Genomic DNA, 1,081,150 nt, shown 5'->3' on the forward strand with positions numbered 1-1,081,150 from the left:
GCTGAATTTGTACTTGCTGGTTCTAGCGCTGAGCATTTGCTCCTATTTTTTTGTTATTTATTTATTTATTTTTGAGGGTCTGCACTTATTCTAATGACTCAAACATTTACTGCGAGCAAAAGACACATATAGGAAAGACGTGGGAAGAGAAAAACAAAAAAGCGTTACAATGGGACCAAGCAGAAAGCTGCAAGAGTGAACTGTAGGCGGAGGGAATTGCTTTAAGATCAAATCTGTTTATTGTTTTAAAAGAATCTAAACATACAAAACACCGCTCAACACAGGGCCGAAATGATATATATCAGCACAATAGCCAAATCGTAGTTTCATACAAAGGTTTGTCTCATAAGTCCCAGAACCATGCAATATAGACCCCCCGAAGGAACTTCTCCTTGTTGAGTCGTGTGTCCACTGGCGATGACTAATAGTCCTCCAGAATATCAACCCCGCAGTTGAGAACCACACAAACATATATAAAAAAGGAAAAAACATTTCAACAGTGCTTCCCTAAGAGACTGTGTCATCCGTCTATCCTTCCCACCCTTAACCCCTACATTATCAATCGCACTTCCCTCTAGCGCACCCCCTGCACTCCAGTCTATGATTCAAATCAGCCTCAAAACTCTCAGGTAGGTCGGGCATGTCAGTTCAGTAAATTCTGCAGAGAGGAGCCGAATAAATGGCTTCCACAGTGCGCCCAAATCTTCTGCCTGCTGCTGGGTGGCTAACGTAAGCTTCTCCATTGCAAGGATAAACCAGAGCTTCTGGAGCCATGAGACACGAGTCGGGACCCTATCTGTACCCCAGAGAGCTAGAATCAGTTGCAACGCTGCATTGAGTGCCAGGGTTATCTGCCTCCCTTTGAGAGATCTTAAAGGAAAAGAGGGGTTGGGCAGCCCCAATAGGATATACAATGGGAAACTCGGGATCGTGACCTGGAACGCTACATCTATCTCATCTATAATGTTTCCCCAGTAATGATGTAACTTGGGGCAGTGCCAAAGCAAATGTACCAGCGTGCCTGTAGCTCCACAACCTCTCCAGCAAAGGTCTGTCTTAGCATGATCCCATGCGTGCAACCGCACCGGAGTGTAGTACCAGTAAGAGGCACTATATGCTGTATGATGTGTTCTATAGAATATGCTGTCCCATTCCTCATCCGAGAGCTCTCTCTCTAGCTCCCTCTCCCATCTCAGCTGACCCTTTGACTTCGGCGGGCGGCTTGCTCCTAGCAGAAGGCGATAGAGCTCCGAGATAATTCTCGTATCATCCCTCTTTAGGAACAGCCATTTCTTAAATGGCGTGAGAGGCCTATCCATCAAAGCTCTCTTCGGCGGCAAGAGAGCCCAATGCCGAACCTGGTAATACATCAGCCTATCCGCCTCCACTAGGCCGTAGGCCTCTCTCATCTGGTCAAAGGACAAAACCCCATGTTCGTTAAAGAGTCTTCCCACTCTCCTACAACCCCCCTCATACCAACGTCTAAGGCCTTCCAGGCGTAGTCCAGGCTCAAAATCAGGGTTCACACCTATGGGGGTCATCGGGGAGGGAAAAGAAGTCAGCTCTAAACGGCAATCCACTGCGTCCCACACTCGAAGCGTTGTCCCAGTAATCGGGGAAATATAGGGACCTCCAGCCCTATGTCTATGCCGGAGCCAAGGCTCCTTCCAAATATGAGAGCCAGCCACTGCCTGATCCATAAAACACCAGTGTTTCTCCGTGAGTGGGCGACTCCACTCTACAAGAAAGCACAACTGGGTTGCCTGGAAATATCTCAGAAGACACGGGAGCGCCAGTCCCCCACTGCTCTTGGAACGGTATAGAACCTGTCTCGATAAACGCGCCGGACGACCCTCCCATATAAATCTCAAGACCGCGGATTGTAGGGTGGTAATCGTCCGGGGGGGGTGGGGTCAACGGGAGCACCTGAAATATATATAAAATTTGCAACAGTACAGTCATCTTAACCACAGCCACCCTTCCCAGCCAAGATAGCTTGTGTTTCCCCCAAACCTCCAGATCCCGCTGTATATCGCGTAACAGTTTCTTGTAATTTAGGTTCACCGTTTTTGCGGCAGACGTCGCTAACTCAACCCCCAGATAGGAAAGGCGCGAGGACGACCAAATAAAAGGGTACTGAGCTCTCAAATCTTCCTTGTGATCTGTGCTCAAAAACAGACTAAGAACCTGAGACTTCTGCAAATTCACTTTAAATCGCGAAACCCGGCTAAACTCAACTAATAACTCCATAAACGCAGGCAAAGAGGTGGCAGGCTCCGCAAGTGTAAGAATCACATCGTCTGCGTATAGAGTAATAAGGTGGTGGTCTCCACCAAATTTCACGCCAGAAACCAAGGGACTGTCTCGCAAGCGCTGTGCGAAGGGCTCCATATATAGCGCAAACAACAGGGGGAAAAGTGGGCATCCCTGTCTAGTCCCACGCCCAACCGGGAACGACGCAGAAAGCACACCATTGACTCAAACTGCCGCCCTAGGAGAGCGATAAGCACATTGGATCCAAGATCGAAAGCCCGGACCCAGGCCGAAACGCTTCAAGACCCGGAAGAGGTATTGCCAATTGACCCTATTGAACGCCTTTTCAGCATCAATTGAAAGAAAGAGCGCCTCTCTTCCGAGATCTATCCAGTTTGTCCATCAGATGCAAAAGCTGCTTCGTATTATCACTCCATTGTCGATTTGGAATGAAACCTGACTTATCTGGATCAATAAGGCCCGGCATATAAGGATTAAGGCAGAAGGCAAGTATCCCCGTGAATAATTTGTCATCTATGTTCAGAAGCGAGATCGGCCTATACGAAGCACAGTCCTCTGGATTCTTACCCGATTTATGTATAACAGTAATAGTAGCGTCAAGCATGCTAGGCGTCAGGGGCCCGTCGTCCGAAAGGAATTAAAAAGCTGGGTGAGTAGCGGGGCAAGTTCCACACAAAAGATCTTATAAAACAACGCTGTGAACCCCTCTGGGCAGGGGAACTTCCCATACTTCAGGCGGGAAATCGCCGATACAACTTCTTCTAGCCTTATCTCCTGGTCTAATGACATCGCCTCCCGCTCCCCAAGAGGAGTGATTGGTACACCCTCCAAATAAGAGTCCAAAGCCCCATCGTCCCGCTCATCCGCCGCATACAAACCCCGGTAAAACCCTGCGAAGGCCTCAGCAATCTGATCACTCACACAGGCCACTTCACCGAAAGGGGAATGAATCAATTTAACTGTCGACGCTGCTCGTTGCGCTCGCAATCGATGCGCTAACAGCTTTCCACATCTATTGCTCCCAATATAATATTTGTGCTTAAGACGTGCTCTCGCGTACTCCGCCCTACCCCAGTCTAGTCGCTTCAGCTGCTGCCTCACCTTCTCTAACTCTCGCCAAATTCTGGGCGCACCGGTCGATTTATGGGAACGCTCCAGGACAGCCACTCTCTGCTCTAGCCTTTCTCTCACCTCCCTACTCGCTCTATTATCTCTTGCTGACAATGCCATAACCTCTCCCTGCACTACTGCCTTCAATGCCTCCCAAACAATCTCCATGGAGGTGCTACCGTCATCGTTAAAAACAGTATAGTCCACAATCGCACGTCGAAGCGACTCCACTGCTGACTCACTCTGAAGCAAGGAGTCCTTAAAGTGCCAGCTCGGGGTACCGACGCGACCTACCTCCGTGGCCAGTTCAACAGTAATAGGGGCATGATCAGTCAAGGCCCTGGGCTCAATCGTAGCCTCTCTAACCCGAGACATGAACTCTTGCGAGGCCAAGAAAAGATCAAGCCGGGCATAGGTCTTGGTCGCCGCAGAATAAAAGGAGTAATCTCGCAGTGTAGGATGGGACTTCCTCCACACATCCTCCAGCCCGCACTCAACCAACCATTGACGCCCCATCTCCGACACTGCCCCAGTCTGTCCAAAGCGTTGGCCCGAGCGGTCGAGCTCATTGTCCATCACTAGATTAAAGTCACCCCCTATTAAAATAGCGCTATCTGGTGAACTAAGTACAGGGGAGATTGACTGTCTCAGGAAAGCCTCCTGCTGGGAGTTCGGGGCATAAAGGGAAGCGACGGTAAAAGAAAACGCCCCAAGCCGTATTCTGAAACTCATGTATCTTCCCAAATATCTCCCCAGGAAACGTCCTCGAGAGCAATATTGCCACCCCGCATGTTTCGTAGTAGTTGAGGACCAAAGCTGCCTAGGGAACCATCGTGAGCGCATGCGGAACGTATCTTTATGTAACAAGTGGTTCTCTAGTAATAGGCAAATGTGACCCCCCGATTTCTCTAGACCCAACAGAATGGCTAGCCGTTTGGTTGGGTTATTAAGCCCCCGAACATTCAAACTTATACATTTAACTGTCATGTCGTCGCCGGGAGTGGGTCACCCAGGGGCAAAGGGGCACAGGGCTTCTCCTCCACGACTACACCTAGACCAGATTCCCAGGGAAGCACACCAACAAACAACCACTGCGCACAACAGGTGCTCACAACCGTAAAGTCCTCTCACTCTCATCTCCAAAGAGGAAAAAGTCTCGACTGGGCCGTGGAACCCTCTCAAGTTCACCATCTAAGCCTGTTTACCCCGCCGCCCAGGCCCCTCCCTGACAGCCCGCAGGCGAACAAATAAGCGACCCAGTGCTAAGCAGCCGTCCTCAGGCGCCCCAGACTTAGATATTGGTCCCAGCTGCCACTTTGTTCACTGCCGACTTCCGCTCCGATAGCTGCTCCGACACGGTTGGCCGCTGTCGCTTCCTCCTTTCTCCTCCAACTCGGTCGGTCCTCTCCGCTCGGGCCCGGTCGCTCGGGCCCGGTTTCACACCCAGGTCCTGGCCACCTTCCACCAGGCCCATGATCCGGTTCACCTCCGATATGGACTTCACCTGATGGAGCTGTGCCTCCCAGCGAAAGATAAGGCGGAACGGGTGGCCCCAAGAATATGACACTTCCTGTGCACGCAGATGTTCCGTAATTGGTTTAACTTCACGACGCCTCTGCAAAGTTTGTGCTGAAAGGTCCTAAAATAATTGAAGCTGGTGCCCTCTAAATTGGATCTGTGACAGATTGCGTGCTCATTGCAGTATACTGTCCTTAAGCCCATAGTTGTGGACACATGCCAGGATGTCTGGGGGGGCGATATCCATCACCCCGAGTCTGACCCACCCGATGCACTCTATCCAGCGTAATCTCCTCTAAGCCAAAAACTGAACGAAATAGCTTCACCGCGAACTCTCCAATGTCGTCCTTCTCAGCCCCAGACGGTGCTCCCCTAATGCGGATATTATGCTGGCATGAGCGATTCTCTAGGTCCTCCACCGTAAGCTGGAGGAGATCCTGTTGCTCCCGCAAGCGAATGCATTCTTGTTGGAGATCTGCCACCTCCTCTCCCCAGGGGATTTCACCATCCTCAACCTGTGCCACCCATTCATCGAGGGAGGTGACTTCTGCTCTCAGTTCTTTCACCTCATGGGAGATGTCCCTTCGAAGCTCTTGGAGATTGCTCCTGAGCGAGTCGAACAGGGAGGCCAGAAAGCCCCTCATAACCGGGGCCCCTTCATCATCTTCCACCTCGCCCCTCTCCTCCGGAGACCTCGCAGCAGGTGGCCCCTCTAGGGCTCCGCCCGGCACTGGGTGAGCCCCTGTGAGCATATCTCTAACAGTCCGTTCCCGCTTGCCCTTAGCAGACGCCATCACTCCAGGACCCTCACTGAGTCGACGTCTAGGTCAATCGAAGCTTCTTCAAAAGTGCGCCCACGTGTCACCCCAGGCACAGCGTGGTCACCAACCACCACTAACCTCTTCTCTCAGTGGCGAGGCACTTCCCAGCCGCTCCTTATAACTTGGCGCCAATAAGGGCTTCCGCGGCCCGCCTGCACCATCGATCAATGGGCCCAGGGTCCCGTCTCACCAAGGACTGCTCATCGCCCATATCTAGATGTCTGGCACAGTAGCAGCAGCTCAAAGGAAGCCTCCTCAAAAGTGCACCCTGGGGTCGGGTCACTCTAGGCCCAACGCCGTCACCAATCACCACTAACCTCTTCTCTCAGTGGCGGATCACTTCGCTTCCCAGCCGCTCCTTATGTCTCGGCGCCGCTAAAGTCCTCCGCGGGCCGCCTGCACAGCCGATCAATGGGCCCAGGGTCCTGCCTCATCAAGGGCTGCTCATCGCCCAAATCCAGATGCCTGGCACAGTTGCAGCTGACTCGTGCCTCCCACCAGGGGCCCAGGCCCTGCCGCTCTCAGGCACCGGTGCTCCAGCCACTTCAGGAGCGCACCACAGCCCCACAGAGCACCAGCGGCGCGGCGCCCTCCTGGGCCGCCGCTGCACCACACCCCGGGGCCACCAGGCCACAAGGCTCAAGGGCCGCAGCGCAGCCCGAGGCGCCGCAGGCCGTGCCCGCCTACTGCAGGCGTCGGCACAGGCCCCGCAGCTCCACTCTCCTGTTCGGCAGCAGCGCAGGTGTCCCGGGCCCTCCGGGGCTCCTCACCGTCTGGGGCGTCCGATGCGCTCTTTCGGTCACCCGACTTCACCCCATCTGGGGCCGCAAAGCTGTGCCGGAGGCCCTGGCGGCGGAGCACAGACAAAACACGTCCGCTCACGCCGCCATCTTGGCCACGCCCCCTTCGAGAATTGCTTTAAGTGGATTGAAGAGTTTCGACATGGCGTTAGGATTACTCGGCCTCAGTATTCAGTGTTCGCACATTTAATTGCAGCAGGCGGACGATTAAGAGGAGGGCTTTGGGCACCAGTGCATTTTTATTTACAATTTAAGCACAGGGGATCCCAAGGCGCACAGCGCTCGGGAACCCAGTTTTTAACTTAACAGCCATGCTCTCAGAGCCCACGCGATCTCTGAGAGCAGAGATGTTAAGTAAATAATGAGGGTCTCCAAGCGCTGCGTGGCTCGGAGACTCCGTTACCAGCAGAACAGATCTGTTCTCAGAGACCGCACAGCCCTCGGAGACCCTCGTTATTAACTTAACATCAGCTCTTGGGACCTCTAGCTATTAACTTAACACCTCTGCTCTCAGAGGCCACAGGGGACACCCCGTGGCTTCTGAGAACAAGTCGGACGGTTTAATAACAGAGACTGCTGAGCGTGTTGCAGCTCGGCAGTCTCTGTTATTAACCCTTCTGACTTGCTCTCAGAAGCCGCGCGGTGTCCCGGCGGCCCCTGAGAGCAGGCCTCCTGCCACCATATGGTGGCAGGAGGCCTTGGGTCTAGTGCTGTGCGAGGCCTCCTGCCACCATATGGTGGCTGAGAAGACGCGGATGTTGCGAGGTGCGGGCCCTCAGGCCCGAGTCACGCACACTTGGGCCCTCAGGCCCTTACAGTACCAAATAAGGTTAGAGCCCTTAGGGCCCGAGCATGAGGCTTGGGCCCCTAGGGGCCAATCTGGCAGCATTTTTTCTTTATTTAAACAAAATAAAAAATAAACAATTACTGGAGGGGCTACAGGGCAGAGGGCACAGAGCACACTGAGTATGCTTGTGTGTGTCTGTTTCCACGTGTGGTCTGTGTCCTCTGCCCTGTAACCTCCATCCCCAACCATACAGCTTATCAGTGGTGGGGGCATTGAGCAGCAGGCTCAGGCCCCACAAACCCCCACCCACTCACCTTAGGTCAGGGTCCTGTTGTCCTGGGATGGTACTTAGAAAGACACAGGGCCCCCACTTGCTGCCTCCACAAACTGCAATTTGTTCAAAAAGGCTGTGTCTAGGGTGTTGGAGCTGGCTCCACCCTGGAGGCTGGAGTTTAGATTGTGCTCCGCCCCCATACATGGGTCAGAGCATTGGAGAGCTAGGGTGAAAACATGGCATGGATCCTACGATCCGGCTTCCAGTCTATTGTACATGTATATAATCAAGGAACTGGAATGTTTTTAAATTGTGATGAGATATATATTTTTATAATTAGTGTAATTATATGACGTCATAAAGACCATAGGCAGCATTGTAATATGCATAAAATAAGGTTATGGAGACCTTGGAATTATATAAATAATCCCTTATAGAGAAACCTAGAGCTTATGTTACGCAGGAGCCCTGTGGACTTTTTTAATAAACAGTATATGGTTTTTGAGAAAATGTGAACAAATGGCTTTGTGTATTGTACCGTCAGAGCATGGGGGGCTTAACAGATGGCACCTTGAGAGACTTTTTTTTTTTTAACAACCTTTTGCAAGATTTTATGAGTGGGTTATGCATGTAACATTAAATGAGTTATGCTTAAAGTCAATGTTGTCTCTTTTGTACGTAAGATCCCCAAGAGCCTGCGTTGTCCCCAGAGAAAATGGAGGCAATGCAACAAGGTATATCAGAGATACGGGTCATCGCCCGCTCTAAACAAAGATGTCATGATTGTTACTACAGGTTATGATGCAGAAATACAGCTTACAGTTAGTGCTCTGCAACAAATCCTGCAGGCTCAAGATGGTCCGATGGCACAATGTCTCAGGATGCAGCTTTTGCAGGTAAATAAAAGGAGTCCTTGTGTAAACGCCATGAAAACCTAAACAGCACCCATAAACACAGCATCGAAGGAACCCTCAGAGAACTTGTATAGTCTGTTTATTATATTGTAAATGTAACATTTGAATCTTTTTTTTTATCCAGGTCCCCCTGCTGTACGAGCGACTCCCATGGTAATGACCCAGAATGTGGTAGGGAGCAGTAAAAAGAACATCCACAAAAGGAAGTCCCCAGCGTCTAAGGAAGGTCCACCTATTAAGAAAGATCCCTCACAACGGAACACCTCAGTTGAGTTTTTAGAAACTGTAGAGCCAGATGAATTCAATCCTTAATGTGTCTCAAACCTCTTACCCCACCATGGTATAGCAGCTATAACAACACTTAATGTGTATTTTGTTATCTTTACATCTAGAGTAATCACAAAAGAGCTCTGGAGGAGTCGGCCATCAGGCTAAGCAGACAGCGTCATCTTTAAAGGACAACAACGTGACCCTTCAAAACCCCATGGCACCAGCCGCATCCCTGAACATCACAGGACCCCAGGACCAACCGTGCATCGGCTCTGCAGACAACGGTCATGGCCCAGGTACAGCTCTTAACTACACTGCATCAATAGTAATAAAGGCTATGTCCAGTATGGCGAACCCTTCTACAGCAACTACCTATGTTCAGGGGCTTGGACACTCTGACAGCATCACGCTTACAACCTCAGACTCACACCATCTTGTACCATGTAAAACCTCTGTAGGGTACCCTTAGCAGTGCAACAATTCTAAAAAAAAATAGGTTGTCCTTAAAGAACCGTAAGAAGAAGCTGCAGACCTCTGAGCTACAAGCCTTGCCTTTAGACCTGTCTTTTAAAAAAGTTGTTAGGGCTCAGACTGTTCCACCTAGCTCCCAACGTTCTAAATGTTCAATGCTTGCGCAGTCTAATATAGGAGAGAAGATGTGTTTGACGCTGTGACGTTTCTAGAAAATTTGTCTAAGCATTTACAGAGCAAGGCTGAATTACTGGCATACGGGACCGTTAGAATCATCGCCCTCGTTGTTAGGGGTTGTGAGGGTGGTGTTTCCAGAACTTTAAAGAGCATTATGTACAGTAAAATCATTGGCAAAAAATATCGATGATTGCTCGACTTTAACACCCGAGCTACCAATATGTGTTTGACGGCGAGCATTGGGGGGTTGTTGGTGGACCGAGCTACCCCAGACAACGTTATTATGTCTATGGCAGCGGCAGCCCATGAGGCGCTTCAACTACCGCCTGAGAGACTGGTTGGTTTTGGGGACCTGGGCCTTTTTGAGAACCATTTAGCTGTTACAGGAAAAGCTCTGTACCACAGCGGTTCTTGGAAGTACTTCACTACCAATAAACAAAACAAGACTGTTTATGTGCTACATCATGAAAAACACTTTTATGGTATCTCGAACCTGAAGGGTTTTCTAGGAGCAAAGTACGTGTGCGAACATTGAGACCACATATACAACAACCGAAGCAGACACCAGTGTAAAATTCACTGTAAAATGTGTCAGAGATACGGGTGTTTCAACGATGACGCTCAGAAGGTGCACTGTTTGACGTGTAAGATGTTTTGTCGGTCTGTTATGCCATTAATTGTGTTTGACCAATGACTTTGTGTTTCACCACTGCGCATATTAGTTGTTCAATGTTCATCAGTAGCACATTTCATGTTGTATTCAGTTTAGCTGCCTATTGGCTTTAACATGTCATTAGACATTACGGGGGTCATTACAACATTGGCGGTAAAAGCCGCTTACCGCCATGCAGAAGACCGCCAATACACCGCCGCGGCCGCGGAATTCCGCCACAGCTATTATGACACACATCTTGGAATCCGCCGAAATTCAGACACCCACACAAGCCCGCCACACCAAAGGTCAGTGATAAACTGGCGAAAACAAAACCTCCACCGTCACGCCAACAGAAACACGCCCATGCTATTACGACCCACGAATCCACGCGGCGGTCTTTCAAACGCAGTATTCCATTGGCGGTACACACCGCCGCGCTCAAAATAAACACACATCTCCAAAACACCTCCACATTGGACAATTCCAAATACACACACCTGATACACATACAAACACCACTCCCACACACCCAACACAATATAAAACACACACCCACATCACCCACAAACCCCTACGACCCAAAATCAGAGAAGAAGGCGACAGAGATAGAGCACAGCAATTGAGAACCCCACCACACAGAGGCACACAACACCATCACCCATACAACATTCCACGCACAAAACACCACACACCACTACACATCACCACACACATCAACACTTACACCACCCCACACATCACCCACACCACCCCATGTCACGCCAAAGACACCCCAGGTTTTCCGAGGAGGAGCTCAGGGTCATGGTGGAGGAAATCCTACGGGTAGAGCCACAGCTATTTGGCTCACAGGTGCAGCACACCTCCATAGCCAGGAAGATGGAGCTATGGTGCAGAATCGTGGACAGGGTCAACGCTGTGGGACAGCATCCAAGAAATCGGGAGGACATCAGGAAGAGGTGGAACGACCTACGGGGGAAGGTGCGTTCCGTGGTCTCCAGGCACAACATTGCGGTACAGCGGACTGGCGGCGGACCCCCACCTCCTCCCCCACAACTAACAACATGGGAGGAGCAAGTCTTGACCATCATGCATCCTGAGGGCCTCGGAGGAGTCGGTGGAGGAATGGACAATGGTAACTCAAATCTTAACTATCATATCCCCCACCCTACCTGCATGCTATCACACACCCCCACCTTCACCCCCTCCCCTATCACTCCAACTCCTCACTAATGTACAAATAACACAAACCACCCATCCCAACACCAAGCCCTGCATGACACAACAAAGCATGGACACTCATCACTAAAGCATGCCCACTGCACATACCCATAACACCCCCTAACCATCATCACACAAGGCCCCACACAGGAATGCTAGCACTGGGGTACACGCTCACGCACCCATTGCACACCATGGCACACACACATGCAATAATCATTCTCTTATATCCCTGCAGGACCACTACGGAACGTCACCACACAGGAGGGTCCAGACATCTCCACTCCACCCACAGAAGAGGCCCACAGTGACGACAGCAGCTCTGCCCTACTGGATCCTGATGACCGGACCATCGTGGGCCTAGGGACAGTCGGTTCCCCTTGCACAGGCACAGCCCAACACTGACCTTCCACCCTCTGGTAACACCAGCACAGCACCCACCCAGCGGGCCCATACCTCCGTACCCAGGACACGTCAATCAGCGGTGTGTCCACCACTACAGGGAACCCAGGATAACCCACCACCCCAACAAGAACAGGGACCTAGGGGCAGTGGTAGTGGGCACAAGGTCCAGGGGACGGAGGCACAGGAACACAGGGGAACTGGGAGGGCTGCTGTGCGACAGGGGGCGGACAGGCCAAGGTAACCCACCCTCCACGAGGCCCTCTCCTCCATCATGGGAGCATACCACCACTCCCAGGAGACGATGGCTACGGTCCTGGCCAAGTTTCAGGAGACCCAGCGCCTGCAGGACGAACAGTATTTGGGGTTCAGGGAGGAGCTCAGAACCATTAGCTCTGCCCTGGGCACCCTCGTAGGGGTGCTGAAGGACATACAAAAGACCATGAAGGACACCGTGGCACTCAAAGGGGCCCCTGACACTAGCATGGACGATGAATTGCCCACCACCTCCGCTGGCGCTAGTGGACAGGAGGCACCGCCACAGGACCACCACACCAGCACCCCACCCCCTGCAGATGGAGAACCACCCCGCAAGCGGTCCCTGAGATCCAGGAACAGGACAGAGCAAGATGGCAAGACACCCGCCAGGAAATGAGACCATCCTGATTGTTACCCTGTCCATACTGAAACTGCCCCAGCTCCACTTAATATGCCCATATGGGCAGTGCACCTGTGTGACCAATAGACTGGACTCTGCCATGGACATTCCCCCACCGTCCCCCATCACCATTTTACAACACCCCTCCATTTTTGAGCACTTAAATAAACACCCTTGAAGCACAAAACAATCTGGAGTCAGTCTGTGATTTGGTAAAGTTGTATTATCAATGACAATGTCAAAATGCGTTTTCAATTGTAAAGCCAACATACCTATGTCACACATCACAAGTCCATGAAGGATGCAAGCAGATGACACACGTTGGTAACCACACCTGTGAAACCGTAATGGAAAGGTACAACTCAGTTACCAAATACTGCTACTAATTTACAGACAGGATAGAGGTAGAAGTGTGAAAGGGAATGTAATAGTAAAATAAAATGTTCTCACCTGTGTGTCACTGGAAAAATTGCTGTATGACTGACTCCCTGTTGTCTATGTCTTCTTCCTCAGCTTCCTCCTCATCACTGTCCACAGGCTCCACAGCTGCCACAACACCGCCATCTGGACCATCCTCCTGCAGAAAAGGCAGCTGGCGTCGCAAAGCAAGATTGTGAAGCATCGAGCAGGCGATGCTGATCTGGCACACCTTCCTCGGTGAGTAGAATAGGGAACCACCTGTCATATGGAGGCACCTGAACCTGGCCTTCAGGAGGCCGAAGGTGCGTTCGATCACCCTCCTAGTCCGCCCATGGGCCTTATTGTAGCGTTCCTCTGCCCTGGTCCTGGGATTCCTCACTGGGGTCAATAGCCATGACAGGTTAGGGTAACCAGAGTCCCCTAATAGCCACACACGGTGCCTCTGGAGTTGACCCATCATACACGGGATACTGCTATTCCGCAGGATGTAGGCATCATGCACAGAGCCAGGGAACATAGCATTTACCTGGGAGATGTACTGGTCCGCCAAACATACCATCTGTACATTCATGGAATGATAACTCTTCCGGTTCCTGTACACCTGTTCACTTCTGTGGGGGGGGACCAGAGCTACATGGGTCCCATCAATAGCACCTATGACGTTGGGGATATGTCCAAGAACATAGAAGTCACCTTTAACTGTAGCCAAATCCTCCACCTGAGGGAAAACGATGTAGCTCCTTATGTGTTTCAGCAGGGCAGACAACACTCTGGACAACACGTTGAAAAACATAGGCTGGGACATCCCTGATGCCATGGCCACTGTTGTTTGAAAAGACCCACTTGCAAGCAAATGGAGCACTGACAGCACCTGCACGTCAGGGGGGATTCCAGTGGGATGGCGGATTGGTGACATCAGGTCTGGCTCCAACTGGGTACATATTTCCTGGATAGTGGCACGGTCAAACCTGTAGGTTATGATCAAATGTCGCTCCTCCATTGCAACAGGTTCACCAGCGGTCAGTACGCCGGAGGATTCCGCCATCTTCTCAAATGTCCCAGCTGACGGTGCCTAGGAAGGACATCAGCGACCACAGAGTCAACAAATTCCCAGGTATGTACCCACAGATACACAGAACACGACACAAAACACAAAACTGTTCCTGTATGTGTGTTGAGTGTAGGCCTAGGTACGTGTGACGCAGTAGTAAATGAAGCCATGTGCGCCCCTGAAATGGCGGCTGCCTGACCTCCAAAGTGGGACAATAGGATGTGAGGTATCTGCGCTGGCGTTGTACACCGTCGCGGTAGGCGGTCGTAGAACGTGGAGCAATGCAGCATTGGTTAACATTGGACCCTATGGGTCCCAGGAGCCAATGATGAAGTGCGCCGGCGGTGATGACATGAACCGCCGCGGACGTCACCACCGCGGACGTGACAGCCATTTTCTATCTGTTCAATCACTCGATACCTGATCTTCGACAGGAGATAACCTACACTGCAAGTGCTGCTGTGACCTCGGTCTGGAAGAGACAGTGGCTGCTGCGTCTGGGGAAAGGGCCCCTGCCTTCACTGCTCAGGAGTTGGAGAAGCTCGTGGACGGGGTCCTCCCCCAGTACACGCTACTCTACGGTCCTCCAGACCAACAGGTAAGTACACAGGGAGCACGTTGTATGGGCTATGCCTGGGTGGAGAGGGCTGGATGTGAGTTGGAAGGGGGCAGAGTTCAGGGAACATGAAGGAGTGTGAATGCATGTGCCACATGGCAAGGGTAACGATGGGGGCCACTCACATCGACGGTGCAGTTGATAATGACTTCTCTTCTTCCCCTGTGCATGTCATGTAGGTCAGCGCCCACCAGAAGAAGGACATTTGGTGTGCCATCGCCAAGGACGTCCGGACCCTGGGGGTCCACCAGAGACGGGGCACCCACTGCCGGAAAAGATGGGAGCACATTCGCCACTGGAGCAAGAAGACGGCGGAGGCTCAGCTGGGGATGGCCTCCCAACGTGGGAGGGGTGCCCGTCGCACCATGACCCCCCTGATGTTCCGGATCCTGGCGGTGGCGTACCCTGAGTTGGATTGGCGCTTGAGGGCATCACAGCAGATACAAGGGGGTGAGTACAACATCATTCAGCGGACTTTGCGCGCAGTGGAGGGGTCTGGGTGGGGGAGGAGGGGTGTGGGTTTCCCTAGGCCAGGGCGAGTTACGTAGGCTAGGCCCCTCCGTAATGCAGGCCATGTGTCACTCCACCCCACCTCAGTAGAGTGCCAAGTACAGGTATACATGCCCCTGTGGCATCTATGTGTGCAGATGTCCACCATAGCCATGTAGGCCAGATCCCAGGAATTGCATCTGTAGAGGTCAAGAGCACGGCGTAGTGCAGGGGGCTGCTGTGTCTGTATTGTCCGCCAACGGTAGCGGTAAGCCATGCACTCAACCTGTCTTTCTTCTGTCATCCCCCCCTTTTTCTGCTCTCCCTGTTCTTTTGTGCATCAGCATCATCAGGCGGAGGTACAGTGGCACCGGAGCACGAGGGAGCTGCATCCCACATGGCCATGGAGGGCCACACCACAGACTCTGAATACACCAGTGGGACGGAGGGCGAGGAGAGCTTCACGTCGGTCACAGGATCACCAAACAGCGACACGGACTCGTCCGCTTTTCCCTTGTGGTGGCGGCACCATCTGTGCCCCCCACTTCTACAGGTACAGCCGCCACCTCCCCTACCAGCACCGCCCTCCCAGCAGCCCCTCAGCGTTCGCCCCGTGCCCGCTCACCCAGGAGGGTGGGCATCACCTTCGCCCCAGGCACCTCTGCCCCTGCCCCTGTCACCCCTGCTGCCCTCAGTGAGGAGGCCATTGACCTCCTCAGGTCACTCACTGTTGGGCAGTCTACCATTGTGAATGCCATCCAGGGTGTAGAAAAGGAGTTGCAACATGGTAATGCATTCCTGGAGGGCATTCATTCTGGTCAGGCTGCCCTTTAATCGAACCATGCAATCTCTGGCCTCAGCACTGATGGCAGCCATTGTCCCTGTGTCTAGCCTCCCCCCTCCAACTTCCTCCACCCAGACCCAATCCCCTGTACCCCAGCCTAACCCAAGCACACCATCAGACAAGCATGCATACACCTCAACACACACAAGTAGCTCAGGCAAACATAAGCACCACACAACCCACAGGCACTCACACAAGCATCACCCACATACAGACACAGCAACATCCAGTGCCTCCACTGTGTCCCCCTCCTCGTCGTCTCCCTCCTCCCTCCCAGTGTCGTCTACACTCTCACCTGCATGCACTAAATCTACAGGCACTAGGACTCGCACCAGAACACCCAGAACCACACCACGCTCCCCTACTCTCACCACCCCCACTACCATTTACACGTCCCCTGTGTCCACTCCCAGTGTGTCTGTGACGCCCCCTCCCAAAGTACACAAACACGGCCACTCACACACCCAACATCCATCCACCTCAGGACAGCCTTCAGTACCTGCACCTGCACCCAAATCACCTAAAGTTACACCTCCTACAACCACCTCCTCTTCCTCCACTCCCAGACCCCTCCAGCTACCCATCCCAGTCTTCGTCAGCAACTCTTCCTCAGCAACGTTGACCTCTTTGCCCCCACCCCCACCCCTCCAATTGATAGGTCCTGTAGTAGCACCTCAGCCAAAAAAAGTCCAGTACCAGTGGTGCGTGTCAAAGGTGTGTGGAGAGCACCGGCCACCAGGGCAGCCAGTGTGACACGGAGCCAAAGCACTGCCAGTCCACCCCCTGTAAAGCACCTCAAGTTGGAAAGTGGCCGACGGGACAGAGTGAAGACTCCTGGCGGAAAACCTGGTCACAAGGGTCCCAAGGGGAGTGCTGAGTCAGCTGTGACTCCTCCAAAGGTGGTGAAGGGCCAGAGGAAGTCTGCACAGTCTGGGAAGAGCAGCACGGCGGAGAAGGGCGCCATCCTCCCCGGCGGCCAGGACGCCACTGCCAGCACTGTCGTCACTGGCCCTGAGACCACCGCCAGAGTCATTGCCCAGGAGGGCAGCAGTATTGTCACTGGTCAGGAGACCACCGCCGGAGTCAGTGCCCAGGAGGGCAGCAGTATCGTCACTGGTCAGGAGACCACCGCCAGAGTCAGTGCCCAGGAGGGCAGCAGTATCGTCACTGGTCCTGAGACCACCGCCAGAGTCAGTGCCCAGGAGGGCAGCAGTATCGTCACTGGTCAGGAGACCACCGCCAGAGTCAGTGCCCAGGAGGGCAGCAGTATCGTCACTGGTCAGGAGACCACCGCCGGAGTCAGTGCCCAGGAGGGCCCCGGCAGCCACAGCACCGCTGGGCAATGAGGGACCGTCATGCCACACACCAATGCACAGGTCAGAGACCGCCATGGCAAAGCACCGCTGGACAGGGAAAACACCGCCATGGTGAAGACCGCTGAACAGGGCAAAGCACCGTTGAACAGGGTAAAGCACTGCTCAACAGGTCAGAGACCGTCATGGCAAAGCACCGCTGAACAGGGAAAACACCGCCATGGTGAAGACCGCTGAACAGGGCAAAGCACCACTGAACAGGTCAGAGACCGCCATGGCAAAGCACCGCTGGACAGGGAAAACACCGCCATGGTGAAGACCGCTGAACAGGGCAAAGCACCGCTGAACTGGGCAAAGCACCGCTCAACAGGACAAAGACCGACATGCCAAAGCACTGCTGGACAGGGAAAAAACTGCCACATCAAGCATCGTTATCTCATGTGCAGCTGGGACAGTGACGGAACAGGAGCCACTTGAGAGCCTGTGGCTTTGCACTCCCCAGGATGGTACAGTGAGCAACCCACCCACTGTAGAGACTTGAGAGACTGTGGCTTTGCACTCCCCAGGATGGTACAGTGGGCAAGCCACCCACTGTAGAGACTTGAGAGACTGTGGCTTTGCACTCCCCAGGATACATCAATGGGCATGGAGCCCCGTCATGGATCTGGCGTGGTGCTGTAATCCGGATGAGGTGCCCACCCCTTCCCTTCCCCCTGAGGTGCCTGTTGTATTTCTATCTGATGCCCCTGCAGTGTTCTCTTAGTTTGTGGACAGGTATCTAGTGTGGGCCTCGCCCATGTATTTTGGGCCCAGTGGTGCACGGACATTGATATGTGCATACCTGCACTACTTCTCGTAATGTATAAAATTTGGAATGTGTATATATATCTGTATATATTTGGTTACTGTATTTTGATACATTACAATGTTTGAACTGATTTCCTTTTGTCTTTGCATTCTTCCGGGGGGGTTGTGGGTTGTTACTGTGATGTTTGGAAATGCATTGGTGTGTGTGTTGTAATGTGCGAGGGTGGGGTGGGGGTGGTGGTGTTGCGTGTGTGTCCCCCTGACTTTTGCCTCCTCCCTCCCCTATGTCGTAGGTGCAGTACTCATCGTTGTCTTCAGTGCCGCCGTTGCTGGTGTTCGTAGACGAGCAGGAAGATAAGGGCAGGGAGTATTTGTAGTTCCGGCTCCATGGTGTCCTCCTTCCTCGTGGAGTGTGTTAAGGTGAGCGTTTTCCCATTGCAAAAGCTGTTCCTGCCGTGTTTTTATCCACGGTGAATCCGCCCCGGAAAAGGTGGCGGATTGGCGGGTTGTGATACTGTGGGCGGTACATAGTCTTCTGCCTGTCTGTTTGCGGTGACCGCCGCGCTGCTTGTCTGTACCACCATGGCGGTCAGAGTGTTAAAGTGGCTGTCTATGTTGGCGGTTTCCGCCACGGTCATAATTCCCTTTTTTTGCCGCCGGCCTGTTTGCGGTATTACCGCAGCTTTAACACCGTCCGCAAGGGTTTTAATGACCCCTACATTCTGTATTCAGTTTAGCTGCCTATTGGCTTTAACGTGGCATGAGACATTACATTTGGTATTTAGGTTAGCTGCCTATTGGCTTTAACGTGGCATTAGACGTTACATTTTGTATTCAGTTTAGCTGCCTATTGGCTTTAACGTAGAGTTCGACATTGCAGTTGAGACATTGCAGATGAGCTGTGTTTTTCCACATGGTAGACCAAGCTGTGTTTTTTGTATTAAATTCACATCGAACCCTAGCGTGATAAGAGAGCGTATGTTTTGTGTTTTCCTCTCCACTCAGCCTTGGGAAGAAGCGAGGTTTAGGAGATCTGGCCAATCTCCAATGGCTTGTTTATTTCCCAACTCTGCATGTTTTGCATTATAAGATGGTGTCCCTGGGCAGCAGCAAGGGGGAATTTTCCAAGGCTTCAGTCAGGAGCGGACGTCAGCTGCCTGAACTCCCATTTGGGTGGAAAATATCTTTCTCGCAGTTGAACAGGAGTCATCAACTTGCATGCATGAGAAAGATGACGAGCAGTGATAGGCCCTACGGTGGTGCAATTTTGACTTTTATTCTTTGCTTTGTAGTTATGCTATAAGATAATCACATGTATTTGCTGTGTACATTGCAATTAAGAAGTACTTTGATATATTTTGCTTTCATTACTGTGACTACTTTTAAACGTGTGCTTCCAACCTACTAATCTCGTCTCTCAGGAACCTCGTGGTGAAGTAATAATAAATGTCTTCTTTAAACTAAGAAGTGCATTCCAGAGAAGTTTTGTCAGCTCGGTCATAGGATAAGGAAAGCAAAACATTTTGGCGTGCGTTGTCAGTCTGGGAGTCGAGTTAGAGATTGGAGGTGCACGATTTAAAAGTGTAATTGTTTTTGTTGTTTAGAGAATTAAAGAAGCACAGCAGACCATGTTTGAAAATGCATGTGAAATTAAACTGCCTTATGGTGCTGCGAGAAACACGTTTTCTTGTTTATCAGGACTTTGTGAGTCCTGGGGTGAGTGCTTGGATAAAGCAAAAGTGTTTTCACATTTAGAAAATGTGCTTTTTGAAAGAAATGATATCCCTTTTGTTCTTGACAGAAGGGTTTGGATACTTTTGTCTCCTTACAGAAAAATGCATGAGAGATGTAAGCAGTTAGAATACGAAAATAAGAATTTATGTGAGCAAATTAGCCAGAACAAATTATTGCAAGATAAAACTGAAATTTATAAAGCTGTTGCAGGAGAATCTGGCTTTTCCCATTCCAGTAATGAGGAGGTTAAAAAAGGTGGGGGCCATTGTGAGCCTCATGAACAGAGTGTAGATCTCAGTGCGCTGAGCAGCCTACAGTTTTTGGCAGGAGTTCAAGTGCATTCCTTAAAAGATTACACTGAGCACGAAGTTGAGAATATTATATTCAGACCGCTTTTGCAAAGCACGATGTATAAAATCAATTCAGACAAGGCAGAGGTACTATCGCAAAATGTGCAGTTTATGGGAATTCAGTGGAATCCAGAAAATAGACAGATGTTATCACAGGTAAAACAAAAGATTTTAGAGTTTCTTACTATTTGCACTAAGCAAGAGACACCGAGTTTCACAAGCTTGTTTGATTTTTGGAAACAGTATAGCCCTCATCTGAGTAAAATCTTAACACTTTGGTACAAGGTAACTAGGAAGAAACATGAGTTTAAATGGAGTTAGAAGCAGCTGCGTGCTTTTGATTTGGCAGATTAAATATTTCAACAGACTTTAGATTTGTGCACAGTGCAAGAGGGAAACACTGATTTACATGTAAATCAGGAACAGGGGAGGACAAGGGTGCCCCTGGAACTTTGGATTAGAAAACTATCTGACTTTGTGGAGCGCTGTACTCCTTTTGAAAAACAGCTTTTGACCTGGTATTGGGCTCTAATGAAAACTGAGCAAATTACATTAACTGATAATGTAATTCTGAAACCTGAACTGCCAATCATGCAGTGGGTGATCTGGTACATACAAAACAGGGCTCGAGTCACTGCAGCCCTACATGAACAGGTGTCACAAGCCCCTTTACAGGATGAGGAGAGGGTGCAGGGAGTACCACAGGTAAAAGAGTCACCAGTGAAATTGAGTGCACCATTTGAATTCTTGTCTCCTGAGGATAGAAAGCGTGTTTGTTTGACTAATGATTCATTGAAATGCATGAGTACAAAAAGACAATGGAAAGCAGTGTCATACAATCCAGTTACTGAAAAGTTGTTGTCTACCACAGGAGAAGGAAAAAGTAACCAATATGCAGAGTTGTACAATGTGTGTCAGACTTTAAAGCAAGAGCTGCTTGAGATGTGTCATTTTTACACTGATTCTTGGTTCACTGCCAATGGATTAGCCTTTTGGTTTTCCGCATGGCTTGTACATAACTGGTTCAATTCCCTTGCAGATGTTAATGAGAAAAGTGCAAAGTCAGAAAGGTCAACCCAGAATTCTGACTTGGTAGGGATGACTAAGTGGGCGCACCAGAAATGTGGACATCTGGGAGAAAAAGCCACTTACAGTTTGGCAGAGATTAGAGAAATGCACATTCCCTTAGATTTGATAAAAACTGTGATTTTGCAATGTCCTATTTGTCAGCACACACAACAGAGATCTGTCCCACAAACAGTCAAAGATCAGTTGGGGAGAGGAAAGTTACCTGGACAGATATGGCAAATTGATCAGGTTTTAGGGGGAGTGATTGCTGCAGATTACCAAGGAGAAATCCAAGTTATTCTGATAACTAGAAGATAATCTGATTCATTCATACATATTGGAGACAGAATTGCCCAACTAGTCATAAGTGCAGTGAATGGAGGTTTGGTAAGGAAGGAGTCTGCCCCAGCCCTTCTGACGGTGCAAGGAAAGGGAAGCTGTGGTGCAGCAGATAAAAACCTCAGTTCTTAGGTGTGGGTTGAATCCCCAAATGACCCTCCAGAACATGCAGAAATTATAGCAAAGGGTCCCAACAATGTTCTGTTGATCATGAAACCAGGAAAGGAAAAATGGGAACATATTCCAGATGACAAATGTTATTTGCAAGAAAAGTCATACTTTTTTCTTTTGCAGATCCTACTACGACTCACCACTGACCATGACTGTGGTGCAGCAGATAAAAACCTCAGTGCTTAGGTGTGAGTTAAATCCCCAAATGACCCTCCAGAACATGCAGAAATTATAGCAAAGGGTCCCAACAATGTTCTGTTGATCATGAAACCAGGACAGGAAAAATGGGAACATATTCCAGATGACAAATGCTATTTGCAAGAAAAGTCATAATTTTTGCTTTTGCAGATCCTACTACGATTCACCACTGACCATGAGTGTGCTGTGTGGTCTCCCTTCGGTTGTTTGCGTGTGGGGTTTGGGGAGGGACCACACCCTCAACCTGAACCTGATTGATTAAAGTACAAACCCCATGGATAAAATGTGCGCAACTGGCGCCTTCAGTTCGAGTTCTACATGGGATCAATACAGAGTACCATTGCAACTTGTTTGATTACATTCTTCCACTGGAACTAAGCAACATTGCCAGTTAAGTGTCTGTTTTCTTGTGTGGAAACCTGACTTTCACTTACATTCCAGCAAACCTTTCAGCTGGACCGTGTACCTTTACATGAGTAGAACTCATGCTACATCAACTTGCTGTTTTAGAGACACTATTCACAATCAGATATTATCCCAATCACAGTATATAAGCTTCAGTCTTTTCATTGTAGATGTATCTGATTTGAAAGGTTATGAGATCAATATGTTGATCCACTTCCATTGCTTTACAGTGATTGCTTTTATCATTCAAATCTGATTTGCTTATAATGTTTTTGTTTTTAGTTTTTTGTTTGTTTGTTTGAAATAAGAGAAAGTCATCGGTCATAGGGTGGATATGTTATGCCATTAATTGTGTTTGACCAATGACTTTGTGTTTGACCACTGCACATATTAGTTGTTCAGTGTTCATCAGTAGCACATTACATGTTGTATTCAGTTTAGCTGCATATTGGCTTTAACATGGCATTAGACATTACATTCTGTATTCAGTTTAGCTGCCTATTGGCTTTAACGTGGCATTAGACATTACATTTTGTATTCAGTTTAGCTGCCTATTGGCTTTAACGTGGAGTTCGACATTGTAGTTGAGACATTGCAGATGAGCTGTGTTTTTCCACATGGTAGACCAAGCTGTGTTTTTCGTATTGAATTCACACTGAACCCTAGGTGATAAGAGAGCGTATGTTTTGTGTTTTCCTCTCCACTCAGCCTTGGGAAGAAGCGAGGTTTAGGAGATCTGGCCAATCTCCAATGGCTTGTTTACTTCCCAACTCTGCATGTTTTGCATTATAAGACGGTGTCCCTGGGCAGCAGCAAGGGGGAATTTTCCAAGGCTTCAGTCGGGAGCTGACATCAGCTGACTGACCTCCCGTTTGGGTGGAAAATCTCTTTCTCGCAAAGGACAGGAGTCATCAACTTGCAGGCATAAGAAAGATGACGAGCAGTGATAGGCCCTACGTGATGAATTTTGACTTTTATTCTTTGCTTTGAAGTTATGCTATAATATAATCACATGTATTTGCTGTGTACATTGCAATTGAGAAGTACATTGATATATTTTGCTTTCATTGTTGTGAATACTTTTAAACGTGTGCTTCCAACCTACTAATCTCGTCTCTCAGGAACTTCGTGGTGAAGTAATAATAAATGTCTTCTTTAAACTAAGAAGTTCATTCCAGAGAAGTTTTGTCAGCTCGGTCATAAGATAAGGAAAGCAAAACACGGTCGCAAGACTGCTTCAATGTACACACCAACCTTGCATAGTATGTCTGTAAATCAGACTGTAGGGCTTGCGGGCACTACAAGGCCGACAACTATGATTGTAAAGGTATGCAATATTCCAGGTGTAAAGCATATTTTATAGCCGGAATAGCACACAAGTGTTACATGCTCGAAGGATTCCCCAAGAAAAAACAGAAGTCTATATCGTATTCGATATAGAGTGTATGCAGGAGACGGGTGTGCACCAGCCTAACTACATTTATACCCATCATCTAACAGCCGATGAAAACTGGAAGTTTGAAGGCCGGTCGTGCGTGAATGATTTAATACCACGAGTATACAATGCTGGCACACAGCTCGAAAGCGTACGACTCGCTCTTTATTCTCCGGGACCTGATTTGTGAAAAGCTGGCTGTGGAGCTCATCATTCAGGGTTCCAAACTGATGCTGTTAAAGGTTGTGCCTTTTGAAATTAGGTTCATAGACACCTTGAATTTTCTGCCCATGAAGTTGAGCAAGTTGCCAAAAGCCTTTGGCCTTGAAGGATGCAAAGGTGATTTTCCGCACTTTTTTAACACATGGGCTAATCAGAATTACAGCGGTCTTATGCCTCCGCCTGCCAGTTATGACGTTGAGTACATGATGCCGTCTGAAAAAAAGAGCTTTCTACAGTGGTATGATGAAAACCGTGAAAATTGGTTTAATTTTCAAACAGAGTTGAAAGCTTTCTGTCAGGCAGATGTCATGATCTTGCGAAAAGCGTGCAACCTTTTCAGAGACGTGGTGGAGATGACGAAACAGGTCAGGTTTATCAAAACCAAATCCCGTAAGAGGAAAGAAATCGTGGAATACCTAGACCCACTTAAGAACATTACTCTGGCTTCAATGTGCATGTCTATTTATCAGCATGTTTTTAAAACCTGAAACCATAGCTCTAGTATTGCCTGACCTCCATAACGGTAAACAGAAGCATTACTCCATTCCGTCTCTTCAGTGACTCATGTACGTCTCGGAAAAAGAGAACATATTCATTCAACATGCATTGCAGGGTGGCAAATACCTCCTGGGCCGCTACTACCTAGATAGGTATGTGTTAATTAACAGGGTACCAACCGCCTTTCAGTTCAAAGGCTGATTTTACCACAGGTGTCTGGGTTATTACAAACCCCACAAGCTTAATAAACTGTAGGGCACCACCTTTGAACATCTGCATCGTCATACTCTGGCGAAAGCGTAGTATATTGAATGCAGGGGCTTTGTTTTGAGAACCCTCTGGGAACACGAGTGGTTGATGAGCTAACAAAAGATGCAGAACTTGGCACTTTTATTAGGAGCCAGCAGTTACCAGCAACGTTGGAACCCCGTGACGCCTTATTTGGTTGCCGTACAAACGCCATACAAATACACTACTACGACTTCCCCAGTCTGTATCCATTTGTGAACAAGATGAAGTTGTACCCAGTGGGGCATCCTAGGATCATATATAGGAACTTTAAGTCCCTCGACGAGTACCTTGTGCTCGCTAAGTGTCAAATTCACCCGCCACGGAAGCGCTACTTCCCGGTGATTCCGTATAGAGTCGACGGCAAGCTAATGTTCCCCCTATGTCGAACAAGCGCTGAGAGTAAACAGACTATTGAGTGTAGACATAGCGATGAGCAAAGGCTTCTGGAGAGGACATGATGTACCATAGAAGTGCTGACGACCCTCGAGAAAGGGTACCGTCTTGGTAAAATACTGGAAATTTGGCACATTCCACAGCCACAACGCAACTCTTTTCTGAGTACATCAACTTGTTTCTCAGAGACAAACAGGAGGCATCGGGGTATCCCGACTGGTGCATGGATGAGCCCTAGAAGCAGAAGTACATCACTGATTACCAAGCTCACAAGGGTATTATGCTGAGACATGTGTTCATAAAGGTTAACCCCGCCAGACGCCGGTTAGCTAAGCTCTGTCTCAATTCCTTGTGGGGAAAATTCGCTCAGCGTACCAATTTGTCAAACACATCCATCGTCACAGATCTAGATGATCTTTTTAAGTATCTATTTGGCCCGACTTACGACGTATCTAGTTGTGAATTTATAGACGATGAGACGACCGTTCTATACTGGAAATACGCCAAAGAGTACCCCACAATGTGTAACAATATAAACATCTTCATAGAGTGCTTCACACCCGCTCGCGCTCACCTAGAGCTTCACAGGCTGTTGGATAAGCTTCAGGATCACTGTTTGTACCACAACACCAACTCTGTTATTTTTGTGAGTAAAGAGGGTGAGGAAGATCCTCTGCTGGGTGATTATCTAGGGGATTTGACCAGCGAGCTCGAAAAGGATGAGTACATACTCAAATACACTTCCTCTGGACCCACTACCTATAGTTAAAAAACCTCTAACAACAGGGTTTGCATGAAAGTCAAAGGTATCACTTTAAACGTCAGCAATACGGTTAAAATACATTTTGACAGTCTGAAGGGTCTGGTGCATGAGTACTACGCATCGAGCGATCACGAAAATAGCAAAGAAATAGTCGCAAACCACCCTAGCATAGTCAAGTCCAAAAAAAGGTGGGAAATTACTACACAGCCATTGTATAAAACACTGCGCGTAGTGTTTGATACACGGATGCTCACTGAGGACTACAAAACACTGCTGTACGGTTATTAAAAGACATTAGCGTGGCGAATCCCAACCGCAATGGACACCAGGCTGCAACACCCATTCTCCTGAGTTTTAGCAGGTCCCTCAAATAGCGGTAAATTTTATTAAAAAACTGTTAGAAAACACTCCTGGTGTTTTATCTCATACCCCTAACAACATTGTATGGCTTTATTGTTGCTGGCAAGACCTTTACACATAACTTTCCCTAAAGTTCCCACACATCCGATTTATAGAAGGCATCCCCAGTAATCTCAACAACAACGACTTGTTACCTAAACACCTTCTAAACATGGTAGTTGTGGACAATCTCATGCGCGAAGGCGGGGACCACCCCTAGATTGAGAGGGCTTTTACTCAATATTCACATCTTCATAATCTGAGCATATGCTACATCGTGAAGAATTTGATTTACAAGGTAAAAAGCAGTTGTTCTATAACTCTCAACGCCTCATACTTGGTCTTATTTAAAACCCCCCACAACAAGCTTCAAATATCGATTATAGCTAAACAGATGTACCCCGGAAACACGCAGTTTTTCATGGAAGCGTTTAACAACCCTACTGCAAAACCCCACGGCTACTTACTGGTAGATTTAAAACCCAATACTCTAGAAGACTACATACTACGTTCTGGTATTTTCCCACCTGACTTCCCAGTCACTTACACGCCTAAAACAGTCCCCAAAGCCTACAAAAAGACGCCTTAAAAATACTTTTATAACATTTAAACTCTAAACCTTGTAATATGAGGTCACTACCATGTCTGCACGGCTACGGCATAATTTAGACCTCCTAAAAATGCTGGTCACAGCCAGCCCCCTGAAAAGAAAGTCTATCCTGTGCGCTCCTTCTGACAATTTAGTGGCGGCTATTTCAGATATAGCCCTAAACACCCTAAAAGGTAATGTCATGATATCAACGAGCCAGTTCCGCGTGCTGAAGAAGAAGCGCCACATTATTAAGAAGCTCAGCAATGAAAGTGCATTGCTCCTTTCTAAAAGGAAACTGGTCAAATAGTGTGGAGGTTTTATAGGGGTGCTGCTGGATATAGCTATACCCCTAATAACAAGTCTCCTATCGAGGACATGATGGAGCACTCCCAAAAAATGTACCTTGTGCATCCCCACCAGCTGGAACAGTTGTGCCCTTCTACCGCCGACATCTGGGACATACGCAGAAACGAGGATGCTGAGATCAAAGCCATTTTGAACCAAACTGTTTTAAAAGCAAATTACAAAGCGGGCTTTACTCAGGAGCCCTTCAAAACTATTTACAGTATTACAAACAATTAACATCTGAAAAAAACAAATTGACTCTGTATACCCCTGCCACGGAACAGCTGTCAGCAGACCCCATAACCCCTCAAGACCCGGGCCCCCCGTCCCCGTGGATGCTGTTGTCAAAGACCTTTTAAGAAATATGCTCGGTAAAATGACTGCAACTAAAGATCTGACCTCTTGGAACGACCGGGGTGAATTAGTTTACAAAGGACAACCGGTTGCTGGATCACACATGTACGATCTGGTCAGAGGTCTCATGCACAGTAAAACCCTATCAACACAAAAATCTCCTAGAGGATAGGAGCAGTTCCTACACGCCGCCACGGAACTCAACAGCCCCTCCACGATTGTCGATAACGCCAACCACCGGCGAAGGCTTGAAAGTTTGAAAGATCCGACCCCTGGTGTTTTTACCATGAGTCCCACCATGCCGACATCGCCTTTCTTTCCTCAGCTAACACCATCTAGGAGCAGCGACGCTCTACATATGGAGCCTAAAAAGAGACTGTTCAAAATGAACACATGGTTACCACTCTAATGTAACCACGAAATTTAAACTGTTGTAGAGTTTTGTTAAAAAGGTTCACGTCTCGAAAAATTTAGACTTCATTTATTTCTTTACCCGTGTACATGTTTGTACTGAAAACTGTTTGTAATAAACACTTTTAACGTTTCAATAGTCATAAGTCATCTTTTCTAAAATGGTTTAAAAAAATGTGTGATGGGTGAATAAAAATGCATAGTCTGAATTCATGTTTAATTTTTTTTTTTATTGTGGACAACCATCAGTACAAATAGAGGCTTTACAAGGCCTTACACTGTTGACAAACACTATATTCTTTTTTATCAACGCTCGACATAGGCCTAGTCTTTTTATTCAAATATTTCATAACAATACTATCGCTGTTTACTAGATCGGTGGAATACAAATTTAAAACATTTCTAAACGTCATACCCTCAAAATTTTACTTATGAAATATATACAAGGTTGCCCGCATGTGATGGCTAGGGAATCCTGTACACGCCGCTTGTTATACTCAACCGCGTATAAATGTTATGCTCGGGGAACTCCGTTAAACTGTCAAACAGTATTACCTTATCTACATCCAGAAACATGGCTGCCCAATGTGTACCACCCTTGTAATGCGGTTCGGTGTTAAAGACTAGGGTGCGGGGTCTTTCTGGGCCTATCTTTTCAGGTAGCCTATCGCTAGGAAATACATCTAAAAAGTATGTCTTAGCGTATTTTTGCCTACTTAAGAAGTCACATATCTCTAATGCCATGTCCTCAAAATGCGCTTCAGTATCTTTGTAGAAGAGTCCAGCTGAAAGCTGTGTGTCCAGGGCTTCACAACTGTAATTTAGAATACTCTCTATGTAGGCCCTGTAGGCGTACATGTTATCACTGTGCGTACAAGTCGATTGCCCAGGTGGGTATCCACCTGATTAAACATGGTTGCGATAGGGTAGGCGATCGGTGCCACTTTAGCATCAGCCTTGATGTTGGCGCAGTTCGCTTTGGTTATTTTGCAGACAAGGTGTAGCAGAGTGTTGTTGAGATCCAAATATATATCTGTGGACCCCGACACAAAGAACTCTATCGGCAGCAGAGGAGTCAGAGCAGTTAAGGTGATACTCTCATGAAAAAACTGCTCTCAATGCTGGTCTGTGGGTTTAAGAGGAAACAAATCTAGCTCAGATTTGGCCCATTCACCCGAGGCACAGTGTACGAAGGCCATGATAGCGGATTTTAAAAATATTCGCACTAGAGCATGGTCTCTTCGTCTTCTTCTTGGAAGATCTCCTCTGTCTTACAACTCTTCGTTTGTGTTGGTCTTTTGAAGAAGTTTTCTGTTTTTTATAGGGCATTGGCAGGCCCCTACGTCTCGAAGCCCTTTGCTTCCTTTTAACACCCTCACGCCCCTTGTACAACAACCCAGCTCTTTGCTGGGGCTGTTTGTTCATGCGCTCAGCAACAGTTGACGTTACAGAGCCCACAACGTCATGGGCTATGTGCGTAGCAGCCATTTTAACGTGAGGTTTTGCAATTTTGCCTTCTCAAAAATGGCGTGGCTCTTCTAAACAAACTCTGAAAGAAGCCCCCCAATCTGGCCCCATACATAACAGGAGCCCCTTGAAAGTAGGGTGGCGATCCTCCATAGCCAGCCTAAACTCTAAAATAGTCCCTGTACATAGAGGGATCCCCGTATGTTTTCATAATGACCATTGCAATTGCCTAATAGTCACTGTTGCTGTGCAGCCTTAAAGTAAGCTTAACAATAACTTTCCTATATTTAAAGGCCACCGGCTTTGACTGATCGTCTTAGATCATGATGGTTATAGTGTCAAAATGTTTTGGGAAATTGCCATGTAGTAGGGTTTGTGATGTATATTAACCATTGTGTTATTTTCACCCTTCACCGGGCCCCATCTCAACAACGGCGACTAACTATCCCTTATCCTCTGAGGTTCTACGATGTCGCTATACACGTAGAGTGTATGAAACCCGCCGTTAATATTGGGGCACGTAGAGTCTGGATCCATCTGTCTTTTTACATATTGTACGGTCCCAATAACCCTTTGTAATTTACCGGGACAGGTAACCCTGATATCGAGCTTCGGGGCTTAAAGAAAACTTTTCTTCGAACGTTATCCGACACCAGATGTATATTCGCATACTCTTCAATGCCAGCTATGGCTCTGTTGATGGCGTCAACCACCGCCGCCACGGCGGTGTAATACCCATGTGGGAAACCCATGGGGAAGCTCAAGAAGTCCTGAGAGTGCTTCATATGAAATTTAGCCTAGTTCTTTGTAAATGTATTCCATGTTCTAGGGTACTGTATCCCTGTTAGGGCCACCTCCCAGGACCCTTTCAGCGTGACCTCACACACCGTGCAGCGAGCTGGCCAAAACCCAGCTGTTAAATTTCTCAGGCCACCCGCCATTTGACCAGTGCCTGTCTCATAGCTCCGCTGCCATTCCTTTTCAGAACCTTTTCATCCCTGTACATCCTGTTCGGTTCATAGGGCACCTTTTGTAACTCTTCGTTGTAAAAGACACCCGCTACCCTTTCCCTGTCGTAATCCTTCAACTTGTATATATATACCCTTTCTTTAAGCTCCACACTTTCCACTATGAATATCTCATCGCTAAATGTCTGTTGGTAGCCCTTAGTGGAGACGCCCTTCAACTTTGAAACCCGAACATGATCCCCTTCTTTTAAAGCAGGTTTCTTGACCTTCGCCTCAAGACAACTCCTGTACACAGTTCTCCACACCATTAATGAATTATCTGTTGTTACCTCCACGGGAGACATTTTGATGGTCCTATGGTAACTGGTGTTATAATCATCTATAAACACCTGTAGAACATCCACGTATCTGTAGCTATTGTTGGCTGTGAAATATCGCCACATCTTTGATTTTAAAGTTCTGTTAAAACGCTTTACAACCACCGCTTTTACCGCAGTGTGCGTTACAAAATGCTGAACAGCGTGCTGCTCTAATAATTTCTGAAAAGGTTTGTTTAAAAATTCCTTTCCACCGTCTGTTTGTAGTTTTTGAGGTACTCGACCTCTCGCGAAGATGTCTTTAAAACTTTTATCGTTTAACGCCTCTGCATAGGCGTACTTGAACAATACGTCTATGACTGTTAATATATACATTGCGCCGTTATTATGTTGTGCTAGATCTTGAAGACTGATCATGTCAGCCTGCCACTGATAATCTAGCTGCGCGCTAACAACTGTGGCCCTCCTCTTAAAAATTCTCCTGGCTGGTTAGTGGAGTGAGTATGCTTCTTCCCTCGCTAACCAAATCTTCACCCTTGATTGGTTTACAGATTCATTTTCAACTCAAGCCCTTCTAAATAGAGCTTCGGAGCCTCCGAAGATTCCAACCCCTTCTGTATCGTAATAAAGCTTCCTTAAAGCAGCCCCCGTCAAGCTGTCACATACCGCAACCAAAATGAAAGACATTTGTTTTGTGTAGGATCATTTTATTAAACATAAAAAAATAAATGTCAGCACTACTTATAGCTGTAGACGCTGCTGGACACCGTGAGGCCTTTTGTAAGTATACGTAGTACGACACATGTTACACATATTACTCAGAGCAGTTCCTTTTACTAAGTCTCAGCGTCACAAGCTTTGATATTTTTATAGATATACTCTCAATCGCTCCAGACATGACTTCCCGCTCCCCCGCCTATAACTTTGGATGCTCAGGTTACTGATAGCATTCAACAGTTCATACAGTTCTAGGTCGGACAATACAGGACCTTTATTTGTGAAATACTTTATTTGTAAAATCATCTTCAGTCAGGAGTTCCAAAGCATGGTGTAGCCCTGTCAATGATGAAAGTCTTAACGCACGCTCTCAGTCTTTGTCCGAGCTCCAGTATTTACCCGTTGCTGGTAGCCATGCGTCAATACACCAGCTGGCGACACACACAGGGCTGTTGCACTGCAGTTTGGCTGGAGGTTCCAAAATGTTCAGATAAGGCAGAGTCACAGGGTGTATTTCAGCTGTTCTTTCTTTAACCAGCACATATATCAATCTCCCAATACAGATGTAGCCTGGGTGTAACTCATAGATATCTTGCACAGCAACACTCCGATTCTCGTCCTAAAAGTGAGTATGTAGCTTTAAGTAACACCGTTATGGTCTGCTATCCCCGAGCTCCGCAGTTTTTTTTTTTTAAACAACTTTTGTGGGGCTATAGACCTCATTCTTCTCTTTTTATATTAAATACCACACATTTGTCTTTCTATGACCTTTGTATCAAGCTTTTGTCAAAATAGGTACACAACCCCTGCATACTTTCGAGTTTTGAGCAAGGCTCAGCAGCGTATCGGATCTCATTGACCACTGCTGCTAGGACCATAATCATATCAACGTGGACACCTTTCTTCACAGCTGACAACCAGTACACCACCCTTAACAACTTATATACCTTGTGTGGGTCTAGCCGACTACATATGTGTGTAGAATTGTTCTTGCAGTGTATGACTCATATAGACAGTTGTGAGCCTCCTGCTGTGGCTCATTAATTTTATGCCCATAACACAGGTTATAATAGTCATGTTCAACACGTGTTCACAATGGTCACCGCAAAACCTTTAACAGGCCATATGGCGTCGTAGGGTACGCCCGGTGTTTCCTTTTCAAAATCGATGCTATTGTAAGTGCTGTCATATTTCTTACACGCCTCTTCGTTCTGGCTTGTAATACTTTCAGACTGTCTGGAACAGCATAAGCAGTAAAAATGTATGTTGTTAACCTTTGGCGTAGACCCCCTAGAGCATCTCTTTCTGCAGTTGTTTTCTATGGCTCAAACAGAAAGCAAAAGACATACTATTAGTTAAAAGTATGATATTGGCGTATATACGATAATTGTCTATAGAGTTTTTATTAACCTCAGCATTTTCGCTACACTCAGCGGCTGCTCTGAAATCTTGCGAGTCGCACAGGTCCATTGATGTATAAGCAGCTTCGGATTTTTCATTGTCGGCTGTACCACGACTGCCTGTGGATCAGGGTCCCCCTGAAAGCCCATGTCTTCATGGATCGGTGAATTTGGTGGTGCTACACCTTCTTCATCATCTTCAGTGTCATTGAAGTTGATTGCATCACTTAATTCGTCTTTTGAGGCTTCGCTGTCGTTGCTATCAGTCTTGATCGGGGATACCAGTTGCGGCAAATCCTTGAGGCTGAGCTTTTCAAGCCGCTGGCAAAGTTCCTCTTGAAACCCAGTAACGTCGGAACCACCATCTATAGGGGCAGTCTGCTGTGCATTCCCATCCAACACAAGAGGTGCTAGGGTCCGATAATATCTATTGATAGGGTCTGGGGCCCTATGGCGGTGGCTTTTCTAGTGAGCGGATTGTATCTCTTCATATTGCCTAGACAACCTATTTGCCCACCCCCTCTTTTTGTATTAGCCAGCAGTGTGGAGGTTTGGTCTGCACTCCCAATGCTCCACCCTGTGAGGAGGCCCCAAGCAGCCACTTGGTCCTGAATGTCTGACATGTCCAGATCTGTCCTCTTAGGCTCTGAAACAGGTTGCACACCATCAAGGCCCTCATTTTACACAGCCCATAGATCTAGACACAGGGGTCTAAGACCCTGGCCCATGGCTAACACGTGACCCCATGATGTCACAACCCACATGACACACCTACGCTTATGTCAGGGCCTACGTCAGCAAGGGGCGGGGGCACTCACGTCACTGCCTACATCTTTTCCTACGTCACCACGAGGGGTGGTACCTGTGAAAAGTTTGATGGAAGGTATCCCCTTCTACTACTCGTGGTACTTAAGTCTTGGCCACGCACCAACCTTCTGTATAGAAAGTAACCATCAGCCATATTAGCCATGAATCATGCCCAAAGACGTGCAGCAGGGTTTTAGACATAAGGACATTGGTGATGGCTGGTAGGATTTTGACACCAAGTGTGTCTTTGTTGTCCCCAAGAGAAGGAAGACTGTTCAAAACACATTTTTCACTTTTCGATGGTCAGTCCATCGGAAGTGTCATAGCATTTAGGTAAATCTTATTGGTAGATGGATTACCTGACATTATTTGAGTTGTGGATTGGTCTTCAGATTCGATGTTCAAACATTTCCACTATAAGTCAATTAGCAACTCTTTTTCAACTGTTGAGGAAAAACTTTAAACTTGCATAACCATTGAGTCCAGTCTTGACACAGAAAGTAAAATTTCCTATCTATAGGCAATAACAATTTTCAGTTCTAGTAACGACGGAGTGGCAAGGATTAATCTACCCAGTACCTGTTTTGTCATGGTCAGGAAAACATTACTGTTTGGCATCTCATGATTATTTAAATAAATTCAAATGTTCTGGATGTTTTTGTTCCAACGTGTCTTTTGTATTACATTATACTGGAAACGTTAATAAATGATATTCTTTTACTTTGAAAAAAATGAATGAAAATATATTTATAGAACACAAGTGAATACCCCATTACCATTGTGGAGATGAAACTCGGTCAAGGAAATTTGGGTTATTTTAGAATAACTAGATTTTAAACATCTTTCTTGAAGCTCAGATTGTTAAAATTCACTTGAAGCTGCAGAGGGAGGCTTCATAATCTATAGTCGGTTTAGAAGGCTACCTGGAAGCACTAGATAAAGCCACAAGACTGTAAGGGCTTGATTAATAGTTTTACGATTAGAGATACGTAGCAGAGAAAAAAATCTTACAGCGGGTTCACACAATGAAAAAACATGTCGCCGCGACCTGTGAAACCTGCTTCGAAAAAGAGAGATGGTTATTAAAAATAATCACAAGGTTTCTACCAGAGCTTACTAGCGAGTGAGTGGGGCATACGCAGTCAGGCCAGGAAAGAGGGGACCAAAATTAAAAGGAATCACCAAAAAGCAAAATATCCATTTTGACACCATGGAGCTTCAAGCAGATCTGCTTCATCCAATAAGAGACCAACGACATGCAAAGATCGAGGCTTAACTGGGTGAAGATAAAGGCCCTCATTACAACCCTGGTGGTCGGTGTTAAAGCGGTGGTAACACCGCCAACAGGCTGGCGGTAAAAAAAATGGGACTACGATCACGGGGGGAAACCGCCAATATAAACAGCCACTTTAACACTCCGACCGCCAGGGCGGTAGCAACAAACATCGCGGTGGTCACTGCCAACAGACAGGCGGAAGACAATGTACTGCCCACCCTATTATGAGAGGCAAATCCGCCAGCTTTTACGGGGCGGTGCCAACGACATCAAAAGCATGGCAGAAACAGTACACTGAGGGGGAACCACTCACCTTCCGACACTCGACAAAGAACCAGAACGCCATGGAGCCCGAACTGCAAGTCCCCCCCCCCATGTTGGTGTATCTACTGATACACCAGGAAATAGAAAGAAGGCGGCAGCGGCGACGACAGTGAGTACTGCACCTAGCACACAGGGGAGGTAAAAGAGAGTTACACACACACGTGGCACGCAATACCCCCACCCTCACCCACAACACCATACACACTAACACATCCCACAACATGACAGATACACCCCGTCACCCCCTGGAAGAATGCAAGGACAAAAGGAAATGAGTTTAACCAGTGATATTTTGGAACATTCAGATATAGCAATTGAATAAAAATAAATCAGTATATACAAATATTTACATTATGTACAGAAGGCCGTACACTGTCCCTTGTAAATGTCTGTGGACCAGTGGTCCCAAAAATCATGGGCGAAGCCCACACATGACACCTGCCTCAAAACGGAGAGAACACTGCAGGGGCATCAGGTCAAAATAACACAGGCACCTCAGGGGGAAAGGGAGGGGGGCACTTCAGCCGGAAGATGGTACTACGCCACTGCTCCGTGACGGGGTTCCGTGCCCACTGCCTGGTCCTGGGGAGTGCAAAGCCATAGTCTCTCTAGTGGGTGGTATGCCCACTGCTTGGTCCTGGGGAGTGCAAAGCCACAGTCTCTCTAGTGGGTGGTATGCCCACTGCTTGGTCCTGGGGAGTGCAAAGCAACAGTCTCTCTAGTGGGTGGTGTGCCCACTGCTTGGTCCTGGGGAGTGCACAGCCACAGTCTCTCTAGTGGGTGGTTTGCCCACTCCTTGTTCCTGGGGAGTGCAAAGCCACAGTCTCTCTAGTGGGTGGTTTGCCCACTGCTTGGTCCTGGAGAGTGCAAAGCCGCAGTCGCTCTAGTGGATGCCTTCTTCCACTGGTTCTGGAGGGGGCTTTGTGCCCAGAGTGCTTCATCCTGCCAAGGAGTGGGTGAGTGGATGCATCTCTCCGCTGGTTCTGGCGGGGGCTTTGTGCTCAGTGTGCTTCATCCTGCCAAAGAGTGGGTGAGTGGATGCATCTCTCCACTGGTTCTGGAGGGGGCCTTGTGCCCATTGTGCTTCATCCTGCCAAGGAAGGGGTGAGTGGATGCCTTCTTCCACTGGTTCTGGAGGGGGCCTTGTGCCCAGTGTGCTTCATCCTGCCAAGGAAGGGGTGAGTGGATGCATCTCTCCACTGGTTCTGGAGGGGGCATTGCGCCCAGTGATGCTGCACCTGGGTTGTGGCAGTTCCCATACCCTCACCCGGGTGTCTGAGCTACGAGATGTGCAGGGAACAGGTAGCATGATACTCCATGGAGGCAGAGCCACACTCCATCCTACGGCGATTTAGGCTGCAAACTGCTGGTAGTGCCAGTGCTAGTGGTGGTGCCTCATGTGGTGTGTGCAGGGTCCAGGACGTCACCTGCAGCCTCGGACGGCTGCCCACTGGGGATGCTGCTGATATCCGATGTAGTGGCACCGGCTGGGCACGTGGCAGTGCAGGTGGCAGTGGCTCTGGCGGTGGCTGTGGCGGAGATGCTGCCGGTGCTGTCCGTGGTACAGGTGTCTGTAGTAGTGGAGGGAGACACCAAACCGTCTCCGGAAGCCTCGGACGGCTGATCACTGTGGAGGATGCTGGTGATTGACATTGTAGCAGCGGCAGTGCAGGGGGTTGTGCAGATGGCGGGGCAGGTGGCAGTGCAGGTGGCGGTGCAGGTGGCAGTCGGTGCGGCTGTGCTGACCGTGGTACAGGTTGCTGGCCTGTCTGGGGAAATGGTGGTCACCAGCCCATCGCCAGGAGGCTTTGTGCCCTGAAGTGACTTGCCCTTGCTTTTGTGTCCCTTCCCCACCTTGGTAGTTGCTGCTGGGACCTTGGCACTGTTCTCTTTGTGTTTTGATGAGGCCTTGCTGGGTGGGTGGTACGACTTCTCTCTGCTGCATGCCGTCCCCTTCTTAACCTTGGCAGGTGGCGGAATCGGGTGGTCCTTACCATCTGTAGGCGGCACACTGGCAGCCCTGATGGGTGCCCTCTTCGATCCTCCCGGACTTGCAGGGACCACAGCGGATGCCGATTTGGTGGCTGAGGTGCTGGCCTGGGATCTAGATATCCTGGCCCTAGGAGAAGGACGGGGGGAGGTGTAGGGAAGAGGTCAATGTTAACTAGGAAAAGTTTTTTTGACACACTGGGATGGGAAGATGGAGGGGGGGTGGGTGTGGAGGAAGAGGTAGTGGTATGTCTGCTGAGTTTGGGTTAAGGTGCATGGGCTGGAGGCTGTTGTGAGGTGAATGGCTGTTGAGTGGGTGTGTGCCTGCGTTTGTGTACTTTGGGAGGAGGGCTCACAGACACACTGGGAGAGGACACAGGGGATGTGTGAATGATTGTAGGGGTGGTGATTGCTCATGAGGGGTGTGTTGTGATGGGCATGCTGGTGATGGAGGCAGTGGCTGATGATGTAGTGCATGCAGTTGTGAGTGGAGATGATACTGGGAGGGAGGTGTAGGAAGAGGAGGAGGGGGACACAGTGGACGCAGTGGATGTTGGTATGTGTGCATGGGGATGGTGCTTGGGTAAGTGCCTGTGTGATGATGTGTGGTGCTTATGTTTTCCTGAGCCACTTTTGTGTATTGATGTGTGTGCATGCTTGGTCTGAAGGTGTGCTTGGGATAGGGTGAGGTAGAGGGTATTCGGTCTGGGTAGTGGAAGTTGGAGGGGGAGCCTGGACACAGGGATAGTGGCTGCCATCAGTGCTGAGGCCAGTGCCTGAAATGCTCTCTGTTGGGCAGACACCACAGAATGAATGTCCTCCAGGTATGCATTTGTTTGTTGCAAATGCCTCTCGACACCCTAGATGGCATTCAGAATGGTTGACTGCCCAACAGTGAGGTCAATAGCCTCCTCACTGAGGGCAGCAGGGCTGACTGGGGCAGGGCCTGAGGTGCCTGGGGGAAAGGAGATGCCCACCCTCCTGGGCGAGCGGGCACAGGAAACACGTTGAGGGGCTGCTGGGAGGGCTGTACTGGTAGGAGGGGTGGCGGCTGTACCTGTTGTTGGGATGGGTACAGAGATGTCCGCAACCGCCAGGGTGCTTCCATCAGAGGAGGAGTCACTGTCACTGGTCTCCTCTCCTGTCCACGTCATGGAGCTCCCCTCGCCCGCCATCCCACTGGTGGCTTAACCCTCCGTGGATTCACCCTCATGGGCCATGTGGGATGCAGCTCCCTCCGTCGCCGGTGCTTATGCTCCTCCGCCAGATTATGCTAATGCACACAAGGACAGGGTGGCAAAACAAGAAGAGGGAGAGATAGAGGACATACATGGTCAATGCCACCAACAGCACTACCGTTGGCATACACAACACACACTGAGCTGCCCTATGCACTAGGCCATGCCCAACCACTCACTAAGGTAGTCACTAGCCCATGGGGTACAATGCCTAACACCAGCACCTGCACAGGAGCCTGCACACTAGTAGTTGGACACTTGTACCATTGGGGTAGGGGTGCTTAAGAGCCCGCAAACAAGGGACCTACCCTGGCATGATTGCCCCGGCCTAGGGGCACCCACAGCCCATATCCCCCAACCATCTAGTTCCTAAAGCGTGTAAAGTCAGCTTTCTGAAACTGTACTCACCCCTTTGTGGCTGCTGTGATGCCCTCAAGCGCCCATCCAACTGCAGATAGGCCACCGCCAGAATGGGGAACATCGGGGGGTCATGGTGCAACGGGCACCCCTTACACGTTGGGAGGCCAGCCCCAACTGGCCCTCAGCCGTCTTCCTGATCCAGCGGCGCAGGTCCTCCCTCCCATCTCTTGCGGCAGTGGGTGCGCCGACTGTGATAAACCCCCAGGGTCCGCACCTCCTTGGCGATGGCACGCCAAATCCCCTTCTTCTGGTGGGCGCTGACCTAGAGGGTAAAGACTGCGTAAAATGTAACTATTCACCCGTCCGGACCGTCATTCTCATTGCCCACCAGTTCCCACCCATGCCCTGACGCACATACAGTGACCACCTCTCATGCAGCAGTCAGGCCAGGACGCCTTAGCACCTCACAACATGTGGCTTACATCCAGACCACTCCAAACAGACGTTGCCCACACATCATCCTCAGTGTACTCACCTGTTTGTCCGGAGGACCGCAGAGTAGCGTGTACTGGGGGAGGACCCCATCCACCGCTTTCTCCAACTCCTCCGCAGTGAAGGCAGGGGCCCTTTCCCCAGACACATGAGCCATTGTCGCTTCCAGACTCAGGTCACAGCAGCAGTTGCAGTGTAGGTCCTCTCCTGTTGATGGTCAGGCATCAAGTGAGTGAATGGGTAGAAAATGGCGGTGGCGTCCGCTGCAGTGTGTACCGTCACCGCCGGCGTACATCACCATTGGCTCCTGGAACTCATGGGGCCCAATGATAACCAATGCGGAGTTGTGCGGCGGTCATCGACCGCCTGCCTCGAAGCTGCACAATGCCAGTGCAGTTACCTCATTTCCCCTTGTCCCTCCTCACAGGTCATGCAGTCACCATTTTAAGGGGGCACATGGCATGGCACCTAACTGCGTCACAGCACATATTGGCACATATACTGAGTCTCGATTTCACACACTGCTTCTGTAACATTAATTCAGACACAGTTGTGCTATCTATGTGGTAAATGACCTTCTGCTCACCGTTCTCCTCCATAGGCTACAACCGCTGAGGCAGATGATGAGATGGCAGCATCCTCTGGTGTATAGAGCCCTGGCGGACCTGTCGACAATGGAGGACACTCACATTATAATCACATACAGACTTGATCGTGCCACAATCCAAGAACTGTGTGCCCAATTGGAACCAGACCTGATGTCAGCTATCTGCCAGCCCACAGATATCCCCCATCTAGTGCAGGTCCTGTCAGTGCTCCATTTCCTAGCAAGTGGCTCCTTCCAAACTACAGTGGCCATGGCATCAGGGATGTCTCAGCCAATGTTCTCAAACGTGTTGGGCAGGGAGTTGTCTGCCCTGCTGAAACATATGCGCAGCTACATCGTGTTCCCTCAGGTGGAGGATTTGGCCACAGTGAAAGCTGACTTCTATGCCCGGGGACATATCCCCAACATCATTGGTGCCATTGATGATATACATGTGGCATTTGTTCCCCCCGCAGAAATGAACAGGTGTACAGGAATAGAAAAAGCTACCATTCGATGAATGTACAAATGGTGTGTTTGGTGGACCAGTACATCTCCCATGTGAATGCCAAATATCCTGGCTCTGAGCATGACGCCTATATCTTGCGAAATAGCAGCATCCCTTATGTGATGGGCCAACTCCAGAGGCACCGGGTGTGGCTAATAGGTGAGCCCAAGGTCCCCACACAGTATAAGTAGGTGTCTGGGTATGGGGTTGTCCCTAAGAGTTAGTGTATGTCTCACAATTGTTCTTCGATATTTGCAGGTCACTCTGGTTACCCCAACTTGTCATGGCTACTGACCCCAGTGAGGAATCCCAGAACAAGGGCAGAGGAACGTTACAATGAGGCACATGGACGCACTAGGAGGATTATTGAGAGGACATTCGGCCTCCTGAAAGCCAGAATCCGGTGCCTCCATCTGACAGGTGGCTCCCTGTACTACTCACCCAAGAAGGTGTGCCAGGTCATTGTGGCATGCTGTATGTTGCACAACCTGGCATTGAGACACCAGGTGCCTTTTCTGCTGGAAGATGAGCCTGGTGATGGTCTTGTGGCAGCAGTGGAGCCTGTGGACAGTGAGGAAGAGGAGGCAGAGGAAGAAGATATTGACAACAGAACAAACATTATCCTGCAGTACTTCCAGTGACACACAGGTAAGATACTGTAACTCCTCTTCACATATCAGTATACTTTAGGACATTGAACATGGCAGCCTCTTACCCTCTGACTATGGACACTGTCACCTTTGGGTTTCCTTTTTTCAGATCTTTGTACCCCATTCTGGCTTCTGCTATGTGTACTGCTGCCCAACAACTGTCATACATTGGTATGAGTAAATGAACATATACCTTGCAATTCTTTGCTAATGTTGTACTAATACATTTGTGAATCATCAGACTGACTCCAGATTGGTATTTGTTTCAAGGGTGTTTATTTAAGGTGCTAATAAGTATAGGGGTTTGTGGAAGGGGCTGAGGTGATGGTGGAGGAAGGTTCATGGTGGAGTCCAGTTTCATGGCATCACAGGTGCATTGTCCAAGGGGGCATAGGAAGCGGCGCAATGGCAGTTCAAGGTGGACAGGGTAACAGAGTGGGACAGAAGGGTGACAATCAGGAGGGTCCTATTTCCTGGTGGGGGTCTTGGCAGTTTTCTCTGTCTCCTGCCTGGATCGCAGGGACCGTTTATGGGGTGGTGCACCTTCTGCAGGGGGTAGGGTGCTGGTGGCCTGTTGGTCCTGTGGCGGGGCCTCCTGTCCAATAGCACCAGCGGAGGTGGAAGGCTGTTCATCGGTTTGGCTAGTGTCAGGGGGCCTTTGTTGTGCCACTGCCTCCCTCTGGTCTTGCCCATATCAGTCATCACCCCTGCTATGGTGACCAGGATGGTGTAGATTTTTGTGAGGTCATCCCTGATCCCCATGTACTGTCCCTCCTGCAGCCGCTGGGTCTCCTTAAACTTGGCCAGTACCGTGCCCATGGTCTCCTGGGAATGGTGGTATGCTCCCATGATGTTTGAGAGTGCCTCATGGAGGGTCGGTTCCCTAGGCCTGTCCTCCCCCTGTCGCACAGCAGTCCTCCCAGCTTCCCTGTTGTCCTGTGCCTCTTTCCCCTGAACCGTGTGACCACTGCCACTGACCCCAGGTCCCTGATCGTCCTGGGTTAGTGGGGATGCCTGGGGTCCCTGTAGTGGTGGACACACTGCTGATTGACGTGTCCTGGGGACAGTGGCATGGGCCCGCTGGGTGGGTGCTGTGGTGGTGTTTCCTGAGGGGTGAGGCTCTGTGGTGGTTTGAGACTGTGGCAGGGTAACCGACTATCCATAGGTCCCAGATGGGCCAGGTTGGTCATCTTGATCCAGGCGTGTAGAGCTGCTGTCATCACTGTGGGCCTCTTCTGGGGTGGGGACTGGATGTAACTGGCACCTCCTGTCCGGTAACGTAGGGGTCTTATTGGGATGCAAATGCATTGTTATTGTATCTGTGTGTGCCATCTTGTGCAATGGGTGTGTTTCCCTTATAGAATTGTGCTTTCCCTGTCGCCTTGGCCTTGTGTGATTGCTGATTGTGTGGGCTGGGTGGGTCCCTCTACTGGGCATGCCGTGGTGATGGGTGTCCATGCAGGGCTGTGATGGGTGTCCATGCATTGTTGTTGCATGCAGGGCTTGGTATTTGGATGTGTGGGTTGTGATGGTGGGGGGGATGTGAGGTGATGGAGTGATAAGAGTGAGGGTACGGGTGGGGGTATGTGACAGCATGCAGGTAGGGTGGGGGATAAAGTAGTAAAGATTTGCCTTAGCAGAGTCCAGTCCTCCTGCTACTCCTGCGAGGCCCTCAGGATGCATGATCGCCTAGACTTGCTCCTCCCATGTTGTTAGTTGTGGGGGAGGAGGTGGAGGTCCACCGCCAGCCCTCTGTACTGCTATCTGGTGTCTTGATACCACGGAACGCACCTTTCCCCGTAGGTCGTTCCACCTCTTCCTGATGTCATCCCTGGTTCTTGGATGCTGTCCCACAGTGTGGACCCTGTCCACAACTCTCTGCCATAGCTCCATCTTCCTTGCAATGGACGTCTGCTGCACCTGTGATCCGAATAGCTGTGGCTCTACCCGGATTATTTCCTCCACCATGATCCTTAGCTCCTCCTCAGAAAACCTGGGGTGTCTTTGAGGTGCCATGATGTGGTGTGAGTGATATGTGTGTGGTGATGTGTGGGGTGATGTGTTGGGATGTATAATGTGATGTGTGTGGATGGTGTATGAGTGATGGTGTTCTGTGCCTCTGAGTGATTGTGTGCTCTTTGCTTGCCTCTCTGTGCTTGGTCTCTTTTTTTTTGGTTGTAAGGGGTTGTGGGTAGTGTGGGTGTGTGTTTTATAGTGAAGTGGGTGTGTGGGTATGGTGAGTGTATGTGTGTCAGGTGAGTGTACTTTGAATTGTCCAATGTGGTGTAGTTTTGTAAGTGTGTGTGTATTTTGAGCGCAGTGGTGTGTACCGCCAATGGTTTACCGCGGTTGAAAGACCACTGCGTTGATTTGTGGTTCATGATACTATGGGAGTATTCCTGTTGGCGTGACGGTGTGGGTTTTGCTATCACCAGTTTATCATTGACCTTTGGTGAGGCGGACTTGAGTGGGTGTCTATATTGTGGTGGTATTCTCTGTGTGGGTCATGATACCCGTGGCGGATTACCGCTGCGGTCACGGTATGTTGGCGACCGTCAGCACGGTGGTAGGTGCCATTTACCACCAGGGTTGTAATGAGGGCCAAAGTCTTTAGTGATAGAGATGATTATCTATGTGTCATCAGCATAGGAAGATATGTTAAAGCCAAAAGAACTTACCAAAGCTGGGGAATGAGGAAACATAAATATTAAAGAAAGTGGGATTTTGTAAGGCACACTGGGGAACACTATAACTAATGAGAAACCTCTTAGAAAAGTAGAGAGCAGCATACAACCTATGCTTTGCCAGTGAGAAAAGAATGAAGCCAGTACAAGGTGGACCCACCAAGACCTGCACCTGCAAGGCGTGACAACAGAATAGCATGGGACACAATGTCAGCAGAATAGCATGGGACACAATGTCAAATGTGCCAAAATGTCCACTAGAATAAGGGCTGCAGAGTCACCTTCATATAAAACATACGTAATGTCATCCAAGACAGTCACCAGCACAGATTCAGTACTGCTTTTGGGTCGGAACCTCATCTGGGAACTGTCAGAGATCTTGTTCCCTTCTGGCTAGACTGACAGTTGTGTGTTAACTGCCCACTCTAAACGTTTGGCTGGTAGATATACCAGATCAATAGGCCAGTGGTTAGAAACATCCAAAGGATCGATCAAAGGATTTTTTTGAATAAAGAGAATGACAACCACCCTTTTCCAAGCCAAAGGAACAGTCCTTGTGGAGAAGAACTGATTGCATAGCTGTGGGTATGGGAATAACAATCTTATTGGTGGCATGAAGATTACTATGGGGACAAGGATCTAGGTAGGATCCTGATTTTACCAGATTGATGAGCTTGTCTATTTGAGGGTCTGAGATGGTGGAAAAAATCCCTTAAACAGGGATAGCAATGCGTGGTATTAGGCTTGTTGAATAGGATCTGTGGTCTGGTGGGCTTGACTTTGGCTTGTCAGCAGCATGTTTGCTGTGCACGCCCTCACTATAGGCTTGTTTCCATAGCACGCCATGCACAAAGGGACGTTGACAGGTATAAATAGGTGTAAAGAGGGTGTGAAGGAATTAAAAGCCAATCAAGAGCTCAGACACTCTTATCTCATAAGGAAGGCTTCCCTTCCTGAGGCAAATACTGAGCAAAGAGAATTAACAAAATAAAACGCAAATCACTGTAAGACCATTCCAAGATGGCACCCACAATCACAGAGTGGAGCAAGGCACCTCCAGTAGCCTGTCAAATGTTTTCAAGGATATGGAGAGAAGAAAATGTATCAGGCAACATGCTTTCCACCTAACATTTGCACAGATACTCTAAAGACCTGTTTAAGTAATGCGCCATACACAAAGGGGTGCAGTTGGGCAGGACGCACTTGCGTCAGTAGGTGTGAAGAGGGGTGAATTAATAGCCAAAGTGGAGCTCAGAAACTCCAACTTCTCAAGGAAGGCTTCTCTTCTTGATGGATGTACTGAGAAAAGAAAACTAACTGACTCTGACCAAGGTTTCAGAGCAGAAACAGGAGTGAATCCTAGAAGAGACCTGGAAAACCCAGATGAGCCTTTGCATCAAGAAAGCAGCACACATTGCAAATAGCTATTGTTATCTTCAAATAACTCAGATTTGTAGTTTGCTGCACAAGCTATGTTAATCTTTGTAGTTTTACTTTATAGATATTGCATGGTGTTTAGCTTTGTTATGGTTGCTGTACAATAATACCAGAAGAACACCGTCTGGTTACTTACCGGTAATATTTGTTACACTTAGTACCAAAAACCATTTCAACATTCATTACTAATGAGGTGAATCCACCTCCTCCAGGAGAAAGGAACTGCAAGATTCCACACACCCAGAGTGCTAAAAGCTTGGCTCGCCTAGGTCACTGCCTGACAATGACGGTCATTATGAACACGGCGGTAAACACCGTCGGCCGCCGTGGCGACGGTGAACAGAAGACTGCCATTGGCGGTGAACAGAAACCCGCCATATAAAGAAGCAAAAATAAGATTCTGCCCAAAAAATATCAGTCACCAGTCACCGCCAGGAACTTGTTGGTAGAAATGCAGGACCTCCCACCCCGCCACCGCCGGGCACACAAACTCCACGCCCTCCAAATAATGATGCACAAATCACTGCAGTGGTCAGTGGAAGTCGAATGGCTATTGGCGGTACAGCCCGCCACGGCCAGCAATGGGACCCAACAGTAAGAACTGCACACATTGGCAAGTCTGAAACCCACACACCTGACACATATCCCCAACAATATAAAACACTCAGAGACACACCCCACAATCCTTTGCAATGTCATTTAGACAACTGATACAGAGAACTCCAGAAGCAGACACTGAATGCCAAAATACACAATACATACACCCAACCACACAAGAGCACCCTCACCTATATCCACACCACTCACAACACACACCATAGCACCCCCCAAACACCCACGCTTCACAGAAAGGGAGCTAAGGACCATGGTGAATGAGATACTGAAGGTCGAGCCACAAATATTCGGGGCACAGGTCCAGCACACACCATCGCCAGGAAGTTGGAGCTATGGCAGACAATTGTGAACAAGGTCAATGCAGTGGGACACCATCCACGCACGAGGGACGGCATCCGCAAGAGATGGAACGACCTGCGCAGGAAGGTCAGGTCCACGGCATCCCAGCACAACATTGCAGTCCAGAAGACTGGGGAAGGACCTCCACCAACACCACCCGACTACACAGACTGGGGGGAAAAGGTACTGGCCATCCTGCACCCTGAGGGCCTTACTGGACTCACTGGAGGAATGGACTTGGGTAAGTCATCTACAATTATCCCATATCCATCACACCTGTAAAGCATGCACCACCCCACCCCTCCAACATCCACCAGGACCACTACCACACTCAGCCCACATTCACAATATCCAGTCACCCTGCATGCCCACAAACCAATTAACAAGCCCACATCCCTCCCCCTGTGCACAGCCACCTACCCCAGCAAGGAATCCCAAAGGCACTACACCACCCACAATGCATCTCCACATCCTAAGCAAAATGCAATGTAAACCTCACAAAGGCACCCTGCATGGCCTCAAGTGTAAAACCTGCACAAAACAGCCCAGCCCTGTGCACCCCATCTGATCATGCAATTGTAACAGACATGTCCATTCCCCCCAACAGGCACCACCACCCATGCCACCCTGACGGACAGGACAAGGAGTGGCAGTGCCCCACATGGAGACAGAGGCACCACCAAGGACACTGGAGAGGGCACCATGGACAGTGACGAACACCCTGGCCCCTCACACAGTCCTGGACTGTCACCATCCAGCAGCCCCACCCAGGACACCACTGACACCATACACCTAGCCAACATCAGCCACACCTGTGTATCCAGGCCACAGACTGGTGGAACACTTGGGCAGAGGCCACAGTCACCCCCTACCAACAGGCAGGAAGACGATGGCCCCAGTACAAGTGGTACCACCAGACCTGTGCAGGGGACACAGGCACAGGGGGCTAGGCCCAGAGGGAGGGCATCAGTGGCCCATGGGGGAGGCCACAGGATGGATGCTGCAGCCCAGGACGTGATATCTTAGGTTCTGGGAGCATACCACCGTACCCAGGACAGACTGACCCAGATTGTTTCCACCCTGGAGCAGAGTCAAAGGATGCAGGTAGCACACCACCAAGAGGCCATGGAGCAGTGGAAACTGCACAATGCCGCCATGGCCACCATAGCAGGTGCGCTGCTTCACCTTGTCCCAACCCAGCCTGAGGCCCCCACAGAACAGGAAGCCCCTACTACAGGCCAAGATATAGACTGGCCAACAACATCAGCAGCAGCAACTGGACTTGTGCCACCATCTCAGGACACACAGGAGACCTGCATCTCAACCCGTACTGGCCAACACCATGCCCCCAAACGGTCCTTCAGGCCCAGATATGGCACAGGAACACCTGCCAAGACCAAGGCCCCCTCAAAGAAGGGACTCTGGGAAGAACTGTCCTCCAAGTGTGTTACTGAACCAACGTCCACACTGTGTAAAAACAATCCCAAAAACTGTAAATGATAGATGGACATACCACCACTGCCAACAAATGCTGCGACCATGGAGCCATATTGGACATCCACCAGTAGCACACTCCAATCACTGTAAACTGCACAATGTAATCCCTACACCAAATAAAATACCTGTTCACCAATGTCAATGTCCCCTGTCATTACGTTGAAACAAATGGAAATGTGGATGCAATAGTCTTAGAAGTCATTTATTCTTATCTGAGTAGCAGGAATTGCACCCCACGCATAACATGTGGTTCTACCATCAGAATTGTCAAACAATTTGACCATAATGTTACATTTCTCATGTAAAGCTGGTCACAGTGACAATGTCTATAGACCTAAAACCCCCATAGAGGAAAAGGCACACTGACAGTATGCTGCACAGACAGCAACATCATTGAATAGTTCCACATAGTTTCTGGAATTACTGGAAGTAAAGTTGTATCAGTTGGTTCCTGGAATGTACATCTTCCCCCTCCTCATCATCATCATCATCATCACTCTCATCCCCTCCCTGAGAAAGCTGGTCTGAATATACAGCACCCACCTCCTCCAAGAGGGGGATAGAATTCCTCACAGCCACGTTGTGCAGCATGCAGCAGGCCACCACTATTCTACACACCTTTTCAGGCTCAGAGGCCAGGGATCCACCAGAGATATGGAGGCAACGGAATCTAGCCTTCAGGAGACTTATTGTGCGCTCTATCACTCTCCTAGTCCGTCCATGGGCCTCATTGTAATTCCTCTCTGCATCTGTCCTAGGATTCCTCACTGGTGTCAGGAGCCAACGCATGTTGGGGTAGCCTGAATCACCTAAAAAAGGGTGCAAAACAGGACTGTCACTGACAACCCTCAGTGTCACGATCTACTCGTTGTCTGTGTCTGTGGCCCACTGGAAGTGTGGCGAGGTTCTTCTTCTTATAGGTTCTGCCTTGGCCCAAATAGGGGCGACCCTTTCTGGTAGCCACAGTGCTGCTGACGGAGGGACGCCAAAGGCAGTCTGTGCCCTCCAGAAGGAGTCCTTGAAGGAAAAAAAAACAAAAGGGGAAAAACCTCAAAAAAAGGAACTCCTGAAACAAAAACAAGAGGTAAAATTAAATCAGAACAAAAAGGCAAAAATGACAAAGAAAAAGCTGGAACAGGCTCAGAAAATCAATATCTGACGCAAAAGAACAGAAGCAAAGATCACCACGCAAAGGAAGTGTTGCAGCGCAAAGAGAAGAGGAATCACTCACCTTATATACCCAAAGAACAGGAAGTGACCGGCAGGAAGTAAAACTCACCATATTAGATTGGGAACATATCATAGAATTCCATAGGAAAGGCACCATATTAAATAAGGCTCCAAGGCATGCAGGGAAAAAGAAGGCATGCTGGGAAGGAGAAGGGAATTATGGGTACGAAAGAAAGGCATAAGTTAGGAAGAAAATAAGGACGACAGAAAAGAAGGAAAAAGGAACAGAAGGTAAGTGGGGAAGAAAAGGGAGAGTAGGGAGAGGCAGGAACTAACGGGGCGCGGCTCGCCAATGCAGTAGCGAGGCCCCATGCCCAATTTGGGGCCTCAAAAAAGATAAGAAAGTGTAGGGGCACGGTGCTTCTTACTGCTGCGTGCCACGTCCCGAGCCGAATGTTCAGTAGGTCTCCCCCCCGGAGCCCCTGGTTTGTGTGGAAACAGACTAAAAAATTGAAGAATCAGAAGAGGGGCGTGAACAGAAGAGGCATCGTCCCAAGAACATTCACTAAGAGGATAGCCTTTCCAATGAATAAGATACTGAAGATGGTTCCGGAATATACGAGAGTCACATATTTCCTGTACTTCATATTCAGGTTCATCATCCACCAACAAAGGGGGAGGACATGTATAATGTCGGGGAAAAAGGATCAGGTGTATAGGGTTTCAACTGAGAGACATGAAAGACTGGATAGATTTTCCAGGTTCGAGGTAACCGGAGATGGAAAGTTACAGGCTTAATTTTGTGAAGAATACAAAAGGGTCCGTAGTACTGCGGCTTAAACTTATTTTGGGAAAGACGTAGGGGCAAAATTGTTGAAGACAGCCAGACTTTATCTTGGATGTGATAAGCTGGAGCCTCACTGCGTTTCTTATCAGCCAGTCTTTTCATGTATCGTTTAGTGACTAATAGATTAGATAGAATCAGTCTTTGAATTCTATGTAGTCTTTTGGTAAGAGAGGTGATAGCGGGAAGAGTAGAGGAAGTCTTTGGAGTAGTAGGAAAAAGAAGTGGGATGGAATACATATGAACAGAAAAAAGGAGTGACCTTGGAGGCACTATGGATGGTTTCATTGTAAGAAAACTCGGCAATGGGAAGATAAGTGCACCAGTTACTCTGAGTGGAGTTACAGAAACAACAAAGATATTGCTCACGTCCCTGGTTGAGACGTTCGGTCTGCCCACTGGTTTGGGGATGAAATCCAGATGATAACGCTACATTGATGTTCAAGATCTTACAGAAGTGTTTCCAGAACCGTGATATGTATTGAGGTCCCCTGTCTGACACAATGCTTTGGGGGAGACCATGGAGGTGAAAATTTTGTTAAATAGAGATCTGCCTCAATTCTTGTGAGGTGGGTAATTTCTTCAAACCGGTGAAATGAGCCATCTTAGTAGAGGAATCTACCGTCACCATTATAACTCGCTTTCCTGCTGATAGAGGTAATGAGCACATAAAGTCCGTTGATATCGTGTGCCAAGGAGCTGGTGGAACTGGTAATGGTTGAAGTAGTCCTGCGGGCCTAGTACGGGGCACTTTCACTTGGGCACAAATAGGACAAGATTTCACATATCTTTTGGTGTCTTGTTTCAACGTAAGCCACCAAAAGGAGCGGAGAAGTAATTCCTGCGTGGCTTTAATACCCCGATGACCAGCTACCGGGGAATCATGACTCATCTGAAGTGCCTTTTCTTGCACTTTTTTAGAAGGGAGAAATAAGATGTCCTTGTAATAGTAGTATCCTTTATGTTCATGTATCTTGGGACGCAGATCATTTAGCTCCTGTTCTGAAAGGGTTGAGTATTCCGATTGTACTTCATTTAGGAATGACTAGACTACACCAATTATCTTGTCTGGTTCAAGTAGATATTGTGACACGGTATTAGAACTATCAGGATAACGGCGAGATAGGGCATCGGCCAGAATGTTTTGAGATCCTGGAATATAGGTAACATAGAAATCGTACTGACTAAAGAAAAAGGCCCAACAAGCCTGTCGACTGTTTCGACACTGAAAATTGCGTAAGCATTGCAGATTACGATAGTCCGTTCGCACTTCAAAAGGCTCCTTAGAACCCATGAGGAATTGTCTCCACTCTTGGCAGGCAGTCTTTAGAGCCAACAGTTCCCTTTCCAGTACTGAATAATTTTGTTCAGAATTAGAGAGCACATTGGATAGATAAAAGATCAGATGTTCTAAACCATTGTCGTCTTGTTGTTGTAGTAATACTGCCCCGATGGCCCTTTCGGAAGCGTCCGTAACAACAATAAATTGTTTATTGGTGTCCGGATGTCTCAGTATGGATGCTTGGGTGAAGGACTGTTTTAGGTTTTGAAAAGCAGTCTCAGTCATGCCTGTCCAGATGAACCAGTTTCGCAGACTCTCTTTTTGAGAGTTTGTGTAATTTGACTGGTTTGTTTCGTAAAGTCCAGGATAAATTGACGGTAGAAGTTGGCCAGCCCTAAGAAACGTTGAGTTTCCTTGATTGATGAAGGGGATGGCCAATCTAGAATGGCTTGAACCTTTTCCAGATCCATAGAGATACCAATTTGACTGATATGATAACCTAAATACTTCACCTCAGTCTTATCAAATTCGCATTTATCCAGTTTCATGTAAAATTAATGTTGCCTAAGTCTATTTAAGACTTGCTTAACGTGTGTGGAATGAAGTTCAGAGCTTCTGGAATATATGACGATATCGTCCAAATAAATCACTACAGTGTGGTTTAACAAATCGGAGAATATGGAATCCATCAATCTTTAAACACTGAGGGGGCGTTAGTTAAGCCAAAAGGCATTACCTTATATTCATAATGTCCAAAAGGAGTTCGAAAGGCAGTCTTCCACTCATCTCCTCCTTAATGCGCAAGAGATGATAGGCTGTGCGAAGATGTAATTTTGTGAACCTTTGTGCCCCTCTGACAGCCTCCAGAATGTCTTTGATTAGGGGTAGTGGATATCGATCTTTTATGGTGATTTTATTTAATCCATGGAAGTCTATACAGGGGCAAAGATCCTTTGTCTTTTTAGGTACGAAGAAGAGGGGAGCCCCTGCCGGAGAAGAAGATGGTGTAATAAGACCACTGTGTAGATTTTCTTGAAGATAATCTTTGAGAATCTTTCATTCTGGTTCAGTGAGAGAATACATTCTCCCAAAAGGAACAGTTGCTCAAGGTTCCAGGGGAATAGTACAATCATAGACTCTGTGATTGGGGGAGGAAATTAAATCAAATGAGACATGTTCCTGATGTTTCCCAAAGTGCAGACCTAAAATCGAAGTGGTATTAATAACAGGACCGGAGGAGTATATACTTGTTCTGGTATTGGAATTTGTAGTGTTTTAGCCCAGGTCATATCCTTATAAATGCCACTAGCTCCAAAATCTAATGCCAGGGTTCTTTCTTCACGACCATCAGGTAATTGCAGGATAACAGGTAACATAAATAGAATAGTGGCATTTTCCTTGGAAGAACTGATGGAAGGTATTGCAGAAGATCCCGTCCCCTCCCTTTTCACAGAGGATGGGAAGTAGCGTTTCCCGAGGTCTTCATAGGACGAACTGGACAAGTACGGAGCAGATGACCAGCGGCACCACAATAAAGGCACAATCTTCTTCTCCGTCTCTCTTCACATTCGCTGGTTGAGAGTAACCCACGAGCAGCATCTACCTGCATAAGTTCTCCTTCTGTCTCTCTAGATATAGGTTGAGGTTCTTCAGGACGATGTACAAAGACACGTGAGGTGCTTGACTGGGAAGGTCCACGATTCTTTCTTTTCTCCAGATGACGTTCTTGGAGACGGTATTCTATAGAGAGAGCTAAATCCATCAGACCTTGAAGATGTTCTACTCTGGTAGATTGTACTAATTTGTCTTTAATTTCTTCTTGCAAACCTCTGCAAAAAAGAGTTACCAGAGTACGCTCTACCCATGATGTCTTGGCAGCCAATTGTCTCAAGCGTGTGATGTATTGGAGAATATCTTGAGTGCTTTGTTGAATATCACAGAGCGCTTCTTCAGCTTATGCTTCCAATTCTGGGCGTTCAAACATTTGTTTGAATCTGCTCACAAAGGCTGAGTAATCAGACAACACCGAGTCGTTGGAGGCTACTATCGGAGTCACCCAGGCCAAGACAGGGCCTGACAATGCACGGATGAGATAACCCACCTTCATTTTATCTTGTGAAAATTGTGTGGGTCTGAAAGCAAAGTAGACAGTCAGAGCATCCAGAAATTCCCACAGCTTATTTGGGTCTCCTGAAATCCGAGGAGTCGTATTAGAGACAGTAGGAACATCATTACTTCGGGATGCCAAGGCTTGTCGTAAAGTCACATTTTCATTTCTTAATTGTTGCAGTTCCTGGGCCTGTTGCTGAATAGTTACGAGTAGGGACTGGTTAGGGTCTGCAGCAGCCGTTGCAGTATCTTCCATTCTGCTTGATGAGGTCTGGTTCGTTTGGCGCTGCAATCTGTCACGACCTACTCGTCTCTGGCCCACTGGAGGTGTGGCGAGGTTCTTGTTCTTATAGGTTCTGCCTTGGCCCAAATAGGGGCGACCCTTTCTGATAGCCACGGTGCTGCGGACGGAGGGAACGCCAAAGGCAGTCCGTGCCCTTCAGAAGGAGTCCCCGAGGGAACTCCTGAAACAAAAACAAGAGGTATGAATAAATCAGAACAAAAAGGCAAACATGACAAAGAAAAAGCTGGAACAGGCTCAGAAAATCAATATCTGATGCAAACGAACAGGAGCGAAGATCACCACCCAAAGGAAGTATTGCAGTGCAAAGAGGAGAGGAATCCCACACCTTATATACCCAAAGAACAGGAGGTGACTGGCAGGAAATAAAACTCACCATATTGGATTGGGAACAAGTCATAGAATTCCATAGGAAAGGCACCATATTAAGTAAGTCTCCAAGGCATGCAGGGAAAAGGAAGGCATGCTGGGAAGGAGAAGGGAATCATGGGTAGGAAAGAAAGGCATAAGTTAGGAAGAAAACGAGGAAAAAGAAACAGAAGGTAAAAGGGGAAGAAAAGGGAGAGTGGGGAGAGGCAGGAACTAACAGGGGCGCGCCACGCCAATGCAGTAGCGAGGCCCCTTGCCCAATTTGGGGCCTCGACAAAGATAAGAAAGTGTAGGGGTGCGGCGCGTCTTACTGCCGCAACACTCAGTGGCAGACAGCCTGTCTGTCTGCTATGTACCAATAAGTGTCTGACACACTTACCTATGATCCATCCTCTATCCCCTTGTAGTTGTTCCATCTTGTGTGGCACACTACTGTTCCTCAGCACAAAGGAATCATAGACTGATCCAGGGAACATCGCATTCACATGGGAGATGTACTGGTCTGCAGTACACACCAATTGAATGTTCATGGAGTGAAATTTCTTCCTGTTTCTGTACACCTCTTCACTGACTCTTGGGGGGATGAGAGCAATGTGGGTGCCATTTAAGGCACCTATCACATGGGGAATGTTGGCAAAGGCATAGAAGTTCGACTTGATGGCAGGGAGGTCAGCATTTTGGGGAAACCTCACATAGGACTACAGGTGTTGTACAAATGCATTCAGGAATCTGGACAGTATAATGCTAATCATGGGCTGTGAAAAACCTGCACCCATGCCCACTGTCACTTGAAATGAGCCCTTGGCCAGGAAATGGAGTGCAGAGAGCACCTGCACTTCAGTAGGGATGGCATGCTAATTCCGATTAGCCGGTCTCAGTGCTGGATCCAGTAATGCACAAAGTTCATGAATAGTAGCACGAGTGAGTCTGTAATTGGTAATGATGTGACGCTCCACCAAGGTCCTCAAATCAACAAGTGGTCTGTACACCTATGAGGCCCTCCCTCGCCACAAGGGTCTGTACCTAGGAGGAGTATAGAACACATGTGAGGAACACACATACATCTGCCCACAATGTTTCCTATTCAGCACAGCTGGCATCTAAGTTGACGACACATATGCATAGTAGGTGTGAAACTAGAGTAACATGTCCTCAATGATACATCAGGACTGTTGTGGTGAGTAAATGTATATTTGTTCATGCCTATGAGGGCTTGGGGACAATAGGGCCTGCATGGTGCAGATGAGGATTTAACAACTGGGTAGTAAAGGCCAAAATGTCTGCACCCTGTAAATCAGAAATTTTGTAGTGGAGGTGACCTCATACCGCTAGCGGTTGACGTAATAGCGTAAGGCGGTGTTCACCGCCGTGCAACCATTCATTGGGAACATGGTTGTCAATGGGGTTTCTTAGCGTATCATAATCGCTGCCGGCAGTGATGGTGCATACCGCCGCGGTGCGTACGCTAACTCGTCACCCCAACTTCACTTGACTCCTGGATCTCGTGCATGCAGGTACTCCACTGAGTGTGCTGCTGTGTCCTGCCTCTGGTCATTGAAATGGCACGTGTGGCAGGGGAAAGGGCCCCGGCCTGCACCAGAAAGTGATTGGAGAATCTCGTGGACGGGGTCCTGCCCCTGTACGCCATGCTCTACGGTCGACCAGAGGTACAGGTGAATAGGAGGATTGTGGGGCATGGATGTGTGTAGTGGTGGTAGATGGCTGTAAACATGTGTGCGTGTTTGACACTGTACAGTCCTGGCTTCCTGGCATGCTGCGTGTGTGTGCGCTGTTATGCTGTGGTAAATGTCTATCCCATAGTGGACGTAGAGCCAGCTGTATGCAATGCCCATTGTCTGACCTCTGTGTTCCTTTTTCTGTGTGTCCCATATAGGTCAGTGCCCATCAGAAGAGGGGACAACGGCAGGCCGTCGCCAGGAAGGTGCGGGGTCTACAACCGGTGGAGCACCCATTGCAGAAAGCAGTGGGAGGACCTGCAGCGCTGGGCGAGGAAGACCTGCAAGGCCCAGCTGGGGAAGTCCTCCCAACAAAGAAGGGGTACCTGTCGGACATTGACCCCCCTTATGCGACACATTCTGGTGGTGGCGTATCCGGACCTGGATTGGTGCTTGAAGGCTGCACAGCAGTCAAAAGGGGGTGAGTACAGAAACCATAATATGGCTCCTTGATGGATGTGTGAGTGTGCTGTGGCATGTATGCTGTCTAGTGGCAAGGACTCTGACTGATATCCTTTTACATAATGGCCCCCGTGGGGAGTAGGGTTGTAAGGGTCAGGTCTGCAGTACTTCAGGTCCTTCAGAACTGTGGGGAATGGCTGTAGAGCAGGGTTGTGACCACTAGTCAGGGGCATAGCCATGTGTATAGCTGTAGGTGCTGCCTGGTGGAATATTTGCAGGGTGGGCGTATGTATGACCCACTTATGTACCTCCATTCAGCTATTTACAATTGTCTCTCCTGTTTTGTCTCCGCATCGCTGTTCTCTTGTGTTGTCTGTGTACATCAGCATCATCTGGTGAGGGAGCTGAGGCACCGGCGAGTGGGGATGCAGCGGCCCACGGTTCCACGGAGGCAGAGTCATCCAACGCCAAGTGGACCATTGTGTTGGAGGGTGAGGGGAGTACCACGGGGGAGGCAACTACCACTGGAGGTAGTGACTCTGATACCTCCTCTGATAGGAGCTCCCTGGCGGTGGCGGACCCTAATGGGCCCACCCATTCTGTGTTATCTTCCGGCACCCTCATACCATCATTTGCTCCCCACCAAGTTGCCCGTGCCCGCTCACCCAAAAAGGTGGGCGTCTCCTTCGCCCCAGGCACCTCCTTCCCTGCCCCAGTCCGCCCTGCTGCCCTCACGGAGGAGGCTATTGACCTTCTGAGAACCATCTCTGTAGGGCAGACAACCATCGTCAATGCCATCCAGGGGCTAGCAGACCAATGCCTATCTGGATGGCCTTCACAGTGCCGTGTCTGGCCTACAGAGATCTTTTCAGGCTCTGGCCTCCTCTTTGACAGCAGCCAGTGTCCCTGGTCATTCCGTCCCCCCTCCAACCACCTCTACCCCTCCCAGCACTCCACTCCCTTCACCCGTCCAAAGCACATATTCTGACATGCAGGTATATACCTCAACACACAAGAAGCACACTTCAAAACACAGGCACTACACTTCCCACCACAGGCATACACACAGCCAACATACTCAGGCACACACACCAACATCCACTTCCCCCAGTGTGTCCGCATCTTCCGCCTCCCTGTCTGTCCCCTCTACATGCACACCCACAGGCACCGAACCCTCATTCAATGTTGCTGTCCCTATTCTTGCAGCCACCACAAAATCAGACATCCATTCATGAACCCCAGACACCACACCTGCACTCACCACAACGATTTTAGTTGACACGTTCAGCACACTCACCAAACTTGCAGACACACAGACAACATATATTTACACTGCCAGCCTGTCTTGTCCCACTGTGTCCACCCCCCTCCTCCCAAGGCACTCAAACGCACCAAAACACCCACCCAACACACACCCACTACACCTCAACATACTGTCCAGTCACCTGCAGCCACGTCACACAAACCTAGACCTGTCACGACCACTCCCTCTACCTCCACTCCCACGCCTTCCTCCAGGTCCACCCCAATTGCCCCTAAAAAACTTTTCCTATCCCGTGTAGACCTTTTTGAACCCACTGGCCCACCCCGTCTCGTCCCTAAACGTGCCCACCTCCTTGCCCTGTCCACTCCTCCCACGTCACAGCCCCCCTGTCCGCCCTTCCCATTCCTGTGCTACCTCCCCTGTGAGCAAAAGACCCCGTGCTGGCCCTGGAACATCTGCCGCGCCCCAGGCCAAGTCTGCTCCACCTGCTTCAAGGTCCAGATCCAAGCCCCCTCCACCTTCGAAACATAAGGACAAACCATTCGTGAGTCCCCACCACCCCGTGCCCCTGTTCCCTGAGGTGCCTGGATGCCCCATTGTTGCCCCTATGAGGTGGGGTACCTTTTCACTTGTGGGAGTCAAGTTGGGGCCAGTTTGGCCCATTGGACCACGTACTATGGACTGGCCATTGGCCCTATGTTGCACTTCTGTTGCTCTTTGAGCTGAATTAAAATTTGTGTGGCCAGTGTTGTTTTTGGCACACTCTGGATCCTTGGTTCATAGTTTCTTTGGTTGGGGGTGTTGGGCACATGTGTGTACTTTGGGCAGGTTGGATTTGCCTTGTGTCGGGTAAGTACCTCCTGCTGTGGGGTGTATGGCTTATGCTGTTGTGAAGGGTTGTGGGTGTGTTGAGGGGTAGGTGGAGTGGGTGGGTATGTAACTGAGCCCTTTCTTCCCTTGTTCAGCAGGTTGTGGTACTTACCGTCGTCGTCTTCGTCGGCGGTCTCGGTCATGGAGGTATATGGCAAGGAGCAGGACTGGCATGATCTGCAACTCTCTATCCATTTCTGCTTCGTCTTGTTGTGTGTGCCTCAAGTGAGTGTTTCCTTTTATTTGGTTCGTTTCTGCCTGGCTTTGCGTGGCCGTGGTTCCCACCCCAGAACTGACGGCGGTCTAGTGCTTCATTATTTGATGGGCAGTTAGGGCCTTTCCATCATCCTGTGGGCGGGCTCTGCCGTCGTTGTCGTCACTCCTCTGCTGGCGGTGAGTGGTTTTCAGGCTGCCTGTTTTTAAGGTGGATAATAATTTGGCAGTCCAGACTGCCCAACTGTTGGCGGTTGTTATTGTCACCGCTGCCGGAGTGGTGTTTACCACCATGTTCATTATGAGGGCCAATATCAAGCCCCATGAAGGTCAGTGTCACAGGGGGAGGTGGGTGGGTTGTAATGGCTTTAGCGAGGACTTTCAGAACTAAGACTAAAGAATACTACGTGTAAGTAACTGGGCATTGTCTCCTACATTCCGCCATCTTCATTCCAATCGTTACTTAGGAATATACCAAAGCCATAACTGGCCTTCAACATATAAGAAACAAGAAGAGATACTAAATTTGCAAAACCCTTTAACAGTGAAAGTCCCAATTAAGAAGGCAAAGCACCCATCAGAAATTAGAGTACTGAAGAGATGTTACACAACAAAACGAAACAGACAGGGTTTTACCACCACTGAAACATCCTCCAATGTTTAAAGTAAGAGCCTAAGATGGCCAGGTGGCTAGAACCTGTAGCACTTGAGGCACAAATCCCAGCATTCCCTTGTTTTGCAAACCTATCCTCTCAATCTCCAAATCTACAGTGAAAGCTTTGATAGAGGAAGACACTCAAGAGTGTGCAGAGGACAAGACTAAGAGAGAAATGTCCCATAGAAGAACTACCGCCATCTCATTTATTAGTAGAAACCATTAACAGTGAGGTCAGTAGAGAACCATCACTATCACCTCCGATGCGTCCTCTCAGATTTTGAGAAGCATCCAAAGGATAAAAGGAAAAGGAGGAAATGTATAGAGGATCTTATAAGCCCCTAGTAGAGATAGAGAATCCACTCTGAGAAATCTTAGAGCAGGAAAACGTTAGAACTCTGGTAGGTGAATGTCTCCTTTGAAAGAAAACAGGTCTACAGAGGATATCCCAAACTTAAGGCGTATCAGAGAGAGCATCTGTTTATATGAGAGCTCGCTGTAGACAGGAAGAGAGTATTCCACTTAGGCAATCTGCCATAGTATTCTCCTTCCCACTAATGTTAAGTGACTTCAGAAAATGTGTTGTAAGGATCATACCTTCCAGCATATAGCCCCCTTTCTCAATTCAGTTTGAAGACTTGTTATTGAACATGTCACAAGTGATGAATCGCTGTCTCATCAAATGCTCATTTCTGGTAGGTGCTTTTTATTGTGTAAATGTATAATGAATATCTCTGACAAGCAAGATTAATCAACAACACATTCAGTCATAATTTAGTAACTATTCATCTTACAAGTTATCCCAGCAATGTCATAAATCTTGTGGCTGTTTTCCTCCATTATTCTGTTATTTTAATCACTTGCTTTTAGTTTTAAATTCAGAAACACATATAAGCCAGGTTCCATTTCAGATATAGTTGCCATTTTAGTTAGCCTGTCCATCTTGTTTACCTTTGGCCCCGAATCAATACTAGGTAATGGAGGCTTCCATCTTTGACAATGAAGGCTGATATTGTTCCTCAAATTATTCTGCATCATCAACATGTCTGACATTGACGCAGATGTCATCTGTGCATATCTTTCCAAGAACTGTGTCAAGCCATTCAAATACAGACATCAACAAAACCCCAGTGCAACATCAGTCTGGGACAAGTGTCTTTTTCAAGATCATAGAACATCTATAGCCAAAATAGTGTAGTCTGAATTTACATCCATTCACCTTATATGTCCATAAGGAAGCTTCTGGGCACACATATAGTATGTCGGACATTCCTCAACTCATGTCAGAAATTCTAATCTTTGATAAGATTAATTATATAAGGACTGTCACTTGATTACTTAACTAGGAGAGAAACTTCTTCCAGGTTGCAGATGCAGATCCAGATGAGTATGGCACCAGATTCCATCCCGACTGAAAGAGCTTCAAGCAAAAATGCCCAAAGCTCTGCACAGCACTCCATTCTGCCTTCACAAACTGGTGTCAGGGTTGTATTCTCTCGTAGATACAATCTCCTAGCTCTTGGCCTTCTGCTTGAAATAGCTGACAAGCTATTCCAAGCAAAGAATAAACTGTGTTGTCCAGGTATGCGCACTAACTTCAAAACTTAGGTGTGTTATTTATCCATCTGCTAGAACTACCATAGCACTCAGAAATAGCACAGTGATTGTCTAAGGGCTATAAACTGTGATGTAACGAGTTTTCCCTGTTTTCGAAAAGCTTAGCTTGTCTTTATTATCTTCTGTGATGTTACCAATATTATATGCACTAGATCCCAGCAATTTATAAAATTCTATTTTAAAATAAATATGTTGAAATATGTTTTCTGTTTTTAGTGATCTTGAGTACATAAATCATTAATAAATTATTCTTTGGATTACCACTGCTCCCAGTGAGTAACCCAAAAGCACTGACACCACCTCATATATATATAGTTGGTGGGGTTCTGCGGGGCTACAATAACCTGTCTTTCACATTCAGCATTAGTGCACTGGTCTAAGTTCACTTATGTCACTCGTGGGTGTGAAAACAAACCTTGTAGAGCTGAGCCATAGACTCAGTTTACTCAACATTTGGCCCCCAACGTGGGACGTTCATATTTTTTTGACTTTCTGGAAGTTTCTGATTGCACACTCATAAGACCAATTATGCACTTAAAAATGGATGTCCGGACTACCTGGCATAATATTAGTGTTTCTTCCTACCTGTTAAATAGTGCGCACCATTTGGGAGGTTTAAGCACCTAACTGTTAAAAGGTTATTCCTCATTTGACTTCTGAGTATAAAACTCATGTTTATTGAACCTGTTTGTTAACATGGGGCAAGTGGAAATCATCCTGAACCACAACTGCGTTGTTCACAAAAGCGGAACAACGCTTATGTGAACAACTCTCTTTTTCCCTGCCTTAACAACGCATGTGCTGAACAACGCACATGCGTGGTAAAGGCAGAGAAAAAGGGAATCGGGAGAGGACGCGGTCAGGTAAGTGGGGCTGGGGTAGTTTTATAGGTGGGGTGGGGAGTCAGGGTAGTTTTAGTTTAGGAGTGGGGGGTCGGCAGTTTTAGTTTTTAGGGGTGGGGGTCACAGTAGTTTTAGGGGCGGGGTGGGGGGTTGAGGTAGTTTTGTTTTAGGGCGAGGTGGGGTGTTGGGTAGTTTTAGGAGCAGGATGGGGGTTGGGATAGTTTTAGTTTTTAGGGGGGGAGGTGGGGGTTGGGGTAGTTTCACGGGCAGGGGTGGAGGGTTGGAGTAGTTTTAGTTTTTAGGGGCAGGGGTGGGGGTCGGGATAGTTTTAGGGGCAGGGTGGTTTTAGTTTTAGGGGTGGGTTGGGGAGTTGGGTAGTTTTGGGGGTCAGGGTAGTTTTAGTTTTTAGGGGTGAGGGTCGCAGTGATTTTGTTTTGGGGCGGGGTGGGGGGTCAGAGTAGTTTTAGGGGTGGGGGTTGGGGTAGTTTTAGTTTGAAGGGGCAGGGTTAGGGTCACAGTAGTTTTGTTTTAGGGGCAGTGGTGGGGGTTGGGGTTAGTTTATGTTTTTAGGGGAAGGGGTGGGGGTAGTTTTAGGTGGGTGGGTGGGGGTAGTTTTCATTTTTAAGGGCAGGGGTGGGGGTCGGGGTAGTTTTAGGGGTGGGGTGGAGGGTTGGAGTCGTTTTTGTTTTTAGGAGCAGGGGTGGTGGGTTAGGTTAGTTTTAGGAGAGGGGTATGGAGTTGGGGATTTAGGGGTGGGTTGGAGGGTTGGGTTGTTTTAGTTGTGGGGGTAGTTTTAGTTGTTAGGGGTGGGGGTCGTGGTAATTTTGTTTTAGGGGCAGGGTCGGTCCATATGGAACCAGTGCTTTCCTCTTTTGCACACTACCTATTCAGAAACATAGCAGAGGTGGACTGCCCAGTAGTAGTCGAGAAGGCTAAGGCAAGCTAGTCCACCTCTTGTCTATGAGTAGCATTAAAAAAAGAGTTTGCTAGCCAATGGCGTTTACCTTCCCAAATAAAATGACATATATCCTGCTGCAGGTGTTAAGATGTCAGAGGGGAAGTGGGGAGGTAGTGATTGAAAGAGGTAAAGAACTCCAGGGAGAACATTCATTTTGATGAAGTTAAGTTGGCCCAACCATGCTATGTGCAGCGGCGTCCACTGCTGAAGATCCTCCAGAACAGACTCCAGGTATTCTGTCCAGTTAACTTGCGTCCAGGATGTGGGAACAGAGGTTAAGACCCAGATATCTAATAGTCTGAGGGGTCCAACGAAAGGTAACTAGCTCCTGCAATGCGGGGAGGTCCTGTTTTGGTATGATGAGATTCAGGGCATATAATTTGGACATGCTGACTTTAAAGCCAGCTTCAAGAATGTGAGGCAATAAACCACCACGAGGAAGGACGTAGCAGGTTGAGTGAGGGTATGCAGTAGATAGTCAGGAAAAAGACATATTGTGGGAGCGCCTGCCAAAAGGGATACCTACAATGGATACTGTCCACTGGATAGTGATGGCCAAGGGATCAACTATCGGGAAGAACAGCAGAGTGATAATGGACACCCGCTGGGTACCTCTAGCAAGGTGGATTGGAACCGGGTGCTGCCCATTAACCCAAACAGTGGCCGCCAGGCTGACGTAAGATGCCATGATCCAGTTGATCCTGCCAGGGCCTAGAACAATTTTATGAAGAACTGTGTAAATAAAAGTCTAACCCTGCTGAATGCCTTTTCTGCATCAAGTTGGAGAAGACAGGAAGGGATATTGTTACAGTGGGATTTCTGTACCAGGTGCACAACCCAGCTAATATTATCCACACCTTACCTGTTGCGGATGAAGCCCACTTGGTCTGGGTCTTTGAGGCCAGTGTGGAACTGTTTCAGTCTGTTCACCAAGATCTTCATGAAGATCTTAATGTCTGTATATAGGAGAGCCATTGGATGGTGGAAAGAGCTTAGGGTGGGGTCCTTGCCCAGTCTGGGGATAAGGGCAATCTTGCTAGCTGCCATAGTGGAGGTAAGTCCTGTGCTGTGCGTAAAAGAGTTAAACTGTATCAGTAAGAGATTCTAGAGAATAGGGAGGAACGCTCTGTAGGAGGTGACAGGAAGCCCATCCAGGCCGGGCGTCTTTCCGAGAGGGACCTCTTGCATGGCACGAAGTAGCACTGCTAGTGTGATGGCAGCGTCTAAGAGAATAGCCTGTTGTGGGTCAAGGGGATCCCAGTCACAGACGCGTTATATGAATCGATTAAAGCCAGAGGGATATCTCCTCAGGTGTAAAGAGTATGATAGTAGCTGTGGAATGCTTTTTGCTTTGCACTTTTGGAAATCGCCCAAGTCGTCTTGCCTGTCCGAATCTTGGCTATGTGTGCCCTGGCATGCTGCTGACGCAGTTTACGAGCAAGTAGAGTACCAACTTTGTCCCCCCTTCATAGTACTTCTTCTTCAGAGCTAGAATGGATCACTCAGCCATGTTGGCCCTATTGGCCCTCAGGTGTCCCTGCATTACTGCCAGTTGTTCCCTGTTGCATCTGCTGGGGGAAGACTGGCTAAGGCATTCAAGGGCCTTGATCGCAGCCACCAGGCTCGTCTCCATCTGATAGGACTCTCTCGCTCATGTGATTATAATGGTTGAGATCACCTCTCTTATAGTAGCCTTGAAGCCATCCCAAAGACTGTGAGGCGCTGCATCCGGGAGGTCATTAAGTTTGAAATAATCTACAATCTCCCTCTGGATCTCAGCAGTGTCTACCAGGTCTCTAAGTAGCTGTGGAGAAAATCGACATCGAGGACCATTACGCAGGCAAGCATTTGTAGCCAAAAGCAGCTCCACGTGGACATGGCCCAAAATGGAGATGTCAGATATGGCCACTGCCTTCAGTTAATGGAGCAGGAAGTGAGTGAGGAGTTAATCAATGTAGGAGTAGAAGGCATGGACATGCGAATAAAAGTAGTCTTGCGTGTTGGGGTGTCTGCATCGCACCGCTTCTACCAAACCCAGTTCTGTAATATCTAGTTTAGGCTAGGCAGACATTGCCCCTGTACCCGGATAGGTGGCAGCGCTTCGATCGAGCTCAGAGCCCCACACCAGATTAAGGTTGCCTCCCATTATGATGTTGCCTATATTGTTCATCTGCTGATCTCGCAGAAAACCCTTAAGGTAGGAGTCCTGTGCCTGGTTGGGGGCTTAGATGTTAAGAATTGTTAGTGGGTGTGTGCCCTATAGAATGACCAATTTCACGTCCCTGGTAGATTTCAGGACTGTGGAGCAAAATGTTGTCTTGCACATGACAGCTACCCTCATAGTTATAGCAGATGCTTGCAGTCAGAAGAGGTGAGGGTATTTCGGATGAGACATGTGGTGGCAGTCCTCCCACAGGAGATGTGTCTCCTGAAGGAAGATGATGTCTAGGTCCTAACGCCGAACCTGCTTATGCTTGTTAGGCGGGCCCAGGCCCCGGACATAGGGAGTAGTTTAGTATGTTGTGTGGTGGCCATGGCCTGGGCAGATAGTCAGGGCTGCAGTGTTACCAGGCGTGTGTAAGATGATGTCCAGAAGGGCTAGCTTAGGGCGAACCAGGTGTAAGGTGTCTCCCCCCCAGGTTGGTGACCGGCAGTAGACTGTAAGGTTCGCTAAGATACTGTGAGCAGGATAAAGGGACTGGAGACCCTCAGTATCATGCCATCCTGTGTGTGGTTGCATCCACTGTGAGCCATGGGAAGTGGGTGAGCTTTCTCCTATGAAGCACCTAACCAACAAACAGTGAAAAACAAAACATGGAGAAGAACAAAGACAGGCCAACAGGACCTACCAGTTTCATTTTGGTCCTGGAGGAGCCAGCGCTGAAGCGCACAAGTCCCCCTGGAGGAGTCAACATCCTGGAGAATTAATTGAGGCGGGCAGGCCACAGGGAACGTTTGTTGGACCAGTTTTGTCACTGGTGCGAAACTACATACCTCCCAAAAATTAAACAACACATAAAAAAAAGTTATCACACATTGCTGGCACTGGCTTACACCAGATAGTCTTGCAGTCGCTGAGATGGGGCATGATTGCCTCGTACAGTATACCAGTTACGAGTAGATGAGTCCATGACAGGATCTGTATCCTGAATGTCAGCAGGTGTTAAACCAGTTACAGCAGGGTCAGAGACGTGACTGGGCGCGGAAGGAGAAGTTGGCATGTAGTCATATGAGTCAGGTACCGACTCATAGTCCGTGTCAAAAAACGGGAGGCTGCAGAGGATAAAAACTCTTAAACATGGAACTATTCCTGGTGACAGTGGATGTCCCTCGCTCAGCCACCACCATGGATCCACACTGTTGCACAGTGGTCCAAGGATTTTTGCCAAAAGGTAGTCAGAACATACCCCTGGAGCACTGTTATTTGAGCAGCACAGCATCCCCTACATGCAAGTCCAATACTTTCGCACGACAGCGGTGGCTGGCTTTCTGGTTCACTTTTGTCAGTTTCTGGTGGACTTGGAGATCATTGATAGTCCCGGGTCTCCACTGATGGTGGTGGGGAATAGAATCTTCAACTAGCCTCCCCAAGGAGATATGCCCGGGAGAATGGCTAGTGGTGGAATGAGGAGTCTGGCTGTCATTTCGTAGGAAAGCATATATGGCGTACTCACTAGATTGACCAATTGCGGCAGCGATCTGGACGACTTTGTTTAATGGTCGCAGGAATCTTTCGACCTCCCCATTTGCCTGGGGCCATCGCAGCGTAATCCGTTTGTGCCAGATACCGGTCGCTTCAAAGTAAGAGACAAGCTCTCGACTCTGGAATGGAGGGCCGTTGTCAGTCTTTATTTCAGAGACTAGGCCATAAGTGGTCAGGATTTTTTCAATTTTGGGTATCACAACTTCGGCGGTGAGAGCTGGGATGACTTCTGCCTCAGGCTATTTTGAATAGTCATCAATCATCACTAGGGTGTATTGGCCATCAGGGAGACTCCCAAAATCGAGGCTGGCTGAAACCCATGACTGTTGTGGTCCTGTCTCTGCTTCTACAGGGACCGGCCCGCTAGGCTCCCCAGAGGCTTGGCACCACTCAAATAACTGTACCAGGCCTTCGACCTTTTCGTCCATTGGGGGAACCACATGTTGGTCAGTAACCAGCTCTTAGTTTTCACCATACCTTGGTGTCCGTTATGGGCTACTTGCACTACCTGGTCAGTGAGGGAAGATGGAGTGACCAGCTGGGGGCCTCTCAGCAGACACCCATCCGGACCGGCTGACAGCTCATCAATGACATGATGCAGGCTCTCCATCACCAGTTTGGAGTCGGTTGTGAGTGAAGGTAATTGTTTCTTCACGTCGTGCCACCTTAGACAGATGGCTTGCAGAGCTCTCTGGAGGCAGTCATCCTGTGCCGTGACCTGAATTATGGCTTCTGTCAAGACAGGCAGTGGCCGGGAGTGGTCGGATATATATATCTCACATATTCTTCTGTTTCGTGAGCTTCGTCTACCTCCCTATCTGTAGCTGCACAGGGGTGGCGAGACAAGTAGTCAGCAGGGTTATCCAACCTCAGCCGATATTCTAGGCGACACCTGTAGTCTTGGAGTAGCCACTTTTCTATCCGTGGCAGTGGTTTTGACGCGGTCCCGTTAAATAAGGGAATGAAGGGTTTGAGGTCAGTCGTGATGAGGAAGGGTTGGCCACAGATGTAAAGTTGGAAGTGCTTGCTACCCCAGTGCATGGCAATTGCTTCTTTCTCAATCTGCAAGTACCGCCGTTCAGCGTCGGTCAATGATCTGCTTGCAAATGCCACAGGTGACCACTCATGGTTGTCTTGCCTCTGAAGCAACACTGATCCCAAACCTTTGGGGTCAGTGTCAAGGCAATTTTTGTTACCCTTCGGGCGTCAAAATAGTGGAGTATTGTGTCACTGGAAAGGGCATCTTTGTGGCTTCAAAATCGGATTGTTGATCGGCCCTCAAAGCCAGGGCTCTGATGACTTTGTCAGGTTTCTGAGAGGATGAGTTAGCGTGGAGAGATGCTTAATGAAACGGCCACGATAGTTCACCATCCCTAGAAAACTGCAGATTTCCATTACTGTAGTGGGGGGAGGTGCCTTCTTGATATCTTGCACCTTCTCTAGATTAGGTGCCACGCCACCTTCTGAGAACACATATCTGAAAAACTGAATATGATCGGAGAGAAATTCACACTTGCGGTGGTGAAGGGTTAGGCCGGATTCTTTGATCTGTTGTAACATGCTCTTGAGCCTGGCATTATGCTCTGGGATGGTCGCGCGTGTATTAGTATGTTGTCATTGACATTGATAGTGCCAGGAAGATCTACTAGGAGCTCGTGGATCACTTCAGCAACACTAGAGATGCCAAAATTCAGTCTCTTGTAATGCCTCAATCACACATGCATTGAGAACGTAGTTATGTAATGTGACTCTTCTGCCAGAACTATTTGGTGGTACCCGGAGCGCAGGTCAAGCTTAGAGAACCAACATGACCAACTCAGTTCGCCTATTAAGTCATCAATTGTGGGCGTCAGATGGCTCTCACGCTTAATGACGACATTAGTGAGGCGCACGTCTATGCAGATGCATACCTCACCTGATTGTTTGGGCTTCCGCGCGACCACTATCGGAGATACCCACGGCGTGGGCCCAGTGGCTCGTTTTATGATGCCGGTTTCAAGTTTGGCCAACTCTTTCTCTACCTGTGGTCTGAGGTAGAATGCAATACACCGGTGCCTGAGTGCCACTGGCTGTACAGTCTTGTTGATGTGTAGCTTCACTTCTTTGTGATACAGACAGCCTATACCTTCAAACACATCACGGAACTGGTGAAGAAGTTCAGTTACTGACTCTTGGTGTATACCAAAAGCGAATGTGACAACCCCCAGTTCTTCAGCTGTCTGGCCCCCCAGCAGCATCCCATGTCCTTCTTCTGCCATGTACACATGAGCAATGAAAGATCATGGCCCATATGTGATGGATGTCTTGAAGCTACCTTTTAGGGCCAGGGGCATGTTCTGGCCATATGCGGAGACTTTTACTTTTTGCTGTCTTTAAGACAGGGGCAGGAACCATTTGACCGTACACGTCTGACGCTAATATGTTTATGGAGGCTCCTGTGTCAATAACAGCAAGGGTTGGGTGGGTGTCCACTTTTATCTGGCACCGTGGTAGTTTCTTTGAAGACTGATCTGCAGCTCCTACAGTGAACAAGGAGTGAATGACGAGTTCATCAGTGTTGTCATCGTCCATATCACTGCCTCGCTCAGATCTGCTTGAGGCGCCATTAAAAGAGGCGTCTCCTGCTCTTAGTTTGCTCGATCTGCACACCTTCACAAAGAGATTGAGCTTCCCACAGCCTGTGTACTTCTTCCCATGGGCGGGGCAGTCACTTGGTCGGTGTAAGGGTCCTCCATGGTACCCACACTGTTTCGGCAGTGGGCGATTGCTTCTGGGTCTTGCTTTGTTTGGGGATTGTACCACTGTGTTTACTGGTTCCTCCTTGATTGGCATTCTCTCCTCATGAGTGTATGATTTCGTTTTTGAAATAACACTGTCACTTTACCTTTCAACTGTAGACTCCGGGCAGAATTTGAAATCTGCTGATGCTTCACTGCATGTTTGACTTGTCACGCCTACCTCGCCGAGGGGCAGCACTCGGCTGAGCGGCTTTGCTCTAGAAGCTGGCCGAGGAATGGAGGTGGGGCCCTGAAGACGGGCGTACTCGCTACAGCACGTGGTATGTCAGGCAGCACTGCAATGATGGGCCGGTACGGGGGATTCGAGCAGACCGGTTGGTTGGTGCTGCTGCGGCCGTCGATGACGGGTGAGCCTCGGGAAAGGCAGCGTGTGCTGACATCCATGTGGCACCAGCACCGCGGGTGAATTGCGGCCATCCCGGTGTGGCAGCAGCAGGTAAGGGATCCTCATCGCCAAAATGTAGTGTTGTTGTTACATACCGGGCTGTGCATAGGATGGCGCATGCAAATAACGACAGACCAAGTGCTGGTATCTGGTTGACGAGTCAGCGTGCAGTTTCCTGCATTGCTACCTCCACTATAGTGCCCCGCCTGCTGGCCCCCCTTTTATCAAACAACTTGTACCACGTGACCAGGTGGTCAACAGCACAACACACAATTACAAAGGGGAGAAGGGGTGGTTCCCCTCCACTGTTAGTGCTTCCTCAAATGGTACTGCCTCGCGACACTACAATAGCCATGCCCTAGCTGACCTCCTTTTATATTAACTTAATCACGTGGTGCGGGATTGCACCAAATACAACCATACTTACAGGGGATCTACTCATGGGCGTAGGAAGTGTGAGGGACGCAGGGGATGTATCCCCCCAGATTTTGGAGTGTGGGGGACAAGGGGACAAAATAATTTCCCCTCTCACTTCTCTCTTGCAGGGCCATTTCGTCGTGATGTATTTCGACATTTTCAGAAGCGTCTCCACACACTTTTAGAAGTGCTTTCATTCCTTCTGGGCAGCATGAAAGAGGGCTTTATGATTGTAAGTGTCTGCTGGCCCAGGACAAAGGTTGAAATTAAGGGGCCATCAGGCCTCCTTTTGTTTGATTAAGGTATCTCTTTCTAACATTTGCACGTAAAGGCGATCCGCCCCAAGTGCAGACGTAAAGATACTACTTGTAAATGCCCTTTGCAAATTCCCAAAAATCTTAAAATTAGACGTTTGCTCTAAATTTAGACCAAATGTCTTAAGTTTATCTTTGTAAATCAGGCCCAATGTTTTTATCTAAGTAATAAAGGGTTGGATTACAGAGTGGCTAACAGGGAGAAGCCACTTTTCATTTTAGGCAGTTTGCCTAGCGTTATTAGTTAGCTTGTTGTTATTTTCACATACTTAAGCATATTGAAGTATATTATCTTTTCTGTATTTAACATTCTCATTTGACTTTTATTATAATTTATTTAAATTAATTTTCAATTTTTATGAGGAGAGACAGAAAAATGGCAAATAAAGAATAATAGTTCCATGAGGATACATTGTTGATAGGGCCATTAGAATTATGCAACACGGGAGGGCCAAAATATGTGGCAGGGTTGACTAAATTATGCAGGCAGAAGAGGCAAATTATGCAATATATATGACACATTTTGCTATTGTATTTCATTATTTTATCATTGTTTCACTTGTTAACACTCTCTGGATTAACGTTGTACCTCATTAGTACCAGCTTAACACCTAAATATGGCAACAAGCAAAAGAAAGGTTAGCAGTCAACTTTTGCAAAGGGGCCTTCCACTGTGCACGGCCACTTGTTGCTGCCTTTGCAATGGGGACTTTTTACTGTGCACCAACACTTGTTGCTTCGTTTGGAACGGGCCTCTACTGTGCAGCAACATATGTTGCTGCATTTGCAATGGGCCTCCACTGTGTATCAACACGTGTTGCTGCGTTTCAAACAGGGCCTCCTCTGTGCACCAACACGTGTTGCTTCGTTTGCAACAGGGCCTCCACTGTGCACCAACACGTGTTGCTACATTTGCACCGGGGCCTTCACTGTGCACCAACATGTGTTGCTGTGTTTGCAACAGGGCCTCCACTGTGCACCAACATGTATTGCTGCATTTGCAATGGAGCCTCCACTGTGCACCAACACATGTTGCTGCGCTTTTAGTAACTTTTGAACCATTTTTGTTTAAATGTGCTGATTATGCAGCAGATGTTAGATTTTGTGGCAAATGCGGCAAATCCATAACTATGCGAACAACACTGCAGTGCACAATCTCATAATACCAGTGGCCCTGGGGATGGCCAACCCAGGCATCAGAAACACAGTGTTCGTATCAATGCATTTGCATAAATCTGCACACATTTCATAATGTTACAGGACAAGATACAGTTTGTCTGTCGCAGTCACAGAGGAGTTCCATAAAAATATATAGGAACTAGGTTGAAGGCTGAGTTCATTAGATCGAAGCTATCTGGTTAGGTAAAGTCATCTAGAGGACACTTGGAAAGCTTTATTGGGAATGTATTCCACCCATTGCTTACCTTTGGCTTTGCAACTTACATTTGTTTGATTTCTATTTGCTAGGTGAATTTGATTTAGGCTGTCCCTCTTGAGTTTGCCCCTCCAGTAGAGCATCTCTTGCATACTGTGTCCTTCCACTAGTGTTCAAGGTCTGTAAAAAAGCCTTTAAATATTGTTCTTATCTTGTCTCACTTACTGTGCATTCAAAGACCAAGGTCAAATTACAGGCTCTGTCTTCCCATGGAGCTTGGCATTTACCTTTCTTTCTCTGACTTCATGGTGAGAGAACTTATGTGACAATCATGCTAGTTACTGGGGGTGTGGCGGAGCAAGGCTTTAGGATGCTATTTTTATCTACCACACAACTAACTTCAATGGTTGTGAATGAAATATGCAGATACTTAATAATATAAGTTTAGTGGAAACAAATATTTTAAGATGATCGAAACAAATCAATACACTAGGTAATGACATTTCCACACATTAACTTTTGTGTGCTGTGTGTTTTTATCAGTAAAACTGTATGTTTGTACAAATGTAAAGGTCATTTCAGTTGAAGACGTGTTGCCTGTAATGCGGTGCGCTACCACACTATGCATACTCCACTTCATGTCACTCCACTCTATTCTGGATCACTCCATGCCACTGAAATCAACTCCGCACCACTCCATTCTGCACCTCTCTACTTTACTCTGCACCTCTGTACTCTATGTCAATGCCCCACTCCACTTCACTCTGCACCACTCCATGCCACTGCAATCTACTCTGTACCGCTCCATCCTGCACCTCTCTACTCTACTCTGCACCACTGCAGTCTACGCCAGTGACCACTCTAGTCTAGGCCACTCCACTCTACTCTTCACCACTCCTTTCTGCACCTCTCTACTCTACCCTGTACCACTCTACTCTGTGCCAATGCACTCTACCCCACTCTAGTCTAGGCCACTCCACTCTATTCTGGATCACTCTATGCCACTGAAATCTACTCTGCACCACTCCATTCTGTACCTCTCTACTCTACTCTACACCTCTGTACTCTATGCCAATGGCCCACTCCAGTCTAGGCCACTCCACTCTACTCTGGATCACTCCATGCCACTGCAATATACTCTGCACCACTCCATTCTGCACCTCTCTGCTCTACTCTGTACCACTCTACTCTATGCCAATGCACTCTACCCCCCTCTAGTCTAGGCCAGTCCACTCTACTCTGCACCACTGTAGACTACGTCAATGCACTCTACACCACTGCTATACACCACTGTACTTTACCGCAGCACTCTACTCTACGCCAGTCTATTCCACTCTGCACCCAACACCACTGCTCTCTACATCACTCTCCACCACTGCACTCTATGACACCATTTGTGCTGCAACACTGCACATTACATCACTGTATTCTACTCTGCACCACTGTACTCCATGCTACTGCACTCTACGCCAATGCGTAGGCCTCCTTTTGTTTGATTAAGGTATCTCTTTCTAACATTTGCACGTAAAGGCGATCCGCCCCAAGTGCAGACGTAAAGATACTACTTGTAAATGCCCTTTGCAAATTCCCAAAAATCTTAAAATTAGACGTTTGCTCTAAATTTAGACCAAATGTCTTAAGTTTATCTTTGTAAATCAGGCCCAATGTTTCTATCTAAGTAATAAAGGGTTGGATTACAGAGTGGCTAACAGGGAGAAGCCACTTTTCATTTTAGGCAGTTTGCCTAGCGTTATTAGTTAGCTTGTTGTTATTTTCACATACTTAAGCATATTGAAGTATATTATCTTTTCTGTATTTAACATTCTCATTTGACTTTTATTATAATTTATTTAAATTAATTTTCAATTTTTATGAGGAGAGACAGAAAAATGGCAAATAAAGAATAATAGTTCCATGAGGATACATTGTTGATAGGGCCATTAGAATTATGCAACAGGGGAGGGCCAAAATATGTGGCAGGGATGACTAAATTATGCAGGCAGAAGAGGCAAATTATGCAATATATATGACACATTTTGCTATTGTATTTCATTATTTTATCATTGTTTCACTTGTTAACACTCTCTGGATTAACGTTGTACCTCATTAGTACCAGCTTAACACCTAAATATGGCAACAAGCAAAATAAAGGTTAGCAGTCAACTTTTGCAAAGGGGCCTTCCACTGTGCACGGCCACTTGTTGCTGCCTTTGCAATGGGGACTTTTTACTGTGCACCAACACTTGTTGCTTCGTTTGGAACGGGCCTCTACTGTGCAGCAACATATGTTGCTGCATTTGCAATGGGCCTCCACTGTGTATCAACACGTGTTGCTGCGTTTCAAACAGGGCCTCCTCTGTGCACCAACACGTGTTGCTTCGTTTGCAACAGGGCCTCCACTGTGCACCAACACGTGTTGCTACATTTGCACCGGGGCCTTCACTGTGCACCAACATGTGTTGCTGTGTTTGCAACAGGGCCTCCACTGTGCACCAACATGTATTGCTGCATTTGCAATGGAGCCTCCACTGTGCACCAACACATGTTGCTGCGCTTTTAGTAACTTTTGAACCATTTTTGTTTAAATGTGCAGATTATGCAGCAGATGTTAGATTTTGTGGCAAATGCGGCAAATCCATAACTATGCGAACAACACTGCAGTGCACAATCTCATAATACCAGTGGCCCTGGTGATGGCCAACCCAGGCATCAGAAACACAGTGTTCGTATCAATGCATTTGCATAAATCTGCACACATTTCATAATGTTACAGGACAAGATACAGTTTGTCTGTCGCAGTCACAGAGGAGTTCCATAAAAATATATAGGAACTAGGTTGAAGGCTGAGTTCATTAGATCGAAGCTATCTGGTTAGGTAAAGTCATCTAGAGGACACTTGGAAAGCTTTATTGGGAATGTATTCCACCCATTGCTTACCTTTGGCTTTGCAACTTACATTTGTTTGATTTCTATTTGCTAGGTGAATTTGATTTAGGCTGTCCCTCTTGAGTTTGCCCCTCCAGTAGAGCATCTCTTGCATACTGTGTCCTTCCACTAGTGTTCAAGGTCTGTAAAAAAGCCTTTAAATATTGTTCTTATCTTGTCTCACTTACTGTGCATTCAAAGACCAAGGTCAAATTACAGGCTCTGTCTTCCCATGGAGCTTGGCATTTACCTTTCTTTCTCTGACTTCATGGTGAGAGAACTTATGTGACAATCATGCTAGTTACTGGGGGTGTGGCGGAGCAAGGCTTTAGGATGCTATTTTTATCTACCACACAACTAACTTCAATGGTTGTGAATGAAATATGCAGATACTTAACAATATAAGTTTAGTGGAAACAAATATTTTAAGATGATCGAAACAAATCAATACACTAGGTAATGACATTTCCACACATTAACATTTGTGTGCTGTGTGTTTTTATCAGTAAAACTGTATGTTTGTACAAATGTAAAGGTCATTTCAGTTGAAGACGTGTTGCCTGTAATGCGGTGCGCTACCACACTATGCATACTCCACTTCATGTCACTCCACTCTATTCTGGATCACTCCATGCCACTGAAATCAACTCCGCACCACTCCATTCTGCACCTCTCTACTTTACTCTGCACCTCTGTACTCTATGTCAATGCCCCACTCCACTTCACTCTGCACCACTCCATGCCACTGCAATCTACTCTGTACCGCTCCATCCTGCACCTCTCTACTCTACTCTACTCTGCACCACTGCAGTCTACGCCAGTGACCACTGTAGTCTAGGCCACTCCACTCTACTCTTCACCACTCCTTTCTGCACCTCTCTACTCTACCCTGTACCACTCTACTCTGTGCCAATGCACTCTACCCCACTCTAGTCTAGGCCACTCCACTCTATTCTGGATCACTCTATGCCATTGAAATCTACTCTGCACCACTCCATTCTGTACCTCTCTACTCTACTCTACACCGCTGTACTCTATGCCAATGGCCCACTCCAGTCTAGGCCACTCCACTCTACTCTGGATCACTCCATGCCACTGCAATATACTCTGCACCACTCCATTCTGCACCTCTCTGCTCTACTCTGTACCACTCTACTCTATGCCAATGCACTCTACCCCACTCTAGTCTAGGCCAGTCCACTCTACTCTGCACCACTGTAGACTACGTCAATGCACTCTACACCACTGCTATACACCACTGTACTTTACCGCAGCACTCTACTCTACGCCAGTCTATTCCACTCTGCACCCAACACCACTGCTCTCTACATCACTCTCCACCACTGCACTTTATGACACCATTTGTGCTGCAACACTGCACATTACATCACTGTATTCTACTCTGCACCACTGTACTCCATGCTACTGCACTCTACGCCAATGCACTCTATGCCACTGTACTCTATACCACTGCCCTTTATGACACTCTACTCTGCAACAGTGCAGACTTTGCCACTGAACTCTAGACCCCTATACTCTGCACCACAGCACTCTACTCGCCACCGCTCCACTCTGACACTACTGCACTCTACTCACTACTCGACACTCTATGCCACACCAATCGACAACACTTTATGACATGTAATTCTCCTTTATGCTATTAACTTATAGCCATGCTGAACAGCAGCCATGCTCATTTACAACATGGCTAAAACACGCTAGCAAAGCCTATAGCTCTGTATAGGTGAGACCTATTGGCTTTGCCCATGCTTGTTTATAAAGTATGGAACTCCATGATGACATGCAGTATCCTTATCATCTATGCCAAAGGGTATAATAGCTCATATAATACCACATCACCAACTTACCCACAAGCCACTTAAAACCTTAGTGCAGCAGTTCCCAACCTGTGGTCTGAGGCCCCCAAGGGTCCATGACACATTCCCAGGGAATCTGCAGACCCGGGCCAGGAGAAAGGCACTTCTCCAGCTGGGTCATCTAGAAACACGTTATATTTATTACTTCCTTTGTGCAGCAGTTTTAAAAGCACTGCAAAGTTCCTTGTACATCCAGCAGCAGCAGCTCCTCCGCTAAGGGGGAGGAGCGTTCCCATACTGCTCTGAGCAGTGCATAAAAGGAAAAATGAAATGATAATAAAAAAAATTTATTATCATTTTATTTTTCAGTGCAGAGCCAAGTTAGGGTGGGGTAGGCTGGGCTGTGTCACATGGAGGAGGAGTGGAATGTGCACCATAAGTGCGCATGATGGTTTAGCCGGCTGTCTTGGGCTAGCCAAACAGACATGCGCACTTAGTATTTCCCCACCCAACTGGGTGGAGAACATGAACAGGCTCCCACTCCCTGTCTGAGTGCTGAACCAGGCTGCTCAGACCAATCACGATGCTGGTGACAGCAGCGTTTTGATTGGCTTAGGGGAGTCTTGGAGCCTGTGTGCTTCCATACTGCCGGAACTCAGGAAGAGAAGAAAATGGAGGAGAGACGGCAGCCATATACAGATTAAGTGTTCTTTTTTTTTTTTTCATCCCAGTGCCTCTCCACCCCCGTTTATTAGCAGTCACCAGGGGCTTTCGGGCAAAAATAAAAGCATCAACATAACTCTAGTGATTAATGTACCTATGGGAGAGAGGTAGGGGTTTTGCCTAGTGGCAATTTTGACTCATCTAAGGTAGCGCAGATGGTTAATATGCCTGCTGCAAAGAATGTGTATCATGCAAAGAACAGTATTTTATGTGCTCCAACACCTTACTCTGATATGAGAGGTGCTATTAAACAAATTAATTATACAAGGCAGAGAGGCTATGGAGAGATGTGAGGCCCTTATGGTTTACTTCCTTTCACCACCACATATTTATGTGAAAAAGCCTTTTCAGATCTTATGTACCTAAAAAATAAAAACAGAAATTGCTTGGGAAATGTAGAATCTGACCAGTGGATTCAGCTTTCCTAAATAAGACCAAACATGGAAAAGTTAGTCACCTGAGATGCAGCACCAACCTTCCCATTAAAAGTTTTCAATTCTCAGATATTTTTTCAATATAAAGTAATTAGATCTTTAGTAATTTGAGTATTTGTTTGGTTTGAACTGGCTTGTGTTTTTTTTGCGAATTACTGTTTTAATGTTTGAAATTAAAATTATACAAATTGCTTTAGGCGGTCCCCGGCTTCCAGTAGTGATTCAGTGGAGGTCCTCAGGAGTCATAAGGTTGGGAATCACTGCCTTAGTGCGTAGCTTCTGTAATTTTAAGCTGTTAAAATAGAGCAGAAGACAGAAAAGCAACGTTCTGTTTGTTGCTTTAAACAGCTGCTTTAATTCTGTTAAATGTCCTGACCTGCCCTTCCCCTTGGCTGCTGGCTCTGGCAGAAGGCAAGTCAAAACTGGAATGTAATAACCTTATAATAGTCGAGTTCTGACGGCTTTTCTTTATAATCTATGCATCAGAAGTAAACGATCCTATACAAATGAATAACTGCTGTTTATACAGGGGTGACAGAATCCCTTGTATTGAATAGTTTGTAACACCCAGAGCTTCTTCAGTGTAAATGCTCCCTGTTTTGACTGATGTGGAGCTGACCTGCCCAAGACTGCACAGAGCAGAAGTGTTATTAGAACTATAGTTTCAGAGCACAGACGCATGAGGTGAGAGGCATGATCGTTGCGGGGCACAAAAGGTATGTTCTTCTTTTTATCCCTCCTACCTTTATTTTCCTGGAGCATGAAGATGCATGTTAATCAACATGTGTTTTTCACATTTGTTGTAAATACTTTGTGAATGTGAATAACAATAAAACCTACTTCAATCTGACAACATGCCTTCTTTTCTCCCTATTTCATGCCCAAACTATATGATTGTGCACATTTATTGGAGCCGGCATTTCGCAAAAGTCCCCAAGGCTGTCGCTGTTCCCCCCAAAAATGTATTGTCTCCTATGCTCCTGGATCTACTAAATTCCCCCCTTTCACATTACTTTATTAAGGTGCGCCATAGAGTGCCTCACTTGGACAACATTACACAGATAATTGCATTAGAGGCGAAGTCCGATCTTTATAAAACTTGTCCATCATTAAATGGCTGCCTTCTCAACTCCATTCCGGCATGTTGTCATTATTTTTCATAGTTTTATATAGCGAGAAGTCGCGTCGAAAGTATTGGGGCGCTTTAACACGAGCACGAATTCCAAAACACAAGTTCACATTCATTTATAAGCACGGCAAGATTAAGCGATTTGCCCAGAATCACAGTATGTTAAGCCGAAGCCAAGATTCCAGCCTGGTTCCAAAGTTCGTCAGCAGCTCAGGTCGTAACCTGTGAATATAACAAAACACTTCTCACTTTCCTCACCTACCACTTTTCCACAAGCTTTCTATTTTTCCGTTCCTCTGCTCCTCCTAAGTTCCTTTATTTTCTCTTTATTTTCCCCCTTCTCTCGCCCATGCCTTTCCCGGCTAATTCCTCAGTCCGTTCGGCGCTTACTGTTGTTTAATTTCTCCCTGTACTTTTAGAATGATTGCTCGGGGCACCAGCACCTCGTCGGCCACCATACCACCAGAACGAACTTGCGCCACACGACGCAGCAAGCACACTAACGTCAGAGCCAGCCATCTTGGTAAAGGCAATCTGAAGTGCGGAGGCGCTGTGGCCCGCTATAGGCTGAAGCCTTAGGAAGGGGCGTGGTCACCTTTTCACACATGGCGCGTCCCTGCTGTAGCATTACCATCGTTGATTTTAGCCGCTGGAAAAGTCAGACTGTGCGGTGGTCAGACAGTACATTGATTTGTAATAAGTGAGTGTCGTAAATATTCCTGAAAAATTATGTTGTTTATTCGAATACCGTGTTTTGGAATCTAAGACCTGTGTGTTTTTCAGTGTCTAATTGGAATAATATAGTTCATGCAATGCATGCTGTGCTTAGTGCACCATCTATTTGTATTCCTTCTTTTCGCTCTTACTCTGTGTTGCCCGGTGCTATATTATTATTATTGTTTTAACCTAGGCCCCAGCTTTGAACTGCTGACATCTTCATTATCTTCCTGAAACCATGCGGAACTTGAAGTTACTGAGGGCACTTCTCTGCAGTACTGCCCAGGGTTTGGGTAGCCCACATTGTTTCTCCATCCACCCGGATAGTGGGACTGTGCTCATCGCCTCAGAATATGGTATCTTTGAATTGGATCCTACAACAGAGCAGGTGAGTTTTAAGTGGCACGTTACTCCACGCGGGGCCAGCTTTTTACACCTTGCGTTTATATATATATATATATATATATATATATATATATATATATATATATATATATATACACCTATATATACACTTATTTACTTAAGTGGCTTTCAGACAGTCCTTCTCTCCCATTGGTTTGTTATTATTCATATTTTTCTTCCGCACACCTGCAGCATACAGCTTGGAGTTGTGGTTCAGCCCACTTTAGTGGTTGGCTATTTTCACTTTGAGTATGTTATTATAGGAGCTCATTCGAACTCGAACGCAAATTAGATCTCTCTAGGGCCCGGGACCACCATGGCAATATGCCCTTTTGAGACTGAAAAAGTAATTGTGCTTTTAGCCAGTAACACGGGTAAAGAGCCTGGCAGCTTGCAAACAATATTTTACAAAAATCATGAGAAAGCATAACAAGCATTGACCCAGCCAAAAGCCTGGCTGCCATTACCAGGCCGGTTAGTTTTGACAATGATTGTCTGAATTATTGTTGCACTTCAGAAAACATTAATTTGGTGATCAATAGAGTGAACTCTTGAGTGTACATACGGTACTTATAGGCTGCCAGGATGTAGCCAGCATGGCAGAATGAGGGGGTCAAAGATTGTAAAAAGCTATTAGACACTGCTTACCAAAATACAGCTTTATTCTCAACAACATATAAGTGTCATACAAGCATACTTGCCGAGGTATTGCGATCATACGAAGCTGCTCTCCAAACTCAAGTTTTCCTAACTTTATTACCTGTCCTGTGCATTTGCTGAGCACTCTTAGCATGGGCGTCAGTTCACCAAAATGCGAGGGGCAGCGAAAGTGATATCACATGTAATTTGACCTTTACTGTGACTCGTACACACACTCTCCCCAACGTAAACACCCCCGTAAACACGCTTCCACATAGATTTGAAAGCATTTTTTTTTACTTACAGTAGCTGCCATATAGGGACATATTTTAGTGACTTGTACCCTATTTTTTCTTACACAAATAGTGAATAATATTCAAAGCAGTCTGGTGGTGCTCAGAAACACCCTCACTGTAGCCCAGAAACACCTATTTCTAAAGGAGAGGTGGTAACACATCTCCCCTACAGGAAATTCTTTGTTCCGCATTCCCCTTCCCAAGTTTAGATCAGCAGGAGGGCAGAACAGTGTCTGGGGCTGGCAGCAGCACTGGCTTGTACGCTGACCCTGTAAGGCTGCACTGACAGATATGGAGGGTATCCTCTAAGGCAACCCCACAGTACATGGTATCATGAAACTAACAGTGGAATCTGTGTAGTTGCATGAATCCAACATGTTTGATACTAAACATGACTAGGTTTGGTGATTCCGTTATGTAGCTGGAACCAGTGTCCACTACGTACCTTAAGATGGCTTCCTTGCACTTACAAAAACCCATAAAATTGAGTCTGGCAGGGGTGCCCTCACACTTGGAACCTTGCAAGAAGCATGCAAGGGCACCCTGCCCTTTGGCTGAAGGGCGTACCTTAGGGGTGACTTATAGGGTCAGAGTGACATAAGGCAGACCTTATATCTTGGGCGAAAAGTGCATGCATCCTTTCACACAGACTGCAATACCAAGCCTGTAGTCACAGTTTGCACCGGCCCCATGGGTTACATGCTGCAGCCCATGGGGGACCCCTGGTGTACCAACACCCTGGGTACCCAAGTACCATATACTAGGGACTTACATGACTGCACCAGCATGCCAATTGTGGGGTGTAAAAGTTATTTAACAATTACATTTAGGGGAGAGAACACTTACACTGGGGTCCTGGTTAGTAGGATCATAGTGTAGTACAGTCTAAACACACTGATACCAGCAAAAGGGGGGGGTAACTATGTCAGAAAGGTCCTACAACCAGCATGGTCTCCACATGTACTAGCAATTTGTTTGCCATCTTGGAATGCTAAAAATATGATTCACTATAGACAACAGCATTCCATAAAGGACTCCTGGTTTAGAGAAAGTGTCCATGTGGGATGAGGCTCATTGCAGATGAAATTATCGGCAAACACTCGACCCGTCTGCCTGGAGATCTGTATTAGCTATTAAGAAACATTAATCTAAAGATGAAAAGCAAAGAAATGAAAGAGGAACTGCAAAAGGAAAAGAAATGAAAATTGAAGGATTGGCCAACCACCCCAGACACTGAAGCACATTCATTTTCAGGTGGATGTATGCATGTAATCGGAAAATGCCATCATTCAGCGGGCAAAAGAGTCTACTGGCTAATGTGGACTGACCCATTACCCCATGCAGTACATTGTCATGACCATGTCTACTTTTTCAACACTGGCGTAGAGTGGGCGAATGACAATTTCTGCAGCTCAACATCCTAGGACGGTTAAATCATGTTCAGTGAATTTGTGACACTTTTCACATGGCCGCGCTTAAACACTTTTAAACTGTATGTTCATCAAGGTACTGTACCATTTTTCTTTAATTCGCTTGGCCGTGACGGTTTACTCTTGTGAGCTCTCCTGTTATTGCTTGAAGAGTTTGCGAGGGAGACACAAGAGCGCTGACTTCTTTTCCTTTATGACGTATGGACGCTCCTGTGTACGTCGATCTCCTGGGGCTGTTGCTATGTTTACATGGCAACGTTGACTGCACATGGTGAAGTCACGAGAGCGCCGATGTCATTTCCTTTATGACGCATGGATGCTTCTCTGTACGTCGATGTCCTGGGGCTGTTGCTATATTTACATGGCAACGTATGCAGTAACTGACAGCGCGTGGTGACGGCTGTCTCATGCTTTGCTGCCTCTTTTGTATTTCATGGATCTACGTGGCTCTTTCGATCTTAGTGGAGCGGAACGGATCTCCTGCAGCTTCTGTTGTTCCAAAGGAGGTTTTGTAAGCAAGTTTATTGCTTATTACATTTTATTATGCCTGTTTCAAACTTCTGGGGGACTTTTGTGTACATCGCTGATGGTCACAGCGTAAAGCCAGTGCATTTTGTACTGTGTATTGAGTGCACAACATCGGATCTCTTGTCTGCTTAGTTGAACTGTTCATTTAATTAATTCATGAATTGCTGATGCGCACAGCTTTTGAACGTATATGTGTGCATCGCTCAGCATCAAATGGACGTGCAACGCTGATGTGCACAGCATGATAACTCTCATTCGGTAAACACATACTTGGTGAATCGCTGATGTGTACAGCTTTTGGACTCTTATGTGTACATTGCTCAACGTGCAACGCTGATGTGCACAGCATAGTAACTCTTGTCTACTGATTAGTGCTAATAGTGAATTAGTAGTAATTATTTGTTTGGTGTTTGCGCAGTTTTGTGGGCGTTGTGTGGTGTGTGTGTGGCTGGAGTAGTAAAATGTCACAGCACCTCCATTTTTTCTTTCTTCTCCGGGTGAGCCTCCTATCAAATGGGCAAAATGAAAAAAGGTGTTTGTGAGTTATGCTAAGGTATGCAGGACCTTTTTGAGTGCTAAACGACAAACCGCCTTATTGCTCCACTGTTTGGGGACGGAAGGTCAAGAAATATTTGATCACCTTCCTGATGTTCCTGATAGTGAAGCAATAGATCTCAATGAGTTTTAAATTTGCATACGGAAATTAGACATTCACTGTCTTCCTAGGGTGAGCGCCATCTTAGAACGGTATTATTTTGGGAAAAGGTTAAAAAGGGAGGGTGAATCTAGTCTATCTGACAGATCTCAGACGGCTTTCCTCTTCATGCACATTTGCTTCCCTGACTGATGAGAGGATAAGGGATCAGTTTATGTTAGGCTATAAGATTGAGAAAGTCCGTGAGGAGTTGTGGCTTAGGGATGAACCCTCTCTTGAAGAAGTGTTGATAGTTGCGAAAAGAAATGAGCATACTCTGAAATGTGTGGTTGTGATTAAGAAGGATTCCTCTAGTGTGGTTTGTGCTGTTTCGGATAGTAACAAGAAAGTGCTTAGTACTAAGAAGAAAGTGTCTGATGCTTCCTCAACAGGTAGAGAGAAGAGATGTTTTCAGTGTGACAAACTGGGGCGTTTTGCTAATGACAAAAAGTGTCCGGCTCTTAGAGCGGTATGTACGTTCTACAGGAAACAAGGGCATTTTTTCTCTGTGTGTAGGTTAAGAAAGGCTAAACAAAGTGTTTATGATGTTCATACCGGTGATGATGATGGTTTGGATGCTGATGGTTTAGACTGTGGACAGATTGTACTTCAAGTAGGTAAGGGTAGAGGCCCTCTCAACTCTATTGTTGTTGAAGGGAAGAAGACTCCGGTTTTGTTTGATTCGGGTGCGAAGGTTACGATTGTGTCTAATGATTTCTTCTGTCGTTCTCTTAAAGGCAGTGTTACTCTTCTCAAACCAGACATCAGACCATGTGCTTATTGTGGGGAAGTGATTCACTTGCATGAATATTTTGTTGGTTTCATTGAATACAAAGGTCTTTTTACTTCTGGGAAGATTTATGGGTCGAACAGGGGTGACAGTATCATAAGCTGGTAGCATCAAAAGGATCTTGGAGTAATGTTGGATCCTAATAGTGAGAATCCCATTATATTGAAAAATGTTTCTTCTATCGATTGTGTGTCACATCAGGCTTCCGCTACTGATTTGGACTTACAGCAAGTTTTATCTCAAGAATTTCCCAGAGTTTTCAGGAATGAATTTGGATGATTAAAGGGTTATCGACATAACATCAAGGTTGTTCCACGTTAGATTCCATTTTGCAGTAAGGTTAGAGTTGTTCCTGTTAATGTCAGGGACGAAATGCTAAGTGAGTTGAATAAACTCAAGGTTCAAGGTATCATTGAGGAGGTGGAAAGTACTGCTTGGTTGGCCCCAGTGGTTGCGGCCAGAAAGTCCAATGGTTCACTTAGGTTATGTGTTGACTTCAGGCAATTGAACAGATGCGTAGTGGTGGATAGGTGCCCGTTACCTAACATTGCTCAATTGCTCATGATGATTGGTGATGCGAAATTGGTCAGCACTATTGATCTGGCCTCAGCATATCATTAGATTCAGCTTGATGAAAATTCTATAGATCTTACTGGCTTTATAACACCTTTTGGTACGTTCAGGCATACCAGACTTCCCTTTGGTTTAATCTTGGCTGCTTCTGTGTTTCAGAGAGTTATGGAAAGGGTGCTTAAAGGGTTAGATCGCGTCTGTGTACACCAGGATGATATTCTTGGATATGGGAAGGATCATGCTGAACATGGTGCTAGGGTCAGGCAAGTGTTAAGGAGAGTGAGTGATCACAAGCTAACTGGGAAATTGGAAAAGTGCAGGTTTGATACTAAGACGATTGATTATTTAGGCCACACTATAACTGGTGAGGGTGTTGCCCCTAAATCTGATCTCGTGAGTACCATTCAAGCAATGGTTTCTCCTACTACGAAAGAGGAACTCATGAGGTTCTTAGGTATGGTTGAATATTATCATAAATTTGTTAAGAATTTTGCTGAAATTACTTACAATATGAGAGGCCTTTTGAGGAAAGGCGTGGATTTTGTGTGGAGTGACATGTGTGAAAAGTAGTTTAAGATGATCAAAGATAACTTATCTTTGGCACCTCGTCTCAAGAATTCTGATCCAAAAAAAAGTTCTATCATTACAACTGATGCCAGCCTCAAAGGTCTGGGAGCTGTTTTGCAGCAAGGTGGGTGTGGGCCGCAGAACACCATTATGTTTTTATCAAGGAGTCTTAAAGGCTCTGAAAGCAAATATTCTGTAATTGAGAGAGCGGCACTGGCTGTTCATTGGGCCATCAAGAAGTTGAAAAATCTGTTATGGGGCACAACTTTCATTGTAAGAACTGATCATAAACCGTTGTGTGAGGTGGTTTTCAACAAGAAACGGATAGATTCTATCTCCTCTAGGATATCCAGGTGGGTGGTTGATCTTCAAGAGTTTAATTTCGAGGTAAAGTACATTCCTGAGTTGAGAATGTGATTGTGGTTTCTGAGAATGGAACGTGATTAATGGATGATGATGTTTGTGAGGAGGATGTGGATTTTGTTTGTGAAATTAATCATGCTGTGATTTCAGAGGACAGATGGAGCCATGAATTGGAAGATGATTGTACTCTACAGAGAGTGATTGGTCTTATCTAGGGTGGTTGGAAGCACAAACATCAAGGAGGGGACCTATGTGAGGATTTTTGGTGTGTTAAAGACCAGCTAGCAACCAGGGATAGTTTGCTGTTACGGGGTACTAGGTTGGTGCCCCCGGATAAACTAAGAAAGGAGTTGTTAGACATAGCTCATGATGGTCACTCAGGCATCTCTACGACCAAGGAGAGATTGTAATCTAGTTATTGGTGGCCTGGTATGGATATCCAAATTGAACGTCTAGTAAGGGAATGTATTTAATGTGCCGTGAATGAGAAAAGTGTGAAACCGAGAGTTCAACCCATTTTGTTGAGAACTCGTCCTGAGAAGCCTTGGAGAGTTAGTGCCCTAGACATACTGGGGCCGGTACATGGTAATGGTCAGGAATCATGTATCATTGTAGTTATTGATATGTTTTCTCGTTGGCCTGAAATACATTTTTCTAGAGGTATTGAGACACAAAATGTCGTACGTTTTCTGAAGGATCTGTTTCTGAGGGAAGGCATACCTGAAACATTACTTACAGACAATGGGGTTCAGCTTTTTTCTAGAGAAATGGAGGACTTTCTTCAGCTGTGTGGGGTCAAACACAAAAAATGTCTGTTGGTCATGCGGTCAAAGTGACTAAAGTGAATATTGGGGACTTGTTTTTGATAAAATGTCCTGAATTATCAACCTGTGGGAACAACCTGTCTAAACCCATGCGAGTCATCAAGATTTTTACCAATGCTGTCAAAACCAGTGATCATCGTGTGTGGAATCTTAATAGGGTTGTTGTGTATAAGGGTGGAGTGGTGCAGGATGATTCGTCCAAAGTTGGAAGTGACCCGGAAGAGGTGGAAGAAAGAAGCTATTCGAGGAAGTCTAATAGGAAATTGCAGAGCCCTGCTTATTTGAGGGACTATGTTTAACGCTTTGTTTTTATTTAATTCCTTTTTTTTGTTTGTGTTGTAGAGGGGGGGTATGTAGTATTCTAGAACTGGGGCTAGAACCTGGAGAGACAGATTCAAGAGGAAACGGTGGAGGTCAGGGAGACAGATACAGTGGGAAAAGGATCGTCCATCAAGAGTTGTTCCTGAGAGGCGCTTCACGGATGGTTGGGCTGTAAATTAACTTATGAGTTAATAAAGGAAGAGACTCTCCACAAACCCCTTGTGTGGACTTACTTTTCAACAGTTTCCTCTCAAAGATCAATTATACTTTACATTTCTGTTCCCTAGCCCCATAATCTTTGACTTCTCAACATTTTTTAAAAGTTTCTTCCTTAAACAGTATTCGTAAAAGACATCCAGTTTCATTTGAAGGCCTAATTCCGTCAAGTCCATTATCTTCAAATCATCAGCATATAACAGACACTGGACATGCAAACCATTCATCTTAGAGCTTAAGCCTTTGACTTCTTTCAGGATACTAAGCAAATCCTCTAAAAATAAGGAAAATAATAATGGGGCTAACACACAGCCCTGGCGCAGGCCGTTGTTGGCTTGTATCTTCCTGGTTAAACTGCCTGCCTTATCGATTATCACCCGTGCCCAATTCTGGCTGTGTAAACCCCTGAGAATCAAAAGTAGATCTTTATGAACTCCGAGGCTGATCAGGGTGTCCCACAAAATATTGTGGTTCACCAGATCAAATGCAGCATGGAAATTGACAAAACAACAGATCAGTTGCCTCTTAAGATATACTGATTTCTTTGCCATTGCCCACAATCTAAAGCAGTGGTCTAAGGTTGAGTGGCCTTCTTTCAACCCGCCTTGCCCGATTAGGATTATATTATTTTCACCTATCCAGTCTTTTAGTAGGCACAACAGCATTTTTGAAAAAACCTTCTCACCCACATCCACTAGGCTAATACAGCGATAATTGCCAAACGCTGTTGCATCACCCTTTTTTATAAACCGTTCTTATTATGGCCCTGTTGTATTTTCAGGGGTTCTTTGTGCGGGATAGTGGCAAATCATCCTTTGCTCTCACTAACCCAAAGAGAAAAGCAAAGTCCTAATGCCCAAAAGTTAGACAGTTTTATTGCACAGTGCTGGTATATAAAACAAAAAAATAGCGGGGTCTTATCTCCCTTTTCCTTGGGTTCTCTAACTTCCTTTAAACTCAGGTTGTTGTCTTCTAGTTTGCACAGTGCTCCGGTTTTCCCCCCAGGTCCCAGCTTCAGCAATGACACGGCACTCAAAAAAAACCCCAAAAAACAACAATATTGTTATTAGCTCAAGTATCGAGCTAATTCCAAGAGAAAGCCAGCTACAGATTTCCTCTGTGGTCACAGACACCACCGTGCAGTGTTGTTGTGCAAGATATGTTCAACAAAGTGTTTACAAAAAAAAAACATACTGGGGCTTGTCACAAGTCTTCATTTGTGGCCATTAGCCCCGCCCACCACTGGTTCATACCACCTTCCCACCCCAGCACTTGCCTTAGGCCACAATACTCTGGGGTTGTGGCATCAGGGCCCATGGTGTGCTCCTTAGCTTGTGAACTGCCAGGGTGGACAGCTGCAAGTAAGGCGGTCAGACTTTCCGACGCTCCTCTCCCCCTCGCTGGGTCGTGCCGCCAGACTAGTTTTCTGCACACCTTGGGACTTAGGGCCAGATGTAGCAAGCCGTTTTCATGTCGCAAACTGCGAAAATCGCAGTTTGTGCCATGCAAACGGCCTCCCGCAATGCACATTCACAAATTGCGAGTCAGGACCGACTCGCAATTTGTGAATGCGACTCGCAAATAGGAAGGGGCGTTCCCTTCCTATTTGCGACTCGCATCGCAATTCAGACTTGCTTTGTGACCGCGAATGCGGTCGCAAAGCAACTCGCAGTTACCCCCAGTGTCACACTGGTGGTAACTCATTCGCAAAACTGAAGGGATCCCCATGGGACCCCTTCCCCTTTGTGAATGTCGACAAAAATATTTTTTTCAGAGCAGGCAGTGATCCTATGTACCACTGCCTACTCTGAAAAAACCAAAACCAAATGGTGTCGGTATTTTTTTCGTTTTGCAACTCGTTTTCCTTTAAGGAAAACGGGCTGCAAAATGAAAAAAAAAAAACTGCTTTATTTAAAAAGCAGTCACAGACATGGAGGTCTGCTGACTTCAGCAGGCCACCATCCCTGTGAGTGCAGGGACTCGCAATGGGGTCGCAAAATGCGACCCACCTCATTAATATTGATGAGGTGGGTCTTTGCGACCCCATAGCGAGTCGCAGAAGGTGTCTGAGACACCATTCTGCATTTGCTTTTGCGATTCTGAAATTGCGAGTCGCAGCAACTCGCAATTTCGGAATTGCAAAAGCATATCTTGCTACATCTGGCCCTTACTGTCCTTGGCGTCTTCAGTCAGTCCTCCTTCTGCTTCCTAGTAGGCCACCAACAAATTCTTTGTCTCTGCTTCTTGGGTCTCTCGCTCCTCTGCTTGAACCGCTCGTCCTTCTTCCTACTTTATCTGCTGCTCTCCTGTTGTCACTGCCTCGTTTTCAGTTGTCTCAGCAACAATTGGCACCTTCTTCCAGTGTTGGGTGTCTGGTGCGGGGTGGGTAACCATAATAAGGCCCACTGAAGCAGCTAATTTGGAATTCCAGGTCTCCTCCCACACGGTATTACATTGCCTCCCTTCTAAGAATGGACTAGCAGGCCATTCGGTGATAACAGTGAGACCGATAGTTCACATTCCCCTGCAATTTCCTTGGGACATGAAGACCAAGAAGGAATAAGGCTGTTATACCATGAACCAACAAAGAATTTTCATGTTAGTGTCTTTGTTCTGTGCCAACCAAACAAGAGGGGCATGATGGTTAGAAGATAGAAAGTGCACCCTATAAGGTAGTACTGAAGGACCTCCACAATTAATAGTGAGGCTCTCCTTTTCAGTGATGGCATAGTGTAGCTCTCAAGGGAAGAGTTTACGACTTACATACAAAAGAGGCCTTAAGTCACTTCTCTCGTCTGGTTGTGACAAAATTGACCCTAGACCTTGTCCTGAAGCATCTGTTTGTTACACAAATGGTTGAGTAAAAATGGGGCATGGTAAAAGGGGGGGGTGGTAGAGTACCTTCTTCAGTTCAGAAAAGGCGAACTCCTGTGCTTCTGACCACTCAATGTGTTTTCCTGTGCAGCTTTGTGTTAAAAGATTCAATAGGGGACTTGCCATGTCTGAAAAGTGTGGGATGAATCTACAGTAGTAACCCATGAGCCCAAAAAATGATCTGACTTATGTTTTGTGTAGTAGGCTGTGGTATGTGACGAATAGCTTCCACTTGGCTTAAGTGGGGTTGTATTACTCGATCATTTATGGAATACCCCAAATATTCTATGTGGTTGATATCAAGTAAAGACATCTTTGGGTTCGATGTAAGTCCAGCTTGTGTGAGGGACAAAAGGACCTGTTCTGAATGATACAGATGGGTATTTCAGTCTGTAATGTATACCGCAATGTCGCCAAGGTAGGCCCCTGCATATTCAGTGTGTGGTTACAGGAGGTTGTCCATAAGGCGCCGAAAGGTAGCAGGGATACCATGAAGGCCAAACCGTAACACAAAATTGATAGAGACCCGTAGGGGTAGTGAATACTGTTTTTTTTGGCAGCCTGGGTAAAGGGTATTTGACAGTACCCTTTTGTGAGGTCCAAGGTGGACCTCACCTTTGCCTTTACAAGCTTTTCTACTAAAACATCTACCCGGGGCATGGTGTATGTGTCAAATCACAAGATGGCATTTAATTGTGAAAGTCTACCCAGAACCTCAAACTGCCATCAGATTTGGGAACCAAGACCACCGGGGAACACCATTCACTGTGAGAAGGTTCTATGATCCCTGTCTCTATCATTGCTTGGACCTCCTGTTACATCATCTTTCATCTAGCCTTCGGAATCCAACATGGTTTTAATCGGACCACATGGGTATCTTCAGTGACTATATTGTGAGCAACCAGCATGGTTCAACCTGGGCGACAAGGCATAAGACTGGGGAACTTTTGTAACAGGACGTTTAGCTGTACTCTTTGGTAGTCTGACGGGTGTTCTCCCATGTTTATGGTTGGTCCCTCCAAGGGTTCGGTTGGGCGTATCGAAATATCTGTAGGAGGGAATCAGACCAACGGATGGTACAAGGGTCCACCGTTGTGAGGGGGGCTCCTCCCATTTCCTCAATAGATTTATGTGAAATACTTGTCCCACCCATTTGCTATGTGGAACAGCTACTCGATAGGTTAACAGGGTTACTTGTTCGGTGATGGTATAGGGACCTTGCCAGGTTACCAGAAATTTCTTGTCGGTGCCAGGGAGTAAAAGGAGCACCTTATCCCTCACATTGAATTCCTGTAATTTTGTGCCTTGGCCATTTACAGGTTTATGCTTCCTCTGTGCTATGATGAGGTTGAAGTGACCCTCCTCCCATAGAGTGGTAAGGGTATCCTTCAGTTGGGAGCACTACCTCAACAATGGTAGCCCTTCATCTTCCTCCTCCTCCCATCGTTCCAAGTCTAAAAGGGTACGTGGTTTCCTTCCAAACAACAGTTTCAAGGGGTAGAAGCCTGTGGATTTTTGTTCATGTGTATAGCAAGTAAAACTGAAGGGAGTTTCTTATCCCAGTGTTTTCACGGTTTCATTGATGATTTTTCTGAGCATAGATTTCTAGTTTGAGTGTAGAGTCCTACTAGGCAATCTGTTTTGGGGGTGGTCTACAGTAGTGTGGATTTGCTGGATACCCAACTTCCTACATACTTGGGACATGAGGCAAGACATAAATGAGGTACCCTGATTTGTTAGTATTTCCCGGTGAAACCCTACTCTCGAAAAGAAGGTAATCGTAACCTGGGCCACTGTCGGAGAGGCCATACTATGTAAGGGGATTGCCTCAAGGTATCGGGTCACATAATCTATCAGAACCAGGAGATATTGGTGACCTCGGGCATATAGAGGGAGAGGTCCTACACAGTCCATTCCTACCCTTTTGAAGGGAGTATCGGTGATGGAGATGGGTTGGAAGGGTGCTTTTGGAACCCCAGTAGGGTTTAGTAGCTGGCATCAGGGACAGGAGGAACAAAGTCTAGCTACTACTTTATACACTCCTCGTAGGAGGCCGGCTCAGTTAATGATGTACACCTATGGTGTGGCACCCTGTACTGAGTCCAGGCAACCTTTAGTAATAGGGTGTTGGTGACTAGATAACCAAAGCTCTCTAGGGGTAGCTGTGGAGAGCAGCTCCTCAGGCTTATCAAGCACCTACAGTACCACAATAGTCAGTCAGTGACTGTCACACAAGAAAGATCCAAATAGGTGTTACAAAAATAAAGTTATTACAATTCTACTACTATACCAACATTGGTACCTCTCTTCGTGTAGATATCTACAACAAAATATACACTTAGCAACAAGTAGGAAAAGCATAGAAATATATGGGACCCCATGGGGGGGCAAACTATATATGAAGAAAGTGGTAAAAGAATGGAGGTGCCCAACCAAGGCACGCGTGTTAGAATCCCAAGGGCTGGAAAGTAAGGAATTACCAGAGGTAAGTATCAGGAATCCCACAGGCCCTCCAGTGCAGAGTAGTTATTAGGCCGGGTGTCCCATAGGCTAACACACAACCGTTCCGGACGGTTGAAATTTTCAGGATTCAGGACCCTTCCCAGAGGACTCTGAGGAAATCAGTTGGTACAAAGAAGGTTGGATACAGGGCTCGAAAAATCCTCTCGACCACTTGCATTGACGAGTCTTATGTGATCAGGTCGACCTATTTTTAATTCTTACTTGTCCCTTCTGCCGAGTTGACACTGAACAGGTGTTCTGTTCAGTTGAAAAGTAGAATGGCAATACAAGATGCCTTTCAATCTTGTTCTTATGTCACATTTGCTCTGTGTTCACAGACAGAGGCCAAAAGTCAGTTTTTCTCACAATTAATTTTCCTTCTGACTGCAAAGCTCCAGGACTTTGTACGGTGAACTGTGTGACCTGTTGCTTAGAATGTAAAAAAAGGATATAGGGTGTCAGGTGTTTCCTAACACACAACATTTACATGACTAAGTCAATTGTGCAAACATTTCAAAATATATTTCAGCTGTGAAAGCTCTTGTTTATATTTCTGTGTGATGAAAAAATATTTTATTAGGATGAAAACAAATCAGAATACTTTACATGTTGATGTGCAAAGGACATGTTTTCTGAAACACAATTTTCACAGATTGTTAATGCACTAAATAGTTTTATCAGTAAATCTGCAAGTTAATGGAGAGGTTTTTGGACATTTCTTGGAAAGTTACTGTGTGTACATGACAATATGTTACCACATCATGGTTTAGTAATACACTGATTAAAACTGAGTGTTTAAACAAACTGAGAAACACTCCTTCCCTGATGGCAATGTTGTTAGTAAACTAAAAGAAGTCCTATGTATGTGGACTAGAACTCATGGGTATGTGGGCTTGTTATGCATGCAGCAAACGCCAAGCACTTAATCAAGCAAAAGAGGTTTTTTTGCTCTGCAGAAATTATGAGCTCACATATTTGAAGGTGCAGTCATATGTGAGAATTAAGAAAAAGTTGACTCTGTAAACTATTTGCCAAGGATCACACAAGCCTTGGTTGTCCAGCAGGTCAGTGGAACCTAAGGGTGGACTCCAGTCATGAAGAACCTGAAAAACAAGGAGACAGTGTCCAGACCTCGCAGATGTCCAGGCGGTGCAAGGTTCCTGCAGGTCAATGAAGGAAGAAGTCCAACTGTGGAGTCCAGGGGATGCAGAAAGATCCTTGGAGTCACCCACGAGCTGTTTCACGTCCGAGTGCAGGAGGGTCAGTGGTCAGCAGGACCACCAACAAGCATTGGCAAATGTAAGGAGTTGTTGCAGGAGGCTTGCAGGATTTTGGGGGCTAGCAAGGTCCAGGAGACTCGACCCTTTGAGGGGAGTCAGGGCTGGCCCTCAGCACGCACAAAAGATGTCAAGAATCATAGGAGCACCCACAAGTCACCTACTGGCAGCAGGCACAGGGAGTTGCAGAGAGGCCTCAGCAGCACAACAGAACAGGAGTCCCACGCCGCATGAGCTGCAGAGTGGAAGCTGAACTTGGAGTTGCAGAGTGCTTGAGGCTTCTTGAAGCTTGAAGATCTCCTGGAGGAAGGGTCAGCAAGGCTTGGTAAGAATAACGGTAGTGGTGCATAGGGGTTCTGTTCTAGGGGCTGCAGCAAGGACCCGCCATCTTCCAAGTTAGTCAGAAGACAAGTTGGATCCAGAGAGGACCACAGAGCCACCACCTGTGTTGCAGAGCCTTTCGATGTCAGTGGGGGAGCAGGATCCACCAGCCGGTCGTTGTCATCTTAAGGTGTATGCAGATGCAGGGGAGTGGCTCCTTCCCTTCAAGTGAGATTTCTTTTTGCTTCTTGGTGCAAACAGAGTCCTTGTGACCCTGGAGGATGCATAGCTATGGATGTTGCAGAATTCTTGCCGGAGCGGGAGAAACCATGTTGCAGTGGGAGCCCTTCCAACTCGATTCAGTCGTGTTTCGGTTCCTAAGGGCGACCAGCAGCAGTTCCGGAGGCCAGGAGCAGAAGAAGTCTTGCAGAGAGTTCTTTGTAAAAACGTGCTCGACTAATCTAAGGACCCACCCTTGGGGGAGCCCTTAAGGTATACTAAAAAGGGGGTTGGTCACTATCTGCAGTGACCCAACTATCAGAGGGGGTCAGGGATATCATCTGCCTGGCCTAACCAGTCAGATGCTCCCAGGGGCCTCTGCACATCTTATTTCCAAGATGGCAGAATCAACCAGCCACCGGGCAGACACCTCTCTAGGGAAAGAGTTGGACAGGGGTGGTCACTCCCCTGTCCTTTGTGTGGTTACACCCCAGAGTGGGAACTGGGGGTTCCTGCACTAGTGTAAACCGGTTTATGCATGAAGGGTTCCAAATGAACCCTTCAAAGCAACCTGGTGGTGCTGAGAGGCCACACCACCCCAGCCCAGAGGCACCTAGTCCTAGAGGAGAGGAGATCACAACTCTCTCCTATGGGAAACCCTTTGTTCAACCTTCCCCCGCTCGAGTTAGGCTCAGCAGTAGGAGGGCGGAACAGCGTCTGGGGGGCTGCAGCAGCGCACCTGGCAGGCAGACCCTGCAAGGCTGTGCAGGAAAATCTGGGAGTGCCTCCAAGGAATCCCCAGAGTACATATTATCATGCAACTAACACTGGAATTGGTGTTGCATGCTTCCAACATGTTTAATACCAAACATCTAGGTTTGGAGAAGCAATTATGTAGTTGGTCTACTCCTATTGACCAGTGTCCACTACATGTCTTAAGATGACTTCCCCGCACTTACAACGCCCAGGGAATGGAGTCTGAGGTTTGTAGGGGCACCTCTGCTCATGCAGGGATGCCCTCACACTCAGGACCATGCACCCCGCCTTTGGGCTTCAGGGCCTACCATAGGGGTGACTTACAGTGTCCAAGTGCAGTGACTGTGGTATAACACAGGCCTTATATCTGAAGTGAAAGGTGCATGCACCACTTCAAGCAGGGTGCAGTTGCAGGCCTGTAGACATAGTTTGCATGGGCTCCCATGGGTTTCATGATACATGCTGCAGCCCATGGGGGACCTGTGGTGTACCAATGCCCTGGGTACCTAAGTGCCATATAGTTGGGGCTTACATGGCGCATCAGTATGCCAATTGTGGGGTGAAAAGTTACTGTGTAATCAAATTTAGAGGAGAGAGCACAGACACTGGAGTCCTGGGTAGCAGTATCCGAATGTACTACAGTCTAAACACATTGACACCAGGCAAAAGTGGGGTAACTAAGTAGAAAGATGCTACTTTCCTACACCCCAGGCCAATAAAACTTATCCAAGAGGTATTTCATGGAGTGTTCCTGTCCATAGTGTCCCCCTTCTCCCTCACTGTGAGCTATGTAGAATACTTGTTCTCTAAATTCTTGGACTACTGCTAGTAGGTCAGTCTCTTTTTCCCCTATTTTAGTGTGTTTATACAATAAACTGTTACGTTTATGAAAATATAATCCTACCTGACAACGTTGTATTTCGGTGACTTGTTCCCAACATGTACCAGCGAGCTGTCCTCGTTCTGAGCAGATGGAAAGCTCCTTTAGGGGGTCTGCAGATTGTCTGGTGAGGAGAGGAGACATACATGTATAGGGGTCGTATCACCATAAAATGTATTTTTCTCCTCTCTTTTTTTCCTCTTGGTTAGGTTAGGTGGGCTCCAGGACTACAGCAGAAAAAAGGAGCCTCCTTTAATCAGTTGGGAGAGATTGGCTACTGAGTCACAGAGGATAGGTAGTGATCGAAGAGGGGTAAGACCTGCCCTAAAACAGCTCCCTTTGTAGTGATCGAAGAGGGGTAAGATCTGTCCTAAAACAGCTCCCACCTTTCTCAATTGTGGGTCTCCTTCTACTTCCAACAGGACTTCTCCAAGGGGGTATGTTCTTATCTCCCCACAGGCTATCTGTACATACTTCCCCAGCCTAATTTGCATCGGAGAGACGTTTTTGGCTCTGACAACAGTATACTGGCTTTCAGTATCCAAAAGGGTATCAACGGGTTTCCAGTCTGATACAGACTTCTTGCTACTGATTCTTTACCTTAGGGTTTCCCCAGGCGTCAGTCTAGATCCGAAGATTTTTCTTTGAGCAGTCCCTGTCCGTTGTTGGCATCGTGGTCACCGGATATGATGTCAAGGGTCGTATTTAGGTGCCACCTCGGCACGCTGACGTCAGTTCTTTTCTTTCCACACCAGCCTATGTATGATGACTGTGACAAACCCGCACCTAGTGTGCCTGCGGTGCTCGGAGTGCGACCACGACCCGAAGTCGTGCCCTGACTGCCGGGCCATGAACCCGAAGGCTTGGAGGGAGCGATCCATAAAGCTCTCACGGCCAGGCGTCCGGCCCTGCATTGGTGCCGGTCGAGAGGAAGGTACGGAGCCATCACCACTCCTCCTTGTCCCATTCAAAACCGCCACTACATTCGGGTAAGAAGAAAAGGTCAAAGAAGCACAAGCGCTCTTCGAATTTACCCCATCGGTTGGATGACACAACGTGGGAGAAGGAGTGTCCTTGCGTTAGGCCTCCGTCTTTAGAACCTTCTTCTGGTTTGGTTCCACACCTCCTGAGGTTTGGGCAGTCCGGCCCTGTCAGAGAGCCTTCGGGTCCTACAGGATTGGCAGGGGCCCCTTTGTTTTCCATGCCGGCGGCTTTGGCCATGGCTAGGGGCACCCAGGGATCTGCTCTGGATCTGAACTGGCGTAGGTTGTACTACTGCGACCTTCCCCGTCGGCCGTTCCAGCATCGACGCCCCTGACACCACCTGGGCCAGCAGGTGGTATCGATCCTATATTCCTCGCCGACTTCGAACTGGAGCAGCGTCAGTCAACACCGATAATGACTTTTGCAGGGACCTTGGTCCCTAGATCGGATCCTGACACTTATTCTTATGGGTATGAGACTAATTGAGAGTATGGAGGGGTCGCTGGACTATTTAGAATACCAGGTTGAAGGCCCTATGGACTGGATTCAGGAACTGGGTGAAGCCAACGGTCTGGTACCTCCCCTGATGCTGGTATGCTTTCTCCCCTACCGTGGATATGGAGGAGGGGCCTTCTAACTCCATGGTGGTGTAGAGAGCTGCAGAGATCTTGGTTCTTGAGCCTTGGTGGCTGTCAGGACTAACCTCCTAACAGAGCTGCTTCAACCTGGGGCTTCCATGTCAGAACCCCTTTTGCCCTTTAACAACTCCCTCACAGATGTCCTGCTGTGGACCTGGTCCAAACCCAGCACAGAGGCTCCTGTTTATAGGCTTGAGCCTAACGACCCGGCTTTCCTGACCCAAAAACATACCCCTGAGAGCTTTATCATTCAAGCTGCAAGGTCCCATTGCGCGTACCCTTCCGGGTAGGGAATGCAAGAGGCTAGACCACCTTGGGAAAAAGTTATTTTCTTTGTACAGCCTGGCGGTCCGTGAACACTGCATGCCTTTTGGGCTGCTACACCCATACTTTACGGGACACGGTCCAGAAGTGCTGCCACAGATCCCAGAGTAGGCCCGGACCATTCTCTCCCAAGCTGTTGCTGATGTGAGAGACGCAGCTAAGTTCAGATGTGAGCTGAATATGACCAACTCTATGGGAAGATCGGCTGCTTTGGTGGCCTGGAGGAGCAACGCCTGGTTAAGGACATCTGGCTTTTCAGGGGATGTCCAAACTACTCCTGATGGACATGCCCTTTGATTTGAGACGTCTCTTTCTCACATCGCTTGTTTTATGTTTTGATCTGAGTGGATCGGTTTTGTCAGGAGTCCTTCACAATTGGTGTGCCTTAGTTTGCTTAGCTCAGTCTGTTTGCTCGTGCTTCAGAAATGGCCAGCCTTTTCATATTAATTTCATTTGCTGTTGACTGTAGGGCATGGGCTGGTGTGAGGGAGATTTTAACTGAAGAACGATGGAATGGGATGTTGCCCAGAGTAATTACCAGTGGCCATGATTTATTCAAGCATTCCATCCATCACTTTCTGTATACTTTAGTGTAACCGAAGTGTGATCACAATCTTTTGGCAGAACGATCTGTAACACCTATCTTTTGGATGAAGTATACTATACTGTTTACACCATCTTTTCTATGGCAAGTGATAATTCTTTCCAGAAATTCAGCAGTGAGGGCAGGTCTTGCCAAGTCAAGAATATCTTTAATTTTGCAGTCTTCTGCAGCAGCTGCTTACTGAATGAGGAATTCTTACATCCACCAATGATCTAGGATTTCAATGCTTCCTCGCTTTTGTACTCGCTGAACTCATAGGGCCTCATTACGACCCTGGCAGTCTTTAACACCAATATGGTGGTCTGACAGCCACATTATGACCGTGGTGGTTGTGCCACGGTCGGACCGCAAGAACCTCCATTTCTCCTCCACTGGAGGGGCTGGCAGTGCTGGCGGTCCTAATCCGCCAGGGCAGCATTACCCTGGGGATTACGAGTCCCTTTTCGGCCAGCGACTACATGGTGGCAGCCTCGCTGTGTAAAGGCTGGCAGAGATGGAGTGCAGGGGGCCCAATGGGGGCCCCTGCACTGCCCATGCACCTGGCATGGGCAGTGCAGGGGCCCCCATGGCTAGCCCGTCGCACTTTTCACTCTCTTCTTTGCAGACAGTGGAAAGCTCGATGGGTGCTGGTGCACCCTACGCACCGCAGCATTACCGCCTGTTCAGTTATGAGCCGGCGTCAATGTTGTGGGCTGTTTCTAGCTGGGCCAGCAGGCAGGAAACTCGTAGTGAGGCCTGCAGTAAGAGGACTGCACTGGTGGTAACCTCACCGCTGGAGTTTGAGAGACGGTCTTTTCCGTCCACCAGGCTCTTAATGACCTCCATAATGTCTATGCTTTAAGGAATGTGACCAGCAAGTCAATGGATTCCCTGGGGTGTTGATTGGTGGAATAAAATATTTTATAACAGCATGGTACTGTACTGTACTTGGAATGGGGGAGAGCAAATACCAGTGGTACAATCACTTTTTGCTGTGTTCTGAGTGTTGGAATAACAAAGGGTGACAAAACAATGCATTGTTATCAATTTGTGGAGTTGTGTGTTGTAAAATGTCAGTGTTCCTACATTGAGATGCACTGATAGAAAGGTGTGTGGGGCAGGAAGAAGGTGGAATTAGGTTATGGTGCAAAAGAGAGGTTGATAGTCAAGAGTGAGGGACACCATTAGAGCTGTATGAAGGCTCACGTGCTTGGCTAGTAAGGGAAGGCTGTTGGTTCAATGCTCCCTTGGAAGCTTGCAGTGATTGTCAGTCTTGCGCATCTTTCCTCATTGACACATGCCTCCTCATAAAAGGGGAAAAAGGAGGAGTCCTCCCTTGTCTGTAGATGGCAGAGAGGGAATTTGTAATATAGGGTGCAGAACAGAAGGAAACATCATATATTATTGGTTTACAATGATTTGCGAGGAAAGTGAACTAATGCAAATATATAAAATAGTTGAAGGCTTCTGAAGTTACTAAGCATTGTGGAAACACTCCCCTTTAAGCCCTTTCTTACTGCATCATAAGGTATGAAGCTAGCTGCCTCTGCAGTAAAGCTAAGAAACACCTTTAGTCATTATCAGTATAATCAGAAGAGAAATTCACTGGAGAAGCAGCTAGCAATATTTACTGTTTAGTCCTGGGTATGTAGCTAAATCCTGAAATTGCAGAACTATCCAGACTAGCTACACCTCTTGAGGTAGGCTCTATTTTTAGATCTCGCCTAGACTCATTGTGTAAAATATCAATACTTAGAGTGAGCTTTGAGTCAGCCCATTGCTTACCATTGGTTGGCCTTTTGTCAGTTTAATTTGCTTGCATCTTATTTGATATCTTTCCTTCCCCTTCTTGTGTTTGTCCCGCCATGGGGCATGGCTTGTTAATCATCCTTTTTATTGGATGGCTGGTATCCTTACGTTTTCCTTTTGAATCCAGCACTCCATGGCGGTGCATGTGTTTTCTTTCTCTCGCCTCCATGTGCTGCCTCTCCCTCAGATCCCCACCCCTTCTCTCCCTGTTGCCCCCTCCCCCTCAAAATCGATGTGTTGCTTCTTTGACTCTCCCTATCCTTCTTGGCTTTCTTTTTAAATTTTACTTCCCAACCCTCATACCAGCTTCACCATTGTGCCCCCCTTCCACGTTGGTTTGGATTAACAAAATCTATTTTTGTAGAGAACCTGACATCTGCAGTTAGCTGCCAGGCTACTACTTTCTATAAAAAATGTTTTTTGACGCATTGTATTTTTAATTCATACTTTTAATTTACCAGTCCAAGATGGGCGTCTGCCGTCTTGGAAAGGTAAGCCAAGATAAAAAAGAATATGGCCAACTTGACAGATGCTCATACATGCATGGTGATGAATATGTGCATATTCATCATCACTCTGGGACTGCCTTGGCATCATGGCACACCCGTGCTCATGCGTGATCACCGATAGGAGCATGTTCATTATCAGACTTTTTTCTGTTTCCCTGACTTTTTTTTCTTTAGCTTCAGCAAAAAGCATTGACAGCGCTTAACGGTCAGGTAATGCCATTGAAGGGTGAAACCTATTATCTTTCCTATAAATTCTTGTTACATTTTATCTCTGAATCTGTTGAAAAGACCATTTTCATGTGATTAAAGTGGACAACTCAAGTAAAAATATTTTTAAAAACTCCTTCACATACCAATCCTTCCATAGCCTTTTGTGACAAAGTCAAGCACCTGGAGAGATGGAAGAGGATTAAAAAGCTTGGTAAACAAAAGCCTTCAAATGCATACTTGCTGTTCAAAGAATGCTCTTTCTGTCCTGTCCTGGCTTGGTGAATCCAAAGAGGACATCCAGAAGAGGAGGGGCTATCGGCCGGAGGAGCGAGCTCATAGTGTGATTGATGGTTGGACACTATCACAGTAAATCTGGCATAAGGAATAATTTATTGGGCACCTTGAGCTTGTTTAAAGTTGAATATTTAAATCTGGCAGTGCATAATTGTATTTTATCTAGTGTTTTGGCCTCTGTTTAATTTCTATCTTGATACATTATAAGGAATTGTAACTCTTAACCCACATGTTTTTGGCAAAGGGGTGATGATATCCTTGTGTTTTTCCCCAGTGGGTATGAAATTTTAAACTCTACTTGGTTTTTGCTTCTGATCACTCCTTATGATTCAACCTTACTGTCCTGCTTACCATGGCGTTTTGGTTTCCTAAATTGTCTTTTGTTGGTGGAAGAATTCTTGCTGGATTTTGTTAGACTGCCTCTTTGTTTGACTGCTTGCTATTCTTTGCAAGTTTCATCACTTAGTATTACAGCAGACTGTGCCAGCTTTAGGCATATATCTGACTTTTTAGATACAGTCAGTTATTGCTTTGATTGCTAATGGACCCTAAGTCCTAAATTGGTTGCGTCAGACTATGGTGAAGTGACAATAATTTTAAATCCTTTCATCTCCCCCATGGTTATAATCCGCCTCCCCCAAGGTCTTTGGCCTTCTTTGTGCTTACCTGCTCTTAACATTTAGGGCACCAGCATTTGGATTTAGTTAACAGCCTGTGTTCCAGTCCAGATGACTTACAATCATACGCCCTTCATCTCAGGGCTCATGAGCACTTACATGTTTGCCTTGTGCACTCATGAAGATTTTCTTCAAATTCAAATGCATAATTTCTTCTTTTGAACAAATGCTAATCAAAGTATTTTTCTTATCCACTCCTGCCTTTTTCTTGTGTAACATCATTTTGCCATCAGCCCTCTGCTAGACAGGCTGGTAGAGTTGTCTTGAAGTTTCAACTTGTAGAACATCCGTCATTTGAAAGATGCAGAGTCAATGCTCTTACCCAAATGTAGGTTAAGTGATAATGATTTTCTTCAAACAAACACCTTGCGTGCCAAGTCAATTGCAACCAATTGGCTATTGTAATCTTTGCTAAAACCTTTGACACATGATGTTTGAATATTCCTTATTATGTTTCACAATTTGTTCTTTAGAAACTGATTCTTATCACCTTTACAGTCTCTTTTGTGATCAATATATCTGGGTATTGAGGACTCTGTATTTTATTAATTTGTGAGTGTGTTTTTTCCTTTAAACCCTGTGACAACAGTTCACCAGTGAAGTGTCGCTGACTGCAGAGGGATTCCTTCCACTGGATGGAAGTGGACTCATTGTTGGCATTCAGGACTTGCCAGATCAGGAGTCTGTGTGTGTTGCTACAGCAGCTGGAGATGTTGTTTTGTGCAACCTCACTACAAACCAGGTAAGGAGCAAAGCCAATCAATACCGGATAGGATGAATGGTATTGCACTGTATTTGGTCATCCTTAGCTGCTCGCTTCCTCTCTCCACCTCTTTCTCTCTCACTCTCAGCGTTCTTTAATGTCTGTTCCTATTACACATTTATTGGTACTTAGTTTAGTGTTACTTAGTCTGTCTTGCTTGGTTTTGAAAGTGTAACTTGCAGATCCCAACATTTATTATTGGCAAATGTTAAAAAATCTACTCATGGTTTCCTGCTTTGACATTCCAGTAAGGGAAAGAACGGGGGCTATACATACTTACATTAAACTTGTTACCTACTCTAGTGTGGGAAGTAGAACTATGCTATTGTTTCTCATCATATTGCACATGGGGAGAGTGGTGCATTTGTCACTCTGTGGCCAGGAACAAAGCCTGTACTGGGTGGAGGTGCTTTTCACCTCCCCCTGCAGGAACTGTAACACCTGGCGGTGAGCCTCAAAGGCTCATGCCTTTTGTTACAGCAACCCAGGGCATCCCAGCTAGTGGAGATGCCCGTCCCTCCGGCCTCTGCCCCCACTTTGGGCGGCAAGGCAGGAGAGGATAATGAGAAAAACAAGGAGGAGTCACCCACCAGTCAGGACAGCCCCTAAGGTGTCCTGAGCTGAGGTGACCCCTGCCTTTTGAAATCTCCCATCTTGAGTTTGGAGGATTCCCCCAATAGGATTAGGGATGTGCCCCCCTCCACTCAGGGAGGAGGCACAAAGAGGGTGTAGCCACACTCCAGGACAGTAGCCTTTGGCTACTGCCCTCCTGACCTAAACACACCCCTAAATTTAGTATTTATTGGCGACCCAGAACCCAGGAAATCAGATTCCTGCAACCTACACAAAGAAGAAGGACTGCCGACCTAAAAGCCTTGCAGAGACGACGGAGACGACAACTGACTTGGCCCCAGCCCTACCGGCTTGTCGTCTGACTCAAAGAACCTGCACAGCGACACATCTGACAGGCACCAGCGACCTCTGAAAACTCAGAGGACTGCCCTGAACTGAAGGACCAAGAAACTCCAGAGAACAGCAGCACTGTTCACCAACAGAAACCTTTTTGCAACTTTGAAGCAACTTTTAAAGAACTCACTCTTCCCGCCGGAAGCGTGAGACTTCACACTCTGCACCCGATGTCCACTGGCTCGAGCTCCAGAGAACCAACACTGCAAAGAGGACCCCCAGGTGACTGCGACCTCGTGAGTAACCTGAGACGACCCCCACTGTATCCCCACAGTGACGCCTGCAGAGAGGATCCAGAGGCTCCCCCTGACCGCGATTGCCTGTTAACACGGAACCCGACTCCTGGACCTAGCACTGCACATGCAGCCCCCAGGACCGAGAGGAGTCAAACTCCAGTGCAGGAGTGACCACTAGCCCAGTCAGTGGCTGGCCCGAGAAGTCCCCCTGTGCCCTGCCTGCATTGCCTAAGTGACCCCCAGATCCCTCCATTGCTTTAAATAGCAAACCTGATGCCAACTTTGCACACTGCAACCTGTGCCGCTGAGGGTGTGTTTTGTATGCCTGTTTGTGTCACCCCAGTGCTCTACAAAACCCCCATGGTCTGCTCCCCAAGGACCCAGGTACTTACCTGCCAGCAGACCGGAACCGGAGCACCCCTGTTCTCCTTAGGCACCAATGTGTTTTGGGCCCTCCTTTGACCTCTGCACTTGACCGGCCCTGTGTTGCTGGTGCGGTGACTTTGGGGTTGCCTTGAACCCCCAACAGTGGGCTGGCTATGCCCTGGAGACTGAACTTGTAAGTGCTTTACTTACCTCCGAAACTTAACCATACTTACCTCCCCCAGGAACTGTTAATTTTTGCAGTGTCCACTTTTAAAATAGCGTATTGCCATTTTAAGCTAAACTGTGTGTACTACTGCTTTAATTCAAAGTTCCTTACTTACCTGTGTGGAGTACCTTGCATTTTATGTTTTTACTTCAAATCTTGAATCTTTTGGTTCTAAAATAAATTAAGAAAAAATAGTTTTCTATATTAAAACTATTGGTCTGGAGTTAAGTCTTTGAGTGTGTGTTCCTCATTTATTGCCTGTGTGTGTACAACAAATGCTTAACACTACATTCTGTTAAGCCTACTGCTTGACCACAGTACCACAAAACAGAGCATTAGTATTATCTAATTTTGCCTCTATCAACCTCTAAGGGGAACCCTTGGACTCTGTGCACACTATCTCTCACTTTGAGATAGTATATACAGAGCCAACTTCCTACAGGTATCATGCACCAGCCTTCTTGATAACAACATTTGACAAACGTTTGAGAATTCTATGGATATTTCACTCTTCCCATGTACACACTGTAACCCTGTACCTTTTAGCAGTTACATTTGTGTAGACACACTTGAAAAATACGGTCCTGATAATAATCACTGTTCTGCTTGACTAATAATGTGTAACAATTGACACTTGTTTATACATCGAAATCTTTTATACAGCATCCCTGTGCCTTATTGCAGTGAAAATTGTTAGTTCCTCCTAACACTGTGTCAAAGACTGATGTCTTGTGTGCGTAAAGCAGATGTATACCAAGTACAACAGGGAGTCAATAAAACAACACATTGCATCATTTAAGGAGGCATAAAAATAAACAGACTGTGAATGATAGGGGAGATGTTTATATTTTCGAAAAGGGAGGACAAGCTTCTTTTGAGCTGTGTAGCCCACAGATGAGATAAAGTTTTTTTCTGGAATAGCTGAAAAAGGTTAATAGATTTCTTGGGTAAGGGGAAACACTCAACATTGTCATGAGTAAATTAAGATACTACTCTGTTGACATCATTGGGATTTTGTGATTTAAGTGAGGAAAGAGGTAACATCCTTGTGACATTGCCAAGATAATAGTGGACAACTTTCCATACATCTTAATCATTTAGAAGTGTGCTTCTATTGTGCACACTCACTACACTAGTCAAAGCCTGGAAGGAGGAAGAATGGCTTTAGTATCCAGGGAATTGCTCTAAGTTGATTCAATAGCTTGCTATCTGGCCAGGCTGTTCAGGCTGAACTTGGTAATATCTTTTGGATGCTAAAATCTTATCTTGCGGACTACCTCAGGGAACCGTTCTCTCACCCCTGTTCTCTCACCCCTGTTCTTAACCTATATACAGTACCAGACGAATCAGTTGTTCAGCCTAACTTCTCTTATGTATGTGAACAAGTAGCTTAATCGCTGCTACTATGCGGGAATGCTTAGAAACTGCACAACACTGGATGCCTCACAGGCGATTAAAAGTAAATGTGGATAAAACAGAAATTCTGCTTCCTGTTAAATAAACACTGGATTACAATAATCACTTTTGAAGTCTGTTGATGGATTAAAAACCTACACCTGTACATAGTGTAAAAATATTAGAAGTGAAAATCCACTCTCGCCTTACAGTGGAGTTGCAAATAAATTATTTGGTGAATAACTACTTTTTTTAATTAAGCATTCTAAAAAGAATCATCTGTCTTTTCAATTTTCATAGAGATTACAGATCATAAATGCCTTTGTGTTGGCCAGGCTTGACAATTGCAATGCTATCCGTTTAAGTTTGCCGACAAAATTCATGAACATATTGTAGCTTGTCCTCAATGCAGCTGCCAGGCTGATATTAAATATCAAAAAGTTTGAAGCCATTTCACTTGTCAAAGTGAAACTACACTGGTTTCCAGTTAGGTAAACAATGCAATTCTAATATCTTTGATTAGTACACAAAGCTATTTACGATGAAATATCTTGTCCTATGATTAAGAGATTTTCTTTTTATTTACCAGGACACAATCTAATATGTGAGTCAGCAGACTGACTAAATGGGCCAAAATTTCGATGAGGCACGTTAGGCAGCAGAACGTTTTGAGTGTTGGCAGTTAGGTCTTGGAATGATCTCACCCTAGAACTCCATAAAGAGCCGTCACTGCTGAAGTTTAGGATGTTGTTGAAGACATGACTGTTCCCTGTTTGTTAGATTAGAAATGCTTCTGAGTTCCGTATACAATGAAACCTCCCAGAGAGTTTTTTTAGAGGTTTTGGAATCAGTCTGGATTTTTCGTTACAAAGATAACTATTGGGTGTTAGGTGTTTGTATGCATTAGTAAATAAACATAAGTAAAATAAATATGGTAGTGCAGCTACTTTGATAGCGCAATAGATAAATACTGTGCTCCCTCTTTCAATCTCGGAATCACTTTTGTGTCACCAACATTTTCTGTTTATACATAAGCTTTTCAGCATTTTTTTGAAAGATTTAGGAATCCTCCGTCACAGTGAAACATATGGACTGATGAAGGTCTTTGCATTGTTTGGAATGCTATGCCATCATTTCCCTGTTTTACATTATGTGACATACCTTACTGTTTTTCATCAGTGAACTCAGAACGCAGTGAGTCCGCCATTGGTGTTCCAGTCTTTGGTTGCTCCCCCAACAGAACACATTGTTCAGTTGGAAAAAAGGTGTGCCCAAACTGTATTTCCACAAATATTAAAGAGTGCCTACTACATTCTCATGAGTTTAGACTGGTTAGAGATGGCAAATTTTGTAACACACAGAGACGTGTATTTTTATCATTACAATGTGGCAAGAGTCTACTGAACCTTTTGTAAACATTTTCACACACTTAAAACTGATCTCTTTAATTTTTTTGTAATGTCATTTTTTTATTGATATTTCGTACCAACCATTTGTATTTTTGTACAGTGATTAACAATATATCCAATCTTATGCATAAAATTGTAGGCAAGTAGAAGGTCCACACTACTTAAACCTCCAAATGTTGAGTCTTAATTTTACCTGCTGCTGATATTTTCTACTTGTTCGAGTACATCTAGATTTTGTATTAAAATACAAAAATAACAAAATAAGTCAATACAAGTGACAGCATAATTTTTTACTTCATCAGAAGGAGATTTGCATTTATGTGGTTTACTTCAACATTTCCGCAAAGATGCAACAAGGACTGATGCTCTACATATATATTTGATCACATTGACTAAGGTGGTCATTATGAACATGGCAGGAATCCCTGCCGTGTTCATGCTGGCGGTCTGAACACAGACCGCCAGCCTGTTGAAGACCCCGCTGGCCGTATTACCAACATTCCGTGGGGCAGCTGCACCCGTCGCGCATATCACTGACGGTAAATCGGGCAATGACCACGCGACAGGGCTGTGCATGGGGGCCCTGGAACACCCCTTCCAGGGCCAGGGAAAGGCTGGAGGAATACGAGTTCTTTATCTGGAGGGCAGCGCTGCCCTGTCGGATAGAGTACTCCGCCATCGTCAGGCTGCCTGGCGGCGGTAGTCTGGCGGTGGTGGAGGGCCGCCTGTGGCGGTCCCCCCTGTGTTCGTACTATGGTGGGCCAGACAGCCATGCCGGTGGCGCTGCTTTCCGCCACCACCGGCATGGCGGTCTGGACTGCCATGTTCATAATGTCCCCCTAAGTGTAAGTAGTGTGGGTTGTGTGCAGATTGCTATTAATAATTGAAACAAAATGAAATTGGGGTCTGTGAGAATGGCTGTAAATTGCAAAAATTCTCGTGTGCATGTGCAGGAGGCTCAGGCTTTTCAAGGGGGTCTCAAATAATAATGAAAAATTTCCTATCTATCATAACGTAAAGTTTCAATTGTATTAAGGACACGAAGGTGAGAATTAGGCTGTCTCTCCACTTTATTTTTAACCAGCAGCTTTTCAACAATATATAAAGAAACGATTTTAACAATAAAACTGCAAGTCCCATGAGTCTTCACTCAGGTCAACCAATTCGGTGTCAGCATGCCCCTCAAGAACTTCTCCTGACAACCCCTTCTTCCTCTTACTTCCTGCAACCTCAGCCATTAATTCTTCCTGTTTGCCAGATTCCGTTCTTGAAATTGAAAAGAAGTCAATATTTCTCTTCTTAAGTTTACCATGATCACATTTTCGATACTCCAACGGTCATTTGATAGTCTATCAACAACTAAATCACCTTTCTAATGTCCTTATGTTTCTGTTATTCTCAATTTGATACATCAAGATATACCAACATGCAGTTATCTAGAGCAACCAACAACGTCAAATTATTTACATATAACTCAAATCATTTCAGAATGGAGGAATCTTGTTCCTCCATTGTGTGGTTCTAACGTTTGGGGTGGTGGGGAAACTCCTCCTCGCCGCTGTGTCCTTAATAGAATTGAAACTTTCCGTTACAATAGGCAGGAGGAAATTTTTCATTCTGTGTCAGGATCGGAGGTGGAGATTAGGTTGGATTAAAGCTTGTCCACTACCAAAACTGCCATATTTTGTACCAGCTTCAAATAGAATCTCTTAAAGGTAGAATCTGAGGACCAGTCTGCCGCATTGAGTATGTCCTTTAGGCGGGCTTCTAAGGCAAAGGCTTTTGAGGTCATTGACCCCTCACCGAATTAGCTCCAAAAATGGAAGTATCGATTCCAGCTTCCTGTAATACCTACTTGACCCATCTGGCGATGGTAGGAGAAGACACCGCTCTGTGTGGTTTAGTCAGAGCTATTAGGAGTTGTCGTTCGCTGTGGGGATGGACTTCCTCTGTCTTGGATTCATAAGCGGACGAAGCCCAAATCACGCTCAACTTTGGATTTGTGTTAAAACTGGGCTAGGAAATAATTTTTTAATTGCACTTTGTTCGTCTTCAGATGTGAAATGTCACTCCTACGGGGTAAAGACTCTGCCTGTGATATCCAGTGCACGGACGTCGGAAACCTGATGACAAGATATCAATCATAGCAGGGTAGCCAGCTTTGCCAATATCTGTTTCTTCGACAGATACTTGTTAGCCACCCATGATTTAAATAGGCAGAGTACCTTGTTCACATCCCAAAGAGTAGAATACCTTGGACCCGGAGGAAGGAATAGTCTGATACCTCTGAGGAGTTGGCAGACAAATGGGTGTTCTCCAATTGGTCGTCCCTCGACCGGGCTATGGCCCGCCGAGATGGCCAAACAGACGGTATTGATTGATCTGTAGGATAGACCCTCAGATGGCAAAGATGCCAAATAATTCAGGATATGGACAATGTCCGCCATCAAGGGATCAAGCAGTCGGATATGGCACCAACCCAGCCATCTTGTCCAGTCTGATCTGTATCTTTTTTTTTGGTGCTATCCACCCTCAACTTTGCAAGTAGGATTGCAGTCTCTCATGAAATACCCAGAATTTGCCATCTTCCTCGGAAATTCTCCAGGCCCTGAGGTGGAGACACCCCTCCATCACCAGGTGGTGACGATTCCCTAGTGGATCAAGAAGGAGATCCGGAAACGGGGTTAGACGGATTGGAAAATCCCAAGAAAGTTCTATCAGAACTGGAAACCAGACTTGAGATCTGCACAAGGGCGTGACCACCACTAGGTCCGCCCTCTCCCTCCGAGCTTGAACCGCAAGCCTCATGATCATTGTAAACAGGGAAAACGCATATCTCCTCTTTTGGCTCCTATTCTGTAGGAAGGCGTCCGTTCGGTGAACAGGTCCATGGAAAAGGGACCCCAATGGGATTGTATCCACTGAAACACCTGTGGATGAAGCCACCAAAGGCTTACGTCCTTCCAGTGGCGTGAATTTCAGTCCCCTACCTGATTTGACTTCCCTGTGAGGTGTTCGGCCACCACCAAGATTTGGTTGCCTAGACAGTAAGCACAGAAGTGGCCTACCAGATTGGTGCACTATGGAGCGGAGGATACCCTGAAAGGAAGGGAGGTGAATTCGAAGATTTAGCTCCTCCATTCGAATTGGAGAAACCGCCTGTTTGGGGGGTGGGGGGAATGGGACTTGTGAGGTAGGTATCCTTTAGATTGAGCCGCACCATCCAATCGTTTACCTGTAGGAGGTCTCTGAGGAGGTGGATCCCTTCCTTTTTGAAGTGGCGAAAAACCAGGCACTCGTTGAATTTTTTTAGGTTTATCACCAGGTGTAGGAAGTTGGCTCTGTATATACTATCTCAAAGTGAGAGATAGTGTGCACAGAGTCCAAGGGTTCCCCTTATAGATTGATAGTGGCAAAATTAGATAATACTAATGCTCTGTTTTGTGGTGGTGTGGTCGAGGAGTTGGCTTATCAGAGGATAGTGTTAAGTATTTGATGTACACACACAGGCAATAAATGAGGAACACACACTCAATGACTTAACTCCAGGCCAATAGGTTTTATATAGAAAAATATATTTTCTTAATTTATTTTAGAACCACACGATTCAGGATTTGAGGTAAGTACATAAAATGCAAGGTACTTCAACTTTGATTTAAAACAGTAGTGCACACAGTTTTGGTTAAAATGGCAATAAGCTATTCCTGGGGAAGGTAAGTTTTGGTTAGTTTTCTTAGGTAAGTAAAGCACTTACACAGTCAGTCTCCTGGGCATAGGCAGCCCACCGTTGGGGGTTCAACCCCAATGCCACCGCACCAGCAACACAGGGCCAGTCAGGTGCAGAAGTCAAAGGAGGGCCCAAAACACATAGGCGCCTATGAAGAACAGGGGTGCTCCGGTTCCAGTCTGCTTACAGGTAAGTACCTGCTTCCTCAGGGAGCAGACCAGGGAGATTTTGGAGAGCACTGCGGGGGTTGGGCGGGGACACACAAGCACACAAAACACACCCTCAGTGGCACTGGGGCGCCCGGGTGCAGTGTGCAAAGTAGGTGTCTGGTTTGCTATAGAAAGCAATGGAGGGGCCCGGGGGTCATTTAGGCGATGCAGGCAGGGCACAGGTGGGCTGCTCGGGCCAGCCACCGACTGGACTAGGATGAGGGCCGCCTGCTGGTCACTCCTGTACTGGTAGGTGGTTCCTCTCGGTCCTGGGGGCTGAGTGTGCAGTGCTTGGTCCAGGCGTGGGGTTCCCTTGTTACCAGGCAGTTGCGGTAAGGGGGAGCCTCTGGATCCTTTATGCAGGTGTAGCCGTGGGGGTGCAGGGAGATCGACTCCGGGTGTCCACGTAGTTGGAGTCGCCTGGGAGTCCTCTCTGTGGTGTTGGTTGTCCTGGAGTTGAGCCGGGGGCATCAGGTGCAGTGTGTGAAGACTCACGCTTCTGGCAGGAAGGGAGAGTCTCTTTAAAAGTTGTTGCAGTTTCTGAACAGTGCCACTTTTCTCGGAGGTTCTTGGTCCTTTAGATGCAGGGCAGTTCTCTGAGTCCTCCGAGGTTGCTGGTCCCGCTGAATGCGTCGCTGTGCAGGTTCTTTGAGTCGGTAGACAGGCCGGTAGGGCTGGGGCCACGTCAGTTGGTGTCTCCGTTGTCTCTGCATGGCTTTCAGGTCAGCAGTCCTTCTTTCTTCAGGTTGCAGGAATCTGATTTCCTGGGTTCAGGGTTGCCTCTAAATATGGAATTTAGGGGTGTGTTTAGGTCTGGGGCAGTAGCCAATGGCTACACCCTCCTTGCGCCTCCTCCCTGAGGGGAGGGGGCACATCCCTATTCTTATTGGGGGAATCCTCCAAAACTAAGATGGAGGATTTCTAAAGGCAGGGGTCACCTCAGCTCAGGGCACCTTAGGGGTCCTCCTTGTTTTTCTCATTATCTCTTCTGGACTTGCTGCCAAACGTGGGGGCTGTGTCCAGAGGGCGGGTATCTCCACTAGCTGGAATGCCCTGGGGCATTGTAACATGAAGCTTAGCCTTTGCTTCCACCCAGTACAGGCTTTGTTTGTGGCTCCCACCCCAGGATGTCAGAAACTCGTCTCAGTGGCAGGCTGGCACAGACCAGTCAGTCCTGCACTGAAGGATTGGGTAAAATACAATTTTACTTGTACTTATCTAACCAAAAAATATATGAGAGAGAGAGAGAGAAAAAAAAAAAAGGGGCCAGGGTACGAACACCCTGACCCCCCCTTAGCTCTGGTGGTGGGGTCCCAAAGGGAAGCCCTCAGGGCTAAAAAAAAGCAATTTTATTTTTGATTTTACGAGCAGACTCTGCTCGTAAATAAAAAAAAACAAAGCAATGCTTTTTTAGCCTAATGCCCCCGGGTGGGCCAAGTCCCGGGGGCTTTATTTAAAAAAAACAAAAAAAAAAAAACAAGCGGTGCCTCCTGGCCCTCTCCCGATGCCCTGGAGACCGCCACCTCCTCGGTGCTTATTTTTTGGTATGCTTGGGGCCTGTCGCCCTCTGCTGCCCTGGGGACCACCACCTCCCCATGGCGATCTTGTAATTAATGCATGGGGCCCCTGTGGCCACCCTGCTACCCTGGGGACCACCACCCCCCGGAGCAACACTATAGCTGCCCCTGGGTCCACCCAGAGCAAATGTTACAAAAACAATGGGGGTTCCTATGGGAGTCCACGCCCCGGGGACAACTACCCCCAGGGCTAAGTTATTGTTGGAGGGGGGTCATGGGACCCCCCTCTGTGAGCCACAGATTGCCCTGGGGACCGCCACCCCCCCCAGGGCCGGCTCTTGCTATGTCCCTGGGGGCCCATCCCCGGGACATAGCTGTTTGCTGTGACTTGGCTGCAGCGATGCAGCGCTGCAGCCAAGCTACATCAAACATTTTGGGTTTTGAAGGCAAGACCTTAAAAGCTGGTCGTGCTGTCAAAATTTGATGTTTCATCTCTGTCCCCAGTGCGGGCACAGGGGACAGAGATGAAATGCTTCAGCAAGCATGGAGCTGCTGTCAGAGCAGCTCCGTGCTTGCTTAAGCAATGGCACTGCCAGGGAAGCCTTAAGACTTTCCCCTCATTGCCAGGTAGCCCGTAAGGGCTTTTGTATTAAAAATAAAATAAAATAAAAAAAGTAGGGACCACGGCGGGAGCCCTTGAGGGCTCCCTCGTGGTTCCACATAGCCCACAAAGGGCTAAAAAAAAGAAGAGTTAAAAAGGAAACCCACATAGCTCCTTGTGAAGTTTCCAGACTCATTTCCTTTTTTTTTTATTTAAAAAAGATACTTTAAAAAAAATATTCAATACATTTTTTTCATCCACCAAAAATATCTCATTCTAAGTGTATGTGAAATAAAAGCCAAAAATCTCCCTTTTTCTCTCACTTTCTCTCTTTCAATTTCTCCGACTCACACACCCACTTAGACACTTACGTACCCACTCATAGACCCACTCAGACACTCATGCACCCACTCACAGAGCCACTGACACCCTCATGCAGCCATTCACAGACCTCCACACACACTGATGCATCCACTAAAACACTGATGTACGCACTCTCACACCCAAACAGACAATCTGACAGCCACTCTCACCCCCAGATACACCCTCTCAAACTTATTCTCACACCCAGAGGAGCTGCATCCGACTCCCACGCGCATGACTAAAGTGCTGTGCACAGTGTGGGTTTGGGTGGTTAGGGGGTGTTGGCCGCAGGGTCTGGCTGCAGGCCAGGTCTTGTGGGCAACCTCTCCTGCACATGAGTGAAGGATTAACGTATAGTGATAAAAAATTACTATAGGTGTACAAAAAAAAACATAGCAATTCACTGAAAAAAACAAAGGTTACAGGTATGTTATAGTTAGGAAATAAAATTTAAAAAAAACATAGAAATTCTCTTTAAAAAACAAAGGTTATAGGAAGGTTATAGTTAGACTCACATTTTAAATGTACAAAACCATAGAAATTCACCAGTTATCGTTAGTTACATCAAGTAACTATAACTTGTGCTCTGAGGTAATTATAACTCACACCCTCACCATGCACTGCTAATTAACTCACAAATTGTGTCATTCATGACATCTTTGATAACATCATTGATAATATCAATGTAATATTTGCAGTAAAAAAATTATGAAAAAAATGTGCAGTGGAGTAACCTATCTCAGTCTATCAAGTGCATATAATTTAACTTTCACATTAAGTGTAATAGCAATGATAAGTACAGCAAAACAACAATCATTGCAGCATATTATAAATACCTTACAGGCAAGTTTTATCCAAAATTGTCTAGAATAGGAACTGGGAAAAGACACATGAAGAACTAAATCTCTAAACCTGTAATATTCATGGAAAATGCCAAAAAAAGGTATAGGAGAAGGACGCACATTTATGAACTTAATGTATGAACTTAATGCACAGCTTGCTCTGTTATGATTCTATTGCTGGGTCAAACTACTATTATGGCCAAAGAAGGATCTGAGGTTTGACTTCAAGGCATCACATTGTATCATCCAGTGCTACTGGTAATCTTTTAGCTCATTGAAACCCCAAGTTAAAAAAACTATCACCAGGAGATAATTTATAACAACATAAAAAGGGGCGATAGAGACAGTGTTAATGATTTAGGGATAACGTAACTAGTGTGTTTGGATTGACAAGGTTTGTATTTAAGCTTTGAAAACCAAAGTAGCTGCACAGCTTTGGAGAGACTATACAGTTGCAGTTGTCTCTCTTGTTTCCTACATCATTTTTCTGGAACTGTCTATCAAACCTTCTCTTTATTGTGCTCTTTATTTTTTTACAGCTGGAGTGCGTTGGGACTGTAGACAGCGGCCTCACTGCTATGAGCTGGAGCCCTGACCAAGAGCTTGTCCTCCTTGTAACAGGTATGAAGGTAGAGATAGCTTATGCATTTGAATGGTGACTCTTGTGATGAATTGAGTCATTTTGTAGTCCTTCTAGTTCAGAATAGAAAACATTGCAGTAAACATGGGATAGGGATAGCTGTTTGCAAGTTTGAGATACATAGGATAGTGAAAGGTCTCCTGCAGTTCAGAGATCCAAAGAGATAATAGAAACATTGAGATACTCACCTGTTTTTTTACTTCATCAAACTCATATACTTTAACCAAAAATGTCTTGGATCAGATGGTTAGCACATTATACATATGCACTCTATTGTGTGTTGTCTAATGTAAAAATAGAATTTTCTACAGTTCAGGGTCATTTGTTGCCTATCAACCTGGCCACTTCTTTTGTTCAGGAAACATTCTGGTTGTATACGTTCATTAGAAAGTGTATTTATTGAATGGCAGTGGCTTTCTTCTGGAATGGGCACATTAGCATTTCTTTTTCTTTTTTTTTCCCTGAAGGTCAGCAAACGCTTATAATGATGACAAGAGACTTTGAACCAATTACAGAAACACCGATCCACCACGCTGATTTTGGTGAAGGTAGGAACATTATGTATAATGATGCAGCTACTTCAATACAGCAGCAACTTTGAACTACTCAGCAGAAATGATCAGAAGAAATATGGGAATTGCCTTTAGTGTATTACACTAAGATTTGGAGATGACTTTTATGAGTTGTTAATCTCCACAGATATATGTCAGTGAGACATAATAAACAGTATATATGCTTCAGGGTGCACTGGAGGCCGAGAAAAAGGGGAACTTGAGACTGCTTTATACTGATTTGTATTGAAAGTGTCATATATAGGTTTGCACTTGTATACATTTGTTGGTATTGTATTTTAGTCATTTAACACTGAAGGGACACTGTGTTCCTAAGTAAAAACTTGCAGTGAGGTTGCAGAATATAATTCTAGTTTATCAATCAAAAGCAAGATGGAAGTGTATAGTTAAAAAGGGATTAAGACTCTTAAGCTAACACAAATGGAAAGGTTTACTTCATCAGTTAGGACTAGCAATAACCATTTTCAAATAATTAGAAGTGAATTCTTGTATATCAGACCTGGGAAAACTGCTGGACATACTATATTGAATAGCTTAGCTGTATCTCTTCATTTTGATTTTATGTAACTTTATGCAGTTTCCATTTTCTCAGTGTGCCAGTGGCAAATAATGTTAATCGTATTTATGGTGCTACCCTTTTCATTAACTCATTAGCTGTAGGTCTCACATTTTATAAAAGCGATGTAAGGAAAGTAATAATCAGGGTGAGACAGCCATTCTGTGGAGTTTTATGATGGATTTAAAACCTCACCAGACTGCTAACATTCTGCTAAAACTCTAGAGAAGCCAAATTTTAACAGATACTGTAATGGAGGCGTTAGTATAGTCATCTCTGAGCTATGAAAGAACATACCAGAGGGAACCTCGTATACATGAATGTTGGATCTGTCCCTCTCTGCGAGGTCACCCCCAAACGTTTTGCCTTCCTCCTCCTATTTTTGGGTTAATTCGTTTTTCTTGACCTTAGGACTCTATGCACTTTACTACCAGTGCTTATGCCCACACCCCTACACATGGTTTGATTGGCACATTCCTAATTGGCATATTTATTTATTCAGAAATCCCTCGTTGATTGGTATACCATTTACAGAGGGCCTGTAAATAAATGCTACCAGTGGGTTTGCAGCACTTATTGTGCCATCCACTTAGGTGTTTCTCCAAAACATGTTCCAGGCCTGCCATTGCACCCTGAACTGATATTGACTTGGCAGTTAAACCCCCATGCCAAGACTTAAACTCCCCTTTTCAGCCCAAAGGTAGGCTGTAGGTAGCCCATAGGGCAGTATATCCTGGTAGTGAAAAAACCTAAATTTTATTTTTTACTACTGTGAGGCCTGCTGCTCCCATAGGATAATTTAGAGGATTCCTTATTATATTTAGTAGTTTGTAATTCTGAATTGGGAGCAGGTAGATGCATCACGTTTGGTACCTATTAACTTTTAATGATAAACCTTCTTTAATGGTAAAATTGGATTTGTCCTTACAGTTTTGAAAATGCCACTTTTAGAAAGTTCCTATAATGTACAAATGGCTGTAGCAGGATAGGTTCAACGGCAAAGGTCTACCAGTAGTAACCTTTCTATTGTTACCGTAAGTATTGTTATGATCCTACTCAAATGCTTACAACCACATTTCTTATAACTTGGATATCGTTACTGTGTTTTGTTTATCATATAAGACACCACACATAATGATGCAGAAGAACTTTGGCATTTATTTTAAAACAGAAAAACATTTGTGCAAATAATGGCAATTGTCCAAAGAAGAAAATCACATATATCTTAGATGTTACACAATTCTTGTCAAAACAATGTGTTCCGTTGGCAATGGTGGATCCCTTAATTTGGGAGTTTATACCGGCAATAGGTGGACCACCTAGGAAAAAGGACCGCCTCAAATGGTTACATATTCTTTAAGTGATACAATTTATTTGAGCATCATTACTTCAAATAATCAGAGACACTGAAAATGTAACTATTTGAGATGGTTCTTGTAGGAAAGTGCCCCCTTTTGACCAGGTCACCCCCACTTTTTGCCTGGTATTTATTGCATTTTTGACTGAAGTGCACTGGGTTCCTGCTAACCATGTCTCTAATGCCAGATATCTTTCCCCAAAAGTGTGCAGTTGTTCCCCAACTGGCAATACCCTTATAACCCTAGTAAGTCCCTAGTAAACGGTACCCTTAGTACATTAAGCGCAAGTACTAAGGAGGGTCCCTAAGGGCTGCAGCATGTATTGGGCCACCCTAAGGGACCCCTCAACACACTCATGCAGACTGCCATTGCAGACTGCGTAACATGGTGCAGGCAAAAGTGAAAAAACAACACAAGACACACCCTGTGTGCAATGTCTGCAGACACTGCATGCAGTTTATGTAAGTTACCCCTACAGCAGCCTGGCTGACTGGTACAGCATGGCCTGCGACGACATACAGGTTTCCTACCCCTGCAGGTTTGAGAGCCCACACTCTTGGAGGCTAGAAACAATGCCATCTCCAGAGAAAGGTGTTCACACCTCCTCCAGCAGGATGGCTAGTGATTTAGCATACCAAGGCCAACCGCCATTGATATGCAACCCCAGCATCACCCAGAATGCCACCACTTACCCTGAGGCCCATTTTGTACCAGGACAAGTGGGAAATTAGCTATGCTACGAGCCAAGGAGTACACCCAGATCAGACACACCCCTAAGGTGAGTTGCCTGCTGTGCCCCACTCTAGGAACATTCCACCACCTTGTTGGTGGCAGAATTAGGAGCTCTGGAACAGGGTTATGCCCACTCCCCACATTAAGTGGTCATACAGGGGGTGTAGTGACCACTAGAGTAAGTGGCCCATTGGCTACTACCCTTCACTCCCTGTAACACCCCTAATTCTAGTATTCAAGAAATGAGATTCATCTGCCTGGAGAAGAAAGGAGGACAAAGAAGAGCCTCCAACGTGAGAATTGAGGAGCAGCAACTGACTTGGCACCAGCCCTGCCAGCATTCCTGTTGTCTCTGACAATTGCATGACACGGCTTGTCCAGAAAACAGTGTTACTTCCAAAAGCTGCGGAGGAGTGTCCCATGACTTTGGAGCAGAGGATCTGCTTCCTACTTGTTTGCAGGCACCAAAAGGACCGAAATGAGAGCCTTTGCCAGAGTAACCCTGCCGGACAAAGCCTCACTGCACACGAGCCACCCAGCCTGAGTTACCGTGAAAAGACAGTGCCACTGAGGCAAAGAGACCCTCAGGTGCTGAGCCTCATCTTGGGTTTAGCCAGACTGCACCCCCCAGCCCCCCCAGGCACCCCTGCAGCCTGTGTCTGCAGAAAAGCAGGAACTGCAAGAGCCTCTGGAACATCGTGACCCGATGCCTGAAAGCACCTCTGCACCCATGCCCCACAGCCCGAGAAGTGGATCAATGGTGCCCATGGGGTCCTGAGACCCTTCACAGCTAAGCCCCCTTGGGTTTGGTCAGACTGGTGCCCCAGTCCACGCCTGCAGCCTGTTTTCACAGGTTACCACAAACTGTGAATTCCTCCCATGAGTGCTGGAGAAAGTAGTTCAACAGTGCCCTTGGGGTCCTGAGACTCTCCACAACTGAGCCTCCTTTGGGTTTGGGCCGCTTGGGCCCCCTAGTCTACGTCTGCAGCCTGTTTTCACAGGCTGCCACAAACCGTGAGTGCCTCTCGCAACATGATCCCGCCAGAGAAATCTCCACTGCAGCTGACCTCCCACCCGAATTCCAGTGGACCAGCAGTGTCCCTAAAAATCTTATGACATTCTACCCTAGTACCCCCATATATTTGATGTGCTAATCTGGTACCTTGCAACTGATTGGTCTGACCGAATATCTGGCTTTGAGGGATACTCGTACATTATACCAAAAATAACCCTATAGGACGTGAGGCACCCCGTTGATAAAATGTATTTGGCATTGATGGTTGCTTGACATGCAGCTTTTGACTAATCCATGTTACTACTGCGCACTTGGGTTGATAGATATTGCCTACACATTTACCTCTAACACAAATGACAATGATGGATGTTCTACCCAATCTGTTGTTGCATACAACATCACTTTTATTTGACCTTTGTGAAACTGTTCTCTGGACTGGATGGAACAGTATATTATTAAATATTGTATATCAAGGTGTTTAATGAACCATAGTATCAGTCTGGATGGGTGTTTAAATTTTATAAAATACAATAAACTATGTTAAAAGCATTGACAGTGAATGACACATTGATTCATGTACTGAAGGCCCTCTTGGGTTTCCCAGCCAACACAATCAGTTGACCTTGCACATGAAAGTAGGGAGTCAAACACCCACTCAAGCATGTGATTATAATGTCACTGGGTGGGGTGTCCGGCAGGCCTTTTACGTACTACAGAATTCAACTGTCAGATTATCCAAGCCTAGGGTCTTCTTTCACTTCAAGGAAATTCCTCTTGCTAGTCCTAGTGATAGCAGTTGTGCATCTCTTAGAAACTCCTCATCTTGTCTAGGTGGTGCATTTGTGGCTGAGATGGGAAAGTGTGGCATTACAAAGAGCATGAAACCAGGCTATGAGTGGGCTTCTACTCTCACAGTAGTAATTTATGTTCTATTAGTGTTAGAAATAGTATCAGTGTAATAATGTACCCAAATTGTATTTTTCTTACTTCAAATTGTCCTATTGAATCTCCTACAGTGCAAACACATATGTCATGTGTTCCACAACAGTTTGGTCTAATATCCCCTGCTTCTGTATTTCCTGCAGTACAAATACATATGTCATGCGTTCCACACCAGTTTGATCTAATATCCTCTGCTTCTGTTTATTATGACTCTTCCCTCCACTGGGGGTGTGTGAGCTTGCTGCTTAATGTTGTATATATGAATGTTAATGAAGATCTCATGATACTCATGAAGATGTACATTACAAGTAGCACCAATTCTCCATCACTGGACTCTTAATTAACGAATGCTGAACAAATTGTTGCCTGTGCAGGATAGGGAAATAAAACTCCGTAATCATAAACAAAGTAATTGACTGTGTGAAGACGCCTTTCTCTAGTAACTACCCTGCATGTTACGCTATTGGCATCTTATTACAATTTGTGAAACATACAATCTATCATAGGTATGGTCTTGCTGTACTTTCAGCAGTCTGAAGTCTTTCTGCATGTCTACAAAGTTACCATCACATACCAGAGTGTGATTCAGTTGGTGATTATGCAGCATGGGAATTGTGTTCAGTTATTTTCACAGTTAATTTGCTCTGTCTTATTGACTGAACTGTTTAAATGTTAAAGCTGAAGAACTTTGCCAGTTGCTTTGCCAGCTTCTGGGTCGATAGGGAATCCCACTGCTTGGTGCTGGGTGTTGTGTTTGATGTATTTAACAGTGCTGTCCAATCATTACTGTTGGATCTGTGTGTGACATGTCTTAGTGGGAAGTCAGCTCAATGCCATATCTGTGCTAAGTTGGATATAAAGGAAGTTATATTCTGCTGGACAGTTTGTTGCCAATTGTGCACTAGCCTTAACTTCTGCTTTATTTGAGATGTTTGGTTCTTGGCATCTTCATAGTGCAAGAGTAGCCACAGGAGTGCAGAGAAAGCACTGTGTGTGTTCAACTCATAAGAGTACACTCATCTCATAGTAAGCCCAGTATCCCAGATTGTGACCTTGACTACGTTTTCAAGAATGGGATCTTGCCAAATGAATAGAATTAAACCAAATGACTGAAATAACAGTTAGAGAAACCATCAAAATTGATGCCTTAAGAAAAATCAATCCTGCTTCTTTAAGCCAAGGATATAATGGCTACTACAAAACATTTACACCCAAAAAAACAGATGTAACGATTTAAATAACAATCAGAGTTGGCTACTTGAGCAGAACCTACCAAAGGATAAAGGCATAGATGTCACCTGATGCTCCTAGCCTGAAAGAGGCTAGTTTGTAGCAGGAGTTTGCACCATGGGCACCCCTCAGACTGCTTAAGGCAAACGACTCCAGTCAGGGAGCCCTGGTCTAGTCATGACTTAAACCATAGCCATGTTAGCAAAAAGGAACCCATTAGAAACAAATGGCTTTAAAATATGCAGAGCAGTATTGTTGCCTGTCCCGCTTCTATTTTATCCCTTAAAAGACAATAAATATAAGGAATCTGTTCCATATGCATGTTGCTTCTTGCTGAAAGAAATGCACTGTTATTTTAAGGAATGCAATGGTGCTCAACCCATTACACATGTAGTATAGAGGTAGTTGGTCCCTTAGTACATGTTTCTGTTTTTAATCTTGTTATTGAACATTTTATTTGATACATTCTATTAAGCCACGTACAATGCAAAATGCATTTAAGGACTACATCAAGCTGGTGACTTGAACACTGTTTACGTCACAGTTCTGAGTAACATATCAAACCGAATATCAAACATTGGAACGAGCCCACACCTGCACATTCATCTAGTAAAGATCTATCAACAATAGAGCCCTGAGATCTAATTTCTTTATACTGAAGGGGTCAAAAGGCGATTGCACTCAACACATGTCGCATTAGGTGAGCAGTAGAAAGAGGTGCAGTTAAACTGGGGTCAGGGGCGCTTCTGTAGGTGTGTCAACCTTTGGCACGTTAGATTGGAACTCAACCAGTAAAGTGTTCTAGCTGGTGGAAATGGGGTATTTGTGCAGACCCCGGATATCCCCTTTAAGCAAGGCCACACTCTCGGCCAGGGCCCAGGGTGTCCTGGAGAGAGCCTAGGCAGAGATCACAGGGGGAGACGATGATTTCCATCTACGAATAAATAAATGCTTAGCAAGTAGGCAACCTAAGTTAGTGAATGGTGTAGAAATCCTGTTTCTATTTGTCTGATGGAGCATGCCCAGCAGATGGTCCCTTAGTACCTGTTGATGGTCTGTTGAGGCAGAGGTGTCTAAAACTAACAACTCTTCTTCCATTCTGTCGGAGGTCGTTAGGGAAAAAATAGTTCTTATGAACTGGTTTTACAAGTATTTAACTTCATGAAAATATACTCTTGCAGTAAGGGATAAGTGAAATGCCAGCTGCTCAGTTCTCACTCATCTTTGGAAACAGCGATTTGGTGATGATGGCAGAAACGTGTATTGTAAGGAAGAATGTCTGGAAGCAGTGAGACTGAGAGGTATTGGGTACTGTGCTAAATTGCCTTTCTATTTATTTTCTATTGAACTGTTGTCATTCCTAGGAAAGTTCATCACTTTGGGTTGGGGAAAGAAGGAAACCCAGTTCCATGGATCAGAAGGAAAACAGGCAGCACAGCAGAAGCAAATGGTAAATTCAGGACAGACTGTTTTTCACAGTTATACGTACTGATTTCTTTCCTATGGTCAAAGAAGATATTTGAGCATATTATCTCTTCCTTCTGTTATTAGACTGAAATAATTTAGTACAATAGCATATGATGAGATTCTTCACTGTATTTTGAACTTTATGTTTGTTGGAATTTTATGGTTTTATTGGAAAACCCCTGCAGAATCTCAAACATTTTTTATGGGGCATTGTTGCCTTCATCATGCGAGAAGTACCGAATAGTGCTCAGTTCTTGGCAATCTCCTTATTATAATTTCTCAGTGCGCTAATATGTTGACTCTCTAGAACTTAAGAATAGTTGTGATGCCATATCACTTGCTAGGCAGCTTGGTCTCAGCAAGTGAGTTGAGTGAATGAGTTAACCAAGGAGCAGTTTGTCTCTTTGGAACATGATTTGCTTAAAACAGCCACTGCATCTAGGGCTGATGTCAGACAGGTATTAAACCAAATATGATTGGTTTGAGGATCATCTGTTATTTCTGCAGCAGTTATAGCCAAGTGATGAAAAAGCACAGAGGGGCTAACCTGGTTACCAAATCGCAAAACGGGTTTGCGACTCGCAATTAGTAAGGTGTGTTCCCTTCCTAATTGCGACTCGAAGTGCAATGTAGTATTGTTTTGTGACCGCGGGCGCAAACCAATCGCAGTTTGCACCCATTTCAAATGGGTGCTAACACTTTCGCAAAAGGGAAGGGATCTCCATGGGACCCCTTCCCCATTGTGAATGTCACTGCAAAAAAAAATTCTGAGCAGGCAGTGGTCCTGTGGACCACTGCCTGCTCTGAAAAAATGAAACGAAAACGTTTCATTTTTCGTTTTGGTTATGCATCTCGTTTTCCTTTAAGGAAAACGGGCTGCATTACAAAAAAAACTGCTTTATTGAAAAGCAGTAACAGACATGGTGGTATGCTGCCTCCAGCAGGCCACCATCCCTGTGAGGGCCGCCATTCGCGAGGGGATCGCAAATTGCGACCCACCTCATGATTATTCATGAGGTGGGCATTTGCGAAGCCCTTGCGAATCACAGATGGTGTCAGGGACACCATCCTACATTCGGATGGTCGCAAATCTGAACCTACCTACATGTGGCCCCAAATTCTTAAAGAAAGTCACAAAAGTGCACCCATGGTATATGTTGTACCCCTATAAAATATTTGTGAACTGTATTTTAGCATGGGTAAATACGATGTGTAGATTTGCTCATGTGAAAATCTATTGAGCATTTGAAAGTTCATTGTCCCTCCAGCCACTTTCTTCCCAACCCTGGAAGAAGTTCTAATTCTGCCATTGTCAGGAGTAAATGTCCAACCTTTCTTATTATGGGAAAATATTATAGAGAAGCTGGTAAAAATCTTTAAAACATGCAGGGTAGTATGTTTGCAGACTCAAAGGCATTCCAGCCCTGGAACTATTGCTTACTGCTTCCTCCAGCCCCAGTATGCAGATCTGCAGAAAGGTGGCAAAATAAGGAAATTGCTACAGTAGGGATTGAAACTGCAAGTATTCAAGCCCTACTATGGTAGTAGCCCTGGCATAATCAGAGAGGCTATTATCAGAGCACTTACATAATGAGAGTGCTGCTATAATTTGTCGCCACACTACATGGCACCAAAGGGATAAGTAGATCTTTTTACAGGACAAGTAGATTTGAGAAGCAACCTGTCCCGTGGACAAGTAGATATTTTAATAAATTCCACACCCCTGCTATAAAATGTCTGTAAAATATGTTCTGCACACTTGGCAGAGATCTCCGCAACTGGGTTAGAGAACCCCCAGTCTTATACAGAAAGTTTCAAAAGTTTATTAAACTTAAAAAATAGTAAAAATATTTTGTTAAATATCTGTATAAATTAATTATAAAAAAATGATTCAATCAAGTGATAACCGAACAAAGATTTAAAGATTCTGTCTCAGTTACGCCAGTATGCATGACAGTGACTGTGTGATTATTACAATGATAAAAAAATAAAATGGGATGCCATACAATTTATAATCATGCCTCAGAGATATCCATACTTTTGATGTACAGAATGCCAACTCACTCCCCCATTGGATATGGTACCCCAGAATACCCTGGCAGTTTGAAAAAAATGATGCAGAATTTTTCAAATGAAATATCTTCCTGCATAACCTTGGTCTGCCAGCCCCCTTTTTAGCTCTCAAGAGGAGATACCGCTGTCTCCAGAACACTTCTGTTTCCTTCATCATTGCTAGGCCATAAAGTTCTACTTCCCAGGAATTAATTTCTCTGACTAGTGCCAGTATGCATCAGGAGGAGAAGAAGGTGCATATAGAAGAGAAGGAAGGCAAACAATAGAACCAGCAGCCTGTTTCTGATACTGTTTATTCTAAAGGAAGGAGCAGTGAGTGGGAGGATTACACAGTACCATAGGAGCTCCAGTATTGGGGGACTATCAACTAGATTACCTAGGAAAGTTCCACATCTTCCTGCAGAGATCATCCACATAGTGTGATCTCTTCAAGTGCATTAATGATGTATTAAAGAGCGTAAAGGTGCCATTAGAAGTGACAGCGTCACTAATTCTGTTTAGTCTGAGGTATGAATATCTTAATGCTAAAGAGAGTGATGGAACAGGTTTAGCACCCTAGAAGAAAATGTATTCAAGATGCTCATTAGTGAATAAGAAATTGGGCAGTTTGTGTCCAATCCAAGACCATCATTTTAAGATTGCTAGTCTACCAAATCTATTTGGTGAGCCAAATCAACTTTACTACTTCCGTCAATCTTCAGGTTACTAATTTCAGCACCTGAAGCATTCAAACCACTGCAAATATTTGCTTTTTATGGTGAAAGGCAAACTGTGTGCTTTGGCTTTAAAGCAGGTGCTTATATTTTTTACCAAATGCACCACTCCAATGTCTATACATCTGTACAGACTTAGGGATTTTAATGTATCCTGTGTGAAACAGCTAGCTGTTGAGACTATATTTAAAACAAACACTGAATAATTTGATCTCTAATTCCATGTGCATCCCTGATAAGATCATGACTGAAATGATTTACCAAGTGCTGTAAATACATTATTGTACAAAATTACTTTCTTATTGGCCTGAAGCATAATTGAAGTATAAGCTTTATTACTTCAAACAACCTTTTCTCAAGTTTGGTAATAACAAAGCTGTTCTGAAGACAAATCTGTGGTTTGCATCAGAGATGACTTTTTATTACCTATATTTTGTAATCTGGATTTTTGCTTGAATCAGCAGGTTGTGCTGCCCTCTTTGTTACTATATCCATCAACCATTGCAGAGAAATCTTTACATACCCTGGACATCAAAACTGTACAAAGGAAGCAATGTTGTGGTATTGCATCCTCATTACCCCGCCCTTAGTGTTCTGCTTCTCGATCCACATTCTTCATGTTGGAATGGGGGTAACATGGATTTTCTATCTGCTGATGTGCTCCCACTTTTTAACATGTTTTCAGGGTACACAGTTATCTAGGTCTGTTCACAATTTGAGCCTAGCTCAGAATCGGAAATCATACCCAATTAATGTTTGCCCCCAATTTCAGATTTAGCACACATTCCCTTGCACAATGAATAGTTCATTGCATTCTAGGTATTGTCTAGAAGTTAATTCTCTTTCTGTTTGCTTCCGGACAAGGTCTGGTCATTGAACCTACTCCACTTGACACAGTTGTCAGTTATGATAGAGACACACTCCAGGCATTATAGAGAAACAGGTTAATGCAAGAGTAAGAATCAATTCTTTCCAATAGTAAGCCCATTACTGTTATTTCTAAAAACGTTATTCAGCCACTGCATCTCTCCTTTCTGCTCTGCACCCACATCTAGGTCCTAATCTGAGTTGTGAGAGATGAACCTTGACAGAGGTTGGGCTACCTGGGTGGATTTGATGCACAGAGGACTGGTCGCAACCACCTTGCTTTGAACTTTAGGGAAAGCACAAAGAAATCCAAAAAGGATAGCTTGTGTGATTATTTTCATTCTGTATTCATGGTGTGTTCATTTATGTTTGTGTTTAGTATATTTGTCAAAATAATGTTTTGGTTTGGTATATTTGTCAAAAGAATCTAAATGTTACAACTTTCTGTTGTGGGGGAAGCAGATGGAATTTTCTTTTGCAATTGTTCCTATATGAATTAATGTGAGTAATAAATGGAATATGTGACTGAACAACTAGGTCCTAAACAACAATAGCCTAAACAACTACTGCTAAACAACTAAAAAGTCCCTACAACGAAGTACTGAACAACTACTGTTTAAACAATGATTTTGCCTGAATAACGATTGCCTGAACAACAAATTTTAAGGTAAGTTTAAAAAAAAAAAAAAAAAAAATTATGGTTTATTAGTTGTTTATAATTTATATATATATATATTTATATAGCGTCAGGGGATTCCTGTTTGTTTGTTTATGATCTCACTAATGTATTAAAAGTTAAGGTATTTTTGGCACAACGACAGAGTGCGGTTTTCTCTTGCTAAAACAGAAAGAGAATCTTGTTCTTTGAAAATATGGTTGTCCTGCCTCAAACCAGCACCACCGGAGAATTAAGTGCGCCGTAACACGCAGATCAGGACATCTTTTCTTTCATATCTATATATATCTATATATATATATATATATATATTCTTAACAACTTATAATTCTAAACAACTAATAAACCAGAAAAAGAAAAGAAAAACGTACCTTAAAATTCGTTGTCAGGCATTCGTTATTCAGGCAAAATCGTTGTTTAGACACCAGTTGCTCATTACTTCGTTGTAGAGACTTTTTGGTTGTTTAGCAGTAGTGGTTCAGGCAAGTAGTGGTTTAGACCTCGTTGTACAGGATGTTTCCCTAATAAATGTATTACCAGTGACAATTATAAGGGTGTCATTGTGCATTCAAAATATTTTAATTTATCCTCCTGATTCATCTTAATTGAATGTTTAGGTATAGTATTTATATAGCGCTTACTACTTCTGACGAGGCGTCGAAGCACTTTTCGGAGAGTAGCACGCTACTTCTGAACCCAAGAGGAATTAGTATAGGGAAATATGAGTATAGTTTTAGTATTATTATGGTTTAATTTTACCAGAGGATATGTGAGTTTGTTAGTTGGATTGACTAGAGTAATGGAGGGATAGAGGAGGGAAGAATCCAGAGGTGTTAATCGGGAGTTTATAGTAATAGGATGAGGCTTGCGATGAGTAAAGGGTAGATGGAGAAGGGAAGAGTCTGTGGAAAGGGTTAGGGAAATCATAGTAGCAGGAGGGGTCTTGGATGAGTCAAAGGTGAGATAAATGAGGAAGAATTTAGTGGGTTGTGTGGGAGATCATGATAGTAAACCGAGGTTTGGGTAAGCTAGATTTGGAAGAGGAGAGAAGAGCTTAGGCAGTGTTATTTTGGAGATGAAAGTAGTAGAATGGGTTTGGGATGAGTCAGAGTGGGGATGGAGGAGAGATTGATAGACATGACGTATGGCGATGGGTAGACAAAGTAAAGCTTACAAGAGAGTACATTTATATTATTCTTTTTTTATTTATAATAATATATATATATATATATATATATATATACACACACACACATTTGTAATCATTTTTATTTTTCTTTAATTTATTTAGTCATAATTTTTTTAACTTTACTTACTTATAATTTGAATTTTATTTATAGGTTTTATTTTATTTTTATTGAATAGTTTCTCTAGTATAGTAGGACTAGAGAAACATATAGATATGTAAATACATAGTAAGGGAATATTTGTACAAGGAATATAATAATGGGTATAATGATATGAGAAGAAAAGTAGTATTGTATAAACACAGACTTTCACGATTTGTAATATTTGAAGTTAATTAATAAGTGTACTTTTCTAACATTTATTTATCTTTCCTCAATTTTCGAATAGGGAAATGCTTATGATAATAAAACATTTGATCAGTGTGATACAAAAACTAGAGCAGGGATTCATAAGTATCTAATATAACAACTTATCTAGGAGCTATGCAATGACCTATGAACATGTTAAGTATAGAATAACATATAGGTATATATATATATATATATATATATATATATACACACAGACACACACATATATACACACGCGTATATACATATACACACACACACATTATATATATATATATATATATACACATTTGTTAAGGTGTAAAGAGTATGTGTGTAATTTATTGTTATGACATAATACATATTTCCTAAAGAACTATACATATCTAGAATATACACATAATCAGATTACAAATATTTATCAACACAGGCATGTGCAGCCCATTGCTGTTTGAATATGGTGGCCATGAAGGAAAGAGCAAATTCTTGAGTAGTCTTCTGAAGAAAAGATAGTTATCCGTGTATCTTATATTTAGGGGTAAGGAATTCCATAGTTTGGCATTGTTGTCTGCAAATAAATATAAAGCATATTGGTTGACAGCGGTCCATATTCCCTTAAGGATACTGAGGTTTCCTAGCAAATCAGTCTTCTGGGAGTAAAGGCAGTATTGATATGCTCTTCTGCAACTATTGAGAAAGTCAGACCTGTTGTTGCTGGTTTTAATTGGGGAGACGGACCTTTGCCTTTAGTAAGAACCAGTTGGTCTGTGAGATGCTTGTGCATGGTAGAGGATAGTATTGTTATAAAAGTGTGGAAAGGAGTCAGTATCTTTTTAAATGGTATCATTTAATGTTAACTGTCATCGTATTCATTTTTATTTCTTGAATAAGTATTTACAGGGAGAGAACAATATTTTTGTAACTTCTCAATATACATGCAGTTATCCTTCTTGCATGCCACATAATGTTGTCATCTGTTAATCTTTTCTAGGTTGTCCAGCCAGCTTTGCCTTGGGATGATCGTAAACCTCGAGTTACTTGGAGAGGCGATGGCCAGTTTTTTGCAGTGAGTGCTATCTGCCCAGAGTCTGGTAAGTTACATTTATGCTTTTATCTACCACAGAAATCAACCACCTTTTTCCAGCTTCCAAGCATGGGGTTTGTTCTAAAAGAATCCTGTTAACGCAGATCCAAACAACTACAAAGCAGTGCTAAGTTTCCTTGTGGTTTGCAGATTTATATTTATGTGGCTCAGGCAGTAAAATCCAAACTGTGAAATTAGGAGAATGAATAGATTACCCTCAGGACGATTGATGGCTTGAAATCATTAATTTATATCTGCTACTCGTAGTTATTCAGTGCAGCATTTTAATCCTTTTTTTTTGTGCTCAGCATTTCATTATAACCTGAGTCTAACCATTTGTATTTGGGTCATGGCCAAGTCCCAAAAGGTAATGGCCATGATCGACAAACCATGAACTGTAATGGAGCTCTCATAGTTATTAAAAATGTGTGAGAACAATTCAAGCATTCCATGTATAACTTTCTGGACTTCATTGAGAGTAAACATGAGTGGGATGGGATGCCCTTGCATAGGCCTTGTGGCATGCTTTAACCCATGATTCAAGCTGCACCTCATTGATGCCCAAGAAGGCAAAAACATGTTGGGGGTTCCTTGTGTTTAACTTCAGTGGGGGTGTGACGTAGCATTTTACTTTGCATAGGTTAGGTTCCTTGCTGTGCTAGTATGGAGAGCAAACTATGACGGTTTGAAATATGTCTCACCCTAATTATAAGGGGGCTTTGTTTAATTCAGTCATTCATCCACAATTTTTTGTTTCTTTCCCAACACCCTATCAAAAATGTTTTGTCCAAAAAGTTCTCAAATACCTTTTGCCAGGTGCACAAATAAGTCGTCATTCAGGGAGTTGTACTGAAACATCTGACATCACTAGTTTGCCTAGCCACTTCCTCAGCCTCAAAGCAACAGGAGAGCATTTGGGCCTTGGTGGTCTTAAGATGATTTAATCTTGTTGCTCAGAGCCCCCAATTAAAGCTGAACATGCATTTATGGTGCACAGGAACAGCTTATATTAACAAACTGTGGGAGATGGAGGGTATCCTATGGCATTACAACACACCTATCTCAATGTGCAGTTCATTTGTGAGGTAACTGAAATCCTATAATGGGAGCAACTCACATAACACTAGAGTTCCTCGGTTTTACTTGTAGTCCTACAGTCATTCAGGTACTAGTGCTGAGCTTCAGCTTTCCAAGACTAGAAATAATCACAAGGAATTGTCTGTAAGCACATCTTCTGGTTTTTACGCTTTAACTCTGAATGGTTTGCAAGGGTGAACGTTCAAGGATTGCTCTTGAATGCTGGTGCAGCGTACAATGCTTAGGCACAAACCAGTATCTACAACATATAAGCCCACATCTGTTGTAGTTTATTACTGTTCATTCCCCCTCATTCCCACAATTCTGATTCACCCCTTTTTAAGAAAAAGTCTTCTTTTTTTACCAACTTCCACTCCATAACGAAGGATGATTTTTCCATGCTGGTACATCACCTGAATTTCTTCCGTTTTTTTAATACACATTCCATTGTCTTTTCCAAATTATAGAGGTATACGGTAGCATCATCAGAAGACTAGCAATAATTGATCATTCAGGAGCACATTATATCACTGTAATGTCAGATCATTTGTTTAACTTTGCTGCAGCAGATCTGCTATTCCTTCATTATGCTCTACTAAGTAGGCTAGATTTGGTAATACAGTGTATGATAAATACATTATCTTATATGATATATTTCATGTTAATCTACCAGCTTGTAGATTTTCACACATTTCTCATTTTGAGTGTCACTCTCATGACTTTTTAAAGGTGCACGCAGGGTGAGAGTGTGGAACAGAGAACTTGTCTTGCAGTCCACCAGTGAGCCTGTGGATGGCTTAGAGCAAGCACTGTCTTGGAAGTAAGTATCTAAAGAAAAAAATATACTATGTAAAATAACCTTTGCCGATTTCTATGTCCTCTTTACTTTTCATGGGAATTTGCCATTCTCCTAATAGAGCTATCCTGTTCGGTGTTCATGATGTTCACAGTCGGGTATACATCCAAATCCCACCCAGTCTTGGTAGTCCGCCTTTTTTAAGTAGAATCTCACGCCATTCATAATAATTTCTATTATTTGTTTATTTATTCCTCATCATGCTGATGCATGTCATTCAGGGTCCCTTGTTCTTCCAAGAAATGTTACTAACTTTGGTTGACTGGGGAAAGGTAACTCCGGCGATATGTCTTCCTTGCTTTGAATCCGTGGCACGCATTAATTAGTGCACATGCATAAACTGCGCTAAGTTAACCCCTGTGTGACATTCAGATTTTTAAGCAGACTGAACCCTTCAAACTACATATGGCTGATCTTGTTGGGAATTTCTCTTCTATAATTCATTACCATTGTCAGTTAAAGTTGTATGTGGCCACTATGTTTTCGATTTGTAACTTCTAACTCCATTTCTTGGATCCTTATTTGTCCTTGCTTAGGGTGAAAAGCAATTCAGCCCCCATGAACTTTACTTCCCAATTGATTTACAGATGTTATTGTATGCACAAAAAAGAACTCTTAGACTTTGGGACTAGTTATGATATGCGCACCATTCATCTTGATTTGGATGACATAATATTACCTAGATCTTGTAATATGTAAAAGGATTTTTTTTACGTTTCATGCTGATTTTCTTTTGGGTGATCCAATGACTTATAGTAAAAAACAAAAACACAAAAGGTTAGCTTGTGCCAGACTATTTTAGTGGAGTTGTTTTAAATAATAAAAGTTACATCAGTGAGTGTGGCAACAAGTGACAATGACTCAGGATGCTAATCAAAATGCTGTTTGTATGTACCTGCCATTACCCACAACAAGGAAATATCTGAATACCCAACGTCCAAAACATAAGTTATAATACCAGTCCATTATGTTGATGAATCCTGTGCCAGTAGATAGGAGCATAATGGGCCCCAGAAGTCCCTAGGTCTCGATTTTGAATGTACTCCTCTGCATATATGTTCTTCTGGTCTTTGCAGTAAGCCAGGTTGTGCAGCCAGAGGTCTATTTTCAGGGGACATCCGTTAGTCCAATACACTGCAGCTTGTATTTTAGGGAGCAACAAGACCATGCTTAAAAATCATCAGGCTGTTGTGAGGATATCTGATGTAGTCCCTAAGAGGGCTATAGTGGGTCCAATGATGTGGAAAGCCAGTCATGGTTTGTATCCCTTCAAACACCCATGTTCATTAGCTGTGTAGCCTAGGGCAGGGCCAAGCCATATACATGAAGCTAACATTTGTCCGTCCACATTTGTTGTATGGAACAGTTGTGTTTGGGGTGAATTTGGACATATTTTATGGGGGAATAATAGAAACGGTGCAGTATTTTGAGTAGTATTAGCTTGAGTCAATAGTTTTAACTGTACCTGTTGTACACAGCCCCAGCCACTGGTGGTGTTCTACTGGTGCTGCCTTCGACCTTGCCCACTACTCACCTTTGGCATTGAGTATTTTGTTAGATTGTTTTCTCTCCACTGTTGGGTTCGGATGTTTAATCCTTTTGCTGCAATATCACTCGCCTTGGTCTATTACTAACTCTTTTTTCCATCATTGTTTCAGCGACGGTATTGTGTTTCAATCACTTTTTCTCTGTTTAACGTGCTCAACCCAAATTTCGACATCGGGGACTGTTAGCCACCCTTCTGGGTGACAGCATTCACCTCGGGCCTAATGCTCAACATGGTCTCGAGAAATGCAGGTCTGATGGAACACACTTCATTTTGGTTTTGCCCTCGATGCCTTTCAAAATTCCCACACACCGATCAACACCTGATGTGTAACCTGTGTTTGTTTCTGGATCATAGAGAAGAAACTTGCGATGCCTGTCGGTCTTTTTGATCCAAAAAGATCCCCCAGGACCAAAGAGCGCGTTGTTTGGAGATGGCGTTGAAGACACCAGACGACACTCCTTATATCTTCGGGGAAGAGCATGCACAGGAGGAGATCGACACACAAAGAGGCTTTCTCCATAGAAGATTCGGAGTTGGATGTTCATTCGGACAGTGAAAGCCAGCCTCTTACCTCTGCACAACCTTGTTAGTACATCAGCCCCGGCCTCCCATGCAAAGACTTTAAAAAAAAAAAAAACTAAAAACAGATTGGGGGTCTGCCACTGTCTTCCGGCCATAGTCGGATATGGAAATTACATTTGGATGCCCCACCTTAGGGCTCGGCACCGCAAATAGCCAAGACTAAAATGTCTTCGGTATCGACCTTTACCTTGACACCATCTCATTCATCCTCAAGATCAAGTCAAACCTTCGACCCGAGGACTTCGGCTCAGAGCAAGAGGCCATCTACATCCACGTCCAAGCCCACAGCTTCGAGCCAAAACAAAACTTTCGCTCTAAAATTTTCGGAACCTAAAATTCTGCATTTTCAAGACTCAAGCTTTTCTTCGGCAGCAGCGTTACCAGTGGAGCCAATTCTCGAAATAATGGACACTCTCAGCGTCAGCTCCATATTCAAAAGGGAACAGGATGAATTACTGCTTCTCCTCCTGTCTCAATTTAGAGGAAACTGACTTTTCAGGAGACTTTGGATACTGCTCCTTCACTTAAAAAGGTCTCCAGAGACAAGGACAAGACTCCAGTTCAGTCTCAGCCTTCTCTACCACACTCTCCTGTCCTTCCTCTTACTCCTCCACCACCTCCACAGTCTCTTCCACCTACTATTGAGCCTACAATATTCACCACAAGGTTCACCATCACCTCAGGGAGATGATTTGGGGGGATGTTCCATAAGAGATAGACCCATGGGATTCATATGATCCAGATCCCATACTTCCAAATTACCCTGATTTGTACCCTGCACGCCGCCATTACCTCCTGAAGACGCAACTTCATATCGGCAGGACATAGCACGGGCAGTTGCATATCAATGTGCAAATGCATTCTGATCCATTTGAGGAAGATTTTCTTTTTGACACACTGGCTACCACCCATAAAGAAAGTCAGTTTCTGCCGATGCTACCAGGCATGCTCAGACATGCCACAGACATTTTCAAAGAGCCTGTTAGATCTAGAGTCATTACTCCAAGAGTTGACAAGAAATATAAGGCGGCCCCTACAGACCCTACATATATTTGGTCACAGTTATCCCCTGACTGTATTGTTGTAAGCACGGCATGGAAACATGCTAATAGTCAATCAATGGAGATGCACCTCCCCCTGACAAAGAAAAGTTAAAAACTAAATGCCGCATTAAAACAAGTAACTGTACGAGCAGCCAATCATTGGTGTATTGCCAAGTCACAGGTACTCCTAGCATGCTATGATAGGGCTCACTGGCATGAAATAGAAGACCTCCATCAGTATCTCCAGAGGAGCATCACAAAAGGGGCAAATAAATACTTACTGAGGGCCAAACTATTTCAAATAACGCCATTAGGTGTGCCACTGATGCAGCTGATACTGCCCCACGTGGTATTAATACCAGCATAATTGTTAAGACATGCTTAGCTCAGATGTTCAGATTTTATACCTGAAATCCAACAGGCAGTCCTAAACATGCCTTTTAACAAAGAACATCTGTTTGGCCAGGAGGTGGACACCTCTATTAAAAAACTAAAAAAGGATTCAGAAACAGCAAAGGCTATGGGGGACCTACTCACTACACCACAAAGGGGTAATTTTCGTTGCCAACAATTCGAGGGAGCTTTCAAACCCTCATCTAATGAACCGTCAACCTCACAAGCTAATCAAGGCATCCATTTCTACCATAGGGGTTCCCTTAGAGGGTCATATAGAGTTGCAAACAATAAAGGCAGAGGTAAGGTGTCCTCCTCCTCCTCCGGATCCACCTCTAATACATGCCAGTGACAACCTACACCTTCCACAAACTCACACCTCTCCAGTAGAGGATGATTAATGCAATTTTATGTACAATGGTCCAATATCACCACAGACCAGTGGGTTCTATCAATTATCCGACATGGTTACTCTCTAAAACTCATTTCTACCCCTCCACATATACCCCCTCACACTCACAGGCTTTCACAAGACCATCTTGCTTTTCTAAAAGAAGAGGTACGGTCCCTTCTTCTCAAAGGAGCTATAGTGCCAGTTCCCCTCTCACAACAAGGTCTAGGAGTAAATTCCTTACACTTCTTTATACTAAAGAAGGATGGGTCACTAAGGCCAATTCTGGATCTCAAACTACTCTCCAGGATGTCCCTCCCTTATTACAATATGGCAACTTAATCACAGCTCTAGATCTAAAGGACGTATACTTTCACATTCCCATTCACTCAGCACACCACAAATATCTAAGATTTGACATTGCGGGGAAACATTATCAATTCAAAGTCTTACTATTCCTGGGTCTTCACAAAGTGTTTTGCAGTGGTTGCGGCATTTCTCAGAAGGCAACACATATATGTATTCCCCTTCTTGGACGATTGGCTCATCAAAGCCAGTACCATCCAGCAGTGTCAGAGTCATACTCAAACCACAGTAGACCTTCTCCACACTCTAGGGTTTACAATCAACTGTCTCAAATCTCACCTTCAACCTCTACCTATTTGGGAGCATTCCTCAATATTCAGGCTGCTTTTGCATATCCAAAACATGCTCGAATTCAAGCTTTTCAGACTTTCCTTTAACAGCTACAACAAAACCAATCTTGCACAGTAAGAACAGTGATGCAGTTATTAGGGATGATGGTGTCATGTATTTTCATTGTTCCCCATGCCAGACTACGCAAGCACCTCTTGCAACGGGTCTATCTCGTCAGTGGTCTCAGTCACAGGGTCATCTTCAGGATATAGTGTTGTTGGACCACCAGACTCAGTGCTCTCTGCAATGGGGGAATCCCACCAACCTTTCCAAGGGGCGGCCCTTTCAAGACCCTGTACATCAGATCACTTTGACTATGGATGCATCACAGACAGGTTGGGGAGCACATCTCAACAACCTCACAGTACAAGGATTATGGGATCCAGTTCAACAAACTTCTCACATCAACTATTTGGAGTTACAGTCAGTCTTTCTAGCACTCAAAGGTTTCTATTTCAATTCTCCCACAGAGTGGTTCTAGTCCGCGCAGACAACATGACAACCATGTATTTTCTGCAGAAAGAGGGCCGGGCCAAGGTCTTCTCAGCTGTCCCTACTTGCACAGACAATTTGGAAATGGGCAATTCACCACCACGTTCACTTACTGGCTGATTATCTCCCACGGATGGACAACCAATTTGCAGACCTCCTCAGCAGGATGTAGCAACAAGTCCACGAATGGGAACTTCACCCCGAAGTACTTCATCAGTACTTTCAAAGGTGGGGGACACCAGAAATTGATCTCTTCACCACTGCAGAAAATTAAAAAATGCCAAAACTTTCCCTCCAGATACCCACACCCTGAGTTCAAGGGCAATGCTCTATGGATGAACTGGGATATTTGCTTACGCTTTTCCACAGCTCCCATTCATTCTGTCTCTAATTCACAAAATGGTGCAAACATCTCTCACCATAATCCTTGTAGCTCCCAAATGGGCACGTCGACCTAGGTTCACACCCCTGCTGGATCTGTCGGTGGTTCCTCACCAGAAACTCCCCAACAGGCCGAACCTTCTCACTCAAAGTCAAAGTCAAATCAGACACCCTGATTCCAAGACACTCAATCTTGCGATATGGCCCTGGGGTCATAGAATTTGGTTACTTGAATCTCCAGTTTTAAGGAAGCCTGTAAACCTACAACTAGACAGTGTTGTGCTGCAAAATGGAAGTGTTTTTTTGCTATTGTCAACCTAAACACATTAACCCATTCAAAGTCTCAGTTCAGGACATTGTTACTTGTTTTATTTACAAAAAGCACACTTAGCATACTTATTTATTACACTTCATTTAGCAGCTATAGCTGCTTACCTTCAGAACAGATAACATACCTCTTTAATCAGGATTCCTGTTTTTAAAGCTCAATCCCAACATGGAACCTAATTGTTGCCCTCACTAGAATCATGGGTCCACCTTTTGAGCCTATGCATTCATGTTATTTGCAGTTCCTTTCTTGGAAGGTAGCCTTCTTGGTAGCTATCGCTTCTTTAAGATGTGTAAGTGAAATACAGGCTCTACCTTTAGAAGAACTATTCTTTCAGTTATATAATGCTAAAGTAGTTCTTAGGACAAATCCAAAATTCCTTCCAAAAGTAGTTTAACCATTTCATATTAATCAGTCAACTGAGTTAGCTGTTTTTTCCCACAACCAGACAACCAGACTCAGTTCCAGATAGAGCTCTTCACACACTTGACGTTAAGGGAGCTCTTCTGTATTATATTGACAGAATTAAGCAGTTTAGGAAATCCAAACAACTTTTTATAGTGTTCTCCATGCCTCACAAAAGCAATCCCACTTCAAAAAACGTTATAGCCAGATGGATGGTCAAGTGTATTCAAACTTTTTAACTTAAAGCTAAAAGACTGTTGCCTACTACTCCTTGGGCACATTCTACTAGAAAAAAAGGTGCCTCTATAACTTACCTAGGTAACATTCCAATAGCTGACATTTGCAAAGCTGGTACTTGAACTATACCGCATACATTTATTAAACACTATTGTGTAGATGTTTTAGCACAGCAACACACTAATGTTGGTTAAGCTGTGCTTAAGTCACTGTTTCAAGCCACTCCGAAATCCCACAGGCTAGCCACCGCTTTATTGGAGGGGACTGCTTTACAGTCTGTGCAAAGCGTGCGTATCTACAGCCACACATGCCATTGAACCGAAAATGCTACTTAACCAGTAGCCATCTGTTCGTGGCATGTAGTGTTTTAAATTCACATGCGCCTTCCCTCCTCACCGGAAGCCTGTGGTCATTGTAGTAGCATCCTTATACACATTTTGTATATATGTAAATACATTACATGGACATTTCTTTCTCTTGCTCTCTATATATTCTCCTTACCTCACCCGCCTGCGGAAAAATTATCTAACAATGACCGAAAGAAGGAGTCACTGGATCTCGTGACTCAAGAAGATTCTTCTAACAAAACAACTTTACAACACTCCCGACCGAACACTAGATGGCAAAGCATGTGAATCTACAGCACTACATGCCATGAACAGATGTCTACTGGGTAAGTAACATTTTCCTTATAGTCCTGTAGGGCACATGCCTAAAATCCAGGTCCTACATAGTTGAAGCTGGTGACGTTGAATAACACTCAGCAGTATTTTCATCAAACGTTTTCTCTTGCTCTGTTGGGGACTATGTTTGTAGCAAGGTGATATTAGTGCAACCTAGGGCAGCCTGGAGGAGGACTTTAATCTGTGGCACTGGACAGAGGTAAAAAACTGGGATAATTGGGCAAGGCTGAGAGGATGTCAAGAGCAGCCTTTGTCTCCTTGATAGCAGTTTGGTCGAGTAAGAGTGCTACCTTGAGGTGATGTCCAAGGAGCCTACTAAACCCCAGTCTTGTGCTTTGGCAGAGGGCAAAGAACCTGGGATTCTCTGTAGTTTTGACAGCAGCTTGTTGGGACTCCTAACCAACTTGAACAGTGCCGATCACCAGAATAGATGGCAGCCTGGAGTTATAACTAGCTAATGAGAGTAGAAGGGTCTCCTAGTAAAACAGACTAGAGATTCAGCAGTTGGTGACACAAAGCACAGCCACCAAAGAGACTCCCTACTCCTTGATCATCTCTTTATAGAATGGGATAGCTGTGTTAGGGAGATGGGATGATTCAGTGAAACTGAGCTTGCGTAGAGCTCTGTGAAGGAATGATGTATTACTCTGGACTTGTTTTGAAGAACATTCACAATGAAAATACATACATTTGTATGTGCATACAGGGACTTTTGAACAGTACTCCATATCTGTTGGTATGTCCAGGTGTCATTTGCATTTTGCGTCCGCCCACCACAGCGAAAAGCATGGAACAGTGTGTCAGCCCTTTTAACTATTGACTGTGTTGCTGTGTGAGTGACAGCATTTTGCCTGATCGGATATGCACAGCTGCCAGTTAAGGACTGGGCTTCAGTGCCAGTGCTAGTGTGCCTGGGCCTCTGTACCACTCTATTTATTTTATATTTTCCACTTTTGTTTAGCATATTGCTTATATTTGCACAAAAATGAATAAATAAAACTATTGCAGGCTTGCCAAGAACAGGCCTTTTAGCTTTACAAATGCTTGGTTTCTGCAATTGAGATAATTTCAAAGAATATACAGAGCCCACCAAGCACCATGTCCTTGGGAAGTGGGAGCTGAGAAATAGATTTGATCCTTTTTCTAACATTTGTTTTTGTTTTTTCTTGTGCTCAAGGCCTTCTGGCAGCCTCCTTGCATCTACACAGAGTAAACCCAACAAGCACAATGTGGTGTTCATGGAAAAGAATGGGCTTCTACACGGAGAGTTTACACTTCCCTTTCAGAAAGGGCAAGTAAAGGTAGGTGAAGGATTCTTGACAAGAAATGTAGGGCATGGTGTATTGTTATAGCATTCTGCTTGTGAGCAATTATGGTGTAGGTGTTGGTCAAATAATGCATGGCATGAATAATTATAATTGTTATAAAAATAAACTCTTGGTTGCTATCTGTAATTTTTGTCTCAAGGAATGTAAATAGCTTCCTGTTTAAGTTAGTATGCACATTTCATGCTAGTCTTCTCGCAAACAATCCTTTTTCAATTATTTTTTGTTTTAGGTGTACATATTGATAAAATGACTGTTCGTCATTTAGCTGGTAATCAACTTACCTGTTTTGCCTGCACCTTAATAACTTTCAGTGAAAAAGGCACATTTGTGCACAGGGAGCAGAAAATCATTAATCTTGTTGGTCTTGATAGACCATATTTATAGGTCTTGACTGTTTGTGTCAATTTGAACCTGAAAAGCCTTTTGATGTCCTCTGTAGAATGCAGTGCGTTCATGTAAGCTGGCTTTCATGTCAGCTTTGTAAGGTTACAAAATGAACATCTTCTGTCCTCGTAAATCTCTTGTGTTACTTATACTAAGCTACTGCAAACAGTTTTGCAAAAACGTCTTGTAAATTGTTGCAACATGCATTTGTGGGTTTTTTATGCATTACTCTACAAATAAAACAGTAGTTCATTGGTGTGATATAGAACCAGACCAAAGACTGCTTTCATCACAGATCTAGGAATCCTCTGAGGTAGCATTCTTATGAACGTACATAAGACTAAACCTAATTGGGAAGTTGTCATCTTAAACATAAAATTGGTATGAACGTTATTGTATGAATACATTAGATGCTGGGACAAACGTTTTCTGTGTGGCTCGGGAAAGCTGTCCCACCCAACTCTATATGTTTTTTCCTTTAGTCTGCCCTGTGTAAGTGTCGCCTTGTGTATGCCACAATCAAAAAGTGCACTGCAGACTCTCAACATGTTATTTCTGTGTTTTTCGTCAGCAGAGACTAACTATGCTGACAGAGGACAGCCCTAAGTGAACCCTCAGTCTAGGGGAAAGTGGCTAGTGCCCTTTCACCCTATCCTGAAAGGAGACTGATGGTAATGATAGTGAAATAATAGTCCTGGGAGATAGATGTTTTTATCTTTTGAGCGACCGCTGACTGGCTCTGTTCAGTGTCCCATAACTAAAGGGCATTGCATACCCTCTTGTGTGAAGTGTTGATGGCATGTGTGTATTGTACAGAGCACCAGGCAAACAGTAAGTGTTGGACCTGACAGCCTTAGGGTGGGCTTCTCCCAAAACTTTTGCCTGTTTGCCTCACATTTTTCACTGATTTATTTTTGATGGCCTTAGGACTCTGAGCACTTTACCACGGCTGACCAGTGCTAAAGGGCTCTCTCCCCTAAACATGGTTTGAGTGGGACATCCACAATTGGTATACTTAATTTACTTAGTCCATAGTAAAGTGCACTTCATGCGCCTAGGGCCTGTACATTAAATGCTACTAGTGGGAGTGCAGCACTGGCTGTACCACCCCCTCAAGTAGCCCTTAAGCATGTCTCAGGCCTGCTATTGCAGAGCCTGTATGTGCTGTTACTCTGCCGTGTTGACTTGGCATTTAAAACTTCTTGGCAAGCCTTAAACTACCCTTTTATTATATATGTCACCACTAAAGTAGGCTCTAGGTAGTCCAAAGGGCAGGATGCTAATCATTTAAAAGGCAAGACCTTGTCCTTTTAAGTTTTCCATGTTCTGGTAGTGAAAAACTCCCAAATTAGTTTTTTACTACTGAGAGGCCTACCACTCTTATCGGTTAAGACTGGGGATTCCTTATTACATTTAATAAGCTGTAATTCCTAATTGAGAAAGCGTAGATATGTCATGTTTAGTACCTATGGAATTGTAATAATAAATCCTTTGTAATGGTAAAGTTTGATTTATTGTTACAATTTTGAAAATGCTGCCTAGAAAAATGGCATTTTCCTGCTCTTAGCCTTGTGTGCCTGCAGCCTCTCTCCAGTACATGTCTGGGCTGGGTGACAGCTGCCCTCTGCACATTCCCTCCTGACAGCCACACACAAGGGGAGCTCAGGTGTGACTGATGGGCCATCAACAACCTGATGGCCCACCCTGAACTGGAAGGGTAGGAGGAGTTAACACTTATACATGAATAGGCAGTGTCCTGCTTCTACACAAAATGCTGCATAACCTCCTGTAGTGAGTCTGGAGCCAGAGCAGGAAGAAAGGACCTCTATGCTCTTTAGTGTCCCTTCCTTGAAGTTACTCCCACTTCAAAGGCACGGCTTGTATAACTACTGGACCTCTGACCATAATAAATCAATACACTACTGGACATTTGAAGAACTCTGAAAGGAAAAAGGATTGCTCTGCTGTTACAAGGACTGCCACTCTGGACTGCTTCTCTGGAAGAACTTATTTTCTAATGTGCTGCCCTCTGCTCTGATGAGGAAGGACTGGACCCTTCTCACTTGAACCCAGAGGGACTCCAAGATCTTGCTGGCTTGCCTCCTGTTTTTCTGAAGTCTCAAGGACAAAAGAGACTTCCAACTCATCATCAACAGCACTTGGACTTTGCTTGCTGCAAGTCTTGCCCTGCCAAGTGTTGCCTGGCCAGTCGTGGGCCTTTGGAAGTGGGTATAAAGTGCTGCAACTGCTAAAACCAGCGCATCAATGCCGTTGCACCAATTATAACCGACCCACTGGCTGCTGTGAGATGTGGATCGACACATCACTGCTGTTGCAGGGATTGGACCAGTACATTGCACTTGGGACCACTACATTGCTTCCGAAACCACCGCTTCGGAAACAGTGCATCGCCACCACTTGATGGAGAAGAACGACCATCATCCTCTCCAGCTTGGATTAACCCAGCACATCACATTTGAAACCGTCAAACTCGCAACCAGCACTTCGCTCTACGGTAAGGCCACAGTTGCGTGGAGGGATACGGCTGAATACCCAACTGCGTTGGGATCATTGATGCTTCTTGTGCCTCACCAAGGATTAGGGAACTTTCGCTCATCGGAACCTGTGTGGGCCTGGTAGCCAGCCTGAACGCTTGACTTTGTCCTGGTCCATCACTACCAGATATCCCAATAGGCGCTTATTGCTTTTAAGAACTGTTTTCGCATTTATTCTGCAAAAGCTCATATGTCACTTTCTACTTATTGGATTTTTGTTGTCGTGGTCTTGTTTTATTTATAAAAATATTATGTACTACTCTAAGTTAGTGTAGTCTTTTTTTGATGTTTTCACTGTGTTACCAGGGGGTGAGCACAGGTTCATTTAGGGTGTGTATCTGACTTACCCTGACTAGGATTGTGGTTTCTGCTTGGACAGGGTGCATTCCTCTGCCAACCAGAAACCCAATTTCTAATAGTAAGGTTGCTTGCTTTTAGCATTTTTTCTGGCAACTCTGTCACACTGATTACAAGAATATTTGTATACAGAGTAGAAGACTCAATAAGACCTAAAGATTCCATCGAGATAAGGGCAGAGTATAGAGCAGAGTGCTGTTGCAGTCTAGGTGAAGGAAGCACCTTCGATTTAAGTTGAGATTGGCCGGATTCACAGTTAAGCCCACTGAGGACAACTGAGGTTTGCCTCAGTCCGGGACCTTTAGGAATACCCGCATTCTAATGGGGTATGAGGAAAACCAGGAAGTAGTCTTGGATGATGCAAGCAATGCAGAAACTTGGTGGCAGTAGATGTACAGAGAAACATGGAGAAGAGAATGACGCCAACAGATGACACAATAGCCGTGGCTAAATCCTGTAAGTGTTAGATAGTTCTTGGGCAGGAGGAAACTAAACATGGACCCACTGATGAAGGGGCCATGCAGAGTAAACCTACTTGTTAAGGACCATTGAACTACTGCATACTTTTTGGCCATTTTAATGAGAAGGGACTTTTGGCTTATGCTTCACAGTTCACTTTCATACCCAGAATATAATGCTAGGAATAGGCTGGAGGCAAGCTGCGAGCTTGTAGAAACAATTTGGTTCCAGCACCATAGAGCAAATAACATATTTGAAAAATTAGCACAGAGTTCTGGAAGACAGAACCTGTTGTTAAAAGGAACCATACAGCAAGATTCATGATTTGGCATGCTTTGTGCTATTTCTCACTGCAAGAGGATCCAGCTTTGTGAATGAGCTTTTTCTAACTACAGGCTGCCTACTTACTTGAGCATCACAGCAAAGGGAAAAAAAGAACCGTCTATTTAATATATGCTTTCTCTCCTACCTAGAAAAGATTGACCTCCGCTATGGTAGCCCAGATGAAGTATTTGCTACTAATGGTTACGTACAAGAGAGAGTTGTCACTGAGGGATATTTGGATATTTTCTTTCAAAATATCAAAGGTAAAGTTTGCTAGGTATGCACAGATCTAGATAAATGCTAGCAGGCAACTCATAGAGAAACAAGCAAGCTGGCAGGAATAGTTGGATAAATGTACTATCAACCAAGAACAACTATGAGGCTAGGTGGAGCTCTTCAACTCCTTATGATAAATGTGTTACAAAGGTTAATGTTACATAGAAGTATAGGAGTGCCATCGGGCCCCACAGGGTCAGAAGGGTCCTCCTCAGGTTTTGCACCATCGGCTTTGGCCTTGGCTCCAGGGAGCACCCATGGAGCCTGTCACGGGCCGACCGAGACGGCGTCGACCCCACAGTACCCCAGGGGCACTGTTGCTTCCGGTCTGCCTGGCCCAACGCCCTCCAATCCAGAACAACATCCGGGTGATGATGGGATTTGTAAATCCCTCCTCGACGTGACCCGGGAAGCGACAGCACCAGGAAGAACACCGCGAGAAGCAGCAAGAGGAGGAACGCGAGGAACAACCGGAGAGGTCGGACGTACTATCCGAATTCACACCAGCACGACAGACTCCTGGCCCTGCAAGTGGCACACAACGATGGCGGGGTGTTCCCCGATACAGACACCGGAGGATCAGGAGGCGGCAACACCAGAAATCCAGACACGCTCTGGGGAGAGCGTGACTTTGGCAGGTACGAGGACACGGGTCTAACCTATTCTTGCAGTACGAGTGGGAGGCAGGGGGGTACAGGCCGGTTACATACTTTACGCCAGTATAGACTTAGTGATATTGGGATTTTGTTTTGTTTTTTGTTGTTTTTCTTTCTTCCCTTCTTCGTTTTAAACGGGAAAAGAGATTCGGTTTGCTACAGAAGCGGCATCACAGAACGTTATCGTAACAAAACTAACAAAAGAAAAGGAAAAAAAGACAGAAGAATGTCTGAGCTTTAGTTTATTCGTTTGATTAATTTTTTTGTTTTTCACTAAGGATAACTGAAAAAAATCCAAAACTGCTTAGTTTGTTTGTTGTTGTTATGAACCCTGCGAACAACAGTGACTAGAAAAGGAGAGATACCTCAGAGACAGGGAGAGAAACCGAGACAAAACAATCTCAGAAGATTAGAAGATAGCCAAGACGACACTAAGAACAGATAGACCCAGAAAGAGAGAGAGAGAAAAGAGGAAAACTCAGAAGAATAGAAGATAGCCAAGACAAAAGTAAAAAAAAACACAGACCCAGAGAAGGAGAGCAGAATCAGAAGAAAAGAACAGTAGACAATAAAGGAGATCAGAGAAAAGAGAAAACAGTTTAGAGAAAAAAAAGAAAACTGAAAGAAACTTACCAGTCCACTCACAGCTGTCTTTATCTGCTTCTTTTCCACAAACGCCTCGTGAGACCCCATCTGGAAGGAAGAAGCAGAAGAAGATGAACACCCTGTGAACCCAGAAGGCAGAACAAAGAAACAAACAAAACCATAAACTATGCAATATTAGTACCAATTAATAAAGACAAATTCACAGTAAACAGCTGACTGCGAGTCGTCCTTGCGTTATCCCTTCAATGCTTCCGACCCGGGACATCCTGTTTGGGGTCAAGGGCAACAAGGTTTTATGTTTACTTTGTCCTTGGGACAAGTAGGCCCAACCCTCTGCAGCACAAACCCTTTGGCTGCCTGTTTACAGAGAGTGAAACTCTCTGCAGTTGAGGTAATGTGTTTCCAAAAGACAATGCTGTTCGAACTTGTATTTATGGTTCATTATTTGAAAGCCTTCATTATTAGGGTAAGTGCTGTAAATAAATGTTTTAAGGTCACACTTCACTACTGACGTTGGTTCCAGTACAAAAAAAACAAACATGTATACACATTTTTGAAAAGTTTAGGCTATGAGGCTAAGTATAATGCTCCCAGAATGCTCTCTGATTAGATGCAAATGAAGTGTCATTTAGTAAAATGTGTTGATGCATGCTAGTATTTCCCAAAAATATTTCTAATGGAAAATCAGTGTAACCATTTTCAACACGATTATAGGAAGCATGAAAATAAACAAACACTGACAAAGCCAACTGATCTGACATATTTTTATAAGTCTTTTAGTTTCATCAATGCGTGTCTTATTTTGACATGGCTTTTGTAACACTTTATTGTTGTGGGAGCTACCAGGCCCTCAACATTGTAACAAACACTGGCAAAAAAAACCCCAAAAGTTTTTGAACTCTAAAAGCACACGTTGCCACCAGTGGCATAACAAAGGCCCCGCAGCCGCCCTCCAGGGGGCCCCTTCAGCACAGCACCTGCCCTGAGTGAGTCTGGAGAGGGGGCTCCTCCATGTCCTTTGCAAAGGGGCACCCTCCAGTTTCGCTACGTCACTGATTGCCACTGTAGTTCCTGACACTGAACAAAACTACTTTGTGTGCCAATATGCTCCGTGTAGAAGAGCAGAATGCGATCACTCACAGTAAAGCCAGCCGAAAGAGAGAGAAATAGAAGTTTAATAAAAACAAAATGTCTTTGTTAACACTAGACATAATTAGGGACCAAGACCCACATGTAGGTAGCTTTTTGCATGTCGCAAACTGCGACTTTAGCAGTTTGCGACGTGCAAAAAGCACATTGCGATGCACAAACCCCGTTTTGCGATTCGGTAACCTGGTTACTGAATCGCAAAACGGGCTTGCGACTCGCAATTAGGAAGGGGTGTTCCCTTCCTAATTGCAACTCGAAGTGCAATTTAGGATTGTTTTGTGACCGTGAACGCGGGCGCAAACCAATCGCAGTTTGCACCCATTTCAAATGGGTGCTAACACTTTCGCTAAACCATTGTGAATGTCACTGTAAACATTTTTTCAGACCGGGCAGTGGTCCTGCGGACCACTGCCTGCTCTGAAAAAATGAAACGAAAACGTTTCATTTTTCGTTTTTGTAATGCATCTCGTTTTCCTTTAAGGAAAACGGGCTGCATTACAAAAAAAATTAAAAATGCTTTATTGAAAAGCAGTCACAGACATGGTGGTCTGCTGTCTCCAGCAGGACACCATCCCTGTGAGGGCCACCATTCGCAAGGGGGTCGCAAATTGCGACCCACCTCATGATTATTCATGAGGTGGGCTTTTGCGAAGCCCTTGCGAATCACAGATGGTTTCAGGGACACCATCCTACATTCGGATTTGCGACTCGCCAATTGCGAGTCGCTCTGACTCGCAATTTGCGGGTCGCAAATCTGAACCTACCTACATGTGGCCCCCAAATTCTTAAAGAAAGTCACAAAAGTGCACCCATGGTATATGTCGTACCCCTATAAAATATTTGTGAACTGTATTTTAGCATGGGTAAATACGATGTGTAGATTTGCTCATGTGAAAATCTATTGAGCATTTGCAAGTTCATTTTCCCTCCAGCCACTTTCTTCCCAACCCTGGAAGAAGTTCTAATTCTGCCATTGTCAGGAGTAAATGTCCAACCTTTCTTATTATGGGAAAATATTAGAGAGAAGCTGGTGAAAATCTTTAAAACATGCAGGTTAGTAGGTTTGCAGACTCAAAGGCATTCCAACCCTGGAACTATTGCTTACTGCTTCCTCCAGCCCCAGTATGCAGATCTGCAGAAAGGTGGCAAAATAAGGAAATTGCTACAGTAGGGATTGAAACTGCAAGCCCTACTATGGTAGTAGCCCTGGCATAATCAGAGAGGCTATTATCAGAGCTCTTACATAATGAGATCGCTGCCATAATTTGTCGCCACACTACATGGCACCAAAGGGACAAGTAGATCTTTTTACAGGACAAGTAGATTTGAGAAGCAACTTGTCCCCTGGACAAGTAGATATTTTAATAAATTCCACACCCCTGGGGTATGGTGATGATTGGGAGGGCTTGGCGGACCCTCTAGAATACCAGCTTCAAGATCCTATGGACTAATGTGTGGACCTGGGTGAAACCAGTGGTCTGGATACATACCCAGAAACTGGCATGCTTTCTCCCCTTACTAGCTACGGAGGAGGTAGTGTCCTATTCCATAGTGGAGCGGCTGAGTTCCTGGACCTTGAGCTGCCTTTGGTGGATGTCAGGGCTGACCTCTTGACAGAGGTGGTTCAGCCTGGGGCTTCATCCTCTGAACCTCTTTTGCCCTTTAATGAAGCCCTTACTGATGTCCTGCTGGGTACCAGGTCCAAACCCAGTAAAGGGGCACCTGTGACCAGGACTATTACCCACTGCCATAGCCCTGCTCCAACTGATACAGCATTCCTGACTCAACACCCCACCCCTGATAGCTTGGTTATCCAAGCCTCTACATCCCAGGGCACGTTCCTTTCCGCTCCCCTGGATAGGGAATCGAAGAGGCTGAGCCAACTTGGGAAGAAGATGTTTTCTTCCCCCAGCCTGGCATTGCAGTCCGTGAACATTTCATGCCTTTTGGGCTGTTATTCCCACACGCTGTGGGGTACGGTTGCCCAAGTACTGCCACAGGTCCCTGAGGAGGCCCGGGCTGTACTTTCTCAAGCTGTTGCTGGTGGGAGGGACACAGCAAAGTTCACGATCCAATGTGGATTGGACACAGCCGAATCACTGGGCAGAACGGTTGCATTGACGTTGGCCCTGAGGTGCCATGCCTGTTTGTGGATGTCTGGGTTTTTGAGGGACGTCCAATCTGGCACATAGGAGGGTGGCAATGGCCTGGTAGTTTACCACGGGGCCCAGACTAAGCACATGGGGGGCAGATGTTACACGCTGGGCTGGGACATAGGAGTGGGCCCTCCAGAGGGATGAGAAACAGACCGAAAGCCCCCTTGTGGGCGGAAGTGGTGGGAACGTTGGAAATGCTTGAGGCCACCCTACACCAACTTGCCAATGGACAACAGGATCAGGGAAGCTAAGATCGCAATTGTGCCGGACACCTGGGACTCCCAGATGAGGGCATGAGAAGCATGAGGGCCTATTGGCCCTTCTGCCCCATGCCCCCTCCCACTCCCCTGGCTGAGCCCCTCTCACCAAGGGACACACCTGCAGACCACGTAGTCTGGACACACCAATGGGCAAGTTGTATTTTTTTTAAATATGTTAAGATTGTTCACTTCAGCACTTGCATTAGTTGGGTACCTGAGAGCCTTGAGTTGAAGCTGGTGGTGTAAAGCCACTCGGCCTCCTGAACACACTGCACAAACCGGAGAACCATTGATAACTCATACTTTGATTGTTTGTTATATATACAGAGCAAGACGAGGGTTAATTAGCAGTGTGGGGTGCAAACTGAAGGACAACAGAGTATGGTGATTAAGTAATACCTGTAGGAACTTGTGACCTAGGAGACTTAAACAGTAAAGATAATGCTGTGACTATGATGATGTCCCAACCGAAATACCAGTAAATAAATATGTTGAGGGATGTCCAGTCTAACCTTATTGATATCCTTTGATGGCACTCGTGTCTTCAGAGAAAAAGGAGACTCCGCACTCGATCACTTCAAGAATTCTTGAGTTATGGCCAGGTCCTTGGGCCTTGCTGCTGCTCCTCACCACCCCCTAGTCTGCTTTTCGCCGCTTTCGTGGCACGCCAAAACTAGGGCCCTCAAAGGGGAGTCCCTGTCCCTAGAAATCAGCTTGCAGAGCGGGGAGGATGAGTGGGTCGGTAAGGAATCTGCAACTAGATATTGGGGGTTATTACAACCTTGGAGGAGGTGTTAATCCGTCCCAAAAGTGATGGTAAAGTGACGGATATACCACCAGCCGTATTACGAGTCCATTATATCCTATGGAACTCGTAATACGGCTGGTGGTATATCCGTCACATTTGGGACGGATTAACACCTCCTCCAAAGTTGTAATAACCCCCATTGTCTCTACCAGATAAGGCCTCCTGAAGGTAAGTAACTTGTCCATCTGATTGAGACATCTAGTTGTGGATTCCTTACCTTAAACTAGATACCCAAACATTACCATCCCTGGGGGTAGGTCTGCAAATTATAATCACACCAGCAAGTCCTGCAGGACCAAATGGGCAAAATGCCCATCCCTACATACCTGAACATCCAGGCAGAGATGCCCACGTTGCCGCCTGACAGATGTCCAGGACAGAAATTCAGCGTGCTATTGCAGTGGTTGCAGCTTTAGCTCTGGTAGAATGAGCATGCAAGACCTCAGGGGGTTGCTTCTTAGGCAGTCTACATTTTATTGCAGAGTACGACCCATCTGGAGATGGTTCACTTCTGCACTGCCCAAACTTTCTTTGCACCCACATAACCGACAAAGAGTTGATCATCAACCCTAAACTCTTTGTTACAATCAAGGTAGAACGCCAATAGTCTTTTTGGGTACAAAGAGCAGAGTCTCTCCTCTACTTAGAAGGATGTGGGGGTAAGTAAAATGTAGGCAAGGTGATGGACTGGCTTACACAGAAGGGCGTGACCACTTTAAGAAGAAAGGAGGCCAGTGTGTGAATCTATCTTTGTCAAGATAGATGAAAAGGTAGGATGGCTTAGATGACAATCCCTGCAGCTCACTCACCATGTGGATAGATGTAATGGCCATAAGGAAGGCTGTGTTCAAAGTGAGAAGCCTGAGATTAAAATTGTGGAGAGGCTTGAAAGGAGCGCACATCAGAAAAGCCAAAACCAAATTCAAATCCCGCTGAGGCACAGTGAATGGGAACGAAGGAACCATATGAGTAAGGCCTGTAAGGAACTTATTTACAATAGGTGATTTAAACAGAGAAGGCTAATCAAGCAGCCATATGAAAGCAGAGATTGCAGACAAATAACCTTTAAGAGTGCCCAAAGCAGGGCCCTGCTGGGTCAACAAATGTATAAACAAGAGAACCTCAGAGAGAGGGGCAGAGACGGGGTCAACAGACTTGCCTGTGCACCATGCCACAAATTTCTTCCAATGACAGGTGTACACCGTTTTAGTGGAGGGAAGAATGGCTGCCAACATAATGTTACAGACTGTGGGCAGAAGGTCAAAAGCTGTCAACTGCTGCTGCTCAATCTCCACGCAAGAAGGCGGAGATTGGAAAGGGTCGGGTGGAGAACCTTTCCCTGCTGCTGCAACAGAAGATCCTCCCGAAGAGGCAGTCCGATTGGAGGATCAATGGCCATGCTCAATAGCAAAGGATACCAGACTCTTTGTGCCCAGCCCAGAGCCACTAGGATTACTTGGGCCCAGTCATTCTTCATCTTCTTGAGAACTCTAGGTAGAAGTGGTATGGGCAGGAAGGCGTACAGGAGGCATGAGCTCCACTCGGGACAAAATGCGTCGCCGACCGAGTGCAGCCTTGGAAACTCCAACGCACAGTACAGCGGAAATTGCACATTCTCTGCGGAGGCGATCAGATCTTACCAAAGCTCTACCTCACTGCTGAAAGAGACCTTGCACCACCTCCAGATGGAGACACCATTCGTGAACGACCAAGCTGAGTTGGCTGAGTTTGTCCGCTCTGTTGTTCAGAGAGTCCACCACATGTTGAACCACCAGGGAAATGCCCTGTTGTTCCAGCCAAAAGGCGCAGAGTCTCTTGACAAAGGGCCCACGACCCCAACCCGCCCTGTTTCTTGTAGTACCACATGGCAGTGGTGTTGTCCATGACCACCTGCACTACCTTCCCTTAGAGAGAGGGAAGGAATGCTTTCAGTGCTAGTCTGATAAACCGGAGCTCCAACAGGTTAATGTGGAGTCTCCGCCAGAGACCAGATGCCTCTGATCCCTACATCTCCCAGGTGGCCACTCCATCCCAGGAGTGATGCATTTGTCACTATTGTCCAATCTGGTTGGAGAAGGGAGAAGGATCTGCCTCTGACCCAACTGCGATTTGTTAACCACCACTGCAGATATCACGCAGTTCCCTCCGAGATATGGACCATGTTGGAAAGATTAACCTAATGCTGGAAGCCTACTGCAAGCCAACGCTACCATCCAGTCTCCTGGGTCCAGGGCAAATAGAACCTGAGCCAGTGTGAGCATTCTGAACTTCTCCTTCTTGAGGAAGAGATTAAGGGACTGAAGGTCAAGGATAGGGTGAAGGCCCTTGTCCTTTTTGGGCACCACAAAGTAGTGGGAAAAACAACCACAATCTACTTCTGGCACAGGGACCCTATCTATGGCTCTTGGCCAAGAAAGCCATAACCTCCTTGAGTAGAAAAGTCAAGTTATCCTCAGTCATCCGAACGTAAGGTGGCGGCATGGGTGGAGGGGTAGACTCGAAGAGGAGGGACTAGCCCCTTCGGACTATCTGCAAAACCCACTTGCCTGATGTGATGGACTGTCCGCGGAACAGCTGATGGTGAATCCTGCTTCCAACTGGTCCCTGGTGGGGAATCATCAGACTAGGAAGGTTTTGAGGCAGCTGCAATGGGGTGGGTGGACTGGCTAGACAGCTGGCTCCTTGATCCACGAGGATGGTGGATCCCACGTCCCCAGCCGCGCAGAGGCTGGGCAGCATGTGAGCCACGCTGGGTTAAAGGGGAACATACGTGGTCTTCCGGCATGGAAAGTTTTTAAAAGAAACTGACGTCAGCAAGCTGAGATGGCGCCTATATAGTACCTGCTACATCCTGTCTGACACGGATGCTGCTGCTATACGAGGAGCTGATTGATGCCACCAAGTGGTGTGCAGCCTACTGCTACAGAAAAATCTCCGGATCCAGACTGACGCCTGGGGAAAATTCTAAGGTAAGGAATCTGCAACTAGATATTGTGTCTACCAGATAAGGCTTTGCCGAAGGTAAGTAACTTGTCCTTTATTACCTGTATGGAGAGCTAAGTGATTGGTGGCCCTGATATCAAAGTGGTATATGACAATAACCTCAAAGGATGCTGCATGGCACTCTCTGACTGCCCTTGATCCACAGTAAAATCTTGACCCAAGCAGATCCACTGCAGAAGCTGTTACAGTGCTAACTAGTGGCAGGCAGGAACTCGTGCTGTGAAAACGATATCTGGATAAAGTTTGGCACATGGAAAAGATGACACTTCTTCAAGAACGTTAAGTGTCAACCTGAAAAAAGCTTTCCTGAAGAGAAGTTATTTTTTCTGTTCTCATTGAGTGAGCTTGAGTCCTATTTCATTATTCCAGAATTTCTTGAGATAATAGCTCTCGAGAAAGCGATTGCCAACTATCCATACATTTCTTAGGTCCAGCAGAACTAGCTTCACCTATTGGATACGAGCTATATTAAGAAACGTTCCAGACGCATTTATTTACATTAAACCCAAAAACAGATCTAAGGGCGAGATGTATCAAATGATTTTGCACTTGCAAACTGCGAAATCGGCCGTTTGCGAATGCAAAATCGTGGTCTGCAATGCATCAAAGGCATTCGCAGACCACAAAATGAAAATTGCAAAAATTGCGATTTTCTGCGTTGCGACCTGGATTTTGCGAATCGCAATTTGCGATTCGCAAAATCCAGGTCGCAAGGCAATTCTGCAAAAAATCGCAAATTGCGATTTTTCACAGAATGGTATTTTGCACATGCAAAATACCATTGTCTGCAACCAGGTGGTAACCTGGTGCAAAATAAAAAAATGCAGTAAAACTGCATTTTTAAATTTAATATGTAAAGCGCACATGCCCTTTTGGCATGTGTGTACTTTACATGGAAGAAAAAAAAAAAATTGGGGTGCAGGAGACAGGGCCTTAGGCCCCCAGCACCCTGGCCTTTTGCATTTCCCAAAATGCGATTTCTGTTTCAGAAATCGCAATTTAGGAAATGCAAAAAAATCGCAGCTATGGGCCAACAGGCCCATAGCTGCGAATGGGCCAGTATCGCAATTTGCGATTCGGTAATTGCATTTGCGATTTTTAAGAAATCGCAATTACCGAATCGCAAATGTGATACATGGCCCTTTGCGAGTCGGTAATTGCGATTTCTTAAAAATCGCAATTACCGAATCGCAATGGGCCAGATTCATATATCTGGCCCTAAATTTTGTCTAACAACTTCCTTTTTTTAAAACGCTACAGAAAATATATAAGGATAATTACTAATTTGATACACATTTTAAAAGTGCCCTTACAATCATGCTTAGCAGAAGCTTTACTCCAAATAAAAGTACGTAACCACACCCGGTAGTTCTTCCCATTTCCCGTGAGAGGAGGTGGTCTCTGCAACAAAATCTGTTCAATTCTGCTTTATGCAAATGATAAGGCAGGATTAACTGTTGTGCAGTTTATGCTTTGTTATTCCCACACCAGTAGTCTTTCCCTCATGTCTGTATTTACCACCTCCAGTCACCCTTAATAACCCTCAACTTCTATGCCTTTAATTCATTAAACAAATATTTGTTAAACCACACAGGCATTCATGAGGGCATCTAGCGGGGCAGCCAGTAATCTTGATGTGTGGATAGTTTTCTTCAAAGTCTCCAATGTTGGAGTTTATAGCCATTTCTGGCAAAGCTTTTGGCATCATTGCATCCCCAGAATTCTGCACGGTAAAAGACGACAGTAACTTTTTTGTTTATAATAAAATCTTTACCAGGGAAAGGACCAAATCCCTAAGAATTTCAAGCTGGGTATGATACACCTTATCTCTTAAAAATAGCCTTTATATATGGCTTTCACCTCCTGCTTTGGCTACTAAGAGCCTTGGAAAGTTAATCTCCTTCATTTGCTCCAACGTCTTAGCATGTGAGCACCAACCACCATTATGGAATTGGTCCTAAACGTCATAGCTACCAGGTTGATTGTTTTTTGTATTTACACTTTTCCCGTTGAACTTGGCTTAACTAGGTAGGGTGTCAGACCTTTTCTGTAGCCTCTGAGGCATCTGGGAAGAAGGGCCATATTGTTTGTGTAAAGTAGAGCTGGTAGGGTACTGTCTATGAATGTGGGTACTAAGGTAGCTGCTGTGGGAAATTCTAGTACTGTCTTGGAGAAATATGTTAAAATAAAAATTATACCTAAATAAAAATGATTTCCTGAAGAGAAGTTGCACATGATGCATGAAATGAGAGCCTATCCGGGATGTTTTTTGTGAGAGTGACTGAGATACGTGTACTGTGTTGGGAAGTACTATATTTTATAGAATAGTGCAACAAGGAAACTGAAAAGTAACATAAACAACCAGTTGCAAGTTGTATATGCATGTTTGTACACTGCTGTGCAATTACAGACCAATAACTCCCTTTAGAAATTCTTAAACATAGAACAATTTTACATCTTGACAGGTCAATGAGCTTCTTTGGAATTCAGATTCTACAGTGTTGGCTCTCTGGCTGGAAGACGTTGAGAAAGAAGATGCCTCCAAACCTAACACATATGGTAAAACGTAATTTTGCAGTTTTTTTTTATTTGCATCATTCCCTGTAAGTCTTTTAACCATAAATGTGCATTCAGCCAAAAAGGCACGATTTCTTAGAAGAGTTGAGTAGGATGTATAGGTTTACTTTGTTATCAGACTGACTGTATGCTTCTTCTGAAATACCCTGTGCAGGATTTGAGTGTAGTGAGATGAGACTTGTGTTCTGTTAAATAGGGCCTTCAGCCAGTTGGGTACATGTAGCTGATCCAAGTCTTTTTCAGCCAGAGCTGATCACAGGGAGCTGGTATAGGCATTTAGCACATCTCATTTGTCTAGGTGCTGCAGTGGTTTCCCTTGGCCACATCCTTTAATAATTGATGCTTCCTTCAAGGCCAGAACCTGATCTGCTGAAACTGGGTGCATAAGCAGAAAAGAACAATGGGCCAGATGTACAACCTCCAGTGTTTGTGACTCGCAATTTGCGATTTTTTGCGACTCGCAGTTTGATGTACAGCAGTGTCTGAGACACTGTTTGCGATTCCCACATGGGTAACAAGGGACCTGCCTTATACATATTCATGAGGCAGGTCGCAATTTGCAACCCATTGGGAATGGCTAGTACTCACATGGATGGTGGCCTACTGGGGTCAGCGGACCACCATGTCTGTGACTGCTTTTTAATTAAAGCCGTTTTTTTAAATGCAGTCTTTTTTCTTTAAAGGAAAACAGGATGCATTCCAAAAATAAAAATGAAAAGATTTCTTTTTTTTTTTTTTTTTTTTTGAGTGGGCGGTGGCCCATGGGACTAATGGCTACTATGGGAAATATGTTGGCGCCCCCATTCACGAAGGGCAAAGAGTTGGTAAAGTATGAATGTTTTGCGGTTACATTCCTGGTCACAAAACATTCATACAAACCAATGCAACTCATTACTAGGAAAGGATGCTCTTTTTACGCTCCTTCCTAATTGTGACTTTCAAACCCTATTTTGCGAGTCGGTGACAGGTTACGACTCGCAAAAAAGGGTTGGTACATAGGAAAATGCATTTTACCGGTCGCAAATGGCCAGATGGGCCGTTTGCGCCCAGTAAAGTGTGTCATACCTCTGCCCAAGGTATTTCTTCCTTCCTTTGAGAATCAGAACTAGACACAGAACACTCTGGGTGGGTTAGGTTAAAACGGTGAGCAGTGCAGGGAGATGGAGGGTACAGGGTAGACAGCTTGTGTGATACATCTTTGCAACCCTCCTTCTTGGGGTTATGCTTTTTCAGGAGTACTCCTACCCTTCTCACACTATGTGGGAAGTAAGAGTTTCTACTTTTGGCCAACTACATGGAGTTTTCTTTCCTAGTTTGGGAGTGCAGTTAAAAAGGCATTTAACCCAAGACCATATCATCATCTGCCACTAATAGTTAGTCACATAATGAGCTAGGCCTGCAAGGAGGTTGCACTCTCCCATGCTAAAGGGAGTTCTGCATTAGGTGGATCCCAGCTATGCAGGTGAATAGCATGTTTAAGAGATCTTGTTGAGTTCCTTCCAGGATACTCAGGCAATGAATCTCGACAACAGAAAACATGCCTCATATTCCAGAAAAGTTTGAATTTGAGAGCCAACACCATGTGCTTTGACTATACAACCCCTAGCATCATCTTCTTGTTAGTACAGTGTGGTAACACATTGAACAAATGTAGATTCCTCAACAAGATGTCTACTATTGGCCATTCAGTTTGGGGTTAATTTGATTTGACTGGTAACGGAGGTAGATACCCATGGGGAAAAACATCAGTGTTGAGAGTGTGCTGGGGTTTGCTCTGTAGTAACATTTCTGAAAATTAATTTTGATAGTTGTCTCCTCCACATTTACAGCAGGAATAAAGTGTGTGGACAAAAGTAAATGTTAATTTTTTATTTTTTACTAGGCACTTTCCCGTACTGGGAAAATTAAATCAAGCATGTTGGTACCCCTGTGAACTTAGTTTAATTACGGCCTAAGTATTGTGTCGTTAGTGTTCTGTCGACTGCCCCTAGTCTAATCCTAAGAAAATTGAAGACGTTTTGGTATCTAACTCTTACATTGTAGAAGAATAGAGGCACTGGCTTTGGTTACTAGCTGTCAAGTTTTTTTGCATGTTGGTTGTCAGATTTTCACCTCCTCAGATTTTAAAATTGTACACTAGCTTTGATGTTGTAATTTCCTTGCTAACACGCCTCTTCTCCTGTTTTCTTGGAACTCCTGAAGCGGAGAATGAAAACTTCCCAACGAAGACGATGTGCTATGATTAACCACTGTTTTTGCTATGCAGCTTCTGCCTTAGTTTTTATGGAGAGGAGTTAATAGTCTTATTTAACTGTCTGGCATTTTTATTTCTCCGTCTACTGTGTGTTGCACTTCCTCTAAATTTGTATCTCTACTTTTTATCTCACAGTTCAGCTCTGGACAGTTGGAAACTACCACTGGTACCTAAAACAGAGTCTACATTTTGGCAGTGACAAGTTTAGCAAGATTGTGTACCTAGTGTGGGATCTCGAGAACCCATACCGACTGCATATTATGTGTCAAGGTTGGCAGTACTTGTGCTATGAGTGGCACTGGAGTACTGATCGAAGTGCTGGTGAAGACCCTTGTGACCAGGCACTAGTGGCCGTCATTGATGGAGGTAATGATTCTTCCACGATTTTACTAGCTGTACACTAGACTGTGACTCATTAGGTAATGTAACAAACATAACAAAACAAAGTGTGAGGCTACTGTTGTAAGTCTGCTTTGGAGAAAATGAAGATTTGTATTGTGGCCAGCAGTTAAAGAGAAACTAAATTAATTGAACCTTTCCTTTAAATGTGTTTTTGCTTGTGGTCCTCAGTACTCGTACAGGTGTCAAACTGATGTTTAGCAAACCCAGCATGGTCTCCCACTACCCTATCACATCTTTCACCCAGCAAAACACTGACCACACCTGGGTTTGCTAAACATCAGTTTGACACCTGTACGATTTGAGTATCACTGATACAGCAAAAACACTTGTTATATGCAAATCATTTAGAGTCATGAGCACTTTTACGACTTTGCAGTGCCCCTAGAGGACTGGGGATTATCTGGAATGCATATATTCTATCATGTATTTCAAAGCATTCAAGTTCATGGAAACTCCATCCTTTGAAAACATTGCAGTGTGGATTTCTACTTGTTTAGATGTTTTAGTTTTGAGAAATATGTTTTTATGAGGAGTTGACACCCTTCATTCTACCAAACTTTTAGAACTGAAGATTAATAAATGGCCAGAAATGGGTTCCGAGTTCCTTCCTTGTCTCATTTGCATACTTTATTAGATCAGTTTGTGGGAGACAAACTTATGCTCAATATTTAGGAAGTAAGTGCTCCTGAAAATCCTGAAGTCGACCCACTAGTTGCTAGCTCTAAGGTGCTACATTAAACTTTGAAGTGGTACATCAGCCCCATAAGGTCTAGCACTTTCTGTTTTGTTGCCTTAGTTTCAGATGCTTTGTTTTACTACCTGTTAATAACGTTATTTTAATTTTCTTAAGAAAAGGACAGACTCTGCATTAATGTTATTCAGTGTTATATAAATGTGTTATGTTGTACCTGAGTTTCTAGCTTCCCTTTTACGACTCTCCTTATGGTTCTTGCAATAGTAGTTGCTTGTATGTCCCCATTACCCTGTGAGCGTCCAGCACCAAAAAGGAGTAACTTGCAGTTTGAGGGCATTAGTTTTGCATCCGGAGACAACTGCGGCAAACTACACTACCCACACATGATTTGGCCTAGTAGCCATGAGCTGCCCCAGGATCACAAGAAAAGGCCTTCTAATGCACCACATGTTTTTGCAAGAAAACACCTGTGGGAAATCTTTAAATGGATCTGTGATCTGAAGTAAACCATATTGACTCAAGTATATCTCAGTAACCCAACTGTAAACTTACTCTGCATGGTGGATAATCTGCATAAAAAGGATCTTGAGTTTCCCTGCCACAGATCTTGTGATTTTGTTAAATTGATAACAGCTTGAAATCTAAGGGTCTGATTCACAAAGGTAACTTACACTTTTCAGTAAGTTTACTGCTTTTGAGTATTCACAATTTGCACTTTGTAGTAACTTACACTAATATAGTAAGTCCAACACTACAGATGGCTTCCCATTGGTATTGCAACACCCTTCCATGGAAAATAATGGCGATAGGTATTCACTACAAAAGTGTACATTACTACAAATGTATAAGTTACTGTAGAAGTGCAGATTGTGAGTAGTACTGTGTAGTACTAAAGTTCAGTTTGTGAATCAGTTCCTATATTTTTTTTTTAACTAACATATAGTTTGGGAATCTTTAAACAAGGCTTGCTTTGGGCTAAAAGTCTTTCCAAAAAGTTTTTTCTTGTGCAAAACTGTTCTATAAACAGCCTTCTTTAATGCAGTGCAGCTTTCATTTGGTGGTCTTCTTTGAAATCTGTGATGCTTAAACTACCCATATAATTGTGTTTCTTTCCTGTTCATTGCTTGTTTTTGCTTTGGCTGTAAAAGATAGAGTTTTGGTGACAGCCTTTCAGCGGTCAGTTGTTCCTCCTCCAATGTGCACCTTTCAAATCCAGCGTCATCATCCCATCAACCAGATTGCCTTTCACCCAGATCCTCAAAGAAGTAACGATGTTGCACTACTTGATGCAAAAAACACGGTTTATGTTTACAGATTTGGCAAGTATTGTTTTGTTATCATCATAATGACATTTTGTTTATGAATGTCGAATGATCTAAAAGCATATACTTATATTGTATATTTTTACAAACACAAAAGCAATTGTAACAGTCATACATGTGCCATACACTTTGTAGAACAATCATTACTGTCCTCTGTTCTCCCAAAACTTTATTTTTGATTTTGTGTCTGATGTCCTCTTTCCTCTTTTCTCTTTTCCTTTCATTTCGTCTAGTGTCACCAATACAAAACTATATTTAAGAAAGAAAATATGTCCACATCTTGCCTCTAATAGTAGTAGTATACCTTGCCTTATATAATTTTGAGACATACCTTTCAAACCCATAGCAGAATGGCACCTAGAGCTTCCTTGGTAGCATGTCTAACCATCAGGCTGCAAAATACCTAGGTGATGAAAACTTTAGACATCTGCATTGTTCTTTAGCTTTCAAGCTGTCAGGAAAAGGGAAAATACAATGAGCTATTGTTCATTGAACATACGTAGGTTAAAATGACTGGCTGGCTGTTGATAACTGAGAGCATTATTATATTGTAACATGACAGAATGGCATTTATTACCTTCACCAAATGCAAAAATATCTATAAGGTAAACACCATGGGCCTTTTTCACAAGGCTATGCTGGAGTAAATAAATAGTACTGTCTTAGGTACTCCAAATTGCAATCACCAGACCTCTGGCTAGAGATCTTCACCTCTGCCTTACCTATCTTTTCTGTACGTAGATCTCCAAACTATCAATAAATGTGGGAGCGACAAAGAAGAGTGGTTGAAAAACATGGACTAATTATTCATTTAATATTCTAGTAAAACTTTATGGAAGTTAATTTTAATCTTATTACTTAAAACTTTTACTGGGCGCTTCGAAGGAAACCGGAGAGATGGCTGTGTGGGGAGGCAGTTGGAGTGCAGCACATTCCACCCCCATTGGCTGTCAAGAGAAGAACCAGTGGCTTGCTAATGAGGTGTGCCTTCACACCGCCCCAGTTTAATAAGCGGGGCACGACTGACCCCTCCCCCCGCCTAACTGATGGGGAGGAATAGGGTGGGCTTGGGGTCACACCCAGAGAAGCTCCCCCACCCCTAAAGGAAGCCAGAAAGATCTGAGTGAAAAGAAGATCCTTTTGCCCAATGCCGCCAAAAGATGGGATGGACAGAGAGGTGAGATGCTGCAGCTTGAGGTACAGACTAGTTCCTTCCAGAGACTACTGGGCAACTTGACCCTAGAAACCTCACCTCCGAGCAGAATGGGCACATATAGGAATTGGAGGTGAAGGGGGACATTTAATAATAGATCAACTCTTAGCAACCCCTTCCCTAACAGAGGCTAAAATTACTCCAAGGACAATTGGAAATCTGGATTTGATGATTCCATAAAGTCAAATATAGCTCTGAAAGGGGGAAAAAGCCACAGAGGTGCAATCCTGACAGTGGGAGTCCTGAGAAACATAGGAAAGCAGACTTCTGAAGGGGAGACAGATTGGGCAATAGGGAGAACCCCCAAACAGACCTAACCCTTGTCTAGGAGGGGTAATACTGATGAAAGAAGACTCTATCACCTTAATCCCTCCCCCATCCCTCTGACCTTTTACAAAGGCATTCAGAGTGTGGAGAACATCCTGACAGTCAGAATAACAGACGGAGGGGCTTGCTTTCACTCCTCAGATTAATATTGCGTGACACAACAATCCTGGTGGTGAAAGTGCTCATGCCAGCCACCTGCTGGATCTAAATACATGGCTCACTTAGGGTGGCAGTCATGTATAAGAGCAAAAGACAAACCCACAAGGTGCTACAGCAACTGAAAATTGACAAAAAGCCAAGCTGACAATGGCAGGAGAACATCACCCTCTGTGAGGAAAAGGCTGTGAAGAATAAGACTCTTGAGAAGAAGCAGCACATAACACAGACACCATGGTGATTCTACAGGTGAATGAAAGTACCTAACGTGCTGGAAAAGTGCATTGATGAAGTAGGTTGAGGCATAATCCTAAGTAGACAAGATCTGATAAATACTACAGACATGATCTGAGAATTGCTGTCGATAGAGTTACATAAACTAAGGGTTTAGTCTTGGACATGAAAGACATGGTCTGAGACCTGAATTCAGAAGCCAGTAAACTCACACCGTGAAAAACAATCCCTACGTGGCAGAGTGGAAGATGAAGTAGGCATGTCTCATCAGAGTAATGTGAGACTGATCGGTTTCCTAGACGGAGTGGAAGGAGTACAATGGAAGTGAGCGGTTTAGGTCTGGGATGTCAGAGATCAAACTTTCCTTCTACTTAGTTGCAGAACATGCCCACAGAGAGGGGAGACAAAACCTCCCACTGGAACTCTTCCTCAGCTGCTCATTATCAGAATACTAAACCACAAAGACTGGCACTCGGTCTTGCAAGTGACATGGAAACAAGGCTCTATTCATTATGGATCCACGAGAATACCCAAATTTGCCAACTAAAGTAAGCTAGCACAACAGCAAAAATCATGGTAGGAAATTAAACAAAAGCTACAAGCCATTCTTTTTGGCTATGGCCTATCATACTAGGAAAAACACTATTTTCTCTGAAACTAAGGCATATTACTTTGAAAAAGACATAGGATTTGGGCAGTGGGAAAGAAAACATTGTTGGGAACTGCCAGAGGAAGGAAGGTGCGGTGGACTCTGAACCGTTAACAATGTTTTATGGAAGAACGTCTTTTAGCTTGTTAGCTGTGAAAGCCTGGAATGCTTCAACTGGTACGCTCAATGGGATTAACTCACCCTTTCCCTTTAGGAAAGCCTTAAAAAATGCATTATTTGAATGATCTTCTAGGGTGAGAAACTATAATCTCAAAACGTACTTAGCACCAGGACGCCCATGCTGGGTCACATTTGTTCTCCATAAGACATTGTAACCTAACAGTCATAACTAACAGAGACGTCTAAGATGACAACTACACCGAAGTTCGGATTCTGATGAGGAGATTGATAAGCAAGAAGATAACTCCCCTGAATAAAACCCAATAGAACCCTAGCATCATTAATTAAAACTGAAAGTAGCTCTCCTATGTTGAACTGCACCACAAAAGTTAATTGACACTATTGGCGTCTGATGTACAGACCAATGCTTAAACATGCATGCAGGAGACCCAGAGGACACAGAGTTCTGATGATGTTGAGACCAGTACTCACCATTTTAATACTCCCTCAAGGAATTTAGTCAAGAAGATTTTTAGGATTCTTTACTGGTAAATGATACAAGACTAATGTTATTAGTAAGTTCAGGTAAGGCTGCAGGGTGAGTGTAGAGATCACTAGAGAATTATTTCATTCTTGTCTTTGTTCTTAAGTTCTCCTCATGGATAAAGGAATACTAAGGATGATTGTGTTTTAGTTGGAGCGGGCATTCCTTGATACATGGACTTGTTTCCTTGCCGGAGTTACTGCATGGATCAACCAACAGATACTTAAAGTTTTAGAAATGTAGGGTGGGAGGTGGTGGGGAAGTTTAGTAGAATTAGTTACATGGTTAAGGCACAAAAAAGAGTAGAGGCATTCATGCACCAGATCAAACGTGGCATCACAAAGGAGACAGCTAATTGTATAAATAGTGCACAACTTTGCATTACCCCTCTTATCGTCTGAAATTTGAATGGTTTATGTACTATGATCAAATGGAGTGCAGTACTTAAAGCAGCTAGGTATTACCACACGGAGACACTCCTGCAAACAACTCACTTAATCAGATTGAAACATCACTATCTTGCACCTCCTGGGGTTTTCAAAGTAGTACTCACACAATGCACTAGTAAATCGCAAGGTGTTGCAAACATTGAGTGACACATTGGGCCCACGGGTATTGTAGAAAGACAGCTCATCTCTTTTGTGTGCCTATATGCCCCGCTGCCATCCACATTTTTAGAATGCATAGAGCAACTCAGATCTTCTAGCAGGCAAGACTGATCATGTGTGAGGTTTTCAGTGGTTTGTTAAATTGACATTTGAGTGGGACTGGACATTTTTGGCTCCGGTTTGAATCACAGTGGGTCTGTGTGATGGTGCCACATTTGTCCACACTGATGCAAGTTAATGTTTTATTTTGAAGCTTAAACCTTTCACTAGTCTTGACTTTATATATATATATAATAATGTGTTTGATGGCATGTGTGGCTGCAGATACACATGCTATGCATTATTCCGCCATCTAGTGTTGGGCTCAGAGTGTTACAAGTTGTTTTTCTTAATCATCGGTGTTGTTTCGATCGCGTTTTCACCTAGCCTCAAACCAATAGGACCGTCGGAAGCTATATTTTCCCCTTCTGGGTGCATGCGTCCGACTCGGGCCTGTTCAGGCCTACCGCGTCGAAGCCTGATGGACCGGACTTCCTTTCGATTTTGTCCTAGATGCCACGCACAATTTCCCTACACCGATCAACACCTTATTTGTAATCTGTGTCTTTCTCCCGATCACAAAGAAGATTGTGAAGCCTGTCAATTGTTTCGATCCAAGAAGACCCTGCGTGATCGGAGAGCAAGAAGATTGGAAATTGCGTTGAAGAGTATGGAACATCTCGACATCATGGAAGAAGAACAGGAGCAGACAGCGGTCTCTATTAGAGACACCGATTCCAAACAAGAATCGGAAGAAGTTAGGCCTATCACTGCTGGACAGCACATGAGTAGGTCTGGCTCTATGCCCACTTATAAAAAATCATCTAAGGCCTTGGGTACACCACTGCCAGAAAGGCATGGTTCGACCCAAAAAAAGACTCTTGTCGACCGACCTTTGAGTTCGGCGTTGAAAAAGGCCACTCCTCTGTCGGTATCGGAGTCGAGTAAATCCATTAAGAGTTCTAGTTCGGACTTGAGCAGGAGTCCTCACTCCTCGGAGTCGAAGCCTCGACGCCCTGCTTCTGAGCCGAAACAACCGGCTCCATTTTCAGGACCGAAAAAACTACCATCTTTGGAACCGAAAAAATCTTCTTATTCAGAAGAGCAAGGACTTTCGAGCCCGCGTAAACAGAGGTCAAAATCACTGCATGAACAATCTTATAGACCTTTTGATGAGGATACTGAGATTCAGCCTATCCTTAAGGTTATGGATGAAAGCCAATCAAGGATACACATCCATTAAGAGACTGGCAGAATAGTTACTGCACCTCCGCTACAAACCAAAAGGAAGCTAGCCTTTCAAGAACAATTAGACACTGCTCAACCACCAGCAAAAATTTATAAACAGAAGGAGAAGCCAGTACCTGCCCATACTTCTCCCCCCTTATTCACCACAATTTTCTTTTTCGCCTCCACCCATTAGCCCATCACCTTCACCTTCACCAACTCATTAACAATATTCACATGGTGATACAGTTGATCCTTGGGATCAAACAACCCAGATCCTATTCCTGACAATGATCCTGATTTATACCCTTCTAAGCGTTCTCCACCTGAGGACACTACTGCATGCACGCAGGTTGTTTTCAGGGCAGCAGCATACCATGGGGTGCTTATGCACACTGAGCCCCTAGAAGAGGATTTTCTGTTTAACACTCTATCCTCCATCCACTCAGAATATCAGTGCCTTCCTATGCTACCTGGCATGGTTAAACATGCAGATCAAATATTTGGTGAGCCTGTGTAAGCTAGAGTAATAACTCCACGCATTGATAAAAAGTATAAACCTGCTCCTACAGACCCTGATTATATTACATACCAAGTTCCTCCAGACTCAGTAGTAGTAAGTGCGGCTACAAAAAGGGCTAATAGCCAGTCACCAGGTGATGCTCCTCCCCCTGATAAGGAGAGTAGGAAATTCAATGCTGCTGGCAAGAGGGTAGCCACATAGGCTGTCAACCAGTGGTGAATTGCCAATTCGCAAGCTTTGCTAGCAAGGTACGATAGAGCCCACTTGGACGAGATGCAGAAACTCCTGCAGCACCTCCCAAAGGAACACCAGAAAAGGGAACCGCAAATTGTGGAAGAGGGTCAGGCCATAAGCCATAATAAAATACGGTCTGCCCTCGATGCTGCAGATACAGCAGCTAGAAGTGTCAGTACTGCCATTACTATACTTAGACATGAATGAAACTAGAAACGTGCTCAACGTGCCTTTTAATAAAAAGCAATTGTTTGGCCCTGAAGTTGATACAGCCATAGAAAAACTGAGGAAAGACTCAGACACTGCCTGAGCAATGGGAGCATTATACACAACACCCTTTCGCAGACAACAGTTCAGAGGAGGATTCAAGCCACAATCCACAGAGGCTTCTACCTCCCAGACAAAGCAAGGGCAACAGCAACAGCAGTACCAGAGAGGGGGATTTAGAGGGTCTTACAGAGGCCAATACTTTAGAAACAGAGGCATGCTCCAAACTTCGAACCAAGCCACTGCCCTATTTAAACAGTGACTTATTTGCCATCCCCCAACCTCATACATCTCCTGTGGAGGGAAGAGTGCAGCAGTTCCACTCCGATTGGCAAAACATCACCACAGACCATTGGGTATTGTCGATTATCTGCAATGGCTATTGCCTAGAATTAGTTTCTACCCCTCCAAACATTCCTCCATGTTACCACAAGCTGTCCCCAGGCAGCAAGACGTACAATCACCACTACTAAAACAAGCAATAGAATTGGTCCCACATTCTCAACAAAGAACAGGAGTTTACTCACTATACTTCCTCATTCCCCAAAAAGATGGCACTCTCAGGCCCATCCTAGACCTCAGATCCTTAAATCTATATATCCTGTCAGAACACTTCCACATGGTAACTCTGCAGGATGTCATCCCACTACTACAAAAACAAGATTACATGACTGCACTAGACCACAAATATGTGTATTTCCATATAACCATCCATCCAGCTCACAGAAAATACCTAAGGTTTGTGATAGCAGGAAAACAGTATCAATTCAAAGTTCTACCATTCAGCACAACAACAGCTCCAAGGGTATAAGACAACACATACATGTCTTTCCATATCTAGATGATAGGCTAATAAAATCAAGCAATTTTAAACAATGCAAACAACGCAATCAATACGTAATGGAGACCCTACATACACTAGGGTTCACTCTCAACTACCAGAAATCTGATCTTCAGCCAGCACAGGCGCAACCTTACGTAGGTGCTATTTTAAATACGCAAAAAGCTTTAGCCTATCCAAATACACAAAGGATACAAGCTTTCCAAAATCTCATACCACAAATGCGGCCAAACCAACAATACACTGTAAGATTTATCAGAGAAACTATTAGGAATTATGGCATCCTGCATAGCAATAGTACTGCCTGCAAGACTAAACATGAGGACACTACAACAGTCCCTCTCACAGCATTGGCATCAAGCACAGGGCCAATTGCAAGATCTAGTGTTGCTGGACTGCCAAACGCACAAGTCCCTTCAATGGTGAAATCTCAGCAATTTAATGAAGGGGCTGTCATTTAAAGACCCTGTGCATGAGACCACAATACCAACAAATGCATCTCAACAACATTACCATTCAAGGGGGATGGGATTAAAAACAGCAAAATTTTCACATAAACCATTTAGAATTATTAGCTGTGTTCCTTGCCCTAAAAGCGTTTCAACCCCTTCTCAAACACAAGATTGTTCTGATAAAAACAGACAATATGACAACCATGTATTACTTGAAGAAACAAGGCGGGACACATTCATCTCAATTACCACTTCTAGGCCAAACAATGTGGAAATGGGCAATTCACAATCAGATTCATCTATTAGCAGAATACATTCCAGGAATACACAATCAGCTAGCGGATCTCCAAAGCAGAACGCACCAACAGACACACGAATGGGAGATTCACTCTCATGTACTTCAACAGTACTTTCGCAGGTGGGCAACACCAGAAATAGACCTATTCACAACAAGCAAAAATGCAAAATGCCAAAACTTCGCATCCAGACACCCAAATCCTTTATCAAAGGGCAATGCTCTATGGATCAACTGGTCAGGGATATTTGCTTACGCTTTTCCCCCTTTCCAACTACTTCCCTTTCTGGTCAACAAACTACGTCAAACCTCTCTCACCATGATACTCATAGCCCCAACATGGGCACGACAACATTGGTACACAACACTCCTAGATCTGTCAGTAGTACCTCACTCCAAACTTCCAAACAGACCGGATTTGTTAACACTAAACAAAGGACAAATCAGACATCCAAATGCCATTGCTCTCAACGTAGCCATTTGGCTCCTGAAGTCATAGAATTTGGATACTTAAAACGTCCATTAGAATGCATGGAAGTTTTCAAACAAGCATGTAAGCCTACAAATAGGCAATGCTATGCTAACAAATGGAAATGATTTGTTTACTACTGTAAATCTAAAAATACTGACCCACTTACAGCATCATTACAAGATATTGGGGGTGATTCTAACTTCGGCGGGTCCGCCGCCCGCCGAAGATCCCCCACCAAAATACCGCTCCGCGGTCGAAAGACCGCTGAGGGTATTTTGGGATTTGCCCTGGGCTGGCGGGCGGCCGCCAAAAGGCCGCCCGCCAGCCCAGGGCAAATCAGCCTTCCCACGAGGACGCCGGCTCAGAATTGAGCCGGCGTAGTGGGAAGGTGCGACGGGTGCAGTGGCACCCGTCGCGTATTTCAGTGTCTGCATAGCAGACACTGAAATACTTTGTGGGGCCCTCTTACGGGGCCCCTGCAGTGCCCATGCCATTGGCATGGGCACTGCAGGGGCCCCCAGGGGCCCTGCGGCACCCCCTACCGCCATCAACAGGATGGCGGTAGGGGGTGTCAGAATCCCCATGGCGGCGGAGCGCGCTCCGCCGCCATGGAGGATTCTGCAGGGCAGCGGGAAACTGGCGGGAGACCGCCGGTTTCCCGAATCTGACCGCGGCCGAACCGCCGCGGTCAGAATGCCCTGCGGGGCACCGCCGGTCTGTCGGCGGTCAGAATGACCCCCATTGTATGCTATTTACTTCATTTGCAGAAATCAAATCTAGCTTTCTCATCCATTAAAATCCATCTTACTGCAATATCAACATACTTGCAGACTATTCAACATACCTCTCTTTTGAGAGTTCCAGTTATAAAAGCCTTCATTGAAGGACTAAAAAGTATTATTCCCCCTAGAACACCACCTGTTCCTACATGGAATCTAAATATTGTACTCACCAGACTGATGGGCCCACCTTTTGAACCCATGCGTTCTTGTGAGATTCAATTCTTAACATGGAAAGTTGCGTTCCTAGTGGCCATTACTTCATTGTGAAAAACCTTTTTTTCCAAGTACACAAACATAAAGTTGTACTTAGAACAAATCCCAAATTTCTGCAAACAGTGATATCACCTTTTCACATAAATCAAACGGCGGAATTGCCAGTCTTCTTTCCACAGCCAGATTCAATTGCAGAAAGAGCCCTTCATTCTCTTGATCTTAAAAGAGCTCTAATGTACTATGTAGATTGAACCAAAGAAGTCAGAAAAACAAAACAACTTTTCGTTGCCTTTCAACAGCCACATAAAGGGAATCCTATCTATAAGCAAGGGTTGGCAATATGGATTGTTAAATGTATACAAACATGTTACATTAAGGCAAAAAGACAACTTTTAATCACACCTAACGCACATTCCACTTGGAAGAAAGGTGCATGTATGGCATTCTTAGGAAACGTACCAATGGCAGACATATATAAAGCTGACACATGGTCTGCTCCTCATACGTTTACAAAACATTATTGTGTAGATGTATTTTCAAAGCAACAGGCCAATGTTGGTCAAGCTGTCTTAAGAACATTATTTTAAACAACTCCAGCTCCTACAGGCTAGCCACCACAGTTTTTTGGGGAGAGTAACTGCTTTGTAGTCTATGCATAACATGTGTATCTGCAGCTACACATGCTATCGAACGGAAAATGTCACTTACCCAGTGTACATCTGTTCGTGGCATGTAGGGTGTACCTTAAAATGTGACCCCACCATTCGGAAAAGAGTATGTTCAATGTGGCTGTAGATACACATGCTCTGCATACTCCTGCTATCTAGTGTGGGGTCCGGAGTGTTGCAAGGTTTTTTTCTTTGAAGAAGCATTGTCGAGTCATGGGATTGAGTGACAACTTCTTCTCTGTGATTCTGGGAATTATCATCGGCTACTTTGTTAGATTGTTTTCTCTCCGCTGTCTGGTTTGGACGTGTGTGTCTTCGCTCCATCTTTCGACTCGCTCCAGTTCGAAATCTTTCTTTCAGTCTTCTCTTTATCAATGGTATTGTTTTTTGATCACGTATTTCCATCTATGCTTTCGTCTCCACTCATCGGTCCGTGCATTGACCGTGCACCCTCTGAGGCGTCCTCGCCCGTTTCGGGCCCACCTCACCATGCTGCACCGACGATTATGTGGTGATGATGGAACGGATGCTGTTTTGTTTTGGTCCTCTGTACCATTAAAAATTTCCCCACACCGACCAACATCTGGTGTGTAACTTGTACCTTCCCCGATTACCAGGAGGCTACCTGCGTCACCAAATCCTTCGGGCAAAGAAGACCCTTCCGGACCGAAGAGCTCGTTGATTGAAGATGGCGCACAAGACTCCGGACGAGACACTGGACATCTTTGGGGAAGAACACTCCCAAGAGGAGGCCTTGAGTACCTGTGAGTACCGTGGCCCCTCCTGCCCACACTAAGACTGTTAAAAAGCCCCTTGCTGAGGTCGCCGGACTGCCACTGTCACAGGCCATGGTCGGATCTGAAAAACTGTTTTTGCTGCCCCGTTCTCCGGCTCTGCTCCAAAAATAGCCAAGACCAAAAAATGTCTTCAGTTTCGAATTCAGTCCGAGACATTGTTGCCATCTTGGTCCAAACTTTGTCTCTGGGAACTTTGGTTCCAAGACGACTAGCTACCACCTTTACTTTGGTGCTGAGTAAATCGTACTGAACAAAGAACATTGGAGCAGAAGGACTCTAGCCAGTCTTCAGCTACGCCTTCACCTGCGGAACCTATTTTGGAGACGATGGACACTCGCTAGCACCGCCTCCATATCCAGGAGGGCACAGGGTGCATTATTGCTTCCCCTCCTGTACTCCTTGCTTTTCAAACTTCTCCCACTCCAAAGAAGATTACCAAGGATGAGGCTACAAGCACACTTCACAAGTCTTCTCCACCTCTTCCTCCTGATCCACCTTCTCCACCTACTGTTTCTCCTCCACTTCCCTCCCCTCCTTAGTCACCTGCCTCTCCTACTGCAGGACGTTTTACACCTCAGGTATATACTGGGGAAGATGTAGGTGGCACACAGCAGAAGACAGATCCATGGGACACGTATGACCCTGAGCCCATGTTGAGCAGTGACCCAGATTTGTACCCTGCTCGCCCCTACCCACCAGAGGATAATACATCCTACCAGCAGGTACTAGCAACACAGTACCTTTCAGAACACAGCGTTACACAGGGCCCCCTTCGAATAGGACTTCCTGTTCAATACCCTTACATCTACCTATAGGAATATCCTGTTTCTGCCTAGGTTCCCTGGTATGCTTCATCACACTGATGAAATTTTCAAAGAACCCGTCCGCTCTAGGGTTACCGCCCCTAAAGTAGATAAAAAAATATGTCTGCTCCCACAGATCCGGTATACATTAGGTCACAGGTCCCTCCAGACTCTATAGTAACTACCTGTAGGAAGTTGGCTCTGGATACACTATTTCAAAGTAAGAAATAGTGTGCACAGAGTCCAAGGGTTCCCCTTAGAAGTAAGATAGTGGCAAAAAGAGATAATTCTAATGCTCTATTTTGTGGTAGTGTAGTCGAGCAGTAGGCTTATCAGAGGGTAGTGTTAAGCATTTGCTGTACACACACAGGCAATAAATGAGGAACACACACTCAAAGACAATTCCAGGCCAATAGGTTTTTATATAGAAAAATATATTTTCTTAGTTTATTTTAAGAACCACAGGTTCAAGATTTACAAATAATTCTTTAAATGAAAGGTATTTCACTCAGGTATCTTAGGAACTTTGAATTATCACAATAGCATGTACAGTTTTGGCAAAAATGGCAATAAGCTATTTTAAAAGTGGACACTGCAAAAATTATCAGTTCCTGGGGGAGGTAAGTAAATGTTAAGTTCACAGGTAAGTAAAACACTTACAGGGTTCAAAGTTGGGTCCAAGGTAGCCCACCGTTGGGGGTTCAAGGCAACCCCAAAGTTACCACACCAGCAGCTCAGGGGCGGTCAGGTGCAGAGGTCAAAGTGGTGCCCAAAACACATAGGCTTCAATAGAAATAGGGGTGGCCCGGTTTCAGTCTGCCAGCAGGTAAGTACCCGCGACTTCGGAGGGCAGACCAGGTGGGTTTTGTAGGGCACCAGGGGGACACATGCAGGCACAGAAAGTACACCCTCAGCGGCACAGGGGCGGCCGGGTGCAGAATTCAAACAGGCCTCTGGTTTTCAATTGGAATCAATGGGGAGACCTGGGGGTCTCTTCAACGATGCAGGCAGGCACAAGGGGGGCTCCTCGGGGTAGCCACCACCTGGGCTAGGCAGAGGGTCGCCTGGGGGTCGCTCCTGCACTGGAGTTCGGTTCCTTCAGGTCCTGGGGGCTGCGGGTGCAGTGTGGTTTCCAGGCGTCGGGTTCCTTGAAGCAGGCAGTCGCGGTCAGGTGGAGCCTCTGGATTTCCTCTGCAGGCGTCGCTGTGGGGGCTCAGGGGGGTCAACTCTGGCTACTCACTGGCTCGCAGTCGCCGGGGAGTCCTCCCTGTAGAGTTAGTTTTCCGCAGGTCGAGCCGGGGGCGTCGGGTGCAGAGTGGAAAGTCTCACGCTTATGGCGGGAAACATGTGATCTTTAAAAGTTGCTTCTTTGTTCTAAAGTTGCAGTTTTGTTGAACAGGGCTGCTGTTCTCGGGAGCTTCTTGGTCCTTTTAGATGCAGGGCAGTCCTCTGAGGCTTCAGAGGTCGCTGGTCCCTGTTGGATGCGTCACTGTTGCAGTTTTTCTTGAAGTGGGGAGACAGGCCGGTAGGGCTGGGGCCAAAGCAGTTGTCGTCTCCGTCTTCACTGCAGGGCTTCAGGTCAGCAGTCCTTCTTCATCTTCAGGTTGCAGGAATCTGTCTTCCTTGGTTCTGGGAGCCCCTAAATACTCAATTTAGGGGTGTGTTTAGGTCTGGGAGGGCAGTAGCCAATGGATACTGGCCCTGAGGGTGGCTACACCCTCTTTGTGCCTCCTCCCTGTGGGGAGGGGGGCACATCCCTAATCCTATTGGGGGAATCCTCCATCTGCAAGATGGAGGATTTCTAAAAGTAAGAGTCACTTCAGCTCAGGACATCTTAGGGGCTGTCCTGACTGGGGAGTGACTCCTTCTTGTTTTTCTCATTATCTCCTCCAGCCTTGCCGCCAAAAGTGGGGGCAGTGGCCGGAGGGGCGGGTATCTCACCTAGCTGGGATGCCCTGTGGCGCTGTAACAAAGGGGGTGAGCCTTTGAAGCTCACCGCCAGGTGTTACAGTTCCTGCAGGGGGAGATGAGGCGCCGGTACCTTGTAACAGGCAGTCGCGGTCGGAGGAGCCTCTGGATTCTCTCTGCAGGCGTCGCTGTGGGGGCTCAGGGGGTCGTCTCTGGTTACTCACGGGCTCGCAGTCGCTGGGGAGTCCCCCCTGAGGTGTTGGTTTTCTGCAGGTCGAGACGGGGGCATCAGGTGCAGAGTGTAGAGTCTCACACCTCCGGTGGGAAATGTGAAGTCCTTGGAAGTTGCTTCTTTGTGGCAAAGAAGTAGCTGGTTTTAAACAGGGCCGTTGTTCACTGGAGTTTCTTGGTCCTGTAGTCCAGGGCAGTCCTCTGAGGCTTCAGAGGTCGCTGGTCCCTGTCGGATGCGTCGCTGGAGCAGGTTTTCGAAGTTGGAGACAGGCCAGTACGGCTGGGGCCAAATCAGATGTTGTCTTCCTCCTTTTCTGCATGCTTGTAGGTCAGCAGTCCTTCTTCTTCCTTCAGGTTGCAGGAATCTCATTTCCTGGGATCTGGGGAGCCCCTAAATACTGAATTTAGGGGTGTGTTTATGTCTGGGAGGGCAGTAGCCAATGGCTACTGTCCTTGAGGATGGCTATACCCTCTTTGTGCCTCCTCCCGGTGGGGAGGGGGGCACATCCCTAATCCTATTGGGGGAATGCTCCAAAAATAAGATGGAGGATTTCTAAAGGCAGGGGTCACCTCAGCTCAGGACACCTTAGGGGATGTCCTGACTGGTGGGTGACTCCTCCTTGTTTTTCTCATTATCTCCTCCAGCCTTGCCGCCAAAAGTGGGGGCAGTGGCCGGAGGGGCGGGCATCTCCACTTGCTGAGATGCCTTGGGGCGCTTTAACAAAAAGGGTGAGCCAGGTGTTACAGTTCCTGCAGGCGGAGGTGAGAAGCACCTCCACCCAGTACAGGCTTTGTTCCTGGCCACAGAGTGACAAAGGCACTCTCCCCGTGTGGCCAGTAACATGTCTGGTGTGTGGCAGGCTGGCAAAAACTAGTCAGCCCACACTGGAAGTCGGGTATGTTTTCAGAGGGCATCTCTAAGATGCCCTCTGGGTGTATTTCACAATAAAATGTACACTGGCATCAGTGTGCATTTATTGTGCTGAGAAGTTTGATACCAAACTTCCCAGTTTTCAGTGTAGCCATTATGGTGCTGTGGAGTTCGTGTATGACAGACTCCCAGACCATATACTCTTATGGCTACCCTGCACTTACAATGTCTAAGGTTTTGCTTAGACACTGTAGGGGCATAGTGCTCATGCACCTATGCCCTCACCTGTAATATAGTGCACTCTGCCTTAGGGCTGTAAGGCCTGCTAGAGGGGTGCCTTATCTATGCCATAGGCAGTGTGAGGTTGACATGGCACCCTGAGGAGAGTGCCATGTCGACTTAGTCATTTTCTCCCCACCAGCACACACAAGCTGGCAAGCAGTGTGCATGTGGTGAGTGAAGTGTCCCCAAGGTGGCATAAGACATGCTGCAGCCCTTAGAGACCTTCCCTGGCATCAGGGCCTTTGGTACCAGGGGTACCAGTTACAAGGGACTTACCTGGGTGCCAGGGTTGTGCCAATTGTGGAGACAAAGATACAGTTTAGGGAAAGAACACTGGTGCTGGGGGCTGGTTAGCAGGTCCCAGCACACTTTAAAATCATAACTTGGCATCAGCAAAGGCAAAAAGTCAGGGGGTAACCATGCCAAGGAGGCATTTCCTTACACTACCACTGCACGAAAATGTGCCAATAGTCAGGCCACAGGGGACTCTCCTCCTCCTGACAAGGAGAGTAAAAAGATAGAGGCTGCCGGCAAAAGGGTGGCCGCACAGGCAGCTAACCATTGGCGCATCGCCAATTCACAGCTCTTCCAAACTAGCTATGATCAGGCTCACTGGGATGAAATGGAGAAGCTCCTCCAGTTTCTCCCAGAGAACACCGCAAAAGGGGGCAGCACATTGTTTCCATGGGGCTAACCATTATTACCGCCATTCGCTGTACCCTAGACACCGCTGATTCAGCTGCACGCAGCATTAATACCAGTGTCTTGATAAGGTGGCATGAGTGACTTCGATGCTCTGAGTTTAAACCAGAGGTCCACCAAGTGGTGCTTAACATGCTATTTGATAAGGAATGTCTTTTCGGCCCTGAAGCGGATTCTGCCTTTGAGAAGCTGAAAAAGACATGGACACAGCAAAAGCCATTGGTGCTCTACAGTCCCCCACACAAAGGGGCACTTTTCGTCACTCCTCCTTCAGAGGTGGTTACAGATCCACCACCTCTGGTGTTGGATCATATGTTGGGAAGCATCTACTTCCCAACCCAGACAGCTTTCAACCTCCTATTCTAGGGGTTTGTAGGAAGTTGGCTGTGTATATACTATATCAAAATGAGATATAGTGTGCACAGAGTCCATGGGTTCCCCAGAGGCTTAACAGAGGCTAAAGTACTGGTGCATGACGTTGACTGTCGCAAGAGTGCTACGGCACCCATAAAAGGGGGCTCGCTGCTGAGGATAGTATGCGGACCGGATATAAAAGATTGATCTAGCGCAGGATGCTGCAGGAGCAGGTAATCAGTCTTTTATTTTAACCCTGGAAAGACAGCCCATTTGTGAAGCCCCGAGGACCCCACTCTGCAGTCAGATGCCAGTTGTGTGACAATCGGGCGGGACAATAGGACACTGGTACAGTCTATTTCTAACGTCAAGTGCCAGAGGCAGAGCTGGAAAGTCAGCTGGTCTCCACTATGTCTTAATGTGGATAAGACCCTCACAATTTGCCAAACATGATCGCTGATTACAGTGGTGAATCACTAGAAGCCACAGAAACACAGGGTTGTGCACTGGGCCTGAGGTGGTGTCTTGGGCACTAAAGAAGTGAATGATCTTTGGGACCTCACCCTGCTGTCACGGCCAATGGCTTGCAAGCTCCTGAGGAGGGGAAAGGTGATAACCAGGAGGGGTGTTGCTATGCCTCCTACCATTGCTGCCCAGCAGCCCAGACTGTGACAAGTAGGCTAACCTTCGACAGGCCCACACCATAGCAGGACCAACCTACACGTCCTCATACCTTATTGACATTGATCCCATACGACAATGGTAAAACAAAAAGGGAACAAAACAAACAAAACTGGCAAAGGATCAATGCTACCCTAAATGGAAATGGCTGATGCCCCACTGAACCTGTCAACGTCTACAGTGAACACATCTTACAGGCTCATACTGAGAAATAAACATTCGTCCTAACGACAGTAAGAAAATAAACTAAAAACATCACTGGAGCCTAAATTAGGTGGCCTAATGATTGATGTGGGTATCCTCTGCGAGAGGCGTAAACAATTCAAAGCCAGTGTCAGCAATCATCAAAACTATCCTGTCGATTTTGCAGCCAAATGTGACTGCCCTGCAGTCACAGATTGAGGCCCTGCAACAAGAAGTAGAGCTGCTATGTCACAGGATGCACAACGTGGAAGGCCTCTCACAACAACATAAAGGTGGTGAGACTGCAGAAGAAAGTTGAAGGTCGGAGTATGTGCAGGGGGTTCCAGGCAACCCACATTGGTTTACAGGGGTAAAAACTAGATCACCTAATGCTCTAATTGTTAAGGTAGCTTGGATGAACAGTTAGGCCACTCTTGGAGAAGTGCAAAGCATTTGTTGTACTCATAGTATCAATCTTTCAACGTACACACTCAAAGGATTAACTCGAGACCAATTTATGAAAATACTTCAGATTTTTATGTAATTTTTAAGACCAAGATTACCAACATTGGTTAAGTACTTTTTTAGATATTCATTTTTGAAGATAAATGAAAAATAGTATTTTTTGCGTAATTACGCACTATAGGAATCCATTGAGGATCACCTTTGAAAATGCATATAAAATCGTACAGTTGGTTTACTAAGTTCTTCTTTTGCAGGTTGGTCGAGGCCATCGGTGGGCACACTGTGCCAGCTGGAGAAGTTCAGGCGGCTCCCAGTTCCTGCGGGAGCAGTGGTGAAAGTTCTCTGGAGCTGCTGCAGGGCCACTGCGGGGGATCACTTGGAAAAGCACTGCACAGGTAAGTTTAAAGGTGGTTCCTTGGGGTCCGCTTGGAGTGTTGAGGTTGCAAGGGGTAGGAGATCCTTAGGGCATAGCAGATTCTTTGTTGAATGGCACAGAGCAGCTGGGTACACAGCGAATCAGTGAGCCAGGAGCTGTGCACAACGATGCCCTCTGGAACAGGAGGTAAGTTGGTTCAAGAGTTGTATGCAGGACAACGGAGGCACTTGACTGGGGCTTCCTCCTGGTCCTTTCTCAGCCCCGGGCAGGCTGGTTTTCTCAGTGTCTGACGTTAGCTGACCAGTACCCAGGGCATTGGTATGGTTTGACTACTGGAGGGCGCAGTGCCCATTAAATGTCGTACACTTGCAGGGTTTGTCCTCAAGGTCGTCGGTGTGACATTTGGTCCAGTTGCAACGTACGGTTTGGGAATTAGCGTCATGTCAGTGAACTGACCCTACCTGGTTTGCTAGTTTCTTGCTGTTGCAGTATGGTGCCTCCACTCTGGAGAGAGTTCTCTGGTGATTGTCGAAGCCTAGAGGTCCTCTGGGGTTCCTTAGAATTTTTCCAGTTGTCCATCAGCTCCTCAGTGATGATTGTCATGTCCTGGGTGCAGCAAGCAGGGTTTGATGCCTTTTCTTTGTTGCAGCATGTCCACAGTTCTTGTGCCTTGGATTGTCTTGGTGATGGTCTTCTTTTGTCCGTTGAATCTGAATTCCTGGTCTAGGGATGCCCACTAAATACTGTATTTGAGGGACGTTTTTTAGGGGAAACCTGTTAGTGACCAATGGGTCACCTACCTTTGGGTGGCTACACCCACTAAAGTGACCACTTTTTGTGGGAAGGGTCACTACCCTATCCCTGATTGGCTATTTTCCTTCCATCCAAGATGGGGGAAAAGGAAAATGAAATGGAGTGCCCACCTCGCAGGCAACACCTTAGAGGTGGTGCATGCAAGGTGGGGCCACTCCTCCTACTCTTTGTTTGATTTTCCCACCATTGCTCACTCCAAAAGTGGGGGTTTGCATGGGGGTTACCATCTGCTGCTAGCAGCAGGCCTAGGGGTCAAGTTTTAAAGGTTTGCCCTTTGAAGCTTGCTGCCAGGGCAGTGCAAATTCCTGGGGAGGGGTTGTTAAACACCTCCACCAAGGAAGGGCTTTGTTCTACAAAGCAGAGAGACGGACCTCCCCTCCAAGGTTTGTAGATTGAGTGCCTAGAGGTGGCAGGCTGGATAGAACCAGTCAGCAACCATGCTAGGGTAGTTAGCTTTCACAGTGGGCATCTCTAAGGTGAACCCTGGGTACATTTAGGGATGAATCCAATACTGGTGCCGGTTTGGATTTATCATTTTGAGTTGTTTGATACCAAACAACCCAGGGTTCAGCATGGCCATTATGTAGCTGGGGAACTCATATTGACCAGTGTCCAGTACATGTGTTAAAATGGCTGTTCTGTTCACTCACTGTGTCCCAGGTTTGGCAAGGACACAGTTGGGACATATTGCTCATGCAGCTATGCCCTCACATATAATATGGTGCACCCTGCCTTAGAGCTGGATGGTCTGCCAGAGGAGTGTCTTATCCAAAGTGAATGCAGTGTATAGTGGACGGGGCACACAGGCAGTGTACAATGTCGAGTTTGTGTTTTAGGTTTTCACCAGGACACCCAGCTTGCAATGGCAGTGCTGGGGGCATCTGGATGCATGGCCCTAGAGGGTGGCACAATCGGGGCTACTGCCCACAGGGACCTACCCCTAATACCCCACGCCCTGGGTACGTAAGTACTGTTTACTAGGGACTTATAATGGTAGCTAAGGTGTATCCAATTGTGCCAATGCATCACAACAGTTTTAGGGAAGGAGCTCTGGCCCAGGGAACCTGGTTAGCAGGGGCCCTGGACACTACAGTTTCTAGACTACATCATACATCAGGGAAAAAGTGGAGGGTAACCGTATGGCCCTATATGTGTAGTAGTGGCTGGCAAACACAACCCAAGGGGGAAACTAATGCATTCTCTATTTAACCTGCACACTGGGACACTGGCAGACCACCTCCGCCTGTTGCACTCCCGTGACCAGTGGTGGCTAGATTTTTCTTCTGTGATAGACAATATTCTGCAAATGGCCAGAACCAAGGGCCCATGGCAAGTGGAGAAGAGCAATGTAACAATTTCCCCTGATTAATACACTCCACTGTTCCCAGAAAAACGTAGTGCTTGATGGAGACAAAGCACTATTCTTTGCCTCATTGAATGAAGCCTGGAATTGGTTGGAGACTGAGCTAGAGAGAGAGAGAGCTCCCTCAGATTTCGGAGAAGCAGAAGATGGCTGGCTGAGGAGTAGGAGCACCAGGTGCTGGACCACTTGCAATCTCCATGGCAGGCTTTCAAAACAGCAAGCAGTGAAAAAAAGAGCACAGGTGGTCATCGAAATCGAGTGATCAGGAACCCCTGGCACCGAGGCCAGGAGCTCTAACTCTGATACGTTGGTCTTGCAGGATAAGTTCCTGCTAGATGGGATCCCTGAAGACCTGCAATATGGTCCACAGATAACCCGGATGATGGTGGACTTTCTGCTGTGATGGACCGTGCGCTGTATTCTTTTTCATAATCAGTAAAACTTTGAATTCATACCCCTGACCCACATGATCATGCATTGTTGGATTCAAACTGACGTGGGTGGGAGCACTAGACAAGATACGTCACTGGGAGCACTCCTTTTATGAACACAAACACTACTGGCAATATTGGATGCATTCCCCCCCTCACCCTTTCCCCCAAAGTCCAGGGGGACCTTATGTTGAATGTCAAATTGATATATGTGTTGGCTATCCAAAACACCATTGTGCATTGGTCTGGAAGGAAAACTTTCAGAGTTAGTTTTTAATGGTTAAATTTGTTGGTAGTTGCATGCTGGTGCCTTCCCTACCCCTGCACATCACTGGGAACTTAATCACTGACACCCGTACCGTGGCAACACAGCCTTTTAGACCACTCATATGGAATGTGAGAGGCCTGGGCACATGCATTAAAAGCTATAGGATCCATGCATATCTGAAAAGGCATCACATAAACTCTGTATGCCTCCAGGAAATGCATGTGAGAGCAGGAGAACTTTTGTCTCTTTAACACCAGCACTTTTGCTCGACATTCTAGTGGCCTCAGTGTGGTGTGGAGACTTTAACTGTGTTCCAGACATAGCGGGGACAGATCTTCTCTGGGCTGCAGTCCTGTCTTGCTTCCCAGCAGCTACAACATTGGTCACACAACCTGCAAGTCGAGGACATATGGTAATTGCTACATCCTGATACACCCTGAGAAAGGAAATACTCACACTACTCAGCCGTATATTCACTATTCACATGCTTTGGATAGTGTGCTGCTCATCTGACTTCGTCTCACAGGCAGAATACTTAGGGCACACACTTTCCAACCACAACCCACTTTTCGTCACATATTCCTGGTGAAGGCCCTGTCGGAAGATCCATATGTGGTGCCTGACAACAGTGGCTTTGAACAATGAGGTTTCGGCACACAAACGGGAGAGGATATAAGGCAGCACTTTAAAGAAAATGAGAGATCAGTGTCAGATGTACTTCTAGAGTAGAACGCACTTAAGGTGTTAATATGGGGGGATGTGCATGAAAACAATGTACAGGATGGGAAAAGTTTTGAGCGAGGTGGTAATAAGTATGGAGAATCACATCAAAGCTCTTGAGAATAATTGTGCCCAGACCAACGAGTAACATTGACCGAATTGAGAAAGGACTACAGGACAACCCTGCTTAGACCATCAAACAGAGATGACTTGGCATATCTGAAGCATCAACATGAAGTAGACTAGGAAGCTGGCAGCCCATTAGCCTGGTTGTTGTGGGCGGAGAATACACACACACTCACACACACACACACACACACACACACACACACACACACTCTCTCTCTCTCTATCTGCATTCAACCACACATACTCACACCCATCCAAACACGCATACTCACAGGCAGACAAACATGCTTTCACCAAACACTCACACTCGCATGCACACACGTATACATACTTACATGCATACACGCACTCACTTCTACATTCAGACATGCATACACACATTCATGCACACACGCAGACACCAAACACTCAGACATGCATACACAACCCACCCACACACACACACACACACATACCCCCACCGGACGATCGACTTGCCTGGTCCGGGGACAAGGTCGTTGAGCAGGGAATAGGTAGGGGCGCTTCCACCGCTGTCAGCTCCCCGCCAGCAGTACACCACCAGGCTGTATTATTGCACACAATATGGCTGGTGGAGTCATATTGGCGGGCCTGTGGTGAAACCGCCACAGCTCCTCCTACTGCTAGCATCACTACTGCAGGTTTTCCGCCCAAAATGTGGTGGAGATCCTGCAATACTCGTAATATGGTGGTCGGAAGACTGCCAGTACTTGCGGTCTTCTGGCGCCTGCAGCTTTGGCGGTCTTCTGAGAAGAACGCCAAAGTCATAATGAGGGCCATAGTGTTGCTTTATGCTAACAACACTTAAGCCTACCTGTAGGCAGACCAAGAGGGCCTGCTAGAGGTATTGACAATATTGAACGACTTTGGATGGATATCCGGACTCTAAATCAATTGGGATAAATCGTGTTTTTTTCCTCTGACCCAATTGACAGAAACTTAAAGAGAGGCCCGTCCAGAGCACAGAACAGGAATGCAATAGAAACTAGACACTATTGAGTATCTGGTATACAAACCTAACACGTGGAGACTGACTTAACAAATGGAAATTTGGGCTTCCCTTTTGGACTTGGTAACATTTGTCACCGATGGGAAGGATCTCCATCTGAAAAATGTTGATACTTTCTCAGCTCCTTTATTACTTTACAAGCATCTCTGTGGTCCTGAGTAAATCATTCTTCAATGACCTCCAGCAGCGTCTAACAGTGCTGGTGTGAGGAGTTATGGTAGGTGCAGGGTCTCACTCAGTAAGCTTTACACCACACTGCCAGAGGGGGAATTGGGAGCTCCTAGTTTAAGCTGCAGGCCAATTGCAGTGGCCGTTGCAATGGTTGGGGTCAAATACTGGACTCGGAGAGATATTGGAAGAACTAGGGGGTCAACCCCTCCCGCACCGGCTATTAAATGCTGCCCCACCTAGCGGTGGCACCAGTATATTATTACGTATAGTGGTGCAGTGCTAGATACTGGTTCTACATTAGAGTCATAAGAAAATACCTTATGCCCTGAGTCTTCCTATTTGGATGATCCCGAAATGCTCTCCGCTCCGCTCACTGTATCGGACAGGAGACTAGACAGAAGCAGGTATGGGCAGATTTGAAAATGGGCAGTAAACTGAGATCTGTGGACTTGTCAACCACTTATAACCTAGGGATGAGGCAGTTTCTGCTATACTCAGCCCTGAAAAGAGTGATGCTGTTGACGTGGGCTACTGAACAGATCATGCTACCCACAATGACACCATTGAGGTGATATTGACCAACAAAGGAACTAGGAAGGCCATTACCTGTATTTACGGGGTGTTGCAGCAACACTACTCTAAAGGGACTGCAGGACTCAAGCAGTGGTGGAGGCACGCACTAGCTACGTACAGGATGGATAAGATATGGCCCCCCTGCCTACATTGTTAAGCAGGTGTCCTGAAATGCCAAATTTAGACTCTACTTCAATAATACTCACCACACTTACCTGACCCCCAGAGAGAATTAGGACAATGTGTACGGGGGCAAGGTCCACATGACCTCGATGCATGGCAGACACGGCAAATTTATATACATATGGATTGGTCCTGTCCAACGATATCCCAGTGCTGGTCGCTCGTGATGCATTGCATATCAGAGGAGCGCACCTGTCTCCTATTGGATCCCCTTCAGACTTTGTTAGACTTGAGGCTTCGAAGTCTTGGCCCCAATCCTGGCTAAAATATGTATAGCTATTGCTTGGAAGTGTGGTATCCAGAAGGGGTTAGAAGGACTCTCTTTGACTCTGGGACACTGATCTGAAAAACTAGATTCAAAATCAGATGAGCACCCTCCATAAACATAGAGATTGCCCTCTGTAACTGCTGTAGACTTCCTCAACAGGTCAGAGGGAACACCTACGTCTTGATATGGGACTAAAGGGAGACCATGCGCATCCCCTGGTTTTGCATCTGTGGTCTACTCTTTTGTCCAGTCTCTCTTCCCATCCAGTTCTTGTTCCAATCCCTTTCATCTTGCACCATTACCATTGCCTAACCTTTTCCCTGTCAAATTATGTTGTCTGCCCACTACTTTAATAGTCCTTCATACTACTGGCCCATCAGTTTCCCAGTATCCTCATTTCCTTTTTGCCCTCTCCTCCTTCATGTGTATAATTTGGCTTATGCTTATAATGGGTCTGCCCCTTCCTCCTCACACCTCCTTGGAGTCTCCATAGACTTTCACTATTCCCATGAAGTCTGTGTCTGCCTTCCGTTTTTGACTTTCTTCATCCAGGCTAGATCTCCATCTGTATTTTCTCTTCCCACCCGTGCTTCAAATTATATTGGACTGCACCTCCGTATCAATAGCAGTTATATCTGAAAATTGGTTGACTGCTTTTTTGTAATACATTTGTATGGTGCTATTGTACTTTTATTCCTTGGGCTGTTCGTTCTGTATATTTCTTTTTTTTGCCCTTTAAGCAGAGAGATAGCTTTTTACATTTTTTAAAGACAAAAACAATTAATGAGTACTATCTAGTGACTATTGTCAGTGATTTTCTTATGGCCCTGGTGCATTTCTCAGCTTAGTCTGGTACAACAAGCAAAGGTGTTCAGTTATATTTAGCTTCTACGTGAGCAATATGTGCTCATTCTTATTGTGGCCTAGCCTGGTCATAGATTGAACTGGTAAACCAGAGTGTATTTGATGATTTTTCTGCAGGTGAAAAAGCAACTCTGGACCCTACAGTTAAGCCTGGAGCAATGGGGAATGGTTTAAATCTTTCTGCGGTGATGCACTACCTGGAAAAGAAGTACAAGTAAGTTCAGTTTATGTTTAGATAGAATATTTTAAGAAGTTAAAGTGTAGGAAGTGATTTTATCTAGCATTACAGTTTTTCAGTTTCGCAAGCTTACAGTTATTCTCAACAATTCAGGTGAATGCTTGGTATATAGTACACTTAGCAGGTTTATAATCAGCCAGGTTGAGTTGCCATGTATGATGGCCTCACCTCCTTTTTTTTTTGTTGATATTTTCTTTTAAACAACATTTTATTGGTTTTCAACTTTAGCATGGTTCAACAAACATTGTATAGATCAAGTATCTCTGCATATATAACAGAAATGTAAACAAGTGGTCTAAATTCCCGAACTTCTGGTGAGTCTGAGAATTCTTATATTATTTAACAATGATATATAACAACAAAGCCCTACCCATCCCTCCCCCCACCCTAGCCCGCTTCCGTCATTAATTAGGAGTTAAACCATATGGGTCGCAAGTATCATTGAGCCTCTTGGGAGTACATCTCCTAGAAGGTAGGGCCAATGTATGCAGTCTTCTTAAGAACAATACCACTCCATGTGAGTCATATGCGAGGAAGGTGAGGATGAAATCTACTTGGGTCAAAATTTCTTTAAACCTTAGGCTTTCTACTCTCTGTCCACTCTCAGCATCTTTATGGGACGCTGCTTGTCTCAGTGCGGTTAGTCCTGTGTCTCATTCTGTGCCCTAAACGCTTCCACTAGTGTGTCCCACTCTAGGGATATTGATTTTCTTCTCATCCCTCTGTAGTCTTCTCTCCTGAGAGCCAAACTTTCAGCCTGGCTCGAAGATAATACTTCTTCCCTCCATGAGAGGATAGATGGGGCATGGGGAGACTTCCTGCACCCTGTCAGCTGTCGTTTCACCAAGAGCATAACCAGGTCCATGAAGTGTGAAGTTACGTTAGAGCCTCATGTTTTAGGGTGTAGCCCCAGGAGGAAATAAGCGGGCATCAGTTCCACTGTCACCTCCATGATCTCTATCAAAGTGGTTCCTATTGTTACCCTGTACTGTGAGAGGAACGGACACGTCCAGATCATATGGAGAAGGTCGGCATCAATGGCATGACACCGAGGACATTGCGCCGTAGTTGTGTGATGTATCCTATTGAGCCTATGTGCAGTGATGTACGCTCAATGAAAAAGGTAAAATTGTATTGGTTTAAATCTAGTGTTGCGGGATACTTTTTTAGCATATTGTAATAGGAAAGTCCAATCTTTTAGCAGTAATGACTCTATCTATATCAGTTGCCCACTTAGTTTTCATCGTATCCAAAGATGTGCTCGGATTCCTTGGTATAGCCATCTAATAAGATGTCTTCCATGTCCCATTGTGTGAAGAGCCTGAAGGGCTTCGTGTGTTACTGGTTCAGTGGCCTGTGATGCCCAATGATTGCGTATATAGGACAGTATTTTAGCATGGGTTAAAAACAGAATTTCAGACAAACCATGTACTTGCACAAAGTCTGAGTGCGCCATTAACATGCCATCTTCAAACAAGTCCCCTAGTGTAAGTGGTCCCTGCTGTTCCCAAACTCTGAGCATAGCTGCTGTGATGCTGTGATAGTTTCTGAGGGGGTAGGGAGCCCGCACAGTTGATGAGGCTGTGTAACATGTAGCTAGTTTCCAGTAAGCAAACACCGTTCGCAATTGCAAGGTAGCCAGAGTATTTGGGGGACCCAGGACAGAGTCATCGATGAACGAAGCCTTGCCTCCACGTGTCTGGGAGGTAACTGTAGTTTTATCAGGCCGATGTGGCAGCGACCCCTCCCCCATATTAAATCAATCAATAAGACGTTTAATGCTCGAATTATGCAAGGTGGTACCATGAGCGGCAGGTTCACTAAATGGTATAAGACACGGGCCAACCGCACCCTTTTCGCCAGTGCCACCCTCCCTGCCACCGAAAGGGGTAGAGTGATCCAGAAATCTACTTGGTACCAGAGCGATGTAATCGTCCGGCTTAAATTACCTTCAAGATAATCCGCTTGGTCCCGGTATATGCAAATACCAAGATAGCGAAAGAATATAGGTGCTGTTGCAATGGTCATGGGTCTGAATCGGACCGAAGGTTCCAAACAGGTGCCCCGGAAGAAGTATGCATAGGATTTATTGGGATTAATTTGAAGCCCTAAAAGAAGTGCAAATCGAGAAAAAAATCTGCGCTGCACTCTCCGTGGCTTGCCGCAAATCCCTATAATAGAGTATCATATCCTCTGCGTATAAGGAGCAAGCGTGGTTAGTGGGGTTGAGCACAGTTCCCCAATCACTTGCGCTGTGGCGAAGGTGTTGTGCCAGGGGCTCCACTGCCAATACAAACAAAAGGGGGGAAAGAGGACAACCCTGCATAGTTCCACTGTATATGGGGGTAAGAGGCAGATATATGCGCTCCCGTCTTGGCCCTAGCAGTCGGAGCTGTGTAAAAGGCTTTACCCACGTATAAAATCTGGGGGTATGCCATAGGCATCCAGAGAGGCCAACATATAGTTCCAGCTGAGAGTGTCGAATGCTTGCTGCATATCTAAGGAGATGCAGCTTGCTTGCGGATATTGGTGGTTTGTCTCATCTGTCTACTGAAATAGGCAGCGGGTATTCATCGATGTACCACAGCGTGGAACAAATCCACATTGGTCCGTGTATAGTAGACGTGGAAGAAGTGGGAGTAGTCTGCGCACTGATACTTTACTGAGGAGTTTATATTCTGTATTTAAAATACACAGGGGTCTATAAGAGGACATCCGTGTAGGAGGTCTATCCGTTTTAGGAAGCAAAGTCACCACCACTTCTTGAGTTGTGACTGGAAGCATTCCTTCTTCGAGAGACCTATTATAAAACTTCTGTAGATGGAGAGTAGGCGATTGGCCTATGTGGCATAAAATTCCACTGGCAATCCATCAGACCCAGGGGTCTAATTACATGCCATCTCCTTCAGTGCCTCGCGAATCTCAGTGATTGCGATTGGAGCATGCAGCGCCTCTCTCTCTCTAATGCTGTCACCTGCAGAAGCGGATGTTGGTGTAGAAACATGTGTATGGTGTGGTAGTCTACTGGTGGAGGCGCGGCATAGAGGTCAGTATAGCATTGATGAAAGGTGTCATTGATGCTAGTTTGGTTATTTACTATTCCCAACTGTGGAGATCGTATCATTAATATAGGCGTGGGATAGTGCTGTGGACTGATTAGTTTGGCAAGAAGGGCGCCAGGTTTGTCTGCCTCTGCATGTGCTCTTTGGGTGTAAATCTGTAGTCCACAACACTCAAGCGCTCTAGAAGTTGTTTGTAATTGCGCTGCCTTGGTGTCATCTAGGGTTGCCTCTTGTTCCAGGGCGCCCAGATTATTTTCTAGGTGTGTGAGGTCCTTCAGAATTTTGGCCTGTGCTCCCACCCGCATAGAAATGGAGGATGCCCGTATTGCCACCTTAAAGGCCTCCCATTCGATCAGTAGGGAGGAAGCAGGGTCTATGTTTTCTGAAAAGAATCTGTCTATAGTAGTAGCTAGTGTATCCCTATAGACCGTATCTTCCAAGATCGTGGGCTGTAGGTGCCATGTTGGTATCGGGGTAGGTACCCGTCCCCAGGCCAGCTGGATCTTGAGCGGGTTATGGTCAGATAACGTCTTACCTTATTATGTAGCATGGGTTATGTGGGATTGCAGGATGGAAGTACACAGGAATCATTCTAAGCAGGAATGGAGCAAATGCGGGTAGGAGTAAAAGGACTATTCCTTTGCATCCCTATTAGAGCTCTGCCATAAATTCTCTAGGTCCCACCCCTCAACCCATTTTTTGCAATGCTCTGGCCTGGCGAACCGGTGTGGCGCTCGGAAGGGGTGGGTGTGAGCGGTCAAGAAGAACATCAAGTACCGCATTCGAGTCCCCACCCAGCACCCATGGGAGGTGAGCCCAGTCCGATAACACAGTGGATAAGTGTGCATAGAAAGCATCTTGTTCTTGGTTCGGTGCATAAAAACATCCTATGATTATCTGCTCTCCATCCAGGAGTCACCTGAGTAGTACATATTGACCCTGTGGGTCAATTTTTGTATCTTGAACTGAAAACTGAATCACTGGCCTTATCCATGTGGCTGCTCCACAGGCATATGCCAAGAAGGAAGTATGGAAACATTGTCCCCTCCACCTGCACTGCAGTTTTAGGGGTTCTGGTGTAGTAAGGTAGGTTTACTGTAGGAAGGCGAGGAGAACGTGGCATCTGTGCAATTGTGTCAGCACCCTGTGTTGCTTATAGAGTGACCCTAGTCCCCTAATATTCCAGGTAATTATATTGTATTGTTTAGTGATTGTGGCCATTGCAATTAATGTAGGGCATGTTAAGCAATTTCATCCCAATAGCACTACTGTGTTCCCCCAGTGTTTCAGTGATGACTGAAGCGTAACAATAACAAACAACACCCCTACCCAAAACATGGTCCAGTGTGGAAAACTGTGCTCGACCAGTGCAACAAATACAACAAAACTGTATAAACATAAAAACAGCAAGGCTTATGCTAGTGGGGTGCTGAGGTTCATACGCCAAACTATATATCTGCACAGCAAGCATAACATATAATAAAGGTCAGGACCCAGGTCTCATCTGTAATAAGTTACCCACATAGTAGTTCCCAACTTCAAGCTAATAATACAAGGATATCACACGTAAATGGTGAAGTGCAAATGTAATGTTGATTGATAACCACAATGTCATCAGATAGGAATCAGGATAGCGGTCTAGGATACAGCGCAGTGGGACAGAGGCTCCCTCCAGCGTCGTTCATAGGATCTCTGAAGTGGAGACAAGCAAACGATAAGGCCAGTCTTTCGGTTTTGTCAGAGTTCATTAGCGGTCTGTGGCGTAATAGTTGGGAATAATGCTACACGGCCCTCAGTTTCAGTGTCTGAGTCCCCAGCCAGGGATGACTCAGTGCTGGGGATCCCGCAGAGTAGTAGCAAGTTGGATGGCTTCCAGTTGACTTTCACAAGCTTGTTGTGGGGATGGACCGCCACCTCCGCTGTTTGCGGTGTCCTGTTTACGGCGGGCATGCCGAGATCGACGGTTCGATTTCTGTGATGCAAACTCAAGTTGTTGGTCACTCCAAGTTCCCTGAAAGTTTTGATCTAGACATTCTCTTGCTGCCGGTGGAGAATCAAAGGAATGAGAACTTCGTTCATGGATAACTTCCAACTTCGCTGGAAAGATAAATGCATATACAAGGGCGTGTGCTCTGAGGTGTCTTCTAACTTCTTGGAAGGAAGCCCGGCGACGTTGTACTAACATCATGTAATCTGGATAAAGAGATTCTCTAGAGCTGGCCACAGTGATCGGCGCATGTTCCTGCGCTGCCCGGAGTAACATGTCTCTGTAGTTTAGTATTTTCACCACTATTGGCTGCGGTGGGCCCCAGGGATGGGTCTCTTGGCAGGCACACAGTGCGCCCATTCTACCGTGAAGAGGCGCCACCTTCGACTGTAGCCAGCTCTCGATGAACTGAGTGGAACTACCTCCATTGGTGCCCTCCGGAAGGCCCACTATACGGATGTTATTTCTGCACGCTCTGCCTTCGGCATCCTCAACGCAGTCATGGAGTTGTTCTACTTGTTTGCGCAGTTGCATCAACATTGAGTCATGCTCTGCTTGTGCTGGAAGTAAGGTGGCCAGTGCTTGCTCCGTTGATTTAACTCTCTCCGCTAATTTGTGCTGATCATCTTTCAGCAGATTTAGGTTCGTAGTAATAACGCCAAGTTTCTGTGTTATGATTACTCTGGAGTCACGGATTTCCTGTAAAATAAGATCCAGTTTGTCCCCTGATGGCTCTGCTCTCGTGTGGGGAACACAGTCAGATGGTGTGGAGGCAATCAAGTCTTCCGAGTGTTGGGGAAGTACGTCTGTGCATATTCCTCCATCCTAGGAGGCTTGGTTTTGTTGGGCCCCATCTCGTCCATGAGTTATCACTGTAAGGTTGGGGGCCACACTCACTGCTCCAGATGATCACCCCCTAGATTTTTGCGGGGGACAGATCGCCACCGCCCGGCTCCTAGTATCACAGTACGGTTTCCCAGTGCACTCTTAGTTCCTTCAAGGTGTGTTCGGATCGAGCCGGCCAGTGCTCGGCTTGGTCTCCCTAGTGCAGGCAGATCAGATGGATTCCCGGATCTTACTTCTCGCACAGTCTGCCGCCCCGTCCACTGTCTCGTCTCTGTGGCTGATCGGGGGTAATTGCCAGGTTGCTCGGTCTCTCTTATCCCTAGTCGCGGCCACGGGTCTCTGCTGACGGGCCCCAATGGAAATCAGCACATTATAACCTTCCACAGGCCTCCACACCGCAGGGCAACCCCGCGTGCCCCACCTTTATAGTGCCGTCCTTCAGCTCACCCAGTGCGCTCACCTCCACTGCTTCTAGGGGGATTCTGGCTCTTATTTAGTTCACTGTCTGGATCACTTATCCGCCACTGGACTGCATTCAGGCTCCCCGTGGCCCCTGCTGCAACTTCCAACAAGCCACGGCGGGCCCTCCACTAGGCCTCAGTCAGTATCCCTCACCATCAGTCGGTGCCGGTGCCAGGCCCTCCTCCAGGCTATCTTTGTAGGGCAGACTGCCGCCGGCACCCCCAGGGGACACAAATAGGCCATAGCCAGCACGTGCGAAGACCTGTGTCACTCAGGGGGGCTCCTGCATGCCAGACCCGGCTGCCCGGTGCCCTGAGGCATGCAACCACCGCCCTCTTCCAGCATTCCCAGGCAGTTGGGCACCACGTCAAGCTCACACTCGGTCCGGCCACTCACCAATCTTTTCCGGCCGTCCTCGTTTGCCCGCAGGGCCGTCTGGCGGCAGGGGGAAGGCGAGCATTGGGAGGGAGGCCCGCAGCAGGCCGCAGCCACCCATCGTTGTTGCCGTACAAGCACTGCCACACCTCGGTCTGGGCGCCGCCTCATGCCCAGCACCTCTCGGTGCGTGGTGTGGCAGCATCACAATGCTGGGGATGTAGCTTGGGTAGATTTTACGACCCGGATCCAGAGCCACGAAATTAAGCATCTGCCTTGTTGGATGCTTGGCCACGCCACCCCCTCCCCCTGTTTCCCCCCAGCCTCACCTCCCATGAAGTCCATAAATCAAGTACGGTTGTTATCGTAAATCTTTCCAGTCCCACATCAGGGCATAAATCGAAGCCGGCATCAGCAGTGTCTTCATATGACTCTCTTAATCATACCAAATTGTACTCTTTTGTCAGTGAATGTAAGAGAGCGGTGGAAAATGAAATCACCTGTGATAAGGATGCCTAGGTTTTTATTAAATTTCCACTTAATGTTTCTCTCTAGGTGTGTCTTTTTTAAGTGCTTTGTGTCAGTGTTCTTAGCGTGCAGTATCTGAATCTGTCTAGCTCTACTGGCTAAGGGAAATAAAGCCAACTGACATTGAATTGATACGTTTCTAACCATATCTATAATAATAATCCAAAAGTAGGTGTTAGAGCTTGCATTGCACTATCATCTGCTTTATCATGGGTACCAGCCCACCAGTTTCCCTCCCCTCTAGCATACCAGTGTCTTGACCCCTCCCAGCAAATTCATAGAATGGGAGAAATAAAAAGGCTTGACCCCCTAATGCACTCTTATCTCCATTTGTGTCATTGGCTTAGTATACACTACTGTGAACAGGTGCCTCCCTCTTCCAACAATTAAACAGTATATTTCTAGACTTTGAGCACTGCAGCTCATCATTGGTCCAACGCACCCTGGATTGAATCTTTAACAACAGCAACATAACTACTTTCAAACCGTTCTCCTGACTCAGAGCAGCATTGTCACCATTCTATTCAACATCACAACACCAAAATTCATCAGCAAAAAATGAATATGTTCTTGCAGCATACCAGATTGTGTTTTGCAGGATCTGAACCTGACCAATCTGGAAAGCATTGTAACCAATATCCGTGACTCAGACATTAAAGAATGTAAATAATGACTACCCAAATGCATTTGAAAACATCATCCCATTGAAATAAGTTAAAATGTGACTCACACCTGGGTAGCCAAAGTGTTCCTCCATGAGCTATGATCCACAGTGCCACAAACAGAACACTTGAGGGTAGATGAAGAAAAACACCAATAGTGCACAGCTGTCAAAGCACCCATTATTTACATTTACAGATAGCCACTACGAAGGGAAAAGAGATATATCACTTGTTTAGCCTCCCCTTTTGACTATGTCCTGCAAAAGAGGTTTTCAGGATTGTTTTGAAGTTCAAGAACCTGACCAGTTGCTCAGATGAAATAGACTCTTAGGTATTGTTATGTTATTCATCTCACTTTCTGAGAACACCAAAGAACTTCAAGCTTTTCTGAGATCAAAGATACCACCAAACGCAAGCAACCAACTCGGCAAACTCTGACAACTAAAACAACTGTGCTATAGACTTTTCCTTCAATAGCTGAACAGCGTGATGCTGCAAGTGTTGTAGAGGATCACATGCTATGCACTCTCCTGCATCTAGTGATGGGTGCGGAATACCACAGTTTGTTGTTCTTCAAAGTCTCTGTTTCAGTTTTGAGTTTACATAGAGTGGCTTGTGATCATACTGCTACATTAAAACCCACAGTGCCTCAGGACAAAGACTTCACCTTAAATTTTTCTTTTTTATGCCATTGGCTTCTTAAATAATATTGTGCAGAGTGAAAACTTGATACCTGGGAAGAATAAAACCAAAGCGTTGGTGAAATATCTTATGAAAAACAGACATAAAATGTTGCCACTGTGTTGAGGACCCTCAAAAACATTGTGGTTCTTGAGGTTTAAGGTTGTAGAGCCTTCAAGGAGCTGGGATTTACACCATTTAGATGTTCTCCAATGCCAAGATCTCAAATTCAGATCATCATAATCTATGTAACTTTTTTTTTGTTATTTTTTTTTTTGCTGCAGGTGAGATTACATTTGCATAAATCAAAGCTTGATCATGATTTTATCTTGACATACAATTTCTGTAAAATAGTTCAATGTGCAACAGTTCTTTCAGGTACACATATCCCAACATCAGTTGGGCAAATAAGGAGGGGGCCCTACATCTCTACCTCTCCTTCCCCATTCCTATAATCCTTCTCATGATCGCTCATCTTCCCCCTTATAGCCTGGTATCTCCGTAGAGCTCCAAACCTTTGAGGATACAGTTTTCCTTTCACCTGTGTTGCTTCCATCTTTTGCTTCCTTCCATCTTTGCCTCCCATGCTGCATAAGTAAGCGGTATTGGTGATTTCCACACCTGAAGAATCAGCAATTTGGCTATCAAGGTAGCCACAAATATGATTTGCTTAGAATAAATAGACAAGCCTGCATGTTTCGAAATGCCCCATAGTGACGCCAGTGGGTTAGGGACTAATTCATACAATATCATGACACTAATCCTTTGAAAAATCTTCTCCCAATACGCTGTCAGATGCGTACATGAAAAACTCATATGGAGCCAATCCCCCTGAGTTGTTTAGCAGCACGGACACAAGCCTGATACCTCCGGATACATTTCCTTTAATCTAGCGGGGTTATAATAAAGGAGCCATTTGGAATAGAAAGCAGTTTTTTTTTTTATTCGCCCAAGTGCTTTTTGCGACAAATCATTATGCTTTCTCCATTGTTGTAACCCCATTTTACACCCTGTAAGGTTTTGTGCCTTATCCAAAAATTGGGAAATTGTCTTAGTTGAATACCCATCATAGAGCGTCTTGTACCAATTGCCGATGCCCAATCGGTTTCCATAGAAAGCCTGAAAGATACTTTTTCCGTTGTTTGCATGAAGTGTTCAATTTGGCAATAGGAAAACTTAAGGCTTTCCTAAATGGCATTTTATTCCGCTACACACTGTGCCCATGTCTTGATATGATCACCTACTAGAAAATCTGCAAGGCTCTTAACCCCTACCTCTTCCCACTTCTGAGCATATCTTTTATTGAGTTCTAATCCTACCATCCATGCATCCCGAAGTCTGACTGACGGATGAAACTTACAAATTTGGTATTTGTCTTGTATCAGCAATATGCTAGTCTGGATCATTGCCAGTAGTTTGTACCTTGCCCGCCTCGGAAGGCGGGGTGTTTAAGAAATCGCTAGAGCTGCATACCTGTGTCTGCCAACATCTGATTAAAATAGAAGTTGGCATTTAGTCCTAATGCAGCTCTTGAAACCCAATTGTAGGAAAATGTCTCCCTGTTGCGGTTACCCCCCACTTTTTGCCTGATATTGACTTGACTAAGAAGTGTGCTGGGACCCTGCTAACCAGGCCCGAGCACCAGTGTTCTTTCACTAAAAATGTACCATTGTTTCCACAATTGGCACACCTCTGGCACCCAGGTAAGTCCCTTGTAAAAGGTACCAGTGGTATCAAGGGCCCTGTGACCAGGGAAGGTCCCTAAGGGCTGCAGCATGTGTTGTGCCACCCTAAGGGCCCCCTCCCCTAACACATGCACACTGCCAGTGCAGATTGTATGTGTGAGTGAGGAGAAAAAGGCATGGTCAACATGGCATCCCCCTCAGGGTGCCATGCCCACAACCCACGGCCTGTGGCAAAGATAGTTCACCCCTCCAGCAGGCCTTACAGCCCTAAGGCAGGGTGTACTATACTACAGGTGAGGGCTTAGCTGCATGAGCACTATGCCCCTACAGTGTCTAAGACCAATCTTAGACATTATAAGTGCAGGGTAGCCATATTAAGTATATGGTCCAGGAGTTTGTCAAAACGAACTCCATAGTTCCATAATGGCCACACTGAATACTGGGAAGTGTGGTATCAAACTTCTCCGAATAATAAACCCAAACTGATGCCAGTGCTGGATTTATTATCAAAAAATGCACACAGAGGGCATCTTAGAGATGCTCCCTGTATTTTACCCAATCCTTCAGTGCAGGACTGACTGGTCTGTGCCAGCCTGCCACTGAGATGAGTTTCTGACCCCATGGGGTGAGAGCCTTTGTGCTCTCTGATGCGAGACACAAGGCCTGCACTGGGTGGAGGTGCTTCACACCTCCCCCCTGCAGGAACTGTAACATCTAGCAGTGAGCCTCAAAGGCTCAGGCTTCGTGTTATAATGCCCCAGGGCACTCCATCTAGTTGAGATGCCCGCCCCCGGACACAGCCCCCACTTTTGGCGGCAAGTCCGGAGGAGATCATGAGAAAAACAAGGAGTCACTCTCCATTCAGGGCAGCCCCTAAGGTGTCCTGACCTGAGGTGACCCCTGCCTTAGGAAATGCTCCATGATTCCCCCCAATAGGATTAGGGATGTGCCCCCCGCTCCACAGGGAGGAGGCACAAAGAGGGTGTAGTCTCCCTCATGGACAGTAGCCATTGGCTACTGCCCCCCAGACCTAAACACACCCCTAAATTGAGTATTTAGGGGTGACCCTGAACCCAGGAAACCAGATTCCTGCAACCTGAACCAAGAAGAAGGACTGCTGACCTGAAAGCCCCGCAGAGACCACAGAGACGACAACTGACTTGACCCCAGACCTACCAGCCTGTCTCCAGACTCAGAGAACCTGCACAGTGACGCATCCAGCGGGACCAGTGACCTCTGAGGACTCAGAGGACTGACCTGCACCTGAAGGACCAATAAACTCCAGAGGACAGCGGCACTGTCCAAAACTGCAACAAAGAAACCATCTCCAAAGAAGACTCCAGCCTCACTCTGGAAGCGTGAGTCTTCACACTCTGCGCCAGATGCCCCCGGCTCAAGTACCGAAGAACTAACACCGCAGAGAGGACCCCCAGACGACTCCATCGACGTGGACACCCTGAGTCAACCTCCCTGCACCCCCACAACGACGCCTGCAGAGAGGATCCAGAGGCTCCTCCTGACCACGACTTCCGGGTAACAAAGGAACCTGACGCCTGGAAGAAGCACTGCACCCGCAGCCACCAGGACTGAGCGGAACCAACCACCAGTGCAGGAGTGACCAACAGGGGGCCCTCAACCTAGCCCAGTCAGTGGATGGCCGGAGAAGTCCCCCTGTGCCCTGCCTGCATCGCCAGAGTGACCCCCGGGTCTCTCCATTGATTCCTATCTGAATCCCGACATGTACTTCACACACTGCACCTGGCCGCCCCTGTGCCGCTGAGGGTGTATTTTGTGTGCCTGTTTGGGACCCCACCAGTCCTCTATAAAACCCCCCTGGTCTGCTCCCCAAGGACGCAGGTACTTACCTGCTCGCAGACTGGAACCGGAGCACGCCTGTTGTCCATAGGTGCCTATGTTATTTGGGCCCTACTTTGACCTCTGCACCTGACCGGCCTGTGTTGCTGGTGCTGGGTGTTTGAGGTTGACTTGAACCCCCAACGGTGGGCTGCCTAAGCCCAGGAGACCAAACTTGTAAGTGCTTTACTTAATTGAGAAACTAACCAATACTTCCCTCCCCCAGGAACTGTTGATTTTTGCAGTGCCCACTTTTAAAATATATTATTGCCATTTTTGCAAAAACTGTGTACATTACTGTTTTAAGTTAAAGTTTCATACTTACCTGTGTCAAGTACCTTACAATTTAGGTACTTACCTAAATTCTGAATCTTGTGGTTTTAAAATAAATTAAGAGAATACTATTTTTCTATATAAAAACCTATTGGCCTGGATGCTTAATACTACCCTCTGCTAAGCCTACTGCTCGACTACACTAACACAAAATAGAGCATTAGTATTATCTAATTTTGCCACTATCAACCTCTAAGGGGAACCCTTGGACTCTGTGCACCTTATCTCTCACTTTGAGATAGTATAAACAGAGCCAACTTCCTACACCAATCTAATACAGAAGCTTCATAGTAAGTTTGCACATTGGGGAGTGCCAACCCCCCATCTTCCACTGTAAGTGTTACATTCTCTAGCTGTAAACAAGGTTTTTTATGGTTCCATATGAATTGTCTGATCAGTGAAACCAGCTCTTGAAAAAAATAATTGGAACTCTCAAAACTATACTAGAAAAAACAAATAATAATAAGGTGAGGATCATCATTTTCACCAGTGCTGTCCTCCCTATAATCGCCATAGTAGATTTCTGCCATTTCAGGAGTAAGCCTTGAATCTTTTTAAGAACCTTTATATAATTCAACTGGAACAGATCAGCCAAATTATCGGACACATATATGCGTACATACCTAATATGGGTAGAAGATGAAGATAGCACCCAAATATCCTTGGGTGAAACTAATGAATCTGCATTGTATAATAGAGCTTCTGACTCAGAATCATATCATCGGCAAATAATTTCAACTTGGGTGCTTGAGGAAAAGGCGAATGTATATATTGATCCTGCCGGATTGCTGCGGACAATGGCTCAATAAAAAGTTCAAACAGCCCCGGAGACAGAGGACAGCTCTGTCGCGTGTCCTGTGATATATGTACTAGCCCTGCTACTTGTGCGTTTATTGAAACCTGGGCTTGGGCCCCTGTGTATAATCTTCGTAAAGTCTGAACAGACTTCCCTGGGAAGCCAAACTTACCTAAAATCATAAACAATGCTTCCCTTTGGACTAGATCAAATGCCTTCTTTGCATCCCGCATTATGATCGCCGCCAGATGGTGCTTATGGGAGAAATAATCGATTGCCTGGACCAGGAAATTTGTATTAGTGGACAGCAACCTACTAGGTAGGAACCCACATTGCTCCTCATGTATCAGTCCTTGTGCCACCTGAGCCGTATGAACTGCGAGAATCTTAGTGAATAATTTATAGTTCTGATACAGAAGGCTGATCGGGCGATATGAGCCCGGATTTTCTGGTGGTTTATCCTTTTTTACTAAACTAAACACTACAGCCCTAGAGAATGAGGAAGGGACCTGTGTTCCTTCTAATATTTCATTAAATAACTCCACTAGTATTTTAGCTATTTGGCCCTCTAGTACTTTATAGACTTCCACCGGGAGACCATCTTCTCCAGGGTTTTTCCTTTAGAGGCTCCCAGTATTTCCTCTACTACTTCAGCAAGAGTGGTAGGGGACGTTAGTATAGTCTGTGGTTCTTGATCTAAGCCTGGCAGCACCACTAAATCTAAATACTGTTTGATTTGTAATGAATTTGCTTGCATTGTCTCAGTGTATAGCTTTCTATAATGCGAGAGGGATATTCTTTCTATCGCTTTGGGCTGGCTAACCATTATACCCGACTCTTGATCTAAGATGGCTTTTATCAATTTTTTGTAATTTTTTTTTTAACTGCCCAGGCCAAGACTCAACCTACATGCTCGCTCTCCTTGCCTGCCTGTGAAAGCTTGTGTCTATTGATTATCTCGTGTGACACATAGAAGCCCCTTAACCTGTTCTGTGCCTTGGACGAGATGATCTCGTCCAAGGCTACAGTTCCCCTGTGCCTTGGACTAGATCATCTCGTCCATGGCACAGGGGGACTTGGGGGGGCGCTAGCGCGCCCCCGTGCACCCCCCTCCCCCCCCAAGCCGGGGATGGAAGGGGAAGACCTTCCCCTTCCTCCCCCGACTACCCCCCCCCCCCCCCTGAGCGCGCGCTGATTAGTCACAGGGGCCTCCCCCATCGCGCTGGAAGCAGAGCATTTCTCTTTCAATCACGTGGGGGAGGCCCGGAGGGGCTTCAAAGGGAAGGAAATGTATTTCCTTACCTTTGAAGTCTCTCCGAGGGTTTCAAAAGCCGGATTGCTTGCAATCCGGCTTTTGAAACCCCACTAGACACCAGGGATTTGTTTTTGTTTTTTTATATTGTCATAAGGGAGTGACCTCTTGGGCAAGGGTCGCTCCCAGGGGGGGCATGTTTTCGGGAAGGCCTTTTCTGCCCCCCCTGGGGGCAGAAACCTCTAGGCGCCAGGGGAATTTTTATTTTTTTTCTTTTTCTTTTTGTTTGTTTGTTTTTTTAGAGATGGGGAGCGACCCATCAGGCAAGGGTCGCTCCCCTGGGGGGCAAATTGTATTTAGGCCATTTCTGCCCCCCTTGGGGGCAGATTGGCCGATTTTAGGTCAATCTGCCCCCAAGGGGGCAGAAACCACTAGGCACCTGGGATTTGTTTTTTGGCGCCAATGTCACGCAGGGGGAGCGACCCCGTAGGCAAGGGTCGCTCCTGGGGGGGTGGCGGGGGGGGTGGGGGGGGTGAGGGGGCAAATTTATTTTAGGCCATTTCTGCCCCCCCGTCGGGCAGATCGGCCTATTATTAGGCCGAACTGCCCCGGGGGGTCAGAACCCTCTAGGCGCCAGGGCAAATTATTTTTTTTGTGTTTTTTTTTTTTGTTTTCTTTTTTTAGAGATGGGTAGCGACCCATCAGGCAAGGGTCGCTGCCCTGGGGGGCAAATTGTATTTAGGCCATTTCTGCCCCCCTTGGGGGCAGATTGGCCGATTTGAGGTAAATCTGCCCCCAAGGGGGCAGAAACCACTAGTCACCTGGGATTTGTTTTTTGGCGCCAATGTCATGCAGGGGGAGCGACCCCGTAGGCAAGGGTCGCTCCCGGGGGGGCGGTGGGGGGGCAAATTGTATTTAGGCCATTTCTGCCCCCCTGGCACCAATGTCTTCGCAAAAAACACCTCTGTTTTCTTCCAATAATTTGGATGTGTCCACGTTGCGCTTTGGGGTGTTTCCTGTCGCGGGCGCTAGGCCTACCCACACAAGTGAGGTATCATTTTTATCGGGAGACTTGGGGGAACGCTGTGTGGAAGGAAATTTGTGGCTCCTCTCAGATTCCAGAACTTTCTGCCACAGAAATGTGAGGAACATGTGTTTTTTAAGCCAAATTTTGAGGTTTGCAAAGGATTCTGGGTAACAGAACCTGGTCCGAGCCCCGCAAGTCACCCCTCCTTGGATTCCCCTAGGTCTCTAGTTTTCAGAAATGCACAGGTTTGGTAGGTTTCCCTAGGTGCCGGCTGAGCTAGAGGCCAAAATCTACAGGTAGGCACTTCACAAAAAACACCTCTGTTTTCTTTCAAAAAAATTGGATGTGTCCACGTTGCGCTTTGGAGCGTTTCCTGTCGCGGGCGCTAGGCCTACCCACACAAGTGAGGTATCATTTTTATCGGGAGACTTGGGGGAACATAGATTAGCAAAACAAGTGTTATTGCCCCTTGTCTTTCTCTACATTTTTTCCTTCCAAATATAGGAGAGTGTGTAAAAAAGACCTCTATTTGAGAAATGCCCTGTAATTCGCATGCTAGTATGGTCACCCCGGAATTCAGAGATGTGCAAATAACCACTGCTCCTCAATACCTTATCTTGTGCCCTTTTTGGAAATACAAAGGTTTTCTTGATAGCAATTTTTTATTCTTTATATTTCAGCAAATGAATTGCTGTGTACCCGGTATAGAATGAAAGCGCACTGCAGGGTGCAGCTCATTTATTGGCTCTGGGTTCCTTGGGTTCTTGATGAACCTACAAGCCCTATATATCCCCGCAACCAGAGGAGTCCAGCAGACGTAACGGTATATTGCTTTCGATAATCTGACATTGCAGGGAAAAGTTACAGAGTAAAACGTAGAGAAACATTTATGTTTTTTTCACCTCAATTTCAATATTTTTCTTTTTCAGTTGTTATGTTCTGTAGGAAACCCTTGTAGGATCTACACAAATGACCCCTTGCTGAATTCAGAATTTTGTCTACTTTTCAGAAATGTTTAGGTTTCTGGGATCCAGCATTGGTTTCATGCCCATTTCTGTCACTGACTGGAAGGAGGCTGAAAGCACAAAAAATTGCAAAAATGGGGTATGTCCCAGTAAAATGCCAAAATTGTGTTGAAAAATTGGGTTTTCTGATTCAAGTCTGCCTGTTCCTGAAAGCTGGGAAGCTGCTAAGTTTAGCACCGCAAACCCTTTGTTGATGCCATTTTCAGGGGGAAAACCACAAGCCTTCTTCTGCTGCCACTTTTTCCAATTTGTTTGAAAAAAAACGAAATTTTCCCTGTATTTTGGCCAATTTCTTGGCCTCCTTCAGGGGAACCCAAAAAGTCTGGGTACCTCTAGAATCCCTAGGATGTTGGAAAAAAAGGACGCAAATTTGGCTTGGTTAGCTTATGTGGACAAAAAGTTATGAGGGCCTAAGCGCGAACTGCCCCAAATAGGCAAAAAAAGGCCTGGCACAGGAGGGGGAAAAGGCCTGGCAGCGAAGGGGTTAATCTGGCCTGAGCTCTTCCCATTATAGATTCCGTCTCCAGGTTAGATAGTGAATGGTTTCTTTTTAATGCCTGCTCTTGCTCCCATTGGAGTAAATTCAGTTTCTCAAGAGCTGTCTTCCCTAGATAGGCCTTAAAGGAGATTGCCTCCCCTCGTATATAAGGGTTGGTGGCTCCCCAGATATTAAATAGAGAGGCTGACTCCTTATTAATCTCTAAAAATTCAGTAACCAATGCTTTGAGAGTTGCTACCCAGCCCTCCTCTGTCAAGAGAGATTTGTCCAAGCTCCATTGTGGACGATTCAGTTGGGTTCCTAATTCCTTAATAGTAACCCAAGGAACAGAGTGTTCGGAAAAAGGATTAGCAAGTATCCCTGACCCCTGTTGCATCAGCGCAAATTAGATTAGCATATAATCGATCCTTGATGCAGTATTGTACCTTTTGGAATAGCATGTAAAATCTCTTGCCTGAGGATGATCGACTCGCCACACATCTACCAGTGCTAGATTCAAGATCAGTTTAGAAAGCATTTGAGATGCTCTTGGCTTATTCTGTGCTTTTTTCCTACGTGATGTGTCCCATTGGATATTAGGTATGATGTTAAATTCCCCTCCTTTTATAAAGTAGCCTTAAAGTGAAGATAGATACAAATATAAAGCATGCATTGATGCTACACCATCCTCTATTGGACCATAAAAACTTACAAAGTGAATCTCCTTATCAGCCATTGCAGCAGTAACTACTATCTATCTTGCCTGTGGATCTCTAAAGACTCCCTTTACCATCCCTGGAAACTTTCCAGAAATCAAAATCGCCACACCCCGTACTGTGCCATTAGCCGACACAAAGAACAAATGGGCAATAAACCCAGGGAGTTTAGTTAACAAGGCATTAGCCTTCAAATGGGTTTCCTGCAGGAGAAAAACTTGTACTTGAGTTGTTTTGAGCCAATTAAGTATTGCTTGAAGTTTAACATTGTTATTAGCCCCATTTAAATTACGTGAAGCTTTTACCTTATACCCACTCATTCTTAATATTCCACCCAGCCATCTCCATGGTCAATTGCTCTTTTTCTCTGCATTTTTAATATGTTTTTGTCCTGTATCCTATCGTAAAATAAGGGATTTAGTTGGCTGACCTCCACCTGCATTTTTTACCCTAACCCCACCCTATGCTCCCCCCCCTCACCAATGCTCTATCTCCCATTAACCAGTGTATTTGACTACGTTCCAACTGCATTTTCTCTCCCGTCCCCACCCAGTGCTCCCCTCCCCTATACTTGGACCTGTCCTGGTCCCACCCTCCCATCAATCTGTAGTGACCCACCACATACTCCCGAAACCCACCCTACTCCCCTAATCCCCCCCCAATCCAAAGATTGAGTGCATTGGTATGGCACTACAGGGCCTAAACCTTTGGAGGCGGCAGTGTTATATTGACTACCCATCTCAACCGCACAGTTGCTCATGGCCACTATGATTGTTTCCTTAATAAGTCCAAAACAATCTTTCGCCTGCTGCACAATATGAAAAATATACGCCTGTCCTTTGTGAAAAATCTTGAGTTTGGCTAATTGCACAATGCCTGCCGGGCCCCCAATTTCTTAAAGTCATCAATCAATCCTACAAATTCACATCATTGCCGCACAGCTGAGATTCACATATCAGAAAAGACCCGGAAGCTAAAACTGCCATTGAAATGTACATTTTTTGCTCTTATGGCCTTAGACAGAATTTGCTCCTTGATCCTATTGTCACCAAAATTGACCAATATAGTACATGGATATTTGAAATTTGCAGATCGTTTTGCCTGAACTCGATGAGCCTGCATGATGGAAAGATCATCTTTGGACCAGGCCTTCTCAGGAAGGATTCATTTATATATTAGGTCTGAAATTACTTTGGTCACAGATGATGCTGTCTCTGTCTCTTTAGGGACTCCTATAAACCTTATATTAGATTGTCGAGATCTACCTTCCTGCCCATCAAGTTAAAGCTGAAGTTCCTCAAGTTTAACCTGAATTTGCGATTTTTCTGATATATGTTGAATTTTCAAACCTCAAGATCTGACACCCTTTGTTCCACATCAGAGACCCTTGTAGAAATGAGAGTTAAATTAGCATTTAACTGCTTAAGCTGTTCATGGTTTTCCTTACGGGCCTCCTCCTGCGAGACTTTCATTACGCGTAGTTCTTCCAGAATTTGACCCAGCATGCACCCACTACTGATGTGCTCTTCATCTCCTTTGTTAGTTCCGAAGTGGACATGAAAGCCTGAGATGCCTGGATGGGGGTTGTGCTAAAAGATACCAAAACAGGTGAATTTGGGGGATGGACCACTTGACATATTCATAGGCATATCGGAAGCTGTTGGTCCACCTTGCATACTCCCTTTAATCATATCTGTTGTGCTTTCCATACTTGCTCCTTTGTCTTTGCCACTTAATATTCTCTTTGTGCTTGAGCTACTGGATGAAAATTGAAAATAAAGGATAGGTAGGTCTAGCCTTGTATTCCCCCTCGTTTACAGTTAATTCAGATAGCAGATTAGTTCCCATCCTTGCACTTGAGGGGCTCACTTGATTTTGATCAAGCGGCTGGGACGTGATAAGCTTAGGTGCAGCAGCGAGATGCCGCCTTTGGAGTAAGTGTGACTATAAGGGGCAACTCCCCTCCGCATGGTCCTAGACCAGAGGCTATCCGCCTTGTATACATAGGGCCATACCTCTAAAGTATAACCAGGTAGGCCCTGTGTGCAATTGAATATTTACTGGCTCACTGTCTAGCATATCTATCTAGCCCCTCACGTATTAGGGATCCTTGACCCTGAAGAATGCCCCAGACCGTTTAGGCTCTTAGAGAGGGCAGAAACATGTTGGTACCCACTTTTTTACAGACACTTTGAATCATTAAACTCAAAGGTGTCCCTACTGTTCTTTTAACCTTCCCTACAAACACCTACATTAAATTATTATATCTAACAGGTGATTTGCAAGGTAATTTTATTATCTATCTCACCTTTCAACTGGATCCCTCGACTTATCCAGGAAGATAACATATCTGCTAGAGACTTCTAGTTGCAGATTCCTTACCTTAGAATTTTCCCCAAGGTGTCAGACTGGATCCAGAGATTTTTCTTCGAGCAATACCCTTGCACGTCGGTAGGTGGCGTCGGTCAATTCCGCAGGTGTCATAGGGATCGTGGTCGCCGTGATGACGTTAGGAGTAGTACATAGAAGCCGCCCTCGTGCAGTGACGTCAGTTCTTTTCTTTCCGCGCCACGCACTGATCCGGAGAGCGCTACCCTAGGCTATTTTTTGGCCAAATCCGACTGTTTTGTCGAGCTTTTTTGGTGCGACCTTGGTGCGTTGAGGATGGCCCCAAAGACAGGGTTCAAGCCTTGTGAGAACTGCCATCGGATGATGTCGGTGACGGATCCTCATCGCGTTTGCCTGTGGTGCCTCGAGCACGACCACGACCCGAAGTCGTGCTCCGAGTGTCAGGCAGTGCACACGAAGGCTTTGTGGGAGCGATCCCTAAAGCTAATGGCGGCCCGGCACTCGACTTCGTGTAGGTCCCGTTCTTGCTCGAGAGGAAGGTCCCGAGATCGGTCGCAGAGTCATCACCACTCATCTTCTTCGAAGTCCTCGAGGTAAGGTAAAAAGAAGAAGTCGAAGAAGTCCCATCGCTCTCCGACTTCACCCCGTCGCTCGGCCGATGCGACACGGGACGGTGCTCCATGCACTAGGCCTCCGTCCTCGGAGCCTACGTCTGGGTTGACTCCGCGCTTCCCTGAGTTTTCCGGAGCGGGAGCGACCCCTGCCCAACTTAAAGAGTTTTACGAGGCCATGCGCCTCATCTTTGGCGTGCCGACCCCGATACAGCGCCTTCAGGCCCAAGGGGTTTGGCTGAGGGGCCTTCGGGTTCCGCGGCGGCGGCTTTGGCCCCGGCCGCCGAGGTCACCTCCGGATCCGTGCGTGGATCCGCACCGACGCCGGTCGCACCATCGAGACCTTCACAGGCACTGGGTCTTTTATCGACGCTCCCGACGTCGGTAGTGTCCACTATCAACGTAGACCCAATTATCATACCCAACGACTCGGAGTCGAAGGACGCCGCCATCGGCTTCAGTGGGCCCTATTCGCTCGAGGTCAGATTCAGACCCATTTTCCTATGGGTACGAATACGGGGAGGAATTGGAGGGGTCCATGGACCCTTATGAATACCAGGAAGACCCTACTATGGACTAGACACAGGACTTGGGCTAAGCAAGTGGTCTTGATACTTCTTCTGACGCTGGCATGCTGTCTCCTCTTACCGTGGCTACGGCGGAGGGAGCTACCTATAGTATGGTGTTTAGTAGGGCGGCTTAGGTCCTTGGCCTTGAGCTACCTACTGTTGAAGTCAGGTCTAATCTCCTGACGGAGGTGCTTCAGCCTTGGGCTTCTACTTCAGAACCCCTTCTCCCATTTAATGAGGCCCTCACTGATGTCCTTTTGGATACATGGTCCAAACCCAACACAGGGGCTCCTGTGAACAGGACTATCGCTTTCCGTCATCGGCCCACGCCGAACGACCCAAAGTTCCTGTCCCAACATCCTACGCCTGAGAGTCTTGTAATCCAGGCTTTCTCTTCTTCTGGCGTGATTCCTTCCGCACCTCCGGATAGGGAATCCAAAAGGCTGGAACAATTTTGTAAGAAGTTGTTTTCTTCCTCCAGCCTCGCACTGCAGTCTGTGAACACTGCATGTCTTTTGGGCCGTTATTCCCACTCACTGTGGGATACGGTTGCGCAAGTCCTGCCGCAGATACCGGAGGAGGCCCGTGCTGTCGTCTCCCAAGCAGTGAAAGATGGGAGAGAAATTCACTATCCGTTGTGGGCTGGATACGACCGACTCTCTGGGCAGATTGGTTGTGCCAACAGTGGCCTTACAGCGCCATGCCAGGTTACATACTTCTGGCTTCTAGGGGGATGTCCAGCAGTCACTCAGGGACATGCCCTTTGATGGCACCAGTCTCTTCGGAGACAAAGCGGACTCGGCCTTGGAGAGATTCAAGGATTCCCGGGCTATGGCTTGGTCCTTTGGCCTATCTTCCGTCACACGCCCCCCACAGTCCACTTTTCATCCCTTTTGTGGCCACGGAAGGGCGCCCTGTCGCGTCCTCAACCCAGCAACCGTGCCATGCACGCTGGACAGCCTATGCATGGCCATGGACGTGGAATCCCACATGGCCGTGGGACAGGGACCCAGAGGTCTGTCCAGTCCACCTCTGCCCCTGCTGCAGCCTCCAAACCTTCCTATTCCGTCCCCTCACTACTGCCCAGTTGGTGGCAGGATCCGCCATCACCTGCCCCACTGGGAACATATTACCACAGACAGGTGGGTTTTGCAGATAATTCGGAAGGGCTACTCCATCCCTTTCGAATCTGCACCACCACACATGCCACCATCCTTCCATCATCCTCCGGAGGACCATTCGGTGCTTCTCCGTCAGGAAGTCGCGGATCTCTTGGCCAAGGGAGCTATAGAAAGGGTCAAAGGCTTGCGTCCTATCCTAGATCTTCGGGACCTGAACTACTTCCTCAAGAAGGAGAAGTTCAAAATGCTCACCCTGGCTCAGTTTCTGACTGCCTTGGACCCAGGAGACTGGATGGTAGCGTTGGACTTGCAGGACGCTTATTTCCACATCCCCATCCTGCCTGCCCACAGACGTTACCTACGATTTGTGGTAGGTCACGAGCACTTTCAGTTTACTGTGCTCCCTTTCGGCCTTACCAGTGCACCTCAGGTGTTCACAAAAGTGATGGCGGTGGTTGCAGCTCATCTGCGCAGGTTAGGGGTCTCAGTCTTCCCCTACCTAGACGACTGGCTGTTGAAGGCACCCTCGCCCCTTACAGTAGTCTCCCACCTTAAGACCACGGCGAACCTCCTGCACCAGCTGGGGTTCACTATAAACGTGCCAAAGTCACACCTGACTCCCTCTCAGACGCTTCCTTTCATCGGAGCTGTTCTGGACACAGTGCTGTTTCGGGCTTATCCTCCCAAAAAGCGAGTACAAGACATTCAGGCTATGATTCCGATCTTTCAGCCTTGGTCTTGGGTTTCGGTGAGACAGACTCTGAGGCTGCTGGGCCTCATGGCCTCCGGCATCCTGCTAGTAACACATGCCAGGTGGCATATGCGGACTCTGCAGTGGGACTTGAAGTTCCAGTGGGCGCAGCATCAGGGAAGTCTCTCCGACATGGTCCAGATCTCGGAGGGGACTGCGAAAGACCTGCAGTGGTGGCTTCCGAATCCCGATTGGGTCAATGGCAGATCCCTCTCCCTTCCCCATCCAGATCTCTCTATAGTGACAAATGCGTTGCTTCTGGGGTGGGGCGGCCACATGGGAGAGGCGGAGATCAGAGGCCTCTGGTCTCCCGCAGAGTCAGGACTCCACATAAATATGCTGGAGCTCCAGGTGATCAGGGTTGCTGAAAGCATTCCTTCCCTCTCTCAAAGGGAAAGTGGTGCAGGTGTTCACGGACAACACTACCGCCATGTGGTACTCCAACAAAGAAGGCGGGATAGGGTCCTGGCCCCCCTGTCAGGAGGCGCTACCCCCTGGACATAGCTGGAACATCAGGGCATTACCCTGATGGTTCAACATCTGGCGGGCTGTCTCAATGTCAGAGCAGACAAACTCAGCTGCCGACGCACTGCCGATCACAAATGGCATCTCCATCCGGAGGTGGCTCAAGGTCTCTTTCTCAGGTGGGGAAATCCTTGGTTAGATCTGTTCGCCTCCGCAGAGAACGCGCAATGTCAGCTATTTTGTGCGTTGGAGTTTCCAAGACTGCACTCGCTCGGATCCGCTTTTCGTCTCAAGAACTCCGGCCTCCTTTGCGCCTTCCCGCCTATCCCTATTCTGCCCAGAGTTCTAAAGAAAATCAAGTATGACTGGGCCCAAGTTATCTTGGTGGCCCGGGACTGGGCTCGAAGAGTGTGGTATCCAGAGCTATTGAGCATGTCCGTCGATCCTCCACTCAGACTGCCTCTTCGGGCGGAACTTCTGTCGCAACAGCAGGGGACGGTCCTCCACCCGAACCTGTCCAACCTACGCCTTCATGCGTGGAAGTTGAGCGGCAAAAGTTGACGGCATTTGCCCTTCCACTCGAAGTCTGTAATGTTATCTTGTCAGCCAGGCGTCCATTGACTAAAACTGTATATTCCTGTTGTTGGAACAAATTTGTGGCATGGTGCACCAACAAATCTGTTGACCCCTTTCTGCCCCTCTTTCAGAGGTTCTTCTGTTCATTCTTTCTTTAGCCCAACAGGGCTCTGCATTGGGCACCCTTAAAGGGTATCTGTCTGCCATTTCCGCCTTTCTTAGGCTTCCTGATCAGCCCACACTCTTTAAATCTCCTCTTGTGAGTAGGTTCTTGAAACGGCTCACCCACTTATTTCCTCCCACTCCCTTCATCATGCCTCAGTGGGATCTTAATCTTGTACTTACTTACTTGATGTGTACCCCCTTTGAGCCAATGCATAATTGTCCCAGGCGGCTCCTCAGATTCAAAACTGTCTTTATCATCGCTATCACCTCTGCTCGCAGGGTGAGTGAGCTTCAGGCCCTTTCTTCAAAGCCTCCATACTTGTCTGTGCACCCTGATAAAGTGGTGTTACGCACTAGAGCTTCACTCCTTCCTAAGGTGGTTACACCATTTCATGTAGGTCAGTCCATCACTTTGCCTACTTTCTACGCACCCCCACATCCTTCCCATGAGGAGGAGAGACTCCACTGTCTGGACCCAAAAAGAGCATTGGCGTTCTACCTCAATCGTACCAAAGATTTCCGGGTGGATGATCAACTCTTTGTTGGCTATGTGGGTGCGAAGAAGGGAAGGCGGTGCAAAAGTGTACCATTTCTCGATGGGTGCTTCTTTGCATCAAGATGTGCTTCGCTTTAGCAAAAAAGCAGCCTCCTGACGGCTTGCGGGCTCATTCTACCAGAGCAACTGCTGCATCCACTGCCTTAGCTCGCGGAGTTCCTGTCCTGGATATCTGTCAGGCAGCTACGTGGGCATCCCTGCACACGTTTGCTAAGCATTACTGCCTGGATAGTCAGGTCCGTCGGGACGGCTACTTTGGTCGTTCGGTCCCGCAGGACTTTCTATTATGATCTTAGTTCGCAGCCCACCACCGAGGATGGCATTGCTTGGGTATCTGTTCTAAGGTAAGGAATCTGCAACTAGAAGTCTGTATCAGTTGTACAAGTTACCTACATCCAGTAATGAAATACCTGGTAGAGACATATTCTAGTTGCAGATTCCTTACCGCCTGTAGGAAGTTGGCTCTGTATATACTGTTTCAAAGTAAGAAATAGTGTGCACAGAGTCCAAGGGTTCCTGTAAGGAAATGCCTCCTTGGCATGGTTACCCCCTGACTTTTTGCCTTTGCTGATGCCAAGTTATGATTTGAAAGTGTGCTGAGGCCTGCTAATCAGGCCCCAGCACCAGTGTTCTTTCCCTAACCTGTACTTTTGTTTCCACAATTGGCACACCCTGGCATCCAGGTAAGTCCCTTGTAACTGGTACCCCTGGTACCAAGGGCCCTGATGCCAGGGAAGGTCTCTAAGGGCTATCTTACCTCTAAGGGGGACCCTTGGACTCTGTGCATGCTATTTCTCACTTTGAAATAGTACATACAGAGCCAACTTCCTACAGTTCCCCTTAGAGGTAAGATAGTGGCAAAAAGAGATAATTCTAATGCTCTATTTTGTGGTAGTGTAGTCTAGCAGTAGGCTTATCAGAGGGTAGTGTTAAGCATTTGTTGTACACACACAGGCAATAAATGAGGAACACACACTCAAAGACAATTCCAGGCCAATAGGTTTTTATATAGAAAAATATATTTTCTTAGTTTATTTTAAGAACCACAGGTTCAAGATTTACAAACAATACTTTAAATGAAAGGTATTTCACTTAGGTACTTTATGAACTTTGAATTATCACAATAGCATGTACTGTTTTGGTAAAAATGGCAATAAGCTATTTTAAAAGTGGACACAGTGCAAAAATCAACAGTTCCTGGGGAAGTATGTAAATGTTAAGTTCACAGGTAAGTAAAACACTTACAGGGTTCAAAGTTGGGTCCAAGGTAGCCCACCGTTGGGGGTTCAAGGCAACCCCAAAGTTACCACACCAGCAGCTCAGGGCCGGTCAGGTGCAGAGGTCAAAATGGTGCCCAAAGCACATAGGCTTCAATGGAAATAGGGGTGCCCCGGTTTCAGTCTGCCAGCAGGTAAGTACCCGCGACTTCGGAGGGCAGACCAGGTGGGTTTTGTAGGGCACCAGGGGGACACATGCAGGCACAGAAAGTACACCCTCAGCGGCACATGGGCGGTCGGGTGCAGAGTGCAATCAGGCGTCGGGTTTTCAATAGGAATCAATTAGGAGACCCGGGGGTCTCTTCAACGATGCAGGCAGGCACGAGGGGCTCCTCGGGGTAGCCACCACCTGGGCTAGGCAGATGGTCGCCAGGGGGTCGCTCCTGCACTGGAGTTCGGTTCCTTCAGGTCCTGGGGGCTGCGGGTGCAGTGGGGTTTCCAGGAGTCAGGTTCCTTGAAGCAGGCAGTCGTGGTCAGGGGGAACCTCTGGATTTCCTCTGCAGGCGTCGCTGTGGGGACTCAGGGGGGTCAACTCTGGCTACTCACGGGCTCACAATCGCCGGGGAGTCCTCCCTGTAGTGTTAGTTTTCCGCAGGTCGAGCCGGGGGCGTCAGGTGCAGAGTGGAAAGTCTCACGCTTCCGGCGGGAAACGTGTGGTCTTTAAAAGTTGCTTCTTTGTTTCCAAAAGTTGCAGTTTCTTGAACAGGGCCGCTGTTCTCGGGAGCTTCTTGATCCTTTAGATGCAGGGTAGTCCTCTGAGGCTTCAGAGGTCGCTGGAACCTGTTGGATGCGTCACTGTTTCAGATTTCTTCGAAGTAGGGAGACAGGCCGGTGGGGCTGGGGCCAAATCAGTTGTCGTATCTGTCTTCACTGCAGGGCTTCAGGTCAGCAGTCCTTCTTCTTTAGGTTGCAGGAATCTATCTTCCTCGGTTCTGGGAGCCCCTAAATACTCAATTTAGGGGTGTGTTTAGGTCTGGGAGGGCAGTAGCCAATGGCTACTAGCCCTGAGGGTGGCTACACCCTCTTTGTGCCTCCTCCCTGACGGGAGGGGGGCACATCCCTATTGGGGGAACCCTCCATCTGCAAGATGGAGGATTTCTAAAAGTAATAGTCACCTCAGCTCAGAACACCTTAGGGGCTGTCCTGACTGGGGAGTGACTCCTCCTTGTTTTTCTCATTATCTCCTCCAGCCTTGCCGCCAAAAGTGGGGCAGTGGCCGGAGGGGGCGGGCAGCTCCACTAGCTGGGATTCCCTATGGCGCTGTAACAAAGGGGGTGAGCCTTTGAGGCTCACCGCCAGGTGTTACAGATCCTGCAGGGGGAGGTGAGAAGCACCTCCACCCAGTACAGGCTTTGTTCCTGGCCACAGAGTGACAATGGCACTCTCCCCATGTGAAAACAACAAGTGATGGACGGAATGCTGAACATTGTCAAACACTCACCCCCAGTCATAGATCTGGGTTTAATCCATCGTTCTTTTGCTCACCATGCCACCCCAGTTTGGACCCAGCCATATGCAAATCAGTCTTGACCATGTTCCTCAAGGGAACAGTCCAGACCGAACTGCCAAGCCAGGTCCTCACTGGACCGGAAACAAGCATCCTGGGACCGGTTTCGGGGTTTCACCCCTCATCAGCCAGGCTAGCTTGAATCCAGTGGCATGGGAAGCACGGGACCCACGTCTGGGCATACCCTTCCCACTTAGGGCGACAAAGCAAAAACAACAAGTGATGGACGGAATGCTGAACATTGTCAAACACTCACCCCCAGTCATAGATCTGGGTTTAATCCATCGTTCTTTTGCTCACCATGCCACCCCAGTTTGGACCCAGCCATATGCAAATCAGTCTTGACCCTGTTCCTCAAGGGAACAGTCCAGACCGAACTGCCAAGCCAGGTCCTCACTGTTCCTGGCCACAGAGTGACAATGGCACTCTCCCCATGTGGCCAGCAACATGTCTGGTGTGTGGCAGGCTGGCAAAAACTACTCAGCCCACACTGGTAGTCGGTTAAGGTTTCAGGGGGCATCTCTAAGATGCCCTCTGGGTGTATTTTTACAATAAAGTGCACACTGGCATCAGTGTGCATTTATTGTGCTGAGAAGTTTGATATCAAACTTCACAGTTTTCAGTGTAGCCATTATGGTGCTGTGGAGTTTGTATTTGACAGACTCCCAGACCATATACTCATGTGGCTACCCTGCACTTACAATGTCTAAGGTTTTGCTTAGACACTGTAGGGGCATAGTGCTCATGCACCTATTCCCTCACCTGTGGTATAGTGCACCCTGCCTTAGGGCTGTAAGACCTGCTGGAGGGGTGACTTATCTATGCCATAGGCAGTTTGAGGTTGGCTTGGCACTCTGAGGGGAGTGCCATGTCGACATAGTCATTTTCTCCCCACCAGCATACACAAGCTGGCAAGCAGTGTGTATGTGCTGAGTGAGTATGTGCTGAGTGAGGGGAACACATGCTGTAGCCCTTAGAGACCTTCCCTGGCATCAGGGCCCTTGGTACCAGGGGTACCAGTTACAAGGGACTTACCTGGGTGCCAGGGTTGTGCCAATTGTGGAGACAAAGGTACAGTTTAGGGAAAGAACACAGGTGCTGGGGCCTGGTTAGCAGGGTCCCAGCACACTTTCAAATCATAACTTGGCATCAGCAAAGGCAAAAAGTCAGGGGGTAACCATGCCAAGGAGGCATTTCCTTACACCGCCCACCCATCCTCCCCGCTTGTGAACTGATTTCTAGGGACAGGGATTCCCCCTTTCAGGTCCTTAGCTCTGGCGCACCAATCTCAGTGTTGTTAGCGGCTCTGCGCTCTGACGTGGAAAGTTGTTAAAAGAAACTGACGTCACGGCGCGAGGGCGGCGTCTATGTACTACTCCCGACGTCATCACGGCGACCACGACGCTACCTACCGACATGCAAGGGTATTGCTCAAAGAAAAATCTCCGGATCCAGTCTGACGCCTGGGGGAAAATTCTAAGGTAAGGAATCTGCAACTAGAATATGTCTCTACTAGATATTTCGTTACCGAAGGTAAGTAACTTGTACTTCAGCACTCCCTCTGAGTTCTTTTAACAACAAGGTTGAGTCCGCCCAGGTAGTATTATCTTACCTGAGTGGGGCTAGGTGGTCATATGATGAAGCACAACACTATAATGTGTGTGAAACCACCTAGTCCGTAAAGAGAACTCCCTTACACACCTAACTGCCATCTTCACCCCCTATGTCCGTGAAGTCGATCGCCTAACCGGCGAATCCTGAGCCTAAATAGGCTACTAGAGATCTATCCTCTACATCCTCCACACATGTTTGTGTTTGAAGTCACTTGATTTATGACATTGCTCAAGCTATCGCAATTCAAACCGACCGGTGCTACAACGGGACTGATAGGCCAGGAGTGCTGCATTGCCTCTGACTTCTGGCTGGTTGGGGGGCTGGCCGGGGATGGCGCGGGGGGTGTTACTAGGAAGTAAAGACCGTACCTAGTGACCCTGCAGGGTCTCCAGGGATTCTGTTCAAATACTCTTGCATGCTGTGCCCTGCCTTTGATTTCTCGTGATGGCCGTTACATTTTTAGATTTTTTAGGGCTTTCCCTGGAGTATGTGATTTAAAAGCTGATTCCTGTGCCATACGTTTCATTATAGAAATAATGTCCAGCACCTCGCCCCTTCCTAGTAATGAAATGGGGCAAGGATGGGTCTTTACTCTCCCCCCCTCTGCCCTGGTGCTCCAAGAAGTCGTAATGCGAAGACCGGGAATGGTAACAATTTGAAAGCTGCATCCAGATGATGTGGGCGCCTGTCACCACACCTCTAGCACGGTCTGAAGCCTAAAGCATAGCTTCCTGTTGCCATGTAAATATTAAACTTCCCAGATGAAACACTCAGCCCACCCCCATTGCAGGGTCAGGCATATATCAGTTCCTACCCCAACTTCACAAAGTTAGTCGCTCTGTTAATTACTACTTATCTTGAATCCTCCGTTTCTTATTTGCCCCAGTCTTTTTAGCCATCTAGCCAAGTGTGGAGGTGCCCCAATTCTGGCCAAACCATGTGCTCCCAGCTGGTTCTGACTACCGGACGGGCTCTGGATGGTCTTCACGACTCCTGACTTTGTGCTCCGACATGAAAAAAACGAAGTTCTGGATCTTGAACGCGGGACGCCGCTGCATTCCAGCAGTACTGTGCGGTCAGGTTCTTTGAGTCCAAGCGTTGCACCGCATCTCACTGCGGGTTCTTTGCAACAGGTTCCTTGCTGTTTCAACGCATCTTACAACGCCATGCAGAGCTCCGCCGTCCTTCCGCTCCTGGAAGCTCAGCCCCGGAGCATGACAGGAGCTCCCTGACCCCGATAATGTATGTAACTTGTGTTTGTTTAGGAATTACATTGATTCTTAAAGTTTAGTGGAACATTTTTTTGAATTAAAGAAGATTTTTCATTGACAGAAATAAATGGTGGACATATTTTGCTGCCATAGAGACACAGAGCCTGTGGAGCCTTAAGGGGCATATGGGATGTTTGAAGACATTGGTGAAATGGAAGGAAAATATAGTCTTTCCAGGATAGTTGACCTGAAGAAAGAGGATTAAAGCCAAATCAGTAAGTCCCAGTTGTCTAATTCAGAATGTGTTTCACTCGAGCATTCACTCTTTAGGTTCACAGGCCAAAGGACATTGATTCCATTTAAGAGAAGGGTAGAAATAAAATACACCACTGCTTTCATGATGAGACAGACAGCTAAGAAAAGAAAGCTTGACAAGAGGATATCCAATGACTATGAAGAAGCAGGCCTGCAGTGCACCATACCCAGCAGCAGTGAGGGGAATATTTCTGGAGCAGTTTTAGGTTACAGCACAGGACCCATACCCATACACTTTTCCTCCTCCAACTTGAGAAACTCTGTTCAACAGCCTAGGTCAGCATTGTTGAAATGGAGAGAAAAGGCGGGAAATGCCTTAGAGAGGGGAACCTTGCCAAAGCAACCTTTTTGTGCCATTGAGGCTGGTGGGCTCCTAGGCTCTTGACCGACATGCTAGCAGGTGGCCATTTTTCCCTGATCTGTTTGTTGGCTACATTTTCTGCACATCAAGCAGGGACTTAAATACAGACCTGGCTTGGATTTTGAATTGCACAAAGAGCTCAATGAACATCACATGTACATTGGTCAAAGTGGGGTAAAATAAAAATAATTCTTTTATTTCAAAAACTGATGTAATAATGACAGTAAGTATGCCTACTATTAATTTACCTTTGATATCATTATTGATAATGTTCCATGCCTATCACCGAGTATGTTTCTTAAACATGTACCATATCACAAGAGAATAATTTGATTATCATTATTTAACTTTAAACATTTGTTTATATTTCCATTTTCTAAGATGCTTTTGAAGCAGAAAATGTATGCTTTACTATCATCTCCTCCTTTCTAAGGAACAAAGCAAAAGGGACTTCCATTCCCATCAGAGTTATTGCACAATTCAGAACAATTCAGAAATGCTGGTCCTTTAGTGAGGGGCACTCTATTTTTTGGGTGGCTCTTAATTTGGCATGTGCACTATTTTACTACTTAATCTAACAACACTGTGGAAGTTCTCTTAAAATGGCACTCTGACCCATTGGTATTATTGATAGATTATTAGAACAACATTTTTGGTTTCACTGTTTCTCCATAGTTGGTCCAGCTGCCTGCAGAAAGTATCGAGTGGTTTGCTAAATTGTGATAATCAGACATTTTATTTCTGAGCTGCATAAAAGTTTGGATCTTTTGTCGGTAGAGATAGAAAGTGAAGGCAAGTGCAATGTCTATGAATTTCACCAAACAATTATCTGGATAGATAAGAAGGTACAATTTGTTATAGATATCCTGCTTATCCAAGGGTTTCACAGCTGGTCAACCCCTGCACTCTCCAGTAATAAATAAAAACGTGTGCTTACTGTTGTGGCATTGTGTCGACCCTCCCGGTGGGGAATTTCCTTGAAATAAGTTTTCAAAGGTTTTCTTGTTGATAAATGGCAGGTCATTGAAGATGATTATCTCAGGCCCTGTTGGACCAATTGTCTTAATCTTTGACTCGTTTTTCTTCTGGGGGCCTGGCCTAGTCACCAGGAGCATTGTTGTTTGGACTCCTGGACACTAAAGTGGGAGCTGGTTTTTCTTCTCTACCTGGCTCCCCATGCCACTCTCCTACTCACAACCCTAATGCCCCAGTACCTTCTGGCCATCTTGAAGGACACTGTGAGTGGGGTGGGGGTCCAGGTTCTTTTCCTCCAACTGGTCCTCAGCAGGCACACGGGGCCTGTGTCACTGGTCATGAAAAAAAACAACCTAGTCCTGGGGGTCAGCTTGAGTCAAAGTTAATCCCCCCAGGGCGTCAAGTGACTTCTCCATCCAGCTTGGCTTTCTTTCTGCTGTTGTTGCCCCCCAGATAAAAGGTCTTCTCATCTGTCTCTCCCTTTTACCTGAGTTTTGTAAGTAGTGGTGGAACGTTTTAGGGGCCAGGTACCACTGGCAGCCCTTCGATGCCACATCATCCATTCACTCTGTTCCAACGCTACTGCACAGCATTCTGGGACAATCCAAAATGGCAAACTCAAGTTTTCCCTGGTAAGAGCTCCTCTAAGGGCTCAGCTCAGCCACTCATTGACACAGCTGCCTGACCCCTCCTAACCAAAACTTCAAAGCTGAGCCCCTCCTGTGTTGAATGCTTTGTTCTGATGGGTGCGGTTGTGGTGTGACAAGCTAATTATCAGATGCAGATGTCCTCCTCTCCCCTTCAGTGTTGATTGCTTGTTTTGTGTAAGGAGACCTTTGTTCCCTTTGGTGGGTAGCGGAGTCATTAACTTAGCTCAGTAGTGGGAACAAAGGCCAGTAATCTGATTATGAGCAGAGCCAGAGAAATATGATAGTTCCTTAATTTGAGGAAATATCTCCTTGGCACATGGTTACCCCCTAACTTTTTGCCTTTGCTGCTGCAAAGTTATGATTTGAAAGTGTGCTGGGACCCCGCTAACCAGGCCCCAGCACCAGTGTTCTTTCCCTAAACTGTACCTTTGTCTCCACAATTGGCACAACCCTGGCACTCAGGTAAGTCCCTTGTAACTGGTATCCCTGGTACCAAGGGTGCTGATGCCAGGGAAGGTCTCTAAGGGCTGCAGCATGTCTTATGCCACCCTGGGGACCCCTCACTCAGCACATGCATACTGCCTCACAGCTTGTGTGTGCTGGTGGGGAGAAAATGACTAAGTCGACAAGGCACTCCCCTCAGAGTGCCATGCCAACCTCACACTGCCTGTGGCATAGGTAAATCACCCCTCTAGCATGCCTTACTGCCCTAAGGCAGGGTGCACTATACCACAGGTGAGGGCATATGTGCATGAGAACTATGCTCCTCCAGTGTCTAAGCAAAACCTTAGACATTGTAAGTGCAGGGTAGCCATAAGAGTATATGGTCTGGGAGTTTGTCAAACACGAACTCCACAGGTCCATAATGGCTACACTGAAAACTGGGAAGTTTGGTATCAAACTTCTCAGTACAATAAATGCACACTGATGCCAGTGTGCAATTTTTTGTAACATACACCCAGAGGGCATCTTAGAGATGCCCCCTGAATACCTACCTGACTTCTAGTGTAGGCTGACCAGTTCCTGCCAGCCTGCCACACACCAGACATGTTGCTGGCCACATGGGGAGAGTGCCTTTGTCACTCTGTGGCAAGGAACAAAGCCTGTACTGGGTGGAGGTGCTTCTCACCTCCCCCTGCAGGAACTGTAACACCTGGGGGTGAGCCTCAAAGGCTCACCCCTTTGTTACAGCGCTCCAGGGTATCCCAGCTAGTGGAGATGCCCACCCCTCTGGCCACTGCCCCCACTTTTGGCAGCAAGGCTGGAGGAGATAATGAGGAAAACAAGGAGGAGTCACCCACCAGTCAGGACAGCCCCTAAGGTGTCCTGAGCTGAGGTGACCCATGCCTTTAGAAATCCTCCATCTTAGTTTTGGAGGATTCCCCCAATATGATTAGGGATTTTCCCCCCTCCCCATAGTGAGGAGGCACAAAGAGGGTGTAGCCACCCTCAAGGTCAGTAGCCATTGGCTACTGCCCTCCCAGACCTAAACACACCCCTAAATTCAGTATTTAGGGGCTCCCCAGATCCAAGGAAATCAGATTCCTGCAACCTGAAGAAAAAAGAAGGACTGGTGACCTACAAGCCTGCAGAGCAGGAGGAAGACGACAATTGATTTGGCCCCAGCCCTACCGGCCTGTCTCCAACTTCGAAAACCTGCTCCAGCAACGCATCCGACAGGGACCAGCGACCTCTGAAGCCTCAGAGGACTGCCCTGGACTACAGGACCAAGAAACTCCAGAGAACAGCGGCCCTGTTCAAAACCAGCTACTTCTTTCCAACAAAGAAGCAACTTCCAAGGACTTCACGTTTCACGTCGGAAGCGTGAGACTCTACACTATGCACCCAACGCCCCCGGCTCGACCTGCAGAAAAGCTACACCTCAGGGAGGACTCCCCGGCGACTGCGAGCCCGTGAGTAACCAGAGACGACCCCCCTGTGCCCCCACAGCGATGCCTGCAGAGAGAATCTAGAGAATCTCCCTGACCGCGACTGCCTGCAACAAGGGACCCGACGCCTGGAACCAACACTGCACCCGCAGCCCCGAGGACCTGAAGGAACTGAACTTCGACACAGGAGTGACCCCCAGGCAACCCTCTGCCTTGCCCAGGTGGTGGCTGTCCTGAGAAGCCCCTGTGCCTGCCTGCACCACTAGAGTGACCCCCCCAGGTCCCTCCATTGAAACCTATACAAAACCCGACACCTGCTTTGCACACTGCACCCGACCACCCCTGTGCCGCTGAGGGTGTGTTTTGTGTGCCTGCTTGTGTCCCCACCAGTTCTACAAAACCCCCCTGGTCTGCCCCCGAGGACGCAGGTACTTACCTGCTGGCAGACAGGCGCCTATGGAGAACAGGAGTGCTCTGGTTCCAATTTGTTTTGGGCACCTCTTTGACCTCTTCACCTGACCGGCCCTGAGCTGCTGGTGTGGTAACTTCGGGGTTGCCTTGAACCCCCCAATGGTGGGCTGCCTATGCCCCAGGACTGAGACTTGTAAGTGTTTTACTTACCTCGTAATCTAACCTTTACTTACCTCCCCCAGGAACTGTTGATTTTTGCACTGTGTCCACTTTGAAAATAGCTTATTGCCATTTTTACAAAGACTGTACATGATATTGTTCTCATTCAAAGTTCCTAAAGTATCTAAGTGAAGTACCTTACATTTAAAGTATTAATTGTAAATCTTGAACCTGTGGTTCTTAAAATAAACTAAGAAAATATATTTTTCAATATAAAAACCTATTGTCCTGGAGTAAGTCTTTGAGTGTGTGTTCCTCATGTGTTGCCTGTGTGTGTACAACAAATGCTTAACACTACCCTCTGATAAACCTGCTGCTCGACCACACTACCACAAAATAGAGCATTAGAATTATCTACTTTTGCCACTATCTTGGACTCTGTGCACACTATTTCTCACTTTGAAATAGTATATACAGAGCCTACTGCCTACACTTAAGTCCAATAATATGTGGATGTTTGTAATTGGGTACTACACATTCAAGTCTGGTGTTACCACAGGTGGGTACTACGCTGGACTTTTTAGGTCTAAGTAGAGCAAAACTGTACTTTATGGTAGATTTGGCCATATTATGAAGGTGAAAGCATATATTTTCCAATAAGCAATACAGACCTACACTCTGAACGGCCAGTCATATTTTAATACAGAAAGAGCAGATGATGAACGGAATGCTAAACAATGTCAAACAGTCACCCCCAAAAAGAACAGATGATGGACGCCATGCAGAACAAATCAAACATTCATCCCCATTCACTGATCTGGGTTTAATCCATCATTTTTTCTGCTTACCATGCCTCCCTCAGTTTGGACCCAGCCATTTTGCAAATCAGTCTTGACCCTGATGGATTAAACCCAGATCTGTGACTGGGGTGAATGTTTAATTTACTCCGCATTCCGTCCATCATCTGTTGTTTAAGCATTCACCCCCAGTCAGAGATCTGGGCATAAATCCATCATTTTCTTGCTCACCATGCCACCCCAGTTTGGACCCAGCCATAAGCAAATCAGTCTCGACCCTGCTCCCCCATGGGAACAGACTACCCTGAATTGGCAGGCAAGTGCCTCCCTAGACCAGAAACAAGCATCCTGCACCCAGTATCGGGGTATTACCCCTCATCAGCCTGGCTAGCTTGAATCCACTGGTACAGTGAGCCCCAAGACCCATGTTTGGGCATACCCGGCACACTTAGGGCGACAAATGCAAAAAAAACAGATAATGGACGGAATGCTGAACAAAGACAAACATTCACCCTCAGTCAGTGATCTTGTCCTAATTCCCTTGTTTTTTAGCCTACCATGTCACCCCAGTTTGGACCCAGCCATATGCAAATAATTCTCAACACTGCTCACTGTGGGAACAGTCCAGACTGATCTGCCTTAACAGGTCCTTCCTGGACCGGAAACGAGCATGCTGGGACAAGTTTCGGTGTATTACCCCTAATCAACTAGGCAAACTTGAATCCAGTGGCACAGTGAGCCCAGGAGCTACGTCTGGGCATACCAGGCTCACTTAAGGCGTCAATTGCAAAAAGAACAGATGTTGGACGGAATGCTGAACAATGTCATACAATCACCACCAGTCACAGGGCCTAAATCCATAGTTTGTTTTCCACCATGCCACCCCAGTTTGGATCCATCCATAAGCAAATTAGTGTTGACCCTGCTCCCATGGGAACAGTTCTCCCTGGACCACAAATAAGTATCCAGGGACAGGTTCCGGGGTAACACCCCTCATCAGTTAGGCTAGCATGAATCCAGTAGCACAGTGAGTCTGGGGCCCAAGTCTGTGCATACCCAGCACAATTAAAGTGACAAAATGCAAAAAGAACAGATGATGGATGGAATGCTGACCAATGTCAAACATTCACTCCCAGGTAGAGATCTGGGTCTTAATCCATCATTTTTTTGCCCACATTTCCACCCTAGTTTGGACCCAGCCGTATACAAATCAGTCTCGACCTTGCTTCCCATGGGAACAGTCCAGCCCAAATTGCCAGGCCAGGCCCTCCCTAGACCGGACACAAGCATTCTGGGACCCGTTCGGGGTATCACCTCATCTGCTGAGCTAACTTGATTCCAGTGGCACAGTGAACTCGGGACCCACGTTGTATTCAGTATTCTGTTAATCATCTCTTCTTTTTGCATGTTTTAAGACCCTACTCAAGTCAGTACCAATATTTGTAGAGTCCATTCTTTGCCAGGCTACCTGTGTATAACCAGTTGGCTCACATGACAGCCCACACTCGCATGTGCACACTTGTTCATATGTAACGAGCTCAGTTCCTTTTGCCCTAACTGTACAGAAAATGGGCCTATCTTAAAAAACAGATGTTGGGTGTTAACACACTCAGACCAATTGCTTTGAATCTACCATGAGTGATACTTGGTTAATGATGCTCACTATCAGTAAAAGGTTAATAAAATACAAATAGTCAACTGCAAAAAAATCCTGGTGGACTAAATGGACGGAACCCATTTTCTACAATACTTAGGATCCAAATGTTGAAAACTGCTTGATTGTTAGGGTCCTACGAGAGATGATTGTGTTCATAATGCCCTCCATAGTTTCACCTACCCTTACTAATAGAAATCACCAGGAAGGTCAAGTGTTTGGGTAGAAGAGTTCTTAAACAACCTTAAAATATATCTAGTAGCATGAGGTAGACCTAGTAGAACTAACTGCTGTGGTGGCTGGCCTGTTTTTTGTTTTATATTCCAAGGTTTGTAAAAGAAGGCTAGGGATCATGATGTAATTACAGTTGTTTGTAAACTAAACAAGTGTATTATAAAATCCCCTACTGTTAATGGACGGGAGAAGAGCAAGACCAATGCATGTGCTAAAAACCTGAAAAGTGGTTAGTTCAAGAGTGTTGGTATGATGTGAAGGCAGTGTGCTTTTTTACTGCTTAAGAAAATTTTGAACATTTTTATCTCGGAGAGAGAATCATGAAGCTGTGTAGATGGCTTTTAAAGTAATCATCCCAGAAGAGAAATTGGTCAGAGAACGTTTTGAAGTTTTGTTTCTAGCAGTATGACTCACAATACTGATGGTTGCCCTGTGAAATTACATCTACTATTGTAAGGATACACATATCTGTGAATGAGATGTCTACTGTAATTAAGGATAGTTCCTCTACTGACAGTTTTAACCAGGATGTGGTGCCTCTAGATATCGATCTATAGATATAGATCTCTGTAAGGCAGATATTGAGTTCCAGGCCCTATAATTCACAAGTGTTCTAAATATCTTTTAACAAGCCCTGGCATCTTACGATTATAGACCCCATCTTCATAACAAACACAAGTCCTGACACCCCCATACACACACTTGATATAGGCCAATTTACCTGCTTGATCCTTCGTTAAAATTGCAGGGTAGAGTGCTGTTATGTAAACTGAGTTCCTGGGCTAAAGCAAATAAAATAATGCTATTTCTGATGTTCAGTTCAATGTGGGCATACATCAACAGTGCCTGAATCTGATTGTAGTAGCTATCAAATATATCAAGCTAAAAGAGGGGCCACATATATTTACATTTATGTACCTGTCCTCCGCCTTTCATAGGGCGAACAGGGCTCAACTCTGGGGCTCATGCCCTCCATGTGAGTATTCACAGAACAGAAACACCCTAAAAATCAAATTGACAACTTCAACGTGCTTCTTTCTGTTGACTGTAGAGTCCATCAGTTGGGTTTTAGGGCCCCTTTGTAATTAAACCATACATAAATGGACTAACTAAATATATGTGTATTTGCCATTGTATATACATACAAACATATAATTATGCTTTGTAATTGTTGTGCAACCATGGGCAAATGTGTAAACTGTATTTTAATTGCTTTCTGTCAGAATTTGTTCCAGTACAAAAGGTGACGAGGAGATGATTCCCCTGAATCTGCGTCTTTTAACCTGGTTAGATGACGGCACCTTCTTGGCCATTTCATGTGATCGCTCATCTTCCCACTCAGTCATTCAACATCTGACGGTGTCTCCCACGGCTAAAGAATGTGAAGAGGGTCAAGTTAATGTTAGGTAGTATGAGTGCATTTTGAAATTTACCATTTATATTGAGATTAATCCACTGGCACTGCAATACTCTCCTAAAAATGATCATGTCCATTCACATCACCATTCATAACACCTTTATTTCCATATGAAACTTGAAGGTACTAAGGAGCATATAAAGTTACTTCCCTAGATCATATGTTAATCAAGTTTAAATGTACTGCTTTGACATAACAAGGTGACAATAGTTGTATATGTGTTTGCTAGTGAGTGGGTGAAATTATTTTCGATGATGAATTTTACATCTCAGAATAGTTCTAATTGATTTTTGTACCTGAACAGAACATGTGTTGCTGTTTGTGGGATAAGTGCTTGTCTCTTAGATTGGTCTGTGCTGCATGCTTTTTACCTGAGGGCTGCTGTTTCGATAATTGGTCTGAGGGTGCTGTTATGAAAGTACATCGCTACTTTATGTTTCCTTATTTTTCATTCAGGAGGAATGGAGTTGTGCTATTTTATTGATGTTTTGCTTCTCTAACGACCGAGCTGAAAAACTCATGCACTGACAAAAATCTCTGGAATGCACTTCGTAGTCCAAAGAAGACATTTATTATTTCACTACGCAAGCTTCCTAAAAGGAGATTAGCATGCTGAAAGCACATGTTTAAAAATGGTCACAGCAATGAAATGAAAACATGTACAAATGATTCACCACTGCAATATACACAGCAAATATATGTATGTAAATTATAATGCAAAGCAAATAATGAATTAAAAAAATACATCACCATGAGGCAAGGGCACACTGCTTCATCTCCCTCCTATTCAGCATTAGATCGCCAGATCCCAGAATCGATCGAGGAGAGAGCAATCAGTTATCCTCACAGGAAGGATGACACACTCCAGCATCCTGGATATGTCGGAGATCTGCAAATATTCTCTGTCCCCAGTCCATCTGGGCTTGGCCTCTTATACATTGAACAAACAAGAGAGGAAAATTCTAGAACATCCCTCTCACTGCAGAAGTTTATTTATTAAAAAAATGCTAATTGCATTAGGCCAGCTTTGAAAATAACACGGCTGGACTTGGCCACAATCTCAAGGTGCCAATTTGAAACAAGACCGTTTTCTGCCGTCTGAGTACATTCTCATCAGCCTAAGTGATCCTGGTGGTCTGTAGGCAAGGGTGCCCCTGATGGTACTTTTTGCATCTGTGTGGAGTTGGAAGTTGAGGTGTTCCACTAATGATGTCGGGTCGTCCGTGAATGTCATGCAGCGGATGGTGTCACTATAGGCGATGGCAGTTCAAGCTCCGTGCTTGTTGGTTTGGTCCCGGTGTGTGTTATATCTTGTACCCTTCAGGGATGGAGGTGGCAATGTCTTCGTGCGGAGGAAGGGTTGAACCAGGTTTCTATGAGGAAGATGATGTACGGGGTGACGGAGATGATCATGTGTCAGACCTCAGTGGCATGTTTAAATAGTTAACTTACGTTTAGTATGATGCACTGGAGTTGTGCCCTGACGGTCTCAGTCGATGTTTTGGGGGCGTTGGTTGCTTCGGTGCTGAAGGTGTGGCGACAGTGTTGGCAGGAGGACAGTCTTCTGGTGGTGTGCGGGGATGAGCGGTAGCAGTGGCTCTTGTTGTGTCTGGGGTCCAGGGGTCAGAGGCCATGTATCTTTGTGGAGTGAAAGAGCTAGGAGTCCTGGAGCTGGACATGGTCCAGGTGCAGACTGGCTTGCCTTTGGTGTGCATTCTGCTCACCAGCGGCGCAGCTGCACTGTGGCCTCCATTAAGTAGGTCCTGGGAGGAGGAGAGAGGCTCTTGGAGGTGGTGGGTGGGGCTAGGCAGGTGTCAGGAAAATGGGTGGCAGGTGGGAACAGGATAAAAAGTAGTGAACAGAGAAAGAAAGAAGGCAAAAGCAGGAGAGTACTCAAAAAAATTGGGGCAAAGGGGGGAGAAAGCAGTGAAAACGAGGCAGAAAGCAGTCAGAAAAACAAAGGGAATGGAGGGAGAACAATGAAAATGAGGAAGAAAGCAGGAGAAAAGATTCAGAACAGGGTGAAAGGAGGGAGAAAACAATGAAACGAGGCAGAAAACAGGAGAAAGACCTCAGAAAGAAAAAACAGGAAAGGCGTTCGAAAGCAGTGAAAACAAGGCAGGAGAAAGTACTCAGAAAAACAGAGGGAATTGAGGAAAAAAGCAGTGAAAATAGGGCAGAAAACAGGAGAAAGCACTGAGAAAAACATCCGGAGAGGAGGAGAAGTTAGTGAGAACAAGGCAGCAAACAGGAGGGAGCGATGCAGGAGTAGAGCTGGTCAGGGACCTGCCACCTCAGTGGGTGTGTGAGTGGGTCTATGAGTCTCTGAATGGGTCTGTGAGTGGGTGCATGATTCTCTGAGTCTGAGTGCGTGCATGAGCCTCTGAGTGGGTCTATGAGTATGTGCATGAGTACCTGTGTGAGTCTCTGAGTGGTTGCGTGAGTGTCTGAGTGGGTCTTTAAGTGACTTTCATCCTACAGACAGGGTATCTCCATCCTGAACCCTAATTCCACCTTACAAATTATTTATTTGCCCTCATTTGAGCCCCCAAAGACCATTTTCCAATATAAAAAAATGGCAGCCGCAACTTCAGTTCAGGTTGCAGCCATCTGTGCGCCCTGTGGCTCGAGGGATCGCGAATTCCCAGCGAGTGGATTCATGAAGGGTTTGCACCTCCAGATATAGAAATATAAATTTTTCTTTTAATATTGCAGAAACGACTGAACAGATTTACACAAAAAAAAAAAGCAAAAAAGCACTCTTTCTGGACTAAGAGCTGGCTTGCTGCCAAATTTGGTGTAATTCCATCAAGCGGTTTGGTCTGTAGTCGTGTCTAAAATCTCTGTAGGAATTAAAATGAGAAATGGACATTTATTTTTGGTGGGCCGCCCCCCTCAAGGAGTCAATGATGGCCCTGGGGACACCCCTGGGATACAGCTGTTTTCTTGTGCTTGGTGGGAAACAGATGAAAACACTGCTTCCAAAAGCAGAGAGCTGCTATTTAAAGCAGCTCCCTGCTTGCGTGAGCAGTGCTGGCTCCCCCAAGACGCTGGAAGCCGGCTAGGACTGCGTGGTATTCTCTCTCTCTCTCTCTCTCGCTCTCTCTCTCTTTCTTTCTTCCCATAATGGGATTGACGAGAGAGAGATTGCCATTGCAATGGTCTCTCCATGCAGTGACTTCAAGGAGTAAGACAAGCAGAGAGCCGGCTTAAGTGCTGGTGGCACCCAGTGCGACAGTCATTTTTGGCTCCCCATTACCATCTGCTCGGAATCCCTCACTACCACCAGCCAAAAATGCCCCTCATCTCTTCATAGTCCATCTCTCGTATACTTTTCATTTGTTTCAAAGCACTAGTAAAGGCTGGCTTTATTAGTAGGAATGTATATCAATCCAACAACTCTTTCTAGCAACATTGGGAATAAATGATGAAAGACTGGGGAAAAAAACATAACGTTGTAATCTATTTTATACAGTTTGTATGCAGTTCTTTGATGACAGTTTGTAACAGTCACTTTTCTATTTTAGGGTATTATGAACTGCGGTAACAAAAGTATCCCTGTGACCAAAGCAGTAATTCATTCAGCTCTCCACATAACATAAAGATCTGTGATCTGCACAATAGGTTTTCTTTGCATTAGGCATAGTAACCCTTTGCGCTACTTGATAGAGAGTCCAAACTGCCACTGAACAAAGCTCTGATCTCATACTTTCTCTAGCTGGAACATTAATCACATGAGTTACCTTGACATTTGTATTGCTGCTTGTAAGGTGGACTCACAAGGAACTCAAAGCAAATGCTTTAAAATAGTTATCACTTACCAAGAGCCCCCCAAGGTCAACTCCCCTCCCCCAAGTCCGCGCCAGTGCGGCTGCACCGGTCGCACTTTCCTAAAGTCGACCCTGAAGACTGGCAAGAAGTTTGGTACAAATGTTATAGTTCTGTTTGGATGCAGAGTGGAACAGAGTCACTTCTGGGCTAATGGTCAATGTTTTGTGCTGTCACTCAGTAGGCTAAAGGTTCAAATCCTAGTACGGCTTTGCAGTGTGTTTATTTACTAGTGTTGTGACTGGTAAACCTTCCTAGTGATGGAACATTCATGTTTCTTTCCAATTACTTGCATGGGTTAACTGTCAGAGGGATTTCTGGTAGCACCACAGTAACGAGTCACCTACGGTCTAAAGGTTAAGGTCACAGACCCTTACACTGAAAGTTGAGGGTTCTTCTGCAACTGTGTCTATGGTCATTTTCTTTCTTTGGTTTCTTTTAAACTTCAAAAGTGTAAGGTTCCTGCTGAAAAGTGATCTAAATCTTTTTAATTGTCAAATATATTGTTCTTTTCAATTTCTCCAAAAATGTCTTATTCTAAATATATCATTCATCAAAGCCTAAAAAACTCTCTATTTCTCTCCCTCTCACTTTCTCTCTCACTCTCTCAATTTCTTTCTGACAGTCTCTTTCTCCCACTCACACACCCACTTGGGCCCTTACGCATTCACTCACCGACCCACTCAGACCCTTGTGCACCCACTCACAGCCCCACTCACATCCTCACACACCCACTTGTAGGAAAGTACCCTCTTTTTGGTATGGTTACCCCCACTTTTTGCCTGCTGTCAGTATGCTTTGACTATTTTCACTGGGATCTTGCTAACCAGGACCCCAGTGATTGTGCTCTCTCCCTCTACATTTGGTTGCCTAGGACTTTGGACACACCACAATTTGTATACTGGTGCCCCCATATAAGTCCCTAGTATATGGTACTTAGGTGCTCAGGGCATTGGGGCACCATGGGCTGCAGCATGTATTATGCCACCCATGGGAGCCATGCAAGCTATGTCTGCAGGCGTGTCATTGCAGCCTGCGTGAAAAGGTGCATGCAACCTTTCACTGCTGATCTCTGCACCTGGTCACAACAAGTCACCCCTATGGAATGCCCTCCTAGCTCAGAAGGTAGGTAGGTGCAGGTGGCTGTGTGTGAGTGCACCCCTGTATTACCCATACCAGCCTTCCAGGGTTTGCGGGCAGCCCATGCTGCTGCAGCCCCTCAGACAGGTTTCTCCCCTCCTGCTGCTTGACAAGTTCAAGCAGGAGAAGGCAGAAAAAAGATATCCTGTGGGAGAGGGGGGCAGCAACCTCTTCCTTGGGAATAGGTGTTACAAGGCTGGGGAGGGATAGCCTCCCAGCACCATCGGCTTGCTTTGAAGGGCACATTTGTTGCCCTCCTTGCATAATCTGGTTTGCACCAGTCCAGGGACCCCAGGTCCCTGCTCTGGTGGGAAAGCATACAAAGGAAAGGGGAGTGGCCACTCCCCTGCCCATCACCACCCCAGGGGTGGTTCCCGGAGATTCTCCAAGTGGCCACTTGATTCTGCCATCTTGGTAACAAGATGTGCAGCGGCCCCTGGGAACATCTTGTTCAGGACAGGTGACTGACGTCAGTTCCCCCCCCTCTGATAGGTGATCACCCTGCAGAGTGACAAAGCCCCATGCATGGGCTAATTAGGGACTCCCTTGCGGGTGGGTCCCCAGATTCAGTGTGCAAGACTCCATTAGGACTTCCCTGCATCAACCTCTTCTTCTCCTGGCCACCGGAACGGCTGCTGGACTTCACAGGAACATAACACGCCTGGAACTCCCGAGGCGGCTTTGCCTTGCCACATTGTTTCTTCGGCTCCTTCCAGTAATTGCAACATTTCCATGGCTGTGCATCCCCTGGGGTCTGCAAGACTTCAGCTGCACCAAAGAAACAAGAAGGTATCTCCCTTGGAGTCACTCCCCTGCATCCACAGGCACCTAAGGCAACGACGACTGGCTGCTAAGATCTTCTGCCATCCGGCTCCAGAAAGCATCTCCAACACAGGTGGTGGTTCTTTTGGTCCTCTCTACCTGCTATCCACGTTGGGAGACGGTGAGCCCTTGCCTTTCCTTGCAGGACAGTACCCCTGTGCACCGCGACTCTTGCAGCAACCAAGGGTTGTTTACTCCTGCTCCAAGGGATCTTTACGCTCGAAGTAGCTCCGGCCTCCAGCACTTCATCCTTGCAAGGACAGTCTCTCCTCTGCTGCTCCAGCAACGTGGGACTCCTCTTCAGGTGTGCTGACTAGGCCTGACTGCAACTTACTCTGCCTGCTCCCTGTGGGTTGTCTGTGGGGGCTGACACTTCTTCTGCTGGCTCTCCCGACTGCTGAGGGTCATCCTAGACTTCCTCCCAAGGATTAAGTCACCTGGACCTTGCTAGTCCTCTTCCTCTCTGCAAATCCTCTTCTGCCCAGATTTGCATTTGCCAAAGCTTTTTGGTGGTTCTTCTAACCACTGACCATCTGCGACCCAGCTACTGATGTGAGTCATCATCTGCACAACTCCAATGACTTCTCTGCAGCTCCTGGGCTCCACAGCTGATCTTCATCTTCCCTCATCGACCTGGATCTTCATCCACAGAAGGGTGAATAGTGGCACCTGTCCCGCCTGGACACTTGTGCGTGGACTGGACTCTGTCCCCTTCTTTTGCATGTTCTCTTCTTCCGGAATTCACCGTTGGGTTCCACTGGACTGGCCTGGTCTTGCAATCTTTGTTCTCCAACTCTGCTTGTTAGTCTTTGGGAAGACCAGATAACTTACCTCTGCTCTCCTGGTCGCTGGGGATCATCTAGGTACTCACCTCTTGGGGCCCAAGGGACTCTTAAGTCCCTTCTCACCATTCCACATCCTTGGTTGGGGTCCTAACTTCGTATTACACTATTTTAGTATATGGTTTTGCACTCCCATAGGACCTTAGTTATTTTCTGCTATTATTTGCCAATGCTTGTTTCTGTATGCTCATTCCTAATATTTACTGCATATATATGTGTGTGTGTGTGTGTGTGTGTATATATATATATATATATATATATATATATATATATATATATATATATATATATATATATATATATATATATATATATATATATATATATATATATATATATAGAGTGGACTTACCTCCAGTTGGGGGACTGCCTCTAAATGATCTAGTTCAGTGCTACTGTAATAGAAATTCCTTTATTTTTGTAACACTGTGGTTCCTTTCTTGTGTGATAAGTTGCTGTGTGACTGCTGTGGTATTGCAAGTGCTTTGCACTCCTCCTAATTAATTCTTGGCTGCTCACCACAGCTGCCACTAGAGAGCCCTGGCTTTCTAGACACTGTCTTACTAACTAATAGGGTTGCCTGGATGTAGTATAGGGTGCAAACACCATAGATGTCCACCACATACCAGGCCAGCTTCCTACACCCATGGCGACTTGATTCTAGCTTTGAAAAACAATCCTAGGATTCCAGCAAAAGTGAGCAACTGTAGGTCAGTCTATAAAGAAGTTATCAGGACAATGAAAAATGAACTCAGAAGTGAGGCCCGGGAGAAGCTGGCTCATGCTGCTGTGGCAAAAGATGCATCCCAGTTTTGGAAGGTGGTTAATACTCCTTTTTTGTTCCCAACTCCAGTGATGGGACAGAGGTTTTAATTCCAGAACATCTGTGGATAGACCACTTCACAAAGATGATATATGAGTGTAATGGGGATAAATCCTCTAGATACTTGATTGAAAGACCCGGCCTTGGAGATAGTGATGAGCTAGTTAATAGCATTCAAGATGTAATATCAGCTATTAACAGGTCCACCCCCAGTAAACCGCCTGGACCTGATGGGGTACCTGTCGATCTTTTTAAGGGTAACTTGGAACTGCGGGCTCCTGTTCCTGTGAATGTCTTTATAAGTGCTGTTTGCACCACTCCATCTGCACCCTGGTCAAGGGCAGCCATTGTCCCAATATTAAAAAAAGGTGGCCTTAACGACCCTTACTGTTATCACCCTATATTGCTGTCCAAATGGGTTCAGATGTTGGTTGGGTACATCTGACGAATGGTTGAGCCACCACCTGTTAGTGTAGAAGTTTGTAAGTGCCAGTTATGGATGTCTCTACCTGGCGTTTATGGACCTTAGCACAGCATTTGACAATGTATTAGGCGTAAACTATTGGAGATGCTAATCAAGCGAGGAGCTGACCCTAAAATAGTTCTCCTCTTGGCTCAACTGCAAAATGATGTTGAAGCCAGGGTCTGATATGGGCTTAATGGGAAGTGTACTCCTTATATTAAGATTAGGAAGGGGGTCAGGCAGGGGTGTGTTATGGCTTCCTTTCTTTTTAGTTTTTATATTAATGATTTGTAGGAGTTTTTAGTGAAGGCTGAGGCGGACCCTACAAAGATAGGGACTTGACATCAACCCGCTCTTCTCTATGCTGATGATTGTGTCCTCATGGCACAAACAGGTAGGGGCCTCTAAAAACTGACAGATAATTTCCTTGATTTTATCTCTGCCCAGAGGCCTTTCCCCAAATAAGGCGAAATCCTAGGCTATGGTTTGCAGACACTCAAAAAGTAGCATCGCCCCTTTTCACATTGGAGATACTCACCTCAAATGTGTTCCACATTTTCCTATCTGGGGGTGCCTTTTGACAGTAGTAGCAAGTGGGTACATTTTAAATCTGTTAGGATCATGCAGTATGAGCAGGAGGTGGTATCCTTACAAAGGTTTGTATCTAGATTAGGATCTGCGCCACTTAATGCTATTAACACCATTTACAAAGCCAGGCCCACTTCTGTTGGGTGTGTGGGGGTATATTGATATGTTCTCGCTACAAGTAAGTAAGAACAAATTTTTCAGAAGGCTGTTGTCACTTACCGGAGGTATACCTGCCACTATAGTGCATGAGGAATTAGGTTTGCCATTTCTGAAGGACACAGGAAAGTTGTCCCCAATAGCTTTGTGGCTCTCAGTGTGGTCTAGGCCCAGAGCTGTTCTAACCCAGTCTTTAATCTAGATTGTTTAAATCTTGATTGGCTACATAGGTGGAAATGGCTCATGTTTGTGAAGGAAACTCTAGGTGTTATCAATAGATCTGAGTTATTTATGAACTGAGTGTTAATAAACAAGCAGCTCAATTCAGTCGTTAAGAGTGAACTAGCTGGATGGCTAAGGGAAGAAAGATGAAATAAAGAATGTGGCAAAGGAATGGCGGTGGCTTATTTACCTCTCTGTACGACCCTAAAAATCGAGCTGTGCCTATTAAGGGTGCCACGGCACCACAGGTTTTATCTAGTTAGCTTTTGGCTAGGTTTAACTTATTTTTTGTGGCTTATCCACTGAATGTGTACACTCCCAAAGAGTTAATACCATGTCTGTATGATTCTCATATGCCTCAGTCACAGCTACATATGGTTCTATTTTGCTGGCTTTATTATGAGCAGAGAATGAGCATATTAATTCCACTCCTTAGAACCCTAAATATTAGGCACTGTAAGGAAGAATTGACTTATCTGCAGTTGTTACAAACAGATCTAGTATGTGCTTCTGTATACCATTTTATTTTGTTTGTTCTGAAAGCTAGAAAAATTGTCGGGAAATTACCTGTCTTTTGGGGGAGATCTGTTGAGTGCACTTGCACTTTTGTGATCTCAGCTGTATCTGAAATCCCAGAATCCTTTTATGTGTTTTAAGGCATGTAGGTGGTCATTATGACATTGGCGGTAATACCGCCAACAGGCTGGCGGTAATTACCGCCAAATTATGACCATGGAGGTGATAACAACCATAGACAGCCAGTGTACCACACCAACCTCCAGGGTGTAAAAACCACTTACCACAGCTGTAGCCATCAACAGCCAGGCGGAAGACAATGTACCCCCCACCATATTATGACATAGCAAACCGCCGTGATTTCCGGAGCGGTACCAACGCAATCAAAAGCCTGTCGGGAACACATTACAGAAAACTAAAGACTCACCAACAGAGACACAGAGAAGATCAAGGCCGCCATGGAACGGGAACTTCAAGTCTTCCCGATGCTCTTCTACGCCATGCTCCACCTGGAACAGCAATGCCGACGAAGACGACAACGGTAAGTACAGCTGTATAACACACAAGGGAGGAAGAGAGGAAAAGGAGAGGAAAACCGGTGCAAGGACTCCAGTTATCCAGAACTGATAGTGTAATTTGATGTAAACAGCCACCATATTGTCCATGTGACAAGATATGCATGAGTCACTGTTCCGAAAGGGCCAATGGCCAGTCCAAAGTACAAAGGGCCACATGGCCACAGGGCACAGTCCAAGGCCCAACTCGTTCCCTGACGTAATCCGTACTACACTGTGCAGGGGCATCATGTTGGGAATGGCCTGGCTCCTCAGGGGGAAAGGGAGTGGGAGGCACCTCAGCTGAAGTGGGAAACTTGCCCCACTGGTTCCCGAGGGGGCTCCTTGCCCATTTCACTTTGCTGGGGAGTGCAAGGTCACAGTCTCTGAGGTGGGGTACTTGCCCACTGGTTCTAGAGGGGACACCTTGCCCATTTGACTTTGCTGGGGAGTGCAAGGTCACAGTCTCTGAGGTGGGGTACTTGCCCACTGGATCTGGAGGGGGCTTCTTGTGCAATAGTCCCTGGGGGTGGCCTACATGCCCTCTGCTGGAGGTGAGGGCTGCTGTGTCCCAGCTGGTGGTGAGGGCTCCTTGCCCACTGCTGGTGGAGGGAAAACCCTGCCAGCCTCTGCTGGAGGTGACGGCTGCTGTGTCCCAGCTAGAGGTGAGGGCTGCTGTGCCCCAGCTGGAGGTAAGGGCTGCTGTGCCCCAGCTGGAGGTGAGGGCTGCTGTGCCCCAGCTGGAGGTGAGGGCTGCTGTGCCCCAGCTGGAGGTGAGGGCTGCTGTGCCCCAGCTGGAGGTGAGGGCTGCTGTGCCCCAGCTGGAGGTGAGGGCTGCTGTGTTGCAGCTGGAGGTGAGGGCTGCTGTGTTGCAGCTGGAGGTGAGGGCTGCTGTGTTGCAGCTGGAGGTGAGGGCTTCTGTGTCCCAGCTGGAGGCAAGGGCACCTTGACCACTGCTCTTGCCTCTCTTAGTTGGTGGAGTGGGAACCTTCCCTTTTCTGAGTGGTGGAGTGGGATCCTTCCCTCTCTTGGGTGGTGGAGTGGAATCCTTTACTTTCTTGCCTCCATGACTAGGAGGTGCCGCCACTGTCCCCGTAGACTGTTTGGCTGAGGTGCTGGGCTGTGTTGTTGTGACCCTGCTCTTACGGGCAGGACAGGGGGGTGGAGGGGGAGGTCAAGTTGGGCAAGGAAAAGCTTCTTGGGGACGGTGGGGCGGGATGAGGGATGGGAGTGGAGGTTGAGAGAGTGGTTGTTGGAGGTGTATTTCTGCTGGACTTGGGTTCAGGTGCATGGACAGTGTGCTGATGTGAGGTGGATGGCTTTTGGGTGCCTGTGTGCCTGCGTTTGTGTCTCTTAGGAGGTGGGGGGCATTCACGGTGGGAGAGGACACTGGGGACGCTTCGATGGATGTTGTGTCTGCAAGTGAGGTGTGTGAGCTGCTTGGTGTGGTGATGGTGGTGGTGGCTGTTGATGCAGTACATGTAGGTGTGAGTGCGGATGTGACGGTGAGGGAGGAGCAGGGGGAGACAGTGGAGGCAGTGGATGTTGTTGTGTCTGCTATTGTCTGTTGTTTGTGTGAGTGCTTGTGGCCTGATGTGTGCTGACTGTGTTTGTCTGTGCCACTCTTGTGTGATGGTTTGTGTGCATGCGTGTCAGTATGTGTGCATGGGATGGGTTGGGGTTGAGGAGATTGGGACTGGGAAGTGGTAGTTGGAGGTGGGACTGTAGGAACAGGGAAAATGGCTGCCATCAGAGAGGAGGCAGGAGGCAGGAGCCTGGAACGATCTCTGGTGGGCCGCCAATACACCATGAATGCCCTCCAGGAATGCATTGCATTGCTCCATCTGGGATGCCAGCCCCTGGGTGGCATTCACAATGGTTGACTGCCCTACAGAGATGATTCTCAGGAGGTCAATAGCCTCCTCATTGAGGGCAGCAGGGCTGACTCGGGCAGGGCCTGAGGTGCCTGGGGCGCAGGAGATGCCCACCCTCCTGGGTGAGGGGGCACGGGCAACTCAGTGAGGGGCTACTGAGAGGGCGGTCCTGGTACGGGGGTGGCGGCTGTACCTGTAGCCCTGGTGGTCCCAGAGGTGTCTGCCACCACCAGGGAGCTTACATCGGAGGTGGTATCAGAGTCAGTGTTGTCACCTCCTGTCTCTGCCGTGGTGTTCCCCTTGGCGTCGGTGGACTCTTCCTCCTGGGTCCTGTGGGATGCAGAACTCTCTGTCACTGGTGCCCCTGTTCCTCCCCCAGACGAAGCTAATGCACACATGGATAGGATGACAGTAGAAAAAAGGGGGGAGAGAAAGGGAGCACTGGGTCAATTGCAGCACCAATACCACAGATGGCATACACATTACCGTCACACACAGGGATCAGGATTGAGCACCATGCATCGTACTGGCATTACATTGGCTAGGTACCACAACAAGATGTGAGGCAGCCCCTTCTAACTGCACCCCTCCGGGGAGTCACTAATCCCTGTCTGACATGGAATGCAACATAGCTAGGTTACCAGTTATAGCAATACAACCATTACCCTTGAGCTGGATCATGCTGCAATCTCTGACCTGGCATTAAGGGGCACCCACTAACTGACACCTACCACTGGGTTTCCATGCCACCTACCAATCATAGTTGAAACGCACACTGGGAGACCATCCCCAGCTGGACTTCTGCGGTCTTCCGGGCCCAGCGTCGCAGGTCCTCCCACCTCTTCCTACAGTGGGTCCACCTCCTGCTGTAGACCCCCAGGATCAGCATGTCCTTAGCGACGGCACGCCATAATCCCTTCTTCTGATGGGTGCTGACCTGCAGAGGAAATACAGACAGGAGGACACCATTACGCATACAATCCAGCCTGTCACACATATGGTCCACAAATCCCCTTGCATCCGCATTGGCACACATTACCCAGCGCCCACCATGTACACCACCACCAGACATACGACACAATGCTTGCACACACATGTCACATGCCTCATGCCCAATGTGTACTCACCTGTTGGTCTGGAGGCCCATACAGCTGCCTTTACTGGGGTAGGACCCCATCCACCAAATGCTCCAACTCCTCCAAAGTGAAGGCAGAGGCCCTTTCCCGGTCACACAGGCCATGGCAGGATCCAGACACAGGTCAATGCAGCACACGCAATGTAGGTGTTATCCTGTGGAAAGTCAGGCGTCAAGTGAAGTTATGGACAGAAAATGGCAGTCAAGTCTGCGACGGTGTACACCGTCGCCACTGCCGGTATCCCCATTGGCCACTGTACTCCATAGAGCCCCATGTTATCCAATGAGGAATTGCACGGCGGGGAAAGACCGCCTTCCGCCATGATGCGCTATGCTGGTGGAGTTACCTCACCTCCACCTGTCCCTCCATGCAGGACAGACGGCTGCCGTTTTATGGTGGTGGACAATATTCAGATAATCGAGAACTGCATCATTTCCATATTTTGCACACACATTGCCATTTTCAATTTCCGATCACGTTACTGCTCTTTGTACACTGAGATGGTGGTTCCATTGTTCAGATTGTGACAGCCTACTCACTCTTGTGTTGCTTAGATACCTACCGCTGGGGAGGAATAGGAGAAGGAGACAAGACAAGCCCCGTGTACAGACCCCTTGTGGACTTGGCTACACTGGAGGAGAGGCACATAATTCTCACCTATAGACTGGACAGGGCCACAATCACAGAGCTGTGTGCTCAATTGGAGCCTGATCTGATGTCAGCCATCCCACTGTGATCCCCCGTCTAGTGCAGGTTCTTTCAATTCTCCAGTCCCTGGCAACTGGTTCATTCCAAGTGACAGTGGGCTTGGCAGCAGGAATGTCACAGCCAATGTTCTCAGTCGTGCTGGCAAGGGTTTTGTCTGCCCTGGTGAAACACATGTGCAGCTACATTGCTTTCCCCTAGGTGGAAGAATTGTGAAGCCTGGATTCTCTGCAATGGGACATATACCCAACATTATTGGGGCGATTGACGGTACACATGTAGCGTTTGCCCCCCTCCCCGCCAGAATGAACAGGTGTTTAAGAATCGGAAGAGGTTCCACTCTCTCAATGTGCAAATGGTGTGCCTGGCTGACCAGTACATCTCCCACCTCACTGCCAAGAATTCTGGGTTGGTGCATGACGCCTTCGTACTGAGGAATAGCAGCATCCCAAATGTGATGGCACAACTACAGAGGCACAGGGTGTGGCTAATTGGTGAGCCTGACTCCCCACCCAATGTATGTCAGTGTATGCCTTCTGATATTAACCCCATACCATTGTGTAAGGCTAATGTTTGTTCCTCAATACTTGTAGGTTACTCTGGCTACCCAAACCTATCGAGGCTCCTGACCCCTGTGAGGAATGCCAGGACAGGGACTGAGAGTTGTTATAATGATGCACTTGGGCGAACCAGGAGAATTATTGAAAGGACCTTCGGCCTCCTGAAGGGCAGCTTCAGATGCATCCATCTAACTAGTGGATCCCTGTGCTACTCACCTAAGAAGGTCTGCCAGATAGTAGTGGCATGCTGCATGTTGCACAACCTGGCCCTCAGACGACATGTGCCTTATCTGCAGGAGGAGGAGACTGGAAATGCCCCAGTGGCAGCAGTGGACCCAGAGGACAGTGAGGATGAGAAGGCAGAGGATGAGGATGAGGATGTGGACAACACAACATCAGTTATACATCAATACTTCCTATGACACACAGGTGAGACAGTGGAACTGACCATTCCTCTGACTGACGTTTTCTGTGTGGCTGTAGCGGATGGCATTCACTTTCTTTGCATCTCTACTTATTGTTACCTGTGGCTTCTCATTTTGCAGATGTTGGTGATATGACAACTGTGTACTGATGTGATGACTACAGACAGATTCAGGTCATTAACTGTATGCTATCACATTGTTCAGATCGTTTGCACATGATGTGACTGTTTCCATTAATGCACATTTTCATCACATAAAACACTATCACTCAGGTTGTGTTCAAGGGTGTTTATTGTAGTGCAAATAATTGACGGAAAAGTGCAATGGAATATGGTGATGGTTGAGAAAAAAGTCCAGAGTATTCTTCCAGTCTGTTTGTAGAACAGGTCCAGTGTCCAAGGGGCCATAGGAAGGGGAGCAAAGTGGACATGGTGATAAGGTGGGACACAAGGGGGACATTCAGGAGAGCCTCATTTCCTGGCGGTGGTCTTGGTCTTGGCAAGTGTCTCTGTCTTCTGTCTGGGTCACAGGGAATGTTTGCGGGGGTGGTTCACCTTCTGCAGGAGGAGGCGTGCTGGTGGCCTGTGGGTCCTGTGGCAGGGCCTCCTACCCACTAGCTGCAGCGGAGGTGGTGGGCTGGTCAATAGACTGGCTAGTGGTAGGGGTCCGCTGGTGTGCTGTTCATTCCCTCATGATATTGGCCATATCTGCCAGCACCCCTGTTATGGAGACCATGGTGGTGTTTAGGGCCTGCAAATCCTCCCTGATCTCCTGATGGTGTACCTCCTGCAGCCGCTTGTTCTCCTGCATGTTGGTAAGGATTTGGCCCATCTTGTCCTGGGATTGTTGGTAAGCCCCCAGGACGTTGGTGAATGCCTCCTGGAGAGTCAATTCCCTGGCCCTGTCCTCCCCCTGGTGCACAGCGTTCCTCCCAGTGTCCCTGTTCCCCTGTGCCTCAATCCCCTGAACGGTGTGCCCACTGCCACTGATCCCAGGCCCCTGATTGGCTTGGGGGTGTGGTGTGGACTGGGGTCCCTGTATAGGTGAGCACACTGCTGATTGACGTGTCCTAGGGACAGAGGTGTGGGGACGTTAAGTGGCTGCTGTGGTGTTGGATCCTGATGGGGGAGACTGTGGTGGACTGGGAGTTGGCTGGGGTGGCCGACTGACCAGTGGTCCCTGATGGGCCAGGTCGTTCATCCAGATCCAGAAGTCCAGAGTCACTTATCATTGGGGACATCTTCTGATGGGGGACTGGTTAGTCGTGGCACCTCGCCGCCGAGATTGGCTCGGGCACATATGGGGATGTAAGTGATGTATTATACTTCATGTCTGTGACATTCCTTGCTTCCTCTCTTGTTGCTGTTGCCCTGCCCCCTTTGTGTATGGTGATGTATTGTGTGATTGTTAGTTCTCCATGCTGTGCATGCTTTGGTGATGGGTGTCCATGCAGGGCTGGGAGGGCTGTCCATGCATTGGTCTAGCATGCAGGGCTTGGCATTGGGGTTAGTCAGATGTGTAGGTGCAGTGTGTGGGATAGAGTGCAGTGATGGGAAGCAGGGTGAGGTAGTGAGATGGTATGCAGGTATGGGGGATGGTAAGTAGCAAATATTAACTCACCAGTGCATAGTCCTCCGGCTACTCCAGTGAGTCCCTCAGGATGCAGTAATGCCAAGACTTGCTCATCCCATGCTGTGCGCTGTGGGGGAGGAGGTTGGGGTCCACCACCAGTCCTCTGGATGGCGAGCTGGTGCCTTGCTGCCACACAACGTACCTTCCCCGTAGGTTGTTACACCTCTTCCTGATGTCCCTTGTTCTTGGATGCTGTCGCACGGCGTTCACCCTGTCCGCAATCCTCTGCCATAGCTCCATCTTCCTGGCAATATATATTTGCTGTACCTGTGCTCCAAACAGCTGTGGCTCTACTCTGACTATTTCCTCGACTATAACCTGCAACTCCTCATCTGTGAAACGGGGATACCTTAGTGGGGACATGGGTGTTGTGTGGTGTGTGTTGTGCGTGTTGTGCAGAGGGTGTTAAGTGATGTGGTGGGGTGTGGAATGTGGGGTGTGTGACGGATGTATGTATGTGTGTGTGGTGTCGGTGTGTAGTTGTCTCAGTGGTCAGTCTTGTGGAACTTATTGGTATTCGTAAAGGGTGGTGTGTGATGTGGGTGTTTGTTTTATAGTGCTGTGGGTGTGTGTGGTATGTGTATCAGTGTCAGGTGTGTGATTTTCGTTTTGGCCAATGTTGTGTTGTTTTGTATTTGGGTGGCCGTTCTGAGTGCGCCAGTGTGTACCGCCAGTGGTTTACCGCCATTGAATGTCTGCCGTGGTGATTTGTGGGTCATAATGTGGTGGGTGTTGTTTTGTTGGCTCAAGGTATAGGTGTTCGTACCGCCACTTTAGCACTGACCTTTGGGCTTCCGTATTTGTGTATGTGGTAGTATTCTGTCGGTTTGGTGTTTGGTGTTTGTGTGTGTCATAGTATGGCGAATGGATAGTCACCACTGCTGCGGTATGTTGGCGGCCGTCACCGAGGCGGTAGGCGGCATTTACTGCCAATGTCATAATGAGGGCCATAATGTTGTGTTTGCCCTCTGTTATTTATTGTAACAGTTTTATGTAACAGTGTTTTAGATGGGGTTTTTATGTTATTTATGGATATTCTAATATGTTTATTAATTAATTTATTTTGTAATTAAATTGTACTTAATTACATTTTATTAATTTTTATCTGTGCTCATTGTAGCAATGTATTTTGACTTTTATGGCTTGTTTGGCGGAAATAAAGCTGTTTTCGACTTGACTACTAAGTCCGCTATTCATACAGTTACAAAGCTACTCACAAACCCACTCACTCACCCATATAGCCACCCAGACACCAACTCATACACCTGAACAACCAATCACAAAAACAAATAGCATGGCCACACAGCCACTAATATACCCACCCACCCATACAAGCAGTCACAGTCACACACTCCGCTATCTAGTCTCAGACACAGCCCCTCTCTCCCCGATACAGACACTTACACACAAAGTAATTCACCTGTAGGACAACTACCACACCCAGGCACTTACCCGTGCAATCACTGACACACCCAGTAACACACTCCTGTAGACATTAACAACTCACTTACTGATAGAAGTACCTTCATAGCCACTCACACTCACATATCCATACAACCACTAACTTACTGGATGATGTCATCAGTGATGTCATTTAAGATGTTATGTGTGACGTCATGAGTGATGTCATTGACCATGTCATGAGTGATGTAGTATGTGAGGTCATAAACAGTGCATTACGGGGGCACAAGTTATAGTTAGTAGAGGTAACTATAATTGCTGAATTTCACTGGTTTTGTATGTGTGAAATGTGAGCCTAGCTAGTTTGTTTCAGTGAATATATATATATATATATATGTGTTCGATGGCATGTGTAGCTGCAGATACACATGCTGTGCATTATCCTGCCATCTAGTGTTGGGCTCGGAGTGTTACAAGTTGTTTTTCTTCGAAGAAGTCTTTTCGAGTCACAGGACCGAGTGACTCCTCCCTTTCGGCTCCATTGCGCATGGGCATCGACTCCATCTTAGATTGTTTTCTTTCCGCCATCGGGTTCGGACGTGTTCCTCTTCGTTCCATTATTCAAATCGGAAAAAGACTATAAATCCTCAAAAAGCGTCGGTATTGTTTGCGATTGGGAAATATCTTCCAACAACACCGACGAGACACACTTTTGGTGGCCCTTCGGGGCTTCCGCGCCCAGCTGAGGCCTGGTCGGCCCGACCACAGACGTCGTTGAATCCTAATGGACCGGACCCCTTTCCATTTCTGCCCGAAGTGCCACGCTTAGTATCCCTATACAGACCAGCATCAGGTCTGTAATCTGTGTCTGTCACCGGAGCACAGAGAAGATACTTGCGAGGCCTGCAAGTTCTTTCGATAAAAGAAGGCCTTGAGGTATCGGAGGGCAAGGTGGATGCAGATGGCGTCGAAAACTTCGGAACACCTCCACGTCGAAGAAGAAGAGATGGCTATCTCCATCCAGGGATCGGACTCGGACCACTCCGATGGAGACCGACCGTCTACAGCAGGCCAACAAGTGAGTGCGCCTGCCCCGATTCAACCCCACAGTCAGTCGAAGAAACAAAAGGCCTCAGGACGCCACTGCCTGAAGGCAATGTCTCGACCCATAAAAAGCAAAGCGGTGACCAAGCAACACCTTCGGCACCGAAAAAGGCCAAAATCATGCCACAGTCTTCGGACTCGAGCCGAGAACTTGTCGTCGAAAATCTCGACACCGACTTGTCGAGTCAACTAAGCCTCGAAAGAGCCTTTCGGAGCCGAGGCCTCCCATCAGCATGGGCATCTCGGTGCCGAGAAAACCGGCTTCGGAGCCGAAAAAGACCTCGTACACCGAGGAACATGGGCTCTCTAAGCAGCTAAAAAAGAGGCACAGATTTGAAGAGGAGCTTCAAATTGAAGAGCTTGACCAAACACAGGCACGGATACAGATCCATAAGGATACTGGAAAGATCCAGACTGCCCCTCCTCTCAAGTTCAAGAAAAAGCTGGCTTTCCAACCACAATCAGAGACTGATCAGCCAAGAGCTAAAGTGGCCAGGGAAAAATCGCCAACTAGACATTTTTCGCCAGAACTTTCTCCCCCACATTTGCCACAAAGGACAGGGTCACCTATTGCCACTCCCACTGCACAATCACCCACACACACTGTGCAGTCGCAAGATGATGTAGACCCATGGGACCTCTACGATCCCCCTGTCTCGGACAATAGCTCTGAGTGCTACCCTTCACAACTGTCCCCTCCGGAGGATAGAACCTCATACACCCAAGTCTTGGCCAGGGCTGCTGCATTCCCTAATGTTAGCATGCATTCAGAGCCATTGGAGGACGACTTCCTCTTTATTATCCTGGCCTCCACGCATGCCTCCTACCAGAGCCTGCCTATGCTCCCAGGCATGCTTAAACATGCTCAGCAAGTTTTTCAAGAGCCAGTCAAGGGGAGAGCCATCACACCGCAGGTGGAGAAGAAGTACAAACCACCCCGTCGGACCCAGTGTTCATCACACAACAGCTGCCCCCAGACTCTGTAGTGGTTGGTGCAGCAAGGAAAAGAGCCAACTCACAATCATCGGGAGATGCACCACCTGCAGATAAAGAGAGTCGGAAATTTGACGCAGCGGGAAAGAGAGTGGCGTCACAGGCTGCCAACCAGTGGCGTATTGCAAATTCACAAGCCCTCCTCGCGCGTTATGACCGACCTCACTGGGATGAGATGAGTGATATCATCCAGCATCTCCCCAAGGAATATCAAAAACGGACTCAACAGGTGGTGGAGGAAGGGCAAGCAATATCAAACAATCAAATTTGTTCCGCATTGGATTCTGCTGACACTGCCGCAAGAACAGTGAACACGGCAGTCACAATTAGATGGCACGCCTGGCTAAGGTCCTCTGGGTTCAAACCTGAGATACAGCCTTCAGTACTGAACATGTCTTTTAACCAGCAACAACTGTTTGGGCCACAAGTGGACACAGCCATCGAAAAGATGAAGAAAGACACTGACACGGCCAAAGCCATGGGCGCGCTCTACTCGTCCCAATATAGAGGACATTCAGGAAACCGCAATATACGGGAGGTTTCAGACAACAGCCTTCAGAGGCATCCACCTTTCAAGCAAAACCCACCTACCAATCCCAATATCAGAGAGGGGGGTTTTGCGGCTCCTTCAGGGTACAATTCCCAAGATCAAGGGCCCACTAAGCAGGCCACCGATAACAAACAGTGACTTGCCTGTCACCCTTCCCCCGACACACATCACCAGTGGGGGGAAGACTAACATTTTACCACAAACATTGGTCAGACATAACCACGGACACATGGTCCTATCAATTATCCAACATGGTTACTGTATAGAATTCACACATTTCCCTCCAGATATTACCCCAAGAGCGCACAAACTGTCGGCGCAACATCTAGACATGTTACAAATAGAGGTGCAAGCACTATTAACAAAACAAGCCAGAGAACTAGTACCTCACCATCAAAAAGGAACAGGGGTTTATTCCCTATATTTCCTTATTCCCAAAAAGGACAAAACACTAAGACCAATTTTAGATCTCAGGACTCTAAACCTATTCATCAATTCAGAACACTTCCACATTGTCACACTACAAGATGTAGCCACCTTACTAAAACACGGAGAATAAATGTCAACACTGGATCTAAAAGATGCGTATTTCCATATACCCATCCATCCATCTCACAGAAAACACCTCAGGTTTGTCATACAGGGCAAACATTACCAATTCAAGGTATTGACCTTTGGGATAACAACAGCACCCAGAGTATTTACAAAATGCCTCGCTGCAGTAGCAGCCCATATAAGGAGACATCACATGCACGTATTCCCATATCTTGACGATTGGCTAATGAAAGCCAACACTCAACAATGGTGTCACAATCACACACAGTATGTAATAGATACCCTACACAAACTAGGGTTCTCTATAAATTACCAAAAATCTCACTTACAACCATCCCAACTACAACAATACTTGGGAGCAACACTCAACACTCAAAGAGCGATTGCCACTTCAAGCCCACAAAGAGTACAATCATTCCAAACCATGCTATCAAACATACAACCAAATCAGCACTACATAGTCAGATTTGTCATGAAACTCCGAGGCATGATGGCATCATGCATTGCAATTGTCCCAAACGCCCGGCTACACATGCGGCCCTTACAGCAGTGCCTTTTAAAACAATGGACGCAGGCACAGGGTCAACTCCAAGATCTAGTGTTGATAGACCACCAAACACACTATTCGCTTCAATGGTGGAACCCGGTAAATTTAAACAAAGGGCGGCCTTTTCAAGACCCTGTGCCTCACGCCATTCTCACAACAGATGCGTCAGTGATTGGGTGGGGAGCACACCTTAACAATCACAATATATAAGGGCAATGGGACAGTCAACAAAGACAACTACACATAAATCACTTAGAACTGCTAGCGATATTCCTAGCACTAAAAGCATTTCAACCTCTTCTAGTTCACAAACACATTCTTGTCAAAACAGACAATATGACAACAATGTACTAACTAAACAAACAGGGGGGAACACACTCATCACAACTATGCCTCCTAGCACAAAAGATTTGGCATTGGGCAATTCACAACAACATTCGCCTAATAGCGCAATATATTCCAGGCATTCACAATCAATTAGCCGACAATCTCAGTCGAGATCACCAGCAAACTCACGAGTGGGAAATACCTCCCCAGATACTACAAAAATACTTTCACCAGTGGGGGACACCAGACATAGATCTGTTTGCAACAAAACAAAACGCAAAATGCCAAAACTTCGCATCCAGGTACCCACACCCTCAGTCCAAGGGCAATGCTCTATGGATCAATTGGTCAGGGATATTTGTTTACACTTTTCCCCCTCTCCCACTCATTCCTTTCCTAATCAACAAACTGAGTCAAAATAAACTCAAACTAATACTCATAGCACCAACGTGGGCATGCCAACCGTGGTACACCACACTGTTGGTCCTCTCAGTAGTACCTCACATCAAACTCCCAAACAGACCAGATCTGTTAACACAACACAAACAACAGATCAGACACCCCAATCCAGCATCGCCCAACCTAGCAATCTGGCTCCTGAAGTCTTAGAGTTTGGCTATCTAAATCTTCCAGATGAGTGTATGGAAGTCATTTAACAAGCAAGAAAACCTACCACAAGGCATTGCTATGCTAATGAATGGAAAAGGTTTGTTTTCTACTGCCAAGCAAACCAAATCACACCGTTAGATGCCTCCATACAAGACATTGTGGGTTATTTACTACACCTACAAAAAGCAAATCTTGCTTTTTCTTCCATCAAAATTCATCACACTGCAATCTCTGCTTACTTGCAGATTAAACACACAAAATCACTATTTAGAATACCAGTTATTAAAGCCTTTATGGAAGGACTAAAAAGGATCATACCTCCAAGAACCCCACCGGTACCCTCGTGGAATCTTAATATTGTACTTACACGACTCATGGGCCCACCTTTTGATCCCATGCATTCTTGCCAAATCCAATTCTTAACTTGGAAGGTAGCATTTCTAGTAGCCATCACTTCACTACGAAGAGTTAGCGAAATACAGGCGTTCACTATCGAAGAACCCTTTATGCAAGTACACAAACATAAAGTGGTTCTGCGCACAAATCCAAATTTCTGCCAAAAGTCATCTCACCGTTTCATTTAAACCAAACTGTGGAGCTCCCAGTCTTATTCCCACAGCCAGACTCAGTAGCAGAAAGAGCACTGCATACATTAGACATAAAAAGAGCACGAATGTACTACATAGATAGAACAAAACCATTTCGTAAAAGTAAGCAATTGTTTGTTGCTTTCCAAAAAACCCATGCTGGTAACCCCATATCCAAACAAGGTATAGCCAGGTGGATAGTTAAATGCAAACAAACTTGTTACCTAAAAGCTAAAAGAGAACTACTCATTGCACCAAAGGCACACTCCACTAGGAAGAAAGGGGCAACAATGGCCTTTCTGGGTAACATACCAATGACCGAGATTTGTAAGGCAGCCACTTGGTCTATGCCTAATACGTTTACCAAACACTACTGGGTAGATGTGTTAGCAACACAACAAGCCACAGTAGAACAGGCTGTACTAAGAACATTATTTCAAACAACTTCAACTCCTACAGGCTGACCACCGCTTTTGTGAGGATTACTGCTTTGTAGTCTATGCACAGCATGTGTATCTGCAGCTACACATGCCATTGAACGCAAAATGTCACTAACACAGTGTATATCTGTTCGTGGCATGTTCCGCTGCAGATTCACATGCGCCCTCCCACCTCCCCGGGAGCCGTTTAAGTTGCAATTAGAAATTGTATACATGTAAATAAACATTCCTTTAGCACAAACTATGTACATACATATCTATTCCATTGTATGGACATCTTTACTGTTCTCATTCTACCACTCCTACCTCACCCAATGCGGGAAAACAATCTAAGATGGAGTCGATGCCCATGCGCAATGGAGCCGAAAGGGAGCGGAACATGCCACGAACAGATGTACAACTGGGTAAGTGACATTTTTCATATATATATATATATATATATATATATATACACACATACACATACACATACACACACACACACACACACACACATGTTGTAGCTCAGTTGCTGAATTTCAGTATTTTTTTGTTTTACAACAATAGTTTTTATATTATTCCAAGCCTGAACTTTAATTTCACTTTAACTTTTGTGTTTTATTTTTCCAGTGAATTACTAGGGATTTTTTTATGTGTGCTAGGAATCTCAGTACCTTTCCTAACTATAACGTCACTTTCACCTTTGTTTTTTTCTGTTCATTTCTGGTTGTTTTTGTTAATCATATTCACCAAACTCTGTCATTGACCATAGGTTTTAAGTGTGCTTAGTAGGAGGTTAGACGCAGGGCACCACTGCTCATAGCTAACCACAAGACCCAAACCCCCCACAGGTAGCCAACCCTTCACTGCACATGGCCTATGTCCTGCAGCCAGATCCTGCCTAAAGGCATCCAACACCCCGTTGCTGGCCAACACTCCACGGTCATGCCGCTCCCCACAAACACCCACCCTACCTTATCAAATATATATTTTTTGTGCTTCTGTACCACAGCAGTCACTCCGGGGTTCCACAGTACAGTACAGTACAGTACAGTACAGTGCATGTTTCTCCATTTAACGCTTGCATGATCCTGGCGTGTCTCACAGGAGGCTTTGCTGAGCTCTGTCAGAGTACAGGTGGACCAGTAGTACAAGAAAATGCAATTTAGGACCCTTGGGGTAATCTGGTACAGAGGGAGAGGGGATCAGGGTACCTCTACCCTGCCCCTCGTATGTCCTTTTTTTCCAATACAGAGGATACCTGAAATGGCAGCTGTGACATTTCTCTACGTGTTGTGGTTAGCCAATTATATCTTTTGGTCCTACGGGGTTGAAAGGTCTGATGGGAGGGTAAAAATACAATCTTTGCTCTTTTTTCAGTTTGTGATACTGAAAGAGGTACCACAGCACTCTCGTGGACCACTTGTCCAGATATCCCTATATTTTGAAACTTAGATTCTCTAAAACGAATAAACACATTTCTACCAAATCACAACAAGCACACTTATCTAGACATGTTAAGGGTGCAGCCTACAAGAGATCACAGCTGATTAGTTTGCTAATTAAATCTTGGGGACTTTCAGAAAGGTGACATAGGAATGCATTCTGCTCGTTGATTACCATTGCTTTGTGGTTTGTAACTCACACTTTCTGGCTTTCCATTGGTTGGTGTTATTTGCTTTAGGCTTTCCAAGTTCAGTTTGTCCCTCCCGTTACCTAAACCATGTTCTCTGTATTCTTCCACAAATTCTCTTTCAGTTAACAGACCTTTAAATCTTGTTTTTATGCTGTCACATTTGAGGTCATATGTCAGGCTCTGTCTTCTAAGGGTGCTTGTTTGCTTTTCTTTCTCTGACTTCAAAGTGAAAGGATCGATGTGACACTTCTGCTGGTTACTCAGTGAAGGAAAGAGTTTTTTTCCCTAGCACACAACAACATTTAAATGAACTGTGTAATTATTTCAGAATATATCAGAATTATGAATGCACAAATGAAGCACATTTTATGTTATTTCTGAAGTGAATTGGAAACAAATACTTTAATATGATCAAAACGAATCATTAAACTAAGTGATGCAGTTTCCACACATTTTCGTCTGTGCACTGTATAGTTTTATTAGTTATGCTATATGTCTGTGCAAATTTAATGGTCATTTCGATTGATAATGTGTTGTTGTCTGTAGTGGCAGTGTGCTACCACACCATGAATACTCCATTCTACACCACTGCGCTCTGTGCCACTTCACACCACTGAACTCTACTCTGCACCACTCCAGTCTGCTCTGCACCAGTCCACTTTACACCAACCCCATGCCACTGCACTCTGCACCACTCCACTCTGCACCACTTCACACTACGCCTCTCTACCCTGTTAAACTCTACTCTGTGCCAATGCACCACTGCACTCTACATCACTCCAGTCTAGGCCACACCTATGTACTCTAATCAACTTCACTCTACGCCACTGTACACTATTCCACTCTGCAACACTGCACTCTACGCCACTTCACTCTGTGCCAATACACTCTATGCCGATACACTGTACGCCAATGCACTTTACTCTGTAAGACTCATTTCTATGCCCCTGCACTCTACAGCACTCCACTATACACCACTCTAATCTACTCTGCACTGCTGCATTCTATGTCACTGCACTCTACACCACTTTTCTCTCTTTACTCTCTATGCTACTCTGTGCAGTTGCAATCTACCCTGCAGCACTCTACTCTAGGGCACTTTACTCAGAAGCAATCTGCTCTACGCCACTCTGTTCTACTCTGCGCCACTCCATTCTTAACCACTGCACTTTACGCCAATACACTCTACACAACTGCACTCTGTCACTGCTCTCTACTTTGCATCACTGCACTGTACTCCACTGCTCTTTACGACTCTGCACCACTGCACTCTGACACTACTCTGCAACACGGCACTCTCCCCCACTGTCCTCTGCACTACTCCACTCTACCCCACTGCACTATATGCACTGAACTCTGGCACTACACTCTACTGTGCAACACTCTATGCAACTAGACTCTACTCTGCAACACTGCCCTCTGCATCACTCAACTCTATGCCACTCCACTCTGCTGCACCACTTTATGCCAGTCCACTCTGCTGCACCACTGCACTCTGCTGTGCACCACTCTAATCTGCGCCACTGCATCCAATGACTCTGCATTGTACACCTCTTAATTCAGTGCCACTGTACTCAATGCCACTATACCCTCAACACCAATGTACTATACACCAGACTACTCTACTGTATGTCACTCCAGTACACGACACTCTGTGCCATTCCACTCTACAACACTCTACTCTTTGCCATTCCAACTACGACACTCCACTTTTTCTTAAAAAGTCCACCCATTGTAAATTTCCACAATTCAAAAAATAAGCAATTGCCATTTAGAGAGTTTCACTCCTGTACACCCAGAAATGAACTTCATTTTATACTAGGAGACAAACTATTGATATTTGTTTGACACACAGTTTGTACGCTCAGCATTAAACTCAAATAGCAACAGCAGTGCAAAAAAAATAAATATTAACCTGATGAAAGCCTTTATTTGCACTGAAACATGCTCTCTGTCTTTGTTTTTCCACAGCACTGGTGCAACTGTGGATGGTCAAGTCATAAGCCTCTGTTACAGTCCGAAGTCAAAAGCAGTAGCTCTGCAGTTGGCCGATGGGCAGATCATGAAATACCTTTGGGGTGCGTTTAAGACTCCTCTAACATGTTGCCTACAAATGAACTAGCACCCATTGTTTTGCCTATGTCCACTTCAGAACAAACTGGTTCTTGCTTTCAGTCATGTCTTTGTGTCCGTTTCTCATTTGTGTATTTTACAAAATCACTCAAAATTGTTAATGCTTTTTAGTCCAGCTGTCTCTATTCCTAAGTGGGAAAGCTATTTAGATAAGGAGAACCTGTGCATTAACGACGGAGTGTATTACTGGCTCTCAGTGGCAAATGGGCTTGATATTTTAACCTTTCCATTTAGGCTACTCTCTCCATTCGGGGTGAAATCCTGTATCAGCAACGTAGGATCATAGGTTTTATTATTGATTATTGCTTTAGTATTAGTAGGGGAGAAAATTGCATATTTAGAACTTGTTATGGTCAAGGTCTTATATAAAAATCCAACACTTGACCATACAGTGCTTTTCAGTAACAGACCAATACCAAACATTTCTTTCCCCCATAAATATTTGTGCATAATGTTAGCTAACAATGTCTGTGTCATATGTATCCTAGATTATTGAACAACACACATTCTGACTTCTCTAACAGGATTAAAAGACCAGTCTTGGACATCAAATATGAATTATTTATTGCAAAGACAATCAATCACAAGAATAGACTCAGTAATTGATTCTGCATCATTTGTGGGAGGTTTTGAAATGCTTGGGACAGAGGAACACAAGCCCCTACATGAGGTGGGTGTTGCTCGTTTCTAGGGACACAGGGGCATGAGATGCTGAGGTGAGTCAGAGGCCCATTGCCTTTTCAAAGAGCAGGGGTGTGTAGGTATCATGATGTCAGGTGATATTTGGGGCAAACATTGAATGTAGACGCGCCTGCACCCTCACAGGCTTTGCAGTTGCTTGTAGATGGCTTTCTGAGATGATGCTGGATAAGGAAGCACAAAGTCCCTCCCTCAAGGTCCTGGTAACTCTTAGGTGTTTTTAAGAGGACTATAGTAGTGGGGAAGTGCTATCATGATGGCTGTTAAACAGCTTTAAACAGAGAGGGAAGGTATGCCGTGTCCCTATTGGGGAACAGGTAAAGAGGCCTGTGTCCCACAACTTTTTAATCACCCATTAGTCATGCAGTAGCTAGGTCATGGGAACAGTAGTCACCCATGTTAAATGGAGAACCCTTTGGGTGGACCCCGATTACCCAGTAGAGAAATACTCTGATAGTGAGCAAATCCATAAATATTCAGAACACCTTTCCTGCACAAGAAAACAGAGGTTTGTCAAGAATGAGAAAATGAGTTGCAGGATGTACCATGGATACTAAACTGTGGATTTTGTTACTGTGGACAGCATCCGGGCCTTGTCCCTCTCAAGTGTGTTGTGGATTGCAATTGCTGAATATTTACTTTGCTGTTCTAGAGAGGCAGAATTAACTAGGATGAATGTTTTAATCTTGGAGGCTAGACCTGCTTTCATGTAAGATGTTTAAATGTACTCCTTGAATGTTTTCTCAACATTAGTGCAAGATTGTCTATTCTCGATTTCTTTTACCCTTCAAGATCCAATCTACAACGTTTAGAACAAGGCAGACATTTTAAAAACATTTTTATTAGGGGTTTTTGGCACAAAAAACTGTGACATAAACTTGTTGCATATTCTGCAATCAAAATTACAAGCAGAGTATTCAGAGGCAAATAAACTGTGCTGTACAATAGTGGTGTTGCATTTGATGGTTATAAGCGGCAACCTTATTGACAAGGGATCTTCAACTGCGGCTGTAGTCTTGTGAGAGTAGTGCTGCGGCCACAATTCAGTGCAGAATTGCCAATATATTTGTGAAACATATATGTTATAAGGCTAACTAATGTAGGAGGAAAACTTACCAGAGCTATAGTGCAGGGAGTGTGAACCTAGAGGGGTAGCTACAAGACGGTGGATCTTGACAATGTTTATATCGAGTGTTCATATGGGGATCTGTTGGGAGGGCAGGACCTCTTGTGACCACTGCATGGTTATCGATCAACAAATCTTCACAGAAACGGGCTGTTGCGTGCTTCCACTGGGACGTGATAATTAGTTTTGCTAATAAGAGAGCCAGCTTTAAAAACTGCAGTATTCCTGACGTCTTCAGGGACATCAGAAAATCCCCAGTTCACAGTGTTCTCACATGGGTCAGAGAACTAGGCCCATACAAGTAGACAGCTCTTATGCAAAATTGTGTCGGGGAAGGCGGCCCCATATCATGTGGTGGAAGCCTGCTGCGGTTCGATGACAACCAGGACAGGAGGCAAAGGCCACAGGGAAGATTTTTTTAAGTTGGGGAGGGACAGGCCTGATGCAAAATAATACATAGAATTAATTGGAAACTGATATTTTATGAGATTGTACGATGGTGTTCAGTGGCCCTAAACCATTCCTCGTCTTGCAAGATTTGCTGGAATTCAGTTTCCCACACCCCTAAGACATCATAGTGGGGCATGCGAATAAGACATTTTGAATGGTATACAGTTGTAATTGGTGTGGGTCGGTGGATGAACAGCAGACTCCTCTCCTGCAACCGCCCAAGTGGATCAGAGTGTAGGTGTAAGAATGCCTAAAGTCAGAAATTGTCCTTCATGCAGAGCTTGGTTGTCTGTGAGCTCCTGAAATTATTGAAGATGATTGTTGTTGAATAGATCCCCTATGGTGTTGAGCCGCGCCGTCAGCCAGTGTGCCAGACGCCGGGAATCTAGGTGAGTGTTGCTCAAATAGGTCCAGTAGTTAGATGTTGAAAGGTGTAAGGGGACTTAAATCGTTGATATATAGGGAAATAACCTGTTTGCTATCCTGGAAGGGAATACCCCAAGTGCAGCCCTCGTGTTGAATTCTGGCAGCTAGGGGCTTCATGGCTAAAGTGAACAAAAAGGCCGGCATCCCTGATGGGTCCCTCTGCCTACCAATATTGGGTCAAAAGACATTGCTCTCAAGCCTAATCCTTGCCATTATGACTGTGTAAAAGAGTTGGACCATTCGAATAAGATTGGGCCCAAACCTAAAGGACCCCCAAAAGATAGGACCAATCTTGCATGTCAAACTTTAAGGGAGGTCGACGTAGCTGGTATAAAGCCATTTTGGTTCGGATGGACGAGGTGTCATATGACTCTATAGAGATGGTCAGCTAAGACTTTCCTAAGTATTTTGTGGTCTGAATTTCTTAACTCTACCGGCCTGTAGGAAGTGTGTCAAGGGTGTTCTTATGGGACTTTAGGATTTGGGCCAGGGCAACCTCTCTCAGGTATGGGAGAATTAGTCCCGAATCCAGGGTTTCCTCGTATAGCAGGGAAAGTTTGGGGATGATAGTCGTAGAATAGATTTTGTAATATTCAATAAGTATGCACATCTAGGCTGTGGGCATTACCTGAGGCTAGGTCTTTGAGTGACACTTTTATTTCCGGCGGGGTAATGAGGCCTTCTATCTCTTCATGGAGGTCGGCTGGGAGTCTAAGAAGTTTAATCTCAGCCAGGAAAGGCTAAGGTTCTGTAGAGTTTTGAGCAAGTAGGCCCTTGTGCAGATGATTATAAAAACTGAATATTCTGCGACAGATGTCTTGCTGAGTATTTACAGATAGGATGCTGACATCGGTCCTCCAAGAGGATCCAGGCCAAAAGTCAGTCTGATTTACCTACCTCTGTTTTGGTCATAAATGTTGACTAATCTAAGCAGCAAATAATTTTTGTCGGGCCGACTCCTCTTTGTGGAGGTCACAGAGGTGTCTGCCCGTGCTGCAGGATCAGTTATTCCTCCGCAATCAGCATCTATATGAGCTTACTCCACTGGGACAAGTGCTTACTCCAAGGAGGTATGTTCATCTACCCTGGCCTGGATATAATGCCCACAGACCACCACCTTCATCGCCTACCATTCTAAGTCTGTGAAAGAAGCGGTAGAAAGTCAACATGTCAGAATGGTTGGCTGAGGCCTTCCCCACTCCAACACCAGCCTTACATAGAGGTCGTAGACCGGGGAATAGAAAAAGTAGATGCATAGGGTTGGATTTTGCATACTCTGTACATCCGAGAGAGGCCACTAATGCAGATCCAGCCCCGAGGATGTCCTTCAGTGGGATCAGTTCCACCTGCAAGCGAAAACAATTTAATGAAGTGGCTGGAAGGATTTCCGAGGCATCTTGAAGATGTCTGAGGTGTGTAGGAGGGGTGAATCTCTGCATTGGTTATAACTAAAGTCCCTGTGCCTGGGAAGAGGCAGGCTCTGTGACCCTAGTGCGTCCAGAAGTCTCTTTTAGTAATGGGGAGAGGTGCCAGACAGGCACTTCACCCCTCCTGAGTTGGGCCAAACGTCATTCCCTGCGCTTGCTGCCGAGACCCTGAGGTTTTGCCCTGGTTTGCCAGACAGCACTCACTGCTGCAGAGGCCCTATAGTCGACTAGGGGACAAAACAGTTGCCTCCCGTGGGAACCCCAGGTCGAAGCAGTCCTAGCACAACAAGTTTCTAGGGCTCCTCCACCCAGAATCACTGTGTGTGCCCGACATGGCAGACGGAGTTGCCAAGGGGAAATAAATGTAAACCTTACTTCTTGCTTTAAAGTGGGTGGTGAGTACCCTTTTGAAGATTTTGGTATTTCAGTTTAGCAGAGGCAATAGGAGCTACATTGGTGGGGTCCCTCCTGGTTTCTCAGTCAATTATGCTATTTTATTCCATCTGTCATTTCCATGGAGTGTTGGAATAAATTAAAACTCTGTCCTAAAGCTGTTCTGCCCTGGCTCTTTGGTGCCTGAATTTTTTGTAATTTTGTAATAGCATGAAACACTTTTTCTTCTAGTGGCCCACAAGAAGGCTGCGATGCTTTACTCATAGCCACTTAACACTGATAATTTTTTTTGCACTGTTGGCCCAGACCCAGCTGCATGGTAAATATCTCCCCATGATGAGCAAATAACTTATCATGAAGGAGTTTGTGATCTGTCCTCCTCACCAGAGACTAGCTTACTTAAATTTGGAATTTGGTCTTTTGCAAATTAAAAATGTAAGTGACATGACTTTGATTTTCGGGGCAAGCCAATATGATCAGAGAAGCAGCCTAGTATAGTTGTAAACACTTGCACAACGAAGCCCCCTCACACTCATATGTGTGTCTCGGCACCACAAGGCTGAATGGGGAGGGGATAAGGTGTGCAACAGAATGCTGCGAATAGTGCTTTGCAATACATTTGCATCTGTTAGAGCAGAGACCAAAGCTCACTTGATATTAGTGTCATATTGTTGCCTCTTATGAGGGTAGTGGGTGCAGTGCGTCCTGAACTTAACAATAACATCTTATTGATTCACTTTGATATTGCAAAATTCACATTTTATATTAGGAGGCTAGAAGAAACTGTGTACTTCTCTGACTGACCTCACTTGTGATGAAGAAGAGCTTACCCCTAGAGTTCATTTCTTGCAAACTACAACTGTGTCCTTGAATTAAAATCTGAAAATGCTTTAAACCTCTAACTATGCAAACCTTATCTGCAATAGCCATTGGACATGCTAATGAAGTTCCATTTCTCCTAGATATGACTAACATCAGCAGTAGCTGCTTGCAAGGAATTTTAAAACAATTTAGGTGACCTGTAACCTTGCAGTGCATGAAATCAATAAATATCAGTGAGTAATTATTGGTTCAGGAAAACAGCTTCTGCATTATGAGGTTCCTCAGGAAGTGACTGTAGAATACTTTTATAATCCTCCCACACCTCCCTTCTTTGGCTGTTGATTTGACTATAGATGGTGTTCTTACCAGGGAAGGGTGTGTATTATGGGCTGCTCTTATTTTCTGTTGTGGTATATACCTTTAGCCTCTCTTTTCTTTTCATAGTACATATTTTCTATGGTCCTTTGTTCTTGGTTAATTAGTGATAGGTTCAGCATAAAATATTGGTCTAGCAACTTGATAGGAGATGAGCGCCTCTAGTTTCCTCGGATACTAGCGTGATTAGGCAAGGTTTGGTCCTTCAGACCAGGAGTTTAGTTCTCCCCGGATGCAGATATTTCATAGTCATATCTAGGTGCACCCAGTGCTTGAAAACATGTGGCTTGAAAATAACTGTTACTCTTCCTCCAATCTTCTTGAGGCGATTTCAAGGGTGAAATTCCTATCCGGGACCAAGGCATTACCAGGTTTCATTGATGAAAGGGAGGTCGAGGTTGGAGTCTGAGATGAGATCATAGACATTTAAGGAGTCCTTATTAATTGATTATACATTCATATGGAGACTGCTCAGCTGTGATAAGAGAAATGGTGTGGCAGAATAGGAGTTCTGAGAGAAAAAGAATTGGTGTTAGTGTTGAAAAACCCTTCCTTAGGCTTCAGTAGGCAGAGAAGGGCATTAATATGGTTAGCAGATCGAGGTTAGAGTGAGGGGAAATAGACAAGGAATTATAGGCAGTATTGAAGAAATAGGGAACCAAGGGTGGGAACAAGAGGCATGAGAGAGGAGTGGGAGGTGTAGGGGAGGACAGGAAGTGAAAGAGAGAGTTAGGTGCAGTCATTTGTTAGGTCATGTACAGAGTTGTAAAGTGTGCAGTGATGTAAAAAAGAAAGTACACATCATATGTCTCTCTGTTTTCACATATTAACATATCAAACCTGGATCTGGTCCTAATCTAGTAATAGTATATAAATCTATTCTCATGTGACAAATAACACATACAAATTTCAATGAGGCATAATGTATTAAGTAAAACAAATCACCCAGCGTACAGTAGCTATGTACAGAACGGTAAGCACAACCTAGGATTAAGTAACATATGAAACCCCTTTTAGCAGCTTTAACTTGGAAGTAAACAGTCTACTGGCCTCTCACATAATTTGAAAGGAATTCTGCCCCCCCTGAAACTCCTTACAAAACTGCTTCTTGGGTTTGGTGATGTTTGAGGGAGTTAATATGCAGCCCTTCAAGCCTTGCAACAGTATCTCAATGGGGTTGAGGTGTAGACATTAACCTGGCTTCTCTAAAATCCTGTTTCTTATTTTCAGACACTCATTCACAGTTTTTCTGATGTGCTTTTGATCATTGTCTTGTTGCACAAACTTTAGATGTTGGGCTGATGGTGTCATATTTTCCGATTAGGTGTGCCGATTTGGAGAGGCATGATATGTAACCGCAAACTTAAATGCTGTGGACCAATCTGACAAAATTTGTGGTTTTATGCACAGGATAGCCAAATTATCTTGTGTTGTTGTTTAGCAGCACCAGTTTCTAATTTCCTTATTAAGTGGTATGGAAACAGCAAGTGTGCACGTGTTAGATTTACCTCCTATTGGCACTTGACGAGGACTAGATAATCACATTAATATAAAATACCCTTGGATCTTAAGTGGGTATACTTTTTTTCAAAGCTGTATTAGACAGGCCTTGGCAATACGTTCAGCCTGTTCGTACGTCATCTCAGCCACCCAGACAAGGGGAAGTTAATTTGCAGCTGACAAACTGTTGTAAGTGTTGTTGAATTGCCACACCTATCTAAATAGTGCATTACTTTACTTTTTTCACACTTGATACTGAGAAAGCATTTGATCCGAATTGCAGGAAATTGGTACTCTGTAACTTTGGCATTGGAGCTTTGGTCTTCTTCGCTCATCTGCTGTAATGACATGCTTATCAATGTAGAGTATCTTGCCAAACTACCACAAGGCCCCTTAACCTTCACACAAATTTTAGAACCTCAGCTGCAAGCAAAATACCAACACTTATACTTTTTTGATATTGAACAGGGGATAACCACATTAGGTAGCCCTGTAATTGGAATCATGTTGTAGTTTTAATGCATGATTCTGCTCAAACTTAATCAACATTTTCACTAGACTCATATCCATTCATAAAATCTGGATTTAAGATTAATTTGAATTTAAGAGCTTCTGTATTGTAGAAGAGGATGGAATAGAATGTGTAGTTATATAATAATTCCCATTTGAGTAGCCAAAGCTCTTTCTTCTATAAGTCACTCTACGTCACTCTCCTTATACTATTTTTCAAACTTACCTTTGAACTTATACAATCTCCAATCAGCTGCATAAAGCACTTTGCACTTTTCCCAGGATGGGACCTCATTCCCCAGGTGTCAGCTCTGTCAGGAGTCATGACACTGACTGGAAAATGCTATAAAGGTCTCTTTACACACTACGGGGGGCCAATCAGCCGTATTAAGCACCTTGCGCTTTTCCTGGGGTGGGACTTCATCCCCCAGGTGGCAGCTATGTCAGGAGGTGGGGCAAATGCGGAAAATAAAGCCCACTCACCACTCCACATGGACTCCACTGTCACCTTTTAATCACTTCATATTTATCCTCTGCCATGGAGGCCATTACCACAAACTCATATTGATACTGTGCAGAAACTGATAAATGTTCCCCCGGAGCCATCATTAACTTTATCCCAGGGAGGGGGAAACGCTGCGCCCCAGAACAACTCCTCAAAAGATTCCCAGCGAATATCCTCATCTCTCAAGTCAAGTCCTTGCATAGTGTACGGCCCCACTGAAGCTAACCCCAGCGTCAGCTCTATCAGCTCCCCACCAAGTGCTCCCAAACTGCCACCTCTTACACACAACCATAATGATGGCAAAATACAGAGGGGAGAGGTTAAGACCAAAGAGCATAGAGCCAAAGCTCTCTCTTCATCCTTGGCTCCCTCTTCTACTCCTGCCTCTGATGCCGATTTTAGCTCTCCTTTTTTTATTATTTGTAAACCCTTTTTGATAATTTGGAAGCTACATTGAAGGAATTCTAACAAGCAGTATTCATACAATTTAAACTTTTAACAGAAAAAATGAAAAGCCGTATGACTACCAGCACAGCCTCCAACAGATTCATTATTTCTCACCACCCTATTCTCTGCACAAGTCCCAAGTATGAGAGAGCAACAGCAGCGAGTGAAACCCAGGGGTCATGAAGCCATCGATTCTATGTGTTCGCCCTATCTGCAATGATCGCCTGACTGTGCACCATTTGTTATATTCCTTACAGCGTAACACCTTTGAGTTAAGCCTTTCCTGAAGATTGGCAGACACTTAAACAGAGAGTCGCCCATTGGATTGTGACTTAAACAGTTTGAGGCAACACTGTGATGGTTGACATTCTCTTGGTTTGTAGGGTCGGTTACGCTCCAGATTCTATTCATGGTGACTGTGTTTGGTAATTTTTAGAAGCAAATGGTTGGTAAACTCTTTCCTCCGTCACCTAGCCCATCTAGCCATCGGCCATGCTAAGTCATATGCACTTCGCCTTGGTTTCTTTGATCATCCACCATTATCATCAGGGACAACCAGCGGAATGAATGGGCAGGGAGCCGTGATGTTCAACCACCCTTGTCCCCACTAGAACCGCTTTGCACCACTTTCTGGTCTCTCAGACACTGATTGACTTCTCTCCCTGCCAATTTCGAATCCTGTTATTGAGTATGAGGCTAAACTAGTTACTCTAGAAGTCTTGTCACTTGTCACCCTTCCGAATCCCAATCCAGCTAGACTAGGCACTTTGCGCTTTCTTTTCTGGAATGTAACAGGCATTGGGAAGAAACTGTATAGCACGGACTGGCTTGAATCTGTTAAATTGTACGATGTAGTATGCTGTCAAGAAACATGGGCCTTAAAAGATTTTTATGTCTATGGCTTTCAATCGTTTTGTGCTCCAGCTATAACCTCTCTTTCAGGCCGCCCGAAGGGAATGATTAGGAGTACTTATCACCCTTAAATTGTCAAAAGTAACTACTGTTGAGTTACAGCGCACTACTTGGTATTACATTTTGCTTATGAGTTTCCCTGGCTCTCTCTCTTTTCTTCTGATCAACTTTTATTAATTTCTTTGTAATTCACCCAGTCGAATTGAATTGGGAATTAGTTGTATATCTGACTTTTTTGAGAGCTTCCCTGCAAGGGTGCTTATCATGTGTTTGGGAGATTTCAATATATCTAAATGTCCTCTACCGGGAGGCCATATCTGTGGCTTAAAAGACTGACACGGGGAGATTTATCCCATTTTTCACATAACTCCTATGGGGATGCACTGAACCAGATTATCTTTAAGCATAATTTGCTGTTTAACCTGGACTTTGCCACTTAGTGTGCGGTTCTCCCTTCAAACTTTACACGGGGAGGCGGGGATCTACTATTGATATTATTTTATTTTCCTCCTGTTTATTTTCTTTAATTTTAGAATCAACAGTCGTCATTCAACTTTAGCAACCATAACCAGTTGCTATCCGTATAGCTTGTCCTGACATTGAACTACCTACCCCTGCCTGCTTTTCTAATTTGCAGAATAGCAATAATAAAGGGATATGTATTAAATGGAAAAATTTGGACTAGGAACAGATCTTTGCTAACTTTGTCACAGGAGAGAGGATGTGATGTGTTGTCTTTCTGATTCAGCTCATCCACATTTAGTCTTGTGCAGCTTTATTACCCTCTAAAAAGCAATATCCAGTTTTATGACCACTAAGAAAACATTTTCCGAACTCCCTTAGTACTATTGGTTCAATTGCGCCTGTTCAGTCACCCACAAGAACTTAAAATTGGCAACTAAGAGTTTCCCTAGAAACATCGAGGAAAACAGACAAGCTAGGAGCAGCTACAAGTCGACTCTTGAAACCAGGAAGAGGGAGATTAAGGCAAAGGCCTGGGAGGACTTACTCGTAGCTGCAAATCTAAGGGACTTGAAGGCTTTCTGGGATGGCCCACCCACCGGTATTTTTCAGATGACAAAAATTCAAAAATTGCCTACAAAGGTTCAGTCTGCCCTCGGTCCTCCCAGTTCCTCCAGAAGCCCCAACAACGCTACCTTGGGAGTCCGTTCAATCGGACTCTCCAGGCCCTTCTCCTGCCCCACCGCCTCCCAGAAGGGGCGCTTCACAGGGTACTTCTAGGTCATATGCAGATATCCACATCTTGCACATCCAGAAGATGCAGCCGGACACAAGCAATGTAGGCGTAATGGGGACAAATATGCCATATGTAAATAATTGGATTTGTACCATCCGCAAGCTTGCAGATATTGCCAGTTCCCTGGAGACAAGGTATGCTATCGTCCTTGTCCACGTTGCCCACCCAGGACGTCCATTTGTCTCGTAAAGTGTCCATGCCATCAAGGGCATTAGTAAGCAACGAGTGGTAGATCTGGTTAATGGCCCCTTTCCCAACCGGCTCATGAGCAGTTTGGCCTCAAGAGAGTTATGGTCTGGAATGGTTAAGTCGGGTAACAGGTGGGATTTGAGGGCATGGCGCAGCTGGAGGAGGCGGAAGGACTGTGTTGGCTAGAGCATATTGATCTTTCAGATTTGTAAAGGACATCAGGTGGTCTCCGTCGTATAATTCTCTCAGGTAGGTAATCCCAATGCAGTCCCACTGCCGGAATTCCCCTAACTTAGTTAATTGTCGCAGCCATGTGCCCTGCCACAAGGGAGTCAATTTGGTAAGTCGCCGATCCTAATGTATTAGACGTAGGGCCGCCCTCCACCATTGCACCACCACCGGTGTACAGGAGGGAGATGCCCGCAGAAGTGGATTACCATATAGTAGTCCCAACATTCCATCAAATCCTAGGTGGTAGAGCTCTAGACGATAAGCAGGGTCATCCAACCCTCTGATGAACCATTCATTGACGGGGACTAATAGGGCAGCAAGATTATATTTGTATGTGTCTGGAAGCCCCAGTTCCACCTTCGACCGGAGATTTCCGTGCCGAACAGAAAGCTACTCTGTGGCGCCCTTTCGCCCATGTATATGTAGGGAGTATGGAGCTGAGGGACCAGAACCAAGAATGGGGTACCATGTACGGGAAGCTTGCCAACACATATAGATAGCAAGGGAGACAAATAATTTTGAAAAGGGCATTTCGACCTAGTGGGTTAAGCGGTAAGCCACTCCACTAGCTCAGGTCTCGATTCAAGGCCTGGGATAGGGGTTGGATGGTAAGCTGCCAGGCCAGATTCTGGTCTGGGGAGAAGTAAATTCCTAGATATTTAAATGCTTTTCACCTCTCAGAGATGTCTGGGCACCAGATATAACCTGCTGCATCTCCCCTCACAACCAGTAGTGATTTCCTAGGGTTGAGGCGAAGACCCAAGGCCTTTACGTAGAGGTCGAGGAGCTCAAGGCAGCGGGGTCCGGAGCTCAGGGGCGCCCCAAGGGAAAACAGGACATCGTCGGTATATAATGACACTGTCCTCAAGGGTGATCCCCCACCTCCTGCCTCTGATCTGCGCATCACAACACAAACGCAAGGCCAATGGTTCTATGGCCAAGGTGAACAGCAAATGAGAGAGGGGGCAACCCCGGCACGTCCCCGTCTGATTGGAAGGGGGCTGACATAATGCCATTCACCTGAACCTGAGCCTGAGCCATCGGGTTATGGTAAAGGAGATGGACCATTTTCTGGAATACCAGACCTAAACCCATCCGTAGAAGGACCTTCCCAAGAAATTCCATGCAAGTGTGTCAGAGGCCTTGTGGAAGTCCACCAGCAGGAGCACCAACCTGCCGCATCTGCGGCACCTACGAGATCACCATCTGGACCCATCGGATGCAATGACGTGTGATCTGCCTGGCATGAACTCACATTGATCGAGGTGGATCAGATAGGACAGCGTGTGGACCAGACAGGTTGCCAGAATCTTTGCATATCATTTTAAGTCAGCGTTGATCAGTGATATGGGATGTCAAGAAGAACACTGGTCACGGGGTTGGTCATCTCTAGGTATGACCACGATCGTGGCACAATCTAGGCCTAAAGAGTAGGAGCCACGTTGGATTGCGTCCTTGTAGCTATAACACATGGCGCACTAGGTGCGATCGAAACATCTTATAATATTCAATGGGATTCCTATCCGAGCCGGAGGTCTTTCCCGATTGAAGGTCCAAGATGGCAGCATCAGCCTCCTCCTCTGTCAAGGGTAGGCCCAACTCTTTAGCAAGAAAGGATGGAATGAAGAGCAATAATATGTTCCCAAGAATAGGGTTCTCTCGGTCCTTTAGAGTTTGTGGTACCAGTTTAAGAGGTCTTATAGAATGAGGCAAAGGTTTTGGCTGTCGCTGGCAGCTCCTCCTGTATGGAGCCTGCCTGATCCCTGATGTGTGGTGTCACCCTGGCTGATACACCACGGGTCGCCAGCTAGTACAGCAACTTCCTGGATTTATCACCCATCTCATATACTTTCTGCATCGAGGCTTGCCTACATTATCTTGCTTCTGCAAGGGACACTGCTGAAGCTTAGTTCGCAAGAGCGTCATTTGATGCCCTCCCTCCCCTGTGTTCAACCGTGGAACATTGCACTCCAGGTCTGCTATTCTACACTCCAGATCAGTTACGTTTTGAGATTGTAGTGCTTCTCTTCGCCTGACATATCCTTCAATATTTCGCCTCATGGAGGGTTTACTGGCCGCCCAAAGTGTCATCCCCGAAGACACCGAATCAGAGTTCTCCTGGAAATAGTTCTGGAGTTCTTGATCTATGAATTCAACACAATCGGGATCTTTCAGATACCAGGTGCTGAAGTGCTATGCTGATGAAATATTTATGGGTGAATATAAGCAGTGCTCTCAAGTGCCAGTTCTGGCTCAGGAAACCAAATCACAGCTCCCAAACAAGCATGAGACTTATTACGATTTATCAGAAAGGGTGGGGTTACACATTGGTTGTCGCAGACAGCCTTGCATGAAGGATACTTCTAACCGCAGATTCCTCAGCTTTAGAATATTCCCAAGTGCCAGAATGGATCTGCAGATTTCTTCAACAGTGCTCCTGTGCACCACCAGGTGGCCTCATGTGGCTGTGCTGTGACTCTGTGTCATGCCCAAAGGGATAGAGCAGAGCCTCATAAATGTGCCACCCTGTACATGGACATCAGATCCTTTCTTTGCACACCCTGCAATGTAGATCCGGCTCTCTGCTCCCAACTTGTTGGTCCTGTACCGATGACTTCAAACTTCTTTCTGACAGTATGCCACGGAAGCTGTTTCCCCCTTTAATTACTGGATTCAAGCTGTGCCACAACTGCAGGAAGCAAAGATCAGTCACACACCCACATGAAGAAGCCTTTGCTGCGTGGGCTCTCGTAACAAATTAAACTTGTACAGTTGTTTTGCTCTCAGCCATCCAATAACAATCAATGAGTGTGAGGCACAAATTTAGGTTGGCAAGCACAGAAATAGGTAGAGGTGAAACAGAGGTCCACTGAAAGTCACAGGGCTGATCAAGGTTGATGTAACTGGGTCGATCCTATTCTAGCTTGATGTCTTCCGGTAATTTGAAGCCAAAGCCTCACAAGAAAGCCAGTGTTTCCATCATTAGCCCACCAGCAAAAAACTGCCTTCAAGGAACCCATGCAGAGATACTACCAACTCCCAGTTGAAAATCTGCTGACTTTGCCAACCAAGTCTTTGGCACCCGTTACTTTGGTCTGTACTGATTCCAGTCCAGACTTCTATTCGGGCACTAAGAACCTCACCACAGAGCGACATGCCACCACATGATGGCATCACGAGGATTGCTGAAGAATTAGCTGGATCTGGGACTATTCTAAAGATGGGGAATCTACATTTAGTGTATCCACCTGAAGGAGCACTAACAAAGGTTAGTAACTTGTGCTTTACTTTCAGTAGAAAAGTGTTTGCTTGCAGGTTCAAATGAAAACATTCCTTGGTAGTCCTGACACATGTTACAGCCTCCTGCTAGTTATGTGAAATTGAGATTTGGTTTCTGGAACCAGGAGTTTGTACCCAAGCATCATACTTGCACTTATCTATAAGAATTAAGGGATCAAGACTTCTCCCTGGTTTTGGGTGACCAGATTTTGAAAAACAAAAAGGGGGCTAATCAACAAAGTTAGAACCAAGAATACAATTTTACGTAGACCAAGGGGCAGAGCATGACTTAATTGGCTGTTTTCTCCAGCATAAAAAGCACAAACAGAAAAGATACTAAGGGTAATAATCACATACAGAGCAAAATGTGTTAATTAAGTTGCATTCTTTTAATGGCTGCTAACCAATCCTGCCCTCAAACTCCATCTGTGTAAAATTTAGTGAACCTCGGTGGGACAGACAGTGAAAAAGAAAGACTGTCCTAGCAAATTCGAGTTACCAGGTTTCCCCTTTTCTGATGTTTACAGAAGTATGACTTGTCATGGGTTACCAAACAAATTTTGAAGTTTTAAGCTTCCCCAGTTTTACTGTTTATAAAATGCACGAACTTGCAAGGGGAAGAACTGAGATATGATTTTAGTGGATTAAATAGTCGTGAGAATGCATTAGGGTTTGCCTACACCCATCAACATTGTGATGGCAGCCACAGCACAAACAGGCACTACACAATACCTTTGAAAGAGATACCGCTTAAAAACCCTTGGGCCCGTATTTTATTTCCTTATATTCCTGCCTCTCGCAGAGTGGTTCCTGGCCCTCTACCTTATTAGCTATTTTTTATGTTAACTTTGACTCATTTAATTATTGGTTTTTTTTTCCCTTCTACATCAGTTAGTTTTCCCCTTTTGCCTGTCTTCTGCTTGACAGAGTGTAGCCAGTGCTCACTTCCTGGTTTGGGGACCCTGCATCCTCTGCTCTTTAAGCTCAATTAATGGTAGCTACGAGTGCTCAGTGGGCCTGCCACTGGTAACTGAAGGCATGCCGAAAGCAAGCCTGTCTTCACCCGAACCTGCCTAGCAGCTACCCATTATTCTCCTCACACAAAAGATTGTGTTGTGTTGATTTTACAGTCAACAGCTACTTTTTAAAAGAAGGATAAATCATTGAACAAGAAAATCTTTATGCACTAATGGTAGCATTGACCTAAACTCTTACCAAATTTGTTCTGTCCCTTATGGGTGGTCCAAAACTCCTACATAGTCTAAAGCAGATCTCTCTGGAATCCTAACTGAAATATACAAAAAATAGATCTGTGATCTATGCCATAATTTCCTGCAAGCATCTCAACCTTTTATACATGATTAATGGTTAACTGAGGATTGCGAACCCATTTTACTCAACCAAGTCCAAAATAACATTAAAACGATAAAAATAGATTGTTGTGATGATAGAAGAGGCAAGAGTATTTTTTCATCATGAATCTATTTGCATTAAGCAATCTGCCTGTAAACAATTTAATGGTTGTGAAACCCAGGGCTCTGGCTGTAAAAGTAAGCTTAACCCCGTATTGGCTGCATACCAATCTATAAGCCTCCACACATTTCACTAGAATATTTTACCTGGCTTGAAGACCTGATTATACTCTGTCTTACACTATTTGCATAAATATAAATTCTTGGTGATTTTAACTTGTAGATGGATTGTACAGATAATACCACAACACAAACATCCTCAGTAAACTGAGAGTCTTCCCTCCTAAGCAGCTAGTGAAAGTACCTGCCCACAATGCAGGAAACACGTCTGACCTCATCCTGACAAACTTTAACAGAATAGATGTCAATGGCTCCCTAAAACTCCCCTGAACTGACCAACACACAAACAACTCCAAGATAAAATATTAGTCACCAAAAACATGCTACTTTGGTCACCTTCAAAGTGCACTTTGACAAATTTACTAATCATCCTAAAACTGGTCCTAGCATAGATACAATTTCATATGATTTCACAATGACAATTACAAAATCCCTGCCACATTGTCCCTATAGAAAGTAAATTATCTTGCCTGCCTGTTTTTTTTCATATTCTTACTGAAAGATGAAAAAAACTAATTGAGATCTTTGTGAAAAAACGCTGGATGTATTCTAAAAGTACTATAAAAAAATGACAACATTCCATCAGTTAGTGACAAAGACTGTTATAGCTGTTTTCCCTCTAGAATCTAAATCCTAAAAACTCCACTCAGATACTACTTTAAAATCGTAGATTTCTAGCAAAATCTCAGTGCGATTAACTTGAACATTAACTCCTTCCCAGAAACTGGTCAGTTCCCTTTCTAGCTTCTTTTTTGCTAAACTCAAGAAGATAAGGAATGATGGTATTAATGATTCAAATTGCTACAAACTAAAGGACGAATCTGTTAGATTACATGATGCAGACACTCACTGCAGACTCTTAAAGAAGAGGATTATCATAAGCTGACAATGACAAGCAAACCGTCAAGCTCTCCTCTCCTGTTTATCCATTAAGAAATTTGAAAATCTTTTAAAAACAATCATTCTACATGTAATACACATCATTGTAACTATATCATTAGGACTAGGCAAAGTAACTTTGGACTTGAAGTAAAATGACCCTTCGTTAAAAGAAAGAAAAAGTAAGACATGGACCCAGGAGACCTGCCTAATATTCCCCTATCAAAAATCCTCCAAAAAGTTGTGACAGTACAACTACAAGCCTTTATCGAGGAAAACACAATTATCTCAGAAACTCAAATTGGTTTCCAAGCAGGAAAGGGCCCGGAATCAGACATCATGTTTGCGTTGGGCAACCTGAGAATGCTGCCCAATAGAGGTAATTTGGGAGTTATGATACCCACTGACCTTTCAGCAGCATTCAAAACAGTAGATACTGCTTTAAATTTAACATTATAGGCACTGTCATTAATTGGGTAGAATCTTTTCTGTGAGACAAATCTCAAGAAGTCCAATTAGAAACGTTCATTTCCCCGCACCCCCACCTTCCCTGTGTAGGGGTCTCCATCGGGATTGGCTGTCTTTCCACTGCTATTTAATATCTGTGTTCAACCACTGGCAGCTTTGCTTGGCCAATTTAATGTAACCACCTATATGTAAACTTATGACACACAGCTGATAATTAACTTAAACATTGACCCCTATAATTCCTACTCGAGCCTTTCAGCTACCATGGAACCCATCTCTGAATGGGTGACCAATTATTACCTTAAATGAACCCTCTCAAAAACAAAAAAAGTGTCCCAAATCAGTGACGTTAGTTAGAGGTTGGGCTTTTTTGTTGACGAAGATCTCTATATAGAGGATTTGTCAATACCTCCAGAATTTGTTTCCTCCAAATTTGCATTCTTAGATATACCTTTCTCCCTTTTATCATCAGCCACAGAACAATGGCAACCAATGCCTTTCTGCATTTATGGATTGACAATGGTAACTCAGCTTATCTGAGACTCCAAAAAAATCTGTTCTTGGCTGCAAAAGGAGCAAATTACATTGGTCATGACGGTGTACATTCCAAAATCAATGTGACTCAGGCCCTCATGAAGGCTTCGGCGGTCTTTTTTAAAGACCGCTGAAGCCACTGCAGTCAGCATACTGCTTGCGCTGGCAGTATGCTAGCCGCCCTATTAGGGGTTTTTGGCTGGGCCAGCAGGCGAAAACAGCGTTTCCACCCGCTGGCCCAGTGGAAAACTCACAACATTGACGCTGGCTTGTAATCAAGCTGGCGGCAATGTTGTGGTGCGTCAGGTGCGACAGCACACATCGCTCATTTCACTGCCCGTAATTTGGGCAATGAAATCCGCGGCGGGCTGTCCATGGGGGCCCCTGCACAGCCCATGGCAACTGCATGCCAAGTGCATAGGAAGTACAGGGCCCCCCTGGAATCCCCGATGCCCCCTTTCCGCCAGCCTTTGCATGGCGGTCAAACCGCCATGCAATGTCAGGCAGAAAGGGACTCGTAATCCCTAGGGCAGCACTACCCTGGCGGATTGTGACCTCCGAGACCACGAGGCTGTCGACAGGCAGCAACCTGGCAGAGCCCGCGGTCGGACCGTGGCTGATCTGCAACAGTCATAATAGTGCGGTCGGACCACACTGTCTGCGAGACCACCACACTCGTAATGAGGACCTCCGTCCCTATGCAAGTTGACAAATACTCTCCCCATCGACACGTTAGATTTGCTTGCAAAACTGTTGTTGCATTCCTTCTGCTTACTATAAATAAATAAGCTGTGAGAGCTTTTTACTCCAAATGCCTTTATATATTTAGCTGATTCCATCCCTGCAGAAATTCAGGTAAGCTTTAAATATTTGATTGTTCTCTAAGTAGCTCATTCCCTCCCTTTTTTTTCTTCCCCTCAAGGAACTGTGAATTGTGCCAAGAGACTCCTTTGGGGTGTATGTTTGTGCTTAAGAAATATCTTTATATAAGAATAATAATTCAACCAAATCATGGAACTCCTGTAAAGCTACTTCCAGTAGCTAGTGGTGCACACAAATCTGATCAGTTCTAGGTACTAGCCTTCAAAAGAGTTATTGCCATCCTAGTTGGAGAATAACATAAATATGTTGATGTCTGATCTGCAACGTTAGCTTTTCTAAGCTCTACCACCTTGCGGTATCACCACCCCTTTCTTATCACCTTTCCCCAAATGAAATTGCCTTGCCTTGCCTTCTATGTTATTATAGTAGTAGCCAGTGTAATTGAATGTCTCTTTGTGAATTTGGATTTGTATCTCTAAATAATGTGAAAAGAGTAAACCCATGCTTTGTTGCCTGACCCAAATATTGATACATACATGGAGGGGATGGCACTGGTAGATTATTACAATGGATTGTTTTTAGTTGTTCTATTGTTATTTTGAATTTTGAAGCTAGCAATGTACGAGAAGCTTGTCCCGCCCAACTTTTTGCTTTACAAATATTGATTTACTGCTGTTGAGAAGTTTGTGGAGTCTTCCATTTTTTGTGTAGTACGTATATGGAAAGAATACAATGGAAAGAAAATCAGTAGAAAGAATTTTCAAAAAAGTTGCAAACTTAAACTGCATGCAGTGTTGTGATTGATTTTCTTATAAATCTATTAGATTCACCCGTAAAAGTTTCAGAGCCATGGCGGAACAGAAGTGGCCACATTGTACGCTTTCCTCATCCATGTGTTCAGACTGCATTGGCAGCGATTGAAGGCGAGGTAAGTGAGCAACTAGTATGTACCTTTATCCAAATGGAATTGATCATATCTGTCCATAGGTAAAATTCTGTGGTTTTATTCCAGCGTTTTTGGCTGAGAGGCTTTTCACTCATGTAGTAAAGTGCCTTTTTTGACATGGTTACCCACACATTTTGCCTAATATCTGATGTGATTTCGACTGAAAGTGCACTGGGTTCTTGCTAACCAGATCCCCTGTGCCAGAGCTTTTTCCCAAATCCACACAGTTTTTTCCTCAATTTCCTCTGTAAGTTCCTAGTAAATGATACCCCTGGTACGTAGGGTCTGGAGTACTAAAAGAGGTCCCTAAGGGCTGCAGCACGAATCGTGCCACCCAAGCACATGACAGGCTGCCAAAAGTGAAAACACGGCATGGCACACAGCCTGTGTGCCATGTGCCCTAAAACTGCATGTAATATATGTAAGTCACCCCCCAGCAGGCCTCACTCCCCTAAGGCATGGTGCATTATATTATTTGTGAGGGCATAGCTGCACAAGCAGATATGCCCCTGATGTGCCTTTGCCGATTCTCAGACATAGTAAGTGACCATGGAACCATTTTAAATGCATGTGCTGGACACTGGTCAATCCGAGTTCCCCAGCTACATGATGGCTTCACTGAAGATAGGGATGTTTGTTATCAAACATCTTGTGTTGACGAACCCACACTTATGCCAGTGTTGGATTTACCAATACATGCACCAAGAGGGCACCTTACAGGTGCCCCCTGAAACCCTACCGGCCGCTGGTGTGCTCGCTGACCAGTTTCTGTCCGAGCGCCACCGAGAGACCGTTCTAGACCCCTACAGTGAGAAGCATCTGCTCTCAGGAGGCCCCGAACAGAGGTCTGTCCGGGAAGAGGGTGTAACATCCCCTCCCACAGGATGTGGATATTTACACTCTTTGGGCAACACTGTCAGCTCTTTAATTGGCTAAGTACAGCATTCAAAAGGTAACGACGAAAAGCTAGCTTTCATAAAGTATATGGTGCCCCTGCAAGCCCCTTATGAAGCAGTATTACTCACATTTGTTTCATGTGACCTAAGAATTATTTCTTTGCCAAAATGTGCAGATTTTGCACCAAATCGTGAATTATTTAATGCATATTGAAAACTGATATTCTGCACAATAATATTTTTCTAGTTGTCTGGGGCATATTATTTGATTTTTAGATTATAAGGACAAAGACGAATAAAGACTTAGAATAGGTAATAGCTATAACTTTGACTTGTACTTATAACAGAGAATGGACATTTCTAATCAATAGGTAAGTATTTTTGTTTGCTTGAAATCCAAAGTGCCTTGTGTCACATTCATGCTGTGTTGCACAAACAGCTCAGGAGCCTTGATGGCTGCTGGCTACCTACCTCACTGTGCCCATGCTTCATGATAATAGAATGGCACTTTAGGTTTGGGGAAGGGAATTTAAGGTGACAAAAATCAATTACTAAGAGTCACCCCATTAATACAGAATCCCACAAGCATGTGTGTTGGTTCCTCTGCATTAGGTGTCTTAAGTGCTTTATTTTTGCTTGATATGGCTTTGCTGTCTTTGCATAGCCCACATGATTCTCTGTGAAATTCAACTGTTATGGAGCTTTTTTATATCGTCATTCAGGATTGAGCCTACCTTCAGCTTTCTTACTTCCTCAACCCCTGTTTTTCTTTCAGACGAAACTCTTTGAAAAGCCTGTAACTTGTGAGGAGTCTATGGACCCTTTGCCATTGTTTGTGCAAAAGGAATTTTCTTGTTGACTGGCAGGTGGCAGACCAGTATCTCTAGAAATAATTTGTGTGGCTTGCAACAGTTTAGTTTTTTTCACCTGTAGCAAGAGTCTGGGTGCCACAATGGCTATCTTTTACCAGAGAAATGCTACTAAGAGCAGTAACCCTCTTTTTGATGGCAGTTATTTTTTCCTTCCTCCACACTTGAGGTTCAACAGCAGCAGGGCAGTGACTGCTAAAAAATTAGCCCTTAATCATACTTATGTAGGCCACTAAATCTTTGTGCAAGATTTGATCATTGATGCAGGGAAAATAGGAAATCAGGACTCCTCCAAAGGTTACTGTGTGAACTCTTCCACTAGTGCAAACATAAGACGCAAATTTGCACACACTCACTATACCGGGATAACTTTTCAGCTGTAATCAAGGGCAAAGAATTTGTGCAGAAGGGGACATGTCTCCTTTCGCTCTAAATTGGAGGGGCATTGGATTCTGTCAGAAATTGTGTATAAGTTCAGGCTGTCTAGTTAACTCATTGCTGTATTATTTCCATGTTGCTATCCCCTTGGCTTACCTGAGCTTCTGCTCCAAAAAGATATGATATGAACCTGGGGCCATTAGGATGGAGGCCCCAAAAACATAGCAATCAAGGCTTCTTTCTCTGCTGTTTCATAACAGACTAGGTCGAAAGTCCTATGTATGATCTGTGATCTCCATCTTATCAACTGTTATCTTCTGAAGGAAGCCGTAAATTAAAGGCAATTGAAAGTGAAAAAAACGAATCAGAGGAATCTTCTGGTTGGCTGTTCTGTTTTTAGGAAATAAGTATTGATTAAAGTTTCCTGTTAAGATAATCAGACATTTAGCATAGGACACAAGAAAGTGTTTTATTTGATCCAAAGTGAGCACATACTTTGATTTAACTCTTATTAGAGTAGGGGGGCGTATATGTTTATTATTATAGTTTCTTACAATTAGGAGTCTTCTAGGAGACTATCAGGACATACTTTGATTTTGGTCTAATAATGGAAGATTTCATTGTTAGTTTATTGCTGATTAGGGTTATAAGACCTCCACTCGGTTAGCCTGAAGAGTGTTTTTTGTAGCTATTAATTTATACGTGGTAAGATTACAACGGTTAAAAGGTGTGATTTGCCATGATTCTCAAAAGCAGACTACATGGTGAATATTTATATAAGTAGTCAAATTGCCATTGAATGCCTAGAATTATCTATCCACACAGGCAATATTCTATGAGCAGATTATTAAATGTGAGTTTTGATGTTTCATAGGAGGTTTATGTGAGCTTGGAACAATGTGAAAAGATTAGGATAATCCTAAAATTTTAATTAATCAAACCCTTGGATTCGGTTCCAAAGCATTGTTTGTTGAAATTTAAAAGTTTGTTTAGTCCTTGATGAACTCAGGACCATTCATATTCCTGATTCTTAGTGATGTTAATTGCCTGGGAGGATTAGATAACTTACTGGTTTTGAGGATATGTGACTACTTAGGTTTGTTGACTAAAGAGAGAGTAATACCACATTGTGCCAGATCAGGTCTACTTGACCATATTTTTAAAGGAGTTAAACTACTGTCCCACTTAGTTTTTGTAACTTTGCTTTTATGCTTTTGATTGTAAATGAAACAAAGACTCATTGAACTGATCTATTTTATGCTTAGTAGTTCAGAAAAAAAGTTATTTTTAATATATTGGGATGATTTAATATATTACTTGGGCCTTCAGATGCATGCTTTGGCTATATATCCAATTCTCTGATTTCTTTACAGTCTCTGTAATCAGGCTGTTGAGTTTCTGATGGTTTTTTGTTACTAGTGGAAATCTGGTAAGTAGTCTTGACGTCCGGTGTTTGAAATTGCTGGTTCTGGATTGAGAAATTGGTTGTAGTGTTCCCTGTGTAATCTCATTTTGATGGGGGTGAAAAGGCAATCTGGGGTTGGAGTGGATAGTTCAACCCCTACTGCAAAGTGATAACAAGGAAGTTGTTTTGTTGTGAGTTGATTGAGTGGTTGATATCTGGTTACTGACAGCAAACTTATTTACCAAAAAAGTAAAGTAATTTTTTGAAGCACATCTGAAGTATTGGATTGTTGTACTGGTGAGGTGATTAGTTAGTCTTAGTTGCACATGAGTGGTTGTGTATCCGACAAGAGCCCTTCCAACAGGCCTTCACTTTAGGTTGGATGTAAAAGCTGATGTAGAGTCTTGTTTCTTTGTGGATTGGTTTGTTGGCTGAAGCTATTGTACTGTTTACTGTGGCCTGAGAGCTTGTATTGGTGGCACAGTAACCTGTGTTGGTGGACTGAAAATGTGATAGCTTCTCATAGGTGATTTAGAGATTCCAATTGATTCTCGGCTGATTCCATGGGTTGTCCATTTTTTGCTAATTTGTTTTCCTTTTCTAAAGCTGCTGTTTGCTTATGTAAGGTTGGAATCCATCTATATGGTCTCCACTTGTTACAGCTCGTTGGGGCTCTGCATTATTGACCTGAACAGATTGTGTTGTTTACTCAACAGGAGGAGAGTTTAAGCCATCAGAATGCTTTATCTCAGGATCGCATATTATGGTAATGGTTTCCAAGTTAGGTTTTCATACTTGTTGGCAATCTATAGTCAAAACACCTTTAGATGCTGGGACTGGCACCTCTTGCATTAAGGGCTGAGTGCATTTTGAATGGTTGTTGATTTTAAGTGGCCTATTTGCAATACGTCAGCAATATAATTAATTCAAGTGAGGCTGGAGCAGAAAGGCACTATTGAAGTAAGCAATTTCTCTATTTTTTTTTTAATGATTTGAAGTTTTTGTGCTAAAATCTCATGTTGTGATTTATATTTTTACAGAGTTGCTCAGAAAACAATAGTGATTGAGCAGTCAGTATGTCTAACATCTGAGTTAGGGTGGTGCTGATTTCCCCCATAGCAGCGAGTACTGGGTAGGTCAGGGGAGTTAGCTCCAAACCGACTTTGTTTGGGCTGAATTTTGGGCTCTGAGGCTCGAGCTGTAATTGTGTTTGCTTGTGGCAGTAAAATTAATCCATCAACCTCTGATAACAGGACTGAGTTATCCAACGAGCTAGCCAGGCTCTGATCAAATTAGAAAACTTACTCACAGCCAAAGATGTCTGCTCTTTCATAAATAGTGTCTGATTCACTATTTTTTTCTAGATTGCTGCTCTGAGTGCTGAGTTCAAGCTATATTGAAGTTATCTTGGCTGCAGTCATAACAATATAAGGGAACAGTGATCCAGCAGGTTTACCAAGTTCACCTCCCGTTAGTTCCCTTATGATGAATTGTGATTTTACAGTTCTGTTGTCAATTGCGGAGTTGAGTTGGAGTTGATGCACTCCTCTATCATAGGCTGTAAGAGCTTGGCTGGAATAAGGGTCAGAGTTTTAGTCTGAGGCCGACAACCAGTTTGATCAATAACTGATCAATAATTGTAATATCATGATGGATTAAATGTATTGTTTTAGATATAGAATTGAGCTCCGCTGTAGGAAAATGTCCCTTTTGGACATGGTGACCCCCACTTTTTGCTCCCTGCTTCTGAGGATTTTGACTTAGGTACACTAGGTTCCTGCTAAACAGGTCCACAGTACCAGTGCTGTTTCCCTAAAACAAGGTAAATTGTGTACAATGGGCTCACAAACCTGTGACTCGGGGTGAGTATTTGAAAAGTTTCAGCACTCAGTCCATCATCTTGTTGTATTGCTATGTTCACCCTAGGTGGCCAGGGTACGCCCAGTGGTGGGGTTCATGCTCACTGTGCCACTGGATTCAAGCTTACCTGGCTAATGAGGGGGTGATGCACCGAAACCAATCCCAGGATGCTTGTTTCTGGTTAAGGGAGGAGCTGGATTGGCATTTTGGCCTGGACTGTTCCCATGGGGAATCAGGGTCAAGACTGATTTGCATATGGCTGGGTCCAAACTGGAGTGGCATGGTGAGCAAAGGAATGTTGGGTTTAACCCAGATCTGTGAGCTGGGTGAGTGTTTGAAAAGTTTCAGCACTCTGTTCATCATCTTGTGTTACACACTCTAGTTCCACTGTTTAGTCCCCAGTAAATGGTACCCCAGGTACGTAGGGCCTGAGTACTAGAGACAGTACCTGTGGGCTGCAGCATGTGTTGGTCCACCCCAAGAGACCCAACCTAAGAACAGCACACAGCTTGCCATTGCAGACTGTGTATCATTGTGCAAGCCATGAGTGAAAATACAACCTGGCACACTCATTGTGTACCATGCCCCCTTCCCTGCATCTGAGTATATATGTCACCCCTACAGCAGGCCTTAGTGTCCTAAGGAAGGGTGCATTATACTTGATGTGAGGGCATATGTGCATGAGCAGATATGCACCTGTGATGTCTTGTTCGATTACTAGATATTTCAGGTGAATAGGGAAGTCATCTTAAGGTATGTTTTGGACACTCGTCATCACAAGTTTCCCAGCAACATAATGGCTCCCCTGAGACCTATAGTGTTTGGTATCAAACGCCTTGTCTTAATAAATCCAAACTGATGCCAGTCTTGGATTTATTATGGCAGGCACCCAGAAGGCACCATAGAGGTGCCCCTGAAACCTACCAGACACTTTGCGTGGTGGAGATCTGGTATCGACCAGCCTGCCCCCTTTCTGTTTCTGACCCCTTGGAAGTGAGAGCCCACACCCTCAGAGGCCAGAAACAATGCCTGCTCCGGAGGAAGGTGCCTCTGAAACCTACCAGACACTTTGTGTGGTGGAGATCTGGTATTGACCAGCCTGCCCCCTTTCTGTTTCTGAGCCCTTGGAAGTTAGAGCCCACACCCTCAGAGGCCAGAAACAATGCCTGCTCCGGAGGAAGGTGCCCCTGAAACCTACCAGACACTTTGTGTGGTGGAGATCTGGTATCGACCAGCCTGCCCCCTTTCTGTTTCTGACCCCTTGGAAGTGAGAGCCCACACCCTCAGAGGCCAGAAACAATGCCTGCTCCGGAGGAAGGTGTTAACACCTCCTCCAGCAGGATGGCTAGCAAATTTGCATATCAAGGAGAGGTACTTCAAAGACCCTGCCGCCTTTGATTTGCGGCCCGGGTTCCCCCAGATCTAGGAGTTGCCACTCACTGCCCTGAAGCCCATTTGGCACCAGTACAGGTGGTAAGCTAGCTATGTAGGTAGGCGTGGTGCACTGCCAGGTTCGTGACACCCCTAGTGTAGGTAGACTGATGTGCTCCACTAAAGAAGGGTTCCACCATCTTGTTTTTGGTGGAACTAGGAATTCTCCAACCGGGATATGCTTGCAGGAAGTGGTCATAGAGGGGATGTAGTCATCCCCAAGGGTAAGTAGTCCATTGGCTACCACTTTACACACCCCAAAGTGTGCCTAAATGTAGTATTTAGGTGGCTCCCTGGCACCAGAAGAACATATTTGTGTGACCCAGGAAGAACAAAGACCAAGAAGAGCCAAAGAACCAAGAACTTCAGACTGCTGGTGAACTTTTCGCGTGAAACCCTGCCTGCCTACCTGCTCTTGTCATCACAATCGCGACGACCTGACTAGTCCTGCAGCTGTGCATCCTCCAAAAGCCTCAGAGGGCCTCCATTACTTCACCAAGTCGTCAGCATCTTCCTTGAAGTGAAAGAGCCACTTCCCTCAACCCTGCAGGCACAATCTGCAATGTCCGGCTCACCATTCTGCTAAACCCTGGGTCCACTGATGCAGCGACTGCCTAGGTGAAGGCCATTGTACCCCAGAAGGTCTGATCCATCTCCCCACCAAGTGAGAAGACACCAAGACCCACTGGAGCAGTTAAGCACTAATACTTTGGGTAATGGACCCCTTGCGGCAACCAACGGTTGTTTTTAGTCTAGCCCGGACTCCAATGCCGAAACCGAGGACCAGCCGTGGAGGGATGTCAGCAATGCAGAGCACATCACTGAGAGTGATCAAGCTGCCCTGTTATGTTCCCTTCCTGCAGGTCCACCCAAGAATCGTGGGAGCCTTGATGCAGGATCGTCCAATGACCAAAACCTGCTGAACCCGAGCTCCACAGCCCTGCTTCCGAATAACCAAGGTTGTTCCCTTGCACTCAGGACCCCACTGACCAATCCTCCTGTTGGGAGCTCCTAAACTTGTCTCAAAGTCCCCCTTTGCAGTCTTTTTCCAGGTGGCCTCCCTCATTTCCAACCGTGCAAGGCACCTGACCCAACCAGCACCTCTAAACCCGAACACCCCAGGGCAGGTAAAACTATACTGCTGGTGTTTTTAGTGACCTTGCCTCCCTAGCACCATACAACCTACAAAAGACCCTAGAGAACCGTCTGCCAAGACCCCTATGCAGTAACTGTACTTGAAAGTCTTTCTGCGTAAAAGCACACTTGGGTAAACTTGTACATAATTTCTTTCAGTTTTTGCTGTGTTGAAACATTCTATAAGAAAGTATATATTTTTCTAAACTTTGGTCTTGAGTTTCTTCTTGAGTGTGTGTCTCATTTATTGAGTCTATGTGTTCAACTAGTACTTAGCACCACCCTCTGATAAGCCTAAACTGCTCGCCCACACTGTCACAAAAGAGAACATTTGGAATTATTACTTTGAACTCCTGTAAACCAATAGGGGTTGCCTGGCATATCTGCACAGTGTCCCCTTACACCTGTACACTACATAGATAGCCGGCTTCCTACATCATCCAAATCTTTCGTTATTAGATTGGTTGTTGTAAGATTTCTCCCAGCAACTAAGATTTTGTTGTCTATACCTCTACCTGTGATTTGATATGTTGAGTTTTCCCGTTCCCACTGTGATTCTTCTAACTGTAACTGACGCATAATTGCTGGTGAATTAGGGACTGGTAACTGTAATGTTACGATCTCTTTAATGGGGTGGCAAGGATTTAAAGGCATTTGAGAACGAGTATTCCTAATACCACTTGTCAAGAATGTCAAAATCTATATTTAGGCTTAGAATGTGGAAGATTCTAGTTTCTGACTAAGTTTGACTAGGTTTGGCTAAATTTTGGTGTTAAGTCTAGTTTCAAGTAGCTAGCAATAAGCAGTGGACCACAATAACACAACAATCAATAAGCAATAGGAAATATACAAGAATAAACAAAAAAAACAACAGCAATTGGGACCTAGCATGTAACGGTATATATCCCATTTAGTAGTCACATGTTAAGTTGCCACTAGGTAAGCGAGGCATTGTTAACTTGGTGTCCAAATATCCATTTACGTACTTACAAGGGCTTTTCTTCTTGGGACCACCAAAGTTAGCACAGGATTATAAATGATGCTGGCTGTGAGTTATTAGACGATACAGCTCCAAGCGTATTTTTCAGTTCTTGGTAATTAATACTTGATAGTGTGCTAGTAACACATGATGCTTAATTGTGATGAGTAGTGATATGTGATATGTAATGGTGTGCAATATTAAGTTCATCAGACCATGGAATCCTTAAAATCGTTGGAGTAACTCCTATAGAGTCTTGTATTAAGCTACTTTGCCTCTTGCCTCCTTTTTTCACGATTCACCCCCAGGATATGCTATAAACGTTATGAAGCTTAAACACAAAAGAAGATCCTTATTACACCAAACACCAATTACTTGGCGGCTGGAACTTTGTCCACTACTCACCTCCTCCCCTAGTCTTTAATAGCAACTAAGTAGCCACCGCCTCAACCCACAGGCAAGGGAACTCTTTACTTCTTTGGTTTTCTTCCTCACTGTAGAGTTGCTGGGTCCACTAGCTGGCCAAGAAAAGAATGCTTTGCCAGTCACCACCACAGGGACTAAGGATACTCTCTACATCAAACTCAAATGACTCCCTGTGGGTGTCGGGCACAGTGGAGTAATAGGCTGTAGGAGAAACGATCACCGCAGTCTGTTATGATGACCCAAGCTGGGCCAAATGTAATCTTTATAGTGAGTGGGAGCAAAACAGCAGAAGGCAGTTGGGACCACCAACATTTGAATCCCAGCCACCAGTGCCGCCAAAGTAACAACCAAAGAGCAGCTGCTCTGCTTTCTCCTCTGCCTCTTCCAGATATGCGTGCTTTGTGATCAGTGAACTCAGCAATCAGCTATCTGGCCTATCCTGTGGGCAGGCAGGCAGGCTACGAGGAGAATTTTGCTTCACTGTGGCTTCAGCAGTCCAACTAGGAGTGATTGGTGAACATCACATCAAAAGAAACCCAAGTCTGTATTGCCTGCAGTGGTGTAGACCAGTCCAAGCTCCTTACATATACTTGGTGCAACTTGTTAAACTGAGAATGTTGGTGAAATATATATATATATATATATATATATATATATATATATATATATATATATATATATATATATATATATATATATATATTTAATTGATAACATAATAACACAATTTTGAAGCTAAAAAATGGGGTATGAGGCTTATGACTGGATGAGTGATAGTGCAAGGCGCTCCACCTTGGCCTGATCCTTGGGCCTCATTTCTTTATCATTTATTTGTAGAGTCAGGACATAACTACATAACAGTATGTCAAATGTGCCTAGCGATATCCTCCAAGAAGTCTCTCCCAAAGTGCCAAATGGCTTTTTGCATTAAGATCTATAAAGACCAACACAAGACCAACTCACATGTGCTCAACATCAGACTGTAACCCAAGGTCAGTCTGAGAAATCCAACCCAAGAGACCCTTCACATCTCTTTGTAGCACACGTTAAAAACAGCAATTAATTACAGTTTGAATACTTACAGTATCCATAATATCACATATCATGTGCTACAGTTCAAATCTGTTGGAAACTGTTGTTAAATAGGCCCAGTTAGCTACGGATCCATGTAGTTTGTTGTTTTCTACTTCATCTCTATATAGAATCAAACCTCTGCAGTTCTCAAAACTCTTTGTGGATCAGTTTTATAGCCTTCCTCTTCATAAGAGTCGCATTGCTGAAGTCTGGAGTCATCAAAATCCTTCTTGCACTAAAGAATATATTGCACCTCTTTGTTATTCCATTGAGCACCCAGGATTTTTCTTTGGCAGTATCCAGTTCTATCAGCAGAGTTAAGTTGTTACATTGATCACTTTAACTTCATAAGGCAGTTTGCCTCTAAACACTTCAGACTCTATAAACTGAGAGACGTCTGCTTTCAGCACCTTTTCCACGTAAGAAGCTGAGAAGCCCAGTGTGTGCAAATTTGAAATACTAGTCAAATCTTCCAAGTTTTTGACCTTTGTTTTGAGAGGTACTGAAGTAGTGATGGTAGAGGGCTTGAATTACTAGCAGTAATCCCGGCCCTCGATATACCTCTGTAAAAAAAAAAATTGTTGTCCAGAGATTTCCATTTTGGATTTGTGTTTTGGGATTATTAGAGAAGAAATTTAGCTTGGTTAGACATTGCTGATCCGGGCGATTTATTTCTGGTTGACATTTTTGAAAATGTGGAATGTGCTACAGTGATGATGTAATATTTCAGGAAGCATGAGACCTATATACTTCATTTGCTGTCAAAACATAGGTTTTGGGGGTCACGTAGTCCTATAGAGACAGAAAATAACTCTTCAGAGCAACCCTTCTGTCATTTTCCAAAATGGCAGCTATAATAGAGGCAGAAGAGACATATATAGAAATAAAACAATAATAATTGTTTTTAATGCTGTTATGTATACACCAAACAGTGGGGGTTATTCTAACTTTGGAGGAGTGTTAATCCGTCCCAAAAGTGACGGTAAAGTGACGGATATACCACCAGCCGTATTACGAGTTCCATAGGATATAATGGACTCGTAATACGGCTGGTGGTAAATCCGTCACTTTTCCGTCACTTTTGGGACGGATTAACACCTCCTCCAAAGTTAGAATACCCCCCAGTGTGTATAATCTGAATATTAAAACAAATGTTTATCACCCTTGTTTTAGACATATTTTTATAGTTCACTTTACTTGTTTCGGCAATTGCTTGTGGTACATTTTCAGAATAGTGATCGTTTGAGAAGAACATATCGACAGGGAGATCTTTACAGGGACAACTTTTTGTAGCACAGGTTTTGCAAGTACATATACATGTAAATTCTGTGGGTAGAGATTTTAGAAATTTCGTAAGTCTTAGCACCCCATCAATATCTTCCCAACAAAATTCACACAGATATTTGTCTACAAATGCATGATCCAGAACATTTAGCTATCTTCTGATCAAGTGGAATGCTCTTTTAATGTCTCAACCCACAGAATATAACGTTGGTGGACTGTCACTGATCACTTGAACTCACTGTACTGAAGATCGTCAAATATGTGACAATTAGAACTCATTTTCCAGATGCACAAGGTATTTTTCTAAGTCTTTAAAATCACATTCTTCTTCTTTCTCAGCAAATCCTTTTAGAAACTTCACAGGTTAAAAAGCTCCAAGCTTTCTTCCGGTTTTGCTCAGTGTCATAACCTGTAAGAATATGTGCCTTGTAAGAACACTGGGCATCTCTGGGTCAAGTTTCTTGTACAGAATATGAAACAGGATTAAATGTCTTTTCTTGCCTATTCCATAGCGAATCCATAACTCTTGACAGTCCTTGACTTATGAATTGCAACAAATCTAAGAAGCACAATAATAACATCTGTGTCGTTTGACAGTACAATGACTTGATTGGAACCATTTCAAGCAGCCCACTCAACATGTGGCACAACATGAAGGTCAGCTTCTTCCAATTTGCTGTTAAGTTCCTGAACAATATTGCCCTTACCTTTTGAATCTGCCTCTGCAGGCACCAACCCTTGACAATCATTCTACTTGCAATATTTGGAAATTCAGTGTTCCCTGAAGCATCAGAAAGTTTTGGCGAGTTAAAATCTCAAACTTCATCTTGTTTGATGTTGAATTTGTGATGCAGGCAAGGTCAATTGTTCCCCTTGTAGACATTTGTCTGATACTCTCACATTCTTTGACAGATAGTTCAAGATAACTGTCAAAGACAATGTGCAAATCTTGCATGGTGCACACACACTTTGATATCTGTTGAACAGTCTGAACAACAACAACAGCAGTTTTCAATGAGGATGCATTTTTTAATTGAAATTCTTCAGGTGAAAGATTTTTGTCGAGCCCTTGTTCAAGTTTGTGCTTCACTGGTTTGGTTGCTGCATCTCCATCAAATAATGTGTTTGTTGGAAGAAGATTATACATCAGAATGTCCTGGTTAAATTCACCTCTTTCTTTTGCTACCTCCATCTCTTTATGTGCTTGCAGAAGTTGTTTTTTTTTAACCTGTTTTGTAGTGGCTAGTTGAAAGAAACTCCTACTATGGCAATTAAAGCATGGATGTTTAGCTGTAGTGATTATGTCAAACAACGTTTTCTCTTTCAATGCAAATCTCTCCTGCCTCAGTTCTGCGTATCGTTTTGATCCATGTTCTAGGACATCTAGTAGATGTGTCTTTATATTGTTATCCACATACTATTTGGTCACGAAGTTGTGCAGTCACACAGACTCAGTCATTTCAAAGGGGCTTCCTTGTTGCTGCATGAAATGAAGAAGGCTGTCAACATGTTTATTTAAACATTCGCATCTCTTTCCCACAAGTTCCTGGTGAGGAACAGTTTCATGATGATTCATTCATTTTGAATTTGTCATCTCTCTGAAAACGTTGCCCGTAGAAAGTACTTCATGGTGAACTAGCTACCTTTCAGCGACATATTCACTTTTATGTGTCTGACCAACAATTCATTTGGAGCTTTTCTGTGATCTCTGGACCATCTGTTCCAGTTTCATATCTGAAGCCACAGCATTGAACCTTCCCGCTCGGTCCTTCATCATAAAATGTCTTTGGTTGAATTTTCTGGAGAGGTGTGGTTTTTCCACCTCTAGCTTCTTCACTCTTTCCAAATACCAGGACCCATATCTTAGGTACTTTATGCAACCAAATGTATGAAACACAGTTATCAGTGATTCCACAGTTTTCATGTGCAGCTCCCAGTCACCTTCTCGATCAGCATGTAACAAGTTTTTTACTAGAGCTATCATTTGTAAAACATTTCCCCAGTACTTGCAAAGTTCTGATTTTTCTTCACATTCTTTGACATATTCAACAAATTTGGTTGTCAGGTTTTCAGAATTTGAACTGAATGTAATGAACATTGCCTGGCTTTGCATTATGTCTTTTGAATGAAGTGCACCTTGTGTCTTGTTCACTTCTGAGACAAAATATGCAAAACCTTGTTCCAGAAAGCATTCCAACACAATGTTTGTATCACCTCAGATATGATGAGCATACCTTGTTACAAACAAACATAATGAGTTTATCTCAATACCGACTGGATAGTCTTGCTTCTAAAGATTTCAGCCTCAGTAAGTGCATTGTCTATGCCACATCTGCTGAGATAACTTCCTGCACATCGCAACACAACTTTTGTCATGGAAAACACCCATCATTGGATAAAGATCATGAAATTCTACTGGATTGTTCATAAAAAAGTCAGCTACAATATGGAAAACACCTTCACTGCAGAAAATTGTCAGGATAGGCTGGTCTTCAAGCTGAGCATGCACATTTGGGAATTTCTTTAGAGCTGTGTATAATATACTGTTGCGTAGTTTGTGACTAGAGATAGTATTAATGGTAAAAACCCAACCTTCTTCAGTGGGGCGGTTTTCTGGGAGATCGGAGCATGAATTCCAGCCCACAGAGGAACTGGCTTTTCTTCACCCTTCAGTCCGCACCGAATAAGCAATATGATAAATTCAGTTTAATCAGCTTTGCGGACCGCAGCATCAGGTACAAGACGATCCATGTCCTCAACCACTTTGAATTTTTCTGTTAGACCTGGGCATGCTGATGGCTTGTAGTGATTTTGCACATGTTGGGAAGGCAGTTGGGTTATAAGTTGCAGGTTTGTTTGTTTATGCCTACAGCTGACGTAGCTTGTTTTCCAGCAGCTACTTCATTGGTACAGGCTTGAAAAAGCACCATGGCAGTATCATGTGTGCTGGATGTTCCAGACAAAGAAGAGTCATATTCAAAATCTAAATTATCAAGAGCATCAATTGTAAATCTTTCCCCCTACAGTGACTTGGAAATTATGTACTGTTGGATTCACAAGATTTTACAGCATGAACTACTAACAAGTTCCTGCTCCATACTATGTCATTATAACTTGTTGATACACCAGCCCTATGCATTGAAGTGATTATCTCTCTAATTTTGCACTTGTCATAGATTGTGTTTGGAGTCATCATGCATGTGTAGCGGTCATCATGTGTAGAAGAGGTTTCTTTTTGCCGTGGTGTAATTCATAAAACATGATTTAGAAAATACTGTACATTTCCGCAGCATAAGCCCGCCAGTTCATGGGATTGTCTTCCACTTCTTCACTTATTTCTTCAAAGCCATCATCATTGTTGTCGACTTCTGTCCCAAACTCAACAACTTTAGTTTGTAACAGCTTTGCTTCGCTGATATTAAACAATGATGTAAAAAATGTTAAGACAGGACCAGGCATTCTTGTTGACTCTCATGATTTGCGGAGCTCTGGGCATCACAAAAATTGTCATTAAGTCCAAAATCTAAATCTTTCAGGATGTTTCTTAAAATGGTTCCTGCTGATTTTTCTGCATCCGATGATCTTATTTTGGTATCAAGAACTTCAGGAGTCAAATTAGCTAAGAACACCATAAGGGACTCATTCTTTTTGTTAGACTGACAAAAACAAATTCTGTCATTGTATATTCTCATCAGAAAAATCTTAATTTCATTATTATGGATCAATACACACTCCTCTATGTTGACCATTATTTCACTGAGTGTGAACCTGGAGCCAGCACTCAAGAGTGGCTTTTAAACTTAATTTGTTTTTTTAAAGAATGCAAACTGAAAGCTGGCGGTTACGTTTCTGCTGGGAGCTGATTGCACATTCATATTTTCATAAGAATGCACACATGCAGTTTGGGTGGGCACACAAATCCGCTGCAAATACATTCACCTCGCTGTTTAGATCTGGTACTCGGCTGCAAAAAAACATAACCTTGGAAGAAACTAGCTGCAGATAAACACATGTTTGCCATTTGAGACTCACATATTCTGTACTTTGCTCTTTCGTCAATCCCTTTGGCCCTTGTTCTGGTTGAACCACAGATAACACATTGAAGATCCTGCTCTCTGATCAGTTGTTTGACGTGGGAGGGTAGCCAGACATCTTCTAAGTGGATGGGCACTGGGTTTGGTTGTCGTCGCTTTCTCAGAAGACTTGGATTCTTGTTGTGATATACTGGTTTCTGTTTTTTTTTTTTTTTTTTAACAGAATTCTTTTCATTGTATACGACTCGTAGCACTTTGTTACCCTGATAAAATATTTCATCCTCTTCACCTGCTACAGCCCGACCTGCTGAATGGATTTCCATCAAATTTGACAGAAAATTAGATGTTGGTCTAGAAAGACTGCTTTTTTGTGTTTTGGTGTAAATCTGTTCAGTAGTTTTGGAGATGTGTATTTCACACCATGGACAATCCATGGGTCCAACAGATCTCAAAGTAAGATTTGACTGCCTGCCCGTACCTCAACCAGGAAGTGGTGGCAGCCATCTTAGGACTTGGGACTTGGTCCAGAGTCCTAAAAAATGCAAAAAAACAGACATAAAACATATACTCTGTCTTCCTAGGCCCGGTAGTGCGGTTGTCGGCAACCCCCCAGAGGCAGCCAACCCTATGCTCACATGGCCTTTGGCCATGTGCAGTGGGTGGTCACCCACAGGGCCTGGCCCTGGGGATCCTATCCTCCAGGTCCTTTTCCTATTTTTTTATTTCTAAACGGGAGGGGAGCAGCATGCCTCACCTCTTCGATTCTAATATGGCCCTGAATGCTCAATTTTTCAGGGCCTTTTTTTTTTAAGTGGAGGGTGGGGCATGTGGCCCTTCTCCCTGAGCCATATTAGGCCCTCGGGACTCCACCTTCCAGGGCTTTTTTTTTTTATTAAAGGGGATGGGGGCTGCATGGCCCCCTTCCATGAGCCTAGTTGAGCCATGGGGACCCCATTCGCCAGGGCCACTTGTTAAAATTAAGGAGAGGTGGGCCTTGTGGCTCTCTTCCTCAAGCCATTATCGGCCCTGGAGATCCTGGCCCTCGGGCCCCCATTACTGAATGGTGGGTGCCCTGGTGTCCACCCATGGCACCCACCATATACTCTGTGGGGACTGCAGAGGGGTGCCCCGAGGCCCCTGCAGCCCCCAGCCAGCCTCCCACATGCAGCAAGAGTCGGCATTGCACATGCCCAAGGGAGTATCTGTTTATGCTGCTTTCTCCTGATGGAAGGAACTTTTTGATCTGTTTCACTGCCTGCATAACTGCGAGCAGGGAATAAAATCATAAGTCTGCTCCCAGCAGAAGGGAGCATTTTTAAAGCACCTGCCAGCTGGAAGCAGACTTTGTGTTTGTTCCCGCGTGGTGGGAGATTAAAAAATACTCAAGTATCCCATCCCGCACTGGTGCGGGTGGGCAGACTGCTGTGTCCTGGGGTGTGATTCCTGGAACACAGTATTTGAGTCGGCCCTGATGGATAGGAACCCCAGTGCCCTAGAAGGCTCAGGCAGGGTGGAGCACATGGCCCGCTCACTTTTACACAGTTAAGCAGCCTCCCGAGTGACTCCCTGGGGTTGTTAGAAGCTTGGGCAGGGGGCTGTACATCACCTTCTCCTTTTATAAAAAATACTTCAGGTCCCAGTGATGGGGTACCTGGGGCCCAAATTGGCCTGGAAGGGGGGCCACGTGCCCCCTAAAAAGTGCTTTGGGGTCCATTGAATGGGGTACCCGAGGCTGAAAACGGACAGGGGAGGGGGACTGTTTTTGTGACATAGTAATACATATCCTTGGCACTCATTCCAGCAGCAGTTAGGCACACCATTGGCATTAGGTCCAAGGTGCCACAATCTACTCATACACTACATTCATGGGGTTACAAATAGTGGTGCACCTGAATGATGTGCATTCGCTCAAGGAGGGGTGCTCATGTGTTATTGTGTCACAGTGCTGTTCCTTAACACAAGGAGCTAAGAATTGAAATGCTGGGTGTAATGTTAGGATTTGAAGTCAGAGGAATTGGATTTCGAGGGAGACTGCAGCTGTGGCAGGTCACTTGTTATGAGCTTAAGTAAAAGTTAACTTTAACGTACCTGGAGACTGCCTACTTTGCATTGGTGATGAGCGGATTTACTTGCCATTCTGCGGGTAACCTGCTGCAGCCTTTTTAGCTGTGAGGATTTGTTGATGCACAGCAGTGATCTTCCATTGTGCCTTATGCTCCACGGCTTCCCTGCCTTGCTTGGATTTGCCTTCCTGCCTGCTCTGGAGTTTGGTGATAGGCCAGGAATGGTACCCTCAGCTGATTTTATGAGGCGGAGTTCCAAAGGAGCACCACCAGAGCCACACGTGAGGGTGTTTGCACGCCTACATTAATGAGAGCTATGCGTAAGGTGCTCAAGCTCCCAGCTAGCTCATGCACATTGAAGTAACATGTGTATGACATCACGTCATGCTACATAGCCCTACAAGGGGCCATTTTTGGGGCTGCTTTGTGTAGTATTCACAAGAAAAAAGTAATGTCATATTTCGTCAAGGGAACAAATCCTTCTGTCATCAAGTTTTTTTTCCTATAATTGTTTGCTGTTCCTTCCAGGAATTATTGTGTAACTTTTATGCCTACCCCGCCTCAGTCTTTCCTTTCAGTACCAGGAAAACCTCCCACTCCCATGAGGAGGCCTGAATGGAAGGAATATCTCTAGTATTAAAGATGAGGCTGTAGAGAAACACTCCTCTTTGAGGGAAAAGAATTCTTATGCACATTTGGGGCACCTAGAGCATACATGTTTATTGCCAAATAGAGAAGAAAGATAGGCTAGCAGAGGGTACCAATGTTTATAAACATCCTTTGGAGGATCTTGATAACAGTTTTCGGCCTACAGTGTGCGTAGCAATCAACAGATTTAATTTCTTTCATCTTAGACAGGGCCCTTCAGAATTGATCGATGATTATGTGGCAATCCTGCGGAAGTTGGCTGTTTCTTTCAAATTTGGGGCATTACACAAAGAATTGATAAGGGATCAGATCATAATGTATACAAATGATAATGACCTTTTATGAAAGAGTATAGGTCAGCGGTGAGTCCTCCTTAAAGAGGTAATGGCAATTGCAAAGAAAGGCGAATTCTCAACAAAGGTGTGCCAGAGGCGGCATTGACCAAACTCAAACTGAAGATAATTTTTTTTGTGCAAAGAAAATCCAAGTCATGATCCAAGGTAGTAGGAAAAAAGGGAGGCACTATTTGGATGCAAAATAAAGAGCCTTGGAGCAGCAATAAACTACTTAACCAAGAGCATCTTGCTAGGGAAAAGTTATGTGGTGTCATAGGACACATTGCCAAAGTGGGGAGAATAAAAGAGAAATCTGTAAAGTGTGTTGTTGTGGAACAATCTTATCCATACTTGTGTGGAGCGGATGAAAACGCTACTTCCAGTGTGCTGGTCCTGGAAGATGCAGTGTTGAATATTGATATCAGAAGAAAAAAAAAACGGTTTCTGTGGAGGGGTGAATATGGAAATTGTGGTGGATTCTGATTCACCATATACCATTGTGAGCAAAATGGTTTGAGATGATAAGTTTAAAAATGTTTTGGGGTAGAGGTTGCTTCCTTCAGACGTGAGATTGGTGAGTTACATAGGGGAAGAAATTCCTGTGTTAGGATTTTGAAATGTATTGTTTGCGTTTAAATTCAAACAAGCCAAATCTAAACTGTATGTGGCTGAGTGCGGGCAACCTGTGTTAGTTTGGAAGGTTCTTAAGATGCTGGCGATAATCCTGGATCCCAAAAGGGAAGAGCCTGTTATGTTAATTGAAAATGAAGAAACATGCATTGGTGCACAGATGGAGAAGTAGTTTCCCGGTGTGCTTTTGGGGAGAGTCGGGGTGAAACTCTAAGTGTTGACTCATAAAATTGACTTGAAGAAAAATGCTATGCCAGTTTGCCACAAGGTTCGAAATATACCTTTCACTGTTAGAGAGGAGGCCTGGTCTGAGTTTGATAAATTGCTTAGAAATGTGTGCAGCACAGAATGGCTATCTCACTTAGTGGTGGCTCATAAGGTGTGTGGACATGGTTGGTTATATGTCGATCTGAGGGACCTTAACAAGAGTATCATTGTTAATAAATTCCCATTGCCAAGGATTAATGAGTTGCTTGCAGATACAAAAGGAATTACTGGTTTTCCAGTAATGACTTGACCTCATCATAACACCAGATAGTTTTACACCCTGAGAGTTGACATTGTACTGCATTTATAACCCCTTTTTTTGTGTTTCCGGGTTTTGGAAATGCCCTTTGGGCTGGTGTTTGCAGCAGCAGTATTTCAGAGGTTGATGTTTTAGATCTTGTAGGGGAGTTAAGGGAATTGGGTTTTCTTTCAGGACACCATAATAGTCATGGGAAAAACAAAAGATGCGTATGACACCCTCTCAAGGAATATTTTAGCTATTTTAGGAGATCATGGATTAACAGCGCAATTAAAGAACTGCAAGTTTGCAGAGAAATCTGTGGTGTCATGAGGTTAGTGGGTCTGGCAATAAACCAAAAAAGGAGATTTTGAACACAATTAAGAATGCACCCTTTCCTACAAACAAGGATGAAGTTAGATCCTTTTTAGGACTTGCGGGGTTTTACTTTGTTTGTGAAGGATTTAGTGTGCAAAATATATGGGTTGAGTCAGTTATTGAAACATCAGGAAGTGTTCCACTGGCGTAATGAGTTGCAAACCAAATTTGATTATATTAAAGTTGACATTTGTCGTTCTGTTCCCTTATAGGGTTTTAATCCTGCAGCACGCTCAGTTATAACAACTAATAGTGGTGGGAAAGGGCTAGGATGCTGTACTTTCACAAAATGAGGAGAATAATGAAGAATGTACCTTGTCTTTTGCTTCACGATCTCTTACTACAGTGGAAGAAAAATTATCATTCATTGGAAGGGAAATGCTTGTTTGTGTGTGGTGGATGGAAAAGTTTAAGCAGTATGCGTAGGTTTCCGAATTTTGTCTGTGCACTCATCATAAGCTGCTTATCAGAGATTTGACTAGGTCAGGAACTTTGAAAGCTCGTATGCACAGCGCCAGAATGTCATTGAGATTGTTTTATTGTAATTATTTTGTGGAGTACATTCCAGGAATGCAAAATAGAGTTGCAGATTTTCTCAGTAGATCTCCTGTGCCCATTGACCAGAGTGTTAGCAAAGAATGGGATGCGTATTGCATGGCAATTTTTGATGATGAGGGCCTTGATGCCAGAGCAATCTCGGAGGAAGTGTTGAATGTTGAGTATGATAATGACCCTATCCTGGTTGAAGTTAAGGAGTTTTTATATGTGGTGTGGCCAGAAAAAAAGGAATGAAATCAGTTAAGAGTGTAGGAAATTTTGGGAAGTAAGAAATTAACTTTCTGTGAATTGTAGTGATTTTGTATGAAGAGGTGAAATAATTATTCTGTTGGCAAAACTGAGGGACTGAGTTCTGCATTTCATTCATGAGGGTCACTTGGGTGTGGTGAAAACCAGGTTACGAGCTAAGGCTTTATATTGATGGCCAGAGCTTGACTTGGTGGTGGAGAGATTTGTATGTGAGTGTGTACAGTGTGCTAGTGCTGACAAGAGTCTTAAACTATCTGATAGAGACTTCTAGTTGCAGATTCCTTACCTTAGAATTTCCCCTAGGTGTCTGTCTGAATCTAGAGATTTTTCTCAAGCAGTACTCCTGCGCATCTATAGGTGGCGTTGGTCGCCTCTTCGTTCTTCTTTGCATTGTGCGCACCAGATATGACATTAGAATGTCAGTTCTTTTCTTTCCCCCGCCGCTAAGCCCTGATCTGAAGAAGAGCTACCCCTAGTCACTTTTTGATTTATCTTTTTCAATGTTTTGTTGACGTTTTTGAAGTGTTTTCTCTCCTGGTGCATCGCAATGTCGTCATGCAAGGCTTGATTCAAGCCTTGCGGATCCTGTCATTGATCGATGTCCATGACGGATCCGCTTAGGGTGTTTGGAGCATGACCATAGGCTGAGGTCGTGATCTGAGTGCTGGACCGTGAATCCAAAAGCTTTGAGTGAGCGGTCCCTAAAGTTATTTGTGGCCCGGCACTCCACTCCCATTGCTTCTGATTTCAGTCGAAAGGCAGGTCCTGAGAACGGTCGCAGATCCCCGATTCTTTGTCGTCCCACTCCAAGTCCTCGGGACATTCGGGTAAGTTGAGGCACAAGAAGAAGTTGAAGAACAAACGTTCTTCGACATCACCCAGTCGGTCGACTGATGCAACGAGGGAAAAAGAGCGTCATCATTCCAGGACTCTATCCTCGGAGTCTTCGTCTGGGTCGGCTCCGCACTTCCCAGAGTTTCCGGGAGTCAGAGCGACCCCTGCCCAACTATTCGAATTCTATGAGGACATGCGCCTCATATTTGGGCAGTCCAACTCCGCCGGAGTCTGTAGGGGCCACCTCTGGTTTCACGCTGGCAGCTTCGATCACATCTCCGCAGGGCACCCATGCATCCGTTCCTAGATCCGAACCAGTGTCTGTCATACCACCTCGACCTTCCCCAATGACAGTTCTGATGTCGATGCACCTGACGCCACCCATGCCCACGGTTGGCGTTGATCCCATCCTCGTTGGCGACTCAGACACGGAGCCAGATCGGTGTTGCATGACGCAGAGACCGACTTTGACAGGGGTTTGCTTTCTAGGTTGGACCCTGACCCTTATTCCCTTGGGTTGGGCTATGGTGAGGATTGGGAGGGTTTGCTGGATTCTTTGGAATACCAACTTGAAGATTCCATGTTCTGGTGGATGGACCTAGGTGAGGCAAGTGGTCTGGGCACTTCCCCTGATGCTTGCATGCTTTCTCCCCCTGCCGTGGCTACAGAGGACAGCGCCTCCTACTCCATGGTGGTAAGGAGAATGGCTGTGGTCCTGGGCTTCAAGCTGCCTTCGCTGGCAGACAGGACTAACCTCCTGACTGAGGTGCTTCAGCCTGGGGCTCCTACTTCTGAAACCCTTTTGCCCTTTAATGAAGTCCACAATGATGTCCTGTTGGAGACTTGGTCCAAACCCAAGACACGGGCTCCTGTGAACAGGACTATCACCCGCCACTATAGACCAACTCTAAAACACCCAGTGTTCCTTAGTATTACCCGACCCCTGAAAGCTTGGTTATCCAAGCATCCATGTCCCCAGGCACATTGCCTTCCACACCCCTGGATAGGGAATCCAAGAGGCTGGATCAGCTTGGGAAGAAGCTTTTTTTTCCTGCTGCCTGACGTTGTGGTCAGTGAACACCGCATGCCTTTTGGGCTATTACACTCATACCTTATGGGACACTATTGCACGAATGCTGCCATAGGTCTCGGAGACGGTCCAGGCCATTCTCTCCTAAGCTGTTACTGATGGGAGAGACACAGCTAAGTTCGCAATACACCGACTCACTAGGTAGATCGGTTGCATCGACTGTGGCATTAAGGTGCCATGCTCGGTTGAGGACATGTTGCTTTTTGTGGGATGCCCAATCCTCTCTTATGAACATGTCCTTTGATGGCACCCATCTCTTCAGAGACAAAGCAGACTCGGCGTTTGAGGTCTATAAGGAGTCCCGGGCTATGGCCAGGTCCTTGGGCCTCGCAGCTGCCCCTCACACACTTCTGTCTGCTTTTCGCCCCTTTCTTGGCCACGGAAGGGTTGTCCCAAAACGTCTGTTTCCTCTCCAACCACTGTGCTGCACATGCTGCCCAGCCTCTGCATGGCCGGGAACCACGTCCTTGTGGATCAGAGAGCCAGCGGTTTAGCCAGTCCACAGCCCCAACTCCTCTGCAGCCTCCAAACCTTCCTAGTCTGATGCTTCCCCATCAGGGACCAGTTAGAGGCAGGATTCGCCATCACCGGCCCTACTTGCAGTCCATCACATCAGACAGGTGGGTTTTGCATATATTCTGAAGGAGCTACTCCCTCCCCTTAAAGACTACTCCTCCATCCATGCCACCATCCTACGATCGGATGATGGAGGACCACTGGCACTTCACGATGAGGATCCTGCAGCTCTCTTGGCCAAGAGAGCCATATAAAGTGTCCCTGTGCCAGAAGTAGGTCGGTTGTTATTCCCGCTACTTCCTGTTGCCCAAAAAGGACAAAGGCCTCCATCCTATCTTAGACCCTCAGTGTCTTCTTCAGGAAGGAGAAGTTCAAAATTCTGACTCTGGCTCAGGTTCTATCTGCCCTAGACCCAGGAGACTGGATGGTAGCATTGGATGTGCAAGATGGCTATCTCCATATTTCAGTCCTGCTTGCCCACAGACATTATTTGTGGTTTTCAGTAGGCCACAAGCATTTTCAGTTTACCGTGCCCCCCCTTTGACCCTACCACCGCCCTTCGGGTGTTCACCAAAGTGATGGCGGTGATCACAGCTCATCTGCTTTGGTTATGGGTTTCAGTCTTCCACTACCTCGACGATTGGCTGTTGAAGGTGGGCTCGTCCCAGGTTGTCGTCTCCCACCTCCAGACTATGGCGGACCTCCTTCATTCTCTGGGGTTCACTATAGACTTGCCGAAGTCACACCTGACTCCATCTCAGACACTCCCCTTCATCAGAGCTGTTCTGGACATGGTGCAGTGTGCAGCTTATCACCCAAGCAGCGAGTCAAGTTTATTCAGGCTATGATACCGATGTTTCAGCCTCCATCCTGGATTTTGGTGAGAGTGACTGAGGCTGCTGGGCCTCATGGCCTCCTGCATCCTGCTAGTGACACATGCCAGAAGGCATATGCGGGCTGTGCAGTAGGGCCTAAAGTTCCAGTGTGAGCAGCATCAGGGGAACTTTCCTACATGGTCCAGATCTCGGAGGGAACTGTGCAAGAGCTGCAGTAGTGGCTTTTGAACCACTATTGGATCAGAGGCAGATCCCTCTCCCTTCTTCAAACAAATCTGACAGTAGTGACAGATGCATCACTCCTGGGATGGGGTATCCACATGAGAGAGGTGAAGACAAGAGGCATCTGGCCTCTGGTGGAGTCCGGGCTCCACATCCGTTTTTTGGAGAGCAGGGCGATCAGACTAGTATCGAAAGCATTTCTTCCCTCTCTCAAAGGGAAAGTAGTGCATGTGTTCACAGACAACACCACTGCCATGTGGTATTGCAACAAGCAGGGCTTGGTGGGGTTGTGGACTCTTTGTCAGGATGCTCTGCATCTCTGGACATGGCTGGAACATCAGGGCATTTCCCTGGTGGTTCAACACCTGGCGGGCTCTCTGAATGCCAGCGTGGATGAACTCAGCCATCAATGGTTGATCACGAAGGGCATCTCCATAAGGAGGTGGTGCAAGTTCTCTTCCAGCAGTGGTATCCTGAGCTATTGAGCATGGCCATTGATCCTCTGATCTTATGTTGCAGCAGCAGGGTATAGTACTGCACCTGAACCTCTCTCGCCTCTGCCTTTTTGCATGGAGAGTGAGCAGCAGCAGTTGACAGCATTTGACCTTCTGTCTGAAGTCTGAGTTATCTTGGCAGCCAGGCGTCCCTCCACTAAAACGGTATACGCCTATCAATGGAACAAATTTGTGACATGGTGCAAAGACAAGTCTGTTGACCCCCTCTCTTTCCGAGGTCCTTTTGTTTATACTTTTTTTGGCCCAGCAGGGATCTCCTTTGGGCACCCTCAAAGGTTATTTGTCTGCTATCTCTGCTTTTCTGTGATTACCTGAACAACACTCTTTGTATAAAGTTCATAATGTTAGTAGATTCCTTAAGGCTCTTGCCCACATGTTTCCTCCTTCACCATTCATAATGCCCTAATGGGATTTGATTCTGGTTCTAACTTTCTTAATATGCACTTCCTTGGAGGCATTTAATATCTGTCCTCTCAGGGTTTTAATGTTAAACAGCCTTCCTTGTGGCCATAACATCTGTCCATAGGGTGAGTGAGCCTCAAGCATTGTTATCTAAGCCACCCTACCTTTCCATCTATCCTAACAAAGTGGTGCTTTGCACCAGGACTTCCTTTTTACCAAAATGGGTCACAACCCTTTCATATAGGCCAATCCATCACCTTGCCTACTTTTTACACACCCCCTCTTCCTTCTAAGGAGGAGGAGAGACTCCACCGTCTGGACCCAAAAAGAGCATTTATGCTCTACCTTCACCGTAACAAAGAGTTCTGGGTGGATGATCAACTCTTTGTTGGGTATGTGGGTGCGAAGAAAGGTCGGGCAGTGCAGGAGAGAGCCATCTCTAGGTGGGTTGTTTTCTGCATTAAACTGTGCTAAGCTTTGGCTAAAAGTCAACCCCTAGAAGGTTTGCCTCCTTATTCTATCAGAACGACAGCTGCAACCACTGCGTTAGCATGCAGAGTTCCAGTCCTGGACATCTGTTAGTTAGGCAGCAATGTGGGCATCCCTGTACACGTTTTTCAAACACTACTGCCTGGACAGTCAGGTGTGTAGGGACGGGTACTTTGCCTGTTCAGTCCTGCAGGACTTCCTAAAATGATCTTGGTTCACAAACCCTCCTCTGGGGATGCTATTGCTTGGGTATCTATTCTAAGTTAAGGAATCTGCAGCTGAAGTCTCTATCAAATGACAAGTTACTTATCTTTGGTAAATACTTGTCTTGAAGAGACATATTTTAGTTGCAGATTCCATACCGACCCATCCATCCTCCCCACTCTCTGTGAATTGATTTTTAGAGACAGGGACTTCCCTTTTGAGGGCCCTAGTTCTGCTGCACCAGTGGTCAATGTTGTTCAAGGCTTCGTGCTTCTGGCTTGGGAAGTTGTGAAAAGAAGCTGATGTCAGTGTGCTGGGTTGGTGCTTTTCTAGGTCCTGTGACAATCATATCTGTCGCGCATAATGCCGATCACTAACGCAGAGCCGACCAGTGCCAGGCTTTCTGCTCGAGAAAAATCTCAGAATCCAGACTGACACATGGGGGAAATTCTAAGATAAGGAATTTGCAGCTAAAATATAACTCTACCAGGTAAGGCATTACCGAAGATAAGTAACTTGTTCTTTGAGACCGCCACTTTGTCCTCTGGAGTGTCCAGCAGGTCCTTGGGAGTTCCTGGCTGTGGATTTATTAGGTCCTATTTTGGACTTGTATGCTGCATTACAGTTCTTAATTTATTATTTATTTATTATTTAGTGTTTATTTATTTATTCTCTAAATGACCAGAAGTGGAGGTGTTACCTAAAATTGATGCTAGGACTGTTGTTTCCTTTTTGGAGAGAGATTTTCTCCAGGAAGGCATACCTAAAGTTTTGTTAGGAGACAATGGCCCACAATTTGTTTCTAATTATCTTAAGAAGTTTTTGGAAAGGAATGGAATTAGGGCAAGGCATACGTTTTGTTTTCCATCCATGTGGGAATGGCATGGTTAAATGCTTTAGTAGAGTGATCATGGGAAGTGTTCAGATTGCTACTGGGAGTGGTATAAGTTGGGAGAAGAAACTCAGTAGATTAATATAGGCATTTGAGAGTACTCCTGTGCATACTGGTTAAAGTCCTTCTAAGGTGTTGAGAGGAAGAGAACATTTTGCCAATGACAAATTGCTTGATCGCCTGGTGACAGGAAGAAGTAATGGTAACCTGAGATGGTGAGGAAAAATGTTGAAAAGTGGCGACATGTTTACAAAAAGCTTTACGATCTTAAACATGGAGTGACAGAAGCTTGAATAACTTTGGGAGACTGAGTCCGGGTCAAGAAACCCATGAGGACCATGAAAGGGAGGAGTAAGTATTGGTAACCCTTAAAAGTGAGTAATTTTGTCCAAAATGCTGCAATGCTGAATGACAAAGTGTGGCACTTCAGCAAACTTGCTCAGTGTAGTAAAATCCTTGTATGGAGCGAGGAGAGTGAAAATAAAACCTTGACTGGTACATTGTGGTTGTGAGATGAGTATGATTGTGTTGGGGGAGGCACTTTGGGAAGTAGAAATGGATTTGTTCCACAAGTTCCCTTGGGTGTTGTCACGGATGGTGTGGGTGTGGACATGTGAGGGTGGAAAGGAGCAGCCTGGTTGGATTGGTGTGGAGCCAGGTTGCCCAGGGACTGCATAGCCCGTGAATGTCACCAGAAGTGGGAGAGTTGTGGTGCCTCCTAAGAGAACGAAGGATTTTGTTGCTTCTTAAATTATACCCTGTTTTAGTGTTTTATTCTGAAGTTCTGTGATGTTGGGGTATAATCTTTCCTGTACAACCTGGAATTTGTGGAATTTTATTTATTTGTTGTTGTATGATGGTGGGAGATTTTAGTATTGTGCCACAGTGCTGGTCCTGCAAGTGGGGCTAAGAATTGGAATAATGGGTGGAATGTTGGGTTCAATATACTCCACACAACATTTCGGTTCTTCATACAAAGTTTCCAACAGGAGAAACATTCAACCTAGTAGATACCAACTTTTGTAAGCAGCCTTGAGTTATTGGAGAAAATCTTGTCAGCATGATAATTTATACAGTAACACAGAAGACTGTGTGCCCCAGGTACTAACCTCTGTAGTTGTGCTGGTTTTGCTTCAGAAGATAAGTATCTGTAAAGTTTTCACAATAGTATGAAGGCTTCAGGTAGTATAATCTTTAGGGCCTTCAGATTGTTTTTTTTGTTGCAACTAGTGTATTTAGTAGATTATTTTTAATAGTCTGTGGTGTAAGTCTTATGAGAGTTTCACCGGCTCGAAACAGTGTGGTGCAGAGTAAACTCTCTCCATAGAGTGAATACTTTTTGCAGTACCCACTTTCATACTTGCATTAAGTTTACTTCTCAGTATAGGTTCAGTGAGTGTCATGGGTTTGATACAGATTAAAGGTTATGTAGTAGGCTATTTTTTAACTGGCATTTTGGCTTTCTGTCAACAGTTGTATGGATATTGAACACTGCAGTAAACGAGTGTTTCTCATATATCTGTGGTTGATTAATTTGATCTATACTACCTGAACAGCGTATGCTTTTGGCTCAGTGTTGCTGATGATGCTTGTTTTAAACATCTAAGTGAGCTGCATGTGTGGCTGCAGTTACAAAGGGTGGTTGTCTCCTGGGCTATTTGGTACTTACTGTCAGGCTCCTAATGTCATACTGATTTATATAGCGAAATGTGTGAAAGTGAAGCTTGGATGATGTCATCAGAGATGTCATCACTTATGTGATTTGAGATGTCATCAGTGATGTCATAAATGATGTCGTAGAGTGATGTCATATGTGAGGTTATAAGCAGTGCAGGGCGGGGCTGCAAGTTATAGGTAAAAGCTGCTAAGTATAACTGCGGAATTTCTTTTTTTTTTTTTTTTAAAGTTCAGAACATTAGCGTTGTCACTGAAAAATTCACTTAAGTATACCATTACTTTAACCTTTGGTTTTTCAGTGAATTTCTAAGGTTTTTATTTTTTATAAGTGAAAACAGATTTTTATTACATCTTACTACAATGTTACTTTAACCTTTGTTTTTTCAGTTAATTTTATGGAACTTTTTTAAAATAAATTAATTATTTTTGTGTGTGTATGTACGGCAGAATCAATTTATAATATATGTTGTGTTCAGACATTATTTTGTAAAAATAATGTGTTTTTTTATTGTAACATAACAGGATATGGTTCACAGTTTGCAAAATCTTTCTAAAATGTGTGTGAGTATTAAACAGATAAATATTCAATATATTCAATAGAAATTGTTTGCTCCGTTATTGTAACTCTGATATCAAGACATGTCACAAGCAATCTTTTTTTGAGGTGTCATTACTCTTGCAATAGCCTCGCAGGATGCTTGCGGGACAATCGCAAGATTGTAAAGTTCTAAATTTCATTTTCAACTATTGTATATGGTTCTCTATCATGTTTTCTGTTATTATTTAATGCTAATCTATAATAGAGTTGTGACTCAAATATGGTTGGATATTTATATTTTTTGTGTTGGCGCTCACGGAAGTCGGATGCACAATCCCCTGCGTAGACTCTGAGTGGGCTGTACTTCCCATTCAGCTCTTGCAAACCACTTACAAGATTGTACATTCAGAATAGAGTTAATTACAGTGTTTTGCTGTAATTCTGAACAAAACAGAACATTATACTTGCTGTTTAAGGTGGACAAATGAATTATGTAATATTCTCTCTCTCAGATGATGGCTGAGCAAAGTAGTATGTGGGGGAGGGACTGGCCTCTCCTTTCAGACCTGTCTCTCAGATGACAGGTGTGTGCGTGGTAGGGTGTGTGGAAAGAGACTGGTTTCTCTGCTGAGACCCGTCTCTCAGATGACGGGTGTGCATAGTGCAATGTGTGAATGGACTGGCCTTTCCTGTCAAACCTCTCTCTCAGATGGCGGGTTTGCACTGTAAGTTGTGGAGAGTGACAGGCTCGCCCTTTCACACCTCTATCTCAGATGAGAGCTGTGTGTAGTAATTTGTGGGCAGGAACTGGCCTTTCCTGTGAGACCTCTCTCACAGATGACAGCTGTTCATAGTAGGGAGTGGAGGGGGGCTGGCGTCTTCTTTCAGACCTCTCTCTCAGATGACTTGTGTGCGTAGTAGGTGTGTGGATGGACTGCCTCTCCTTTCACACCTCTCTCTGAGATTACAGGTGTGTGTTTAGTACAGTGGTTCCCAACCTGTGGGCCGGGGACCCCTGGGGGTCCGCAAAGCCTTCTCAGGGGGTCCGCGGCTGCTTACAAAATTTAATAATATTAGGTCCCAGCTATCAGTAATGACTCCTTTGGGGTCCCCGTGTTCCAATAATGATTCAGTGGGGGTCCCCGGGCTCCAGTATTGATAAAATGGGGGTCCACAGAAGTCAAAAGGTTGGGAACCACTGGTTTAGTAGTGTGTGGGAAGGGGCTGACATGCTTAATAGGCTGTGTGGATAGACTGGCTTTTCCTTTCAGTCCTCTTTCTGATGAGAGATGCGCATAGTAGTGTGTGAGGAGGGATTGCCCTCTCCTCTCAGACCTCTCTCTCAGAAGATGGGTGTGCACAATAAAGTGTGTGGATGGATAGATCTGTCCTTTTACTCCTCTCTCTCAGATAACAGGTGTGCGTAGTAGGGTGTGGGGAGAGAGACTGGCCTGTCCACTGAGACCTCTCTTGTGCATGATGCTTGTGCATATTATGCTTTGTCCATAGACTGTCCTCCCCACTAACACCCTTCTCTATGATAATAGGTGTGCATAGTAGAGTGTGAGAAGAAACTGTACTCTACTCACAACATTTTCCAAGCTGATGGGTGTAAATAGTAGACTCTGATAACCACCAACTACAATAAGAGTCCTTTCTACAGTAGCAAGTGTGCTTACTACAGTGTTTTCAAGGATCACCTATTCTTTTCTACTTTTCACGGTCCTGCAAGATTCTTAGAAGATCATGATTTTTTTTCAATAAAAAAATAAGTAACTCACCACAGTACTCATCTCTTACACATTTACTCTCAAGCACAAGGGCCACAAAATGCATTCCTACTAATAAAGTGCTTTGAGAACTCATCTACTAATTTTTACTATTCATGATCCTACGAGAGGCCATGGAGATCATAACATTAGTTAAAACAATACATTTATTAACTTCACAGTAGTTATCCCTGAAACACCTCCTCCCTAAATCTAGGGCAGCAGTATGCCTTTCTGCTGCCCCCTTATGGATATCATTATGGCTTTAATTTCCATAACACCTCCAGTGTATTCACAGTAAACAGTAATGCCAGCCATTTCAGTTCTAACATTCCAACAGCCAGCCAATCAAAGCGCTCGCAGGACAAGAGTGTGAAGGTTCATGGTTAAACCAGGCCTCTCAACCTATCACAGGACTCAATTTTTGATTTTGCGCTCTGGCAGGAGTCTTGCAGGCCTCTTGTGAGCCTTACTGCCAACATATACAATTACTTTTTAACTTTAAGTTCTCAAAAACAATTGTACATATTTACACCAAATCACAAAAACAATCTGCGGACCAAGATCTAGCTTCCTGCCAAATTTGGTGTAATTCCGTTCAGCACTTCTTACTGTAGCCCTGCCCAAAGAAGTCTGTAGAAAATGCATGGGGACTTTGGCCCTCATTACAACCCTGGTGGTCCAAGACCGCCAGGGCGGTTTCAGAGGAAGCACCGCCAACAGGCTGGCGGTGCTTCCCATTGGATTACGACGGGGCCGGTGGTTTCCCGCCACAATGGCCCCTGCGGGAGTAAGCCAGCGCTGCCCAGGGGATTACGAGTCCCCCTACCGCCAGCCTTTTCCTGGTGGTTTAAACCGCCAGGAAAAGGCTGGCGGTACGGGGTGTCGCAGGGCCCCTGCAGGCCCCTGCACTGCCCATGCCACTGGCATGGGCAGTGCAGGAGCCCCCTGACAGGACCCTGTGCAGCTTTTCACTGTCTGCTATGCAGACAGTGAAAAGCGTGACGGGTACAACTGCACCCGTCGCATGGCAGCAACACCGCCAGATCCATTTGGAGCCGGCTCCTGTGTTGCGGCCGAGATCCCCGCTGGGCCGGCGGACGGAGTTAGGTTTCCTCCCACCGGCCCAGCGGGAATCTCCAAATGGCTGCGGTGGGGGTGTGGCCACATTGGCGGCTGCCCGGCGGTCCGAACTTGGCAGGCGGCTTCAGCCACCTGCCAAGGTCGTAATGAGGGCCTTTATGTTTTGGGACCACCCTTTTATTCAGCCCTCACTTGATGGATCACCCCAAAACTTTTCAGGAAGGAGCTGAGTTGGATGAGCTACTTTTTTGTAAAGTTTTGGGAAGATTTGGCAAATGGGCCCAAAGTTTATTAGCTAACCAAAAATATTTCTGTCAATGGAAAAGCAGGCCTAACTACCTATAACTACCTAGGGACAACTGGCACTTGTTCATTTCAGTATTTTTTCTTTACTTTCAAATTTTTGCCTAAACTGGCATTTTAACCTAACTATAACATAACTTTAACCATTGTATTTTTCAGCGAATTTTTTATTAATTTTTTATGTGAAGTAAGATATTAATACCATACCTAACTGTGTCGTCATTTTAACCTCTATTTTTTCAGTGAATTTCTTCGTTTGCTTTAACATAAATTTATATTTTATTACCATACAAAATTATGCCAACCCCCTGCCTTGGGTTGGCAATCACTGGTGTGCACAATGTTTTGCTGTGCGCAGCCTGGGGTTGGGTGGGGTTGGCTGCAATGCCTGTTCTCTGGCCAGGCCCTACGTCCGACATCTGAGTCATGCAACCCTCTGCTGTGCATGGCCTTGGCTGTAGGGCTGTAGGGTTGGCTGCTTGTGCCCATTATGCATGGCCTTATGCTGGGCACAGTGTGGGTTAGCCACAGGGGCCAACAACCCATAGGTGGCCAACCCACCAGCCACTTGTGCCCCTTTTTTTTAGGGTTGAGCCCGCAATAGCATGCGCCAGCACCTGCATCGTGCTTGCGAGACACTTTTGTTAACAATAATTGTTTGGAGCCCACCCACTGTTTACAATTTGCGTGGTACTCTTCTTTAAAGCCTAGCAATTGGTCACTGCAGGCCTAGCATCATTTCCGGTTCTTTATATGGAGCAGGGACCAAGCATTGATTAATTCAACATAATTAGTAGCCGTTTGCTGCTCCTGACGTGATTCAGGTAGTATTTTGCTCTTTTCAACTTCTAGTGCCCTGCAAACGGAAGGTGTGTGACTGGCAAAAACGTGTCCAGCAGGACAAACAAAATTGCAAAATTTTATTTTCTATAGTTAACTTTTTTACTTTTCCAAGACTTCTTTTGTCACTTTTCACTCATTTAATTTTCTCGTGGGTGCTGTTCTTAAAAGGTTCTGATTATCTTATTCTAAATATTGCAAAGCAACATTATTTCTTACTTAAGTGTATTTTCCAAAATTATGCTTTAACGCATTATCGTGCAGTACACTGCAGTCCACCCCACTCCAAACCATGCCAGTCCACCCCAGCTCACCCCTAGCCACACTATTCAATCAAATCCAACCCAGACCAATCCAACCCACTACAGTCAACCACACTCCTATCCACCCCACTCCAATCCAAATCACCAACATCAATCCAGTCCACTTCAATCCACCAACTCCAATCCTCCAAACCCACCCCACTCCAAAACTATGTGCCCCCTTCTGGTCCAAAACAATCAGCCCCACTCCAATCCAAAACAATCTTCCCCACTCCAATTCAAAACAGTCTGCCCCACTCCAATCCAAATCACCAACATTAATCCAGTCCACTTCAATCCACCAACTCCAATCCTCCAAACCCACCACACTCCAATCGAAAACTATGTGCCCCCCTCTGGTCCAAAACAATCTCCCCCACTACAATCCAAAACAATCTGCTCCAATCGAAAACAATCTTCCCCACTCCAATCCAAACCAACGTGCCCCACTAAAGTTCAAAATAATCTGCCCCAATCCAATCAAAGCAATCTGCCCCCCTTCAATCCAACACAGTCTGCCCCAATCCAATCTGCCCCACTCTAATCCATAATAACCTGCCCCACTCCAGTCTGCTCATCGCCAATCCTAAAGAATCAGACTCACTCTAACCTGTCCTGCTCCAATCCAGAACGATCTGCCCCACTCCAATCCAAAACAATCTGCCCCAATCCAAAACAATCTGTCCCAATCCACTCTGACCCGTCCAAAACAATCTGCCTCATTCCAATCTGCCCCACTCCAGTCTTCACTTTTCCAACCCAAAACAATCTGCCCCACTCCAATTCAGTCCAACCCACTCCAATCCAGTACAGCCGACCCCAGTCCATTCCACCACAGTCCACCCCACTCAAATCCAGTACAGTCCACCCAATGTACTCCATCTAACCCACTCTAAACCAATCCAATCAACCCCACTCCAACCCAGTTCAGTCCATCCCACTCCAATCCAATCCATCAGCCAGCACACCCCACTCCAATCCAGTCCATCCCGCTCTAGTCCAGTCCCCCACTCCAGTCCATTCCACCCCACTCAAATCCACCCCACCAAACTCCAATCCATCCCACTCCAATCCAATCCATCCCAATCCACTCCACTCCAATCCTCCCCATTCAAATCCAGCCCAACCTCCTCAAATTAATTTAATCCAGTCCAATCCACCCCCACCCCACTCCATTCCATTCCAATCCACTCCACTCCAATCTAATCCACCTCATTCCAGTCCAGTCTAAACACTCCTAGTCCGCTCCACCCCAGTCCAACCCACTCTACCCCAGTCCACCCCACTCGACTCCAGTACAATCACTCCAAACAAACCCACCCACCCCAATCTAGTCTAATCCACCCCAATCCAATCCCTCACTCCAATCCACCCCAATCCACTCAATCCACCCCAGTCTACCCCAATGCAATCCACCTTACTCTACTCCATTCCAATCCATCTCATTACCTCAATCCACTCCACCCCCCCACACAACACTAGGATACTGCACTCTACAACACTCTCTGCCACTGAACTATTAAACTCTACTCCCCTCTACTCAACTCAATGACACTCTACTCCCCCTGCTCACTCTGCAACGCTGTACTCCAACAAAACCACTCTATGACACTCTACTCATCCTCTCTGCGCCACTAACCTTTAGCCATACTGAACAGCAGCCACACTGGTGTACAACATTGGAAAAACAGGTTACCAATAGTCTTGTGTATACGAGACCAATTGGCTTTGCCAGTGCTTTTTTTTTTTTAATGGTGCCACTATCCTGTGGATCTACCTCAGGAGCCAACTCAGCCCATACTCTCTCATTGGACTCTAGTCACTGTATCCTGAAATGGCATCCACAAGATTTCTCTTAATATTGGGGTTAGCCAATCAGAGCACAAGCTCTCGCGAGAGCACATGGCCAGTGGGGTAAAAAAGCCCCCTCAGCCAATCAGATAACTCTTTTATTGGAGGTTGCATGCCAGGGAACTCTTGCGAATGTCCAGGAAACCCGGCCTTCCAGATATACAAATATTTTGAACCTTAATTTCCCAAAGTCTACGAACAGATTTACACCAAATCACAGAAAACACACTTTCTATATGAACATCTTGCTTTCTCCCCGCTTCATGAACTGGTTCAGGTGTAAGGGACAGTTTTCAAGGACCTTGGTCTTTTCTACACCAGTGGTAAGTTCTCATTGTGGCTCCGCGCTCCTGGCGTGGAAGGTCACAAAAGTAACTGGCGGGAGCACACCTAGGTGGAAACTATATAGGTCACATCTGCTGCTGATGATGCTGTTGCCGCTGATGCAGAGCCGATCGACAGGACTTACCAGCATGAAAGAGTATTGCCCGAAAATATTCTGGATCCAGAATGACCCCTTGGAATATTCTAAGGCAGAGAATTTGCTGCTAGATAGAGTCGCTACCAGATAAGGTGTCACCGAATGTAAGTAACTTGTTCATTTGGGTGCATTCAGGTGTGTCTCCTGAATTGTTCTTACATCTTAAGTAGAAATACTCTTGGTGTTTCTTGGCGGCATTACTTATCCTCCTTATGTTCCAAGTTAGTATTCTATATGTGCGTTGTGTTCTATTGTTTGTCAGAGTAGATGTTAGTAGAGAAAACAAGCTTTAAACTGACAATTCCACATGCTACGTGATCAAGACATTGCACCATGCTGTTCTTATATGTTGTAAAAGACCCAGGATCTCTTAACTCATGACCAACTCCCACTTCTTGTCACTGACAAAAACAATGTCCCTTCCATGATAACACAGCCAAAGTACGCTAGGTGTAGTTCATTTTGGTTAAAGGGAACCATGGTGAACAGTGGCTTACATGAAGCAAGCTCCAGGCTCTACTCCTAATAGCCCACTCCCAATTCCTCCCATGCTCCAGGTGGTTCCACCTCCCTATACCACAGGAGTGCATCAGAAGCATTGCCCGAGTATTGTTCCTTTACAGGGCATTCTTACCATTCTCTTAAATAATCTCATCATAAATCATGGTCATGCTAGACCAATCCTCCCCGCCCTCCTTGTCCACAGAATTCACTGAATCCAAACCATTTTCATCCACAGAAATGTTAATTTAAGAGGTGGGAGAGCTGTTGCTGGATCTAATCTGCTGTCACTGTTAAGCCACTGCACATGACCTCTCCTGCTCTGCTTCCTCTTTTGGGGGCTTGCTGAACATCAGTCTCCTGTTGCGCTGCCTGCTGTTTTTCACTTACTATCCCCTCTATCTTCATTGAAGTCTGCCAGGGAAAGGTGACCTTGTATTTCCAGCCAAGATCAAGCATCAGTGGCTGATAAAAGGGACTGAGCTGTGCCATTGTCAATCACTCTGTTTCAAGTAGTAAAACAAAGTATATTTCATACCAGTCTTTGAGATCTTTCCTCCAAGGACTGATTGCGACAATCAGTCCTCCAAAAAACAGTTTGGCACTTAAACGTTCTGGCCCTCATTACGACTCTGGCAGTCCTATGTCTGCCGCGGTGGAGTTGGCAGTCGCACCGCTGCTGGCCCAGTGGAGCAGACCGCCATATTATGACCATGGCAGTGTACCTCCCAGAACATAGACAAGTCGCCACCAGTGCGGGTGGGCCGCTGCAGCCAGCGGTATGCATCTCCAGGCCGGCGGAGAGCATGTTTCCGCCAACCATATTACAAGGTTGCACACCGCCAGTATTTCTGCCGTAGTTGCCCTGCCACAAAAAGCCTGGCAGAAACGAACCACATAAAAGGGGACACTCACCTTCAGGAACACAGGGACGCCCACAGCCACCATGGAACCTGAACTAGAAGTCTTCCCAGTGCTCCTGCTGGCCATACGACTCTAGAACCAGAGACGGTGACAAAGACACCAACCATAAGTATAGCCACCCCGGACACACTGGAGGGAAGTACATTAGTACACACACAAGACACACCCGGCACGGCTAGTGATGGCCACACACTTATGCAAACAAACATCCTTAGCAGCACACACACCCACACACAACAAATCGCACATATGCAACACATACATGTGGAAGGAGAGCCAGGACAAGTATGTTACCCTTGACACCACGGGGTCCCTGGGGCAGATATATTAACTCGAGAATCACAGTGAATAAATAACTATATACAATATAGGCCTATTGGCCAGTCCAACCGTATTGTGTACCCCAGGCACACAGGACAATGTCCATGGCCTCAACTTGGCTCCTGACTGCAAAGTGGCCTCACGTGGCAGGGGCATCAATGGGGCATGCAGGCACCTCAGGGGTGGAGGGGGATGTTCCGAGTTGGGGGTTTGGATTTGCGGGGGGGGGTTATTTAGGTGGGAGTTTGGAGTGGGGGTCCTTTGGTTTGGGGTGGGGCTTTTGTTCTGGATTTTGATTTCGGGGGAGGGGGCTTGGCTTTTGCTTTGGGAGGGGTAACCTTGGCCTTGGCTGGGATAGATGTCTTAGGTGGGGAGGGGCATGGCCATTTCCAAGAGCACCATGGAAGGCTTGGGTGGTGGAATGCAGGGGTTTTGGGAGTGGGACAGGGCGCTTGGGGGGGACAGGGACTGGGTCAGTGGGAGGGAACAGAGAAAACACATGCAGGAAACGTTTTTTAGGGGCACAAGGTTGGTAATGGGAGTAACCTTTAGACGTGGAGGAAGAGGGAGTGTTAGTGTAGTGTGTACTGTGAGGTGCCTTGGGTGCAGGTGTGAGCGTGGATGTCGTGTGCTGTGTTTCTGGAGGGTATGTGAGTGTGGGTGTTTAGGTTTAGTGGAAGGAGGGGAGAGGAGATGCAGGGAGATGGCAGGGGGGGATGTGTGAATGTATGTTGAGGTGGTGTCTGCAGGTAGGGTAGTTGTGCTGCATGTGGGGTGTTGACAGTTGTGCTGAGTCCGCATGTGGTGTATGGGGTGCATGCAAGGGGGTCTGCTATTGTAGTGACAGTGAAAATAAGTTCACTTGTGGCAGGATCTGGTAATGATGAGGTGGTGACTGCAGGTGTGAGTGGTGTAGTGCCTGTGATGGGAGAGGTGGTGGGGGAGTCCGTGTGCGGAGTGGATGTTGGGTCTGCATCTGAATGTTGTGTGTGTGCATGGCTGTGGTGTCTTCTGTGGCGCCTGTGTTTGTCCTTACCAACTGGATCTGTTGATGTGGATGCATGTTGGTGTGAAGGTGTGCCTTGGATGGGAGAGGGATGTGGGATTGGGAACAGGTAGTTGGATGGGGGGGGGGGCGGAAGAAGGAACACTACCTACCGTCAGTGTGGAGGCCAGAGCCTGAAACGATATCTGAAGGACAGACAGGGCACAATGAATGCCTTCCAGGTAGGCATTGGACTGCTGCATCTGTGATGCCAGTCCCTGGATGGCATTCACGATGGTTGACTGCCCCACAGAGATAGACCTCAAGAGATCAATAGCCTCCTCATTGAGGGCATCAGGGCTGACTGAGGCAGAGGCAGAGGTGCCTGCGGAGAAGGAGATGTCCATCTTCCTGGGTGAGCGGGCACGGACAACGGGGTGGGGAGCTACATGGAGGGCGGTGCTGGTAAGGGGGGTGGCGTGCAAGGGTGGTGCTGGGATGGTCCCAGCTGGGTCCGCTACTGCCAGGGAGCATCCATCGGAGAAGGAATCCTAAGATGTAGTCGTCGATCCTGTCTCCCCTGTGGCACTCCCCTCACTTTCCGTCCCACCTGTCCCCTCTGCTCCGCTGGTATCAGCCTTCTGGGTCCCATGGGCTGCAGCTTCCCCACTCGCCGCTGGCCCTTCTCTTTCTCCTGATGATGCTGGTGCACACAAACACAGGTAGGAACGGAGGGTAGCAGAGAAAGGCAGGGTTCAATGGGTCAATAACAGCCCTACAATTACACAAAGTAAATACATCATTATCTGCAGCTATGCCATGGCAGGGCATGCCTTTTCCTATACTTGCCACGACAGTAGGACACCATGGGGGGACACTACAGCCATGCTGATGGTAACTGCTAATGGTGGAACAGTAGCACTCACGTACTTGATGAGGGACAACCTAGTCACACTTGCCCAATACCTGGCACATTCCCATGGTCATGTGTGGAGACATTTCCTGTACACCTTACTCAACAGAATCCTGCATGGGTTGTTAGCATGCCCACTAATTCATTGAAAAATGGCACAGTGACATCTGGCCTAATTGTACCTATCTACACATACGGTAAAGGGCAGCTAATTGAGGACACACTAATTACCTCGCTTACAGTGGTAGACTGATACTGATGACAATGGTTTGTGATTCCACATTATTATTATTATTAGATGTTTGTAGAGCGCATGGCTACCCAGAGGCCTTCCAGTGCTAACGCAGGACCATTGAACAGATAAAGCTGACAGGCTATAAAGGAAAAAGAAAGGTCATGAGCTTTTTATGAAACTGAAGGTTCGATGGCATCTGTCGCTGTAGATACGCATGTTCTGCAATAGCTCGCCATCTGGTGTTGGGCCGGAGTGTTACAAGTTGTTTTTCTTCGAAGAAGTCTTTCGAGTCACGGGACCGAGTGACTCCTCCTTTTGTCTCCATTGCGCATGGGCGTCGACTCCATCCTCGATTGTTTTTTTTCCGCCATCGGGTTCGGACGTGTTCCTGTCGCTCCGAGTTTCGGAACAGAAAAAATAGTTAATTTCGGAAGATTTTCGTCGGTATTGTTGCGTTCGGGATCGGCATACTTACATTCAACACCGCATCGAAGATCGAAGAGCTCCGGTGCCCTTCGGGGTAATTTTTCGATCCTCCGTCGGGGCCTGGTCGGCCCGACCGCGTGCTGAAGAACGCCGATGGAACGGACCCCGTTCCGTTTCTGCCCCAAATGCCACAATAAATACCCCTACACAGACCAACACTTGGTCTGCAACCTGTGCCTGTCACCTGAGCACAGCGAAGACACCTGCGAGGCCTGTCGTGCGTTCCGGTCCCGAAAAACACTCCGAGACCGTCGAGCCAGAAGACTTCAAATGGCGTCCGCACCGACAGCCCGACGGGAGTTCGAGGAACAGGAAGAGGAAGGTACCTTCTCGATCCAAGACTCAGACTCCGAAGGATTCGACGATACACAAACCGTGAGTAAGACGTTGAAAACCACACAAAGAAACATTTACAAGGCCCAGGGGACGCCACTGCCACCAGGCCATGGCTCAACCCATAAAATCGGTGACCGACCGTCGGCACCGAAAAAGGCCCAAACAGTGCCGAGATCGTCCGACTCCGGTCGAGACACCGGCACGCAGCCTTCTCGGGACCGAGAAAGTGCTGGAGACAAGCCTCGACACCGAGATGCCGGTGTGGACACGGCTCGACGCCGAGACAGCGGCACCGAAACAGATCGACGCCGAGAGGTTTCGGCCCCGAAAAGGAAAAAAGTCACCTCGGAGCCGAAAAAACACGCAGACACAGTTTCGACGCCGAAACAAACTGCAAGCGACCCAGCTTCAGGCTCTTATACAGAAGAGCACTCGCTAACCTCCCAAATGCAGAAGCATAGGTTTGAGGAAGAGCTACAAGCAACTGATGCGGACCATACGCAAAAGCGTATCTTCATTCAGCAGGGGACAGGAAAAATAAGCACCCTTCCCCCCATTAGGAGAAAGAGAAGGTTGGAGTTCCAGACGGAACAAGCACCACAACCAAAAGTGGTGAAAAGAGTTACACCACCACCCTCTCCTCCGCCCGTGATTAACGTTTCACCAGCACAAACGCCATCACACTCCCCAGCTCACACCACCATGAGCCAGGGTGACCAAGACCAGGACGCATGGGACCTATACGACGCCCCAGTGTCAGATAACAGCCCAGAGGCATACCCTACAAAACCATCTCCACCAGAAGACAGCACCGCGTACTCTCAGGTGGTGGCTAGAGCAGCACAATTTCACAACGTAAGCCTCCACTCAGAACAGGTCGAGGATGATTTCCTGTTCAACACACTCTCCTCCACCCACAGCTCCTACCAAAGCCTGCCTATGCTCCCTGGTATGCTCCGGCACGCAAAAGACATATTTAAGGACCCGGTCAAAAGTAGGGCAATCACACCAAGGGTGGAAAAAAAGTATAAGCCGCCTCCTACAGACCCGGCTTTCATCACAACACAGCTGCCACCAGACTCTGTTGTTGTAGGAGCAGCTAGGAAAAGGGCCAACTCTCACACATCTGGAGATGCACCACCCCCAGATAAAGAAAGCCGCAAGTTTGATGCAGCTGGTAAAAGAGTCGCAGCACAAGCTGCAAACCAGTGGCGCATCGCGAACTCCCAGGCACTACTTGCGCGCTATGACAGAGCCCACTGGGACGAGATGCAACATCTCATTGAACATCTGCCCAAAGACTTCCAAAATAGGGCAAAACAAGTGGTTGAGGAGGGACAGGCCATCTCCAACAACCAGATCCGCTCCTCCATGGACGCTGCAGATACAGCTGCACGGACAATTAATACATCTGTAACTATCAGAAGGCATGCATGGCTCCGAACGTCTGGATTTAAACCAGAGATTCAACAAGCAGTTCTCAATATGCCTTTTAATGAAAAAGAACTGTTCGGTCCAGAAGTGGACACAGCGATTGAGAAACTCAAAAAAGATACGGACACTGCCAAAGCCATGGGCGCACTCTACTCCCCGCAGAGCAGAGGGAATTACAGCTCATTCCGTAAAACGCCCTTTCGAGGGGGGTTTCGGGGTCAAAGCACACAAGCCAGCACCTCACAAGCCACACCGTCCAGTTACCAAGGACAGTATAGAGGAGGTTTTCGGGGACAATATAGAGGAGGGCAATTCCCTAGAAATAGAGGAAGATTCCAAAGCCCCAAAACCCCTACTACTAAACAGTGACTCACATGTCACTCACCCCCTCCACACAACACCAGTGGGGGGACGAATAGGTCATTATTACAGAGCATGGGAGAAAATCACTACAGACACTTGGGTTCTAGCAGTTATCCAACATGGTTACTGCATAGAATTTCTACAGTTCCCTCCAAACATACCACCAAAAGCACAAAATTTAACAACACACCATTCCAATCTCCTAGAGATAGAAGTGCAGGCACTATTGCAAAAGAATGCAATCGAATTAGTGCCAAACACACAAATAAATACAGGAGTTTACTCACTGTACTTTCTGATACCAAAGAAGGACAAAACACTGAGACCAATCCTAGACCTCAGAGTAGTCAACACTTTCATCAAATCAGACCACTTCCACATGGTCACACTACAAGAAGTATTGCCATTGCTAAAGCTGCACGACTACATGGCAACTTTAGACCTCAAGGATGCTTATCTCCATATACCAATTCACCCATCGCACAGGAAATACCTAAGGTTTGTATTCAAAGGAATACATTACCAATTCAAGGTACTGCCTTTCGGATTAACAACCGCACCAAGAGTCTTTACCAAATGTCTAGCGGTAGTCGCTGCACACATCAGAAGGCAGCAAATACATGTGTTCCCATATCTAGACGACTGGCTAATCAAGGCCCATTCGTTAATAGAGTGCTCAAATCACACAAATCATATCATACAAACCCTCTTCAAACTAGGGTTCACCGTCAATTTCACAAAATCCAAGATTCGGCCACGCAAGGTACAACAATACCTGGGAGCCATAATAGACACATCAAAAGGAGTAGCCACTCCAAGTCCACAAAGAATTCAAAATTTCAACACCATCATACAACGCATGTATCCAACACAAAACATACAAGCAAAGATGGTATTACAACTCCTAGGCATGATGTCATCATGCATAGCCATTGTCCCAAACGCAAGACTGCACATGAGGCCCTTACAACAATGCCTAGCATCACAGTGGTCTCAAGCACAGGGTCACCTTCTAGATCTGGTGTTAATAGACCGCCAAACTTACCTCTCGCTTCTGTGGTGGAACAACATAAATTTAAACAAGGGGCGGCCTTTTCAAGACCCAGTGCCACAATACGTAATAACAACAGATGCTTCCATGACAGGGTGGGGAGCACACCTCGATCAACACAGCATACAAGGACAATGGAACGTACATCAAACAAAACTGCATATCAATCACCTAGAACTTCTTGCAGTTTTTCAAGCACTAAAAGCTTTCCAACCAATAATAGTTCACAAATACATTCTCGTCAAAACAGACAACATGACAACAATGTATTATCTAAACAAGCAGGGAGGGACGCACTCCACGCAGTTAAGCATGTTAGCACAAAAAATTTGGCATTGGGCAATTCACAACCAAATTCGCCTAATTGCACAGTTTATACCAGGGATACAAAATCAACTCGCAGACAATCTCTCTCGAGATCACCAACAGGTCCACGAATGGGAAATTCACCCCCAAATACTGAACACTTATTTCAAACTCTGGGGAACACCTCAGATAGACTTGTTTGCGACAAGGGAGAACGCAAAATGCCAAAACTTCGCATCCAGATACCCACACAAACAATCCCAAGGCAATGCCCTATGGATGAACTGGTCAGGGATATTTGCTTACGCTTTTCCTCCTCTCCCTCTCCTTCCTTACCTGGTAAACAAACTCAGTCAAAGCAAACTCAAACTCATATTGATAGCACCAACTTGGGCAAGGCAACCCTGGTACACAACGCTGCTAGACCTATCAGTGGTACCCTGCGTCAAATTGCCCAACAGGCCAGATCTGTTGACACAGCACAAACAAAAGATCAGACACCCAGATCCAGCATCGCTGAATCTAGCAATCTGGCTCCTGAAATCCTAGAATTCGGGCACTTACAACTTACCCAAGAATGTATGGAAGTCATAAAACAAGCAAGAAGGCCATCCACCAGGCACTGCTATGCAAGTAAATGGAAGAGGTTTGTTTGCTACTGCCATATTAATCAAATACAACCATTACACACAACTCCAGAACATGTAGTGGGTTACTTGCTTCACTTACAAAAATCTAACCTAGCTTTCTCTTCCATTAAGATTCACCTTGCAGCAATATCTGCATACCTGCAGACTACCTATTCAACTTCCCTATATAAAATACCAGTCATTAAAGCATTCATGGAGGGCCTTAGGAGAATTATACCACCAAGAACACTACCTGTTCCTTCATGGAACCTAAATGTTGTCCTAACTAGACTTATGGGTCCACCTTTTGAACCCATGCACTCCTGCGACATACAGTTCCTAACCTGGAAGGTGGCATTTCTCATCGCCATTACTTCCCTGAGAAGAGTAAGCGAGATTCAGGCGTTTACTATACAGGAACCTTTTATACAACTACACAAAAATAAAGTCGTCCTAAGGACCAATCCTAAATTTTTGCCAAAGGTTATTTCACCGTTCCATCTAAATCAAACAGTGGAACTTCCGGTGTTCTTTCCACAGCCAGATACCGTAGCTGAAAGGGCACTACATACATTAGATGTCAAAAGAGCATTAATGTATTACATTGACAGAACAAAGAACATCAGAAAGACTAAACAACTCTTTATTGCATTTCAAAAACCTCATGCAGGAAACCCAATTTCAAAACAAGGTATAGCCAGATGGATAGTTAAATGCATCCAAATCTGCTACCTTAAAGCTAAACAACAGCTGCCCATTACACCAAGGGCACACTCAACCAGAAAGAAAGGTGCTACCATGGCCTTTCTAGGAAACATCCCAATGCAAGAAATATGTAAGGCAGCCACATGGTCTACGCCTCACACATTCACCAAGCACTACTGTGTAGACGTGTTATCCGCACAACAAGCCACAGTAGGTCAAGCTGTATTAAGGACATTATTTCAGACTACTTCCACTCCTACAGGCTGATCCACCGCTTTTGGGGAAATAACTGCTTACTAGTCTATTGCAGAACATGCGTATCTACAGCGACAGATGCCATCGAACTGAAAATGTCACTTACCCAGTGTACATCTGTTCGTGGCATCAGTCGCAGTAGATTCGCATGTGCCCACCCGCCTCCCCGGGAGCCTGTAGCAGTTTGGAAGTTACCTTCAATTATTTATATATGTATCATCTCAACCTTAAATAAGTGCATACTTAGTCACTCCATTGCATGGGCACTATTACTACAATTCAACTCCTACCTCACCCTCTGCGGGGAAAAACAATCGAGGATGGAGTCGACGCCCATGCGCAATGGAGACAAAAGGAGGAGTCACTCGGTCCCGTGACTCGAAAGACTTCTTCGAAGAAAAACAACTTGTAACACTCCGGCCCAACACCAGATGGCGAGCTATTGCAGAACATGCGAATCTACTGCGACTGATGCCACGAACAGATGTACACTGGGTAAGTGACATTTTCATTCTAAGTTTTCTGATCGAAGCTCCAGTGGTAACGAATTCCATAGGTGACCCGCCTTGAAGGTATACAACCTGCCTCCCCATCTTACTTTATTAAACCGAAGTGTGTTGATCAAAGAAGCGGAGGAAGATCTGAGTGATCTCTCGGGGTTGTAAGGAGTTATAATATGCCTGCGAAAGGCCGGACCCCTATTGTGGCGTGCACGTAGCAGGCGGCTTTAAAGTTAATGCGCTGTTCAACAGGGAGCCAGTGAAGGGAACACAGAGCAGATTTAGCCGAGTGGTGTCTCGGGGTACCCGTTAGAAGGCGGGCAGCAGCATTCTGCACCACCTGTAGTCTCTTTAGCACATAGGAAGAACAAAACATTCCCATAGTCTAGGCAAGACAGTATCAGAGCCTGGACAATGAGCCTTTTAGCCACAAAAGGAACAAATGTGAAAATCTTCCTACAGGTCCTCAGTAAGTAAAAGCAAGTAGCCGCCAGTTTCTTCGAGTGGCATTCCATTGTGAGGCGAGAGTCCAGCCAAAAATCTAGACTCTTTATATTATCTTTGGGCAAGGGAAGGTCATTTAGTCCAGCTGAGACTAAGGCAGGGGGTTTCAAATATGAAAAAGTTCCTACCAACATAATTTGCATTTTTACCTCATTTAACTTGAGTTTGCTGTTCGCCATACATTTAGCGACATCAGATAGGCCTGAAGAGAGAGTGGCAAAATCTGAGCCGGTCCCAGTAGAAAAAGAAAAAAACAATTGAGTGTCATCGGCATAAGATACTAGAGACAATCCATGGGGTTCCACAGTCTTTGCCAGGGGGGGCATATAAATATTGAAGAGCATAGGGCTCATTAAAGAACCCTGTGCAACCCCACAGGTCAGCGGGAAGGTATCAGAATAATAGGATTGATCCAGGATTTGAAAAGTTCTTTGACTCATATATGAGGAAAGCCAATTGAGGCGGGTACTTTCAATTCCCATTTGAGAGGCTCTTCAAAGACGAACTTTATGATCTACTGTGTCAAAAGCGGCGCATAGATCTAATAAAATGATTGCCGCATATCCGCCAGCATCCATCCGTTGTCTAGTGTCTTCAGTGACAGCCAACAAGGCTGTTTCAGTGCTGTGGAGCGGTCTGAATCCCGTTTGGGTATTATGTAGAAGATTATGTTCCTCTAGATGCTAACTCACACTAGGGATGGAGACATTGTTCAGCATGTGTGTTGAGTGGCCTACAGTGTCTCCTATCATGATAGTTTTCCCCTGTCTTGGTCTATTTGCCGGGCATTCATGTGATGCACCTCTGGTTCCTGTCTTTCCTGTTGGCTCCCTTGACACATGCATCCAGATTATTTCTGCTCTACCATCAACCTTGCTGCATATTGCTTCCCCTTCTGTCTATCCCACAGACATTTGCAGGACAATGGTTTGACTGTAATGACATGGCATACAAATGTATATCTTACTCTTTACAATAAAGGCACCTAGGCAGTAGCTGTGCTCAAAGGTGTTTAATGTTGCTTGCAAGTGAAATGTGTGATGAGTGGTGTCATGGTGGGTGTAACCATCAGAGTAGTTCTCCCAGCTGTAGGTAATCCATGTCCAGTATCCAAGGGGAAATGGGAAAATGGAGGCATGACAGTGGACAGTCAACAGGGTGTGTCAATGGCAGACGAGGGAGAATGTTCAGGAGAGCCTCACTTCCTGGCAGTGGTCTTTGTCTTGGCATTAGGTCCTGCAGGATGTCTGGATGGACGACCTCGCTTGTGTGTGGTTTGCTCAGCTACAGGGGGAGGGGTGCTGTTGGTCTGCGGGTCTTCTGGCAGAGTCTCCATTCCACTGGCTGCAGCAGAAGTGGAGTGCTCAGTTGGAATGTGGCTAGTGGAAGGGGCCTGCTGGTGGGTGGATGACTCACACAGGATGGTGGTCTTGTTCCTTCAGTACCCCTGCAAAGGAGGCCATGGTGGCATTCCCTCTTCAGTTCCTGGTTCTCATGGATGGTTGCAAAGATCTTGCCCATAGTGTCCTGGGCCTGGTGGTATGCTCCCAGGACTTTGGAAATGGCCTCCTGGCCAGTTGTTTCTTGTGGGTGCTCCATCCTCTGGGCCACAGGTGCCCTCCCACTGCCTCGGGCCTGCTGTGCCCCTGGCACAGTGTGCCCACTCCCAGTTAGACCAGGACCTTCATTGTCTTGGGGGAGCGGCCTTGACTCTGGTCTGTGTACTGTGGGGCACACTCTTGATTGACTTGTCCTTCGGACACAGATGTGGGGATGTAGGGTTGGCTGTGCTGAGGTAGCCACATGGGAGGGGGACTCCGATGTGTCCAGGGTGGGGCTTGTGGTTTTGGACTGACCAGTTGTCCCAAATGGCCCAGGCAAGTTGTCAATATCCAGACATCCACCGGGGCCTTCATCTTGGGGAGGCATGTCTGTTTCTGGCAGGGTGGCAGTGGCACCTGTGGATGGAAAGGGAGGGAGTTACATTGTGGAGATGTACTTGTATCATCTGATGCTTGGAGTAGCTTGACTTGCTTCTCAGTGATGGCAATGACAGCTGCAGCACTGCAGACATTTCTTGCATGTGACATGTTGTGGCATTGTTTCAATGTGGCATTTAAGGTTTGGCGATTGTGGATTGCATTGCTGTCATTGCCATGTGTTGGTACGCAGTCGGATCATCCAGTTGGTGTGGCATGTGCTATGGTTTTCCGTGCAGGTGTTTCACTGTTAGGTGAGACTGTGCATTCTTTCTGTGTAGGGAGTGATGCATTGTGGGAGTTGTGGTGCTTGGCATTGTGATTGTTATTTGTGCATTAGGGAGGGACTGTGTGGGAATAGTGGCAGTGGGGTGGTGTGGCATGCAGGGGAGGTGTGTGGGGTGATGGGGCAGAAGTGTGCGGTGGAGTGGATTAGGCAGTGATGGGTAGTGGGGACGCATGCTGGGCATGAGTGGATAGTGGCTGGGGAGTGTTGTTGACTTACCAAAGTCAAGTCCTCCGATGATTCCAGTCAGGCCCCCAGGATGCATGATGTCCAAGACCTTCTACTCCCACAATGTGAACTTAGGGGGAGGAGATGGGGGTCCACCCCCAGTCTTGTGGATGGCAATCTGGTGCCTGGATGCCATGGTACGCCCCTTCCCCCGTAGGTCATTCCACCTCTTCCTGATGTCCTCCCTTGTGCGTGGATGGGTGCCCACTGAGTTGACCCTGTCAATGATCCTCTGCTATAACTGACGATTTCATCTACCATGACCCTCAACTCGTCATCAGTGAAACATGGGTGTTTCTGACGGGACATGGTGGTTGTGTTGGGGGGAGGGTGGGAGAGGGGGAGGGTGTTGTGTGTGTAGGCTGCAGTGTAGGGTGGTTGGTGGGTTTGGTTTTGTGTGCTGGTGGTGTCTGGTGTATGTGCTCAGTGGCGATGTGTGTATTGTGTTGGTAGCGCAGTTGTGTGGTGTTTGATGGTTGGAAAGTGTGTTGATGCCTATTGTTTGGACGTGTAGTGTCCTCCGTTGGTGTGCACCTCGGTCTCTCTGTTGGTAGTTGTGGTTGCAAAGGATTGGGGGGTGTTAGAGGGTGTTATATAGTGCAGTTAGCAGGAGTGCATGGTGTGTGTCAGGTGTGGGGTAGTTAGACTATCCAATTTGGTGTCCGGTTCTAATGGGAGTGATGTTTTGGCAGTGTAGCTTTCGCACCGCCAATGGTTTACCTCCTTGCAATGACTGCCGTGCTGATTTGTGGGTTGTAATATCGAGGGTGGGGTATTGTTGGCATGGCAGTGGTGGGACTATTTCTCTCCCGCCCTCTGTCGGCCTGGCGGTTTAGGATTTGCGGCTGTATTTGGGCGGTCTTCAGTTTGTGTCTCGTAATACGCCGGTCACTCTACTGCCATTACTGGCGGTCTTTTGGCGGTTGCCATCACAGCGGTTTTCCAAAAAGACAGCCGAAGTCGTAAAAAGGGCCTCTGTCTTCTCAGGGATGCCTACAATTGGTATGTTGTGTCATGGTATGTTGAGTCATTCCAGCCTGATTCAGGTATTCATTGTCACCTGCAGGACCCTGTCAGTTTGGTTATCCAGTGCCATTTCTATTTTTCCAAATATTTCACCTGCCCCCCAGGGGTGGTGTTGTGATGGTTAGCATTATTTTTACTGTTCCAGAAAGCAGCCTTTACTGCAGTCTTACCCCTGTTACTAATTAATAAGGGATTACTCAAGTGGTCACTTGGGCCTAGTTCGTTAAAGGAAGATTTAACATAAGAGAACCAAGGGATAGGATGTACTTTACCAGAGGTCAAACGTTCCTCAGAGCATTTTGGTTGCATGGTAAATGCCTCTCCATTCCGCAGTGAAATTTGTCTTGCATTATAAGCCCCATTGGCTAAAGTGGCTTTCTCACTGAGGCCCGTCCCCTAGTTGGTGGTGCTAGCTGAAGCAGGTATAGGGTAGTGAGTGCTCGCATGGTTTGCCAGAGGCTTTTTGTTACTTTAAAAATGCTAATTTCCCCTTTCTACTAGTAATTTGAATATCCTTTCTACATAAAAGAAAATAGCAATTGAGATAGAACTAAAATACTCACCAGTATGAGTACCTTGTTAATCTACATCGGAATCTTCAAAATTCACTGATTACAGGCATAAATAGATTATTTTGGTCACATTTCATAGCCTATCTGCATGCAGTGGTCTTGATTTGTGTAATGCCATCAAATCTGACACACTTCCAGTGCAGCGGAAGTGTGTAGAAGATGCTTATGTTAAAACACATAAATAGGTTTGCGTGTGGTTATATTTTCTAGACGTTTTTTGTGCAACAAGTTCAGTAACCTGCAAAACTTGTCTGCATTTCAGAAAGCGTTATTATTGGTCTCTTATGCTTTCCTAGGTTCAATAAAAATATTGTTTACTGTATGTCTTCAATAGAGAAGCACAACGAAAGCGGCCTGCCATTGGTAGCTGAGTGTGAAATCATTCATTTTCTAATTTCTATTATCTATCCATGAGCATAATTAACTATATCGGTGCACCCTGCTGATGCAGCTTTTACTTTTTCTTTGCAGGAAGCCATCTTTGGATTGACTGACCGATCTCGCTTTTTCATTAATGGCATGGAGGTATGAAATTTGTTTGTGAAATGTAGAAAATCAATTTGTGCCTGATCTGAAGTTTTATATGGTTGTGGTCTTACACCCGGTCTCTTTTCTGTTCTGAACTTTGGGGATATCTTACAAACAAGTGGTACAGTTGGGGATTGCTTCAAAAGGGGATTGTTGGTCTCCTTTCAGTACATGTAAAGGTACCCTGTTCTGTCTCCTATTTTGCTAAGTGGTGTGAATCTGAATCAGTTTTTTCTCATGATCAACAATTTTCATTGCTGGACCTGCGCTCAAAACCTTTTATATGTTTTTATCTTCCCCTTCATTCAGCTTATGCTTCAACCCTCCAGGTAAATCATGCATATTGTATTGAAATACACAAGCTTTATTCGGTCACATGTAACCATCAAAGCATAAAATCACAACAATCAAAATTTTATATACATAGAAAAAAGATAAATAAATAGAGAAATTGAAGAACAACAGTCACTAAAAGGTAATTAAAAAAATAAAACAAATATATATATATACCATGCAGCCGCAAGGAACTTGCTAACCGCACAAATTAAAACAGGAGAAGTATCTCTCATCAGCATCCTAAGTGCAACTTTACATTGTCTTAAGCCCCAGGTTCCCACAAACTGGGCAAATCCATTTCCGCTGGGCAAATAAACATAAAATGTATCATCGACCACTTGCAGGAGCTGATCCGCATAACTCTCTTCATTTAGTGTTTGAGGAACAGTCACCCTGTGAATGATGGCTCACTCTCTATGTAGTCACTGGTATGAGGTTCCTCCAGACCTATGTGGCTAGAATGTTGTGTAAAGGTGCAGTAATTTTATTGGAGTCATTAGTATTCCTCATTTGGAATAAGATACAGGTTTCTGCCATCTGCCACCATCTGGGGCCACCTTTCTGCTAATTATGAATTGCATATCTTATCTAATGTTGAGATATCGATTCCCTTCCCTAATCTACTAAAGTGGTGCAAGCACTCCTTGGCAAGATGTTAGCTCTAGGTTGAATGAGCATCTTCACTGGTACCAGACACCCTGTTTCAGTTGGATTGAGGTTAAAGATTAAGGATGGGGGCCCAGGAGCTGACAGTATTTGGAAAACAAATGCTCTTCTGGTACACCGTCCAGTCCTGCCCAGCATCTCACCTGGTTGTAGGTGTTTGAATCCACTAATGCATTATCACTTTCAACCAGTCTCTCCTTCTTAGCATAAGCTTGAATGTTAGATCTCAGTGTTCTTTATACATATGCACTGGATACTAGAGGCCACCTCCTCCTTATAGGTAGTCTCTTTTGCAGTCACACCCTCAACAGACATATCCCAGTTTTGTGCAGGTCGTAGTGCATTTTTTTTAGTTATTAATATATTATTATTTGTATGCAAATAATAATCAAGGATTAGGTTGTATGGTCGATGAAACAAGATGCAAACCAAATTTCACATTACAAATGATTGCCATTATTAAGGTAGTTAAAAGCTCTCCTCTTCAGCAGGGCCCTCAGGGCTAGGTGATGTCCCCCTCCCCAGTCCATTTGACTACATACACTTCGCTGAAACTGAGTCCATGTACTAAACGCAAGGTGAAGGTATCAGAATGACAACAGTGGGAAATAGATCCAGAAAGATGCATGTACATGGTATCAATATTTGGTGAGGAGTATATTTTGGATACATAAACCCACAAACCAATTTATGAGGTACATGTCCCAAATAAAAGGATACCAGTACCCCCTGTATCAGAAAGAACTGTATGTCTAAACGGCCTCTCGTAGTTTATTGTCTTCTTAGTCTGAAGTAACAGGTTCACTGTATATGGGGAGCATGCCTCAAATACTATCCACTTAATACAGAGAAAAGAGATGGGATTCACCTACAGAAACAACAAACAATCAAGAACTGTACAATCCTTTAGAGGGAACAAACAATAACTCCCAACTAGTCTGGAGTTACCAAATAATACCACTTTAAGTAAAAAATTGAATATCCAAACTGGGTTCAGATGAGAATCCAACCTTAAAAATAGTCTTGAAAACACTGATTATAAACTGGAATATGACACAACACATCTGGTCAGGCAGAAGGAATGATGCCTGAAAGTCCTCATAGTGACCATGGTTAATCCCAACTGTGTCAACTAGTCTCTAGTTCTTGATCTGTATGAATGTCACAGCGGACTCTGCAATAGCAAAATGAAAAACAGAAACTGAATGTCCCAGATAAAGTATTGAATGAACTACCTGACCTGAAGTGATTTATGTATTGACACGGAAACAAGGAGCATGAGTTAAAATAGTGTCGTCAGCTGTGTGAGAAGGGTGAGCAGTGGACACTGAGGGAAAATTGAAGTCTTCGTAGAGTACTGCGAAGTGATCAACAAAGTGCATCAACGCAATCCTCAAGAGAGCCAGAAGAGCAGAAGATACATGGAGAGACGACCTTACTTCAGTGATAGCAGCCATGCCCAACTAGTGTTAAATTTAGGGGTTGCCCCATACTGGTGCTGGCCGGTTGAATAAGACAAACATTCTTTTCTCAGTTTTCTGGCTGCTATGTGAGCTCCAGATAGAATATCCAGAAGAAACCTATGGCTGGTTTAACATCAGAGCGTCAAGCACCTGACACTGGTAGCTGTGTCTAAACAAGGTGGCCACTCTGGTATTGTGGGGGGGTGTTGAATCTTTTTATAACCCAACCCTTTTCTGTGTCCCACACACCCTGTCAATTCATCATTTATATGAAATGTAAAGCATTATTTAGTGCAGCAACAAGACAATAGACTGATGATACTTGCCTCCTAGATCCCATACTCACTCCCAGCCCAATTTCATCATGACTGCTGCCCTCCAAATTACTATGTCCAAAAAGCAAGGGGAAGAGTCATTTTGGATGTCTGTCAGGGGGTCTTTATAAATGGGTTTGTGATCTTTTGACATTGCATTCTGTAGAATCGCCTGGCACTTTATTTGTATACCTATCCTGCAGTACGGGAAAGCAGAAACAGAGTCGATTTTCACTCTGACCCCTTTCAATATTGGTGCTTGCTAGCTAGCCCAAATCCTCCTTGGTGCACTTTAAGGCATTTCCCTGTTTAGCCTGCCAGACTCCATTTAGTAACCTCCATTAGCCAGATAAAGGACTGGTTCTTGCACATGTAGGCTGTTAGCTCCATTGTTCCAGGTGACTCTGGGCTTCATCTGGCAGAGCACAGAGACCATTTGCCAGACTGTCAATCAAATCCTATGGCAGTCCTTGCATTCTTGCTCCTTCTATTGTGATGGTGCACTCATATTCTCAATTTGTCTGGTGGGATGCACCTTTCCTTTCCGCAGCTTGCATTTGTGAATGACTCTTGAACTTATTGGTGCGAAGTTCACTTTGGGGAACTCCTGATCTGATCCGTGCTTTATACGATAGTCTCTCCATCCTCATAAATACCTTGGGCTGATGGCAGTCCTTCTGGCTCTAAAAGACTTGCTCCAACTGGTGAAAATCCACATGATAGAATGGTACAACAATGGGCCTTCTTTTATTTCAAAATAGGGACACTTAGTGTGTGTTAGACAGAGTTGTCCCCTGTATATCTGGTATCCTGTGCTTTACTTTGGCCCTGGCATTACACTAATCTAAGTGTGTGCACAGATACCTAAGCCTTTCCCTGACTAAGAGAGATCTTGCACCAAGCATGCATTCATTGTTGACAGTGGACTGCTGTCTTTGTCTTAAGTATAGTGCATAGAGTGGTGATGTCAGCAGAGTATGGTGATGAGAAAACAATAGTGTGAGCTAACCTTTTTATCTGTGTCACTCAGATTAAGGTTCTGTAGAACCCATGTATAAAGTTCAACGTTTTGGTCCTATGTGTATACTCAGGGAAGGAGGGAGAGAAAGAGGTAGGAGGGAAGTAGCCTACATAGTGTATAAGTTATCCAGAATAATGGAAGATAGTGGCATCCATTTTGGATGCCCCTCGTCTGGCCTAGCACATGATGGATGGTAAGTTACAAGCACCCAAACAGTGGGAGTGTATTGCCTAGATTCCTGTAGGTGAAAGGAAGAGACTCATACACTTAAGTGAGAAAAATAGGGGCGAATTGGCATTAAAAAGGAAACATTCTGTGAGACCTTTTGACAATCAAGAGCTGCTGATTATTCTTCCTAAGGACTGTTATTGGTGGACAGTAGGGGCAAGTGGTGAGACTGCACTCAGTTTTAAAAGTTAAGGACGTATGTAGGTAAGGTCTGCTCTTTTCACTATCCTTCATCGCTTCTTTAGTTAAGCTGATGACATCCAGATGCAGAAATCTTCCATCTCTTTTTGCCTTATATGTGGGTTCTTCAGTGTGGTGAAAGCCCTGGTGCTGCCCACCGTAAGAAGCATCACAAAGGTTGTGTCTACAGAAAAGTCTTGACCTTCTACAGATGAAGCTATGGAATGGACCTAAAGCTTCTGTCTCCCTCCTGCTACAGGAAAAGATTCTGCCTGTCCTTGCAGGAGAGGCTGGCTCTTGGCCTGCTATATTTTGAAACGGTAGTCCTGCCCTGAAGCATCTGTCTGCCTGCTGAAAGAAGGAAGGAGTCTGTCTAGCCCTGCAGGAGGAGAGACTGTGTGGGAGGATCAGAGCTCAGTGCATCTCTGGTGGCTGTGGTATGTTGAGGGTTGAGAAAGAGCAGATACTTGAAAGTCAACTTAAAAGAAACAAAGGAAGAACCTGGTGCCTGTGGGCCTCACCCTCATACCCATTCCCCCGGGCTCACACCTAGGTTCCTGGTGAAATCTAATGCCCCTTGCACCTCATCTGTCCAGAATTGGGCTGCAGCAGTGTGATTGCTGTTGACCTGGACGAGGGCTACAATTGTCTGATTGCTGTAGGCCCAGACAAGGGCTACAACCGTTTAACTGCCAAATGCCCAGATGTAGACAGGAACTGCATGATTGCTGAAGGCCCAACTGGGGGGTCTCAACTGTATGAGTACTGTTGGCCCACCCAGGTGTGGCCCTACTTTCAGTCTAGTCAGGATCACAACCTCATAAACTGTCGCTGCATGACTGTCAGGATTTACCAGTTCAGCACAAGTGAGATTGCTTCTTTGCACCAGAAGAAAACTGCTGCAGCTGGGCCCACACCTGCACTGGCCCCAGTGCAAGCAACTTAACCTGGGCTTGGGTCATTGCAAGTCACAACGTGCCTGGCCCTCACACTTCAGTGGATTTGCCAGTTCACCGTAACCACTGTTGGGTATAAACAAGTGCCACACTTCTACAAGACAACAAGAGAAGATGTTTAAAGTGTCACATATCCTGAGGAGGTGTAAGCCAAGCAAAAGCTGAACATATATGACAAGTGGCACATGCAAACTACACCTAAGCTCGATTCATGCTACTCATGATTTCACCTGAGAGCTGGGGGAATCACCTGGGAGGGAGCCGAGAGGGAGTGGGCTGGTATAATGCCTACACATGTATTTCACTCTAGAACACTGACTTGTGTGATCACTGAATTGTGTAGTATTTAGTGCAACTGTTTGACTAAACTACTTTATTTCTTGTAAAGGCCAGCACTGGGTTGGTCATTAAGATGTGTCTTTTGGTTGATTGTTGCGTGCTGAGCTCAAGCACCCCCACACTGCCTACCGAGAATCCTGTGACTGCTCCCCCAAACTACCCTGAACGTCAGGTGTTGAAGGAGTTCTTCTTGACCATTGCAGGAAGCGGCCCAGGAAGTTAGTGCCAAACAACCTCAACCTTCAGTCCCGGTAGCCCCTGCCTGCCCCTGGCCTCACAAACAGGGTCTGTGATCAGGGTCAGACTGGGACAGAAAATAACCCCTGGCGCCAAAAATAAGAGGCTCTCCATAAGTGAATATGATAGCTAAAAGAGTGGCCAATCTTTGCTAATTCGGGAAGTTTTGAACTTCTAAAGGCAAGCTTTGTAAGTGTTTTTAAGTTAAGGAAGACTGCATGGATTTGAGCTTTCTGCAGGAAATCCTTCTTTTATTATCAATAAAAGTATAATTAAACCAAGGCCATCAGACCCTAAAACTGGCCCACAAAAAGCTGTAACACAGCCCACACACTGACCTGTCAGACCAGCTGTTCGGGTGCATTCTTTTTACCATATAGTCGAATGTGACCGTCTTTGACAGTCCCCTCTCCCAGCTGTGTCATCATTCTGTTGGCGTTCGCAGTTTAAATTGGCATTTTACTGCTGGCCTTCCATATCGAGGGATTAACAACAGAGCATGCTGCCAGAACAGGTGTTCCCGTATGAGAGAATGCGAAACCGCAGCATGTCCATAACTCTATTTTTAGGCTTGGGTTTTCCAGCGATAGTCACCTTTGCCATCTTCCTTTCATATGCAACCACTGTGCCTCATGGATAGGTAAGGGAGTTAGGTACCTGAGGGGCAGTCTTTGGTAACACCCAGAAGGGTATTCCTGTAAGGATTCCCATATTTCCTGGTTCCCGAGGGTCTTTCAGCATATCAGAAATAGCTTAGGATGCTTTTTTACCCTATTGGCTGCAATTTCACTTCCTCTCGTTTGCCTCTCACAACTTGCTGTAGCAACTTAAGCCAGACAGCATTCACCACTCCCGGATGTAAAGTTTCCTGTCCATGGAAGAAGTAAGAGTGGCACATACCCTCCCTACAATCACTAAACATCTGAATACTGTTCCTCAGGAGTTAGACTTTGGTCACCTCTCTTTGCTATAGAAGACAAGGGCATTCTGCCTGCTGCCAGGAAGTTCACCACCAGATGGTAAGAGTGCCTTTGGGCCATGTGGAAAGACCTCAGCTTGATGTTGTTTTTAGTCGGTTGGTTCTCGGGTCCTGCAAACCTGTTGACACTGAGGACTATTTATAACACCTACTAGGAGTCCTCACTTACAGCCAGTCAAATGGGCAAGAGATGCCTATCGATAGGTGCATTTGTTTCTTCTTTTTGGGTGCCATGCTGCATCATAGGACCTCAGTCTGATTCTAGCCAGACAGGTACAAACATTTTGAGCTATTGGCTGTGTGCTGCATGAACATACAGTCAAGAGGTTCTTCTTGGTGATAATGTTGACCATGTGCCTCATGAAGTGTCCATCTTTTGCAACTCAGTTATTCACTGCAGGTCACCAGAAAAGGGTCTTAGTAAAGGCTTACCCCACCTGTGTTGCAAAAATTATGCTTAGAATGTACAGGGAATCCCATCAGCAAGTTTTCCAAGTTCACATGCCTACTTGGCTGAGCAGATCCCACACAACTTGAAATTTTAGGCAGACTTTGCTCTTCTACTTTAATGGAGACCTTGATCTTTGTTCTACTTACCAATTGTTTGTGGCCTTTGTAGCAATATTGTGATTGCTAAGGGTACCAATGCTGTGTATATTATGTAGTAAATCAGCTACTGTGCTTGGGATTGAACCTCCGCCTGTTGTCTGAGCACTACCATGACTTTGTACCTGTCAGATAAATGTGCCTCACAACAATGTATTTTGCCAACATTACACTCTCAAGTCTTCCACCTAGAACAGGTTTGGCCAGGAAGTTCTATGCAAAATGTTAGCTGAGGCCTGAGCTTCCAAAGTCCACCTTATTAGCCCTTTTTTATTTTCCTTTGGTCTGTAATCCACCCAGAACTAGTTGGGAATGGGAAAAAGCCATGACATAAAATTAGTTTAAAAAAAAAAAATACCCGTATGGCAACTCCACTTCTATTAGTCTGTAAATTCTTTCCCTCTGTTGTCTTTTGGCATCCACCTAAATTGTCTATCAAAACGTATGACTGGCTCCTTACTGCACAGTTGTGGTGAAGTGATGTGTTAACACATATGATGCATGCATGCATGCTTGTGCCATGATAGTGTTCAAGTCCTTTTTGAAGCAGTTTTTGTTTCAGCTAATGCAGTACAAGTTGCCCGCAATGTTGGTAGCGTGAAAGAGCATTCAGACTAATTGTTATGAGGGTAAGCTTGAGGATTACTTTATCGTACTTTGTCTCCTTTTCCATTGCAGGTTGCTTCTAATGTCACTTCCTTTGTAACTTCTGATGATTTTCTGTTGCTGACAACCCACTCTCACAACTGCCGGTGTCTGTCTCTGAAAGATGTCACGTTGCAAGGTAACCACTACACACAAACACACTTTTGTTACTCCAAGACAGAATCGGCATGAAAGTTAAGGGAGGAGTGGGGAATTTTGATGTATAATGTGACTGAATTTCCACAGTGGGCAAACAGGAAGATATATAGATACACAGGTTTCAGTAAGGATAACCTTGACTAATGTGTAGTAGCTTGTATTGCATCCCAAAGTCATCTCCAGAGAAAATGCATGGTGTTTGCTTGATTTGTTACTTGGCAATTCAGACAACGAAATAAATACACACCTAAAATGAGTTTAGGTAAAAATATACAAATGTAAAATGTTGCAAGAATTAAATGAAAAAATATACGAAGTTTTAAAACTATGGGGAAATGAGAAATAACACATTTGAAAATCAAAGAGAAAACCTGTTGCATTAAAAACAAATCAAGGAATATGAAAAAATAGGCAAAAACTAGAGAAATGTACCCCAGGGGTCCAACTTTGTCCCAGGCATCTCTTGTGTTCGAACTCCGAGTAGAGTGTTTATTACAAAAAAATATTTAGATTCCTGCACGAATGTTGGAGCATAAAATGTCAAGAAAAGCCACCCAGGCATGCGTCACTGAACATGGCTCCAGAAGGTCATGTATTTGTTTTTAGAGCCCTCGATGAACACTGGTCACCTGGTGAAAAAGTCTTTAAGTACTAAGTGGCAGAGTTAGGCCACCCTGCGAATGTATACAGTTTGGTTCTTCCACTGTCGAGATATCTGCTTTCAAACTTTGAAAGTCCTGTGGAGTTTGAATTACTCCGAGAGATTAGATTAGCTTTGTGGGGACACAGCTCTAAACTTTCCAGAGATCCAAAAAGCTTCAAATGGGACAAGACCCAAGTGGCTCCACAACAATGTAGCGCCTTTGTTGAATATAGTCTTTTCTCGCTTTTAAACTCTGCATATAAAATATACCAAGATGTTTTCTTCCTGGGAATCTGCTGAGCAGATCCAATGATCACAGACTTCATAAAAAAGGTTGTTGGGTGTTTACATATATAAAGGTTCCTTTGATACACCAGTCAACGAGGAATCCTTGTGAAGGGCTGCATGGCTCCAAAGTTGCAAAGCATTTTAATTTTCTTGTACTTGTGAGATCATGAAATATATTCCACAACGTAAACCTAGCAGTCCACTGAAGACATGCACCCACTCCCCAAGCATGGGAAAAGTCTTAGAAATACCCTGAACATCCTTTCAAGGATGTTTAGTTGCCTTAGTATTTTAGTTTGTTGTGTGTTGCATACTTCATTAAGGATAATGATGTGTTGTGTTTTGTTTATCCTGTGGGTTCATTGACTCCGCTGAGGAATGCCTGAGGAAAAAGGTTGAAATTGAGAACTTGGATTGCTAGATAAGAGAATAATGTGAGTTGTTAAAGGGGAGGAGCACAAAATGTTTTTAACTACCTTGCGAAATTTCAACCTTTATTTATATATCTGATTTAGACTTCTAGCTGCAGATTCCTTACCTTAGAATATTCCCACGCATCAGACTGGACCTGGAAATGTTTTAGCAAACCCCCTTGTATGCTGGTAGGTGGTGTTGGTCGGCTGTGGGTGATGTTGTTTGTGCAAGAAATGACATACAAGGTTCCTATTTAGACACCACCCCAGCTTGCTGACCTGAGATCCTTCTTTTATGCTCCATCAACACTGGTCTGGGTCAAGCTGCCTTCAATCTTTTTTTTTTTTTTTACAGACTTTTTTTGACCTTTTGCGAAGTCTAGTGTGCCATTGCTTTATCCAACATTTTTCAGAGATGTTCCTAAAGAAACCCATCCGGTTCCGACCTTATGGCTTGCTATGTCTGTGGTGCCTGGAGTGGGACCACAACTCTGTAACATGTGCGTAGTGCAAGACCATGAAAGCCAAGGCCATCCGCAAGTGGGCTATGAAGGTCTTGACTGCTCATTATGCAACTCTACACCGCTCCTGGTTCAGTTCACGTGGGAGGTTTTGGATTACTTCGGGTGTCAGCCCTTGTCCTGCTCCAGGAGTACTTCTGGTGAGTCCCACAGGAATAGGTCCAAGAACCGGAAAACTGTTCGACTTATCAGCGTTGCTCCCTTTTTTTGATTATCAAGAGGGAACAACACCTCAAGTCCTGACCTAATGCGCAGGTGGTCCCTGTGCAGCAGGCATCAGAAACTGAGTCTGCTACGTGCTTCCCTCAATTCCCTGGACACCCTCCCAACTTCGAGGATTTTATGAGGCCATAAGCCACATTTTCGGGAAGTCAAACCCACTGCAGCACCTATGGGTCCCACCGGTTTGGGAGGGTCTTTGACTGGGGTTTTGCTGGCATTTTTGCCCGTGGTGCCAGTAAATCCCTTAGGATCTGTTGATGCGTCTGGATTGACCCCAGTCACGACTTTGCGACCTCCTCCAGGGACCGTTCCAGTGGCGCTGCTCCTGGCACCGCCAATGCCTATCGGCTGCGCCATACCCATTATGATTCCAATTCCAATACGGGGCCGAACTGGTATCGACCAGGCTTATATGGTCTGAATCGGAGACAGAGCCCTATTTCACTGAACAGGAACGCGGATCTGATCTGAGGATTACTATTCCTACACTGATCCCCTTACAGAGTCCATAGCCTTTGATAATTGGTATGATCACCTGGCTGATGCCAGTGCTCTGTATATCTCAGCAGACACTGGCCTCCTCTTTCCTGCATCAGTGACTATGGAGGAAGGGGCTTCCTTTGCGATGGTCGTCCAGAGAGCAGCTGAGGTCCTAGACCTACAGCAGCCCACAGTTCAAGCCAACACAAATGTTTTGATGGAGATAATATCCCCATCAGAACCCCTACTACCCCTCAACGAAGCCCTCACTGATGTACTGCTTGGGCATGGGCCAAGCCTTGCACAGACACTCCTGTGCACAGGAGAATTTCTCATCGCCCCACTCTCAGGGACCCAGCTTTCCTCTTCCATCACCTTACCCTTGAGAGTCTGGTAGTCTGTGCCGCAACTTCCCAAATCAATCACGGCACGTTCCCTGCCGCACCACCTCAGAGGGAATCCAAGAGGCTGGATCTCTCCGGAAAGAGGATTTTTTTTCTTCCACCAGCCGGGGACTGTGGACCCTGAACACCACATGTTTATTGGTCCTTTATACCCATACTGTGTGGGAAACAGTTCCACAAGTGCTGCCTATTGGGGTCGATGAGGCCTGGGCCATACTTTCCCAAGCTGTTGGTGATGGGCGAGACACAGCAAAGTTCACAATCAGATGTGGGTTGGATACAACCAATTCATTGGGCAGAGCCATTACTTCTTTGGTAGTGCTTCAACGTCGTGCCTGGTTGAGGAATACTGGCTTTTCAGTGCATGGACAGGCCTTGCTCATGGACATCCTCTTCAAAGGACCCCGTCTCTTTGTAGACAAGGCAGATTTGGCCTTGGAGAGATTTAAGGACAGTAGGGCCACTGCTGAGTCATTGGGGCTCTCTGTGGCCCCACGAAAGCCTCATTCCGCCTTATGCCCCTTCTGTGGCTACAGTAGGTATTATCCGCTGTTCCACGGCAGCCAGCAGGCTCAGTCCTTTCGTGGCTTTCCATATGCTTCATTGGGCCCAAAGCCAGAGGTCTGCCCAATCAGTAGCCACACAGTCAAAGCCTCTTCAGTTTACCCTTAAACCAGCATTGCCAACCAATTTGCACTAGAATCCGATACCATTTGCACCAATGGAGGAAGATAACAGACAAATAGGTTACACCTTCCCATTCAAACAAACACCACTGCCACTCCTTCTGTCACCAAATCGGCTGACAGAGGAACCTTGCTCTCTTGCGAGAGGAAGAACTTGCCTTTCTGGCCAAAGGAGCCATTGGGAGGGTGCCAGCATCAGAAGTAGGGCGTGGTTGCTATTCCCGCTATGTTCTGGGGCCAAAGAAGGATGGAGGCCTCCATCCTACCTTAGATATGCTCCCGCTCAATTACTTCTTGAAAAAGGAAAAATTAAGGATGCTCACCCTGGCAAAGGCTTTATCTGCCCTTGACTCTGGAGGCTGGATGGTAATATTGGAATTGCAGGATGCCTATTTCTACATTTGCTTACTGCCTGCCCACAGATACTACGTGTGGTTCACGGTAGGCCAGGAGCATTATCAGTTCGAGTGCTCCTCCTTTGACCTTACCAGTGCTCCTCGGGTGCAGCAGCCTCCAAACCTTCCTAGTCTGGCATTCCTCCACCATAGGCCAGTGGGCAGCAGGATTTGCCATCAAATTGGTTTTGACATTTCTGATGTGCGCTCCTTTCGCCCCTCTCTACAATTACACTTGTCCACTAAGACTTCTCATTTTGAAAACTGCCTACCTTGTGGCGATCACATCTGCCCTCAGGGTGAGTGAGCTGCAGGCATGGTCATCTAGTCCACCCTACCTTTCTATCTATCCTGATAAAGTGGTGCTTCTCAGTAGTGCCTCTTTTCTGCCAGAAGTGGTGCCACCCTTGCATGTAGGCCAAGCCATCACCTTGCCTGCTTTTTACACCCCCCACATCCTTCTAAAGAAAAGGAAAGACTCCATCACCTACACTCAAAAGGAGTGTTGGCATTCTACCTTGATTGTGCCAAAGAGTTCTGGGAGGATGACCAACGTTTTGTAGGGTATCAGGGTGTGAAGAAAAGTCGGGTAGTACCAAAGCAGACCATATCTAGATGGGTCTTACTCTGCATTAAGATCTGCAGCACACCGGCTAAAAAGCAACCATTGAGGGTTTGCGTGCTCATTCTACCACATCTAAAGCTGCGACCACTGCGTTAGCACATGGAGTTCCAGACCTTGACATCTGTCAGGCAGCAACGTGGACATCTCAGCACTTGTTTACCAAACACTACCGCCTAGACAGTCAGGTCCGTAGGGACGGGCACTTTGCCCATTCGGTACTGCAGGGCTTTCTAGTCTGAACTTGGTTTGCAGACCCACCTCTGGGGATGGTATTACTTGGGTATCTGTTCAGAGGTAAGCAATCTGCAGCTAGAAGTCTCTATCAGATGGACAAGTTACTTACCTTAGGTAAAGCCTTACCTGATAGAGACTATGGGCCTTATTACGACCTAGACGGAGGAGTTTCCTCTATCACAAATGTGACAGTCATGCCATCCGCAGATTTACGATTTCTATTGAATATAATGGGATCATAATACGACAGACGTGATATCCACCACATTTGTGATGGTGGAAACACCTCCGTCATGGTCGTAATAAGGCCCAGTATCTAGCTGCAGATTCCTTATTGATCTGCCCATCCTCCCAGGTCTGCGAATTGATTTTGTAGGGGTAGGGACTCCCCTTTCAGTTCCTAAATTGTGACGCACCAGTAGTCCGTGTTCTTCATGTTTCTGCACTTCTGGGGTGGAAAGTTGTGAAAAGAAACTGATGTCAGCATGCTTGGGTGGCACCTATATGGGACCGGCAACGCAGTCCACTGTCGATGAACGCAGAGTCGATCAACACCACCTAATGACATGCAGGGTTTCTGCTCACAACAGTCTTCTGGATCCAGTATGATGCTTGGGGAGAATTGAAAGGTAAGGAATCTGCAAATAGATATAGTCTCTACCAGATAAGGTGTCCACTCGGGTTATGATATGATGTTTCAGCTTCTAGCCTGAATTTCAGTAAGAGTGACTCAGAGGCTGCTGGGACTCATCTGCTCTTGAATCCTAGTGGCAACACATGCCCGTTTGCATTTGCGGCCTCTGCAGTAGAACTTGAAGACCCAGTGGGCACAGCAACAGGGAAATCTTTTTGACCTGGTCCATATGTCTGAGGGAACTGCAAAAGACCAGTGGTGGCTCATGGACCACGACTGGGTTAATGGCAGACCTCTCTCTTCCCTAACCAGTGCTCACAGTGGTGACAGATTTGTCATTCTTGGGCTGAGGCGGCCATCTGGGAGAGGTGGAGCTCAGAGGACTCACGTCTCTGGCGGAGTCCGGACTTCACATCAACCTGCTGGAGCTACTGGTGATCTAGGTGGCATTAAAAGCCTTTCTTCCTTCGATCAAGGAAAGAATACTGCTAATGTTCACTCACAACACCGCTGCCATGCGATGCTGCAACAAACAAGGCAGGTGGGGTCAAGGACCCCTTATGAAGAGGCCCTACACCTCCTAGCCTGAACGTCAGGGCATTTACCTTGTGGTTTAACACCTGGAAGGCTGTCTGAACACCAGAGCAGGCAAGCTCAGCTTTCAGTGGCTAACGGATCACAAATGGCATCTTCATCCAGAGCTGAGGCAAGGTCTTTTCCAAGATAGGGAAGAGCATTGGTTAGATTTATCCGCCACCACTGAGAATGTGCAATGTCACAGCATTTGCATGCTGGAGTTTCCAAATTGGCTCTTACTCAGGCGATGCATTTCATCTCGAGTGGAGTTCAGGACTCCCTATATGCTTTTTCTCTGATACCACTCCTGCCCAGAGTTCTTAAGAGGATTAAGAGCAACTGGGTGCAAGTTTTTCAACTGATGCTGCTGGTTTTTCGACTCTGAGAATACACTGAGGCCTGCTACTCAGACCTCAGTGCCAGTGCTGTGACCCTAAAAGTGTATGTTGAATTGTCTGTACCCAACTGGAAATGGCTCCGTTACCTTGAAGTCCTTAGTAAGTGGTACCCTAGACATGATAGAGGATTACCCTGGGACTTGCAGCACTGATTGTGCCACCCTAGAAGTCCCTAGAGTGAAGCAAGTCCCCTAGTTTGCCACTGCAGACTGGCCATTGGAAGCAATGGCAAAGCCACCACTTCCCCTGGATATGTGTGTAAGTCACCCCTCTGGCAGGCCTACTGAGTCCTAAATGTATGGGGCAGCATATGACATAGGCAGGACATGTACTTTATGCGCTCTGACATTAAAACACACAAAACAACAGTTTTTACTGTCGAAAGACTTTGTTGCCCAATTGGCTTACAGACTGAACCACTTACCTGTGCAAACTATGGAACGGTGCGACCAAAGTGGCCACTGCAAGGTAGCAAACAACTCATTACATTAAGCCCAACGTGTATCTCAATTCGAAATTAATGTAACTTGTTACAGTGTGCAGCTTTAGTCAAGCTGCCTCTATGTTACCTTTAAAACTCCTGTACCTTCCTAGGTACACATGGAGCCTGCTGCACAAGACAGCTTTCTGCCAATCGCTCTCAGCAAGGTGAACAATGAGGGATTCCAATCCAGGAAGTTGTCACTTCCCTTCTGCAGGAAGCCACTTATATGTTGATCTCAAAAGCCAGGCTTCAAAGGTGAAGCCTCGTTTGAAGAGCCGATGTGGGAAACTGGGGCGAGGGCTGCCCTATTGTTGAGACAGACAGGCTGGCACGTGGAGTAGAGAGGGGAAACCAGTTGCCAAACCGGTTTCCCCAGGGGTGTGTAGCCCAGAGGTAGCCAATTCCCAGGGGTGAGCTAGAGGGGTCTCACCATCTTGGAAGTGGGCAGAATAGTGCATCATGGGATAACCAGATGCCACGCTCCACAGGAAGTGGTGACCAGTTGGGAGGGAACGTGGTAGCCCATTGTCTACCAACTCCATCCTGCCCTGAAGGCATGTTCTAAAATATAAGAGGGGCTTCCTTGGCAACTAGATCTCTGATTTTGACCAACTAGGAAGAAGGACTGTCCTGCTGCACTGAAGGACTTGCAAAGAAAGGCTGCACTGACGAGGCCTGCATCTGCTGCACCTAATGGCTAACAAAGAGAGGGACTGAGCCTGCTGTGTCCTGAAGAAGTCTCCAGCGCTTGGCCAAACCAAGAGAACTTGAAGGGCCTGCTGACTGGCCTACTTGGCAGCACATGGATACAGCAGCTGAAGAAACTTGCTGGGGCAAGTTGCTAGCTCAAAGTCTTCAGGCCATTACCACCACCGATGTGCAGAACTGAGGACCAAGACCCGACGCACAGAGTCACACCAGAGTTTGCTGAATCCAGAAGTGCTATTGGAGAGTTGCTAGGACTCTCAAAAGGTGAGTAATTGACTCAGGAAGGATTGGCCTGTGACCTCAACAGCAGGTGACTAGTAGTCCAGTAGTGACTGGACTTTGACCAGACTGGAGAGGCATTTGTGCTACTATAGGAAGCTGGCTGTCTATATCGTGCACTAGAAAGAAGTACACAGCAAAGAGAGTCCAGTGGATTCCCAATTGGTTTGTAGAGGCAAAAGTAGATACGACTTATGCTCTATTTTGTGGTAGTGTGGGCGACCAGTTGGGCTTATCAGAGGTTAGTGTTAAGCATTTGTTGTACTCACAGAGGCAATAAATGAGACACACACTCAAAGAATAAATCCAAGACCAATTTAGAAAAACAATACTTTGGTGTGTATACACTTTAAAGCAAAGAACCTCGTTATAAGGTAAATACGTTTTCGAGCATAAATACCTTGCAGTTTCAGAAATCAACACTTAGTGCAATTCTTTCAGTTCTTCAGTGTTAACCTATGGAGGAAAACAATGTTCAGCAAATACATGTTAACAACGATTTACGAGGCCAATCACAGACAGTTAAGGTAAGTACTGGGCACTGATCAGAACCACACCAGCAGGTCACTCTGGGCAGCACTGGGGTGGCTGGGTGCAAGGGTGCAGCAAAGCATCAGGTGACCAATGATTTTCAGTAGGGATTGGGCCTCATGAAAACAGGCTGCAGTCTGTGGCCAGTAGGCCAGTCGAAGACAACAAACAGGTAGGTTGTAGATGTGGCGGCTCGGGACACAGGTGCACCTTTTCTCCGGGGCCCAGGAGCGACAGATGCAGAGGTGTCCTTAGGCGTCGGGTTTCTCCATCCAGGAGCATTTGAGGTCAGGGGGTCCAGTGTGTTGAGGCTGAAGGCATCGCCAGGGAGTCCTGCAGGGGACATAGGGTGGACTCAAGCTCAGGGGAGCCGGGGGACGATAATGGCACTGGTTACCCACCTCAGATTGGGTTGTGAGTGGCGTGGTTGCTAGGCCTGCTAGCCGGTTTTTTCTTGCAGTGGCCTGGGGGAGGAAAGGGCTTCATGCAGAGGCTGTAGGCAGCTTGGCGTAGTCCAAAAGGGGTGGAATCCAGATGGACTCGTACTCTGGACAGCTGGGAATCCTTATGGCACCGCTGGTTGGCTTCACCTTGGGTTGTGGACATCGGGTTCAGTGGTCACTTGGGGTTTCGGGTCTTTGCTGTTCTAGATGCTGCAGAGTCCTTTCTTGAGACTTTGTTGCAGAGCAGATCCGCTGCTCATGGGAGCCTGAGTCTTTGTGGAAGGCAGGCACTCCTCCTGGGTTTCTTGGAGGCTCAGCCGCAGCACAAATTGTCATTTTGGGCAGAGTCTGTTGAGGTCCGCAGGCAGGCCAGTGGAGCTAGTAACAAGTCAACTTCTTCTTCTTTTCCTCTTGTGCAGGTATAACTCCCCTGTGTCCTTTTCTTCTAAGGTCATCAGGATCTGAGTTCTAGGGTTCAGGGGTGCCACCTAAATATTTAATTTAGCGGTGTTACAGGGAGTGCCAGGCAGTAGCCAATGAGCTGACCACCTTTAAGGTGACTACACCCTTCCTCTGCCACTTCTACTGGGAAGTGGGCATAACCCTAACCCTAGAGGCCAAATTCTTTCCAAACAAAATGGAGGAATTTAAAAATTAGTGTCCACTTCAGCTCGTCCACCTTACCGGTGAGACTGCCATGAAGTGGGCACACCTCCTAATCTGACTAATTTTCCCGCCTGTTCTGTCACCAAAAGTTGGGTCAGGACAGGGGGTCGGTTATCTCCACTATCTGGAGAGACCTGGGTTGCATTACAAAGGCGGCTAGGCCTTTAAAGCTGCCCGCCCTGGAATGTCCATCTTGCCTGGGTGAGGTGCTAAAAACCCCGCCCAGTACAGGCTTTTGTCTGTGGCCCTCGAGAGTGCTGGCTCTCACCTTAGGGGACTAGAAACGTGCTTATGGTGGCTGAACTGGTCGCGACTGGTTAATCAACACACTAGTAGCTGAACCTCTTGGTACAGTTATTAATAAATCCCTCAGTAGCATCAGTGAGAGTTTATTAATCAGAGATGTTAGATACCAAACATCCCTACATTTAGAGAAGCCATTATGTAGTTGGGAAACTCATAGTGACCAGTGTCCAGCACATGCTTTAGAAATGGCTTCCCTGGTCATTTTGTTATGTCTGAGAATCGTCGTCAAAGACATAGTAGGGATTGTTCTTGTGCAGATATGCTCTCACATGTAATATAATGCCCCCTGCCTTAGCAATGTGAGGCCTGCTAGAGGGGTGACTTACATATATTGCATGCAGTGTTTAGGGGACATGACACACAGGCTGTGTCCCATGTCATGTTTTCACTTTTGTCTGCACCAAGATACAAAGCCTGCAATGGCAGCCTGTCATGTGGTTGGCGAAGGGTCCTTTAGGATGACACCATCATGCTGCAGTCCTTAGGGACCCTCTTTAGTACCCCAGGCCCTAGGTACCAGGGATACCATTTAATAGGGACTTACTTGGAATATTAAAGGTTTTTCCAATAAGGTAAAACGACTGTGCAATTTTGGGGGAAAGAAATCTTGCACTGGGGACCTGGTTAACAGGAACCCAGTGCACTTTCAGTCAAAATTACACAAGGCAACAAGTGTGTGAGTTTGTGTGGGGGGGGGGTGACCATGTCAAAAGAGGCACTTTCCTACAGGTGTGTTGACCCCGCAACCAGGATCCTCTCACCATATTCATGATTTGAGGAACCCCGTCATCCGCATCGTATCTGCAGCATCCTTAGAGCATTTTCTACATCCTTTATGCTGTGCAGCAGGACCACCTCATAGGAATCCACAGCAACACAGATAAGGTCCCTGGATCTGTTAAAAGACTGCTCCTGTTGAAGGTCACTGTTTTTTAGGACCTTGCTGGTCACCCTGACTAGATCCCTGCCAGAATTGGTCACCCCAAGTACTTCTAACCGACCACATTGATACTTAATTAAGTTTATTTATAATTTCTTCGTGTACAGTTCAGTAAGATTGCCAAGGCCTTTTGAGCTGATGCACAGCTGCCCTTTACAGCTCCTAACGATCAAAACTGTTTCCTTGTGGTGTTAGCATCTGCCAAGAGGGATAGCGAATTGCATCCATGTTCTGTTAATCCCCCGTACACTTCCTTTTTCACCAGACAAGCTGGTTCTTAGAACACTGGATTCCTTTGTTCAAAAGTAATCACACCCTTTCACATCGGGCAAAGCATCACCCTGCCTACCTTTTTTCCACCCATCATTCTTCTGAAGAAGAGGTGAAACTCCACTGTTAGGATCCAGAAAGACAGTTATCACTCTATATTGATCCTGCCAAGGAATTCCGGTTGGACAATCAACTTTTGTATGGATTTGCACAGGGAAAGAAAGTGAAGGAAATTCTGAAGAGACCAATCTCTCGATGGATGGGTTATAGACAAAAAGAGGGGTAATATGAGCAAGAAAGTAGAAGAGCATAGAGAATAAGAAAAGCAAAGGTGAAGAGAGGAAAGTGTTTGAGAGAAGAAAACAGGAGCTAGAGAAAGGATGAAAAGGCAAGAAGGTAAAAGCAGGAAAGGAGATGGAGAGAGCAGATAAAAAGGGAAATGCGTTTGTTGATTTTGTCTTTTATTACCCCTTAACATTAGAAACATAGTACATCAGATCATAGTATTTCAGGTGGAATAGAATCCATATAGTTTTGTCTACCTCCCAATTGCCTAATACACCTGTCAAATATTAGTAATGTATCTCTTAAATTTTAAACAAATAACATAGGAAGAAAACACTGTGATCCAGGACCGGGAAGTGGTTAAAGTAAAGAGGACAGGGAACAACAGATGCAGAAAGATTCAATACCAAAACATCTTTGATACGCATATCCCTACTCTCACACCATGTCACCCCTTCTATCAGGACCAGAGGTTTTCCTCCTAGGAAAGAAATCCCAACAATTGAAAGTAAAAAACTGCTGTATCAAAGCTGAGTTCATGCTGTGACTATAACCTGACTGTTGTACACAATACCAATAAACGCTAACGCCTTCTTCGTCTACAAAGATGTATTTCTTGTTCTCATGGGCCATCTTAAATTTGACTCTGTAGTGAAAAGTGGAAACTAGTGCCTTGGACGTCAGTGCCTCCATAACAATTTTAGCCTTTGTGTTTCCATATACATCCAGAACCAGCAGTATACAAGCATCAATGCAGAAGACATCTTAGTCTAACTTCTCTCTCTGAGAGTGTGCTCCTAATGTTGCCATCATCATCACCATTATCCTCCTGCCTTATAGATGCATCCTTAAGCATTCTAGGTAATAGTCTGCAACATCGCTGTAGCAAAGGGCGCTCTAAGCCCTCATGGTCCCAGCTAAGGATCGAAGCACCGCCTCCGTTTTGCCCTACAGAGCAGACAGTAGATGGGGGAATCTAAACGGCACACAAACATCATATGTTACACTCCCTCTTTTAAGGTATTCAGAGCCCCCAAACTAGAGACTGATTTCCAGACATACTTTAGCACACAAGTGGCTCTTGCACATTCTGTGGTTTGTTTGAAGTCGGCTCTCTCAGATCCTGTGTTTGACTCAAAAATCTCTTCCTTGGAGCAGTTCATTTTATCCACCATTTTCCTATATTCACGGCTCACCAATCCAACATGGTCACCATTTTAAGCCATAACTAAGATCGGGTTCCAGATTTTTTTTTTTTAAAGAAACAGCTTCATGGATTCAAGCATTTTAAGGTATCCCCGGGGTTCTCCTTCTCTAGTGGCTCACTGCAAGTATTTCGCTTGTCTTTTTATTTTCAGTGTTGCATTGCAGGTGTTTTTTCCCAAATATATATTTATTGATTTTTTACATAGTCCGGTAACATTAAGCTGTTGCCAAGACACATATTCACCATTGTCTGCAAGATACATTATAGTCACATTGTATTCTCGACTTGTTGGAAAAATAATATAGCTGCAGTCAATATTTAGATTCTTCAGGCTCTGGCTGCCTACCTGTGTCTACCTTGTAATTATTAATCCTAACCCCATATGGAATCAAACCTTAAATCCAACTTTTCCCATTATTCCTAATATCATCCATCTAAAACTCTGCAGGAGTCATGCCCTGTGCAAGTCAGAGTCAAAGCAGGCCAGGCTTAAGAGGCACGTCGGTCAGGTGAGGCAGTGGAACCATGTTCATGGTTTAGGGTGCATTTTAGATCCCTTGTAAAATACAACCAAAACCTCTTGCCATCATCAGGCAATCTCATACCATATAAAGAAAGTTTGTCAGCTTGTGCACATCTAGGGCACCTCAGATCCTCTGTTTACAGCATTATATTGAGTCGATGAGGAGTGAGGTACGTAAAGTGCAAGTAATTGAACTGTGTGTACTTGAATCTAGTATTGCGCGTGAGGGTGTAAGTGCGCTCCAGAATGTGGGGCCCTTCTTTACCTCGAAAGGGCTTGCCTATAATGCCCTCCCACCCAGTTCTCAAAGTTGGTAAATCACCTGTTCTCATGGCTAATGCCGACTTATAGAGTCACAAGACTAAATGTAAGCCATCTTCAAACGCCAGAACGGTTTAGAGCATAGCTTTGTAGGGGGCTTTGGTTCCAATACATATTCATATAACACACTTCTCTGGTTATCGCCACATACGTCAAGAACTGTGTTCCAGGTAAGCCGTCTTCACTTGTCATCTCCTCCAAGGACCGGATGGAACCCTCCACATAAGTCTTTGATAATCTAAATTCCCACTTCTGTCCAGGGCAACATGCAGCTGGCAGTGAAATAGTTTCCAAGCACGGTCGGCTAGCCCACCAGCGACAACTCCGCGGCATGGAGGGTGTAGGAAGTTGGCTCTGTATGTGCTATTTCAAAGTAAGGAATAGCATGCACAGAGTCCAAGGGTTCCCCTTAGAGGTAAAATAGTGGTAAAAATAGATAATACTAATGCTCTATTTTTGTGGTAGTGTGGTCGAGCAGTAGGCTTATCCAAGGAGTAGTGTTAAGCATTTGTTGTACATACACATAGACAATAAATGAGGTACACACACTCAGAGACAAATCCAGCCAATAGGTTTTTATATAGAAAAATATCTTTTCTTAGTTTATTTTAAGAACCACAGGTTCAAATTCTACATGTAATATCTCATTCGAAAGGTATTGCAGGTAAGTACTTTAGGAACTTCAAATCATCAAAATTGCATGTATACTTTTCAAGTTATTGACAAATAGCTGTTTTAAAAGTGGACACTTAGTGCAATTTTCACAGTTCCTAGGGGAGGTAAGTATTTGTTAGTTTTACCAGGTAAGTAAGACACTTACAGGGTTCAGTTCTTGGCCCAAGGTAGCCCACCGTTGGGGGTTCAGAGCAACCCCAAAGTCACCACACCAGCAGCTCAGGGCCGGTCAGGTGCAGAGTTCAAAGTGGTGCCCAAAACACATAGGCTAGAATGGAGAGAAGGGGGTGCCCTGGTTCCGGTCTGCTTGCAGGTAAGTACCCGCGTCTTCGGAGGGCAGACCAGGGGGGTTTTGTAGGGCACCGGGGGGGACACAAGTCCACACAGAAATTTCACCCTCAGCGGCGCGGGGGCGGCCGGGTGCAGTGTAGAAACAAGCGTCGGGTTCGCAATGTTAGTCTATGAGAGATCTCGGGATCTCTTCAGCGCTGCAGGCAGGCAAGGGGGGGGTTCCTCGGGGAAACCTCCACTTGGGCAAGGGAGAGGGACTCCTGGGGGTCACTTCTCCAGTGAAAGTCCGGTCCTTCAGGTCCTGGGGGCTGCGGGTGCAGGGTCTCTCCCAGGCGTCGGGACTTTAGGTTCAAAGAGTCGCGGTCAGGGGAAGCCTCGGGATTCCCTCTGCAGGCGGCGCTGTGGGGGCTCAGGGGGGACAGGTTTTGGTACTCACAGTATCAGAGTAGTCCTGGGGTCCCTCCTGAGGTGTTGGATCGCCACCAGCCGAGTCGGGGTCGCCGGGTGCAGTGTTGCAAGTCTCACGCTTCTTGCGGGGAGCTTGCAGGGTTCTTTAAAGCTGCTGGAAACAAAGTTGCAGCTTTTCTTGGAGCAGGTCCGCTGTCCTCGGGAGTTTCTTGTCTTTTCGAAGCAGGGGCAGTCCTCAGAGGATGTCGAGGTCGCTGGTCCCTTTGGAAGGCGTCGCTGGAGCAGGATCTTTGGAAGGCAGGAGACAGGCCGGTGAGTTTCTGGAGCCAAGGCAGTTGTCGTCTTCTGGTCTTCCGCTGCAGGGGTTTTCAGCTGGGCAGTCCTTCTTCTTGTAGTTGCAGGAATCTACTTTTCTAGGGTTCAGGGTAGCCCTTAAATACTAAATTTAAGGGCGTGTTTAGGTCTGGGGGGTTAGTAGCCAATGGCTACTAGCCCTGAGGGTGGGTACACCCTTTTTGTGCCTCCTCCCAAGGGGAGGGGGTCACAATCCTAACCCTATTGGGGGAATCCTCCATCTGCAAGATGGAAGATTTCTAAAGGTTAGAGTCACTTCAGCTCAGGACACCTTAGGGGCTGTCCTGACTGGCCAGTGACTCCTCCTTGTTTTTCTCATTATTTTCTCCGGCCTTGCCGCCAAAAGTGGGGCCTGGCCGGAGGGGGCGGGCAACTCCACTAGCTGGAGTGTCCTGCTGGGTTGGCACAAAGGAGGTGAGCCTTTGAGGCTCACCGCCAGGTGTGACAATTCCTGCCTGGGAGAGGTGTTAGCATCTCCACCCAGTGCAGGCTTTGTTACTGGCCTCAGAGTGACAAAGGCACTCTCCCCATGGGGCCAGCAACATGTCTCGGTTTGTGGCAGGCTGCTAAAACTAGTCAGCCTACACAGATAGTCGGTTAAGTTTCAGGGGGCACCTCTAAGGTGCCCTCTGTGGTGTATTTTACAATAAAATGTACACTGGCATCAGTGTGCATTTATTGTGCTGAGAAGTTTGATACCAAACTTCCCAGTTTTCAGTGTAGCCATTATGGTGCTGTGGAGTTCGTGTTTGACAAACTCCCAGACCATATACTCTTATGGCTACCCTGCACTTACAATGTCTAAGGTTTTGTTTAGACACTGTAGGGGTACCATGCTCATGCACTGGTACCCTCACCTATGGTATAGTGCACCCTGCCTTAGGGCTGTAAGGCCTGCTAGAGGGGTGGCTTACCTATACTGCATAGGCAGTGAGAGGCTGGCATGGCACCCTGAGGGGAGTGCCATGTCGACTTACTCGTTTTGTCCTCACTAGCACACACAAGCTGGCAAGCAGTGTGTCTGTGCTGAGTGAGAGGTCTCCAGGGTGGCATAAGACATGCTGCAGCCCTTAGAGACCTTCCTTGGCATCAGGGCCCTTGGTACTAGAAGTACCAGTTACAAGGGACTTATCTGGATGCCAGGGTCTGTCAATTGTGGATACAAAAGTACAGGTTAGGGAAAGAACACTGGTGCTGGGGCCTGGTTAGCAGGCCTCAGCACACTTTCAATTGTAAACATAGCATCAGCAAAGGCAAAAAGTCAGGGGGCAACCATGCCAAGGAGGCATTTCCTTACACAACCCCCCCCCAAACGAAAGAGGATGAGACTAACCTTTCCCAAGAGAGTCTTCATTTTCTAAGTGGAAGAACCTGGAAAGGCCATCTGCATTGGCATGGGCAGTCCCAGGTCTGTGTTCCACTATAAAGTCCATTCCCTGTAGGGAGATGGACCACCTCAACAGTTTAGGATTTTCACCTTTCATTTGCATCAGCCATTTGAGAGGTCTGTGGTCAGTTTGAACTAGGAAGTGAGTCCCAAAGAGGTATGGTCTCAGCTTCTTCAGGGACCAAACCACAGCAAAGGCCTCCCTCTCAATGGCACTCCAACGCTGCTCCCTGGGGAGTAACCTCCTGCTAATGAAAGCAACAGGCTGGTCAAGGCCATCATCATTTGTTTGGGACAAAACTGCCCCTATCCCATGTTCAGAGGCATCAGTCTGCACAATGAACTGCTTAGAATAATCTGGAGCTTTTAGAACTGGTGCTGAGCACATTGCCTGTTTCAGGGTGTCAAAGGCCTGTTGGCATTCCACAGTCCAGTTTACTTTCTTGGGCATTTTCTTGGAGGTGAGTTCAGTGAGGGCTGTCACAATGGATCCATATCCCTTCACAAACCTCCTGTAATACCCAGTCAAGCCAAGAAATGCCCTGACTTGAGTCTGGGTTTTTGGAGCTACCCAGTCCAGAATAGTCTGGATCTTGGGTTGGAGTGGCTGGACTTGGCCTCCACCTACAAGGTGTCCCAAGTAAACCACAGTTCCCTGCCCTATCTGGCATTTGGATGCCTTGATAGAGAGGCCTGCAGATTGCAGAGCCTTCAAAACCTTCCTCAGGTGGACCAGGTGATCCTGCCAGGTGGAGCTAAAGACAGCAATATCATCAAGATAAGCTGTGCTAAAGGACTCCAAGCCAGCAAGGACTTGATTCACCAACCTTTGGAAGGTGGCAGGGGCATTCTTTAAACCAAAGGGCATAACAGTAAACTGATAATGCCCATCAGGTGTGGAGAATGCTGTCTTTTCTTTGGCTCCAGGTGCCATTTTTATTTGCCAGTACCCTGCTGTCAAGTCAAAGGTACTTAGAAATTTGGCAGCACCTAATTTATCAATGAGCTCATCAGCTCTTGGAATTGGATGGGCATCTGTCTTGGTGACAGAATTGAGCCCTCTGTAGTCCACACAAAACCTCATCTCTTTCTTTCCATCTTTGGTGTGAGGTTTGGGGACTAAGACCACTGGGCTAGCCCAGGGGCTGTCAGAGCGCTCAATTACTCCCAATTCCAGCATCTTGTGGACTTCCACCTTGATGCTTTCCTTAACATGGTCAGACTGTCTAAAGATTTTGTTCTTGACAGGCATGCTGTCTCCTGTGTCCACATCATGGGTACACAGGTGTGTCTGACCAGGGGTTAAGGAGAAGAGTTCAGGAAACTGTTGTAGGACTCTCCTACAATCAGCTTGCTGTTGGCCAGAGAGGGTGTCTGAGTAGATCACTCCATCTACTGTACCATCTTTTGGGTCTGATGACAGAAGATCAGGGAGAGGTTCACTCTCTGCCTCCTGATCCTCATCTGTTACCATCAACAGATTGACATCAGCCCTGTCGTGGAAGAGCTTAAGGCGGTTTACATGGATCACCCTCTTGGGGCTCCTGCTTGTGCCCAGGTCCACCAAGTAGGTGACCTGACTCTTCCTCTCTAGTACTGGGTAAGGGCCACTCCATTTGTCCTGGAGTGCCCTGGGAGCCACAGGCTCCAGTACCCAGACTTTCTGCCCTGGTTGGAACTCAACCAGTGCAGCCTTTTGGTCATACCAAAACTTCTGGAGCTGTTGGCTGGCCTCAAGGTTTTTGGTTGCCTTTTCCATGTACTCTGCCATTCTAGAGCGAAGGCCAAGTACATAGTCCACTATGTCCTGTTTAGGCTCATGGAGAGGTCTCTCCCAGCCTTCTTTAACAAGGGCAAGTGGTCCCCTTACAGGATGACCAAACAGAAGTTCAAAGGGTGAGAATCCTACTCCCTTCTGTGGCACCTCCCTGTAAGCGAAAAGCAGACATGGCAAGAGGACATCCCATCTCCTTTTGAGCTTTTCTGGGAGCCCCATGATCATGCCTTTTAATGTCTTGTTGAATCTCTCAACCAAGCCATTAGTTTGTGGATGGTATGGTGTAGTGAATTTATAAGTCACTCCACACTCATTCCACATGTGCTTTAGGTATGCTGACATGAAGTTGGTACCTCTGTCAGACACCACCTCCTTAGGGAAACCCACTCTGGTAAAGATACCAATGAGGGCCTTGGCTACTGCAGGGGCAGTAGTCGACCTAAGGGGAATAGCTTCAGGATACCTGGTAGCATGATCCACTACTACCAGGATATACATATTTCCTGAGGCTGTGGGAGGTTCCAGTGGACCAACTATGTCCACACCCACTCTTTCAAAGGGAACCCCCACCACTGGAAGTGGAATGAGGGGGGCCTTTGGATGCCCACCTGTCTTACCACTGGCTTGACAGGTGGGGCAGGAGAGGCAAAACTCCTTAACCATGTTGGACATATTGGGCCAGTAGAAGTGGTTGACTAACCTCTCCCACGTCTTGGTTTGTCCCAAATGTCCAGCAAGGGGAATGTCATGGGCCAATGTTAGGATGAACTCTCTGAACAGCTGAGGCACTACCACTCTCCTAGTGGCACCAGGTTTGGGGTCTCTGGCCTCAGTGTACAGGAGTCCATCTTCCCAATAGACCCTATGCGTTCCATTTTTCTTGCCTTTGGACTCTTCAGCAGCTTGCTGCCTAAGGCCTTCAAGAGAGGGACAGGTTTCTTGTCCCTTACACAGCTCCTCCCTTGAGGGTCCCCCTGGGCCTAAGAGCTCAACCTGGTAAGGTTCAAGCTCCAAAGGCTCAGTTCCCTCAGAGGGCAGAACTTCTTCCTGAGAAGAGAGGTTCCCTTTCTTTTGCTGTGTTGCAGTTGGTTTCCCAACTGACTTTCCTGTTCTCTTGGTAGGCTGGGCCATTTTTCCAGACTCCAGCTCTACTTTTTCACCCTGTGCTTTGCACTGTGCTCTTGTTTTCACACACACCAGTTCAGGGATACCCAGCATTGCTGCATGGGTTTTTAGTTCTACCTCAGCCCATGCTGAGGACTCCAGGTCATTTCCAAGCAGACAGTCCACTGGGATATTTGAGGAGACCACCACCTGTTTCAGGCCATTGACCCCTCCCCATTCTAAAGTAACCATTGCCATGGGATGTACTTTTCTCTGATTGTCAGCGTTGGTGACTGTGTAAGTTTTTCCAGTCAGGTATTGGCCAGGGGAAACCAGTTTCTCTGTCACCATGGTGACACTGGCACCTGTATCCCTCAGGCCCTCTATTCTAGTCCCATTAATTAAGAGTTGCTGTCTGTATTTTTGCATGTTAGGCGGCCAGACAGCTAGTGTGGCTAAATCCACCCCACCCTCAGAAACTAGAGTAGCTTCAGTGTGGACCCTGATTTGCTCTGGGCACACTGTTGATCCCACTTGGAGACTAGCCATACCAGTGTTACCTGGATGGGAGTTTGGAGTGGAACCTTTCTTGGGACAGGCCTTGTCTCCAGTTTGGTGTCCATGCTGTTTACAGCTATGACACCAGGCCTTTTTGGGATCAAAGTTTTTACCCTTGTACCCATTGTTTTGTGAAGAGGCTCTGGGCCCACCCTCCTGTGCAGGTTTTTGGGGGCCTGTAGAAGACTCTTTACTATTTTTAGTTTTGGTTGTCTCATCATCCTTCCCCTGGGGAGTCTTTGTGACCCCTTTCTTTTGGTCACCCCCTGTTGAAGTCTTGGACACCCTTGTCTTGACCCAATGGTCCGCCTTCTTTCCCAATTCTTGGGGAGAAATTGGTCCTAGGTCTACCAGATGCTGATGCAGTTTATCATTGAAACAATTACTTAACAGGTGTTCTTTCACAAATAAATTGTACAGCCCATCATAATTACTTACACCACTGCCTTGAATCCAACCATCTAGTGTTTTCACTGAGTAGTCAACAAAGTCAACCCAGGTCTGGCTCGAGGATTTTTGAGCCCCCCTGAACCTAATCCTGTACTCCTCAGTGGAGAATCCAAAGCCCTCAATCAGGGTACCCTTCATGAGGTCATAAGATTCTGCATCTTGTCCAGAGAGTGTGAGGAGTCTATCCCTACACTTTCCTGTGAACATTTCCCAAAGGAGAGCACCCCAGTGAGATCTGTTCACTTTTCTGGTTACACAAGCCCTCTCAAAAGCTGTGAACCACTTGGTGATGTCATCACCATCTTCATATTTAGTTACAATCCCTTTAGGGATTTTCAACATGTCAGGAGAATCTCTGACCCTATTTATGTTGCTGCCACCATTGATGGGTCCTAGGCCCATCTCTTGTCTTTCCCTCTCTATGGCTAGGATCTGTCTTTCCAAAGCCAATCTTTTGGCCATCCTGGCTAACTGGATGTCCTCTTCACTGGGGTTATCCTCAGTGATTTCAGAGGTGTTGGTCTCTCCTGTGAGGGAACCAGCATCTCTGACTATTATTTTTGGAGTCAGGGTTTGAGGGACCCTGTTCTCCCTAGATAGGACTGGTAGGGGGGAATTTTCCTCCAAGTCACTATCCTCTTCCTCTGAGTTGCCACCCTCAGAGGGGTTGGCCTTTTCAAACTCTGCCAAAAGCTCCTGGAGCTGTACTTTGGTAGGTTTGGGGCCCATTGCTATTTTCTTTAGTTTACAGAGTGACCTTAGCTCTCTCATCTGTAGATGGAGGTAAGGTGTGGTGTCGAGTTCCACCACATTCACATCTGTGCTAGACATTATGCTTCTAAAAGTTGGAATACTTTTTAAGAAACTAAAACTGGTTCTAGAATCTAATTCAAACTTTTACAAACTTTTAAACTCTAAAAGAAATGCTAAACAGGATCTAACACAAGGCCCTAGCAGGTCTTTTAAGAATTTAGAAAACTTTTCAAATTGCAAAAATCAATTTCTAATGACAATTTTGGAATTTGTCGTGTGATCAGGTATTGGCTGAGTAGTCCAGCAAATGCAAAGTCTTGTACCCCACCGCTGATCCACCAATGTAGGAAGTTGGCTCTGTATGTGCTATTTCAAAGTAAGGAATAGCATGCACAGAGTCCAAGGGTTCCCCTTAGAGGTAAAATAGTGGTAAAAATAGATAATACTAATGCTCTATTTTTGTGGTAGTGTGGTCGAGCAGTAGGCTTATCCAAGGAGTAGTGTTAAGCATTTGTTGTACATACACATAGACAATAAATGAGGTACACACACTCAGAGACAAATCCAGCCAATAGGTTTTTATATAGAAAAATATCTTTTCTTAGTTTATTTTAAGAACCACAGGTTCAAATTCTACATGTAATATCTCATTCGAAAGGTATTGCAGGTAAGTACTTTAGGAACTTCAAATCATCAAAATTGCATGTATACTTTTCAAGTTATTGACAAATAGCTGTTTTAAAAGTGGACACTTAGTGCAATTTTCACAGTTCCTAGGGGAGGTAAGTATTTGTTAGTTTTACCAGGTAAGTAAGACACTTACAGGGTTCAGTTCTTGGCCCAAGGTAGCCCACCGTTGGGGGTTCAGAGCAACCCCAAAGTCACCACACCAGCAGCTCAGGGCCGGTCAGGTGCAGAGTTCAAAGTGGTGCCCAAAACACATAGGCTAGAATGGAGAGAAGGGGGTGCCCTGGTTCCGGTCTGCTTGCAGGTAAGTACCCGCGTCTTCGGAGGGCAGACCAGGGGGGTTTTGTAGGGCACCGGGGGGGACACAAGTCCACACAGAAATTTCACCCTCAGCGGCGCGGGGGCGGCCGGGTGCAGTGTAGAAACAAGCGTCGGGTTCGCAATGTTAGTCTATGAGAGATCTCGGGATCTCTTCAGCGCTGCAGGCAGGCAAGGGGGGGGTTCCTCGGGGAAACCTCCACTTGGGCAAGGGAGAGGGACTCCTGGGGGTCACTTCTCCAGTGAAAGTCCGGTCCTTCAGGTCCTGGGGGCTGCGGGTGCAGGGTCTCTCCCAGGCGTCGGGACTTTAGGTTCAAAGAGTCGCGGTCAGGGGAAGCCTCGGGATTCCCTCTGCAGGCGGCGCTGTGGGGGCTCAGGGGGGACAGGTTTTGGTACTCACAGTATCAGAGTAGTCCTGGGGTCCCTCCTGAGGTGTTGGATCGCCACCAGCCGAGTCGGGGTCGCCGGGTGCAGTGTTGCAAGTCTCACGCTTCTTGCGGGGAGCTTGCAGGGTTCTTTAAAGCTGCTGGAAACAAAGTTGCAGCTTTTCTTGGAGCAGGTCCGCTGTCCTCGGGAGTTTCTTGTCTTTTCGAAGCAGGGGCAGTCCTCAGAGGATGTCGAGGTCGCTGGTCCCTTTGGAAGGCGTCGCTGGAGCAGGATCTTTGGAAGGCAGGAGACAGGCCGGTGAGTTTCTGGAGCCAAGGCAGTTGTCGTCTTCTGGTCTTCCGCTGCAGGGGTTTTCAGCTGGGCAGTCCTTCTTCTTGTAGTTGCAGGAATCTACTTTTCTAGGGTTCAGGGTAGCCCTTAAATACTAAATTTAAGGGCGTGTTTAGGTCTGGGGGGTTAGTAGCCAATGGCTACTAGCCCTGAGGGTGGGTACACCCTTTTTGTGCCTCCTCCCAAGGGGAGGGGGTCACAATCCTAACCCTATTGGGGGAATCCTCCATCTGCAAGATGGAAGATTTCTAAAAGTTAGAGTCACTTCAGCTCAGGACACCTTAGGGGCTGTCCTGACTGGCCAGTGACTCCTCCTTGTTTTTCTCATTATTTTCTCCGGCCTTGCCGCCAAAAGTGGGGCCTGGCCGGAGGGGGCGGGCAACTCCACTAGCTGGAGTGTCCTGCTGGGTTGGCACAAAGGAGGTGAGCCTTTGAGGCTCACCGCCAGGTGTGACAATTCCTGCCTGGGAGAGGTGTTAGCATCTCCACCCAGTGCAGGCTTTGTTACTGGCCTCAGAGTGACAAAGGCACTCTCCCCATGGGGCCAGCAACATGTCTCGGTTTGTGGCAGGCTGCTAAAACTAGTCAGCCTACACAGATAGTCGGTTAAGTTTCAGGGGGCACCTCTAAGGTGCCCTCTGTGGTGTATTTTACAATAAAATGTACACTGGCATCAGTGTGCATTTATTGTGCTGAGAAGTTTGATACCAAACTTCCCAGTTTTCAGTGTAGCCATTATGGTGCTGTGGAGTTCGTGTTTGACAAACTCCCAGACCATATACTCTTATGGCTACCCTGCACTTACAATGTCTAAGGTTTTGTTTAGACACTGTAGGGGTACCATGCTCATGCACTGGTACCCTCACCTATGGTATAGTGCACCCTGCCTTAGGGCTGTAAGGCCTGCTAGAGGGGTGGCTTACCTATACTGCATAGGCAGTGAGAGGCTGGCATGGCACCCTGAGGGGAGTGCCATGTCGACTTACTCGTTTTGTCCTCACTAGCACACACAAGCTGGCAAGCAGTGTGTCTGTGCTGAGTGAGAGGTCTCCAGGGTGGCATAAGACATGCTGCAGCCCTTAGAGACCTTCCTTGGCATCAGGGCCCTTGGTACTAGAAGTACCAGTTACAAGGGACTTATCTGGATGCCAGGGTCTGTCAATTGTGGATACAAAAGTACAGGTTAGGGAAAGAACACTGGTGCTGGGGCCTGGTTAGCAGGCCTCAGCACACTTTCAATTGTAAACATAGCATCAGCAAAGGCAAAAAGTCAGGGGGCAACCATGCCAAGGAGGCATTTCCTTACAGAGGGCCATCGGGCCGCCCAGTGACAAGCCCCCCCCTTCAGCACTGAAACGCTATGGGAAGAAGTCTGGGTTGATGGGTTGGGTTATCCCGGTCCACAAAAGAAAAGCCGCCGGTGCTCACTTTTTGTGTGGCTTGCCAAACTCACCCAACTCTGCCTGATTATGTCCCACCAGCCATTGGGCCAGCCACTGCATTTTGGTCGCATAATAATAGAATTCATAGTCAGGAACCTCTAAGGCAGCGCTATACAAGCCATGATGGGAAGCTGCATAGTCCTCCAAAAGATCACACTCCTCCATAGGCCACACATCACTCTTCCAATATTGCCCTCCATTATGTCAGCGTCTGTGTGGTACACCTTCTCCCCTAGATATGTTGCGTTGCAGTTGATAGTGATTTTTCATAGGGTTTGTAGTCCCCTAACCTTTAATTTTGTCCTCCTTTTTCCATAATCTTTTTCTTCCCAAAGAAAGGTGAAGAGGAATTCTCTGTTTCTGATTACAGAGTTTTATTCATTTTTATTTTAGGCTGTTCAGTGCCTGATACCTGCTTTTTCAACCTATGTGACTCTTTCACAGAGGTGTGTGCCTCTTTCATGTTGATCTGTTAGTTTAAAGAGGCAAAATGGTTACTAATGGAGTTGCCCTTATCTCATGGAAGCAAAACTACAAACTGAGTCTCTTTCGCATCCTGCTCATGACTACACCTCTTGGATGACATCATCCAACACATTGGGTGGGCAGCTAGGAAAAGAGAGGCACTATCATGAGCGTCAGAGAAAGCTGGCCGTCTTGAATGACAACTAGTTTCCTCTTTACCTTCTCCTCCTACGTAGAAGAGTTTGGGAGAGAAGGAAAGAAGAAAGCAAAGAGAGGAGTGAGGATTTGTATGGGGTAAATGAGAGAAGGAGTGTGAAGAAACTCAAGGTAATAAAAGGAATAGAGCTATTGAGATTTAGAACGTGCCGTGTGAGCCAAATGAATTAGGGGAGGAAAGGCAAGACCAAAAAGATTGTGGGAAAAGGAGAAAAAGAATGGGAGAGAGTTTCTGAAAGCAGGAGAGGGGAAGGCAAGAAAATAAAATAGGGTAGCAGCAAAAGAGAAACACAAAAATAAAGAAGAGAAAGGAAGAGTAAGAAATAGGAAGGAAGTAAAGACAAATGAGAAGAATGAAATAGAGAGAACAAGGGAAGATGATTAATGAAAATAAGGGATTGATGTGGAAAAGAGAGACATTGATGAGAATTGTGGAGAGCAAGAGATAGGGGAAGAGGATAAAGCCAGAAAGAGAGAGAAAGGGGTGAAAATAGAAAGCAGTGACCAATAGAAGTAAATGGAGGAAGGATCAAGAGAAATGAGGGAGATCTAGGCGAGATGAGGAGAGGTGGTGGCGAGCATTGCGAGAGGAGAGGACAGATGAAAAATCAAGAGAGACAAGACAGGAAAAAAGTGTAGGGAGCTGGGTTCTGGTTGCAGTACCCCACCTACTACCTGATTTTGGATGCAGCTGCTCCCCAGTGCCAGTGTTCCTTCCCTAAAACAAAGGCACTTGGTCACTTGATCCCCAAGTGACCAGACCCTTCAGCTCCCTACAAGCCCCTAGTAAATGCCCCCCTGGTACCTAGAGCATGGTAATGGAGAGGATTCCTCAGAGCTGCAGCTCGGTACCACTCTGAGGGACCCAGCACCAACCTTATATGGACTGCCATTGCAGGCTGCGTGACAAGGTGCTCCCAAAATTGAAAACATGACATGGCGCACACCCTGCGTGCTATGTCCCCTAAACACTGCAATATATGTAAGTCACCCCTCTAGCAGGGCTTACAGCCCTAAGGCAGGGTGCGTTATATTACATGTGAGGGCATATCTGCGTGAGAAGATATGCCCCTGCTATAACCCTGGACAGGAAGCCATTTTAAATGCATGTGCTGGACACTGGTTATTACGAGTTGTGCAGCTACACGATGGCTTCTCTAATCTTGGGATGCTTGGTATCAAATATCTCAAAATAATAAACCCTCACTAACCCCAGTAATGGCTTTATTTTAAACAATGCGCAAAAAGGGCACCTTAGAGGTGCCCCTGAAAACCTACCAGCTACTAGTGTGTTGACTGACTGGTCTTGGCCAGTTAAGCCTTCACAGACACTTGTCTGGAACCCCACTGTGAGAGCCAGTGCTCTGAAAGCCTGTGCTGAGCAGGGGTGTTATCTCCTCTCCCACGCAGGATGGACATTCCAGGGCTGGGAGCTTCAAAGGCCTTGCCGCCTTTGTAATGTGACCCAGGTCTCTCCAAACGGTGGAGATGACCACCCACCAGTCCTGACCCCACTTTTGGCAGCAGCACAGGTGGGAAAAATAAATTAGGAGGAAGACCACTTCATGCCAGTCCCACCCCTAAGGTGGATGAGCTGAGGTGGACACTACTTTTTAAATTTATCCATACTGTGAAGAAGGAATTAGGCCAGTAGGGTTAGGGCTGTGCCACCTCCCAAATGAGGTGGTCATAGGCAGGGTGTAGTCACCCTAAAGGTGAGTAGCCCATTGGCTACCACCTGGCACTCCCTCTAACACCCCTAAATTCAGTATTCAGGTGGCACCCCTGAACTCTAGAATCAGATTCCTGTCGACCTAAGACGAGCCGGACACCACAAAGTCGTACCAGCAGAGAAGACTGAAGACGTCCACTGACTTGGCCCCTTACCGGCCTGTCTGCAGCTCTCAAAGAACATGCACAAAAAGAAGACTTGTCCTACAGCCAAGCGACCTCCAAAGCCTTGGGAGTACTGCCTACCTTCAATAAAGAACAAGAACTCCAGTGGACTGCCGACCTGTCCAAAAGACCCCATCCCTAAAGAAGAAGTCTGCCTGAGGAACCACAAAACCGCCACCTGGACCCACCTCTGCACCTGATGACTCCATCCTGAGTCCAGGTGGCCCACTGGTCCCCAGCGCTTCTGACCAGGACCCCACCATGGGCTAACCCCTGCCGGACTCCACAATGACGCCTTCAGCCTAAATCTCATGACTCCCCCTGACCGCAACTTGCCTGGTAAGCTGTTTTGGATGCCAAGAGACACCCCTGCACCCAGAACCCCTGGGCCTTGGGGAACTGGACGTCTGTGTTCCGACAACCTCCGACATCTTAACTTACCTGGGCAGCTGTGGGTTGACCTCTTCCAGCCTTCTGGCCAGAGCCTGCAGGCCGTTTCTGAAAGTCGTAATCTCCTTTGAATAACACTGGGTGCCCAATGCTGTTTTGGCACTCTGCACCCAGCCGTACCCATGCCACTGAGGGTGTAAGTTTGGTGCTGCCGTGTGTCCCCCCTCTGTGCTTACCTCAACTCCAGGAGATCGACCCTTGACCCTGCTTTACTCAGGTGTAACCAGCACTTCAGCGGATACTCCCTGATTTCATTGGATGGCATTAAGAGCCAATGCTGTGTTGCCACTCTCCACCCGGCCGCCCCTGTGCCGCTAAGGGTGTAAAGTTGGTGTTGCCTTGTGGCCCCCCGGTGTTGCCTCATCCCCCGGAGACCAACCTCCGACACCGCTTGTACTTACCGGAGAGCAGCGCGTCAAACCTCAAAACCTTGTCCAGTGCTAGTCTAAAACTCTGAAGACTGGGATTGTAAGTAGTGTACTTACCTGTGAAACTGCATTTTTGTTTTCCTCCCATAGGTTAATATTGAAGACTGAAAAGTGCTCTGTGTTGATTTTTGAAACAGTAAAGTATTTTTAGTTTAAAAACTGCTTACCTTATAACGAAGTTCTTTGGTTCAAAGCATATATAAAAGCAACTCATATTTTTCTAAATTGGTCTCGGATTTGTTCTTTGAGTGTGTGTCTCATTTGTTGCCTCTGGGAATACAACAAATGATTAACACGACTCCTTGATAAGTCTAACTGCTCACCCAAACTACTTCTAAAAGAGCACTAGACCAATCTATGCCTGCCTATGGAAACCTTTGGGGATCCACTGGGCTCTCTGCACAGTGTACTTCATTTTAGTGCACTATATAGAGAGCCAGCTTCCTACAGGTGTGAGCAAGAGAAAAGGGGCAGTAAAAGACTGATGGAGAAAGGGAGAAGTGAGGGTGCAAAGAGACATCTATGGAGTGCAAAGAAGAGAAGGGAAGAGAGAAATAGAAGAGGGTGAAAATAAATTCATAGGAAGGGGAGTAGAGTATGAGAGTGAGCAATAAAGGGGGGAATTGTAAAGGAGAGAATAAGTATGGTGAGGAGAGCACAAGAGAGGGGGGAATAAGAAAGACGGGGAGGCAACAAGAGGCTGAAGGAGAGGTGAGAGCAGGAGGACAGGAGAGAAGAGTCTGGTGGGTAATGATGGACAGCACTAATGTACTGAACGTGAGATGCCAGTGAGCAATCGTAGCTTGGGGTAGAGCTGAGGACCGGAGAGCAGGAAATGTTTCCTGCTACTTAAGTACAAAGGTGTAGATGCCCTCACCTGGTGTGCTCTGGTTTGAAAGATAACCATGTCTTTGTGGTGTGTCTATATTGTGATTATGATGCTTTGATAGGTGATGAAAGGGAGCTGGTGAAGACCAGTCTCGGAGATAGCATCTAATGCCAAGTGGGAGGCCTGAAAAAGGTAACAGTAAAAGTGTGAAGTATAATAAATGGCTCTGTTCGGAATTAAGAGTTGCAGGCATCCTGGGCATGTTCAAATTAAGCATTAGGAGCATGCCTACATCCATTTACATTTATTTGTTCCTTTGGATACAGAGTGCTGTTTGTAGTTTTAGCCTCTTGGGCAGTTTCTTGGTGAATCTGAACCGCCTAAGAGCACACTTTTGACATGATTGTGAACCTGTTCATGCAAAATTGCACAGTCATAATTTGCATACAAAATATTTTGGGTCCAAGAAATGACCCAACAGTGTCAGTACTGTAATTGCCTGCCCATGGCCCTCAGTTCCGTCCAAAAGTTGTCGACAGAGGAGGTGCTTTAAAGGTATTAACACATATTTTTTTTAAGTATCTTTTCCTTTGCTTGTTACATTTCAGTGGAACTCCCTGTTACTTATCTGTGCAGAGTTCAACTCAACTGCAGAGTCTCTGGATGTGGAGAACTTCCAGCACATATGTGAAGGGATTGCAGAGTCGTAGAACACAGGACTTAGTTTGTGGATACCCAATATTTATAAACTTACTATAAAGTGTAAGTTTACCTTTGATAAACAGGGCGTATCTTCATGAAAAAATAAGACCGTCATCAGAAATACTAGACTTACAATAAGGAAAACTTAACTTTAAAATACTAAACAATGAAAATCCCAGAATCATGTCTGAGACAGTGAGGCACTATGGGAGCCTATGGACTCCAAATCACACCTTTCTAAAAACTGCTGCCTGCTCTACTAATTTTGTTAAACATGAGACAGCCTATGGAAGGAAGCAGAAGTGGTGAGGGCGAACCTGAGTTAGCAATAGTAGTTCCTAGGGCCTTTAACTAACAAGATGACTGCACATGGCATTCATTATCCAGAAATACTTGCAGGCAACTATAAGTATATCAGTTGCATACAGCACACATAACTCATGCCACTCAACAATCAAGTAGAAAAGCCTTAAGATGTTGCTCCATTTGGGATCCCAAACATGGAAGAGAAAGGCAAAGGTCATCTGATGGGTTCGATCTGTGGAGCTAAACAGACTGGTTTAGGGGAAGCCACAAGATTAGAGCAGCAATTAGGGGGATCAGAAACTAGGCTGTGTGTTGGAGCAATATAACAACAGATGACTCCTTACTCCTCTAGCCAGGGAAAGCCAGCTCAGATGAACAGAGGAGGAAGTGTGTCTGTCATAGTGATTAAGTGTGTAAGGGTACACAATTAATGTGCTACAGAAAACAAAGAGGCCCATCTCAACCCCTGCTCAGTCGCTATACTTCTTCCGCATATTTGGTGGTAAATGACAGCCACCTACCAGAACCTGGTAAGCAGGACCTGGTATGCAGGACCGTTTGTAGCAGAAGTCTTGAAAACCTGAAGCAACCAAGATATTGCCTATCAAGATAATGGCTGCAGACTGAGTCTGCTTTGAAGGGTGGCCCTACTCACCATTTCTCCTCCACCACCATTGACACCACCTCCTGCTCTCTACAGATCACAAGACTATACCTAGTCATCGTTCACCTCAGAGTAACACCAAAATCTATGTAATCTGTAGATGGTGACACAACCTTGATGGTCTACACACTCAACTGAGATGTGTATTATAACTGATCAAATGCCACTGACGATTGTTTTCACATCACACAATAAATGTTTAGTCACTACCCCCCTCTGAGCAGCAATTCTGTCATCGCTTTCAATGTTCTTATAGCTTGAAGACTATTCCTGACTGTAGAAAATCTCATTCTGATGGACCTTACAGTATTTTCCAGGCTTCGGACTGAAGCCAGAAACGTTTCACAGGAGTGCTCTTAAGTGCTGCTAGGTGGTGCTACGCAGCACCGTGCTGTCTCTATATCGTATCAGAAATGAATAAGTAAAGCTACGTATAAATGTCACCCCTGCTTGCTAATGTCTGTTTCGTTCTTCTTGTGCCTTTTTGTCCATTTTAGTGATGATATCCAAATGATATGTGTGCTAGGGAACAATGTATCCTCTGAAAATGACAGGTTTTAAGCTCTGCAATGACTACAGGAAGCAGATATCAGGCACGGACCCTCATGAAATGTGTCTTTGCTGTCTGAGTTTAGGACTTAGCTCTTAGTTGTGTGGTAAGTATGCCCTCTTGCACCCAAAGACAAGATCCATGGGTTTAGGGCACGGCTCCAAGTGTGTCGTCATGCACCCAATGCAAAAAGTGATGGTCGGAATGGCGAATAATGTCAAACATTCACCCCAGTACAGAGATTTAGGCCTAAATCCATCATTTGATTGATACGCATGCCATTCCAGTTTGGACCCAGCCATATGCAGATCAGTCTTGACCCTGTTCCCCATGGGAGCAGTCCAGCCGGAAATGCCAGGCCAGATCTTCCCTGGACTGGAATTAAGCATCCTAGGATCAGTTTCGGGGTATCACTCCTCATCAGCCACGCTGGCTTGACTCCACTAGCATTGTGATCATGGGGCCCATGTCTGGGCATACCTGTCCCACTGAGGGCAACAATTAAGGAAAGAACAAGTGATGGATGGAATGCCACACAGTGTCAAACATTTATCCCCAGTACAGAGATCTGGGCCTAAATGCATATTTTTATTTGCTACCTATGCCATTCTAGTTTGGACCCAGCCATATGCAAATTGCTCTTTTTTGATTTCAGGTAATTTTTATTTAAAAAAAAAAAAAAGGACACTCCAACGGTCTATGAAATATAGTAGTAGAGACGGTAGTAGCACCATATTAGCTACAACATTGATCGGTAGCAATCAAGGTGTGACAACATATTCTATACTCTCATAAACAGTCCTTACATATAGAAACCTGTGATCAGTAATATTACTATACATGTATGGAAGTAAGACTTGTAGGCTGGAGTGTACTACAGAAACCAATCCGCTGATCTAAAGCAAAAGAAGAGGATAGAAAAGCACAGAAGTAATAGAAAGAGTAGAGAATAGGAAGGGTGGGAACAGGGATGGCATGGCTACCTGAGGATGAAGAAGAATATTCCCTTGAAGAGACCTACGCCAAACTAACGGGGTGTTATGGAGGCTTGTGCTCCCCTAAAAATATGTCCAGAACGTCCCAGTTGTCTCGAGTTGGAGGAGCCATATACTCTTGAGTATAAAGTGTTATCCACACTCCTGATGGAACATAGTAAGTTCCACCACTTGTCAAAGGAGATAACAGACATTGACTGCCAGTCGGAGAAGATTACTTTTGTTCCGAAGGATAGTAGTAAGCCAGTCAGAGATGTTGTATGACTGTCCAGCAGTGCTGCTTGTGGGTTAACATGAAATCCTAGGGCGGTTGACAGGAAATCAATTTCTTTTGGGTACCCTATGAGCTGCCGTATTAGATCTTGTATTTTTGCCCAGAATGGATGTGTTTGTATAAATGAAAAGAACATGTGTGGGATATCCCCTTGATCTTCGTTGCAGCACCAGCAGTGGGGGGAGTCCCTCAGACCTAATTTGTGTAATCTATCCGATGTCCAATAATTCTTGTGAATAGACCAGAGTCTAGTTTGAGCTAAGGAAGGGGAAATTTTGGTCTCAAAGGGGGATTTCCAGATTTTTTGCCAAGTCATTTAATTAATGCATGTCTCTTTTGCAGGTGAGGAATATGTTTCCCATTTTCTGTTGAAAAAACTTGGTGATTGGCCATTGTATGTGTCAAGTAGTTTGTGTATATGAGAAGCAAGATTACCTCTTTTTTTTTTTTTTTTTTAAGAGTATTGAGTAGCTTTGGGAGATATTGCTTGTGAGTAGGATTCAGTTTTCTCAGTACTCCTTTGAAGCAAAGACATTTATAGAAATCAATGTTAGGCAGATCATAATTAGTTTGTAGGGTAGAGAAGGGCGTTGTGTTGAAACTGGAACCCAGGTTGCTTATGTTGTGTATTCCTTTGTGAGTCCAGCGGGACAAACATTTGTTTTTCCATCTAATTTATTCTGGTGGTTGAACCAGAGAGAAGCAAGGGAAGATTCCTTTAACCTATATTTTAGTTGTTTGTCGAGCAGAAGAAGAGAGGATACTGTTACAAATGAAATTTGTTGAGATTGATCTGTCTGGAGTTTTGATGGGTTATGAATAGTGAGTATGAGAGAGAGGGGTAATCGTGCCCATCTCGATGGGGAGCCACGGAGGATGGTTTAGATGATGAGGAGTAATCCACGCTGCTGCTTGTGCTATTAACAATGCTCTTTGGTATCAGGCAAAATCAGTCAAATTTACACCACCCGAGTGTATGTTCTTTTTCAGAACTTTTATAGAGATTCCAGATAAATTCAGAGATGGCCATGCCCACAGATGTAAAGAAGGTACTAGAAAGAGATACTGGGAGCATACTGGATAGAAAACTAGTTAGCGGCACTGTCATAATTTTTACTATATTTACACAACCCCACCGTGTGATTTTTTTTTTGGGGACCATGTGGATAGGAGATCGTTAATTTTTCTTGGAGAATTTTTGTTCATTGGTTGTTTGAGATCTGATGAGAACCAGATTCCAAGATATTTGATGGCGGTCGGTTGCCATTTTAAGCTTAGCCCATCAATGATAGTAGGTGTGCAGTGTATGTTTAGCTGGAATACCTCAGTCTTGTCTTTATTTAGAGAATATCCCACAACTTGGGAGTATCTTTCAATTTCTCTCATAATGATTGGAATGGCATGCGAGGCATCCTCTGTAAATAACAAGATGTCCTCCGCGTAGGCTGCCACTATGAGGGTCATTCTGACCCTGGCGGCCGGTGGCCGCCAGGGCCACCGACCACGGGAGCACCGCCAACAGGCTGGCGGTGCTCCAACGAGCATTCTGACCGCGGCGGTTCAGCCGCGGTCAGAAGCGGAAAGTCAGCGGTCTCCCGCCGACTTTCCGCTGCTCGTGTGAATCCTCCATGGCTGCGGAGCGCGCTCCGCAGCCATGAGGATTCCGACCCCCCCTACCGCCATCCTGTTCATGGCGGGAAAGCCGCCATGAACAGGATGGCGGTAGGGGGGGGTCGCGGGGCCCCTGGGGGCCCCTGCCGTGCCCATGCCAATGGCATGGGCACGGCAGGGGCCCCTGTAAGAGGGCCCCGCAAAGTATTTCAGTGTCTGCCTTGCAGACACTGAAATACGCGACGGGTGCCACTGCACCCGTCGCACCTTCCCACTCCGCCGGCTCGATTACGAGCCGGCATCCTCGTGGGAAGGTCGTTTTCCCCTGGGATGGCGGGCGGTTTTTCAGCAACCGCCCGCCAGCCCAGGGGAAAACTTGTAATACCCGCCGCGGTCTTTTGACCGCGGCGCGGTATTTCGGAGGGGGGAATTCTGGCGGGCGGCCTCCGCCGCCCGCCAACATTGGAATGACCCCCTATGTGTTTAATCGTGTTGAAATGCATGCATGCGATCTTCGTGTTATACTTGAATGCTGATATCAGTGGTTCAGTCGCTAAAAGGAAGAGTAGGGGAGATAATAGACACCCCTTTCTGGTGCCTTGGAACAGCGAAAAGGGATGAGAGAGGCGTCCGTTAACCCTTACTCTTGCCATAGGGCCGGAATATAGGGCCATTGCTGTTGTAATGAAGTCCTTGCCGAGGTGCAGAGTGGCTTTCAGAAAAGGTCAGGAAACCTTATCAAAGGCCTTCTCTGCCTCTAGAGCTAAGGCTGCAAATGGAGACAGAGTTGATTTGGCTTTCCCTAGTATGTGGCAGAAGGTTCAAATGTTGTCTGCCGCCATGTCTTCCTTTAAAGAAGCCCGTTTGGGAGTGTGAGATGAGTAGCTGAATAACTGCTTCAAGCCTCCGTGCAATAATTTTTGCATATATTTTGCAGTCAATAGTAATCAGGGATATTAGCCCAGAGGACTCAAGGTAATTGTTTTGAAGGGAACATTGGCATTTGAATTATACAGATCGTCATAAAAGTGCTTGAATGCTTCAGTGATGTAAGGCTAATATCTCAGTTACAAGTTTTTATGGCTGCCATAAGAGATCTGTGTTTTGTATACTTTAAATATGTCGCTAGAGCCTTGCCTGGTTTGTTATAATTACAGAGCTTCCCGCTTTGATTATGCCCATCCACTTCTGGGCTCTCTGGTTTAGGATGTGATTGTATTCGTATTGCATTTAGCGTAATTGTGGGTGGAGCTTAGAGCCTTTGGAATGCCTAAGTTGGTTGGTGAGGCTCTGAATAGAATTCTCATGTTCTTTGAGACGGTTGTTAGTGGATCTGTTTTCCGAGGACGACATCAGTATCAGAACCCGGCAGGGGTGTGTGTGTGCGTGTGTGTGATAGATCGCTGAAATGCCAGATTTCTTCGATACCAGTGTGACCACTCCATTTAACTTTTGTGGGGCAGGGGAAATATTGATGTCTGCAATCCAGTTGCTATAGAATTTGCATCATGTATTGAGGTGAGGTTTCTCCAATAATAATGTCACCTTTCAGTTTATTACAGTAGTCTGCTATGGTTTTGTGTTTGACTGGCTGATTGATGCCTTTTGTGTTCAGTGAGAGAATATTTATACTGTGTGACATGATGTTGAGATGTATTTTCTCAGATTGTTAGTAGATGGGAACAGAGGCCAAATAGGTGTTTAGTCTCGTGAGGGGATGGAATGGAGAGGAAACTTACTGACAAAGTATGATCTTCTAGTGCCTTTCCTTTGTATGTCAACTATAGTCTTTAGAGAGGAGGTAAGGATAAGCTGTCTGGGGGGGCCATCCCGAAAATAGATAAAGGATATAGACATATGGGAGGAAAGAAAGAGTTAGGAAGAGTGCATAGAAATTATAAATCAGTGGAACAAAAACCTGAAAGAACAGTATAATACAAACAACAACAAACCTCCTACAAACCCACTCACCATCCCCCTGGAATGCAAGAGCTCTGCATTCCCCCAGCCCTGTTCTAACCAGGGTGCTCAAAGCCACGAGAGGGCCATCCTAATTAGATCTAGCGACCCTCCAACCCTGTAATTTTTAATCACATGAACAGAAACCGGTTTATAACAATTGCAAGTGGAATATCTGAGTGAAAGGCCAAGCAGTCTCTTGTGAATCAAGATTCAAACAGATCAGATAAAAAACTTTAACAAGACAGGGACAACTGGATAGAGTATAATGTGTACCTTACATGAGATCCAAAAATATTATATCCTCTGGGAAAGACTAATGGTAACATTATAAATAGCTCAGGGCAGTTTCTCTTAGTGCTATCAGTTAGCGTGTCATAAGGCTCCAAAGCTGGACGACAGGGACCTAGCTAATACCGCTTTCAAAATTATTAGTTTAAAGTACATGAGAGTGAACAGTTCTTGTTGGGCTCAAGCAAACTATGCACCGTTGGAGTAGAGGAAACAATGATATACCAGCTGGCACCAGAAAATTAAACAGTAACGAAAATTAAACAGTTCTATTAGTATGAGTGTCGCTGGGAGTAATTATTCTATTTGCTTCTTGATGTTTACTATATCGAACAGGAAGTGTAGCAACCTAGAGGAAGACAACTACACAAATGATGTTCGAGGTTGTTGTAGAGGAGAATAGAGAAGGACCAACATATAAAATGAAAAGGGTCGTAGTAGCAACGAGCAATGAGATATGAACTCCCTTTAGGACAATATACAACATGTAAAAATACCACGGTTAGAACAATGGGATCCTCATAACAATCTTACGTGACTGCCGGTAACATTCCGTATGTTGCATCCATTAGTCACTTCCTCAAAAAGAGTGTTGTGGTCCTGCCATTAAGGCGAAAAACACCAGTTTGTATGTCAGAGTTTTAGAAGTTAAGTCCTGGGGACTTAAGGTGTCGAGAAGGGTGGTCAACTGTCAATTTTCATAGCTGACGCAACTAAAGAGTCTAGGAAGCTTTGCAGCTCACTGGGTTCAGTGAAAAACATTGTTTTGCCTTGGTAGACAATACTGAATTCCGTAGGCCCAGCAAAGTCATTTGGAATGTTAAGATCTTTCAGAATTTGGCAGATTGCTAGGAATCCTTTCCTGATTGTCACCGTATCCTCAGAGTAGTCTTGCTGAATGTTGATTTTAGAGCCATTCCCTGAAACCTGTTGAACTTTCCTCATGTGGGAAAGTATGGTTCCGTATGTGGATAACATAGAGGTTTAAAATTCATTGCTCTGGGACGTAGGTGCGGTGAATCAGAGCACGGTTTACCCATAGGCACATGGTGTGCTCTTTCAATTTCAAAGTCCATATCAAATATGATGCCCACCGTGCAAGGGAGCCATGCCTCCAGGAACTTGACACATGTATTTTGCTCCGATTTTTCAGGTAGTCCAAAGATACTCAGATTACCTCTACGATTACGATCTTCCAATTCTGAAAGGTCTCATGTGAGAGCTTTGATCTTGCATGCAGCTTTATGTAGTTTGATTCTTTCATTTGTTGCAGAGTCTTCCAGTAGATTGATTCTGGTTTCTGCTTCTTAAACCTTGCTGAACATATTCTGGAGCTCATTCTTTAAAGCTTGTATATCCATGTGTATCACATCCATGTTTTTCTTAGTGTCTTATGTGAGATCATCGAGACGCTGTTTGATAATTTCCATGTAGGCGCTTGAGTCAGCGTTTATTTTGACAGGTGGTTCTGGTAGCAGTGGATCAGCCTTTGAGTGTTTTAAGGAAGTTTTGTTGTCTCTGGAGTCCTTTGCTTCTTTATTTCTGTGGTCAGCCATCTTGCCGTCTCACTATGGAGTGTGTGTGAAGATGCTGAAGGTGTCAGCCTGTACATATATATTAGTTGGTAAAACGCCAGTAGCAGAATGGTTATGGTTCTCTACAGCGAATATCACCAATGTGTAGAGGCCGATTTCCTATTTGATGCTTTTAGAATGCAGATGGTGATTTTTAAAGATGTCCTTGGGCCTGCCGACATCCTGCTCGACATCACTCCTGATTTGCACCAAATCTTTTTCACACCTTTCTCATCTCCTTTCACATCACACACACAGACTTCTAGCTCTGCCAAATGCTGGCCGCAGTTGTATTTTGCCAGAATAATATGCTGTGATGTTAGGTCAAAATTTGTATGGTATTTGCTGATTGCCCATTAAGCATTTGCCCTGTTCCATAGGGCTAAATACGATAACAGTACTGGTCAGCTGCATGTAACGTATGATCCATGCAGGGATGGCAAAATTCATAAGTAAGGGCCCATAACCTTGCGCTATTCAATCTGTGAAAAATAAAACTTGTCACACCTTCAAGGCTGCCCCCACAACTTTAACAGTTGAAGTCCTCCAGTTGTTGATAGTCCAAGCAAAAGAAAGAAAAGTGAAACTCGACCATGTCCAGCCACTCTGCATTGAACGAGATGGTGTGATGGTGTCACAATGTACGTTGTACGCCTTTGAAGTGTCCAGCCACTAAACCGATTCCTCAGTTGGTTCCGACACCCCTGAATTTCCAGTGCAAATTCATTCGTTTTTTGTTCTGATTCTGATCACCTGCCAGAGCAGGGGATTGCCTCAAGATCTTGATGACGGTTTCCCGCAGTTTATACTGACAATGCCTTTTAAGATGATTTACACAATGCGACTGGGTTTGTTACCCCCTCATAAAACAGAGCTTGCCTCCTTACTTCGGCCACCAATGTAAGGGAGGTCTTTGTTTGCAGTGGTGGTTCAGAGGGCAGCTGTGGCATACCTACCTTCCATCGAAATTAAAACAAATGCTCAGACTGGAATTCTGCAGCCAGGGCCATCCACTTCCTAGCCCTTACTTCCCTTTTATTGAAGCCCTCACTGACTCTTTGATGGCTACTTGGTTGATCCCTTGTTAGTGCAGAGTGTGAATAGGCAGGTGGCCAGACATCAAGAACTTGTGCGCAGTGACCCAAAGTTTAGCATGAATTACCCAACCCCAGTAAATTGAATCAAAAAACTATTCCAGCCACTGTTCCAGATAGGGACCCCAAAAGTGTTGATACTTTTTGCAAGTGTATGTTTTCTTCTGCCAGTCTAGCACTGTGGTCCATGAATGCAGTCTGTCTTCTGGGCTTCACTGTGCCCTGTGAGACATGGTCAGCAAGATCTTAATGACGGCTACTAAAAATCTTAGCACCTCCTTGGCCAAAACAATACATGATAAGCAGGACTCAGTCAAATATGGTATGAGTGCATGCCTGCATACTACAGTTTGCTTGGGTAGGGTGGTCACTACCAATGTTGTTCCTTGGAGACATGCATGGCTGTAATCCGCAGGATTCTCTGGCAATGTGCAGTCCTGTCTCTTTGGAGAAAAGGCGAACGATGCTTTAGAATGCCTTGAATATATCAGAGCTACAGTGTGCTCCTTAGGGCTGTTGACTCCTGACAAGCAGCATCTGCATCAGTTCTGAAAGCTTAGAGGCTATTCCAGAGGACTGGCATGTAGACAGCGGCTGGCTTTCCAGTCAGTGATGCAACAGACATTCCAGTCATGTCAAGGATGTGGATCTGGCAGGCAGCGTGTTGGCCAGCAGGGGCCTCCGTCTTGCAGTTCCTCCTCCCTCGCTGGACCAGCCACCAAACCTCCTTAGCTTGCCTTTTATGGCATATACTCAACCAGTAGTGGGCAGAGTTAAACATTTCCTCCCAGGTTGTTGATCCATCGTGTCGGACAGATGGGCCTTAAACATTTTTCTAAATGGCTATTCCCTGCCTTTTCTTTCCTCCCCGCCCACTATTCCTCCCAAACCAGAGTGGATTTTAGACGAGTGCCTAGCCATTATGCTAGAGGAGGAGTGCCTCTTGCTTTCCCAAAGTACAGTGAGAGGTTACTGGACTCAGAAAGGGGCAGAGTTATTAGTCTTGCTATATCCTTGTCCTGAAAAATGCCTGTCCTAGATCTTCGACCACCTGAATGCCTTCCTCCAGAAGGACACATGCAAAATGCTCACGCTGGTCCAGATCCTGTTTGCTCTGGATCCACGAGACTAAATGGGGTCCTTTTTCTTGATTGGTGCAAATTTGTATATACCCGTCCTGCAGTCTCTTAGGTGTTAACTGTGGCTCAGGGTGGGACAGGAGCATTTTAAGCTTACTCTGCTCCCCTGTGGCCTCACCAGTACCCCTTAAGTGTTGACGAAAGTGATGGTGTGGTCGCTGCCCATTTTCCAGTGGGCCAAGAATCAAGGAATCGTGCAGCCACCAACTAAGTCTCAGAGGTGACAGCTCAAAAATGGTATCAGTGGCTGATAGACCATCATTTGTCCAGCAGCAGGCCACTCTCCTTTCTATACCCAGAGCTGACTATGCTGACTGGTGTATTGGGGAGGTCATCTGGGGATTTGAAGAAGAGAGGGCTCTCTTGTCTCCAGTAGACACTTGGCTCACATCAGTCTTCTAGGGCTGTGTGTCATGTATCCGTTATGGAAGGCATTCCTGTTGATGCAGGTTCTCGTAAACAATGCCACCCCTGTGTTATATTGCGACAGGCAGGCTGAATGGCGTTCACTGTCCTGTGCCAAAGGCCTAGCATCTTTGGAAGTGGTTTGAGTGCCCCAGCATCTTCTTGACTGCAAATCACCTATTCGGGTCTGTGACTGTCAGAGTGTATGAACTGAATATGTGTAATTTGGCAGAACACTAGTGGTGTCCATTTCATGAGAAGGTGCAGGGCGTCTTCCAATAGTGGGGAGAACCCTGGCTAGATCTTTTCACCATTGTCAAGAATGCCCAGTGTCTGCACTTTTGTTTGTTGGAGATTCTGCAAGGACACTGTGCACTGTATAAATGTTAGCATACTGAATCTGACTCGTTTCCATGACTATATTGTTTGTATTTCTTAGATGCACACGTGCATACAGTCAATGTATGCTGTAGATGTTTGTGGGCTCTCTACTACACTTGTGTTCAAGGACAGATTTTAAGTAAGGTTGAGACTTTTACCTATTTGGGGGTCTTACTGAACTCAAAATTTAACTTGCAGCCCCTGTTCAAGAAATATTTAGGTAAAATGGTAAGGTCCTGAGCGTCTGTTTGTGTCAGAGTTACCAGATCCTCGGGTCTGTGCACGTTCCCAACACTTCCACCACAAGACAGCTCCAATACTCTGATTAGAATTGTCACAGAGTCTAAGAGAGTCCAAGTGGGTAAAAGGGGATTAGGAAGGGAACAGCTGGGAAGGAGACCTCTAGGAAGCAAAAAGGTTAGACATTTTTTTAGAACACACAATATCACGATTTTATCATATGAATAAATATTAGACTATTACTCTAAATATTGTCATTCTGAAAGCATGGACAACCTAAGCATAGACTTAAAATGACTAGGCTTCAAGACGACTTGGTACCTGTGAGGGAATCAAGAAAAGTTAAATGCAACTTTCAAATTCAAGTACCACTCTTTGCCTGAGGTTCAGGAAACAATCTGAATGATTTCTAAACCATCATATGAATCAGGTTTTGAGAAAACATATTAGGAACACACAACCGTACATCTTGAACTCTGGCTTTTGTTCCCTCAAATTGCCGGAACATGAATTGCGCACATTGCAGATTTTGACATATATAGAAAATACCATTGAATGATTTGCGCACCAAGAATAACACAAATTAAACTCGGGGAAATAAATCAGGCGACTTGCCAACTCGAAAACCACCAAGTAAATGTCTTAAAATGGTAGCGCATAATGAACACCGTGATTTTTTAACACAGAAAGGGAATCGCGCTGCTTGCCGATTCGAAAGTCACCAAACGAATGTCAGGAAATGGTAGCGTACAATGAATAACATGAATTACACACAAGGAAAGAATCGCGCGTCTTGCCGATTCGAGTACCACCATATAAAAGCCTACGAATGGTAGCGCATAATGAATATCAAAGGTTGAAGCACAAGAAAACGAATCGCGCGTCTTGCCGATTCGTAAGCCACCATGTAACAGCCATGGGATGGTAGTACACAATGAATATCAAGGGTTAAAGCACAGGAAAACGAATTGCGCGCCTTGCTGTTTAGAAGGCACCATGTAACTGCCAAGGAATGGTAACGCACAATGAATAACATGAATTAAGCACGAGAAACGAATCGCGCGTCTTGCCATTTTGAATGCCACCATGTAACTGCCAAGGAATGGTAGCGCACAATGAATAACATGAATCAAGCACGAGAAACGAATCGCGCGTCTTGCCGATTCGAAGGCCGCCATGTGACTGCCAAGGAATGGTAGCGCACAATGAATAACATGAATTAAGCACGAGAAACGAATCACGCGTCTTGCCGATTCGAATGCCACCATGTAACTGCCAAGGAATAGTAGTGCACAATGAATAACATGAATCAAGCACGAGAAACGAATCGCGCATCTTGCCGATTCGAAGGCCACCATGTGACTGCCAAGGAATGGTAGCGCACAATGAATAACATGAATTACACACAAGGAAAGAATCACGCGCCTTGCCGATTCGAGTACCACCATATAAAGGCCTAGGAATGGTAGCGCATAATGAATATCAAAGGTTGAAGCACAAGAAAACGAATCGCGCGTCTTGCCGATTCGTAAGCCACCATGTAACTGCCATGGGATGGTAGCGCACAATGAATATCAAGGGTTAAAGCACAGGAAAACGAATCACGCGCCTTGCCGATTCGAAGGCCACCATGTAACTGCCAAGGAATGGTAGCGCACAATGAATAACATGAATCAAGCACGAGAAATGAATTGCGCGTCTTGCCAATTCGAAGGCCACCATGTAACTGCCAAGGAATAGTAGTTTACAATGAATAACATGAATTAAGCACGAGAAACGAATCGCACGTCTTGCCGATTCAAATGCCACCATGTAACTGCCAAGAAATGGTAGCGCACAATGAATAACATGAATTAAGCACGAGGAGAGAATCGCGTGTTTTGCTGATTCGAGTATCCACATGTAAATGCCATGAAACGACCATTCGCACGAACAAGATTCAAATCGCTTACCATGCGAAGAATAGGACCAAGAACTCGAGCGTCTTTGATTATGGAGACGGGGGCCCAGCCCCACCTCCGTCTTACCGCCCTGATCTAGAATCACCAATTGAAGTGAAAAGAGGGCGAGGCCTGGAGGATCAAAGTAGGCCGCTGGAACAGGAGCTGAGGAAGTTGCTGCTGCTCTGCACTGGGACCTCTGAATAGTGAGCACGTGGAGCTGGGCTGGCTCCCTTATATAGAGTCTTGGCCCAGCCCACAAACCTCACCCAGGCATGCTGCAGGGAAAACTTCTAGAAGGCTCTGGAAGGGGACCACACCCTGACACAGTCTGAAAGCCTGCAGCAGTGAACAGTATTTATATGCATGCTGAACATAGGTCTTCAAGATTAAACTCTGCAATGCAAAAGGCTAAACAACATCATATCAGTACAATGCATAAATTATGTTAGCTTGAAATGGCTAGGTTTTTGCATTTTAGTCGCCCGTAGAGCGCGCACTGCCCTGATGCTGACAGTTTGTGAATTCTCTTTACGTTTAGGCCACAGACCGTTGAGACCTATGTTGGAAATTTATAATGCCAAATGTCTACCCATCTCCTCTTTTGGTTATGACATATGAGGATATGTAAACGTAGATGCCCTGGGGGTTGCAGTAAACACATTTTTAATGGGTCTTTTGGGTGTTGGGCAAGGCAGTGCGACAGAGATTCTTCATGAGGAGCCGGGAGTGGGATCCATTGCTGATTATATTCACATGCGTCTACTTTTGTTGTGGTGTGCCATCTGGAGGAAGGTTGAACTGAGTCCTAATGGGTCAATCATTGAGGATTGCATGCACCTAGATGGCATGGCAAATATACCATGGTTGATTTATGTCAAGGACACCTTTGAAGCCTGGGGAGGCCTGAGTTTTTTCAAATCCTAAGGGCATTACTAAGCAGAATGTTGCTTGGCTGAGGGAAGCTTTTCTTCGAATGTGGCTGCAGAGAGGGAAGCTTCTGCTCTACAAAAGGTATCTTTTCGGAAATCTGCTATGACAAAAACTGTTCCTGGTGTTGAGCCGTATCTTTCCATTGATATGCCCAGTGGCATAGCAGATTACTTAGTTATTTTAGGCTGGACCTATTTCCTCAGCTGATTGCCCCAGGAGGGACATGGTGTAAAGCTTCTGATCTCCCAGCTTGTTCATGTAGTACTGGTATGCCCTTATAAAACCCCTCTTAGGGATAAGTATATAAAACCCCTCTTTTAACTGAGCAGGTGAGGTCTGCATTTTTGTATTTGCAATTTTTAGCCACGGAAAAGGTTTGTTTTTGTCTATCGAAGTTTTTAATGGCTGTAATAACTGATGCAAGATAAAGATTAGTTTATGGTTTGTGCATGTGATTTATAAGTGCTGCTGAAATCTGTGTTTAGGTTAAACTGCTCTGTTTACAATATTTTATCTTTTTGTAAGATCGATTTTTATTCTGTGCATTTAGAAGAAAAGTTTTTTGAAGTTTATCTGTGTTGTGGATTTTCTGAAGGCGAATAAACTTGTATTTGACTGACTGGTTTGCTCTCTGCTACTTACTTTTCTCAAGTCATTCCGTGGTTTATAGAGATATTTGAGGCGCAGTAGCTTGAATGATGCCATCAGTAATGTCATTAATTATGTCACTAGAGTTGTTCTCAGTGATGTCATCAATATTGTCATTTAACACTTTATGAGTGATGTTATATGTTATATGTAAAGTCATACGCAGGGCATGATGGGGGTGCACGTTATAAGTAACCCACTGAATTATAATTGGTGAATGTCAATGTTTTTATTTTTGTTTTTAGATGTTTTTTACTCATTTCAGCACCTAACTATAATGTTGCTTTAACCTTTGTTTTTGTACATATTTATATGCTATTTATTTTTTTACTTTCTTTCAGTTCAAGCTTCTGCCATTTTTCTCCTTTACTTTACTGCCTCTCCTCCGCACCCTTCATTATGAAGACAAGCTGCTCCCCATTAGATCATCAAATGATATGACCTCCCTTACCACTCCCAAGCTATTTTCCTGTTACCCTTGCCTCCTCTCATGGCGTCAAGATAAATGGGCCTGGAAGTCCTAGTACCTGATGTGTGAGTTTAAGTGTACTTGTGTTTTTTGGGGGGTTTTGATTCTCAGTTTCACCATATTTTCTTTTTCAAGGGCTCCAAGGTCTTCTAAGTGACACTTCTGTGGCCAATGATGAGACACTTCGCAAAGTAGAACGTGGCTCTCGAATCGTATCTCTTGTTCCTCAGGACACTAAGGTCATCCTACAGGTTAGAGTTTGTTATGTTCTTTGCTCAACTAATGCAGCGTCTACAGCCTTTCAGTTGTAGCAGTTTGTGACTGTCTTCTTCCATCCATCATTGTTGCTGTTAGTCTAATTTGGAACACCCTCTATTCTGGTGCTGAGTCCTGCCTGCATATTACTCACTTTTTGAACATCTCCAGGGATCAGACTGGATCTAGAGACTTTGATTTCACTAAAGCCATAGTGCGTCCACCCAGGCACACCAACGTCATCTCCCATTTTCTTGCACCCTGTGACACATCCAGAGCACTCTCTCTTTGTCTTTCGACGCTTTACACAGATAAAGTGCAGTGCTTAACATTTAATTCCCAAAATGTAAGGGTTCAAGCCCTCCTGCAAATGTTGATTACTGACCTATATGAAGGTTGCTTGTGGTGCTTTTGCTCGAGGCATGGGTTCAGGTAAGACGAAGAGTGCCGTGACATAGGACTCAGCATGAATCCCAAGACCATCAAGGAGCATGAAGCCAAACTGCTTATGACCCATGATGAGCGCAGGCTCGATGTTGTTCAATTTCTTGATCTAAATCTCAGTCTAAATCCTCCTCTACTTCCAAGTTTCCAAAGGAAAACATATGAAGTGAGGCCTGGGGACAAATCACCAAAACCTCTTGCTTGTTGAGGAGGTAAGTCTCCTCAGTGCTCTCCGCCCCTTGTGGAGTAGTCTTCAGAACCAGAAATAAAAGAAATCACTCCTCCAGGGGAGCTTCTACCAGTGAAGTCACCTGCACCTCTGCCAGGCTCAGGTCCTTTTTCACATTGGTATCACTTCAGGCTTTCCCTGAGTTTCCTGTATCAGGAGCGAGTTGCATGCTATGTTGGTATTATTTGGGGTGCCGCAATCCACTCTTGTACAATTCTAGTTTCCATGGGACGCTCTGGGGCTCCATTCAGAGTACTGCCAGAGGGTCTCCCCTTCTGAACCATTTGTTCCCTCCTTTTCTTCTCTGAACGCACCCAGCACCACTTGAAGGCTTCCTGGCACTGATCATTCAGCAGTTGCCACTCCGTTGCCTCCAGTGTCAAGGCTGACTCGCTACCCTCTGCACCATCTCTGGCGTGCCTCCAACTAAATCCAGAGAAATACTGCAGACTTCTAGCAGGGACACCCAGCAAATAGTTGAAGAACAACAATACAGGGACGGGCAGGTAGATACTTATAGACAGACATACTGGCAGACTATGCATGATTTATTTGTAGTAGACTGCGACCTAATTCAGATGCCAGATATCATCCAGCTGGAAGAAGCAGTTTAACACCTCTGTTTTGCAATACAGCATACTACTTGACCTTGCAGCAGGCTAGTGGGCTAGTTACTTCTGCAGATGTAGAAATGGACTGTGCTTCAGGGTCACACACTCTGAAATTGCAACGATTCATGTGGTGATAAGGAAAGCTGATGTACCTGAGCCTCCTTAACCCACAGTTGAGACTAAAGCCAACTGCCAGGCCAGGTCCTCCCTGAACCAGTACACATACAACATAGTGCCCGTTTCCTGTCAGGTATAGCTTGGTTACAGTGACATAGTGTGCACAAGACCCACGTCTGGTCATACCTATGCCACATTGGGTGACACACTAAAGTATACAAAAAAGTGATGGATGGAATTCTCAAATTAATCTTAGCCACTGGTAAATATTCGGAGACACATCCCAGTCCATTGTTATTATGCTAACCATGCAACCTCATTTTGGACCCAGCCATATAAAAATCAATCTTGACCCTGCTCCAATTTGAACAGTTCAGCCCGAACTGCCAGTACAGATCATCCCTTAACCGAACACTAGCAACCCAGCACTTCTTTTCCCCTAGTTAGGGCTCATCAGCCAAGTATAGCTTGGTTCCGGTGACACAGTGTGCATGGAATCCACGTGTGGGCATACTCATCTTGATGAAACACAAAAGTATACAGAATAGTGATGGATAGAATGCTCAAATTAATTGTAGCCACTGGTAATTAATTATTTTTGGCTGCATCCCAGTCCATTGTTATTTTGCACACCATTCAACCTCATGTTTGACCCAGCCTATGTAGCTAAGTCTTGACCCTGCCACAATAGTAGCAGTCTGGCTCAAACTACTAGTACGAAAGCGGTCCTGGGTTGCTTGTGTTACGGTTCAGGAAGGACCTGGCCTAGCAGTGTGGGCTTGACTGTTCCCATTGGAGCAGGGTAAAGACTAATTTCCTAGACCTCAATATCTTGAACTTTCTTCTGCAAGTTAAAGGACCAGGTGCTTTCTGTGTCTCAGATACTTTTGGTGCAGGATGCGAGAGACTGGATGGTGTCATTTTACTTGCAGGTTGTGTATTTCCACATAGCGATTCCGCAGTTGCACAGAAGGTGCTTGTCTTTAACGGTATGGTCCTTCACTACAAGTTTGCAGTCATCCTGTTGGGATTGACATCAACACCTAAATTCTACACAAAGGTGATGGCAGTGGTCGTGGCCCATCTATGGAGGTCTGGAATCCCAATGTTCCCTGACCTGTATAACTAGCTGCGCAAAGCTGGTTCACTGCAGATTGTGTCACACCACTAACAGTCAAAAGCATCTCTGTTGTTCAACTTGGGCCTTTCCATCACCATGCTCCAGTCTCACCTAAATCCCTTCAAGCGCCTCCTGGTCATAGGGCCAGTACTGGATACAGCATCGCCCAGAGCCTTATCTTCTCTACAGAGGATCAGGGATATTTGCGTAATGACTCAGATGTTTTGGGAGGAAGCTTGGATTCCAAACAGTTCTTCACCTGTTAGGTATGCTGGCTTCCTCTATCTTAGTGGTCACGCATGCATGCTGGCCCATGAGGGCTCTCCAGTGGTGGCACCTCAGGTAGCTGTTGGAACATGTTAGTGATCAGGTGGCCCCCAGTGTGATCTGTCTTGAGGGATGTCCTTCTATCATCCACACTGTAGTGTTGGCTGCACCCACCCTTGGGGCAGGACACCGATGTAGAGGAACTGGAGAGCAGAGGCATGGTGCTTGGAGATATTTAGTAAGTGTAGAATCGACAGGTAGATACAGTATCTACTAAAAAGACGTTTTCTTTTGTGGCAAACATTTTGTCAATTTGGCATTTTCAGAAATTAACAGCAAGGAAAATAGTGGTGATAAAGGTTTCTAGATCAGAAGCTAAACATAATTCCTTTTTTACAGTATGATTTGTTTTTATTCAGAAAGGGGTGTCATTTGCGTATTTTGTTTTTTTCTTTGCCCTGCAGTTACAATAACATATCTTTAATGGTTTATTAATGTATTGAACTCAGCCATAACCATTTCAATCAGAAAAAATATATAACAAGAAAATAGCACATGGAGCAAATGACAGTTTGGGTATTTATAGGCTATTTTATGAATAATGATTAGACTTAATTGCAGCAAATAATATATAAAGCATAATAAATAGGATACAGGTTTATAGAAAATGGAGGATCTTCCAACTGGTGGCCGTGTTCTAGAGAGCTTGAGTTGTGAGAGGTGACTTAACTAAAGGTTCATTTAGCAAAGTTAACTATGTTTTCAGAAAATGGAGAATGAGCAATTTGAGAGGCTGACTAGGAGGCTTTTTCAGAATTACATTTTCTGAATTTTCAACATTTAAATAAGTGCCTTTCCTGAAGTGAAGACCTTTCAGATAATCCACAACTAATAGTTGGTGACTGGCAATAATGCCAATGAACAACTCTTGCTGTAAATGAGAAAAGCCTGGCACTCTGTGATTCCTAGCGTAGAGGTGAAGGTCAGGTGGCATGAGGTGGAAAAAGCAGATAAATAGGTAACCACAAATGCAGCATGTGCAAATGTCTGAATGCCGATTTAGTGATGAATGACTAATAGGCGGCCTGCTACTTGAGTCTGGAGGTAGGAGAGTAAATGGGTAAGGAGGTTTGCCTCCCCTTTATAGACTGGCAAAATTCAAATCCTGAGGAAATAATATCATCCAAGGAAGGTTAGGTCTTCAAAGAAGAGATGGAGGATCAGGACCAGACCCTTTGTGAACGTTAAGTAGTAGTCTAGATGTTAATGGAGAAGGGTGCCAAGAAAAAAGTGATTCTGTGGATAGGATGAAAACATCTAAGCATTACGCTAGTCATGCTTGGTGAGGAGCGGATATTCAGGGTTGTGAGGCTGCCAGTTGCTTTGAGTTGAGTAGTGGGGTCAAGATGAATTAAGATGAGAGAGAAGCCATGATGTCGGTCGGGATGATGCAGCTAGATAAATGTGTTTGACATACTGAGGAGTGGATAGTGTGCCATCAACATTAAGGATTCGGTAGAAGTGTTTTTAATGTGAAATAAGTGAGTGTTCACAAGTTTTTTGAGCATTTTGCAAATTGATTTGCATTGTTAGTTAAGTGATAATCAGGAATGGAGGAGTTAGCTGCCTGCTGCTTGAGTAGTGGAATACTTCAGCTGTTTCAAACATTGAGGATTGTTTTCAGACTGGCAAATGGTTGAAAGAGGGTTGTCAGACAAGAGAGGACTCTGAAGTAGTGGGTCAGAGGTTTGGTAGTTTCAGGATTTTATGAGTTGGAGAGAGCACAGGGAATGGTTTTTGTGTTGATAGTAGGGGTGAGCTTCAGTTGGGGTGTATCAGGAGACTGGTTGAACAGAGAGGGAGAAAGCTGGTGACTAGTGTGGGAGGTAGTTGACAGGAAAATGGTAAGCCTGGTTTTAGTTCAGAGGCTGGGTAATATTGAGTTATAGTGGTGCAAAGGGTCTAGGATAGAGTTGGTGTAGGATAACTGAGGTTGTGTTGAAACAAGGTCACATGGTTCTATAAGTAAGTGGAACTAACAGCATCACAAACAGATGGTGGCATGGAGGACCTATTGATTGACACTGTGGTGCTTAGAGTCTTGAGATTTTCTTTGTTTAATGTGAAAAGTGCTGGTATATTTCTTTAGGTAACAAATAATGTGTGTGGTCCCAAGGCTGGATGATGGGCTGGCTAGAGTGGAAGTGCTGAGGGTAGTATTGGGTGTTGCTTTCCAGCTGTCCATCTTAAAGGGCTCATCTTTTCCACTTTTGGTAAAGAACAGCTTTGGTAACTTGACCCTCTGCTTTAGCCTGTGAACTTGCACCTTTCTTAGTCCTTCCTAAAAATGATTTATGTTCAAGCAAACGTCTGATTACATTTGTGAAAAGTGGCTCGATATTTGCCTTCTCAGATTAGAGGAAAAGTTTTACGATGTCTCCTCAGTTAAGTCAGCATGTTGTGACTATATAAGAATTGTAGGGCGTACTCAATCAGTCCTCTGACTTTACTGAATTATACTAGTTTTCCCATGATATGTGTTAAAAGACAATGTTATCTGATCAGATCATAAACTCCCTACTGAGCGATATGAATGATTTTAACTCATCCATGTGGGCATCTTTTTGTGAGTATTTGTGTTTGTTCATTAACTTGTCCTTTCCTTTCAGATGCCACGAGGAAATTTGGAAACTATTCATCATCGAGCCCTTGTTTTGGCCCAGATTCGGAAATGGTTGGACTTGTGAGTGATGTGAAAGTTCTGTTTGTACATAATCTGTATTTCTTTCCTGTTTCCTGGGGTTTCATTCTGGATGAAATTAGAAATTCGGTGTAGCACAAAACAGATTAATGCAGCATTTACATCCTGATTTTAAATAGGGTTTTCATCAAAATAGTTTTTAGCTTGAGCCTAGGCAGCACATTTGCTGTCTTTTTGAGACATGCTGTATGCAGTTTTTGGGCTCCCAGACTGCCCATAGATTTGATGTTTGCTGGTTGCATTGTTACTTTCTTATTTTTTCTTCCTATTTGTTTATGGCATGCATTTGTCATGCCTTTTTTTAGTGTGTATCCCTCCCCGACAGCGGGGACAAAGTACAATATCACTCTCTTTGTAACCATTAAAGCATATGTTTTTCAAGCTATTTTTATTTTTGGTTGAAAAGCAATGAATGCAGTCCTGTTTTCTTTTGAAGTTGTATTAATTTGATTTTGCAGAGAGTCCTTAACTCTGACATCCTAAGATGCAGGTAAGGGGTGAGGTTGAGCTCCACCACCATCTCTTCTGCAGTAGACATTATTTCTCTAAAAGTTGGGATACTTTTTAAGAATCTAAAACTATCTCTAGAACTTAATCCAAACTTTTACAAAACTTTTAAACTCTAAAAGAAATGCTAACAGGGACTAACACAAGGCCCTATCAGGACTTTTACAAATTTAGAAAAATAGCTCAAATTTCAAAAATCAGTTTCTAATGACAATTTTTGGAATTTAGTTGTGCGATCAGGTATTGGCTGAGTAGTCCAGCAAATGCAAAGTCTTGTACCCCACCGCTGATCCACCAATGTAGGAAGCTAGCTCTGTATATACTATTTCAAATTAAGAAATAGTGTGCACAGAGTCCAAGGGTTCCCCTTAGAGGTAAGATAGTGGCAAAAAGATATAATTCGAATGCTCTATTTTGTGGTAGTGTGGTCGAGCAGCAGGCTTATCAGAGGGTAGTGTTAAGCATTTGTTGTACACCCACAGGCAATAAATGAGGAACACACACTCAAAGACTTACTCCAGGCCAATAGGTTTTTATATAGAAAAATATATTTTCTTAGTTTATTTTAAGAACCACAGGTTAAAGATTTACAAGTAATACTTCAAATGAAAGGTATTTCACTCAGGTATTCTAGGAACTTTGAATAATCAAATAGCATGTACAGTTTTGACAAAAATGTCGATAAGCTATTTAAAAAGTGGACACTGTGCAAAAATCAACAGTTCCTGGGAGAGGTAAGTATTTGTTACGTTCACAGGTAAGTAAAACACTTACAGGTTTCAAAGTTGGATCCAAGGTAGCCCACCGTTGGGGGTTCAGGGCAACCCCAAAGTTACCACACCAGCAGCTCAGGGCCGGTCAGGTGCAGAGGTCAAAGTGGTGCCCAAAATACATAGGCTTCAATGGAAATAGGGGTTCCCCGGTTCCAGTCTACCAACAGGTAAGTACCCGCGTCCTCGGAGGGCAGACCAGGGGTGTTTTGTAGGGCACCGGGGGGACACAAGCACGCACAGAAAGTACACCCTCACCGGCACAGGGGTGGCCAGGTGCAGAGTGCAAACAGTCATCGGGTTTCTGATAGGAATCAATAGGGAGACCCGGGGGTCTCTTCAATGATGCAGGCAGGCACAGGGGCGGCTCCTCGGGGTAGCCACCACCTGGGCTAGGCAGAGGGTCGCCTGGGGGTCGCTCCTGCACTGGAGTTCGGTTCCTTCAGGTCCTGGGGGCTGCGGGTACAGTGCTGGTTCCAGGCGTCGGGTTCCTTGTTACAGGCAGTCGCGGTCAGGGGAACCTCTGGATTTCCTCTGCAGGTGTCGCAGTGGGGACTCAGGGGGTTAAACTCTGGCTACTCACGAGCTCGCAGTCGCTGGGGAGTCCTCCCTGTAGTGTTAGTTTTCCGCAGGTCGAGCCGGGGGCGTCGGGTGCAGAGTGGCAAGTCTCACGCTTCCGGCGGGAAACGTGTGGTCCTTAAAAGTTGCTTCTTTGTTGCAGAAAGTTGCAGTTTGTTGAACAGGGCTGCTGTTCTTGGGAGCTTCTTGGTCCTTTAGATGCAGGGTAGTCCTCTGAGGCTTCAGAGGTCGCTGGACCCTGTTGGATGCGTCACTGTTGCAGTTTTCTTCGAAGTAGGGAGACAGGCTGGTGGGGCTGGGGCCAAATCAGTTGTCGTCTCCGTCTTCACTGCAGGGCTTCAGGTCAGCAGTCCTTCTTCTTCTTTAGGTTGCAGGAATCTGATTTCCTAGGTTTAGGGGTGTGTTTAGGTCTGGGAGGGCAGTAGCCAATGGCTACTGTCCTTGAGGGTAGCTACACCCTCTTTGTGCCTCCTCCCTGTGGGGAGGGGGGCACATCCCTAATCCTATTAGGGGAATCCTCCTTCTACAAGATTGAGGATTTCTAAAAGTAAGAGTCACCTCAGCTCAGGACACTTTAGGGGCTGTCCTGACTGGGGGGTGACTCCTCCTTGTTTTCCTCATTATATCCCCTGGACTTGCTGCCAAAAGCGGGGGCTGTATCCAGGGGGCGGGCATCTCCACTAGCTGGAGTGCCCTGGGGCATTGTAATATGAAGCCTGAGCCTTTGAGGCTCACTGCTAGGTGTTACAGTTCCTGCAGGGGGGAAGTGTGAAGCACCTCCACCCAGATCAGGCTTTTGTTTCTGTCTTCAGAGAGCACAAAGGCCCTCACCACATGGGGTCAGAAACTCGTCTCTCAGCAGCAGGCTGGCACAGACCAGTCAGTCTTGCACTGAACAATTGGGTAAAATACAGGGGGCATCTATAAGATGCCCTCTGTGTGCATTTTTTAATAAATCCAACACTGGCATCAGTGTGGGCTTATTATTCTGAGAAGTTTGATACCAAACTTCCCAGTATTCAGTGTAGCCATTATGGAGCTTTAGAGTTCGTTTTTGACAAACTCCCAGACCATATACTAATATGGCCACAACTGTACTTACAATGTCTAAGAATAGACTTAGACACTGTAGGGGCATATTGCTCATGCAGCTATGCCCTCACCTGTGGTATAGTGCACCTTGCCTTAGGGCTGTATGGCCTGCTAGAGGGGTGACTTACCTATGCCACAGGCAGTATTTTGTGTGCATGGCATGCTGAGGGGGATGCCATGTCGACTTTGCCTTTTTCTCCCCACCAACACACACAATCTGCAATGGCAGTGTGCATGGGTTAGGTGAGGGGTCCCTTAGGGTGGCACAACATATGCTGCAGCCCTTAGGGACCTTCCCTGCTCACAGGGCCCTTGGTACCACTGGTACCTTTTACAAGGGACTTATCTGTGTGCCAGGGGTGTGCCAATTGTGGAAACAATGGTACATTTTAGGTGAAAGAACACTGGTGCTGGGGCCTGGTTAGCAGGGTCCCAGCACACTTCTCAGTCAAGAGAGCATCAGTATCAGGCAAAAAGTGGGGGGTAACTGCAAAAGGGAGCCATTTCCTTACAAGGACATTTAGGGGGTCATTCTGACCCTGGCGGTCATGAACCGCCAGGGCTGGGGACGGAGGAAGCACCGCCAACAGGCTGGCGGTGCTTCAGGGGCATTCTGACCGCGGCGGTACAGCCGCGGGCAGAAACGGAAAACCGGCGGTGTCCCGCCGGTTTCCCGCTGCCCTAGGGAATCCTCCATGGCGGCGCTGCCTGGATTCCGACCCCCTTACCGCCAGCCTGGTTCTGGCGGTTTTGACCGCCAGAACCTGGCTGGCGGTAACGGGTGTCGTGGGGCCCCTGCAGTGCCCATGCCAATGGCATGGGCACTGCAGGGGCCCCCTAACAGGGCCCCACCAAGATTTTCAGTGTCTGCCAAGCAGACACTGAAAATCGCGACGGGTGCAACTACACCCGTCGCACCCCTTCCACTCCGCCGGCTCCATTCGGAGCCGGCATCCTCATGGAAGGGGGTTTCCCGCTGGGCTGGCGGGCGGCCTTCTGGCGGTCGCCCGCCAGCCCAGCGGGAAACTCAGAATTACCGCGGCGGTCTTTTGACCGCGCAGCGGTATTCTGACGGCGGGACTTTTGCGGGCGGCTTCCGCCGCCCGCCAAAGTCAGAATGACCCCCTTAGTGTTTTGCCCAGAATCACAGGTTGTTGAGCCAAAGCCAGGATTCAAACCCGGTTCTGCTTTGCTGCCATCAGAATAGCAGTGTGGCTTTCCTTTTCTTTTTAGAAGTAGGTTTCAGAGCTCTGTACACGAGCCAGCTGCATTACACAGGGACATGCCTGCACATGTGCTCTACATATTGAGGCACTCATGTTATGCTGCTTTGAAAGTACATGCAGCGTTAAAATATTTGAGCTTGTTTATGATGTAAAACACTTAATTTAGTGCACAATTGTCCCAAAACTGGTCCCCTCATACAAGTAATGTTTTGCACAGAGTCACGATCTGCAAATGTGTGCTACATTGTTTTGGGTGCCCGGTCCAGCCCTGTTTTTGCTCCCAACATGCTCTAATCACCTTTTCTATACTTCACTCAGTGCCCCTTTACACTATTTACTTTTGACATACTAAATAGCAAACACACTAATATTCACCACTACTAAAGCATATTGGCAAAGCCATCGGCGAGACCTATTGGCTTTGCCAATGCTTGTTAATTTAGGAAGAGGTATGTGGTACCTGCTATTACTTTACCTGTATTGTCTGTGGTACCTGTATCTTTTAAAGATAAATAGTAGTTCAAATTGTGAGAGTAATGTCTTGATCGTCAGCTCATGTATCTTCAGACAACCATTACAGTCCAGACAAAATTACTTAAGGGAATGACGTATTTGTCTATGATCATTTCCTAAATAGTAAGAGATCATCAGATTTTGACCAACAGACATATATTTTGCCTCTTTCTATAGGAAAGAGTTGCAAGTAAAATTGTTTGCCATAGATCTTATACAAGGTGCTGTATGCCTTTGGGACAGGTTTTTTTTTCGTTTTCTTTTTTACATTTTATGATCTTTTACATCTTCTGACGGTTTTCCCTCTTTCTGCATCATTATTCAAGTGGCACCAAATGTGTTGACAAATATGATTTATGCAGTTTCCTCAATTTCTTAGAAGTTTAGGGGTGTGAATGATACTTCTAGTCCTTGCTTAATTTCATTTATTCTCTAAATTATACTGTACAGGCCACATGAGGAAACCTTTTTAGTTACACCCATCAGTATAAAATGTTGGACAGCTGCATAAGGCTACCCACACCTTTATGGCCTCTTTGCACTGTTCTCTATTGTAGTGCATCAACAAGTTAGCCTATGGTCCTCATCATTCCTGTGACTGGCAGTGAATCTTAAGGGGATATACCGTTTTTGGAATAAGGTGTTATATTGAATTGTCCTTATTGCTCTTGACTCTACCATTTCTACATCTGTTATTGCCTACTGTTTATTTAAAAATTTATAAAGCACCCAGAGGGTGTGACAGTCTGTTCATTTAACCAATCCAGAGATCAAAATCTCTGAAAATCTTTAAATGAAAATAAAATACGAAAAAGATGATATACGTTGCTGCTGCGCATGATTCAATACCCAGAAAAGAGGCTGGGACACAGAGAAAGAAAGGAGGATTCAAATAAATATAGTTTAGTCTCTGCCTTTAGACAAGGATGGGAAGAGAAGGAGAGGGAAAGTTACTGATGATTGAGATGGGATTCAAATAAGAGTTTTCTGGTTTTTCTGACATAAGATAATGCTTTCTTGGAAAGCTTGCATCTTGCCATCTGAGGTTATCTTTAGAGCAGAGTCGAGGTATACTGTTTGCTGATGTTTGATAGCGTTGAAAATGAGCTAGTCAAGCTTGAATTAATTTTTGCCTTCTGCGGTAATCCGTGTAGAACTCTTACCACCAGAATATTGAGGTCCAACTTTTTGTAGTGAGAGACAACCCTGCCACCAATTGTAATGGAACTTCCATAGGAATATGGGAGTTTTTAGGTACTCAGATAATTATGATGTTGCCTATATGGATGTTGGATGTAGCAGCTTGTCTCAAATACTGCCCCTGAAAAATCTGTGTTACCTGTGTTACCTAGTAGGGTTTCAATGTTTTAATGCAAAGAGTACTGCTTTGCAGATTTCACTGAGTTCTCAATGTGTACTTTCTTGGAGGAGTTCAAATTGCATCAAAACCAAAGGATTTACCTCTTCTACAATATTGGGAGAGAATCTATTTTTAGTTCAGCAAGCCAGTCTGTGTTGAACTTTAAATGATGTATAGTCTGGTACAATGGACCTAGGGCATCATAAGAATATGAGCAACAGTGGTCCCTATAATCATAGCAATATTTACGATAAAAGAGAATTTTGAAATAAATGAAAATTTTGTAGCATAAAATCAAGTATAAATTTAAGTAATCATTTAACATAAATAGTATTTCAGTGAGATGTGAAACCATGCGCAGTGCTGAGGCAAATGTGATCATTATAAGTGCTTATAGCAAAGTGTGTCTCATACTTAGGGTACATAAATGTGGCCTGTACACTACAGGCTAAATCTGTTTATGCTGGTCTTCCATTAGTGTTGTAGGAAAGTAGCATCTTTCTGACATAGATACCCCAACTGTTTGCCTGGTGTCAGTGTGTTTAGACCTTAGTCCCCTGGGATCCTGCAAATCAGGACCCCAGTGTCTGTGCTCTCACCTCTAAATTTGGTTGCTGGTAAACTTTTACACTCCACAATTGGCATACTGGTGCACCCATGTAAGTCCCTAGTATATGGTACCTAGTACCTAGGGTATTGGTACACCAGGGGACCCTATGGGGCTGCAGCATATATTGTGCCACCCATGGGAGCCCATGCAAACTGTGTCTGTATGCCTGCCATTGCAGCCTGTGTGAAATGGTGCATGCACATTTCACTACAGAGAACAGGCTTGCACTACAGCTATATCACTAAAAATGTTGTATCTGATAGACTTCTAGCTGCAGATTCCTTACCTTGGAATTTCCCAGACATCAGGCTGGATCTGGAAGATATTTGTGAGCAGTACCCCTGCGCACTGTCAAGTGGTGTGGATCAGCTCCATGTGCGTCATTCACACCGGAAGTAACGTTGCGTTATCTATATAGGCGCCACCCAGGCGTGCTGGCATCAGTTCTTTTCTTTCCATGCCATCTGATATACTCCCCCCTAATCCACCCCCCCACTTTCCGGTGTGACACCAGTCTCATTGTGATCCCTGACTCCGACACAGAGCCACATCCAACACTGGCAGGAATTGGGCTTCCTAGATCAGAGCCTGAGCCCTATTCCCTTGGCCTGGGGCTCTGGGAGGAATGGGAGGGGTCGCTGGAACCTGCAGAATACCAGCCCTACAGTGAAGACCCAACTATGGACTGGTTTGAGGACCTAGGTGAAGCCAATGGACTGGATCCCCCTCCAGATATTGGTCTGCTTTCTCCCCCTACCATGACTACAAAAGAGGGAGTTTCATATGCGATGGTAGTGCCGAGGGCGGCTGAGGTCCGTGACCTTCAGTTGTCCTTGTTGGTAAGACTAACATCTTGACAGAGGTGTTTCAACTGAGGGTTTCCTCGTCAGAACTCCTACTCCCGTTCTGTGACGCCCTTACTGACGTCCTGTTGGGGACTTGGTCCAAACCAAACCCAGAGGCTCCTGTGAATAGGATGATCACCCGCTGCCACCGCCCCACGCCAGGCAACACAAGCTTCCTCATCTAACACCCTACATTCGAGAGCTTGGTGGTCCAAGACCAAACATCCCAAGATGCATTCCCTATCACCATCCCCCGCCCCCAGTAGTTTAAGGAATACAAAACACTGGACCTTTTGGGGGAAGAAGTTGTTTTTGTCTGCCACCCTTACATTGCGGACTGTGAACACTGCTTGCCTTTTGGGCTGTTACTCACACACTCTGTGGGACACAGTTGCACAAGTGCTGCCACAGGTTCTGGAGGAGGCTGGGCCGTACTCTCTCAGGCTGTTGCCAATGGAGAGATACAGCAAAGTTCACTAGACAATCGGGGCTCAACTGACTTACTGGGCAGAACGGTTTCATTGATGGTGGACCTGAGAGGCCAAATCTGGTTGAGGGCATCTAGCTTTTCAGATGTCCAAACTTCTTTCATGGACATGCCCTTCGATGGCACTCATTTCTTTGAAGATTAGGCAGATTCAGCGTTGTCCGGCTACAGCAGAGTCCTTGGGCCTCTTGTTCTCTCCCCCTATCATCCCCAATCTGCCTTTCGCGACTACAGAATGGGCTTCCAGCAGTGTCAATTACCTTCCAATCACTGAGCCACGTGTGTTACCCAGAATCTACGTGGCTGAGGGCACGGTACCCACAAGCCTCGTGAGTCAGGTAATCCGCAGTCTGTTTAGTCCACCCACAACCCACCCCGTGTAGCTGCAGCCTCCAATCCTTCCTAATCTGCCCCTTACCCCTCATGGGCACCCAGTTGGTGGCAGAATCTGCCATCGCTTGCCCCTCTGGCAGTCGATAACATCGGACAGGTGGGTGTTACAGTTTGTCCGAAGGTGCTACTCCCTCCCCTTCAAGACTACCCTTCCATTCAGGCCACCATCTCATGACCAGCTGACGGAGGATCATCTGTCCCTTCTCCACAAGGAAGTCGCAGCTCTCTTGGCCAGGGGAGTTATAGAGAGGATTCCCGTGCTTGAAGTAGGCTGTGGTTGCTATTCCTGCTACTTTCTGGTTCGCAAAGAAGGCAAGGGTACGTCGCCCTATTTTAGATCCCTGAACTTTCATCCTCTTCCTCAAGAAGGAGAAATTCAGAATGCTCACATTGACTCAAATCTTGTCTGCCCTGGACCCAGGAGACTGGGTGGTATCGTTGGACTTGCAAGATGCATATTTCCACTTTCCTATCCTGCCTGCCCACAGACTATACCTGCGGTTTATGGTAGACCACAAGCACTTTCAGTTTACCATGCTTCCCTTTGGCCTTACCAGCGCCCCTTGGGTATTCACCAATGTGATGGCGGTGGTCGCAGCTCATCTGCAGAGATCAGGGGTGCCAGCCTTCCCCTATCTTGATGACTGGCTGTTGAAAACGAGCTGGACCCAGGCTTTCTTGCCCCACCTTCATTTGCTGGGGTTCACTATCAACGTGCCAAAGTTATACCTGACTGCCTCTCAGATACTCGCTTTCATCAGAGCTGCTCTGGACATGGTGCAGTTTCGGGCATATTGTCCTGAATGGCGAGTCCCCAGGGTATTCAGGCTATGATACTGATGTTTCAACCTCTGTTCTGGATTTCAGTGAGACTGACTCTGAGGCGGCTGGGCCTCATGGTCTCCTGCTAATGACTCATGCCCGCTGACATATGCGGGCTCTGCAGTGTGACCTGAAATTCCAGTGGGCTCAGCATCAGGGAAATCTCTCCGACATGGTCCAGATCTCGAAAGAACTGCGGAAGACCTGCAGTGGTGGCCAACGAATGCAGTTGGGCCAGAGGCAGATCCCTCTCCCTTTCCCTACTAGATCTTGCAGTAGTAACAGATGCTTCACATCTGGGATGGGGTAGCCATCTCTAAGAGGCAGAGATCAGAGGACCCAGGTCTCCAGTGGAAGCAGGACTCCACCTCAACATGCTGGAGCTCTGAGCGATCCGATTGGCATTGAGAGCCTTTCTGCCCTCCATCAAGGGAAGGCTAGTGCATGTGTTCACGAACAACACCACCGCCATGTCGTACTGCAAAAAACATGGTGGCTGGGGTCAAGAGGACCTGCATCTCTGGACTTGGCTGGAGAAATAGGGCATTTTCCTGGTGGTTCAACTCCTGGTGGGTTCTCTGAATTGCATGGCTGTCGAGCTCAGCCGTCCATGCCTACCGGATCAGAAATAGCGTTTCCATCTGAAAGTGGAGCAAGGTCTCTTTCAGCAGTGGGGAGGCCCGTGGTTAGATATGTTCGCCTCCACTGAGATCGCACAATGTCTGCAGTTTTGCGTGCTGGAGTTTCCAAGATGGCTCTCGCTAGGAGACGTTTTTTGTCTTGAGTGAAGCCCGGCCTCCTGTACACCTTTCCACCCATACAACCCCCCCCCCCCCCAAGTCTGTCAAATTGTTCTGGCAGCCAGGTGTTCCTCCACCAAGGTGGTATACTGTTGCCGTTGGAAGAAATTTGTGGTGTGGCGTGGTGTGCAGAGAAACATGTTGATCCTCTTTCTGCCCCCCTTTCTAAAGTCTTATTCTTTATTCTTTCTCTTGCCCAGCAGGGCTGTACTCTGGGCACTCTGAAGGGCTATCTCTCTGCGCTTTCTGCCTTCTTGCGGCTGCCTGACCAATCCTCCTTGTTCAAGCCCACTATTGTACATTGGTTTCTCAATGGTCTTGTTCATCTTTTTCCTCCTGCGCCATTTATAATGCATCAGTGGGATACCAATCTGGTCTTAACATTCTTAATGTGTGCTCCCTTTGAGCCTCTCCACAATTGTCCCTTCAGGCTTCTGCCACTGGAAACATCCTTCCTTGTGACAATTACATCTGCCTGCAGAGAAAGTGAGCTGCAGACCTTAACTAAGCCGCCCTACCTTTCTCTCTACCCTGACAAAGTGGTGCTTTGCTCAAGGACCTCCTTTCTACAGAAAGTTATCACCCCATTTCATGTAGGGGAGTCTATCACACTGCCTCCCATTTTAGCTCCTCCAGATCCTTCAAAAGAAGAAGAGCGACTCCACCGTCTGGTCCCAAAAAGAGCATTGTCATTCTACCTTGACTGCACACATGAGTTCCGGGTGGATGACCAACTCTTTGTGGGGTATGTTGTTGTGAAGAAAGGTTGTGCGGTGCAGAAATGGCCCTTATCTAGATGGGTTGTGCTCTGCATGGAAATTTGCTATGCATTGGCTAAGAAGCAACCTCCTGTTTGCTTGGGAGCTCATTCCACCAGAGCTAAAGCTGCGACCACTACGTTAGCATATGTAGTTAAGGTCAAGGTAGTTTGTCAGGCAGCACGTCGCCATCTCTACATGTTTGCCAAACAGTACTGCCTGGACAGTCCGGTCCATAGGGCTGGGTACTTTGCCCATTCGGTCCTTCAGCACTTCCTTGTTTGAAATTGCTCCACAGACCTACTGGGGAGGTATTGCTTGGGTATCTATTCAGACATAAGGAATCTGCAGCTAGAAGTCTCTATCAGATGAATAAGTTACTTACCTTCGGTAATGCCTTATCTGGTAGAGACTTTATCTAGCTGCCGGTTCCTTACCGACCCACCCATCCTCCCCGCTCTGTGAACAAATTTCTAGGAATAGGGCTGACCCTTTCAGGGCCCTAGTTATTCACACCAGTGGTCATTGCACTTCATGACTCAGCGCTTCTGGCAAGGAAAGTCATGAAAAGTAACTGATGCCAGCGTGCCTTGGTGGCACCTAACTAGGTAATGCAATATCACAGCGAGTGCAGATGCCAAAGATGCACACAAAGCCGATCACTGCCACCTAATGACGCACAGGGGTACTGCTCAGAAAAATCTTCCAGATCCAGTCTGACACCTGGGAAATTCAAAGGTAATTAATCTCAAGTTATATGTATAGGGGGTCATTCTGACTTTGGCGGGCGGCGGAGGCCGCCCGCCAAAGTTCCGCCGTCAGAATACCGCTGCGCGGTCAAAAGACCGCCGCTGTAATTCTGAGTTTCCCGCTGGGCTGGCGGGCGACCGCCAGAAGGCCGCCCGCCAGCCCAGCGGGAAACCCCCTTCCATGAGGATGCCGGCTCCGAATGGAGCCGGCGGAGTGGAAGGGGTGCGACGGGTGCAGTTGCACCCATCGCGATTTTCAGTGTCTGCTTGGCAGACACTGAAAATCTTGGTGGGGCCCTGTTAGGGGGCCTCTGCACTGCCCATGCCATTGGCATGGGCACTGCAGGGGCCCCCAGGGGCCCCACGACACCCGTTACCGCCAGCCAGGTTCTGGCGGTCAAAACCGCCAGAACCAGGCTGGCGGTAAGGGGGTCGGAATCCCCATGGCGGCGCTGCCTGCAGCGCCGCCATGGAGGATTCCCTAGGGCAGCGGGAAACCGGCGGCTCACCGCCGGTTTTCCGTTTCTGACCGCGGCTATACCGCCGCGGTCAGAATGCCCCTGAAGCACCGCCAGCCTGTTGGCGGTGCTTCCTCCGTCCCCGGCCCTGGCGGTCCATGACCGCCAGGGTCAGAATGACCCCCATAGTCTCTACCTGATATGGGGTTACCAAAGGATAAGTAACTCATTTTTCTACCTTAAACACATAAAAAGGTACTTAAAAGCACCAAAACATGGATCTTCACAGTGGCCGACCTTTGCAGAGGTTTACCGATGACCTTTGAATTGCTGTTTGCTGTATTCAGGTGTTAAGTACTAATGAGGTGCAACTATGCCTCGGCAGTACCGATAAGGTGTTAAAATGACAAACAAAGGAAATAATACAGCGTAATTTTTTTTACCATGCTCGATAATGTGCTTTTCACTGCTGCATAATTTCTGTGGCGCTGTTTATAGGTAATTGCTCAGAATACATGTGAAAACCATAATTTATTTTAATCCTTGAATTTGTCTTGTTTTCCCACAGCCTTATGTTTAAAGAAGCCTTTGAGTGCATGAGGAAACTCCGAATCAATCTGAATTTAATTTATGATCATAATCCTAAGGTTTGTTTTTGGAATTATTTTCAGTGGTGCATGTATTCTAAAAACTGTTAGGTATGGTTTTGCTGAGTGTCCTACAGAGAAAAACATATTATCACAGAAGCCAGCAAACACCATCACCCAACGCTAATTCCCATCTCACAGTTGCCCACCATGTTGACGTGCTATCACATGACATCAATAAAAGGTGCGTTTTGGAAAGGAAGCACATTAGCTGAGTTCTTTTCCTGACCAGTTTGTCCCTGCTTGGTGCTGTCTACCCTTGTGGATAAGCCCACATCATAGTAACATTGTCTAAGTTTGAAGAGAGGTGCCATATTCGAAAGACTTGGCCACAGAGCAACACTATTCATAAATTATTTTAAAGGTTAGGCTGTAGCCGCCTTTCTCATTACACATCTTATACTTCTGATAACTGACTAAAATGTTCTTTGTGGAGCAAGCTAGGTAGTGGATTGATCCATATTTGCCATTGGAGTACCTCTTAAGGAGGCAAGTTACAACCTAATGAGCTAGTCCCAGGTAAAATGTATTCATTTTTTGGTGACAAACTTAGTTAACTGCTTTCTGAAATTATTTTCCAAATCTTTGTGAGGGGTTGTTTGGGTAGCGCGTAGAAGAGGTGCAGCATCACAGAATTAGTTGCTCGAATGGAACTGGTGGATATCTGCAGGACACTAGACCCTTTTGCTTTAGTGAATCGATATGATGATGGAGACGTACATCTAAACTCCCCTGATATAAAAAATATATCTAATTGTAATGCTACTGAAAATTGTAATTGCTGGTTTTAAGTTATCAGAATTGACTGATACATAAAGATCAATGACCCAGGGTGTAAAGCAAAGGGCCTGATTTATATGTTGGCGGAAATGGTCCTGCTTTCAACTTTCCGACTGAAAACCTGTCCCCTGTTGTGTCAGTACTCCTGCCGTATTTAGATGTTGATGGTCCCATCGCTGAAAGCCTACATTTGAACCAGCGTCTGCCAAGAAACACTGCCTGCGTCAACAGCGGTAGAGGAAAAAGTGGATACCAGTGGGACTCTAATCACCCTCAACTGCTGTGCAGATTTGGTTGTGCCTAAGCACCAAGCAAGAAGTGGCCGCCCGACCGCCACTTCTGTGCTGGTGGTAAAGGGGTGAAAATTCACCTCTTTTCCCCATTCCAGCTTCATCTACGACTGGAAACAACAACACCTGCCGTCACTGCTGCCACCATCCCATGGAGAAAACCCAAACACAGGGCCATTGACTGGCTTCAGAATCACCACAATCTGAAAGTGATATGTGCATGTATTTACATGAATTCTAAAGTGCTTAGGAGGACACACAACAAGTAGTAAATCATATTCAATAGTTCAGACAGTAATCATTCAGTGCCTGCAGCACAGGCAGAGACATTTTAGATAAAATAACAAAGACATGTACATAATTCTTAGCTTAATAGATGTAAAACTGCAGAGACCTATACATCCAGTGCCAGAAAGTGCAGTCTCCATGTTATCGAAAACCAATATCCAAGTCTAAAAATGTCTGAAAATGCTATCAAAGTGTGGTTGCTTAAGATGTAAAGTGCTTTAAGCATGCTCGTATCCATTTACATAAGCTTTCCAGCAATATCCTAATAGGGTGCAATCACATATTAGACCATCCTCCAGCCTTCTAACGGTACTTTATCCATTCTGAAAGGGCCCCACAGTTTTTGTTCCCCTTCCGCCTGACCTTCCTTCCTTTGCGCTCAAAGAGTGCAGTCTCCAGAGGCCCCCACTCTTGAACGTTTTTGAAAGTGTTAAGTTTAAATCCACAGAAACATCTATTTTGCCTTTACATATATCACATCATTTTCCTTTTTCTAAATTTCAGACTTTTTTTTAATGAGCGGTAGAGTGTTCTTGCTTTGTCCAAAAAAAGGTAGCTCCATAACAGATGATGCAGGATTTAATTGTAAATAATTATCAGAAATGCCTTCGACCTGACCATTTTCCATCCTGCTCTTAGATTCCAATTCATCATGGTACGTAGCTTTCCTCTTGCTTTCTGAAAAATATGTTTCTCCTTGTCTGCTGTAACCCATTTTGGACTCATGTACACTTAACTATCACATTTATTGGTTGCTGGTAAAAATATGCTATTTGTTGGAATACTAACATTTTAAGATAGGGGTTGCCTTTATCTTTCTGTAAATATTTGCTTCATGTTATGATGAGAGGTATTTCCTATAATAACATTAGACATTACAACTTAACCAATGCTGTACAATACTCTACCAAGACAGAATAGAAAAATTAACCAGCTACGCTATATTATACACCTACACTCTCCATTATTGTAAATTTCAAAACTTATGCCTGTGTGTGTCCCCTCTTTCCTTTAAATAGGTACATATCTGTACATATTGTTTGGGAAATGTGAAGGTGTATGTGTCATTATTGACAGCCCCTAGTATAATGAGCAATGACTTGGGTCATTGTTGCATGTTGGTAATCTGATATTGTATATCCTTTAGGGCTTGCAGTCAGGAGTTCTTAACTCTGGTATTTTCAAGTCTGCAACGTACAAAGAAATATGATCTCTGGTTCCTCATTGGGGTAAGGAGGCAAAACACACTTAGATATACTGAGAGAAGGTTTACAAAAGGCTAACCAGACTTTCTCTCCTCTTTGCAACTGTGGATAGTGTGAGAAATTACAGTATTGGATAAATCTAGAAACGACTACTGATGGAATGTATACCGAGCTACAGGCACATCGACACGAATACTTTGGTATTGCCCCAGACTAAACAGATACTGGGAAGGAGATGTTCTCAAAGTGGTAAAACAGCTTTAAAGTGGAAAATTGTGAAGCAACAGGGAGTGGTCCTCTTGGATCTCCTGTTCCATTATAGAAGAGCTCACAAGTAAACAATAGTTGGCAACCACACTAGTTGCAGCCGTTCAAGCAATTTTGGCAAAGTTGGGGAAGCAAGAGGTACTGACCATGCAAGACCTGTGTGGTAAAATGTGGAATACACTAGTCCTGAAAAAGATTATACTATCAGTGTAAGACATCTGGAAGCCTAAAAGGCAGACTGGGCTGTGGAATTTCCTTTTATGTGCTACCTAAGAGTAATGCAACTCCTCCCAGTAAATCTTTCCTAAATGCCAAGAGAGATTTCTGCACCATTAACAACTTACAAGAAACTCTTTGATTCTGTGCTAAGATAATGTTTTTTGAGGTGCATAAACTGCACGTGAGAGTTTTTTTGGGATTGTTGTTCGAAGGAAGTTGGGTGGAGGTTTAAAGTCCATTGGAATTACTTTCTTTCAGCTCACCTGTCATATGCCTAGTCCTCGCTGGCTAAAGGGAGAATTAATATAAACCAGTTAAACCTAAAAGTAAACTAAAGTATAAAGAAATTATGCCTTTGCGTAGACAATGTGGTTTTTCTGGTATGAAAAAAACTTTTCCTGGGCCGTTTTGAATAAGAATGAAGGTAAACTGCTGAATATTCAGTGCAGTGATTTAGAGTGATATTTTCTTTGATTTTGATCATGTGTTTCTTTTTATGCCCTAGGTGTTTCTGGAAAATGTGGAGATCTTCATAAAGCAGATTGATTCTGTAAATTACATAAATTTGTTTTTGACAGAATTGAAGTAAGTGCACATTTTCCATATAATGCTCAAACATATATGAATGTAATTGTTTTCCAAACTTAGCAGTAACAGGCAGTTTTTACACTGGTCAGCTCTGGCATTTGCACCAGCCATATGTGTCAGTCTGGTATATTGACATGTTCAGCACAGCCCCTGGTAAAATGAAGATTCTTAGGTTTGGAGCCTGAGTAACAGTGTGTCTTCTTTGATGAGCCATTCACAACTAGCTGTAATGTCTGTTTGATATCTAGGCTCGTCAGTTTACTTAGATTTGAGAGGTAGATTAGGAAAGTAAATGTAGAAAACAGTGATTATCTTAAGCACATGGTACCTCTAACTCATTACTTTTTTCTTCATTTTTGGGACTGGAAATAGCAGGCCTCTGAATACCATGTTTGCTTCACTAGTTGTTTGTTTCCTCTGTTATGCTTCCCCTTGTTTGCCCAGCTTTGTATGCTTCTTACTGTGGCTACACTAATGGTGCTTTTCACTCTGCAAGCATCTTACAGCACCAATAAAGCCCTCTTATCCATGACATTGGACCCTTTCTTGAGGCTTCTGTTAATTCCAGCATTTCAGGACTAGATCTTCTTCACTGTCCCTTCATAGTAAGTGGACTTAGTCTGTAGGAGACAGAATGTATATGTGTAACAGGGTCGGCACAACCCTGTTCTGCAACGATCCCCTGGGACCTGTAGAACGGTGCCCCAGGGGCGCCATCAGACACCCGGAAGTATCGTTGAGTGACGAAAACCCGGATATCCGAGTTAAAGGAACAGAGCGCGAGGAAGAGAGGGCATCCCGGACAGCAGAGAGGAGGAGAGACGACGACGTGACGGAGAGCGACAGCGGGGAACCGGAAAGGAAAGGAGTTGAAGCATCGCACTCCACGATGCTACCTCAGGGAGAACCACCACGGAGGGTCCGGACGGACGACAGAGCCAGCCACGTGCCTGCCTTCTAAATCCATCAGGATACTGGTGGTAGGGGGAGAAGGGAGGTGAAAGGGGAACAAACACCGCAGGAGAGGGGCCATTTTCCTAAAGTAATAAATCAAGAAGGGGCAAAGCGTTTTTTCAGTGAAGACACCTGGGCTCCACAAAAGACTTATTGAACCTCCTAATGAAAGAAACTAAACTTTCTTGGGCAATTGTATATTTTTTCTTCTTTTTTTTTTTTTTGACTCGTTCTATGTTATGCACAGGAGGGCTTACTTACCTATGATTTTCAATTGCACCTTCTATTACCGGGAGCTATCCTCACTCGCTTGGTGTTTCCTTCCCGCACACTCCTGTTATGATATTTATATGTTCGATGGCATATGTTGCTGCAGATACACATGTTTGGCACAGTCCGCTGCCTGGTGTTGGGCTTGGAGTATTACAAGTTGTTTTTCTTCGAAGAAGTCTTTTTTGGTCACGGGACCGAAGGACTCCTCCCTCTTCGGCTCCATTGCGCATGGGCGTCGACTCCATCTTAGATTGTTTTTTTTCCGCTGTCGGGTTCGGACGTATTCCTTTTCGCTCCGTGTTTCGGTTCGGAAAGTTAGTCAGAATCTCGGAAGAAAGCGTCGGTATTGTTCCGTTCGGTATCGGGATAGTTAGGTACATCGACACCGATCATCGGAAGACTTTGGGGTAGCTTCGATTCCCCCATCGGGGCCTGGTCGGCCCGACCGCGTGCGACATCGAAGCCGATGGAACGGACCCCGTTCCGTTTCTGCCCAAAATGTCACAGTAAGTATCCTTATACAGATCAGCACTTGGTCTGTAACTTGTGCTTGTCCCCCGAGCACAAGGAGCATACCTGTGAGGCCTGTCGAGCCTTCCGGTCCAGAAAAACACTCCGGGACCGAAGAGCCAGGCGTCTACAAATGGCGTCCACGCCGACAAAACAACGTTTCGACGACGAAGAGGAAACATTCTCGGTTCCGGACTCAGAATCCGGAGACTCCGACATCGAACAACAGCAACAAACTGTGAGTAAGACGTCGAAAAGTAAAACCATCGAGAAAACGAAAGCCCAGGGGACGCCACTGCCAACAGGCCATGGCTCGACCCATAAAACAGGCGACCCGTCGAAGGCGCCGAAAAAGGGCACGCCCATAGCGAAGACACCCGACTCCGGTCGAGGGACCGCCATGGAGCAACCTCGGAGCCGAGATAGCGGCTCCGAGAGACAAAAACAAGATACCGGCACCGAAAAACATCGGCACCGAGACTCCATGCCGAAAGGAACAAAAATTCTGTCGGTGCCGAAGCCGAAAAAAGATTCTCTCTCGGCGCCGAAAATTTCCACACCTTCATCCTACACAGAGGAACAAGGAATAAGTGGCCAGATGCACAGATTTGGACAAGAGCTCCAAAGTGTAGAATCAGACTACACACAAAAGAGACTGTACATCCAGCAAGACACAGGGAAGATATCAACCCTTCCCCCAATAATGAGGAAAAGAAGGATCGGTCTCCTCAAGGATGACGCACAACCACAAGCCAAAGTGGTTAAAAAAGTCACGCCTCCGCCCTCTCCACCACAACAGGCATCGCCGGCACAAACACCGCCACAAATGCACTCACCAGCGCAAACTACCATAAGTCAAGATAATCAGGATCAAGACGCTTGGGACCTATACGACACCCCAGTGCCGGACAATGATCCAGATTCATACCCCACAAAGCCGTCACCGCCAGAGGACAGTACCTCAGACTCGCAACTGGTGGCTAGGGCTGCAGAATTCCACAATGTCCAACTGCATTCCGATCCTATAGAGGATGATTTTTTATTTAACACCCTCTCGGCTACACATAGCCAATATCAATGTCTCCCAATGCTACCAGGGATGTTACGGCACGTAAAAATTTTTTTGAAGAGCCCGTAAAATCAAGAGCCATCACCCCAAGGGTGGATAAAAAATACAAACCACCACCCACAGACCCAGTGTTTATTACTTCGCAGTTACCACCTGACTCCGTAGTAGTAGGGGCAGCTCGCAAAAGAGCAAATTACCATACATCTGGCGACGCCCCACCTCCGGACAAAGAAAGCAGAAAATTTGATGCGGCAGGAAAAAGAGTAGCATCACAGGCAGCCAACCAGTGGCGCATCGCAAATTCTCAAGCGCTGCTGGCCAGATATGACCGCGCACACTGGGATGAGATGCAACTTCTCGTAGACCATCTTCCCCAAGAATACCAAAAAAGGGCGCAGCAAATAGTTGAAGAGGGACAAACGATCTCAAACAATCAAATCCGCTCTTCACTGGACGCAGCCGATACTGCAGCGAGAACAGTCAACACTGCTGTCACCATAAGGAGACACGCTTGGCTCCGCACTTCAGGCTTCAAACCTGAAATCCAGCAGGCTGTCCTTAATATGCCCTTCAACAAAAAACAACTTTTTGGCCCTGAAGTGGACACAGCCATTGAAAAACTTAAAAAGGACACAGACACGGCCAAAGCCATGGGCGCACTCTACTCCCCGCAGAGCAGAGGCTCTTTTAGAAAAACTCCATTTAGAGGGGGGTTTCGTGGCCAACCCACAGACACCACCAGCCAACAAACAAGAACCACACCATATCAGGGTTCATTCCAAAGGGGAGGTTTCAGGGGATATAGAGGGGGTCAATTCCCAAGGAGTAGGGGAAGATTCCAGACTCCAAAAACACCTCCACCTAAACAGTGACTTTCAAGTCACGCAACCCCTTCACTCAACACCAGTGGGGGGAAGACTAAGCCAATTCTACCAATCTTGGCAACAGATTACAACAGACAATTGGGTATTAGCAATAATCCAACATGGCTATTGCATAGAATTCCACAAATTCCCACCAAACATCCCTCCCAAAACACGCAAAATGGCACCACAACATTTAGAACTTTTAGGACTAGAAGTTCAAGCACTACTGCAAAAGGATGCAATAGAGTTAGTACCAGTACAACAAAAAAACACAGGAGTTTACTCCCTGTACTTTCTAATTCCAAAAAAAGACAATACATTAAGACCAATATTAGATCTCAGGACACTAAATACCTACATCATATCGGACCATTTTCACATGGTCACACTACAAGACATCATTCCACTGCTCAAACAGCAAGATTACATGACCACATTAGACCTAAAGGATGCGTACTTTCATATACCAATACACCCTTCTCACAGAAAGTACCTAAGGTTCGTATTCAAAGGAATACATTACCAATTCAAAGTGTTGCCATTCGGAATTACAACTGCACCAAGAGTGTTCACAAAATGTCTAGCAGTAGTAGCAGCACACATCAGGAGACAACAGATACATGTGTTCCCTTACCTAGACGATTGGCTAATCAAGACCAACACAGTAAAAAAATGCGCAAACGACACCACATATGTCATACAAACCCTTCACAAACTGGAGTTTTCCATCAACTATACAAAATCACACCTAGAACCGTGTCAGACACAACAATATCTAGGAGCAACCATCAACACATCAAAGGGAATTGCCACTCCAAGTCCACAAAGAGTGCAGGCATTCCACAAGGTAATAAGTGCTATGTTTCCAAACCAAAAGATACAAGCAAAATTTGTGCTAAAACTTCTAGGCATGATGTCATCATGCATAGCCATTGTCCCAAACGCAAGACTACACATGCGACCCTTACAACAGTGCCTAGCATCACAATGGTCACAGGCACAGGGTCAACTTCAAGATCTGGTGTTGGTAGACCGCCAAACATACCTCTCGCTTCTATGGTGGAACAGCAAAAATTTAAACAAAGGGCGGACATTTCAGGACCCAGTGCCTCAATACGTTATAACAACAGATGCTTCCATGACAGGGTGGGGAGCACACCTCAATCACCACAGCATTCAAGGACAATGGGAAATACACCAAACAAAATTTCATATCAATTACCTAGAACTGTTAGCAGTATTTCTAGCGTTAAAAGCCTTTCAACCCATAATAACACACAAATACATTCTTGTCAAAACAGACAACATGACAACAATGTATTATTTAAACAAACAAGGAGGAACACACTCAACACAATTGTGCCTCCTAACACAAAAAGTATGGCAGTGGGCGATTCACAACCACATTCGCCTAATAGCACAATTTATTCCAGGAATACAAAACCAACTAGCAGACAACCTTTCGCGAAACCACCAACAAGTCCACGAATGGGAAATTCACCCCCAAGTTCTGAACAAGTACTTTCAAATTTGGGGAACACCCCAGATAGATTTGTTCGCAACAAAAGAAAACTCAAAATGCCAAAACTTCGCATCCAGGTACCCACACCGCGAATCACAAGGCAATGCTCTATGGATGAGTTGGTCAGGGATATTTGCATACGCTTTTCCCCCTCTCCCTCTCCTTCCATATCTAGTAAACAAGTTGAGTCAAAACCAACTCAAACTCATACTGATAGCACCCACATGGGCAAGACAACCTTGGTATACAACTCTACTAGACCTTTCACTAGTACCGCATGTCAAACTACCCAACAGACCAGATCTGTTAACACAACACAAACAACAGATCAGGCATCCAAACCCAGCATCATTGAATCTGGCAATTTGGCTCCTGAAATCCTAGAATTCGGACACTTAGACCTCACACAAGAATGCATGGAGGTCATAAAACAAGCTAGAAAATCTTCCACTAGACACTGCTATGCATCTAAGTGGAAAAGATTTGTTTACTACTGCCATACCAATCAAATACAACCATTACATGCCTCTACAAAGGACATAGTAGGATACTTACTACATTTGCAAAAAGCGAATCTCGCTTTTTCATCTATAAAAATACACCTCCCAGCAATATCTGCTTACCTACAAACTACTCATTCATCGTCTCTATTTAGAATACCAGTTATTAAAGCATTCATGGAAGGGCTAAAAAGAATTATACCACCAAGAACACCACCAGTTCCTTCATGGAACCTTAACATCGTCTTAACAAGACTCATGGGTCCACCTTTCGAACCCATGCATTCCTGTGAAATGCAATATCTAACCTGGAAAGTCGCATTTCTCATTGCAATCACATCCCTCAGAAGAGTAAGTGAAATACAGGCATTTACCATACAAGAACCATTTATTCAAATACACAAAAATAAAATAGTTCTAAGAACAAATCCAAAATTTCTGCCAAAAGTAATCTCACCATTCCATTTAAATCAAACAGTAGAATTGCCAGTGTTCTTCCCTCAACCAAATTCCGTGGCTGAAAGGGCACTACATACATTAGACATCAAAAGAGCACTAATGTACTACATTGACAGAACAAAGCTAATCAGGAAAACAAAACAACTGTTCATAGCTTTTCAAAAACCACACATAGGAAATCCAATCTCTAAACAAGGCATTGCTAGATGGATAGTCAGATGTATTCAAACATGCTATCTTAAAGCCAAAAGAGAATTGCCTATTACACCAAAGGCACACTCAACCAGAAAGAAAGGTGCTACAATGGCCTTTCTAGGAAACATTCCTATGAGCGAAATATGTAAGGCTGCAACCTGGTCTACGCCTCATACGTTTACTAAACACTACTGTGTAGACGTACTAAATGCACAACAAGCTACAGTGGGCCAAGCTGTACTAAGAACATTATTCCAAACTACTTCAACTCCTACAGGCTAAACCACCGCTTTTAGGGGAGGTAACTGCTTTATAGTCTATGCCAAACATGTGTATCTGCAGCAACATATGCCATCGAACTGAAAATGTCACTTACCCAGTGTACATCTGTTCGTGGCATTAGTCGCTGCAGATTCACATGTACCCTCCCGCCTCCCCGGGAAGCCTGTAACCGTTTAGAAGTAGATCTTAAATCTTAAACATTTGTACATTTGTAAATAATTATTATAAACTCTTAACGTACATACATATTCACTCCATTGCATGGGCACTATTTATAGCAAACAACTCCATCCTCACCCTCTGCGGGGAAAACAATCTAAGATGGAGTCGACGCCCATGCGCAATGGAGCCGAAGAGGGAGGAGTCCTTCGGTCCCGTGACCAAAAAAGACTTCTTCGAAGAAAAACAACTTGTAATACTCCGAGCCCAACACCAGGCAGCGGACTGTGCCAAACATGTGAATCTGCAGCGACTAATGCCACAAACAGATGTACACTGGGTAAGTGACATTTTCAGTTTGTGGCATGTGTAGCTGAAGATACACATGCTGTGCATTATCCTGCCATCTAGTGTTGGGCTCGGAGTGTTACAAGTTGTTTTTCTTCAAAGAAGTCTTTTCGAGTCACAAGACCGAGGGACTCCTTCCTCCCTTTCGGCTCCATTGTGCATGGGTGTCGACTCCATCTTAGATTGTTTTCTTTCCGCCATCGGGTTCGGACATGTTCCTCTTCGCTCCGTATTTCGAATCGTGAAAGTTAGCTAATTATCGAAAATTTGACTGTATTGTTCTCGCTCGGTACCGGGTTAGTGTTATCGTATCGGCACCGATCGCAGAAGTGCTCCGGCGGCCCTTCGGGGCTTCTGCTTGTCAGCGGGGCCTGGTCGGCCCGAACGCATCCATCGACGAAGACTAATGGATCGGACCCCCTTCTGTCCCAAGTGCCACTCAAAGTATCCTTATACAGACCAAAACCTGGTCTGTAATCTGTGTTTATCACCAGAACACAGGGAGGATACTTGTGAGGCCTGTCGAGCATTTCGGTCAAAAAAGACCCTTCGTGATCGACGGGCGAGAAGATTACAAATGGCGTCGACACCGAGAGAACAACTCGACGCCGAGGAGGAGGAAAGAATTTCCATCCAGGGGACGGACTCTGACGATTCCGAAAGTGAGAGAACCACGACGATGCAGAAAACAGTGAGTAAAACTGCCCCGTCCAAGACTCACACAAAGATCGTTAAGGCCAAGGGGACGCCACCGCCAGCAGGCCATGGCTTAACCCATCGAAAAGAAGGTGACCAAACATCGGCACCGAAAAAGGCCAGAAATTTGCCGAAGACTTCCGACTCCGGTCGAGATTCCGGCACCGAACGATCGCGACACCGAGAGTTCGACTCACCCAAGGAGAGAAAAATAACATCGGAACCAAGAAAGACTTTATCGGAAACATCGGTACCGAAAAAAGCGGCTTTGGAGCCGAAAAGAAGCTCTTACACAGAAGAGCAAGGACTTTCCAGCCAAATGCATGAAAAACACAGATTTGAGCAGGAAATAGGTATGGTTGGACCAGACCATACGCAAAGCAGGTTGCATATCCAGAAAGGGACTGGTAAAATACAAACTCTTCCTCCAATTAAAACTAAAAGAAAACTGGCATTTCAAGAGTCAGAAATGCAGCCAAATGCGAAGGTGGCCAAAGAAAAAACACCACCACCAAGTTTTTCGCCACAACCTTCCCCACTACACTCACCACAGTTGTCTCCGGAAGGAACACCTCCTATGCAGTCACCTACGCATACAATGATGACGCAGGATGATCCTGATGCGTGGGACTTGTATGATGCACCAGTATCAGACAACAGTCCGGACTGTTACCCAACAAAGCCGTCCCCTCCAGAGGACAGTACTGCATATACTCAGGTACTATCAAGGGCAGCTACGTTCCACAATGTTGCAATGCACTCTGAGCCAATAGAGGATGATTTTCTGTTCAACACCTTGGCATCCACCCAGACTTCCTCCCAGAGTCTGCCAATGCTCCCGGGCATGCTCAAACATGCAAAACAGGTATTCCAGGAGCCAGTTAAAGGAAGGGCTATCACGCCTAGGGTGGAGAAAAAATTCAAGCCTCCCCCAACGGATCCTGTGTTTATAACACATCAACTTACACCAGACTCTGTGGTTGTAGGAGCAGCAAGAAAGAGGGCAAACTCTCAATCGTCAGGAGACGCTCCACCGCCTGACAGAGAGTAGGAAGTTTGACGCAGCAGGCAAACGAGTGGCAGCACAGGCAGCCAATCAATGGCAGATCGCAAACTGACAAGCCCTACTTGCTCGTTACGACAGGGCACACTGGGACGAGATGCAACACATTATACAACACTTGCCCAAAGAACACCAGGAACGTGCCCAGCAGGTTGTGGAAGAAGAGCAAACAATATGCAACAACCAAATAAGGTCCGCATTAGACTCTGCAGACACGGCAGCACGAACAGTCAACACTGCGGTAACCATTCGTAGGCATGCATGGTTACGAAGCTCTGGATTCAAGCCAGAAATCCAACAAGCAGTCTTGAACATGCCTTTTAACCAGGAACAATTGTTTGGGCCGGAAGTGGACACAGCAATTGAAAAATTAAAGAAGGACACGGACACGCCCAAAGCCATGGGCGCGCTCTACTCCCCACAGGGCAGAGGCACATTTAGAAAGCCACAATTTAGAGGGGGGTTTCGAATGCAAACACCAGAGCCTTCCACCTCGCAAACCAGACCCACCTATCAGGCACAATACCAGAGGGGAGGGTTTTGTGGCTCATATAGAGGTGGACAATTCCCAAGAGGAAGGGGAAAGTTCCAAACACCTAAAACAAGCCAAACCAAACAGTGACTTCAATGTCACAGAACCCCAACACTTAACACCTGTAGGGGGGAGACTTACTGCATACTATCAAAACTGGACACACATTATTACGGACGCATGGGTCCTAGCCATTATCCAACATGGTTATTGCATAGAATTCACAAATTTCCCACCAGATGTGCCCCCACGGGCACACAATATGTCCAAACAACACTTAGACCTATTACAAATAGAGGTCCAAGCATTACTACAAAAACAAGCAATAGAGTTAGTACCCCACCATCAGAAAGGAACAGGCGTCTACTCACTATATTCCTAATTCCAAAGAAGGACAAAACGCTAAGACCTATATTAGACCTCAGAACACTGAATCTCTTCATCAAGTCGGATCACTTCCACATGGTAACACTTCAAGACGTGGTTCCCTTACTAAAAAAGGAGGACTACATGTCAACATTAGATCTCAAGGATGCCTACTTTCACATACCCATCCATCCTTCTCACAGAAAATACATAAGATTTGTAATACACGGCGTACACTTATCAATTCAAAGTGTTACCGTTCGGGATAACAACAGCCCCAAGGGTATTCACAAAATGCCTTGCAATAGTAGCCGCTCACATAAAGAGACAGCACATGCACGTATTTCCATACTGAGACGACTGGTTAATAAAAACCAACACTCAACAACAGTGTCTTCTTCACACGCAATACGTTATAGAAACTCTGCACCGACTAGGGTTTTCTATAAATTACCAAAAATCACATCTGCAGCCATCCCAAATACAACAATACTTGGGAGCAACACTCAACACACAAAAAGCGATTGCCACTCCAAGTCCACAAAGGGTCCAAGCGTTCCAAAATATAACATCAAGCATACAGCCAAACTAACACTACCCAGTAAGGTTTGTAATGAAACTTCTAGGCATGATGTCTTCATGCAAAGCCATTGTCCCAAACGCAAGATTACACATGCGGCCCTTACAACAGTGCCTAGCAAAACAATGGACACAAGCACAGGGTCAACTCCAAAATCTAGTGTTGATAGACCGCCAGACACACTTCTCGCTTCAGTGGTGGAACCCTATAAATTTAAACCAAGGGTGGCCATTCCAGGACCTAGTGCCTCAAGATGTCATCACAACAGATGCTTCCATGATGGGGTGGGGAGCACACCTCAACAAGCACAGCATACAGGGACAATGGGACAATCAACAAAAACAACTCCACATATATCATTTAGAACTGTTGCCAGTGTTTCTAGCATTAAAAGCATTTCAACCACTGATAGCCTACAAACACATTCTTGTCAAAACCGACAACATGACAACAATGTATTATCTCAACAAACAAGGAGGGAAACACTTGTCACAACTGTGCCTCTTAGCACAAAAAATTTGGCATTGGGCAATTCACAATCACATTTGCCTGATAGCACAATACATACAAGGCATTCAGAACCAGTTAGCCGACACTCTCAGTCGAGATCACCAGCAAACTCACAAATGGGAAATTCATCCCCAGATCCTACAGGATCACTTCCTCCACTGGGGAACACCAAACAAAGACCTATTTGCAACAAAATAAAAAGCAAAATGCCAAAACTTCGCGTCCAGGTACCCACACCCTCAATCCAAGGGTAATGCATAATGGATCAGTTGGTCAGGGATATTTGCTTACGCTTTTCCCCCTCTCCCACTCATTCCTTATCTGGTCAACAAACTAAGTCAAAACTAACTCAAACTAATACTCATAGTACCAACCTGGGCTCGCCAACCATGGTACACAACACTGTTGGACTTATCAGTAGTACCTCACATCAAATTACCAAACATACCAGATCTGTTAACACAACACAAACAACAGATCAGACACCCGAATCCAGCATCGCTCAATCTAGCAATCTGGCTCCTGAAGTCTTAGAATTCGGACATTTAAACCTTACACAAGAGTGTATGGAGGTCATTAAACAAGCTTGAAAACCTACGACGAGAAATTGTTCCGCAAACAAATGGAAAAGGTGTGTTTACTACTGCCACAGTAATCAGATTCAACCACTACATGCATCCACAAAGGATATTGTAAGCTACTTATTACATTTACAGAAGTCTAACCTAGCATTCTCTTCCATTAAAATACATCTCACTGCAATATCTGCCTATCTGCAGATTACACATACATCATCACTTTTTAGAATCCCAGTCATCAAAGCATTTATGGAGGGACTAAGAAGAATCATACCCTCAAGGACACCACCAGTACCTTCGTGGAACCTTAATATTGTATTAACACGACTCATGGGACCACCATTCGAACCCATGCACTCTTGTGAGATGCAATACTTAACTTGGAAAGTAGCCTTCCTAATAGCTATCACATCACTTAGAAGAGTAAGTGAGATACAAGCATTTACTATTCAGGAACCCTTTTTACAAATACATAAACATAAAGTGGTTCTCCGTACAAATCCCAAATTCCTACCAAAGGTCATATCACCATTCCACCTAAACCAAACAGTGGAACTCCCAGTCTTCTTTCCGCAACCAGACTCAGTAGCCGAAAGAGCCTTACATACATTAGACATAAAGAGAGCACTAATGTATTACATTGACAGAACAAAACAATTTCGTAAAACAAAACAATTGTTTGTAGCCTTTCAAAAATCTCATGCAGGTAATCCTATATCCAAGCAAGGCATCGCCAGATGGATAGTTAAATGTATTCAAACTTGCTATATTAAAGCAAAAAGAGATCTACCTATTACACTAAGAGTACATTCCACTAGGAAGAAAGGTGCCACAATGGCTTTTCTTGGGAATATACCTATGACTGAAATTTGTAAAGCAGCCACCTGGTCTACGCCTCATACATTCACTAAGCATTACTGTGTAGATGTGTTAGCAACGCAACAAGCCACAGTAGGACAGGCTGTATTAAGAACATTATTTCAGACAACTTCAACTCCTACAGGCTAAGCCACTGCATTTTTGGGGAGATTACTGCTTATTAGTCTATGCACAGCATGTGTATCTGCAGCTACACATGCCATCGAACGGAAAATGTCACTTACCCAGTGTACATCTGTTTGTGGCACGAGACGCTGCAGATTCACATTCACATGCAGATTCCCACCTCCCCGGGAGCCTGTAGCTGTTATTAGTTGAATGAAAATTGTGAATTTGTAAATAACTATTATTTTAATACACATTATGTACATACCTCACCCTCTGCGGGGAAAACAATCTAAGATGGAGTCGACGCCCACGCGCAATGGAGCCGAAAGGGAGGAGTCCCTCGGTCTTGTGACTCGAAAAGACTTCTTCGAAGAAAAACAACTTGTAACACTCCGAGCCCAACACTAGATGGCAGGATAATGCACAGTATGTGAATCTGCAGCGTCTCATGCCACAAACAGATGTACACTGGGTAAGTGACATTTTCCATATAAAGAGAGAGAGAAAAGGAAAGGTTCACTTACCGTTAATTTTCGGTTTCGTCCTTTCCCTTGGGCCCCTTGAAGGTGGACTACTTCTCAGGAAGATAAGCCTAAAATAGAGAAGAGAAGAAAGAACATTAATCAACTATAAGAAAAAGGAAACACAGAGGAAAGAAGAAAAGAGGAAGAAGGAAAACACACATATAGACTGAGCACATTTGATTGCCCTGACAACCCATAAAGAAAACTGAATAAAAACCCTTATAGTGACCAACGCGTGTATTTGTCTTCCATTACCGGGTAGTAGGAACACCCACAATAAGGCTGAAGAAGCTTATGTATGCCTGTCTAAGCTTCTTGGTCCCGATGAGAATATGGTGTTCAGCCACAAGTAACAAGATATGAACAATTGTTTGTTAAATATTAGTAGCCATACCTTCATACAGCTGCTTCATAAACTGAAAAAATGATTTGGGATTTAGATCCTTCTACTGGCTTCTCATCCTCTCCCACTGTTTTAGATTTTAAAGAGCACTGTGGACAACTTAGATGTCAATAGTGAGTACCAAGAACATCTTAAGGTCTGGTAGATGTTACATAAAATCTGCAAACAACTTTCTTATTCTACAGTTTCATTTAGCATTAACATATAACTCTTTAGTCGTCTGGTTGAGCAGCTACTGTACAATGCATATATTTGCAACGTTGCCTGCAAATGTTGCTGGTACATCAGATCAAATTCTTAAATATCATTGCAAACCCAATGCAAATGCCAACTACTAAAAATATTATTGTCTTTGGTAGGGTAACAGTGTTGCCAGGTTGTCGTTTTGGTGCGTGCTTGCATACCACTCTTTAATCTTGGTTCCAAGAATGATGACTGTTTGGGTAACCCAAAACGAAGGGTTTTTCAACACACTAAAACTGTTAGACAGCATAAAATAATTATGAAACACTGCTTGATGCCAGAAGTCAAAATGTACGTAGCTTCCTATGTTGGGTGTAAACAGTCTGCTCTGATTCCCTACTCACTTTCTTATGTGCCAAAATGTTCCCATAAGGAGCTTTGCAAGGCAAAAAAGGATATCAGTAAAAATATATATTTTTGAAAATTGCATCAATTACAAACTTTAACTAATTCCGACTAATTCAAATTAGTTTTCTGCAAAGTTTAAGGTAAGCACATTTTAATTTAAATATTTTTCACTTGCAAAAGTGGACACACTGCTATTTTTGAGTTCTTCAGTGTTAGCCTACGGGTAAGTTCAGCAAACATGTACTTTACTACGACTCATGAGACCAATATTTTAGACCTAAGGTAAGTATTGGAAAAGGGTCAGGACCACACCAACAGGTCACTCTGGGCAGCACTGGGGTGGCTGGGTGTAGAGGTGTAGCACAGCGGCGAGGAACCAATGTATTTCAATGGGGATTGGTCTCCTTGGGGAAAAAGGCTGCAGGCTCTGGCTAGGATACCATCCAGTGAAAACCATCCGGTAGGTAACAAAAGTGGGATGCCCGGGGACGTAGGTGCACCTTTGGTCCACTTCTCCAAGGCCCAAGGACTTACAGAGGGAGCTAAAGGTTTTTCCAATTGGGATTGAGTTTATCAGGAACTCAGTTAACTTTCAGTCAAATTCATATCAGATACCAGGCAAAAAGTGGGGGCTAACCTTGCCAAAAAGGGTGCTTTCCTACACGTAGTAAATGTATTAAAATGTTGATGTGACAAGCTACATGTTGAGAGCACCATTAATCAATTAAGAATCACGATTAATAGTGACATAAGGAAAGGAGATTCCCTGGGGACATATTGTGGATGCTGAGTTACATGTCCATTTGTAATGGAACATTGAAATTAACATTGCCTTGCTAGAATTCTCTTAATGGATATCAGATGTAGTTGTTCTTTAATAATGTGTTATGATGCTATATGAATATGTGAAATGGTGGTACTTAGCATCTTTTCCTTCATCAAATATATGATTGATATGTTTCTGAGCTGTTGAAGAGATCATACAGCATTAGTAGGATGTATTTAGAGATTTGCACTTCTGCACTTTGAAATATATATTTTTTAATGGATTTGATAAATACCCATGTTTGCTGTATTAACGAATGAGAATAGCTCGTGGATATTAGGATGAGGCCATCATGTATATATCCTATACAACTTAAATTGCTAATTTCATAAAGTGGAAACAATATCAGGATGAGGTTGCAATAAATGTACCTTGTACATCTTAAGTCAGACGTACTGTGAGTATAAACATATATGTACTTGTACCTCTGACTAATTAATTTAGGATTGCCCTTAATAACCTCTTGTCTAGATATTGGTGTTATTCATTTGCACTTTAGATCATAGGTTTACTTATGTCTGCTTTAAGCATTATAGATCAGAAGTACTATAAATAGAATGCATATGTATATTGCACCATTGAAAGTTCATATACAGCAATACGCTTTATGCACTTTAGATGATGTTATAACATGCATGCCTTGTGCATTGTAAACCAGAAGTACTGTGAGCAGAAACGTAGATGCACTTGTACCTCTGAATGAGTAATTTACGGTGGCCCTCAACAATTGCTGGTTTACATTGTGTTAGGCACTTGCACTTTAGATCAGAAGTTTGCATGTATATATTATAATCACTTTAGATCAGAAGTACTCTAGGGGAAATGCATATATATTGCACCATTGAAAGTTTACATATATAAATAATCTTCATACACTTTAGATCAATAGTACTGCAATACACATGTTTTGTACATCCTGGATCAGAAGTACTTTGAGTGAAAACATATATAATTGCACCTCTGAATGAACGATTTAGGAAGGCTCTCAATAATTGGTTGTTTACATAAATGTATAATGCACTTGCACTTTAGATCATGAGTTTATATATAGAAATATGCTTTAAGCACTGTAGATCAAAAGTACTGTAAGTGGAATGTATATACATTGCACAGTTAGAAGTTTGTGTACATACCTTTGGGGCTTATAATTATCTGTTGGGGTTAAGTCCATTTAACAACTTTTTTAATATGAGAGGGGTACATATAGAAGATCCATGTAATAATTTATCAAATGAAAGAACAATTCTGTATATTTATAAATATGCACTGTACACTTTAGATCTGAGGTGCTATCATGGCCATTGAGATGAACAATATATATGTGGAGCTTGCAAATTAATTTGAAAAGGTGTTGATAGATATCATATAGGGCTATTTTATTTGCCTATATGATGCACTTTAGATTTGAAATATAAAAGTGAGTTAACAACATAATATCATACTCTGAATTAGTAACATCAGGATGGACATGTACAATGGATATAACGGACTGGTTGTTAATGCTGAGAGATGGAGTTATATTAAGGTCTCTTTGGAAATCAATAAAAGTATTTGGGAAGGGGACAGCTGCATTTGAAAAACGATTGACAAACTATCACATGCCCCTACCGTCCTGTCTCCAGACTCAAAGAACCTGCATAGCGACGCATCCAGCAGGACCAGCGACCTTTGAGGACTCAGAGGACTGCCCTGCACCTAAAGGACCAAGAACCTCCAGAGGACAGCGGCTCTGTCCAGAAACAGCAACAACATTGCAACAAAGAAGCAACTTTAAAGAGACTCTCACTTCCCGCCAGAAGCGTGAGTCTTCACACTCTGCACCTGATGCCCCCGGCTCAAGTTCAGGACAACCAACACTGCAGAGAGTACTCACAGGCGACTCCAACGATGTGGACACCCTGAGTCGACCTCCCTGCACTCCCACAGCGATGGCTGCATAGAGGATCCAGAGGATCCCCCTGACCGCGACTGTCAGGTGATAAAGGAACCAGACGCCTGGACCAAGCACTGCACCCGCAGCCCCCAGGACTGAGAGGAACCACTTACCAGTGCAGGAGTGACCAGCAGGCGGCCCTCATCCTAGCCCAGTCAGTGGCTGGCCCGAGAAGCTCCCCTCTGCCCTGCCTGCATCGCCAGAGTGACCCCCGGGTCCCTCCATTGTTTTCAATCACAAACCCGACACCTACTTTGCACACTGGACCCAGCCGCCCCTGTGCCGCTGAGAGTGTGTTTTGTGTGCTTATGTATGTGTCCCCCAGTGCTCTACAAAACCCCCCTGGTCTGCTCCCTCGAGGACACAGGTACTTACCTGCTAGCAGGCTGGAACCGGAGCACACATGTTCTCCATAGGCGCCTGTGTATTTTGGGCCCTCCTTTGACCTCTGCACCTGACCGGCCCTGTGTTGCTGGTGCTGTGGCTTTGGGGTTGCCTTGAACCCCCAACCGTGGGCTGCCTATGCCCAGTAGACTGACTGTAAGTGCTTTACTTATCTGAGAAACTAACCAAAACTTACCTCCCTCTAGGAACTGTTGATTTTTGTAGTGTCCACTTTTAAAATAGTGTAGGAAAGTACCATCTTGCCTGGCATGTTACCCCCATTTCTACTTGTGTGTCAGTTTGTTTTTGCCTGTCTTACTGAGATCCTGCTAGCCAGGACCCCAGTGCTCATAGTTTGTGGCCTGAATGTGTTCCCTGTGTGGTGCCTAACTGTGTCACTGCGGCTCTGCTAACCAGAACCTCAGTGCTTATGCTCTCTCTGTCTTTAAAATTGTCACTGCAGGCTAGTGACCATATTTACCAATTCTGATTGACACACAGGAACATCCTTATAATTCCCTAGTATATGGCACCTAGGTACCCAGGGTATTGGGGTTCCAGGAGATCCCTTTGGGCTGCAGCATTTCTTTTGCCACCCATAGGGAGCTCAGACAATTCTTACAAATTACTGCCACTGCAGCCTGAGTGAAATAATGTCCACGTTATTTTACAGCCATTTTACACTGCACTTAAGTAACTTATAAGTCACCTATATGTCTACACCCTCTCCCTTTGGAAATAGGTGTTAAGGGCTGGGGAGGAGTAGCCTCCCCCAGCCTCTGGAATTGCTTTGAAGGGCACAGATGGTGCCCTCCTTGCATAAGCCAGTCTACACCGGTTCAGGGATCCCCCAGCCCCTGCTCTGGCACAAACTGGACAAAGGAAAGGGGATTGACCACTCCCCTGTCCATCACCACCCCAGGGGTGGTGCCCAGATCTCCTCCAGTGTGTCCCAGACCTCTGCCATCTTGAATACAGAGGTGTGAGGGCACAATGGAGGTCTCTGAGTGGCCAGTGCCAGCAGGTGACGTCAGAGACCCCTCCTGATAGGTGCTTACCTGGTTAGGTGGCCAATCCTCCTCTGAGGGCTATTTAGGGTCTCTCCTGTGGGTTTCTCTTCAGATAACGAATGCACGAGCCCACCAGAGTTCCTCTGCATCTCTCTCTTTGACTTCTGCCAAGAATCGACTGCTGACTGCTCCAGGATGCCTGCAAAACTGCAACAAAGTAGCAATACGACTAGCAGCAACATTGTAGCGCCTAATCCTGCCAGCTTTCTCGGCTGTTTCCTGGTAGTGCATGCTCTGAGGGCTGTCTGCCTTTACCCTGCACTGGAAGCAAAGAAGAAATCTCCAGTGGGTCGCCGGAATCTTCCCCCTGCTACCGCAGGCACCAAACTTCTGCTTCATCGGTCCTCTGGGTCCCCTCTCAACTCAACGAGTGTGGTCCCTGGAACACAGGAGCTGGATCCAAGTGACCCCGACAGTCCAGTGGTCCTTCTGTCCAAATTTGGTGGAGCTAAATCCTTGCCTCCCCACGCCAGTCAGTAATCCTGTGTACTGCATAAACTGCAGCTGCTACGGCTTCTGTGCACTTTTGCAAGGAATCCTTCATGCACAGCATAGCCCAGGTCGCCAGCACTCCGTCCTGCATTGCTCAACTCGCTGAGTTGACCACCGGCTTTGTGGGACCCTCCTTTGTAGTGTTGAGACGACTGCCGTGCTCAGATTTCTTGAACCCCTTTTCAAGTGCTTCTGCAGGTGCTCTCTGTGTTGCTGAGCACCCCCTCTGTCTCCTCCTCCAAGGGGGAACCTCCTGGTCCTTCCTGGGCCCGGGCAGCACCTATTCTCTTCAACCGCGACCTTTGCAGCTAGCAAGGCTTGCTTGCGGTCTTTTTACGTGGAAACAACTCTGCATCCTCCAGCACGCCGTGGGACATCTTCTGTGCAAAGGAAAAGTTCCTGGCATCTTCCGTTATTGCAGAATCTTCAGCTTCTTCCACCCGGAGGCAGCCATTTTGCACCTTCATCCGGGGTTTAGTGGGCTCCTGCCCCCCCTGGACACTTTCGTGACTCTTGGACTTGGTCCCCTTCCTTTACAGGTCCACAGGTCCAGGAAACCGTCTTGGTGCTTTGCAGTCAGTTGTCTTTGTAGAATCTACTATCATGACTTCAGTGTGTTTCTGGGGAAGTAGGGTAACTTTACTCCTACTTTTCAGGGTCTTGCGGTGGGGTTTCTTGGACGCCCTTAGTGTTTTCTTACATGCCCAGCGACCCTCTACACACTACACTAGACCTGGGGCCCCTAAGTGGTTCGCATTCCACTTTCTTAGTATGTGGTTTGTGTTGCCCCTAGGCCTATTGCATCCTATTGTATTCTACAGTGTTTGCACTACTTTTCTAACTGTTTTACTTACCTGATTTTGGTTTGTGTGTATATTTTGTGTATTTTACTTACCTCCTAAGGGAGTATATCCTCTGAGATATTTTTGGCACATTGTCACTAAAATAAAGTACCTTTATTTTTAGTAACTGTGAGTATTGTGATTCTTATGATATAGTGCTATATGATATAAGTGGTGTAGTAGGAGCTTTGAATGTCTCCTAGTTAAGCCTATGCTGCTCTGCTACAGCTACCTCTATCAGCCTAAGCTGCTAGAACACTACTAATCTACTAATAAGGGATAACTGGACCTGGCACAGGGTGTAAATACCATCAGGTACCCACTATAAGCCAGGCCAGCCTCCTACAAATAGCTTTTTGCCAGTATAACCAAAACTGTATGTACTACTGTTTTAAATCAAAGTTCTATACTTACCTGTGTGAAGTACCTTGCATTTTATGTACTTACCTCAAATTTTAATCTTGTGGTTCTAAAAATAAATTAAGAAAATTTTTTTTTCCTTATAAAAACCTATTGGCCTGGACTTAAGTCTTTGAGTGTGTGTTCCTCATTTATTGCCTGTGTGTGTGCAACAAATGCTTAACACTACCCTCTAATAAGCCTACTGCTGAACCACACTACCACAAAATAGATCATTAGTATTATCTAATTTTGCCACTATCAGCCTCTAAGCGGAACCCTTGGACTCTGTGCACACTATCTCTCACTTTGAGATAGTATATACAGAGCCAACTTTCTACAGAGAATCAACCATTGCAGTTGGCGCAAACTGTTAGTAAATGGACCCCTTCATCATTGATAAAAACAACATCAAAAGAGGTCACTGGTCCGCCATTGCCTTCGAGCCATGGTCGGAGCCGAGAAACTCATTCGGATGCCCTGCCTTCCTGCTCGACACAGGAAAAAAGCCAAAAACAAATCTTTGACATCGACCTCCAGGACCACTACTGCAACTCCGACACAACCAAAGATACATGGTGCTTCAGTGCAGACCACTTCGGTACCTCCCGTTTCGGCACCGAAAAAGAAAAAAACATCTGTCCACAGTTTCAGCACCGAACAAATCCCAGGCACAAAAGACTTCGGAACCGAAAGTCTTAAAAAAGATTTTCAGCAATCCTGGACAGTCTCTAACCTCCACCCCTTCACTGGTGGAACCTATTTTGGAAGTTGTGGAAGCTTGTCAGCGCTGACTTCAAATTCAAGAGGGAACAGGGAGGATTGTAACATCATCTCCTCCTCCGTTAAAGAGGAAATTGACTTTCCAAGTAGCTATTGATTCCTCTTTGCCTCCAAAAAAAGACTACGAAACAAAAAGACTTATTTTCTTAATCAACCCTCTCCACCTCCACAACATACTCTGCCACCATCATCTCCCCCTCTTTTAGGATTCACACCACCCAATTCACCCCCTGGTGGGGCTCATGATTTAGAGGATCCATTAGATGATAAGATCCCTGGGAGGCATATGATCTGGTTCCTATTACACCTATTGGTCCCGATCTTTACCCAACTATACACAGAGGTACTTTTCGTTGTTCAGGAATTGCAAGGAGCTTTTGGTCATTGTAAGGAAATGCCTCCATGGCATGGTTACCCCCTGACTTTTTGCCTTTTGCTGATGCCAAGTTATGATTGAAAGTGTGCTGGGACCCAGCACCATTGTTCTTTCCCTAAACTGTACCTTTGCTTCCACAATTGGCACAGCCCTGGCACTCGCATAAGTCCCTTGTAAATGGTATCCCTGCTACCAAGGGCCCAGATGCCAGTTAAGGTCTCTAAGGGCTGCAGCATGTCTCATGCCACCCTGGGGACCCCTTACTTAGCACATGCACACTGCCTCACAGCTTGTGTGTGCTGGTGGGGAGAAAATGACGTAGTCGACATGGCACTTCCCTCAGAGTGCCATGCCAAAATCACACTGCCTGTGGCATAGGTAAGTCACCCCTCTAGCAGGCCTTACAGCCCTAAGGGTTTGGACAAACCTTTCTTTCAAATTCATAAAGAACAAATTGTGTTATGAACAAATCCAAAACTAGTTTCACAATTCCATATCAATCAGACAATAGAATTACCAGTTTTCTTTCCACAACCAGATTCTATGGCAGAAAGAGTTCTACATACTCATGATGTTAAAGGGGCTCTTATGTATTATGTAGATAGAATAAAAAAGTTTAGGAGAACAAAACAACTTTTTTGGCTTTTTCCTTGCCACATAAAGGAGAGCCTATATCTAAAGCAACTATAGCTAGATGGATAGTTGAGTGTATTCAAACTTGCTTGAGTAAAGCCAAACTACAATTACCTGTACTACCCAGAGCACACTCCAATAGGAAAAAAGGTGCATCAATGGCATTTTAGGTATCATACCTATAGCAGATATTTGCAAAGCAGCAACATGGTCTACAACACACATTTACTAAACATTATTGTGAAGATGTCTGTGCACGGCAACAAACAAATGTTGGACAAGCTGTACTAAAAAACTCTTCCAGTCATTTGCAGCTCCTGCACGCTAGCCAACGCTTGATGGAGAGACTGCTTTACAATCTGTGCACAGCATGTGTATCTACAGCTACACATGCCATTGAACGGAAAATGTTGCTTACCAGTAGACATCTGTTCGTGGCATGTAATGCTGTAGTTTCACACGTGACCTTCCTCCTCCCCGGACACGTGTGGATGTTTGCAATATATTATTTTGTAATAACTCCAGACACTCTCTTCGCTCTCCCGCCTGCAGACAAACAATCTAACAAAGAACTTGATACCCATGCACAGTATTACCAAGAGGAGTAGTCACTCGATCCCGTGATTCGAAAAGCCTCTTCAAAGAAAAGTTATGCTACTCTAAACCCAACACTAGATGGCGAGCTTATGTACAGCATGTTAATCTACAACACTAAATTTCACGATCAGATGTCTACTGGTAAGTAACATTTTCCATATATTTCGAGGTATTTATATATATTTTTTCCACTGAAAAAAAACAAAGGTTAAAGGGACATTATAGTTAGGCTGAGATATCACACGCACAAAACCATTGAAAATCAGCAGTTAGAGTTCTCTGAGCTAACTATAACTTACACTCCCGCAGTGCACTGCTTCTAACTTCATATATTACATCACTCATGAGATGGTCAGTGACATCACTCATGACATCTCAAATAACATCACTGATGACATCATCCTGTCAGCGTAAGTGTTTTGTAAACATTTCTGAGGCTTAACCCCTTCAGTGCTCATGACAGAACGGTTCCGTCATGAGCACCAGTAGTCATGTTCTGAGGATGTAACCATTACGTCCTCTGCACACGGCCATCAAATCACTCTACTGTTTACAGCAGAGGGATCTGATTTTTCTAAAAACAGCCTCGAGAGCTGAGAATGAGCTTTCCCAGCTACTGAGGCTATTTTTAATTTTCACTGAAATTATGAGCAGCGCACACAGCGCGTTGACATTTTGGTGAAAACAACAACAAACACCTTTCTCTGTCTCAGTGCTCAGGGGGCTATCTCAGCCCTGAGCACCAAGGCAGACAGGAGAGGTATCATTGGAAAGAAGAGAATCTCCCCTTCCCAATGGTACCCTTCTCTATTAGATCCCTGCTTGGGGATTGTTGCGGGAGTGTGATCCTCAAGCAGGGATCCATACAAAAGGGGTAGTAGAAAGACCACTAGGCACAAGGGAGTATTTTTATCCACCAGAGTAGGGGGTGGAGGCTGCCCAGAATGGGCTTGGCAATGCCCCCACCAAAAAAATGAGCACAGTCTTTCTGGGGGCAACAGCACTCAATCTGCCCCCCCCCCCCCCCGGAGGGCAGCAAGCCCACTAGGCACCAAAGTGAATTTTGTTTTCGCCAGATTAGGGGTGGGCGCTGCCCAGAAGTGGGGAGAAAGCCTAGGAGGCACCAGGGATTTGTTTATGGGCATGTCAGGGAGCGACCCCATAGGCACGGGCACTCCCCTTTTTTTTTTGGGCACATAGTTTGATAGTTTCTGACCCCCTTGGGGGCACATCAGTAATATTTGTAGGCTCATCAGACAACCAATAAATACAAGAGATAGTTTGTGTGTGTGAACTGGAACTCGGCCGACGGTCTGCATGTACTGGCGTTTGGCTGGCCGTGTGTGTACAGGCATGTTGTTGGCAGTGTGCATGGACGATGCTTGACTGGCGGTGTGCGTGGACTGGCGGTTGGCTAGCGGAGTGGCTTCCATTTATCCCAAAGCGTTTTCTTAATCAGAATCCCCTGCAAATCTTAAATTCAGCTAACAAGTTCATTTTTTCTCACATTTCTGTATGGGAAGGTTGTTGGATCACTACGCCCGCACAGATTTCCTACACCCTGTGTCCCCCTGGATCTCCTGATAAAAATGATACCTCACTTGCAAAACCAGGTTGTTTTTCGATAGATGATTTTGAGGTCTCTGCAGTATGTTTTAGGCTGTTTATTTTCGGGGTCTGTAGGCCTACCCACACTAGTGAGGTATCATTTTTATTGGGAGACTTGGGGGAATGACAGGTGGGTGGAGGTTTGTGGCTGCCCACAGATTCCAGAACTTTCCTTCACAGAAATCTGAGGAAAATGTGTGTTTATACAATTTGTGAGATTTTCCAGAGATTCTGGGTAATGGAACCTAGTGACAGCCACTGAAATCACTCCATCCTGAATTCCCCTGGGTATCTAGCTTTCAAAAATGTACAGGCTTGCTAGGTATCTCTAGGTGCCGACTGAGCTAGGGCCCAAAATCCACAGGTAGACACATTGCAAATAAAAAGGGTCAGTTTTCAGTGGAAAAATGTGATGTGTCCACATTGCGTTTTGGGCTGTTTCTCTTTGCGAGCACTAGGCCTACCCACCCAAGCGAGGTACCATTTTTATCAGAAGACTTAGAGAAACACAGAATAGTAGAACAAGTGTTATTACCAATTGTCTTTCGCTCCATTTACGCCTTCCAAATGTAAGACAGTGTGCACAAAGAAGTCATTTACAGAAATGCCCTCTAATTCACATGCTTGTATGGGTGCCCACAAATTCAGAAATGTGCAAACAACCACTGCTTCTAAACTCCATATCTTGTGCTGATTTTGGAAATACATAGATTTCCCTGATACCTATTTTTCACTCTTTATATTTTACCAAATGAATTGCTCTATACCTGTTATGAAAAACTATTGAAAGTTACAGCTCAGTTATTGGCTTTGGGTACTTCGGGTTCTTGCTGAACCTACAAGCCCTATTTATCCCTGTAAACAGAAGGGTCCAGCGGACATAACGTATATTGCTTTAGAAAATCTGCCATAGTTAATTTCAACGTTACTTTCTGTAGGAAAACCTTGAAGGATCTACCCAAATGATCCCTTCGCTGAATTTAGAATGTTGTCTACTTTTCAGAAATGTATAGCTTTCTGGGATCCACCAGTGGTTTTACACCCATTTCTGCCACTAACTGGAAGGAGATTGAAAGCACAAAAAATAGGAAAAATGGTCTGTGTTCCAGTAAAATGCCAGAACTGTCTTGTAAAATTTGGTTTAAGTCTGCATGATTTTTGTCCTGCAAACCCTTCATTGATGTCAAATGCAAAGAATAAACAAACGCTTTGTTCTGCAGCCCTTTTTTCCTATTTTTCCCCCAAGAAATGTATTTTGGTCCCCTTCAAGGGAATCTTTAGAATCCCCAAGATGTTGGATAAAAGGGATGCATGTTTGGCGTGGATACCTTATATCAGTGGTCTTCAAACTTTTTAATGCCGCACCCCCCCAGTTGAAAAATAAAAATCATTGGGCCCCCCCTCAGAATTTTTCACAATTATTTTAGAAAGATGGCAATATTTAAATAGGTATTAACCTATTTAAACATTGCAGTTAGGTACCGTTACCTTTTTATAACTGCAATAACATGCTTCTGCTTGAAACAAAGGCATGTTATCTGTATAATATTTCTTTTGGCCAGAGTTTGGCGCCCCCCCTGGGATCACTTGAGGCCCCCCAAGGGGGGCCCGCCCCCCAGTTTGAAGACCTCTGCCTTAAATGGACAAAATGTTATGGAGGCCTAAGCACAAACTACCCCAAATAGCCAAAAAAGGCTTAGCACAGGTGGGATGGGGGGGACCTATCAGTGAAGGGGTTAAAGATGGATACTAAGCGACTGCATACCTTGAATTGCTATTATTTGTGTACTACAAATGAGCAATACTACTTGTAATATATGTCATCTGAGTGGCTGTGTGACTGTATCAGTGTGTGAGTGGGTGTCTGGGCTGTTTGAGTGGCTATAGGGATCTTTCAGTGGGTGTGAAAGTAGCTATATATGTCTGTCAGTGGCTGTATGTGTCTATGAATGGTTTTGTGAGTGTTTTTCTGAGCGTGTTAATGGCTGTGTGAATGGTTGTATGGGTGTGTAAGCGGTTGTATGGGTCCGTGAGTGGGTGTGAGTGGTTGTGTGAGTTGTTTGGGTGTGTGATTGGGTCTGTGGATGATGTCATCAGTGATTTCATTTGAGATATCATCAGTGATGTCCCAGACTATGTCATGAGTAATATGTGAGGTCATAAGCAGTGCATTGCGGGGCGTAAGTTATTGTTTGCACAGGTAACTATAACTGCTGGATTTCAATGGTTCTGTTCATGTGAAATCTCAATCAAACAATCAAGGAATTTGTAAAGCGAGCTACTCACCCGTGAGGGTCTCAAGGCGCTGGGAAGGGCGCTGCTACTGCTCGAACAGCCAGGTCTTGAGGTGTCTCCTGAAGGTGAGGGGGTCCTTGGTCTGATGCAGGTGACTTGGAAGAGCGTTCCATGTCTTGGCGGCGAGGTGCGAGAATGATCTGCTGCCGGTTGTAGTTCTGCGGATGCGTGGGCGGTTGCGAGGGTGACGGAGCGGAGCTGTTGGGTCGGGGTGTAGAAGGAGAGCCGTCTGTTGAGGTATTCTGATCGGGTGTTGTGCAGTGAGCGTAGGTGAGGAGTTTGTAGGTGATTCTCTTGTTGATGGGGAGCCAGTGTAGGTCTCTCAGGTGGCCTGTGTTGTGGTAGTGGTGGGGGATGTCCAGGATGAGGCGTGGGAAGGCGTTCTGGATGCGTTGCAGCCTTTTCTGGAGTTTGACCGTGGTTCCTGCATTGAGGGCATTGACGTAGTCCAGTTTGCTGCTTACGAGGGCTTGAGTGACTGTTGTTCTGGTTTCCGTGCGGATCCATTTGTAGATCTTTCAGAGCATGCAGAGGGTGTTGAAACAGGAAGAGGAGATGGCGTTGAGTTGCTGGGTCATGGAAAGTGAAGAGTCCAGGATGAATCCTAGATTGCGTGCGTGGTTGGTGGGAGTTGGAGCGGATCTGAGAGTGGCAGGCCACCAGGAGTCATCCAATGCGGAGGGGGTGGAGCCGAAGATAAGGACCTCCGTCTTGTCGGAATTGAGTTTGAGACAGCTGCTCTTCTTCCATTCGGCGATGGCCTTCATTCCTTCATGGAGGTTGCTCTTGGCTGAGTCCTTGGTGAGGGAGAGGATCAGCTGGGTGTTGTGTTGAGGTTGTGAGATCGGGTGATGTTAGTGAGCAGAGCCATGTAGATGTTGAAGAGGGTCGGGCTGAGGCACGCCGCAGATGATTTTGGTGGCTTCAGAGCGGGATAGAGAGAGGCAGACTCTCTGAGTTCTGCCGGTGAGAAAGGAGGTGACCCAGTCCAAGGCTCTGTTGTGGATTCCTGCATTGCTGAGGCGTGTGCTTAGGGTGTGGTGGCAGACGGTGTCAAACACAGCTGAGAGGTCCAGGAGGATGAGGGATGCGGTTTCGCTGTTGTCCAGTATGGTTCTGATGTCATCGGTGGCGGCGATGAGGGCAGTTTTAGTGCTGTGGTTGCTGCAGTATCAGGATGGGGAAGGGTCCAGAGTGCTGTTCTCCTCGAGGAAGTGGGTCAGTTGTTTGTTGACAGCCTTCTCGATGTGCTGGAAAGGGGAGCAAGGAGATAGGCCGGAAGTTTTTGAGGTCCTTTGGGTCCGCCTTGGGTTTTTTGAGGAGGGCTTTGATTTTGGTGCGTTTCCAGCTCTCCAGGAAGGTGGTAGACTCGTAGGAGCTGTTGATGATCTTCCGTAGTTGAGATGCGATGATGGAGCTTGCTTTGTTGAGGATGTGGTGAGGGCAGGGGTCAGATGGTGAGCCGAAGTGGATGGTGTTCATGATTTCGATGGTGTCGTCGTTGTTGACGGGGGCCCAGGAGAGCAGGAGGCTAGTCGGTGGTGAGTCTGTGGTGTTGGTGGTTGCCGGGGGGGGGGGGGGGGGGGGTAGATGAGTGCTGAAGCTGTCATGGATGTCTGAGATCTTGTGGTGGAAGTAAGAGGCTAGGGAGTTGCAGAGGTCTTGTGATGGCGGGATGTCGTTGGCATTGGAGCTGGGGTTGGAGAGTTCCTTCACGATGTTGAAGAGCTCATTGTGGGTGTGTGCGTTGTAGTTGATACATTCTTTGAAGGCCGTTCTCTTGGCAGTTCTGCTGACTTGGTGGTGTATGCGGATGGCGTTTTTGAAGGCTGTGTGGTTGTCCAGAGTCTGATCTTGGCGCCACTTCTTTTCGAGTATTCGGCATGTCTGCTTAGATTCGTGGAGCTCGGAGGTAAACCAGAAGGCCTTTCTGTCGGTGGGTCTGTTGGAGGGATTTTTGCTTGGGCGAGAGTGTTGGCACAGGTGTCGATCCATTGCCTGAAGTTGCGGGCAGCTGTGTCAGTGTCGGTGGTGTCGACGGGTGGGTTCTGGGAGAGGGTAGTGATTAGTTGGTCTTCAGTGACCTTGTCCCATCTGCAGTGGGGAATCCGTTGTGGGTGATGGTGTGTTGTGGATTTCTTGAAGGAGAAGTGGATGCAGCGGTGATCTGTCCAGTGGAGTTCGGTGGTGTGGCTGAAGGAGACGTGTTTGCTGGCGGAGAAAATAGGGTCAAGTGTGTGTCCTGCGGAGTGGGTCAGTGTCATGACAAGCTGTTTGAGGCCGAGTTTGCAGAGGTTGTCAAGCAGGGTGGTGGTGTCGTTGTCGTTGGTGTTCTCGAGGTGGAAGTTTAAGTCCCCAAGGAGTATGTAGTCAGTGGATGTGAGAGCGTGCGTGCTGAAGACATCGGTGATGGACTCACTGAACTCCTGCTGGGTGGCCTGTAGACAAGGGTCCCTCGGAGGGTGGTGTTTGGGTCGGTGTGGATCTGAAAGTGCAGGTGTTCGGCGGTGCTGAGGGTGTCTTCGGTGCTGGTCGTGATCTGAGGGTGTTCTTCTGGACGATGGTGATGCCTCCTCCTGGTTTGTTGGAGCTGTCCCTGCGGGTGATCTTGTAGCCATCAGGGATGGCTATGGCGATGTCAGGTGCTGCGGAGGGGTTCATCCAGGTCTCGGTCAGGAAGGCGACGCCTGGGGAAGCTGAGTCGATAAAATCTCCGCCTAACTATAACGTCCCTGTAACCTTTGTTTTTTTTCAGTGAATTTCTATGTTTAAAAAAAATGTATTTCCTCGCAAAAACACCCCTGCGACCTTTGTTTTTGCTCTCAATCCCTATTTGTGTGTGCTTGTTGCCTGGCTTCCCCTCCTTCTTATTGCTTTCACCTTGTTCTCAGTCCCATTGTGTGCATGCCTGCTGCCTGCCCTACTGTTACGATGATTCACTGCTTTCCTCGGGCTCTCCACACCTTCGAATGCATATCTGCTGCCTGCCTGTCCCTCCTCACTGCTTTCCGTGGATCATTCGACCCATTGTGTGCATGCCTGCTGCCTGCCGGTCCCGCCTCACTGCTTTATCCAGGCTCACAGCCCCCTTGTGTCCATGCCCTTCTTACTGCCTGTCCCTCCTTGTCACTGCTTTCTGCAGGCTCTCATCCCCATTGTGTGCGTGCCTTTCTGTTATGAATGGTTCACTGCTTTCCCCGGACTTTCAGCCCTGTAGTGTGTGTGCCTGCTGCCTGCCTGTACCTCCTTCTCACTGCTTTTCTTGGGCTCTCAGCCCCGTTGTGTGCATGTCTGCTGCCTGCCTGTCCCTCATTCTCACTGCTTTCTCTGGGCTGTCAGCCCCGTTGTGTGTGCGCCTTCTGCATGCCAGTCGCTCCTTTTCACTGCTTTCCACAGGCTCACAGCCCCGTTATGTGCGTGCCTGCCTTTCGGTTATGAATAATTCCTCTGCATTCCCTGGGCTCTCAGCCCTATTGTATGCATGCCTGCCTGTCCCTCCTTCTCACTGCTTTTCCTGGGATTTCAGCCCCATTGTGTATGTGCCTGCTGCCTGCCTTCCTTGTTTGGGAAGCAGGGGCCTTGTGCTCTCTTCCTTCTGAGGGAGCCAGCATTGCTCCTGCATGCAGGGAACTGCTGAAAAAGCAGCTCCCTGCATGCCGGAGCAATACCTTCATCTCTTTTCTTGCCTGCATGTCTGTGAGCAGGGAAAGAGATGAAAACTCTGTTTCCAGCAAGCGGGGGCATTTTGACAGCTCCTGCTTGCTTGTAGCAGACTGTGTGCTTTTGCTTGGCGGGCGCTGCCACAGTTCCCACCAAGCAAAAGAAAACAGCTACCTCCTGAGGGTGAATACCTCTGGAGGGAGCAGGAGTTGGCCCTGGGGGGTGGCGGTTCCCTGGGCCATATATGGCTCCAGGAGGGGAGGCCGCAAAGCCCCCTCCTTTTGTTATGCAAGTGCCAGCCCCGGTGAGAAGGAGGTGGTCTGTGGGGCTGTATATGGCCTGGGAGGGGGGCTATGCAGCTCCACTTCCTTATTTAAAATTTTAAAAGGCATGGGGGGCCCATGCAACCCACCACTATGATTTTGTATTTGCTCCTGGTGTGGGAGGAGTCAGCGTGCCCCCGATTACTTTTTGTAATTGTTCAACCCCTGGGAGGGGTTGGTCCCTAGGGACAGGGGCTGTTCATTCAGCCCCTTCTGCATAATATTAAGTTCAGCCCCGGGGAGGTGGTGGTCCCTGGGACTTTAATAAGCCCTTGGCTGGTGGCTCAGTGCACCCTCCTCCATTATTTTTAATACCAGCTGTAGGAAGTTGGCTCTGTATATACTATCTCAAAGTGAGAGATAGTGTGCACAGAGTCCAAGGGTTGCCCTTGGAGGTTGATAGTGGCAAAATTGATAATACTAATGCTCTATTTTGTGGTAGTGTGGTCGAGCAGTAGGCTTATCAGAGGGTAGTGTTAAGCATTTGTTGTACACACACAGGCAATAAATGAGGAACAAACACTCAAAGACTTAACTCCAGGCCAATAGTTTTTATATAGAAAAATATATTTTCTCAATTTATTTTAGAAACACAAGATTCAAGATTTGAGGTAAGTATATAAAATGCAAGGTACTTCACACAGGTAAGTATATAACTTTGATTTAAAACAGTAGTACACACAGTTTTGGGTAAAATGGCAATAAGCTATTTTAAAAGTTGACTGTGCAAAAATCAACAGTTCCTGGGGGAGGTAAGTTTGGTTAGGTTTCTCAGGTAAGTAAAGCATTTACACAGTCAGTCTCCTGGGCATAGGCAACCCACCTTTGGGGGTTCAAGGCAACCCCAAAGCCACAACACCAGCAACACAGGGCTGGTTAGGTGCAGAGGTCAAAGGAGGGCCCAAAACACATAGGTGCCTATGAAGAACAGGGGTGCTCCGGTCCTAGTCTGCTTACTGGTAAGTCCCCATGTCTTCAGGTAGCCGACCAGGGGGATTTTGTAGAGCACTGGGGGGGGGACACAAACAAGCTCACAAAACACACCCTCAGTGGCACATGGGCAGCCAGGTACAGTGTGTAAAGTAGGCATCGGATTTGCTATAGAAAGCAAGGGAGGGACCTGGGGGTCACTGAGGCGATGCAGGCAGGGCACAGAGGGGCTTCTCAGGACAGCCACCAACTGGGCTAGGATGAGGGCCGACTGCTGGTCACTCCTGCACTGGTAGGTGGTTCCTCCCGGTCCTGGGGGCTGCGGTGCAGTGCTTGGTCCAGGCGTCAAGTTCCTTTGTTACCAGGCAGTCGCGGTCAGGGGGAGCCTCTGGATCCTCTATGGAGGTGTCGCTGTGGGGGTTGCAGGGAGGTTGACTCAGGGTTTCCACGTTGTTAGAGTCGCCTGGGAGTCCTCTCTGCAGTGTCCGTTCTTCTGAACTCGAGCCGGGGGCGTTGGCTGCAGAGTATGAAGTCTCCCAGCGGGAAGGGAGAGTCTCTTTGAAAGTTGTTTCTTTGTTGCAAAGTTGTTGCAGTTTCTGAACAATGCCACTGTTCTCTGGAGTTTCTTGGTCCCTTAGGTGCAGGGCAGTCCTCTGAGTCCTCAGAGGTCGCTGGTCCCGTTGGATGCGACGGTGTGCAGGTTCTTTGAGTCTGGAGACAAGCCGGTAGGGCTGGGGCCAAGTCAGTTGGTGTGTCCGTCGTCTCTGCGGGGCTTTCATGTCAGCAGTCCTTCTTTCTTCAGGTTGCAGGAATCTGATTTCCTGGGTTCAGGGTCGCCCCTAAATACTGAATTTTTCCTTTAGCATAGTTTCCTTTTATTGAGATGTTTTACTCGATGTGATTTTTATTGAGTTTGATGGATTGATATCTATTGTGTGATTATTGTTAAGGCCGGATAGGCTAATAACAATTAAATAAATGGTAAATGGTAAAATGGAATTTAGGGGTGTGCTTAGGTCTGGGGGGCAGTAGCCAATGGCTACTGCCCTGGAGGGTGGCTACACCCTCTTTGTGCCTCCTCCCTCTTTGTGCCTCCTCCCTGACGGGAGGGGGGAACATCCCTATTCCTACTGGGGGAATCCTCCAAAGTCAAGATGGAGGATTTCTAAAGGCAGGGGTCACCTCAGCTCAGGGCACCTTAGGGGTTGTCCTGACTGGAGGGTGACTCCTCCTTGTTTTTCTCATTATCTACTCTGGACTTGCTGCCAAAAGTGGGGGCTGTGTCCAGGGGGTGGGCATCTCCACTAGCTGGAGTGCCCTGGGGCATTGTAACACAAAGCCTGAGCCTTTGGGGCTCACTGCTAGATGTTACAGTTCCTGCAGGGGGGAGGTGTGAAGCACCTCCACCCAGTGCAGGCTTTGTTTCTGGCCTCGGAGAGCACAAAGGCTCTCACCCCAGGGGGTCAGAAACTCGTCCCAGTGGCAGGCTGGCACAGACCAGTCAGTCCTGCACTGAAGGATTGGGTAAAATACAGGGGGCATCTCTAAGATGCCCTCTGTGTGCATTTTTTAATAAATCCAGCACTGGCATCAGTGTGGGTTTATTATTCTGAGACGTTTGATACCAAACTTCCCAGGACTCAGTGTAGCCATTATGGAGCTGTGGAGTTTGTTTTGACAAACCCCCAGATCATTTACTTAATATGGCCACCCTGTACTTACAATGTCTAAGAATGGACTTAGACATTCTAGGGGCATAATGCTCGTACAACTATGCCCTCACCTGTGATATAGTGCACCCTGCCTTAGGGCTGTATGGCCTGCTAGAGGGGTGAATTACCTATGCCACAGGCGGTATTTTGTGGGCATGGCATCCTGAGGGGGATGCCATGTCGACTTTGCCTTTTTCTCCCCACCAACACACACAATCTGCAATGGCAGTGTGCATGGGGTAGATGAGGGGTCCCTTAGGGTGGTATAACACATGCTGCCGCCCTTAGGGACCTTCCCTGGTCACAGGGCCCTTGGTAGCGCTGGTACTTTTTACAAGGGACGTATCTGTGTGCCAGGGGTGTGCCAATTGTGGAAACAATGGTACATTTTTTGTGATGAACACCAGTGCTGGGGCCTGGTTAGCAGGATCCCAGCATACTTCTCATTCAAGTCAGCATAAATATCAGGCAAAAAGTGGGGTGAGCTGAACAGGGAGCCATTTTCCTAAACCAGCAGTGCCCCTGGGGCCTGGCCTACCCAGAGGCTATTAAATCAACAATCTCGATAGACTGTGCTAATTTTTTTTTAATTAAAAAATCAGCAAATCCATGGATCCTCCATGGATTTTTCCGAATTGTATTTATTAACTTTTTAAATCCTTTTTTTTTTTTTTTTTTTTTTACCCTCGCTAGGCCAGGGGGTTAGGCTATTCCCACCCTGCCCTCTTTTCATTATTTTGAATTTTGGAACTCTGCCGAAGCCAAGTCCCAAATGGCTGCCGACACTTCCTGGTTAAAGTGTTGGCAGCCAATCAGATCTCAGCCCAAGATCTCCAGGATCCGAGGAGTGTGTGGGTGTGTGTCCACACTCAAAGAATAAATCTGAGATAAATTTAGGAAAACAACATTTGCTTTTATATATGCTTTGAACCAAAGAACTTCGTTATAAGGTAAGCAGTTTTTAAAAGATAAATATGTGCAGTTTAAAAAATCAACACAGTGCAATTTTTCAGTTCAGCAATGTTACCCTATAGTACGATAACAAGAATGCAGTTTTGCAGGTATGTACACGACTTACAAATCCAGTCTTCGGAATTTTAGGTCAACGCCAGGCAAGGTTCAAATCAGTAGCAACAGTGCACCCACAGCTGCGGCCGGGTGCAGAGGTTGAATTCGGAGTTGGGTGCCCAATGTTAACCAGTAGAGACTGGGGGGTGAACGAAGATGCGCTGCTCAAGGGTGAGTAAAGCAGTGTCAGGGGTCGATCTCCAGGGGTTGAGGTAAGCACGTGGGGCACAAGGCAGCACAAAACTTACATCCTCAGCGGCACAGGGACGACCAGGTGCAGAGTGCCAACACATCATTGAGTGCCCAATTCAAGTGAATGGGGGAGAACAGGAGAAGAGTTTTTGAAAAAGGCTACAGGCTCGGGCCAGGAAGCTGAACGAAGAAAACCCACAGCTGCCCAGGTAAGTTCTAATGCTAGGGGACGCAGGGACATCTTTGGTCCAGCTCCCCAAGACCCAGGGGTTCCAGGTGCAGACCTTTGGCATCGGGAACAGCTTACCAGGCAGGTCACTGTCAGGGGGAGTCTTTGATTTGAGGCTGCAGGCTTTGAGGCATAGTCTGGCAGGGGTCAGCCCACAGTGAACTCGGACTCAGAATCACTAGGGAACCTTGGCAGGACCAGCGGGCCACTTAGACTAGGGGCGTGGGTGTCAGGTGCAGAGGTGGGACCGGAGGCAGTTTTGCAGTTCCTCAGGCCTGAGTTCTTTTCTTTTAAAGTTGGTTTCTTCTTGAACAGGTCCACTGTTCTTGGGAGATATTGATCTTTGTTGGAGGCAAGCAGTCCTCCCAAAGACTTCGAGGTCACTGGTCTGCAGGACGGGTTGTCTTTTGGAGCAGGATTGTCAAGGGCTGCAGACAGGCTGGTAAGGCGTGGGCCAAATCAGTTGGTGTCTGCAGTCTTCTCTGCGGATGCACCTCTTTAGCGTTCAGTTCTTCTTGGGTCACCACAAATCTGAGTTAGAGGGTTCAAGGGGTGCCACCTAAATACTCAATATAGGGGTGTTAAGGAGTGCCACTCGGTAGCCAATGGGCTGACCACCTGCAGGGTAACTACACCCTTCTTATAACAACTTCTGCTGGGAAGTGGGCATAACTCTAATGGCCTAATTCCTTCCAAATAAGTTGGAGCAATATAAAAGGTAGTGGGACTGGCATGAATTGGGCACTCCTTCTAATTTAACTATTTTTCCCACCTGTGCTGCCGCCAAAAGTGGGGTCAGGATAGGGGGGGGTGGTCATCTCAACCATCTGGAGAGACCTAGGTCACAGTACAAAGGCGACAAGGCCTAAGAAGCTCCCCGCCCTGGAATGTCCATCCTGTCCGGGAGAGGAGGTAACACCTCTTCCCAGTGCAGGCTTTTGTGTCTGGGCCTCAGGACCACTGGCTGTCACAATGAGGGGCCAGAAACACCTCTGTGGTGGCTGAACTGGTCTGGACCAATCAGTAAAGATACCAACATCTGGCAGGTTTTCAGGGGGCGCCTCTAAGGTGCCCTCTGTGTACATTTCTTAATACATACATCACTAGAATCAGTGAGGGTTTATAATTCTGAGATGTTTGATACCAAACATCCCAGGGTTCAGAAAACCCATCATGTAGCTGGGGAACTCTTAGTAACTAGTGTCCAGCACATCCATTTGCTTCCCTGTACACTTAATATGTCTAGGATTTGACAAAGACATCATATTTGCTCATGCATAAATGCCCTCCCATGTAATAAAATGCACTCTGCCTTCGGGCTTTAAGATTGCTAGAGGGGTGACTTACATATATTGCAAAGCAAAAACAACAAGTGATGGACGGAATGCTGAACATTGTCAAACACTCACCCCCAGTCAAGCTAGCCTGGCTGATGAGGGATGAAACCCCGAAACCGGTCCCAGGATGCTTGTTTCCAGTCCAGGGAAGACCTGGCCTAGTAGTTCGGGCTGGACTGTTCCCATGGGGAACAGGGTCAAGACTGATTTGCATATGGCTGGGTCCAAACTGGAATGGCATGGGCAGCAAAAAACCATGGATTTAGGCCCAGATCACTGTACTGGTAGTGAATGTTTGACAATGTTCAGCATTCCGTCCATCACTTGTTGTTTTTGCTTTGTCGCCCTAAGTGGGAAGGGCATGCCCAGACGTGGGTCCCGTGCTTCCCATGCCACTGGATTCAAGCTAGCCTGGCTGATGAGGGGTGAAACCCCGAAACCGGTCCCAGGATGCTTGTTTCCAGTCCAGGGAAGACCTGGCCTAGTAGTTCGGGCTGGACTGTTCCCATGGGGAACAGGGTCAAGACTGATTTGCATATGGCTGGGTCCAAACTGGAATGGCATGGGCAGCAAAAAAAAGATGGATTTAGGCCCAGATCACTGTACTGGGGGTGAATGTTTGACAATGTTCAGCATTCCGTCCATCACTTGTTGTTTTTGCTTTGTCGCCCTAAGTGGGAAAGGTATGCCCAGACATGGGTCCTGTGCTTCCTATGCCACTGGATTCAAGCTAGCCTGGCTGATGAGGGGTGAAACCCCGAAACCGGTCCCAGGATGCTTGTTTCCAGTCCAGGGAAGACCTGGCCTAGTAGTTCGGGCTGGACTGTTCCCATGGGGAACAGGGTCAAGACTGATTTGCATATGTCTGGGTCCAAACTGGGGTGGCATGGGCAGCAAAAAAACGATGGATTTAGGCCCAGATCACTGTACTGGGGGTGAATGTTTGACAATGTTCAGCATTCTATCCATCACTTGTTGTTTTTGCTTTGTCGCCCTAAGTGGGAAGGGTATGCCCAGGCGTGGGTCCCGTGCTTCCCATGCCACTGGATTCAAGCTATCCTGGCTGATGAGGGGTGAAACCCCGAAACCGGTCCCAGGATGCTTGTTTCCAGTCCAGGGAAGACCTGGCCTAGTAGTTCGGGCTGGACTGTTCCCATGGGGAACAGGGTCAAGACTGATTTGCATTTGGCTGGGTCCAAACTGGAATGGCATGGGCAGCAAAAAAACGATGGATTTAGGTCCAGATCACTGTACTGGGGGTGAATGTTTGACAATGTTCAGCATTCCGTCCATCACTTGTTGTTTTTGCTTTGTCGCCCTAAGTGGGAAGGGTATGCCCAGACGTGGGTCCCGTGCTTCCCATGCCACTGGATTCAAGCTAGCATGGCTGATGAGGGGTGAAACTCCGAAACCGGTCCCAGGATGCTTGTTTCCAGTCCAGGGAAGACCTGGCCTAGTAGTTCGGGCTGGACTGTTCCCATGGGGAACAGGGTCAAGACTGATTTGCATATGGCTGGGTCCAAACTGGAATGGCATGGGCAGCAAAAAAACGATGGATTTAGGCCCAGATCACTGTACTGGGGGTGGATGTTTGACAATGTTCAGCATTCCGTCCATCACTTGTTGTTTTTGCTTTACATATATTGCATGCAGTGTTAAGGGACATGGCACACAGCCTGTGTGCCATGTTGTGTTTTCAATTTTGGGAGCACCTTGTCACGCAGCCTGCAATGGCAGTCTTCATAAGGTTGGTGCTGGGTCCCACAGAGCAGCACAAGTTGTGCTGCAGCTATGAGGGACCCTCTTCAGTACCCATGCCCTAGGTACCACGGGTACCATTTACTAGGGACTTATAGGGGACTGAAGGGTCCGGTCACTTGGGGAATCAAGTGACCAGGTGTCTTATTTTAGGGAAGAAACACTTGCACCGGGGACCTGGTTAGCAGGAACCGAGTGCACTTCAGCTCTAGTTGCATCTAAAAAACAGGCAAAAATTGGAGTTGGGGTGGTACTGCAAGCAGAACACTGCTCCCTAATATATATATATGTTCGATGGCATGTGTAGCTGCAGATACACATGCTGTGCACAGTCCGCCGTCTGGTGTTGGGCTCGGAGTGTTACAAGTTGTTTTTCTTCGAAGAAGTCTTTTCGAGTCACGAGACCGAGGGACTCCTCCCACTTCGATTCCATTGCGCATGGGCGTCGACTCCATCTTAGATTGTTTTTTTTCCGCCATCGGGTTCGGACGTGTTCCTTTTCGCTCCGTGTTTCGGGTCGGAAAGTTAGTTAGAATCTCGGAAAAAAACGTCGGTATTGTTTGCGTTCGGTATCGGGTTAGTTAGAACAAATCGACACCGAATTTTGAAGAGCTCCGGTGGCCCTTCGGGGTTTTTTCGATCCCCCGTCGGGGCCTGGTCGGCCCGGCCACGTGCGACTTCAAGGCTCATGGAACGGACCCCATTCCGTTTCTGCCCAAAATGCCATCACAAGTATCCGTATACGGATCACCATCTGGTCTGTAACTTGTGCTTGTCCCCCGAGCCCAAGGAGGATACTTGTGAAGCCTGTTGAGCGTTTTGGTCGAGGAAGACGCTGAGAGACCGAAGAGCCAGGAGACTACAAATGGCGTCAACGCCGACAGGTCAAGATCGTTTCGAGGAGGAAGAAGAAGCTTTCTCCGTCCGCGAGTCGGATTCGGAGGAACTCGACGCCGATGAATCAACCAAAACCGTGAGTAAGACGTCGAAAATCAAGACTCACGAGAAGTCTACAAAAGCCCAGGGGACGCCACCGCCAACAGGCCATGGCTTAACCCGAAAAATAGGTGACCCATCCAAGGCACCGAAAAAGGGCATGCTGGTGTCGAAGTCATCCGACTCCGGTCGAGATACCGCCACACAGCAACCTCGGAGCCGAGACACCGGCTCCGAGAAACTTCGGCACAGAGACAGCGGCACCGAAGAATTTCGGCACCGAGACACCACGCCGAAAACAAAGAAGGTTTCTTCGGAGCCTAAAAAGACTTTTGGAAAGGTTTTGGTTCCGAAACAGCCAGCCTCGGAGCCGAAAAGTAGTTCATATACAGAGGAACAAGGATTAACCTCCCAATTACATAGATTTGGAGAGGAGCTTCAAGCTGTAGAGCCTGACTACACGCAAAGAAGGCTTCATATTCATGAGGACACAGGGAAGATAACCACTCTTCCCCCAATCAAAATAAAAAGGAAACTTGCCTTTCAACAAAAGGACAAGCAACCACAGGCAAAGGTGGCAAGGAAAACAACCCCACCACCGTCTCCACCACCATCAATACATGCATCGCCAGCAACAACTCCACCACTGATGCATTCACCAGCTCATACCACAATGAGTCAGGATGATCCCGATGCATGGGACCTCTACGATGCTCCAGTGTCTGACAATAGCCCAGACTCTTATCCTACAAAACCGTCACCACCTGAGGACAGTACATCCTATACACAGGTGGTCGCAAGGGCAGCCGAGTTTCACAATGTCTCCTTACATTCGGAACCAATTGAGGATGACTTTCTCTTTAACACCCTATCCTCCACCCATAGCCAGTATCAATGCCTTCCCATGCTCCCAGGAATGCTAAGACATTCAAAACAAATTTTTCAGGATCCAGTTAAAAGCAGAGCCATAACTCCGAGGGTGGAGAAAAAATATAAGCCACCGCCCACAGATCCAATATATCTTACAACACAACTAACACCAGACTCAGTAGTTGTGGGGGCAGCTCGTAAGAGAGCCAACTCTCATACCTCAGGCGACGCACCACCTCCAGACAAGGAGAGCCGCAAATTTGATGCTGCGGGAAAAAGGGTTGCAGCACAAGCAGCAAATCAGTGGCGTATTGCCAATTCACAAGCACTTTTGGCAAGATACGACAGGGCTCATTGGGATGAAATGCAACATTTCATCGAACACTTACCCAAGGAGTTCCAAAAAAAGAGCGCAACAGGTGGTGGAAGAGGGACAAAGTATCTCAAATAATCAGATACGGTCTTCCATGGATGCAGCAGATACAGCTGCAAGGACAATAAACACTGCAGTCACAATACGAAGGCACGCATGGCTGCGCACTTCTGGGTTCAAACCGGAAATCCAGCAGGCTGTGCTCAATATGCCGTTTAATGAACAGCAATTGTTTGGGCCGGAGGTAGACACTGCCATCGAAAAACTCAAAAAGGACACGATACAGCCAAAGCCATGGGCGCACTCTACTCCCCGCAGAGCAGAGGCACATTTCGGAAAACACCTTTTAGGGGAGGGTTTCGAGGTCAACCCACAGAAACCACAACCTCACAAACAAGGCCTACCTACCAGGGTCAATATCAGAGGGGAGGTTTTCGGGGGCAATTTAGAGGGGGCCAATTCCCAAAAAATAGAGGAAAATTCCAAGGCCCCAAAACCCCTCAAAATAAGCAGTGACTCACAAGTCACACAACCCCATCACATAACACCTGTGGGGGGAAGACTAAGCCAATTTTACAAACTTTGGGAGGAAATAACAACAGACACTTGGGTCTTAGCAATTATCCAGCATGGTTAATGCATAGAATTTTGCCAATTCCCTCCAAACGTCCCACCGAAAACACACAATATGTCAAAACAACATATAGATCTTCTAGGATTAGAAGTTCAAGCATTGCTACAAAAGGACGCAATAGAATTAGTACCAATTCAACAAAAAAACACAGGAGTTTACTCACTGTACTTTCTAATACCCAAAAAGGACAAAACTCTGAGACCAATACTAGATCTCAGAACACTAAATACCTACATAAAATCAGACCACTTTCACATGGTCACATTACAAGACGTAATCCCACTGCTCAAACAGCAAGACTACATGACAACATTAGATATAAAAGATGCGTATTTCCATATACCAATACATCCTTCACACAGGAAATACCTAAGGTTCGTATTCCAAGGAATACATTACCAATTCAAAGTGTTGCCATTCGGAATAACAACTGCGCCAAGAGTTTTTACAAAATGCCTGGCAGTAGTAGCTGCACATATCAGAAGGCAGCAAATACATGTGTTCCCGTACTTAGACGACTGGTTAATCAAAACCAACACGCTAAAACAGTGTTCACAGCACACAAAATATGTCATACAAACCCTTCACAGGCTAGGTTTCTCCATCAACTACGCAAAGTCACACCTTTTGCCTTGTCAAACGCAGCAATACTTAGGAGCGACAATCAACACAACAAAAGGGATTGCCACTCCAAGTCCACAACGGGTTCAAACATTTCACAAAGTAATACAGGCCATGTATCCAACACAAAAGATACAAGTCAGAATGTTAATGAAACTACTAGGCATGATGTCTTCATGCATAGCCATTGTCCCAAACGCAAGATTGCACATGCGACCCTTACAACAGTGCCTAGCATCACAATGGTCACAAGCACAGGGTCAACTTCTAGATCTGGTGTTGATAGACCGCCAAACATACATCTCGCTTCTATGGTGGAACAGTACAAATTTAAACCGAGGGCGGCCTTTCCAAGACCCAGTGCCACAATACGTCATAACAACAGATGCTTCCATGACAGGGTGGGGAGCACACCTCAATCAACACAGCATCCAAGGACAATGGGACATACATCAGAGACAGTTTCACATAAATCACTTGGAAATGTTAGCAGTATTTCTAGCGCTGAAAGCATTTCAACCCATAATAACCCAAAAATACATTCTTGTCAAAACAGACAACATGACAACAATGTATTATCTAAACAAACAAGGAGGGACACACTCAACACAGTTGTGCCTCCTAACACAGAAAATATGGCATTGGGCGATTCACAACCACATTCGGCTAAGAGCACAATTTATTCCAGGGATTCAGAACCAGTTGGCAGACAATCTCTCTCGAGATCACCAACAAACCCACGAATGGGAAATTCACCCCCAAATACTAAACAATTACTTTCAAATTTGGGGAACGCCTCAAATAGATCTATTTGCAACAAAGGAAAACTCAAAATGCCAAAACTTCGCATCCAGGTACCCATAAGATCAATCCCAAGGCAATGCTCTATGGATGAACTGGTCAGGGATCTTTGCATACGCTTTTCCCCCTCTCCCTCTCATTCCATATGTAGTAAACAGGTTGAGTCAAAACAAACTCAAACTCATACTAATAGCACCAACATGGGCGAGGCAACCTTGGTACACGACACTACTAGACCTGTCAGTAGTACCTCATGTCAAACTACCCAACAAACCAGATCTGTTAACACAACACAAACAACAGATCAGACATCCAAATCCAGCATCTTTGAATCTAGCAATTTGGCTCCTGAAATCCTAGAATTCGGACACTTGCACCTCACACAAGAATGTATGGAGGTCATAAAACAAGCTAGGAAACCTACCACTAGACACTGCTACGCAAACAAGTGGAAAAGATTCGTGTATTACTGCCACAATAATCAAATTCAGCCATTACACGCATCTCCAAAGGATATAGTAGGATATTTACTACATTTGCAAAAATCAAATCTAGCTTTCTCTTCCATAAAAATACATCTCACCGCAATATCAGCTTACCTACAAATTACTCATTCAACTTCACTATTTAGAATACCAGTCATTAAAGCGTTTATGGAAGGCTTAAAGAGAATCATACCACCTGTTCCTTCATGGAACCTCAACATTGTCTTAACAAGACTCATGGGTCCACCTTTCGAGCCCATGCATTCTTGTGAAATGCAATACTTAACGTGGAAAGTTGCATTTTTGATTGCCATCACATCTCTAAGAAGAGTGAGCGAGATTCAAGCATTTACCATACAAGAACCGTTTATTCAGATACATAAAAATAAAGTCGTTCTAAGAACAAATCCTAAATTTTTACCAAAAGTTATCTCACCGTTCCACTTAAATCAAACAGTGGAATTACCAGTGTTCTTCCCACAACCAGATTCTGTAGCTGAAAGAGCACTACATACATTAGACATCAAAAGAGCACTAATGTACTACATTGACAGAACAAAACTAATTAGAAAAACAAAACAACTATTTATTGCCTTTCAAAAACCTCATACAGGAAATCCAATTTCAAAACAAGGCATTGCTAGGTGGATAGTTAAGTGTATTCAAACCTGCTATCTTAAAGCAAAGAGAGAGCTGCCTATTACACCAAAGGCACACTCAACCAGAAAGAAAGGGGCTACCATGGCCTTTCTAGGAAATATTCCAATGAACGAAATATGTAAGGCAGCAACATGGTCTACGCCTCATACATTTACCAAGCACTACTGTGTAGATGTGTTAACTGCACAACAAGCCACAGTAGGTCAGGCTGTACTAAGAACATTATTTCAAACTACTTCAACTCCTACAGGCTGAACCACCGCTTTTGGGGAGATAACTGCTTACTAGTCGGTGCACAGCATGTGTATCTGCAGCTACACATGCCATCGAACGGAAAATGTCACTTACCCAGTGTACATCTGTTCGTGGCATGAGTCGCTGCAGATTCTCATGCGCCCACCCGCCTCCCCGGGAGCCTGTAACCGTTTAGAAGTAGATCTTCAACATTTGTACATTTGTAAATATATTACTTTAACCTTTATTATGTACATACGTATTCATTCCATTGCATGGGCACTATTACTACACAACTCCTACCTCACCCTCTGCGGGGAAAACAATCTAAGATGGAGTCGACGCCCATGCGCAATGGAATCGAAGTGGGAGGAGTCCCTTGGTCTCGTGACTCGAAAAGACTTCTTCGAAGAAAAACAACTTGTAACACTCCGAGCCCAACACCAGACGGCGGACTGTGCACAGCATGTGAATCTGCAGCGACTCATGCCACGAACAGATGTACACTGGGTAAGTGACATTTTCCATATATATATATATATATATATATATCTCAAAACATATTCTTGTAGTCACAAGAAAGGTCAGGACACTTCCAGTCAAATGTACAAATGTTTTACTATCACACAGATTCTTCCTCCCAACGAGCTTCAGCCGTAGCCTTGTTCACAGATGGGGGAAGTGAGCACATTGCCATTCAAATACCAAAATCTAACAAAACTGACAAATAAGACAAATTACTCTACAAAAGCAGCGGCCATATTGGACTAGTATATAGTATATAATCTACCTTTAACTTAATCTACATCATATATAGACCCATCAGATCTATTAAATCATTTGTTTGTATACTCAATGCTTATGTTCAAACATGATTCTATGTCATTAATAAACAGAGTCAATATCATCCATAATCCTACTATACCTATTAATCTGCATGTATAACATACTTAATTACTACTGAGATAGGTATATATTATTTCATATATATTATTTCAGGTCACTCTCAACATAGCATTACCTTACTCTGACATCTTATTGTTAACATATACCATAAATATACTCAAGCCCATCTCCACTGCATTACAGTCTATAGTTCTATGTGCCCATTAGAACCCCACAATGCATAATCAAAAACCCTGTGCAAAAATCACAATAATAATTATATCATTAAATACACAATCATATTATCAAAGACACTCAAAATAATTCCCAGAAATTTCCATCCAAGTCATAAGATGTCAGAGAAAGGTAATGCTATGTTGAGAGTGACCTGAAATAATATATATATGAAATAATATATACCTTAAGCTTTGGTCATTTCAGCTGCTGTTTTGAAAGTTTTGGGGTGCGTCACGGGGGGGCTGAAAAAAAGGGGGGTCCTAAACCACTTTTTCCTCATTCTCCGTCAATAGGATTTTTCAAATTTAATAAGACTGCTACAGCCCAAACCACTGAACAGAATTACAACAAATTTGGCCGAATGCTAGTTATTGGTCCAGAAAGTGTGCTTTTTGTGATTTGGTGTAAATCCTTTCAGTAGTTTTGGAGATATTAGAGTTTTAAAAATATAGATTTCTAGGGATGTGGATCCTCCACGGATCCAGCTGTCCCCATGCTGATAACAGATTGGCTGCCAGCACTTCAAAAAGGAGGTTTTGGCAGCCATCTTAGGACTTTGCTTCAAAAAAGCGGAAAAAAAACAGACAAGGTGCCAGGGTAGGGACATCCTGAGCCCCTAGTCTTCCCCCAAGGCTAAACAGTATTGTTTTTTGTAAAATGTTAGGCAAATCCACGAATCCAGGTCTGCTGATTTTCCTGACATTTTTTCAAAAAAGGCGGTCTTCCGCCCTTTTTTAAAAAATTTGCCTTTGGGTGTGCTAAGTCCTACGGGCATTGGAGGCTTTAAAAAGGAGGGGGGCACATGAGGCCCCCTTCCTAGGGCTTCTTTTAGCCCTGGGTGCCGCTAACTCCCTGGGCCGATTACAGAAAAATGCGGGGGCATCACGGTCCATCCTAGGGACTGCCCCCCTTCAACACACACACACAGCCCGGTGACCCCCACCTCCCCGGGCTATAATAAAAGATTGAAGGGGGTCTTTTGCAGACCTGAGGCCCCAAGGACAACCACCTCCCTGCGGCAAATGCAGCGTTAGAGCCATACATGGCCCTGGGGACCGCCACACTAAAGGTTCGGCTCCAGCTATGTGGTGGGGCGACCACAATGGGACATAGCTGTTGGCTGTTGCTTGGTGGAAGCTGACAGCTCCCACCAAGCAAAAGCAAACATAACTCCGCTTTCTGCAAGCAGAAGATGCCGAACAGCTAACAGATGAAAACATTTCTCCCGCAAGCAGGGAGCTGCTATTTAAAGCAGCTACCTGCTTGTGGGAGCAGTGCCGGCTCCCGCAGGGTGTGAGGAACTGGGCTAGGACCGCGGGGCCTTCAGACTCCCAACCCCTACTCCCCCATGGTCCTGTCACTCTTTGTTCTCTTACATTCTTTAATGGGGTGGAAGAGAGAGAGATTGTTATTGCAAGGTTCTCCCCATAAATTGACTTTAAAAAGTCAGACTAGCAAGATGTTTGGTACGAATGTTACAGTTACGTTTGAATGCAGAGCAGATCAGTCACTTCTGGCCTAATGGTCAAGGTTTTGTGCTGTCACTTATTAGGCTGAAGGTTAAAATCCTAGTATCGCCTGGCAGTGTGTTAGTTTATATACTAGTGTTTTGACTGTTAAACCTTCCTAGTGATGGAACATTCACATTTCTTTCCAATTTCATGCGTGGCTTGACTGTCATAGGTATGTCTGGAAACATCACAGTAAGGAGTCACCTATGGCCTAAAGGTTGAGGTCACAGATCCTCACACTGAAATTTGGGGGTTCTACTCAAAAGTTTAAGGTTTATACTGAAAGGTGATCTCGCTTGTTTTAAATGACAGATACCCTTTTGTCCTGAAATATCTCATTCAACATTTATCATTCTTTAAGTCTAAAAAAATCCCGTAATAGAATGAAAGAGAGAGGAAAGGTTTGTAATTGTAATGGGTTCTCCATACAATGGCTTCAAAGTGTCACAACAGCAAGATGTTTGATAGGAACATTATTGTTATGTTGTAATACACAGCACAACAGAGTCCTTTCTGGCCTATTGTTAAAGCTCTTGACTGTCACTCAGTAGGTTGAAAGGTCAAATCCTGCTATCTCATGAAGTGTGTCAGTTTAGTAGATTTTTTTAATACTAAGCATTCCTAGTGATAAAACTCTTTGATTTGAATGTAATAGTTATGTCTTTACACTGCATGGTAGGGTATCACCTGTGGCCTAGTGGTTTTGGTGTCTGACCTTCACACTGAAGGTTGAGGGTTCCATTGTAGGTGTGCCACTTGTAATTTCCCTGTTTAATTTATTTTCAACTTCAAATACTTAAGTATTTAAGGTACATACAGAAAAGGTGATCACACATTTTTTACTTGACAATTACATTTTTCTTTTCAGTTTGTCCTGAAATATATCATTCTAACTATACCATTTATTTAAGTTTAGAAAAACTCTGTGGGTGGTTATAGGGAGTTGGCCACAAAGCATGGCCACAGGCTAGGCCTTGCAGCCAACCCCTGCCACGCACGGCTGAAGGCTGTGGGCAGTATGGGGTTGGGTGGTTATAGGATTAGCTGCAGGGCCTGGCTGCAGGCCAGGCCCTTTGGCCAACCCTGGCTGCGCACAGCAGAAGGCCATGTGCGGTAGAGGGGTGGGTGTTTATTTTTCTGAGTGGCAGTGCACATCGGTTGTTGGATTAACGTATAGTAAATAAAATTACTATAAATTTTTTTTAAAATAGAAATTCACTGAAAAAACAAAGGTTACAGGAACGTTATAGATCGGAAATAGAATTTTAAAAACCTTAGAAATTCACTTAAAAAACAAAGCTTACAGGGATGTGATAGTTATGTTCTGAGTTTACTTGGGAAATTCAGCAGTTATAGTTAGAGTTATTTCAAGTAACTATAACTCGTGCCCTAAAGTAATTATCGTACCCTTGCCAAGCACTGCTAATTACCCTACAAGTTACAGCACTCATGACATCTTTGATAAAATCATTGATAATGTAACTTTGACATCTGTAGTGAAATTATTGATCAGATAACTGTAAATGGCAGGGGCGCGAGTTATAGCTACCTTAGGGCGCGAAGTATAGTTACTAAAATACCTCTAACTAATACTGCTGAATTTCTCTGGTTTTGTGCTAGTAAATTCAGAACATAACTATAACGTCCCTGTAAACTTTTTTTAAGTGAATATATATATATATATATTTATATATATATATATATATATATATATATATATTTATATATATATGCATTCTGCTACCTTTTAGCCATAATTGCCAACATGTGTGAGTGCTGCTGTTTTATTAATGTTGTATTGTGTCAGCTACATATATGCCCCTATTGAGTTGTACCTTATTGATATTGCTTTGGGTGGTTGCCATTAGCCAGTCTAACATGCATTGATTGTCTGTGTTACGCACTATCACGTATGATGTGCAGCTTTATAAAGCACAACATCCCCAGTCGATTAAGATGAATGCTCATCATAATTTCATGCAGTTTAACTGTCTGAGTCATTTTATGAGTCTTTGAAATGAAGTTTATGTCTACTGAACAATAAACGAGTGTGCCAATAATTGCCTGTTTTCACAGAGAAGATGATGTCAGGAAGACAATGTACCCAACAGCAGTTTTTGACAAGGCATCACCAAACTCAAAGGATGTCAAAAAAGTGGATCTCATTTGTGATGCTTTGAGAGCTGCCATGGAGACTATCAACCCTCATAAGTATGTGAAATGAAATAATCCTGATTGATCTTGCCTTCTAAATGTATTGTGTTGATGGGATTATTGTGTGTGTAAATTGTATGCTAATGTGTTATTAAATTATACTGCATTTTAAGAACCACATACCTTATTTAATACATATTTCTGAAGGCGTTCTGTAAATGTGGCACATATTTGTTCCAAAGAGCACAATCTGCTTTTACCTTTGGGAGAATATTTTTATGTATACACATATGTACATGTGTATACACATATGTACATCACATTACTACAGTATACACACCGCAATATAGCTGTGCATGTCCGACACATATCAAAATCAGCCAGCTACTGACCGGTTAAAGAAAATAATCATGTTCTCCCTCCATATAGCATCTGCACAGCCATGTAAACCCTCATTAAGGGTTCTCTTCAAAGTGAGCCTCAGGCACATGCTGCTGCCGTGCAGCGCCAGATGCACCTCAGGCGCACTGTTGCCATCCACAATGTTGTCAATGGAAACGGTGTGCAACGATCCTGCAGGCATGGTGGGCACAGCCACACTGGCTAGGGCCCTGTTTGGGGCCCCTTCCCTGCCTTTACGCCTATCTTTTTATGGCACAGTCCCCTCCATGAAAAGCTCAGCAGATAGGCATGTCGTGATCAGCACGGCTGTGCCGGCATTGGCCCCACCACAACTGATCACAGCTTTCCCTACTGCTGCCCCTGGAGGATCCAAGATCCTGGAGGTTGCAACAGTCTTGTGGTGGTCTGACTGTCTTCTTAGTAATCTTGTGGTGTGACGACCACTGAGGAGGAAGCGGTTGGACCGCCACTGCAGTTACGGCAGTCCTAGGACTCGTAATCAGGCCCTTAGTCAAATGGAAACCTGAAGTTCACTGTAAGAATTTATAATGCAGCTTCCAATCATGCCCAGCATTGCCAGTCAGGCAGATTTTTTTGTGTTTGGCTGAGAAGCATTTTGTAACACAACCGTTTTTAGACAAATTATTTTAGTCAAAAAATACATTTTAAGTGTTTCTCAATCACTCAATGTCTTCTAATGACGTTTGGTAGAAATACCATATTTTAGATCTCATGCTAGAGACTGCTTTTGCTATCTTGCAAGCCATAGGTTCCCCAAAAAAAAATCCCCAAATCTTTATATATATATATATATATATATATATATATATATATATATATATATATATATATATATATATATATACACACACACACACACACACACACACACACACACACACACACACACACACACACACACACACACACACACATACATAACCACTTATTCACTTTTCTGCCAGCTTTCACTCAACCCTACATATAGGACCGTTGCACCGGCCGTAACAGAATGGTTGCAAAATAGTCTCTGCCAAATTCCATTGAGAAGCTATGTCCTCACTGTGGACTAAACGAATGAAAATGTTAGTCGAAATTTGTGTACAAAATTTTTGCAACTACAAAATTATTTTGCCAAATGGCCTATCTACTAATAGGTAGGATCATAAAATAATATTTTGGGGCATGGGGAGGTGGATCGCAGACAAAACAGCCTAATGAATATTCATTAGTAGGTCACAAATTGCGACTTCCTCCGATTGACTGCAAAGACAAGGATGGTGGTGTGCAAGAGGTAGCAGACCATCACACCTGCCTTTGCATTTCAAAACTGATTTCTTTTTTTTTCTTTTCAAAAGCAGCTTGTTTTCCATAAAGGACTCCTTTAAGCTATGACTTTAGGTCTAAGTGGACCCGTTCCCTTTTGTATGTAAATTACCACCCAAACTTGGGAGTCAGTAATTTAATAATGATTTGCAACCAGAATTACAGTCACAAATCTTTGATACATAAGATGCTGATTGAGAAAACACAGCCCTTCTATATACTGAATCGGTAACCTCTCCTTAACCTCATTGGTGCGTGCTTTGGCCACTTTCCGACGCTCGCACACTGTCCCTGGTGCAGGTCACGACCAGTGTCCTGATGTCAGGGAGGGATTTAAAAAATCCTCCGGTGTGTCGCACCAGAGGATTTTTTAAATTTAAAACACCCAAGGGAGACACGGAAGAGCTTCCGTGTCTCCCCCCACCCGCCCCTCTGTGACATCCGCACGCCACATTGCGCGCTGATGTCACAATTTGTTTTTCCCACTGGAGCAGGAGGAAGCAGAGGTAAGGCAGCTTTCTGCTCCGATGGAGAAAACAAGCCCGAAAGGGCCTCTCCAGCCTTGAGGCTAAAGTAGATAATACTAATGCTGTCTTTTGTGATAGTGTGATTGAGCAGTTAGGCTTATCAGAGGGTAGTGCAAAGCATTTGTTGTACACACACAGACAATAGAAGAAGCACAAACTCAGTGACCTAACTCCAGACCAATGGTTTGTATGTAGCAACAATATGTTTTCTTAATTTATTTCTAGAACCACAAGTTGCAGGTAAGTAGATTAATAAATACGTATTTCACATATGAATCAAGATTACATTGTTTGAAATCGGTAAATTATACAGTTTAAGAATAAAATGGCAATAATCTGTTTTAAAAGTTGACAGTGCAATTTTCAGGAACAGTTTCTGGGAGGAAGAAAAGTTAGTACGATTTACAGGTAAGTATTTGACTTAAAGTTCCGGTCCCCAGGTGTTAGGAAGTCCACAGATTGGGGTTCAAACTAACCCCAAACACCCACCACAAGCAACACAGAGCCGGCTGGATGCAGAGAACAAAGTTGAGGCAAATTTAACATGGGCTCCCATGGAGACTGGGTGTACTTGGTTTCATATCTGCTGGCAGGTAAGTACTCTCGTCTTCGGAGGGCAGACCTGGGGGATTGGAGGAGTACTAGGGGGACCACAAATAGGCACCAAACACACACCCTCAGCGGCACGGGGGCGGTCGCGTGCAGGGTGCAAACAAAGCATCGGGCTCCCAGTGATTCCCTAAGAGAGGACCCCGGGGTCACTTTGATGCTGCAGGCTGGGTCCAGGGGATCGATCTGGGAGAACCTCAGGCTGGACAAATAGGAGGGCTGCCTGCTGAACGTTGCTGCACCGGTGGTCGAGTTCTCCAAGGCCTGGGGGCTGCGGGTGTAGTGTGTCTTTAGGTGTCGGATATCTTTGTCCGGGGCTTTTGCAGTCGGGGGCTCTTCTGGATTCACACTGCAGATGTTGTTGTGGGGGGCAGGAGAGGTCAGCCCAGGGTGGGCACTTGCTTGGAATCACCTGGAAGTCCTCTCTAGCCAGTTGGGCTACCTGGACATGGGCTGTGGGCGTACGGTGCAGAGTGGTCTGGACTAACGGATCCGGGGAGGTTCTGGAGTCCTTAGATGTAGTTTCTTTTTGGATAGGGCTGCTGTCCTCAGGAGTTTTGGGTCCTTTGTGATGCAGGGCAGTCCTCTGGAGCTTGACAGAGGTCACTGGTCCCGCAGAATGCGTCGCTGTTCTTGTGCAGGTTCTCTGAAGCAGGAGAGAGGCCGGTAGGGCTGGGACCAAGTCAGTTTTTGCGTCTTCCTTCTTCCCTCGTGGGGTTTAAGCTTATCAGTCATTCTTCTTTCTTGTGAGGTCCCCAGGAATCTGATGATCTGATTTCAGGGTAGCCCTTAAATCCTGGATTTAGGGGTGTTACAGGGGTCAGAGGGCAGTGGCCAATGGCTACTGTCCCTGAGGGTGGCTACACCTTTCTTGTGTCCACTCCCTTTGAGGAGGGGGACACCATCCTAACCCTATTGGTCCCTGTCCTCCAAACCAAGATGGAGGATTCAGCAGGGAGGGGGTCACCTCAGCTCTGGACACCCTAGGGGTGGTCCTAGCTGGGGTGGTCACGCCCTCCTGCTTTCCCTAATTTTCTGCCAAAAGTGGGGCTTTGTCCGGGGGGGGGGGAGGACAACTCTACTAGCTGGGGTGCCCTGGGGCACTGTAACAAGAGGCATCAGCCTTTGGGGCTCACTGTCAAGTGTTACAGTCCTTGCAGGGGGGAGGTGTGAAGCACCTACACCCGGGACAAGCTTTGTTTCTGGCCAGAGAGAGCACAAAGGCTTTCACCCCATGTGGTCAGAAACTCGTCTGGAAGTGGCAGGCTAGCATAGACGGGTCAGTCCTGCACTAGCAGTTTGGCTAACATACAGGGGGCATCTCTAAGATGCCCTCTCGGTGCATTTTTCAGTAAATCCCACACTGGCATCAGTTTGGGTTTGTTGTGCTGAGAAGCTTGATACCAAATTTCCCAGTATTCTGTGAAGCCATTATGGAGCTGTAGAGTTCGTAATGTCACCCTCCCAGACCATATACTCAATATGGCTACACTGCACTTACAATGCCCAAGAATGGACTTAGACACTCTAGGGACATATTGCTCATGCAGCTATGCCCTCACCTGTGGTATAGTGCACCCAGCCTTAGGGCTGTAAGGCCTGATAGAGGCGTGACTTACCTACCCCATAGGCAATGGGTTGTGGGCACTCCCTCCGGGTGCCATGTCGACTTTGCCTTTTTCTACCCACCAACACACACAAGCTGCAAAGGCCGTCTGCATGTGCAGGGTGGCATAATACATGCTGCAGCCCTTGGGGCCCTTCCCTGGCCACAGGTTGCTTGGTACCATGGGTACCTTTTACAATGGACTTAACTGTGGGCCATAGGTGTGCCAGTTGTGCAAACAAAGGTACACTGGTGCTGGGGCCTGGTTAATAGGACCCCAGCACACTCTCAATCAAAGTTGGCATCAGTATTAGGCAAAAGGTATGTGGGGGGGTAACCATGCCAACAAGGGAACTTTCCTGCAAAATATATATATATATATATATATATATATATATATATATATATATATCACTTTTGTCAATGCATGTATGATTTCCCTGGGGGCTGTGATCGCTCACCCAGGAAACCACATATAACAGTGATCTCCTTACCTTTATTTATATATATATTTAAAAAAAATGTTGCCACCAGTTGTCTTACAGCGCGCTTCTTCAAAGCAAAGCACATACTCCAACCAATGAGTTTCAACCGTAGCTTTTAGGCAGCAATAAAAATGTCAAGCTAACTCTTGTGATTATGTTTCTGCTAGGGAAGGATCGGACATTTGTCTAGTAGCAGTTTTGATGTCATAAAGTAGCGCAGAAGGCTTATATGCCTCCTGCAAAGAGCAAATCTGTATTTTATGTGAATAGCTGAGTGGATTATTAAGGCCAGCCATTACCTGCGCTATAATGTAAATTAAATGTATGTGCAAGGGGGGCTATGGATAGATGAAGGGCACTTTTGCTGGGTGGTAGTGAGGGAATCCAAGGAGGTGGTCATGGGAGTGGGAGCGCCTATAATGATTGTCGGACTGAGTGCCACATACACTAAAGACTGTGATGACGGGTATGTGACAAGGTGAATTAGTAGTGTCTTTTTTGCTTTTTTGTGTGTCTTGAGAGAACGTGCTGATTGAGGGAAGAAGCCAAGCCAAGGTAAGGTGATTGACCTTTACTGTTGCACGCATCACACACACACCAGCAATTTTGTGACGGTGGCTAGTGTTTTAGAGGGACAGTTTAGCCAGTAGCAGAGATGGCGTCTCATTGGATGACTGCTGCGCAAACCTTAACTTGGGTTATGGAGGCATCTCTGTCGTAGGATCAAAGACTGAGACAGCAGATACTGAGACAGCTTCTGAGGGAAAGGACAAAGGAGCAGACTCTGGGAGTGATTTTTCAGTCATCAGAGTCCCATTCAACAACTTCTCTTCCAGTCAGTCTCATCGCAAGCTCAGTCTGTTCAGTGGGACAATAGCGGGTTATCCCAACCCAGAGAGCAGGTGCATGCAGCGGCAAGCAGAAAGAGAGTGCTCTCTTGGGAGCTCACCAATTTAGTTCAGCCCCAAATTCCACCGACCAAATTGTATTGTGGAGACATCAAAATTATCCATCACAAAACAATCTGGTTTTATAAGGCAAGCACCTACGTTTTGGTCCTAGGCTCGGGGCCATACAGGGAAACCTACCAAACCCAGACATTTCTGGAAACTAGACACCCGAGGGAGTCCACAGAGATAGCGCTTGTGTAGATTCCCCAAAGTTTTCTTACCCAGAATACCCTGGAAAGGTGAAATGTTGAATATAAACTCTATTATTTATTTTATCTATTATTGCCACACACACTACAGGAGTATGCTAGGATCCACAAAATTCCTACCACCCAGCGTTTCCCCTCCAATCCTGATAAAAATTCTACCCCACTTGAGTGCCTGTACCTAGTGCCTGCGTCAGAAATGGATCACCCCAGGGGGGTCAACAGTTGCCCTCATGTAAGGACTAACATTGACAGTTGTGTGATCCATTCCTGTCACGGGCACTAGGCCTACCTATGCAAGTCAGGTACCATTTTTACGGGAGACTTGGTGGAATGCTGGGTGGAAGGAAGTTTGTGGTGCCCTCAGATTCCTGAACTTTCCATTGCCAAAATGTGCAGTAAACCTGTTTTTTAGCTAAATTGTGAGGTTTGCAAAGGATTCTGGGTGACAGAACCTGGTGAGAGACCCACAAGTCGCCCCATTCTGGATTCCCCTAGGTGTCTACTTTCCATAAATCTATAGGTTTGGTAGGTTTCCCTCGGTGCTGGCTGAGCTAGAGGCCAAAATCCACAGCTAAGCACTTTGCAAAAAATGCATCCGTTTTCATTAGAAAAATGCTGTGTCCACGTTGTGTTTTAGGACATTTCCTGTCACAGGCACTAGGCCTACCCACACAAGTGAGGTACCATTTTTATCCACAGACTTGGGGGAATGCTGGTTGTAAGGAAGTTTGTGGCTCCCCTCAGATTCCAGAACTTTGCAGCACCGAAATATGACGAAAATGTGTTTTTTTTAGCCCGATTTTGAGGTTTTTAAAGGATTCTGCGTGATGGAACCCAGTGAGAGCCCCCACAAGTCACCCCAGTATGGATTCTCGTAGGTGTCTACTTTCCATAAATGTATAGGTTTGGAAGGTTTCCCTAGGTGCCGGCTGAGCTACATCCCAAAATCCACAGCTAGGCACTTAGCAAAAAACACTTAATTTTTCAATGGAAAAATGCGATGGGTCCATGTTGCGTTTTGGGGTGTTTCCTGTCACGAGCACTTGGCCTATCCACACAAGTGAGGTACCATTTTTATCCACAGACTTGGGGGAACACAGAATAGAAGGACAAGTGTTATTGCCAGTTGTCTTTTTCTACATTTTGCCTTCCAAATGTATGGCAGTGTGTAAGAAAGAAGTAATTTTGAGAAATGCCCTGTAATTCACATGCTAGTATGGGGGCCCCCCAATTCAGAGGCGTGCATGTACATGTCAAATATTGTCCCAGTGAATTGCTCAGATTTGTTATAAATGGAGAAACATTTCAGTTTGTTGTACTACCATTTGACCTTTCTTCAGACTCAGCGTATTCACTAAAATAATGGTAGTGAGGATGAACCCTCACAACAAAACAGTATCCATGAGCCTGAGAATCTGGTGACCTCCAAAAGGACCCTCTCTAATGGGCTTGATACCTAAGTACTGCCTACCTCTGCCAGATGTCCTAAGCAATAAAACTAAACAAGCATTTACAATGCAACGGGTCTCGCGTTTGCTCATGTTAGAGCTGATCGCGTTGTAAACTCCTAACCCGACTTTTCACCTATCGAGCAAAAGTGCATTTATGTACAAAACCCGAAAAAGTGAAATTAACTATGTAAAGCTCTCGACTTCTGCCAAGCGAGATCGCGCTCGTAAATTAGAGAAAAAGAAGTCCACGAGCCCGATGGAAAACAGCGAGCCTCGCATGTTTTCTGTACTTGCTCGCTGCGCTCGAGGAGGGCTAGCCACCGGAAAAGGTATGACGTATGCTCGCCTTTGACTAATGAAAGCAAGCAGATTTTATTAGGCAAGCCCACGAACCAATAAAAAACACTGACATGAGGTTGACAGGGCTCAGAGCCCTTTTCTAACTACAAAAGCGTCTCGCTGCGATATGCATGCGCGAGCGCATGAAACGCAGGCTCGACCCTAAAAAGGATAGTAGCTCTTACCACTCCAAATGACATATTGCAAATCAGTTTCCTCCTCACCATGACTGGCTTTTTTTGTGTGTTCATTTCGGTCTCCTTTTGGAACTTTAATGGCATGGATATGGTGTTTATAAATGTTTTGGCACACTTTAACAGAAAGATGGTATTATTATGTTCACAGTGCAAGGTTTTTGTAAACCCCCCTGATAGAAGAAATTGCCTGTGAACCCTAAGTAAAAATGTTTAGGGGATGGCGTGTAATTTGCAACTGTTTTATTAGGAAGTACCTTTCACATGGTTAAAACAAGTAGTTTAGTTAGTTTCCTTTTTCAGCTTTGCTTACGTACATCAACATTGTTCATGTATACTATAACATAGACATTGTCTCTTGAAAACGTCTTTGCTTGAACTGGTTACATAGCATTGAAACACTATCATCTTCTCCCTTTGCACAATCCAAGCTTCCCAACATGCTGAAGCAAATCTGCCTCACACCAGCTAGAACCTGCAGTTCAGAATTGATGTTTTGGACAGGGTGAGGTAAGGGACATTATTTCCCAATGAAGTCACAGCAGACAGCAAGGTCGGTTCTAGCTTCGGGCCACTTACATCTCCATTATTTCTCAGGTGATGCTTAGAACAAGGCCACTATAATGAAACAACTTTGGAAACCCTAATGGGCAAGAATTCTCATGCTCTCACCTTGCTCCACAAACTTGCTGGGGTAAGCGTACCCCCTGAACATGCACATAAGCAAACCATTCATGCCTCCTTGATCTGAGTTCACTTTACTGCAAGATAGTTTTCTTTTGCATGGGCAGCACATCTGGAGCCCAATGTATTGGTCTCCACATAAACCTTCTGGGACTGCTAACACTGTGGGTGACTCTCACTAAGGCTACTTTGGTAAGTAAGTTCAAGTGTTAATGGACAGTGCTACTACTATGTTTAATATCCTCAAGCGGATGTGGGACTCAGAACCCTTTGTGAGGAAGCAGTGGCTTGTGATTACTAGTCAAAAAGTTCTATCAGCCAGCCATCAAGCTTGGCTCGGAACAAGACAGTTAATGGACTGGGCAGGTAGAGTTCCACAAATTACAAATAGGAGCTTCTTTAGGAGGTAGCAGACGTGATCTTTCAGAAATGGGGCTAACTATACATTAATTGTATTACAACCTGTTCTATTCAGTAGTTTCAACAGTATTCCTCAATTGATTACCCCTGCAAATGACTCCCTAGGTGATGCTGTATACCTGAAACAATTGTTCAGGTTGCACTATGTGTTTACTCCCATCCTTTTTATCCAAATAGTAATTCAAAAGATCAGCCAGCACAAATAACGTTATCTTGATTCTCACAGACTGGATCAGGCTACTGTGGTACCCATGGATACCTTGGATACCAGACTTCAGTCATGACCCGTTCTTAACCTTACAGATGGAGGACAATCTTCTCTCCGAGCAAAGTCTTGGTCCTGCACACCGTAAATGTTGATCACTACAATTTGAATGGCTAATAGTAGCTCTGTATTTATTTCCTGAGGTTGTGATGGATGTTCTTCTAGTAACTAGAAGACGCTCAACTAAAGCAGCATTCTCCATTTGATTGATCATATTCACCAAATAATGTTGGGATAGATCCTTGGGCCTAAAACATGCTGGTATCATGAACGTGATGCAGTTCTCATTCTTGTTTCGTAATAAGCTCTTAGTATATGAATAGTAAATGGATATTTCCTACCATTTCAGATTGCCAGTATTCCCCACCATCAGAGTTCTCTTTTCAGATTTTTCCCATAGCAATGTAATTTCTGGGCATATTACAGAATACATTCTCCACTTTGGTCTTTTTGGACCTATCTTGGGGTATGAACCTGGTGCAAACGTTCCTCACACACCTGCCATTCGAGGGATCCATTTTTTTCCAAGTGTTTTTATTCAAATTTTCCATCAATACAACACATCTGAGGTTATCTTTCAGCCCTCTCAGCTTTTTTGCTTTTGTCAAATCAACCGTGCTGTTTAATCACTTATTTGACAGAGAAATCAACCTTGCTGTTTAAATCACTTATTTGAAAGAGAAATCTAGTTGCAGATTCCTTACCTTAGAATTTCCCCTAGGTGTCCCGAGATTTTTCTGGAGCAGTACCTCTGCGCGCCATTAGGTGGCATTTATAGGCTGTGCATCTGTCAGTGCAGCGTTTACACCAGATACGACATCGCTGGTCCTATATAGGCACCTCCCTGGTTAATTTTTTGACTGGCCTTTTTTTACTTTTTGTCATAGTATTTTCGAGTTGTACGACTCCTGGTGCATCGAGGATGTCATCTAGGAAGACCGGGTTCAAGCCCTTGGATCCTGTCATCAGACGATGTTGGTGATGGATCCGCACCTCATGTGCCTTTGGTGTTTGGAGCTCGACCACGACCTGAAGTCATGCTCTGAGTGTCAGGTCATTCATCCAAACGCTTCTGATGGAGCGGTCCCTGAAGTGAATGGCGGCCCGTCACTCAGCTGGGTAAGTCGAGGCCCCGGTCAAGAGAAAGGTTCCGGGAGCGGTCGCGGAGCTCCCCATCCTTGTCGTCCCACTTTAACAGGGCTCGAAAAATCATAAACATTTTACTAGACCTGCAGGTCGAGTAACTTAAATAATCTACTCAATCTAACTGTAATGTTCTTGACCTGTAAACGGGTCTCAAATTGTGTGATCCTAGGCAAATAGTTTACAGAGTCGCCTTCTTCTTGATTCTCACATATAATTGCACCTTCAAATATGTGAGCTCAGCATTTCTGCAGTACAAAAAAAACCTCTTTTGTTTGATTAAGCAGACTAAAGTTTGCTGCATGCAACAGTAGAATCCAATCCACATACCCATGAGGTCCAGCTCGCATAACTTAGGACTTCTTTTAGTTTCTAACAACATCAGGGCAGGAGTGTTTCTCAGTTTGTTTAAACACTCTAGTTTAATAAATATATTACTAAACCATGATGTGATAACATATTGTCATCTACACACAGTAACTTTCCAAAAAATGTCCAAAAACCTCTCCACTAACATGCAGCTTTACTGATAAAACGACATAGTGTAATAACAATCTGTGAAAATTGGGTTTCAGAAAACATATCCTTTGCACATCAACATGTAAAGTATTCTGAGTTGTTTTCATCCTATTAAAATATTTTTTCATCACACGGAAATATAAAAAAGGGCTTTCACAGCTAGTGAAATATATTTTGAAATGTTTGCACAGTTGACATAGTCATTTAAATGTTGTGTGTTAGGAAAAACCTGACACCCTAAATCCTTTTATTTTACACTCTAAGCAGCGGGTCACACAGTTCACCTTACAAAGTCCTGGAACTCCGCAGTCAGAAAGAAAATTAATTGTAAGAAAAACTGACTTTTGAACTCCGTCTATGAACACAGAGCAAATGTGACATAAGAACAAGATTTTAAGGCATCTTTTATTGCCCGTTCAATTTTCAAATGAACAGAACACCTGTTCAGTGTCAACTCGCTAGAAGGGACGAGTAAGTATTATAAAATAGCTTGACCTGATCGAATAAGACTCGCCAATGCGAGTGGTCGAGTGGATTTTTCGAGACCTAACCAAGTACTCAGAATGATCAGGTAAGTTGAGGCATAAGAAGAAGTTGAAGAAATGTTTCATAGAATTTGAAAGCCCTGGGTTTTGGTAAGGAATGGACAAGATGAATAAAGGTGTGTGTCAAGACTTGGCAGTCAAAGACTTTACACAGGAAATGTGCGCTCTTTACCTAGAAGAAAGGGAGTCGTTTCAGCCCTTTGATTTGTTGGACCCTTTGTGATCCTCCATTCCCTCTTCCTCCAAACACTTCTTAACTTTCTTGTTTAACTGTCATCTCAGTATTAGTCCTCCCGAGTTCATAGACTGGGATTTGGTTCAGAGAAGGAATCTCAGGAGTGAGTATCCATTAGAAGCACAAGTAATTTACTTTAGGAAACATTGTTCCTGATGGATACATTCAGGCCGGATCTCTTGGGCTGCTGGAACTCTGGGGAATCAGGCAATCCTTAGGATAGTTCTTGTAATAAGTATTCTAATAGAGACTTCTTACTGCAGATTCCTCATCTTAGAGTATTCCCAGACGTCAGACTGGATCTGGAAGTTTTTTTGAGCAGCACAACTACATGCCAGTAGGTAGCGCCGATGGGTCTGCTTCGCTCCCGATGTGACATATGCAAGCCCATATAGGCACCACCCATGTGTGCTAACATCAGTCCATTTCGTCTGTGCTAACAGATGCAGATCCTGAGCTCTCTTGGTCTTTAAAGCAAGCTTTTTGAAGTTTTTTTTCTCCAAAATTGTCTTCAGGCAATGTGCAAAGGAAATTTCCCCTAATGTGTCCACAGGGTTTGAGCTTTGTGGAAATATTCACAAGCAGGCATCTGTGATCGATCCCCACTTGGTACGTCTCTGATGTCAGGAATCGAGCCACAACCCCAAGACTTGCAGCAACTGTGCTTCCATACACCCGAAGGCCATCTGGGAGTGGGAGGCAACACTATTGGTCGCTTGGCACCTGAAGGTCTGGCACTGCTCCTAGTATCGCAGAAAATTCAAATCTTATTCCTGGAACCATTCCTGTGACATTTCGTCCTCCTAGTCAAAGCCATCTGGTTAATCTTAAAAGAAGAAGAAATCAAAGAACAGCTCATCTTCACTGTCCTCCTCCAAGTCCCTGGAAAGGTTGCAGAGATGTCATTGTGCCAGTCATTCCGATGATCTGGCACTGAACCCAACCCTATGCTAGTCCAAATTCCCTGGGCCTTCTCCTGCCAAGATCCAGGAGTTTTATGATGCAGTGAGTCTCCTCTTTGACTCCAGGCTTCCAGGCTTCCTCAGACACACCTCTGGGCCCCAACGAACTAAGAGGTGCCGCCCTTTGGTATCAGCCAGTACTTATCTTCTTTTGAAGTTTTCTGGCATTGAAACAGTATATAAAAAGTAATTGTATTTTTCTAAAAATTGGCCTCGAGTTTCTTCTTGAGTGTGTGTGTCTCATTTATTAACTCTATGTTCAACAAGTGTTTAGCACTACCCTTTGATAAGCCTAAACTGCTCGCCCACACTACTACAGAAGTGAACATTTAAGAATATTATTTTAATCCCTGTAAACCGTTAAGGGTCTCCTGGACTATCTGCATAACCAGCTTCCTTCAATCCTTTCTTTAAAAAAATATATTATTAATGACATTGCAGTACATACAATTCCATATCAAAAGCATGCTTGCAACCATAAATGTTTTATAGTATAGCAGATTGAGAGTCCAGTATCATTCAAGACAAGGAGTCAGTGCAAACCATATCCATAAACCAGGATGATATTGAGATACCATCCCTATCCTCTCCCCGAGATGTGCTCAATGCCCAGGAGATATATTGACAGTTGAGCAAGTCAGTATAACATAAAACAGAAACCTTGTTTGTAAATATTCCACATAATAACATCACCGCTGCCTCACTCTACCCGTGTATGATATTAGCAGAGACCAGTGACCATCTAGATCATGACAGGGAACATATAGCCTAACAGGTATGTATACTGCCACAGAATCGTTCCACCTTACCGAACTACTACATCTAAAGGAAGGAAATAAGTAGGGATGAGCAACATATGCTATACCTATGACACAGGCTGTCCAGTTCAGGACGACCCCATGGTAACCTGCATAAAAAACCTCCCTACCTCCCCCCAGTTTGCATTCTATGGGGGTCTAGTGTCTGGAGGGTCCAGCAAATCTGCACCCATGGCAGCCCACACAAGACATCCAACATCTTGTTGTCCCATCTGCGTTGTTGCATGCAACACTCCTTTGCCACCGCCAAGTCAGCGATATCTTTCACCCATCCATTAACCGCAGGGGGAGATGGAGCCAACCAACTTATTACAATTAGTTGTTTTGCCAGGACTAGACCCAAAATGAAAAACTTCCTGCTCAGTATTTTCTGGCCGGGTAGGCATAATTTAGGAGCCCAAGATAACGTCCACCGGTAGGTAAATTTAGGCGATCTACTACTTTCTGCCAATATGAATCTAAGGATACGCAGCTCCAAATCATGCGGAGGAAATCTACCCCTTTCGCGAAACATCTAGCAGAAAAGCAACTTTAGTATATCAACTTGAGTATATCATTCTCAGCGTGACTAGAGTCAGATTCACCTGGTGCACAGTATTGAATTGAACCATTTTAAACCTGGCGTTTACGGAAGACATCCGGACAGCAGAATGGACACTGTCCCATTCCTTATCCGTAAGCTGTTTGTCCAATACATAATGCCACCTCTCCTCTATCCGTTCTGGGTGAAGTGGTCTATGTTCTCAAAACATACAATATAAAAAGAATACCGGACATCTGCCACCAGACAGATGGTAACATGGTAGCCAGAGTGATCGACCGTCGGGGCCTCAGGGACTGACGACCAGATACACCAAGCCATAGACGCCAGCTTAGCAAACTGTAAAAAGTGTCCTGCTCTGAATTGGAATGTCTACCGCGTCTGGTAAGGTAATAAACCTATTGTTGGGGTACAGATCCCAAAGTGTACAGCAGCTCCCAGCGTGCCATTTATCCATGGACATAATTTTTGTTATCTGTAAGAAGGCTTTTAGACACCACACAGGTAAGTCTAAGGCATATGGTGCTCTACGGAGCACCCTGCTGACAGCCCATTCCCAAGCCCTGCACACCTGCGTGATCATGAAAGGTGTATCAGCTGGCAAACTCTCCCCCAGCATGAGTAATTCCGAAAGGGGTATGACCCCATCTACTCGACTGAGCAAGCGGTTTCCCCCACTTGTCCTCGTCATCGAACCAGTGCACAGGGTGCTGCAACTGGACCGGGGGTAATATAACTCTAAGTTTGGCAGTTCTAACCCACTGCAGATCTAGGGTCTCTGCAAGATAGCCAGGCTTACTTGCTTCCTACACGACGCCCACAGCAATTCAACTATGAGCCTGCCAAGCTCCTGGAAATATAATTTGGGAATATCAGCACGCCCTGAAAGACGTAGAGACACTGCAGGAGAGTTACCATTTTGACTAGTGCAACTTTGCCAATTAAGGACAACAGGAGGTGGTTCCAAAATACTAACAGAGGAATTCAAGCCGTTTAAGACCCATCCCATATTAATGAAGAGAAAGCCCTCTGGACTCCCATCTAATCGGATGCCTAGATAACGGGTCCCGTAGTTTCCCATGGAATGAACAGCATCAGGAGAGCTTGGGAGCTATTCTCGCCCAATATTCCTAAAGGAATGATTTACATTTTGCTTTATTAACATACAAACCAGAGATCTCCCTGTAACAGGAGTGCGTTAGGGGGTTACGGTCCCTCCAAATATCCCAGAGTCCGAAACCGTGCATCACTGCCATGAGTGCTCCAGTCCTCCCCAGTTTGGTATTCACTCTAGGGGGATCACGGTCCAGTTCCCCTCTGAGTACACAGTTGAGGTCTCCTGCTAGGATTACTTCAGTGGCAAGATGACCCTGAGCTGCCCAAGTAGTGCACTGAAAAATTTGGGTCATCTAGGCTAAGGGCATAACTAATAACAATACTCATGGCTCTTGAGTCCAGAGTTACAGACACCACCACATATCGACCATCTGGGTCAATTAGCACCCCAGAGGCTGTAAAGGGGGCCCCCGGAGCCACCCAGACCAATACTCCTCTAGCATAAGTGAGTAAGAAGTCACGTAGATTTGGCCCCTCCATCACTTACGCAAATGATCCATACAATCACCCCAAGTACATGTCTCTTGCAATAGTGCTATAGATATCTTTGATCTCTTTAGGTAGGAAAGAATCCTGTTACATTTTGTAGTTTGCCCCAAACCTCGTACATTCCAAGTCACACAGTGCCAGTCAGAATCCATGTAATCATCCTAAAAAACAGATCCTCAGCATAACACCTACATGAGACTGAGCCCTCCCTGATAATGTCTCACCAATAATCAGTGTCACATTAAGCCGGGTAGAGTCAAGAGTCCCCCCTCAAACAGTGTCGCTCCAAACAAAGCCATCAGCATTTCCTCCCATCCCTGGGCAATGTGTTCAAACAACCAAAGTCCTGAAGGTCCAGGCAAAAACTCAGAACCCATCACTCCTCCCTCCTAAATAAGGCAGCTGCCTCAAGAGTAATAGGCCCTCATTATGACAATGGCGGTAAGAACCGCCTACCGCCACGGTGACGCCCACCTAAAGACTGTCACCGCGGCTACCATCCGTTCGCCGAATTATGACCACAGCCGGATTACCGCCACAAGAAGGGCCGAACTCCGGCTTTGGCCATACTGGCGGATGGTGGTAAGGTGGCACTGCTACCACGAGCAGCGCCACGCCAGTAGAGCGCCGGCAGCTGTATTATGAAAAATAATACGGCCTGGCATTGTTCTGCTGGCGGGCGCTGCTGCCAGTAGCAGCACCCCATCCCGTCCCCTGCCGGAAGACCCCCTGGAGACAGGTAAGTCGGGTTTCCGACTGGGGAAGGGGGTGGGGGGTGTTGTGTGTGTGTGTGAGAGACTTTGTTTGAATGTATGTGTGAGTGTGTGCGTGAATGCGAGTGTGTGTTTAGTGTTGTTTGCGTGCATGTATGATGGTGTGTGAGTGCATTCATGAATGTGTGGGAGTGCCTGTATGAATGGAAATGTGAACGCGTGTCTGCGTGTACGTTTGGATATGTGTGCGTGAATGAATGAATGCAAGCGTGTATGTCTGTGTGGATGAGTGTGTGTCTGCGTATGTGTGTATGAGGGGAGGTTGGAAGGGAGGAGGAGCATGGATGAAGGGGTGTGTGGGGGTGTCTGGGGAGTGTTGGGGGGTGAAGGGGCCTCCTTTTAGTGACAGGGAAGGAATTCCCTGTCACTTATAGGGCCTACTGCCATGGTTTTGTAACGCCACGGAAACCATGGTGGTAGGCAGGGTCATGATACCGCTGGGGGCACAATAGCGGCCGCCGAGCTGGAGATTGTTATCTCCAGCCCAGTGGCTGCTACCCCCATGGCGGTTGGAGTGGTACATTGGCGGATTGGCTTCAGCCAACTCACCAATATCATAATGTGGCGGTACCGCCAGCCTGTTGGTTACTACCGGCACATTATCTCCGACCGCTGTGTCATAATGACCACCATAGTGTCTACTTGTTTGAGGGTACGACCTCGCAAATGTCAAGTGGAGTCTGCATAACCTCAGCCCTCTAAACACCTATGCAACCTCCAGGTGGCTGCCAGCCGCCGCTAATGACCCAAAGGAAACTTGTGAAGCTTAATATAGCAAGACATTCCTGGACCATGTCATCAAAACAGTGAAATCCCACCTACAATTGTTGAACTGGCAAGGATCCCAATACCCCACCTCCCCTCCCCATCTCTGATACAAAGGGCCTTAGACCACAAAGTACAGGATAAAGCCAAATAAAGGATATATGTCATAAGTCCTCCGATGAAGGCACCCTTTTTCATGCCAGGGACAATTCGGTGCACAAATGCAAGGAGGTAAGTAGTGCCTGCGCTGTCAGGGCCCCCATGTGGCGATGGTTAGTAATTCAGGCACTCCATGGGTGCTTCCACGGTGAGTCCTGTGCCCCCTTTATCTGTGCTGTGGCTGAGGTTTCCACGTCCTCCACAATGATGAAGAATCAAATTTCCAGAGTCTGGGAGACTGCCAGATTCTGCCAAGGAACCATCAGGAAGGACTACCACGTGACCAGTCCAGCGCTCCCAATCGAGGAATCCCTCTTCCCCCGCGCCGATTTCTTCCACGCTCATGGCCCTCACCAAGGGGTAGGAGGAGAGCACCACCCCAAAGCTCCTTAGGTGCCTATTGTGTCTAGCCATTCCTTAGCCTCGGCATGGGTGTCGAGAAAATGGACTTTCCCATTGTGTTGTACTTTGAGGGGTGCCTGGCACAATAATCCGTATTTCAGATTCAGGTCACAAAGAAGATTCTTAACAAATGTGAAAGTTTTACGAAGGTCTTGCACCATACTTTTTTAATCAGGGAAAATCATACTACTCCGCCCCCTCAAATTTCGGTGTTTGAGTACAGATATGCGGCAATATAGAGTCCCGATCTCTATAGTTGAACAGGCGAGCAATAAGGGTGCATGGCGGGGCACCCAGCCGGGAGACCGGACCAAGTGCCCGGTGGGATCTTTCAATTGTGAAAAAATTTGAGAGTTTACTCTGCTTTAGTACCGTGGTGATCCAGTCCTCGAGGAACAGCTCGGCTGACTGCCCCTTGGATCCCTCCAGAAAGCTAATGAGGTGCAAAATATTCCTCCTTGACCTACCCTCCGCATCTTCCATCCGGTCGTCAAGCATCATAGTCGAGGCACTTAGGTCCTGAACAATTTTTTTTAGCTCTTTGACTTCTTGCTGGAGCTCAGCCACCTGCCCCTTAGTCACAGTGACACACTCCGACATGTTCCAAAGGTCAGTGCGGAGCATGCCCACCTCAACCCCAGCTCTGTCGATCCTGACGACCATTGCTTTTTCTTGAACTGGTAATGGCTGCCATAATATCAGCAGGCATGGGGACCGCCTCGGGCTCTGGGATACTGCTGCAGCTGGTCCTCCGGTCACTGATGACATAACTGAGTTGGTGTAATTGTCCATCTTATTGGACTGCATTTGCTTTCCCGGTTTGTCCTTGGCCATGTTGAGGCTCCCTGGGTGCTGGAGCCCCCCCTTACCGGGAGGGATCCCCACTGAACAATATATATGGGTAGAAATGTCCTCTGAAAACCTCTCCCACGCAGTCAAATCACCACTTATATACAATTCCCGCGGCTTCAGCCTAGAATGGCCACATCCAGGATACCAGTCACTTAGGGGAGAGAACCTGATGCCCCTGGTCCAGACACACACCATCCTCCAGGCTCCGGTTAGGGGCTCAAAATGATCCACCACTTGCATGGACCATCACGTCCCAGGAGCAAATCCACTGGCCTAAACAAGTTCAGCAGCCCCCAGAGGGCAATAATGTGTCATGGAGATGTACAACTGGCAGTTAATTGTGGCCCCTCTTCCCCAGCAGATGCAAGGGGCAGCGGAGTAGAACTTGTAGGGAGGCGAGAGAGGGAGAACACCAGCCAGCCCTCCCCTGCACTTCTCAGCAAGCACAATAATGCGCTGTTTAGTTCAGGCCATTTGTGTACCCCAGGAGGTTGCCAGAAGCTTGGGCATAGTGTGTGGTGCTGGGGAGGGAGGAGAACCCATCTTTATGGAGGCCCACCCAAGGCCTAACTTCCACACTTCACCACTGCGGGTCTGGGTGTGTCCTGGAGCTGCGCCCGAGTCCCCTGTCAACTTCGGCCACGGCCGAGCCCCCAATAACAGATAAGCTCGGGCAAGGGTGCCCCCTCCGTGTTCAGGGTGCGATCTGTCCCTTCTCCTCGAACCCGCCACCAGAAGCAGTACATTGCGGCTGGATTCCAGGCCTAGAGGTGCCCCCACTCAGCCTGGGTCATCAAGGCCGTGCTGGACGCCAAGCCAGTCCACCAGTTTGGAGGTTGGCAGGAGCTCCACACCGCTCCCAAAATGAATCCTCTGCGAGCCCACCTCACCAGTGGTTGAAGAGCCTGGTTTACATTGGTGCCATGGTCAGGATAAAAGAGGATGTTCACACCGCTGGCCGGTGCTCTGCAAGCCCACGACTACGTTGCCATCCGCCTCCCCTACAATCCTTCTTATCCTGATACCCCACCTTTGCTCTTGATTTGTTTTGGAATGACTCCACCAGTGGCTATTTTTAGGACGCTCTTAACCCCTCTCAGGATGACAAATAGCATGCAGAACTCCAGGTGCCTGTATATCTCACCAGACACTGGCCTTGTCTGTTCCTCGGGCCCGGCCACAGAGGAGACTGTGTCCTCCGCTATGCTCATACAAGGGCAGTGCCATCTTAGGCTTACAACTACCATTTCAGGTTGGATCTCCTGTCACAACAGCAGGGCAGCGTCTTGCACCCCAAACTGTGTAGGTGCTCCACTTCCATGCTTGGAGATTGAGCAGCAGCAGCTGAATGCTTTTGACCTTCATCCTGAGGTCATTGATGTTATTTTTGCAGCTTGGGGTCCCGCAACCATGTCTATATACGCCTGCCTTTGAGATACATTTGTGGCCTGGTGCCCAGCTAAGCAGATTGATGAAATGCAGGCCAAGTTACCTGAGGTTCTTTTGTTTTTGTTGTCCATGGCCCAGAACAGTCAACATCTTACTTTGGCCACTGTTAATGGTTATCTTTCAGCCCTTTCAAATCAACCTTGCTGTTTAAATCACTTATTTGATAGAGACATCTAGTTGCAGATGCCTTACATTAGAATTTCACCAGGCGTCATTCTGGATCCAGAGATTTTTCTCGCCTAGTACCCCTGCGTGCCATTAGTTTGCGTTGCTTGGCCCTACATCCATCGTCCACACCAGACATGACATTGACGGGCCTATGTAGGTGCCATCCCAGTGCGCTGATGTCAGTCATTTCTTTCTGCGTCAGCCAGCGCTGATCCGAAGAAAAGCTACCCCTCAGTCGCCTTTTGATTGTTCTTTTTCAACTTTTTGTGAAGACTTTTGAGTGTCTACACCCCTGGTGCATCGAGGATGTCTTTGTGTACCACCAGGTTCAAGCCCTGCGGGTTCTTTCTTCGGGAGATATCCATGACAGATCTGCGCCTCGTGTGCTTTTGGTGTCTGGAGTGTGACCAGTCCATGATTCATGCTCCGAGTGGCGGCCCATGAATCTGAAGGCTCTGAGGGAGCGGTTTCTAAAGCCCCTTGCGGCCCTGCACTTGGTTTTTTGTGTGTCTGGATCTTGGTCGATAGGAAGGTCCTGGAATCGATCTCAGTGCTCCCCTCTAGGTTTCCCTCTCCAAGTCCTTTGACAGTCAGGTAAGTCGAAGCACAAGAAGTCGTTGAAGAACAAACGTTCTTCAACTTCACTCTGTCCGTCGGCCGACGAGATGAAGGAAAGGGAGCGTCATCGCTCTAGACCTTCATCCACGGTACCTGCGTCCGGTCCGGTTATACACCTCCCCGAGTTCCCGCGAGCTCGAGCAACTTCTGCCCAACTCATATTTGGACAGTCTGTCCCCGGTGGAGTGCCCTTGAGCCCCACGGGGTCAGAAGGGGCCTCCTTGGGTTCTACACCCGCAGCTTTGGTCCTAGCTCCAGGGGGCACCCAGGGATCTGTTCCTGATCTGAATCTGCATTGGCCATGCTACCTCGATCTTCTCCAATGACGGTTCTGACGTGAACTCTTCCGACGTCGACACTCCCAACGTTGCCAGTGCCCCTGGGTGGCATCGACCCCAACCTCATTGCCAACTCTGACATGGAGCCGGATAAGCGCCGTACAACACCAACTTCACTAGGGGCCTTGCCTCCTATGTCAGATCCTGACCCTTATTCTTATGGGTTGGGGTATGATGAGGAATGGTAGGGGGTCGCTGAATCCTTTAAAATACCAGCTTCAAGATCCTGGTCTGGATACTTCCCCATACACTAGAATGCTTTCTCCCCCTACGGTGGCTACAGAGGAGGGAGCATCCTATTCCGTGGCGCTGCTATGAGCAGCCGAGGTACTGTGCCTCGAACTGCCTTTGGTGGCAGTCAAGACTAACCTCCTGACAGAGGTACTTCATCCTCTGAACCCCTCTTGCCTTTAATGAAGCCCTTACCATTTCCTGCTGGGTACCTGGTCCATAGGGGCTTTTGTGAATAGGACTGTTGCTCACCACCATCGACATGCTCTAACTGACACACTTTTCGTGATGTAGCACCTCCCCCCCACCGTTCATGTTCATTTCCGCACCCCCAGATAGGGCATGCAAGAGGCTGGACCAGCTTGGGAAGAGGATTTTTTCTTTCTCCAGCCCGCATTGCGGTCCATGAACACCGCATGCCTTTTTGGGTTACATCTCCCACATGCTGTGGCATACGGATGTGCAAGTGCTGCCACAGGTCCTGTAGGAGGCCTGCGCTGTATTCTCTCAAGTTGTTGCTGATGGTAGAAACGCATCAAAGTTCATGATCAGATGTGGACTGGACACAACTGACTCACAGGGCAGAGCGGTTGTATCGATGGTGGCCCTGAGGCACCACTCCTGGTTGAGGTCCTCTGGCTTTTCAGGGGATGTCCAATCTACCTTTATGGACATGCCCTTTGATGGTCCCCGTCTCTTTGGAGACAAAGCAAACTCTGTGCTCTAACGTGTCAATGATTCTTGTGCTGTGGCCTGGTTCTTGGGCCTTGCAGCTGCATCACACCCCCCACTTCTGCTTTTGACCCCTTTCATGGCTATAGAAGGATCACCCATCCACGGCCGTTACTCTCCAGCCGTGTATGCTGTCTAGCCTCTACATGGCCGGGTACATGGGATCCACTGTCCTCGAAGATCAGGGAGCCAGCAGTCCGGCCAGTCCACCTCCCTCCCCACTGCAGCTGCCTCCAAACCTTCGTAGTCTGACAATTCCCCACCAGGGACCAGTCGGAGACAGGATTCACCATCACCTGCTCTGCTGGCAGTCCATTACGTCAGATAGGTGGGTTTTGCAGATAGTCCAAAGGGGCTAATCCCATCCCTTTGAGACTACCCCGCCATCTATGCCACCATCCTACGATCTGATGACGAAGGATCACTTGGCACTTCTACTTGAGGAGGTTACGGCTCTCTTGGCCAAGAAAGCCATATAAATGGTCCCTGTGCCATAAGGAGGTTGTGGGTGTTATTCCCGCCCCTTTCTGGTGCTCAAAAAGGACAAGGGCTTCTGCCCTATCCTAGACCTTTGGTCCCTCAGTCTCTTCCTCGAAAAGGAGAAGTTCAAAATGCTCACTCTGGTTTTATCTGCCCTGGACCCAGGAAGCTGGATTGTAGCGTTGGACTTGGGGGACGCTTATTTTCAAATCCCCGTCCTGCCTGCCTACAGACATAACTTACGATTCACAGTGGGTCACAAGCACTTTCAGTTCACCATGCTCCTTTTTGGCGTTACTAGCACCCCTCAGTTATTACCTAAGGTGATGGTGGTCAGTCTTTCCCTATCTTGACAATTGGCTGTTGAAGGTGGGCTTGCACCAGGCTTTCGTCTCCAACCTTCAGACTTTGGCAGACCACCTGCATTCGCTGGGTTACCAAAGCCACACCTGACTCCCTCTCAGACGCTCCCTTTCATCAGAGCTGTTCTGGCCACAGTGCAGTTTCGGGCTTATCCTCCTGTGTGGTGAGTCCAGGATATTCAGGTGATGATACCAATGTTTCAGCTTCTGTCCTGGATTTGAGAATGACTCTGAGGCTTCCTGGCCTCCTGCTAGTAACACATGCCAGATAGCATATTTGCGCTCTGCAGTGGGACCTGAAGTTCCAGTGGGCACAGCATCAGGGGAATATCTCTAACATTGTCCAGATCTCGGAGGAAACTGCATGAGGTCTGCAGTGGTGGCTAACAAACTGTGATTGGGTCAGAGGCAGATCCCTCGTCCTTTCCCAACCACATCTGACAGTAGTGACAGATGCGTCACTCCTGGGATGGGGCAGCCACCTAAAGGAGAGGCAGAGATCAGAGGCATCTGGTCTCTGGCGGCAGAGTGCGGATTCCACATCAACCTGTTGGTGCTCCTAGCGATCAGACTAGCATTGAATGCATTTCTTCCCTCTGTCAAAGGAAAAGTAGTGCAGGTGTTCGCGGACAACACCACTGCCATATGGTACTGCTACAAGGACAAAGGGGTGGGTTTGTGGATCCTTTATGAAGAGATCCTGCATCCGTGAACGTGGCTGGAACACAGGGCATTTCCCTGGTGGGTCAAAATCTGGTGGGCTCTCTGAACACCAGAGCCGACAAACTTATCCAACAATGCTTGGTCAATCACAAATGGTGTCTCCATCTGGAGGTGGCGCAAGGTCTCTTTTAGCAATGGGGAGAGCCCTGGTTAAATCTGTTCACCTCAGTGGAGAGCGTGCAATGTCAGCAGTATTGCGAGTTGGAGTTTCCAAGGCGGCACTCTCTCTGCAATGCTTTTCGTCTCGACTGGAGATCAGGCCTCCTGTACTCCTTTCCCCCATACCACTTCTGCCCAGAGTTCCCAAGTAATCCTTGTGACTTCAGACTGGGCGAGAAGATACTGGTATCCCAAGCTATTGAGTATGGCCCTTGATCCTCCATTCAGACTGCCCCTTCAGGAGGATCTTCTGTCACAGCAGTAGGGGAGAGTTCTTCACCTGAACAGCTTTTGACCTTCTGCCCGAAGTCAGTAACTTTATCTTGGTAGCCAGGGGTCCCTCAACCAAAATTGTATATGCCTGTGTTGGAAGAAACTTGTGGTATGGAGCACAGACAAGTTTGTTGACCCCTTTTGAATTTGGTTCTGACATTCATAATGTGTGCCCCTTTCTAGCCTCTCCACAATTGTCCTTTCTGGCTTCTCACTTTGGAAAAGAGCCTTCATTGTGGCCATTACATCCTCCCGCAGGGTGAGTGAACTACAGGCATTGTCATAAGCCATCTACCTTTCCATCTATCCTGACAACGTGGTGCTTCACACATGGGCCTCCTTTCTTCTGAAAGTGGTTACACCCTGCCATGTTAGCCAATCCATCGTTTTACTCACCCCCACATCCTTCTGTGGAAGAGGAGAGACTTCACCGCCTGGACCCAAAAAGAGCTTAGGTGTTTTACCTTGATCATACCAAAGATTTCCGTTTGGATCATGGGTGCGAAGAAAAGCATGCAGTGCAGAAGAGAACCATCTCCAGATGGGTCGAACTCTGCATTAAAATGTGCTAAGGATTGGCTAAGAAGCAACCCCCAAGGGGATTTGTGTGCTCATTCTACCAGAGCTATAGCTGCAACTACTGCTTTAGCATGCATTGTTCTGATCCTGGACATCTGTCTGGCAGCAATGTGGGCATCTCTGCAAACGTTTACCAAACACTACTGCCTGTACAGTCAGATCTGTAGGGATGGGCACTTACCCTGTTTGGTTCTGCAGGACTTTCTGGAGCAGACCCTCTTCCGGGGATAGTATTGCTTGGGTATCTATTCTATTCTAAGGTAAGGTAAGGAATCTGCAACCAAATGTCTCTATCGGATAAACAAGTTCCTTACCTTCGGTAACGCCTTATCTGGTAGACAATATCTAGTAGCATATTCCTTACTGACCCATCCATCTTCCCTGCTCGGCAAACTGATTTCTAGGGACAGGGACTCCTCCTAGTTTTGACGCATAAGTGGTCAGTGTTTTTCATGGCTCTGCGCTTCTGGCTGGAAAGATGTGAAAAGAAACTGATGTCAGTGTGCCGGGATGGCGCCTTTATAGGACCTGCAACGTCATGTGCAGTGGACGATGCTGACGACGGACGAGGAGCTGATTGGTGCCACCTACCTACACGCAGGGGTACTGCTCGCGAAAAATCTCCAGATCCAGACTGACGCCTAGGGGAAATCCTAAGGTGAGGAATCTGCAGCTTTATGTTGTCTCTACCAGAGAAGGCGTTACCAAAGGTAAGTAACTTGTCTGTTTGATGAAGTTTTTGAAAGGGCTGCAACATTTGTTTCTCCCTTCTTCTTTTGTTATACCCAATGGAACCTAACATTCCTGATGTGTTCCTGTTTGAACTGCTACACAGCTGTCGTCTGCGATTGCTTACCCTGTTTTTCTTGTGGCTGTAACTTTGGCATGGAGGGTGAGTGAGCTTCTGGCTTTTCTGTGCAACCTACTTTCTCCTCCTTCTATCTTCATAAGTTGTTTCTAAGAACTGGTGCCTCTTTTTTGCCTAAGATCGTGAGTCCCTTTCAGGTTGGGCAAGACGTTCCTCCCTCGATGTTCTTTGCTCTGCCTTACCCATCTAAGGAGGAAGAGAGAGTGCGCCGGCTGGATCTGACAATGGCTGTGAGGAAAAAAACACCCTGTGGAAGATCAGCTCTTTTTTTGAATTCTCAAAAGCAAAGGAGGGTGAGGGAATGCAGAAAACATATCTTGCACTAGATAGTGCTCTGCATAAAGATCAGCTTTGCAGTGACGAAGAAACAGCTTCCTAAAGCCTTGCGGGCTCACTCGACCAGGGTCAAGGCTATTACCACCATGCAAAGTGGCTGTCCTGGAAATTTGCCAGGCATGCATGGCCGTCACTTCATATGTTCACAAAGTACTACTGTCTGGATAGCCAGGTCATCCAAGTTCACCACTGAGGGCATTTTGAACGCTCACACCTGCAGGACTTTTGCTAACTCACCTCATGGAGGATATTGCTTTGGTATCTATTCCAAGGTGTGGAATCTGTGGATAGAAGTCTCTATCAGAAGGATAAGATACTTACCTTCTCTAATGACTTTTCTGGTGGAGACTATCAAACCACAGATTCCTCGCCGACACTCCGTTCCTCCCCATTTTGCAAACTGGTCTGCCCATCTAAATAGGTCCCAATCTAGGAGTGTGTACACTGCTCATAACCAATTGTTTTGGCTCCACGTCTGCAGACGCAGAAAGATACAAAAGCAACTGTCAGCATTCATGGGTGACACCTAAATGGGCCCACGCATGTCGCATCTGATGTGCAGCTGTCGACACCACCTACTGGTGCATATAGGTACTGCTCAAAAAAGTTTCCAGATTATTTCTCATCCGTTGGAATATTCTAAGATAAGGAATCTTTGGTTAAATAGAGTTTGTACCAGAAAATACATTACCAAAGGTAAGTAAATAGTTCTTTATGTTATCCCTGAAGCCAAAGGATCCAGATAGTTCTGCCAGCTCACTGAAATTCCGAATACTATTTTTTAAAACTGTGACCCGTATTATTAATTAGGTAGACAATACAGTGATCGGGAGAACACACTTTTTGCTTCTAATTTCTATAATTCAAGAAATGCAGTACTACTAAGATTTTAATCCCATGCACATTTCACCAGAAAATACCTAGAGAAATTGTGTACTGGGAAAAAATTTCAGAAATGCAGAAAATATGTGGAAATTGGGATAGGTAACCTTGGTTCCTCTTGCTATTAATCATTCTTACCTGAAAACACTGAATGGGGTGATATTTGCTTTCCAGAGTAGTACATCAAATTGTTACACAATAGCAAAATTACTGTATGGCAAGTCCTGATAGGGCTTAATCAGGGTCTTTGCCTTTTATCATTTTGTTATGCAATTTGATAAGCCTCCCATATGTAGGCACAGCTTAATAAAAGGTGAATCTCTTTCACAGGAACATGGTGAGAGGTTGCAGTGGTGAGGTTGCTGTTTTTAACGGCAGAGTAATGCAATGAATGTGATACACTGGTATTAAGCAGGCTCCTCGCTTCAAGCAACAGTTCTTAAGGCAGCACAGCTGGGCAGTGCTCAAGATGAATTCAGGCAGTTTCACTGCTCACATACAAGCAAAACAGGCCTTTCCTCTTTAGGCCTGGAGTATGGCCTATACAATTGAAGTGCCATATTATCTGTCCCTTGTTCAGTCCTTTCCTGTCTACTTGTGTACAACATTCCTTGAAGTATAAAGATAAATTTCCATACCTGGTACTCAGACCAATTAATATCCAGAAACCTTGACAATTGGTAAACATTGATATTGGGTGACTAGCCATCTGGCCACTCAAATGGAAAGTTAAACTTTAATTTTTGGAGGGATCAAATAGATGCAAAGACTGTCTATGCTGTGAGTTTTTTTTAGTCCCATGGAAACCAGCATCTGAAATGGGACAAAGTCACTCTGGTTCCCTTTGTGATGGCAGTCAGTCCATATTGTTTATTGGTTTTGTGTGTCCCACACAGAGATTTCCTTCAGTCAGTCTTCTGTAGCTGTGCTCAAGTTATCTTGCCACAGTCTGGAACCGATTCAGGAGAAGAGCATGCAGGGTTTGTGAAGGTGTTTTGCAGTGTAAAAAAGAAACTATGACCTTTCTTTTGAATACCTGCATTTGTTCTTGTTTCGCTTCTCTTATGCCATAGGTTGACCTGCTGGAACTGTATCAATCGGGGGCAGGTGTACAAAAGTTAACCTTCTTGCTCCTTTGAGATAGATGTGAGTTTCGAGCGATACACATAACAGTTGACTTATGCCTGAAAGGGGAGGCACTGTACCTATTGAGCCCCCAACAGTCAACTACAATCCTAAAGGGGATATCAATACTGCAGTACAACACACTACATCTAGCACTTTAACACAAGTTACATAAACACTTTTAAGATCATGGAAATTGAGGGGGACCCAGTCTTGATGTATTACATTAGTTTTACCAGGGACAGCCAGCAGATAATCTTTGGTTTCATTAAAACAACCCATAGTTATTAAGAAGCTGCCTCAAACCATTAGCCTGTCATAGCCTGATCATGGGGTAAATAGACACGTGGCTGGACCCAGCAAGCCAGTGTAATCTGGAACTCAGTCAGAAAGCAACTCAAAAATCATGCAGAAAACCTACAGGGACACTAGTGACACAGATCTCCCTTGCAGGAAAACATACTGTGTCTATCAGAATGATGTCATATTGAGTAGGACAGCAAATGGAAGCTGTGCCAGTATTTTTTGACCCTACAAATGAGCAGCTCTCTGCAGATTTGTTATGGCACTCCCAGGTCCCCTTTAAGATGGTGTGAATTAGTTTGATCACTGTACTTTGTTGAATCAACATTACTTTGTTGTTTGGTCATTTTTACTTGCTGCTGACACTAGTGGCTCCTGTAGCACCTTATTTGTACCTTCTATGCCACTTCTGTCGGGTCTTGCAGATCCACGCAACACCACCTGACACTGGTGGCGTGTCATTATCATGAGGAAACTGGGATCCAGTCTGAGTCCTGAGAAGGGGTTCATGTGAGGAATCTGTTAGGAAACTCTTAATCACATGAAAGTTACTCAAGGAATGTAACTTAGAGCCATTTTTATTCACACAAAGCTTTCAGAATTATAATCTTCATTTTCACAACGTGTACCAATAGATGTTTACTGAAGCACTAACTTGGCAAGCATTAAGTGCTCCTTGGGTTTTAGATATTAGGGCTGCTTTATCTGCAACCAAAGTATTTGTGTTGTTCACAGTTGAGGCACCTGATTTACCATTCAGGTGCTCTAGAGCATTATCATTTATTAACAATGAGAAATGTTTGTAGGCAGTGGAAAGCAAGCCTGGTGGACAAAATAATAAGAACAGTTTTTAATGCATCATATCATGATGTGCCTGAGGATAGTTAAATATGTGCTGCTCATCCAGCAGGCCTAACAGATCAGATTCTAGGCCTTCCTTATCCAAGCTCATCACAAGAATGCAACCATCTATCACTAAATGCAGTCTGAGGCTTTTGGGATTACTTACAGAGCACCCAACCCAGTGAAACACATATAATGTGAAAGTGAAAAAAGTACATTCAGAATATTCCACCAAAACCTATACTCTTCCTAATCAAAGCTTTTGCCAAGAAGTAGATAGATGATAGTAGGTGGTAATTGTCAGGAGAATCAATTCCATGTTTTATGAATGGTATTAATTTTTGCTCCTTTCTAGGTGAGAGGAATCTCTACCCACATTCATTATAGACTTTGTTGAATTCATGATGGAGAGTATCAGTCCAGTAGAAATGTATAAGGATTATATTAATACCAGGGAGTTTACTGTTCTTCATCTCTATTGCTTTTGCAAACCTCAGTAGTCATAGATGTCACACTTTGACAATCGATTCCAATATATTCATCATTTCAAAAAAAAATGTCACTTCCTCCACTATCATGAAGTTAGTAAAATGTCTGCATCAACTATTTCACAGTGGGTTATAAAAGAGGTTTGTGTCTGCCAGTGTAGCCATCTCAGGCAAAGTCACTGGAATCAATCAACACTGGTGCAGAAAATACACTGATACCGAGAGTGAGAAGACTTGTGAACATCATAGCCAAACATGAATACACCTCAACCACTGGTCACACTTTTACATTTTTAGAATTTTGTTGCAAGGATCTGCCCCTCCCACAAACACCCCGCCACTGACATAAACCACAACAAATAGACAGTGTTCCAAGACCCCCAGTCAGCAGCAGAATGCCATGGAAATGGCCAAGTATTTTGTACCTGATGAAATGCTGCAGACCTACCAGTTAAACTCAACCTAGCTTAAGAAGCACAGTGTGGTCAATGCTCTGACTTTCCCGTAATGTACATTAATAATTGTGCTAGTTTCTTAACAGATATTTTAATCATAATTATGCAGTGGTTTCCGACGAGGGTGCATCAAGGCTGGATTGACCATTTATTCCATCTGGCAAGTTGAGGCCAACTTTTGACGGGCAGTGGATGCTTCCTTGGGATCCATCTGCCAAAGTTTATGGTAGTAGGCACAGCAGGGGAAAAGGAGAATGAAAAAGATATTATGAGATGGGAGAGAAAGAGATAGGAGGGGACCTTAGGCTTTTTTTGACACATTACTGTTTTTGGTTGTCAATCGCAAATCATTTTGTTCATGAGCTAAAACATTTCTCTTTCTTCACTTTCTCAGATACTGTCTATCCATTTTGACATCTCATGTGAAGAAAAGTAACCCTCAGCTGGAGGTTGCTCTTCAAAAGGTTCATGAACTTAGAGGTACTTCATCCACTGTTTATCATCTACTATGCATAATTGCTGAATGTACCTAAATGCAGAAAAATAAGCCGTGGCGTTTCATAATATTGACTTAATGTTCATTGAATCCTTTCAACTGTGTCAGTGACTTTCAAAGGGATGCTTTTCCTGTTAATTGTTTTTGATGTGAAATACCACTAGAATCTAAAACGTCGGCCAGATTCATGCAAAGGTGAACACCATAACAAGAACCTACAATGGAGTGCAAGAGCTGCCTTTTTAGTGCAACATTTATGCTTGGACTGTGGAACATTTTCCTTATGGGTAATCTCTTTCAGAGACATCTGAACTGGCTCCTATCAATGTATATGCTGCAGACTGCAGCTATTTTGTGCCAATGCCCCCCAAAAAACATTGGTACCTGTATATTCATATGTTCGATGGCATGTGTAGCTGCAGATACACATGCTGTGCACATCCCGCCATCTGGTGTTGGGCTCGGAGTGTTACAAGTTGTTTTTCTTCGAAGAAGTCTTTTCGAGTCACGAGACCGAGGGACTCCTCCCATTTCGGCTCCATTGCACATGGGCGTCGACTCCATCTTAGATTGTTTTTTTTCTGCCATCGGGTTCGGACGTGTTCCTTTTCGCTCCGTGTTTCGGGTCGGAAAGTTAGTTAGAATCTCGGAAAAATCGTCGGTATTGTTTGCGTTCGGTATCGGGTTAGTTACAACAGATCGACACCGACTTTTGAAGAGCTCTGGTGGCCCTTCGGGGTTTTTTTCGATCCCCCGTCGGGGCCTGGTCGGCCCGGCCACGTGTCTCTTCAAGGCTGATGGAACGGACCCCATTCCGCTTCTGCCCAAAATGCCATAACAAGTATCCATATACAGATCAGCATCTGGTCTGTAACTTGTGTTTGTCGCCGGAAAACAAGGAAGATACTTGTGAAGCCTGTCGAGCGTTTCGGTCCAGGAAGACACTAAGAGACCGAAGAGCAAGGAGACTGCAAATGGCGTCGGCGCCGGCAGGACAAGAGCGTTTCGAGGAGGAGGAAGAAACATTCTCCATCCAGGAATCGGACTCGGATGAGATTGACCCCGAAGAAACACCGAAAACCGTGAGTAAGACGTCGAAACACAAAACTCACGAAAAAACCACTAAAGCCCAGGGGACGCCACCGCCAACAGGCCATGGCTTAACCCGAAAAATAGGTGACGATCATCGGCACCGAAAAAGGGCACACTGGTGGCGAAGTCATCAGACTCCGGTCGAGATACCGCCACACAGCAATCTCGGGCTCGAGATAGTGGCTCCAAGCAGGTTCGGCACCGAAATGGGTCGGCACCGAGAGACCACGACGCCGAAAGTAAAGAAGGTTTCGTCTGAACTGAAAAAAACAGCCGAAAAGGTTTTGATACCTAAACATCCGGCATCGGAACCGAAAACAAGTTCCTACACTGAGGAACAAGGGCTGTCCACACAAATGAAGACACATAGATTTGGACAGGAATTGGAAACAATAGAGCCAGACTATACACAAAGAAGGCTCCATATCCAAAAAGAAACAGGGAAGATCAGTACTCTCCCTCCGATTAAAATGAAACGCAAACTTGCCTTTCAAGAAAAAGACAAGCACCCACAGGCAAAGGTGGCTAAACAAGTAACCCCGCCACCATCTCCACAATGCTCTCCGCAACCATCACCGGTAGCCACTCCACCAATGATGCAATCCCCAACTCATACAGGAATGAGTCAAGATGACCCTGACGCATGGGACCTTTATGACGCACCAGTGTCAGATAATAGTCCTGAATGCTATCCAGCTAGACCGTCGCCACCAGAGGATAGTACAGCCTACCCACAGGTGGTGTCGAGAGCAGCAGCATTTCATAATGTCAGCCTGCATGCTGAGCCCATTGAAGACGACTTTCTTTTTAACACACTGTTGTCCACACACAGCCAGTATCAAAGTCTTCCTATGCTACCCGGAATGCTAAAACACTCCAAACAAGTGTTTGAAGAGCCTGTAAAAGGAAGGGCCATTACTCCAAGAGTGGAGAAAAAATATAAACCGCCACCAACAGACCCGTGTACATCACACAACAGCTAACACCGGACTCAGTTGTAGTAGGGGCAGCACGCAAAAGAGCGAACTCACATACTTCAGGAGATGCACCACCTCCAGATAAAGAAAGTAGAAAATTTGCCGCAGCGTGCAAGAGGGTGGCGGCACAGGCAGCAAACCAGTGGCGTATTGCCAATTCACAGGCTTTGTTGGCCAGATACGATAGGGCCCATTGGGACGAAATGCAACACTTTATAGAACATTTGCCCAAGGAGTTCCAAAAGAGAGCGCAGCAGGTAGTAGAAGAAGGACAGAGTATCTCCAACAATCAGATACGGTCAGCAATGGATGCTGCAGACACAGCTGCTAGAACTGTCAACACAGCAGTAACAATAAGGAGACATGCATGGCTGCGTACATCAGGATTTAAACCAGAAATACAGCAAGCTGTGCTGAATATGCCATTCAACGGACAGCAGTTGTTTGGGCCGGAGGTGGACACTGCGATCTAAAAACTTAAAAAAGACACTGACACGGCCAAAGCCATGGGCGCACTCTACTCCCCACAGAGCAGAGGCACATTTCGAAAACCACAGTTTAGAGGGGGGTTTCGAGGACAAAGCACAAAACCCACAACCTCACAAACAAGAGCCAGTATCAGCGGGGAAGTTTTCGGGGACAATATAAAGGGGGACAATTCCAAAAGAATAGAGGAAAGTTCCAAAGTCCCAAAACTCCTCAAAACAAGCAGTGACTTCCAAGTCACACATCCCCAACACATAACATCTGTGGGGGGGAGACTAACCAAGTTTTACAAACATTGGGAGGAAATAACAACAGACACTTGGGTCCTAGCAATTATCCAGCATGGTTATTGCATAGAATTTCTCAAATTTCCTCCAAACGTCCCACCGAAAACACACAATATGTCAAAACAACATATAGATCTTCTAGGACTAGAAGTTCAGGCATTGCTACAAAAAGAAGCAATAGAATTAGTACCAAACCAACAGAAAGGGACAGGAGTTTACTCTCTGTACTTTCTCATACCCAAAAAAGACAAGAGTCTGAGACCTATACTAGATCTCAGAACATTAAATACATACATCAAATCAGATCACTTTCACATGGTGACATTACAGGACGTAATCCCACTGCTCAAAAAACAAGACTACATGACAACACTCGACCTAAAGGATGCATACTTCCATATACCAATACATCCTTCACACAGAAAGTATCTAAGGTTTGTATTCCAAGGGGTACATTACCAGTTCAAGGTGTTGCCATTCGGAATAACAACTGCGCCAAGAGTTTTTACAAAATGCCTAGCAGTAGTAGCTGCACATATCAGAAGGCAGCAAATACATGTGTTCCCGTACCTAGACGATTGGTTAATCAAAACCAACACGCTAAAACGTGTTCACAACACACGAGGTACGTCATAGAAATCCTCCACAATCGAGGTTTCTCAATCAACTACACAAAGTCACACCTTCTGCCGTGTCAAACACAGCAATACTTAGGGGCGACAATCAACACAGCAAAAGGGATTGCCACTCCAAGCATTTCACAATGTAATAAAGACCATTTATCCAAAACAAAAGATACAAGTCAAAATGGTGATGAAACTACTAGGCATGATGTCCTCATGCATAGCCATTGTCCCGAACGCAAGGTTGCACATGCGGCCCTTACAACAGTGCCTAGCATCACAGTAGTCACAAGCACAGGGTCAACTTCTAGATCTGGTGTTGATAGACCGCCAAACATACACCTCGCTTCAATGGTGGAACAGTATAAATTTAAACCAAGTGCGGCCTTTCCAAGACCCAGTGCCACAATATGTAATAACAACAGATGCCACCATGATAGGGTGGGGAGCACACCTCAATCAACACAGCATCCAAGGACAATGGGACACTCAGCAAAAACAGTTTCACATAAATCACTTAGAACTATTGGCAGTATTTCTAGCGCTAAAAGCATTTCAACCCATAATAACCCACAAACACATTCTTGTCAAAACAGACAACATGACAACAGTGTATTACCTAAACAAACAGGGAGGGACACACTCAACACAGTTGTGTCTCCTGGCACAAAAAATATGGCATTGGGCGATTCACAACCACATTCGCCTAGTAGCACAATTTATTCCAGGAATTCAGAACCAGTTAGCAGACAATCTCTCTCGGGATCACCAACAGATCCACGAATGGAAGATTCACCCCCAAATACTAAACAAATACTTCCAGAATTGGGGAACACCACAAATAGATCTATTTGCAACAAAGGAAAACGCAAAATGTCAAAACTTCGCATCCAGGTACCCACAAGATCAGTCTCAGGGCAATGCGTTATGGATGAGCTGGTCAGGGATATTTGCTTACGCTTTTCCCCCTCTCCCACTCCTTCCATATCTGGTAAACAAATTGAGTCAAAACAAACTCAAACTCATACTGATAGCGCCAACATGGGCAAGACAACCTTGGTACACAACACTACTAGACCTCTCTGTAGTGCCTCATGTCAAACTACCAAACAGACCAGATCTGTTAACACAACACAATCAACAGATCAGACATCCAAATCCAGCATCACTGAATCTAGCAATTTGGCTCCTGAAGTCCTAGAATTCGGACACTTAGACCTTACACAGGAATGTATGGAGGTCATAAAACAAGCTAGAAAACCTACCACTAGACATTGCTATGCAAATAAGTGGAAAAGATTTGTTTATTACTGCCATAATAATCAAATTCAACCCTTACACGCATCTGCCAAAGACATCGTAAGTTACTTACTACATTTGCAAAAGTCAAAGCTAGCTTTCTCTTCCATAAAGATACATCTTACCGCAATTTCAGCTTACCTGGAAATTACGCACTCAACCTCACTATTTAGGATACCAGTCATAAAAGCGTTTATGGAAGGACTAAAGAGAATTATACCACCAAGAACACCACCAGTTCCTTCATGGAACCTCAACATTGTCTTAACACGACTCATGGGTCCACCTTTTGAGCCCATGCACTCTTGTGAAATGCAATACTTAACATGGAAAGTTGCATTTTTAATTGCCATCACATCTCTAAGAAGAGTGAGTGAAATTCAAGCATTTACCATACAAGAACCATTTATTCAAATACACAAGCATAAAGTAGTTCTACGGACAAATCCAAAATTTTTACCAAAAGTTATATCACCGTTCCACTTGAATCAAACAGTAGAATTACCAGTGTTCTTCCGACAGCCAGACTCTGTAGCTCAAAGAGCACTACATACATTAGACATCAAAAGAGCGTTAATGTACTACATTGACAGAACAAAACTAATTCGAAAAACAAAACAATTATTTGTTGCTTTCCAAAAACCTCATACAGGTAATCCAATTTCTAAACAAGGCATTGCTAGATGGATAGTTAAGTGTATTCAAACCTGCTATCTTAAAGCAAAGAGAGAACTGCCTATTACACCAAAGGCACACTCAACCAGAAAGAAAGGTGCTACCATGGCCTTTCTAGGAAACATTCCAATGACCGAAATATGTAAGGCAGCTACATGGTCTACGCCTCATACATTTACCAAACACTACTGTGTAGATGTGTTAACGGCACAACAAGCCACAGTAGGTCAAGCAGTACTACGAACATTGTTTCAAACAACTTCAACTCCTACAGGCTGAACCACCGCTTTTGGGGAGATAACTGCTTACTAGTCTATGCACAGCATGTGTATCTGCAGCTACACATGCCATCGAACGGAAAATGTCACTTACCCAGTGTACATCTGTTCGTGGCATTAGTTGCTGCAGATTCACATGCGCCCACCCGCCTCCCCGGAAGCCTGTAGCCGTTAAGAAGTTGATCTTGAACATTTGTAAATTTGTAAATTTGAAAATATATTACTTTAAACTGCATTATGTACATTACTCCATTGCATGGGCACTATTACTAGCATACACAACTCCTACCTCACCCTCTGCGGAGGAAAACAATTTAAGATGGAGTCGACGCCCATGCGCAATGGAGCCGAAATGGGAGGAGTCCCTCGGTCTCGTGACTCGAAAAGACTTCTTCGAAGAAAAACAACTTGTAACACTCCGAGCCCAACACCAGATGGCGGGATGTGCACAGCATGTGAATCTGCAGCAACTAATGCCACAAACAGATGTACACTGGGTAAGTGACATTTTCCATAGAAGCCACAGGAGGGTACTGTCCAAATTATTGATCCACTTGCCCACTTGTGTGTGGTTTTCTTGAGATTTGGAGCTTAAAACACAATGAGATGGACAGCAGAGGGGGGTGATGGCTTATGTTAATGACTCTATATACTAATACAATGTATTTGAATTAGCGAGAAACTTTATAACAGTACAAACAACAACAAAACGTGCACTTCTATAATACAGAAATCATGTTAAATGAGTGTACATTGTGCTGCCATGCTGTGAATTAATACTTGTGTCGTCATATCAGGAAACACCAGCATTAATCTTGCAGAGACAGACTGAAACGCTAAAAGGGCATCATCAGTCATTCAGGGGCATGCGAAACAGAGTAATGCACTTATGCAGAGTAATGCATGAAACACAATAGTGCTACCAGCCTTTTATTAGATTCCAAGATTTCCCAGTCCAATCCAACTGTCTAAACATGAATTTGCATTTCAAAAAATATTTTGATGCTATTTTTTAGTAGGATACGTGCCTATACCGTGCCTCTTGTTTAAGAAAGGGCATCCTCTGGCATTAAACGTGACCCTTAAGAGAAGTCATTCTTGAAGAGTGAATTGTGGATTCCATTACACCATCTAACCACCAATTCTACTCTTGTAATATGACTACCATGTCTTTAGTGCCCAGCACTCGAAGCAACATGAGTAACTGGAAGACATTCATGCAGTATTATGTTATGCCTTTAGGATGCACAATGTAGAACACATGCTGTAGTTAGGTGAGGAATGTTATGATTAGAATTTAGTAGTTGTAAATAATATGTATTTGGATTGACATAGTAACAGAACTGTCTTGAGAAAAGCACTGATTGAAGACTGATCCAGTTCCTGAGTCATTCCTACTCATTGATTGAAGGCAGTGATCCAGTTCCTGAGTCATTCCTACCTTACAGATTTTGCAGCGAGAGGGTCAGTACTGTGCAGAGACATGTGCTGGAGCTCCTATACTGTGGTGATGGCCCTGTTCATCAGAACGAGGTCATATCTGAGGTGAGACTCCCAAGGGTGAGGTAATGTGCGCTGTGCTACTTAGAATACCCTCAAGTTTAGAATCAGTCTTGAAGTGCAATGATTACATTGAAAACTTAGCTGTTTTGGGAATAGAAAAATGCTCACTTGTTGGAGCAATGAAAAGGAAGTTAGTTGCTTACACAGTAGTGCCAGACAGGACACTTTTCTTGGCAACCATCTTGAAGTCAGGTGTGCCAAAAAGGAAACAAGTTACTCACAAAATACCACAAGATTTCGAACAAGATGTTCTCCTGGCACCAATCTTAAACTCGGGCAGAATTTTGGACAAAATATGAGCAACATTAAAGACGCTATTTAAAAGTCAGATAAATGCTGAAAAATATTGTTTGAAGTGGATTTTGTATTGTGAATAATCAAAACAATATATCACATACATCCAGATAAAGAACAAGAGAATGTTTCTGCTATAATTTTTTGCAGACCAGTGCCCTTTGCTTTCTCTAATCAGTAAACCTTAGCTCCAAGATGGGACAATTGAAGAAGGTTATAACATTTTCTGAAAGCTGCATGCAAAAAATCTTCTGATGAACGAGCAAGAGATGTATTACTCAGTCTGATAGGAGATGACGTAGAGGACTTAATTAAGACATTTCCTAAAGAAGATGCAAAAACTTACAAAGGGATCATAAATTGTCTTAATAGAAAATTCGACCTGCAATTAAATATAGATTTTGAGTGGTACTATTTCAGTCCTGCTTATCAAACAGAAGGCGAGCTGATTGACAGTTTTGTTACAAGTTTACGCAAACTAGTTCCATTTTGTGAATTTCACAAATTAAATAATGAGGAAGCTACAAGGTTGAGAATAATTGGATGGTGCAAATCAAAAGTTTATCAAAGAGAAAACATATGATTTACCAACTATTTTACGAATGGGTCTTAAAGAGGCACAAGCAAAGGCTTAAGCAGTGAACATGAAATGATGCATTTAAAGGCAATGGAACAACTTTGACAAAAGTCAGTTAAATATGAAAAGAAAAATGAAAAATTGACTAATTAGAAAGGAGGAAAAAAACAGTGCTGTAGATGTGGTTTACAGTTTCCTTGCATAGCAGATTGTCCAGGTTTGTGACAAATTTATCAGTCATGCAAAAGAATTCACCATTTGTAAAGCTAAAATGGAGTTTGCATCAAAGAGAGACAGATGGAAAAAAACAGGATAAAAAATGTAATGACCAGGACCTAAGACAAATGCAAGATCACAAGACTGAGTCTGTACAAGAAAATACGTCAGCTAAACTGTTATACATGATGCAGGAAACTCCTAATATAATTTCTGAACAGATATGTATGATACAAATGGATCATATAAAGAAAACTGCTACAGTAGATACCCCTGCAGGCGCACATAAAGTGCTGTTTGTTTTGAATAGTGGCACAACATGCAACATAATATGTGCATCTGAATATGAGAAAACATGCCTACATTAACTCCATCTAATGTGAACATTTTTCACTGGGGAGCCATGTATTCTGTCAGCAGTAAAGGAAAGTTAACCAAAACTCTTACATATGGAAACATGACAAGTAAAGGGGAAATTCATGTTTTAAAAGGAGACGTTATGGGTCCTTGTTTGTTAAGCATTGTTACTGCCGGGTTGATTGCAATGACATTTCAATCTCGATGCAACATCCAGTTCTAGGAAACTATCCAGGTCTGTTCCAAAGTGTAAGCAAATTGAAGGGAAAATTATTACTGTCCACAAAAATTAACCTGTTAAAGCAATAGCACAAGTGTATGTGACATCCCGGATGTCATGTGCTCCTGTACTGTAATATTGTTAACAATAAAAAAACGCAATCATTTTTATTTGTTAAAAAGCAGTAGCACAGATACGCAGGAGAGTTCCAATCCTGGGGGTTTCTTCAGTAGCTGTTGTTCCAAAGAAAAGCATAGACAAATTTAGAATATGTTCAGAAATGAGAATTCCTAACGCTGCAATTGAAAAGGAAAGGTATCCAGGACCAAATTTAGATGACATTATTGGCAGTCTCAGTGGTGCCACAGTATATTCTTGAGGCTCAAGGCTAGAATAATGCAAAGGTGATCATCAGCTGAAGATTGATGAACAATTAAGTTAAGATATATATAGCAACATTCTATACTCATTTAGAATTATTTGGATTCCAAAGGGTGAACTTTGGAATTTGTTCAGCTGCTGAAATATTTGAGGAAGCAATAAAGAAAGTCATCACAGCAGTAAAAAATGGCATAAATTATAGTAATCATATCCTAATCTTTTGAAAAACTCAAGACGAACATGATCACGCTTTAGTCACATTTATGTGAATGTCTAAGTAAAGCTGTTCTCTCTTTAAATGCTAAGAAATGTGCAGTAGAGGAACTAGAATTGACATTATATGGTCAAATGTTCTCAAATGATGGAAAGCGTCTGGATCCAGGTGAAGTTTCTCTTTTGTCAACATGTCACATCCAAAGGAATTATCCTCATTTTGTGGTATAGCCAGTTACAGTTCATAATATATCAAAGACTATGCAACTGTAAGTGATACCTTACTTGAACTAATAAAAAGGGGAACACATTTGAATGAGGTGAAGCATGGGAAATGTCGTTCAAAAGAATTCAAAAGGACATTTTGTCTGTGACACCTCATATTTTGATCTCAAAATGTGTACAGAAATACTAGTAAATAATAGTCCACTAGGAATGGGAGCAAGAGGGTTGTACAGCATTAACCTGGAAGAGAACGTTTTCAATATGTAATAGGTCATGCAACCAAAAGTTTGCCTGAAATAGAAAACAATATTTGCAGCCAGAGCAAGAAAGTTTGGCAGTTGTTTGGGCATGCAAACGTTATCATAACTTTTCTCTATGGAAAGCCATTTGTAGGTATTATTGATCATCAGGCTTTAGTGACAATATTTGGTAACACAAAGACGAAATGCTTCCATGCATCAAAAGATGGTGCATGAGGTTAATGGATTATAATTTCAAAATATACGTAAACTAGGTAAAGACTTCAACCCCGCAGACTGTTTGTTTAGAAATCCCATTTTAACACACCAAGAGCAAGCATCATTAGTAGAAAAATATTTGATTTTATTAAGACTGTATCTCCTGAAAGAATCACATAAAAAAGTGGTAGACCAAGCAATAGAAGAAGTAAAATAATAATCAATACAAACAGATGGGGACATGTGGATGTTATGACGTGTACCTTTAGGAGTTTGTAGGAAAAGTTTGTTGGACTTAAAAAATGTACATGATGAGCTGGCATTCGCATCATCTGGCATTCTTTTAAGTGGAACTCTGATAATACTAGCACATGTACTTCAAAGATGTGTGATTGATATTACTCACAAAAGTCATGGGGAATAACTGCAAGTAAAAACTTTTACAAGACAAGGTATGGTCCTGGACTGGATGATCATGTTGAAAATATTGTTATCACTTCTCATTTGTGTCAGTTCACTGTGAAAAGAACATTCACAGAAGGACTTGGAATATCAACGTTGCATCAAGCGGTTTGGACAACACTACCAGCAAACTTCTGTGGCCCCATGGATTCAGGACATTATCTATTTGTTGATATGGATGAATATTAAGATTCCTAATAGTGCAGCAAATAGAATCAACTTTGGCACCTTCTGCGTTACCAGTTCTAGCTATACTATCTCAAAGTGAGAGATAGTGTGCACAGAGTCCAGGGGTTTCCCTGAGAGGTTGATAGTGACAATAATAGATAATACTTATGCTCTATTTGTGGTAGTGTGGTCGAACAGTTAGGCTTATCAGAGGGTAGTGTTAAGCATTTGTTGTACACACACAGGCAATAAATGAGAACTCACACTAAATGACTTAACTCCAGGTTTTAATATAGAAATATATTATTATCTTAATTTATTTTAGAACCATAGGATTCAAATTGCAGGTAAGTACATAAATTGTATGATACTTGGCATAGGTAAATATAGAACTTTGAATCAAAACAGTAATGTACACAGTTTAGCAAAACAATGGCAATATGCTATTTTAAAAGTGGACACTGCAAAATTCAACAGTTCCTGGAGGAGGTAAGTAAAGGTTAGTTTGTCAGGTAAATAAAGCACTTACAAGCACAGTCCCCGGGGCATAGGCAGCCCACCGTTGGGGGGTCATGTTAACCCCAAACACCCAGCACCAGCAACACAGGGTCGGTCAGGTGCAGAGGTCAAAGAGGGGCCCAAATAACATAGATGCTTATGAAGTCTAGGGGTGCTCCAGTTCCAGTCTGCTAGCAGGTAAGTACCTGCGTCTTCGGGGAGCAGACAAGGGGGATTTTGAAAAAGCACTGGGGGGGTCCCAAACAGGCACACAAAATACACCCTCAGCGGCATAGGGGCGGCCGGATGCAGGGTGCAAACAAGGTGTCAGGGTTTTGTATTGGAATCAATGGAGGGACCCGGAGGTCACAGGCAGGGCACAGGGGGGCTTCTCTGGCCAGCCACCGACTGGGCAAAGATGAGGGTCGCCTGCTGGTCACTCCTGTACCAGTAGTTGGTTCCTCCCGGGTCTGGGGGCTGCGGGTGCAGTGCTTCTTCCAGGCGTTGGGTTCTTTGTTGCCAGGCAGTCACGGTCAGGGGGGGTCCTCTGGATTCTCTCTGCAGGCGGCGTCCTGGGGGTGAAGGGAGGTCGTCTCAGGGTGAACACGTCGTTGGAGTCACCTGGCGGTCCTCTCTGCGTCGGGTGCAGAATGTTGGGGACTCAAGCTTCAGGAGTGAGGTGAGAGTCCCTTTAAATATGTTTTTTTCTTTGTTGCTTTGGACAGAGCCGCTGTCCATGGGAGTTTCTTGGTCCTTTGGAATAGCAGGGCAGTCCTCTGAGTTGGCAGAGGTCGCTGGGCCCACAGGAATGCGTTGCTGTTGCAGGTTCTTTGAATCTGGAGACAGGCCGGTAGGGCTGGGGCCAAAGCAGTTGTCGTCTCCTTCTTCTCTGCAGGTTTTCAGATCAACAGTCTTTCTTCTTGTTAGGTGTCAAGAATCTGATTTCCTGGGTTCAGGGTCGCCACTAAATACTAAATTTAGGGGTGTGTATAGGCTGGAGGGCAGTTAGCCAATGGCTACTCTCCCTGAGGGTGGCTACACCCTCCTTGTGCCTCCTCCCTTTGGGGGAGGGGGGGGGGGGGGGACATCCCTAATCTTATTGGTCTAAATCCTCCAAGCCAAGATGGAGGATTTTCTAAGGAAGGGGTCACCTCAGCTCTGGACACCTTAGGGGCTATCCTGGCTGGAGGGTGACTCCTCCTTGTTTTTCTCATTAACTCCTCCGGACTTGCCACCAAAAGTGGGGGCTGTGTCCGGGGGATCGGGCATCTCCACTAGCTGGAGTGCCCTCTGGCGGCGTAACACTAGGCTTGAGCCTTTGAGGCTCACTGCCAGGTGTTACAGTTACTGCTGGAGGATGTGTGACTCACCTCCACCCTGGACAGGCTTTGTTCCTGGTCACAGAGTACACAAAGGCACTCACCCCATGTGGCCAGAAACTAGTCTGGAAGTGGCAGGTTGGCAGAGACCGGTCAGCCTAGCTCTAGCAGTTGGGCTGGCATGCAGGGGGCATCTCTAAGATTACCTCTTTGTTCACTTCTCAATAAATCTCACACTGACATCAGTGTGGATTTATTGTGCTGAGAAGTTTGATACCAAACTTCCCAGTATGCAGTGTAGCCATTATGGAACTGTGGAGTTTGTGTTTGACAAACTCCCAGACCATATACTGTTTATGGCTACCCTTCACTTACAATGTCTAAGAATTGGCTTAGACACAATAGGGGCATAGTGCTCATGCAGCTGTGCCGTCACCTGTGGTATAGTACACCCTGCCTTAGGGCTGTAAGGCCTGCTAGAGGGGTGACTTACCTATGCCACAGGCAGTGGGTTGTGAGCATGCCACTCTGAAGGGAGTGCCATTTCGACTTAGTCTTTTTCTCCCCACCAGCAACACAAGCTGTGAGGCAGTGTGCATGTGCTGAGTGAGGGGTCCACATTGTGGCATCACACGTGCTGCAGCCCTTAGAGACCTTTCCTGGCCACAGGGCCCTTGGTACCAGGGGTACCATTTACAAGGAACTTATCTGTGCGTCAGGGCTGTGCCAATTATGGAGACAAAGGTACAGTTTTAGTGAAAGAACACTGGTGCCCGGGCCTGGTTAGCAGGGTCCCAGCACACTTTCAATCGAAGCTGGCATCAACAAAAGGCAAAATGTAAAGCTGACATTGGACCACCATTTAATGGTGAAGAGTTTAAAATATTAACTGTATGAGAGTAGTTCGTAGGAAAATATTCCCTCATTGGCTACAAGCAACTGAAATGATTGAGCGATTTATGAGTACTTAAACAAAATAACAGGTCACAGAGCAAAATTAATGGAAGTAACATTAAATCAAGCGTTATGTCAAGTGTTGAGAGACTAGAGAAATGCCATTCATGAAAGAACTGGAAAATGCCTATCAGCATTGATGTTTGGACAGGTGGACAGGTGAGACAGAGTCTCCAAGTCTCAAGAATGTCATGAAGAAGTTCTCAAACAGGATATACTAGCAGAAGAAAAAATGAAAAGTTATGCAGACAAGAAAAGACATGTCGAAGTTCAAGACTACCAGCTAACTGATTTAGTGCTGCTTAAGCAGCCACAAACAAAGACATCTAAAACTTATTTTGATCCAAATACTTTGACTGTGACGTGAATAAAGGGGTCAATGTCTCGCATTTCATAAAATGTAAGCCATCAACAGTAGATACACATGATACTGGTGAAAAGGATGGAGGAAGAAGCTGTGAAATTGATATTTGTTTAAATGATCTAATTTTAGATACTCACGTGTTACCTCAAAAAACCCAAAGCAGACCCGGAAGACCTCACTAACTACCGCCCAGTCTCTCTTCTCCCCTTCCCCGCCAAGGTCGCTGAGGAGATAGTGAACGCCCAACTGTCTCACTTCTTAGAGGAAAACAACTCACTTGAAGCCTCCCAGTCTGGATTTCGCAACAACCACAGCACTGAGACCGCCCTCATCGCTTGCACAGACGACATCAGGACCAGAGTCGACAAGGGCGAGACCGTCGCACTCATCCTCCTGGACCTCTCTGAAGCCTTCGACACTGTTTGCCACCAAACCCTCTGCACACGCCTTTTTGACGCAGATATCCGGCACAAGGCCCTAGACTGGCTCGCCTCTTTCCTCGCCGAAAGAACCCAGAAAGTCCGCCTCCCTCCCTTCCAGTCCCCAACAACCAAGATCATTTGCGGGGTCCCCCAAGGGTCCTCCCTCACCCCTACCCTGTTCAACATTTACATGGCCCCACTCGCCAACATCCTCCGCCCCCACGGAATCACCATCATCTCGTACGCAGACGACACCCAGCTCATCATCTCCCTCACCAGGAACCCTTCCACCACCAAGACAAACCTCCACGCCGGACTCCTCAACACCGCCAAATGGATGACTGCAAGCCACCTCAAACTCAACTCCAACAAAACAGAAATCATCATCTTCAGCCCCAACAAGACAATATGGGACGTCTCCCGGTGGCCCACCACCCTCGGACCACCCCCAACACCCTCCACCCATGCACACAACCTCGGCATCATCTTAGACTCATCTCTCTTCATGGCCCAGCAAATCAACACCATATTATCCTCCTGTTTCAACACCCTTCGTATGCTACGGACCTTCAAATGGATTCCCATAGAAACCAGAAAAAACATCACCCATGCACTCATCAGCAGCAGATACAGAAACGCCCTCCACGCTGGTACCACAGCCAAGCTTCAGCAGAAACTCCATCGTATCCAGAACGCAGCTGCATGCCTCATCCTCAACCTCCCATGCCACAAACACAACCCGCTCACCTCAGAACCCTTCACTGGCTGCCCATCAGAAAAAGGATCGTCTTCAAAATCCTCATCCACGCCCACAAATCCCTCCACAACACTGGACCAGCCTACCTCAATGAACGAGTAAACTTCCACGCTCCCACTTGACCTCCTCCGCTCTGCTCCCCCCGCCCTCGCCACAGTCCCCCGCATCCAACACACCACCTCCGGAGGCAGATCCTTCTCCCACCTCGCCCCCAAGACCTGGAACTCCCTCCCCAACAACCTACGCAAGACCCAGGACCTCCCGTCTTTCAGAAGCACCTAAAGGCATGGCTTTTTGAGCAGTATAACAGCATCCCTCCCCCCCAACACACAGCGCCTTGAGACCCTTCTGGGTGAGTAGCGCGCTTAATACATTTTTTGATTGATTGATTATCAATTATACTAATTGTGGTGTTAGAAAATCCAGAAGCGGTTATTAAAGGACCTAAGAGATTAATTCAACAGTGTTAATTAGACTGTTACAGTTATTGATGTTGCTATTTTGTTTATAATGTTTCATTTTTCATTTTTGTTAATTTTAATTATTCTTTTTTTTTTTTTAAAGAGGGGGAAGATATAGGGGGTCATTCTGACCCTGGCGGTAAAATCCGCCAGGGCCAACGACCGCGGGAGCACCGCCAACAGGCTGGCGGTGCTCCCTTGGGCATTCTGACCGCGGCGGTACAGCCGCGGTCAGAAACGGAAAACCGGCGGTGTACCGCCGGTTTTCCGCTGCCCTGGGGAATCCTCCATGGCGGCGCAGCTTGCTGCGCCACCATGGGGATTCCGACCGCCATCCTGTTCCTGGCGGTTTTGGCCGCCAGGCAGAGGATGGCGGTATGGGGTGTCGTGGGGCCCCTGGGGGCCCCTGCAGTGCACTGCAGGGGCCCCCGTAACAGGGCCCCACCAAGATTTTCAGTGTCTGCCATGCAGACACTGAAAATCGCGACGGGTGCAACTGCACCCATCGCACCCCTTCCACTCCGCCGGCTCCATTCGGAGCCGGCATCCTCATGGAAGGGTGTTTCCCGCTGGGCTGGTGGGCGGCCTTCTGGCGGTCGCCCACCAGCCCAGCGGGAAACCCAGAATACCCGCGGCGGTCTTTTGACCACGCAGCGGTATTCTGGCGGTCCCAGCCAGGCCGGCGGCTTCCGCCGCCGGCCGGGGTCAGAATGACCCCCATAGTATTTTGTCATACCTTTAAGAAGCAGAATGTAGAACAAAGGCTGTAGTTAGGTTAGGAATGTTATGATTATAAGTTAGCAGTTGAAAATAGGATGTATTTGGTTTGGCAGCGTAACAACACTGCCTGATTTAAAGCACCGATTGAAGACAGTGATCTGGTTCCTGAGTCATTCCTACCTTACAATATCTGATGCCCCTTCCAATTTTGATATTCTCAGCCATTTGAGTTTATTTTGATAGATAGACCATTATAGCTCAGCAGTAACCATCTTCTAAATCTCAACCAACCTGTACCTTTTCTAAGAATTGTATCAAGAATGACCAGTCTTTCCAGTGAAAGACCTTTTCAGTATTTAGCAAAACCATAGGTATACGTGGATATGTGGTGTGTCTGGCTCCCCATAAGGAAAAGTGATAGTTCAGAATTCAACATTTGTGTGATGGACGAGTCAGTTTTTTGGCCTGATTTTTTATGAATAGCTTTGACCTGTCGCTAAACCTAATGTGATAAGCCAAGAAAAAGCCCAGCATTGCACCTCCCATATCCCTAGTTACTCACTAGGTTAATTGTATTATTGATCAAACATAAACGTGCACTAATTTATGTTAAATCATAGCCCGTCCATTTCACATAGAACACAGAAAAAATGTATGATCAGTACATTTTCTCAAAAATTTTCTCCTTAGAATGCCATCATATAGCCTATACAACTAACCAACATGTGCTTAGCGAACACCCCGCTTTTTCAGAGCTGACCAGAAACATACACAGTACTGAGCTGTTAAAATCAATAAATTATTCAATAAATGTAAAGTTTAAATTATAGTTATATAATCATTCAAACAAAAGTATATATTATTTTAAGCATGAATTCCATACATATTCATTACATCTCAAATTACATTTTCTAGATGTTAGACCTGACAGCTTTTTGGCATGTCTCCCCTGTCTTTTTGCCTTCTGACCTCCTGATTTTGATTTACTGGACTCTGTTTTTGCTGGTTTATTGTTTTCTGCACACTTTACCACTGCTGATCAGTGCTAAAGTGCAAGTGCTTCCTATGTAAATTGCACCATTGATGGGTTTATCCATGGTTGGCATATTTTATTTACTGGTAAATCCCTAGTAAAGTGCACTAGATGGGCCCAGGGCCTGTAAATCAAATGCTACTAGTGGGCCTGCAGCACTGACTGCGCCACCCACATAAGTAGCCCTGTAAACATGGCTGAGACATGCCACTGTAGTCTCTGTGTGTGCAGTTTTAAACTTTCAGTTTGACCTGGCAAGTGTACCCACTTGCCAGGCCCAAAACATTCCTTTTAATACATGTAAGGCACCCTTAAGGTAGGCCCTAGGTAGCCCCATGGGCAGGGTGCACTGTGTGTTTTACATGTTCTAACAGTAAAATACTGCCACATTCGGGTTTCACTGTTGCAAGGCCTATCTCTCTCATAGGTTAACATTGGGGCGGCCTTTAAATAACTTTAAAGTGCAACTTTCCTTTGAGAGCAAATAGAGATGTGGAGTTTGGGGCCTCTGAACTCACAATTTAAAAATACATCTTTTAGTGAAGTCTGTTTTTGATTGCGATTTTGAAAATGTAACTTTTAGAAAGGAGGCATTTTCTTGCTTAAACCATTCTGTGACTCTGCCTGTTTGTGGATTCCCCAGCTGGGCCAGTTTGACAGTTTGGCTGTCTCTCCTCTAGACAGTGACACAAAGGGAGCTGGGGTGTAGCCTGCATATCATGATGAGCCATATGAGCTAGATGGGAGGTAGGAGTGGCTGCTTGCACCAGAAAATACTGTGCCTGCCCTCACACAATGCAGGCTCCAACCCCCTGGTGTGTGTCTGGGGCCTGGCCAGGAGAAGGAAGGATCTTGCAAACACTTGAGACTTTGCTTTGAAGTTTGCCAGCTTCAAAGGCAGAAAGGGGTTATAAGTATTGGACCCAAAACCCCAGACTTTTAGAATCTTTCTGGAATCAAGAAGAACCTCTACCCAAGAGAAGAGCTGAAGAGCTGGAGGAGGAGTACTGTCCCTTTGCTGTGTTGCTTTGCTGGACTGCCCTGCAGTTGCTGCTTCTGCCTGAAAATTGTCCAAGTGCTTGGAGTAGGGCTTGCCTCCTGTTCAAAATCTCATGGACACCAAAGACTTCAGTTTCCTCGATCTGCAGCACTGGGAACTGTGTGTTTTGTGCTGTTCAAGAGGAGAAACCACTGCGACGAAACCAATGACACCACTGGTCTGCATTGTGTCCTGCCGACGCCACACGGAGCCCCACTGCACCGCTTTGGACTGCGACCCTGGTCTCACCGATGCCATCATCAGACGACTTCACCAAGCCGCTGCTCGCACCGCGACCTGTGGGCCCCACACTCCAGCATCGCCTTGCTCACACTGCAGCCTGGGCATCTCTGACGACGACGCTCCTGCGGACACCAGCGTCGCTGCCTGCACCGTGACGGCCTATGGACACTGCTCGTGAGGTACACTTAGCACCGTCCTGTCCAGCACTACAACCTCGATCCACCAACGCCAGCACCATCGACTCCAGTGTCGTCACCGGCATCGCTGCCTGCACCGTGGCCTGGGGACACCGCTAGTGAGGGTCACGAAGCACCGTCCCGTCCCGCACTGCTGGCTTGGGCCTACCGACGACATTGCTTCAGGTATGACAACACCGCTGCCTGCACCGTGACCTGGTGACCCCGCACTTCGCACCGCCCCGCTTCATACCACAGCTCTGGTCTCAGCGAGGCCGCTGGATACAGTCACCGACCCACTGCCTGCACCATGACCTGAGGGCACCGCAGGTCGCATTGTCCCGCTTCGCACCGCAGCTCGACGCCATCCACACCAGCGCTCCTGACTTCATCAGCCCGGAGTTCAATCGGCATCGCATGTTACTTCAAGGGCCCAACGACTCCAGCACCGACTCCGGAACCGACACCAGCAACGCCGCGAGGATCCCAACACCCTGCAATTTCAGAGGTACTGTTTGCGGGTCTTCCTGACACCGTAGCTGGCCTGTGACACCGCGGCCGGCCTGAACTGTTGGTTTTGTTGATTACGACGCCGTGATACCCCAGGTGGAGCTATCGACTTCAAGGAACTATATTTTTGAGTAAATCTTGCAGAATTCATATATTTATTACTGTATGCCTGATTGTTATCGTATTTGGTCTTTTTTTATATAGATAAATAAATATTGGATATTTTTCTAAAACTGGTGTGGTGTCCTTTTGTAGTGTCTTCACTTATTTCTGTGTGTTATGTGCAAATGCTTTACACAGTGCTTCTGAGATAAGCCTGACTGCTCGTGCCAAGCTACCAAGGGAGTGAGCAGGGGTTATCTGAGCGGGTATCTCCCTTATCCGGAATAAAGAGAGGGTCCCTACTTGGGCTGGGTGCAAACCGACTGCCAACTAGAGACCCCATTTCTAACACTAGACAAATTGTTTAATGTTACAAAGTTACACAAAAACATAATTGAGTTAGGCCATGCTGCTTATTTTTGCCATTCTTCCAGCTCCCTTTGCTGCCTCTGGGCCCCAAGGATCTGCAAGGGCCTCCGGTTAAGTTACCTTCAGAGGAGAAGGAGATGTCCCCTGCACCATCTAAACCCCGTTAACTCATTTCAGGTTCAAAAGTGACTTCTGTGCTGACATCTAGTCTGTCTCCAAAACCTGTGCCGGTTCATTGTTCATCTACACCATGTTTCAGCACAAGCCCTAGATCTCAGTGAGAGCAGCTCTGAGTTTTCTAGGAATGTTTTCTGCTATAGCTTCAGACGCAGCACAGGGGCTCCTTTGAACAGGACTTTTGCCCACCACCATCTTACTTCTACAACTGACCCACCCCTGGGACACGTTCCCTTCTGTACCCCGGATAGGGAATCAAAGAGACTGGTCCAACATGGGAAGAAGATGTTTTCTTCCTCCAGCCTGGCATTGTGGTCCGTGAACACTGCATGCGTTTTGGGACAGTACTCCCGCATGCTGTGGGATACAGTTGCACAAGTGCCGCCACAGGTCCTGTAGGAGGCGCGGGCTGTATACTTTCAAGCTGTTGCTGATGGGAGGGACACAACAAAGTTTATGATCAGATGTGGACTGGACAGGCCCAACTCATTTGGCAGAGCGGTTGCATTGATGGTGTCCCTGAGGCACCATGCCTGGTTGAGGACGTCTGGCTTTTCGAGGGATGTCCAATCTACCTCGATGGACATGCCCTCTGATGGCCCTGTCTCTTTGGAGACAAAGCAAATTTGGCGCTTGAGCACGTCTAGGATTCTTGTCCTACAGCCAGGTCCTTGGGCCTTGCAGCTGCTTTTTACCCCCTTACACTGCTTATTGCCCCTTTCATGTCTACGGAAGGGGCACCCAACCATGTCCATTTCCATCCAGCCACTGTGTTGCGCATGCTTCCCAGGCTCTGCGTGGCCTGCGACGTGGGATACACCATCCTTGTGGATCAGGGAGCCATATGTCCCACAGTCCAACACCCCTCCCTCCTGAAGCTCCATCCAAACCTTCCTAGTCTGACTATTCCCCACCAGGGACCAGTTGAATTTGGGATTCGCCATCACCTGCTCTGCTGGCAGTCCATCTCATCAGAGAGGTGGTTTTTGCAGATAGTCTGAAGGGGCTACTCTCTCCCCATAGAGACAACCCTCCATCCATGCCATCATCCTACAATCAGATGACAGAGGGTCACTTGACACTTCTCTGCAAGGAGGTTATGGCTCTCTTGGCCAAGGGAGCCATAGAGAGAGTTCCTATGCCAGAAGTAAGTTGTGGTTGTTATTCCCGCTTGTTGGAAGCTGTTGAAAGCTTACTCTTTATATAGTGGACCAAATTAAGGTAAACTTTGAAAAAAGTCCAAGCAATCCCCAGAGGTATCACATAGGCACAAATTACATCCCATATCCTCCCCTTTTTAGGTAGTGTGGTCGAGCAGTTTGGCTTATCATAGGGTAGTGCTGAGCATATAAGACACACGCTTATGCAGTTAGTGAGACACCCACTCAATAAAGGAATCCAACACCAGTTTGAATAAATAACACATATTTTTATATAAACTATGATACCAAGCTCACTGAAGTCAGGTGAGTACTTTTCCAGTTATACATTTTTTGAATTTTTAAAAGTACATAGTGCATATTCAGGAAGCTGCAAAGCAATCTTATGGAGGAAAACAAAGATGGCATTCCAGGTAGAGTACAACAACGTACAGGACCAATCTCCTGGACTTAAAGGGTTTTGGGGCAAGGTCCAAGGCCACACCAACAGGTCACCTGAGGGAGCTCTGGCGCGTCCGGGTGCAGAGGTGTGTTAATGCGTTAGGTGTTCCATTCAAGTTTATGGTGATCAGTCCAGTTACAAAGTCGCTGCAGGGATGGCCTGGGAGGACAGTTCAGGGGAACTGACAGGGGGGCACAACCCTTCAGGTCTTTGGGCATAACGGGACACCATCTGCCCACTCCTCCTCAGGCTGTAGGGCGCCAGTGCTGTGGTGTCTTCTGGCATCGGGTTCAGCACTGGAGTTCTTCACTGTTGTAGGTGAGCCCACAGAAACCCTCAGCTGGTGCGGACTGGGGATCCACTTCGACCAGTGGGCTGATGTCTCATTGGGTGGGAAGATGTGGGGATACCCTTGGTTCTCTTCTACTGGGCCCAGGGTGGACAGGTGCAGAGGTGTCCTAGGGCGTTGAGTCTTTGCCTCCTGGTTACTCGCAGTTGCAGGAAGGTCTGTAGAAACAGTTTGCAGACACCGTTATGAAGTCCACAGTGGGCAAGCACACATGCTTCTTTTCTGGGGGGCCTGGGGACCACGCTGACACTGTCAGTCGACTTTGACACAGGCTGGGCATCTCGGGTACAGTAGTGATGTCCGGCATCAGGTTTCTGGCGGTTCCGGTCCTCTCAAGTCTTTCTTCGGTGCCTGTGGATGCAGGGGAGCAGCTCCTCTACTCTAAGAGAGTTCCTCCTGGCAATTAGCCAAGCACTAGCAGCTCTCTCCATTTCTTGGAGGCTGCAATGGCAGGACAGGTAAGTGGATCCTTGAGGGTCGGATGCAGCAGGGAGGCCGACAGGGTTGGTACCAGGTCAGTCGTGCTCCTCGGTTCTCTGGTTCAGCAGCCTTCTTCTCCTCTCCTTCTTTTGTGTCCAGCAAAGATCTGAGGGTCTGGTATCGGGGTGCACTAAATACTCAATTTTGGGGGTGTTAAGGGGAGTGAGGGGTAGTAGCCAATGGGCTACTTATCCTTGAGATCACTACACCCCCTAGATGACCACTTCCTGTAGGGATTGGGCATCACCCATCTAGGACTCTCCCAAGACACCTAAAGCCTCTTTTTGCAGACCCCCACTCCCACAGAGAGAACTTCCGACATCTTCAGCAACCACTGCACCTGTGACCCCTGACCCCAGCTGAGGTGTGTCACTGGTGCCAATGATGTCTCCTGACTCCAAAGAGCTCAAGTCCACCCTGGGTCCATCCCAGCCAGACTCCCCACAACGCCTGCAGCCTCAACACACAGGACCCTTGACCGCGAGTGCTCCAGGATGTGAAAACCCAGCACCTAAATACACCCCTATATCTGTCCCTCCTGGGCATAGGAGAAGAGGACCAAAGGTGCAGCTACATCCCGGAGCACCCCAAGTCTTCTACCTACCCGTTTGTTGTCCCCTTCCCTGCTAGAGCCTGTAGCCTGTTTGTCACAGTGTCAGACTCCTATAGGAACCTATTGGGCACCTTATGCCTGCCGCCCGGGGTGACCTGTTGGTGTGGTTCTGATCAGTGCCCAGTACTTACCTTAACTCCCTGAGATTGACTTTGTAAGTCATTGTTAACACTGTGTCTGCTGAACATTGTTTTTCCTCCGTAGGATAACATTCAGAGAACTCTGAAAATTGCACTGTGTCTATTTTTGAAACTGCAAAGTATTTATGCTTAGAAGTTTACTTACCTGATTACGAAGTTCTTGGGGTTGAAACTTACATAAACCGAATTGTTATTTTTCTAAATTTGTCTCTGATTTATTCATTGAGAGTGTGTCTCATGTATTACCTCAGTGAGTACAACAAATGCTTAGCACTACCCTCTGATAAGGCTAATTGCTCGCTACCACAGATAGAGCATTAGTCCTATCTACTTTTGCCTATGCAATACCAATTGGGGATCCATTGGACTCTCTGCACAGTGTAATTCATTTTAGTGCACTATAAAGAGAGCCAGCTTCCTACAGCTTCTCTGAAGCTCCTGCCTTGGAATGCAGGTCATCATGTGGGGAGGGGCAAGTATCACCCCAACACCCCCGGACACGCTCTGGTTTCTGAGCTTTTGAGACTGGAGGCTGGCTAGAATAGGTCAGTGAGCTCACCAGCAGTTTGTAGGTTTTCAAAGAGGCACGTATTAATAAACCAAACACTAGAATCAGTGAGGGTTTATTAATATGAGATGTTTGATACTAAAAATTCCTTGGTTCAGAGAAGCCACTATATACCTGGGAAGCCCTTATTGGCCAGGGTCCAGTACTTCTATTTAAAATGGCTTCCCTGTACACTTACTCTGTCTAAGAATCCACAAAGACACAGTAGGAACATATTTGCTCATGCATATATGCCCTCACTTATAATATAATAATGCACCCTGCCTTAGGACTGAAGACCTGCAGTAGGGGTGACTTATAGATTTAACAATAAGTGTTTTGTGTATATCATGTTGTGTTTCCAAATGTGGGTGCACCTTGTTACGCAGCCTGCAATGGCATGGTGCTGGGTCCCTCAGACTGGCACAAGTTGTGCTGCAGCTCTGCGGGGGCCCTCTTCAGTACCCATGCCCTAGGTACCAGGGGTGCCATTTACTAGGGACTTGTTGGGGACTGAAGGGCCAGGTCACTTGGGAATCATGTGACCAGGTGTCTTGTTTTAGGGAAGGAACACTGGCACTGGGGACCTCATTAGCAGGAACCTGGTGCACTTCAGTCAAAGTTGCATCTGAAAACAAGGCAAAAAGTAGGGTGGTACTGCAACCAGAACTCAGCTCCCTACACCTCTACGTTCTGGTAACCAAAAAGGACAAGGGCCTCTGCCCATTCCTAGTACATCAGTCCCTCAATCTCTTCCTCAAGAAGGAGAAGTTCAAAATCCCTACTCTGGCTCAGGTTTTATCTGCCCTGGACCCAGGAGACTGGATAGTTGTGTTGGACTTGAAAGACGCTTATTTTCATATCCCCGTCCTGCCTGCCCACAGACGATACTTTGGGTTAACGGTATGCCACAAGCACTTTCAGTTCACCTTGCTCCTTTTTGGCCGTACCAGCGCCCCTCAGGTGTTCACCAAGGTGAAGGCTGTGGTTGCAGATCATGTGCGCAGGTCAAAGGCTTCAGTCTTCTCCTTCCTCAGTGACTGGCTGTTGAAGGCGGGCACGTCCCAGACTGTCGCCTCTCACCTTCAGACTACAGCAGACCTCCTTAATTTGCTGGAGTTCACTATAAATGTGCCGAAGTCACACCAGACTTCCTCTTCTTTTATCGAAGCTGTTCTGGATACAGTGCAGTTTCAGGCTTATCCTCCAAGTTGTGAGTCCAGGATATTCAGGCGATGATACAGATGTTTTGGCTTCTATCTTGAATTTTGGTGATAATGACTGAGGCTGCTGGGCCTCATGGCCTCCTGCATCTTACTAGTGACACCTGCCCGATGGCATATTAAGGCTCTGCATTGGGACCTAAAGTTCAACCAGGCGCAGCATCAGGGAAATCTCTACTACATGATCCAGATCTTGGAGGGAACTGCGTGATATTTGCAGTGGTGGTTAAAAACCCGCTGTTGGGTCAAAGTTAGAACCCTCTCCCTCCAACCAGATCTGACAATAGTGACAGATGAGTCAGTCCTGGGATGGGGCGGCCATCTGGGAGAGGCAGAGATCAGAAGCATCTGGTCTCTGGCGAAGTCCGGACTCCACATCAGCTTGTTGGAACACCAGGTGGTCAGACTGGTTTTGAAAGGATTCCTTACCTCTCTCAAAGGGAAAGTAGTGCGGGTGTTTGGTGGACAACACCACCACCATGTGGTACTGCAACACGCAAGGTGGGGTGGGGTTGTGTGTAGGAAAGTCCCCTTTCTGGCATGGTTACCCCCACTTTTTGCCTGATGTCAGTGTGCTTGGACTGTTTTCACTGGAATCCTGGTAAACAGGACCCCAGTGATTGTGCTGTCTCCTCTAAATTTGGTTGTCTTGGTACTTCTTCACCCCACAATTGGCATACTGGGATGTACCCCTGCAAGTCCCTAATAGGTGGTACTTAGGTACCCAGGACAGTGGTACACCAGGGGTCCCCCATGGACTGCAGCATGTCTGCAGGCCTGCCATAGCAGAATGTGTGGAAAGGTTCATGCATCCTTTCACTGCTGCTCACTACACCAGGTCACTGTAAGTCACCCCTATGATGGCCCCTTTCTGCCCAAAGGGCAGGGTGCAGGTCCCTGTGTGTGTGGGCACCCCTGCATGAGCAGAGATGCCCCTACAAACTGCAGTTCCAATTCCCTTGACTTTACAAGTGTGGGGAGGCCATTATAGCTATGTAATGGCCACTACCTGTAGTCCAGCTACATAATCTTGGTAACTCCGAACCTGGGCATGTTTGGTATCAAACAAGTCAGAATTATACCCCAATACTAATTCCAGTACTTGTGGCATGATTCCATGCACCCTGGGGGGTTCCTTAGAGGATCCCCCAGTTCTGCTCCTACCAATCTTCCAGGGTCTGCGGGTAGTCCACACAGCTGAAGCCTCTCAGGCACTATTCTGCCCTACTGCTGCTTGACCAGGGGACAGCAGAAAAAAGGATTTCCTGTAGGAGAGGAGTGCAACTTCCTTTCCTTTGAAAATAGGCGTTACTGGGCTGAGGAGGGGTAGCCTCCCCACGCCACTGGGCTGCTTTAAAGGGCACATTTGGTGCCCTCCTTGCATAATCTGGTTTGCACCAGTCCAGGGACTACTGGTCCCTGCTCTGATACACAGCACACAAAGGAAAAGGGAGTATACCTTCCCATGTCCAGCTCCACCCCAAGGATGGTACACAGGGCTCCTCCAGGTGACCACTTGGTTCTGCCATCCTGAAACCAAGATGGGCAGAGGCCTCTGGGAGCACCTGACCGGATAGGCCAGGTAGGTGATGTCAGAGACCCCCCTAAAAGGTGGTCACTCCAGAGATTGACCAAACCCCCTTTTTGTGTTATTTAGGGACTCCCTTGAGGGTGGGTCCCAAGATTCTTTGTGCAAGACTCCACCAGGACCTCTCTGCAAAAATATCTTCTGCACCTGGCCTCGGGAACCACTGCTGGGCAACACAGAAACAGAACAAGAGTCCAGCGCCTGAGAAGACTTCTCCTTGCAGCATTGTTTCTGCGCCTCCTGTCCGCAATCTGCAACATTTCAATAGTTGTGCATCCTCTGGGGTTGGCAAGACTTCAGCTGCACCAACGAAGCGAGAAGAAATCTCCCTTGAAGTGAAGGAGTCACTTCCCTGCATCCACAGGCACCTAAGACAACGACATCCGGCTGGTGGGATCTTCCGTCCTATGGATCTGCGAAGATTCTCCAACACAGGTGGTGGTTCTGAGGGATTCCCTGGATCCTTTCTGCCTTCTATCCAAAGTGGGAGACGGTAAGCCCCTGCCTCTGCCACTGCGACTGTTGCACCAACCGAGGCTTGTTGACTCCTGCTCTGAGGGATCTTCAGGCTCCAAATAGCCCCGTCTCCCAGCACTCTACCTCTGCAAGGACAGTTTCCTCTCTGCTCCTTCAGCGACGTGGGACTCCTGTCCAGGAGTGCTGACTGGGCCTCATTGCGACTTACTGTGCCTCCTGCTAGTGGGTTGCTTGTGGGGGGACTCCGATTGTCTTCTGAGCTTCAGCCCGGACTCCCTACTAAGGGTCAAGTTCCCAGGACCTTGCTAGTCTTCCACAGCTCTGCAAAACCTCCAACAGCTCCTCTTGCATTTGCTTTTTGGTGGCCATCCTGACCACCAACCCCTCTGCAATCCGGCGACCATCGAGGGACAGCTCATAATTGACTTTAGGGACTCCTTTGTAGGTCCTGGACCCCGCAGCTGGACTTCATCTATCACCGTCAACCCAGATCTTCAGCTACAGAAGGGTAGGCACTGGCTCCTGCCCCACCTGGACACTCCTGCATGGACTAGACTCTGTCCCCTTATAGGTAAATACCCTCTTTCTAGGCATGGTTACCCCCATTTCTGCCTGTTGTCAGTGTGTTTGACAGTGTTCACTGGGATCCTGCTAACCAGGACCTCAGTGATTATGCTCTCTCTCTTCTAACTTGGTAACTTGTACCATTTGTACCCCACATTTGCCATACTGGTGTCCCAATGTAAGTTCCTAGGATATGGTACCCAGGCATTGGGGTGCCAGGGGATCCCCATGGGCTGCAGCATGTATTATGCCACCCATAGGGAGCCCATGCAAAGCGTTCTGCAGGCCTGCCATTGCAGCCTGCGGGAAATGGTGCATGCACCCCTTTTCACTATAGGTCACTGTAAGTCACCCCTATGGCAGGCCCTCCTAGTCCAGAGGGCAGGGTGCAAGTACCTGTGTTTGATGGCACCCCTGCACTAGCAGAGGTGCCCCCACGAACTTCAGTTCCATTTTCCTGGATTTCGTGAGTGTAGGACGCCATTTTATGCATGTACTGGACATAGGTCACTACCTATGTCCAGCTGCATAATGGTATCTCTGAACCTAGGAATGTTTGGTATCAAACATGTCGGAATCATACCCCAATACTGTTGCCAATATGGAAGAATGATTCCATGCACTCTGTGGGCCTGTTAGACAACCTCCAGCATTGCCCCTATGAGGCTTCTGATGAGGCATCTGGGGTTTTTACAGGTAGCCCAAGCTGCTGCCACCCCTTAGACAGGTTTCTGCCCTCCTGCTACTTGAACATCTGAAACCCAGGAAGGCAGAACAAATGATTTCCTTTGGGAGAGGGGTGTAACACCCTCTCCCTTTGGAAGTAGGTGTTTGGATAGCCTCCCCAAGCCACTGGTATGCTTTGAAGGGCACATATGGTGCCTTCCGTGCATAAACCAGTCTACACCAGTTCAGGGACCTCCATTCCCTGCTCTGAAGTGAATTTGGACAATGGAAAGGGGAATGACCACTCCCCTGTCCATCACCACCTCTGGGGTGATGCCCAGAGCTCCTCCAGAGGGTCCCTAGGTTCTGCCATCTTGAATCCAATGTTGGCAGGGACCTCTGGGAGTATTTGAGTGGCCAGGTCAGGCAGGTGACGTCAGAGCCCCCTCCTGATAGGTGGTCACCTGGCTAGGTGACCAGTCCCCTTTCAGGGCTATTTAGGGTCTCTCTCTTGGATGGGTCCTCCGATTCGGCTTGCAAGATTCCAGCAGGACTCCTCTGCAACCTTTCTTTGACTTCTAGCCACTGGAACCACAACTGGACCCTCCAGGAACCGAGAATCTGCATCCACGACGAAGACTCTTCTTGCAACATTGTTTCCATGGCTCCTTCCAGCTTCTGAAACATTTCCCCGGCTGTGCATCCTCTGAGGGTGGTAAGTCTTCAGTCTGCACAAAAAGGAAGAAGGAATCCCCCTTGAAGTGAAGGAGTCACTCCCTTGCATCTGTAGGCACCTACTACAACAATGCCCGGCTACATGGACCTCCTCTCATCCCGAGCTGTGTGGATCCTACATCCTGGGTGGTGGCCCGGAGTAGTCCTCTTGGTCCTTTCTGCCAGCTTTCCAACTTTGGTGAAGGTAAGCCCTTTCCTTCCCACGCAGGACAGTACCCCCATTGCACTGCATCTCTTGCAGCTGCCAACGCTTGTTTGCATCTCCTCTAAGGGATCTTCAGGTTAAGTGTAGCTCCAGCCCCCAGAACTCCTTCTTGTGACGCATAGCCATCTGTGTGGTTTTCCTTTGGCGAGGGACCCTTCTCCAGTTGTGCTGTGTGGGCTCTTCTGCGACTCCTGTGTCCCCATGCTGTGGGACTCCTGTGGGTGCTCCCTCTACTCTTATGGGCTCTCTGTGTCGGTGAGGGTCCCCTCTGGCTCTCCTTCTCCTGGGTTGAGTTCTCCTGGGGCTTGCTGGTCCTCAGCATCCTTACTTTCCGCCAACCGTGATATTTGCCATGGCCAAGGCTTGTAGGTGGAAATCCTGCACCAACACCTGCCTGCAATTCTTCTTTCAGCCTGAGACATCGTCTGCATCCTTCAGGAACTCTTCCCCAACTCCAGGGCGGCAGTGCTGACCTTCTTCACATCACCGTCAACCAACTCCTGCATTAACAGTTGGGTGGGTAGTAGCTCCTACTCCTCCTGGACTCTTCTGTGACTTCTGAGCTTGGTCCCCTTCTTCCACAGGTCTTCCTCTTCAGGAATCCACTGCTGGTTTCTTGCAGTCTTGTCAAGGGTGTTGCATTTTCTTCTTTTCCTTCTTTTTGGGGGAAAATCTAGCAATTTCCTCCTTTCCTCCTGGTCGCTAGGGGACACTGTGGTACTTACCTGTGGGGTTTCCTAGTACCCTGAGCTCCCCTCTACACGTTCCACTTACCTAGGTGGGGGTCCTGTGTTCACATTCCATTTTTTTTAGTAAATGGTTTGGGCTCCCCCTAGGATCACAATAGTCTAAATGCATTTGCACTGTTTTCTATCACTGTCTATACCTATTTCTGGTAACTAGTGTATATATTTAGTGTGTTACTTACCTCCTACTGGTTGCCTCTCTAGTACTTCTTAGTATTGTGTCACTAAAATGAAGTACCTTTATCTTTGTAACACTGAGTGTTTTTTCACGTTTGTAAGTGCTGTATGGAACTGCATAAGCTTTGCATGTCTCCTAGATAAGCCTTGGCTGCTCATCCACAGCTCTCTCTAGAGAACCTGGCTTCTAGGCACTGCCTACACTTCACTAATAGGGGATAGCTGGACCTGGTATAAGGTGTAAGTACCTTAGGTACCCACCACAAACCAGGCCAGCTTACTACACTCCTTGTTTTGAAAGCCCTCTTTACCCCTAATCCGCCTTTGGTTTCCTCTGGTTCCGTCCTGCTTCTGCATTCTCCAACCGTGATGTCCCCATGTTAGCCTATGGGGAAACTGGATAACTTACCTCTGCACCCGGCCGCTGGGGATCTTCTAGGTATTTACCTTTCAGGGTTCCACTCTTCCCCAGCTCTTGTCTAACTACTCCATACACTCTGGTGGGGGACACCCGTTCGCATCCTGCGTTTTTTGTATAAGGCATTTCCCCGGTTATTCAACATCTGGGGGGCTCTCTGAACGCCAAAGCGGACGAACTCAGTTCACAATGCTTAGTCAATCACAAATGGTGTCTTCATCCGGAGGTGGCACAAAGTCTCTTTCTTCAGTGGGGAGATCTCTGGTTAAATCTGTTCTCCTCTGCAGAGAACACACAATGTCTTAATTATTGTGTGTTGGAGTTTCCAAGGCAGCACTCACTCAGCAACGCTTTTTGTCTTGAGTGCAGCTCAGGCCTCCAGTAAGCCTTTCCACCCATACTACTTCTGGCCAGAGTTCTCAAGAATGACTGTGCCCAAGTAATCCTTTTGACTCCGGACTGGGCACAATGAGTCTGGTATCCCAAGCTATTAGGCATGGCCATAAAACCTCCGATCAGACTTCCCCTTTGGGAGGATCTTCTGTCACCGCAGCAAAGGAGGGTTCTCCACCCGACCCTGTTCAGTCTCCGCCTTCTTGCGTGGAAATTGAGCCGCAGCAGTTGACAGCTTTTGACCTTCCGCCCAAAGTCTGTAACGTTATTTTGGCAGCCAGGCGTCCTTCCACCAAACTGGTGCACACCTTTCTTTGGAAGAAATTTGTGGAATGGTGCACAGACAAATCTATTTACCCCCTCTCTGATCCTCTCATTGAGATTCTCTTATTTATACTTTTGTTGGCCCAGCAGGACTCTGCTTTGGGCACTCTAAAAGGTTATTTGTCTGTAATCTCTGCTTTCTTGAGGCTGCCTGATCAGCTTTCTTTGTTTTAATCTCCTATTGTACATAGTTTCCTTTAAGGCCATACTCATATGTTTCATCCTTCCCCATTCATTATGTCCCAATGGGATTTGGATCTGGTTCTGACATTCCTCATGTGCACTCCTTTCAGACCTCTCCACAATTGTCTTCTCAGGCTTCTCCCTTTGAAAATAGCCTTCTTTGTGGCCATTACATCTGTCCGCAGGGTGAGTGAGCTGCAAGCATTGTCTGATAACCACCATAACTTTCCATCTATCCTCACAAAGTGGCGCTTCGCACATGGATCTCCTTTCTTCTGAAAGTGGTTACGCCCTTCCATGTAGGCCATTCCATCACCTTGCCTATTTTTTACACACTCACACGTTCTTCTAAGAAGAGGAGAGACTTCACCACCTGGGCCCAAAAAGGGCGTTGTGTTCTTCCTTGATAATATCAAAGATTTCCGGGTGGATGATCAACTCTTTGTTGGATCGGTCAAATTCTGCATTAAAATGTGCTATGCAGTGGCTAAGAAGCAACCCCCTGGGGGTTTGTGCGCTCATTTTACCAGAGCTAAAGCTGCAACCACTGTATTAGCACGCTGAGTTCCAGTCCTGAACATCTGTCAGACGGCAACGTGAGCATCTCTGCACACATTTACCAAAAACTACTGACTGGACAGTCAGGTCCATAGGGATGGGCCCTTTGCCCGTTCGGTCCTGCAGGGCTTTCTTGTGTGATCTTGGTACGCAGACCCTCCTCCGGGGATGGGATTGCTTGGGTATCTATTCTAAGGTTAGGAATCTGCAAGTAGATGTCTCTATCAGATGTACATGTTTCTTACCTTTGGTAACACCTTATCTGGTAGAGACAATATCTAGCTGCTGATTCCTTACCGACCCACCCATCCTCCCCACTCTGCGAACTGATTTCTAGGGACAGGGACTTTCCTTTCAGAGCCATAGTTTTGAACACTACTGGTCACGGTTCTTCATGGCTCTGTGCTTCTGGCATGGAAAGTTGTGAAAAGAAACTGACATCGGTGCGCCAGGGCTGGCACCTATATAGGACCTGCAATATCATTTACGGCGCCGACGACGCTTATGACAGACACAAAGCCAATCAACACCACCTAAGGGTGTGCAGGGGCACTGCTAAAAAAAAAATCTCCAGATCGAGACTGACGCCTGGGGGAAATTCTAAGGTAAGCAATCTGCAACTAGATATTGTCTCTACCAGATAAAGCATTCCCGAAGGTAAGTAACTTGTCTGATGAGGGTGAAGTACATGTTAGAACTGCTAGTAAGTAGATGGGAACCCCTGGTAGAGCAACAGCGGTGGTGTCACGGAGCAATGGTCAGGTAAGCATGCCTTTGTAATAAAAAATAGCAAACATAACACCCGTTAAAATGATTCCACTCTCCCCCCCCCCAACCCAACACTTCTACCCCAGAAGCAACTTTCGCCACAAATACACATCATTAACATATAAACACAGAAACTGGGGCATTCAAGAACAGCCTCCCCATTTTCATGCATTTTAGTATGAGAATACTCATTTCTAGAAGGCATCCTGGGTCAAGGCTATGGTCTGGCAAACATTGGAGTTAATTATATTGATGGCACCCCCGACATGAGGTTTCTGCTCTGCGGCTGTATTGTACCCAGATACAGTCAAAATCTGGGAAGGCGGAGGAGTGACACCTTCTGTGGATTCGGGTTGAGAGTCATTATGGTCAGATGTCGAGGCTGTTGAAGATCTCTTATTTCCCCCCCTTCCTGTTTCTGGGTTAGGACAAAGTTGAGATTGGGCACCAGTTGGCTTTGGAATCCTAGGGGTGATTGCAGGCCCCACCCTCAGAGGGTCATGTTCACGAAGAGTTTATTGTTCAGTGGCCCGCTCCAAGGCAACTTCACAGGTGTCAAAGAAATGAGAGCAGGAGTTATGCACAATACGAAGTTTCGCAGGGAAAAGCAGTGCATAAAGGATGGGCATTGTTCTGAGCTTCTGTTTAACGCATCAAAGGATTTCCATTGAGTTTGCTTTGGTGTAGTTCAGAAAGATCATGATATGTGAGGATTGATAAAGAAGCAGGTATTGAGTTCTGGCTCCCTGAGGACTGCCTCCCGATCATGAAAATTAGGATTAATGATCAGTGGTCGTCGAGGTGCTTAGGGGGGTGATTGGGGTGCGGCTACACCAATTCATGTTGTGCCCACTTGACCAGGAAGCAGGGTGATAGTCATACCTCTAGCATCCAGGATCAAAACCATGTTACCATGAAGGTGGTTGGATGGGGGGCACTCGGCTCCTTCCAGAAAGCTCACCAGGCGGACATTACTTTTCTGGGAGCGATTCTCTGCGTCTAATGTTCTGTCCTCTAAGGAGCGGATTTTCATCCTCGGAGAAGCTACCTTGGATTTAAGATTGGAGGAGCCCTGCAGCTCAGTCACTCAGCCCAACACCGATCTGAGGTCCTGGCTCAGTAGGGCGACTTCAACGCCAACCTCACCAATTTTGGATTCAAAGGACTCTTGGGATGTCTGGATTGCTTTGAGGATCTGAATACATCTGAAGACTCGTGAGATGTCACGCTGGGGTCTCCATCAGGTAGTTTCTTAAGCATTTCAGGGGCACTGGTAGTAAACTTGTCTATTTTGGGTTGAGAGGTGGAGCCAGAAGTGTTGTCTTTACCCGTGGTGACTTAGGGTGGAGGGAGAGAGAGTTCAAAACAAAGAAAGGATCTGCCACCGTACACAAGAGCTCACAAGAGTGAAGTTGGGCAGCAGCAGAGAGACAGTGGAGAGCAGACCGACTCCTCTCAGTTATGGTCAGAAGGGCACCAGTCCATAGGAGAGTTTGAACGCCACATCCATTACCCGCTTGCCTCATGTGGGGCAGCACAAGCAGTTGGGAAGGCAGTTAGGGGTGTGGGGAATGCAGCTGAGTGACCGGAGACCTGGGTGAAGAGTCAGTGGTTCTCCCTTAGCTACTGCCCATCCACTGCCTATCTGGATCCAAGGATTTCCAAGATCTTGGGAAAGTCGGGGAATCCACTCCCACAGAAGTGCCTGCAATGTCTTGCTGTTTCCTCGTAAAGCGCCAACAGCATCTCGTCAGTCATCAGGAGAGGGTCAGACCAGGCAGAGCAGTGGAAAGGATCCACCTGGTGGCAAGGGACAGACCTGAGGGGGGGGGATGGAATAAAAGTCATCTTTTCCTGTGTTTCATTAATTGCTAAGAAAATCATTCAATGCTAATATACTATATATCTTGGGGATCCTCAAAAAACCCGCAGTCAAGCACAGCAAGGAGCTGAGGTTCGGCTCTTGCTGCTGGTATGGTGATGTTAGGGACTCACAGTGGTTAAGAAGGGCACATGTATGGAGGTGGATACAGCACGGCCGGGCACAAAGTAATGACGGCCTCCATGGGCAGACTCCAACCTCCTCACCTTATCAATTAGTGATAGCTTCTCCAACAACAACCATTGCAGGGTTCAAAGTATGCTGACAACGGGAACGAAACTAGCATCCTCAGTCCGGTTCAGAAAGGGCCACAGCAGACTCCAGTCCTCCTCAGGCATTCGCACTTTGGTCCACCCGGCATGTCAAGATGTGGCCCCAGCCACCCGCCTTTGTGGCACAGCAGCTATATTGCTGTTTAGACATTAGCAGTTAGGCTGCAGGCAGACAGTCCCTCCAGATTAAATAGGGTGCATAGTTAATGCAGGCTGTGCTTTCTATTGAGAGGATAGGTCTAGAGTGGTTGGCAAAATTAAAATTCACTTTTGGGGCAAAATGCACTATTTTAAACTCAAAAGATAGCCTGTGTGCAACTGGTGAGAACAATAAAAGGTTGTTGACTTCAGTTGATGGAGGGTGACTATCTTCAGGCCGCTCGCCAGTTTGGAGCACATGCACCAACTGCCTCGTCATGCCACAGGCCCCATCTGACAAGGGAGCAGCAGCTCCGGTACGTGACCACAGCAGTGCCTCATCCGTGGGGGCCGCCTCCAGCAGAAAAGTTGGTTTGGACCGGGGAACGACTTGGGGGCACCCGCTCTTCCCCGTCATCTCACAGCTCCCCAGTCAGCGAAACAGGCGTCTGCAATTTTAGGTGAGTCAGAGGGAGCGCAATCATAAAACCGTTTGTGATGCCAAAGTGGGATCTCGTGGTCCGAAAGTTTCTCATGTGCACTCATTTCAAGCCAATGCATAGCTGCTAATTGCATCTTCTGACTCCCGAAACTATCTTCCTCATTGCGACAATGGTCGCATTAGCTTGTCCTAAGAGTGAGCTCCAGGCCCTCTCATTGCAGCTGCCCTAAACAACCTTTATCCCAGACAACCTGGTGCTGATAACCGGACAGCATTTTTGGCAAACTTTGTGACTCCTTTTCTTGTTTAGCAGTGCATCACTTTCCCAATGATTTTTCTCCACCTCACCCCTCAAAAGAGGCGGAGTCTCCATTGGCTGGACCCTAAAAGACCTTTAAGATTTTACATTGCTCGTACCAGAGACTATTGGGTGGGTGATAAGCTTTATGTGGGGGTCTCTGGGGCCAGAACGGTAAAGCAGTGCTGAAAATATCTCGCTCAACAAGGATAATCCTTTGCTTTATGATCTGCTACACATTTCCCAAGAAGTAGCCTCTTGAACTGCTGAGGGCTCATTCAACCAGGGTCAAGACTGCTACCACTGTGTTGGCACACAAAGTGCTTGTTCTTAACATCTGTCAGGCAGCAACATAGGCTTCTGCATAAATTCACAAAGCTCTACTTGCTTGACAACCATCTCTGATGGGAAGAGTATCTTGTACCTAGCGGAGGTCGGTGATCTTTGAAAGTGGTGGCGCAGGGAAGCAATACTTTCTCCAAGGATATTTAGGGAAGTTCCTGCCCTTTTGAGAGAATCTTGGGGGGGCAGGTGCAAAATTCTGTTTGCAGTTGCTTCTTTAGAATCCAAAATTGTGTCCTTCAAATACATGTGTGACATTTGAACATAGAGCATGTAAACCAGAAATGGCATTTAGCAAATTCTGCCTGGTTCTAATAGAGATGACGTGTGAGATTAATCTCATCGAGTTGGTCAGGATCTCCTATGAAGTCCAATGGCAGTACCATAATAACTGGGCCTGAGCATGACTATGAAAAAGATTACAGAATATGGACATTTCTTGATGTGACCAATGACTATCCCTAATTGTTAAAGACTAGTGGCAATATGAGATTCCCTACAGATCTCATTTGAAGATTACTCTGTTAATTCTGATCTCGACTCCGACACTTGATTCCGCCATTCAGTCCCACAGCTTGTTGTAATCCTCTAGCTCTTTTTAAACTGAGACTGTCTTCTGATCACACAGTCCTTTTAGAGATTTGGAAAAACTGTAGCACTCTGTAGGAATAAAATATCCCTAAGATGAAGTTTCTGTAGAGGCTTTATTTTTCCTTCAGATTTTTAATCACCCTCGTCAAACATGTGTATCGTCTCTGCAACCTTAGTGTCATTTCTAAAGAATTGATGATTTAACACCTGGACTGCTAGTGGGCAAATGTGGTTGGTATTTGTGTCACTCTTAAGCAGTTTCTTGGACTACCTCGCATACTACTTTGAGCCATTTCTGTAAAACAGTGACTCAGCCTTCTGCCTAGATATCTTTTAAAAGATTAAGATTCTGCAAAAACATTATGTCCATCAGAAATGTTTTGTCCGTAATAAATTTTTCTGCCAGTTTATTTCTATCTTTATTAAACAAAAGTATCTTTTTAAGTCACATTAACCTTGGCTGGTGTTAACTTCCATAGCTTTTTACATTACAGAGAATCCTCCAACTGCCTCTGATGCTGTGAGTGCAGAGGATGCGCTAAAGTACCTGTTATTCCTGGTTGATGTCAATGAGCTGTATGATCATTCATTGGGAACGTATGATTTTGATCTTGTCATCATGGTGGCCGAGAAGTCACAGAAGGTAATTTATAAGTTAAATGGTTGGCTGGCCATATTTTGCATTGTTCTAGTGTATTTTGATTCAAATTCTTTGAGAGTTTTGGGTAAAGTTGCAGTTAACCACTTGGATGGGGACCTTTCCTACTATGCATGTGACACCATTAATTATTTAACCTTCCACCAAGAAGTTCCACCAGACTTTGTGTGCCATGTGGTTGAAAATACACTGTAGTTTCTTGTCCACTTTTGCAGTTCACCACGTCACCTGTAGTAGGTTTCTTTATTGAAATATTCCATTTTGTTGGGCTGTTGGGATTAATTTGGCTTCTGACGGATAATTCTAGCCACATATTCTTCACCTTTCAAATATTCCTCAGATGCCACACTTGATCCGGACGTTTCTCACAGCAGTGCTCCCACACACAGCTGATTTTGTGCACCTCCGCATTGGCTTTGTTCTGCCCCAGAAGCAATGGATAGAGGCACATGTAAACCCCAACCTTGTGCAACAACACCAGTTCCTTTCTTTTCATGCCTTTGAACACAGATCCAGAGCTCTATTCTGCTTTTCTTCTGTTTTGACAAGTTTTCATATTGAAATTTAGTGTACAAGGGAGAGATGGCCCCACTTAACACTGCAGGGTTCAAACCATGCCATGACTATTGTAAGCAGAGGTTTGTATCGAACCCCTCATGAGGTGTGCATTTGGTTTATTTGTGCTCAGGCACAGCTCCAAGTTATGTTTTGAGTGTGCCTTTATGCACCCAAAAGCAATCCGGCACTGTGAAACGAAGCTGTACATTGCAGATAATCGAAAGTAGTTGTAGGCCTTCCTCTCCGGTAAGTCAAAGTCCAAATCAAAGACAAAACACAAGAAGGCAAGCAGGACTCGACCCCCATCTCTCCACTCTGTTTGAATAGAAGTTGCAAAGGCATTAAGGTGAGACTCAATAACACTCCTGATCCCCGAGAAGCCAGTCCCACAGTTGGTCCCAATGCGCCTACTTTTCCTGTTCCATCAGCAATGCCGCAGCAGATGGATGCCTTTAAGGGAGGCCATGCAGTATATTCTTGGCACTTTTCTTTCTCCCGCTGGTAGGACTTTGGACCCCAATGATCTGCAGGGGCCTCCAGCTGTGTTACCACTGGTGGATCCATGATTTGTGCCATTTGAAACCTTGGAGCCCATCTCAGGTTCCGACCCTACTCTTACTCTAACTTTTATTCCAGCACCAAGACCTGCACTGGTCCTTCTTTAATCGACACTGGCGTAGGAAAGTACCATCTTTCTGGCATAGTTGCCCCTACTTATTTCCTGGTGTCAGTTTGTTTAGACTGTAGTACACTGGGAAACTGCTACCCAGGACACCCAGTGTCAGTGTTCTCTCCCCTGAATTTAGTTGTATGGTAACTTTTACACCCCACAACTGGCATACTGGTGCACCCATGTAAGTCCCCAGTATATGGTATTTAGGTACCCAGGGCATTGGCATACCAGGGGTCTCCCATGGGCTGCAGCATATATTGTGCCCCGATGGGGTTTATGCAAACTGTGACTACAGGCCTGCCGTTGCATCCACTGTGAACTGGTACATGCATCTTTCACTCAAGATCTAAGGTTTGCTTTATAGCATGGTCACTGCACTCTGACCCTCTACGTCACTCCTAAGGTAGGTCCTTCAGCCCAAGGGCAGACTGCATGGTTCTAAGTGTGAGGACACCCCTGCATGAGCAGAGGTGCCCCTACAAACCCCATACTCCATTTCCTGAGCTTTGTAAGTGGGGGTAAGCCATCTTAAGATATGTAGTGGACACTTGTCAACACAGATTGTCCATCTACATAATGGCTTCACCGAACATAGGCATGTTTGTTCTCAAACATGTTGGAATCATGCAGCTACACTGATTCTAGTTCTAGTTGCCTGATACCATGTACTCTGGGGTGCCCCAGGGATTGCCTGGACAGCCTTGCAAGGTCTGCATGCCAGCCTGAGCCGCTGCTGACCCCAGACACTGTTGTGCCCTCCTGCTGCTGAGCTTATCTCAGGCAGGGGAAGGCAGACTATAGGATTTTCTGTAAGATAGAAGTGTGACCACCTCTTCTTTAGAAATAGGTTTCTCTGGGCTGTGGTGGGGGTGCCTTTGAGTGCCACCAGACTGCTTTGAAGGGCACATTTGGTGCCCTGCTTGCATAAACCAGTTTGCAACAGTGCATGAACCCCCTGGTCCGGCTGTGGGACGAAACCACACAAAGGACAAGAAATGACCAACCCCCAGTCCAGCTCCTCCCCTAGGGAAGTGCCCAGAGCTCTGCCAGGTGCCCACTTGATTCTGCCATCTTCAAAATAAGTAGAGCAGAGGCCCCTGTGACACTGTGACTGATCAGTCCAACTGATGCCCCGACCCCCCTCTGATAGGTGGGTCACTGCAGAAAGTGTCCAACCCCCTTCCTGGGTTACTTAAGGACTCCTCTAAGGGTGGGGCCCTAGACTCGTCTTCAAGACTTCAGAAACTGCCTGCAAGTCTTCTTTGCAAGACACATCTGCAACCTGGACACCGGGACCGCTGCTGTTCTTCGCTGGAACCAAGAGCAAGAGTGTAACCAGTAGGAGGGCTCCTACTGCAACTTTGTTTCCAAGTTCTGCAAAGACTTCTGCACCCCCATAGCCGTGCATCCACCAGATTCACTGGGACTCCGTCTGCACTTAGGAAAGCAAGAAGGAATCTCCCTTGGAGTGAAGGAGTCACTCCCCTGCATCTGCAGGCCCCTCAATGATAACGACCGGCTTGCAGATCCGCGGTTGGGGTTTTCACATTTTAGGACCCTTCACAGAGGACCCGGAGAAACCCGTTGGGACAAGAGAGGTTGGTGTTGCCCCCACCCGTGGATACCCAGAACAGTGCAGTACCTACACCACGGAGCCCACGTGCATAGGGGTGAAGTTGTGTCAGAACCTCCCTTTGAAGTAAATGGGGACCTCGGTTGTCCAACTGCTGTTGTGACCCGTGGACCAGGTCAGTGGTCCCAAAGTTACTGGTGGCAGAGGGGGATCCAATGCTGACTCTGAGGTCCAACCCTAAGCTGAACCTGTCTCAACCATGATCGAGGTCATACTCCTACTCTATTCCAGTGCACTTGGTTCCAGCAAAGCCCGATTCTGACAATACCCTCCCTCTACTGCAGAGATGTCCAGAGAATCCATAATCTTTTTGGTTCTGATTATGACCAGAGTTTATCACCACCCAGAAACGAAAATGATGATAATGAGGATGGTTTACCATCCCTTTATGATGAAGAAAGTTTATACATGGATTTACAGGAGGCCATTGAGTTTGATACTTCCCCTGATATAGGGTAGATTTCTCCCCTTGGTCCACCAGTGGAACAGGGTGCTTCCTTTTCTTTGGCAATTAGATGCATTGCTGAGGTCCCTGAACCTAAACTATCTTCTATTGAAGTTAATACAAATGTCCTCACACTTATCTTCTACCTTGGCTGGCTTGCTCTGAGCCCATATTCCCATTCTATGATTCCCTTGCAGACACTCTTATGAACATTTGGTCTGTGCCTTTCTCTTGCCTATTGGTGAGCAGGCAGGTGGTCAGACTCCATAGACCGTCGCCTGGGACCATGCTTTTCTTGTGCAGCATCATGCTTCTGAAAGTTTGGTGGTCCAAACTTCCATCTGCATGGGGAATCCTAATTCATTTCACTTCACCATCCCCTGGAAAAGGAGTTGAAAAGGACTGATGCATTTGGGAAACAAGTGTCTCTTCAGCAAATCTAGCCTTGAGGTCTGCTTGTGGGGTTTGCCTACGAGGCCTTTTTATGCACACCCTTTGGACATGACCAGTGAGCTCTTGCTGGCAGTCCTGGAAGAGTTTAGGGCATCCATAGATCAGACCATTCAAAATGGTGAAGATGCAGTCTAACATGATTCGTATTGGTCTGGATACTACGGGGTCTAGCGGTGAACAGTTGTCACTAGTGTAGTGCTCTGTCTCTTTGAGAGGATGCGATTCACAGGTTTCTCTGGAGATGTGCAAAACATTGCTTATGGATATGCCTTTTGATGTTGTCCGCCTATTTGACTAAAATATCATAAGACATATCCAGACCATTGGGTGGATGATCTGTTTTTTTTGGGTGTCTCCAGGGCAAAAAGTTAAGGTGGTGTAGAAAAGTACTCTGGTACTGTGGATAGTTTTTGTATTAAGATCAGCTTTGCAGCCTCTGAAGGACTAAGCACCTACCAGGCTAAGGCTGGCACCACTTTGGTGGCATGATAAGTGCCTGTTTTTGTCATCTGGCAGGCAATATTGGCATCAGTGCACATGTTCACGAAGCACTATTGCCTTTAAAGTCATATCCCACAGGAAGGTAATTTTGTCCGTTCACTCCTGCAGGACATTTTCGTCTGATCCAACTCTATATACCCTCCACCTTGGGAGATGTTGCTTTTTTAATCTATACTGAATGTGAGGAATCTGCTATTTGAAGTATCCATTAAAAGAACAAAATACTTTATCTTTAGTAATGCTCTTTCTGGTGGAGAAACTATATAACTAGAAATCCCTCACTACCCTCCCACCTCCCCATTCTCCAGAGTTTTGTTTTTTTTACCATCTAAAAAAGGTCCCAGGTTGGCGGTCTGCATACAGTTACCTCTGATTGTTTTGTGCTCCTCGTCCAAGGGCACTAAAAGAGTCAAGTAAGGAACTGACATTGGCATGCAGGGTGACATTTATATCTGGCTTCCCACTGTCACTTCCAGGATGAAGCCAGTGTGGCACCACATGGCACCACCTAGCAGTGTACAGAGACATTGCTATAAAAGAATTCTGGATCCAGTTTTGCACCCAGGGAATAGCCTAAAAGTGAAGAATCTATAGTTACAGAATGTGAGTAACTTGTTCTTCTATAAAATTTGGTGATATTGTTTTGGCAAGCTTCTTGCACCAAATATACACTGATTCAACTGTGGTGCAGGGGTGTAATGAACACACTGGCGTTCAAAATAACTAAGGTTTTGCTGCACTGCTGAAAACCAGAACACATTACTTTATAGATTCTTGTTTAGATAGGTGCCATATGCCAGTAATTTGATTCCCTAGCATTGAAGAAGCACATAGCAACATGAGGTACCTTATGTCCTGGCTGATTCCCATTCATACCTTGTGGATTTCATTGCAATTTAGTGACAGGACTAGAAATTGCACCTCTGTAATTGTGCATCTAAAAAACACACATCTGGGTGTATGTCATGTACATATACATGCCCTTGAGTCTACACATTTCTTTGTTTCCTCTGTTTGGTGTGAATCAGAAATCTTCATTTAATGTACTGAGTAATGTGCCTTAGAGGACAATGGTCCTGTTTTTTTGTTCTAAATTACTACCTCTTGTGGGTGTCTTTCTTGCTCTAAGTCTATATTATGTACTTATGTTTTCCTTCAATTTGGGGACCTTATGTTACAGCAGGCTTTCTTTTAGCTGTGAGCATTGTGTCACTAGCAAACCAGCCATTTACAAAAGCTCCTTTACATAATTTCTGTATCTTCGGTGTTGGGAACACTCATTTTGAAAACACCTGTGCTCTGTAGTCTGCCATCAGTATGAGGCCTCTTTGCATCAGTCTGGCATGAGTGCTTTAGTCCACAGATACATTGTATTTTATCATTGGCAAGCGGACTATACAAGTGGGCCCTGGAGCTAGATGGTCGGCAAGGGGTACAGTACAGCCTTTCTGTTACAGATTTAGAGAAGTGCCGTCTCCAGGGCTTCTTTTTTTCCCATGATGTCAAGGTTCAGGGATATTTAAGAATACCAAGAACTGGGTGGCCTTCAAGGACAAGCCTTTTCAGGTTTCAGAAATTCCTTTGTATTTTCTGATTTTCTGAGTCCACCTCACCATCTTAAGCCCTAGCTGATGCATTTAACCTAGTGGTTGAGTATGCATCTCTTCCTGAGCATGAACCAGGGGCTCTAGTGCTCCACCCCAGGATAACCCAGGGGTTTATATTGTAACTCCTCCTTTGAGCAACGTCTGTGGCTGTTGCAACCTAAAAATCTCTGGCTAATTCTTTGTTTTCCCTGCAGGACTGCCTCCTTCCCTGGTGGTTTACTCTAATTTTGCTTCTCTCTTCCACCACTCACAAAAAGATGCAGAAGCCCATCTGGGTTTGCTCCTGTGTTTTACCCAAAGATCATCTGTCATCACATCACACTAGAACCAGGGAAATGTGACATTACACTTCTGACTCCATGTCTGTATCATAGAAAGCGTTCACTTTGCACCATAATTTGCATTACAGTCCCAGATTGCGATAATTCAGGGTCACAGCTTGCACCAGCAATTTGTCTTCTAGGTTTGGGGGGGTTTGAAGATTGCCAGACTCAAAGATGGTCTGCTACAACTGTCCACCTGTTGTTTAATGACCCGGCTGCTACAGTCTCAGTTGGAAACAGGTGTTTTGGAGCCTGAATCACAGCCAAATTCCAGCTCAGGGTCTACCTCACATCTGGCCCCTGCTGCGAGCAGAGACAGGCCGGAGCCACCTCACGTACGAGGGATGCAGCGCTGCCAAATTGCCCTCGCTGCCCCTGGATTGAGGACCGGAGAGCTTGGGGGAGTGATCAATCCCCCAGTGTAGGGAGTGACTGACACGGCACAGTATGGGCCTACACAGCTACTGAGAAGAGGTGCCCGTGGCCCACTATCCAGCAGCCTACTTTGTGCGCTAACGGGCCAACATTAGAGGAGTTGTCTGGTGCTGTGCATGGGGAGACTTACTGCAGCGCAGTGGGCATTGGACCCGAGGGGTACAGCTGCATAGACTGGGGAATCCCCTCTCTGGCCCCAGCCACCCATAGTGCAGTGAACCCAGAGACTGGCTTCAAGTTTGGTGGAGTGCTGCTACAGGAACAAGGTGAGCGAGCACCCTGGACCCATAACACGCTTTGGGCTCATATAGCGGATGGGCGCACAGTGTGTCTCCTTAGACTATCTAAGCCAGCACTTCTCAGTTTGGCCCTTGTAGGAGATCGGCTCAAGGCTCGTTGGGCAAATGTAAACTCTGTTAGGCTCTGAGAGGGTTGTTGTGCAATAAACTTTAAGTGGAACACAGTGTGGGCACAATTGGAAGGCACTCACACGCAGCCCCCTGGGGCAACGAATGCTTGATGCAACAGGCAATGGACAGAAATACTTGGACACAATGGAGGTGCTGGACTCATGACACTCTATTCTGCCAGCATGTAGAGTGCCTGCCCCTACGACCTTTGTCCCCTTGTGAAGAGGCTCCATAGAGAACCTCATGCTGATTGAGGTTTGTGCAGTCAGTCCATAGGCTGCAATGCTAGTATCTGATTGGCTGTGTTGCAAGCAGCTAACTGTGCAGAAATTCCCATCCTGTGTGGAGTACCTTTTGACTAGCGCACAGCACGGTAGTGCTGGTGAAGACCGGTGGAGGTGCCAGCCTTTAGTCTTGCCCTTTCGATTCCACTTGTCTCGGCACACAGGAGTGGTGCCTCTAGGGAGAGTCCCCTAGTGGTTGATCCCAGAGCAATCAGCAAGTGTTAGTGGGGCCTAATTTGTGATGACAGAGCGGTCGTTTGGCAGTATGGGAAAGGTGGAGAAGTCACAGCCCAAGCTACAGTTTGATCTCAGAAAGACTTCCAAACTTCATGAGGAGGGCGCGGGGGTGACGAGCTCCATGCAGGGGGAAACTGAAACAGACATGGACACTGACCTGACACAGATCTTAGTGGCTATACTACACAGCCTCACTAAAATAGATGGTAAAAAAAAATGCCCTGACCTTCAGAATAGAACGCAAGTTTGAAAACCTAAATAAACATGCAGAGGGCATAGACTTGGTGGAGCAGCGAGTTTTGGAAGCTGAAGACAAACAAGTTACCATGTCTGCATTGCAAAAATGAGCGGACAAGTTACTGCATACGCTGCAAGCAAAGGCTGAGGAACTAGAGGCCCGCTCACAAAGGAATAACCTCAGAATAGTGGATGTTGCAGAGTCTGATAATACAGACCGTATGGAGCGGTATGTCAAACTCCTCCTGACGGACCTGCTGGGGCATGAAACTTCCTCTGATATCTTCATAGTGGAGCAGGCTCACCGCTCCCTTGCACTGCGGCCGTCCCATGGGATGCGCCGCAACCTGTCATAGCCATATTGCTGAATTACGGGGACCGTAATGCTGCGCTATAGCAGGGTGCAAGACCTTGAGGAAATCCATCATGAGGGCTCAAAAATATCTTTGTATCCGAACTTCAAGCAGCAAGTACAGCAGGCAATCAGATAATTTATCCTGTTTAAGAACCGCCTGCAAAAACTGGATTGCAAAATGTTGTACCCAGCTAGGTTGTGAGTACGGATTGATGGAAATTGATGACTTTCACTGCTTCAAAGCAACTGCACCAACACCTCAAGCGATGTGAGAACGCAGGGCAGCAGCACCATTCCCCTAGATCTGATGTGGAGACACTGAGAGTACCACAGAGATGGAGAAGTATGCTCATCTCATCGGGCTTGACATCTTTGCTCCCCAGTAGTACTCTTCTGGTACTGGTGACTTGGTGGGAGGGAGACTGTTGTTCTGCTGGGACACCCCTTTAGATCATGTTGGCGATATCACTTTGACAACCCTGAGATAGCTGGGGGAACTAATGAGACCTGGACACAAACTGAAGCAGACGGAGGCGTGGATGGAGAGGGGTAGGAGGATTCCCGCCTTAACACTGTGGATGCATGAATGATGGTTGCCCATACAGGTTATACCTGTGTTCAAGTTTGTGGTGGTAACAGTAGGTTTATAATGTGTATACAGAAGATTTCTACACACAATATATACGGTAGGTCGGTCCTCTGGCAGTCATATACAGCACAGGAGACTGGGCCTGGTAACATCTTCCTCCATGTGAGCACCATATTATTTAGCTTAGAGTTTAATGGGTGGGGTGGGGTGGGGCAGGGAAGGGATCTGGGGGTATTGTGCTGCTGTGTAAGTTGAGGTAATTCACAGCATGGGTTGGGGGCATTGGTTCTAAACAATTGTATATCATATGCTGTCTTTGGTTGCATGTACCGATCATTATGTTGGGGAGCATGCTTGGAACAGTGGAGCAAATTGATAGAGGCTGAGAACGAGAATACTGCAGAGGGGGAAAGACAAGCCCTGTGCTGCTTAGGTGCATGACATGGAATGTTAGGGAGCTGAATAATTGCAGGAGATAGCCAATTGCAGTGGACTACTAGACACCTGGTGATGTAGGGCTCCCACGACTCCGGGTTAAACGCACTACTCATCTATGTATGACACTCACAGCTCGTGGAGCTGTGAAAGTAACACAGAGAGATGGGGAGCAGGGCTTTTTAGACACCATCAGAACTAAAGTGGTTGAATACCAGGAAATAGTGCAGAGTGAGGTGAATCATTTGAAGAAATATGCGACTGCACGAACATACAGAGAGGGTGAATGCCCAGGAGTGACACTGTCAACAATGTGATATTAGAAATGTTAGATGAACATGGGCACCTTTGCATACAAAGGAACAGGTCTTGGATTGGTTCAGTAAGTATTATGCCACTTTATTTGAATCGCAGCATGATTATTGTAAGGAAATGGCTCCCTGTTGCAGTTACCCCCCACTTTTTGCCTGATACTGATGCTGACTTGACTGAGAAGTGTGCTGGGACCCTGCTAACCAGGCCCCAGCACCAGTGTTCTTTTACCTAAAATGTACCATTGTTCCCACAATTGGCACACCCCTGGCACACAGATAAGTCCCTTGTAAAAGGTACCTGTGGTACAAAGGGCCCTGTGACCAGGGAAGGTCCCTAAGGGCTGTAGCATATGTTGTGCCACCCTAAGGGACCCCTCACCTAACACATGCACACTGCCATTGCAGATTGTGTGTGTTGGTGGGGAGAAAATGGCAAAGTCGACATGGCATCCCCCTCAGGATGCCATGCACACAAAATGCTGCCTGTGGCATAGGTAAGTCACCCCTCTAACAGGCCTTACAGCCCTAAGGCAGGGTGCACTACACCTCAGGTGAGGGCATAGCTGCATGAGCAATATGCCCCTACAGTGTCTAAGTCTATTCTTAGACATTGTAAGTACAGTGTGGCCATATTAAGTATATGGTCTGGGAGTTTGTCAAAAACGAACTCCACAGCTCCATAATGGCTACACTGAATACTGGGAAGTTTGGTATCAATCTTCTCAGAATAATAAACCCAAAATGATGCCAGTGTTGGATTTATTAAAAAATGCACACAGAGGGCATCTTATAGATGCTCCCCTGTATTTTACCCAATCCTTCAGTGCAGGACTGACTGGTCTGTGCCAGCCTGCTGCTGAGAGACGAGTTTCTGGCCCCCTGGGGTGAGAGCCTTTGTGCTCTCTGAGGCCAGAAACAAAGCCTGCACTGGGTGGAGATGCTTAACACCTCCCCACTGCAGGAACTGTAACACCAAGCAGTGAGCCTCAAAGGCTCAAGCTTCGTGTTACAATGCCCCACTGCACTCCAGCTAGTGGAGATGCCCGTCCTCTGGACACTGCCCCCACTTTTGGTGCAAGTCCAGAGGAGATAATGAGAAAAACAAGTAGGAGTCACCCACCAGTCAGGACAGCGCCTAAGGTGCCCTGAGCTGAGGTGACCCCTGCCTTTAGAAATCCTCCATATTGATTTTGGAGGATTCCCCCAATAGGAATAGGGAAGTGCCCCCTTCCCCTCCGGGAGGAGGCACAAAGAGGGTGTAGCCACCCTCCAGGACAGTAGCCATTGGCTACTGCCCTCCCAGACCTAAACACACCCCTTAATTCAGTATTTAGGGGCTCCCCAGAACCTAGGAAACTAGATTCCTACAACCTGAAGAAAGAAGAAGGACTGCTGACCTACAAGCCTGCAGAGAAGGAGGAAGACGACAACTGATTTGGCCCCAGCCCTACCGGCCTGTCTCCAACTTTGAAAACCTGCTCCAGCGACGCACCCGACAGGGACCAGCGACCTCTGAAGCCTCAGAGGACTGCCCTGGACTAAAAGGACCAAGAAACTCCTGTGAACAGTGGCCCTGTTCAAAACCAGCTACTTCTTTGCAACAAAGAAGCAACTTTCAAAGACTGCACGTTTCCCGCCGGAAGCGTGAGACTTCACACTCTGCACCCGACGCCCCCGGCTCGACCTGCAGAAAACCAACACCTCAGGGAGGACTCCCCGGCGACTGCGAGCCCGTGAGTAACCAGAGATGACCCCCTTGAGCCCCGGCAGCGACGCCTGCAGAGAGAATCCAGAGGCTACCGAGAAGCCTCCCCTGTGCCTGCCTGCACCGCTAGAGTGACCCCCTCTCCATTGTTTTCAACCTAAAACCCGACGCCTGCTTTGCTCACTGCACCCGGCCGCCCCTGTGCCTCTGAGGGTGTACTTTGTATGCCTTCTCCTGTCCCCCCCAGTGTTCTACAAAACCCCCCTGGTCTGCCCCCCGAGGATGCAAGTACTTACCTGCTGGCAGACTGGAACCGGAGCACCCCTGTTCCCCATAGGCGCCTATGTGTTTTGGGCACCTCTTTGACCTCTGCACCTGACCAGCCCTGAGTTGTGGTGTGGTATCTTTGGGGTTGCCTTGAACCCCCAACGGTGGGCTGCCTATGCCCCAAACTTGTGACTTGTAAGTGTTTTACTTACCTTCAAAACTAACCATTACTTACCTCCACCAGAAACTGTTGATTTTTGCACTGTGTCCACTTTGAAAATAGCTTATTGCCATTTTTACAAAGACTGTATATGATATTGCTTTTATTCAAATTTCCTAAAGTATCTAAGTTAAGTACCTTACATTTAAAGTGTTTAATGTAAATCTTGAACCTGTGGTTCTTAAAATAAACTAAGAAAATATATTTTTCAATATAAAAACCAATTGGCCTGGAGTAAGTCTTTGAGTGTGTGTTCCTCATTTATTGCCTGTGTGTGTACAACAAATGCTTAACACTACCCTCTGATAAGCCTACTGCTTGACCACACTACCACAAAATAGAGCATTAGAATTATCTACTTTTGCCACTATCTTACCTCTAAGGGAACCCTTGGACTCTGTGCACACTATTTCTTACTTTGAAATAGTATATACAGAGCCAACTTCCTACAATTATGATGAAACTACTAACGCTGATTACCTCACAGATATAGCAATGAAGTGGCTCACCAGGTGGCTCACTGAGCGCCTCGTGGCTCCCCTTTGTCCTGTGGACATTTATGCGGCCCTCAATGGCATGCCCTCAGGCACAGCCCCGGGCACCGATGGGCTCACTGTCACCTTCTACAATACATTTCAGGACCAGCTTATCCTGCATCTGACTACGTTATACAAGGAAATGATCAAGGATGGGCACATGCCACCCTCAATGCAAGAGGCCTTGTTGGTAATACTGTTGAAACCGGACAGACCAGCGAACCATTGCTTCTCATATTGGCCCCTTTCACTTTTACATGTGGATACCAAGATATAAGCAAAACTACTGTCCATTTGGCTGGCCCCTCTGGGACCACAAGAGGCAGGCTTGGTTCCGGGTTGCAGTTTAATGTTTAATCTCAGAATGCTTTTGGTGGTGATCCAACTTCTAGATCCTAAGGTGCGTGCCACTGCGATCTTTCTCAGAGTGGAGAAAGCCTTCAATTTGGTTGAATGGGATTTCATGCTGGCAGTGCATTGGGGTGGGGGATGTTTTTCTCCAGCTTGTCAAAATGCCCTACCTGCGACCCACTGCTCCTCTCTAGATGAAAGCGGTTGTCTCTGTGCCGCCATTGACATCCATAGAGGCACTAGACAGGGTTGTCTCCTTGATGTAGTTGGACTCTTGCTTTAGGCAAGACTGCTAGTTTAGGAATGACAGCACTTTTGTTTGTAGGCAACTAGGCCAATCCTAGAACAAGTCACAACTGTCGGCTCAACCCTCCGAGCTCACAAGCAGTACCTCACCAATAACCCAAATAGTAAAAGGTGATTTGTGGCAGCCTTCACGTATGGACTCAAGAGTGCGACATTTCAGGGGAGTCGTGGTTAAACGGAGATTACCCTTTTCTCACATGAGTAACAAGTCACACACAGGCAATGAACGAGATGCAGTAAAGTTTTCAATAGGTTTTATTAACAGGACTGCAATTTACTGTAAAATGTGTGGTCTGCAATTATTATGATAATGAGCGATGCAAGAAACAGAATTGCAAAAACGAGAGTCATGAATATAAAGACCCCCAGCATCTTGCAACAGCCTGAGATGTGAAACAGACCCTAATACCCTAACATGATGAACCCAATCCCTAACCTAAAGAGAGCTAGGTGTGATGAACCTAATCTGCCAGTACCATGTCCATAAGAAGAGACCCCCAACCTTTGTCACCTTAGAATGAGGTCAGTAGATTAGAGTCCGTGGAGACATGTAGACTGGGCCTGCATCAAGGCAACGTGTAGCTTTGATAGCGTTGATGACATCTGGTAGGAATCCCTCAGATAACTTTGTTTGCATGAGATGTATTTATACAAATCTTGTAGAACCCCTGACACAGGTATGTTCCCAAACAATGGATAAGAAGGCATGATTGAGGCGGTAATTACATAAACAATTCCCTCCAAAATACATTATGATCCTGTCACACATAAGTGGGAAAGAACATGATGTGAATAAATACGTATATCACTTGTCTTTGACGCCGATAGTGACGCCTTTACAGAGTGATACTAATAACGTGAAATCAAAACATCTTCATAACTATGAACATAGCAGCCATCTTGGAAGAAATAATTAAATAAATGTGCTAAAACAGAGCAGGTTAAGTAGGTTAAAAGTCACTGGGAGACGGGTGCACAGGCCTGCAAGCCAGAAGACTAAGCTATCTCCTGATGCCCAATAAAACCAAATAGAATCCACTACACCCTGTCCTTGTTGTTGTATGCCTTAGTCACTGAGCCTCTGGCTCACGCTTTCTGAGAATATCATGTGCATCTTGGTTTACGAATCCTAAATTACAATCTTTTTTTAATTTTTTTTATAAAGAAATTTTTATTGGTTTTGCAAAAAAGTAAAACAATGGTACATACATGTAACTAGGCGCCAACGGGCACCGAACAGTGGTCAATCCCAAGTCCTAGACAGCACGTTGAACGAGTAGATTGTGTACCTCCCTGTTGGAGTGTTTCGTGAATGCTTTAACCCATCGGGGGGGGGAGGAAAGGGGTTTGTTCCGGCTCTCTCCAGTGTTGAGCCAGTCAATAGTGCAGGGAGGTTGATTGTTGCGGCCTCCCACTTACCCCACACCTTATTATATTTATTCGGGCACCCTCTAGCCTCGTATACGAGTTTTTCACGCTGAGCACACCAATCCACTCCTCGTCTCCATTTAGTCAAAGTCGGTGCGCTTTTGGTTTTCCAGTCTGTCATTATGGTGGTCATTACAACCCTGGTGGACGGTGTTAAAGCTGCGGAAATACCGCAAACAGGCCGGCGGACAAAAAAAGGGAATTACGACCCTGGCGGAAACCGCCAACTAAGACAGCCACTTTAACACATCGCCCGCCACGGCGGTACAGACAAACAGCGCGGCGGTCACCGCCAACAGACAGGCGGGAGACAATGTACCGCCCACACTATTATGACAGGCCAATCCGCCACCTTTTCCGGGTCGGATTCTCCGTGGATAAAAACACGGCGGAAACAGCTTTTGCTATGGGAAAACGCTCACCTTAACACACTCCACGAGGAACGACGACTCCATGGAGCCAGAACTCCAAATCCTTACCTGCCTTTGTCTTTCTGCTCCTCTACGACCAACAGTGACGTAGGCACAGAAGATACCGGTGAGTACTGCATCTACGACACGGGGAGGGGGGAGGCAAATGTTAGGGGGACACCCACCAAACACCCCCACCCTCGCATATCACAACATACACACCAATGCAGTAAAAAATATCACATGAACAACCCACAATCCCCCCGGAAGAATGCAAAGACAAAGCAAATTTCGATCAAACATTGTAATGTGCCAATATACATGTCATACAAAAAAATACTGATATATATCTCGAAATCTGTCATAATTATATATACAATACAAGAAGTAGTGCAGATATGTACACAACAATGTCCGTGCACCAACAGTCCAAAAATGCATGGGCGAGGCCCACAATAGATCCTGACCAAAATCGGAGAGAACACTGCCGGGGCATCAGATAGAAACATTACAGGCACCTCAGGGGGAAGGGAAGGGGGTGCACCTCAGCCAGATGAATGCGAAGCCAGATCCACGACGGGGCTCCATGCCCATTGATGTATCCTAAGGAGTGCAAGTCACAGTCTCTCAAGTCTCACAAGTGGGTGGGTTACCCACTGTGCCATCCTGGGGAGTGCAAAGCCACAGTCTCACAAGTCTTTACAGTGGGTGGTTTGCCCACTGTTACATCCTGGGGAGTGCAAAGCCACATTTTCGCTAGTATCTGCAGTTCTCTACTGGTACTGGCTGGGACTGGTGCCCAGACAGGATGAGTCTCCCCGTGAAAGTTCATGTCCTGTCACTGTCCCAGCTGCACATGGGATACGGATGCCTGATGTGGCGGCCTATTCATACCCACACAGTGTTTGCCTTGTTCAGCGGTCTTCACCATGGCAGTCTTTGCCCTGTTCAGCGGTCTTCACCATGGCGGTCTTTGCCCTGTTCAGCGGTGCTTAGCCATGGCAGTCTTTGCCCTGTTCAGCGGTCTTCCCCATGGCGGTCTTTGCCCTGTTCAGCGGTCTTCACCATGGCGGTCTTTGCCCTGTTCAGCGGTCTTCACCATGGCGGTCTTTGCCCTGTTCAGCGGTGCTTAGCCATGGTGGTCTTTGCCCTGTTCAGCGGTCTTCACCATGGCGGTCTTTGCCCTGTTCAGCGGTGCTTAGCCATGGCGGTCTTTGCCCTGTTCAGCGGTCTTCACCATGGCGGTCTTTGCCCTGTTCAGCGGTGCTTAGCCATGGCGGTCTTTGCCCTGTTCAGCGGTCTTCACCATGGCGGTCTATGGACTGTTCAGCGGTGCTCTGACATGGCGGTTCGGATACTGACATTGGTGTGTGGCATAACGATCTCCACACTGGACATTGGTGTGTGGCATGACGATCTCTACACTGGACATTCGTGTGTGGCATGACGATCTCTACACTGGACATTGGTGTGTGGCATGACGATCTCCACACTGGACATTGGTGTGTGGCATGACGATCTCTACACTGGACATTGGTGTGTGGCATGACGATCTCCACAATGGACATTGGTGTGTGGCATGACGATCTCCACACTGGACATTGGTGTGTGGCTTGACGTTCCATCATTGCCCAGCGGGGCTGTGGGATCCTGGGCCCTCCTGGGCTGTGACTCTGGCGGTGGTCTCCTGACCAGCAACGAGACTTGGGCCCTCCTGGGCTGTGACTCTGGCTGTGGTCTCCTGACCAGTAACAAGACTTGGGCCCTCCTGGGCTGTGACTCTGGCGGTGGTCTCCTGACCAGTAACAAGACTTGGGCCCTCCTGGGCTGTGACTCTGGCGGTGGTCTCCTGACCAGTAACGAGACTTGGGCCCTCCTGGGCTGTGACTCTGGCGGTGGTCTCTGGACCAGTAACAATACTTGGGCCCTCCTGGGCTGTGACTCTGGCGATGGTCTCCTGACCAGTAACGATACTTGGGCCCTCCTGGGCTGTGACTCTGGCGGTGGTCTCCTGACCAGTAACGATACTTGGGCCCTCCTGGGCTGTGACTCTGGCGGTGGTCTCCTGACCAGTAACGATACTTGGGCCCTCCTGGGCTGTGACTCTGGCGGTGGTCTCCTGACCAGTAACGAGACTTGGGCCCTCCTGGGCTGTGACTCTGGCGGTGGTCTCCTGACCAGTAACGATACTTGGGCCCTCCTGGGCTGTGACTCTGGCGGTGGTCTCTGGACCAGTAACGATACTTGGGCCCTCCTGGGCTGTGACTCTGGCGATGGTCTCCTGACCAGTAACGATACTTGGGCCCTCCTGGGCTGTGACTCTGGCGGTGGTCTCCTGACCAGTAACAACGGTGCTGGCGGTTGTTTCTCGACCGCCGGAAATGATGGTGCCCTTCTCCGCCGTGACACTCACAACAGGCTGGGCAGACTTCCTCGGGACCTTCCCCACCTTCTTTGGAGTTACAGCTGACTCACCAATCGCCTTCGATCCCATTTCAGTTGTTGTCCCACCAGGAGTCTTGACACGGTCCTGTCGTCCACTCTCCAATTTCAGAGCCTTTACAGGGGGTGGGCTGCCAGTGCCTTGGCTCCGGGTCCTACTGCCTGCCCTGGTGGACGGTGCACTCCAAAAACCTGGAACACGCACCACTGGCACTGGAGGCTTTTTGGCTGAGGCGCTACGACAGGACTGATGAACTGGGGGGGGGCGGGGGGGGGCAAACAGGTCAATTTGACAGAGGGACAGTTTCTGACGGACACTGGGATGGGTAGCTGGAGGGGGTCTGGGAGTGGAGGTAGAGGAGGTGGTTGTAGGAGGTGTCACTTTAGGGGTTTTGGGTGCAGGTACTGGAGGCTGTCGTGAGGTGGATGGATGTTGGGTGAATGATTGCCGGCGTTTGTGTACTTTGGGAGGGGGCGTCACAGACACACTGGGAGAGGACACGGGACGTGTAAATGGCAGTGGAGGTGGTAAGTGCAGGTGAGCGGCTTGTGGTGCTGGGTGTCCTGGTGCGAGTCCTAGTGCCTGTAGATGTAGTGCATGCAGGTGTGTGTGTAGACGACACTGGGAGGGAGGAGGGAGAAGAGGAGGAGGGGGACACAGTGGAGACAGTGGATGTTGCTGTGTCTGTATGGGTGTGATGCTTGGTGAGTGCCTGCGGCGTGTGTGGTGCCTATGTTTGCTTGAGCTACTTTTGGGTGTTGACTTGTGTGCAGGCTGGTCTGTAGGTGTGCTTGGGATGGGCTGGGGTACAGGGGATTGGGTCTGGGTGGATGAAGTTGGAGGGGGGAGGCTGGACACAGGGACAATGGCTGCCATCAGTGCTGAGGCCAGAGATTGCAGGGTTCGATGAAGGACAGCCTGACCAGAATGAATGCCTTCCAGGAATGCATTACCGCGTTGCAACTCTCGTTCTACACCGTGGATGGCATTCACAATGGTAGACTGCCCAACAGTGAGTGACCTGAGGAGGTCAATGGCCTCCTCACTGAGGGCAGCAGGGGTGACTGGGGCAGGGCCTGAGGTGCCTGGGGCGAAGGTGATGCCCACCCTCCTGGGTGAGCGGGCACGGGGCGAACGCTGAGGGGCTGCTGGGAGGGCGGTGCTGGTAGGGGAGGTGGCGGCTGTACCTGTAGAAGTGGGGCGCACAGATGGTGCCGCCACCACAGGGGAGCTCACATCGGCGGACGAGTCCGTGTCACTGGTTGGTGATCCTGTGGCCGACGTGAAGCTCCCCTCGCCCTCCGTCCCACTGGTGCATTCAGAGTCTGTGGTGTGGCCCTCCATGGCCATGTGGGATGCAGCTCCCTCGTGCTCCGGTGCCACTGTACCTCCGCCTGATGATGCTGATGTACAAAAAGACAGGGAGAGCAGGAAAAGGGGGGGAGACAGAAAAAAGAGTTTTAGTGCATGGCATACCGCTACCGTTGGCGGACAAGACAGACGCAGAAGCCCCATGCATTACGCCGTGCTCCTGCCCTCTGCACATGCAATTTCTGGGGTATGGCCTACATGGCAGTGGTCGAAATCTGTGCACATGGTTGGCAAAGGGGCAACTATACATCAACTTGCCTCTGTTCTGAGCTGGGGTAGAGTCCCACATGGCCTACATTACGGAGGGGCCTTGCCTACCTAACTTGCCCTGGCCTATTGACACCCACAGCCCATCTCCCCCACCCAGACACCTCCACTGCACGCAAAGTCCACAGAATGAGGTTGTACTCACCCCCTTGTGTCTGCTGTGATGTCCTTAAGCGCCCATCCAACTCCGGGTAGGCCACCGCCAGGATCCAGAACATCAGGGGGGTCATGGTGCGACGGGCACCCCTCCCACATTGGGAGGCCATCCCCAGCTGAGCCTCCGCCATCTTCTTGCTGCAGCGGCGAATGTCCTCCCATCTCTTACGGCAGTGGGTGCCCCGTCTCTGGTGGGCCCCCAGGGTCCGGACCTCCTTGGCGATGGCACGCCAAATGTCCCTCTTTTGGTGGGCGCTGACCTACATGACATGCACAAGGAAAGAGGAACAGACATTACCTACTGCACCGTCAATGTGAGTGGCCCCCACCCAACTCTGTCCATGTGGCCCATTCATCCCCATGCATTTCTGTTGTAAGAACTCTGCCCCCTTCCCTCTCCCACCCAGCCCTATCCACCCAGGCCTAGCCCATCCAACGTGCTCCCTGTGTACTAACCTGTTGGTCTGGAGGACCGTAGAGTATCATGTACTGGGGGAGGACCCCATCCACAAGTTTCTCCAACTCCTGCGCAGTGAAGGCAGGGGCCCTTTCCCCAGACGCAGCAGCCATCGTCGCTTCCAGACAGAGGTCACAGCAGCACTAGCAGTGTAGGTCCTCTCCTGTCGAAGGTCAGGTATCTAGTGATTGAAGAGATAGAAAATGGTGGTGACATCCGCGGCGGTGACGTCCGCGGCGTGGCGCATCATCACCGCCAGCGCACCTGTTCATTGGCTCCTGGGACCCATAGGGTCCAATGTTAACCAATGCAGCATTGCGCCGCGCTCTACGACCGCCTACCGCGACGGTGTCCAACGCCAGCGCAGTTACCCCACAATTCCATTGTCCCAGTTTAGAGGTCAGGGCAGCCGCCATTTCAAGGGGCCCACATGACTTCATTTACTACTGCGTCACACATACCGAGGCCTACACTCAAAACATTTCCCGGATGGGTTAATTGTCTGTTGTAGTCTTGTGTGTGAGACTGTGGGTACATATCTGGAGGAATGGTGACAGTTTCTTCGCTGTTGTCCTTCTTAGGCACCGTCAGTTGGGACGTATTGGAAGATGGCGGAATCCGCCTGTGTACCGACCGCTGGTGGACCTGTTGACAATGGAAGAGAGACATTTGATCGTGATCTACCGGTTCGACCGTGCCACAATCCAGGAACTATGTACACAGTTGGAGCCAGACCTGATGTCACCAATCCGCCATCCGACTGGAATCTCCCCTGACGTTCAGGTGCTGTCAGTGCTCCATTTCCTTGCAAGTGGGCCATTTCAGACTACTGTGGCCATGGCATTAGGGATGTCCCAGCCTATGTTTTCCAACGTGTTGTCCAGAGTGTTGTCTGCCCTGCTGAAACACGTAAGGAGATACATAATTTTCCCTGAGGTGGAGGATTTGCCTACAGTGAAAGGTGACTTCTATGCCCTTGGACATATCCCGAACGTCATAGGTGCCATTGATGGGACCCATGTAGCTCTGGTCCCCCCCGCTGGAGTGAACAGGTGTACAGGAACAGGAAGAGTTATCATTCGATGAATGTCCAGATGGTCTGTTTGGCAGACCAGTACATCTCGCAGGTAAATGCTATGTTCCCTGGCTCAGTGCATGATGCCTACATCCTGCGGAATGGCAGCATCCCTGATATGATGGGTCAACTCCAGAGGCACCGTGTATGGCTATTGGGGGACTCTGGTTACCCCAACCTGTCCTGGCTATTGACCCCAGTGAGGAATCCCAGGACCAGGGCAGAGGAACGGTACAATGAGGCCCATGGGCGGACTAGGAGGGTGATTGAACGCACCTTCGGCCTCCTGAAGGCCAGGTTCAGGTGCCTCCATATGACAGGTGGGTCCCTATTCTACTCACCGAAGAAGGTGTGCGACATCATCATCGCCTGCTCCATGCTCCATAATTTGGCATTGCGACGCCAGCTGCCTTTTCTGCAGGAGGATGATCCAGATGATGGTGTTGTAGCTGCTGTGGACAGTGATGAGGATGAAGCTGATGAAGAAGAAAACGACAACAGGGAGTCAGTCATACAGCAATATTTCCAGTGAGAGACAGGTGAGTAAATTTTCAGGTTTAACATAACATTAACTTTCACACGTCTACCTCTATCCTGTACCTACATTTCACTCACTATTTGTTAACTGAGTTGTCCCCTTCCATTTCAGTTTCACAAATGTGGTAACCTACGTGTCAACAGCTTGCACCCTTGAAAGGCTTGTGATGTGTGACATTGGTATGTTGGCCTACCAATGGGTAACCATTTTTGACACTGTAATTGACAATACAAAGTTCAAAATCATTGACTGACTCCAGTTTTATTAGTGTTTCAAGGGTGTTTATTTAAGTGCATAACAATGAAGGGGGGTTGTGAAATGGGGATGGGTCATGGTGGAAGAATGTCCATGGCAGAGTCCATTCTATTAGTCTCACAGGTACATTGCACATCTGGCCATTGGAAGTGGAGCTGGGGCAGTTCCGATTTGGACAGGGTAACAAAGTGGTACAGTGGGGGGACAATCAGGGTGGTCTTACTTCCTGGCGGGGGTCTTGCCATCTTGCTCTGTCCTGTTCCTGGATCTCAGGGACCACTTTCGTGGTGGTTGTCCGTCTGCAGGGGGTGGGGTGCTGGTGTGTTGGTCCTGTGGCGGGGCGTCCTGTCCACTAGCGCCGGCGGAGGTGGTGGGAATTTCATCGTCCTGGCTAGTGTCAGGTGCACCTTGGAGTGCCACGGTGTCCTCAAGGTCTTTTGAATGTCCGTCAGCACCCCTACAATGGTGCCCAGGGCGGAGCCGATGGTCCTGAGCTCCCCCCTGAACCCCAAATACTGCTCCTCCTGCAGACGCAGGGTCTCCCGCAACTTGTCCAGGACCGTTGCCATCGTCTCCTGGAAGTGGTGGTATGCTCCCATGATGGAGGAGAGGGCCTCGTTGAGAGTAGGTTCCCTTGGCCTGTCCTACCCTCTGTCGCACAGCAGCCCTCCCAGTTCCCCTGTGTTCCTGTGCCTCCGTCCCCTGGACCGTGTGCCCACTACCACTGCCCCCAGGTCCCTGTTGTTGTTGGGGTGTTGGGTTAGCCTGGGTGCCCTGTAGTGGTGGACACACCGCTGATTGACCTTTCCTGGGTAGGGAGGTATGGGCCCGCTGGGTGGGTGCTGTGCTGGTGTTACCAGAGGGAGGAAGTTCGGTGTTGGGCTGTGGCTGGGCAAGGGAAACTGACTGTCCTGAGGCCCACGATGGTCCGGGCTGTTCATCAAGATCCAGTAGGGCAGAGCTGCTGTCGTCACTGTGGGCCTCTTCTGGGGGTGGAGTGGTGTTGTCTGGACCCTCTGGTGTGGTGACGTTCCTTCGGGTTCCTGCGGGGATATAAGTACATGATTATTGCATGTGTGTGTTTCATGGTGTGCAATGGTTGGGTGTGCGTGTACACCAGTGCAGGCATTCCTGTGTGGGGGCTTGTGTGCTGATGGTTGGGGGGTGTTCTGGGTATGTGCAGTGGGCATGCTTTAGTGATGGGTATCCATGCTTAGTTGTGTCATGCAGGTCTTGGGGTTGGGATGGGTGGTTGGTGTTATGGGTACATTAGTGAGGAGTTAGGGTGATAGGGGAGGGTGTGAGGGTGGGGGTGTGTGATAGCATGCAGGTAAGGTGGGGGATATGATTAAGATTTGACTTACCAGTGTCCGTTCCTCCAACGACTCCTGCGAGGCCCTCAGGATGTAAGATGGACAAGACTTGCTCCTCCCACGTTGTTAGTTGTGGGGGAGGAGGTGGGGGTCCGCCGCCAGTCTGCTGAACCGCGATGTGGTGCCTGGATACCGTGGAACGCACCTTCCCCCGTAGGTCGTTCCACCTCTTCCTGATGTCCTCCCTATTTCTTGGATGCTTTCCCACAGCGTTGACCCTGTCCACTATTCTTTGCCATAGCTCCATCTTCCTGGCTATGGATGTGTGCTGTACCTTTGAGCCAAATAGCTGTGGCTCTACCCGTAGGATTTCCTCCACCATGACCCTGAGCTCCTCTTCGGAAAAGCAGGGGTGTCTTTGGCGTGCCATGGGGTGGTGTGTGTGATGTGTGAGGTGGTGTATGTGGTGATGAGTGTGGTGAGTGTAGTGGTATGTGGTGTTTTGTGCGTGGATGTTGTGTGGGTGATGGTGTAGTGTGCCTCTGTGTGATGGGGTTCTCTATTCTGTGCTGTCTCTCTCTGGCCTTCTCTCTAATTTTGGGTCGTAGGGGTTTGTGGGTGATGTGGGTGTGTGTTTTATATTGTGTTGGGTGTGTGGGAGTGTTGTTTGTATGTGTATCAGGTGTGTGTATTTGGAATTGTCCAATGTGGCTGTGTTTTGGAGCTGTGTGTGTATTTTGAGCGCAGCGGTGTGTGCCGCCAATGGAATACCGCGGTTGAAAGACCGCCGCGTGGATTCGTGGATCGTAATAGCATGGGCGTGTTTCTGTTGGCGTGGAGGTGGAGGATTTGTTTCCGCATGTTTATCGCTGACCTTTGGTGTGGCGGTATTGTGTGGGTGTCTGAATTTCGGCGGATTCCGTGATGTGTGTCATAATAGCTGTGGCGGGCTCCCGCCGCCGCCGCGGTGTGTTGGTCTGTCTTCTGCACGGCGGTAAGCGCCTTATACCGCCAATGTTGTAATGACCCCCTATGTCTCTTTTGGCCACCAGGCACGCCACCCCTAGAAAGGTTCGTTCCGCTCTCCTCAGTCCAGTATCTCCGATGATCCCCAGCAGGAGTGGCAGTGGTGTCAACCCCATGTCTATCTGTAAGGCCGCTGAGATCTCCCGTGTAATTGCCCCCCCAGTAGGCTTTAATAATTGGGCAAGTCCATACCATGTGGAAAAAGTCTGCATCTGGGCCCATACAACGGGGCAGTCAGCTGTGGGTCGGAGACCTGCCCTGTGCAGTCTGGCGGGTGTAAGGTAGGCCGCATGGAGATAGTAGGTTTGTATTAGCCGGAGACGAGTCGTCATCGTTATTGTGTGTGGAGCTGCCAATGCTTCGTTCCAGTCCACCTCTTCCATAGGACCCACCCATCCCTCCCATCTCTGACGCAGCCCCCCCAGGGAACAGGCAGTGATAGCGATTAATGTACGATATATCTGGGAGACGCCTCCCCTACCCAGGTTCTCCATCAGTGCTCTCGCCTCCATAGGGCTATATTCAGGTATGTTGTCCCCTGTCTGGACTTCTGCAAGTAGGGCGTGGCGGATCTGGAGGTATTTATGGAATTGCGTCTTGTTTAGTGAAAAGATTTTCTGGAGGTCTTCAAAGGAACGCATGTGTGAGCCATCCCATACGTCACCCAGTGTAGAGATACCTATGCTGTTCCATTTCTGGAATCCCTCCAGGCCCGCCACTTCTCTTAAGTGCGTCCCCTGCCATAGGGGGGTCTGCTGGGTGAGGCGCCCCCGTCACCTTTTGGGCCACCGCCAACCCCGCAGTACCACCCCGGTCACTTCCGGGGTCCCGCGTGAGATCGGCCCGCCATCTAGGGCATCAAAGATCTTTGAATAACTCAGTGCCTGGAGTTCTAGCCGGTACGCCGGGTCTGTCCATCCACCCCCCATCCAGTCATTGATCACGAGTAGTTGCATTGCTAGATGATAATAATGGATGTTGGACATTCCTAGTCCCCCTTCATAAACATCTCTCTGGCAGGTTTTAAGCGCCAACCGGGGACGTGTGCCATTCCATAAAAATTGGCGTGCCTGTGAGTCCATCTCTCCGAACCATCTCATGGGAATAGGGTGAGGGAAATTCTGGAGGAGGTAGAGGAGTCTGGGGAGAACCATCATCTTATAAAGTGCGATTCTCCCAAGTAGATTAAGGGGGAGGTCCCTCCATCGCTGGAGGTCCTTTTTAATTCTCTTGGTTAATGGTGTGATGTTGAGTTCCCATGTTAGTTCAGGGAGCATGGAGACATGCACACCCAAGTATTTAAAGCTATTTCTCCGTACTGGAATGTTTTGCTGCCAGTCCACACAGTCTTGAGACTGATGGAGGGGAACCAGTAAGGATTTACTAGGATTTAGGATCAGTCCTGAGGCTTCCGAGAAGAGACCTAGAATTTGTAAAATGCGGGGCCACTTTTAGCCGGGTTAGAGATGTACAGCAGGACGTCGTCCGCGTACAATGCTACACGGTCCTCTGGGCAAACAGGCCAGGGCCAACCCTCTATCACCGGGTCTTCCTGAAGCAACTTCGCCAGAGGCTCTATTAGCGCAAAAAGCAGGGGGGATAATGGGCACCCCTGTCGGGTGCCACGGCCAATAGGGAATGGGTCGGAGATTACCCCGTTCACTTGGACACGGGCCTTCGGGTTAGAGTAAAGTAGCCTCACCAGGCCCCGGAATCTGGGTCCAAGTCCGTTTCTTTGTAGGACGTGCTCGAGGTAGGACCAGTCTACTGTGTCAAAGGCTTTCTCGAAATCGAGTGAAAGCAAAGCCAGGGGGGTGTGAGACAGGGTCTTATGGTGCGCCAAGGCTAGGTATAACCGCCTAATGCAGTGCCTAGTGCTACGGGCAGGCATGAAGCCACATTGGTCAGGGTGTACCAATGTGGGCATTACGTCTCTTAGCCTTGAGGCGAGGATTGAGGCTAGCACTTTGACTTCGGTATTCAGGAGTGAAATGGGTCGGTATGCCGAGCAGTATTGCGACGGAGGTTGGGTCTTGGGGATCACTACTATTGTAGCTAGGTCGATCCCAGAAGGGAAGTGGCCCTTCTGTTCAGCTTCTTCATACATATTGAGCAGGTGTGGAGCCAAAATATCACTGCACTTCCTGTATACCTCTGCCGGGAATCCATCAGGCCCTGGGGTCTAGCCCGATGCCAGGCTAGCGATCGCGCTGGTTATTTCTGTGAGGCTAATTGCCTCATCCATCCTACTCCTGGCCGTCTGGGAAACTCTAGAAAGAGTTATGTCATTCAAGAGGGGGGATTCCCTTTCAATAGTGGGCCGAGGCTGTTCTGCGTACAAGCGTGCATAATAGGAGGCAAAGCTCTGTGCAATCTCGACGGGTGTTGTAGCAAGAGCGCCCGAGTCATCCCTGATCTCGGGTATAATTCTATTAGCCAAGGGGCGGATGGCCAGCCAATGCAGAAGTTTCCCATTCTTGTCTCCCCAGCCATATATTTGGGCGGCTGATGCTCTCCATAGGTGTTTTGCTGACTCTAGCACTAAGTGCCTAATTTCCTCTCGGACCCTAGTGAGTTGCCTCAGAGTAGAGGCCGAGGATGAGGTCGTTTGATGGCGCTCCAGGTTTAGTGCTTCAGCTTCCAACTCAGATACTCGTGAGTCTCGAGCAAATTCGCGTGAACGAAGGAGACACTTGGCACGTCCTCTTAGTGTGACTTTGCAAGCGGCCCATATTATACCTGGGGACCGGACCGTTCCCAAGTTCAGCTCAAAATACTGAGCAAGGTGGTCTCTAATTTCAAGGGTATATTCATTATCTTGTAAGTACCATGCGTTCAGACGCCACATCGGGCGCCTGGCGGGGTCTGCCCCACCCAACCGGACTCGCACAGGTGCGTGATCTGAGACCCCCCGAGGCAGTATCTCCGCCTCCGTGACACAGATGATGTCTAGAGCAGGCATAAATACTAAGTCAATTCTGGAGTGTGTCCAGTGGGCGGCTGATGTGTGTGTTTGTATTGACGTTCATTGGGGTGCCATGTTCTCCATACCTCACATAGGCCGAGACTCTCGGCCCATCCGTTAAGACTTGTGGCCCGGGAGGACCTACCAGTAGTAATGTCACTGGATACATCCAGTCTGGGGTCCATAACAGCATTGAAGTCCCCCCCCTACCAACGTGGTTCCCTGGGGGAGTCCCGCTCCCACCTGGCGGAGTGAGAGTAGGAAGGCATTGAATCTCGCTGGGGGGGGCGTATGCACATACAAGGTTCAGCGGTGAACCGTGAAGCACCCCTGAGGCAACTACGAACCTGCCCTGTGGGTCGGACAGCGTAGATGTAATCACCATAGGTAGTGAGCGGTTGAGTAGGATGGCCACTCCTCTGGAGCCCCTGGAGAAGCCCGCGTGGTAAACCCTATCAAATCCTCCTTGTGTGAGCATAGGGCACTTAGTTCCCAGGAGGTGGGTTTCCTGCAGTAGGACCACCGAGGGGAAATATCTACGGAGGGTATTGAATACTGCGGATCTCTTGATCTTGTCTAACAGCCCGTTCACATTCCAGGAGATGATTTGTGTCAGTGAGGACCAGGCGTGGGCTGCGTGGGTGCCGTACATTGTCGGGTGTCTGTCAGTGGACACAAGGATGACCGTTTAAAACGTAACAGTGAAATATTAAAACCATAGAAAATGAATGTCAGAATGTTACTATCTAACCCCAACTCAAACTTCTCACCCCCCAACCGCCTCCCTCCCCATACTCCCACCCCAGAAGCATCTGTCGCCCAAGTACCCAACCAGAACAAAACAGCCAGTGAGACTGCCATAGGAGTGGAGTGGTGGACCCCTCCATTCAATATGATCATTTGCAATCATCAGTAAGAAGTCATCAAGTCATACTTGGCGAACCCTAGGGAGCCGCCGGGCCACCAGATGAAGCATCCCGGAGGGCCCCTCAGGGGCGACCCGGTCACATCGATCCCCCCCATGCGTCACGACGGGAACTCCATGTAACATTTTAGCCAAGCACCGGGGACTGGCTCAGGCGGCTGCCATCCTCGGCCCACACCTGGTCCTGCACCTCCAGGGACTCAACGGCGGTCCCCTCCATCTGGGAGCCAGGGTCTCCAGCCGTCCCCCCGCCTATGGGAACGGCTAGGTCCCCCCGCTTCCCTTTCCGAGAAATGGTGCGTCTCCGGCTCCTCCGGGGTCCTCCCATAGGGGGGGGCCTGTCCCGGGGGGGCTCCCCCCCTTGTTTCAGGGGTCCCCTTCGGGCTTCGATGCCCTCCTTGGTCAGCCAGTCCCATGCCTCCTCCGGGGATTCAAAGAAATGCGCCCTATCAGCCATAATGACTTTAAGCCGCACAGGGAAGAGGAGCATGTACGAGAGTTGCATTGCTCGAAGTTTTTGTTTGACTTGCTCGTACGACCGGCGGCGGGTCTGGACCTCCCGGGTGTAATCTGGGAATATTAAGATCCTGTGGTTCTCCCATTGAAGATCTTCTGATCGTCTCTCCTCTTTAAGGATATTGTCCCGATCTTTGAAGTTGAAGAAGCGTGCGATCATCGGGCGCTTCGGGCCTCCCGGAGGGGGGCGCGGTGCAAGGGCTCTGTGGGTGCGTTCAACTGCAAACCAGGGTGAGAGTGCCTGGTCTGGTATCCAGGTCTTGATCCAGCGCTCCAAGAATTCCGAAGCTTTGTCTTCCTCCGCACCCTCTGGGAATCAGACAAAGCGTAGGTTGTTGCGTCTTGACCGATTTTCTGCATCTTCTGCACGACGGTGCAGTTCGCTTGTTCGAGTCTGTAACTGGGCCACTTTTGTTTTAAGATCAGCCAGTTCGTCTTCAGTTTGGTAGACCCGACCTTCCACTTCAGTAATTCGGCTCACTGCATTTCTGAGGTCTTGCCTGATAAGGCCCATATCCTCTCGCACTTCCCCGATTCTGGTCTCCACGGCTGACTGTGATGACTGGATTGCTTGGAGGATGGCACTCACTCTGTCTAGCGCTGGGCCTCCATTAGCAGTTTCCCCTTCTCTGCTGGGGCCCGCCGGCATCGTGAACTGGTCGATCTTTTGCTGGGAGGCCGGGGGTTGCTTGTTTGCTCTGTCCTTCCCCATTTTGTCTCAGGAAGTTGGGGGCGGCTTATGTCGACTCCCAGAGCCACCTCGTCTGTCTTCCAGCACCCGAACCGCCCCAACAGGGGGCCGTCCCGGAGGAGGTCCACCAGCGGGGTCTCAACAGTACATGCGGGCGGATACTGTCCCAGTCCCCTCCCTGGGGTCCGGTAGTCACTGGTCCACTTCACTCTGCCAGATCACACCGTCGGGCGACCGCCCGGTACCGTATCAGGCCCGCCTCGCTCCCCTAGGTCACCAGGAGATCGCAGGACTCTTTGTTTCCCCTGCGTCCCAGCACTCCCCCAGCAGGTCTCCTTGGCCGGGGTTGGCTGGTGTGCACTGCCTGCGCTGCGTCCCTGAAGTGCGGCTGGGGCACGGAGAGGTCCCCCCGCACCAGTCAGGATTATAGATCTATTCTTCTATGGGATCAGCTGCAGTGATATTCAACAGGGGAAGCCTGGGGCTGTCCAGCTGCCCGGCCTGTTATTTCGCTTGAGTCCTATCTCCTCGTTAAATTTGGGTTGGAGCTCTTTCTTTCTTCCGAGGGGGGAGGGGAGGGGCCCCTACCCCCCGAGCTCGGTATCGCTTCGCCTCCCAGGGCCGACCCCTGGAGACCAGTGGACCACCGGGGGGCCGCCCGCCCCAGGCACACGGAGCTAATGGTCGGGAGTGCAAGCGCCCCGCGCGGCGGCCCTTCCGCTCACTTCAGATGGAGGAGTCCTCTCCCCACCCCAGTCCGCCTCTACCTCCTCCCGGACCTCCGCGTACCTGCACAGTGGGGTCCGGGTCGCCGGGAGCCTCCCCTCTGCCGTCCGCTCCAACCTCGCTTCGGCTGTCAGAGGTCTGGGTCCCAAGGCGCAGCGCCGGCATCCCGGGCGCCGCCCACAGCGCTCAGAGTGGCCGCGTCAGCGGGCCAGCCCCTCACTCCGGGCCCGGCGGGGCGCCGCAGCCACGGCCGCCATCCTGATTTCGTCGGCCCGGTCAAGCCAGATGGGGGAGACCTCTCCCCATCTCAGTCTGTCTTTCCCTCCTCCCGGACCTCCGTGCGCCTGCACAGCGGGGTCCGGGCCGCCACGAGTCTTCCCTCCGCCGTCCACACCACAACCTTGCTTCGGCTCACAAGGGTCTAGGTCCAGGGGCGCAGCGCTGGCGCCCCCGGTGCCACTCACATCGCTCAGAGCGGGCGCGTCAGCGGGCCAGCCCCTCACTCCGGGTCCAGTGGGGCGCCTCAGTCCCGGCCGCCATCTTAGTTTTTTCGATCCGTTCGCGGCTGACGTCTACGGCTCAGATTTTTCCAGTGCTCGTTTTTCAAGGGGATCCCCGGGGTCCACGAGCCCACAGGTGCATCTAGGGCAGTGCCAATTATTTGGATAACAGCAGCTTCAATGGGCGGATGACGGAGGGGTCCAGAGCACTCTCAGAGTGCGACCGCCATCTCGACGCCCGAAGCCACGCCCCAATTACAATCTTATTACATAAGCTTACACAGACAACACATTACATACGTGACCTGGAGTGCCACCTGATGACAGTACTCCAAGAGATTGTGCTGTTTAGTAGGCATTTAGGACTCCACATAAATTAGGACAAAGCTATCATATTCCTGCTTACGCCCTCCACAATACCAGTACAGCCGATGTATCCATTACAGTGGACTACAGACTATGTATGCTATCAAGGGATACAGGTGCACACGGACCTGGTAGTAGCGATGCAGGACAACTACGGTACGGCTACACAGAGACTATCTGAAGCGATAGACTGTTGAATCAAGCTGACATTATCCTTAACCGGAGGGATTGCCATCATGAAAAGGGTGGTGTTACCCAGATTTTTATTATGAATATTCTAATCTTCTACGAACGTTTTTTTATGGCCTCCGTGTTCTAATGATTCAAAGAGCCTAGGCTTGCAAACAGCTGCAGATGCCCTGGGAGACCTGAACCTTACCATATCATATGGTGGGTCTTGACGCCCCTGACCTAGAAACATACTGTAGGGTGGCACAATGTTCGTTTCTCCATTACTGGATATATGGTCCTCGAGAACTACCATATTTGTGGTTAGAGCGGGATGCTGTGTCACCTCTGACTCTGCCACAGGTGTTATTCGGGAGACCAGTCAGGTGCTACACTGCATTAGATTGATTGAATACTACGATTTGCTCCTGGCAACATCTCCTTGAACAGCAAGCTGGGTCCCCACTATATTCTCCCCTCATGCCATTGGAGTGGTGTCTTTGGTTCCCTTTAAAGGCAGGAACGAGGCGTGGTGTGCCACATTGAGAGCTGAGCACACAGACTATCAGAGTCTTCTTTAGTGAGGGTTCCATGTGCACCTGGGACTTAGTCCATGAACGATGTGATGGACCCACTTCTCTGACTCAATTTTGTTAGGATAGAGCCTGTCATAGATTACGGGGATTACTGGGGGAGGACATATTGAAACAAAAGGAAATGCCAGTGTTATCCTCTGTTTTACAAACCACGACGTTCTGCCAGCTGGTGTCCAGATTTTATAAACATGCACAGGAGGCACGCTGGCATGGAATTTCACAGGTTAGGCTTGAATAGTAGAGAGAGCTGGGGCTCACTGTAAATGATCAACAGTAGAAGTATTGTTGCACAGTAGTAAAAATGGCTCTCTTAAACAATAACCATATAATACACACTGGCCCGACTTTTCCAATACAACTTACATGATAATGCAAACTGTCAGCGCTATGGGCATGAGGAAGCTGGATTTGCACATCTTGCCTGGTACTGCCCTGGAGTGCATAGTTTTTGGCAAACATTATTTAGGGAACTTGAGACTATTACTGCGGAGACATTGGAACCGGAACCATGGATTGCCCTCCTAGGTTATGACCGGAAGTGCACATATCCTTCCGGCATCTGGTAGCGATAGACCTGCTGCTGGCCAAGCACCGAGTAGCACTTCATTGGGATCGTGGGCCGCTCCCAACGGTGTGTTAAGGGCACAGAAACACGACATATTGTAACAAACAGACACATATGAACTATTGCCATCAAGTAGGTGACCAAAAGATATCTGGGGTCAATATCAAGCATATTTAGCCGCGTCAGTAGGAAATAGAGATGTGATGGATGTGTGACTGTGATCTGCATTGATGATGTCTGAATACATTGACTACTTGTATGGGGGTACTGGCAAGTCAAAATGTGACCACAGTTGGTGAACTATGGACTTTCCTGACATTTGTACTGCATGTTCAAATTTCAAACCTGACCTGTACCTTCCCTGTAATAAAACTGTTTGCCTATAGTTGTCGAAGATAGCCCCTGAATATTCTCCTTCATGTTGAACCCACGTTCCAAAAGAAACAACTTCGGGTATACTGGTGCATGACTGTGTATAGTCCCTTATACGTTGTATATCTGTGTACGCAGCTAAGCCAACAAACAATAAGTATGGTTTGCTTGTATGTTATAAACGTAAATAAAGCTTAAAAAAGTGTCTTCTAGGCGTCCCATATCTTGAGAGATCTCTTTTAGCTGTCCTCTTCTAAGGAAACATGAACTCTATGGTGGGACATATCTAATACTTCCAAGCAGCCTGATTAGGTACAGTTAGCTCTTGAGTTGATTCAACTTTCTTTCTGTCAGTCAGATTCAAGATCATAACTTACCAATATTCTGTCATACCTCATAGTTCAAATGTTTTCATCAGTATCTTGTGGGCCAAGATAAAACGAGGGAGATTATTAGAAGTCATCAGGATTAGCTCCTCCATACTTCCTTTCATGTTAGTGCAGCTCCTGGAGTCCTTATTTCATTCCTTCTTAACAAAGTTAACCCTTTCCAGTACCAGCGTCTGTGTCTTTTTAGACATCAGTGACACCAGCTCAGCTGCACCTCTGGGTTCTCACCATGATATCACAGCAGATCGCCCTCCCACCAAAAATGGGTCCTCTTGTTGGTGCGGAATGACTTTGCCTAAACAATCTCCCCCACACACACGCACACCCACTGATGCAGGCCCCCACTGCCTCAGCCAGCAGCTCAGCATCAGGATTGGTCTGTGGATCTGTTTGGTTTCCCACAGAATAAAATCACATTAGAGGGGGTCCCGTGCTGTGTGATGGACCTCGGTCCACTCTAACTAGACTCCTTCATCTCCAGCAGCTGCTCCATTCTCAAGCTGCTTCACAGCTGTAAGCCACAACTGAGCTGAAAGTGTTACAGGGGAGTGGTGCAAGCTGCCTCCATCCCTTTCTCTTTCCACCCTTCTGCCCTCTCACCGATTACTTAGTCTGAGTACCTGTTCCCTGAGAACGTGGCCTTCACTCATCTCTGCCTCTCTTCAGGGAACTTGGATATCTGGTGGCAGCTGTGAAGTCCCCCAACAGAGGCCAGCACAAGATCTAATGTCTAATGTTCTATTATTTTCTCTTTTGAAAGAATACCACTTTCTTGGTGAGAAAGTCATTCTTTTCTGGACTTCTTACTGAATCAGGCATCCAGGGGGACACTTTCAAGGCCAATTGGCAGTTGTGACTTGCAGGAACAGTCCACTGAAATCCTTCTCACTACCACCTAGTCCTAGCCACAGGAACATGAAGTACCTTTTGCATTTATTCAAGCTCCCTGCTGCCTTTCCTTATTCTGGCCTCTTATGAAATGCATGAGCTAGCATCATAGTTAAATGGGAATGTGTTTGAAAGCATTCAGCAGAGTGAGCAATGTAGAGAAACAAGTCAACATAGTAGTTTGAAATAACCTCAGTATGAATAAAGCTACGATGTACCATGCCATGATGCATTATGCAGCATGATCATTTCTGGGACCAAGTCAACACAAAAGTCTAAGATGAATTGAAGAACAGCAGAATTAGTTTGTACTCTGTGGGACTACACATTAAGCAAGGTGAATATGGTTTTGGGCACATTGTGGGGAGTATGGATTTAAAAAGCTAGAATTTGGATTACTTAGCCTATATGGCAAATATAGAGGCACGTTGAGGGCATTCTATAGTATTTAGTTGGTGATGAAAGACATTGTTGTCGCAAATTCAGAGGAGTCAGAAGTGATACGCATAATGATAGCTTAAGAATGTTTACTCATAAGAGTTTGGCCCGTTGTGTCTGTACAATATGAATCACTGCTAGGTTATGCATAGAAGCCAATCCATGCTCTGCATGTTAGTGAGATTTAAAAAAAAGAGCTGAGGAAGTCTTCACAATCCTAGAATTACAGGGTCTTCTTTTATAGGTAGCAGAAAGATAGTTGTTTATAGTTAATCCCATGTGATTATGACTGTATGTGTGTGGATATTTGAGTACGTAGCATTCTACTTGAACATACGTAATAAGGACTCAATGCTAATAGCTTAGCATTGGTTTTAGTAGTATACATAAAAATTTTGTGATGTCAATCGAGAGACGGGTTTTCTGTTGCCATGTTTGAATTTGCCATGATTTGTTAAGAATGAGAACATCTTGTTTTTTTTCCTCAGGACCCCAAGGAGTACCTCCCATTCTTAAACGATCTGAAGAAGATGGAAACTAATTACCAAAGATATACCATAGACAAGCATTTAAAAAGATACAACAAAGCTCTTTGCCATCTGACCAAATGTGGTAAGATAGTATGTTTTAATTCCTGTGCTTTTTAAAATGATAAACACAAATAAACAGATTTTCTTAAGAGTTGCAAAATGTTTCCTATCCTGTAGGATTTGTTTTTCAAAGTGTAAAGATGTTGTGTAAAATTTCCTGGAAATCAGTGCTTAGTTTAAAAATGATGTACATTTTATTATTGCAGTTGGCTCGACTGAATAGCTATTGTTTTACCACAGCTGGTTATGATATGGGCTCTTAGTGTGCGCCAGATTCATAAAGTCTTTGCCGAACTCAAAAGTTTGCGTAGGTGCTCAAGAAAATCCATTTGCAAATGTAGATTCCCAAAAGTGATTCACAAAACCATGGTTGGCAAAATTTTAGCCCTGCAAAGGACATTTGTGATTGAGCAAATTCCATGATTTTTGTGGAATTTCTGCAATAGCAAATCTAGAGTTTGTCAGATTTGAAGGTGTTCCTGTGTGTTCACATTGGACCTTCCTCATCCAAGCAGTCTTGCCTTTAGTATTACAGCCTTTGATATTTCAGATGGTCCAGAGAGAAGCTGAAGTATCATCTCCAGCGTTGTTTCTTATTTTACAGGAATATAAAGGATACCTTCCCTGGACGATGCAACAAATTCAGTTGCAAAAAGCTCCAGCCATTAGTAAAGTGCCCTTAAATCTCCTGGCTGTTATTAGTGTGGTAGTTTTAAGGGCATCTCCATGCCCCCGGTTTGTGTTATATTTCTTTGCCATTTGTGCAGCATGCACGCTGTACATTGAATCGCTTCTAGGCGCTTGTAGCAGTGGCACTTGTCTATCAATTAGCTATCTTTGGGAAACACTAGGAGCCATGAGTTGTTAATAAGTTTCTCAATGTTAGATAATTGTTAGGCTTACTGCTAGTTATCTACAGCCACATTTTGTTTATGAATGTACTTTGGCTATGAGATTGAGATTAATAATAGTTTATTAGTTAATAAAAAGCATAAATGTCATAATCTAAATACTATTAAAAAAAATGCAAACATGAAAAACGAAATCTACAATATAAGAGTAGTTAGAAAGTACAAGAAGTACTAAATGCTTGATATTTAAAAAGGGGCGGTGACCTATACCAGTGGTTCCCAACCTGTGGTCCGGGGATCCCTGGGGGTCCGCAAATCCTCCTTAGGGGGTCCGTGACTTCTTAGAAAATAAATTATATTAACAGATTATGTTCCCTGCTATCAGTAAACACTCAGTGGGGGGTCCCTGGATTCCAATAAAGTTTCATTGGGGGTCCCCGGCTCCAGTAATGATAAAGTGGGGGTCCACAGAAGTCAAAAGGTTGGGAACCACTGACCTATACGATATGCAGGTTGACACAGAACATGCAAAGCTGCCAATGCATAGTCAAAGGAAACATTTATCCGGTCTAAAAAAAAGGCCTGGCGGGATAGAACACAACAAGAAATCAAGGTCCCTAGCAACCCACCAAGGTATAAATGCATTGTAGGACATTTTATAATTTGTGAAATATAACTCTGACAAATACCCATTCAATGTTCAATTTTCGGGAATGGTGGTATTTCGTCCTAAGAACGTTTACTCGCGGCTAGCGAAATGGAAGACCAACAGAAGATCATAGGGGCTAGCTACCCACTGAATGGGAGTATGTTCCAGACTATTCTTGTCAGGGGTCTTCTTCATTATTCTTCTTAATCTCCACCTGGGACTGTAGTTCCACCTTAATAAGTCATTTAAAATCTTCCAGAAATTATACCAACCTAATGTTCAACATTGTGTTCCATGGATCTAATGACTCGGTTAGAGCTTTTCTACAGGACCCAATACCTAGTGCGTTAAATTCTTTTTTCAGCAGGCCTGTTGGCTGTAAGGCCAGGGCTGGACAGATACAGATTACATGCTACAATGACTCCTTTGCCTAGTGGCATCGGCAGTGTTTCTGGTCTTCTCTATGGCCATCTTTCCTCCACTTTAGAAGGAAGTTTTAGGTTGGCATGTCACCAAATCTTAAGGATAGCAGACTTTGTTTTATCTCTAGGGCATAGGTGTCATCCAGCAGGTGTGACTCTTTTTGATCTTCATAAGATTTTAGTACCAACCACCCATGCGACCGCTTCAACACCTCGTCTTCATCATTTGTCCAACTTTGCAATTAATGGACTTATTTACCACTTTCCTGAAGCCTTGAGCAGATATGTTAAGGTTCCACAAATCACCCAGCTCAAGCATCTCAATACTATTTTCAAGGTACTTTTTGTATTTACAAGTTTCTCCTTTGCAGGTTAATTTCAGTCCACACTAGGTTAGCCAACGTGCCTTTGTTGGCTAGCCAGAGTTTATGGCAGCATTTTATAAATGCTGAGGAAATGGCAAATGTCTGCTTTATTAATGAGAATTCCAGCCTGACTAGCACAGGCGGTGCTGATCTAGGTAAACAAAATACTCGTTCGTATTATCTTATATTATTTTATTAAGAAGGCTGGTCTTTGCACCTGTCATATTTCTGAACCATATGAGAGAGTGGGTAATAAGTTAGCCTTTATTACTGATACCAGTGGTTTAAGGTTATGTCCCCGGATAGATCTTGCTAGTGTTATAAAGGCATGCTTAAGTCTGTGCGCTTTTTCTTTTATCGCCTCTCTTTGGGGTGCGTACGGACATTTTGCATCTATCTTGGCCCCTAAATACACGCAAGTGGATGTTTCATCAATTGTGTTTTCATTGAGGTACCACTTGCGCTGACTTAAAAAATGTCGATTAAACAAGATACCTTCTGTTTTTTGTGATTTATTTCCAGGTCATTGCTCTTTGTGTATGACCCTAGGCAATTCATTAATTTCTGTAGACCAATTCTAGTGGTGCTGAGCAGCAACAGGTCTTCCGCATATTCGATACTGGACATTTGCTGACCCCAGATGCTAGGTGCATGAGCTGTCTGACCATCCAGTTCTAAGGAAAGGTTGGCAATATATAAATTGAAGAGAAGCAGCGCTAAGACGCAGCCCTGTTTCAGACAGATTATTGTTTTTACTTCCCTCAACAGGTGGGTACCATCCCCAAGCTTGATTTTAGCCCATGTATCAGAATATTGAAGCCTGATGGCTCTCAGGATGTTGGAAGGTATTACCCTTTATTACAACTTTGCCCATAATCTACCACGCAGCACACAGTCAAAAGCTGACTTAATGTCAACAAAGCATATGTACCACGTGGTGCCTGTGGCCTTAGCTCTGCTGATGGTCAGTCCCAGTGCCAAAAGGTTTGTTACAGTGCCTTGGCTCTTTGTAAAGCCGGTTTGGTTAAGTGGCAGTCTGCCAGTATCTGACACCCATGCTTCTAAGATTAGGCACGTAGACAACTTTAGGTCGACATCCAGGAGCGCAATTAAGCTGTAGTTGCTAGGTGAGGATGCAGCTCCTCCCTTAAAAATGGGATGGATTATCTAGCCTCTCCAACTTTCGGGGATTGTTCCCTTTGCCAGGATGTAATTAAACATTTCTGCCATGAAAGTTGCCCATCTTGATGTCATGTGTTTAAAGAGTGCCTGTGGTATCCTATTTGGGACTGGGGCGCAGTCAGACCGTTTTTTTAATGATCTTGGTTACTTCTGCAGAAGTAAATACCAGGTCTACCTGATCCTATGTGGCCCGATTTCTCCTCTGGGACTGATCCGTAGCAGTTTGCACTATAAGAACTTCCTTAAAAGTGAGATTTCAGGTGTTCAACTCAGTCAACTTCACTTACATTTTTGTTGTGGGCAGCTCTTAAGCCTTTTTTTTTTATATATTGTTAATGAGCTTCTAGAAGTATTTTGAGTCAGTTGACTTAGAGGCGTTGTAGGAAGTTGGCTCTGTATGCACTATTTCAAAGTAAGGAATAGTATGCACAGAGTCCAAGGGTTCCCCTTAGAGGTAAGATAGTGGCAAAAAGAGATAATACTAATGCTCTATTTTGTGGTAGTGTGGTCGAGCAGTAGGCTTATCAAAAGAGTAGTGTTAAGCATTTGTTGTACACACACAGGCAATAAATGAGGAACACACACTCAAAGACAATTCCAGGCCAATAGGTTTTTTGTATAGAAAAATATCTTTTCTTAGTTTATTTTAAGAACCACAGGTTCACATTTTACATGTAATACTTTGAATGAAAGGTATTGCAGGTAAGTACTTTAGGAACTTTGAATAATCACAATAGCATATATACTTTTCAAATAAAACACATATAGCTATTTTAAAACTAGACAGTGCAATTTTCACAGTTCCTAGGGGAGGTAAGTAATTGTTAGTTCTTGCAGGTGAGTAAACCACCTACGGGGTTCAAGTTTGGGTCCAAGGTAGCCCACTGTTGGGGGTTCAGAGCAACCCCAAAGTTACCACACCAGCAGCTCAGGGCCGGTCAGGTGCAGAGTTCAAAGTGGTGCCCAAAACGCATAGGCTTCAATGGAGAAGGGGGTGCCCCGGTTCCAGTCTGCCAGCAGGTAAGTACCCGCGTCTTCGGAGGGCAGACCAGGGGGGTTTTGTAGGGCACCGGGGGACACACAAGTAAGCACTGAAAGTACACCCTCAGCAGCACGGGGCGGCCGGGTGCAGTGTGCAAACACACGTCGGGTTTTCAATTGGAATCAATGGGAGACCAAAGGGTCTCTTCAGCGATGCAGGCAGGCAAGGGGGGGGGGGGCTCCTCGGGGTAGCCACCACCTGGGCAAGGGAGAGGGCCTCCTGGGGGTCACTCCTGCACTGGAGTTCCGATCTTTCAGGTCCTGGGGGCTGCGGGTGCAGGGTCTTTTCCAGGCGTCGGGATCTGGGAGTCAGGCAGTCGCGGTCAGGGGGAGCCTCGGGATTCCCTCTGCAGGCGTTGCTGTGGGGGGTCAGGGGGGGCAACTCTGGCTACTCACGGTCTCGTAGTCGCCGGGGAGTCCTCCCTGAAGTGTTTGTTCTCCACAAGTCGAGCCGGGGGCGTCGGGTGCAGAGTTGCAAGTCTCACGCTTCTGGCGGGAAACGCAGTTGTTTTAAAGTTGCTCCTTTGGAAACAAAGTTGCAGTCTTGGGTGAACAGGGCCGCTGTTCTCTGGAGTTTCTTGGGCCTTCTAGAGCAGGGCAGTCCTCTGAGGATTCAGAGGTCGCTGGTCCCTGGGGAAAGCGTCGCTGGAGCAGTTTCTTCAGAAGGGGGGAGACAGGCCGGTAGAGCTGGAACCAAAGCAGTTGGTGTCTCTGTCTTCTCTGCAGGGCTTTTCAGCTCAGCAGTCCTCTTCTTCTTAGGTTGCAGGAATCTGAGTTCCTAGGTTCAGGGGAGCCCCTAAATACAGAATTTAGGGGTGTGTTTAGGTCAGGGAGGGCAGTAGCCAATGGCTACTAGCCCTGAGGGTGGCTACACCCTCTTTGTGCCTCCTCCCAAGGGGAGGGGGTCACATTCCTATCCCTATTGGGGGGATCCTCCATCTGCAAGATGGAGGATTCCTAAAAGTCAAAGTCACTTCAGCTCAGGTTGCCTTAGGGGCTGTCCTGACTGGCCAGTGACGACTCCTTGTTTTTCTCATTATCTCCTCCGGCCTTGCTGCCAAAAGTGGGGCCGTGGCCGGAGGGGGCGGGCAAATCCACTAGCTGGAATGCCCTATGGTGCTGTAACAAAGGGGGTGAGCCTTTGAGGCTCGCCGCCAGGTGTTACAGCTCCTGCAAGGGGGAGGTGATAAGCATCTCCACCCAGTGCAGGCTTTGTTACTAGCCACAGAGTGACAAAGGCACTCTCCCCATTTGGCAAGCAACTTGTCTCGAGTGTGGCAGGCTGCTAAAACCAGTCAGCCTACACGGGTAGTTGGTTAAGGTTTCAGGGGGCACCTCTAAGGTGCCCTATGGGGTGTATGTTACAATAAAATGTACACTGGCATCAGTGTGCATTTATTGTGCTGAGAAGTTTGATACCAAACTTCCCAGTTTTCAGTGTAGCCATTATGGTGCTGTGGAGTTCGTGTTTGACAGACTCCCAGACCATATACTCTTATGGCTACCCTGCACTACCCTGCACTTACAATGTCTAAGGTTTTGCTTAGACACTGTAGGGGCACAGTGCTCATGCACTGGTGCCCTCACCTATGGTATAGTGCACCCTGAGGGGAGTGCCATGTCGACTTACTCGTTTTGTCCTCACCAGCACACACAAGCTGGCAAGCAGTGTGTCTGTGCTGAGTGAGGGGTCCCCAGGGTGGCATAAGATATGCTGCAGCCCTTAGAGACCTTCCCTGGCATCAGGGCCCTTGGTACCAGGGGTACCAGTTACAAGGGACTTACCTGGATGCCAGGGTGTGACAATTGTGAAAACAAAAGTACAGGTTAGGGAAAGAACACTGGTGCTGGGGCCTGGTTAGCAGGCCTCAGCACACTTTCAAATTAAAACATAGCATCAGCAAATGCAAAAAGTCAGGGGGTAACCATGCCAAGGAGGCATTTCCTTACACCCCCCCCCCCCCTTAAACTAAAGAGGATGAGACTAACCTTTCCCAAGAGAGTCTTCATTTTCTAAGTGGAAGAACCTGGAAAGGCCATCTGCATTGGCATGGGCAGTCCCAGGTCTGTGTTCCACTATAAAGTCCATTCCCTGTAGGGAGATGGACCACCTCAACAGTTTTGGATTTTCACCTTTCATTTGCATCAGCCATCTGAGAGGTCTGTGGTCAGTTTGAACTACAAAGTGAGTACCAAAGAGGTATGGTCTCAGCTTCTTCAGGGACCAAACCACAGCAAAGGCCTCCCTCTCAACGCTGCTCCCTTGGGAGTAACCTCCTGCTAATGAAAGCAACAGGCTGGTCAAGGCCATCATCATTTGTTTGGGACAAAACTGCCCCTATCCCATGTTCAGAGGCATCTGTCTGCACAATGAACTGCTTGGGGTAATCTGGAGCTTTTAGAACTGGTGCTGTGCACATTGCTTGTTTCAGGGTGTCAAAGGCCTGTTGGCATTCTACAGTCCAGTTTACTTTCTTGGGCATTTTCTTGGAGGTAAGTTCTGTGAGGGCTGTCACTATGGATCCATATCCCTTCACAAACCTCCTGTAGTACCCAGTCAAGCCAAGGAATGCCCTGACTTGAGTCTGGGTTTTTGGAGCTACCCAGTCCAGAATAGTCTGGATCTTGGGTTGGAGTGGCTGAACTTGGCCTCCACCTACAAGGTGTCCCAAGTAAACCACAGTTCCCTGCCCTATCTGGCATTTGGATGCCTTGATAGAGAGGCCTGCTGATTGCAGAGCCTTCAAAACCTTCTTCAGGTGGACCAGGTGATCCTGCCAGCTGAAGCTAAAGACAGCAATATCGTCAAGATAAGCTGCACTAAAGGACTCCAAACCAGCAAGGACTTGATTCACCAACCTTTGGAAGGTGGCAGGGGCATTCTTTAAACCAAAGGGCATAACAGTAAACTGATAATGCCCATCAGGTGTGGAGAATGCTGTCTTTTCTTTTTCTCCTGGTGCCATTTTGATTTGCCAGTACCCTGCTGTTAAGTCAAAGGTACTTAAGAATTTGGCAGCACCTAATTTATCAATCAGTTCATCAGCCCTTGGAATGGGATGGGCACCTGTCTTGGTGACAGAATTAAGTCCTCTGTAGTCCACACAAAACCTCATCTCTCTTTTTCCATCTTTGGTGTGAGGTTTGGGGACTAAGACCACTGGGCTAGCCCAGGGGCTGTCAGAGTGTTCAATTACTCCCAACTCCAGAATCTTTTGGACTTCCACCTTGATGCTTTCCTTAACTTGGTCAGACTGTCTGAATATTTTGGTTTTGACAGGCATGCTGTCTCCTGTGTCCACATCATTGGTACACAGGTGTGTCTGACCAGGGGTTAAGGAAAAGAGCTCAGCAAACTGTTGCAGGACCTTCCTACAATCAGATTGCTGTTGGCTAGAGAGGGTGTCTGAATAGATCACTCCATCTACTGAACCATCTTTAGGGTTTGATGAGAGGAGATCAGGGAGAGGTTCACTCTCAGCTTCCTGGTCCTCATCTGTTACCATTAACAGATTCACATCAGCCCTATCATGGAAGAGCTTAAGGCGGTTCACATGGATCACCCTCTTGGGGCTCCTGCTAGTGCCTAGGTCCACCAGGTAGGTGACCTGACTCTTCTTCTCTAGCACTGGGTAAGGGCCACTCCATTTGTCCTGAAGTGCCCTGGGAGCCACAGGCTCCAAAACCCAGACTTTCTGCCCTGGTTGAAATTCAACCATTGCAGCCTTTTGGTCATACCAAAACTTCTGGAGCTGTTGGCTGGCCTCAAGGTTTTTACTTGCCTTTTCCATGTACTCTGCCATTCTTGAACGTAGGCCAAGTACATAGTCCACTATGTCTTGTTTAGGCTCATGAAGAGGTCTCTCCCAGCCTTCTTTCACAAGAGCTAGTGGTCCCCTTACAGGGTGGCCAAACAGAAGTTCAAAGGGTGAGAACCCTACTCCCTTCTGAGGCACCTCTCTGTAAGCGAAAAGCAGACATGGCAAGAGGACATCCCATCTCCTTTTGAGTTTTTCAGGGAGCCCCATGATCATGCCTTTTAATGTCTTGTTGAATCTCTCAACAAGGCCATTAGTTTGTGGATGGTAGGGTGTAGTGAATTTATAAGTCACTCCACACTCATTCCACATGTGTTTCAGGTATGCTGACATGAAGTTGTTACCTCTGTCAGACACCACCTCCTGAGGGAAACCCACTCTGGTAAAAAATACCAATGAGGGCCTTGGCTACTGCAGGGGCAGTAGTTGACCTAAGGGGAATAGCTTCAGGGTATCTAGTAGCATGATCCACTACTACTAGTATGTACATATTCCCTGAGGCTGTGGGAGGTTCAAGTGGACCCACTATGTCCACACCCACTCTTTCAAAGGGGACCCCCACCACTGGAAGTAGAATGAGGGGGGCCTTTGGATGTCCACCTGTCTTACAACTGGCTTGACAGGTGGCACAGGAGACACAAAACTCATTGACTTTCTGGGACATGTTGGGCCAGTAGAAGTGGTTGACTAGTCTCTCCCATGTCTTGGTTTGTCCCAAATGCCCAGCAAGAGGAATATCATGGGCTAAGGTCAGTATGAACTCTCTAAACTCCTGAGGCACTACCACTCTCCTAGTGGCACCAGGTTTGGGATCTCTTGCCTCAGTGTAAAGGAGTCCATCTTCCCAATAGACCCTATGTGTTCCAGTTTTCTTGCCATTGGACTCTTCAGCAGCTTGCTGCCTAAGGCCTTCAAGAGAGGGACAGGTGTCTTGCCCCTTACACAACTGCTCCCTTGAGGGTCCCCCTGTGCCTAAGAGCTCAACCTGATAAGGTTCTAACTCCATAGGCTCAGTTCCTCAGAGGACAGAACTTCTTCCTGAGAAGAGAGGTTCTCTTTTTGTTGTTGTGTTGCAGCTGGTGTCCCAGTTGTCTTTCCTTTCCTCTTGGTAGGCTGGGCCCTTTTTCCAGACTCCAGCTCTACTTTTTCACCCTGAGCCTTGCACTGTGCCCTTGTCTTGACACACACCAGTTCAGGGATACCCAGCATGGCTGCATGGGTTTTCAGTTCTACCTCAGCCCATGCTGAGGACTCCAGGTCATTTCCAAGCAAACAGTCTACTGGGATATTTGAGGAGACCACCACCTGTTTCAGGCCATTGACCCCTCCCCACTCTAAGGTTACCATAGCCATGGAATGTACTTTAGTTTGATTGTCAGCATTGGTGACTGGATAAGTTTGTCCAGCCAGGTATTGACCAGGGGAAACCAGTTTCTCTGTCACCATGGTGACACTGGCACCTGTATCCCTCAGGCCTTCTACACTTGTCCCATTAATTAAGAGCTGCTGCCTGTATTTTTGCATGTTAGGAGGCCAGGCAGCCAGTGTGGCTAAATCCACCCCACCCTCAGAGACTAATGTAGCTTCAGTGTGACACCTGATTTGCTCTGGGCACACTGTTGATCCCACTTGGAGACTAGCCATTCCAGTGTTAGCTGGAGTGGAGTTGGAAGTGGTACTTTTCTTGGGACAGACCTTGTCTCCAGTTTGGTGTCCAGGCTGATTACAGCTACGACACCAGGCCTTTTTGGGATCAAAGTTTTTACCCTTGTACCCAAAATTGTTTTGTGAAGAGGCTCTGGGCCCACCCTCTTGTGCAGGTTTTTGGGGGCCTGAAGACGACTCTTTACTATTTTTGTTTTTGGATGTCTCAACACTCTTCCCCTGGGGAGGCTTTGTGACCCCTTTCTTTTGGTCACCCCCTGTGGAAGTCTTGGTCACCCTAGTCTTGACCCAATGGTCCGCTTTCTTTCCCAATTATTGGGGAGAAATTGGTCCTAGGTCTACCAGATGCTGATGCAGTTTATCATTTGAACAATTACTTAACAGGTGTTCTTTCACAAATAAATTGTACAGCCCATCATAATCATTAACACCACTGCCTTGAATCCAACCATCCACTGTTTTCACTGAGTAGTCCACAAAATCAACCCAGGTCTGGCTCGAGGTTTTTTTAGCCCCCCTGAATCTAATTCTATACTCCTCAATGGAGAATCCAAAGCCCTCAATCAGGGTTCCCTTCATGAGGTCATAAGATTCTGCATCTTTTCCAGAGAGTGTGAGGAGTCTATCCCTACACTTTCCAGTGAACATTTCCCAAAGGAGAGCACCCCAGTGTGATCTGCTTACTTTTCTGGTTACACAAGCCCTCTCAAAAGCTGTGAACCATTTGGTGATGTCATCACCATCTTCATATTTAGTTACAATCCCTTTAGGGATTTTCAACATGTCAGGAGAATCTCTGACCCTATTTATGTTGCTGCCACCATTGATGGGACCTAGGCCCATCTCTTGTCTTTCCCTTTCTATGGCTAGGATGTGTCTTTCCAAAGCCAATCTTTTGGCCATCCTGGCTAACAGGGGGTCCTCTTCACTGAGGCTATCCTCTGTGATTTCAGAGATGCTGGCCCCTCCTGTGAGGGAAGCAGCATCTCTGACTATCACAGTTGGAATCGGGGATTGAGGGTCCCTGGGTTCCCTAGTTAGGACTGGAAGGGGGGAATTCTCCTCCACGTCACTAACATCATCCTCTGGGTTGTCATCCTCAGAGGGGTTGGCTTTTTCAAACTCTGCCAAAAGCTCCTGGAGCTGTTGTTTGGAGGGTCTTGAGCCAATTGTGATTTTCTTTATTTTGCAGAGTGACCTTAGCTCCCTCATCTTAAGATGGAGGTAAGGTGTGAGGTCGAGTTCCTCCACATTCACATCTGCACCAGGCTTTATGTTTCTAAAAGTTGGAATACTTTTTAAGAATCTAAAACTATTTCTAGAACTTAATTCAAACTTTCACAAAACTTTTAAATTCTAAAAGAAATACTAACAGGGACTAACACAAGGCCCTAGCAGGACTTTTAAAAATTTAGAAAAATAGCTCAAATTGCAAAAATCTATTTCTAATGACAATTTTTGGAATTTGTCGTGTGATCAGGTATTGGCTGAGTAGTCCAGCAAATGCAAAGTCTTGTACCCCACCGCTGATCCACCAATGTAGGAAGTTGGCTCTGTATGCACTATTTCAAAGTAAGGAATAGTATGCACAGAGTCCAAGGGTTCCCCTTAGAGGTAAGATAGTGGCAAAAAGAGATAATACTAATGCTCTGTTTTGTGGTAGTGTGGTCGAGCAGTAGGCTTATCAAAGGAGTAGTGTTAAGCATTTGTTGTACACACACAGGCAATAAATTAGGAACACACACTCAGAGACAATTCCAGGCCAATAGGTTTTTGTATAGAAAAATATCTTCTCTTAGTTTATTTTAAGAACCACAGGTTCAAATTCTACATGTAATACATTGAATGAAAGGTATTGCAGGTAAGTACTTTAGGAACTTTGAATAATCACAATAGCATATATACTTTTCAAATAAAACACATATAGCTATTTTAAAACTAGACAGTGCAATTTTCACAGTTCCTAGGGGAGGTAAGTAATTGTTAGTTCTTGCAGGTAAGTAAACCACCTACGGGGTTCAAGTTTGGGTCCAAGGTAGCCCACCGTTGGGGGTTCAGAGCAACCCCAAAGTTACCACCAGCAGCTCAGGGCCGGTCAGGTGCAGAGTTCAAAGTGGTGCCCAAAACGCATAGGCTTCTATGGAGAAGGGGGTGCCCCGGTTCCGGTCTGCCAGCAGGTAAGTACCCGCGTCTTCGAAGGGCAGACGCGGGGGGTTTTGTAGGGCAACAGGGGGGACACAAGTAAGCACTGAAAGTACACCCTCAGCAGCACGGGGGCGGCCGGGTGCAGTGTGCAAACACACGTCGGGTTTTCAATTGGAATCAATGGGAGACCAAGGGGTCTCTTCAGCGATGCAGGCAGGCAAGGGGGGGGCTCCTCGGGTAGCCACCACCTGGGCAAGGGAGAGGGCCTCCTGGGGGTCATTCCTGCACTGGAGTTCCGATCTTTCAGGTCCTGGGGGCTGCGGGTGCAGGGACTTTTCCAGGCGTCGGGATCTGGGAGTCAGGCAGTCGCGGTCAGGGGGAGCCTCGGGATTCCCTCTGCAGGCATCGCTGTGGAGGCTCAGGGGGAGGACAACTCTGGCTACTCACGGTCTCGTAGTCGCCGGGGAGTCCTCCCTGAAGTGTTTGTTCTCCACAAGTCGAGCCGGGGGCGTCGGGTGCAGAGTTTCAAGTCTCACGCTTCTGGCGGGAAACGCAGTTGTTTTAAAGTTGCTCCTTTGGAAACAAAGTTGCAGTCTTGGGTGAACAGGGCCGCTGTTCTCGGGAGTTTCTTGGTCCTTCTAGAGCAGGGCAGTACTCTGAGGATTCAGAGGTCTCTGGTCCCTAGGGAAAGGGTCGCTGGAGCAGTTTCTTCAGAAGGGGGGAGACAGGCCGGTAGAGCTGGGGCCAAAGCAGTTGGTGTCTCCGTCTTCTCTGCAGGGTTTTTCAGCTCAGCAGTCCTCTTCTTCTTAGGTTGCAGGAATCTGAGTTCCTATGTTCAGGGGATCCCCTAAATACAGAATTTAGGGGGGTGTTTAGGTCAGGGAGGGCAGTAGCCAATGGCTACTAGCCCTGAGGGTGGCTACACCCTCTTTGTGCCTCCTCCCAAGGGGAAGGGGTCACATTCCTATCCCTATTGGGGGGGATCCTCCATCTGCAAGATGGAGGATTCCTAAAAGTCAGAGTCACTTCAGCTCAGGTTGCCTTAGGGGCTGTCCTGACTGGCCAGTGACTCCTCCTTGTTTTTCTCATTATCTCCTCCGGCCTTGCCGCCAAAAGTGGGGCCGTGGCCGGAGGGGGCAGGCAACTCCACTAGCTGGAATGCCCTGTGGTGCTGTAACAAAGGGGGTGAGCCTTTGAGGCTCACCGCCAGGTGTTACAGCTCCTGCAAGGGGGAGGTGATAAGCATCTCCACCCAGTGCAGGCTTTGTTACTAGCCACAGAGTGACAAAGGCACTCTCCCCATTTGGCAAGCAACATGTCTCGAGTGTGGCAGGCTGCTAAAACCAGTCAGCCTACACAGGCAGTTGGTTAAGGTTTCAGGGGGCACCTCTAAGGTGCCCTCTGGGGTGTATGTTACAATAAAATGTACACTGGCATCAGTGTGCATTTATTGTGCTGAGAAGTTTGATACCAAACTTCCCAGTTTTCAGTGTAGCCATTATGGTGCTGTGGAGTTCGTGTTTGACAGAGTCCCAGACCATATACTCTTATGGCTACCCTGCACTTACAATGTCTAAGGTTTTGCTTAGACACTGTAGGGGCACAGAGCTCATGCACTGGTGCCCTCGCCTATGGTATAGTGCACCCTGCCTCAAGGCTGTAAGGCCTGCTAGAGGGGTGACTTATCTATACTGCATAGGCAGTGTGAGGTTGGCATGGCACCCTGAGGGGAGGTCCATGTCGACTTACTCGTTTTGTCCTCACCAGCACACACAAGCTGGCAAGCAGTGTGTCTGTGCTGAGTGAGGGGTCCCCAGGGTGGCATAAGATATGCTGCAGCCCTTAGAGAGCTTCCCTGGCATCAGGGCCCTTGGTACCAGGTGTACCAGTTACAAGGGACTTACCTGGATGCCAGGGTGTGCCACTTGTGAAAACAAAAGTACAGGTTAGGGAAAGAACACTGGTGCTGGGGCCTGGTTAGCAGGCCTCAGCACACTTTCAAATTAAAACATAGCATCAGCAAAGGCAAAAGGTCAGGGGGTAACCATGCCAAGGAGGCATTTCCTTACAGGCGTGCAGTAATTGCACCCACAGCACTTGTTTAGTTTTTTTGCAAGACCATATCTCCCTTTTTATTTTCTCTCCATACGCAGATTGTTTTGTAACTTTTCATCCTCGGGGATTTGGTGTAGTTGCCTGAGAAGCCTGCCAACAGCAGCTCTTTTCAGGCGGACAGATCGTGGTATTGCAGGGCTATTGTGGCGCCCATGGCCGGCTCCCTTACTCATTCTAGTGGCCGGATGTTTGTTTATTAGTTCCTTTCCATATTCTTCTCATACAAATGTCAAATTTGTACTTCCTGCAGCCATACTTACCAGGCTAGCCGCCACCTTCTGTGCCAGGTCTTTGACTGAGCTTGAGCTCCCCTTCAGGCTCTTCAGGTTTTTGGCGTGAATCTCTCCCTGTAGTGCTGTTACGAACTTCTATTTGTGCACAGTTGTTCGGACCATGATTACCTGCGGGTGGTGATCACTCTTCTCACGTACTGAAACTCTATAGTCACGGACTTGGTTATATAGTGGAAGGTTTACCAACGTGTAATCCAAGAAAGAGACCGATTTGCCCAATGCTGTTTTCCAAACTTGTGGAATATCTCTATTTCGGCTATGCATGTTAAGGGCATAGCCAGCGGTGAACTGTGTAGACTTTTCCCTTAAGTAGAAAGGAGTATTGCTGTAAAGGAACTGTGTACTGCAATTCAGTTTATTGTCTTTGTGGGCTTGAAGTGCATTCCACTGGAACAGGGCTCTCAAACAAGCATCTTGTGAGCTCCTGGCAACTCACCAGCTCAGGAGCTCTCCTGTGGGCAGCCTAGTCAACTAAATTAAAATCTTTTGCTTTGTTGAATTCATATGTGTGTACCAAAATTAAAAACCATGTCAGACGAAAATGTGTATTTTCAGAACTCCAAAGCGCTGATGTTTAGAGAAAAATGGCAGAATTTCTAAAATATTTAATGCTAATATTTGAGTGATAAAATCAAACGGTGTAGAGGAGACTTATACAAATATTAATTTGGTGCTAGGGGCATTGCAGCAATGGCTGTTATGTATTACAGATATAGAGGTAATCCACATTAACAAAGCATTTTCACATTACTGCAGCCAACCGTGCCTCATGAACTGAAGGGATCACTTCTGGTAAACATCCTATATCGTGGCCACGAGTTTGATTTTGTCTGATGTGATAATTATTACATCTCTAATAATATTGATTGCTTTGGATGGTTTACATTGAAAGTAAGTGGCTCATATTACAGAAAAGGTTGGAGAGCATAAGCTAGACCAATTAGAGGGTCATAGTGGAAGATATCTGCAGTCTTAGTTGTGCAGTTAGACTGTAGACTGTTGGCTCTCTTCAAAGACTGCAATGTGACTCTCAGTCACATTAAAAGGCACACACTAATAAATAGATATTCTTAACTTTTTTGTACTTTCTTGCAGAATTTAACATATTTAAGGGGCACAGTTATGAATAAAAAATGTAGTAGTCTGGGTGACTTTCAGTGCAAAGGTCTAAGTCAGTTTACAATCCTTAACCAAGCTGGACTATACATTTTTCATTAGACTCTTCCAATGAAATTGTAATTACAACTATCAACAGAGACATAGTTAACGAAGAATATTACTACATTTCTATCAATTTCACTGTGTGTGATTGCACTGCCTAAAATGTTAATGGGGGAATGTGTTCTTTTCATTTGAAGGCTTAGACTCCAATAGCAGGAGCTTATTTAATCTTAAAAAATATTTTCCATGCCTCGTTGGATGCCCTTAGGATTTCTTCAAAGGCATAGGATGTATTTTTGTTAAGCTTGAAATGTATTTTTTTTTGTATGCTTTTGGCCACACCTTTGCCAAACAGTGACTCCGAGGCCCACTGCTAGTGACTGTGGAGGTAGCAAATCCAAATACAGTATGTATTCATGATGGAAAGATGGGTTGTTTGAAACTCATACTACAGAAGAACAACTGGCCTCCAGCACATGTATTTTTCGTATTTGAGATTACCAAGAGACCACCACCTGCCAACCTCAGTGAATTCCTCAGTACTGCAGTTAACAGTCAAACAGGCACAGGATAAGTAATCTGGTGGGGGGGCACTGGACCAGTAACCCTAGCACTCTACACTCAAACGTCAGAGTGTGAATGATTTCTTTAGAATTCTAAAGTGGTGCATATCAGTTTTCGCTAAACTAGTAGTCTGCTGAATTATCGATAAAACAACATCTAGGATAACACTCAGACTCTTCACCAACTGCCCACTGAAAATTTAATGTTGCCAAAGTTGCTAGTGTATTTGAGAAACTGAGGTTAAAGCATTACCAGGAGCCGCGGGTCATTCGCCTGGCAGTAAATTCCCTCCTGCCATCCATTCAGGGAATGTGGGTGATGGTACTCATCCACGTGGTCCTGTAACAAGCAAGATGGAATGAGGTCCTGAGTCCTGTGCCAGGAGGTGCTATGCCTCTGGCATTCCCCTGATGATCTCAGCCGGCAGATCATGAATGGTCGCAAACATGCCAGTGTCAAAACTACTGCACATGAGTATTAACAAGAACGTTCTCTCTAGGATACACGATCTGGCTAGACTGGAGCTCGGTACTTCGTACTCCTTTCCACCTCTGCCTCTTCCGTCCCTAGTTCTGAAGGCAGTCAGGAACAACCGTGTCTCCAAAACCATTAGTGATGCCACAGTGGGATTTTACCTTCGTAACATTGTCTTCTTATTAATTTTCACATCGACATTAGTAATTGTAATACACACTATAAAGCAACAGTAACTTAAACACTACCTCTCCCTTCCCAACCCAGCGCCCAGCTCACAAATCAGAATGTGCCAGTTCTCGTTTCCATGTTCCCAATGTCCATCTTGTTAGGGATATAAAGTAGTGAAAACCTTCATTGCCAGGGCCCGTATCCACAGGGCCTGATGCATGTCCACCCTAGCTTCCCTATTTGCCCCATATTTTCACATCCTCGTCCCCTATATACCTTATTTTACAGCACTCTGCAGTGTTCTATTCCCATTTCCCATTCTGTGTGTGTGTGTGTGTGTGTGGGGAGGTGCTGGTTCCCCAGTTCTGTGCAATATCTTGTTTCGCTACGATACGTCCCAGGTTGAACAGGCATTTTTGATATTGTGTGTGATCTGTGTTTTCTTACACTCGCAGTATTGCCATCTTCTGTGTCAGGTCCAGTTTATTGCCCGTGGCTGCTTCCAAGGTTCTTCCCACTGCCTCCCAGAAAGGACGGATGCAGGGCAGATCCACAGTGTATGTAAGAAAGTGCCCTACATGCCGCAGCCTCTGAGGCAATGTGCTTCTGCTACTTTGCCTATCCTCTGGAGTAAGGTACGGGTGTAACACACTCTATGGAGAACCTTCAGTTGGATCAGTCAGAAGGTGGCTTTAATGGCCACCCCGGCAGGGTGTGCCAGCGATTACCGCCAGTCCTCCTCGTCCAGTTCCCATCCCCACTTAGTCTGGAGGGCCAAAATAGACTTTTGTTTATTCCTCATGAAGGTGCCGTATGTCAGCGAGGTGAGTTTCTTACTTATTTTCAAGTTAAGGAGCCTGGTTTCCAAAGGGGATTCTTCCTGTGTTTCAGTACCCATTGAAATGCATGCTCTAAGTGTGTGACTTAGTGTAGGGTACTGAAGCCACTGCGTCGCTGGCATCTTGTATGTTAGTTTTAGGTCCGTAAAAGGCACCACTCCATTCGCATCCCACACATCGGCCAGGCTGGAAAGCCCAAAGGGATTCCAGCCGTAGAAACCCTTCAGTATTGTAACAGGTTTTAGCCTAGAGCCCTCCCACAGTAGGGTTTTGGGAATAAGTCTGCCATTCATGACCATTTCCGATATAGCCTCTACCACACTGCCACTACTGTTTTAGTTGCTGGCATGCATTTGGTGGTAGCTTGCCACCATAGAGGATGTGCAAATAGCTGCGGTCCCCAAAAGTCGCCCTTTCCTGCCTAAATGCTGGGTTTTTCCATTCTGGTTGTGCCGCCTTATAGTATTTTTTAATGTTCGGCAGGGCAATGCCTCCCTCATATCTGGATCTCTGTAAAACTCTCAGGGCAAACCTGGGCGCTCCCCCTGCCCACAGTAATTTGCACATCAGGGAATCTACCCTACCAAAGAAATAGTGTAGGACCCCGTATGGGGAATTTTGTAGGATATACAAAAGCCGCGGCAGTGCTACCATCTTGAACATTGCTGCTTTGCCTAACAGTATAAGAAGGAGTGTCTTCTGGTGCCCCAACTTCTGATCTAATCTTTTAAGTTGGGGTTCGAGATTAGCCCTGTGAAACATGCCTGGGTCGTGTGTGATCCACATGCTGAGCATCTTAAACTGCTGCTTCTCCTCTCATAGTGGAAATCTTGGGTCGCACTGCCACGTCCCCACTGAGAACAGCAGCGATTTATCCCAGTTTATGGCGAAACCCGAATGTTCTCCAAAAATTACTTCTAGTCTGGATGTGGCACATTTGACAGATATAGCAGGATATCGTCCGCACACAGGGAGATATGCTCCTCTTCACCCCCTCTACCAGGCCATCCCCACACCAATGGGTCCAGTCACACCCAGGCTGCCAGCGCCCCAGTGGCAAGCGCGAATAGCATTGGGGAGAGTGGGCACCCCTGCCTTGTGCCTCTGTGAATATAGATTGCTCTCGACAAGTGTCCATTAACTTTGACTCTTGCTATGGACGGTCATATAAAAGTTTGACCCACTGAATATACTTGGCACTGAAGCCCATTTTGGTCAATATTCCGAAAAGGTAGGGCCATTTGACCTAGTTGAAGGCCTTGTTAGCATCTAGCGACGATTTAGCTCTTCCCTCCGGTGAGTCCACAACCAAAGCTAAGTTATTGTAGAGGCTACGCAAGTTCAGTTTTGTGGATCTGCACAGAATAAATCCAGTTTGGTCCGGGTGTACCAGTTCATGTATTACCTCCTGTAGCCTATTGGCCAGTACTTTGGCGAGTATCTTAATATCTATTTTTAGTAACAATATGGGTCTGTAACAGTCCCATCGGTCCAGAGGCTTGCCTTTGTTTGGAATCAGGATAATTGTGGCAGTACCCATGTCCTCAAGTAACTGCCCGTCCTGAGATGCTGGATGATAGGCTGCCACTCTGTGACATAATTGTAGGAAAGTACCATCTTGCCTGGCATGTTACCCCCATTTTTCACTGTATATATGTTGTTTTAGTTGTATGTGTCACTGGGACCCTGGTAACCCAGGGCCCCAGTGCTCATAAGTGTGCCTGAATGTGTTACCTGTGTAGTGACTAACTGTCTCACTGAGGCTCTGCTAATCAGAATCTCAGTGGTTATGCTCTCTCATTTCTTTCCAAATTGTCACTAACAGGCTAGTGAACATTTTTACCAATTTACATTGGCTTACTGGAACACCCTTATAATTCCCTAGTATATGGTACTGAGGTACCCAGGGTATTGGGGTTCCAGGAGATCCCTATGGGCTGCAGCATTTCTTTTGCCACCCATAGGGAGCTCTGACAATTCTTACACAGGCCTGCCACTGCAGCCTGAGTGAAATAACGTCCACGTTATTTCACAGCCATTTTACACTGCACTTAAGTAACTTATAAGTCACCTATATGTCTAACCTTTACCTGGTAAAGGTTAGGTGCAAAGTTACTTAGTGTGAGGGCACCCTGGCATTAGCCAAGGTGCCCCCACATTGTTCAGAGCCAATTCCCTGAACTTTGTGAGTGCGGGGACACCATTACACGCGTGCACTACATATAGGTCACTACCTATATGTAGCTTCACAATGGTAACTCCGAATATGGCCATGTAACATGTCTATGATCATGGAATTGCCCCCTCTATGCCATCCTGGCATAGTTGGCACAATCCCATGATCCCAGTGGTCTGTAGCACAGACCCTGGTACTGCCAAACTGCCCTTCCTGGGGTTTCACTGCAGCTGCTGCTGCTGCCAACCCCTCAGACAGGCATCTGCCCTCCTGGGGTCCAGCCAGGCCTGGCCCAGGATGGCAGAACAAAGAACTTCCTCTGAGAGAGGGTGTGACACCCTCTCCCTTTGGAAAATGGTGTTAAGGCAGGGGAGGAGTAGCCTCCCCCAGCCTCTGGAAATGCTTTCTTGGGCACAGATGTGCCCAATTCTGCATAAGCCAGTCTACACCGGTTCAGGGACCCCTTAGCCCCTGCTCTGGCACGAAACTGGACAAAGGAAAGGGGAGTGACCACTCCCCTGACCTGCACCTCCCCTGGGAGGTGTCCAGAGCTCCTCCAGTGTGCTCCAGACCTCTGCCATCTTGGAAACAGAGGTGCTGCTGGCACACTGGACTGCTCTGAGTGGCCAGTGCCACCAGGTGACGTCAGAGACTCCTGCTGATAGGCTCCTTCAGGTGTTAGTAGCCTATCCTCTCTCCTAGGTAGCCAAACCCTCTTTTCTGGCTATTTAGGGTCTCTGTCTCTGGGGAAACTTTAGATAACGAATGCAAGAGCTCATCCGAGTTCCTCTGCATCTCTCTCTTCACCTTCTGATAAGGAAACGACCGCTGACCGCGCTGGAAGCCTGCAAACCTGCAACATAGTAGCAAAGACGACTACTGCAACTCTGTAACGCTGATCCTGCCGCCTTCTCGACTGTTTTCCTGCTTGTGCATGCTGTGGGGGTAGTCTGCCTCCTCTCTGCACCAGAAGCTCCGAAGAAATCTCCCGTGGGTCGACGGAATCTTCCCCCTGCAACCGCAGGCACCAAAAAGCTGCATTACCGGTCCCTTGGGTCTCCTCTCAGCACGACGAGCGAGGTCCCTCGAATCCAGCGACTCTGTCCAAGTGACCCCCACAGTCCAGTGACTCTTCAGCCCAAGTTTGGTGGAGGTAAGTCCTTGCCTCACCTCGCTGGGCTGCATTGCTGGGAACCGCGACTTTGCAGCTACTCCGGCCCCTGTGCACTTCCGGCGGAAATCCTTTGTGCACAGCCAAGCCTGGGTCCACGGCACTCTAACCTGCATTGCACGACTTTCTAAGTTGGCCTCCGGCGACGTGGGACTCCTTTGTGCAACTTCGGCGAGCACCGTTTCACGCATCCTCGTAGTGCCTGTTTCTGGCACTTCTCCGGGTGCTACCTGCTTCAGTGAGGGCTCTTTGTCTTGCTCGACGTCCCCTCTCTCTTCAGGTCCAATTTGCGACCTCCTGGTCCCTCCTGGGCCTCAGCAGCGTCCAAAAACGCCAAACGCACGATTTGCAACTAGCAAGGCTTGTTGGCGTCCTTCCGGCGGGAAAACACTTCTGCACGACTCTCCAAGGCGAGAGGGATCCGTCCACCAAAGGGGAAGTCTCTAGCCCTTTTCGTTCCTGCAGAAACCTCAGCTTCTTCTGTCCAGTAGAAGCTTCTTTGCACCCGCAGCTGGCATTTCCTGGGCATCTGCCCATCTCCGACTTGCTTGTGACTTTTGGACTTGGTCCCCTTGTTCCACAGGTACCCTAGATTGGAAATCCACAGTTGTTGCATTGCTGGTTTGTGTCTTTCCTGCATTATTCCTCTAACACGACTTCTTTGTCCTTTGGGGAACTTTAGTGCACTTTGCACTCACTTTTCAGGGTCTTGGGGAGGGTTATTTTTCTAACTCTCACTATTTTCTAATAGTCCCAGCGACCCTCTACAAGGTCACATAGGTTTGGGGTCCATTCGTGGTTCGCATTCCACTTTTGGAGTATATGGTTTGTGTTGCCCCTATCCCTATGTTTCTCCATTGCATCCTATTGTAACTATACATTGTTTGCACTGTTTTCTAAGACTATACTGCATATTTTTGCTATTGTGTATATATATCTTGTGTATATTTCCTATCCTCTCACTGAGGGTACACTCTAAGATACTTTGGCATATTGTCATAAAAATAAAGTACCTTTATTTTTAGTATAACTGTGTATTGTGTTTTCTTATGATATTGTGCATATGACACTAAGTGGTACTGTAGTAGCTTCACACGTCTCCTAGTTCAGCCTAAGCTGCTCTGCTAAGCTACCATTATCTATCAGCCTAAGCTGCTAGACACCCTATACACTAATAAGGGATAACTGGGCCTGGTGCAAGGTGCAAGTACCCCTTGGTACGCACTACAAGCCAGTCCAGCCTCCTACAATAATGTCTTAAATACTTCAAAGGGGAGCCCATTTGGACCCGGGGCCTTCCCTGTCTGCAGCTGCCCCAATGCGGAGGCTACCTCCTCCACCGATATCTCGGAGTCCAGGTCCTTTGCTTCTCGTTTCCCCAGTCTCCCTGCAGGACAGTCTGTTATGAAATCCATTACCTCTATGTGTGTGACTCGCAGCTGGGATGCGTAAAACCTCTCTAGGTGGTCTGCTAATGTCTCGGCTATGCCTCTGCTGTCTTTCACCATGTCTCCTGTCGCTGATCTCACTTCCCTGATCGTCATGTGTTCTCTTTCCTTACTGCCTAGCCATGCTAGTAAATTCTCGGTCTTGTTTCCCTCTTTATAAATTTGGTTTTTTTTCTCACTAAATATGCAGTTTTCATCTCGATTCTAGCCACCGCCTGATATTTTGCTCGCTTAAGGTCCATTGCATCTTTCCGTGAGGGTATTGGATTGTGTGCATAGTCCCTTTCTAGGCCTTGTATCTCCTCCTCTAGACTAGGCATTCTTTCCCGTCTTTGCCGACAGTTCCCTATTTCCCCAGTAATGATTGCCCTATGTATCATTGCCTTATAGGCCTCCCACACTATCATTGGGCTAGCCACTGACTGCTGGTTTACTGTAAAATGGTGTTGGGTTTCTGTATCGAGGGGTTTGAACACCTGTTTATTGGCAAGGCGCCAAGTTTCCATTCACCATTGCCCTCTGGGTTTTGGAGTCTTGGTATTGCCTACTGCCACCATCGGAGAATGATCACTGATATCTCTTGCCTAGTATTCCACTGACAGAAATCTAGACTGAGTGTCTCCGGTAGAGAAGAGGTAATCTATCCTGGAATGCACGTTGTGTGCCCCTGAATAATATAAGTACCCTCTGTCCTGTGGGTGTAAAGATCCCCGTACGTCACACAACCCCAGTGCCTGGGTAAAACTGTCCAGTTTCCCTCTTGTGGAGCCTCCCTCTGCTTTTGCACTCCCTCGGTCCATGATAGTATCCATTACCAAGTTAAAATGGTCCCCATCAGGACCAAGTCGACCTTCTGCCAGCACTCCTCCACCCCTCTCCATATCCCCAGTTGTAACGCCGGGGGGTGGCATATACATTAAACAGCAGTATCTTCTCCCCCTTCCCACGTACGTGTTATGTAAAATGGCAGTTGTTTCCTTATCAAAATCATGATCCCTCCAGAGCCCGATGTCTATTGTGCGGAGCCAATCATTCTAAACCTGCTGTGCCCCATGCTCTGATGCTGTGTGCCCATTAAGTGAGTCTCTTGTAGGTACACGATGCCTGGTTTGAGCCTGTTGAGGTTCCATTGGACTAAACCCCTTTTTACTTTATTTTGTAACCCATGTCAGTAGTACGGACGTTGTATGTGTCATGGTGGATGATTATAATCTCCGTCTGTGCTGTTGAGCCCACTTGTCTCAGCGTCCTCTGTTTTCTGATACATGTCGGGTGAAGTGTAGTGTTGTAACAAAACCCCCTAGCCCCCCAACCTACCCCCACCCCCCCCACCTCACTGTGCTGTGTTTTTCAAAATGACAACGTCCCCAATTCACAGCATGTATACATCCCAATATAACGTTAACAGTTAACTCGGTTATGCACTCGTCTCTGGAGGCAGCTGTACGCCACACTCGTCAGGCAGTTCACTTTAGCCCTCCTGTATCTTTACCTTCAGAAGAGGGCCGTATTGTTTTCTCCACTCCGCTGCTCCCGGACCCCCTTGTGTCTGTTCTGACCCTGCTATATGCCAAGGGGGGTTTCACCCTAGTTGATCCACCATCATGGGTGTTACCACCGGTCTCTCCTCCTCCTGGTCTGTCTCCGTGTGTTTTTGGTCACTTTCCCGATCCTCCTTTTTCCAAGATTCTCCATTTATTGGTTGTAGGATGCTGGCCTGGTGTTTAGTTGGTACCTATGGTACTGACAGCTTATACCAGGTCCAGTTATCCCTTATTAGTAAAATGTAGGCAGTGTCTAGAATCCAGGCTCTCTAGAGGTAGCTGTGGATGGACAGCCAAGGCTTATCTAGGAGACATGCAATGCTCATGCATTACCACTACAGTCACACAGTACTTACAGTATTTACACACAAGAAATAAAATTGTACAAAAATAAAGGTACTTTCTTTTTGGAACACAGTATCAGAAAATACTAGTGAGGCAACCCTCCAATAGGAGATAAGTAAATAATATATATATATATATATAGATATATATATATATATATATATATATATATATATATATAGAGAGAGAGAGAGAGAGAGAGAGAGATATATATATAGAGAGAGAGAGAGAGAGAGAGAGAGAGAGAGAAAAAAAAAAATATTAAGAGGCATAAAATGGTTAGAAAACAGTGTTAGCCCTAGGGGGATCCCAACCCATATACTAAGAAAGTGGAATGTGAACACAGGGCCCCCACCTAGGTAAGTAAATTGTGTAGAGGGGAGCTGGGAGTACTAAGAAACCACACAGGTAAATAATACAGTACCCCGTAGTGACCAGGAATGCATGAGTAAAACACTGGATTTCCCCAACACCACCCTAAAGGATGAAAAGAAGAAAATGAAGACACCCAGAACAGCCTGCAAGGAACCAGCATTGGAACACTGAAGATGGAGACCTAAGGGGACCAAGTCCAGAAGTGTCTGTGGAGTCCAGGAGGAGTAGGAGGTACTACCCACCCAGAGGTAATTTGGAGTTTGTCGACAAAGAAGGAAGACAGGTAAGCACTGCAGCACAGAAGCCGGAGAAGAGTTCCTGATGCGTGCAAAGGGTGTCCCATGCTGGAAGCTGGATTGCAGATGGTTGTTCAGTGAAGGATTTCCACCAACAAGCTTTGGCAAAGGCAAATTCACAGATGGAGGTGAAGAGGTGCTGCCAGGGACCAGCAAGGCCCAGGAGGACTCTACCCAGGAGGGGGACTCACAGGGGACCCTCCACGTCGCAGAAGGCCCATAGGAGTAGACGCAGCGCCTGCAAGTATCCCACAGGACGGGGACACAGCAGCCCACGCAGCACCACAGAAGTTGCTCCCACCTCGCCAGAGGACCACGCAGAGACCCAGAAGTTGCAGGAGGGAATGCTGGGGCCCTTGTAGGTGAAGCAAACAGGCCTTGGCAGCTGCAAAGGACGGGGTGAATTGGGGTGCTGTCTTGTGTGGAGTGGAAAGGACTTACCACCACCGAAGTGGGACAGCTGATAGAGAGGACCAAGGGAGACTCTCTGGACCACCACCCATAATGCAGGACCTATGCCACTCAGAATGAGGGGAGAATCACGTAGCTGGTTGTCGATGCATTCAGGTAGCTGTAGTTACAAGAGAGTGATGCCTTCATCCCAAGGGAGATTCCTTCGTCTTCTTGTGCAGGTTGAAGAGTTGCAGTCTTCTCAGGATGCACAGCCGGGGAAATGTTGCAAAGCTGGCAGAAGTTCTCGATACAATGTTGCAGAACAGTCTTCCTCGTGGATCTGCAGCTTGTCGGTTCCTGGAGGGTCCAGTTGCGGTTCCTGAGGCCAGAAGTTGAAGTGGAGGTTGCAGAGGAGTCACGCTAGAAACTTGCAAGCCGAATCTGAGGACCCTCCCCATAGGACGACCCTAAAGAGGGGTCTTGGTCCCCTAACCAGGTAACTACCTACCAGAGGGTGCCTCTCATGTCACCTGCCTGGCCTGGCCACTCAGATGCTCTCTGAGTTCCCTGCCAACCTTGGAATCAAGATGGTAGAACCCAGGGACCCTCTGGAGGAGCTCTGAGCATCACCGCTGGGGTGGTGATGGACAGGGGAGTGGTCACCCCCCTTTTCATTGTCCAGTTTCGCCCCAAAGCAGTGCTGGGGGTCTCTGAACTGGTGTGGCGTGGTTTATGCACAGAGGGCACCAAATGTACCCTTCAGAGCAAAGCCAGTGGCTTGTGGAGGCTACCCCTCCCAAGCCAGTCCAACCTATTTCCAAAGAGAGAGGTTGTAACACCACTCTCCCAAAAGAAGTCCTTTGTTCTACCATCCTGGGCTTGAGCTTCTCAAGCGTAAGGAGGGCAGAAACCTGTCTGAGGTTTGGCAGCAGACGGGCTAGCCGAGAAACCCTGTAAGACTGGTGGTAGCAATACTGGGGGTCCTCTAAGGAGCCCCCAGAGTGCATGGGATCATACTTCCAATACTTGCAACAGTATTGGGGAATGATTCCAACATGTTTGATACCAAACATGCCCAAGTTCATAGTTACCATTATGTAGCTGGACATAGAGGTGGGGGAGGGTGTGTGGGGGAGGGACACACAGTGGGACGAAAAGGAAGCCTAGGAAGAGCGCAGGAGCGACAGTGGGGGGGGACGCTCCCTTCCCCTTCATTTAACGACTGAGGGGTAACCACCCAACAAAGATACTGCTCTCTGGTGGAACGACAGGATTAAACTACCACTATCGGGAGCGGCAAAGGACACTCAGCTCACCCGTGTGTGGCGGAGGAAGGCGACCGGACCAAAGTCGTTCATGGGAGTCTCCCACAAGCTCTAAGTGGAGGGACATGACAAGCGGGTAGCCTAGAACTAGAGGGGGTGCATATGGGTGGGTGAGACTCAGGCAATGGTGTGCAACAGGGACCACAGAGAATCCCGCGTGGAGCCAGGAGGGACAGGCTGGGTCGAATTCAGTGCACCATCGCTTGAGCAGGGGTGTCCCGGTTATTGTTACCTCACACATCCCACTGCGCATAACTGCTGGTGTGGTGCCTGTGCTTTCTCGGTTACTAACAGCCCCGTAAAGAGTTCAGGGGACGCAGTGGTAGTTCAAACCCAAGCTGATTCTTTAGAATAGCACACTGAAGCACTGCACTCAAAGCAGACTATGGCCCTCATTAAATGCCGCCTACCGCCGTACCGATGGCCGCCAACATACCGTGACTGCAACAGTATTCCGCTACGGGTATTATGACCCACACTAAGAAATCCGCCACTATACAGACACCCACACAAGTGCGCCAGACCAAAGGTCAGTGATAAACTGGTGGTACCAAAACCCACACCGTTACACCAACAGGAAAATGCCCACGGTATTAGGACCCACGAATAACTGCAGCGTTCTTTCAACCGCGGTAAACCATTGGTGTACACACCACCGCGCTTAAAATACACACACACTTACAAGACACCACCACATTGAACAGTTCAAACTACACACATCTGACACACATACACACACCACACCCACACCACTATAAAACACACACCCACATTACCCACAACCACTTACAGCAGAAAAAAAGATAGCAAGCAGAGAGAGACAAGCCAGGAAAACCCACTCAATCAGACACAATACATCATCACCCATACACCATCCACACACCTCACAACATAACACCCCACACATCACCTCACACATACCACTCACACCACATCCATGGCACCCCAAAGACACCCCAGGTTTTCAGAGGAGCTGCTAAGGGTCATGGTGGAGGAAATCATCTGGGTAGAGCCACAGCTATTTGGATCACAGGTGCAGCAGACGTCCATTGCAAGGAAGATGGAGCTATGGCGGAGGATCGTAGACAGGGTCAACGCCGTGGGACAGCACCCCAGAACTAAGGATGACATCAGGAAGAGGTGGAGCAACCTACGGGGGAAGGTACGGTCCGTGGTTGCAAGACACCAGGTAGCCGTAAAGAGAACTGGCAGTGGACCCCCACCACCTCCCCCACAACTAACAACATCAGAGGAGCAAGTCTTGGCAATAATGCATCCTGAGGGCCTCGCAGGAGTAGCAGGAGGACTGGACTCTGGTAAGTCAATCTTTACTACTATATCCCCCCTACCTGCATGCCAGTCCATATCCCCACCCTCACCCTCACCCCCATCACCCCACCACCTCACCTATCACAACCCACCCATCCCAGTACCCAGCACTGCATGTAACACCAATGCATGGACACCCATCACCACAGCATGCCCAGTAGATAGACTCACCCAAGGCAAAGCTGACAGGGAAATCACAATCATACAGGGACACACACCCATGAACAAGATGGCACACGCAGATACAATAACACTGCTTTTGCATCCCCACAGGACCCCTACTCAGCATCACCGGAGAGGAGGTGGCAGCTACATCCAGCCCCCCCCCCCCAAGAAGAGGCCCACAGTGACAACAGCAGCTCTGCACACCTGGATCAGGATGACCAACCTGGCCCATCAGGGACCCCTGGACAGTTGGTTACCCTGCCACAGTCCCAAACCACCACAGAGCTTCCCCCCTCAGGAAACACCAGCGCAGCACCCACCCAGCGGGCCCATGCCACTGTCCCCAGGACACGTCAATCAGCAGTGTGTCCACCACTACAGGGACCCCAGGCAACCCCACAAACCCAGGAGGATCAGGGACCTGGGGGTCAGTGGCAGTGGGCACACGATTCAGGAGACAGAGGCACAGGACAACAGGGAAGATGGGAGGACTGCTGTGCAACAGGGGGAGGACAGGCCCTGGGAACCCACTCTCCAGGAGGCACTCTCCAACATCCTGGCAGCATACCACCATTCCTAGGAGACCATGGGCCAGATACTGTACAAGTTGCAGGAGACCCAGCAGCTGCAGGAGGGACAGTACCAGGGGATAAGGGAGGACCTCAAAAACATCTAAACCATCCTGGTCACCATTGCAGGGGCGCTGGCTGACATGGGCAAGACCATGAGGGAGGCAGTGGCATAACAACGGGCCCCTGACACTATCCGCACCGAAGAACAGCCCTCCACCTCCGCCGCCGCTAGAGGACAGAAGGCCCCACCACAGGAACAACAGGTAACCAGCACCCCACCCCCTGCAGAAGGAGAACCACCCTGCAAACGGTCCCTGCGATCCAGGCAGAAGCCAGAGAACATTGCCAAGACCCCGGCCAGGAAATAAGACTCTTCTGATTGTCACCCTTCTGTCCCACTCTGTCATCCTGTCCACCTTGAACTGCCATTACTCCCCTTCCTATACCCCATTGGGCAATGGACCTGTGATACCAAGAGACTGGACTCTACCCTGGACTTTCCTCCACCATCACCCCAGCCCATTGCACATCCACCTCTACGTATGAGCACTTGGAGTCTGTCAAATGATTGAAATATCTATTAGTTCTACATTATCAAAGCTTTGCAAGTCATATGTACAGTTAAATATACTTAAGAATGACCTTTGGGCAGCAGTACACATAGCAGGGGCCATAGCAGGGCCAGAGTAGGACAAACAGATCTGAAAATAGAGATGCCAAATGGTACAGTAAGTGGCCATAGACATAGGGAAATCAGGCTGCCATATACAATGTCCAACAGAAAACTGAAAAGTTAAGTGAAGTTACAGTGTCTTACCTGTGTGTCACTGGAAGTACTGCTGTATTATATTAAATCTGTTGTCAACATCTTCTTCCTCTGCCTCCTCTTCCTCACTGTCCACAGGCTCCACCGCTGCCACAAGACCATCTCCAGGCTCATCTTCCTGCAGAAAAGTCACCTGGCGTCTGGATGGGTGGGGGGCAACTGCCACATGTGTACCATCAATGGCACCAATGATGTTGGGGATATGTCCCAGGGCGTAAAAGTCAGCTTTCACTGTGGCCAAATCATCCACGTGGGGGAATACGATGTGGCTGTGCATGTGTTTCAGCAGGGCTGACAACACTCTGGTCAACATGTTGGAGAACATTGGCTGAGACATCCCTGATGCCATGGCCACTGTTGTTTGGAAGGAACCACTTGCCAGGAAATGGACCTGCACTAGAGAGGGGATACCTGTGGGCTGACGGATAGCTGACATCAGGTCTGGCTAGAATTGGGCACACAGCTCTTGGATTGTGGCCCGATCAGGGCCCTCATTACAACCCTGGCGGTCGGTGTATAAAGCAGCGGCAATACTGCCAACAGGCCGGCGGAAAAAAAATGGGATCACGACCATGGTGGAAACCGCCAAATTAGACAGCCACTTTAAAACTCCGACCGCCACGGTGGTAGAAACAAACACCGCAGCAGTAACCGCCAACAGGCAGGCGGAGGACAAAGTACCGCCCACTGTATTTCAAGGCGCCTATCCTCCACCTTTTCCGGGGCGGAACCAACGTGATCAAAAGCACGGCGGAAACAGTACACAGAAGGGAAAACACTCACCTCTCGACACCCAACGAGGAACCAGGACGCCATGGAGCCAGAGTTACAGGTCCTGCCCATGTTGGTGTATCTTCTCATCTACCAGGAGTACGAGCGGCGGCGACGACCGCGGTGAGTACTGCACCTACAACACAGGGGGGGGGAGAGAGTGACACACACACGCAATACCCCCACCCCGACCCTCACCCACAACAACATACACACAAATACATGCAGCAACATTACATATACACCCGGTCACCCTCTGGAAGAACGCAAGGACAAAAGGAAATGATTGTAACCAGTGTAATCATGAAAAATCAGATAGGCAAAATTCAGTACATACAAATATGTACACCAACTACACAAGTCCGGATAGTGTACCAATCATTGTCTGTGGACCACTGGGCCCAAAATGCATGGGCGAAGCCCACACTAGATACCTGACTGGAAACGGAGAGAACACTGCTGGGGCATCAGATCGAAAATATACAGGCACCTCAGGGGGAGGGGGAGAGCAGGCACCTCAGCCAGATGAACGCACGATGCCGCTGCTGCACGAGGGGGCTCCATGCCCAATGCTGTATCCTGGGGAGTGCAAAGCCACAGTCTCTCAAGTCTCTCCAGTGGGTGGTTTGCCCACTGCATTATCCTGGGGAGTGCAAAGCCAGTCTCTCAAGTCTCTCCAGTGGGTGGTTTGCCCACTGCTGTATCCAGGGGAATGCAAAGCCACAGTCTCTCAAGTGGATGTCATTCTCCACTGGTTCTGGAGGGGGCCTTGTGCCCAGAGTGCTTCACCCTGCCAAGGACTGAGGTAGTGGATGTCATTCTCCACTGGTTCTGGAGGGGGTCTTGTGCCCAGAGTGCTTCATCCTGCCAAGGACTGAGGTAGTGGATGTATCTCTCCACTGGTTCTGGAGGGGGCCTTGTGCCCAGAGTGCTTCATCCTGCCAAGGACTGAGGTAGTGGATGTCATTCTCCACTGGTTCTGGAGGGGGCCTTGTGCCCAGAGTGCTTCATCCTGCCTTGGACTGAGGTAGTGGATGTATCTCTCCACTGGTTCTGGAGGGGGCCTTGTGCCCAGAGTGCTTCATCCTGCCAAGGACTGAGGTAGTGGATGTCATTCTCCACTGGTTCTAGAGGGGGCCTTGTGCCCAGAGTGCTTCATCCTGCCAAGAACAGAGGTAGTGGATGTATCTCTCCACTGGTTCTAGAGGGGGCCTTGTGCCCAGAGTGCTTCATCCTGCCAAGGACTGAGGTAGTGGATGTATCTCTCCACTGGTTCTGGAGGGGGCCTTGTGCCCAGAGTGCTTCATCCTGCCAAGGACTGAGGTAGTGGATGTATCTCTCCACTGGTTCTGGAGGGGGCCTTGTGCCCAGAGTGCTTCATCCTGCCAAGGACTGAGGTAGTGGATGTATATCTCCACTGGTTCTGGAGGGGGCATGGTGCCCAGAGTGCTCCACGTGCAGTGTGGCCGGTACTATTCCCTCACCTGGGTGTGCGTGCCACAAGATTGGCGAGGTACAGGTAGCATGATACGCCATGGAGGCAGTGACACCCCATAGTGCTGCGGCTTCGCCTTCCACCTGCAGGTGCAAACAGTGATGGAAGTCATGCCTCATGGAAGCTGCCCAGGGTCCAGGAACTCTCCTCCAGTCTCAGACGACTGACCACTGGGGATGGTAGCCATTTCAGCGGTGGTGCCACTGTCCGAGCACGTCGCGGGGCCGGTGGCGGTGCTTGCGGCGGTGTCTGTGGCGGCGATGCTTGCGGCTGTGTCTGTGGTGGTGGTGCTTGTGGCGGTGTCTGTGGCGGCGGTGCTGGCAGCGGTGCATGAGTCAGCACCTGCTGAGGGACACAGCAGGACTTCTCCTGCAGCCTCCGACGGCTGCCCACTGGGGAAGAGGCTGGGGACTGTCACTGAGGCAGTAGACATGCCGGTGTCAGTGCAGGTGGCGGTTGTGGTGGCGGGGCAGCTAGTGGTGTTCGCCGCCGTACAGGTTGGTGTGGTTGTGGACAGAAGGTGTGACACTGGTCCCTCAGTCGGTGCCACCATGCCCTCTCCTGACCTGCTCTTCTGCTTTTGGCCCTTCCCCACCTTTGATGGTGCCGCAGTTGTCTTGCCACTAGCCCCTCTTGTTTTTGCTGAGCACTTGGTGGCTGGTAGTTTCGGCTTCTTCCACCGGGATGTGGGCACCTTTTTCACCTTGACAGGTAGCGGAATGTCCTTGCCCTCGCTACATGGCACACTGGCAGCCCTCATGGGTGGCGCACTAGATGATCCTGCAGTTGCTGGCGCCACTGTGCCTGGGGATTTGGTGGCTGGCCCTAGGGAAAGGACGGGGGGGAGGTGTAGCGAAGAGGTCACAGTTAACCTGGAAGTTTTTTTTTAGATACACTGGGACGGGAAGATGGAGGGGGTTTGGGAGTGGAGGAAGAGGTAGAGGTTGTAGGAGGTGTACGTCTGCTGAATTTGGGTGAAGGTGCATGGGCCGGAGGCTGTTGTGAGGTGGATGGCTGTTGGGTGGGTGTGTGCCTGCGTTTGTGTACTTTGGGTGGAGGGCTCACAGACACACTGGGAGAGGACACAGGGGATGTGGGGATGGTGATTGCACGTGAGAGGTGTGTGGTGAGGGTCGTGCTGATGATGGAGGTAGTGGCTGAGGATGTAGTGCATGCAAGTGTGAGTGGAGACGAGACAGGGAGGGAGGAGGAGGATGTGGAGGAGGGGGACACAGTGGAGGCAGTGGATGTTGCTGTGTCTGCATGGGGATGGTGCTTGTGTGAGTGCCTGTGGGATGTGTGGTGCTTATGTTTACCTGAGCCACTCTTGTGTGTTGATGTGTGTGCATGCTGGTCTGATGGTGTGCTTGGGATAGGCTGAGGTACAGGGGATTGGGTCTGGGTGGAGGAATTTGGAGGGGGGAGGCTGAACACAGGGACAATGGCTGCCATCAGTGCTGAGGCCAGAGCCTGAAATGCTCTCTGTTGGGCTGCCTGGCCAGAATGAATGCCCTCCAGGTATGCATTTGTTTGTTGCAAATGCCTTTCAAGACCCTGGATGGCATTCAGAATGGTAGACTGCCCAACAGTGAGGGATCTCAGGAGGTCAATAGCCTCCTCACTGAGGGCAGCAGGGCTGACTGGGGCGGGGGCTGAGGTGCCTGGGGTGAAGGAGATGCCCTCCCTCCTGGGTGAGCGGGCACGGGACACGCACTCAGGGGCTGCTGGGAGGGCGGTGCTGGTAGGGGGGGGTGGCGGCTGTACCTGTTGATGCGGTGGGCACAGAGGTGCCCGCCACTGCAAGGAAGCTCCCATCAGAGGAGTCGCCGCTGTCACTGGTGTATGCTCCCATCCCCACCATGGAGCTCCCCTCGCCCTCCGTCCCACTGGTGGCTTCAGACTCCGTTGCTTCACCCTCCAGGGCCAAGTGGGTTGCAGCTCCCTCCTGCTCCGGTGCCAGTGCTCCTCCGCCTGATGATGCTATTGCACACAAAAACGGAGAGATCACAAAAAGGAGGGGGAAAGACAGAAGAAAAACATGTTCAGTGCATGCAACACCACTGCCGTTGGCGGACACAACACACATGGAGCAGCCCTCTGCACTACACCATGCACTAACAGTTCCTAAAAATTTCACCTGACCATGGGGTACGAGGCCTAAGCCCAATTGCTGCACACCTGGAAGTCACAGGAGCCTAACTAGGTGTAGATGGCTCTTACCACTAGTTGGGGTGCCACATAGCCTGCCTCACAAGGGACACCTTGCCTACTAAGTTCGCCCTGGCCTAGGGGAACCCACTGCCCACCTTCCCCATCCAGACACCTCGTAATGCGCGCAGAGTCAGCTGAATGAGAGTGTACTCAACCCCTTGTGGCTGCTGTGATGCCCTCAAGCGCCCATCCAACTCCGGATAGGCCACCGCCAGGATCCGGAACATCACGGGGGTTATGTTGCGACGGGCACCCCTCCCACATTGGGCCTCCGCTGTCTTCTTTCTCCAGCGGCGCAGGTCCTTCCATCTTTTACAACAGTGGGTGTTCCGTCTGTGGTAGACCCCGAGGGTCCGGACGTCCTTGGCGATGGCACGCCAAATACCCTTCTTCTGGTGGGCGCTGACCTAGACGAATGGTACAGGGGGAAGGAAATTACTTACCCGTCCGGGTCGTCATACTCATTTGCCCACCAGTTCCCACCCATGCCCTGATGCACATACACTCACCATCCGCACATGCAGGCCTCAGACAACCCCCCCCCCCCATGTATCTTCCATCCACACCACTCAAAGCAGTCATTGCCCATGCAGCATGCTCACAGTGTACTCACCTGTTTGACTGAAGGACCGTACAGTTGTGTGTACTGGGGAGGACCCCATCCACTAGTTTCTCCAACTCCGCCGAAGTGAAGGCAGGGGCCCTTTCCCCAGACACTGTAGCCATTGTCGCTTCCAGACACAGGTCACAGGAGCACTTGCAATGTAGGTCCTCTCCTGTTGAAGGTCAGGTATCAAGTGAGTGAACAGACAGAAAATGGCAGTCACGTCCGTGGCGGTGCGTACCGTCACCGCCTGCGTACATCGTCATTGGCTGCTGGGACCCATAGGGCCCAATGTTAACCAATGCAGAATAGCGCTGCGGTCTTCGACCACCCACCGCGACGGTGTAGAACGCCAGTGCAGTTACCTCATATCCCCTTGTCCCACCTTGCAGGTCAGGCACTTGCCATTTCAGGAGGCCACATGGGATGAATGTTAACTGCGTCACACCTATCTGGGCCGGGAATATAGACAGATACCGGCGCATTGCGTATTAATAACGTTTCTGAAAAAAACAAATTGTGATACCTCAGTGTTGGATGACTCTCTGCTCGCTGTTCTCATCCATAGGGCACGTCTGCTGGGGCAGGTGATGAGATGGCGGCATCCTCCTGTGTACAGACCCCTGGTGGACCTGTCGACAATGGAAGAGAGACACATCCTAGTCACATACAGGCTTGATCATGGAACAATCCAGGAACTGTGTGCCCAGTTGGAGCTAGACCTGATTTCATCTATCCGCCATCCTACAGGAATCCCCCCTCTAGTGCAGGTCCTGTCTGTACTCCATTTCCTGGCCAGTGGGTCTTTTCAAACAACAGTGGCCATGGCATCAGGGATGTCCCAGCCTATGTTCTCTAACGTGTTGTCCAGAGTGTTGTCTGCCCTGCTGAAACACATGCGCAGCTACATCGTTTTCCCTCAGGTGGAGGATTTTCCCACAGTGAAAGGTGACTTCTATGCCCTGCGACATATCCCCAACATCATTGGTGCCATTGATGGGACACATGTGGCATTTGTACCCCCCCCCGCAGGAATGAACAGGTGTATAGAAACCGGAAGAGCTACCATTCGATGAATGTGCAGATGGTGTGTTTGGCAGACCAGTACATCTCCCATGTCAATGCCAAGTATCCTGGTTCTGTGCATGACGCTTACATTTTGAGAAATAGCAGCATCCTTTATGTGATGGGGCAACTCCAGAGGCACTGTGTGTGGCTAATTGGTGAGGGCAAGGTCCCAATACAGTTGACATAGGTGTCTGGGTATTGGGCTGTCCCTAAGGGTTAGTGTGTGTCTAACAGATATCCATCGACATTTGCAGGTGATTCTGGTTACCCCAACCTGTCATGGCTACTGACCCGAGTGAGGAATCCCAGGACAAGGGCAGAGGAACGCTATAATGAGACACATGGGCGAACTAGGAGGATAATCGAACGCACCTTCGGCCTCCAGAAGGCCAGATTCCGGTGCCTCCATCTGACAGGTGGCTCCCTATACTACTCACCGAAGAAGGTGTGCCAGATAATCGTGGCCTGCTGTATGCTGCACAACCTGGCTTTGCGACGCCAGGTGCCTTTTCTGCAGGAGGATGGGCCATCTGGTGGTCTTGTGGCAGCTGTGGAGCCTGTGGACAGTGAAGAAGAGGAGGCAGAAGAAGAGGATTTCGACAACCGAAACAACATCATCATGCAATACTTTCCGTGAGACACAGTAAGATGATGTAACTGCTTCCCACATCTCATACTGTTGTTTTAGCTAGCATAAGTCTGTCATTTTCACTCAGTGTAGGGACCCTGACTTGTCACTTTGACTTTCCATTTCACTTTCCATTTCACAGATCTGAGTCCCACTTTGTGCCCTCTGCTCTGTTTACTCCTGGCCTACAGCTGTGTTACATTGGTATGTGAACAAGTACATTGACATTGCTATATTCCATAGTGAAAGCACAAACTGACTCCAGATTGTTTTGTGATTGAAGTGTGTTATTCCTGTGCAAATAAGTGGAGGTGGGTTGTAAAACGGGCTGGGGTTATGGTGGAGGAACGTCTATTGCAGAGTCCAGTCTATTTGTTTCACAGGTGCATTGTCCAATAGGAAGTGGAGCAATGGCAGTTTAAGGATGAACAGGGTGACATAGTGGGACAGAAGGGTGACATTCAGGGGGTTCTCATTTCCTGGCGGGGGTCTTGGCAATGTTCTCTGTCTTGTTCCTGGATCTCAGGGACAGTTTGCGGGGTGGTTCTCCATCTGCAGGGGGTAGGGTGCTGGTGTCCTGTTGTTCCTGCAGCGGTGCATCCTGTCCACTAGCGCCGGCGGAGGTGGAGGGCTGTTCATCGTCCAGGCTAGTGTCAGGGGCTCCTTGTTGTGCCACTGTGTCATTCCTGGTGTTGAGAAGGTCTGCCAGCACCCCTGCAATGGTGACCAGGCTGGTGTTAATGGACTTCAAGTCCTCCCTGATCCCAAGATAGTGTTCCTCCTGCAGCCGCTGGGTCTCCTGAAACTTGGCCAGTACCGTTGCCATGGTCTCCTGGGAATGATGGTGTGCTCCCGTGATGTAAGGAGTGCCTCATGGAGTGTCGGTTCCCTGGGCCTGTCCCCCCCTCTGTCGCACAGCAGTCCTCCCAGTTTCACTGTTATCCTGAGCCTCTGTCCTCTAAACAGTGTGCCCACTGCCACTGCCCCAGGTCCCTGATCGTCCTGTGTTAGTGGGTTTGCCTCTGTTCCCTGTAGTGGTGGACACACTGCTGAGTGACGTGTCCTGGGGACAGAGGGATGGGCCCACTGGGTGGGTGCTGTGCTGGTGTTTCCTGAGGGGGGAGGGTCTGTGGTGGCTTGTGACAGTGGCAGGGGAACCAACTCTCCCGAGGTCCCAGATGGGCCGGGCTGGTCATCTTGATCCAGGCGTGCAGAGCTGCTGTCATCACTGTGGGCCTCTTCTGTGGGGGGACTGGATATGTCTGGCACCTCCTGTCCGGTGGCATTGGGTAGGGGTCCTGTTGGGGTATAAATGCATAGTTATTGTACCTGTGTGTGCAATGGGTGAGTGAGGGTTTGTGGGTAATGTGGGTGTGTGTTTGAAATTGGATTGGGTGTGTGGGAGTGGTGTGTGTATGTGTATCAATTGTGTGTAATTTGAATTGTCCAATGTGGTTGTGTTTTGTAAGTGTGTGTGTATTTTGAGCGCAGCGGTGTGTACCGCCAATGGTTTACCACGGTTGAAAGACCGCCGCGTTGATTCGTGGGTCGTGATAGTGTGGGCTTATTCTTGTTGGCGTCACGGTGTCGGTTTTATCGCCAGTTTATCACTGACCTTTGGTGTGGCGGACTTGTGTGGGTGTCTCTATTGTGACAGATTCCAAGCTGTGGGTCGTAATACCTGTAGCGGAATGCCGCATCGGTATGTTGGCGGTCTTCTGCACGGCAGTAAGCGGGATTTACAGCCAGGGTTGTAGTGAGGGCCATAATGTGATAGGAACAAATTACGTGGCCTTCACATATATTAGGTCAGGTCGATAAGTTTCAGCCCACTCTTAACCAAAAGGATCATTGGCTTTCAATCGAGGAGCAACTTGTCTGACCAGGGTAACTACCTGGTCATACAAGCTGCTGCTCAAGTGAACTCACAGACCTTAACACAATAATGTAAAACATCAAGATGTGTGACTCTGTAATAAACAGAAGGAGTAGGCGATTCTCTTAATAATGAGCATTTGAGCACCACAAGTATGGAGCTTGCAAAGTCATCGCACTAAATTGAGAAGTCCAGGAAGGTAAAACCCGTGTCTGGGCACTTTGGGATCCGCTGATTCTTTGGTCCTGAAGAAAGCCAATGACCCTTTTTGGCAAGAGGGACTCCTTGGTGAATACTGGGATACGTGGTTACACTCCTGTTGACATTTAAAAATACCATACAAGACCTGCAGACTCTTCTACATGACTCAGATAACGAAGGGCAGGTAAAGAATGTGTTGCTCCCTCACTACACTGATGATGACTGTGTTTAGACCTCCAAAATGCTCATAACTTTGATACTTCACCAGAACTGGACTATCCACTTGTGCTCCCCTTTGAGAAAATCATTTTCTATGCTGTTTTGCACAGAGCAGCTTAGGTGTTAAAACTGCATTTGCAAACAGTGGAAATTAACACTAACCTAACAGAAATTTTGCAACCTGGCTGTCAGAGCCTTTACTGCCATTTTATGAAGCTCGAGACCCACTATGCATTGTAGAAGCCTTGTTTGGTGTTACTGGTATGTTGCCCCAGAGCTAGGTGCCGTAGGCCTGCTCAGGGTTACCCATTCTTCTTGACTCAGCACCCAGCACCAGAAAGCCTTGTGGTGCAGGCTGCAGCCAGAAAAGTCAACTGAATGCCTTCCCTCCTGCCCTCCTAATACAGAACTGAAGCCCACTGATCCACTTGGTAAGAAGGTGTTCTCTTCTGCCAACTTGGCTTAGTGATCTCTGAATGAGGTCTGCCTTTTGGGCAGATACATGCATGCCCTTACTCATATGACAAGCAACATCTTGCCTGCCCTCCCTGATGAGGTACAGACTTTCTTTGCACATCCATTCCTAGGAGGGTAGGACGTGGCCAAATACATTTTGCGGGCCATTCTGGACACAAGAGACTGTGTGCGCCCTGCTGTGGGCTTTGTAGGAGTTCTCCTGGCTGTTTGGTGACAAGGTGAATTCAGCCTCAGAGAGATTTAAAGATAGCTGCACCTGGGCCCGATATTCAAGCTTACTTTCTCTGGAACATCTGTTCAATCAGTAATGCCCATAAATTTCGGGGTTACTTCCAAGGCCTAGCTTATTAAAAGAGAGCCATCTCAAAAGGATACATCAGACCATCCAACCATTTCGTAGTTCAAGATGAAAAGGCTACCATCAACAGAGACAGTCATCATCTTCCCCTGCTGCTGTTGGAATAGAATACACTTTTATCTCACCTAACTGTCATGCTGTAACCTTACATCACTGGTTCTTGCAGGTTGTCAGTCATAGTTACAGCCTTCCTTTTCTATCAAACCCTCTACAGTTCCTCCCGTTATCACTCCTACTTTGGCAGAACATGAGACCCCCTGGCCAAAGAAGTTCAGATATTGCTGGACAAAGGGAAAGTCTCCAAGAGTAAAATTGGCACATGATGCTACTCCTGTTACTTCTTAGTGCCCAAATGGGTGGTGGGTATATATAGCTCTGTGCCGTCACATCTGGGGGCATGGCTAGTCCACTGTGAAGTCTGATAGCTCCACATACCAGCACCATAGAGCAATTGGTGGGAAAACAGTTTCTGGATCCAGTGTATCTGGGGGAATTCAGATACTGAAGAATCTGTGGCTAGAATATCCACCAAGAAGAGTGTCACCAACAGTAAGTAAATTGTTCAGCAAGCTGATTGCAGAAACATTCAATGCAAAAGCATAAAGTGATATTTGTGCTTTTTTATGTTTTTCACCAAAAGCGTGGTTTTTTTACTGATGAAATACAGCTGTATCATTTATCTGGATAGCGAATACCTAATTGGGATTTTCTGTGAATCACAATTAGGTAATCACTATTTGAATGTATGAAACTCCAGGAGTTTCGTTTAGAGATTCCCAATGGCTCGCAAATCGACTTACCTCATTAATATTCATGAGGTAGGTTGCAATTTGCGACCCATTGTGAATGGCTACAATCACAGGGAGGGTGGCCAGCTGGGCTCAGCAGACCACCATATCTGTGCTTGCTTTTATATAAAGCAATCTTCTTCTTTTTTTTTTTTTTTAAATAAGGTTAATTTTCCTTAAAGGAAAACAGGATACGTTTAAAGAAGACAAATGAAAAGTTTTCTTTTTCTTTTTTCAAGAGTAGGCAGAGGTCCATGTATCTACTGCCTGCTCTTAAAAAATGTTCTCATATACATTCACAAAGGAGAAGGAGTCCCTTGGGACCCTTTCCCTATTGTGAATGGGTTACCACCTACTTGAGGTAGGTGGTAAAATGCAAATGTTTTGCGAATGCATTTCAGTCGCAACACATTCCTACATACCACTACGATTCGGTATTAGGAAGGGTGTGCCCTTAACACACCCCTTCCTAATACTGAATCGGTATGTAGTCGCAATTCCAAATTGCTATTCGGTAACAAGTTACCGAATCTCAAATTGGGATTAATAGATACCAAAATGCATTTTTGCGGTTGCAAATGGCCCGACCGTTTGCGACAGCAAAAATGCATGATACATCTGGCCCTTAATGCCTAACTGGTGATTAAGGAACCCTTATTATTGTAGATGTGGTAAATGTTCTTAATACGGGTCAAAATCTGGCCACAGCTCAGTTGAACTATACAATAAAAGATAAAGAATACTTTTAAAAATGGTACGGCAGCGTACCTAAGGACACTCTAAGCGTGCTTCTAGACCCCTCTGTCATCCGTCTTTAGGATATATTATCGAGGGGAACCCTTTGCCTCCGACCAAGCTTTGGGGACCCCCCTGTGGTTTGGCTGCAGTGAGGTGGTCCCCGTCGCTTGGAATGAGGGACTGGAACAGAGGTGGAAGACTGCGAGGACCGTGGGACTGCTACAAAATAGTGGCCTGCGCAATTTGATAGGAACTAGTGCTGGCTGACCGTGAGTCATGGGGGAGGTGCAGCGAGAGAGTGAGGGGGGTGGAGGCCATTGAGCTGCCAGCCAGACACTGATCTGCGGGCCCCTTGGTCCCCCGGATGGGAGTGAAGCCGGAGGAGCAGAGTGAGACGCTGCTTGGGACTGCGGCGGAGGAGCTTGGAGGCTGCTCTGCGGCCCAGGGGTTGGCACTGGAATAGTAGTGCACCGTTTCGACTGGTGGAGCTACGGGCTGTACTGGCCGGCCCCCGAAGGGAGGATACCACGGCTCCAGACGTGTGCATGAGGTGACGGGTCCTGGGCACTTTGTGCATCATCTTCGAGAGGGCTCGAAGCGTTGTGGCTGGATGGAGGCTGACCCACTGTCCCCCAGAAGAAGGTGAAGTCGGAAGAGTGGTGAGAGGAGCGCTGCTGGTGCCTGACGGGGGGGGACTCGGAGGTGATTTGCCCTGGGGCCCGGGAGTTGGTGCTGGAACGGGAGCGCACTTGGTCAGCTGGCGGAGCCACGGGCTGCCCTAGAAGACACCGGAGGCGTGGGCGGCCCGGACATGAGAGTTCGCCCGAGGTGACGAGCCCTGTGCACCGGCTCCGAGGACACTGGTCTCCGGGTAGACACGTTGGGTCCTGCTGGTCCTTGGGGCCCACCGCTGGACCCCCTTCATTGCATCGCCTCACGGAGTGGGGGACTTGGACGGTGGTCCCACCTGGAGGGGCAGAGCTTGGCATATCCTGAGGCGGCCCAGTCTCACGGCCTCGGGTCTTAAGCGGTGCATGCCCCGGGCCCACTGTAGATGCTCTGGTCTCTGGGGGCCTAGCCCCACCCGAGGCTCTCCACCACGAGGTGGCTGGTGGAGCTGAGCTCCGCCAAAGGAGGTGGGCGATCAGGTTCTGATTCTGGTTGGCCCCACCAGCGTACAGTCACAAGCGGAGGGAGCAGCACTGGAGGTTGTGTACATTTGGTGGGACAATCCACGACCATACTTCCATATCGGGCGCCCCTCCTGGGGTTGCCGCCAGCCAAGGGCTGGGTGTGGCCCTTTGTGTCTATACTAAGTAAGTGAGAGAGACGCAGGCCCCTGTTTCTCCCTGGGCGGGAAGCCTCTCTGTGCCTGGTGATACGACAGCGCTGAGACCCCCTGGTCCACTATCAGCTGTGAATACTCTGACATATTTCAAGTGGTGCTGTGGGGCAGTTGTGGCGAGCGGGGTGAGGCCCCCATTGTGACTGAGAGACATGGGGATGGACAAAGCAGCATGCTCTACAGCAGCACATGCTGGCATAGACCACTATATTGCCGGTCCTACCACAAGCACGGTTGGGAAAGCATTGGGGGAGAAGTCACCACTGACAAACACAGATTTAGCGACTATCCTTCAAGCCATTCAAACGTCTCAATCAGCAGCGGAGACAAAAATTGGGGAGGTCCACAAAGATGTCGCTTTCCTTAAACAGGATATGCGCCATGCGACAGCACGCATTACTGAGGTGGAATCCAGGATAACCACAGTGGAAGATGAGGTGGGCATCCTCAAAACACAAATGACGAAGCTGCTTGCACACACATCAGAACTTTACCGTTGCGCTGAAGATGCCTAAAATAGATCTTTGCGCAATGACCTGTGGGTGGTGGGAGTGCTGGAGGAAGTGGAGCCCCAGCAAGTAGCTGACTTCCTGGAAGAGCAGATCAAGGAATGGATGCCCGCAGACCTCCTCTCACCATGGTTTGTAATTGAACGGGCGCACCGGGCACTGGCGCCGAGGCCACTCCCCAGAGCTCCAGCTTGTATCCTGAATTTTCACGACAGAGATGCAGTCCTCAAGGAGGCCTGCACACGCCCAAACCTTCGCTGCAGAGACGCTAAGGTCTTTATCTTATGGGATTATACAGGGGAAGGTCCAGCAGCAGAGGCGCTCATACACTGAACTCTAACAGAAAAATGAGGGCCATGGGTCTCCAGTATCACCTTCTTTTTCCATCTAGGTTGCGAGTAATCCATGAGAACAAAACACATTTCTTCGACACGGGGAAATGGCGTGGTGGTGGCTTAGAACCAAGCGCGGCAGTCAGCTTAACCCAGCCTGACGAACACGGGAACAAGACATAAGACTCAACGTCACAGGACCTGTTTGAGGCAGCAACTTCGGGGACATGCCTTGTACTCCTGCTCTAGGTCCCCCCCGGGCCCAAGGGGACCATCTGCAGGCAACGTGGGCACATTAGACAGCAGGAACAGATGAGGAACACCCATAGATTGTAGGTGATCCGGAGAGACTCCTTCACACCCTGCTTCTCAATGATCCTGTTTCCGATTTGTCCCGCAGCCTGGCCATGTCGCTAACCGAGTGCAACCCTTGACTGCGACCACATCAGTGATGTTTCATACATAACAGAGACGGATTGTAGTACAGATTGCTACCATTTATCCTTAAAAAGGAGGGGTCCACCGTCACACTCTTTTTCTTTCTGGGATTCAGTTGGAACTACTGTTCCCCTTTATTTTCTTATTGTTGTGAATTCTTGCAATGTTTTTTACATTGGGGGAGGGTGGGACAGATGCTTCTGGGAGGGAAGTATTGGAAGGGGTGTGAGTTGGAGGGATGGGATTCAGTACTGTTTTATATGTTGTGTGTTTTTTGCTTTGTATGACACTGGAGGCCTTAAAGGGTCCATATTCGCAAACTGGTTTGTTTCCCCATTTGGGCTACGGAAGGCTCTCCGCCTGGCCTCTGCTGACCCACATGCAACTACTTCCAGCTGGGAGACGTGTTATGGGTGCCCCTTCGCCACCCTTTGTGACCGTTTTGTACAACCCGGAGTATGACACACTTACGCGTCCTATCATGGAACGTTAATGGCCTGTTAGATAGAATAAAGAGAGCAGCAATTTTTTATTTTGCGCACCGTCATTGCCCAGATGTACTCCTGCTGCAAGACACTTATCTTCTGGGCAGCCGTTGTCCCTTCCTGGCCCGTGAAGGATTTGATCAGGTGTATCATGCATGGTATGCCAGGGGCTCCAGAGGCATAGCTATAGTGCTCCACCAGTCCTTCCCTATGGTGGTTTCTCGCACACTACGGGATCCACAGGGCCCCTTTCTAACCCTGACAGACATGCCTGAGGGCTGCATTATTAATTTGACGAATATATATGCCCCACCAGTGGCACTTCACGCCTTTCTCCGAGACTTGTCATCCCATTTACTTGCTCTCCTGCAGGGACTGACGCTGATAGGGGGCAGCTTCAACACAGTTCTCGCTACCGAGCTGGATACTTCAGGCCCTTCTTCTGCATCCCGACTCACAAATGCTCATCATTTGTCAGACAGGATCACTTCATTAGGCTTAAGCAATGTATGGCAGACATGGCACTCAAGCCAGAGACAGTTCCGCTAACATGTCTGTGGCCCACCATACTCAGTCACGCATAGACATGACATTCAGCCGATGCAGGACTGCTGCTGCATCACTCAAATCCAAATCTTGCCAAGAGGCATCTCGGATCATGCACCTATTCTGCTTCACCTTGGAGGGCCTCTGTCCAATGTGGCGTCTTAACGCTAGGTATTTGCAGGATAAATCCTATGTTCAAGCCCTACAGAAGGAGATTCAGAATTACTTTCAGGACAATGAGGGGTCCGTCTCTACTGCTGGCACCATTTGGGCCGCCAGCAAGGCAACACTGCGTGGCTTTGCTAAGGGTCACCAGAGAGTGCAGGAAAGAGCTCGTCTCCTACAAATTACCCGTTTGGAATCCCAGGCCCTGCGGCTAGAGACTAGTAGGGAGAGGGTTGATGGGGTGCACTCAGAACGAGCATCGGGTCTGTTAAGAGATGAGATATGTCAGTTATCTCTCTGCTGCCGAACACATATGGAGAGCTACGCTGACAAATATATATGCGGCTAGGGTGACAAAAATAGTAAACTTATATACTGGCTGGTCTCCCCTCAACAGTCGTCTAGGATCATACCCGAAATGATGGATAACACGGGTAACAAAGTACACACATCCACTGAAATAGCACAAGCATTTGCTCAATACCACTGTACACTCTACACTGTGCCTTCTCAACATGACACAGACTACTTTAAGCGGCTCTTTGAGGAATTGTCCCTCCCTCGCATTTCCAGCTTGGAGGCCCAGTTGTTTGACGAACCCCTTACAGATAACAAAGTCACTGCAGCATTTGCGTAGATGGCATCTGGGGAAAACTCCCGGACCAGATGGCTTCCCGAAGGAATATTACACCACGTTTCTTGACATTTTACTTCTTAAACTACTAGTTCATTATCAGGAGGTAGACCACACTGGCTCGTTTCCACCCAAACTGAATGCAGCAACAATCGTGGTAATCCCGAAGACCCAGCCCCCGCACTGTTGTGTGCAGAGTACCGGCCCACCACTCTTATAAACTGTGAGGTCAAGATATTTGCCACTTTGTTGGCCTCTAGATTGAGACAAGTTATCCCCACTCTGATCCATCCAGACCAGAGCGGCTGAATGCCAGGGCGGAGTACGAACCACTGTCTCCGATGCCTCCATGTGGCCCTTGCCCGCAGACACCACCTCCCTGATTTTGAGAAGGTGGACAGGGGTTGTCTGGGGGCAGTATTGGTCTGTGCTGGGATGGGTTCCCGATTCTGCAAACTGGTTCAAGCTCTTTACTCACATCCCACAGCAAGAGTGCAAAGCAAGTGTCCTGTGTGCCTTCTTCCTCATTAGACGGGGAACCAAGCAGGGGTGCCCCCGTCTCCCCTTTAGTTTGCACTTGCGATTGAACCCCTGGCATATTTGATTCATACTGACCCTCTGATTCAGGGCTGGAATTGGGGAGATGAAAGGGAAGATTGGATCACCCTGTACGCGGATGATGTCCTTCTCTATTTAGCTAACTCTGCTTTCTCTGGGCCCTGTGGCCAACATCGTCAGTGCTTCTAAGCTGCCTCCGGACTTAGGCTGAATCCTTATAAGTCGATGTTGGTGCCCCTGGACCCTTCACGGGATTGCTTTGCCTGGCAAAGCGATATTCCTATTCAGCGCCTGAGCGTGAAATATCTAGGTATATTCGTGTCCGTACTTCCGGACCTCACATGGAGTCTTAACCTGGAGCCCCTAGTTAGGAAGGCCAAACAGAATCTTGCTAACTGGCAGCACTTACTTTTAAATGTTATGGGCCGGTTGGCACGATTTAAAATGATGGTTTTGCCATGGTTTCTCTATGTTTTTCTAAACACTCCAATTGGCATACCAGGGAACTGGTTTCATCTCCTAGATAGATGCATGATCTTCTTCATTTGGAAGGGGGCACACCCCAGGTTGGCACTTCAGACGTGTCAGCGCACGACTTATGGAAGGGGTTTTGTGTATGACGAACGTATACCTGTATTACTTGGCGTCCCACCTCCTGGTGCTCCATGAGTGGTTCAATGGTGGATGGGGTGACCCAGTTTACCGCTTGGAGCTGTCCGTAATGGTCTTTCCTCGACTTATGTCCATGCTTTACGGTGGCCCAATCACTTGAGAAACTGCTCCAGTCGCCAAGCTGCTGTTACTGGCTTGGAGAACGGCTCTGCGCCAAAACCCAGTGGCTGAATAAAATTACATAACAAACTCCTCTCTGGCATGGCACTTGGCTTCGTAGCGCAGCACAGTTACAGGGCGTTACTCGGTGGGACACGATTGGATTGTCATGACTGGGGGATGTCTGGTCAGGTACGCAAATGAAATCATTCCAGGAAATGCAGCTTAAATTCGCACTTACAAACACACAGTTCTATAAGTATCTGCAGTTACCCCATGCCCTCTACACCCAGGTACCCAGAGACACCCCCTGCCGGAGTTCAATCCTCTTGAAGCCAAACTCCATATGGGGTCCAGGGGCAAAGGAAAAATGTCTCAAGTATAACGTACACTCATCCTAAATACTCCAGGAGACCTCAAGACCCTTAGATCCCAATGGGAGGAATGGGTGGGACCACTTGAAGAGGAGGAGTGGCGTGATGCCTTGCTGGCGCCTATAATGAGCTCTACATCTTAGCATCTGCGGCTAGTCCAACTCTACTATCTCTATGCTGCATACCTTTCCTCACTACAGCTCTACCGGGCATGTCTACACTTGACCCCTGACTGTCCCTGTTGTAGTAGTGGTCCGGCCGACTTTTATCACATGGTGTTGGGACTGCGTCCCAATTCAAAATTACTGCTTGATGGTGGTGGGTGAACTTGTAGAGATTCTGAGATAGGAGGTTCCCCTCTCCCCCATTATGATACTCCTGGGGGTGTTGTAGGGGGTTGGGAGAGCAAGACAGATCATGTTTAGGAACGTCTTTCGTAGTGGCTAAAATGGCAGGCATCCGGCCCTCCTACCATTCCACAGTGGTATCGTGGAATGGACTGGTGCACCCTGCAGGAGAGGTCGGTCTGTGAGTCCAGAGGTTGTCCCCATAAATATGATAGATTATGGGGGAAATGGTCGGGGCATATTCTTTAGGTGTGGTGGGGAGAGACCTTGCCAAGCATGACAAACGTTGGCAGAGGGAGGGGGCCCAGCTCCATGATTATTGTAGGAGCTTGGAAAGGAGGATGATAAAATGCACATGCAAGGAACTGTTTCTTTGATGACAAACCTAATAGAATGTGTTTAAAAAAAAAAAAAAGTAAAATTTCTGGGATTACTTGAGATACTGGCATTGGTCATTCTTTGCTTCCGTCCAGGTGGAAAACAGCGTATGTATGTCTGATATGTTTTGATCAGCTTCTGTTTTATATGCACCATTTCCCTATAAGCCTAAACTAATTTGTAAAGCTTGTAAGAGTGCAAGGTCTGTTGAATCCTAATATATGCTTGGCTTTACACCAAGAAATGGATACTCTGCTACATGTGATGATTTACTCTAGGCTGTCTGCTTTTTTCTCTTGTAGACTACTCCGTAACAATTAGCATAACGTTAATTGATAATTTGAATATATTACTTGATGTTACCCTCAAGGTAACCATTTGTACCTGGGATGTGTTAACTCAAATTTTCATTTTATTCTAGGACCAGAGCATTTCTCAGAATTGTTGAAGTTGGTAAAGGATCATAAACTGTATACAGAAGGCCTAAAGCTTTTCCAGTCAGGCACTCAAGAGTATAAGGTATGCCATACAGAGGAGCAATTTAAATGGTTTCTCTATATCATTCACATTAAAATATGTTCGGCCACATCTTAAACATTCTCCCTTTTGTGCTCTTGACTTTCTTCAGCATTGTAAAAGTTTTTTTTCAGCCATCCTCTTTTCACACCAGAAATCGATTTATTACAAAAGCTCAAGCAGAAGAGCCCAAACTGCTTGCAAACACCTGTTAGGGGTGCAGTATTTGATTTAACACTACACATTTTGTCCTTATTTCCACCACAACCTGCATATGATTGAAGAACATGTTTTTTCTTCTTAGCTGAAAGCGCTTCAACTTTTTTTATGCAGATCATGCACACACTCCTTCTAGCTAGATATTCTTCATTTTGAATAGTAATTCTCCGACCATACATCTTATTATAAGTGTAAACTCCTACTTTTAAAATATCAAACCTTTAAGACTGAAGAATGTTTGTAGTGTTTTAAAAAAATGTTTTTATTTAATTCATCTTGTGTCAAAGTAGGAAAGCTATGGATGTCTTGCCTGAAGTAAATGAGAAGAAAAGGAGCAAGAGAAAGACAAGATAGGTCTTGTAGTGCTAAAGTTGAAAACCTAGAAGGCTGAGTCAACTGGAGCAGGAATGTGCAAAAAGGAATAAATGGGTTTAGCTCCCCATAGCAAAGGAAAAACTACACTCCCAAAACCACATCCAAGAAATTGATGTAAAAAATATTATGTTTTCTAGCTTCATTGAGCCTGACCATGGTCTTCTCCAGAATATTCTTCAGCATATTACAGTAAACATTTTCTGGCTCTGTAAGCACTTAGATATCTGAAGTATTCATAATGATAAAGCATGTGTTGACCACAAGGTGGCTTTGTTACGAACAAGAAACAGCTCTACAACTTTACTTAGTATAGTTTTCTGATAGATACTTCTAACCTTAGATTCTTTAGGTTTTGAATGCTCTCCCAGATGTCATAACGGATCTGGAAGGCTTGCAGTTCGTCCTTTGCACACAGTAGGTGGCGTCCTGGTGCCTGGTGTAAGACCATACACCAAGACCTGTAGCGACTGCACTTTGAAGAATCTGAAGGCCATCCGGGACTGAGGCGAAGCTGTGTGCCTCCAAACGCCGGAAGTCTGTATACCACAAGTCATTGAAGTTGAAGGGAAGGTCCCGAACAAGTTCCCAAGGTCATTCTGGCAGTACATCTTCATTGAGGTCGAAGGAATCAGTTAAGGAAAAAAAGTGACCCTGCAGCAAATTCAGAAATTCCATGACGTCATGTCGCACCTCTTTGGCATCTTCCGGCATGTCTTCAGGTCTTTGTGGGACTGACTGACAGTGACCGTTATGAAGAAAGTAAGGAGTTTACTTGTAAGATGAGCTACATGATGCCAATGGGTTGGAGGCTTCGCCAGATACTGGACTGATCTCTCCACCTGGCCCTGATAGTTAAGAAAGTGCCCAGTCCACACTGGTGATGCGAAGGGTGATTGAGGCGCTTGTCCTCCAATTGCCTACTGTGGTTGTGAAACTAATGTATTTATTGAAGTTCAACAACCCAGACAGACAACTACAGATCCCCTTTTGCTATTGTGGACACTGGTCTAGGGATATGGGTAAAGCCATGTTCTGAGCTGCTGGTAAAAAAGGCAAATAGTGAGGGGACATTCACTGCCTCAGGTAATCTGGCTTTCTAAGCACATCACCAACTGCATACAGTTTAGTGGTGCAAGCATCCCTGAGCAGAGTCAACCCAAATGTCTTCCTCACCACCCCACTGGATAGAAAAAGCACCTTGAAACATTTGAAAACACTTGTTCTCTTCTTTTCGTATGGCATTGAGATCTGTGACCTCCAGCTTTTCTATTGGGCCAGTGCATTAGTGGTGTTTGATACTATGTCACTACTACATGCAATACCAGCTGACTTGTACCCCACTCTTAATTAAGTCATTCAGGATGGGTTGTATGCAGCAAAAGTCACGATTCGCAGTGGGCTAGATATCATAGATTGATTTGGTCCGGCAATAGGCACTAGTGTCACAGTTCAAAGACTTGCATGGATCATATCTAGGAGCTTCTGTGGGAATGTCCAATCTAGCTTACTGGACTTGCCTTTTGATGTCTTGCCTATTTGGCAAAAAGGCACACTCAGCCATCGAGTGTTTTGAAGACAGCAGGGCCATAGCCTGCTCATTGGGCCTCTCTGCTCAAGCTTGTCAGTTCCACCAGCAGTTCCTCCCCCACTTTGGCTATGGTATGGGCTTCAATACTGCCATCAAATGCACTTTCCATCCACCCAGCGGACCAGACAGCCATTTTGTGGCCATAGCACCCACAGAGAGCATGGACAGTGAGCAGCCCAATTCTCAGCTGCTCCAGCTGCTGCAGCCACAAAACCTATTTAGTGAGTCCTTCCAAAAGTACAGCCACCTTGTCAGAGGAAGGCTCTGACATTTTCTTTCAGGGTGGCAATCAATCACTTTGGAAAAGTGGGCCCTGCAAATTGTCTTGTGAGACTATGCCCTTCGATTTCTTTCCACTCCAGAGCACCTTCCATCTCTCATCAGGGCAGCTGACAGAGGACCATCTGTCCATTTTGAAGAAGGAAGTACAGGTCCCTTTGGCCAAAAGAGCCATAGAAAGGGTGCTGGCATCAGAAGTGGGAACTGTCTGTTAATCCTGCTACTATCTGGTGCCGAAAAAAGACTGAGGCCTTTGTCCTTTTTTAGACCTTTGCCCTCTCAATGCCTTTCTGATCTGTAGGACACCTAGGGGGTCATCATGACGCCGGTGGTCGGCAGTAATTTGGAGGAAAGTACTGCCAACAGGCTGGCATTACTTTCCTCCATATTGTGACATAATACGTCCGGCGGCGGTCTACTGGTGTGGCACTGCTGCTGGCAGCAGCGCCACCTTACCGCCATCCGCCAGCATGGCCACAGCTGGATTTCCGCCATCCTTCTGGTGGAAATCCGGCTGTGATCATAATTTGGGGGATGGCTGGTAGCCACAGCGACGGTCTTTTGGCGGCCGTCACCGCGGTGGTAGGTGGTTTTTACTGCCAGAGTTCTAATGAGGGCCTTATTTCCACACCCCTGTCATGCAGGCCCACTGGTGTTAACTGCCATTTAAGGTGGGACTTTCAATTTGCTGTGCTCCCTTTTAGTCTCACCAGTGCCCCTTAGGTGTTCACGAAAATTATGGCAGAGGTTGCAGCGCATCATAGGAGGTTGGGGTATCAGTTTTTGCCTACCTCCGCAACTGGCTGTTGAAGGCGGGCTCGCCCCAGGCAAGTATCACCTATGTCCCGACTACGGCGAACCTCTTGTCATCGTTGGGGTTCACTATCAACATGTCTAAGTCACTCCTAAATCCTTCACAGACACTCCCTTTCATCGGAGCTGGTCTGGACATGGTGCAGTTTTTTGCTTCTCCCCTGGAGCGGAGAGTCCAGGTCGTTTGGGCTATGATCCTGATGTTTTAGCCTTTGACCCCAATCTCAGTGAGAATGATGCTGAGGCTGTTGGGACTGATGGCGTCCTGCAACTTGCTGGTCAAGCATACCAGGTCACATATGCAGGCTCTGAGAGGGATCTATAGTCCCAGTGGGCAAAGCATCAGGGGCTCTCTCCGACTATGTCCAGATTCCAGAAGAAACTGCAATTGACCTGCAGAGGTGGCTGCTGAAATGTGATTGGTTCAGCAGCAGATGCCTCTCTTTTTCCACCAGAGCTCACTAATGCATTGCTCCTGGGTTGGTATGGCCATCTAGAGAGGTCAAAATCAGAGGCTTCTGATTTCTGGCATAGGCCCAGCTCTAAATCAGTCTTTTGAAGTTGCATGCCCATCAGTTGGTGTTGAAAGCCTTCCTCCATCCATGAAAGCAAATCTGGTGCAGGTGCTCACGGAGAACGCCACTGGCATGTGGTACTGTAAAAAGCAGGGTGGGATGGGGTGGTGGACACTGTGTTTGGAGGTGCTGCTCCTCTGGGAGTGGCTCGAGCACCAGGGAGTATTCCCAGTGGCATATCACCTGGCAGGATCTTTGAATGTGATGGCTGACAAACTCAGCTGCTGATGCCCAATGGATCATAAATGGCAGCCAAAATTGGAGGTGGCACAAGATCTCTTCCCTGAATCATGAGAACTTTGGTTCATTCTCTTTGCCACCGCCAGGAACACACAATGTCACCTTTTTATCGCACTTGAGTTCCCATACCATCTCTCTCTCAGAGACTCATTCTGCCTAGAGTGGAGCTCCTGTGTGCCTTTCGTGCCCTCTCCTGCCCTAAATTCTAAAGAAGATGAGGAAAGACCAGGCCCAAGTCATCTTAAGAGCACTTGATTGGGCAAGAATAGTGTTATACCCAGAACTCCAGGCCATGAGCATCTGACCCAGGGTAAGGCTGCAGCTTCAGGAGGATCTTCTGTCGCAACAGCAGGGCAGGGTCCTGCACTCAGGCCTACTTGGTCTTCATCTCCATTCTTGGAGTTTCAATGATGGCAGTTTAATCTCATTCAGCCTTCTTCCTGAAGCATGTGATGTCATTCTGGCAACAAGGTGCCCCCCCCCCACTAAATCATTATCCTGCTGTTGGGACAGGCTTGTGGCTTGGTGCTGTACTAGGCAAAGTGACGCATTTCAAGCCAAATTTTCTGAAGTGTCACTATTTGTATTGTCTCTAGCCCTGCAAGGACTTGCTTTAGCACAGTTAAACATTCTTTGTCAGCTCCTTAGGCTTTTTTGAGGTTGCTGGACCAGCCCTCTTTATTTCAGTCACCTGTTGTGATGCGTTTTTTTAAAGTGTTGAAGCATATGTGTCCATGCACACCTTTTGTAATGCTTCGATGGGACCTAAGCATAGACCTCACATTCCTAATGAGGTACCTCATTTGAGCCACTGCATAAGCTGTCCATTGTGGCTTCTCAATCTAAAGACAGTTTTCCGTGTCTTCATAACGTTGGTGTGGCTGATGAGTGAGCTAAAAGCCCTTTCTATCCACCCCTCGTACATGATATTCTTTTAGACAAGCTGGTGCCGAGTACCTGAGCCTCGTTCCTCCGGAAAGTGGTCCTCCCTTTTTCTTTCAGGCAAAATATCAGCCTCTATGCTTTCTTTGCTCAACCTCACACCTCAAAGGAGGAGGAGAGAATACATCGGCTGGATCGCAAAAGGGGTTGCAGGTTCTATATTGATTGTACCAGGACACATTGTTCGGACTATCAGCTCTTCGTTTAGTGGAGCAAAAAAACGGCAGAGCACTACAGAAGATGACCATTTCTTTCTGGATGGTTCTCTGCATCAAAATCTGCTATGTACCGGATAAGAAGCACCTCCAGAAGGCCTGCAGACTTATTCCACCAGAACTATGGCTGCTTTCACAGTGTTGATGTGCAGAATGGCCTCACCTTCCTGCGCTGGTCGTTCCATCTCTTGCGGATGTCGTCCCTCGTGCGGGATGGTGTCCCACTGCATTGACCTTGTTGACAATGGTCTGCCATAACTCCATCTTCCTGGCGATGGGTGTGTGCTGGACCTGTGCCCCGAATAATTATGGCTCGACCTTCAGTGTCTCGTCCACCAGAGTTCTTGGCTCCCTTTCTGTGAAGCGTGGGTGCTTGGGGGATGCCATGGTGTGTGTTGTGAGTGGTGTGTTGTGTGGATCTAGGTGAAGGTGCTGTTGTGTGGTTGGGTGTGTGATTCATGTGTTGTGGCGTTCAGTGTCTGCTTGTGGAGTTCTCAATCTCAGTTGTCCTATTGGCGGTGCATAGGATTGTGGGGTGTGTCTGTGAATGTTTTATAGTGTTGTGGATGTGTGCCAGGTGTGTGGGTTTCAAACTTGCCAATGTGTGCAATTCTTACTGTTGGGTCCCATTGCTGGCCGTGGCGGTCTGTACCGCCAATGGTCGTTCGACTTCCACTGACCGCTGCGGTGATTTGTACATCATTATTTGGAGGGCGGGGAGTTTGTGTGGTCGGTGGTGGCGTGGTGGGATGTCCAGCCTTTTCACCGACAAGGTCCTGGTGGCAGGGAATGTTTTGTCGGATTCTGATTTTTGCATCTTTGTATGGCGGCTTTCTGTTCACCGCCAATGGCGGGATTCTGTTCATCGTCGCCACGACGGGGAACGGTGTTTACCGCCATGTTCATAATGACCCCCTTAGTGTTGATGTTTACTAATAAACAACATGTTAATGTTAAACAACTGTAAGTTAAGATGAGATTACTAAAAGATGTACATGAATGGTCTTGACCAACTTATTTGCTTTTATCTCGAAAATCTGTTCAGTGATAAACTTTATTGTGTCATTGTTATGTGAAAAGCAAATACAAATGATTCCAAAAAGTGTGTGTTAGGCTTACTTCAATGGGAGGTGGAGTGGAGCAAGTTCTTTTGAGGTTCTAAAACGCCTGAATCTGGTATGTTGTTTGCCTTGGGTCCTGAGACAGCCAAAGGACAAAATCTGTAGGCTACCGTATAATAAAATGTATTTAAAAAAAATAAAAACAAAAAAGCTATTGTCGTATATATGCTTCTGTTGGATACTTCGTCTGGCAGATCCACATCTTTGAATGTCCTTTTCAAGCATCCTATTCACTCCAGAAAATAGTTTTCTTACAGTAACTCCCATGTAGGGCAAGGTGACACCAGCGCAGCAGAAACAGCAAATGCACTTGGCCAAACTAAGGGCCTCATTACGAGTTTGGCAGTCAGACTGCCAGATCGCCATGTTGGCGATCATACAGACTGCCATATTACCAGTTACACAGGCAGGCCTGCCAAAAGCCAGCCAAAAATCCGACCCCGCCAGGACTCTGGAGGGCGGGGAATAGGCAGTCCGACCACCGGCACCACCAGCCTATCAACAAACCACTGGCTGTATTACAAATAGAAAAGCATGATGGTAGTCCCGCCATGGTGGTCTTCCAATGGCAGTGCGAACCGCGGCAGTCGTCGGTCACCGCACTAATGCAGAACACTACATTCGATGCATTTGAAAACAACACAACTGACACACATTCACATACTCAACACACCTACAAACCACACTATAAAACATATCCCTTCACTAACCACAATCCTTTGCACCTCCATGCCGAACAAAAGTCAAGCACTGCCCAAAAAACATCACCAACCATAGATTACACACCCCTGTAACTTGCACTTAGCACATATCCCACACCATCAGCACACACCCACCACATATATTTGCACTTTTCCACTCCATGTACTCCCTGTCACCTCCTCGTTACACAGCACCTACCCAGTATATCACTTTCAATTTTTTTTCCACTAATATGTTACCGCAGAATAGTTCCCGTTACACAGATGACGAGTTAAGAGTCATGGTGGATGAAATTATCAGAGTAGAGCCACAATGATTTGGATCCCTAGTTCTGCAAACTACTATCGCTAGAAAAATGGAAATGTGGCAAAGGATTGTCAATAGAGTGAACTCTGTAGGCATCTACCAGCGCACAAGGGATGACATCAAGAAGAGATGGAAGGACCGCAGGGGGGCGGTCCATACCATGGCGTCCAGGGACCAGCTTGCAATCCTGAAGACTGGTGGTGGTCCCTCACCTCCTCTCCTACAACTAACATCATGGGAGGAGAAGGGCTTGGCCATCCTGCATCCGGAGGGCTTGTCAGGAATACCTAGGGGAGGCTAGTCGGGTAAGTCACAGCAACAGAGATTGCACCAAAATGTATTGTCACGCATGCTCACTGCACACCTTTTGCCACCTTCAGTGTCACACCACTCAACAATCCAGTGTCCACCTACCTATCCGCAGACCCCTGTCTGGCCTTCAACATGTGAACTAGACTCACCTGGGGAAACTACATATCTGTATAGTGTGTGTAGTACAGGGATTGACAGCACTGCAAGTCCCAACAGGAGTGTTCCACCATCTCTAAAACCAGAAAAGTGTAGCCTAATCAAAATTTCCTTGTTTGTCAAATCCCCATTGGAGTGTGCCCACCTGAGAGGATGACATCGGTATAGTGTGTGTGTAGAACAGGCACTGACAGGAATGTTAAGGCCAGGAGGAACTGGGACTCTCACTACACTCCGCCACAACTGTGTGCTCTACAACTATGACCATTCTCCATCTAATCAGCTATACAGCTGTACCCACCTGAGGGAATCACAACTGTAAAGTGCATGGGTAGGGCAGGCAGTGACAGGAATGCTAAGACCAGGATGCACTGGGGCTCCCACTACACTCAGCCACAACTGTGTGCTCTGCTACAATGACCATTCTCCATCTATTCAGCTTCTGACATTTACTCACCTCACAGGAGAACAACTCTACAGTGTGTGAAACACAAGGATTGAAATGGTTAGTACTTATAGGAGGATCCCTTACTCACACTCCAAGCAACAGTACACTGTACACAAAAATACCTTTAGCTGAAAACACACTCATGACGTGTACACACCAGGGAGTCACATGACTGCTGAGGCCAGGAGGCTCTGTCTACCCAGTCCAATTACCCATCCCGCTTTGCATATGGTCAGTTATCCCTGTTGGTATACTTGTTATGAAAGTCCACACACCTCAGAGGATGGACAGTGTGAATTGTGAATAGTGTTAAGAGTAACGTCTGCACATATTCACGGACGACCAGGACATGCAATCCCAAACACCAGACCACTGTCCAGATGATACTGTGCCACAGTCTCTGAATCCACAATGAATGTGATACACCTGGGAGGGACAAGGATGCAGGTCAGGTCTGTGATGTGGCAACAGACCCAGGCCCATCTAGAGCTGACATGCCAAGACAAAAATAGTGTATACAGTAAGGACAGCTCAGACTGCCTGGTAGGAACTTCCTACACAGATCAAAGGCCCTAAAATGTGTCTGCTGTATGGCATTGGCAGCAGTCACTTCCAGAATGCACTGATCACAGGTGACAACTACCACATCATTCAAGGCCCTGACACTGCCTCCATGACAAACAAATAGCTTTCAAGATGACTCAAACAGCATCCTGCCCAGCCAAAGTCCTGCCTAGGACACCTAGGGATTCCAGACAGCCTGAGGCTATGCCACTGAACAGGAATTGTTTTGAGGCTACAGTGTCCACTTGCTACAAATGATTCAGCAAATACAATGTGAACATGGCCCTAGCCCATAGTCACTTTCAACAGTTTGGGGTAGATGTCACAATACAACCACTAACAATCTCTCTCTCTACATCAACAGGTTGTACTGCCACTGCAACTGGGAATGCTATTACCGACACCACAGAGAAAAGACTGCTACTACCCCAAAGGTGAAGCCCTCAGTAAAACGAACACACCTGGACCGCTGGACGTTGAGGATGGTTCTGGCCCATCCGGGCAACCTGGGGAGAGGACACAAGACAGCCTCAGTCTGATCACATCAACGCCTCCCAGCTCTGTGGCCTCAATATCGCAGGCAGCTAGTTGCCCCCAGACCTGCGCCCCTACAACAGTCTCCGACATCTTGTGACCCCTCCTAGTCCAGGTTCCTGAGTCACAACCTGCCAACCCTGACAATGGTGGATCTGGAACCAGTGGAATGGGGCAGGCTGCACCAAGGGCACAGGTACGTGGGAGTAGGGTGCATGGGAGGGATGGTATGGCACAGCTGCAAGAGGCTGCTGGTGATGCAGCGGGCAGGATACCATCAGCCAGATCTTGGGAGCCTACCAACTTTCCAAAGGTGTGATGGGCCAGTTACTGAACGAACTCAGGAAAATCAAGGAGTTACAGAGGGACTTCCATCGTGAGTTGTGGGAAGAGTGGGAATCCCACAATTCCAACATGGCCTCCCTAACAGGGGTGCTGAGGGACATGAACAATACCATAAGCAGAGATGGACAACAATAGCACACCCCTTCCTTTAGCACATACACTGCAGGCCATTCATTGGTGCCAGCCACTGGAAGGGAGGTCCTGCCAGGGTAAGCACCCACCTTGGACACCCCTGCCTCTGTAGTTAGTGTGCCCCCCACCCGCAAGTGGGGACATCCAGCCAACCATCCAGGAAGTGCGGGTGACAAGACACCAACCACTGCTAGCAACTGACCACTTCCTGATGTCACTCCTTTGTGTGCTACTGACGCACTCTGTTGACCGTTCATTAACCACTGTCCATATTCCATGCAAGTAGGACACTGGACTCTGGACCCCAAATGTTGTGGCCTCTATTCTATTCATTGCATTCACCATGACTGATCCCATCACATCAAGTATTGTTTGTTATCCAGTATTACTATTCATTTTTATTGTAATATAAATGAACACCCCATTCTCTAAAACACTCCCTACTACCTCTCTTTTGTATCTGTCTGGCATGTTGGCTGCTGATCACCTGTGATGTACATGCTTGAGACATTAGAAGACAATGGATGAAGGGATATGTCTCAGGTAGTGTAATGCTGAGGATGACTAGCAACACAATGTCATAGTTGTGTGGTCACATCAAATGTTTTATTGTACCATACTGCACATAAGGTGTTAAGAATGTCTGAACAGTCAAAGCCAAGAACGTCCCAGCCATATGGTGTCAAGCCAGATATCCTGTTACTAACATGCACCAGACCACACCAGAAAGGGCCTGTAAGACCTTGTCCCATAGATTAGGCAAGGAGGGCATGGGATTTTGTCTCCAGTTTCACGTACCAAAACCAGGCCTGCCAAATTTACATACGCCTTGGCGCAGACAGAAGGCTGAACAACAGAGTCTAAGCCCAGGTCTTTTCCAGAACAATGAGCAAGCACCTGGTGGAATGTGACAAAGCTGTTTCAGTGTTGTGGCACAGATACACTGGTCTGCAATGAGGAAATGCATTGACAGCTGCTGACAGGTCATACAGGATCAATGTCAACACAACGTGGAGTAGAATGAATGGATTGCACAGGATGACATGTTACAAGGCCACCATGATTACACACATGAGACCACTGGACCAACACACCAAGGCAAACAGGTCTATTATGTAGCTCAGATTCCTGCCCTCTTACTGTCCAGGCAGCCGGGGCATAGGACACATACACCCCAAAACTGTGACAAACAGTACCTGGATCAATCCATGTCCACTTTACAAGTCAGACCAGCAACAACTACCTGCCAATGACACAACTCTGAAATGCCCACATGAGGATGGCATGGTGAAGAGACCTGGAAGGAATAAGTGACGTGCAAGGAGTTTAGGCAGGTAAAGTCATACATAATACACAAACCTCATTTCAAACTTTGGTTGTTTCACTGACAGTGCAATGTGACTGCCCCAAACAAAGGAGATCCTCAAGAGAGTCATATATTCAAGTCTGATGTAGCCAGCAAACCTTGCCTGTATGATGCATAGCATGAGATGCCCTGTCTCAGTGACAGGGCTACCCTTCTCAATAAATACTAACCCGTACAGTACCCCATTCCATCATACTAATCACATAACATCACATAGTTCTACACAAGTGAAGTACTGATTGATGAGATCTGCTCGCATGTATCCACCTTCATCCTCATCACTATCATCCTCACTTGACATCTCAGGAGGCTCACCAGGTGGCACTGCTAGCTCCACCTCATCAGGGATTTATGTGATGTTTCTCCTCAGGGCAAGGTTGTGGAGCATGCAGCAGGCCACAATGATATTACACACTTTTGCATGTGAGTAGAGGATGAATCCACTTTTCAGATCAATGGCCCGGAATCTTGCCTTCAGGAACCCAAAAACCCGCTCCACAAGATGCTGTGTTCTTCCATGTGCCTCGTTAAAGCGGACTTCCCCTGTCGTGGTTGGATTCCTCACTGTTGTCAACAACCAGAGAGGGTTTGGATATGCAGAGTCCCCTTTAAGAGAATGCAACATCTGTGTAACCATGAGTCCAAATCATCTTCTCACTAGCAGCAGACACAGCATACAAACACATGTGACATAAGTGACTTACCAACCAACTAGGCCCTCTCTGGGTACAGTCGTGTCATCAGCTGTGGAATAGTGCTGTTCCGTATGATGAAGGCATCATGGACTGAACTCAGGTACCAGGCACAGATTTGGAAAATGTAGAGCACCGCCAGACAAACTACTTGGACATTTATGGAATGTTAGTTCTTCCTGTTGCAATAGACCTGTTCATTGCCATGCTGTGGAACCAAGGTTGCATGAGCACCTTCAGTGGCTCCCACAAGATGTGGGATGTGTGCCAAACCATATAACTCTGTTTTCACATGGACAAAATCCACACATTGAGGAAACCGGACACAGCTGCCAGGTGTTTCAACACTGATGAAAGAACATTCTTCAAGACCAAACAGAACATAGGGTGGGACATCCCAACACTTAGGAACATGGTATTTTGGGAGGGCCCTGTGGCCAGGAAGTGCAACACTGACATGACTTGTGCATTGGGTGGTATGCTATTTGGATGATGGATGGCTGACATCAGATCTGGCTCCAGCTGATGACAAAGATCCACTATTGACTGCCTATCCTGGTAGCATATCTGGATTATATGTCTTTTCTCCATGGCCTGCAAGTCTGCTAGTGGATGGTACACAGGAGGTTGTCTGATCCTTCTCCCAGGGTAACTATGTGGATAAAAACTGAAGTTATAGCCATCTTTCATTGTGTCCCTTGCATATCACATTATACATGTCATATATGAATTATGACATGTCATGTGAGTCACTGAAAACTTTATACACAGCACTAATCATTACTAACATTTTTACATTTGTAGCACGTTACCCGCTTGCTTTTCGACATCTGTGTACAAATCCTGTATCTGGAGAGCAACAAAATATCCATCTAACTTGCAACTCTGATTGTGATTCAATGCTCCAAATCCTGGAATGGGCGTGGGGGAGAGGGTAGTAGCTCTGCCCTCAGTGATGTTGTCATATATGCTGGACCACATATCAATATGTTAACTGAAACGATTGACCTGCATGACAGGACAAGGCCAGAACTCAAGATTCGTCAGGAGAACACTTCTCTAAATTGTGACACATCTAAAATAGCATTAAATTACATTGTATGTCTTTAAAATGGCGGCTGCCTGACCTACTCCAATGGATATTAGGAACCACCTGTGACCACGAGCGGAAGTCGTTATTGTCTACTGCGGTAGACTTTGCCATAGAATAACATTGCTGCCTGTGGCGGTCTTGGGCCAATGACATTGTCCACCGGTGGTGATGGCTGCATACGTGGCGGTCGTGACTGCCATCTTTTGCTGAATCCCTTACTTGACTCCTGACACCAGAAAGACCTCCGCTACCTGAGCTGCTGTGTATTTCCTCTGGGAAGAGCTGGAGAAGCTTGTGGAGGAGGTCATACCGCTGTATGGACAGCTCTATGGCGCACCATAGGAGCAGGTAAGTGCCCATGTGCATTATTTTCTCTTTACCTCTACTTTTCTTAGCTTTAGTCAGCCTAGGCTTAGGCCCAGTTTGTCACATTGTGCCCTCAAAGCCCTGTAGGAGCTGATAGTGTGCAATAATGGATGAGTCAATGGGCATGTATCTATGTCAAGTGACATGTTTGGATGGACATGACTAGGTGAGGTGTCATGACAGCCATCTCCAGGCAACTCTTGCCATAAAATGTTTCATGTGTGGTCACGTGATTGCATGACAGCAGGTGTGAATTCATGTCATATGTGTCAGTTGATCGCTATTAGAGCTCTTTCCGTGTTTGCACAGTGATCTCAGGCCACATCTGGCCTTGTTGGACTGTTCTTCTGCAGGCATGTAATGACTCACAATACCCCTCAGCTCTTCACATAGATACCCAATGGCAATTGCCTGTAGGCTATGTGATGTCAGTGATGCATGTGATTTGTCCGATATGGTGTTTGTGTAGTTCTCTCTGATCAGCCTGCAGAGACCGGGCCCTGTCTATCGTTACTCCCAGCAAAAGTTGAGATCTGGTCTGGTACTGATTCTCTTTTTCAATGCAAGTGTGACTCTGTGCCCACACTTTTTACCCCTGCACAGCATGTGACGTTGCAAAATCATGCCTCACTGACAGTATGCAGCTTACTGAGCCTCTGTCCACTTTTTCCTACGGGAATTGCATTGGGGGCAGGCTTGTGATCTGTGACTAATGTGCTCTTGTCAACTCTGACAATGTGTGTCACAGTCTCTTGACAGGTCCCTTGATCCCACAGCCCTGTTGTCTCTTTCATCCAGCTCTGATGTGTCCTGTGTATGCTGCTTGCACTTTGGACATTGCATATCTGCAAACAGTGTCGTAAACTGATTTGCCATGATATCAGACTCTGTGGTCTGGGCATAAAGCAGGACATGTTCAATGCATGGCCAGGTTTCAATTAAGGTACGCTAGGTTTCATGAACACGTGTTAAAAAGTGTGTATTGTTATGTTGATGTGACACACAGACCCTCACCCCCGAAGTAGCAGGTGCCTGCATCTGTATCTGCACATGTCCACACAAGGACAGGCTTGACTCTGTGTGCTCAACATGTCACTTCCTTCATTGTGGTCCAAGTACAATGGGTCAGTCTTTAGGCTGGCTGTGACATGTAGGGACTATATGCAGCGGGTGACATTCATAGGTAGTGGACGTTTGTGTATGTTCTTTGCTGGGTGGTTTACATGTCACTTGTCACTTTGTGTGATGTATTCCATTGTGTTCTTGCTCAATGTCATGTGGCTAGCTCATGTCCCACAAACGTCACAGTTGACCTGCATGAGCTGGGGGGTGCTGTGGACCCTATTGGGAGTGTTTGTAGTCATGTCCATGTGTCCAATGACTGCTGTGTGCCACAGGTGGAAAGGATGGTCAAGACAGGATGTTATGAGCTTGGTGCACTGACATGTATTTGACTCTGCCATTTTGTATGGGACTTGTGGACATAATATGCTGTCCTGTCATTTGTATCCATGCAGCTCAATGGCCATCAGAAGAAGGGGATATGGAGAGCCATCGCCAAGAAGGTGCGGACCCTGGGTGTCCACAGCCAGCGGAGCGCCCACTGTCGGAAGAGGTGGGAGGACCTGAGACTCCGGGCCCGGAAGACCGCAGAGGCCCAGCTGGGACTGTCCTCCCGAGGACAGTTAGCCCGTCGGGCCATGACCCTTCTAATGGCCTGCATTTTGGCGGTGGTCAACCTGCAGTTGGATGGGCGTTTGAGGACAGCACAGCAGCAACAAAGGGGTGAGTACAAGGCAAATTCATGCTTGACCCTTTGCCAGGTGATTAAGTGAGGGACAAACTGCTTCCCCTGACAATGCGGGATGTGTCATGTGTCATAGATCATTTGGGAACAAATTGGTGTAGACGGGCCATGTGTTTCCAACTGGTCTGCTCATACCTTTGGAGCTAGGACCTAGGACAGAACTGTGGGGCACCTTCAGTCCAGTTGCACAGCAAGAAGCACATATGACTGTGTTTAGTGTACAAATATACTGCTTTACCTACTCTGGTTAGTTGGTTAGTTTCCACCAACAGATCACTTCTCCCAAATGTCACAGCCGGGTAGGTAGGATGTGGCTCACTGTCCACTGCCATGTGTCTGGGTATATGTGTAGGTTGACATCTTCAACCGATGGGCATGTTTTCTCCATCATATGTTGAGTGCTGGTGCCTCACAGCAGTCTGTGATGCATAGGCGTCCATCATACAGGGGTCCTGACTTACATGACAAAATCTTGGCAGCTGTAACATACTACTTTCCCTTGGTTGGCTACATGTGCTCCATTCCCACTAGTACACATAACTATGCATCAGATGTAGGCATGTGCTAGCCATGCAGATGGGATGATGTCTTGAATCTCTCACATATATGTCCATAGGGTCCTGTTGTCGTAAAGGTGCATCTGCGATGGTTGTCCATTTACTGTGATGCCTCAGAGAGGACTGTGTCACCGTCATATGTTGTCAGACAGATACATTCATGTCTCTTAGTATGTCATTAGTCTTGTGTAACTGCCATCGCCATGATGGACATGGCAGGTAGAGCCAGGGTGTGGCTCCACCACATGATCATTTGTACCCTTAATGTGGAATGTTGGTTGTAGGTCCACTTCATGATCATCTGTATACCCTTGATGTGGAATTTTGGTTGTAGGTGCATAACACCTGTGTGTTGATTGGGAATTGTGCCCTGACTTTTGGGATACATCATGGCTTGACTTGCAGTGATGTTTGCATCACACATGTTTGGGCTCAGGGATTCATCCACAGACAGATGCCATACTTGCCATGTCTGATATGTGAGTAGTGATGTAGCTTCTCATTGTTCAACAATTTGGTGTTGTTCAGTTAGCGGTTTCAAGGTCTGTGTCCTTCCTTCCTTCCTGCATGGTAGAGTTGTCTACTACAAACACTCTCAGAAGTAAACATGGAAATCGGTGTGAAACATTGGTGGAGGCTATCCTGACCCTGACAGGACCATTCTTGTGTGTATTTTGGAGACATCTCTCCATAATTTTTAGGACCTGAATTCATTGCTGTTCCTTGCAACACCACATGTGGGACACGTCTGAGTGGCCTTGCCACTACCTCCTGGACTCACTTTGGGCAGGTGTTACTTGTCGGACAGTACATTGGTGGATTGTGTCCCTAGTGACATGGATGTCTCCATGTCTCCTAAGCCAGGTATGGCATGTTTATACCAGTATTGTCTGCATTTCCTTAGCAACATCTGTTATTATTGGTATATTACATCAGTGTACGTTGGATGTGTGCATAGGCTTGTGTCTGTGTAATTGGTAGGGTACCTTACGATGGGATCCAGTTGTTGGCTATTGGTTCATTGGGGTGTGCTGTATGTGGCACAGTTTTGGGGTGAAGTGGTCACCTAGTTGTGGTATGGTTGGTGTTGTAGCTAGACTTCATCCATGTTATTGTAGTTGTATGAGACCAAGATTTGCTCTTGTGTTACCTTTGTAATCCCAGATGGTATGCATGGTTTAGTATTGGTATTGGTACATGATGGTGCCACTTTGCTGGCACTTCATGCAGGGGGACACTTGACGTGATGGTATGTTGTCTATCAGAGTTGTGATTAAAGTGTTTTCATGTCCATATTATGACCCTACTTCACATCCTTTTGGCAGCATCAGCACTGCCAGGCAAAGGAGACGGGGCAGAGCCGAGTGGGGAAGCTTCTGGCTATGGGACCTTGGGTCAAGACACCACTGACACAGAGGTACCCGCTGGCCCAGAGGGTGAGGGTAGTGCCACGGGGGAGACTGGTTCTGCATCTACATCCTTGGATTCCTCCTCCAGCGGCCACTCCCCATCAGGGACCACCCCAGTACCATCTTTGTTTGCCCACCACCCTGTTCTATCACCGCCCTCCCTGTTGCACCCCACCCAATTGGCCATGCTCGCTGACCCTTGAGGGTGGGCATCTCCTTTGCCACAGGCACCTCTGCCTCAGCCCCTGTTAACCCTGCCACCCTCAGTGAGGAGGCTATTGACCTCCTGAGGTCGACCTATGTGGGACAATCTGTCATAGTGAATGCTATCCAGGGACTGGCAACACAAATCCAGCAGAGCAATGCTTTCCTGGTGGGCATTCACAGTGCATTGGCTGGCCTACAGAGATCTTTTCAGGCTCTGTCCTCCACACTGACAGCAGCCAGTCACCCCTTGTCTTCTGTCCCCTCTCCACCTTCCTCTTCCCAGTCCAAATCCCCCCTTCTCTGACCCACCCAAAGCACACAGACAGACAAACTTGCATGCATTCACCTCAACAGACAAGGGTAGTGCACACACAAACACAAGCACCGCAAGGCACACTAGCACGCACACACACAACATCCACCCACACAACATCCACCCGCAGACACAGCAAGAGTCACGTCTTGCCCTGACATCCCCCCAGCATCACACACGACATCTGGCGCACCTACAGACACCACATCAACAGTGACTGATACAGCCACCTCTCCCATCCTACCTGCAGACACCACACCCTCAGACACCACAACCACCAACACACCTACATACAGCACATCCAACATACCTGCAGTCACCACCCCAACACACGCCCACACACACTACAGCATCCCCCCGCACTGCACCCCCTCAGCCCAAAACACATAAATACCCTCACTCACCCACCCAACACCCACCAGCACACCACTCATAAACATGAACCCAAGACATCCACACCTACACCTCAGACAGTCACTCCCTCAACCTTCAAATCCCAACCCTCTTCTGATGACCATCCCCATGTGTCTCAGAAAGTTTTCCTTTGTGAGCTTGACCTTGCCCCCGTTATCCCCCCAAAAAGATCGCTTCCCTCCAAAAGGCCACCCCTTCACCTCCAAGGCCTCCCCTGCCTCCCTGCAAGCCCCCATGCCCCTCTCCCTGCCAAGAAGAAGCCCACCCCTACCCAGAAGACTCCCCCCTTTCCCCTCCCAAGCCCAAACCCAAAACCCTCCCTCCCAAGCCCAAACCCAAACCCTTCCTACCCAAGCTCAAACCAAAACCCCCCTTCCCTGCCCCCCTCAGATCAACCCTGAGGTGCTTGTCTGCCCCCTTGATGCCTCTACGGTGGAGGTTACATGGCAGTCGGGAGTTAAGTAGGGGCCCAACACTGTGCCTTTTGGCCCAAGAATTGTGGACTGGCCTATGGCCTTGGACTTTGGTTGAGAGACATTATTTTTTTAATAAAGCCAACCAGTTGTTGGTTTGTTGGATACATAAATTAGTCCTGCATTTCCTTCCCTAGTTTTCTGTGGTTCCTGAGTGACATTGGTAGTGTGCCTGTAGTTGTGTGTGTTTGGGCTGCTTGCTGCTCCATGTGGTGTTTTTGCAGTATGTGAGTTTGTGTGCAGTGCTGTTGTCCCCCAAGGGAAAGGTGTGGTTTGTGTGATGGGTAGGTGTATGTAGATTGAAGGTTGGTGTCATGGCATTGTGTTGTGTTTGTTTCTGTATGTGTTTCTTTTTGTGTTGTGCGATGTGGGCATGTATGGTGTATGACTTGTCCCCTTGATATGGCTATAGTGTACGTGGTGTGTGTGTTCTATAGTTTTGTTAGTGTAGACATGTAATGTGTTGAGTTGTGCTACCTTACTTTGCATTTGCGTGTGCATGTATCCATTTAGGTGTGTGTCCCTCGCAGCTGGTTTGTGTAGGGATATGTCCCATGGAGTGTGAGTTATGTTTGCTTTGTTGCCTTGCCTTTCCCCATTGTGTGACTGTGCATGTCAGTTGGTATTGGTGTTGCTTGTCCCTGAGATTCAATTGGGGCCAATTCCTGTGTGCATGTTGTCTGTGGCCCTGTTCGGCAGCATATGTGTCCCAGTGCAGCCTCCTTACATGCATGGTCCTGATAAGGCCATCCCAGCTGTGCAGGCATTGTTGTGGTGGTGCACTTTGTGTCTTTTGTCTATTTGTCTCTGTGTGTATTGTGCATGGCATTATGCTTCCGTTGTGCTATGTGTGTGTGATGTGTCTGTGAATAGCAGGGTTGTTTGATGGTGGTGTTGTGTGTGTGCCGTGGTACATGGATGTATATGTGTGTTGTATATCTGGTCAGTCCCGGGCCAGTTTTGGATGTGAGTGTGTGGAATGTATTGGTATATGTGCAGTAGTTGTGTTGTTGTTGCTGTCTGTGTGAATGTTGTGTCTGTGCTGTGTAACCGTGCGTAAATGTGTAGTGTTGCCATGCAGTGTGTGTGTGCTGGCTGAAGTGTGCATGTTGTGATTGTGTGGGTGTCCGTGTTGAAGTGTGTGTGTGTGTGTGTTGAATGTTAGGTGTAGCTGCTGCCCGTGTCGCTTCCCCACCCCCTTGATGTGTTTGCTGGCAGTACAAGTTTTATGTAATATCAATAATACTGGCAGGTGTTTGTACATACGCTTGCGGTTGTCCACGTTTGTGTTGAATCTGTTGTCTTTCGGCAAGCAGTAGCAGCAGCATGACGTTTAGGAATGGCTCCATGGTGGCTCCAGACGTGTATTGCTGTCTGCAGGTGAGTGTCTCCCTTTATACTGTCAGTTTCTGCCTTCTGCTATGTGGTGGTTGGACTGCCACAGTCACATTGGCGCCACAGTCCTAATAGGTCTTGCGGAAACAGGGTCTCCTCCAGCCTGTTTGTGCTTCCAGGGGACCATGGTGGTCTGTGCTGCCTGGCAGTGGCGGCGGACCGCTGGTGATCTTCTGTTTGTTTGACTAACAAACAAATAATGCAACGTTCCGCTCTGCTAGCCCGTTGGCGGTCAGACCTAATGCAACATGTGTTCACAGATGTGCCCTAGAGTCATCAGTGAGCAACAAGTTACATTGATTTTGGCCAAGGCGCACAATAAGATGGATTTAAATGCATCCTGCTAAAGGTTGTTCTACCAATCATGAAACACTCAAGCATTGAAAGCACAAGAAAGACTGGTCTTCCTCATCCTCCAGGACACAGGTCTGCCTCATCTCTTGGGTCTGTGAGTTGCTGCTGCATTTTTATGTCTGTGACGTTTCAGATTCCTTCTAGGATCTGCTATCCATATTAGGAAACATACATTGAAAGTCCCCTTTCTGTCTCTTTCGGGGCATATTTTTGAGGGAGAGGCAATTTTAGAGACTGTTATTGCTTTGCACAGCTTCTTACTGGTCTACTTCTGTGAGCTACTTCATTGGAGCTAGTTGCTTTTGTTTCACAAACAGCAGCATCACCGGCCCATGACCTGACAACATTTTAAAGCAAAACAGTGCTGGTTTAGAGACTGCAGGGCTGAAAGCCCAAACAGAAAAACTGAAAACCAAGCCCTGGTACTAATGGCTCCAAACTTGGCTTCATCTATGGCACTGTTTGCATTGATATGCACACCAACTCTGAAACCAGCTGAATCCATTCAATTTAAGATAGATTTCCAAAATGAGCCTTCATCTGTAAACCACTTGCCTGTCTTTAAGAAGTTTGCTTTTGTCAAGACAGTCTTCTGATCAGTGTTAGGAGGCTGGTCCTCTGTGTAGTGTACAAAGCTAGTCACACTGGGCAGGGGGTCCAGGCAACCACACGTTTGGTTTACAGAGGTACAAACTAGATCACCTCATACTCTAATGTTCATGGTAGCTTGGTTGAGCAGTTAGGCCAATCTTGGAGAAGTGCAAAGCATTTGTTGTACTCACAGTATCAATCATGCAACTCACACATTTGAAGGAATAACTTGACACCAATTTATAAAACTACCTCAGATTTTTATATACAATTTAAGACCAAGATTATCATACTTGGGTAAGTACTTTTGGAGATACGGATTTTTGAACTTTAATAAAAATAGTATTTTTGTGGGTAATTGTGCACCATAGGAATCAGTGGAAAGTCACCTTTATAAATACATATAAAATCACTGTGCCAGCTGGAGAAGTTCGGGCGGCTCCCGACTCCGGCAGGAGCAGCGGTGGAAAGTCTCTGGAGCTGGTGCAGGGACACTGCGGAGGACCACTTGGAAAAGGTCTGTGCAGGTAAGTTAAGAGGTGGTTCCTTGGGGTCCCCTTGGGGTGTCGAGGTCACAAGGGGCGAGGGACCCTTGAAGCACAGCAGGTTTTTCGGTGCAGGGCACAGGGTGCTGGCTGCAGAGGGAATCAGTGAGCGAGGAACTGTGCGCAAAGATGACCTTTGGATCTGGAGGTAAGTCACTTTAAGGGTCGTTTGCAGGGGGCACTCTGACAGGAGGTCAAGGTTGTTCCTGAAGTCCCTCGACTTGAGCTTCCTCCTGGTCCTTTTTCAGCACCGGGCAAACTGGTTTTCCTGGTGTCTGATGTCAGCTGAGCAGTACCCTGGGTATTGGTACTGTTCGGCCACTGTAGGTAGCAGTGCCACCAAGCTTGGCACACTTGCAAGACTTGTCCCTGTGGTCGTTGGGGTGTTATCGGGTCTGGCTGCGACTTCCGGTTCAGGCAGGTCAGTGAAGTGGCCCTCACTGGCTTGCTTGTTTCTTCTTTGTTGCAAAGTAGTATCTCCACTTTGGAGGGAGTTCTTGGGCGATTGGCAAAGCCTGGAGGTCCTCTGGGTTTCTTGAGGTCAGTTGAGTTGTCCAGCAGCTCCTCAGTTGTGATTGTTGGGTCCTTGGTGCAGCAGGCTGGGTTTGGTGCCTTTTCTTTGTGCAGCAGGTCCACAGTTCTCGTACCTTGGATCTTCTTTGTGCTGGTCTTCTTTCTGTCTTTTAAATCTGATTATCTGTCTTAGGGATGCCCACTAAACACTGAATTTAGTGGGCGTTTTAGGGGGAATCTGGTAGTGTCCAATGTAGCCACCCACTACAGTGACCACTTCCTGTGGGAAGGGTCATTTCCCTAACCCTGATTGGCTATTTTCCTTCCATCTAAGATGAAGAAAAATGAAATGGAGTGTCCGCCTCACAGGTAACACTTCAGGGGTGGTGCATGCCAGGTGGGGCCACTCCTCCTACCCCTTGTGTGGTTTCCTGTCTTTGCTCCTGCCAAAAGTGGGAGGTTTGCAAAGACGTTGACCATCTGCTGCTAGCAGGTGGCCTGGGGAGAGATTTTCAAAGGCAGTAAGCCCTTTGAAGCTCACCACCATGGCAGTGCACATTCCTCATGGTGGGGGTGTTAGCCTCACCACCCAGGAAGGGCATTGTTTTACAAACCAGAGAGGCAGGGCTTTCCCTCACTGTTTGTAAATTGGGTGTCTGGAGGTGGCAGGCTGGATAGAACAAGTCAGCAACCATGCCAGCATAGTTAGCTTTTGCAGGGGGCACCTGTAAGGTGACCCCTGGGTACATTTAGGGATAAATCCAATACTGGCACCACTTTGGATTTATCATTCTGAGTTGTTTGCAACCAAACAACCCCAGGTTCATAGTGGCCATCATGTAGCTGGGAAACTCGTGTTGACCAGTTTCCAGCACATGTATTAAAATGGCTGCTCTGTTCACTCACTATGTCCCAGGTTTGGCAAGGACACAGTGGGCGCATATTGCTAATGCAGCTATACCCTATTATATAATATGGTGCACCCTGCCTCAGGGCTGTAAGGCCTGCCAGCGGGGTGTCATACCCATAGGAAATGCAGTGTATGGTGGACTGGGCACACAGGCAGTGTGCCATGTCCAGTTTGTGTTTTAGGGTTGTAGCAGGACACTCAGCCTGCAATGGCAGTGCTGGGTGCATCTGGATACGTGGACCTAGAGAATGGCACAATCCGTGCCGCTGCACTCAGGGCCTCTAGAACCCTCGGCCCTGGGTACCTAAGTCCCCTTTCACTAGGGACTTATATTGGCAGCTAAGGGGTGTATCCAATTGTGCCAATGAATCAAAACAGTTTTAGGGAGATCTGGCCCAGGGAACTTGGTTAGCAGGCGCCTTGGGCACTGTAATGTCTAGGCTACATCATACATCAGGCAGGAAATGGCAGGCAGGAAATAGGGCAACCCATGTCTCACAATCAGACCCTGCTACATTAGATCTGGCAGAAACACATACAGTACCAGATAAAGACAAAGAGAATTAGAAAGAAAATCCGCTTCCTCAAATGGATTTTGACATAGATTTATGTTTATTGCTGCAAAATACTAGCAGACTGAACACCTCCCCTTTTGGTGACCATTAGTACACTTCTGGCTATTCCGTGGAAATATTTAATTGCTTTGCTGTTTTTTGATTAATTATTTATTAAGCATGCAGTGTATTGAGTTAATGTGCTGTAACGTTTTTTTTTAGTTCTAGGTTAATAATAATAATTTTACGTTAATTTACATTTTTATTTTTACATTTACATTAAAATAGTTTTGTTTTGTTATAGTTATTAACCCTGAATAATTTTTCGTATATATATTTAACTTTAAGGAGATCTCCTCCTTGGTGGCAGAGACCTCTGCCCATATGTGAAAAGTAACTAGAAGTAACTTCATATTCACAATCCTGGTACTAACAGGTTCCATCCACTGGTTTGGGGGTGGAAACATGTAATTCTACACCTATTTGTATGTTTACACAAGTGTAAAATTGCTTTTAAATGCAGTTGTAAGTTTACACATGAGTAAATTTACAAATCTGCAAATTTACTTTGTGAATAGGCCCCGGAATGTTTTGTTCCTAGTGGCTACATATATACTTAGGGTGCCTTCTTAGCCAAAGGTGGTGATGAAATGTCCAAATATATATAATGATGACTGGACTGGAAATGGCCAAACCAGTGTTCATTGATCTCTGTCGTGATCAGCATCCTGCATGAATACATTCCACAGGATTTGAGGGGGACCTTTAAGCCAATATAACTAATCTGTGCTCTTCTAAAATTCTTTATATTATTGTACATTAAATCCTTGAAATGTAAAGAAGATGCAGTTGGGGCCAACTAGCACCCTGATTCAATCTACTGAACCTTTTAAATGGGATGAGGGGCCTTCTCTGCACCCATATGTATGCAACACCACATGTATGAATAAAGATAGGAGGTATAAGGCAATCCTTAGTTTCATTAAATTACACTCTAGTGTTGGGTTGTCTACCTTTTCACATGATACTGAGTAATCAATAAATTATATTTATACCAGCATTTCTTTTTAACAGTACCTATCTGATAGAGACTTCTAGCTCCAGATTCCTTACCTTCGAATTCCCTGGTGTCAGCTTTGAATCGGGAATCTTTTGCTGAGCAATACCCTGCATGTGCCGTCAGTTGGTGTCATTGGGATCCACGTGAGTCGTTTGGCTCCGTGTGGCTTCGTCAGCGTCTTTGGAGCCATCTGTGATGTCACGGTCGCCTATAAAGGCACCACCCTGGCACGCATACGTCAGTTCTTTTCTATCCGCGCCGGTTAAGTGCAGGTCCAGGATCGAGCTACCATTTGCCTTTTTTGGTAAGCCTTTTTCAGACCATTTTGTCAAAGATTTTTTCATGTCTGTGCGAGGAATGTCACCTAGGAAGACTGGGTTTAAACCATGTGGTGCCTGCCATCGCGCCATGTCGGTGACGGACCCCCACCAGGTATGTCTCTGGTGCCTCGACAGAGACCATGACTCGAAGTCGTGCTCCAACTGCCGGACCATGGCCACAAAGACTTTGAGAGAGCGGTCTCTAAAGCTCATGGCGGCCCCCAGTTGACTTTGGTTGGTGCGACTCCTAGGAGGTTATGGTCCCGCTCGAGGAGGATGTCGTGGGACCGCTCCAGGAGCCCCAAGTCCTCTTCTTCACACTCGAGGTCCTCAGGGCACTCGTAGAAGAGGCACAAGAAGAAGAATTCCAAGCGGACTTCGCCACGGCCGTCGGGCGATGAAGCATCATGGAAACGTCAACGTTCCGAGCACGGCTCTATGGAGCCGATGTCAGGGCCGACTTAATGTCTCCCCCCTTATCTGGGAGCCAGAGCGACCCCCGCTTAAATTAAAGACTTCTACAAAGCCATGCTCCTTGTTTTTGAGTGGTCTGCCCCCGCGGGTGGGTCTTCGGACCCCATGGGGGTCAGCAGGGGCCCCATGGGTTCGGTGCCGTCGGCTTCGGCCTCTGCACCGTCAGGAACCCCGGGATCGATATCTGATCCGGACTGGCACTGGTTCCACACAGACGGCCTCCTCCGGCGCTGGGTCCGACGTCAACGCTCCCCCCACCACCAGCGCCCACAGGTGCCCCATCCTCATTCCAGATGATACGGAGCCGGAACGATGTCGCACAATGCCGATTCCGACTTCAACGGTGCTGACATGGCCCATATCAGTGCCTGAGGCTGATTTTGATCAGCCAGGCAAAGGGGAGGAATGGGAGGAGTCTGAGGACCCTTTAGAGTATGGATTAGAGGAGCAGGACTGGTATGAGGATTTAGGGGAAGCCAGTAGACTGGATACTTCTCCAGATGCTGATATGCTCTCTCCTCCTTCTGTGGCTATGGAGGAGGGAGTGTCATATGCCTAGGGCAGCTGAGGTCTTGCACCTGGACTTGCCTACGGTGCTGGGCAGGACTAACATCCTAAAAGAGGTGCTTCAGTCAGAGGTTGTTACATCGGAGCCAATGTTACCCTTTTGTGAGGCCCTTACTGATGTCCTGCTAAGGACATGGTCCAAATCCAGCACAGGTGCTCCTTTAAATAGAACAATTGGCAGCTGCCATCGACCAGCTCCTACCGACTACAGTTTCCTCAACCAACACCCCACCCTGGAGAGCTTGGTGGTCTCAGCTTCCACATCCCATGGTGCCATCCCTTCCACTTCCCCGGATAGGAAATCCAAGAGACTGGACCAACTTGGGAAGAAGATGTTTTCTTCCTCCAGCCTGGCACTGAGGTCTGTAAACACCTCATGCCTATTAGGCCGTTTCCCCCATACTTTATGGGATACGGTGGTACAAGTGCTGCCTCAGGTCCCGGAGGGCGTATGAAACAACTCTCACTCAGGCTGTCAAGAATAGGAGAGATGCAGCCAAGTTTACAATTCGGTGTGGTTTGGACACGACTGGCTCGCTGTGCAGGGCGATTTCATCAACAGTGGCACTTCGTCGCCACGCCTAGCTTCTTACCACTGGCTTTTTGGGGGATGTCCAGGCAAATCTGATGGACATGCCTTCTTTTTGGACAGAAGGCAGACTCGCCGCTTGAGTGGTTCAAGGACTCTCGAGCTACGACCAGATTCTTGGGTCTCTTTGCACCCGCTCTTCAGCAATTTGCCTTTCGCACCTCTTGTGGCTTCGGAAGGGCGGGGTACCATGCCAACCACAGATCAACCACCGTCCTCCAGCTTCACAGCATCCAGTACGAGGTCGTGGTACCTTCAGACCCAGAGGGGCTAGCCAGAGGTCGGCCGCCACCCAGCCCCCCTCTTCCCCAATGCCCAAGCCCCCCCTACTATGGTTCTGCAAGACCAGGCTTGTCCAGTCAGAGGGAGAATTTGATTTCATCTCCCTCACTGGCGGTCCATAACATTGGACAAATGGGTCTTGCAGATCATACAGAAGGGCTATTCCCTTTTCTTTCAGTCTTTCCCTCCCTCTATCCCTCCATTGAAAGAACGGCTGATGTAGAATCATTTAATTTTGCTCCATGAGGAAGTTACGGCTCTCTTGGCCAAAGGAGCCATATAAAGGATTCCAATGTCAGAAGTAGGCAGTGGTTGTTATTCCCGCTACTTCCGATTCCAAAATAGAACAATGGTCTTCGCCCCGTCTTGGATTTAAGGGACATCAATCTCTTCCTCAAAAAGGAGAAATTCAAGATGCTCACTCTTGCTCAGGTCTTGTCTCCTCTAGACCAAGGAGACTAGATGGTAGTGTTGGACTTGTAAAATGTGGATTCTCACAACCCCATCCTGCCTACAGGCGTTACTTACGGTTCAAGGTGGGCCACAAGTTTTTTTAGTTTACCGTGCTCCCCTTCGGTCTCACCAGTGCCCCTCGGGTGTTCACCAAGGTGATGGCAGTGGTGGCAGCTCAGCTGCGCAGGTTAGGGATTTCAGTCTTCCCCTTCCTCGACGACTGGCCGTTGAAGACTCCTACTCCCCAGGCTCTCGCCACCCACCTTCAGACTACGGTGGACCTCCTGCATTCTCTGGGGTTCACTATAAACGTGCCAATGTCACACCTGACTCCCTCTCAGAAGCTCCCTTTCATCAAGGCTGTTCTGGACACAGTGCAGTTTGTGTTTTTTCCTCCTGAGCAGCGAATCCAGGATATTCAGGTTTTGATACCAATGTTTCTGCCTTTGTCCTGGATTTCAGTGAGACAGACACTGAGGCTGTTGGGACTCATGGCTGCCTGAATCCTGTTAGTCAAGCATGCCAGATGGCACATGAGAGCTCTGCAGTGGGACCTGAATTTCCGGTGGGCACAGCATCAGGGAAATCATACCGACACGGTTCAGATCTCGGAGGGAACTGCAAATGTTCTGCAGGTATGGTTAGTGAACTGCGATTGGGTCAGAGGCAGACTCTTCTCCTTTCCCCAGCCAGATCTTACAGTAGTGACAGATGCATCACTTCTGGGATGGGGCGGCCATCTCGGAGAGGCGGAGATTAGAGGCCTTTGGTCTCCGGTGGAATCTGGACTCCATATCAACTTGCTAGAGCTCTGGGCGATCCGGCTGGCACTGAAAATAATTTCTTACTGTTGTGAAAGGGAAGATAGTGCAGGTGTTCCCAGACAACACCACCACAATGTGGTACTGCAACAAGCAGGGTGGTGTGGGGTCGTAGACCCTTTGTCAAGAGACTCTGCGTCTCTGGATATGGCTGGAATAGTAGGGCATAACCCTGATGGTTCAACTCCTGGCAGGTTCTCTGAACGCTAGGGCGGACAAACTCAGCTGTCGATGCGTAGCAGATCACGAATGGTATCTCCATGCGGAGGTGGCGCAAGGCAAGGACTCTTTCAGCAGTGGGGAGAGCCTTGGTTAGATCTGTTCGCCTCTGCAGAGAACGCACAATGCCAGCAGTATTGCGCGTTGGAGTTTCCAAGGTGGCAATTGCTCAGCGATGCTTTTCATTGCAAGTGGAATTCAGGCCTCCTGTACGCTTTTCCGCCCATATCACTTCTGCCCAGAGTTATCAAGAAGATCAAGAACAACCGGTCCCAAGTCATTGTAGTGGCTCCGGATTGGGCACGAAGAGTGGTATCCCAAGCTTCTCAAAATGAGCATCAGTCCTCCGTTCAGGCTGCCCCTCCGGGAGGATCTTCTGTCACAGCAGCAGTGGAGGGTTCTCCACCCGAACCTGTCAACTCTGCGCCTTCATGAGTAGAGATTGAGCAGTGGCTTTTGACCTTCCTCCCAAAGTCTGTAAAGTTATTATGGCAGCCAGACGTCCCGCCACTAAAATGGTATACAGCTGCCATTGGAAACGCTTTGTATATTATTGTACAGAAAGGTCTTTTGATCCTCTTTCTGCTTCTCTTTCTGATGATCTTCTTTTCATACTTTCCCTTGCCCAGCAGGGATCTGCCTTGGGGACTCTCAAGGGCTATCTTTCTGCCTTATCGGCATTTCTTCGTCTGCCTGATCAGCCTTCTCTGTTTAAATTCCTCAAAGGGCTTGTACATATGTTTCCCCCACGCCCTTTGTTATGCCCCAATGGGACTTAAATCTGGTCCTCACATTTCTAATGTGCACTCTCTTCGAGCCTTTGCACAACTGTTCCCTCCGGCTGCTCACCATCAAGACAGCCTTCTTAGTGCCAAGAGGGTAAATGAGATGCAAGCTCTGTCATCAAAGCCACTGTATCTCACTATCTATCTGGGCAAGGTGGTACTCAGGACTCGTGTCTCTTTCCTCCCAAAGATGGTGACCCCATTTCCTGTGGGTCAGAACATCACCCTGCCCACCTTCTTTGCTCCACGGCATTCCTCTAAGGAAGAGGATCGACTCCACTGACTGGACCCAAAAAGAACATTGTCATTCTACCTTGACCGCATGGGGATTACCGGGTGGATGACCAACTCTTTGTGGGGTACGTTGGAGCAAAGAAGGGTTGGGCAGTTCAGAAGCGAACTATTTCGCGCTTGGTTGTTCTCTGCATCAAGATCTGCTACGCATTGGCCAGGAAGCAGCCTCCTGAGGGCTTGAGGGCACATTATGACAGGGGCAAAGCTGCTACCACTGTGTTAGCTCGGGGTGTTCCAGTCCTGGAGATTTGCCTGGCGGCAATGTGGGCATCTTTGCACACATCTGAAAAGCATTACTGCCTGGACGGTCAAGTACGGAGAGACAGGCACTTTGCCCATTCAGTCCTACAGGGCTTCTTAGTGTAAGTACAGGTATCCGCAGCCCACTGTCAGGAGGTTATGGCTTGGGTATCTATTCAAAGGTAAGGAATCTGCAGCTAGAGGTTTTTATCAGATGAACAAGTTACTTACCTTCAGTAATGCATCATCTGGTAGAGACTCTATCTAGCTGCAGATCCCTAACACCCACCCATGCCTCCCCGCTCTGCAGATCTGTCTAGTAGGGTTAGGGTTTATTTCTTTCAGGGCCCTAGTTTTGCACAGTCAAAATGTTGGTTCTATTCATGACTCTGCGCTTCTGGTGTGGAAGTTTTGTGGTTGAAAGAACTGACGTACCCACGCTGCGGTGGTGCCTTTATAGGCCACCTTGACATCATGCTGCTCCACGCAGACGGATCCGAATGACGCCACCCGACGACTCGTGCAGGGAATTGCTCAGCAAAAGATTCCGGATTTGAAGCTGATGCCAGGGAATTAAAAAGTAAGGAATCTGCAGCTAGATAGTCTCTACCAGGTAATGCGTTACCGAAGGTAAGTAACTTGTTCATTCACCAGCAGTTGTATAACCATACCGTTATCAAGGGTAGGAGTATTTTTTAAGAAACCCCAGCTATTCTATGAAGAGTATATTTTCAAACAGTTTTGAAGACACTCTTGAATGTACATCAAGAAGCTCTGTTTGTCTGTATTTATTCAGAAGGTGGCAAGGGCCCTTTTTATAAACTGTCAATGGTAAACTCCCTTGCCTTAAGCTTGAATTAAATACCATTCAATGTATTTACATTCTGTAATGGATAGAGAAATGTACTGCATCCCTCTGGACTTTTCTTTAATTACCATGATTTAAATTTCAGTGGGATGTTGAGCTATGGAATTTTGAGCTTGCATAATTAAGCTCTTGATTTAAACTGGGGATAATACTTCTGCCCTCCCGTTTATATACATTTATGCGGTGAAACCAGTCTCAATAGATTCATTAGACACGTAGACATACTTTAGTGATGTCTGCCATTTTTCTTCCGTAATTGCTACCTCAGGATGCCTAATATTATGGCCAGTAATGAACGAAGTGATCTGTCAAAATAGCTCAGTATTTTTTTGTTGCAGTGCTTCATTTAACCAGAGCCACTGTTTAAATTCATCCTTTTCCTTCAATATTGGATTTGTCTAAATTACATTAAGATCACAGCCATACTTATCACTCACATGCCACCTGTTTTCTGATTTCCTGCCACCTTCATCTTCAGTCACCTTCCACCTCTATCATAAATCACTCACTTGTGCATCCCTAGTCAACTGCCATCTGCAACCTTAGTCACCTGCTGCCTTGCATCTCCAGTTAACAGCATAAAGCAAGCTTCAGTGGCTAAACACCCCATGCATGTCCATAGTCTATGCGTAGTCAGGGTTGATCACCCACAGAGGGATGTGTACCAGGGGTTTATTTTCATAGAAGGTGTAAATCCTTTCTGTAGGTTCGGAAATTTTAGAGTTAATAAAAAATATAGATATCTAGGGACGTGGATCCTCTGCAGATCAAACTGCCCCGTGCTGATATCTGATTGGCTGCTAGCACTTCAACTATGAAGTGTTGGAATCCATCTTGGGACTCGGCTTCCACCGCATCCCACAAAAAAGTGGAAAAAAAACGGGCCAGGATAGGGACTCCCTAAGCCCCTAGTCATCGTCCAGAGTTCTTTCAGGGAACCTGCCAAGACTAAAAATCATTTTTTTAAAACAAAGTCAGGGAAATCCACGGATCCAGATCTGCGTATTTTCTTGACGTTTAAAAAAAAAAGGGCGGTCTCTTGTCCATTTTTTTATTTTGCTCCTAGGTGAGACCCTGTCCAAGGGGCATTGCAGGCTTTAAAAAAGGGGGGGGCCCCTTCTTCTTCCTATGGGATTCTATTTGCCCAGGGGACCGCCATCTCCCTGGGGCGATCAGAGCTAAAAATGTGGGGGGAGGTGCGTGCCACCCCTCCGGGGCTTAAGTAATAAGGAATGAGGGGAACGTGGCACGCCCCCAGGCCAATGTACTTAACTTATGGGGGAGCCCTCCTGGGGCAATTTACTTAACTTATGGCCCCCAGGCGCGGGGACCATAACCTCCCTGGGGCTGAATTAAAAAAAAGTAAGTGGATCTGTTATGGACCCTCGGCCCTGGGGACCAGCACCACCCTGGGGCTAGTTACATTTTGGATGGGGGCTGTGCGGCCCCCCTCCCCTCATGGAGCCATTAATGGCCCTGCAGGCTACCACCCCTCCAGGACTGACTCCTGCTATGTCCCTGGGTGCCCATCCCCGAGGCACAGCTGTTTGCTCTGCCTTGGCAGGAACTTTGATAGTTCCCACCAAGTCAGAGCAAACACTCCGCTGTCAAACAGCTCCCACTTGCTGCGAGCAGAGGTTGTCTCTGTTTCCCTGCCTGTGAGCAAGGAAACCGAGGAAACAATTGCCTTTGCAGACAGGGAGCTGCGTCTTTAGCAGCTCCTTGTGTGTGAAAGCAGTGGCGGCTCCCGCAGGTGGCGAGGAGACAGCGGGGACCTTCAGGCTCCCCCTGGTGTCACCCACGATTGATGTCCTGTCCCCAGGGGATGGGGTCCCCGAGGCCCAAATGGGCTGGGCCAGGGGAGACCGCAACCCCCCCCCCCCCCCACACACACACAAAATAAACTATAAATAACAACGGTTTTGTACAAGTAAATTAAGAACCTAAATATAATGTCCCTGAAACCTATATATTTTTTAAGTGAATAAATATTACAGTTAGGCCTGCCTTTCTATAGAAAGAATGCTTTTTGATTTGTTTATAAATTTTGCACAGTTTGACAGATCTTCACAAAACCTTCCAAAAAAAAAAATCAACTATCTCAACTCGTTCCTGGAAAGTTTCAGGGTGATCTGTCAACTACAGGGGTAGGGGAGGGGGCACATATGGGTGCAAGAAAAAAGGGGTGTCCCAAAACCCAAAGTCCCCATGCATTTTCCATAGGCTTTTTTAAAACAGGCAACAGCAAAAACTGCTGAATGGAATTACACCAAATTCGTCAGGAAGCTTTTTGTGATTTGGCATACATCCGTTCAGTAGTTTTCATGAAATGAAGAGTCAAAAATAATTGCATATTTTGTCAGTTGGGCTAGAAAAAGTCTCTAAGACTCTTGAGGGAGTGCCAGTTTAAAAACAGAGCACTCTCATTAACCCAAGGAACTTTATTTCCCTTGTGCCATCTTGCTCCTGTGGGAGTCAGACTTCAGCAAGGCCTCTGCTTTGCTGCCAGCAACATGAGAGAAATGTTGCTGGCAGCCATTACAGGCCTCGGGGACTTTTAGTCTCCTGTCCTGACATTGTAAAAAAAAAAAAAAAAGGAGAAAAGGGGCCAGTGTATGGATACCCTGACCCCCTATGGCCTCTGGGGGACCCAGAGGACCGCCCCCTTCCCGGGCCCCAAAAGATTCTAGAAAGGCTCAAAATGCAGTTATCCTGCAAGTCTTGCTGGATCGAAGAAAAAAAAAATGCATTTAAATGGATACTACCCCGGGGAGCCCACCCATGGGGCTATGTTTATAAAGGGAAGGGAGGCTGTGTGGCCCCCTTCCTGACCTCCAGAGGTCACAGAGAGCCCACATTGGCAGCCAAAAACTATTTTTGTGGGGAGGGAAGATGTCAGGAAAACTATTGCCAGTGTTGTTAAGTTCTTCCCTCAGCAAAAATGATTCCCCTTTTCCTTGTACCCACGTTGGTTGCATCGGCGTCCTCACTCTCGGTGGCTCTTACGGAGGCTGTTCTTAGAACTAGCTTCTTCAGTTTTAACTGACACTCAAGATGGTGGTCGCAAATCTTTGTGAGGTCAGTGCTCTAGTGTTTCTACCTTGGTCTTGTGCCGAAGCTTCCCTCCAGCTGTTTCTCTCTGAGAGCTGTGCATTTTAACTGTCATCCTTAGGACAATGAGCAGTGTTCAGACTAATTCCTAGAGACTGTGATTGCGAAAACTGAACCTTGAGAAGGAGTTTTTGTTTCCTGTAAAAGACATTAGTAGATTGTATATTTGTGAACCTTTGAACTGTTCTCCAGAGAAACTTGGATACCTCTGACTCCTGGAGAACAGAAGATATTAAGTTAACATTGTTCTCTTAGAGAGAGGCTAGTCTCTCAAAAGATCCAGGGTAGGAGAACAATAGAATTGGATGAATGTGAATGGCTGAACAGTTGAATTTGTAGTAGGAATGTACTTATCTATGCTCTTATCACCCGACTGCCGGTCCTTCCTTTAAAGAAATTCCAATAAGAAGAAAGGTGCAGGTTACAGAAGCACACACTGAATATCCTAACTTCAAGTGGGAAACACAGACTGGAACTGGATCTGAGGCGGTCTCTTTTTCTATTCCCATTCCCCTTTCCCCCTAGCGGATGTAGGGTTCAGATAATCAGTAAAGTCTGAGCATGCATCTGTTGGAGGGAGTTGGGTAAAAGGCATATGCTCCCGTGGAAGTTTGATTTAATGGATAATCTCCTGACAGAAGACGTGCAGCCCCACACCCTGAGCCATTAAAAGCCCTGTGGAGCCCACCCTTGGGGCAAATCTAATTATTAATGGGGGGAGAAGGGGAAGGTGCACGTTCCCCTTCCTGAACCTGAAAAGGGTCCAGGCAGCCTACCCCCAGGGCCGATTCTTTTAAGCGAGGGAGGTTGCATGGCTATCCACCCTGAGCCATTAATGACCACGGGGATCCCACCCAGAGGCCGGTTCATCAGCTATGTCTGTGGTGCCCACCCTTGGGACATAGCAGTTTCCATGCCTGCAACAGCGCAGACAGGAAAACCTGTGTTTCATCTTGCTTGGTGGGAGCATTTTTAAATGAGGAGCTTCATGCCGGAAGGGAAACATATCTAAATATTGTTCCCACCCGCAGGAAGCAGCATTATTTAGGGGCTCCTTGCTACCGGGAGCAATGCCAGCTTCTACTGGATGTGGGAAGCCAGCTGGGGAGGGTGGGTGGGGCTTGTGGGTTTCCCCATAGCCTCCAACGACAGTGTGGTGGGTCCCAAAATCGGCTTGGAGAGGGGGGGCAGCATGTGTCCTTTTCCCTACAAAATGGTGTTGAGCTCCAAAGGATGGGGTCCCCGGGCCAAAATCTCCCCGGGCTTGGGGGTCGCATGCCCCCTCCAAAATGTTGCTGGCCCCACCCCGTAATAAATTTGTTGGCTCCTGGACGATGGGGTCCCCGGGGTGGAAATCATCCCTGGGAGGGGAGTTATGTGCCCCTCTCCCCTACAAATATCGGCAGACCCTGAATGATGCCATAGAACATGCCATGAGCAAAGTCATATGTGAGGTCATAAGCAGTGCATGGCCGAGGCGGAAATTGTAATTAGTGGTGCTAACTACAACTGGTGAATTTATTTGGGTTTTTTTTCAGTTCAAAACTTTTTTTTTTTAATGTGTTTATAGGTATATCTGTTATTTATTTTAGAAACATACAATACATGGGGTGGCCCCATATCGCAGGTTATCTATCCGGCTCCATACATTCCAATAGGAGTGTATACTTATTCATTTACGTAAACACTTCGTCTCTCTCGCAGGCAATATACATTTCAGCAGTATGTACCTCACATTAGTCAGGTCCTGCCCAATTACAGTTATCACTCCAGCACCATATAAACTTTAACCCAAGCAATAATGAAAATAAAAAGAGAAAAAGAACGGCAAATCGAACAACAAAATGTGTGCTGGCTTAATAAGCAGTAGTCAGTGGGGCAAGTAATGTAGGTAAAACAAAGGTAGGTGTCGGGGGGATTAACTCAGGCACCCCCCCCTCTCTCTCTCTCCTAAGTGGTACAATCCAAACTATTTGCAATCAGCCAGTTATGGTCTCCAATCGTGTCATCCTTTTCCTAGGCAACATCTCGCCCAGCCACCAAGGGTGCCCCGTCCCCTCCAGTCCTGCATGTCCTCTCTACCTCCCCCCTTCGGGTTCCCCATTCTTCCAGTATCTCACTCCAGAGGTCATGTCCTGAGTCCCCGGTCCTCTTCCCAACGTAGCGCCTGTAATTCGGCCTGAGCCCACACTGATAAATCTCGCCTACATTCCCACAACTGTGGGCCCATTGGGGACTTCCAGGCCATAGCGATCTGCCGCCTGAACAAGACCAGTGCGAGATCCAGAAACCTTGTGCCCACTTTTTTAGAGGACGGCCTCTTATGTAAGTTCAGCAAACGCAAGTAGGGGTCTAAGTTCAGTTGTGTAGCAAGTGTCTCCCCCACACCCTCAAGCATGCCCTTCCAACCTCTCTGTGTGGTAGGACACTCCCAAACCATATGATAAAAGCCCGGGTCCACTGTGTCGCATCTAGGACAACCTCTAAGCTCTCCGCTGTATATCACTCTAAGCTTATGTGGAGTGAGATACGTTTGATGGACAAAATTGTATTGGATATATCGAAAACGTGCATTCCTGGAAACACTCCGGGGGTACGCTAGTGCTTTCTGCCATTACACATCCATCAAGTCCTTGCCCACTGCCTCCTCCCATCTCGTCCGCAGTCTCCGCAGAGAGGGCAGTGTGGCCGCGGTGAGAGCACCATACAGCCTAGTAATCAAGTGTGCATCCTCTCCCACCGACACTAGAAGGTGAAATATAGTGTGTGTTTCTAGCTCCGCATTCACAGTGGGCCATAGTCTATGCATAGCCAGTACCAGCGTTCTGGATGTCAAAAACTGCCCTCTCAGAACCTCTCTTTCCCCTATGAGCTCCGGGAAGGGGCGTAAAATTCCCTCACTAAAGAGATCCCCTATAGTCTGCACTCTCGCGGGCTCCAGGACTCCAACCCCATGTGTGACACGGTATGTCCCCGCGTCCCTAAAGGGACACCAGACAGTGGCATTCCGGGTGAGTAGGGCACCCTCATACCTGTGCGCTTCATGAAGCTTTCCAACAAGAGTGAGCCACCTGCAATAAAACCATCTTTTTAGGCAAGGCATCCCGAGCACCCAACAATCCAGCCATAGGATGATCCTGTCGAATCACTCCACTGGGCGACCCCCATCCCACACGAGTTCCCGAAGGAGCATGTTCAGGTCTTTAAACCAGGCCGCTGGTATATTTACCGGGATATTGGCAAAGTAGTACAGCAGGTGGGGTAACATAACCATCTTAGTTAACGCCACTCAAGCCATCATGGAGAACTTGAGGGAGTGCCAAAACGCCACAAAAGATCGTAAGGATCTGAGTGCTGCTCCGAGATTTCCGTCACGGAGGTCACTCAGGTCTTGGAAGACCTGTACACCCAGGTATATGAAGGTGCAAGTAGCCCAAGGAATATCTGCTGGACAGGCGGTAGGGCATTCCGGGCCCACGGTCATTGGAAAAACATATGTCTTTCTCCTGTTTACCCTGAGACCAGACGAGCCACCAAACCGCTCAAGTAGAGTGAGGGCCCACGGGATCCCGGATACACCATCCCGAAGATAAATCAGCAGGTCCTCTATGTAAAGTGATATAATATGTTCTTCGCAACCCCATGGTATCCCTCGGCCGTTCCCCTCCATCCGGAACTGCGCCACCAGTGGCTCAATGGCTAGCACGAACAATATAGGCGAAAGGGGACAGCCCTGTCTAGTGCCCGAAATATAGTTGACATCGCCCCTCCCACCTGTACCATCGCCACTGGGAGACAATACAAGAGTTCGACCCATCGTATCCATCTCTCGCCCATCCCCATTTGGGCCATCACCTCCCTCAGGAAGTCCCATCGTAGAGAGTCAAATCCTTTCTAGAGGTCCACTGACAATAGTACGGCCCGGGGAGGTCGCTTCCCATGTGGGAGGTGTAGGAGTGTAAAGAGCCTTCTCAAATTCAGGGAGGTGTTGCGTGCATGTATAAAACTGTCTGGTCCGCATGAATGAGGCAAGTGATATGGGGTAGAAGTCTATTAGCTAGGGCTTTACTAAGGACTTTGCAATCACAGTTTACCATAGACAATGGCCTAAAATCGGTCACTGACGCGTCTTGTGACTTGGTCTTAGGCAGGGGGACCACCAGTGCCTCCCTCATAGTTCCCAGCAAAGCCCCCACGTCGTAAGCCTCAGCGTAGAGATCGACCAATACAGGGGCCAGCACATCTACATAGGTCTTGTAGAACTCCATAGGGAGTCCTTCGGAACCTGGTGTCCTGCCCGCGGCCAGCTGTGTTTTAGCGATTTTTCACCTCCTCCAGAGAGAGTGGTCCTCCTAGCGAATCCTGATCCTCTGGCTGTAGTGTGACCAGTGGGAAGGATCCTAAATGATGTTCTAAAGATTGCGGCAGCATCTCTACGGGCCGACTATAAAGGAGGTATACAATGATTTAAATGCATCAGCTATTTCAAGCGGGCCATACACGTGCTTCCCCTCCACCCCCGTAAACTCGTGATTGGGGTGCCCCCTCTATCTGCGCACACCAGCCAGGCCAAAAGCCTACCCGACTTGCCCTCCTCCTTCTGTATGGACATCATAGTCGACACTGCGTGGCCGGATCCGGTCCTTTCTCCACCTCCGTGTTGTGTAATTCCTTTTCCAACTGATTCACCTTGCACACCAGCGTACGTCTAACCCCTACTGATTGCCCCAAACAGTACCACGCATCACCACCTTTAAATTCTCCCATTCTACACAGCGTGATGCAGTGGAGCCTCTGTTAATACTGATATGCTCTGAGTGGTGTGGCCTGAGCCCTTCCCTGTTTACCTGGTCCTCTAGAGCCCTTGGCTGCAGCCGCCATGACAGAGTAGGCGCTCGTCCCCCTCACTCTGCCAAGAAATAAGTAGTGGGCTGTGGTCAGATAGGGTACGGCCCAGATATTCGGAGCCTACAATTTCATGGGTGATGGAGCCCGTGCATAGTACATGGTATATTCTTGTGTGGAGTTGGTGCAGTCCTGAAAAAAAAAAGGAGTAATCGCTATCCCCTGGGAGTTGCACCCGCCAGACTTCTTCCAACCCCCAGTGAGTCAACCAGTCAACAAGATGCTTCACGATCTTGTGCGCCGCCGTCCCAGGCAAAGGTGGAAGGGAACGGTCCATATCAGTGTCCAATACACAATTAAAGACGCCTCTGATCAAAAAGCGGTCACTCAAGAATCCGGCCAGACACCCGAGAGAGTCTGCCAAAAGGGAATCTGCTCCTGGTTGGGTGCATATACACATCACAACACAATAGGTCGACTCTGTAGCTTACCCTCCATCAAGACATATCTGCCGCCAGGGTCCAAGTCCACGGATACAGGCTTGAATGGGACCCAAGCCCTCACCCAGATCAGGGCGCCCCTCGCAAATGCTGAGTACGTGGTGGCAAACATTGTCCCCTCCATCTGCGCCTTCATTTGTCTACCTCCCCAGTGGTGAGATGCGTCTCCTGGAGCATTGCAATATGTACCCCCTTCTTTTGAGGTATGTCAGGATCCTGTGCCGCTTAGTAGGATACCCCTTCCCCCTGATGTTCCAAGTTAGCAACTTAAGAGCCATCACGTGACATAAGTCAATACGTAGGGGGGCGGCCACTCACTCCCGCCCATACTCATCACCGTCCCACACGAACCACTGCAATAGTTAGAGCACACACTGTCAAGCTCCAGCACATTCTAAAATAAAGAAACCAAAAACCCCAACTCCCACTGCCCAGGGCAATGCCGCAACAGGCGGTTGTCCAATAAAAGCAGAGCAAACATATCCTTAACAATGAGTCATGTAGTGTTCTCACCATCTAACAAGCAGCAGTCGAGAATCAAAGTTGGGAACCATGGCCTCCATGGGCCCATAGATAGGCATATGCCCCGGGTGGGGTGCAGGGCCCATCAATAGAACCTTAGCACAAATCATCAGCCGTTTGGGGTGTCACCCGCGGAGCCTCATCCAAATGATGCAATTCTGAGTGAAGTGAGAGTGGCGATCCGACTCATCTCAGCTAATCCCCTCTTCACCCGAGGCCGCCCGCTGCAATGAGGCCGCTGCCTCCAGCGCAGCCTGTCTGTCCAACTCTTTCTGTGCAGGTGTCGGTCTTGTTCTTGGGATTGATCTATTCCACTTCCTCCGCGCCTTCCTGCGATCTTGCCGAAGCACCTGTCCCACTGAGCACCGGAGTTGTCTTTTGCCGTGTGTGTCTCCAGCCATTCCCAGGCCTCCCCCGGCGTCTGGAGGAATGTAGCGTGTCCCTCCAATATCACCCTGAGTCTGGCCGGGAACAAGAGCGAGTATTTGAATCCCTCAAGGCCCTTTTCACTGCTGTATAAGAAGCATGTCTGGACTGCACCTCCTCCGTGAAGTCTGGTAATAGTGTCACCGAGCTATTGTCCACTCGGAAGGGCCCAACCTCCCTGGCCCGTTGGAGCAGGATATCTCTGTCTCTGTAATGGAGTAATTAGGCCACTACTGTTCGCAGGGGTCGTCCCGCCTCGACAGGTTTTGAAGGTACTCGATGAGCCCTCTCCAAGGCAAAAAAGGGGGTAAGTAGATCTGGAGCAACCTCCTGCCGCAGCCATTGCTCAAGGAAGGTCACTGCATCTGATCCCTCAGCTCCTTCCGAAGGCCAATTATGCGTACGTTGTTCCTCTGATTGCGGCCTTTTGCGTCCTCGGTCCGGCGTTCCAGTCATTGAACCCGGTCCGTTAACTGTACCACCTTGTCATGGAGGTCCTGTTGCGCCAGAGCTATATCCGTAAGCGTAGCCTCAGCACATCGTACTCTGTCAGCGAGCTTCTGGTGGTCTGCTCGCAGCAACCAAAGTTCCACTGACACCTGACTTATTTCTCGCTGGAGAGTCGTTTGAAACTCTTTGATGGCGCCCAGGATCTTGTCCAGTGTATCTTGCAAGGAGGGTGGAATCGGCGCAGCCATTTCCGACCGGGTTGGGTCGCTGTCACGGTTTTTCCCTTGCAGTTTTCCCTTCAAGCGTTGCTTAGTAGACATACTGGCAGGCTGCGCACCCCCCCAGCAGGCGGTAGCCGAAGCAACGTGGATCACTCAGCAGGCCGTCCAGTCACTCCCCGGGTCAGCACTACCAGGGAGAGCCCGCTACAGCAGGGGACTGGCCCCCAGGATAAACCTCCTAGGTTATCTTCTCTTCGTCGCTCCCACTGGCTCTTAGGCGGAGCTTTTATGAGGGTCCCCCCACCAGGGTGCGGTCACCAAGGGCTCAGCAATTCAAAGTCTCAGAGGGGCCCTCTGGATTGAACATCGTCCGACATAGTAATGACACGAAGTATCTCATCCACCAGTATTAGTCTGACCCTCCTTGGCCTAGCCAGGACATGCATCTCTGTCTGTGCTCCGTGTGGCAGCCACCCTCCACTATAGGCCCCTCCACACCTTCAGGGCTCTTCTGCTGCCCACCTCTGCCTCGCCGCCCAGGGGCTTGCCCCTCTTCTGTGCCCGTAGCGTTACACTGCTCACCGCAACTGTGATCCAGTATACAAGATTCCCCCGGCTCCTCGTGTGCTGCCGACCGGCCAGGGCCTACTTACTTTCCCCGGGCCAATCCGGCCATCAATCGCACCTTGCCACTGCGCCGCCGAGCCAATGTTCTGGCATCTCACTTTCCGCCGCTCCTACAGCAGGGGACCAGCCCCCAGGATAAACCTCACCTAGGTTATCTTCTCTTCGTTGCTCCCACTTGCTCTTAGGTGGCGCAGTCAGTTCATTTTCAGCATGCCAAGTTTCTTGAAGATTCGTCTATGGGAAAAGAAGGTAACAGGTGTATCATTTCTCATTTTAGCTCCTATTGGAAATTTTGACCAAAGATGGAGCCAAAAGTGCCTGAATTATGCGTGAAATATACCTTTACTAGGAAAGCATGCTTTTTTCATTTGGTGTAAATCCTTTCAGTTATTTTGATATATTTGTGTTTAAAAGCGTTGCCTGAAGGGATCTTATGAGTTAAAACCTTTGTATGTCTTATCAGTTGAAAATCCACCTATTCATTTGCTTGTAACTTTGACACAGTTTCCTGAAATTTGGCAGACACTTATTACATCCAGAATATTACTGGTATCATCAAATTTGTTTATATCCAAAAAGGGTGACCAGTTGAAAAGGAGGGGGCAAAAAGTTTTCATTTGCTAATATGTTTGCATTGGGAAGGATTAGTTTTCTGTTGGTGCTCCACATTTTATGCCAATCAATAAAGGGGGTCTAAGTTAAAGGCAGAAGTGAATAAAAAAATATTTTGCCTATAACTTTGGTGCTGTTTGCTCAATCTGTGTCATGTAATTACCAAATATCTAATAGAGACTTCTAGTTGCAGATTCCTTACCTTAGAATTTCCCCCAGGCGTCATACTGGATCCGGAGATTTTTTCTTCAAGCAATACCCTTGCGCGTCGGTAGGTGGCATCGGTCGACTTCGTAGGCGTCGTGGTCGCCGTGATGACGTCGGGAGTAGTACATAGACGCCGCCCTCGCACAGTGACGTCAGTTCTTTTCTTTCCGCGCCACGCGCTGATCCGAGAGAGAGCTACCCTCGGCTATTTTTTGGACAAATTAGACGGTTTTCTCAACATTTTTTGGTACGTCGAGGATGTCCCTGAAGACCAGGTTCAAGCCGTGCGAGGACTGCCACCGCATGATGTCGGTGACGGACCCTCATCGTGTCTGTCTGTGGTGCCTCGGGCACGACCACGACCCAAAGTCGTGATCCGAGTGCCGGGCGATGCATCCGAAGGCTTTGAGGGAGCGGTCCCTAAAGCTGATGGCGGCCCGGAACTCGACTCCGCGTAAATCCCGATCTCGCTTGAAAGGAAGGTCTTGAGATCGGTCGCGGAGCCACCACCACTCGTCTTCATCGAAATCGTCGGCATCGCTCTCCGACTTCACCCCGTCACTCGGTCAACGCGACGTGGGATGAGCGTCCACGAAGTAGGCCTCCGTCCTCGGAGCCTACGTCTGGGTCGGCTCCGTGCTTCCCCGAGTTTCCCAGAGCCAGAGCGACCCCCTCCCCCCCAACTCAAAGAGTTTTACGAGGCCATGCGCCTCATCTTTTGGTGTGGCGACCCCGATACGGCGCCTTTGGGCCCAAGGGGCTTGGTCGAGGGGCCTTCGGGTTCTGCGCCGGCGGCTTCGGCCCCAGCCAACGAGGTCGCCTCCAGATCCGTGCGCGGATCCACACCGACGCCGGTCGTACGGTCGAGACCTTCCCCAGTGCTGACATTTAGCAACGCTCTCTACGTCGGTAGTGCCCACTATCGACGTCGACCCAATTCTCATCCCCGACGACTCGGAGCGGCTTTGGCTGAGGCCGCCATCGGCTGCGGTGGGCCCTATTCGCCCGAGGTCGGATTCTGACCCATTTTCCTATGGGTACAAATACGGGGAGGAATTGGAGGGGTCCCTGGACCCTTATGAATACCAGGAAGACGCTACTTTGGACTGGGCACAGAACTTGGGCGAAGCCAGTGGCCTTGATACTGCTCCTGACTCTGGCATGCTGTCTCCTCCTACCGTGGCTACGGCAGAGGGAGCTACCTATGGTATGGTGGTTATTAGGGCGGCTGAGGTCCTTGGCCTTGAGCTACCTACTGTCGAAGTCAGGTCTAACCTCTTGACGGAGGTGCTTCAGCCTGGGGATTCTACATCTGAACCCCTTCTCCCATTTAATGAAGCCCTCACTGACGTCCTTTTGGGTACGTGGTCCAAACCCAACACAGGGGCTCCTGTGAGCAGGACGATCGCTCGCCACCATCGGCCTGCACCGAACGACCCGAAGTTCCTGTCACAACATCCTACGCCTGAGAGTCTTGTTATCCAGGCGTCCTCTTCTGGTGCGTTCCCTTCCGCACCCCCGGATAGGGAATCCAAATGGCTGGAACAAATTGGTAAGAAGCTATTTTCTTCCTCCAGCCTCGCGCTGCGGTCCGTGAACACCGCATGCCTTTTGGGCCGTTATTCCCACACCCTATGGGATACGATTCCGCAAGTCCTGCCGCAGATACCGGAGGAGGCCCGTGCTGTCGTCTCCCAAGCAGTCAAAGATGGGAGAGACGCAGCGAAGTTCACCCTCCGTTGTGGGCTGGATACGACCGACTCTCTGGGCAGATCGGTTGCTACGACAGTGGCCTTGAGGCTCCATGCCTGTTTACGTACTTCTGGTTTTTCGGGGGATGTCCAACAGTCACTCATGGACATGCCCTTTGATGGCACCCGTCTCTACAGAGACAAAGCGGACTCGGCCTTGGAGAGGTTCAAGGAGTCCAGGGCTACGGCTTGGTCCCTTGGCCTTTCTGCCGCCACACGCCCCCCCACAGTCAACTTTTCGGCCCTTTTGTGGCCATGGAAGGGGCGCCATGTCGCATCCTCAACCCAGCCACCAGGCCATGCACGCTGGACAGCCTGTGCGTGGCCGGGGGCATGGAATCCCACGTGGTCGTGGGTCAGGAAACCAGAGGTCCGTCCAGTCCACCCCTGCCCCTGCAGCAGCCTCCAAACCTTCCTAGTCCATCCCCTCACTCCCGCCAAGTAGGGGGCAGAATCCGCCATTACCTGCCCCACTGGGAACATATCACCACGGACGGGTGGGTTTTGCAAATCATTCGGAAGGGCTACTCCCTCCCTTTCGATTCCGCACCACCACATATGCCACCATCCTTACACCCCCTTTTGGAGGATCATTTGGTGCTTCTCCGCCAGGAAGTTGTGTCTCTCTTGGCCAAGGGAGCTATAGAAAGGGTCCCTGAACCAGAAGTAGGTCGTGGTTGTTATTCCCACTACTTTCTGATACCAAAGAAGGACAAAGGCTTGCGCCCTATCCTAGATCTTCGGGACCTGAACTATTTCCTCAAGAAGGAGAAGTTCAAAGTGCTCACACTGGCTCAAGTTCTGTCTGCCTTACACCCCGAAGACTGGATGGTAGCGTTGGACTTGCAGGACGCTTATTTCCACATCCCCATCCTCCCTGCCCACAGACGTTACCTACGATTCGTGGTAGGTCATGAGCACTTTCAGTTTACAGTGCTCCCTTTCGGCCTCACCAGTGCCCCTCAGGTGTTCACAAAAGTGATGGCGGTGGTTGCAGCTCATCTGCGCAGGTTAGGGGTCTCAGTCTTCCCCTACCTAGAAGACTGGCTGTTGAAGGCGCCTTCGCCCCAGACAGTGGTCTCTCACCTCCAGACTACAGCGGACCTCCTGTACCAGCTGGGGTTCACTATCAACGTGCCGAAGTCACACCTGACTCCGTCTCAGACGCTCACTTTCATCAGGGCAGTTCTGGACACAGTGCGGTTTCAGGCTTATCCTCCCCAAAAGCGAGTCCAAGACATTCAGGCTATGATTCCGATCTTTCAGCCTTGGTCTTGGGTTAAGGTGAGACAGACTCTGAGGCTGCTGGGCCTCTTGGCCTCCTGCATCCTGCTATTAGCACATGCCAGGTGGCATATGCGGGCTCTGCAGTGGGACTTGAAGTTCCAGTGGGCGCAGCATCAGGGGAATCTCTCAGACATGGTCCAGATGTCGGAGGGCACTGTGAAAGACCTGCAGTGGTGGCTTTCAAATCCCAATTGGGTCAATGGCAGATCGCTCTCCCTTCCCCAACCAGATCTCACAATAGTGACAGATGCGTCGCTTCTGGGTTGGGGTGGCCACATTGGAGAGGCGGAGATCAGAGGACTCTGGTCTCCGGCGGAGTCGGGACTCCACATCAACATGCTGGAGCTCCGAGCAATCAGACTTGCGTTGAAAGCATTCCTTCCCTCTCTCAAAGGGAAACTGGTGCAGGTGTTCACGGACAACACTACCGCCATGTGGTACTCCAACAAACAAGGCGGTGGACATGGCTGGAATATCAGGGCATTACCCTGATGGTTCAACATCTGGCGGGCTCTCTCAACGCCAGAGCAGACAAACTAAGCCACCGACGCAATGTCGAACACGAATGGCATCTCCATCTGGAGGTGGCGCAAGGACTCTTTCTCAAGTGGGGAGAGCCTTGGTTAGATCTGTTCGCCTCCACAGAGAACGCGCGATGTCAGCTATTTTGCGCGTTGGAGTTTCCAAGGCGGCACTTGCTCGGAGACGCTTTTCGTCTTGAGTGGAACTCCGGCCTCCTTCCCGCCTATCGCTCTTCTGCCCAGAGTTCTCAAGAAGATCAAGAGCGACCGGGCTCAAGTTAACTTGGTGGCTCCAGACTGGGCTCGAAGAGTGTGGTATCCCGAGCTACTGAGCATGTCCATCGATCCTCCACTCAGACTGCATCTTCGGGCGGATCATCTGTCGCAGCAGCAGGGGACGGTCCTCCACCCGAACCTGTCCAACCTCCGCCTTCATGCATGGAGATTGAGCGGCAACAGTTGACGGCATTTGCCCTTCCACCCGAAGTCTGCAATGTTATCTTGGCAGCCAGGCAGCCCTCGACTAAAACTGTATCCGCCTGTCGTTGGAATAAATTTGTGGCATGGTGCACTAACAAATCTGTTGACCCCCTATCTGCCCCTCTTTCAGAGGTTCATTCTTTCCTTGGCCCTGCAGGGCTCTGCATTCGGCACCCTTAAGGGATATCTGTCTGCCATTTACGCCTTTCTTAGGCTTCCTTATCAGCCCTCACTCTTTAAATCTCCTCTTGTGAATAGATTCTTGAAGGGGCTCACCCGCTTATTTCCTCCCACTGAGACTCTCAAAACTCCCCGTCGAAATCAGCCTTCCAGATATGCAAATATTTTTGCACATTAATTTCTCAAAAACTACTGAACGGATTTACCCCATAATTGTTGTTGTTACCACTGAGTAGAAATATTAAGATCTGCGTTTCCATAGGAAGTGCCTTTTTTTATTTTGCTAATAACTTTGACGAGGTTTAATGAATCTTCTTGAAACTTTAAAAAAAGGTTTCTCTTTTTTGCCTAGATTGTGCATGGAATGTTTCGGGATGATCAGTGAAGCAGGGATAGAGGAAAAGGGGGTAGTGCCAAAACACAATAGCCCTTTTTTTTCCATAGATATTTGTTTTAGAAGTACTACCAGAAAAATTGCACTTGCAAGAGTCCCTCAAACCCAGTCAAACACAAATAAAGCCTTCTGATTGGCCCAGGGAACTTTTTTTAATCGTTAGGCTACCTTGCTCCTGTGGGAGCAACGCTCTGAATCGCTATCTACAACATGAGGAAAAATGTTGCAGGCAGCCATTACAGGACTCAAGGGCTTAGTGCCCCGTCCTGCATTTAGTTTTTAAGAATAATATAAGGGGAAAGTTAGGGATTACCTGCCCTCCTAGGCTCTGTGGGTTGGTTCCAGTTGCAATCCCATGTGACTTCCACAGGATTGCAACTTATTTTAAAAAGAAAAAGGAAAATGACTTCCAGCATTTTAAATATATTCCATTTATTATTCTAGGTAGGGGAGCGTGAGTGTCGCTTCCCTTCCTCAGCCACGCAAGGCCCCAGAGACCCCATCCCCTGGGTCCAAGTGCAGTTTAAAGAAGAAGGGGCGCATGGCTCCCCTCCTCAAGCCTTAAAAGGCCCCAGGGACCACATCCCCTGGGCCAAAAAATATAATAATGGGGGAGAGGTATGCTCGGCCCCCTCTCCAAGCCTGGAGAGGCCCCAGGTATGCTATTCAGTGGTGCTGAAATATTTCACACAGCCCTCCTCCCCGAGCCACAGATGGGCACTGGGGACCTCATGCCCTGGGGCCTTCCACTAATTATAGGGGAGGGCGACATGTACCCCCCCCTAAGCCTAAATAGGCCCTGGTGACCCCCATCCCCATGGCCTGCTATTTTTCTGAGTCCTGGGACACAGTAGTTTTCCCTGCCCTCAGGAGCGCAGGCATGGAAAACAAAAGTGCTCCCACCCGGCAGGGATTTGAAAATGCTCCCACCAGATAGGAGCACGCTTTTGTTTCTCTGCCCACGCTCTTGCAGGCCAGGAAACTCTGATTGTTCCAGACCGGCAGTAGCAACGACAAACAGTTACTCCTGCTGGGTGGACGCAATGCTGACCAGGGTTGTGGGCGCCTTGGGGCTCCCCTGCGACCTCCTACGTTATGTTTTGTGGGTGACTCAGGTAAGCATGAGGACACCCACTTACTATAGATAAGGCCCCAAGGATGGAGTCCCCAGGGCCTCTAGAGTCTCAAAGAGGGGTGCAGTGAACCTTCCACCCTGTTATAGGAAATAAGGAAGCCACCCCCCTCCCTAAAAATAAAGAAAGTCCCTGTGAGATGGGGTTCCTTTGGCTAATAGTGTCTTGGGGGGGTAAATGCACGCCCGCTCCACTATACTAAAAAAAAAAAAGAAGGCCCCAAGGGATGGGGTCCATTGTGACCTATAGAGACTTGCCAAGGGAGTGCTTTGTGCGCCCCTCTCCAACATTGAGAGTTTCATCCCCAGGGGTAGGGGGTTGTGGCCACACCAGCGACCAACATGACCGCATGGCCTTGAATATCCGGCTGATCAACCCTTCATTAATGCCAGATGGGGGGCTGCCTGTGCTGCTCTGTTCCCACGCTGATGCCTACTAACTTCTAAACATGCCGGGGGGCAGAGAGATGAAGGTGTGTTGTTCTGGGAAAAGGCTATCTCCTCTTGCCCTCTGGAGACACCGGCCTCAAGCTTCGGAGGCCCCGCAGTGACAGGAACCATGGGTGGACTTGAGGCATACAGTGGGCGGGCCATGAGGGGCAGCCCAGGCACTCTGCTTCCCTCCTACACACCGTCCCAACCCCCACCCTGAGCCATTTACTGATCATCAGTGAGGAGATGCTGTGGACTGAAAGGAAAGGCTGACGCCAACGCAAGGATCCGTACAATCTGCGAGTGGCCGTGGAGGGGCCCTTGGAGGCCTAGACAAACAGTCCTCCCCAGCAGAAACCTCCTTGAGGTGCCAATCCAGTGGCAGTTCACCCTGATGCCTACACTCTGGCAGGATGCCACTTCTTTGGTAGCTTCTGCACTAAGCCCAAACCGCATGATTCACATGCGCACTATCAAATCTTCTCCTGTTGATTCATAGACTGGGGACGACTTCCTGCTCCAGCCCCACCCAGAATACTACCTGCACCAGATAAGCGGTGAATCACCATTTTTTTTCTAGTTCTAAACAGTTTATTAGATTTTGTAGAAAAACAATCAGTCACAAACAAGAAGGCCCCACAATTCAGCAACAATGACATTATAGATTAAATTCACAGTAACATACAAATCAACCCATCAGCAATATAAGACAAGTATGTAGGTTATTCAGACATTCATTGAAGCATGGGTGCATCCCTTTCACAGGCATATGGACCTCTCTCCGAAACTTGCTACCGAATGAAACTAAGGTTGTTTACCTTCCCTCCCCCAACACACCCACCCACCAACTAGCTTTAGCTTTAACCTGCTCTATGCTCTGTGTATTCCAGCATCAATGCATGCAGTGGATTGCTAGGTGGAAGGGGACCTCTCCAACCAAACGTAGAGGCAGGAAGGGGATTGCAAACTGTGTGAATAGGGCACCCCGACTCAGCCTGCCACAGTCACCTCCGTGCACTCTACGGTTTTCTAGTTTTCATCTGTCTCTTGTTGTCAGAGGTGCTCTAACAACATTTCCCATTCTGCTGATGTGGGGTGTTTCCGTAGTCTCCTATATTCTTCCCTAGGTAAGGCGGCCCCCTCTGCCCCACCCCCTCCTAACGGAGCAGATCCACCTTCCATGTCAATTCCAACGGAGGAGTTGGAGATTTCCAAGGGATTATGATTAGTCTCTTGGATAGTATGAGTGCCAGGTCAACATGTCTAGAAACCATTAGGTCTTGGGTAAAGGTCCACTATGCAGTGATCTGCAAAATCCCAGTTTGAGGACTCAGTGATCACATGGAGTGTGACACAGATTTTTCCCCAGTAGGGTATCAGGGAAGGACAAGCCCACAACAAATGGAGGGGATCAGCCTCCTCCGCGTGGCATCAGGGGCATTGTAAGGAAATGGCTCCCTGTTTTAGTTACCCCCCACTTTTTGCCTGATACTGATGCTGACTTGACTGAGAAGTGTGCTGGAACCCTGCTAACCAGGCCCCAGCACCAGTGTTCTTTCACCTAAAATGTACCATTGTTTCCACAATTGGCACACCAGTGGTACCAAGGACCCTGTGACCAGGGAAGGTCCCTAAGGGCTGCAGCATATGTTGAGCCACCCTAAGGGCCCCCTCACCTAACACATGCTCACTGCCATTGTAGATTGTGTGTGTTGGTGGGGAGAAAAAAGGCAAAGTCGACATGGCATCCCCCTCAGGATGCCATGCACACAAAATACTGCCTGTGGCATAGGTAAGTCACCCCTCTAGTAGGTCTTACAGCTCTAAGGCAGGGTGCACTATACCACAGGTGAGGGCATAGCTGCATGAGCAATATGCCCCTATAATGTCTGTCTATTCTTGAATGAGGATACTGCCTCGTCAAGGTTGGTGGAATGGGAGGCATTTGAAGTGGCTGTCAGAGTGGCGGCCATTAAAACCTCAGTGGGGCCAGATGTCAGCTTAGTGCGGGCGACTATCAACGACCCCAACCGTATAGCCGATTTACAAGAAATTAAGGAGCGACATGCAGAACTCCCAGAGCAATTGCGTGTCTATGACTACACGCACTGGACACACGCTGATGGGCACAGAGCTGGTGCTTTGCTGGTGCTTATGATACAGCCTCCTAGATCCCCAACTCCAGTCCACCAAGTGCTATCGCACACTGGCCAACAAAGCTCCAAACAGCTGGAGGTGAAATGGGCATTCCAGGAATATTACAGGTCCCTGTACAGGGCCAATCCTGTTCCAACCCCTGAGCACTGCACAGATTTTAGTATCAAACTTCTCAGAATAATAAACCCACACTGATGCCAGTGTTGGATTTATAAAAAAATGCACACAGAGTGCATCTTAGAGATGCCCCCTGTATTTTACCCAATTGTTCAGTGCAGGACTGACTGGTCTGTGCCAGCCTGCTGCTGAGACACGAGTTTCTGACCCCATGTGGTGAGGGCCTTTGTGCTCCCTGAAGACAGAAACAAAAGCCTGCTCTGGATGGAGGTGCTTCACACCTCCCCCCTACAGGAACTGTAACACCTAGCAGTGAGCCTCAAAGGCTCAGGCTTTGTGTTACAATGCCCCAGGGCACTCCAGCTAGTGGAGATGCCCGCCCCCTGGACATAGCCCCCACTTTTGGCGGCAAGTCCAGGGGAGATAATCAGAAAAACAAGGAAGAGTCACCCACCAGTCAGGACAGCCCCTAAGGTTTCTTGAGCTGAGGTGACCCCTGCCTTTGGAAATCCTCCATCTTGATTTTGGAGAATTCCCCCAATAGGAATAGGGATGTGCCCCCCTCCCCTCAGGGAGGAGGCACAAAGAGGGTGTAGCCACCCTCAAGGACAGTAGCTATTGGCTACTGCCCTTCCACACATAAACACACCCCTAAATTCAGTATTTAGGGGCACCCAAGAACCCAGGAAATCAGATTCCTGCAACCTAAAGACGAAGAAGGACTGCTGCCCTGAAGCCCTGCAGAGAAGACGGAGACACCAACTGCTTTGGCCCCAGCCCTACCGGCCTGGCTCCCCACTTCAAGAAAAACTGCGACAGCGAAGCGTCCCCCAGGGTCCAGCGACCTCTGAAGCCTCAGAGGACTACCCTGCATCTAAAAGGACCAAGAAACTCCCGAGGACAGCGGCCCTGTTCGCAAGAACTGCAACTTTGCAACAAAGAAGCAACTTTTAAAGACCACAAGTTTCCCGCCGGAAGCATGAGACTTTCCACTCTGCACCCGACGCCCCCGGCTCGACCTGCGGAAAACTAACTCTACAGGGAGGACTCCCCGGCGACTGCGAGCCCGTGAGTAGCCAGAGTTGACCCCCCGGAGCCCCCACAGCAACGCCTGCAGAGAGAATCCAGAGGCTCTCCCTGACCGCGACTGCCTGCTTCAAGGAACCCGACGCCTGGAAGACGCACTGCACCCGCAGCCCCCAGGACCAGAAGGAACCGAACTCCAGTGCAGGAGCGACCCCCAGGCAGCCCTCTTCCTAGCCCACGTGGTGGCTACCCCGAGGAACCCCCCCCTTGCCTGCCTGTATCGCTGAAGAGACCCCCGGGTCTCCCCATTGAATCCTATTGCAAACCCGACACCTGTTAGCACTCTGCACCCGGCCGCCCCTGTGCCGCTGAGGGTGTACTTTCTGTGCCTACTTGTGTCACCCCCGGTGCCCTACAAAACCCCCCTGGTCTGCCCTCCGAAGTCACGGGTACTTACCTGCTGGCAGACTGGAACCGGGGCACCCCTATTTCCATTGAAGCCTACGTGTTTTGGGCACCACTTTGACCTCTGCACCTGACCGGCCCTGAGCTGCTGGTGTGGTAACTTTAGGGTTGCCTTGAACCCCCAACGGTGGGCTACCTTGGACCCAACTTTGAACCCTGTAAGTGCTTTACTTACCTGTGAACCTAACAAATACTTACCTCCCCCAGGAACTGTTGATTTTTGCACTGTGTCCATTTTTAAGATAGCTTATTGCCATTTTTCCCAAAACTGTACATGCTATTGTGATGTTTCAAAGTTCCTAAGATACCTGAGTGAAATACCTTTCATTTAAAGTATTGTTTGTTAATCTTGAACCTGTGGTTCTTAAAATAAACTAAGAAAATATATTTTTCTATATAAAAACCTATTGGCCTGGAATTGTCTTTGAGTGTGTGTTCCTCATTTATTGATTGCCTGTGTGTGTAAATCAAATGCTTAACACTACCCTCTGATAAGCCTACTGCTCGACCACACTACCACAAAATAGAGCATTAGAATTATCTCTTTTTGCCACTATCTTACATCTAAGGGGAACCCTTGGACTCTGTGAATGCTATTTCTTACTTTGAAATAGTACATACAGAGCCAATTTCCTATAGGCATGATGATTTTGCAGTTGGGAAAAGAGAGTGTACCTTTTGAGGAGTCAAGTAGGCTTTATGAAAGATTGCAAATTGGCTGAATTTAAATCGTGAATTGCTTTGTATATGGGATGCGTGTTCCGTAAAGAATTTCCATTCCTTACCATGTAAAGGGTGTGCCAGATCTGTTTCCAATTTTTCGTGAAGTGCGGGGGTGCGTGCACTGTGCTTTATAAAACCACTTAACTAAATGCCTCCCCGATCCCATGTCATAAAGTTCCTGCACCAGGGTGTGCATCTGGGGTTCTTTCCCTGTTGGAGTCCACTGTTCGCAAATGTAGTGCAATATATTGCTGTGCGTTAGGAATAGCATACCCAGTAGCTGGGTCTGGGCTATAAACTTCCAATGAGGTATAAGGTGACCCTCCTCAAAGAGATCCACCAGAGTGGATACTCCTTTCTCTTCCCACTGACTTAGCCGGGATGTGGACAAAATGCTAGATGGGTTGGGAACGCCGCATAGGGGGATTTTAGGAGCATATGTTGTTGTGGGCCTGGTTAGTCAGAGTGCCATGTGCCAGTACCAATGTGCGTTGTGTAATTACAGAGGTCGCCGCTGTGTGTGTGCGGGTTTCCCGGGTAGTGAAAGCGACTGTAATTCCCCGCTATTCAAGTGTGGCTGTGTGTAGGTTATTTCCTGTAGATGGATACCCGCCAGCCAATAAGCTAGCTACTGCAGTTGTGCTGCAAGGCAATATGTTCGAAAGCCGGGATCCCCCCTCTTCTGTTGGTAATTGTAGTTTTTGGAGGGTAATGCGACGACCTGAGGTCCATATTAATTCTGTTAAGAGAGTATTCAGTGTATTGAAGATTGACTGCAGTATACCGATTGAAAGGTTTACGAAGTAATACAGTAATCCGGGGCCACATCACCATCTTGGCCAATGCCAAACGTCCGTTCACTGAGAGGGGTAAAGAGGTCCAGAATTTAATCTCTCCTCTCAGGGATGTTATCGCCTTATGTAAATTGTCCTTTGGCAGATCAGTGTGGGAGCGGAATATCTGTATACCCAGATTGCTAAATGTTAGGTGGGCCACAGGGATCTCGAATGCGCCCAGGGAGACTGTATTGGTGGAGGCTAATCCTCCTCAAAATTATAGCACTTGTGACTTTGAGTGGTTTACTTCCAGGCCAGAGATTGCATCGAATTGCTTGAGAGTATTACCTATTTGCTCGAGGTTCCTGTTCATGTCACGCAAATATAGTAGCATATCATCCGCGTATAGGGACGCTGTGTGAGTTTGGCACTTGTTGTGTAATCCCCATCCGCTCCCCTCTTGTATTAGCTTTTGTGCGTGAGTTTCCATTGCAGGAGCAAATAGCAACAGGGACAGTGGGCTGCCTCGGGATATCGGGTAAGCTGGTGAGATATGGTCACCTGTTTTCGCTCTGGCCGTGGGGCGAGCGTATAGCACCTTAAGCCCTGGCGCGTGCTCCAGGATATCAGGTAAGGTGGCGAGATATGTTAACCTCTTTTCGCACTGGCCGTGGGACGAGCATATAGAACCTTAACCCATCTGATATAGACAGCAGGTAGGTTGAACTTCTTAAGTATCGTGAAAAGATATTCCAATGAATTGAAAGCCTGCTGCAGGTTCAGGGAATAACATCCAGGTCTCAGATAAGCAGATTGTGCTGCTTCCACCACCTTGTACAGCCGGCGAATGTTCAGAGAAGTACTCCTACAGGGTATAAATCCACATTGATCTACATTAATCAGTTGAGGGAGGAGTGATAGTAGCCACATGCAAGGATTTTGCTGAGTATTTTATAATCCATGGCTAATATAATAACAGTGGTCTATGAGAGGAAAGCTTGCTTGGTGTGCGGCCTGGCTTTAATAAGGAGGTGACTAGGGCTTGGCTTGTCGTCGGGGGGAGCTCTTTACGTTCTAATGTAGTTTTATACATTTTCATCAGTTTTGGTGTGAGCTGCGCAGCGAATGTCGAGTAAAACTCAATGGGCTGCCCATGTTTACCCAGGATCTTATTACGTGGCATTTCTCTTATGGCCAGCTGTACCTCCTTCACTGTTATAGGCGCCACCAATTGTGTGTAGGCTTCACCATTAAGGCAAGGAAGTTGAAGGTTTCGAAGAAAATCTGTGCAGTGCTCAGGGGTTGGAACAGGATTGGCCCTGTACAGGGACCTGTAATATTCCTGGAATGCCCATTTCACCTCCAGCTGTTTGGAGCTTTGTTGGCCAGTGTGCGATAGCACTTGGTGGACTGGAGTTGGGGACCTAGGAGGCTTTATCATGCGCACCAGCAAAGCACCAGCTCTGTGCCCATTAGCGTGTGTCCAGTGCGTGTAGTCATAGACACGCAATTGCTCTGGGAGTTCTGCATGTCGCTCCTTAATTTCATGTAAATCGGCTATACAGTTGGGGTCGTTGATAATCGCCCGCACTAAGCTGACATCTGGCCCCACCGAGGTTTTAATGGCCACTCCTCTGACAGCCACTTCAAATGCCTCCCATTCCACCAACCTTGACGAGGCAGTATCCTCATTCATGGCAAAGTAATTTCAATGGCTGTGTTCATAGAACTTCGGAATGCTGCATCCTGTAACAGAGTCGGCTGCATGTGCCATGAGGGGATTGGCACAGGGAGGCAACCCCACTGGAGTGTCACTTCCAGGGGGTTGTGGTCCGAAAAGGTCTTTGCCAAATAAATTGTATCTGTAAATCGCCTCACTATATAGATTTGGCAGAGGATGCGGCCCAACTGGGTGTGTAACCCATGCACCGGGGAAATGAAGGAATACTCCTGAATCCCCTCATGGTGCGCTCCCCGCACAACCACAAGATCCCAGTGAGTAATCCAAGCTGCGAGGGCCTGTGCTTGCTTGACTGAGTTAGTGTTGGGTAGTGTAGTGTGATAGCGGTCCAGTGTGATATCTAATACCGAGTTAAAATCCCATGTGTTTAAGCCAGGGTATATGTGCCCATTCTTCGTGGACAGGCGCTGCAAAAAACATCTTGTACCCCATCTGAAGACATAACGACCATGGGTGTCTATTTTGGTATGCTTGATCTGGAAGTGGACACCTGCTCGGATCCATTTGGCCACCCTAATTGCAAAGCCTAAGTAGGAGGTGGCAACTACTTGACCTCTCCACTTCATCCTAAGCTGAGCCACCTCACGCAATGAAAGATGTGTTTCCTGTAGATAAACATTAGATGCCTTACAGCGATGCAGCTGAGCCAGTACCCTGTGATGCTTTTCCGGGGAGCCCAATCCTCTAACATTCCAGGTCAGTATCTTGTAAAGGTACAGTGTTGTTGCCATTATTCTACACTTGGAGGCATACGTCGGTTGTGTTTTCTCACTTCCCCTGTACCCAGCAGAGCATCACGTGGCAGGCAAAGCAACATTTTAAAAAACCCCAACTTTAAGGTCGAACATTAAACATCGGTGCGACCGAATTGCAACATTCAACACATTTAACTTTAGCATATAACCATTGGTCTAGTTGCTCGTAGGGGGTCCAAGCATAACTCAAGCCTAGTTGGTCTAGGCCAGCCCAGGGTGAGTCCAAAGGTGAAATTGGCTCTGGGTCATCCGCCCCAGCGAGCCTATATCAATTGGGAGCCCAGCACCTCTTTGTTGTCATCATGTAGGGTTGTAAGCCAGGGCCTCACTCCAGCCCAAGGGGAAAATGGCAGCTTAAAAAGTCCCATGCTAGTTCCTGGACTTTCATACGGGGGAGAACCAGTACAGTCAGATAGAGTCTGCAGTCTGTGGAGTGATTGAAGGAAACAACGCCACACTGGAGTGTGATTCTGAGTCTGATAGAGATGTAGTCAAGTGGCACGAGGGCGATCAACTTGCTCGGGCCTACATGTTCTTCACCCTCTGCAGTGCTGCCACCCTACCCTCGTGGGCCTGCTGGGGCGAGCTGGGGCGAGGGGGCCACAGTTGGCACTCTTTTCTGTCGACACCTGTGTTGTCTTCATTTTTTGCAGTTGCGATTCTGTGTCTCTTCTTCTTTTACCCGGCAGCGGGCTGTAGGGTATGTGCACTCTAGCCAGTCCCAAGCAGCCTCTGTCGAGTCACAGAACAGAGAGCAGTCATCATGCCATACTTTCAAGCGTGCTGGGAATAACAGCGCATATGTCAGTTCCTCCTCTCAGAGCTCGTTTTTCACAGACTGTAATGATGCGCTGCATCTTTGCACTTCCAGGGTATAGTCCGAGAACAATAAGACTGTTGCAATATTTACCTTGATGGGTAACGCTTTCTGGGCCACTGGCAGTAGATGGTCTTAATCGCGAAAGTTCAGGATCTGAGCCACCATGGGATGGAGCGGCTTTCTTGGAGGTGGGGTCTTTCAATGACAGAAACGGTCAATAGGCCTTGTGGTGCTACTGCCGTCCTGAACCACTCCTCGATGAACTGGGTGGGATTGGCTCCCTCCTTGCCTTCGGTCAGGCCCACTATTTTGACATTATTTTGCGGCACCTGGCTCGCCGCATCCTCTGCGCGATTGTGTAGCTCCTGGATCTGATGCTGAAGATCCAAAATAGTATTGGTGTTCCGAATGTGCTGATGGGCCAGATCGGCGAGTGTGCCCTTGGTAGCACGCACCTTGTCAGCTAGTTTCTTGTGGTCATCTTTTAAGATACCAATGTCCGTAGCAATGGTATCTATGTGGTGCTCGATTGCAGTACGCAATTAGCAAATTTCTTGCACAATCAAGTCCAGTTTATCTGCAGGGGGTAGATGGATCGGTAGGGGGAATGCAGTCCACAGATGCCGAATTGTTGAGCCTCTCCGTCGGGTCCTGTCAAGTACCAGAGTCCACAAGGCGGGACAGGGTGTGCGCCGTCTCGGTGTGCCACACTGTAACTGTGTCCACGGTGTGTTTTAGTTTCTAGGAATGAGGCGCGGTGGGGGAGCAAGCGCATGTGCTCTCATGTACCTCAGAAATATTTTTGCCGGTAAGTATTGTAGCAGGATGATGAGCTGCAGTAGCATTGATAGGCCCTGGATGAGGAGTGTGTTCCGGAAATGTTAATGGGTGACTCCAACCGACGGAAGCAATCACCTCAGTTCAGAGGAAGGGAAGGAAGGTGGGGGTGGGGGAGTCAGCCCCACCACACCACTGGCCCATGCGTGTCCAAGTCAGGGGCCCCCAATGTCGGTCTTTCATAAAGCAGTGCCCCCACAAATGGGGTTTTCGTGTCCGTCCAGCCGTGCGGGGGAGAGGAGAGCGGGCCTTTCAAGTTTTGCAAAGTTCTCCCAGGTGCTGTCCGCTGGCCGCTTCTGCTGCAGCCAGACTTTTAGGCCTCACCAGGTGGATCAGGGAAGACACTGGACCACCACCCAGGTCAAGAACTCTCCCACTGCAGACCAGAACTCTTCTAGTTGCACGGGCCACCAGCAATGGGGGCCCAATCCAGGCTGCCCTTCCCCCCCAGGCCACGCTCAACCTGGCATAGCGTTGCCCCTCCGGCACTCCCACACTGGGTAAGTGCGGGTCTCGTCACTCTTCTTCTCAAAAGCCCATCGGTTCAGCACTGAAAGCCATGGGGGGAGGCCTCAGGCCAGGTGTGCAGCTCTGCAAACTTCAGCCGGGAGCTGCTGGCGCAAGCGAGTGCCCTCTAGGTGGGCCAAGCAGGGTCGCTAGCTAGGCCCACGCAGACCTCACGGCCCTCCTCTATGGCCATCTGATGGCAGTCTGCTGAAGTCTTTTAGGGAGGGTCCCGGTAAGCCAGCGTTTGTCTCCCCGAGTTCCTCTCCTCCGTTTTAGGTGTGACTCAGTGTTTAGTCTTCAGGATGCAGCTTGACTCCCAGGCAGACTTCGGGAGCTCTAATCAGTCGCATCCACCATGCTTGGCGCCTAGCTACGCCCCCTGAATCGCCATCTTACTTGCCATCCCATAATCCTTCTGTGATCCGTCCTCTTCCTAGAGACCTAGGGACGGTAGCCCTGTAGAAGCTGTAATCCTGTCTATAGCCACTTCCTCCTTTGTAGCAATAAAACGCCAATTCAACGGACTGCACTACTTTGCTCCTGGCTGACCCTGAACTCCGCATTGGGAGCAGAACAACCCTGCACCGTGCCTGCTCCCAGTGTGTATGACAACTAAAGAAATGGGTGAATGCCACTGGACGGCATCACCAGGCCCAATCAACCTGCAGCAGGCTTGTATCTACGCAGTGGCTCTCACATTGTCCCTGCCTCCAAAATGATAATTGGCTACCCTAAGCAACGCAAGCTACCTTTCCAGAAGAACAAGCCACCTACTACTCAAGAGATGCCTTCCACTATGTAGTATGTTGTGACAGATGGGCCTAAGCTGAACAAATGACAAGCTTGAACAATATTATGGCTGAACTCCGAGCTGGCTTCAGAGCCATAGATGCACACTTTGACTTCCTCGCGAGTCGACTGGACCACATGGGAGAGCGATTGGATCGTCAGGATAAAAGGCTGGAGTGAGTGGAGGAACGCATATCCAGGTTGGAAGATGGTGCCGCTAAGACAGAGAAACGGCTGTAGAAACTGGAGTCCCAACTGAGAATGATAGCGATTAAAAATGAGGACTTGAGGCATGGAACGCCACAAACATTTTTTGATATGTCATGATCTATCTAGCTGTACTCCAAGTGGACATCAATGGCAGGTCACTTATCTTTGACAACCCAGCGGATGTTTTAGCGTTTTGTAAAAAACATGTCAAGGAACGAACCGTATATGGGCACACCTTGTAGGACTGCTCCCCTCCTGATACTCTGCCTGCTTCCAGTATAGATCTATTCCCCCCCCCCCCCCAGACTGAGGTGACATTTTTCCACCTAGACACCACTTATGTCACACCAGATCCAGCCAGTCAGTCTTTTTGCTTTCTGGGTACCACTCTGCCTTTGTAGACCAATGGCAATTGTGCAAAACTGTATCATACGTCCCATCCTGACTTATGCCGATGCAGGTTGCTCCTGTGCGAAGTGTTGCCTTCCGCAGTGTTCTCAACTCCTAGGGTTTATACTACACTGATGTTCCTAGAGATTTTGTTCTTTCTCTGTTTGTATTAGTGGGATCCACTGGACATGTTTTCGCTGGGTATGAGTGGGGGGAAGGGGATGGGATATGGTGGGATAGTTTGTTTTTGTTTGTTTGCCTAACCTGTTTGCAGTATATCTCTTCCATGCATATTATCCCTCTTATTTATAGGTGTTTGTAGATTACAAGCTCTAGCAATAATGGGAGGTCCACTGTAGACATTACCTTCATGTCCTGGAACATAAGAGGGCTTAATATCCCTGTAAGGGGAAATATCTGAACAGACATGGTGCCCAGATAGCCTTTCTATAAGAGACCCACCTACTACTGAACTCCACATACACCTTTGAAGCCCCATGGGGCCCCCACTGGTATTTCTCAAGTTACAGGTCTTACTCACAGTGGTGGTCTGCACTCTAATTTATAAAAATCTTCCCTCTAACCACCATTCTAATTACTCAGATGAGCTAGGTAGATATGTGCTGGTTGCGGGTACTCTTACTGGCCAACATATATGCCCCAAACAAATACGTCCTAGATATTTTTCCTGATGCTACAGTCACAAATAGATTGTATGGACGCTTATCATGTTATCCTGGGTGATGATTATTGGTTAATATCAGTCACAATAGTACACTGGCTTGGTTCAATTACACACCTACCGCATATCCTCTCTGATCATTCTCCTGTTAAGCTGAAGTTCCATATCCATATTCGAAGGGGGTTTGACCACCAATGGCTCTTCCCTACAATGGCGTTCCATGACAAGGTGATCCTCTCTGAGCCCAGCACTGTCACCACAGATGTTTTGAACTTAAGTTTTGGTTAGCTCACAGGCCACTATCTGGGAAGCCTTTAGGGCATATATCAGAGGTGTCTTCATAGCAAAACACTCTGGTGTGCTTGGGGACATATGTCGGAGCCTTGTCCGCATCGAGGATGCACTGACTGACCTAGATCATAGGAACGTTACCCTGTTAGATTAATTCCACAAGCTGTTGGAGCGTAAAGTGAACTACCTAGGGAAACATGCTAAAGCATGCCGCTATGGAGATGGCGAGAGACCAGGGCGCACCCTGATATGCCTTCTACAACCCTCCAGGAATGCCTTGTATATATCTGAATTGCGATATGCAGATGGAACTCAAGCTAAGCTACGGACAAAGTGGATGTCCAGGCTGAATCTGGACGAAGTGGCCATGATCTGGCTTACGACTGCCCAACAACAGTTTCTCAGTGAACCACTCACTAGCGAGGAGATCATTCTGGCCATAGACTCCCTAGATGGTACTTAAGCATCCGGTTTGGATGGCTTTACCGGGGTATTTTTCAAAACATACAAACATATACTAGCCCCACACCTCCTCACTCGAAGTGGGTTCACTCTCACCAATGCTACGAGAAGCAGTGATTACCCTGCTGCCAGAACAAAGAAAGGACCCTCAATTGTGCAGTCCTGACCATCCACTGTCTTTACTAAACTTCGATAATAAGATATTGGCTGAACTATTGGCCATGCGCTTTTCCCTTTTGATGAACCAAATCATCTTCCTCACCCAATCAGGCTTTGTCCTTCATCGCTCCATTTATGCACAGTTGTCATTGTGCTCAACAGGATCTCCCCTACACCTACTGCTGAGTAATTGGCTGCATCCACTTCTCTGACAGTTAGGAGTCTGTCCCTACCCTTCTCAGAGAAGGAGAGCCACAAAATAGCAGCCCGCTACCTTTGGGGGAACCTCTGTACCTTACAGGCCCCCTCCAAAGCAGTGAACCATTGGTAGATGTCATCCCCCACTTTGTAGGGAGGACCACCTTGTTTACGTTTCTGGAGTCAAGAGTCCTCTCTGACCCTTGGCTCCCTGAAACTAAAACTGCTGCCACCATGGGTTGCTAACCCCAAACCCTGATTTTCTCCACTGCCAAGGGCTCCCTATCTAGTGCTAGCTGTTGCTGCTCCAGCCTCAACTTGGCATCCTCCAGTCTCAGTTGCCTGAGCTATCTATCTAGGGAATCCTCACCTGAAGTTGAGCAGTGTGTCCCCTCAGATACTGAGGAGACATGAGAGTGAGCAGAGGAGGATCTGTCCCTATTCTTAGTCACCCTCTCAACCATCCCTCTGGGCACAAAGGGGAGCCTACTCGTATGGCCTCCCCTCCCACTAGCAGTAGTGCTCCCAGCAGGGCTGGGAAGTTTACGAAGGGCTCGCTGATCCTCTAAGGGACCCTATTGACCCTCTTCAGTGTCTAGATCCTGTCTTTCTAACACTGGGGGAACGAGAGTCTGCATCCTCCTTCTCTTGACGGCCAGCATTGTCCTGGTCGGCCTGGAGCAGCAGGCCTAGTAACAGACTCTTGTTAAGGTTCCTATCTGTCTTCAGTTTCCTATCTGAGCACATTTCCTTCAACTCTTGGAAAGTGAGGCCAACATATTGTGAGTCAAAGGCCTGAGATGTGTTCTGCTCTGAAAACATTTGTTGTTAGAGTGGTGTAGATGTTCCTAACTACCCTAACTCTTAGTCTTCCAACAGGAGCTTGGAACAGAGGCTATGCCTAAACCCCTAGCTTACTCAAACGTAAGAGACTAAGGCCCTCATTACAACTGTGGCGGTCGGTGATAAAGTGGCAGTAATACCGCCAACAGGCCGACGGTAAAAAAATTGGAATTTCGATCATGGTGGAAACCACCAACACCGACAGCCACTTTAACACTCCGACCGCCACGGCGGTAGAAACAAACACCGCGGCGGTAACCGCCAACAGACAGGCGGAACACAATGTACCGCCCACACTATTACAAGGCACCAATCCGCCAGATTTTCCAGGGTGGTACCAACGCCATCAAAAGCACGGCCGAAACAGTACACAGAAGGGAAACCACTCACCTCTCGACACCCAACGAGGAACCAAGACGCCATGGAGCCCGAACTACAGGTGTTACCAATGTTGGTGTATCTTCTCATCTACCAGGAGTATGAGGGACGGCGGCGACGACCACGGTGAGTACTGCACCTAGCACACAGGGGAGGGGAGGAGGGAAAAGAGAGTGACACACACACGCAACACCCCCACCCACAACAACACACACACACATATCCAATCACATCACAGATACACCCTGTCACCCCCTGGAAGAACGCAAGGACCAAACGAAATGAGTTTAACAAGTGTAATATTCGAACAATCAGTTAACCCAGGATAACAGTAAATAATCAGTATATACAAATATTTACAGCAAGTACACAAGTCCGTACACTGTCCCATCAAATGTCGGTGGACCAGTGGTCCCAAAAAGCATGGGCAAAGCCCACACATGACACCTGCCTCAAAACGGAGAGAAAACTGCATGGTCATCAGGTCGAAAATACACAGGCACCTGAGGGGGCAGGGGAGGGGGGCACCTCAGCCGGATGATGGGACGACGCCAGTGCTCCTCGAGGGGACTCCATGCCCACTGCTTGGTCCTGGGGAGTGCAAAGCCACAGTCTCTCAAGTCTCAAGTGGGTGCACTGCCCACTGCTTGGTCCTGGGGAGTAGAAAGCCACAGTCTCTCAAGTCAGTGACATGTTCTACTGGTTCTGGAGGAGGTTTGGTGCCCAGAGTGCTTCATCCTGTCAAGGACTGTGTTTGTGGATGCTTTTCTCAACTGGTTCTGGAGGGGGCTTGGTGCCCAAAGGGCTTCATCCTGCCAAGGACTGTGTTAGTGGATATTTTTCTCCACTGGTTCTGGAGGGGGCTTGGTGCCCAGAGTGCTTCATCCTGCCAAGGACTGTGTTAGTAGATGCTCTTCTCCACTGGTTCTGGAGGGGACTTGGTGCCCAGAGTGCTTCATCCTGCCAAAGACTGGGTTAGTGGATGCTTTTCTCCACTGGTTCTGGAGGGGGCTTGACGCCCAGAGTGCTTCATCCTGCCAAGGACTGGGTTAGTGGATGCTTTTCTCCACTGGTTCTGGAGGAGGCTTGGTGCCCAGAGTGCTTCATCTGCCAAGGACTGTGTTAGTGGATGCTTTTCTCCACTGGTTCTCGAGGGGGCTTGGAGCCCAGAGTGCTTCATCCTGCCAAGGACTGGGTTAGTGGATGCTTTTCTCCACTGGTTCAGGAGGGGGCTTGGTTCCCAGTGATACTGCACCTGGGGTGTGGCAGTTCCCATTCCCTCACCTGGGTGTCTGAGCCACGAGATTTTCAGGGAACAGGTAGCATGATACTCCATGGAGGCAGAGCCACACTCCACCCTGCGGCGACTTAGGTTGCAAACTACTGGTAGTGCCAGTGCTGGTGGTGGTGCCTCATGTAGTGTGTGTAGGGTCCAGGATGTCTGCAGCAGCCCACTGGGGATACTGCTGATGTCCGCTGTAGTGTCACTGGCTGGGCACGTCACGGAGCAGGCGGCGGTGTCTGCGGCAGAGATACTGGCGGTGCTGCCCGTGGTGCAGGTGTCTGTAGTAGTGGAGGGAGACACCAGGCTGTCTCCAGCAGCCTCGGATGGCTGCCCACTGGGGATGCTGCTGCTGACTGTAGTTGCTGACAGCTGCCGTGCAGGTGGCGGTGCTCACAGTGGTACAGGTTGCTGGACTGTCCTGAGAAGTGGGGGTCACCAGTCCCTCACCCGTAGGCTCGTGCCCTGAGGTGACTTTCCTTTGCTTTTGTGTCCCTTCCTCAGCTTGGTAGTCGCTGCTGGTACCTTGGCACTGTCCTCTTTGGTTCTGGATGAGGCCTTGCTGGGTGGGTGGTGCGGCTTTTCTCTTCTGCATGCTGGCCCCTTCTTTACCTTGGCAGGTGGTGGGATCGGGTGGTCCTTGGCTTCAATAGGTGGCACACTGGCAGTTCTGATGGGTGCCCCCTTCGATCCTCCTGGACTTGCAGGGACCACAGTGGATGACGATTTGGTGGCTGAGGTGCTGGTCTGGGCTCTAGAGATCCTGGCCCTAGGGGAAGGACGGTGGGGGGGAAGTGTGGGGAAGAGGTCAATGTTAGCCAGGAAAAGTTTTTTAAACACACATGGACGGGAAGATGGAGGGGGTTTGGGAGTGGAGGAAGAGGTAGTGGTTGTAGAAGGTGTACGTCAGCTGAGTTTGGGTGAAGGTGCATGGATTGGAGGCTGTTGTGAGGTGGATGGCTGTGGAGTAGGTGTGTGCCGGCATTTGTGTACTTTGGGAGGAGGGCTCACAGACACACTGGAAGAGGACACAGGGGACGTGTGAATGTTAGTGGGGGTGGTGATTGCACATGAGCGGTGTGTAGTGATGGGCGTGCTGGTGATGGAGGTAGTGGCTGAGGATGTAATGCATGCAGGTGTGAGTAGAGACGAGACAGGGAGGGAGGTGGAGGACATGGAGGAGGGGGACACAGTGGAGGCATTTGGATGTTGGTGTGCCTGCATGGGTATGGTGCTTGTGTGAGTGCCTTTGGGATGTGTGGTGCTTATGTTTGCCTGAGCCACTTTTGTGTGTTGATGTGTGTGCATGCTGGTCTGATGGTGTTCTTGGGATAGGCTGAGGTAGAGGGAATTGGGTCTGGGTACTGGAAGGTGGAGGGGAGGCTGGACACAGGGACAATATCTGCCATCAATGCTGAGGCCAGAGCCTGAAATGCTCTCTGTTGGGCCGCCACACCAGAATGAATGCCCTCCAGGTATGCATTTATTTGCTGCAAATGCCTCTCGACATCCTGGATGGCATTCAAAATGGTTGACTGCCCAACAGTGAGGGATCTCAGGAGGTCAATAGCCTCCTCACTGAGGGCAGCAGGGCTCACTGGGGCAGGGCCTGAGGTGCCTGGGGCGAAGGAGATGCTCACCCTCCTGGGTGAGCTGGCACTGGAAACACGCTGAGGGGCTGCTGGGAGGGCGGTGCTGGTAGGGGGTTGGCGGCTGTACCTGTTGTTGCGGTGGGCACAGATTTGCCCGCCACCTCAAGGGAGCTCCCATCAGAGGAGGAGTCGCTGTTGCTGGTGTCCCTGCCTGTCCCCGTCGTGGAGCTCCCCTCGCCCTCCGTCCCACTGGTGCCTTCAGACTCCGTACATTCACCCTCCTGGGCCATGTGGGATGCAGCTCCCTCCGTCTCTGGTGCCTCTGCTCCTCCGCCAGATGATGCTACAGCACACAAGGACAGGGTGACAAAAGAAAAAGGGGGGAAAGACAGAGGAGACACATGGTCAATGCCAGCAACACCACTACCGTTGGCAGACACAACACACAGGGAGCAGCCCTATGCACTAGCAGTTAGTAGGAAGAACACCTGCCCATAGGGGACTATGCCCAACCCCATTTGCTGCACACCTGGAACCTACAGGAGGCTGACTAATTGTAGGTGCCCACTAACACTATTGGGGTTGGAGTGCCATAGAGCCTGCCTAACAAGGGACCTACCCTACCAAGTTCACCCTGGCTTAGGGGAACCCACAGCCCACATCCCCCAACCAGACACCTCGTAAAGCACGCTGAGTCAGCTGAATGAGACTGTACTCACCCCCTTGTGGCTGCTGTGATGCCCTCAAGCGCCCATCCAACTCCGGATATGCCACCGCCAAGATCCTGAACATCAGGGGGGTCATGGTACGACGGGCACCCCTTCCACGTTGGGAGGCCATTCCCAGCTAGGCCTCCGCCGTCTTCTTGCTCCAGCGGCACAGGTCCTCCCATCTCTTGCGGCAGTGGGTGCTCTGTCTATGATAGACCCCTAGGGTCCGCACTTCCTTTGCGATGGCACGCCAAATACCCTTCTTCTGATGGGCGCTGACCTAGAGGAATGGTACAGGATGAAAGGAAATTACTCCCCCGTCCGGACCGTCATACTCATTGCCTACCAGTTCTCACCCATGCCCTGACACACATACACTCACCATCCTCCCATGTAGGCCTCAGCCCCCCACCCACATGTACCTTCCATCCACACCACTCCATACTTTCATGTCCCACACATCATGCTCACAGTTTACTCACCTGTTTGTCTGGAGGACCGTAGAGTAGCGTGTACTGGGGGAGGACCCCATCCACTAGTCTCTCCAACTCCTCCGAAGTGAAGGCAGGGGCCCTTTCCCCAGACACTCGAGCCATTGTCGCTTCCAGACACAGGTCACAGCAGCACTTGCAGTGTAGGTCCTCTCCTGTTCAAGGTCAGGTATCAACTGAGTGAACAGATAGAAAATGTCTGTCACGTCCGCGGTGCTGCGCCCCGTCACCGCCAGCGTACATCGTCATTGGCTCCTGGAACCCATAGGGCCCAATGATAACCAATGCTGCACAACACCAGCGCAGTTACCTCATTTCCCCTTGTCCCTCCTTACAGGTCAGGCAGCCGCCATTTCAGTGGGGCACATGGCATGGCACCTAACTGCATCACAGCACATTTGGGCAGAAATATGGACAGACAACGCCACACACAGATTTACTCACATTAGTGCAAAAACACTTGTGCAACTTATGTGGTACATGACTCTCTGCTCACCATTCTCCTTCATAGGGCACATCCGCTGGGGCAGATGATGAGATGGCGTCATCCTCCGGTGTACAGACTCCTGGTGGACCTGTCGACAATGGAAGACGGACACATCATTATCACCTACAGACTTGATTGTGCCACAATCCAAGAACTGTGTGCCCAATTGGAGCCCGACCTGATGTCAGCTATCCACCATCCCACAGGTATCCCCCCTCTAGTGCAGGTCCTGTCAGTGTTCCATTTCCTGGCCAGTGGTTCCTTCCAAACAACAGTGGCCATGGCATCAGGGATGTCTCAGCCAATGTTCTCTAACGTGTTGTCCAGAGTGTTTTCTGCCCTGCTGAAACACATGCGCAACTACATCGTTTTCCCCCAGGTGGAGGATTTGGCCTAAGTGAAAGCTGATTTCTATGCTCTGGGACATATCCCCAACATCATTGGTGCCATTGATGGTACACATGTGGCATTTGTCCCCCCCCCCGCAGGAATGAACACGTGTACAGAAACCGTAAAAACTATCATTCAATGAATGTGCAGATGGTGTGTTTGGCAGACCAGTACATCTCTCATGTGTTTGCCAAGCATCTCGGTTCTGTGCATCACACTTACATTTTGAGGAATAGCAGCATCCCTTATGTGATAGGGCAACTCCAGAGGCACCGGGTGTGGTTAATAGGTGAGCCCAAGGTTCCCACACAGTGACTCAGGTTACCCCAGCCTCTCATGGCTACTGACCCCAGTGAGGAATGCCAGAACAAGGGCAGAGTAACGCTACAATGAGGCACATGGGCGAACCAGGTGTATTATTGAGCGGACTTTCGGCCTCCTGAAGGCCGGATTCCGGGGCCTCCATCTAACAGGTGGCTCCCTATACTACTCACCGAAGAAGGTGTGCCAGATCATTGTGGCATGCTGTATGTTGCGCAACCTGGCTTTGAAACGGCAGGTGCCTTTTCTGCAGGAGGATGGGCCTGATGTTGGTCTTGTGGCAGCTGTGGAGCCTGTGGACAGTGAGGAAGAGGAGGCAGAGGAAGAAGATATTGACAACCGAAACAACATCATCATGCAGTACTTCCAGTGACACACAGGTAAGAGACTGGCACTGCTCATCTCATATCTAACTACTGTAGGCCATTGTATAAGTCAGCCTTTTAACCTCTGTGTATGGACCCTGACAGTTCACTTTGGCTTTCATTTTCACAGATCTGGGCACCTCATTCTACATTCTGCTATGTTTACTGCTGCCCAACAACTGTCATACTTTGGTATGTGCAAAAGAACATTTACATTGATATTTGTCAAAGAAGTTGTAATAATACATTTGTGAAAGTACAGACTGACTCCAGATTGTTTTGTGATTCAAGGGTGTTTATTTAAGTGCTAATGATTAGAGGGGGATGTGCAAGGAGCTGGGGTGATGGTGGAGGAATATCCATAGTAGGGTCCAGTCTCTTTGTATCACAGGTGCATTGTCCAATGGGGCATAGGTAGTGGAGCAATGGCAGTTCAAGGTGGACAGGGTGACATAGTGGGAAGGAAGGGTGACAATCAGGAGAGTCTTATTTCCTGGCGGGGGTCTTGGCAAAGTTCTCTGTCTTGTGCCTGGATCGCAGGGACGATTTGTGGGGTGGTTCTCCTTCTGTAGGGGGTGGGGTGCTGGTGGCCTGTTGGTCCTGTGGCGGGACCTCCTGTCCACTAGCACTGGTGGACGTGGAAGGCTGTTCATCGTTCCGGCTGGTGTCAGGTGCTCGGCGGTGCGCCACTGCCTCCCTCATGGTGTTGTCCATGTCTGCCAGCACCCCTGCAATGGTGACCAGGGTGGTGTCAATGGACTTCAAGTCCTCCCTGATCCCCAGGTAGTGTCCCTCCTGCAGCTGCTGGGTCTCCTGAAACTTGGCCAGTACCGTGCCCATGGTCTCCTAGGACTGATGGTATGCTCCCATGATGTTTGATAGTGCCTTGTGGAGGGTCGGTTCCCTGGGCCTGTTCTCCTCCTGTCGCGCAGCAGTCCTCCCAGCTTCCCCGTTATCCTGTGCTTCTGTCCCCTAAACCGTGTGCCCACTGACCCCAGGTCCCCGATCGTCCTGTGTTAGTGGGTTTGTCTGGGGTCCCTGTAGTGGTGGACACACTGCTGATTGACGTGTCCTGGGGACAGTGGCATGGGCCCGCTGGGTGGGTGCTGTGGTGGTGTTTCCTGAGGGAGGAGGTTCTGTGGTGGTTTGGGACTGTGGCAGGGGAACTGACTGTCCAGAGGTCCCTGATGGGCCGGCTGGTCATCTTGATCCAGACGTGCAGAGCTGCTGTTGACACTGTGGGCCTCCTCTGTGGGGGGACTGGATATGGCTGGCACCTCCTGTCCGGTGACATTGTGTAGGGGTCCTGTTGGGGTGTCAATGCATTGTTATTGTATCTGTGTGTGCCATCTTGTGCAGTGGGTGTGTTTCTCTCTACTACTGTGCTTGCAATATCACCTTGGCCCTTGAGTGAGTGGTGATTGTGTGCCCTGGGTGAGTCTCTCCCTTGGACATGCTTTGGTGATGGGTGTCCATGCAGTTCTGGGATGGGTGTCCATGCATTGTTGTCACATGCAGGGCTTGGTATTGGGATATGTGGGTTGTGATAGTGGGGTATCTGTGAGGTGTTGGGGTGATGGGGGTGAGGGTAGGGGTTGAAGTTTGTAATGGCATGCAGGTAGGGTGGGGGAAATAGTAGTAAAGATATGACTTACCAGAGTCCAGTCCTCCTGCTACTCCTGCGAGGCCCTCAGGATGCATGATCGCCAAGACTTGCTCCTCCCATGTTGTTAGTTGTGGGGGAGGAGATGGGGGTCCATCGCCAGTCCTCTGTACGGCGACCTGGTGTCTGGATACCACGGAACGTACCTTCCCCCGTAGGTCGTTCCACCTCTTCCTGATGACATCTTGTGTTCTTGGATGCTGTCCCACTGCGTTGACCCTGTCGACAATTCTCCGCCATAGCTCCCATCTTTCTTGCAATGGACGTCTGCTGCACCTATGATCCGAATAGCTGTGACTCTTCCCGGATGATTTCCTCCACCATGACCCTGAGCTCCTCCTCAGAAAACCTAGGGTGTCTTTGAGGTGCCATGATGTGGTGTGAGTGATGTGTGAGGGGATGGTTGATGTGATGTGTGGGGTGATGTGTTGGGGTGTGTGGTGTTTTGTGCATGGATGGTGTATGAGTGATGGTGTTGTGTGCCTCTGGATGCTTGTGATGTCTTAGCTTTTCTGTCTCTCTGCTTCTTCCAAAAATGTCGTCGTAAGGGGTTGTGGGTAATGTGTGTGTATTATAGTGTTGTCAGTGTGTGGTTGTGGTGTGTGTATGTGTGTCAGGTGTGTGTATTTTGAACAGTCCAATGTGGTGTACTGTTGTAAGTGTGTGTGTATTTTGAGCGCGGCGGTGTGTACCGCCAATGGTATACCGCGGTTGGAAGTCTGCCGCGTTGATTCGTGGGTCGTGATAGTGTGGGCGTATTCCTGTTGGCGTAAGGGTGTGGGTTTTGCTATCGCCAGTTTATCACTGATCTTTGGTGTGGCGGACTTGTGTGGGTGTCTGTATTGTGGAGGATTTCTGAGTGTGAGTCATAATACCCATAGCAGATTTCCGCCGCGTACACAGTATGTTGGCGGCCGTCAACACAGCGGTCAGGAGATTTTACCGCCAGGGTTGTAATGAGGGCCTAAGTCCCTGCTACTTAGTACAGTATGTACCCCTAATCATTAAGTGGTCTTTCCTGTGGAAAGCACCAAGTGACAGAGGAATAAGGCAATTGCAAGTTGTAGGAAGTTGGCTCTGTATATACTATTTCAAAGTAAGAAATAGTGTGCACAGAGTCCAAGGGTTCCCCTTAGAGGTAAGATAGTGGCAAAAGTAGATCATTCTAATGCTCTATTTTGTGGTAGTGTGGTCGAGTAATAGGCTTATCAGAGGGTAGTGTTAAGCATTTGTTGTACACACACAGGCAATAAATGAGGAACACACACTCAAAGACTTACTCCAGGCCAATAGGTTTTTATATTGAAAAATATATTTTCTTAGTTTATTTTAGGAACCACAGGTTCAAGATTTACAGTTAATACTTTAAATGTAAGGTACTTCACTTAGATACTTTAGGAACATTGAATGAAAGCAATATCACATACAGTCTTTGTTAAAATGGCAATAAGCTATTTTCAAAGTGGACACTGCAAAAATCAACAGTTCCTGGGGGAGCTAAGTAAAGGTTAGTTTTGAAGGTAAGTAAAACACTTACAAGTCTCAAGTTTGGGGCATAGGCAGCCCACCGTTGGGGGTTCAAGGCAACCCCAAAGTTACCACACCAGCAGCTCAGGGCCGGTCAGGTGCAGAGGTCAAAGAGGTGCATCCTCGGGGGCAGACCAGGGGGATTTTGTAGAGCATCTGGGGGGTGGGGGGGTTGGGACACAAGAAGGCACAGAAAGTACACCCTCAGTGGCACAGGGGCGGCCGGGTGCAGTGTGCAAACAGGCGTTGGGTTTTAGATTGAAAACAATGGAGAGACCCGGGGGTCACTTCAAAGATGCAGGCAGGCACGGGGGGGCTCCTTGGGGCAGCCACCACCTGGGTTAGGCAGAGGGTCGCCTGGGGGTCGCTCTTGCACTGGAGTTCGCTTCCTTCAGGTCCTGGGGGCTTCGGGTGTAGTGTTGGTGCCAGGCGTCGGGTCCCTTGTTACAGGCAGTCGCGGTCAGGGGCAGCCTCTGGATTCTCTCTGCAGGCGTCACTGTGGGGGCTCAGGGTGGTCGTCTCTGGTTACTCACGGGCTCGCAGTCGCCGGGGAGTCCTCCCTGAGGTTTTGGTTTTTTGCAGGTCGAGCCGGGGGCATCGGGTGCAGAGTGTGAAGTCTCACGCTTCCGCTGGGAAATGTGAAGTCTTTAAAGTTGTTGAAGAGTTGCAAGTTTGTTGCATATTGTTGAGCAGAGCCGCTCACTGGAGTTTCTTGGTCCTGGGGGTCAGGGCAGTCATCTGAGGCTTCAGAGGTCGCCGGTCCCTGTCGGATGCGTCGCTGGAGCAGGTTTTCGAAGTTGGAGACAGGCTGGTAGGGCTGGGCCAAATCAGTTGTCGTCTTCCTCCTTCTCTGCAGGCTTGTAGGTCAGCAATCCTTCTTCTTTCTTCAGGTTGCAGGAATCTGATTTCCTGGGATCTGGAGTGCCCCTAAATACTGAATTTAGGGGTGTGTTTAGGTCTGGGAGGGCAGTAGCCAATGGCTACTGTCCTTGAGGGTGGCTACACCCTCTTCTCTTTGTGCCTCCTCCCTATGCTTACCCCACCGCTGCCACCAATGTAGGAAGCTGGGCTAGTGTGTGGTGGGTACCTATGGTACTTACACCTTATACTAGGTCCAGGATTCCCCTATCAGTGAAATGTAGGCAGTGTCTAGAAGCCAGGCTCTCTAGAGGTAGCTGTGGATGAGCAGCCAAGGCTCATCTAGGAGACATGCAAAGCTCATGCAATACCACTGTAGTCACACAGCACTTACACACACACAAGAAAACTCTCTGTTACAAAAATAAAGGTACTTTATTTTAGTGACTCAATTACCAAAAAGTACTTGGTAGGCAACCCTCCAATAGGAGGTAAGTAACCCACTAGATATGTACATCATCCTAAAGGCTCAAGAGAAGGTCATGCTCCCCAGCTTCCAATATATTTTTTTAAAAATGAGAATTGCTGTCTCTGGCTACACCCTGCGGCTGACCAGCAGGGGGCGGGGAGTGAGTTGGCTACCTGCAGAGGTTTGGACACAGGTGAGGCCCTGCAACCATCCCGTTGCTATGCATGGCCAAAGGCTAGGTTTGGCTTTACATATCGTAATAAATTAATAATAAATTATTACTTTACATTAAAGAAACCTAGAAATTCACTGGAAAAAACTAAAATTAAGTGACGTTATATTAAAGTGAAAATTTCAGTGAGAACATAATACTTAAAACTTAAGACTTGAACAATTAAAAAATACTGAAATTCACCAGTGATAGTTATCTCTAGTAACCATAACTCGTTCCCGGAGGTAACTGTAACTCACGCCTTTGCCGTACCCCTCATATTATACATGACATGTTCAATGACATCATTTATAACACCCCTGCAACATTTGAAATGACATAATTGATCACAAGACTGTGCATTTTTTGGGTGTGATTTATAGTTACCTTAGGGAACAAGGTAAAGTTGAATAGCAGTGATTTAATTTTTTAAAAAATTTTCTTTCACTTTTAAACATTATGGTTGTCGCTACAATTTTCGCCTAACTATAGTGTTACCTTAACCCTTTATTTTCAGTTTAAAATATATATATATATATATATATATATATATGTCATCCCAGTGCTGTCAGTTTCATGGTGCTGGTGTCAAAGCTTGTCCTTGCTTCGCATGTATGAATGTCCCGAAGGAAAAACGGCACACTCAAGGGTGAATTTTGAAATGTGGTGATGTTGAAATGGGCTATAGTTTACTTTGATTGCACCAACACCACTCCTCACCTTTGACTTATAAAAAGTCTTGATCAAGGTACGCTTGTCCTACAACTCTTTCACTTTATATACAACCAGCCGCCCATGTTTGCCCACATGTGAGAGTGTGTGTGTGTGTATTTATATATATTTATATATACAACTGAAATCACCCCACATAGGCGTACTTTGGAGTACGTTTCTTGATCTGGGTGGTGCTGGTCCTCGACTGGGCTGGCTGAAATATCTTAGCTGCACTCCCTCCTTATATTTGAGAAGGCAACCAACTGCACTGCAAGGTGGCTGCAAATCCTTATTCTTTATTCAAATGCTCAGTCACGAGATGCGGGTAACCGAAACGCGTTGGGCAAAAAAAATTTTTTTTCTTTTTACTGAAAGACCATTTGAACGAAGAATAAGGATTTGTAGCCACCTTGCAGTGCAGTCTGTTTCTTTCATATATATATATATATATATATATCACCTATTCGTGGTCACCAGTAGGTACAGTTAGCACTTAGTTTCCATAGAAAAAGCGTTTTTTGACTTGCCTATATCTTTGGCACCGTTTGATTAATCTTTGAAAGAAAGTGTCAAGCTTGGTCTTGTTATGCATGGAAATTTTTTGCTTGATGTGTCAAGCGGGGGCCGAGAAAAAGGGGGGATCAAAAAAAGTGTGTCTCCCATGCAAATTCATGTTGACTCTTTAGACACACCTGCAGCCTGAACCACTGGAGGGAATTACACCAAGTTTAGCCAAAAGGTAGCTTTTGGTCTGCAGATCACCCTTTTTTTATTTGTTTTAAATCCCTTCAGTAGTTTTTGAGATATTATAGGGAAAGGAAATTTGTATATGTAGGACCCCAGATCCAGAGAGGTTTCCTACTGGGATCTGATTGGCTGCCAATACTTCAAACAAGAAGTGTTGGCAGCATGTTCCAAAAAGAAAAATAATACATGAAAAAAGAAAAGGGTGCTGGGTATATATACAGCTATTTAAAGCAGCTCCCTGTGTGCAAGAGAAATGCCGGCTCCCCCAGGAGACGGGAGCTGGTGGACCCGTGGGGGCCTTGATTCTGGGGAAGTGGTGGTCACCAGGGCCCAGTGGGTCTGTGCCCCCCATAAATATTTTTTAAATGTCCCCAGGGTGGTGGTGGTCCCTGGGACCCGGGTGGTTCTGTGTTATAATTACCTTAAGGCACAAGTTATAGTTTCTTTAAATAACCATAACAGGTGAATTTCTGTGTTTTTGTACATTTAAAATGTGAGCCTAACTATGACGTCCCTGTAACGTTTGGTTTATTAAGTGAATGTATATGTATAACTTGAATGACTAATGATATAGAGCCAGTTCAGTTAAACCTTAGTTGAAATGTAAAATGTTTGAATGTTGTACAATCAAATCTAACGCTGTTGATTTTTTCCAAATATTGTAGGACATCAACAATGCTTATGGCGAGTACTTGAATGAGAAACATCAATATGAGCAAGCTGGATTAATCTTTGCTCGCTGTGGTCGGTTTGAGAAAGCTCTAGATGCCTTTGTTGCCTCTTGCTGCTGGCAGCAGGCCCTCTGCATGGCCTCCTTGCTGCAATTCACTGAAGATAAACTGGCAGATCTGGCTAGGAGTTTGTCAGGTAAGAAAAAACATAAACATAGCCAAAACTCAGCAGAGCTCACTACCAGGTCTTAGGCAAAGAAAGAGTCAAATATTTGAAAAGGTCATTGAGTTCTGGAAGCAGAGAAATGCTGTTGATGAATCGAGGAGTAGTATTCTAATTAAGAGGTGCGTCATAAATATTTTTGTAAAAAAGTACGGAAGTTTAGATTTACTGCACTGAGATTTACTGTTCTTTAAAGTGGTTCATGGTTCTTTTTCCTAAATTGAAGCAGAGTAGGGTTAGTCATATGGACACATGGATGTTGTGCCAGATTTTGAGTCCATATATTGAAAAGGGATGTTCACTTGTTTTTCTTTTTTCACAATTATTTGATTCCAGCCTGATTGTTTCCTGGCTGTGGATGGGCCCAGGGCCTGTAAATCAAATGCTGCAAGTAGGCCGGCAACACCGATTGTGCCACCCACGTAGGTAACCCTGCAAACGTGTCTCAGACCTGCCACTGCAGTGTCAGTGTGTGCAGTTTCAACATGCCATTGCGGCCTGACAAGTGCCCCTACTTACCAGGCCCAAACCTTCCCTATCCGATAGAGACTTCTAGCTGCCAATTCCTTACCTTCGATTTTCCAGGTGGGCATTTTCTTGCTTAACCATTCTGTGCCCCTGCCTGTCTGTGGAATACACATCTGGGTTAGGATGACAGTTGGGCTGTTTGTGAATTCACACAAAGGGAGCAGAGGTGTGCTCTTCATATCCTGATGGGTCTTCCTGAGTTACAGTGGTGAGATGAGCTGACACTTGCACCTGAATAGGGCTATGCCTGCCTTTACGCAAAGCTATCTCCAACCCCCTGGAGTATGTCTGGTGTCAGGGCAGAAAAGGCATGGTCTTGTGCACTACAAAGACTTTTCTTTGACGTTTGCTTACTTCAAAGGCAGAAATGGGTTGCTGCTTGCTGCTTCTGATCTGGGAGTGAAAGGACTGGACCTTGCTTTCTACATCCTGCTCCCAAAGGTTCTCCAAGGGCTTGAACTGAGCTTGCTTCCTGTTGAGAAGTCTCACGAACATCAAAGACTTGACTTGCCAAGTACCAAATCCAGTTTCTAAGCTCCTGGGTACAACCAAGAAGAAATCAAGCACATTGACTCCAGAACGACTTCAGAACTGCTGCTACTGTCCGACTCTGTGCCGCTGCCTGCCCTGGAAAGTGGTCCCCGCTGAGTGCAATGATTGCAAGCGATGCTGCAGGCCCAACATCCGACTCTGTGCAGCACCTGTGGCCCCGTGATGTGATCATGAAACTGTGAAGTCGACACCTTGCATCTTGACCTGCTAGATTCACGGACCCTGCCTTGCCATAAGGAACCGGCGCCTCACTGCCAATTCAGCATCACCTTCCCTGCAACCATAAGGAACTGACGCTTCACCTTCCCTGCCTATCACTAAGGAACGGATGTCTCACATCCCCGGTAGCAGTAAGAAACCAACACCGCACCAGCTCCAGCGATGCCTCACCTCCCCGACCCCATGCAACATCTTTCTTTGTTTTCCAAGGTACTGTACCTTGGGTCCGTGTGACTCCGTGACTAGCCCGCACTACATCGTGAGTGATGTCAGACTGTTGGGAATGACTCCATCAAGACGTCGTGATAGTCCCAGTTGGAGCTATTGTGTTTCCAGGCGCTGTACTAAGACTTCATCTTTGAAAGCTGTTATCTTTGCTTGTGTATGTTGGGTGTTTATTGTTTTGATCTGTTTTTTACTCAGCTATATATTGTCTGTGTTTCTAAACTGGTGTTGGGTTACTTTTGTGGTGCTTTTACTGTGTGTGTACAAAGACTTTACACATTGCTTCTGAGATAAGCCTGACTGCTCGTGCCAAGCTACCAAGGGGGTGAGCTGGGTTATCTTAGCTATGTGGCTCCTTTACCCTGACTAGAGTGAGGGTCCCTACTTGGACAGGGTGCACACCACTGTCAACTAGAGACCCCATTTCTAACAACGAGAATGGGGGGGTGATATGGTCATATTTTTTTCAGACTATGGATAAGACATGCTATGAAATATAGTCAGTAGAGGTCGCAAATGTGGAATAAAGGAGGCTGTGGTGCAATGTGTTGCCACCTTCCAGATGCATGAGTACAAGGGCTTGAACCCCAGTTCGGAAGTCTTTTTTTACAAGTAATGGTCTTACCTCCTTTAGTAGCAAGAGCGGATACATGTCATCTTTGTTTTCTTTGTAATATGTTCTTTGGGGGTGACATTTGTGCCCAAGGTGAATCCAGGTGATTTGGTGTTGTGTGAAAATGAGTATGAAGCTATCAATTCTTAGATCAGTTACTGCTTCTTGTTCTTTGCAACTAATAGGAATTCTGTCTTGGTGGGGTTGAGTTTCAGTAGGTGTTAATCATCCAGGCCTAGAGGAGATGCAGGCAACTTTTGAGGCGTAGGATGTGAAGGAGATTTTCAAGTGGATTTGTGTATCGTTGACATATTGGTGAATTTTGATGGTGTTATCAGCAAGTAAGGCCCCAGTGGTCTCCATATATAGAGGTTGACAATTACTGCTGACAAGATGAAACCTTGGGGGAATCCGCAGGTGATAGGAATATAGTGCCTATTGTGAACAAACCGGTGTTGGTTGCATAGGCAGGAGGGGAATCAGTGAACGATGTTGCCAGTGAATTCCATTTGAGACTTAAGGGGTCGATGAGGGTGGAACAGTCGACTGTGTCAAAGACAACTGTGAGGTTGAGCAATATTAGGAGGTAGCAGTAATCTTTATTTGTGCTCCATAGATCATAACTTATGCTGTCTAATCTTGTATTTATGGAGTAAATTACCCATCCACTATTTATGTTTAGTCTGCATCATCTTGCATCTACTGTGGAAGTCCTGGTGCTACAAACATTTGCTTGTCATATTGAACATTGTACATTTGGAAATCCTGTTTCTGCCAATTTGTTTGCTCATACATTATCTTTGTTTGAACATTAATGGATATTAAAGTATTTTGAAATAGCACCGTTTGAATTCAGTGGAAGCTATTTGGCTACACATTCAAGAGTCTATTGCCAATAAGAAAAACTAAATTAAACACAAAATAATAAGTATTGCATCTTCTGCCGAGGTTTGAGGGGGAAGGCTGAGGTTTTGAAACTTGTATGGCGTTGTTCCAGTTCAGTAGCAGCCTTTTAGATGGTTTTGAAGGTTTTTAAAGCTCTGTAGTGATTGACATTCTTTGTAAAAGACAGAACATTTTAAATCATGGAAAACACATGCTGCTCAGATATGTTGCCATCTGAATGCGGGGTTCCACAAGGTTCATCACTGAGCCCTACGATATTTAACATCTACATGCATCCACTAGCAAATATTGTACAAGAATTTGGGTCATCCCTAGTTTCCTATGCGGACGACACTCATCTAGTTGTTTCCTTTGTAAATGGTTCTATTTTGGGAAACCATCTTTAGGTGCCCTGCCTGGAAAAAGTGGCTAAATGGATGGCAAGCTGCTGCCTAAAATTAAACAGTACAAGAAGGAGCTAATGATCTTGGGGAACAACCCTATTTTCCTGCCAGTCATCAACTGGCCCAGCGTATGGGTTCTCCCCTGCCTCCAGCTCCCTTATAAAGAACTTGGGAATGTGGCTGGATCAAACCCTAGTGTTGGATGCCCAAGCAAAACAAAATTGCTGCCACTTGTTTCGGACTACTTCGAATGATACGGAAGATACTGGAACTCACCCCGAGAAATTCAAGTAGAACATTGATACAATTGTTGATGGTCTCCCTACTTTATTAAAGGAACTCGCTTTATTTAGGCTCCCTAAATTTGTCATAAAAAAGCTGCAGATAGTTCAGTATGGAGCAGCTAGTTTACTTCTCAAAATACCTAGCCATGAACCAGTGAAAGAGGCTCTAAAGAATCTCCACTGGCTGCCTATTGATGCACGGATTAAGTTCAAACCTCTGTGTCTCACACATAAAGCTATCAATAACAAGGGCCCATCTACGATCAGAAGCCTCCTCTTTCCCCTATCTTCCAACCAGATCCCTAAGATCAGCCCACAAATGTTTACTGAGAATCAGGAGGGCAAGATGGGGAGGTAAATGATTCACTTATCTGGTCCCCAAACTTTGGAAATCTGTGCTCCATCAGCTAAGGCATCTGGAAGAGGAATCCAGTTTTAGGAAAAGGCTCAAAGCCCGGCTTTTCCTCAGTAGAATCTTCACCACTTTGTTGCCTCCCCACAGATAGCTTCACTTACCCTGCGCAGGAAAGCCCTAGTGCAGCTGTGTACTTTACAAACAATATAACATATGTAGAGGGACATGGAAAGTAGAGCTGTTTTACTTTTGTAGACACATAATCGTCCTGGGAGCCATCTCTGCAAACAGAGAACATTCCAAGGAAGAAAAATCGATTTCTTTCAGTCCTGCTTTGTGCATTCATCTGCCCAGCTCCTGGGCTTTGGAGAAAGATAAATTATCTTTTCAATGGTCCTGCTTTGTTGACTGGCTCTTCTCTAAACCTGTCACCTCTTTAGTTGTCCTCCTCCAGTACAATGTAAGTGCCATCAGATCTTCAGTTCTCAGTAATGACTAAGGGCCTGATTTAAATTTTGGCGGATAGCTCGTCCGCCGTATTATTTTTCTATGATATCCTATAGAAATCGTAAAATGGCAGATAGGATATCTGTCATATATGTGACAGAATAACCCATCCGCCACACTCTAAGTCAGGCCCTAAGCTTTTTAACATTTTCACAGTTGATTTGCCAACAGCTCTGTTTTTTCAGCTGACCCTCTTTACCTAAACCATGTTTTTCTATCTTGCTTGCAGCACACAATGTTTACCAAATTATCAACTATCTTTTCCCCTACTCCCTATGTTTTTGCAGCACTTACCCGTTGAGTTATCCTGACATATTTGAAGTGGGCGCCTTCAGGTAGCCTGCTAGCTTTAAGCACAATGCAGCAGGCATGGCCATGGAGGCTGGCATTGTTCCAAAAGCTGTGTATGTTTTCAGCATGGGACCCCCACTGTATCTCTTGCCATCTGATTGCTAAGACCCGTTTGTTTAGGCCATTAAATCGGGGGACCTGTGGAGCTGAACGCATCCCAAAGCTACATCAGGAGGAGGAGGGGGGCAAAGCTTCTTTGTGTCTTGAAAGCAAAGCGCTCTCTGTCAGCATCGTTATGGAAAGATATCTCTCACTAAAGGAAACATCTGTTGGAGATATAGGAACTTTCCACCAAGAGTATCTTCATGAAAAGCAGAAATTATTCTTCTAGGTTAGGACATTAGGAGGAGAAAAAAGGGAGTAAAAGAGTTCTCCATACCAGATGGTCCATTAAATTATTTGCAGTGTAAAGCTAATCTCCCCATGTGGATCTTTTCAAATATCTCACAAGAAACTAAGTCCACATTTTAATGAAGCACCAACAGAATCCTTACATACAGCATAGTAGGAGGCCCAATATATATATGTCTGCAATGAAAAGACTGTCTACCATGAAATACAGGTGGTGGCTCCTGTGTTTCAAGTCATTTATCTGCAGATCTGACCCCCGAGAGCCTGGTTGTGCAAATGTCCTTGGCTAAGCAGAGTCTAAATGCCTTCCCTTCGCCTTGGGGACAGAGAATCGAAAAGGTCTGTGCCTCTAGGCCTTCCTACTTGTGTTGCTTAGTATCAAGGCCGTGTAATGCCTCCTACCAAATAGCACATTATTCTCATATTCTTTAAAAGATTGCAGAACTTTCCGCATGGAGTTTACCTGGCCATCTACTAGACTTGTTCTCACAACTTCTGTGAGATGGCAAGGATACAGCAAAACAGTCTATATACAAAGGTTCTAAAAGGGTAGATTCAATGTTATTGTCCATCGGCTTTATTGTGGCTCTTCCACATAGTGCATATAAACACCACTATATTTCCTGAGGATGCATAGATTAGAATTGTGGGTTTACTTTTTAATCACCAATGAATGTTTTATGGAAATGAAGACAATTTGCTGGAGAGGTTAAAACAGAGCAGTGCTACATCTACCTTTTTTGTTCTCATCTCTGCAGTGTATCTTTCCCACATGTGTGTTTTGTGTTGACAGCTGGCAGTACAATGAAAAACACAAACATCAAGGCTGAGATAATTTTTTTCTCTCTACAGTAGCAGAGGACCAGTCAGAAGTAGCTAGAATGAACACATTTTCTTCTCCTTCATTTCATTTACAGCAAAACACGTTTAAGAGCTTGGCCCTGAATAGTGAACGCATACCCCCTAAGTGGATGGGTGCAGACTTGTATGTATGGGGATTTACGTAGTGGAATCTAGCTACAGTGTAACAGACCAACGTACAAATGTAGAGGGTAAGGGAGACAGCACAGGAGGAGGGGTGGAGGAGGAGATATAGACAAAACAATGACCCGACTGTGTTCCAAACGGCTGCATACTGGAGGTGAATGGTCCACTGTCACAGGAACTCATTCTGAGGGAATTTACATGTGCAGGCACTGCATTAGCATTTAGCGAATAGGTCTACCTTAACAAACTTCTACATGCTGGTGATTTTCCACAGAGGTTGCAAGTTGATTTCTGACTCATTGAATCATGGAGATCTTTCTATTGAGTGAATCTAGTCACATTCAAAGACTGCAATAGGTGATCTGTGTAACTGTCATTTCTTTAGCTTAATTGCACTTTAGTGCTTCGTTGTTGATGTAAAACTTGTTGACTGTGCTGTAAATTAGAATCTGTCCATGAGTCCCAATTGCCAGAGATAGAAATAGCTATAGTGCTAGACAAATTTCCCTTAGTCCAAATATGTTGCCTGTGGGTTTCCCGAAAGAGGTGCATCAGGTACTATCGCAAACAGGAACCAGAGAATCCAAAATAGGTCTTCCAGCGGCATATTGACAAATGGCATTCTTTTGTTAAGTAGGAGGGAGTATGCCAATCAAATCAATTGTAGTGTCAACTGGTATGAGGTATTTTCCCTCCATCGCTGCAAAAACCATGCTTCAGCTAATAGTCACTCTCTTTGAAATCTCCCCTATCGAAAGTGAAGCCATTCACTATGTATTACACAAAAGAACAAATGCGAATGCCAAAGGTAAGAGAAGTATTGAAAGTAAAGTCATAGCTGCAAAAATTCCCCACAGCCCTTTAAAATATACGTGCATTTTGTAGGATGCTGATCAGTGTACCAGAATAGGCAAGGACGAACAACAGAAGTAGAGAACGTTTGAATGCCATCAAGTGCTATGTGAATTCAACCCCTAACTCTTTCACATTAAGCACTCGAGGCAAGAATAAACATTGCTAAAAATGTGTTCAAAGAGAAGATTGGCAGCTCATTGAAGTTCCAGCCATCACTCCTGTAGTACCACCTCCAGAACTCTTATTGCAAAAAAGTGACTTTACCGTACAATCAGTAGCAAAGGTCATCTCCGGAGACACCTTCAAACTGCTCTGCATCATCATTAATGCCTCCCTAATACAAGGCAGAAAACAGTTTCTGCTCGCAAAAAAATCAAAAGCACTACTCTTTTCATGATGACGCATCCAGATTCAGGCTTTTATGCGGCACTGACAGAGCACCCATTCAAGTAGTAAATGACAAATCACTGATAGCAGTGACTCATGCCCTCATACTACTGGATTTCTTTGCACCCATTAACACCTCTGGAAATGGTTTGGGGCACTCTGGGATTGGAGTTAACTCATCAGAGCATAGCAACACACAATAGAGCTCTTATGGATTATGGAGAAATTTCTTGATCCATCTGGTTGGACTTTGTTATGATTTAATTTTCTTCGTGTTCTGATCATGGATATTATCGAAATGCCCCAGTGATTATTTGGCAGTTGCACCTGAGGTGGCACAAAGCATCTTCTGATAGTGGGGAGAACCCTGGCTGAATCTTTTACCCACTGTCAAGATTATGCAGTGTCAAAACGTCTGCACGTTGGAGTTCCCAAGAAAGTTCGCTCCAGGAGACGCATTGCAGCTAGAGTGTAGTATGGAACTCCTGTAGGCCTTTCCGCCTCTGCCTCCCTTGCCCCAGTTCTTATGAAGAAGATCAGGACCGCCCAGGACCAAGTCACTCTAGCGGCTTCTGACTGGGTGGGAGAGTGTGGTATCTGCTCTTTCTGGGAATGAACGTCAGCCCTTCAATCAGGCCAGTGCTTCAGAAGGATCTTCTGTCACTGCTTCAGGGCAGGGTTCTGCAGCTGAACCTCCGCAATCTATACTTCTATGTATTGAGATTGAATGGCAGCAGTTGACTGTCTTCTTTCCAACTGCCTGAGGTTGTGTATGTCATCCTCGCTGCCAGGTGTCACTCTACAATGACCATTTACACCATGCACTAGGACAAATTTGCAGCCTGGTGTGAATCGGAACTCAGACCCCAAACGAGGAAGTTTCATTGTTTTTTTTTTTCTTTGGTTCAACATGGTCTTGTAGTGGGCACTATTAAATGTTATTTCTCTGCCTTTTTAGTTCAGCTGGATCAACCGTTGTTGTTCAAATCACCTGTTGCGACGTGGTTTATAAAAGATTTGACGCTCATGTTCCCTCCCAGACTGTTTGTGATGCGAAAGTCGGTTCTTAGCTTGGTCCTGACTTCTCATGTGCACTCCCTTCGAGCCCATGTACTGCTGTTCGTTGCATCTTCTGAAATTCAAAACAGTCTTCCTCATTGGAGTCACTTCAGCTTATCGCATCAGTTTGCTCCGGGATTTATCGGTGCAGCCAGGGACAAAGGATGTACGGGTATTGGAGATGCTGCGCCATCACAAATATAAATTTGCAGGTGTTCAGATGGTGAATGAGCAGTAAAGAGTCCATTAAATGTTCTTTTTAACTTGACCTTGAACTAACAGCAAATAAACTAGAGTCAACGAATGTCTTCTAAGAAACTGTTGTGTATTTAACATGAAGATTTATGTTTGCTCTTCCTTTCCTTGATTTTGCATTTGGAATGTTACAATGTGAACCAATCTTGCTGGGGTGCAGGAAGTGTGAAACGGAAGGCTGCAGAATGTCAAATGTTTTCTTACATACAAAAAAAATATCAATACCTGTAAATGAACTAAAATATTTCTAGCTATATCACCTGCAAAGAAAGTATAAATGAGGTACATTGTTTCCTTGTAATTCTGAAGTGTGCTGGAAAGAAAGATTATAATAGGATTAACACAAACCAAGACACTTTACTGCGATGTGCAAATGATAAATATGCGCATAAGACTGATTTTCATAAGTTATTATTTTTGCGCCATATAGGTCTAGCATTAAAGCTGCATGTCTCATGCTAATTTAGTGAATATCGTAAGAGGCTATTTCCATGGAAAACGTGGTCTATAAAGAGCTGTTGCACACCATACTTTAATGACGTATTTGGGACAATGTGTTCCAAAATGCACCACTGACATACGTTACTACCGAGGCTCATTTGGTACACTTGTTCTTTGTGTAATGCTTGAATTTTTCACCATTCCTCTTACTTCACTTGCATTACATCGATGCAGCACCCTCATTCTTAAAATTGTCCCAGCACCACTGGGTGCAGCTGCATACACTATCTTTTTCACAGTCAAACTGGTTTCTGGTAGAGATTTCCAGTTGCAGATTACTCACCTTTTGAATATTCCCCAGTGCCAGACAGAATCTGGAAACTTTCAAGCAGTACCTCTGCGCAGTAGGTACTGGTAACGTTACACTCTGGAAATGACGTGTGTCATATAGGTACCTATATAGGTACCACTCCAGCTCACTGACATCAGTTCCTTTTTAGGGTTGAGCCTGCGATGCATGCGCTTGCGAGACGCTATAGTAGATAGAAAAGGGCTCAGAGCCCCGTCCTGCCAGTGAGGAAAGTGCTTCTTACATCATAGTAATTCCTAGAGCATCTGAAGTCCTTTTCCTCCAACTACCTATCTTAGACCAATGTTCTGTCAGAAGCCCTCTAGCCGGGGCATATATCTTCAGAGTTTCTTGCCTTTTAACAACATTCTTGCAGATACTTTTTTGGGAGCATGGGTCAAACTTTGCTCTGGCCCACTGGTCAACTGCCAGATGGCACAAGGCCACCGCACACACCTGGGTGGCCCTGCATTTTTATCTAAGCACCCCTTCCCAGTAAACTTGGTGGTGCAGGCGGCACACAAACGCATTCTCAACTACTCCCATCGATAGAGAATCAAAGTGGGTAGAGATATTTGGTAGGATAGTCTACTGGTCCACCAGCTTGTTGCTTCGATCTGTACATTTCAGCTGCCTCATGGAGCGCTATTCCCAAGGCCTTTGGGATTTGGTGGCTCAATTCTTCCCAGATTCCTAAAGCTCCCTGACCTCTCCTTTCCCAGGCTGTACAGGATGGAGGTGACTCAGCCAAGTTCACAGTTGGTTGATGCTTGGACACCACTAATTCCAACAGTCGGGCCATTTGCACCATTGTCAGCATTCTCTTCCACATTTTGGCTGTGGTTAATTGGATTTTCAGGCGATGTCCAGTCACCGTTTGTGGACATGCCTTTTGACGGGACTCGTCTGTTTAGGGTCAAGGAAGACTCTGCTCTATAGCCATTCATGGAGAGGAGGACCGCAGCACTGTCCTTTGGCTTGCCTGCCCCACCTCACCAACCGCATCAGTTCTACTTTTCCTTTTGCAGCTTTAGCAGAGGGGCTCCATACTGCCAGAAAATCCAACTTCACCAAGGTACACAGCAGTTTTGTGATCAGGGTCATGGTACCCACTTCTCCTGTTATCAAGGTCAACGGGTGGTCCAACCTACTACCTACCTCCAGCCCAACCTGCCAAACCCATTTATTGTACCCTTAGTGGAGCACAGCCACCTGGTGGAAGTTAGGATCTGATGATTCTCGCCGGGTTGGCAAACCAAAACATTGGACAGATGGGTAGTGCAAATTGTTTGCAAATGATATGCCCTACCCTTCCTTCCCTGCACCTACCACTGATGGAGGACAGTCTGTCTGTTTTGTGACAGGAAGTGCAAGCTGTTTTGGCCAAAGGAACTACCCAGAGGGGGACCACAACGGAAGTAGGAAGTGGTTGTTATTTTTGCTACATTCTGGTGCCCAAGAAGGATGGAGGCCTCCATACCACTTTAGACCTGCGTCCTCTCAACGCCTTTCTCTGGAGAGAAAAATTCAAGTTGCTCACAGTGGTTCAGGTCTTGGCTGTCCTTGACCTTGGAGACTGAATGGTGGTGTTAGACCTGCAAGACACCTATTACCATTTACCCATCCTGGAGGCTCATAGGTGCTACTTGGGGCTCATAGTGGGACAGGAGTGTTTGATGGTGATGGTAGCAGCACACCTCCAGAGGGCTGGAGTACCATCTTCCTCTACCTCAACGACTGGCTGTTGAAGGCGGACTCATCCCAGGTAGTCATCAAGCACCTTCAGATAACAGAGAACCTCCTGTCATCTTTACTGCCCCTCATTGGAGCTATTCTGGATACAGTTCAGGTTTGTGCCTTCCTCCCAGGAAGGAAAGTCCAGGACAGTCAGGCTGTGATCCCTGATATTTCAGCCTCTGTCTTGGATTACAGTTAGATCGTCTGTGAGGCTGCTAGGATTGATGCCATTGCATCCTGCTGTTCAAGCATTTGCGGACTATTCAGTGAGATCTGAATTCTGTGGTCCAACATCACAGTATCTCTCTTGACCACATCCAGATCTCGGAGGAGACTGCAAAAGATCTGCAGTTGTGGTTACTGGACCATGATTTGGTCAGCGCAGGCCCCTTTCCATTCTCTCTGCCAGAGCCGACAGTAAAAATGGATGTATTGCTTCTGGAATGTGGTGGCCATCTCAAAAAGGTGGAGATCAAAGGCAACTGGTCTCTGGCAGAATTCCGGCTCCATATCAACCATCCAGAGCAGAGGTACATCCGCTTGGTGTTGGAGGACTTCCTTCAATCCATCAAAGGGAGATTGGTACAGGTGCTACAGACAACACCACCACCATGTGGTACTGCAACAAACAGGGTGTGGTGCCTCTGGAAGTGCCAGGACCCCCAGTGAATTTTCTTGGTGGTGAACCACCTGACAGTTTCACTGAATGCTGGGGAAGACAAGCTCAGACATCAGCGTCTCGCGGATCATGAGTGGCAGTTAGACCTGGAGATGCTGCAAGGTCGTTGCCGTGAATGGGGAGAACCTCAGTTCGATCTGTTTGCCATTGCCAAGAATGCGCATTGTCAGCACTTCTGTGGAGTGGAGTTTCGAGAGCATCTCTCACTTGGAGACATGTTTCGCCTTGAGTGGAACTGGAGACTCCTGTATGCCTTTACATTGATACCACTCCTGCCCCGAGATCAGGATCAACTGGCCTCAGGTCATTCTAGTAGCCATGAATTGGACGCTGAGAGTATGATAGCCAGATTTCATGGGCATGAGCATCTGTCCTCCGCTCAGGCTGCCCCTTCTGGAGGATCTGCTGTTGCAGCATCAGAGCGGGGTTCTGTACCCAGGCTTCGCAATCTCCAGCCTCTTGCTTGGGAATTGTGCAGCAACAGCTGAACTCCTTTGATCTTCTCCAGAGGTGGATGATGTCATGTTGACTCGACAAAAACTGTATTCACCTGTTGTCAGTTCAAGTCTGGCTTGGTGAGGTACTCAGCAGATAGACCCCCTCCATGAAAAGTTATCTGGCATTTTGTTTACTCTGGGCACAGATAAAGAGTACCTCTTGGCTATTTCAACTTTTTTCCATTTCTGAATATGCTTTAATTCCTTCAGTCTCCAATTGTTAACAGCTTTTTGAAAAGTTTACAACATTTGTTTGTTCCCTCTACCTTTGGTATGCCACAATGTGACCTTAACCTGCTCCTTACACTTCTGATGTGCACTCCCTTTGGCCCTCTTCACAGCTACTCCTGGTGGCTTCTTACCCTCAAAACAGTGTTCCTCTTTCCCATGACATAAGCGCGCTGTGTGAGTAATCTTCAAGCTCTCTATGTCAACCCTCCATACACCATTGCCTTCCAAGACAAGCTGATTTTGCAAGCAAGGACATATTTCTTGCCTAAAGTTATTACACCATTCCACGTTGGTCAAAACAGCATCTTTCAATGTTCTGCCTCACCCCTCTATGGAGGGGTAGAGACTCAGTCGCTTGGACACCAAGAGATTGCTGAGCTTTAACATAGATCGCACCAAAGAGCACTGAATGGACGATCAGCTTTTTGTGGAATTCTCTGGAGTAAAAAATGGCAAGGCTGTGCAGAACATACCCACCTCCCGATGGATCATACAATGCATTAAGATCTGCTACTCCTTTACTAAAATTCAGCCTCCTGAAGGACTGCTCCCTCATTCTACCAGGGCAAATGCTGTTAACACTCTGTTGGCATGCTGTGTCCCTTTCCTAGACAGATGCCAGTCTGCTGCATTGGCATCCCTTCATACATTCATGAAGCAGTACTGTCTGGGCAGTCAAGTCCTCCGAGAAGGGCATTTTGTCTGCTCATCCTGCATGACTTTATGGTTTGAGTTCATTCACTGACTTCCCTCTGAATAGATACTGCTTTCGTATCTATTTATCATCATCATTATCATAAAAACGTTATACAGTTTGACAAGCAAATCATAAAAGCACACAAATAACAATTCATTCCAACAAAAATGCCAATAATACTAGTGTATAAAAAGATTAAAATACACAAAGACATTAGAACGTCGCTGATGGGAACTGTAGAAAATACAGACAAATATGTTAAAAAGCTAAAAATGGCGACCCAAGTTGAATCTTTTCCAGCATTCATTACTCTCCTGTTCTACCGTAAGTACAAAATAGTCACGACCACGCCCTGCAGGGTGAATAAAGTGCAGCGGAGAGGAGAACTGAAATTTTATGGGCTCATTTACCCATATAGTTTTCTTATTTTAAGCGCACCTCTTATAAAATGTAAAACTGCCACACCAATATCGAAAGAGTCGAGGAAATGTGAATGGCTAAAACCTTCTCTATAAGTGTTGGAGCGGCGAGACCTCGGTATTGGAAGCTGAAATTTGGATCTCAATTTTTTATACAATGGACAGAATAAGACAAATTGCAGGGTGTTGTTTTGCAAGATTATCACATGGACAGTGGGAAAGGTTATCATACCCAACTGCCTTGGTTGGGAAAAGCTACCAAAACGTGCACCATGCCCAAGCAAATTCTTGTTAGGGAAAATCCGGTTTGCGGCTCCATAAAAAGAGTTAAATAAGATGGTACCTCGTTTATGGAAAAACTGGCTTTGTCCATGCTCAAAGAGTTTTGCTCATTCGGTGACTGTTTGTGGCATGCACTAATGCTTGAATGATATATGGACTTAATTAAAAGTCTTGTTTGAGGAGGCATTTGTACAGGGTCATTAAAAAACTTGAATATGCCCAGTTTGCTAAATATGTGTTTGAGGTAACCAAGCCATGGGATCCTCTCAGTGTTAGACAAAACAAGACAATCTGAGTTGATGCGTCTTGTAAAATCTGCTCAGGTGTATGCCAGATTTTCACTCATAATAGCAGCGGTGCAAGACTAGTGTACAGTTCTCTATATACTCCAGTCTCAGATCCAAGAGACAAAAAGATGCTGATGCGCTCTTAGGGACCATCAGGAGCTCTCTAATAAATGTATTCTCCACTAATTGGAGCATGCCACAATTACTAAGGCCCCACACTCCAGCCACATAAGTGGCGATTGAGAGGCATTTAGCTTTATATCTCTCTTTGACAGGTCTCTGGCCCAAATTGACTGCAAAACAAAACAGTGCTTCCATGGCTCTGGTCATTTGCTGTGCCCTAGGGTCAGTATTGGGTCCCACGATATCTGGGTGTTAAAAAGAATACCTATGTACAAGAAATTCTGAACTTTCTTGATCCGATTGCCCTGGATAGTAGAACATTTCGACTTTGTTGACTTAGGGCCACATACCATAACGTAGGACATTTTATGGTTCACTTTAAGTCCGAAGATGACATAAAGTCAACAAGGACATCTAAGGATCTCTGAAGGCTCATGGCAGTCCTTGAGAGAGGGACAGCGTTGTCTGCATATAGTAATGTTGCTACAAAAGCTTTACTGATCTTTGGGTAGTCTAAACCCTTTTCCCTCAGGTAGGCCTCTAAACTGTTAGTATAAACAAGAAATAGAAAAGGGGCTAATATACAGCCCTAATGACAGACCGCCTCTGACGAGGCAATTAGGTTTGTTTTCTCACCATCATTACCATAGCGTGTTTTAACTGTAGTGTTAGAATGTAGCCTCCGCAACAAGACAGCTAGAGGTTCCTTCACCCCATATCTCCCATCATATGCCACAATTTGTCAAAATTGAGAGTATCAAATGCACTAGGTAAGTCCATAAATGTCAGGTGTAAAGAGCACTTCATGGACTTAGTATACTTACTGACAATCAGTGACAGGTTCAAGCATTGCTCCGTCATCCCCATGCCACGCCTAAAGCCATATTGCGTTTTGAAAAGCACATTATTAACAGTGGCCCACTCTTCTAACTGGGTCAGAAGTACCCTATCCCGGGCTGTTACTGTTGCATCAATTAGGGATACTGGTTTGTAACAGACCTGATCGTTCCTGTTCCTTTTCTTGAAAATAGGGACCATGATAGCGTCCTTCCATGATGAGGACAGGGGACCTATAATAGAGGCCCTAAAGATATTTGTTAGGAGAGGCGCCCAAAGACTCAGGGTTATTCTTAAATAATTAAAGAGGGACTCTGTCCGGGCCAGGTGCTTTCAGGCGGATGCCCTGGGTTAACGCTGCCTCTACATCCTTAATAGTGATTGATTGACTAAACTGCAAAGCTTGGTCCATATCTCCAATCTTCTTGACGTCCCTGTCCTCAGAATATAGGGCTTTAAGGGATTAAAGATGCAGGCGTAATGTGACACCCAGGCGTCCCTTGGTTTCAGGGAGACCATTTTTTATGTGGGGGCTTCTGAGAAAACCAGGCGGTTGATGACTTCCCAGAATTTTTTCATGTCTTTCAAGGCCCTGGCAGCCAATGTGTCTGACCAGGCCTCTCTCCTAAGGTCAGCCTTCCTCTGGGGATCAGCGCTTTTTGGTTCTTTCTAGTTGCCTTAACTGGATCTTTGTTATGGTGCCCATATAAGCCCATGCACAGTTTCTGAAGCGGAACAACATCATTATCGAGCGACAAACGCATCTGCCCGCTCTCAGAGGTACTGCTGTAAAGGTTCTGGATCCAGTTTGATGCCTGGGGAGTATTCAAAAGGTGGGGAATCTGGGGCTAAATGGTGTCTTTTAGAAACAGTGTTACTGAAAGTAGGTAACTTGTTTGTCAAGGACCAGGCCGGCCTTTTTGCCAAATGTCATGACTCATTTTCCCATTGCGCAATCCATCAACCTCCCACCATTCTTTGCTGTGCCTCAACCTCAAGAGAGGAGGAGAGATCCATCGGCTGGAACCCAAAAGAGCGTTAAGCTTTTAGACTGAACCCACCAAAGACCATTGGGTGGGCAATCAGCTCTTTTTTGTGAGGCTCTCAGGGGTATAAACAGTAAGGCAGTGCAGAAACGCTGGATCGTCCTCGGCATTAGGATCTGTTATGCATTGACCAAGAGGCAGTCTCAGGAAGGAATGTGAGGGCACATTCCACCAGGGCCAGGGCTGCTACCACTGTGTTGACACAAAGAGTGCCCATGCGTGACATCTGTCATGCCTCAACGTGTACTTCGAGCAGATATTCACAAAGAACTACTGCCATGACTTCCAGGCCCAAAGCAAAGGGCATTTCCCCATTTCACTTGTGCAGGACTATTTTTTTGATGTGAGCCCAGTCCTCAGATCCTCCAACTTTGAGAGATGCAGAAACGGTGGATCGTCCTCTGCATTAAGATCTGTTATGCATTGACCAAGCGGCAGCCTCAACGACTAAGGCTCATCCCACCAGGACCAGGGCTGCTACCACTGTGTTGCCATACAGAGTGCTTATGCTTGACATCTGTCACGCTGCGACTTGGACTTCGTGCAGATATGCACAAAGCAGTGCTGCCTTTACATCCAGGCCCAAATCAAAGGGCATTTTTTCCATTTCAGATGTGCAGGACTTTTACGGCATGAGCCCAGTCCAAAGACTTTCCACCTTTGAGAGGTTGAGAGGCACTACTTTGGTATCTATTCTAAAGGTGAGCAATCTGCTGTTAGATCTATCTATCAGAAGTTATTTATCTTTGATAATGTTTTTTGTGGTGATTACTTTATCTAACCGCATATTTCTGACTGCCCTCCTACCTCCCCATTCTGTGGACCAGCTGTCTTTCACCATCTGCTATTGTCCCAAATTGAAGATCTGCCCACTGGTACTGCTAGTTGTTTGTGCTCTGCATCTAACGGTGCAGAAAGAAACTAATACTTGTGGATGACACTTATGTGTAGCTTAGCTCCATCACATCCTGGTGGGCTCTGTGCCAACCTCAGTATATTCCACCCTGTTCCTATTGGTCCTGTCATTGTCTTCACTGTGCATCGATGACTGCAGTCTTCCAGACAGCAGCTTTTTCATCGACTGGAATTTCCCACAGATTTAGGGAAGATCCTGGCATTGTGACGCCTTGCAGTCTTATCTTCGGACTCAGTAGGACTTCTCCACTATGTCCTCTGGCTTACTTCATTATAGCATCGGAAAGGTGTTTGAATATGTTTCATGTTATGAGGTTTCTGATGTGCCTTTCACAATCGTAGTGGATGTAAATCTTGGGTCTGAGGTGCTTCTTTAACTGCCACCTCTTCTTCCTTCAGAAGACATTTCATCGTTTAATGAGACTGTGTGCTAGGCTGCAGATGTTTTGAATTTTTTACTGCCCTGGACAGAAGTTAGAACTAATTTCCTGATGGAAATCTTCAAGCCTGGCCCTTGCTGCCCTTTAATGGGCCATTTTTCAAGAACATTAAATATTTTTGGAATAGGCTTATTTCTGTTCCAATGAACAAGCTACACAACGTCCTCGTCTGACCCCTGGTAAACCAGATTTTCTGTTTTCCAGTCCTGAGTGTGACAGTCTTGCATTACAAACTTCCTTAGATCACAAGTTTATTTGTAAACAATCCTTTCTCTTTATTTTCATTCATCCCTTTGGATGCGGATTATAAGTGGATGGATTTGTTGTGTTTAGCCCTCCATTCTTGTAATGCTATATGTATTTTTCCCTTTCCTACCAATTTCTCAGGTGCTGGTCCTGTTCCTTGAAGAGAATGTAAGTGGTTACTTTACTGAGGTGTTTTGTGATGGATTTGGGTCTGTCAAATGGATCCTTAGGTCTAGTCTTGGCATAATGGTCTCAGTGGCCACATCCTTAGCCTTTTCTCTTGACACTACACAATAGTCCTCGGTACTGGCATATGGTGCAGTGGTTCTGCTTGTTTCTTTGTTTTGTCGCCGCATGGTTCCCTCTATTAAAAACACCTGGTCTTTGGAGATGTTCTGAGGCTTTCCTAGCTTTCCTCTTCTAGAAGCCTGGGTGTTAGAAATTGTGTTTCTGGTTGGCTGGGGTATACACCTAAGCCAGGCAGAACCCACCAGTCTAGTCAGGGCAAGGGAGTTACACACCCAGGATAACCCCTGCTCACCCCTTTGGTAGCTTGGTATGAGCAGTCAGGCCCAGAGGTCATGTGTAAAACATTTGCACAACACACACAGCACACATGACACACTAAGTACACCACAAAGGAAACACAAGTTAATTAAAAATAAACTGTATTGCATAAAACATTATTAGACCGAACATGACATGTATCAGTAATACCCTGCTGCACAAGCTGTTGTCAGAACATCACACACATTGCTAGTACGAAGCGAAAATAAACAGAAGTCAGGTAAACATGTAGGTTACTGGTACTCTGCAACACAAGCAGTAGTCAGGTTGTCATTACTGCCATAAAGGCACATCCCTTAAAGAACACGTTATCATAAATGCCAAGAAATCATCATGAATGCACATAGAATGAAACATTCCCTGAATGGTAAGCCATTGTCATCACCAACCTAATTGCACGTGTCAGAGTAAACATAAGATCAGAGATGTCCAGACCTCATGGATGCATGTAAAGTGAACCATTCCCCAAATGGTGAGTCATCACTATCCCCAGCACATATCCTGAAGAGATAGGTTATCATAATAAAGCAGGAACAACAACTGTCGTGTCCTCAGTTCCTGAAATGCGGTTGTTGGTGGAGAGAGAGGAAAACTGGTAAAAGATCACCACGTCCTCGTAGCACTAACAGGATCCAGTACCTCTTTCAAGGGTCGCCACCCCATCCTGCGATCTTCAGAGACAATGCCACTGCCTCAGGGCAAAGGAAAAGATAGCGGGGGGCACACAAGGCATCCACTACCACGAGGAACCCTCCCAGGGGTCCTCACGAGTGAAGTAATCACTTAGGCAGCTGCTCACATACATGCGGGCCGGCTGCTAATTTCGGCGGCATCCTCCCAAACCGCACACTCCCGTGACAGTGCATCCAGAGCCCTCCATGGCTCAGGACGGGCGGCCCAGCTCTCCGGTCAGGCCCGGCCAGCTCCTACGTCTATCAGGGTGCAGCCGCCTCCTGGGGCTGGCGGAAAGGCCCTGGTGCTCTTCCACTTGGATCAGCCTGCTTGCAGTGGTGAAGGTCCTCTCCTGAAGGCGTGGGGTGCCCAGTGGCCATAGAGGCAGTCCTCCCCTCTGCTCCCAAAGGTGATGGCAGAGTCCCGAACTAATGCTGCGGTCCTCAGCTAATCCGGCGAGCGAGCCCCCTCAAGGGGGGTTCTCGAAGGGCGGCAGCTGCGAAGCCCAATGACCCATCTACTTTGCGCTGCTGTGTTCTTCCAAGACAGGAGGGGTGGTCTGCTAGACCAAACCACTGGAAAAATGACCAGTTGACTTGCACGCGACCTGCCTAAGCGGCATGTGTCAAGTAAACACCGCAGTAGGGATGCCCCAGCCGGGCCTCAGTTAAAGGGGGCAAAAGGGAAATGTAGCATTGGCCTTGCCCTCAACAAAACGCTCACCCTGCGTAGGTGCCATAATTATAAGGAATGCTCCCCACGCTCTCAGACTCCAGAAGGCAGTGCTTCCCTGGCACTGGGGAAATAAATAGCAAAGTGCCCTTCCTGCGCTTTGAAGAAGGGGAAATGCAGTGGCAAAGGGGGTACATCACCCAGGCCCCGGGGACAGCAGTGGGGCCACAGGGCTGCAAGGTCCCTGCAAGCAGGGCAGCACAAGGGTTAAGAAGGCAGTAGTAGTTCCTCTTAGTGGCGTAGTTGGTTAGAGGTCAGCACAACAGATAGAGCAGTCCTAAGGCGGTTCGTGACGAGTCCTTCCTGCTACACCCAGTGTCCAGTTTCTTAGTCCATTAGTGTCTCCAATTGAGGGGGACAGCCTCCTGTACTTATACTCATTTTGTGCAGCCTCCACAAAAGGGTGAGAAGGGGTTCCAACCAGCACTAACTGTTTCCAGGAATGTCCCATTTCTCCTCCAGCATGGGCTCCAGACATCAGTAGGGGGTAAACAAGCCCTTTGTTTGAGGCCAGGGCACAGCCTTTACAAATACAGATGTGCCCGCCTCTACCTCTTCCAACCCAGGAAGACCATTCAATATGCATATGCACTCTTGGGACACCTCCACCTTCCATGTGTACAGGCTGTCTGAAAAGTATGCACAAAGCCCAGATGTCACTCTGCCCCAGACGTGGATTGGAGGCAAGCTACAAAATACCAGAGTCATAAGCACAGCAAAATGCTCACTTTCTAAAAGTGGTATTTCTATAATGGTAGTAAAAAAATCCACCCACACCAGTAAGCAGCATTTCTCACTACTACTACAACTATACCAAACATTCCTACGCTTGCCCTCATAGATTAGACAATACCTCTTAGACATATGTTAAGGTATTTCCAGTGCAATCCTACGAGAGAGGCAGCACTCTGTAGTGAAAAACCATATGGGCTGTTTGTCACTACTAGGACATGTAATACTTTGAGACATATGTCCTAGCTTTTACATACATAACACCCTGCCCATATGGCTAGCTAGGGTCTACTTAGGGGTGACCTATATGTAGTAAAAGGGTAGTTCCAGGCCTGGCAAGTAAATTTAGATACCGGTTCCCTGGAGCAGTAAACTGTGCATGCAGGCCTGAAACAGGTTTAAGAGACTACTTCTACGGGTGGCGCATGCTGCGCTGCAGGCCCACAAGTAGCATTTAATTTACAGGCCCAGGGTGTATGGATACAACTGTACAAGGGACTTCCTGGTAAATGAAATGTGCCAATTAGGTGTAAGCTAATCATACCAAGTTTAGAAGGGAAAGCACATGCACTTTAGCACTGATAAGCAGTGGTAAAGTGCTCTGAGTCCTAACGTCAACAAAAAGGGGTCAGAAAAAATAGTAGGAGAAAGGCAGAATTTTGGGAATGACCCTGTAAAAAGGGCCAGTTCCAACATTGGGCAATTGTTGTTAGGCTACTGCAGTCTGTTGCAGTGATGTTGAGTGGAATAATGCAGTCTTGCAGCTGTACCTATCACTGCTTCTAATGTGGTCGTGGTTTTGTTCCATTGCCTCGTTTTTGGTTGATGCCACCTGACTGGGGCCAGGTGACCAAAGGTGGGTTTAACTCCCTGCTTGTAATCCACCTTGCCTTGTGGGGTTACATTGCTGTGAACTGTCACAGCTCAATATGTTCATGTTCTGGGTTAGATGGATGATTCTGCTCCGTAATGGTGTGCCGCATTTGCAGGTTTTTCTTTTTTTTCTTCATTTCTGTATGCTATTACTTTCCAGTTTGGGAAGGAAGCTAAGTTCAGGCTACGTTTAGATATTTGGACTCTCCAGTGAGCAAGTGGATAGTTTCTGTGCAGCTACTCTAGTCTTCTATTTTCCCTCCTGTGAATGGTTGTCCATAATTATTCTTGGTAGTCAATCTCGTCCCTTCTTCTGTTACCTTGTGTCTACTTGATCTATTGCTGTAATTGAAGCTGTTTTCGCTCTGTGAGGTTTTATGAGTCATACAGGCCTTTGAATGCCCATTTTTGGATGTGCCACTAAATAGGTTGGTTCCTTGGTCCTGTACTTGCTTAGATTACACTGGTTTAAAACATTTATTTACAGGTTATTACATTCCTTGTACTGCCGACCTCTGCTGGATAGGTTCTGGCACCTGTATTAAAGTTGCACCTTTCTGACATAGTTACTCCCACTTTTTGCCTGGTGTCAGTCTGTTTAGACTGTAGTACACTGGGATCCTGCTAACTAGGACCCCAGTGTCAGTGTTCCCACCCCTAAATTAAGTTCATAAGTAACTTTTACACCCCACAATTGGCATATTGGTGCACCAATGTAAGTCCATAATACAAGGTACTTGGGTACCCAGGGCATTGGTACACCGGTGGTCTCCCAAGGGCTGCAGCATGTATTATGCCACCCATGGGAGTCCATGCAAACTGTCTGCAGTCCTGCCATTGCACTTCAAATCAAATCAAATCATTAACATTTATAAAGCGCGCTACTCACCCGTGCGGGTCTCAAGGCGCTAGGGGAAAAGGGGGGGGGGTTACTGCTGCTCGAAAAGCCAGGTTTTTAGGAGTCTCCGGAATGCGGAGTGGTCCTGGGTGGTCCTGAGGCTGGTGGGGAGGGAGTTCCAGGTCTTGGCTGCCAGGAAGGAGAAAGACCTCCCACCCTCCGTGGAGCGGCGGATGCGAGGGACGGCAGCGAGCGCGAGGCCAGAGGAACGGAGGAGGCGAGTGGGGACGTAGAAGCTGAGGCGTCGGTTGAGGTATTCCGGTCCCTTGTTGTGGAGGGCTTTGTGTGCGTGGGTGAGAAGTCGAAAGGTGCTCCTTTTGCTGACTGGGAGCCAATGCAGGTGTCTCAGGTGTGCGGAGATGTGGCTGTTGCGGGGTACGTCGAGGATGAGGCGGGCCGAGGCGTTTTGAATGTCTTGCAGGCGATTTTGGAGTTTGGCGGTGGTCCCAGCGTAGAGGGTGTTGCCGTAGTCCAGACGGCTTGTGACGAGGGCGTGGGTCACGGTTTTTCTAGTGTCGGCGGGGATCCAGCGGAAGATCTTGCGGAGCATGCGGAGGGTGAGGAAGCAGGCGGAGGACACGGCGTTGACTTGCTTGGTCATGGTGAGAAGGGGGTCCAAGATGAAGCCGAGGTTGCGGGCGTGGTCTGTGGGGGTCGGTGCCGAGGGCCGTGGGCCACCAGGAGTCGTCCCAGGCGGACGGGGTGTTGCCGAGGATGAGGACTTCCGTTTTGTCAGAGTTCAGCTTTAGGCGGCTGAGCCTCATCCAATCTGTGACGTCCTTCATCCCCTCTTGTAGGTTGGTCTTGGCGCTGGCAGGGTCCTTGGTGAGGGAGAGTATAAGTTGGGTGTCGTCGGCGTAGGAGGTGATGATGATGTCGTGCTTGCGTACGATGTTGGCGAGGGGGCTCATGTAGACATTGAAGAGTGTCGGGCTGAGCGATGAGCCTTGAGGTACGCCGCAGATGATCTCGCTGGGGTCTAAGCGAAACGGTGGGAGGTAAACTCTTTGGGAACGGTTTGAGAGGAAGGAGGCGATCCAGTCCAGGGCCTGGCCTTGGATCCCGGTAGAGCGGAGGCGGGTGATTAGGGTGTGGTGACAGACGGTGTCGAAGGCAGCCGAGAGGTAGAGGAGGATGAGGGCGACTGTTTCACCGTTGTCCATCAGGGTTCTGATGTCGTCTGTGACTGAGATGAGGGTGGTTTCCGTGCTGTGGTTGGTTCGGAATCCGGTTTGTGAAGGGTCGAGCAGGTTGTTGTTTTCCAGGAAGGTGGTCAGCTGTTTGTTGACGGTCTTCTCTATTACCTTGGCTGGGAAAGGCAGGAGAGAGATGGGGCGGAAGTTTTTCAGGTCGCTCGGGTCAGCCGTAGGTGTCTTTAGGAGGGCGTGGACTTCGGCGTGTTTCCAGCATTCGGGGAAGGTAGCAGAAGAAAAAGAAGACTTGATGACGGCCTGGAGGTGCGGGCGATGGTGTCGTCGGCTTTATTAAAGATGAAGTGAGGGCAGGGGTCCGAAGGGGCGCCGGAGTGGATAGAGTTCATGATGGATTTGGTTTCTTCAGTGTTGATGTGGGTCCAGTTGTTGAGGGTTGAAGGCCGGGGGTGCGGGTTCGGTGATGTTTGGTTGGGTCTGGTGTCCGAAGCTGTCGTGGAGGTCGCTGATCTTGCGATGGAAGAAGGTGGCGAGGGATTCGCACAAATCCTGTGAGGGCGTGACGGCGTTGGGGTTGGAGAACTCCTTGACGATGCTGAAAAGTTCTCTGCTGTTGTGGCTGTTTTTGTCCAGTCTGTCGGTGAAAAAGTTCCTTTTGGCAGCGCGGATTAGGTGGTGGTGTTCGCGGGTAGCGTTCTTGATGGCGGTCATGTTGTCAGCGGTGTGGTCCTTGCGCTAGGCGTTCTCGAGGGTGCGACAAGTTTTCTTTGATTCTTTGAGGGTGTCAGAGAACCAGAGAGGTTTTTTGGTGTTGGTCTGTCGATGCGTGCGTTTCAGGGGAGCAAGGTTGTCTGCGCAGTTGGAGATCCAGTTTGTGAGGCTGAGGGCTGCGTCGTTGGGGTCGGTGGTGAGGGTGGGTTGGTTGGCGGCGAGTGCGGAGAAGAGCTGCTCTTCGGGGATCTTGTTCCACTGTCGACGAGGGATGGGTTGAGTGCGGAGGTGGCTGGTCTCGCGTCGGAATGTGAAGTGGACACAGCTGTGGTCGGTCCAGTGTAGAGCAGAGGTGTGGCTGAAGAAGATGTGTTTGCTGGCGGAGAACATAGGGTCGAGCGTGTGTCCGGCGATGTGGGTGGCGGTGTTTACCAGTTGCTTGAGGCCGAGGTTGGCGAGGTTGTCGAGCAGGGCGGTGGTGTTGGGATCGTTGTTCTGTTCCAGATGGAAGTTGAGGTCGCCTAGGAGGATGTAGTCCGGCGAGGCGAGGGCGTGCGGGGAGATGAAGTCGGCGATGGCATCGCTGAAAGGGGCACGCGGTCCGGGGGGACGGTAGACGAGGGATCCTCTGAGGGTGGTCCTGGGGTCGGTGCGAATTTGAAAATGCAGATGTTCAGCGGCGAGAGGGGTGTCTTCAGTGGAGGTGGTGACGCTGATGGAGTCTTTGAAGACGATGGCGATACCTCCTCCTACTTGGTTGGTGCGGTCTTTTCTGGAGATCTTGTAGCCTTCGGGGATGGCAGTGGCGATGTCTGGAGCTGATGAGGCGTTCATCCAGGTTTCCGTGATGAAGGCGACGTCCGGAGCTGTGGAGTCCAGGAGGTCCCAGAGTTCAACGGCGTGCTTGTGGACAGAGCGAGCGTTGACCAGGATGCACTTGAGGTGGTTGATGGCACGTGGGCTGGTGGTCGTGGTAGTTGCGTGGTGGAAGATGCGTTTGCAGGAGTTACAGGCGAAGGGTCCATGGGTGCGCTTGGGGAGGGCTTGGAAGCAGGTGTTGGAGCGCCCGGGGTTGAGGGCGTGGAGGGTGGTGGGGTCGTAGCGGGTCAGCGGGGTAGGGGAGGGCTGGGGACCAGGGGTCGTGGCGCAGGGCGCGGGCGCAGACTGGCTTGCCTCTGGCGCGCCAGCGGCGCAGACGCGCAGCAGCCACCATAAGAGGGAGGAGGGGGGGAGGGGTCAGCTGGGGGCGAATGGGAGCTGGGGGGCGGGGGCGTGCAGGAGGTTGCGGCGGGAAAGCGCGAGGGAGGGGGGGACAGGTAGAGTGAGAAGAGCTGGGGGAGGGGGGTTTAAGGGTGGAGGGGGGTTGAGTGTTAGAGTTTTAGGAGAATAGGGAGATAGGAGTAGGGTTGAAAAGATAGGGGAGGGGGGGTAGTAGAGGTGGGTGAGGGTGAGATGTAGAGTGAGAGGATAGGGAGATAGGTAACAGAGGGGGTGTCGGGACGGGGGGAGAGATAGGGAAATAGATAGATGGAGAGATAGGTGGAGAGATAGAAAAATAGGTAGATAGGAGGAGGGGGTGAGTGAGGGAGTTAGGTGGAGAGATAGGTAGAGGAGTGAGGGAGGCAGGTAGTGAAAGGGTAGATGTGGGTGCTGGTGAGAGATAGGTGGAGAGATAGAGGGGGGTGAGGCAGGAGCAGGAGGGCAGAGACAGGGGCGCAAAGAGACAGGAGTCGGAGAGGACCGAAGAACAGAAGAAGAGAAGAACACAGAAGACCGGAAGAACACAGAAGAGAAGAACACAGAAGAACCGAAGAACACAGAAGAGAAGAACACAGAAGAACCGAAGAACACAGAAGAACAGAAGAGAAGAACACAGAAGAACAGAAGAACACAGAGAAAGATGCAGGGGATGAGGAAGCAGAAGAGCAGACGAACAGAAGATCACCAAAGAAGATAAAGAAGACGAAGAGCAGAAGGCAGAAGACCACAGAACGAGATGAGGAAGAAGAGAGGCGACAGGAGAGGCTGAGGAGCACACAGAAGAAGAGAGAAGACGGGGAGAAGAAGAGTACAGAAGAAGATTGCAGAGGAGGAGCGAGGAGGAAGAGACAGAGAGGAGGAAAAGAAGCAGGAGAGAGGGTGAGTAGCGCGGGGCAGGGCGAGGGGCTGGGAGGTGGGGGGTACTTACTGTGAGGTGGGTCTCAGGAATCTGGAGGAGCTGCAGCGGCAGGGGGAGCGACCTACCCTTGGGTCAAGGGTCGCTACCACTGTCACGCAGCGGCCACCATAAGAGGGAGGAGGGGTCAGCTGGGGGCGAATGGGAGCCGGGGGGCGGGGCGTGCAGGAGGTTGCGGCGGGAAAGCGCGAGGGGGGGGACAGGTAGAGTGAGAAGAGCTGGGGGCGGGGGGTTTAAGGGTGGAGGGGGGGTGAGTGTTAGAGTTTTAGGAGAATAGGGAGATAGATAGGAGTAGGGTTGAAAAGATAGGGGAGGGGGGTGGTAAAGGTGGGTGAGGGTGAGAGGTAGAGTGAGAGGATAGGGAGATAGGTAACAGAGGGGGTGTCGGGACGGGGGGGAGAGATAGGGAAATAGATAGATGGAGAGATAGGTGGAGAGATAGAAAAATAGGTAGATAGGAGGAGGGGGTGAGTGAGGGAGTTAGGTGGAGAGATAAGTAGAGGAGTGAGGGAGGCAGGTAGCGAAAGGGTAGATGTGGGTGATAGTGAGAGATAGGTGGAGAGATAGAGGGGGGTGAGGCAGGAGCAGGAGGGCAGAGACAGGGGCGGGAAGAGACAGGAGTCGGAGAGGACCGAAGAAGAGAAGAACACAGAAGAGCAGAGGAGAAGAACACAGAAGACCGGAAGAACACAGAAGAACAGAAGAGAAGAACACAGAAGAACCGAAGAACACAGAAGAACAGAAGAGAAGAACACAGAAGAACAGAAGAGAAGAACACAGAGGAAGATGCAGGGGACGAGGAAGCAGAAGAGCAGACAAACAGAAGATCACCAAAGAAGATAAAGAAGACGAAGAGCAGAAGGCAGAAGACCACAGAACGAGATGAGGAAGAAGAGAGGCGACAGGAGAGGCTGAGGAGCACACAGAAGAAGAGAGAAGACGGGGAGAAGAAGAGTACAGAAGAAGATTGCAGAGGAGGAGCGAGGAGGAAGAGACAGAGAGGAGGAAAAGAAGCAGGAGAGAGGGTGAGTAGCGCGGGGCAGGGCGAGGGGCTGGGAGGTGGGGGGTACTTACTGTGAGGTGGGTCTCAGGAATCTGGAGGAGCTGCAGCGGCAGGGGGAGCGACCTACCCTTGGGTCAAGGGTCGCTACCACTGTCACGCAGCGGCCACCATAAGAGGGAGGAGGGGTCAGCTGGGGGCGAATGGGAGCCGGGGGGCGGGCGTGCAGGAGGTTGCGGCGGGAAAGCGCGAGGGGGGGGACAGGTAGAGTGAGAAGAGCTGGGGGCGGGGGGTTTAAGGGTGGAGGGGGGGTGAGTGTTAGAGTTTTAGGAGAATAGGGAGATAGATAGGAGTAGGGTTGAAAAGATAGGGGAGGGGGGTGGTAGAGGTGGGTGAGGGTGAGAGGTAGAGTGAGAGGATAGGGAGATAGGTAACAGAGGGGGTGTCGGGACGGGGGGGAGAGATAGGGAAATAGATAGATGGAGAGATAGGTGGAGAGATAGAAAAATAGGTAGATAGGAGGAGGGGGTGAGTGAGGGAGTTAGGTGGAGAGATAAGTAGAGGAGTGAGGGAGGCAGGTAGCGAAAGGGTAGATGTGGGTGATAGTGAGAGATAGGTGGAGAGATAGAGGGGGGTGAGGCAGGAGCAGGAGGGCAGAGACAGGGGCGGGAAGAGACAGGAGTCGGAGAGGACCGAAGAAGAGAAGAACACAGAAGAGCAGAGGAGAAGAACACAGAAGACCGGAAGAACACAGAAGAACAGAAGAGAAGAACACAGAAGAACCGAAGAACACAGAAGAACAGAAGAGAAGAACACAGAAGAACAGAAGAGAAGAACACAGAGGAAGATGCAGGGGACGAGGAAGCAGAAGAGCAGACAAACAGAAGATCACCAAAGAAGATAAAGAAGACGAAGAGCAGAAGGCAGAAGACCACAGAACGAGATGAGGAAGAAGAGAGGCGACAGGAGAGGCTGAGGAGCACACAGAAGAAGAGAGAAGACGGGGAGAAGAAGAGTACAGAAGAAGATTGCAGAGGAGGAGCGAGGAGGAAGAGACAGAGAGGAGGAAAAGAAGCAGGAGCAGGAGAGAGGGTGAGTAGCGCGGGGCAGGGCGAGGGGCTGGGAGGTGGGGGGTACTTACTGTGAGGTGGGTCTCAGGAACTCAGGAACCTGGAGGAGCTGCAGCGGCAGGGGGAGCGACCCCTTGGACACTGTGAGTCACCCCTCTGGTAGGCCCTTTAGCCCAAGGACATGTCCCTAAGTGTGAGGGTACACCTACAAACCCCAGACTCTATTCTCTGAACTTTGTAAGTGTGGGAAAGCCATCTCAAGGTATGTAGTGAACACTGGTAAAGACGAGATGTCCAACTACATAATGTCTTCACCGAACCTAGGCATGTTTGGTATCAAACATGTTGGAATCATAGAACTGTACCAATTCTAGTGCTAGTTGCATAACACCTTGTATTCTAGGAGTTCCCTAGGGGATCCGACATGTCCGTCTGCGTAGCCTTGCATGATCTGCATGCCAGTCCATGCTGTTGCCGACCCCAGCACAGTTCTGCCCTCCTGCTGCTGAGCTTAACTCAGGCATGGGAAGGCAAAGCAAAGAGTTTCCTGTAGAGGAGGTGTGACCATCTCTCCTTTAGAAATAGGTGTCTCCTAGCACCACCACACTGCTTTAAAAGGTTTATTTGGTGCCCTCTGTGCAGAAACCAGTTTACTCCAGTGCCAGAACCCCTGGCTCCCGCTCTGCTGCAAAATGATACAAAGGACATGGGAGTGACCCCCCCGGCCAGCTCCCCCTCTTGGGAGGTACACAGAGCTCTCCCAGGTGGCCACTAGATTCTGCCATCTTGGAAAAGGGATGAGCAGAGGGCCTGGAAGCAGCTGTCTAGTTAGTCCAGCTGGGTGACGTCCCTGACACCTCCTCCCCCCCAGTAGAAGGGCCCCTGCAGAATGTGTCCAACACCTTTCCTTGGTTACTTAGGGGCTCTCTTGAGGGTGGGACCCTAGATGTATTTGCAAGACTTCAAGAGCTGTCTGCAAGTCTCCTTTGCAAGACACCTCTGAAACCTGGACACCAAAACCACTGCAGTTCATTGCTGGAGCTAAGAGCAAGACTGAACCAGTAGGAGGGCTCCTACTGCAATTTTGTTTCCAAGTTCTGCAAGACTTCTGCAACCACTGTGGCCGTGCATCCTCCAGAGTTACAAGGACTCTGCCTGCAGTCAGGAAGGCAAGAAGGAATCTCCCTTGGAGTGAAGGAGCCACTCCTCTGCATCTGCAGACACCTCAACGTCGACGACGGGTTTGTGGATCCTGCTGTCCCACAGACTCTTCAAGGCTCTATAACACAGGTGGTGGTTCTGTGGCCCTCCAGAGGTCTGACCTGTCTTCTTTGCAACTGTGAAGGCTGTAGTCCCTGTCTGGAGCTGCTGGAACCCCTGTGCACCGCTCCCGTTTGTCGTTACCAAGGCTTGTAGGCTCTTCAGACTCAAGACCTCCTAGTTCGAAGAAGCCTTGGCCTTCGCACTCTCTAGCTCCAAGAACGTCGTCATCTCTGCAACTCCTGCAATGTTGGCATCCCTCTTTGCTGTGCTGTTGAGGCCTCCCTGCGACTCACTGTAGGACCTTCTAAGGGCTCTGTTAATTGCTGATGGCTCTCCTGCTTGCTGAGGGCTAGTCCTGACCTACCTGCAAAGGTTGGCTCACTTGGACCTTGCTGGTCCCCACAAATCCTGAAATCTTTGTGCAACTCTTCCTGTATTTGTCAAGGCTTGGTTGTGGTCCCACTGACCCCTCTGCAACCCGACGACTAGTGGAGACAGCTTGTAAATGACTCCAGCTGTCTTCCTGCATATCCTGGACTCCACAGATGCCCTTTATTGACCAATGTCCAACAGGAAAGCATCTCCAAGAAGGGTGGGCATTGCCCTCCTGCACCTCCTAGGCACCTTTGGGTGATCTTGACTCTTGACTCTGGCCCCTCTTTCCTTAGGTCTTGTTCTTCAGGAATCCATGTCTGGGTTTCACCGACCTGGTCCACAGGTCACTACAGCATCTGGACAACTGAGGTCCCCATTGACTTCAGCGGGAGGTTCCGACATGACTTCACCCCTATGCTCCTGGGCTCCCTGGTGTAAGCACTCCACTGTTCTGGGTATCCACGGGTGAGGCACACTAACCAATCTCCCATGTCCCAACAGGGTTTCACAGGGTCCTCTGGGATGGGTTCCAGAATTCAAAAACTCAAATGCGACCTCCCCATGTTATCCTGTAGACACTGACCTGAGTTACAACTCTGCATACAGCCACCTGGGGAATCTTCTCTACTTACCTTGGGTGTTCCTGTGCTTCCACAGTGTGGTAGTTTGGGTTGGGAGTGATTCTCATATTCCATTTACTTAGTATTTGGTTTGCCCCCCCCCCCCCACCCCCGCACTATTGTATGTCTCCATTTACTTAGTATTTGGTTTGCCCGTCCCCCCACCCCCACCCCCGCACTATTGTATGTCTCTACATACCTTTTACTAAGTATCTTTTTGAATGATCATATCTCCGGGTAGAAGATATACCAAAGTTAGTTCTAGTGTATGTGTTACAATAAATATAGAATCTCTTTCTAAAACTGGTGTGGTTCTTTCCTGTGTGTACATCACTGAGTGACCTGTGTGGTATTTGCAACTGGTTTACACCCTCCTGGATAAGCCTTAGATGCTCTCCTCAGCTACCCCTCTGAGAGCTCTGGTTATCTAGAATCTCCTACACTATCACTAAGGGTTGCTCAGACTTAGTATAGGGTGCCTCACCTCTAGGTGTACACCAAATACTGAACCAGCCCCTTACAAGTGGTTTTAGACTTCCCTTACCTGGTCGACTGGCTGTTGAAGGCAGTCTTGCCCCCAGACTACGACGGACCTCCTGCATTCACTGGGGTTCACTATAAACGTCCTGAAATCACACCTGACTCCTTCTCAATGCTCCCTTTCAATGGAGCTGTTCTGGACACAGTACAGTTTTGGTCCTGTCCTCCTGAAGTTCTAGTGGGCCAACAATGTTCAGATCTCGGAGGGGACTGCACAAGATCTGCAGTGGTGGCTTTTGAACGGCAGTTGGGTCAGAGGGAGATACCTCTCCCTTCTCTAACCAGATATGACAGTAGTGATAGATGCGTCATTCCTGGAATGGGCCGTCACATGGCAGAAGCAAAGATCAGAGGCGTTGGCTCTCCGACAAAGTTAGAGCTCCTTATCTTTCTTTTCAAGCTCAGGGTGATCAGGTTAGCATTGAAGGCATTCCTTCCCTCTCTCAACGGGAAAGTGGTGCAGGTGTTTACAGACAACACCACCACTATGTGGTACTGTATCAAGCAGGGTTGGGTCGTGAACCCTTTGTCAGGAGGCTCTGTGCCTCTGGACTTGGCTGGAACATCAGGGCATATCCCTGGTGATTCAACATCTGGCGGGCTCTCTGAATGCCAGAGTGGATGAAGTCAGCTGTCAGTGCCTGGTCGATCACAAATGGTGTCTCAGTCCTGAGGTGGGGCAACGTCTCTTTCAGCAGTATGGAGAACCTTCTTTAGATCTGTTCACCTCTCCAGAGAATGTGCAATGTCAGCTGTTTTGTGTGCTGGAGTTTCTAAGGCGGCACTCACTCAGCTACGCTTTTCGTCTAGAGTGGAGCTCAGGCCTCCTTTATGCCTTTCTGCCAATACTGCTTCTGCCAAGAGTTCTCAAGAAGATCAAGAACGACCATTCCTGTGGCTCTGGACTGGGCACTGAGGGTCTGGTATCCTGAACTCCTGAGCATGGCCATTGATCCTCCACTCAGACTGCCCCTTCGTGAGGATCTTCTGTTGCAGCAGCAGGGGACAGTTCTCCACCCGAACCTGACCAGTCTCCACCTTCTAGCATGTAGATTGAGCAGTGGCTGTTGACAGCTTTTGACCTTCTGCCTGAAGTCTGTAATGTTATCTTGGCAGCCAGGCATGCCTTCACTAAAATCGGACATGCCTGTCGTTGGGCCCTCCTTATTTAAATCTCCCATTGTTGGAAGATTTCTAAAGAGCCTTACACATCTTTCTTTCTTCTTTCTTCATAATGCCCCAATAGGATTTGAACGTAGTTCTTAGTGCGCAGAGTGAGCTGCAGGCCCTTTTCTCAAAGCCACGTTTCATCTCCATCTATCCTGACAAGATAGTGCTTCGTACCAGGGATTCCTTTGTACCTAAAGTGGTCTCACCCTTTCCTGTAGGCTAATCCATCACATTGCCTACTTTTTACATGCCCCCACATCCTTCTAAGGAGAGCCTTGGCATTCTGTCTTAATCATACCAAAGGGTGGATGATTAAATCTTTGTGGGTTATGTGGTTGGGAAGAGAAGTCGGGCAGTGCAGAAGGGAACCATGTCTAGGTGGGCGGTTCTCCACATTAAAATGTGGAACGCATTGGCTAAAAAGCAACCCCCCAGAGAGTTTGTGCGCTCATTCTACCAACAGGTGCAAACACTGTGTTAACACGCGGAGTTCCAGTCCTGGGTATCCGTCAGGCAGCAACATGGGCGCCCTTGCACACGTGTACAAAGCACTACTGCCTGGACAGTCACGTCCGAAGGGATGGGTACTTTGCCTGTTTGATCCTACAGGACTTTCTAGTATGATCTTGGGTCACAGAACCGTCTTCAGGGATGGTATTTCTTTGGATATCTATTCAAAGGCAAGGAATTTGCAACTGTACATCTCTGTGACATGAAAAAGTTACTTATCTTCAGCAGCGCCTTATCTGATAGACATATTTTACTTGCAGATTCCTTACCGACACACCCATCCTCCCTGCTCTGAAAACTGATTTCTAGGGACAGGGGCTCCAATTTCAGGGCCTTAGTTTTGATGCTCTAGTAGGGTAGTCAGTGTTCTTCATGGCTCTGTGCTTCTGGCGTGGAACGTCATGCAAAGAAAATGACGTCAGCACACCAGGGTGGCATCTATATAGGACCTGGGATGTGATTTCCAGCGCAGATGACAACAAACGGAGAGCTGATCAACGTCACCTAATGGCATGCAGGGGTACTGCTCAGAAAATTCTCTGGATCAAGCTAACAACTGAGGGAAATTCAAAGGTAAGGAATCTGAAACTAGAATATATGTCTACCAGAATACATGGGACAAACATCACCTTAGCTACATTATTTCTTTGCTTCAGCGTTCCAAAGAAAAAGATACTCCACCGACTGGACCCAAAAAGAGTGTTGTCTTACATTGATAGTACCAGAGAGTTCCTGGTGGACTAGCAATTTTTCATTGGGTTCGCTGGGGCTAAGAAAGGAAAGGCCATGCAGAAATAGACCATCTCACAATGCTTTGCATTAAGATTTGCTATGCATTGGCCTAGAAGCAACCCTCTGAGGGCTGCAACCACTGTGCTAGCATGATGAGTCCCAGTCCTGGACATCTGTCAGGATGCAACGTGGGTATCTCTGCATACACTTACCAAACACTATTGCCTGGACCCTCAAGTCCACTGTGACAGTCACTTTGGCTATTTGGTCCTCCAGGAGTTCCTGGTCTAAATGTGTTCTTAGACCCACTTCTGGAGAGGCATTGCTTGGTTATCTGTTCTAATAATGTAAGGAAACTGTGGTTAGAAGTCTAAATCAGATGAACAAGGTACTTACTTTAGGTATTGCCTTATCTGGAATCTCTATTTAGCTGTAGATTCCTTACCAACCCCTTCCATCTTCCTCGCACGGTGAACTGATTTCCCCATATAGGGTAACACTTATGAGGTCCTTAGTGTGTGCAAACTAGTAGATCAGCAACCTTCGTGATTCCATGCTTCTGGCATGGAAAGGTTGTGAAAAGTAACTGATGTCAGCTCGCTGGAGTGGTGTCTGTAAAGGCACCACACACAACACTTCCAGCACAGATGACGCCAACGTGAGCCAAAGGATGCCATCTACCGGCACGCATAGGTACTGCTCAAAAAGTTACCGCATCAATCTAGTCTGATGCCTGGGGATTTTTTTAAGGTATGAAATCTGCAATCTGCCAAATAAGGAGTTATCAAAGGTAAGTCACATGTTCTGATGGATACTTCTAACTGAAGATTCTTCATCATTCGCATATCCCCCCAGATGGCAGACTCGATCTGGAAAAAATCAAAAGCAGTGCATCTGCACTCTGGTAGGTGGCACCATACGCTTGAGCATTGACACTATTTCACCCCGAGTAATGCACTGAGCCACATATAAGTGCTACTCTTGTGCTAACGTCAGTACCTTTCTTTTTGCACCTTCAGACATGGATCCAGAGCTATGCTCCTTGTTTTTCTACAATTGTGAAAATCATTTTTTTCTTCAAAATTTTTCAGTGTGCAAGGGATGTCACCCCCTTAGGCTTTAAGCCTTGTAGGAACTGTGACAAAGAGATATCTATGACTATTATCTCACCATGTTTTAAGTTTGAGCAGGCAGAACCTTTAACAGGAGAAAACAATTATATTTACAGTACTATGCAGATATGGGTTTAGTAAGCACCAATAAATACAAGTTATATCCCAGAACCTAGTATTAGGTGCTGTTTCACACTCATGATGAATAACATACCTAGGGGTATTATTTATCTGGTTCTAAAAAAAAAAAAAAACTGGATTCTGACAAGCTTGGAATCAGTGCCCATGGTTGGTCCTTATGTGTAGTTCCCTTTGTCACTTTGAAAGCAGAATGGCATCAATGCTGAGTTACACAATGCCACCTACTGGTGCACAGGAGCTCTGCTTTTTAAGTTTTCCGGATGCAGTATGGAGCCTAGGGGAAATGCCAAAGGTGAGGAATTTGCAGTTAGATAAGAGCCTCCACCAGAAAGAGCATTATCAAAGGTAAGTATCATGTTTGTTTGTGCAGGAGTCAGAATCATGAGTTGGGTAGTATTTACTTCATTACCCAGTGAGTTAATTACCTCACCCTTGGAATCATGGCCTAAGTAGCACCAACCCAGAGCTAACTGCAGGAGGGAATGGAATTGTGGTTGGATGGAGGAGTGATCGTGCAGAGGAGTAATTGGGCAGAAGCACAGTGCTGTGACACTCCATGGCAGGTGGACCCACCCTTTTACCAGTGCTCATGTGTCTCCCTACAGAGATAGCTCCCCGATTTCCTCATGGAATGGGTGTAACTGTGCATATTCCCAGCCCCACCTTACGTCTATGTGTGTCCCTGCATACATGGGCTCGTCCTCTCTCATCATGACCCTGTGAGGGTTACTGCATTAGAAAGTATTGTGACTTCTCTTCTTATCTGCTCTGCACACTCTTCTCATAATATGCCTGTGTGTCCTTGCACACACTTTGACCGTTTCCCATGTGCCTTTTTGTGTCCTTGCACATGCAAGGAAATTGTTCTGCATTCATATGAGTTCTGCTCTGCCTTATCTTGAGTTTGTGTGTGCCCCACACATCTCTGTCTTCTCTCTGTAACCTATGCATGTTTCTCTGCACACATAACTATATAATGTCTCTGCCGTTCACCTTTTTGTGTCCTTGCACAAAAAGGTGCCATTGTTTCCCACTGTGTGGCTATGTCTCAGAACACCGAGAGATCTTGCTTTCTGGTTGATGCCCTTGTATGGCTCTGAACACTTAGGTGCTGTTTTTTGTCTGACTGAGTCACCTTTCACTCATTTGAGGCTTCCAAAGAGCGGGACCATGCTTGTTTGTTTAACAGATCCTTGTATATATTTGTATTCCTTGGAATGGAGGTAATGATTGTGTACCTATGAGTGTACTTGCGCACAGGATGTAAAGTTTGCTTGTCTCACAATGTGTGTTCCTACACATAGAGCCCAATGCCTAATCTGTCTGCTTTTCCATTAAGTGCTTGTCTGTCCCTGCACACAGTAGGGTGTACACCATGTCTGGTCTGTGTGAAGAGGATGGAGGTGTCACAGTGAAGAGCTGCAACAGCCTTCCTCCTTTTGCTGCTGGACCAGTATGTGAGTCACTGAACCTTTGCAGTGTCCCAGATGTCAAAAGTTGTATATTTGGCCTCTTAGTGGTGCTGAAGCAGCAGTTCAACTGAGCAGGTGACTCCCAAGGAGGCTTGCTCCATTCCACAGCAGCACAAGATGGTGGAGGGAGTGCAGAAACATTTCCAACTCTCACCTTCCTTGATTTAATCCACTGTTCTTTTGCTCACCATACCACCCCAGTTTTGACCCAGCCATATGCAAATCAGTCTTGGTTGTGTTCCCCATGGGAGCAGTCCAGCTCGGACTGTCAGGCCAGGTCCTCCCTGGACCGGAAACTAGCATCCTGGGACTGGTTTCTGGGTATCACCCATCATCAGCCAGGCTAGCATGAATCCAATGGCACAGTGAGCAAGGGACCCACGTCTGGGCATAATCTTGCCACTTAGGGTGAGCATAGCAACACAAGAAGATGATAGATGGAGTGCTAAAACGTTTCAAACACTAACGCCCAGACTCAGATCTGGGTTTAGTCCCTCATTCTTTTGCTCTCCATGCCAGCCCAGTTTGGACCCAGCCATATGCAATTCAGTCTTGACCCCATTCCCTCTGGGGACAGTCTTATCCGAACGGCCAGGCCAGGTTCTCCCTGAACCGGAAACAAGCATCTTGGGACAGGTTGCAGGGGTATCACCACTTTTCAGCCAGGCTAACTTGAATTCACTGGCACGGTGAGCAAGGGACCCACATCTGGGCATACCCTTGATACTTAGGGCGAACATAGCAACACAACAAGAAAATAAATGTAGTGCTGGAACTTTTCAAACACTCACCCCAGTCACATAGCCGGGTTTAATCCATTGTTCTTTCGCTCACCCTGTACACCCCAGTTTGTTTCACAGTGCTTCACATAGAGCCCAATGCCTAGTGTGGCTGTCTTTCCATTAAGTGCTTGTCTGTCCCTGCACTCAGTAGGGTGTACACCGTGTATGGTCTGTGTGAAGAAGGTGGAAGTGTCACAGTGAAGAGCTGCAACAGCCTTACTTCTTTTGCTACCGAACCAGTATGTGAGTCACTGAACCTTTGCAGTGTCCACAATGTCAAAAGCTGTTTATTGGGCCACTTAGTTGTGCTGAGGCAGCAGTGTGACTGAACAGGTGACATCCAAGGACGCTTGCTCCGTTCCGCTGGCAGCTTGTTTATTGAAGGACTGCACAAGTACCCACCACATTTTAACTGAGGGTGCAAGGAGGATGGCACATACGATATGGCCATGCATCTTTAAATCTAATGTGAACTGATTGGAGTCAGGCCCCAAACATGCAAATCATGACAAAGGAGGTCTAAAGCAGTCTGCGGGCCTCATGCAAGTCAAGCCAGTGCTTCTGAAACAGACACACACTATTAGTCAATCAATCAATCAGGATTTGTAAAGCGCAGCAAATCATGTGCTGGAATTGCTAGGTGCTTCGTGGTGCTCTGTTCATTTGAACAGACAGGTTTTCAGTCCTTTCCTGAATTCCCGGCGAAATGAGGTGGTCCTAAGGTGCAAGGGATGTTTGTTCCAGGCTTTGGCCACCAGGTGGGAGAAGGAATGCCCTCTGCTGTTGCTACGGAAGAACCGGGGGTGTCTGCGAGGAAGAGGGAGGCAGAATGCAGGTGTCTGATCTGTTGGTGGAAGGTAATTTATTTGTTGATGTATGTTGGTCTGTCTTTGTGCAGGGCTTTGTAAGCGTGGGCCAACATATTGAACTGCCACCTCTTCTGAATCGGGAGCCAATGTAGCTTCTTTAAGTGCGGCGTAATGTTGGTCAGTGTGGGGAGGTCGAGGATGAGTCTTTCCGCTAAGTTTTGTATATTCTGTAGTCTCTTCAGGAAGCGTGCGGTGATTCCTACGTAGAGTATGTTCCATTTGTCCAGCCTATTGGTGACTAGGGCCTGTATGATGGTCCTTCTGGTGTTGACTGGTCGCTACTTGAAGATCTTGCGGAACTGACTAGGGTGTTGAAGCAGGTAGATGAGGCTGTGTTTACCTCTTTCTTCACAAATAGTTTGCTGTCCAAGATGATGCCAAGGTTGCAGGCGTGGTCTGTTGAGGCAGGGGATGGGTTGAATTCAGCAGGCCGCCACGCGTTGTTCCATGGTGAGGTGTTGTTTCTAAAGATGATGACTTCCATCTTGTCCTTGTTGAGCTTGAGTCAGTTGTCATTCATCCATTCGGCGATATTCATCATACTTCTGTGGAAGTTGGCTCTCTTGGTGGAAGGGTCTTCTGACAGTGAGATGGTGAGCTGGGTGTCGTCGGCGTAGGAAATGATGTTGAGTCCATGTGATCTGATGTGTCGGCCAGGAGATCATGTACATGTTGAAGAGGGTGGGGTTGAAGGATGATTCTTGGGGGACAGCACAAATGATCTTCTCGCGTTTCGAGGTGAACGGTAGGATGCGGATTCTCTGGGTTCTTCCGATGAGTTATGAGGTGATCCATTTGAAGGGGTCTCCCTGGATTCAGATGTGGTGGAGTTTGTTAGTCTGTTAGTAGCCATCAGTCCATCCTGAAGTGCCACAGAAGCCTTGAAGGCTGCTGAAAGTTACAAGTGTTTGGCTGTTCAGTTTGTCCTGCTGCAGTAGACTGAAGCAGACTCACAACTTTGCACCAACAGACCTGACTTTTCAATGTAGCCAGGGCAGAACATGCCATTTTGTTGGGTTTAGTACTTCATGTTCATTCTTAGTAGCCACTGCAAGCGCACTTTGCTGCCTAAGTTGAGCATTCAAAATATCAGTCTGCAAAGAAGGCTAATTATCCTTCAAAAATGTTTTACAATGACTAACTTTGTCTTATTTTACTTACTTGACTATTTTTTTGTAAGACTAGGAATATTGTGCATTTCATCTACCCCCAGATTAACTCAGCCTACTTATCTTCAAACGTTTCTTCTGCAGGAAAGCTGGTAGAACATAGAAAACATGCAGAAGCCTCTTTGCTTCTAGAGCAGTATGCCCAGGTAATGTAATTGCTTTACTTTGTTTGAATTCTTATTATAGTTCTGAAAACCTAGGGTAGTGTGGTGTGATTTTAGAACATGCGACATGCATATTAGACTTCTCAACTTAGATGCACATTGCTAAGCTGTGCAAAAGAACCCTTCATTGTCCTTTGATGTATTTTTGTCTTTAATAAAAGTGAAACTTTTAGCACAGAGTTTAAATTTTTTTGTTATACTCTAAAACATAACTGCTTTCCTTACAAAAATACCAGCTCTGACATTCAAGGACCTTCCTAGTGGAAACATTAGTCTTCCATTCAGCAGATACTTAGACAAATAGTCCTTCAATGTATGCACTTCTGTACTGTGAACACAACAACTACTGTACGCTCACCATTTAAAATAGGGATTTACGCTCACAATTTAAAATAGGGATTTACAGTCAGTTTTGTTCTGCTGCTCATTGTTTTCATATTAAATAATTGCATTTTCAAAATTTAACGCATATTATTTGAGCCCTGACGTTTTTTTAAAATAACCGAAATATTATTGTATATTTTAAATAGAGAACATATTTTAAAGCTTGGCCTCCACTAGAATATTGACCCCTGAAGGTGTTTTGTGCCAAGTTCGTATATGAGAATTTTCTTTGGAATATGATATTTGATTTTCTATTATCTAACAATTGTTGTATTAAACATTTGACAGGATTACGAAGATGCAATCCTATTGTTGTTAGAAGGATCCATCTGGGAAGAAGCCTTGAGATTGGTATGGCAATCTTCAAAATATTTTTTCTAACAAAAGTATGTAACAATCCATGTGGGTGGGTACCTGAAAGATATTTTTCAGAGAAACAAATTATGCTTAGCTCTGTTCGCATGTCACCTCAGTCATTAAATGAGGCAATTTTTCTCTTTCCTTTTCTGTATGCATTATTTATACAGTAGAACACATGATACCTTCTTCACTTTAAGTCAGTGCATTTCATCTCAGTGAAAAAAGCCACATACAGCCTCTGCCTTTAGTAGAGGCAGTTTTATGCCTGCTGCTGGTGGCACCCATCACTGCCACCTGTCACCTTGCAGTAGACCTCCACCTGTCATTAGAAAATCCTATCATAATTCAATGCAAGCAGTCTTCACTGGTCCCACTTTAGTACTTCCTTTTGCATGCCTTTCAAACCTTTCTCAATATTGAGACACATAGATTAAACAGGGCAAGATGGTTAATTAAGCTTTCTAATAGATACTTCTTCCTGTACATTCCACATCCGAGTGCAATCACAAAGAGCGTCAGTGGGAGAATATGCCTACACAATAAAATCTGTTTACAGCTGTAGAAAATTAGCATCTTTTGTGTGGTGTTGCCTCAGATGTTTGCCCTGTCTTTTTTGTGCTGGCTATATATCTCTGTGTAATTTACCCCTGCTAACCAGTAGTAAAATGCCCTTGCTACCCCTTTAAATAATGGTTGAATTGGCATAACCCTAATTGGAATATTACACATACCTATGAAGTTCCTAGTATATGGTCAAAGTGTACCCATGGCCTTTAAGTTAAACTCCGTTTGTGGACTTCAGCGCCTATTATACTATCCACTGCAGTCTCAGTGTAAAACATAGCTCCAGTTCTACCATTGTAGCCTACCTGAAGCAGTTTGTAAGCTACAATTCGAGCTGTCAAAATAGTCCCCTTTGACAAGTGTGGTGTGATTTTAGAATCTTCCTTTTGAATATCAATAAGTCACCACTAAGTAGGTCTTATAGCCCATAAGGCAGGTTGCATGATATTTAAATGTAGGATATGTAGAAGGTTAATGTTAAACATGTCTTTATCTGGTCTACTTCCCAAAAGCTATTCACAGGGCTGACTGTTTCATAGGGAAACACTGGGCGCAATATTACAATTTAATAATGCTGTCTTTGACTAGGAAAAAGCTGGAAATTTCATTCTTTGACTCTTTCTCACATTTAGAAAGTTACCTTTTCCACTCCTGAGCCTCTGGTGGTTAATTTGCATTAGCCTCCAGCTGCAGTCGTCACGGTGCTCAAGCCCTGAATGAAGTCCGAAAACTGCTCTCAGGGCAGAGACAAAGGCCGAGGTATGGGCAGGTGTTTCTGTTCCTTTGGCAGGATGACCATTTGGACTGTACCCATAACTTCAAAGGTGCCTCCACCGGCACAGGCAAATGTCAGAGGATACCTGGAAGGGACCCTCTTCTTTGTACCTCTAGTCAACCAGGCTCCAATCCAAGGGAGGAGAGAGCTGTTCCCTGGACTGGCTTGAAGTGATCAAAGAGGAGGGGTTGCCCATTTCCCTAATCACATCTTTTGCTTGGGCACACAGGCTCTGAACAAGAAGAGAAGGGTTTCATCAGCTTGGATTTAGGCAAAGAGAGGCACCGTGGGATTGTTTGTACTATAAGGCACAGAAAAAAAATGCTGCAGAAGTGGATAGGGGAACCCCTATGATCTTTTACACCTTCAGTTAGGGAAGAGCCAAGAGTCACCCCCACCCACAAGCTGGTGCCATGCATAAAGGTGGCATCTTCTGTATCCTCTGTAGAACACTACTAGACCTATGGAAGCTCAGAAGAGGTCTGAACCCACTGTCTGTGAGCTGAAAAGATCCCTGAAGGACTAGAGTTGCTCTCTTTTGTACCCACAACAAAGAAGTGGACTCTGATGGTCATTAGCTGACCTCCTACTGGGACCCAATAAGCTCCAAGAGGTCTCTCCTTCAAAACAGCCAGCTGACCACTTACAACTGGACCTGCCCTGGACACTTCTGTTAGCCTGTACAGGAGTAGATCCTGACCCCTATTTGCTGTTCCTGAGATCCTGAACCCTTGGCTCTGTCTGGCTGGGCCTCTACTACCAATGCTGAAAACCCAGGACTTGAAAGCTTTTTGTTTCCAAAAAGCTCTGGAGGATCGGGACAACCATGCAAAGCTGATCTGATCGTAGTGCGTTAACATTGGGCTAGAAATTCAGGTTTCTTCCTCGCTGACCTTTTCCTCAGCAGCAAATTAAATTAAGTAGGACCTTGCGGAGAAGGTATCTAGCCACTTACGACCCTCTTTGGCTACAGCCTTCAGTCTTGCCCCATGGTAAGAATCCAAGCTCCACAAAAAAGATTAAGTGCAAGCAAGGAAATCTTAACTGGGAGAAGATGCAAAGGTATCCAGCCAGCAAGGAACAATTTTATGGTGCAAAATTCAAATTTCCCCTCCTCAGAACTTTCTAGCCAAAAACCAGTGGGTTCACAAGAACCTCATCTGACGGCTAGCCGACTTTGTGGAGTGCTCTTCGGCCACATCCTGCTGCCTTGCCCCACTGAAGATTTTTGGCTTGTTTTGAGACTGCAACCTCGGTAAAACCTCAAACCACGATGAACCTGATCACTGTATCTGACCCATTCAACCTCAGATCTGACTTAAGCCATGTTTTTCACGACCAGTCGCTGTGGTTGGCTTGTAATGGTCTTTTGGCACTATGTTTATTTAAAAAAATTAAAAAATCATATCACCATTTCCCCTTTTTGGATTTATATCTTGTTGGTGTCAATTAATTTATAAAAAATGCTCTATTTGTATTAAATTGATTTGGGATTTTGCTTGTGTTGTGCTTTGATTTTATTGCTGTTTTCTTATTGCATAAATACTTCATGCAAAGTAGAAAGTGTTAGGTGTCTTGATATATCCCCTGGAGAGACAATTCTAACCACGGAAGGGGCCTTGTTTAAGGAGCATTCCACATAGCATCGGCCATCTGTAAGCCAGCAGAAGTGTTGGCCTTTCTTAACATTACACAGGCTAAATCAGTCTCTTTACAGAGAGCATCACAGCCAAGCTGGACTCAAAGCCAGTTTTACATTTTTGTAAGGTTTTATTCGATACCATTTATTCTGCATGGGACAAGCTTAATGCTGTTCCCTTGTTACTAGCAAGTGGCCAGGAATCTGAAAGTAGTACCATCTGGCTCTGCCTTTCTATCTTCATATCCCAAATGTCTGGTTAGCCAATGCTCCTCACCCTGGCATTGAAAATGCAATTCTTCTTGTGTAATGGTGTAGTGAGTCCTATCTTGTTTTAATGGGAAGCAGGAGTTAGCTTAGCCTTCTGGCTTGCAGACCTGTGCCCCGTCACTCAGTAACCTTTACTCTACTTAGCACAATTATTTAATTATATTTTTCCAAAATGGCTGCTCTGTTTTTAGTTAGGACAATGTTTTATTTTTCTGCTATCAGTGCCACTCTGCTAACGCGTCACTATCAGCGCCAGAGATAGATAAGATATAGGTATTCATATTAGGTACTTTCCCACTTTCTGCTTTTGAGGAATTGTTTATAATTGCCGCCTCAAGCATGTCTTGTTATCCATTGTTTGGGAACAGACCTACATCAGGGGTATGAGCAAATGTGTACAAATGTCTCATTCCAAGGTAACAATGGTTGGGGGGCTCTTCTCATGGACATGGCTTTGGCAGATTAGGTTTAACACACCTAGCTCTCTTTAGGTTAGGGGTTAGGTTCATCATGCTAGCATGAAGCGCGTCATTGTAGGAGGAGGCGGCGGCCTTGATTGAGGGGGCAGGAGCCCTGTAAAAGTACTTTCGCGCTCCCACAACCGTGGGAAGCGCGTCACTGTAGGAGGAGGTGGCAGCCTTGATTGAGGGGGCAGGAGCCCTTTAAAAGTACTTTCGCGCTCCCGAAACCGCGGGAAGCGCGTCACTGTAGGAGGAGGCGGCGGCCTTGATTGAGGGGGCAGGAGCCCTTTAAAAGTACTTTCGCACTTCCGCAACCGCGGGAAGCGCGTCATTGTAGGAGGAGGCGGCGGCCTTGATTGGGGGTCAGGAGCCCTTTAAAAGTACTTTCGCGCTCCCACAACTGCGGGACACGCGCGGGCGGCGCGCGGGCCCCTCTTGCGCCCGTCATCGCCCGTTTGAGGCTGGGCTGGGCCACCCCTCTTTCATCTCCAGTGGAGGGTGACTTTTTATACATTTACTATTATTGGGGAACATTTTGGTGCCTTTTTAGTGGGTCTAGTGGGTTTTTAATATTTTTAAATTTTATTCATTAGTCTGTTTTGTTTCTTATTTTGTTATTGAAACTTTTGCTGTTAAAATGGGCAGGAAAAGAGGTCCGTTAATTGGTCCCATGGGGGAAAGGGGTGGCGGGATTAGACAGGGAAGTGGCACCACCACATTGGACTCCTTCCTCGAAAGAGCTGTCGGAGTCATAACGAAGGAGATTGATTTGGCAGAGAGGAGGTTATCCATGGAACTGGAGGACTGTTGTCTGGCCCCAATATATAGTGGTCCCCATGAGGCTGTGGATGTGGAGGTGACTTATCCGGGGGGAGACCAAGGTACTGTTATGGTTGCTGCTGAGCCTGCTCAAATTGAGCTAATAGAGACAACAGAGGGTTCTGGTGGCCAAGGCCCCTCCAGAAGGAGAAAAAGACTTTTATTATCTTCTCCCCCGGCCTGCCCACTGGATAAATGCAGCCCCCCAGAGGAAAAAAAAGGTCTTAAAGAAATCAATCCCCAAGTCGAAAACATCCCCCTTGGAACTCCCTAAGGGTACGAGTAGTGACCCTGCACCTTGCCAGCAGTTGGGCTGTGATGCCACTATTTTATTGTCAAAATTTTGTGAAATAATCCAGGAGATTTTATCCCCTGTTGTGGCGAAACTATTGGCCATAGAAAAGGCAGTTTCTCTGATATCTGTGCAAGGAAGTCAGGGGAGGCACTGTGTAGGTGGATGTGTGGCCCTGTCCAGGTGATCCCATCCTTGTGAGGAGTTGCTCCTGCCGGTGGACGCTGCGGGGCCATTGGGGCCTCTGGGAAAATCATCTCAGTTATTGGTCAATTCTGGAAATTCTGGGGGTCAGGGCGCCCATGCCGAGATTGCGCTGGCTGCACCGACTTCTATATTAAGGGCGGATAGGACTGTCAATAGGCCTAGCTGTAGTAAGCAGCCTGATCCTGATTCTGTGGTAGCGGGGGGATGACCAACAGTTGGTTGGGAATAATAATCTGAATTTCCCGACGGCCAGGCCTGCATTGACCTGTTTGGATCTCCCCCCAACTTGTGCCCCCATGTGTTGGTATTGACGAATGTACCTGCTCTTGCCCCTGGGGTAAATGAGTCCATGGCCCAACTCATAAACAAGGCTGGATATTGGTTGAGTAAGAACTGTGATTTCTCATGTAAGGATTTCAATTATATTCTGTTTGCCAGAAGAATTGGATGGGTCGGGCCTAAAAATAAGGTGGGTGATGAAGATTGTATTATTATAAATGTTAGATACTCAGCCTTGAGTCAGAGGCTTCTTTCTACTTACCGCCCTGCTGTATTTAGAGCTGGTGCAATAGGTATGGTCCCTTTGGGGTATTTTTATGACCACATGCGATTGAGTGCCGGGGTGTCTCTGGGCTCTGGTAGGTTTCCCCCCCGGGCCAGAATAGTCTCCAGGCAACTAGCAGAAGAACTGTCACTAACAGAAATGTATCCTTGGAAGGGGTAGACTGACAATGCGCCAAGACCCTGGCTATACGGGAAGAGGTGCCCCCACAGTGTAAACTTATCTCATGGAATATTGCGGGCTATGATGCTAAGTTCAGGCGTGGATTAGGTGTGTGACTAATTTTGATGTGATCATGCTTCAGGAAACCTGGTCGGAGGGGTTGTCTGTGGGGGATGGGTATAATAGATTTGCAATTCCAGCTGTGAAGTCTCTTGGTGGCCGCTCAAAAGGTGGCTTGGTTACCCTAATCCGCCTCTCTAAGATAGTGGGTGCTTTTCAAATCAACTGCAATCACCAAGGTATATTGCTGGTATGGGTAATTCTCTCTAATAATTTTAATATTTTATTGGTTAACTTTTATAACGCTGTGTGGGGTGCCAAATTGGGGCTTTGTTTTCCGTCCTTCAGGTTTTGAAACACAGAATGGAGGAGATGGGGTTAGAATTCTGTGCTATTGTCTCTGGAGACTTTTAATGCTAAATTGGGGAGGCTCAGTGTTGTGGTTAATCCCTCTATTTTTGACTGCGAGGATTATTCAGTGGATGGTCTGCAGGACTCCAGAGGCAGGGTTCTAATCAAGGAACTCAGGAAGATGGGCCTTCTGAATTTGTGTGATATAGAAGCCATAGGCACTCATCAACTCCCAACCTATGTGGGAAGAGGATCTGAATCCACTATTGACTATATTTTTATGTCTCCACCTATGAAAGACCTGGTGACTGGGGGGGGGGAGGTGCTGGGGGAGAGTTTTAGTGATCATAATCCCCTTATAGTATCCTTTAAACTCCCTGGGGCCCTACGTAAATTAGGACGAGGTAGGCGGGTAGTAGTGGAGATAAAGGACCAGGGTAGGCGGCTTGGGTGGAAACAAGTGGATTCCCTAAAAGTTGTAGAAAGGGTGGTGGGGGAAAATCTACATTTATTTATGGACACACTCTTGACAGAGGCTCCTAATCCTAAAACTGTTATGAATGCAATAACAGTAGTAAATGCAGCAGTGAGAGACTGCCTTTTTTCAGTAGGCAGCCAACCTAGTAAACGTAAATGTGGTTGGTATGATAAGACCTGCTATGTGGCAAGGGCAAAACTGAAGATGGCCACTAAGAAACATCCTAGGGATTGGGTCCTCGTAAAAGAAGCTAGAATGAAATATAAGAGGGCCCTGAGGGATAGCAAGATAAAACATAAAGATAAAGTCTGGAAAGAGTTAGAACGTGCCATAGCTCTGAAGGATCCTGGCCTGTTTTGGAAAGTGGTAAATAGAGGTTCCTTTGGAACAGATACATCTGAGGGCCTTGGCTGTAACATCGCCCCGGAAGCATGGGTAATTCACTTTTGTAGCATTTTTGAGGGTTCTCCCCATAGAAATAATCGGGAGAACGAGTATGAGATGGCTCCCAACCTAGCAATTAGGTTTACGCTCCAGGAGGTTATGGATGCGATACAGAGTAGTGCGAGTAATAAAGCTCCGGGCCCGGATTCGATCCCTATGGACTTGTATAAGCGAACCCCCAGTTATGGGCTCCTGTTCTCTTAAACTTTTTTAATGCAGCAGTTACTGTGGGTATCCCTGCCTCTTGGAGACTGGCATGTATCCCAGTGTTTAAAAAGGGCGACCAAAATGATCCTAAGTCCTACCGCCCTATTTCTCTACTGGACTCTTCGATGAAGATTCTGGGACGGATTATTTTAAGGCACCTGGAGTCCTGGATGACAGGGAATTAAATTTTAAGACGGGACCAGTATGATTTTAGGGAAGGGCTTGGCACGCGAGATCAATGTCTCAATCTACTGATGTTGATCGGCAAATACACGCAGGCCAGGAGAGGTACGCTCTATCTTGCTTTTATGGATCTTAGTTGTGCCTTCGATAAGGTGAACCGGTCTATATTATGGGAAAGGTTAAATCAGCTAGGGCTGGATCCCAATATTGTAGAATTGCTCCTATATCTACATTTTGGGACGGTTGCAAATGTGAGGGTGGGGTCTAATGGGGAATGCTCAGAGGCTTTTAAGTTCTCAAGGGGGGGGGCTCCTACTTTGTTCCTTCTATATACAAATGGATTGTCTGATTTTCTGATGAAACATTGTAGGGATGTTCCAAAGGTGAATGGTACTGAGATCCCTGTGCTGACGTATGCGGATGACGCAGTCCTCATGGCCCCCACTATGAATGGTCTCCGGGAAATAGTTAGAGCCTATGCCTCCTTTATGTCTGCTTTTGGTTTAGAGGTCAATTTTAAGAAATCTCATTTTATGGTGTGTGGAAGACCCTTGAGTAGGGTCCATGAGTTTCCATACCTAGGGATTATTTTTAATGAGAAAGGATCTTGGAAACCTTGTATTGCCAGAAGGGGTGCGCTTTTTCATGCAGCTGTTGGCGCGACTTTTGACTTTGCTGATAGGTAGTAAACCTATCAAGCCTTTGCTTGAAATTTATAGGCGGATATGCCTCCCTGTCCTGCTGTATGGTGCTGCACTTTGGGGGTATAGGGACACCCGAGCCCTTACAGTGGAAGAAAATCGGTTCTGTAGAAGGCTATTGGGAGGTGGACAAAATATCCCTGGTTTTAGCCTCCATTTGGAGCTGGAGCTTGAGTTTGTGCAGGACACTATTCAGTTGGCTCCCCTTCTGCTATGGATCTCAATTTGGACTAACGAACATGCCACTCTGAATAGGGATATCTTAAGGGATTGTCTGGCTTGCGACAATGTAAAAAATATTCCCTGGTTGACGTACATAAGGAAGATGGCTTGTGATTTGGGGCGGCCGGAATTGGTTGATTATCCTGAAGGCCTGACCAGCTGTGATAAGAAATGGGTTAAGGAGAATTTTTTAAGAATCCAGAAGAACAGGAGGGAGGGGGAGGCCTTAGGGAAAAAATCGATCATGGATTTCATTATGTTAAAGATGTGGGTAGGTCCTGAGCGCTATCTTTTAGAGATAAGGGATGTGAGAAAAAGGTCTCTCATAACCCGTTTCCGCTTGGGGATCATCAGAAGTAATCTGTGTTTCCCGCTTGGTCAGTATGGGGACAAATGTATTAGACCCCACCTCTGCAATGGGGTGCCCCAACAGACCTTGCCCCATTTTACTTTGTTCTGTGTTTTTTATGCACCATTTAGAACTTGTTTTTTATTACCTCTCCTAAGGCCCAAGGGTTTCGTGCAATATCGTCCTGCTTTTATGTGGCTGCAGATGGCCTCAGATGTACTGGTGTGGAAGGGGCTGGGATCATTCCTGAAGGGAGCTATTACTTGGCGTAATAATGTGGAGTTTTTAGAATTAACTTTTTCTATTTTATTGTTCCTATGCATGTGGTTATATATGTTTTTATTGTTGATGGGTGTTCTTATTATTTATGGTTTTATTTCTATTTTTAACAAATGTATTGGTGATTATTTATTGTAATGGATGAACTTTTTCATACCGAATAAAAGTTATTATTATCATCATGCTAGGATATTAGGACATATTCCACATCTCATGTCTTCTCATGCTATTGCAAGAAGTTGTGGGTCTTTGTACTTATGACTCTTGTCTTCACAATTCAGTTTCTTGCACTGTTATCATAGCAGCACAGGCAACTTATCGTAGATTACAGTTTTGTTAATAAAACCTATTGAAAAACTTGACTGCATCTCCTTCATTGCCTGTGTTTGAATGAGACGTTGTTCATGTGAGAAAGGGGTATCTCCGTTTAACAACGACACTCCCTGAGATGTTGCACTCTTGAGTCCATGCATAAAGGCTGAAACAAATCATCTTTTACTGTTTGGGGTTTTTGGTGAGGTGCTGCTTGTGAGCTGGGAGGGTTGGGACGACAGTTGCAACTTGTTGTAGGACTGGCATAGTCGCCTACAAACATAAGTACTATCATCCTTAAACAAGCAGTCTTGCCTAGAGCAAGAGTCAAACTACGACCTGGCGCTACCAACGATGGAGTTTAGGCACTAGTTTACAGATACCCTGACTATCACTGTCTCACAAACAAAAGGTACCCTAAGTACTGTTATACGGAGACGTCCGTGGTCTTGGGGAAGATCCTCCTCATCTGAACAGGGAGCACCTAATTCGGCTGTAAGTCGATAGAGCTTGAACCATTAAAAGGACTATTCTCCCCACTTGGTGTTCCATCTCTTTACCTATTACACAATATGGCTAACGCCATAGACATTCCTGAGAATGCCAGACATGGCTTAACAGATGAGGGTGGGGATGTCACATTCATAGTAGAAGCTAGGGAAGCTTACCAAACAGAAACATTCTACTCTTGGGTCACCTTTCTTGAGGAAGACCAAAGATCATTTAATTTCCACACATACAGAATTACAAATGTACCTTAATGGTACCAAGCATACAAGCATCTTAAAATCCTAATTAATTATCAAGAACATCAGAAATGGTTTAATGGCGCTCTACCACACATAATACAACCTGTGAGACTAGGTCCCTTAGGTAATGACGGACCAACGTGGACAATGTTTGCCACATACACACCTCACCCAGGTATACAAAATATGCAGGCAGCAGATCTGCACAATTTATACTTTGAGATAGTAACACTATAGAGATGACTTGTTCAATTTGTAATGAAAACTCTGAACACTACACCAGCACGTCCGGCATCCACATACAGTACATTCTATCATGGCTAAGGTGCCCACAGAACGAGAGGAAATCCCATTCTGGATAGCCCAGAAAACAGATCAGCTGGAAGCTGTGTTTCCCCATACAGGACCACAGGAAAAACATAGAATTCTCACAATGTGTTTGCCCTTCAGGATGATTCCCTTGGTGGATGACTGTGCTACATGGGGTACAGTCTTTGCTGCGATACATACTACCACACATGGTACCCCGAAAATTGCCAATTTACTAGAAGTGTTCAAACAAATTCAGAATGAGCACGGGGCTGCTCCAGCCCTAGATCTGGGGATGAAATTAATGCGTAACTTCGACGCAGTCTCCTCAATCATACTAAGTAACATTAAAGGGGAAGCGGTAGCACTGGCTATACGCCAGCGCCTCAGAGAGATTCCACATTTGGACCAGGAGAAACAGCTACCGAAAATTATTTCCGACACCTATAACCAGTATAAGACGGGATAGTTTGGGAGGCAAGCCAACATTTTTTTAAATACAGAGTACCACCCCAAAGGAAGGTACTAAACAAGCACCCACACCCAGAGAACTCCGACAGGAGATACACTCTCATAAATGGAGAAAATATAAAAGCTCCTGACAGATATACTGATTCAAGTCCCTCTCGTTCCTTTTAGGACGCACCAGATAGACGTAGCGAGAGAGTGGGTTGGTCAGAGCGACATCCTTACTATGTGAAACACAAGAAAGACTCACCACAGTCTTCAGACAAAGAAGACAAGTCCCCACAACAAAAGCCTCAGTTCAAAAAGAAAAAGGTAGCAGCACTGTCAATTAAAAATGCCAGTACACTTGAGAACATTGCTGAAGAACAAGGCGTGGGCAGTGACACTGTTAGACAGCGCAGCGGAGATCACAATATTTCGCCAGATTCTGAAAGATCATCTAGATACGACAGCAACTAGCGACTTTACTGCAGTTGAGACTGCGGACGGGCGAGTTCTCCAACCTGACAGGGTTTATAATTTAAAAATCCAAATTGAGGGAGACATAGAGAGCATTATTGCAGTGATAATCTGGGATTAATTTAGTTGTGATATTTTGTTGGCCAAGAGGGTCTGGCCACCGGAGCACGTCCGTAGCTCCCACATGGGGGAGATGTTATTTTGCCTTCTTTCTCAGCTCTGGTTCCAGAAGCAGTAAAACAAGCCTACGCTGTCAATTGGGCTTTAGTGCAGGCACCTGCATTGTACCGCAATCATGTAGGTTGGGACAAGGATTCACTTTGTCATGTAATACCCATCAGGTCTACACCCCAGCCTCAGCCACAAAACAAAATCCTGTTGAACATGAAGCTAAAGCACCAGTGAGGGAGATCCTCACGCAGCTCGAGTACCAGGAAGTAATTAACCCCTGTGTCTCTGCACTGAATAACCTGTTATTCCCCGTTGCAAAATCAGACCATTCCTACAGAATAGTCTTAGATTACAGACACTTAAGCAGTCATAAACGCACATACGCTATACAAAATTGGCATAGCACAGCACTAATTAATTACATAGTGCGCAAAAAATATAAACAACCTTGGATATCTCCAACATTTTTTTCTGCCAGAACTTAGCACATGAAAGTCAGGACCTGAGTGCCTTCTCATTTGGTTCACAAAAACACTTTTGCCGTTTGCACCAGGGCTACAAGAACAGCCAGTGTAATATCAGTATTTCATGATATTGATCCCGAGGCGTTGTGTTACGTGGAAGACATCTATCTCACAATTGATGACCTCAACATTCATCTTGCCAGGGTCGATAGGATATTTTTAGGATTCTCAGCCCTTGGTTACAAATGTAATTTTAGGAAAACGAAAATAGCCTTTCTTAGCGTATTGTTCCTGGGATACGAGCTATCAAACGAGGGCAAGAGCCTGGCCCCACACTTTCTAGAAACATGTGCTCAACTCCAACCACCAAATACAATCAAGAAACTACAGTCTTTACTTGGTTTCTTTAACTTTGGCAGAACTTACATTCCTGACTGTGCACAACGTTTCAAGCAACTCTGACTTAATACTCCCTGATTTTTCTAGCAGATACTGGGCAGTAGAACACACGCATCGTTAGAGGACTACAACAGGACATGCTAGAAGCAAAACATTTTCACACTTGTGATAACAAAACACGTTTGGTCATCAGAATAATTGCTGGTGCCATTGGGTTCACTTATGTCACCTTTAATGAAGGGGACACTGTGCCCATAGCATATAAATCACATTTATACTCCAATGCAGAACAACGTTTTGCACTCACATAAAAAATTCTAACTGCACTTCCGATGCCCAAGGGAAACGCATTATTGTCGGTACCCCAGTGCCAGCCTTAGAGGCTGTCACCAAAGCAAGCGTTCTTAACGCTAAAGCATTACATCCATGCTGGATTCAGTGGGCGACCTCTGTGACTGCCACCGATGTAGACTACATCTTTGATCCAAAACTTCAGACACAAGAATTTATCCAATACGAACAGAAGTCGCCCACACCTGTAGATACTTTGCCACTTGACAGATACCATGCTGTCATTTACACTGATGGTTCAGCACAACCAGCTGTAGGTACCAAACATCAATACACAGATGCTTGCGCAGCCATGAGCGGAGTAATGAAGGATGGTGTATTCCACCCTCACAATACCTACACGCAGACCCTAGGGGAATGTACAGCTCAGCTGGCTGAACTCAAAGTCCTTATCTTAGTGCTAGGACACACAGAGCCAGGTCTACTGACTTTGATTGTCTATGACTGATACTACTGCATCCAGTACTACAATGATTTTCTTAATCATTGCAATTGAAAGGGTTTAGAGACTCCAGAGGGAACACCATAAAACACAGAACTATGTTGGGAGGGTGGTTGATATTAAGGATAAGCTACTGTGTGTCCATGTAGTACATACATTGGGCCACCAACGTGTAGAAGTACATGTTATTGCCAATAATTTGGCTGATGAAGCAGCCAAATCTGCAGTAGCTACGTCTTCTGTGGCTGCAGTGACTCGTTCTTAGACAAGATTGGATAATGAAATATTGGCTACCGTGAAAACTTTGGCTGAAGGCAAGCCTATCCCAAAAGCATACCTTAAAAAATACTCTTACCACATCAGTGCACAGAATGTTGCCTACGCAATAATTCCTGGGGTTGGATATAGGGTGTTCCCCAATCAACACCAGAGATTAGATTTCATAAAAGCAGTGGATGAAGGTGTTGCATCTGCTCATTGCGGTAAACTGGAATGGCATGGGCAGCAAAAAAACGATGGATTTAGGCCCAGATCACTGTACTGGGGGTGAATGTTTGACAATGTTCAGCATTCCGTCCATCACTTGTTGTTTTTGCTTTGTCGCCCTAAGTGGGAAGGGTATGCCCAGACGTGGGTCCCGTGCTTCCCATGCCACTGGATTCAAGCTAGCCTGGCTGATGAGGGGTGAAACCCCGAAACCGGTCCCAGGATGCTTGTTTCCAGTCCAGGGAAGACCTGGCCTAGCAGTTCGGGCTGGACTGTTCCCATGGGGAACAGGGTCAAGACTGATTTGCATATGGCTGGGTCCAAACTGGAATGGCATGGGCAGCAAAAAAACGATGGATTTAGGCCCAGATCACTGTACTGGGGGTGAATGTTTGACAACGTTCAGCATTCCGTCCATCACTTGTTGTTTTTGCTTTGTCGCCCTAAGTGGGAAGGGTATGCCCAGACGTGGGTCCCGTGCTTCCCATGCCACTGGATTCAAGCTAGCCTGGCTGATGAGGGGTGAAACCCCGAAACCGGTCCCAGGATGCTTGTTTCCAGTCCAGGGAAGACCTGGCCTAGCAGTTCGGGCTGGACTGTTCCCATGGGGAACAGGGTCAAGACTGATTTGCATATGGCTGGGTCCAAACTGGAATGGCATGGGCAGCAAAAAAACGATGGATTTAGGCCCAGATCACTGTACTGGGGGTGAATGTTTGACAATGTTCAGCATTCCGTCCATCACTTGTTGTTTTTGCATTGCGGTATTTCAGCCACAGTAGCACTCATACAGAAATGCTTCTGGTGGCCAGGTCTATACAAACAGACAAAACAATACGTCCTTTGTCGTGACATTTGACAGCAGATTAAGGGCTCCAACATCAAACACCCATCACAGACATCCCTCTTAGTGTCCAGTAGGCCACTACAATGTGTCTACCTGGACCTTTGCGGTCCCCTCCAACCAGATGGTGCATACAAATACTTCTTAGTCGCTATAGATTCTTGTTCTAGATTCCTGTGGGTATGGCCTCAGCGGTTGGCTGACGCTCAAACTGTTATAAAAGACTTGCTGATCTTTATCGGTACATATGCGGTTGCAGCATTCCATTCAGACCAGGTCCCTGCCTTTGCCTCTAAGGCATTCAGGGACACCATGGGGATGATGGGTATAGAACTCCATTACTTCACCATACCATCCCGAGGGAACTTAGGTTGTGGAGAGGAGTCGTCATGATCTAAAGCAGTCCTTAACAGCTAGAGTATTAGGTTCAGGCTACAGCTGGTTTCATCACCTATATGGAGTCCAGAGAGCATTGAATAATCTGCCAAGAAGGTCCTTGGGGGATGCATTTTCTATGAGGTTCTCTTTGGGATACGTATGTATGTCCCAGATCTAGATGGCCCTGATTTGGTGGCAGCAAATACACCTTTTGACATAAATGAACACCTCACTGTGTTACAGGAGCTTTAGCAATTTCGTTATGATAAATCATCCACCACTGCTGCCACCTTAGGAATAAGGGATTTACCAACAACTTCCACTGGCTGGATTCCTTGAGTCATGGATCTGGTTTGTGGGAAGACCGCTGTGACTATACTTCTGACTACACAAGCATGTCCAACAATGCTACAAATACCTCCTAGATCGTGGGAAGGGCAGAACATGAGCTCTTGCTGATTCCAGGTACCACTTCAGCGACAACACCTGTCCAAGATTTGGCTGTCTTCTACACCAACACAACACAAACTGACTGTATTGTTTACCATGAGCCTCCACGCAAAGTGGAAGCATCCACCAGTAATGCACCAGCCCCTGTGTTTGCAGAGACTGCTTCTCGTTACTTCATCGATACTGATGACTTTTCTTCAACTTCATCCACTCCTGTGATTGAAAATGTTTCAAAGACACTTAAGCTGTATCTATGGCTTAACAATTCACCCCTGGGACTATCTATGGTTATCCTTGACATTTTTTGCATTGTTTCTATGGATTGGTTTTGTGAATGTTTTCTTTCTGCTTATAAATGGTTATTACCTTCCTAAACGCTCCTCTGTTTAGCCTCTGGATGAAGTTTTAACTCCATATCTGATAGAGACTTCTAGTTGGAGATTCCTTACCTTTGAATTTCCCCAGCCGTCAGACTGGATCCAGAGATTTTTTCTTCAAGCAGTACCCCTGCGCGCAGTTAGGTGGCGTTGGTCGACTCCGCAGGTGTCATTGGCATTGTGGTCGCCGTGATGACGTCCCGGTCGTATATAGGCGCCACCCCGGCGCACTGAGGTCAGTTCTTTTGTTTCCTTGCCAGCCTACGCACAGATCCAGAGAAGAGCTACCTCAGTAATTTTTTGACTAACTGCAACATTTTGTCTAATTCGTTTTTTGCGTGTTTTGGTGTGTTGATGGGTGTCTCGTAAGACCGGATTCAAGCCCTGTGACTCCGGTCACCACATGATGTTGGTGACAGATCCACACCTTGTATGTCTATGGTGTCTGGAGCACGACCACGACCCGAAGTCGTGCTCTGAGTGTCAGGCCATAAACCCGAAAGCTTTGAGGGAGCGGTCCCTGAAGCTCATGGTGGCCCTACACTTGATTCCGTGTCGTTCCCAGTCCCGTTCGAGAGGAAGACCAGGAGACCGGTCGCAAAGTCACCACCATTCTTCTTCCTCCAAGTCATTCCTGGACATTCGAGTAAGAAGAAGAAGTCGAAGAAGGCGAAACATTCTTCGACTTTGCCCTGTCGCTCGCGTGACGTGACGTGGGAAGAGCGTCGACGCTCTAGGCCTCTGTCCTCGGAGCCTCAGTCTGGGTCCGCTCTGCACCTCCCCTAATTTCCGGGAGCCGGGGCTACCGCTATCCATCTTAGGGAGTTCTATGAGGCCATGCGCATCATATTTGGGCAGTCCGACCCACCCTTGGCGCCTTCGGGCCCATGGGAGTCTATGAGGGCCTCCTCGGTCTCAAAGTCTGAGATTTCGGTCCTGATTCTGGAGAGCACCTCAAGATCTGCTTCCAGATATGTCCCGATGCCGGTCGTGACAACCTTCTCCGCCATTGGGTCAGATGTTGACGCTCCTGGCGCCGATTGGGCTCAAAATCATCATCGACCCTATACTCATTCCTGACGACCCAGAGCCGAAACGGTGTTGATCGTCAATGATTCTGTGTTCCTTGGGTGGGCCTTGCTGTGCCCAAGGTTGATCCTGATCCCTATTACTATGGGTATGGATACGGGGAGAGTGTAGAGGGGTCTCTGGACCCTTTAGAAGACCAGATTGTGCCTGAACTGGACTGGGTACATGATTTGGGTGATGCCAGTTGGTTGGACACCTCCCCTTACACTGGCATGTTCTCTCCCCGTACCATGGCTACGGAGGAGGGAGCATCTTATTCTATGTTGGTGAGAAGGGCATGTGAGGTTTTGAACCTCAAGCTTCCTTCTGACCGAAGTGCTACAGCTTGGGGCCTCCAGTTCGGAACCCCTTCTTCCCTTAAATGAAGCACTTACGGATGTCCTACAGGGAACCTGGTCCAAACCCAGCACCATACGCATAGGACGATTGCCTGCCGCCTTTGCCATGCACCGAATGACCCAAATGTCCTTACCCAACACCCTACGCCTGAGAGCCTTGTCATCCAGGCTTCTTCATCCTCTGGCGCATTCCCTACTCCCCCAGACAGGGAATCAAAAAGACTGGACAATTTAGGGAAGAAGATGTTTTCTTCTGCCAGTCTAGCGCTGCGGTCCGTGAACACCTCATGCCTTTTGGCCCGCTATTCACATACTCTCTGGGATACGGTTTTGCAAGTGCTGCCTCAAGTTCTGGAAGAGGCCTGGAACATACATTCCCAAGCCATGACAGATGGGAGAGAGGCAGCCAAGTTCATGATCCGTTGTGGACTGGATACGACCGACTCACTAGGCAAATTGCTTTCATCGACAGTGGCACTGAGACACAACACCTGGTTGAGGACGTATGGCTTTTCGGGGGATGTCCAGCAAATATTGGATGGACATGCCCTTTGATGGCACTTGTCTCTTCGGAGACAAGGTGGACTCAGCACTCAAGCACTTGAAGGATTCCCGGGCTACAGCTCGGTCCCTTGGCCTCACAGCCGCTTTGCCCCCCTCAGTCCGCCTCTCACTATTTTCGTTGCTACGGAAGGGGCACCCAACCGCATCCATTTCCACCGGTCCACGGACTTGCGCATGGTGTACAGCCCCTTTGTGGACGTGGATGCAGGATCCATCGAGCTTGTGGATCAAGGAGTCAGCAGGCTGCCCAGTCTACCTCTGCCCCCTCCTCTGCCTCAAAACCTTTCCAGTCTGTTGGGACATCTGGGACTAGTTGTCGGCAGGATTTTCCATCATCTACCCCACTGGCAGTCCATTGCCACGGACAGGTGGATTTTACAGATCGTCCAAAGGGGCTACTCCCTCCCCTTCAAGACTTCTCCTCCAGCCATGCCACCATCGTTTGATCACCTGTCGGAGGATCATTTGGCACTTCTCCACGAGGAAGTCAATGCTCTCTTTGCCAAGAGAGCCATACAGAGGGTCCCTGTGCCAGAAGTAGGTTGTGATTGCTATTCCCGTTACTTCCTGGTGCCCAAAAAGGACAAGGGTCTTCGCCTTATCCTAGACCTACGGTCCCTCAATCTCTTCCTCAAGAAGAAGTTCAAGACCGAATAATCCTGGCTCAATTCCTTGCTGCCCTGGACACTGGATGGTTGAGTTGGACCTGCAGGACGCCTATTTCCATATTCCCTTCCTGCCAGCCCACAGACGATACCTACGATTCGTGGTTTGTCACGAGCACTTTCAGTTCACAGTGCTCACCGTTGGCCTTACCAGTGCCCCACAAGTATTCACAAAAGCAATGGTAGCTTATCTGTGCAGGTTAGGGGTCCCAGTCCTCCCCTACCTCGACGAATGGCTGTTGAAGGCGGACAAGCCTCAGAAAGTTGTCTCCCACCTCCAGACTACGGCTAACCTCCTGCATTCGCTAGGGTTCACTATCAACATGCCGAAGTCATACCAGACTCCCCCTCTGACTCTCCCTTTCATCAGAGCTGTTCTGGACACAGTGCAGTTTTGGGCTTATCCTCCCAAAAAGCTAGTCCAGGATATTCAGTCTATGATACCGATGTTTCAGCCTCTATCCTGGATTTCGGTGAGAATGACTCTGACTCTGCTGGGCCTCATGGCCTCCTGCATCCTGCTGGTCCAACATGCCAGATGGCATATGCAGGCTCTGCAGTGGGACCTGAAGTTCCAGTGGGCGGAGCATCAGGGGAATCTCTCTGACATGGTTCAGATCTTGGAGGGAACTGCGAAAGACCTGAAGTGGTGGTTGTTGAATCCAGATTGGGTCAATGGCAGATCCCTCTCCCTTCCTCAACCAGATCTCACAGTAGTGACAGATGCATCACTCCTGGGATAGGCGGCCACAAGGGAGAGGAGGAGATCGGAGGCCTCTGGTCTCCGGAGGAGTCCGGGCTCCACATCAACCTTTTGGAGCTCCGGGCAATCCGACTTGCATTGAAAGCATTTCTTCCCTCTCTTTAAGGGAAAGTAGTGCAGATGTTCACCGACAACCGCCATGTGGTATTGCAACAAGCAGGGCAGAGTGGAGTCGTGGACCTTTTGTCAAGAGGCTCTTCGCTTCTGGACATGGCTGGAACGCCCAGGGCATTTCCCTGGTGGTTCAACATCTGGGGGGCTCTCTGAACGCCAGAGCAGACTAACTCAGCCTTCAATGCATAGTTGGTCACAAATGGCGCCTCCATCCGGAGGTGGCGCAAGGTTTCTTTCAGCAGTTGGGAGAGCCTTGGTTAGATCTGTTCACCTCTGCAGAGAACACACAATCTCAGCTGTTTTGCATGTTGGAGTTTCCAAGGTGGCACTCGCTCTGCAATGCTTTTTGCCACAAGTGGAACTCAGGTCTCCTGCACACCTTCCCACCAATATCACTTCCGCCCAGAGTTCTGAAGAAGATCAGGGAAGACCAGGCCCAAGTAATCTTGGTGGCTCTGGACTGGGCACAAAGAGTCTGGTATCCCGAGCTCTTGAGCATGGCCATCGATCCTCCAATCAGCCTGCCCCTTCGGGAGGATCTTCTGTCACAGCAACAGGGGACGGTTATCCACCTGAACCTGTCCAGTCTCCGCCTCCTTGCGTGGAGTTGACGGCTTTTGACCTTCCACCCGAAGACTGTAATGTCATCTTGGCAGCCAGGCGTCCCTCCACCAAAACGGTATACGCCTGTCATTGGAAGAAATTTGTGGCATGGTGTATCAACAGATCTGTTGATCCTCTCTCTGCACCTTGCTCAAAGATTCTCCTCTTTACTCTCTCTCTCTTGCCCAGCAGAGGGATCTGCTCTGGGCACCCTCAAAGGTTATTTGTCTGCTGTCTCTGCCTTCTTAAGGCTACCAGACCAACCTTCTCTCTTCAAATCTCCCATTGTTGGGAGATTTCTTAAAGGCCTCACTCATATGTTTCCTCCCATCCTGTTCACCATGCCCCTGTGGGATTTGAACTTGGTCCTCCACACCTTATGTGTGCCCCTTTCGAGCCGCTCCACAACTGTCCTTTACAGCTCTTAACTCTTAAAACAGCCTTCTTGATTGCCATCACCTCTGCTCGCTGAGTAATTGAGCTTCAGGCTTTTTCTTCAAAGCCACCATTCCTAGCAGTGCATCCTGACCGAGTGGTGCTTCGTACCAGGGTTTCCGTTCTTCCCAAAGTGGTAACACCTTTTCATGTAGGTCAGTCTATCACATTGCCTACTTTTTACGCACCCCACATCCCTCTCAGGAGGAGGGGAGACTTCACCCTCTGGATCCAAAAAGAACTTTGGGGTTCTATCTAGATCGTACCAAAGAATTCTGGGTAGATGATCTCATCTTTGTGAGATATGTGGGTACGGAGAAAGGGAAGGCGGTGCAGAAGATGACCATCTCACAATGGGTAGTTCTCTGCATCAAGATTTGCTATGCTTTGGCGAAAAGCCACCCCCTGAGAGTTTGCGTGCTCATTCAGCTAGAGCAACTGCTGCCACCACAGCGTAAGCACATGAAGTTCCGGTCCTGGATTTCTGCCAGGCCGCAACGTAGGCGTCCTTACATATGTTCACCAAGCATTACTGCTTGGACAGTCCGGTTCGCAGGGATGGATATTTTGGCCGTTCAGTCCTGCAGGACTTTTTGGTTTGATCTTAGTTCGCAGCCTACCACCGGGGATGGTATTGCTCGGGTATCTATTCAAAGGTAAGGAATCTGCAACTAGAAGTCTCTATCAGATGTACAAGTTACTTACCTTCGGTAACAATATATGTGGTAGAGACATATTCTAGTTGCAGATTCCTTACCGACCCACTCATCCTCCCCGCACTGTGAACTGATTTCTAGGGATAGGTACTTCCCTCTAAGGGCCCTAGTTTGGTGCACCATTCTCAGTGTTCTTCATGGCACCTCGCTACTGGCGTGGAAAGTCGTGAAAAGAAACTGACATCAGTGCGCTAGGGTGCAGCCTATATATGACCACAACATCATCATGGTGACCACGATGCCAGTGACACCGCGGAGTCGACTGTCGCCACCTAACGGCTCTCAGGAGTACTGCTCGAAGAAACAAACTTCGGATCCAGTCTGACGCCTACGGAAATTCAAAGGTAAGGAATCTGCAACTAGAATGTGTCTCCACCAGATATATTGTTACCGAAGGTAAGTAACTTGTTCAGAGACTTGTCCATTATGAACATTTCAGCTGTACCGATTCCTGATGGGATTGTGTGGGACAAAGTTCCATTTGATATATATGGGCCTACTGAGGTCATTCAAATTCCATATGTCTTCAAAATTTCTATGACTGATGTAATTACACTTGGGGTTGTATCTGATGATGTCCAGACAGTTGATTAAATGTTAACTGAAATGAAGGACTATTCAGTATTTGAAAGTGATGATGTGTACACCATTACAAAGAAATATGGGGAAATGTTCTGCTGTAACAACTGGGGACATTACTACCTGCCCCGTGCAACTAGACATAGATCGGTATTTAACTAAACAAATTGAGAACACTGTTCAACACTACCTGTGGGGCACCCAAAACATTTTTCAGATAAATTAACTTATTTTCCTTGGCATGACACAAAAACCCAGAATCATATTATTTCAAGTCACCTCCTTCAAGAATTAGGAAAATGTTGCTAATTGACACAAAACTGATTTATTCAGATTCCTTTGGTTCCCATCTTACAGTTGAAAGTTACGAATCCTGGAAAAACAATATTGACGTAAAGAGTGTATGGGGAACACAAGATTGGCAAATACGGGGTAGGGAAGCTTTATTTAGAGTGTGCCTTATTCCTGTGCAAATGATCTTTTTAAATGACACCATTCAACAGACATCCTGTCTGGGGTTAGCGAAAATGAAAGACATGAATACTCCCAGTATCCCCACACCAGCAAAGATTAATAATTGACAATCCCTCCTGAATGTCACCAAGGAAGAACTAGATGCGAAGTTTCAGGCTGGTACCTTTAACTCTTCACTTTTCAGTCCTGGCGGGTGGTTATTATGGCCAACGGACACAAATGGGAGTCCGGCACATTTTGTGATTTCCTCAGGGGGTTTCAAGATTAGCCAGCCAGACCCTCGCTTTGTCTTGGGTCAACACACAGGTATAGTTACAATATACAGTGTGGGTAAACTGTGCCAACAGTGGGTACAGACTAACATGTTAGCCGCAGTTAAGGAACATTTTAACACACTTTCTGAAGATATAGACTTGCAGGACTTCTTGTTAGGTCCTAGAAAGCCACGCTCTAAAAGATTCATCTATGCCATATGTAATGAGATCCTGAAGCTTTCTCAGATAGAAGCTGCTGAACGTTTAAGGCAGATAGACAAGGAAAACTTAGAAAAGACTTTAGCTGTTGTCCACAACAGCATGAACACTCTGTCCAACAGGATTTATTCCTTAACAAACAGTGTTGTCTGCGATAGATATCATTCAGACAGATGTCCCTTTTATATCATGGGCATCGTCAGCCGCGTTCCATCATGCAGTTAGGTTGGACATTACAGACTTTGAAAAATGGCCGCGTTCCATCGAAGTACATTAACGATAGTTACTTGTTTGCTTCTTTTAATTTATCCATGGAACAACAGACAATGGCTAAAAGGGAAGCGAGTTTCACCATACTTCACATAGAACAGTTAGAGAAGTTCCCTTTTACTGTTGCAGAAAGTCCATCAACGGTATGGCTGCTATATGGCATTATTAACTTGCCCCTTTCCACTTTATGTTTTTCGAAATGCTTGAAACATCTTGCCGTCGGCAGATACGAGCAGTTAGGCGATAACTATATTAAATAAGAGTGGGAGTTGCCCTTTGAATACAAGTGTCTGAACAGTGAAACAGAGGTCTTTCTCAGCGGAAGTGAATGTGAGACTGCTTTTAGTCATTCAGTGTGTCCCTTCATGGCCTTTGCAATGCGGGGGGTCGCAAACTTGGCCTGTTTTCTGTTTTCTGAAGGGTACTCCCATCCCTTTGATTCGACCAGCACTTCATGTACTTTCGAATGGAAGTATTGTGGTGCTGAGTGACCAAAGCAGTTACGGTATGCGACCAGGAATTGCCTACACAGTTTCAGTCTCTAAGGTTATAACGTGTTGTGAACATATTTTATTCCCCCACACGAGAGATGAGAGTATCAAAAATGTGGCCTCACATTGATACTGTTAATGTAAATGATGACAAGCTGAGCAGACTAAAGGCTAGAGAGACGTATGCTCTCCAGATAGCAAGATCATCAGCCAAGATACAATCCCTATTAAATACCAACTTCCCCAAGCACTTTGGAGAGCTGGTATCCAGAATTTTCAGGCACTACGGGGATTGTCCATTTCTTTAAGGCTGTTGGGTCTGGATTCGTATCCATATTCCAGACTGTCTTTGGAGTCGTTCCTTCAGCCATCCATTCACTCTTTTCAAGTGTGTTTGGCAGCTTTCCTATAATTTTGGCTTTAATAAGCGGAATTCTATTGCTGTTGGTTCTGATTCACAGTGTTTGTGTCTTTCCAGCTAAGTGGACTAATGGAGCCCTGAACTGTGCCATGAACGCATGGTTCAGTTCCTTAATGTTCCATTGCTGGAAGAGTTGGAGCGTGATTGGTCATTGTCTTTGAGACCAGTCCTCTGGTGCATGCAGCCAGTCTTTCGCTGTATATGGTGTCTCTTCGAACATTTTCCTACAGTGTGTCTTGCTGTTCCGCCAGTGCCTCCTGTGACCAAGAACCGCTGATGTCCCCGATGAGGGTTCATTCACGGTCGTGCCCCTTGAGACTAAGGCTGATTCGGGAAGCCACTTATGAGCTGCCCTTGGTGAATGATCTGGCTCTTTTCCGCACTGTGGAGAGTGCCACTCCTGCAGGTGGACCTGCACAAGAGACTCCTATGCACTACTGCTCTGTGGATCCATCTGCCTATCCTTTCATCGATCTAACAATCTGACGATGTGGCCTCTTTCCTGAGGTCCTTTCCATTCAATGGCTTCGGAGATGCTCTTCAAGATCATGACTACTGTTAAATGGATTTGATGATTGGCTTTTCTTACCAAATTCAAAGTTTCCATTTATTGCCTTACTTTGGCCTGCTGTGCTTGTCATGGTTGACATTATATCTCTTTGTATGTTTTTTAGCTATTTTTAATATATTTTTCAACTACAGTTTTTAACTATGTTTAATGATTTTGGCTTGTTTTAGTCCAGAGAGCTTTTAGCTTGGATTAATTTACCTTCCATGGCGTCATCCTATGGCATCATATTTGTTCTGGCAATGGGGAGGGTGTAGTAAATCCTATCTTTTTTCAAGGAGTTACCTTAGCCTTTTGGCTTGCAGACCTGTGCCCCCGTCACCCAGTGACATTTACTCTACTTAGCTTGCTCTGTTTTCGCTCATTCATTTAATTATATGTTTCTAAGATGGCTGCATTGTTTTTAGTTAGGACAATGTTTTAGTTTCCTGCTATCAGTGCCACTCTGCTAAGGCATTACTATCAGCACCAGAGATAGATAAGATGTAGGTATTCACGTTAGGTACTTTACCACTTTTTGCTTTTGAGGAATTGTTTATATAATTGCCGCCCCAAGCATGTCTTGTTATCGATTGTTTGGGAACAGACCTCCGTCCGGGGTCCGAGCAGATCTGTATAAAGGCACCTCACAAAGACAGATAGTCAGGGATTCAGACCAGATGGCATCGTTGCTATTGATGCTGCACGTCGCCTTGATGCTGACCTAGTCTTCGCGTCCCTACGGAGTCTGAGCTAGAAACCTCATTCCAAGGTAACAAGGGTTGGGGGGCTCTTCTCATGGACATGGCACTAGCAGATTATGTTTAACACACTAGCTCTCTTTAGGTTAGGGGTTAGGTTCATCATGCTCGGGTATTAGGACAAATACCACAGCTCATGTCATTTCATGTTATTGCATGATGGTGGGGGTCTTTGTACTAATGACTCCTATCTTCACAATTCTCTTTCTTGCACTGTTCATTATCCTTATCATTGCAGCCCATGCAACTTATCGCAGAGTGCAGTTTTGCTAAATAAAACCTATTGAAACTTTACTACATCTTCTTCATTGCCTGTGTTTGATTGAGATGATGTTTCTGTGAGAAAGGGGTAATCTCTATTTAAACATGACACTCCCTGAGATGTCGCACTCTTGAGTCCATGCTTAAAGGCTGCCAAAAATCACCTTTTACTGTTTGGGATTTTTCGTGAGGTGCTGCTTGTGAGCCGGGAGGGTTGGGGCGACAGTTGCGTCTTGTTGTAGGGGTGGCATAGTTGCCTACAAACATCAGTACTGTCATCCTTAAATTAGCAGTCTTGCCTAGAGCAAGAGTCAAACTGCGACAATGGTGTATTACTTTCAAATTTTGTGGGGGATTAACACCTCATCACTGTCTGAACAACTCGAAGAAATTAAATGATGACAAAGAAGCATCAAATAGTTATCTGCACACTCTCCTTGTCACTGTCAATGTCAAAGCAGGAACCATGCCTGCATGCTTTCAAAGGTGGCTGAGGATATTTAGGATAGACTTATTGACATACCTTTGATGACCAAGTTCTGATTGGTAAAAAGGAGGATAACTCATTAGAGCAACACAGAGATAGCGAGTCCAAATCTCCAAGTTTTGGATTCGCATTCCCTGCAGAAAATTTCCATCAGCAGAAGGCAAAGCTCATTGGATATAATTGACAATGTGTTTGAACAGGACCCACAGAAGCAGTTTATTTGGTCCTACTGAGGGACAATGTAGGAATGTAGCATTTTTTTGACATAGTTACTCCCACTTTTTGCCTGTTGTCAGTGTGTTTCAACTTTAGTGCACTGAGACCTGCTAACCAGGACCCCATTGTCAGTGCTCTCTCCTCTAAATCTGGTTGTTTGGTAACATTTACACCCCTTAATTGGCATTCTGGTGCACCCATGTAAGTCCCTAGAATATGGTACCTAGGTACCAAGAGCATTGGTACACCAGGGGTCTCCCATGGGCTGCAGTATGAATTATGCCACACAAACTGTGTCTGCAGGCCTGCCATTGCAGCCTACGTGAAAGGGGCATGCACCACTCACTTTAGATATAAGGATTGCACTTGGATACTGTAAGTCACCCCTCTGGTAGGCCCTTCAGTCCAAGGGCAGTGGGCATGGTCGTACGTGTGAGGGCATCCCTGCAGAGGTGTACCTACAAACCACAGACTCCATCCCCTGGGCTTTGTAAGTGTGGGGAAGCCATCTTAAGGTGTGTAGTAGCCACTGGTCAACACAAATTGTCCAATACATAATGGCTTCTCTGAACCTAGACATGTTTGGTATCAAACATGTTGGAATCATGAAACTAAACTGATTCCAGTGTTACTTGCATGATACCATGTGTGTCTTCAGATTCGGAGAACAAGTCTCTACAAGGAATTCTGCAAGATATCTTCTGCTCCTGGCCTCCAGGACTTCTGCTAGCCTGCTTTTGGACCTGAAACAAGACTGTAGCCAGTTGGGAGGGCTCCATTGCAACATTTTTTCTCTAGCTCCTGCAAGATTTCTGCAATATCCGTAGCTGTGCATCTTCCAGGGTCACAAGGACTCTGTTTGCACCAACAAGAAAGAAAGAATCTCCCTTGGAGTGAAGGAGTCACTCCCCTATATCCGCAGGCACCTTAAGACAACAACGACCGGCTGATGGATCCTGCTGTCTCACAGACTTTGAAAGACTCTGAAACATAGGTGATGGTTCTGTGGCCCTCTCCAGGTCCAACTTGTCTTCTGACCAACTTGGGAGACGGTGGACCCCTGCTGAATCTACTGGAATGGAACCCCTGGACACCCCGACTGTTGCTCTTACCAAGGCTTGTTGGCTGTTCCTCCCGAGAGATTTTCAAGCTCCAAGAAGCTCCAGCCTCCAGCACTCTGCAACTCCAAGTTCAGCCTCCCCTCTGCAGCTCCTGGCCTGGGACTACTGTTTTGTTGTGCTGCTGAGGCCTCTCTGCTACTCCCTGTGCCTGCTGTCAGTGGGTCGCTTGTGCCGGCTTTAATTATTTTTGCTGGCTCTCCTTCCTGCTGAGGGCCAGCCCTGACTCCCTTCCAAGGGTCAAGTGGTGATGACCTTGCTGGTCCCCAAAAACTTGCAGTCTTCTGTGTGATGACTTTTGCATTTTCCAATGCTTGTTGGTGGTCCTGCTGACCACTTACCCTCCTGCGTCCAGCGACTAACGTGGGACAGCTCCAAGGATCTTCCTGCATTCCCTGGACTCCGCAGCTGGACTTGATCCTTCACTGACCTGTAGAAACTCAAGCTCTAGGAGGGGTGGGCATTGCCTACCTGCACCGCCTGGACACCTCCAAGTGGTCTGGACACTGTCCCCTTCTTTTTCAGGTTCTTCATGTCTGGAATGCACCTTTGGGTTTCACCAACCTTGTCCACGGGTTGCGACAGCAGCTGAACAACCGATGCTCCAGTTGACTCCAACTAGTGTTTCAGATTCATTTCACCCCTATGCACCTAGGCTCCTATTGTAGGTACTCCAGTCTTCTGGGTATTCACGAGTGGAGGTACTATCCAACCTTCTTTGTGCCAACTGGTTTCCTCAAGGTCCTCTGGAAAGGGTCTTAAATCCTAAATTTGCGAAGGGCCTGTGTTAGCCTATGGGACACCCGGCTCGATAACAACTCTGCACCCAGGCTCCTGTGGGATTTCGGATACTTACTTCTGGTAATTCCTTACTCCCCCAGCTCTTGGGATTCTAACACACTTACCCTGGTTGGGCACCTAAATTCTTATACCACTTTCTTAGTATATGGTTTGCCCCCCAATGGGTCCCATGTACTTCTGTCCTTTTCCTGCTTGTTGCTAAGTGTATATTTTGTGCGTATACATTTTCAAGTGGAGCTATTCCAATGTTCGTATAGTAGTAGTGCTGTTATAAAGAATACTTTATTTTTGCAACACCTGGTATGGTTCTTTCTTATGTGACAATCACCGACTGACTACTGTGGTATTGTAAGTGCCTTATACTCCTCCTTGATAAGTCTGAGGTGCTCTCCACAGCTACCCTTTGAGAGCTTTGGTTATCTAGGCACCAAAACACTATCACTAATGGTTGCCTGGACTCAGCATAGGTGCCACACCATAGGTGTACAACATAAACTGAACCAACCAGCTAAAGTCAGGACCTGGCCTTCCGAAACAGCAGGTTAGCTCCACACCCTCCTTTATTAAGGTTGCCTACACCCCACTCAGTATGACGGGTCATGATGCACCATTGCTTGGCCCACATGGAGAGAGATTACATCTGAGAAGGCTGACTTCTGGATAACTTCTTTGGAAGCACTCTACCATTTGTAAGAGGCTCTAACAGCCCTCTCCACCTCTGGGAACTTTCCTTTCTCCCCTGGCACAAACACCTTAATAGTGATGACATGATGTCAGCATGGCAACTTAATCCTTGGAAACATGCAAAGTCTCTCAGCTCTACCCTCTTCAATGCATACATGATCCCTCTGACCAATGTTATCCACGCACACATCATCTGCTCTTATGTAGATGACACACAAAACATACTCTTTCTCTCAGACAAGACACCTAACACAAGAAACAAGTTCACCGTCTGCATGACTGAAGTTGCTTACTGAATGAAAGCCAACTGTCTTGAGTTCAACCCTGACAAGACAGAAGTAGGGATATTTTGGCAAGAAGACTTCACTGTGGGACTCCAACTAGTGACAGGCCGAACTTGGACCTGCACTCAAAACCTATGCCAGGAACCTCAGAATAATTATCATGAGCAAACTGGGCATGACTGGATAAGTCAGTGCTGTCACTGAATCCTGCTTCCTCACCCTAAAAATGTTGAGGAAGATTTTCAAATGGTTCCCAATAAACACTAGAAAAACTGTCGCTCATGCCGTAGTCACCATCAAGTTGGCCTATGCAGACACCTTCTAAGCTGGCATCACCAACCAACTCACAATAAGACTACAAATCATCTAGAACTAGGCAGCCAGACTCATCCTTAACCTCCCACACAGAACCCACATAAATCACTACACCTCCAGGAACTACACTGGCTACCGATGCACTCAATTCAAACTCCTCAAACTCACATTTAAGGCACTGCACAACCCAGGACCCCCGCACATGAACAGTTGCATCTCCTTCCAGCAACTACCCAGACACCTCCGCTCTGCAGGACTCATACTCACACATGTCCCTTGCATATACAGAACCAGATCAGGAGGACAGGCGTTCTCTCACATCGCTCCTAAAGCGCGGAATGACTTCCCACTACACATTAAGACCTCCTCTCCTCTTCTTGAATCCTGCAAGATGCTGAAGACCTGGATTTTCAAATAACCAACCTACCAAATGCTGGGCTAGTTGCACACACCTACTCAGCCCCAGGGTAACTTCACGGACAATAGTATACTTTACAAATACACATAACATAACAAAAGATAACATGGAAGTCATAAAACATTTTGAGAAAACACACATTTAAGAGAGTTGTCTGTACAGAGAAGTAGACTTTGGGCCATATTATACAAAGTGCCCAGGGGGCGCACTGGGCATTTGTACCCATTTTACACGCCCCAGGGCGCTTTGGTATTACAGAAGTGGCTGCAGAGGCTTCTACAGCCCCTTCTGTACTATAGATAGTGCTGGTTCACATATAGCACCAGTGCTATCCTCAGAGGGTGATCCCTCATTTCTCTGGGGGCATGGCCCCATGCAAATAAGGGAATCTCTTTGCCTTGGCGCCCACATTGTATTATTGTAGGAAGTTGGCTCTGTATATACTATTTCAAAGTACAGAGTCCAAGGGTTCCCCTTAGAGGTAAGATAGTGGCAAAATTAGATAATTCTAATGCTCTATTTTGTGGTAGTGTGGTCGAGCAGTAGGCTTATCAGAGGGTAGTGTTAATCATTTGTTGTAAACACACATGCAATAAATGAGGAACACACACTCACAGACTAACTCCAGGTCAATAGGTTTTTATAAAAAAATATATATTGTCTTAATTTATTTTAAGAACCACAAGTTCAAGATTTGAAGTAAATACATAAAATGCAAGATACTCCACACAGGTAATTTAGGAATGTTGAATTAGAGCAATAACATATACAGTTTTTGGTAAAATGGCAATAAGCTATTTTAAAAGTGGACAAAGCAAAAATCAACAGTTCCTGGGGGAGGTAAGTATTGGTTAGATTGTGAGGTAAGTAAGACACTTACAAGTCTCAGTTCCTGGGCATAGGCAGCCCACCGTTGGGGGTTCAAGGCAACCCCAAAGTTACCAAACCAGCAGCTCATAGTCGGTCAGGTGCAGAGGTCAAAGAGGCGCCCAAAACACATAGGTGCCTATGGAGAACAGGGGTGCTCCGGTTCCAGTCTGCCAGCAGGTAAGTACCCGCGTCCTCGGGGGCAGACCAGGGGGGTTTTGAGGAGCACTGGGAGGGACACAAGTAGGCACACAAAACACACCCTCAGCGGCACAGGGGCGGCCGGGTGCAGTGTGCAAAGCAGGCATCAGGTTTTGTATTGGTTTCAATGGAGGGATCCAGGGGTCACTCTAGCGGTGCAGGCAGGGCACAGGCGGGCTTCTCTGGCTAGCCACCACCTGGGCTAGACAGAGGGTCGCCTGGGGGTCACTCCTGCACTGAGGTTCGGTTCCTTCAGGTCCTGGGGGCTGTGGGTGCAGTGCTTGGTCCATGCATCGGGTCCCTTGTTACAGGCAGTCGCGGTCAGGGGGAGCCTTTGGATTCTCTTTGCAGGCGTCGCTGTGAGGGTGCAGGGGGGTCGTCTCGGGCTACTCACGGGGTCGCAGTCGTCGGGGAGTCCTCCCTGTGGTGTTAGTTCTCTGGATCTCGAGCCGGGGGCGTCGGGTGCAGAGTGTGAAGTCTCACGCTTCCAGTGGAAAGAGTGAAGTTCTTTAAAGTTGCAAGAAAGTTGCAAAGTTGTTGTTGAAAGTGAGCAGAGCCCTCTGCTCACGGGAGTTTCTTGGTCCTTTGGTCCAGGGCAGTCTTCTGAGGCTTCAGAGGTCGCTGGTCCCTGTCGGATGTGTCGCTAGTTGCAGGTTTTCGAGTCAGGAGACAGGCCGGAAGGGCTGGGGCCAAAGCAGTTGTTGTCTTCCGTCTTCTCTGCAGGGCTTGTAGGTCAGCAGTCCTTCTTGTTTCTTCAGGTTGCAGGAATCTGCTTTCCTGGGTTCTTGGGTGACCCTAAATACTAAATTTAGGGGTGTGTTTAGGTCTGGGAGGGCAGTAGCCAATGGCTACTATCCAGGAGGGTGGCTACACCCTCTTTGTGCCTCCTCCCTGTGGAGAGGGGGGCACATCCCTAATCCTATTGGGGGAATCCTCCAAAACTAAGATGGAGGATTTCTAAAGGCAGGAGTCACCGCAGCTTAGGGCACCTTAGGGGCTGTCCTGACTGGTGGGTGACTCCTCCTTATTTTCCTAATTATCTCCTCTGGCCTTGCCGCCAAAAGTGGAGGCAGTGGCCGGAGGGGCGGGCATCTCCACTAGCTGGGATGCCCTTTGGTGCTGTAACAAAAGGGGTGAGTCCTTGAGGCTCACCGCCAGGTGTTACAGTTCCTGCAGGGGGAGGTGTGAAGCACCTCCACCCACTACAGGCTTTGTTCCTGGCCACAGAGGGACAAAGGCACTCTCCCCATGTGGCCAGCAACTCGTCTGGTTGTGGCAGGCTGGCAGAAACTGGTCAGCCCCTCACTAGAAGTCAGATTGGTATTCAGGGGGCATCTCTAAGATGCCCTCTGGGTGCATTTTACAATAAATTCCACACTGGCATCAGTGTGCATTTATTGTGCTGAGAAGTCTGATACCAAACTTCCAAGATTTCAGTGTAGCCATTATAGAACTGTGGAGTTGGTGTTTGACAAACTCCCAGACCATATACTCTTATGGCTACCCTGCACGTACATTGTCTAAGGTTTTGCTTAGACACGTTAGGGGCATAGTACTCATGCACATATGCCCTCACCTGCGGAATAGTGCACCCTGCCTTAGGGCTGTAAGGCCTGCTATAGGGGTGACTTACCTATGTCACAGGCAGTGTGAGGTTGGCATGGCACTCTGAGGGGAGTGCCATGTCTACTTAATCATTTTCTCCCCACCAGCACACACAAGCTGTGAGGCAGTGTGCATGTGCTTAGTGAGGGGTCCCCAGGGTGGCATAAGACATGCTGCAGCCCTTAGAGACCCTCCCTGGCATCAAGGCCCTTGGTACCAGGGGTACCAGTTACAAGGGACTTACCTGAGTGCCAGGGCTGTGCCAATTGTGGAAGCAAAAGTACAGTTTAGGAAAAGAACACTGGTGCTGGTGCCTGGTTAGCAGGGTCCCAGCACACTTTCAATTAAAACTTAGCATCAGCATCAACAAAGGCAAAAAGTCAGGGGGTAACCATGCCAAGGAGGCATTTCCTTACAATTATAGATGCTGGTGCCAAGAGAAGAAGACTGACAGTGCACCCCCTGATGGCAGCCCTCTGGAGGGGGTGAAGTGGGTCCTGTGGATGCCCCAGACATCTTGCTGGCAGGTGTAATAAATAACTGCACCCGCCTGCAAGGGAATCTCTCACCCTCTTACCACCTGCGCAGTGAAACATGAACGGCTGATTCAAAGCTGCTCTGTATTTCACTTGAATGCGAATCCCCCAGGGGAGTGCGAGTTGGCCGCTGCCCTCAGGGCAGCGCATTCAATCTAATATTAGTATGGCACACTTTTGTTGTTTGCGCAGGGCGCACCTTTTGAATGGTGTGCCCGGCGAAATCAAGAAAAATGCACCATATTGTTTCATGAGGGCCCTTGTTGTTCCAAGTACTTTCTTGTCCCCAAAACAGCAGACAGATTATGCCTTTGCTATCTACAAAAGATGGTTTTATTTCCAGTCAGGAAATAGCTTGGCACTTCATGAAGTGTTTGGTTTCCTTGGACCTACAAAATGCCTATTTTCACATGTCACTATGAAAATGATTCAAGCAGTTTCACTTTTTTACCTTGGAAGACAATCTTTTTCAAATTGTACTTCTCATGCTGGGCTATGGCAAGAGTTTGGAGCAAAGTGATAACAGTAGGATTGACTCCTATCCACAAGCAGAGTTCTGGTTCAGTTTCATCTAGAACATTGACAAATAAAATTGTCTGTGCCTAGCCAAACACTTATGGACAGGCAACACTAATAGACCTACTCATGCGGTCGATAAAAGTGTCAAGGCAAATGCTTTACTTGATAAGACAGATGGGACATGTTTAACAGGATAGTGGTGTCAGTAATTAAGTGGCCAGATTTTGCATCAGAGATGTACCATGCCTATGGTGTGTGCCGCCCTTCAGGAAGTTCAAAGAGGATATAGAGGTGAGCAAATGGATTGAGGGTAGGTGTAGCAGGGCAGATACCTTATTGAGAGTGTCAGATTACTTGCTTTTGAGGAGGAAGCACAGGATCAGTTTGTAGTGCAGTTGGGCAAATTTTACAATATTAAGGTCTAGCCATGATGGCCATAGTGCTCTGGGGGATTTCTGTGCAGGCAGTGCGAGAGATTAGGACGATGATGCGGTTAATGGCACGGCCAGGAGAACACTAACAGCGAGGCTGGATAAGCCTAGGCCACTTCAGGCAGCAAGGGACAAATGGGATTCCGAATACAGGGGCACCCCAACGGAGGGAGAATGGGTTGGGCATACATGCATATTTGATAGAGACTTAAAGTTGCAGATTCCTTACCTTAGAATTTTCCCCCAGGCGTCAGACTGGATCCGGAGATTTTTCTTCGAGCAATATACCCTTGCGTGTCGGTAGGTGGCGTCGGTCGACTCCGCAGGCGTCGGGGGCGTAGTGGTTGCCGTGATGACCTCTGGAGTAGTACATAAACGCCGCCCTCGCGCAGTGACATCAGTTCTTTTCTTTCCACGCCACGCACTGATCCGGAGAGAGCTACCCTAGGCTATTTTTTGGGCGAATTCAACCGTTTTGTCAAAGTTTTTGGTATACGACTTTGGTGCATCGAGATGTCCCTGAGGACCGGATTCAAGCCTTGTGAGGACTGCCATCGGACGATGTCGGTGACGGATCCTCAACTCGTTTGTCTGTGGTGCCTCAAGCACGACCCCGAAGCTGTGCTTCGAGTGTCGTGCCATGCACCCGAAAGCTTTGAGGGAGCGGTCCCTTAAGCTAATGGCGGCCCGGCACTCAACTCTGCGTAGGTCCCGGTCTTGCTCGAGAGGAAGGTCTCGATCGGTTGCGGAGTCATCACCACTCGTCTTCTTAGAAGTCCTCGGGACACGGTAAGAAGAAGAAGTCGAAAAAGTCCCATCACTCTCCGACTTCACCCAGTCGCTCGGCCAACGCGACGCGGGACGAGCGTCCACACAGTAGGCCTCCGTCCTCAGAGCCTGCGTCTGAGTCGACTCCGCGCTTCCCTGAGTTTCCCGGAGCGACCCCCGCCCAACTTAAGCAGTTTCACGAGGCCATGCGCCTCATCTTTGGGCGGGCCGACCCTGATACGGCGCCTTCCGGCCGAAGGGGTTCAGCTGAGTGGCCTTTGGGTTCCACGCCGATGGCTTCGCCCCCGGCCACCGAGGTCACCTCCGGATCTGTGCGCGGATCCCCACCGACGCCGGTCGCACCTTCGAGACCTTCCCCGGCGCCGGGTCGATTGTCGGCGCTCCCGACGTCAGTAGGGCCCACTATCGACGTCGACCCCATTCTTATCCCCGACGACTCAAAGTTGGAGCGGCGTCCGCCGACGCCACCATCGGCTTCGGTGGGCCCTATTCGCCCGAGGTCAGATTCAGACCCATTTTCCTATGGGTACGAATATGGGGAGAAATTGGAGGGGTCCCTGGACCCTTATGAATACCAGGATGACCCTGCTATGGACTGGGCACAGGACTTGGGTGAAGCCAGTGATCTGGATACTTCTGATGCTTGCATGCTGTCTCCTCCTACCGTGGCTACGGTGGAGGGAGCTACTTATAGTATGGTGGTTAGTAGGGCGACTGAGGTCCTTAGCCTTGAGCTTCCTACTGTGGAAGTCAGGTCTAATCTCCTGACAGAGGTGCTTCAGCCTGGGGCTTCTACTTCGGAACCCCTTCTCCCATTCAATGAGGCCCTCATTGATGTCCTTTTGGGCACATGGCCCAAACCCAACCAAGGGGCACCTGTGAACAGGACTATCACTCGCCACCATCTGCCCGCTCCGAATGACCCAAAGTTCCTGTCCCAACATCCTACGCCTGAGATTCTTGTAATCCAGGCTTCCTCTTCTTCTGGCGCATTCCCTTCCGCACCCCCGGATAGGGAATCCAAAAGGCTGGAACAATTTGGTAAGAAGTAGTTTTTGTCCTCCAGCCTTGCACTGCGGTCTGTGAACACCGCATGTCTTTTGGGCCGTTATACCCACTCCCTGTGGGATACGGTTGCGCAAGTCCTGCTGCAGATACCGGAGGAGGCCTGTGCTATCATCTCCCAAGCAGTGAAAGATGGGAGAGACGCAGCAAAGTTCACTATCCGTTGTGGGCTGGATACGACCGACTCTCTGGGCAGATCGGTTGAGACGACAGTGGCCTTACAGCGCCACGCCTGGTTACGCACTTCTGGCTTCTCAGGAAATGTCCAACAGTCACTCATGGACATGCCCTTTGATGGCACATGTCTCTTTGGAGACAAAGTGGACTCTGCCTTGGAGAGATTCAAGGATTCCCGGGCTACGGCTCGGTCCCTTGGTCTTTCCGCTGTCCGCTTTTCGTCCCTTTTGTGGACACGGAAGAGGCGCCCTGTCGCGTCCTCTACCCAGCCACCGTTCCATGCACGCTGAGCAACCGATGTGTGGCCGGGGGCGCGAAATCCCATGTGGCTGTGGGACAGGGAACCTGTCAGTCTGTCCAGTCCACCTCTGCCCCCGCTGCAGCCTCCAAACCCTCCAAGTCCGTCCCCTCACTCCCACCCAGTTGGTGACAGGATCCGCCATCACCTGCCCCACTGGGAACATATCACCACAGACCGGTGGGTTTTGCAGATCATTTGGAAGGGCTACTCCCTCCCTTTTGAATCTGCACCACCACACATGCCACCATACTTCCATCATTCTCCAGAAGATCATTTGGTGCTTCTCTGCAAGGAAGTCGCAGCTCTCTTGGCCAAGGGACCTGTAGAAAGGGTCTCTGTGCCAGAAGTAGGTTGTGGTTGTTATTCCCACTACTTTCTGATTCCAAAGAAGGGCAAGGGCTTATGCCCTATCCTAAACCTTCGGGACCTGAACTACTTCCTCAAGAAGGAGAAATTCAAAATGCTCAACTTGGCTCAGGTTCTTCCTGCCTTGGACCCAGGAGACAGGATGGTACCGTTGGACTTGCAGGATGCCTATTTCCATATCCCCATCCTGCTTGCCCACAGACGTTACATGTGATTCGTGGTAGGTCACGAGCACTTTGTTTACCGTGCTCCCTTTCGGCCTTACCAGCGCCCCTCAGGTGTTCACGAAAGTGATGGCAGTGGTTGCGGCTCATCTGCGCAGGTTAATGGTCTCAGTCTTCCCCTACCTCGACGACTGGCTGTTGAAAGCGCCTTTGCCCCAGACAGTCATCTCCCACCTTCAGACTACGGCGAACCTCCTGCACCAGCTGGGGTTCACTATAAACATGCCGAAGTCACACCTAACTCCCTCTCAGAAGCTCCCTTTCATTGGAGCTGTTCTGGACGCAGTGCAATTCCGGGCTTATCCTCCCGACAAGCGAGTCCAAGACCTTCAGGCTATGATTCCGATCTTTCAGCCTCGGTCTTGGGTTTCGGTGAGACAGACTCTGAGGCTGCTGGGCCTCATGGCCTCCTGCATCCTGCTGGTAATACATGCCAGTTGGCATATGCGGGCTCTGCAGTGGGACCTGAAGTTCCAGTGGGCACAGCATCAGGGGAATCTATTCAACATGGTCCAGATCTCAGAGGGGACTGCGAAAGACCTACAGTGGTGGCTTTTGAATCCAAATTGGGTCAACGGCTGAGCCCTCTCCCTTCCAGATGTGTCACTTCTAGGTTGGGGTGGCCACATGGGGGAGGCGGAGATCAGAGGCCTCTGGTCTCCGGCGGAGTCAGGACTCCACATAAATATGCTGGAGCTCCGGGCGATCAGGCTTGCGTTATAAGCATTCCTTCCCTCTCTCAAAGGGAAAGTGGTGCAGGTGTTTACGGACAACACTATCGCCATGTGGTACTCCAACAAACAAGGCGGTGTGGGGTCCTGGACCTTTTGTCAGGAGGCACTATGCCTCTGGACATGGCTGGAACATCAGGGCATTACCCTAATGGTCCAACATCTGGCGGGCTCTCTCAACACCAGAGCAGACAAACTCAGCTGCAGATGCACAGATGATCACGAATGGCGTCTCCATCCGGAGGTGGCGCAAGGTCTCTTTCACAAGTGGGGAGAGCCTTGGTTAGATCTGTTCGCCTCCTCAGAGAACGCGCACTGTCAGCTGTTTTGCGCATTGGAGTTTCCACAGCGGCACTCGCTCGGAAAAGCTTTTTGTCTCGAGTGGAGCTCAGGCCTCCTTTACGCCTTCCCGCCTATCCCTCTTCTGCCCAGAGTTCTCAAGAAAATCAAGTACGACTGGGCCAAAGTTATCTTCGTGGCTCCGGACTGGGCTCGAAGAGTGTGGTATCCAGAGCTATTGAGCATGTCCATCGATCCTCCACTCAGACTGCCTCTTCTGGCGGATCTTCTGTTCGCATCAGCAGGGGAAGTTTCTCCACCCGAACCTGTCCAACCTCCGCCTTCATGCGTGGAGATTGAGCGGTAACAGTTGACGGCATTTAACCTTCCACCCGAAGTATGTAATGTTATCTTGGCAGCCAGACGTCCATCGACTAAAACTGTATACGCCTGTCGTTGGAATAAATTTGTGGCATGGTGCACCAACAAATCTGTTGACCCCATTTCTGCCCATCTGTCAGAGGTTCTTCTGTTCATTCTTTCTTTAGCCCAGCAGGGCTCTGCTTTGGGCACCCTTAAAGGGTATTTATCAGCCATTTCCGCCTTTCTTAGGCTACCTGATCAGCCCTCACTCTTTAAATCTCCTATTGTGAGTAGGTTCTTAAAAGGGCTCACCCATTTATTTCCTCCCACTCCATTTATCATGCCTCAGTGGGACCTCAATCTTGTACTTACTTAATTGATGTGTACTCCCTTTGAGCCAATGCATAATTGTCCTTTGCGGCTCCTCACATTCAAAACTGTCTTTCTGGTCGCTATCACCTCCGCTCACAGGGTGAGTGAGCTCCAGGCCCTTTCTTCAAAGCCTCCATACTTGTCTGTACACCCTGAAAAAGTGGAGTTACGCACTAGAGCTTCCTTCCTTCCTAAGGTGGTTACACCATTTCATGTAGGCCAGTCCATCACTTTGCCTACCTTCTACGCACCCCCACATCCTTCCCATGAGGAGGAGAGACTCCACCGCCTGGACCCAAAAAGAGTGTTGCCGTTCTACCTCAATCGTACTAAAGATTTCCAGGTGGATGATCAACTCTTTGTTGGCTATGTGGGTGCGAAGAAAGGGAAGGCGGTGCAAAAGCGTTCCATCTCACAATGGGTGCTTCTTTGCATCAAACTGTGCTATGCTTTGGCTAAAAAGCAACCTCCTGAAGGTTTGCATGCTCATTCTACCAGAGCAGCGGCTGCTTCCACTGCGTTAGCACGCAGAGTTCCTGTCCTGGATATCTGTCAGGCAGCTACATGGGCATCCCTGCACACGTTTGCTAAGCATTACTGCCTGGATAGTCCGGTCCATCGAGACAGCTACCTTGGTCGTTCAGTCCTGCTGGACTTTCTAGTATGATCTAGGTTCGCAGCCCACCACCGAGGATGGCAATGCTTGGGTATCTATTCTAAGGTAAGGAATCTGCAACTAGAAGTCTCTATCAGATGTACAAGTTACTTACCTTCGGTAACAAAATATCTGGTAGAGACATATTCTGGTTGCAGATTCCTTACCGCCCACCCATTCTCCCCGCTTGCAAACTGATTTCTAGGGACAGGGTTGCCCCCTTTCAGGTCCTTAGCTCTGGCGCACCAATCTCAGTTTTCTTGATGGCTCTGCCCTATGACGTGGAAAGTCGTTAAAAGAAACTGACATCACTGCACGAGGGCGGCCTTTATGTACTACTCCTGACGTCATCACGGTGACCACGACGCTCACGACGCCTGCGAAGTCGACCAACGCCACCTACTGACACGCAAGGGTATTGCTCGAAGAAAAATCTCCAGATCCAGTTGGACGCCTGGGGGAAAATTCTAAGGTAAGGAATCTGCAACTAGAATATGTCTCTACCAGATATTTCTGTACTGAAGGTAAGTAACTTGTACGTTAAGATTCAGGGAGTTCCAGGTTCAAGTTAGAACAGTGTAATTATTCGCATCACACTTACCTAACAGGCAGTTTTAAGTAGAATATATAGCTGTTTCAGATGTGAAAAAAAGAGGGGTTGACGTGTTTAGGTATTTCAGAGCTTTGGACTAGCACTCAGCTCCATGTCACTCCCAGTCTTGTTCAAGAGAAAGGTCAGGAAACCGCTAGCGGAGCCACCACCACTCGTCCTCATCCCAAATTGTCTGGACATTCGAGTCACAAGAAGAAAAGGTCGAAGAAGAATAACTGTTCTTCATCTTCTCCCTGTCGCTGGGACAATGCGACGTGGGAGGAGCATTGATGCTCTAGGCCTCACTCTTCGGGATCTGCTTCTGGGTCAGCACTGTGCATCTCGGAGTTTCTGGCAGCCACCCCTATCCAACTCAGAGAGTTATACGAAGCCATGTGCCTCATTTTTGGGCAGTCTGACCCTCCTGTGGTGCCTTCAGGCTCAGAGGGAGCCCCCTCGGTTTCCTCACCGGCAGATTCAGTCTCAGCTCCAGAGGGCACCCTAGGATCTGTTACCGGATCCGTGCTGACACTGGTTGTGCAATCGCGACCTTCCATGGCAAGGACAACTATGCTTCTTTTGCTGGTCGGGCACACGATCGACATCGATCCCTTACTGATTCCCAACTCCGACCCAAAGTCGAACAATGTCCCTCGATGATGATTCTGTCTTTGATAGGGACTTTGCTCCCCAGGTTGGATTCTGACCCTCAAGCTTATGGGTATTGGTACGGTGAGACTATGGAGGGGTCGCTGGACCCTTTAGAATTCCAGCTAGAAGATCCTGAAATGGACTGGGCTCAAGAATTGTGTGAAGCCAGTGCTCTTGATACCTCCCCGGATGCTGGAAAGATTTCTTCCCCTACCGTGGTTACGGAGGAGGGAGCCTCTTATTCAATGGTGGTGAGAAGGACGGCTGAGGTTCTAGGCTTAAAGCTGCCTGAGGTGGCAGTCAGGACTAACCTCCTGACTGAGGTGCTTCAGCTTGGGGCTTCTGTGTCTGAACCCCTTTTGCCCTTCAATGAAACCCTCATTTGATATCCTGCTGGTTATATGGTCTAAACCCAGTGCAGGGGCTCCTGTCAACAGGACAATCACCTGTCGCCATAGGCCTGTGCCCAACTACCTTAAATTCCTGACCCAATATCCCATGCCTGAGAGTTTGGTCATCCAGGCTTCATCCTTTTCTGGCACATTCCCATCCTCACCTCCGGATAGGGAATTAAAATTCCTGGACCAAATGGGAAGAAGTTATTCTCTTCCTCTAGTAGGGTTTTGCGGCCCATGAACACCGCATGCCTTTTGGGCCGATATTCCCATACTTTATGGCATATGGTCGCGCAGGTGTTGCCACAGGTCCCGGAGGAGGCCCGGGCCATTCTCTCCCAAGCTGTTGCTGACAGTATGGATGCAGCCAAGTCCACGATTCGTTGTGGCTGGACACAACCAACTCACTAGGGAAATGGTTTGTGTTGACGGTGGCCTTGAGGCGCCACGGTTGCTTGAGGACATCTGGCTTTTCAAGGGATTTCCAGCAATCAATTATGGATATGCCCTTTGATGGCACCCTTCTCTTCAGGGACAAAGCGGACTTGGCGCTCGAGCGCTTTGAGGAGTCCCAGGCTACGGCTCGGTGCCTTGGCCTTGCAGTTGCTCCTCACCCCCCTTAATCCACTTTTCGCCCCTTTCGTGGCTACGGAAGGAGTGCCCAACCACATCCATTTCCGTCCAGCCACCATCATGTGCATTATGCCCAGCCTCTGCGTGGCCGCTCGAGCCACTGTCGCCAAGGATCAGGGAGCCAGACGGTCGCCCCTGCCCACTGCAGTCTCTAAACTTTCCTAGTCTGTTGCTCCATCACGGACCAGTCTGAGGCAGGATTCTCCATCACCTGCTGCTCTGGGAATCCATCACAATAGACAGGAAGGTTGTGCCAATTGTCAGAAGGGCTTACTCCCTCCCCTTCGAGATGACCTCTCTGGCCATGCCACCATCCTATGATCATATGATGGAAGATCACTTGGCACTTCTCCGCGAGGAAGTTACGACTCTCTGGGCCAAGGGAGCCATAGATAGGGTCTCTGTGCCAGAAGTAGGTTGAGGTTGTTATTCCCGCTACTTTCTGGTGCCCAAGAAGGACAAGGGCCTCCGCCCTATCCTAGACCTCCGGTCCCTCAGTCTCTTCCTCAGAAAGAAGTTCAAAATACTCTCTCTTAAATATCCCATTAGTGGAAGATTCCTCAAAGGTTTTAAACACATGTTTCCGCATACCCCATTCGTAATGTCCCAGTGGGTTTTGAACCTGATAATCACTTTCCTTTTGAGCCATTTCCTAATTGTCCTCGATGGCTTCTCATTTTAAAAACAGCCTCCCTTGTAGCCATCACCTTTGTCTGAGTGAGTGAGCTGCAAGGTGTTCTTCGAAGCCACCTTTCATCTCTGTCCATCCTTACAAAGTGGTGCTTCATATCAGGGCCTTTTTCCTACCTAAAGTGGTCACGCTCTTCAATGTAGGGCAGTCCATCACCTTGCCTACTTTTAATTCACCCCCACATCCTTTGGATCCAAAAAGAGAATTGGTGTTCTACCTTAATCGTACCAAAGACTTCCGAGTGGACGATCAACACTTTGTTGGATATTTGGGTCCGAAGAAAGGACCATCTCTAGATGGGTTGTTCTCTGCATCAAAATGTTCTACACGTAGGCAACTCTTTGAGGGTTTGTCTGCTCACTCTACCAGGACAACTGCTGTAACCACTTGTAGGAAGTTGGCTCTGTATGTACTATTTCAAAGTAAGAAATAGCATGCACAGAGTCCAACGGTTCCCCTTAGAGGTAAGATAGTGGCAAAAAGAGATAATTCTAATGCTCTATTATGTGGTAGTGTGGTCGAGCAGTAGGCTTATCAGAGGGTAGTGTTAAGCATTTGTTGTACACACACAGGCAATAAATGAGGAACACACACACAAAGACAATTTCAGGCCAATAGGTTTTTATATAGAAAAATATATTTTCTTAGTTTATTTTAAGAACCACAGGTTCAAGATTTACAAACAATACTTTAAATGAAAGGTATTTCACTCAGGTATATTAGGAACTTTGAATCAACACAATATCTTGTACAGTTGTGGCAAAAATGGCAATAAGCTATTTTAAAATTGGACACAGTGCAAAATTCAACAGTTCCTGGGGGAGGTAAGTATTTTTTAGTTTTCCAGGTAAGTAAAGCACAGGGTTCAAAGTTGGGTCCAATGTAGCCCACCGTTGAGGGTTCAGGGCAACCTCAAAGTTACCACAGGTAGGTGCGGAGGTCAAAGAGGTGCCCAAAACACATAGGCTTCAATGGAGAAGGGGGTGCCCCGGTTCCAGTCTGCCAGCAGGTAAGTACCCGCGACTTCGGAGGGCAGACCAGGGGGGTTTTGTAGGGCACCGGGGGGACACCAGTCAGCACAATAAGTACACCCTCAGCGGCACAGGGGCGGCCGGGTGCAGAGTGCAAACACAGTGTTGGGCGCCCAATGCTTTTCACTGAGAAACTCTGGTTTCACCAAGAGGCTGCAGGCTTGGTTCAGGAGGTCCACTGAAGAAGACCAATGGCTGGACAGGTATTTGAGGCTCCTCTGGACGTCAGGTTTGCAATTGGTTTCAATGGGAGACCCAGGGGTCTCCTCAGCGAAGCAGGCAGGCAAGGGGGGGCTCCTCGGGGTAGCCACCACCTGGGCAAGGGAGAGGGCCACCTGGGGGTCGCTTCTGCACTAGAGGTCGGATCCTTCAGGTCCTGGGGGCTGCGGGTGCAGTGTCTTTACCAGGCGTCGGGTTCTTGGAAGCAGGTAGTCGCGGTCAGGGGGAGCCTCTGGATTCCCTCTGCAGACGTCGCTGTGGGGGTTCAGGGGGGTCAACTCTGGCTACTCACGGGCTCGCAGTCGCCGGGGAGTCCTCCCTGTAGTGTTGTTTCTCCGCAGGTCGAGCCGGGGGCGTCGGGTGCAGAGTGAAAAGTCTCACGCTTCCGGCGGAAAACGTGCAGTTCTTTAAAAGTTGTTTTTATGTTGCAAGTTTCAGTCTTTGTGGAACAGGGCCGCTTCCTCGGGAGTTCTTGGTCCTTTTAGATGCAGGGTAGTCTTCTGAGGCTTCAAAGGTCGCTGGACCCTGGGGGACGCGTCGCAGTTGCAGATTTTCTTGAAGTGGGGAGACAGGCCGATAGGGCTTGGGCCAAAGCAGTTGGTGTCTCCGTCTTCTCTGCAGGGCTTCAGGTCAGCAGTCCTTCTTCATCTTCAGGTTGCAGGAATCTAGTGTCCTAGGTTCTGGGGAGCCCCTAAATACTGAATTTAGGGGGGTGTTTAGGTCTGGGAGGGCAGTAGCCAATGGCTACTGTCCTTGAGGGTGGCTATACCCTCTTTGTGCCTCCTCCCGGTGGAGAGGGGAGCACATCCCTATTCCTATTGGGGGAATCCTCCAAAATCAAGATGAAGGATTTCTAAAGGCACGGGTCACCTCAGCTCAGGACACCTTAGGGGCTGTCCTGACTAGTGGGTTACTCCTCCTTGTTTTTCTCATTATCTCCCCTGGACTTGCCGCCAAAAGTGGGGGATGTGTCCAGGGGGGCGGGCATCTCCACTAGCTGGAGTGCCCTGGGGCATTGTAACACGAAGCCTGAGCCTTTGAGGCTCACTGCTAAGTGTTACAGTTCCTGCAGGGGGGAGGTATGAAGCACCTCCACCCAGAGCAGGCTTTTGTTTCTGTCCTCAGAGAGCACAAAGGCCCTCACCACATGGGGTCAGAAACTCGTCTCTCAGCAGCAGGCTGGCACAGACCAGTCAGTCCTGCACTGAACAATTGGGTAAAATACAGGGGGAATCTCTAAGATGCCCTCTGTGTGCATTTCTTAATAAATCCAACACTGGCATCAGTGTGGGTTTATTATTCTGAGAAGTTTGATACTAAACTTCCCAGTATTAAGTGTAGCCATTATGGAGCTGTGGAGTTCGTTTTTGACAAACTTCCAGACCATATACTTAATATGGCCACACTGTACTTACAATGTCTAAGAATAGACTTAGACACTGTAGGGGCATATTGCTCATGCAGCTATGCCCTCACCTGTGGTATAGTGCACCCTGCCTTAGGGCTGTAAGGCCTACTAGAGGGGTGACGTACCTATGCCACAGGCAGCATTTTGTGTGCATGGCATCCTGAGGGGGATGCCATGTCGACTTTGCCTTTTTTCTCCCCACCAACACACACAATCTGCAATGGCAGTGTGCATGTGTTAGGTGAGGGGTCCCTTAGGGTGGCACAACATATGCTGCAGCCCTTAGGGACCTTCCGTGGTCACATGGCCCTTGGTACCACTGGTACCTTTTACAAGGGACTTATCTGTGTGCTAGGGGTGTGCCAATTGTGGAAACAATGGTACATTTTAGGTGAAAGAACACTGGTGCTGGGGCCTGGTTAGCAGGGTCCCAGCACACTTCCCAGTCAAGTCAGCATCAGTATCAGGCAAAAAGTGGGGGGTAATTGCAACAGGGAGCCATTTCCTTACACCACTGCTTTATCACACTGATTTCCAGTTCTGGACATTTGCCAGTCGGCAACGTGGGCGTCCTTGCACACGTTAACTAAACACTACTACCTGGACAGTCAGGTCTCCGGGGATGGCTACTTTGGCCGTTCGGTTTTGCACAACTTTTAGTATGATCTTGGTTCTCAGATGTCCCCTCTGGTGATGGTATTTCTATGATATCTATGCTAGGGTAAGGAATCTGCAACTAGAATCCTCGATCAGATGAACAAGTGGCTTACCTTCAGTAACTAATTATCTAGTAGAGATATATTCTATTTGCAGATCCCTTACCATCCCACTCATCCTCCCTGCTCTGCAAACTGATTTCTAGGGGCAGGGACTTCCTTTTCAGGGCCCTAGTTCTGGTGCACCAGTCTCTATGTTCTTGATGGCTCTGTGCTCTGGTGTTGAAAGTGGTGAAAAGAAACTGACGTCAGCACGCCAGGGTGGCGCCTATATATGACTGCGACATAATCACGGTGACAACAAAGCCAACAACGGACACAGAGTCAACCGACGCCACCTGATGGAGAACAAGCGTCCTACTCAAAGAAAAATCGCCGGATCCAGTCCGAGCCTGTGGGAAATTCTAAGGTAAGGAATCTGCAACTAGAATATGTCTCTACAAGATAATTCCTTATCAAAGGTAAGTAACTTGTTTGTTAGGCACAACTCTACAATGTTGAGAGTGCTTCTGGCAACAAGGCGAATGGTCATAGATTGTCTCCATCCGACGTCACCCCAAGTAGAAAGCTGGTTTAAAGATTTGTGGAAATGGACACTCACATAGCAACTACACGTGAAGTTGATCAAGATGGATGGAAAGGCTGTGGAGGACTTGTTGGATGAGAGAACAACGCTCACAGCTCTACTGGATCCACTGAATTCTGCCACACAGTGATTATCTACTCAGGGCGTAAGTTGTGGGTACATGCAGGTACATGGCATCCACCCACTATTTTCAAAAGGTGGCTGCCGTCCACCCTGCCAAATAGTTGTGCTGCACTGTGAACTCTTCCTGGCATAATGTTTAAACACCTCGACGCATTCAGCAGTTCCTGCTGTTGTATGCTTTCCTTCTGAGCAGCAACGTGCAGGCAGCAGTGAGGGTTTTTTTTATTTTAAATTGGAGCTGGGTCCAAAACAAACGCAGAGATTAAGTGGCCATCAGGCTTCCTCTTGTTCTCTCTGGAGCAATCTGGAGCCTCACACCTACATGCAAATACAGTGGAGGAGACACAAAGGCACAGGTCTAGTTGTCACTTCACAGGTACTTGAGAGTAGGATGATTTTGACTTTGGTTAGCCCCTAGATATAGGAAATAGACATGCACACTAAGAAAGTCTGATATGCTAACCTGTTTCTGTATTTACAGAAATAGCAATTTGAGTATCACTATTTTGTTTTATTTCTTTCATAGCTCTACTTATTCCAGTGCAGGGTGTCTGAGCACTTTACATGACGTACACATGTTCTCATATAAGTATAAATCTATGTACAGGATGTGTTACAGAGGATATTGAGGGTTATATGGTGTAGGAGTCACATGCCCTTCATAGCTCACTGTGCTATATTAGAAGGATTACAATTTATGAACTGCAAGTAACAAAGGGAGCTCTGTGTTAAAAGCAGTAGCCCACTTAACTATCTACATAAAATAAAAATCTGTCATGATGTGCTTTGCAGGAGACACGCTAACCCTCTATGCTACTTTGATTCATAACTGTGACTACTCAGGACACACATCTCTCCAGCAAATGCGTTACCCACCAGAGTTCTCTTACCATTATTATTGTTCCCTGAGATTTAAGGGGCAAACAAAGGTTTCTGCAGCAGGTGCCTTAACCCCATAAGTTTTTTTTTAATTCAGTCTTTGCAACCAATTAAGCAGACCAGATTTATCACCAAGTTTGCCTTACTGTCAATTTGTTTGTGGCAGAGATTAAAAAAAAAAAATTATGAAATTGTTACCCAGATTTTGCGTCTGGGTTTTGTCACTTTTTTGGATCAACTTCAACACAATATCTAATAATTTGTTAAATCTGGTACTTCACTCAAATATACTCCTTTTAGACCTGTTATGCATATGTGATAGGTCTTAAGATCAGATGTCACTTCTTGTGATGTCACCTCTTGTGATGCCACTTGCAATGTCAAGCACCATGATGTTATTTGTACACTGTCTGACTTGGTTAGTCCCCCCACTTCTTTTTGTGGGACTCCTGCCCTGTATCTACTGCACTATGCACTTTATAACTCTTCTAGGCTTCTACTACAGTGTTTCTTATAATTTATCCTCTGCATTTTAACTTGTTTTATTTGAGGCTTGGTCAAATCACATTAAGGGAATTATTTAACTTCTGGGGGCAGTACTGTGTTTAAACCACGTGACCAGAAAGTGTGGAGACCTATTTTGGGTTAGCGGTCTCCCTGTTATTGAAGCATGGGTGCTGTTTTGTAATGGCTGGAGTCTGCCACACAGTCATTATCTACTGCACAAGGCACTTTATTACTCCTCTAGGCTGCTACTACAGTGTTTCTTATACTTTATCTGTTGCATTTTTAAGTTGTTTTAATTGAGGCTTGGTCAATTCACATTTGGGGCATTTTCTAACATGTGGAGACTTTTACTGTTCGGCAGTGGTGTTTTCAAACCACGTGACCAGAAGATTTGTAAACCAACTCTTGGGTTAGTAGTCTAGTTGTTATGACACTGTTATTTAAGTGAGGGTGCTGCGTTGTAATGGCTGGTTTCTGCCACATGGTGATTTTCTACTGAGCTAAGTACTTTATAATTCTTCTAGGCTACGACTACTACTGTGTTTTTGTAATTTATTCACTGCATTTTTCATTTGTTTTAATTGAGGCTGTGTGTAATCACATTAAGGGGTATTGTTGACTTCTGGGGACTTTAACTGGTCATCAATGTTGTGTTCAAACAATGTGACCAGGATGTGTGTATACCACCTCTTGGGTTAGCAGTCTAGTTGTTATGACAGTGTTATTTAAGTGAGGGTGCTGTGCCCTAATGTCTGGATTCTGCCACACACTGTTTTCCAGGCACTTTATAACTCTTCTAGGCTGCCACTACTGTGTTTTTTTCTAATTTATCTGCTGCTTTTTTAAATTGTTTTAGTTGAAACTTGGTGAAATCACATTGTAGGAAGCTGGCTATGTGTTTACTAAACCGAAGTAAGGTATAGCGTCCACAAAGTCCATTGGATCCCCAGAGGCTTTACAGAGGCTAAAGTAGATAATACTAATGCTCTCGTTTGTGTCAGTGTGGTTGAGCAGTTAGGCCTATCAGAGGATAGTGCTAAGCATTTGTTGCACACACACAAAGTAAGAAATGAGACACACACTCAATGACTAAATTTGGTCCAGTGTTTTATGTATCAAAAATATACTTTGTTACTTTATTTCTAGAACCAAAAGGATCTTTGTTGCAGGTAGGTACAGTTTCAAGAATGTATCACTTTCAAGTATCAAATGCACTTTGTTTGTAATTCACAGTTAAAACAGTTTTCAGATAAGTAAAACTTTTCAGTATCAAAATTAGACAGTGCAATTTTCATTGAAGGCAGTGCAGTCCTAGGGGAGGAAGTACACAGTTTACAGCTAAATACTAGACTTGCGGTCCCAGACTTTGGGGGTTAAGGTGTCCACAGGGCGAAGTTTAGTAAGACACCGAGGGTGTACCATGAGCAACACCGGGCCGGCTGGGTGCAGAGGTCAAAATTGGTGTTGGGTGCCCAGTGGAATCATAAGGAGATTGGGGGTGCTTAAAAGAGAACGGTTTGCAGATAAGTACCCACGGGTCAGGTCACAGGCCTTAAGGGGTTTTGATCAGCACTGGGGAACCACAAGTAAGCACCAAAAACACACCCTCAGCGGCACAGGGGCGGCTGGGTGCAGGGTGCAAACACAGTGTTGGGCGCCCAATGCTTTTCACTGAGAAACTCTGGTTTCACCAAGAGGCTGCAGGCTTGGTTCAGGAGGTCCACTGAAGAAGACCAATGGCTGGACAGGTATTTGAGGCTCCTCTGGACGTTGATGGACTGTAGGCAGGGTTCTCCAAAGCCAGGGGGCTGCAGGTTCGTGGATACCTTTAGGTGTCGAGTATCTTCACCGGATCCGGTCGTGGTCAGGGAGGGAGCCTCTGGATTCAGGCTGCAGGCTTCATCGTGGTGGTTAGGAGGGGTCAACTCGGGGTGGACTCGAGGTCGGAATCGCCTGAGGATTTTCTCTGGTCAGGTGGGCCACCTGGACTCGGGCATCGGGTGCAGAGTGGGTAGGACTTGAAGATTCAGAGGGCTCTGGAGTCATTGTTGGGGGTTTCTTTGTGGATAGAGCCACTGTCTTCAGGTGTTTTTTGGTTCTTAGGTAAGCAGGTAATCCTTTGGGGGTTTATAGAGGTCGCTGGTCCTGCAGGATGAGTCGTCTTTTTGGAGCAGGAGTCTTGAAGCTGCAGACAGGCCAGTAGGAATAGGGCCAAGTAATTTGTCGTCTGGAGTCTTCCCTGCTGGTGCGGCTCTTCAGTATTTCTTCTTCTCAGGTTGCCAGGAATCTGAAGAGCCAGGTTCAGGGACGCCCCCAAATACTAGATTTAAGGGTTTTACAGGGGTTAGAAGGCAGAAGCCAATGGCTACACCCTTCCTGTGCCCTCTCCCTTTGGGGATGGAAGCACATGCCTAACTCTATTGGCTATCTCCCTCCAAAACAAGATGGAGGATTCTGCCACGAGGGCTTCACCTCACATCTGGGCACCCTACGGGTGGTCCCAGCTGGGGTGTACACTCCTCCTGGTGTTTACTAATTTTTCCACTGGACCGCCGCCAAAGGTGGGGCTTGGTCCGAGGGGGCAGGCTTCTCCACTAACTAGAGTGCCCTGAAGCAGCAGAACAAAAGGCAGGAGTCTTTGAGGCTCACCTCCAAGTGTTGCTGTTCCTGCAGGGGATAGCTCTGAAGAGCTTCCACCAAGAGCATGCTTTGTCCCTGACTCTGGAGACAGCAAAAGCCCTCAACTCATGGGGTCAGAAACTTTTCTGGTGGTGATGGCTGGCATAGACCGGTCAGCCACACACTAGAGGGTTGGGAGAATTTTAAGGGGTTATCTCTAAGATGTCCTCTGTGTGCATTTTACAATAAGTCCTACACTGGCATCAGTGTGGGTTTATTGAGCTGAGGATTTTGATACCAAACTTCCCAGTCTTCAGTGAAGCCATCATGGAGCTGTGGAGTTCTTAATGACAAACACCCAGCTCATGTACTCAATATGGTTACACTGCACTTACAGGGTCTAAGAATGGACTTAGACACTGTAGCTGCATATTGCTCATGCAGCTATGCCCTCACCTGTTGTATAGTCCACCCTGCATTGGGGCTGTAAGACCTGCTAGAGGGGTGACTTAACTATGCCACAGGCAGCATTTTGTAAGTATGGCACCCAGGGAGGGATGCCATGTTGACTTCACCTTTTCCTCCCCAATCTTGTGGCAGTCTGCATGTTTGGTGAGGGGGTCCATTAGAGTGGCATAATATATGCTGCAGCCCTTAGGGACCCTCCCTGGTCACAGGGCCCTTGGTACCACTGGTACCTTTTACAAGGAACTCAGCTGTGTGCCAGGGGTGTGCCAATTGTGGAAGCAATGGTACAGTTTAGGGAAAGAACACAGGTGCTTGGGACTGGTTAGTAGGATCAATGCACACACTCAGTCAAGTTAGCATCAGATATGAGGCAAAAAGTTGGGGGTGACCATGCCAAATGGGGCACTTTCCTACAAATCCCCCTCCCAAATGAAAGAGGATGAGACTAAGACTAACCTTTCCTAAGAGAGTCTTCATTGTCTAAGTGGAAGAACCTGGAAAGTCCATCTGCATTGGTGTGGGCAGTCCCAGGTTTGTGTTCCACTGCAAGGTCCGTTCCCTGTAGGGAGATGGACCATCTCAAAAGTTTCGGGTTATCACCTTTCATCTGCATAAGCCATCTGAGATGTCGGTGGTCAGTTTGAACAGTGAAGTGAGTACCTAACAAGTATGGTCTCAACTTCTTCAGGCCCAAACCACAGCAAAGGCCTCCCTCTGAATGGCACTCCAACGCTGTTCCCTGGGGGATAACCACCTGCTAATAAAAGCAACAGGCTGGTCATGGCCATCATTGTTGGTTTGGGACAAGACGGGCCCTATCCCATGTTCAGAGGCATTTGTCTGTACAATGAATTGCTTAGAGTAGTCTGGAGTTTTGAGAACTGGTGCTGAGCACATTGCCTCCTTCAGGTTGTCAAAGGTCTCTTGACAACTAACCGACCAGTTTACTTTCTTGGGCATCTTACTGGAGGTAAGTTCTGTGAGGGAAGTCACAATGGATCCATACCACTTCACAAACCTCCTGTAGTATCCAGTCAAGCCAAAGAACTTTAGTCTGGGTTTTTCGAGCTTCCCAGTACAGAATTGTCTGGATCTTGGGCTGTAAGGGTTAGACCTGCCCTCAGCCTACAACGTGACCCAAGTATATAACTGTACCCTGTCCTATCTGGCATTTTGAGGACTTTATAGTGCGGGCTGCAAAACCTTCCCCAGGTGGCCCAGGTGATCCTGCGAAGTGGAGCTAAAGACAGCAATATCATCTAGATAAGCTGCCCTAAAAGTCTCCAATCCAGCAAGGACCTGATTCACCAACTTTTGGAATGTGGCTGGGGCATTCTCTAAACCAAAAGGCATAACAGTGAACTGACAGTGCCCGCCAGGTGTGGAGAATGCTGTCTTTTCTTTTGCTTCTGGTGCCATGTGAATTCGCCAGTACCCTGCAGTTCTCAAAAGTACTGAGAAACTTTGCTACACCTAATTTGTTTATCAGTTCTGGGTATGGGGTGTGCATCTGTCTTGGTGACAGAGTTGAGGCCTCTGCAGTCCACACAGAACCTAATCTCTTTCTTTCCGCCCTGGGGTGAGGCTTGGGGACTAAGACCACGGGGCAGGCCCAGGAGCTGTCAGAGGGCTCATTAATCCCTAAGTGCAGCATCTTGCTGAGCTCAGCTTTGAAGCACTCCTTAACTTGGTCAGGCTACCGATAGATCTTGGATTTGACAGGCAAGCTGTCTCCAGTGTCCACTTCATGGGTACACCAGTGTGTCTGTCCAGGGGTTAAGGAGGAGAGTTCTGCATACTGCTGCAGGACTTGCCTGCAGTCAGCCTTCTATTGGGCAGTGAGGGTGTCTGAGTAGAGAACTTCATCAACAGATGCATCTTTAGGATTGCAAGAAAGGAGGTCAGGGAGAGGTTCACTTTCTACTTCCTGATCCTCATCAGTAACCTTCAGCATAGTTACATCAGCCCTGTCACCTAAAAGCTTGAGACGGTTCACATGGATCACCCTTTTGGGTGCCTTGTTAGTGTGTAGGTCTACCAAGTAGGTGACCTCACTTTTCTTTTCTAGAATAAGGTAAGGGCCACTCCATCTGTCCAAGTGCCATTGGAGCTACAGGTTCCAGAACTCACACCTTCTGCCCTAATTTGAACTCCACCAGTGCAGCCTTTTGGGTTGTACCACTGCTTCTGGAGCTGTTGGCTGGCCTGCAGGTTTTTGGATGCTCTCTCCATGTACTCTGCCTTCCTGGAACATAGGCCTAACATATAGTCCACCACATGTTGCTTAGGTTCATTGAAAAGTCTTTCCCAACCTTCCTTTACAAGAGCAAGTAGTCCCCTAACAGGATAGCCAAACAGAAGCTCAAAGGGGTAGAAATCTACTCCCTTCTGAGGCACATCTCTGTAAGGGAAAAGCAGGTATGGTAAAATCCCATCCAATCTTCTTTTGAGCTTTTCAGGGAGACCCATTGTAGGAATTTGGCTCTGTATATACTATCTCAAAGTGAGAGATTAGAGGTTGATAGTGGCAATAATAGAGAATACTAATGCTCTATTTGTGGCAGTGTGGTTGAGCAGTAGGCTTATCAGAGGGTAGTGATAAGCATTTGTTGTACACACACAGGCAATTAATGGGAAAACACACTAAACGACTTAACTCCAGGCCAATAGGTTTTTACATAGAAAAATATTATTTTCTTAATTTATTTTGGAACCACATGATTCAGAATTCAAGGAAGTACATGAATTGTAAGGTACTTGGCATAGGTAAATATAGAACTTTGAAGTAAAACAGTAATGTACACAGTTTGTCATAAAATAGCAATAAGCTATTTTAAAAGTAGACACAGTGCAAAATTCAACAGTTCCTGTGGGAGATAAATAAAGTTTAGCTTGTCAGGCAAGTAAAGCACTTACAGGTTCAGTCTCTGGGGCATAGGCAGCCCACCGTTGGGGGTTCAAGTCAACCCCAAACACCCAGCACCAGCAACACAGGGCCGATCAGGTGCTGAGGTCAAAGAGGGGCCCAAATAACATAGGCGCCTATGAAGACTAGGGGTGCTCCGGTTCCAGTCTGCTAGCTTGTAAGTACCTGCGTCCTCGGGGAGCAGACCAGAGGGGTTTTGTAGAGCACTGGGGGTCCCAAACAGGCACACAAAATACACCCTCAGTGGCACAGGGGTGTTCGGATGCAGTGTGCAAACAAATCGTCGGGTTTGTGATTGAAATCAATGGATGTACCCGGGGGTCACTCTGGCGATGCAGGCAGGGCACAGGGGGGCTTCTCGGGCCAGCCACTAACTGGGCAAAGATGAGGGCCACCTGCTAGTCATTCCTGCACCGTTAGTTGGTTCCTCTCGGGCCTGGGGGCTGCGGGTGCGGTGTTTCTTCCAGGCATTGGGTTCTTTGTTACTGGGCAGTCGCGGTCAGGGGGATCCTCTGGATTTTCTCTGCAGGCGTCGCCGTGGGGGTGCAGGTAGGTAGTCTCAAGGTGGACACGCCATGGGAGTCACCTGGGGTACCTCGCTGCAGTGTTGGTTTCTCTGGACACGGGCCGGGGGCGTCGGGTGCAAAGTGTTGGGGACTCATGCTTCAGGAGTGAGGTGGGAGTCCCTTTAAAGATGGATTCTTCTTGGTTGTTTTGGACAGAGCCACTGTCCATGGGAGTTTCTTGGTTCCGCTGGATGCATCGCTGTGACAGTTTCTTTGAATATGGAGACAGGCCGGTAGGGCTGGAGCCAAAGCAGTTGTCGTCTCCTTCTCTGCAGGGTTTTTAGGTCAGCAGTCCTTCTTCTTCTTAGATCGTCAGGAATCTGAATTTCTGGGTTCAGGGTCGCCCCTGAATACTAGACGTAAGGGTGTGTTTGGGCTGGAGGGCAGTAGCCAATGGCTACTGTCCCCGAGGGTGGCTACTACCTCTTTGTACCTCCTCCCTTTTAGGAAGGGGGCACATCCTTAATCCCATTGGGCTAAATCCGCCAAAGCAAGATGGAGGATTTTCTAAGGAAGGGGTCACCTCAGCGCTGGACACCTTAGGGGCTGTCCTGGCTGCAGGGTAACTCCTTGTTATTTTCATTTACTCCTCCAGACTTGCTGCCAAAAGTGGGGGCTGTGTCCAGGGGGTGAGCATCTCCACTAGCTGGAGGGCTCTGGGGCATTGTAACACCAGGCTTGAATCTTTGAAGCTCACCACCAGGTGTTACAGTTCCTGCAGGGGGAGGTGTGAAGCACCTCCACCGAGGACAGGCTTTGTTCCTGGTCATGGAGTGCACAAAGGCACTCACCCCATGTGGCCAGAAACTAGTCTGGAATTGGCAGACTGGCAGAGACCTGTCAGCCTAGCACTAGCAGTTGGGCAGGCATGCAGGGGGCATCTCTAAGATGCCCTCTGAGTGCATTTTTTTCTCAATATATCTCACACTGGCATCAGTGTGGATTTATTGTGCTAAGAAGTTTAACACCAAACATCCCAGTATTCAGTGTAGCCATTATGGAACTGTGGAGTTCATGTTTGACAAACTCCCAGACCATATACTCTTTACGACTACCCTGCACTTACAATGTCTAAGAATTGGCTTAGACACAGTAGGGGCATAGTGCTCATGCAGCTATGCCATCACCTGTGGTATAGTGCACTCTACCTTAGGGTTGTAAGGCCTGCTAAATGGGTGACTTACCTATGCCACAGGAAGTGGGTTGTGGGCATGGCACTCTGAAGGGAGTGCCATGTCGAATTAGTCTGGTTTTCTCCCCACCAGCACACACAAGCTGGGAGGCAGTGTGTATGTGCTGAGTGAGGGGTCCCCAGGGTGGCATAATACATGCTACAGTCTTTAGAGACCTTCCTTGTCCACTGGGCCCTTGGTACCAGGGGTACCATTTACAAGGGACTTATCTGTGTGCCAGGGCTGTGCCAATTGTGGAGACAAAGGTACAGTTTAGGGAAGGAAAACTGGTGCTGGGGCCTGGTTAGCAGGGTTCCAGCACACTTTTTATCATAGCTTGCATCACAAAAAGGCAAAAAGTTAGGGGGTAACCATGCCAACAGTGGCATTTTCCTACACCCATGATCATGCAGTTCAGTATCTTGTTGATACTTTGAACAAGTATATTGGTTTGTGTGTGATATGGTATTGTGAACGTGTAGGTCACCTCACACTCTTTCCACGTGTGTTTTAGGTAAGCTGACATGAAGTTGTCACCGCTGTCTGAAACCACATCCTTAGGGAATCCTACCCTGGTAAAGATACCAATGAGGGCCTTTGCTACTGCAGTGGCTGTAGTAGACTAAGGGGAATTGCTTCAAGATACCTGGTAGCATGTTCCACTACTACCAGTATATATTGGATTCCTGAGGTTGTGGGTGGTTCAAGTGGACCCACTATGTCCACATCAACCTTTTCAAATGGAACCCCAACCACCGATAGTAGAATTAGGGGGGGGGGGCTTTGGGTGACCACCTGCCTTACCACTGGCTTTGCAGGTGACACAGGAGCTGCAAAACTCCTTCAACTTTTGAGACATATTGGGCCATTGGAAATGGCTGACTAGACTATTTCAAGTTTTGGTTTGGCCCAGATGCCCAGCTAGGGGGATGTCATGGGCTAGTCTGAGGATGAATTCCACAAATTGTGGAGGCACTACTACTCCTAGTGGCACTAGTTGTGAGGTCTCTGGCCTCAATGTACAGGATTCCATCATCCCAATAGACCCTGTGGGAGCCACTGACATCTCCCTTTTCCTGTGCAGCAGATTGCTGTCGCAGGCCTTCAAGAATGGGACCGGTCCGCTCTCCCTGGCACAGCTGGTCCCTATAGGGTCCCCCCAGGCCCAAGAGCTTAACCTGGTACGGTTCAAGTTCCATGGTCTCAGTTCCTTCTGGGGTTGGTAAGTCCTCTGTCTGAGAAGATGAGTCTTGAGCTTTTGCTGTTCTGAAGCTGGTCCCCAGTCTTCTTGCCCTTCCTCTTGCAAGGTTGGATCATTATTCCAGGCCTCAACACTTCTTTTTCACCTTGTGCTCGGCTTTGTGCTCTGGTTTTCACACAGACCACCTCAGGGATTCCCAGTACGTCTGCATGGGAATTTAGTTCTACCTCATCCCATGCTCGGGATTCCAGGTCATTCCCTAAAACTGTAAACTTCGCACTTGTATAGCGCACTACTCACCCGTTAGGGTCTCAAGGCGCTGAATGCATACTGCTGTGGAACCCCTCCTGGCTTTTCCCTGTGAGGCGCCCACTCCTGGACAGCCCCAGGGTGAAGCCAGGCATCCAAGCGCTGTGAGGGCCGTTGTGGAGATTAAGCAAGCTATTGCCCAGAGTTACAGAGTGGGACCCATTAATTAAATTAGGCACCAAGTCGAGAATTATCTGGTCCAAGGGAATTGAGCCCAAGACCTGCCGAGGTGGGAATTGAACCCTGGTCCCGGGCCAGATCTCTGCATCAGGGTCTGCCGCTCTAACCATTGTGCCACACTTCTCCACTAGCTGCCCTAGCAGGCATTCAACTGGGATTTCAGAAGATACCACTACCTATTTCAGGTCCCCCACCCACAATTCTTAGTTACATTATCAGCACTGGTAACTGGATGTGTTTGTCCAGCCAAGTACTGTCCTGGGAAAACCAGTTTTTCTGTTACCATGGTGACACTGGCACCCGCATCCCTCAAGGCTTTTACTCTAGTCCTATTAATGAAGAAATGTGCCGTCTGTATTTGTTCATGTTAGGGGGCTAGACAGCAAGAGTGGCAACATCTACCCCACCTTCAGAACCTTAAATAGCATTAGTGTGAACCCTCATTTACTCTGGGCACACTGTAGATCCCACCTGGAGACTGGATATACCAGTACTACCTGGTGCAGTACTAGGAGGATTCTTTTTGGGACAGGCAAAATCTCCAGTTTGGTGTCCAGTCTGTCTACAGTTGAAACACCTGGCCTTTTTAGGATCAAAGTTTTTACCTTTGTACTCACAAGAGGTTTGTGAAGAGGTTCGGGGCCCACCCTCCTGAGCAGGTTTTTTGGGGCCTGTAGAAGACTCTTTATTTAGGTGTCTCACCACCATTTCTCCGGGGAGGCTTGGTAACCCCTTTCTTTTGGTCACCCCCCCAGTGGAAGTCCTGGTCACCCCAGTCTTGACCCAGTGGTCTGCCTTCTTTCCCAATTCTTGGGGATAAATTGGACCTAGGTCTACTAGATATTGATGCAACTTTTCAATAAAGCAGTTACTTAAAAGATGTTCTTTCATAAGCAAATTATAGAGCCCATCATAGGAATGCACTTCACGTCCAGTTAACCAACCATCTAGTGTCTTCACTGAGTATTCTATGAAATCAACCCAGGACTGGCTCGAGGTTTTGTGAGCCCCCCGGAACCTAATTCTATACTTCTCAGTGGTGAGTTTAAAGCCCTCAGTCAGGGTAGCCTTTATAAGGTCATATGACTCAGCATCTGCCCCAGCAAGTGTGAGGAGTCTATCCCTACACTTACCAGTGAACAGTTCCCAAAGAAGAGCTCCTCTGTGAGACATTTTCACTTTTCTCATTCCACAAGCCCTCTCAAAGGCTGTGAACCAGTCAGTGATGTCATCACCATCCTCATACTTGGAGACAATCACTTTGGGGATTTTAGGGTCACAAGCTTTCTCTCTGTCCTTAGGTATAAGGTTCCTGCCACCATTATTGGGTGCTAAACCAAATTCTGCTCTCTCCCTGTCTATAGCTAGGATTCTATCCTCCAAACCTATTCTTTTGGCCAGCCTTGCTAAAAGGCTGTCCTCTTTACTGACGCTGTACTCAGTGTACTCAGTAGAACTTGACCTGACTGTGTGAGGTCTAGGTCCTGTGAGTACTATCCTTGGGGACAGGGGCACAGAGGCCCTGTCCTTCCTTGTTTGGGTAGGAGGTGGGGAGTTATCCTCTTCCCCAATGTCCTCTTTTGAGGGGAGGTCATCCTCCTCAGAAGGGTTTCTTTGAATACTCTGCCAAGAGCTCCTGGAGCTGGATCTTGGTAGGGTTGGAACCAGTTTTAATCTTTGAGTCTGCAGAGAGAACTTAGCTCCCCCATCTTGAGATAGAGGTAAGGGGCTAGGTTGAGTTCCACAACCATGTTCTCATTATCTACTAAAGCTGGGGGTTTATTTTTAGGAACTAAACCTACTTCTAGATACTTTACCCCTAAGTATAATAACGTTTTAAACTTTTAAAGAAATACTGAAGGAGACTTAACCAAGGCAGGCCCTAGCAAGACTTTTAAACACTTTTGAAAAATAATCAATTAAAAAATCAATTGATTCTAAAGGCAATTTTGGAACTTAGTCATATGATCAGATGTTGGCTCAGTAGTCCAGCAAATGCAAAGTTGTAGATCCCACCACGGATCCACTAATGTATGAGGCTGGCTATGTATATACTGCACCAAAGTAAGGTATAGTGTGCACAGAGTCCATTGGATCCCCAGAGGCTTTACAGTAGATAATACTAATGCTCTCTGTTGTAGTAGTGTGGTCGAGCAGTTAGGCTTATCAGAGGAAAGTGCTAAGCATTTGTTATACACACAGTCAAGAAATGAGATACACACTCAATGACTATCTCCAGGCCAATGTTATATGTATCAAAAAATAAACTTTGCTATTATTTCTAGAACCGAAAGGATCTTTGTTGCAGGTAAGTACAGTTTTAAGAATGTATCACTTTCAAGTATCAAATGCACTTTGTTTGTAATTCACAGTTAAAACAGTTTTCAGCTCAGTAATACTTTTCAATATCAAAAGTAGACATTTAGTGCAATTTTCATTGAAGCAAATGCAGTCCTAGGGGAGAAAAGTACATGCACAGTTTACAGCTAAGTACTAGACTTACGTTCCCAGTCTTTGGGGATTAAGGTGTCATCAGGACAAGGTCCTAAGGAGACTAGGTGCGCTCAATAGAGAACGGTTTGCAGGTAAGTACCCGTGGGGTTGGGTCACAGGCCTGAGGGGATTTAGTTCAGTACTGGGGGTGGGGCACAGGTAAGCACCAAAAACACCCTCAGTGGCACAGGAGCAGCCGGGTGCAGGGTGCAAACACAGCGTCGGGCACCCAATGCTTCTCAGTGAGGAACTACGGGTTCACAAAGAGGCTGCAGGCTTAGTCCAGGAGAAGACCAACAGCTGGACAGGTAAGTTGAGACACCTCTGGATGTTGATGGACTGCCTGCTGGGTTCCCCAAGGCCAGGGGGCTGCAGGTGCAGGGGTACCTTTAAGTATTGGGTATCTTCACCGGATCCAGTCGTGGTCAGCTGGGTCCTCTGGATTTAGGCTGCTGGTGTGTTCGTGGAGGCCAGGACAGGCCAACCCGGGGTGGACTTGAGGTCGGAATTGCCTGGGGACTCTCCTGGATTGGGGCCATGGACATCGGGTGCAGAGTGGGCAGGACTCGCAGATCTGGAGGGCTCGGGATTCCTTGTTAGAGGTTTCTTTGTAGACAGGGACGCTGTCCTTGGGAGTTCTTGGTCCTTAGGTAGGCAGTCCTCTGGGGGTTTGTAGAGGTCGCTAGTCCTGCAGGAGAATGTCTTTTTGTAGCCGGAGTTTTGAAGCTGCAGACAGGCCAGTAGAGCTGGGGCTAAGTCAATTGTCATCTGGAGTTTTCTCTGCTTGTGCGGCTCTTCAGTGCTTCCTCTACTTTAAGGTCACCAGGAATCTGAAGAGACAGGTTCAGGGGTGCCCCTAAATACGCCCCTAAATACTAGATTTAGGGGTGTTACAGGGGTCAGAGGGCTGTAGCCATGGCTACTGACCCTGAGGGTGGTTACACCCTTCCTGTGCCCACTCCCTTTGGGGAGTGGGCACATGCCTAACCCTATTGGCTATCTCCTTCCAAAACAAAATGTAGGATTCTGCAGGAGGGGTTCACCTTAACTCTGGACACCCTAGTGGTGGTCCCAAGTGGACTAGACACTCCTCCTGGTGTTTACTAATTTTCCAGCTGGACCTGCGCCAAAAGTGGGGCTTGGTCTGGGTGCGGGCATCTCCACTAGCTGGAGTGCCTTGAGATAGTAGAACAAAAGGCAGCAGCCTTTGAGGCTCAGTGCCAAGTGTTGCTGTTCCTGCTGGGTGGGAGGTGTGAAGCACCTCCACCCAGAGAAGGCTTTGTCCCTGACCCCTAAGAGCACAAATGCCCTCACCTCATGGGGTCAGAAACTTCTCTCGTGGTGGCGGCTGGCATAGACTGGTCAGCCACACACTAAAGACTTGGGGGCATTTCAGGGGCTGTCTCTAAGATGCCCTCTGTGTGCATTTTGCAATAAATCCAACTCTTACATCAGTGTGGGTTGATTGAGCTCAGATGCCACAATCCCCAGTCTTCAGTGAAGCCATCATGGAGCTGTGGAGTTTGTAATGACAAACTAACAGCCCGTGTACTAAATATGACAATGCACTTACAGGGTCTAAGAATGGACTTAGACACTGTAGGTACACACTGCTCATGCAGCTATGCCCTCACCTGTGGTGTAGTGCACTCTGCATTAAGGCTGCAAGACCTGCTAGAGGGGTGACTTACCGATGCCATGGGCAGTGTTTTGGAGGCATGGCACCCAGGGAGGGATGCCATGTCCACTTTACCTTTTCCTACCACCAACACAAACAATTTGCAGTGGCACTGTGCATGTGATTTGTGAAGGGTCCCTTAGGGTCACATAATATTGTTGCAGCCCTGAGGGACCCTCCCTGGTCACATGGCCTTTGGTACCACTGGTACCTTTTAAAAGGGCCTTTGTGGTGTGCCAATTGTGGAAGCAATGGTACAGTTTAGGGAAAGAACACAGGTGCTGGGGCGTAGTTAGGAGTATCCCAACACACACTCAGTCAAGTTGGGTTAGAATTCTAGTTTTAGGACACAGTGCTGTTTAAGCAAAGGCACTGAGCGGCGGTGCAGCAGGCACGCCAGTTGCGTGTCAAAAGCAAGCCAAATTCCAAACCCGTCTGTGTCTGGACAGCGCCAGGGTCCAGGGCCCTTGGCCTTTTTAGATCAGTCCCCATCCAGTACACTAACCACAAACTACTCGGTCTAATCCTGCCCAATACCTGTTGTAAATTTTCAAACCACAGTAACAGGGACTCTCACTGTAGTCAATGTGGTTTCTCACTCCTGACCCCCATAGTGCTGGCCGCTAGAGTAAGCCTTGTTGCACGACTTCCCCACTTCATTAAACTGTTCTCACCAAACTGCACATCATTGACAAAGCACAAATTGAAGTACGACTTACTTGAGGAGCATACGCCAGATGCTATATTTTTGACAGAAACCTGGCTTAACTCCTCCCCCAATATCCTTGAGGCCATCCCGCAAGGTTTCTGACTTGTTAGGCAATACAAGCAGCTTCAAAGAGCTCTCCAATGGTCCTTCTCAGGACTCTCAGTTGAGGTTGCAAAGCCTCCTCCCCCTGCTCTTTCTACAGGTTTTGCTGTGTCAGAAGTTATTCTCTTGTGTCCCCCAGGGCCTCTGCTGAATTTTTCCACTCTACTAACAGACATGTTGTCCCCCTTAGCTGTGCGCTATTCTAATCTGCTGGTGCTATGCACTTTTAAGAACTGTTTCGATTACACCATTTGCCCTGCAGTGAAAAATTTAGTCGGGGGCATGGAGAGCCTCCAACTCCTCCAACTTTTTCTTGTTCCTGCACACACATTAGGGCATATTCTTGACCTATATTGACCAATATGGCACATATTGAAACTCTGCCTCCTATCCCATTGATGTGGTCAAATCATCTCGCCAACCCCATACTTATATTTCATGATGCAACTCCAGTGAACCATGCTGCTGCCCCTATGTGGACACAATGGTCCAAAGTGACCATTGAGAGGCTCAGCCTTGCTCTTAACAACGATTGTCCTAGTTTGGACAACTGCATCAATAATGTCAGCACTTACTTTGATGGCTGGCTCAGAAGAGTGCTAGACTAGATTGCCCCTAATGGAAAGCATGCTGCATGCAGAAAGAAACCCTCAGCAGAATGGTTCAATGATGAACTCTTGGCCCTTAAAAAGAAATGCTAAAGTCTTGACCCCCTTTTGCCCAGAGCCTAAGACCCAGGATATAGAGTTGATTACAAGAGGTCTCTAAAAGCATATCACCAGCTCATCAACCAGTCCCATGGAATCTATTATTCTAAAAAAGATATTGGCTACCAATCCCTCTTCATTTGAAATTTTCCAAATTGTTAAATCCCTCACCTCGCTATCCCCAGTCTCACCCTCATCTCTGCCTTTTCAAGAGAGCTGTAACGCTTTGGTCTTCTTTTTCTCTGATAATTGGAAAACATCTGTCTCGTTCCCGGGGACAGCCAGAAACCATCCATAGCTGAAGGTGTGTTTTGAATCCTCAGATGATAGTGTCAAGCTTGGGCATTTCTGTCCTCTCCAACCAGAGGAACTTACTTTCCTGTACTCCTCCATTAAATCTGGTTCTCCAGCAGTTCTAATTTCTCTCTCCATCTTGGAGCAAGGTTGTGAAACTATTCAACCTGTCCTACTTGTGTTTATCAATCTCTCTCTGTCCTCCAGATGCATCCCCAGTGGTGGAAACATGCCATAGTGGTACCTCTCCTGAAAAAAACCTCTTCTTGACCCCTCTAAGTCTGAAAATAATCAACCCTTATCATTGTTGCCTCTGTTCTCCAAGAATGCAGAGAAACATGTGAATAAGCAGCTCTTCAGCTATCTGGAGGACAACAACCTTCTGCACAGGCCTCCATTTGACTTCTGCCCCTCTTACAGCACCAAATGCGCCTTGATACTAGCCTCCGAGTCAGCTGGTCGGATCACAGACGAGGGTGGCACTCTAACTATCCTAATGCTAGATGTCAGTGCTGCCCTAGAAACTATATCACATGACATCCTGAGGCTACGAAACTAGCATTGGAGCTGCCTGCTTTGGCTAACTTAATTCCTGCAGGGACGCACCTTTCAGTCTTTCAAAACCTTTTCACTCAGTGGTGCATTCCCTGCAGCAGGGAGTACCATAGGGTTCGTCACTTAGCACTTTTTAATGAATATGTCCACCCTCTGGCAGAGATCATTGAGCGTTATGTTTTTTACCATTATTTCATTCGCCGTTGACACACAAATAGTCATCACTCTATCGCAGAATAGCGAATACGTGTCATCTTCCTTATGCTTGTCAGAGGTAGCTGCATGGATAGACCATAACTGTTTAAAACTGAATGCCGGAAAGACTACGTATTGGTTCTGGGCAAATACCTTAACATCTGGTCCAGTGCTTGGTGGCCTGATAGGCTCACGCCTCTACACCGCCCACCAAATCCAAGGTAAAGAGTCTGTGAATCTGGTTAAATGAAAAAAATTCCGATGGCCAGATTACTGCCCTTGCAGGAAAAAAATTCAGGATTTTGAGATTCTTAAAGACAATTCTCCATCTCTCCCTCCTGAATGCTCCCAAAAAACGGTAATCTAGGAGCTGCTGATATCTAGACCGAACTACTTCAACTGGTCCAGTACGCTGCTACTCAGGCTCTGCTCAAGCTACCCAAGTGGGCCTCCATCAGTCCTGCACTAAGAAAGTTGCACTGGCTACTCATGAGGCAACAAGTCATTGTCAAATCGCTCTGTTATTGGTATAATTCTTTTTCTTTCCAAGGCCCTCATTATCTTCGGTCATTGTTGAAACCTTATTTTCATCTTCAAACCTAAGATCGGCTAAAGCAAAACAGGCTGTTATTCCAGTATTCAAAAGTCAGAATAGGAGGCTGCTCTTTTGGCTTTCTTGCGCCCAAAATCTGGAACTATATTTCTTTAGCAACTTCGGCAAACCCCATCTGAAACAATTTTTAGGAAAAAACTTAAGACCTGGCTTTTCAGATCTGGTTTGTTATATCGCTGGGGTGGGCAGCGCTATTCTATGAAATCAGTTTACTAGCGCAGGGACACTTTGTTAGAAGTAGAAGTGTGGTCTATAAATTACATTATTATTATTACATTATGGAAGGAACAATTGGGACATTGTTGCTTGGATGAGTCTTACACAAGAAAGTCTAGCTGAGGCAACTAGAGATAATGGATGACATTTGGGGGAGGGAAAAGAGCATTAACACAGTTACCAAAAAAGAAAAATAGGGCATGGATGAGATGCCAAAAGGAGGACTATGGCATGGTATGTATGCATTGATGTCCCCGTCCTGGAAGGAAAAAGCCCCTTAACATTAAGAAGACACCAACAATGAGCCAGATGTCAAAAGAGTTCTGGAAGTGATCAAATTAGCACAAAACTATTATGCAAATACTCACATAGATCCAAGCTGCACCTGACTGAAGAGGCCCAAACTAGGCTGAAACTAGTCTTGGGTAGCTTGTGTTCTTCTGACAGCAGAACTGGCTTGGCGATTCAACCTAGTCTGTTCCTATTGGAGCAAGAGCAAGGCTGGTTTGCATATGGCTTGGTCTGATGAGGTGGTATAGTGGGCAAATAACACGGTGTGGAATGTTATGCCTAATGATTGCTACTGGTTAGACTGTTTTCAAGAATTCCTCACATCACTTTTTGTGTGCTTGACGCTGATATGTATACCCGTGCTTGTATTAAGTTTCTTTGTTTTTTTTCAATTTTAAAATCACAATAAATTTCTTCTTTCAAATATATATGTGAGGGCTTGGTGAAGTAAGTAAAGAGTTGAAAGAATGGGGAAAGGATCGAGCAGTGGAGGCAGAGCTTTAAAGAGAGTGGCAAAGTTGGGCCTGATGATAGCTATAAAATGAGGCAAAATGTTCGGCTTAAAAGTGTTAAAAATAATATACAACATGTCCAGAAGTCTAAAGTCCAAATAGTGTTTAATGCAAAATAGCAAGCAACACAGCAAAATTTCAACTGACTAGGGCTCTAGCTAGAAAATGGTAATTTGGAGCATGATGCTAAATTACACAGAATTCTAGACTAGTACAAATCTATGAAACTTAACCACGACAGAAACTGGTTACTTTCAGTAAAAATGCATCAAATGAGCAGGAGGCAGCTGGATCTTCTCCCAGAGGAAGCACAAGACACCCTTGACTAGAAGATATTTATAATTACTGTATTGGGAACATTAGTTTACTAACATTCTGCTTCCACTTGCCATGTTTGAATAAAGCGTGCGCTTCTTGAAAATGTGCAAATTTACAACCTTGAATAACCTTGGCTTCTGAGTCTACTTAAACCATGAAAATTGGCAAGCATATTAAAAGCTGCTAGATGTTCTAAACCACTGTGAAACGACGTATATATTTGTTTATAACATTTCAGTATACTTTTGATCATATATCTAAAACAACAATAATGTAATTCATAGCAACATATGAGTATAATACACACAAGCTTAGGTTTTCACATCAGGGATGAATGGGCAATATGTGTGAGTGATAAGGTGCTGATGAGACATTGTGAGTGGGAGCACAATACGGTTCTAAAAATGAGATGATTTTATTAAGTCCAAGACTGATAAATCACACAAGGTCGTTTTTGTGATTTTAGATGCCTGTTAGGTTATGTTAATAACTTTTTATGAAGCATGTATTCATCCAGTAGTTTGACAGCTCTTATTGGTCTGCCTTTTGTGCCCTTACTGAAGAATTGTACACATTTTTGTTTTCAGTGGGCTCACAATGGGAGAGGTCCAGGGCTGAGAGTGGGTATGAATAGAGTGAAGACGATGAGGGTTTAATTCGAGCCAAGCACATTTTTCAGACTGCCATTCAGTTCGACAAGATGTTGGTATTTGACATAAGTGTGATGCCACTTTGGATTTGGTCCTGAAAGGCGTATCCAAGATTATACATATAATATAATATATATAATCTAGTGGCAGTCGCCACTAGGTAGTTATAATTAGGAACTAGGGGCATATATATACTCCCATTTGCGCAGAATTTGTGTCATTTTATTTACACAAATTTGGCACAAAACTGAGCCCATATTTATATTTTGACGTTAGACACGTCCCATATTTATCCCCCTGTGCTAAAATGAGGAGGGGCTAAATAATGGTGCAAAGCTAGCTTTGCACCATTATTTAACGCCTGGGTCAGGCCAGGCGTTAGTGGACCTGTGGACCCATTTCCATGATTAAACACCATGAAATGGGTCCACAGGTGCCCTCTCCAAGCCCCCGGAACACCCCCACCCACACCGGAGGGACATCGGAGGATTGGGGACCCTATCCCAGGTAAGTATTTTTTTTATTTTTATTAAAGTGCCATAAGTGGCTCAACTTGGGCCCCCCTGCATGGCACAGGGTGCAATGGCCATGCACAGGGCACACTTGTCCCCTGTGCTGGTCATTGGTGTGGTGGGCATGACTTCTGTCTTTTCTAAGACTGGAGTCATGTGGTATGGATGGTTTTGCGTCAGAAAATGACATTAGGCTTGTTAGACCAATGTTTTTGGCCTTTAACCAGCCTAACATCATTTTTTGGTGCAAAACCCTCTTCTCCCATACCGCCACCCCCACTGAGCTAACATAATTTTATTTTTACGCTAGCCTACCCTTTGCACCGGCTTGAAACCATTCCATAAATATGGCACCCGGCTGGTGCTCAGGAATGGCGCAAGCCTGTGCTAAACTTTTTGATGCACAACTGTGTTAGTGCACTTTTTGCATCAAAAAGTATAACTATGCCCCCTAGTTTCTTAAGAAAAAGCTTTTTTTGACTTGCCTATATCTTTAAAGCTGGATCACGAATCTTCAAAAAACTTCTAAAGAACTCTTATGTTCACTTCAGCTGCTGTCTGAAAATTTCGGGGGCGAGCTGTCAAGCAGGGACTGAGAAAAAGGGGGGATCCAAAAGGGCATTTTCCCCATTCATTTTTCCATGGGAATTTTGAACAACGCTAGCGCCCGAACCACTGGGTGGAATTACACCAAACTCGGCAGAAAGGTAGCTCTTGGTCCACAAAGAGGCCTTTTTGCTTTTTGGTGTAAATCTGTTAGGTAGATTTAGATAAATTAGCAAAACTTAAATTTGTACATACAGGGACGCAAAGGATTTGCAACCGTTTCCAAACAAGTGTTGAGATCAGATTGGCTGTCAGTACTTCAACAAGGAAGTGTTGACAGCCATGTTGGGACTCTGCTTCAGCCGAGTCCCAGAAAAAAGTGTAAAAAAAAGAGGCCAGGGTAGAGTCACCCTGGCCCTGTAGCTCTGGTGTTGGGTCTGTGTCTCTGCCAAAAATGTAAAAAGAAAAAACTGAAGTGCGGGCTCCCGTGCTTCATCATTCTCAAGCCACCAAGTGGGCCACGTCTCATGGGGGATTGTTATTTTTAATGCGGGGGCGTCCTCTCCCCCTTTTCCCCCAGTATTGTGACAGCCCCCTACCCTGGGCTATTATCAAGTTCAATGCAGGGGGACAGTAATTGCAATGGCCTCTCCGTTTTTCTTTTGAATATGTCCAGAAATATATCATTCACCAAAGGCTAAAAATCGGTCTCTCTCCCTCTCACTATTTTTCTCTTTCTCTATATTTCTCTTTTTCAGTCTCTTTCTCCCACTCACACACTCAATCAGACCTTACGCACCCGCTCACTCACTCAGACCCTACCCACCCACTCACAGACCCACTCACGCACCCACTCTCAAACCCTCGTTCACCCATTCACAGCCCCACTCACACCCTCATGCACCCATTCACAGGTCCACTCAGACACTCGCTCTCCTACCCACAGACCAATTCACACACCCACTCACAGACCCACTGAAATCCTCTTGCACCCACTCACAGACCCACACTGCTATGCACAGTTTTCTCGTCAATAATTATACAGCAGATGTTGCAGTGATATTATCAATGATGTCATAGAAGATGTTATGAGTGATGTAATATGTGGGATAAGTAATAGTACATGCTGAGGGCACGAGTTGGGCATGTTCAGAGGGTAAGGGGGTTCACTATACTATTCTAGTGTGAATAATGCATTTCCTCCCAAAAATCCATTTATAGTATTAGTGTTTTTCATTTACATAAATGGTTGAACTATCTTTCTACTATGTTTCTTGTTGTGAAAGTTATTTTGCCCACTCATGTCTTTTTTTTCCTCTACCTAAATATATTTATTTATTTTTGCCTTTCCATTTAAGATTTACAAATACAACCGGCCAGACATTTTGGAGACAAACCTGAGGCCTTCCATAATCGAAGGTAAGTGATGCATATCAGCTAAGTTTTTTTCAGGTTCACAATGTTTTCTTGGAGCTTATCATATTATAGAATTGTCAAATTCAAAAGTATATGTTCACCATTTGTTGAGTGGGAAAATGCAGCACAACTAACACCTGCAGGAATGATACCAGTGCATGTAAGAGGGATTCACATGCAAGCTATGGCTTTCTCTCTGCATGTGTCACGTTACTACCTCTGATTTTAATTTTACATTCCTACCTATGAAGAGAGGATTTCTTACTCTGGATTGAAGAGTGTTATTGCAAATAGTCACTGTAATTGATCTCGCCATTGAGCCCATTGGGTATCATAATATGATATGAAGTGTGAAAAAGTTGACTATAGATCAGTGATTCTCTGCTTGACATGGAGACTGTCCACCCCTACATGAGATCTCAAGAGTCGAGTCTTCAGAGCCAGTATTCCACTCTATTCTACAGGCCACAACCGAAATTACAGCCATTTGAAAAGTAACATGTTCCCAGTAATAGCACTCTAACACTCACCAGAATCGTGTGTTGTTCATTTGGGTCTCTGCTCTGTGAGCAGTATTACTAAATTATTTTGGCAGCCTAGTAAGTAGTGCTAAATTGGATGTCATTGGGAAATTGTGATAGGGCATGGGATTTCCCTTTATGAATCATTGTTATTGGATGCATTATTCATCTTAGTACAGTTAAAGCAAATGTGGAATGCATACTGATTTGTTACATTGAATTATAATACCAGGTGCGTGGTGTCCTGCTGAAATAGAGCAATCTGGCAGCTCCAAGTGACGACAATCAATTTCACTGGCCTGTAGGGTGTGTGGGGTCCTTTTTTAAAACAACTTTCTCAAGGTAGAAGATACGTTTTGCCGTCTGGGATCCTGTTCTCATTTCTAGACAGATCAAAGTTGTTTCATCATATTCACAAGGTATGGTAGCTCTCCAAAGGAATCATCAGAGGGCGCTTTCAGGCACGACTTCACAGTGCTGTTGAAGTTCATTATTAAAGTGAGCTCAAAAATGTATAATGATGAACACCTGCACAGAAAGGGACTTTTAATTAACTATTAACTGTTAGAAGGGCAAAAAGAGTAAATGTGTGTTTACTACACATTATACAATGTTACTTAAGAAATATGCAAAAGGACAGGGGATGGGGAGAGCAGTGATTATTCCACCTATGGGCTTGGATTGGTACTGTAAATTTTCCATAGATATCAAATTAAAAGAAGGCAACAATGCCAAAGCTTCAACATAGTTTCCGTGCCACTAATCAGGGAATTTTCCCTTCAGAAAAATATTCACCACTTCACAGCCCTCTCCCATGTTGCAGTACCTCTCTTACTTAAGATGGTTCCTCTTACAGACTCTATGATTCCTTTCACAGGCTTTGAAAAACATTGATTCTTTCTGCTGCTTTATGTATGGTTGTACTGGAAATCACTTACTGTTATGCACTAGAATGAGTTCATCATAGTGTGTACCCCATGTGAGCACCTAGCACTTTCACCACTTTTTCCAAGTGATTTGATTACAAAATCAAGAATCATGAGTATGGGTTATATTTTATAACTTCATCATATATGGCAAATATTCTTACTCTCCATAATATTTTTCATTGCACAAATATTTTGAACTTGATTTTTCTCTATATTTGTTCCCTGTATTTGAATTGATAGGTACACTGTTCCTCAACAATATTTTAAGGTTATGATCGCTCCTTTGCACAGTCTAAGGTTCTTAGTCAACAAAAACATATCTTGTCTGTGATGCAGGATCTGAAGGTCACCGTGGTATCCTTGATACAAGAAAAGATTTTAGTTTCCCTTCTTTTGAAAAGGAAATAGTGCTCAAAAGTTGTGGACCTTCTTCTTGAGAAATTTGATTCGGAGGGAAAGGTTGGCGCATCATCTACTGCATGCATTTTCTTGATGCCACAAGCCTTTCTGAGGATGTGTTCACTGTAGGGTCCTAATAGCACACATTTAGGGAAAGTAGTTTTGTAGCCCTGTGGAAAACCCATTTGAGATTCTACCTTTCCACGTATCAGAGATGGTGATCTTGTCCTCAGAACCTTTTGCTGGGGGAATTCTTTGCAGCCCTTGGCCACAGATGTATTTGATTTCGAACTGGCTGTTGTGTGAACATTGACAACAGCCATATAAATGTGAGATTGTTAGTGTAGGAGAAACAACTCTGTAAATCTTTTTAACTTAAGAATAGTGAGATAAGCCCTCAGAGTGTCCCTTTTAAAACTTAAGAGCAAACATGTCTAGATTGTAGAAGACAACACTGCTACAATGGATTACAAAGAAAAAAGTTGAAGTCTCAAATTCTCTGTGCAAGGACTGCATCTGTGGGCCATTGATAGAGTAAATAGACTTTCCGATACAGATTTGTCACCTTTTAAATATTTCCCAGGCATCAGACTGGATCCGGAAACTTTTTTGTATTACCTCTGCTTGCTAGTAGGTGTCACCGTGCGGTCTGCACTAATGTCCTTCTGCTTTGAAAGTGACGTGCATAGCCTATATATGCACCACTTCTGTGTGCTGACATCAGACTGTCACTAACAAATGTCTGTGACAGACCCTTATTAGTTTTGCCACTGGTGCAGGAGAGTCGAGTAGTGACTCTTAAGGCCTGCAGCGATAGTGTGACGATGAACCTCGAGGCCGTCCAAGATCCTCAAGGCGAAACCTTATCGCCCAGCACTGGAGGACGCCATGACAGACCTGCTCCAAGTCTAAAGTTTTGGTCTAGGTCCAGTTCCAGATCCTGAAGTTGCAGGAATCGTTCTACAAATTGATGCCTTTTTCGATCAAAGTCATCAAGTAAGCTGAAGAGAAAATACAAGAAATGTAAGCATGATTCTACCCCTTGCAGCCAGTCATCCTTTACTGAAAAGGCATGGTGCAGGACCATACATATCAATGTCGCTCCCGAAGTTGTTCAACTTTGGAGTCTATCCCAGAACTTGTTCCTGCACAACCGGAGTTTCAGAGGCTGTCCACCATGCCAAAACAGATCAAAGAGTTCTGTGAGACCATGCTCAAACTCTTCAGATGTTTGCTAACTCCTTCTGGCGTTGCCTTTGCGCCCCACAGAGCTGAGAGGCCCTCCATCTGGAATACTGCCAGCAGGTCCACCCTTATTACTCGTTGGACCCCCCCCCCCAAGCACCTCACAGGGCCACCCCCGGCTCCAGTTCCCACTTCAGATGCCAAGATCCATGTCAGTTCCCATTACGTCAACACAGATGCAGGCTAACACCTCGCTGGAGGACGAGGCACCTGTTGTACTCTCAGAAACTGACGCTGTGCCTGACCTCATTTGAGGCATTGCTTCCTCTACCAGCGCCTTCACAAGGAAAATACATACTCTCCATTACTTGTTCGACACAGATTTGGTGGCTTAAGTCATCCTAGTGTTACTGAAGATTTCCACCTGTCCTCGCCTAGGCTATAGTGGACGGCCTTGAAGCACGCAAGTTCACAATTCATTGTGGCTTGTACACCACCGATTCCATCGGGGCCATTGGCATTCATCCATTCTCCATGCTTAGGCGACGTACAGTCAGTCCTTAAAGATATGCCATTCAATGGAACTCACCTGTTTGGGGACAAGGCAGACTCCTCTCATGCGGTTCATGGAGAGCAAGGTCATAGCATGCTCCCTGGGCATATCTGCCCCACCTTACTAGTCGCATGAGCCGTACTGCTCCTTTTGCGGCTTTGCCAGTTGTACCCAATACTGCAAGCCAAACTGTTCTGCACAAGGCCCCCAGCAGTTTCACGGTCTAGGCTGTGGTACTTACCGCCTGTGTGGTCAAGGTCAATGAGCCGCCCAGTCCACCACCCCCACTGCTGCCTAACCTGCAAAGCCCTTTTACGATACCCTTAGTAGAGCACAGCCACCCGGTGTAAGGCAGGATCTGGTGATTCTTGCCTGTTGGCAAGCAATAACATCAGACAGGTGGGTCGTGCAAATCGTTTGGCAGGGATATGCCCTCTCTTTCATTCTCTTGCCAAAGCACCTTCCACCCCCTCCAGCCCCCAGGGACTGACGGAGGACCATCTCTCCATTTTGCAGCAGGACGTGCAAGCCTTTACGGCCAAAGGGGCTATCAAAAGGGTGCTGGTGACAAAGGTAGGAAGTAGTTGTTATTCCTGCTACGTTATAGTGCCAAAAATGATGGAGGACTTTGCCTTATTTTAGACCTGCAACCTCTCCACACTTCTTGTAGAAGGTGAAATTCAAAATGCTCACTCTGCCCCAGGTCTTGTTTGCCCTCAGCCATTGTTTATTGGATGGTGGTGTTGGGCCTGCAGGATGTCTGTTTTCATATACTTTCCAGCGGGCTCATCGGTTCTACCTGTGGTTCCTGGTGGGACAGGAACATATTCAGTTTGATGGGCTCCCCCCATTTGGGCTCACAAGTGCCCCTCAGGTGTTCATGAAAGTGATGGGGGGTAGTGGTACGCACAACTTCAGAGGTTAGGGGTGCCAGTCTTCCCTTACCTCAACAATCTGCTGATGAATGCAGTCTTACCTCAGGCATTTGTCAGTCATCTGTAGACTATTGGGAACTTCCTGTCATCGCTGAGGTTCACTATCAGTGTGCTGAAGTCACACCTTACTCCTTCTCAGACGCTTCCCTTCATCAGAGCCATTCTGGACATGGTTTGTTTTGTGTCTTTCCTAAGGAGAGAGAGTCCAGGATATTCAGACTGTGATCTCGATCTTTTTTCCTTGGTCCTGGATTTCAGTGAGATCAAGTCTGAGCTCTGAAGCTGCTGGGTCTAATGGCCTGCTGTATATTGCTTGGTTGAGCATGCAAAGGGCATATGAGGGCTCTGCAGTGAGATGTAAAGTGTCAGGGGGCCCTGCATCAAGGAGACCTCTCTGGCTATGTTCAGATTTCTGAGAAGACTGCAGAAATCTGCAGTTGTGGTTACCTGCCCTTGATTTGGTCAGCGCCCGACTCTTCCTTCCTCACCTAGAGCTCACAGTTATGACCACTGCATCACGTCTGGATTGGGGTGGCCATCTGGGAGAGGTAGAGATCAGAGGGTTCTGGTCTCCAGCAGCATCCTGGCCCCATATTGACCTTCTAGAGCTGAGCTCCATCCTCTTAGTGTTGAAAGCCTTCCTTTCAGCCAACAAGATGAGACTGGTGCAGGTGCTCATGGACAATACTACCAGCATGTGGTATTGCAACAAACAGGACAGGATGGGGTCATGGTGCCTGTACTAGGAGACGCTGCAATTCTGGAAATGGCTGGACCACCAAGAAATGTTCCTTGTGGTGAACCACCTGCCAAGATATTTGAATGCCAAGCCAAACAAGCTCATACGTTGGCGCATAGCGGATCATGAGTGGCCACAAGATTTCTTCCTCCACCGGGAAAAACTTTGGCTCAATCTGTTCGCCACTGCTGAGAACTTGCAACGTCTGCACTTCTACTCTTTGGAGTTTCGAGGGCACCTCTGGCTCAGAGACTTGTTCTGCCTTGAGTGGAACTCAGGAATCCTGTATACCTTTTGACCAATATCACTCCTTCCCTGAGTACTCAAGATGATCAGGACTGACTGATACCAAGTTATCTTAGTGGCACCTGATTGGGCACGGAGAGTATGGTATCCAGAACTTGTAGGCTTGAGCATCTGTCCTGCTATCAGGCTGCCTCTCCGGCTGGGCCGAATTCTGCACCCTGGCTTTCCTGATCTTCACTTTCATGCTTGGAGATTGAGCGGTGACAGCTGAACACTTTCAACCTTCATCCGGAGGCGAATTATGTCATCTTGGCAGTCCAGCATCCTTCAACAAAAACTGTATATGCCTGTCATTGTAACACATTTGTAGCTTAGTGCAGTCTATGGCAAGTAGACTCCCTCCAGGCAAAGTTATCTGACATTTTGTTATTTGTTTTGACCCTAGCCCAGCAAGACTCTGCTTTGGGCATAGTTAAAGGATATCTTTCTACTTTTTTGTGATTGTCGGATAAATACTCATTGTTTAAGACTCTAGTTCTTATGCGCTTTATAAAAGGGTTGCTACATGAGTTTCTTCTCTCTTTTGATGTGCACTCCCTTCAAGCCTTCCCACAGCTGCTTCCTGCGGCTGCGTACTCTCAAGACAGTATTGGTTGTCGCCATCATATCGGTGCGAGTGAGCTTGAATACGCACATTTTTGTTGCCTAAGGTTGTGACGTCATTCGATGTTGATCAGCACATCACCTTACTGGCTTGCTAGGCTCCACCTCACCCATCTAGGGAGGAGGAAAGATTCCACCGATTGGACCCCAAAAGAGCACAGAGTTTTTTCCTAGATCATACCAGAGAACACCAAGTGGACTACCACCTCTTTGAGAGGTTCTCTGGATGAAAAAAGTGAGGCTGTGAAGAAGAGAACCATCTGTCTGGATTGTACTCTGTGTTAAGATCTTCTACGCACTGGCTATTATGCTGCCTTCGGAAGGACTGTGTGCTCATTCTCCCAGGGCCAAAGTTGTTACCACGCCATTGGCACACAAAGTTCCTGTCCCGGACATTTGTCAGGCGGCTATATAGGCGTCAATTCCTGATGACTTCTATTGTTTAGACAGTCTGGTTCGCTGAGCAAGGCATCTTGCCTGCTCTGTCCTGCAGGCCTTTCTGGTTTGAGTCCCTCCACAGACCCATATCCAAATAGGTACTGCTTTACTATCTATTTCAAAGGTGAGGAATCTGCAGCTAGAAGTCTCTATCAGAAGAACAAGTTACTTCCCTTCAGTAACGCACTTTCTGGTAAATGCTCTGTCTAGTCACTGGTTTGTCACCAAATTTCCAGTCCTCCCCACTCAGTGACTGTACTCTATCCATTATTAAGATCCAAAGTGCAGGAATCTGCTCACTGGTCACATTAATTTGCTTTTGGGGCCTGCATCTGGGGGTCTTGACACGCTCAACAGTAGCTGTCATCAGCACGCTGGAGTGGTGTCTATATTGACTCTGCATGTCATTTCCAGAGCAGGATGGAGTCCCTTTGGAGCCACACTACACCATCTGCTGGTGTGCAGAAGTACTGCTGAAATGTTTACAGATCCAGTCCGATGCCTGGGGAATAGTTTGCTAGTAGACTAGCAGACATAGGTCCCATAATAGGTCATAGAAAGGGTATTTGGGGCCATATCTTATTTATTGGACCATTAGTAAATTGATTAGTCAATCAGCAGTTCACCTTGCAGTGGTGCCTGAATTCTACAGCAGATCTTCCCTTCCCAAGGCTCATTGTGAAATGATACCTGTAGGTTAAGATTTCTTAAATCGTTGGCAGAGTATGATCCCTAAAGCTTACCCTTTGGTACCAGCTTGGGACTTGAATTTGCTTCTTTCTATTCATATGGGGCTTTCACTTGAGCCTTTTTATTCTTGCTGGTTAAAGGGCTTATCAATTTAAGACAAGTGATTACAGATTTGAAGGTAATATTAATAAAATATGAAGATACAAATGAGAAAACGGTTAAAAGAAAACATTTCAAGATGGATCTTGGAAGAGGTTAAAAACCGTTAGGATCTTGCACATAAAAAAAACTTCCATTTAGATGCAGAGCTCACTCAGCTAGAAGTAAGGCTGCTGCTTCTGCCTTGTTGACAGGTTTTCTGGTTGAGGCAAATTGCTGGGCTGCTTCCCAGTTTTATTTGCATTACTTCCCCCAACATTGTTTTGACTCTCACTTAAGAGATGATTTTCAATTTTGTAGGGCCTACATCAGAGCCTTCTTTGTAATCCTTTTATCTTTAGTCAGCCTTTGTTATGCAGTTCCTACTGTGGTAATAGGACTGTGTGTTTAGGATGGGAGAATGTGGATGACTGAGTCCATCCATACCATAACTAACTAGTAGTAGTACAAAATCTTTATTCGACTTTCACCAAGTCATAAAAGACAAAACAGTCATAAAAAGATCTCCGGTTATGATACATGTGTTTCAATAAACAATAAAAGTCAAATAGGTAAAACGATAAAAATGTAGTAAAAAGAAAACACACAACAATGAAAGACACCTATCACAGTAGATTATATTTTGATCACCTCCCCCATGGATTTCCTTATCTTTAATACCGAACATAAAAAATTAGCTAAAATTCCACACGTCTCTAAAGAAGATAGTGACTGGAGACAGGCGTAGGCTGTGCGACATTGGGGGAGATTGATTTTCCTTGAAAGTGGAACAACTAGGCGTTTCCTCTGGTAGGCGTAAAAATTACAAAATAAAACCACATGAATTGTGTATTGCGGTGTTTTTGCATCACAGGGGCATGGTTTTAACAAGGTGGACCAATCGTTCATAGTTGGAAATGAAACTAGGCGATGAAACGTATCTAGCCTAAGTCTAGTAAGAACATAACGGTGGCGAGGGAGTACCATATTTGCCAAGTAAGGCTGCATGCCCTCCGCCATCAAAATTATTTGGTTATGAATGACTGAAGTTTTTTTTTATTCCACACCCCAGCGTATGTCTTCTAGATATTTTAATGCCAGTTTACTCAGGTCCTTCCTAGATATCTTCTGCAACGAAGCTGGGTTTGAATAGTAGCCTTTGTTGCCCAATTTTTCAAAAAAGGTCGTGATGTATTTTAACCATGGTACCCTTGATGTGTATAATGACTTCGTACAGTCGGTCAAGATGGCCTTATTAAAACTGGTGTGTTCCGAGGTCCAGACTTTATGCCATAATAGCAATGGCTGTATCTTTATCAGGTCTGCAATAAAGGGAACCCCAAGTTCCGAGTGTGTGACGTACGATGAAGTGCCTTTTGGTACCCTCAACAGATGTCGTAGGAAATCATTCTCCACAGTCTGGACTAGATCGCAGTTTGTATGACCCCAAATTCCTGCCCCGTACGTAACAGCTGGAATACACTTGGCTTTGTAGATCTTTACCATATTAGGTGGTGTAATCCCCCCAAGCCTTTTGGAGAAGAGTCGTAGTGCCATTGTTGTTTTGATCAGATGCACTCTCTTCATCTTCCTGCAGTTGGCCCAGGAACCCAACTTATCAAGTGTTATGCCCAGGTATGAAAAGGATTGCGCGATTTCGACCTTGCTATCTGCAATAGTGATGTTATAAGACTTGCCGCGCTTCCCACCGCAGTTCATGATAAAAGTTTTGGAGCGGTTGACAGTAAGTCCCAGCTGTGTCATGTATGTAATGCAGGTTGTTAAAAGTTTCTGGAGAGCTATTGGGGTCCTGGCCATTAGTACTGCGTCGTCTGCATAAAGTAATGCCGGAACAGGTCGGTTATCTATTTGGGGTAGATCTTTACATTTAGTGGCCAGTTCTTTGTCTAAGTTGTTTATGTACATTGAGAACAGGAACGGAGCAAGAACGCAGCCTTGGCGCACTCCTCTGTATAGACCAAAAGGGCGAGTGCATTCCCCTTTTAGGCCGTACCTCACTCTTGCTCTGCTCCCTGTGTACATTTCACAAATAAATTGAATTATGGCCAGTTCCACCCCCATGCTGTTTAAGATATCCCATAATTTATCATGGATTACACAGTTGAAGGCTGATGATAAATCAATAAAGGCCAGGTACAGGTTGCCTGCTCTGATCTTAGTATACTTTGCAATAATAAGACTTAGATTTAGACTTTGTTCCACTGTTCCGATTCCTTTTCGGAATCCATACTGGACCGGGGATAAAACATTATTTTCCTCTGCCCATGTTTGTAGCCTGTTCAGAATTATTCTCCCTGCTAGTTTAGCTGTTGTGTCCAGCAGGGAGATTGGCCTGTAACAGGCTGGATTGAGGCGGTCACCCTTTTTATATATTGGGTTTATGTTAGAGTCTCTCCAAGATGGTAGGGGTCCGCATGTGCAGATAGCCCTCAATGTCTGCGTCAGTACAGGCCCCCACAGCTCCGTGTTGGCCTTGAATATATCAATCGGAACGCCATCAGGGCCTGGCGCTTTCCCTGATTTACTTTCTATTATAGCTTCCTCTACCTCCTGAAGGCTAAATTGGGGGGTTATGACTAGGCGCGGACTTTCCTGTGCATCGTGGTCGTGAGTATGGTCTAATGTATCACTTGTCAGGGAATATATATTAGAGAAATGTGCTACCCAGTCTTCTTCGGAGATAGCAATTTCCATCCTAGGAATGTCACTGTCCCCTAGCATGGGGGAATTTATTGTCTGCCAGAAGAGTATGTTGTCTTTCTTACGACTTGCTATATGGAGGGTTTCCCACAAGTTTGTTTTTATAGTCAATTTCCTTTTCTTTATTGCTGTCTTATATTCCTGTCTGCGTTTGCATATGTCACTCCAGCACCTTTTTGGGGCATTTAGGGCCTTTTTCAGTCTCTTATGTGCTTGGGTGCAGTTGTGGTCAAACCATCCGCACATCCTTTTTTCCCTACCTTACTGCTTTTGATAGTGAGGGCTTCTTTTATGGTTTGTATAATCGTTGTAAAAGCACTTAGACATTGCCCTGGATGTGGGTTCTCTCTTAGACAGTCTGCGAAAGCATGTTTACATTGGCGTATTACCTGTTTCAATAAAGACTTGGGGTCTGTCTGGGCCCACTTCATAGTATATCCATTGCATGGTGCCAGTTCAATATCATCTGCCAGTATAATACTATCTTCCCTACCTGCTAAAAGGGGAGATATTAAGAGATTCATACTCTGAGGGTAGTGATCACTAATTGCGATGTCATGCAACGAATAGTTTGTAAGATAGTGAGCGAAGTGAGTAGACATTAAGACATAATCGATCACTGTATTTTCGCCCCTTCCATTATACATTGGTTTAAACTGTGGATTGGCCAAAACTAATTCATTTACAAAGGAGAGGTTATAGGTTTGAGCCAGTAAATTAATTTCCTCTCCTTGAGTGTTATGAGAGAAGTGGAGGCTTGTACCTATGCCTTCCAAGTCCCAACCACATATCTTATCTGGAATTTCTTCACACGGATGGACGTTAAAATCACCCCCCAATATCAATAGGATCTCTCGATTGTTTTTTGCGAATATTTTTTTTAAATCATTTTCCATTCCCACTAAAATGTTGGAGAACTCTCCTGGAACAGCATTATTATAAAAATTGATAATGACTAAGTGGGTCTTGTGATCCAGGTTACTCTCAATCAATTGGTAGTATGGACTTGTAAATTGCATCTCTAAATTCTGTAGGGGTAGTTTGTTGGAAATATATGTGCACAGTCCCCCTTTGGGTCTACCATACCTTGACTGCTCGGCAGGAGTTTGAAATGTTTTATAGCCATTTATATGGGCGGGAGTTAGGAGCCATGTCTCTTGTAGGCAAACACATGAATAATCTACTAAAAAATTGGCCCAAATCTCATTGTCTAGCTTACTGGCTAAGCCTGCAATATTCCAGAATAGTAAAACTAGTTCCGGTTTCTGGTTAGGGTACTGCTTAGGGTTACAGTGCTGGTCCTTTGGGGGGGGAGTGGGGGTATTGCTGTTGGTTGAGTTTAGTATACGTTTGGGATCATCGTCCTGGCTTAGATAAGGTAAACTCTCGTTCCTTACAGGAACCATAGTGTGTGATATGGCTTCCTTATGTGGGTCCGTCCCTGGTATATAAATTGTTTTAGCTACTCTTTCAGGGATAGCTGACTGTTTCATATCCAGTCAATCTATATTTTCCAACGTTGAAAGGGGGTAAAATCTATTGCATGTTATAGATAAGTCTGGGCTGAGTGAGGATGCTACAGCTCGCTGTGGGTGGATGGAGTTGTTCCCCCTTGGTCTTTGATAGAAATAACCCAAGGGTAGTAGCGAGATTCCTTGTAGGGTAACTTGTCTGGCTTCTAAGTCATGGATAATTCTATTCACTAGGTTTGGTGAACCAAAAGAAAGGACCACACAGTCTCCAGTTAGTACTTTCATGCTGTTCCCTATCCATTTAATTCTTCTGACCATTTTTATGTCATCAAAAAGGGTCCTCACTGAGCCAGGGCCCATTTGGGTCCCGATCCAATTGAGGGCCTTGTTTCTCAAGGCCAACCATGTTTCATGTTGTTGATCGTCTATCGGTGGGACATTAGCCAAGACCACAACATATGGTTTGGCCTCCGGGGGGAGATTTAGCAAGTCACTAGGGAGGAAGATATGATTCGGGGGTTTGTTCCTACTAGTTGTGTTTCTCCCTGGATTTGAGTGGTGATAGGTAGTTGCTGCCCTATGCGTAGCACTACTTGCTGTCTTGCGAAGTGTGGGGTTTAGAATTTTGTTATCTGGAGAAGGATTATGTGGTGTAGTAGATAGAAAGGAGGGTTGGATAGAGTGATACAGCGAGGGAGGTATTGATTGAGTATGAAGTTCGGTCTGAGGATTAATATTTTGGTGTGAACTGTTTGGCCTATTGTGTGGAATAGGGTGTCTGGTGTTCTCGCGTTCTGGGGACCGCGATGTACTTCTGGGGTCCTTGCTTTGAGAATGCATGTGTTCCTGTTGTAAGGATTTTATTATTACAAGACCTGCCTCAAGCCTAAACTCCACCCCCTTTAGGCGCTCCGACATAGAGTCCAAGGTGGCTCCGATAGATGATTTCAACTGGTTCACTGTCTCGTGAAGATTTATAAGGAGCGACCGAACAGTGTCTCCAGCTGAGGTTAGGGGTTTCTTCCGCGTTGATTTTCTTGAATATTTTTTAGTTGGGGTAGTTCTTAGGTCTATCACTGGCATTGTTTTTGCGGTCTTGTCCACCGGAGTTACCTCTGGTTTTCTTGGTCGCTTGGCGACAGGGGATATTTCATCCATGGAGTAGATTAGGTTTGAAGAGTCTTTAACGCAGCCATTTGTAAGCCTTACTCTTGAAAGTCCATCCTCATGTTCACTAGATGGGGAATTGTGTTGCGATGGTGCGGACCCTAGTGATTCATGGGAGCGCTCTTTAGATGATGACATTTTCCCTTCAACAGTAGCGATTTGCTTATCTATCATTCCCATCGCCCCAGAGATATATTTTAATATAGATGAACTGTCTTTTAAAATTGGGTTGTTTAGTTTTGAGTGTTTCCTTTTACCCATGATTGTAAAATGTAATGTAATTATTATTAATTTAATGGCCGGATTACTCAAGGGGCTATATTTAAGTATATAAAAACGATTTCCTCAATACTAATGGGGTCATTCTAACCTTGGCGGTAAAAACCGCCAGGGCGAATGACCGCGGTAGCACCGCCAACAGGCTGGCGGTGCACCGCTGGGCATTCTGACCGCGGCGGTTCAGACGCGGCCAGAAACGGAAAGTCGCCGGTGTCCCGCCGACTTTCCGCTGCCCTTGAGAATCCTCCATGGCGGCGGAGCGCGCTCCGCCGCCATGGGGATTCTGACACCCCCTACCGCCATCCTGTTCCTGGCGGGTCTCCCGCCAGGAACAGGATGGCGGTAGGGGGTGCCGCGGGGCCCCTGGGGGCCCCTGCAGTGCCCATGCCAATGGCATGGGCACTGCAGGGGCCCCCGTAAGAGGGCCCCAAAAGGAATTTCAGTGTCTGCCTAGCAGACACAGAAATTCGCGACGGGTGCTACTGCACCCGTCGCACTCCAGCAACTCCGCCGGCTCCATTCGGAGCCGGCTTCATCGTTGCTGGGTCTTTCCCGCTGTGCTGGCGGGCGGCCTTTTGGCGGTCGCCCGCCAGCACAGCGGGAAAGGCAGAATGGCCGCAGCGGTCTTGTGACCGCGGTGCGGTCATTTGGCGGTAACCGCATGGCGGGCGGCGACCGCCGCCCGCCGCGGTTAGAATCACCGCCTAAATATTTAAAACAAGGGGGAACAGGCAAAGCACCAACACAGTACCTTCAGGCAACCAAACACTTGTAAGGTGCCTAGTCCCGAAGTCCAGAAGGTATTTTTGGAAAAATGGCAGGGGGGTAGCCCTGCCCTGCCTCTTCCTGGCAATGACGGGCAATGACGGGCCCGCCCGGGCGCAGCGGGAGCGTGAGCAGAATTTAAAGGGCTCCTGCCCTTCAATCAGTGTCCGGAAACAACGCGCTTCCCGCGACGGTGGGAACGCGAGCAAGATTTAAAGGGCTCCTGCCCTTCAATCAGTGTCCGGAAACAACGCGCTTCCCGCGACGGCGGGAATGCGAGCAAGATTTAAAGGGCTCCTGCCCTACTATTGATGTCCAAGGTAACGCGCTTCCCGCGACGGCGGGAGCATGAGCAGAATTTAAAGGGCTCCTGCCCTTCAATCAGTGTCCGTAAACAACACGCTTCCCGCGACGGCGGGAACGCGAGCAAGATTTAAAGGGCTCCTGCCCTTCTATTGATGTCCAAGGTAACGCGCTTCCCGCGACGGCGGGAGCGTGAGCAGAATTTAAAGGGCTCCTGCCCTTCAATCAGTGTCCGGAAGCAACGCGCTTCCCGCGACGGCGGGAACGCGAGCAAGATTTAAAGGGCTCCTGCCCTTCTATTGATGTCCAAGGTAACGCGCTTCCCCATAACTAACTATATGCCTAACTCCTGGCTAGCTCACAGTACATAACCCGAACCCCAATCCAACCAGGGTGAAAGGTGATTATGACACTGAATCCCCAGGGAAGCACTGGTAGAAGATCTTACCCCTTTCATATTATTACTCATGCATGCCTTGGCAAGACACATAAGATGCAAGATAAGTTTTCAATCCATTTATTGAAACAGTCACAATTGGGCATATAGAGAGAGAGCTGCGATAATTAGGCAGAGGAAACAAAGCAAAATAATCAGCATTACCAACATACTAAAGAAGATAAGCAATCCAACCATGGTGTATGTGGTTCTAGGTGTTTTTAGCGTTTCCTACCTAACCCTATGACTACGCTTAGAGCATAGCAGGTGTACCCTTCTGCCTGGCCCGATCCTTGGCATTAGCCCCCAACTCTATACCTGGATATAGTGTCAGGAGTTAGTCGGTGATGCAGATGGCAATACCCTCAGGAGGCTGGTAGATCAGCTGCAGCCAAGCTACATGTTGCACAGCGTGCGTCCCTGGATAGTCGTGGCTGGAATGCCCTCTGCTCCCTCTGGGTCTGTGTAATATATATATAATAAGCCATGCTGTAATGGAAGTACACCTTCGATGCAATGTCATGCCTAGGTGTTAGAAGCTGTCTCTTGAACAGACACCACCACTAGCATATCATGTACAGAGTTCTTTAGCCTTGAACAGAAATACTGATTACATGTTGTCCAAAGCCTAACTTACCAAGCAGCTTGTTCTTCGTTTTCCTAGAATAAAAGCAAGCTGATAAAAATATGTAAAAAATCATTACTAAAAGCAGCCTTACTAAAATGAATAAAACATGGACTGTAAAATGAAGCTAAAACGGGGTAACTAACTCGGGTTCTAGAGGTCCTCGTGCACCCTCCCTTTGCTAGTTAGAGAAGGTAGATTCTAATAACCCATTTTAAAATGCTAAAAACAATAAAACATCTAACATCCTAAAGGCAATTAAAAGTTTACACCAACAAGCAGAGTAAAAGACCCAATTACAAATAGTCAATTTGCTGAAAACAAAGGCCAAATTTAGGTCATCGAGGGCAGCCATGATGTCATCCAAAACATCAGTTGAAAGGGAGTCCAAAGAGGATTCCGCATCTGCAGACGACAGAACCATCAAAGCCTCAGTGAGCAAATCGAAGGAACATACATGATCCAAACCCTCAGCCTTCGCTGAGGAACTAGCATCCTGTGTAGAAGTCTGCGCAATGCCCGCATTTGTTGAACCAAATGAAAACATCCTTGGAGCTGGTGTATCCATATCCAAGTATGATGGCTCATAAAAGGCATCTTGAAGTAACCGTATATTTATAGGAGAACTCCAGGAATTAACCCTCAGCAGGAAAATCACAAGATCCTTGTATGTAAATCAATGGTTCCCTACATTTTGACTCTTGAGGACCCCCACTGAATCAATACTGGCAGCCAAGGACCCCCAAGCAATTTGTACAATTTAAATTTCCAACAAAACAGTAATAAGCAAACAATACACAAACAAGTACACACCAAACTCAAATTATTAAAGATATAATTATTTTAAATAGAAAAAATATGCAAAAATTGGAAACATTTAATGGGAAATCTTGTGCTGCATCTCGGTGGCTAACTTTTCAATGTCTGGTTTTATTTCACAAAGTTGAATCCTCAGTCAAGGAGGCTGGCTCAGTACATGGTGAGGCACTCTGTACTGGGTCCAGGCAACCCCCAGTGATAGCGTAGGAGGTTCTAATTAACCAGAGCTCTCAAAGGGGTAGATGTGGAGAGCAGCTGTGGCTTATCCAAGAGGGTGTTGAGGGGTTGCAAGTACCACACAGGTCAGTCACTGATGTACACACAGGAAAGAACTACACCAGTGTTAGAAAAATAAGTTATATTTATTGTAACACACACGCTAGAACTAACTTTGGTACATCTCCTAGCCAGCGATATGAACATACAAAAATATACTGTACATGTATTGTGGACTATACTCAGGCGTCCGGTCTGCTACTGAAGTGTATGTGTAAACAGTGGCATATACTATATGCTGATAGTGGTTTGAGGAAACCTATTTCTCATAGACCTACTTTTACCTATCGCAAGGGCATGACCCTTAAGAGCATGTTATGTTCCAGTATCCAACTAACAAACCTATTGAAAATTGGCTAACAGTATTGACCAAAGGTTTTCACAAATATGGTCATTGTGGGATGTGCACATGGGCACATGATGGTATACAAACATTTGAAAACAGTAGAAAGGTAAAACTTCATATACTTTCCCACATTACCTGTAACAGTAATTATGTGATATATGTGATTTATGTAAATGCGGTCAAATGCATGTGGAGAGTACAATCAAGGCTTTGAAGCAAAGAATCAGCGAAAATGATAGAGCCCATAGACAGGATGATGTGAGATACCATATTGTTGTACACATGAAACAATGTCCAGCACAAGAACCCATCAGGAACTTCAAGTTCTTCGGCATTGCTGTGGGGGCAATAGAGAATTGTTTCTAAGAAGAAGGGAATGCATTTGGAATTTACGATTGAGAGCAGTGGAGGATGGTCTAAATAGCAATCATTAATTTGAATTCTTTCTGGGGGAATACATTTCTGGGACATAATTGATGTTACTTACTGGGTAGGACTGTTTGTAGGACTTTGATCTTGTAAATAATTTGTTTAAAAATGGGCAAAAAATAATAATTATTGCAATAATGTTTCATGGAGCAATTATGTAAATAATGTCCATAGAATATTTTGGTACATATTTTTGTTTTCGTTAATTGTAAACTTTCTTGTTGAACAATTGTTACACAACAATCAAATATGATAATTTGTTCCTCTTGTGCTGGCCCGAGGAGAGTTTGATAACATACAAAGCTATGGGGTGATGATCTCCCGGACAGTTGATGACCGCGAGTAAGGCCTATTGGGTACTAATAATTTGATACTGTGGTAATTATATGTTATCCATGGACCAAGACAGATTTACTTTATGAATACATTTATTTTTTGACTCATGAAATTATGTTAAGGGAGCTAATGTGCTTATTAGGAACTGAGCAAGGTAACTGCCATTGGTTATCTATGATGGTCTTATTCTTATTTCTATTATTTTTCTTTATAGATAGACAGGTATTTGCGAACGATAATGTTTGCATATATGGAGATTGTGGGAATTTGCCAGAGTGAAATATTTCCAATATGCCACACGGCAGTGCCGGCATGTTGTCCTTCTTTGTCTGTTTGTACAAATGAAGACAAAGATGGCACCCAGGCAGACGATATGGTAGCGGAGATGCCTGCACTGGGACGCCGATAATACTGCGGGGACCGAGATTTCTTAATGAGTGTATAACAGAAAAGAATGGTATGTACGATTATGACCGGTATTTTGAGCCCACGTCCGTTGGAGGTGACGTGGATGCATATACTGGTGCTCTTTCATGTTAACGTTGGCGTGCACGCTAGTACGGATCTCCGATATAGATTGCGGGTAATTCATTATTTGAGTGCGTTCATTGTGAACCTGGTTTTGATTACTGTTTATACTGGATGTTTACTTTAAGGTACTAATAGAATCGAATCAATGATTAAGTTTTTTCTTACAATTGGATTATTCTCTTTTCTTTCCCTCTATTTTCTGCTTATGAATTATATTAATAAGAGAAGGAGGCAATACACGTGGTCAGCGCTTACTGAGGGCAAATTATTTTAGAGGATATTTTAAGTAGGCAAGTAAGAGTTGGTGGTTTCCACCATTGAAGATGGCACCTGCATGTTAGAGAAAGCTGGTGATTGGTTAATTTTTCTCATACTGATCCATCACAATTGGAGCTATCACTTTTCTTTTCATTTGTTTTTCTCATTTTGAATTTTTACTCGTTTTGAAATTGGATTCTCTTAACACAAGAATTGGTATTCTTACAAATTGAGTAAAAATCATGTACATGATTTAATTGAATGCTTTCAGTGTAAGATACATTGGGGGTCATTCTGACCTCGGCGGTAAAAGGCCCTTACCGCCGGTCAGAAGTCCGCCATTCTACCGCCGCGGCCGCGGTAAACCGCCACGGTCATTCTGACCACCAACTGTGAATCCGCCAAAAATCCGACATCCAAGGAAGGCCGCCTCATCAGCGGGCCGCGGAAAACTGGAGATGACCAAACCTCCACCGTCACGCCAACACAAACACGCCCATGCCATTCTGACCCACGAATCCACGCGGCGGTCTTTCAACCGCGGTATTCCATTGGCGGTACACACCGCCGCGCTCAAAATACACACACAGCTCCAAAACACAGCCACATTGGACAATTTGAAATATTGCACACCTGAGACACATACAAACAACACTCCCACACATCCAATCAACTATAAAACACAAACCCACATCACCCATAAACCCCCACTAGTTGGAAATCGGAGCGAAGGCGAGAGCGAGAGAGATAGAGATAGAGAGAGCGAGCACAGCAATAGAAAACCCCAACACACAGAGGAACCCAACTTCATCACCCACACCACATCTACGCACACAACACCACATATCACCACGCACATCACCACAAACACCACCCCACACCTCATCCACACCACCCCATGGCACCCCAAAGACACCCAAGGTTTACGGACCAAGAACTCCGGGTCATGGTGGAGGAAATCATGAGGGTTGAGCCCCAGCTCTTCGGCACACAGGTGCAGCACACCACCATAGCAAGGAAGGCTGAGCTATGGCAAAGGATCGTAGACAGGGTCAACGCTGTGGGACAGCATCCCCGAAATCGGGAAGATATCAGAAAGCGATGGAACGACCTACGGGGGAAGGTGCGCTCGATGATCTCCAGGCACAACATCGCTGTGCAGAAGACTGGCGGCGGACCCCCACCCACTCCACCCCAATTCACAGCATGGGAGCAAGAGGTGGTAAACATCCTGCATCCTGATGGCCTCGCTGGAGTACACGGAGGAATGGACTCTGGTAAGTCGAATCTCAACTACTTCAGCCCCCCCCCCCCAACCACCAGCATGCCAACACCCCCCCCCCCCTCACCCCCAATCTCAACCCCCCAGCACACAACCTCCCTGCCAATGTCTCACCAGCACAACCCACCCTAAACAACACCAACCCCTGAATGCCAACACAAACCATAGACAGCCACCACCAAAGCATGACCATTGCACATACCCATACACCCCCCCCCCCCCAAACCCTCACAACACCTCCCACAAGGGAATGCCAGCACTGGGGGACAAGGGCACTCAAAATGCACGCCATGGCACACACAGAAACAATAACCATACTCCTTTACCCCTGCAGGGCCCGATCGCCAACACACCGCCACGGAGGGTCCAGATTTGTCCATCCCACCCCCAGAACAGGCCCCCAGCGAGGACAGCAGCTCTGTCGACCTAGAACCTGACGACCAGCCCGGACCATCGGGGACCTCTGGACAGTCGGTTCCCCACACACAGACACAGGCCACAGCAGACCCAAACCCCTCTGGGAACACCAGCACAGCTCCCACCCAGCGGGCCCATGCCTCTGTCTCGCGGACGCGTCAATCAGCGGTGTGTCCGCCACTACAGGGCACCCAGGCTGACCCAACACCCCAACAACAACAGGGACCTGGGGGCAGTGGTAGTGGGCACACCGTCCAGGGGACAGAGGCCCGGGGAAACAGGGCAACTGGGAGGGCTGCTGTGCGACAGGGGGGGGAGGACAGGGCCAGGGAACCGACTCTCCAAGAGGCCCTCACCACCATCATGGGAGCATATCATCACTCCCAGGAGACGATGGCGACGGTACTGGCCAGGTTCACCGAGATCCAGGCACAGCAGGAGGAACGGTACATGGGGTTCAGCAATGAACTCAGGAACATCGCTACCGCTATGGGGACCATAGTCCAGGCCCTCAACCGGATAGAAACCACATTGCGGGACCATGTGGCACCGCAAAAGGCCCCTGTCACTAGCCAGGAACAGCCTACCACCTCCGCCGGCGCTAGTGGTCAGGAGGCCCCCACAGAACGACGGGCCACCAGAACCCCACCTCCTGCTGAAGAACAACCACCCCGCAAGAGGAACCTGAGATCTCAAAGGAAGACAGAGTAGGATGCCAAGACCCCCGCCAGCCTAATATCCCCCCCGGATGTCATTCCACTGTCCCACAGTGTCACCCTGTCCAACCTTGAACTGCCCCTGCTCCATCCTTCCACAGGCATATGGACAATGCACCTGTGCGACCGAGAACTGGACTCTGCCATGGACATAACTCCACCCTCACCCATCACCGTTTTAATATCATGTACCAATATCTAGCACTAAAAATAAATCACTCATTGCACTGAAATCATTCTGGAGTCAGCCTGTATTATTTACAAATGTATAACACATTACTTATCAATAATGTTCTGTTATTTATGTGATGACAACATACCAATGTCAATAAGCATTAGTCCATGGGCTAACCAAGCAGAAGTCACGCAGTGGGTCATACAGCACTGAAAAGGGAAGGGAAAATCAAACATCAGTTTAAAAGAACTGGGGGGAAATACACAAAGTAAAGATGCAGGGGGCTTTCAGTAAATGTTAAATGGCGTGGGTGATTCCTACCTGTGTGCTACTGAAAATACTGTTGGATAACTCTGTCCCTGTTGTCTGGGTCGTCCTCTTCGTCTTCCTCCTCTTCACTCTCCGCAGGCTCCACAGCTGCTTCAACACCACCATCTGGACCATCCTCCTGCAGGAAAGGCACCTGACGTCGCAATGCCAGATTGTGAAGCATACAGCAGGCCACGATGATCTGGCACACCTTCTTTGGTGAGTACATCAGGGATCCCCCTGTCATATGCAGGCCCCTAAACCTGGCCTTCAGGAGGCCAAAGGTTCTTTCAATGATCCTCCTAGTTCGCCCATGGGCCTCATTGTACCGTTCCTCTGCCCTGGTCCGGGGATTCCTCACTGGGGTCAATAGCCAAGGCAGGTTGGGGTAACCAGAGTCACCAATTAGCCACACACGTTGTCTCTGTAGCTGTTCCATCACATAAGGGATGCTGCTATTTCGCATCACATACGCGTCATGCACTGACCCAGGGAACATGGCATTCACATGGGAGATGTACTGGTCAGCCAAACAGACCACCTGGACGTTCATCGAATGGTAACTTTTCCTGTTTCTGTACACCTGCTCATCGTCTTTTGGGGGTACTAAAGCCACATGGGTCCCATCAATGGCACCAATTATGTTGGGGATATGTCCAAGGGCATAAAAATCACCCTTCACAGTGGCCAAATCAACCTCCTCAGGGAATACAATGTAGCGCCGCATGTGTTTCGTCAGGGCAGACAACACTCTAGACAAAATTTTTGAAAACATAGGCTGAGACATTCCAGATGACATGGCCACTGTTGTCTGGAATGAGCCACTTGCCAAAAAATGGAGGACTGACAGAACCTGCACTAGAGAGGGAATTCCTGTGGGTTGGCGGATGGGGGACATCAGGGCTGGCTCCAGCTGGGCACACAGTTCATGTATAGTGGCTCGGTCAAGTCGGTATCGTAGTATGATATGGCGTTCTTCCATTGTCGACAGGTCCACCAGCGGTCGGTACACGCGAGGATTCATCCTTCTCCTCGCAAGTCCCAGCGGACGGTGCCTAGGAAGGACAACATGGCGCACAGAGTCAAGCAAATCACAGGTACGTTCACCACTGCATGCATAGCACACGATTATCTATGTATTGAAAGGCGTGTATGTGTGGCAATGCAAGGCCTAGGTCTGTGTGACGCAGTACAAATTATGCCATGTGGGCCCTTGAAATGGTGGCTGCCTGACCTGTGAAGTGGGACAATGGGATGTGAGGTCAATGCGCTGGCGTGGCACACCGTGGCGGTAGGCGGTCGAAGACCGCTATACGAAGCCGCATTGGCTAACATTGAGGCCTATGGGTTTCAGGAGCCAATGACGAGGTGCGCCGGCGGTCGCGGCACGCACCGCCGCGGTACGCACCGCCATTTTCTATCTGCTTAATCACTCGAGACCTGATCATCCACAGGAGAGGACCTATACTGCAAGTGCTGCTGTGACCTCGGTCTGGAAGTGACAATGGCTGCTGCGACTGGGGAAAGGGCCCCTGCCTTCACGTCTGAGGAGTTGGAGAAACTTGTGGATGGGGTCCTCCCCCAGTATGCGTTACTCTACGGTCCTCCAGACCAACAGGTAAGTACACTGGGTGCACATTGAATGGGCTATGCCTGTGTGGAGTGGGGTGGATGTAAGTTGGTGGGGTGGGGTGCGAATGAGGAGTGCAACGCACGACAGATGAGAGCATGTGCCATATGGCAAGGTTGGGGAGGGGGGGCCAATCGCATCTAACATGCAGAAAATTGATGATTTTTCCTTCCCACCCTGTACATGTCAAATAGGTCAGCGCCCATCAGAAAGTGGACATTTGGCGTGCCATCGCCAAGGAAGTCCGGGCCCTGGGGGTCCACGTCAGACGGGGCACCCACTGCTGCAAGAGGTGGGAGGACATCCGCCGCAGGACCAGGAAGACCGCCGAGTCACTGCTGGGGATGGCCTCCCAACCTAGGAGGGGTGCCAGTCGTACCCTGACCCCCCTGATGTCCCGGATCCTGGCGGTGGCCTACCCTGATTTGGATGTGCGCTTGAGGACATCACAGCAGACACAAGGGGGTGAGTATCAGCACATTCTGCTATCTCTCTGCGCAGTGGAGGCGTCTGGGTGGGGGAGGAGGGTTGTGGGTGACATTAGGCCAGGGCGCTTTCTGTAGTGTAGTCCTCTCCTTTAGGCATGGCCCTGTGCTCCCGGCCCCCACCTCTGTAGGGTGACAAGTACAGCTATCGATAGTCCAGCATCACACATGTGCGCCTTTGTCGTCTCTAGACCTGTTGTCCTAGTCAGAAGTACTGAGTAGTGTACCCCGAATGCGCGACTTAGTGCATGAGGCTCCTGTGTCTGTCCTCTCCGCCAACGGTGTTGACATTGCATGCACTCAACCTGGTCTTCGTTTTTCTCCCCCCACCCTTCTTCTTCATCTTCTTGTGCATGTGTGCATTAGCATCATTAGGCGGAGGAGAATTGGCATCGGAGCACGAGGGAGCTGCAAGTCACAAGGCCCCGGTGGGACCACGAACAGACACCGAGGGCACCAGTGATCCGGAGGGCGAGGGGAGCACCACAACGGGGACCGGTGGTGACACCAGCAACAGCGACACGTCCTCGGATGGGAGATCCCTAGCGGTGGTGGCAACATCCGGGCCCCCCGCCTCTACAGGTACAGCCGCCACCCAGCGCACCAGCCCCGCCCTCCCAGCAGCCCCTCAGCCTACGCTCCGTGCCTGCTCGCCCAGGAAGGCGGGCGTCTCCTTCGCCCCAGGCACCTCAGCCCCTGCCCCTGTTACCCCTGCTGCCCTCAGTGAGGAGGTCATTGACCTCCTGAGGACCATCATTGTTGGGCAGACTACCCTTTTGAATGCCATCCAGGGGGTAGAAAGGGAGGTGCATCGGAGCAATGCCTACCTGGAGGGCATTCATTCGGGTCAGGCTGCCCATCAACGATCGTTCAATGCTCTGGCCTCAGCACTGACGGCAGCCATTGTCCCTGTTTCCAGCCTCCCTCTTCTGACTGCCTCCAGCCTGTCTCTGTCTCCTGTTCCTCAGCCTATCCCATCCACACCATCAGACCAGCCTGCACACACCTCAACACCCAAGGGCAGCTCATCCAGACACAAGCACCACAGAACCCACAAGCATTCACGCAAGCAACACCCAGATGCAGACATTCCAACAGTCACTACCACCTCTGTGTCCCCCTCCTCCTCGTCTCCCTCCTCCCTCCCTGTGACGTCTACACTCACACCTGCATGCACACCACCATCAGCCAGTGCTTCCATCACCAGCACACCCTCCAGTCCAGTCCGCACACGTGCAGTCACCACCCCCACTACCATTTACACGTCCCCTGTGTCCTCTCCCACTGTGTCTGTCACCCCCTCTTCCAAGACACACAAACGCAGGCAGACACCCACCCAACAGCCATCCACCTCACGACAGCCTCCAGCACAAGCACCTGCACCCAAAGACAGCACACCTGACTCTCCTACAACCACATCCTCTTCCTCCACTCCCATCACCACTTCTCCTACCTTTTACCTTGGTCCTAAGAAAGTTTTCCTTGCTAATCTTGACCTCTTTCCCTCCACTGACCCACCCTCTCCATCTGCAAAGAGTCCCAAGAGCACCTCAGCCACCACCAGCCCAGCTTCGAGTATCACTGTGGTGCATGGGTTCTGGAGCCCACCCTTTGCCAGCAGTGACACTTCAATCAGCAGCAAGGGGACAGCCAGCCCCCCACCAGGCAAGAGGACCAGGAAGCTAAAGGGCCGCCGTGAGAGGACTGACACGGCTGCCCCCAAGGAGCAAAGTTCGCCCACTTCACCAGCCACAACATCTAGGGGAGGCAAGGGCCCGAGAGCCCCATCTAAGGAGCGAAAGGGCAGCAGGGCGGAAAAGTCAGCCAGCAGGAGCGCGGAGCAGGAGGGGCCCACAAGCCCCATCCCGGGTGTTAGGAAGAACACCAAAGGGCCCAGGACTCCGTCACCGAAGGGTCCAGCAACAGCACGGTCGGAGAGCGACTGAGCAGGGAGTCCAGGCCAGGTCTGGCTCCCTTGACCTACTGGACGAGCACCGCTGAACAGGGCCCCGCCGTGCAGAAGAGCACCGCTGAACAGGGCCCCGCCGTGCAGAAGAGCACCGCTGAACAGGGCCCCGCCGTGCAGAAGAGCACCGCTGAACAGGGCTCCGCCGTGCAGAAGAGCACCGCTGAACAGGGCCCCGCCGTGCAGAAGAGCACCGCTGAAGAGGGCCCCGCCGTGCAGAAGAGCACCGCTGAAGAGGGCCCCGCCGTGCAGAAGAGCACCGCTGAAGAGGGCCCCGCCGTGCAGAAGAGCACCGCTGAAGAGGGCCCCGCCGTGCAGAAGAGCACCGCTGAAGAGGGCCCCGCCGTGCAGAAGAGCACCGCTGAACAGGGCCCCGCCGTGCAGAAGAGCACCGCTGAACAGGGCCCCACCGTGCAGAAGAGCACTGCTGAAGAGGGCCCGCCGTGCAGAAGAGCACCGCTGAACAGGGCCCCGCCGTGCAGAAGAGCACCGCTGAACAGGGCCCCGCCGTGCAGAGGAGCACCGCTCCGCTGGGCCCCGCCGTCTCAAGCACCGCTCCGCTGGGCCCTTCCTGTCAAGCACCGCTCCGCTGGGCCCCGCCGTCGCAAGCACCGCTCCGCTGGGCCCCGCCGTCTCAAGCACCGCTCCGCTGGGCCCTTCCTGTCAAGCACCGCTCCGCTGGGCCCCGCCGTCTCATTCACCGCTCCGCTGGGCCCCGCCATCTCAAGCACCACTCCGCTGGGCCCTTCCTGTCAAGCACCGCTCCGCTGGGCCCTTCCTGTCAAGCACCGCTCCGCTGGGCCCCGCCGTCTCAAGCACCGCTCCGCTGGGCCCTTCCTGTCAAGCACCGCTCCGCTGGGCCCCGCCGTCTCAAGCACCGCTCCGCTGGGCCCTTCCTGTCAAGCACCGCTCCGCTGGGCCCCGCCGTCTCAAGCACCGCTCCGCTGGGCCCCGCCGTCTCAAGCACCGCTCCGCTGGGCCCCGCCGTCTCAAGCACCACTGGCACAATGACAGTGCCGGATCTGTCTCGAGCTATTGTTCACGGTTCACTGTGCCCACCATGCCTCCTCCTTGACCGGTGGAGACTGTTATCCACCTGATGGACTGTGGCTTTGCACTCCCCAGGATGGCAGAGTGGGCAAGCCACCCACTGTAGAGACTTGAGAGACTGTGGCTTTGCACTCCCCAGGATGGCAGAGTGGGCAAGCCACCCACTGTAGAGACTTGAGAGACTGTGGCTTTGCACTCCCCAGGATGGCCGAGTGGGCAAGCCACCCACTGTAGAGACTTGAGAGACTGTGGCTTTGCACTCCCCAGGATGGCACAGTGGGCATGGTGGCCCCTTCGTGGATCTGGCGTCGTGGACTCATGTGGCTGTGGTGCCCCCCCCCCTTCCCTTCCCCCTGAGGTGCCTGTAGTTTTTTCATCAGATGCCCCTGCAGTGTTCTCTCCAAAGGACTCAGGTCTCCTGTGTGGGCTTTGCCCTTGTGTTGATACACTTTGGCCCACGGACACTTGGAATATCGTTAGATGTGCAGGACTTATTGCCTCGGTTTATCGTATGCACTGGATATTGAATTGGTTTTTTTGAATTGTTATTGCTATTTGACCGTGACTTATCAGTGGTTTTTATTTCCCATAAATTTCGAGTCACAATTTAATTATGTCCTTGCTTTTTTTACGGGGGTTTGGGTAGTGTCACTGTGACTTGTTGCTCTGCATTGGTGTGTACATGGTTTGGGGGGGTGGGTGTATCGCGTATGTGTGTGCACGTAACCTTTCGTCCTCCCCCCTCCCCTGTGTCGTAGGTGCAGTACTCACCGTTGTCGTCTGCGCCGGCGTTCGTACTCGTGGTAGATGAGCAGGTAGACGAGAGCAGGTAGGATGTTTAATTCGGGTTCCATGCTGTCCTCCTTCCTCGTGGAGTGCGTAGAGGTGCGCGTTTTCCCGTTCGTAGTCTGTTTCCGCCGTGTTTTTATCGGCGGTGCTCCCGCCCGGAAAAGGTGGCGGATTGGCCGGTCATAATAGTGTGGGCGGTACATTGTCTGCCGCCTGTCTGTTGGCGGTGACCGCCGCGCTTTGTCGGTCCCGCCGTGGCGTTCGGAGTGTTAATGTGGCGGGCTGTGTTGGCGGTTCCCGCCAGGGTCAGAATTCAATTTTTTTGACCGCCGGCCTGTTGGCGGGTTGGCCGCCGCTTTATCACCGACCGCCAGGGTTAGAATCACCCCCATTGTTTTGATAGGGGTTCTGGTTTCCACGCATGGATCACTATCTCATACCCCTGATGCAGAATTGCGGAATGTAGTACATGAAATCTGAATGCTTATAAGGTTACAATGGAAAATGTGTATGTTACCTTTCAGCCCTGGCAAAGTCTCAGCAATCAAGTTTGCATGACGAAACACGTGTTGGCCGGAACGTTGTCAATAATTGTGAGGAACGTGAATTGTATGTCAGAAGAGAGCACCACAAGCATGGAATAAATACAAGGCAGAATCAAAAAACGCATTATTTGATGTTACTGACTCTAATTTGACGTTGAACGTGTACCTTGGATTTCATTCTAATTGACCAACCCTTTCTAGGAGAACCTGGGGGAGTAGGATGGATCTCCTCTTCCAGGAGCACTGTATAAATATACTACTTGTGCTTATAATTTTGGTGGAAGACAGTGAGCGCCATCACCCGTAAAACACACTTCAACGTATTCAAAAATAAAATAACCTGGGCCCCTATGGGGGGAGACAAACCGTTTACTAAACAAAATGGAATGCGAGAATTACTCCCAACCCACACCACCACCCAGGGACCCTTAGGACTGGGGAAGTACTAAAACCTCAAAGGTAAACACGTAGGATTCCCCAGTCGATAACATGGGGAAGTCGCGGTTGGACTCTTCCCAGGTGACCCAGGGGTAACCTATTGGGACAAGGGAGGCTGGACAGTGCCCCCACCCGTGGATACCCAGAACAGTGGTGTACCTACACCAGAGAGCCCGGATGCATAGGGGTTAAGTCATGTCGGAACCTCCTGTTGAAGTCAATGCGGACCTTGGTTGCCCAGCTGCTTTTGTGACCCTTGGACCAAGTCTGTGGAATCCAGGTGTGGATTCCTGAAGAAGACGACCTAAGGAAAGAGGAGACAGATTCCAGACCACCCAGAGGTGCCCAGGCGGTGCAGGAGAGCAATGCCTACTCTTCTTAGAGATGCTTTCCTGTTGGATGTAGGACGAAGAAGTGAAGCTGTGGAGTCCATGCAGTGCAGGAAGATCCCAGGAGTCGTCCACAAGCTGTCCCACGCCGGTCGATGAATTGCAGAGGGGTCAGTGGTCAGCGGGGCCACCAACAATGCTTGACAAATGCATGGAAACTTTGCACGAAGTTTGCAGGATTTGTGGGATCAGCAAGGTCCAGGTGACCCAACCTTGGCAGGCAGGTCATGGCCAGTCCTTAGCAAGCAAGAGAGCCAGAAGGAATCACTGGAGTCCCCAGGTGGACCCTATGGCAGCCAGCATAGGGAGTCATAGAGAGGCCTCGGCAGCACAGCAAAGAGGGATGTCCACATCGCACAAGTGGCAGAGAATACGTGATTATTGGAGCTGTGTAGTGCTGGTAACTTGGGGTTCTTAGAGTTAGGAGGTCTCTGAACTGGAGGCCCAACAAGCCTTGGCAATGACAAACAGACGCGGTGCACAGGGGTTTTGGACAAACAGCTCCATCATGGGACCACAGAGTTCCCAGTTGCAAGGAAGATAGGGCAGACCTCTGGAGGCCCACAGAACCACCATCTGTGTTTTAGAGCCTGGAAGAGGCTGGTGGACAGCAGGATCCACAAACTGGTCTTCATTGTTGATGTGCCTTCAGATGGAGGGGAGTGACTCCTTCACTCCAAGGGAGTTTCCTTCTTGCTTTTCAAATGCAGGCAGAGTTCCTGTGACTCTGGAGGATGGACACCCACGGGGGTTGCAGAAATCTTGCAGAACTTAGAAACAAAGTTGCAGTAGGAGCCCTCCTTCTGGTTACAGTCTTGCTCTTAGTTCCAGTGAAGAGCAGCAGCGGTTTCAGTGTCCAGGTTGCAGAAGCGTCTTGCAGAGGAGACCTGCAGATGGTTCCTGAAGTCTTGCAGACAAATCTAGGGTCCCACCCTCAGGTGAGCGCTAGCGTAACCCAGGAAGAGGTTAGACACTTTCTGCAGTGACCCACCTATCGGGGGAGGTCATGTACGTCAACCAGCTGGACTAACCACCCAGATGCTCCCAGGGGCCTCTGGTCATCATATTTCCAAGATGGCAGAATCAAGTGGCCACATGGTAGAGCTCTGTGCACCTCCCTAGAGGAGGAGCTGGAAAGGGGGTGGTCACTTCCCTGTCCTTTGTGTGGTTTTGCTCCAGAGCGGGAGCCAGGGGTTCCTGCACTGAAGCAAAACTGTTTATGCAGGGAGGGCAGCAGTTGTGTCCTTCAAAGCAGTCTTGTGGCACTCAGATTAACCCCCCACCCCAGCCCAGTGAGCCTAAGGAGCGGTGGTCACAACTCTGTTTTACTAGAAAGCCTTTGTTCTGCCTTCTTCTGCCCGGGTTAAGCTCGGCAGGAGGGCAGAGCAGTGTTTGGGGTCACAGCAGCACATGCTGTCATGCAGACCCTGCAAGGCTGTACAGCAGACATGTGGGATCCCCTATGGTGCCCCCAAAGTACATGGGATCATACAACTAACATTGGAATCCGTGTAGTTGCAGGATTCCAACATGTTTGATACCAAACATGCCTATGTTTGGTAAAGCCATTATGTAGTTGGACATCTTGTGTTGACCACTGTCCACCACATTCCTTAAGATGACTTCAGCACGCTTACATAGCCCAGAAAATGAAGCCTGGCGTTTGTAGGGGCACGTCTGCTCATGCAGGGGCACCCTCACAAATAAAACCATGCATTCTGCCCTTGGGCTGAAGGGCCCACATTAGGGGTGACTTAAAGGGTCAGAGTGCTGTGACCGTGATATAAGGTAAACCTTATATCAGGGGTGAAAGTTGCATGCACCATTTCACACAGGCTGCAACCGCAGGCCTGTAGCCACTGTTTGCATGTACCCACATGAGTGGCACAATATGCTACAGCCCATGGAGGGACCTGTGGTGTACCAATGCCCTGGGTATCTGAGTACCATATACTAGGGACTTACATGGGTGCACCAGTATGCCAATTGTTGGGTGTAAAAATAACTTACCAACTCAGTTTAGGGGAGAAAGCACTGACTATGGGGTCCTGATTATGAGGATCCCAGTGTACTACAGTCTAAATATACAGACACCAGGCAAAAAGTGGGGGCAACTTTGCCAGAAAGATGCTGCTTTCCTACATTCAGGTGAGATTCTACATTTCCCAAGTGATTTATGTATTTTTAGGTACATAACATCTGAGGAAGCGTTTTCACCTAAATATGTGGTGGGGAAAGTAAGTAAAACCTTAAGTGCCTCTCATCTCTCCATAGCCCCTCTATCACATGTAGTTCATTTGATTTATAGCACCTCTCAAACCAGCGTAGGGTGTAATTTACATCACAGACATACAGAGACAATGAATCATACATACGAAATTGGTGAATGGAAATGATGCACAAGGCAAAGGGGACTACGAGGTGTAGGATTCACATGTCATCCATACTGGTAAGCATTTTCTAAAAGTGCTTAGTCTGGAGAAGCAGAAACCCGGGATTCAGAACATAACACAGTGGTTAGTGTTGTCTTTAATAATTATAAGAATTAATTTTTATGCAAGCAGACCTTTTTTAGTAGCATCAGGATCATAAAAGATTGGGAAAAAAACAGAACTTTCCAACTTGTTACCATGCAGTTGGCATATAGTTCATAGCAAACTGTGCTAGATTATGATTGTAAGTTATGAATTGCACAGTGATTTCTGTGACAAATGCACTAACCCACTGTGCTATGCGCATAAAATACTGTACGTTGATATGCATTATACATGTTATTTCCAACAGGCATATTAGCCATCTGCGCTACCTTAGATGAGTCAAAACTGCCACTAGACAAAACTCCCATCTCTCTCCAGCAGGTACATTATTCACCAGAGTTATCTTGACACTTATTTTTGCCGGAAAGCTTCTGGATATACTCTGGAACTTTGCTGTGTTTTTAAAACTGCTGCACAAATGAAGTAACAAATACAAAAACACACTCCCCAAGGGAGAAGTGCCTTTTTGCTGGCCCAGGCCTTGAGATGCCTGCTGATTCCCTAGGAATATGTCATGGACCCCTTGGGTTAGGTTGGAAAGCGGTGCTGTAGATAATAACAGTTGCTGTGTAAGACACATATCGAGTGCCTACTCAAAAGGGCTTCAAAGACAGTGGAACATAGGCTGCACGCAGTGGTTGAAAAGACAAAGACCAGTTGTTAGTTAGTTCCTACAGCAAAGATAGTCCAAAATGCTGTATCATGCATTTATGACACTTCTGGATGTGCGGTAGTTCCATCAACTTTCAGCTTTGAAATGGGACACCCATTGCGGAGCAAAAATAGTGATAGTAAAATAACACCAGTTAATGCCAATGCAAGTGGTATGCCTCCAAAAAAACTCGAACACAGGGAGTGTATAAAGGATGGAACTACTCCAAACACAGTCTGGAAAGCGCTGACAAAACGAGAACCAATCGCTTTAAAAATGTGCACAGTACCAATGGTGTTGGAAGCATTTCAGTTGTGGCTCACAAGTTCACTGAAGTGCCTTGGATAATTAGTATTTAAAAGTGACTGTATCTCTTCAGATGACCTCGCCATTAGTCGCCTCATCTTGTTGAAGTTAACATTAAAAGTTCAAATGTAATGCCACAAACTCGCTACTCTCATTTGTTGGAGGAAGTAACACATTGCCACAGCAGGCTAATATTTGAGAAACAGAAATCTCAGGTGGGACACCTGCTCACATCCCACAACAGCCTTAATCACTCAACATTAAGCAACGTCCATTTAAAAGTAACTGAAACACTAGGTAGATCAAGGCGATGGGAACTCCCTTCAAGTAACAATGTAAATTAGCCACTGATGGGTTGCATACGCCGTGCAATGCCACCTGTTTAGAAATCATAGTGACCTACAGAAATTTCACAATCACTACCATTGAGAAAGACTTCCTTTTTCCCGCTCATATGTTTGTAACCGAAAGGCAGTTCCCAGACCTAATGTATAAAACTCTCCCTCAAAGCTTCAAATCTGTCTGCTGGAATATGTTTCAAGCATGATGTGAATTGAAGCGTGAAAAATGGCAGGGAGATAACTCCATGTACTAACCACACCACAGATGGAGCTCAACTGTAGGAGGCTGGCTCAGTTTATGGTGTACTTCTATGGTGTGGCACCCTATACGGAGTCCAGGTAGCCCTTAGTGATAGTGAATAGGTGTACAGATAGCAAAAGCTCTGATTGGGTAGCTGAGGTGAGCAGCTGAAACTTATCCAAGAAGAATGTAAAGCACTTGCTGTACTACAGTAGTCAGAGTGTAATTCACTCACAAGATAGAACCACACGAGTGTTGCAAAAATAAAGTATTCTTTATTACAGCACTGCTGCTAGACTAGCATTGGTATACCTCCCTTTGGAGATATCTACACACAATATATACTCAAAATAACCAACAGAAATAGCGACAAATGTACAGGGCCCAATGGAGGGAGCAAACCATTTACTAAGGAAGTGGAACACAAAATAGTGAACCAAACCAAGGTAAGTATGGTAATCTGTTAGGGGGTGGAGTAGGTGAAAACACCAGCGGTAAGTACAGTAGGTGTCCCCAGCGACCAGGTCCAAGGTAGTTACCATCCCGTCGACTAACACAGGGAGTAGTGGTTGGAGTTTGTGTGGTTCAGGGCCCTTCCCAGTGGACCTTGAGGAAACCAACAGACAAGAGGAAGGTTGGAGAGTGCCCCACCCGAGGATACCCAGAAGAGAGGAGTACCTACACCAGGGGACCCAAATGCAGAGGGGAGAAGGGACTGTCACCAAAGTCAGGTGATGCCTCAGATTGTCCAGATGCGGTCACGACCTGTGGACCAGGACAGTGGAACCAAGAACCGATTCTGGACGTGGAGGACCTGAAAAGGAAGGGGACAGAGTCCCGCACCCTTGGAGGTGCCCAGGTGGCAATGCCCACCCCCCTAGAGGTGAAGTTCCTGCAAGTCGTGGAGGAAGAAGTCAAGCTGCTGAATCCAGGAGCAGCAGAAGTTCCCAAGAGTTGCCTACAAGCAATCCCTTGCCGGATGCTAAATTTCAGGAGGGTCAGGGACCAGCCAGGTCACCAACAAGCACTGGCAAATGCAAGCAGGAGCTAAAGAGGTATTGGCGGAGTTTCGAGGACCAGCAGGACCCAGGAGACTGTACCCTTGAGGGGAGTCAGGGCTGTCCCTTAGCACGCAGGAAGGCCAGTAGAAGTCTTTGGAGCCCCCACTAGTGACCCACAGGTGATGGCCACAGGGAGTCACAAGGAGGCCTCAGCAGCACAACAAAACAGAAGACCCAGGTTGCAGGAATCGCAGGACAGGGGCTGATCTTTGAGTTGCAGAGTACTAGAGGCCGGGGCTTCTTGGTGGGTGAAGATCTCCTGGAGGAAAAGTCAACAAGCCTTGGCAAGTGTAACAGTCGCAGTGCACAGGGGTTCCAGTCCAAGCAGGGACCCACAGTCTCCCAAGTTGGTTAGAGGACAAGCAAGCCCCAGAGGAAGCCACAGACTTGCCACGTGTGAAGTAGAGCCTTTCAGTGTCTGTGGAACAGCAGACCCCATCAGCCGGCTGACCTTGTCTTGAGGTGCCTGCGGATGCAGGGGAGTGACTCTTTCACTCTAAGAGAGATTCCTTCAAACAGAGTCCTTGTGACCATGGAGGATGCACAGCCTTGGATGTTGCAGAATTCTTGCTAATGGAGCCTTCCCACCAGAAGCAGACATGTTTCAGTTCCAAAGCAGACAAGCAGCAGTTCCAGAGGCCAGGAGCAGATGATGTCTTGTAGAGAGTTCCTTTTAGAGTCTTGCTTGACGAATCTGGGGACCCACCCATGAGGGAATAGTTAATTAACCCTAAAAGGGGGTTGGTCACTCTCTGAAGTGACCCACCTATCAGCGGGGATCAGGGACGTCATCTATCTGGCCTAACCAGTCGATGCACCCAGGGGCCTCTGCCCATCTTGTTTCCAAGATGGCAGAATCAAGTGGCCACCTGGCAGAGGTCTGTGCACCTCCCTAGGGGAGGAGCTGGACAGGAGGGTGGCTACTTCCCTGTTCTTTGTGCAGTTTTGCTCTAAAGCGGGAACCATGAGTCCCTGAACTAGTTCAAACCAGATTATGCATGGAGTGCACCAAATGTGCTCTTCGAAGCAGTCGGGTGACACTCAGGGGCCACCCACCCCGAATCCTTAGACTCCTAATACACAGGGGAAGGTAGCCACACCTCTCCCTTACAGGAAATCCTTTGTTCTTTGTGTCTGGCCTGAGTCAGGCTCATCAACAGGAGGGCAGAACAGTGTCTGGTGTCAGCAGCAGCGTGGGCTGTCAGCTAGACCCCCATAAGGCTGCAAAGGCAGAACATTGGGATCTTCTGAGGAACTCACAGAGTACATGGTATCATATACCTAGCACTGGAATCTATGTAGTTGCATGATTCCAACATGTTCGATACCAAACATGCCTAGGTTCGGAGAAGCCATTATTTAGTTGGACCACTCGTGTTGACCAGAATCCACTGAATACCTTAAAATAGCTTCCCTGCTCTTACAGAGTCCAGGAAATGGAGCCTGGGGTCTGTAGGGACACCCTGCTCATGCAGAGGGAGTACTCCCACACTTAGATACATGCACCCTGCCCTTGAGCTCAAGGGTCTACCAGAGGAATGACTCACAGTATCTAAGGGAAGTGACCAGGATATAAGGCAAGCTGTATATCTGTGGTGAAAAGGTCCATGCACCATTTCACACAGGCTGCAATGGCAGATCCGCAGACACAGTTTGCATGGGCCCCCATGGGTGGCACAATACATGCTGAAGCCCATGGGGGGACCCCTGGGGTACCAATGGCCTAGGTACCTAAGTACCATACACTAGGGACTTACGTAGGTGCACCAGTATGCCACTTGTGGGTGTAAAACGTTTACCAGCAACTACATTTAGAGGAGACAGCACAGACACTGTGGTCCTGATTAGCAGGATTCCAGTGAACTAAAGTCTAAACACACTGACATCAGGAAAAAAGTGGGGGTAACTGTAAGGAAATGCCTCCTTGGCATGGTTACCCCCTAACCTTTAGCCTTTGCTGATGCTAAGTTATTATTTGAAAGTGTGCTAGGACCCTGCTAACCAGGCTCCAGCACCAGTGTTCTTTCCCTAAACTGTACCTCTGGCTCCACAATTGGCACAACCCTGGCATTCAAGTCCCTTGTAACTGGTATCCCTGGTACAAAGGGCCCTGATGCCAGGGAAGGTCTTTAAGGGCTGCAGCATGTCTTATGCCACCCTGGGGACCCCTCACTCAGCACATGTACACTGCCTCACAGCTTGTGTGTGCTGGTGGGGAGAAAATGACTAAGTTGACATGGCACTCCCCTCAGAGTGCCATGTCAACCTCACACTGCCTGTGGCATAGGTAAGTCACCCATCTAGCAGGCCTTACAGCCCTAAGGCAGGGTGCACTATACCACAGGTGAGGGCATATGTGCATGAGCACTATGCCCCTACAGTGTCTAAGCAAAACCTTAGACATTGTAAGTGCAGGGTAGTCATAAGAGTATATGGTCTGGGAGTTTGTCAAACACGAACTCCACAGTTCCATAATGGCTACACTGAAAACTGGGAAGTTTGGTATCAATCTTCTCAGCACAATAAATGCACACTGATGCCAGTGTGCAATTTATTGTAACATACACCCAGAGGGCATCTTAGAGATGCCCCCTAAACACCTACCCGACTTCTAGTGTAGGCTGACCAGTTTCTGCCAGCCAGCCACACACCAGACATGTTGCTGGCCACATGGGGAGAGTGCCCTTGTCACTCTGTGTCCAGGAACAAAGCCTGTACTGGGTGGAGGTGCTGCTCACATCCCCCTGCAGGAACTGTAACACCTGGTGGTGAGCCTCAAAGGCTCACCCCTTTTGTTACAGCGCCCCAGCTCATCCCAGCTAGTGGAGATGCCCGCTCCTCCGGCCACTGCCCCCACTTTTGGCGGCAAGGCTAGAGGAGATAATGAGAAAACAAGGAGGAGTCACCCACCAGTCAGGACAGCCCCTAAGGTGTCCTGAGCTGAGGTGACCCGTGCCTTGAGAAATCCTCCATCTTGAGTTTGGAGGATTCCCCCAATAGGATTAGGGATGTGCCCCCCTCCCCACCGGGAGGAGGCACAAAGAGGGTGTAGCCACCCTCAAGGACAGTAGCCATTAGCTACTGCCCTCCCAGACCTAAACACACCCCTAAATTCAGTATTTAGGGGCTCCCCAGATCCCAGGAAATCAGATTCTTGCAACCTGAAAAAAACAAGGACTGCTGACCTACAAGTCTGCAGAGAAGGAGGAAGACAACAACTGCTTTGGCCCCAGCCCTACCAGCCTGTCTCCAACTTTGGAAACCTGCTCCAGCGACGCATTCGTTAGGGACCAGCGACCTCTGAAGCCTCAGAGGACTGCCCTGGACTAAAGGACCAAGAAACTCCAGTGAACAGCGGCCCTGTTCAAAACCAGCTACTTCTTTGCAACAAAGAAGCAACTTCCAAAGACTTCACGTTTCCCGCCGGAAGCGTGAGACATTCCACTCTGCACCCGACGCTCCCAGCTCCAGATCCAGATCCAGAGAACAAACACCTCAGGAAGGACTCCCCTGCGACTGCGAGCCCGTGAGTAACCAGGGACGACCCCCCTGAGCCCCCACAGCGACACCTGCAAAGAGAACCCAGAGGCTCCCCCTGACCGCGACTGCCTGTAACAAGGGACCCGATGCCTGGAACCAACACTGCACCCGCAGCCCCCAGGACCTGAAGGAACCGAACTTGGACGCAGGAGTGACCGCCAGGTGACCCTCTGCCTAGCCCTGGTGGTGGTTGCCCCAAGGAGCCCCCCCTGTGCCTGCCTGCACCACTATAGTGACCCCCGGGTCCCTCCATTGTTTCCTACCTGAAACCCGATGCCTGCTTTGCACTCTGCACCCGGCCACCCCTGTGCCGCTGAGGGTGTATTTTGTGTGCCTACTTGTGTCCCCCCCGTGCTCTACAAAAAAAACCTGGTTTGCCCCCCGAGGACACAGGTACTTACCTGCTGGCAGACCGGAACCGGAGCACCCCTGTTCTCCATAGGCGCCTATGTGTTTTGTGCACCTCTTTGACCTCTGCACCTTACTGGCCCTGAGCTGCTGGTGTGGTAACTTTGGGGTTGCCTTGAACCCCCAACAGTGGGGCTGCCTATGCCCCAGAACTGAGACTTGTAAGTGTTTTACTTACCTCCTAATCTAACCTTTACTTACCTCCCCCAGGGACTGTTGGTTTTTGCACTGTGTCTACTTTGAAAATAGCTTATTGCCATTTTTACAAAGACTGTACATGATATTGTTTTCATTCAAAGTTCCTAAAGTATCTAAGTGAAGTACCTTGCATTTAAAGTGTTTGATGTAAATCTTGAACCTTAAACTAAGAAAAGATATTTTTCAATATAAAAACCTATTGGCCTGGAGTAAGTCTTTGAGTGTGTGTTCCTCATTTATTGCCTGTGTGTGTACACAAATGCTTAACACTACCCTCTGATAAGCCTACTGCTTGACCACACTACCACAAAATAGAGCATTAGAATTATCTACTTTTGCCACTATCTTACCTCTAAGGGGAACCCTTGGACTCTGTGCACACTATTTTGTACTTTGAAATAGTGTATACGGAGCCAACTTACGACAGTAACTACAACCAGAACCCAGCTTACTATATATCAGCCACCATGAAAGGCAAATTTTCTAACTTCTCTATATTAAGAATTGCGTATGTTGAATCTTTCTTTGCCATTATCTGTTGTTTGCATGTTAAATTGAAGAGCAAGAATAACTCTTCTCTTTCAAGTTCATGTGCTTCCATGGCACACAGTTAGATCTCAGAACCTGCAGTATCCAGCTCAGCTGCATAATGGGTCTAAGCTGAATCTGTCCATGTTGTAAAAACATGAAAACATGTCATTTTGTATAATATCAATTCCAGATGACACAGTGTTATTTGGTGTGTGAATGCGATTGGACATTGTATTCCTCCCATTATCAACTACCGCCAATGCTTTCTCTAAATTTGCCTGGTCTATTTGCCTTAAACGAGCAGCAGCTTCCATTTGAGAAAGCTTCCATATTTCATTGTATATTAAATACAAGAATCTTTTGGAGCATGGGGATCTAGGCCCTAACAAGAAATCTTGCAAATCCATATCATCGGAGAGGCAAGAAAGGTGTTCTTTTACAGCTGTCTAAGTGGAATGTTGTAGCCTTTGCTGACATAACATTCTTACACTGTATGTAGTAACAATCCGTGAATAGTGTGCCTCAGTACAATGAGGGTCTATTCTGGTTGCTTGAAAGCTTTGTGTAAAGTTAATAAAACATGCATGACAACCACTTGTGTCTACTGGCCACAATAACCACCCATTGGGACCTGAAGGTGTTGAATTAAAAGTACAATTTTTGACAATACCATGGATCTGATCTTTGCACAATTGTCAACATTTGCAATTGAAGAGATACTGGGCACATTCATGCCTTTAATTTGAGCTCAACCTACACAGGTTGTCTGCTGAAAAGTATCATTTAGAAAACTCATCGTAACTGAATCAGGCATACTTTAAGTAAGGCATCCATGCCTTTTAGTTGCCAATCTGTTGTTCCCCAAACTGACTTTAAATCAATCGTGCCTTTCCAATCAATATTCCTAACAATTAATGTCTAGTTGTGAAACAAATGAATTTGAATACATTAATTTACTAGAGGTCAGCATGTTTTTCCTTGCTTTATTGGAAGGGAAATAATAAGATTCTAGATTGGTAACGTCATGCTCAAAAAAGTATGTAAATTTATCTGAATATGTTTTAGAACTCCCCACTGGTCGAGTTGGACAATTTTCCCATTGTGTATAGTTAAAAATTATGCATGAAGTACTTGCTCTGTGTAGGTAATGGTCCACATATTGGTGATAACATTTCTCCACATTGTGCGGAGTTCATAAACTTATTCACTTTCAAAGTATAACATTTAAGCTCAGAAAGCATTGATGAAACTGTTTTCACATCCCAGTCATCAGACACAACCCCTGGTATAATGATATCGTCCATAGAAATTTTAAAAACATAAGGAATCTGAATAGTTTCTGTTGGACGAAAAATATCATATGGAACCTTATCTCAAACAATCCCATCAAGAACTGGAACAGCAGAAATGTTCACTAGGGATTCGCACTTTGTAGGAAGACAAATAAGACGTAAGCACCTAATCTACCAGTTCAACAGCAGAGCGCATTCAGCAAGATAATGCCGATTTATAGATAGGAAGAAAACAATCACAAATCCAATCCACAGAAAAAGAGCAAACAAGTTGAGTGTAATCCACAAATAGGACCATGGACGGATCAAAAAAGTGTGTTTAAGCCAGTTAAAAAGCTTACGCATACCATGAAGAGAAGCTTTAGTAAAGTGTTATGAGAAGTCGTCAGTGTCAACAAAGTACCCAGAAGCAGTCTGTGTGAAGACAGGAGCCGCTGCAGGTGAAAGAGAACTGGTAGACACCTGTAAAGGTGGTTCATCATAAACAACTGAATTATTTTGAGAAGTAGTTGAAGACTGTAGACTTACAGCTGGTGTGTTTATGGTGCTAGGGGCGATAATTTCAGCATTGTTTAATGCTTGAAGAGGTATTTCATGTATGGTAGTGAGAGGGAGTTGAATCTTTGAGGCCTACTGTGTGGGATCAGACACATGATACAATTTTACTTGATCAATGGAGAAAAAGCGATTTTCTTTACAACCAGCAAGCGGTGGCAGGATGACAGTTCTGGTGCCTTGAATTCCAAGGACTGGCCCGGTGCACGGTATGATGGGCCAGATTCTTCAATCTTTTCTTGGACTAGATCCCTGACTTTTGGATTGCAAACTGTAGATGCTAGTGTATCCCTCATTCCCAGAGCAGTGGCATATGTAGTAGAACGCTCATCTCAGAAATCTTGGAGTTCCTGTAAGACAGTGAGATGTTAATTTATGTCAAAAGCAGTTTTTGCTGCAACACCGCCAGGACCATCAAGAACTCAGCCATATATCTGGATGCCAAGCAGGTCTTTATTTAGGGTATGGCCAACCAAAGATCTTCAAGGCAGATTATGGTGATGAATCAAACTACGAGCTGAACCTAATGCTCTAGCTGTGACAATATGGGAAAATAAAATGCACAGCTACACCTACGGTTCCCATGTTATCCCTGTATGCTTTGGAAGCCCTGGTCCTTGTGGAATGCAGCTACTGCATGTGTCCCGACAAAGACTTGCAAATCTTTAACAATGAGAGCATTAGCCGATCGTCATGCCCATACCAAAAAGAATCTGGAGCAAGAGGCTACAGCAAGCAAATGTATTTGTATGCGCAATCAGAATTTAAGAGATCACAATTGTCTAGGTACACACACTGCTTAGGATTGTTGGAAACTAAGAGGGGGGTGTCTGCAGTGGGCGCTTCATGGTGGAACCTTTAATATGTTGGCAAGTGTAATAGCTAAGGACATATTGTTTTGTCTGCTTGTACAGACCAGGTCACCAGTAGCATTTTTGTAACAAGGAAATTGTAGCCGCTACACCAGCATGGGCAGAAGCAACACCCTCATGTACTGTTTAAATGAGTTCTAACCTGCAGTCTTGATTGGGGATCACATGATCACCCTTCACAGGACTAGTTACTTAAGGAATGTTTTGTCACATAAATGGCTGGAATAGTTTGCTAGTTCTGCTTTCGGTAAAGGAGTTTCATCAGCCGAGGCTCTCACTGCAGCCAGTATTTCTTCATCCACCCTCGTATGGGAACGAGTGATCACAGTTGCAGTAGCGACTGCAGATTTGGCTGCTCCATCAGTCAGTGAATTCCCTACGTGTATTCCAACATGTTTATGGCCCAATGTATGTATTATATGAGCCCATGGCAGTTTGTCTTTTAGTTCTGCCACCTTTATCCAAAGCACTTTATACTTGATGGTGTTTCCTTTTGAGTCTCTGAATCCACTGAGGCACCATTAATGCAGATTTTCATTGAAAGACTGGACACAATATTACAAATCAAAATCACACACTATGTGTCAGGAATTCAAGATTCATATACTCCAGTTCCCAAATCAGTGCTTTTAGCTCAGCTAGTTGAGCAGTGCAATCCCCAAGGGACTACGTAAAGAGTGGAACACTCCATCCTTTATTACTTCATGAACGGTTGTGCAAGCCGCGGAGTATTGATGTTTGGAACCTACAGCAGGTTGAGTTGAACCATCAGCGTAAATAATATACGTGATAGAGACATCTAGCTGCAGATTCCTTACTTTCGAATTTCGCAGGGGTCAAGACTGGATCAGGAAGATTTTTGCGTGAGCAGTACCGCTGCCTGTCCTCAGGTAGCTTTGTTCAGTTCTGCACCCCATCGTCGGCGTCGTTGGCACTAGAAGTGATCCTATATACACTGCCCAGCGCACAGACGTCAGTTCTTTTCTCTCCACGCCAGTTAGTGCTGATCCAGTGTAGAGCTACCCCTCTTTCACTTTTTGACCAGTTTTTTCAACATTTTGTCTAGTATTTTTCTAAGTGTGCTGAGGAGCCATGTGGCGCCTGTCACTGCGCCATGTCCGTAACAGAACCCCATCTAGTTTGTTTGTGGTGCCTTTAGTATGACCACAACTCTGTCGTGCTTGACTGCAAGGCCATGGCACCAAAGTCTTTGAGGGAGCGGTCCCTAAAGCTGCTTACGGCCTGGCAGTCACCACCACTTAGCGTGACTCTTCTGAAGTCAAGGTCCTGATCAAGGAGAAGGTCATAGGACCGCTCGAGGAGCCCCAAGTCCTCTTCTTCCCACTCCATGTCATTGGGACACTCACGGAAGAGACGCAAGTAAAGTTGCAAGAAGTTGAAGCGTGCTTCAACTTCTCCTTGTCCGTCGGCTGACTCGACGGCTTCAGAACTTCAGCGTTCCAGGCAAAGTTCTGCTGAGCTGTTGTCAGGTCCAACTCTGTGCTTCCCTGCATTTCTGGGAGCCGAACCAACCTCTACTCAGGTCAGAGAGTTTCACAAGGCCATGTGCCGAGATTTTGAGCTGGCTAACCCATCAGGACTACCTGTGGGGTCGCAGAAGACCCCTCGGGTTCCGCACCGATGGCTTAGACCACAGCTCCAGTGGGGTCTCATGGATCTGATCGCGGATCTGGATCGGCACCAGTCCCGCCAACGCAGCCTACTCGGGTGCCGGTTCTGATGCCAATGCTCCTGGTGCCGCCACCAGCCCCAGCCCCATTCTAATCCCAAGGAGTCAGAACAGCAGCATTTAACATAGATTCCAGCGCTGACAGGGCCTCTTGGTCGTAGGTTGTTGCCTGAGCATTTTGCCGAGCAGCCAGGCATAGGAGAAGAAGGGGAGGGGTTACTGGACCCTTTTGCATGCTAGTTGGAGTCATCTGTGGACAGGTATAAGGAACTTGGTGATGCCAATGCACTGGACACATCTCCAGATACTGGTTAGCTTTCTCCCTCTACCATGGCTATGGAGAAGGGAACATCACATGAAATGGTGGTGAAGAGAGCAACAGAGGTCCTCAAACTCCCCTATGTGGCTGTCAAGACTAATCTCTTGACAGAAGTGCTTCAGCCTGGGGTTTCCTCATCAGGACCCTCGCTCCCCTTTAATGAAGCACTGACTTATGTCCTACTGGGAACCTGGTCCAAGGCCAGCACAGGGGCTCCTGTGAACAGGGCAATAGCCCACCTCCGTCCCCCCACCCCAGGTGATCCAAGTTTACTTACCCAACACCCCACCCCAAAGAGCTTAGTAGTTCAAGCCTCAAATTTCCATGGCACGTCCCCTGCCACTTCCCCCGACAGGGAATCCAAAAGACTGGATACCTAGAGAAAGAACATTTTTTTCTTCTACCAGCCTAGCATTGTGTGTCAGTGAACACCGCATGACTTTTGGGCCATTATTTGCACATGCTGTGGGATTTGGTTGCCCAGGAGCTCCCACGAATCCCGGAGGAGGCCTGGGACACCCTCTCCTAAACAGTAAAAGTCAGGAGGGATTGCAGCTAAGTTCACCATCAGGTTTTGATTGGACACAACCCACTCACTGGGCAAAGCGGTTTCATCAACAGTGGCTCTTAGATGCTATGTCTGGTTGAGAACATCTGGCGTTTCAAGGGATGTCCAGGCCTACGTCATGGACATGCCCTTCGATGGGACACGCGTCTTCAGAGAGAAGGCAGACTCAGCACTGGAGCTCTTTAAGGACTCGCTGTGCGTGGGTGTGGACATGGTGCATTCTGACTCCATGAGTCAGGTAGCCAAAGGTCGTCCACCACCAAATCCCGACAGCTGCAGCCTCTAAGCCTTCCTAGTCCCTTAACAAGAGATCATGGCTGTCATGTTGGAGGGCAAATACGTCATCATCTCTTCCACTGGCAGTCCATTACTTCGGACAGGTGGGTTATCAGTTATCTAGATCATTCGGAGGGGTTACTCCCTTCCCTTCGAATCCTCCTCTGCCCCAATAGCACCAACGCAAGAACAGCAGATAGATGATCATTTGTTCTTATTCCAAGAGGAAGTTAGGCTCTCTTGACCATGGGAGCTATAGAGAGTGTTCCAATATCAGAAGGAGTCAGTGGTTGCTATTCCTTCTACTTTTCTGATCCCTAAAAAGAACAAGGGTCTTCGCCCTATTCTAGACCTCTGTACTGTCAATCTCTTCCTCTAAAAGGAGAAATTCAGGGTGCTCACTTTGGCTCAGGTTTTGTCTATCCTAGACCAAGGAGACTGGTTTGTAGCATTGGACTTAAAGGATGAGTATTTCCACATTCCCATCCTGCCTGGCCATAGGCGTTACCTGCTGTTCAAGGTAGGCCATGAACACTTTCAGTTTACTGTGCTCCCCTTTGGCCTTACCAGCACCCCTCGGTGTTCCCCAAGGTGATGGCGGTGGTCGCAGCTTATCTGCTGAGATTAGGTGTGTCAGTCTTCCCTCATCTCAACAACTGGCTGTTGAAAACAGGCTTGCCCCAGACCTTCGTCTCCCACCTCCAGACTACGACGGACTTCCTGCATTTGCTGGTGTTCACTATAAACAGGCCTACGTCACACCTGGCTCCTTCTCAGATGTTCCCTTTCATCTGAGCAGTTCTGGCATTTCCAGGCTTATCCTCCTGAGCAGAGCAGCGAGTCCAGGATATTCAGGCTATGACATTGATGTTTCAGCCTCTGTCCTGGATTTCGGTGAGAATGACTCTGCATATGCTGGGCCTCATGGCCTCCTGCATCATTTTTGTGAATCATGCCAGGTGGCATATGCATGCTCTGAAGTGGGACCTGAATTTCCAGTGGGCACAGCATCAGGGTATTCTATCGGACATGGTCCAGATCTCGGAGGGAACTGCAAAAGCCATGCAGTGGTGGCAGATGAACCGTTATTAGGTCAAAGGCAGATTACTGTCCCTTCCCCAATCAGATCTGATAGAAGTGACAGATAGGTCACTCCTGGGGTGGGGGCAATCTGGGTGAGGTGGAGAACAGAGGTCTCTGGTCTCTGGTGGAATCCAGACTCTATATCAACTCGCTGGTGCTCCATGCGAAACCGCTATCACTGACAGCATTTCTTCCATCTGTCAAGGGGAAGTTAGTGCATGTATTCACAGACAACACCACCGTCATGTGGTACTGCAACAAGCAGGGCGGGGTGGGGTCCAGGGCCCTTTGGCAAGAGGTGCTGCGTTTCTGAACATGGCTGGAACAGCAGGGCATTTCCCTGGTGGTTCAACACCTGGTGAGTTCTCTGAATGCCAGGGAGGGCAAATTCAGCCATCGATGCCTAGCGAATGACGAGTGGCATCTCCATTTGGAGATGGCGCAAGGGCTCTTTCAGCAGTGGGAAGATCCTTGGTTAGATCTGTTCTCCTCTGAGGAGAATGTGCAATGTCATTAGTTTTGTGCACTGGAGTTTCCAAGACAGCTATCGCTCAGAGACACTTTTCATTTCAAGTGGAGTTCAGGCCTCCTGTACACCTTTCGACCCATACCTCTCCTGCCCAGAGTGCTCACGAAGATCAAGAGAGAGACCAGGTTGAAATCATCTTTGTGGCTCTGTACTAGTCACAGAGAGTCTGGTATCCCGAGCTTCTGAACTTGAGCATCGATCCTTCAATCAGGCTGCCTCTTCTGGAGGATCTTCTGTCGCAGCAGCAGAGGAGAGTCCTTCACCCGAACCTTTCAACTCACCTTCTTGCTTGGAGATTGAGTGCGAACAGTAGACATCTTTCGATCTTCCTCCTGAAGTCCGTACTCTTGCAGCCAGGCATCCCTCTACCAAGAAGTTGTACGCCTGCTGATGGCAAAAGTTTGTATTATATTGTACAGAAAAGTCTATCGACCCTCTTTCTTCCTCGCTTTCTGATATCCTTCTCTTTATTTTTACCCTTGTCCAGCACGGCTCTACTCTGGGTACTCTTAATAGTTGTCTCTGCTCTGTCTGCCTTCCTGTGGCTGCCCGACCAACCCTCTTTATTTAAGTCCTCTCATGTAAATTGGTTTCTCAAAGGGCTTATAAATTTCTTTCCCCCTTCGCCCTTTATCATGCCTCAGTGGGACCTTAATTTGATTCTCTCTTACCTCATGTGTGCTACCTTCGAATCGCTGCACCTCCGGCTGCTTACTATCAAGACATCCTTTCTAGAGGCAAAAACATTTGCCAGGAGGGTGAGTTCGCTGTAGTCTTGGTCATCCAAGCATCCCTATTTGACTGTGTTTCCAGAAAAGGTGGTGCTTCGCACTAGGGCCTGTTTCCTTCCAAAAGTGATGACCCAATTCCATTTGGGACAATCTGTCACACTGCCCACCTCTTACGCTCCTCCACATCCCTCTAAAAAAAAGAGGAGCAGCTCCACCACCTGGACCACACAAAAGAGTTCTGAGTGGATGACCAACTCTTTCTGGGGTGTGTTGGAGCAAATAACTGTTGGTCAGTACAGAATTAAACCATTTTACACTGGGTCATTCTCTGTATTAAAATTTGCCATGCCCTGATCATCCTCCGGAGGGCTTAAGGGCCCACTCCACCAGAGGAAAGGTTGTGACCATGGCATTGGCAGATTGAGACCCAGTCCTGGACATCCACCATGCAGCAACGTGGACATCCCCACGCTCATTTGCCAAACACTACTGCCTGCACAATCAGGTCCATAGAGACGGGCAGAGCACGCCACCGGATGATATTGCTTGGGTATCTTTTCAGTGGTATGGAATCTGCAGCTAGATTTATCTATCAATATAAACAAGTTACTTACCTCTGGTAACCCATTATCTAGTCGGGACAATATCCAACTGCAGATTCCTTACTAACCGACCCATTCCTCCCTGCTCTGGGGCAGATTTCTAGGGTGAGGGACAATCCCTTTTTGGGCACTAGTTTGGACAACCAAATGTCAGTTCACTTCATGGCTCTGCGCTTCTGGCATCGAAAGTTGTGAAAAGTAACTGAAGTCTGCGCGCCAAGGTTGCATAAGGTCACCGCAATATCACTTCTGGTGCCGACGACATTGCGTAGAACCAACTGAAGCCAACCGACGGCACGCAAGCGTACTGCTCACAAAGTAGTGTTCCGGATCCAGTCTGATGCCTGGGAAATTCATTTGTAAGGAATCTGCAGCAAGATATTATCTCTGCTAGATAATGCATTACCGAAGCTAAGTAACTTGTTCATTTATACTGCTGAAGAGGTATAATGTTAGTGAGCATGGGGTACTCCAGTTCGTATTGGAGAGACTCTAGAGTTTGCAATTTAGGGTACATAGTCTACATCGGTGGCTGTCAAGGAAGTGGCCAATTAGATACATCTTAGATGTAAGACTTTTGCATTTGGAATACTAGCCTTCATGATAGCCTCTAAGGCTGGAGCTGGGGATACAACAATGATGCGATTTCCTGAGCCGGTGGTCTTTCCTTAATGACAGCCATCTGAACTGCAGTCGGTATTTTTTCAGTGGTTGCAAAACTCATTTCAGCATGGGAATATAAATGTGGTTTATATGCAGTAGGTATTGTGTCACCTTCATTGAATGTGACATAAGTAAAAAAAAAAGTGGCATGTGGAATTGTCTTGATGACCAGATTTGTTTTGTTTTCATATGTGTATAGATGTTTTGCTTCAAGCATGTCATTCTATCGTGATCTGAGTATTTCTGTGTGTTCTGGTGTCCAATGTTTGTTTGAAAAATCTGGATGAATTAAGTCATAAGGTGGTTTTATGCATTATGCATTATCTGGGATATGTGTTCTGCCAAAATTAATAAATACTAACAAGGATTGTAGTTTTTTGATGGTGTTTGCTGGTTGTAGCTGTGCACACTTCTCTAGGAAATGTGGTGCTAGACTCTTTCCCTCATTTGAAAGCTCATATCCCCAAAATAGGACACTAACAAAAACAATTTTTGTTTTCTTAAAGTTGAATCTGTAGCCATCTTCAGCAAATACCAATACAATGCGATCTACTCTGGCCAAATGTGTATTTAATTTATCATCCATCAGATATATGTCATTGTTTTGCTTCACTAATGACATAGCTGAAACACTCATGCACTGACAAAAATCTCTGGAATGCGCTTCTTAGGCCAAAGAAGAAGAGATTTATTATTTCACTTCATAAAAGGAGATTAGCATGCTGAAAGCACACATTTAAAAATGGTCACAGCAATGAAATTAAAACATGTATAAATGATTCTCCACTGCAATATACACAGCAAATATATGTTATCTATATTATAATGCAAAGCAAATAATGAATTAAAAAAATATGCATCACCATGAGGCAAGGGTACAACTGCTTTAACTCCCTCCTATTTAGCATCAGATCGCCAGATTCCAGAATCGATCGAGGAGAGAGAGATAGAGATCAATTATCCTCACGGGAAAGATGACACACCCCAGCGTCATGGGCATGCCTGAGATCTGAAAATACTCTCAGTCCCTGGTCCATCTGGTCTCGGCCTCTTATACTTTGAACAAACAAGTGAGGAAAATTCTAGAACCTCGCTCTCACTGCAGAAGTTTATTTATAAAAAAATACTGATTGCTCTAGGCCAGCTTTGAAAATAACACGTCGGGACTTGACCACAATCCCAAGATTCCAATTCAAAACAAGACCGTTCCCTGCCGTCTTAGTACATTCTTATCAGCCTAAGCCCCGGGTGTGAAAGAACACGAAAAATAAAAACCTGAGCACATTGTACAACGTGGAAAACTACTTGCAGCTTTTAACGTGGCAGTGGCTAATGCTAAAATAAAGTCAATAGGCAAAATGAAGCTGGTTGTCACTAATGTGATGGTGTGCTGCTAGGCTAGGTGCAAGTTGGAGTCAGTTGTCAAAACACACATATCGTTACAGTCATTGACTTAGGACAGTGCTTCTGGATCAATAGCCTGCAATATTGATGTTACCCGGGCAGAGAACAGCCCTGATGGAGTTGGCCAAATTGGTGCTGGGAGCCGAGCGTGGAAGAATCTGTTAGATCCTTGCTTTAAGGTGCTATATTTTGGCTGAAAAAACAATTGAATATCTAGAGTGGTTTTACATTTTATGCAGACAGTGTTCTAGAGTGGTTTTGCATTTTATGCAGACAGTGTTGATCATTAGTGCTGTAACGTGTGAGTTTTGTATTGCAAATGTGCATGTGTGACTATTAAAATGTCTTTAATCTCTACGACCTGTTGGGCTTTATGTTGTTGCTATATAAACTCAATAAGAATGTTTAAAAAAAAAATGTCTGTAATCTAAAGCTATTCTATATGAATGATCTGACTTAGCTTCTGACAACAAAGGATTGTTCATAGGAGAAACTTCGGGTTCAGTTACTCCTCGGTACGCAAGCAGTGAGAGAATTTCCCTCACAGGAACTTTTGCTTCATGCTTTATGAGGTATTGTGGTTGCACTTCCGGGCTGCACCTAATAAATATTACATGATAAGGAGAGTCCCTATCCCAGCCCACATGATTGTGATATAATGCCGGGGCTTTTACAAGAGCCCAGTCTGAGAATACGCTTGCCTAACTTGCTCTGGAATGAGGACTGCAAAAGATGGTTGAATCACATCTTCCTTTTGTGGGAGGGTTCTAACAAACTCCATTGGCCAGTATTGTTCAGCCAAGAGCATATCATAGCTTTCCCAGAAATGTACCTTAATTGTATGTTTAATTTATGTATGTGGTCTGGAGGGGCGACTCGTCTGTCTAGGGTTTTAACTTCTATATAATTGTTAGTTGCTCTCACATCCAGAAACTCTTGAAGATTCTGGTAAACTATTGTGACCTCTGCTGCGCTGTCAAGCAGAGTCACTGCCCACAACCTGTTCCGCAGTAACGTTCTCAGTATGTGTGACATATTTTCCCAATATCCCTGCAACCTTTTTGAATTGGAGTTTTTGCTAAGGAAGATTCTCTCCTTCATTATATTGTCAGACAAGTGTTGTGAGTCCTTTTTTTGTTTCCCATACTCTACTCTGCGTTCTGTCCGCCCCACTCTCTCAGACCATTTGTCTGTTGAGTCCTGAAAGGAACGAGAAGGTTGTGTATCAGTATACTGATACCTGTCAAGCTGTTTTAAATTATCACGGCTACATAAATTATAACGTTTCTCAGAGCTCTCCAGCTGCGTAGAGTCTCACACTGATTTTACTTTATCTTTTTTGATTTTTGTTTGTCCCAGTGTGCTTTTTTGAAGACTCATGAGCTTGCTTGGCATTTACCTTTAAGCTGTGGCTTATTTGGTCTGGCCCCAAAATTACTGCGACCTATACACATACGTATCAGCAATTATTTTTGGTAACTTGTGTAGGAAAGTACCTTCTTTTTGTCATGGTTACCCCCACTTTCTGCCTGCTATCAGTGTGCTTGGAGTGTTTTCACTGGGATCCTGCTAACTAGGACCCTCAGTGATTGTGATCGCTCCCTCTAAATTTGGTTGCTTGGGACTTTGCACATCCCACAATTGACATACTGGTGCCCCCATATAAGTCCCTAGTATATGGTACTTAGACATCCAGGGCATTGGGGCACCAGGTGTTCCCCATGGACTGCAGCATGTATTTTTTCACCAATGGGAGCCCATGCAAAAGGTGTTTGCAGACCTCCCATTGCAGCCTGCATGAAAAGGTGCATACACCCTTTCAGCACAGGTCACTGCAAGTCACCTCTATGGTAGGCCCTCCTAGCTCAGAGGGCAGGGTGCAGGTCCCTGTATACGAGGGCACCCATGTAACCAGACACATGTCACTACCTTTGTCCAGCTACATAATGGTAACTCCGAACCTGGGCATGTTTGGTACCAAACATGTCCGAATCATACCCCAATACTGTTGCCAGTATTGGTTGTGTGATTCCATGCACTTTGGGGGCTCCTTAGAGGACCCCTAGTATTGCTTCTACCAGTCTTCTGGGGTTTTCCTGGCAGCCCATGCTACTGCCACCCCTCAGACAGGTTTCTCCCCTCCCGCTGCTTACCAGCTCAAGCAGGGGAAGGCCGAATAAAGGATTTCCTGTGGAAGAGGGAGGCATCACCCTATGCCCTTGAAAATAGGTGTTACATGGTTTGGGAGGGGCAGCCTCCCTAAGCCGCCGGAATGCTTTGAAGGGCACATTTGGTGCCCTCCTTGCATACACCAGTTTGCACCAGTCCTGAGACCTTCCGGACATGCTCTGGCGTGTAACTGGACAAAGGTAAGGGGAGTGACCACTTCCCTGTTCATCACCACCCCACGGGTGGTGCCCAGAGCTTCTTCAGGTGGCCACTTGGTTCTGCCATCTTGAATCCAAGATGTGCAGAGGCCCCTGGGAGCATCTGAGTGCCAGGGTCAGGCAGGTGATGTCACAGCCCCCTCCTGATAGGTGGTCACCTTGCTAGGTGACCAGTCCCCTTCTTGGGCTATTTATTGTCTACCTCTTGGTTGGGTCTTCAGATTCAATATGCAAGATTCCACCAGGACTCCTCTGCATCGACTACATCATCTTCTGGCCACTGGAACCGCAAATGGACTCTTCAGGAACCAATAATCTGCAACTCCATTGATGACTCCACTTTGCAACATTGTTTCTCTGGCTCCTTCCAGCAATTGCAACATTTCCCCAGCTGTGCATCCTCTGAGGTCGACGAGAATCCTGCCTGCACCAAGTAGTAAGAAGAAATCTCCCTTGGAGTGAAGGACTCACTCCCCTGCATGGGTAGGCACCAGCTGCAACGAAGACCGGCTGCGTGGATCTGCTCTCCTCTGGAACTGTGAGGATCCTGCATCACAGGTGGTGGTCTGGAGTGGTCCCCTTGGTCCTCTCTGCCAGCTGTCCAACTTGGGAGACGGTAAGCCCTTGCCTCTCCTTACAGGACAGTACCCTGTGCACTGTGACCCTTGCAGCTACCAAGGCTTGTTTGCTTCTGCTGCAAAGGATCTTCAGGCTCCATGAATCCCTGTCCCGCAGCACTTCTTCCTGCTAAGAACAGTATCCTCTCTGTTGCACCAGCAACGTGGGACTCCCCTTCAGGTGTGCCTCATTTCGACTTGCTGTTCCTGCTGCCATTGGGCTACCTGTGGGGGCTACATCCTCTTCTCATGACTCCCCCAATTGCTAAGGGTCACCTCGGACTCCCCACCAAGGGTCGGGCCCTCGGGTCTTTGATGGTCCTCTTTAGTCTTGCAATTCACCTTGAACTCCCTTCCTTCGGTCGAGTCCCCTGGATCTTGCTGGTCCTCTTCAGCTTTGCAAAACTTCTTCTCCATCTCTTGCATTTGCCAAGGCTTATTGGTCAATTTCCTGCACTACTGACCAACTGAAATCCGACCGCCGATGTGGGACCCCATCTGCATCACTTCAGGGACTCGTCTTCATCTTCGGTGCTGCACAGCTGGACTTCTTCATCCCCGTCGACTTGGTCCTGCATCCACAGAAGGGTGGGTAGTGTCTCCTGCCACAACCGGACACTCCATCACGAACTGGACTTGGTCCCCTTCCTTTGCAGGTCCTCTTCTGTCAGAATCCACCTTTGGGTTCTTTCAATCTGGTTTGAATACCTCTACTCTCCTGGTCGCTCGGGGTCACTCTGGTAATCACCTCTTGGGGTTCCTACTTCCTCCAGCTCCCCTCTAATGATTCCACATCCTTGGGTGGGGGGACTGTACCTCGCATTCCACTTTCTTTGTATATGGTTTGGCCCTCCCCTAGGGCCCTCACTATTTTCTATTACTTTTGTCAATGCTTGTTGCTTTTATGCTCCTTACTGATTGCTATTGTTTATATAACTAGGTTGTTTACTACCTCCATTTGGGGGAACTTCCTATATGTATTCTAGTATTGTGTTGCTACAATAAAGTATTTTTATTTTTGTAACACTGTGTGGTTCTTTCCTGTGTGAGAGTGCTTTGTGGCTGTAGTGGCATTGCATTAGCTTTGTATGTCTCCTAGATAAGTCCTGGCTGCTCATCCACAGCTACCTCTAGAGAGCCCTGGCTTCCTAGAAACTGCCTACACTTCACCAATAGGGGATACGCGGACCTGGTATAGGATGATAACGCCATAGGTTTCCACCACACACCAGGCCTGCTTCTTACAACTCGGACGAGATGTTGGAAAACCGCCAACACTGATGCTGCCCCTTTTATGTTTCTAAAATAATAGAGTATACTGTGGCAAAGTTGCCAATTAATTTCATCCCTAAGCCCAGGGACAGAGCAGCCCTGTATTCATTTTGTATTTGTTTTAACACTTTTGGTGAACCATGACTATGAGTTATGGCATGTATTGCAGCAAAGACTGTGCCCCAAGTAACACAATCATAAATAGAGGTTACCATCGCAAGTGGCAAGCACATTGTGAGAATTCTGTGTTTATCTTGGGGTAATGTATAGGAAAACACTGCTTCCAGCTGATTTGTTCTTTGAGCAATCCAAAACAGAATTTCATCCAGCTTAGTGGGCATCTTACCCATAATAGCATTAATAGTCACCAGGCTAATCCAGACAGCTGCTTGTTGGGCAGCTGGAGCAGCCCTTGCTGGGGCAGTATTCAATATTTTCATTACAAATTGAGTTAAGCCTCTATATCATCTAACTAGATTATTGGATAATTGGCGCAGGTCAGCTTCTGCTCAATTTTGTATATTTGGATATGGTGTGTGGGCAGCTAGAACTGGCCATGTGGCCCTGTCATTACTGAGGGAACCCAATTCTAACATTTTTAATACTGTGGGGAAGGGGGCATCAGAACCAATATTGATGTTCCTGACATGTCAGAGTTATTTCTCAATAGTGGTATGCTCTGTATTGTTGTGAAATGTTGGCTACTAAATATATATATATATATATATATATATATATTATATATATATATATATATATATATATATATATATATTATATATATAATATATGACATGTTTGTGTTGGCATTGGCTGCAGGAAAATTGACCCATCAGTAAAATGTTTCAATCCTGTATGCTTTGTGTGCCTCAACCACGAAGATAATAACTCCACCTCTATTCACTAGCCCATTTTTAAGTAAATGTTGAGTGACAACATGTCTACAATTTACTGGAATAACTACTGGATTAGCCATTCCAAATAAAATTTTAGAGAAGGAAACTCTTAGGGTGTTATCTTTTTAAATGTTCAAGCTGTAACAACCTGCAGTTAAATATAGATGCTACCTGTACCACTGAGGAGGATATTTCCCTAACACTATGGATGTCTCAGTGTAATAGTGAATAGGGCACCTTAGGCATGCAAGAGAAAACTGCCTGACCTTGATACGTTGGTGGTGCCATGTTATGCTGTTCCAACTATGGTAGTAGGACTGTATGTTTAGGACTGCAGAATGTGGGAGACTGAGTCCATCCTCGCCATAAGTAACTCAGCCTGACTCCTGGCTAGCTAACAATGCCTCACCCGAACCTCCAACCAACCAGGGTGGAAGGTGGTTATAACAACATGAACATGCCTCTCTGACTCCCCAAGAAAGCAATAGAAAAAGATCTTACCCCTTTTTTATTATTTCGCATGCATGCCAAGGCGAGACATGAAAGATATGAAAGAAGTTTTCAACACATTTATTGATAAAGTTGCAACCTGGCATATTGAGAGTGAGCTATGATATGATAATTAGACAGATGAAAGAAAGCAAGGTAATCAGCATTACAAACATGGTGAAGATTGTGTATGTGGTTCTAGAGGTTGCTACCTAACACTATATATTCACGGAGAGCTGAATGGGTGTACCCTTTGGCCTGGCCCGATCCTAGGTATTAGCCCCAACTCCATACCTGTATATAGTGTAAAGAGTTAGTGAGGTAGATGGCAATCCCCTCAGGAGTAGATCAGCGCCAGCCAAGCTGCATGTTGCACAGCCTGTGTTCCAGGATAGTTGTGACTGGAATGCCCTCTGCCCCCTCTGGTTCTGTGCACCATTTATATTACAAACCATGCTGTATTGGAAGTAAAGGTCCGGGGAAATGCTGTGTCTCAGTGTTAGAAGCTGTTTCCTGAACGGGCAACACCACCAGCATATTGTGTACAAAGTTCTTTAGCCTTAGACGGAAAGTACTGATTACATGTAGTGCAAAGGTAAATTAAACAAGTAGCTTGTTCCTTGTTTCCCTAGAATAAAAGCAAGCTGATAAAAATATGTTAAAATCATAGCTAAAAGCAGCCTTACTAAAATGAATAAACTATGAACTGTAAAACAAGCTTAAACTGGGTTAATCAACCCTGGTTCTTGAGGTCCACACAACAATTTCTTCCCTTTGATGACTGCTTTGGCAATGTTTCCATTAAGCATTGCCTTGAAAAAGCAGCATCCATGACAATAACTGGTTGTTTATCATTGGTTACATTTTTCTGATGGATACACACCTTTCTGCAGATAACGTCATCCTCCCACCTCCACTATATATTAACAGAATACTTTCGTAGATTTATATTTTTTTGTTCCACAAGTTTCCATACTTTGCCACTTGGACTGTGAAAACAAGCAAAATGGAACTGGCATCACCAGTTCCTGTGACACACTCTATTGGATCAGTTAAGTCACCAACCATTGGTTGCATGAATAGATTTTCACATGAAGAGGAGTAGCTGCAGCTGGAACCATTAAATAGTACCAGGCACAATCCGGTATACAAAGACTTGCTATTAAAAGTTTTTTTTGCATCATTATAAAGTGTGAGGTGCCACATAAAAAAACCTGGCCTACGCATTTCGGCAAAAGCCTTCAACTGGGCCATCCCATAGTGCAGTGCAGCACGTCAATTTAAAAGAGCAATCTTCTTTTTTTCTCTTTCTTTTTTATACACCCACACTCTTACATAAAGGTACACACCCACAGAATATATAGATACAAGTATTGACATCTATGCCTTATATATTCTTTTTCACTTGGTCAAACTCTTTCATATATTTTTTCTCTTTTTCTTTTCTTTTACACCCATACCCTTACATAAAGGTACACACCCATAGAACGTATAGATACAAATATTGACATTTATGCCTTATATAATCTTTTTCATTTGGTCAATCTCTTTCATATATAGGAGATGGTAGAGTGCACTCGATCATAAAATAATAATAATAATATAACTCATACGAGAGAAGATGTGCAGTAAACCTTGGAGGGATAATGGCTACCATATTTCATTCCGCTGTTGTTATTCCAATCAAATATCCTCCTCTTTGAGTCTGGCCCATCCACTATTGGTAAAGTACAATCAAAATGCGATGACAACCCGACCCAATCAGGACATAGATCACAAAAGTGATTCATCAACTCCAAATATTAATGAAATAGAAATAACTCTGCTACATCCCGTAATTTTACTCTTGTAAAGTACCGATTTTACCAAGGCCTCACTTCCCAGTTCCTTCTCTCAGTAGGCAGCTGGTCTCATAACAGTGGACAGATTCACGACCATGTGTGTCAGGAAAACTATTGCCAGCGTTGTTAAGTTCTTCCCTCAGCTAAAATGATTCCCCTTTTCCTTGTACCCAAGTTGGTTGCAGCGGCGTCCTCAATCCCAGTGGCTCTTGCGGAGGCTGTTCTTGGAACTAGCTTCTTCAGGTTTAACTGTCACTCAAGATAGTGGCTGCAAGTCCTTGAAGGGTCAGCGCTCTAGTGTTTCTACCTCAGTCTCATCAACAATACATTCTCAACAATACGTTCAAACCTGTGATAAATGCATTCGGGGAAAGACAACACGATTAGCTTCTGAAGGTGAGCTTCAGCTTCTTTCCATTGAACCATATCCCTGGCACACCATTACTATGGATTTAATTGTAGATTTACCTTCAAGTCAAGGTTTTGACACAATCCTAGTTTTTGTAGACCCCTTTTCTAAAATAGGTAATTTCATCCCTTTGAGGAAGGTACCTCGAGCCTTTCAGTTAGCACATTTATTTTCACAGCACATAGTGAGAGCTCAAGGCATTCCTGTAGTTGTAATATCAGATCGAGGTCCCCAATTTGTTTCCCAATTCTGAAGGGCCTTTATGAAACAACTTGGAATAGACTCAAGTTATTCTACCAATTATCATCCAGAAACGGATGAACAGACAGAAAGAGTTAACTAGGAGATAGAGCAGTACCTACGCTTATATCTCCTGGACCAAGATAATGATTAGCCAGATTTCATTTGGACAGCAGAATTTGCGTACAACAATGGCATTCATGCCTCCACTGGTTATTCTCCTTTCTATTTGAACTCTGGTAGGCACCCAAATATTATCTTAGGATGGTTGGGAGGGTCGGTCCAAGCTCCAAATGAATTCAGTAAGAAAATTCAAAAGACCTACCAATCTGCTAGAGAACACTTGACCACGGCGAAAGTCTCTTACAAGAAACATGAAGACTAAAAGAAGAGAGGAAACCCCGGTTATTGCGAGGGTGAGAAGGTCTGGCTGTCCACTCGATATTTACATTTAAGAGAGAACAAAAATTGCAGCCTAGATATGTAGGACCCTTTAAAATGAAGAAAATTGTAAATCCAGTAACTGTCAAACTCGCCTTACCTCCCTAGATTAAGGTTCATCCAGTATTCCATGTCTCGCTACCTAAAAAGTACCCCTCCCAATGTTAGGACAACCACCCCTCCAGATCCTATCCAAGTAGATTCAAATTCAGAAAATGAAGTGAATAGAATTTTAGACTCAAATTTAAAAAAGGAACAATATATTACCTCATTGGTTGGAAAGGTTTTAGCCCAGAAGAAAGGTCCTGGGAAGCCTTCCAAAATGTGCATGCTCCAAGGTTGATAAAGCAGTTTCACGACCCTTTCCCCAGCAAACTTTCTGTGGGAGGGAGTTCTTTGGAGGGGGGTACTGTAAGGAAAACTATTGCCAGCGTTGTTAAGTTCTTCCCCTGCAAAAATGATACCCACGTTGGTTGCAGTGGCGTCCTCACTCCCAGTGGCTCTTGCGGAGGCTGTTCTTAGAACTAGCTTCTTCAGGTTTAACTGCTACTCAAGATGGTAGCCGCAAATCCTTGTGAGGTCAGTGCTCTAGTGTTTCTATCTTAGTCTCGTGCTGAAGCTTCCCTCAAACCGTTTTGTCTCTGTCATCCTGAGGAGAATGAGTATTGTTCCTGAGGCGCTTTGTTTCATAGAGAATTCTTCCAGTTTTGAGTAATTAATTATATTTCTTGTTACGGTGTACACACCAGCTACTTTTTCCCTTTTGAAGAAGCTGAATTTTTTCCTTCTTCCAACAACTGGCTATTGGCTTTCTAGGGAGAATTCCTTGTGGCTTAACAGAACTTCATGCAATTGCAGTAAGGAGTCCTTTTGTATGATTACCAGACTTGCCAATATATATATATATATATATACATATATATTCAAGAACTCTTTGCTTTGCAGACTTGTCAGTCTTAGAGACAAACCTCGGTGCTCAGACTAATTCCTAGAGACTGTGATTGAGAAAACTGAACCTTGAGAAGACGTTTTCGTTTCCTGTAAAAGACATTAGTAGTTTGTATAATTTTGAATTTTTGAACTGTTCTCCAGAGAACTTTGGAAACCTCTGTCTCCTGGTGGAGAAAAGAAGATATTAAGTTAACATTGTTCTCTTAGAGAGAGGCTAGTCTCTCAAAAGAACCTGGTTAGGAGAACGATCGAATTGGGTGAAGAGAAATGGCTGAACAGTTGAATACACAGTAGGAATGTACTTATCAATGCTCTTATCACACGACTGCAGGTCCTTCCTTTAAAGAAATCCCTATCAGAAGAAATGTGCAGGTTTTCAGAGACACACACTGAATAACCTATCTTCAAGTGGGAAACACAGTTTGGAACTGGATCTCGAGGTGGTCTTTCTTTTTCTATTCCCATTCCCCTTTCCCCTAGCGGATGCAGGGTTCAGATTATCAGTTAAAGTCTGAGCACGCATCTGTTGGACGGAGTTGGGTAAAAGGCATCTGGTCCTGTGGAAGTATGATTTAATGGGTAATATTCTGACAATGTGCAATCTCTGTGGTGGTATATAGATTAGAGATTATAGGAACACAGATGTTACAGACAGTATCAATATAGCAATGGTCAATCCCTTAGATTGTGGGAATACAGGTGTTCCCAGTAGTGCCAATATAACAGTAGTCCATCCCTGAGCGGTACATCATTAGATCGAATTGGAGATTCCTTCTCAATTTCCATATTTTGTTCATAAATGTACATAAAGTTCAGCATCTGTGTTTAGACCTTAAGGTATTTCTGTTCCAGTTTTCATGATCACCCTCAACTCTGCTCTTCTAAGAGTCAATTCACGTCTCCTGCTCTTACATTCATCCTCACATGATAGACCCCATAGTAACGGAGATCCTTATGTTCCCCTTTGTGCTGTTACCAGATATGCTTGGCTATGAACATAGGAGAAATCTTTATTGGCTATTGCTCTTAGATGTTGTAATATGCACATTTTCAGTTTATTTACAGTACTCCCTAGATATCTTTTGCCACAGCCACATTCTAGGGAATAGACTACAAACGGGGTTTCAAGTATCCGTTCGCTGATCCCTCTCATGGAGCCATCAAAGCATTGAAACTCATGTTTTTGCCATATCGACATGCTTTACATTTGGTACATTTAACAAACACCTCTATCTGGGGCCAATTTCTTGTCCCACTTCTTTGCAGAGGTAGGTAGCTTTTAACCAGCAAATCATTTAAAGATGATGTTTTTTAAGTGATTTTAATATGCTCGGCTACCCATTCTTTTAGCTCTTCATCTTTCTTTATAAATTTTTAGTTCTTCCTCTGGCTGTTTTAATTTCCTTATCTGAGCGATTGTAGTCCATAATATATCTGATAGCACAATTTGGCTCACTTTCCTCTTCCCTTTTATTCTTTGAGATTAATAGATCCTCCCTATTTTTTCCAAAGCTCTCTTCATTGCATTGTCCAATACAGATATCTTGTACACTCTTTTTACAAACCTCTCAAAAATCTTCTCATCTTGTATCTTGAAATCACTTAGTTCAGAACAACTTTTTCTAACGCTTAAAAATTCTCGATATATAACACCCCAATTCACTGCTTTAGGATGTGAACCATTGGCAAACAACATACTGTTATAACTGGTGGATTTGTGATATAGACTGGTGTAGATATTATTACAGTCAATATACATTTCTTTGTCCAAAAAAGTTAATGTTCCCTTACTTATCTCAGACATAAATTAAAATCCAAATGGATTATGTTTCAGTGAGTTTAGGAACATCTCCAATTCGCCTTGTTCACCTTCTCAAATTAGAAATAGATTGTCTGTGTAACGGACCCAAAGAATGCTTTATTTAGGACTTCCGCATTTTCTTCTGTCCACACATATTCTGCTTCCCAGTAGCCCATCATGAGGTTCGCAATAGGTTGAGGAACAGATGTTTCTATGGCTGTTCTTTTCTTCTGAATGTAATGTTCTTCCTCAAAAATGAAGACGTTATTAGTGAGAAAGAACTCCATCATGTCTGGCAGCATCTGTGTATATATATATGTATATATATGTATATATGTATATATATATATATATATATATATATATATATATATATATATATATATATATATATATATACACACAGATACACATGCTATGCATCATTCCGCCATCTGGTGTTGGGCTCGGAGTGTTACAAGTTGTTTTTCTTCGAATAAGTATTTTCGGAATCAGGGGATTGAGTGACTCCTCCTCTCAGTCATACTGCACATGGGCATCAACTCCATTGTTAGATTGTTTTCTTTCTGCTGTCAGGTTCAGACGTGTTTCCTCTCACTCTGAGATTTTGAATCGGAAACTGGAGAAAACTCCTTTAATCGTCAGTATTGTTTCGATAGTGGTTCCAACTAGCCTCAAACCGATAGTACCGTCAGATTCTAGATTTTGCCCTTCTGGGTGCGTGCGCCCTACTCAGGCCTGTTCGGGCCTACCACGTGCAAGCCTGATGGATCGGACTCCATTTCGATTCTGCCCTCGGTGCCATGCAAAGATTCCCTACACAGACCAACACCTGGTTTGTTATCTGTGTCTTTCTCCCGATCATAAAGAAGAAGATTGTGAGGCATGTCGATCGTTTCGATCCAAGAAGGCTTTGCGTGATGGGAGAGCCATAAGTTTAGAGATGGTGTTGAAAAGTACAGAACATCTCAACGTCATGGAAGAACAGGCGCAGACAGCGGTCTCCATCCAGGACTCTGACTCCGAACAAAAATCGGAAGAAGATAGGCCTATCATTGATGGACAGCACGCAAGTACATCTGCCCTTACGCCCATATATAAAAAAACATTGAAGGCATTGGGTACACCACTGCCAGAGGGCCATGGTTAAAAAAAAAAAGACTATCGTCGACCGACCTGCAGGTTCGGGGCCAAAAAAGGTCACTCCTCCGTCGACATCGGAGTTGAGTAAATCTGTAAAGAGTTCTGCCACGGAGTCGAGTAGATGTCCTCACTCCTCGGAGTCGAAGCCTCGATGCCCTGCTTCAGAGCCGAAACATCCGACTCCATTTTCGTGACCGAAAAAGCTTCAATCTTCAGAACCCCAAAAATCTTCTTATACAGAAGAGCAAGGACTTTCGAGCCATCTCAAACAGAGTTTGAAATCACTGCAGAAATCTTATAGACCCTCTCATGAGGACACTGAGATTCAGCCTATCCTGGCGGTTATGGATGAAAGACAATCCAGAATCCACATCCGCAAAGAGACTGGCAGAATTGTTACTGCACCTCCTCTGAAAACCAAAAGGAAGCTGGCTTTTCAGGAACAATTAGCCACTGCTCATCCACCAGCAAAAGTGTATAAGCAGAAGGAGAAGCTAGTACCTGCCTCTACTCCTCCACCTCATTCACCACAGCTTTCCTTTTCACCTTCAGCCACTAGCCCTCCACCGTTGCCTTCTCCAACGCATTCACAGTACTCACATGTGGATACAGTGGATCCTTGGGATCTATATGACCCAGGTCCTATTCCGGATAATGACCCTGCTTTATACCTATCCAAGTCTTCTCCACCAGAGGACACTACTGCATACATACAGTTTGTTTCTAGGGCAGCTGCTTACTATGGGGTGCTTATGCACACTGAACCCCTAGAAAAGGATTTCCTATTTAACACTCTATCCTCCACCCACTCTAGATATCAGTGCCTTCCTATGTTACCTGGAATGGTCAAACATGCAGGCCAAATTTTTAGTGAGCCAGTCAAAGCTAGAGTAATTACTCCGCATATTGACAAAAATACAAACCTGCTCCTACAGACGCGGATTACATCATACACCAAGTTCCTCCAGATTCAGTGGTAGTGAGTGTGGCTAGAAAGAGGGCTAATAGCCAATCCTCAGGGGATGCTCCTCCCCCTGATAAGGAGAGTAGGAAATTTGATGCTGCTGACAAGAGAGTGGCCACACAGGCAGCCAATCAATGTCAAATTGCAAATTCACAAGCACTTCTAGCCAGAAACGATAGAGCCCACTGAGATGAGATGCAAGAACTCCTACAGCACCTCCCAAAGGAACATCAGAAAAGGGCACAGAAGATTGTAGAAGAGGGCAGGCCATAAGCAATAATCAGATAAGGTCGGCCCTTGATGCTGCGGACACAGCAGCCAGAAGTGTCAATACGGCCATTACTATAAGAAGGCATGCATGGCTACGTTTTTCTGGTTTTAAACCACAAATTCAACAGGCAGTACTTAACATGCCTTTTGACAAAAAACATTTGTTTGGTCCAGAGGCCGATACGACCTTAGAAAAAACGAGGAAAGACTCAGACACTGCCAAAGCAATGGGAACATTATACACCACACCTTATAGAGACTCCTTTCGCAGGTAACAATTTAGGGGAGGATTCAAACCACAATCCTCTGAATCCTCTACCTCCCAGGCAAAGCAGGGACAGCAGCAGCAACAATATCAGAGAGAGGGATTTAGAGGGTCTTACAGAGGCCAATATTTTAGAAACAGAGGCAAGTTCCAAACCTCTGAGCAAGCCACTACACCATCTAAACAGTGACTTATTTACCATCCCACAACCCCACACATCTCCTGTGGGGGGAAGACTACAGCAATTCCACTCTTATTGGCAAGAGAGCCCTAACTTCCTACACTTCACTAATAGGGGATACGTGGACCTGGTATAGGATGATAACGCCATAGGTTTCCACCACACACCAGGCCTGCTTCTTACAACTCGGACGAGATGTTGGAAAACCGCAACAACTGCTGCTGCCCCTTTTATGTTTCTAAAATAATTGAGTATACTGTGGCAAAGTTGCCAATTAATTTCATCCCTAAGCCCAGGGACAGAGCAGCCTTGTATTCGTTTTGTATTTGTTTTAACACTTTTGGTGAACCATGACTATGAGTTATGGTATGTATTGCAGCAAAGACTGTGCCCCAAGTAACTCAATCATAAATAGAGGTTACCATCGCAAGTGGCAAGTACATTGGGAGAATTCAATGTTTATCTTGGGGTAATGTATAGGAAAACACTGCTTCCAGCTGATTTGTTCTTTGAGCAATCCAAAACAGAATTTCATCCAGCTTAGTGGACATCTTACCCATAATAACATTAATAGTCACCAGGCTAATCCAGACAGCTGTTTGTTGGGCAGCTGGAGCAGCCCTTGCTGGGGCAGTATTCAGTGTTTTCATTACAAACTGAGTTAAGCCTCTATATCATCTAACTAGATTATTGTATAATTGGCGCAGGTCAGCTTCTGCTAAATTTTGTATATTTGGATATGGTGTGTGGGCAGCTAGAACTGGCCATGTGGCCCTGTCATTACTGAGGGTACCCAATTCTAACATTTTTAATACTGTGGGGAAGGGGGCATCAGAACCAATATTGATGTTCCTGATATGTCAGAGTTATTTCTCAATAGTGGTATGTTCTGTATTGTTGTGCAATGTTGGCTATATATATATATATATATATATATATATATATATATATATATATATATATATAAATCTTCAACGGATGGACAGATGGCCATCTGACGGCTGCACCGATCCCGTTGGTTGAATCCCAATATCGAAACAAACTCACATCCAGCAAGCTCGAATATGGTTCATAAATTTATTTCTTAATGCAGGTAACACAGTGTCCCGAAACGCGTTTCGGAAGAACGCCTTCTACTGGACAAAATATATATATATATGTATATGTATGAAATGTTTGTGTTGGCATTGGCTGCAGGAAAATTGACCCATCAGTAAAATGTTTCAATCCTATATTCTTTGTGTGCCTCAACCACGAACATAATATCTCCACCTCTATTCACTAGCCCATTTTTAAGTAAATGTTGAGTGACAACATGTCTACAATTTATGGGAATCACTACTGGATTAGCCATTCTAAAACACATTTTAGAGAAGGAAACTCTTAGGGTGGTATATTTTTAAATGTTCAAGCTGTAACAACCTGCAGTTAAATATAGATGCTACCTGTACCACTGAGGAGGATATTTCCCTGACACTGTGGATGTCTCCGTGGAATAGTGAATAGGGCACCTTAGGCATGCAAGAGAAAACTGCCTGACCTTGATACGTTGGTGGTGCCATGTTATGCTGTTCCAACTATGGTAGTAGGACTGTATGTTTAGGACTGCAGAATGTGGGAGACTGAGTCCATCCTCGCCATAAGTAACTATCAGCCTAACTCCTGGCTAGCTCACAATGCCTCACCCGAACCTCAAATCAACCAGGGTGGAAGGTGGTTATAACAACATGAACATGCCTCTCTGACTCCCCAAGAAAGCAGTAGAAAAAGATCTTACTCCTTTTTTATTATTACGCATGCATGCCAAGGCGAGACATGAAAGATATGAAAGAAGTTTTCAACACATTTATTGATAAAATTGCAACCTGGCATATTGAGAATGAGCTATGATAATTAGACAGATGAAACAAATCAAGGTAATCAGCATTACAAACATGGTTAAGATTAGCAATCCAACCATGGTGTATGTGGTTCTAGAGGTTGCTACCTAACACTATATATACACTGAGAGCTGAATGGGTGTACCCTTTGGCCTGGCCCGATCCTAGGGATTAGCCCCAACTCCATACCTGTATATAGTGTAAAGAGTTAGGCCCTCATTCCGACTTTGACCGGCGGCGGTCGCCGCCGGCCTGTCGGGGGCCGCCAGAATACCGCTGCGCGGTCAAAAGACCGCCGCGGTAATTCTGACTTTCCCGCTGGGCTGGCGGGCGGCCGCCTTCAGGCCGCCCGCCAGCCCAGCGGGAAAGATGCTTCCACGATGAAGCCGGCTCGGAATCGAGCCGGCGGAGTGGAAGCTGTGCGACGGGTGCAGTGGCACCCGTCGCGTATTTCACTGTCTGCCAAGCAGACAGTGAAATACTTGTAGGGGCCCTCTTACGGGGGCCCCTGCAATGCCCATGCCAGTGGCATGGGCACTGCAGGGGCCCCCAGGGGCCCCGCGACCCCCCCTACCGCCATCCGGTTCCCGGCGGTCGGACCGCCGGGATCTGGATGGCGGTAGGGGGGGTCGGAATCCCCTCGGCGGCGCAGCAAGCTGCGCCGCCTTGGAGGATTCAATGGGGCGGAGGTACACTGGCGGGAGACCGCCAGTGTTGCCGGTCCGACCGCGGCTTTACCGCCGCGGTCGGAATCCCCATTGGAGCACCGCCGGCCTGTCGGCGGTGCTCCCGCAGTCCTCCGCCCTGGCGGTCTTTGACCGCCAGGGTCAGAATGACCGCCTTAGTGAGGTAGATGGCAATCCCCTCAGGAGTCTAGTAGATCAGCGCCAGCCAAGATGCATGTTGCACAGCCTCTGTTCCAGGATAGTTGTGAATGGAATGCCCTCTGCCCCCTCTGGTTCTGTGCACCATTTATATTACAAACCATGCTGTATTGGAAGTAAAGGTCCGGGGAAATGCTGTGTCTCTGTGTTAGAAGCTGTTTCCTGAACGGGCAACACCACCAGCATATTGTGTACAAAGTTCTTTAGCCTTAGACGGAAAGTACTGATTACATGTAGTGCAAAGGTAAATTAAACAAGTAGCTTGTTCCTTGTTTCCCTAGAATAAAAGCTAGCTGGTAAAAAATATGTTACAATCATAGCTAAAAGCAGGCTTACTAAAATGAATAAACTATGAACTGTAAAACAAGCTAAAACTGGGTTAACCAACCCTGGTTCTTGAGGTCCACACAACACTTTCTTCCCTTTGATGACTGCTTTGGCAATGTTTAAATTGAAGCATTGCCTTGAAAAAGCAGCATCCATGACAATAACTGGGTATTTATCACTGGTTACATTTTTCTGATGGATACACACCTTTCTGCAGATAACGTCATCCTCCCACCTCCACTATGTATTAACAGAAGAATTTTGTAGATTTATATTTTTTGTTCCACAAGTTTCCATACTTTGCCACTTGGACTGTGAAAACAAACAAAATGGAACTGGCATCACCAGTTCCTGTGACACACTCTATTGGATCAGTTAAGTCACCAACCATTGGTTGCATGAATAGATTTTCACATGCAGATAAGTAGCGGCAGCTGGAACCATTAAATAATACCAGGCAAATCCAGAAAAATGGCACAATCCGGTATACAAAGACTTGCTATTAAAAGTTTTTTTTGCATCATTATAAAGTGGGAGGTGCCACATTAAAAAAACCTGGCCTACGCACTTCGGCAAAAGCCTTCGACTGGGCCATCCCATAGTGCAGTGCAGTGCAGCACGTCAATTTAAAAGAGCAATCTCCCTTTTTTCTCTTTCTTTTTTTATACACCCACACTCTTAAATAAAGGTACACACCCACAGAATGTATAGATACAAATATTGACATCTATGCCTTATATATTCTTTTTCACTTGGTCAATCTCTTTCATATATTTTTTCTCTTTTTCTTTTCTTTAACACCCATACCCTTACATAAAGGTACACACCCATAGAACGTATAGATACAAATATTGACATTTATGCCTTATATAATCTTTTTCATTTGGTCGATCTCTTTCATATATAGGAGATGGTAGAGTGCACTCGATCATCAAAAAATAATAATAATATAACTCATACGAGAGACGATGTGCAGTAAACCTTGGAGGAATAATGGCTACCATATTTCATTCCGCTGTTGTTATTCCAATCAAATATCCTCCTCTTTGAGTCTGGCCCATCCACTATTGGTAAAGTACAATCAACAATGCGATGACAACCCGACACAATCAGGACATAGATCACAAAAGTGATTCATCAACTCCAAATATTTATGAAATAGAAATAACTCTGCTACATCCCGTAATTTTACTCTTGTAAAATACCGATTTTACCAAGGCCTCAATTCCCAGTTCCTTCTCTCAGTAGGCAGCTGGTCTCATAACAGTGGACAGATTCATGACCATGTGTGTCAGGAAAACTATTGCCAGCGTTGTTAAGTTCTTCCCTCAGCAAAAACAATTCCCCTTTTCCTTGTACCCACGTTGGTTGCAGCGGCGTCCTCACTCCCAGTGGCTCTTGCGGAGACTGTTCTTGGAACTAGCTTCTTCAGGTTTAACTGTCACTCAAGATAGTGGCTGCAAGTCCTTGAAGGGTCAGCGCTCTAGTGTTTCTACCTCAGTCTCATCAACAATACGTTCTCAACAATATGTTCAAACCTGTGATAAATGCATCCGGGGAAAGACAACATGATTAGCTTCTGAAGGTGAGCTTCATCCTCTTTCCATTGAACCATATCCCTGGCACACCTTTACTATGGATTTGATTGTAGATTTACCTTCAAGTCAAGGATTTGACACAGTCCTAGTTTTTGTAGACCCCTTTTCTAAAATAAGTAATTTCATCCCTTTGAGGAAGGTTCCTCAAGCCGTTCAGTTAGCACAGTTATTTTCACAGCACATAGTGAGAGCTCAAGGCATTCCGGTAGTTGTAATCTCAGATCGAGGTCCCCAATTTGTTTCCCAATTCTGAAGGGCCTTTATGAAACAACTTGGAATAGACTCAAGTTATTCTACCAATTATCATCCAGAAACGGATGGACAGACAGAAAGAGTTAACCAGGAGATAGAGCAGTACCTACGCTTATATCTCCTGGACCAAGATAATTATTGGCCAGATTTCATTTGGACAGCAGAATTTGCGTACAACAATGCCATTCATGCCTCCACTGGTTATTCTCCTTTCTATTTGAACTCTGATAGGCACCCAAACATTATCTTAGGATGGTCGGGAGGGTCGGTCCCAGCTCCAAATGAATTCAGTAAGAAAATTCAAAAGACCTACTAATCTGCTAGAGAACACTTGACCAAGGCAAAAGTCTCTTACAAGAAACATGCTGACAACAAGAAGAGAGGAAACCATGGTTATTGCAAGGGAGAGAAGGTCTGGCTATCCACTCGACATTTACATTTAAGAGGGAAAAAAAATTGCAGCCTAGATATGTAGGACCCTTTAAAATAAAGTAAATTCAGTAACAGTCAAACTCGCCTTGCCTCCCTAGATTAAGGTTCATCCAGTATTCCATGTCTCGCTACCTAAAAGAAGCCCTCGCAATGTTAGGACAACCACCCCTCCAGATCCTATCCAAGTAGATTCACAATTAGAAAATGTAGTGAATAGAATTTTAGACTCAAAGTTTAAAAAAGGAACATTATATTACCTCATTGGTTGGAAAGGTTTTAGCCCAGAAGAAAGGTCCTTGGGAAGCCTTCCAAAATGTGCATGCTCCAAGGTTGATAGAGCAGTTTCATTACCCTTTCCTCAGCAAACTTTCTGTGGGAGGGAGTTCTTTGGAGGGGGGTACTGTAAGGAAAACTATTGCCAGCATTGTTAAGTTCTTCCACAGCAAAAATGATACCCACGTTGGTTGCAGTGGCGTCCTCACTCCCAGTGGCTCTTGCGGAGGCTGTTCTTAGAACTAGCTTCTTCAGGTTTAACTGCTACTCAAGATGGTAGCCGCAAATCCTTGTGAGGTCAGTGCTCTAGTGTTTCTATCTTAGTCTCGTGCTGAAGCTTCCCTCAAACCGTTTTGTCTCTGTCATCCTGAGGAGAATGAGTAGTGTTCCTGAGGCGCTTTGTTTCATAGAGAATTCTTCAAGTTTTTAGTAATTAATTCTATTTCTTGTTACGGTGTACACACCAGCTACTTTTTCCCTTTTGAAGAAGCTGAATTTTTTCCTTCTTCCAACAACTGGCTATTGGCTTTCTAGGGAGAATTCCTTGTGGCTTAACAGAACTTCATGCAACTGCAGTAAGGAGTCCTTTTGTATGATTACCAGACTTGCCAATATATATATATGTACATATATTCTCAAGAACTCTTTGCTTTGCAGACTTGTCAGTCTTAGCGACAAAGCTCGGTGCTCAGACTAATTCCTAGAGACTGTGATTGAGAAAACTGAACCTTGAGAAGGCGTTTTCGTTTCCTGTAAAAGACATTAGTAGTTTGTATAATTTTGAATTTTTGAACTGTTCTCCAGAGAACTTTGGAAACCTCTGACTCCTGGAGAAAAGAAGATATTACTAAGTTAACGTTGTTCTCTTAGAGAGAGGCTAGTCTCTCAAAAGAACCTGGTTAGGAGAACGATAGAATTGGGTGAAGAGAAATGGCTGAACAGTTGAATGCACATTAGAAATATACTTATCAATGCTCTTATCACACGACTACAGGTCCTTCCTTTAAAGAAATCCCTATCAGAAGAAAGGTGCAGGTTTTCAGGGACACACACTGAATAACCTATCTTCAAGTGGGAAACACAGTTTGGAACTGGATCTGGAGGTGGTCTGTCTTTTTCTGTTCCCATTCCCCTTTCCCCTAGCGGATGCAGGGTTCAGATTATCAGTTAAAGTCTGAGCATGCATCTGTTGGACGGAGTTGGGTAAAAGGCATCTGCTCCTGTGGAAGTTTGATTTAATGGGTAATATTCTGACAATGTGCAATCTCTGTGGTGGTATATAGATTAGAGATTATAGGAACACAGATGTTACAGACAGTATCAATATAGCAATGGTCAATCCCTTAGATTGTGGGAATACAGATATTCCCAGTAGTGTCAATATAACAGTAGTCCATCCCTGAGCAGTACATCATTAGATCGAATAGGAGATTCCTTCTCAATTTCCATATTTTGTTAAAAAATGTACATAAAGTTCAGCATCTGTGTTTAGACCTTAAGGTATTTCTGTTCCAGTTGTCATGATCACCCTCAACTCTGCTCTTCTAAGGGTCAATTCACGTCTCCTCCTCTTACATTCATCCTCATATGATAGACCCCATAGTAACGGAGATCCTTATGTTCCCCTTTGTGCTGTTACCAGATATGCTTGGCTATGAACATAGGAGAAATCTTTATTGGCTATTGCCCTTAGATGTTGGAATATGCACATTTTCAGTTTATTTACAGTACTCCCTAGATATCTTTTGCCACAGCCACATTCTAGGGAATAGACTACAAACGGGGTTTCAAGTATCCGTTCGCTGATCACTCTCATGGCGCCATCAAAGCATTTAAACTGTCATGTTTTTGCCATATCGACATGCTTTACATTTGGTACATTTAACAAACACCTCTATCTGGGGCCAATTTCTTGTCCCACTTCTTTGCAGAGGTAGGTAGCTTTTAACCAGCAAATCGTTTAAAGATGATGTTTTTTAAGTGATTTTAAGATGCTCGGCTACCCATTCTTTTAGCTCTTCATTTTTCTTCATACATTTCTAGTTCTTCCTCGGGCTGTTTTAATTTCCTTATCTGAGCGACTGTAGTCCATAATATATCTGATAGCACAATTTGGCTCACTTCCCTCTTCCCTTTTATTCTTTGAGATGCATAGATCCTCCCTATTTTTTCCAAAGCTCTCTTCATTGCATTGTCCAATACAGATATATTGTGCACTCTTTTTACAAACCTCTCAAACATCTTCTCACCTGGTATCTTGAAATCACTTAGTTCAGAAAAAAATTTTCTCACGCTTAAAAATTCTCGATATATAACACCCCACTTCACTGCTTTAGGATGTGAACCATTGGCAAACAACATACTGTTATAACTAGTGGATTTGTGATATAGACTCATGTAGATATTATTACAGTCAATATACATTTCTTTGTCCAAAAAGGTTAATGTTCCCTTACTTATCTCAGACGTAAATTAAAATCCAAATGGATTATGTTTCAGTGAGTTTAGGAACATCTCCAATTCGCCTTGTTCACCTTCTCAAATTAGAAATAGATTGTCTGTGTAACGGACCCAAAGAATGACTTTATTTAGGACTTCCGCATTTTCTTCTGTCCACACATATTGAAATCAGGGGATTGCGTGACTCCTCCTCTCAGTCATACTGCACATGGGCATCGACTCCATTTTTAGATTGTTTTCTTTCTGCTGTCAGGTTCAGACGTGTTTCCTCTCACTCTGAGATTTTGAATCGGAAACTGTAGAAAACTCCTTTAATCGTCAGTATTGTTTTGATCGTGGTTCCAACTAGCCTCAAACCGATAGTACCGTCAGATTCTAGATTTTGCCCTTCTGGGTGCGTGCGCCCTACTCGGGCCTGTTCGGGCCTACCACGTGCAAGCCTGATGGATCGGACTCCATTTCGATTCTGCCCTCGGTGCCATGCAAAGATTCCCTACACAGAACAACACCTGGTTTGTAATCTGTGTCTTTCTCCCGATCATAAAGAAGAAGATTGTGAGGCATGTCGATCGTTTCGATCCAAGAAGACCTTGCGTGACGGGAGAGCCATAAGTTTAGAGATGGTGTTGAAAAGTAGAGGACATCTCAACGTCATGGAAGAAGAACAGGCTCAGACAGCGCTCTCCATCCAGGACACTGACTCCGAACAAAAATCGGAAGAAGATATGCCTATCACTGCTGGACAGCACGCGAGTACATCTGCCCCTACGCTCATATATAAAAAATCATTGAAGGCATTGGGTACACCACCGCCAGAGGGCCATGGTTCAAGAAAAAAAGACTATCGTTGACCGACCTGCAGGTTCGGTGCCAAAAAAGGTCACTCCTCCGTCGACATCGGAGTTGAGTAAATCTGTAAAGAGTTCTGCCTCGGAGTCGAGTAGGTGTCCTCACTCCTCTGAGTCGAAGCCTCGATGCCCTGCTTCGGAGACGAAACATCCGACTCCATTTTCATGACCGAAAAAGCTTCAATCTTCAGAACCCAAAAAATCTTCTTGTACAGAAGAGCAAGGACTTTCGAGCCATCTCAAACAGAGTTTGAAATCACTGCTGAAATCTTATAGACCCTCTCATGAGGACACTGAGATTCAGCCTATCCTGGTGGTTATGGGTGAAAGACAATCCAGAATCCACATCCGCAAAGAGATTGGCAGAATTGTTTCTGCACCTCCTCTGAAAACCAAAAGGAAGCTGGCTTTTCAGGAACAATTAGACACTGCTCAACCACCAGCAAAAGTGTATAAGCAGAAGGAGAAGCTAGTACCTGCCTCTACTCCTCCACCTCATTCACCACAGCTTTCCTTTTCACCTTCACCCACTAGCCCTCCACTGTTGCCTTCTCCAACGCATTCACAGTACTCACATGTGGATACAGTGGCTCCTTGGGATCTATATGACCCAGATCCTATCCGGATAATGACCCGGATTTATACACATCCAAGTCTTCTCCACCAGAGGACACTACTGCATACATGAAGTTTGTTTCTAGGGCAGCTGCTTACTATGGGGTGCTTATGCACACTGAACCCCTAGAAAAGGATTTCCTGTTTAACACTCTATCCTCCACCCACTCTAGATATCAGTGCCTTCCTATGTTACCTGGAATGGTCAAACATGCAGGCCAAATTTTTAGTGAGCCAGTCAAAGCTAGAGTAATTGCTCCGCGTATTGACAAAAATACAAACCTGCTCCTACAGACCCGGATTATATCACACACCAAGTTCCTCCAGATTCAGTGGTAGTGAGTGTGGCTAGAAAGAGGGCTAATAGCCAATCCTCAGGATATGCTCCTCCCCCTGATAAGAACAGTAGGACATTTGAAGCTGCTGACAAGAGAGTGGCCACACAGACGGCCAACCAATGGCGAATTGCAAATTCACAAGCACTTCTAGCCAGATACGATAGAGCCCACTGAGATGAGATGCAAGAACTCCTACAGCACCTCCCAAAGGAACTACAGAAAAAGGCACAGAAGATTGTAGAAGAGGGCAGGCAATAAGCAATAATCAGATAAGGTCTGCCCTTGGTGTTGCGGACACAGCAGCCAGAAGTGTCAATACGGCCATTACCATAAGAAGGCACGCATGGCTACGTTCTTCTAGTTTTAAACCAGAAATTCAACAGGCAGTACTTAACATGCCTTTTGACAAAAAACATTTGTTTCGTCCTGAGGCCGATACGACCATAGAAAAAACGAGGAAAGACTCAGACACTGCCAAAGCATTGGGAGCATTATACACCACACCGTATAGAGGCTCCTTTCGCAGGCAACAATTCAGGGGAGGATTCAAACCACAATCCTCTGAATCCTCTACCTCCCAGGCAAAGCAGGGACAGCAGCAGCAACAATATCAGAGAGGGGGATTTAGAGGGTCTTACAGAGGCCAATATTTAAGAAACAGAGGCAAGTTCCAAACCTCTAAGCAAGCCACTACACCATCCAAACAGTGACTTATTTACCATCCCACAACCCCACACATCTCCTATGGGGGGAAGACTACAGCAATTCCACTCTTATTGGCAAAACATCACCACAGACCATTGGGTCTTCTCAATTATCCGCAATGGTTATTGCCTAGAATCGATTTTTACCCCTCCAAAATTTCCTCCACGTTACCACAGATTGTCCCCAGAACACAACATTCTATTACAACAAGAGGTACAATCGTTACTACTAAAACAAGCAATACAAATTGGTCCCACATTCTCAACAAGGAACAGGAGTATTCTCACTATACTTTGTTTTCCCCGAAAGGATGGCACTCTCAGGCCCATCCTAGATCCCAGATCTCTGAATCTATACATCCTGTCAGAGCACATTCACATGGTAACTCTGCAGGATGTCATTCCACTACTACAAAAATAAGATTACATGACTGCTTTAGACCTCAAAGACGCATATTTCCAAATACCCATCCATCACCTCACAGAAAATACCTCAGGTTCGTCATAGCAGGAAAACATTATCAGTTCAAAGTTCTTCCATTTGGCATAACAACAGCTCCAAGAGTGTTCACAAAATGTCTAGCAGTAGTGGCAGCCTTCCTAATAAGGCAACACATTTATGTCTTTCCATATCTAGACGATTGGCTAATAAAATCAAGCAATTTTATACAATGCCAACAACAAACTCAGTAGGTAATATGGACCCTAGATACACTAGGGTTCACTCTCCATTACCAGAAATCTCACCTTCAACCAGCACAAGTACAACCTTACCTAGGTGCTATTTTAAATACCCCAAAAACCCTACCATATCCAAATACACAAAGGGTACAGGCTTCCAAAATCTCATACCACAAATGCAGCCAAATCAACAATACACTGTAAAATGTATCTTGAGAATTCTAGGAATGATGGCATCTTGTATAGCAATAGTAACGCATGCAAGGCTCAATATGAGGCCTTTACAACAATGCCTCTCAACAATGGTCTTAGGCACAGGGTCAATTGCAAGATCTAGTGTTGGTCGACCACCAAACGCACACATCCCTTCAATGGTGGAATCTCAGCAATTTAATGAAGGGGCGGTCATTTCAAGACCCTGTGCCTCACACCACAGTAACAACAGATGCCTCAATGATAGGTTGGGGAGCTCATCTCAACAACCTTACCATTCAAGAGGAATGGTATTCCAAACAAAGACATTTTCACACAAACCATTTAGAATTATTAGCTATGTTCCTTGCCCTAAAAGCATTTAAACCCCTTCTCAAACATAAGAATGTTCTGATAACAACAGACAATATGACGGCCATGTATCACCTGGAGAAACAAGGTGGGACACATTAATCTCAACTGTCCCTTTTAGCCCAGACAATATGGAAATGGGCAATTCACAATCACATTCATCTATTAGCAGAATACATTCCAGGAATACACAATCAGCTAGTGGATCTCCTAAGCAGGACCCACCAACAGACACACAAATGGGAGATTCACTTTCAGGTACTTCAAAAGTACTTTCAAAAGTAGGGAACACCAGAAATAGACTTATTTGCAACAAGCGAAAACACAAAATGCCAAAACTTCGTATCCAGACACCCACATCCCCTATCCAAGGGCAATGCTCTGTGGATCAGTTGGTCAGGGATATTTGCTTACACTTTTCCCCCTCTCCCACTTCTTCCCTTTCTGGTCAACAAACTACATCAGACATCTCTCACCATGATACTCATAGCCCCAACGTGGGCACAACAACATTGGTATACCACATTCCTGTCAGTAGTGCCTCACTCCAAACTTTCAAACAGACCGGATTTGTTAACACAAAACAAAGGTCAAATCAAGCATCCAAACCCCAGTGCTCTCAACTTGGCGATTTGGCTCCTGAAGTCATAGAATTTGGATACCTAAAACTTCCATTTGAATACATGGAAGTGCTCAAGCAGGCACGTAAACCTACCACTAGACAATGTTATGCTAACAAATGGAATAGATTTGTTTACTACTGTCAATCTAAAAATACTGATCCACTTACAGCATCAATACAAGCTATTGTATGCTATCTACTTCATTTGCAGAAAGCAAATCTAGCTTTCTCATCCATTAAAATCTATCTTACTGCAATATCAGCATACTTACAGACTATTCAACACACCTCTCTATTCAGAGTTCCAGTTATAAAAGTCTTCATGGAAGGATTAAAATGTATTATTCCACCTAGAACGCCTCCTGTTCCTACTTGGAATCTAAATATCGTACTCATCAGACTTATGGGCCCACCTTTTGAACCCATGCATTCTTGTGAGATTCAATTTTTAACATGCCTTCTCTAACTCGCCTTCCTAGTAGCTATTACTTCATTGAGAAGAGTTAGTGAAATACAAGCATTCACTCTTGAGGAACCTTTTTTCCAAGTGCACAAACATAAAGTTGTACTTAGAACAAATCCCAAATTTCTGCCAAAAGTGGTATCACCTTTTCACATAAACCAAACAGTAGAATTGCCAGTCTTATTTCCACAGCCACTCAGTTGCAGAAAGAGCCTTTCGTACACTTGACCTCAAAAGAGCTCTAATGTACTATATAGATTGAACTAAAGAATTTAGGAAAACAAAGCAACTTTTCGTTGCCTTTCAACAACCACATAAAGACAATCCTACTTCTAAACAAGGATAAGCAGGCTGGATTGTTAAATGCATACAAACATGTTACATTAAGGCAAAAAGACAATTTTTGATCACACCTAGAGCTCATTGGCTCCGAATTAGAGGTGCAATAGGGAATCCCGCATTGGAATTAGGATACATGAAGACATGAAGTCTTCACATGATCTTTGGAGCATTTTCAGGTATTTGACATGTAATGGTGCCTCCCCACACATTGTGAATATGGGAAGCCTGAGGACTGAGTGCAGAAGTAACAACCGTTTTTAAATGATCTCTTCCTGTTATTAGATTTATTGTAAAATATAACTTCTTTCTATTACTTTACCTCTTGCAGCTCAGAGGAATCACTTGGTCTTCTTGGAGTCACAGAAAACAACATTCACTCGACATAAGGCACGGCTTTTGGTTGTAAGAGAATTGAAAGAGAGAGCACGTCAAGGACTGCTAGGTATCACTTCATTTTCTTTCCAGTGCCTCATACAAATTTTGTTGCTGAAATTAATAATCCTTACAAACTCTAGAGATTAGCCCCTATTTTACTCTTGTTACTTTCCTTAAGCAATACTTCCACAAAGCAATTCTTGGATTTATTAGTTATGGAATGTTTATGAAAGAAGCAACTTCCTGGATATTTTGTGGGGCAAGATACAGGCGTAGAGTTGCTGGTGCTTCAGCATGACTACTGGTGATAAATGGTAACAATATGGAAATAAATGGTAAATCAGTGGTAACAATATGGTAACAATATGCTTCTTGTCTAAAATCATATAACATGCATCAAAAGTCTTTTATGACTAGCCATTAATACACTGAACTTATGGATGCCTAATAAGGGGGAGACGGAGTGTCACAGTTCTACAGTTTTTTTATCATTGCTTATTTGAGCGATTTACAAAGTGTACAGCGAGCTATTACGCAGAATCTGAATGCTTTTACCAAACTGATGCTGAAGTAAAGGCATAGGACGTGTATTTGGATACACTCAAAGACTACAAAAGCCTTAATCATATTTGTCTTGCATGTTGAATTTGTTATTTCTTTTCATTTTCTTCTGTTTAGCTTTTCAGCATTACAATCATAGTACTTACAGTGCAGACTATTTAATGTGGCCATGTACATTTGTATTGTTTCTGTTGGTAGTCTAGCATACTAAATGTGATAGCATTTCTCAAGGCTTTTGATTCTCTTTCTCGTATACTGCTTTACAGATGAAGAGGTACAGGAGTGTCCTGAGACTGACCTTGTCTCAGAAACTGGCAGCAGCATCATGACAGCGAGTGAGGCGAGCAGCAAATACACACATAGCAACTCCAGAATCTCATCGTATGTGCCTTTTGTATTTGTTGGAGTAAAGTTATTATTTGTGAATGTTAAAGTTGTTTTTTTGTTTTACCGCTCTTGAAGGTGATTGAAGTAGAGTGCATGTTATCCCCATCTCCCAATACATATTGACATGGTTACCTATTAGATCTGAAACATTATCTAACTCTATATGTTATTTGATATGTTTTCCGAGATGGAGACATTTATTAACGATCTTAAGATAGAGCGGACCTTCTCTAGTGGTCTTGAGCATCTTTTAATATGTCCTGGATGTATTTCCTTAATGTGCTTCACTGGTAGTCTTCCCAGTCTACACCTGTTGACAAGGACATGGACCAGTTATGAAGAAATGCTGAAAGCTTTCTTCTGTCATTGTGACTGTTTTTGCAAAGGTCAGTACCTTGTAAAATGCCCTGAGCTCTAAGGTGCAGTCTTTAATTTCTAATCAGATCATTTAAAAGTACCATCATGAACACTATTCTAGAGCATTCTTGTAAGTGAAACTAATTTACCTTACATAGTGCTTGAGAGATGCTCAACATTTGAAATGAAATTATTTTTATGGATCTGTTTTAGGAGGTCTTCAAAGAATCGTCGCAAGGCAGAACGCAAGAGGCACAGCTTGAAAGAAGGAAGCCCACTGGAAGATGTGGCACTACTGGAGGCCATCTGTGAAACCATTAAGACAGTTGATAAACTAAGGGGTATATTTTGGTTGTTTTAGAATTTATGAAATGCAACTGTGTCCCTCAAACCAAGTTTTTATATCTACTGTACGTCTCTTTAATCAGTGCTCCTTTTGCTAGCCTGCTTATTTATCTCTGGGTCTGATGTTTTTTAATTATCCTTACAATCTGTTGCTGACCATGCTTCTTAGTGAATGTCTTACTCAGTGTTTGAAGTAACAAACTCTGTCTTACATTTCAGCTCTTACTGCCATTCACTGAGATCTTCTAACTTGCAGATTTTACCACAGTTCTGTGAACTGTGATTTTGCTTAAGCGAGGTATATGTTGTGTTTGTTTTAAATCTGGTTATGATTAAATACTAAGATCAATAATTTTGCAGTATTATTAAAACAAATTAAAATGTCCAGAATTATCTTAACTTAAGGTGATTTTATGGTTAAAATCTAAAACCATAATAATGCCCACATTCGCCAGTTATGGTAAACAACACCACCAGACCTCCCTCTTTCAATGCTTATTACATGTGGCACAACAGATGGAGTGACCAGTAATGTAATTATCATCTGAGTTTTTGCTTACACATAAAACCCTGCAAACCAAAACAGTTGTTTTATTATGGATAAAACTGCTGTAGTAACTCTAGCCATTAAAGTCTGTCTCCTTACACAGGAAAAGTGGTTATGGCATGTCAATGAACAGATATCTTCAACAAATTGGAGTGGATAAAACCATTGGACTAGAATAAGGCCCAAACATTTGGCAGTGGCTGAGATTAATGCGAGGATTTCACCAATCTCTTTTTTTTTCTATCTAAGTGAAACGCAATGGGTGCGACACAAATGCCCAGACATGTGTCCTACGCTCACTGCTCCACAAGTCTAAAGCTGCACCTCACTTATGAGGCCTAAATCAGCCTCAGTGTTCTTGCGTTCCTGTCTAAAGTGGATCTGGCTTAGTAGTTGGGACTTGGCTGGTCCTGTTGGACAGGACTAACTTACATATAAGTATCTCTGTCGGTGACTGAGATTAATACAAATAGTCAACCTGTCACATTTTTGTGTATCTCTTCACTTATAAGTGGTACAATATATTCATATACTGCTAACATATTTCCCTAAAAATTCAGTTATTTTCATAGCTGTCCAATTGTCTGTAGCAGAAAAGCCTATTGAGGAACTGCCTGAGCATCATTCCAATTGTGAATCTCTAATATTAATTAACAGGGCAATGAGGTAGCAAAACTTTCATGATTGTGAACATGGCGCTAAGGAAGCTTTGCTGCCCATCGCCTCTTTAGCCATGGAGCCCAAGCTGGTGTGGACTAGCTAAGCTGGCCCAGTGCCATGTAAGCTGTTGTGTACGGGACTTTCTACTGGCAGTGACATGCCCAGTTCCTCTGTGGTACACCAAATGCTAATATGTTAATGGCGGTACGGTGCACTCGATGAAACAGTTTCTAATACTTTTGTCAATTAGATGCCTATTTGACAATTATTTTGTGTGCAGTGCTGGAATGAATACTGCCCGTATTTGTGTACAAATTAATTTGAAGGGTAGTACACCTAAAAAGGTGTACTAGTCCCAGAATGCACTCCGTCTTGTTAATACAATTTATTTATTTACATAAATAAAAATAAATATTATTTCAAAACAACGTCCCAATGTTGAGGCACACTTGAGCTTCAGTTTTCGCAAAATGTCTCCACTTGAATGCTAAAACAATATGTTCTTAGAACAAAACCCAGTGCATTTCAGAGGAAAAATGACAAAACTTGAAGTCTGGTTCAGAGAACAATGCTCCATCCTAAAAGTCGTAGAATAAACCCTTCACACAGTGATAACATCTGACATATACTACCCACATGTGTCAAATTGTATACAAGGAGAAATTTGATTCAATCATTTTGTTTACGGTGTAAGCCTTCGGGTGCTTTGTAGTGCATTCTGGGACTAGTATTCATGATCTGATAGAGACTTCTAGCTGCAGATTCCTTACCTTACCCCTAGTAACCCTGCATGCCTTTGGGTGGCTTTGTTCAGTTCCATGCGGCTTTGTCAGTGTTGTTGGCACCCAAAGTAACGTCTTGGTCACCTATATAGGCGCCACCCAGGCATGCGGACATCAGTTCTTTTCTTTCCGCTCCAGTTACCACTGATCTGGAGAAGAGCTACCTCTCTGTCTCTTTTTGACAGGCTTTTTTGATATTTTGTCAAATATTTTTTCAGTGTGTCCAGATGTCATCTAGAAAGGTAATGTTTAAGCCGCGTGGCGCCTGTTACTGCGCCATGTTGGTTACGACCCCCACCTTGCTTGTGGTGTCTCAGGTGCGATCATGATCCGAAGTCGTGCTTGGGCCGTAACGCCTAAAGCTTCTTGCAGCCCGGCAGTCGACGCAGCATAGTATGACTCTGGTCTCGGTCCTGATCAGGACAAAGGTTGTGGGACTGCTCCAAGAGTGCCAACCCCTTTTTTATCACACTCAAGGGCCTTAGGGAAGAGGCACAAGGAGAAGAAATCTAGACAGACTTCGACTTCACCTCGTCCGTCAGCTAATTCGGCGAGTGGGGAACATCAGCATTCCAGGCACGGTTCTGTGGAGCCATTGTCAAGTCCCACTCCGCGCCTCCCTCAGTTTCCAGGAACCGGAGTGACCCCATTTCAAATAAAAGATTTTTACTAGGGCATTGGCTGCGTATTTGAGTGGGCTGACCCCTCTGGAGCACCTTTGGGCCCCTCATGGTCAGAGGAGGACCCATCAAGTTCTGAGTCAGTAGCTTCGGCCTCAGCTCCGATGGAATTTCATGGATCTCTGATCCAGATTGACGCCTTCTCTGGTGCTGATCCTGACGCTGATTCTCCAGGTGCCATCAGCGCCAGCCCTATTCCCATCCTCGATGACCCGAAGTCGAAACAGCATCACTTGCCGCTGATTCCGTTGCCTACAGGGCCCAGTGGTTGTGAGTCGTTGCCTGAGTGTTTTCTGAAGCAGCTAGGCATGAGGGAAGAGTCGAAGGGGTCCCTGAACCTTAGAAGACTGGTTACAGACCCCTAGTGAGAATGTGGACTGGTTTGAGGTGCTGTTTACACGTCTTCACACACTGGCTTGCTCTCTCCACCCTCCCTCGCTAAGGAGGAGGGAGCATCTTACGAGGTGGTCATGAAGAGGGCATTGGAAGTCCTTGTCCTCGAACTTCCCTCAGAGGTGGTCAATACTAATCTCTTGACTGAAGTGCTTCAGCCTAGGGCTTCTCCATCTGAACCCCTATTGCCCTTTAACAAAGCATTGACTGTAGTCCTGCTGGGAACTTGGTCCAAGCCCAGAACAGGGGCTCCTGTGAACAGGACAGTTGCCCACAGCCATCACCTTGCCCTGGTGATCCTAGCTTCTTCACCCAACATCTCACCCCTGAGAGCTTGGTAGTCCAAGCCTCAACTTCCCATGCTGCGTTCCCTGCCGCTGCCCTGGACAGGGAATTCAGGAGGCTATCCAGCCATCCTAAGAGGATGTTTTCTTTTGGTAGCCTGGCATTGTGGTCGGTGAACACCACATGCCTTTTAGGCTGTTATTTCTATACCCTATGGAATATGGTTGCGCAAGTACTGCAGCATGTCCCGAAGGAGGTCCGAGCCATCTTCTCCCAAGCAGTGAAAGACAAGAGGGACGCAATAAAGTTAATCCTTAGGTGTGGTTTGGATATGACTGACTCGCTCCACATAGTGGTTTTGCCAACGGCCTTACGGTGCCACGAATTTGCTGAGAACATCTGGCTTTTTGTGGGATGTCCAGGCCAACCTCATGGACATGCCCTTCGATGGGACTTGTCTGTTCGGAGAGAAGGCAGATTTGGCACTGGAGCACTTCAGTGACTTGCGGCTGCAGCCATGTCCTTGGGCCTGTCAGTAACACTTCGACCCCAGTCTGCTTTTCGCCCCTTTTGTGGCTATGGAAGGGGTGTGCCACTGCGCCAGCCCTATGCCAGCAACTGTCCTGTCAAGTTCCCCGAGCTTTGCGAGGACGCTGTGCATCCCAACCCCGTGGGTCTGGGAGCCAAAAGTCGCCCGCCACCAACTCCCTGGCAGCTGCAGCCTCCAAGCCCTTCCAGTCTGGTTCTGCAAGACCAAGGGGGCCCAGTTGGAGGGGGAATCCAACATCATCTCCTCCACTGGCAGTCGATAACATCGTACAAATGCGTCTTGCAGATCATTTGGAGGGGTTTTTCCATTTTTTTCCAGTTTTTCCCCCCTCAATACCCCCAACTCAAGAACGACTGGCTGAGGATCATCTGTCTCTGCCCCAAGAGCGAGTTACAGCTCTCTTGTTGAAGGAAGCTATAGAAAGGATTCCACTGTCCGAAATAGACAGTGGTTTTTATTCCTGTTACTCAAAACGAGAAAGGATCTTCGCCTTATTCTAGATCTGAAAATTGTAAATCTCTTCCTCAAAAAGGAGAGATTCAGAATGCTCATTTTGGCTCAGGTCTTATCTGCCCTAGACCAAGGAGAATGGTTGGTAGCACTGGACTTGCAGGATGCATATTTTCACATCCCCATCTTGCTTGCCAACAGGTGTTACCTGCAGTTCACGGTAGGCCACAAGCACTTTCAGTTCACCGTGCTCACCTTTGGCCTTACCAGTGCCCCTCATGTGTTCACTAAGGTGTTGGTGGTCATTGCACCACATCTACACAGATCAGGCGTTTTAGTCTTCCCCTATCTCGACAACTGGCTGTTGAAGGGGGGCTCGCCCCAGGCTGTTGTCTCCCATCTTCAGACTATGACGGACCTCCTGCACTCAATGTGGTTCACTATAAATGTGCCCGTCACACCTGACTCCCTCTCAGAGGGTCCCTTTTATCAGAGCTGCCCTTGATACAACGCAGTTTTGGGCTTATCCTTCTGAGCAGCGAGTCCAGGATATTAAGGCTATGATACTGATACTACAGCCTCTATCCTAGATTTTGGTGAGAATGACTCTGATGATGCTGGGCCTCATGGCCTCCTGCATCCTGCTAATGAATCATGGTAGATGGCATATGCGGGCTCTGGAGTAAGACAGTGGGACCTGAAGTTCTAGTGGGCGCAGCATCTGGGGAATCTCTACGACTTCAGATCGCAGAGGGAACTGCAAAGGACCTGCAGAGGTGGCTTACGAATTGCGAATGGGTCAAAGGCACACTCGTCTCCCTTCCCCAGACAGATCCGACAGTAGTGATAGATGCGTCAATCCAAGGATGGGGTGGCCATCTAGGAGAAGTGGATGAATCTGGTCTCTAGCAAAATCCGGACTCCACATTAACTTGTTGAAGCTACGTGAGATCCGGCTAGAATCGAAAAAATGTCTTCCCTCTGTCAAAGGGAAGTTAGTACAGATGTTCACGGACAGCACTACTGCCATGTAGTACTGCAACAAGCAGGGCGAGTGGGGTCATGGTCTCTTTGTCAAGAGGCTGTACATCTCTGGACATGGTTGGAACAGCAGGGCAAAACCATGGTGGTTCAACACCTGGCAGGTTCTCTGAACCCTAGGGCAGACAAACTCAGCCGTCGATGCCTAGCGGTTTACAAGGGGTGTCTCCATTCTGAGGTGGCACAAGGACTCTTTTAATAATGGGCAGAACTTTGGTAAATCTGTTCGCCTCCTAAGAGAATGTGCATCACAGCAGTTTTTCGTGTTGGAGTTTCCAAGGTGGCTATCGCTTGGAGATGCTTTTTGTCACGAGTGTAGTTCAGGCCTTCTGTATGCCTTTCCGCCCATAACACTTCTGCCCAGAGCTCTCAAGAAGATCAGGAACGACCGGTCCCAAGTCACTCTTCTGGCTCTGGATTGGACACACATAGACGAGTATCCAGAGCTGCTGAGAATGAGCATCGATCCTCCGATCAGGCTGCACCTTCGGGAGGATCTTGTTGCAGCAGCAGGGGATGGTCCTTCATTCGAACCTTTCAGCTCTCCACCTCCTTGCATGGAAATTGAGCACCAACAGTTGATACTTTGCTCCCAAAGTCTGTAAAGTTTTCTTGGCGCCCAGGCAGCCCTCCACCAAAACGTCTGCTGTTGGCAAAACTTTGTAAAATATTGTACAGAACAGTCTGTTGACCCTCTTTCTGCTTCTCTTTCATTGTTACCCTTGCCCAGCTAGGCTCTGATCTGAGTACTCTTCAGGCTTCTCTCTTTACTCTGTCCCCCTTCCTGCGGCCGCCTGACCAACCCTTTTTATTTAAGTCACTTAGTGTGAATAGGTTTCTCAAAGGGCTTGTACATATGTTTTCTCCTTCGCCCTTTATAATGCCTCAGATGGCCCTCAACCTAGTTCTCACTTACCTCATGTGTGCTCCTTTCGAGACGCTACATAATTGTCCCCTCCGGCTGCTTACCATCAAGATAACCTTCTTAGTGGCAATATCATCTGCCCGGAGGGTGAGTGAGCAGCAGACTTATCATCCAAGCCTCACTATCTCACTGTGTTCTCTGAAAATGTGATACTTCGCACCTGGGCCTCTTTCCTCCCAAAAGTGGTGACCTCATTCCATTGAGACAATCTGTCACCCTTCCCACCTTTTCTGCTCCTCCACATCCCTCTAAAGAACAGAAACAACTCCACCATCTGGACCCAAAAAGAGGGTGGTCGTTCTACCTTGATCGCACAAAAGAGTTCCGGGTGGACAACCAACTCGTCATGGGCTATGTAGGAGCTAAAAAAGGTCAGGCAGTACTGAAACGAACCATTTTGCGCTGGGTCGTTCTCTCTATCAAGATCTGCTACTCCCTGGCTAAAAAGCAGCCTCCTGAGGGCCCATAGGCCCATTCCACTAGAGGAAAAGCTGTGACCATGGCATTAGCTCATGGAGTCCCAGTCCTGAGCAGGCAGCAATGTGGTCGTCCCTGCACATGTTTGCCAGACACTACTGCCTGCACAGTCAGGTCCGTAGGGATGGGCATTCCGCCTGTTCAGTCCTGCAGGACTTCCTAGTTTAGAAAATGTGTCTGCAGCCCACCATCAGGATTGTGTGGCTTGGTTATTTCTTCAAAGGTAAGGAATCTGCAGCTAAACGTTTTTATCAGATGAACAAGTTATTTACCTTCGGTAACGTATTATCTGGTAGAGACAATATCTAGCAGCAGATTCCTTACAGACCCGCCCATGTCTGCTCTGCAGACAGATTTCTATGGCTAGGTTTACTGACCTTTCAGTGCCCTAGTTTGGACACAGACTCATCAGTTCACTTCATGGCCCTGCGCTTCTGGCGTAGAAAGTCGTGAAAAGTAACTGACGTTCACACGCCTGGGTTGCACCTATATAGGTGACCGCGATGTCACTTCTGATGGATACAACTACCTGTGGATTCCTCACCTCATGAATACTCCCATGGCGCCAGCATTCGACGGAAATCTTCTTACTAGTCTCTGCACGTCGACGAGGACGTCACTGTCTCGCACGCGACGCCGTCTGACGTCATACAGGCAATAAGAGGTCCTCGACGACGTGCAGACGTCAGTTCCCTTTTTTCCGTGCATTCGAAACGGTTATCTTCGAGGGAGCAACTGTTACTCTTGCGGTTACAGTGTATATCTTGCTGCGTACTCTTTCTCTGTGGAAATAATGTCGCAGAGAAAGTCTGGATTTAAGCCTTGTCGTGAGTGTGGAGGCAAGATGTCGGTGACGGATCCTCATTCCGATTGCCTTTGGTGTTTGAGCTCCGACCACGACGTCTCGACTTGTGATTCATGTCAGCACATGAATCCGAAGGCCCTTAAAGAACGCGAGGCGAAGCTGTTTATGGCCAAGTCAAAGGAGAAGCATCACAAGAAAAAGTCTTCTCCAAGACATCGGCGTCATCGAGACTCCCGGCGCCGTAGAGAATCTCGGCGTCATTCAAGGGAGGCTCGTTCCAGGTCTCCGGATCGGCGCCGAAGGACATGGGAGGTCAGCCCAACGGTGACGCCGCATCCTTCGACGCCGTTGCCCTCTCCGGCGTCTCCAACTTCGCCTGGACAGGCGTCGGTGATTGAGGTATTGGAGCCTCAAGTGTTTTCTCCGGCGCAGACGCCGAGGCCGGCGTCGGGGTCGCCTCCGAGTCAGGCACCCCAGTATCCGGCTTTTCCCACCCCTGGAGCCGATAGTTCCGCATTCTTGAATGCGATGTATGCCATCTTCCAACAGATGGCTCCAGGGGGTGCTCCGGCTGGGCCTTTGGCCTTTTCTTTGGGTGATCCTGCGCCTCTTCGGCCGGCACCCTTTATGCCCTTTCTCCCGTTTGGGAACGTGGGCTCGGCGCCAGTGTCGGCGCCGGTGGCCGCTCCGGTGGCTTCGGAGGGATTGGCCCCAGGGATTTCCATCCCGTCGACGTCGAGATTTCGGCCTGTGACTCCGGTGGGTCCATCCGTTTCAACTGCTCTTCAGTCGGCGCCGAAGTTACCTGTGGCGCCGGATGCGGCGTCGGTGGCTTCGGAAGATCGGCGCCGATCTCCGACTTCGGCGGAGGTATTGTCGACTCCGCGGATTGAGCAACAACTGCATTCAAGGAGGCGTGCTCTCCGGGTACTAGAAGAGCAGGAGTACCAACGAGCCCTAGAGGAAGGAGAGCTAGAGGACTCGGGTGATGGGCTGCGTGGACTGGAGTCGGCCAGTGGGCTGGACACTTCCCCTGAGTGGGACCTTTCGTCCCCGGGGGAATATACCGAGGAAGCTGCTTCCTTTCATACAGTGGTACGGAAGGCAGCTAGTTTTTTGGACCTGCCTTTGCCGGTGGTGGAGGCGAAACAAAACCTTTTGACAGAGGTGTTGCATCCGGCCTCAGCCGCGGCGGAGCCTCTATTACCTTTTAATGACGCTCTGCTGGATCCGGTTTTAGAGGTGTGGAAGAAGCCGGCATCTTCCCCAGCAGTTCACAGAGCCGTGGCCAGGAGGTATCGGACAGCTCCAACTGATCCTGGTTTCCTATCTAGGCACCCTACGCCGGAGAGCTTGGTTGTGCAGGCCTCCTGTTCGTCCAAGTCAGCGCCTGGTTCTTTTCCGACGGTGCCTGGGGACAGAGATTCAAAAAAGCTGGAGGCGCAGTCGAAGAAGATTTTTTCGTCCTGCAGTCTGGCATTAAAAGCCACCAATGCAACCTGTATCCTGGGGAGGTATATTCATGCTCTGATGGATGACATCTCCTCTTCGTTTACAGAGCTTCCTCAGGGTCTTTTGGATCTTGTCTCTGATGCCCAGGCTGCTGCGACCCAAATTATCCAGACGGGACTGGATACCACCGACTCGGTAGCCAGAGCAATGGGCACAACTGTGGTGGAAAGGAGACAGGCCTGGCTCCGTAACTCGGGCTTTTCGGCAGATGTACAGTCCACATTGTTGGATCTCCCGTTTGATGGGGACAAACTGTTTGGGGCTAAGGCTGATTCGGCCTTGGAACGGTTTAAGGAGAGCAGGGCCACGGCTAAGTCGTTGGGACTCCAAGCTCCTTCTTCCACGGCCTCTTCCAGATTCTTCAGGAGGTTTCGTGGATTTGGGCGTGGCTCTTCCTCCTCTTCCTTTCGGGGAAGATATCAGCAACCTGCCTCTTCCCATCCCTATAGATCTTTTAGGGGGAGGGGTAGGGTCCGCACCAGGGGAGCTTCTCAGCAGCACTCTGCCTCTTCCTCATCCTCTGGCGGGGTGCAGCAGGGGAAGCAGCCTTAGGCTTCCACCATTTCCCACTCACTCCTCTCCTGTAGGGGGAAGATTACAGCATTTTCTCACCAAATGGGAGACTGTTACGTCGGACACTTGGGTTCTCAGTGTTGTGGGAAAAGGCTACACCCTTCCCTTTCGGGAGTTTCCGCCCCTCATCCCGCCCCGCCCTTCGTATTGTTCACAAGAACACCTCCTGTTGCTAGAACAGGAGGTAGAAGTCCTCCTTTTAAAGGGCGCGGTGGAGTTGGTCCCGGAGCAGGAAAGGGGTCAAGGAGTTTACTCAAGGTATTTCCTGATTCCCAAGAAGGATGGTCGTTTGAGACCAATTCTGGACCTGAGGATCTTGAATTGGTTCCTCAAGCAGGAAAAGTTCAAGATGCTGACCCTAGCACAGGTGCTTTTGGCGTTGAACATGGAAGACTGGATGGTGTCTGTCGACTTGCAGGATGCTTACTTTCATATCCCGATACTCAAGTCACACAGGAAGTATCTCCGGTTTGTGGTGGGATCGCAACACTACCAGTTTGCGGTCCTTCCGTTTGGTCTTACTTCAGCACCTCGAGTCTTCACGAAGGTGATGTCGGTGGTTGCGGCAGAGCTCAGAAGGAAGGGGATAGCAGTATTCCCTTACTTGGACGATTGGTTGATCAAAGCCAAGTCCCCGGAGCTTGTGTTGCGTCATCTGCAGTCAACAACCCAGTTGTTGTTCGACCTGGGCTTTTCGGTGAACGAGCCCAAATCTCACCTAGAGCCCTCTCAGCGCCTCCTGTTCATAGGGGCAGTACTGGATACAACATTGGGTCGGGCCTTTCCTCCGCCTCAGCGGATTCAAGCTATTCAGGATTTGGTTCCAATGTTTCGAAATGGAGCGGTAGTTCCAGTCCTCAAGGTCCTTAGTCTGCTCGGTCTTTTTGCCTCCTGCATTCTGTTGGTCACGCATGCTCGCTGGCACATGAGGGCTCTTCAGTGGTGCCTCCGAAGGCAGTGGTCTCAACACAGAGGGGATCTAGAGGGTACTGTCAAGATCTCCAGAGATGCTGCTGTGGATTTGAAGTGGTGGATTGCAAGCAACAATCTTTCACAAGGAAAGCCGTTCCAGCAGTCGCCACCAGTGGCCACAGTCATAACAGATGCTTCCACTCTAGGGTGGGGAGCTCATCTGGGGGATCTGGAGATCAAAGGTCTTTGGTCTCCAGAGGAACAGATTTTTCACATCAATCTGTTAGAGTTACGGGCTGTACGTCTGGCTCTCAAGGCCTTCCTCCCTTCCCTTCGTGGTCAGTCGGTACAGGTCCTAACGGACAATACTACCACGATGTGGTACATAAACAAGCAGGGAGGAGTGGGGTCGTACCTTCTCTGCAGAGAAGCTCTTCGACTATGGTCCTGGGCAAAGGACCATCGGATTTGCTTGATAGCAAACCATCTGGCCGGAGTTTTGAACGTGCGTGCGGACAGTCTCAGTCGCCACTTCTCGGCAGACCACGAGTGGCGTCTCCATCCAGATCAAGTCCGTTTAATCTTCCAGAAGTGGGGGTTTCCTCGGGTAGATCTGTTCGCCACTCGAGAGAACGCGCATTGTCCGTTGTTCTGCAGCCTTCAGTATCCGATGCAGGAAGCGTTGGGGGACGCGTTTCAAATGACCTGGTGCGGCCAGTTGCTTTACGCGTTTCCTCCCATACCCTTGATTCCTCGAGTATTGAGGAAGATTCGCCAAGACCGGGCTCTAGTAATCTTAATAGCTCCGGATTGGCCAAGGAGGGTGTGGTACTCCGACCTTCTCCAACTCTCAACGTGCCCGCCGCTCCGTCTCCCTTTCAGGGCAGACCTCCTCTCACAGTCGCAGGGGCAGGTTCTACACCCCAACCTCCAGAGTCTGCACCTACATGCCTGGAGATTGAACGGGGCAACCTGAGTTCCTTCTCTCTCCCGCCTGAGGTAGTGGATGTTATATTAGCGGCCAGGCGACACTCCACTAAATCTATCTACGCTAATAGGTGGTCTAAATTTGTTGCGTGGTGTGGAGAGAGGCAGATTGATCCTTTACATGCTCATCTATCGGACGTTTTGTCTTTTGCTCTATCTCTGGCGCAGAAAGGTTGTGCAGTGGCTACCATTAAAGGTTATTTATCGGCCTTGTCAGCCTTCATATGTCTTCCAGACCAACCATCTCCTCCAAAGCCATTCGTTATGCCGCAATGGGATTTGTCCTTAGTCCTGACTTTCCTTATGGGGTCCCCTTTTGAACCTATGCATTCTTGCCCCTTGAGGTATTTGGTTTTAAAAACAGTCTTCCTGATAGCTATAACATCAGCAAGGAGAGTGAGTGAGTTGCAGGCCTTATCAGTAAAACCCCCTTATCCAACTTTTTATGGGGATAAGGTGGTGTTGAGGACCAAGGCTGCTTTCCTCCCGAAGGTTGTTTCACCCTTCCATTTGGCTCAGGCAATTACTTTGTCCACGTTCTATCCTCCGCCTCATCCTTCCAAAGAGGAAGAAAGACTGCACCGTCTGGACCCAAAGAGAGCGTTGAGCTTCTTTATCGATAGAACAAAGGATTTCAGGCTGGAGGATCAGCTGTTTATTGGATACGTGGGCAAGAGGAGAGGAAAGGCAGTCCACAAGAGAACACTATCCAGGTGGGTTGTTCTTTGCATTAAAATATGTTACTCTTTGGCAAAGAAGGATCCTCCTGAGGGCATTAGAGCTCATTCCACCAGAGCTAAGTCGGCCACTTCGGCCTTAGCCAGAGGTGTTCCTGTGGTCGACATCTGCAAGGCCGCAACTTGGTCGTCCCTTCACACTTTTGCAAAACATTACTGTTTAGATTCTGAGGTTAGAAGGGACGGCCATTTTGCACGGTCAGTGCTGCAGGATTTCTTGGTTTGACCATTTAGGCACCCACCGCCGGGCGTGGTACTGCTTTGGGACTCTATTCATGAGGTGAGGAATCCACAGGTAGTTGTATCCATCAGAAGAACGAGTTACTTACCTTCGGTAACGACTTTTCTGGTGGATACATTAGCTACCTGTGGATTCCTCACGGTCCCACCCGCCTCCCCGTTGCCTTTATGGTCTTGCCAAGTAATCCTTGAGTGCGCTCCTCTTGGTCTTTGAGGGGGCAATAGATGTATATATAATATATTTATATATATATATATATATATGTATATGTGTATATATCTTTATGTATATACTTGGTGTGTGTATATATTTTAAAAGAGAGAGTTTTATATATATATATATATATATATGTGTACATAAAAAGATTTACAGTTATTCATACAATGTGGTGTATTTTTACAATATAATGGATGTTGCCTTGCTCTTTCATTGCATTGCCTGGTTGTTCTCATGCACGTAAAAAATGATTGGTACTGACGTCTGCACGTCGTCGAGGACCTCTTATTGCCTGTATGACGTCAGACGGCGTCGCGTGCGAGACAGTGACGTCCTCGTCGACGTGCAGAGACTAGTAAGAAGATTTCCGTCGAATGCTGGCGCCATGGGAGTATTCATGAGGTGAGGAATCCACAGGTAGCTAATGTATCCACCAGAAAAGTCGTTACCGAAGGTAAGTAACTCGTTCTTCTGGCACCAACGATGATGATGCACAGAACTTCACAAAGCCACCCGACAACGCGCAGGGATACTGCTCATGCAAAAGTTTCCGGATCCATTCTGACGTCTCGGGAATTCAAAGATAAGGAATCTGCAGCTAGATATTGTCTCTACCAGATAATGCGTTACCGAAGGTAAGTAACTTGTTCTTTAGATGTACTAGCCTTCATAATATTACACCAAATGCTAGTGCCGTTGAAGACAGGAGAATCTCGCCTATGTCCTGGTACTGTCACTGAGCACGTTCTGACACATAATTATGAACAAGATTAATTACCAGGATTACAGTGCTTTTAATCAATGGTATGGTACTGCTTGTCACACTCAGATTTTGAGAAGGGATGAAATAATCAAAAAAGAAAAGATGAAGATGGTAATGTTACATCAGGTGCTCCTGGCTCTCCAAGCACAGGCCTGGTTGACCTCTTCACTCCTGCAAGAAGCTTAGTTGTGTGTGTGTCAGTAATTGAACTTCCTAGAACGTATCTGACATTTATGGTGGAGGTGACTGCTTTTACAGTTTGCAGTGCTCCCCTTTGGCTTTGCGTCAGCACTACATGTTTCGGAAGTTTGTGACAATGCTAATAACCCATTTGCAGTGTCTGGAATTTTTGTGTATGGGTATTTGGATGACTGGCACTGAAAACTTTGAATGCCTCTGCCGCCCTGTTGCTGGAGGAGGGGCGGGCCTGACTTGTAGGAGCACCATCGCGCGCATTAAAAAGGTGAGGAAACCCGCGTTGCAGGGAAAACTCTGAACGACTCTGCCGCCCTGTTGCTGGAGGAGGGGCGGGGCCTGACTTGCAGGAACACCGTTGTGCGCATTAAAGCGCTGAGGAAACCCGCGTCGCGGTAAAAACTTTGAACACCTCTGCCGCCCTGTTGCTCGAGGAAGGACAGGGCCTGACTTGCAGGAGCACCATCGTGCATTAAAGTGCTGAGGAAACCCGCGGCGTGGGGAAAACTTTGAACGCCTCTGCCGCCCTGTTGCTGGAGGAGGGGCGAGGCCTGACTTGCAGGAGCACCATCGCGCACATTAAAGCGCTGAGGAAACCAGCGTCGCGGGACACGCGTGGGCGGCGCCCGGGCAAAGCCTGGGCCAGGGGCGGGCCCATCCTGTGCCCGTCTGTGACCGGAGGAGGCCGGGCTGGGCCACCCCTCTGATAACTGCATTTGAGGAGGAATGCAGTAAGATGCTCTGAGTTTAATTATACCCTGCACTTACATTTAGCAAAGCCGCACCCATTTTTAGGGCAATACACTGCATAATAATAACAAGGAACGACATGTGAGTAGTTTTTATATATTCCTGTTTATATTTTTATACATATTATCCCTGGTTCTTACTTTTTTGACAGGGCACTTTGGCCCCTAATTCTCCTATACTATGGGCAAAAGGAAAATTGTTATACCAGGGGCCGATGGTACCCAGGATACACATACTCAATCATCTATAACCAGCTATCTATCATCAGTGATTGGGGCTATTGAAACTGAAATCGTGCAAGTGGAAGAAAAGATTGGGGTCGCTCATAATTTCACCCAAAGAATTCCCCTTGAGCCCGTGGTGCATATTCAATCTCACCACGAGACTCAAGGACTCCCCATTAATAGTCCCAATCAGGATTTGCCTCAGTCTAAAGATAGTATACCTGGTCTGCAACCTTTTTATGTATGTGACAAAGCTACTGTGGACCATTTTATTGCGGACCCACCACCATCAAAGAAAAGGAAAGAGGGAGTCAGTTTTAAACACCCTAGGATATCAAAGCGGACTTCAAGGGCAAAGGGAAATATCCTACCACAATCGGATTCTCCGGCAGACCTATCAATAGCTTCAGGTCCATCAAATGTTTCAGGCCCTGATATTAGAGATTTGAGAGTCCCTCAGGATGGCCACCCATTTAATTTGGATTCTACGCTCAACCCCCTTTTTTCAGCTCTAGAGGAGAAACTAGTAACATACTAAATTTGAGCAACTCCAGAATACTTTGCTTAAATCGATTACCCAAATACTCTCTTCAAAAACTGGTATTACCCACGCACAGGAAGCTCAGTTTGAATATAAAGATGCACAGCAAATTAATCTATCTACTGGTCATGATCATTCCCTGGCTTGTTCTTCATCTATTCATGGAACTTTCGAAAATCCACCCATAAAGACTTTACCTAGCTTGGCTGGTGGTATGGGCATCCCTTTGGAACGTGAAATGGCCTCTAAGATTATTTCCCCCATTACTTCCCCCATTGCTCAAAAGGAAGTTTTGCAACTTCCACCGGATTGCATGCCATATGTTCTGGCCTTAGCCAATGTGCCTCCTTTTGATTTTACTCAGAGGGAAGATTCTCAGGGATTAATGAGGAAATGTGCGCATTGGCTGAGGCTAAAGTTTAATCATCAAGATGATTTAAATAGTAAAATTCTTATGGCACGAAGGGTGAAGTGGGTAGGTCCATTTAAGAAAGTACATGAAGGGGACTGTATTGTGATTAATTTAGCTAATCCTTGTTTGGTTAAATACCTGTTAAAGGTTTCTTCAAGCTGTGTTAAGGGAAAAGGTGAAATCCAATTATACCCTTTAAGTTTTTTTTACGATTTAACTTTTTTTCTATTCCCCTCTATTAATGTTTCTTGTGGATCTAATGTGGGATTGCCAAAGACACTCCTACAGGATCATGTTCCTACTTCTGACCGCTATCAGGACTTGACATCTTTTGATGCGAATGATTGACAAGCAGACAGGAATGGGGTCACCCCTCAAGAAACAGAGATTGGAGTTGGGCACGTGTCCCCTGTAATATCGACAGGGCTTGATGAGATAGATATTTTACCCCAAATCACAATAGATGTTGCTATAAATAAGGAGCCAGTGGATAGGATCTCTAATATCAATAAACCTGTATCTTTGATTTGCTGGAATAGTGCAGGGCTTCGGTCCAAGCCTAGAAACCCAGAATGGCTGGAGTTTATATCCACTTACGATGTTATTTGTCACCAGGAGACTTGGAGTATGGACCCTTTCCACTTGGATGGGTATTTTTCTATGTTCCAGCCAGCATCCTCCTCCTTAGCGGGAAGGGCAAGTGGGGGGCTCCTGGTTCTTGTATCCTTACAACTCCCAAAAATTGAGTTGTCTTGGGTCTGGTCCTCTGCATTTTTTATGGTGGTCCAACTACTGATGGAAGGGAATAAGGATATTTTTGCTTTTAAATTTTTACATCAGTATTCCGTTTGATTCCCTGCAAGGAAGCTTTGAGGACCTAATTGATTTCCTTGATTCTTCTGCGAAGTTCCAGGGTAGAGAGTTAGTAATGATTTGGGCTGGAGACTTTACTGTCCCGTTATGTAACAGGGAACTTCCCCATATGTGTGGTGCCTTTATTGAAGGCAGAGAGTCCACTCATTTCACTCATTCTAATCAAGGCGAAGCTTTAAATACCCTTATTTATAAATGTGATCTTGTCTATGCAAGGGATAAGGCAGCTAGATACATGCAAAAGATACCCACCTATACGGAGAATCCTAAAGGTAGTATAATTGATTTTATTTTAATTAGCTCCTCAGATTCCCATTTAATATTAGATTTTAAGATTATACCCCATTGTGCCAGCAACCATAACCCCGTGTGAATAAATTTAGCCTCTGAAAATATGTTAGTTTCATCTAGAACAGATCACAGGGGGAAAGCAGTTTTTAAAAGAAACTTTGGGCTTCGCATGAAATGGGATAGAGTAGATCCCAAAACTTTTCATAAGGAAATTATAGAGCATAACTTTGATCTCATTAATAAATGTTTGTCGCCACAACCTACTTATGTCCATCTTGTAGCTGCTTATGAACTACTAAGTTGTGCTATTCCAGAGGCTTTAGTGTGCAGTGAGCCTTCCCAGGGAATAAAGCCCCAACGCTGGTTTAATTCAACTTGTACAGCTGCTCATAAAGATCTAAAAGTAGCTATTAAGACAGTCCCATTTAGCCGTTAATTAGTGAAACAGGCCAGGGGTCGATATAAGTTAGCCCTTGAGGACAGAAGGAAGGAAATTAGAACTAGAGCACGGGAAGATCTTTTGGCAGCAACGGAACTGAAGAACCCTGCACAATTCTGGAAAGTGGTTAACCATCCCTACTTTTCAGAATGTGATAACAAGGAGGATGATTGTATGGATACCTGAGGGGGTTTAGGTGAAACACTTTACAACAGTATTTCAATCTGCAAGCGACCCCAGCCACGGAAAGGGGATTGTGGTTATCCGGTATCAGCTGCCACAAATCTGAGCATGAATGATCTATTCTTTGAGGTACACGAGGTAACTACAGCTATTAAACGTATGAAATTAAGGAAAGCCCCGGATGGGGTCCCGGTGGACTTATTCAAATCTTTACCTGACTTGTGGGGTCCGCTAATCACAAATGTATTGACCAGTGCAGTTAAATGTTCAATCCCCTCCTCATGGCAAACTACAATAATTGTTCCGATTTTTAAAAAAGGTAATAGGCTTGATCCCACCTGTTATAGACCAGTTTCGCTCATAGATTCTACGGCTAAGATTTTGGGGAGTGTTATTTTTGACCCGGCTTGAGGATTGGGTGACACAGACAGGAATTCTTTCCCCAATCCAATATGGCTTTAGGCCTGGATTAGGTACAGTAGATCAGGCCTTAAATTTGCACCTTATTCTTAGCAAATATGTCATTGCTAGAAGAGGATCTATTCACTTACCTTTTATTGATTTATCCAGTGCGTTTGATCTGGAGAATAGAGCGAAGTTGTGGTCACTTATGGATGCAATGGGGGTCGATCAGGATCTGCTCGAGCTGATTAAACGATTATATACTAATCTTACTATTTCAGTACAATATGGCCAGTATGGTGATAGGTCCCCTCCCCTCCCATTTATGCGGGGAGTTAGACAGTGTTGTACCTTACCACCTTTTCTATTTTTGCTATAAATCAACGCCCTTTACAGTTTTTTAGTAAAAAAAACTGTAGGGATTTCCCTAGGATGGGTTCTAGACAACTCCCGATTTTGCTGTATACTGATGATGCCGTTTTAATTGCCGTACAGCAAATGGTCTACAGATTTTATTGGACCTTTTTTTAACTTTTACGCAGGAGCTTGATTTGAAAGTCAGTTTTACAAAGTCACATGTCATGATTTGTGTTCCTAGAAATACGCCAACAAAACGTTTTACTATGGGGGGAAATATTTTAACTGAGGTGAAAGATTTTTGTTATCTAGGACTGCATCTAAGTTCTTATTTGCTGTGGAACCCCCATCTTATTTTAAAAGCCCAACAAATGGAGAGAAAAATTGAAGCGATTTTTCGCTTTGCCCGTAAATTAGGATATAGACCAGTCCACCAGATTATTTCGCTTTATAAATCTAAATGAGTTTCTGCAGCTATTTATGGGGCGGGTCTCTGGGGATACACTAATTCAACTCTTTTACAACGTACAGAGAATACATTTTTGCACAGGCTGCTTCTGGTACCTAAGAACGTAGCTAATATTATTTGTCATGAGGAGCTGGGAGTACGATGCATTGAGGACTTGATTGATATCGCCCCACTCCTGCTATGGATAAGAGTTTGGCTAAATCCGGCGGCCTTCCTAGTGCAAGATTGTTTAACTGTTTGTATCCAATTAGCCAATCATTATAAGATTTCTTGGCTTACTTTTGTACATACTTCCTTTCGAAAATTGAGCTTGGAGAATGTGTACCTCAAACCTGAGTTAATACCCGCTAATGCTAAGGAAATTGTCAAAACTCGATATATAGAGTATACTGCGAATCATAGATATCAAGAGGCAGAGAAACTGAAAACATTTGATCTATATGTGCAGATCTCAACTTCGACTTTGATAGAACCATATTTTCTTTGGTTTTCGAATCCCTCTCTCTACTCTTTACTTGTCCTTTTTAGATTAAACATGATACATTTTAGAGTGGCTTTTCCAAAGAAATGTATGTGGCAAAAAACGTTACCGTTTTGTCCTTGTGACAATCTTTCCATACAAAGTACCAGCCACTTTGTTTTATTTTGTTCGCTTTATTCTGTTCCTAGAAAAGCTTTTATATTGCCAATTCTGTGTAATCTACATACCATTTTTTATAAGGAAGCCCTGATTAGTATTCAAAGACTTTCATCTATACAAATGTGTCATTCTGTTTTAAGTTTTATTAAATCGGCCATTGTTATTAGAAACCGATATGAATTGGTCGAAGTACCTATTTATTAACATAATTCATTATCATTTTGATTACTTATGATTTTATTTTGTTGTTGGGACTTTAATGAACGTAAATTAATATATGCCTATATATGGGTTTCTGGACATTTCGATAAAGAGAACGTACATATTCTTGTAATCTTAGTTGATTGAAGATGTTTGCATTTTTGTTTTAATTTATATGGATTGTATTTTAAATATTTATATGTATATGTGCTTTTATGGCATAACGCCGAATAAAGATCTTTTGATTGATTGACTGATTAATTGACTGACACTTGGACATTTAGTAGCATTTGCGTTACACAAAACTGGCTACTCAGTGAACAAGAAAGTGTTCTGTCTGACTTCCTGCTAATGGGCTCAGTGTATACCAGCAGTTCTGGACATCAGTCCATCTGTAAGTTGTTCCCCCTTGGACAGGCTGATCAATACTCATCTGATGATTTTTAAAACTCTTGAAAAACTCAGGTAGCCAGATTGCTCCTTTCATCACTCATAGGCCTCACAACATCTTGCATATTTCTGATAGAGACTTCTAACTGCAAATTCCTCCCCTTGTGAATTTCCCCAGGCACCAGACTGGATCCAGAAATTTTCTGCAGTTCCTTTGCATGTTGATAGATTACGTTGTGAGGCTATGCGTTGTGTCCCGCCCTGGATGTGATGTTGAATCCCTATATCTGTGCCACCTCTGTATTCTGATGTCAGTTCCTTTCCACACCTTCCGACGCTGTTCCAGAGTTCCACTGAACCAGTCAAATTAACATTTTTCTTTTCCCTGATTTTTTTTTGTGTGCAAGGGACTTATCCCCTCCAAAAACCCACAGGGTTTAAACCTTACAAAGACTGCAACCAACACATGTCTGTGACAGATACCCTTGAGATCTGTCTCTGGTGCCACAGCTCCAGGTGTTGTGCAAAAGCTGCTCAAAGATGAACAAGAATGCCATCCGTGACCCAAAGCCAAATTTGCACCTGCAGAACTCACTCTCTTGCTCCCAGTGGTGCTATTGTGACCTTTTGTATTTGAAGTCTAGCACTTCAGGTAAGTTAAAGAAACATAAGAAGTCACAGTACAAGTCCCCTTTATCTCGCCACTCCGACCATTCGGAGTCATTCGACACCCAAGTATGTCTAGGCCACAGACTCATTCCCCCCAATTTAAACTGATCATGTGTTTGGTCCTGATGCACCTCTACTTCCCCAGGCCGCCCGGAACAAGTCCACAAGTTTAAAATTGCCCTAGACTGAATTTTTGGTACTTCACCGTATCCCATTGGATTGCCTTTGGGCCTTAAGGATCAGAGGTGGCCTCCATTTGGGTTATCGCCAGCAGATCCATCCCTAGTTTTCTCTGTTTGAGGCTGACCCTGTCTCTAGCATCAGCGACATGTCCCCCAAGCCCCACACAACTTGTAGGTAATACACAGCACCCTGTACTCTTATTCAGACCCTGAAACTCCCCATCATCCTGCTGAAGACAACAATGATGATGAATTCTTTGAAGGGGAGAGTATCTTTTCGGATTTATAAGATGTCAGTGTCCTGGACACCTCTCCATACATTAGCCTTTCTTCACCAATCCTGCCACAACAACGAAAGAATTTGCCATCTTTGCCATAGTTATAACGGGGACAGCAGAAGTTACAGACCTTGCCCTGCCCACGATGGAGGTGAAAACAAATGTCCTGATTGAGGTGCTCAACCCAGACCAAACAGCCAAGAACCTCAGCTTCCATTTAATGAGGACCTTACGGGTGTGCTCGTGGGCACGAGGGCAAAGCCATAATATTGCCTTCTCCTAAACAGACAAGTTGTAAGGTGGCTTAGACCCACCCCTGTGGATTCAGATTTTCTATTCCAACACCCTGCTCCGGAGAACTTAGTGGTACAGGCATCTACTAATCACATTAACCAAATAGCGTTACTCACAACTCCCCCAATATAGAATTAAAGCAGTGTTTTCTTCCACCACAATTGCTCTCAAGCCCATCATTACTAATTACCTCCTGACAGGTACTCACCTGCACTATGGGACAGAGTAGCGGATAACTTACCAGCTGCCCCAGGAAAGCGGTATCTAGGATGGCCAGGACACAACAAAGTTCTCCATTTCTTGGGCCTCGATACGACAGACTGTCTGGGTAGAGCAGTTGGGACCATTGTGATGCTTCGGCTCCACTTCTGAATTCCCTCCACTGGCTTCTCTTCCAGAGTCCAACAATCCCTAATGGACATGCCCTTAAGCGCATATAGGCTATTTGAAGAGAAGGCGGACTCAACTTGGAACAGTGTAATGAGAGCGAAGACACTGCCTGTGGTTTTGGTGTAGCTCCACCTCAGTTTCCCCGACACAATTGCCCCTTGCAAGGATTCAGCAGTGATACCAGCAGACGGAACTTCAGTATGTAATTTACCAGCAACAAGCCTCCCAGTCCTTTCAGGTTAGCGGCTGGTTATCATGCTGACAGTGACCAGTGGCAATGTTCTACCCAAACCCCAACTCCTGCAGCAGCCACAAAACGACTTTACTTTTTTCTCGGCAGCAAACGATCACCCGGTGAAAGGTCACATCTCCTTTTACCTCCCCGGGTGAAGGAGCATAACGTCAGAACAGTGGGTGCTCCATATTGTGGTTCATGGTTATTCCCTACCCTTCCTGATAGGTCCTCATGACTATGCCACCCACAACGCAGTACTTCCTGGAGGACCTCTTGTCCATACTCCAAGGAGAGGTACTAGCCCTCTTTGCTATTGGAATTAAAGAAAGGATGTCACTATCAGGGACTGGGACTGGATGTACCTCCTGTTAGTTTCTGGTACTGAAAAAGGATGGAGGCCTCCACTCTATTCTAGATCTGTGTTCTTTGAACTTTTTATTCCCGAAAGGACAAGTTTAGAATTCTCACATTGGCCTAAGTTCTTTCTACCCCAGACCCAGGAGACTAGTTGGTGGCATTGGGTATGTAGGATGTCAATTTTCACATTCCTGTCCAGCAGTCCCACAAACACTACCTATGATTTAGGGTAGGCCAAGACCACTTTCAGTTCATCATGCTCTCCTTTGGCCTTTACAGTGCACTTTATGTGTTCACAAAGGTGATAGTTGCAGCTCTTCTCTGGAGTTTAGGAATACCAGTCTTCCTGCACCTTGACGACTGGCTACTGAACGTGGGGTCACCTCAAGAAGTCATAAACCACCTCCAAATGACCTCCGATGTGTTGACATTGTTGAGCTTTACCATTAGCGTGCTGAAGTCTCACTTTATTCCTTCACAACAGATCTCTTCTTTGGAGCCGTCCTGGACACTGTGGCTCATATTTATACTTTTTTAATGCCGCATTTGCGCCGCTTTGTGGCGCTAAAAAAGTATAAATATGGGCCTGTGTTTTCCAAGCTTTCCCTCTGCCTCAGCCAGTTCAGGACATTTGGGTTAAGATCTTGATGTTTCAGCCTGCTACCTGGCTTTCAGTGAGAGCAGTTCTGAGGCTTTTTGGCCACCTGCTTGCGGGCTTCACAAGGTGCCACATGCTGGCTCTGCAGTGGGATCTTATGTTTCAGTGGGCTCAGGACCAGGAGGGGCCAGAAGAACTTATCTAGGTGTCAGAGGAGATTTAAAATACCTGTATTTGTGGCTGCTTGACCACAATTTAACCAGCTGCAGAACCTCTCCGTACCCCACCCTGAGTAACAGTTGTGAAGGCTGCAACGTTGCTAGATTAGGGAGGCCACCTAGGAGAAATGGAGATCGGAAAACTCTGGCCTCCAATGAAAGTTCACCTTCCCATCAATCCTGCTGGAGTTGCAAATTATTCACTTTGCACTGAGGGTGTACCTCCTGACCATCAAGGGGAAATGGGTAGAGGTTCTCATGGACAACACAACTGCCTTGTGGTATTGCAGCAAACCAGGTAGAGTGTCTTTGGAATTGGCTGAATGCTCAGGGCATTTCCCTGGTCAGCCAGTATGTGTCAGGATCCTTAAATGCCAGGGCCGATTAACTCAGTTGCCCTTGCCTAGCAGATAACGAATGGCAGTTACACTCGGAAGTGGCACAGTGCATCTTCCACCAGTGGGGAGAACCCTGACTCGATCTATTCATCACTGCAGAGAGTGCAGTGTCCAGACTTTAGCATGTTGAATTTCCAAAGGTAGTACTCCCTCGAAGATGCCTTCCCTCTCAGCTGAGGCTCGGGACTCTTGTGTGCCTTTCCATCCCATCTCTCCTGCCCAGCTTACTGAAAAAGATCAAGAAGGACAGGGCCAAGTCATCCTAGTGGCCTGGGACTGGTCAAGAAGAGTGTGGTACCCACAACGTTTGACTATGAGCATTTGTCCTTTGATCAGGCTGCACCTACGAGAGGACCTCCTGTTGCAGCAACAAGGCTGGGTCCGACATCCAAGCCTGCAGAACTTACATCTTCATTCGTGGAGACTGAGCAGCAACAGTTAATGGCTTTTGATCTCCATTCCGAGGTAGCTGGTTTCATTTTGGCAGCCACTCATTCATCCCCAGAAATTGTGTACACGGGACGCTAAGAGAAGTTTGATGACTCATATCAGCCATCACTTTTCAGATCACCTATTGTGAGGTTCTCCCCAATATCTTTTGTGGTACTGCAGTGGGACCTTAATTTTGTTCTCATTACCTCATGCACTTCCTTTGAACCGATGCACAGCTGTCTGCTATACCTTTTGACTGTCAAAACTGTCTTCCTTATTGCCATTATCTCAGCAAGGTAGGTGAGTGAACTCCAGGCACTATCCATCCAACAGCCATACACAGTTCTTCCTGAATAAATTATTTTTGGATGAAGGCAGCATTCCTGCTGAGGGTAATTATGCCCTTCTACATCGGGAAGTTCATCACATTGCCTACTTTCTACCCTCCACCTCATCCCTCTAAGGAGGGGGAATGCCTCCAACTTCTTGACCCTAAGAAGGTTCCCAGTTTTCCAACTGATCAGACCAGAGAATATAATTTGGATGATCAACTGTTTGTGATGCCTCTGTGGTGCAACAAAGGAGTAAGGGGTGCAAGAGAGAACCATCTCCTGATGGATTGTGCTATCTATTAAGCTAGCCAAAAACAGCCCTCAGCAGACTTGTGTGCGAATTTCAGCACAGCAAATTCCGGTGCTCAGTGTGTCATATTTGTAAATCTTCCAGGCTGCTGTATGGTCATCCCTTCACATGTTCCCAAAGCAGTATTACCTGGACAGCCAGGACCCGCAGGGCAGGCATTTTGCCAGATGTGACCTGCAGGATACCCTATTCTGAGCCATTCTTCAGACCCACTACCTGGTGAAGTATCTATTCACAAAGTTAGGAATCTATGGTTAGAAGTCTCTGTCAGAAGAACAAATTACTCACCTCTGGTAAAACACCCCCTCCAAGTCTGTGGAATTGACTCATACAGTCCTTTAATTAGCTCCTGTTCGAGATCCGCACACTGGCTTATTCTGATTATTATAGGCTCCTCATCTGACAGCACGAACAGAGATAAGAAAAAGAACGGACAACAGCACATGGAGGTGGTGCATATATAGGGACCCTGACGTCACATCTGGGGCAGGATGGACCTGATGTAGAGATGCATAAAGTTACCTGTTGACACATAAGGGAATTACACAAAAGTTTCTGGATTCAGCCAGCCTGGAGCATGGGGAAATTCAAAAGGTAAGGAATCTGTGGTTCAATAGTCTCTACCAGAAAAGACATTACAGAAGGTAAGTAACTTGTTCTTTTTAACCATCAGAAGCATTGTTTTCAAATGGATGTTAATTATTAGTCATATTTCAACTTGAAGGTGATTCCTGGGTTCACTCTTTTACGTTTACTCTTTGATTTTTCTCTTAGTTTTTCATTCTGACATAGATTGTGATTAGTTATGTGACTTCCAAAAGCAGAGTAAAGTGCATAAGAACTCGAGCATGTACTCAGGTTATCCTCTATAGAATATTGAGTGGTGATGAAAGAACACTTAATTTAGTGCATATTTAACTTAACAATCCAAGTTTTGTTTACTTATTTGATAATCTTTAGGAGTCTGCGGATTATGAGCTTTTCTAAACAATTGCTACATGACTGTAGCCTTTTACTGCTGCAAGTCTGGTGACTTAGCTTCCAAGATTCAAAGTCACTTCCTCAAAATCCCTGAAAAGGGTGATGTCCTTTGCCATCTCACTGATTCCATTTTGAAACCTAAAATTTCAACTGCTATATGAAGAGCTGGAGAGCCAATATATCTAGGCCTCATGGTCGTAGACAATAAGATCAAAATCATAAACAGAATGAAGTACAAATTATCATGGTGGACTTTTAGTTCCAGTGGCAGAGTGAAACACAGGACCCACATCTGGGCATACCCATGCCACCTAGGGCATTAAATCAAACACACAAAAGGTGATTGGAGGAATGCTTATAGTAAGTCTGACTCCTGGGAATGACTTGGGATAGCATTCCAACCCATTGTTCTTTTTCACTCCATGCCACCTCAGTTTGTACCCAGCCATATGCAAAACAGTCTTGTCCCTGCTCCTATAGGAACAGTCTAGTCCACACTGCCAGGCCAGGTCCTCTCTGTACCGGAACTCAAGCAACCCAAGGCCGGTTTCTCCCTGTAGGGGATGCATCAGTCTGGTATAGCTTAGTTCCAAAGGCAGAGTGAACACAGAACCCAAATCTAGGCATACCCTTGCCCAGGTAGTGTGTTACAGCAAACACACGAAAGGTGATGGGAGGGAGGAATGTTTGCAGTAAGTTTAACCACTGCCAATCATTTGGGATGCCATTCCAACCCATTGTTCTTTTGCACACCATGCCACCTCAGTTTGTATCAGTACTAAATTTGAGCTGGTAGTTTCCGGTGCGGGGCAATGGGACTTATTTTTGAGGGCCAGCACTTAGTTTTGTGTATCAGGCATTTACTGTAAGCAAAACACTCATATGGGAAAGGCGGAGGAAGAGAAAAATGAAAAAACATCACAAAGGTAGAAAGCAGAAAGCTGCAAGAGTAAGCTGAAGGGTCAGGGAATGGCTGTAAATGGATAAAAGAGGCCTGAGATGGCTTTAGGATTACGCTGCCTCTGCATTCAGTGATCACACATTTAATTGAAGCAGTCACGTGTTTCAAAGGAAAGCTTTGGGCACCGGCACATTTTTATTTACACATTAAGCAATGGTTTGTAGCTAGCCATATGTAAGTATGATTTGACGTTGCTCTAATAGTAACAGTCCAGCCCAAACTGCCATGCCAGATCCTCCCTGAACCGGAACACAAGGAACCCAAGACCAGTTTCGCCTTGATTGAGGCTTATGAGTCTGGTGCAGCGATGAGTAATTACCATTGACTAAGATTAATTCAAGCATCCCAGACATAATTTTTTTCTTCACTTCTCTTCTTTAATATTGACTGCTTCAGAAGGGATCGTGGGAAAACTGGGGTTCACCATGTTTAATTTTTAGTCTTTTTAGCGTTTACACTTATGCTAAATTCATAGGTATGATGGCCTCTGTGGGAGTGTAGTGTCACTTTAGAACCACACTCAGCTCATTGACTGGAGTCTGGGGACTTTATTCTCAAAGGTAAACTTGCAGTTTATATTAAGTTTACTCATTTTCAGTGTTCACAAACCACATGGTGAGTTTGTCGATTCCACACTTCCTAAACTTATGTGCACAGAGTCCTCCACACCCGGAGACTCTGCTGTCAGGGTGTGCGGGGGTCATAAAACGCTGCTCCCAGTTTAATTGCATTTTGAAGTATATTTTACAGTACAACAAAACTTACAACAATGTGTATTTTGAGACTCAGGCCCTGAGTCTTTTCCAGTGAGACGAGCGTTAAAGTGACACTGCCACGCCTATACAGGAATGTTTTCCTTTTTCAACTGTTATTCCAAGGTCGCTGTTAGACTCACCCTTCAACAATAGAGAAAGGTGCAGGCATTTGAATCCATAAAAAATACCAGTGCTGAAATACCGTGCTTATAGGTAACTGACTTGTTCTTCCATTACACTACAGCTCTTAAAAAGTGGCTACAAAATAACTTTGCCTTAAAAGTGATTCTGACTTCTTTGCTACTTTGTAGGTGAAGTGCACTGCCTGTTGAAAGTGCTTGTCCTCTTTGAGTATGATGAACAGGCCAGAGAATTGCAGCAATGTATGGATGATGTGCTCCAACTCATGGAAAAATCCATCCCAGAAATCTGGATCACAGATCGGCAACAAAGCTCAGCAGCTCCAGTGAGTACATGTGGCCCTACATTTAGGCAGCACCTCTTCTGTCAAATGTGTATGCACAAGATGCAATGTCTGCTGATACAACAATCTTAATTTTCTGTCTTTGTATCAAAACAGTTGGCTCCTGCAGTTTTTTCATAAGAGTAGTGACAGAATGATGCCTAACTAAAAGTACTGTGTAGTAACCCAATAGGATACTCCCTCACACCATACATTGGCATATATAAATTGAATAAGGACCATTAACTCATTTTAGTAAAATTAAGGATAATACTGTGTAGTTCTCACATTTTGCTGAAAGATATGTATGTGAAATTAGTTCAAAAAGGGAAGTGCAGAATTTTTCATGATAACCTACACAAAGATTCACAGCATTAAATGGACATTTTAATGGAGCATATGGTACAGTGGCTTCACTGTGATTAAAACACTTGTGAGACATGTAGGTGTTGGACAATAGTGAAAAACAAATTTAGCAGTAGTTCACTATCAGGACATGTAAAACACACTAGTACATGTCCTACCTTTTAAATACACTGCCAATGGGGCTGCCTTGGGCATATCTTAGGGGTCACGTACATGGAGTAAAAGGGAAGGTTTGGGCCTGGCAGATGGGTGCACTTGCCAGGTCAAACTTGCAGTTTAAAACTGAACACACAGACACTGCACGCAGTGGCAGGTCTGAGAAACGTTTACAGGGCTACTCATGTGGGTGGCACAATCAGTGCTGCAGGCCCTCTAGTAGCATTTGATTTACAGGTCCTGGGCACGTCTGGTACACTTTACTCGGGACTTACTAGTAAATCGAATAAGCCAATCATGGAGAAACCAATAACCCATACAATTTAGACAGAGAGCATATGCACTTTAGCACTGGTTAATATTGCTAAAGTGCCCAGAGTCCTAAAGCCAAAAAAAGAGGCTCAGACAAATAGGAGGCAAAGGGCAAATAGGTCTGGGTATGAACCTGCAAAAAGAGCCTGGCCCAACATAGAGTGTAATTTTGATATCTTCACTGGTAATGTTAGTCACTTTTAAGACCCATGATACTGCCCCTTTGTTGTTGTTTGTGGTCTCTAAAAACTTGTACAAATTGGATATTTCATTGAAGCAATTTTCGCTTTGTGACCTGTTTTCCCACTCTTGCTGGTTTCCACGTCCCTGCCCCGGCGGCCCCACCCCCCTCACGCCCCCATTCACCACACCTTCCCGCCTCCCAGCTGCTCCTCCCTCCCACCTCCCCTTCTTAATAGCTCCCACTGCGCGGCCTCTCAGCGGGCACGCCGGAGGCACACCAGAGGCAAGCCCATCTGCGCCCGTCCGTGTCCCTCGCCCGTCCCCCTGGTCCACGCACCTCCCACATCCCCATACGCCTCCACCGCAGAGCTCCACACTCTCAACCCCCGGCCGGCACACAGCCTGCGCCCAGGCTGACCCCTGACACACCCACGGACCTTTCGCATGACACTTCTCCTGCATTCACGCCAATAAACACCACAACAACAACAAACACCCCAACCAACTCAGCTGCATCCTCCTTAACACCCGCTCCGTCCACAAGCATGCCATCGAGCTTTAGGACCTACTCACAACAGCCTCTCCCGACATCACCTTCCTCACTGAAACATGGATGAACCCTTCATCGGAACCAGACATCGCCATAGCCATCCCGGAGGGATACAAAATCACCCGAAGAGACCCTATCATCAAACCAGGAGAGGGAATCGCCATAATACACAGAAGTTCAATCAGGATTTCCAACGACACCCTGGACGCCGCAGAGCACCTACACTTTCAGATACACACCAATGCCAACACCACCTTGAGAGGAACCCTCGTCTGAAGACCGCCAGGCTCCCGTCCCCTATTCTGTGACGACGCCATCGCCGACGCTATCAACTCCCACGTCCTCGCCTCCACGGACTACCTGCTCCTCAGCGACCTAAATTTCCACCTGGAGAGCACCAGCGACTGCAACTCCATTGCTGGACAACCTTAAAAAACTTGGCCTCAAGCAACTGGTCGCCTCGCCTACTCACTCAGCCAGACACACGCTTGAAACCATATTCTCCTCCAGCAGCCACATCACCTTCACTCACACCACCGAGCTCCATTGGACTGACCACCACAGCGTTTACTTCTCCTTCCTGAAGCCTACCACCCACCACCAACAACATCCTATCCCTCACCACAAGTGGAACAAGATCTCTAAAGAACAACTGATCTCCAACCTTGCCCAATCTACACCACCCATTACCAACAACCCCAACGCCGCCGCCCTCAACCTCAAACAATGGCTCGACGAGTGTGCAAACTCCCTCGCTCCACTCAAAAAACCCAACAACACCTGCATCAACAAGACAGCCCCCTGGTTCACCGCAGAACTTCAGACCTCCAAACAAGAATGCCGGAAAACTGAGAAAGCCTGGTGCCAAGAACCATCAGTGAGCAACTTCTCCACCCACAAATCAGCCATGCGCAAACATCACCAGCTCATCCGGAGCAGCAAAAGATCCTTCTACAAAGTGCACATAGACAACAATGCACACAACAGCCAGGAACTTTTCACCATCATCAAAGAACTCACCAAACCCAAATGCTGCGCCATCGACCCTCCGCACTCGCAAGACCTCTCCAACTCCTTCTCCAGCTACTTCCACTGCCAGATCGCAGACATACCCGAAAGCTTCTTAACGCCGTCACCCACCATCACCACAACCAACACAGCCAACCCCACATCACCCTGCCGCACCAACGTACTGAGCACCTGGACCCCCGCCAACAATGAAGAAACCAGGAAAACCATGAGCACCATCCACTCATGCTCTCCAACAGACCCCTGCCCCCACCACGTCTTCAACAAGTCCAGCCAAATCATCGCTCCCCAACTCCAGTCTGACATCAACAGCTCCTTCAAGACCGCCACCTTCCCAGATATTTGGAAACACGCCGAAGTCAACGCCTTACTCAAAAACCCAAAGCAGACCCCGAAGACCTCACAAACTACTGACCTATCTCTCTACTTACCTTCCCCGTGAAGGTCATAGAGAAGATAGTCAACAAACAACTGTCCCACTTCCTGGAGGACAACAACATACTCGACTTCTCCCAGTCTGGATTCCGCAAAAACCACAGCACTGAGACCGCCCTCATTGCCTGCACTGACGACATCAGGACCAGACTTGACAAGGGTGAAACCGTTGCCCTCATCCTTCTCGACCTCTCCGCAGCCTTCAACACCGTATGCCACAAAACCCTTCGCACACGCCTCTTCGACGCCGGAATTCGCCACAAAGCCCTGGACTGGATCACCTCCTTCCTCTCCGAGAGAACCCAAAGAGTCCGCCTCCTCCATTCCGGTCTAAAGCCACCAAGACCATATGTGGAGTCCCCCAAGGATCCTCACTCAGCCCCACCCTCTTCAATATCTACATGGCTCCACTCCCCAGCATCGTCCGCCCCCACGGCCACAACATAATTTCCTACGCCGACGACACCCAGTACATCCTCTCCCTCATGAGGAACCCCTCTACCGCCAAGAACAACCTCCACGCCGGACTCCTCTCCATCACTAATTGGATGACAGCAAGCCACCTCAAGCTGAACTCAGGAAAAAACGATCATCATCTTCGGACCCAACAAGACAGCATGGAATGACTCATGGTGCCTGCCACCCTAGGGCCACCCGACACCCACCACCCACACATGCAATCTCGGCTTGATACTAGACTCATCTCTTTCCATGACTCAGCAAGTCAACGCCATATCATCCTCTTCCTTCAACACCCTCCGTACGCTACGCAAGACCTTCAGGTAGATTCCAATAGAACCCAGAAGAACGGTCACCCACGCCGTCGTCAACAGCAGACTGGACTACGGCAACGCCCTCTACGCGGGGACCACAGCCAAGCTTGCGAGAAAACTCCAGCGCTTCCAGAACGCCACCACACGTCTCATCCTCAACCTCCCCCGCCACGAGCACATCTCCACCCACCTCAGATCTCTACACTGGCTGGTCATCAACAAAAGGATCATCTTCAGAATCCTAATCCACGCTCACAAAGCCCTCCATGACACTGGAATGGCCTACCTCAACGAATGACTTAACTTCCACATCCCAACCCCCCAGCTCCGGTCAGCCGACCTCACCCTCACAACAGTCCCCCGCATCCAACGCACCACCTCCGGAGGAAGATCCTTCTCCCACCTCAGTGCCAAAACCTGAAACTCCCTCCCCACCAACCTACGCTAGACCAGGACCTCCTAGCCTTCAGAAAGCTCCTCAAAACATGGCTCTTCGAGCAGTAGCACCCACCCCACCCTGCCCACCCCCAGCGCCTTGAGACCCTTGAGTAGCGCGCTTAACAAATTATTGATTGATTGATTGAAATGAATGTTTCACATGGATACTTCTAATCACAGATTCCTTGCTTTGTATGTACCCCCAGGCACCAGACTGAATCTGGAAATTGTTCTCATCAATTTCCTTACACACAAGTGGATGGAATCATGCAGTTACACGTCTACTCCATTGTGGAAATGACTCTGGAACTTCGTATAGCCACCACCACTGCATGCTGATGTCAGTTCCTTTCTTTCTGATATTTCTCACCATAACAATATTCCCTAGTCATCAGACTGGGTCCCGAAGATTCAAAGCAGTACCCTTGCACACTGGCAAGTGGAACCAGTGGCTTTGCGGCTACATCGCTCTGCACTGGAAGTGACACATGCAGGTCTATATAGGCACCACCCATGCGCACTGACATCAGTTCCTTTTTTTCCATGCCAACAGACACAGATGCAGAGCTACCACTGGTCTGTTTGAGACTACATTAATGGCTGTTATGGTATTGAACACCATACAGGTTCTTTAACCTAAATATTTATAACCCACTCTCATGTTGTTCTGACCGACTCCAGAACCAATCATAGACAAAAACACCAACCAATGAAGATCAGACTGTTTTCACAATCTATTGATCCAAGATTCCTTGGGAAAAGGGATTTTTAGTTACTCAAGCAGATGGTTAGATGGTAAAGGTTAATCCAAAATAAAACCAAATGCTGGTAAAAAATGTTTTGCTTATGAGTTTTCTTTATTCTCATGGTCAGCCTGGTGTGAGATGTGACTCCGTCCGAACACTTGTGCTGATGACAAGACGCTTTCAGTCATGACTTAATTGTCTGTGTTATTACATGTCTGACTACAAAACAACACTTACAGGATGAAGCCTTGAGGAAGTCCACTTTTGATGGACAAAATGTGTTGGCCGGGTCTATGTGTGAAATAAGCATTGACTTATGAACACCATGAGAATAAAGAAAACTCACAAGCAAACAAAATGTCAACATTCAACTTTATTTTGGATTAATTTCTACCATCTCACCATCCGCTTGAGTAAAAATCTCTTTTCCCATGGAATCTTGGATTGATACTATGTGAACACAGTTTGCCTCTCAGTGTTTGGTGTTCCTGATCCCACTTCACGCCTGACCGAGTTTTCAGTTCAGAGGCGTCTTCCTTTGTGGAACCAGCTCCCTCTAGTACGCCTTCCTTCTGAATATCCACAGCAAGACCTCTCTAGACATCAGGTGGCCGTCTGGATCCCCACGGCGGCTGCCACTGAACTGGGGTGGCAGGGCAGGAGTGGACGGGACGAGGGGGGGTAAAAAAAAAAAAAAAAATACACTTACCTTCCTGGGGAGACGCATTCGTCTCCCCTCCGTCCTCGTCCTCTTCCCGGCTTCACACAGCCTCCCAGCCAATCATACTGCTGCTGTCACCAGCATGACAGCAGCGTTGTGATTGGTCTGAGCAGCCTGCTTCACTGCTCAAACTGGGAGTGGGAGCCTGTGCATGTTCTCCACACTTGACTGTGCAATACAGCCGGGTAGAGAACATGCAAAGTGCGCATGCATGTTTGGCTGGCCCAACATGGCCGCCAAACAGACATGCGCACTTTGTGGTTCACATACCCCTCCTCTAGCCCTCCTCTGGCTCGCTCCCCCCCAGCCCCGCGCCGTCCCTTACTCCCAGCAAAAATGAAATGATAATAACATAGTGTTATTATCATTTTGTTTTTCCTCTTTCTACAGTCAAGTGGGGCAACGCCAGTCCGCCTTAGTGGAGGAGCCACCCCTGCTGTATCCACTTCTGGATCCTTACCGGCTTTGGTACCAGGCCCCTTATCACCACCATGTCTAACGCTGGAGAGCCATCCACTAACCCAGATCTGGTCTTTAATAACGCAGTACAACGAAAGACTTCCAATAAGGCTGTCCAACTCTACGACGGCGCTGTACCAACCTCGACCAAGGTCATATTATACACCACTTATTCCTTCCAGTGGCGGCAATCCACCAGATATTGATATTGTCCTTCTTCCCCATACTATGATGATTTAATTTAAGATAACCTTTGGCACTGATTCTGTTAATGGTGTTTATGATACTGGTGATGAAATTGCCCAGCTATACTTGGATGGCAACTGGTATAATGATCTCCAGGATGCTAGTGGTCTGGTCACTGTCCTGTTATCTCCTCTAGGTCATGCTATTGAGAAATGTGCAACATTTGCTATGGTGATATGGACGACTCCTGAGATCCTTGACATCTAACTCACATGTCAGGAGGTTAAGAATAATGTGTTAACTGAAGTCTTTCAATAAGGTCCGGGCTCTTTGGAGCCTGTCCTTCCATTTAACAACGTCCTTACTGAAACCCTTTTAGGAACCATGGCCAAGCCCTCCACAGGACCCCTGGTCAAGGGCCACATTGCCTTTCACCACCATCCTGCACCTGTGAACCTAGGTGTTCTCACTCAGTATCCCACACTGAGTCTCCAGTGGTGCAGGCCTCAGTCAGTAAAGTAAACCCAAATGTGCCCCCAATTTTCCTCCTGACACAGGGTCAAAATGGATTGACACAATTGGAAGACAATCCTTTTCATCCACTAGTCTCAGCTTGTGTTCGGTGAGTGCTACCTGCCTTTGGGATTGGCTGGCTTAGACCCTTCCAATTGTTCCTGAAGAGACTTGTGATATCCTTTCCCAGGTCATGCAAGAGGTGATGCTACTAAATCACGATTCGTTGTAGGCTTGACACTGTTTAGGCACAGCCATTGGCACCAGTGTGGCCATCCATAGACATGCTTGGATGTGTCCCACTGGCTTTTCGGGGTATGTCCAGCCCAGTTTATGGACTTGCCATTTGATGGTTCCACTCTTTTCGGGGACAAGGCAAATTCATTTCTTAAGCACTTCAAGGAGAGTCAGGCGATGGCATGCTCTCTGGGCCTGTAAATTGCCCATGTCAGCCTTGTTTTAGCCCCTCTGTGTCCTAGGAAGGAGTTTTCAACATCGCCAACTTCCATTGGCTCAACAACCTCTGCAAGTCTTTTTGTGGCTGTGGCTGTGGTTGCTGTTCCAACATCCCACTGGGACAACAGGAACAGTGAGCAGCCCAGTCTGCCACCCCTGCATCTGCCGCAGCCTCCAAACTTCTTTAGTGTCTCCCCAGCAACACATGGCCGCCCTGGTGGTGTCAGGGTACAGCACTTCCTGCCAAGGTGGCAGACCACCACCTCAGACAAGCAGGTTTGGAGATCGTTCAAGTGAGTTATGCATTAACATTTCTGGAAACCCTGCCCTTCTTACCACTGTCATCAGAACGGCTGATTGAGAACCAGCGGTCTCTGTTACATCAGGAAATGCAGGCTTTTTCAACCAAAAGAGCCATAAAGAGAGTGTCTGCTCAAGAAGTAGATGGTTGTTGATATTCCTGCTACTTTCTTTTGCCAAAGAAAGAGAGAGGCCTCTGCCCAGTTTTAGATCTTTGCCCTCTCAAAGCCTTCTTGCAGAAAGACAAATTTAAGATGCTCACGTAGAAACAGACTTCTCTGTCTTCGACCCTGGAAACTGCAGGGTAGAGTTGGTCCAGCAGGATGTTTATTTCCACATCCCCGTTCTACAGTCAATGTGGGGCCAGGAGCATTTTCAGTTTGCTTTGCTCCCCATTTGGCCTCATTAGTGCCCCTCGGGTGCTCATGATAGCGATGGCTGTGGTCGCAGCTTATCTCCAGAGATCAGGAGTTCCAGTCTTCCCCTAGCTTGACTTCTGGCTGCTGAAAGCGGCTGTGCCTTAGTCAGTCATCACACACCTCCAGACTATGGGGAACTTCTTAAAATTGTTGGTGTTCACTGGAAACGTGCAGAAGTCACACCTGAATGCTTCACAGATGCCCCCTTTAATCAGCGAATTTCTGCAGTTTCGTACCTATCCCCTAAGCAGAAAATCCAGGTAATTCAGGTTATGATCCCAATGTTTCAGAGTCTATGCTTGATCTCAGTGAGAATGTCTCTGAGGCTGCTGGGACTGATGCCTTCTACATCCTGCTTGTCAAGCATGCCAGATGGCATATTCTGGTTCTGCTGTGGGATCTGAAGTCCCAGTGAGCGCAGCAATATCGGGATTTCTCCAATCTGGGTTAGATTTTGGAGGAGACTGCAAAAGATCTGCAGTGGTGGTTACTGAAAAGTAAAAGGGTCAGTGGGAGGCCCTTCTCCTTTCTGCACCCAGAGTTGACAGATTCATCAACTCTGGGTTCGGGCAGCCACTTGAGAGAGGTGGAGAACATAGGCCTGCTGACTGCGATAGGGCCGGCTTCACATCAAACATTTGGACCAGCAGATCATCTGCTTGATGTTGAAAGCTTTCCTACCGTTTATCAGAGGGCTTATGTTCACTGATGCCACTACTACCATGTGGTACTGCAACAAGCAGGTTGGGGTGGGTTCCGACTAGAATGCCAAGGTATTTTCCTGGTGGTACAGTATTGGTAGGATCTTTGCATGCCAGGACGGACGAACACATCTGTCAATGCCTTGTGGATCAGGAATTGCAGTTACATTGGGAGGTAGTACAAGGTCTCTTCCGCAAATGGAGAGAACCTTTGCCAATCTTTTCACCACCACCTAGAACATGCAATACCAGCACTTTTGCACGTTCAAGTTTCCAAGGAGACTATGCATTCCGCATAGAGTAGAACTTAGGACTGCTGTACATCTTTCTGCTGATACCTCTCCTGCCCTGAGTTCTCAAGATGATCAGGGGCGACCAGGCCCAAATAATTTTAGTGGCTCCAGATTGCGTGCAAGAGAGTATGTAATCCTGTGCAGTTAGACAGAGTCTCTGCCAGAATTTGGTATTCTGAACGTCTGGGCGTGATCCTCTCTCCTCTGATCAGCCTGTCCCCGCCTGAGATTCTCCTGTCACAGCAGCAGGGCAAAGTCCTGCATCTGAACCTGGCGCTCCCTCCACCTCCATGCTTTAAAGGTGTAAGCAGCATCAGTTGTGCTCTTTTGACCTTCCTTTTGAAGTAGTAGAATTCATCTGGACATTCCTCCACAAAGTCTCTATATGCCTGTCGCTGGGACAGGTTTGTGGCCTGATGTACTGCCAAGCAGGTAGCCCCAATTCATGCCAAACTGTCCAAGGTGTACTGTTAATTGTGTTGTTCCTAGCCCAGCTAGGCTTAGCTTTTGGAACCATTGAAGGGTACTGGTCAGATGTTTCAACCTTTTTACACTTCTCAGATCAGCCTTCCTTGTTTCAGTCACCTGCTTTGTTTTCTGAAAGAATTACAACATTTGTTTCCTCCTCCTTTTATTATGCCCCAATGGGACCTGAATTTAGTCTTACGTTTGTTATGTGTTCACTATGCGAGCCTTTACAAAGCTGTCCTCTACAGTTTTTTACCCTCAAGATAGTCTTTCTGGTGGCCATAACATCTGCACGGAGGTTCAGGCTGTCTATGTTCACCCATCGTACACTACTTTCTTCCCAGACAATATGGTTCTTAGAATGTTTGTCCCCCCCGTTTGCCAAAGGTGGAGAATCCTTTCCAAATCGGGCAAAATATCATCCTCCCAGTGTTCCTTACCCCCTCACCTTTCTAAGGAGGAGGAGAGGCTGCATTGGCTGGATCCAGAAGGGGCTCTCAGCTTGCACATCGATCGTACCAGAGCACTCTGTTAGGACGTTCAACACTTTATTGGGTACACAGGACTAAAGAGAGGCAAGGCAGTGCAGAAGAGGACCATCGCTCACTGGATTCTGCTCTGCATTAAGAACTGCTACGCACTGGCTAGAAAACAGCCTCTTGCAAACCTAAAGGCAAATTCCACCAAAGCCTAGGCTTATAGCCCGTCAGTTGACACATGGAGTGCCTGTTCTGGATATTTGACAGGCAGCTAATGAAAGTCACTTCATATGTTCAAGAAGCATTACTGTGTAGACAGTTAGGTCTGCCAAGAAAGGCACTTTGCTCCTCTTGATCCTGCAGGACTTTTTGGTTTAAGCCAGTTCACAGACCCACCCACTCGGAGGTATTTCTTTGGTATATATTCAAGGTGATGATTTTGCGGTTAAAAGCCTCTATCAGAAGAACAATTTACTTACCTTCTGTAAGACCCTTTCTGGTAGAGACTCTACCTAACTGCAGATTACTCACCAACCCTCCCATCCTCAGCATTATGTGCATTGGACTCTTTTTGACCTAAAAAGATCCCATTTTAAGAATCTGTATTCTGGTTTTGATACTGTGTCTGGTGCACAGAAGCGTCAAGAAAGAAACGGATTTCAGCGCACATGGGTGGCACCTGTAAAGACCTCCGCATTTCATGTCTGGTGTGGAGCAGTCTCAATGCAAAGCCTCTGACAGCACCTGCCGGTGCACAGTGGTACCTTCTTTGAATTTCCCTGATCCAGCTAGAAGCCTGGGAAATATTCTAAGTTGAGGAGTTTGCAGATAGATAGTCTCTACCAGAAAAGGCTTTACCAAATGTAAGTAACTTGCACCTTTCTAGGTGGCTTCGGAGATCGCTTCCTCGTCTTTGACAGGGCATATTTTTGTCTCAATTTTAATACAGTGTAAAAGAGGCCTGTCTACCCATACAACTACAGGTTTCCTACCCCACCAGGCCTTCCATAAGCTTATGTTGGTGGGCTTGATACTTTTTCTGATAGAGGGTTGATTTTTGCCCCTTGGACTCCTAAGGGAAGAGAGTGGCTTATTTGCTGTAGCTGTTTTACATGCAGCTGCGGTCCTGAATCTACAGCAGCCTTCTGTGAATGTTTGGATACATGTCCTTATTGAGGGTTTGTACCCTGGACCTGCTTTTTAAGACCCCTTACTTCAATTTAAGGAATCCCTGACTGATACTGTTATGGGCACTTGGGTAAAGGCTGGCTCTTACTCGCCAGTGAACAGGCCGGTAGCCACACGTCAGAGATTGGTGCCTGATAACCTGGATATTCTTATGCAGCATCATACCCCTCATAATTCGGTGGTCCAGTCTTTCCACAAGTAAAGTGAATCCCAATGCATTCCTTCGAATCTTCCTTTCTAATAGAGACTTCTAGCTGTAGCTTTCTCTCCTTCTAAATATTCTCAGGCTTCATACTTGATCTGGAATCGGTTCAGTAGTACCTCTGCATGCCAGAAGGTGGTGTCTTTTGACTCTGCACTGATGCCGTTACATAGCTGAAATGATGTGTGTGGCCTGCATAGGCACCACTTTCACAAGCTGATGTCATTTCCTTTTTTCCACACCTCCAGACTAGCATCTGGGGCTCCCTCTTGTCTCTCACAGACTCATACCTCAATAATTTCCATATTTTCTTGGGTGTGCAAGGAAAGTCAGCCCCTAAAACAACAGATTTCAATCATAGTCACAAGCAAATGTCTTTGATGGGTCCCCATCAGATATGTTTTTGGTGCGTGTGGTTGAACCATGACACAAGACCTGCAGCGGCTGTACGTCAATAAACCTGAAGACCATCAGGGAAGCATAAAGAATCTGCAATCACGCTGTGGCTACAAGGTTTGATCGCAGTCCCCGTCCTGTTCATGGAGCTAATGGAGCTACCCAAAAGGCTACTCTTTGTTATGCTACAAGTCCTCAGATAGGTGCAAGAAACACCAATCAAAGCAGGATTCAACTCTTTCACACCATTCATTTACGTGAGTAAGTGTGGGGTTTGCGCCACCTGTCTCAATCTCGCTCCCAAAGTCAGCTGACTTTGGAGGTGATCTTGCAGCACAACTTGAGTTTCTGGGGCCTTCATCCTCAGTGCATCATATCCAGGAGGTCTGCAGAGCAATGTTCTGGCTCTTCAGATCCTTGTTGACTCTCTCTGGTGCACCTTTGGGCCCTAAGGTGCTGGGAGACCTTCGCGTGGGATACCACTGGCAGGTTCACCCTCGTTGCCAGCTGGACTCTTCAAGCCTATCTTGTCTCCAGATCTTGTTTCAACTCTGCTTCTGGGTCGAGTCGACACTGGTCCAACCTCAACCACTGTTGTGCCAGAATCCGCCAGAGGTACCGCTTCCAACATTAACGCAAGGCTGACAAAACTCTCTGCATTCCATTTTTGGGACTGAATTAGAAAATGACTGTGACATGGGTGATGAGTTTGCTCAGCTCTACCAGGATGACAATTGGTCCGAGAACTTACAGGAAGCTAATGGACTTTGTATTTCCCCAGAGACGGGTCTTTTTTCCCCCCTTGGTCCAATCACAGAGAAACCTGCTTCTTATGCCATGATGATAAAAAGTACTTGATCCAAAGGGCCCCACCACAGAGGTTAACACCAGCATCTTAACTGGAGTCCTCCAACTGGAGCATGCAACTTCTGTGTGCCTTCTTCCATTTGATGAGGCACTAAAGGGTACCGGATTAGAGATTTGGGCCAAACTCTGTTCAGGCCCATCTAGTCACTCGACAGATTGTCAGGTGCCATCACCCAACTTGTGGTGACCTGGCTTTTCTTTTCCAGCTCCCCGCACCAAAAAGCCTAATGGTGCAAGCATCCACCAGCTGCTCTAATCCTAACACATTTCCCTCTACTTCCCCTGATAGGGAATCTAAACAAGGGGATACATTTTGTGAACAAGTCTTTTCTTCTCCTGGCTTGGTCCTAATATCTGTTAACGCCAGCTGTTTGTTTGCACACTAGCCACACACCCTTTGGGATTCAGTGACACAAGTCCTCCCAGGTGTGCCTGAAGACATTCGCCCCGTGCTATCTCACATAATGCAAGATTTTAGTGACGCAGCAAAGTTCATGATTCATTGTGATTTGGACACCACCAATTCCATTGGGCAGGCCATGGACACCAGCATTGCTATTTGCCCCTATGCATGGCAGCAATCAACTGGGTCCTCTGGTAATGTCCAGTCCTCCCTGATGGGTATGCCCTTTGATGGGACTTGCCTGTTCAGGAACAAAGCTGATTCAGCTCTTAAGCATTGTAAAGTGGGAAAGGCTACTGCTCACTGTCTAGGCCTTTCTTCCTCTCTTTACCAACCACCACAGTTCCACCGCTCCTTTCATAGCTTTGGCTGAGGATTCCCTTACCACCAGCCTATCCAGCCCCCACAGAGAACCCAGCTGTTTCATGGTAGAGGTTGTGGTGTCTCCCCTCCCCTCCACCCCCTCCCACCCCCAGAGGGAAGGTCGACATGCCACCCAGCCCACAGCCCCCACCTGCCAAATCTCTTTAGCATGCCCTTGCAGGGACACAGCCACCCACTGGGAGACAAAGCTGATCGTTTATTATCGGGCTGGAAGGCAATCACATTGAACAGGTGGGTCCTACAAATGTTCGCTGGGTCTATGCTTTACCCTTTGTCTCTTCTCTGACCCGCACCTTCATCGTCCCCTCAATGACTAACAGAGGACCAGCTCTCCATTTTGCAGCAGAAAGTGCAATACCTTCTTGTAGGAAGCTGGCTCTTTATATAGTATATCAAAATGAGATATACCAATCAAAGAGCCCAGGTGTTCCCTTACTAGTGGAAAAGGGCTTACTCTAGCAATTCCAAGATGCTCTCTTAGGGGGTAGTGTGGTCAAGCAGCCTTAGGCTTTCAGAGAGCAGTGTGAGATATCTGCAAATACATACAACGTCAATACATGAGACACAATAAGATCCACACCACTTTACAAAACTAACAAGTGCCTTTATATATGTTTTGGCACCAGAATAAATACTTTCAGGTAAGTATCCTTAACAGTTTAGAAAAGTCGACACAGTGCAATTCTTGAAAGCTGCAATATTATCCTATGGAGAAAAAAACACGTGTAGTACAGCGACTTACGGGACTAATCTCCTGGACTTAAGGTAAATATTGAGCAAGGCCACACCAACAGGTCACACCGGGTAGCACAACGACAGCCAGGTACAGAGCTGGGTACAATGTTGGGTGCCAAATGTTAGTCAGTGGGGATTGGCCCAGTTTGAAAAGAGCTGCAGGTTAGAACTGGGGGTCCAGTCAGCATCAGCTACCAAGTGGACTTGATTCTTGCGATGCTCAGGGACGGGGGTCGGGGGCACCAGTGGTCCTCTTCTCCTCGGTCTGGGGCATCTGGGTGCAGAGGGATTTTGGACCTTCGGGTGTTCATCACCAGTGGTGGCTGCGGTGAAGGGGGCCCACAGAATAAGGCTGCCAACGTGGACTAGTTCAGATAAACCAACAAGTGGGCTCAAGTCTTGTAAGCCTGCGGATGCAGAGTCACCAGTGGTCCTCTTCTCCCCGGTCTGAGGCATCTGGGTGCAGAGGTGCAGTGGACTGTTGGGTTGTCGTCCCTGGAGGCGGTCATGGTTGGGGGGCCTGCACAAAGAGGCTGCAGGCGTCAATTTGAAGGTTGCAGTGGTGTAACCCACGATGGACCTTGTCTCTGTAGAGGCTGGTTACCACGCTGGCACCGTTGGCCCACTTCAACTACGTCTAGGGGGCACGGGTGCAGTGGTGATCTCCGATGTCAGGTGTTGGCGGTCCGGAGTCCTCTTCAGTTTTTCATGGGTGCCTGCAAAGGTGCAGGGAAGCAGCTCCACTAGATTTCCTTGTTCTGGGGAGAAGGCTGGCTGTCTTTCTGGGCTTTTAAAAGTTTCAACAGCTGGAGGACAAGACGTCTTTCTCACAGTTGTCAAAGTCAGCAGACAGGCTTGGCATCGGGTCAGTTACTGATCTTTAGTTCTTGCTTTTTGCGTCTCTGGAGTGTCCTTCTTCAGGTCAGGAGGAATCTAAGTTCCCGGTGCTCCCTATATACTGCATTTAGGGGCATTAGAGAAGGGCAGGGTAGTAGCCGTAGGGCTTCTTAACCCTGGGGTCACTACGCCCCCATATGACCACTTCCTGTGGGAAGTGGGCATAATACTGTCCCAGAGTTCCTAGTTCTGCCATCACCATTGTGGCACACCTCTCTGACTACTAATTTTTCTGCCTGCCTAGGTGCCAAATGTGCCCTGGATAAGGGGTCTGCATGCTCTCCTTTGAGGGAAGCCAGATGTTTATATCAAGGGTGGTGGCGTCTTTGAAGCACCCTGCCTTGGAATGCAGACTTGCAGGTCATCCTGTTGGGAGGGGTGTGCTAACACCTATGCCAGACCAGGCTTTGTTTGTGTCTGCCCAAAAGCAAAGGCTGTCACCCCTAGGGGTCAGAAATGTGCGTCATGGTGGCAGCCCAGTTAGAACAAGTCAGCCAGCACAGGGGAAAATGGTAGGTTTTTCAGGGGGCACCTCTAAGGCACCCTCTGGGTGCATGTATTAATAAATCCATCACTGGCATCAGTGTGGGTTTATTAATAGGAGATGTTTGATACCAAACATCCCTACTTTCAGTGAAGCCATCATGTAGCCGGGGAACTTGTATTGACTAGTGTACAGCACATGTACTTAAAATGGCTACCCTGTCACTCACCATCTCTGAGACAAAGACATAGCAGGGGCATGTCTGCTTGTGCAGACATGCCCTCACATGAAATATAATGCATCCTGCCTTAGGCCTTTAAAGCCTGCTGTAGGGGTGACTTACATACACTACATGCAGTGTTAAGGGACATGGCACAAAGGCTGTGTGCCATGTTGTATTTTCACTTTTAGCTGCACCCAGACACGCAGCCTGCATGTGCTAGGTGAGGGGTCCTTGAGGGTGGCACAAAACACGCTGCAGTCCTTGGGGACCCTCTTTGTTACCCATGCTCTAGGCACCAGGGATACCACTTACTAGGGACTCACAGGGGAGCAAATATTATTGCCAGATGGAGGAACGATTCCACAGTGTTAGGGAAAGAGATCTGGTACTTGTATCAATGCGCTGGGATTGGGGTCCGGTGCCAATGATAGAAGAGTGGCACAGGGATATGGTGTACTGTAACATGTAAAACGGACAAATATAATGAACTGGCTCCCCCAACCAGCAAACCTGCACAATACTGGGAAATTTATAAAAAATATCTGATTGGCAAAGAGTGAGAGGGACCTATGGAAGGGAGGACTGATAATTCCTAAACGTATGCTGCTACAGTTGGGCTGCTCCCAGGAGCCTATGAGTGGCTATGATATATTGCTAGCCAAGGCGGGAAAGGGTGGGAAGAGCTAGGAGAGGGCCCCAGTTACTTGGGACAGTAATGTTTTTGTATCTGCTGCCAAGAGAAGTGTAAGCTATAGAAGGAAATATTTAATTGTGAGTACTATGTCGAAAATATGTTGTGCAATGGTGCAATTGATTTTTGTATTAAATTGTGTTGAAAAGCATAAATAAAAATAAAAAAAGAGATCTGGTACTGGGGCCTTGGTTAGCAGGGACCCAGTGCACTTTCAGTCAAAATTGCATCAAATACCAGCCAAAAAGTGGGGATGACTATTGTAAAAAAGGGGCACTTTCCTACACGTTTGGCCAAAGTGCCTATCAAGAGGGTGCAAGTGCCAAAATTAGGGCATGTTAGTTATTCCTGCTACTTTCTAGTGCTCAAGAAATATGGAGGTCTTCCACTTATTCTAGACCTAGGCCCTCTCAACACCTTCCTGCAGAAGGAGAAATTCAAAAAGCTCACCCTGACCCACGTCTTGTCTGCCCTAGACCTGGAGGCTAGACTGTAGCATTTGACCTGAAGGTCACCTACCTGCATATGTCCATCCTTCTGGCCATTCGGTGCTATGTGTGCTTTGTGGTGGATCAGGAGCATTTTCTGTTTGCCATGCTTTCCTTTGGTCTCACTAGCAGCTCTCAGGTGTTCATAAAAGAGACAGTGGTGGTGGCAGCACACCTTCGGAAGTCAGGGGTGCTAGTCTTCCCCTACCTCAACCATTGGCTGTTTAAGACAGGCTCGCCACAGACATTCTTCAACCACCTGCAGACTATGGCCAACCTATCATCTTTGAGGTTTACTGTCAAGGTGCCAAAGTCACACCTAACTCTTTCTCAGATGCTTCCCTTCATCAAGGACATGGTTTGTTTTCGTACCGTTCTCGAGGAAGGATAGTGACAGAGGTTGCTCCACATCTGAGCCCCTTTTACCATTCAGTGAAGCCATCACCGATGTCCTTTTGGGTACTTGGTCCAAACCCAACACAGGGGCTCCTGTCAATAGGACTATCGCACGCCGCCATCGGGCCGGATAGGGAATCAAAAACGCTGGAACAATTTGGGAAGAAGATGTTTTCTTCCTCCAGTCTCGCACTGTGGTCTGTGAACACCGGATATCTTTTGGGCCGCTGTACCCACTTTTTGTGGGATACGGTTGCGCAAGTTCTGCCGCAGATACTGGAGGAGGCTCGTGCTATAGTCTCCCAAGCTGTTAACGAAGGGAGTGGTGTGGTAAAGTTCACAATCCGATGTGGACTGGACACGACCGACTCGGTTGACAGATCGGTTTCTACGACAGTGGCCTTGAGACGCCACACCTGGTTGCGTACTTCTGTTTTTTCGGGGGATGTCCAACAGTCTCTCATGGACATGCCCTTTGATGGCTCATGTCTCTTTGGAGATAAAGCGGACCTTGGAGAGATTCAAGGATTCCCAGGTTACGGCTCGGTCCCTTGGTCCTTCCGCTGCCCCTCGCCCCCAGCAGTCCGCTTTTTGCCCCTTTCGTGGCCATGTAAGGAGCTCCCAGTCGCGTCCCCCACCCAGCCACCATGCCACTCATGCTGTTCAGCCGCTGCGTGGCCAGGGACGCGGAATCCCACGTGGGCATGGGACCGAGGAACCAGAGGTCTGCCCAGTCCACCGCTGCCCCCGCTGCAGCCTCCAAACACTCCTAGTCCGTCCCCTCACTTCGATCCAGTTGGCGGCAGGTTTTGCCATCACCTGCCCCACTGGGAATCCATCACTACGGACAGTTTGTTTTAGCAGATCGTTTGAAAGGGCTATTCCCTTCCTTTCGAATCTGTCCCACCAGCCATGACCCCATCACTCAGCCAACTCTGAAGGATCATTTGGCACTTCTCCTCCAGGAAGTCGCGGCTCTCTTGGCCAAGGGAGCTATAGATAAGGTCCCTGTGCCAGAAGTAAGTTGTGGTTGTTAATCCCGCTACTTTCTGGTGCAGAAAAACTACAAGGGCTTACGTCCTATCCTAGACCTTCGGGACCTCAACTACTTCCTCAAGGAGAAATTCAAAATGCTCACCCTGGCTCAGGTTCTATCTGCCTTAGACCCAGGAGACTGGAGGCTAGCGTATGTCTTGCAGGATGCTTATTTCCACATCCCCATCCTGCCTGCCCACAGACGTTACCCACAATTCGTGGTAGGTCACAAGCGCTATCAGTTTACCGTGCTCCCCTTCAGCCTTACCAGCGCCCCTCGGGTGTTCACGAAAGTGACGGTGGTGGTTGCAGCTCATTTGCAGAGGTTAGAGGTCTCATTCTTCCCCTACCTCGATGGCTGGCTGTTGAAGGCGGACTCGCCCCAGAAAGTCATCTCCCACCTTCAGACTATTGCGAGCCTCCTGCACACGCTGAGGTTCACTATAAACATGCCGAAGTCACACCTGACTCTCTCTCAGACGCTCCCTTTCATTGGAGCTGTTCCGGACACAGTGCAGTTTCGGGCTTATCCTCCCAAAAAGCAAGTCCAAGATATTCAGGCTATGATTCCAATCTTTCAGCCTCTGTCTTGGGTTTCGGTGAGACTGACTCTGAGGCTGCTGGGCCTCATAGCCTCCTGCACCTGTTAGTGACACATGCCAGATGGCATATGCAGCTCTGCAGTGGGACTTGAAGTTCCAGAGGGTGCAGCATCAGGGGAATCTCTCCAACATGGTCTAGATCTCGGAGGGGACCGCGAAAGACCTGCAGTGATGGCTTTCGAATCCACATTGGTCCATAGCAGATCCCTCTCCCTTCCCCAACCAGATTTATCTATTGCGACAGATGCGTCGCTCTTGGGTTGGGGTGGCCACATGGGAGAGGCAGAGATCAGAGGCCTCTGGTCTCTGGCGGAGTCTGGGCTCCATATCAATGTTCTGGAGCCCCGGGCGATAAGGTTTGCGTTGAAAGCCTTTCTTCCCTCGCTCAAAGGGAAGGTAGTGCAGGTGTTCACATACAATACTACTGCCATGTGGTACTGCAACAAAAAGGGCGGAGTAGGGTCCTGAACCCATTGTCAGGAGGCATTCTGTCTCCAGACGTGGCTGGAACATCAGGGCATTACCCTGGTGGTTCAACATCTGGTGGGTTGTCTCAATGCCAGAGCGGACGAACTCAGCTGTCGATGCACAGTCGATCATGAATGGCATCTCCATCCAGAGGTGGCGCAAGGTCTCTTTCAGCAGTGGGGAAAGCCTTGGTTAGATCTGTTTGCCTCCGCAGAGAACGCGCAATGTCAGCTGTTTTGCGCGTTGGAGTTTCCAAGGCGGCACTCGCTCAGAGTCGCTTTTCGTCTTGAGTGGAACTCTGGCTTCCTTTATGCCTTTCCAACAACACATCTTCTGCCCAGAGTTCTCAAGAAGATCAGGAACGACTGGGTCCAAGTCATATTGGTGGCTCTGGACTGGGCACAGAGAGCATGGTATCCAGACCTATTGAGTATGGCCATCGATCCGCCACTCAGACTGCCTCTTCGGGCGGGTCTTCTGTCGCAGAAGCAAGGGACGGTTCTCCACCTGATCCTGTCCAATCTCCGCCTTCATACGTGGAGATTGAGTGGCGCAAGTTGACGACTTTTGATCTTCCACCCGAAGTCTGTGATGTTATCTTGGCAGCCAGGCGTCCCTCCGCCAAAACGGTATACGCCTATCGTTGGCATAAATTTGTGGCATGGTGCACCAACAAATCTGTTGATCCCCTTTCTGCCCCTGTATCTGAGCTTCTTTTGTTCATTCTTTCTTTGGCCCAGCAGGGCTCTGTTTTGGGCACCCTTAAAGGGTTTTAATCTGCCATTTTGGCCTTTGTTAGGTAACCTGATCAACCCTCACTCTTTAAATCTCCTATTTTGATTAGATTCTTAAAAGGTCTCACCCATTTATTTCCTCCCACTCCATTTATCATGTCTCAGTGGGACCTCAATCTTGTACCTACATATTTAATGTATACTCCCTTTGAGCTGATGCACAATTGTCCTTTACGGCTTCTCACCTTCAAGACTGTCTTTCTTGTTGCCATCACTTCTGTTTGCAGGGTGAGTGAGCTTCAGGCACTTTCGTCGAAACTTCCATTCTTGCCTGTGCACCCTGACAAAGTGGTGTTGCGCACAAAGGCTTCCTTCCTTCCCAAGGTGGTTATGCCTTTTCATGTAGGCCAGTCCATCACCCAGCCTACTTTTTACGCACCCCCACATCCTTCCCATGAGGAGGAGAGACTTCACCTTCTGGACCCAAAAAGAACATTGGCGTTCTATCTTAATCGGACTAAAGATTTCTGGGTGGACGATCAACTCTTTGTTGGGTATGTGTGTGCCAAGAAAGGGAAGGTGGTGCAAAAACGTACTATCTCACAATGGGTACTTCTTTGCATCAAGATGTGCTACGCTTTGGCCAAGAACCAACCTCCTGAGGGCTTGCATGGTCATTCCAGCAGAGCAACTGCTGCTTCCACTGAGTTAGCACACGGAGTTCCTGTCCAGGATATCTGCCATACAGCTACGTGGGCATCCCTGCACACGCTTGCTAAACACTACTGCCTGGACAGTCAGGTCCGTCGGGACGGCGGTCCTGCAGGACTTTCTAGTATGATCTTGGTTCGCAGCCCACCTCTGAGGATGTCATTGCTTGGGTATCTATTCTAAGGTAAGGAATCTGCAACTAGAAGTCTCTATCAGATGTACAAGTTATTTACCTTTGGTAACAAAATATCTGGTAGAGACATATTCTAGTTGCAGATTCCTTAACGACCCACCTATCCTTCCCACTGGCGAATTGATTTCTAGGGACAGGGATCCCCCTTCAGGTCCTTCGCTCTGGCGCTCCAATGTCCGTGATCTTAGCAGCTCTGCGCTTTGGCATGGAAAGTCGTTAAAAGAAACTGATGTCACTGCGCAGGGGCGGCGTCTATGTACTACTCTGGACGTCATCACAGCAACCACAACGCCAACGACGCCGTGGAGTAGACCGACGTGCAAGGGTATTGCTCAAATTAAAATCCCTGGACCCGGTCTGACACCAGGGGGAAATTCTAAGGTAAGGAAACTGCAACTAGAATATATCTCTACCAGATATTTTGTTACCGAAGGTAAGTAACATGTACGTCAGCACTTCTGAACATTGGAATTTTCAAGGAGTCTGTTACACAGAGATTTGTTGTACATTGAATGGAACTCAGGACTCCTGTATGTCTCTCTGCTGATAGCACTCCTGCCCCGAGTGGTCAAAAAGATCCTGGCCCACTGGGCCCAAGTCATCTTAATGGCTCTGGATTGGGCACGAAGAGTATGGTATCCGGAATTCCTGGGCTTGAGCACATTTTCTATAATCAGGCTGCCCTTCTAGAGGACCTGCTGTTTCAGCAACAGGGCAAGTTTCTGCACCCGGGCCTTCACAATGCCCACCTTCATGCATGGACATTGAGCAGTCACAGAAAAATACCCTTGACCTTCTTCCGGAGGAGGTTGATGTCATCTTGGCAGCTAACCGACCCTCAACTAAAACTGTATATGCCTGTCATTGGGACAAGTTGGTGGCTTGGTGCATCACACACCAGATGGATCCCCTCCAGTCAAATTTATTTGACATTCTGCTATTTATTCTCTCTCTTGCCTGGCCAGGCTTTGCTGTGCGCACAGTCAAGGGTTATCTCTCAGCCCTGTCGGCCTTCTTACAACTGACAGATTAGCCCTCATTGTTTGTCACCTTCTGTGATGTAACTTTTATAAGGGCTACAACATAAGCTGCACCTTCTCTCTTTGTCATGCCCCAATGAGACCTTAATATGGTCCTGACTTGCATATCGAGCCACTTTATAGCTGTCTTTTATGGTTCCATACTATCAAGACTGTGTTACTGATCACCATTGCCATGGCTCAGCGTATGAGTGAGCTTCAGACTCTGTCTCAATCCACCATACATATCTAGCTTCCTAAACAAATTGATTCTGCCAAGTTGGGCAGCCTTTCTGCTGAAAATTGTGATGCCATTCTACATCGTTCAAGCCATCGGTCTGGTGGTGTTTTATGCTCCGCCTCACCCCTCTAAGTTGGAAGAGAGACTCCATTGCTTGGACCCCAACAGAGTGCAGAGATTCTACATAGATTTTTACCAAAGACAACTGGGTCAGTGGTCAGCTCTTTGTTAGGTTTTCTGGAGTGAGAAAGGGCAAGCCAGTGCAGAAGAGAACCATCTTCCACTGGATAACACTCTAAGTTAAGATCTGCGGCAAATTGGTCAAAGAGCAGTCTCTGGAATAACTGTGTGCTCATTCTACCAGGACCAAAGCTGCTACCACTTCATTCACACGTGGAGTCTCTGTCCTAGTCAATTGCCTGGCAGCTACATGGGCTTCCCTCCATACTTTCACAAAGCATTATTGTTTGGACAGTCAGGTTTGTCAAAAAAAACATTTCAACCACTCAGTCCTGCTAGAGTTTCTAGTCTGAGTCCACTCACAGATGCTTCTCCAAATAGGTACTGCTTTTGTATCTATTCCAAAGGTAAGGAATCTGCAGCTAGAAGTTACTATTAGAAAAATAAGTTACTTAACCTTTGGTAATGCTCTTTTAGTAGCTGCAAATTCCTCGCTGATCCTCCCTTCCTCCACCGTTCTGTAATTAGCTCTATCTGTTAATAAAAATCCCAATTCTAGGCATCCTGCATACTGTCTCCCAATTTGCTTTTGAGACTCTGCATCTGGGGGTGGAGATAGTCTCGAAAGCAACTGGTGCCAACTTCCAGTGTGCAGAGGTACAACTGAAACATTTCCAAATCTAGTCTGATGCCTAATTAATATTCAAATGGTGAGAAATCTGTGGCTAGGTAGTGCCTACCAGAAAGAACGTTAATGAAGCTAAGTAATTTGTTGGACATGGATTCGAAAAGGATTGAGGCATTCGGGAAGTGAATGTTCTTTTCTGCCCGCCTGCTTTGTTGTGCCACATAAGACAGAGGCCTTTGTCCTATTTTAGATCTTGTCCTCTGACGCCTTTGTTCAGGGGGACACATTTAAATGCTCACATTGGTACAAGTTCTGTCTCCCCTAGATTCGGGCTGCTAGATAGTTGCTTTGGAATTACAGGACATTTACTTTCTTGTGCCCATCTTGCAGTCCTACAGACTTTACCTTTGGTTCAAAACCAGCCAGGTACATTTTCAGTTTACTGTTCTTACCTTTGGCCTTATAAGTGTCCCTGCAGTGTTCACAAAAGCAGCAGTGGTTGTCAATGGCCATTTTCGAACATTGGGGATACCAGTTTTTCCCTACCTCTATGACTTGCTGTTGAACCAGTGGGTTCACTACAGCCAGTTGTAAACTGCCTGCAGACAACATTGAGCCTCATGACATAATTGGGGTTCTCAATCAGTGTGCTGAATACACATCTGATTCCTTCGCAGAGTCCTCCTTTTATAGGAGCTGTTCTGCACACATTGTTGTTCAGCACATTTGGGATATGATCCCAATGTTTCAGCCTAGGTCCTGGATTGCAGTGAGAGCAGCTCAGAGGGCTTTTGGTCTGCTGACCTCATGCATCCTGCTTGTCCACTTTGCCAGGTGGCACCAAGGAAACCTGTCAGACGTCACTCACATTTCAGAGATGTCTGCAGAAGCTCTGCAGTGGTGGCTGCTCGAATACAAAATGACCATTGGCAGCCCCCCCCTCTCGTTCAATCACAGAGCTGATGGTAGTGACAGATGCATCCCTTCTGGCCTGGGAAGATAATCTGCGAGTAGTAGAGTTCAGAGGACTCTGGTCTGTGGAAACTGTTCCTGACATAAATCTGCTGAAGGTGAGGGCCATCCTCCTGGCATTGAAGGTCTTCCTGCCACCTATCAAGGAAAAGCTATGTCAGGTTCTCACAGACAACAACACTGCCATGTAGTACTGCAGCAAACAGGGCAGAGTGGGGTCCTGTGCTGAGAGGCGCTAAGCCTCTGGAGTTGGCTGGAGTATCAGAGCAGCTCCTTGATCTTGAATCAACTGGCAGGATCTTTAAACATCAGGGGAGACAATCTCAGTCAGTGACACTTGGTGGCTCATGAAAGGTGGTTGCATTCTAAGGTGACGCACAGCATCTTCCAGCAGTGTGGAGAGCCCTGGTTGAATCTTTTTCCCACTAAAGAGAACACGCAGTGTCAAATATTCTGTGCATTAGGGTTTCCACAAATGTTCTCTCTAGGAGTGGAGCATAGGACTCCTACATTCCTTTACGCCCCTGCCTCACTAGCCCTGAGTTCTGAAGATCAAGTCATCGTAGTGGCTGCAGATTGGCCCAGAGATTCTGGGCGTGAGCATCTCCTCACTGATAAGCTACTACATTGGGAGGATCTTATTTCCTAGTTTCTGGGCAGGGTTCTGCACCCAAACCTGGACAGTCTATACCTCCATGCGGCGTCTAGTTTGAGCATAACCCATTGACTGCATTTGATCTACCCCCTGAGATTGTGGATGCTATCCTCGCTGCCAGGCCTTATGGTGAGCACTATTACAGGTCATTTGTGTGTCCTTTGGACGTTTTGCCTTTGCTGAACTAACCCCCTTTGTTTATTGTACCTGATGCAGTTTAATAAAGCTTTGACACAGGTTCTCTTCCATACTGTTTGTGATGCCATAGCGGTTTCATAATTTGGTCCTTAAGTGTACCCCGTTTGAGCCAGTGCACAGCTGTTTGACTCTCAAATCTGTCTTCCTCATTGCAATTACTTCTACCCATTTCATGGGTGAGCTGCATGTTCTCTCAGAGCAGCCACACTGTCACTTTTTTCCCAGACAAACTGATGATTAGGATCATGGTGACTTTTGCCTAAAGTCATGATTCCTTTTCACCTGCCAATGCATCATCCATCGAACTTTCTTGATCCCCTTAACCCCTTGAAAGAGGAGGAGAGACTCGATTCTGGACCCCCAAGCAAGCCATAAGCTTTTACATGGATCGCACCAAAGGCCATCAGGTGGCAGCTTACTGTGGGGTTCTCTGGGGCAAAGAAAGCTAAGGTGGTATAGAAAATGACTTTGTTGAGGTAGATAGTCCTCTGCATTAAATTCCACAATACACTGGCCAAGGGCATTATTGCCTTGACAGCTAGATTGAACAGGATGGGCATTTCACCTCTTTAGTCCTGCAGGACTATGGAGTGCTTTGTCTGTGTCCACTCTACTGGCCTTCCACATTTGGGATGTACTGCTTTGGTATCTGTTGTAAAGATGAGGAATCTGGGGTGAAAAGTATTCATCTGAAGAACAAGTTACTAACCTTCAATAATGCTCTTCCTGGTAGATATTCTAACTGAAGATTTCTCACCCCCTCACATTCTGCAAGGTGGCCTTCGTTTTACCATATGAAAATGTTCCACATTAGAGATTTGCACACTGGTACCTCCAGATATTCAGGCTCAATACCCAAGGGTGCAGGAAAAGTGAAGAAATAAAATAATTTAGTTGTGCAAGATGGCGCTTATATGTGACTGCACTCCATCACTTCCGGGGCAAAATAAGGCCAATGCAGGGGCGCATGGCCCCACCTCGTGATGCACAGGAGCACTAAGGTGAAAACTATCAGATCCGGGTTGGCACTTGGGGAATATTCTAAAGGTGAGGAATCTGTGGTTAGATAGAATATACACTAGAAACAGCATCACAGAAGGTAAGTAACTTTTTCTTTTATGCCCTTCATAGCCCAAGCTTCTTGGTCTTCCTTGAATCACTTTAACAAAAGAAAGATACAGGAATACTACAGCAGTTTGTTAGAGCCAGTAGTGGAGTCTTCAGTTTTGCTAGTATCTGGATCACAACTCCTTGATTCTTAATCACTTATAGCACCTGCAAACAGTATAGAAAGCATTTTACTAGTACAAAAACATTGGCTCACATGTGGAATATGGCAGGCTGTACTCCATTCCACCAGACCAAAGAAGTGATGCACTCCTCTTCCATGGCAGAATACAGTCTGCCATATTGAGAGATCTCTGCCCGGCATACAGAGACCTCTATGCCAAACACTCAAAAGGAGTTGGGAGGAATGCTTGGAAATAGCCCAAACCACTGAAAAAGCTCTGGTAGGCATTCCAGACCATCTCTTTTCACCAATTCTGCCATTCTAGACAGCAGTCTGCCTTTTGATAACCAGTACTGACCCTGCTCCCAATGGGAGCAGTCCATCCTGAATTGCCAAATTGTCAAAGGTTTACACTAGCGTAGCCAGAAATATGGTTGTTCCCTCACCTCTAACTAGAGTAGGGGAACTGCTAGCTTTGCAGATGGGATATCTACCGCATTTTTGACATAGTATCTCATCAGCCAACCTCTAAGTTAGACCCTTTGTCTGCCCATGAACTTGCTGTCCAACTAATACCACCAGTTCTGGAAGATTTAGATAATGAGGAGGACGATGAAAGTGATGACCAGTGACAAAGGAGAATCTTAACCAACCCTATGAGGTAGACTAAATGAATGAAACAAGTGAATAGGATTACTTCATAGGACCAGCTGAAGGACCTACAGGGATATTGAATCTGGGGCTCCGTCTCTTGGAAATTTGGACGGAGTTCAATCATCTGAAATTCCGAAAAAAATAAAAACCTGAAACTTTACACAGTAAGTTGGCTGTCTGAATAGCATCTAGAGACTCTTTCAAAGTGAATGTCTACCCTCTACCTAATATTCAGTTAATAAAATAATAGTCTACTGATATCTCTCCTCGAGGTGCACAGTAACATAAAAGGTTGCAACAAGATTGTAAAACACAAAATCAACACAAAACTAGAGGAGCGTTAGTGACCAAAGTACACAGCCAAGGAATATACACCTGACTCACCTGGAAACTACTCCCTAAACCCTGCTATCAGTGTGTCTTGTAGATTAGCTAACTATAATTAGCCGAAACGGTGAGAAACTTAGATGTGTTACAGTAAGGAAATCTATGGATTAGTTGACTGGCTTTCGAAGTAGAGATGCAGCATTTGAGTGTTTATGATAAAAGTTCATGTGACCCTAAATTATGTTTATACATGAAAAGCAATGTTAAGGGGATCATGAAGCTCTTAGCTTTAATATCTATGTAAGAGACCTTGCTTAAAGAACATTTCTTAAGCTGTCCACTTGGATTTGGATGGTAAATAAAAGTAGTTTTTGCATGTAGAACAGTGCTGACAAACAATTATGTTCTTACATTACTGAAACCTTATGGTTCATTGTTCAAAGTGGCTTGCAAACAATTCACTAATCCTTTTTTCTGCTTGCATAGGTTCTCGGCCCAAATTCTACAGCAAACAGTATCACAGCTTCCTTTCAGCAACCAAAAAGCACAACCCATGCAGTTCATGGTAAGTCTGTGTACATTGTAGACATAACCTGGAAAAATGTGTTGTTATTCCTTTCCCAAACAGTCACTTTTTGTAAAATATGCTGTACTGTCAAGGTTGAAAATAATAAGAAAAAATGTGTTTCTATGTTTACAGTAACAACAAGCAACAAAACTCCAAACATCTACATGTTGTGTTTAGGCTGAGGGTTTTCCAGCCCATCACAATCAGTCTGCCTTAGACCCCCATCCAGAAGACTATTTACGCTATTTCCCCATCTCACTTGAAAAGAGTCTGCGTCAGACTTGATCAGCTTTAGAGATGTCAGGGTTAGCTTGTCTGAGTAGGCTTCCCCTTTTATTTTCAAGATACTAGAACCATTTAAAGAATAATGTTTAGGATGTTGCCCTTAAGTACTCCATGTATTGATTTGAATTTGCATAATACACTAAATTGTGTTTCTATGAAGAATTTGCCAGTTGATCCAGGCACACAGGAAGGGTATTACCAGTTCAAATGGATAATTCTAACCGCAGATTCCTCAGCGTGTAAGGACCACACATGCCAGAGTAGATCAGGAGAATTTCTTTTCCTTCAGCATTCCCTTTGCTCTCCAGTAGGTAGTGGTATTTGGTATTTGGTGCTTTCTACCCTGAAAGTGACGTTGGAGCAACAATATAACCGTCACCTATACGCTTTGACATCAGGTCCTTTGTTTCCATACCTTCTAACGTGGTTCATGAGCTCCCTCCATCACTTCTATCACCTGGCAGAAAACCTTTACTGACATTTTTTCTGTGTGCAAGGGACACTTCTCCTTCATAAACAATAGGGTTTTAGCCATGGGAGGATTTCCACAAACAGATGTCATTGACGAACCCTCACAAGATCTGTTTCTGGACTCCTTGAAGTCATGCAGCGACCGTGCTCGGATGAATCCGAAGACCATCCTGGACCACAGGGCCAAACTTTACAGCTCCGAGCATAGTAGAAAGGCTCAAACATCGTTGAGGACATGGGCCTGTTTTTGCTTCCAAGTCCATTCCTGAGAAAGGTTGTCATTGCAGCCAAAGCCACCAAGCAGGTCCAAGAAAAAGAAGCGTCAGAAGTTCAAACACAGCTCCTCTTCATCCCACCTCTCTCAGTAGGAGAAGTCACATGGAAGTCAGGGTACCTCAGAGTCGAAGTCTCGGTCTCCGACTTTGGCATCTATTCCGGCTTTAGTCCCTATCTAACCTGAGGCCATGCTGCAGAGTTTAGTTATGCCACCGGATCCCTGTGGTGTGCCCCTTTTGAGGCTTCAGACGGGGATTTTAGCAGAGGCCACAGCAAACCCTGCTTCAGCAACAGGCTTTCCAGGCCTTTTGAAGCAGAAGTCAGGGATCCAGCCGCCAGCGTCCAGGCTTCAGGGGGCAACAAAGCACCCACACTCCCAACCCATTCCCCTCCCCCCATGTTTCTCCACCAACCTGATTCCATCACCAATGTCACTGCAAAAACAGTTTATTTGCCCTCAGTGATGCAGGCTCATCCAGTCGGAGGCTAGATAAGCTTTACCTCCAAGAGTGGCACAGCATCACATTGTACAAATGGGTGCTCTGAATATTCTGTCATTTTTCACCCTACCTGTCCTTTATATCCCTGCAAACATGCCACCTGCATTCCAAAGGCTTCCGGAGGAATACTTGTTCATTCTCCACATGGAAGTTCAGATTCCTTAGAGAGGGTATCAACATCAAAGAGCGGGACTGGCTGATATTCTTGCTACTTTCTAGCGTAAAGAAGGATAGAGGCCTCCAGGAGACTGGATCAGGGTGATGAATTTGCAGGATGCTTATTTCAACATCCCCTCCTGCAGTCCCAGCTACCTGTGGTTTCAGGTAGACCACAAGTCCTTTTTTATTTTTGGGTGATCCCCTTTGGCCTTAACAGTGTCCCTGTGGTGTTCACGAAAAGTGATGATAGTGGTCACTGCCCGCCTTTCCAACTCATTGTGAAAGGCAGACTTGGCCCAAATAGTTGAACACCACCACGAGACAACAGCTGACCTCTTGACATCTTTAGGATTTTCCATCAATGTCCAAAGTCACACCTGACTTCTTCACAGTCTCCCTTTCATTGGAGCCGTCCTGGACACCATGCTGTTCAGAGCCTTCCCTCTGCCTCAACTAGTCCAGGGTATTCGAGCTATAGTCCTGATGTTTGAGCCCTTAATCTAAGTCTCAGTGAGGGCAGCTCTGAGGCTTCTTAGCCTCTTGGCACCTTGCATCCTGCTCGTGGACCACACCACGTGGCACATGTGGGCTCTGTAATGGGATCTAAAGTCTGTGGGCTCAGCACCAGGGGAACCTTTCAGATTCCATCCACATGTCAAAGGGAGACTACAACAGATCTGCAGTGGTGAAGGGTGGATTGCAATTGGATTGTGGCAGACCTCTCTCCCTACCCCACCCATAGCTAATGGTCTTGACGGATGCATCGTTGCTGGGTTGTGGAGGTTATCTGGACGGGATGGAGATCAGAGGACTCTGGTCTGTAGTGGAAGATCTGCCTCTACATTAACCTGCTGGAGCTGTGGGCAACTTGCTTGGCATAGAAGGCCTTCCTCCCGTCCCTTAAAGCAGAACCGGGTCATGTCCTCACAGACAACACTACCACCACGTGGTGCTGCAACAAGCAGGACAAAGAGGGATCATGGGCCCTGTGCTAGGAGGTTGTATGCCTCTGGAGCTGGCTGGATTGTGAGGGCTCTTCCCAGATCATACAGCACTTTGTAGAACCTTTAAATGCCAGGTCAGAGGAACTCAGCTGGCATTGCCTAGCTGATCCTGAATGGCATTTGCACGCAGAGGTGGCGCAGTATGTCTTTGATCGGGAGGGAGTATCCTGTCTCAGTTTCTGCCACCACTGAGAACACACAGTGTCTCAACTTTTGTGTGTTGGAGTTCCCAAGGCAGTTCTCACCTAGAGTAGCCTTTGCCTGAGTTGGAGCTCAGGACTCCTATATGCTTGCCCACCATTTCCTCTCCTGTCCAGAGGTCTGGGGAAGATCAGAAACAACCAGGCCAAGTCATCCTAGAGGGTTCATACTGGGCCAGGAAAGTGTGATATCTACTTTACTTCTGGCCATGAGCATTTGTCTTCTGATCCAGCTGCCCCTTAAAGAGGGCCTTCTGTCATAACAGCATGCCAAAGTCTACTGTGCCCAGACCTGCACAAATTAGCCTTTGAGCTCCCCCTAGAAGTAGCGGATGTTATTTTAGCATCCGGGAGTTCCTCCACTTTAACCATCTATGGAGGACGTTGGGAGTGGCTTTCTTGGTATTCTTCTTGTCATATCGAAACCTACAGGCCCATTTGTGTGATGTACTACTTCTTAGTTTATCACTAGCCCAGCAAAGCTTTGCTGTGGCAACATATAAAGGTTATTTGTTGGCCTTATCATCTTGTCTACAGTTGCCTGATCAATCATCTCTGTTTAAGTCACCTGTTGTGATGCGCATTTTGAAAGAGCTGACCCCTGCATTCCCACCAAAACCCTTTGTGATGCCTCAGTGGGACCACAATCTGGTTCTAACATCCTGATGTACACCCCTTGCAAGCCACAACACAGTTGTCCTCTGAGATTGCTCACATTGAAAACAGTGTTCCTTACTGTGATCATGTCAGCTCATTGCATGAGTTAACTGCAAGCACTTTCTGTTCAGCAACTGTATACCACTATCTTCCCAGACAGTTTAATGCTAAGAACCGAAGCAGTGTTGCTTCAGAAAGTGGTTACACCTTTTCACATTGGGGCTCTCCATCATTCTGCCGCTTTGTTTGCTCCTCCTCATGCATCCAAGGAGGCAGAGAGACTTCACGGCTTGGATGCCAAGAGAACTTGGAGTTTTTGCACTGATCATACCAAGGACCATTTGGTGGACAAGAGGCTCTTTGTGGGGTTCTCTGGGGCAAAGAAAGGAAAAGCTGTGCAGAAAGGAACCATCTCTAATTGAAGTGTCCCCTGCATTACAGCCTGTCACAGAATGGGCAAGAAAGAGCCTTCGGAAGGCTTACAGGTACATTTTACCAGAGCTAAAGCAACAACCACTTCCCTGGTGCGTGGAATGCCAGTCTTGGATATTTGCCAGGCTGCAATGTGGGCATCAGTTCACACATTCACTTAGCAGTACTGCCTCGATAGCCAGGTCTGGTGAGAGGGGCACTTTTCCTGCTCATTCCTGCTGGAATTCCTCCTCTGAGCCATTCTGCAGACCCATTGCCTAGGGAGGTAATGCTTCAGTAATAAATTCACAAGTAATCTGCAGTTATATGTATCCATCGGAAGTACAAGTTACTTACTTTTGGTAATACTCTTATTATTTATGTACTAACATGTGCAGTTAATTAAAACCATTACATGTGCACCCCTGATCAGCTGTCAAACAATAAAAACAGACAAATGTTCATATAAAACAATAACATAATACTGGATATATAACCTCTAGAGAGTTACTTACATTGCATGGCAAACTTTAGGGAAATATTCTCTCTGCTTAAAAACAACTGAACCCTTCTTCGGTCTGCTCTTAACTCCTTATTCGACAAGGTTTGAACACGGCTTCGGATGGTTATTACACTGCCAGCAGCAAGACATCATACACATTTGTCACGCCCAGGAAAAGCACCTAAAGTGCCGAATCTGTGTGTTCAATGTTAATAACACATCTACAATAAGAAACATTATGGCTCAGCAAGGATTTACATTAAACGGAACCTTTATGAGTCCTATTTCTAATTAAGCCCAGTTTGCATTGGCTAAGACTTTTTCAGTTGCCGATCTCTATAACCTAAATAAAAGTGCACAATTCCTAATAAACCTGCCTAATCCATTAAAAAGTGCTATGTGCGTCCTGCAGCTTGCAAAGTGCATAAGGTCCAACCCACTCAAATGTGCTGTGTGCTACCTTCAGCTTCGTATATCAACACATGTAATTGGCGCAAAGGTCTAGGGCCATATAACGTTGAAAAAGTGCAAAATGCCTGATATAGAAGCCCAATCCATTCCATTTAAAAAGTGCTAAGAGCTTCATGCAGTTTGCAAAATACATAAATTGCCTACCAATCCATTCCAACAGTGTTATGTGCTACCTGCGACTGCGTATAATATTGATACAAAGTTTAAACGAAACCTAATGACAGTGCAGGAAACAATCGATCCCTTTGTTGACCCTGTTAGGCTTCTAATAAGACTCAGGACACGCTTAGCTGCAGCAGCCATGATGCACCAATTTCTTAATCAGTAGGGCACGATAATACATGTTAAGGTAAGATTGGACATGCTAGGAAGAACCCGAGTGAATTTTGAGAAACTAAGCATGTACTGCCAAACATTTCAGCAGTTTGTAGTGTAACTGTGGATCAGCAGAGTCAAGTACTTTCATAATGGCCTGTCTGCAGGATCATACTCCTTGGTCAATAAAGGGCCATTCCAGCAACTGTATGCGATAAACCTTTAGTGCTGAGCACAGACCAAGTGGATAAGGTCCTCCTTCCCGGCACTGCACAACCTACAAGATATTACTCCACCGTGTCTCCATGCCGGTTGGTAAGTCAGAGACAGCAAGGCCCCTAAGCGTAGAGCTAAGGTCTGTTGTTTCAGGAAAACTGGATATGTTCTACTCAGATATGATGCTGGTTCTAGAGTGTTAGAACTGCGCATGACCATTCAAGCATGTGACCATACCACAAATTTGTTTGTCATCCAGCAGGGAGCGTATTGTTGCTAGTCTATTTAGTGCATGGCAAAAGAGAGGAGGCGTCAAATTGGAATTTCATAGTTCTAACGTTTGAGTTTCCTGCAGGGAGCACTTTAGATATTGACTATATACTGAATTGGCTTCATTATTCATCAGAGTACCATAGTGCGCCCTCTGATGGGATTAGATCGAATTTTGGGTCATGATTTGAGGGCAAGATACTTCCTTGCCAACTGTTGCTGCACGAGGCCAAATACATTCTAATCTGACTTGGGCCGGTGATGCACTTTAAGGGAGGCAAAAGACACGTTTGTAAATTTTAGTTTGGTGTTGATGTAAAATTAAGGCATCTTTTCCATATAGTGCTGTACTTCCATAGGCCACTGTTGGTATGAATTTTGCGGTCATGACAGCTAGTAAAGGGTCAAAAGAGGGGCCATCCAGCTTCTTTGCAGTGTCACAAGAGGCGAATGTCAGTGTTTTGCATTTTTGTATTATATGTTGTTTATGTGCCGAAAAGCTCAACCTGTTACCATCATATAGCCCCAAATATTTATAATGGCTGACTTCTTGCAAGCTAACATCAACTGGATTGAGATTAAGTACGGGGCCAAAGGTATTCCACATAGACATCTTTTTTGAATTAGCAGTATTGATTTCCAATTTATTTTCCTGAGCCAAATCGGCTAGGGTATTGACTGATCTTTGTAAACCCACTCTTGTATGGCTAAAAAGGACAATATCGTCTCCAGATGAAAGATGTGATAAGGTTTGCAGGCCGAACTTTGGCGGATGGCAGTTGATCTCGTCTAGCTTAAGTGACATGTCTGCCATAAATAGGTTAAAGAGGTGCGAGGCAAAAACACACCCCTGCTTGAGGCCAATATTCAGTGGCATTTTCCTCGACAGCCTCATACCGTCTGCTAGCTTGATTTGGACCCAGGTCTTATCATATAACAATTGAATGGGTCAAAAGATTTTTTTATGCAGGCCCCAGCTTCTTAGCTTTCGCCATAAGCAGGATCTGTCTACCCAATAAAACACTTTTGAAATCTATAAAACACAAGTGCAACTTTCTCCTGGAATGTTTTGATCTATCAGCTTTGGAAGATCTACAAATGGATCCCCACCAGAACCAGAAGGACGGTCACCCAAGCCCTCGTAAGCTGCAGATTGGACAACGGCAACCCCATCTTTTAAGGAACTACGGCCAAGCTCCAGAATAGACTGCAACGCATACAGAACGCCTCCACACACCTCATCCTGAACATCTCCCACCACAGCCACATCACAGCCCACCTGAGAGACCTGTACTGGCTCCCCGTCAACAAGAGAATCACGTTCAAGCTCCTCACCCACGCTCACAAAGCACTACACAACACTGGACAAGAATACCTCAACAGACGGCTCTCCTTCTACACCCCGATCAGACAGCTTCGCTCCGCTGACCTTGCCCTTGCACCGTTCCACGGATTGACCGCCAGTGGCAGATCGTTCTCCCACCTCACTGCCAAGACGTGGAACACAGGACCTGCTAACCTTCAGGAGACACCTCAAGACATTGCTGTTGGAGCAGTAGCAGCACATCCCTCCTCTGAACTCCCCCACCCCCTTCAGCTCATTGAGACCCTCACTGGTAAGTAGTGCACTTTACAAAGGATTTCTTGATTGATCAGCTATTGAAATTAAGGCCCATATATTTATCATGGTACTGTAGCCCATTCAGAACCCAGTATGTTTAAAGGGGACCAAGTTAACTGAAGTCAACCATCAACCAGATCCTCAAGTATTAAGGTAGCATAATACTTGGCCTCTGAATTGATTAGATCTACAAATCTGTAATTCTCTGGCTTGATTGTTCCCCTCCCTTGAATATAGGGTTGATAATTGATCATCTCCAGCTGTCCAGGATGGCACTACTCAGCTCGACCTTGTTGTATAAGGCCGTCAGTGGCTCAGTCCAGTATTCTGGGTCAGACTTGGAAATGGCCTGTGGAATGCCGTTAGGGCTGGGTGCACCATCACTTCGCTCTTTCCTGATTACTTGAGTTACCGCAACTGAAGAGAATCTTGACTATACTTGGTTGGAGTTCCGGAGAGAGGTCTGATACTGTTTCTGGTGGATACTCTACATTTTCCAATCTTCTTTTTAAAAATGCCCTTTTTCAGCTGTCCAAATCCACTTTATAGGACTATCATAAATACACATCCAGTAAGAGCATTTATGTCTGTGGTGATAGTGAAAAGTATTGTGGTTGCAATGTCTTTCTTTGGGCTCAGCAAGTCCCTGAAAATTCTTTCCATCTGGAGGCTTCTATGCCTCATTGGTTCTTGAGTTTACACTACAATCTAGGTTCACTGTAGTGAATGTTAAGATGAAATAAAAACCCTGTTGAGTCTGGGTACCCTTCTACAGAACAAACCCTCCCATCAATCATTGCCTCAGATTATTTTAATGATGATGCAAACTTACAGGGTTGGGATGTGCACCTAACTGTTCCATCTAATAATAGTTAACTTCGCATAAATCCTCTTGAGCGGAGGAACATCAGTCTGGCATTGTCAGTTACTCTTTGGATTCAGTGGAAATTGAAGAGATAATGAATAACGATATCAAGACAATATATTTAATACGGAGTGACAGAACACATTCTCAATTCCTGTTCAAGAAAGTCATGCAGGCATGGTTCAGTGCCTCTGGCATAGAAACTCATTCATTCTGAATTTTCTGGTTGAGAAGGTGACTATACTTTGGATGATAGGATGTCTCCTTCAAGTAGGAAATGCACGAGTCGGTTGTCAATGTAATCTTCTGGGAGTGGAGGACTGCACATGGGTTTTGTGTCTGGAGAGGACAATAGCATTTGAGGGACCTCTTTGAAGATTCCCTTGTAATTGTTTTCTTCCTGCAGGTTATCCCCCCTAAGGGGTGCATATTAGCATCTGATAGAGACTTCTAGTTGCAGATTCCTTGCCTTTGATTTTCCCACAGGCATCAGCTTGATCCGGAAAATTCTCTGAGCAGTATCCCTGCGCACTGTTGGCATCGATCAGCTCTGCGTTCGCCGTCTGCGTTGGAAATTATATTGCAGGTCCTATTTAGGAGCCACCCCAGCGCGCTGACGTCAGTTCTGTTCTTTCTGTGTCAGCAAGTGCCGATCTGAAGAGATCTACCCTTCAGTCGCATTTTGACTAGCCTTTTTTCAACTATTTTTGAAGCTTTTTCATGTTTTTTTTACTCCTGGAATGTCCTCGAGGAAAGATGGTTTTAAGCCCTGTGGGCCATGTCATCGAGCTGTGTCAGTGACAGATCTGCACAGCGTGTGTCTTTGTTGCCTGGAGCACGACCATGACCTGAAATCATGCTCTGAGTGTCAGGCCATGCATCCGAAGTCTTTGAGGGAGCGGTCTGTGAACTAATGGCAGCTCGATGCTCGGCTCCGTGCAAGTTTAGGCACCAGTCAAGAGAAATGTCCTGGAGGTGGTTACCAATTCCTCCATCATCCTCGACCCACTCCACATCTGCCCAGAGTTCTCAAGAAGATCAAGAAGGACCGGGCCAAAGTAATCCTTGTGGCCTCAGGCTGGGTACTGGGAGTCTGATATCCTGAGCAGCTGAGCATATCCATCCATCTTCCAATCTGAGTGCCCCTTCGGGAGGATCTTCAGTCACAGCAGCAGGGGATGGTTCTGCACCTAAATATGTCCACTCTCTGCCTTCTTGCGTGAGCGGCGTCAGTTGACAGCTTTTGACCTACTGCCGAAGTCAGTAACATTATCCTGGCAGCCAGGCATCCCCCAGAAAAACGGTATATGCCTGTTGTTGGAAGAAATTTGTAGGATGGTGCACAGATAAGTCTCCCCCTCTCGGAGGTTCTGTTGTTGATACTTTCCTTGGCCCAGCAGGGCTCTTCTATTGGCACCCTTAAAGGTTATTTATCTGCACATTCTGCTTTTTTTAGGTTCCCGGATCAGCCTTCTTTGTTTAAATCCCCTATTGTACATAGGCTGCTTAAAGGTCTTAGCAAAGCAAAACACAAACGCTGTGGGATAGCGTAACTGGATCGACGGAATGCGAAACCAATTAAACATTCACACCCCCCCCCCCCTCCATGTCACAGATCTGGGTTTAATCCATCCATTATTTTGCTCACCATGCCACCCCAGTGTGAACCCAGCCATATGCAAATCAGTCTTGACCCTGTTCCTCATGGGAACGGTCCAGCCCGAACTGCCAGGCCAGGTTCTCCCTGGACTGGAAACAAGCATCCTGGGAACGGTTTCAGGGTTTCTCCGCTCATCAGCCAGGCTAGCTTGAATCCAGTGGCACAGTAAGCCCGGGTCCCACATCTGGGCATACCCGGCGTAATTAGGGCGGCAAAAGCAAAGCAAAACACAAACGCTGTGGGATAGCGTAACTGGATGGATGGAATGCGGAACCAATCAAACATTCACCCCCAGTCACAGATCTGGGTTTAATCCATCCATTATTTTGCTCACCATGCCACCCCAGTTTGAACCCAGCCATATGCAAATCAGTCTTGACCCTGTTCCTCATGGGAACAGTCCAGCATGAACTGCCAGGCCAGGTTCTCCCTGGACCGGAAACAAGCATCCTGGGACCGGTTTCAGGGTTTCACGCCTCATCAGCCAGGCTAGCTTGAATCCAGTGGCACAGTGAGCCCGGGACCCACGTCTGGGCATACCCGGCGCACTTAGGGCGGCAAAAGCAAAGCAAAACACAAACGCTGTGGGATAGCGTAACTGGAGGGACAGAATGCGGAACCAATCAAACATTCACCCCCAGTCACAGATCTGGGTTTAATCCATCCATTATTTTACTCACCATGCCACCCCAGTTTGAACCCAGCCATATGCAAATCAGTCTTGACCCTGTTCCTCATGGGATCAGTCCAGCCCGAACTGCCAGGCCAGGTTCTCCCTGGACCGGAAACAAGCATCCTGGGACCGGTTTCAGGGTTTCACCCCTCATCATCCAGGCTAGCTTGAATCCAGTGGCACAGTGAGCCCGGGACCCACGTCTGGGCATACCCGGCGCACTTAGGGCAGCAAAAGCAAAGCAAAACACAAATGCTGTGGGATAGCGTAACTGGATGGACGGAATGCGGAACCAATCAAATATTCATCCCCAGTCACAGATCTGGGTTTAATCCATCCATTATTTTGCTCACCATGCCACCCCATTTTTAACCCAGCTAAATGCAAATCAGTCTTGACCCTGTTCCTCATGGGACCAGTCCTTATAGGAAGGTCTTACACATATGTTTCCTTCGTCTCCATTCATTATGTCTCAATGGGATTTGAATTTGGTTTTGACTTTTCTGATTTGCGCTCCTTATGAGCCTCTCTACAATTGTCTCCCAGGCTGCTCACTTTAAAAACAGCTTTCCTTGTTGCCATTACATCTTCCCTCATGGTGAGTGCGCTGCAGGCATTGTAATCTAAGCCACCCTAGCTTTCCACCTACCCTGACAAAAGTGGTGCTCTGCACTAGGGCCTCTTTTCTGCCAAAAGTGGTTATGCCCTTCAATTTAGGCCAACCCATCACCTTGTCTACTTTTTAGGCATCCCCCCACTTCCATCTAAGGAAGAGGAGAGACTCCACTGCTTGGACCAAAAAGAGCCTTGGTGTTCAACCTTGGTCATACAAAAGAACTCCGGGAGGATGATCAACTGTTTGTCGTTTATGTGGGTGCGAAGAAAGGTCAGGCAGTGCAGAAGCGGACCATCTCCAGACGGGTCATACTCTGCATTAAGATCTGCTACGCACTGGCCAAAAAGCAACCACGTGAAGGTTTTCTTGATCATTCTACTCGAGCTACAGCTGTGACCACTGCATTAGCATGCAGTCACAGCCTTTGATATCTGTTGAGCGGTAAGATGAGCATCCATGCTCACGTTTACCAAACACTACTGCCTGGACAGTCAGGTCTATGTGAACGGGTACTTTGCCTGTTCGGTCCTGCCAAATTTTCTAGTAAGATATTGATCTCAGGAGAAGGTATTTGTAGGAATCTGGCTCTGTACATACTATATCAAAAAGAGATATTGTGTGGACAGAGTCCAGGGGTTCCCCAAGAGGCTTGACAGAAGCAATAATAGATAATACTGATGCTCTATTTGTGGTAGTGTGGTCGAGCAGTTAGGCTTATCAGAGTTAAGCATTAACAAGCAATAGAAGAAACACACACTTAATGACTTAACTCCAGACCAATAGATTTTTATATAGAAAAATATATGTTCGATGGCATCTGTCGCTGTAGATACGCATGTTCTGCAATAGCTCGCCATCTGGTGTTGGGCCGGAGTGTTACAAGTTGTTTTTCTTCGAAGAAGTCTTTCGAGTCACGGGACCGAGTGACTCCTCCTTTTGTCTCCATTGCGCATGGGCGTCGACTCCATCCTCGATTGTTTTTTTTCCGCCATCGGGTTCGGACGTGTTCCTGTCGCTCCGAGTTTCGGAACAGAAAAAATAGTTAATTTCGGAAGATTTTCGTCGGTATTGTTGCGTTCGGGATCGGCATACTTACATTCAACACCGCATCGAAGATCGAAGAGCTCCGGTGCCCTTCGGGGTAATTTTTCGATCCTCCGTCGGGGCCTGGTCGGCCCGACCGCGTGCTGAAGAACGCCGATGGAACGGACCCCGTTCCGTTTCTGCCCCAAATGCCACAATAAATACCCCTACACAGACCAACACTTGGTCTGCAACCTGTGCCTGTCACCTGAGCACAGCGAAGACACCTGCGAGGCCTGTCGTGCGTTCCGGTCCCGAAAAACACTCCGAGACCGTCGAGCCAGAAGACTTCAAATGGCGTCCGCACCGACAGCCCGACGGGAGTTCGAGGAACAGGAAGAGGAAGGTACCTTCTCGATCCAAGACTCAGACTCCGAAGGATTCGACGATACACAAACCGTGAGTAAGACGTCGAAAACCACACAAAGAAACATTTACAAGGCCCAGGGGACGCCACTGCCACCAGGCCATGGCTCAACCCATAAAATCGGTGACCGACCGTCGGCACCGAAAAAGGCCCAAACAGTGCCGAGATCGTCCGACTCCGGTCGAGACACCGGCACGCAGCCTTCTCGGGACCGAGAAAGTGCTGGAGACAAGCCTCGACACCGAGATGCCGGTGTGGACACGGCTCGACGCCGAGACAGCGGCACCGAAACAGATCAACGCCGAGAGGTTTCGGCCCCGAAAAGGAAAAAAGTCACCTCGGAGCCGAAAAAACACGCAGACACAGTTTCGACGCCGAAACAAACTGCAAGCGACCCAGCTTCAGGCTCTTATACAGAAGAGCACTCGCTAACCTCCCAAATGCAGAAGCATAGGTTTGAGGAAGAGCTACAAGCAACTGATGCGGACCATACGCAAAAGCGTATCTTCATTCAGCAGGGGACAGGAAAAATAAGCACCCTTCCCCCCATTAGGAGAAAGAGAAGGTTGGAGTTCCAGACGGAACAAGCACCACAACCAAAAGTGGTGAAAAGAGTTACACCACCACCCTCTCCTCCGCCCGTGATTAACGTTTCACCAGCACAAACGCCATCACACTCCCCAGCTCACACCACCATGAGCCAGGGTGACCAAGACCAGGACGCATGGGACCTATACGACGCCCCAGTGTCAGATAACAGCCCAGAGGCATACCCTACAAAACCATCTCCACCAGAAGACAGCACCGCGTACTCTCAGGTGGTGGCTAGAGCAGCACAATTTCACAACGTAAGCCTCCACTCAGAACAGGTCGAGGATGATTTCCTGTTCAACACACTCTCCTCCACCCACAGCTCCTACCAAAGCCTGCCTATGCTCCCTGGTATGCTCCGGCACGCAAAAGACATATTTAAGGACCCGGTCAAAAGTAGGGCAATCACACCAAGGGTGGAAAAAAAGTATAAGCCGCCTCCTACAGACCCGGCTTTCATCACAACACAGCTGCCACCAGACTCTGTTGTTGTAGGAGCAGCTAGGAAAAGGGCCAACTCTCACACATCTGGAGATGCACCACCCCCAGATAAAGAAAGCCGCAAGTTTGATGCAGCTGGTAAAAGAGTCGCAGCACAAGCTGCAAACCAGTGGCGCATCGCGAACTCCCAGGCACTACTTGCGCGCTATGACAGAGCCCACTGGGACGAGATGCAACATCTCATTGAACATCTGCCCAAAGACTTCCAAAATAGGGCAAAACAAGTGGTTGAGGAGGGACAGGCCATCTCCAACAACCAGATCCGCTCCTCCATGGACGCTGCAGATACAGCTGCACGGACAATTAATACATCTGTAACTATCAGAAGGCATGCATGGCTCCGAACGTCTGGATTTAAACCAGAGATTCAACAAGCAGTTCTCAATATGCCTTTTAATGAAAAAGAACTGTTCGGTCCAGAAGTGGACACAGCGATTGAGAAACTCAAAAAAGATACGGACACTGCCAAAGCCATGGGCGCACTCTACTCCCCGCAGAGCAGAGGGAATTACAGCTCATTCCGTAAAACGCCCTTTCGAGGGGGGTTTCGGGGTCAAAGCACACAAGCCAGCACCTCACAAGCCACACCGTCCAGTTACCAAGGACAGTATAGAGGAGGTTTTCGGGGACAATATAGAGGAGGGCAATTCCCTAGAAATAGAGGAAGATTCCAAAGCCCCAAAACCCCTACTACTAAACAGTGACTCACATGTCACTCACCCCCTCCACACAACACCAGTGGGGGGACGAATAGGTCATTATTACAGAGCATGGGAGAAAATCACTACAGACACTTGGGTTCTAGCAGTTATCCAACATGGTTACTGCATAGAATTTCTACAGTTCCCTCCAAACATACCACCAAAAGCACAAAATTTAACAACACACCATTCCAATCTCCTAGAGATAGAAGTGCAGGCACTATTGCAAAAGAATGCAATCGAATTAGTGCCAAACACACAAATAAATACAGGAGTTTACTCACTGTACTTTCTGATACCAAAGAAGGACAAAACACTGAGACCAATCCTAGACCTCAGAGTAGTCAACACTTTCATCAAATCAGACCACTTCCACATGGTCACACTACAAGAAGTATTGCCATTGCTAAAGCTGCACGACTACATGGCAACTTTAGACCTCAAGGATGCTTATTTCCATATACCAATTCACCCATCGCACAGGAAATACCTAAGGTTTGTATTCAAAGGAATACATTACCAATTCAAGGTACTGCCTTTCGGATTAACAACCGCACCAAGAGTCTTTACCAAATGTCTAGCGGTAGTCGCTGCACACATCAGAAGGCAGCAAATACATGTGTTCCCATATCTAGACGACTGGCTAATCAAGGCCCATTCGTTAATAGAGTGCTCAAATCACACAAATCATATCATACAAACCCTCTTCAAACTAGGGTTCACCGTCAATTTCACAAAATCCAAGATTCGGCCACGCAAGGTACAACAATACCTGGGAGCCATAATAGACACATCAAAAGGAGTAGCCACTCCAAGTCCACAAAGAATTCAAAATTTCAACACCATCATACAACGCATGTATCCAACACAAAACATACAAGCAAAGATGGTATTACAACTCCTAGGCATGATGTCATCATGCATAGCCATTGTCCCAAACGCAAGACTGCACATGAGGCCCTTACAACAATGCCTAGCATCACAGTGGTCTCAAGCACAGGGTCACCTTCTAGATCTGGTGTTAATAGACCGCCAAACTTACCTCTCGCTTCTGTGGTGGAACAACATAAATTTAAACAAGGGGCGGCCTTTTCAAGACCCAGTGCCACAATACGTAATAACAACAGATGCTTCCATGACAGGGTGGGGAGCACACCTCGATCAACACAGCATACAAGGACAATGGAACGTACATCAAACAAAACTGCATATCAATCACCTAGAACTTCTTGCAGTTTTTCAAGCACTAAAAGCTTTCCAACCAATAATAGTTCACAAATACATTCTCGTCAAAACAGACAACATGACAACAATGTATTATCTAAACAAGCAGGGAGGGACGCACTCCACGCAGTTAAGCATGTTAGCACAAACAATTTGGCATTGGGCAATTCACAACCAAATTCGCCTAATTGCACAGTTTATACCAGGGATACAAAATCAACTCGCAGACAATCTCTCTCGAGATCACCAACAGGTCCACGAATGGGAAATTCACCCCCAAATACTGAACACTTATTTCAAACTCTGGGGAACACCTCAGATAGACTTGTTTGCGACAAGGGAGAACGCAAAATGCCAAAACTTCGCATCCAGATACCCACACAAACAATCCCAAGGCAATGCCCTATGGATGAACTGGTCAGGGATATTTGCTTACGCTTTTCCTCCTCTCCCTCTCCTTCCTTACCTGGTAAACAAACTCAGTCAAAGCAAACTCAAACTCATATTGATAGCACCAACTTGGGCAAGGCAACCCTGGTACACAACGCTGCTAGACCTATCAGTGGTACCCTGCGTCAAATTGCCCAACAGGCCAGATCTGTTGACACAGCACAACCAAAAGATCAGACACCCAGATCCAGCATCGCTGAATCTAGCAATCTGGCTCCTGAAATCCTAGAATTCGGGCACTTACAACTTACCCAAGAATGTATGGAAGTCATAAAACAAGCAAGAAGGCCATCCACCAGGCACTGCTATGCAAGTAAATGGAAGAGGTTTGTTTGCTACTGCCATATTAATCAAATACAACCATTACACACAACTCCAGAACATGTAGTGGGTTACTTGCTTCACTTACAAAAATCTAACCTAGCTTTCTCTTCCATTAAGATTCACCTTGCAGCAATATCTGCATACCTGCAGACTACCTATTCAACTTCCCTATATAAAATACCAGTCATTAAAGCATTCATGGAGGGCCTTAGGAGAATTATACCACCAAGAACACTACCTGTTCCTTCATGGAACCTAAATGTTGTCCTAACTAGACTTATGGGTCCACCTTTTGAACCCATGCACTCCTGCGACATACAGTTCCTAACCTGGAAGGTGGCATTTCTCATCGCCATTACTTCCCTGAGAAGAGTAAGCGAGATTCAGGCGTTTACTATACAGGAACCTTTTATACAACTACACAAAAATAAAGTCGTCCTAAGGACCAATCCTAAATTTTTGCCAAAGGTTATTTCACCGTTCCATCTAAATCAAACAGTGGAACTTCCGGTGTTCTTTCCACAGCCAGATACCGTAGCTGAAAGGGCACTACATACATTAGATGCCAAAAGAGCATTAATGTATTACATTGACAGAACAAAGAACATCAGAAAGACTAAACAACTCTTTATTGCATTTCAAAAACCTCATGCAGGAAACCCAATTTCAAAACAAGGTATAGCCAGATGGATAGTTAAATGCATCCAAATCTGCTACCTTAAAGCTAAACGACAGCTGCCCATTACACCAAGGGCACACTCAACCAGAAAGAAAGGTGCTACCATGGCCTTTCTAGGAAACATCCCAATGCAAGAAATATGTAAGGCAGCCACATGGTCTACGCCTCACACATTCACCAAGCACTACTGTGTAGACGTGTTATCCGCACAACAAGCCACAGTAGGTCAAGCTGTATTAAGGACATTATTTCAGACTACTTCCACTCCTACAGGCTGATCCACCGCTTTTGGGGAAATAACTGCTTACTAGTCTATTGCAGAACATGCGTATCTACAGCGACAGATGCCATCGAACTGAAAATGTCACTTACCCAGTGTACATCTGTTCGTGGCATCAGTCGCAGTAGATTCGCATGTGCCCACCCGCCTCCCCGGGAGCCTGTAGCAGTTTGGAAGTTACCTTCAATTATTTATATATGTATCATCTCAACCTTAAATAAGTGCATACTTAGTCACTCCATTGCATGGGCACTATTACTACAATTCAACTCCTACCTCACCCTCTGCGGGGAAAAACAATCGAGGATGGAGTCGACGCCCATGCGCAATGGAGACAAAAGGAGGAGTCACTCGGTCCCGTGACTCGAAAGACTTCTTCGAAGAAAAACAACTTGTAACACTCCGGCCCAACACCAGATGGCGAGCTATTGCAGAACATGCGAATCTACTGCGACTGATGCCACGAACAGATGTACACTGGGTAAGTGACATTTTCATTTTGTTACTTTATTACTAGAACCACAAGACTCAGTTCAGAAGTAAATACTGTTGCAGATAAGTACTTAGCATAGACATCAATGTAACTTTGTTTCATTTTAGTCAAGTAAACAGTTTTTAAGGAAACAGAGAATATCTATTTTAAAAGTGGACAGTGCATTTTCAGAACAGGTCCTGGGGGAAGAAAATAAAGTACAGTTTTAGAGGTAAGTACACGACTTACAGTTCCAGTCTCCAAGTTATAGGTAGTCCACCGTTGGGGGTTCAAGTCAACCCCAAACACCCATCCCCAGAAACACAGGGCCGGCCTGGTGCAGAGGTCAAAGTGGAGCAATTTTAACGTGGGCTTCTATGGAGATGGGGTACTCGAAATTTGGTCTGTCAGCAGATAAGTACCCGCGGCTCGGAGGGCAGACCAGGGGGGATTAGAGGAGCACTGGAGGGACCCCAAGTAGGCACCAATCCCACACCCTCAGCACCGGGTGCAGGATGCAAACAGGGCGTCGAGTTTCCAATTAAACTCTATAAGGGACTCTCAGGCGAGGTCCGGGGGGGTTGTCTCGGGCACACCCACGGTCGGACAGGGATGAGGGCCGTCTTGATTGTTGCTGCACTGGGTGTCGATTCCTCCAAGGCCTGAGGGCTGCGGGTGAAGTGGGTCCTTCGGTGTCAGTTATCTTCGTCCAGGGCAGTCGTGGTCAGGGGGGTCCTCTGGATTCCCTCTGCAGGCGTCGTCGTGGAGGGGTGGAAAGGTCAACCCAGGGTGGGCACTTGGTTGCTGTCACGTGGGGGTCCTCTCTGGTCGGTTGGGCCCATGGGCGTCGGATGCAGAGTAGTTAGGACTCACAGGGCCGCTGTCCATGGGAGTTCTTGATCCTCTGTGATGCAGGCAGTCCTCAGGAGGTTTTTCAGAGGTCGCTGGACCTGCAGGACGCGTCACTTTTCTTCTGCAGGTTCTTTGAAGCAGGAGACAGGCAAGTAGGGCTGGGGCCAAGTCAGTTGTTGTCTCCTTTCCTTCTCTTCTAGGGTTTCAGCTAAGCAGTCCTTCTTCTTCGTCTTGTGAGTTCGTCAGGAATCTGACTAGCTTGGTTCAGGGAGCCCTAAAATACAAGAATTAGGGGCGTTTTTAGGGTTAGAGGGCAGTAACCAATGGCACATTCCTATCCCTTTTGGCCCTGTTCCTCCAAACTAAGATGGAAGATTCTGCAAGACGGGGGTCACTTCAGCTCAGGAAACCTGAGGGGTAGTCCTGGCTGAGGTGGTGACTCTTCCTTGTTTTTCCTTATTATCCCTCTGGACTTGCCGCTAAAAGTGGGGCTTTGTCCGGGGACTGGGCATCTCCACCAGCTGTGTGCCCTGGGGCATTGTAACACGAAGCCTGAGCCTCTGAAGCTCACCGCTAGGTGTTACAGTCCCTGCAGGGGGGAGGTGTGAAGTACCTCCACCCAGTGCAGGCTTTGTTTCGGGTCCCAGAGAGCACAAAGGCTCTCACCCCATAGGGTAAGAAACTTGTCTCTCAGTGGCAGGCTGGCACAGACCAGTCAGTCCTTCACTGAAGGATTGGGAAAAATGCAGGGGGCATCTCTAAGATGCCCTCTGTGTAATTTTTTTAAATAAATCCAACACTGGCATCAGTGTGGGTTTATTATTCTGAGAGGTTTGGTACCAGAGTTCCCTGTATTCATTGTAGCTATTATGGAACTGTGGAGTTTGTTTTGACAAACTCCCAGACCATATACTTAATATGGCCACACTGTACTTAAAATGTCTAAGAATGGACTTAGACACTGTACGGGCATATGGATCATGCAGCAATGCCCTCACCTGTGGTATAGTGCACCGTGCCTAGGGCATTAAGGCAGGCCTGCTAGAGGGGTGACTTACCTATGCCACAGGCAGTGTTTTGTGTGCACGGCACCCTGAGGGGGATGCCATGTCAACTTCGCCTTTTTCTTCCCACCAACACACACAGTCTGCCATGGCAGTGTGCATGTGTTAGGTGAGGGGTGCCTTAGGGTGGCACAACACATGCTGCAGCCCTTAGGGACCTTCCCTGGTCACAGGGCCCTTGGTACCACTGGTATCTTTTACAAGGGACTTATCTGTGTGCCAGGAGTGTGCCAATTGTGGAAACAATGGTACATTTTTTGTGAAAGAACACTGGTGCTGGGACCTGGTTAGCAGCACACTCTCAGTCAGGTCAGCATCAATATCAGAAAAAAAGTGTGGGGGGGTAACTACAACAAGGAGCCATTTTCCTACAGGATTGCTTGGGTATCTGTTTGAAAGTACAAAATATGCAACTGGAAGTCTCTATCAGATGAACAAATGACTTACCTTCTGTAACGCTTTATCTGGTAGGGACATATTATAGTTGCAGATTCCTTACTGACCCACCCATCCTTCTCGGTCTGTGGACTGATTTCTAGGGACGGGGCTCCACTTTTAGGACCTTAGCTTTGACACACCAGTTGTCAGTGTTCTTCATGGCTTTATGCTTCTGGTGTGGAAAGCCGTGATAAGAAACTTATGTCAGCGCATGGGGTGGTGCATATATAGGACCCGCAAAGTCTTTTCCAGCACAGACAGTGCCGACAACGGACGTGGAGTCATCAACGGCGCTCAGAGGTAGTGCTCAGAAATTTTTCTGGATCTAGCGGACGCCTTGAGTAAACTCAAAGGTAAGGAATCTGCAACTAGAAAATGTGTCTACCAGATAAGGCGTAATCAAAGGTAAGTGACTTGTTCTTCTGGAATAATTATTTTTTAAAGAGCTGAATTAAATGGATTAGGCATAGAGTCATGTTTTTAGTTAACCTTGCCCCTGCATGGGCTTAATATTGCCTCTCTAAGACAGTACTTAGATGTGATTTCTGTTTTCAAGAGAACCCCTGAACACTCTAGTGGGTAGTGGTGTACTAACCACTTTTGTGACCATGATCTGATCTAACTACAGATGCCTTACCATAGAATTTTCCCAGGTGTCAGACTGGATCTGGAAGATTTTTCATGAGCAGTACCCCATTCACGTTGGTAGATGGCGGTGTTCAGCTCTGCGTGACATTGTCTGCACCGGAGGTGACATTCTTGGTGGCTATATAGGCGTCAAATAGGCACGCTGATGTCTTTTCTTTTCTTTCTGTCTCAGCTAGTGCAGATCTAGAGAAGAGCGGCGCCTAGTCAGTTTTTGTCTAACTTTTTTCAATGTTTTGTTGTGTTCTTTTTGATGTTTTCCTTCTGGTGAGGCAGGAATGTCATCAAAGAAGGCCGAATTTAAGCCTTGCGGCTCCTGTCATGAACTGATGTCTGTTTCGGACCTGCCTCTTGGTTGCCTTTTGTGCCTCGAGTGCAACCACTACCCCAAGGCCTGTTCCTACTGCTGCACTATAAACCCGAAGGTCTTGAGGAAGAGGGTCGTCAAGCTCCTGGAAGCTCGGCATGCAATGCCACAGCGATTGAGGTCCCGGTCGAGAGGAAGGTATTGAAAGTGGTTGCGGAGTCCAAGATCTTCGTCGCACTCCCAGTCATTGGGCCAGTCAGGTAAGTTCTGCCACAGGAAGAAATCGTTGTTGAGGAGGTCTTCAACTTGTACGCATCCTTCGACTGAAAAGACGTAAGAGTGTTGGCATTCGAGGCCTGGTTCTGCTGTAGCGCTTGTGCCATCTCTCCAATTTTACAAGAGCCAGAGAAACTCCTGCCTAATTTTTGGGCAGCCTTACCTCTTTGGCACACGTTCTGGCCCCAAGGGGTCTGCATTTTTCCCTTCTAGTTCTGCACTGGCAGCTCTGGCCATGGCTGCGGTACGGTCCAGAGGATCTTTTACTGGATCCGGACCAGTGCCAAGCATACCATCTCAAACTTCCGCCCCACCATCCCCACTACTGATGCTCCAGGTGCTGCTGGCACCTAATGACGATGTTGTCCCCATTCTTATCCCCAACTCTGAAATGGAGCCAGAGTGGTGTAGTTCGACATCGTATCTGTTGCCATCTGGATCCATGTCTTACAGGCCGGAGCCTGAGCCCTGTTCCTATGGGCGAGGTCTCTGTGAGGAATGGGAGAGGTTGCAGGACCCAGCAGAATACCCGAACTATGAATAAAAGGCCCTAACATGCGTTGTTGTGAGGAACTGGGTGAAGCCAGCTTATTGGATACTTCTCCAGATACTGCTATGCTTTTCCCTCTACCATGGCTATGGGGAGGGAGCGTCATTTGCAATGGTGGTGTGGAGGATGGCTGAGGTCCTGGACCTTAGCCTGCCCTCTGCGGCAGTCAAGACTAATGTCTTGATGGAGGTGCTGCTGCCAGGAGTCTCCCCTTCAGAATCGCTATTCCCATTCAACATGGCCCTCATTGACATCCTACGTGGGGACATGATCCAAACCCAGCACATGGTCTCCTGTGACTGGGGACCCAAACTTCCTCACCCAGCATCCTACTCCAGATTGCTTGGTGGTCCAAGCCTATACATCCCATGTAAATCCTGATGCATTCCCTTCTGCACCCCTGTACAGGGAAACTAAGAGGCTAGAAACTTTGGGGGAGATGTTTTCTTCCACCAACCTAGTATTGCAGTCCATGATCACCACATGCCTTTTGAGCCGCTACTCTTATTCTTTGTGGGAAACTATTGCGCAGGTGCTGCCAATGGTTCTGGAGGAGGCCTGGGCCATGCTCTATCAGGCTGTCACTGACAGGAGGGACGCAGCGAACTTCACCATACTTTGTGGACTTGACACGACCGACTCAGTAGGCAGAGCAGTTTCATCGACAGTGGCCTTGAGGCACCATGTCGTTTGAAGACGACTGTCTTTTGGGGACCTTCCAATTGTCTCTGATTGGCATGCCCTTTCATGCTCCCATCTCTTCAGAAACAAGGCAGATTTGGTGCTGGAGTACTATAAGGACAGTTGGGCTATGTCCAGGTCCTTGGGCCTGTCTATGGCCCCTGATCACTCACAATCTGTCTTTTACTCCATTCTGGGCCACTGAAAGGCCTGTTACCCTCCCAGCCACCGGGTCACTCATGCTGCCCCAGCCTCTGCATGTCTGAGGGCGTGATGCCCACAGACCTCGTAGGTCAGGCAGCCAGTGGTCAGGTCAGTCCCCCACCCCCGAGTCAGCCTTCAAACCCCCTTAATCTGCCCTCATTCATTCATGGACATCCAGTTAGGATTCGCCATCACCTGCCCCACTGGAAGTTCATTACATCGGTTATGCAGATAATCCAAAGGGGCTACTCCCTACTCTTTGTGACCACCCCTCCCCACATGCCACCATCTGACGACAGGCTGATAGAGGATCACCTAACCCTTCTCTGCTAGAAAGTCACAGTTCTCTTGACCAAGGGACCTGTAGAGAGGGTGCTGAGGCCAGAAGTAGATTGTAGTTGCTATTCCTTTTACTTTATGGTGCTTAAAAAAGGACAGAGGCCTCCTAGATCTATGCTCCCCCAACTACTTCCTCAAGAAGGAGTAGTTCAAAATGCTCCGTTAGCTCAGGTCCTGTCTGGCCTGGACCCAGGAGACTGGATGGTAGTGTTGGACTTGCAGGACTCATACTTCCATATACCCATCTTGCCTGCCCATAGGCATTACCTGCGGTTCATGGTAGGCCTAGAGCATTTTCATTTCACCATGCTCCCCCTTGGTCATACCAGCACCCCTCTGGTGTTCACCAAGATGACGGCAGTGGTTGCAGCGCATCTCCGGAGATCAGGGTTGACAGACTTCCCCTATACCAATGACTGGCTGTTAAAGGCAGGCTTGCCCCAGGCTGTCCTTCTCCCACCTCCAGACTACAGCAGAGCTTTTGCCCTCGCTGGGGTTCACTATCAACATGCTGACGTCACACCTGACTCTCTGTCAGTTTCTCCCTTTCATCAGTGCAGTTCTGGAAATAGTGGTGTTTTGGACTTATCCTCCTGAACTGCGAGTCCAGGATATTCAGGTTAAGATATCAATGTTTCAGCATCTATAATTAATTTCGGTGAGACAGACCCTGAGGCTGCTGGGCCTCATGGCCTCCTGATGCATGCCTGCTGGCATATGTGTGCGCTCTAAAGTGGAACCTGAGGTTCCATTGGGCACAGCATCAGAGAAATCTCTCCAACATGGTCCAGATCTCGGAGGGAAATGCAAAAGATCTCCAGTGGTGGCTAACAAACCTTGATTGAGTCAGCTGCAGACCCCTCTCTCTTCCCCAGCCAGATCTGACAGTAGTGACAGATGCATCACTGCCGAGATAGGACAACCATCTGGGAGAGGTGGAGATCAGTAAACTTTGGTCTCCGGCTGAATCCAACCCACACATTAACCTGTTGGAGCTTCGGGTAATCCGAATGCCATTGAAAGCCTTTCTACCCTCCATCATAGGAAGGCTAGTGCAGGTGTTCACGGACAACACCACTGCCATGTGGTACTGCAAGTAACAGGGCAGGGTGGGGTCATGGACTCTTTGTCAAGAAGCCCTGCATCTCTGGATGTGACTGGAACATCAGGTCATTCGAAGGTGGTTCAGTACCTGGCGGGCACTCTGGACGCCAGCGCAGACGATTCCTAGTGGATTACGAATGGCGTCTCCTCCTTGAGGTGGTGGCTCTTAGTCTCTTTCAGCAGTGGGTAGAGCCTTGGTTTGATCCGTTCGCCTCTGCTGAGAACGCGCAATGTCAGCAGATTTTTGCACTTGTGTTTCCAAGGCAGCTATCGCTCGGAGACTCTTTTCGTCTCCAGTGGTGCTCAGGCCTCCTGTATGCCTTTGCGCCAATACCACTCCTGTCCAGAGTTCTTAAGAAGATCAGGAACGATCAGGCCCACATCATCCTTGTGGCTGCAGACTGAAAATGGAGAGTCTGGTATCCTGACCCGTTTAGCATGGCCATTGGTCCTCCAATTGGGCTGACCATTCAGGAGGATCTTCTGTCGCAGCAGCAGGGGAGGGTTCTCCACCCAAACCTGCCCAGTCTCCGTCTTCTTGCATGGAGATTGAGCGGCGACCTTTGAAAGCTTTTGACCTTCCTCCCAAAGTCTGTGATATCATCCTGGCAGCTATGCATCCCTCCACTACGACAATATACGCCTGTCATTGGAAAAAATGTGTGACGCGGTGAGCAGAAAAACAAATTGATCGTCTTTCTGCCTCTTTTTCTCATGTTCAGCTTCGGCTGTACTCTTGGTACTGTTAAAGGCTACCTTTCTGCTAGCTCTGCTTTTTAGCGGTTGCCCGACCAGCCATCACTCTTCAAGTCCCCTGTTGTACATAGGTTTCTAAAAGGTCTTGTTCAACTTTTTTCTCTCTTCACTATTTATCATGCCTCAGTGAGACCTTATTTTGTTTTAACTTTTTTGATGTGTGCTTCCCTTTGAGCCACTACAGTACTGTACAGCCTCTCAGGCTCTTTAAGATTAAAACAGCCTTCCTCATAGCCATCACAGTTGCCCAAAGAGAGAGTGAACTTTAGGCTTTGATATCCAGGCCTCTGTTCCATTCCATTCATTCTGAAAAACTGGTGTTTTGCACTAGGGCATCCTTTCTCCTGAAAGTGGTCACTCCATTGCACATAGGCCAATCAGTCACTTTACCTACTTTCTACTGCATTAGCTTGCGGAATTCCAGGCCTGGACATCTATCAGGCAGAAACGCGGGCCTCCCTGTGCACGTTCACAAAGCAATGCTGCCTAGACAGTCAAGTCTGTCAGGACGGGCATTTCACCCGTCGGTTCTGCAGGACTTCCTTGTCTGAAATTGGTATGCAGACCCACTGCAGGGGATGGTATTGCTTGGGTATCTTTTCTAAGGTTAAGAATCTGCAACAAAAAGTCTCTATCAGATGAACAAGTTACTTACCTTTGGTAACATCGTATCTGGTAGAGACTATGGGGGTCATTACGACCCTGGCGGTTGGTGCTATAGTGGAGGTATTACCGCCAGCAGGCTGGCGGTACCTACCTTCAATATTATGACATTGGCGGTTTGGCCAAAGCCAAACCGCCAAGTCAACACACCAACCGCCGCGGTGGTAATGACCGCTGAGCTGGAGACTTCAGTCTCCAGCCCTGCGGCCATCACTAGGCCACCCATGGCATTTTGACCCCGCCCACCGCCATGGTTTCCGTGGTTTCTGTACCACCACGGAAACCATGGCGGTAGGTGTTATCAGTCCCAGGGAATACCTTATCTGGCACTGATAGGAATCCTCCCCCACCCCGTCCCCCTCCCCAACCCGCCACCCACATATACACCCATACACGCACATAAATACACACCCAAACACACACGCGTACACACATTCACCCACGCATGCATACATACATACACACTCACTGCAAAACTCACAAACATACATCCAGGCACACATGCAAGCACACGATACAACATGCACGTACACACACACTCATGCACACACGCACTACACACCCATGCACGCATTCAAACACAGTCACACACACCCCCACACACGCACACAACACCTCCCACCACACTCTCCTTTCGGAGAACCCGAATTACCTGCTTGCAGGGGGTCCTCCAGCAGGAGATAGGACGTGGCGCTGCTGTCAGCAGCAGCGTCCGCCAGCAAAACACCGCCAGGCTGTATCAAGGAACATGATACGGATGGCGGTGTTTTGCTGGCGTGGCGCTGCTGCTGGCAGCAGCGCCACCTTACCGCTGCCATGACCGTCGCCGGAATTCCACCAGCCTTCTGGCAGAATTCCGGCTATGGTCATAATGGCATGGACGGTAGGTAGCCACGGTGACGGTATGTTGGCGGCCGTCGCCATGGCGGTAGGCGGCATTTGCCACCAATCTCATAATGAGGGGCTATATCTAGTTGCAGATTCCTTACCAACCCACCCATCATCCCTGCTCTGCGAACTGATTTCTATGGACCTCGACTGTACCCTTTCAGGGCCCTAATTTTCCACACCAGTGGTTAGTGTTCTTCATAGCGCCGCACCTCTGGTGTGGATAGTCGTGGAAAGAAATTGACATCAGTGCACCTGGGTGACACCTATATAGGCACTGCGAAAGTCACTTCCAGCCCAGGTGATGCAGACAACTCCATGTGGAGCTGAAAAACGACACCTGCGTGCAGGGGTACTGCTCAGGGAAAATCTTCCGGATCCAGTCTGATACCTGGGAAAAGTTTAAAGTAAGGAATCTGCAGCTAGATATACTCTTTACCAGATAAGTTCTTAACAAAGGTAAGTAACTTGCTCCTCCAGGTGTATTCACTGCCTTGTAAACAAAAGAAAACAAAATTCAATAACTTTCTTAGAATGTCATGATTGTACTTCATTCAAACGGCAACACAAGGTATGATCATGGCTAAGAATACTTTACTTAGCCTTTCACCTGTGCATAGGTGTATCTGCTAATCTGAATATGTGAACTCATTCTCCTTTAGCTATCTGCCTCAATCTGCTCCTGCACGACATGATATCCACATTGTGATTGTTCTTTGAGCACACACACAGAACAAGTTAATATTCAAAGAGCACCTTAGCATACGGTTAGAAGTACAACCATATATACTCCTTTTGGGTAAATGAAGAGGTATGACAGTCTTTTATAAAAAGCCAAGTTCTTTCCATTAGAATTTCGACTGGCTATCTAGATCCCTGCTGAGCAGACAGAATATTTAGATGTGAAGACATGAAAGAACCAGGCTAGCTAAAGCATGGCTGGCGTTTTCTGTTTACCTTGGTGACTAGCGTTTTCTATTTACCTTTGTGCATCCAGCTCAGGAGTAGGAGAAACTGGTAATTAGGAAGTGACTCCTCTGAGATGACATTTGTAAGAGAGTGACCACTTGCATGACCTTCTTGAGGTCTTGCAAAACTTGCTGGGTAAAGAAAAGCAAGTTACTTCAGTGTTGGATGATTTTTTCTTTTACTGGCAGTGATCAACAGCAGCTGTGTGTTGCCTGGAACCAAACTGGAAAAAACGGACACTGCTTTAAGAGTAGGTTATCTGTGCCGTGAGGCTGTCTGCACTAGTCTGAATTCTTGCCCATCCAAGCCTGGCCAGGATATGGAGAGAGGGACAGGAATTGCTTCATCCAAAACCTGAGGAATCTCTACATCGCAGATCCTTTTTATGGGACAGAGAGATGATTAATGGATACGCCAACTGCAGCATTACCAGTACATCATGGGACAGCAATAATATTATAAATACGTTAAGCGTAAGTGCTAATTAAACAATATAAGGTTAACAGAATGAAATAAATGTAAACAAAGGGGTGTCTTTGAGGTCTCTCTCCCTTCATCCGAGGTGATATAATGGTGGCAGTGTAGCACTCCTAGTAACATGCAACTCAGTCACATAATGGGGCTGACTAACAACCCTCAGACCATGCTGCAGGTCTTTTACATAAAGGCTTACAACTGACTGAGGGATTTAAAACAACACTTAAGCTCCCTCAACGCTTAAGAGCACATAAATCAGTTGGAGAGTGCATCTCTCAGTAGTTTGTAAACATTTAGTTTAAATGTGCACTACTGAACGTGTACTTCAAAGCGAAACATCGATAAACACTTAATGACTTTTTACTCAACAACAAATGTAACCATTTTTATAACCAAATTGTGATAAGATTAGAAATATGCATCTGTGTTGCACAATCTCATATCGACAATCTGTAAATGTGTGCTGAGACACTGGGAGGCAAGGTGGTGAGGCAATTTGGCTATTTTAGAAAAAGAAAACCTCCAATTAAAGAGCAAGACTCTATTTTTCACTGTCAGATAACATATACTTCAGAATTTTATATTACCTCAACTTATGGGTGAATCATGTGCAAAATGGAACTGCCATAAAGTGTATGGCAACCATAAAAAACAATCTTTATGTTGGGCCCAATACATAAAAGAAGGCACACTATAAATCTAATTCTGATACTGTGGTATTAATTTGCACACAATGCTGAATCTTATCCAGTTCCATGGTCGTCAGATTACTAGAAAACAATCTGGCCCTTCTGTCTTTGTCAATTTAGTGTTCGGTCCCCAACGTTCCTTATCCATCTAAAGGTACAGAGAAAATAGTAAACAGTCATCACCAGAAGCATTTGTTCGTAGCATGTCTTGTTATAGATACACATGCTCTGCATACTCCTGCCATCCAGTGGTCAGCATCAAAAGAAGAAACTCAGCTTAGTGGAATATCTTTGATTTCGCTTCATTCTCCAGGCGGTTCTCCACAGAAACTGGTCTCCCATCAGTGCCTAACCAATGACCATGATTACATGATATGCTATTCGAAGAAGACTCTTTGATACCAGTGCGAGTGGATGTGGGCACATAAGAGGCAGGAGTCCAACGACACCCCCAACATCTTTGGGGACCGGTACGCCCAACAAAGTGAAAAAGCAAGCTCCTCTGGGGCTTAGCCCCTCAAGTCCTCACCCAGCCCAGAGGAGGTGTTTTCCTCTGACTCTAAGGAGGAGGAACAAGAGGCCCCCAGCTATCCGGTACCCAGACAAAGACTTTGAGTGCGAGTATGGTCGGCATAGAAAGATCTATAAGGCCTCCCACACATCCTTGAGTGGCAACAGAGCATCGCCCCTGAGGGCGGCGGAGGTCAAGTCCATCGCCTAAGACTCAGCCCTCTAGGCTAAAAACCATCTTCAGGCTTTCGTCGGCAAAGACTGAAAACTTCAGAGCCTCCCATACTCCAGCAAGTGGGCACCAACCCCTCTCGGTTGTTGAAGATCCTGCACAAGCCGAGAGCCCCTTCAACACCGGCACTATCAGCACTAACACCAAATGACAGCACTAACACCTGATGTCCGTGCTGAAGCCTCTTTCGACGACAAAGCCTCTATTGGCTCTGAAAAACCAATGCCTTTCACAGCCAGAAGTAGGAGCAACTAATCCTCCAGCATTTACAGGAGGAGTTGGATGCCAACCAAAAGCATGTGGTTATTTGTATGCAGACATCCAAATCCTTAACACAGCTGCCTTCAGTGCCGACATATACTACCACAGCTATTGCCTAGCAATTGTCACAAACCTACTCAACAACCAACCATACAGGCACAGTCTCAGCAGTCAACATCTCACTATTCTGGAGGAAGAGGAACAAGCGCCCCTTCAAAAGGGCCATTGTGCCACTGCACCTCTAACAGTAGGACAAAGGGATACACCCCTTTTACTTCCTCATTTCAAAGAATGACGGCTCCTTCAAATCCAACCTAGACTTTAGGGGTCTCAACAGATTACTCTTCTCTAAACATTTTCGCAGTATGACAGTGCAGGAAGTCGTCCTTCTTGTACAACAAGGTGACTGCATGGCTGCATTCGACCTCCATGACGCCTTCTTCCACATCCCCATTCATCCCCCCCACAGATGCTATACGCCCTTCATCAGATGGTGGCCATCATTACAACATGACAGTACTTCCCTTTGGTGTCACCTCTGCCCCAAGAGTCTTCACCAAGTGTGTAGCAGTGGTCATTACCCACTGAAGATGTGGGGGGGTATCCATGTCTTCTAGGTGACTGGCTGATCAAGAGTACAAACAGGCAACAATTCCTAGAGCACACCCAAACAACCAACTCCCTTCTCTACATCCTTATGTTCACTGTAAACGTAAACAAATCCCATTTGCAACCTCTCCATATCCCACCCGGATAATGCTGAACCTAGTTACAGGCAAGACCTACTCAATCCCACAAAGAGTTGTAGCCATCCAGCAATTTGTACCTCAGCCCATTGTCACCTCATAGTCAGAACAGAAATGTGCTTGCGTGGCAGGATGGTTTTGTGCATCACTATTGTGCCCACACCCAGTTACACATGCGTCAGTTGCAGCAGTGCTTTGCAGCACAGTGACGCTTCCTAAGGTGGGTGTGGGGCTCATCTTAGTCAGATCACATTGCAGGGTGTGTGGAACCCCTATTAACAGGCCCACAACATCAACTACTTTGAACATCTGGCCATCCACCTTGCTCTCAAAGCAGTCCTTCTACTCACCTAGGGCAAAAGTCATTCGAGTCAGAATGTACAACATGACTCATTTACTACCTACTACAGCAAAGGAGAACTCACTCTGTCTTTCCCTGCTCGCACAGAACATCTGATATTGGGTGATCCACAAACACATCCACCACATGGTGGAATAGCTCCTGGGATTGGAGAATGACCTCGCAGACCTGCTCAGCAGGATTCATCAAGACCATGAGTGGGAACGACACCTGCAGATTTGTCGCGGAGGCTCATTATCCTAATGAGGCTGCTGGATTCGGGAGGCAGAATCACCTGAATTGTGGGGAACTGAGTCCAGTCCTACACTATATGACAACTGTTGGTCTAATCCGGGTTTCCAGCTAACTAGCAGCACCTCACCTCTGCCCAAGAGACAGGGTGAAAGTGCCAACCAGGCGCATGACAAGATTGACTTCTAAGGGGAAATCGTGGTGCACCAGATCTCATGCTTTTCTCTCAGTTAGATTAGTCTCACACATGCAAAGACAAACAGAGGCAGAGAATGATTCAGTAAGGTTTATTGAATTAGCTGCATCTTAGATACAATGGCATGAATTGCAATAACTAGGATGATAAGCAAAATGGTGACAAGAAGAGTGAAACACCAGAAACGTCCCACCATACTGTCACTATGCATAATATATGTGGTTCCTACCTAAGATATGTTAGGGGAGAGCATGATAAGCCCTAATCCTTCCTTCAGGTTTCACCACTAGGAATACATCATCCCCCATACCTGAACAGGGAAGCCTGATGTCTAGAAAGAGGCCACCTCTATATAAGCCAGTGGTCCAGTAGTCTAAGCAAGTAGCTGTAGTGGAGGCAGTCAGCATGCAGTCGTGGTTATCTGGCTGCAATCTCCCTCTAACGTGTGTGGGACAGAGAAGTGTTTTTATAATTAAACAACTGATGCTCTGAGAAAATGTCCCCACGTAAGGATGTGTTGGTTTCAGTGAATGTTGGAGACACAGCGTAAAACTTTGCCGGCAACTCGATCTCACTGCAGCCTTGAAGAAAGCACAAAGTGAAAAGAATGTCTTGCTGGAAGCGCAATGCTTTCCTAGGCAAAAGAACAACTAGATAAAGAAAAAAAAACAGCACTGCAAATGTGGCCTGTGCTGAAATAGTAAAATGAAGCCGAATAAAGTGTAACTGGGCTAAAGGGCAAAAGTGGCAGGCCTAGTAGCTAAAATAACGTGCCAAAAAAAAAAATGACAAGAAAACGGCTATACAACAGGTTCTCCACCAGTACTTTAGAGCTGGGGCAATCCAGACATAGATCTTTTTGCGACCCCCAAGAACACCAAATGCCCACGCTTCGCCTTCAGTTACTCACACCCACAACACAGGAGCAATGTGCTATGAATGAACTGGTCAGAGATATTTGCTCATGCTTTTCCCTCTGTTGTGCTTCTTCCTTTTGTGGAGTGGACTATGTAAATGTAGCCCCCACCTGAGCCAGGCAGCACTGGTCTTCTGTTCTTTAGATGCTGGTCAACCAATGTACAAAGCTCCCCAACAGGTTGGACCTTCTCAGTAGGAACCAAGGACAGATCAGGCACTCAGACCACAAACAGACCTGAGGTCTTAGAGGTCAGGTATCTCGAGCTAGAGTCATGGTCATATAACAGGAGGACATAGACCTAACAGACATGCCTGTTATGCAGCAATGTGGAAAAAATTTACTATTAATGTATTACCAAAAAGCTGGGCCTCTCTAAACTCTGCAGTCTATCATCTGCTATCTGCTCCATCTTCAAAAATCAGTGTTGCTACATCTAAGTGTTGCTACATCTAGCAGCCATATTAGCCTACATGCAAAATATGGTACACTCCTCCCTTGTCCACATACCTGCGGTGAGAGCCTTTATGGATAGTCTTCAGAGGGTCATTCCACCAACAACAATGTGGACCCTAAAAATTGTCCTCTCCAGACTCATGGGTCTCCCATTTGAGCCCCTATGGTTCTCTATAGTATCTGTCCTGGAAGGTGGCCTTTTTTGTTGCAGTAACTTCTCTAAGATGCATTAGTGAGCTGCAAGCCCTCACACTGCAGAAACCCTTTATTCTTCTCCACATGGACAGGTTATTACTCAGGGCTAATCCACAGTTCCTCCCTAAGGTGATTTCTTCTTTCCACCTTAACAGGACCATGTAGCTCCTGGCCTTTTCCCCCTACCAGACTCCGAGAGTGCTACTCACTCTAGAGGTCAAACGTGCTCTCATGTATTACAGTGACAGAACCAGCTGTTTGTTGCCTTTGCAAACTCTACAAGGGCAAGCCTGTTGGTATAAGGTAGGCATTGCCAAGTGGATAGTACAGCGTATCCATATTTGCCATCTGAAAGCCAAGTGATACCTCCCTTTCGCACCAAGGACACACTCTATGCAGAAAAAGGCTGCAACTATGGCCTTTCTAAGAAACATCCTACTAGCTGACAAATGTAAGACAGCCATATATGCGGTCAATCCTGCACAAGTCTACTAAGCACTATTGTGTGCATGTTGTAGCCAGGCAACAGGCTATGGTCGGCCAGAGAATTGTAAGGACCTTATTTCAGACATCTGCAACATCCACAGCCTAATTACGGCTTGGGGAAGGGTTACTGCTTTGCAGTCTATGCATAACGTGTTTCTGCAGCAACACATGCCATGAACAGAAAATATTACCCTATAAACAACTGTTCATAGCATGTAGTGCTGTATGTTAATCTGCTCACATTCTTCTCCCCGGACAAGTATGCTGTCTGATCACAGATCTCTTCTCTCTCTTAATTACATTTTTTTGAGAAATACATATATGTATCATATGTTCACTCACCACTCCGTATCATTCTCACCTGCTGTACGAACAACAGTCTAACATGGAATCATTGCCCATGCACATCGCCAACTAAGGGAGGAGTTACTCTATACCTTGTGACTCAAAAGACCTCTTCAAAGAAAAATGATTTGCAATCATCCAGGCCCAAAACAAGATGACAGGAGTATGCAGAACATGTGAACTACAGCAATGGAGGTAAAGACAGGTGCTTACAGGGTCATTAAAATGTTCCTTCTAAGTTCCTTGTAGGCAAGTTTTCACCCACCACATGAGGTCTAAATTGGTATCACAGCCATCTGGGATGATATGAGATTGGGGGATGACATAAGGGGCCCTATGTCTTTGATTTTATTGGCACTGTTGGTGACTTCCAATAAGGTTGACCATTAAGTATTTAAAAGGCTAAAGTGGGTTGGGACTGGAGGGTAAGCACTAACATGATTGAGCTCCATACTTGAAAGTAGTGAGCAAATTATTTCAGCAAACCCCTTTCAGTTGAGTCTACAAACGTTGGTATATAGTCCCTCAAGGATCTGGACTGCCCCCGCAACCCACTGGGCCGTCCCCTGAGGATGGATCTGATCATATAGATTTGGATGAATCTGATCCAAGTGCAAACCTGATACCATAATTCTACTGGTTCCAGCTTTGGCACCACTTTGAGGAAGCCCATGACTACTAAGGTAGTGCCCTCATGTGTTCACTGCCACTTATCCTCTCATCAGACTCTGTTTTAGCATGACCTCCTCCTTCAAAATTGGTAGACCTCATTGATATTTAAAAATAAAGATTTGTGCCTGTTTTGGTGCTAAATCCCTGTCACATATTATTTAGGGTCAGAGATTTGTCTAAATCAAGGAACTATTTACATCAGATTCCAGTACCCTGAAAATGCCATGTAAGGATTTTGAGCACATGGAAGACTATTCAGTGGCTAACAGTCTCTTACCTCCTTTTAATAGAATGCCGTCCTTTACCTGGACCTACAAGATGCAAGTTGCCTTGATACACTTCTAGAAGAAGATATTGCTTATCCTTCAGAAGAAGCCTTTTTGTTGCCCTTCATGATAGGGAATCAATTGGAAGCTTTAGAATTGCCCTTTCACTGATGTGACAAAGTCCACCATCTTGTCTGAAATCTTGCAGCCTTCCTCAGTCACTCCGGAACCTTTGCTGTCATTCATTGAAGAATTCATATAGCTAGTTCTCACTGTCTAAGAGAAACCCTTCTTGGGCTGGGCAGTCCCAGACAAATCAGCCACAGGCCAACAAAATCTGACCCTACATTTTTTATCAACACATCCTTCATTAAAGTAACAGTACAGGCCTCTTGCTCTAAACTAAATCTCAAAACTTTCCTTGTTGCCCCTCTGGAGTGTAAGTCTAAAAGACATGACTGTGACTGAAAAACATTTGTTCAGTCAGCCTAGCACTGCGTACTGCCACTTATCTTCTCGGCTGGTACGTCCAGGCTTTGTGAGAATTGGCTAAAATGGGTATAATCAGTCTCCCTTTCCACATAAAGAAGCCCATCTCCTTTGTTGACAACAAAGTTTGGACGCTTCCAAACTTTGTTGAGTGCTTCCTGGATTCCACTTATAGAAACGCTTGATCAGTAGTGACAGTGGTTACTTCACACTAGTATGTCTGGATGAGCTCCACCGACTTTTCATAAGATGAACAGGCAACTTCAATGGGCATGCTAGTCGATAGTGGAGAGGCATTCTGGAGACCCCTCCCTGGCACACTTTCACAACAATCACACAGTATGGAGTCCCTGGACCTCACCTCCCATTCAAAGCAGTTTTACCAACAGTACTGACCGAAACAAAAGCCTTCCCCAGACTCTCCACCCGTTATCTCTTCTTTCAAGGCAGAGGTGGACCTAAAGGCCAGCAATATCTCAAGTGATACCAGCTCCTGTCTCCCCATTTCATGCTGGATCTACCTTTCACAACCAGCTCCTCCGCTGGCTCAGAGATCAAAATGTCCAAAAGGACCCATATTTCCTCTTGTTTGCTGTGTGAATGGAGTATCTTTAGAAATACCTTTGATGCTTTAGTAGTGGGGTTTGGCCTGATGCCAGGACAGGTAGCACCTTTCAGACATAGTTACCCCCACTTTATGCTTGGTGTCAGCATGTTTAGACTGTAGTACACTGGTGTGGGATCCTGCTAACCAGGACCCCAGTGTCAGTGTTCTCTCTCCTAGATTTAGTTAGTAACTTTTACAACCCGCAATTGGCATACTGGTGCACCCATTTAAGTCCCTACAATATGGTTCTTAGGCACCCAGGACATTGATACACAGTGGTCCCCATGCTTCAGCATGTATTGTACCACCCATTGGGGCCATGCTAACTGCCTACAGGACTGCCATTGCAGCCTGTGTGAAATGGTGCATTCACTTTTCACCCCAGATATAAAGTTTGCCTTATTTCATGGTCACTACACTCTGACACTATAATTCACCCCTAAGGTAGGCCCTTCAGCCCAAGGGCAGAGTGCTTGGTTCTCAGTGTGAGGACACTCCTGAATGAGCAGAGGTGCCCCTACAAACACAAACTCAATTTTCTGGGCTTTGTAAGTGTGGGGAAGCCATATTAGGTATATATTGGACACTGGTCGACACAAGATGTCCAACTACATAAATGGCTTCACCAAACCTAGGTATGTTTGGTATCAAACATGTTGGAATCTAACAACTACAGTGATTCCAAAGGGGAAGGCAGAACAAAGGATTCCCAGTAAAGGAGAGGTGTGACCACCTCTCCCTTAGAAATCGGTGTTACTGGGCTGTGGTGTGGGTGCTTCTGTGAGCCACCAGATTGCTTTTAATAATTTGGTGCCCTCCTTGCATAAACCTGTTTACTTCAGTGCAGGAGCCTGGCTCCTGGTCTGGCACAAAAGCACACAAAGGACAGGGGAGTGACCACCCCCCTGTCCAGCTCCTCCCGTAGGGAGGTGCTCAGAGCTCTGCCAGGTGGCCACTTGATTCTGTGATCTTGGAAATAGGATGAGCAGAGACCCCCTGGGAGCATCTGACAGGTTAGTCCAGCTGGGTGACATCCATGCCGACCCCCCAACCCCCACCCCGATAGGTGGGTCGCTGCAGTTAGTGTCCAACCTCCTTCCTGGGTTACTTAAGGGCTCCCTTGAGGGTGGGACCCTAGATTTGTCTGCAGAACTTCAGGAACCGTCTGCAAGTCTCCTCTGCAAGACACGTCTGCAACCTGGACACAAGGTGTTCTTTGATGGAACTGAGAGCAACACTGCAACCAGTAGGAGGGCTCCTACTGCAACATTGTTTCCAAGTTCTGCAAGACTTCTGCAACCCCAGTGGCTGTGCATCCTCCAGAGTCACAGGGACTCTGCCTGCACTTAAGAAAGCAAGAAGGAATCTCCCTTGGAGTGAAAGAGTCAATCTCCTGCATCCGCAGGCACCTCAGGGATGACGACCAGTTTGTGGATCCTGCTGTCCCACAGACTCTTCAAGGCTCTTTAACACGTGGTCACTCTGTGGCTCTCCACAGGTCTGACCTATCTTCCTTGCAACTGGGAATTCTGTGGTCCCTCGCTGAAGCTGCTTAGCTGGAACCCCTGTGCACCGCATCTGTTTGTCGTTGCCAAGGCTTGTTGGCTCTTCAGTCCAAAGACCTCCAAGCTCCAAGAAGTCCTAGCCTCCAGCACTTTTCCAGGTCTAAGAAATATGTCCTCTCTGCAACTCCTGCAACGTGGCCTCTTTGCCACTGCAGAGGCCTCCCTTCAACTCCCTGTGCCTGCTGCCAGAGGATCCTGCTGGGGGCTCCATCGATTCCGGCTGACTGACCTGCTTGCTGAGGGCTGGCCATGACCTACCTGCAAAGGTTGGGTCACCTGGACCTTACTGGTACCCACAAATCTTGCAGTCTTTGTGCAACGCTTCCTTCATTTGCCAAGGCTTGTTGGTGGTCCCTCTGAACACTGACCCCTCTGCAATCCGACGACCGGCGTGGGACAGCTTTCAGATGACTCAAGGAGTCTTCCTGCATTGCCTGGACTCCACAGCTGCACATCTTCCCCCACCGTCCAGCAGGAAAGCATATATAAGAATAGGTGGCATTGCCCTCCTGCGCCACCGGGTGGTTAGGACTCTGTCTCCTCTTCTCTGAGGTCCTCTTCTTTCGGAATCCACGCCTGGGTTCCACTGGCTTGTTCAATGGGTCACGACAGCAGCTGGATAACCGAGGTTGCCATTGACCTCAACGGGAGGTTCGAACACGACTTCACTCCTATGCACCTGGGCTCCCTGGTGTATGCACTCCACTGTTCTGAGTATCCATATGTGGAGGCTCTATGTAAACTCCCTTGTCCCAATGGGTTTCCACAGGGTCCTTTGGGAAGGGTCCTAGAATTCGAAAACTCTAACCACAACTACTCCATTATCCTATGGAGACTGTCTCAGGGTTACAACTCTGCCCACGGACGCCTGGGGAGTCCTATCTACTTACCTTGAGTGTTCCTGTGCTTCCCAAGTCCTAAGGGTCCTTGGATGGTAGTTTGGGTTGGGAGTGATTCTCACATTCCATTCCATTTACTTAGTATACTGATGTAGTTCTTTCCTGTGTGTACATCACTGACTGACCTGTGTGGTATTTGCAACTGCTTTACTCCATCCTGGATACGTCTTAGCTGCTCTCCACAGCTACCTCTCTGAGAGTTCTGGTTATCTAGAACCTCCTACACTATCACTAAGGGTTCCCTGGACTCAGTACAGGGTGCCTCACCTATAGATGTACACCATAGACTGAGCCAGCCTCCCACACACCCCATTCTATTTTTTAAAATCTATCACTGGCAACCAGTGGGCTTACTTGCCCTCCTGGGGGAATGATTGTATATAATCCTCCAATCCCCCAGTCCCCGAGGACTGAAAAATGTTTGGGGCCTTTAATGGGAATGGTACAGCCCAATGTCTGGATTGGCCAACTCCCAACCCATTTTTCTTTTTTTTAAAGACAGGTTCCTTGTGGTTAGTGAGAACTTCATCCTGAAGTGAGCGACAAGATCGTCTACAGCTTGGGATGACAAGCGACAAGATCGTCTACAGCTTGGGATGTCAGTGTGTGCGTTTTGTACCGTACACCTCTTTCGAATGGTTGCCTGGGGGGGTGACTTCAGGTTCAATCAGTCACAGGGTTAGAGCTAAGCACTCCAGCTAATTCTACTTCTTTTACAGGTCTTGCAAAAACTTTCAGCAGGATCAAGCAGAACTGATCACGATTACCCAAGAATGGGTGAAGAAGATTTGTAACATTGAACCTTTGTAACTCTGCTCTTCTCTAACACAGGGTAGACCTACTTTTGAATCATGTTGATTTTGCCCTTCCTCCTCCTCACATCCTTCCTAATCTGATTCTTCAGCTACATGTGTAGAGATTGAGCGGGGCCAACTAGAGACCTCCTTACCACCTGAGGTGGTACACATTATCTTAGCTTCCCATAAACCAGCTACACACTTATGTATGTTAGACACTCGAAAAAGAATGTGTTGGTTGGTGAGAGCCTGAGGGTTTTAACCCCTTCCAGTCATGTCTTGCTTATGGTCTGCATTTTGTGCTTTCCATTGCAGGGCTTGGCAGTCTCCACCTGGCCATTTTGTCTGTCTTCTTGTGCCTCCCTGTTCTGTCTTCCTTTTTTCGGTCTCCCCTAGTGGTGTGTTTTTAAAAAGGCCTCCTGATTGTTTTCCTCAGTAGCGATCTGATTGGTATTGAAAGCGTTCCATCAAGGGAAGGCTACTTCAGGTGTTCACAGATGACACCACTGCCATGTGGTATTTGAGGAAGAGGTGGGGGCTGGGACACGGTTTGTGGACTCTGTCAAGAGGCCCTGCACCTCTAGACATAGCTGGAACATCGGGGCATTTTTCTGGTGTTTCAACATCTGGCAGGTTGTCTGTATTCCAGAGCAGACAAACTAAGCCGTTGATGCCTTACAGGTCACGATTGGCATCTCCATCCGCCACCCTTGCCACTTGGGAACGGGCAATATCAGTATTTCCTTCTCTGCGCTGGAGTGTCTAATGTGGCTCTCGCTCCAAGATGCATTTCTTCTTCAGTGGAGTCCAGGACTCCTCTACACCTTTCTGCAGATACCACTCCTGTCAAGAATGGCCAGGCCCAAGTTATCTTAGTGGCTCTGGACTGGTCAAGGAGACTCTGGTTTCCTAAACTCCTGAGCATGAGTATCTGTCATCTGATCAGGCTGCCTCCTTGAGAGACTCTCCTGTTGCAGCAGGTCAGGGTTCTGCACCCGAACCTGTCCACTCTTCACCTACATGCATGGAGGTTGAGCTGCAACAATTGAGAGTGTTTGACCTCCCCTCCCGAAGAGTGTGATGTCATCTTGTCAGCCAGGCATCCCTCCACAAAAATGATTTACGTTTACTGATGGGACGTATTTGGGGCTTGGTGTGTATCCAGATCTGTTGATCCTTTGTCTGCACCCTTCTCTGAAGTTCCAGCTGTTTGGTCTATGGGTACCCCAGCAAGGGTTTGCTTTGGGCATGGTTAAGAGGTACATTTCTGTCATTGTCATTTCCACCCTTCTGTGGTTGCCGAACCACCCTTACCTGTTGAACTCACCTGTTGTGACTCATTTCCTTAAAGGTTTACAATACATTTCCTCCTACGCCCTTCATTATGCCCCAATGAGACCTGAATTTAGTTCTTACCTTCCTCATGTGCTCAACTTTTACTTCTGACCATCAAAACAGTCTTCCGTGTGGCAATTACATCTGCCAAAAGGGTTAGCGATTTGCAAGTGCTTTCTCTTAACCCTTGTACATTTCCATCTTCCCAGACAAGCTGGTTCTTAGTATCTAAAAATCCTTTTAGCCAAAGGTGTTTAAACATTTCCATGTCAGGCAGACTATCACGCTGCCTACTTTGTTAACACCCCCCCATCCTCCCAAGGAAAGTAGAGACTCCCCCACCTGGATCTGAAAACAGCGCTATCCTTTTTATAGCGATCACAGTTTTACAAGTGTGAAGAAAGGCAAAGCAGCTGACAAAAGGACCATCTCTCGATGGATTGTCCTTTGTATTAAGATCTGCTATTTAATGGGTAAAAAGCAGCACCCTGCGGGCTTTAGCGCTCATTCTACCAGAGCTAAAACTGACCACTGCTTTGATGAGAGATGTCCCATTTTTGGATGTTTGCCAGGCAGCCACAAGGGCATTGTACACATTTTGCCAAACACTAATGCCTAGATAGTCAAGTCTGGTGTGATGGGCATTTTGCCCATTCAGTCCTCCAGGATGTTTTAGTGTAACACCGACCCTGCCATCCACCCTGCTTTGTGAACTGAGCTCTTCACCGTAAAGATCCCATTTGGTACTGCACACTGGTCAAATCTTTAATTTTTACGTGGCTCTGCATTTTTGGTGTGGAAATAGTCACAAAAGAAACTGATGTTAGCACGCTGGTGTGGCACTTAAATGGGCACCACAATGTCTCTTCCGACGTGGACCCCCGAGCCAAACAGTGCCACATACCAACTTGCAGAGTTACTGCTCAAGATTTTCTGGATCCAGTCTGACGTCTGGGAAATATTCTAAGGTGAGGAATATGGAGTTATAGAGAGCTGCTTCTTGAAAGGCATCACCGCAGGTAAGTACGTGTTTTTTAACCTCTTCTGTGCCTTGGACGAGATGATCTTGTCCAAGGCTACAGTTCCCCTGTGCCTTGGACGAGATCATCTCGTCCATGGCACAGGGGAACTTGGGGGCGCGCTAGCGCGCCCCCCGTGCACCCCCCTTCCCCCCCCAAGTCGGGGATGGAAGGGGAAGACCTTCCCCTTCCACCCCGACCCCCCCACCCCCCCCCTGTGACGTCAGCGCGCGCGCTGATGTGTCACAGGGGCCTCCCTCGTCGCGCTGGAAGCTCTGCTTCCAGCGCGATTGAAAAAGAAATGCAAAAGCATTTCTTTTTCAATCACTTGGGAGGCCCGGAGGGGCTTCAAAGGGAAGGAAAAGTATTTCCTTCCCTTTGAAGTCCCTCCGAGGGTTTCAAAAGCCGGATTGCTTGCAATCCGGCTTTTGAAACCCCACTAGACACCAGGGATTTTTTTTTTTTTCATTGAAATAGACATAAGGGAGCGACCCCTTGGGCAAGGGTCGCTCCCAGGGGGGGCATTTTTTTGAAAAGGCCTTTTCTGCCCCCCCTGGGGGCAGAAACCTCTAGGCACCAGGGACCATTTTTTTTTTTTGTTTCATTTTTTTTTATTGAGGTGGGGAGCGACCCCTTAGGCAAGGGTCGTTCCCCTTGGGGGAAAATTATATTTTGGCCATTTCTGCCCCCCTTGGGGGCAGATTGGCCTATTTTGATGAGGCCAATCTGCCCCCAAGGGGGGTAGAAACCACTAGACACCAGGGATTTTTTTTTTTTTTTATTGTTATTGACAAAAGGGAGCGACCCCTTGGGCAAGGGTTGCTCCCAGGGGGGCATATTTTCGGGAAGGCCTTTTCTGCCCCCCCTGGGGGAAGATCGGCCTACTATTAGGCCGATCTGCCCCCAGGGGGGGCAGAAACCTCTAGGCACCAGGGACCATTTTTTTTTTTTTTGTTTCATTTTTTTTTTTTTTGGTGGGGAACGACCCCTTAGGCAAGGGTCGCTCCCCTTGGGGGAAAATGATATTTTGCCCATTTCTGCCCCCCTTGGGGGCAGATTGGCCTATTTTGATGAGGCCAATCTGCCCCCAAGGGGGGTAGAAACCACTAGACACCAGGGAGTTTTTTCTTTGCGTGAATTTCGCGCAAAGGGAGCGACCACTTAGGCAAGGGTCGCTCCCTGGGGGGGAGGGGAATTTATTTTAGGCCATTTCTGCCCCCCCATGGGGGCAGATCGGCCTATTATTAGGCCGATCTGCCCCCAGGGGGGTTGAAACCTCTAGGCGCCAGGGCAAATTGTTTTTTGTGTTTTTTTTTCTTTTTTTTTTTTTTTAGAGATGGGGAGAGACCCATCAGGCAAGGGTCGCTCCCCTGGGGGGGCAAATTGTATTTAGACCATTTCTGCCCCCCTGGGGGCAGATTGGCCAATTTTAGGTCAATCTGCCCCCAAGGGGGCAGAAACCACTAGGCACCGGGGATTTGTTTTTTGGTGCCAATGTCACGCAGGGGGAGCGACCCCGTAGGCAAGGGTCGCTCCTGGGGGGGCGGGGGGGGGGGAGGGTTGGGGGGGCAAATTTATTTTAGGCCATTTCTGCCCCCCCAGGGGACAGATCGGCCTATTATTAGGCCGAACTGCCCCCCGGGGGGGGGCAGAACACTCTAGGCGCCAGGGCAATTTTTTTTTTGTGTTTTTTTTTTTTGTTGTTTCTTTTTTTAGAGATGGGGAGCGACCCATCAGGCAAGGGTCGCTCCCCTGGGGGGGCAAATTGTATTTAGACCATTTCTGCCCCCCTGGGGGCAGATTGGCCAATTTTAGGTCAATCTGCCCCCAAGGGGGCAGAAACCACTAGGCACCGGGGATTTGTTTTTTGGCGCCAATGTCACGCAGGGGGAGCGACCCCGTAGGCAAGGGTCGCTCCCGGGGGGGGTGGGGGTTGGGGGGGCAAATTTATTTTAGGCCATTTCTGCCCCCCCGGGGGACAGATCGGCCTATTATTAGGCCGAACTGCCCCCCGGGGGGGGGCAGAACACTCTAGGCGCCAGGGCAATTTTTTTTTTGTGTTTTTTTTTTTTGTTGTTTCTTTTTTTAGAGATGGGGAGCGACCCATTAGGCAAGGGTCGCTCCCCTGGGGGGGCAAATTGTATTTAGACCATTTCTGCCCCCCTGGGGGCAGATTGGCCAATTTTAGGTCAATCTGCCCCCAAGGGGGCAGAAACCACTAGGCACCGGGGATTTGTTTTTTGGCGCCAATGTCACGCAGGGGGAGCGACCCCGTAGGCAAGGGTCGCTCCCGGGGGGTGGGGGTGGGGGGGCAAATTTATTTTAGGCCATTTCTGCCCCCCGGGGGACAGATCGGCCTATTATTAGGCCGAACTGCACCCCGGGGGGGGCAGAACACAATAGGCGCCAGGGCAATTTTTTTTTTGTGTTTTTTTTTTTTGTTGTTTCTTTTTTTAGAGATGGGGAGCGACCCATCAGGCAAGGGTCGCTCCCCTGGGGGGGCAAATTGTATTTAGACCATTTCTGCCCCCCTGGGGGCAGATTGGCCAATTTTAGGTCAATCTGCCCCCAAGGGGGCAGAAATCACTAGGCACCGGGGATTTGTTTTTTGGCGCCAATGTCACGCAGGGGGAGCGACCCCGTAGGCAAGGGTCGCTCCTGGGGGGGTTGGGGGGGCAAATTTATTTTAGGCCATTTCTGCCCCCCCCGGGGGACAGATCGGCCTATTATTAGGCCGAACTGCCCCCGGGGGGGGGGGGGGCAGAACACTCTAGGCGCCAGGGCAATTTTTTTTTTGTGTTTTTTTTTTTTTGTTGTTTCTTTTTTTAGAGATGGGGAGCGACCCATCAGGCAAGGGTCGCTCCCCTGGGGGGGGCAAATTGTATTTAGACCATTTCTGCCCCCCTGGGGGCAGATTGGCTAATTTTAGGTCAATCTGCCCCCAAGGGGGCAGAAACCACTAGGCACCGGGGATTTGTTTTTTGGCGCCAATGTCACGCAGGGGGAGCGACCCCGTAGGCAAGGGTCGCTCCCAGGGGGGGATGGGGGTTGGGGGGGCAAATTTATTTTAGGCCATTTCTGCCCCCCCGGGGGACAGATCGGCCTATTATTAGGCCGAACTGCCCCCGGGGGGGGGGGGGGCAGAACACTCTAGGCACCAGGGCAATTTTTTTTTTGTGTTTTTTTTTTTTTGTTGTTTCTTTTTTTAGAGATGGGGAGCGACCCATCAGGCAAGGGTCGCTCCCCTGGGGGGGCAAATTGTATTTAGACCATTTCTGCCCCCCTGGGGGCAGATTGGCCAATTTTAGGTCAATCTGCCCCCAAGGGGGCAGAAACCACTAGGCACCGGGGATTTGTTTTTTGGCGCCAATGTCACGCAGGGGGAGCGACCCCGTAGGCAAGGGTCGCTCCCGGGGGGGGGGGGGTTGGGGGGTCAAATTTATTTTAGGCCATTTCTGCCCCCCCGGGGGACAGATCGGCCTATTATTAGGCCGAACTGGCCCCGGGGGGGGGGGGGGGGCAGAACACTCTAGGCGCCAGGGGAATTTTTCTTTTTTTTCTTTTTTTTTTTTTTTTTAGAGATGGGGAGCGACCCATCAGGCAAAAGTCGCTCCCCTGGGGGACAAATTGTATTTAGGCCATTTCTGCCCCCCTTGGGGGCAGATTGGCTGAGTTTAGGTCAACCTGCCCCCAAGGGGGCAGAAACCACTAGGCACCGGGGATTTGTTTTTTGGTGCCAATGTCACGCAGGGGGAGCGACCCCGTAGGCAAGGGTCGCTCCCGGCGGGGGAGGGTGGGGGTTGGGGGGGCAAATTTATTTTAGGGCATTTCTGCCCCCCCCCCCCCTGGGGCCGGCTGAGCTACAGGCCAAACACCACAGGTAGGCACCTTGCAAAAAACACCTCTGTTTTCTGTGAAAAAATATGTTGTGCCCACGTTGTGTTTTGGGCCATTTCCTTTTGTGGGCGCTAGGCCTACCCACAGAAGTGATGTACCATTTTTATCGAGAGACTTAGGGGAACGCTGGGTGGAAGGAAATTTGTGGCTCCTCTCAGATTCCAGAACTTTCTGTCACCGAAATGAGAGGAAAAAGTGTTTTTTGGGCCAAATTTTGATGTTTGCAAAGGATTCTGGGTAACATAACCTGGTCAGAGCCCCGCAAGTCACCCCATCTTGGATTCCCCTGGGTTTCTAGTTTTCAAAAATGCACTGGTTTGCTAGGTTTCCTCAGGTGTCGGCTGAGCTACAGGCCAAAATCCACAGGTAGGCACTGCTTTTTATAAAAAAATGTGATGTGTCCACGTTGTGTTTTGGGCCCTTTACTTTCGTGGGCGCTAGTCCTACCCACACAAGTGAGGTATCATTTTTATCGGGAGACTTGGGGGAACGCTGGGTAGAAGGAAATTTGTGGCTCCTCTCAGATTCCAGAACTTTCTGCGACAGAAATGTGAGTAACATGTGTATTTTTAGCCAAATTTTGAGGTTTGCAAAGGATTCTGGGTAACAGAACCTGGTCCGAGCCCCGCAAGTCACCCCTCCTTGGATTCCCCTAGGTCTCTAGTTTTCAGAAATGCACAGGTTTGGTAGGTTTCCCTAGGTGCCGGCTGAGCTAGAGGCCAAAATCTACAGGTAGGCACTTCGCAAAAAACACCTCTGTTTTTTTCCAAAATTTAGGATGTGTCCACGTTGCGCTTTGGGGTGTTTCCTGTCGCCGGCGCTAGGCCTACCCACGCAAGTGAGGTATCATTTTTATCGGGAGACTTGGGGGAACGCTGGGTGGAAGGAAATTTGTAGCTCCTCTCAGATTCCAGAACTTTCTGCCACAGAAATGTGAGGGACATGTGTTTTTTTAGCCAAATTTTGAGGTTTGCAAAGGATTCTGGGTAACAGAACCTGGTCCGAGCCCCGCAAGTCACCCCTCCTTGGATTCCCCTAGGTCTCTAGTTTTCAGAAATGCACAGGTTTGGTAGGTTTCCCTAGGTGCCGGCTGAGCTAGAGGCCAAAATCTACAGGTAGGCACTTCGCAAAAAACACCTCTGTTTTTTTTCCAAAATTTAGGATGTGTGCACGTTGCGCTTTGGGGTGTTTCCTGTCGCCGGCGCTAGGCCTACCCACGCAAGTGAGGTATCATTTTTATCGGGAGACTTGGGGGAACGCTGGGTGGAAGGAAATTTGTAGCTCCTCTCAGATTCCAGAACTTTCTGCCACAGAAATGTGAGGGACATGTGTTTTTTTAGCCAAATTTTGAGGTTTGCAAAGGATTCTGGGTAACAGAACCTGGTCCGAGCCACACAAGTCACCCCTCCTTGGATTCCCCTAGGTCTCTAGTTTTCAGAAATGTACAGGTTTGGTAGGTTTCCCTAGGTGGCGGCTGAGCTAGAGGCCAAAATCTCCAGGTAGTCACTTTGCTAAAAACAGCTCTGTTTTCTGTGATGTGTCCACGTTGTGTTTTGGGGCATATCCTGTCGCGGGCGCTAGGCCTACCCACACAAGTGAGGTATCATTTTTATCGGGAGACGTGGGGGAACGCTGGGTGAAAGGAAATTTGTGGCTCCTCTCAGATTCCAGAACTTTCTGCCACAGAAATGTGAGGAACATGTGTTTTTTTAGCCAAATTTTGAGGTTTGCAAAGGATTCTGGGTAACAGAACCTGGTCCGAGCCACACAAGTCACCCCTCCTTGGATTCCCCTAGGTCTCTAGTTTTCAGAAATGCACAGGTTTGGTAGGTTTCCCTAGGTGCCGGCTGAGCTAGAGGCCAAAATCTACAGGTAGTCACTTTGCTAAAAACAGCTCTGTTTTCTGTGATATGTCCACGTTGTGTTTTGGGGCATATCCTGTCGCGGGCGCTAGGCCTACCCACACAAGTGAGGTATCATTTTTATCGGGAGACGTGGGGGAACGCTGGGTGGAAGGAAATTTGTGGCTCCTCTCAGATTCCAGAACTTTCTGCCACAGAAATGTGAGGAACATGTGTTTTTTTAGCCAAATTTTGAGGTTTGCAAAGGATTCTGTGTAACAGAACCTGGTCCGAGCCCCGCAAGTCACCCCTCCTTGGATTCCCCTAGGTCTCTAGTTTTCAGAAATGCACAGGTTTGGTAGGTTTCCCTAGGTGGCGGCTGAGCTAGAGGCCAAAATCTACAGGTAGTCACTTTGCTAAAAACAGCTCTGTTTTCTGTGATATGTCCACGTTGTGTTTTGGGGCATATCCTGTCGCGGGTGCTAGGCCTACCCACACAAGTGAGGTATAATTTTTATCGGGAGACGTGGGGGAACGCTGGGTGGAAGGAAATGTGTGGCTCCTCTCAGATTCCAGAACTTTCTGCCACAGAAATGTGAGGAACATGTGTTTTTTTTAGCCAAATTTTGAGGTTTGCAAAGGATTCTGGGTAACAGAACCTGGTCCGAGCCACACAAGTCACCCCTCCTTGGATTCCCCTAGGTCTCTAGTTTTCAGAAATGCACAGGTTTGGTAGGTTTCCCTAGGTGGCGGCTGAGCTAGAGGCCAAAATCTACAGGTAGTCACTTTGCTAAAAACAGCTCTGTTTTCTGTGATGTGTCCACGTTGTGTTTTGGGGCATATCCTGTCGCGGGTGCTAGGCCTACCCACACAAGTGAGGTATCATTTTTATCGGGAGACGTGGGGGAACGCTGGGTGGAAGGAAATTTGTGGCTCCTCTCAGATTCCAGAACTTTCTGCCACAGAAATGTGAGGAACATGTGTTTTTTTAGCCAAATTTTGAGGTTTGCAAAGGATTCTGGGTAACAGAACCTGGTCCGAGCCACACAAGTCACCCCTCCTTGGATTCCCCTAGGTCTCTAGTTTTCAGAAATGCACAGGTTTGGTAGGTTTCCCTAGGTGGCGGCTGAGCTAGAGGCCAAAATCTACAGGTAGTCACTTTGCTAAAAACAGCTCTGTTTTCTGTGATGTGTCCACGTTGTGTTTTGGGGCATATCCTGTCGCGGGTGCTAGGCCTACCCACACAAGTGAGGTACCATTTTTATCGGGAGACTTGGGGGAACATAGATTAGCAAAACAAGTACTATTGCCCCTTGTCTTTCTCTACATTTTTTCCTTCCAAATATAGGAGTGTGTGTAAAAAAGACATCTATTTGAGAAATTCCCTGTAATTCACGTGCTACTATGGTCACCCCGGAATTCAGAGATGTGCAAATAACCACTGCTCCTCAACACCTTATCTTGTGCCCTTTTTGGAAATGCAAAGGTTTTCTTGATAGCAATTTTTTACTCCTTATATTTCAGCAAATGAATTGCTGTATACCCGGTATAGAATGAAAACGCACTGCAGGGTGCAGCTCATTTATTGGCTCTGGGTTCCTCGGGTTCTTGATGAACCTACAAACCCTATATATCCCCGCAACCAGAGGAGTCCAGCAGACGTAACGGTATATTGCTTTTGATAATCTGACATTGCAGGGAAAAGTTACAGAGTAAAACGTAGAGAAAAATTGATGGTTTTTTCACCTCAATTTCAATATTTTTCTTTTTCAGCTGTTATTTTCTGTAGGAAACCCTTGTAGGATCTACACAAATGACCCCTTGCCGAATTCAGAATTTTGTCTACTTTTCAGAAATGTTTAGGTTTCTGGGATCCAGCATTGGTTTCATGACCATTCCTGTCACTGACTGGAAGGAGGCTGAAAGCACAAAAAATTGAACAAATGGGGTATGCCCCAGTAAAATGCCAAAATTGTGTTGAAAAATTGGGTTTTCTGATTCAAGTCTGCCTGTTCCTGAAAGCTGGGAAGCTGCTGAGTTTAGCACCGCAAACCCTTTGTTGATGCCATTTTCAGGGGAAAAACCACAAGCCTTCTTCTGCAGCCACTTTTTCCAATTTTTTTGAAAAAAACGAAATTTTCACTGTATTTTGGCCAATTTCTTGGCCTCCTTCAGGGGAACCCACAAAGTCTGGGTACCTCTAGAATCCCTAGGATGTTGGAAAAAAAGGACGCAAATTTGGCTTGGTTAGCTTATGTGGACAAAAATTTATGAGGGCCTAAGCGCGAACTGCCCCAAATAGGCAAAAAAAGGCCTGGCACAGGAGGGGGAAAAGGCCTGGCAGCGAAGGGGTTAATAAGATCCAAACATCTCTTTTGTGCTGCACTACTCTTTTATTTCAGGCTGTCCATTTTTCTCGATGCCTGGGTAAAAAGGAATAGAAGCGAACGTCACTATGCTGGAATGGACACTATATGATTCCTGTGACGTTATCTGGCATCACTTCCAGCATCAGTATGATGCCAGCGCCCTCTACCGACAATTTAGGAGCTTTGACATTTCTGAATCCAGGCCAATGCTTGGGATTATTATGCAGGTGAGGATCTGCAAGTAGATATAGTACCTGTCAGGAATATCGTTACTGCAGGCAAGTACTTTTTCCTTACCAAAGGTAACGTTTTCATTAGGTGCCCTGACAACCTGATTATACAAATGCAACTATTTCAGAATACAGATCTATGAATGCAGAATTGAGTTTGAAAGGAAAAGGGCATACAAAATAAATTTGTCTTTCTCTTCATTGGCTGATTTTCACTGAAAGAATTAAGTTCAGAGTGCTACGCAAGGTGCATAGGGCCATTCATAAGTAAGGCCAATTTGTTCTCCAAAAAAATTTCGAGCTGCATATGCCTAACATATTGCTTAGAGCTACACAACCTCCTATGGTTCATCAGACCCATAAGGGTGACGTGATTTAGCCTGTACTAGGCTTTGCAGCCATTTAGCTTTAGTCAGTGTTTTACAAAACTGCACTGAAAGAGGATACTGATGTTTTTTAAACTAGAAACTCGAGAAAGGAGCTGCAGGTCTTCGGGAAGAAGCTGCTCAAATGTGCTAAGTATGTGTGGTATCCTGCAAGATTAAGAGTAGATCAGGGTGGCAAAATGTTTTCAGTACACAGCAACACCAGTATTAACTAGTTAGTAATGAAGAAGAAACAAGATATGATGTGTGAGTTTATTGTGGTTGGTTTGAGGCTTGAACTGAAATTTGACTGAAGGGGTGTTAGATTAGACCATACCTAAATCGATATATTTGTCTCCACTCATACTTTTCTACACCTTCCTCTCCCTCCTGGATTTGCATCATTGAGGTGTTGACATGCTGTTAGTTCTAAAAAGATCTTAGAAAGGTCCCGCAGCGCTCCATTCAGATTTCTTCAAATTTCAGTTTACACCAGGATTGATTCTGCCAATTAACTGTTTGAATGCGTGTCTGTTCCAGCTTAGCACTCTCTTCTTCCAATTAAAACCATTTGCTTTGAAATGTACAAGAAACTATAAAAGAGATGGATTAAAATGGATTAAGGAAGTTGGCAGATATTTAAAACGAACTCATTTATACCATTTTCATTTTTAAATCATTGTTTGTAACATTGGAAATGTCTGTTTTTTTCAGGAGAGACAGAGTTGCTGATGGTCCCAAAACTGAACAACTCCTTACAGTGGAAACTGGGCCTTCTTGAGTAATGTCCGCTAAAGCCCACATCTTCATGGCATAGATATCAGCTGTTCATATCACCACTGAGCTCTTCAGATTAAAACCCACCCAGCCAGTTCACAGTTAACTCAGTGGACCCCAGTCTTGGTCTTGTTGCAAGATGGACTTGGCCCTGCTGATCTGCATTTGTATTATTATATTTATGGATAAAACATCTTGTTGTTTCAAGGATTTATATTAAAGATTAAATAAGTAGTGTGATTATCAGAAAGCTTAACTTATTTCCCAGATGTCTAACTTCCAGTGTTGCTTCAACCATAATGTTTGCCTGTTAGGTTAATTCATAAAGAAAAAAGGATAACAAGCAAAACAAATGAAGATTTCTGGCTTGATTATTTTATACTCTGTAATGTCTTATAGATGTTTCTACATTGTTATAGTTTTTGCCGGCTTTTTTTCTTGACCTTCGTATGAAGAAGGAAAATGTGTAATTGGAGTTTCTTGTGAAAACGCTTTTAATAGGGAAGACGTTAGTAAAGAAGCATAGCTTGACCATCCTTTCACATTTTCTTTAATTTACTTCGAATTCTAGAAGTTAGTTTGTAAATCATGTCAGGAAATTCAGTGAAGATATAGTAGAGTTGTAATCACACTGAAAGCAGTTCCCAACTCAAACAATAAACTTACATGTTATCTCTTAAACATTGATGTGGAATTTAATACCTTTGTGCAAGTCAAATCTGCAGTAATGAAAATAATGACAACTGAATGCAACCTATGAAAACCAAAATGATGTTGGTCAATACTGAACACCCAAATGCAAATAAATGGATCGCTCTTGCTCATTCCTTCCTCTGAGTTCAGATCACTATACTTTAACATAATGTCATTCTATGAGTTTTAGGACAGATACAAACTTTTACCTGAAATGTTTCTCATAAAGTGTTTGCTCTCATTTACAAAAAAGCTGTGCTCAAATCTCATTCCTGAAAATAGACTAGAACAAACTAAGGGCATGGTTTAGAGTTTGGCGGACGGGTTACTCCATCACAAACGTCATGGATATCCTGTCCGCTGTATTACGGTTCCTGTAGGATATAATGGGATCGTAATATGGCAGATGGGATATCTGTCACGTTTGTGACAGAATAACCCCATCCGCCAAACTCTAAATTAGGCTCTGACTCCTCTTTCTGATCATAATAATCTGTTATTTATGCAGCACTTCTACCTAAAGTTATTTAGGTAAATCGTTTTCTGATACAGACTTCAAACAACAGGTTTCAACCATTTGAGTGCTTCCCCAGGTGTCAGCCTATGGTGCCTCTGGTTGGACCATGATTCCAAGGCCTGCAGTCACTATGCCTTGATGTACCCCAAGGCCATTCGAGACTGGGAAGCAAAGTTCTTCATGGCGAAGCACTGCAAGTTGCAAACTGTCATCAGTCAGTCTAAAAGAAGGTCCTGTTCCTTCTCCCAAGGTCTCTCCTTTGACACGTTGCTTTCAGATCTAAGTCCTCAGGCAAATCCAATTAGAAGCGTAAGAATTTAAATCGGGGCTGGGCCCTGTTCTTTCAATCTTGATCTCCCAAGAAGGTGCAAGGATACCATTGTGCTCCCAGGTTGTGCTCCCGCAGTATGGAAATTGTAATGCTGTACACAAATGGGCAAGGATTGAGTGCACATGGGGGTGGGATCAAAGGCGCGTGGCTAAAAGAAACAACAAATTCTGTCATTTTGTTTGGCCTTTGACCTTCAGGTAACCTCATATATAAAAACAAGTACAGCTTAAATGAAAAATATATGCCAGTTAAGTTAATCAGTGGGAAATGCACAACTGTACTTTATGAAACCTCTTAGTTAATGCACTGCAGAGGTCTGTGTCTGCAACCAGAAAGTCACAGAATAGAATCCTGTTTGATGCAGTGGAGAACAGTGACTTGTGTACGTTTAGTGCTGTGAGTTGCCAGTCTGTGACATAAAGCACTGTGAATATGCACATCATTATTTTAAACTTGCATTACACACACTAGAAGATAAACTACTGTAAAATGCGTAAAATGTTTTCAGATAAAAAGGACTTTCAAACTATAGATTTTAGTAATACCCAGACTGTACATAGTGCAGTTTTCATTATAACTGTTCTTCAAAAGCACACACTTCACTGTTCAGCTGGTAACTCTCTTGCAATACCACTCAAAAAGAATAAATCTGTTTTATCAGGAAACTTCAAGTGATCCCATCAATTAAAACCAGTACCTTCTTCCAAGCAGCGTTTACAATTGCAGATTAACAAATTGTGCTTTTTACATATTTTTTCCAGGCAAGCAGGCACCCTGACAAGAAGACGTGTTTAGCTGTCTACTCCTCCCTCGGTTTTACAGTACAAGAGACTCTGGCCCATATTTCTGAAAAGTTTGCGCCGCCTTTGCATAATTTATTATGACGCAAAAGCAGCGCTAATTTAACTACATATTTATTTTTAAGATCAAGGAAGAATACATCAATTCCCACCTACAACCAGTGGCCGATGGGGAGCGTGATCATAGCAAAGGGGAAAGAGGGGGGATAGGAGGTGTGTGGGTAAAACACTCATGATGGTGACCATTTCTGGGTGAAGACCAGTGGGTGAGTAGAGAGTTAGGTCTGTAGTGCAGGAACCACTTCTCCATTGTCTAACTCCCCTACGTTCTATCCAATTCAGATGTGGTCAGTCAGAGAATACGTAGGTATTGTGGGCTTGTCAATTCCCTAAACTCCTCAGATAGATATTGGATACACGGGCCCTACATTTTATTGAAGACTAGTAGCAGGCCTGTCACCGCCGCTGTCAATTTTTACGTCCCCAGTATGTTCCATAATTTATGTAACCAGTCAGTGTGTGTAGGTATGACCACTGAGCCCTAGTGTGAAAATAGCAGTTGCTTAGCCACCCCCTAGTGCTAGTGTGATGGCGTGTCCTCTAAGTGAGCAGAAAGGGTACTTCTGCGGATTAGGGAGTCTCAATAGCACGTAGCTAGGGAATCTTGGTATAGTGGTGTCGTATATTTCATCTACTGCCTGTAAGACAGTTTCCCAAAAGGAGAGAATTTTGGGGCAATGCCACAGCAAATGGGTGAGCATGCCGTTCTGGCCACAGTTACACCAACATCTACTGTCACTGAGTGGTCTCCACCAGGCACCCTCACCGGCTTATAATACCAATAATGAGCTACCTTTAAAAACATCTCTTTAGTAGTAATATTGCATGCAGTGACTCGTGCTCGATGTAGTATATCCCGCCACTCCCTGTCTGTAAATGAACTACCAGACTCTAACTCCTGACGTGTGGGGCAGCGTGTGGGGGTAATTAGGAAAGTGTTTAAGTCAGACAAGAGTCATTTGTCTGATGTGCGCATGAGTAACCATCTCTCAAATGGAGTAAGGGGTCTGCTCGCATGAGGTCTTATCAATGGGTATGTCACCCAATGGTGGACCGCTAAATATTGCCAGTATCCTGTGTCTGGAAGGTCATAGCTCTTCTGTATCTGGGTAAAGTCCATAATCCCTTCTGCATCAAAGAGGTTGCCAATTCTTTTGTAGTTGGCATCTCGCCAAGTTGCAAACAAGGTTTTGCTCCTCGCAGGTGGGAAATCCGGATTCCCAATAAATGGGGTCTGCGGAGAGACTGGGGTGGACTGTCCCTTTCTCTCCGGAACTCTGTCCCATGACTCCAATGTGGCTCGCAAGATAGGGGAGATATAGACACCCAGTGGACGGGGCTTCTTTGGCAACCGTGAGATCTTCCAAATATGTACACCTGCCACAGCTTGGTCAATAAAGCACCAATACTTCTTGGTATATGGCAGTGACCATTCTACCATGTAACACAATTGGGCTGCATGGTAATAACTCAGCAGGTGTGGGATTCCCAGTCCCCCTTCAGCCTGAGCAAAGTATGCTTGAGTCTTCCCCATTCTGGCTTTCCTGCCAGCCGATATATAGTCCTAGATGTCTGTTTGTATTTTGTCCAGTACACCAGGGGGCGGCCGCAAGAGTAAAGTCTGCATGACATAGAGCACCTTTCGGCAAGAGCGTCATCTTGACCGCAGCTAGGTGTCCCAGCCAAGAGAGGCCATACTTCTGCCACCCTGCAAATTCTGTCTGGGCGGTCAGCAGGAGCGCATTATAGTTGTATTCTACAATAGCTCCTAAGGCGGGGAGGATCTGCAAACCCAAATATTCAACCCTGCTCGTGGCCAAGGAGAAGGGCAGGGATGCCTCCAAGGAGGTCCTGTCTGCCTCTGGTAGCGTAAGATTGAGAATGGATGACTTGAGTAGGTTAGTTTTGAAGCCAGAGACTTCACTGAAGGCTGCCAACTCCTCCATGACCTCCGGGAGGAAGTCTGTGGCCTGGACAGGTGAAGCAGCACATCGTCCGCATAGAGGGCCAACTTGTGTGATCTAGCACTCATGGGTATGCCTGTGATGTGGGAATGTGTACTTATGCATTCAGCAAAGAGTTCCATGTATAAGGCAAACAATAAGGGTGACGGGGCAATCCTGCTGCGTGCCCCTAGAGATAGGGAACTACTGAGAAAGGGTTCTGTTCACACTTACCGCTGCTCTGGGCGCATCGTAGCTACAGCGTATCCAGTTACAGAACCTAGGGCCCAGGCCGCAGTGCCCCAGAACTGCATATAGATATGGCCAGTGCACCCGGTCGAAGGCTTCCTCCGCATATATAATAAGGAGTATGGCCGGCATATGTGAGCTTTGAATTTTGTTCAATAAATGGCAGAGACGCTTAGGGCCTGATTTATGAAAAGTTAGCGCCGCCTTTACGTCATTTTTTGAGCCGCAAAAGCATCGCAAACTTACAAAATATAATGATTTTAATTTTAATGTAAGTTTGTGCCCATTTTGGGGCTCAAAAAAGGACGTAAAGGCGGCACTAACTTTTCATAAATCAGGTCCTTAGTGTTTTCAGCACACAAACTCTCGGGGATGAACCCGGTCTGATCCGTGACCACTAAGTGCTGCATGTACAGACCCCAATCTGTGGGCCAGTATGCCCGTGAAGATCTTAGCATCCACATTCAGCAGCGTGATGGGGCGATAGGAGGAGAACCATCGTGGGTCTTTCCCCACCTTGGGGATGACTGTTATCATGCCCACTTGCATCGAAGGGAGGAGGGAGCCAGCCACGCCCAGGACATTGTATAGCCTTGCCAGTATGGAGGCCAGTTGGGCACCAAAAGCCTTATAAAATTCCACCCGGAAGCCATTAGCACCAGGTGCCTTCCCTGCCTGGAGGCACTGGATGGCCAGGAGCACTTCAGCAGGAGTAATGTCCCTATGTAGTGCATCTCTAACCACCTGTGGGATCTGGGGCAGAGGGACCTAGTCCAGATAAGTCCCCACACCGTCAACACCAAGGTCTTTGGCGGTGTAGAGGGACGCGTAGAACTCTTTAAATTGTTTGAGTATCTGGTTTCCCGGCACGTCAAGCTGTCGTCAGGCAGGGTGAGCTTCGCTGCCCTCCTCTTCACTGCCTGAGTTTCTAAGGTGGTGTGCTAGCAAGCGACCAGCCTCATTCCCCCTCACGTAGCACTTTTGTTTCGTCCCTAATAAGGCGTATTCCACTTTGTCCATATCTAGTGCTCGTAACTGTTTCCGGGTCATGGTCAGAAGCCTCCTGGTCGCCATCAACCCCGTGCGCCTATGTGAGACCTCCAAGTCCCATATAGAGTCCTCCAGCTGATGTCATTTGTTACGTCTGATTGTGTTAAGTCTCAACGCTATAGCTATAAATTGACCTCTAAGAACTACCTAAGTGCCTCCCATAGTGTATCAATTTTGATCTCTGGGTTGTCATTTATCAATAAGTAATGGTCTATTGTATCTCAAATTTTGGCTAAGGTGTCATCGTATGTGAGAGCTTTAGTGTTAAGATGCCAGTGTCTCATATTCAGTGGGGTTTCAGGGAGAGTGAGATGCAGGATAACAGGAGAGTGATCAGAGATAGAGGCCGTCCCAGTCTCTGAACGGGACACTGCGTTTGTAATGCCAGGCGTTGTGAGAAAAAGATCTATACGAGCATATGTTTGGTGGACTACTGAAAAGAAGGTGTGTGCTCTGTCTAGTGGGTGACGTAGTTGCGAAGTGTCTGTCAAGCCTGCCTCACCTAGCCTTTTGAGACTGTGTCGTTGGGCAGATCTGTCTAGTTGGAAGTCCCGGACTATATTGAAGTCTCCCCCTATATTGACATCTGTGTTCGGTGTAAGAAGTCGTCTCCCTATCAGGTCCTTAAGAAAACTTTCCTGATGGTCATTGGGACCATAAATGTTTGCTACTGTTATTATGTGACCATGAATGATAATATGTAGGGAGAGAAGTCTACATATCAAAATCGCTACCCCCGCCTTCCTTCCCTGCCCCACCCCGGTGAGTGGTACTGACGGTCATACCATCTGGGCTGTAGTCATTTCCAATCTACCCTCAGCAGGTGGGTTTCCTGCAACAGGCAAATGTCCCGTTTCATCTACCGGAGCAGTGAGAGAAGAGCCAGCCCCTTCACGGGAGTGTTAAGACCCCTTATATTAAGGCTACGTATACGTACCATTCAAGTGGTGTGTAGCCAGTGCTAAGTCTTGTCCCAACCGTGTGATCATAGGCCTCACAACCCAGAAAATAACGCCCACTCCCTCAAAACAGACTATGCCCAGTATAGTCACCACCATGGGAATATAAAGAACAATAATAAACATTTAACGAACAATGAACAAAGTTCCCCTTCTGGGAACGGGACCAAATAGTTCTGTGGGGTATAGTTCAATATCATATTCTGTTGCTCATCATCCAATGGTGTGGGGTTGTGGGCTCTGCCAGTGTGTTGCCACCAAATATGTCCAGTCTTCCACGTGCGACCATCCAAAAACATCAAACTACGTGGGGACCCCTCTGCTGTCCCGACCATCAGGAAGGCATCACTCTGCAAAGATTGGGCAGGATAGCCCCAAGTGTTCTGAGTCGGCTTCCGATGCACTGTTCAAGTTCCACAGGCTTCTGAAGCTCTCTCTTTTTTACTCTGCAGTTCGTAGGCTTGGTTGATTTGTATGTACGTGTTTTGGCTTCGCGGCGTCCCCCTTCCGCACGTGGATGCTGGTTCTGCACGGATTCCTGTGATGCAGAGTCTCCCATCAACTGCAGATCAGGTATTGCTTGGGCTTCTGCAAGCGTGCGGACGCTTCGTGTTTCATTTTGCAAGACATATTGTAGGCGAAAAGAATGACCCCATTTATATCGAATTCGTTTCTCCCTGAGGACGTCGGTCTCAGGTCGGAGAGTTCTGCGGCGCTGCAGGGCCACTAAGGAGAGATCATGGAAAAGGCCTACTTTAAGGCCCTCAAACTCAATTGTAGTTTGGTCACGGACTGCCGCCAGGATGGCTTCTCTCTGTCATTAGTAGTGTAAACAAGTGAGTATGTCTTGAGCTTGTCCCGGGGAGAAGGCAGGCTGGCCCGCTTGGTAGGTTTGGTCTAGTACAATATCCTGGTCTTTCAGAGTGGGGGCCACACGCCGAGAAAGGTGAGTTACGAAATCCTCAAGGCTTCCAGAGACCACCCACAATGGAACTCCCTTGATACGGATATTTTAGCACCTTGATGTATTCTCCAGGTCCTCCAGTTGGTACTGCAGTTCTAAGTTTCATTTTTGCAGGATGAGGAGTTCCCTCCTGTTACTATCTACTTCTTCTTCACAAGTGCCCTGCATCTGCTCCAGTGTGTCCACTCTTTGCCCCAGGTCCCCAACTTTCCTCCTCAGCTATTTCTCCTGACGCTATTTCCTGCTTTCATGTAGCAAAGTTCCCTCTGAGGACACGGAATATTTGCTCTAGGATTGCCAATGTTATGGGTGCGTCGTCACCCTGTGTTTTTTCTTCCCCCCTGCTGGTGTTCGTCCACTGGGCCAAATCGGGTCAAGGCAGCGCTAGGTCTCCGGGTGCCTGGGGGGAGGGGAGGACAACCAAAATCCGCGAGTGCGGCCAGCAGTGGAGATCGGAAGGGGCCCAGGAATCGGTGCCGCTGCCCCCGCTCCTCCTCAACCCATTGCTTATCCCTGGCCCCCTTGCTCAGTCCACCAACCGGAGTGTTGGCCGCCTCCCAGCTCCGGAGGCTTAGGTCCGCCGCAGCACCAGAGCACATGCCACCTCCCTTGCTGTCACCCCCGGGGCACAGCCCACGGTCATAGGGGTCCCCAGATGCAGGAAGGGTGCTCGGGGCAGATGCTGTGTAGGCCCAATCCGCACCCTGACAGACACCGATGGCAGAGCTTCTGGAAGACGCTCCTACATGGCTGGCATCTTGGCCACACACCCTAACACACAACACACCAACCATGTAGGACAAACAAGACATACACCACACGCAATACAAATGGGCAGGGGAACACAGTTGTACAGGCAACAACACATATGCAGCATGCCACACTACACTGCAGTCACTGCACAAACACATACACCCACATGTACAAAATACAGCCACAACCTGACGGCACACCACGTGTGAACAGATGGAGCAATGTCCCCTTTGCATACAGAAGTTGCTCACAAACCACTACAAGTGTCCACTGATTGACAGCTAAATACAGATCCCACACATATTGAACCAAACAAAGAATATCTCAGCTTTGTCAATGGCATAGGCCATGGCTATTTAAAGAAAGTCACACACAGGCACAGTCTCACGTAAATCATGGTGTGCAAGCCTCTGGCAGCACCTATATCAAATGCCATCCAAGTGGTGGCATTACCAACTACATATCATCTACACATACCTGGCATACCTGTTGTGTGCATATACACCTGTCTGCTGCATTGTGTCGCACAAATACAAATACAAATACAAATCAACCTGCCATGAAAGACCATGGTTCAGAATCATGAGAAATGGGGCAGCACCTACTCCAGTGCCACCTCACATGCGCCTCTTAGTGCCCCCTAACATCCCCTAACACCACTATGTCTGTTCCATATACTAGAAACGGTCCACCATGGTGCAGAGTTTGTGCAAAACTGTAAAGATTATGGATGCCATAGTAGGACTCAGCAGGAATATAGAGGATATACCTGACCTTACATGCATCCTACTTAAGTACCCATGTGAAAAATATGTGTGCCCCCTCCCAAAGCCTGCACTGTGCATGTGTTGAAAGTGTCTGTGATAAATCATGTATTGGAAGCTAGGAGATACTACTGTACCAAAGTAGATCATCCTACAGATGTGTGATATACACACCCTCGTACACTTGATGGCTGACACAACCATCATCTGCAACAAAGGGCAACTAAGTGTTGCACTGCATGCGTAGAGCCACATGGTCTCTACATCTGAACCATTGTGGTGCAAGAAGGTGGTAGGTTCCATCCGACAAGAGGACACTGCCTAAATTATGGATTACACAACACATTTTTGCAATGGTATAACAATCAGTTTGAAATCAATATGAAAAATCAGAGGTCCTTGAGCCACTACCCAAGATTGTCATGTCCATCAACACAGTCCAATTAAACCATTTCACAAGAAAAGGAACATACACTATACCACAAGCAAGTGTGAGATACCACTACACCTACAACTAACAACTGCCATGGTATAGTCCAAACCACTATCAAGCTTTACCAACACATCTTCTCTCATTCTTTTGCAGCTGATCAAGGTGTAGTGTTGCCATTTTTAATATAGCTTCATGCGCGTTAGTTTAACATACTAGGCCACTGTGCACTTTGCCCTTAGATACATTTTATTCAGCCTTGCACTGTTATTTTACAATAACCAGCTTTACTGTCTTGTTTTAATTTCCTTCTATCACATTGTTTAGCTTAGTTTAGCACTGTGTTCTCAAATAATGCATTCTTGATCGCCCTGTGCTTCAGTCAAGGCTACAGTCTGGTACATTGCCGGTAAACGTGGTAGAAGTTTAGTCTCCAGTATTCGTAGAAAATACACATCCTTACGTAGGGACATTTTCTTAGAACATCTGCGTGTTAGTTATAAAAACACTTCCTGGTCCTAGTACACGTCAGAGGGAGATTCCGGGCAGGAACCTACAACTAGATGCTGACTGCCCCGTTGCAGATGCTGATGCAGATTACAGGCCTTTGCTCAGGTATGAGGGTTGATGTCCTCCTGGGGGAACCTGAAGGGCAGGCTTAGAGCTTCACATGCTGTGCTCAGAATATAACTTAGAGAGAACGTAATCTAGTGGCACTATGATAGCCTTACTCTTGTGCTTCACTCTCATCGTTACTATTTCAATCCTACTGTGTTGTGTAGTTCTGGTTATTGCAGCTCACGCTTTGATATCTAAAATGCAGTTGTTTTATTAAACCAATCTTTAAAACTTAAACTGCCTTTGTCATTTCTGTATGAGACCGTATTGTGTATGAGAGAACCGGTTGTGACTTGAGTGACCACGACTTCCCTGGGAAGTGCTAAGATGTCATGCGCTCGACTGCCCAATTGTCTCTTCCCTTTGGGAGAGATGAGGCACTGCTAGTTAGCCGGAGTAAAACCTGGATTAGAGTGACAAGGGTCCTTCACCGTGGGTCAGACTTAGTCCCCCGCACTGCAAATGATCTTGCTGCTCAAAATCCAGTAATCTCATTAGGATAATGAGAGCCTACGTGACATGGCGCCGCCAACGTTTGGTCAGGCTCTAATTTTCGGGTCCATCGGTATATCTCGGTCTCATATAAAATAATGACCCCTCAGTTCCGTATACCGAGACGTCCGTGGTACTGAGGATTTCCACCACCGCCATATAGGTAACCCTATTTTACAGCGGGTGGTTGTTTAAGCTTGAACCTTAAAAGGTAAAAATACCCAGTCTTGGTGTGCCTTCTCTGAACCTTTAGTGCTTTTATAATGGCAAATCCCCAGGCTGTACAAATAGCTCTCAATATGAGACAACCACTTACGACACATTTATTAGCACATGGACTTACAGCACAGGGAGGTCCAGTCACATTTGTGGTGGATGCTCACGCAGCTTATAGAACAGAACTGTTCTATTCTTGGTTCACATTTCCAGCAGTTGATGGGAACACAAATACATTCCATACATTTACAGTTGCGAACGCGCCTGGGAAGTACAGGGCGTACGCATATTTAGAGATACCTCTATCTTATCAAGAACATAATAATTGGCTTGATGGCGCCCTACCCCATACAATATTACCAGTAAGGTTAGGTTCACTAAGTAACGAAGGTCCTACCTGGCCTTTATTGCCCACATATACACCTCATCCTGCGGTTGCGAACATGGCGGTGGCTGAGGATTGGCGCTTATATACTGAATTAACAGCAATATATAGACGATTAGTACAATTTGTGATGCAGGCACTAAATACAAACCCAGAGCGTGCTGCTCCAGCACAACCACATGCAGTAACACCAGGTTAAATCCGGTGCCTGTACACTCTATTATGGGTAAAGTCTCAGCAAAACTAGAGGAGACTCCGTTTTGGCTGGCACAAAAAATTAATGCGCTGGAGGCGGTATTTCCCCATAAGGGACCTCAGGATAAACATAGAATATTAACTATGCGCTTAACCTTTGGGATGGTTCCCACAGTTGAACAATACATGGGGCACAGTATTTGCCGCACTCTATACGATGCACACGGTACACCAATACTAGCCAACCTACCGGAAGTGCTCAAACAAATTCAAGACGAATACGGGGCTGCCCCTGCCTTAGATTTTGGAATGCAACTGATGGGCAATTTTGCCACGGTGTCTTTAATTATCCTAAGTAATCTTAAAGGGGAAGCAGTTGCACTTGCAGTGTGCATGCGTCTTCGTGACGTTCCGCAACAAGATCAGGAGCGGGAACTGCCTAAAATAATAGCGGAAACATATTCCAGTATTAGTCGAGATAGCCTTGGTGCCAGACCACAAAAACCTCAATTTCAGGGTAAAATTAATAAAGAGAATACTAAACAACAACCTGAGGGTAATAAGAAGCGCTGGGAGAAAAAGCAACAAACACCTAAAAAAGAAAGGGGAGAATCTCCATGCACGGAGACCCCACAGAATAGGTATAATCTCAGAAATAGAGAGAATATAAAAACGCCTGATAGATATCAATATACTGATACACGCCAATCTTGTTCCTTTCAGGACTCATCGGAAAAGAGAAATGAGAGAGGTGGGCTATCAGAGCGGAGAACAGAGTACGTGAAACCGAGGCAGGAATCACAACACTCTTCTGAGGTTTCTGTTAAGAAGGAAGAGAAACCGGTACAGCAAAAAGAAAAAGGTGGCAGCAGTGTCAGTTAGACATGCCACTCAGGAAGAGGGTTCTCTTGAAGAACAAGAACTGGGCTCTAGCACTACTAGACAGCGCGGCAGAGGTCACAATAGTTTGCTGGAATCTTCTAGAGCATCTGGAGGTGAAAGCAACTGATGCCTTCATACAAGTGGAAACAGCAGATATGCGGGTCTCCGAACCCGATAGGATGTATAGAGTAACTCTACAATTGGAAGGAGACATTGAACGCACCATCCACGCTATCTTCTGGGATCGTGTAGTTAAAATATATGACATTTTGCTGGCCGAACAAGATTGGCCGCCTGATTTTGTCCTCACCTGTCCTGCTAGGGAGGAGGTTATTAAACCTTCCTTTTTGCCCCTTGTTCCAGAGGAACTTGCTGAGTCCTATTCTATAGAATGGGCTCTTGCACAAGCACCTGCACTATATAGAAATCACGTAGGGTGGGACAGGGATTCTCCATACCATGTAATTCCCATTAAAGGTGAACCGCAGCCACAACCGCAGTATCCCATAAAACATGAAGCAAGGGCACCGGTGAGAGAAATACTTACGCAATTAGAATACCAGGGAGTGTTTGAACCCTGTGTCTCGCCGATGAATGATCTCTTATTCCCTGTAGCTAAACCGGACCATTCATATAGAATAGTCTTAGACTACAGACATTTAAACAGACATACACGTACATATGAGATACAAAATTCGCATAGCACTGCACTAATGAGCAACATTGTGCAGAAAAAATATAAAACGACTTTGGATATCTCAAATAGATTCTTCTGCCAGAATATAGCACCTGAAAGCAGAGATTTAACAAGCTTTAGCACACTAGGTTCCCAGAAAAAATTCTGTTGTTTGCCTCAAGGGTATAAAAATAGCCCAGGACTGTTTGCAGCTTGTGTGACTGCTATCTTACACGAGATAGACCCTGAAGCATTGTCATATGTGGACGATATATATCTCACGGATGACGAGTTGCTACAACATTTAAGATGGGTAGCCCGCATTGTTGTAGGGTTTGCTGAACTCGGCTACAAATTTAACTTCAAAAAATCAAAAATTGCCTTCCTCAGCGTCCTGTTCCTGGGATATGAGCTGTCGAATGAAGGGAAGAGCCTAGCGCCACAATTTTTAGAAAAGTGTGCACAATTGCAACCACCAAATACAATTAAAAAACTACAATCATTGTTGGGCTTTCTAAATTTTGACAGAACATACATTCCTGATTATGCTACGGGCATGAAACCTTTATATGAATTAATACGTCCGGATTTTTCAAGCAAATTCTGGACAATTGAACATACACATACTCTTCGAGAGTTACAGGCAGATATGCTAGCAGCAAAACATTTACACATGGGACAATAGGACACATTTGGTCATCAGGGTGATAGCTGGGGCCATTGGGTTTACTTATCTCACATTTAATGAAGGTGAGACAGTCCCGATTGCATACAAGTCACACTTGTATTCAGCTGCTGAACAACGCTTTGCACCCACAGAGAAAATTCTCACTGCTGTACAGATGGCTGTTATTAAAGAAAGACCTCTTGCCCAAGGAAAATGCATTATTGTCGTTTCTCCTATTCTGGCCGTTGAGGCTGTTACAAAAGCTAGCGTCCCGAACGCAAAAGCACTTCACCCACAATGGATACAATGGGCTACGTCTTTAACAGCCACTGATGTAGACTACATTTTTGACCCCAAGTTACAAACTCAGGAATTTTTACAAAATGAAGTTGAATATCCAGTTCCTGCTGACACATTGCCTATTGATCAATATCAAGTAGTCATGTACACCGATGGCTCTGCGCAACCAGCGGTTGGAAAAAAACATCAATATTCTGCTGCATGTGCGGTTGTGAGCGGCTATATGGAGGGGAGAAATTTTGGCCCCAACATACCTATACACAGACCTTAGGGGATTGTACAGCATAATTGGCTCAGCTAAAAGCTCTACTAATGGAACTAGAACATACAGATCCAACACAGTTCACACTGATTGTTTGTGATTCTTATTATTGCGTCCAGTCTTTTAATGAATACCTGCATTACTGGCACTTGAATGGGTTCAGAGATTCGAAAGGCAACACCATAAAACACAGACTACTGTGGGGGAAGGTAGCAGACCTGAAAGAGACGCTACCCAAAGTCAATGTTGTGCATACATTTGGACACCAGCGCGTTGGAATACACGTTGCTGGAAACACTTTGCCTGATGAAGCCGCAAAGTCAGCAGTGGCAGTTGCCACTGTAGCAGCAGTGACTCGTTCGAGTTCCAAACCAAATACAGACATTATGGCTGCCATAAAAGCTACGGTTGATGGTACGCCTTATCCTAAAGGATTTCCTAATAAATATCAATACTTGATGGGAAGTGTGCTGAACGCTGAAGTTAAAATTCCATGCGTACGTGACATCCCCAATAAAGATGTAAGACCACAATTGATTAAAGCAGCGCATGAGGGGGTGGCATCTGCACATGCTGGCGTGGCTGCTACAATTTCACTCTTGCAGGCCCGTTATTGGTGGCCTGGTCTCTATAAAGAGACTAAGCAGTATGTCCTTTGTTGTGACATCGGTCAACAAATTAAAGTTTCCACAGCTAAGCGTCCGCCGCAGACACCCCTCTTAATCTCAAACAGACCATTGCAATATGTGTACCTGGATCATTGCGGTCCATTAACACCAGATAGTGCATACAAATATATACTAGTCGCTGTTGATTCTTGCTCCAGATTTGTGTGGGTGTGGCCACAACGCTCGGCTGACGCTCGGACTGTTATTAAAGATTTGCGAGTCTTTGTTGGTACATATGCAGTTGCGGCATTCCATTCGGCCAGGGCCCTGCTTTTGCCTCAAGGGCATTCAGGGACACCATGGCTTAGTTGGGGGTCCAGCTCCAGTACTCGTCTCCATTTCATCCTGAGGGAAATTCTGTCGTGGAGCGATTAAACCGCGACTGAAAGCAATCCTTAACAGCCAGAGTCTTAGGTACGGGTCGTAGTTGGCTAACCCACCAGTATGGAGTTCAGAGAGCACTAAATAACCTGCCTAGAAGGTCCCTGGGGGGTCGTACTTCTTATGAGTGCCTGTTCAGAACACAAATGTTTGTTCCGGATCTTGATGGTCCTGGTGTGGACCAGGCGGAAACACCTTTTCACATAAATGATCGTGTCACTGTTTTACAGGAATTACAGCAGTTCCGTGAAGATAACTCTTCTAAAAGTGCTGCCTCCACAGGAATTAAGGATGTGCCAGTAACACCTACCAGCTGGATTCCCAGGGTTGGAGATCTTGTGCGTGAAAAGGTCGCAGTGAAAAAATAATTTGGCCCTTCTTATTGTGCACCAGTCCCTGTGTTGGGGATACACGGAACCAGAACTGTTATTCTAACGCCGTTGCCAGGTGCCAAAGAAAATCGCTTTTTTTCTATTGACAATGTCAAGTTACAACATGTGGCCGATTCTACACAACCGACCAAGAGGAACGTCCAGTAGTTCCCGAATCCCTCTCACTACTGGAGAAGAAGTTCCGCTTCAAGTTGTCTATACCAATACTGTTGCCTCTCCGAGCTTGGGGAGGGTGGATGATGATCTCGCATTAGTTCCACTAACAACGAGCAACTTAGAAACATTTGATCAAGTCACCATGACTACAAACGTGATGGATGGTGCTGTCCACAGTGTACCACCACAGGAAACACCGACTCCTCCATTGACTACGGCAACGCCTTTTGCACGAACTGCCTCTGGTTACTTTGCCAACAACAACGATGGTCTATCTGACTTGTTTGCCTCTTCGACTGCTGACCTGTCAGGTCCACGTAAGCTGATACATTGGCTTGAAGATACATATTTTATTTTTCCATGGAACTATCTGTGGCTTTTATTGACTGTCCTAGCATTTTTTCTTTGGATTGGGTTTGTCATTACCTTTTTTCTGTTAATACATGGTAATTTTCTTCCCGAGAGATCGCGGTTGAACAGGTGGAGGAGGTAATGAAACCACATTTTTCATCACTTAAGGTTCGAAGAGACTTGTCCTTTGTGAACATTTCTGCAGTGCCAATTCCAAATGGGATTGTGTGGGATAAAGCAATTTTGATATATACGGTCCCACTGAAATAATTTAAATACCGTATATGCTAAAGTTATCCATGAATGATATAGTCATACCAGGCATTGTATCTGATGATTGGGATGTGAAAAAAGTTGACTCAATGATGACAGAATTGCAATATTATACTATCTATGAAAATGAGGATGTTTACCAGTTTAAAGACAATTATGGTGACATGTTTTGCTATAAATATTATGGGCACCACTTCATACATAAAGCGAGCAGTCCAAAAACGATATTTGATTATACACAATGGGAACATTGCCCAACTCCCCCGCAAGAGAGTTCAAAAACTTATTTTGAAAAATGTACGTATTTTTCTGGGCATCATCAAAAGAATGCTGAGTCATATTATTTTAAGATAACTCCGACTAGGGATAAACAAATGTTATTGACCAACACAAAATATATATATTCGGACTCCTTTGTTTCCCGGTTATCAACTGAAGGTTATGAATATTGGTCAAAAAATTTTGATTTGAAAAGTGTTTGGGGAACAAAAAATTGGCAAACCAAGGGTAGAGAAACATTGTTTAGAGCATGTCTCATCCCCTTTCAAATGATTTTTTAAAATGAAACAGTACAACAGACCAGTTGCTTAGGCTTAGCTACAATCAGAGAATAAAACATGCCCAGCATACCTGCCCCTGCAAAATTTAATAACTGGCAAAAGTACACGAATGCAACTTTTAGTGAGCTCAATGAATGGATCTAGAACGGTACATTTAACACTTCACTGACACGTCCCGGCGGGTGGTTATTGTGGCCAATAGATACCAACAGGTGTCATCAACGGTTTGTCACCTCCTCGGGGGTTTCCGAACGAGTAGGTCAGACCCTCGCTATATATCACCAGAACATGCTGAAATAATTACAACATATAGGGGGTCATTTCGACCCTGGCGGACGGCGGTGAAGCGGCGGTAAGACCGCCAACAGGCTGGCGGTCTAAAAAATGAGATTTTGACCATGGCGGTCAAATCCCAGCACTGGCGGTCTTCCGTACGGCGGTCCTCCGTACGGCGGTCCCTCGGCGGTCTTCGGAAAAGACCGCGGAGGTCGTAATGACCACCATAGTGTGGGAAAATTGTGCCAGCAATGGCTAAAATCATCCTTGCTAGATGCAATTAAGACACATCTCACTCTCCTGTATAATAACACTGACTTAAAAGATTTTTTTGTCAGGCCCAAAGATACCACGTAGGAAGCGTTTCTTGTATGAGTTATACAATGAAATATGGAAACTTTCCCAACAAGAGGCTGCAGCCCGGTTAAGGCAGATAGATCAGGAAAATCTGAAAAAAGCATTAGCTGTTGTGGATAATGGAATTCACATCTTGCCCGACCGGATATATACAATTAACAACATTGTTTCTTCTGCTATAGACATTATACGATCTGATATGTCTTCTTTATATCATGGACAGAGTCAGACCTGGTCCATTATGCAGTTGGGTTGGACACTTCAGACGTTGAAGGCGGGTCGCGTTCCGTGGCAGCACATCAGTGCCAGGGAAATATTTTTTTTGTTTAATTTGATGCGACAACAACAACTAATGGCTAAGAAGGAGGCGACTTATGTCATGCTCAACATTGAAAAGTTAGAAAGATTGCCTTTTACCGTGGCCGAGATTCCCTCAGCAGTGTGGTTGATACACTGGGTTATTAATCTGCCTATTTCTACATTACAATTCACATCTTGTTTGAAACATGTTCCGGGAGGGATGCATTCTTGATCGCCCTGTGCTTCAGTCAAGGCTACAGTCTGGTACATTGCCGGTAAACGTGGTAGAAGTTTAGTCTCCAGTATTCGTAGAAAATACACATCCTTACGTAGGGACATTTTCTTAGCACTTCTGCGTGTTAGTTCTAAAAACACTTCCTAGTCCTAGTACACGTCAGAGGGAGATTCTGGCCAGGAACCTACAACTAGATGCTGACTGCCCTGTTGCAGATGCTGATGCAGATTACAGGCCTTTGCTCAGGTATGAGGGTTGATGTCCTCCCGGGGGAACCTGAAGGGCAGGCTTAGAGCTTCACATGCTGTGCTCCGAATATAACTTAGAGAGAACATAACCTAGTGGCACTATGATAGCCTTATTCTTGTGCTTCACTCTCATCGTTACTATTTCAATCCTATTGTGTTGTGTAGTTCTGGTTATTGCAGCTAATGCTTTGCTATCTAAAATGCAGTAGTTTTATTAAATCAATCTTTAAAACTTAAACTGCCTTTGTCATTTCTATATGAGACCGTATTGTATATGAGAGAACCGGTTGTGACCTGAGTGACCACGACTTCCCTGGGAAGTGCTAAGATGTCATGTGCTCGGCTGCCCAATTGTCTCTTCCCTTTGGGAGAGATGAGGCACTGCTAATTAGCCGGAGTAAAACCCAGATTTAAAGTGACAAGGGTCCTTCACCGTGGATCAGACTTAGACCCCCACACTGCGAACGATCTTGCCGCTCAAAATCCAGTAGTCTTATTAGGATAATGAGAGCCTACGCGACAAAGGCTATGGCGTATAACCATGGGTAATGACTCCATTTGCCAATCTCACAATGGTGGAAGAGTGTGCATATAGCGAAGGGCACAGAAGAACACTCTGTGTGATGGAGAGGACATTTGGCCTTCTGAAGTCAAGGTTCAGGTGCCTGGCCCTGACCGGAGGAAGCCTCTTGTATGCTCCACTACTGGTATGCAAAATCATACTGGCATGTGCAATCCTCCATAACATATGTGTAAGAACAAATGTTCCCTGGGATAAACAGGTTTACGTCCCCAGCGAGAAGGAGGAGGATGATGGAGCAGCTAATCTGGAGGGGGAACAACAGAACACTGCTGCAGGAGTTCGCAGGAGGCTCCACACAGTAAAGAACTTTTATACATAGTGACTGGACTATCAACATCACATTGTAAATAGCACAAATAAAATACTTTGCACCTGATTATCCTTGGCCTACTCATTCTCCACTACAAATACCATTGGAATGTGACTCAAACCTCAGGGAGCAGGTAAGAAACACAATAGTTACAAGTATGGTAGCAACATCATTTGTGAAGTAAGAGGGTCTACTGCTTCCATTTCACATATCAGTGACACGCAATTCATGGGCATGTGACTCCTGAAGGGGTGCTAATTCCCAGCCCTTTCCTCACATCAACACCACACCTACCAGGATGTATGCAAGGGGGGCATACACAAGGTAGGGGCTGTGACCAAATGGTGTTTAAGTAATGTCAGAACTGAACACTGTCAAATCTCAGGGTGATTGCTGCATTGCCTGCACAGTGCATGTGTGACAAGGGAGGGGGACATCATTGGTAACTATGGACCTTCAGGAATTGTACAGAGATTATAACCAGTGTTAGAGGCAGACCCTGCGCAGTGTATCCATGGGATTATGTCCTGGCAGTTTTCACAACATGGCCCTGCCACCTTGCTATTTGAGAGTGATGTAGGTCACATCACATATGCATATGATGTGAATGCTGTGTGCGTACCTGGTACTTTGATGATGTCTGACATGCATGTGCAAATGATGTTCAATATATCAGGATACTGTTGCAGCACCCAGTGCGTGCCAAACTCACTGTGGGCCTAAGGGCACCCATACAGGCACCATATGTGAACCGTTTTACACATGTTGCACAACATTTCACAGGGTAGGGGGCTTAATTATGTAATGTGTAGAACACTTTGATATGCAGGTTAGGCTTCGGCCAAACTTTCTGGGGACATTGCATTAGTTGTACATGTGGGCACATCATAGGCAATGGTGTGCCCCTCTGTCACGCATGTTCATCCCAGGTCTTACACGAGGACACATGAATGAGGATTTACCAAACGTTATAATAGCCAGTGGGAAGTTTCCAAACTCCCTATCATATGGCCCCCACCTTGCATCCATGATGGCTGAGCAAGCCTTGATGTTTCACCAGGGGTGTCGAGGTGGTGGATTGCATGCACAGCCCCCCTTATGCACAGGGAGACAGGAAATCCAGACTTGTTTGGGCACGTGATCCTCACAAGTCTGATGACACAAATGTTGAACATGGACAATTTAGTCCACTCACCTCTGGGCTCTGATTGTTTCTAATGGATAGCTGTCATCCCAGCGACATGTACATGATACCGTAGATGGCTGGTAGGAAATAGTCATAGATGAGGAGTAAGTCATTGTTGAGGAATGTGTGGTGGACTGCATGTGTTATCTGCAGTTTTTCAATGTACATAATATGTCTGTTCAACCTCCACCCAATGCTGGATCTGATGCTTGATTCTCCACATTTTTCAGCTGCCAATGTGACACCAGAGCAAAGGCACGCATTCCACGAGAGGGCAGAGTGCTACTGGCACATTATGGTGGTGGATGCAGGATACCGCTGAATGGGAAGGAGGTTCCCCAAGGAAAAGGCGACTGGGTAATGGCATGCGTTTGCACATGGGGTACCGTCACAGCAGCTGATGCCAAAAAAGGACAGTGTTGGGAAGACATTAGGGGTGCAGGGGTCCTCTGCAGGTCCATACCCCGTCACGTCAACTGCACCTGTCAAGAGACAGGCACCTGTTCAGCCACCTGCTGTAGTAGTAAGCAGCCATTTCGAACAAAACATGAATGAGACATGGTCAAGATAATCGCCAAACTGGACAAATTGGAGGAGGAGAGTCCAGACAACAGGAGGACATTAAGAACAAATTTAATAAAATGAAAAGAATAATTTATCTTGTTCAACAGCCTCCCAGTTCCTTCACCTCCCTTTTCCTGTTGTACATAGTTTTAAGATTGGGTTTTAGATAGATAGTATTAGGTTAGTGTAGGGTAGGCATAGGTTAGTTTACGTATAGTGGGGGATGGGTGGATTGTCATGTTGGGGTATTTGTGTATATAAAATGGAAAAAAATATATATACCAAAAAAATATATCTTTGTTTAGGCCATAGGTTAGGTTAGTACATGTGTAGTCATAGTTTATGTTGTCCTACTTGGATCTTATCTCTTAAGGGGGGTGGGGGGACAATGCTTAGAGTATAGTGTTACATGTGTAAGATACGTTTAGAAAAGGTTAGATAGGTGTAATTTTTAGTTAAGTTAATATAGGTTAGTTTAGCATAGGGTAGTTTTTAGGTTAGTGGTAGGTATATGGTTGTTGGAAATAGTACAATAAATCCTGTTTTTCTTAGGCTAATTTTTTGTAAGTTGATTGGGTGTCTGGGGGTTCTCATAAGTGCATTGGCCAAGTTGAAGGAATGGTCTAGGGTATGCTTATTATCTTGATTTCCAAAGATTACCATGTGCATCCCCTATGACCAAGGAGCTGTCAGATTGGCTGCTACATAACGTCAGCTAGTCCATACATTTGCCATCCAGTGTTCCAGCCATTCACAATGTGTATGTATACTTTGGTGGTCATTATGACATTGATGGTCAGCTGACCTCCACACTGGCGATAGGTCAGTCGCCAGGCTGGTGGTGTACACCACCAAATTATGGCCATGGCGGTAATCCCTCCCATAGACAGCCAAAGTACCCCGAATCGCCAGTGCGGTTTGCCGCTGACCATGGTGGTTTCCATCTTCAGGCTGGAGGAACACCACACCCATCCATCATAGTATGGCATAGCAGACTGCCAGGATTTTCGGGGCGGGACCACCGCCACGAAAAGCCTGTCAGAAACTAATCATATAAAGGAGACACTCACCTCCAGGGACACAGAAGAGTCAGCGGCCGCCATGGAAACCAAACTGGAAGTCCTGCTGATGCTGTACCACACAATGGCAGTCCAGGAGCAGCAACGATGACGGTGAGTACAGCCGCCTAGCACACAAGGGAGGGAGGGGACAGTGACACACCCACACGCACAACACACACCATGCACACATACCACACACCGAGAGCTATCTGCAGAGAAATTGAGCACCAACATAAGCCAAGAGTAAAGAAAGCCAGGACACATACCTTTGGTACAATCACTGTATTCTGGTGGGAACAGTGACCACAATAAAATTAATGAACTATATACAGAAAGGGCCATTGGCTAGTTCAATGTATGGGAAAACCCGCAGGGCAAAGTCCAAGGCCTAACTTGACTCCTGACAGCCGCAGTCATCATGCTGATGGTAGGCAGGCCCCTCAGGGGCAGGTGGGGGGGGAGTTCTTGGGAGGGGGGGTCCTTGGACTTGGGTTTGGGAGGGGGCGGGTCCTTGCTCCATTGTTTGGAGGGCGGAGCTGTTGGCTTGGAGCAAGGGGCTGGAGTCCCAATCTGGTGCCCCTTAGTGGGAGGTTTAGCTGCAAGTGGAGGGACATGAGTGGACCGGGAGCTGGAGGTACTGGTCTGGGGGAGAGGGACCTTCCTTTTTCGGGCAAGACGGGGGGAGGAGAAGGGAAGAGGTCAAGGTGGGCAAGGAAAAGTTTTTTAGGTCCAATGTTGTGGGTTATGGGAGGAGGTTTGTGAGTGGAGGTAGAGGCAGTGATTGAAGGAGGAGTAGGTGTGCTGGACTGGGTTGCAGGTGCACGACCAGTGTGCATGTGTGAGGTGGATGGCTGTTGAGTGTCTGAGTGGGAGCGTTTATGTGTCTTTGGAAGGGGGTGGGCAGACAGGGTGGGGGAGGGTAAACAGGATGTGGGTATGTATGTTGTGGTGGTGTCTGCAAGTGAGATGGGTGTGCTGCATGTGGTAGTGATGGTGGTGGTGGTGACTGCGCATGTAGTGTATGGGGTGCTAGTCGGCTTGTCTGCTGTTGTGGTGACTGTGGGCAAGGCTGTACAGATGGTAGGATCTGGGACTGAAGATGCAGTGCTTGCAGATGTGAGTGTTGATGTGACTGTGAGGGAGGAGGAGGAGGGGGAGACAGTGGAGGCAGTGGCTGTTGTTGTATGTGCTCCTGTGTAATGCCTGTGCGAGTCCTGTCTGTTGTCTTGTATGCTTGCTGGTCTGATTGTGTGCATGGGATGGGTGGGGGAGAGGACTTTGAGACTTGGCACAGGTAGTTGGAGGGGGGATGGAAGAATCAGGGACACTGGCTGCCGTCAAAGAGGAGGCCAGAGACTAAAACGATCTCTGTAGGCCCGCCAAGCCACCGTGAATGCCCTCCAGATAGGCATAGCTGCATCTGGGATGCTAGCCCCTGGATGGCATTCACTATGGTTGACTGCCCTACAGAGATGGATCTCAGGAGGTCAATAGCCTCCTCAGTGAAGTCAGCAGGGCTGATTGGGGCAGGGCCTGATGTGCCTGGGGAGCAGGAGAAGCCCATTCTCCTGGGTGAGCGGGCATGGGCAACTGGGGGGGGCTACTGGGAGGGCGGTGCTGGTATGAGGGGGGTGGCTGAATATGATGTAGAGGGGTGGTCTCAGAGGGGTCCGCCACTACCAGGGAGTTTCCATCAGAGGAGGACTCAGAGTCAGATGTCGTAACTCCTGTCTCCCCTGTGGTGCTCCCCTCGCCCTCCAACCCACTGGTCCCCTCGGGTCAGTAGACTCTGCCTCTTGGGTCCCGTGGGCTGCAGCTCTACCACTACCTGGTGCCCCTGCTCCTTTGCCGGATGATGCTAATGCACACAAGGACAGGATGAGAAAAGGCGAGAGGGTGGGGGAGAAAGAAAGGGAGCACAGGGCCAATTACAGTAACAACAACAGCACATACGGCATACACATCACAATCAATCACTGGGACTAACACTGTGCAGTATGAACCACAATGTCAAACCATTGCCTGGGAACAACAGCAGAAATGAACCCAAACACTACCATCTGCGCACCCACAGGGGCTCATTAAGCCATGTCTGCCATGGTATGCCAGCTACTTGTCAATACCAAATATACATACCACCCTACATTGCTAAGCAGGACTCCATAAGATTAGCTAAACCGGCATATTGGGGCATTCACTGACTAGAACCTTGCACCCATACAATATGGCAGGCATCAAAAAGAATTCCACACAGTGTGTACTCACCCCCTTGTGGCTGCTGTGCTGCCCTCAAGCGCTCATCCATCTCCGGATGGGCCACCGCCAGTATAGGGGCCATTAGAGGGGTCAGGGACCGATGGGCACCCCTCCCTCGTTGGGAGGCCGTCCCCAGCTGTGCCTCCGAGGTCTTCCGGGCCCTGCGTCTCAGGTCCTCCCACCGTTTTCTTCAGTGGGTGCTCTGCCGGCTATAGACCCAGGGCCGGCTTTTGGGTGGTGCGACTGCACCTTAGGAGGGTGCTCTTTTTTAGCAATAACTTCCGAAACTTGGGATTTAAAAGCACCTGCTGAAAAGTTCCTTGTGCGTTTAACCTTCAAGAAACAATTAAAATGTCAAGATACCTCTTGTGATTAATGTTCCTGCTAGAGAGAGAGATTAGAGTTTTGCCTAGTGGCAGCTTTGGCTCAACATAAAGTAGCATGGAGGGTTAATATGCCTGCTGCAAAATAACAGAACCATGGGGCATATTTAAGAGAAGTGTGCAGCGCCACTTTTCTTGCAACCCTTAGCGCCCCCCTAACGCCACCATGTGTGCGTCATATTTAAAATACGGTTCACCATGGCGGTAGTTAGAGGACTAGCGTCAGAATATTTTACGCTAGTCCGGCGCTTTGCAGGATTAGCGTCAACTTTTGTGAAGCACCCAGAGGCCCATTGTAACCAATGGAAGCCTCCTTTTAATGCCTGCTCTGAGCAGACATTAAAAGTGCCGGAAAAAAATGATGCAAAGAAATCTTACAGATTTCTTTGCGTAATTTTATTTTGGCCCCCCTAGTGGGGGGATGCCCCCTTTGCATACATTATGCCTGGCGCAGGCATAATGTAGCGTAAAGGGTTACAAAGTGGCGCAATGCATACATTGCGCCTCTGTAAATATGGTGCAGCGTAAAAAAATGACACTAATGTGGCGTTAGAATGGCACTAGGAGCTCTTAGATATGCCTGTATGGCAGTGCTTAATTTGTGCTTGTTGTTTCCGGTGCTGAGTACCGGCACTTATTTTTGAGGGCCGACGCTTATTTTTCTGCCTCAAGCATTTACTGCGAGAAAAAGACATAAGGGAAAGACGGAGGAAGAGAAAAACGAAATAGCCTCACAATGGGGCAAAAACTGAAATCCGCAAGAGTGAGCTGAAGGGGCAGGGAGTGCCTGTAAATGGATTGAAGAGGCCCAAGATGGCTTCAGGATTACGCTGTGTCTGCATTTTGTGTTCACACATTTAATTGCAGCAGCTGCATGTTTAAGAGGAGGGATTTGGGCACTGGCACCTTTTTATTTACAAATTAAGCACTGCCCTTTGGGGCATATTTGACAAAAGTGGCGCTGCACACAGTGCTGTGCCACTTTTCTTGAGCCCCTTAGCATCCCCCCTAACACCACCATGTGTGCATCATATTTAAAATATGGCTCACCATGGTGGTAGTTAGGTGACTAGCGTCAGAATTTTTCATGCTAGTTCGGCGCTTTGCAGGATTAACATCAAAAATGTTGACGCTAATCCTGCAAAGCACCCAGAGGCCCATTGTAACCAATGGAAGCCTCCTTTTAAAAAAGTGCCGGAAAAAATTACGCAAAGAAATCTGTAAGATTTCTGTGCGCCATTGTTTTGGCTCCCCCAACGGGGGGTGCCCATTTGTATACATTATGCCTAATGTAGCGTAAAGGGTTACAAAGTGGCGCAATGCATGCATTGCGCCCCTTTGTAAATATGGCACAGCGTTTTTGGCCTTCTAACACCACATTAGCTTTAACAAAATTACACTAATGTGGTGTTAGAATGGCACTATGGGCTACTATATGCCCCTATGGGGAATATTGGGCATATTTGAAAAAAGTGAGCGCTCCATACAGTTCTGCACCACTTTTCTTACGCCCCTTAGCACTCCCCTAACGCCACCATGTGTGCGCTGTATTTAAAATATGGCGCAACATGGCAGTAGTAATGGGACTAGTATCAGAATTTTTTTCGCTAGTCCGGCGCTTTGCAGGATTAGTGTAAAAAATGTTGATGCTAATCTTGCAAAGCACCCGGAGGCCCATTGTAACCAACAGAAGCTTCCTTTTAACGCCTGCTCTGAGCAGGCGTTAAAAGTGCCGGAAAAAAATGACACAAAGAAATCTGTCAGATTTCTTGGTGCCATTTTTTTGGGCCCCCCCCTAATGGGGGAATGCCACCTTTGCATACAATATGACTGACGCAGGCAAAATGTAGCGCAAAGGGATACCAAGTGGCGCAATGCATGCCACTTTGTAAATATGGCACAGCATTTTTGGCCTTCTAACGCCTCGTTAGCATAAAAAAATTACGTTAATGTGGCTTTAGAATGGCGCTAGAGGCTCTTAAATATACCCCTATATTTTAAGCAGCTAGCTGAGCGGATTAGTAAAGCCAGCTTTCACAAGTGCTTTAAAACACATGAATGTATGTGAAAGGGGAGTGATGGAGAGATGAGGGCCACATTCGCCGGGTGGTAGTGAGTGAAACCGAGGAGGAGGTCATGGGGTGGGGGGCACCACAATAAACTGTCACACAGGATGCCAGCAGTCCTAAAGCCGGCCCTGTATAGACCCCCGGGGTCCGCACGTCCTTGGCGATAGCACCCTATAACCCTTTCGTCTGATGTGGGCTGACCTGCATAGAAAACACAGACAAATGGACACTATGAACTCAGCACTCCATTCTGTAACAGAAATGGCTTACATACTGCATAGATCCCACATGAAGTCCACACACGACCCGTACCTCTGCATACGCTGCATACAGCAAAAATACACTCCACATATGACACAACGCCAGCGCACACATATGTCTTCATACAGCCATGTTGCATCCAAGGTACCCATAAGGGACTCACCTGTTGTTCTGGAGGCCCATACAACTGCTTCTCTAACTCCTCTGATGTGAAGGCTGGGGCCCTATCCCATGTAGCACGGGCCATCAGGAGTTCCAGACACAGGACACAGCAGCACACGCATCGGAGGTGTTGATCAGTTGAGAGTCAGGAATCAAGTGAAGTGGGACAGAGTAAATGGTGGCCACGGCCGCGGTGGTGAACACCGTTACCACTGGCATTGATTGGTTCCTGTGCTCCATAGACCTCCATGTAAACCAATGAGGAGTTGCACGGTGGTGCAGACCGCCTTCCTCCATGATGCCAAACGCTGGCGGAGTGAGGTCACTTTCACCTGTCCCTGCGTACAGGACATGCGGTTGTCAATTCCTAATGCTGGCGCTCATGGCGGACAATTTAATGTTCATCATAGGTACCGATGGTAAACACTAAGACAATTCCAGTCCACTACATACTTTGGCTTGCTTGTAGACTCCAGCACTCAAATTGGATCTCATTCCAGTGCAGTGCTGGCAGAAGAGTAGTTGACAGAACATTTATAATGGGTTGATACTAATCACGACACACAACTCCGACTACATCTGTGAGACACAATGGGCAATAAAAAGTATTGGTATATTTGAGGAAGTCCGTTTGCATGCGGAGGACACCAGTGCACTTTACAATCTTGTTGGTGTAATTGGATGTGACAGCTCTGTGTACTGTGATATTATGTGTCCATCTTTCCTGTAGTCACACGCATCTCATGTTTGGTTTACTTAGATACCTACCACTGCGGAGGAGGGGGCAAGCACCAGTGTACAGACTCCTAGTGGACTTGGCTTCACTGGAGGAACGGCACATCATTATGACCTATCGTCTGGACAGAGCCATAGTTACTGAGCTGTGTCAACAATTGGAGTCAGATCTGATTCCTGCTATCTGTCGCACTACAGCAATACCACCTGCAATGCAGGTACTGTCAGTGCTCCACTTCCTGGCAAGTGGTTCCGTCTAGGTGACTGTGTGCTTGGCTGCAGGAATGTCACAGCCAATGTTTTCGAATGTGCTTGAGAGAGTTTTGGCTGCCTTGCTAAACCACATGAGCAGCTACATCTCATTCCCCCAGAGTGAAGATTTGCCCACTGTGAAGGCTGGATTCTACACCATGGGACACATACCGCATATGATTGGGGCCATTGACCAGATCCATATTGCCTTGGTCCCTCCCAGGAAAATTAGCAGGTCTACAGGAATAGGAAGAGTTACCACTTTATAAATGTCCAGATAGTGTGCCTTGCTGATCAATACATCTCCCAGGTCACTGTCAAGTTTCCTGCATCTGTGCATGATGCCTATGGGTTAAGGAATAGCAGGGCCCCACAGGTGATGGCACGACTACAGAGAGTGTGGCTCATAGGTGAGCTTGAGTCTTCACCCAATGTATGTCACTGCATGCCACCTGAAGTTGTAGTCTGTGCCAATGCACATGAGTAATGTGTGTCCCTCGCTACTTCCAGAAGGCTCCGGCTACCCAAACCTGTCCTGGCTGTTGACACCAGTGAGGATTCCAAGGACAGGGACAGAAACTCGGTACAATGAAGCACATGGACTTACCAGGAGGGTTATTGAATGCACATTTGGGCTACTGAAATACAGGTTCCAGTGCCATCATGTAACTGGTGAAATTCTACTCTACTCCCCTAGGAAGGTCTACCAGGTAGTGGTAGCTTGCTGCATGGTACATAATTTGGCCCTCAGACGCCATGTGCCCTTCATGCAGGAGGAGAGAGGAGACAATGCACCTGTGGCAGCAGAGGACACTGAAGACAGTGATGAGAAGGAGGAGGATGTGAACAACAGGACACATCTGATACAGCAGTACTTCCCCTGACACTCAAGAAAGACTGTACTTCTGTTGATACCTCCAATACAGTTAAGTACTGTGTGGCTGTTGTGTTGTGCAAGCACAAATGTGTGCATTATGTGACCTGACACTGTCCCATCTGTGGTCAGTCGTGCCAGTGGTATGGTGATAGAGGACAGGCTTATTCTGCCTAAGCAATGTGTCAGTAGTTTATCTTTCTTAGATACATGGCCACTGCAAATTGTGTCCTCATCCCATGCAGTACTTAGCATGTGTTACTAGGAATGCCATGTGACTTACAATGTGCTTCCACAACCTCTCTGCGACTTCAATATCCCTGACAGTGTGGCCCAGACTAGGTGGTCCAGAGGAGGGATTGGCATGCAGACAACATGGCGTGACTACTAATGTGGCATCTTGTGTGAGGGCCTAAATGAGTTGTATCTCCTCACTTACGGTGTTTGGAGGCAATTGCTATGCAAATTACTGAGTAGATGTGACCAGCTGAATATAGGCTGTTATGTTACAGGGGCTCATGTTGCTTTACTACCTTTACTTTTCAATTTACTGTCACTTATGCTTTCCCTTTTTGCAGATGTTGGTATGGTCACAACTATCTACTGATGTGTTGACTACAGACTGCTTACACACATTTGTTGGATGAATTCACACATTACAGGACATTTGCACAGGATGATGCAGGTCAAGACATTGCATATTGTTGTATGATAAAGCACAGAAACTTAAGTTGTGTTCAAGTGTGTTTATTGAAGTGACAAAAAGGAAGGGCTAGTGCAATAGAGTGAGGTGATGGTGGACAAAGTGTTCAGTGTAGTGGCCTAGTTGGTTTGTAGCACACGTCCAGAATCCATGGGGCCATAGGAAAAGGAGCAATAGAAGTCCAAAGTGAATAAAGTGTCTCTGTGGCCCACAAGGGAGACATTCAGGTGGGGCTCATTTCCTGGCGGTGGTTTTGGTCTTTGCAACAGTCTCTGCTGTCTGTCTGGGTCATAGGGAACATTTGTGGGGTGGGTCACCTTCTGCAAGGGGAGTAGGGTGCTGGTGGCCCTTGAGTGATGTGGCAGGTCCTTCTGTCCACTAGCTGTAACAGATGGTATTGGCTGGTGAGTACACTGGCTAGTGGAAGGGGCCCGCTGGTGTGCTGTGTATTCATGCATCGTGTTGGCCATGTCACCCAGCACTGTTGCAATGGAGGCCATGTTGGCATTTAAGCCCTGCAACTGCTGCATGACTTCTTGGTGGTGTACCCCCTGCAGCCACTGGTTCTCCTACAAGATGGTAATCACCTGGCCCATCCTGTCCTGGGAGTGTTGGTAGTCTCCCAGGACATGTCTGAGTGCCTCCTGGGCAGTCGGTTCCCTGGGTTGGGCCTCCCCCTGGCGCACAGCTAATCTCCCACTGGCCCTAGCACTCTGTGCCTCTGTCCCCTGAACAGTGTGCCCATTCCCACTTACACCAGGACCTTCATTGTCTTGCCTGTGAGGTGTCAACTCGGGTCCCTGTTCAGGTGGGCACACAATTGATCGACGTGTCCTGGGGACATAGATTTGGGGACGTTGGGTGACTGCTGTGGTGTTGGAGTCGGGTGGGGGGGCCCTGTGGTGGACTGGGTGTGGTATGTGGAAGACGACTGACCAGTGGTCCCAGATGGGCCAGGGAGATCTTCCAGATCAGGACATCCGGAGTTGCTGTCATCACTGAGGACATCTTCTGGTGGAGTATTGGGTTGCCGTGGCACATGCTTGCCGCTGACATTGGCTGGGGCACCTGTGGACTTGTAAGAGATTTGCTACAGTCATTGTCTGTCACATATTCAGCATTTCTGGCTTTCCCTATGGGTTGGGTGTTGTCCTCCCACCTTTGGTTAGTGTATGGTGGTGGATTGTGGGATTAGTAGTGCTACATGCTGCCCATGCATTACTGTTGTATATGCATGCATAGCTGGGAGGGTGTGCTTGCAGTGGGTAGGTCATGCAGGGGTACGTAATTGAGGGTGGTTATGGGGGTGGTTCACTGTATGGGATGGAGTGGGGTGAAGGGAGTCAAGGGGGTGACGTGCCATGCAGGTATCAGTGGTTGTAGGATAGTAATGGTGACTTACCTGTGTCCAGCCCTCCAGTGACTCCAGTAAGGCCCTCAGGATGCAGGATTGCCAAGACTTGCTCCTCCCATGCTGTCAACTGTGGGGGAGGAGGTGGGGGTCCACCGCCAGTCTTCATGATGGCAACGTGGTGCCTGGAGGCCACTGCACACACCTTCCCCTGTAGGTCATTCTACCTCTTTCTTATGTCCTCCCTAGTGGGTGGATAGGTTCCCAAGGAGTTCAACTTGTCCACGATCCTCTGCCATAGCTCCATCTTCCTGGCAATGGATATCTGCTGCACCTGTGCACCGAACAGCTGTGGCTCTACCCTGACGATTTCCTCCACCATCACCCACAACTCCTCATCTGTGAAACGGGGATTCTTTTGTGGGGACATGTCTATTGTGTGGTGGGTGTAGTGTGTGTGTTGTGCCGAGTGTGATAGGTGTTTGGGGTATGGTGTGTGGTGTGTGATCCGTGAAAGGTGAATAGGTGGTGGTGGTGGTGGTTTGTGTATGCAGTTCTGGAATTATCTTTTGGTGGCAAGGTGTAGTTAGTTTTATGTATTTGCAAAGGATTGTGGGTTGTGTGTGGGTGTGTTTTATAGTGCTGTTGGTGGGTGTGTATGGTGTGTGTATATATGTGTCAGGTGTGGGGTTTTCAATCTGGCCAATGTTGGCTTCTGTTGGTGTTGGGTATCCAATTATACTGCGACGGTCTGCACCACCAATGGGTGACCACCGTTGAGTGTCTGCAGTGGTGATTTGTGGTCCATAATTTGGAGGGTTGTGTTGTGGGGAATGTGGTGGGTCCGACAGTTTTTTGCCTCCGTTGGGTCTGACGGAATTGTTGTTGTGGCTGGTTTCTGTTGGTTTTGTATCATAATTTGGCGGGCAGATTTCCACCTCTGTGGCGGTCCGTTGGCGGCCGTCACCATGGCAGTCTTCAGAAAAGACCGCCAATGTCATAATGAGGGCCTTTATCTTGGGCAGGTAAGTATGGTACTTCGCCTGTCATTGGTGGGGCTCTGCAGTTTCATTGTTAGCAAGTGTGGCACATCTGACAACAGGCAAAAATTATTTATCACTGATCAGGTTATCTTCTCCTGTACCACACAAATAAGGTGTACTGATACTCCCATCTGGGTAAATTACCATTGACTTGGTTCAGAGCCATACATGTCGTCTGTCAACTTCAAAGGATATCTGTTCAATATTTGTATAGAATACTCAGTAAGTTGGTTGTAGCCAACAACACCATCATTCACCTTTCTCATTGTTAGGATCCTAGTGTGTGGCTTTGTGTCTGACAGTCATGCACTCATGTACTGATATTCTATGCACATTGACAAGAATTCACACAATGCAATCATTTGGCTAAGTAGATGGATCACAGTCAATGTAGAAATGATACATATGTACAAGGTGCTTTATTTACAGGTGCAAGTGTATTTGTGAATTCTATACAATGTCCAGTTCACAGACACCATGAGTGAATGTTAGCCATATGTAGCACAATCAGAGTCCACGGGTGAGGGACATGTCATGAGACATGGTTAGGAGTAGTGTGCATTAGTGAGAAGTTAAAAAATTGCCAATTGGTGTGAAAGAGACAATGACAGGAACATTACAGGCAAGTCAAAAGTGGTTGGGTGAAGACGGCACATTTCCTACTGTCACAATACTAGCATGATCCTAACCCCAGAACTAAGGAGAAACTGTCAATGTGGCACAGACTGGTGCTACCGGATGATTTTCTTTGTAAATGTTATTCTTTCCACATCTTCATCCTCTAATGTGTGTGGTGCCTCCTTAGCCATGGCTGGTGCTGTTGTAGAGGTAGAGGGGGCCACACACACCTCAGGGGATAGAGATGTGGAGTCAAAGGTCCCGGCAGCTGCCATTTGTAGGAAGACATAAGGAATCACAGCAACAAGGAGGACCGGCTGATTTTTCAACACCGCAGGGACATCACGGTAATAGGCAGCCATGTTTTTCCTGAGGGAGGCCACTTCCTGCTGTATGGACTCCAGGGTATTCTGCATAGCCCCCAGCCTGTTGTCTGCTGTGATGCTGCCAGTTTTGGGAGGGCCATTGTTCTAGCCTCTTGACAGCAGCTGTGTCAGCCAGAGACTGCTGGAGTCCACTTAGCGGGTAGAGGGTGCCTCTAATGGCAGCTGAGTTGTCCTTATTTGGACTGAGGCATGTTCGCACTCCTTTTAGGCTGCCTCCCATGGTCTTCATCCCCACGCACACCTGCTTGCCCAGCTCCTGCTGGACTCCTACCACTGTCCTCTGAAAGCTGATCTCTGGGTCCTTGGAGTCCAGGGCTGTGTGAATAACGGTTGATGGCGTGTGCTGGTAGCTGGGTGGTTCATGTGGAGACCCTGCAACGCTGTGGGCCTCATTCTGACTTTGGCGGGCGGCGGAGGCCGCCCGCCAAAGTCCCGCCGTCAGAATACCGCTGCGCGGTCAAAAGACCGCCGCGGTTATTCTGAGTTTCCCGCTGGGCTGGCGGGCCACCGCCAGAAGGCCGCCCGCCAGCCCAGCGGGAAACCCCCTTCCATGAGGATGCCGGCTCCGAATGGAGCCGGCGGAGTGGAAGGGGTGCGACGGGTGCAGTTGCACCCGTCGCGCTTTTCAGTGTCTGCTTGGCAGACACTGAAAATCATAGTGGGGCCCTGTTAGGGGGCCCCTGCAGTGCCCATGCCATTGGCGGCAAACACCGCCAGGAACAGGATGGCGGTAAGGGGGTCGGAATCCCCATGGCGGCGCTGCAAGCATATTTAGGTTTCCCGTTTCTGACCGCGGCTGTACCGCCGCGGTCAGAATGCCCCGGAAGCAACGCCAGCCTGTTGGCGGTGCTTCCTCTGCCCTCTGCCCTCTGCCCTGGCGGTGAGACACCGCCAGGGTCAGAATGAGGGCCTGTGTGTTCTCCCTGCGACTGGATGTGATATCTGGAGTGATCCTAGGACATCCTGGAGAGTCTGTTCATTGATGGTTGACAGGTGGTCTTCCATGTCATCTGTAAAATCCAGGACAGGCAGCTCGGCAGGAGGTAAGCCATCATCCTCTGCAATGAGATAGTGTATAATCAATATTAGATTGTTCTGGCTGCTGACATGGCACATCTTTTATTTGCCACTGTAGGCTCAGTGACACTTTACTGACCCAAGGTTGTAGTTGTACTTATGTGTAGCATTGTGCATCACACATGGGTCAACCTCACTAGGTATTTTGGAGCATTATGTAAGTGCCCCGAGTGCCACCTGAGTGTCACTTTTGGCGAGGTTCAGGTGGTGCAATACCTTGCGCCTTATTTACACGGTGCATAAAGACAATTTGTGTGCCTTAACACCACCTTGTATATATGGCCCCTTCACACGCAGCACTTTGCGTAGAAGGTGTGTGCAATGGGTGTTGCTGTGGGCGTGCCATAGCAACACCCATTGTGTTTTGACACTGCCTCAGATTTACAACATTTTGTAAACAGGAAGCTGTGCCAAAATCTAACGCCAGCCCAGGGGTGACGCTAGCATGACAAAACTAGAGGTAATGCATATACTTCTACTAGATTTTTTTATTTTTCTATGTGTGCTGCAGAATGCAGCACACATAGTAAGAGCAAATCACCCTTTAAGTTTGTTGTCGTGCAGGAAGGTGTTCCTTTCTGCCCAAAAACACATTCTCCTCCTCATCGCAGCCATCCTTGCACTAGGGTGCAAGGGTGGCTGCATTGGTACACAACAGCTAATTTACTGCTTGTGCAGGGGGGTACACATTGGTGCGCAGTATTCGTATGAATATGGCACATCCCTGTGTTTTGTAGCAACGGTGCAACATGCACCATCATTTTCAGTTTGATCTGGCCCTCTATTTTGACAGATGGTGATATTGCAGGTACTCTACAGCTGCACACATGATGTTCACAGACATGCTCCATGTGTTGTATGTGTTTTATTTAGTGGTCATTCCCATATGGCGCATATGGTTGTCTCTGAGTTGTGTTCACCCTGTATGGGTTGTGTTCCACAGGTTGCAAGAATTAGGGCAGATTTTTCGCATGCAGCTGCAATATGTGTTGCACTACACTGCACCAGTTTATATACGCAGGGATATGCCATGTTTACTTGCATATGGTACAGTCCTGCAATTCCCCCTGCGCCTGCACAAGTTTGTTCTGCCTGCACCAACACAGGCACTGTTGCGGCATGATGAAGGGGTGCCTGCCTTGAGGAGATGACTTTTTCATGTGCAGGGAGGTGTCCCTTCCTGCACACGTACAAGCTATTTTTGCTAAGGTGGCATTTCAATGTGTGCTGCAAGATGCAGCACACATGAGTAAAGGCAATGGGACAAGGAGGAAGGGTAGCATTTTGGAAAGAGACATCACCCTGACACGACCCCTGGGGTGGTATTGACATCCGTGCTAGTCTCTGATATCTACTTTGTGTTGGTACAGGGGCTTTGACAATATGCAATGGGTGTTGTAATGGCACAGCCACAGCCACACTATTTGCACGTGCCTTGAAGGCAATGTGCTGCATATTTATATGGTGGAGAATAGCCACAGTGAGGGGCCTATGTTTTGTATATGTTCGAGTGCATAGCACAACCATAGCGTCAATACATGTGGCTTGGGTGGGGATGGCACATCTTGATTCAGGGCCTATGTGTCCTGATGCAACCCTTTAGCATACATTGAGTGTGTCCTATGTGCCTCCCCCTTCTACCATTTGTGGAATTCTAGATATCACCCCCCTGCAACTTAGCATGCATTTGTGGTGGTTCTTGGTAGTCTGTGCTGTCCTGCGATTCCAGTGACCAGATCCTCTGGAATGACCGCTGCAACTATCTCCTCCAACTCATCCAGGTCCTCCTGTGGTGTGGGACTTCCATCTCCAGAATGCAGTGCTGCCTTTTGGTTTCTGGCGAGTTTCTCCTTAGTCCTGCACTTGCAAACGTGCCAGTGCTTCTTGCACTTAGTGACAGTCCTCTTCTCCTCTGCGATTCTGTTGACTTTTGTAGGAAAATGCCACTGTTGGCATGGTTACCCCCTAGCTTTTTGCCTTTTGTTGATGCTAGTTATGATTGAAAGTGTGCTGGGACCCTGCTAACCAGGCCCCAGTACCAGTGTTCCTTCCCTAAAACTGTACCTTTGTCTCCACAATTGGCACAACCCTGGCACACAGATAAGTCCCTTGTAAATGGTAACCCTGGTACCAAGGGCCCTGTGGCCAGGGAAGGTCCCCTCAGGGTGCCATGCCCACAACCCACTGCTTGTGGCATAGTTAAGTCACCCCTCTAGGAGGCCTTACAGTCCTAAGGCAGGGTGCACTACACCACAGGTGAGGGCATAGCTGCATGAGCACTATGCCCCTACAGTGTCTAAGCCAATTCTTAGACATTGGAAGTACAGGGTAGCCATAAAGAGTATATGGTCTGGGAGTTTGTCAAACACAAACTCCACAGTTCCATAATGGCTATACTGAATACTGGGAAGTTTGGTATCAAACGTCTCAGCACAAAAAAAAACACTGATGCCAGTGTGAGATTTATTGAGAAATCCACTCAGAGGGCATCTTAGAGATACTCCCTGCATGCCAACCCAACTGCTAGTGCTAGGCTGACCGGTCAGTGCCAGCCTGTCACTTCCAGACTAGTTTCTGGCCACATGGGGTGAGTGCCTTTGTGCACTTTGTAACCAGGAACAAAGCCTTTCCTGGGTGGAGGTGCTTCACACCTCTCCCTGAAGGAACTGTAACACCTGGCGGTGAGCCTCAAATGCTCAAGCCTGGTGTTACAGCTAGTGGAGATGCCCGCCCGAGGACCCAGCCCCTACTTTTGGTGGCAAGTCCGGAGGAGATAATGAGAAAAACAAGGAGGAGTCACCCTCCAGCCAGGACAGACCCCTAAGGTGTCCTAAGCTGAGGTGACCCCTTCCTTAGAAAATACTCCACCTTGCTTTGGGGGATTTCCCCCAGTTGTCGCGCCGCACCGCGCGGCGCGAGCCGAGCGTTCGGCACAAGCCGCGCGTTCGGCTCGGGCCGCGCTTCGCGTCTCTAAGACGCGGCGCGCCCCGAGCCTTTCTTGCACCCTGCGAGGCCCCAGGACTTCCTTGGGGCCTCGCGCTGCTCTCTCCCTCCGTCTTGCTGGGGTCTCCTGACCCCTCTTACCTGTTTGGGACTCCTTTTTCTTCTTTTCTGTCCTTCTTCCTTTTTGGGTCTGTTTTCTTCCTCTGTCCTTTATGTCTTTTCCCCTTCCCAGGTTACCTCTGTCTTCCCAGCATTCCTCCTTCCCTATTCTCTATGGTTTCTGCTCCAGTCTATTCTATCTACTTTTCCCTATTCAAGATGGTGTCCTTTTTCTTCCTGTGGGTCACTTCCTGTTTTATGGTATTTAAGGGTGGTTTTTCTTTACTTCTTTGCGCTGCAACACTCTCTGTTTCAGTTAGTGTCCTCGCTCCTGATTTCCTAGCCCTTGGCTCTGGATTTTGCCATTTCTGTGTTACGTCAGTTCCCTTGATTCCTGTTCCTCTGTTCTTGTTCCAGGAATCCCCTGCGAATCTTCTGGGAGGTTTTTCCTCTTCTTCTGAAGGGGTTTTTCCCCTCTGGCGCTACTTTCTCACGGTCACGGTCTGTCCTTGGCGTTTCCTCGCCTACAGCACCGTGGCTACCAGAAAGAGTCGCCCCTTTTTGGGCCAAAGTCGAACCCTCAAGATCCACGCCTCAAGATCTGCAAACTCCAGGCACAAGCAGCACGTGAGTCGTGACAGATTGCAGCGCCTAACCATCCCGACGTCTTCTAACACCATGGAAGACACTGTGGTAGCTGCTGCGGATCCGGATCAAGCTCTGCTAACTACAATTCAGCAACAAGCTCAAGAATTACAGCAACTACGCAGTGAGAATGCTGCGCTGCGACAGGCTTTGGCTTTCCGCAGTGGTGATGTCCCGACGCTCTCCGCCTCTACCCATCGTTTTTCGGGTGAACCAACCAAGCTGCGAGAGTTCCTTGACTCCTTGACAGTGTACTTCGCCTTCCGACCCACCCAATTCTCCCATGACAGAACAAAGGTGGGTTATCTCATCAGTGCCTTATCTGGTCCTGCCTTGGCCTGGGCAACCCCGATGGTATCATCTAACGATCCGGTATTGTCGGATTATTCCGCCTTTGTGAACCGCTTCAAGCTGATGTTTAGTCGTCCGGGATTGGAGGCTTCAGCAGAAGAGGCCTTATGCGATATTCATCAAGGTTCACAAGATGTCCTTCAATACATTACACGCTTTCGTCAACTAGCGGCAGAGACCACCTGGGTGGAACGTACTTTGGTGACTTTGTTTCGTAGAGGACTCAAAGAAGAAATCAAAGACGAACTAGTACATTCCATCAGAGTGGAAGATCTTCGTGGCCTGATGGATCAAGCCCTCTCCATCGAGTATCGCCTTCAGGAACGGAGAGCAGAGAAGAGAAAGAGCAGAGGGTCTTTTCAACCAAGCACCTCACGAGTTTTTCCGCATCGTTCTGAGGAACCTCGCCCCCCTGTCAGAGACACCGAAGGAGAACCCATGCAGGTGGATACAACTCGAGGCCCTCTCTCCGCTAGCGAACGAGAAGATAGACGAAGGAAGGGTTTGTGTTTATACTGCGGTTCTGCCGGCCACATACTGCGTACCTGTCCAGTACGTCCATCAAGGCCATCGGGAAACGCTGCTTCCCGTCCTCTGTAAGAAGGGAGGGGACGGGATTAGCAGCTATACCTTCCATCAGTTCTTTCAACGACAATACCACATCCTTGTTCATTTTACCAGTAATGTTACAATTACCTGATGGCCGTCAAGAGAAGACTATGGCACTACTAGATTGTGGAGCTAGTGGCATTTATATGGATAAGAAGTGGGCCACCACTCAACAAGTTCCTATACAACCTAAGGAGATTCCAGAACAAGTACACACGGTGGATGGATCTTTGATATCATCGGGTCCAGTAGATACAACTACCCTGATGCTGAATCTACAGATCAGTAACCATCAGGAACACATCTCCTTTGATCTTATAACTTCCCCCAACCATACCATCATTCTTGGAATCCCGTGGTTCATCAGACATAATCCATATGTGAACTGGACTACCCGGACGGTTTCCTTGTCTTCACAGTTCTGTCATGAGCACTGTTTTGCTTCAGACAAGTATTGGTCGCCTAAGAGGTCAATAATCACGGAGGGTACCACCGGTTCGACCATAAATACAGTCCAAGGAGTTCCTGAACACTATTTGGATTTTCAAGATGTCTTCCAAAAACCTTCCAAACCTGTGTTACCTCCACATCGAGATTACGATTGTGCTATTCCCTTGGAACCTGGCACTATCGTTCCTTTTGGCAGGATGTATTCCCTCACGGAAACTGAAAAGGAAGTACTAAAGGAGTATTTGGATGAAAATATTCAAAGTGGTCTTATTGTTCCATCGTCTTCTCCGGCCGGGGCTCCTCTCTTTTTCGTACCCAAGAAGACAAAGGACCTTCGCCCTTGCCTGGATTTTCGAGGCCTGAATAAAATAACTATTAAAGATCGTTATCCTTTGCCTCTCATAAGGGACATTTTAGAGGCAGTCAGAGGGGCCCAACGGTTTACCAAACTAGATCTACGGGGAGCCTATCACCTCTTACGCATTAAAGAAGGAGATGAGTGGAAAACGGCCTTTAGGACTCCATTTGGTCACTTTGAATACAGGGTAATGCCTTTCGGTCTTACTAATGCCCCGGCAATCTTTCAGAGATTTATGGACTCAGTATTCTCGGATCTCCTGAATCAGACAGTTGTAATCTACCTTGATGATATTCTTATTTATTCCAGAAATCCCGAACTCCATTCTTCCCATGTTAAACAAGTCCTTCAACGACTCCGGGCACATCAACTATTTTGCAAACCCGAAAAGTGTGAGTTTGACCAGACGGAAGTCAAATATCTAGGATATCATTTAAGTACCACCGGAGTAGCCATGGATCAAGAAAAGGTACAAGCTATCCTAGATTGGCCTTCTCCATCTTCTATTAAAGAAACACAATGCTTTCTAGGATTGGCGAACTTCTATCGGCAATTCATCGCAGACTTTGCAAAACAAACTAGCCATATAACTCACACTTTAAAGAAGGAAAATCTTATTAAAGGGTTTGTCTGGACTAAAGCTGCGGAAACAGCTTTTCAGGATTTAAAGAAGGCATTTACACAAGCTCCCATCTTAAGACATCCAGATACCAACAAACGATTTATTGTCGTCACCGATGCTTCTGAAAAAGCCATTGGTGCCGTTCTACTCCAACAACAAGAGGATGATGGTCTTGAACATCCTGTTTTCTATTTGTCTCTTATACTCTCTATTGCAGAACAACATTACTCAGTATTGGAAAGAGAATTGTTGGCTCTGAAAACAGCTTGTATTGAATGGAGGCAGTTTCTGATGGGTTCCAAGGAACCTTTTGAAGTGAGAACAGACCATCGAAACTTACAATGTTTACGAAATTTCGTATGCCAAAATAGTCGTCAAGCTCGTTGGGCCTTCTTCTTCAGCCAGTATGATTTCTACATTACATATATTCCTGGCTCCCAAAACATTCTGGCTGATGCTCTGTCGCGTCGTTATCCAGATTGTACTCCTGTCCCAGCTCAACCCCTACTGGAACCTAGTAAGATCATTGGGGTAGCCCAGTCTTTTCTGGAGGAGGTACAACTGGAGTACCCCAATCTATCTGATGATGAAATAGAGAACTTAAGGCCTCTTTTACATAAGAGACAAGGATACTATTATTATCACGATCTGTTATTCATCCCCACTAACAGAGTGAGAGAAAAGGCATTACAAATGTGTCATGATTCACCGGTTGCTGGTCATAGAGGCATCAAGGCCACACAAGAACTGTTATCACGATTTTTCTGGTGGCCTACTTGGAAACAGGATATTGAAACATACGTTCAGGCTTGTCCCACATGCGCTCAAGTCAAGATTCCCCGAACCAGACCTGCGGGATTACTCCAGCCCTTGCCGGTTCCGCCAACTCCATGGCACACCATCTCTACCGATTTCATGTGTTTGTTACCACTCTCAGCAGGAAACCGGGTAATCATGGTCACTGTGGACTCTTTTACTAAGATGGCTCACTTCACTGCCTTGAAAAAGCTACCTACATCCCAAGAATTAAGCCAGATATTCATCGAACATATCTTCCGTCTTCATGGACTTCCTCATACTCTTATATCTGATAGAGGACCTCAGTACATTTCCCGGTTTTGGAGGTATTTTTGTAAGACACTAAACATCGATAGAGCTCTGTCATCGGGCTTCCATCCTCAGACCAATGGACAGACCGAGCGTCTGAACCAAGGCTTAGAACAATACCTTCGTTGTTTTTGCAACTCAACTCAAAGCAACTGGAACACTTATCTCCCTATCGCTGAATTCTCTTATAATAACTCAGTCCATAGTGCCTCCAAGACCACTCCTTTTTTCTGTTCTTATGGTTTTCATCCTACCTCTTTTCCTACTTCTTCTCTGTCTCCCACTCCCTTGCCCGCTATTACTCATTTTTCCAAACGTCTTCTACAAATCCATAGACTGATTCGTTCCAATCTCTTACACACCAAGAGATATATGAAGAAAGTAGCAGACAAGAAACGTAGGGCCACTCCGGACTACCATCCACAGGATAAAGTTTGGCTTTCTTCTAAATTCTTACCCTCACGTCTTTCTCAGAACAAATTCACACCTCGCTATTACGGGCCTTTCCGTATTCTCCAGTTGCTTAATCCTGTCACTGTCCGTCTTCACTTGCCTCACACATGGAAGATTCATCCAGTCTTCCATGTCTCCCAACTCAAACCTTATGTACCAGATCCGTATTCCCGTCAGTTTTCCTGTCCTCCTCCTGTCTTAGTGGATGATGTTCCTGAATATGAGGTTCAGGAGATTTGTGACTCTCGTCTTTTTCACACCCGTCTGCAGTATCTGATTCATTGGAAGAGTTATCCTCTCAGTGAGTGTTCTTGGGAAGATGCATCTTCTGTTCATGCTCCTCTTCTGACTCAGTGCTTTCACCGTTTATTTCCTTTCAAACCAGGGCCTTCGGGAGGGGGGCCTACTGTCGCGCTGCACCGCGCGGCGCGAGCCGAGCGTTCGGCACAAGCCGCGCGTTCGGCTCGGGCCGCGCTTCGCGTCTCTAAGACGCGGCGCGCCCCGAGCCTTTCTTGCACCCTGCGAGGCCCCAGGACTTCCTTGGGGCCTCGCGCTGCTCTCTCCCTCCGTCTTGCCGGGGTCTCCTGACCCCTCTTACCTGTTTGGGACTCCTTTTTCTTCTTTTCTGTCCTTCTTCCTTTTTGGGTCTGTTTTCTTCCTCTGTCCTTTATGTCTTTTCCCCTTCCCAGGTTACCTCTGTCTTCCCAGCATTCCTCCTTCCCTATTCTCTATGGTTTCTGCTCCAGTCTATTCTATCTACTTTTCCCTATTCAAGATGGTGTCCTTTTTCTTCCTGTGGGTCACTTCCTGTTTTATGGTATTTAAGGGTGGTTTTTCTTTTCCTCTTTGCGCTGCAACACTCTCTGTTTCAGTTAGTGTCCTCGCTCCTGATTTCCTAGCCCTTGGCTCTGGATTTCGCCATTTCTGTGTTACGCCAGTTCCCTTGATTCCTGTTCCTCTGTTCTTGTTCCAGGAATCCCCTGCGAATCTTCTGGGAGGTTTTTCCTCTTCTTCTGAAGGGGTTTTTTCCCTCTGGCGCTACTTTCTCACGGTCACGGTCTGTCCTTGGCGTTTCCTCGCCTACAGCACCGTGGCTACCAGAAAGAGTCGCCCCTTTTTGGGCCAAAGTCGAACCCTCAAGATCCACGCCTCAAGATCTGCAAACTCCAGGCGCAAGCAGCACGTGAGTCGTGACACCAGTAGGATTAAGGATGTGCCCCCTCCCCAAACGGAGGAGACACAAGGAGGGTGTATCCACCCTCAGGGACAGTAGCCATTGGCTACTGCTCTCCATCACTAAACACACCCCTATATTGAGTATTTAGGGGCAACCCTGAACCCAGAAAAACAGATTACTGACGACACTGAACAAGAAGAAGGACTGCTGACCTGAAAACCCCGCAGAGAAGAAGGAGACGACAACTGCTTTGGCCCCAGCCCTACCAGCCTGTCTCCAGATTCAGGGAACCTGCAACAGCAACACATCCAGCAGGACCAGCGACTTCTGCTGACACAGAGGAATTCCCTGCAACCCAAAGGACCAAGAAACTGCTGTGGATAGCGGCTCTGTCTAAATAACAAAGAAGAAACCATCTTTAAAGGGACTCCAGCCTCACTCCTGAAGCGTGAGTCCCCAGCACTCTGCACCCGATGCCCCTGGCTTGTGTCCAGAGAAACCAACACTGCAGCGAAGACACCCAGGCGACTCCCACGACGTGGTCACTCTGGTACGACCTCCCTTCACCCCCACGGTGAAGCCTGCAGAGAGAATCCAGAGGCTCCCCAGGACCGCGACTGCCCAGTAACAAAGAACCCGCCGCCTGAAAGAAGCACTGCACCAGCAGCACCCACGCCAGAGAGAAACCAACTACCAGTGCAGGAGTGACCAGCAGACGGCCTTCATCTTTGCCCGGTCGGTGGCTGGCCCGAGAAGCCCCACTGTGCCCTGCCTGCATCGCCAGAGAGACACATGGGTCCCTCCATTGAAACCAATACAAAACCCGATACCTACTGTGCACACTGCACCCGGCCGCCCCTGTGCCGCTGAGGGTGTATTTTGTGTGCCTGTTTGGGACCCTCCAGTGCTCTACAAAACCCCCCTGGTCTGCTCCCCGAGGATGCAGGTACTTACCTGCTAGCAGACTGGAACCAGAGCATCCATAGTCTCCATAGGCGCCTATGTTGTTTGGGCCCTTCCTTGACCTCTGCACCTGACTGGCCCTGTGTTGCTGGTGCTGGGTGTTTTGGGTTGACTTGAACCCCCAACAGTGGGCTGCCAATGCTCCGGAGACTGGACTTGCAAGTGCGTTACTTATCTTCTAAACTTATTTGTACTTACCTCCCCCAGGAACTGTTGAATTTTGCAGTGTCCACTTTTAAAATAGTTTATTGCTATTTTCTGCTAAACTGTGTACATTACTGTTTTGATTCAAAGTTCTATACTTACCTATGCCACGTACTTTACAATTTATGTATTTACTTGAATTCTGAATCTTGTGGTTCTAAAATAAACTAAGAAAATAATCTTTTTTCTATATAAAAGCCTATTGGGCTGGAGTTAAGTCTTTGAGTGTGTGTTCTCATTTATTGCCTGTGTGTGTACAACAACTGCTTAACACTACCCTCTGATAAGCCTACTGCTCGACCACACCACAACAAATAGTGCATTAGTATTATTTATTTTTGCCACTATCAATCTCTAAGGGGAACCCTTGGACTCTGTGCACACTCTCTCTCACTTTGAGATAGTATAAACAGGGCCAACTTCCTACAACTTTGTCTACTATGTGCTGCTATATTGCATCTATCCTATCAACTGGCAATTTGGAGGTGATGAAGAGCTGGTGTTGATGCTCTGTCACCTCTCTGACAGGGTGTCATGCTCCTCCTCCCTTAAGTGACACTTGCGCTTTCTCTTCTCCTTCTCCTGGGACTTTTCTGGACACTTCTGGCTGGTACTTGGGTGATTGGGGTCTCCCTGCGGTCTCTCGTGGCCTGAAAACTCATCTTCTCTTAAAACTGCACTTTTTCCTGCTTGTGCGCTTTGACGCTAATGCATAAAAAAAAATTATGCTAACCCTTTTGCTACATATTTACGTACTGCAAAACAGTCTAGCGCCACTTTTGCAGCATTAGTTTCATTTTTCCTTACGGCATGTCCCAATGGTTAATGTAATTTTTTTGGGCGCTAACCATTCCTTAGCACCACCGTACGTAATTTCTTAAATATGGCGCAGGATAGCGCTAAAGAATGACACTAGCTCGCGTAAAAAAAAATCACTCACAACTAGCGCAGTTGTGCATCATTTTTCTTAAATATGGGCCTCTATGTCTTACACTTCATTTGAAGCATTTCAACTCTCGGAATTAAACATCCTGCCAAGGTTTCCTTTTCATAAAAGTAGGGGAACTGTTTTTCTAAAATAAAAAAGAATGGGCACCTTGTGCCCCTCACATCCCAACCATTTTGACCGCTGGACTCCATGGCCTAAGTAATGGCCATGCTCCCAGAAGAAGGCCTTGCCATACCTTCCCAGGCCAAGACGGAGGTGATGCAGCCAAGTTTACCATTCACTGTGGACTGGATACCACTGATTCCCCCTTGGCAGGGCTATCAGCACCAGTGTGTCCATTCACAGGCACGCCTCAGTGTGGTCCGCTGACTTTTCAGGAGACATTCTGGCCTTATGGATATACTATTTGAGAGCTCCTGACTTTTTGAGGATAAAGCAGGTTATGCCCTGGAGCACTTCAAAGATAGTTGGTCCATAGTGCCCTCAGTGGGCCTTTCTGCTCCTCCCTGCCAACAACAGTAACGGTTTTGCCCCCTCCATGGTCATTGTAGGGGTTTTTAATATCCCCGAAGCCCCAGCAAGGGCAATATTCACCCCAGACTTTTTGTGGCCACGGTACCCCTAGGAGAGGGCAACAGTGAAAGTGTGCAGCCCAGTCTTCTGCCTCGCCTGGCTGCCACCCCACAAGCCTCTTTAGAGATTCCTTGATGCCACACAGCCACGGTGTTGGCGATAGGATCCAACACTTTCTGCCTGGGTGGCAGGCAATAACTTCAGACAGGTGGGTCCTGCAAGTTGATCAGCAGGATTACCATCTCTCAAGACCCTACTTCACCTTCCACCGTCCCAAGATTGGCTGAGAGAGGACAATCTGTTGCTCTTGCAGGTGGAAATGTAGGCACTTTTAGCCAAAGGAGACATACAGAGGGTACAGGCGGCAGAAGTTGGTCATGGTTGTTATTCCTACTACTTTCTGGTGCTGTAGAAGGACTGGAGCTCTGTCCTATTGTATAACTTTGCCCTCTCAACACCTTTCTGCAGAAAAACAGGTTCAAAATGCTCATCCTGGCCCAGGTCTTGTCTGCTCTGGAGACTGGTTGGTAGTTCTGGACCTGCAAGATGCTTATTTACACATCCCAGCCTTGCATTCCAACAAGCATTATCTGTGGTTCACAGTACGCCACAAGCATTTTCCAGTTCATTGAGCTCCCTTTTGGTCTTGCAGTGCCCCTTGTGTGTTCACAAATGTGATGCTGGTGCAAGCAGCACATCTTTGGAGGCTCCTGGCTTCACCTAACATAACGACTGGCTGTTGAAGGCGAGTTTGCCCCAGGCATCAAACCTCCTAGATCCTAAGGGTTCACTATCAATGTGGAGAAGTTAAACCTCACCTCTTTGCAGACACTCCCCTTCATTGGTGCCATTCTGGATATGGTGCAGTTTTGTGCCTTTCTCGGGAGAGTAGAATCCAGGACATTGGGGTCATGATTCCAATGTTTCAACATCTGTTCTGGATCTCAATGAAGATGACTTTGAAACTGCGGGACTGATGGCTTCCTGCTGGCTTCTTGCATCCTGCTGGTCAAGCATGCCAGATGGCATAAGGAGGCTCTGAGTCGGATCTGAAGTCCCAATGGGCACAGCAGTAAGGGGTCCATTCTGATCTGGTCCAGATTTCCCGAGACTGCAAAAGATCTACAGAGGGGACTGTGGGACTGCCACTGGATCAGCTGCTAGCCCCTCTCTTTACCCACTCAGATCTCCCAGCAGTGACTGATGCATCACTTCTGGGTTGGGGCGGGCAGCTGGGAGAGATGGGGATCAAAGACATCTGGTCTCCAGCAAAGTCCTGGCTCCATATCAACCTTCTGGAGCTGTCCGCCACCCACTTGGAATTGAAAGAATTCCTGCCCTCCATCAAAGGGAAGCTGGTGCAAGTGCTCATAGATAACACCACTGCCATTTGGTACCGCAACAAGCACAGATGATTGGGTTCATAGAACCTGGTCCAGGAGGCTTTGCGTCTCTGGACATGGCTCGACCACCAAGGAATCTACTAGTGACACACCACCTGGTGGTTTCCCTGAGCAGATTAGATCAGCCTTTGACTCCTTGCAGATAACGAATGACAGTTACATAAAGCGGTACTAACGGTCTTTTTTGCACATGGGGAGAGCCCAGGCTTGATTTTTTTTCACCACTGCTGGTCAGCACTTTTGTGTGTTGGAGTTTCCAAATCATCTTTTGCGCAAAGACACTAGCGTCGAGTGGAACTCTGGGTTAGTTTATTACCTTCCCACAGATACCTCTCCTGCCCCAAGTTTTGAAGCAGGTCAGGACGAATTGGGCCTGAGTCATCCTAGTGGCCCCAGATTGGGCAGGGAGAGTATGGTGTCTGAAACTCCTGAGCATGAGCATGTGTCCTCTGATCACACCACCCCTTCAGGAGGACCTCCAGCTGCAGCAGCAGCGTAGGGTTCTCCACCAGAACACAACCTCCACCTCCAGGCTTGTAGATTGAACTGTGACAGTTGAGTGTTTTTGACCTTCCTCTCGAGGTTGTGGATGTTATCTTGGCAGCCAAGTATCCCTCAACCAAATTTGTATAAGCCTGCCATTGAGATGTGTTTCAGGCCTAGAAGCAGCTAAGCAGATCGACCCACTCTGTGGCAAACTGTCTGAGGTTCTCTTGTTTGTGTTGTACCGCCCCAGCACGGCCTTGCATTGGGCAGTGTTAAAGGGTACCTGTTGGCTCTCTCAGCCTGTTTACAGTTTACAGACCAGCCACCATTATTTGAATCATGGGTTATGCAGCGTTTCTTCAAGGGGTTACAACATATGTTTCCTCCTTCTTTGTTTGTTATGCGCCAAAGGGACTTAAATTTGGTCTTCACATTCCTCATGTGCATGCCTTTTGAGCCGCTCTACAGTTCTCTCAGGCTCCTTACCCTCAAGACAGTTTTTCATGTTAGTATGACATTGGTGCAGTTAGTCAGCGAGTTGCAGGACCTTTTTGTTAGTCCATTCTACACCATCTTCTACCCAGATAGTCTGGTTCTGCTGACTTAAGCCTCCTTCCGAAGGTAGTGACCCCCTTCCAGGTTAGACAGAACATCACCCTCCTGGCGTCCTTTCTATGCCTCACCCCTGTAAGGAGAAGGAGTTGGATCCAAAAAGGGTTCTTAAAGTCTACATTAATCGCACCAAAGAACACAGCATGGATGATCAGCTGTTTATTGGGTTCGCTGGAGCAAAGAAAGGCAGTGAAGAAAAGCACCACCTTGCGCTGGATTGTACTCTGCATTAATATCTGCTACACACTGGCAAAATGGCAGCTACTTTAAGGCTTGTGGGCTCATTCTACTGGGGCAAAGGATGCTTTCAATGCATTGGCAAACAGGGTGCCAGTTCTTGACTTTACGCTGCTACGTGGGCATCACTATATATGTTAATGAGGCAATATTACCTGGACAAGCAAGTCCACCTAGAATGGCATTTTGGTCTCTATGTCCTCCAGGACTTTATAGCTTGAGTCAGCTCACAGACACACCTCCTAGGAGGTATTGCTTGAGTATCTATACAAAAGGTGAGCTACCCGTGGTTAGAAGTCTCAATCAGGCAAGCACATTACTTACCCTCAGTAATGCTCTAATAGAGACTTCTAGCCAAAGATTCCTTAGCTTAGAATTATCCCTAGGCGTTAGACAGGATCTGGAAAATTTTTGTGAGTGGTTGCTCAGGTGCTGCATGTGATCCTGGAGGAGACCCGGGAAACACTCTCCCAATCTATGACTGATGGGAGAGACACAGCTAAGTGCACAATCCAATGTGTGCTGGACACAACCAACTCGGTAGGCAGAGTGTCTTCTTCATCGGTGGCCTTAAGGCACCACTCCTGGCGGAGGAAAACTGGCTTTTCAGAGGATGTCCAAACTTTGCTTATGGACATGCCCTCTGATGGCTCCGGTCTCTTCTGAGGCAAGGTGTACTCAGCACTGGAGTGCTTGAAGGACAGCAGAGCTACAGCCAGGTCCTTGGGCTTTTCCATGGCCCTCTGTCAACTCCACACCACCTTTCGCTCTTTTCATGGCCACGGAAGGGGCTTCCAGTCACGTTTTGACCTGCCAGGCCACCATGGCCGCAAGCTTCCCAGCTCCTGCATGGCCAAGGATGCAGCACCCAGAGATCCTTTGGGTCAGGCAGCCAGAGATCAGCTATGTCCACAAATCCCCCTCCCTAACACAGCCACAGCTTCCAAGCTTCTTTACTTTGACCTCTGAGCATCTTGGGAAACTACTGGGTGTCAGTATACGCCATCACCTGCGCCACTGGAGTTCAATAACATCGGACTGCAGGGTTCTGCAGATTTTCCAAAAGGGCTACTCCCTTCGCTTCATTCCTACCCCTCCACCCATGCCACCCACTTATGACAAGCTGGCAGAGGACTATCGGTCCTTACTCCAACAGGAAATGGTGGCTCTCTTGGCCAAGGGAGCCATAGACAAGGTGCTGGCATCAGAAGTACGTTGTGGTTGCTATTCCTGCTATTTTCTGGTGCCCAATAAAGATGAAGGCCTTTGTCCTGTCCTAGTCCTGCGCCCTCTCAATTTCTTCCTGAAAAAAGAGAAATTAAAAATGCTCAGGCTCTCACAGGTCCTAGCTGCCTTAGACCCGGCAGACTGGATGGTGGCGCTGGACTTACAGGACACTTTTTTCCCACAACCCAGTCCTGCCTACACATAGATGTTACCTGCATTTCATGGTGGATCATGAGCACTTTCAGTTTACCATGCTACCCTTTGGCCTTACCAGTACTCCTCGGGTGTTTACCAAGGTGATGGAGGTGGTTGCAGCTCATCTGTGGAGACCAGGGGTGCCAGTCGTTCTCCTTTTTTGATGACTGGCTGCTGAAGGCGGCCTCGTCCCAGGCAGTCATCTCCCACCTCCAGAGTATACTGAACCTTCTCTACTCAAAGGGTTCACTATCAACATGTCAAAGTCAACCTTCTCAGAAGCTCCCTTTCATTGGAGCTGTTATGGACACTGGATACTGAGCTTACACTTTTCTTAAGACAGGTATGGTTTGATAAGGGCATTTAAAACATCATACAAGTTTAAGTTGTGAAAATGAAAATTACAATAACTCCCAAAACCTGGAAAACTTACTCTTTAATGATTTGATATTATATCAGAACCCAAGAGCTGCTTGCATCACCATCGGATTAGGGCCCTGATTTATACTTTTTAACGCAAACCTGCGCTAGCGTAGGTCTGCGTCAAAAAGTTTACCGCTGCGAACTGCCATTCCTAGATGCCAGCCGGGCGTCATATTTAAAGAATGACGCCAGCCAGTGCTAAGGCCCGGTTAGCATCAAAATAAATGATGCTAACAGGGTAGGGAAGGCATAGGGGAGACGAGACTGGAAGTTGTGCATCAAAGAATGGCGCTAGGTAGGTTAGCGTCAAAAAAATTTACTCTAACCTGACTAGCGTCATTTTTTGACGCACAACCCCCATGGACATGACTCCTGTCTTAGCCCCCCTGCCCAAAGGCCATGCACAGGGGACCCCTGTCCCCTGTGCATGGCCATTGGGCACAGTGCCATGTAGGGGAGCCCATGTTAGGCCCCCATGGCACTTTAAAAAAAAAAAAAAAATACTTACCTGAACTTACCTTGGATGGGTCCCCCCATCCTTGGGTGTCCTCCAGGTGTGGGTGGGGGTGCCCCTGGGTGCAGAGAAGGGCACCTGTGGACTGCTTCCATGGAAATGAGCCCACAGGTCCCCTAACGCCTTCCCTGACCCAGGCGTTAAATAATGGCGCTAAACAGGCTTAGCGCCATTATTTAAGGCCTTCCTGCTTCTGTGCGTCATTTTTGCACGGGAGGATAAATAAGGCGCAAGGGCTTTAGTCATTTGTTGCCCGGGAATGCTTACCTTGCATCTCAATGACGCAAGGTAGTTTTCCTCAAGCAAAAAATCATGCTAACTTCATAACTTTTACGCTAGACGAAACTAGCGTCAAAGCATAAATGTGGAGTTAGGTTTGTGACGGATTTGCGTAAAGAAAAATTAGTATAAATATGCTCTTAGATGCCTCTCAGTTCCGAACCTCCACACACATTTCTACAGAGACTAAAGAGCATACTTACAAGCCCCTAGCACCTCCTTGCACCACCCTAGCGTCATTTTATTTTTTTCGCTAAGGCGGCATCAAGGAGGCCTTTTCGTGCACCAGATTTACAAAATGGCGCAATGCTTGCATTTCACTGCTCCAATTGTGCGTGGCTTTTAACAGGGGAACGCCTACTTTGTATACATTATACCTGGCGCAGGTATAATGAGGCACAAGGCTTCACAAACTGACGCAATAGTACCATTGCACCACTTTGTAAATAGGGCGCAGTGAAGGGAACTGCTTGCACCACGGTAGCATCAAATAAAAAGGGATTTTTTTGCTTTGAATATCTGGTGGCTCTCTGCACACCTACAGCCAGGACACCATGGTTAGGAGACAGGAAGTGCAAAAAATTGAGAAAAAAATTCAAAACTACGGACCTTTTCTCTTTATGCACCCAAGCTCTCAAAAGACCTTACTGTATCAGTCAGGACGGTCACAACCTTACTCCCTTAAGAAGCAGCAGAAGATGCCTCTTTAAAGAACACTACATCACAAGGCAGTAAGAGTCCACTTCTGCTCTCAGAACACATCTACCACTACCATCACTCAATGACTGTGTCTTTCCTTTGGACCCTTTCCATGGCTCGAATACCTTTCAGCTATGTTTGCGATATATAAATACAACATACATACATACTTGCCAAAACCACACACTAGCAATATAAAATTATGGATAGTTATCCTGACATGCCTTGATGATGACACTATGGGGGAGATGTAAAAACATTTTGCTCTGGATTAGCATCACAATTGTGGCGCTAACCAGCACAAAATGTAAAATGTTTTTTCCTAATTTACTTTACAGTTCAAAACTTGTTTTGAGGTGGAAAGCACCTTAAAAGTAATGTCAAGCAGCGCGAAGCACTGTTTTTGCGTTAGGACCAGGGAGCGTTACATGGCTGGCACATGGGCTTTCCCATGCAACCACCCATGCTTTTTGATGCAAAACCCTATCTGCAAACAATAGTAGACAGGGTTTTGCACCAAAAGTTAAAGCCTTTTAAAAGCAGGCGTTAAAAGGAGAAATGTTTTTATTGCTCCTTTCTTTTCCGATTTGCATGCGTGCTGCACTTTTCAGCACACATACAACATGGGGAAAGTTTAAAAATTTGTCTAAGCATAATATTATGTACTCGAAGGGAAATCTATGCTAGACTAACACACACGTGCACACACACACACACACACTCTTGCACTAAGGTGTGTGCGTGGCGCACAGCAGCTAAAATCAGTGCCAGTACTAGGGAGCGGGGAGGAGAGAGCTCTATCTCTATAGGTGTGGCACTCTTCTGCCCCCTCCCTGTCATGCAGTGCAGCGAAGCATTTTTCGCTGCTGCACTGCGTGACTATTTGCTAAATCTGGGCCTGAATGATTAACTGTTGTGCCTTAAATTGACATAATTAAAAGTTGCCATTACACTGACCGCTTTTCCATCGTGTTGGAAAAGATTCTCCAGTTAAGTTGGTTGTGCAACTAGAAGCATGAGGTACTGAAAGGCTGTGTGTTTCATTGTTATTTGGCAATCTTTAAATAAATTACCCTGATTGTTTTCACCAAAATCATAATCTTATACTTCTGGAGAGCAATTTTTGTAATTTCACTTTGGTCATAATCCTCGGCCATCTGGTTTTGAAAAAAAAAGCCTGATTAAGAGGGCCTCTGTAAAGTGATGTAGTAATAAAAACCCCAAATACACAGAAGGTGATGGGAAGGATGCTTGCAATATGTCTAACCATTGGCAATCGCCCGGGGTAGCATTTTAACCCATTGTTTTTTGCCCACCTTACAAGCTCAGTTTGGATCCAGACATATGCAAATCACTCTTGGTGCTGTAAATTTTTAAATCGTACTGTAAGTGTCAAGGAAATTGAAATTGGAGGCTAAACATTAAATTACTGTATTCAGATTGACATGTGGGAGGAATGCAGGTGCATCAAAAAGAATATAGTTTTGACGATGTGTTCCTTCAATTGAATTTAGTAAAGCTCCTATTAAAATTATTATTGAGCTTCCTATTAACATTTTAATTTTTTATCTAATTTGTTTGCAAATTAAATAAAATGTGTTATCGTGTGGGTATGTTTTTGATAGAATGCTTGTTTCTGTATTTTTGTGTGTATTCTTTTGCGGATCAAATCATCAACATTGTTTAGGCTAGGGTCCCCAGCTTCCAGTAATGACTCAGTGGTGTGTGTCCGGATTCAGTGGGGTTCCCGGGTTCCAGTAGTGATAAAGTAGGGATCTACAGAAGTTAAAAAGTTGAGAACCACTCTTGTAGTGAACAAATGGTTTTATTGTCTACTTAGTCCTCGGGACATGGAGACAGTCTCTTTTGCCCTTGTGCACTTGATATAGTCACAAGTCAGTTATCTCAGATTCTGAGCGGAAAACTTAGTTAATGCGTCTTTTTACAGGTCGTTATGGTAATCAAGCTAAGATTAGCTGCAGCAGTGAGCAGGTGTGTGCTCACAGCCAATCAGAGAGGTGGAAACTTATTAACATTGTTGTTGCCCTTGATTGACTTTGGTAACCCCAGTGATTGGTCGGAAGGATATCTGTTCATCTGTGTATTACAGTTTGGTCTGAAGATTGAAAAGAACAGGCTTGTTGTAAATATGCAGCGAAAGATAGGGCAAAGGTTATAGCCCTTTATGTTGAAGAATTCCTTCAAAGACGCAACCCGCCGACACCACCACCTCATCAGGACCACCAAACAGCACCTCGACACAGGCACCTTTCCAGAAAGCTGGAAGCACGCAGACATCAACGCCCTCCTCAAGAAACCCAAAGCCGACCCCAAGGACCTCAAGAACTTCCGCCCCATCTCTCTCCTCCCCTACCCAGCAAAAGTCGCAGAAAAGATCGTCAACCTTCAACTGACACGCCACATCGAAGACAACAACGTCCTCGACCCCTCACAAACCGGATTTAGACGCAACCACAGCACCAATACCGCCCTCATCGCCGCCACAGATGACATCAGACGCCAACTCGACCACGGCGAGACCTCCGCCCTCATCCTCCTAGACCTCTCTGCGGCCTTCGACACGGTCTGCCACCGCACCCTACTATCACGCCTCCAAGAAGCCGGCATCCAGGAAAAAGCCGTAGCCTGGACCTCATCCTTACTCTCCGGCAGAACACAGACCGTCCGCCTCCCACCCTTCCGCTCAGAAGCCAACAACATCATCTGCGGCGTCCCCCAGGGCTCCTCCCTGAGCCCAACGCTGTTCAACATTTACATGGCCCCCCTCGCACAAGTGGCCCGCCGTTACGACCTCAACATCATCACCTACGCCAACGACACCCAGCTCATCCTCTCCCTCACCAACGACCCTCCCACCGCCAAAGCCAATCTCCACGAAGGAATGAAAGCAGTCGCCGACTGGATGAGAAATAGCCGCCTGAAACTCAACACCGACAAGACAGAAATCCTCATCCTCGGGACATCCCCCTCCGCCTGGGACGACTCGTGGTGGCCCACCACCCTTGGAACGGCTCCGACGCCCACCGACCACGCCCGCAACTTGGGATTCATCCTCGACTCTACACTCTCCATGGACAGACAAGTCAGCGCCGTCACCTCCTCCTGCTACCGCACCCTCCGCAGGATCTACAAATGGATCCCGACCGACACCAGGAAGACAGTGACCCATGCCCTCGTCAGCAGCAGACTGGACTACGGCAACGCACTCTATGCAGGAATCCCAGCAAAACACCACCAATGACTCCAACGCATCCAAAAAACCTCAGCCCGACTCATCACCAACGCACCCTGCCACAGCCACATCACCCCCCACCTCAAAGAGCTCCACTGGCTTCCAGTCGACAAAAGGGTCACCTTCAAGCTCCTCACCCACGCACACAAAGCACTCCACAACGCCGGCCCCTCCTACCTCAATGACAGACTAAACTTCTACACACCGACCCGCCAACTGCGATCCGCGAGCCTCGCCCTCGCCACCGTCCCCCGCATCCAACGAACCACCTCCGGCGGCAGATCCTTCACCTACCTCGCTGCCAAGACCTGGAACACGCTCCCTACCTACCTCCGACAGACTCAGGACCTACTCGCCTTCAGAAGACTCCTCAAGACCTGGCTCTTCGAGCAGTAGCAGTCTCCTCACCCCGCGCCTCCCCCCAGCGCCTTGGAACCCTAACGGGTAAGTAGCGCGCTTTATAAATGTCTGTGATTGATTGATTGAAGAATTACAAGTGAACTCCTGTCTCACACAGTCTAGACCTAAAAAGCAGGAGAAAATAATAAAGAGGCCCCTGATCACTTTGCCTGCCCATACTGACACAACGATGAGCGGACAATAAGCAATGTAAAAGTCAGTGCAAATAAGTGTCTGTTAATCTGTAAAATCGTCAGCGTGGCTACAACAGTTTTTAAGGACAGCCAGATTGACTGATACAAAACAGCAGTGACAAAGTGATGTGTGGAAGGCTGAGAAGGGGCCTCTGTATCACAGTTGGAACCAAACAGCTTCTGGGTTCGTAAGTGCAAGATGCCCACAGCACATCGAGGGCTCCAAGAAGGAGGCTCTTGCTGGGAGCAAAAAAAATAATAACCCTTATTAGACAAGTGGGGAACAGCTGAGAGCCAGGCAGTGAGCGCCCCAAAAGAAGTCGTTCCCAAATGCTCAAGGCTAATACTGCTTTGTCTCAATGGCATTTGTTTCCGAGTGGTGGATTCCTTCAAAGAGAGTGCAAGCCCTTCTTTTCTTCACTGGGAGCTCACTAGAGGTGTTCCTTGTCCCCAAGCCGCCCATTACCCCTCCTTCCTCTATTTCCCAGTTTTCTGGCCTCGTAGAATTCAATTCTAGCTCAAGTAATTAATCAGCTTTTACTCTTTGGGCTTACCATGCACCCAACTCATAACCAAAGTATTCATCGCCAAGAAGATGCATGACCTTCTTACCTTGAGCCCGAACCTAGACTCTCACAACCTCTGACAGCTAAATGCTAGCAGTCTGACTTGTTCCCATTCATCTAGATACTTTTCTCCAAATACCTCATTCAGTTTATGCCTCAGATGCCTTATGCTCTTCTCAGATGCCATCCATATCTGCCTCGTATTGTTCATTTGCTTGTGTCCAAGCCCCGTCTCTTCCTCTTACCACTCGGTGAACTTTTGGCAGCTTAACCGCATTTTACAGTACTGAAGCCACAAACAATAGCTCTGTGCTATACCTTTGTCTCCTAATGCATTCACAGGCTCTCCCACTGCCCGTGATTATTTGATTTCCCATATTTCTCCAATTCTCTGCACTGCAAGCAGCGGTGCCCCTCGGATAATGATCCCTTCTGCCACCAGCCTTTCCCTGTGGGGTTCCCCTGCCAGAGAAAGGCTGGCAGAAGGGGTGCTCTGGGGCCCCCCTGGGGACCTCTGCACTGTCCATGCACTAGGCATGGGCAGTGCAGGGGCCCCTGTGCAGTGCCCCATCGCGCAGGTCAGTGCCCGGTTTACGGGCAGTGATCTGCGCGACGGGTGCAGCTGCACCCGCCGCACACCAACATTGGCGGCGGCTCCATTTGGAGCCGCTGTCAATGTTATGGCCCTTTTCCCGCTGGCCCGGCGGGGAAAGCATTATGAGGCCGGCGGGGGGAGGGGGTAGTCGCGCTGGTGGTCTTCTATTGACCGCCAGCGCGGATCTCGGCTGTTAAAACCACTGAGATCATAATGAGGGCCTTAGGTCCGTATTTATACTTTTTTTGCGCCGTTTTTTGACGCAAAAACGGCGCAAACTTGCAAAATACCATTGTATTTTGTAGGTTTGCGCCGTTTTGCGTCAAAAAGCGGCGCAAATGCGGCGCTAAAAAAAGTATAAATACGGGCCTTAATGTCTGATCACACCGGGCGATAAAATGACTCTTTCATACAGGAACATAAGGAGAACACACACAAAACACCCTGGCAACCTGGAGGACAACATGGATGTACTCCTACTACAGCTTGGGGCAATAAGAAAACCACCCCAACCCCCACCATCTCCACCACATGTACCAACACCACCACAATTGCCACCACCCGCACCACAGAGGCAGCGCAGGAGAAAGGAACCCAGCTACTTCCAGCAGACATCCATGATTGGCCTCAGGGAGGAAGACGTCATCCCCTTCTACCGGCTGCGCAGGGAGTCCATCAACCAACTGGTCCACCTCATTGCACCCAGACTGCAGGCTATGGTCGACAGAGCCACCAACATACTACCACTGACCAAGATTTTGGCCGGACTACAGCTATCAGTGGGAGGAGTGTCGTAGCCATCCTTCTCAGCATTCCTTCCCTATGTTCTGGATGTCATCATCCACCTCACACCCCGCCACATCCTCTTCCCTAACACCCAGCAACTGCAGCAGGAAATAAGACTAGGAATCTATGCAATTGCTGGATTTCCGCATGCACTGGGTGCCATGGGTTGCACATATGTTTAACACGTTCCTCCTGCTGCAACTGAGCACTTATACAGGGACCAGAAACATATCCACTCAATAATTGTACAGGCCATCGTTGACCATTGTGGGATGATCCTGAATGCGGTGGCCACATATGCGCGCAGTGTACATGATGCCTACATCTTCCGGGAGTCCATCATTAACCAGAGATTCCAGGATGGACAATATGTAAATGGCCTACTTGTAGGTAAGCAAACAGCAAGTACCTAACTGATACAATAATAAATTGATATGGGGTACAAAATACACAGGTAACTGTCTTCCTGCACATATAGGGACTGCAGGATGAGACCTCTGACACATATATGCACCATTCTCCAGTACACATATGTAATGCAAAACAACCTGACATACAGGTGAACACATCTCAACCCAGTTTTGCACATGTTGCAAGATGTAAAGGCACACAGCCATGCATAGCAGCCAGAAAACCTGACCAACATCTCTGCATGTAAGGGAGGTGTACCATGTACACCTGAGGGGCGGGCACATGCAACACTCATGGGCCATCAGACGTGTCATGGCTCACACATCAGGGACTAGGAGGCTCATGTACAAGGCCCTACTGGCACAATGTGCCACCGGAGCAACATTTTACTCATGATCCTATGGCGCAGTGTGCCAACCCATATTTACAAGGCCATGCGAAGCCACCTTATGTGACTTTTCATGGCCTTGTAAATATGGACTACTTTCATGCATAACACTACTTGAAAGGGGTGTTTCATGGGCGTTGTTTGGGTGTACACATGCAACACCCATTGTAGCCGAAGGCATCTGAGGCATTCCCAGATTTACAAGGTTGGGAATGAAGCAGAATCTTATGCAACCTCAGAAGTCGCGTAAGAGTGTTACAACGGGGAGAAATATATTTATTACTCCCTGTATCATCCTCTTATTATGTGTGATGCATTCTGCAGCACACATAGAAAGAGGGAAACACCTCTTATGATTGTGCTTGGCTAGAAAGGTGTCCCTTACTACACAGAAACAATCATCCTCACAATGCAGGCACCCATGCATCATGGTGCAAGGCTGTCTGCGTGGGTGCATGGCAGCAATTTGTGCGCCACTGTAGGGGGGAGAGGACAGAAAGGCGGCATATCCTGTAGATAGAGTGCATTTCTGCCTTTTCACAGTGGAGCATGGCAGCACAGTAAGCACTTGCTGCACCGTTCTGTGCCATGGGCCCTGTAAATGATGCCCTAGGTGCCAGACAACAAAACAAGGCCCATGGGAAGGTGACATGTAACTGTACAAATGTGTAATGGTATGTAAAATAACTCCCATCTCACATGTGTAAAGTGTTATGCTACACACAGACATCACTTACCATGCTTTTGAGGCAGTAGCCTTGAAAGGTGCTCCCACATACACAAATTCCATTCTGAAAGCAAAAGAGACACCTCAACCCCTGATGCAAGTGTGAATGTGTGCTTGCTAGCCAACGTGTGTATAAGTGTAGTTGTATGGACCCTAAATCTGCAGGAGGCCCCAAGTATTGTGTACAAGTTCCCCTTCTTAGAGACGTAGCACAGTGCTGGGAGTCATGTAGCTGGACTGTAGATGACCACCAACAAATTGGCAGGATACATGTGTTGTGTGCACAAATGGGGCACAATGCCATCACACATGTACACAATGTTCCCTCGCTGTGACATGCAACCATGGATTGGGAAATGGCACTTGTCACATCACATCACTCAGTGGGGATATGAGTGCATACTGTGTGGATGGCATCATAACAACTGTCATGGATAGTGTAGGACAATCAAAGACATGGACAAATGTAATGTATGGCAATATCAACATCTGGGGATGACCATGGACCTATACATGTGTCTGTGTCAGCCATGTCTGGCACGTCACCAACAACCTAGACTGGACCTACAAAATAAATTCACACCCACATTATGTCTCATTACACACAACATTGAGTGGACTTGAGCAATGGAAATCAGTCACTATCTAAATCTGCTGCAGAAATATGACAGTCAGGAAGTTGAATTGTATGATCTATCTGTCCATGCAGTGCTTTTGACATACCATACTGTCGGTGAACAGGCCCCTGCAAACTGGAGTACACTGGCATAACCAACATATCATGTGGTCATAATTGGGAGAAGTGCATGATAAACCCAATACACATAACACACATGGGCAGGACGTATGCAAATACAGTAATCTAAAACACAACTTTTTTCTTTCATTTCAGCTGACCAAGGATATGGCATCTAACTGTGGGTCTTGACACCGTTTGGAAACCCACAAACTAAGACAGAAAAGGCTTACAACCAGGTGCAGAACCGTACAAGAACCATTGTTGAGCGGACATTTGGTATACTCAAGGGCTGGTTTCAATGCCTGGATGTTTCAGGTAAGAGACTCCTGTATTTTTCCTCCTTGGTCTGCAAGATTATATTGGCCTGTGCAATACTACACAATATTTCTGTCAGGACAAATGTCCCCTGGGATGAAGAAGACGAGGCACCAAGGGAAGAGGAAGAAGATGAGCCACTACGTCAAGCTGATCCCCAGAACGCTGCTGCAGGTGTAAAACATTTTGTAGAACTTCTTCAGTTAAGCACTTGTGACTGAGGGCACAACTGCCAAACATGTAATTAAATGAGTCAATCTAACATATGTCTTGGAGTGTCTGTCACAGTCCCACTTAAAAAATAACAAACCCACATCCAGAAAACCATAAGTAGGCCACAACAGTTGTCAATCAAGTGTGAACACTGTCATTATCCTCAAAGTACCAGATACAATGCACTGATCTCAGGAAAGTGTGGTGTGTAATGTATGCATTGGCTGTCGAACAAACATGTTAAACTGAAAACTACTCATATCCGTCAATGAATTGTCAGCACAAAAGGAAAATGGATAGATACGAATAACCATTTGATGCGTTAGGGCCAAACTTTATGGCAAGGTATGTAAAGATTAGACATAAACTGCAACAGTGGATTAGTGTGAGATGTGTGTCAACTCAATAAGTGAAAGAGATATGACACTGGTGACAACTCACAACATCCATGTCTTTTGCACTCTCATGTATGACAAATAGTAAGTGAATTACAGATGACAGTACACCCGTATGTGTAACACAGAGTGACAAATCTGTGATCATTTTGCATGAATGCCAATCAATGGCATTGCACGTCATATACTGTTGCCAATATGTCTGAGTACATCAAGACACAGAGGCCCGTATTTATACTTTTTTTAGCGCCACATTTGCGCCGCTTTTTGACGCAAAACGGCGAAACCTACAAAATACAATGGTATTTTGCAAGTTTGCGCCATTTTTGCGTCAAAAAACAACGCAAATGCGGCGCTAAAAAAGTATAAATACGGGCCAGAATGACTTGTAAATCTATGTGGAATCATTAGCTGTAATTACCATTTCCCCAGTCCACCCCTATTCACTGTGCACCTGACAAAATATATTGACTGCAGCTGTTTGTGAATACTCCTCACAAGCACACCCATATTTAAAATCAGCAGAGTTATAATTATGTCACAAACAGGACCTGCTAAATTGTGGATGGGAATTTCAGAGTGCACAAGTATTACTTTGGGAATCAGGAAATGTTTGGGGGCCTACTGGCCACCAAGAGCAACTAAACCAATACTAATGTGATGTAAAATTCAGAACATGTGCAGGGCATAATCTCCCATGACCCAAAGACAATGAAGAGCATGACGAATGGAACGATGAGTATGGTGCAGATGGGGTGCATGCACAAGATATAACATCAATAGAAGCAACATAGCAGATGTAGCATATACTAGTCATGTGTGTGGTACTTGCATGAATGACTCACACATTCAGAAGAGTGTGATTACCAGAAAACATTTTACTATGTAAAATAACAAATGTCATCACAACCAGTGTGTAGTCAAATTACCTGCCCCAGGCACAGTGTAAGAAAGTAATCCTGTTTGCATATACAATCAAATTTGTCTTACTGAAAATGCTGGTGACTGACCCTGGCTGTAACCTGGGTCTGCTAACCAGGCCTGGGGCGACTACTCTGAATAAAAGGCATATGCAGACGTGGTAGAAGTACAACTGCGAGCAACAGACTCCTGTAAGTCCCTAGTAGGTAATTGGGCATGGGTGAATCAAATTACCTATACATACCTAGTAGATAATAGGGCAGGAATGTTGTGATTGTCCGCTTTATGTAATATGTAATGCCAGATGCAGAGTCAATCTCCGGAGGCAAACTGGCAATGTGTCCACTGATGACAGGCTCCTGGATGGGGGGGACATGAGTAAATTGCACCATTCACATTTCTCTTCACATGTGTGGACATGCTATCACAACACTTGCCTGTACTGGAGACTATAACCCTCTCCTCCATTACCTAACAGCATGCTGTCTGCACTGTGGGACACAGCACATATTGGCAGACATCTGTGCTGTCCTAGATGTGGGTGTGTTGCCCACATCCCATGTCAAGTCCATGGCCTCCCTGGGGGGTTGAGGGAGGGTAAACTAAGTAATGGATTCAGGAGCCAACTGATAGTTGGCGCATGGGGCTTCCCTTCAATGGTGTAGTGTCAACAAAACCTAGGAAATGTGTCCCATGTGTGGCCTGTTAATACACGTACTTTCACCCAGGTAATCGTAAACATACAATGGACATATGGAAAGAGAAGAGCGTGTAAAAGACAACTAATCACATGCAGCAACAGCAATCCATATGACTATAAAAATGATTTCTACATGACACCATACATATATACACATATTTCAGTCATTGTGTCCAAAAAAAACAAAATCAACACATTGTCCCAATGTGTGTTTTTTTTAACCCATTATGTTTGCCAAAAATGACGCATCCCATGTTATGCATCGACACTTTCTCACGGTGCTTCGTCATAAATCATGAAAATTACATGCATTAGTGTGTAGCAAAAAAAAAAGACTCATTGGCTCAAAATGTGTCGCATAAGCACAGGAAGTGATGTAACGGATCAGCCATGCTGCAAACCAGGAACTGTAAAGTTACTTTCACTTTCTCTTACACTCAGTCATTGTGTCTGTGCTTAGGAGAAGTTGTGTGGTGCTGTTGGTGGAGTGAGGAGCTTTAATATCGATGGGCAGAACTCAGAAGCAGGGACGCTGACCTCCTTGACTACTTTGGAAACAAGGTTGGAAAAACGGTTGGCAAGTATACATTCTTTAATGTCGATTCCTTGTGTTGCACTTGTAATTTGATGTCCGCTGGCCATAGACCCTCCGTTACTAAGTGAGGACAGGGCTACAAGTCATGTTGCTGTGTCAACATGCATCCCTAACAAGTGCAGCAACGCACCGTAACTATGACATATGGCACATTTCTGTCCTTGTCCCCTGTGCTTGTGCACAAATTGTTGATGAGCACCAGTGCAGTAACTCTTGTGTCATGGTGCAAGGGTACATGGTTGACAGTGACGAGTGTTCATGTGCAGAAAGCAACACCTTCCTGCCCACACACAATCATCAATAGCGTTTTTCTTCATCCATGCGTGCTGTAGAAAGCAGCACACATAGGAAGAGGAAAAACGTAGAGTAATCATGTATTTCTTTCCGATTGGGCCACTCTGATGCTAGCCCTGAGCTGGCATTTGAATCTGATGAATTACCAGCCTTGGGATCATGGCCTGGAAAACTGTGCCACAGCAACTTAACAGCTCTGGTGGTGCAGGGTGACACTTGGGTTTGTAAATGTGGCTCATAGTGTCAGAGGTGTGCATATGTCAAGGCACAAATGCCATCACATCCCAAAACAGTCATTACATAGACAAAACCTGACACATAGGATTCCAAATTCTGAGCTGTCATGCGCCAACACTGAGCAGTGTCCCTGGCATACCTGGATACTTTCCTGTTAGCACCATTGTGCACGTCACCAGATGTGCTGTGGACAGCCTGAGGAAATGTGCACAATTCCTATATTTGGCCTTGTTAGACTTGACAGCCTTAAGGTGATCATCCGCCAACTTTTTGCCTGCCTCCCTCCATTTAGCTGACACTGTTTTTGCTGGTTTTAGTACTCTGCGCACTTTACCACTGCTGACCAGTGCTGAAGTGTATGTTCTCTCTCCCCTAAACATGGTAACGTTGGTTCCTACTCAATTGGCATATTTAATTTACCTCTGCGTCCCTAGTAAAGTGCACTACATGCCTGTAAATTAAATAACCACCAATTCTGCAGCACTAATTGTGCCATCCAGATAAGTAGCCTCTTAACCATGTCTCAGGCCTGCCATTGCAAGGCCTGTGTGCGCAGGTTCACTGCCACTTCGACTTGGCATCCAAAATTACTTGCCAAGCCTTAAACTCTGCTTTGTCTACATATGTCACCCCTAAGGTAGGCCCTAAGTAACCCATAGGGTAGTGTGCTATGTAAGTAAAAGGCAGGACATGTACTTATGCGTTTTACATGTCCTGATAGAGAAAGACTCAGAAATTCATTTTCCACTACTTTGAGGCTTGCTCCTCTCATAGACTAGCATTAGAACTTCCCTCATATACTTTTAAGTGGTAGTTTCTAATCTGAAGGAGTAGCCCTGTGTTGTTTAGTATGGCCAGAATGGTAATAGGATATTCTGCTTACTCGTGAAGCTGGATTTAATATTACTATTTTTAAAAATGCTGCTCTTAGAAAGTGGGCATTTCTATGCACATACTGCCACCTGTGCCTTACAGCCTGTCTCCAATCCACGTCTGGTCTGTGCTGGTTGACAGCTCCCCTTGTGCATTCCACCCAGACAGGCATAAACACAGGACACTCAGTCACATCTGCATACTGAATGGGTCTCCCTAGGCAGGAAGGGTGGAGGGGCTCTCGCTTACAATTCAAAGGCCAGTGGCCTGCCCTCACACAAAGGACTGATAACCCCCCCCCTCACACCTCCACCCCCCAAACAGGGAGCCTGGCAGTCAGGACTCAGCTGAAAGGGGAAATTATGAACTTCAAAACCACTCTTAGAATTTTCCCCTACTTCAACAGCACTTTTGGGTTTATATACTGGGTCTCTGACAAGGATTGTGTGTGATGTTGTATTCTGTGTGCAATGCCTTGTATAAAGTGCCTGTATACAAAGTGAAACTCCATAGGCTATACATGTGTATGGACAGTAAGGTGGAGGTTGCTATAACTGAGGACCCACAGATATGCTAGTATAAACAAAGAGAAACTACCACAATGCCAGGATCTGTGAACATATGTGGTAGTGCATTCATAACTGAATATGGCAGGGCTCTGTATACCTGAGTAAAGTGTTTCATATGCACAGATAGGCTGTTGTTACTCACGGTGAAGTCTATGTCTGATGTGTCTGGCTAGCACACACATGGTGTATGAGAAAAAACACAGTGATGACAGTAAGAACGTGTGCCAGAAGTACAGGATCCTACACATCTATGCAGGGTGACAATATGTGCTTCACAGAACATATACCTGCTGTGTGTGCCACAGAAACATCACAGTAAATCATGTACTACCAGGATTGAGGATTGTATAAATAGAGCCTTAAGATTAGCAGGACAGTGGTCAACATACCACACTTGAATTTGCAGTTGATCTCTATGTTGTGTGTGACAACATTGTTATCCCCTGTCATCTTAAAAGATCTGGAAATGTGTGTTAAACGAAAGGGATGTCCATACAACAGTGTCATACGACATGTCAGTACCAAATTCAGCTTCAGATAGGCTGGCCCTGATCAATCTATTAATCAATTATTTCTATAGTGCGCTATTCATTCATAGGGCCATATTTATACTTTTTGACGCAAAACTGCGCTAATGCAGTTTTGCGCCAAAAAAATTAGCGCCGGCTAACGCCATTCTGAAGCGCCATGTGGGCGCTGTATTTATTGAATGACGTTAGCCGGCGTTAGCCGCCGGCGCTGTCTGGTGTGCGTTAAAAAAAACGACGTACACCAGGCAGCGCCGGCGTAGGGGGAAAATGGCGTATGGGCATCCACAAATGGTGCAAGTCAGGCTGAGGCAAAAAAATCGCCTCAACCCGATTTGCGCCATTTTTTTACGACACCCAACCCCCATTGAAATGACTCCTGTCAAAGACAGGAGTCATGCCCCCTTGCCCAATGGCCATGCCCAGGGGACTTCTGTCCCCTGGGCATGGTCATTGGGCATAGTGGCATGTAGGGGGGCACAAATCAGGCCCCCCTATGCCACAATTTATTTTTTTTTAAAATACTTACCTGAACTTACCTTAATGTCCCTGGGGTGGGTCCCTCCATCCTTGGGTGTCCTCCTGGGGTGGGCAAGGGTGGCAGGGGGTGTCCCTGGGGGCAGGGGAGGGCACCTCTGGGCTCATTCTGAGCCCACAGGTCCCTTAATGCCTGCCCTGACCCAGGTGCTAAAATCCGGCACTAATGCGGGTTTTTTAGACCCGCCCACTCCCGGGCGTCATTTTTGCCCGGGAGTATAAATACGACGCATATGCATCAGAGTCATTTTTTAAGACGGGAACGCCTACCTTGCATATCATTAACGCAAGGAAGGTGTTCACGCAAAAAAATTACGCTAACTCCATGAACTTTGGCGCTAGACACGTCTAACGCCAAAGTCTAAATATCGAGTTAGTTTTGCGTCAAATTTGCGTTGAAAAAAACGACGCAAATTCGGCGCAAACGGAGTATAAATATGCCCCATAGGGTCTCAAAGCGCTGTGGGGTATGATCTCAAGGTTCAGTCGAAAAGCCAGGTCTTGAGGTCCTTCCTGGATTGAGGTGGAGAGGTAAGGTGTTCCAACCTTTAGCTGCCAGGTAGGTGAAAGGTCTTCCTCCAGCCGAGGCCTTCTTTATGTGGGGCTCGTTAGGGAGCGATTGCTGGGAGGAGCAGAGAGGTCTGGAAGGGGAGTACCAGGTGAGGCAGTAGTTGAGGAAGTTGGGTACAATGTTGTGTAGGGCTCCGTCGGCGTGTACTAGGAGTTTAAAGTTGATACTCTTCTTGATGGTGAGCCATTGGAGGTCTCTCAGGTTCTTGTGATGTGTTCTCAGATGGGGATGTTCAGGACGAGTCTGATGGCAACGTTCTGGTTTTGTTGCAGCTTGCTCATTTCTTCTTGGAGGTTCCAGCATAGAGGGCGTTGCTGTGGTCAAGTTTGCTCGTGATCAGTACATGTGTCACGGTCTTTTGGCAGTCGGTTAGTATCTATCTGAAGATCTTCCGTAGGCGTTGGAGGGTGTGGAAGCAGGTGGATATGACAGAGTTGACCTGTCTGGTCATGGTGAGCGCTGAGTCGAGGACGACACCAAGGTTTTGTGCGTGGTCTGTGGGAGTGGGTGGGCTGTCGAGTGTTGAGTGTTGGCCACCAAGGAGTCATCCCAGGCTGAGGAGGAAGGTCCCAGGATAAGGATCTCAGTCTTGTCGAAGTTCAGCTTGAGGCAGCTCTCCTTCATCCAGGTGGCGACTGATTCCATCCCATCTTTGAAATTCTTCTTGGCTGTGGAGTGGTTTTCGTTCAGGGAAATGATCAACTGGTTGTCGCCAGCGTAGGAGACGATGTTCATAGCGTAGTTCCTGACGATTGGGGCAAGTGGGGCCATGTAGATGTTGAACATTGAGGGGTCCAACGAAGATCCTTGGGGTACTCCACAGCTGATTTCCTTAGGTTCTGACAGGTGTGGTGGGAACGTGACTTTCTGTATACATTTAATGGCCTTGCTGCATATGCCTGCTGTGTGGAGTCTGGTGCATAGGGCACAGTGGGACACTGTATAAAAGGCGGCTGAAAGCTCTAGGAGGATGAAGGCTGGTGTTTGGCCGTGGTCGAGGTCAAGGAGGGAGCAGATGTCAACTGTGGCAGGGCGGTCTCTGTGCTGTGGTTAGTTTTCACCTGTTTGGGAGATGTCCAGGGTGTTGTTGTGCTCAATGTGTTGGCAAAGCTGAATGTTGAGTGCTCTCTCAGCCACCTTGCCTGGGAAGGGCAGCAGCGAGATGGGGCTGTAGTTCTTGAGATCCGTTGGGCCGGCTATGGATTTCTTCAACTGTGGGCGGATCTCGGCATGCTTCCAGTCCTCAGGGAAGGTTGCTGACTCTAGGGAGCAGTTGACGGTCTTGCGGAACTCCGGTGCGAACAAGGCACTGGCCTTGTTAAAGATGTGATGGACGCAGGGGTCAGTAGGGGCTTCGGAGTGGATTTTGCTCATGATGGAGCAAGTCTCGTCCATTGTGAAGGGAGTCGAGGCGTGCATGAGCCGTGGGGATTCGGTTGATCCTGGTTGGGTCGTTGTTATTGAGTTCAGAGAGTTTGGGGTCCGAAGCTGTCATTGATGTCCTTGATTTTCTGAAGGAAGAAGGTGGCGAGCCTGTCGCAGAGGTCCTGAGATGGAGGGATGTTAGTAGTCTTGGCTTGTGATTTGGCGAATGACTTTGAAGAGTTCTTTTGTATTGTGTGTGGTGGTGTTGATGCAGTCCTGCACAACTGTTTTCCTGATGGAATCTGATAGTTTACAGTATGTAATGTAAACTAGTACATACAATGAACAGCATTAGTCAATGCTGTTCCAAGATACCTTTGCAGATGAGATGTAGGGCATGCATGCACCCACCTATTAAATGGCTGTGCTGCATGCTGGTGTGCAGAAAGGTGACATGAATTGTGCACCCATATGTACAGGCAATGGCTGCACAGTGCGACACATTCAGTTACTCTGGGAGTTTGCTAGGAATCATGGCACGGCCCACGATGAATGTACATGAGTGGATATGAGAGTAGTTTCATGTATCTTTGTGAGTGAGCTGTCCACACTCCGTTCTCACATATGATACCTGGAACATGTATTTTTCATGTAGCAATGTGTCCAGATATGTGTCCTTGCCATATCAGTCACATAACATTGTTATACATGCCATCTAGCTTACAGTCCTTGCTCAGATTACTTTACTAAGTGCCAATGGATCCAAGGTGAATGAAGAAATGCAGAGAGGACCTTGATGAGAAATGCTACATAATGAGTGTGTCATACAATGATCACAAAACAGCATTTCTCATAACCATTGTCAATGATGACATGGTCATTCAAAGATGTCCCAAGACGGAAAATTGTTATTGTATAGCATTCGCTTGGCCTTGATATCTTGTCCATAATCAGTGTGGAGGTGATGGATATTGGGCAGATGTCTACTCATATTGCCCTCCAAGATTTTACTGTGATTTGTGAGGTGCATCATGTGATGTCTATAGATAGTATTTACAGGGAATGCTTGATGTTCACTTGCCCAATGAACCTTTGTATTCCTCCTGTTTGTTAAACCAACATGACCCCATCCCAGAAGAGGAACTTCAAAAAAGGGCTGTCCGCTATCGCTACATCCACCATGTGAGAAAGACATTCACGAGGATAGGTAAGACCTATGACCAGGAGAGAGCATCAGGGTCCTGGAGTGCCTTTCCCCAAGGGCCTCCAGCCATGGAAACAGCCACCGCCATCCACCAGTGACAGGGGACGTCTTAGCCCACAGACAGGCCCCACCAAAAGTACTTTGGGTGGATTTCGAGTAGGGACATTAGGACTTCAATTGCCGACATGAAGCTACGCCTCCCAGACCTGGAACACAAACATGACCAGGTGCTCATCATGCTCCGGGAAATCAAGGCCGCTGTGTTAAAAAAATTAGGAGCGGAATGGCCCAAACAAAGACTTACCTTGCATCCCCTTGTATGTAGTTTTTATATAGTTGAGATTTTAAATAGTTAGGGGCATATTTATACTCTGTTTGCGCCGCATGTGCGTCAAACTTTTTGACGCACATCCGGCGCAAAACGTGCACCATATTTATACTATGACGCTTGAATCCGCAGATGTCAAAATTCCTCTGTGTGCGTAATTTTTTGGATGCGGTAAACTGCCTTGCGTTAATGACATGCAAGGTAGGCGTTCCCGCCCCAAAAAAGACTTTAAGGCCTGTGCACCTTATTTATACTCCAGAGTCATTTTGACGCACAGGAGGAGGTGGGCCTTAAAAAACGGCACCCAGCCTGATGTTCGCCGTTTTTTAATGCCTGGGTGAGGGCAGGCGTTAAGGGACCTGTGGGCCCACTTCCACGGTCTCTGACCATGGAATGAGTACAGAGGTGCCCTTCCCTGCCCCCAGGGACAACCCCTGCCACCCTCTCCCACTCCTGGAGGACACCCATGGATGGGGGGGACCCATCCCAGGTAAGTACAGGTAAGTATTATTTTAAAGTGGCATGGGGGCCTAATTTGGGCCCCCCTACATACCACTGTGCCCAATGGCCATGCCCACGGGACAGAGGTCCCCTGGGCATGGCCATTGGGCAAGGGGGCATGACTCCTGTCTTTACTAAGAGGGTTTTTTGGGGGGTTGTGCGCCAAAAAATGGCACAAGTCCGGTTTGAGCCATGATTTTTTACTCAAACCTGACTTGCACCATTTTTTGACGCACAACCCTCATTTTCCCCTACGCCAGCACTGCCTGGTTTGAGTAATTTTTTTTTACTCTGAACAGCCCGCAGCGCCGGCTAATGTCAATCCTTAAATATGGGGCCTAGGAATGGCGTTAGCCGGCGGTAAATTGTTTGACGCAAACCAGCACCATCGCTGGTTTGTGTCAAAAAGTATAAATATGGGCCTTAGTGTTAAGTAAGGGTAGCTTTAGTCTGTAGTATTTTCTTTTTTAGGGTTGGGTACTTTATTAGGGGTTTCTTATTATTGGGTGTTATTAGGGGGGTGATGTTTTAGGTGTGTGTACTTTAAAAAAATAAATAAAACAAAACTCAAAAGATTTATCTTTGTTTAGGCCTAGATGTTAAGGTAGTTTACGTATAGCCGTAGTTACTGTTGTCCTTGTCTATAGATGTGTTTTAAGTGGAGTCATGACGTGTTAAATGTATTGGATAAGTTAAGTTGTTAGCTGCAGTTATAAAATATTTTCAGGTAGTGCAGGATAGTTAGGTTAGGTAGTTTTTAGTGTAGGATTAATAGTTTTATTAAACACTGTATTGTTTCATACATTATGGCCTCCATTTACTGTCTAGAGGTTATGTTTGGTACATGCATTTGGCTTTGCAAGCAGTATTTGGAAATGTGTGACAAGGTGTATTCCTTATGGGCCAGTACATGTCAGATTGTCAATGGGATTCTATCTGCTATCTACAAATATAATTTAGCAATGTGAGTGACAATCTGGATGTGAATGGATACACATCCCATCACAGGAAATCATTTGCATTTGCTTTGTTTTGGTAAGTCCTGTGGCATGCATTTGTGAATTGTTGTTTTCATTGCACTCACTCTAAATCATGGATTTGTTACTCATACACTTATGCCTGCCCCTCACAGACTTAAACTAGCATCATTTGGTTGTCACATCAATGTGAGATTTTTGCTACTGTCTTTGCTTAGATCACCCACTTGGGGTGTGAGTTACATCAGCTGTCACAATGGCTGCACAATACCGGTTACCTTACATGCCTAGGGGCCCCAAAAACTGTTTTTTCATCAATGTACATATAATATTCTTCAAGAATGTTCACTCAGTCTGTGTGGCTTTGTCTCAGACTGCAGTCCACTCATATCCCTTTGGTAAGTAGTGTATTAGCTTCACACAGTGTAACATGTTCATGTTGTTCCTGCTTCAGACACACATACAACACCAAGGTTGCAGTGAGTGATTTTTTTACATGTTAATTTACGTGTAGTACTGATGTACATTTCAAGAGACAACAAACCCAACAGATTAATTTAGCCATTCGATGTCCAGACAGGGTCCATGAGGGTGAACATGTCATGGGACATGTGTAGGAGAGGAGTGCTTTAGTGAGGAGGAGGGCCACATTGCCATCAGAGAAGATTGGCCACAATCACATTCCACATATGCGAGAGGTCAACAGTGGGAGATTCCAATTGAGGATGGTGCCAGGTTTTTTGACACTGACAGGATCTTTAGCAAAGGAGAAAGGGCCATGTGCCACGGAGAAAAGCTTCTGGGCAGTTTCCGTGGAGAAAGATGTTCCTGCCACATCTTCATTCTCTAATGTATGTGGTGCTTCCTGTGACAGGGGTGTTGCTGAGGAAGAGGAAGGCACACACACATCAGGGGTTGAAGATGTGGATGCTGCATCCACGGCAGCTCTCATTTTTGGGAACACATGTGGCAGCATAGCAGCAAGGAGGACCTGCAGGGTCTGTAACACTGCAGCAACGTTACGGTGAAGGGCACCAAAAGTGACAATGAAGGAGACCTATTTCCACTACATTGACTCCAAGACATTTTGCTCTACCCCCAGCCTGTTGCCAACCTCGCTGGTGGCACTTGGGTTGGGTATTTGCTTGTGCCTCAGCCTCATGACACAAGCAGTGTCAGCCAGGGACTGCTGGAGGACAGGAGGAGGAGAGTAGGTGCCTCATATGGAATACAAGTTGTCCTTATTTGGACTGAGGCATCTCATGTCTGCATCTAGGGTACTCAACACAGTCTCCAGCCCCACCCACACTCTATCTGCCAGCTACCACTGGACTCCTGCTGCAGTTTTTTTTAAATGTAAGTGCCGGGTCCTGGGAGTCCAGGTCTGTGATTGAGCTGGCAGGTGGTTTATGTTGGATGGATCATTCAGAGACCCCACAATGCTGTCTAGTCTCCCTGCAAGCAGAGATGGTGTCTGCAAGGCACCCAGGATTTGATGGAGGGTATCCAAATTAAGGATTTGCAGCATCATTGGTGAAATCCAGGACAGGCAGGTGGCCAAGAGGTATGGTGTCATCCTCTGCAATGAAATGGAGGTAAGTTAATGTTGAGCTCTGCTAGATGTTGATATAAGTGATCAGGTTTACAATCATGGTTTCCAAGGGAGCACTTTACAGGCCTAATTTTAAAGGCCCTAGTAGCACACTGCACAACTAAAGTGTAATTGAATTTGATGTTCCAGTAGCACAGTGTGCAGGCTCCTAATTCACAAGACCACACCATGCCAACTTATGTAGCTTGTCATGGCCCTATAATTGTGTACCCCTTTAACGCATTACACTGCATACAAGGCGAGTTCCTTGGATGTTCCTGTGGGTGTTCCCCTGTAACACCCATGGAATCAAAAAGAATGAGACACGTTCCCAGATTTAGATACCTGGAAATGCATCAGATTCCTACACAACCTCAGGGGTGGTGCTGAAATGGTGCAATACAGAGAATTTATATTTTAGTTCACATTCTTTCCTATTTCAATGTTTGCTGTACTCTGTAGCACACATGAAAAGTGGAAGACAACATTCACGATTGTTCAAGTACAAGAAAGTGTCCCTTTTAGCAAATGAGCACTCATCCCTGCAATGCAGACACCCCTACACCATGGTGCAAAGGTGCCTGTGTTGGCGCTAGGAAGCAGTGAGTACACCATCATGGAGGAAAGTATAGGTATGTGTGTCATTTTGGTAAATACAACACATCCCTGCATTTTAAAAATGATGTAGTGTAGCACAGCAAGTGATGTGTTGTACACCTGTTGGGCATGGTACTGATGCACAGTTACCCAAGATTCACATTGCAAATTAATTATTATCACAGTCACTGTATGCTTGCTCTGAGGGGATGGGCTTCTGTCCTACTGTGTAGTTTGGCTCACTTACATTCTCCCCATAACATCCTGATGTGAGTAGTTTATCTGCAGTGTCACACAGCATATGACTCAGGCCCACACCAGTGTATGTGTTCAGACCTCCTCAGATTTCCCACTTTTGAATCCTGGTACACAGGTAAGTGGCACACAGTGATCCTACTCAACTCATACTTTCATCCTCACATGCCTACGACAGGTCGATCATGCATGTCCATGTCCAGTGGTACTACATGTTATTTTGTTATAGGCAGGAACTGATGGGGCCTCACCCCACATTGTAATGGTGGCGTGATTGGTGGCAAGTCCCTACATCTGAATTCCACATCAGTGGGCCCACCCACTTCAGCATAAGTTTCTCCCAGGGTCCCATGATTTGTGGTGGTGAAGTGTTTCTTAGTATCCATTTGTCAAATCCCTGTTGACATCCTCCAAATTGTACATGTGGCACCATGAGACATTGTTGCATCATACGCTTTACTGGCATGTGCCACAGGATCCCCATGTCCACATGACATGTAGGCTGTGGTCCCCCGGTGGTTTTTTCTCTGCCATCCATTCCTAGGTGTACTACAAGCGTTGCCCAGTCAGACCCAGTGGCACATGTGTATTTGTGTAGGCACCATGCAGTACACATGTCCATTCCGCCTCCTCAGTATGTACCGACTCCCCGCTCAAACCAAATGTAGTTTTGCCATGAGGAGTCAGCACCTACAATGCAGAGCAGTAGCAGTGTCCTACCATGCCCACACATAATCATTAGTTTGTAGGCACATGGTACAGTGTTGAAAATTTTTCACATCGTCCACCCTCCAATTGATTATTTGTGAAGAATTCCGGTTGTCCCCTCCATGGCAGCTGACACCTGTGTGCACTCCCCTGCCAACCATGTCAGCTGGATGCAATTTGGGCCGTAATTTATACTTTTTTTGCACTCCATTTGTGTCACTTTTTTTACGCAAAAGTGGCGCAAACCTACAAAATATAATTGTATTTTGTAAGTTTACGCCATTTTTGCATCAAAAAATGATGCAAATGTGGTGCAAAAAAGTATAAATATGGGCCTTCCTTTCATGCAGGGTACAATAGATATGCCTTTTGCCATGTGCCTATCTGTGTATGCCTCCCATTGCCCACACCTGACCCCTCTCAGATGAATTGTTTGTCCTTGGACACAACCATTCTATTCAGAGGATTTACATCCTAGATTAGTGTGCCCAGGCTCAAGTGAGACCGAGTAGCTAAATGGTGCAATAATTAGAGCTAGGCAGCAGTTTGTGCACCATCACAGAGGACAGTACAGGGATGCCTTGAATTTCAGTGCATACAACGCATCTCTGCACTTTCTACATGACAGAAATTGTGTCATTTCCTTGTACATGAGGCACAAAGGGCCTCATTTATGTGGCAGGTGGTGCAGGGCTGTGGAGCAAGTACCTTGCTGTGCCACCCTGCACCACCAGAAAAAGGCAGAAATGTGCCATATCTACAAGATATGGTGCATTTCTTTCCTCTCCCCCTGTGCCGGTGCACAAATTGCTGCCTAGTGTCAATGCAGGCATCCTTGCACCATAATGCAGGATGCCTGCATTGTGAGGATGATTGTTTTTGTGCAGTAACGTGTCCCTTACTGCACAGAAACAATCACAAGAGGTGTTTTCCTCTTTCTGTGTGCTGCATTCTGTAACACACATAGAAAGAGGTAAAAACAGGAAGAAATTAAGATATTTCTCCCCGTTGCATCATTCTGACTTTGCCCCCGAGGTGGCGCAGGAATGTGACACATTACCAATATTGTAAATCCGTGAATGTATCACATTCCTTCAGGTTTCATTGGTGTTCCATGGAAACACCCCAAGCAACACCCATGGAATAGCCATTTCATGCAGTGTTATGCATGAAACGTGTCAATATATACAAAGCTATGAAAAGCAAAGCAAGGTGGCTTTGCACGGCCTTGTAAATATGGGCTGGCACACTGTACCACGGGGTCATCAATAGAAATTGACACTCGTAAATTAGGCCAAAGTGAGGTAGAAGTGTAATGATGCTGCACTTCACACAATGAAAAAAGTGAGGTGATGGTTCTGGCCTGGGATGTGCTAATTGTCGGAGGTCAGTGCACATTACATCTCTTTATTGTTTAACCATAAGTGTGCCAGCATACTACACTATGGCCAGCAGACAGTGCATTTTGGTGCTGGGACATGGCTGCCACCCCCTTTTGACATAGTGTAGTGACCACATGGCCCCACACTGCGACATCCTGTGGTTGTTGTAGTTGGTCATATGCTGCACTATCCTGTTCTGAGACTCTAGCCACCAACTCCTCAGGGATGATGGCTGCCATCTTCTCCTCCAATGCATCCAGCTGCTCTTGGGGTGCTGGACTTCCATCTCTGGTCTGCAATTCTACCATGCGGTTGCTGGCCAGTTTCTCCTTTGTTCTGCGCTTGCAATTGGGCCAGCGCTTCTTACAGTCAATGACTGTCCTCTTGCCCTCTGCACACTGTTGACTTTGTCCACTATGGCCTACCATATGGCCTCTTTCTTCCGTAATGGCAATTTGGAGGTGATAAATAGCTGTTATTGATGCGGCGTCACCTTGCTGATCAAGATGTTCTTATCACTGAACCTGCACTTTCTCTTCCCCTTTGGGAGTCTGTCTCAACATCTGGCTGGTACTTGGGTTGTTGGGGTTGTTCTTGGTCTCTGGTCTCCATGGGTCCCCATTTCTGCTTCTGCAGTGTCTCCTGTTTGTATTTTTTTATGAAGCAACATTTATCTGGTGTTTTAGAAGCAAAAGTGGCACTAGGCTAGCTAACATCAGATTATGTTCCGCAAATCAGGCTAGTGTCACTTTTGTAGCACTAGCATCATTTTGGTTTAAGATGCAGCGCACAAGCTAGCATAATTGTTTTAGTTAGGCTGCCCTGATCCTAACGCCGTATAGTGCCGTTTTGTAAATACAACACAAGCATGGTGTTAGGATCTGTCAATACACACGGTTAAAAATATTGAAGCATCGCTGCGGTTCAGCAGTGTTGCATCATGTTTTGTAAATGAGGCCCTTAGGGGCAGATTTAACCACCCCTAGCACCATGGAGCATCACTTTCTGTGACGCTCTGGTGGCGCTAACCACTGCTCCATATTTACAAGAGGGTGTAACGCCACTTTTTTGGCATTACACCTCCTTGTAAATATGGGCCTCTCCAATACAGTTTTCTGCTACAGAGGGGCATGTAATGGGTGTTGCGGTATGCGTTCCACTGCAATTTACGAGTTGTAAACCTGAGGCAGCACCAAAAACTAACGCCATCCTAGGGGTGGCTTTAGCATGGCAAAACGAGGAGGAATGCTTTTATTACTCCTCGTTTTTTGCTTTTTCTATCTGTGCTGCGTTCTACAGCACACATAGAAAAAGCAAAATGCCATGGATGATTGTTCATGTGCAGGAATGTGTACCTTCCTGCACATAAATAGTCTATCCCCTCAACGCAGACACCCTTGCACTATGGTGCGAGGATGCCTGTGTTGGCGCAGGCAACTTAATTTAGCACTGACACAGGGGGAAACACAGGGCTGCGCCTCATTCCTGTAAATATGGCCCATCCCTGCATTTCAAAAGTGGCGTAGCACGGGGTTGTAAATTTTGGAGCAGCACTGCTGCACCACTTTGGCTTAAACCAGGGCCATAGTGTTTCTACCCCTCACACTGTTCTTCCATTTTCACTGAGATTCTGCAATTCTCATCTCTTCCGCAATGTCCTTGCCCTCTGCTCTTTCAAGGCATCCCTTAGTAATAACTTGTTTTTATTGAGCCCTTCAATTTCTAAGCACTACAAATAACATGTTACTGATGCTCAAATTAAGGATACTATACCTGTACCTTGACAACTGGTTGCTGAAGGCAAGTTCTCCTCAGACAGTTGTAAATCACCACCTGACAACAGCCAACTTGTTGATATTGCTGGGGTTTTCCATCAACGTGCCAAAAGCACACCTAACTTCTTCACAGAAGACCATTCTGGACAAGATGGTGCTCCATGCCCTCCCTCCACCTCAACGAGTCCAGGACTTTCAGGCTAAGAACATGATGTTTCAAACCTTTACCCGGGTCTTGTGAGAATGTCTCTGAGACTTCTTGGCCTTTAGGCCTCCTCCATCCTTCTGGTGACTCTCCCAGGTGGGAGATGCAGGATCTGCAGTGGGATCTGAAGTCTCAGTGGGCACAGCACAGCACCAAGAGAACCTGTGGGACTCCATCCAAGTGCTAGGGAAGATGGCAAAATATGTTCAGTGACGGCTGCTGGACTGAACTTTGACTGGTGGCAGGCCCCCTCTCTCTATCCCATCCAAAGCTAACGGTGGTGATGGATTCATCATTGCTACATTGAGGATGTCATCTGGGAGAAATGGAGATTGGAAGCCTATAGGCTCCAGCAGAAACCCACCTCCACAGTAACTTGTTGGAGTTGCGGGTGATTCAGTTGGTATTGAAAGCATTCCTCCCATTCATCAGCAACAAAGAGGGAAAATGGGGTAGTAGCCATGGATGATTGTTCATGTGCAGGAATGTGTACCTTCCTGCACATAAATAGTCTATCCCCTCAACGCAGACACCCTTGCACTATGGTGCGAGGATGCCTGTGTTGGGGCAGGCAACTTAATTTAGCACTGACACAGGGGGAAACACAGGGCTGCGCCTCATTCCTGTAAATATGGCCCATCCCTGCATTTCAAAAGTGGCGTAGCACGGGGTTGTAAATTTTGGAGCAGCACTGCTGCACCACTTTGGCTTAAACCAGGGCCATAGTGTTTCTACCCCTCACACTGTTCTTCCATTTTCACTGAGATTCTGCAATTCTCATCTCTTCCGCAATGTCCTTGCCCTCTGCTCTTTCAAGGCATCCCTTAGTAATAACTTGTTTTTATTGAGCCCTTCAGGCCCGTATTTATACTTTTTGACGCTAAACTGCGCTAACGCAGTTTAGCGTCAAAAAGTTTAGCGCCGGCTAACGCCATTCTGAAGCGCCATGCGGGCGCCGTATTTATTGAATGGCGTTAGCCGGCGCTAGCAGACCGGCGCTGCCTGGTGTGCGTGGAAAAAAACCACGTACACCAGGCAGCGCCGGCGTTGGGGAAAATGGCGTTAGGGCGTCTTAAAATGGGGCAAGTCAGGTTGAGGCAAAAAAATCACCTCCACCCGATTTGTGCCATTTTTAACGACACCCAGACGCCATTTACATGACTCCTGTCTTAGTAAAGACAGGAGTCATGCCCCCTTGCCCAATGGCCATGCCCAGGGGACTTATGTCCCCTGGGCATGGTCAGTGGGCATTGTGGCATGTAGGGGGGCACAAATCAGGCCCCCCTATGCCAAAAACAATATTTAAAAAAAACAAAATTATACTTACCTGAACTTACCTGAATGTCCCTGGGATGGGTCCCTCCATCCTTGGGTGTCCTCCTGGGGTGGGCAAGGGTGGCAGGGGGGGTCCCTGGGGGCATGGGAGGGCAGCTGTGGGCTCATTTTGAGCCCACAGGTCCCTTAACGCCTGCCCTGACCCAGGCGTTAAAAAGAGGCGCAAATGCGGGTTTTTTTGCCCCGCCCACTCCCGGGCGTGATTTTTGCCCGGGAGTATAAATACGACGCATTTGCGTCGCAGTCATTTTTTTAGACGGGAACGCCTACCTTGCATCTCATTAACGCAAGGAAGGCGTTCACGCAAAAAAATGACGCTCATTCCTCATACTTTGGCGCTAGACGCGTCTAACGCCAAAGTATAAATATGGCGTTAGTTTTGCGCCGAATTTGCGTAAAAAAAAACAACGCAAATTTGGTGCAAACGGAGTATAAATATGCCCCTCAATTTCTAAGCACTACAAATAACATGCTACTGATGCTCAAATTAAGGATACTATACCTGTACCTTGACAACTGGTTGCTGAAGGCAAGTTCTCCTCAGACAGTTGTAAATCACCACCTGACAACAGCCAACTTGTTGATATTGCTGGGGTTTTCAATCAACGTGCCAAAAGCACACCTAACTTCTTCACAGAAGACCATTCTGGACAAGATGGTGCTCCATGCCCTCCCTCCACCTCAACGAGTCCAGGACTTTCAGGCTAAGAACATGATGTTTCAAACCTTTACCCGGGTCTTGTGAGAATGTCTCTGAGGCTTCTTGGCCTTTAGGCCTCCTCCATCCTTCTGGTGACTCTCCCAGGTGGGAGATGCTGGATCTGCAGTGGGATCAGAAGTCTCAGTGGGCACAGCATAGCACCAAGAGAACCTGTGGGACTCCATCCAAGTGCTAGGGAAGATGGCAAAATATGTTCAGTGACGGCTGCTGGACTGCACTTGGACTGGTGGCAGGCCCCCTACCTCTATCCCATCCAGAGCTAACGGTGGTGATGGATCCATCATTGCTACATTGGGGATGTCATCTGGGAGAAATGGAGATTGGAAGCCTATAGGCTCCAGCAGAAACCCACCTCCACAGTAACTTGTTGGAGTTGCGGGTGATTCAGTTGGTATTGAAAGCATTCCTCCCATTCATCAGCAACAAAGAGGGAAAATGGGGTAGTAGCCCTGCACCTCTAAAAATGTCTGTTTCATCAGAGCATTTCCCTGGTCATACAGCACCTTGCTAGTCAGGCAAACACAGCCGATGTTGCCTAGCAGATCATGAATTGTGGCTGCACTCACAAGTGGCACACTTCTTTTTCCAACAATGAGGAGAACCATGGCTTGATCTTTATGCCGCACCTGATGATGCGCAGTGTGCAAAGTTTTGCACATTGGAGTTCTTAAGGCGGTCCTCCCTGGGAGACTCATTTTGCTTGAATTGGAGTTCAGGACTCCTGCATGAAATACTACCTATACTTCTCCTTCCACAAAGTTCTGAAGAAGATCTAGCCAAGTCATTCTAGATGCTCCCGACTGGGCGTAGTGTGATACAAAGGGGCATATTTATACTCTGGTTGCGCCGGAATTGCGTCGTTTTTTTTACGCAAATCTGACGCAAAACTAACTCCATATTTATACTTTGGCGTTAGACCCGTCTAGCGCCAAAAATCTTAGAGTTGGCGTCATTTTTTAGCGTGGACACCTTCCTTGCGTTAATGATATGCAAGGTAGGCGTTCCCGTCTAAAAAATGACTCCGAGGCATGTGCGCCGTATTTATACTCCCGGGCAAAAATGACGCCCGTGAGTGGGTGGGTCAAAATAAACGACGTCCAGCCGCTTTAGCGTCATTTTTTAGCGCCTGGTCAGGGCAGGCGTTAAGGGACCTGTGGGCTCGGACGGAGCCCAGAGGTGCCCTCCCATGCCCCCAGGGACACCCCCTGCCACCCTTGCCCACCCCAGGAGGACACCCAAAGATGGAGGGACCCATCCAAGGGAACTTAAGGTAAGTTCAGGTAAGTATTTTTTTTTTTTTTGTGGCATGGGGGGCCTGATTTGTGCCCCCCTACATGCCACTATGCCCAATGTCCATGCCCAGGGGACATAAGTCCCCTTTGCTAAGACAGGAGTCATGTCAATGGAGGGTGGGAGTCAAAAAAAAAATGGCGCAACTCGGGTTGAGGCAGATTTTTGGCCTCAGACCGACTTGCCCCATTTTTTGACGCCCAAGCTCCATTTTCCCCTACGCTGGCGCTGCCTGGTGTAAGTCATTTTTTTTTACGCACACCAGACAGCTCCGCCGGCTAACGTCATTCCATAAATAAGGCGCCCGCATGGCGCTTTGGAATGCCGTTAAATATTTTGACGCACAACTGCGTTGGCGCAGTTGTGTGCCAAAAAGTATAATTACGGCCCAAAGAATCTTTAGTCATGAGCAGCTGCCCATTTGAGATGAAATCCAGTCGCAGCAGCCAGGCAGGTCCTGCACGCGAGGCAGCACAACTGACACACACCCACGCTTGGCGATTGAGCAGCGGCGATTTGGATCTCCCTCTTGAAAGAATGAGAGTCATATTGCCAGCCAGGCATACCTGTCACCTTTCTTTGCCCTGTTTCATCCATCTAAGTGGAAAAGATATGTCATCACCTTGACCTGAAGAGAGCTCTGAGCTGGTAAATACCAAGGACCATTGGGTGAGTGATCAACTTTTTGTAGGGTTCACTGTGGTGACCGAGGGAAAAGCAGTGCATAAGAGAACCATCTCTAGATGTACTGTCCTTTGTATCACAGTCTGCTATGAAATGGCCATGAAACACCCTCTAGAAGGTCTAAGCTCTTATTCTACCAGACCAAAGGTTGCCACCACAGAGCTGGTGCTCAATTTGCGATGTGCCAGTCATGGTCATCGGCCAGGCTGCTACGAGGGATTCCAACAGGGGCCGCATATGGACTGAATGTGTGGCGACACAATCACAAGTGGGTGCGTCTCCATGCAAATGAGGAAATCCTTTGCAATTGCACCCATGAGACATGGACTCATTGGTAAAGTGGACATCATGAGGCACACTAATTATGCATTGATATTAAGGTGGAGCACAGGCAGTGTCTCTCCAGAGGGGGTTCTTTAAGAAGGGGCACTGGGTTCCATGGGTCACTTATGCATCCTTCATTGAAATGCAGGCAAGATGGTCACCTGCAGTGTAAGGCAGACAAGTCGTTTCAAACAACAGGCATGCATTTCACTAATGCACTGTTCCTAGTGCCGAGATGACTTCATGCCTATGCCCATAAAACCTCATGGGGCAGGTTTACAAATTTTTCACGTGATGCAGCAACTAAATTTGCTACACAGGAAGGAAACAGTTTTAGTTTAAAGCCATATCTACTAAGATTTGCCTACTACTGTCATCCCATGTGTTGGCATGCTTAACAGGTTGCCTTATGCAACACACCACCTCACACCATAGTACAGATGTGAGTGTATGTAGTATAGCACAGGTTTTGTAAGGGGAATATCCCTTTGGTAATGTCTGTTTCAAGAAGGTGTTAGTTTTTTTGACACATTTTTTATTACTTTATAAACAAAACATCTGTTGCTGTTTGTTTTGAAGTGCAAAAGCAATTCCAAAAGGCTATAACAAGCAACATCAAATTTTATCTTGTCTAACCTTCCCGTGGCAGGCTGAAACTGTTTCCAGTGTGACAGTGTTTCGGGGCAACAGCTTGGTAGAGCCTACATTCAAATACATTGACCTTAACCACATCTTGCTTTCGAGCAGCCACAGGCTCTTTCAGTTGCAAATCATAGAACATTTAGAGGATGTTTCTGGGCCCGCTAGATTAATTTGGGGGCCTCTGTCCAATCAAATGTGCTCTATTACGTCTTGTTTCACACTTGCTCCGGGGAGAAAGTGTTCCTAAAGGTCTTTAAAGAGCTGATGTAAGTCTGAACCTTCTGCACCTTCCCCCAGGCTGCAGAGGTGAATATTCTTCCTGGGGGTGCAGTTTTCAAAGTCTTCCAATTTCAGTGTTGCAGCATATGGGCTTCTGGCTGACAAGCCATATCACCTTGGGACCCCTTTAGGTGCTGGACCTTATTTTCAACCTCAACTACTTCTGTGCCAGAAGAATCAACATCTTGTTGCAAAATTGTTATCTTTTTGTTGAGATCTCTGTGCAATATTGACAATTCTTTTGTCTGGAATAGTTTGATTTCTTCATGCAGTTCCATTTTACAGGTGTGTAGGGAATCTCTGAGGTCGGACTTTGTGACTGCCATAGTTGACCATGAATGTTGTGGCCTCAAATTATCAGAACTATCTGCAGATGCCTGACTTTACGCATATACTTTAAGCAGATGTTCAACCATCTTCTGGTGGGCCTTCTTAGAAGGCATTCCGTGACCAGGATGACAAAATAACTAGAGGAGATGTGGTGTCAGTAGTAAAAGATAATCCAATATAACAGCCACCCGGTACCAGTCATAGATAGAGAGCAAAATGAGAGAAGGGCATCGTCGCTACCATCAAATGCCCGGCTGGAATAGCTGAGTCACCAGAACTAGTAATCAAAAACCACTGTAGAACTGAGTGTAGTCTCCAACCTTTCATAGTGTTGAGGAGACGTTAGGCATGCTAATTTGCCCACTCATGGAGCAGCGATCTTTTGCTTGCCCCACTTTCACCATTGTCATTTATTCAAGACATCAGGGATGCACATTGAATAAGCCCCTCCCGCTGCAGGGAAGTCGCACACAGGCTCCAGTCATGAGGCTGCATGTAGGCCGCTACTGAGCAAAGGGTCCGATGTCAGTGAGTGTCTCGAAGCCCTCTGCCGCTCACTGCAAAGAGGGCGGGCGCACCCCTAGCTTTACCTTTGCTTCGGATAGTGTTGTGCGGTACACTCTGGCTCACAGAGCTCATACAGCTGCCCTGCCAGTGGGAGGCACTGATCAAACCTGCATGACAGCAGAGTCAGGATTGGCCTGAGCGCTCTCAATTTGTGCTCCAAGGCAGACTAGGAGCCTGTGCTTGCTCTCTCCAAACTGGCAACTCAGTGCCAGGATGGAGACAGCTTAGTGCACATGTGTGTTTGACCGTCCTGAGACAGCTGGCCAAACACACATGCGCACTGAGGGGAGTGCACCTACCACTCCCAATGGTGCCTGCCATCCCCATGGCCCCACCCCCGAAAAATAAAACGATAAGAAACATTGGTGGTCATTATGACCCTGGCGGTATTACAACCGCAGGGCTAAAACGACAGGAGCACCGCCAACAGGCTGGCGGTGCCTCCCTGCGTATTTTGACCGCGGCGGTTTTCCGCCACAATGGCCCCGGCGGATGTAATCTGCCAGGGCAGCGCTGCCCAGGGTATTACGAGCCCCCGACCGCCAGCCTTTTTCTGGCGGTCTGAACCACCAGGAAAAGGCTGGCGGTACGGGGGCCCATGGGGGCCCCTGCACTGCCCATGGCATGGGCAGTGCAGGGGCTCCCTGACAGGGCCCCATGCTGGTTTTCACTGTCTGCTGTGCAGACAGTGAAAAGCGCGACGGGTGCAACTGCACCCGTCGCACAGCCGCAACACCGCCGGCTCCATTTGGAGCCGGTTCCCATCGGCGGGCGGAAACTTGGTTTCCGCCCGCCGGCCCAGCGGGGATGTCCAAATGGGCACCGCGGGAGTGCGGCCGCACGGCGGTTACAGCTTGGCGGGCGGCGGTAGCCACCCGCAAATGTTGTAATGAGGCCCATATTTAATAATTATCATTTTCTTTTTCAAGTTTGCAGCTGTTGCTGGTGGGGGGGTCGACACTCCTCCACCATAGTGGAGGAGCCACCGCTGTTAGTAATGGCAGGGCTTGCCTGGAATATGAGGGTTGAAAGAGATTACCATATTTTAAGGGAAAAAGAGGCATGGAATCTGGTGGTGCCTCAGCAATGCACTGCCATCTTAGTTCTTGTCTTGGTCACCGCCCCTCCAGTTTTAGTTTTTTTAAGTAAACCCTGGTCTGTTTTTCTTTTAGTAGATGGGTGTTTCTGTTGATCTATCCAAGTAACGCCCCAGTAATGACCATTGACACAAAGCTCCTTATGTGCTGAGAAAAAGGCACTTTTCAATGCAAAATAAAAACCAAGCATTTGCAATGTAATAGGAACTCGCATTTACTTGGGTTTGAGCTATTGGCATTGTAAACACATCACTGGACTTTTTTGCCACATTAATTGGTCAACTCTGCCGCATATTTTGGTCCTTTCTGCCACATAATTCCAGTGGTCCTGCATATAACTAAAGGGCTAGTAGGCCTACTGGAATATTTTTTTTAAACAAGGCCTTTAAAACACAATCTACTCCCATGTGCAAAACATATTTACTTGGCAGTTGGTACAGGCACCATTGCCCGCGGGGACAATTGTACTCCAAGAATGCGTGCTTACCGGATCACTGTCCCTTTATTACAGTCTGGGGAGTCAAACAAAATGCCCATGAATTTTCACATGCTTGAGGAAAGCCAACTTACATGATATTAATGATCCTCAGTCAGTCCTGAACTGAAATATTAGTTTTAAAATATTGACCAATGTACAGCATAGTCAACTGTAAGCTCTCCTCGGGTTACTTTTATAAATACACACACACACAGATCAATTTTCACAGACTCAAATGTGTAGTTGATTAGGTCAGGTTTCTGCTTTGTATTCACAGCTTGAATTAAGTTATAAAAATAAAACTATAAGTCCCAGAATGCAAAGCTGAAACATAAACTAAATGAGCGAATCACACATCAAATTAGGGAGCTGGTCAACTCTACGAATACTACTCCAAGGGCTGGATTCCAGCTTGTATCACGTTATAAAAATAAAACTACAAGTCCCAGAATGGATATGTGTGCTGCAAAAAACATGTGCTAAGTTGATCAGAGTCCATATGATGTAAAATTGTCAAAATAACTCTGGCGATTAATGTTCTTTCTAGTTAGAGAACGTACTTTTTTCTAGTGGAAGCTTGGAGTCATCATAGGGTAGCGCACAGGGTTAATATATCTGCTGCAAAGAATGTGTACTAAGCTGATCAGAGTGCATATAATGTAAAAACGATACGATCAAGTTCGCGCTCCGAGCGCCATGGCTGCCAAGAGAAGGTACTTTTGCCTAGTGGAAGCTTGAAGTCATCATAAGGTAGTGCGCAGTGTTAATGTGCCTGCTGCAAAGAATGTGTAGTAAGTATATCAGAGTGCATATAATGTAAAAACAATACCACCAATTGACTTTGTGCTCTGAACGCTGTGAGTGCCATCGCAGCCAAGAGAACCGACTTTTGTCAAGAGGAAGTTTGGAGTCGTAAGGTAATGAGCAGGGTTAATGTGCCTGCTTCAAGGAACATGTACTAAGCAAATCACAAAGTGCATGTCATGTAAAAAATTCAAAATAACTGGTGTTTTATGTTCTTTCGGGAGAGAGAAAGCATTTTTGTCTAGTGGGAGCTTGGAGTCATCATAGGGTAGCGCACAGGGTTAATATGCTTGCTGTCAAGATGTACTAAGCAGATCAGAGTGCATATAATGTAAAAACGATCCTGCTGATCAAGTTTGAGATTTGAGCGCTGTGAGTGCCATGGCAGCCAAAAGAATGTACTTTCGTCTAGTGGAAACTTGGAGTCACCATCAGGTAGAACACAGGATTAATATGCCTGCTACAAAGAATGTGTACTAAGCAGATCAGAGTGCATATAATGTAAAAACGATACCGCTGATCGAGTTTGCACTCTGAGCAACATGGCAGCCACGAAGCACAGCCAAGACAAGAAAGTAGTTCTCCAATTATATCAGCAATTATCCCTAATACAGGGTCGGTGTCCAAGGTGGTAACCAAACCGCTCCAATGCGGGACAAATGAAAAGCATTTACCAATGACATCAAGTGATTTTTGAAAAACAAGCCCACAAACGAATTAAAGTGATGGACTTGAGCTGGGTGTGGTAAAAAGCCCACAACACTTATGACAGGTCAAAGCACTTGCGCGCTCGACCTAACAAGGCACCATTTATTTTTTATAACATCTTTTTATTTTGAATACAGCTGTTAAATTACAGTGCAGTGGATACATTTCGAGGTGCAGTACATTAGAATGGTGTACAGCAGCATATCATAATAACACATTGGCAATCAAGAGTACATAAAACCACTGAGCATCCCCAACATAATGACCCCAATGCATCAGGAATCCTCATCATATCGGCGTGATTACATCTACTCCTTGGTGTCCACATGTTCACGGTAGGCACTCCAACTGCCCTATACCTTTTCCCATTTTTGGTGGCTATCCCTGCTTTGGTACACCACTTTTTCAGCCTGATGGCACCAGTCCATTTATTTCTCCCATTCAAGAATCTCAGGAGGGGTTGGTGTGCATCACAACCCGGCCACATTTCTTTTAGCCGCCCCACCCCCAACTTCTAAGCACAATTGTGTGTATTTAAGCCAGTCACTCTCCTCGTGTATGTTTAGAAGAAGCCACTTAGCATCCTTTAGGACCTCAATAGCCACAGCCCTTGACATCACTCTTACCACCCTCTCCACGAAGGTCTGGATAACTGGGCATGCCCACAGAATATGCAGAAATCTACCCTACTGCCCGCAGCCCCGCACACAATGATAGGTAGACTCCCTTCTGTATTTTGAGCAGCAGTGTGGTCGAGTAATAGGAGCTATGCAAGATACGGAGCTGAACCAGTCTAAACTCTGCTCTTATTGCTATGACTCTGGGGCCCCACAACACCTCTCCCCATTCCTCATCGTTCGTCTACCACAGGTCAGCCACCCACCTATCTCTGAGAAAACCCAGCGTGTCCTGGGCATTGTTTATTATCTTTTTATACGTTAGCAATATGGCCTTGTCCAACATAGGATCAGGTAGAAGCCTGTTCTCCAAGAGGAAGGACTCGGCTACCTGCACTTCTCCTGTGATGTGCATTCTTAGGGAATTAACTATCTGTAGGTAGAGATAGTGCTCTGTTTCCGCCAAACTATATTTAACTTATAACAAAATATGATACTCATAATCACCGCTATTGCTCACCCTCCGAATGCGAAGGTCCCATGGACCCAGGCAGCCAGCGACTCCAACGCAAGCGCAAAAACCATTCATGGGTCTCTAGTTGTCAGAGGTATACCCCTAGTCCATGTAGGGACCACAATTCTAGTGAGGGCAAGACAAGTACACAACCTAAATAAACCTGTGCTCACCCTCTGGTAGCTTGGCACAGAGCAGCCAGCTTAACTTAGAAGGCAATGTGTAAAGTATTTGTGTAACACAAGTACAGTAGTCACAATGACATACCACAAAAAGGACTCCACATGTTTGTATTAAAAATAGAGGTTATTTATCTGTATAGATCAAGGCCAAAAGCAGCATAAATCCAATGAATATTCACTTTCAAAAGAGATCACTTGAGGCGCACTGTGTATGGAGCTTATTATAAAGTCTTTACTGTATTGTGATAGAATACGAGTGCTCCTCTGCGAGAAGCGCAGAGTGGGTTGATCGTAGCCGTTCTGGAGTGTCCCAAGAGTTCTAGGTATTATGTCCTCAGTATGCAGAGAGCGCAGAGGAAACTTAAAGGCTGTTCGGGCCTACAAGTCCGGGATGACACCGCCGCTGCCAAGGTTTGATGCTAAGTAATCGGAGTCGGGCCTGTGCGAGGGCAAGAAGCAGGGTTGCACTCAAGAGTGACTCACTGGTTGGGGAAGGCTAGTGCATAGTGTGCGTCTCAGTGACTTGGCAACACTGACTCGCACTGAAGCTGCTCTGAAGTCCTTGTAAGATAAGTGGTGGGTTGCCGCGAGGCCGCTTGGAAGTCCTAATGGGGCGAGTAGCAGGCTGTAATGGAGCCACATTGAAATCTTGGCTGAGTGAGTGACAAGCTGAAATCTGGAGCCCAAGGGAGCAGCAAGTTACAGCGAAGTATCGCTGACACCTTGATTAGATGAGCGTCGAGCTGCAATGAAGCTGCACTGAAATTATGAGTAAATGGGAGCAGCATGTTACATCAAGGTTGCACTGAAATCTTGGTTAGATGAGTGGCAAGCTGCAAGGAAGCTGTGCTGAAATCTTGGTTACATGAGCGGCGAGCTGCAAGGAAGCTGTGCTGAAATCTTGAGTAGATGACAGGCAAACTGCAATGAAGCTGCGGTTGAGGGCTTTGATGTCGTAGGGACCTGGCTTACAATTGGGGGCAAGTCGGTAAGGACTTGAAGTCACTCTAAGGTTTATGATTGAATCTTGAGTTGCGAGATCAACAGGCAGCAGGGCAGCTCAGCAATGCAAGGCAGCAGTTCCTTGAAACTGTCAGACACAGCAAAATGGTGATCCTTCAGCACAGCAGTCTTTCCTCCAGCAGAGTTTCCTTGAGTCCAGAAGTGTACTACTTTTAGTGAGTCAGAGACCCAGTACTTAAACTAGCAAGTACCTTTGATGTGGGGGATGATATGAAAAGGTTTCTGTGTAAGTGCACAAGTGCCCCTTTCAGCTTAGCCCTGGCACCAGACTATCAGTGGGGGTAATCAGCCCCTTTGTGAGGGCTCTGACCACTATCCTTTGAGATGGAAGTAGGAGCCCTTCCCAACCTCCTCCCCAGGAAGACCCATTAGTATGCAAATGCAGTTGAGTATCCTGTGTGTGGGTGTCTGAAGGGAATACACAAGTGTAGCTGTCACCTAACCCAGGTCAGATGTATACTGGAAATAGGCTCTAGACATATGTGGCAGTAAGAGCAGAGAAATGTCCATTTTCTAAAAGTGGCATTTCAAAAATAGTAAAGATAAGTCTGACTTTACCAGTAAAGAGGAGTTATCATGATCATTCCAATAATACTAAACATGATGCAGCTGCTCCTCTGAGGTCAGGAATTACAGCTTAAAAGTATTTTAAGGAACTCATACTGCTTGCCTTTGAGAGGGGCAGGCCTCACAGTAATGAAAAATGAATTTAGGATTTGTTCATTACCAGGACATAAAGAACTTAAAAGTACATGTCCTTCCTTTTGCTTACATGGCTCCCTGTCCTATGGGCTACCTAGGGCCTACTTTAGGGGTGACATATGTAAGAAAAGGGGAGCGCAAGGCTAGGCAAGGGGTTTTAAATGCCAAGTCAACGTGGCAGTGATACTGCACATGCAGGCTCTACAGTAGCAGGCCTGAGACATGTTTACAGGGCTACTTAAGTGGGTGGCACAATTAGTGCTGCAGACCTACTAACAGCATTTAGTTTACAGGCCCTGAGTATATGGTGTACCACTTTACGAGGGACTTACATATAAATTAAATATGCCAACTGTGCATACACCAATATTACCATGTTTAGGGAAGTGGCACATGCACTTTAGCCTGGTTGGCAGTGGTAAAGTGCTCAGAATCCTAAGTCCATCCACAAGATACAGCAACAAAACAGAAGGAAAAGGCAAAAAGTCTGGGGTAACACTACCGTAAGGATACCAGGTCTAACACTTACCCAAGCTGAAAGTCTGTGACAGCATGTTACTGGCCCTAACCCTTACCACCAGCCCAGTATATAGGAGCTAGAACCCAGACATAGAACTCAGGGCTAAAACATAGGTGGTTCAAGACGGCAAAGAGATAGTTTCACTCAATACTATTGCCATCCTGGCATCAAAGGAGAGCACCACTACCAGGTCCAAGTGAGCCTCCAGTGTCACATGTAGTACACCGTACAGACATTTCAGATTGATCTACGTCCCTGTACCCGGCATAAAACCTGACTGATAAGGGTGGATCACTGTAATTATTTCCCTGCAAAGACGAGCATCTTTGCTAGTACTTTGGCCTCAGCATTGTGCAATGATATTGGTTACATGACGGGCGGTTGGTCAGCAATTTATGTTTCTTGGGGACCCCTACGATGGTTGCCATATGTGGGTCTAGCTGCAATTCCCCTTCCTGCAACGCCGTTTGGAACTTTGCCAGTATATGTCCTGACAATTTACTGAACATCCCTTTATAAAGATCAACAGCGTGTCCATTCGGAACCACTGCTTTCCCTGACTGCAGGTCCCCCAGGACTTCGTCCACTGTAAGATCACCATCCAAGGCCACTCTTTCCTTATCTGTCAAAGGCTGAAACTCTATGCCTTTGAAGAACTCAGCACAATCCTCAGTTGTCACAACGGAAGTGGATGTGTAGATCCCTTCATAACTGGACACAAAGGTGTCTGCAATGTCAGCCACAGTCCTTGTGATCTCAACTGCATTGTCCCATATCTCAAGCACCCAGTTCCTACCTCGATCTCTCTTCTCAAGCCATGCCAGCACCTTACCGGCCTTGATCCCAACATTATACAACCGATACCAGATAGCTAGGGCAAGTGCCCGGGTCGCCCCTTCCATTATCTTTCTGAAATCGCTTTGCTTAGGAGACAGCTGATGGTGAACATTCACATCGGCTCTCGCAAGTAAACTGCATTCTAGCTTCTGAATCGCCGACTTAAGCATGTCCAAGTTGGCCGGTTGGGCCTCCTTCTTGCCAGCAACCATAGTAAGTGCCTGTCCCCTTATTACGGCCTTGAATGCCTCCCAAAGAACAATATTTGAGTCAACTGTACCCTCATTGTCTTGGAAGTATTGCTCTGCATCTCCATTGAGCTGCACCATCTGTGCCTTTTCCTTCAAGTACCAGGAGTCGACCCTCAGCATTTCATCTCTCCCAGGCACTGGTCCAAAGAGTGAGACCTCTACGAGGGAATGGTCGGAGATGCCCCTCGCTTTGTGATGCGCATGGCGAAATCTGTGTACATGCAGGTGTTATGTGAACAGATAGTCTAATCGGAAAATGCTAGAGTTGGCCACTGAATAGTATGCATACTGCCACTCTTGCCATAGGTCAGTCAAACCCAATGCATCGATAAACACTGAGAGTTGGCTATTCCAACCCTGACCTCCCAAATGCCTTGTCCTATCAGCCCCGGGGTCCGCTACAGAATTCATGCCCCCACCCCTAGAATGAGTACGCCCATTGGCATACTCACAATCAAGGAACCAATTCCGTCAATGTCTGTGCGTGCAACCTTGGCGGGATGAAGGTGAAGAGGAGTTTCAGTGTGAAGCTCTCCAAGCTCCCAGACTGAGCCACAAACATCTCAGATGGGTCACACCACTTGTGTTGTGGGGTATATGGCAATAATAGTTTTACCAGTACCCCAACCCCTCTAGAATCCGCTGTGTAGTCCGCATGGGTCACCAGGGTGAATCCTAATCTATCTAACTCCTTTTCGTGATTGCCCTTCAGGAGAGTCTCCAGCAACAACAATATATCATAATCTTCTTGATCTCACTCCCTATGACATTTACATTCCAGATTAGCACCTTTAAACTGTTATCAAATGTTGACCCCCAGCACTGAGGGGTGCCCATTCAAACTGTCCCTATGAGCCATACAGAAAAAGCAATAACTATGGTCTGAACCCCCTTGTATGACCTCAGCAAGACAGCCTGCACATATCTGTATTGCATCACTGCTGTAGCAAAACAATAGCAAACTCAAACAAGACTGAAACTTACAATACCCCAATGCCCACCACAAAGTCCCCCCTGCAAAGCAGGCTCCAAACTGCCCACCACCCCATTATGCAGTGTATGTCACCCAATCAACAACATAGTGAAATCTCAAGTGTGGCTTGAAAACGTCTGTGGAAGAAATCTGTTAACAATCGTATCATTCCTTGATCTAGCAACAACTCTGTCAAACCCCGAAGCTGGGGGTGTTATTCATCACAACAGCTCGCACTCAGCAGCACCAGATGCCTCTAGGTGATACTCTGTATCCAGGACAACATATAGGGCCTTATTTATACTTTTTGGTGCAAAACTGCACTGAGGCAGTTTTGCCCCAAAAAGTTTTGCACCGGCTTGCACCATTTTTTAGCACCAGCTGGGCACCATATTTATGGAATGGTGCAAGTCGGTGCAAAGGGTAGGCTAGCTTAAAAAAAAATGACGTTAGGCAGTTTTGAGTCAAAATAAATGATTCTGACCAGATTAGCATCATTTTTTGACGCTAAGGGGCAGATTTATACTGTTTGCACTGAATTAGCGTCATTTTTTTTTAACTGTAATTCAGTGCAAAACTAACTCCATATTTATACTTTGGTGCTAGACCCGTCTAGCACCAAATTTATGGAGTTAAAGTCATTTTTTGGAAGTGGAAACCTACCTTGCCTTAATGAGATGCAAGGTAGGCTTTCCTGTGCAAAAAAATGACTCTATGGCCTTAACACCATATTTATACTCCCATGTAAAAATGGTGCGAGGGAGGAGGGGTAAAAAAATGGGGCAAAGCTTGCTTTGCCCCATTTTTTAAGACTTGGGTCAGGGCAGGTGTTAGGGGACCTGTGGCCCTATTTCCATGGTGGAACACCATGGAATAAGCCCAGACGTGCCCTCCCTAGGCCCTAGGGGCACCCCCACCCACACTAGAGGGACTGCGAGGAGGGGGGACCCCATCCCAGGTAAGTACAGGTAAGTGCATTTTATTTTTAAAAGTGCCATAGGGGGCCCTGAAATGGGCCCCCATACATGGCACAGGGTGCAATGGCCATGTCCAGGGGACTCCTGTCCTCTGTGCTGGCCACTGGGGTGGTGGGCATGACTCCTGCCTTTTCTAAGGCAGGAGTCATGTGGCATGGTAGGTTTAGCACCATAAAATGACGCTAATCTGGTTAGTCATTTTTTTTTTTAACTCTAACCTGCCTAAAGCCATTTTTTGGTGCTAAACCCTCTTCTTCTATACTGCCAGCCGCACCCGACTAAAGTAATTTTTTTAAACTCTAGCCTACCCTTTGCACCGGCTTGCACCATTCCATAAATATGGTGCCCGGCTGGTGCACAGAAATGGTGCAAGCCGGAGCTAAACATTTTGGTGCAAAACTGAGTTAGTGCAGTTTTGCAGCAAAAAGTATAAATAAGGGCCAATATTTTGTAAGTTTGCGCCACTTTTGTGTCATAAAATGACGTTAATGCGGTGCAAAAAAAGTTTAAATCAGGGCCTTGGTGCTAGATGTGTCTAGCACCAAAGTATAAATATGGAGTTAGTTTTGCACCGAATTTGGGTAAAAAAAAAAGACACTAATTCGGTGCAAGCAGAGTATAAATATGCCGCAGAGTATAAATATGCCCCTAAATATGGCGTTAAGGCCATAGAGTCATTTTGTGCACGGGAACGCCTACCTTGCATCTCATTAAGTCAAAGTAGGTCTCCACTTTCAAAAAATTACTTTAACTCCATAAATTTGGTGCTAGAGGGGTCTAGCACCAAAGTATAAATATGGAGTTAGTTTTGCACCGAATTAGAGTTAAAAAAAATGACACTAATTCGGTGCAAACAGAGTATAAATATGCCCCATAATCTTCAAACACTCCACAGCCTCACAGCTCCTCCTCATCCACAGCTGCCTCCAGGAGATCTGATCAAAAAGAGCCCAGTTCGTTTGGTTGTTGTCTCCCCTTTGTGCTGCCCTGCCTGTGACCCTTGTAAGAAGACCGGGACCCTCTGCTTACTCAGGGACTCCACAATCCGAATATTGATTCGTCTGGCCCTCTCCTCCTGGTCCTCAAGTTCGGCCACCATGAACGCATGTTCCTTCATCAGTTGGTGCACACTCTTTGTGGCAACCTGCAAGGAGGCAATGTTAGTCTCTGCCGCTGTCACCTTTTTGGTAATTTTCTGGCAGTCTGCCTTTAGAAGGGCAACTTCAATTGCAAAAACATCTAATTTAGGCTACCAAGGCACCACTGTGTGTCATTTGCATTAGGCGAAAAGCCTTAGTAAATATGGGCCTACATATCACTAGGTCTGCCCCCAATGTTATGTTCGGCCATTGGGGCCCACAATTCCAGCATTGGGGGGCAGTGGCATGATATGGAAGAGTTTAAAAAGGACGCATTGTATTCTACCAAGAAAGAGGCAAAAGAGTTGGGTATTGTTTGAGCGATGTCCATGCCAGCAGAAAGGGTGTTAAGAAGGAGTTGCTTTTGATAAAAGGCCTTGAAGTATCAGACCAGGACCCAGAGGCCACTTTGGTCTGTGACCGTCATGGAATTCTAGACAAGGACTGGCACTCTTTGTAGTATATAAGGGAAGGAATACTGTTCATGCATCAAAGAAGGAAAGTGGTAGTTAGCAAGGTCGCCATATTGTGAGTTACCTTAGTAAAGGAATTTGGCCACAATTACACAAAGTTGGTGCAGAAGAAGATATTGATGATATCCATGTGAGGTATTTGATAAGGAGTAAGCATGCATATTGTTGTCCTTTAGGATGTTTTGATGGTTCTCAGTATACTGACTAGAGCATCATTTGAGTGATACTGGAAGGTGTGGGATTTCGAGGTTTTATGAGAAGCATGCTGAGGGCACAGTTGGGGAGTGGTAAATATTGTGGCATATGCAGGAGATCTTGCCAACAAAGAAGCAGTTGATGTGGTGGGATTTCCAATAAGATGTGGGTGGTGCTAGTGCGCCTTGTCCTTAGTAAGTAAACTTACAAAGGGACGCGTATAGGTCGATGAATCTTTTGGATCGCATAGAGTATCCTAGCTAAGTGGTGACCAGAGAAAACATCAACAACAATTTCAACAGAACATATGATACCATAAACCTAATCTAATAAGAAAATACCATCACTCTCAAAAAGGTTCATTCGTTTTATTCCCTATTAGTTACAATTCTAGTCAAAACCTTTATTTAGAGAATCCATGGTTAATCAAACTTTATTGGCATCATGAACAAAAATTGTTCAAGCAAACAACATCAATCTAGGTTTGGCAAATTCTCATAAACATTGAATAATTCAGCAATGCAAGTCAGTCAAAGTCACCAGGCCAGGCTCATTGTACTCGGCAGCGTTATCATACGCGTACCTGGCACGCGCACTGAGGTGCCTCCGATTCCCGGATCGTGGGGAATTATCGACTGGGTCTACTCAGACCACAGGCGAAGGGTGTTTCCTGAACTACGGGTACACCCCCCAGGGCAGCTCGCTTGCCCTGGAGATCACTAATGGTCCCTGCATAACGAGTGACCCTCCCTTACCTGGAGACTCAATACTCAGTTTTTCTGTTATGGCTGTGCTGAATTACTGCACACAGAAATACTAAGCTATCCAAATACATTTATTCTTGAAGCCTTGAAGAAGTCCGCGAGGACGAAACACGTGTTGGCTGTCACCGATCTCACTTATATTCACCTGTATACATGGACTTGTACTTTCCTACTATGGCTGTTTATTTCTTGTAACACTAAGGATTAAAAGAACTGTTAGATCAGCAACGAGTTAGTCTTCGTCTCCAGGTCATCAGTCATCAGCAAGTATCAGGCCCCCAAAGAGTAAGCCCAATTATCAGCGCTTCGGACAGCGTCTACCGACGTCATCAACTTTCGCCTCTCCGCTCTGATTTCACCTTCTTGTGTTATGACTTTTTATTAGGGTGCCTCAGTCCGTCCCACAATTTGCTAATTGGTCAACCTTATCCAGGGTCATGATTCTAACCTGTAGTTTTGGTTTACCACTTGTTTGCGTCGTTTAAGCATCAAGTTTCATTAATATGATTGGTCTTTCTGTCGATGAGAACATCGTCTGGCCCTTCAGGTAACTAAATTGTTGCCACAGTCTCTTAGTCAGTGGTTTCATTGTTCGAGTCCTGGGAAAGTACATTTAGCCTACTCTACACATAATTGTATCAATTTGTTCTGATCGTCTCCTGTCCGCTGGTACATTGCAGAAAATTCTAGCAGAGCTCATTTGAACTCTGTACAGTTCAAGGTCCTTTTCTTCAGTTCCAGTCCTTGGCAGCCCATTGTGTCTCCACGTTTAAACAAGCAAGGCCCAGCGCCGACCAGGCCTCTAGTTCAGCTAAGTTAAGGATACAAAGCATCATAAAACATAGAGTATATCATCAGTTATGACATATTAATACATAATTCTTATAATTTCACATTATTTTAGTACTGTTAACACAGATGGTGACCACTCCCCGTGGGCACATTTTACGTTATTTTCACTTATTAGTTTCAATTGTCATTATTTCTCATTAGATTGTATACGTAAATCATTAGAATATTCGCATATTAGCATGTCTGCTCCAACAGTGGTAAATAAGGGAAGTGGGTTTTTGTAGTGTGCGACTGAACTTGATGTTACTACATGTTAATTACATCAGTATCACAAGATTGTGATACAGTAATATGATTTTGCTTGGCAGATGGAAAACTTAGAAATCTTTATTGAAGAAAGCTTTCAAAAATTGTCTTTACACACCTTCGCGACTTTTGCATTGCTGCTTCTTTTTAAAGAAAATACACATTTTGTTTAAATTCATGTCAACGCATATGAAGACTGGCCTTGGACCACCCATAATAATTTCACGCATGAGCAAAGGCTCTTGAGAAGCCCATCTAAACCTTCATGGCTTCAGCTACAAACAGTTAGCTGTGCACTTTGCAGTAGGGTTGTCAGTCTTATGACTGTTCTTTGGGAAATTACATAAAACCTGGCTAAACACTCTTTTGGTAGGTATTTTTAACTTTGAAGCATTAATATGCTTCTCTGTGCCTTTTAGTAAAAGCATGCTCTATAAATGAAATTAAAACATAAGACAAATACATTTGTGAACTCAGCACCACGAAGGAACCTGTTTATCCTAATCAATACACCAAAAGGTGAACACCCCCCAAACACAAGATATTGCATATGGTGTGCCTTAGCACGGAGATAGTAGGAGTTTTCCAGTTGGGAAACCTCAGTGGGATGATATAGTAAACAAGACCAGCCTTTTATATCTAGTAGGAGCCTGCGTTATAACTTATGAGGAAACAATGGCCTACTAGCTTATTTAAATTAATAACTAAGCAGTACATGTACTCAAAAGGCAATACGATTGGAAAGGCAAATAAAGGGGCAGATTTATGAAAAGAGGTGCTGCACCTGGTGCAGCGCCACTTTTCTTGCACCCCTTGGAGCCCCCCCCATCGCCACCATGTGCGCGCTGTGCTTAAAATACGGCGCACCATGGTGGTAGTCAGGGGTACTAGCGTCATAATTTTTTTTACCGCTATTCCGGCACTTTGCAGGATTAGCGTAAAAAATGTTGACGCTATTCCTGCCAAGTACCCAGAGGCCCATTGAAAACAATGTGAGCCTCCTTTAACGCCTGGTCTTAGCAGGCATTAAAAATGCAGATAAAAATTACGCAAAGGAATCACCTAGATTTCTTTGCGCCATTTTTTCGGCCTCCCTAGTGCCGGAACACCCCACTTGCATACATCATGCCTGGTGTAGACATAATGTGGCGCATGGGGCTACAAAGTGGTGCAATGCAAGTTTGCGCCACTTTATAAATACACCACCGAGTTTTTGGCCTTCCAACGCCACATTAAAGTCAAACAAATTATGGCAATGTGGCGTTAGAATGGTGCTAGGCCCTCTTAAATATGGGCCAAAATGTTTAGTGCCCACAAGGATCACCATTGGAAAATACAGAACCAGAACAGTAAAAAGTGAATATATAAAATCAATCTCGGCGACTTGGGGCCGTGGATAACAAACTGTGTTCACAAAATGAAAATACACAGAATAGACTCGATAATAAGGCCAACACCTGGTCCTTTTGTGTATCATGTCAGTATTCCCACCTCAGAATCAGTCTGGATAGTTGGAGGCCAAGAGAATTTCAGGGATGGACCAGAAGCACGAACCGCCTGGTAGACCATACTTTGTCTTGTAAACTAGCCTATGGGATGGACACGAGCACAGCATGGGGTGTGAGGCCCACATACACTAGGGATACCTAATCTGCGCCCGATATGGCCGTCTATGGGTGTCTTGGCTGTTGGATCCTCATCACATTGCACGCCATTTTAGGGTGGCGTTTATAGAAAACAATATACTGTTACTTACGTTTCTAGATTGTATGAAAGGGATCTTTGTATCCTTATTGAGAGTCTTAATATAAATAACAAAAACTGAAATGGCACAGAGTGAGAATGATATACTCCCCCCTCAGAGCAGGACTAATATAATTCACAGGCTGTACAAATAATTTCAAAAAGATTTTCGCTTCAAAAACCAGTCGTGTTAGTTTAGCGTTAATTAAAAAAATATTGTGCTGCCTCCTATTTACAATATGTTGCAAGTCGACGGACTATCGCAGCTATTTTGCATGGCTTGTACTCTTCAAGAGAACACACAAAGGTAAAGTTATGTAGTACGTGCACTTTTCAGAGTTGTTACATGCAGGAGGCTTTAAAATCACACAATATCTGCCATCACAGCTTTTGTCCATTGCTTGTGTCCATTTTTCTTTACCGTTAGTACTCCAAGGATACTAGTCACGCTACTGAGCGTGACTTTGGTAGGTATGATTTTTTGCTGAGTCCTAGGGGTGTTTGTGCAGTTCACTTCCCATAATAAATCCAACTTTGCGTTCATTAAAAGTGGTATGGTGCTACTTGGAGAAATGAAGTAGCAAACAGACTGCGCAAGACAAATAAATATATAAATAAATAAAAAAAATGGCGTGTGTAAGTTGATCGAGCGTCTAATTTGCATCGCTTTGGATAGCACGAGCTCCCGCACAAAGCTTTCGTGAATCTAGATCTTCGTCACTTTTCCTGAATGCAGACTTCTAAAACACACCAGACACAAACTTAACGTACGGAGAGAAATGCCAATATATTTTAAATCTGTGAAGGTTATAGATTTCCCCTGAGTGAAAATGATTTGTCACATCATTTAAAACCTGACAGGCAACACAATCGAGGTTCCTTCGGGCAGAATTAATTGTAAATTCTGAAGCCAAGTGGGTGCCTGACGATTAATTCTGCTTTAAGTGTTCTCTGCTATTACAATCTATGCTGGAGATAAAAGGACCTTTCCTTTTGCAGTGACTTGCTTTCCTCATACCAATCAAGTGCTTGAATCATGTATTATCACACTGAGAGCAAGTTATACTAGTCTGACATGAATTCCCAAAACTTGAACGTGCCGTAGAATAATTACTTCGGCGATGACCAGCAGGGATGAAAACTAGTGTGTGCTTTTATCGTCTTTTTTTGATGTTAGCGTCCAAAAGTTGAAGACTGAGTTGGATGAGGGTAGCCAGATTCTAGCTTTAAAAACATCAATAGAATTTAGATCAAAGTTCCTTAGGAGATTACTGAAGTTAAATGTGAATCCATGGGTACTTTACAATGGCTTGATTTTGTTCCATGAGCCGGATGTTTCGACATCAGATCCTATGCAATTAAATCACGAACATAAATATATTTTTATTGGCATGTATGATCTCGTATGGGCAGAAGGCTGCATAGAAATGTGCACACACACCTATGACGATATTGCAAAAGTAAGTCGGAAATAAGGTTATGCTGCAGAATTAAGCCATAAGCATGCCACTTTGTATGTCAAGCGCACAAGTGCTCTGGCCTGTTGTAATCTATCTGTGGGCTTTTGACCATGCCCCCCCCCCACGTCCATCACTATCACTCGTTCATGGGCTTGCCTTTCAAAAATCCTTTATCATTGGTACATGCTTTACGTTTGTCCCTCCTTGAGACGGTTTAGTTTACAAACTAGGACATCCATCCTGTTACATGGCTAATTTGCCGATACGTTTGACTGCAAGCAAACTTCTTTTTCCTTTTGTGTCTCTCCTTCGTGCTCATGCTCATGGCAGTTGTGGCGCTTCGAACTGGCTCGCTTATGTCCAACTGTTTTAATTTTCATTTCCAATTTAAGTGGCAAGAAAAGTCCAGTTAGGAATTTACAAAGTTAACAGCTCTAACTCGAGCAAACACAAGACCCATTGCATTGCAAAAGCTTGTTTATGATTTCTCGTGTTTAACCCAGAACGAGTTCACATGCAGGGGTGGGAGTGTGGAGAGCAGAAATGCAGACTGTTTTCAGCACTGCATAAACATTATGAAGGCTTCGGTAGCAGTTTATGAATTGTGAGTGCCACAAGCTCCTCAAGCAGTACGGCTTGTGCACTTTTGCTGCAGGAAACTTCTTAGAAACTCAGCCCTGTGGCCTCAAAATGTTTCTATGGCCACTAGGGGTGCCTTAAAGTTCAATATGTTTATTTGAGAATACAAGCGTACACACAATAATCATGCTGATACACAAAAAGAGAATATGGTATGGTATTATATTTTTTTTTAGTAAAAATAGAAATGCAAACAAAGCTAGTGAGAATCTAATGTCGGAAAGGCATCTTAAGAAGAGCAAATGTGGAGAGGATAGAAGAAAAGAGACAGAAAAGAGGGAGAGGAAGGAGAGGGCATCCAAGAATAACATTCACAAACAATAAGTAAAAAGTTTAAAAAAAGTCATTACAAGAAGGCTATAAACGGAACAAACGGTAATAATATTATAGTAAAAAAGAAAGGAGAATCATTAGTCGAGGTCAATAATCATAAGAAATTACAGCAGTTGAAAGATAAGTAGTAAACAGTGACCACAGAATATCTTGTTTAACAGACAATGGAAAAGACTGTAGATCAGTGGTTCCCAACCTTTTGGCTTCTGTGGACCCCCACTTTACCAGTACTAGAACCCAGGGACCCCCACTGAATCATTAATGGAATCCAGGGACACCCCCCAATAAGTCCTTCCTGAAAGCTGGGGACCTATTCTGTTAATATTATTACATTTTCTAAGCAGTCACGGACCCGCTGAGGAGGCTTCGCGGACCCCCATGGGTCCCCGGACCACAGGTCAGGAACTACTGCTGTAGATTACATCCATCTAGTCTGGTTGTGACAAAATAAATTCTACCATTATTGATGTTGAGATTGTCTGTAGATTTCCAGTTGGACGCGATTACTTGAAACCAATTGCTTAATATGAGATCAACTAATTTAACAATCATTCAACTGTCTGCCCATATAAAAGGTAACCCAAGAAGAATTAATTAATCTAAAGAATATGGTGAAGACAAGTGAATAATAGCTACAATTCTATCCCATACCTGAGACCAAAAAATAAATACTTTAGGGCAAAGAAAAAACATATGAACATAGGGGCCAGAATGGGAATTACAACACCAACAAGTATCTTGTTTGATAAGCTTGTGTTTAAATAAGTGAACTGGAATGTAAAGTAATTTGTTGTAAAAGTAGTACAATGTTTATGTCAGGTTTGCCGGACGACCAGTGGACTGAATTTTCACCCAGAGTTTGTCCCAAATAGAGAGAGGCCAGCTTTATTGTAAATCAAATTTCCACAAAGTTTCTTGCTTGGACCTAGGACTATCGTGAATAGGTGTAATTAATTTTCTGGCAGATAAGTGAAGCTGTGGATGGTATAGTAGGTAAGGAAGGAGTAGACTGCAGACCCAGCATGTGAGAAGAGTTTAAGGGTATTTAAAAAGAAGATCTTGCAGTAACATGCACTGTTTTAGGAATGTAGATGGTAGATTATATGAGTGTGAGCGATTAAAAAGGAGTAACTGAATTATTGAAAATGAGTTGTGAGATAGTAAAAAGACCCCTATCAATCCAACTCCTTCACATAAGAGTTTTTCCATTTAGTATGAGCTGTTTATTATACCAGAGAAGGCCAGTAGGGGTGTCTTAAATTCTTTAAAAAACATCATATCATCAATGGGCTAAATGAGATAATGGATTCAGTTGTGATACCCAATTTTTATTTAGGTTTAATAGAACAGATTTGTCATTTTAAACAGTCTTTCCTTAAACCAACTCCCATGGTCTGACGATCTTTAGACAAGTAACAAGAATGTGATTTTATTGTAAAAGAAAAAAACTACAGAACCCTGTCGAAACATGTAAAAAAAAAATATATATATATATAACAAGTTACTTACCTTCGGTAATGAGGTATCTGGTAAAGACAGGATCTAGTAGCAGATTCCTTAACTTAGAACCTTCCGCGAGGTGCAGCCTAGATCTGGAAATGTTTCCCCTAGTATGTCTGGGCAACAGCAGAGGGTGTCACACGACTCCGTATGACGTCATCTGCCGGATGTGAAATCAATGGAGTCCATATTATCCCCCCGCTGATGCAAGTCTCTTCCGTGACTATTTTCTGCTCTCAATACGTGGAGCCACAATAGAAACTGGTAATGGAAGCATGTGCTTCAAATAAAAGACACCCTTGAGGCAATTAACATCTAAGTCTTAAACCTATGTATAGATTCCCAGTAGGAAATCTATGGAGACCACAGAAGTGCTCAGTTCGCAGAGCGGGGAGGATGGGTGCGCTATTAAGGAATCTGCGGCTAAATCCCATCTCTACCAGATACATTGTTACCGAAGGTAAGTAACTTGTTCAACTGATAGAGACGTCTAGCTGCAGATTCCTTAACCTAGGATCAGATACCAAAGCATAAAAAACCTGGGAAAAGGGCTTCGAACTGCGATCCTCAAGTCTCTAAGTGTTAATAATCTGGTTGAGAAGAAGAGTAAAGACCGGAGAAGAAGAAAAATGAGGGAGAATATTTACATACACTACGACATTTTAACCTGTGGAAATAAGCACAGGTGAATAATTCCATAAAACAGCAGAGCCTAGATAGAAGCTCATCCATGTGAAAGCAAAAGTAAACTCATCCACGTTAGCATGTCAATCATGTGTCATAAACCACTTAACCACAGTAAAAGCCTTTCATCCAGAAGGAAAGCTGATTTAGTACTGGAGAAAAAGACTAGTACTCGAGAAATAACCATGAGGAAGAACATCCTCATTACGAAAAAGAGTTGGTGAAAAGACAACAGTAGCACATGGGTAAAACTCATCCACAATTACACAATTAAAATTATGTTCGATACCCTAAAAATGATGTTCTGAGAACAGAAGAGGTGTGGGAAAATGTGAAAAGACCTACATACAGAAGAAGGTATGTGAGCCTCAACATATTGCACTACCAAGGACTCCAAGAGGAACCACTGATTAGGAGTCAGGAAGCATAAAAAAACATGAAATGAAGAAGGCTATGAAAACATGAGCAATCAGTGTTAAAGGTGAACAAGTGAAAACCCATATACGAACGGTTTGGCAAGACTTTGGAAAAGACCACAGCATTGCGATCACAAAGACAAGAAAATGTGGATAAGAAAGACTACCCATGATCTAAAGAAATTAAGATGGGAAATGACCACAGACAGCTCAGGAGAAGAACCATCAACTTTGAGTGTGAGGGTGTGTCACCTTAACTATTAGGATATAGGTGACTCCTCATGATAGTAGCAGCAACTGAGCTACCTGATATACATCTATTGATTCCCAGATGTAGACCGTAATTGCAGGCTCCACGCTACTGAAGTAAAGCGCAGCATAACTGGCCATGGAGCAGAACCTCTCACCATGGAAAAGTATATTCCAATCAGACTTACATCAAGAGGAAAACCTAATAGAGAATCTTGTGCAGAGAATGCAGACAGTTGCCTCCAATGAAGAGAAGACCAATCATTTGGCAAATATACTACATTACCCCCAGGAAAAGTAGCAAATATAATTAAGCACCATCAAGATGCGTAAAATACACACGTACTGACACTGGAGAGAAGAACCAACACCTAGGTAGCCCCAAGCATCTATGTATATATATATGAACATGTACACATACACACAAACACACACACACACAAATATATAATACCCATAGATGCATATACGTTCGTCACATGTGATTTAATTTTTTTTTTAAACAAGAAAGGCCTTGGTATAGCAGTGAAAACAGGCCTCAACGATGAAAACTATCAAACTGACTAGATTCTTTTGAAAAGAATTGGTCTGAATGTACAGCATACATCCAATAACGCACCTTCAAGTGTGAAGACAACTACAACAATAGAGTCCTGGGAAATGAAAGCAATTGTACCTATATGAGGTATCAATAATAAACCTTATCAAATATGACAGATATATCTTCCTCATAGAGAAGAAAAAGGGGCAAAGTCCTTCTAAAATGAAGTAAGTCTAGCACATAAGTGCAACAAATGTAAAATAACTCAAAAGAGTTAAAAAAAACAAACAAAAAAAAAACATGAAGCCTACACAGACACAGTAGACTAAGCAAATTTGACCAAGAAATACATCTTTATGAAGACATGTTAAGGACTAACCGAAGTCAGGAAATAAATATGAATGTGCAAAGAACATTTCAACACTATAGAAAAATCTACACCAAAGTGACGGAAATATGTAAACTTCAAGGAATACGTAATAGAAGTCTATAAGATCAAAACAAGGAAGGTCTGAAATACTGAAGAAGAGTGCTATCACAGGTAACAGATAGATGCACCTGTCATAAAGTGAAGCACAACAGCTAATCTATTTGACAACACAAGGGGACGTAATAACCAATACTTTCAGAGTTAAGAAACCCAAAACAGCAGGTAATATCCCCAGTTCCCTATAAGGGATACTAGTAAAATAGTATAAATGCAAAAGTTAGAAAAGACGAACGGTCTACATTAACAGCAAAACCAGGTATAAATGCTCTTTAGCATACTAGCAAAGGATGCAAATACTCCACTTAGAGTATGACATATACCAGACAGGTAACAACTAACATCAGAGTGAAGCAAACAATATCAACTTACGTCAGGTGTACTATAAATGGTAACCGTTAATTGGGCAATCACTGACAAAACTTGAAGCAGAAGTCATTACTTTAAGTAATGATGATAAAGAAAGAAGCCTTTAGCATCAGGCATGAAAAAGTCCATATGGTGTCAGAGCACCACATTATTGCAATGACAAGCCAGGGAACAACCCAGCACCTGGCAAGAAGGAACATTCACCAGTATCCTGAGAAAGCATAACAGGTTAACTGAAAACCGTACGGCCATGCAGAAGCAAGACTGACATGCAGTGCACTGAAAAACCAAAGGATAGAGAGAGAAATGAAGTTAACTCGCTACTCGACCTCTACTGTCTCGAAAAATGTTTCAAGGCCGAGACAGCCTGTGCACTAAACAAACAAGCACCATCAAATGGCATGCCCAGCAATGCAGACTTGATGGGCTCAGAGAATCCTGAAGTACGTAACCAGGCACAGCGACGGAGTGCAACTGAGAAAGCCATTGCTCGACCAACAGATTCCATGCCACAGTGAATAATTAAATTTAGCTGTATTCCGCTTGTTCTGAAATATAGGAGTAGGAATACTCCTGACCTCACCTGGAAGTGAGGGTAAACTGTTCGCTAAAGAATCCCATAATGAATGAGAGAAACGTCAAAGAACACAAGACGTGTTCACAAAACGCAGAGCAGAACTTGTGGAGAAAACAATATGCCTGCCACAGACATCTAGAGCCCTGGACTCTCTATCAAGAGGAGTATGGGGGAGGGACTCTACAGCAGGGAAAGCTAAAGCAGCCTGTGCCACAAAACTGTAAGGAGTAAGATGTCTGAGCAAACAAGGTGGATCACCCAGGGAAAGAGGGTGCCTATGGGATATATCCCAGTCAATAGGGGCCCCTGTGGCAGGTTTAGTCGAAGCACTCAACAAGACATCATGTAGTGCCTTGCTATAAGGAAGCACTGGCTCAACCCCAGTCTGGCTTTGATGGAGTATATCAATTAAAGATTCTGAAGTCAACTCCCTTAAGGGAAGGGTTAGACCTATTACCTCTGCAATCCTACTTAGCAAGTCCGCAAAGGAGGAACTCGCTTCTGTAGCAAGACCAGGAGGGGAAAAATAGCCTGAGGCCGGGCAAGAATTCAAGCCACTAGCAGGAGCCAGATGTGACAACCAGCTACCCTCTGGCCCCGACTCCAGTACCACATCTCCAAAATCTCCTACAGCAAGAACAAAAGGAGGAGGGCCTTGTGGAGGAAGGACCAGTGCCGTTCCCAATGTCGACCGGCACAGAGAAGGTGATGCCCTGACTTCGCCATCAACGTCAGATGGAGAGGGGGAGTTGACTTCAATCGGTACCGCCAGCAAAGTTTTCGGAGTCGGCTGATTGGATATCAACGCCGAAGATGGGCACTCTGAAGGGCTGTGCACCGGCATCACAGGAGTTGCGTCAAAAGAGGCTATAGGCCTAATTGAAGCCGAAGGCGAACCAGCCAGCGTTGGCACACTCAAGGCACTGCGCACCTCCTTGAGACCAACAGGCGTGTCAGGGGTTGCTTTACTCATCCCAGGTTGGCTTGGATGGTATTTGACTAGTCCAAAGCTGTAATACTGTGCCTGGAGTGGTAAATGGCTTTTGTCATTTTACAGCTCGACGAGGATGACACTGTCAATCCTATGCTTAAAGATTTTGCTGTACAAATGGCAAAAGACTTTGTCCCTATCTAGCTCAGCATGGATAGCACCATGCTAATCCTATGCTTAAAAACATTGCTAGATAAACAGACATTTGAGGTGAACAAATCTAGTGTCGCTGGTGTTGTAGAGTGCTCCTTACTACAGCTACTCTCCACGTAAATTTGGGGGGGGAACTACCCAGAGTTCTCTCTTGTGTTTTGCATAATCTATGCGTCACTCTAACCCTGAAAGGGACTTGTTTTGATATATATATATATATATATATATATATTTCACCAACACATTTCTCCGTCCCTCTGCGCTGTTACCGCCCTGTTTGGAGTTGGCTCTCACACGGAGAAATGTGTTGGTGATTTATTTGCTTGAGCCGGATCCGCCCGTTTTTCAGCAGATTAAATATTACAAGGTATGGAGATTCCGACCATGAAATGGATTATAATTTGTATTTTAAGAAAATGGGCAAGGGACGTGGATGGATTTTCCATTCACTGGCTAATTGGTGTTAGTGCAGCATGGAAAGAAAACGCAGGCCCTTTAAATACACGTGAAAGGCACACAAAACTGAACTAGCTGCAGTGTGTTTTCCAAATGAAATTTGATGTTCAAAGACACTTTCGGAGCAAGCAGGAAGAGGTTTATTGCCACGCACCCAAAAAATTGAAAGAAACATTTTAACAGAAATGTAGCAATGCAAATGGGAAGCATGAATATGTGCATTAACTCGACAATTATGAATGTACAGTGTACTTTGATTTATGGAACAAATATTGATATTATGGCAGCGAAATTCTCAAAATATCGAACTGCATTGGAGATTTAAATGTGAAAGTGGCTCTGTGTCTTTAATGCCACGACATAAAAGAGAGGTTATATCACGTGGTTATTTTCAAACAGGAGACTCTATGATTAAGGCTGCAACTGCCAGCCGAAACGCGTCAGAGGAAATACAAGAACTTTTACTTCTGTGATTTATTAATAAATGCCTCACTTCACCATTAACTGGAGTACGGCGCTTTTTTCTCTGTGATGGGAAGAAATGGATGGAATATATATATATATATATATATATATATATACACACATACATACTTATCGAGCATTCAGACAGCGACAGTGCAAACATAATTTGTCTAAAATAAAAACCAACTCAATACAATATCAAAATATAGCATTTTATTAAAGGAATATAAATATGCACAATTTTAATATAATGATTATTTTACATTAAGATGCTTTCTTAAAAAATATTAGAAAAAAATATGTCTTTCATATACCAAATGCCAGCACTGCCGAAGGAGTATATGCATAAAGGCAACAAACAGAAAAATGTGAGAAAGCACTTATGGCTAGGGGCCACTCTTCCACAATTTCCGCATGGTTTATAATTCAGCAAGCGTCGTCTCAGTTACAGCAGCCCACTATTTGCCAACAAGGACAAGACCACCAGCAGACCAGCAAAATCAGGAGTTCATTAATAAGTTATGTGATAACATTTTAGTGTTAGTGCTTTCGCTATCTGGAATGTAACATTCCACTAGTCAATTTATATAACATAAAATGGAATATTAACTGCAAATAAATTATAAGTTGTATTATGTGCTATTTACAGAGACCATAGCTGTGTTGTGTACATACATGATTTCACATTAGTTAACAAAATGATTAAAAACTAAGAACTCTAAAAAATGGCAGGTGTTCTCCCTCTAGATGTCACTGACTTATCTTCAAATACCTGCTTCTGCTAATAAAGGTGAGTAACTTAAAAGTCTGTAGTATTCAGGCCACATCTAATGCAGTGTTCAATGTTGCCTTTGTCATTGATTACTGTGTTGTTGTCTGTCATAATTGTTGGCAAACCATGATTCTTGATAAACTTCCAATAGGCTTATCGAAGGCTTGGGGCACATTTCTGACATGTAGGCAATATCCGATGACTTCCATTAATACTCCTGAAAATCTACAAGATTACTGGGATATGTTGCCTGTATAATAGTCAGATCAACGGTATTTTCATTTTGTTAAAAATCTGCATCAGTGAATCATGTAGACAAGAGTTTTTTTCTCAATGTGGCAAATGTTTTCCTCATAAAGATCCCCCTTCTCCTACACCTCTATGAAATACGATGCTGTTCCCACCCTATTACTTCCTTGCAAGGCACTTACTCCTGCTAATGATAGGAGTAAAATAACATGCCTGCGCAGGTGGAAGACTACAGAAAGAGATATATGAAAATACACTTACTTACGAATTTGGAGATGGTTAGCTTCTGCAGAGTGCCGACATTAATACTACTTCAACTTTAATAAATAAAGAAAATCCACCATTTTTAGCAGATTTTCTGTATTATATTAGTAAATGTATTTTGTAATGATAAAATTCCACATATCTTGATTCTCTGAGGCAGGACGTGGAGTATGCCCTGAGAATTTTTTGTGAATCTAGGTGGAACTTAGGTGCACAAAAATGGTTGTGAACTGGACCTTAAGTTGAGAGTTAAACGGAACTGGTACCAACTAATTTTGAAGAATTATTGCTGATGATAAGCGTCTTGCGGTAGAAACTAAATGCCTCATTTACAAGGAACTAGCACATCGGCTCTGATGCACCAGTTTCCTTGTGTCGCCCTGCACCCCCCTAATGACACCATGGGAGTGCTGTATTTATAATACAGAGCACTATGGTGCTCACTAGCACAACTGTGCCAACATTTTTGATGCAACTGTGGCGCTTTGCTGCACTAGCGTCATAAATGTTGATGCTAGTCTAGAAAAGCTTGGGGATGCCCATTGAAAAGAGCCTAGTGTCAGTTTAACGCCTGCCCTGGGGAGTCGTTAAAATATGATGCTAGAATTGCACAGTGAAATCTTGTAGATTTCACTGCACCATATTTTGGGTCTCCCCGTAGGGGAATGCCTCCCTTGCATACATTATATCTAGCGCAGGTATAATGTGGGGCAAGGGTATACAAGCTGGTGCAATGGAGAAAAACATTGCACCAGTTCGTAAATACGGGGTGGGGACTGTTTTGCACCGCTATAGCATACAAAAACAATTACGCTACGGGCTGATAAATGAGCCCCTAAATGCAAAATGACTATAACAGGGTCCGACTGGAATAAAAACTGATTCAAACAAAAAAAATGTGGCCCACTTTAATCCTCAGTACTTTCCCAACATACTAGGTAGTCCCTTTGCGTCAAGTCTGACATTACTACACATCTGTAGAATGGGTCTCTATGCGTTAGTACAGAACAATAGCAACACCATGTATACAGCACATGGTGTGAACATGGGCAGAGTTGGAGGTAGTGAAACTTAGAAAGGGAGACAGAGAGGAGGAGCCTGAAACTCAGTGGTAAGCTATGAGAAAAGGGAGGCAATGTGAGGAAGGAAGGTAGGAAGGTATACCTAGAACTCCACTGCAGGGTGACCAAGGACACAGGCTGAGAGTAGAGGGTGTCAATGAAACAGTGTCTTCAGGCTAACAGCCAAAGGTAGGGCAGGTACAACTGAGAGATGCAAGCAGAGAACCTCCCAGGGAATGGACTTCATGAGCATTCAAAACAGGGTATTTGACAGCAAACACAAAGGGTTGATAGAAGGCAGCATTTAAGTTCTCGGTAGCTCTTTTACAAAAAGTGAAACTCAACTATGTCAGGCTAAAGCAGCACTAGGGCAGGTAATCAGTCAAAGAAGGCAGTATACAAGCAAAGGCTGAGAAAGAGGGAGGCTAAGGCTGAAGAAAGGACATCTCCTCATTTAATACAGTTGAGAAAAGCAGAATATCTAGATGCATGCAGTCCAAGAACTTGAGGAGGCTGTTTAGAACGAGGTGGATTAAATCATCCACAAACCAATCAAACACCCACATATCCAGTCATACAACCACTTAGAAACACACACAATCACTCACCCACTTACATACCCATAGAACTACTCACATACCCATCACACACCCATACAACCATACACACACTCACTCAAACACCCACACAAACTCAGACACCCACTCAAAAACCAACACATCCACTTTTACAGATATACAAACACTCATATACCGACTTACACATCCACTCACACACCCAGTTACACACCCATGGGGGAGGGTGTGGCGTAACGTTCTGAGCTGCCGACTTCAAAGCTGGAGGAACAAGGTTCGACTCTCTGCATCAGCTCGACATTCCATGATTCTGCGCAAATCACTCATTCTCCCTGTGCCTATAGTTCACAGACCGGAGACCCTCACGGGTGATTTGCTGAGTTTTACAAATCCAGGATTTATACAGATGCTCCCACACCCACTAGCGCACCCACATATCTACTCACACACTCAGTCACACACCTATACAGGTACTCAAAGTCTCACTCGCACACCAACATTGCTACTTCAATAACCACTCACACATTAATATGCAACTTACATACCCATCCACACAAAATCTCACACAGCCATAAAACCGCTCACACATCCACACACACAGCACGCCAACCAACCAATCACTGAAACAGCCAATGACAAACATAAAAACACTCAGACACCAATTTACACACCTATACAGCCAATGACACACCCACTGACAAATCTACAAAGCACTCACAAACCCACTTATACATACATACTGCTGCTCACATGGCCAGTCACATACCCATATAGCCACAAAGGCACCCCATCACAAACTCATACATACAGTCACCCAACTACTCAGGTCACACTGGTCTGAATTACTCTAAGTTACTAGTTGTATTGAACAAAAAGTAATCAAAGGTATGCAGTAGCTAATTATATGTCCTTAAGTCTCAAAAAGGTTTACAAAACACCTACACTCTCTGGATGATGGCATCAGTGATGTAATTTGAGATTTCATCAATGATGTCACTGACCATGTCATGAGGGATGTAACATGTGAGATCATAAGCAGTGCATTGTAGAGGCGATATAGCTAGGTGAGGTATAACTGCTGAATTTGGTTTGGTATGTTTAAAATGTGAGCCTAACTATAATGTCCCTGTAACCTTTGATTTTTTCAGTGAAAAAAAATAATAAAAAAATAATAATATATATATATGAAGAATGTCACTAACCAGTGTACATCTGTTCATGGCATGTAGTGCTGCAGATTCACATGCTATGCATATATTCCGCCATCTAGTGTTGGACCCGGAGTGTTATAAGTTGTTTTTCATTCTAAGAGGTATTTTTTTGAGTTACAGGATCAAGTGACTCCTCCTCTTGGTAACAGTGCACATGGGCATCGACTCCTTTGTTAGATTGTTTTCCCGCAGAAGGGTATAGGAAGGAGTGATAGAGTGAAAGAATGTAAACGTACAACTAAATGTAATAAGTAAGATGTCCACACAAATGTAAATATTTATATACATATGTACAAATAAGAACTGCAACAACTACAGGCTTCCGGGGTGGAGGGAGGGTGCATGTGAATCTGCAGCACTACATGCCACAAACAGATGTACTCTGGGTAAGTGATATTTTCCGTTCGATGACGTGTAGCAGAAGATACACATGCTATGCATAGACTAAAAAGCAGTCCCTCGCCCAAAAAAGCAGCGGCTAGCCTGTAGGAGTTGAAGTAACGCTTTGTAAATGTATGTGGTGTGGACCATGTGGTACCTTTGCATATGTCTGCCATTGGTATGTTTCCCAAAAATGCCATTGAAGCACTATTTTTCTAAGTCGAAAGTGCTTTAAGTGTTATCAAAAGTTGTCTTTTTGCTTTAATGTAACATGTTTGAATACATCTTACACTCCATCTAGCTAATCCTTGTTTAGAGATAGGCGTTCCTTTATGTGGCTGTTGGAAAGCTACAAAAAGCTGTTTAGTTTTCCTAAACTTTTTTGTTCTATCAACGTAGTACATTAGAGCTCTTTTAAGGTGAAGAGTATGAAGAGCTCTTTCAGCAGTGGAGTCTGGCTGTGGGAAGAAGACTGGCAATTCCACTGATTGGTTATGTGAAAAGGAGAAACTACTTTTGGCAAAAAGTTTGGATTTGTCCTAAGTACAACTTTATGTTTGTGTACTTGGAAAAATGGTTCCTCCAGAGTGAATGCTCGTATTTCACTTACTCTTCTTAATGAAGTAATTGCTACTAAGAAAGCAACTTTCCAAGTGAGAAATTGAATATCACATGAATGCATGGGCTCGAATGGTGGTCCCATTAATCTTGTGAGTACAATATTGAGGTTCCATGCAGGAACTGGTGGGGTTCTTGGTGGAATAATACGTTTAAGTCCTTCCATAAAGGCTTTTATGACAGAGACTCTGAAGAGAGAAGTATGTTGTATGGTTTGTAAGTACGCTGATATAGCAGTAAGATTAATTTTAATAGAGGGAAAAGCTAAATTTGCTTTTTGTAAATGAAGCAGGTAGCATACAATATCCTGTATTAATGCTTTAAGTGGGTCTATATTTTGGGGCTGACAGCAGTAAACAAACCGTTTCCATTTGTTAGCATAGCATTGACTAGTTGTAGGTTTGTGTGCTTGCATTAGAACTTCCATATATTCTAATGGAAGGTGTAAAAATATCCACATTCTATGACTTCAGGAGCCAAATTGCTAAGTTGAGAACACTGGGATTGGGATGCCTGTTTTTACCTTTGTTCGGTGTTAACACATCTGGTTGTTTTGGAAGTTGCGATGTGGTACTACTGACAGATCTGGAGTGTTGTGTACCAGTGCTGTGGTGCCCACGTGGGAGCTATGAGTATCATGGTGAGAGAGGTGTGAGGCAGTTTGTTGACCAGAAATGGAATTAATGGAAGAGGGGGGGAAAACGTAAGCAAATATCCCTGACCAGTTGATCCATAGAAGGGACAATTGAGATGAATGTGTTCCTCCCTGTTTCTTGAGATAATACATTGTTGTCATATTGTCTGTTCTTATTAAGACTGTTTTGAGTCTGAGTCGAGGTTGAAAAGCTTTTAAGGCAAGAAACACAGCTAACAATTCTAAATGGTTTAAGTTAACTGCGTTGAATTCCATTCCCCTTGTATGGTTAGGTTGTTGAGATGAGCTCCCCAACCTGTCATTGATGCATCTGTTGTTATTATGGTCTGAGGCCCAGGGTCCTGAAATGACCACCCTTTTATTAAGCTGTTGTGAGTCCACCATTGTAGAGATTTGTGAGTTTGGAGGTCTAGCAACACTAGATCCTGTACTTGACCCTGTGCTTGAGACCATTGTTGTGAGAGACACTGTTGCAGTGTTCTCATGTTTAGTCTTGCATGCGGTACTCTTGCTATGCATGATTCCATCATTGCCAATAGTTTCATGATAAATCTTACAGTGTAACTTTGATTGGGCTGTATCTGTGATATGAGGTTTTGAAAAGCCTGTATCCTTTGTGCATTTGGGTAAGCTAAGAATGTTTGGGTATTGAGAATAGCATTGAGGTAAGGTTGAACCTGTGCTGGTTGAAGATGTGATTTTTGGTAATTGATTGTGAACCCTAATGTGTGTAGGATATCTATTGTGTATTGAGTGTGTTGCTGGCATTGTATAATGTTGCTTGATTTTATTAGCCAATCGTCTATATAAGGAAAGACATGTATGTGTTGTCTTCTTAGGTGAGCTGCTACTACAGCTAGGCATTTTGTGAAAACCCTTGGAGCTGTTGTTATGCCGAAGGGAAGTACCTTGAATTGGTAGTGTTTTCCTGCTAGTACAACTCTTAGGTATTTGCGATGAGCTGGATATGTGGGAATATGAAAGTAAGCATCTTTGAGATCTAAGGCAGTCATTTAATCTTGTTTTTGTATTAGGGGAATTAAGTCCTGCAGAGTTACCATGTGAAAATGTTGTGACAGGATATATAGATTTAGAGGTCTGAGATCCAGAATGGGTCTGACGGTACCATCCTTTTTTTGGTATCAGGAAATATAGTGAATATACCCCTGTTCCCTGTTGTGATATTGGAACCGTTTCTATTGCTTCTCTTAGTAAAAGAGATTGCGCCTTTTGCTTTAGCAGAACGTTGTGTTCTGGGGAGAGTCTGTGAGAGTGAGGGGGAATGTTTGGAGGAGTAGAAATGAGTTCTAGGCAGTAACCATTGCAGAGAATTTAAAGCACCCACTGATCTGTGGTGATGTTTTGGCAGTGAGAGTGGAATTGTTGCAGTCTTCCTCCCACAGGAGATGTGTGGGGTTGTGGGATTTTGAGGAAGTCATTGTTTTGGGGGAGTGGTGACACTTTTTGAGGTTTAAAATTTGCCTCTGGATCTAAAGTGCTGACCTCTGTTAGAGCCCCTAAATGATCCTCTTGGATAATACTGCTGGGTTTGTTAGGCTGTCAGGTGGAAGCCTCTGTAGTTTGGTTTGAAACCTCCCCTAAACTGCTGTTTGCAAAAGGAACCCCGGTAAGGTGTGGTTTATAGGGCTCCCATGGCTTTTGCATTGTCAGAGTCTTTCCAGAGTTTTTCAATAGTTGTGTCAACCTCAGGTCCAAATAGATGCTCCCTATCAAAGGGCATGTTAAGCACTGCCCGCTGTATTTTCGGTTTAAACCCGGAAGATCTTAACCATGCATGCCTACAAATTGTTATGCTAGTGTTGATACTTCTAGCTGCAGTATCGGCAGCGTTGAGGGCAGATCTAATTTGGTTAATGGTGATAGCTTGTCCCTCTTCAACAAATTGATGTGCTCTTTTTTGATGCTCTTTTGGTAAATATTGAAAGAATTCTTGCATTTCATCCCAGTGTGCCCTGTCATAACGTGCTAACAGGGCTTGGGAATTGGCAATACACCATTGGTTAGCTGCTGTGTAGCTACCCTTTTACCAGCCGCATCAAACTTTCTGCTTTCCTTGTCAGGGGGAGGAGTATCCCCTGAGGATTGGCTATTGGCCCTTTTCCTTGTAGCACTGACTACAATAGAGTCTGGTGGAACCTGTTGTGTGATATAAACTGGGTCGGTTGGAGCAGGCTTGAATTTTTTATCTATTCATGGGGTTAAAACCCTAGCCTTGACAGGTTCCTTAAATATGTCATCTCAGCATGTCTAAGCATACCAGGCAGGATTGGTAAACAATGGTAGGGTGAGTGAGTGGAGGACAATGTGTTGAAAAGAAAATCCTCCTCCAAAGGCTCAGCATGCATCTGAACTCCATAGTATGCAGTTGCTCTAGAAATGACCTGAGTGTAATCCGTACTATCCTCTGGTGGTGAAGGTTTGGACGGACAGAGATCAGGGTCATTTAGTGGTATAGGATCTGGGTCATATAAGTCCCAGGGCTCCACTGTATCTCCATGTGAATATGTATGAGAATGTGTTGGTGAGGGCAATGGTGGTGGGGTAGTAGGTGGTGGAGGGAAAGAAAGCTGTGGCGAA

At 46.7% G+C, this 1,081,150-nt stretch overlaps 1 protein-coding gene across 1 annotated transcript; it reads left to right on the forward strand.

Moving 5' to 3' along the window:
- Positions 1-78,772: 78,772 nt before the first annotated feature.
- ELP1 (elongator acetyltransferase complex subunit 1) lies at positions 78,773-965,316 on the forward strand. The gene is made up of 37 exons (XM_069235684.1): positions 78,773-78,880; positions 79,091-79,285; positions 101,990-102,142; positions 114,560-114,641; positions 115,128-115,208; positions 122,430-122,515; positions 129,370-129,469; positions 131,269-131,359; positions 139,753-139,876; positions 155,362-155,455; positions 157,863-158,093; positions 159,972-160,142; positions 184,590-184,686; positions 223,920-224,102; positions 251,099-251,205; positions 270,929-271,032; positions 322,041-322,094; positions 330,101-330,206; positions 375,224-375,339; positions 380,801-380,874; positions 393,430-393,508; positions 397,063-397,142; positions 444,883-445,017; positions 475,553-475,638; positions 512,865-513,013; positions 547,235-547,358; positions 595,794-595,891; positions 670,802-671,003; positions 710,495-710,556; positions 711,247-711,309; positions 779,992-780,052; positions 856,617-856,730; positions 857,491-857,605; positions 858,182-858,309; positions 885,918-886,072; positions 913,741-913,819; positions 964,569-965,316. The coding sequence occupies exons 2-37, from the start codon at positions 79,136-79,138 to the stop codon at positions 964,637-964,639; spliced, it is 4,005 nt and encodes a 1,334-aa protein (XP_069091785.1). The 5' UTR covers positions 78,773-78,880; positions 79,091-79,135; the 3' UTR covers positions 964,640-965,316.
- Positions 965,317-1,081,150: the final 115,834 nt, after the last annotated feature.

Source organism: Pleurodeles waltl, chromosome 1_2 (assembly GCF_031143425.1).
Source record: "Pleurodeles waltl isolate 20211129_DDA chromosome 1_2, aPleWal1.hap1.20221129, whole genome shotgun sequence".
NCBI lineage: Eukaryota > Metazoa > Chordata > Amphibia > Caudata > Salamandridae > Pleurodeles > Pleurodeles waltl.

Coding starts and splice junctions, on each gene's coding strand:
- ELP1 (XM_069235684.1), top strand. CDS start 79,136: ATGCGGAACTTGAAGTTACTGAGGGCACTTCTCTGCAGTACTGCCCAG. Junction 330,207..375,223: donor GAAAGATGTCACGTTGCAAG/GTAACCACTACA, acceptor TTCTTTTTCAAG/GGCTCCAAGGTCTTCTAAGT. Junction 913,820..964,568: donor CACAACCCATGCAGTTCATG/GTAAGTCTGTGT, acceptor TGTTTTTTTCAG/GAGAGACAGAGTTGCTGATG.